The following is a 1,121,947-nucleotide window of genomic DNA, read 5'->3' as shown; positions in this document are numbered from 1 at the left end:
GAAGATATATAATTATATTGGGAAATTAGAAGTATATAAATTATTTGAGATATAAGTGTGAAAATGTTTAACATTTGAATACAGAATGTATGACATTCATTAGTAAATGCATTAGTTTCCTGATCATTTTGGAGAAACGGCAAAAAAAAGAAATAAAAAAAATAGAAAATTCTAATACAGGTGTACTACTTATTACATTCTAAGGTTTCTCTTTTGCTATCAGAAAAATGCCAATATTAATAAAGCCTGCGCTTGTGCCCCATCTAGTGAACATATCCGGTATTGCACCTAAAAATGTGCCAGACGGGATACCACATTTACTAATAGCAAAGTAGACAGTAGACGCTCGTTAATGAGCTTGCTAGACGCTGCTCAGACGACTGATTGATTGAACTGAGTCTGCCTGAATGGTCAGTCTCTGCTAGTACACTCACATCTTAGTGAATCAAGGCCAATGTGTCATGAACTCAGAGGCAATCAGTGTGCTGTATGTAAAGCACACTAGTTAGCATATATAAATTGTATGTAATGATGGGTGATAGATAATAGTATATGAATGATGAAATTATTAATGATTAAATTGATTATTAATTGGAAGCATAGTACATGCTGAATGATGAAACATACAAATACATGGATCAGTATATGAATGATTAATAATTTAATCATTCATGTACTATTATCTATCACCCATCATTACATACAATTTATATATGCTAATTAGTGTGCTTTACATACAGCACACTGATTGCCTCTGAGTTCATGACACATTGACCCTGATTTACTATTGGGCGTGGGCGCATATTCGTGGGCGAACGCCCAATTTTTATGGGCGACCGTCTATTTTTACCCCGCAACGAGATTTACTATTGAGCAGCGCCCATAAGCAGATGCCCAATCGAATTTACAAAAAGACACACACCCGGAATCAGACTCACAAAGCAGACTTGCTAAGAAGCACGTCTAACACCATGAAAAATCACTGCAGAGACATGTTCACTTAGAAATTTGCTTTGCCAAATATCAGGACTTCACTTTAAACAATATCTGCTATTTCCAAAAAAATTAAGAATGTGTTAAAAATCGTTTTTTTCAAGGAAATCGACACAGTAAAAATCTAGACGCCCGTGCAGTGTCTTTGGCCGATATAAATGCGCATGTGCAGAACATATTTTAGGTGTCTGCCATGGGCATTTGCTTTTTATCCACTGCCCAATAGTAGATCTCAGTGTGGATTCCTCTGACAGCCGACACTCGGTCGCGTCTACTGTGTTAAACAAACAGCACTAAGCATATCTTCATGTATTCTAATTTGATTTTCTTAGTTCTAGTGATTCTATTTTTGTTTCTTATCCTTTATAATTATTTCTGTAATGATTTTACTTATTTCAAAGGTCTATATAATATTTATTTTGACAGCTGAATGTAAAAATAAAGGTCCGCAATAAAAAAAAAAAAAAAAAAAAAAACAGCGTGGGTCCCCCCTCTCATCCTTCCTAGAAGGAATGTTTCAGCTGTCATCGGGGTTTCCCACTGACAGCTGAATTTTAAATTATTTCCGTGAATTAAATAAATAATAAAAAAAACTGCGTGGGGTCCCCCCTCTCATCCATACCAAGCCCTTCAGGTCTGGTATGGATATTAAGGGGGAACTCCACGCTGAAATTAAAAAAAAAAACAGCTTGGGTCCCCCTCAATATCCATACCAGACCCTTATCCGAGCATGCAGCCCGGCAGGTCAGGAAAGGGGGGGGGGCGAGCGAGCACCCCCCCTCCTGAACCATACCAGGCCACATGCCCTCAACATGGGGGGGTGCTTTGGGGCAGGGGGGCTCCTCCTGGGTAAATGCACCTCTCTCCTACCTCCACTCTTAACTCCAAAACGCATTGACTCCTGCTATATTCAGAACAAATGGTGTATTTATATTTGTGTATATGTTGACCAGCTCTCACCTTTAGCTGCACCCGTTTTACGATTGTTGTCTGTTTCCTGAGAGAAACATCCCCCACTACTCATGTGATCCTTATCAGCTTCTAATTGGGGTGGTGTTGAATGCTCATTTGTGCATCTCCCTATAAATTTAGATCAGCTCATGGGGGAGATCTCTGATGGGGGGCACAGTCTCTGATGGGGGTGCTGCTTCAGATTGAGTGCGGCTTAGAACGAGTGCATAGAAGAAGCAGTTAAACGCAGCAGTTGAACTAAAGCAGGAGAACTCAAGCAGCAGGAAGACACAACAACAGCAAGAAGCTCTACTGCATGCTGGAAGACTGCAAGCAAACACCCTGGGAAAACTTTTACATGCCGGAGTCCCACTCTGTGTACCTTTATATAATACACCCCCTCTTCTCCTTATCATATTACTATCCTCTGTTCCAAAATCTAATTTCTTTACCCCTCTGCTCCACCCCACAACCTGTACATCTCCCCCTCACTGCTATCATCTCCCTACTATTGCTCTCTTCACCTCCCCAAAATGCCTCTTCCACTCCTTCTCATGTTCCTCTCCTCCATTCCCAAAATCCATTCACTATATCCCTCTGCCCCTCCCAAGCAATTGTATATTGTGTCCTCACTGCTCCCTTTGCCCCTCTATGGCACCCACCACCTCCTCCTATTACTCCGCTCTCCCACTGACCCCAACACCTCCACTAGGAGTTTCTCATGCTCCTGCACATCCCGCTCCCATGCCACCTTTCTCACCCTTCTCCTCCTAACCGTGGGGGACATCTCCCCGAATCCTGGCCCTCCACCTCCCTCACCCGCTCAACACCCTCCCACCTCCACGTCCTACTGCAACCCCCACAACTTAGTATCTGTCCCCCTGCTCCCTAAAATCTCCCCCCCATTTTCATGTGCACTCCCGAACGCCCGTTCGGTGTGCAACAAGCTTACCGCCATCCACGACCTCTTTGTTTCCCGCTCCCTCAACCTCCTAGCGATCACGGAAACCTGGATCCAGCCCACTGACTCTACCTCCCCTGCTGCACTCTCCTACGGAGGTCTCACCTGGACCCACTCACCCAGGCCTAACGGTCGTAAAGGTGGTGGGGTTGGTCTGCTCCTGTCACCGCAGAGCACCTTCCGAGTCCTCCCAAACCCCCCCTCCCTATCCTTCTCCTCCTTCGAGGCCCACTGCGTCCGACTATTCTCCCCAACCCCCCTGAAGATTGCTGTGATATACCGGCCTCCTGGATCCATACCCCGCTTCCTGGATGACTTCTCCTCCTGGCTACCCTTCTTCCTCTCCTCTGAGCTACCCACCATCATCCTTGGGGATTTCAACATCCCTGTCAACCTCGACAACCCCGACTCAGCCCGTCTCCTCCACCTAACCTCCTCCTTTGCACTTGCACAGTGCATACAATCCACCACCCACTCCGACGGAAATATCCTGGACCTTGTCTTCTCCAACCGCTGCGCTCCCCACAACCTCACTAACACCCCCTTCCCTCTCTCTGACCACAACCTGATCACCTTCTCTATCTCCTCGTCCTCCAACGCCTACCCCTCCAAATGTCACACTACTACCAGCCGTAACCTCCGCAACCTTAACCCTGCCTCCCTCCACTCTGCAGCTGATCAACTCCACGACCGCATCTTCCCCCTGTCCTGCCCCGACTTGGCTTTGACCGCCTACAACAATGCGCTCTCAACAGCCCTTGACTCACTAGCGCCTTTAACCACACGCAACATCAGACCCCGACCGCTCCAGCCCTGGCAGACTGATCACACCAAAACCCTCAAACGACAAAGTCGTGCCCTGGAGCGACTATGGCGCAAAACCAAATCCCAACAAGCCTTCACCCGCTATAAATCTGCCTTCCGCACCTACACCTCCTCCCTCCATGCTGCCAAACAGGCCTACTTCTTGACTCTCATCAAGGCCCTCTCCTCCAATCCTCGCCGACTCTTCTCTGCCTTCAGCTCTCAACTCTCTCCACCCCCACCTCCACCCAGCACCTCACTCACTGCCCTTGAGATTGCCAATCACTTCAAAAACAAGATTGACACAATTCGCAAGGACATTGCCGCAACTCACACGCCCTCTCAACCCGTCCCCTCTCACACAGCTACCCCCTTATCCCCCCTCCCCCTCGACATAACCCGCAGGGACTTCGTCGCTGCTCAAACTCTCTCCAACCCCCTTCACCCTCACTCAGCTACCCCCTCATCACCCCTCACCCACGGCCCCACCACTGCTCTGACCTCCTCTTCCACCCCACCCTACATTCCTCATACTGAAGCTCCCCCCACACTCCGCACCTTTGACCTTACTACCATCGAGGAAGTCTCCAAGATCCTCTCTGATGCCCGCCTCACCACCTGCCCCCTCGACCCTATCCCCTCACAACTCCTATGACCTTCCTCCTCCTCCATCCTACGCTCCCTCACCCACATCTTCAATCTCTCCCTCTCCTCAGGCACTTTCCCCTCCCCTCTGAAACATGCACACATCACCCCCATACTTAAAAAGCCCTCCCTGGACCCCAATGACCCGAACAACCTCAGACCCATCTCCCTGCTCCCATTTACATCTAAACTCCTCGAGCGCCTAGTCTACACCCGCCTATGCTCTCACCTCAACGACAACAACCTCCTCGATCCCCTACAGTCCGGCTTCCGTCCCCTACAATCCACCGAAACTGCCTTACTCAAACTCTCCAACGACCTGCTAACCGCCAAAGCTAATGGCCACTATTCAGTGCTCCTACTCCTTGACCTCTCTGCGGCCTTCGACACAGTCGACCACCCCCTCCTCCTCAAAAAACTACACTCCCTCGGCCTCAGAGATTCTGCTCTCTCCTGGCTCTCATCCTACCTGTCACAACGCTCCTTCAGCGTTACCTATAATGCTACCACCTCCCCCTCCCTCAAGGCTCTGTCCTCGGGCCCCTTCTCTTCCCCATCTATACCTCCTCCCTTGGCCAACTCATACACTCTCACGGCTTCAACTACCACCTCTATGCCGACGACACACAAATCTATCTCTCAACCCCCCACCTCACCCCCTTGGTCTCAGCCCGAATCACACACCTACTGAGCGACATATCAGACTGGATGTCGCTCCACTTCCTTAAATTGAACCTCTCCAAAACCGAGTTTCTTGTCTTCCCCCCAGCCCGGACACCACCCCCCATTGATTTCTCCGTCACGTCCAACAATGCTACCATCAAACCCGCCCTGCAGGCCAGAGTACTGGGTGTCATTCTGGACTCCAACCTATCCTTCCAGCCCCAAGTCCAATCTTTAACAAACTCGTGCAGACTCCACCTCCGCAACATCGCCAAAATACGCACGTTCCTAACCCCAGAAACCACTAAACAGCTCATCCACTCCCTCATCATATCACGACTCGACTACTGCAACTCCCTCCTCACTGGCCTGCCTCGCCGCTGGCTATCCCCGCTTCAGTCGATCCTGAATACGGCTGCCAGACTCATTCACCTTTCCAACCGTTCTGTCTCCGCCACCCCCCTCTGCCAATCCCTCCACTGGCTTCCGATTGCGCAACGGATCAAATTCAAAATCCTAACGCTGACGTACAAAGCTGTCCACCATACTGCCCCGAACTACATCACTGACCTAATATCCAAGTACCGCCCAGCACGCACACTCCGCTCCTCACAAGACCTCCTTCTCTCTAGTTCCCTGGTCTCCTCCTCCCATGCCCGCCTCCAGGACTTCTCCAGGGTGTCACCCATCCTCTGGAACTCCCTGCCCCAACCCATCAGATTATCACCTACTCTCCTCTCCTTTAGGCGCACCCTGAAAACCCATCTCTTCAGGGAAGCCTACCCCACCCCCTGCTAACTTGCCGACCTCCTCCACTCTTCCTACCACTCCATCCCCCACAGCTATCTCCTCCTGTGCCACCACCCCCTCCCTCCTAGATTGTAAGCTCGAAAGAGCAGGGCCCTCGATCCCCTCATGTTTTGCATTGTATTGGTATTGTTCTGTCACATGTTCTGTCCCCCTTTGTAATGTACAGCGCTGAGCGAACTATTGGCGCTTTATAAATACTGTATAATAATAATATTATAATAATAATGTCGATGAGGACAAGGGCCTCTTCCCCACAACCCTGGCTGGTGGTTGTGGGGGTCTGCGGGTGAGGGGCTTATCAGAATCTGGAAGCCCCCTTTAACAAGGGGGCCCCCAGATCCCGGCCCCCCCCTACATGAATGAGTCTGCGGTACATGGTCCCGCGACTCATTCACAAAAAACTAAGTGTGGTGTAAAAAAAACACAGTACAAAAAAGAAAAAAAAAAAAGTTCCGCTCCCGTCCGAGGCTTCCAGCCTTGTGAAGAAAAGGCTAGCTGACATTTCTTATAAGGTATGGGGCGGGGCCAGCCGGGGACATCATCCGAGTTACCCGCCCCATGTCACATGCTTGCTGTTCCCGGCTGGCCCCTCCCCATACCTATATAAGAAATGTCAGACTGTCTCCTGCATTCAGCTAGTTAGCCTCAGTGGAGAGACAGGGTGACATTTCTCAAATAGGTAAGGGGCGGGGATGATGTCCCCGGCTGGCCCCGCCCCATACCTATATAAGAAATGTCAGCTAGCCTTTTCTTCACAAGGCTGGAAGCCTTCGGACGGGAGCGAAACTTTTTTTTTTTTTTCTTTTTTCGGGTCGCAGCCGCCGTGATTGACGTTGGATCTACTTCAGGGACATTGTTTTAATAAAGGACTTGTCAAAGACCCTGTACTGTGTTTTGTTTTTTTTTTACACCACACTTTTTTTTTGGTGAATAAGTCGCGGGACCATGTACCGCAGACTCATTCACGTAGGAGGGGGCGGGATTTAGGGGCCCCCTTGTTAAAGGGGGCTTCCAGATTCTGATAAGCCGCTCGCTTGTCCCCCCCCCCTTTCCTGACCTGCCGGGCTGCATGCTCGGATAAGGGTCTGGTATGGATATTGAGGGGGACCAATGCTGTTTTGTTTTTTTTAAATTTCAGCGTGGAGTTCCCCCTTAATATCCATACCAGACCTGAAGGGCTTGGTATGGATGAGAGGGGGGACCCCACGCAGTTTTTTTTATTATTTATTTAATTCACGGAAATAATTTAAAATTCAGCTGTCAGTGGGAAACCCCGATGACAGCTGAAACATTCCTTCTGTCCCTGCAGAGAGCTCCGCTATTATATTTGACATTAAAAAGTATAGAGACTGCAACATTGTATCTATTTGTATCCATTTCGGATACAGATGTTTTATTCGGATACATATAGATACAATGTTGCAACCTTTATACTTTTTAATGTCAAATCTAATAGCGCAGCTCTCTGCAGGGACAGAAGTAATTACTTTGCTATTATATTTGCTGGCCATAGACGGGGCAAAATTCGGACAATTTTTTTTACCATTGGTGGTAACGTCGGCCCATTGAACAACCGATTTTTTTTCGTTTTTTTTTTTAAACGGTCAGTTTTCGCCCCATCTATGGCCTGCATTTTTCTTTTTCTTCTTTTTTTTCAAGCAGGTTATGGCTCATGTGCAGATTTTTTATCTGTTAAAAGATCAGCCCCCCCTTTCCTGACCTGCCGGGCTGCATGCTCGGATAAGGGTCTGGTATGGATTTTGGGGGGGATCCCCAAGCTGTTTTTTATTTAATTTCGGCGTGGAGTTACCCCTTAATATCCATACCAGACCCAAAGGGCTTGGTGTGGATGGGAGGGGGGACCCCATGCCGTTTTTTATTTATTATGGTGCTGGTTTTTAAATGTAAATCTCCCTTTTTTTTTTCTTCACTAGAGCTCAGAAATTCACCTGTCACTTCCCCCAGCTAAAAGAGAAAGTTTTCTTGGAATTTATATCCCTAAAGGAAACAATGTTTACTTTGAGTTTATTTAAAGATACAAAGTTTTCTGTAACTTCGGGGAAAGTGACTTCTAAGCTTGTGAACTATAGTGAAGAAAAAAAAAAGGCTGGCATTTGCATTTGAAAATCGGCGCTGACATACACTTTGTATTGCAAAAACAATTATTAACAATTGTGTAAACCGAGGCATTATTTTCAATGGATTTTCATTCGTAAACCAACAATTACGTTAACCAAGGCGTTGGTAAACCGAGGTACGCCTGTATTAGTATTGCATTACTTTGTATTGGGATACATAGAACCAACATACATCTGAATTGGCAACATAGCACAACATTTGTGTCGCATTTGAGATATCTGGCTAGTTACACTGACCTTGCCCAGGGACCTAGGATTGATTCACACCACAGAAATACAGGTAGGTTTAGTGTTCAACAGCTCCGTGGATTAGTGGTTAGCACTACTGTCTCACAACGCTAGGGTTGTTGGTTTGAATCCCAACCACAGCAATGAATTTGCATGATCTCTGTGTGACTACCCTAACATACATGTGCTGGTGGTAGCATCTTTGCTTTCTGTTTAAATGATCCCTAGAATGTGAATTAGAATGAGGCCTTGTCTGTTCAAACACCTTTAAAGTAGCACCTTATGTGAATGTCAAACCATGGGATGAGATAAGGGCCTGGACTAATGATTGATTGGATAATGCTGGTTTGCGCTCCACATCCTTTGGGAAAGTTTGTTAAACCATGAGAAGAGTGAGTGAAAGAGATGGATTAAAAAAAAAAAAAGTAATAATGGCATGGAGTCCCGTCCCCCCGCCAAATCCATAACAGACCCTTATCTGAGCATGCAGATACCACATGCCTTCTAGGATTTATTTACTTTGTTGAATTGCCTGCTTGGTTCACACTAGATGTGATTTAAAATTGTGCTTTTTGTTGGCAACTTCACCGTGTTTTCTGTAGATATACCAATGAGCTATTGCGTTTTCAATTGTGTTTTGCATTGCGATTTCTATTGTAGTCTATATGTGAAATCGCTACAAAATGCAGAAAAAGTTAGACGAGAACTACTTTTGAAATTGTGCTGCAGCAAATCGCTTACGTTAAGATACTCACATCCACATTCATTAGATCGGATATCAGGTGCAATTTCAATTCCCAAATCGCACCTGAAATTGTGCACCCTGGATGCGACTTGGCATGCGATTTTCATGGCATGCGACTTGCAAATTGTATGCCAAGTCGCACCCTATTGTCTGCTATTAGAGCAGTCACATGGGTGCGTTTCTGACACTGATTTCTAAAGTAGTACATGTACTACTTTTGTGACGATTTGCATAGATATCTGTGTCAGATGTCTTGCAAATCGCAAGGAAATCAGCATCTTCACTGTACGTCGCACAATTTCTAAATCGGCTTTGATGTGACCGTGGTGTAAGGCCTTTTTATGTTTGATTTCCTGAGTGTTTTTCCGATTTATGGGAAATGCCGCATACTAGCAAAAGTGAATTGACATTTTCAGTATTGCATGCGAGATGTGGTCATGTGACTGCCTTAACTCATGCGATAATCTGGAGTGAATTGTGCCCATAGGGCCAAGCAATATTGCCAATAGGGTTTCCTTTCACATTCCTGTTCAATGTTCTGTTGTATGCTGTACAAGTACACTTCACTTTGGCTTTCTTTCTGACTCTGATTTGTGGGGCCTGTATACCAAGGGTTAACGCAGGTGGGAAGAGGATTCAGGTGCAAACATTTTCTCTGACCAAATGAATGACTGTGGTGGGTGTGGCCTACCTTATATAAGGAGATGCAGTTGGGGCTGAGTTGTGCCTTGTATAGGCACATTATTTCTGAATGTCCTTGTCTGTGGTGGTTTGGGGGAGGAAGAGCTATTGTAGTGAATTGCCCCCAGGCCACACTCACGCTGTGTTTTGATGTGGGCTGTAAATGTTTTGCATGTTCTTCCATCTAAGGCAGCGGTTCTCAACCTGGGGGTCGCGACCCCTTTGGGGGTCGAACGACCATTTCACAGGGGTCGCCTAAGACCATCGGAAAACACATATTTCCGATGGTCTTAGGAACCGAGACACCGCTCCTGTCTCAGGCGATCTGTGGGCGGGATGATATGCTGCCCCTGTAACCTGGCCACACCTCCGGGATCACTCAACAGCTCCGCCTCCTCGCCGCTGATTGGCCACCGGAACTGTAGCTCAGGAGAGGCACACAGGCGGCCAATCACCGGCGAGGAGGTGGAGCTTGGAGAGGAGGAGCCGAGCGGCAGCGCCGCAGATCGAAGAAGATCGAGGGAGTTGCAGGAGCGAGTGAAGAGAGAGGCCAGAGAAGGAAGACAGCTGACAGGTAAGTGCAAATTTTGCTGCTGCAGCCAAGTATGCAGGCTGTAGATGGGAGAGGGAGAGAGCGAGCCCAGGCTGGAGCAGGGGTCAGCAAGGTAAGTATCATTGGTGTCAGTGGGAGGGATAGTGCCCCATCATTTGTGTCACTAATACCAACGATGGGGCACTATTCCTCCCCCCACCGACACGAACGATGGGGCACTATTCCTCCCCCCACCGACACCAACGATGGGGCACTATTCCTCCCCCCACCGACACCAACGCTGGGGCACTATTCCTCCCCCCACCGACACCAACGCTGGGGCACTATTCCTCCCCCCACCGACACCAACGCTGGGGCACTATTCCTCCACCCACCGACACCAACGCTGGGGCACTATTCCTCCCCCCACCGACACCAACGCTGGGGCACTATTCCTCCCCCCACTGACACCAACGATGGGGCACTATTCCTCCCCCCACCGACACCAACGATGGGGCACTATTCCTCCCCCCACCGACACCAACGATGGGACACTATTCCTCCCCCCACCGACACCAACGATGGGGCACTATTCCTCCCCCCACCGACACCAACGATGGGGCACTATTCCTCCCCCCACCGACACCAACGATGGGGCACTATTCCTCCCCCCACCGACACCAATGATGGGGCACTATTCCTCCCAATGACACCCACGATGGGGCACTATTCCTCCCAATGACACCCACGATGGGGCACTATTCCTCCCCCCACCGACACCAACGATGGGGCACTATTCCTCCCCCCACCGACACCAACGATGGGGCACTATTCCTCCCCCCACCGACACCAACGATGGGGCACTACTCCTCCCCCCACCGACACCAACGATGGGGCACTATTCCTCCCCCCATCGACACCAACGCTGGGGCACTACTCCTCCCCCCACCGACGCCAACGCTGGGGCACTATTCCTCCCCCCACCGACGCCAACGCTGGGGCACTATTCCTCCCCCCACCGACGCCAACGCTGGGGCACTATTCCTCCCCCCACCGACGCCAACGCTGGGGCACTATTCCTCCCCCCACCGACGCCAACGCTGGGGCACTATTCCTCCCCCCACCGACGCCAACGCTGGGGCACTATTCCTCCCCCCACCGACGCCAACGATGGGGCACTATTCCTCCCCCCACCGACACCAACGATGGGGCACTATTCCTCCTCCCACCGACACCAACGAGGGGGCACTATTCCTCCCCCCACCGACACCAACGATGGGGCACTATTCCTCCCCCCACCGACACCAACGATGGGGCACTATTCCTCCCCCCACCGACACCAACGATGGGGCACTATTCCTCCCCCCACCGACACCAACGATGGGGCACTATTCCTCCCCCCACCGACACCAACGATGGGGCACTCTTCCTCCCCCCACCGACACCAACGATGGGGCACTCTTCCTCCCCCCACCGACACCAACGATGGGGCACTATTCCTCCCCCCACCGACACCAACGATGGGGCACTATTCCTCCCCCCACCGACACCAACGATGGGGCACTATTCCTCCCCCCACCGACACCAACGATGGGGCACTATTCCTCCCCCCACCGACACCAACGATGGGGCACTATTCCTCCCCCCACCGACACCAACGATGGGGCACTATTCCTCCCCCCACCGACACCAACGATGGGGCACAATTCCTCCCCCCACCGACACCAACGATGGGGCACTATTCCTCCCCCCACCGACGATGGGGCACTATTCCTCCCCCCACCGACACCAACGCTGGGGCACTATTCCTCCCCCCACCGACACCAACGCTGGGGAAATATTCCTCCCCCCACCGACACCAACGATGGGGCACTATTCCTCCCCCCACCGACAACAACGATGGGGCACTACTCCTCCCCCCACCGACACCAACGATGGGGCTTTACTCCTCCCCCCACCGACACCAACGATGGGGCACTACTCCTCCCCCCACCGACACCAACGATGGGGCACTACTCCTCCCCCCACCGACACCAACGATGGGGCACTACTCCTCCCCCCACCGACACCAACGATGGGGCACTACTCCTCCCCCCACCGACACCAACGATGGAGCACTACTCCTCCCCCCACCGACACCAACGAGGGGGCACTACTCCTCCCCCCACCGACACCAACGAGGGGGCACTACTCCTCCCCCCACCGACACCAACGCTGGGGCACTACTCCTCCCCCCACCGACACCAACGAGGGGGCACTACTCCTCCCCCCACCGACACCAACGAGGGGGCACTACTCCTCCCCCCACCGACACCAACGAGGGGGCACTACTCCTCCCCCCACCGACACCAACGAGGGGGCACTACTCCTCCCCCAACCGACACCAACGAGGGGGCACTACTCCTCCCCCCACCGACACCAACGAGGGGGCACTACTCCTCCCCCCACCGACACCAACGAGGGGGCACTACTCCTCCCCCCACCGACACCAACGATGGGGCACTACTCCTCCCCCCACCGACACCAACGCTGGGGCACTACTCCTCCCCCCACCGACACCAACGCTGGGGCACTACTCCTCCCCCCACCGACACCAACGATGGGGCACTACTCCTCCCCCCACCGACACCAACGATGGGGCACTACTCCTCCCCCCACCGACACCAACGCTGGGGCACTACTCCTCCCCCCACCGACACCAACGCTGGGGCACTATTCCTCCCCCCACCGACACCAACGATGGGGCACTATTCCTCCCCCCACCGACACCAACGATGGGGCACTATTCCTCCCCCCACCGACACCAACGATGGGGCACTTGTTAGGAATGGACTGGCCAGCAATGGTGGGATTCACCTGCCTTTTGATCTGCAGTACCAGGGCTGGCCAGCGGGTGCTCCCAGCAATCAGAGACTCAACCTTTCAGCCAGCTAACACCTGGAACTGATGATGCTGGGGTATTTAAGGGATGGCCAGACTTGCAGACTCTGCCTTGGTGTTGTGTTTGTCCTGGGCCCTGTATCTGTCCTGCATCCTGTTTCTGTTCCTTTGCTGACTTCTCCTGCTCTGATCCTGGCTTGTGACCCTGACCATTCCTCTGTCTGACCCTCTGTACTACGCTGCTTGCTACCTGTTCTGATCCCTGGCTTGTGACCCGGACCATCCCTCTGTCTGACCCTCTGTACTATGCTGCTTGCTACCTGCTGAACCTGGCCTGTGACCCCGACTATTCTCCGCTTGCTCCCCCTGTACCTACCTGCCCAATTGATATTGACCCGGCCTGCCTGACGACGCTTGCTTGTATATACTGTTATCTGTGGGTGGTTTGGTTTGGTTTGTTTGCACTGTATTATGTTTAGTATTGCCCTGCGTTTATGTTTGTACTGTTAGTGTTAATAAATTATATTGTTTATAACATATCTGAGGTCTGCGTTTCCCTGCTTCAGTCACACACCTCTGGTCATACCTGGGAGCCCTGACATTACACCAAGGCCAATCCTGACCAGAAGTGGCTGCACAGGGAAGCCATCTTGGCTTGTTGATGGGAAGGATGGATCTAGATGAGGTTGAGTATTTATCTCTGCTAGTGCTTGATGACAGAGAGTATGCTTATCAGACTCTGAAGGAGTATACCCGGGATGAACTGCTAGAATGTATACGGCTCGCTCATGTTCTAGTAGATCAGGGCACAGTTTTCTCTATGGTGCAGCCATTGATTCAGGTTTGTGTTAAGTTGGTTTCATCTGGTTTCCCCGAATGCAGGGATGAATTTTTGCCACCATTTAGTGCAGACCAGGTAGAGTCCCTGGTGTGGTTATTAGAGGATGATGTGGGTTACTTTCTGGAGCGTTATTCCACATGTTCACCACAGACACTGAGAGATTGTATAAACGCAGTGCAGTCATTGACCAGACAGGCTTTGTGTAAACTCAGCTTTGTTCAACCCCTACTGCAGACATGGACAGATTTGTTGCACCCAGCCTCAGTCAGCTTACAAAGACCTAGTCCTGCTTCTAACTCTACTCCTGTATTCCCACCAGCTCCTCCAGTTACAGCCCAGTATACTTGGCTATCTACCGCATGTCAGTACCCTGTTCCCACTCGCTGCACCTACCCTGCCTTTAACCCTGTAAAAAAGCCCTCTGTAGCAACTGCTCCCTCTCCTGTTCCATCCTCCAGTTCTTCTCTGTCTCCAGCTGCTCCATTCGTTTGCAGACCTGCGTTTACTTGCAGTGCTCCAGTAGTTAAAACCAGAAAAAAGCAAAAATTCTTTCCAACCAATACCATCCTGCCAGTATCCAAACCGGTGAGCCTGCCTTCCGTGGTTCAGACTGATGCCTGTACGCAGCCTGAAGCCTCTACTCGGCCTGAAGCCTCTACTCGGCCTGAAGCCTCTACGCGGCCTGAAGCCTCTCCTCAGCCTGAAGCCTCTACGCGGCCTGATGCCTGTACTCGGCCTGATGCCTCTACTCGGCCTGATGCCTCTACTCGGCCTGATGCCTGCATTCAGCCTGATGCCGCTACTCAGCAGGATGAACTGATCCAGCCCGACGATCCTATTAGGCCAGTTGACTCGATGCCCGCTGTTGATCCAGATGATCCGGTACCTGATCCAGTGCCCGCTGTCGTGCCAATTGACTCAGAGCCCGCTGTCATACCTGGTGACCCGGTGCCCACTGCCTTGCCAGATGACGCGGTGCCCGCTGGCAAGCCAAATGACCTGATGCCTGGTGACCCAGTGCCCGCTGTCATACCTGGTGACCCGATGCCCGCTGTCGAGCCAGACGATCCAATGCCTGGTGACGCGGTGCCCACTGCCTTGCCAGATGACCTGATGCCTGGTGACCCAGTGCCCGCTGTCATACCTGGTGACCCGATGCCCGCTGTCGAGCCAGACAATCCGGTACCTGATGCCCCGGTGCTCACTGTCGTGCCTGTTGACTCGGAGCCCACTGCCTTGCCAGATGACGCGGTGCCCGCTGTCGAGCCAAATGACCTGATGCCTGGTGACCCAGTGCCTGCTGTCCAGTCAGACGATCCAATGTCTGACCCAGTGCCCGCGGTCATACCAGTTGACTCGGAGCCCACTGCCTTGCCAGATGACGCGGTGCCCGCTGTCGAGCCAAATGACCTGATGCCTGGTGACCCGATGCCCGCTGTCCAGCCAGACGATCCAATGTCTGACCCAGTGCCAGCGGTCATCCCAGTTGACTCGGAGCCCACTGTTGTGCCTGGTGACTCGGTGCCCGCCGCCCCGCCTGGGGGCCCGAGACCTGTCGTTCCGCCTAAGGGCCCGAGACCTGTCGCTCCGCCTGGGGGTCCGGCACCTGCCACTCCGCTTGAGGGCCCGAAACCTGTCGCTCCATCTGGGGGTCCGGCGCCCGCCGCTCCGCCTGAGGGCCCGAGACCTGTCGCTCCACCTGGGGGTCCGGCGCCCGCCGCTCCGCCTGAGGGCCCGAGACCTGTCGCTCCTCCTGGGGGTCCGGCACCTGTCGCTCCACCTGGGGGTCCGGCGCCCGCCGCTCCGCCTGAGGGCCCGAGACCTGTCGCTCCACCTGGGGGTCCGGCGCCCGCCGCTCCGCCTGAGGGCCCGAGACCTGTCGCTCCAGCTGGGGGTCCGGCGCCCGCCGCTCCGCCTGAGGGCCCGAGACCTATCGCTCCATCTGGAGGTTCGGCGCCCGCCGCTCCGCCTGAGGGCCCGAGACCTGTCGCTCCGCCTGGGGGTCCGGCGCCCGCCGCTCCGCCAGAGGGCCCGAGACCTGTCGCTCCAGCTGGGGGTCCGGCGCCCGCCGCTCCGCCTGAGGGCCCGAGACCTATCGCTCCATCTGGAGGTTCGGCGCCCGCCGCTCCGCCTGAGGGCCCGAGACCTGTCGCTCCGCCTGGGGGTCCGGCGCCCGCCGCTCTGCCTGGGGGCCCGGTGCCTGTCGCCCCGCCTGGGGGCCCGGTGCCTGTCGCCCCGCCTGGGGGCCCGGTGCCTGTCGCCCCGCCTGGGGGCCCGGTGCCTGCCGCTCCGCCTGGGGGCCCGGTGCCTGCCGCTCCGCCCGGGGGCCCGGTGCCCGCCGCTCCGCCCGGGGGCCCGGTGCCCGCCGCTCCGCCCGGGGGCCCGGTGCCCGCCGCCCCGCCCGGGGGCCCGGTGCCCGCCGCTCCGCCCGGGGGCCCGGTGCCCGCCGCCCCGCCCGGGGGCCCGGTGCCCGCCGCCCCGCCCGGGGGCCCGGTGCCCGCCGCCCCGCCCGGGGGCCCGGTGCCTGCCGCCCCGCCCGGGGGCCCGGTGCCGGCCGCTCCGCCTGGTGGCCCGCTGCCTGCCGCTTCGCCTGGTAATCCGATGTGCCTCTGCCCGGAGTCCTGCCCGATGTACCTCTGCCCGGAGTCCTGCCCGATGTGCCTCTGCCTGGAGTCCTGCCCGATGTGCCTCTGCCCGGTGTGCCTCTGCCCGGAGTCCTGCCCGATGTGCCTCTGCCCGGAGTCCTGCCCGATGTGCCTCTGCCCGGTGTGCCTCTGCTCGATGTGCCTCTGCTCGATGTGCCTCTGCCCGGAGTCCAGCCCGGTGTGCCGCTGCCCGGAGTCCTGCCCGGTGTGCCAGTCTTTGATATCCCGCCAGTTGCCAGACCCGGGCGGTGGAACATTTTGCCCAGCTAGGACTGTTTGGAGCGTCCTGAGGCCGCTCCTTGAGGGGGGGGTACTGTTAGGAATGGACTGGCCAGCAATGGTGGGACTCACCTGCCTTTTGATCTGCAGTACCAGGGCTGGCCAGCGGGTGCTCCCAGCAATCAGAGACTCAACCTTTCAGCCAGCTAACACCTGGAACTGATGATGCTGGGGTATTTAAGGGATGGCCAGACTTGCAGACTCTGCCTTGGTGTTGTGTTTGTCCTGGGCCCTGTATCTGTCCTGCATCCTGTTTCTGTTCCTTTGCTGACTTCTCCTGCTCTGATCCTGGCTTGTGACCCTGACCATTCCTCTGTCTGACCCTCTGTACTACGCTGCTTGCTACCTGTTCTGATCCCTGGCTTGTGACCCGGACCATCCCTCTGTCTGACCCTCTGTACTATGCTGCTTGCTACCTGCTGAACCTGGCCTGTGACCCCGACTATTCTCCGCTTGCTCCCCCTGTACCTACCTGCCCAATTGATATTGACCCGGCCTGCCTGACGACGCTTGCTTGTATATACTGTTATCTGTGGGTGGTTTGGTTTGGTTTGTTTGCACTGTATTATGTTTAGTATTGCCCTGCGTTTATGTTTGTACTGTTAGTGTTAATAAATTATATTGTTTATAACATATCTGAGGTCTGCGTTTCCCTGCTTCAGTCACACACCTCTGGTCATACCTGGGAGCCCTGACAGCACTATTCCTCCCCCCACCGACACCAACGATGGGGCACTATTCCTCCCCCCACCGACACCAACGATGGGGCACTATTCCTCCCCCCACCGACACCAACGATGGGGCACTATTCCTCCCCCCACCGACACCAACGATGGGGCACTATTCCTCCCCCCACCGACACCAACGATGGGGCACTATTCCTCCCCCCACCGACACCAACGATGGGGCACTATTCCTCCCCCCACCGACACCAACGATGGGGCACTATTCCTCCCCCCACCGACACCAACGATGGGGCACTATTCCTCCCCCCACCGACACCAACGATGGGGCACTATTCCTCCCCCCACCGACACCAACGATGGGGCACTATTCCTCCCCCCACCGACACCAACGATGGGGCACTATTCCTCCCCCCACCGACACCAACGATGGGGCACTATTCCTCCCCCCACCGACACCAACGATGGGGCACTATTCCTCCCCCCACCGACACCAACGATGGGGCACTATTCCTCCCCCCACCGACACCAACGATGGGGCACTATTCCTCCCCCCACCGACACCAACGATGGGGCACTATTCCTCCCCCCACCGACACCAACGAGGGGGCACTATTCCTCCCCCCACCGACACCAACGAGGGGGCACTATTCCTCCCCCCACCGACACCAACGATGGGGCACTATTCCTCCCCCCACCGACACCAACGCTGGGGCACTATTCCTCCCCCCACGGACACCAACGCTGGGGCACTATTCCTCCCCCCACGGACACCAACGCTGGGGCACTATTCCTCCCCCCACGGACACCAACGCTGGGGCACTATTCCTCCCCCCACGGACACCAACGCTGGGGCACTATTCCTCCCCCTACGGACACCAACGCTGGGGCACTATTCCTCCCCCCACGGACACCAACGATGGGGCACTATTCCTCCCCCCACCGACACCAACGATGGGGCACTATTCCTCCCCCCACCGACACCAACGATGGGGCACTATTCCTCCCCCCACCGACACCAACGATGGGGCACTATTCCTCCCCCCACCGACACCAACGATGGGGCACTATTCCTCCCCCCACCGACACCAACGATGGGGCACTATTCCTCCCCCCACCGACACCAACGATGGGGCACTATTCCTCCCCCCACCGACACCAACGATGGGGCACTATTCCTCCCCCCACCGACACCAACGATGGGGCACTATTCCTCCCCCCACCGACACCAACGATGGGGCACTATTCCTCCCCCCACCGACACCAACGATGGGGCACTATTCCTCCCCCCACCGACACCAACGATGGGGCACTATTCCTCCCCCCACCGACACCAACGATGGGGCACTATTCCTCCCCCCACCGACACCAACGATGGGGCACTATTCCTCCCCCCACCGACACCAACGATGGGGCACTATTCCTCCCCCCACCGACACCAACGATGGGGCACTATTCCTCCCCCCACCGACACCAACGATGGGGCACTATTCCTCCCCCCACCGACACCAACGAAGGGGCACTATTCCTCCCCCCACCGACACCAACGATGGGGCACTATTCCTCCCCCCACCGACACCATCGATGGGGCACTATTCCTCCCCCCACCGACACCAACGATGGGGCACTATTCCTCCCCCCACCGACACCAACGATGGGGCACTATTCCTCCCCCCACCGACACCAACGATGGGGCACTATTCCTCCCCCCACCGACACCAACGATGGGGCACTATTCCTCCCCCCACCGACACCAACGAGGGGGCACTATTCCTCCCCCCACCGACACCAACGATGGGGCACTATTCCTCCCCCCACCGACATTAACGATGGGGCACTATTCCTCCCCCCACGGACACCAACGATGGGGCACTATTCCTCCCCCCACGGACACCAACGATGGGGCACTATTCCTCCCCCCACCGACACCAACGATGGGGCACTATTCCTCCCCCCACCGACACCAACGATGGGGCACTATTCCTCCCCCCACCGACACCAACGATGGGGCACTATTCCTCCCCCCACCGACACCAACGATGGGGCACTATTCCTCCCCCCACCGACACCAACGATGGGGCACTATTCCTCCCCCCACCGACACCAACGATGGGGCACTATTCCTCCCCCCACCGACACCAACGATGGGGCACTATTCCTCCCCCACCGACAACAACGAGGGGGCACTACTCCTCCCCCCACCGACACCAACGATGGGGCACTACTCCTCCCCCCACCGACACCAACGATGGGGCACTACTCCTCCCCCCCACCGACACCAACGATGGGGCACTATTCCTCCCCCAACCAACACCAACGATGGGGCACTATTCCTCCCCCCACCGACACCAAACGATGGGGCACTATTCCTCCCACCGACATTAACGATGGGGCACTATTCCTCCCCCCACCGACACCAACGCTGGGGCACTATTCCTCCCCCCACCGACACCAACGATGGGGCACTATTCCTCCCCCCACCGACACCAACGATGGGGCACTATTCCTCCCAATGACACCCACGATGGGGCACTATTCCTCCCAATGACACCCACGATGGGGCACTATTCCTCCCCCCACCGACACCAACGATGGGGCACTATTCCTCCCCCCACCGACACCAAACGATGGGGCAATATTCCTCCCACCGACATTAACGATGGGGCACTATTCCTCCCCCCACCGACACCAACGCTGGGGCACTATTCCTCCCCCCACCGACACCAACGCTGGGGCACTATTCCTGCCCCCACCGACACCAACGCTGGGGCACTATTCCTCCCCCACCGACAACAACGAGGGGGCACTACTCGTCCCCCCACCGACACCAACGATGGGGCACTACTCCTCCCCCCACCGACACCAACGATGGGGCACTATTCCTCCCCCAACCGACACCAACGATGGGGCACTATTCCTCCCCCCACCGACACCAAACGATGGGGCACTATTCCTCCCACCGACATTAACGATGGGGCACTATTCCTCCCCCCACCGACACCAACGCTGGGGCACTATTCCTCCCCCCACCGACACCAACGATGGGGCACTATTCCTCCCCCCACCGACACCAACGATGGGGCACTATTCCTCCCCCCACCGACACCAACGATGGGGCACTATTCCTCCCCCCACCGACACCAACGATGGGGCACTATTCCTCCCCCCACCGACACCAACGATGGGGCACTATTCCTCCCCCCACCGACACCAACGATGGGGCACTATTCCTCCCCCCACCGACACCAACGATGGGGCACTATTCCTCCCCCCACCGACACCAACGATGGGGCACTATTCCTCCCCCCACCGACACCAACGATGGGGCACTACTCCTCCCCCCACCGACACCATCGATGGGGCACTATTCCTCCCCCCACCGACACCAACGATGGGGCACTATTCCTCCCCCCACCGACACCAAACGATGGGGCACTATTCCTCCCACCGACATTAACGATGGGGCACTATTCCTCCCCCCACCGACACCAACGCTGGGGCACTATTCCTCCCCCCACCGACACCAACGATGGGGCACTATTCCTCCCCCCACCGACACCAACGATGGGGCACTATTCCTCCCAATGACACCCACGATGGGGCACTATTCCTCCCAATGACACCCACGATGGGGCACTATTCCTCCCCCCACCGACACCAACGATGGGGCACTATTCCTCCCCCCACCGACACCAAACGATGGGGCAATATTCCTCCCACCGACATTAACGATGGGGCACTATTCCTCCCCCCACCGACACCAACGCTGGGGCACTATTCCTCCCCCCACCGACACCAACGCTGGGGCACTATTCCTGCCCCCACCGACACCAACGCTGGGGCACTATTCCTCCCCCACCGACAACAACGAGGGGGCACTACTCGTCCCCCCACCGACACCAACGATGGGGCACTACTCCTCCCCCCACCGACACCAACGATGGGGCACTATTCCTCCCCCAACCGACACCAACGATGGGGCACTATTCCTCCCCCCACCGACACCAAACGATGGGGCACTATTCCTCCCACCGACATTAACGATGGGGCACTATTCCTCCCCCCACCGACACCAACGCTGGGGCACTATTCCTCCCCCCACCGACACCAACGATGGGGCACTATTCCTCCCCCCACCGACACCAACGATGGGGCACTATTCCTCCCCCCACCGACACCAACGATGGGGCACTATTCCTCCCCCCACCGACACCAACGATGGGGCACTATTCCTCCCCCCACCGACACCAACGATGGGGCACTATTCCTCCCCCCACCGACACCAACGATGGGGCACTATTCCTCCCCCCACCGACACCAACGATGGGGCACTATTCCTCCCCCCACCGACACCAACGATGGGGCACTATTCCTCCCCCCACCGACACCAACGATGGGGCACTATTCCTCCCCCCACCGACACCAACGATGGGGCACTATTCCTCCCCCCACCGACACCATCGATGGGGCACTATTCCTCCCCCCACTGACACCAACGATGGGGCACTATTTCTCCCCCCACTGACACCAACGATGGGGCACTATTCCTCCCAATGACACCCACGATGGGGCACTATTCCTCCCAATGACACCCACGATGGGGCACTATTCCTCCCCCCACCGACACCAACGATGGGGCACTATTCCTCCCCCCACCGACACCAACGATGGGGCACTATTCCTCCCCCCACCGACACCAACGCTGGGGCACTATTCCTCCCCCCACCGACACCAACGCTGGGGCACTATTCCTGCCCCCACCGACACCAACGCTGGGGCACTATTCCTCCCCCACCGACAACAACGAGGGGGCACTACTCCTCCCCCCACCGACACCAACGATGGGGCACTACTCCTCCCCCCACCGACACCAACGCTGGGGCACTATTCCTCCCCCCACCGACACCAACTATGGGGCACTATTCCTCCCCCCACCGACACCAACGATGGGGCACTATTCCTCCCCCCACCGACACCAACGATGGGACAGTATTCCTCCCCCCACCGACACCAACGATGGGGAACTATTCCTCCCCCCACCGACACCAACGATGGGGCACTATTCCTCCCCCCACCGACACCAACGATGGGGCACTATTCCTCCCCCCACCGACACCAACGATGGGGCACTATTCCTTCCCCCACCGACACCAACGATGGGGCACTATTCCTCCCCCCACCGACACCAACGATGGGGCACTATTCCTCCCCCCACTGACACCATCGATGGGGCACTATTCTTCCCAATGACACCCACGATAAGGGCACTATTCCTCCCAATGACACCCATGATGGGGAACTATTCCTCCCCCCACTGACACCAACGATGGGGCACTATTCCTCCCCCCATTGACAACAACGATGGGGCACTATTCCTCCCCCCACCGACACCAACGATGGGGCACTATTCCTCCCCCCACCGACACCAACGATGGGGAACTATTCCTCCCCCCACTGACACCAACGATGGGGCACTATTCCTTCCAATGACACCCACGATGGGGCACTATTCCTCCCAATGACACCCACGATGGGGCACTATTCCTCCCCCCACCGACAGCAACGATGGGGCACTATTCCTCCCCCCACCGACACCAACGATGGGGCACTATTCCTCCCCCCACCGACACCAACGATGGGGCACTATTCCTCCCCCCACCGACACCAACGATGGGGCACTATTCCTCCCCCCACCGACACCAACGATGGGGCACTATTCCTCCCCCAACCGACACCAACGATGGGGCACTATTCCTCCCCCCACCGACACCAACGATGGGGCACTATTCCTCCCCCCACCGACACCAACGATGGGGCACTATTCCTCCCCCCACCGACACCAACGATGGGGCACTATTCCTCCCCCCACCGACACCCACGATGGGGCACTATTCCTCCCAATGACACCCACGATGGGGCACTATTCCTCCCAATGACACCCACGATGGGGCACTATTTCTCCCCCCACTGATACCAACGATGGGGCACTATTCCTCCCCCCATCGACACCAACGATGGGGCACTATTCCTCCCCCCACCGACACCAACGATGGGGCACTATTCCTCCCCCCACTGACACCAACGATGGAGCACTATTCCTCCCCCCACCGACACCAATGATGGGGCACTATTCCTCCCCCCACCGACACCAACGATGGGGCACTATTCCTCCCCCCACCGACACCAACGCTGGGGCACTATTCCTCCCCCACCGACTCCAACGATGGGGCACTATTCCTTCCCCCACCGACACCAACGATGGGGCACTATTCCTCCCCTCACCGACACCAACGATGGGGCACTATTCCTCCCCCCACCGACACCAACGATGGGGCACTATTCCTCCCCCCACCGACACCAACGATGGGGCACTATTCCTCCCCCCACCGACACCAACGATGGGGCACTATTCTTCCCCCCACCGACACCAACGATGGAGCACTATTCCTCCCCCCACCGACACCAACGATGGGGCACTATTCCTCCCACTGACACCAACGATGAGGCACTATTCCTCCCAATGACACCAACGATGGGGCACTATTCCTCCCACTGACACCAATGATGGGGCACTATTCCTCCCCCCACTGACACCAACGATGGGGCACTATTCCTCCCCCCACTGACACCAACGATGAGGCACTATTCCTCCCAATGACATCCACGATGGGGCACTATTCCTCCCCCCACTGAAACCAACGATGGGGCACTATTCCTCCCCCCACCGACACCAACGATGGGGCACTATTCCTCCCCCCACCGACACCAACGATGGGGCACTATTCCTCCCCCCACCGATACCAACGATGGGGCACTATTCCTCTCCCCACCGACACCAACGCTGGGGCACTATTCCTCCCCCCACCGACACCAACGATGGGGCACTATTGCTCCCCCCACCGACACCAACGATGGGGCACTATTCCTCCCCCCACCGACACCAACGATGGGGCACTTTTCCTCCCCCCACCGACACCAACGATGGGGCACTATTCCTCCCCCCACCGACACCAACGATGGGGCACTATTCCTCCCCCAACCGACACCAACGATGGGGCACTATTCCTCCCCCCACCGACACCAAACGATGGGGCACTATTCCTCCCACTGACACCAACGATGGGGCACTATTCATCCCACTGATACCAACGATGGGACACTATTCATACCACTGACATCAGTGATGGGGCGCTAGTCCTCCCACTGCAAAATTACAGTTATGAAGTAGCAACGAAAATAATTTTATGGTTGGGGGTCACCACAACATGAGGAACTGTATTAAAGGGTTGCGGCATTAGAAAGGTTGAGAACCACTGATCTAAGGTGTTTGTGTGTTATTGTACAATCATTGTGTTTATTACCTTTGCATTGTAGTCCTAACACATGTCCATTGCTCTGCTCTTCCAAGTTTGCTTTATTTAGAATGAAATGCAGTTTTCAGACAAACATGGTGAGAAATGTATGTGTGGGGGATTTGGGGAGGGGGAAGTGTTTATATTTTGGCATGTATGTATTTTTATATTGATATTTTGATCTGCAGCTGCTGTGAATAAGCCCAAGTGATATTAACCGTTGGTTTTCTGCTGTAACCTGTGAAAGCACAGTTCATTATAAATATAATCTTTTAGATTGTAAGCTCTTATGAGCAGGACCATTCTATTTTAGCAACATCAATCCTGCTTTTTTTTTTTTTTTTTTTTCCCACACCAAGATATTGAATGTAGCTTTTTGTTGCTGTCCAAATAAATGTGGAATGTGTATTTGATCAATGAACATTTGTACTATGTATTTTTGGGGGGCATTATTTCATGTTCTAATTGTATGTTGCACAGTGGCTAAATGGTTAGCACTTCCACCTGGCAGTACTGGGGTTGTTGGTTCGAATCCCAGGTTGGCACCTCCTGCCTGGCGGTTGCATGTTCTCCTTGTGCCTGTTTCCTCCGGGTACTCTTGTTTCCTCCCACACTCTAAAGACATGCTGGTAGGTTAATTGGATCCTGTCAAAATTGGCCCTAGTATATGTATGAATGTAAGTTAGGGTTCTTAGTACGCCCCTTGAGGGTTAGGGACTGATGTGAATTTACCACATCTATATGTAAAGTGCTGCGTAAATTAACAGCGCTATATAAGTATCTGAAATGTAGTAGCAGTCCAAACACTTATTTTTGCTAACTATATAATATGCCCAAATCTTCATTGTTAGAGAGCACATGTGCAAGTATGTCCAAAATAACAAACCAAAAGCCCCCTATTGCATGACAAGAACATGTTATGTACCAATGAATAGGTCATGTTCAATGTGCAGCTAGCTATTTTTCTACAATCCTCTTCACAGTAATAAATTGGCCCCCAATTTATGTTGACTTTGGGCCTTTACTGGCAAATATATATTCGCCAATGTCATATACACACAGTATAGCTGCAAGCATACATTCACCAATGCCAAATCTACAATACAACTGCAAACATATATTTGCGAATGTAATATACACAATGGAGCCGCATGTAAAATTGCTATGGTGCAAAAATAAACGCCAAGACGGCTGCAGGAGGAGCAGCTAGAGCAGCTGTCATACCGGAAATACGTCATGACGTTTGTGGAAGGACGTTTGCACACACCCGGAAGTGTGAGTGGATGGGAGTGTCGTTAGGAGAGTTTAGTGGTAATTTGCAAGTTTATTTTTTTAGTTTTGTGAATTGTTCTTTTGTGGAATTCCAGACCACATCTGGACATGGCGAGATCGCTGTTCTCCACCAAGGAGCTGATCCTCATTTGCTGGGGAAAAATTACTAATAATTGTATTTTCCGTTGAAAACATGTCCAATTCCTAGATCCATTGAGGTACATAGCAGAGGTTCAAGGTTCTTCCTAACTATACAGGTGGCACAGACACAAGCATACACCCAGGGCCACTGTTAGATATCATGGGGCCCCGTACAGCATACCTGACAGCCCCCCACCGCCAGAGAAAATATCCAAATTATATTTATGGTAAAAATATACTAAAAACATTATTAATGGACATAATCCCAACCATATTCCTGTGAAATCTAAATGATAAAACTGTACTGTTCATAAATAAAGCTGTGTGAATGGGGCATTTTTTACTTTTTTTTTTTTTTCTCAGCTCGTTAATTTCAATGGCCTGCCTGATGTGTGGGAGCATGCAAAAATACTGCAGGCATATTTTTTTTTAAAGTGTGTTGCACCTAACTGCACATCTGCAAAGGGCATTGCATTTCTTTGCTGTGCTGGAAAAATGTGTGTTCTTGCATGCGTTTCTGCACCACCAATGGTGTGAACAAGTCCTAAGGGCAGGTTCACACTATAGAAACAGTCTAGATGTGTTCCTGATCCGTTTTTGCATGCCCTTTTGGCATGCATGTTTTAGTGTGTTCCAGTACATTTTGGATACGTTTTGGATACGTTGCATTGCATTTTTGTATCCCTTCCAGTTAGTTTTTTTTCTACTTTCTTTTTATTCAGTTTAATTAGGGACATGTGCATTTTAGTACATTCAAGGACGTTTCAATGTGTTCCAGTACAGTTCTGTGCAGAAACAATGCAGCGTGGTCAACTTTGTTTACAGCACCTGCAATGCAGTGAAAATGCAAGCGCTGATGTGAACTATGACATTGACAACCACATAACCTTCTTTCTGTGCGTTTGTGATGCCGAAAAAGCAACTGAAACACATGTAGTGTGAACTGGCCCTAAAGGTTATTAGAGGTCAGGGAACGGGACTGACCAGGAATTGTGAATTCAATCAGACTAGTGGTGAGATACAATCAGCAATTGTATAATAATGTGAGATCTGAGCTGTAGCTGATAGAAAATGAGACACATTCACTTGATCAGTAAATAGATAGTTAAAGAGTGGGGCGGTGATCCATAGATTTGCATATGGGACAGGTGATGATGGGGTGGGGGAGGGGGTCAAGTTGTATAAGGAGACAGATTTAAAAGAAGAGAAAAAAGTTACAATGAAATATACACAGCATGAAACTTGCACATTTCCTAATAGCAGAAGAACAGGACCCAGGTAACATTCAACCACTTTCTAGTCATTAGACAAAATCATAATTGATTGATCAATATTCCTGGCACTGACACAACTCAGAAAATTGATCTCCATTTTTTTAACGTTCATAATTGTCAAGGAGCTTATAATCTAAGGACAGAAACTCAGCCATGTACTAGGCCCAATGAACCTAACAGCATGTCTTTTAAGTGTTGGCAGAAACACATCCATACAGGGAAAGCATGGAAACTGGGATTAGAACCCATGACCCAAGTGCTGTAAGTTCTGAGCTCTAAGCACTAAACCACTGTGGGAGACACAGTTTGAGCTACAATGTAGAATAGTTACATTGTTTAAAAATGATAAAGCAGGCGCTGTTCAAATGATATAGACTACTAAAATGGTATTACACAAGATAAATATAACCACGAACAGTAGTGCATGAACTCGTGAAAGGTCATCCACCCCTGTGACAGTGTACTACACTATTAAGCACCTTTCTGGCTCCTGTGGCTGAGCTAATTCCTCCCCAGGACCATTTGGGCACCCACCCTGATGGATGGATGGAGCTGGATGACTAACCCATAGCTGCCAGCATACCGCTGCACCCCCAGATGTGTGATGTGTATAACCCTTGCGCATTAATACTTTTGTTCTGGTGAGTGTAGACCAGTCCCAAGGGTGGTTTACCTTTCACGAGTTCATGCACTACTGTCCGTCACAGAGAGACCACACATGCCATTCATAGGCACTCTCTAAGTTGGTACTCTGACATGAAGGACATTCCATTATTCAGGAATGATTATATGAACTTATTTTAGCACCATTTACCATTTTACATCATTGTTACAATTCTTTGCACTTTTTGGTTTTTACATGCGTTCATTATTGATCACATGCATTTATAGCGCTGCACTTGTCTTTAACATAAAATAGTTACGTGATTAAAGAGAATGAAGATATATAATTATATTGGGATTTGAGATATAAGTGTGAAAATGTTTAACATTTGAAAATAGAATGTATGACATTAATTAGTAAATGCATTAGTTTCCTGATCATTTTGGAGAAACAGAAAAAAAAAAATTCTAATATAGGTGTACTATTTGTTATTCTAAATATTCTCTTTTACTAAGACAAAAACGCCAATGTTAATAAAGCTCGCGCTTGTGCGCCATCTAGCGAACATATCCGGTATTGCACCTAAAAATGTGCCAGATCTGATTCCACATTTACTAATAGCAAAGTAGATGTTGGTTAATGAGATTGCTAGAAGCCACTCAGAAGACTGACAGGTCTTGATTGATTTAATTGAGTCTGCCTGAATGGTCAGAATCTGATAGTAGACTCACGTCTTAGTGAATCAGGGCCATTATGTCTTTTTGGTGTGTTTTTTTTTGTCAGCTGAGAGTGGGGGGGAGTGTCTTATTTCACCCTCCTTTTTACATCCCATTGGTATATAGGCTTGTGGCCAGCAGACACATCCTTAGCTCTGAGGAAGGGGGTTTAACTCCCGAAACGCGTCAGCTTATCCGCATCATTAGACACATTTGCATTGCGACTGTTTTTGTGGATCACCTATACTGCTCATTATCACGTTGGTTTGTGAGTATACATCCTTTTTATTTAACAAATTATGTGTTATACCACGGTAATGCACGATGAGAGTGCACCCTTGTCTGTTTTTATTCATTAGTGGTCAGATTTCCCGATCTCAGAAGGGCAGCACCTCTTCAGTTGGCATTCTACAATTCCTTGGTTTGCATGAAGATTGGAGCACTGGTTTCGTTTATTTTTCTCTTGGAGTGCCCTCAAAACTTCTGATCACAGCAAGATCGGTGTGTCCACTGTGACAGATGTTGATGAGACACTGGTACTCTGACACGTTTTTATGCACTTGTACACTGACAGATGTTGATGTCCACTAGGGAGACTGACAGATGTTGATGTTGCAGTGGGAAGCTGACGGATGTTGATGTCCCAGTGTACACATCACAGTGTGTACACTGTGACTGATATTGGTAGGACACTTGAACGGGGACAGAATGTGCTTTGTTTACTGTGTGGGATGGTTGCAGTGGCTGATCTGTGTGTAGCTGAACAGTAAAATCATCAGCTACACGGGAATCTGACAGGCTGCAGCATCCTCCTCTCCCCCACGCACTGAGCATCTCAGACATGTGTCTCTTTTTACATTGTCTGATGGCTGTGATTGGAAACTGCCATCACGTGATCTGGAGGGACTATCACAGCGCCCATGTCCAAATCTATTATGTGCTATGTCTGAGGAACAAAGCCATCACAGAATTGCGTCGCTACGCTGCCCAAGTTCTGACAGGACGTATGAGTACATCCAGTCAGAACGATGAAGCTCCCACCCGGCCTTTTATGTACAGTGAAATAAACTTATATATAAAATATATATATAAAATCGAGCGCAGTATGTGGATGTAGATAGGGTAGCTGCTGGCACTAAAAGGCACCTCGTGAACCTCCAGAGTAAATGGTAAAATATGAAAGTGCAGCGCTAACTTAAAACAATGATTACACATATGATAGATCCCATATGAATGTGGATCGGCAAAAAGACGGCGTCAGTTCATCAGATGTGCTAAATACGTATACAGTCTCCAACACTTGAGGAGCCAGGGATAGTAGATATCAGAAATGATAAAGAAAAGCCAAGTAATGCACTAACCAGATAGCGCAAGTTAAAGCGCATGGGACATTTAAGACCTGTCCCTGGTACTCAGCCACTGTATCACTGGAGCAAGGCGGTGTCATCTATAGGGTGACCACTAGATGTCATCTGTCCGGATGGAAGCTGTGTCCAGCCACTGTGTTGATGGATCAGGTGGGTGTCATCTATAGGGTGACCACTAGATGTCATCGGTTCCAGGAGAAGCTGTATCTCGGATCCAGGGATGTCACTGCAGATGTGTTCTTGTTAGGCACAGTCCCAGGACCTTCTGGATTTACAGGCTCCCCAGAAATAAAGAGCCCGTGGAAAAAGGCCTCAAATAGTGTGATAACGTTTATTTAAAAATGAACAATCAGAAAAGAACTTACTAGCAAAGGTACAGCTGCTTATAAACGGCCAGACCGGAGGTACATGTACATAGGATAAACATAGCTTGGCACTTCCCTAACGCGTATCGTGTAAGTACACATCATCAGAGGGGACTGTGCCAGTGTTAAGTGTGGTGTTTTAAACCTAAAAAGGCGCCAAAAACACCGCAATGCGGCGGCACCGTTATTGCCGGTTCGCGCATGCGCAGTAGCGATCGGCCGTTCGCGCATGCGCAGTAGCGTCCGCGGCGGCCATTTTAAAGAAGACCAACATGAATATATGGACATATAGGTGTTGGTTCTGCAGTGATCTTACTGGGAATAAGATACTGCAATCCTAAAAACGCACGGGGCAAGTATAGTAATGCATGGACCATACTGTGTGCCCCCTTGTAGTAAAAAAACGGCCTGGTGAAAGGCAAGGTTATAAAAATATAAATGAGTGGGATCTCATATATGAAGTGATTCTGGCACTGAATAAAAACCAAATACATCAAATATGACAAACGTATGGATTAAAAACCATCTGGTTAAAAGTAATACCCATAAAATATACAATTATAAAACCAAATGTACTGAGATTATGGTGCATCGAATATGTTAAAGCGATCAAGAGATAAAGGTGCATCGACTTTTTAAAAACGATCTAAACACTCAAATGGGAATACAGATAAAGGCAAAGTAAAAGTAATCTGATTAAGAAGTGAGATCATGAAAAGTACTTAAAGATCGATCAACTGGTATCGATAAAACAATTGATATCTAATTCTACATTTAGTCCTTGTGGAGCTTGGGACTGTAGAAGATAAATCCACTTGGTCTCAAGCATAGAGACCGCGCGTTTTTTGTGGGTACCTCTCCAGTTACTTTTGATGATATCTATACCCACAAATCGCAGGGAGTGTGGATTCTTATTGTGTCGCTGGCGGTAATGCATAGACAAGGAGTGCTCCTTGTAACCTTTCTTAATATTGACCAGGTGCTCCCTCAGCCTGTCTCGCAGTCTCCTTGTCGTTCTACCGACATATTGCTTCCCGCAACTACATTCCAGAAGGTAGACAACATAGGAGCTGTAGCACGTAATAGTAGACTGAATGTCAAATGATCTACCGGTAGCATTTGAACAAAAACTTTTTATCGGGTTCTTGTGAATGCCATTACAAATGCATATCATACATCTGTTGCAAGGAAAAAACCCTTTTCTGTTCAGAAAGTCAAACGTCAATTGCTTAGGAGGATTGACAACGTTGGGGGCTAGTCTGTTTCTTAATGCTGGTGCTTTTTTATAGATGATTTCTGGGTGTTCCGGTAAGGCTTTACACATCACCGGGTCGTTCTTAAGAATGTTCCAGTTCTTCCTAATGATAGTGGCAACTTCTTTATATTGCATCGAGAAGGCAGTTGTAAAAGGACAGAAAATCTCTCTATTGGTCTTATGTTGGGTAGTTAACAGATTGGCCCTGTCCAAACTAGCCACTCGGTCAATCTCCATATCCAATAGTTGGCTGTCATAGCCCTTTTCTATGAATCTAGTTCTAAGAATGTTGGATTGTGCAATGTAGTCTTGCATAGCACCACAGTTCCGCCTTATCCGAAGGAATTGTCCCCTAGGAATGTTATCCAGCCACCTAGGCAGGTGGCAACTGTCTTTTGGGATGTACCCATTCCTGTCTGTACCTTTAAAAAAGGTTTTGGTGGTAATTCTAGTACCGTCATTAATGAGGGTGAGATCCAGAAAATCAATACTACTGTAACTGTAATTGAAAGTGAGCTTAATATTTAGGTTGTTATAGTTTAGAGTGGTAAAAAAATTGAGTAGTGAAGAGTCATCGCCATCCCATAGCAACACTATATCGTCTATGTAGCGTCGGTAAAAACGCAAATGTGGCCACTCCATGGAATATATCACCTCCTCCTCCCATCTTGCCATAAAGATGTTCGCTAGGCTAGGAGCGAATTTCGCGCCCATTGCTACGCCTGTGGTCTGCAGGTAATACTTATTGTCAAACCAAAAGTAATTGTGCTTCATTGCGAAGCTTAATAGTTCCAATAAATATTGCTTCTGAATGTGTGGTATGTCTATGGCCTCATTCAGATAATATTCTGCCGCCTCTAAACCATCTGCATGCTTGATATTACTGTAGAGCGAAGCAACGTCCGCCGTTACCAGAAAGGTAGGCTTCTCTATTTTAATGTCCATGATCTCAACCAGGATTTGTTTTGAATCCCTCAGGAAAGATGGTGTGTTGCGCACTATTGGCTGTAGGAAACAGTCAATATATTCACCAACCCGGGAGCACAAAGACCCTATGCCACTCACAATGGGGCGACCTGGAGGGTTGATTGGGTCCTTGTGGATCTTGGGCAGGCAGTACAGGACCGGAAGTCTGGGTACCGTAGGGCACAAAAAATCACGCTCTTTTTTATTCAGGATTCCCGAATCGGATCCCTTTTTTATCAGAACCTTCAAAGCTTTTTTGTATGACAAAAGAGGGTTACTCGGAAGTTCTAAATAGGTGTCTTTATCCTGGAGGATATTCTGCACTTGCATTAAATAGTCTGATTTATTCATGACCACAACTCCTCCCCCTTTGTCCGCTGGTCTGATTACCAACTCCTTTTCCTTTAATAATACATTGGTCATCATGTTAATTTTGTCTTGGTTAAATGACTTATTGTACCGTTTTTTTACCCGTATATTATCAAGATCTTTAAGGACCATATTTTTAAATACATTGATATATGATTGTGCCTGGGGGTTAAACAAGGACGCATTCTTGAGATTGGTGTTCTTGAAATTAGGGTTACTTACATTGGATGTTACACTTGTGATAGGTTTATTTAGAAAATGTCTCTTCATCGCAAGTCTCCTTACAAACTTGTGGATGTCTATAAAAGTATTAAATTTGTTTAGTTTAGCCGGTGGAGCAAATTTTAGTCCTTTGTTTAGAAGATTTAGTTCTTCATTAGTGAGGATCTTATTACTGAGGTTAAAAATGCCTGAGCTGTTTAGGTTTTCCTTCTTTTGTCGGTTAACCCTTGCTCCTCCTCGTTTTCCTCTCGTCCTAGACCCCTTTTTCGTCCCGAGCCTTCCCCTAAAAAATGATGTTGGTTTAGGGTATTGGGTGGTTGTAAGTTAACTCCATATTGTGAGTATCTGTAATTGGAGGAGGGGGACAGTCTATGTTGATTTGGGAACTGTCTACCCTGTTGTGTCTGGTAACCCCTACCATGGGGTGTCCGATAATTAGGACTGTTATAATGGTCATAAGTATGTCTGTCATTGCGTTGATTCCATCCGTCATCATAGTCATCCCTAGAGTGAATATAGGACGGAACTCTTGGACGGAAATTACTTTTTTGTTGCTGATGAGGTCTGGATATGGCATATTGTTCCTGATGATTCAAGGGATGTGACCTCATATCCCTGTTGCCTATATTAGGACTTGGGTGATGTCTAATGGCATCAAACCTATTATGAGTGGAAATGTTATACTCATAATTGGGTACATTCTCCGAATGATGTCTATAGTTGTTATTAGGAGTATGGGGAGGTTTGGCAACTTTTTTGCGTTTTGCATTATTTTTTGTTGTATTGTTTTTAGTGGGAATGGTTACAGTTTCCATCTGAGTGGAATCTACATAATCATAGTTCTTGGCTTCCCATCTAAATACTGTTTTGTCCTTATAGTCATGGGGATCTCTGAGATATTTTTTCTTTTTCTTATATCTTTGCTCTTTATCTGTTTTTTCCAATAGCTGTTTCAATTTTTCAGACTCATTCATGTAATCTTCCCTGCCCATGTAAGGCACTAATAATTCCTTGGTTTTATTGATTTCTCTATCTAAATGTGCAAGTTTCTTTCTTTTTCTAATAATGAGGAATTTGAGCAGGTCAATCCCCATGTTATTGAAAAAGAGATACCACTCTGTTTCACTGTTTGTATCCTCCGTTTCCGGTGGTACATCCCACCTTAGAGATCGGGGTACCATCCCTTCCTTGATATATTTCTCAAGAAACGAGATGTCCCATAGCGTCCGTATCTCAGAGGTGGTATGATTCGAGAGATGTATGAAGAGACCATGTAAATTATCTGGTTCATCCTCACATGTAAATACATCATCAGAAATGATAGCTCTTTTGGATCTATACTCAAAAATATCCATGAGGATCCAGGTAAAAAATTTTTGCTGCTCAGATGTAAGAGGTAATGAATAGATAAAATAAACGTATATATAAAATATATATATAAAATCGAGCGCAGTATGTGGATGTAGATAGGGTAGCTGCTGGCACTAAAAGGCACCTCGTGAACCTCCAGAGTAAATGGTAAAATATGAAAGTGCAGCGCTAACTTAAAACAATGATTACACATATGATAGATCCCATATGAATGTGGATCGGCAAAAAGACGGCGTCAGTTCATCAGATGTGCTAAATACGTATACAGTCTCCAACACTTGAGGAGCCAGGGATAGTAGATATCAGAAATGATAAAGAAAAGCCAAGTAATGCACTAACCAGATAGCGCAAGTTAAAGCGCATGGGACATTTAAGACCTGTCCCTGGTACTCAGCCACTGTATCACTGGAGCAAGGCGGTGTCATCTATAGGGTGACCACTAGATGTCATCTGTCCGGATGGAAGCTGTGTCCAGCCACTGTGTTGATGGATCAGGTGGGTGTCATCTATAGGGTGACCACTAGATGTCATCGGTTCCAGGAGAAGCTGTATCTCGGATCCAGGGATGTCACTGCAGATGTGTTCTTGTTAGGCACAGTCCCAGGACCTTCTGGATTTACAGGCTCCCCAGAAATAAAGAGCCCGTGGAAAAAGGCCTCAAATAGTGTGATAACTTTTATTTAAAAATGAACAATCAGAAAAGAACTTACTAGCAAAGGTACAGCTGCTTATAAACGGCCAGACCGGAGGTACATGTACATAGGATAAACATAGCTTGGCACTTCCCTAACGCGTATCGTGTAAGTACACATCATCAGAGGGGACTGTGCCAGTGTTAAGTGTGGTGTTTTAAACCTAAAAAGGCGCCAAAAACACCGCAATGCGGCGGCACCGTTATTGCCGGTTCGCGCATGCGCAGTAGCGATCGGCCGTTCGCGCATGCGCAGTAGCGTCCGCGGCGGCCATTTTAAAGAAGACCAACATGAATATATGGACATATAGGTGTTGGTTCTGCAGTGATCTTACTGGGAATAAGATACTGCAATCCTAAAAACGCACGGGGCAAGTATAGTAATGCATGGACCATACTGTGTGCCCCCTTGTAGTAAAAAAACGGCCTGGTGAAAGGCAAGGTTATAAAAATATAAATGAGTGGGATCTCATATATGAAGTGATTCTGGCACTGAATAAAAACCAAATACATCAAATATGACAAACGTATGGATTAAAAACCATCTGGTTAAAAGTAATACCCATAAAATATACAATTATAAAACCAAATGTACTGAGATTATGGTGCATCGAATATGTTAAAGCGATCAAGAGATAAAGGTGCATCGACTTTTTAAAAACGATCTAAACACTCAAATGGGAATACAGATAAAGGCAAAGTAAAAGTAATCTGATTAAGAAGTGAGATCATGAAAAGTACTTAAAGATCGATCAACTGGTATCGATAAAACAATTGATATCTAATTCTACATTTAGTCCTTGTGGAGCTTGGGACTGTAGTAGATAAATCCACTTGGTCTCAAGCATAGAGACCGCGCGTTTTTTGTGGGTACCTCTCCAGTTACTTTTGATGATATCTATACCCACAAATCGCAGGGAGTGTGGATTCTTATTGTGTCGCTGGCGGTAATGCATAGACAAGGAGTGCTCCTTGTAACCTTTCTTAATATTGACCAGGTGCTCCCTCAGCCTGTCTCGCAGTCTCCTTGTCGTTCTACCGACATATTGCTTCCCGCAACTACATTCCAGAAGGTAGACAACATAGGAGCTGTAGCACGTAATAGTAGACTGAATGTCAAATGATCTACCGGTAGCATTTGAACAAAAACTTTTTATCGGGTTCTTGTGAATGCCATTACAAATGCATATCATACATCTGTTGCAAGGAAAAAACCCTTTTCTGTTCAGAAAGTCAAACGTCAATTGCTTAGGAGCAACAAAACAAAGGACTAAAATTTGCTCCACCGGCTAAACTAAACAAATTTAATACTTTTATAGACATCCACAAGTTTGTAAGGAGACTTGCGATGAAGAGACATTTTCTAAATAAACCTATCACAAGTGTAACATCCAATGTAAGTAACCCTAATTTCAAGAACACCAATCTCAAGAATGCGTCCTTGTTTAACCCCCAGGCACAATCATATATCAATGTATTTAAAAATATGGTCCTTAAAGATCTTGATAATATACGGGTAAAAAAACGGTACAATAAGTCATTTAACCAAGACAAGATTAACATGATGACCAATGTATTATTAAAGGAAAAGGAGTTGGTAATCAGACCAGCGGACAAAGGGGGAGGAGTTGTGGTCATGAATAAATCAGACTATTTAATGCAAGTGCAGAATATCCTCCAGGATAAAGACACCTATTTAGAACTTCCGAGTAACCCTCTTTTGTCATACAAAAAAGCTTTGAAGGTTCTGATAAAAAAGGGATCCGATTCGGGAATCCTGAATAAAAAAGAGCGTGATTTTTTGTGCCCTACGGTACCCAGACTTCCGGTCCTGTACTGCCTGCCCAAGATCCACAAGGACCCAATCAACCCTCCAGGTCGCCCCATTGTGAGTGGCATAGGGTCTTTGTGCTCCCGGGTTGGTGAATATATTGACTGTTTCCTACAGCCAATAGTGCGCAACACGCCATCTTTCCTGAGGGATTCAAAACAAATCCTGGTTGAGATCATGGACATTAAAATAGAGAAGCCTACCTTTCTGGTAACGGCGGACGTTGCTTCGCTCTACAGTAATATCAAGCATGCAGATGGTTTAGAGGCGGCAGAATATTATCTGAATGAGGCCATAGACATACCACACATTCAGAAGCAATATTTATTGGAACTATTAAGCTTCGCAATGAAGCACAATTACTTTTGGTTTGACAATAAGTATTACCTGCAGACCACAGGCGTAGCAATGGGCGCGAAATTCGCTCCTAGCCTAGCGAACATCTTTATGGCAAGATGGGAGGAGGAGGTGATATATTCCATGGAGTGGCCACATTTGCGTTTTTACCGACGCTACATAGACGATATAGTGTTGCTATGGGATGGCGATGACTCTTCACTACTCAATTTTTTTACCACTCTAAACTATAACAACCTAAATATTAAGCTCACTTTCAATTACAGTTACAGTAGTATTGATTTTCTGGATCTCACCCTCATTAATGACGGTACTAGAATTACCACCAAAACCTTTTTTAAAGGTACAGACAGGAATGGGTACATCCCAAAAGACAGTTGCCACCTGCCTAGGTGGCTGGATAACATTCCTAGGGGACAATTCCTTCGGATAAGGCGGAACTGTGGTGCTATGCAAGACTACATTGCACAATCCAACATTCTTAGAACTAGATTCATAGAAAAGGGCTATGACAGCCAACTATTGGATATGGAGATTGACCGAGTGGCTAGTTTGGACAGGGCCAATCTGTTAACTACCCAACATAAGACCAATAGAGAGATTTTCTGTCCTTTTACAACTGCCTTCTCGATGCAATATAAAGAAGTTGCCACTATCATTAGGAAGAACTGGAACATTCTTAAGAACGACCCGGTGATGTGTAAAGCCTTACCGGAACACCCAGAAATCATCTATAAAAAAGCACCAGCATTAAGAAACAGACTAGCCCCCAACGTTGTCAATCCTCCTAAGCAATTGACGTTTGACTTTCTGAACAGAAAAGGGTTTTTTCCTTGCAACAGATGTATGATATGCATTTGTAATGGCATTCACAAGAACCCGATAAAAAGTTTTTGTTCAAATGCTACCGGTAGATCATTTGACATTCAGTCTACTATTACGTGCTACAGCTCCTATGTTGTCTACCTTCTGGAATGTAGTTGCGGGAAGCAATATGTCGGTAGAACGACAAGGAGACTGCGAGACAGGCTGAGGGAGCACCTGGTCAATATTAAGAAAGGTTACAAGGAGCACTCCTTGTCTATGCAGCGACACAATAAGAATCCACACTCCCTGCGATTTGTGGGTATAGATATCATCAAAAGTAACTGGAGAGGTACCCACAAAAAACGCGCGGTCTCTATGCTTGAGACCAAGTGGATTTATCTTCTACAGTCCCAAGCTCCACAAGGACTAAATGTAGAATTAGATATCAATTGTTTTATCGATACCAGTTGATCGATCTTTAAGTACTTTTCATGATCTCACTTCTTAATCAGATTACTTTTACTTTGCCTTTATCTGTATTCCCATTTGAGTGTTTAGATCGTTTTTAAAAAGTCGATGCACCTTTATCTCTTGATCGCTTTAACATATTCGATGCACCATAATCTCAGTACATTTGGTTTTATAATTGTATATTTTATGGGTATTACTTTTAACCAGATGGTTTTTAATCCATACGTTTGTCATATTTGATGTATTTGGTTTTTATTCAGTGCCAGAATCACTTCATATATGAGATCCCACTCATTTATATTTTTATAACCTTGCCTTTCACCAGGCCGTTTTTTTACTACAAGGGGGCACACAGTATGGTCCATGCATTACTATACTTGCCCCGTGCGTTTTTAGGATTGCAGTATCTTATTCCCAGTAAGATCACTGCAGAACCAACACCTATATGTCCATATATTCATGTTGGTCTTCTTTAAAATGGCCGCCGCGGACGCTACTGCGCATGCGCGAACGGCCGATCGCTACTGCGCATGCGCGAACCGGCAATAACGGTGCCGCCGCATTGCGGTGTTTTTGGCGCCTTTTTAGGTTTAAAACACCACACTTAACACTGGCACAGTCCCCTCTGATGATGTGTACTTACACGATACGCGTTAGGGAAGTGCCAAGCTATGTTTATCCTATGTACATGTACCTCCGGTCTGGCCGTTTATAAGCAGCTGTACCTTTGCTAGTAAGTTCTTTTCTGATTGTTCATTTTTAAATAAAAGTTATCACACTATTTGAGGCCTTTTTCCACGGGCTCTTTATTTCTGGGGAGCCTGTAAATCCAGAAGGTCCTGGGACTGTGCCTAACAAGAACACATCTGCAGTGACATCCCTGGATCCGAGATACAGCTTCTCCTGGAACCGATGACATCTAGTGGTCACCCTATAGATGACACCCACCTGATCCATCAACACAGTGGCTGGACACAGCTTCCATCCGGACAGATGACATCTAGTGGTCACCCTATAGATGACACCGCCTTGCTCCAGTGATACAGTGGCTGAGTACCAGGGACAGGTCTTAAATGTCCCATGCGCTTTAACTTGCGCTATCTGGTTAGTGCATTACTTGGCTTTTCTTTATCATTTCTGATATCTACTATCCCTGGCTCCTCAAGTGTTGGAGACTGTATACGTATTTAGCACATCTGATGAACTGACGCCGTCTTTTTGCCGATCCACATTCATATGGGATCTATCATATGTGTAATCATTGTTTTATGTACAGTGGCAGGGTGGGAAGCAGTTAAAGGGGAATTGCACTCTCTCAATCAATCCTTGTGCTGCTAGCATAAGTAAATTTAAAGGAAAGTTTTTTTGTGTTTATTTGTTACGTTTTTTTTTGTTTTTTTTTCTCAAGCCTGCATTCCTGAGCTAAGAACAGCTGGATTTTGAGGAAGTAAATGCTTCATGAATCATCTGTCCTTATTTAAGAACAGGGATCCTCAAATTTTTTCAACAGGGGGCTGGTTCACTGACCTTCACACTGGGGGGGCTGGACTATAGTTTGAAAAAAAATATGAACAAATTCCTATGCACACCACGCATATCTTATTTGTAGTGCAAAAAAAAGTCAGGAAAAAAACTTGTATTTAAATACACTGGACACTGCAGTGCCCTGGACCTGGTGCCTGTTGTGCTCTCCTCTTCCTCGCCCATTGCTCCTCTGGCTGCAGCAGGTGAAATTGGGCTTCCAGGCTGCTGCTCGCTGGGTCCTCGCAGCCGAGGACCCAGCAAGCAGCCTAGCTATTTGCCAGCCAGTGACGTTTTTCTCCTCCCCGTCTTTTAGGACAACACCTTGAGAGACCTTGGCTCCTCCCTACTTGAGGAAACACCTCCACCCAGTATAAAAGTGCAGCCTCCCCACACCAACCAGTCCCTGTCTTTGGTTAATTGGAGCCCTGGTTCTCTATGCTCTGTTTTGCAGGTGAAAGTCAGGGACAAGTCCAAGCCGCACCATGGGGCTAAAAAGAAGTGCCCCTCATGCAAGGTGACCTTTTAAAGACTCCTGGACGAAGGTGCTGTGTGAGTCTTGTGTTGAGGGCCTGATCAGGGAGGAAGTTCCTTCTCAGGGGGACCTGGTTAAATCAGTTTGGGAACAGACGGCTACCTTTTGATTCCTTTTTAGGTCTCTAGTCGAGAATGTATCTCTGCCTCAGACACAGACCTTCCCTCCCCCAAACCCCTCCCCAAAGGATGGAGGTTTCCCTGGTGACCGGTAGGGAGGCAGGGGGTCTAAGAGCCGAGTTGGTGGAGGAAGACCCATCCCCAGACTCGGATTCCCAGGCAGACTCTGAAGGGGAGGATCCCCCGAGCGAGTCCAGAGGTGCTTCTAGATACAAGTTGTGCCTGGAGGAGGTTGATGACTTACTAGGAGCCATTTATGCTACCTTAGAGATTAAGGAAGATAAGAAGCCCCTCACGTTGCATGATCAAATGTATCAGGGTATGTAGGAACAAAAGCATAGTCTTCCCTGTCCACGAAGTGGTAGTAGAAACCATAGAGTGGGAGTGGCAGGAGCCCGAAAGAAAGCCTTTCTGTGATGGGAGCGACTTTTGGGGGTGGGGGGACCCCTGTATCATCTCCCCAAATCATTATGTTTAACCCACCCTGTGCCTGTTAAGGGGTACAGGGTGTGTATGTGAATGTCTGAGTCTTGTGTATTGGTGTGGTTGTTGGTCAATGTCCTTTACCATGTGTTTCATCCCATTGTTCTGTGTCTTGGTGGGATGGGGCAGGCTGATGATGTATTTCCTGTTCCTGGTTGTCTTTCCCCGCCCTCTGTATATATCCTGTGTTTTGTGTACAATAAAAAGACTTGGCTTTCTGTTTTAAGAGCTGGGTGCTGTCTTTTTCCTGAGGGATTTCAAGGGCGTGGTCCGTGGATGGTGTTCGGACAGGGGAAGTTGTGCTATAACGGAAAAACTCAGTGCGGTCTGGGTTCCGGTTCCGTTACATTGGTGGCAAGCGGTGGGATTGTGCTTCCAACTGTAAACACATCCAAACCACCACCGGGATTCAAGAGCAGGAAAAGACGTCAGTCACCCCAGTGGAGATATGGACCTGGCATCAGAGTTCCCAGGGCTGCTACAGACTGTTCTTGCAACATACCCCAGGACTGTGTCTACGGATCAGTACCTGGAGCTCAGGCAGCAGATTTGGGAGGTGCTTTGGAGAGGAGCCGTCCAGGCTGCTGGTATGGACAAAGGCAAGTGGTATCCAACCCCAGAGGAGAGGGCCAGGGACCATCGGAATTTACGGATGCCATTCCTGGGAGAGCAACCCCAGGAGCAATGGGTGACTGAGTTGGACAGGCTGGTCCAGCAGGAAATACAACTGGACAATAGATATTGGGCTCTGCGGTGGTACGCAGAGCAGGAGTATTTAGGGGAGGCAACAGAATGCTTTCCTGAGGGACATGACTTTGGTGGGCCTGGATTGCTGTGGGAGAGCCTTACAAATCTTTTTGTGTTTGGCGATAGAGGAGAACCTACTCTGGAGGAGTTGTGGGAAGGCAGAGAGGCTATGTTTGGTCTCAGAGGGGTCTCAGAGCTTGAGCCAGAACTGCAATACCTGCTGATGAAAGAACTGCACCTGGAAAGGGCATACAGGCAGCTGCTAGGACATGTTCGGCAGCATGCCCAAGAGTCATCAGTGGAAATTCCAGAGACTGGGGATCTGATAGACCTCTCAGCTGAGGAGGAACCAGCTGTAGACCTGGCAACAGGGCCAAACAGTACTGAACTCTGCCCAGCACTAGTAATGTCTCCTGAGTTCCACGGACAGGAGATGGTGAGCCCCGATCCCCAAACCCCAGTTCCAGAGGCTGGGGATTTGATTGATTTTTTTTTTCTGAGGAGGAACCAGCCGGGGAGCCACCAGCTGAAGCGCTGAAAACCGGACAGAGGGTCCAGGACCTCGGCCCCACACCTGTGGTAGTTTCAGAGGCTCAGAGTGAGAAGGGAGAGGAGGTTGTTGTCCTCTCTACCCCACAGTCAGCCAGAGTGGAGGAAACTGTTTTCCCTCCCAAGCCAGGATCTGTGCACCAGGGGGACAGTGACAGCGGAATGCCATCCCAGCAGCAGATCCACAGTCTGGGAGTGGAGGAAGCCAACCTCCCTCCCCTATGGTTAGTCGGAGCAGATGTGGGGTCCCCAGCAGAAGTGCTGGCACCAGGGCAGAGCGCCGCTGGCCTCTGCCTAGCAACTACAGTCACCACCTGGATACCCCAGGGATGCTGGGCAGTCGGCCCATATCCCCCACAGCATGATGGAGCTGGCCCAGCCACCCTGTCTTCTCCCCAGCGGCTGAGAGGACTTCAGGGAGAAGGACCAGTCCGTACTTCTCCCCAGCGGCGGGTATGTTCTACGGGAGAGGCAGAGGTTGGCTGGGTGAGTAACGCTTGGTGTGGGACAATTTGCATGGGGTACTGTGTGGGTGCTGGCATTGGGGGACTGGAGGTGCAGACTAACTTCAGAGTACATCCGTCTGGGATCTACTCCTGTGTTAGTCTCCTGCCGAAAGGGGAGATATGTGACGGGAGCGACTTTTGAGGGTGGGGGGACCCCTGTATCATCTCCCCAAATCATTATGTTTAACCCACCCTGTGCCTGTTAAGGGGTACAGGGTGTGTATGTGAATGTCTGAGTCTTGTGTATAGTGTGTGTTCCTTTGTTCCCGGCCACATGGCTGTCCATTGTCTGTTGCTACCCCCCATTGTGTTGTGTCTTCCTGTCCAGCCAACTATTATGGGATGTACTGTTTGTGTATTGGTGTGGGGGTTGGTCAATGTCCTTTACCATGTGTTTCATCCCATTGTTCTGAGTCTTGGTGGGATGGGGCGGGCTGATGATGTATTTCCTGTTCCTGGTTGTCTTTCCCCGCCCTCTGTATATATCCTGTTTTTTGTGTACAATAAAAAGACTTGGCTTTCTGTTTTAAGAGCTGGGTGCTGTCTTTTTCCTGAGGGATTTCAGTGCGGTCTGGGTTCCGGTTCTGTTACACTTTCTTTGCTAAATCTCTCAAACGCAGGTTCCCGTTTGACGAGGATTCGTCTACGGTGTGGAATAAAAGCCCCAAGCTGGACGTGACATTTTCTCAGGTATCCAGGAAAATTGATCTTACCTTTTGAGGACACGGTAGTCTTGTCTGACACCTTGAAGAGAAGGGCGGATTCTCTTCTTAAAAAGTCCTGGGACTCAACAATATCCAACCTAAAGCCTGCCATGGCCACTACAGTGGTAGCTCGGAACATGGAATATTATCTCACACAGCTACAGAACCATATTGTGGCAGGATCCTCAGCCTCCTTCCAGACCTTACTATAGGGGATGGGCTATATTGCGGATGCCTCAGTAGAGGCAGTCAGAGTTACAGCAAGGTCAGCGGCCCTAACTAACTCGCAGAGCCTTGTGGCTCAAGACATGGCAGGGGGACATTGCCTCCAAGGTTAAACTTTGTGGCATCCCATTCACAGGTGATTTTCTTTTTGGCCCTGGTCTTGAGACGGTGCTGAATCTCACTGCAGACAGGAAAAAAGCCTTTCCCCTTAAAAAAAAACAAAAACAAAAACCTCCAGGCATGGAGGGGGATTTCGGTCCCAGAAGCGGGTACAAGCCATCAGGCCAGATGTGTACAAAAAAGGCCCTGGGGGCCTTTTTTTTTTCCTGTCCTCCTGAACAGCTCCAATGATTGTGTTCCCCCGATGGGAGGAAGATTGGGGGTATTCCTTCCACAGTACTAAGCGGTGTCCTCCAGTCCCTTTTTTATCCTGGGTACAGTGAGAAGGGGTGCTGCCTGGAATTATGGAGACCGCCACCACAGAGGTTGTTAGTGACGGAGCTCCCAAGATGTGCAGAGACAGCCTCAAAGGAGTTGGAAGAGCAGAGGGTCATCATCAGGGTCCCCTCCGCAGAGATCAGCAGGGGTTTCTAATCCCACGTTTTTGTGGCCAGAAAGTCCTCGGGAAGTACAGGCTCATTCTAAACCTTGAACGAAACCATAAAACACCATATGGATTCCATTTTCTCGGTCAGGTTTCTTCTTCCTCGCAGCTGCTTTCTGGCCTTAATAGGTACGCTTACCCACATGTTCCAGTTGCGGATGCTTTTCAGAAATTCCTCAGGTTGGCGGTAGGGCGCCCCAGGGGAATTCTTCACCTGCAGTTCCGAGCCTTGCCCTTTTGGGCTTTTTTCCTCTCCCAAGATTTTCATAAAGATCATAGGTGTCCCTTCATCTAAAGGGTGTCTCGCTGGTGGCTTGCCTGGACGATTTCCTATTGTTTGCAGACTCAGAGGAACAGCTGTCACAGGATATAACCTTGGTGATGAGACACCTGGAGAGTTTTTAGGCTGGCTAATAAACATATCCAAGTCAAATTTGGTCCCGGCCCAAAAGATGGTATACTTAGGCTACAAACTGGATTTCACCCTTCAGAAGACCTTTCTACCTAAAGTTGGACAGGGGAATCGGGCAGCTGCTAGGTGTAACGGAACCGGAACCCAGACCGCACTGAGTTTTTCCGTTATAGCACAACTTCCCCTGTCCGAACACCATCCACGGACCACGCCCTTGAAATCCCTCAGGAAAAAGACAGCACCCAGCTCTTAAAACAGAAAACCAACTACTCTTTTTATTTTAACACAAAACACAGGATATATACAGAGGGCGGGGAAACACAACCAGGAACAGGAAATACATCATCACCCCTCCCCATCCCACCAAGACACAGAACAATGGGATGAAGCACATGGCAAACAAACAATGGACAACCATGTGGCCTAGACAAAGGACAACACACAAATGCACAATACTGAGACATTCACATGTACACCCTGTACCCTTAAACAGGCACAGGGTGCCTTAAACATAATGATTTGGGGAGATTATACAGAGGTCCCCCCACCCCCAAAAGTCACTCCCGTCACACTAGGGAACCAGGCCATATCCCTTATTGTCCATGTCGGTGTTTGGCCTGCTAACCTTGTCCATCCTGGCGGTACAGTGGGCAGGTTTGCATTTGCGGCCCCTCCAGCTGTTCATTGGTCATCTGGTATCGCTGGCAGGAGGCTTTGGACTCCTTTGTACAGGTACCCCCCGAGTGAAGAGGACCTTCTGGAGGTGGAGGAGGTCAGCCAGTTTGTCTCGGGCTGTTATGGGTCTTGCCCATCTCCAGGGAAGTTGCAACGGACGCGAGCGCCAGAGGTTGGGGAGCGCACCTAGAGGGGTCTGTGGCCCAGGGTTCTTGGCTACCAGAAGAGAGGGACAAATCCCCGAACTGGAAAAAAGTCAAAGTGGTATCGCGGGCCCTTGTGGCCTTCCGGGATCAGCTACAGGGACAACACGTGCAGGTCCTCTCAGACAACTCCTTCGTCATGGCGTATGTCAACAGAGAAGGAGGGACTCGAAGCAAGACTCTGTGGTCCCTGGCCTTGGAACTGCTCCCTGGGCCGAGACCAATGTAGCCTTCTTCTCCGCCATCCACCTAAAGGGGGATATGAACCAAGTGGCAGACTTTCTCAGCAGGAGGCAGCTGAGGGAATCAGAATGGGTGCTTAGTTGGGAGATCTACCAAACCATCATAGGAGAGTGGGGGTCTCCATCCAGAGACCTTTTTGCATCGGGCCAGAATACCAAAGTCCCGGTTTTCTTCTCCCTAAATCGTTGAGATGGGGTGTTGGCAGTGGATGCACTAGCGCAGCCATGGGACTTTCCCCTATGTTACGCCTTCCTCCCCCCAAGTCTTATTGCCAGCAGTACTGAGGAAATTCAGATCCGAGCAAACTTCTGATAGCCCTGCACTGGCCCAGACGGGCTTGGTTTTTGACCCTGGCCATCTACCCTCCTTGGATATTGCTGTGCCAAGAGGACTTCCTTTCTCAGGGTCCGGTCCTTTGTCCACAGGTAGACGGATGGAACCTAGTGGACTGGTTTCTGAGGAGCAAGGGGTTTTCAGGTAGGGTAGTATCTACCCTCCTAAATAGTAGAAAAGAGGAGACCCGTTTTATCTACCTTTTTAAGGTCTGGAAGATCTTTAACAGATGGTGTGCTCAGACTTCCTCGGAGTCATATAGCTTAGTTTCAGTCCTGGAATTCTTGCAGGCGGGAGCCAACAAGGGGCTAGCGGTGAGTACTCTGAAAGGCCAAATGTCAGCTCTTAGTGTATTCCTGGAGTTTCCCTTAGCCAGGGATGAGCTGGTGGTGAGATTCTTTAAGTCGTTGACCAGACAAATGCCAGTAAGAGCCCTTTCTAAAGTGGAGCCTGACGACGGTGCTTAGTGTGCTGCCCCCCATTTGAACCTCTGGATTCCAGTTCCTTCAAACCTATACCTGGTAATGGTTACTATAGCGAGGAGAGCGAGTTTGAAGCCCTATCAATTAGGGCCCCCTTCCTCCCAGATTTTTGCGGATAGGGTAACGTTTAGGACAAACTCGGCCTTCTTACCCAAAATAGCCTCGAGATTTAATCGAGGCCCAGAAATGACTTGGCTTTATTTTGTTGTAACCCCTCTTGTGACCAGGAAAGGAAATTTCACACGTTGGATGTTAGAAGATGTGTTCTGAAAATTATACAAAAAGGGAATCTGACTTCCTGATCCCTTTAGTCCTATCTAAATAAAGAAGGAGCAAGGAAGGGCTGTAAAGCTTCTAGGCGCACTTTAGCTAGGTGGCTAAGACTGGCAATTAGATATGCATATCTGACCAAGGGTCTGGAAATCCCGGACGACATTGTGGCGCACTCCACCCGGGCCATGGCGGCCACATACGCTGAGCTGGTTGGTGCAACCCCAGGACAGATTTGTAGGGCTGCTACCTGGTCCAATTACAACACCTTCGTTAAGCATTACAGATTGACCTGGTCTCTGTAGAGGAGCAGGCTTTCAGACACAAGGTTCTACAAGTGGTGGTCCTGCCCTAAGGGTGAGTGCTTGCATATCCTCTCAAATTGCTGTCCTGAAAGACTCCTGGAAAAGGCATTACTATAAGCCCCCCCCCCCTCCCCCAGCCGGCCCAGCAGGGGCTGGTGGGCCGTAGTTTGAGGACCCCTGCTTAAGATGGTCATGGCCAGAAATGCTTTGGGGGTCTTTTTCAAAGTGATTTCTCAGCAAAATAAAGCATGGATGGAAGGGGGTGGGGGTTTGCTGTGTATATTGAAATGATCTAAATAGTGTTTTTGGCATGTGATGCTAAGATGCAGTGTAGTTCCACTTTAATTAATGGTGAGGTTTTCTGACATTCTATTTCATGAGTTTTAGGGTATGTTCTTTAAAGTGGAACCATACTGCATCTGAGCACCACAAACCAAAAATGCTATTTAATTTTTAATATTCAAAGCAAACTCATCCAACCATGTCTCGATGCTTTGTTTTGCAAATCATTTTGAAACATTTCTACCTGTGGCCATCTTGAGTAAAGGCAGTTGATTCATGTATCATTTACTTCCTGGAAGCCATCTGCCCTTAGCTCAGGCATAGGCTGAGCTGAGAACCCTCCCTCCTCTCCGGAAAATTTCTGAGATGTATGATGCCATTTGCCTAGACATGGAAACCAGGAACTAACAGAAGAAATGTAAAAAAAAAAAGGTATAATTCCACCGTGACAAAATCCACCACCAGATAAAATGAATAAACTCACCAGAGCTATATGCTGATTAAATTATAAACCAGCATAAGCGATTTTTGCTCTGGGAGCGATGATCTGCAGGAAATTCATCAATGTTTGATCAGTTTGGGAGCAATCCTCTGCAGAAGGCCACTCAGCAAAAGATGGAATCCTCTGGTCACCGCCTCTTCATATAATATAGCAGTACTCAGGAATTTAAGAAAAGAGCTTCATGGTGCAATGCTTTTAAAACATCATCTTTATTTAAATAAATATGCCATCACACTCACAAGTAAGGTGTCTCAGCCGACACCAGCAAGAACAGCGTTCTTTAGAATCGGGGACGTAACCGCCGACAGCCTTGGGAACGTCCTGACATCACATCCATAAGCCCCGCCCTACGCATTTTGTCATGACATCCTCACGGAGCAGATGGATGTGAGATGCCATTCTCTCTCTCTCTCTTTCTCTATTTATAATAAATGATGGATCCTACCTACAGTTGTGTTCAAAATAATAGCAGTGTGTTGAAAAAAGTGAATAAAGCTCAAAATCCTTCTAATAGCTTTTATTTCCATACACACAAATGCATTGGGAACGCTACACATTCTATTCCAAATCAAAACACAAAGAAAAATATATCAAATTTGTGTTGTTCCTCTAAAAAAAAATGAAGAAAAGTGAATATTAGACTTTTTTTTAAATTAAATTCAGAACCCATCATTAATAAATGATGGATCCTACCTACAGTTGTGTTCAAAATAACAGCGGTTAGACATCACTAACCTGATCAATCACTGTTTTTGGTAGAAATGATATTTCTACATGGCAAATAATTTACTAGCAGGTGTAGTAGAGTAATAGAAACCCAACAGACCCAACAGTTCGGACATGCATGCTGCTGATTCTGTGTGATTGAATCACTAATTGAAAGGGGCATGTTCAAAATAATAGCAGTGTGGAGTTCTATTAGTGAGGTCATTCATTCTTTGAAAAACAGGTGGCAATTATTGCCCTTATTTAAGGAAGGAAGGCAGCAAATGTTCTACATGCTGGTTACAGTGCATTTCTCTCTGAAATTCTGAGGAAAATGGGTCGTTCCAGACATTGTTCAGAAGAAAAGCATACCTTGATTAAAAAGTTGATTGGAGAGGTGAAAACATATAAAGAAGTGCAGAAAATGATAGGCTGCTCAGCTGAAATGATCGCAAATGCTTTAAAATGGCAACCAAAACCTGAAAAACGTGGAAGAAAGCGAAAAACTACCATTCGAATGGATAGAAGAATAGCCAAAATGGCAAGGACAGTACACTGTGAAGACAGTTTATGCATGGTTGCTCAAGCATTATGATATGGGGATGTTTCTCACACTACGGTGTTGGGCCTATTTATCGCATACCAGGGATCATGGATCAGTTTGAATACATCAGAATACTTGAAGAGGTCATGCTACCTTATGCTGAAGAGGAAATGCCCTTAAAATGGGTGTTCCAACAAGACAACGACCCCCAAACACACCAGTAAACGTGCAACATCTTGGTTCCAGACCAACAAGATTGACTTTATGGAGTGGCCAGCCCAATCCCCGTATCTTAATCCAATAGAAAACTTGTGGGGTGACATCAAAAATGCAGTTTCTGCGGCAAAACCAAGAAATAGAGAAGAACTGTGGAATGTAGTCCAATCAGCCTGGGCTGGAATACCTGTTCACAGGTGCCAGAAGTTGGTTGACTCCATGCAACACAGATGTACAGCAGTTCTCAGAAACAGTGGTTATACAACTAAATATTAAGTGATTCAAAGGAAAGCAAAATCTTCAAACATTTTTTTTTTTTTTTCTATTTCAATGGTTTTTATTAAATTTTTTAAACAGTATAAACAGAGGCAGTAAAACACGCCCATGCAGGGGCTATCAATTGCACAGATAAACAAAATGCCAAATAAAAAAAAAGGGGAAAAACAATGCTCTAATGCCAACAGGGCAAAAGGTACGCCCACGCAGGGGCTATCAAAGGCACATAAGTTACAAAACATTAATGTAACTGATTATAACTAAATGCAGCTGTCCTAGTCACACCAAAAACAGAGAGAGAGAGAAAAAGGAAAAGAAAGAAAAAAAAAAAAAAAAAAAAAAAAAAAGGGGGGGGGGGGGGGCAAAGAGCAGGGATTCAAGAGCACCAACACCGAACGCCATTACATCCCCAGACTAGCCGGGGAGAGTGAGGGAAGGGCATATTGCAACCACGGCTCCCATATTTTCAAAAATTTACGTTGGGAGTCATTGCGGATACTCGACATCTGTTCGTTGAGCATCATAGTGGTCATACGATCCCGCACCCCCTGAAGAGGGACAAACGGACTCCTCCAGGCCTGAGCAATTGTTCTAGTGGCGGATAAAAACAGATAGGAAGCCAACTTCTGCTGGTGAGCCAAGAGGCCCGGTATGGGGCAATGAAGCAAAGCATACCGAACATCCTGGCGTATGGAGAGATGGAACAAAGTGAAAAGGAGGCCAAATACACGAGACCAAAAACGAAACAGTCTCGGGCATGACCACCAGATATGCAATACATCACCACGATGACCACAACCCCGAAAACATCGATCACTACAGGCAGGGTTAGCCCGGGCCAACCGAGCCGGAACCCAGTACCAACGAAACAAAACCTTATAGGCTGCCTCCAGTGTGGTCGTATTAAATGAGCATTTAGCTATGAGTGACCAGGCCTTATTCCAGTCCTCCGGATCCACAGCCACTCCCAGGTCGCGCTCCCACTGAACAACATATGAAAGAGAAGTATGCGATGAGCGTCTGTTCAGAGCTGCATAAAGAAGGGATATAAGGCCCGGAGCGCCCGGACGCTGTTGGCAAAGCTGTTCAAAGGCAGATTTCTGGTACGGGAACGCAGAAGTACCCCGCAGCGAGAGCAGCCAGTGTCGCAATTGCAGATATCGAAAAAATTCCGCTGGGGGGATATTCCGGGATTCCCGAAGAGAGTCCCAGGTGGGAAAGGACCGAAAAATCAAAAAGTGTCGCACCTGCGAAAAACCATTAGTCACCCACCAAGAAAACGCCCCTGGGTGATCCAAACCCGGCGGGAAAAGAGGGTTGTTAATAATAGGTAGCAAAGGCAGAAAAGGTGACATCAGACCACCAGAATAACGTACCGAGTCCCAAACTTGTAGGCCATGAAGTAACATCGGACTCAGTGCCATAGGGCGCAGGGCAGGGGGAAGCCATAGAAGCGTCGACAGTGCGATAGGGGCACAATTAGGTAGTTCCAACAGGACCCAGAGGGGGACGTCGGAAGAGGCGTGCAACATAGACAGCGGGGCAATCTGGCTCGCTTGATAATACTTAGTCACATTAGGCACCCCAAGACCACCCTGAAGTCTATGGGCAAAAAGCGTACTTTTGGATACTCTGGGGTGCTTATCGGCCCAGATAAAACGCATTAACTTCGCCTGAAGCAACCTAAGAAAATGAGGGGGAACCCGCACCGGGAGTGTGCGAAAATAATACAACAATTTCGGCAAGATGGTCATTTTCACCGAATTAACCCGTCCTATCCAAGACAGGAGCGGAAATTGCCAAGAATGCATAAGAGAGGATAGAGAGCTAAGCAATGGATAATAATTTGCAGCAAACAAGGAGTCATAAGTGGGGGTCAAGCGAACGCCTAAGTATTCAACAGAAGAGGAAGCCCATTTGTAAGGGAAGTGGGATTGTAGGCGCGAAACCAAATCCGAAGCCAAAGTAATATTGAGGGCTATAGTCTTATCCAAGTTGATACGGAGACCCGAAATCAAGGAGAAGCGCTCAAGAACTTGTTGCAAATTAGGAAGCGTCGTCAGGGGGTTAGTAAGAGTCAGGAGGGCATCATCCGCAAAAAGATTCAGTTTGAATTCCTGTCCCGCGTAAGGAACCCCCGATACATTGCAATCGGTCCGAAGCGCTAAAGCCAGCGGCTCAAGCGCCAGGACAAAGAGCGCTGGGGACAGGGGACAACCCTGTCTTGTCCCTCGCCCAATAGGAAAGGGATCTGAATAATACCCAGCGTATTTGACGGAGGCCGAAGGAGAAGAATACAAGGCCTGGATCCAAGAAAGAATAGAATCCCCAAAACCCCAACGAGACAGCACAAACCGCAGATATTCCCAGGATAGAGAATCAAAAGCTTTATAGATGTCTAAAGACAGTAAGAATCCTGGGATTTTCCGTTGTTGCAGAAAATGTATAAGATGGACCACCTTACGGACGTTATCACCCGCCTGCCTCCCGGGGACGAACCCCACCTGGTCCCTGTGGACCAGGCTACGCAAATATTTATTGATGCGAAAACTAAGGATCTTGCCCAGTATCTTCAGGTCTTCATTAAGAAGAGAAATAGGCCGGAAGGCTTGCGGTTCCTGTACATCATCAGTCGTCTTAGGAATCATGGCGATATGCGCTCTAAGCGCATCTGGAGAGGGCGAGGAGCCCTGTCGTAACGCATTAAAATACTCAGCCAAAAAGGGCGCCAAGGCTGAGAATTTCTTATAATAAAGACCGGAAAAGCCGTCGGGACCTGGGGCCGCGGTGGACCGTAAAGATTTGATAGCTTGGAGCACTTCTGGTACAGTGACACCGGCGTTGAGTGCCACCTGTGCCGCCTCGGATAACCCAGGAAGTCGGAGATCTTGAAAGAATGCCTCTGCCTGAGCCACGGGGAAGGGATCTGGTTTAGCGTAGAGGCGTGAAAGGAAGTCTGAGAAACGGGAAACAATCTGCTGGGGATTAGAAGTACAGCCACCTGTAGGAAGTCGCAGTCGAATCGGTTTATGGGGTTTCCCCACAGAATTGAGTTTCCTGGCCAGCATCGGGCCCGGCTTATTAGCACAGGAATAAAATTTGTGTTTGGTCCAGCGCAGGGCCCGTTCTGCCTCCGAAGAGGCAAGTAAGTCCAACTCTGCCGCCAGAGCGTCCCGAGCGCGTTTATGGGCCGCGGATGGAGATGACTTCCAACGCGCATCCGCAGAGGCCAGGAGAGAATGAAGCTCCAAAAGTCGGCGCTCCCGCTCCCGCTTCCGGACCGCCGCCAGCTGTATAACATGACCCCGCACCGTGGCCTTATGCGCCTCCCATAGGGGCACTGCAGAGGAGACCGATCCCGCGTTTTCCGTAAAGTATGTTCGTAAAAAAAATTCTATTTGTTGGCAGGTAGCCTGAGTGGTCAATAAAGAATCATTGATGCGCCAATGAAAAGGGCGCCGTTCTGACCCAGAGAGGGCAAGGAGAAGTACCAAGGGATCGTGATCCGACCAAGGCGAGGAGGGAATAGTTATCCGCCTGACCAAGGGAAGCTGCTGAACCTGCATAAATATATGATCAATTCTACAAAAACTATCATGAGGACTGGAATAGAATGTAAAGTCCCGTTCCGTTGGGTGAAGCTCCCTCCAGACGTCTGCCAGCCCCGCTGTCCGCAGGAGAGAGCGCATACGTTCCTCCAGCGCCAAGTCATGAGAAGGGGCCGCCCCCCGTGCGCAGCGCCTATCCATTGCGGAATCCAAAGTAACATTCGAATCCCCCAAAACAACAAGGAGACCCTTAGAGTGTCGGGAAACAATGGTGCAAAGATGTGAAAAGAATTTATCCTGAAAACGATTGGGCGCGTAGTAAGAGACAAAAGTAACCTCCTGGTCCCAGAGGGTGCCTTGCAGAAGCAGATACCTGCCCGTGGGGTCCGCTATATTACTAGCACAGACAAAGGGGAGATTGCGTTTAAAAGCGATCAGGACACCCCGACGCTTCTCAGGAGCCGAGGCCGTGTAAAAGGTGGGATAGTGAGGTGAAAGATAACGTGGGGCGGAGGACTGAGAAAACCTGGTCTCTTGTAAACATACCACGTCAATTTGTTGCGATTTGAGGTGATGAAAAACTTTAGCCCGCTTCTGAGGCGAATTGAAGCCTTGAACATTTTGCGAATGAATTTTCAAAAGGGGCGAGGCCATGGCGGCATCAGAGCAACACGCTCAGCAGAACAAACCATAAAGCAGCTAGCAATTTCCGCTCCCAATGGCGATCTGACCGTGGCATCCCGGAACCCTGCAGAAAACAAAAACAAAAAAAAACCAAAGAAGAAAAAAAAACAAAGAAAGAAAGAAGGAAAAGGACACAAAAAGAATATACAATAGTGCAATCGTGTCACGCCAATGGTGACGTGCATCCTACAAATGAAGGATACCAGTTAGGGGGTGGCTCTACCACCGGACACATGGCTGCAAATGGAAACATCAGAAACATAAGTCCCCAGGGGGCAAAAGGGCAATAAGGCAATAAACACAATAGAACGGGGTACCAAAGCAATAAAACTAAAGGTCCCAGGAGCTAGGCAACCGTGATGACCTCCCCATAGCAACCCAGAGAACCATGGGGCCAACCCCCTCCCACCCAGCCGGGCCTACCAGATCAACCTCCCACCCCGAAACCAGAGGGAGCCCTCACTCCGTGCTACCAACAAAAACTGGAATACCATCTCCCAGGCCCAAAATAGGCTGCAACAGCAGAAAGTCATAATTCTTGAGTCCACGAGGAGACCCCCCCCCCAACCAGGGAAGGAACCCAAGGGGGCACACTATATCAGTCCCAACCCGTAATGCTGACAAACTGGGGGAGCCCTAAGGGCCAAACTCACGGTCCCGTCAAGGAAGTCCATCGGTGAGATGATACATGGGGAGTCCAAGACACATCTTCAGCCCGGAGAAGAACAGGAAGGACTTGATCGTGAAGGGGTCTGAGGGAGGGCCCTCTTCCTATTGGACGACCGCTCCCAGATGCGGCTTGGAAGAAGCGGCCTTGCCGGGGATCCTGATGAATGTGCCAGGCTCCGATCCGCAGCCTCAGGCGAAAGAAGGTGTAAGGATTCCAGGAGAGAATGGGCCTCCTCCGGCGTAGCAACAGAATGACTGCGGCCCTGGTAGGTGAAGGTGAGGCGAAACAGGAAGCCCCAAGCGTATTTGATACTGTGGTTCACTAGGACCGAAGTGAAGGGCTTCAATTGGCGTCGTTTCTGAAGAGTGATCTGAGAGAGGTCCGCAAAGAGCTGGTAGCGATGCCCCTGGAAGCTGAGGTCAAGGTTGTTTCTGGCCGCCAAGAGAATAGTTTCCTTAGTGCGGTAATACGTAAATTTGATGATAATGTCCCTCGGGGGCCCATCCGGTCGTCTGGGGCCCAACGCACGATGGATGCGGTCAAATTCAAGCCGGTCAATGGGAATAGCTGGTGTCAGCTCCTGAAACAGAGCTGTAGCAGTGGAAGTAAGATCCGCGACCGTTTCCGGGATACCCCTTAACCGCAGATTGCCACGGCGGGAACGATTCTCGAAATCCTCAAGCCGTAGCAGCGCGTCCGCCAATTCTTTCTTGAGGTCGCACAAATCCTGCTCGTGATTCTCTATGACCGTGACCGCAGCATCCATCTTATCTTCGAGGTCGTTCGTCCGGTTGCCCAACTCGCGAATCTCCTGCAAAAGACGGTCGGCCAGCTTGGAGGTAGCGGAGGACAACTCCGACTGCAGCATACATTTGAATCGGCGCAGGAGCTCAGCATCCCGCAGAGATGGGATGGGAGACTGCAGGGATGGCTCTGGTGCCAGGTCCTCCACACTGCCAGGGTCCGACCCACCTATGGATGGTGACAGCGGGGGACCCAAAATCGCGGCTGGGGCTCCATCTGAGGTCCCGGGGGAGAGCCGCGAACCCGCGGCCGGGGTCCTGGAAGTCCGCGGCGGCCGGCCCAAAATCGAGGCCCCGGCTTCAGCCGCGATCGCCGGCGGGTAGGCCGCAAACTCCGGAGCAGCCTGCCGGGAGCTGGAGGCACGGGCGGCCAGCGTTTTTTTGCCCATCAGGGCACTGGAGAGACAGGGGGCCAGGGAGGAAACAGAGGGACCCCCCCTGAGGAGTGAAAATTGGCCGATGTGTCCGGCGGCCGAGGAGTTAATTTAGGAAGCAGCCATCCTGGTTGCTGCTCACGAGCGCCCCCCTTCAAACATTTTTTAATTTATATAGTGAATGTTTTAGTTTGTAAAGAATAAATAATACGGCTACAATCACCTCAAGTCAATCAAGTATACAAACACTGCTATTTTTTTGAACAGTCTAATATTCACTTTTCTTCAATTTTTTTAGAGGAACAACACAAATTTGATATATTTTTCTTCATGTTTTGATTTGGAATAGACTTTGTAGTGTTCTCAATGCATTTGTGTGTGGAAATAAAAGCTATTAGAAGGATTTTGAGCTTTATTCACTTTTTTTCAACACACTGCTATTATTTTGAACACAACTGTACATCATCTTAATACAAAGTATTTTATATATAAAAATACATACCAAAAATAAAAACATTTAAAGGGCCAGTACCTATATTAAAGAATCACTCTAACGGTATCATATACTCAAAAAACATATATATTAAAATATAAATTTGAGATGATTCAATCCCTGAACCTCCTAAATTGACTCAACAAAAAATCAAAAATTAGTGAAAAAACAGTTTAAATCAATATCTATATTTAACCCATTGGGCTTCAAAGAAGTTAATTTGTATATCCAATATGTTTCTTTTTTAGATGTATCATTAATCATATCAGAACCTCTCCACTGTTGTATAATTCTAGCTATACCATAGAACGTAAGCAGACTAGTATCAGTATTCTGTTTTAATTTAAAGTGTCTCGACACACTGTGTGTTTATCAAAACCTTTTTTTTATATTGCTTATATGTTCTATCATGGTTTTCAAGTCTCCCTGTTCTACCTACATATTGGAGGTGGCACGGGCATTCCAAAACATAAATTACATAGGACGAATTACAAGAAATCAACAAATTAATTTTATATTCCTTATTAGTGGATGTAGAATAGAAACTTTTCTTTTTCTTTCTAGACTCTTTTTACAGTCTTACAAAGCTTTACACTTATTGCAATGAAAAAAACCTTTTATGTTGGGAAAGAAATTTACCTTTCTAGATGGATCTATAACATTTTGGACTATTTTAGTTCTCAACAATCTATTCTTTCTATACACAAACCTTGGTCTTGATGGGATTATTTTATTCAATACATCATCTTTCAGCAGAATGGGTCAATACTTCCTAAAAATATGTTAAACTTTCTTATATTGTGTGCTATAATTGGTAACAAAGAACGTATCCCCAAATTTATTTTTATTATCCTTTCTCTCAGATAAGAGAATGTCTGTCTGTCTGTCTGCCTGTCTGCCTGTCTCTATCTTTGTTCTTAATTAATTCTCTCTCTGTCTCAAGAAAAGACCTATCATATTCTTTTTCAACAAACCTTTCAATCAATAGATTGGTCTGATCTATAAAGTTATTTTGGGCACTACAATTTCTTTTTATACTAGTAAATTGGCTCCTAGGGGTACTATATAGCCATCTTGAATGATGTGCACTAGAGATGGGGATATAGCTATTTTTATCTATATATTTAAAGAAAGTTTTGGTAAGAATCTGCCCCTTATCCTTATCCAGGTCTAAGAAATTAACTTGTTTGAAATCACTTATGATGGTAAATTTCAATCCATATTTATTCTTATTGATGTATTTAGTAAAATCATCCAAATTCTTTACTTTTCCCCTCATAACATAATGATATCATCAATATATCTTCTATATAGCGCCATCTCTGGCCACTTATCAAAAATGCATTCTTCTTCCCATTTATCCATAACCAAATTTGCCACACTGGGAACATACTTGGCTCCCATTGCAACACCTTTGCATTGTTGAAAGTATGTACTATTGTACCAAATAAAATTATTGGACATAGAAAATTCCAACAATTCAATAATAAAACATATTTGGGTTCTTTTTTTATTTTAGATTTATGTTTTAAGGCCCATCTTACTGCTTTTATACCATCCATTTGATCAATGCTTGTGTATAAAGATTCTACCTAAATTGTAACCAAAATGCAATCATTGATGTTTTCAACTGATTTCAAGATATTAAGTTCTCCACTATCTCTTAAGAAAGATTGATTTATTCTTCACAATTTTTTGTAAAAAGGAATCTATATATTCACCAATACAAGCAAAAATCGAATTAATCCCACTAACAATGGGCCTTCCAGGGGGTTTCTCCTTATTTTTATGCAATTTTGGTAAGTAATAAATAGTAGGAATTCTTTTTTTTTATCATCAGATACTTTGCCTCCTTCTCATTAAGAACTCCTAGATCCTTTCCTTTTTTTAATCAGATGTTTTAATTTACTTTTTAATTTCTTCGTAGGATTTGATGTCAATATTTTATATGTAACTATTATACTTAATAATCTTCCCATCTCCAATTCATAATCACTCTTATTCAAAATAACAATACTACCTCCCTTATCAGCTCCTCTAATCACTATATTTTTCCTTTTCTCCAGATCTTTAATTCCCTGTGTAATATCTTTTGGAGTATAATACGTACTATTCAAATCCATATTTTTGATATTTTCAACCATCTTTTTAAATTCTTCCAAAAATTCATTCCCCGCATTTTTAGGATTGAAAGTGGAAGAATTCCTAAGAAAACTATGTTCATATATATTTTGTAATTTCTTAGTAGTCCCATTAGTATTTTTATCTTTATTTCATTCAAAACATTTTTTAATATTCAATTTTCTTACAAATTTTTGTGTATCTATAAAAATATCAAACTTCTTTAAACAAGCTCTTGGTACATACTTAAGCCCCAAATCCATTACCTCCTTCTTTTTCTGTTAATATAACATTACTCAAGTTAAAAATGCCATTCCCTAATGTTCTCTGTCCCTTTTTCTTTTTGCTTACCTCCTCTCTTTCCTCTGTACCTTCTATATTCCTTCCTATTCCATAAACCTCCTTTCTTTCCATCCCCTCCCTTGGGGTCTGTAACCTCTCGGTGCCAAATTCCATCCTCTGTTGTGGCTCTGAAAACCCCTCTCCCAGAAAAACCTTCCTGAAAACCCCTCTTCTATACCAATTACCCCTATATCCACCTGGTCTTCTATAACCAAAGGATCCTTTCATACCTCTACCACGCCCCTCATTTATAATATCCCCGTGATAGGGTATCTCTCTCAGGTGTATCCATAGTCTGATCCAGATTCCTCTGGAATTGCACTTTTTGTCTGGGTGATAATGTGTTTATTTGTTTATTGGTATTTGGGGATTTCAAACAACTATTTGATTCCTTTTCAGGTGTTGATTGTTTAGAATCACATTCTTCAATATTTATACTATTTTGCCATTTGTACACTTTTTATTTTTGTAATCATCTGTATGTTTTTTATATTTTTTTTAATTTTAGTATCTTTATCGACTTTAACAATATATTCTTGTACCAATTTAGACCTCTCTTTTATATTCATTTGTGTCCACAAATGGCAACATAATATCTTTTATCTCCTTAATCCATATCTCTAATTTTTTAAGCTTCACCTGTCTTCTTTTTATAATCAGTTCTAATAGTTTGCTTTCACATCGATTGAAAAACAGAAACCAATCATCCATTAGGTCTCTGTCATCCAATCCATCATTTGCTGGTATGTCCCACCTTAATCTCCTTGGTGTAATTTTTTTCTTTCAAATAAAGTTCCAATGTATTCACATTGCACCAAATTCTAATTTGTTTATCTAATAGGTGCTTCAAACATTTAAAATTTTCTTCAAGGTTAATACCATTTCTCACACCTGTAGAATTAAACACTTCTAAATCAATCTGCCTTTTTTCCATATAACCAAAAATATCTATGGCTGCTACTTATTTATGCTTCTTAGAAAAGAAGCCAAACAACTTCAGTATTTCAAATAAGAATAGCGCCAAAAAATATGCAAAATGCGAAACTATATGTACAGCTGCAACCTACCCAACAAAGCTGCATAAATCAAGAAAATATAGGTATGCGCTTATATAGATCTCATAATATATATAGTGTTAAATAAATCAGAAATAACCATCTCATAAAAATATATTACAAAGGTGCAAAAAACTGTCAAAGTCCAAAAAAACTAATGAATAAATTCAAATCCCAAATTTCGAAATTTGGGATTTGAATTTATTCATTAGTTTTTTTTGGACTTTATTTGACAGTTTTTTTTGCACCTTTGTAATATATTTTTTTGAGATGGTTATTCTGATTTTATTTTATTTTTTTTTATATTCTTGATTATGCACCTTTTGTTGGGTAGGTTGCAGCTGCACATATAGTTTTGCATATTGCATATTATTTTTTGGCGCTATTCTTATTTGAAATACTGAACCAATTCATCATATGCCCATGTTCTCTGCTGCCATGGCCAGGCATAGATATGGGAATATAATGCATTTTATGTATTTCAGTGACAACACACTCAGTTGTCCTCGGGGTGACCCTGAATTTGACCGGCTCTACAAAATTCGGCCCCTCGTAAATCACCTTAACCAGAAATTTACAGATGTCTATACTCCCCAGCAAAACATCTGCGTTTGAGTCCCTCATTAATTTTTCTGGCCGCCTTGCATTCAAATAATTTATCCCCAGCAAGCATGCCAGATATGGGGTCAAGGTATATAAGACCTGTGAGAAGGCAACAGGCTACACATATAAGTTTCAGATTTAAGAAGGAAAAGATAGTCACGTGGAGCCCCCTAGATGCCCATACTATATGGGGAGCAGTGGCAAGATAGTTTGGGACTTGGTGTCACCCTTTTTCCATATGGGGTACCACTTATACGTGGACAATTTTTATTCAAGCGTGCCAATATTTAGAGATTTGTACAATTGTGAAATTGGCACATGTGGCACTGTTGAACCTAATCGCCGGGGCTTCCCCCAACGTCTTCGAAAGGTGGAAAAAGCCTGCTTGAGAAATGAGGAATTGCTCACAGTGAAGTGGAAGGACAAACAGGATGTTCTGTCTTCCATTCACACAGATGTAAGTGGGCAACAGGCTATACATGTAATTTTTGGATTTACGAGGAAAAAGATAGTCAGGTGCAGCCCCCTGGATGCCCAGACTACATTGGGAGCAGTGGCAAGATAGTTTAGGACTTGGTGTCACCCTTGTTCCATATGGGGTACCACTTATACATGAACAATTTTTATACAAGCGTGCCACTATTTAGACATTTATACAGTCTTGGAATTGGCGTATGAGGCACCGTGCGACCCAATCACCAGGGCTTCCCTCAACAGCTTGTAAATACCAGTCTTAGAAAGGGGAAAACCGCCTGCTTGAAAAATTATAGCACACAGTGAAGTGGAAGGACAAACAGGATGTCCTGTCTTCCATTCACGCAGACACAACCATCCAAATTACCATGGCAGCTGGTGTTGTTGAGAAGCCCCTGTGTCCACGATTATAACCTTAACATGGGAGGGGTGGAGTTCAACGACCAGATGATGAAGCCGTACTTAGTCCGTACTTAGTTTCCCGAAAAGCCAGACGCTGGTACAAAAAAAGTGTCTGTTTATTTCAATTGGCTTTATATAATGCTTTTGTACTTTACAAAGCAACTGGACATAGTGGATCCTTCCTAAAATTCTAGGAAGAGATCATCACTGCCCTTTTGTATCCAGAAGGTGCTGTGGCCGAAACCCCCAACCCAGATGCAGTTAGCCGGCTGCATGAGAGGCATTTTCCCGATGCCATTTCTGGTACCTCAACCCAGAGAAACCCCCATGTCTATAGCAGACATGGAATTGGGCGTGACAGCCGCTCCTTCCTTTTTTTTTGTCTCTCCTGTCCTGGCCAACCTAGCCTCTGCATCAAGGACTGCCTCCATTGCTACCATACACTAGTGGAGTATTAGTATAGGGTAGAGCATGGCACAGTTCAGGGTACATTAAATACACAGGGTCTCAAAAGATGTTAGATAGTCTGTAAACTGGCTATCACATTTGGGGAGACCCTGCAATCTGTTTTAAAAAGTTAAAGTTTAAAAAAAAAGTACAAATTCCAAAAAAAAATTTAAAAAACAAAAATAGTTGTAGTTTTTTTTTATTCTTGTTACTGTTCTACTGTTACACTTTTACTGTTTATTGTTAACCATTGCTCTTTTCTTTGCAGGATTGCTTTCAGTTGCAGCACCGACCTGTTTATTCTGACAGGAACTTGCTCTCAGAATACACATAAATCAGTGTGGGCAGCGCTGTTCGATGATATTTTTCATCCGCAGTTAAAAAAGAGCATATAAGCGAAAGCATGGGGGCCTGGGGTGGCCAGTGGATGGATGGGCCCCTATGCTTCGGCATATATACTTTATAATATTTGTTGACACATTTCATGTGTGCCCACCATTAGAAGTGGGTGGATGCAGGGAGATATATTCTAATGGTGGGCCTACCACACACTTTTTGAGTTACTGTTTTATTGTTAACCATTGCTGTTTTCTTTGCAGGAATGTCATTCAACTGCAGCGCTGATTTGTTCTGACAGCAACAGGGTCTTGCTCTCAGAATATACATACAGTTGCAAGAAAAAGTATGTGAACCCCTTGGGATTACGTGGAGTTTTGCATGAATTGGGCATAAAATGTGCTCTGAACGTCATCTAAGTCACAACAATAGAAGAACACAGTCTGCTGAACATAATACTACACAAACATTAGATGTTCCCATGGTTTAATTGCACATAACATGTAAACATTCACAGTGCAGGGAGGAAAAAGTATGTGAGTCCCTAGCTTAATGACTTCTCCCAGAGCTAATTGGAGCCAGGAGTGAGCCAACCTTGACTCCAATCAGTGTGATGATATTGGATGTGTTGCTGACAGCTGTCCTGCCCTTAAAAAACACACACCTGTTTTGGGTTTACTGGTTTCAAGAAGCACTCTCTGATGTGAACCATGCCTCGCAGAAAAGAGCTCTCAGAAGACCTATGATCAAGAATTGTTGACTTGCATGAAGCTGGAAAGGGTTACAAAAGTATCTCCAAAAGCCTTGATGTTCATGTGTCCACGGTAAGACAGACTGTCTACAAATGGAGAAAGTTTAGCACTGTTGCTACTCTCCCTAGGCATGGTCGTCCTGTAAAAATGACTGCAAGAGCACAGCGCAGAATGCTGCATGAGGTAAAGAAGAATACCAGAGTGTCAGCTAAAGACCTACAGAAATCTCTGGCACATGCTAACATTTTTGTTGACACATCTACAATAAGGAAAACATTAAACAAGAATGGAGTACATGGGAGGACACCACGGAGGAAGCCATTGCTGTCCAAAAAGAATATTGTAGCACGTTTGAAGTTTGCAAAAGAGAACCTGGATGTTCCACAGCACTACTGGCAAAATATACTGTGGACAGATGAAACCAAGATTGAGTTGTTTGGGAAGAACACACAACACTATGTGAGGAGAAAAAAAGGCACAGCACACCAACATCAAAACCTCATCCCCACTGTAAAACATGCCGGAGGGAGCATCATGGTTTGGGGCTGCTTTGCTGCCTCAGGGCCTGGACGGATTGTTGTCATTGATGGGAAAATGAATTCCAGAGTTTATCAAGACATTTTGCAGGAAAACGTACGACCATCTGTCCGCCAACTGAAGCTCCGCAGAGGATGGGTGATGCAACAGGACAATGACCCAAAGCATACAAGTAATTCAACAAAACAATGGCTGCCACAGCACAGAATACGCCTTCTGGAGTGGCCCAGTCAGAGTCCTGACCTCAACCCGATTGAAATGCTGTGGCATGACCTTAAGAGAGCGATTCACACCAGACATCCCAAGAATATTTCTACACTGAAACAATTTTGTGAAGAGGAGTGGTCCAAAATTACTCCAGATCGTTGTGCAGGTCTGATCTGCAACTACAGGAAACGTTTGGTTGAGGTTATTCCTGCCAAAGGAGGGTCAATCAGTTATTAAATCAAAGGTTCACATACTTTTTCCTCCCTGCACTGTGAATGTTTACATGTTATGTGCAATTAAACCATGGCAACATCTAATGTTTGTGTAGTATTATGTTCAGCAGACTGTGTTCTTCTATTGTTGTGACTTAGATGACGTTCAGAGCACATTTTATGCCCAATTCATGCAAAACTCCACGTAATCCCAAGGGGTTCACATACTTTTTCTTGCAACTGTAAGAAATGGGTGGATGCAGAGAGGTATTCTAATGGTGAGCATACCACACAATTTTTCTGGCAGAGATTTCTTCTCTTTTTTTCATTCAGCCCATAGGCTGCATAAAAAAAAAATAACATAGCATATACCCCCAATAAGGACCAGTGACGTACTGGTACATCACTGGACTTTGAGTGGTTATACCAGGATGATTCCTGCAGCTGCAGGCATCATCCTGGTATAATTTTTTTCTGCCGGCCATGGGCTTTCATATAAAAGCAATCCTAGTGGCCTTCTTGGGCAGTCCCGTGCCATTGGGGGAGCCTGAGAATGCAGCTGATGTTTAGGCCAGCTGACTGTACAGCTGATTGGAGACCGGAATGGTGCCAATCATCTCTATAGTCTAAGAAATCGGAAGCTACGAGCATTTCATCACTTCAGTTTCGCAGGATATACAGAGTGCCATTTGTAAATTGGGAACACGTCTGATTACACCGATCTTGGATTGATTAGATAATGTAAGGGCAGAGGAGATATCTAGAGTCTGATAGACCCCAGATTTCTCAAAAAAGAATATGTAACAATGCCCATCTAAGTTATATGGGATATTTGAATTCCCTGTGATAGCATTAAAAGTGATAAAAAAAAATGAAAGGGACAGTGTACAAATTAAAAAAATCAAAATAGCTTGAAAAAAAAAGTATCCTCGCCTCCCACGCGCGCGCATTTGCATGCGCAAGAGTTAACCCAGAGCCAGTATGTAAACAGCGGTTGCACCATGTATGTGAGGTATCGCCACAAACGTCACATCAAGGGCAGTAATTCTAGCACTAGACCTTCTCTGTAAATCTAAAATGGTAGCTGGTAAAGGCTTTTAAAGCGTTACCTATGGATATTAAAAATGTATGCAGTTTGTCACCATTGCACAGGGCATGCACAGATTTATTTATATCCATGGTTATTCCAGTGAGAATCTTACATATTTTAGAAATCCCATGTTTCCCATCACCCCATGTATCTAATAAGTGCTCAAAGGGTTCCAATCCTTTCGTTTTCAATGGCTTTGGAAGCTTCCCTATAAAGTGTTTCGACTGAAAATAACGCCACTCATCAATACTCATTCAAATTTCCATCTTTTGTTCTAGATCCTTAAGTGAACCTATTCCCCCACCACCACCACCATCTCCCAACCGTATATCTTCCTTCTTTATCCACTTCCCAGTGACACTTTCTTTATCTGGAGGGAAAAACTCTGTGGACCATAAGGGCATTAACAGTGAATTATATTCCCACCCCTTTTGTTTATGTAAAACATCCCATCCCATCAAAATACTTGTGCTATCTGCTAATCCTCGGGATTGTGGCGGTATCCATACAATTCTACTAAGGTTAGTGTGACTCAGCGTCTTTTCTATTTTTACCCAACTTTTCCCATGTGAATTATGTGTCCAATCAAAAATTCTTGTCAGCATTACCGAATTATAGTACCTTTTCAAGTCTGGAACTCCTAGTCCACCTTTCTCTTTATTTCTACTTAAAATTTCATGACTTATTCTAGGTTTTTTTTATTCTTTCAAATAAATCTTAACATTTGTTTAATTATTCTAAAATATATTGTATTTTTCGCTCCATAAGACGCACCTGACTATAAGACGCACCTAGGTTTTAGAGGAGAAAAATAAGAAAAAAAATATTCTGAACCAATGGACTGCAGACACAGTACAGGGGATGACCAGAGACTGCAGACACAGTACAGGGGATGACCAGAGACTGCAGACACAGTACAGGGGATGACCAGAGCCTGCGGACTCAGTACAGGGGATGACCAGAGCCTGCGGACACAGTACAGGGGATGACCAGAGACTGCGGACACAGTACAGGGGATGACCAGAGACTGCGGACACAGTACAGGGGATGACCAGAGACTTCGGACACAGTACAGGGGATGACCAGAGACTGCGGACACAGTACAGGGGATGACCAGAGACTGCGGACACAGTACAGGGGATGACCAGAGACTGCGGACACAGTACAGGGGATGACCAGAGACTGCGGACACAGTACAGGGGATGACCAGAGACTGCGGACACAGTACAGGGGATGGCCAGAGACTGCAGACAGTAAAGGAGATGGCCAGAGACTGCAAACCTTTGGGGAGGGAGGGGGAGTGGGTACCTGAATTTGACAGGTACCCGCTCCCAGTTCCGCAGAGTTGTCCTTCCTTCTTTTCCCGCGGCGGCTTCTGTGACAGTCAGGTGCCCACTACGCATTCGCAAGAAGCGCCGACGCTTTGTGAATGGTCCGGAGCCTTCTGGGACCTGCCATGTGTCCCAGAAAACACCGGACCATTCACAAAGCGCGGCGCTTCTCGTGCATGCGCAGTGGGCACGCGGCTGTCACAGAATCTGCTGCAGGAAGACTGCAGCGCTGGAGCGAGGAACAGGTAAGGCCCTGCAGGAGAGAAGAGCTGAGCGGCCGGCCCAATATTCTGATATGGTGGCGGCAGAAATACCGGACCGGCCGCTTTACATTCGCTCCATAAGACGCACTGACATTTTCCCCCCTTTTTTGGGGGGAAAAAAGTGCATCTTATGGAGCGAAAAATACGGTACTTCTGGTAGTTTAATTGGTAACATTTGAAATTTATATAAGATTTATGGAACAATTACTATTTTTAACAGATTTATACGACCTATCCATGACAGAGTTCCCCCACCTAATTTTCTTAATTCATCCTTAATCTCATTTAATAATGGAATATAATTTGATCTATATAAATTCTTGGGAGATACAGTTAATTTTATACTTAAATATTTTAATTCTTTTCCTCTCCATACAAAAGGAAATTCCTCCTGTAACATATTTTTCTCTCCTATTTAGAAGATTTATATTTAAAATCTCTGTTTTAGTTGGATTAATTTTTAAATTTGTCATCTCCCCATATTCCTTCAATGATTTCATTAAATTTGGCAATGTTATCCTTGGATTTCCCACATAGAACAACATATCATCTGCATAAGCTGCCACCTTATGCTCTGAATCTCTTATCCTAATACCTTTTTTACAGTGAGGAACAGAAGTATTTGAACACCCTGTGATTTTGCAAGTTCTCCCACTTAGAAATCATGGAGGGGTCTGAAATTCACATTGTAGGTGCATTCCCACTCTGAGAGACAGAATTAAAAAACAAATTCAGGAAATCACATTGTATGATTTTTAAATCATTTGTTTGTCTTGCACTGCTGAACATAAGTATTTGAACACCTGAGAAAATCAGTGTTAATATTTGGTACAGAAACCTTTGTTTGCAATTAGAGGTCAAACATTTCCTGTAGTTCTTGACCAGGTTTGCACACACTGCAACAAGGATTTTGGCCCACTCCTCCACACAGATCTCCTCTAGATCTGTCAGGTTTCGGGGCTGTCGCTGAGCAACACGGAGTTTCAGCTCTCTCCAAAGATGTTCTATTGGATTTAGGTCTTGAGACTGGCTAGGCCACTCCAGAACCTTGATATGCTTCTTACGGAGCCACTCCTTGGTTATCCTGGCTGTGTGCTTCGGGTCGTTGTCATGTTGAAAGACCCAGCCACGACCCTTCTTCAATGCTCTGACTGAGGGAAGGACGTTGTTGCTCAAAATCTCACAACAAATGGCCCCATTCATCCTCTCCTTAATACAGTGCAGTTGTCTTGTCCCCTTTGCAGAAAAGCACCCCCAAAGCATGATGTTACCACCCCCATGCTTCACAGAAGGGATGGTGTTCTTGGGATGCAACTCATCCTTCTTCCTCCAAACACGAGTGAAGGTTAGACCAAAAAGTTCTACTTTGGTCTTATCTGATCACATGACTTTCTCCCATGCCTCCCCTGGATCATCCAGATGGTCATTGGCAAACTTCAGACGGGCCTGGACATGCGATGACTTGAGCAGGGGAACCTTCCGTGCAATGCATGATTTGAAACCATGACGGCGTAGTGTTCTATCGACAGTGACCTTTGAAACTGTGGTCCCAGCTCTCTTCATGTCATTGACCAGCTCCTCCCTTGTAGTTCTGGGGTGATTTCTCACTTTTCTTATCAGTGATACCCCATGAGGGGAGATCTTGCATGGAGCCCCAGTCCGAGGGAGACTGACAGTCATCTTTAGCCTCTTCCATTTTCTAACAGTTGCTCCAAGAGTTGATCTATTTTCACCAAGCTGCTTGGCAATTGCCCCATAGCCCTTTCCAGCCTTGTGAAGGTCCACAATTTTGTCTCTGGTGTCTTTTGACAGCTCTTTGGTCTTGCCCATGGTAGTAGTTGGCGTCTGACTGACTGTGGGGTGGACAGGTGTCTTTAAAGAGCTCAGACAGGTGCTACTAAGTTAGATTAATTCAAATGGAGAAACAGAAAAGGGGCACACCGACCTAGTGCATTATCATTTTAAAATATTTATTGAAGAAACAAAGTAAGTATCATACAATAGACATAAAAACACAGGCATGTCAAACTGAACAAGATGTATGATCCAAACAACATCTGAGTCCATATGATGGAACCCTGGATGACCAACTGGCTAACGCGTTTCGAGGACACGCCTGTGTTTTTATGTCTATTGTGAGTATGATACTTACTTTGTTTCTTCAATAAATATTTTAAATGATAACGCACTAGGTCGGTGCGCCCTTTTTTCTATTTCTCCATTTGCATCCAGTGTATTTTGACCACCCTGGTCTGTTGAGGGCAGCAAGCAGTGCATATTCCTGAAAATTCCAGAACATTCCTATTGGGTCTACTGAGTCTTTTCCTAGCGAAGGAGAAAAGTGTTTGTTGTGTAAGTTAGATTAATGAGTGGTGTAGAGGTGGACTTTTTAAAGGCACAGTATCAGGTCTTTGAGAGCCAGAATTCTTGCTGTTTCTTAGGTGTTCAAATACTTATGTTCAGCAGTGCAAGACAAATAAATTCTTTAAAAATCATACAATGTGATTTCCTGAATTTTTTTTTAAATTCTGTCTCTGAGTGGGAATGTACCTACAATGTGAATTTCAGACCCCTCCATGATTTCTAAGTGGGAGAACTTTCAAAATCGCAGGGTGTTCAAATACTTCTGTTCTTCACTGTATATCTGTTATTCCTTATTGTAGCCAGCAGAGATTCAAAAGATAAAACGTACAACAGTGGAGACAAAGGACATCCCTGTCTTGTTCCATTTGCATCCCAAAGTACTCTGACAATTCCCCATTAACCATGATTGCTGCAGAGGGTTGACTGTATAATTTCCTTATCCATTCTCTCATTCTGGGTCCCAACCCCAATACTTCCAATGTATCCAACATATAAATTCAATCTACTCTATCAAATGCCTTTTCAGCGTCTACCGAGAGTAGCACCGCAGGGATATCTTCTTTCCTACTTTTTTGTATGAGAAACAAAGATCTTAATCCGTTCTCTACCCTCTCTTCCTGGTACAAAGCCCACCTGATCCATATTTATCCATTCCAGCAACAGGTCTTTCAACCTATTTGCCAGAACTTTTGCATATAGTTTGGTATCTGTGTTTAACAAGGAAATCGGTCTACAACTTGCACAGTGAGTATCATCTTTACCTTCCTTATGTATAAGAACTACATGGGCTTGTAAAGATTCCCTCCTCCTTTCCATCTCTCCTCCCAATGCATTCATATATGTTCTCAATTTGGGTACTAATAGTTCTTTTATATTTTTTGTAATATCTCACTGTATACCCATCAGGTCCAGGACTTTTCCCAGCTATAGTACTTTTTAATGCCAAATATATTTCTTCCTGCGTTATTGCTGATTCCAAAGATTTTAATTGTTCCTCACTTAATTTCGGTAATCCCGCTTCTTTTAAATATGTCTGTCTTTTTTCTATTTTTCCTACATCCTCTTTACTCTGGGGAATAATATTATATAGCTTATTATAGTAGTCTTTAAACACTTTAGCTATATCTTTAGTTGAGTACACAAATTCACCTTTGTTGTCTCTTATTTTGTCTATATAATTCCTGGATTTGTTTTTCCTTTGAGCCCTCATTAAATATTTTCCTGGCCTATCTCTCCATCTATATCTCTTGCATATCATTTTATTAAACACTCTTCTCTTATCTTCTTCCAGAAAATTATTTAATTCTTCTCTTTTATTTATTACCCTCTGCATAATCTCTTTTGTTACTCTGTTTATGTGTCTGCTGTAACTCAGAGTTCCTTAAGAAGTATATTTATTTATTTTTTCTCTCCTTTCCCTCTTCTTTTTTGCTCCGATCGCTATCAGGATAACTCTAATATAGGCTTCATGAGTCTCCCACATCGTTGCTACAGACACTACAGAGTCATTTTCCTCAAAAAATTGCTCTTTTTTTAATCTTTTGGTCCGTCTCTTGATCCTGGAGAAGTGTCTCATTTTAACCTCCATAATGTTCCCCTATTCTGCTAATTTCCCCACAATAATTTCATTGTGACAGGAGCATGATCCAATATTGATATCGCTTCTATTTGTACTGTGACCAGAGACTCAATAAGTCGATGGTCCAACAATATATAATCCAATCTTGAGTACATCTCATGTGCATAAGAATAAAACGTATAGTCTTTTGTCATTCATATGCTTTATTCTCCTGATATCTACAAGTTGACATTGATATAACATTTTTTTTAAAGATTTCAGAGACCTACTACCATCCCTCTGCACATGGGACGTCATATCTATCTGAGGATCCATGCAAAGATTAAAATCATCTGCCACAATTAGGCTACCTTTCTTGAAATCCAATAATATTTCCTCAGAGTATTTTTTAGGAACCCCTCCGGTTTCTTATTCGGGCAATAGATATTTGCTAATGTACACTCCCTTTCCTGTAATTTCCCCTTCAGAAACCGAAATCTCCCTTCCGGATCCACCAATCTATCTTCCAAATTAAACCTGATATTTTTCGCAAAACCTATTGGCTCTCCCTTAGCTCGTTTGATTGGGGAATCTGCATAGAATCATATTGGATATTATTTGGAATTTAATTTCACATTTTGCTTCTCGTTCTAAATGTGTCTCCTGTAAAAAAAAAAAAAAAAAACTGAAAAATATCTATGCTGAATCTCTTTTAAAAATCCTAAATTTCTTCCCAAATCTATTTAATCCTTTAACATTATAAGTCACAAAATTAATCTATTCCATTCTACCTTTCTTCTGCCCTCCTCTCCTCCATCTTCCCCTTCTCCTCTCTCCTCCATATCTTCCCCTTCGTTTTCTAGGTTTTTTCCAGACTGATACATTTCTTACTATTTCACAGAATCTTAAACTACCTAAACCCCCCCCCCCCCCATACCTTCCTCCCCTCCCTCCCATCCCGCTCCCTTTTTAGGCCAATAATTAGCCTATGAATCATTTGTGGTCTAAATCCCACCCTTGATTCCACTTTAGGGTGACACTCTGAGCATGCCCACCTCAACCCAGTTACACTCTTGCCAGCTTAACCAAAAGAAGGAATATAAAAAAAAAAAATCTTCTGGAGGAAAAAGGGAAGACAGGCAACATCATCCATGGGAAAAGAGGTCAGAAGGGAGAGATAAAGGGGGGAACCCCCCCTCAACACCCTCCTCTCCTCATCCCCTCAAGTTCCCTCCCGGTGGACCCCCTGCCACCTTTCACTTTCTATAATCCCTCTTTCTTCTTCCACCACACCCCATCCAGGGATATCTATATTCTGCAACTCAAGTCTCTCACAGAAGTCTCTCAATTCTTCAGGAAACCTTAATCTGGCATAACGCCCATTTCTCCAACCGATTAAACCTGCTGGGAACCCCCAGCTGTATCGAACATTCTGCTTCCTCATTTGTTCTACTAATGGTTTCAAAGTTCTCTTTCTTAATGTCAGCAGCGAGATCTGCACAAATCTGTATGTTTATTTCCCCGTATTTTATAGCTGCTCTTCCTTTCATCTTCTTCCAGATCTCTTCTTTGTCTCGGTAGTGATGGAACTGAACAATGACATCTCTCTGATTTCCTTTTCTTCCTTCTTGATGGATTCTCCCAATTCTGTACACCACATCTATTTTATATGGTTCTGCTGCAGATCTTTCCATTATTGTGTCTAACATTTTCTCTATTGTTTCCCTCAAATCTTCTCCTTGAGAGATCTCTGGAAAACCTTGTATCCTTAAGCTGCTTCTTCTAAGCCTCTTTTCCCAATCTTCAAATTTATTGTAAGGGACCGCCCGGCGGTACCACTAGCACTCCACTGATCAGACGTTCCCAGCGTATGGAGTCTAAGCCCCAGAGTACTTGTTCACCAGGGCCCCTGATGGTGGGGATGGACTTGGAGTACCCTGGGACCAGGTCGTGACTACTGAGGACACTCGTCAGTGGTAGGGGTATTCGCCAGGAGCTCCCACGGGAGAGAGTCAGGTATGAGGAGGTCTGGAGACCCCGTTGAGAGGGATGGATGGATGGATGGCTGAGCAAGTGCAAGGTCATACAAGCCGGGTCGGTAACTATGGGGACGGTGCGGTACAGAGCAGCGGGCAAAGAATAGTCGGGTCACATGCCAGGTCAGCAACAGCAGGTCAGATCCAATAGGGGGCATTCAGGAGAGAGGTCAGGCAAGCAAGGGTCAAGAACAGGAGAAACAGCAAGGTCAGGGCACAATCCGGGTCAGCAACTTACTTTCACAGGCTCACAGGTACACAGGATTCAAAGAGACCAGAAGGCACTGAATGACAGCTCAGGGCCGTTTAAATATCCCGCCCTGCGCTGTCATTGGTGCCAGGTGCGTGCCCGTGGTCTCTACTGAGCATGCGTGAACCTGGTTGCCGTGGTCGGCCAGGCCCCGGCGCCCGCGTCCCTGCACAGGGCGGTGTACTGCGCCTGCGCCGAGCCCAGCGGCGTGGCGATCCCCAACATTGCCCCCCCCTACGGGCAACCTCCGGATGCCCACCCGATCTCTCCACCACGGGTGATCGCGAAGAAACTCCCGGACTAGTCTAGGTGCGTGGACATTATGAGCCGGTTCCCAGGAATTGTCCTCTGGACCATAGCCCTTCCACTTAATTAGCAATTGGGTCTGGCTCCCCCTTCTTCGGCACTTAAGGATTGTTTCCACCTCAAATTCCTCTTGTCCTTCGACAGTTATGGCCTCCGGGGGTCTGGATTCTTGTTCTGGGAAGGCATCTGGGATCACTGGCTTCAGCAGGGATACATGGAAGACTGGATGAATTCTGAACGTGTCCGGAAGGATAAGCTCATATGCTACTTCGTTGACCATCCGCTTTACCCGAAAAGGCCCCACAAATTTAGGTCCCAATTTTTTCGAGGGACAAAGCATCTTTAAATTGGTTGTGGCCAACCACACCTTCTGCCCAGGCCGCAACGCCAAATCCCCTCTTCGTTTCTTGTTAAACGCCTTCTTATTGTCCTCTTGGGCCCGAGCGATGGCTTCCTGGAGTATTTTGTTATTAGCGGAGAAGAAGGTTAATGCATCCTGTGTCGCTGGAACTGGGCATTCAGAGACCAAATCAGGGAGAAAGACAGGGTGAAACCCATAATTAGAAAAGAATGGGGACTGCCCCGTTGCAGAATGGCTTGCGTTGTTATAAGTGAACTCCGCCAGGGGTAAGAGTGACAACCAATCATCCTGCAGGAAAGATGTGTAGCAACGCAAGTATTGCTCCAGGGTCTGGTTCGTCCTCTCGGTCTGACCGTTGGTCTGAGGGTGGAACGCAGAGGAGAGGGACAACTTGATGTCCAGGGCCTTGCACAGAGCCCTCCAAAATTTAGATGTAAATTGGACCCCTCAATCAGAGACAATGTCCTCAGGTACTCTATGAAGTCTAACGATCTCCTGGATAAATATTTGCGCCGTCTCGGCTGCTGACGGAGTCTTCCTTAGTGGCACGAAGTGAGCCATTTTGGATAGGCGACCAATGACCACAAGAATTGCTGTGTGGTCTTGCGACGGTGGGAGCTCGACTATGAAGTCCATCGCGATCCTCTGCCAAGGCCGTTCGGGAATCGGCAAAGGTCGCAACAGCCCCCAGGCTTTGCTCCTCGATGGTTTGCTCTTCTGGCAGATGGTACAGGATCTCACGTAGCGCTTGCAATCCTTAGCCATGTTTGGCCACCAAAAAGAGCGCCGGAGAAGCTCCAGAGTCTTGACTGGGCCAAAGTGTCCTGCCAGCGGGTGATCGTGGCAATGCCCCAAAACCAGGGTCCGGACTTCCTCAGATACCACGATTGAATCTTCCTTCCCCCCTTGTTCTGGAGGGATACCCCAACTGGGGTTGATGTGGCCGTAGATGCTTCTATTAGCTTGGAGCGAAGGTCCGTCTGGAGCGCCAAGAAGTTCCCTGAAGACAAGATAGTGTCGGGTACCAGTTCTTCTTCGGAGTCCTTATACATACCAGATAGCGCGTCGGGCTTCGTATTTTTAGATCCGGGCCTGTAAGTAATTTGAAAATTAAATCTGGAAAAGAACAGGGCCCAAATTGCCTGCCGTGGGCGTAGACACTTGGCAGTCCTCAGATACTCCAGATTCTTGTGGTCTGTGAAAATCAATATGGGGTGTGAGGCACCTTCCAGCAGGTACCTCCATTCCTCTAACGCTGCTTTGATAGCCAACAGTTCTCGATCACCGATATCGTAATTCTTCTCCGCTGAGGTGAGTTTCCTCAAGAAGAATGCTACGGGATGGAGTAATTCTTTGGTGCCTTTCCGCTGAGACAGGATGGATCCTACCGCATTCTCCGATGCATCTACCTCCAAGATGTAGGGCAGGGCCGAGTCCGGATGGCCCAGAATGGGTGCCGAGGTAAATAGCTTTTTCAGAGCTTCGAAGGCCTCTTGAGCCTCCGGTGTCCATTTGAACCGGGTTCCAAGTTTGGTTAGTTGAGTAATGGTGGAGACCAGACCCGAGAAGTTCTTGATGAACTTCCGATAAAAGTTTGCAAACCCTATAAACCGTTGGACGCCTTTTTTGTCCGTGGGTTCAGGCCAATCTAAAATTGCAGAGACCTTCTGGGGGTCCATCGCGACCCCCGCAGTGGAGATAATCAGGCCTAGAAACGTGATGCTAGATTGCTCGAAGCAACATTTCTCCGCCTTGGCATATAACCCATGCTGCCGCAACCGCCCCAATACCTTTGCCACATGCATCCTATGATCCTCCAGGGAGGGTGAAAAAATTAGTATGTCGTCCAAGTAGACGATAACGAAGACATCCAAAAAATCCCTGAAGATGTCGTTCACGAAATGTTGGAAGGTGGCTGGTGCATTGCACAGCCCAAATGGCATGACCAGGTATTCAAAGTGGCCAAACCGGGTACGGAAGGCCGTTTTCCACTCGTCCCCCTCTCTTATGCGTACCAGGTTATAGGCCCCCTTTAAATCAAGTTTTGTGAATATAACCGCAGCCTTTAGGCTCTGAAACAGTTCTGGTACCAATGGCAACCGGTAACGATTTTTGATCGTGACCCAGTTCAGCTCCCGGTAGTCGATACAAGGTCTCAGGGTTTTGTCTTTTTTCTCCACGAAGAAGATTCCCGCTCTTGCTGGAGAAGTGGAGGGGCGGATGAATCCCTTCTGGAGGCTGTCCTCAATATATTCCTTTAGGGCCCCCAATTCAAGCTCAGATAGGGGGAAAATTCGCCCAAAAGGAATTTCAGAGCCTGGTAACAGGTCGATTGGACAGTCATACGGGCGGTGGGGGGGCAGGGTATCGGCTCCCCGCTTACTGAACACGTCCAGGAACCCATGATAGGCTGCGGGAATAACCTGTTTCAAATCAGAGTCTCCTTCGGAGCATAGGAGAACTCGGGGCCCTGCGGGGCCCGAAGTGCGACAATGTTCCTGACAGTATGGGGAAGGGAACGAGATTGACCCGGTTTCCCATTCAATTTGGGGGTTATGGGCCCGTAACCATGGGAGCCCCAGAATGACTGGGAAAAGAGGTGACGCAATAGCGTCCAGGCGGAGGAATTCCTGGTGCTGGTTGGCAATGGTAGTGGCAATGGGGGGAGTTTCCTGATTAACTACCCCCGATTTTATCTGGGAACCATCGGCCAAAAAGATGTTGAAGCCCTTCTGTCTGTGTTGGAGAGGGATACCCTGCTGGTGAGCAAAATCTAAATCCAGGAAACAGCTGCATGCCCCCGAATCAACTATGGCTGTCGCCTCCACGGTCCTTTCTGGAAGCTGAAAGGAGAGGGGCACTACTAAGTATTGCAAAGGACAGGTATTGCTAATAGACAAGGAAGAAGAACGGGTGCACTTACTCATTTTCAGTGGGCAGGATCGCACCATATGACCAGCTTCACCGCAGTAAAGGCAGAGGTTCTGGGCTCGTCTGCGCTGGCGTTCCTCCGGTGGTAATTTAGGCCGTGCCAGGCCTAGCTGCATAGGTTCCAGAACATCTCCTGGTGGTGGATTCTGGATGCTTTGTCGGGTTGATTGGCTGGGGCCTAGGAATGGACCCCAGGTATTTCCGCGACCCTGGCCGGACCTCTCGAGCCTGCGTTCTCGCAGTTTTCGGTCAATTTTAATTGTCAGGGCAATAAGGTCTTCTAGAGACTCGGGAACCTCCACCCGGGCCAGCTCATCTTTCAAGGGATCGGAGAGCCCCATACGGAACTGGTGCAACAGAGCAAACTCGTTCCAGCGCGTGTCCCCCATCCACCGCCTGAAATCAGAGGCGTATTCCTCTGCCGCCCGCCGGCCCTGTCGGAGCGCATATAAGGTCGCTTCGGCAGAGGCTGCCCGCTGTGGGTCATCATACAAGATGGCCATTGCTTCAAAAAAACTATTGACCGATCCCAGATGAGGATCATTGTTTCCCCTTAACCGGTGGGCCCAATCCTGGGGTTCACCCTGCAATAGTGAAATGATGAATCCTACTTTCACATTTTTGGTCAGAAAAGTACGGGGTTGTAGCTCAAAGAACAAGAGACAGGAATCACGGAATGACCGGAAGCGTGTGCGGTCCCCGTGAAAACGCTCCGGTAAGGGTACTCGGGGTTCTGCCATAGGGAGCGGGGCGGAAGCCCCTGAGACTGGCACCTGAGTTACCAGGGCCGGGGGTGCAGAAACCGGGGCCTGTGGGGCAGGGTCAGAAATAGAGCAAGTCTGGAAGCGATTCTCCAGCTGCATACATCTGTCCTGCAGGGCCGTTACGGCCTGCGTCAAATTAGCTAGGTGCCTGCAAATTTCCTCTAGCGGGGAGGGCCCTCCTCTAGGCTCAGTCATGGCCTTCTGGTACTGTAAGGGACCGCCCGGCAGTACCACTAGCACTCCACTGATCAGACGTTCCCAGCGTATGGAGTCTAAGCCCCAGAGTACTTGTTCACCAGGGCCCCTGATGGTGGGGATGGACTTGGAGTACCCTGGGACCAGGTCGTGACTACTGAGGACACCTCTCAGTGGTAGGGGTATTCGCCAGGGGCTCCCACGGGAGAGAGCCAGGTATGAGGAGGTCTGGAGACCCCGTTGAGAGGGATGGATGGATGGATGGCTGAGCAAGTGCAAGGTCATACAAGCCGGGTCGGTAACTATGGGGACGGTGCGGTACAGAGCAGCGGGCAAAGAATAGTCGGGTCACACGCCAGGTCAGCAACAGCAGGTCAGATCCAATAGGGGGCATTCAGGAGAGAGGTCAGGCAAGCATGGGTCAAGAACAGGAGAAACAGCAAGGTCAGGGCACAATCCGGGTCAGCAACTTACTTTCACAGGTTCACAGGTACACAGGATTCAAAGAGACCAGAAGGCACTGAATGACAGCTCAGGGCTGTTTAAATATCCCGCCTTGCGCTGTCATTGGTGCCAGGCGCGCGCCCGTGGTCTCTACTGTGCATGCGTGAACCTGGTTGCCGCGGTCGGCCAGGTCCCGGCGCCCACGTCCCTGCACAGGGCGGTGTACTGCGCCTGCGCCGAGCCCAGCGGCGCGGTGCGGCGATCCCCGACATTTATATAGCAGATTTCAATGTTTTTTTCATTTCCACCATTTTGTTTTCCTATGGACTGGATCTTTTGGGCATGTTTGTTTATATTTCCTTCCATCTCCTCTACTCTGGATAGCACCTGCCCCAGATCTTTATGTAATGTCGCCATTTCCTGTTTTATAGATATTTTTCCAAACCTTTAAACATTCCTGCTATTTCTGCTTTAGTTGGCAGATGTGTTTCTTGCTCTTCTAAGTTCTCCTGTGGACCTATTTTCTCAAGGTCTACTTCTTCTAAATTTTGGCTGTTTATTAGGTAGTCCCAAGGATACTCTGGAGCTTTCTCCAATACTGTTTTCCAACAAACACTTTTCATTTATTCCAATTTGCCTCTCAGGAGTCGGTTTTTCCTGCCCGGGAATATATTTTTGAATTGAATTTGATTGAAGGGCCTTTGACCCACCTCCTTTATGTTGCCTTATTTTTCATTTTTAATTCATATCTTAGGTATTTAGATATCCACTCCGCCAACAAAGTATTTTTCACTTTCTTTCTACTTCTCCTCTCCTTCACCTCCTCTCCTCTTATATCCTCCTCTCCTCCGTCTCCCTCTTTCCCCCTTCAGTAACTCAAGTTCTTTTCAAATCGTCTCTTTTATTTAACCTTCATCCGTTTTTGTGTCCAAGACCTTTAGTAGTCACCATAATGACCTCCTGAGTGCAACCCCCATAATCTTATCCATCAACATTTTACTTCCATCGCAATTTAACTTTTAAAATATATCACATTTTAAAAATCTTCACTCACCCATATAGCTCTTTTTCCTTCAGTTCAAGGGGAGGGGGGGGGGGGGTGGCGTCCAGCTGTTTCACCGCAAGAGGGGTTGCAGTGCACCTTATGGAGCGAATATAAAGTGGCTGGTCCGGTATTTCTGCCGCCATCACCATGTCAGAATACCAGGCCGGCCGCTCAGCTGTTCTCTGCTGCAGGACCTTATCTGTTCCTCAGTCCAGCGCTGTAGTCTTCCTACTCCGGCATCTGTGACAGCCGGGTGCCCACTGCACATGCGCGAGAAGCGCTGCGCTTTGTGAATGGTCCAGCGTCTTCTGGGACACATGCACAGTGGGCACCCGGCTGTCACAGCCGGGTACCTACACTTAAGGGAGGACAACTCCGGAAGTGAGAGCGGGTACCTGTCAAATTCAGGCTTGGTCTTCAGGTGGTTAGAAGAGTGAGTGATGTGTGGCATAAACTTCTAATGCTGAGCATAAAATGCCCCTGCCTCCCAAAATTACCCCTTTTTGGAAGGTAGATACCCCAAACTATTTGCTGAGAGGCATGTTGAGTCAATAAAATATTTTTATTTTTATACCAAAAGTTTTTGGAAAATGACCAAAAAATATATTTTTTTTTTTACACAAAATTGTCACTTAAATAATTTATTGCTCACACATTCCATGGGTATATGTGGAATTACTCCCCAAAATACATTCTGCTACTTCTCCTGAGTATGGGGTTACCACAGGTGAGAAACTTTTTGACAATCTAGCCAAGTACAGGACCCCAAAAGCCAATAAGCACCTCCAGGCTTTTTTTTGTTTACAAATGATTTTATTGTATAAAAGTAGACTGTAAAACAACAGTACATTTTCAAATGATACAGCAAAAACAAGGCACTTTTGAAAAGTACAATACAGAAAAGTATATTAATATAAGAAAGAGAAGAAATAGAAAAGAGTAGATTGCAAGTACATGAAATACGTAAATGATAAGGTAGGTTAAATTATACATCTGTCAACAGTATATGCCAGTCAACTTTCACTTGGAATGTTGTTAATCATGCAATAAATGTCTATAATCCCTCCATGACTCCTATTTTTTTTTTATCAGATAGGTGCATCTTATCCAGTAGGGTATAATGAATGCGTTCCATGAGCATTACAGCATCAATTAAAAGGAGGCCAAGGGTACAGCATTGGACCTCCAATGTAAGGCAATAGACCATAAAGTGGCAATACATATAGTATGTATCAATCTCATAATAGCATAGGAGCCCCCAATAGACAGGTCTGTATAGACAGTCGTATCTGGGTACCCGCCAGTGAGGTAGCCACCTCAGATATCTTGCTCCAAACCAAAGATATGGTCGGGCAATCCCAAAATATATGATCCAAAGTACCTGTGAGGCCACAGCCCAAGAAACCTAGAGGGGACATTTGTGGGAACAATACATGTAGTCTTGATGGGGTATAATACCATCCGGTTAAAACCTTTAAAGGCCGTCTCACGAACAGAAAGAGATCTAGAACAATTACATATGTTATCCACCATGGAATCCCAATCCTCATCCGAAAAAGTGATACCACTATCCTCCTCCCATTTTTGTCTGTATAAAGGGGGTGTATGAGAGAGACAGAATAAAGATTGGTGATAAAGATCAGAAATAAGACCCCTACCCCTGGAAGAGTCATGGCTGATACTCTCAAAAAAGGAAATTGGAGAGGATGGTATAAGCCCAAAATGTGAATTAAAAAAGTGTTTAATCTGTCCGTAACGATGGTACTCATGAAGAGGAACATCAAAAAACATGCGCAGCATATCAAAGGTAATGTAGGATCCTCCTCTTTGGAAATCAGATAATCTGATAAAGGAACGGTCATACCACCAAAGAAACGTTTGAGCGGAAGAAAAAGCTGCAACAAAAGTAGGATCACCAAAAAATGAAGCACCTGGGGGAATAAGAGAGACTAGATTCAATTTAAATTTGTATTTGGACCAAAGTGTCAGTGAATGGGTCACTATGGAGTTATGGAAAGTAAGCGATCGAGGGGAGAATTTGGACCACAAAATACCCGGTAAATAGAATGGCCGTATAGACTGAGATTCAAACTTGATCCATGAGGTCTGAGAGTTAATAGTTGCCCATTGTGATAGTTGCGCAAAACGAGCCGAGAGGTAATATAGCCAAAAATTAGGAAGACCGAGACCTCCCGTCCGTTGTGAGCAGTACAAAATATGATATGATGAAGCAAAACGTGGACGCTTATTACCCCAGATAAAATTGTTAATAGTCTGCTGAAAGTGGTCCAAAAACGTTTTCGAGCCCGGAACTGGAAGTGCTCTGAAAAGATGAAGTAGTTTAGGCAAAATATTAATTTTAACCGCCGTGACTCTACCCAAAAAAGGAAATAGGGTAACCATGCCAAATTTTCAATAGCGTAGAGAGACGTGATACACATGGTGGATAATTAGCAGTAAACATATCCGAGTATCTGGGAGTGAGATTAATACCTAAATAGGATATCTGATCCATGACCAAACGAAATGGAAAAGAACTACGGAGAGATGCACTTAGGGAATCAGGAACATTAAAAGGCATAATCACTGAATTGGTAAAATTAACAGTAAGACCTGACGCTATAGCAAAATCGTTCAATACGGCACATAGATTAGGCAATGAAGTTAACGGGTTAGTAAGAAAAGCATAACATAATCAGCATACATGCTTATTTTGAAATGTGAAACTAATAATGGGTAACCGGAAATATCCGGATGTGATTTGATCGCTGCTGTCAAAGGTTCCAACACCAGCGCAAACAAGAGGGGTGAAAAAGGACAGCCCTGACGGGTACCTCTACCCAATGAAAAAAAAAGTCAGAATTACAGCCAGGAAGCCTTATTCTCATTTTAGGAGAGTCGTATAGGGCATGTATACCAGCCAAAAACCCATCACTGAAGCCCATTTTTCGTAGCAAGGAAAATAAATAGGGCCAAAGAACACTGTCAAAGGCCTTGTTTATGTCTAGACTCATCAACAGAACCTCTTGTAATGTAAAATGTAATGTAAAATGTAATGCAACTCAAAATGTAAATTGGCATCTTGAATAACATTTAGAGTGAGGTGAATGTTATCAGTAATGAATCTGTCAGGAATAAAACCCGATTGGTCCGGAGAGACCAAAGAGGAGATAATAGGGGCCAACCTGTCCGCCAGAATACGGCTAAATATTTTCAGATCGTTATTCATTACTGAGATTGGTCTATAGTTTTGTGGCAAACAGTGGTCTTTCTGTGGTTTGGGTATTAAAGACATATTAGCCAATAGCATCTCCTCAGGGAACTTACCCCCCTGCAAAACATCATTAAATAAAGTTATCAAATAGGGAGCCAACGTAGAGGCAAAATGTTTATAATAACTAGCGTTGAATACGTCAGGACCCGGTGCAGTAGAACTTTTTAGCGCGCTAATCGCACGAGTTATTTCCACTAAAGTACAGGGGGCATTAAGAGAGGCAATCTGAGAAGGTGTAAGAGCAGGGAGGGGTATAGAATCCAGCCATGAGTTGGATGAAGGAACAGAATCTGACTGTGGAGGAGCTAATAGGTTGGAATAAAAGTTTTCAAAAATACCCAAAACTTCCTGAGGTAGAGATGAGATGGCGCCCGCGTTAGTGCGTAACTTATAAACATGTGGGGGGGGGCGCAGAGAATGGTTCAATTTCCTTGCAAACATAGTGGATGCTGAGTTGCTATGTAACAAGAACGAGGCCTTCGCCCAGCGGAGAGCTTTTTAAGTCTTTGGGAAAGCAGAGTATTCAAGTCTAAACGCTTTTGGGACAATAACTGTTTATTAAGAAGAGATGGTTTAGCAATATGACTTCTATAATGCGCTTCTAGTTCTCGGGTAAGTAGTAGTATTTGCTGCCATCGTTTTCTATTTCTGGATGAGGCCATGGAGATAAGGCGGCCACGTAGTACCGCCTTATGGGCTACCCATAGTGTGGCTGAAGATATATCAGGAGTCGAGTTAGACTGAAAATATTCCTGAATAGATGTAACCACCTCCTGGCGAGAGTCAATATCAGTAAGCATAGAGTCATTAAGTCTCCAAGAGAAGGGGGTAGGTGCCAATCCCATAAACGTGATAGATAAGGCCATAATATTGTGATTAGAGATGAGCGAATCGAACATGACGAAGTGGAATTCGTTCCGAAGATTTGGAAAAATTCTATTCGCGACGAATCCGAAGATTAGCAAACTTCGGATGCACGAATCGAATTTTCCCAAAAATGGCGGCGACATGTGTGGTGACGGAGAAAATGGACAGAGAAGATGGGGCGGGGATCTCTGGGAAGGCGCGCAGACAAGGCGCGCTGACCCATAATGCATTCATGACATGTGATCGCATTAGCCAATCAGCAGCCAGCCAGCACTGTGTAATGGTGGAGCTATAAATCGCGGCCATCTTAGAATTCTCCATTAGCCTCCGGTCATTCAAGAGAGACAGACCTGTGTGTATTAAGGGACAGAGTTAGGGCCACAGAGACTTTAGGGCCACAGAATCGTTACTCAGGGACACAGAATCGTTACTCAGGGACACAGAATCGTTACTCAGGGACACAGAATCGTTACTCAGGGACACAGAATCATTACTTAGGGCCACAGCTATCAAAGAATCGAAAATTTAAAGTGACATACACCCTTTTTTTTTTTGGTGGCTGTCGTGCACAGTTGGTGCTGCAGTTTGCCGATTGTGCAAAATAAACTGACTTTCTGCTTCACAACCACTATTGTACGTTCAAAGAGTTAAATCCATTTACACGCCGGCTGGCGGTAATATTTTTTGGGTGATTAGTGCATTCCAGTGACACAAACGTACAGTTTCCAGCCAACGGCAAGCTGAAATTGACCGATTGTGTACAATAAACTGACTTTCTGCTTCACAACCACTATTGTACGTTCAAAGAGTTAAATCCATATACACGCCGGGTGGCGGTAATATTTTTTGGGTGATTAGTGCATTCCAGTGACATAAACGTACAGTTTCCAGCCAACGGCAAGCTGCAATTGACCGATTGTGCTAAATAAACTGACTTTCTGCTTCACAACCACTATTGTACGTTCAAAGAGTTAAATCCATTTACACGCCGGCTGGCGGTAATATTTTTTGGGTGATTAGTGCATTCCAGTGACAGAAACGTACAGTTTCCAGCCAACGGCAAGCTGCAATTGACCGATTGTGTACAATAAACTGACTTTCTGCTTCACAACCACTATTGTACGTTCAAAGAGTTAGATCCATTTACACGCCGGGTGGCGGTAATATTTTTTGGGTGATTAGTGCATTCCAGTGACATAAACGTACAGTTTCCAGCCAACGGCAAGCTGCAATTGACCGATTGTGCTAAATAAACTGACTTTCTGCTTCACAACCACTATTGTACGTTCAAAGAGTTAGATCCATTTACACGCCGGGTGGCGGTAATATTTTTTGGGTGATTAGTGCATTCCAGTGACATAAACGTACAGTTTCCAGCCAACGGCAAGCTGCAATTGACCGATTGTGCTAAATAAACTGACTTTCTGCTTCACAACCACTATTGTACGTTCAAAGAGTTAAATCCATTTACACGCCGGGTGGCGGTAATATTTTTTGGGTGATTAGTGCATTCCAGTGACCTAAACGTACAGTTTCCAGCCAACGGCAAGCTGCAATTGACCGATTGTGCTAAATAAACTGACTTTCTGCTTCACAACCACTATTGTACGTTCAAAGAGTTAAATCCATTTACACGCCGGGTGGCGGTAATATTTTTTGGGTGATTAGTGCATTCCAGTGACATAAACGTACAGTTTCCAGCCAACGGCAAGCTGCAATTGACCGATTGTGCTAAATAAACTGACTTTCTGCTTCACAACCACTATTGTACGTTCAAAGAGTTAAATCCATTTACACGCCGGCTGGTGGTAATATTTTTTGGGTGATTAGTGCATTCCAGTGACAGAAACGTACAGTTTCCAGCCAACGGCAAGCTGCAATTGACCGATTGTGTACAATAAACTGACTTTCTGCTTCACAACCACTATTGTACGTTCAAAGAGTTAAATCCATTTACACGCCGGCTGGCGGTAATATTTTTTGGGTGATTAGTGCATTCCAGTGACACAAACGTACAGTTTCCAGCCAACGGCAAGCTGCAATTGACCGATTGTGTACAATAAACTGACTTTCTGCTTCACAACCACTATTGTACGTTCAAAGAGTTAAATCCATTTACACGCCGGCTGGCGGTAATATTTTTTGGGTGATTAGTGCATTCCAGTGACCTAAACGTACAGTTTCCAGCCAACGGCAAGCTGCAATTGACCGATTGTGCTAAATAAACTGACTTTCTGCTTCACAACCACTATTGTACATTCAAAGAGTTAAATCCATATACACGCCGGGTGGCGGTAATATTTTTTGGGTGATTAGTGCATTCCAGTGACATAAACGTACAGTTTCCAGCCAACGGCAAGCTGCAATTGACCGATTGTGCTAAATAAACTGACTTTCTGCTTCACAACCACTATTGTACGTTCAAAGAGTTAGATCCATTTACACGCCGGGTGGCGGTAATATTTTTTGGGTGATTAGTGCATTCCAGTGACATAAACGTACAGTTTCCAGCCAACGGCAAGCTGCAATTGACCGATTGTGCTAAATAAACTGACTTTCTGCTTCACAACCACTATTGTACGTTCAAAGAGTTAGATCCATTTACACGCCGGGTGGCGGTAATATTTTTTGGGTGATTAGTGCATTCCAGTGACATAAACGTACAGTTTCCAGCCAACGGCAAGCTGCAATTGACCGATTGTGTACAATAAACTGACTTTCTGCTTCACAACCACTATTGTACGTTCAAAGAGTTAAATCCATTTACACGCCGGCTGGCGGTAATATTTTTTGGGTGATTAGTGCATTTTAGTGACATAAACGTACAGTTTACAGCCAACGGCAAGCTGCAATTGACCGATTGTGTACAATAAACTGACTTTCTGCTTCACAACCACTATTGTACGTTCAAAGAGTTAAATCCATTTACACGCCGGCTGGCGGTAATATTTTTTGGGTGATTAGTGCATTCCAGTGACATAAACGTACAGTTTCCAGCCAACGGCAAGCTGCAATTGACCGATTGTGCTAAATAAACTGACTTTCTGCTTCACAACCACTATTGTACGTTCAAAAGTTAAATCCGGTTTTATTTTTGGGGTGCCTATTGAATTAAAGAGTATGTCAGACAACACGCAGAGGAGTGGCAGAGGAGGCAATGTTTCAGGAGCGAGCAGACGTGGCAGCAGAGGAAGGGGTCGAGGCAGCACTAGTCGCAGCCAGAGGCCAGTGCTCACGGTGTCATCCAGCGGTCGTGTCTCCACCGACAACCCTGCCGTCATCGATTGGTTGACTCGGTCGTCTTCCTCTTCCCAGGTCACCTCTGACACCTACAGCCAACGGTCGGTGGGTAGGTCAGACACAACCGTTAGTTGGCATGGCCCGGGAGCAAGCCCACTGAAATCACGTGTCCTCGACCTGCCCCTGTCCTTTGGTGTTCCCTCACCAAGCGAAGTATTGCATGCTGTGGGCTCAGCCCCACTGTACAGTGAGGAAGAGCTAACAGAGGGCGGTCAGGAACGGGGGGAGACATCCGCCTCTTCAGCAGCCAGGCGAAGAAGTACTGGCGAGGAGAGTGGCTCGGTAGCCGGTCTAGAGACAGGTCTGTCTCCTGACCCACATGCAGCCGAGGGGGCTAGTAGTGACGCGAAGAACCTAATTGATGATGATGAGGCTGATCGCACTTGGCAGCCTCGTCGTCATCAGGCTATTGCTTCCGCATCATCAGGAGAAGAGGGTACCAGCTTGCCAGCGAGCAAAACAGTCGGTGGGTTGCCCAGGAGGCAGCAGGGTCGCAGCAGTGTCAGTGGAGCCAAACGGCCACGGAGTAGAGCACCAGCTCCACTGCAGCCTACCACCACGGCCAGTAGTGGTGCCAGTGTGCACGGAGGAAGTAGCAGTCAGCCAGTGAGGAGTAGCGGGGGCAAAGTTTCCTACTCGGCGGTGTGGCAATTTTTCGTCAAGCCGCCCGAGGAAGTAAACGTAGCCGTATGTCGACTATGTGGCCAGAAAGTCAAGCGTGGCCAGGGGGCCAATGTTGGGACTACAGCGTTGCGTCAGCATATGCAGCGTCACCATTCGGTGGCCTGGGAAAACCGTGATAAAGATACGGCGGTTCTGCCTGCCGCAGCCCCCGCTCCATCACCCGCTCCGTTACTTGCTCCGTCACCCGACGTCAATCGCCCTCTATCAGCCAGTCAAGGCTCCAACACCTCTGCTGAGGGGAGTTGTCGCTCGTTGGCATCTTCCGCTCGTTCAGATGCTCCTTCTCCTGCTACTCCTCTTCACGGATTCCGTCAGCAGTCTTTCTTGGAATCCGTTTCCAAGAGACAACAGTTTGCGAGCACGCACCCGACGGTGCAGAAGCTGAACGTCCTCCTGTCCAAGTTGCTGGTGCTGCAGTCCCTCCCTTTCCAAGTGGTGGACTCAGCACCTTTCCGAGAAATGATGGCTTGTGCCGAGCCGCGGTGGAGAGTGCCAAGCCGGCATTTCTTCGCCAAAAAGGCAGTGCCAGCCCTGCATTCACATGTAGAAGAGATGGTGGGCCAGTCTTTGAGCATGTCGGTCTCTGCCAAAGTGCACGGCAGCGCCGACGTGTGGAGCTGTAACTACGGTCAGGGACAGTACATGTCATTTACGGCCCACTGGGTGAACGTGGTGCCGGCACAGCCGCACCAGCAACTTGGACAGGTCACGCCGCTTTTGCCTCCATGTTTGCACGTCCTTGGTCCAGCAAAGATGTCCGCCTCTACCACCTCTTCTTCCGCCGTGTCCTCAGCCGCCACCCCCGTGCCAAGTCCCATTACCCGACCGGCATATCACATGTGCAGGGCGCAACGGTGTCATGCTGTGCTGCACCTGGTATGCCTTGGCGAACGTAGTCACACAGGGGAGGAACTTCTGAGTGTAATGAACAGAGAAATCGACAGATGGCTGTCTCCACGCAAACTGAAAAGCGGAACCATGTTGACCGACAACGGAAAGAACATGGTGTCTGCTCTGCGTCAAGGAAGGTTGTGCCATGCGCCATGCATGGCTCACGTGTTCAATCTGGTTGTCAAGCAGTTCCTAAAATCCACCATCCCACTGCAAGACATCCTTAAAATGTCACGTAAACTTTGCATGCATTTCAGCCATTCCTACACCGCAAAGCACACCCTCCTTGAGCTGCAGCGGCAGAACGGAATTCCACAGCATCGCCTGATCTGCGACGTTGCAACAAGGTGGAATTCAACCCTACATATGTTAGACCGCCTTTACGAACAGCGAAAGGCCATCACCGATTTCCTGATGTTACAAGCGGATAAAGGTACTCCCCTGTGTAACTTAGATGTCAGCCATTGGCAGCTCATGCGTGACACCTGCCGCTTGCTCAGGCCCTTTGAGGAGGCCACGCTATTCGTGAGTCGGCAGGACTATGGGATGAACGACGTCATTCCTCTGTTGCACGTCCTGGAACAAATGCTGTTAACAATGGCTGGTCAGGGTGCGGTAGACGTGGCGCACAGATCTCAACGCCACATGACCCCTGTGGGGGCAGGACAGGAAGAAGAGGAGGAGGTAGAGGAGGACATTGGTGCTCAGGAATTATTGAGTGAAATGGGTGGTTTTTCCACTCAGCGGACAGGAGTAGAGGAGCAGGAGCATCTGGTAGAGGAGGAGGAGGAGACAGAGGACCCAGACGCACCGTGGCAGTATGCTGTGGAGATGGAGGCAGGGAGTCCCTCGCATTCCTTGGCACAAATGGCCCATAGCATGCTCGGTTGCTTGCGTAGCGACAGCCGAATAATAACCATCAGACAGAGGGATGACTTTTGGCTGTCCACCTTGTTGGACCCTCGCTACCGTTCAAAAATGGTGGCCTTTTTCACACCTGCTGAGAGGGAGGCCAAAATAAAGTACTATAAAAACCACCTATGTAGTCAGTTGGTCTCTGCCTTTCTGCGCCAACGTCCATCCTCAGACACTGTGGGCCCTGTGCGCTCGCGTTCTGCTGCCATGGCAGCAGGGGAGGGGTGGGGTGGTAGGAGCAGTGGCAGCTCCACCAGCAGTGGCTGCCTCAGTCTGCAGTCGATGATGAGTAGCTTTCTTCACCAGCGCAGTGAGGAAACTACTAACCAGCCGCAGCAGCAGCAGCATCAGGTGGACCTGGAGCAGGACCTCAAACAACAGGCTCGGGCCTACTTGGACAGCACCCTGCCAACCAAGGTAGACAATCCCCTTGACTACTGGGCAACGAAACTTGACCTTTGGCCCCAACTAGCTGAATTTGCCCTTGAAAGGCTGTCATGCCCGGCCAGTAGCGTGGCATCGGAGCGCGTGTTTAGTGCGGCAGGAGGTATTGTAACTCCGCGGAGGACATGACTGTCCACCCAAAGTGTGGAGAGACTCACGTTTGTGAAAATGAATCAGGCGTGGATTAGTCTGGATTTCAAACCACCAGTTCCTGACACAACTGACTAAATCCGCCATGAATCATGCCCCAAACATGTTATTAGGGACAAATGGAAGACCTCCACCTGATCCGTACATTTGTATATATATTTTATTGAGAGGCTGCTGGTCGGCCGACTCATGTTTTGCACATTTTTAATGACTTATACTCTGCAGGTCGGGCCCCTCATGAATTGGGGTTTTTAAATTATTTATACTTCGCTGGACGACCGTCACATGAATTGAACCTTTTTAATGACTTATACTCTGCTGGTCGGGCCCCTCATGAATTGGTGTTTTTAAATTATTTATACGTCGCTGGACGACTGTCACATGAATTTAAACTTTTTAATTATTTATAGTCGACCAGTTCCAGACCGATGGAATAGCAATTTTTTTAAATATTTATTTGACACGTGTTGTCCATCTCATCAATGAGGTGGACTGTTTATTTATTGGCCACGGTTTGGCCCCCTCCTGTTTCTTACATTGTTAACTTGTTGTATCGGTCACGGTTTGGCCACATGTTTGGTTGTCTTGTTAAGATTTTCTGTAATGTACACAGTTACACTTGACTTGTCGACTTTCCACAATCTACTAAGGTATAGCATCGCATCAAAGTTTTTTTTTTTTTTTTTGGTCTAAACCATTTCTTATAATGTCAATTTGTAGGATACGCCGCTGTAAGGCGACCTACTTTTTTGTCACTGTGTAGACATCTATTTATAGGCCGATGTTTGGCCAGAAAGATATATTTAGTAATAACCTAGCCGTTCAAGCCGCTCACTGAACACCTCGGGAATTGCTTTGTATATCTGTCGCCTTAGGGGCTGCTGTCTGGCGACATAATTTTTTGTCACTGTGTAGACATCTATTTATAGGCCGATGTTTGGCCACAAAAATATATTTAGTAATAACCTAGCCGTTCAGGCCGCTCCCTGAACACCTCGGGAATTGCTTTGTATATCTGTCGCCTTAGAGGCCGCTGTCTGAACAGCTCATGAATTGCTTTCTATATGTGTCGCCTTTGAGGCAGCTGGCTGGACAGCTGATGAATTGATTTGTATATATGTACTTATTGTCCGCTGTCCGGACAGCTCATGAATTACTTTTTGTATATAGCCTTCCAAACCACTCTCAGAATAAGTCATGATATTCATGCTGTGTATAACCTTATAGGCCAATGGTCAATCAAGTCATGATTGTTATAGTGTGTATAGCCTTATAGGCCGCTGTCTTTACAACTTTATAATTCCATGCAGTATATAGCCCTATCGGCCACTTTCTGGCATCCAGTTGCTGTAGCCCCCATCACCACACTGTGCCACGGGCCCCTGTACCGCCTTCTCATACTGCTGCCAGATCCATCCTCTGCCATGTGCGTCTTTGTCGTCTGCTCACGCTGCTGGGTGCCAGTTTTAAACCTAGGCCTGTGTATGGCTTCCGAATACTGCTGCCTCCACCGCCACCCTGCGCCATGTGCCTCTGTCGTCTGCTCACGCTGCTGACGGCTTCCGCTTTTTAACCTAGGCCTGTGTATGGCTTCCGAATACTGCTGCCTCCACCGCCACCCTGCGCCATGTGCCTCTGTCGTCTGCTCACGCTGCTGACGGCTTCCGCTTTTTAAACTAGTCCTGTGTATGTCTTCCGAATACTGCTGCCTCCACCGCCACCCTGCGCCATGTGCCACTTTCGGGTCTCCTCACACTGCTGCCAGGTCCATACTGATTCATGGCCCCCTGTACCGGCTCCTCATGAACGTGGTTCAGCGGGTTTGCATCACTTAACGGCAAATCGTTGACAAATGCTGGGACGTTCAGTGTTGTGCGCATTAAGCCAGACACCAAAGGGCAGCACAGACCTGTTATTACTCGCTCAAGCATGGCTGAACAAAACCAGTCTCTACCACAAATTGGACCCAGACCTGCCCAGGGTGTCGTAACTAGATTGCACGGAGGAGTAGAGTCCGTTATTGGAAATTAAATAGACAAAACGCCACACCAAAAAGAGTGGCCATTTCCAACACTTATTCCAGAAAGAGGAACAACCCGTTTCATATACGGCTCGTAGACGTTTCACGTCTGCCACAGTCAGTCGATTTAAGACGCAAGCTCCACTTCCTGTGGTCTCTGACCGTCGATATACCTTTAAGTGTCAGCTTTGAAGCTATATTCCCTCCGGAGCACTGACACTGGTGCCCTTCCGTCAACATGCCTTTAAGTTTCAGTTTTCAACCATATTCCCCACAGAAGCCAAACTCTTGGGTATCCCAGAAGCTGCTCAGCGGGTCAGGGCAATAAAGCTCCCGGTTCGCAGGTTGTTCCGTCTTATGGATGGAAGTACGACGGTATATGATCTTCTTCGCACCCACGGCATTACCTCATAAAATTTCTGCATTGCATCTGCAATCACAACGCTGACTTCCCGGATCGCCACTCAGCCATTGGACTCTTGATAGTCGTCTCCCCACACTGCTGCTGGGGGGACTTTTTAACCTAGGCCTGTGTATGGCCTTCAATTGAAGCTGCTTCCGCTCCGCCACTCTGCCATTGGACTCTTGATAGTCGTCTCCCCACGCTGCTGCTGGGGGGACTTTTTAACATAGGCCTCTGTATGGCCTTTAATTGAAGCTGCTTACGCTCCGCCACTCTGCCATGGGTCTCTTGGGTATCCCAGAAGCTGCTCAGCGGGTCAGGGCAATAAAGCTCCTGGTTCGCAGGTTGTTCCGTCTTATGGATGGAAGTACGACGGTATATGATCTTCTTCGCACCCACGGCATCACCTCATAGAATCTCTGCATTGCATCTGCAATCACAACGCTGACTTCCCGGATCGCCACTCAGCCATTGGACTCTTGATAGTCGTCTCCCCACACTGCTGCTGGGGGGACTTTTTAACCTAGGCCTGTGTATGGCCTTCAATTGAAGCTGCTTCCGCTCCGCCACTCTGCCATTGGACTCTTGATAGTCGTCTCCCCACGCTGCTGCTGGGGGGACTTTTTAACATAGGCCTCTGTATGGCCTTTAATTGAAGCTGCTTACGCTCCGCCACTCTGCCATTGGCCTCTTGGGTATCCCAGAAGCTGCTCAGCGGGTCAGGAAAATAAAGCTCCCGGTTCGCAGGTTGTTCCGTCTTATGGATGGAAGTACGACGGTATATGATCTTCTTCGCACCCACGGCATTACTTCGTAGAATTTCTGCATTGCATCTGCAATCACAACGCTGACTTCCCGGATCGCCACTCAGCCATTGGACTCTTGATAGTCGTCTCCCCACACTGCTGCTGGGGGGACTTTTTAACCTAGGCCTGTGTATGGCCTTCAATTGAAGCTGCTTCCGCTCCGCCACTCTGCCATTGGACTCTTGATAGTCGTCTCCCCACGCTGCTGCTGGGGGGACTTTTTAACCTAGGCCTGTGTATGGCCTTCAATTGAAGCTGCTTCTGCTCCGCCACTCTGCCATTGGACTCTTGATAGTCGTCTCCCCACACTGCTGCTGGGGGGACTTTTTAACATAGGCCTCTGTATGGCCTTCAATTTAAGCTGCTTACGCTTCGCCACTCTGCCATGGGCCCCTGTACCGCCTCCTCTTGCTGCTGCCAGGTCCAGAGTGTGTCATGGGTCCCTGTACGGCCTCCCATTGCTGCTGACTTCATCGCCAGACTCTGATATGTGCCACTTTCAGGTCTCCTTACACTGTTGGTGGGTTCCATTTTGTGATAGGGTGCTGTATGGCCTTCCATTGCTGCTGCCTCCACCGCCACCCTGCGCCATGTGCCTCTGTCGTCTGCTCACGCTGCTGACGGCTTCCGCTTTTTAACCGAGGCCTGTGTTTGGCTTCCGAATACTGCTGCATCCACCGTCACCCTGCGCCATGTGTCTCTGTCGTCTGCTCACGCTGCTGACGGCTTCCGCTTTTTAACCTAGGCCTGTGTATGGCTTCAGAATAATGCTGCCTACACCGCCACCCTGCGCCATGTGCCTCTGTCGTCTGCTCACGCTGCTGCCAGGTCCATACTGATTCGTGGCCCCCTGTACCGGCTCCTCATGAACGTGGTTCAGCGGGTTTGCATCACTTAACGGCAAATCGTTGACAAACGCTGGGACGTTCAGTGTTGTGCGCATTAAGCAAGACACCAAAGGGCAGCACAGACCTGTTATTACTCGCTCAAGCATGGCTGAACAAAACCAGTCTCTACCACAAATTGGACCCAGACCTGCCCAGGGTCTCGTAAGTAGATTGCACGGAGGAGTAGAGTTCGTTATTGGAATTAACTGTGAGGGACTTTTAAACCTAGGCCTGTGTATGGCCTTCAATTGAAGCTGCTTCTGCTCCGCCACTCTGCCATTGGACTCTTGATAGTCGTCTCCCCACGCTGCTGCTGGGGGGACTTTTTAACATAGGCCTCTGTATGGCCTTCAATTTTAGCTGCTTACGCTCCGCCACTCTGCCATGGGCCCCTGTACCGCCTCCTCATGCTGCTGCCAGGCCCGTAATCTGCCATGGGCCCCCGTACCGACTCCTCATGCTGCTGCCAGGCCCGTAATCTGTCATGGGCCCCTGTACCGCCTCCTCATGCTGCTGCCAGGTCCAGAGTGTGTCATGGGTCCCTGTACGGCCTCCCATTGCTGCTGTCTCCATTGCCACACTCTGCCATGTGCCACTTTCAGGTCTCCTCACACTGCTGGTGGGTTCCATTTTGTCATAGGGTGCTGTATGGCCTCCCATTGCTGCTGCCTCCACCGCCACACTGTGGCTCCACACTCTGGTTTTGGCCCCGTGACTGCCCAAATGAGTGAAGTGTGCGGTGATTCTAAGATCGACGGCACTCATCTGCATGTCATACTGACTGACAGTATTATTTCTCTTCCCCAGCAGACTCCAAGGGCATTTAAATTAAAGGTACAGTGTTCTGCACTAATATAAAGGCTCTCTGAAGCCTAGAAACACCCTTTTTATAAGTTAAATTCGCAGCGAATATATTCGGCTCGAAGCAAATTTTTTCGGCGAATTCGGCGAATCAGCCGAACCGAATTTTTGAATAATTCGCTCATCTCTAATTGTGATCCGACCAGGGGCTCTAGTGAATGCAAGCTGTCCTAGAATTAGCTAGTAAAATAGGGGTACAATAGATAGTCTAATCTGGCATAAGAGTCATGTGGGTGAGAATAAAATGAGTAATCCCTGGCTTCCATATTGTGCGCTCTCCTGGTGTCTACCAACTGTAGGGCATCTAGTTTCTTAGGGATTTTGGGAAAGCCTGGGAAGAGTGCAAGGAGGAGCTTCGGTCCAAAAGAGGGTTTGCTACCAGGTTAAAATCACCATGGGATAAAGATAAAGCGAGCGCTCAAAAATCAGCTGCTGAAACACTCTAAGGAATCACTGGACCTTGTAATAAGAATAATGTATATATAGTGCAGCGCTATGATAATAATACAAAATATATGAATAAAAGTTCATATAGTCCTTTACACACTAAAAGTGATCATGAACAAAGAACATGTGAAAGTGTCCTCCTCATTTAGATGGCTGGAATCAAATAGAAAAAATGCGCACTCACCGACCGCGCATTTCAAATGCGCATGTGTACAGTATTATCCAGATGCTCGGTCAGATATGCAGATCAGCAAAACACATTGGTCATCCCCTTCAAGTAACGACATCAGCCTTGGGTGCAGCGATATACCTCCAGATCCCGAGAGCCCTCTTGCCCCAAGTAATAAGGTAGATTGAGATCCTGGTCATAGGTACCCCAAGAATTGGCTGCTGCACATCTGGAACCCTCCAACAAGAGGGTCAAGAAAAGGGAATGCCAATAGTGTAGTATGTTCAAAACTTTTATTGGGTCATTAAAAATGCTAGCCAGGGTCACATGCATATAACAAATACAGTCAGTGATCAGACAGACTGGTAAGTGAGAAATGAATAAATAAATGATACATGCACTAACCCGGCAAAGATAAAAAGTGGAAGACCACCGGACCTCCTCGTGGTCCCAGTGGTCAGGAAGTCACACTCGCTACTGGCTCCTCCTGAGGCCTTTCGTGCTAGGGCACTTCATCAGAGGGTCGGTGAGTGCGCATTTTTTCTATTAGGTTAAAATCACCACCCACCAATAGATGGGGGGACAAGAACCTATCCAGAACATCAAAAAATTTAGAAAAAAAGAAAGCTTGTGCCGAATTCGGTGCATAGATTTTTGCAATAGTAAGTTCTCGACCTGAAAGGTACCTTTTAAGAATGATAAACCTACTGTCCGGATCAAGGTACACATGTTGAACCTCAAAGGGGAATTAATTATGTAAAAAAATGGCCACTCCTCTACTCTTGGAGGAATGTAAAGTATAATACCCCTGCCTATAGGATTTATGAAAATACGTCGGGTGTTTTGCGGCTGCAAAATGTGTTTCCTGTAACAAAACAATTTTAGCCCCTAATCGCTTTTATTGAAGAAAGGCTGTTTTGCGCTTATTTGGTGAATTGAAACCCTGGACATTATGCGAAATACATTGATTTACCATAGTGTACAATAGTTGTAGCTATCAGCATAAAATTACACATTGAAAAGACATCTCCTAGAATTATTTGGCTAGACATAAGGACCCGCGAGTCCACATCAGACAGATTTACAGGCAGTAGTACCAGCCTAGGGGACATCCAGACTCCAATATGGGAGTCGTGACGTCCACAGACCGGCACAAAACCAACATCATGCACCAAAGCTTTGGAAAGAGAAAAAACAATAGAAGTGAAGCTTTAATGGCTCCTGCAATTAAGAGGGTAACTGAAAAACATGGATCAGGCAGGCAATTTGCCATACCTGAAAAAAAAAAAAGTTCAAACATCAAAGGGCCAAATGGGCCCAAACTCTGTCTCTGTAAAACATGGAGAACGGAGCTGCCACCCCACAATCGGGCGGTGACACCTCCGGCCATGTCAGGCGGCAGGGTGGGGTAACGTGTTCAAGAGTTTTGAAACCATGAATTAATGGGCGGTAATAAGAACATCCGAAGACCCTTGTTAAGCCTTAACACATCCAGCTATCAATGAGAAAGCATACATAGGTCTCAGAAACACAGAAATATCACAGCAGTGACCACAAAATGCGCATCCTGAAGATGTAAGAGATACAGATGAGCAAAATCCCTGTATCCCGGTTCTTGTCTCAGTCATAATAAACTGTGGATCAGGACTAAGGACTATCAAAACAATGGGTAATAGGTAAGTGAGCATGGTCCTGTCAACCTGGTTCTTGTCGGACTCTCCTTCCATCCCTCCGTGGAGATGGAGTATGCCAAATGGGAGAGACATGAGGGAGGACATTGAGGTGATGGGGCGTCCGCCAGGCCCAATTTGGCCAAGATTTCTCTACCTTCAGATAGAGATGTGGCTATATATGTGCTCCCATTATGTGGAACTATCAGCTTAAAAGGAAAGCCCCATTTGTAGCGGATACGAGCTGAGAAAAGGGCAGTTGTAATTTTTTTCATTTTTCCACGTTTCTCCAACGTGGCCGGAAAAACATCTGGAAAGATTTGTACAATCGAGCATTCGAAGGAGATCGTTGGTGTATTGCGAGCAGCTCTAAGTATATCTTCTTTGGTCAGGAAATCCTTCATACACAGGACAATGTCTCTAGGCGGTTTATCATTAGGAGGTTTAGGGCGCAGGGCTCTATGGATGCGGTCACAAGCAAAGGACCCAGGGTCACGATCCGGAAAGAGTGACTTGAATAACTTGGTTATGGTTTGTGAGAGATCAAACACAGACTCCGAAATTCCCCTGACTCGCAGATTATTCCTGCGATTGCGATTATCAAGGTCCTCAACCTGCGTCTGCAAGTGTGAAAAGGCCGTTTGTAGATGATCATGATCTCTGGAAAGTTCACCATAAGCCAGGCTAAGTTCATCATGTTTGGTTTCTAAGCGGTTGGTCCTGGAGCCCAATGTGGCTATTTCCTGTGATAGAACATTTGTGATTTTATGCAGTTTTGATTGGAATTTGTCGGCCAGCTTGGTGTACATAGTTTCCAAGCAAGATTCCAGGTCCCCCTTTGTGAGTTGCTGTGTATATTCACTGACCAGAGCTAATGAAGGAGCTGTGGTATCCTGCGTGAGATCGGACAGGGATGTTCGTTCTGTATTGTCTGGAGACATGCTGCAAATCTCGTGTGTCTTAAGTAGGTATGTTGTGAGGGACTTTTGAGCTTGTCCCCTTTTTTTCTTTGTGGATGGCATACAGGGAGTCTCCTGGGGGTGGTCAACTGGAAATTGGATAACCAAAAGAGATAATAACCCCAGGGGACCTATAACGCCTGAAAAAAGTTTAGGGTTGTAGTTACATAGATGCTATCAGGCTTATCCGCAAAAACTTTATATTGTAAAAATATTTAGTGAACCGTGAGGGCGTAGAGAGGACATAGGCTGTGGTAAAAACATTAATAACTCCCAGGAGTAAAATGATGGCTTCAGCTCCCACCTTAGGGTCTGAGAGGGACTAGGGACATGTGTGGAACAGAGGACCCCCCATGATAAGCTCTGGGCCCTCCAGGGCAGATCCAGGCAGCCCCAGCACTTCACCGGAGCACTATATAGGCCTCAGTAGGCCTCTGGACCCAACAGGGGCCGTGGCCACAGAGGAAGGCGGTTTCTGGGGCAGTAAATGGAAGCCCCATTCCCTAGATCACTGGAGAGGGACCCGATGACCAGTAGCCGCCAGCCCCCTTGCCTCCTATACTCACTGTGGCCCAGATGAGAGGAGGTTCGTATCGGGTGGAGTAGGCCTCAGATACCCGCCGCCACGAGAAGCGGCAATACTCAGCGGCGCCCCTTTTCCAGACTCAGGGGATGCAGAGGGTGCCTCCAATGGCCTTAAATGATCCACCGCTGCCTGGATGGCAGTGGATGCAGGTATGATGCGCCGGAGCCCCGGATCATGCGGCCACGCCAGGCCGCGGATGTCCGCCACCACAGAGGGCGGAAATATCGCCCGGAGCCCCTCTCCCAGGTTCAGGTGATGCCTCCGCTGCCCCGCTGTGGCCTGCAGCTGCACGGATGGCAGCGAATTGTGTAGATCGGCGCCAGAGCTCCGGATTATGCCACCTCCAGGCTTTTAAAGGACTTTATTTCCTTATAACACTTCCTGACTACCTATCACAGTTTCGGAGGCCCTGAAATGCCAGGATAGCACCAAACCCCTCCAAATTACCTCTTTTTGGAAAGTAAGTGTACAATCCAAATGCACACATTCCTGCGTTAAAAATGGCTATATGTATAAATGGGTGCGGCAGCGACCATCAGCTGGAACCGAACAGAATCAGCAAGGGAAAATGTCACCAGCACACCGAGGATCACCAATATGGGTCCAAAAGTTTTAATGAAGGATCACCTAGTTACAACAAGGCAACGTTTCGCAGGACCCCTTCATCAGGTATGTGACCGTCATTGTGATAGGTAGTGAAGAAGTTACGCACCTTCAGGCTTTGAAATTGGTCATTGGATTTCAGGCTCCTGTATGTGGCTAGGCTCCCAAAAAAATCTCACACATGTGGTATTCCCATACTCGGTAGAAGTAGCAGAATTTATTTTGGGGTGTAATCCCACATATACCCATGGCTTGTGTGAGCAATATATGATTTAAGTGATAACTTTGTGTAAAATCTGTGTAAATTCTATTATCTATACCATAGTTTGTAGATGCTAATAACTTTCACACAAAGCAATCAATAATATACAGTGGGGCAAAAAAGTATTTAGTCAGCCACCAATTGTGCAAGTTTTCCCACTTAAAAAGATGAGAGAGGCCTGTAATTGGCATCATAGGTAGACCTCAACAATGAGAGACAAAATGAGAAAAAAAATCCAGACAATCACATTGGCTGATTTGGAAAGAATTTATTTGCAAATTATGGTGGAAAATAAGTATTTGGTCACCTAAAAACAAGCAAGATTTCTGCCTCTCACAGACCTATACCTTCTTTAAGAGGCTCCTCTGTCCTGCACTCATTACCTGTATCAATGGCACCTGTTTGAACTTGTTATCAGTATAAAAGACACCTGTCCACAACCTCAACAGTCACACTCAAAACTCCACTATGGTGAAGACCAAAGAGCTGTCGAAGGACACCAGAAACAAAATTGTAGACCTGCACCAGAAGACTGAATCTGCAATAGGCAAGCAGCTTGGTGTGAACAAATCAACTGTGGGAGCAATAATTAGAAAATGGAAGACATACAAGACCACTGATAATCTCCCTCGATCTGGGGCTCCATGCAAGATCTCCCCCCGTGGCTTCGTAAGAAGCATTTCAAGGTCCTGGAGTGGCCTAGCCAGTCTCCAGATCTCAACCCCATAGAAAACCTTTGGAGGGAGTTGAAAGTCTGTGTTACCCAGCGACAGCCCCAAAACATCACTGCTCTAGAGGAGATCTGCATGGAGGAATGGGCCAACATACCAGCAACAGTGTGTGCCAACCTTGTGAAGACTTACAGGAAACGTTTCTTATATATCCTTTGTTGGCAATGACAGAGGTCAAAGTATTGAGATGAAGTTTTGATATTGACCAAATACTTATTTTCCACCATAATTTGCAAATAAATTCTTTCCGAATCAGCCAATGTGATTGTCTAGATTTGTTTTCTCATTTTGTCTCTCATAGTTGAGGTCTACCTATGATGCCAATTACAGGCCTCTCTCATCTTTTTAAGTGGGAGAACTTGCACAATTGGTGGCTGACTAAATACTTTTTTGCCCTACTGTACGCTTATTGGTATTTTTTTTTTTTACCAAAAACGTGTAGCAGAATACATTTTGGCCTAAATTTATGACAAAATTTTAGTTTTTTGCATATTTGTTTATGACAGAAATGAGAAAATATTGGGGTTTTTTTCAAAAATTTTGGTCTTTTCTTTGTTTATAACGCAAAAAATAAAAAGCACAAAGGTGATCAAATACCACCGAAAGAAAGCTATATTTGTGTGAAAGAAAGGACATACATTTTGTTTGGGTACAGCTTTGCATGAATGCATAATTGTCAGTTAAACTAGTGCAGAGCTGTATAGTAAAAAATGGTGTAAATTGCAGTATCTATACCATAGTTTGCAGACACTATAACTTTCACACAAAGCAATCAATATACACTTATTTGGATTTTTTTACCAAAAACGTAGCAGAATACATTTTGGCCTAAATTTATTATTAACTTTGAGTTTACTATATCTTTTTTTATAGCTGAAAGTAAAAAATATTGTTTTTTTCCAAATTATTGGACTTTTTTTGTTTATAGCGCAAAAAAAAAGCGCACAGGTGATCAAATACCACTGAAAGAAAGCTCTATTTGTGTGAAAAAAAGGATGTAAATTTTGTTTGGGTACAGCATTGCATGACTGCGCAATTACCAGTTGAAAAAGTGCAGCACTGAATAGCAAAAAAGGCCTGGTCATTAAGGGGGGTAAATCCTCTGGAGGGCAAGTGGATAAGTAATAACAATAGTCTGTTGATTGAGAGAGCGGAGTTTCACTTTAACCACTTGCCTACCGGGCACTTATACCCCCTTTCTTACCAGGCCAATTTTCAGCTTTCAGCGCTGTCGCACTTTGAATGACAATTGCGTGGTCATGCAGCACTGTACCCATATGACATTTTTATAATTTTTTTTCTCACAAATAGAGCTTTCTTTTGGTGGTATTTACTTGCCGCTGGGTATTTTACTTTTTGCGCTATAAACAAAAAAAGAGCAAAAATTTGGAAAAAAAAGGTTTCTTTGTTTCTATTATAAAATTTTTCAAACAGGTAATTTTTCTCCTTCACTGATGTACGTTGATGAGGCTGCACTGATAGGCAGCACTAATGAGGTGGCACGGATAGGCGGCACTGATAGGTGGAACTGATAGGCAGCACTGATGATGGGTACTGATAGTCTGCACTGACTGGCGGCACTGCTGGGCACTGACTGGCACAACTGCTAGGCACTGGTGGGTGGGCACAGGTGGGTGGCACTGATGGGCAGAGTTGGGTGACACAGGTGGGTGGCACTGATCGGCACTGGTGGGTGGCACTGCTGGGCACCGCTCATCAGTGCCCTGATGATCGGTGCCGATCCCTGCTCTGACAACTGCCGGTTCTCGGCAGTACTTTCCTCACGTTCTGACAGCGTGAGGAAAGTGCAGCCGAGAACCGGCAATTGCATTTCCCTGTGATCAGCGTGTCATTGGACACGGCTGATCACGTGGTAAAAAGTCGCTGTGATTGGCCTTTTACCACATCATGTGATCAGCTGTGTCCGTAGGACACAGCGATCACGGAGATCGCTAGGGACGCGCAGGAGAGTGCGTTCTAGGAGAACGTCATATGACTCCCTCCCAGAACTGGCCGGCCGCAGTGTAGCCGTCATTCGGCTATCTGCGGTCGGCAACTGGTTAAATGGGAGTATGTTAAATACTTTCAGGTTCTAATGTTTTATCGTTGGAGGAATGCAGTCTTTAAGAATTCTCTAAAGTGGCAGTTTGGGTGGCTGAACCAGTGGTGTGGTTTTTAAGTTCTTTGAAGAACAATGGGTTGCATATGGCATAAATTTAATCCTTAAATCTGTTCATATTATGCAAAGGAGGTGTCTGTTGGTTTGTGTTTCAGTGGGTGGTACATTTGTGCATCTACTGATAGGAGGGAAAGGTTATCCCTTTTTAGTAGGCTGTCTGTTCATGTTTGGTTCCTATAATAATTTGTGGGAACGTATACTGCATAGTGAAGGAGGGTGATAGGTGTGGGGGAGGTTTTGGAAAGTAGTAACTTTTTTTTGGAAACGTAGTATCTTTTAAATCTTTACTAAATCATCCTCCAGGACGGTCACATGAGATAGGTGCCTCGTCCTACAAGAAACACAAGCACAGAAGTTAAAAACTCCTCCCCCACCCATTCTACTGCCCTTCAGTTCTAGTAGGCACATGCACAGCAACTCCAGTTTGATGTTTTTACCATTTCATTTCTAGGAGCTGCTTGGGAATGCCTCCCGACTCTTTGGCTTCAGCAGGTGGGGTGGTCCTGTGCGAACGGTGGGGGAGAGGGTAGGGGCAGATGTTTGCAGGTCGAGTTAGGCTGCATCCTTCCTCCCTGATTTGCAACCTTCTGTTCTCCTTACCCCCTTTCCATTCCAGCTGAGGATACTTGTATTGCAAGAACTTGCGCAGGGGTGAGGAGATCCGTCTGTGCAGCTCCAGTAGGGGAGATGAGGTACCATCGCAGGGACTCCTTAGTAAACATTGGCAGTACGGGTGCAGGCATTCCTCCAGTTTGCAGGCGTAATGGGACAGGTGTAATTTCCATTGCTCCACGTTGGTCCACATGTCTTGACGTTGCTGGAGACTGCCTGCCACATCCTGGGGAGAGAATGACGTGTGTCAGCCATTTTCTCATGACCAGACCTAGCTCTTCACCTTAAGAGAATCTAGTGGAGGTGGCAACTTCTCTGAAGCCAGGCACTAACACCCTCTATGGTAAGACTGTGACATTTTAGGGGTTCTGGTGGAGGGCCCTATAGGTCCAGCTCTTTAAGGGTGCTTACCTCCGCCTATTGGAATACATACTGAACAGACATGTATGTGTCCAGTAAGGAGGCTCAGGCATTGTGCATGGGGAGAGGGATAACTATGTGGTCAGACAAGGCTGCTTGGGTCCTAGTGGCTCATATTGCTTACCCAGCACAAGCACTTCCTTCAGGAGCTGGTTGACTCCCATTTATTTTTCTTTTTTTCCATTTTGGAGCTCTACCCAATGCAGTTTCCCTTAGTGTGTTGAGGAGGACACAATTAAATCTACAAAGTCAGTCTTCTGTGCCTGGTAGGGAAGAGGTTTGTGTGCCCCTCCAGGTGGATGTCCTGTACTCCATTTTATACATATTATATGTGCTGGAGGCCTTCTTATATTCAGTAGGCTTGATCCGGAAGTTTACTAATGCTAATAACCTTTACTAATGGAGCCCATGTGATGTGGGGGGACTGTCCCCCTGAGAACTGAGCATTTTAGTCAATGACAATGCCCACAGATGAATTATCAGTAGGTAAAAGGAATGATGATCCTATTTTCCCAAAACATCTTCCAGGAGGGCTTTATGAGAAAGAGGTTCCTCCCACCTAGCACAGGAAACGCATCCACATTAGTATAAAAGCATGCATTACCACCTTGGTTCCTCACTGTTTTGTCTTTCTTCCAGCCAGTCAGGATCACCGAAAGCTTCAGGAAAGAGCTTTTTTTTTTGTTTTTTTTCCTCAAATCATCTTCCAGAACAGCACCTGAGATATAAAGCATGCCCCCCCTCCAGGGCATGAAACCATGAAACCTGTTAGCCCAAGAGCCTCAAACGGCAGGCCTCCACTTCAATATTAATGTTTCCTCTGGACAGATAGGATGCGTGTTATAGGAACACGGTAAAGGAGCTCTATGGCTCAGGGTTGTTCTAGGGCTGAAGCCTTTTTTTTTTTCCCGGTAACTTCTCGTCGCCCGGCGCAGTCCTTTCATATGGAAGTTAGAGTGGGGCTGTGCTCTTGTCTTCTGTGCTCGGAGAGAGAGTGGATCATTGATGGACTCCTACATCACCCACCAAAGGGCTCTGGCCGACTTGGCGTTTCCTGCTGGGCAGGGAGGAGGGGGTTGCCTTGTAGCTTCCTGTGTGGGGGGAGCACCTGAGATCCATGTTGGTTAACTAAAAGATACATTGGCATTAGTTCCAGCTGGACTGACAATGTCAGCGGGTGCTGGAGACTTGCGATTCTGGTCTCAGCAGCAGTGCCGACAGCAGGTTTAGCAAACATTCCAGTGTTGAGTGGTGTGGACCCAGCAGAGGCTGTGGTTGTAGCCCTCCTGGAACAACACTGTGCCCTCTCAGGCAGTGGACTCTTTCTTCAGTCACAGGATAATCTCGGGTAAGCCTGGAGAGTGTTAAAGGTTCCCTCTTGAAGATTTCCCGGTCTCTAAGAGCTATTGTGGTAGTCACAGGTGATGGATGAGCACGTTCTTTTTTTGTTACCCAGCATGGTGGTGTATTGGGAGGGAGCGTCACCTCAGCCTTATTTTGACTTTTTTTCTTTGGTTTGAGGCTAAAGCCTATGACAAGGTCCAGACTCATGCTCCCAGAAGGAATGTGTGGTTTGTGTGGCAAAGTTAGGCTCATCCTGGGAAAAGCCTTTTTGCCGTAACTGTGTCAATAGTTGATGTCAATAGATGAGTCAGTCACTGTGTGTCATAAAATCCTAACATCTCTTGATATCTGACCCAAATGACAGGTTTATCCTAATTTGCAATATTAACTCTAAACCTTATACCCTTGGTATCATGTACCGAACATACACCAATTGAGATTTATACGCAAATTAATGCAAAAAAAATCTCAGTTATTGTACGTGTGACGATCGCGGCACTAGACCCCAGCCCTTTTCACCAAACTCGTGACCGAAGGACTAGCCAATCTAAAACCGCAATGTCACGTGCTTACAATGCCACGCCCAGCTGCACCCTACACAAAGATTTTCCAGCTCACTGGACCACAATCGATGTACCGGGAGCCTGAGCGCGATTGTTACTGGGTCAGGTTAATTACGCAATTAACCCTTCACACTGCCACCACCTTCTTTTTGTAATGAGAAAGAGGAAACTCGGCAATATCAGCAATAACACTATGATGGTTGAAATAATCATCTGTATACCACTGTCACCGCAGGCAGGTTATACAGAGTAACACACAGTAGCGCTCTTCAGTGGCAGGCATTCGTAATTTGCATTAAAGAGCTTTAGAAACAGTTCAACACTTTCAGAATGTAAGATTTATTACTAAAAGGTCAAAGGGTGCAATAAAAGTATTTACAGAAAAAGGTGTAGCCAATCTATATATAAATATACAGAGAACAACAGCACAGCAAAGAGATCACAGAAAAGAGTTTAAAGGGTTAACGTACTTGCCAGTCAGCCTTGGTTTAAGCAGTTTCAAGTCTTATGAGCCCAAAAGGATTTTTCTTGTCTCTCACTGTCAGTTTTGATGTTAAAAAAACAGACTCTTCTCTTCTCTCTCACAGCTCAACTCAGCCTAGCTTTTCTAGCAAATCCACAGGGTGTCTCTCTGGAGCAGTAAACCAATCGTCTCCTTTTGGGGAGGGAGGTGTAGGTGGAGCCCTACGTTATGACTAGAAACTCTCATAGCTGCTATTATGATTCATAGCTGTATAGGTAAAGGACACACAGTGAGCGCTCTCAAAGAAACAGCAGCTGAACATCCAGGATAAACGCATATAAAAATCCTCAGTAAAACATATATATATATATATATATATATATATATATATAAAAAAAAATGCAGCACTGTAAAATGATCAAATCATGCAAACCAACACAATAGTAGTCCTGAAAAGGTGCTCATTAATTCCCAGTGCCAATGGAAAGAATGCAAACTAACCAGAAGCGCATTTAAAATACGCATGTGTGTAAGAAATCCTGGAGATTCCCCTCTCTCCCTCTGGTCAGAAAATGGATATGTGCTGAAATGGATGACGATAACGCCCTCTTGTGGGAAAACGAAATCCTGCAGGTCAGGAAACTCCCAGGATAGGATATTCCTCTTCAATGGAACCAGGGCTGGGATTGAAATCACTCTGTGGCTGTGAAATTGGGAGAAAGACCCCTCACAGAGAACACAGAGAGATACTCATAGTGTAGTATATTACTTCAATTTATTTAAAAAAAACAAGTAAAACATATAATCAGGTGGCAAGTGAAAGTGACCCACTGGCCCTCTTAAAATTATAGGTGGCCGCCGAGCCTCCACATGGCACCGGCAGCGTAGTGTCAATGACGTCCACAGGCTCCTACTGACGCGTTTCGTGCGCACGCACTTCTTCTGAGGTAGAGCAAGGACCATCATGACAGCAGCGCCGTTTAATTTATATGGTATCTGGCACATGTGCGTTACGGTGGCCATTTTGTCGTAGCCCGAGTGTCTGCGATTGTGAAGTGCACATGTGCGGCGCCATTTTACCAGGGGCAAATTGCAATCAACATTATAATGACAGGCAATGGCAAATCTCCTGCAGTATATTGAAATGCTCACCCGAAATCAGGTATATCAAGCTACAGCATATAGTGCTGTAAACGTGATTAATCTACAAAATGTCTGGACATAATCCCTGTTTATATTGTTCAAGAGAGGGGAATTGAGCAACTTTATGTGCACAGCCATAGACAAGGGTATTTTCAAAAATGCAGGTACCATCCGCATCAAAACATATGTCACAAATGTCCGCAGTCAATCCACTGCTAAACATAAAATAAACGTAATATCAATTAAAATCCGAACTTCGTATTACAAATATATACAAGTAGTTTATTAGTGAAAATTATATAAAAAAATCCTTTATATATAAAAAAGATTTTTCGTACTAAAATTATAAAACATATTTATTCAAAAATGCATGAAAAAATGCATGAAAAATTGCATGAGATAAACGTATAAAAACAGGGGAAAATGGCCACCTGGTAAAATTGGCAAACATGATCAACATCCTTCAATATTGTGTGTACTAAAGGTGGGGTGATCAATCTTTAAAATAAAACATGATCATGATAAACTATATCTATACATAATCAATAATATAAAGTTATATATGAATAAAAACTTTTTTCACACCTCCTAATATATACTGGGGTGTGAGTCCCATCAATAAGTATCAAATTCAATTTTAATATATTCTTACATAGGCAAGATTCACCATACGCTTATCAAAATCACATAATAAAGGGTCAAAAAAGGTAACATAAAGATAAAATAGTATCATAAATAAAAACACACTATACCATGGAAGGAATTCAGCTATTATCAATAAAGCAATTCACATCCAGTTCGATATTAAGCCCAACTGGATGGAATGTATCTAATTCATATATATACTTGGTCTCAAGTTGAGAGACAGCCCTTGTTTTGTATGTTCCTCGCCAGTGTGGGGTGACAATATCGATGCCCGTAAATTTTAAGCTAGTAGGATCCCTATTGTGGCATCGTCTGTAGTGTAGGGATAAAGAATGTTCCTTATACCCCCTCCTAATATTGTTGATATGTTCCCGGAGATGATCTCTCAGTCTCCGTGTAGTTCTCCCCACATATTGCTTGGAACAAGGGCACTCTAATAAGTACACTACATACCTGCTGTTACAGCAGATAAACTTATCAATTTTGTGCACTTTATGAGTTTGATTAGAAGTGAAAGTGTCAATCCTTCTTTTTCTTCTGCCATCACACTTGCATGCTATACATTTGTTACAGGGGTAAAAACCAGTATAGTTAAATAATGTGGGGGCTGGAGTTGGCAGAGTAACAACGTTAGGAGCTATTTTATCTCTCAAAGTGGTGCTTTTTCTGAAAATGACCTCAGGTCTATCTGGAAGTATTTTTGCTAAGGTGGAATCAGCTTTTAAAATGCCTCAATTTTTATAATCAAAAACATTATAAATAAAAATTGGGGCATTTTTAAAAGCTGATTCCACCTTAGCAAAAATACTTGCAGATAGACCTGAGGTCATTTTCAGAAAAAGCACCACTTTGAGAGATAAAATAGCTCCTAACGTCGTTACTCTGCTAACTCCAGCCCCCACATTATTTAACTATACTGGTTTTTACCCCTGTAACAAATGTATAGCATGCAAGTGCTCGTCTCGAGAGACATGAGACGGAACAATGCAGAAGAGCTGAAGGTCGCTATTGAAGCATCCTGGTCTTCCATAACACCTCAGCAGTGCCACAGGCTGATAGCTTCCATTTCATGCCGCATTGAGGCAGTAATTGCTGCAAAAGGGGCCCAAACCAAGTACTGAGTACATATGCATGCTTATACTTTTCAGAGGTCCGATATTGTTCTATGTACAATCCTTGTTTTATTGATTGCATGTAATATTCTAATTTTGTGAGATTGTGGATTTGGGGTTTTCATGAGCTGTAAGCCATAATCATCACAATTATGACAAATCGCGGCTTGAACTATTTTGCCTTGCATGTAATGAGTCTATCTCATATATTAGTTTCACCTTTTAAGTTTCATCACTGAAATAAATTAACTTTTGCACGATATTGTAATTTTTCGAGTTTCACCTGAACGTGCGATTCTACGTTGCTTATTATGCCAAATGAAGTGTAGAAGAGATTTCTGGAGGCAGTGTAGTTTGGACATAGGAACAGGAACGGGGAGAGCCGCAAATAAATACAGGAGTTTGGGCAGTCATTTTTATGATGTTGATGTGTCCCATAAAGGATATGGGTAGGGTATCCCAGAATTTCAAGGAATGAGAGATAGCTATAAATAGGGGGGGGAATTGGCATCATATATAGAACTGTAGGAGGAAGTGAGGCTAGTACCCAAATATTTTAGAGAATGAGTGCACCATCGATAAGGAAAGGATTCTTGGAGGGACGAGAGGACAGCTGGTGGGATGTGAAGAGGGAGTGCTTCAGTTTTGGAGGTATTAACCTTGTAACCCAAGAGGGTCCCGAACTGACGTAAAATTTTATGCAATATTGGAACAGAGATTTGAGGAATCGAGAGTGTAAGGAGGATATCATCCGCAAATAGGGGTAATTTGTACTCGCGGCCATGAGATAATATCTCTTGTATGTCGAGGTGAGACCGGATAGCAATAGCCAATGGTTCCAGGCAGAGGATATACAATAGTGGGGAAAGTGGGCTCCCTGTCGCGTGCCATTCGACATCTGGAAAGGGGATGAGAGAAAAGAGGCCAGTCTGACCTGTGAGGAAGGATAAGAGTAGATTACTTTTAAAGCTGCTACGAATGGGCCACAGAAGCCAAACTTCTCCAAGACCATAAACATATAAGGCCAGCTGAGGCGGTATAAAGCTTTTTGGGCATCTAAGCTCAATAAAATGGTGGGGGTAGAAGACCGGTTGACCAGGTCAACCAGATCAATGGATCTCTTGGTATTATCTGCTGCATGTGTGGCAGAAACAAAGCCTACTTGGTCTCTGTGTATGAGCCTGGACAGCCGATTGGCTAGGATCTTAGTAAAGATCTTGTAGTCAGAGTTTACAATAGTAGAACAATAGGACGGTAGTTATCTAAGATAGAATGATCCTTGTCAGGTTTGGAAATTACAGTAACATATGCACGGGAAAAATCAGCCTGGGGAGTAATACCCTTGAAAAAATCTTGATAAAGAGAGAGACGATAGGGAGCCAAGATACCAATGAAGGTTTTATAATAAGAGTAGGGCAGGCCATCTGGTCCTGGGGTTTTGCGTGAGGGGAGACGTTCGACTGTATCAAATAGTTCTTCAGAGGAAATGTCAGCATTAAGGGTCAAAATGTCAGAAGGTGATAGCTTCGGTAACAGTAGAGGTTTAAAAAAACCTATCAAAAGAAGTCTCTGTGAGGGGAGGATGGAGATCTGGGGTCAAACAGTTGTAAAGGGACTCATAATATGAGCCAAAAAGGGAGACCATCACATGGGGGTCATAAATAGGGTCCATTCAGCTGGATAAGATGGTCTGGCATTGTAGAGGGAGATTGTGCTTTGAGTCTATGGATGAGCATACGGTGAGGTTTGTTAGAGAATTCATAGAATTTCAGTTTGAGCCAGAGAAGAGATTTTGTGGATTTACAGGTATCAAGACCCTTGATTTGATCACGAAGAGAGGTCACTTTATGCAGCCCAGAAATAGACGGCTTTGCGAGAAGTGTACGTTCAGCTAGGGTTAACTGGCAGACTAGGGTAATCCTGGTACTCTCTGAGGATTTCTTCAAACGAGAACCCATGGAGATACAAAGACCTCGAAATACCGCCTTGTGGGCCTCCTATACGGTCGAGGTAGATGGTACAGAGCCTACATTGTGGTGGAGGTACATGTCAAGTCCCTGTGAGAGCTCAGTACGGAGATGTTCCATGGTTAATAAGGTCTCATTGAGGCGCCAATGGCCTGCCTCTGGCATAACATTAGGGAATAACAGGTTAAAGCTCAAAGAGGCATGGTCAGACCATGTGATAGGGTTGATGTTAGAGTAAACCAGGAGATGGAGCAGAGTAGCTGAGATAAAAAAAGATCTAGTTGGGAATAACTGCGATGAGGGGTGGAGTAGAAGGTGAATTGTTTGTGGAGAGGGTGCCGAATCTGTCAGGCATCAAAGAGACGATGTTCCCTGATCAATTTGCAAAAGGATTTCACGGAGGAGCAATGCCGCTTCGAAGGGGTGGAATCGAAGAGAACCTTCCTGTCTTTGTGTGATGAGAGGATTAAATTAAAGTCACCCTCTATAATCATGTGTGGAGTAGAGAAGGAACCTAATTTGGCGAGTGTTTATGTAAGAAACTGTAACTGACCTGAGTTCATGGCATATAGATTCAACAAAATAAGGGGGTGTCACCAAGCATGCGTTCTAGAATAATGAAGCGACTGTGATGATTGTCCTTGGAGGAAACGACCCGAAGGGAGCAATGTGTCCGAATCAGAATTGCCACTCCAGCCTTCCCAGATGGATCAAAGGCCTAGAAGAATTGGGAAAAAAACCTTGAAGCAAAACGAAAGGAGCCAGTTGATTTAAAATGGGTCTCCTCCTGAACAAAAATAATGTCTGCTCCTGAGGATCGGAATTCCTTCAAAGCCATCCACCGTTTCTGAACGGAGTTAAGGCCTTTAACATTATATGACAGAAGTCGTAAGGCCATCACAAAATTTCAATCGATATAGCATGTGTACCAGCAGAAAAAATAAATGGGATACCATCGATGGGACAAAACAGAAAACAAGTAACATTAATAGATAAACCAGAAACATTACAGTAGAGAACATAGATATCCGTAGGGATATGCACTTGGGAAAAACATCTATACCCAAGTCGTCCAGGCCAGTGGCTGGACGGGATCAGGGCAACACGAGAAATGAAACATAAGTCGCCAAACCCGGCCAGAAAAAAACAAGATAAATGAAAGCACCCAGCAAGGGCTCAGCCAGCAAAAAAAAGGAAGGGGGGAGGAGGAGAGGGAGGGATAACCCCGAGTATCCACAGGAGAACACCCTAGAAGAGCATCAGGTAGGTTCATCGCTAGGACGAGGACATTGTGGAGTATGGGAAAGCTGCTTCCGGCCCTCACAAAATGGTGTCCAAATCTTGTTGGGGGTTACGGAAGGGCGAGATGGGGTAGGCGGTAATGAGGAGGTGTCTTCCGATAAAGGAGGTAGTCCCAATTGCTTCAGAAAGGAGTCCACCTCTAAAAGATCACATAGAATAACTTGGGAATTATCTTTGGAGACGAAGGGAAAACCCCAGCGATAGGGGACACGTTGATGTTGAAGATGTGTGGTGATTGGTTTCAGTGCCTGCCGTTTGGCCAGGATAATCGGAGAGAGATCACAAAAGAGCTGGAGCATGTCCCCTTTAAATTCCAAGGGGGGCTTGTTGCGTACTGAGGACAACAAGGCTTCTTTGCTTTAAAAAAAAATGAAAGCGGGCGATGACGTCGCTTGGCTGGTGCCGTCAGCAGGTCTAGGGCCTAGTGATCGATGTGCCCTGTCCAGGTGCCAATCTGCTTCTGGGACCATGGGGGCGGTTGCGGTGAAGAAAGACAAAAGATGTTGAAGTTGATAATTGGTAATTCACACATACCGCGAATACGGATGTTCTGCCAGTATTCCGTTTTCCAGATCTTCTTGTTGGAGCTGGATTTGGGTCATGGTGTGTTTCAGATACGAGTTATCATCTTCTAAGACATGGCCATATTGCACCAATTCGTCAAATTTATTCTCCAATTGATCCGCATGTTCACCAATCTGAGCTATTTCCCCTCTAAGTTCCAAAGCCAGTTTGCCCACTTCAGTGGAAACAGAGGCGGCAATGTTGCGTAGAAATACTTGTAGTTTTTCATCCAACGCAGATACTGTGAGAGAAAGCGACCCCTGCAGAGTGGCAGGAGCAGAGGGATGGTGACTCAAAAAAGGGTGTTCTGGAGCCTCCCCTACCAATGTCAGGAGCTCAGGATCCTCCATCTGGGGGTGTAAAGAGGTTGGGGATGCTGGCTGGTCAATTGCAGATGAAGCTGCAGTACCTCTCGCCGCCACCGGGGGTCCGGAGCTTGTCCTCGGGCCTGCGGCCGTACTTGAGGCCAGGGATTGCGGCCCAGCGAGGAATCGCTGCAGCGGGGAGGGCCGTGAGTCATGTAGCGGCGGGGAAGGGGGCTTCCAGCGCCCGATCTTCCCCATTATTCCTCCCTTATATGCTGAGCTGGGTGCGAGATTACTGAGACTCACCCAGGGATGTCCGGAGGCCGTGGACAAGTCGCTAAGGCCGGGGATGGACGGAGCTTCAGAGGAGTGCTATCATGTACCTGGTGATGGAGGCCAATGAAGAGAGGGCTTCCCTTGCGGCCAAGTTCCGGACTCCCCTGAGAGTGGGACAGCGGGAGTCAGGCCCAAAATTGCACAGGGTCGCCTGTAGGAATGCTGGTTGGTGGTCCACTCAGGAGCACAGCTGGTGAATGGGGATAGGTCTGCAGACTGGAGGCACCTGTGCATGGTATGCAAGCCTTCCGGGATTTGGATGTTTGCTGGTTAGTCCGTTCAAGCCAAGGTCAGGTACCGGGTGGGGAACAGAACAGACATGGTCAGGTGGGATAGCCGAGGTACTACACCAAGTAGCGAGAGAGTATCCTTAAGCCAAGCCGAGGTCAGATCAGGGGTTCAGTAGAGCAGACAGGTCCAAGTACAAGCCGGGTCGAAATCAGGAAGTCACAGGAAACTGGAACAAACCACGGGGAGCTAGAGATCATCCAGCAACCAGAGGAAGTGATGAGTCTTCTTATAAAGGCCGTCTGGCACCAGACTGAGGCTGATGTGTCCTTCTGCGGCTATGTAGAGAATTGGCAGAAATGCCAGAACTCCTGCTGTGGACAGGACCCTGACAGTGCCCCCCCCCTAAAGGGCAGCCTCCGGACGCCCACCTGGGCCATCTTTTCAGGATACTTGGAATGAAACTCTCTTGGAGAAGCCTGGGGGCATGTATATTCCCTTTTGGTTCCCAGGAACTTTTGTCAGGGCAGGAGCCGAGGAACGGACAGGCAGGCCTAACAATGTAACGCACTGGCTGACGACAACCACCACCCACAGACCGAAGTCCCTCAGGGCGCAGAGTCTAAGTCCCAGGCTGCCCTTCACCAGGACCCCTGATGGTGGGGATGGACTTGACGCCAGGATCTGATCTGGAGGAATAACTGAGATTGGCTCAGAGTCTTCCCTGGACAACTCAGAGTATTGCCGTGATAACGCATCAGCCCTGACATTCTTGGAACCAGGCAAATATGAAACCACATAGTTGAAGCGTGACAAGAACAGAGCCCATCTGGCCTGGCGGGGTGTCAATCTTTTGGCCTCCGAAAGATAAGTCAGGTTCTTATGATCGGTAAGAATGAGGACCGGAACCACGGAGCCCTCGAGCAGGTGCCTCCATTCCTTGAGAGCCAGAATGATTGCCAACAACTCCCTATCTCCAATCTGGTAGTTGCACTCTGCAGAGGAAAGCTTCCTGGAGTAGAACCCACAGGGAAGTAGGGGTCCATCGGGCGACCGACGTTGAGACAGGAGAGCGCCTACTCCCGTCTCGGATGCATCAACCTCAAGGACGAAGGGCAAGCCAGGATTGGGATGAGACAGTATCGGAGCCGACGCGAAGGCGGATTTCAGAGCTTCGATGGCCTCGGGTGGCTACTCGTGAGGATTACTGCCCTTCTTGGTTAGGTCTGAGAGAGGCTTTGCCAGCGTGGAGAAGTTCCGGATGAACTTCCGTTAGTAGTTGGCAAAACCCAAAAAGCGCTGAATGGGCCGAAGACCATTGGGACGAGGCCACTGCCGAACCGCCGAAACCTTCTGAGGGTCCATGGAGAATCCCTCTGCAGAAATGATGTAGCCTAAAAAGGCAACTTGGGATCAATGGAATTCGCACTTCTCAAGTTTACAAAAAAGTTTGTTCTCACGTAATCGTTGCAGCACCTGCTTGACATCCTGGATATGGGACTCCATGGAGGCAGAGTAAACCAGGATGTCATCCAAGTAAACTACCACGCACTGCTGCAACAAGTCACGAAGGACATCATTTATGAATTCCTGAAAAACTGCGGGCGCGTTACACAACCCGAAGGGCATCACCAGGTATTCGTAGTGACCGGTTCTGGTGTTAAACGCGGTCTTCCACTCATCCCCCTGTTTGATCCGTACGAGGTTGTACGCCGCCCTAAGGTCAAGTTTGGTAAAGACTGTTGCCCCCTTAAGGCGGTCGAACAACTCAGTAATCAAGGGAATCGGGTAGGCATTCTTAGTGGTGATTCGATTAAGACCCCTATAATCAATGCAAGGCCTCAATTCACCACCCTTCTTCTTTACAAAGAAAAAGCCCGCTCCTGCTGGGGAAGTAGACTTACGAATGTGCCCCCGGGAAAGCGCATCCACAACGTACTCCTCCATGGCCTTAATCTCCGCAACCGAGAGAGGATACACCCTGCCACGCGGAGGAGTGGCACCGGGTTGCAAGGATATGGCGCAGTCGTAAGGACGATGAGCAGGTAAGGCGCGTACCTTATCAAACACGTCCTGGTACTCCCCATAATCAGAGGGCAACACAGAGTCCGAGGAGGCACACAACACCTTAACCGGCCCACGGATGCACCTGGCCCTACACTGTGGAGACCACGAGAGAATCTCGGCTGTTTGCCAGTTGAAGGTTGGATTGTGCATCTGGAGCCAGGGATACCCCAAAACCACCGAATAGTGCGGAGAAGAAATCACCTGGAAACAGGCCAACTCCCTGTGAACAGCCCCAATAGCTACTTCCACTGGCACAGTCTCGTGGGTAACCTGCGGTGGTTGCAGGGGACTGCCATCTATCGCCTCGAGAACCAATGGAGTAACTCGGGCCCGCAGGGGAATGGAGTGCTGGGCAGCAAACGAGCTGTCCATAAACAACCCGCCGGCCCCAGAATCTACCAACGCCTGGGCCGTCACCGAGCCCTCCGCCCAAGAGAGGACAACGGTGATCAGTGGCTTATCTCTGCGGAACACCGGGGACCAGGAGACTCCACCCAAGATCTGTCCCCGACAGGATCTCAGGTGCGAGCGTTTCCCGGACGGACCGGACAGGACTGCCGAAAGTGCCCACCAAGACCACAGTACAGGCAGCGACCCTCCCGACGCCGAGCGGCCCGCTCTCCCTCGGAAAGGCGAGCAAACCCCAGCTGCATGGGCTCACCACCAGACAATCTATCCCCAGGAGGCGTGGGAGGAGAGGGAGGAACAGGTGGGACAGAAAACGCAGGTGCCAGTCGATTGGAAGGCCTCCGCAGGCGTTCCTTGAGTGAAGGTCTCTCCCTGAGCCTGGTGGAAAGAGATGAGCTCCTCCAACACCACAGGCAGTTCCTTAGCTGCAATCTCGTCCTTCAGTGTGTCAGAAAGACCATGGGAAAACGCAGCCACCAGAGCCTCATTGTTCCAACCGACCTCTGCCGCCAGGGTACGAAACTCTATGGCGTACTCGGCCACGGTCCGTGAACCCTGATGCATGGTCATGAGCAGCTTGGCCGCCGAGGCAGAACGAGCCAGTACGTCGAATACCCTACGGACTAGCGTTGGGAGCGAAGGCGTGCCTGCACCGTCAGGGTTCATGGCACTTGTGTAATGTCAGGGCAGGAGCCGAGGAATGGACAGGCAGGCCTAACAATGTAACGCACTGGCTGACGACAACCACCACCCACAGACCGAAGTCCCTCAGGGCGCGGAGTCTAAGTCCCAGGCTGCCCTTCACCAGGGCCCCTGATGGTGGGGATGGACTTGACGCAGCCAGGAACCAGGTCGCGGCCCCCGAGACATCTCAGCTGCGGTAATGGCCGCCGCCAAAGGCGTGTAGCTGGTGGAAGAGACAAAAGAGTAGTCAGACAGGCCGGGGTCAACAACAACAGGACAAAACAGTACAGGACAGCAGACGAGAATCACAGGTCACGAGCCGGGTTCAGCAACAGAGGGTCAGATCAAAGGAGAATACAAAGAATAGTCAAGTCACAAGCCGAATCAGAATACCAGAAGAGTCATGAGGGTCAGAACAGAGTAATAGTGACACAAAGACACAAGTGCAAAGAGCATGTGCGGGCCACAGGCTTATATGTCATCAGCCACGCCCCTCTGGGGGGTGGACCTCAGAGACCTGAAGGCATAAAAAGGATTCCCACCATGCACAGCAGAATCCAAGATGGACGCCAGCACATGGAGTAACATAACCTCAGGGAAAAGGTAGGACCTTGACAACTTTCTTCAAGTGGGTACCCCTTCCATCTGACCAGGTACTGTATCTGTTTTCCCCGCCTTCTGCAGTCCAGAATTGCTTCAACCTCGTATTACGTCTCCTCCCCAACTGTTATCGGCAGAGGAGGTGGTTCTACTCTCCCTGGAAAAGGATCAGGAACAGCTGGCTTGAGTAGGGAGATGTGGAAAACTGGGTGGATCTTGTATGATTCCGAAGAGACAGCTCAAATGCCACTGTATTTATTTCCCTCTTGTTCTGGAAAGGGCCAATGTACCTAGGACCCAACTTACGTGATGGGCACGGGCGTTTTAGATTGGCAGTTGATAGCCAAACCTTGTCTCCAATCTTCAGAAGAGGGTTTCCTCTCCGTTTTCTGTCGTAGTGTTTCTTATAAACAGCCTGGGATTTCAGTATAGATTCTCGGAGGACTTTACAGTTTTGTAGCATGGAGAGTCTGTCATGTACTGCGGGTAACGAAGCTTCGGGAATGGTGTTAGGTATGGAGGAAGGGTGGAATCCATAATTAGCCCAAAATGGTGACTGGTTTGTGGCAGAATGGACTGAGTTATTGTAGGCAAATTCTGCCAATGGGAGTAGAGATGCCCAATCATCCTGAGAAAAAGCAGAGAAGCACCGTAAATATTGCTCCAAAGTCTGGTTTGTTTGCCCGTTGCTCTGGGGATGGTAGGCGGACGATAAGCAGAGTTCCACCTTCAGGGCTTTTCAGAGGGCTCTCCGGAACCTGGACGTAAACTGCCCCCCCACGGTCTGAGGCAATATTACTGGGCAGACCATGTAACCTGACAATCTCTTTGATGAAGGTTAGTGCAGTCTCTGGTGCGGATGGCATACCCACCATTGGTAAAAAGTGGGCCATCTTGGATAGCCGATCCACTACTACCAGAATGGTAGTAAACCCCTCTGAGGGTGGTAAATCCACAATGAAGGCCATTGCGACCATCTCCCAGGGTTGATCAGGAATGGGCAGGGGCCACAGCAACCCCCAGGCCTTGGCTTTTTGTCCCTTGTTTTGTAGGCACACTGTGCACGACTTCACATAAGCTCTACAGTTATGATTCAGGTTAGGCCACCAGAAGGATCGCTGGATTAGTTCCATTGTCTTACAGGCTCCAGTGTCTAGCCAGTTGATGGTCATGAAGAGCCCTTAACACTTGAGACCTCACTTCTTGGGGTACCACAGAAGACCATCCTGCCTTCTAAGCAGATTTTGTTCAGGTTCAGGGCATAGTGCAGAGGCCTGCTTGATCAAAGACTTTAAGCTGGGTTGGATCAGCAAGACATTTTGGGCCAACAAAATGGTGTTCGGGGGAGAAGGCTCCTCTGTGTCCGGGAACATGCGGGAAAGGGCATCTGCCTTCCCGTTCTTGGATCTTGGGCGGTAGGTTATGTGAAAGTTAAACCTGGAGAAGTACAAAGCCCATCTAGCCTGTCGAGGTCTTAGGCGCTTGGCGGACCTTAGATACTCCAGATTTTTGTGATCTGTGAAAATCATAATTGGGTGGCCAGCTCTTTCCAAGAGATACCTCCATTCCTCAAAGGCTATTTTAATTGCCAACAGTTCCCTATCTCCCACATCGTAGTTCCTCTCAGTTTGGCTCAGTTTTCTGGAACAAAAGGCTATTAGGTGAAGCAGAAATCATGTATGCTGGCGGGTGAGTTGAGTGATTGGGGCAATGATGGTGAAAAAGCCCTTAATAAATTTCCGGTAAAAGTTAGCGAAACCCACGAATCTTTGGTCTCCTTTCCTGTCTGCAGGTGAAGGCCAATCCAGGATAGCAGATACTTTCCAAGGGTCCATGGAGATCCCCCCGGTGGAAATTATGAGCCCTAGGAAATGGATGGACTGCTTCTCGAACTCACACTTCTCCTCCTTTGCGTACAAGCCATGCATCCTTAGAGTGTTTAGCACCTTCCTAACGATCCCGATGGAGTTCCAGTGAAGTAGAGAAGATTAGGATATCGCCCAGGTAGACAATCATGAAAAGGTCTAAGTATTCTGTAAAGATGTTCACAAAATGTTGGAACGTAGCAGGGGCATTACATAGCCCAAACGGCATCACTAAATATTCGAAATGTCCGAAGCGTGTCCTGAAGGCGGTCTTCCACTCATCGCCCTCCCTTATACGGACTAAATTGTAGGCCCCCCGTAAGTCCAATTTAGTGAAGACTCGGGCCATTCAGAATCTCTGGAATAACTTGGGCACCAAAGGAAGAGGACACCGGTTTTTGATGGTGATTTTATTAAGTTCCCTCTAGTCAATGCATGGTCTAAGAGATCGATCTTTTTTTTTCCACAAAGAAGATACCAGCCCCGGCAGGAGAGTAAGAGTGGCGAACGAATTCTTTAGCGAGATTCTGGTCTAGATAGTGCCAGAGGGCTTCCAGTTCAAGTTCGGATAAAGGGAAAATTCGCCCAAATGGTATTTCTGCTCCTGGGAGTAACTCAATTGGGCAATCGTAAGGCCGATGAGAAGGCAATGTGTCTGCCTTTTTTTTATCGAACACATCGAGGAAGTCATGGTAGGTAGAGGGAATGAGTTGAATGGCCTCTGGGGAAGGTTGGACTGAAAAGCATACAGAAGAATTGGTGGGTGCAGGGGCACCACAGTGTTGTAGACAATATTCCGACGAAAAGATGATTTCCTTCATGGGCCAATCGATCTGTGGATTGTGGGCTTGCAACCAGTGTATTCCTAGGATGACTGGGAACATGGGAGATCTGATCACGTCAAAGCGAATAAACTCCTGATGGCCAGAGTCGGTGGTTGCAAGAATAGGAGTGGTCTCCTGGGTAACAGCTCCGGAACTCGGAGTAGTGCCATCCGCAAGTAAGACGTCAAGTCTCTGTTTCTTAGGCAGAACAGGGATGTGCAAGTCGTTGGCCAATTGGATGTCTAAGAAATAGCTACAGGCTCCTGAGTCAACGACTGCCCGCAACTTGATGTCCCTTCCAGCCACCTGCAAAGACATGGGGAGAATGACTTGGGAGGTTAAAGTCCCGGATAGCTGAAGGTATGAAGGATGCGGCTGGCTGGACTTACTTGGGCGCACTGGGCAGCTACACAGGAAGTGGCCTGTGGCCCCACAGTAGAGACAGAGGTTGCCTTGCTGCCTGCGTAGCCTTTCTCCCTGAGTTAGGGCAGGTCGGAGAAGGCCAATTTGTATGGGTTCGACCTCTGACTTGTTGATGGGTTGCGGAGCAAGGGCTGGAGCCATTGGCCCTGGAACTTTTGGCAGAACCATGTGGGCTGAAATGTCTGAGTACGCTCAGCTCATCTCTCCCATAGACGCCGATCCAACTGGGTAGTGAGCAGGATAAGGTTCTCCAAGGAGGAGGGAGCACCCACCCTAGCTAACTCGTCCTTGAGGGACTCAGACAGGACTAGGCGGAACTGGTATTTAAATGCTGCATCGTTCCAACCAGTGTCTGCAGACCATTTACGGAACTCCACTTTGTAGTCCTCCACAGGCCACCGACCTTGTAGTAGATCATGGAGGGCGGACTCAGCAGTGGAGGTTTTCTGGGGATCGTCGTAGAGGGCAGCCATGGCTTCAAAGAATTCACTCACTGATTTGAGTGCTGGGCTTTTTTGTTCCAGGAGACTATGTGCCGAAGACTGAGGTTCTTCAGACAAAAGGGACATGATGAGCCCGACCTTGACCGCTTCCAGAGAAAAGGTCCTTCACAAGCATTCTTGAAAACTCTGAACTTACGCCGCTCCCTGAGAAAACGTTCCGGAGTAGGAACTTTTTGTTCCGGAGGTGGTAACACAATAGCAGGAGTGGTGGCAGGAGACTGACTAGCAGGTGCAGCAACTGGGTTGGAGCTGGCGGAGGAAACCTGGTCCGTGGAAGTGGAGAGGGAGTGAAGATTTCCTTCCAGCTGGAAGTATCCCTGCTTGGGTAAGTGCCGTCATCTGTTGGCACAGGGCTTCTAGTGCGGAAGCGCCTCTCTCGGCCTCGGACATACTGGCTGGATGATACTATCACGTACCTGGTGATGGAGGCCAATGGAGAGAGGGCTTCCCTTGCGGCTAAGTTCCGGACTCCCCTGAGAGTGGGACAGCGGGAATCAGGCCCAAAGTTGCACAGGTCGCCTGTAGGAGTGCTGGTTGGTGGTCCACTCAGGAGCACAGCTGGTGCACGGGGATAGGTCTGCAGACTGGTGCCTGTGCGTGGTATGCATGCCTTCCGGGATTTGTATGTTTGCTGGTTAGTCAGTTCGAGCCAAGGTCAGGTACCGGGTGGGGAACAGAACAGACATGGTCAGGTGGGATAGCCGAGGTCATACACGGAGGAGCAAGAGAGAGAGTATCCTTTAGCCAAGCCGAGGTCAGATCAGGGGTTCAGTAGAGCAGACAGGTCCAAGTACAAGCCGGGTCGAAATCAGGAATTCACAGGAAACCGGAGCAAACCACGGGGAGCTAGAGATCATCCAGCAACCAGAGGAAGTGATGAGTCTCCTTATAAAGGCCGTCTGGCACCAGACTGAGGCTGATGTGTCCTTCTGCGGCCATGTAGAGTATTGGCAGAAATGCCAGAACTCCTGCTGTGGACAGGACCCTGACAAGTGCGACCTTCCTCATCCCCAGTCGCGCATGCGCCAGTCACTCGATTCTGAAGCGCAGCTTTACGGGTTCCTTAGAGATCCAGCAACAGTTCCTGCAAAGCCATAGAAGTATTGTCAGGCACCGCCCGGCGGGATCTCTAGTGACCCACAGAACAGGATTCCCCAGGGCGCGGAGTCTAAGCCCCAGTCTGCCTTTTCACCAGAGCCCCTAATGGTGGGGATGGACTTGGTGCGAGACTGAAACCAGGTCACGACCCCTGAGTGCACCCAACTGTGGTAGAGGGGTCCCGCCGAGGGTACGTGCCGGGGGGGTGAGCCTGCTGTGAAGAGGCTGACAAGTCCAGGTCCTGAGCGGGATGGATGGATGACAGTCAGGAATGCGCGTTGTCAGACTAGCCAGGTCGGTAACGGTGGAGGCAGGTAGGTACCAAACAGTAGACAGAGAGCAGCCGGGTCACAAGCCAAGGTTCAGCAACAGGAGGTCCAATAGTAATATACAACAGGCAGGAGAGTAGTCAGGGACGAGCCGGGGGTCAGAGCAGGAGAAGGTCAACACAAATCAGGACAAGCAGGATCGGCAACAGGAACACACTTCAGAACATGGGTACAGGAACTAGACCTTGCGGCAACCTAGTCACCGTCTGGCCAGTTTAAATAGTGCGCCCTGCACAGTCATTGGTGCAATTGCCGATGCCCAGGTCCTAGTGCCTGCACATTAGTGCACCTAGGCAATCTGTGTATGTGCAAACCTGTGCGCCGCTGCGAAACCCGCAGTCCCTGACAAGTATGATTCAGACTTTTTGCCATACTTCATGCTAAAGCATTAACAGTTCTTGTGTTATAGAATGCCAATGCTGGTACTCCTACAATAGATACAGCTAAGCTAGTATATTCAGCTTTAAAAAAACAGTGTAATGTTTGATATACATTCTCGGCATTCCTTCTTGATCTTCGATCCCTCTTCATAGCTTTAGCATGCTCAGGCAATATCATACTTAAACGGCTCAAAGTAATATTGCCTGGAATATATGAATATGTGGTATTTCCACAAGAAAACAACCATCCCAAAGGTAGTTTGACATGCTCAATGTGGCTGGGCTTTGATAGAACACGATTACAGGTCATTGGGTATGTACTGAAGTACATGTTCTATTAGACTTCTAAATTCTATCCTGAAGAGAGAGGGTTTATTTATGTAAGCCATATGTATATCTTAGATGCCAACACCGGGGAATCTTTTCAGAATCGCATGTCATATTGTAACACATCTCCTGGGGTAACATGTAACGTTTTTATACTAGTCATATTTTCCCAGCGTTTAAATGAACCTGGACAATTCCGACGGTACTCATACAATGAAATAAATGGTACATCATTCATTCTTACATCAGTATCATTAGTCATTGCCCTGAAAATGTCCATCAATGCGGGAGTTGGAGTGGGAATGGCTATCAAACATGTAGTTAAGAGATCGGTAGGATTAAGCATATCCGACAACAATTCCCATTTCACTTGGGGCAGGAGGGGGCGGAGCCCGAACATGGCAGCACAGGAGAGCAGAGAATAGGAACTCTCCGATAGCCTCTCCCACCTATCCTCCCTAATTTGTCCCGAGGGACTGACTAGCTGAGTCGGAGGGCGGCTGGAGACTGACCTGGTGAGAGGGGAGATCCCGGCGGTGATGCGGCTGTCGGCCGGGGAGCGGAGAAGTCGAGTCTGTCTTCCCCCATGAAGTCTGCTGCGGTGATCCTGGAGAGAGAGTGTGAGGTTGCCGGGCGACAAGGAGGAGTGGCGATACCACGTGGGCTGCCGCGGTGTACAGCTGGGAGAGGAAGAGACCAGCCGGCGTCCTAGGAGGCAGGGGAAGCGCTGACATCCATTGCAGAGCTGTCTCCAGGGATTTCTCGGGGTATATGCAGAGGAGGACAAAGAGACCCAAGGGAATTCCCTGGAAGAGGAGGACACGGCTGCAGGAGAAAGGGCAACCCAGGACTGCAACTCGGAAGCTGCTTCATAGAGGAGGGTGAGTGAGAGCTGCGGGTCTCCCCAAGTGTTAGTTTTTCAATCTGTGCTACTGACTATCTGACATCCAACATAAAGAATAAGAAGGGAATTCCCAGAGAGGGTCTGAAGAACGCAGTGACAGTTTAAGTATATACCCCAGAATCTTGAAAAAGCTCTAAAAATCCTATATGTGATATGAAAGGGAAAAATAGTAAAGGAAGTATGCCCAAGAACTCCCAAACTGGAACAATAAAAAAATACACGTCGCAAGGGAAATTAACTCCAGTAAAATCCCAGGAAATAAGTGATAGGAGTGAACTGGAAATAAGCTTAGATAATAGCTTAAGATCTTCCCTGGGACCAGCTAACAATAGCCAACAAACACTGGAAAGTATGGAGTTGGGAGAAACTGAAAAAGAACTGCAAATACCAAATAAAAAGGAAATGGCGGAGATGTTTAAAAACTTAGAAAAATCCATAAAGCAAGAGATGGGGATAATTCGGAAAGAAATGGGACAGTTGTTAACTAGAGTGGAAGAAACGGAGGAAACAGTTAAAACCCACACCCAAATTATCCCAAAATTAGAAAAACTGATAATAGATACTCGGAAGGAACAAAAAAGACTGCTTTATATGATGGAGGATCAAGAAAATAAGGACAGGAGAAATAACATTAGAATAAGAGGAGTCCCAGAGCTGCAACAGGGGGAAGACCTAAAGGAGACCACAGGAAAAATTTTGAACGCCATAATGGTTAGATCTGGTGCGGAAATGTATAAATTGGATGGAGTGTACAGGATAGGAAAGTTTCAACAAGAAAAAGGCCCAGAAAAATCAAGAGATATAATCGTTCAGTTCCATAATTATAGAGATAAGGATGAGATATGGAAGAAGATTAAAGGAAGAATGAATATCAATTATGGAGGGAAAAATATTCAAATTTTTGCAGACATAGCAGCTGAGACACTGAGAAGAAAGAGATCATTGAAACCATTATTGGAATTGTTGAAGAAACAGAATGTGCAATATAGATGGGGTCGATCAGCATGCTTAATCGGTTGGAAAGATGGAGTCACAGCTTTCTTGAGATCCCCTGAAGATATGAAAGACTTTTGTAACAAATTTGAACTGCAGAGAATAGAGATACCGGGATTGGAAGAGGAGGAGAGAGAGTTATATATGTTGGGAAAAGAGGAATGGCAGCTAGTTAGAAGAGAAAACAGAGAGCAAATAGATAGAGGGACACCGGGGAGGAGGGGGGGAAGGTGAGCGGCACATGGATGGAGCTGAGCCCCCAGATAGGAATCAAAAGTGGGATTCTTTCCACAAATGATTTATAGGCAAATAAAAAGCCTACCAGGGGGGAGGGGGAAGGGGGGAGGGGTTTATAATGGGGGAGGGGAGGGAGGGGGAGGGAGGGGAGGGAGAGAAGAGGGGTGGGACTGGGGATAGGGAGTTTTAAAACTGACATCTTGTATGAGAGAAGAGGTATAGGGAAGGGAAAGAGGAAAGGAAATGGTAAAATAGGAAGAAGACAAATAAAATATGGAGGAAATACGCTTTGTAACCCATAATGTAAATGGATTAAATTGCCCGGGTAAAAGATTTTGACTATATAGAGAACTACAACATAGAGAGGCCTCGGTTGTTTTTTTGCAGGAAACACATCTAGAGTTAAAAAAAAATATTAAGCTATACTCTAGACAACATCCGACATGGTATTATGCAGATTCCCCAGTTAAGAGAGCTAAGGGAATAGCTATAGGATTTGCAAAAAACATCAGGTTTGAATTGGAAGATAGAAAGACAGACCCGGAGGGGAGGTTTTTGTTTTTGAAGGGTAAATTATATGACATAGAATGTACGCTTGTAAACATATATTGCCCTAATAGGAAGCCAGAGATGTTTTTGAAAGGGGTTATGAGAAGGTTGATGGACTTTGGAAAGGGATATCTAATAGTGGCGGGTGACTTTAACATATGTATGGATCCACAAATAGATACAACATCTGGAGTACAGAGAGGGGGAAATAGGTCCATGGGATTATTGAAAACGGTGATGAAAGAGTGCCAACTGGTGGATAGCTGGAGAATTGTCCACATGAGAGAGAGAGATTACACTTTCTTCTCTAGTGTACATAGGACATACTCTAGATTGGACTATATTTTGGTGGACCATTGATTTGTTGAGGATTTGGTTAAAGTAGAAATAGAAGCAATAACTATCTCGGACCATGCACCTGTAGTAATGGAATTAAGGTGGGGAGGGAAACTGTCAGGTGGCCTATCATGGAGGTTGAATGAGACACTCCTCACGGATCCAGATACTGACCGGAATATCAGGGAGGAGATAGAGAGGTTCTTTGAGGAAAATGAAACAGAGGATGTATCACTAGCTACAGTGTGGGAGGCACATAAAGTGTATGTAAGAGGAATCCTTATTGCGATTGGGGCAAAGAAAAAAAGGGAAAGACGAGAGAAGATCAGTGGGCTTTTGAAGGAAATAGCTGAGATGGAACTCCTACATAAAAATAACATAAGGAAAGAGATAGAGCAAAGAGTGATAAAAAAGAGGGAAGAACTAGAGAAAGTAATGGAGGAAGAAAAAATGAGAACTTTTAATAAGATCATTGGTGAAAGATATAGATGGGGAGGTAGACCAGGAAAATATCTGATGAGAGCCTTGAGGAGAAAGAAGAATAGGAACTATATAGATAAAATAAAAAACTCCAAGGGAGAGTTAGTCCATTCAACTAAAGGTATTGCAAAGGTATTTAAAGATTACTACAGTAAATTATATAATATTGCCCCTAAGGATGTTATAAATAAAGATAAAATGATAAATATTGAAAAAAGAAGGGATTATTTAAGAAATGCAGGATTACCAAAATTAAGTGAAGAACTATTAAACTCCTTAGAATCTGAAATCACACAGGAAGAACTAAAAATAGCATTAAAAAGCTTTAAGATGGGAAAAAGCCCAGGCCCAGATGGATATACTGTGAGGTATTATAAAAAATATAGTGATTTACTGTTACCTAAGTTAAAGAGATATATGGAGGCGTTGGGGGGAGAGATGGAAATAAGAAAGGAATCCCTTCTGGCACAGGTGGTTTTAATACATAAGGAAGGTAAAGATATCACCCATTGTTCAAGTTATAGACCGATATCGCTATTGAATGTAGACACGAAGTTGTATGCAAAAGTATTGGCGAATAGGTTAAGAGATCTGATGCCAGATTGGATACATGGAGACCAGGTGGGCTTTGTCAGAGGAAGAGAGGGTCGAGATAATGGGTTGAGGTCCCTGATGCTTATACAGAAAAGTAAAATGGAAAAAAATCCAGTAGTGCTGCTCTCGATAGATGCGGAGAAGGCGCTCGATAGGGTTAATTGGAGTTTTATGATGGATACACTGGAGGTCCTGGGATTGGGTAGTAGGATGAGAAAGTGGATTGTATGAAGGACCGTCCGCGATGGTAATGGTAAACGGAGAGAGATCAGAGACCTTTTCAATGTCAAATGGAACCAGACAGGGATGCCCACTGTCCCCACTGTTGTTTGTTCTATCATTGGAACCCCTGTTATCAACAATTAGGAAAAATATAGATTTAAAGGGAATAAATGTTGGAAAGACAGAACATAAGATAGCCGCATTTGCGGACGATTTATTATTCTATGTTGGAAACCCGAGGATAACACTTCCTAACCTAATGAAAACACTGAAGGAATATGGGGAAATGTCAAATCTAAAAATTAACCCGAGCAAAACAGAGATATTAAATATAAACCTTCCAAAAAGTGAAAAAGAAAATATACAGAGAGAGTTTCCCTTTATATGGAAAAATAGAGAAATAAAGTACCTGGGGGTAAAACGTACTCCCTCACAGAAGAATCTTTATAAAGCTAATTATATCCCAATGTTAAACGAAATCAGAGAGGAATTGAGGAAAATGGGTGGAGGAAATCCTTCCTGGTTGGGTTGTATCAATCTGATAAAAATGGTAATTCTCCCTAAGATACTGTATAAATTCCAGATGATACCCATTAATCTTCCAGAGGTATATTTTAGGACAATTAAGCGAATGGTAACTAAATATATATGGAAAAATAAAAAACCTAGGATATCATATGAAGTGCTAAGCAGAAATAAAGAAAAAGGAGGGTTGGGAGTACCGGACTTCAAAAGATATCATAGGGCAGTCATCCTAGCAAGAATTTTTGACTGGACACATAACTCAAAAAGTAAACATTGGGTCACAATTGAAAATACACTTAGTAGAAAGGATTTGGGTAGGAGTGTATGGGAGCCACCACAATTCAGAGAATTAGAGGAGAGCACGAGTGTATACACGAGGATTGTAATAAGGGAGTGGGATAAAATGCACAAACAGAGGAAATGGGATTTTAATTCACTATTAATGTCACTAAGAAATTCAGATTTTTTCCCCCCAAGTAAAGAGGAAATTTCAGGTAGATGGATTATAAAGGAAGACACTCAGCTGAGAGATATAATGGAGGGGGTAAACTTAAGAACACTGGAGGATTTGAAAAAGGAAGAGGGAAGGATTTTCACTGGGATAGATATATGGAGATATAATCAATTAAAACAATTTGTGGAGAAATTGACGAAGCCCCTTAGAACTAGGAAAGAGTGGAATGAACTTGAGAAATTTTTAGAAGACCGGGGTGATGGGAAACACAGCACTGCTAAAGCATATAAAGCTCTCACGGATTTAGATAGTAAGTTTAAATTAAAGTATGTAGAAAAATGGGAAAAGGATTTAGGAGTGGAGTGGGAAGAGCACACACAGAGGAAAATATATAGAATGGTACACGAAAATATTAGTATGCGTGAAGTGGAAATGAATTTTAAATATTTGACAAGGTGGTATGTTACACCGGTGATAGAGCACAAGATGAGGGAGGAGAAGCAACCCTGGAGTTGGCGAGGATGTGGAGGGTTGGGCACGATGTATCACATATGGTGGGAATGTCCAAAAATACACATATATTGGGAAAAAGTTATAAATCAAATCACGATTATCACTGGAATGGAGATAGGATTGGACCCTGAAATCTGTCTTTTCCATAATTCAATATTATCTGGAAATAAATATAAAGAACTGGGTATATTGTGCTACTTAAATGCAGCAAAAAGTCTGATTCCTAAGTTTTGGCGTAAAGTTGAAGCACCGAGGGAAGAGGATTGGATGAATAGAGTGGACCAGATTGCTAGATTGGAAAAACTTTATTATATACAGGAAGATAGGATGGTGACATATCATATGAAATGGAAGAAATGGGAGGAGTTCAAAGTAAAGGTAAAGAAAGGTACTGAGTAAGTAAGCATAAAGAAAAGGGAAAGAGAGGACAAGAAGAAAGGAAGGGAAAAGGGGAAAGGATAAGGAAAAAGGAGAAAATATAGTAATTAGCCTTTCTTTCTTTCTTTTTCTTTTTCAAACCTCGGTATCCAGAGGATATGAGATACAAGTCGATCAGACAGATGTCAGGGGTATATAGCAGTGGGGTGGGAGGTGGGAGGGTTATGGGTTAAGGGAGTTATGGGGAGAAAATGAAAATGATACAAAATTAGAGTTTTATGAGAAATTGTAATGTTATATTTTCAAATTATGGAAATGTGTATTGTTTTAATTGAAAAATGAATAAATATTTAAATTAAAAAAAAAATAAGCATATCCGACAAACAAAAATTGAAAACATTCATCACTCTCCTTGCCATATAAACGCAGACATTTTCCGGTTGTTTTAACAGTTCACGTGAATGTCTGGGTTGGGGCACAAGGTCAGTCTTTTGCGGCTGCGGGCAAATGTACATCAAGTCCTGCGGGTGATAATAACATGTGCTAATCACCCAAATCGGGAGAAACACAATCACTGTAAGACAACCTATTAAAAGGAAGATTTTCCAAGAGATTTGTGGATGCAAAAGTATGGACATCTTGATTAGTCTCGGTCTGTCTGTCTTCTAATGGAACTATATCACCTGCTTCTCTCTCTAACATGTCTGCTTCAGGGTGTTCAACACCTGCTTCACTCTCTTTTGTAGTCAACACCTCAGGTGGAAGAGAAACTGGGACTTTCTTTATCCTTGACGCATGGATCCAGGCCTGAGAATCTACAGTCAGAACTGCTGTACGTGTCACGGCTGTTATCACTGTGGGCTCCCCATAAGGTGGGTCCAAGACCTTGTGCTTATGTAGGGCTTTAACAACTACTCGGTCTGCAGGCTTGAAAGGATGTTTTGGTTCCTGTGAAGGAAGTGGAAAAGAAAGAGATACATCACCGTAGATGCCATTCAAGAGCCTTATAAGATTGGTCACATAGGCTTCTTGGATCAGCTCTAAATCTCCAGGCATAATCACCAGCGGTCCGCTGGTCCATGGGGTAGGAAATGGTCTGACCATTAAAATTTCAAAAGGTGACAATTTAGTTGTTTTGTTTGGTGTCATCATGATTTCAGCCAACACTGCGGGCAAGTAAGTCTCGCTGTCAGGATTGGACTTGCCAATAGTGGTGGGACTCACCTGCCTTGTGGGCTGCAGTACCAGGGCTGGCCAGCGGGTGCTCTCAACAACCAGAGGCTCACTTCGGTAATTAGCCATCACCTGGGGCTGATTGCAGGTGGTGTATTTAAGGGATGGCCAGACCTGCAGTCTGTGCCTTGTTGTACTGTTTGCTTGGCCCTGGTTTCCTGATCCTGTTTCTGCTGTCCTGACGCTGCCTGAACTCTGCCTGTACTGACCTCGGCTAGTCCTGACCACTCTCCCTCCTGCTCCTGGTACTCCGTTTGCCCATTTGCTACCGACCCGGCCTGCCTGACTACTCTTGTATCATATGTTTGTTATCTGTTGGAGGTTTGGTTCAGTTTGTTTGCACTGTGTTATGTTTAGTTTTGCACTGCGTTTTGTATTGTTAGTCTTAATAAATTATATTATTTACTATATCTGAAGCCTACGTTTCCCTGTGTCAGTCCACACACTTCTGGTCACACCGCATCCCTGACATTACAACGAGGCACCATCCTGACCAGAAGTGGCTGCACAGGGAAGCCATCTTGGCTTGTTGCTGGGAAGGATGGATCTTGATGAGGTTGTGTATTTGTCGCTGCTCGTTTTTGATGACAGAGAATATGCTTATCAGACTCTGAGGGAGTATACCCGGGATCAACTGCTAGAATGTATACGGATCGCTCATGTTCTAGTAGATCAGGGCAGAGTTCTCTGAGGTGCAACCTTTGATTCAGGTTTGTGTAGAGTTGGCTTCATCTGGTACCCCTGAAAGCAGGAATAACTTTTTGCCACCATTTAGTGCAGACCAGGTAGAGTCCCTGGTATGGTTATTAGAGGATGATGTGGATTGCTTCTTGGAGCATTATGCTGCATGTTCACAACAGGTATTAAGGGATTGTATAAACGCAGTGCAGTCTTTGACCAGACAGGCTTTGTGTAAGCTGAGCTTTGTTCAACCCATACTGCAGACATGGTCAGACTTGTTGCACCCAGCCTCAGTCAGCTTACAACGTCATTCCTCCGCTCAAGGCACTCTTCCTGCATCCCCGACAGCATCCCCAGTGACGGCCCAGTATACTCTGCTAACTACCACATATCAGTCCTCTGCTCCCACTCGCTGCACCTATCCTTTCTTTAACCCTGTAAAGAAGTCCTCTATAGCAACTGCTCCCTCCTCTGTTCCATCCTCCAGCTCTTCTCTGTCTTCAGGTGCTCCATCTGTTTACAAACCTGCGCTTACTTACAGTGCTCCAGTAACTAAAACCAGGAAAAGGCGAAAATTCTTTCCAACCAATACCATCCTGCCAGTATCCAAACTGGTCAGCCTGCCATCTGAGAACCCGCCTTCCGTGGTGCAGCCTGGTGCCTCGGCGCCCACAATTCAGCCTGATGTCTCTACCCAGCATGATGTCTCTACCCAGCCTGATGTCTCTACCCAGCCTGATGTCCTTACCCAGCCTGATGTCCTTACCCAGCCTAATGTCCTTACCCAGCCTAATGTCCTTACCCAGCCTGATGTCCTTACCCAGCCTGATGAACTGATCCAGCCTGATGATCCTATTATGCCAGATGACTCAATGCCGCTGTCTTGCCAGACGACTCGGTGCCCGCAGTCTTGCCAGACGACTCGGTGCCCGCAGTCTTGCCAGACGACTCGATGCTCGCTGTTCCGCCAGATGACTCGGTGCCCGCTGTCTTACCAGTTGACTCGGAGCCCGCTGTTGTGCCTGGTGACTCGGGGCCCGCTGTCTTGCCAGACGACTCGGTGCCCGCCGCTCCGCCTTGGGGGCCCGGGGCCCGCCGCTCCGCCTTCGAGCCCGGTGCCCGCCGCTCCACCATGGAGGCCCGGTGCCCGCCGCTCCGCCTGGTTGCCCGGTGCCTGCCGCCCTGCCTGGTTGCCTGGTGCCTGCTGCTCCGCCTGAGGGCCTGGTGCCCGCTGCTCCGCCTGGGGGCCCGGTGCCCGCCGCCCTGCCTGGGGGCCCGGTGCCTGCCGCTCCGCCTGGTGGCCCGGTGCCTGCTGCCCTGCCTGGTGGCCCAGTGCCCGCCGCTCCGCCTGGTGGCCCGGTGCCCGCTGCTCCGCCTGGGGGCCCGGTGCCCGCCGCTCCGCCTGGTGGCTTGGTCCCCGCTGCTCTGGCTGGACGCTGGATCACCAGGCGGAAGTTCCTCCGTCCGGCGCCCAGCCCGAAGTGCCTCCGTCCGGCGCCCAGCCCGAAGTGCCTCCATCCGGCGCCCAGCCCGATGTGCCAGTCTTTGATATCCCGCCAGTCACCGGACCCGGGCGGTGGAACATTTTGCCCAGCTAGGACTGTTTGGAGCGTCCTTAGGCCGCTCCTTGAGGGGGGGTACTGTCAGGAATGGACTTGCCAATAGTGTTGGGACTCACCTGCCTTGTGGGCTGCAGTACCAGGGCTGGCCAGCGGGTGCTCTCAACAACCAGAGGCTCACTTCGGCAATTAGCCATCACCTGGGGCTGATTGCAGGTGGTGTATTTAAGGGATGGCCAGACCTGCAGTCTGTGCCTTGTTGTACTGTTTGCTTGGCCCTGGTTTCCTGATCATGTTTCTGCTGTCCTGACGCTGCCTGAACTCTGCCTGTACTGACCTCGGCTAGTCCTGACCACTCTCCCTCCTGCTCCTGGTACTCCGTTTGCCCATTTGCTACCGACCCGGCCTGCCTGACTACTCTTGTATCGTATGTTTGTTATCTGTTGGAGGTTTGGTTCAGTTTGTTTGCACTGGTATGTTTAGTTTTGCACTGCGTTTGTATTGTTAGTCTTAATAAATTATATTATTTACTATATCTGAAGCCTACGTTTCCCTGTGTCAGTCCACGCACTTCTGGTCACACCCGCATCCCTGACACTCGCACTTAACAAATGTACATCCAGTAGCTTTTCTCAACTTATCCTTAATTGTCCTGTTCATCCATTCCTGAACTCTGCGGGTGATAAGGGATGTGAAATTTCCACTGAATAACCATTAATTTGGCTACCTGTTGAGTCACTTTGGATGTGAATGCTGGGCCCTTGTCTTAATCAATCACACGAGGACATCCCCATTTCAGAATGATTTCCTTGTACAAAATTTTGGCCACAGTGGAGGCATCCTCTTTGTTAGTGATAAAAACCTCCAGCCATTTTGAAAATGTATCCACTATAACCAGCAGATACTTACCTTCCTTGTTAGGCATGTGTGTAAAATCAATCTGTAATTCTTCGAAAGGACCCTGAGGGGAGGAAGATGGTCATGTTGGCCATAGTGCTGTCCTGTATTATTGTTCCTCAAACAAATAACACACCTTTCTAACTGATCTTGCACCCGTTGTGACAAATTCTGTATACAAAAACGCTTTTACATTTCCTGCAAAGTAATCTGCCATCTTCTGTGCCCTATGCCATGAAACTGTGCAATAAGCACCGGTGCACTGTGCTGAGGTATCCCTATGATCCCCTCTTTGGACATTAGACTATTCTGGTCCAATGTCAAACCTTTTGTCTTTCCAGAATTGAATATCCTCTTTTGTGGCTGTATACAGTAATTCTTTGAGTAAATGTTCTGGGATTGTGGGCGGCTCGAACATAGTCAAAACAAGACTGGCTGACTCCTGTGAAGACTGCAAAGCAGCTTCCTTGGCCGGTCAGCCAGAGCTACGGGGTCCTGTGAAGATGTGTGGGCTTTACATTTGATAATAGCAATAGTACGGGGTTTGTGTATGGCTTCTAAAAGATCATTCACTAAAGATGCATGAGAAATACCTTTACCATCTGCTGTAACAAATCCCCTTCACTGCCAAATCTTGCCAAAATTATGTACTACACCAAATGCATATTTGCAATCTGTGTAAACGTTAACATCTTTTCCTTCAAATAATTCACAAGCAGGGCATTGAGTTCTGCAGCCTGTGCTGAGGGATAAGGGAGGGGCTTTGCTTCCCATACCTTATCTGGGAGTTGGACAACTGCATAACCTGACAAGTAGATATTGTCATTAGGTCTTGTGCATGAACCATCAACAAAAATATCAACACTTCCTTCTATTGGCCCTTCTAACATGTCATGTCTGGGAGTAGTGTCTTCATGTATAATCGAAACACAATCATGTTCCTTGGGAGAAATGTCAGATTCTGACTTCAAACCAAGCATGCTGTTTAAAACAGCAATTGGTCCTGAACTTGGAAAGGAGTATTTAATAGATAAATTAACAGTGGAAGTGAGAATAACCTCATACCCGCTGGCTCTTTGAGCTGTCATGTGTTGTGTAGTAAGATTCTTCAGAATTTGTAATACGTGATGTGTGGTATGTAACACTGTATTCTGTCCCAATGTAATAGCCATAGATGCCTCCACTCCCATTGCACACACCGCCAAAGCTCTGACACGCCGACATGCCTTGCACCGGCACAGGGACTACTTTGGAAAAATAGGCTACTGGGCACATGGCCCCCCCCCCCCCCCCCTTGTTCCTGGGCAGCTACCACCGCCATGGTTTTACAATTGTCTCTTGCATACACATGAAAAGTAACTTTGTAAGAAGGTAAGCCCAATGCAGGAGAGGAAATTAAAGAGGACTTCAAGGTTTTGTAGGCATCTTTTAAATCTTGGGTCCACTTTGGTTGGTTGGGTGCCTCGACCTTAAACATGAACGAGTAGCTCCCATATCCATTAAAAAAGATAACATCACACCTCCTACCAAAAGAGATACAGAGGGTTGTTCAGCGTATTCAGAAGAGAGCTGGGGAAGCATGAGGGGAACACCTTCCAGGCAGCCCTATTGTTGATTTTGCCATTGGAGGGGATATTTCATGGCAGGCTGTGCAGTGGGAATAAAGTGAGGTGCTTGTGGTGAAAGAGTTTGTGAAGACATACTTGATATATTCTGATTCTGTGATGTCACATGTGGGCACTGATGTCTCCAATGAGGAAGGGTTGTAACAGCGCAAACACTGCAAAGTCCTGGGAAATGGTAGCATGGGGTGATCGTGGTATTAGTGGCTACTGTATGAAGAGCGTAGGATTCCATGTGGCACTGAGGGCAAGGCTTCCAAATAAGCTTGACTTAGGAGTCTTGGAGGCTTGAAAAAGGAGCGCATTTCCGCCTTCCACGGTCAGTGCATGCTCCGAAACGCGTCGCAGTGCACCCTGGGATCTGACATCATCACGGCCATGCCGCCACTACGTTCCAGCATGCGTTCCATCCGGCTCTGAGGGAGGACGTGCACACTGGCCGGCCTCACCGCTGTTCCCCTCCAGCCACCACGCTGTTCCAGCCGAGAGCTGACCTCCCCACATCGCAGTAAGATGACAGCTCTTCACCCGGGTTACCACCCCACCTTTAACTATTGTTAACCACGGTTTTTAAGCTTATGATTACTTCACACATGTGAGTGTTTCTACATTTAGACTTGAATAAAAAGACTTAGAGGCGCTTCTCTCCTTTTTCTCATCTACTGATGTCTCCAATGTCCGGGCTGGCCACAGGAAAAACAGCAGTCATTTCTGGGATTAAAAACTCTAACTCTTCCTCCTCTACCCCTCCCCCTGGGGTTGCTCCTACACGGTCTGCTCTGATCCCTCAGTCTGGCATTTCTAGGATCACAATGCTGTAATCCTTGGAAATTAACTTTTGTACTTGCTGTAGAAAAATCAAAACAGCCCGCTGAATCTTTCTCCATTACTCGAGTTTCAAATGTTTTAACATCCAAGTTTGTCCACTCTGACACTAACTGTTTGATCAGTAGTGAAATCTCCGGTTTCAACCCCTGCATAACTGCCTGTATATATATAATTCCTAATTCTGGTGTTGTCAAATCTATCCTGCCTCTTCTTTCCAGACTTTCTTAAATCTTTTTGAGAACTGTGTAACTGATTCCTTGCTGCCCTGCTTACAAGTCACAGCTGTAGCTAAAGATTGCTTATCTTTCCATAACCTTTGCATTTCTTCAGTTAACTCCTTCCACATCTGTTCCTGTCCCTCAACGGTTCTCCACAAGTAATTTGCAGCAGGTTTGCGTGGTTCATGAAACTCAGAAATATTAGTCACATTGTCCCAATCCCAACCTAATTCTATATCATATCCCAAAATTCAATCGATGATTATCCTCATGTGCTGTTGTGAACATTGTCGTCCCGAGTTGCTCTTTTCTAGTAGTTAATAGCAGCAGGGTTTTTCCGAGGATCAGGACAACCCTTTATAATGCTGATAACCTCATTCATTTCCATCAGTTTGATCACAATGTCATTCCCGACAATAATGTAGGGGTAAGCTTGGGTAGCTCCCTCCTGTGTCTTTCCTGGACCTCAAATGATACGTACCGAATTCTTCTGAAATATTCTGCTCCTCTTTGCTTTACCTCTTCATCTCCTGCATCTTCTGACTCACTTGCTGTGTCCCTCTCCTGTACTGTCTGCTTTGTCACCATTGATGTCTGTCTACCTGATTTCATTGCTCTTTTTCCCTACCTTGCCTTTTTTACCTTTCTCCTTCTTTGTCCTGTACGACAGAGCAGCCACAGTTTGCTGCATCTGGTCTAATGTCTTTCCCCACGCAGCTTTTGTCTCTTTCCACTCCTTATTTATTTCTTGCAATGATAAACCTTAATCTGGCTCTTTTTCCTTAGAATCCTCCCCATCTCCATCGATCACTGCCAAATGGCCTCTTCCATCGGTGAGTGACGGTGGGGGCTCCTGGGCTGGGACAGAGCCTAACGCTTGTTTCCTCTGATTACATGACAACAAATAATCCTCATCCTTATCTGTAGGGAGCTGAGGATACAGCTGAATATAATCAGGCAGCGCAGTAGTAGGTGTCAAAAAAGTGTCACAAAAAGGGTTATTCTCTGTTTAGCTACTGGGGCAGAAGGGATTGGTGTTGGGTGCTTATATCCTGGGGCATACTTCAACCAATTCAATGTACTCCCTCTCATATAGTTCATATCCCACTCAGGATCTGGACCAAAATAGGGAAAAGAAGTTTTGTCCCCTAAACATATCCCCTTTATCATCTCCATATGAAAATCAACATTGTCCCAATCTCTGGGAAAGGGACTGGCACTCCCCATAATGGAACTCCACCCCGCCAAGCTGTCCACCCATGGAACAACATAATAATCATCCCAAGGTGACACTCGGGCAACAAACTCTTTACATGTTTCATTAGCTGGTATTTGGGATATTCCTAGAGCTGATCCGTTTTCCTTAGCTAATTTTTTTAACAATTTTCTTTCTCTTAACACTTTACGCGGTGGCTTAGGAGGGTCTGGGTAATTCCCCTTACCGTGGGAGTTTCCCATCATCACTGAAAAGCAAGAAAGCAATGTTATGCGAGCTGGCCTATTTGTTTCTCTCCAGGTGATTACTCTTTGTGCAGGGTGAAGCTGTACTGAACTCACGTAGAGGTCCGACAAAATTCTTCTCAACTGCACAAGCGCTTCAAGGCTTAAAATCACCTGGACAGATACACCCCTATTCTGACTCCTTCAGACTGTCACCATGCTTTCACCTATCCCAGGTCAACGGAGAAATCTCCTCGCTGAGTAGATGGTGCGTCTCACAGTCCTACAGAGACTTATAATACATCTACTTAGCAGTCTCTGTAGTTGCAAGCGTACATAAGCACTTTGCACACTACTCTGTATGATTGTGTGGATGATACACACAAATTTCTTAAAATGAACCTAGGTTCTGTTTAACCCCGCAAGCTCCCAAAGCTCCAGCGGACAACTGCTCGTGCTACCGCAGCACAGAGGCTTGGTCGAGATAGGGGACAATCAGGGCAAAGTAAGACAGAAAATGCTCACTTACCTCCGATGGCTGCTCCTATCCCACTTCTGACACCAGTTCTGTCAGGAACATCAATTTAGGGCCCTCTTCCTCTCATACAATGACATACAGTTCAAAGTACTTTGGGAACACTGCGACATAAATACCTAGTTGTGCGAGGCAGGATTCAACTTCTTTATTATTGATTAGACCTTAAGTAATAAATGATAACACAGCATATTTCAGGCGGTTTCCATAAAGCACCAATCAGAATACAGAAAAAAGATCTCAGTAAACCACTACAGTTGCAAGAAAAAGTATGTGAACCCCTTGGGATTACGTGGAGTTTTGCATGAATTGGGCATAAAATGTGCTCTGAACGTCATTTAAGTCACAACAATAGAAGAACACAGTCTGCTGAACATAATACTACAGAAACATTAGATGTTGCCATGGTTTAATTGCACATAACATGTAAACATTCACAGTGCAGGGAGGAAAAAGTATGTGAACCTTTGGACTTAACTGGTTGACCCTCCTTTGGCAGCAATAACCTCAACCAAACGTTTCCTGTAGTTGCAGATCAGACCTGCACAATGATCTGGAGTAATTTTGGACCACTCCTCTTCACAAAACTGTTTCAGTGTAGCAATATTCTTGGGATGTCTGGTGTGAATGGCTCTCTTAAGGTCATGCGACAGCATTTCAGTTGGGTTGAGGTCAGGACTCTGACTGGGCCACTCCAGAAGGCGTATTCTGTGCTGTTGCAACCATTGTTTTGTTGAATTACTTGTATGCTTTGGGTCATTGTCCCGTTGCATCACCCATCCTCTGCGGAGCTTCAGTTGGCGGACAGATGGTCGTACGTTTTCCTGCAAAATGTCTTGATAAACTCTGGAATTTATTTTCCCATCAATGACAACAATCCGTCCAGGCCCTGCGGCAGCAAAGCAGCCCCAAACCATGATGCTCCCTCCGCCATGTTTTACAGTGGGAATGAGGTTTTGATGTTGGTGTGCTGTGCCTTTTTTTCTCCACACATAGTGTTGTGTGTTCTTCCCAAACAACTCAATCTTGGTTTCATCTGTCCACAGTATATTTTGCCAGTAGTGCTGTGGAACATCCAGGTGCTCTTTTGCAAACTTCAAACGTGCTGCAATATTCTTTTTGGACAGCAATGGCTTCCTCCGTGGTGTCCTCCCATGTACTCCATTCTTGTTTAATATTTTCCTTATTGTAGATGTGTCAACAAAAATGTTAGCATGTGCCAGAGATTTCTGTAAGTCCCCCTTTGTAAGCTGCTGTGAATACTCACAATTCTGTGCAGGTGAATGGTCTGCTGTATCCTGTGTGAAATGGGATGGGGATGCTCCATCGGCGCCATCTTGTGACATGCTGCAGAGCTTCCTGTGTCTCTAGAAGATAATTTGTAAGGGATTTCTGTGCAGTCACCTTACTTTTCTTTTTGGTCGATGACATGCAAAATGATCTCCTAGGGGTGATCAGCTGATTCTGGACAATATCGAGGGAGAGAATAGCCCCAGGGAGTCCATAAGAGACTGAAGCAGGGACGGAGCTCCTGCTACATGCGGCTGTCCTCCGTGGTACTGCGGATTTGCCCCCCAAGATTTCCTTTTTAAAGAATATTTGGCTCAGCCATGGAACAAGGTTCTGAAGCTGGACACACCCCTCTTGTATATTTAAAAAAAAATACAGACTTGGCCTTTGATGAAATGGGGGCACTCAAGGATCCCATGTATAAGTGAGGGGATATGTATATTTAAAAAAAAATACAGTGAATTCCAATGTTGTACCGCGCTCCAATATTATTAACCTTTAGTGATTATGTGAATCTCTTAATATACCACCTATAATCCAATCATTTCTTACATCTAAAATACTTAAATATACAATTGATATATATATATATGTAAATTAAATCATATTGTAAATATAAAAAATTAATCTGTATCAAAAAATTAAATGTGAATAAAATGAAAATTCATGAAAAATTAATAAAAAGTGAAAAATAAAAATGTCAATTATATATAAATAGAAAAAAATTTAATTAAAAAATGGGAATGTCAATCCTTTTCTTTGAAATTGAGATGGTGTTGTTATTCAATTTAATTAATGTGATATGTCTGTGTTCACAGCTTGAACCTCTCTCTCCTGTCTCCTCTCCTCTCTCCTCAGCACAGCCTTCTTAAATGTGCTTTCTTCACTGACTGCTTCATTTATTCCTCCATATACGGAACATGCAGAGAAGGGAAAAGAAACATAGTGTCTTATCCGGGATATAAATGATTTATTGCTCTTTGATCTCCCACTCACATTGTGTAAATATAAATAGCGCTTTGCATACAATGTATCCAGATCGTGCTTCAGACAGCCTGGCTGGTGTGTTTGCTTTCAGTAAGTATACTCGCCGTTCCTCTGTGGAAGCGTGATGACGTCACCGCCCCTCCCCTACGCGTTACGCTACAGGGACTCGTAACTTCCTCTGGGGGATGTAGTTTTGCATGCCATCATGCACAGAGGCTATTTATATCCTGCCGGCGCCATTTTTGGTATGATTTTTTAACTATTCATTACTCCTCCATTACTTTGGAGTCCAGACTGTATCCCAATGTTATTCATATTATATATACAAAGTGCGCATCATCATCCTCCGGCTGTATACTTAATGCTTACATCCACACCCCTCACAATCTGGATTACAATCTTATATTTGATCACCAACATTAAATTATAATCAATCTATCTATATTATCCAAAAGTTATATTATATTAACCCCTTTAGTTTCTAAAATTAAACTTATGTATATTATTTACCATACTTTATTTATACAGACTTTTTATTCTTAAAAAATGTATATTTTTTAAACATATACCCTAAATTTAATTTACATTAAATATAAAAATAAATTTGGGTGAATAAAATCACGTATAACTATACGAAAAATCAATATAACAAATCAATAATAAAAAAAGAGTATAAAATTTAATAGAATTTAATAAAAATTGAATGATTAAAAAAAAAAAAAATTTTTAATAAAATTAAAATAAAATAAAATAAAAATAAGTGTTACAAAAAAAAACAAAAAAGAAAAACCAACAGAATTAAAAATACTTAATAATATATCTAAATAAAAAATAAAAATATATTTATTTATCTATTTAATAAAATTCAATATTATGCGGACTTCATAGCTTAAATAATACTTTGAAATTATTGTACATACTATTCACTACTTAGTGTCTTTATCATTAATCATTCTGTTTTCCCCTTATTTTGTACTTTATTTAAAAATCACTCAAAAAACAAGCTATATTCAATATTCAATACTTAGTATCTTTATCATTAATCTTTCTGTTTTCCCCTTATTTCATTCTTTATTTAAAAATCGCTCAAGAAACAAGCTAGATCAAATTCCTTGTTTAATCCCAACGGATACAAGGAATTCATTTGATATATCCACTGGGATTCTTTCTTACTTATTTCTCTAATGAGATTATCTCCTCTCCAGTGTGCCTTATGCTTTTCAATTCCCCAAAATTCTAGGCCTTCTGTTTTTTGTTCATGATATAGTTTAAAGTGTAATGATACATTATGATATTTATAACCTTTTGAAATGTTCCGAACATGCTCCTTTATTCTCTCTTTTAGCATGCGTTTTGTTCTTCCTATATAAATTTTATTGCACGGACATTTCAATGCATATATTACCCCCTTGGTGTCACATGATATGAATTGTTTAATCTTAAATGTTTTACCATTTATCAAATTGGTGAAATACGTTCTTTTTCTGTGGTTATTTTTTGTTCTGATACAACTATAACATCTTCCACACTTATAAAATCCAATTTCCTGAAAAAAAAGTAAGTGAATTTTGTTTAGGTGGATTTAATACGTTCTTCACTATCTTGTCTCTGATATTAGGGGCTTTTTTATAAATGAATCTTGGGTTTTCAGGGATACTATCTTTTAGATCTTTATCTAACTTTAATATGTCCCAATGTTTATTGATTATTCTTTGCACATCTTTATATTGCTTGTTGTACGGCATTATAATAATCATAACATTATCCATACTATTGTTATTCTGACTTTTTGTTAGTAATATTCTTCTATCTAGTACTCCTACCCTATCTCTTTCTTCCACTATATATTCTTTTTTGTACCCTTTATTAATGAATCTCTTTATGAGGATGTCACTCTGTTCCTGGTAATCAATATCATGTGTACAATTTTGTCCTAGTGACGTTTCATTTCCTTTCCAAACTAGAATTATGTCATCTATATATCTATAGTATGCTATAAGTTCTTGTTTGTGATTTTTGAATATTGTGTCTTCCTCCCATTGTGCCATATATAAATTTGCTATACTGGGGGCAAAACGTGCCCCCATCGCTACTCCTTTGGTCTGCAGGTAATACTTATTATTATACCAGAAGAAGTTATGTTTGAGACAGAATGTTAGGCATTTAATGAGGTATTTTTTCTGTTTTTTATGCAAATCCGAATACTTTTCTAATGCCCACTTTGCTGCTTCAATAGCCCCATCATGGTCTATATTTGTGTACAATGAGGTGACATCCGCTGTACTTAATATGCTATCATCAGTAAGTGTTAGATTTTGCATTATTTGAATTATATGCCTGGTGTCTTTCAAATATGCCTTCGTTTGTACCACCAATGGTTGCAAATATTGATCTATATATGCTCCCATCCTTGCCGTTAAAGAATCTATCCCATTTATTATAGGTCTCATTGGGGGATTCACAGGATTTTTATGGATCTTAGGTATTGAGTATATTACGGGTAGTTTACATACTGTTGGTACTAAATACTTGGTTTCTTTTTCATTCAATATATGCTTTTTATTGCCATAATTTACTAACTTTATTAACTCTTTTTTATACTCTTTATTTGGATTGTTCTTAAGTACTTGATATGTACTTTCATCTTTTAACATATCCTCCATAGATTGTTCATAAAATGTTTTGGAAAGTATGACTATCCCTCCCCCCTTATCTGCCGGCCTAATAACAATGTTTTTTCTCTCCTTTAGGCTTTTAATTCCTTTCTCAAGGTTATAGTTGTATTTGTGCTTCTGTGTCTTCAATTGTTCTAAATCTTTTGTTACTAATTTTTTAAAAGTTGTTATATATGTATTATCGCTAAATTTGGGGTTGAAAACAGATTTGTTTTTAAGATCACTGTGTTGATACTTTAATATTTTGGCCTCTTGATTGTATTCTATCGGATTTTGAGCATAATATTTTTTAATATTTAATTTTCTTATAAATTTCTGTAAACTTATGTACATTTCAAATTTGTTCAATCCTTTATTAGGAGCATACTTCAAGCCCTGGTCTAATGCGTATATTTCTTCTTGTTTTAGGGGTGTTCCACTTAGATTAAAGATGCCTTCCCCTTTTAATCTCTCCTTCTCTTTTTGTTTGTGTTTTCTTCCTCCTCTATTTCCCCTCTTTCTACCGTGTTTTGATTGGCTTCTACTAGATTTTGATTCCACTCTAAAAAAGGGGTTGGTAAAGGCGTGTATGATTCTTCTGATTCTAATGGGGAATACCTATTTTGTATAGGAAATCATTTATATCCCGGATAAGACACTATGTTTCTTTTCCCTTCTCTGCATGTTCCGTATATGGAGGAATAAATGAAGCAGTCAGTGAAGAAAGCACATTTAAGAAGGCTGTGCTGAGGAGAGAGGAGAGGAGACAGGAGAGAGAGGTTCAAGCTGTGAACACAGACATATCACATTAATTAAATTGAATAACAACACCATCTCAATTTCAAAGAAAAGGATTGACATTCCCATTTTTTAATTAAATTTTTTTCTATTTATATATAATTGACATTTTTATTTTTCACTTTTTATTAATTTTTCATGAATTTTCATTTTATTCACATTTAATTTTTTGATACAGATTAATTTTTTATATTTACAATATGATTTAATTTACATATATATATATCAATTGTATATTTAAGTATTTTAGATGTAAGAAATGATTGGATTATAGGTGGTATATTAAGAGATTCACATAATCACTAAAGGTTAATAATATTGGAGCGCGGTACAACATTGGAATTCATAGTTTACATTCACACACCTAGAGAGGGTGTAATTAGTGCCTAGCGATCTAATATTGATTTAAGTACACAATTAACAAAACACTATAAGAGTCTCACATATTAATTTTTCTTTATATGAAATTGATTTAATAATAGAGTAGGTTAACTCCAGGTGGCTCACAAGTAATTATTTCATTATAATTGTATTCAATATCTCACATATTTGTTTGTAGACACAATGGAGGTTTTTAATTTTTTGGAAAATAGACACATTGATATAGATAATGTTTTTCAAGGAGAAGAGAAAATAGATATTAATATACACAACTTATTTAGGAAAATCACACATATTATGGAGAAGAAATTAAATGTATGATGGGATATGACAACCTTAGAAAAATATTTGAAAGAAAAAATTATACCTAAAAAATTGAGATGGGACATACCCATAGCTGATGGATTGTTGGAGGAGGATGATGTGATAGAGTGGTTCAACTTCTTTAGTGAGAAGAGTATGGAATTGATATTATTCCTGATAAAAAGAAGGCAGAGAAAAATGCTCAAGATAGAAAATATATTAAAGGAATATAGAGAGAAAGTGGAAACACATAAAGAACATCCAGACTTTAACAAATACATGACAGAATTAGGAAAAAATGTGAAGAATAAAGATTTGGAGATCCAGAATAGGAAAAAGAAAAAATACCAAAAAGTAATGCAAGAATACAATTTGAAACAAATATATAAATGGCAACAACCTGATATAACAGGATTAAAATCGACAGACAGTACTCCAGTCAGGAATCAAAAGAATAATAAATTGACAACTAAAAAAACTATCAATTTTGTCAATAATTCATCTAAAGAAGCATGTCAACATACACCCAAAATGCAACCAAAAAAGATATTGGTGCAGCAACAAGAACAAATGGTCCCACTACCACAATCTTTAAAAAAAACACCTATATCACAACAGGTGAGAGAAGAATATTACAATAATAAGAGTTACACACAATATCCCAATAATGATTATAGGGGTCAAACACCATATTATTACCAAAACAGAGGCCCACCACCATATCAACAACCAAGAGGGAGACCATACTATAGAAATAGAAACAGAGGTTATAACCATAGAGGGCATCAAAATTACTATCACCAAGGCCAAAATTATTACAATCAAGGTAGAAATTATGGGCCAAATTACAGAAGTGAATACAGGAATGACAATACAAATACATACACATCAGAATATGTAAATAACAACCGGATAAGAAATACACCGCAATCATTCAAAGTTCCTATACAAAATAGGTATTCCCCATTAGAATCAGAAGAATCATACACGCCTTTACCAACCCCTTTTTTAGAGTGGAATCAAAATCTAGTAGAAGCCAATCAAAACACGGTAGAAAGAGGGGAAATAGAGGAGGAAGAAAACACAAACAAAAAGAGAAGGAGAGATTAAAAGGGGAAGGCATCTTTAATCTAAGTGGAACACCCCTAAAACAAGAAGAAATATACGCATTAGACCAGGGCTTGAAGTATGCTCCTAATAAAGGATTGAACAAATTTGAAATGTACATAAGTTTACAGAAATTTATAAGAAAATTAAATATTAAAAAATATTATGCTCAAAATCCGATAGAATACAATCAAGAGGCCAAAATATTAAAGTATCAACACAGTGATCTTAAAAACAAATCTGTTTTCAACCCCAAATTTAGCGATAATACATATATAACAACTTTTAAAAAATTAGTAACAAAAGATTTAGAACAATTGAAGACACAGAAGCACAAATACAACTATAACCTTGAGAAAGGAATTAAAAGCCTAAAGGAGAGAAAAAACATTGTTATTAGGCCGGCAGATAAGGGGGGAGGGATAGTCATACTTTCCAAAACATTTTATGAACAATCTATGGAGGATATGTTAAAAGATGAAAGTACATATCAAGTACTTAAGAACAATCCAAATAAAGAGTATAAAAAAGAGTTAATAAAGTTAGTAAATTATGGCAATAAAAAGCATATATTGAATGAAAAAGAAACCAAGTATTTAGTACCAACAGTATGTAAACTACCCGTAATATGCTCAATACCTAAGATCCATAAAAATCCTGTGAATCCCCCAATGAGACCTATAATAAATGGGATAGATTCTTTAACGGCAAGGATGAGAGCATATATAGATCAATATTTGCAACCATTGGTGGTACAAACGAAGGCATATTTGAAAGACACCAGGCATATAATTCAAATAATGCAAAATCTAACACTTACTGATGATAGCATATTAAGTACAGCGGATGTCACCTCATTGTACACAAATATTGACCATGATGGGGCTATTGAAGCAGCAAAGTGGGCATTAGAAAAGTATTCGGATTTGCATAAAAAACAGAAAAAATACCTGATTAAATGCCTAACATTCTGTCTCAAACATAACTTCTTCTGGTATAATAATAAGTATTACCTGCAGACCAAAGGAGTAGCAATGGGGGCACGTTTTGCCCCCAGTATAGCAAATTTATATATGGCACAATGGGAGGAAGACACAATATTCAAAAATCACAAACAAGAACTTATAGCATACTATAGTTATATAGATGACATAATTCTAGTTTGGAAAGGAAATGAAACGTCACTAGCACAATTCTATATGGAATTAAACAATAATGATCACAATATATCACTTAGCTGGAATAGCAGCGATAAAACCATCAATTTTTTGGATATATGGCTAGTGAAAGAAGGATCAAAAATGTCTACAAAAAATTACTTTAAAACTACAGATAGAAATTCATATATACCCACCCACAGTTGCCATCATAAAGCATGGATAAAGAACATACCCAGAGGGCAGTTTATGAGACTGAGACAAAATTGTACACATGATATTGATTACCAGGAACAGAGTGACATCCTCATAAAGAGATTCATTAATAAAGGGTACAAAAAAGAATATATAGTGGAATAAAGAGATAGGGTAGGAGTACTAGATAGAAGAATATTACTAACAAAAAGTCAGAATAACAATAGTATGGATAATGTTATGACTATTATAATGCCGTACAACAAGCAATATAAAGATGTGCAAAGAATAATAAATAAACATTGGGACATATTAAAGTTAGATAAAGATCTAAAAGATAGTATCCCTGAAAACCCAAGATTCATTTATAAAAAAGCCCCTAATATCAGAGACAAGATAGTGAAGAACGTATTAAATCCACCTAAACAAAATTCACTTACTTTTTTTTCAGGAAATTGGATTTTATAAGTGTGGAAGATGTTATAGTTGTATCAGAACAAAAAATAACCACAGAAAAAGAACGTATTTCACCAATTTGATAAATGGTAAAACATTTAAGATTAAACAATTCATATCATGTGACACCAAGGGGGTAATATATGCATTGAAATGTCCGTGCAATAAAATTTATATAGGAAGAACAAAACGCATGCTAAAAGAGAGAATAAAGGAGCATGTTCGGAACATTTCAAAAGGTTATAAATATCATAATGTATCATTAAACTATATCATGAACAAAAAACAGAAGGCCTAGAATTTTGGGGAATTGAAAAGCATAAGGCACACTGGAGAGGAGATAATCTCATTAGAGAAATAAGTAAGAAAGAATCCCAGTGGATATATCAAATGAATTCCTTGTATCCGTTGGGATTAAACAAGGAATTTGATCTAGCTTGTTTCTTGAGCGATTTTTAAATAAAGAATGAAATAAGGGGAAAACAGAAAGATTAATGATAAAGATACTAAGTATTGAATATTGAATATAGCTTGTTTTTTGAGTGATTTTTAAATAAAGTACAAAATAAGGGGAAAACAGAATGATTAATGATAAAGACACTAAGTAGTGAATAGTATGTACAATAATTTCAAAGTATTATTTAAGCTATGAAGTCCGCATAATATTGAATTTTATTAAATAGATAAATAAATATATTTTTATTTTTTATTTAGATATATTATTAAGTATTTTTAATTCTGTTGGTTTTTCTTTTTTGTTTTTTTTTGTAACACTTATTTTTATTTTATTTTATTTTAATTTTATTTAAATTTTTTTTTTTTTTTAATCATTCAATTTTTATTAAATTCTATTAAATTTTATACTCTTTTTTTATTATTGATTTGTTATATTGATTTTTCGTATAGTTATACGTGATTTTATTCACCCAAATTTATTTTTATATTTAATGTAAATTAAATTTAGGGTATATGTTTAAAAAATATACATTTTTTAAGAATAAAAAGTCTGTATAAATAAAGTATGGTAAATAATATACATAAGTTTAATTTTAGAAACTAAAGGGGTTAATATAATATAACTTTTGGATAATATAGATAGATTGATTATAATTTAATGTTGGTGATCAAATATAAGATTGTAATCCAGATTGTGAGGGGTGTGGATGTAAGCATTAAGTATACAGCCGGAGGATGATGATGCGCACTTTGTATATATAATATGAATAACATTGGGATACAGTCTGGACTCCAAAGTAATGGAGGAGTAATGAATAGTTAAAAAATCATACCAAAAATGGCGCCGGCAGGATATAAATAGCCTCTGTGCATGATGGCATGCAAAACTACATCCCCCAGAGGAAGTTACGAGTCCCTGTAGCGTAACGCGTAGGGGAGGGGCGGTGACGTCATCACGCTTCCACAGAGGAACGGCGAGTATACTTACTGAAAGCAAACACACCAGCCAGGCTGTCTGAAGCACGATCTGGATACATTGTATGCAAAGCGCTATTTATATTTACACAATGTGAGTGGGAGATCAAAGAGCAATAAATCATTTATATCCCAGATAAGGGTTGGTAAAGGCGTGTATGATTCTTCTGATTCTAATGGGGAATACCTATTTTGTATAGGAAATCATTTATATCCCGGATAAGACACTATGTTTCTTTTCCCTTCTCTGCATGTTCCGTATATGGAGGAATAAATGAAGCAGTCAGTGAAGAAAGCACATTTAAGAAGGCTGTGCTGAGGAGAGAGGAGAGGAGACAGGAGAGAGAGGTTCAAGCTGTGAACACAGACATATCACATTAATTAAATTGAATAACAACACCATCTCAATTTCAAAGAAAAGGATTGACATTCCCATTTTTTAATTAAATTTTTTTCTATTTATATATAATTGACATTTTTATTTTTCACTTTTTATTAATTTTTCATGAATTTTCATTTTATTCACATTTAATTTTTTGATACAGATTAATTTTTTATATTTACAATATGATTTAATTTACATATATATATATCAATTGTATATTTAAGTATTTTAGATGTAAGAAATGATTGGATTATAGGTGGTATATTAAGAGATTCACATAATCACTAAAGGTTAATAATATTGGAGCGCGGTACAACATTGGAATTCATAGTTTACATTCACACACCTAGAGAGGGTGTAATTAGTGCCTAGCGATCTAATATTGATTTAAGTACACAATTAACAAAACACTATAAGAGTCTCACATATTAATTTTTCTTTATATGAAATTGATTTAATAATAGAGTAGGTTAACTCCAGGTGGCTCACAAGTAATTATTTCATTATAAAAAAAAATACAGACTTGGCCTTTGATGAAATGGGCACTCAAGGATCCCATGTATAAGTGAGGGGATATGTTTCTCAAAAACATCTTCCAGGATAGTCCTTGATACATCGAGCTCCTCCCTTCTGGACAGGAAACGCGTAAGCCCAGAACCTTAAAAGGTGGTTCTCCAGGCCTCCTTCAGTTTGTTTCCTCCAGAAGGATAGGATGGACGTGTCGCAATCTGTGTTGGAGCCCTAGGCTCAAGGGCTGTGCTGTGGCTCCTAGTGGTATGGAGTTACTGCCTCCTCCTCCTCGCCCGTCGCGATCCCTCCATTAGAGAGGGGCAGTGGGGTTGTGCTCGTTGCATTTAAATCCTCAAGGGGAGAGAAGACCGCTGATGGTGCCAACAGCGAGGGATACTGGACAGCTCAGCATCCTTCACCGGGTGGAAAGGCGGAGTTGACCGCTACTTCCAGTAGGCGGAGTGGCTGCGCTCCAAGCTGGTTTGTCAGAAGTTCTGGACGGAGTGACATCATTAGTGTGCGCTGGGAACTCGTGGTTCCTTTCTCCACAGTGGCACAGGCAGCAGGATTACTTGGGTGGCTGGTGCTGTGTAGCTAAAGACCCAGCAAAAGCTATGGGCATCACAGAAACATTGGGCAGGGCACAATAACAAGGGTAAGGGGGGATCCTATTCAATCCTCCTCAGGCTTCCACCAAGTCCCAATAACTCGAGTGTCTCGGTGGGAGGAAGATGGGGGAACTTTGACCCTCAGTGGGCGTCAATTTCCTTAAACCTGTGCATTTTAGCTTTAGTAGAAAAGGGGTACAGGTCTGATTTCGACTCCAGTCCCCCCTCCAGGTATCTAGTGACCAACCTTTCCAGGGTTCAGGAGAAGGCACAGGCTCTGTGTGGTCTAGTCAGGGACCTAGTGGATCAACAAGTCCTAGCTCGGGTTCCCCAAAACAAGCAGGGAATGGAATTTTATTCCCATGTGTTTGTGGTGAAAAAAGTAGCAGGCAAATTTCAGGATGGAATCAATCTTCTCTGTAAGGAGCATCCTTTATCTAGATTGTTTAATGGTCATGCTAGAACTGCAGGATGCATATCTTCACATCCCCATACACCATGCATTTCAGAAATACCTGGGGATGGCAGTCATTCGGTTCAGAGATCCACCACTTTCAGTGTCGAGCTATACATTTTGGTCTAGCCTCAGTACTGAGAATTTTCATGAAAGTTCTAGCAGAGGCTTTGGCCCCTTTAAGATTGAAATCTATTACTATCATGCCCTATTTGGATGGTCTGCTCTTCTTGGCTAATTCTTATCCAAGGATATGTGGGTTGCTCAGGACTTCCTTCTGAGTTTAGGGTGGCTCATCAACAGAGACAAGTCATGCTTGACTCCTTCCCAGAAGATTTCCTATCTGGTATACGAGATTTCCTCGGTGGAAAGGAAGCTCTTCCTTCTAGAGGAAACATTTCTCAAGATAGACCAGGTGCTGGCAAAGCTAACAGAGCGTGACGTCACTGCCGCCGGAGCCACGAGGAAGCCCAGCGGCCATCTTTACTAGGGTCAGTACTGCTGCATAACTGTGGAATACTATCCTGTGTGTTTTTAAACCTACATTTACTGAAATAAATACTTTACCATACTACACTATGGGCACCTGTTTTTTGGCTCCCATTTGGAGCTAATTAACTTGCAGGACACCCTTATTTGATCCAATATCCAGAGGGAGGGAGCCCTGTATCCAGGCTGAGCACCCATCCATCCTTAAGGGGACCTCTGGACCCAGCAGATTTCCACATTTTCCCAAGACTTGCTGACCAATCCACAGATGGAAGCTCACCTATACATTCTGCCAACTTAAGAGATCCTGGTGGTTATTGATTATATGCACATTATCTATGCGCTTCTGGTGAGTGTGCAATTCTATTATCGGTTCCTGTCACAAGCCTGTTTTTGAAATCTGCTGCTGAAGTAGATCATCCATTTTATACACTATACAAACTATTTTATCCATTGGAGATATTTATTAACACACCTTTTAATTAATTTTTTTAAGTGCTGCACTTTATTTATCTGCAAAGCAATCTGGTCATTTCAGTAAGGGTCCTAGTCTTTTCAGTATCGGGGTCCTCCGGATATCTCGGCAGTCTTGGATTTTTTCCAGGACGGGACAGACCAGGGTCTCTTGGTAAGCACCTTTTTAAAGGTGCAAGCCTCGGCTCTTAGTATTTTCTTTCAAGTCTTTCTCCAGCAAGATCCTTTTCGTAGCAGATTTTTTTCAGGGCCCTCTCCAAGTCCAGGCCAGTGATAGGCAAGTTCTGTGCAGCTTGGGATCTGTCTTTAGTCTTGAAAGCCTTGGCCCCTAGTCCCTTTGAACCTCTGGAGAAGTCTTCAATTAAGTTTTTAACTTTAAAGACTGGGTGTTTGATAGCAATCATGTCAGCCCATAGGGTTAGTGAGTTGCGGGCACTTTTTATTAGGGAACCCTTTTTGTCAGTTTAAGATAGGATTGTTCTCCAAACAGATCCCGGTTTTCTTCCCAAAGTTTTCTTTTCCTTTCATAGGTCTCAGGATATAATTTTGAGAAAGCCTTTTGGCTTACCTTAGTATTTCCAAGGAAATCTGATTATTTCTTTGTAATTTTTTCCGGTCCACGGAAGGGTTGCAGTGCATCCAAATCCACCATAGACTTGTTAGAAATTTGTTAGAAATTCCTCCCCCATTTGTCAATGCACACTCAACCAGAGCCTTGTCTGCATCATGGGCACATATTTGTAAAGCACCCACCTGGTCCAGCTACTCTACTATGTGATACATTATCAGCTGGATATTCTTTCTAGTGAGGATCATTTGAGCGCAAGAGTTAGACTTGCAGGCAACTTATTTTCTAGAAGTCTTCCAGGACAGCTGGGATTTCCTGCCCTGTTTGTTCTCTTAATATGGTGATGTAAGATTATGCGTAAATATTTGTTTTTTAGTGCCTTCCTGTGGTTCTTGGGAATACTGAAGAAGGAGGCCTGGAGGACCACCTTTTTAAGGTTCTGGGCTTACGCAGTTCTTGTTCCTGAGGGAGGAGCTCTACGTCTCAAGAGCTGTCCTGGAAGACTTCTAGAAAATGAGTTACCCGTACTCTAACTCTGGTTTTTGTTCCATAGGACTTGTTCCATAGTGCTTGGGACATTACCTCTAGGAGCCTGAAGCCTGCCCCAGCAGCCACCTGTGTTGCCAGGAATCGTGATTGCTGGCTAACTCAGTTGCAAATGCACATCTCGGTGGGAACATCTAGACCAGCCTTTCTCAAACAGGGTGCCTTGAAGTTTCTTGGCAAAATGTCTAAAAATTGCCCAAAACTTCTATACAAACCAGCGGGTGGAACCATCAGTTAAGGAGGATGTCAGATTCCTGCATAACATCCTAGTTTTATCTGCTACTCTCCATCAATGCTGGGGTCAAATTAGCTCAGAAAAACTGAGAGAGAAGAGAAACATTAGAATACTAGTCAGTACCAGTATGCAAAAGTGTGCAGTAGGAAAAATAAATCACCTCTTATGTTGGGTGTCCTACATGTGTGGATGTTGCTGCGTTATATAACACTATTTAGAATAGTTTTTCCCTTTTTAGAATGGGGAGCCTCAAGACTGTCCATAATTTTAAAGGGTGCCTCGGGATGGTCCATAATTTTAAAAGGTGCCTTGACTGAAAAAAGGTTGAGAAACACTGATCTAGACAACACATTCTGAGGTATTTTCCTTTGTCACAGCCACAGAGCCCTTCTCATGGAAATCACTAAAGCAGAGCATCTGGTAGGTAACTTAACCGATTCTGCCAAAGCATCTTCCAGAAAACCCACTGCCTTCTTCAAGGAGCACTGGAATGCAGGGTGAATAAAAAGGTGTTTCCAGAAAATAAAACCCTAACATCGGAAAATGTTTTCTAGGCCAAATACAGCAGGGCCAGCAGGACAGAGAAAGCCGCCTTAAAATACATTGGTCGTGACACAAGGGAAAGGGTAGAGAAGGCATCCTTTTCAATTCTCCTCAAATACCTGCCAAGTTACAATGACTCTTGTACCCCAAGTGGGAGGAAGATTGGGATACTTTCTCTCAAAATTTTCTCCAACTTGTACATTCTTGATTTAATCAGGAATGGGTACAGGTTGGAGTTCAAGTCTAGTACCCCCTTAAATTTCTTGGTAACCAGCCTTCCCCGAGATCTGGAGAAGGTGGAAACTTCGTGTTTTTTGATAGGAGTTCTAATGGATCAAAGAGCAGTTAGGTGCCTCAGCTGGAGCCGGGCTTGGGTTTTTATTTCCACATCTTCGTTGTAAAATAGCTATCAGGCAAATGCTGCCTGGTCTTGAACCTTCGCCCGCTTATTCGTTCTTTGAGTTACAAGTACAGGATGGCATCAGTCTTTTTATCCAGTTTGTTCCATGGCCATGCTGGATTTGATGGATGTGTCAGGAATGGACTGGCCAGCAATAGTGGGACTCAGCTGCCTTATGAGCTGCAGTACCAGGGCTGGCCAGCGGGTGCTCCCAGCAATTAGAGACTCAACTTTGCAGCCAGCTAACACCTGGAACTGATTATGCTGGGGTATTTAAGGGATGGCCAGACCCACAGACTCTGCCTTGGTGTTGTGTTTGTCCTGGGCCCTGTATCTGTCCTGCATCCTGTTTCTGTTCCTTTGCTGACCCTGCCTGATCTGAACTGCTGCTGACTTCTCCTGCTCTGATCCCAGCTCGCTCCTGACCATCCCTCTGCCTGACCCTCTGTACCTCGCTGCTTGCTACCTGTTCTGATCCCTGGCTTGTGACCCTGACCATCCCTCTGCCTGACCCTCTGTACTACGCTGCTTGCTACCTGCTGAACCTGGCCTGTGACCCCGACCATTCTACGCTTGCTCCCCCTGTACCTACCTGCCCAATTGATATTGACCCGGCCTGCCTGACGACGCTTGCTTGTATGTGCTGTTATCTGTGGGTGGTTGGTTGGGTTTGTTTGCACTGTATTATGTTTAGTATTGCACTGCGTTTATGTTTGTATTGTTAGTGTTAATAAATTGTTTATCACATATCTGAAGTCTGCGTTTCCCTGCGTCAGTCACACACCTCTGGTCATACCTGGGAGCCCTGACATTACACCAAGGCCAATCCTGACCAGAAGTGGCTGCACAGGGAAGCCATCTTGGCTTGTTGCTGGGAAGGATGGATCTGGATGAGGTTGTGTATTTATATCTGCTAGTGTTTGATGACAGGGAGTATGCTTATCAAACTCTGAAGGAGTATACCCGGGATGAACTGCTAGAATGTATACGGATCGCTCATGTTCTAGTAGATCAGGGCACAGAGTTCTCTGAGGTGCAGCCTTTGATTGAGGTTTGTGCAGAGTTGGTTTCATCTGGTACCCCCGAATGCAGGGATGAATTTTTGCCACCATTTAGTGCAGACCAGGTAGAGTCCCTGGTGTGGTTATTAGAGGATGATGTGGGTTACTTTCTGGAGCGTTATTCCACATGTTCACCACAGACACTAAGAGATTGTATAAACGCAGTGCAGTCATTGACCAGACAGGCTTTGTGTAAGCTCAGCTTTGTTCAACCCATACTGCAGACATGGGCAGACTTCTTGCACCCAGCCTCAGTCAGCTTACATAAACCCAGTCCTGCTTCTAACTCTACTCCTGTATTCCCAACAGCTCCTCCAGTTACAGCCCAGTATACTTGGCTATCTACCGCATGTCAGTACCCTGTTCCCACTCGCTGCACCTATCCTGCCTTTAACCCTGTAAGAAAGCCCTCTGTAGCAACTGCTCCCTCTCCTGTTCCATCCTCCAGTTCTTCTCTGTCTCCAGCTGCTCCATTCGTTTGCAGACCTGCGTTTACTTGCAGTGCTCCAGTAGTTAAAACCAGAAAAAAGCGAAAATTCTTTCCAACCAATACCATCCTGCCAGTATCCAAACCGGTGAACCTGCCTTCCGTGGTTCAGCCTGAAGCCTGTACTCAGCCTGAAGCCTGTACTCAGCCTGATGCCTGTACGCAGCCTGATGCCTCTCTTCAGCCTGAAGCCTCTACTCGGCCTGAAGCCTCTACTCGGCCTGATGCCTCTACTCGGCCTGAAGCCTCTACTCGGCCTGAAGCCTCTACTCAGCCGGACGCCGGCATTCAGCCTGATGCCTCTACCCAGCATGATGAACTGATCCAGTCTGACGATCCTATTAGGCCAGTTGACTCGATGCCCGCTGTTGTTCCAGATGATCCGGTACCTGATCCGGTGCCCGCTGTCGTGCCAATTGACTCAGAGCCCGCTGTCGTACCTGGTGACTCGGTGCCCACTGCCTTGCCAGATGACGCGGTGCCCGCTGGCGAGCCAAATGACCTGATGCCTGGTGACCCAGGGCCCGCTGTCATACCTGGTGACCCGATGCCCGCTGTCGAGCCAGACGATCTAATGCCTGGTGACCCGGTGCCCACTGCCTTGCCAGATGACGCGGTGCCCACTGGCAAGCCAAATGACCTGATGCCTGGTGACCCAGTGCCCGCTGTCATACCTGGTGACCCGATGCCCGCTGTCGAGCCAGACAATCCGGTACCTGATGACCCGGTGCCCACTGTCGTGCCTGTTGACTCGGAGCCCACTGCCTTGCCAGATGACGCGGTGCCCGCTGTCGAGCCAAATGACCTGATGCCTGGTGACCCGATGCCCGCTGTCCAGCCAGACGATTCAATGTCTGCCCCAGTGCCTGCGGTCATGCCAGTTGACTCGGAGCCCACTGCCTTGCCAGCTGACGCGGTGCTCGCTGTCGAGCCAAATGACTTGATGCCTGGTGACCCGATGCCCGCTGTCCAGTCAGACGATCCAATGTCTGACCCAGTGCCCGCGGTCATACCAGTTGACTCGGAGCCCACTGCCTTGCCAGATGACGCGGTGCCCGCGGTCGAGCCAAATGACCTGATGCCTGGTGACCCGATGCCCGCTGTCCAGCCAGACGATCCAATGTCTGACCCAGTGCCAGCGGTCATGCCAGTTGACTCGGAGCCCACTGTCGGGCCTGGTGACTCGACGCCCGCCGCTCCGCCTGAGGGCCCGAGACCTGTCGCTCCACCTGGGGGTGCGGCGCCCGCCGCTCCGCCTGAGGGCCCGAGACCTGTCGCTCCATCTGGGGGTCCGGCGCCCGCCGCTCCGCCTGAGGGCCCGAGACCTGTCGCTTCGCCTGGGGGCCCGAGACCTGTCGCTCCACCTGGGGGTCCGGCGCCCGCCGCTCCGCCTGAGGGCCCGAGACCTGTCGCTCCACCTGGGGGTCCGGCGCCCGCCGCTCCGCCTGAGGGCCTGAGACCTGTCGCTCCATCTGGGGGTCCGGCGCCCGCCGCTCCGCCTGAGGGCCCGAGACCTGTCGCTCCGCCTGGGGGTCCGGCGCCTGTCGCCCCGCCTGGGGGCTCGATGCCTGTTGCCCCGCCTAGGGGCCCGATGCCTGTTGCCCCGCCTGGGGGCCCGATGCCTGTCGCCCCGCCTGGGGGCCCGATGCCTGTCGCCCCTCCTGGGGGCCCGGCGCCCGCCGCCCCGCCTGGGGGCCCGATGCCTGTTGCCCCGCCTGGGGGCCCGATGCCTGTCGCCCCGCCTGGGGGCCCGATGCCTGTCGCCCCGCCTGGGGGCCCGACGCCTGTCGCCCCGCCTGGGGGCCCGACGCCTGTCGCCCCGCCCGGGGGCCCGACGCCTGTCGCCCCGCCCGGGGGCCCGGTGCCTGCTGCCCCGCCTGGGGGCCCGGTGCCTGCTGCTCCGCCTGGTGGCCCGCTGCCTGCTGCTTCGCCTGGTAATCCGATGTGCCTCTGCCCGGAGTCCAGCCCGATGTGCCTCTGCCCGGAGTCCAGCCCGATGTGCCTCTGCCCGGAGTCCAGCCCGATGTGCCTCTGCCCGGTGTGCCGCTGCCCGATGTGCCTCTGCCCGGAGTCCAGCCCGATGTGCCTCTGCCCGGAGTCCTGCCCGGTGTGCCGCTGCCCGGAGTCCTGCCCGGTGTGCCAGTCTTTGATATCCCGCCAGTTACCAGACCCGGGCGGTGGAACATTTTGCCCAGCTAGGACTGTTTGGAGCATCCTGAGGCCGCTCCTTGAGGGGGGGGTACTGTCAGGAATGGACTGGCCAGCAATAGTGGGACTCAGCTGCCTTATGAGCTGCAGTACCAGGGCTGGCCAGCGGTGGCTCCCAGCAATCAGAGACTCAACTTTGCAGCCAGCTAACACCTGGAACTGATTATGCTGGGGTATTTAAGGGATGGCCAGACCCACAGACTCTGCCTTGGTGTTGTGTTTGTCCTGGGCCCTGTATCTGTCCTGCATCCTGTTTCTGTTCCTTTGCTGACCCTGCCTGATCTGAACTGCTGCTGACTTCTCCTGCTCTGATCCCGGCTCGCTCCTGACCATCCCTCTGCCTGACCCTCTGTACCTCGCTGCTTGCTACCTGTTCTGATCCCTGGCTTGTGACCCTGACCATCCCTCTGCCTGACCCTCTGTACTACGCTGCTTGCTACCTGCTGAACCTGGCCTGTGACCCCGACCATTCTCCGCTTGCTCCCCCTGTACCTACCTGCCCAATTGATATTGACCCGGCCTGCCTGACGACGCTTGCTTGTATGTACTGTTATCTGTGGGTGGTTGGTAGGGTTTGTTTGCACTGTATTATGTTTAGTATTGCACTGTGTTTATGTTTGTATTGTTAGTGTTAATAAATTGTTTATCACATATCTGAAGTCTGCGTTTCCCTGCGTCAGTCACACACCTCTGGTCATACCTGGGAGCCCTGACAGGATGTGTATCTCCATGTTCTCATACATCCTGCATTTCAAAAGTACCTAAGATTGGCAATTAAGGTCAGTGCAGAGGTTCACCACTTTCAATGTCAGGCTCTTCCTTTCCACCTAGCCTCAGCACAGATAAGTCTATATGTTGTTTTTCCCTTTTACTGGTATATTTTGTATGGTGACTAAAGATTTTATATATTTATTTTATTTTACATATATATAATAATTTTTTATTTTTTATACATGCCAATTGAATGTGCCATCAGTTATATACATATATATATGTGTATATGTATATATATATATATATAGATAGATAGATATAGATATATGTTAAATTATTTATTGATTTATTTGTCTTCTGTGATCTACTAATGTGTTAATATTTACTGTTGACACCATAGTCCCTCCCCCCAGCCTGAGACTGCCCAACCCAATAGGGAGGGCCAACTTTTAGTCAGTTGGTATAAAGGGAGCTAACACTCTCAGTCCAGTTAGCTCTGAGGAAGAAGGCATAGCCTTCGAAACGCGTCAGAAATACTGAGTGTCTACCCTCATGATGGGATTCGCACTGGCTTCTTATCTTTGAAGTCCCTTTGAGGACTACATGCCTGATTTTATTCGCTGTTTGTGAGTACCTATCTTCTATTAATAAATTCTGTTACTGAGGTAATGCGCAAGGTTGGTGCGCTTCTTGTTTTTTGTTTCACTTTGCATTATCCCTGTCCCGACCATGGTTGCCACTTACCTCCTGCTGTGCAGCCCGGTCTTCCTAGGACATGCGTCCCCAGCCCATCGGGCAAATGACCGGTGTGCCCTATGGCCAGTGTGGACTAATATATATAGTGCCAAAAAATGTAAGTAAAATATATAAATGAAACTAATACATAATGCAGTGCCAAAAAACTACCTAATAAATAAATGTCATAATGTGCTGTAGTCAACTGTATACTAAAAAATATCAAAGTGATAAACCAGCCACTATGCACCCAAAATGACCCTCATACTGATCATATATATAAAAACAGGTAATAGTGCAGCACTGATATATAAAAACCACCAAATCCCTAATCCTCTGTATGCAAGGTGCAATAAACAATATCCAGAGTACCTAAACAGTGAAAATCAGATATATAATCTTAAGTACATAAAACCCTTTTAATTGCCAAAATAAATGGCATACAGAAATGTTCAACACATGATATCAAGTGGCAAATGGTAATCAATAAGCTGCATGAAGAAAAGTTCTTTCAGGTAGTATAGAGTTGCAGGTAATAATTCTTCTGATTATACATTAATAAAGAGCATCACTTTCTACCCTCATGCGCCAAAAACACGCAGTTATTTGTGAACCAAGTATACTCTCATCTCATCGCTATGACATCTCACATGTGTTTGGTCATCACTTGCTTTGTCCAACCCAGCGGACGGTGGTCTCCTCTTTGATAAAGATCACATCATCAGTAATATGAATCTCCTTCTCTTGCTCTTTCCACTCATCACCATGTAAACAAAACACCAAATATAGTGCTTTATCCTTATAAAAGTGTATTGTATATCAGACAGATGAAACCTACTCACACCGTATAGGTGCTAAATTGCACCAAATATGAACAACCCAAAATAGATATACCAAATTTCTGTAATAGCACTATGTAAAAAAAGGCAATCCAATAAACAGACACTTGTCAACTTGTGTATGAACGTTGTGACATCATCCAAGTGTTTCGTCACAGGGCACGTGACTCCTTCAGGAGGAATTGATTGGACCGTCATAGTATACAGTGGGGCAAAAAAGTATTTAGTCAGCCACCAATTGTGCAAGTTCTCCCACTTAAAAAGATGAGAGAGGCCTGTAATTGGCATCATAGGTAGACCTCAGCTATGAGAGACAAAATGAGAAAAAAAATCCAGACAATCACATTGGCTGATTTGGAAAGAATTTATTTGCAAATTATGGTGAAAAATAAGTATTTGGTCAATAGCAAAAGTTCATCTCAATACTTTGTTATATATCCTTTTTTGGCAATGACAGAGGTCAAACGTTTCCTGTAAGTCTTTACAAGGTTGGCACACACTGTTGCTCGTATGTTGGCCCATTCCTCCATGCAGATCTCCTCTAGTGCAGTGATGTTTTGGGGCTGTCGCTGGGCAACACGGACTTTCAACTCCCTCCAAAGGTTTTCTATGGGGCTGAGATCTGGAGACTGGCTAGGCCACTCCAGGACCTTGAAATGCTTCTTACAAAGCCACTCCTTCATTGCCCGGGCGGTATGTTTGGGATCATTGTCATGTTGGAAGACCCAGCCACGTTTCATCTTCAATGCCCTTGCTGATGGAAGGAGGTTTGCACTCAAAATCTCACGATACATGGCCCCATTCATTCTGTCCTGTACATGGATCAGTCGTCCTGGTCCCTTTGCGGAGAAACAGCCCCAAAGCATGATGTTGCCACCCCCATACTTCACAGTAGGTATGGTGTTCCTTGGATGCAACTCAGCATTCTATCTCCTCCAAACACGACGAGTTGTGTTTCTACCAAACAGTTCTATTTTGGTTTCATCTGACCATATGACATTCTCCAAATCCTCTTCTGGATCATCCAAATGCTCTCTAGCAAACTTCAGAAAGACCCGGACATGTACTGGCTTAAGCAGGGGGACACGTCTGGCACTGCAGGATCTGAGTCCCTGGCGGCGTAGTGTGTTACTGATGGTAGCCTTTGTTACGTTGGTCCCAGCTCTCTGCAGGTCATTCACTAGGTCCCCCCGTGTGGTCCTGGGATTTTTACTCACCATTCTTGTGATCATTTTGACCCCACGGGGTGAGATCTTGCGTGGAGCCCCAGATCGAGGGAGATTGTCAGTGGTCTTGTATGTCTTCCATATTCTAATTATTGCTCCCACAGTTGATTTGTTCACACCAAGCTGCTTGCCTATTGCAGATTCAGTCTTCCCAGCCTGGTGCAGGTCTACCATTTTGTTTCTGGTGTCCTTCAACAGCTCTTTGGTCTTCACTATAGTGGAGTTTGGAGTGTGACTATTTGAGGTTGTGGACAGGTGTCTTTTATACTGATAACAAGTTCAAACAGGTGCCATTGATACAGGTAATGAGTGCAGGACAGAGGAGCCTCTTAAAGAAAAATGTACAGGTCAGTGAGAGCAAGAAATCTTGCTTGTTTGCAGGTGACCAAATACTTATTTTCCACCATAATGTGCAAATAAATTCTTTCCAAATCAGCCAATGTGATTGTCTGGATTTTTTTTCTCATTTTGTCTCTCATAGTTGAGGTCTATCTATGATGCCAATTACAGGCCTCTCTCATCTTTTTAAGTGGGAGAACTTGCACAATTGGTGGCTGACTAAATACTTTTTTGCCCCACTGTATATACCCCTAAGGCTGTATGAGTAGGTTTTATCTGTCTGATAAACACTATATTTGGTGTTTTGTTTACATGGTGATGAGTGGCAAGAGCAAGAGAAGGAGATTTCCAGTGCCCTGATGATCAGTGCCCAGCAGTGCCGCCCACCAGTGCTGCCTATCAGTGCACATCAGTGAAGGAGAAAAATTATCTGTTTGCAGAATTTTATAATAGAAACAAAGAAAAACTTTTTTCTGTAAAAACCTTATTCATAGCCTATGGGCTATGAATATGTTTTTTTTTTTACCGAACACGTAAGCAGCTGTAACTTGCACACAGTACCCTTTATGAATAAATTACTTTTATTGGGAGAATGAGTTGCTAGCTTATACTCCTAGGCTGCTTAAAATACCAGGAAGACACTGTGAGCTTTGGAGCACCATTGGTCTACCTCCAGGGGAAATCAACCTAGGCATGCATATTCATTTGTGTACACAATAAATAAGTCTGGCATTTTGTTAAAAAATCCTTTTATTTTGTATCAATCATGTACAGTACACTTGCATAATATTTATTGTATATGAGTAAGAGTCATTTTTCAGTGGTACTAAAGGAACAGAGCATTTTGATTTCACTATGTTGTGACATAAATGTTAAGTGGATGGCAAAGCACAAGATTGCCATTTTTAGAGTTTGTAATTAGTATGTAAGCATTTTCATGTCATCATGCAGTAAGAGATACAAATTAATTTCTAGTAGATTCTGTTTTCCTCCAGATTGCAAACCAACAGACCTACAAATTAGATAAGAATATAATTAGTGTGATACAGAGAAATATATTTAATATTCTAATATTTATTTTAAAAGTAATTTTTGTGAAGAACTGCCGCTGTGAAATTCCACAACTATTTCATTGTTGCTCTTTTTTACAGTGCTTCTTATTGCACAAAAACTGTTCCGTATACAGTACTTGTTCATCTGAAATCAGTTTGAAATTTGTGTTTCTTGCCATTGTATTTCTTCTTCAGGCTGCATGTTTTTAGTTTATAGTGTTAGGCTATTTTCTCTATTGGTTGAATGTTCTATAACTCTTCGGGGTGAATCAAATAGATTAGGATGATTAAATGTTGGCAAGTTACTGAAGATATTATTGCTACTTGTGAAGATTTTCAATGATTTCTTGCAATTTGCAGTGTGATTTCCATTATATTCTATGTATGTGAAATCGCAACAAAACTGCATAAAAAGTAATACAAGAACTACTTTAGAAATCGCGCTGCAGCAAATCGCAAATGTTAAGACACTGACATTCACTTGATATGATTTCAGGTGCGATTTCAATTTCCAAATCACACCGGTATAACTGGGCGCTAACAAATAATTCCCATATATTTTGTGATTTGTGTGTAATAGTTTACTTTCGCCAGGTGAATGTAACAATCCTTAGCATTTGATCCTATGAGAAAAATAGCTGAAGAACATTTAACTGTGAGAGTTAAAAAGCTAAGAACATTTAAACAGAAGTAGAACACTACAAAGGAGACTTCACTGCACTGTTTGAATCTTGTGCAAATAGCTGAAAGAATGAGTGCTTGGTTGAACAAACCTGCAGAGTGAAGTCAAATTTTTGCAATTTTCCTCCTGGCGGTCAAGAAGCTGATGCCCACTGGTGTCCTAAAAACCAGTGACTCACCCTTTCAGATGTCAGCCAGGGATCTGCGACTGACAGGTGAATGTAAACAAACAGCGGGATAATGAGGAAAAAAAAACAGCATGAAGTCCCAATGAGCCTGAGTTCACATATGTGCAGGGCCATTTTGCACTGCAATTTGTAAAAGAGTCAGCAGCAATTTCATTCAGCAGTTCAGGTGTGCTTCCAATGCAAATTGTTAAAGTGTATGACATTGGAAATCACACCGGAACTGGGCTGAAAATGGCACAGGACTCTTTTACAAATTGCAATGTGGTGGGCCCATACATTTGTGAACGGGCGACACACTAAACCCTTTTGGTTCACATGTCATGTGAATTGGAGCCGTTCAAAACACATCTAGATTCGCATATATGTGAACCGGGACTAAACATTCATACTAGTATGAAATGGATTTTTATTCACATAAAAGAAACAAGAAAAAAAAAAAGTGTGAGCACCCCAGAATCCATACCAACATGGAGGAGAAGTAGCTTGCGAGGAAGGAAGTACCTTGCGCCATGTTGATGAGGACAGGGGCCTCTTCCCCACAACCCTGGTCAGTGGTTGCGGGGGTCCATGTGCAGAGGCCTTGCAAGGAATGGACTCACCAATGGTGGTGGGATGCACCTGCCTTGTGGGCTGCAGTACCAGGGCTGGCCAGCGGGTGCTCTCAGCAACCAGAAGCTCACTCCTGCAGTCAGCCATCACCTGAGGCTGATTGCAGGAGGTGTATTTAAGGAATGGCCAGACCTGCAGTCAGTGCCTTGGTGTTTGTTTCCCATGTGCCGTTTTCCTGTCTCCTGCCTGCTCGACTCTCCTGCTTGACTCTGACTCTGATAGAACTCCGCCTGCACTGACCCGGCTATTCCTGACCATTCTTCTGCCTGCTCCCGTTGTACCTTTCTGCCTGATTGTTTCGGACCCGGCCTGCCTGACCACTCCACCTCTCCAGCCCTGACTGCACCTGTACCTATTAGTTTAAGGTTTGTTTTGTTTTGCACTGTGTTTGTTTATTTTGTGCAGCTCATAATAAATATTATTATTATTTAATCATTTCTGAAGCCTGCTGTTTCCCTGTGTCAGTCCACACATCTCTGGTCATACCCGGATCCCTGACAGGCCTTATCGGAATCTGGAAGCCTCCTTTAACAATAAGGGGGCCCCAAGATACCACAGCCCCATATGAATGATTAGGGGGTACAAAATACCTCTACTCGTTCAAAAAATGTACCCTAGAAATAAAGCACACCCAAATGTCTGACAAATTAAGGAATTGAAAAAAAATCCCACAATGTACATCCATCGTCAATCACAACATCCAACAATGACAGCCCACATCAATCAGGTTGAACAATTGGGGAGTTCCGCTGGCGGTGTCCTATTTAGGAGTTTCCTTCACTTTATTTCCTGTAGACTAAACATGATGTAAGTGGAAACTAGACGGAACTAGATGTGTGCATTTTTGTTACAAAAATCGGACTACATTTTTGGTATTCGAAGATTTGGATGTATCTGGATTTCCGAATTACAATAGTAACTAATTTAAACGAATCCGAAATAACAAAATTAAATTTGAATTGAATTAGAAAAAATCAAATTAGAAAACAAATTCGAAATGTAAACTAGATTGTAAGCTCTAAAGAGCAGCGCCTTCTGTTTCCTCTTGTACCAAATTGTATTGTAACTGTAATGTCTACCTTTACAGTGTGTTTGCTTTTTAAAAGCAACTCTAACTGACTTCCGCAGTTGCAGTCCTTAGTCTACAGTACATTATGTAAAGGGAAATCTCCCTAATGGGACACAGACAATGAAGGAAAAAAAAAACTTGACAGGTTTTTTTTATTCCATAGTCTATGCAAAATGGAAAAGAGGTTTTGGCTCAAGTTCAAAGCAGAAAAACAAAAAAGTTAGGCTTTAGTTGTTTTTCAACAGCTTAGCACCTTCTGTCTTTTCATATTAGAAGGCTACCAATTCACTACTGCAAAAGGAAGATAGAGAAGATTAGCTGCAACCTTAGTATCTCTACTAAGAACTCTGAGCCACACCACACATTCATTTCCAACAACCTGAAGTGTAGTGAGTATACCATAGCAGAGAGACATGCTATTATAACAAGGGAAATTGTATTTTGTGAGTCTAAACATTGTTTTACAAAAAATAGCTATTTTTTGTAATTAAAGTAGTAGAGCTTTGGCCATGTATCTGAATTTTTATTTAAACCTCTTGTATAAGTCAATGGATAGTAATTTTGTTAGCTGGAGACCATGGAAACCTAAATGAAAACTATGAATTATGAAAACTTTCTAAACTGATTTTATATAATCCATGCAGAGTATATGCTGACTTACTTATTTGAAAGTGTGGCTTTCTGTTCCACCTCGTCCAAAGCCTAAATAGCAAAATATAAGCTTTTTTAACATATACTTTTAGAAAAATACAGTTAAAAAAGTAATCTACAGGACAATCAACATTAGCCTAGATCTTCAAGACAGATGCATATTCAGATATTATTCCCACCTTTTGGGCCAAACAATGCTGAATAACAAGGTTGATTGCAGTAGGGCTTGCCATCATGCTAGGGAAAGGAGAAAATAAACATAGATAAAAATACTTTTGCTGGCTGTCATTTATAGATATTTACAGTTACAGGTAATATATGTCAAGCTTGTGGCCCTGCCACTCCACCTGGAAGAACAACATGCTTCTTCAAGAGCCTACTAACGTTTGATATTTCAGTGCCATTGGGCCACAGTCATCGCTCCATTGTGCCCCATTCTACATCTTTAAGGCACCCAGTTTTTGAGTTTTACTTCAAAAACACAAATAGGATGCCACTTTAACACTTAGCAGCCTTGATCATACAAGAGGAAACCACCTATCAAAAGCTACAGTTATGCCTAGTGATTTGTGGAGTCTAGTGCATTTCCTGTGCATATTCCACAAGACCTGTGAAAGTAACTAATAAGGAATGGCTCTTGAGCCACATTTTGTTCACCATATACTCACCTACCTACCTCAATACTCTAGGGGTTTTAAAGTAGGACACTTGGTGAGGGATATCTAAATAACAGGTCTGCTGTATTGGCTCAGTTTACAGGAGTTGACTGTGGGAGGAATAGTGCCTAAGAACTTATATGGAAGGATCAGGTTTTGACTATCTATTGGCTGTATTATTATCTAGAGCAGTGGTCTCTCTGCAGCCTTTTGCTTGCTTTTATTCAGCCCTAGGGGCATTATTCCTCCCACTGACAGCAACAGTAGGGCATAGTTCTTGCCATTGACACAAACAATGGGGTGCTATTCCTCTCACTGACACCAATGATGAGGCACTATTCCTCCCACTGACACGATAAAGGAATATTATACCCCCCTCCCCAATACCACTGATGGGGCACTATTCCTCCCACTGACACCAATGATAGGGCACTGTAACGATAGGGGTACTGTTTCTCCCACTAGTGCCAATGATGGGAAACTATTCCTCCCACTGACTGGTGTCAGTGGTTGATACAATGGAGCACTATTCCTCCCAAACATACCAATGATGGAGCATTATTCCTCCCCAGAATACCAATGAAGGGGCACTATTCCTCCCACTGACACCAATGATGGGGTACTATTCCTCCCCCTAATACCAATGATTGGGCATTGTAACGATAGGGGTACTGTTTCTTTCACTAATACCAATGATGAGGTACTATTCATCCAACTGATATCAACAATTGAGTACTATTCCTCCCATTGATACCAAGGATGGGGCACTAATCCTCCCACTGACACCAATGATGGGGCACTATTCCTTCCACTGACACCAATTATAGGACACTATTTCTCCCACTGACACCAATGATGGGGTACTATTCCTGCCTATGATACCAAAGGTGGGCACTATTCCTCCCTAGGATACCAATGATGGGGTACTATTCCTCCCATTGACACCAATGATGGGGCACTATACCTCCCCTGATACTAATGATGGGTCACTGTTCCTCCCAATGATACCAACAATGGGACACTATTCCTTCCACTGACACCAGTGATGGGGGACTATTCATCTCATTGATACCAATGATGGGGCACTATTCCTCCCACTGACATCAATGATGGGGCACTATTCCTCCCACTGACACCATCTATAGGACACTATTCCTCCGACTGACACCAATGATGGGGCGCTGTTCCTCCCTATGATAGCAATGATGGGGCGCTATTCCTCCTATGATGACAATGATGGGTCACTATTCCTCCCAATGATACTAACGATGGGGCACTATTTCTCCCACTGATACCAACGATGGGGCACTATTCCTCCCACTGACACCAAGGATGGTGCACTATTCCTCTGACCGACATCAATGATAGGGCACAATTCCTCCCACTGACCAAAATGATGCAGCATTGTTTACTCCCACCAACACCAGGATATTTTCAACTCCTAATGGCCACAGTCTGCCTCCCATAAAGTCTGAAGGACAGAAAACTGGCCCTTCATTTAGAAAGCTTGGAGATCCCTGGATCTCTAGAGTAAGCAGTTCAACTGCAAGCACAATTGGTGCTACTCCAACTACACAGTATATTCACAAACAATAATATAAAATATGTATTTAGCTACCTCTCTGGAGTGCAGCTTTAAAATATTTAACTAGAATATTGAAAGTGTCTCAAAAACTGTGAAGCGATAGAAAGTTATGCTGTACAACTACAATGAAGTATTGACACAATACCATAGTATACTATACCTCAGCATGACCACCAGGACTCAGAGTCTTTCCACATTTCTCACATTTTAGGCATGGCCTATGCCAGTCTTTATTAAGGGAAGTAACCCTTTCAGCTGTAACAAACACAAAAACAAAAAGCTTTTCAGTAATTAATACAAATGTGGTCAATTGAAGCAATGCAAAGCTGGTTATACACATCAAGATCTTGTTTAGCCCAGCGCCGCATCTAGCCTGACTGCTGTGGGGGTGCAGTAAGAAATGTTAGGGGGCAGAGGATATGAGGTCAGTAGGGCAGTGTGCAGGGCAGAGAATAGGGTCAGAAGCTTGTAGGGCAGAGTACAGAGGCCATTCATTTGTAGGGAAGTGTACAATGGGTTATCAAGGCAGCGTACAGGGATTAGCAGGGCAGCGAGCAGTGGGTCAGCAGGGCAGAGGATGAGAGGTCAACAGGGGAGTGTACAATAGTCAGTAGGACAATGTACATGCAGTCAGTGGGGCAAGGGACAGCAGGGTTGAGGATGGGAGGTCAGAAGGGCAGAGGACAGGGGTCAGCAGGATGGAGAACAGGGCATACGATGAAAGGTCAACAGGGGAGTGTAGAAGAGTCAGTAGGGCAGTGTACAGACAGTCGGTAGGGCAGAAGATAGGGGTCAGCAAGGCAGAGAAAATGGGATTAAGCAGGTCAGAGGACAGTGGTCAGAAGGGCAGTGTACAGGGGTCAGCTGGGTACAGGGAGTCAGCAGAGTAGAGGACAGGGCCAGTGATGCAGAGTACAGGAGTCAGCAGAGAAGAGGACAGGGTTACTGGTGGCAAAGCACACAGCAGAGCTTCTCCTCCTTTCCCCACACTGCACACAGCCTATGCACTCAGATGATCTTTTCCTCCCCACACAGAACACAGCTCACATTGGATTCCCTTACAGACACAGCCTCAATTTGCACAGTGTAAAGCTGGCTACTGCAACTGTGCTGACATTCAGATCTGGGGATTTCACAGGTCACAACTGCAAAAGAACAGCCAGCTTTACACTGTACAGGTTGGGCCTGTGTTTGTAAGGGAATCTGAACTCAGCTATGTGCTGTGTGGGGAGGGGGAGATATATTGAGTGCCTTGTGTGTAGTGAGGGCAGTGCCGGGACAAGGTCTTCTATCGTCTAGGGAGAAAATGACAAACTGTGCCCCTGAAGTGTGAGCATCCTGTTTCAGCATAATTCCCTCCTCATAAAAAAAAAAACAAGACAGCACTAATCAGCACATTCACCCCCTTAGAATACATTATGTCTGCAAACAAAAATTAAAAAATGTCCTCTACTCCCTCCCCGCTTTAAATCCCCCCTCCCAGCACAAATCTTTGCCCCAAATCCCACCTCCCAGCTCAAACCCCACCCCAATTTCCCTCTGCTAGCACAAATATCTGTCACTCAAAAAAACTCACCTTTCCTGGCACACATCCTCCCACCTCTCAAATTTCCTATCCAAACAGAAATCCTCTCCCCCAACCATCCCCCAGCACAACATCCCACAGTCCCCCCTATTAGCCCAAATTCCCCAACCCCCTCCTGGCATAAAATCCCCCCCCCCATCCCAGCACAAATCCTCTCCCTCCAATCCCCCCTCCTAGGATGAATTTCCCCCAAATCCCTCCTCCTAACATAACCCCCTCCAAATTACCCTTACCAGGACAAATCCTCCCCACCCAAATCCCCCCCTTGTAGCCCAAACTCCCAACACAAACATTCCCCCCCAATCCTCCCTTCTGGCTCAATTCCCCCGCCCCTTCTAGCATATATCCCCCTAATGCACATAACCTTCCCATCTTCCCAGTACTAATAGCCCCCTATCCACAAATAATTGTTCTCTCCCCCCCTGTATTGTGTACCATTCCTGGGAGTAGGTGTGGGTTGTGCTGAGCTCTCCCCTTCTGTCAAAACAGTGCTCCTCCATGTTGCTGATGACACAGGATCGTTCTTCCATTGGGCTGTAAGTAAACAAATTGAATACCTTGCCCCCTATGTCCTCCACTAGATACTCATCTCTCGGCAGCTGTAGGTAGGTGAAGGGGTAATCAAACAGTGTGTGTACAGCCCAATGGAAGAATGATCCTGTGCTCCGCAAAACCGGCATCTCCTTTAGCTCTCTCCCCTCTGGCGCTTCTCCTTTCTGAACTTCACTGCTGCAGGCTGCCCTCCCCAATGCTGATTGCTGAGTCAAATATATGAGGAAATAAAGTCCTTTAAAAGCCTGAAGGTGCTTATTGGATATTGGGGTCCTGTACTTGGCTAGACCGCCAAAACATCTCTCACATGTGGTACACCCATACTCGGGAGAAGTAGCAGAATGTATTTTGGGGAGTAATTCCACATATACCCATGGCATGTATGAGCAATAAATCATTTTAAGAGACAATTTTGTGTAATTTTCCAAGAACTTGTGGTGAAAAAATAAATTCTATTGATTCAACATGCCTCTCAGCAAATAGGTTGGGGTGTCTACTTTCAAAAAAAGGGGTCATTTTGGGGGGTGGGGGCATTTTATGCCCAGCATTAGAAGTTTATGCCACACATCGTTCACTCTTCTAACCACCTGAAGACTAAACCTTTTCTGACACTTTGTTCCCATTAAAAAAATCTGTTTTTTTTGCTAGGAAGTTACTTTGAACCCCCAAACATTATATTTTTTTTAAAGCAGACACCCTAGTGAATAAAATGGTGGGTGCTGTAATTTTTGTATGTCACATTGTACCCACGTAGCGACTTTTCAAACGCAGATTTTTTGCAAAACATACACTTTTTTTTACTTTTAATGCACAAAAGCAAAATATATTGGCCAATTATTTGATAATATATAAAAGATGATGGTATGCCGAGTAAATGGCTACCAAACATGACATGCTTTAAAACTGTGCATGCCTGTCAAGGTCCTACCTTTCCTCAGGGCTTGTGCTGCTCCATGTGCTGGCATCCATCTTAGGTGTATGCAAAGCATTGTGGGATTCTTTATGCTTTCAGCCTCTGTGGCTCTTCCCCCAGGAGGTGGCGGCTTATCACATATAAATCTGCTGTTTGTAGCTGTCCATTGCATTCATGTCCTGTCTGTTGCACAGCAGCAAGCTCCCCTTTTGGTTTCTCATTGCTCTCCTGAATACCGACTCGGCTTTGGCAAGACTCCTTCCTGGCTTCTGACCCTGGCTCTGGCTACCATCCTTCCTGGCTTCTGACCCCGGCTCTGGCGACCATCCTTCCTGGCTTCTGACCCCGGCTCTGGTGACCATCCTTCCTGGCTTCTGACCCCGGCACTGGTGACCATCCTTCCTGGCTTCTGACCCCGGCTCTGGCGACCATCCTTCCTGGCTTCTGACCCCGACTCTGGCGACCATCCTTCCTGGCTTCTGACCCCGGCTCTGGCGATCATCCTTTCTGGCTTCTGACCTCGGCTCTGGCGACCATCCTTCCTGGCTACTGTCCTACCAAGTCATCTGCTGTTGCTGTTGGACTTGCATAGACTCTGTCCTGTTTTTGTATAATAAACCTACCTTTAATTGCACCTCCCTGCGTGTCTGGCTCCTCGCTCCCTGACACTACAAGAATGCCATGAATCCTGACGGTGCAGGTACTCCCTCGCTCCCTAAGTTGGTTGCCAGACTTGATCAGCAGGATCTCTTTGTTGGGTCAGTTTGCTCAGGCGTTGCAGACGCTGCTTGCATGCACAGCGCACCTTACTCCTGGTGCTATTAGGCCGGTTGTCACTCCCGCTGTTGCTCCGGTTGTTGCGCCTACCTCCACATCTGCTGCCGCACCTGCGGTGCCCAGAGGTGTGACTGGTTCAGCCCCCCTTCCACAGCACTTTGGGGGTGAGCCGAGTCAGTGTCGGGGTTTCCTTAACCAAGTGGGCATATATTTTTTATTGATACCCCACGCTTTTCCCACTGAGAGGTCAAAGGTGGGCTTCCTAATCTCGCTGCTCTCGGACAAGGCCTTGGCCTGGGCAAATCCCTTATGGGAGAACGATAACCCTGTGATTCACGAGTTTGCCGGTTTTGTTGCCTCCTTCCGTATGGTATTTGATGTGCCTGCTCGCTCCGCCTCTGCTGCTAAGCTGCTCATGTCCATGCATCAGTGTTCACGAACCGTTGACGAGTACGCCATAGAATTTCATACCGTGGCGGCAGAGGTGGGTTGGAACAATGAGGCTCTGGTGGCTGCTTTCTCTCATGGTCTCTCAGATGCGTTGAAGGACGAGATTGCAGCCAAAGAACTGCCTGTGGAGCTCGAAGCACTCATTTCCTTCCTAATCCTGATTGACACCAGGCTCAGGGAGAGGCCTTCACTTAAGGAGCGTCTGCGGAGGCCTCCTAACTAATTGGCGCCTACGTTTTCTGTCCCACCCGTTCCTCCCTCTCCTCCCACGCCTCCTGGGGATGGTTTGTCCGGCAGTGAGCCCATGCAGCTGGGGTTTGCTCGCCTTTCCGAGGGGAGCAGGCGTCGAGGGTCGCTGCCTGTACTGTGGTCTCGGTGAGCATTTTCGGCAGTCCTGTCCGGTCTGTCCGGGAAACGCTCGCACCCTATATCCTGTCGGGGGAGATCTTGAGTAAAGTTTCCTCGTCCCCGGTTTCCCGCAAAGATAAAACCGCTAATCACCGTTGTCCTCTCTTGGGCGGAAGGCTCGGTGACGGCCCAGGCTTTGGTAGACTCTGGTGCTGGCAGGTTGTTTATGGACAGTTTGTTTGCTGCCCAGTACTCTATTCCTCTGCAGGCTCGAGTTACTCCATTGGTCCTCGAGGCGATAGATGGCAGGCCCCTGCAACTGCCGCAGGTTACCCACGAGACCCTGCCGGTTGAAGTAGCTATTGGGGCTGTTCACAGGGAGTTGGCCTGTTTCCAGGTAATTTCTTCCCCACACTACTCCATGGTTTTGGGATATCCCTGGCTTCAGAAGCACAATCCGACCTTTGATTGGCGGTCGGCCGAGATTCTCTTGTGGTCTCCACAGTGTGGGGCCGGTTGCATCCGTGGATCTGTTAAGGTGTTGTGTGCCTCCTCGGACTCTGTGTTGCCCACTGACTAAGGGGAGTACCTGGACGTGTTTGACAAGGTGCGTGTCGGTGCCCTGCCTCCTCATCGTCCATACGATTGTGCCATAACCTTACAACCCGGTGCCACTCCTCCACGTGGCAGGGTGTATCCTCTTTCGGTTGCGGAGAATCAGGCCATGGAGGAGTACGTTGCGGATGCGCTTTCCCAGGGGCACATTCGCAAGTCTACTTCTCCAGCAGGTGCTGGCTTTTTCTTCGCGAAAAAGAAGGGCGGTGAATTGAGGCCTTGCATTGATTTTAGGGGTCTCAAACGAATCACGATAAACAATGCTTACCCAATTCCGTTGATTACCGAGTTGTTCAACCGCCTCAAGGGAGCAACGGTCTTTACTAAACTCGACCTTAGGGCTTCGTACAACCTCGTATGGATCAAGGAGAGCAACGAGTGGAAGACCCCGTTCAACAGCAGAACAGGCCACTATGAATCCCTGGTTATGCCCTTCGGGTTGTGTAACGCGCACGCGGTCTTTCAAGAGTTCATTAATGATGTCTTTCGTGACTTGTTGCAGCAGTGCGTGGTGGTTTACTTGGACGACATCCTGGTTTACTCTGCGTCTATGGAGTCTCATATCCAGGATGTTAAGCGGGTGCTGCAACGGTTACGTGAGAATGAGCTTTTCTGTAAGCTCGAGAAGTGTGAATTTCACCGATCCCAGGTTGCCTTTTTGGGCTACATCATTTCCGCTGTGGGATTTTCCATGGACCCTCAGAAGGTTTTGGCGGTTCTGCAGGGGCCTCGTCCCAGTGGTCTTCGGTCGATTCAGCGCTTTTTGGGATTTGCCAACTATTATCTGAAGTTTATCAGGAACTTCTCCACGCTGGCCAAGCCTCTCTCAGATTTGACCAAGAAGGTCAGTAATCCCCACGAGTGGTCATCCGAGGCCATCTTAGCTTTCACAGCTCTGAAATCCGCCTTTGCTTCACCTCTGATTCTGTCTCATCCCAATCCTGGGTTGCCTTTTGTCCTCGAGATTGATGCATCTGAGACAGGAGTAGGCGCCCTCCTGTCTCAGCGTCGGTTGCCCGATGGACCCCTACTTCCCTGTGGGTTCTATTCCAGGAAGCTTTCCTCCGCAGAATGCAACTACCAGATTGGAGACAGGGAGTTGTTGGCCATTATTCAGGCTCTCAAGGAATGGAGGCACCTGCTCCAGGGTTCTGCGGTTCTGGTTCTCATTCTCACTGACCACAAGAACCTGACGTATCTCTCGGAAGCTAAGAGGTTGACGCCCCGTCAGGCCAGATGGGCTCTGTTCTTGTCGCTTTTTAACTATGTAGTCTCCTATTTGCCTGGCTCCAAGAATGTCAGGGCTGATGCCTTGTCGCGGCAATACTCTGAGCTGTCCAGGGAGGACTCTGAGCCGACCTCGGTCATACCTCCGGATCAGATCCTGGCTGCCATTCTTACCAGTCTGAGGCCTCCCCTTGGGGAGCAGATTTTGGCGGCTCAAACTGATTCTCCCTCTCAGAGACCGGCTGGTAGATGTTTCGTACCTGAGGGATTGCGCACCCGCTTGCTGCGTACCTACCATAACTCCAAGACTGCCGGTCATCCAGGGAGGAACCAGTTGTCCTGGGTCGTTTCTTGTTTTATTCTGGTGGCCATCTCTCCGTTCCGACATCGCCTCATATGTAGCGGCATGTTCTGTCTGTGCCCAGAATAAATCTCCTCGGCATCTTCCATAAGGCCTTCTGCAACCCATTCCCAATGGGGAGCGTCCCTGGTCACACCTGGGCATGGATTTTATTGTAGACCTCCCTTGTCTCGTGGCCATACGGTCATTCTTATGGTCATTGATCGTTTCTCCAAGATGTGCCATTGTGTTCCGTTCAAGAAATTGCCGACTGCGCAAGAACTGGCTACGGTTTTCGCCAGGGAGATCTTTCGCTTGCATGGGTTGCCTAAGGTGATTGTCTCGGACCGTGGGAGCCAGTTTGTGTCCAGGTTCTGGCGCGCCTTCTGCTCCCAGTTGGGTATCAAGCTCTCATTCTCTTCGGCCTACCACCCGCAGTCCAATGGGGCTGCGGAGCGTTCCAACCAGGCCCTGGAACAATTCCTTTGCTGCTATATCTCAGACCATCGAGACAATTGGGTCGATCTCCTGCCATGGGCAGAGTTTGTGAGGAACTTGGCTGTCAACTCCTCCTTCGGCATGTGTCCCTTCATGGCCAACTATGGGTTCCAACCCGCTGTATTGCCTGAGTTCTCGCCACAGGACATTCCAGCTGTGGATAACCATCTTGCTGCCCTGCGTTCCTCGTGGGGGAAGATCCAGAGGTCCTTGAAGGACTCAGCTCAGCGCCAGAAGCTCCAGGCTGATCGTAGACGGTTGCCCGCTCCTTCATACCAGGTCGGAGATCGGGTGTGGTTGTCCACTCGTAACCTCAATCTTCAGGTGCCCTCACCGAGACTGGCTCCCCATTTTGTTGGTCCTTTCCGCATCCTCCGCAGGGTGAACCTGGTTGCCTATGCCCTTGCTCTTCCTACTGGGATGCGTATCTCCAATGTCTTCCACGTATTCCTGTTGAAGCCACTGGTCTGAAATCGCTTTACTGCCTCTCTGCCTCGGCCTCGTCCTATCCGGGTTGACGGTCATGAGGAGTATGAGGGGAGCCGCATCCTGGACTCTCGGTTGGTCTGCGGTCGGGTGCAGTTCCTGGTCCATTGGCGTGGTTATGGTCCCGAGGAGCGTTCCTGGGTTCCTTCCACGGATGTTCATGCTCCTGCCCTCCTCCCCGCTTTTCACGCCCGCTTTCCCCAGAAGCCTTATGTTGAGCTGGGGAGGGGGAGGGGTCCTTGAGGAGGAGGTACTGTCAAGATCCTGTCTTTCCTCAGGGCTTGTGCTGCTCCATGTGCTGGCATCCATCTTAGGTGTCTGCAAAGTATTGTTGGATCCTTTATGCTTTCAGGCTCCGTGGCTCCTCCTCCAGGAAGTGGTGGCTTATCACATATAAGTCTGCTGTTTGTAGCTGTCCATTGCATTCGTGTCCTGTCTGTTGCACAGCAGCAAGCTCCCGTTTTTAGTTTCTCATTGCTTTCCTGGATACCGACTTGGCTTTGGCAAGACTCCTTCCTGGCTTCTGACCCCAGCTCTGGCGACCATCCTTCCTGGCTTCTGACCCCGGCTCTGGCGATCCTCCTTCCTGGCTTCTGACCTCGGCTCTGGCAACAATCCTTCCTGGGTACTGTCCTAACAAGTCATCCGCTGTTGCTGTTGGACTTGCAAAGACTCTGTCTTGTTTTTGTATAATAAACCTACCTTTAATTGCACCTCCTTGTGTGTCTGGCTCCTTGCTCCCTGACAATACCCCGTGCAATGGTGACAAACTTTACAAGCTACAATTTTAGACTTACAGAGGAGGTCTAGTGCTAGAATTACTGCCTTTGATCTGACGTTCATGGCCATACCTCACATGCATGGTGCAACCGCTGTTTACATACCGGCACAAGTCGGTATGTAATCAACGCTAGCGCACGCAGATGCGTGCGAGGGTGATTTTTTTTTTTTTTAAGTTATTTTGATTTTTTAAAATTATTGTTACACTGTCCCTTTCATGTTTTTTTTTTATCACTTTAAATGCTATCACAGGGAATGAAAATATCCCCTATAACTTCAATGGGCTTTGTCATATATTCTTTTTTGAGAAATCTGAGGTCTATAAGACTCTAGATATCTCCTCTGCCCTTATATTATCTAATCTCACCAAGATCAATGTGATCAGATGCTTTCCCAATTTACAAATGGCACTGTTTATATCCTGCAAAACTGAAGTGATTAATTGCTTGTAGCTTCCGATTTCTTAGACTATAGAGACGATTGGCACCATTCCAGTCTCCAATCAGCTCTATGGTCAACTGGTAGAAACACCGGCTGCATTGTCAGGTTCCCCCGGTGGCAGGGGACTGCCCGAAGAAGGCTGTGGAAGGCAGCGGGGGAGGGGGGGCATCGTCTCCCACTGCTTGTAAAAGCAATCCTGCAGCTAACTAGCCACTGTGATTGCTTTTACATGAAAGCCGATCGCCGGCTCAAAAAAACGATACCAGGTTGAAGCCTGCAGCTGTAGGCATCATCCTGGTATAATCATTCAAAATTTAGTGATGTACCAGTACTTTGCTGGTCCTTGTTGGGTATATATGCTATGTTCTTTTTTTTTTTATGTAGCCTGTGGGCTCAATGAAAAAAAGAGAAAAAATCTCTGCCAGAAAAAGTGTGTGGTATGCCCACCATTGGAATATACCGCCCTGCATCCACCCACTTCTAATGGTGGGCACACATTAGGTCACACGGTGCCACATGCACCACTTCCTAGATTGTATAAATGTCTAAATAGTGGCACGCCTGAATAAAAATTGTCCACGTATAAGTGGTACCCCATATGGAAAAAAGTTGACACCAAGTCCCAAACTATCTTGCCACTACTCCCTATGTAGTCTGGGCATCCGGGGAGCTATCTTTTCCCTCGTAAATCCGAAACTTATATGTATAGCCTGTTACCCTCTCACAGGTCTAATACATCTTGACCCCATATCTGGCACGCTTGCTGGAGTGAAAGTGTTTGAATGCAAGGCGGCCAGAAAAATTAATGAGGGACTCATCAACGCAGATGTTTTGCTGGGGAGTATAGACATCTGAAATTTTTTGGTTAAGCTGATTTACAAGGGGCTGAATTTTGTGGAGCCGGTCAAATTCAGGGTGACCCCGAGGATGACAGAGTGTATTGTCATTGAAAAGCATAAAACACATTATACTCTCATATCTGTGCCTGGCCATGGCAGCAGAGAACATGGGCATATGATGAATCGGGTCTGTGGACCAATACAACTGCAATTCATTTTTTTTAGTAATGCCCATGTTGAGGGTTAGGCCCAAAAAAAATTTAAATTTGGAAACCGTAATGGGTTTTCATGTGAACGTCTGGCAAGGTTTGAATTTTGGTTGGCGATGATAAATTGTGCATGTAAATTGCTTTGATCCACAATCAATGCATCCAGATCCTCCGTGAAAAACAGCTCCAAAAAATCAAGGGGAGTATTTAAATTTGCTGTTTCCACCTGAATTCCGGGTTGGGCAGTGAATGGGGGAAGTACGGGTGCTGCAGAATTTGTGGGCTGCCAATCAGGATTTGCAAGCACATCCGGAAGGATACTAGGAGCTCCACGGGCCTGTGCGCGAATACTTGGTGGTTGCGGGACAATACTTGTGCTCGCCACCGCACCAGCTTGTACAGCACTTATGGGACTCGCCACGTCACCAAGTGATACTGCAGTGCTGGTATGTGAAAGACGAGGATGTACTAGGCCGCTGGTGCTCGCCAGTTCACCAAAAAGGTAGTTTGGCACTAGTACTGAGAGTCATCAAAATTTACTGGCAAGTGCTAACAGAGATCAGGCCTGATTCTGCGAACACTGCGGTTTTGTGTGCATTGTATTAAGTGACAGTGACCTACTGACACTGTACTTTCTGGGGGAGAAGAGGGGGGTAAGCGTAGGGGCTAAACGCAGGTACTGGCAGGTGCTGGGGCTGATCCCGCTAATGCTGCATTTTTGGGGACACTATACTAATGTGAACGCTGGTATAGTGCTGATCTGATCAAAGATATTGATCTGTTCAGACACTATACTAGCAATGGAGGTTTATTGTGTGAGTGTGTTTCTGGCAATCAAGGGGTTAAATGTGATTGCTGGTGTACTGACGGGCAATCTGACGCGGTCTGCGAGGAGCATGAAAACCATGGGAGCATGAATCACGTATATGTATACGTGATTTTGCGCACCCGTTCCGCCCTGTAGCAGTATTTCTACTATAGGGCGGTCAGGATGCTGTTACAGAAGTGGTTTGTGTTTCGGCGCTGTGTTACTTTAACTGACAATTGCGCGGTCATGCAATGCTGCACCAAAATAAAATTTACAGCCTTTTTTCCCCACAAATTGAGCTTTCTTTTGGTGGTATTTCATTGCCTGTGCGTTTTTAATTTTTTGCGCTATGAAAAAAAAACGACAATTTTGAAAAAAAAACAATATTTTGGACTTTTTGCTATAAAATATGTCCAGTAAAAAAATTTAAAAAATCAAATTTTCGTTATAAATTTAGGCCAAAATTTATTCTGCTCCATGTCTTTGCTAAAAAAAATCCCAATACGTGTAAATTAATTGGTTTACGTGAAAGTTATAGCGTCTACAAATGACGATATATATATATACACTGGAATTTTTTTTTTATACTAATAATGGCGGTGATCAGCAACTTATGGCGGGACTGCGGTGGACATTCTGACACTGGGGGGCAACTGACTTGGTGTCACTGACATCCCCAGTGACACCAATATAGTGATCAAAAAAAAAAACACTGACACTGTACTAATGGCACGGGGAAGGAAGAGGTTAACATTAAAAGGCAATCAAAGGGTTAACTGTGTGAGGGGAGTGTTTCACTAGGGGGTGGGGGATGTGTGCTTCACTTTAAGCACACTAATCCAGAAGGCTGTGCTCAGTGATCTGGATCAGTGTGCTCAAACTGACAGGGAGGAGAGCTTCATTGAAAACAATGCAGCTGTCCTCTGTCAGTGTTTGCCAGCAATCGCTGGGCTCCAGCGAGCAGTCACCGGCAGGGATCCGGTGATTGGCAGCCGCGATCAGCGGCACGGGTAGGGCGGTTGCGCGCCTCGCACGCACCCCCTACCCGAAATGCAAACTTAAAGCAACTTATGGTTGCAATCAGCGACTTATGGTGGCGATCAGCGACTTATGGCGGGAAAACCAAAGTTAAAAAGACCATGCAATCACATGAAAATAATAAGCACTGACCACTGGCATTTTTTAATGCACATTTTGGCACACTCTTTAAATTTATATTTTGGATCCTTTTTATTGCACATTTTAGCATTATTTATGTTCATTTTGCCACTTTTTAACATGCTGTATTTTTTTAACACGCATTTTGACACAAGTTTTTTAATGTGCATTTTGATGCTTTTCTAAACACACCTTTAGGCGCGTTAATGAACATTTTGGCACAGGTTTTTTTAACATGCATTTTATTGTAGTTTAGTCAGGGCTAGGGACACAAGTGAGGCCGACCTCGTCAACTCAGTCTCCCATCACGTACGTGACAGTACCAGTCAGCCATTGATGGAGTCTGAAAGGGAGACCTCACGACTGGGGGACATTCGCCAATCAGTCACTACCTTGTTCCACGTGATACATGGTCTGCAGAAGGACTTGGAGCACCTGGAAAATAAATTGCTAGCCGACTCTAATGCCTGCACAGACACAGACCTCACGGCAACCTCTGATACAGCTACTCAGACAGAGGCCAAGTATGATCCTCGAAAATTCTGCCCCTCCGGAACCCCGGGTGCCTACACCTGAGTTCTTTTCAGGAGACCGCCGGAAGTTCAGGACCTTTTGGAATTCCTGCGAGTTGTACTTCTCGTTGCTTCCCAGGACCTTCTCTTCATCAAATATCAAGGTGGGATTTATCATCACCCTTCTCAGAAATGAACCCCAGTCTTGGGCATACCATCTCCGTGAACGACAAGATCCAGTCCTAACCTCAGTGGACTCCTTTTTCACAGCAATGGCTCAGATCTATGCTGAGCCCTTCCGGCGGCAAACCGCGGAATCTATGCTTAGTAAGCTGCAGCAAGAGCAGAGGCCCGTAGAAGAATATGTTGCAGATTTCCGCATCTGGAGTTCGGATACTCTGTGGAGCTGGCCCGAGTAGAGAGTGTAATAGACCTATCGATCCATATCGACCGTAGGATTCGGGAAAGACAGGAAGAAAGGACTAATGGGAGGATTCTGATATGCTCGGAAGTTGGGCCCTCTACAAGTACTGCTCCATCAGAAAGGCCCCTTAATTCCGCTAGAAAGAGCTTTTGGAGACCACCGCTCTCCACAGCAGAACGCCTTCATCGACAGAAATCCAGTCTCTGTCTCTGCTGTGGCGATGCAGGTCATTTCCTGGCCACCTGTCCAATAAAACCTCATAAACCCTCTCCCAATTGTGTCTACATGATGCATCCTCCAGGAACTAGCCGAACGCACCTCTCCTTCCTTCTGCAACTGGCCGAGAGGACAATCACGGTCCCGGCCATCATAGACTCAGGTGCTTGCAGCTGCTTCATGGATGCTCATTTTGCTGCTCAGAATCTGATCCCGCTCCACACCAAGGCACAAAGGCTTGCAGTTCATTTTGCAGACGGGTCTGGTATCAGTTCCGGCCCAGTAACACAGGAAACTATACCAATCTTCTGTTGCTCTCCATCTGGACATTCTTACGCCTAGATATCATTACCTCTCCGATGTTTCCAGTTATTCTTGGCATGCCTTGGCTAAAAGCACATAATCCAACCATCAATTGGTTGTCTGGAGAGGTCTCCTTCCCCTCTGAATATTGCCTGATCCATTGTACCCCAAAAGGGACAAGAATGACAACCCCTCTCCTCAGTATCCACTCTGAGCCTGAGACCATGAAACTCGTTCCGGTGGCATATCATGAGTTCTTGGATGTATTCAATAAGAAGAGTGCCAACACCCTTCCTCCTCACCGTCCTTATGACTGTCCAATTGAGCTCCTGTCCGGCACCGAGATTCTGTTCGGGAGGATTTACCCCTTGTCCGAAGTTGAATTAGAGACCCTCCGGGGGTACATAGATGAAAGTTTAGAAAAAGGGTTCATTCAGCCCTCTACATCACCAGCAGGAGCCGGTATCTTCTTTGTTGAAAAAAAGGACCACACCCTGAGACCCTGTGTAGACTACCGAGATTTAAACAAAATAACAGTCAAGAACCGTTATCCCCTGCCGCTAATCCCTGAACTATTCCAAAGGCTGCGAGGAGCATGCTTTTTTCTCCCGGAAATTGAGAATCTCAGAAAGGAACTATGGTGTGGGGGACAGAGAGCTATTAGCCATCAAGGCAGCATTGGAAGAGTGGCGTTACCTACTAGAAGGGGCATCCCATCCTATTCTTATCTATACCGACCATAAGGACTTGGAGTATCTGAAAACGGCTAAGCGCCTCAGACCACGAAAAGCAAGATGGGCACTATTCTTTTCTCGCTTCGTTTTCCATCTGACGTACCGTCCGGGATCTAAAAATGGCAAACCTGATGCTCTTCCTGTATGTTTCCCGACCCAATTGTGCAACCTGAACCCGATACGATCTTACCTGCCAAAAACTTCTTGCTCCTTCAGACAGACCTTCTAACGCAGATCAGGGAAGTTGTGGATAACCACCCACCTGCCATAAATATGCATCTACAACTAAAGGACGGTTTGTACTTTCACAAGGATCAAATCTTCTTGCCTGAAGAACTTCGAACCCTTGTTCTCCGGAGATGTCATGACCATCCTTTAGCAGGGCACTTTGGAATTCATAAGACTTCAGATCTGGTCTCTCGCTCCTTCTGGTGCCCAAACACAGTGAAGGATTGCCAGGACTATGTGAGATCTTGCACCATCTGCCTGAGGAACAAATCTGATAAAAGCAAGACCTGGGACCTGTTAGAATCTCTGCCTATACCAGAAAAGCCTTGGAGTATGATCTCTATGGATTTTGTCGAACTGCCCCCATCTGAAAGCTTCACCACTATTTTTGTAGTAGTCGATCGCCTGTCTAAAATGGCTCATTTCATCCCCTTGAAATAAACTCCTTCTGCCACAGAAACTGCCTCTGCTTTCATCAAAGAAATCGTAAGATTACATGGCGTTCCTCTGAATATTGTGTCTGACTGAGGAGTGCAGTTCACATCTAAATTCTGGAAGGCTCTGTGTGAGGCATTAGAGATCGAGCTACGCTTCTCCTCAACTTATCATCCTCAAACTAATGGACAGACGGAAAGGACAAACCAGACTCTAGAGCAATATCTCCGTTGCTTCTCCTCTTAAGCACAGGATGACTGGGCGGCAATCCTCCCATTAGCAGAATTTGTTTACAATAATTCCACCCACTCTGCCACCAATCTCCTTTTTTCACCAACTATGGGTACCAGCTAGAAGCCCCAAACAGTCTGAATCCGTATTAAACTAAAATAACTAAATATTACCTTTATTAATAAAACGACTCTGAATATTAAATAAACTAATTATATCTATTTAAAAAGGGGAATGGACCAGGTGTGAATAGATGTCTTCTAACAAATACACTACCCAAATAATATAGTGTATATGTAAAGAATAAATGTATAAAAAATATATATATATATAAAATAAATGTATACTCATAAAAATACTCTCAGAAAAATTCTAATAAAAGACAACAAATGCAAAAAATACAAAAATTGTAAAAATAAATAAAAATTTTTTGAAAAATACCACGTGTATGCAATATACCCACACATTAACATAGATCACTAACTGGATGAATATCTGTACCTTACTTCCATAAATAAATTAAAATAAATAAGTAATATAAAAATATATAAAAACAGCCAACAATCTAAAAACTAAAATATTTATTAAAAATCACTGATAAAACAGTTAAGATCAAACTTAACCCTCTAGGGACCTTGGTTTTCATATAATAAATCCAACGTGACTCGGCTTGGCTGAGGGACCTAATTTTGTTACTACCTCTCCAGTGTCTCTTATATTTTGCTATCCCCCAGAATTTAATATTACTGGGGTCCTTATTGTGATGTGTGGCAAAATGCCTAGAGACATTATCCCCTTCCTAATGTTTTAAACGTGCTCCCTGAGTCTCTTCCATAGTGGTCTTTTGATTCTGCCAATATATTGGAATTCACATTCTAAGCAGTATACTATACCTTCTGTTTTGCATGAAATAAAATCTTTAATAGTAAACTCTTGTCCAGTATTATTAGCAATAAAGTTCTTATGTCTAGTATTTGATCTTCTAGTGGCTATACAGGCGTAGCAATTTCTGCATGGGTAAAAACCTTTTTCATTTAAAAACGTGACTTTATTTTGACTGGGAGGATCTAATACACTTTTTACCACCTTTGATTTCACCGTAGGTGCTTTTCTATACACAAATTTGGGAACAACTTCTTAAAATGGGATCTGCCCTTAAAATACTCCAGTGTTTGCTAAAAACTCTTTCTATTTTTTTGTAATGGATATTAAAGTCTAAGATTATTGACAGGTTGTCCTCTGTATTGTCTTCTTTCTTTTTATCTTGTAAGAATAGACTTCTCTCTCTATTTCCCACTTCAGCTATACTCTGGGTAATCATATCCTTAGGATACCCTTTATCAACAAATCTAGATCCCAACTTATTCGCTTGTTCTAAATAATCACTTTCAAGGGTACAGTTCCTTCTGACTCTCACAAACTGACCCTTTGGGATATTAAACAACCAAGGGGGGAAATGACAGCTCCCCATTGGTATGTATCCATTACAATCCACACTTTTAAAATATGTTTTAGTTAAAAACTTTCCATTAATAATCTTAATATTTAAATGTAAAAACTGTATTTCTTCCTTACTATGTTCCCATGTAAATCTGATATTCTTATTATTTTCATTTAATTTATTTAAAAACTTCAATAAGGTATATTCTTCTCCTTCCCAAATAATAATCACGTCTTCTATATATCTTTTATAAACTTTTAACTCCTTTGGATAATCTTGATATACCTCCATTTCTTCCCAGTGTGCCATAAATATATTGGCTACACTTGGTGCAAAACGGGCACCCATTGCTACGCCCTTATTTTGTTAATAGTAGGTGTGCTCATGCCAAAAATAATTGTGACTCAAACCAAATTCAAGACATTCCAATAAGAACTTTCTTTGAGTCCAAGGCAGATGACTATACTTCCTGAGCCCCCACCCAACTGCCTCTATAGCATCCTCATGTCCTATGATTGTATACAAGGAAGATACGTCCGCACTGGCTAGATTTCTACATTTCTTCCTCCTTTGAATTCCTCCTGCACCTGAATCAGATGCTTGGTATCACGTAAATATGCTGTAGTATTTTTTACCACTGGTTGCAAGAATTCATCTATATATTGTCCCAATCTAGCCCCCACTGACCGTATGCCATTTACTATAGGTCTGTCTGGTGGCTTTGTGGCATTTTTATGTAACTTCGGAACTGTGTAGATAACTGGGACTCTGCATGTATCTGGGACTAAATATTTAGCTTCTTTTTTATTTAAAACATTTATATTGGTACCCTTCTTTATCAACTTATCTAATTCCTTTTTGTATGCCAATGTGGGTTCTTTTTTTAATATTTCATACATACTAATATCTTTTAGCTGAGTGGATAGTTCACTTAAATAATATTCCTTAGACAGTATGACTATCCTTCCTTCCTTGTCCGCTGGCCTTATGACTATATCATCCCTTTTAGTCAATTTCTTAAGGCCTATTTCCATCCATTTATTATTTCGTGATTTTGGAATATTGAGTATTTCTAAATCATGGTTCACCAATTTTTAAAAACATCAATGTGGCTTGTTATTAAGCTGAGGATTAAAAAGTGATCTATTTCTAAGACTTGTGTGGGCAATATTACTGGGAGCACTACTAACTGTTTTTGGCTCCTGGTAAACTTAAAAAATATTTTTTGCTATTTAATTTTCTGATGTATTTTTGGGTATCTATAAAAACATTAAATTTCTTGACAGGAGCCGGGGGAGCATATTTAAGGCCTTTATCCAATACCAGTAGTTCCTCTCTGGTCAATTGTGAGCCATTGATATTGAAAATTCCATCACCTATTATTCTCTTTTCCTTTTGCTTTTGTTTTTTCCGGCCTGCCCTGCATCCCCTTCTCTTCCTGGGCTCCTCCACCTTTCTCTCTGGGGACTACTTTCCCCTTGACCCCTCTCTAAAAAATCTCCACGTGGATAATCAGATCTTAAAGGTTCAAACCTATTATACCTTTTGATAGGCCATACCCGGAAGATAGGTGGGACTATCGACTCTAGGGCCACTATATATATACACTATATAATATATATTTGAGTAGTGTATATGTTAGAAGACATCTATTCACACCTGGTCCATTCCCCTTTTTAAATAGATATAACTAGTTTATTTTATATTCAGAGTCATTTTATTAATAAAGGTAATATTTAGTGATTTTAGTTTAATATGGGTTTTGACTGTTTGGGGCTTCTAGCTGGATCTATTGTTTTTTTTCCTGGGTATAGAGGCTAGCTTATTAGGAGCATACACACATATTTGTTTGGCTTCTATAAAATGGCCTGGGAGGCCAGATATGCTCCTATTCTACAGTTGTAGGCTTCTAGAAAATGGCTGTGGTTCATTATTAGCTTGGGAGGCGGGATATGCGCCTATGCCGCTATAAAAGGAGCAGCTGCGTCCCCTTAGCGATACCCCGAGGAAGTCACGAGATCACGTGACGTAACGCGTAGGTACGCCGATACGCAGTTTACGGTACAAGTGACGCACTTCAGGTGGAGGACGCCATCTTAGTACACCCAGTACACCCAGGAAGTACCACATGGATGCAGCATACCCACATACAGCAGGAGGAAGGGACTGCATGTTCATGTGAGTGTACTTCTTATGTTTTAATAAAAAGACTGCATTACTTAAAATACTACACTATGGAGGATCTTTTTTATTAGTCACTGGGATTGTGAGTAATATACCCCACAGAGTACCGTTATAAAGGGCAGAGGAGGAAGCATTGGAGGCTGAACAGGAGACAGTTTATGATCCTTGGCTTTCTGGAGAGATATTAGCCGGTGATGCGAAGGATCCAAAGTGATCCTGAATGCTTGTTGGGCCCCATGGGGTAACAGTAAGGAGGCGAGGAGGCACTGCAGCTGGAGTGGATTCAAAGTGTGCCGACACTTGCACGAAGTTTTCACGTTTAATACATTGCATGGTTTTATATCACTTTTTATCAACACTTGCAATTTGTGATCTATGGACTTATAATTGCTTGTTTTAAAAGTTTTTTTGAGAATTAGTAAGGACACTTAATACCAGTTTACTTTATTAAATAATTTGTGTGTTTACCACTATCCTTAGGTCACTAAGGTGACCAGCACACCAGTATTGTTCACTTTTGTGATATCACGTTTTTTATTAGTCACTTTATTGCTATATGCATATTTTGTTTTTTTGGACCCATTAGCACTGTGTTTTTATATAGATACATATTTATTCATATTTGTTTTTGAAGTCAGCGCTGCACCATTTATTTTTATTTGTTTGATTGGTATCATTGGGTGTTGGCCGCTATTGATTAGGGTATTTCCATATCAGCGCAGGAGGACCTTTAGTTTTTCAATCTGCCTTTACCAGTGTCCCACCAGTGTGCAAAGGCGTTGCATACGTTGGCCCTGTCCTCATACATAAACGGCGATTGTACCACAAATGTGAGGTATTGCCATGGACGTTAGAGCGAGAGTAATAACTTTAGTACCAGACCTCCTCTGTAACTCTAAACTGGTAACCTGTAAAGGCTTATAAAGCGGCGATTTTTAAATACAGAAGTTTGGCGCAATTTTAAACCGTGACATGTTTGGTATCTATTTACTCGGCCTAACACCATATTTTATATTTTACAAAAAATGGGTATTGTTTTTATGTGCATTAAAATTTATTAAAGTGTATTTTTGTGTTAGTGTGTAAAATTTGCAGAACCAAGCATTTTAGGGTCTCTGCTAAAAATATATATATAATGTTTAGGGGTTCCAACTGCTAGAAAAATACTGATTTTACATGTAAACAAAAAATGTCAGAAGGGTCTGGTCTTAAAGTGGATAAAGCCTGAAGCTTCTCTTTGGATGTTGGGCCTCTCTTTGTGGCTAGGCTGTGAAAAAGTTTCACACATGTGGTATTGCCATGCTCAGGAGGAGTGGCAGAATGTGTTTTGGGGTGCAGTTGCAAGTATGCCTATGCCACCTGTGAGAAATAACTTGTTAATAGGACATTTTTGTGGAAAAAAAACACATTTTATTCACAGTAATTTCTTAATTTTACAAAGAATTGTTTAAAAAAAAAACGTGCCATGCCTCTTACTAAATACCTCAGATTGTCTATTTTCCAAAAAGGGTTCATTTGGGAGGTAGTTGTACTGTCCTGGCATGTTAGAGCCTCAAGAAATGAACTGTCAGTACATCAGGTGTGATCAATTTTCAGTAATTGGTATCAAATTAGACTCTATAATGTTCACACAGACCAAATAATATACTTGGATTTGTTTTTTTTTTACCAAATAAATGTAGCCGTATACATTTTGATTAAATTTATGCAGGAAGCTCCCAGTTTCGGCGCCGCATGTGAGGATGGCAGGGCCCGTGGTTCCGGAAAGATCAGCTTAAAAAGCCGGCTACCTTCAGCAGGGGTGACATAAAATCGGCACAAACGTGCCCCCCGATCCCCCCCCCAGATTTACCTGCCATGGAACGAATCCTCCTCCCAGTCCTAAACGGCTTGGGATCGGCAGTTGAGGCAGAGGGAAGCAGCTCTCCCCCTTCTGCAGCCAAGATGGCCGCCGAGCACAGCAGCAGCATGGACACAGGACAAGGTATGGCAGAGACACAGACACAAGTCACAGCCGCACTGAGCCATGCTGACACCTGTAGTTCCACAGATCAATATGACAAAATAGCACAAGCTGTTGCTCCTTACTGTTACCCACTATTACCCAGATGGTTCCACCTCCCCCACAAGAGACTCTAAATCATTCGTTCACCCGGAGGAAGCCCTCCAATACATCCAGACCAATATGTTGGATATCCGTGACCCTCCGAAATTCACACTCTGCAATCCGAGACCCAGGCCCAAGAGACCAACGCAGCCCTGACAAGGACCCACCTAAGCGAAAACGAGTCAACTTTTCTTCTGCTAAGTCAAAACCGCCCTAATAGGGCCAACTCTCAATATGGTGCATTATCTCCTCTTCACCTACTGACTGCAACGACACACACTTAGACATCAAGTTCTAGGCTGTGTTACATGTCTTCTAATCTGTGAGTCACCCACCGCTGTGAGGACCCCTGCCTTCTGATCGCTGGGCCCCTGGAGAAACTGGCCGCTGGGAGGGCCCCTGCATGCTGGTCGCTGGGCCCCTGGAGGAGCCGGCCGCCGTGAGGGCCCTTGCTGCTGATCGCTAGGCCCCTGGAGGAGGCGGCTGCTGTGAGGGTCCCTGAAAGCCTCCTGAGCGTCTGCAAGTCGCCTACCGTGAGTGTCCCTAGAAGCCATGAACTGCCCGTGGTGTGTGCACAGACTACCCGTGTCCTGAACTGTCCCTGTTGTGCGCCCAGACTACCTGTGTCCTGAACTGTCCCTGTTGTGCGCCCAGACTACCCGTGTCCTTAACTGTCCCTGTTGAGCGCACCGACCTTCCCCGTGTCCTGAACTGTTTCTGCTGTGTGCATCGACCACCCGTGTTCTGAACTGTTCCTGCTGTGTGCACCGACCACCCGTGTTCTGAACTGCCCCTGCTGTGTTCACTGACCACCCGTGTTTTGAACTGTCCCTGCTGTGTGCACCGACCACCCGTGTTTTGAACTGTCCCTGCTGTGTGCACCGACCACCCGTGTTCTGAACTGTCACTGCTGTGTGCACCGATCACCCGTGTTCTGAACTGTCCCTGCTGTGTGCACCGACCACCCGTGTCTTGAACGGTCCCTGCTGTGTGCACCGACCACCCGTGTCCTGAGCTGGCCCTGTTGTGCGCACAGACCACCTGGGTTATGAACTACCCTACTACATGCCTAGACTACCCTTACTTGAAACGCTCCATGGCGTGCCCGGAGTATAGCTACCTGTGATGCCCCTGAGCGCTTGAGCCATCGCTACCCTTTTGAGTCCCTGTGAACCCGATGTCCCTAGAAAGCTGGGTGGGAGCTGTGCTAGGCCAGACTCCCCAGCTAGAGTCCCGTTGAGTCCCCGAGACCCCTGCCCAGGTGTAGGTTGCCCGCCTGTTGCCCGAGTTTCCAATCCGCTGTCCAGTCATGGAGGGAGCTCGGCTGAGGCCCCAAGCCTAGGGGGGAGATTGCCTGCCTGTTGCCCGAGATCCCTGCCCAGGGGTAGGTTGCCCGAGTCTCCAATCCGCTGTCCAGTGATGGAGGGAGCTCGGCTGAGGCCCCAAGCCTAGGGGGGAAATTCCCTGCTGTTGCCCGAGACCCCTGCCCAGGGGTAGGTTGCCCGCCTGTTGCTGAGTCTCCAATCCGCTGTCCAGTCACGGAGGGAGCTCGGCTGAGGCCCCAAGCCTAGGGGGGAGATTGCCTGCCTGTTGCCCGAGACCCCTGCCCAGGGGTAGGTTGCCCGAGACTCCAATCCACTGTGCAGTCAAGGAGGGAGCTCGGCTGAGGCCCCAAGCCTAGGGGGGGAGATTGCCTGCCTGTCACCGAAGTCCCCCCGTGCTTGGAATCGTCCCTGGTTTGCGCACACATCACCCTCCCTGCCATTTCCCCATTGAGTGTCTGTCATTTTGTTGTTTCAATAAAGCTTTGTGTGTTCCCCATCTTCTCCGTTTGCTCTGTCCTGCCTACGCTTCCGTTGGTCAAAGAGGTTACATGTGGAAAAATGTGAAGTTCAGATTGCTATTATGGTGTACAGAATTTTTTGTTTGTTCAAAAGGCCCCCATTGGGCTTTCAATATGTTTTCTCCCCTGTCCATCTTCTTCCTACATTCTTCTTTCCTACCCGGAGAACCACTACTGCCTCTGATCCCTCTACTAATACAGCCCAGCTTGGAAAAAACGAGTCGAGCTTGACAGCTATACGTCATTCTCAACTGATTTAAATTCCGTTCACTACAACCACGCACTCACAACATCATGACACGCATAATTTCTTGGAACGTAAAAGGCCTGAGATCACCCCACAAGCGCATGGCGGTACTACAACATCTCCAACGGATGAAAGCAGATATAGCATTACTCCAAGAAACACACCTATCCCAAAATGACTTTGCACGTATGCAGAAGTTGTGGGTGTGTAAGCCGTGTACCGGGGTGGGCTCCCCAGGATACAGTAAAGTCACGAACAAGGAAAGCAACCCCAACACCAGCTTTTGCCACAACAGAATTTTACTTAGATATGGCAAATAAGCACAACCACAAATGCTGGATACATACATAAATTTACATACACCCAGCCCAAAGGCTGAGACCCTTGTGCTGCACAGCACAGCGCTTTCTGATCGATGAAGGTAGAAAGTGAAGTAATTTACCTACTGGCTGGCACAAATAAGCTGGCACACCTTATCTGTTACCCTAAAAGAGCAAGAATCAGTGTATGGGTGTATGGTATGGGCTAGCCTGCGGTGCAGCACAACAGCTTACAATCTTACACAAATCTACAGTATTCCCCCTCCCATAACTGGTCCTGTGGCACGTGCCTGAGTATTCCTTCTGATCAAAACGCCAGTCTGGCTTGAGTTTGTAACATTTTATCAGCTCTCCAATGTGAAATGTCACTTTAAGTTGTGGAGTCCTTCCAATAATCAGTAACAACACTTGTGGCCTGACACAAACAGAGACCCTAACCAACTAACTATAGGCCTGGACTCAGTCTCAAGGCGCCAACACTGAAATGAGGTGCGTGCACGATCTTACCGACCCGGGTCTGCTTTGCATCCAATGGTGACTCTGAACAGAACAAATGTCTCTCCAACAAGCATGCGGTCTTGCCGTATATGTTGCTTAGTTCCTCTGCTCTCATCAGCCTTCCTGGCAGCAATCTCATCAGCATTCCTAACAGCAATCTCTGGTTACTGAGGGACGCTTTCACACCTAGATGTCATCAGATTCTCAGCTCACATGGCCTCCTATTCTCCATGCTCCAAAACATGGCTTCTCCCTCTCCTTCCTGTTCTCTCCAACTCTGTGTGCAAAACCCCACCTCTTCATGATTATACAAATATCTATGCAGTCTGAGGCTGTGTTAGAAAAACAGTGACATCTTGTGGCTAAACCGGAGAATGTCAGTCAAAACATTAATTTACTTCCACACAAACAGTGTTCAAACAATGAGAGCTGTTTCCCCATCTCACAGGTGGGACGGGTACTAGGCTCCCCCTCTCTTCACCATAAAGCAGGAGTATTAATTTTCATACACAAACGACTCACCCCTGACATCCTCTCCATAGAAACTGATGATGATGGACAATATGTCTCAGCTCATGTCAAGATGGGCTCATCCCCTCTGGTTCTCACAAATATATACGCCCCAAACTCCCCACCTAAACAATTTTTTCAAGATATATCGTCTAAAATTTCTAAATACATGCACCTTCCACTTATAAAAGGAGGTGACTTTAACTCTTGCTCAGATCAACTGACCATACCCCATGACTTCCCTCCACCCCTACTCCGACACACGTTGCTTAACAGCTTTGCCGAGGCACTCCAACTCATAGACGGCTGACACACTCGGACGGTAGAGACTTCACTTTCTTCTCCCCAGTCCACCACTCTTTATCTAGAATTGATTACTTTTTCTCTAATCCCACCCTGCATACAACATATGGCAGATTCAACTATACACAACATTGCTATCTCAGATCATTCTCTGATCTCCATAACCCTTCAGTACCTAACACCTAGCCCACAGGCATGAACATGGTGCTTCCCCTCGTACCTAGCAAACAATCAGGATTTATTCCGGGTGTTGCGAGGCGCTTGGAGTGAGTTCTGTGACGCCAATACAGCTTACCTATCTAACCCAAATGGGGAAACAGGAAACTGCCAGGAAAGGCAGTGCTCCACGGCAGAATTATCGCATTCACTTCTACCTATAAGAAACACCTCCTTCGTAAATACACAGAAGCTAGCCAACGCTTAAGACAAGCTCAGAGAGAATTGATGGACCATAACTCATATGAGAATAGAAAGGCATGGGCAGATGCCAAACACCAATTTGATACCTGGGCAGTGGCCCAAGAGTCCATTCATCAATCATATCTTGATCTCCACTACCACAAATATGGGAACAAGTCGGGTAAACTCCTAGCACGTCTATGCAGAAAAACTTTCGTCCCCACCCACTTTGCTACTCTAAAAGATTCCCAGGGCACTCTAAAAAATTCCTCAGAGGAGATCATTTCCATATTGGAGAATTTCTTCACAAACTTTTATGATGCAGACCCTATAGATGCAGATCGGGCCACTGCTTTTCTAGAACACATTAACCTTCCTCAAAAGGATCCTACTACAGTCCAATCCCTGAATGCCCCGATACCTCAAGCTGACATTAGCCAGGCTATTCAATCTTTAACAAATGGAAAAGCCCCTGGACCTGACTGCTACACCGCAAAGGTCTACAGAATTATGACCAGAACCCTTACACCTACACTGCAGACAGTGTTTCAAATAATCCAAGAGGGAGGGGAATACCTCCCTTCTGGCTTTCAGGCATACATCAAGCTAATAGTCAAAAAAGATAAAGACCCCACTAATCCAGGCTCATACCATCCAATTTCTCTATTGAACCTAGATGCTAAACTGCTATCTAAAATCATTGCAAATCGACTGGCCTCAATTCTACCCTCATTAATCCACCCCTCCCAAGCAGGCTTCGCTCAGCTACCTCAAATATACGTAAAGTCTTAAAATTTCTAAATCACGCTAAATATAACCCTCTCCAAGATACAGAGATCATATCCCAATGCCGAAAAGACCTTTTGATAATGTTAACTTCACCTGGTTATTCTTAACTATACGAAGAATTTGGATTTGCGGGCCCATTTATCCATGTGATTCAAGCACTGACAGCCGAAGTTATTGCGGAGGGTCGCATATCTAATCCCATAAAACTCCATAAGGGAACTAGACAGGGATGTCCCCTATTCCCATTACTTTTTAATCTTGCCCTGGAACCCCTAGCCCGTTTCTTGCTATTCCATTCCGATCTCTATGGGGTCTCAATCGGCCAACAAGAATTGCGATTATCGCTATTCGCGGATGACATCTTAATTTTCACCTCGAGCCCCTCTTTGGATCTGCCATATATCCGAGACACATTTACCGAATTTCGTCATTATTTAGGTCTGTGTATAAATTTTTCTAAGAGTGAAGTTCTGCCACTGTACCACACTCGCCCTCCTGAGTGGACCCTGAACTCACAGTTCACACTAGCCCACAGCTATATCACATATCTAGGCATTAAAATAGGAAAGTTAGCTTCTTCACTATACACTCTTAACTTTACACCAACAATTAATAACATTTTGGGGGAGTTGGAAATGTGGAGAGATTTACCATTATCACTTCTGGGTAGGTCGCATCTGTTTAAGATGGTGAGCTTCCCGAAGCTATTATGCCCTCTTCAGACTATACCTCTCCTTCTCCGGCATAGAGATTGCACGAAGATAAACCAGGCAATATCCAAATTTCTTTGGAAAGGCAGACATCCTCGCATTGCACTACACAAATTGTATCCTCTGAGGGGTGAGGGTGGGTCCGGGCTCCCCAATATATGAATATATAACCTTTCCTGCCTGTTACGTGTCTGTTTGGACTGGCTTACTCAAGCATCTAAATATTCCAACTTCCAACTCGAATCCGCTATGGTTCATCCATTCATATGTATAAATTACAGTGTCACCTACCCTAAAAAATATATATAACACTTCACATACTAGAAAAATCACTCTCACCCTTGAAAGTGCAAATTGTTATATCACAAAAACTAATATGTAAATAAACCCCCACTATAACAAAACTCTAAACCTCAATTCCCAAACATAAACCCAAAACACAGTCAAAATAAACATTATCCTCAAGTTAGCGTGTAAAGTAACTCAAAATTATAAGTCAATTAATAAAGTCACTTCAACCAATTAAGTGTCCAAAAATCCAGCTTGTCACTTTCTTTGGTGCTGAGCCCCTCCACTGGCTCATAAAAGACAAAAAGTACCTCAAAAAAAAAGAAACACTGCAGAGTGTATTACCTTAAATCACCAAAATATATTATAACTTTCACAAAAATGTGTAAAACATGATCATTATAATCTGTATTATCTTTGAATCCTTCCACCTTGTTCTTTAGTTCATTAAGTTGAAATTCCACCACTATAAGCGTCCTTTTTTTCCTTTCAATTAACATATTAATTAATTATTTCTCACATGTGTGGAAAAAGTTATTCCATGCTTTATTCGATTCCTCATGATTTAGGCCATCATTCAGGGCCTAAATCCCATCTTAGGCACCATGGGACAATACCCTCCACTAAGTACTTCTCAAACGTGACTATATCCCACCATAGTTGTATTTTCTTTTACATATTATAGCCTGTTTTCTTCACCATGTGTTCTAGGTTATCATCCAGCACCGTATGTGTAGCAGTAAAAACTTCATCTAGGTTAACTTTCCTAGAATTAATAAAATTAAATACATCCATAACCCACCGTGAATAAATACACTCCCTAGTGTAAATCAAATATATGTATAAATTACAGTGTCACCTACCCCTAAAAATATATATATAACCCTTCACATACTACAAAAAATATATATATGAAATATTTATAGTATTAATAATGGATGATTATATATTGGTTTGCATTATTTAGGTTATAATATGAGGATGTATATTAGTGAGGTATAGGTGATATTAGTATAGGTATTTGTATTTAATAATAAAATAATTATTTTTAATAAGAGGTGTATTTATGGGGAATATATTATATGACATAAAGTTATTATTAAGAAGGTGTAATATAATGTAGGAACTTATAGGGTTTATGAGTATTGTATTGAGCACCTTATAGGATGAAATGCTATTCATGACAGAGATACTGATTGTGTTTAGATGTGTTTTATTTGGGTATATTACAAAGAATATCTTTATTATTATGACATGTATAGGGATTCTGGGAAGCTATAGAAGAAATATGATGGTTCTTCTGTTTGGCAATATGGAGACTCCAACTACAGGATCTGTATCCTCTCAACTCCAGGCTCTTAGAAGAAACAAACTTGGCAAGAAGGGCCAGATTGAAAAAAATGTGTCTTCAACCACCCCCCAACTTTATCTGATTTAAAACAAGATTTCAACTTTCTTCTACGTCTGGATAAACTCCACCTAGTCTCATCATACTCCAACCACAGAGAATACCAATACATCCAAAAATGGAGTCCATATGTTACTGCAACATTCTCCATACAGGAGCAAACATTTTTCATCCAGGATGAAATAATTTTTTGAGACATGACATGTAGCTCTCTCTGATTACATTTATTTCCTTTACACTATGCATATGCTAATTTTGCTCAGGTATAGTCTCTCCCCTCTACCCCTCCTAGGTTTTCAGTGGTTTCAGCCCCAGAAAAGGGCTGGACTCGTTTAGCTACTACACATAATCAATACATCTACTCCCAAAGTGCCAATCACACCACAACTAGGTGGCCAGAAAAGAGCTCTATCCTCGCCACTTTAGGATAATGCGTGGAGACACGATATACTCGCAGCCTAAATCTTCAACAACCCTGTCATGTACACCTGAACTCAGACTCAAGTCTATTTTTTTTTTATTCTTATCCCTTTCTCTCCTCACACCCTTACAATCTTAGTGGCTCTCCGGGCTCTCCCTCCACTCTATCTTCTAACCTGCTCTACTATCAATGCCACAATCCTTACCTCCTTCTCCCTCCCTCCCCTTTTTTTTCCATTTTCCTCCTCAACTGTACCCCCTTTTTCCCCACTCACTATTCAACATACTTATACAGCTTCTCCCAGTTACCTACATCTCTTAAATGAAGACATATGATTACGGTAGACTTCAACCAGCATACCTAAGCCCCCACACACCCAGAACCAAAGCTTATAGCAATAGTTTATCGCTCTTACTTACCCACTCATCCTACTAACCTCAAATATTTCCATGTGATCTGTAAGGTTCTACTTTTCTCATTATTATTCTGGATGCTTCTGATGCGGTAGAAAACTTTTGTACTATTGCTTTATTGTATTGCATTATTATATGGATCTGATTTGTGCTTCTTCTATATCTCACTTGTTTGTTCGACACATTGTATGACTTAAAAACCCAATACATTTTCTTTAAAAAAAAAAAACAAATTATGCAGAAAAATTATTTATTTGCAAAATATTATAACAGAAACAAAGAAAAACATGCTTTTTTTTTCCTTTTTTTAAATTTGCGGGCTTCTTTTGTTTATAGCTCAAAAAAATTACAAAGCCCAGTGGCGATTAAATACCGCCAAAAGAAAGCTCTATCTATCTAAAGAAAATGATAATATAGGTTCAGTGTTGCCTGACTGAGTAATTATCATTCAAAGTGCAACAGCTCTGCAAGCTGGAAATTGGCCTGGGCAGGAAGGAGGTGAAAGTACCAGTATTGAGGTCGTTAAGGTAAAATGCATCTGAAACTAGTATACTCATAAGCCTACCTTTGTAAGTGGTGTTCATGTGGTCCTGCCCACATACTGGAGCCTACAAGGGGCATGGAACATTTTTTTAAGGCTATAAGGATAAAAAACACACGCACAGTGACTATTGGGACTCTACATATTGTTGATGGACTTTTATGCATTTTATTGATTTACTTTTTGCACTTTATCAATATTTATATGCACTTTATCTGCACTGGTTGTACTTTATTTGTATTGATTATATTTTATGTGTATTGATTTCACTTTGCATATGTTTTTGCTCTTTCATATAGCAAGGGTAAGTGCAGCCTCTATAACAATTAACTTACTACATGGTTCATACACCACTTAAACCAGCAGAAACCTGGTACTTCTTTTTTTGAAACCTTTACATGAGTGATTTATTATATTTTTTTCATGATCATCACTTAACTTCTTACATGCCAAATGCTCAGTGGGGATACAGGCAGGAATCAGGATTACTTAACCCCTTACATGCCGAATGCTCAGTGGAGACACAGGCAGGAATCAGGATCACTACATGCCAAATGCATCAAGAGGTTAAGTGATGATCCTGTTTCTTGCCTGTGTCCCAACTCCCCGCTGAGCATTTGGCATGTAAGGGGTTAAGTGTGATGATTCTGATTCCTGCCTGTGTCCTCACTGAGCATTTGGCATGCAATGTAAGGGGTTAATTGAGTTTAGGGTAACTCTTGTCTAAAGAGCCAGCGCATGCATAGTTGCTGTCGCCTGCCAGGCCTCGCTCGCTCCATGCCTCCACCACCGACCTCACCATCTCCGTCCCCGAAAAGACGGACCAACGGCCATGTCCACAATCCATTCCTACTCGGGTTCACCTGCTCTTTTTGTGTCCCATACTCTGCAAAAGTGAGGATATCCAGTCTGGAGCAGAGGTACAGCGTGCACCAGCGGACAGGCCCAGACAGCAAAGCGGGAGATATATGACAGCGATCATCTCTGGGGTAGCCCCGATGTCATTGCCACCGCATATGGCCAATTCGGTCAATCACATGGTGCCCATGTCCACCGCTGCATATGACCGAGTTTGGCCAATAACAGAGTGCCTATCGTGGAGCTTGAACAGCGGGCAGGATCAGAGCCTTAGGCTGCGCTGCTGATATATAGAACAGCAGGCATGGTTGGAGCGCAGTCACTCAGTCAGAATAAAGAATTTACACCCCAGTCACACTGGGTGCGACTTGGCATGTGATTTGCATGCCCATGCGACTTGCAAATCATATGCCAAGTTGCACCCTAAGGTCCGCAATTACAGCAGTTAGTGCGATTCTGACTTGGTCAGAGCCACACCGATTTCTAACGTAGTACATGCGCTACTTTTGGTAGTTCTACTGGTGCGACTACTTTTGGTGCGATTTGCATAGACATCTGTGTCAGATGTCTTGCAAATTGCACCTGAAATCGTCATGTCCCCTGACTTTGAAATCATGCGACTACCCTGTAAGTCGTACGATTTCAAAGTTAGACTTGATGCCACCAAGGTGTTAAGGACGCAGTGACAGTCAGTGGATGGCGAGCTCGGGATGTGCCCCTCTAGATGTTGCGCCCAGGGCCTCCGCCCTGGCTGCTCCCCATGCTATGCTACTGGTAACATCTGACAAGTTTTACTGACACCAAGAGAACCAAGGGGGGTGTTGGGGGTTAGGGGGGTGTTGGGGTGGGCTATGCCCCCATATTTCAGTTGCATCCCCTCCAAAGCTTCCCACTCAGGAGTCGCAATCCCCCTCCACACCTGAGGCTGTGCCCGGCCGTCCCCCATCCCTGCACTGTACTCGCACAGTCTAAACACAGGCAGCAAGATCTCCTTGGCCCTTGCCAACACAACACAGAGCTGAAATCCGATTCTCATTGGGTTTGTTCACAATTGACTAATTTCTAACTTTTGCCAAACGCCCCTATAGCTTTTGACAGGCATTTGGGAAGCGTTTTTAATGCTCCTCAAGCGCTCCTCCCTATGTGCGTTTTTGAGGTGTTTGATAGGCATTTTCCAAGCTTTAAAACCGCACCACAAACACCTATAATGAAGTTTAATGGTACTAATACTCCGCAAACACCCCATAAACGTCTGTCAGGTGTTTGAGGAGCGTCACCATAGACTTGAATGAGAGACTCATCCTGACTTCACATGAGGCGTCAATTTTGCACAGCACTGTGTGCTGCCATGTGTAGAATTTTCATAGGTGTTTGAGGAGTGTTTAAAAACACTTCCCAAACACCTGTCTAAGGGCTCGTTCACACTAGGCTGTTTTGCCAACGCTTGCCAAACGCTCCGCAAACGCTCCGCAAACGCCGCATGCGCGGTTTAACGGCGGTTGCTAGGCGTTTGCCAAGCGTTAATAACGCCCCACAAATGCCTATAATGCAGTTTGAGTGGTGTTACCGCTCCGCAAACGCCCCGCAACCGCGTCGCAACCGCACCGCAAACGCCGGCCGGGCGTTTGCGGAGCGGCACCATAGACGAGAATAGGAGGCTTCAAAGCCTCCTGACTCGTCCAGAGGCGTCCGTTTTGCCGCGACGCAATGCGACGCGACGCAAATGCTCCCGTTAGAACAGCACATGGTGCTGTAATGTGCACAATTGGCAGAGGCGTTTGGGAAGCGGTAAAAACGCTTACCAAACGCCTCTCTGCCGCCTGCACACAAGGCTAGTGTGAACATAGCTTTATGCCTGCTAACAAAGCTAGTGTGAACTTAGCCTTTCACTCGGTTACCAGCTGCACAGCTGGTTACTATTTGGATCTGTGAAATTCCCTGGTCAGAACCCAGTTACACACTGTGTAGATCATAGCTGAGTGAAAGAGAATTGGATTTTGGCTCTGTGTTGTTTGGGGAAGAGCCGAGGAGATCTTGCTGCCTGTGCTTGGATTGTGCATGTACAAGGGAGCTATGCCAAGTGCCCTACCAGCAGTCACCCCTGTCCTCTCCTTCCAGCGGTGACCCCTGTGCTCTCTCTGTTCAGAGGTGAAACCTGTGCTCTCTCCTTCCAGCCTTCCAGTGGTGACCCCTGTCTTGTCAGCAGTGCCCCCTATCATCTCTCCTGCCAGCAGTGCTCAATCCGTACAGCAGTGACCCCTGTGACCTTCCACCTGTGACCCCTGTGTTCTATCCTTCCAGCAGTGACGTCTGTGCCCTGGATACTTCCACCAGTGATCCCTGTCCTCTCTTTTTCAGCTGTGACCCCTGTCCTCTTTCTTTCCAATGGTGACCCCTATCCTTCCAGCGGTGACCCCTGTCCTCTATCTGGCCAGTAGTGTCCTCTGCCCTTCGAGAGGTGACCCCTGTCCTCTATCATGCCAGTGGTGGCCCCTGCCCTCTTTTTGCTTTCAGTGCAACCCCTTTCCTCTCTCCTACCAGCAGTGACCCCTGCCCTCTCTCCTGCCAGAGGTGACCCCTGTCCTCTATCCTTTCAGCGAAGACCCCTGTCCTTTATCCTTTCAGCGGTGACCCCTGTCCTCTATCCTTTCAGCGGTGACCCCTGTTCTCTGCCCTGCCAAAGTGATCCCTGTCCTCTGCCCTGCGACAGTGAACACCGTCCTCTGCCCTACTGATTCCCAGTACACTGCCTTACCAATTTCTGTGCACTCCCCTGCTGACCCACTGTACACTGCCCAGTTGACCCTTGTATGCTGTCCTAAAAATGAATAGTCCTGGTACATTGGACTACAAACTGCTGATCCTATCCTCTTCCTTCAGCTCTCTGACAGCTCAGAAAATCTGTATGAATTCTGAACTTTGAAGGGCTGTAGAGAAGAGAAGACTGCACATAAACAGGTACAACATATGTAGGAGGATTTTTTTCATCTCTGTGTATCGCCTGGGGCTTCACTCCACTGGGTATATGTAGAGATTTACATCCATTTTAAGATATAATCTAAAAAAGATATGAACATATCGCAAATAGTAGAGAAAATAAAGTAGTTTGTGTTAGGACAATTGAAGACCTAGCTGTCAATCAGTTGTTGTTAGAAGTGTTTTTATATGTACATGTAGCAGGCTCCTTGTACAAGAGGATTCAGAAGGAATCACATGTTCAGCAGTCAGTCCTTTCTCTCTCTCTCCTGTTTGTAAAACCTGGGCATTGTGCCAAGTTGATGACTCATCCACTACACAGCAAAGAACGCTGGGAGGGGGAGGAAGCAGGAAGTGAAGGGGAGAACAGAGAGACACGAGGCTGGAGAAAAGACAGGGACATGTGGAGCCCGTCCAAGCAGAGGAGGAGGCACTACAGCACCCAGCGCGGATAGAGGGACCCTGCTGTGTGTTCAGAGTCTGGTGAGCTGTCCCACTGGAGAGAGTAAGACACACCATTTACACTTTGCATATAGACTGGGACATCCGCACCCCACTGCTGGGATCTCACCCATCCGGGGCCCTGTGCAAGCCACAGATCCCTCTGCCTGCTTTGCCCCTCACTACCAGTGTAATTGAGACTGTCTGCCCCGGGGACTGACACATACTGGGAGATTGCATCCTGCGACTGCCCCTGGTCTTGGGGTGCTTTGTGTTGCGTTTAGACACTGAGGTTGGACCCTCTCAGCCCAGAAACCTAGTGAAATTGGATGTAACCCACACCAGCTGAAACTCGAAAGAAGCCTTCAGCTGCTATTTACTTCATTGTAAGGACTAAACGTGCACCAACTAGAGCTCCACCGTTACAAGGACTGAAGTGGGGGAATCTGGCTTAGTAGCCTTATTAGAGGTACCTCTTTATTGCATTCTGTTCTGACTCTGAGGTGATTTTTGGCTAACGCCCCTCAGAAGCAGAATCATACCCCGGTGTGGGTAATACATTTCATTGATAGAGCATAAGTAAGTTTATTTGTTTGATATCAGTTGTATTCTGCTTAAAGTGCAACTCTGCCATCCGGAGACTCTTGGCTGTGAAGCCCTCTAGTGGCAGACCAAATTTACTGCATTGCATAAAAGAAGAAAAGTAAGTTTTGAAGTTGAAAGGGGAACCCCACCCCTCTACACTGCATTTCATTCTCCATAAAATTGTTCTTGTTTTATTTAACCCTGTGTCAGCAAATTTCTTGGCGGGGTATTTGCTATTCATTACCAGTTGTGCCAGAGGGATTGGGTTTGCTTAGGGTTGGATCTATTGAGCGCAGGACCCATAATATATTACAGCTTGTCCCAAGGGGCAGTGCTACACGTGGGGGCTTGTCCGGGATTCTTGCTGCTCAATTACCCAACAACCACTCAAGCAGTGCCCTATACCAACTCCTAAGATGGACGTCGCAGCCACGACCAAGTGGTGCAGCAAGGAAAATGCTTGCCCAGAACGGAGTGTAGTGATCGAGTTCCCCAGAGAAAAGGGGACCGAAGAACAGATTAACAAGATAGTGAATGCACTACCCACAGAGGGGAAGAAAACGTGCGTGATAGATGTGATACCCGCCTCAGACACCACCCTGGCATATGCCCTGCTAGAGTGGAAGAAGGGGATCCCTGACAGTTTCCAAGGAGCCAATATCCAAATAGAGGATGGGACAAGGCTTCAGTTACTTCAGTTGAACACCCCAGGGCCTAGTTGTGCAAAACCTGAGAGGGAAGAACCCCTGTCCCAGACACCTCTAGCCACCATAGGCCCGGAATTCCTCACTGCATTGGGGGACTTCATGTTAAAATGCCACAAAGACCCCTCTCCATACACAGGGATGTATCGGAAGCTCCGATTCTTCTCGGGTAGGCAACCAATACCTACCGGGGAGGATGGCTTTGAAGAGTGGGTAGACCAAGCCATGCAAGCACTAAGTGAATGGGACATTCCTGAGGCCCACAAGAAACAGAGGATTACGGAGAGCCTAAGGGGCCCTGCATTGGAGGCCATTCGCAACCTAAAACTTAGCAAACAGGATTGCACTGCTCAGGACTATCTAGATATTTTACAAGATGTATTTGGGCGTACTGAAAAGGCTTCAGACCTCATCTATCAGCTAGAGCATACCAACCAAAATGAAGGGGAGAAACTCTCCAGTTACATGGGACGTCTAGACAAGATAATATACCAAATTCTGCTAAAAAGGGGAATAGGCCCTGAAAGAGTAGATGAGGTTCGGGTGCAACAAGTCCTACGGGGAGCCAGGCCCCTAGACCCCATTGCCATTCTATTACGAACTCGGCGAGATGGTGGCCTCCTGAACTATCCAGACTTGATCCGGACTGTAAGAGAGGAGGAAGCCATGTTGGATGACAAAGAGAGACAGTCAGACTCTGTTGTAGGGGTCCGGGTAGTCAATGTGGGAAGTGACACCCCTGAAGTTGAACTCCTTAAGACTCAGGTGTCCCAACTAATGGAGATGGTGACCTTACTAATGGCGGGACCGTCGGGTTTAGCGAGAGAGACGAGAGCAGTTTCTGAAAACCTGTCAGGAGTTGCCCCAATGCAAGCAACTAGTCCCACCATTCAAATGACCTGCTTTAATTGTGGAGGGACTGGACATGTCAGGAGAGTCTGTCCGAGCCCCAGGAAGCCTGAAGCTAAGCGCCAAAAAAACAGTGGAAAACTTCAGAGGGCCCTGGTGAAGGAGCAACCCAGGGACCCCACCACCGTAGCTAGCTCCACTCAACCAAGTAAAAGGGGGGCGAGGAGAAAATCTGGTCCTATCCAGAAGGACCCCACCATCCCTTACAAACAGCCTAGGGAAAATGCCACTTCACCTCAGGGAGTCAGTGCACACCTCAAACCTGGGAGTCAACCACGGCTTAGGCCGAGCCAAAACTCCCCCAGGAGGGCAGTAAGGATAAGAACTGCAGAACAGAAGAAGACGGCTACCTGTTCACCACTCCCTGAGAACTTAGTGGGACCCTCCCCTGTCATCCCGATTCAGGTAGAAGGGATTTATACCAGGGCTCTTCTGGACACCGGAGCCCAAGTAACCTTTCTGTACCGAGACTTCTATGACAAGCATCTGAAGCATTTGCCCTTGCAGAAGCTGGAAGACCTGGAAATATGGGGCATAGGAACCCAGAAGTTTCCCTATAATGGTTACCTATCGGTCAGACTAACTTTTGATCCTTCCATGACAGGGAAGGCTGAGACTTTCGAAGCCTTAGCCGTCATCTGTCTCCGGCCGCCTGGGGCCAATAGGAGTCCCCTAATCATAGGGACCAACACCAATCTTGTCAGAAGGCTGTTGGCGCCATTGGTCGAAGAGCCCAATGATCAACCCACTTCTGTACATCCCATGCTGAGGCAAGCATATCAGCGCCTGGTACAAGAGAGGAGAGCCCCAGCGGAAAGAATAGGGAAGATATGGCTCCTGGATCAACATGAGAAGGTACTACAACCCGGAGAGGTGGCATGTTTACAAGCATCAGTCAAATTGACCTGGAAGCAGCCAGGCCCCTTCATTGTCCTTGAGGCTGGTGGCTGTGAAGAGAACACAGGAGTGGAAATCCTCCCGGAGGTAGTGTCAACAAAAGCGCTACGGAGGAGCCACGGAAAGGTTTCGGTCAGTGTTCATAACCCAACTGCTGCCCCAGTGAAAATCCCAGCTCGGGTGCTGTTAGGACATGTGGATCCTGCAACCCCAATCTTGCCGACTGAGCTAGGGGACGGAAGAGAGAAAGAAATCCCTGTCGATGCGTTTTACCCAAGGAACACCCCCCTTTCCCCGGAATGGAGAGAGAGAGCAAAGAATCAACTCCTAAGGTGGCGGGCTGCATTCTCCAGAAGTGAGTTCGATGTGGGGTGTGCAGAGAGTGCCCATCATCGGATTCGGCTTCGAGAAGATGCCCCATTCAGGGAAAGGGTTCGACGAGTTCCATTGGGAGATTTGGAAGACCTGCGTGAGCAATTGGCAGAGTTGAAGAGGACAGGCATCATCAGAGAGTCCCGAAGCCCATACGCCTCTCCGATAGTGGTGGTCTGGAAGAAGAACGGATCTTTGAGATTGTGCATCGACTACCGGACGCTAAACCGAAGAACTGTTCCTGATCAGTATACCACCCCCAGGACAGAGGATGCTTTGCAAAGCCTATCAGGGGCAAAGTGGTTCAGTGTGCTGGACCTGAAGAATGGGTATTACCAGATCCCCATGCACCCGGAAGACCAAGAAAAGACCGCGTTCATAATCCCAATAGGGTTCTTTGAATTTGACCGGATGCCTCAAGGTTTGTGCAACTCTCCAGCCACCTTTCAAAGGCTGATGGAGAAGACGGTGGGTGACATGAATTTAATTGAAGTACTGGTATACTTGGACGACATCATTGTGTTCGGGAAGACTCTGGAGGAACATGAGGAGAGATTGGAGAAGGTGCTCAAGAGACTTCATGATGAGGGACTGAAGTTGTCTTTGGAGAAGTGCCAGTTTTACCAACCCTCGGTTAATTACCTGCGTCATATCGTATCTGCCGACGGAGTGGCCACTGACCCCAAGAAGCTGGAAGCTGTCACCTCATGGCCAAGGCCCACAAATGTCACAGAGCTCAGATCTTTCCTGGGGTTTTGCTCCTATTATCGCAGATTCGTCCAGGGCTTCGCTCGGATAGCCCGCCCACTCAATGAACTGCTCAGAAACGAAGAAGACAATGATGATGCAGATCTTTCTAGACCTGCGAAGCCAGCAGTGGGACCCAGGAGGCCTAGGGAATCTATTCAAGGACAATGGACAACCCAGTGTGAAGAGGCCTTTGAACGGCTGAAAAAGAGCCTAACCACCGCCCCAATCCTGGCCTATGCAGACCCAGCCAAGCCGTACGAATTGCATGTGGATGCAAGTAGAGATGGGTTAGGGGGAGTCCTCTATCAAGAACAGAATGGATGCTTGCGACTAGAGATGAGCGAATCGAACCAGGCGAACCGGAATTCGAGTCGAATTTCAGGAAATATTCGATTCGCGGCGAAACCGAAATTTTGCCTACTTCGGGTGCATTTCCCGATCAGCCGGCAAAAGTGTCCCTGCAGTGAGCTCCGCTATTTCTGACAGTTCTCTGACAGAAGGAACACATGTTTAGCGGTTGAAACATTGTATCTATTAGTTTACATTTAGGATACAGATGTTTCAACCACTGTTCATGTGAAGAAGCTGTGAGAGAACTGTCAGAAATAGAGGAACTCTGCACATACACTTTTTGCCGGCTTGGAATTATTCTTCTTTTCATCCTACTTCTTCTTCTTCTTCATCTTCATCCTCAGAAGAAGAGGATGAGGATGAGGATGAAGAAGAAGAAGAAGAAGTAGGATGAAAGAAGAAGTAGGATGAAAGTCCAGGTCTTTAACCACAAAGCTCGCCTAGCGGAATTAACCTGGCCACGAGCTTGACTGATTCTGCCGAGGCGTCCGCCAAAAACCCCGCTGCTTTCAGAAGCAACAGTAGCGACTTTAGAATCTGCTGCCTCGAGGTTCCTGCCGCTAGGTGATTCTGTAGTTGGGCTAACCAGCACTCCAAATTTCTGGCCACACAAGTCACCGACAGAGCTGGCTTCAAACTGACCGAAGAGGATTCCCAGGCTCTTCGCAACAAAACTTCCCCCCTCTTGTCCATAGGGTCCTTTAAGGCCCCCATGTCCTCAAAGGCCAGATCCGTCCTCTTTGAAATCCTGGACAAAGGGGCGTCCAACTTTGGAACCTTGTTCCAGGGTTGCGAGGGATCATCATCAAAGGGGAATCTCCTTTTTAGGGCACCTGAAAAAAAGGGCCTCCTCTCCGGGCTTTCCCACTCCTGCCTGATAGTCTCAACCAAGGAACTATGGACCGGAAAAACCCTGGCTTTTTTAGCATGAAGCCCTTGATACATGAGATCATGCTTCAACAAGGTCACTTCTTCCTCCTCGATCTCCAGAGTCTCATAAATTGCCTTTAAAAGCTCATCCACCTCCTCCAGGACCAATCTATACTTAGAGCCTGAAGAGGTGGGGGCTTCCTCATCCTCGGACCCTGAACCTAACTGGGAGGACGCCCGGGATCGAGGAACATCCTCCTCTGTCTCCTCTTCCGGAACTACCTGCCGGGAGGGTACTACCCCCAACGCAGACTGCGAACCTATCTCCAAAGGAGACTGAACCCTATCAAGAAGGGACCGAAACGCCTGAAAAGTTGCCAACATATCCTCCTTAATAGAGGATAAAACTTTATGGCATGTCGTAAAAGATTAGTCTCTAACAAGACTATCAATGCAGTTGCGGCATAAGGGCTTCTCATATCCTGCGCCCAACTTGGCCGCAAAACTGCACATCTCCTCTTTGGGGCCTGTACCGGGGTCCTGTCCTGTGTTTTAGTCTAAAAAAGAAATGACAAAAACAAAACTAGGCACCTGAGAGGAACAATATCCCAGGACCCCCACTGCACCCAGTGATGGGGAAAAACCTGCAGCGTGCCCAACACCCACAACCTTAGGGACTTAAGGGACCTCCTAAAACCCCCCCCAGGGATATAGCATAAAGGGGAGCCTCCCCAAGCTTACCTGGGAGGAGCCGGTATCGGGACCGGGGTCAGACTGCGAAGGACCAGCTTCCATTGTCCCCTTGGCGTGGAGACAGCGCCGCCGCTCCGCACGCCCACCGGCTTTTAATTCCCCTGGTGGTGCCTGTGCCTCTGGAGACCGAAGCCGCGTCTCCGGCGCCCGGCGCTGACGTCACTGGCGGACTTCCGGCCTGTGGAGCGCATCCGCCCCACTACTTCCGGTTCCTGGAACGCAAGGCCGCGCCCAACCGGAAGTCCCGCCTCTCCCCTGCACATTCAACTGAATGCCGGGTCAGAGGAGAGGAAACGATCGGGGCAAGCCCTGAGTGACTCGTGGCAGCGCCGGTTACCACCTGGGCCTGAAGGTCACCACCAGATGCCAGCCCCACCACGTGGAAGGCACCGGGGACGGAGGTAACGGACCGCAATACACCTTTCCAGGCCAGCCTTCCTGAGAGTGCGAGGATCACCTTGGCTCCTACAGCGTGAATCCTTCCAGCTCAGGAAACACTAAAAACTGGATGTGAGGCCCGGAGGCCCGCCTTTTAAAGACATGGGGATGGTGTGTTTCCTTTTCCTGATTAAGTTAACAACACCCCAATAGCGGTCCGCAAAACGCGGTGCGATGTGCAGAATTGGATCGCATAGGTGTGAATACCCATGCGATACGATTCTAGTGTGGACCAAAAAAAGGGTCCTGTGTGTTTTTGGTGCAGGTGCAGTGCGATTAGAGCCATACAAAATGTATGGCTCCAATCTCACCGGACATAAATCACATGTGATATACCGCAACGCATATATGTGAACCCAGGCTGAGGGAAAGATTGTAAAGAACCAAACTACAAGACTAAATTCTGGAGTTGGAGTATCCTTTTTCAGTGCAGAAATGTTCATTTCAGTTTTAAATAGAGTCCCGTGTGTAATACACAAGGGAAGGCATATATGAAATTATAGCTTTTGCTAAATAATCACAACCTCAGTGTAAGATAAATGCAGTTGTAGATATAGTTTAACACTGTGTTATTAGAGACACAGTATTCAGTAATCAGTCATAGATGTCTATGAGGGGTGTCCAATACTTTTGGCAACTATATTGCCAAAAGTATTGGGATACCTCTCCAAATCATTGGATTCTGATGTTCCAATCCCCTCAATGGCCACAGGTGTGTAAAATAATGCACCTAGGCATGCAGACTGCTTCTACAAACATTTCTGAAAGAATGGGTCGCTCTCAGGAGCTCAGTGATATCAAACATGGCACGGTGATAGGTTGCCACCTGCGCAATAAGTCCATCCATGAAATTTCCTTGCTACTAAATATTCCACAGTCAACTGCTAGTGGTATTATAACAAAGTGGAAGCAACTGGGAACAACAGCAACTCAGCCACGAAGTGATAAGTCACTTAAAATGACAGAGCGGGGTCAGCGCATGCTGAAGCGCACAGTGCACAGAAGTTGCCAACTGTCTGCAGAGTCAGGACCTAAAGACCTCCAAACTTTGTGTGGCCTGTGTAGCACAACAACAGGGCGTAGAGAGCTTCATGGATGGAATCGGTTTCCATGGCCAAGCAGCTGCATCCAAGCCTTACATCATCAAGTGAGGCAAAGCGTTGGATGCAGCGTTGTAAATCATGCTGCCACTGGACTCTAGAGCAGTGGAGACTTGTTCTCTGGAGTAAGGAATCACACTTCTCTGTCTGGCAATCCGATGGATGTGTCTGGGTTTGGCAGTTGCCAGGAGAACAGTGCTTACCTGACTGCATTGTGCCAAGTGTAAAATTTGGTGGAGGGAGGATTATGGTGTGGGGCTGTTTCTCAGGGGTTGGGCTTGGCTGCTTATTTCTAGTGAAGGGAACTCTTAAGGAATCAGCATACCAAGACATTTTGGACAATATCATGCTCCCAACTTTGTGGAAACAGTTTGGGGATGGCCCCTTCTTGTTCCAACATGACTGCACCAAAGCAAGGTCCATAAAGACATGGATGAGCAAGTTTGGGGTAGAGTAACTTGATTGGCCTGCACCTCAACTCGATAGACCACCTTTGGGATGAATTAGAGTGGAGACTGCGAGCCAGGCCTTCTCGTCCAACATCAGTGCCTGACCGCACAAATGCGTTTCTGGAAGAATGCTCAAACATTCCCATAGACACACTCCTAAACCTTGTACACAGCCTTCATTTCAACTACACGAACAACAGAGACAGAAGGCCCTGCATTGTCTGCCAGCTTTGATTTACAGTATATGACAGGTTAAAGGAATTTATTTCATCTTTTATTAAAGCTAAAATATTAGTTGCAGAGAGATGAAAAGGATTCCTTCTGATTGGACACATTTTACGCTACACATACATGTAAAACTGTATTTGTAACCTATTTAGAATCCCAGATAAACACACAAAACGGTTATATGGTGCCTGATTGCGATAGCTGAACAGTGATTGGTACTGCCGCGATGGGACTGATGCGCTGGTGTTGGAAATCCTATTCCCTGACCCAGCAATCCAAATCATTCCTGGCCCATTTGAGATTGGGCACTTCAGAACACAGAACGTCCTGTGGGCTGGGATGAGAACATCCCTCAGGGTTGATTTCCAAGGGCTAAAGTCCAGCCCACATCCATATTTCAATAAATTGAGGACCCTGTGATATGGACGGAGTGATTTTTAGAGAGCAGGTTCCATTTGACTGGTGAATCACAGACTTTCTTTTGACTTTCTCCAGTCACAGGATAAATCTTGGTTTTTATTAAGTTTTATTTCTGTTTTTAGTCCCTTTTTATTTCATAGTGAATAACCAATTGTGTATGTCTTTTTGTCTTTCTTGTAGTTTTTGTAATTACTTTTTGCTTTGTACATATTTTATGCACTGCCCACTGTTGGGATAATAAATTATAAAAATAATAAGTGACTTCTATGTACTTAAGCTAGGGCTCGTATCTCCGGAGAGATTGTTGTATTGTAGTGTCTATGTGCTTGGTCTAACTTCATTGCCAATGCGTATGCAATTGCACTGTGTGCTGGCAGATTGCATGCAGATTGTAAAGTAGCAGATCTGCTAGATGGACTGCTTCTGCTCCATCCTATCCTAGAAATACTGCTACAGGGTAGCACGGGTGCGCAAAATCATGTATATATATATGTGATTTTGCAGTTCCGGGTAGGGGGCCCTACCTGCACCGCCATTTGAGGTCTCAGCTGTCAATCACCGGGTCCCGGCCGGTGATTCCTTGCCGGCACCCCGTGATCACCAAGCATTACCAACAGGGGAGAGACCTGTATATAAACAGCACAGATCTCTCCCCCTGTCAACTCCTGCACACTGCTTTGTACGTGCTTACAGTGGAAAGCACACACAGCATACAGTGAAACAGCTCACAGTTAACCCTTTGATCGCTCCACATTTTAACTCCTTCCTGCCCAGTGTCATTAGTGCAGTGTCAGTGCTTTTTATTAGCACTGATCACTGTATTGGTTTCGCTGGGGATGTCAATGACACCAAGTCAGTTCCCCCAGTGTCAGAATGCCCGCTGCAGTCCCGCTAAAGGTTGCTGATCGCCGCCATTACAAGTGAAAAAAAAATTCCAATATATATACTGATGTGGCAACACCCAATATTGCAGAATTCCCCTTTAGGCCTTAATATTTCTAGTTTGCAAAAATACAGAATTAACTCTTAGCTCACACCCTTCCCATACACATCCTGTGGAAGAGTCTGCTATAAGTTTAGTAGATGACAATCTAACTTTCAGTTGGTGATAGTTCAGCAAAATGTGAAACTGCAAGGCTATTTCCTGTATACTGTTTACAGGAAATGTTAAAATCATTGGTATATAAACTTATAAGAATCTTCTACATTTCACTTAGCTTTGCAGGCATGAGCCTGGCTGAGTCCCAGCTGGTAATAAAGCTTGTTTTCCTCAAGTTCGTGTCCGGAGTTTACCTGGTTTTCCCAAAGTTGCTGCTACATTTCCTGGTGCATTGGCTGGGAAACCAGGTGTAACTAGCGATACAGGTGGTTTTCCACCCTGACCCGTGAGGATCAGTCTGGAGCTGGCCCCTGGGATCACTGTGTTGTCTCAGGCGCCACCGGACATTTGTCTGGGAGAATATGCTACATCTTGGCCAAGCGAGAGTGGACCCTGTCTAGGTGCAGTTCTTTATACTGGGGCTGATATCGTCCTGTTCCAAGTCACCTATAAGGGGAAGTGTTTGTCTTTTAACCCTATTGTGTCGAGGACCTTGGACCCCTTACCAGATCCTCAAATCCCCTATCAATCTGTGTCTGTCTTGGTGTCTCTAAGAAAACAATATGGGTGGTAATCAGTCAGTCCAGACCCCCTTAGAGTGGCTTTTGCAAAACCTGCAAACTGAAACTCAGTTCTAAACGGTTAAAAAAACTATGTGAGAAAGACTGGCCCCGTTATGGAAAATGTTGGCCGCCCCAGGGCACATTTGATTTAGAGACCATTGACCGATTGCAAGAAATATTAGGTGTATAGAAGACTAAGGAGATGTATATAGGACAGTATATATAATACACATATATATTGTGTACGGGGATCTCTCAGGACACATTACCTGTACATTACATTGATGGATGTATAGAAATATGGCATCAATATTAGAAGTAAAGTAGATGACATATGAAATGGCATGTATAGATAACATATGAGTTGCGCATGAGATGTATAGGAGGATAGGAGAAGTACAGCTGATATAAACTATCAAATGTATAGATAACACATGATATGAGATGTATAGATGACAAAGGTAATACTACAGCCTAAAAGTACCAAGCGTATCTTTTCCCAAACTGAGGAGACTCTTGCTCCATCCTTCAAATTACCCATGCAAATACCTCTAAGGGAACAATTGATAGGGGACCACCAGACTCTAGTCTACACTCCCTTCACCACAACTGACTTACTGAACTGGAAGACCCATAACCCCTCTTATAGTGAGAAGCCACAGGCTGTGACAGACCTTCTCCGTGCAATAATCCAGACGCATAACTCCACCTGTTCTGACTGCCAGCAATTTCTACTGACTCTTTTTAATACAGAGGAAAGACACAGGATAACCTAGGCAGCTCTTAAATACAAGTGAACTGTTGCAACTACTATAAAAAAGCAAGCTATAAAAGGTATCCAGGAAAAAGGCTCAGTTGTGCCAAGAGACTGTAAAATACCTGGGATTTAGAGTATCACAAGGCCAGAGACAGTTGGGAGAGGGCAGAAAAGAGGCTGTTTGCCAAATCCCTACACCAACAACCAGGTGTCAAGTGCATGAATTCCTGGGAATAGCCGGATTCTGCCGGATCTGGGTGCCAGACTTTGCCACAAAAGCCATGCCCCTCTATTATTCTACAAAGGGAGAGAGAGGGAACTGTTCCTATGGGAAAAACAACAAGACCAAGAATTCCGAGACATTAAGATTTCCTTAATGCAAGCCCCCCGCCCTCGGCCTGCTGGACTGTAAGAAACCCTACTATCTGTATGTCAGTGAGAAGCAGGGGATAGCAGTGGGAGTGTTGACACAATACTTGGGGTCGTGGCAACGCCCGGTGGCGTAACCTTCCAAACAACTGGACACTGTAGCTCAAGGTTGGCCACCTTGCCTGCAGGCTATCGCAGCAACAGCCCGAAGCTGACAAGTTGTCACTGGGTCAAGAGATTTATGTCCGAGCTACACACCACATTTAGACATTGTTGGATTGTAAGGGAAATCATTGGTTCACTAACAGCCGGATGGTCAAATACCAGGCCATGCTGTGTGAAAATCCTCAAATTCATTTATGTTCAAATATTTTTATTGAAACATTTTTCAAGACAATTACAAACTGCTTAGACATATATATAAGCATTCACATAGAGAGAAAGCAGATTATTACATTCGTCATAAGATGTCTATTCACCCATCTATAGGGTAATACATGTGTATATTCCAGAAAAAAAAAACGGTAGAAGATATAGTTAATGAAGGTATCTTACGAGGTATTCTCATTCTATGTGAATCAATTGTTTTAACTCAAATTCATTTAGAGACTGTTAACACCCTGAACCCCACCACCCTGCTCCCCACAACAAAAGAACCCTAATAGATGACTGACTCCAGGTAATGGATGAAGTCTACGCAGGTCGGCTAGACTTGAGAGACAGTCCCTTGGGAAAGCAAGATGTTGAATATTACACTGAAGGCAGCAGCTTCGTAAAAGATGGGATCCGCTACTCCGGTTATGCAGTGGTTATACAGGAGATAGTGATAAAGGCAGCAGCCTTACCACAGGGAACCTATGCACAAAAATGAAACTGATTGCCATGATCCGAGCATTACAACTAGCTGCAGGCCTCAGACTGAATGTTTATGTGGACTCTAAGTATGCTTTCCTGACTCTTCATGCTCATGGAGCCCAGCATAAGGAAAGAGCACTTATCACATCGCGGGGAAGAGTATCAGGTATGGGACAGAAATACTAGAACTTTTGGAAGCAGTATGGGCCCTCTCTGAAGTTGCAGTGATACACTGAAGGGGTCATCAAAAAGGGAGACTCCAAGGTGGCCAAAGGCAACAGAAAAGCAGATCAAGCAGCCAGAGAGGCAGCACTCCAGTGGTCCCCACAACAGATTATGGCCCCTCTGTTCCCAGTAGCGCTCGCTTAATGGGACCCAATCTATATAAGGGCAGAACAAGAATGGATCGTGACTGAACCTGGAAACTGCACACTGCATAAAGGCCTCAAAATTAAATTGGGGGAGAATATGCAGGATATAGGGAAGTAGGTTCAAGAGAATCCCATAAGCCTGTCCAACCGGTCCACCCCTTTGCACCGGGAGATGCAGTGTGGGCAAAGTAGTGGAGCGTAACCTCCTTTAGAGCCCAGATGGAGAGGTCCTTACACTGTTCTGCTATCTACTCCCACAGCCATTAATGTGGCCGAGGTGACCCCCCTGGATACATCACTCCAGGGCAAAGCGAGCTGCTGATCACACAGATTCCTGGCTGAGTAAAGCAGACCCTCAAGACCCCTTAAAGATAAAGCTGACCAGAGAAATCAGAAGGAAGAACTCCAGCCCTGCTCTCAAAACAACCGGGAGCTGATGAGTCAACGCACGCAGAAGAAAGGGATATATCTGACTAGAAGGAAGAACTCCAGCTCTGCCCCAGTCACACTCGGAAGGTGACTGGTCAACGCAGAGTGGAAGAAAAGTAATATTTCACCAATATGATGTCTGATAAAAATGTTTTAATAAAATTGCTGGTAGCCATAATAATAACCCTGGCTAGAACAATACGGAGGAGGGCAGATCATGTGACCCATGTATCAAGACTACTAGAGTAGGGTCCGTAACCACTAGAATGTTACTATGGCCTTCTCATTATCAATGTGAAGGCACAGTAACTGAGATTTGCGTACATCTTGTGGTCAAACCAGTTTGACCCAGTTTGTGGAAGTATCAACCACTGGCTGTTCAAGATCAGCAGGACTGCCTGTAGCCCCTTATGCTTTGGGTGGTCAGTGGTCAATTGGTAAATGCTTTATCTCACTCAAACTTTCGCTACGATAGCATCAAAGGGAGGGGGAATGTGGCAGCACCCAATATTGCAGAGTTCCCCTTTAGGCCTTAATATTTCTAGTTTGCAAAAATATAGAATTAACTCTTAGCTCACTCCCTCCCCCACGCATCCTTTCAACTTTCAGTTGGTGATAGTTCAGCAAAATGTGAAACCGCAAGGCTATTTCCTGTATATTGCTTACAAGAAATGTTAAGAGGAATATATGCATTGTGACGTAATTGTTGGTATATACACTTATAAGAAGCTTCTACAATTTACTTAGCTTTGCAGGCATGAGCCCGGCTGAGTCCCAGCTGGTAATAAAGCTTGTTTTCCTCAAGTTCGTGTCCGGAGTTTACCTGGTTTTCCCAAAGTTGCCACTACACCGCCATTTATATACACTATAACTTTCACACAAACCAATTAATTTACACGTATTGGGATTCTGTTTTAAGCAAAGACGTAGCAGAATACATTTTGGCCTAAATTTATGATGAAATTAGATTTTTTAAAAATTTTTTACTGGACATATTTAATAGCAAAAAGTCAAAAATATTGCTTTTTCTCAAAATTGTTGGTCTTTTTTTTTTTTTTATAGTGCAAAAAATAAAAAACACATAGGCAATCAAATACTGCCAAAAGAAAGCTCTATTTGTGGGGAAAAAAAGGATGTAAAGTTCATTTGGGTGCAGCATTGCATGACAGCGCAATTGTCAGTTAAAGTAATGCAGCACCTTATCGCAAAAAAATGACCTGTTCAGGAAGGGGGGTAAATCCTCTAGAGGGCAAGTGGTTAAATAGAAGATTCGTATCTGCCTTTGTGTGGTCAGCTAGCTGGACTAAAGTTGGAGTTTCCCTCTAGTGGTGGCCAGAGGTAGTGCAGGCTGTGAAAGTGTATCACGGCAAGTCTTATTGCTCAAAATAAGCCCCCCTCATTCCCTGTTTAGCCAGGTCAAGGACCACACCCGGTTAGCTAGTCGCTGCAGCGTGCATTGTCTATAACACTCAGTTTCAAGCACAGTGACTGAAGAGTCTCATGATCAGCTAATCTAAATGGACTGTTGTCAGTTAAACATCATAAAATCACAAAACATGAAACAAATAGATACAATTTATTACAACAATTAAACTATGTGCTACAGATAAGTACTGCAATTATCGCATGCTTCTCCTAAGAAGCATTGCTATCAAATGCAAGATAACTCTCAACCCAACGTTTTGCTTAATGCCATACAAGAATGCAGACCACTTCAACTAGGTGTGGTTTGTGTACTTTGCTAGAAATTGTGTAACACTTGTGAAATAGTCTCTTAAACAAAGAGTAGAGCAGCAAAGGAAATCTGTGGGAAGTGGGGTTGCAAAATCTAAAAAAAAGTGCAAACAGACAAGCAAAAATATATTGACTAAGGGGTGGGATTGCTTTTATGTTTATTTGGATTATTATGATAAATTATTAATATTAATACTGATATTATTTGTATTATTAAGTCTTGAAAAAAATACCCATACTATTGTTAAAAATAGCAATGATGTGTCCTAACATGTCAGTTATCAAAATCAAATTGGAAATTAGCTTTCGCTGTATAGCTATACCAAGCTACTGTAATCTGATTAGTAGGTCTCTGCTTTTTATACTAAAAAAGTTAAATTCATGTTGTGTTATAAAGACTGGAGCTACGAAAAAAAAAGTGCTATTGCCTACAGCAACCAGTTTCAGCTTTCCTCCACCACCCACCCCTTCCCCTGACAGAGAAGTCAGGGGAAGGGGTGGGTGGTGGAGAAAATATTGTGAGCTCGGTTTTGGGTATATTGAGTTTGAGGAAGTAGTGTGATGTCCAGTCTGATATATCCGTTAGCAAGTTAGTGATGTGTGCAGAGACTGATGGAGTGAGCTGAGGGAGCTTTTTCTTATAATGCAAATAAAGAAAAAACTTAAGACATGAACAGGTGGGAGTTTACAAAAGATCATCAACCATATTTTATCATTAAGACTAAATTCCAAAATCTAAATGTTATTGGATTCTCTAGGTGACTGCGCTTTGCACATCATCAGTGTCAGTTGCAGAGGCTTATTAAAGTAATGCTGCGATTAATGTAAAAATATAAAAGATTCTAGTATTTTTTGGGAAATGGATTGCTCTTAATGACTTAACATAAACTGCTTGTATGTTCTGCTCTGAGTATAGTCACTATACAAGATTGACGGCTCAACTATCAACCACATGCCAAAGTACTAGGTGTAGTCCTGGACTCTGAACTATCCTTTCTGCCCCACATACAATCAATGTCCAAGGTCTGCACAAAGTCAAAGTCGACAACATCTCTAAAATATACCCCTTCCTAACCAATGACACCACAAAGCTCATAGTCCACTCCCTGGTTATTTCTCACCTCGACTACTGCAACTCCCTCCTCATTGGATTACCTTTACATATGCTATACCCTCTTCAGTCCATCATGAATGCTGCTGCCAGAGTCATCCACCTTACCGTTTAGTGTCTGCTACCCCTCTCTGCCAATCCCTCCATCGACTGCCACTCACCCAACCAACTGAATTAAAAATACTAACAACTTACAAAGCCATCCACAACTTTGTCCCCAGCTACATCACTAACCTAGTCTCAAAAATACCAACCAAATCATTCTCTTTGTTCTTCCCAAGACCTCCTGTTCTCTAGCTCTCGTCACCTCCTCCAATGCTCACCTTCAGGACTTCTTCCGAGCACTTCCCATCCTCTGGAACTCCCTACCCAAATCTATCTGACTATCCCCTACTCTGTCCACTTTTAGGCAATTCCTGAAAACCCTTCTCTTCAAAGAAGCCTATCCTCCCCCCACCTAACAACTGTACTTTTATTTTATCCATCAGCTCATCCCCCAGAGGTATTACCTTTTGTATCTCTTTATCCTTCCTCTTAGATTTTAAGCTCTAATAAGCAGTGCCCTCTGATGCCTACTGTATTAAACTGTATTGCAATTGCACTGTCTGCCCTTATGTTGTAAAGTGCTCTGTAAACTGATGGCACTATATAAATGCTGAATAATAATAAAAATAATAAAGCACATATTGCTTTAAAGCAATAAAAGCTTATGGTTTGCAAGTCTTTACAGTGTGTTGTCAGATAAAAGGCTGTATGTTGGCAGTGTATCTTACTTACCAAAATACACTTCTTTCTGGCACTTAGGACACTTGGGCATGTTGATTCTGATGATGTAGGAAACTAAAACAGTGTGCAGAGCAACGCAGCTACTGTTTTTGTTCAGGGTTGGGAGGGGCAAGGATAGGAGGGGACTTTGCACACGGCTAGATAGGCTAGATATACTTGTGTAAAATTCTTCTGTCACGAATATGTTATAGCTTTAACCCTTAAGCCTGCACATATGTAGCAAAAATACATTGAATACCTGCAGAACCTATTCTGCAAATCAGCAAATTAAATATTTTAGGTTTTATGCTTTCATATTAAAGTGAATCTATAAGCCATTTAAAACTTTTAAAAATAAATGTCCTTCACAAGCTTTCTGCGGGTACCTTCATTGGGCAGTAAGTACACTGTGTGTCTCGCTGATTTAATTTTAAATTCTTAACTAGGATTAAAACTTCCCTGACCCTTCTATCATGCAGGCTAACAGTAACGTTCTTTACTAGTTTGGCTTTAGAGTACAATTGTGTGAGTACAAACATAAATGTTGCTGCAGTGGCTGAGGATAATGAGGATATAGCACCCTACTTACATGTGGGGGCCCCACAGATGTCCATGTACCTCAATGCCCTATGGGTTAACAAAATGTTTCCCTCCTGCCCAGTGACTTAATACATCCCTAAATAGGGAAAACAATATATATGCTCTGCAGGCTAAGCAAAAAATGTGCTAAGAAATGAATAAATCCCAATCAGAGTGCAAACATATAACAGTTCAAACGTGAAAAAATCCCTATCCACATCCAATGTGAAAACTAAGTGATTCAATGGTTAATCTTATCCATGAAAACCCTCTGTATTAGGTGCTCCAATTAGTGCCCTCCAGAGCCCCACTCACCACAAATAATTGACCACCAGCAATGGTAGGTCAAATAGCACATTGGACGTTGCAGCACTCTCCTGCAGCAAGTTTGCCGTCTGTATGATTTTGATGCATCTACCAGCTAGGTAATGGACTCCATATGTGAAAACTCCTCCACCACCGTAAAAACATCAAAGGAACACTGTTTTTATTGGGTAAAAACACTTAAAAATACACTTACATAAAAAGCATGTGTATAGCACTTTAAATTCCAGAACACAGCAATTCCTTGTCAGAGGACAAGTGAAGCGCTATCAGGCCCAGCCATACACGTTTTGTCGTATGACGTCATCAATTAGATCTGTTTTCTGGCTGGAAATGGAGGATCGGAAACCAGAAGTGACAAAAATCATCTCTTCCGTTTTCTTTGTTTACATATGGATGTGCCTCAGTCTCCCCCATTCTCCATCCAGAAGATGCTTGATGTGGTCCTGAGCTTCCTTTCAATCTGAAGTTGGGAGCCGGATGAACAAATGGAGCACAAGCTGATCACTCTTCAAATGTACTGTATGTAGGTGGGGTGCAGCATGGTGCGGCAGCAATAACACACACAGTCCAAGGGCGATGAAAGAACTTTTACTGAAATAATGCAAAGACAGTTTACAAAATAACTTTGTGAAAGCAGCCCAGCCAGGAACAGTCACAGTTCCAACAGCGTATAGAGAGTAGGATTCAGCTGAACTGACAACGCCTGTTGAGAGGGGCAGAATGCGGCCTTATTGTCTTGTGGCCAGGCAGGAAGATGTTCAGAGGAGTTATTATTATTACTACAGGTACTTATATAGCGCCATCAATTTACACAGCACTTTACATATATATTGTACATTTACATCAGTCCCTAACCATCAAGGAGTGTACAATCTAAGGTCTCTAACTCACATTCATACATACACATACTAGGGCCAATTTAGACAGGATCCAATTAACCTATCAGCGTGTCTTTGGAGTGTGGGAGGAAACCAAAGTACCTGGAGGAAACCCACGCAGGCACAGGGAGAACATGCAAACTCCAGGCAGGTGGTGCCATGGTTAGGATTTTGAACCAACGACCCTAGTACAGCCAGGCAGAAGTGCTAACCATTTAGCCACTGTGCTGCCAGAGTTGCGAGCCCTACACATTTCCTCCTTGTTAGGAACCTTTCCATGACACTAGTCCTGTCCCTACCAGTCGGGGTACCTGTCCCTACTCTACCCACTCGCAAAATGCATGCCAAATCTGGGAGCCAGGGCCTTAAAAAGGCTCTCCTTGACCCAAGATGGCTGCCGGAGTCACATGGGATGGCAGCATCCAATGGGATATCTTCCCCAGCGACCTAGGAAACCATAGGAGGATCTATGTTCGTCTTGACTTCCTCTCCAATTGCAGTTCGACTGCCAAAGAGCGCCACCTGCAGTGGAGAAAGCAGACTGCACCTACCTACACATACATAGTCAAAAGAGCTGAAGTAGTTAAAGTCCATATACGGCAATCACCCCCACTCCCATTCCCCCCCCCCCCAGCCTCTCCTGAATTTAAACTTTATTTTCACTAAAAATAAAGTGGATTATAAATACCAACACAGATCATAGCTTTGCAACATGCTGCTCACTTGTCTGCAGATCCCCTGATGTCTTCAGTTTAGTTTTGCTTTGCATCATGTGACACACTGCTACATCCTGCTGTGCAACATTGTTGCGCAGCAACCTCCTGCAGTAGCCAGAGTTTGTAGACTCCCCTTTGTAGTCTTTCGGACTCTGTAGATGATCTAAGGGTGTTAACTGTGCTGTTGCTGGGCAGGATTAAATACATCCTAATTGGCATTCAATCCCAGTCACACCTACAGGAAGAGTGCAAACTTCCCAAGTCCCACCCCACAGATCTCAGCATTAAAGTGGTTGTAAACCTCAGACATGAAATATAAATAAAGCATTTCTCTCTATAGTGTTAATCTCAATTAAGAGCATTAAGTGTCATTTCTGTCTGCTTTATTCCTCTACTATCAGCATGAATAATTTCTGACAAGTTTTGCTGACACCAAGAGAAAAAAGGTGACAGGGGAGGGACCTCCAGCTGATTGACACCCTCAGCTCTGTTCCTGTGTGCTGTGTGAACAGGGGTTTGTCCTTTCTACAATCATCTATCAGTGTGTAATGTCAGCTCTCTACTCCCTTTTTTTCCTGACAGCTCAAAAAATCTTTATACATTCTGGACTTTGAACAGCTGTAGAGAAGAGAATACCGCAAATAAACAGGTACAACTTACACTCCTGTTTGATGTGTGAAGGGGAGTGAGAGCTGATTGGAGAGAAGGATCTCTCCAATCAGCTATCACTGAGCTCTGCAGAATGTAACTTTAGCTCCCCACCCCGTTTTCTAAAAGTTCTGACAAGCTGTATAAATTCTGCTATTTGAAGGTCTGTAGAGAAGATAAGACTGCACATAAACAGTTACAAATTATGTAGGAGGATTTGTTTCATCTCTGTGTATCACCTGAGGCCAGTCACTGCACTCGGTATATGTAAGAATTTACAACCACAAACAGGGTACAAATGTAATTTTTTTGCTTTCAATCAATCAGCGGGTTGAATGAAAAAAACAAAACCTGACAGGTGAGGTTGCTAAGATGTCACACATGAGGCTGAGATATGCATTTCGGGACAGAGTCCCATATTTCAAGCACCTTAATAAAGGAGCTCTGTCTGACATGTGTTACCACATGCCCTGTCCATTACACACCTCCTTGCTGTTCACAGCTGCTTCCCATCTGATTGCACACTGTCAGTGCTGGTTCTTGCTGGGTTTCAGGCTACGGTTGACTTGCTCTACTCCTTGACAGACCCAGTCATCTGTGGTGATTGGAGATGTGTCATCCAACTGCCTTCCATTGGAATCTGCTGGTATCTGCATATAATGCCTATCTTTGTATTACTAATGTGAGTGCAACTGTTGTTTTTTTTCCAGTTGAAAATATCTATAAAAATGTATAAATAACAAGGTACACAATAACAGCATTCATCATCCAAAGTAGCAGGTTTAAAGCAATTCTAAAGGTTAATTATTTTTTGGGGGGAAAATAACAAACATGCTATACTTACCTACCATGTGCAGTGGTTTTGCACAAAGCAGCCCCAAACCTTCTGTTCTTTTGTCCCCCACAGGCTTTCCTGTCTCCTTGCTGCTGTCGGGGGCCCCTACAGCAAGCAGCTTGCTATGGGGGCAACCGCTGCTCCATGTGTCCATTCACACACAGAGCAATGGCTTGGCCCCACCCCCTCTCTCCTCACTGGCTGACTGGCTGTGATTGATAGCAGCGAGAGCCAATGGCTCCCCCTTGCTGTCTCAGCTAATGAAGAGGCAGAGACCCGGGACAGCCGAGGCTGTTGTTCACATCGCCGGATCGCGATGAGGCTCAAGTAAGTATTGAGGGGACTGGGAGCACTGATGCACACAAAAGGTTTTTTTACCCTCAGGCATAGAATGCATGAAGGTAAAAAACCTTAAGCCTTTACAACCACTTTAATAACAGAGCAGATACAGAAGCATTGGCATACATATCTCAGTAGATACTTTCAGTGCTTGACCTGTGCAGTTCAATCTAACAGGGCCACCATATGAATATTCAGGTAGGAGTAAAGAAGAGGTGGAGTATAAGAGGATCCCATACGGTCAACCAAACAGGTGTATTAACAGTGCATCTATTGCTATATCCTCTAGATAGCCAGGGGGAGCTAGAGTTTAATTTTTAGTTAGCAGGGCTGAGTAGAAGCCTGGGTGTGATAGCTAGCAGGGTCAAACTGCAGGTCAGTTCCCTGATACACAGGGGCATATTTGCCGCTAGGCAAACAAGGCATTTGCCTAGGGTGGCACTTTTCAGGGGGACAGTGCGGCAGCTGTGGGAAAGGGACAGGGGCTGCTGTGTCTTACCTGTCTCCGTGTCCCACTTCGGTATGATCCACGAGGCACTGCTGGAGGAGGGGTAGAGAGGTTGTTCGGTCCAGTGTCTTCATCTCCCTGGATCTTGGATCGCGATGTGGGCGGGATGACATGCCGCCCCTCTCATCTAGCCACACCCCCAGGATCATTGGGGAGTCTATGGCAGCCTGTCCCTCCCTCTCCAAGCTCTGCCTCCTCACCAGTGATTGGCCGTCAGATCTGTAGCTCAGGGAAAGCAAATAGGCGGCCAATCACCGGCGAGGAGATGGAGCTTGGAGAGGAGGAGCCGAGTGGCAGAGTGAAGATCAAAGAAGCTGATTGGATTGAGGGACCAGCCAGAGCTGGTGAAGAGAAGGAGAGCATCCGGAGAAGGAAGACAGTTGATCGGTAAGGTAAGTGTTTGTGCAGCCGGGATCTGGGCAGAGAAGATGATGATGCTGCTACCAGGTATGCTGGCTGTAGATGGGAGAGGGAGGGAGCCTGAGCTGGAGCAGGGGTCAACAAAGTAAGCATCATTGGTGTCAGTGGGAGTAACAGTGCCCCATCATTAGTGTCAGTGTGGGAGGAATAGAGCCCCATCATTGGTGTCACTGACACCAATGATAGGGCACAATTCCTCCCACCAACACCGAGGATGGTACACTATTCCTCCCACCGACACCAACGATGGGGCACTATTCCTCCCACTGACACCAACGATGGGGCACTATTCCTCCCACCAACACCAACAATGGGGCACTATTCCTCCCACCGACACCAACGATGGGACACTATTCCTCCCACCGACATCAATGATGGGGCACTATTCCTTCCACCGACACCAGTGATGGGGCACTTTTCCTCCCACCAACACCAGTGATGGGGCTATATTCCCCCCACCAACACCAATGATGGGGCACTATTCCTTCCACCAGCACCAGTGATGGGGCACTATTCCTCCCACCGACACCAATGATGGGGCACTATTCCTTCCACCGACACCAGTGATGGGGCACTATTCCTTCCACCGACACCAATGATGGGGCACTATTCCTCCCACCGACACCAATGATGGGACACTATTCCTTCCACAGACACCAGTGATGGGGCACTATTCCTTCCACCGATACCAGTGATGGGGCACTATTATTCCACTGACACCAATGATGGGGCACTACTCCTCTAAATGACACAGATAATGGAATAAAATAAGAGGTGGAGCACTAATAGGAAGAGGTGGAGCCTAAAGAGGAAGGGTGGAGTTTACAGATGAAGGGGTGGATCTTAAACAGGGGTGGGATGAATTTAGATGGGGTGCCCGATTTTAGTCTTGCCTAGGGCAGCACAAAACCAAAATACACCACTTCTGATACCTCCCCCTGCTCTAGAGATCATGGAGAAGATTCTAGAAGCAGTGTGTGGGGTGAGGAGGGGCTGGCCTGCACTCTTAGGGGACCCTGGCCAATCCCCAAGCAGAAGGCTTAGCATGGGGCCAGGGCAGCCCTTAAAGGTGAGAGCCTGCTCAGCAGCAGAAGCATTTGGGTGGAAGATGAAGTAAGATGCTGGAGAACAGAAGCCTGGGAAGGGGCCAAGATGGGAAGGGGTTCACCTACAGGCAGGAGCTGGAAAGGAGGAAAGCTCAGGACCTCATCGGACCCCAGAGCAAGGACCATCTGTGCAGCAGCAAAGGAGAAGCCCAGCAGAAGGTCTGAGAGCAGCCACTGACCCATCAGCTCATAGACCCCACATGAATAAGGTCAATCCCCTCCCACAGAACAATGCATGGGGAATGCCTATACACAGGATGTACATTCCGATTGGAGCGTAGCCTTTCCTCTTATCTATCACCGGTCCTCCCCCCATGAGCCCTCTGAGGTCAGCAGACTTCCTCCCCTCCCCCCATGAGCTCTCTATGGAGAGCATACTTCCTGTCCTAGCTCCTAGTGGTATGTAAATTCTCTGTACAAGCATCCCCTAGATTAAACATCAGTCTGTATCTGAATGGGCCCGATACGATCTTTATTAAAACACATCCATCCAGATACAGTTCAGGTTGGTAGTGGTTGCAGAGATATCCATGAGCCTACACGCGGAGTTCGCATTGCCTGGCGCCTAGACATACGAAGTCCATGTGGTACTATGCTGCTGATATGTGGATACAGGCCCACGGCCTACCGCCGGCGGCATTCACATCGAATGCCGTGGCGGTATACACGCCGGTCTATAAGCGCAGATCTGCCATCTCATCCATTACCGAGCTGAGTACTCTAATACATACATTGCAAATGTGCATGGCCCAATTGCAGCCTTCAGAGCTTTAATTGAGCCACACGAGAGACATATGAATAACACTCATATATGACACATTTAAAGTTCAACCAAAAATACAAAATTTCCATGACATTCCCTCCTGTTTTATCATATTCTTCTCGTGTCCCTTCTTGATCTTCTTCAGCTTGATGGGTGTAGTCTCAAAACCTCAAAGAGTTGGTCTTCGACCAGAGTTCCTGTAGTTGTCCCTGAGAATAAAGCTCCACGGGGGACCTGAAACAACAAGACCCGACGCAGAATCGACGCAAACAGGCTTGATTGAAGCAATGATCCTCAAGAGGGTTGGGACCTTCACTACAGGAAGGCTCTTGCAAAAACCACAAACAGACTTGTGGTATGAATAAAGCTTGTGATCTCACGGTGATCTGGGGAGATCCAGCAGCAGATTCTCAAATTGCCCCTGCAGACGGGGCCACACAAGGCTGGTCTCGACCCAGACAGTTTTCCAAATGGTAGACACAAACCATGATGAGGCTTGAAGCTTGCTTGGAGGTCTTGCTCTACATTGCCCCTTCACTTCTGCCCTCTCTCCACTACGGCACTCACCACCTCCTCCTGGTACTCCACTCCCCGGTCGACCCACGTGCCACCACTACCAGACCCACACGCTCCTGCACCTCCCATTCCCATGCCACCCTCCTCACCCTTCTCCTTCTCCTATCCGCTGGGGACATCTCCCCGAACCCTGGCCCCTCACCACCTCTCCCCCCCTCCAGGGACCCCCCTGCTCCCGCCAGCCGCCGAAACCCCCTCAACCTCATACCTGTGCACCTCCTCCCCACATCCATCCCCCCTCTCTCGGTTGCACTTCTGAACGCCCGCTCGGTTTGCAACAAACTAACTGCCATCCATGACCTCTTTATCTCCCGCTCCCTCAACCTCCTAGCCATCACCGAAACCTGGGTACAGGCCACCGACTCTACCTCCCCTGCGGCACTCTCTCATGGAGGTCTCATCTGGTCCCATTCACCAAGACTGGGCGGTCACAAAGGTGGTGGTGTCGGCCTGCTCCTATCACCGCTGAGCACCTTCCAGGTCCTCCCTAACCCCCCCTCCCTAACCTTCTCCTCCTTCGAGACTCACTGCATCCGGCTCTTCTCACCCACCCCCTTAAGGATCGCAGTGATCTACAGGCCCCCCGGATCCATAGCCCGCTTCCTGGATGACTTCGCCGCCTGGCTTCCCTTCTTCCTCTCCTCTGAGCTACCGACCATCATCCTCGGGGACTTCAACATCCCCATCAACGACCACACCCCAGCTACCTCTCAACTCCTCCACCTAACCACCTCCTTCGCGCTCACACAACACACTCAATCCTCCACCCACATCAATGGGAACACCCTGGACCTCGTCTTCTCTCACCTCTGTACCCTTAACCACTTCACTAACACCCCCTTCCCTCTCTCCGACCACCACCTCCTCACGTTCTCCATCTCCCCTTCCCCTAACTCCCCCCCCCAGTGCGCCAAACCATCACCAGCCGCAACCTCCGCAACCTGCACCCGGCCCCCCTCCACTCGGCTGCCGACCGCTTGCACGACAGCATCCTTCCACTGTCATGTCCTGACCTAGCCACCACCGCGTACAACGACTCACTATCAGCCACCCTAGACTCTCTGGCACCCCTAACCACACGCAACATCAAACCCAGACCGCTCCAACCATGGCAGAACGACCACACTAAATGCCTCAAACGTCGCAGTCGTGCGCTGGAGAGACTATGGCGCAAAACCAGGTCCCCTCATGCATTCTCCCTCTACAAATCTGCCTTCCTCACCTACACCTCCTCCCTCCACGCCGCCAAGCAGGCCTACTTCGTTGACCTGATCAACACCCTCTCAAACTGCCCTCGCCGACTCTTCTCCACCTTCAACTCCCTGCTCTCTCCCCCCCCTCCTCCACTCAGTACCTCACTTACCGCCCACGAGATTGCCACTCATCTCCATAGCAAGATTGACGCAATCCGCAAGGACATAGTCAACTTGCAGTCTACCTCCCCATCTAGCCTCCCCCCTTCCATCACCCTCTCATCTCTCCCCTCCTCTGACCTTGCAACGGCACTGCCCCCCACCACACCCAAGGCCCTGCCTACCGTAACCCCCCCATCACTGCACTCCTTCAGCCCTACTACCACTGAGGAAGTCACCAGAGTCTTCTCAGAAGCCCGCCTCACTACCTGCCCCCTGGACCCTATCCCCTCTCAACTCCTCCGGTCACCCCCCTCTTCCCTCATCCGCTCCCTTACCCACATCTTCAATCTCTCCCTCGCTACTGGCGTCTTCCCCTCCCCCCTAAAACATGCGCACATCACCCCCATACTCAAAAAGCCCTCCCTGGACCCCACTGACCTCAACAACCTCAGACCAATTTCCCTGCTGCCACTCATGTCCAAGCTCCTTGAGCGCTTGGTCTACGATCGCCTAAGCGCCCACCCAACTGACAACAACCTCCTTGACCCACTACAGTCCGGCTTCCGTCCCCTACACTCCACCGAAACTGCCCTCCTCAAAATCACCAACGATCTACTAACCACCAAAGCCAAAGGCGACTACTCTGTCCTCCTCCTCCTAGACCTCTCTGCGGCTTTTGACACAGTCGACCACCCCCTCCTCCTTAATAAACTACTCTCCCTTGGCATCAGAGACTCCGCTCTCTCTTGGTTCTCGTCCTATCTATCCCAACGCTCCTTCAGCGTTTCCTACAACGGCGCCACCTCCTCTTCCCTCCCCCTCTCTGTTGGGGTCCCCCAGGGCTCTGTCCTTGGACCCCTTCTCTTCTCCATCTACACCTCCTCCCTTGGCAAACTCATACACTCCCACGGCTTCAACTACCACCTCTATGCTGATGATACTCAAATCTACCTATCCACCCCTCACCTCACCCCCACATTCTCCGCCCGCATCACTCACCTCCTAAACGACATCTCTGACTGGATGTCGCTCCATTTCCTCAAACTCAACCTCTTCAAAACCGAGCTTCTCGTCTTTCCCCCTTCCCGTGCCCCCCCCCCCCATCCTTTCCATCACTACCAACAACACCACCATCAATCCCGCCCAGCAAGCCAAGGTCCTTGGCGTCATTCTGGACTCAAACCTTTCCTTCCAACCTCATGTCAAATCACTCACAAATACATGCAGGCTCCACCTTCGCAACATCGCCAAAATACGCTCCTTCCTTACCCCAGACACCACTAAACTACTCGTTCACTCCCTGATTATCTCACGCCTGGACTACTGCAACTCCCTCCTCATCGGCCTACCCCAGTGCAAACTCTCCCCGCTTCAGACCATCCTGAACTCAGCTGCCAGACTCATCCACCTCACCAGCCGCTCCACCTCTGCCACCCCCCTCTGCCTCTCCCTCCACTGGCTCCCCATTGCCCAACGCATTAAATTCAAACTGCTCACTCTGACCTATAAAGCCATTCACAACACTGCCCCTAACTACCTCACCGACCTGATTCCCAAGTACCACCCTACCCGTACCCTTCGCTCTTCACAGGACCTCCTTCTATCTTGCTCCCTGGTCTCCTCCTCCCACGCACGACTGCAAGACTTCTCCAGGTCCTCCCCCATCCTCTGGAACTCACTACCCCAATCCATCAGACTGTCACCTTCCCTCCTCACCTTCAGGCGCTCCCTGAAAACCCACCTCTTCAGGGAAGCCTACCCCACCCTCACCTAACAGCCGCTGCCCTTCCCTCCTCCTACCACTCCATCCCCCACAGCCATTTCCTCCTGTACCTCTACCCCCTCCCTCCTAGATTGTAAGCTCAAAAGAGTAGGGCCCTCTTACCCCTTGTGTGCTGTTTGATGTTACTGTACTGTTTCATGTATTGTCCCCCCCTATTGTACAGCGCTGAGCAAACCCTTTGGCGCTATATAAACTCGATAAATAAATAAATAAATAAATAATAATGTGATCTTCAGGGAGATAAATTAGAGGGAAGCCAGGACGTAATCTGCAGAGAAGGTGGTTGGTTGGTGAGGTCTTCCTCCGATCAGTGGTTGGAGTGGGATCCCAGGAGCGGGCATGGAGATGTGGTCGTCTGCCCGAGCTTGGTTTACACGGTCGATGAGGCAACAGGAACATCTCACCGCGGCATATAAGAGGCAGAGGAAAAAGAGAAGCATCAGGACATACACTCCCACTTCCTTCAACCAAGATCCGATGGAGGACAGGAAATCTCCCAATCCTCCCAAACCCTTGAACGGATTCCAACCCTCACTAGCTATAGCTCTAGCTTTTCCCTGTAGTTCACTAACTTTGTCCATATGGGCCTGGACCTTGTCATCGGTGTCTTCTATCCAAGTACAACAATCCTCTCTGATGAACTCACAGAACCCCCCTTTGGCGGCTAAAAGGTAATCAAGGGCCATCTTCTCCTGAAGCACTAAAATTCCCATCTGCCGTTGTTCTTGTGCAATTTCTCTGACAGCCTCTACGGTCTCGTTAAACATACTATCCACGATGACAGAAAAATTGTTCAGGCGCTTCATAAGTTCTATTCCCCAACCTGTCCATGAGGGGAACCAAGTCCATGCTTGGTCGCCCTCAGCAGAAAACAGCTCCCTGCGAACTCTCCCTGCCATCCTTACCTTCTTGTGGACCATCAACTCTTCATGATCCATCACTACATAGGATGCGGGGACTAGCTTTATGAGGGCACACGAACCTTTCGCGTTCTGGGGAAATGTTCTATAGGCTGCCGAACCACACAGAAAATAGTATGGACCTGTCAGAGCAGAGCAGGAGGAGTTCCTCGTTCCGCCTCTGGCACTGAGCAACAGTTGCACAGACTGGGGGATTTCTCCCTCAGTCTGCACATCACATCCGTCCTTCCAGCAAACGTAGTCTGGTCGGTCAGTGTGGTTACTCAGAAGGGAAGTCTGGTTAGTCAGATTGACAGTTATACCTCCCTCACAGGTGGTAGTCCCAACAAACTTATTACCTGTGCCAAAGCTGATGTTAAAGCACACCTGAGGGCTGCCTAGCTGTCCAGTTACCCATAATGGACTAATGAGTGCCCTACAGGAGCTAGAGCTAATATTGGTGCTAAAACTGATGTTACCTGCTAAAAATGTGTCATTAAGTTCTACCGACAAATGTCTACGTGGGGGCTGACCAGGGGTCCCTTGCTTTTTCATGCCGACACGGATGTCATATAGGGCATGAACAGCGGCCATTGCGGACATGTGATGACTGGGTGGGGGCTTAGAGCATACCCAACAGTTGGTTTTGTTGGCGGTTCTGGCTAAACGCAGATGCATTTTAAATAAAAGGTTGGGGTATCTGCCGTCTTTTCCTCCGTTCACACACATGTAAGACATACAAACAAAAAGAAAAAGGAAAATGACACCCCTCATTCTCTGGTGTAGCTGAAAAGCTTCTTGCAGTGGCTTGCGTGCACCCAGTTGTCTCGTCCCTCGAGCTTGAGTGAGGTAGGTGTCGTCAGCTGGACTTGGTATGGTCCTGTGAACCGTGGCTCGAGTCCGGTTCTTTGATGTTTCTTTAGGACAACCCAATCACCTGGCTCAATAGAAAGAACACCTGTTATTGCATTTGGATCGGGGAGTGATTCGCGAACCCGATGGTGTATCTTCTGCAGCTCCCGTTGCAGAGATTGCACATAACCTGTTAGTTGTGAATGCAAGGACGACAACTGTTGAGGAAAGTACAACCCTGTTTTGGGAGGTCCCCCAAACAACACCTCGTAGGGTGACAGCCCATGTGGTTGCCGAGGGGCATTCCGGATGGAATAGAGGGCAATGGGGAGACACTCAGGCCAAGGTTTTTTGGTATCGGCCATGATTTTGGAGATCCTGTTTTTAAGGATTCCGTTGAGACGTTCAACCTTACCGCTACTCTCGGGGTGATACGGGGTGTGTAGCCCTTGGTTGATGTGAAGGGCTTTACATACCTCTGCAAAGATCTGTCCAGTGAAGTGTGACCCCCTATCAGACTCGATGGTTTCAGGTAGACCCCAGCGGCACACAACCTCAGACAGGATTTTCTTCGCCGTGGTACTAGCGTTGGCACACGTGACGGGCCACGCCTCAGGCCAGCCTGAAAACATATCTACACAGACCAAGGCGTATTCGTACGGCCCACTCTTTGGTAACGAGATGTAATCGATCTGGATGCGTTGGAAGGGGCGTTCAGGTTTTGGTGAGTGCCTTTGGGGTATTACTACCGTTCTGCCAGGGTTGTGTAGGGCACAAACTAGGCAAGAAGCTGCAAAGGTAGCTGCAGCAGTACTGAACCCAGGTGCAATCCAATGCTCGTCTACCAATGCACACATAGCTGTCTTAGATTGGTGCCCAGGGTAATGAGCCAAGTGGGCCATCATGGGGAAAAGGGACTTTGGCAAACACCATTTTTTTTCAGGCACCAAATGTCATTCGACCCTTGGGAGGCTCCTGCTGCTGTCCATCTAGCCTTCTCCTGCAAACCCGCCTGTGATTGCAGTTTTTTAAACTCGTCTAATGAAACCTCTGAAGGAATGGCCAGCATCAGAACCCCCCTTTCCTGAACCAGTGCACCGGCCTTTGCGGATCGATCTGCCAAAGCGTTTCCACATGCCTCCACACTAGTCTCAGTGGTATGAGCCTTCACCTTAAGAACAGCTATCTCCCGTGGCAGGCCGAAGGCAATGAACAACCTGTCAATCAGTTCTGCATGCTTCACCGGTTTACCTGAACTTGTGAGGAATCCCCTCGCTTTCCAGATGGGACCAAAGTCATGTGCAATACCAAACGCATACCTCGAATCTGTATAAACATTAATCCTCTGACATTCATGCAACTCACATGCCCTGGCCAGTGCCCACAGCTCAGCTCCCTGAGCTGACATATGTGCGTTCAAAGAGCCCTTTTCCACAACGTCACTTTCAGTCGTGACCACGTAACCAGTGTGTGGCTTACCGTCTTGGGTGTAGTACCTGGACCCATCGACAAAAAGATTTTTCGCTTCCGGTAGTGGCGTTTCCTTCACTGGGCTGATCGCTGCTGACTCCAGTTCCATCAAAGAAATGCAGTCGTGTCCTTTGGAAGAGAGGTTAGTAGTGGACAAAGAAGACATGTTAGTAGAAGAGGTGTTAGTATTGTTAGTCGGGTTGCAAGATTTAGCACTGTCGTTGTTGTCCTCCCCCCCCTTCTCGTCTTCCAACACAGAAAGAAGAGAAGCTGGGTTAAGAATAGTGCATCGTTTGATAGAGAGGTTAGTAGGAGTTAGGAGGGATACCTCGTATTTGGTAAATCTTGCTGCAGAGAGATGTTTAGTTTGGACCTGGTTTAGGATCTCTTGCACCGAGTGTGGAGTGTAGAGTGTGAGGGGTGAATCCAAAACGATGTCACCCACTTTTTGGACAAGGACAGCGCAAGCGGCCACTGCCCTCACACAACCCGGGGACCCTTTGATGACTGGGTCCAGAGCGGTCGATAGGTACATTATGGGGCGGTACTTGGTTCCGTGAAGTTGGGTTAGTACTCCGGTTGCATGGCCCTGACTTTCGTGACAGAAAAGGTAGAAAGGTAGGTCATAGTTGGGTAGACCTAGGGCTGGTGCTATTGAGAGTTCCTGGGTCAAATCTTGAAGAGTTGACCAGTCGTCGTCTGACATTTGAAACAGTGTTTTGGATGTCAGCTTGTACAGGGGTCCAAGTCTGGCCGAGATGTTGGGGACCCAATCTCTGCAGTAGTTGATAAGGCCGAGGACGGCTCTCAGCTGACGGTGGTTTTTGGGTCTCTTTAGGTCTTGCAGTGTCTGCACTCTTTGGGTTGTTAGGTGCCTGGTGCCCTGAGAAATACAATGACCCAAGAAGATGACTTTCTCCTGGCAGAGTTGTAATTTCTCCTTGCTGGCCTTGTTGCCCGTTGACGCCAGATGGTTGAGTAATGAAACAGTATGTTGATAACAATCCTTTTTAGTGGGACAGCAGAGTAGCAAGTCATCAACATACTGTAACAACACCACCTCTGGATTCATTGGGGTCCTCTGATCTAACACGATTTTCAGCTTGCAACTGTATTCCGAGGGGCTGGTTACCGCCCCCTGGGGGAGACGGGTCCAGGTAAGTTGCCGGCCCTGGAAGGAGAAGGCAAAAAGGTACTGACACTGGGGATCCAGGGGTACCGAGAAAAACGCGTTTGACAGATCAATGACGGTAAAAAATTTGGCATTGGGTGGTACGGTTGCCAGCAGGGTGTGTGGATTGGGCACCAAAGAGGCATCACTGATGATGATTTTGTTTACCGCTCTCAGGTCATGTACCAGCCGGTAGGTGGTCGGTTGACCTGGTGCTGTCTTTTTGGCTACTGGGAATAATGGTGTGTTACACGGCGACTGGGTTGGGGTGAGGACCTTTATCTGTAGATAATGGTCGATCTGGGTTTTTAGGCTGTCCATTTGGGCTACACTTAAAGGGTATTGTGGTAGTTGTGGTAATACGCTTCCTGGTCTGATGTTGACTGTAGTTGGAGGTACCGGCAGGAGACCCACATCATATTTATCAGCCGCCCAAACTTTGGGGTCAACTTCAGCCAATACGTCCAACTCCAGACAATATGTAGCCTCGGTGAGATAAGGTAGGGCCAACAATGTGCACAGTCTTTCTTCCGACAGGGCACTACTCACCACAACACCCAATGGGGTGAACTCAATGACAGCTTGAATGTCTGACAAGATGTCCGCTCCCAAAAGATTGAAGGGGACGTCATCTGAGACCAGCACTGACCTGACAGCCTCAGTGTGCAGACCTAACCTGCAATGGAGTGGTTTGGTGGACTGTAGAGACACCGTTTGACCTGTGAGACCTACCGTCGGTGTGCTTTCCCCTGAGAGGGGTACCTTGCCTTGGATGTCCTGTTTTCGCAAGACTGTTCTGGCTGCACCGGTGTCGATGAGGCAAGGGAAGGGATATTTTAATTCCTCGAGAAAAAGATGTACCTGGGCCGACACCGATTTGCCAACTTCCTATGAGGATTCATAGGAGTTACTTACCATTGTGGTGACAGGGGCAGAGGACTCATCAGGAATGAACTGCCACCGACCTTTAGGTAATTGGGGACAGCTCCTCCTTATGTGCCCCGTTTGGTGGCACTGAAAACACCTGGGTGGGGCCTATCCTTCTTGTGACCCAGATCCCTTGGTTTTTCGTGTGGGGTCTGGGACATAAGAACTTTGGCCTTGTCCTGTTTTCTTCTATCCATTTCCCTCTCTATTGCCGCAAGAGTGGAAAAGGTAGCAGGGATAGACATCTCATTATATTCGGGTCGGGCCAGAACCAGCCTTTCCCGAATTTTAATATTGATGCCTTCCAAAAATTTGGCCCGCAACAGAATGTGCATCTCGGTCACCTTTACCCCTTCAGTTGGAGCATCAGGTCCAACTTCCAGATCCCCATCCAGTGCCGTCTGCTTGAGACGGTGCCAGAAGCAGGTGCTTTCCTCATTAGGACCCTGGGTGAGCTTCATCATGTCCATAGTAGAGGTAGCACCATACATTTCTGGAAGCTTTGCCTTTAGCTGTGCACAAAACTCTTTGCCCCCTGAAGTCATCTCCTCATGAGTGGTTATAGAGCACCCTGCAATCACAGAACTGGCCACTTCCATGCCCACCTTTGCCCGCAGGATCTGCGCACAATCTGACCCGCTCATACCATAGCTGAACTGGTTTTGTCCAAACATTCAAGCAAATCCTCTCGGATTGACTCGATAGTCCGGGAGCTCAGCCAGAATAGTGCAGATCTCTGCCGGGGTGAAGGGGACATGCCAAACTACCCGTTCCCCTAAAGTCCGCTCCCCCTGTGCATGGGGAGGACCTTCAAATTGCTGCACCCTGACTGGATAGGCCTCGGTACGGGAAGAGTGCAAAGGCTGGCCCAGCTTCATCGGTGGGCTTAGATTAACCACGTCGCTTACTGCACCTTCAGGTTTGAGGTCCCTCAGATCAGGGTATAGCTGGGGGGCAGGGGTCTGATCAGTGGCTCGTAGTGCTTTGATGCAATCCACCCTGTTTCTTAACCGGGTGTCTATTCCTCTTGATTCGCAGATAGTCTGCAAATCGGTTGTTGAGAAGACTTCGTAGTTGGAAACAGAAGGAGCTGGGGTGAAGCAGGGAGAAGGGAGAGGTAGAGGCTGAGGCATAGATATAGAAGACACGAAAGGTACGTCAAGAGTGACGTCACTAGCAGAAGAGACAGGTGCAGTTATACTTATCTCAGCCACTGTTGGTTGTTCGGGAACCCCAGCAGACCCTGACCCTGCCTGCCTTAGTAGAGTCAGCCCTGAAAGAGCTTCCTCCACCTCTGACACTGGATCCTCCTGTTTTATACCCTCTGGAGGCCAGGTATACATCACCTGGTTCTTCCGGACAGACACCAGTTTATGTATGCCCTGCTTCCCTAATCGGATTGACCTGTGAAGCCATAGCTGTGCGATCTCTAGTTCTGACGCCTGCATCCGTGGTCCAAATTCAGAGATTAATTTGACCCACCTCCATGCGTCAAATGTACCTTCCCGGGGAATTTCCCATCTGGTACCCTTCGACCATTTATTCCACCTTTTGAGGGGTTCTGTAAACTTCCCCCCAAACTCTCCTTCATCAGTTGTGCAGCTGTCCTTACCCTGAAGAGGGCTGGTTCCCCCTCTCTCTTCATGGACTGACTACTGCCCATCGTGACTAGTCACTGGTATATATCCCGCGTCCAGGTACCTGTTTACCCCCTGGAGCACTCGGTGGGATCTTACCGAGAGGCCTGATTCCACCACTTTCCCAGCACAGCGTAATTTATGTGATTCTTATCGATCACCCGAAGCGCATCAAGTGGCGGTCAGACTGAGAGCACACCTCCCACTCCCACAGCGCAATTTATGTGATCCTGACCACCCGAAGTGTTTGTGGTAACCAGGCTAAGCGTTACACTTCCCTGGACCTCCCACTCGCACAGCGCAATTTATGTGGTTCTCATCACCCACTGTGTTTGGCAGGCAACACCGCACAATGATGAAAGTGGCTTTTCTCTCCCTGCACACAGTAGCTAACACAAGTCAAACCAAAAGGAGGGGTTCTTGGATGTTACTTAGGGGTCACTGGTTGGCCGGAAACCTGCTAACTGACCTTTAGGAAAATTGTGTAAAGAAAAAACTTTCCTAATACACACAGAAAAACCCCTTTTCAACCTGAAAAACCGTTAAAAAGGACAAAGTGGATCCTTATGAAAAACACGGGACGTTTCGCAGTAAAACAATTACACAGATGTAAACCGATAAACTGCGCCAAAAATAACCCTGGTTGCTGACGCGAAAATCGCTCCTACCAGCACTGCTAAACAATCTGCACTACACCTGCGATCTTCGCTGCAACTGCCTAAAACCGTTTACACAAAAAGTCTGCTGGATGCGAAACACATGACAAACCCGCTTTACAAAAAGGAACTACTTTTAACAAGAGAAACACAATCACTATACAAGAAATCTATGCGCAAAAACCCAAGCTTCACCGCGCTCACTAAATGTGGAATGTGAGGGGAAAACTCACTTAACACACTTTAAATTGGCTGGCAATACGCAAATTTAAAGCTAAAATCAAACAGCTTAAACTGTAAAAATTTGGATTAAAAACACAATATGGGTCAAATGCATATAGAAAACTGCATACACATTGCATAGAGATCATTGAAAGTCACAAAAGGGAATGGTGGGGAAACCACATGGCAGTCACAAAGTGGTTGCCAAACAAAGGAGCACATGTGGTTAGTCAAGAAAATGGCCCCCAACAGAGAAGCACATGGCAGTCACTAGCCTCAAAATTGCCTCTAACCTCTTACATAAAATGGACTTTTGGACAAAACATACACTGGACAATTACACAACAATATACAGTACACGTACAACACAAATTGGGCACAATCACAGAACAGACATGGATAAACCAACATATCACACTAACATGCACATGTAACAGAAAGGACCCACTGCTGCATGCTTGCTGGGAGCAGTAGTACCGACAAAACACTGCACAGACTTTTTTCACACACAAAGATCTTATAACAGTTAACAATTAACCTAAACTTTTCAGCGCTGTAATAATTACCTCACGTGGAGGGAGGTAGAGCAATTACCACAGTACCTACAACCCGCAAATACTTACCTAAACTATGCAACAACTTTTACCCGCTAAAACATATACTCGTTTAATTTTTGGTTGAAATATTTTTAAACTTGACCAAATCCAGCCAACCAAACCCACCCCTCTGCTGCTCTCAGCAGAGAAAAACCCTTGTCTTTCACCCACAAATCAAGATTTTAGGACAGAGGTCCTTGCTAAGCGGAATTCACGTTAGTTAACAGAGAGCGAAATCAGCCACACGAACGTGCAAAAAGCGATCCTCTTAATGGCAGAGAGACCTGAAATGTGCTGGCATACTTTTTGCTAGTTCATGATGGCTCATTCCCCCCTCGAACTTGGTTAGCTATCGAAGAATTCGAGTTAGTATCCACTGGCTCGCCAAACTGTCTTGGAAATTCGCTTTTAAATGAATTTCTCCTTACCGTGAGTACTCGCAGTTGGATGCGCAGCAATCCCCCATAAAGCTGTGCGAATCTCGCTTACCACGACTGCAGCTAAACGCCACAATTCCTGCGCCTCCAACTGGGTTAGCTATCTCGAGATGTGGGGAAATGGAGCTCCAGTTACCTGGGAATGATCAGGCGACACTCTCAGGTTGCTGTTGGAATTTACAAAGAGGCGGATCCAACCCCAGCCTCCGATTCCTTCTGACAGCTGGATAGAGGAGTATCTGGGGTCTGGGGTAGTACACCAGGAGAGGCTGGATAGTGCTCCGAAAAGAGAACTTTGCTGGTAAAGAGACTTGTACATAGTTCCAGGAGGATCGTCCACAGTTGCCGTTTCCTTGGGCATCCCATACACCCCTTACCCCATCCAAGTTCAATACCCCTAATAAAACTGAAAAAAAAAGCTCAAGGATTGGTTACTGTCTACTGGATGCAAGTCTGAGTGGAAAATGCATGTTGTCTGGCTGTACAGGACTATAGGGGGGCCCAAATCTTCAGCAACTCCTCCAAGGGTAGTGCTACATGTGGGGGCTCATAAAACTGAAATCCCTTATGGTAACCTGCATGGCTGTTGCAACTAACAACCAGCAACCATTAAGCCTGAAAAAGTGTTTGCAGCGGTAGAAGTGTCAAAGAACTGGTGGGAAAAGTGGAGTATGCTGTACTGCCGGGACTGTGATTGCTACTGTGATTTAAAGGACTGTCGCTTATGTTACTGCCCATAGCAACCATGTCAGGCCTAGCCAAAAGTCTTTTCACTGCTCCACAAGTGGCCTCTACAAAAGACTATGCTCAGTATAAGTCTGTCAAAGCCAGGAAAATGTGTGCTGTTGCTGTCCTACTTGTCATTGCGTGTAGCAACAAGAACGGCCCTTCGGTCTGCAGAGGTGCCTTTGCTGCTCCTCAGGTGGCTCTTAAAAGAGACAATGTATGCTGTATACCTGCCTTTGACAGTAAAATGGCTGTTACTAGTCTACTTGTCGTTGCCCAGAGCAACCGGAGTGGCTCATCAGTGTCTTCAAGTCTTTGTGTTGTTCTACATTTGGCGACCACAAAAGACTTTGTCCTACAAATACCTGATCACACATCCAAGGCTGAGGCCTGTGCTCTATTGCTAATGTTCATGCCTGCTATAGCCAGTGTTTGCCATGCATTCTTGCTTGTCACTGCCTGGGGCAACTGGTTCGGCCTGCTACTTTGCACCAGTTGGGCTCAATGACTTGCCTTATTCAACAGTGTTTACCGAGGGGTGTGTGTGTGTGTGTGTGTGGGGGGGGGTCCTGTGCCTCGCTGTTGACCAAAGCAAACACTGCGGATCATCATTTTTACAACTACTACTGATACCGAGTCGTTCAACAATGACTGGAGCTAAGTGTTCTGAACTTACCAGCGAACTGCCTAAGTGTTTCTGTCTGGATTCAGCCATAGCAATGCCTGCAATCCAGTCAGATGACCCTCACTCAGAACAGCAGGGGTTAACACCAGCACTGGAAATTTCCTGCATCTCTCTGGTGCCAAAATGTCTCTAGAAGGGACATGGCCACACACTCAAGTCCACCCAGTGCACCCAGCATACTGTGAGAGAGCGCACCCTCAACAGACCCCGTCACCTGGAGATGTCGGTGATGGGCTGGTGCCCACCAGCACTGCCCAGCATGAGATAGCTGATGTCCCTCCAGCCCTGCACAATCTGTCCAGAAAGAGCCAGTCAGTGAAGACAGCCAATCCTCAGGTGAGCTGGCGGAGGGTGTTAGTGGTGGAGAGGTGGATTGGGTTTCCCCTAGCATTTTCTGAGGATTCCGAGGAAGAGTGGGATTGAGGGGATATCATACAGATTATGAATCACTCAGGACTATGAGCTCCTATACCCCAGACTCTGCTGGACCTTCCTGTAGAACTGGGCCTATCTGAATGGCCCCTGATTCCGGAGGGCCATACAGAAGGGGTGGCCCTGGAGTGGGGATGGGACTACCCTTATGTCCCCCAGGATGTCATGCACAGTTCCAGACAACAGTGGGGAGTCTGGGACTACCTTAATGTCCCCAAGCCCTTGAGAGGCCTTTATCTTACTAAAGCCTGGAACCACTTTCAGGATATTAAACAGGAGTGGAGCAGGGGCCTGGCCATTTATAAGGAAAAAGTAGTGGTTGTGAGGGCAGAGAGACTCAGGTGTTCTACTCCATTACTGCCCAAATGACTGATGGCTCCACTGTAAGTTGCCCAGCCCCAAGCAATACTTCTAAGAGTTGATGCAGGATTTTAACTCCGTAGGCTCCGCTATTTGTGTTTTTCGGACTAAGCTGGACCTTTTTTTTCTTTTGCTGTCCCAGACAGGCTAATTCGGGAACATCTCAGGATACCACTTAGCCTTATTACTTCTTTAGGAGGGGCTCTTCCCTAAGTCACTGTTTAGCTAGCCAGTCAGTGATAGGACTGTATTGTATTTCTGCATGTTTTTTTTTTTGTCCACTATTCTGCAAGTTCTTAGGATGTCTGTCTCCCTGCTTCAAGAACAAGAGGAAGATTTCTCTATGCCATGAAGGATTTTAGTCAAGGGGGAGTGTCAGGGCTCCCAGGTATGACCAGAGGTGTGTGACTGAAGCAGGGAAACGCAGACTTCAGATATGTGATTAACAATGTAATTTATTAACACTAACAATACAAACATAAACGCAGTGCAATACTAAAACATAATACAGTGCAACCAAACCAAACCAAACCAACCACCCACAGATAACAGTACATACAAGCAAGCGTCGTCAGGCAGGCCGGGTCAATATCAATAGGGCAGGTAGGTACAGGGGGAGCAAGCGGAGATGGGTCGGGGTCACAGGCCAGGTTCAGCAGGTAGCAAGCAGCGTAGTACAGTGGGTAAGGCGGAGGGATGGTCAGGGTCACAAGCCAGGGATCAGAACAGGTAGCAAGCAGCGTAGTACAGAGGGTCAGGCAGAGGGATGGTCAGACAAGCCAGGGATCAGAGCAGGGTCAGCAGAGAATCAGACAGGAACAGAGAGCAGGAACAGGATACAGGGCCCAAGAGAACACAACACCAAGGCAGAGTCTGCAAGTCTAGCCATCCCTTAAATACCCCAGCATAATCAGTTCCAGGTGTTAGCTGGCTGAAAGGTTGAGTCTCTGATTGCTGGGAGCACCCGCTGGCCAGCCCTGGTACTGCAGATCAAAAGGCAGGTGAGTCCCACCATTGCTGGCCAGTCCATTCCTGACAGTACCCCCCCCTCAAGGAGCGGCCTCAGGACGCTCCAAACAGTCCTAGCTGGGAAAAATGTTCCACCGCCCGGGTCTGGTAACTGGCGGGATATCAAAGACTGGCACACCGGGCAGGACTCCGGGCAGCGGTACACCGGGCAGAGGCACATCGGGCTGGACTCCGGGCAGAGGCACATCGGGCTGGACTCCGGGCAGAGGCACATCGGGCTGGACTCCGGGCAGAGGCACATCGGGCAGAGCCACACCGGGCAGAGGCACACCGGGCAGAGGCACACCGGGCAGAGGCACATCGGGCTGGACTCCGGGCAGAGGCACATCGGGCTGGACTCCGGGCAGAGGCACATCGGGCTGGACTCCGGGCAGAGGCACATCGGGCTGGACTCCGGGCAGAGGCACATCGGGCTGGACTCCGGGCAGAGGCACATCGGGCTGGACTCCGGGCAGAGGCACATCGGGCTGGACTCCGGGCAGAGGCACATCGGGCTGGACTCCGGGCAGAGGCACACCGGGCAGAGCCACACCGGGCAGAGGCACACCGGGCAGAGGCACACCGGGCAGAGGCACATCGGGCTGGACTCCGGGCAGAGGCACATCGGGCTGGACTCCGGGCAGAGGCACATCGGGCTGGACTCCGGGCAGAGGCACATCGGGCTGGACTCCGGGCAGAGGCACATCGGGCTGGACTCCGGGCAGAGGCACATCGGGCTGGACTCCGGGCAGAGGCACATCGGGCTGGACTCCGGGCAGAGGCACATCGGGCTGGACTCCGGGCAGAGGCACATCGGGCTGGACTCCGGGCAGAGGCACATCGGGCTGGACTCCGGGCAGAGGCACACCGGGCAGAGCCACATTGGGCAGAGGCACACCGGGCAGAGCCACACCGGGCAGAGGCACATCGGGCTGGACTCCGGGCAGAGGCACATCGGGCTGGACTCCGGGCAGAGGCACATCGGGCTGGACTCCGGGCAGAGGCACATCGGGCTGGACTCCGGGCAGAGGCACATCGGGCTGGACTCCGGGCAGAGGCACATCGGGCTGGACTCCGGGCAGAGGCACATCGGGCTGGACTCCGGGCAGAGGCACATCGGGCTGGACTCCGGGCAGAGGCACATCGGGCTGGACTCCGGGCAGAGGCACATCGGGCTGGACTCCGGGCAGAGGCACATCGGGCTGGACTCCGGGCAGAGGCACATCGGGCTACCAGGCGAAGCGGCAGGCCTCGGGCCCCCGGGCGGGGCGACAGGCCTCGGGCCCCCGGGCGGGGCGACAGGCCTCGGGCCCCCGGGCGGGGCGACAGGCATCGGGCCCCCGGGCGGGGCGACAGGCATCGGGCCCCCGGGCGGGGCGACAGGCATCGGGCCCTCGGGCGGAGCGGCGGGTGCCGGACCCCCAGATGGAGCGACAGGCCTCGGGCCCCCGGGCGGGGCGACAGGCATCGGGCCCCCGGGCGGGGCGACAGGCATCGGGCCCCCGGGCGGGGCGACAGGCATCGGGCCCCCGGGCGGGGCGACAGGCATCGGGCCCCCAGGCGGAACTACAGGTCTCGGGCCCTCAGGCGGAGCGGCGGGTGCCGGACCCCCAGATGGAGCGACAGGCCTCGGGCCCCCAGGCGGGGCGACAGGCCTCGGACCCCCAGGCGGGGCGACAGGCATCGGGCCCCCAGGCGGGGCGACAGGCATCGGGCCCCCAGGCGGGGCGACAGGCATCGGACCCCCAGGCGGGGCGACAGGCATCGGGCCCCCAGGCGGGGCGACAGGCATCAGGCCCCCAGGCGGGGCGACGGGCATCGGGCCCCCAGGCGGGGCGGCGGGCGCCGGACCCCCAGGTGGAGCGACAGGCATCGGGCCCCCAGGCGGGGCGACAGGCATCGGGCCCCCAGGCGGGGCGACAGGCATCGGGCCCCCAGGCGGGGCGACAGGCATCGGGCCCCCAGGCGGAGCGGCGGGCGCCGGACCCCCAGGCGGAACTACAGGTCTCGGGCCCTCAGGCGGAGCGGCGGGCGCCGGACCCCCGGGTGGAGCGACAGGTCTCGGGCCCTCAGGCGGAGCGGCGGGCGCCGGACCCCCGGGTGGAGCGACAGGTCTCGGGCCCTCAGGCGGAGCGGCGGGCGCCGGACCCCCAGGCGGAGCGACAGGTCTCGGGCCCTCAGGCGGAGCGGCGGGCGCCGGACCCCCAGGTGGAGCGACAGGTCTCGGGCCCTCAGGCGGAGCGGCGGGCGCCGGACCCCCAGGTGGAGCGACAGGTCTCGGGCCCTCAGGCGGGGCGGCGGGCGCCGGACCCCCAGGAGGAGCGGCGGGCGCCGAACCCCCAGGAGGAGCGGCGGGCGCCGGACCCCCAGGCGGAGCGACAGGTCTCGAGCCCCCAGGCGGAGCAGCGGGCACCGAGTCACCAGGCACGACAGTGGGCTCCGAGTCAACTGGCATGACCGCTGGCACTAGGTCAGACATTGGATCGTCTGGCTGGACAGCGGGCATCGGGTCACCAGGCATCAGGTCATTTGGCTCGACAGCGGGCACCGTGTCATCTGGCAAGGCAGTGGGCTCCGAGTCAACTGGTATGACCGCGGGCACTGGGTCAGACATTGGATCGTCTGACCGGACAGCGGGCATCGGGTCACCAGGCATCAGGTCATTTGGCTCGACCGCGGGCACCGCGTCATCTGGCAAGGCAGTGGGCTCCGAGTCAACTGGTATGACCGCGGGCACTGGGTCAGACATTGGATCGTCTGACTGGACAGCGGGCATCGGGTCACCAGGCATCAAGTCATTTGGCTTGACAGCGAGCACCGCGTCATCTGGCAAGGCAGTGGGTTCCGAGTCAACTGGCATGACCGCGGGCACTGGGGCAGACATTGAATCGTCTGGCTGGACAGCGGGCATCGGGTCACCAGGTATGACAGCGGGCACTGGGTCACCAGGCATCAGGTCATTTGGCTCGCCAGCGGGCACCGCGTCATCTGGCAAGGCAGTGGGCACCGAGTCACCAGGTACGACAGCGGGCTCTGAGTCAATTGGCACGACAGCAGGCACCGGATCAGGTACCGGATCATCTGGATCAACAGCGGGCATCGAGTCAACTGGCCTAATAGGATCGTCAGGCTGGATCAGTTCATCATGCTGGGTAGAGGCATCAGGCTGAATGCCGGCGTCCGGCTGAGTAGAGGCTTCAGGCCGAGTAGAGGCTTCAGGCCGAGTAGAGGCATCAGGCGGAGTAGAGGCATCAGGCCGAGTAGAGGCATCAGGCCGAGTAGAGGCTTCAGGCCGAGTAGAGGCTTCATGCTGAACCACGGAAGGCAGGCTCACCGGTTTGGATACTGGCAGGATGGTATTGGTTGGAAAGAATTTTCGCTTTTTTCTGGTTTTAACTACTGGAGCACTGCAAGTAAACGCAGGTCTGCAAACGAATGGAGCAGCTGGAGACAGAGAAGAACTGGAGGATGGAACAGGAGAGGGAGCAGTTGCTACAGAGGGCTTTTTTACAGGGTTAAAGGCAGGATAGGTGCAGCGAGTGGGAACAGGGTACTGACATGCGGTAGATAGCCAAGTATACTGGGCTGTAACTGGAGGAGCTGTTGGGAATACAGGAGTAGAGTTAGAAGCAGGACTGGGTTTTTGTAAGCTGACTGAGGCTGGGTGCAACAAGTCTGTCCATGTCTGCAGTATGGGTTGAACAAAGCTGAGCTTACACAAAGCCTGTCTGGTCAATGACTGCACTGCGTTTATACAATCTCTTAGTGTCTGTGGTGAACATGTGGAATAACGCTCCAGAAAGTAACCCACATCATCCTCTAATAACCACACCAGGGACTCTACCTGGTCTGTACTAAATGGTGGCAAAAATTCATCCCTGCATTCGGGGGTACCAGATGAAACCAACTCTGCACAAACCTCAATCAAAGGCTGCACCTCAGAGAACTCTGTGCCCTGATCTACTAGAACATGAGCGAGCCGTATACATTCTAGCAGTTCATCCCGGGGATACTCCTTCAGAGTTTGATAAGCATACTCCCTGTCATCAAACACTAGCAGATATAAATACGCAACCTCATCCAGATCCATCCTTCCCATCAACAAGCCAAGATGGCTTCCCTGTGCAGCCACTTCTGGTCAGGATTGGCCTTGGTGTAATGTCAGGGCTCCCAGGTATGACCAGAGGTGTGTGACTGAAGCAGGGAAACGCAGACTTCAGATATGTGATTAACAATGTAATTTATTAACACTAACAATACAAACATAAACGCAGTGCAATACTAAAACATAATACAGTGCAACCAAACCAAACCAAACCAACCACCCACAGATAACAGTACATACAAGCAAGCGTCGTCAGGCAGGCCGGGTCAATATCAATAGGGCAGGTAGGTACAGGGGGAGCAAGCGGAGATGGGTCGGGGTCACAGGCCAGGTTCAGCAGGTAGCAAGCAGCGTAGTACAGTGGGTAAGGCGGAGGGATGGTCAGGGTCACAAGCCAGGGATCAGAACAGGTAGCAAGCAGCGTAGTACAGAGGGTCAGGCAGAGGGATGGTCAGACAAGCCAGGGATCAGAGCAGGGTCAGCAGAGAATCAGACAGGAACAGAGAGCAGGAACAGGATACAGGGCCCAAGAGAACACAACACCAAGGCAGAGTCTGCAAGTCTAGCCATCCCTTAAATACCCCAGCATAATCAGTTCCAGGTGTTAGCTGGCTGAAAGGTTGAGTCTCTGATTGCTGGGAGCACCCGCTGGCCAGCCCTGGTACTGCAGATCAAAAGGCAGGTGAGTCCCACCATTGCTGGCCAGTCCATTCCTGACAGGGAGGTACTTAATTTCCTTTTCCATTAACATTTTGTACATATGTTATTGTATGTATTTCTTGTTGCCTGTTGTTAGCGATAGTTAGCTAGTGCCAGGTTGTGTACATATGTCTGTGTATTTGTACATTGCAGAATATTTATATTTTTTCTACAAATATTTATTTTGTAAATACTTCTTTTTTTACCAGAAAAGTTTTATTTATCAATACAAAACATGTAGTACACAGTACTGTAAACAGTGAAGTACATAGCACTCTGACAAGCATAGTCGAAAAAAGAAAAAAAAGCAAGGATACAAAGATATCCAATATACAATCCACAATGCAGAGAATCAGACTCCATGTCATTTAAGACTCTTCAGTAAAATAAAAAATAACAGAACCTTTAAGTGCCATTCCCAGGGTACCACTGGGAGAGTTAAGGAGGTAATAAGCTATGAAGTAGACTTCATAGGGGATCAGGGGAACAGAAGAGCATTCCCACGGTCCCCTATGAGGGAGTACTGCGGTACAAGGTGAGAAAGGTAGAGGACAGTGGGAAAATAAAGAAGGAGAAGGGCGGAGGGTGGAGGGAGAAAAAAGGAGCAAAGAGCAGAGGGGAAAAGACTGGGAGGAAGAACACTTCAACTAATAAGAGCAAAAGAGCAAGAGGGAGGGGATACCCAACAAGGGAGATATTCACAGGAAAATACCCAGTTCCACAGTACCAGGAGAGAGAAGTGATGTTATGTGATGCAACATATCACCTACCATGGCAAAACATTCAAAACAGTATCTGAGAGAAGACTTTCAGATATTCAAGGCTCTGGCCTCCACCCAAGCATCCCAGATTTTGCCAAACTTTTTGGGGCACTTCCATTACATATAAGTTAGTTTATACAGGGGTAGTACAGAGTCAATCAGTGAGCACCATTGTTTGATGATGGGGGGTACATAACGTTTCCCGTTCTTAAGGATAGCCTTCCTAGCATAAAAACTGGCATAGAGTACAAAAAGCTTTTCATGAGTAGAATGAGCCACTGAGTCACAAATGCCTAAAAGAAGAATGTTAGGGTCCAGCCCCACAGCCAGATCACCTACATCTCTTACCCTATCCCTTATTAACATCCCTTACCACTTCTTGCCAAAAACTCTGACTACATGAAAAAATGTCCCATCTGCCTGATTGCACTTGGGACAAAGCGTGTAGGATAGATTCCGGAAAGACTTTGAGGAGTATAGTAAGCCCTATGAAGAAATTGTAGCTGAATGAATCTGTCTCTGGCCGAAATAACAGAGGGCACATAATGTTGAATCCTTTCATTCCAATCCTATGTCAGCTTGCCAGGTATGTAGTAGGCAATGTTCTACCCCTGAAGTGGCACAGGTAATGCAAAGATAGATTGAGGACAATCTCACTTGCATTCGGAGTAGTAAGAAATCTTTCTACTTTATGAGGCACTACTGCTACTGCCACCAGGAACTACACCTGTACCGCATGTGTCAACTGTAGGTATCAAAAGAGCATCCATGAAGGAAGCTGAAAGGTGTCTTGAAGAGTAGGAAAGAGCAGGAGGTACCCAGTCAGCATATTCTGTTGGAGTTACTTAATACCAAACCGAGCCCATGCACTAGGAACAGGGATGGAGCGCAAGTGTGGTAATATAGGATTACCCCACAGTGCCTCTCATAAATATCTGCAATCATCTGTTCCCAGACCCAGTAGGGTCATACGCAATGGAAGAGTCATGTTTGGAGTAGCCTTCACACCCAGATATACTAGTTTACTCAGTGCTGAGTATGACCCCAGGATAGCAGCCTCCAAGTTAACCGATGGATTAGGTCTCGATTGTGAAAACCACCAGCGGACAGTGACCAGCACTGCCGCTCAATAGTATTTTGCTATCTGAGGGACTGAGCCAGACCAGAAAACGTAGGTAAGGATTCTGTCCAACTTGGTGAAAAATTAAACCAGGATAGGGACCGGGGTGTACCGGAAGATGTATAAGAATTTTAGAAGGAAAGTCATCTTTATCAAATTTACATGGCCTACCAGAGTCAGAGGGGGTGTCTTCCAGACCTGGCATTTTGTATCAGGTGTTGTAGCACAGGGTACAGATTGTCCATCAGGTAGCAGGATAGATCACTTTTTATCACTACACCCAAATATTTAAAGTGAGATACCCATTGTAAAGGAGTTGGGTCAGTAGGGGGAAGAGTCGAGCCGGTTAAAGGAAACAATACTTATCCCAATTGATCTGGACTCCAGAGAAGCTACCGTACAAATCAATGATTGCCAGTGCTGCCCAGAGAGAAGTGGAGGCGTCCCACAAATAAAGCAGGGTATAATCCGCATAGAGTGATAAATGGTCAGTTAAAGGGCCTACTGGTATCCCACCAACCACAGGCAAGGAGCAAAGGAAGAGAGCCATAGGCTCGATCGCCAGTGCAAACAGTCCTGGAGACAGGGGCATCCCCATCTGGTCCCTCTACCAAGGGGAAATGAGGAGGATAGGTCACTGTTAGTCCATACTCGAGCTGTAGGGGCAGCATACAGTAGCTGTATCCAAGAAATAAATTGGGAGCCAAAGCCAAACCTTGTTAAAGGAGCCATTACAACAAGTGTAGAAAATGGGCTGGCCACAGGCACAATAATTCTCCGTTTGGACCCGACAAGACTCCCACTGAGCTGAGGTTGCAGAGCAGATTGGACTGGAGAAAGAGGTTGGCCGTAGCCCACTGGTATGAATAACCCAGCCAGGACATCATGTTCTTCAGAAAAACCAATAAAATAACTCAACCGTAACACCCCACCCACTCCACCCTGCATGGCCCCCCAAACTCGGGTGTGCCTGAATCCCCAAAGCAAACAAGGCCACTGGCCATTGGGGGAGCAGTAAGCCAAAAGGTACCTGAGATACACAGTTTACAAGTCCAATAACAGTCCATAACGAAGTTGTCACCTGTTGAAAAAACAAGGATTAAATGTCCTTGCAAAAATAAAGTCACCCGGAAAAATCCGGGGGCACGTCAGAGGATGCCTTTCCAGTCCAGAGGATCTGGCTGGAAAGGCATCAGAGGACAGGTAAGAGCGGAGGAACTGCCATGAAACCATGGAAAATCCAATGACGGCCAGATCCACAGTCACAGATGGTAGTGTAGGAGAACAGACACACAGCAGAGGGCCATAAAGTCCAGTGGATCATCATAGCACAAACCCCACCAACTTGGAGAAGAAGGTAACCTTCCAGGATGTGCATTGTAAGGCAGGTTGAAACATCAAAGAGGCCTGGTAGGCCCAATGTTGAAGTAGAAGAGTCAGACCAATAACAGGATTAATTATTGCCGGGGCAAGGATTCCAGCCAGGTAGAGGCCTCCTCAGGGGAGGTGAAGAAGCGATGTGACTCACTATTTTGTACTCATAGGCGGGCTGGAAAAAGCATACTGTATTTGAAGCCTCTGTTCCACAGGTTAATCTTCACATGGTCAAAACATTTCCGTAGCATTTGTGTTTCCACAGAAAAATTGGGGAAAATTATAAACTTTGCTCCCTCAAAGCATAGGGTGTCAGATACAGAGGATGGTGTCGCAGCTCTCCTGATGATGGCCGTCCTCTGGTCATAGCAGAGCAGAACAGCAGAGGTGAGAAGGCAACAGTGGTAGAATGCACTCAGTCTGCAGGAAACAGGATAATAGGAAGAGGGGACAGCGTACTCCCTCACTATGCGTCTGTTTTGGTCGCCATCTTGGACATGCCCCCATTTTGTAAATACTTTATTCCCCTTCCAAGCTATGTTCCCTTGTCCCTCTTTTTCTGTATGGGATGCCCCGTTTCGGGGCTCAGGAGCCATTTTTTGTTCCTCCAGCCAGTGAGGACATGGCTGTTTTTCTAGTGGGGGGTGAATGTAGCACCCCTCTAGATTGCCAGGGGAGGTACAGTTTAATTTTTAGTTAGGAAGGCTGAGTAGCAGCTTGTGTGTGATAGATACATTTCAGTTGAAAGTCTCTGCAGGTCAGTTCCCTGGTACCTCCCCCACTCTAGAGATCTTGGAGAATATTCTAGAAGCAGTGGGTGGGGTGAGGAGAGGCTGGCCTGCACACTTAGGGGACCCTGGCTAATCCCCAAGCAGGAGGCTTGGCATGGGGCCAGGGCAGCCCTTGAAGGTGAGAGAGCCTGCTCACAAGCAGGATAGTTTGGGTGGAAGATGAAGTAAGAGGCTGAAGAGCAGGAGGCTGGGAGGGGACTCAGATGGGAAGGAGCTCACCTACAGGCAAGAGCTGGAAGGAGGAAAGCTCAGGACCTGATCGGCCTCCAGAGCAAGGACCATCTGTGCAGCAGGGAAGGAGCAGCCCAGCAGAAGGCCTGAGAAGAGCCACCGAACCATCAGCTCACAGAGAGGGGACTGATTTTAGATCTACACCCCCTGAGCCAGAAAGGGGAAAGAGCACTCTAGTGGGAAACTAGATTAGCTTGCTACCTGGGACGGTTATACATTTAAAATGACAGACACTGGATCCTCTGCCCAGGTATTCCTTCAGACAGCTGGATAGAGGGGTATCTGGGGTGGTACACCAGGAGAGGCTGAATGGCACTCTGAGCAGAAAACTTTGCTGTTAAAGAGACCTGTACATAGTTCCAGGAAGATTGTCCTCAGTTGCTGTTTCTTTGGGCATCTCTTACACCCCTTACCTCATCCAAGTTCAATACCCCTAATAAAACTAAAAACACCAACCTCAAGGACTGGTTACTGTCTACTGGATGCCAGTCTGTATGATTTTATGCATTGGTAGCACGTTATTTATTTCATTTTTCCACCCTTGTACCGTAGGAAAGGAGTCAGATTCCCACTTCAGTAAAATCTCTCTTCTAGCACAAAAGGCTGAATAGAAAAATAGTTTAACATACTGGGAGGTTTCAAGATTATTTGTAATACCCAAAAGAAAGACCAGAGGATTGGATGACAAAGTAAACTGTCTCACAGCGTTCACTGTTAGTATTACCTCATGCCAGAAGTCTTGTAATTTAGGGCATGTCCAAAAGACATGAAAGAAGGTGCCTACTTCCAGCTTACATTTAAAGCACATAGTCTACTTGTGGATAAATGGTAGATAACCAGCGGGGATTATAATAAAACAGATGAATACATTTCAATTGTATAAATCGATCCATAGCTGCTACAGGGAGTGTCAAAGCATGCTGTAAACACATTTCCCAGTCCTCATCAGAGAAGGTGGAAATATCTTCCTGCCATTTATTGAAGAGCAGCAGCCTGGGACTAGTCACCAGGGTAATATTTGGGTTAGGGCTGAGAGACTCTGCTGATCAGTTCTTTGATACCTCCCCCTGCTCTAAAATCTTGGAGAAGATTTTAGAAGTAGTGGGAGGGGGTAAGGGGCTGATCTGCATACTTCGGGGATCCTGACCAATCCCCAGGCAGGAGGCTTGGCGTGGGGTCAGGACAGCCCTTAAGTGGGACTGAGCCTGCTCAGCAGTAGGAGATTTTGGGTGGAAGATGTGAGAGAAGGCTGAGAAGCAGGAACCCAGAAGGGGGCCCAGTGGGAAGGGGTCTACCTACAGGCTGGTACCTGGAAAGGAGGATCACTCAGCCTCACTGGTCCCTGGAGGTAGGACCACCTGTGGAGCCAGGAAAGGAGTCAGCCCAGCAGACGGCCTGAAGGCAGCCACCAACCCAAACCAGCTCACAGGAAAAGGACCGAGCGAGTAATCCTGCACCCCCTGGGCCAGTTAAGGGGAAAAGAGCATTCTGGTGGGAAACCTGACTAGCTCCTTAGCCAGGACTGTTCAATTTAAAGTGGCAGACACTGGATCCCCTTGCCCAGAGATTCCTCCATACAGCTGGGTAGAGAAGAGGATTTATCTGGGGTCTGGGGTTGTACACCCAGAGAGACTGGAGAGCTCTCTCAGAAGAGTTTTGCTTGTATAAAGACTTGTACATAGTTGCAAGTACATAGTTGCCAGGAAGTTGTCCTCAGTTACTGTTCCTTGGGCATCCCGTACACCCCTTACCCATTCCAAGTTCAATTCCCCTAATAAAACTAAAAAAACAAGCTCAAGGACTCTTTACTGTCTCTGGATTGCAAGTCTATGAGAAAATGTGTGTTGCCTGGCTGTGCAGGGCTTTAGGGGGACCCAAATCTTCAGCAACCCCTAAAGGGGTAATGCTACATATAGAAAAGAAATTAGAGAAAGCCAACCCATCCTCAGTGGGGGGCAACTGCGGGGTCGGTCTAGCCAACCTAGGAGTGTGCCCCACCCAAACAAAGGAAGAAACACACTTATCTATTCTTAAAATTAACGATTTGGGAATGGGTACTGGGGTCTGTCAACAAATAAAGAACTTTGGGCAGAAAAAACAGTTTGGAGTAGATCAACCTGATCCACAGGTCCTAGGGGTAGAGACTTCCAAGCATTACATTTATATGAACTCAAAGTTATCAGAAGCCCACAATTATCTTCTACATAAGAGGACAAGTTAAACTTCACTACTACCCCTAGATATTTAAATTGGGACACACATTTGAGGAGGTGAGGCATAACCAAAGGGGACAAAAGGGAAACCACAAGGATTTGTCCCATTTTATAAAAATGCCTGATATGTCCCAAAGGAATCAATTAGTTGGAGAGCAGAGGAGAGGCAGGAGGCAGTATCATTGAGGTATAGGAGTATGTCATCTGCGTACATCGAAACCCTCTCTTCTACAGAATATAAATTTAAACCCCTTAGCAGTTAACCACTTCAAGTCCGGACACTTACACCCCCTTCCAGTCCAGGCCAATTTCAGCTTTCAGTGCTATCACACTTTGAATTATTATTATTATACCGTATCTATATAGCGCTAAAAGGTTTGCTCAGTGCTGTACATTATAGTGGGGGACAGGACATGAGACAATACAGTAACAAAACAAAACACGAAGGGGTCAAGGGCCCTGCTCTTTCGAGCTTACAATCTAGGAGAATGCGTGGTCATGCAACACTGTACCCATATGCATTTTGTAGCATTTTTCTGAGACAGATAAAACTTTATTTTGGTGGTATTTATTCACCAGTGGGATTTTTATTTTTTTTCTATATAAATGAAAAAGTTCAAAAATTAAAAAAAAAAAAGTGCTTTTATTATAAAATTTTGCAAATAAATAATCTTTCTTCATAAATCTTGGCCAAAATGTATTAATCTATCTTTTTGGTAAAAAAAAAAATAACTCAAATTATTTTATAATCAAAAATTATAATTTTTCAAAATTTTTTTTTACATTTTACGTTTTTATTTATTTTTTAATATTATTTATGGTTTTTTTTACATACTGTCATCCTAGCAGTACAGTGTCACCATAGTGACACTGTACTACTTGTGGGGGAGTGATGAAGATTGTTTTTTCTTTTTTACACTGATTGCTTTTGCAGCACTTATGGGTGTAAAAGCAACCATTTCTCCTTCTCTCTGACTGCATTCCTACGGCCATTGAGAAATACTGTGCGAGCTGTGATTGGTCACAGCTTGTCACATGGTACAAGGCTGTTGTGAATAGCCTTGTGCCATGTGTAGTAAGCAATGTAAGGAAGTGACATCTTGTTTACTACTAATTCATGTGATCACTGATTAGCAAATATGGATTACAGTCAATTACAGTTTTGTCGGGTGGAAACCTATAAAAAGCATTGGAGAGGGGACCATAAGATAAGGGATTTTAGCAAAAAAAGAGTCCCGGTGGATTTATGAATTAGGTTCTTTAATCCCTAATGGTTTGAATGTTGAATTTGACCTTGCTTGTTTTCTTAGTAATTTCTGAGTTACTATACAGGATTTATGTGGCGCTGGCAGTTTACACAGCTCTTTACAATATATATTAGAATGGATTAGTGGTCAGGTGAGGTTATTCAGATTCAATAGCGGTATAGTGTGGCACAGGCTTATAGTGTGGAGATAGAATTTCTTAAATTAGGAATGTCTATTATAATGTAATATTTATTATGATTCATTTGATTTAACTGCTTGCCGTCCAGCCACTGTAGAAAAACGGCCATAAGGTGGCACTGCTGGGCAAAATTACATTTTAAAACGTCATTTTGCCAAACAAGTAGGGGGTGCACGCGATGCGCGTGTCCGCCCCACCCATCCCACCGATAGCGACAGCGGGTGTCAATCACCAGGTCCTGGCCGGTTATTACCCGCCGGGTCCCGGCGATTGCCGGCAAACAGTGACAAAGAGCACAGCTGTATTGTTTACAATGCAGCTCTGCTCCCTGTCAGCTCCTAACATGCTGATCCTGTTTATCTCTTGGGATCAGCATGTTCCTGTGAAGCACACACCCCCGCCCCCTAGTAAAACACTCCCCTCACACAGTTAACCCTTTCATTGCCTAAAGAAGTTAACCCCTTCCTCCCCAGTGCCATTAGTACAGTGTCAGTGGTTTTTTTTGCACTGATCACTGTATTGGTGTCACTGGGGATGTCAGTGACCCCAAGTCAGTTCCTCCCCAGTGTCAAAATGCCACAGTCCCGCAGTCCCACCATAAGTTGCTGATCACTGTCATAAATCGCTGATCACCGCCGTAAGTTGCTGATCGCCGCCATTGTTAGTATAAAAGAAAAAAATCCCAGTATCTTTCCCGCCATTTGTAGACGCTATAACTTTCATGTAAACCAATTAATTTACACGTATTGGGATTTTTTTTTAGCAAAGACCTGTCGCAGAATACATTTTGGCCGAAATTTAATTTTTAATTTTTTTACTGGACATGTTTTATAGCAAAAAGTCCAAAATATTGTTTTTTTCTCAAAAAATAAAAAAAAAATGTTATAGCGCAAAAAATAAAAAAAACACACAGCCGATCAAATACCACCGAAAGAAAGCTCAATTTGTGGGAAAAAAAGGACGTAAATTTAATTTGGGTGTAGTATTGCATGACCACGCATTTGTCAGTTAAAGTAACGCATCGACGTAACACAAACCGCTTCTGTAACCGCTTCCTGACTGCCCTATAGCAGAAATACTTCTACAGGGCGGCATGGATGCACAAAATCACATATATATATACATGATTTGCGCTCCCATGGTTTTAATGCCCCTTCCAGATAGTGTCAGGTTGCCCGTCAGTACACCAGTCATCACATTTAACCCCTTGATTGCCAGGAGCACGCTCATGCACAATAAACCTCCATTGCTAGTATAGTGTCTGAACGAATCAATATCTTTGATCAGATCAGCACTATACCAGCGTTCACATTACAGTAGTATAGCGTCCCCAAAAATGCAGCGTTAGCAGGATCAGCCCCGGCACCTGCCAGCACCTGCGTTTAGCCCCTACGCTTACCCCCCCTTCTCCCCCAGCAAGTGCAGTGTCAGAAGGTCACTGTCACTTGATACATTGCACAAAAAACCGCAGTGTTCGCAGAATCAGGCCTTATCTCTGTTAGCACTTGCCGGTAAATTTTGATGACTCTCATATGCAGCAGAGTGCCAGTACTAGTGCCGCTCTACCTTTTGGTGAACTGGCGAGTACCAGCGGTCTAGTACATCTTGATCTTTCACATACCTCCTTGATTTTTGGAGCTGTTTTTCACGGAATATCTGTATGCATTGATTGTGGATGAAAGCAATTTATATGCACAACAATTTATCGCCGCCAACCCAAATTCAAACCTTGCAAGACCAGTTGCATGGAAACTCATTACCGTTTCCGAATTTACATTTTTTTTGGGCCTAACCCTCAACATGGGCATTACTAAAAGAAATGAATTGCGGTTGTATTGGTCCGCAGACCCGATTCATCATATACCGTGTTCTCTGCTGCCATGACCAGGCATAGATATGAGAGTATAATGTGTTTTATGCATTTCAACGACAATACACTCTGTCATCCTCAGGGTGACCCTGAATTGACCAGCTCCACAAAATTCAGCCCCTCGCAAATCACCTTAACCAAAAATTTGCAGATGTCTATACTCCCCAGCAAAAAATCTGCGTTGATGAGTCCCTGATTAATTTTTCTGGCCACCTTGCATTCAAACAATTTCTCCCCAGCAAGCGTGCCAGATATGGGGTCAAGATGTAGAAGACCTGTGAGAGGACAACAGGCTATACTTATAAGTTTCGGATTTACGAGGGAATAGATAGTCACGTGGAGCCCCCCGGATGCCCAGACTACATGGGGAGCAATGACAAGATAGTTTGGGACTTGGTGTCATCCTTTTTCCATATGGGGTACCACTTATACGTGGACAATTTTTATTCAAGTGTGCCACTATTTAGACATTTGTACAATGTTGGAACTGGAGACTTCCCAGGAAGGGACCAGACCTCCTCCGCCGTCACACACCACCGCCGGAGAATTTTCAGGCTCTGGGCGACATAAGCCGGACTCTCAGGCTTCTCACTGGCCCGCCACTGTCCCAGCTGCCAAGAAAGGGTCTAAACCACGCCTGAAAAAAACCTACCCATCCAGGCGGCTCCTCACACAGCATTTTACCAAAATTATGTTTCAAGAATATAACGGAGAAAAAAAACACCGGGTTGACCTGGGCTCCACAGAGGCCCAAAAAGCCAGGACCTAGAGTCCCAGCTACTGACCGAGTAGCATGCAGGATCCTGGGGAGGCCCAGGAGGAGGCCCGGGTGGAGGTTCCGGGAACAGCCTTTCCAAGGCTTTGGAAGGCGTCAGTCAGGATGTGGCCCCATCCTTTGAAGACCTTGGTGGTGGCCCCAAGAAAGGTGAGCCGTTAGCGGTTTACCGTAGCAAGATCACGGCAAGGCTGCTGCGTATCGCGAAGGAGGAGGAGAAGTTGGCCAAGCTGCGTATGGACCTCAGGAAGAAGAAGGCCGTTTGTGATAAGGCTTGGAGCAACAAAAGATCCGTGCACAAGCCCGAGGTTCGTTCCTTGGAAGACAAAGTTAAGAACCAAGTGCTGCTGGTTGCTGCGTTGAAGGAAACAAGTGGCAGCTTTAAAGAAAAGTTTGCGAACGAAGCCAGGTTTATGTCCATGAGGAAAGGTGTGAAGGCTCCGGATGCTGAAGTAAGCTCGGGGGAGTCTTTGGATGTGGCTGTGGAGGAGGATGGCCAGCTTGCTGGGAAATCTTTGCTGCAGGAGGAAGTGCCTGCTTCATTTGCCTTGGAGGTGAGCGGTATGCTCACGCCTGGTCAAGTGGCCTAGGAATCGGGGGCGGAAGATTCTGGAAAGTATGTGGGTACCTTGCAAGTTATTCATGAGCTGGAGTCCCCGTAGGAAATTCAAGTTCAGTGAAGATTTTTCAGATGATGAAGGGATGGATGTAGCCCCACGGAAGCCCAAGGAAAGGGTTAAGGAGAAAACTGTCTTCGTGCTCAGGCCGGCTGCAGAGGGCGGTGTCTCCACACAGGTGTGTGAGGGGCAGGGTGAATCGGCTCCGTCTGCCTACAGAGAGTGTGGTTTCAAAGACTGTCAGGGATGGTATTGTATCTACTGTATCTGCATCTATTGTTTGCTTAACAAAGGCTGATGTTTCTGGTGAGGGGGAGGGGGTCCCTACTCCAGTGTCTGTTTCCCCTAAGCCTGCAAGAGGGGATGTAGGAGGGTCAGCGGCCGCTGGTGTGTTGGCTGCCAGCCAAGCTGACTCTTTGGGCGGAGTGCAGCCTGTGCATGCTAAGGCCCCTGCTAAGCCAGGAATAGCTGCAGCAGTGGTTGGTGGTGGTGGGGTGAATGTGGCTCCCGGGGGGTTCCCTGGTTGCTGGAGTTTCTTATGCTGGTGCGGTGTCAGGGGGTGCACAGCCTAAGGTCAGCTATGAGGCTGCTCTGGGTGGTGGAGGGGTGGGGGTTCCCCTGCAGGTCCCCCCCTTTGGTGCGCAGCCAAGTTTTGGGAGTTCCTTTGCTAGGAGGAATGTGGTCCAGTTGAGGTGGACTGGGGGTGGTAGTCCCCCCTCTAGGAGTTCTGTGGCGGATAAAATCTTGGGTATGGGCTTTAAAGTGGAGGAGATATTTGCCCTGATTAATCCCGTAGGGTCTGACGAATTCGATTTATCCTTTGTCAGACTGGAGAACCTCGATTTGTTTTGGGACAGGTATGACCACATTTATAAGCGGGATAAGGAATGGGAGGGTTTGTCACCTAGAGTAATATCCAGGCAGCCTCTGACTAAGAAGGTGACAATTCTAGTCAGAAATTAGTCCATTCCCCCTGCTGACTTGATGGTTTGGCTGAAGAGATATGGGGAGGTGTTAGGCCCCTTGAGTAAGGTCCTTGACGAGAAAGGCATCTGGACGGGTGGGTGGACGACCCATGTTAGACTTAAAGTGTACGAGAATGTGGTACAGCACATCTCATCCTCTGCTTTTACAGTTGTGTCCAAAATTATTCAACCCCCACTGAAATTGAGTGTTTTGGCCAGTTTGACATTGCTTTTGATCATTCAGTCATCTTGCTTACATTTACATTAAAGAGGCACTTGTAGGTCAGACAAATATAACATAACAGTTATAATGAAATAACCACAAATGTCTTTTCTGTGCTCACAGCATTATCAGTTTTATTCAACCCCCAAGTGACATTCAATCTTAGTACTTAGTACAGCATCCTTTTACAGTTATAACAGCTTTTAAACGTGAAGCATAGCTTGACACAAGTGTCTTGCAGCGATCTACGGGTATCTTCGCCCATTCTTCATGGGCAAAGGCCTCCAGTTCAGTCACATTCTTAGGCTTGCGCACTGCAACTGCTTTCTTTAAGTCCCACCAGAGGTTCTCAATCGGATTTAAGTCTGGTGACTGCGATGGCCACTCCAAAATGTTCCAGCCTTTCCTCTGCAACCATGCTCTAGTGGACTTGGAGGTATGCTTGGGATCATTGTCCTGTTGAAAGGTCCAACGTCTCCCAAGCCTCAGGTGTGTGACGGACTGCATCACGTTTCCATCCAATATCTCCTGGTACTGAAGAGAATTCATGGTACCTTGCACACGCTGAAGCTTCCCTGTACCTGCAGAAGCAAAACAGCCCCAAAGCATGATTGACCCTCCACCATGCTTCACAGTAGGCAAGGTGTTCTTTTCATCATAGGCCTTGTTCTTCCTCCTCCAAACATAGCGTTGATCCATGGGCCCAAACAGTTCTAATTTTGTTTCATCAGTCCACAGAACACTATCCCACAACTTTTGTGGTTTGTCCACATGGCTTTTGGCATACTGCAGTCGACTCTTCTTATTCTTTGGAGACAGCAAGGGGGTACGCCTGGGAGTTCTGGCACGGAGGCCTTCATTACGCAGTGTGCGTCTTATTGTCTGGGCTGAAACTTCTGTACCCACATCTGACAAATCTTTTCTCAGTTCCTCAGCAGTCACACGGGGACTTCTCTCCACTCTACGCTTCAGGTAGCGCACAGCAGTCGAAGTCAGCATCTTCTTTCTGCCACGACCAGGTAGCGTTTCAACAGTGCCCTTTGCCTTGAATTTGCGAATGATGCTTCCTAAGGTGTCTCTTGGTATGTTTAACATCTTTGCAATCTTCTTATAGCCATTGCCCTTCCTGTGAAGAGAAATCACCTCTTCTCTTGTCTTCCTGGACCATTCTCTTGCCTTCACCATGTTTGTAACCACACCAGTAAATGTCTAGAAGGAGCTGAGTATCACAGTCATTTTAAAGCTGCCTAATTGGTGCTTATTATGCTTGATTGCTGCTCGGTGACATCCACAGGTGTTTTCAATACCTGATGGAAAGCACCTGTATGAACCTCTGTTCTTCAGAGTGGTAGTCTTTAAGGGGTTGAATAATTGTGGCAATGAAGAAACCACATAAGAACCATTTACTACTGTATTACATAAACAATTGATGTCATTTTAGTTGCATTTGGGTAGTTACAACGTCCTTGTAGGATTTGATTCTGAATACAATTCCAAATGTACACTATAGTCCCTAAACCCCTTTACAGCATTGGGGGTTGAATAATTTTGGACACAACTGTATTGGCAGAGATCGTATAATTGTTTTCTACCAGCTTTACCCCTAGTAAGCTCCCCCTGTCGGGATACAAGGTTTGCTTTTGTGGCTGAGTCCCCCATTGTGTCTGTTCCTGTTGTACCGGCTTCTTCTAGTGAGTCTTCCCCTGTGTCTGTGGGTCCTTCTGGGCCCCCCTTGTCTGTGTCATCTGTCTCGTCACTTGTGTTGCCTGCTTCCCTGTCCATGTCCAACCTCAACTCTCGTGTGTGCATTGTGCCCATCAAGGGTTCCTTGTTGGCGGAGGCTGCCCGTGGGGCGGATGGAGGTAGCTGTGCCTTTTAGGGTGTCGGAGTCTGGGCACCCCTCAGCGGTGGGTAGAGGCTCCAGGGCGGTGGGGCGGAGGGGGCTAGTATGAGTGGGAGGAGGGCTGCTGAAAGGGTGGTGGTATCCCCTCAGGTTCAGGAGGAGAGAAAAGTGGCCCCTTCTGCTGGGAATGCGGAGGAGTGGATCCCGGCTGGGGGGAGGAAGAGAGTCAGGAGGAATAGAGTGGTCCTTTCTCCAGCAAGGTCTTCCAGCTCTTCGGACCTGTCGGATATTGCGGTAGAAAATAAGTTTGGTACTCTGTCTGACCATGGAGAGGATAGTACTGATTCCTTGGATCAGGCGGAGGTTGTTATTGATTCTGAGGGCCCCCTCTAACCAGGAAGGAGGTAATTGATTGGGTGCTGGATATGGGGTTTAAGGCGACAGACATCTTCGCCTTTATTGCCCCGGTGGGGACCGGGGAATATGATATTTCCTTCATGAGGCCTGAGTTGTTAGACCTATTCTGGCAGAAGTATGAAGCCACTTCCTTCACAAGTCCTAGGTGGGTGGGCCTGACCCCTAAGCTAATCTCCCGTCAGACGCTGATAAAGAAAGTTACCATCCTCGTGAGGAACGAGTCTATTCCAGCATCTGATATTGTGGTGTGGCTGGGAAGATATGGGGAGGTGATGGGGGCCCTGAGTAAAATAGTGCATGAGAGGAGAATATGGACAGGTGGGTGGACAACTACCATCCGCCTAAGGGTGGAGGGTAACGTATTACAGCATATTCCGTCATCAGCCTTCCTAGGGAGGGACCGGCTGATCATCTTTTATGCTGGTCAGCCACGGGTAAGTCACCGTTGTGGTGGCAAGGGACATTTTGCTGCCACATGCCGTGTGATCCGCTGTTCTCTATGCCAGGAGATTGGGCACCTGGCTAGGGATTGCAACATTATCAGATGTAATCTGTGTGGTGTGGTTGGGCATTCATACAGCCAGTGTCCTGAGGCCCTCCGCAACCTCTCTGATAGGGAGTTGGCATCGGAGTTGGATAGAATGGAGGCTGAGGACGCTGAGGAGGCGGAGGTGGTGGCAGAAAAGGTCATCTTGGCCTCAGCAGCATCTGCAGTGAGGGTGGAGGAGGGCCAGCTTGGCCCCACTGTCCCCGTTCCCCCGGTTAAACCCCCTCCTATTAAGTCTGTTCCCGTTGAGTCTCAGGTGGGCTCCCCAGTTATTTCAGTCTGTCCTCAGAGAAAAGGGGACAAGGTGGCAGAGGCAGCCAAAGGGTCTGGGGTGGTAGATTTAAATTTTGGAAGGTCTTCTGTGCCAGCTCCCCCGGTTCTTCTCCCGCTACGGCGGAGTAAAGTGTCCACCAGAAAACCTCAAGGGTCCCAGGGTCCGGTTCAGGGCAGGCAGGATGGGGCTCAGGGGGAGGGGGGATGGTCAGTGGTAGGAGGGAGATGCAACAAGCCTGTGCTCTCTCCGGCAGGGTCGGTTTCTTCTCTGGAAGTGGAGGGACCGGCCTTGGGTAACATGTTTGGGGCTCTGTCAGGGGAGGAGGAGGTGTCAGGTGGCTCTCCTTCCCCGATGGAGGATGAGGAGGCAGGAGGGACCCAAAAGAGACCTGGGGACTCTCCAAAAAAAGCTAAGAAGAAGGTTAAGAAACGCCTTTCTCAATTACCTTAATGGCTGTTCCCGCTCCGTTAAAGGTGGCAACAATTAATGTTGCCAAATATAGAAAGAATCCTCCTGCGCTTAATGGGATGACTATTTTCTATTATGTAGCTGCCATCACTCAACTTACACCACCAAGTACAAATAAATAAAAATAAATAGTGAAGCGCTTACATTACATAAAAAATAATAATAAAAAATAAAAAGTGCTTTCAAAAATTATAATAAATAAATTACATAATAATATGTGACAACTCTGTATAATATACACTAATGTCTCCCTCTAATAGAGGAAGAAAACCCTCATCATCACCCTGATGAAGTCACGACGCACGTGATGCAACGCGTCGGTTCTTCACTTCCGGTTGACGCACGTCTGGATGCCGCGGCCATATTGGATTCCCCAGTGCATGCAGATTTACCCATAGGTTGTGGTAAAGAAGCCTGTTACAAGAGGATGATAATGTGAGTGCAATATTTTATTGATTTACCTTCCTAAATAAAATATGCTACACTATGGAAAGCACTATGTTTTTTTGAGTTTGGAGTGGAGAACTAAGAGAGGAGAAGGAATAAGGAGTTTGTCAGGAGGGATATACCACTGAGCTGGAAACAGCTCTGCGGCCCTGTGAGGGTCAAGGAGGGGAGGTGAGCAGGCATTGCTGCCATTCAGAGCATTTATTTTACACCTAGAAGTGGAGAACACAAGTGGTTTTAAAAGCACAGAGTCACATGCATGGACAATTTTTTTCACCTATGATGTATATATAATGTGTGCAAAGGCACGAAATCTTAATGGTTAATTGATATATTATATGAGTTTTCATTCACTTGTAAATTCACTCTTAAATTGATTTGTAGAGTTTTTTGATTATATGCACTGCAAAATAGTTTTTTTCACAGTGTGCGTTAATTCACTATTATAAATAAGTTTGGTTGCACCATTTTTCTTCCTCTATTAGAGGGAGACATTAGTGTATATTATACAGTGTTGTCACATATTATTATGTAATTTATTTATTATAATTTTTGAAGGCACTTTTTATTTTTTATGTAATGTAAGCGCTTCACTATTTCTTTTTATTTGATTAATGTTGCCAGCCTAAAATCTGTAAGCGCTAGAAGTACGGCCTTATTTTTGCTCAGTGATATTGGTGCTGATGTTTTATTCTTGCAGGAGACCAGGCTGAGCAGCCTTGCTGACATACATCTGGCAAAGAGGGAGTGGAGGTTTGGCCCCTCCTACTGGTCTCTTGCGGCCGAGCCTTACAGCGGAGTTGCGGTCCTTTTTACCGGCATGGTAACTTGCCGGCAGGTCATTGAGGTGGAGGTCGGAACATGCATGGTCCTTGACGTCCTTTTGAAGGGGCACGAGTTGAGGCTGATTAATATCTATGGGCTTCAGACTAATGGGGATAGGAAGTGCCTCTTTAAAAAGATTAAGCCCTTTCTTTTTACATCCCGACAGGTTGTCTTTGGAGGTGATTTCAACTCCATCATTAGGCCTAAGGACAGGAAAGGCTCCAAAGACAGGTTTGGATATGATAGCGTTTTTCTAAATCCGATCAAGTCAAGGAAGCAGGTCTAATGGACGCTTTAAGTTAAGTGCAGCCTGGACAGCACGGGGTTCACGTATAGGCAAGGCAGAAGCGAGAGTAGGATAGACAGGTTTTTTTTGAAGGAGGACTCTGCCTGCTTGGCACCTGTGTGTCAGGTGGTGGAGTTTTCTGACCACGTTTTGCTTTGAACGTTTCAGATACTCTACTGAAGGGGAGGGGTGTCTGGAGATTGAATTTGTCTCTGCTGGACCACGAGGATGTGAGACAATCTTTCGAGGACTTTTTTCAGGCTCAGTAGACCATCCTGGATTTTTGTGACAGTAAGTCAGAATGGTGGGAGCTCACCAAGGTGCGGATTGGCGGGTTTTTCAAGGCCCTAGGTAAGCGTAAGAAATTTAATAGATACAGTCAGGTCCATAAATATTGGGACATCGACACAATTCTAACATTTTTGGCTCTATACACCACCACAATGGATTTGAAATGAAACAAACAAGATGTGCTTTAACTGCAGACTGTCAGCTTTAATTTGAGGGTATTTATATCCAAATCAAGTGAACGGTGTAGGAATTACAACAGTTTGCATATGTGCCTCCCACTTGTTAAGGGACCAAAAGTAATGGGACAATTGGCTTCTCGGCTGTTCCATGGCCAGGGGTGTGTTATTCCCTCATTATCCCAATTACAATGAGCAGATAAAAGGTCCAGAGTTCATTTCAAGTGTGCTATTTGCATTTGGAATCTGTTGTTGTCAACTCTCAAGATGAGATCCAAAGAGCTGTCACTATCAGTGAAGCAAGCCATCATTAGGCTGAAAAAACAAAACAAACCCATCAGAGAGATAGCAAAAACATTAGGCGTGGCCAAAACAACTGTTTGGAACATTCTTAAAAAGAAGGAATGCACCGGTGAGCTCAGCAACACCAAAAGACCAGGAAGAGCACGGAAAACAACTGTGGTGGATGACCGAAGAATTCTTTCCCTGGTGAAGAAAATACCCTTCACAACAGTTGGCCAGATCAAGAACACTCTCCAGGAGGTAGGTGTATGTGTGTCAAAGTCAACAATCAAGAGAAGACTTCACCAGAGTGAATACAGAGGGTTCACCACAAGATGGAAACCATTGGTGAGCCTCAAAAACAGGAAGGCCAGATTAGAGTTTGCCAAACGACATGTAAAAAAGCCTTCACAGTTCTGGAACAACATCCTATGGACAGATGAGACCAAGATCAACTTGTACCAAGAGTGATGGGAAGAGAAGAGTATGGAGAAGGAAAGGAACTGCTCATGATCCTAAGCATACCACCTCATCAGTGAAGCATGGTGGTGGTAGTGTCATGGCGTGGGCATGTATGGCTGCCAATGGAACTGCTTCTCTTGTATTTATTGATGATGTGACTGTTGACAGAAGCAGCAGGATGAATTCTGAAGTGTTTCGGGAATATTATCTGCTCATATTCAGCCAAATGCTTCACAACTCATTGGACGCCGCTTCACAGTGCAGATGGACAATGACCCAAAGCATACTGCAAAAGCAACCAAAGAGTTTTTTAAGGGAAAGAAGTGGAATGTTATGCAATGGCCAAGTCAATCACCTGACCTGAATCCGATTGAGCATGCATTTCACTTGCTGAAGACAAAACTGAAGGGAAAATGCCCCAAGAACAAGCAGGAACTGAAGACAGTTGCAGTAGAGGCCTGGCAGAGCATCACCAGGGATGAAACCCAGCGTCTGGTGATGTCTATGCGTTCCAGACTTCAGGCTGTCATTGACTGCAAAGGATTTGCAACCAAGTATTAAAAAGTGAAAGTTTGATTTATGATTATTATTCTGTCCCATTACTTTTGGTCCCTTAACAAGTGGGAGGCACATATGAAAACTGTTGTAATTCCTGCACCGTTCACCTGATTTGGATGTAATACCCTCAAATTAAAGCTGACAGTGTGCAGTTAAAGCACATCTTGTTCGTTTCACTTCAAATCCATTGTGGTGGTGTATAGAGCCAAAAATGTTAGAATTGTGTCAATGTCCCAATATTTATGGACCTGACTGTATGTTGCCTACCAGCGGTTAAGGAGGAAACTCGATCGTCTTGTCTCTGAGGGTGGAGATTCTGGGGCAATCTCGGAGGTCAAGCTTCTCCTTAAGAAACATCAGTATGATCGGCATGCCTCCTTGGTTCTTGAGAGGGACTATGGGAAGTACAATTCACCCAACCCTTACCATAACTGCAAGCAAGGTGTAGCGGTTAAGACGATCACTGGTCTAAAGGACAGTACGGGTTCCCTGACAAAATCCAGGGCAGGGATCCTGGAGGTCACGAGGGCTTTCTTTGCGGATCTTTTAGGGGATAAGCACCTTAACCAGGCTAAGATGTCAAGTTTCCTGGAATCTACTCCAGGTCTTGAAAATAATGTTCTGCTAACGAGTTTGACAGGGGAGATTACTGTTGAAGTGGTGACCAAAGCCATTGACAGTCTGGCTATTAAGAAAACTCCTGGGCCGGATGGCTTGACAGCCAAATTTTTTTAAAACCTTTAAATCTTGCTTGGCACCTTGTCTTGTGGAGGTATTTAACAGCTGTCTTGATGAGGGTTCGCTCCCTCCCTCCATGAGAGTCTCGGCAGTAATACTCTTGTCAAAAGGGAAGGACCCTTTGACCATTGAGAATTGGCGCCCCATTAGCCTTCTCAACGTCAATAGAAATATTCTGGCCAAGATTCTTTTCTGGCGTCTGGCGTCGGTGGCAGACGGTGTCAGGGATCCCGGCCGCTCAGCGTCGCGCGCATGCGCAGATCGCCGACTCTTCCTGGCCGGCGAATACAGAGATCGCGGCGGCGGCCGCGCATGCGCAGTAGCGATCGCGGCCGCGCCAATGGAAACTCAGGGCGCCCTATTTAAATCTGCCCTGTGCATTTCCAAAGTGCCGCAAGGTCTTGTTCCTGTTCCTGTGTTCCTGCTAGTACGTTTCCTTGTTGCCAAACTCTGCCTGTTCTGATTACGCTGACCCTCTCCTGCTCTGACCCCGGCTCGTTCCTGACCATTCTCCGCTTGCTCCCTCTGTACCACGCTGCCCGCACGATACCGACCCGGCTAGTCTGACCTCGCTCACTCCTAGCAGTCGTCCATCCATCCCGCTCGGATCGGGATCTGTCATCCCATCCATCCCGCTCGGATCAGGGTCTGTCATCCCCTTCACAGCAGACTCATCCCGGGCACATACCCTCAGCGGGACCCCTCTGCCACCGCCGGGGGTGCCCAGGGACGCGACCTGGTTCCAGTCTTGCACCAAGTCCATCCCCACGATCAGGGGCTCTGGTGAAAAGGCAGACTGGGACTTAGACTCCGCATCCTGGGAAACCCCGTGCCGTGGACCACTAGAGATCCCGCTGGGCGGAGCCTGACAGTACCTTGCGGCCATGACTGAGTCTGGAAGGGGAACCTTCCCCCTGGACGATTTGTGCCAACACATTGCCGCCCTCACAGAGGGGGTTAGGCTCCTCCAGGAGGGCTATACAGAATTAGGTGACCGTTTGCAGACCTTAGCCACCCCTACCGGGCAGGTTAAAGAGCGCCCTGGGGAAACACTAGTTCTGACATCTGCACCGGAGCCCCGAGTTCCCTTACCGGAACATTTTTTCGGGGATCGAGGTAGATTCAGGAGGTTTCGTATTTCCTGCCAGTTATACTTCGGCCTCCAGCCTCGAACGTTCTCATCAGAAACCATAAGGGTCGGGTTCATTATTTCTTTATTACAAGAGGAACCCCAAGCCTGGGCCCACCGACTACTAGAAAACCGAGACCCTCAGTTGGGTTCAGTAACAGCATTTTTTAAAGCGATGGCGCTCTTATATGACGACCCAGATACGGCCACGACGGCCGAAATGTCCCTACGTACCCTAAGGCAAGGTAATCGGGCAGTGGAGGAATACGCCGCCGAATTCAGGCGTTGGGGTGGTGACACCAAATGGAATGAGGCGGCCCTGTCTCACCAATTTCGCATGGGGTTAACCGAACCACTGAAGGACGAGCTGGCCCGAGTTGACATGCCTGAAACTCTTGAGGGCCTAATAACCTTATCTATCCAGATTGACCGCCGGTTGCGGGAACGTAGGAGGGAAAGGTCCAGCCAAGAGCAGAGATCAGCCAGGCGACTTCCAGTCCAGACCAAGTCTCCACGGGTCAACCGGAACCAGGAATTCACGAATACGTCAAATCACAGGTCAGCAGGAGGGGTTCGGTCTCCACTTACGTCTGAGGAGCGCCAGAGGCGTCAGGTAAACCGGCTTGGTTTTTATTGTGGGGAGGCGGGCCATATAGTACATACCTGCCCTGCCAAGAGGAGGAGGTTTCCTGCGATATTTTCCACGGTTACTCCTAAGGTTAAGAACGACACCAGTTATCTAGCAGTATCTATCTCCTTGCAGCTGCCAGGGAGAACTGTGGTAACTACCGCAATTATAGACTCTGGAGCATGTAGTTGCTTCATAGATCTGGATTTCGCAGCTCAGCAGCAGATTCCTTTACAGTCAAAGGAGACAGGGTTAAATATCTTCTTAGCTGACGGGTCCCAAATTAGGTCAGGGGTAGTGGACCGTGAAACTCCACCTATTTTTACTACAGTGGCCAACCATCACCAGGAGCTTCTCCGCCTGGATGCCATCGCATCCCCCCTGTTTCCGGTGATCTTGGGCCTCCCTTGGTTACAAGCCCATGACCCGCAGATTAATTGGAAGTCTGGCTCAGTTCACTTCACGTCATCCTATTACCAGCAGCATTGCCGCCCTAGTGCGTCTCCGGCACCGCAGGCTTTGCTCTGTCTGGATATGGAGGCAGAATTGGCTCAAGCCATTCCTTTAGCCTACCATAGTTATTTAGATGTATTCAGTAAGCGGGGGGCAGAGGTCCTGCCCCCACACCGAACATATGACTGCCCGATTGATTTGCTCCCAGGCTCGGAGATACCTTTTGGGCAAATATTTCCATTAACTGAACGGGAATTAGGGGTTCTAAAGGAGTATATTGACGAGAGTCTCCGCAAGGGGTTTATTCGGCCCTCCACTTCACCAGCTGGGGCTGGTATCTTTTTTGTGGAAAAAAAAGACAAATCCCTACGACCCTGTGTAGACTACCGAGACCTGAACAAAGTAACTGTCAAGAATCGTTACCCGCTACCTCTAGTCCCTGAGCTCTTTCAGAGATTAAAGTCAGCTTCTATCTTTACTAAACTGGACCTGAGGGGAGCATACAATCTAGTCCGCATCAGAGAGGGGGATGAGTGGAAAACAGCATTCCGCACTAGATTCGGGCATTTTGAATACTTGGTCATGCCCTTCGGCCTATGCAACGCGCCCGCCACTTTCCAACACTTCATTAATGATGTATTTAGGGACTATCTGGACATCTTTGTTGTCGTATACCTAGACGACATCTTGATCTTTTCCCCATCCTTAGAGGTCCATAGGGGGCATGTGAGGTACGTTTTGGAACGACTCCGCCAACACGGTCTATATGCTAAGGCAGACAAGTGCTGCTTTGAGCAGCATAGCATTTCCTTTTTGGGTCTGACCATTTCCACTACAGGTATAGCCATGGATCCCCAAAAGGTGTCAGCTATCTTAGATTGGCCTATACCCACTGACAAGAAGGCGGTCCAACGGTTCATAGGCTTCGCAAACTTCTATAGAAAGTTCATTAAGAACTTTTCAGGTTTAGTTTCCCCGATTACTCAGTTAACCAGACAGGGGGTCTGTTTCCAGTGGACACCAGAAGCGCAGGAAGCGTTTACCACTTTAAAGAGGTTATTCACTGAGGCCCCTATCCTGAGCCATCCTGACTCATCTATGCCCTATATCCTGGAGGTGGATGCGTCCGAAAACGCAGTGGGGGCGATTTTGTCGCAGAGGAAGGGCGTTAAAGAGCTCATGCACCCAGTGGCCTTTTTCTCTAGAAAACTGACTTCCGCAGAAAGGAATTACGATATTGGGGACCGGGAGCTTCTAGCAATCAAGGTGGCACTAGAGGAATGGAGGTATTTATTAGAAGGGGCAGTACACCCAATATTGATATTCACAGATCACAAAAACCTGGAATATTTGAGGACAGCAAAGCGCTTGAGACCACGTCAGGCTAGGTGGGCACTTTTTTTTTCGCGATTTGCTTTTCACATTACCTATAGACCAGGATCAAAGAATACTAAGCCCGACGCGCTTTCCCGTATGTTCGGGGACCCTGAAGAGACGCCCCGACCCGACACAATCTTGTCCTCAGGGAACTTTTTGATCCTACAATCTGAGCTCCGCTCCAGACTGCAGACCGCATCCATAGGCATGCCAGGCACACCCGGTATTTCCTTAGTGAATCGGGAGGGGCTTCTTTGGAAAGAAGGCCAGATTGTAGTTCCCGAGGAGACCCGTACCTTGGTACTTGGATACTGCCACGACCACCCGTTAGCGGGACATTTTGGAATACGCAAGACCCTGGAACTATTGCAACGCACCTTTTGGTGGCCCACTATGGCCAGGGATTGCGAGAAATATGTTAAGACTTGCACTGTGTGCCAGAGGAATAAAACTACCAGAAACAAGGCCTGGGGCCTATTACGCCCACTACCAATACCTGACAGACCTTGGAGCATGATCTCCGTTGACTTTATTGTAGAGCTTCCCCCCTCCCAGGAACACACAGCAATCTTTGTGATTGTAGACCGGTTGTCCAAGATGGCTCATTTTGTACCCTTAAAGGACACACCGACAGCCCATGAGACCGCACAGGTTTTTATCAGGGAGGTGGTAAGACTCCACGGAATCCCCAAGGATATTGTGTCAGATAGGGGGGTTCAGTTTACGTCTAGATTTTGGAAAGCTCTATGTGAGACGCTTGGGATTAAACTGTCATTGTCCTCTGCATATCACCCACAAACAAACGGCCAGACAGAACGAACGAATCAGACACTTGAACAGTACCTCAGATGCTACACTACCTTCCTCCAAGACGACTGGTTGACCCTCCTGCCGCTAGCGGAGTTCGCCTATAATAACGCGAGTCATTCTGCTACAGGCCAGGCTCCTTTTTTCGCAAATTATGGGTTCCACCCCACTTTTTTGCCGGATTTGATTCCGGAAGTCACGGTTCCGGCCACGCAGGACATGCTGAGCTTTTTATCCTCTAATAGCAAATTGCTCCAAGAGGCGATGGCAAAGGCCCAGGAGAGCAATAAGAGGGCTTTTGATAAAAAGAGAAGAGGGGAGTTGAGTTTGCGGCCGGAGGACCAGGTTTGGTTGTCCACCACAAATTTAAAGATGTCCTGCCCATCGAAGAAATTGGCTCCCAAATTCCTGGGTCCATTTCGGGTCAAACGCAGGATCAATGAGGTAGCATACGAGCTCGCTCTGCCTGAATCTATGAAGATTCATCCGGTCTTCCACGTATCCCTACTGAAACCAGCAACTCCAGACCCCTTCCCGGACCGAAGGTCTAAACCACCGGAGGCAGTAAACGTGGATGGGGAGGAGGAATTTGAAGTTGAGGCTATCCTGGATTGTAGGAAAAGGGGAGGCCAGACTCAGTTTCTGGTGAAATGGAAAGGGTATGGGGCGGAAGAAAATTCGTGGGAGCCGGCCCAAAATGTGCACGCCCCAAGACTTGTGCAGAGATTTTTTCGGAACCAGGCATTAGGAAGGGGTCGGTTGGGCATCCGGAGGCTGCCCGTAGGAGGGGGGCAATGTCAGGGATCCCAGCCGCTCAGCGTCGCGCGCATGCGCAGATCGCCGACTCTTCCTGGCCGGCGAATACAGAGATCGCGGCGGCAGCCGCGCATGCGCAGTAGCGATCGCGGCCGCGCCAATGGAAACTCAGGGCGCCCTATTTAAATCTGCCCTGTGCATTTCCAAAGTGCCGCAAGGTCTTGTTCCTGTTCCTGTGTTCCTGCTAGTACGTTTCCTTGTTGCCAAACTCTGCCTGTTCTGATTACGCTGACCCTCTCCTGCTCTGACCCCGGCTCGTTCCTGACCATTCTCCGCTTGCTCCCTCTGTACCACGCTGCCCGCACGATACCGACCCGGCTAGTCTGACCTCGCTCACTCCTAGCAGTCGTCCATCCATCCCGCTCGGATCGGGATCTGTCATCCCATCCATCCCGCTCGGATAAGGGTCTGTCATCCCCTTCACAGCAGACTCATCCCGGGCACATACCCTCAGCGGGACCCCTCTGCCACCGCCGGGGGTGCCCAGGGACGCGACCTGGTTCCAGTCTTGCACCAAGTCCATCCCCACCATCAGGGGCTCTGGTGAAAAGGCAGACTGGGACTTAGACTCCGCGTCCTGGGAAACCCCGTGCCGTGGACCACTAGAGATCCCGCTGGGCGGAGCCTGACAGACGGGTTGCTTTCCCAGCATCAGCACTGTTTGGTTCAGGAGAGAAGTACGCTCTCAGCGGTTTTAGCTGTCTGGGAGGTTCTGGAACGCTGCAGGGATGATGGTAGTGGGAGGTACTTGCTGACACTAGATCAGGTCAAGGCCTTTGATCGGGTAGATCATGAGTATCTCTGGCGTCTCCTTGGCTGTTACGGTCTGGAAGGGAGGTTTATTGGCTGGTTGAAAACCTTGTATAAAGGGGTGGAGAGCTTCATGGTGGGAAGCCTTACAGGGTTGGCTCGGGGGTGCGCCAGGGGTGCCCGCTGAGCCCCTTGCTTTATGCATTTGCATTGACCCCTTCATTAGAAGGCTAGATGGTGGTGCTTTGGCGGGGGTGACGGTGGGCGCAGCTGGTGAGTCACCTTTGAGGGTTGTAGCCTATACTGATGATGTTTCTGTGTTCCTCTCTGGGGCAGGAGAGGCGGAGGTGGTGGTCTCAGAGATGAGGCAGTATGCGGAGGCGTCAGGTTCCAAAATTAACCATGACAAGTTTTCTGGATGGGTAGGGAGGGTGAGAACTTCTCACTCCCGGATACCTTCCTGGAGCCCCAGTCTAAGATCAAAGTGCTAGGCATTACATTGGACTCTGGTAATTACGCCAAAACAAATTGGGAGTCCAGACCGACGGGTGCCGAGGACAAGGTAAAATGCTGGAAGGGGTAGCGGCTTTCCTTGAGGGAAAGGGTCGACCTGATAAAGACCTACCTGATTCCAGTCTTTTTGTACATTAGCTATGTCTGCCTCTTGCCGGAATCTGTCTACACAAGGGTTTACAGCTGTTTCTTCCAGCTATTGTGGGGAAACAGGCTGAACCTCGTGAAACGGAATGTTACCTACCTTTCCAGGCAGGAAACCTTCACAGTGCAGCCACACCTTCCGCTGGTGATACTGGGGCTCACCTGCTGTGTGGTTGCAGTACTGGGACTTACCAGCAGGTAACTTTCAGAAGCCAGGATCTCACCTCCTGCAATCATGCCATCACCTGAGGCTGATTGCAGGATGTATATTTAAACAGTAACCAGGCCTGCAATCAGTGCCTTTGTATTGTTTTCCCATGAGCCCCTGTTGTCCTGTATCTGTATCCTGTCATCTACCTGCCTGATTCTCCTGCTTGATTCTGACTATGACTGAACTCTTCCTGCACTGACCCAGCTCTCCTTTTGACTATCCATTTTTCCTGCTCCTCTGTACCAGATCTGCCCAATTGATCCTGACCCGGCCTGCCTGACCATTCTACTTCTCCAGCCCTGACTACACTTTTATTTCAGAACATACAGTATATGTTAGTTGAAGGTTTGGTTTTTGTTTGCACTGTGCATTTTTGTTTACTGGTGTAGCTCTCAATAAATTATATTATCCACATCACTCCTGAAGCCTGATATTCCCGGTGTCAGTCCTCACATCTCTGGTCATATCTGGATCTCTGACAGAAGAGCATTGGCACTCTTTTTGTTGAATACATCCAAGTAATCATAGTAGACAGCAGGGACAAGTTTCATCATCTCTGAATCAGGATGGATGCTAAGAAGAGGAGTCACTGTGCATGGTTCCTTTGGAATGCAATGGTTCTGACAGTATTCGGAAGAAAAGAGGATTTCCCCGGAGAGCCAGTTAATGGATGGGTTGTGCGCCCTTAGCCAGGGCATGCCGAGGATGACAGGAAACATTGGTGAGGTTATGACATCCAGACGTAGAAGTTCCTGATGTCCTGAGGATGAGTGGCAGAAGATTGGCATAGTCTCTTGCGTGACTGGGCCAGAACTGATACCAGAGCCATCAGCCAGATGGACTGAAAATCTTTGTTTCCTGGTACAGAGAGGGACATTGTATTGATGAGCAAAGGTAGAATCCATGAAACAGCTACAGGCACCAGAGTCTATAATTGCTAAAACAGAAATAGTTCTTCCAGCAAGTTGCAAGTGAAGAAGGAAGGGGAGGTGCGTTTGACTTGTTCCTTGTGGGTGCATCATATGGAACCAGCTAGGAGAGGGCTTAGGAGGTCTCACTGACATGTCAGTACATAGTGACCCGCATCACCACAGTAGAGGCAGAGGTTTGAGTCTTGTTGCCGAAGACGTTCAGCAGAGGATAATGGTGGTCTCCAAAAGATCCTATGATGAGAATTACGAAGCTCCCTTTTGCTGGAGAGTATGTCTGATGCGACAGCAGTGGGTGAGGGGACAGGAATCTCTATTTCAGAGCAGATCAAGATACCACTGCTAGATCTTTTGCTCTGCCTTTCCTGGAGCCGTGGGTCGATTTGAATGGCTAGGTTTATCAGATCCTCTAGCCTGGTTGGTAAGCTCATCTTTCAAGATGTTAGAGAGACCAAGGTGAAACTGATGGCAGAGAGCAGACTCGTTCCATTGAGTGTTGGAACTCCATATACGGAACTCGGTGACATATTCCTCTATAGCCCTTTGGCCTTGCTGTAGCTTGCTAATCATAGATTCCGCAGTCTGACGACGGAAGGGATCAGTGTAAAGTTGTGACATCGTGGAGAAAAAAAGAGTCCGTAGAAGTCAGAGCCGGATCATGTTGCTCACGAAGGTGGTGTGCCCAGGATTGGGGTTCATTCTAAAGGAGTGAAATAATGAATCCCACTCTGGTGTCTTGTGATGCAAAGGTTTTTGGTAGCAGAGAAAAGTATAGCTCACAGGAGTTACGAAAGGTTTGAAACTTCCTGCGGTCTCCTGTGAAAAACTCAGGTATTGGAACCTGGGATTCGGGTGAAGAAGTTCCATGAATCATGCTGAGCTCTGTCTGGGTAGTTATGTCTGAAACTGCAGAAGGAAGCATGGCTGTTGACACATCTGACTCAGGTATTGGAACCCAGGGTTCCGGTGGAGGAGAAGTTCCATGAATCATGCTGAGCTCTGTCTGGGTAGTTATGTCTGAAACTGCAGAGGGACCCATGGCTGTTGAGACATCTGACTTGGTTGGTAATTGGTTTTCCATGTGCCCAAGGTTTTTTTGCAAACACTGCACCATGTACGACAAGGCAGAGATTGATTGACAGATGTTCCCCATAGCAGAGGCCTCCCTTTCAGACTCCATCACTGGCTGACTGGTACTATCACGTACCTGATGAGAGACTGAAATGATGAGGTCGGCCTCACTTGTGTCACTAGCCCTGGCCCCCACTGGAGTTGGAACAGAGAGAGTCTAGAACCCAGGGGAACAAGAGCGCCAGTAGTTGTTTGCAGCTCTTGCAGATGATGACCTTGGAAGACCGATGATCTTCTGATCCAGGCACGGTAGTACCAAGCAGAGCAGGTCTTGCAGATTGCCAGGCGTGCACCAGAGCAAAGCAGGTAGTGAGGGTAAGAGACAGGAGCAGTGTCATAGGAATAGCCAGGGTCATCAACAGTCGGGCAGCACGGTACAGAATCAGAAGGAAAGCCAAGGTCAGGAACAGAGCCGAAGTCAGGAACCAGTATCAATCAGGAGAGCAATCAGAGTCAGGTGAGGAACAAGCCGGGCCAGCAACAAAGGAATTACACAGGAACAAGCAGGACACAGGGGAGCTGAAGACCAGTCAGCACTCAGCACATGCAGAGGCACTTCTTAAATAGTCCGTCTGGCGCCAATCTTCACAGTGCGTGTGCACGTGCGTGTGTGTGAGCGTGCATTTCTGTGCACATGAGCACGTCTATTCACCAGCCGTCTCATGGGAATTCCCTTACACCCTCCCCCTTTTCCAGAAATGCATTGCAGCTCTAGCCTCATGTCATGGAGCAGGAAACATTATGATCTTTTGACCTATCGTATGTTCATTGTTGTAAGATTCTCTCAGTTTATGGAATAAACTTCACAAGATCTACAAGATGTCTTATCGATTGAGTCACTGACTGTAGTATCCAACTGAGGTTGAAGTTATCGCTATCTCATCACAAGTTACAGAGATCACACTATCAATGCTTAGATTGGAGAGACAGAACACTATTCCTGTCTATATGTTTGAAAAAAGATTTGGTATAAATTTGACTTTCAAACTTAAATAAAATGAGGTCCAAAAAGTCTACTTGACTTGAGTCACTAGTCATTGTAAACTTCAAACCATAATTATTATTATTAATAACCTTGGAGCAGGTTAACCCATCAAGTTCATCCTGGGTACCTTTCCAAAAAATAATAATGTCATCAATGTACCTCCTGTATAGTGCCATCTCTGACCATCTATCATAGATACATTCCTCTTCCCATTTAGCCATCACCAGATTAGCGATGGTACCCCGGCCTGAGTTTGGTGGTGTAGATGAGCTGACACTTATATATTTGTGACATAATATAAGGTTCTTTTAACTAAAAAAAAGGGAAACCCATTGGATTTATAATTTATAATTTAAATACCTTGCGATCCATGTGTTAAATATTGACATCGATTTAAATTGTTTTCTCACAGATTTCTAGATGTATTTGATGTTGACGTAGAATTTTTTCTTGTGTCACATATTGAGTGTTGGCTTTTCTAGATGGTACCCCGGCCTGAGTTTGGTGGGGTAGATGAACTAACACATATATTTGTAACATAATAAACGGTTTGTTTAATTTATTTTGGTTTATTGTTTTACATGTAGACAATCTATGTATGCTTTGATGTATTAGAGATTTGATAGGCTGTTTGATTCCCTCTTTCGGCATACACCATTTAGTTTGGACTGTTGTGCGCCGAGAGGTAGGGTTCCGCCTTAATTTCTACTGGCCCTTTAAAAAGCATTTGGTTCTTATAGTGCCCAAATCTAGACTATAATGATTACAATATAAGTATTATGTATTAGAATTGCTCGAAGTTGTTTTAAAATGGTATTTTCATGCGCATTTTTGCTAAGGTAATTTGCTCCCATATGTCCGTCGTGTGGAGTATAAATTGCCTGTATGTGGTGACATTCGTCCTTCCACTCCGTGAAGATGTCAAGTGATGAATCGCATAGGGTGGAGCTTCAGAGTAACGTCACCACGTTCCGTAAGCTGCCGGCGTCTCCGGCTTTTAAAGCTGCTTTATGTGTTTTTTGCGGTCTATGCTAGTGTCGGCTTATGACACTTGAAAATGTGAGTTGTTTGGATAAAACATGCTTTTAATTAAAAAAACCTGCTATACAGTATCACACTATTTCCTGCTCTGTTCTCTCCCTTTTGAACGTATATATGTTATATGAAGATCCGTACATTATAAGAAACATCTTCTGTTGCCGGTCATCAGTCTGCAGACCATTGCTCCCAGAGCCAACATGCGATTTGCTAGTTTATAATTTTACTAGCAATTTGCTCTGGTGAGTTCATTTAATTCTGTTGGTGATGGAGTCTTGCACAATTGGTGGTGGAGTTTCAACAATTATGAAGCTTTTGAATTGAAGAATATTAGAAACATTTTTATTTGAGGCATTTATTGAATATTTGTGGGTTTTGAGCATTTATTTTGTTATGAATAATTGCACTTTTTTTGGTTTATGTATTATTGTCACAACAATATGTTTGCTTAATTAGCACCACCTTTTTCTTTTGATTTGTGTCATTATTACCTCTAGTAGAGGGTGAGGTTTAGCAGCTTGATTTTTGGATTTCAATTTTATTTTTGTTTGGCGCTGTTCCTACTCATATATTATTTCACTACTTTTACATTGTATGACATTGTACACCTACCTACAGAAGTGCAACTATATGTATACAGCTAAGAACAGAAGGGCATCTTCAGAGTGACCTTAACCTCCCTTTCCCCCTCCTCCGCATTGTCTCCTCTAAACCCCCTCCCCCCCACCTCTCCCCCTCTTTTGTACCCTTTGGTCCATCTCTTTGCCCTAGAACCTGAAGTTGTATCTCCCACTATTTCCACTCCTTCATTACAGACTCATATAACATATTCAGAGCCTCCCGATGCCCTCTTTTTCTTTTCCTTCTCTCCCTCCTCCTCCCTCTCTCTTTGAATAAGGGAGGGGGAAAAAGACGGAAAGAGATGAGAGAGAAAAAAAAAAAAGAAAAACCTGCCTCCCTCTCCCTCAGTCCCTCCCCCCACCCGTCCTCCAGGAATATCTACCATTATAACTTCTTTATAAACCCAGAAGAGGTGAACTACTAATCTTGATCTTTCCGTTTTGTTTTCTATCTGGTAACTAATTGCCACCTACCTTTTCCTAATTCTTCATTCTCCTTATTCCTGTCAGTCCATCCAGGAAGTCAGGTCTTTCACAAAAAGTCTTTAAATCTTCTGGAAATCTCAATCTCGCTGATTGTCCATCTTTTCTCCCAATCAGGCATGCTGGAAAGCCCCAGGTGTACTGAATATTCTTTCTCCACATCAACTCTAACAATGGTTTCAAAGTTCTTCTTGCCAAAGTCTCTGGTGCTATGTCTGCATAAATTTGCAAGCTCTCTTCCCCTTGTTTTGTTCTGGGATTCCACATAGCTTCTTCCATATGTTAGTGAGATTTCACCATTATGGAGATAAGACAATCACATCTCTTGAGGCCTCTAGTATCCTGCCTTGGGGACATTTTATCCTGTGTACTCTGTCTATCTTCAATTGTTCTGTCGCTGGTTTACCCATTATTGGGTTAAATATTTTCCTAATTTCATCCCATAGATCTTCTCCTGATTGTGCTTCGGGCAAGCCCCGAATCCTCAAGTTGAACCTTCTATCCCTGTTTTCTTGATCTTGTAATTTATATGCCAACTTCCTTTGCTCTCTACGCATTTCCTCCACCTGCATTTCTAAATTTATAATTACTTGCGCAGGTTTCTCCAATTTTTCCTCTATTTCTTCAATGCGAGATAGGACTTGTCCCAATCTTTATGTAATATCGCTATTTCACTCTTTATGGAGTACTCCAATTTCATAAATATCTCTGCAATTTCTGTTTTCGTGGGCATTTGCAAATTTGATTCTTGATCTTCAAATTTCCTGGGGTCTATTCCACTTTCTGTATTTTATTGATTCTTTGATCTGATACAAATTCTGCGCTCCTAGTGACAGGAGTATGACCCTCTCAGGAGTATGACCCTCTGGGCTTTTCTCCTGCGGTGGCATGTTTTTCTTCTTTTTTTTTTATTTAAATATTTATTAATTTTTCATATTATTACAAATTTCACCAAAAAGAAAAAAAAAACACAGATAAATATCCAAAACATTTCTACATTACCCCCTATAAAAACCGTTTCCTCTCCCCTCCCTCCCCTCTGTATGTTAAACCACTCTTTCCTCTTTAAAGCAAGGAGACATTTTCTATTATCCTAACTTATACTTTCCTATATTTCTCTTTCAATTCAGATTTTTCCCATTTTTCCCATCTCAAATAGTAAATCCTGCATATGGTAAAGTTTTTCCATCCTACCAATCTGGTTCACTCTATTAACCCAATCCTCCTCCTTCGGCACCTCTGTTTTCTGCCAAAACTTGGGTATCAAACCTTTATCAGCGTTTAAATAGTACCATATACCTGTTTCTTTATATTTAATTACTGATAACTCGATATTATGTAAGAGGCATATCGTTGGGTCTAGCCCTATGTCAATCCCAGTTATTATCTCAATCAGTTTACCTATTGACTTCCAGAAAGCCTGAATTTTCAGACACTCCCACCATATGTGAAAAACTGTGCCAATCTCTCCAGACCCCCTACAACACCACTTTGAATTCTCACCACTCATCTTATGCTCAACACTCGGTGTAATGTGCCATCTTGTCAAACACTTATAATTTAATTCCACCTCTCTCATACTTACATTTTCATGAATCAGTCTAAACATCTTTTTCTGTTTATCCTCATCTAAAACCTCACCCATATCTTTTTCCCATTTTGTTATAAAAATTAACTTTATGTTCGTGTCTAATTCAGTGAGTATTCTATATACTTTGGCAATACTGTGCTTCCCATCCCTTCGTGTCTCCAGCAACCTCTCAAACAAGTTCCAATCCTTTTTTAATCTCAGTGGTTTCAGGAGATTCCCAATGAAACTTTTCAATTGATATTTCCACTCATCTATCCTAGTGAAGATCTCTCCCTTTTTCTCTTCTAAATCTTTAAGTGGTCTCAATTCCCCCTCTATCAAAACATCTCTCAATTGAACATCTTCCTTTTTGAACCATCTCCCTGTTATCTCTTCCCTGCCCGGTGGAAAATACCCTGTGTTTCTTAGTGGCATTAATATAGAATTAAAGTCCCATTTCATATTTTTGTGCAAGTTATCCCATACCCTTAAAACATTTAAAGTGTAAAGACTTGTGCTATCTTTAATTCCTCTATATTGTGCTGGCACCCATATAATCTTACTCAAACTAGTTCCACTAAGTTCGTTTTCAACTTTCACCCAGTTTTTTCCTTTTAAGTTAAATGTCCAGTCATAAATTCTTGCTAAGATTACTGCTTTATAATATCTCTTAACATTTGGCAGTCCCAATCCCCCCTTCTCTTTATTCCTACTTAATGTTTCGGTTGGTTTTTTATTCCTCCATATATATCTTGATAGCATTCTTTTTATTATCCTAAAAAAAAGCCTCTGGGAGTTTGATTGGGATCATTTGAAATCTGTACAGTATTTTGGGTAGAATTACCATTTTTACTAGATTTATGCGTCCTATCCATGACAGGTTTCCTCTTTCTAATGTTTTTAATTCTTCTCTAATCTCATTTACCATTGAAATATAGTTTAATTTATACAGATATTTATATGAAGCAGTACGTTTTATTCCCAAGTATTTTATATCTCTTTCTCTCCATATAAAAGGGAATTCCTTTTGTATTTTTTCTTTTTCGCCCTTTGGTATATTAATATTCAGAATCTCCGTTTTTGTTGGATTCATTTTTAAGTTCGATAGTTCTCCATATTCCTTCAGAATCTTCATTATATTTGGGAGTGTTATCCGGGGGTTCCTCACATATAACAATAAATCGTCCGCAAAGGCTGCTACTTTATGTTCTATGGATTCTATTTGGATTCCCTTTACATCTGCACTTTTCCTTATCATAGTCAACAGGGGTTCCAATGACAAAACGTACAACAATGGGGACAGTGGGCAGCCCTGTCTTGTACCATTTGACATCCTAATGGGTTCCGATTTCTCCCCATTTACCGTGATAATTGCGGTAGGCTCCCTATATAGTTTTCCTATCCACTCTCGCATTCTCTCTCCTATCCCCAGCACTTTCAAGTTGTCCATCATAAAGCCCCAGTCGACTCTATCAAATGCCTTCTCGGCATCAATTGATAACAATACCGCCGGATCTTTCCCTTTTCTACTGAACTGGATAAGCATCAGAGTTCTCAAACCGTTATCTCTACCCTCTCTCCCTGGAACGAAACCCACCTGGTCCCCGTGTATCCATTCAGGCATTAAAGCTTTCAACCTGTTTGCCAGAACCTTTGCGTATAGCTTAGTGTCGGTGTTCAATAATGAAATTGGTCTATAGCTAGAGCACTGAGAAGCATCTTTTCCCTCCTTGTGGATAAGTACTACATGGGCCTGTAGAGATTCTCTCCTCACCTCCATCCCACCTCCCAGAGCGTTCATATATTTCTTCAGCTTAGGTAAAAGTAATTCACCATATTTTTATAGTACTTCACTGTATACCCATCTGGCCCTGGACCTTTTTCCAGCCCCTGTACTCTTTAATGCTGCTTTTATTTCTTCCTGAGTAATTTCCTCCTCCAAGGAGTTCAATTGTGCTGCGCTTAATTTCGGTAGTCCCGCATTTTTTAGATATATCTTCCTTTTTTCGGTATTAACCTCTTCTGTATTTTTCGAAGAACTTAGGGGACTAATGTTATACAGCTTTCTATAGTACTCCGTGAACACTTTAATGATCTCTTTAGTTGAGTGGACCAACTCCCCCTTGGGGCTTTTTATTTTATCTATATAATTCCTGTTTTTCTTTTTACTCAGAGCTCTCATTAAATGTTTTCCTGGCCTATCTCCTCATCTATATCTCTCACTTAATACTTTGTTGTATACTCTCCTCCTCTCCTCTTCCATCAGCGTCTCTAGCTCTCCTTTCTTGTTTATTAACCTCTGCCTTATTTCTTTTGTTATTTTGTTCTTATGTATCTGATCCAAGTCTAATATTTCTTTTAGAAGCCCACTTATTTTCTCTCTCCTTTCTTTTTTGCTCCAATCGCAATCAAGATTCCTCTTATATATACCTTATGGCTCTCCCAAACTGTGGCTATCGACACCTCCTCTGTCTCGTTTTCCTCAAAATATAACTTAATCTCTTCCCCAATCTTCTTAACAGTATCCTCATCTAGCAAAAGAGCCTCATTTAACTTCCATCCTAGGCCTCCCGTCCACCGCTTTCCCCATCCCGTTTTCATTACGACAGGTGCGTGGTCCGAGAGTGTCCTAGCCTCTATTTCTATTTTATCCAAGAATTCAATAAGTTGATGATCTATTAATATATAATCCAATCTTGAATACATCTCATGTGCATTTGAGAAGTAGGTATAGTCTCTGTCTTTCATATGCATAATTCTCCAGGTGTCCACCAGCTGGTACTCATGGATAACCTTCTTCAAAGCTCTCAGAGACCTACCCCCTTCCCTCTGCACATAAGAGGTTGCATCCTTTTGTGGGTCCATACAAAAATTTAAATCTCCCGCTATTATCAAACGACCTTTTTTAAAGTCCATCAGTTTTTTCAACACACCCTTCAAAAACATCTCCGGATTCTTATTGGGACAGTATATATTAGCTAAAGTACACTCGATTCCTTGTAGTTTACCTTTCAAGAACAAGAGTCTTCCCTCCAGGTCAGTCTTTCTATCTTCCAGCTCAAATCTTATATTCTTTGCCAGCCCTATTGCAACCCCTTTTGCTCTTTTAATTGGAGAGTCGGCATAATACCATACTGGATAATATTTAGATTTTAATTTCACGTTTGACTCTATCTCAAAATGTGTCTCCTGCAAGAATACCACTGAAGATGATCTATGATGTAACTCTTTAAATAATCTAAATCTTTTCCCCGGGCTATTCAATCCGTTTACGTTATAAACTGTATTTCTTCCATCCTTCTTCTTAAATCTCTCTACCTCTCCTCCATTTCTCTTCCTCCTCTGTCCTTGCTTTTATACCTCCTTCTTTCATGCAAAGTATTGACCCTAGAACCTCTCCCCCCCACCCTCCAACCCAACCCCCGTCCCCCCCCCTCCCTCCCCCCTCCCATCTCCCTCCCCTTTTTCCCCCTACCCCTTTTTAGGCTTGTAGAATGCCTACTAATCATTTGTGGGTCCATTCCCACCTTTGATTTAAGACTTAGGGGTTGACCTCCGCCCATGGACGGCTCACCTCTCCTCCATCCTCCCCAGTTTCCCTCTCTCTAACAAATTGACTCAAAAAATCTCCATTACCCCCACCAACCAAAAAAAAAAATATGATAATATGATACCATATTATCAGAAGGGGGGGCGAATGGGAAGAGAAAGAGAGAGGGAGAAAAAAAAAATCCCTAATTCTCCCCTCACTCTCTCCCTTCTGATTCAGGTCAAAAGTAAATAATTAGACTTAACTCTTAATCTTCTTTTAGATATTTTCCTCTTCTTAGGGCCCAATATTTTTTATAATATATCTAAAAGTAATTAGCCTCTGTTTAGTTTTTCTTTTTCAGTCCCAGAGGGTGACCCTCCCTCTCTTTTTATTTTTTAATAATTTCAGTTAGTCCTGGTGACCCCCCCATAACCTCCCAAGGGAAAGTTCTTTACATTCACTCTTTTTTAGTAGATCTATAATATAATATAGTATGCCGCAACCTGTAGCCACTCACCCTCTCGCTTCCCAGTCTTGTTTGGAGGGCATCAATATCGTTGTCAAATTCGAGGTACTGCTGGGATCCTGCTCAAGACCCACTCGTATTGTAGTTACCTTGGTCGAAATATGGGTCACCATTTGCCTGGAGCGGTCACCCTTCTGGTGTATCGGGATCCTGGTGCTCTAAACCCCTTAGTCGGCTCTTCCTCTGGTAGCCCGGTGTCTTCCTAAGCACCCTGACACTGTCCCCGTCCGCATGCATCCTCTGTTTCAGTCACCTGTCACCAGTCATCTGCGGTTATCCTCAGAGCTCCAAGTGGATGGTCCTTCCGCCAGACTTTGTCATCCACACTGGCTTCTCTTCCAGAGACGCCGCCTTCCAGCACTCTGCCGACCGGCTGCTTTCCCCGTTCAGTCAAGAGATCAAGACAAAACAGTCACCCCCACACCAGCTGCACCTTGCACTGCTCCACCACACTGACAAAAGCCCACAGGATAGGTAAGGAAAGGGGCTTCAGCAAAACATCCATTTCTAAAAGTTCATGACTGTCAGGAAGATGCTCGACATAATGCAGCTGAGGCCTTTGGGCTTGCACAGCGGCGCATGCGCAGATGTGTTAGGGCCCGTTCTGCTGTGCATAGTCATGCACATTTGCATTCCCGCATGTGCGTGCACACACGTGGCTGCCCGTTGCTAATTTTAAACCTAGCAGTACTATTAGCCTGTGTTGTCTGATCTACAGCTCCCCCTCCTGTGCCTGTTGCTGTGAGTGATACCTGTGTTTGACCGCAGCTTGCTTCTTGGACTCCACCTCTGCCTTCTGTCTCTGCTTGATCTGCTCCTACCATCACTGACATTGGCTTGTGACCCGACCATTCTTCTGCCTGCTGTTTATGCCTGATCCACTTATCATGCAGCTACTTTATTGACTTTCACAGCCCAGCAGCATATACCATTACGACAAAAGACCCAAGGACTTTCAGTTTACCTGGCAGATGGCTCATGTATCAAATCAGGATTGGTAAGCCAGGAAACACCACCATTGCCTGTTGTTACTCCTTCCAAACATAAAGTACGTTTGAGTCTTGACACGATCACATCTCCGCTGTTTCCTGTCATTTTGGGCCTACCTTGGCTTCAGGCCCATAACCCTTGAATTGATTGGATTACTGGAGAAGTCAATTTCCAATCCACCTATTGTCGAGAACATTGCTTGCCAGAATCATCCAATTCTGCTGTGACCCTACTCTGTATGGACTCTGATCTTGAAATCTGTCAAAAAGTACCTAAATCTTGTCACAAATATCTTGATGTCTTTAGCAGACAGGGGGCTGATACCCCACCCCCTCATCGGCTATATGATTGCCCAATTGAACTGTTTCCGGAAACCGAGATTTCTTTCGGGTGAATATTCCAACTTTCAGAACGGGAACAGGAAGCTCTAAAAGAGTATGTTGATGAAAACTTAAAAAAGGGCTTTATCCGTCCTTCCACCTCTCCAGCAGGGGCAGGAATATTCTTTCTCGAGAAAAAGGACCAGTCTTTACGGCCATGTGTGGACTATCGGGAACTTGTTGATCCGCAACTATCTTTACCCATCTGGATTTACAAGGGGCCTATAACCTGGTCCACATAAGTGAAGGAGATGAGTGGAAGACAGCTTTTTGTACCAAATTCGGCCACTTCGAATATGTAGTTATGTCCTTCGGTCTATGCAATGCTCCTGCCACCTTCCAGCATTTTGTTAACGATATACTAAGAGACTTCCTGGACATTTTTGTATTTGTATATTTAGACCATATCCTAATTTTCTCTGTGTCCTTTGACTTAGACCAAAGGCACGTGAAGAGTGTTCTATGCCGGCTTCACCAACATGGACTTTATGCCAAACCCGAGACGTGTGAGTTTGAGCGGCAGTGCATCCAATTCTTGGGCCTGGTGATCTCTACAGCAGGAATTAAGATGGATCCCCAAAAAGTGTTCGCTATCTTAGACTGGCTGGCACCCACAGACAAAGAGGGGGTGCAACGGTTTGTGGGATTTGCAAACTTCTACCGGAGATTTATTAAAGGATTTTTTGCCATTTTTGCCTCCATCACGCATGACTAAATTGAACCTTCGTTTCCACTGGAGCCCTGAGGCACAAACTTGGAAGTTTGGAACCCTAAAGAGATTCTTCATTTCTGCCCCTATCCTCAGTCATCCTGATCCATCTTTACCATACATATTGGAAGTGGGTGCATCAGAAATTGCAGTGGGGACAGGGGTTTCACAACGTCAGGGTCTGAAGGACTTAATGCACCCTGTGGCCTTCTTTTTGCACAAACTTTCTCCAGCAGAGAGGAACTATGACATGGGAGATAGAGAATCTAAGCTGCCTTGGAAGAATAGAGGTACTTGTTGGAAGAAGCAGCACACCCTATATTGATCTATACCGATCATAAGAACCTTGAGTATTTAAGACCTGCTAAGCGTCTGAAGCCACGACAAGCTCAATGGGCACTGTTCTTCTCGAGGTTTGTTTTCCATATTACTTACCAATCTGGATCAAAGAATGCTAAACCGGATGCTCTGTCTCGTATGTATGATGACCCCAGAGAACCTCTTGTGCCAGGCACCATCTGTTAGGAATGGACTGGCCAGCAATGGTGGGACTCACCTGCCTTTTGATCTGCAGTACCAGGGCTGGCCAGCGGGTGCTCCCAGCAATCAAAGACTCAACCTTTCAGCCAGCTAACACCTGGAACTGATGATACTGGGGTATTTAAGGGATGGCCAGACTTGCAGACTCTGCCTTGGTGTTGTGTTTCTCTTGGCCCTGTATCCTGTTCCTGCTCTCTGTTCCTGTCTGATTCTCTGCTACCTGTCCTGATCCCTGGCTTGTGACCCTGACCATCTCTCTGCTTGACCCTCTGTACTACGCTGCTTGCTACCTGCTGAACCTGGCCTGTGACCCCGACCATTCTCTGCTTGCTCCCCCTGTACCTACCTGCCCTATTGATATTGACCCGGCCTGCCTGACGACGCTTGCTTGTATATACTGTTATCTGTGGGTGGTTGGTTTGGTTTGGTTGCACTGTGTTATGTTTTAGTATTGCACTGCGTTTATGTTTGTATTGTTAGTGTTAATAAATTGTATTGTTTATCACATATCTGAAGTCTGCGTTTCCCTGCATCAGTCACACACCTCTGGTCATACCTGGGAGCCCTGACATTACACCAAGGCCAATCCTGACCAGAAGTGGCTGCACAGGGAAGCCATCTTGGCTTGTTGATGGGAAGGATGGATCTGGATGAGGTTGAATATTTATATCTGCTAGTGTTTGATGACAGGGAGTATGCTTATCAGACTCTGAAGGAGTATACCCGGGATGAACTGCTAGAATGTATACGGCTCGCTCATGTTCTAGTAGATCAGGGCATAGAGTTCTCTGAGGTGCAGCCTTTGATTGAAGTTTGTGCTGAATTGGTTTCATCTGGTTCCCCCGAATGCAGGGATGAATTTTTGCCACCATTTAGTGCAGACCAGGTAGAGTCCCTGGTGTGGTTATTAGAGGATGATGTGGGTTACTTTCTGGAGCGTTATTCCACATGTTCACCACAGGTACTAAGAGACTGTATAAACGCAGTGCAGTCATTGACCAGACAGGCTTTGTGTAAGCTCAGCTTTGTTCAACCCATACTGCAGACATGGACAGATTTGTTGCACCCAGCCTCAGTCAGCTTACAAAGACCCAGTCCTGCTTCTAATCTATTTCCTCAAAACTCTATTCCTGCATTCCCAACAGCTCCTCCTGCCCTGCTATCTACCGCATGTCAGTACCCTGTTCCCACTCGCTGCACCTATCCTGCCTTTAACCCTGTAAAAAAGCCCTCTGTAGCAACCGCTCCCTCTCCTGTTCCATCCTCCAGTTCTTCTCTGTCTCCAGCTGCTCCATTCGTTTGCAGACCTGCGTTTACTTGCAGTGCTCCAGTAGTTAAAACCAGAAAAAAGCGAAAATTCTTTCCAACCAATACCATCCTGCCAGTATCCAAACCGGTGAGCCTGCCTTCCGTGGTTCAGCCTGAAGCCTCTCTTCAGCCTGATGCCGGTACGCAGCCTGATGCCTCTCTTCAGCCTGATGCCTGTACGCAGCCTGATGCCTCTCTTCAGCCTGATGCCTCTACTCGGCCTGAAGCCTCTACTCGGCCTGAAGCCTCTACTCGGCCTGATGCCTCTACTCGGCCTGATGCCTCTACTCGGCCTGAAGCCTCTACTCGGCCTGATGCCTCTACTCGGCCTGAAGCCTCTACTCGGCCTGAAGCCTCTACTCGGCCTGAAGCCTCTACTCGGCCTGAAGCCTCTACTCGGCCTGATGCCTCTACTCGGCCTGATGCCTCTACTCGGCCTGAAGCCTCTACTCGGCCTGAAGCCTCTACTTGGCCTGATGCCTCTACCCAGCATGATGAACTGATCCAGCCTGACGATCCTATTAGGCCAGTTGACTCGATGCCCGCTGTTGATCCAGATGATCCGGTACCTGATCCGGTGCCCGCTGTCGAGCCAAATGACCTGATGCCTGGTGACCCAGTGCCCGCTGTCATACCTGGTGACCCGATGCCCGCTGTCGAGCCAGACAATCCGGTACCTGATGACCCGGTGCTCACGGTCGTGCCTGTTGACTCGGAGCCCACTGCCTTGCCAGATGACGCGGTGCCCGCTGTCAAGCCAAATGACCTGATGCCTGGTGACCCAGTGCCCGCTGTCCAGCCAGACGATCCAATGTCTGACCCAGTGCCCGCGGTCATACCAGTTGACTCGGAGCCCACTGCCTTGCCAGATGACGCGGTGCCCGCTGTCGAGCCAGACAATCCGGTACCTGATGACCCGGTGCTCACTGTCGTGCCTGTTGACTCGGAGCCCACTGCCTTGCCAGATGACGCGGTGCCCGCTGTCAAGCCAAATGACCTGATGCCTGGTGACCCAGTGCCCGCTGTCCAGCCAGACGATCCAATGTCTGACCCAGTGCCCGCGGTCATACCAGTTGACTCGGAGCCCACTGCCTTGCCAGATGACGCGGTGCCCGCTGTCGAGCCAAATGAACTGATGCCTGGTGACCCGATGACCGCTGTCCAGCCAGACGATCCAATGTCTGACCCAGTGCCAGCGGTCATCCCAGTTGACTCGGAGCCCACGGTTGTGCCTGGTGACTCGGTGCCCGCCGCCCCGCCTGGGGGCCTGAGACCTGTCGTTCCGCCTGGGGGTCCGGCACCCGCCACTCCGCCTGAGGGTCCGAGACCTGTCGCTCCACCTGGGGGTCCGACGCCCGCCGCTCCGCCTGAGGGCCCAAGACCTGTCGCTCCATCTGGGGGTCCGGCGCCCGCCGCTCCGCCTGAGGGTCCGAGACCTGTCGCTCCGCCTGGGGCTCCGGCGCCCGCCGCTCCGCCTGAGGGCCCGAGACCTGTCGCTCCATCTGGGGGTCCGAGACCTGTCGCTCCATCCGGGGGTCCGGCGCCCGCCGCTCCGCCTGAGGGTCCGAGACCTGTCGCTCCGCCTGGGGGTCCGGCGCCCGCCGCTCCGCCTGAGGGCCCGAGACCTGTCGCTCCACCTGGGGGTCCGGCGCCCGCCGCTCCGCCTGAGGGCCCGAGACCTGTCGCTCCATCTGGGGGTCCGGCGCCCGCCGCTCCGCCTGAGGGCCCGAGACCTGTCGCTCCGCCTGGGGGTCCGGCGCCCGCCGCTCCGCCTGAGGGCCCGAGACCTGTCGCTCCGCCTGGGGGTCCGGCGCCCGCCGCTCCGCCTGAGGGCCCGAGACCTGTCGCTCCATCTGGGGGTCCGGCGCCCGCCGCTCTTCCTGAGGGCCCGAGACCTGTCGCTCCGCCTGGGGGCACGGCGCCCGCCGCCCCGCCTGGGGGCACGATGCCCGTCGCCCCGCCTGGGGGCACGATGCCTGTCGCCCCGCCTGGGGGCACGATGCCCGTCGCCCCGCCTGGGGGCACGATGCCTGTCGCCCCGCCTGGGGGCACGATGCCTGTCGCCCCGATGCCTGTCGCCCCGCCTGGGGGCACGATGCCTGTCGCCCCGCCTGGGGGCACGATGCCTGTCGCCCCGCCTGGGGGCACGATGCCTGTCGCCCCGCCTGGGGGCCCGGTGCCTGCTGCTCCGCCCGGGGGCCCGATGCATGTCGCCCCGCCCGGGGGCCCGATGCATGTCGCCCCGCCCGGGGGCCCGGTGCCTGCTGCTCCGCCCGGGGGCCCGGTGCCTGCTGCTCCGCCCGGGGGCCCGGTGCCTGCTGCTCCGCCCGGGGGCCCGGTGCCTGCTGCTCCGCCTGGTGGCCCGCTGCCTGCTGCTTCGCCTGGTAAACCGATGTGCCTCTGCCCGGAGTCCTGCCCGATGTGCCTCTGCCCGGAGTCCTGCCCGATGTGCCTCTGCCCGGAGTCCTGCCCGATGTGCCTCTGCCCGGAGTCCTGCCCGATGTGCCTCTGCCCGGAGTCCTGCCCGATGTGCCTCTGCCCGGAGTCCTGCCCGATGTGCCTCTGCCCGGTGTGCCTCTGCCCGGTGTGCCTCTGCTCGATGTGCCTCTGCCCGGAGTGCTGCCCGATGTGCCTCTGCCCGGAGTCCTGCCCGATGTGCCTCTGCCCGGAGTCCTGCCCGGTGTGCCTCTGCCCGGTGTGCCTCTGCCCGGTGTGCCTCTGCCCGGTGTGCCTCTGCCCGGTGTGCCTCTGCCCGGTGTGCCTCTGCCCGGTGTGCCTCTGCCCGATGTGCCTCTGCCCAATGTGCCTCTGCCCGGTGTGCCTCTGCTCGATGTGCCTCTGCCCGGAGTCCAGCCCGGTGTGCCTCTGCCCGGAGTCCAGCCCGGTGTGCCGCTGCCCGGAGTGCCAGTCTTTGATATCCCGCCAGTTACCAGACCCGGGCGGTGGAACATTTTGCCCAGCTAGGACTGTTTGGAGCGTCCTGAGGCCGCTCCTTGAGGGGGGGGTACTGTTAGGAATGGACTGGCCAGCAATGGTGGGACTCACCTGCCTTTTGATCTGCAGTACCAGGGCTGGCCAGCGGGTGCTCCCAGCAATCAAAGACTCAACCTTTCAGCCAGCTAACACCTGGAACTGATGATACTGGGGTATTTAAGGGATGGCCAGACTTGCAGACTCTGCCTTGGTGTTGTGTTTCTCTTGGCCCTGTATCCTGTTCCTGCTCTCTGTTCCTGTCTGATTCTCTGCTACCTGTCCTGATCCCTGGCTTGTGACCCTGACCATCTCTCTGCTTGACCCTCTGTACTACGCTGCTTGCTACCTGCTGAACCTGGCCTGTGACCCCGACCATTCTCTGCTTGCTCCCCCTGTACCTACCTGCCCTATTGATATTGACCCGGCCTGCCTGACGACGCTTGCTTGTATATACTGTTATCTGTGGGTGGTTGGTTTGGTTTGGTTGCACTGTGTTATGTTTTAGTATTGCACTGCGTTTATGTTTGTATTGTTAGTGTTAATAAATTGTATTGTTTATCACATATCTGAAGTCTGCGTTTCCCTGCATCAGTCACACACCTCTGGTCATACCTGGGAGCCCTGACACCATCCTGCCTGCAGGTAACTTTTTGTTATTAAGTACAAACTGAACTTCTGTCACAAATTAAACAAGCCTCTGTGGGGGTCCCCTACCCTTCTGCAATTACACTGTTCCTAAAGAAGGGTTGCTGTGGTTGAAAGACAAAATCTTTGTGCCAGAAAGTAACCGAGTGTCTGTTCTGAGTCTTTTTCATGATCACCCCCTGGCAGGCCACTTTGGTGTCCACAAGACTCTCAATTTGGTATGACGTACATTCTGGTGGCCAGATCTGGAGGAATTCTGTAAAAAATACGTAAACTCATGTACTATCTGTACCCGGAGTAAGACTGCAAGAAACAGAGCTTGGGGTCTACTCAAACCCTTGCCAGTTCCTGATAGGCCATGGAAAATTATATCTATGGATTTCATAGTAGAACTTCCACCTTCTGAAGGATGTACAGCAATTTTTGTGGTGGTACACTGATTGTCTAAAATGGCCCATTTTTTGCCTCTAAGGAATACACCTTCTGCCATGGAAATGGCCTGGGTGTTTGTTAAAGAAATTGTGAGACTGCACGGGGTCCCTGCAAACATTGTCTCTGATCGAGGAGGCGCAGATGTGTGAGGGCCCGTTCTGCTGTGCATAGTCGTGCGCATTTGCGTTCACACATGTGTGTGTGCACACGAAGCTGCCCATTGCTAATGTTGGCACCAATCAGACTATTTAAACCTAGCAGCACTATTAGCCTGTGCTGTCTGATCTGCAGCCCCCCCCCCATATTACTGTGCCTGTTCCTGTGAGTGATACCTGTGTTTGACCCCGGCTTGCTTCTTGGACTTCGCCTCTGCCTTCTGTCTCTGCTTGATCTGCTCACACCATCACTAATCTTGGCTTGTGACCCGACCATTCTTCTACCTGCTGTTTATGCCTGATCCGCTTATCTCCTCTTTCGAGGCCCACTGCGTCAGACTATTCTTCCCAACCCCCCTGAAGATTGCTGTGATATACCAGCCTCCTGGATCCATACCCCGCTTCCTGGATGACTTTTCCTCCTGGCTACCCTTCTTCCTCTCCTCTGAGCTACCCACCATCATCCTTGGGGATTTCAACATCCCTGTCAACCTTGACAACCCGGACACATCCCGTCTCCTCCACTTAACCTCCTCCTTTGCACTTGCACAGTGCATACAATCCACCACCCACTCCAACGGTAATATCCTTGATCTTGTCTTCTCCAACCGCTGCGCTCCCCACAACCTAACACCCCCTTCCCTCTCTCTGACCACAACCTGATTACCTTCTCTATCTCCTCATCCTCCAACGCCTACCCCTCCAAATGTCACACTACTACCAGCCGTAATCTCCGCAACCTTAACCCTGCCCCCCTCCACTCTGCAGCTGATCAACTCCATGACCGCATCCTCCCCCTGTCCTGCCCCGACTTGGCCATGACTGCCTACAACAACGCGCTGTCAACAGCCCTTGACTCACTAGCGCCTTTAACCACACGCAACATCAGACCCCGACCGCTCCAGCCCTGGCAGACTGATCACACCAAAACCCTCAAACGACACAGTCGTGCCCTGGAGCGACTATGGCGCAAAACAAAATCCCAACAAGCCTTCACCCGCTACAAATCTGCCTTCCACACCTACACCTCCTCCCTCCAGGCAGCCAAACAAGCCTACTTCCTGACCCTCATCAAGACCCTCTCCTCCAATCCTCGCCGACTCTTCTCCACCTTCAACTCTCTACTCTCTCCACCCCCACCTCCACCCAGCACCTCACTCACCGCCCTTGAGATTGCCAATCACTTCAAAAACAAGGTTGACACAATTCGCAAGGACATCGCTGCAACTCACACGCCCTCTCAACCCGTCCCCTCTTACGCAGCTACCCCCTCATCCCTCCTCCCCCTCGACATAACCCGCAGGGACTTCGTCGCTGCTCAGACTCCCTCCAACCCTGTTCCCCCTCCCTCAGCTACCCCCTCATCACCCCTCTCCCACAGCCCCACCACTGTTCTGACCTCCACTTCCACCCCACCCTACATTCCTCATACTGAAGCTCCCCCAACACTCCACACCTTTGACCTTACCACCATCGAGGAAGTCTCCAAGATCCTCGCTGATGCCCGCCTCACCACCTGCCCCCTCGACCCTATCCCCTAACAACTCCTACGACCTCCCTCCCCCTCCATCCTATGTTCCCTCACCCACATCTTCAATCTGTCCCTCTCCTCAGGCACTTTCCCCTCCCCTCTGAAACATGCACACATCACCCCCATACTTAAAAAGCCCTCCCTGGACCCCAATGACCCGAACAACCTCAGACCCATCTCCCTGCTCCCATTTACATCTAAACTCCTCGAGCGCCTCGTCTACACCCGCCTATGCTCTCACCTCAACGACAACCACCTCCTCGATCCCCTACAGTCTGGCTTCTGTCCCCTACACTCCACCGAAACCGCCTTACTCAAACTCTCCAACGACCTTCTAACCACCAAAGCTAATGGCCACTATTCAGTGCTCCTACTCCTTGACCTCTCTGCAGCCTTCGACACAGTCGACCACCCCCTCCTCCTCAAAAAACTACACTCCCTTGGCCTCAGAGATTCTGCTCTCTCCTGGCTCTCATCCTACCTGTCACAACGCTCTTTCAGCATTACCTATAATGCTACCACCTCCCCCTCACTCCCTCTCTCTGTTGGGGTCCCTCAAGGCTCTGTCCTTGGGCCCCTTCTCTTCTCCATCTACACCTCCTCCCTTGGCCAACTCATACACTCTCACGGCTTCAACTACCACCTCTATGCCGACGACACACAAATCTATCTCTCAACCCCCCACCTCACCCCCTCGGTCTCTGCCCGAATCACACACCTACTGAGCGACATATCAGATTGGATGTCGCTCCACTTCCTTAAACTGAACCTCTCCAAAACAGAGTTTCTTGTCTTCCCCCCAGCCCGGACCCCATCCCCCATTGACTTCTCCATCACATCCAACAACGCCAATATCAAACCCGCCCTGCAGGCCAGAGTACTTGGTGTCATTCTGGACTCCAACCTATCCTTCCAGCCCCAAGTCCAATCTTTAACAAACTCGTGCAAGACTCCACCTCCGCAACATCGCCAAAATACACGCGTTCCTAACCCCAGAAACCACTAAACAGCTCATCCACTCCCTCATCGTATCACGACTCGACTACTGCAACTCCCTCCTCACTAGCCTGCCTCGGCGCTGGCTATCCCCGCTTCAGTCGATCCTGAATATGGCTGCCAGACTCATTCACCTTTCCAACCGCTCAGTTTCCACCACACCCCTCTGCCAATCCCTCCACTGGCTTCCGATTGCGCAACGGATCAAATTCAAAATCCTAACATTGACGCACAAAGCTGTCCACCATACTGCCCCGAACTACATCACTGACCTAATATCCAAGTACCGCCCAGCATGCACACTCCGCTCCTCACAAGACCTCCTTCTCTCTAGTTCCCTGGTCTCCTCCTCCCATGCCCGCCTCCAGGACTTCTCCAGGACTTCACCCATCCTCTGGAACTTCCTGCCCCAACCCATCAGATTATCACCTACTCTCCTCTCCTTTAGGCACACCCTGAAAACCCATCTCTTCAGGGAAGCCTACCGTAACCCCTGCTAACTTGACCGACCTCCTCCACTCTTCCTACCACTCCATCCCCTACAGCTATCTCCTCCTGTACCACTATACCCTCCCTCCTAGATTGTAAGCTCCAAAGAGCAGGGCCCTCAATCCCCACATGTTTTGCATTGTATTGGTATTGTTCTGTCACATGTTTTGTCCCCCTTTGTAATGTACAGCGCTGAGCGAACTATTGGCGCTTTATAAATACTGTATAATAATAATAAATAATAATATCTGTTACCGACTGACCCTTGTCTGACCCTGCATACAGTCTACCAGCCTGCTCCACTGCCTGTCTGCTCTGCTACCATCCTGCTCTGCCACCAGCCAGTCCAGCTGGGATGTCTGCCTGCTACCAGCCTGCTCCACTGCTTGCTTACTCTGCTACCAACTGGCCCCACTGTGACGTCTGCCTGCTACCAGCCTGCTCTGCTACCAGCCGGCCCCACTGTGATGCCTGCCTGCTACCAGCCTGCTCTGCTGCCAGTCGGTCCAGCCATCCTATCTGCCAGCAAAGTGCCAACAATTCCTGCACAGACTACAGGACTGACCAGGTACTCATACCCTGCCGTGCTCTTGTGGTTGCTGTTCCACCTTTAATGGCCCTTGAGCAGGAGCTGTATGAGAGGCCTTCCTCTGCCATCAGGCTCACAAGTAAGGTACATGACAATGGCAATCGGGAGCTCTTAACGTCCTCCCAGCGCCATGTTCCCTCAAGTACTTGAGATTCTTGTTATCCATGTCACCCATATCAGATATGTTGCCCCCTCTAGCAGGTATCTCCATTCCTCAAGAGCAGTCTTGACTGTAAGAAGCTCCCGAACACCCACATCATAATTTTTCTCTTTTGGTGCAAGTTTACGTGTAAAGAATGCTACTGGGTGCATCAAGTCCTTAAGACCTTGGCTCTAAGGCAAAACTGCCCCCCCTGCATTTTACAATGGATCTACTTCTAGAATGTAGGGCAGAACAGGATCTGGATGACTTAGGATAGGGGCTCACGTAAAAACTTTTTCAAAGTTTCAAAGGCATGGGGATCCAGTAGAATTTAGTACCTTGCTTCATACAGTAGTGTATAATGGGGGTAATAATAGCATAGAACCCCCTAATGAATATTTGATAAAAGTTTACAAACCCCACAAAATGCTGAACCCCCTTTCACCTGTTCATGCAGGTCAGTCCAAAATAGCAGATACAGTACCTTTTGTGGATTCATCTTTATTCTTTCGGCAGAGATCACCAGCCCCAAAAACTGAATGTGCCGCCACTCAAATTAACATTTCTTCCACCTAGCATAAAGTCCATGTTGTCAGAGGAAGCAGAGCACACACTCAACAATGTCCCTGGTGCACATCTAGAGAAACAGAAAAAAATTTGAACATCATCCAGGTACACGATGACAAAGATATCTAGGAAGTCTCTGAAGATATCATTAATGAAATGCTAGAAGGTGGCAGGTGCATTACATAGGCCAAAAGGCATAACTAGGTACCCAAAATGACCAAACCAAGTACAAAAAGTGGTCTTCCACTTGTCCTCTTCTTGAATGAATATCAGGTTGTAGGCCCTCTGCAGGTTCAATTTAATGAAGATATTTGAGGATCTAAGTCTCTGGAAAAGTTCAGGTACCAGGGGAAGAGGGTAATGGTTCTTTACTGTGATCTTATTAAGTTCCCGGTAGTCCATGTAAGTCCGAAGGGAGTGATCCCTCCTTTCCCGCACCAGCGGGAGAATTGGGGGGGCGGATGAATCCCTTCTGAAGATTTTCATCAATGTGTTCCTTTAGGGCTCACAATTCATATTCTGATAGAGCAAAGATGCACCCAAAAGGAATTACAGCCCAGAGAAGCAACTCAACTGGGCAGTATAGGGCCAGGTATTCATGATATGCCTCTGGAACTGCTTGGTGTAGTTTAATATCTGAGTCCATGCATAGCAGAATTTCTGGTAAAAGTGGTGATTCTATAGGACAATATTCCTGGCAGTATGACAAATGGAATTTGACTCTTTCAGAAATTCAGTGGGCATGCGGATTATGAGCCTGTAACCAGGGTAGGCCCAGGATGACAGGGAACAAAGGTTAGTAAATAGAATACAGACATAACAGTTCTTTATGGCAAGTGGAAGTGATGACCAGCAGTGGAGGGGTCTCTAGAGTCACAAGTCTCAATTTAACACAAGACCTGTCTGCCAAATACACAGAAAGTCCAGTGTCCTCAATGATTGACACTGGGGCTTGCAGTTGCTTCATCGGGTTGGCCTTTGCTGCATAGCATGAATACCACCACAGTCTATGGACTGTAGTGGTATTCACTGCTATGCAGCAAAGGCCAACCCAATGAAGCAACTGCAAGCCCCAGTGTCAATAATTGAGGACACTGGAAGATGTAACGAGATAGGAAGCGCTATATGAGTTGAGCTGGCAAACAAAGGTGATTGGCTAACAGGAGAAATGGACAGACACTCACGGAGCTTTGCAGAGCAGGTTCACACATAGTGACCAGCTTCCCCACAGTACAGGCAGAGGTTGTTCTGTTGGCGGCGTTGGCATTCCTCCGGTGACAGTGAGCAATGCAACAGGCCTAGTTGCATGGGCTCCAGTGCTTCAGGTACAGGAGGAGTGAAGCTACTAGGAGCAGAGCTAGGAGATGCTGGAACTCTGGGTAGCATCCAACAGGATGGATCTCCAACCTGTGGTCACGGAGCCGATGGCCAATCTAGATTGACAAGCTGATCAAGGCTTCCAATGAATTTGGTAGCTCGTTAAAGCCTCTGAGAGACCAAGGCAGAACTGGTGTCATATGGCTGTGTTATTCCAGCTGGTATCTGTGCTCCAGCATCTGAAATCAGTAACAGTCCTTGGCTACTCTGCTGCCCCTCTGCAGTGCGTGAAGGGCAGTTTCTGTTGTGGTGGTTTGCTGTGGGTGGTCATACAACTAGGCCATAGCATTGAAATAGGAAGACATTGTTTGTAGCTGTGCATTGTCTTCTAGCCACCAATAAGTCCTGGGTTCGCCTTTCAGCAAAGAAATTATGAATCCCACTGTAGTTGACTCAAGAGCCTGTGGTTCTCAAGAGCCTGTCTGTGGTTGCAGAGTGAAGTAAAGTTGATACTCATTATGGTACTCTCTAAATTTACTTTGATTACTGGAAAACCTCTTAGGAGTAGGCACTCTGGATGCAGGAGGTAACATCACTACTTTGGAGGTAGCAGGAGTTTCTGTTTAAGCAGTGGTAGATGAAGCAGTGGTAGAAGCAGATGGACTTGTGGATGTAGCCAATGACTGTACATTCCTCAAGCTGGACATATCCTTGTTGCAGAGTCTTGACTGCTTGTGTGAAGACAGCAAAGTGCTGGCAGATCCCATCCAGTGGGGAGGCTCCTCCAGCAGGTTTGGACACAGCTGTCTGATTCTGTCATGTACCTGGTGGTAGAGCCTGACATGAAGAGGAAGGCCTCTCTTACAGCTCCAGCTTAAGGCCCACTGGTAGTGAGACAGTAGCTTAAGAGCACAGTGAAGTATGAGTGCCTGGAGCTTATCCAGCAGACTGCAGGGTTAGGTGGCTGGTGCTTTGCCAGAGATGAGCCAGGTGGCAGAGACAGCAGATAGCGGGTGGGTGTTAGCAGACAACATACTGATTCTTGGCTGGAAGATGGCAGGTGACAGGTTGCCAGTGCTGAGCAGGCTGATGGGGACCAGGTAGGCAGGGAACCAGTCAATGAGCACTTGGTCAGCAGTGGAGGAGCAGATCAGGTAAGGCAGGAGGTGAAGGCAGATTCCAGAGGCAAGCCATGGTCAGAATAGTGTGCACATCTGCATAATTACCTGCTAGCCTGCGCCACATATACGCCTCGCAGCACCATTCATACTATGGGCAAGCCTTCCCTGACAGCACCGTAATATGTGTCCTGAGGGAATCTCTCAGGAGAGACCTCCTGTCTACTATGAATTGAAAACTTGTAAAAAATAAGGTGTGAGACTGTCTCTAAAGGTTTTATAATACATTGATGACAAGCCATCAGGATTTACCTGATTTAGCTAATGCAATAGCCACACGAAGTTTCACATCTGAGATGAGGATCTCAAGAGATTCTTAATCCTCCACCCAAGGCCTGAAGAAATTACTCTGAAGCAGTTTGCTTGGCCATTGGAAGATGATGGTAAATTGTATACTTTTATTGAAATTCCCGAGCTATGGAACCAGACATGTGTTTTGTTTCTGATGGGGAAGAGATGGAGGAAATGTAGGTTTTCTGTTGTGGGCTTCTGATGACTCTCACCAACAAATGGCTCAGTTTGTCAGAAAACTCATAGAAGGACCTACATACCTTCACATTTGTTTTGCTTAAGATCATCAAATAAGGGAGAGTTCAGTTGCTAATGATGGGCCAAGAGTCCATGGTGCACCACAGAGGCAAGAGACTTTTTATAGAGAGATTCCAAATTACGAATTTGTGCATATAAAGTCTGACATTGGGGAGAATATTGCTTCTTTCAGATGGCAACATGCTTTATAAAGAGGTCCCTGGCATTGTCTTATGTTAATTAGGAGGTCCACACAGAAACAGTCCATAAAACAAATCTGTTGTCTTATATCAACTTGGAGGATGATTTATTTATAAATGTACTTTCCCGCAGCAACTAGTCCAACAGTTCTTTTCCAGAGAGATATTACAATGAACAACAGCCCTCAGAGTCCCATTTAAGATACTTCATATCAAACATGGAGATACTACACCGTCCAGCATATGTCCAATCTATAATATGCACCTAGGTAGCTTCCATGCGTGCAATAATGCGAGTTATGACCTATACCTGTGCTTCCATATTAATGAAAAGAAGCAGCTCCCTCCCACCCAAAAAACTTCACTTGATATAGTTTACTGGAAGGGTTTCTGATTGGCTGACAAAACACTTTTGATCTTACATAAAAAGACTTCACTTGCCATTACTGTAAATAACAATTAAAGTCATTATAGTGTTTAACAGGTACACAAGTCTAATTACCATCAATAAATACTTATTGTATGGTCACATCACATGCTTTATCATCCTTAAACATGTAAACAATGTACCCAGGTCTCCACCCGGGCAGCAGTGAACTCCAGAGGCTCCCTACAGCGTCCCCTGCATCCGGTAAGCCATCTCCATCTCCATCCACCTCCATCCCCACCCCTGCACCCAGACAAGCCACCTCCATCCATCCTCATCCCTCCATCTCCATCCATCCTCACCCCGGCGGTCTTCCCCACGGACACCCACGGCCTTGTCACCAGGGGTTACCCGTGGCCTGGTGCATTGGCTTCAAAGGACATCAATTCTACAACTGTCACCCATCCCTCTCTTCCTCAAGCCAACCCTCATCCTACAACCTGGAACTTCCACCTGGACCCTGAACCCTGCCAAGCAAGTCTCCACAAAAGCACGAACATCCTCCCGCAAGAAACAGCCACACAACGCTCCAGATCTGACCACCTAGACACCACTCACGCCGACCCCAGCCCAGCATGACCCAAAGGAAAAGAAACTGTCACACAACGCTCCAGATCCGACCACCCAGACCCCACTCACGCCGACCCCAGCCCAGCTTGACCCAAAGGACAAGAACTCTAGCTGCAGAAAGATACTACAACAAGTAACTCTACTGCACGCTAGACAATCTGCAATCAAGCGCCCCTGGAAACCATCTCTCCATACCCAATCCCCACTCCCTACACCCTTAAATGCCTCCTCTACTCCTCTTCATAGTCCTTTTTGTGTTCCCAAAACCTCACTTCTCCGTCCCTCTGCTCCACCCAAAAACCTATACATCTCTCCCTCACTGCTCCCATCTCCTCATTACTGCTCTCATCACGTGCACACACCCGTATACATCCCGCTCACATGCCACCTTCCTCACCCTTCTTCTCCTCCTAACCTCTGGGGATATCTCCCCGAACCCTGGTCCTCCTCTACTTCGCCCACACACAAGACATCCTCTTTCCCCCGGGAATCACCGCAATCCCCTCAATCTTATATCTGTCCCCTTGCTCCCCAAAACCACCCTCCCGTTCTCCTGTGTACTCTGGAACGCCCGTTCAGTCTGCAATAAACTCACCTCTATCCATGACCTCTTCGTGTTCCACTCTCTTAACCTTCTTGCCCTGAGCGAAACCTGGCTCCAAGCAGCTGACACTGCCTCCCCCGCAGCACTCTCCTATGGAGGCCTCACCTTGACCCACTCACCCAGGCCCAGCGGCCAAAAAGGAGGCGGGGTTGGTCTACTTCTGTCACCTCTAAGCACCTTTCAAGTCCTCCCTAACCCTCCCTCTCTATCCTTCTCTTCTTTCGAGACCCACTGCATCCGGCTATTCTCTCCAACCTCTGAGGATTGCAGTGATCTACCGGCCTCCTGGCCCCGTGTTCCGCTTTCTCGACGACTTCGCCGCCTGGCTACCCTACTTTCTCTCCTCTGAGGTACCCACTATCATCCTCCGAGACTTCAACATCCCTATTAACGTAAATAACCAAGCTACATCCCAACTCCTCCACGTAACCTCTTCTTTTGAGCTAGCACAGTGTATTCAGTCCTCCACTAATTTTGACGGAAATACCTTAGACCTTGTCTTCTCCCACCACTGTACTCCCTATAACCTCTCAAACACCCCATTTTCCCCTCTCTGATCACAATCTCATCACCTTCACAGTCTCCTCGTCCTCAAACACCTATCCCTCCAAACGTCAAACTATCACCAGCAGAAACCTCCGCAACCTGAACCCTGTCCCTTTCCACTCTGCTGCTGACCAACTTTACGACAGTATCCTTCCCCTGTCCTGCCCTGACCACTGGCGCGAAACCAGATCCCAACAAGCGTTCACCTGATATAAATCTGCCTTCCTAACCTACACCTCCTTCCTTCATGCTGCCAAGCAAGCCTACTTTGTTACCCTCATTAATACCTTCTCCTCCAGTCCTCGCTGGCTCTTCTCTACTTTTGACTCTCTACTCTCTTCGCCCCCACCTCTACCCAGTACCTCACTCATCGCCCACGAGATTCCTAACCACTTCAAAAACAAGATCGACGCAATTCGTAGGGACATCGCCACTGCTCAAACTTCCACCCCACCTAGCATCCCTCACACTAAAACCCCCTCAACACTCCACTCCTTCAACCTCGCCACTGCCCAGACTCCAACCCCACCTAGCATTCCTCACACTAAAACCCCCTCAACACTCCACTCCTTCAACCTCGCCACCACTGAAGAGGTCACTATGGTCTTCTCTGAAGCCCACCTCACCACCTGCCCCCTTGACCCTGTCCCCTCACAACTCCTACGATCACCCTCTTCATCCTACGCTCCCTCACACGCATCTTTAATCTTTCCCTCTCTACTGACACATCCCCCTCCCCTCTAAAACACGCGCACATCACTCCCATACTTAAAAAACCCTCCATGGATCCCACCGACCTGAACAACCTTAGACCCATCTCCCTTCTGCCATTTACATTCAAACTCCTAAAGCGCCTAGTCTATAATCGCCTGAGTTCCCACCTCACCGACAACAACCTCCTTGATCCCCTACAATCTGGCTTCTGCCCCCAACACTCCACCAAAACTGCCCTACTTAAACTCACCAACGACCTGCTAACCGCCAAAGCTAATGGCCACTATTCAGTGCTCCTACTCTTCGACCTCTCTGCGGCTTTCGACACGGTTGACCACCCCCTCCTCCTCAAAAAACTACACTCTGACTTGGCCTCAAAGACTCCGCTCTCTCCTGGCTCTCTTCCTATCATCTATCACAGCGCTCCTTCAGTGTTACCTATAATGCTGCCACCTCCTCTTCACTCCCCCTCTCTGTTGGGGTCCCTCAAGGTTCTGTCCTCGGGCCCCTTCTCTTCTCCATCTACACCTCCTCCCTTGGCCAATTGATACACTCTCATGGCTTCAACTACCATCTCTATGCCAACGACATGCAAATCTATCTCTCTACCCCCCACCTCACCCCTTCAGTCTCCACCCGTATCACAAGCCTACTGAGCGACATATCGGATTGGATGTCACTCCACTTCCTCAAACTAAATCTTTCCAAAACTGAGCTCCTAGTTTTCCCCCCAGCCCACGCTCCCCCCGACTTCTCCATCAAGACCAACAACACCACCATCAGTCTCTCCCCTCAAGCCAGAGTACAAGGTGTCATCCTAGACTCCAATCTGTCCTTCCAGCCCCAGGTCCATTCGCTCACAAGCTCATGTAGACTTCACCTCTGCAACATCTCCAAAATACGTCCATTCCTAACCCCGGAAACCACTAAGCAACTCATTCACTCCCTCATTATATCACGCCTCAACTACTGTAACTCCCTCCTCATCGGCTTACCTCACCGCAGACTATCCCCGCTTCAGTCTATCTTGAATGCTGCGGCCAGACTCATCCACCTTACTAACCGCTCCGTATCCGCCACCCCTCTCTGCCAATCCCTCCACTGGCTTCCGATTGCCCAACGGATAAAATTCAAAATGCTAACATTGATGTATAAAGCTGTTCATAATACTGCCCTAAACTACATCACTGATCTGGTATCCAAATACCACCCAAAATGTACTCTCCGCTCCTCACAAGACCTCCTACTGTCTAATTCCCTGGTCTCCTCCTCCCATGCCCAACTCCAGGACTTCTCCAGGGCTTCCCCGATCCTCTGGAACTCCCTACCCCAACACTGCAAATTGAAAGAAAAACGAGAAGCACACCAACCTTGCGCATTACCTCAGTAACCAAAATATATTGATAAAGGAATGGTACTCACAAACAGCGAATAAAATCAGGCACGTAAGTCCTCCAAAGGACTTCAGAGACAAGAAGCCAGCACGAATCCCATCCTGGGGGTAGACACTCAGTACAGCTGACGTGTTTCTAAGGCCATGCCTTCTTCATCTACTTGCCACCGGCCTGGGTCCTACAGTGGAGGAGAAATCGTATTTACTCCCTACCCTAATCCATCAGACTATCACTTACTCTCCTCACCTTTAGGCGCACTCTGAAAACCTCTCTTCAGGGAAGCCTACCCCACCCTCAGCTAATTACTGAACTCCTCCACTCTTCCTACCACTCCATCCCCCACAGCTATTTCCTCCTGTACCACTATCCCCTCCCTCCTAGATTGTAAGCTCCTAGGAGCAGGGCCCTCGAACCCCTCGTGTATTGAATCGTATTGTTACTGTACTGTCTCGTGTACTGTCTCCCATTATAATGTACAGCGCTGAGCAAACTCTTGGTGCTATATAAATCCTGTATAATAATAATACCCTTTGAAATGTCTAATTAGGTAAACAGGCTATTCCCCAAATACCAAGGTGAGCTTGTATAAAATTAACATAGCAAAGAATTCTTTTGATGTGTAAAGTGGTCTTGTCACTGGCCTGTCCAAGAATAAACAGTATGTGTTTTCAATATATACAATATACTACTACTGCTACACCTGGTAACCTACACCATAGTTTCCTATTTGCTGCAAAAGGGATGATAACCATGGTCAGATGGATGGGAGCATGGTCTAAAAAAAATCATGAAATCAATGGTGGCAGAAGATACATTGGATCCTTGTGATGAATGAAAAAGTAACCGAGTACTAAAAGTAGGTGTGTCACGTACCTACCGACGGTTGCTCTATGGATCCACAGACCGGGATTCTCCAGGGCGCAAAGTCTGCTTGTTCACCAGAGCCCCTGATGGTGGGGATGGACTTGGAGCAGGCTGAGACCAGGTCGCGGCCCCTGGGTACACCCAGCTGTAGTAGAGGAAACTGCCAGTGGCACGTAGCTGGATAAGAGCCTGATATGAGGAGGCTGAGCAGGCCTTGACAGTAACGGATGGATCCGTGCATGATGGATGGACGGAACACACTGTGAACAGTAGCAGAGTCAGACAGGCCGGGTCGGTATCAATGGAGGCAGAATGGAACAGAGCAGCAGGCAGAGAATCATCAGGGCACAAACCAGGTTCAGCAGCAGGAGATCGGATAATCGGGTACATGCAGAAGAATGGTCAAACGAGCCAGGAGTCAGGGCAGGAGATGGTCAGCAGTAATCAGGATCACGCAGGGTTCGGCAACAACAGGATACTCTCACAGAAACAGGATAAACAGGAACAAGACCATATGGCAATGTGAGCACTGCAAGAGCTGGTTTAAATAGCCTGCCCGACGCTGACAGGCGTGCCTGGGTCCTAGTGCCTGCCCGGCGCAGTCATTGGTGACAGGTGCGCCTGGGTCCTAGTGCCCGGCTGCCTGTACGTCTTGTCGGGATCCTACGCATGAGCAGATTCGTGCGCCGCGGCGATCTTCTCGTTCCCTGACAAGGTGTAATCATGACTTGATGGGTTTAAATATAGTGAAAAAATCTTCTAAAGGTGTATAAATATGGCACACACAAATATATAAGTAGCTACTATAACATAAAAACCCTATCTCATATGTGGGCAAAATCAATAAATGAATAACAAATAATACTGTGCAGCGCTACACATCAAAAATAAAATAGTGAATACTATAAGTGATAATAATAATATTAAAGTACCAATAAAATTGCTTCTGAATGAAATATCCTTCCTCCTATGAACACCTGGTGCTCCAAAACGCAGAAAGAGTGCACAATTCCTCCACCAGATGTCTGCTCACCTCCAGCATTGTGACCTTACATATATTATGCTTACTCTATCTGCACTTTTGGTCCCAAAGTGGACTCTGAAGATCAACTTGATTAGTAATGAATCCCAATGGCTCACTCCAAAGAACACCCTTCATCGGTAGTAATCCTCATGAACAAAAAACTTAACATAGTGTTTACGCTTTAAAAAGCTTTATTTATCACAAAAACTTCCACATATGCACTCACATGTGGCAGGTGCCAGACCACACCAAGTATGAAAAGCATCCAATGAATATCTCCACAATCCCAAGGAATCTGTGCCTTCCAAGTCAGCTACAATCAATCACAGCAGTATATGCTCCAGCATGATGCAAGATCTTGTGAAAAAACATGTGACACAATAGCAACCAAGGGCCCTGAAAGTGTTACCAGAGTGCCCCACAATCTGCAGAGTCCTGGAGTGATGTATACCACTGCTGTAATAAACGCTGACTTCTCGTTGAGTTTTGTCCCCGATCACGTGACTTTAACAAGGGGACCTGATATCATGACTTGATGGGTGTTGGAATAGCCAGGTATCCACAAACTGGTGCAAATGGAGCTCAAGTTTGAGTTTCTTTCAGTAAGTGAAGAAAGATGCAACGCACCTTGAGAGACATCAAGCAAGGGGCCATATGCAAATTGAAGTCTCCTCCCCCCCTCCCCATGAAGACCATCAGGCTCTCTCCAAATTCAGCAAAACCTTGCGAGACACATTGCAGGAAGCCCAAGTGATCTGAGTTGGGAAAGTATACATTGATGAATATAATCAGAACTTCACCAATCTTTTCCTTAACAAAAAGAAAATGGCTATGTTCATCTGTATGTTGAGAAATAAAGGTCCGGGGAACAGGCCGGGCTATCAAAATACTAATGCCTTAGCAAGATGAGAAATCCTGTCACTCTTAAAGTGGGTTTCCTGCGGGAAAACTACCTGAATTTGCATCATAGCCAGGTTTGATAGCAGCCTAGAATGCTTCTCAGGTAGATTGACGTCACTGACATTAAGCGATGTAAATCTGAGTAAATCCATTTATGAACAAAATAAAACTTCCCACCATTTGGTGCAGAAAATGAGGAAGCGAGATCCCTGGACAAAAAATGGAGGGAGGGAGATGAAAAAAAAGAGTATGAAAGGAAATAGGCAGAGAGAAATTGAAAAAATGGGAAAATGTAAGCAGGGATCTAGTCCTCCTGAGATGTAGGGCTACAGAATATGTCCAATCCCACTAGTAGAGAGGACTCACCAATTTGGAGGTTTGGTAGCAGACTGGATTTAGCTAAAAAACACACTCCTGGGGCCCAAGGCAGCAAGGCATAAACATTTCCACCAGGTCCAACTGGTGGCTACCCACCTAACCCTTAAGAGGAGACAGTAGTGTCTATGCCCTATAAAATAATAAAGAGCTATCTCCAGGAGGCAGCAAGCCAAGCAGGGATGCCACATGTCAGTTCTCAAGTAGAGACATTATAACTGTAAGGAAAACATTTACCTGTAGCACTACCCCCTTAAGGGTCACTGAGTTATTTTCAAGCTCCCTGTCACTCTTGACCCCACTCTGAAATCCCAAACCCTGCTGACACCACCGTACACTTATGGCCAGAGTAATCTCACTCAATATTACCTGAAAATAGACTCACACACAGGTTAGAGTCAAGTATGAGCACAGTAAAGCAGCACAAAATTACAGGGGTGAAAATAATAACAGTTATCATTCTTGTAACTTTAAGCAACAGTCAGCACACATATAACAAAAATCTCAGTCAGTTCTGGATGTCCTACAATTCAGAATTTAACTAAAGGCCTCAACTCTGAGATGTCCCCAGTGAGCAAAGGAAAACTATTAAAGAGTAAGGCTAGCTCACTTGGGACCTCAGAAGATGATGAGAAGGTTCAAGTCTAAGGTAAGGAAAGAGCTTTTTAATTGGGAAGGCTAATGTCCCCTTAATTGCAGTGGAAGATCTGCACACTTGTTATGGCCCAGTTGGTGCACTGCAAGAATTCAGATCTCCTAGGTTGCAACAGGTGGAAGTTCCTCAAAAGGATTTATGCAAGCACAAGTGCTATCCCTTTAAGTGGTATTTATCTTGGGCAGTACCCCTTTAAGGCACCAAATAAGATGCAGGTTTTATGCAAGCAGTTTAAAGTGTGGGCAGAAGCACTTATTGACAAAGAGTTAATTCCTCTCTAAGATGCAGTAGCAAATGGCAACAATGACTAGTGTCCCTTGATGGATGTTAACCAATTGCAGAGAAGACAGTGGTGTGGCTTGGCCCCCCTAGGGAAGACACAGCAGTGGGATTTGATGACTGGATTATGCTAAAGATGTGCTTGTTTATAGGCCAGGTGAATTAGGCCTCAATTTGTGTTATAGGCGAACAATGTCAGTAACTAGATAGAGAATGGCTGATGCAAGAGAATATCAGTGACAACTAACTGGCTGGAGATTGGGACTCCCTCACCCGATCTGTGGCATCATACCAGTCACTGGTGGTTTCACTGTAGATGGGGGCAGGGGGCATGTTCTGGAATGACGTCCAAAGGAGATTATTAACTCCATACACACATGTTCTGCCAATGTAACTCCCAGAGAGGTTACTGATAACTGTGATCATATCACCAATGTAAAAACTTTTATTGCTGTATATATCTAAGCCAAGTGTTCAACAGTCCCTTCTTCATGACCCACTACAACCATGGTTATGTTGTAACATCCTTATAAAACTAACATTAATTTTCAATCAGGTCCAAAGGAAACTGTAAAAGCAGAACTTCGGGCAAAAACTTCTTTACATGTCCTTGTTGCTGATTTCCTACCTTCACTGTATATGTCATCTATCTTCTTGTTAACTCAGTAGTTGCTCTGATGTAGTCTGAAGATTTTCAAATCAAACCGTTTTAGTTCCCAGGGGTTTCCTGTTTTTAAGATCAGTGGCTGCTATTCCTCCTATTCCCCCAGCCACCAGTCTTGGCCATTCCCTTTTGTAGTTCTATCCACAGGAAGCAGGGATGTACTTCTGTGCTGTAGTGGGCAGAACAGGCCTCGGAGACTGTCGGTCTCTACCGTTGGCCCATGGAGGTGGGGTTCTAAAAATGTCAGCCTCCCTGGGCCGCTCTGAAAGGCTGCACTGGTTGGAGGGGGAGGATACAGCTGGGACACAGGAGGACTGACCACAGACTCAGCGCTCCTTTCAGAGCATGACAAACAGTTCTACAGCAGTTGGTGAAGCGTGCAAGAGCCAGGAGAAAGCCAGCTGTAAAAACTGAGCAGTGATGTCTGAAGTCGGCCGGACAGCTGTTTCTGGGGCTCCACCCACTTTCTTAAACTGTCCAATCATTGGCTGGACTTTGACAGCTGCTCCAGTCCCACCCACCTTGGGCAGTGGGTGGCATATAGAGCAACCAACGCTCCGCATTCTCCTCCCGGCAGCTGCTGAATGCCTGTGGAAGGGAGAGGAGGAGAAGCAGGCATTCAGCAGCTGCCGGGAGGAGAATGCGGAGCGTTGGTTGCTCTATATGCCGCTCACCGCCCTTCTCATCCAGCCTGCCATGTGTTTCTGGCAGCCATTGGTTGCTGTGACTGCCAGCTCCACCTCCTAACTCCGCCCCCTGATTTCGGTTACTGCTTCTTGGTTCTCTGCCACAGCAGCGCCCAGCACCTGAGTGTATGGTGTGTCTTCCTGTCACACTGCCCCCCTTCTGTCACACCCCCCTCCCACCTGTTACATTGCCCCCCCACCTCTCACACTGCCCCCCCTCCTGTCACACGACCCATTACATTGCCCCCACCTGTAACACTGCCCTCCCCTTTTGTCACACTGACTCCTCCACCAGTCACACTGCCCCCCCCCCCCGTCACACCACCCCCCAACCTGTTACAATGCCCCCTCACCTGTCACACTGCCCCCTCTCCTGTCAAACTTCCCCCCTCTCCTGTCACACTACCCCCCTCCTGTCACACTGATGTAATAGTACCTGTCCCTTTGATCCCGCAAGAGGTAAACTTTTCACTTCCTGTTTCTGTGACCTTGCTAGAGGGAGACTTCTCCTCACTTCCTGTCCCTGTGACACCACTGAAGGGAGACTTCCTGTTTCTGTGACTTCACTGGAGGGAGACTTCCCTTCAATTCCTGTTTCTGTGACCCCACTGGAGGGAGATGTCCTCTCAATTCCTGTCCCTGTGACACCTCCAGAGGGAGACTTCCAATCACTAATAGTCCCTGTGACCTCACTGGAGGGAGACTTCCCTTCACTTCCTGTTTCTGTGACCCCCCCCACCACAGGAGGGAGACTTCTCACTTCCTGTCCCTGTGACCCCACTGGAGGGAGACTTCCTCTCACTTCCTGTCCCTGTGACACCACTGGAGAGAGACTTCCCCTCACTTTCTATCTTTGTGACACCTCCGGAGGGAGACTTCCTGTTTCTGTGATACCACTGAAGGGAGACTTCCTGTTTCTCTAACACCACTGAAGGGTGACTTCCCCTCACTTCCTTTTTCTGTGACCCCACTTGAGGGAGATCTCCCCTCACTTCCTGTCCCTTTGACCCCCACCGGAAGGAGACTTTCCCTCACTTCTTGTCCCTGTGACCCCGTGGGAGGGAGACTTCCCCTCACTTCCTGTGTCTGTGATTCCACTATGGGAAGACTTCCCCTCACTTCTTGTCACTGTGACACCACTGGAGGGCGACTTCCTCTCACTTTCTGCCCCTGTGACACCTCTGAAGGAAGACTTCCTGTTTCTGTGACCCCCCAATGAAGGAAGACTTCCCCTCACTTCCTGTTCCTGTGACACTACTGGTGAGAGACTTCCTGCTCCTGTGACCCACTGGAAGGAAATTTCCCCTCACTTACTATTTCTGTGACCCCACTGGAGGGAGATTTTCCCTCACTTCATGTCCCTGTGACATCATTAGAGGGAGACTTCCCCTCACTTCCTGCCCTGTGACCCCACCGGAGGGAGACTTCCCCTCACTTCCTGTTCCTGTGACACCACTGGAGAGAGACTTCCCCTCACTTCCTGTCTTTGTGACACCACTGGAGGGAGACTTCCTGTTTCTGTGACACCACTGAAGGGAGACTTCCTGTTTCTGTAACACCACTGTAGGGTGACTTCCCCTCACTTCCTTTTTCTGTGACCCCACTTGAGGGAGATCTCCCCTCTCTTCCTGTCTCTGTGACCCCCACCAGAGGGAGACTTCCCCTCACTTATTGTCCCTGTGACCCCACCGGAGGGAGACTTTCCCTCATTTCATGTTTTTGTGATCCCACCAAGGGGAGACTTCCCCTCACTTCCTGTCCCTGTGACCCCACTGGAGGGCAACTTCCTCTCACTTCCTGCCCCTGTGACACCACTGAGGGAAGACTTCCTGTTTCTGTGACCCCACTGAAGGGAGACTTCCCCCAACTTTGTGTCCCTGTTACACTACTGGAGAGAGGCTTCCTGCTCCTGTGACCCACTGGAGGGAAACTTTCCCCTCACTTACTGTTTCTGTGAGCCCACCGGAGGGAGATTTTCCCTCACTTCGTGTCTCTGTGATTGCACTAGAAGGAGACTTCCCCTCACTTTCTGTCCCTGTGACCCCACCAGAGGGAGACTTCCCCTCACTTCTTTTCTCGGTGTTCCCATCAGAGGGAGGCTTCCACTTACTTCCTGTCCCTGTAACCCCACTGACGAGAAACTTCCTCTCACTTCCTATCCTTGTGACCCCACTGGAGGAAGACTTCCCCTCACTTCCTGTTTATGTGACCCCACTGGAGGGAGACTTCACCTCACTTCCTGAACCTGGAACAGCCATACAAACATTGTCAGAGGTTCAACACCTGCCTTGATGTACTATAAATGTGATCTGTTCTGTGATCCCATGGGATACGTTTCAAGTTGTCTCCTGTTGTCTCCAGTATCTAATCAATTAGTTTATCTGCTTTTGTTGCTGGGGGGAGGTGAGATTCATGTGAAGAGAGCAGCCAAAACCAGTAACAGAAAACCTGGAGGAGGGAAATTTCAATATAAAGTAGACTACATAAAAAGAACTAAACATTTTGCACATGCATGCAATGTATGATTGTCAGCTAACTGTGCTGCTGTGTGGTGCTGAGCAGTATGGCTGGAGAATGAGGGGGTGTGATGTACACTGAAGTGGGCGAGCACAGGCTGGTGTACCCGCCCACATTCACTACAATTCGTAGAGGTTAATGGGAAGTGTAGTTTCCTGAGAGGAGAGGATATGATGTAATCCCTGATGTTATACTTCCTCCTCGGCAGAGCAGATGCTGTTGTATTTTAAATTACAGAGATGACTTCCTGAAAATTCAGTTAGACATTTCTCTTCAATGACAAGGATTTTCACAAATGTATTAACTGTTTAGTGTTTTGTGTACGGGGTGTACTAATGGGTGATTTCTTTTGCCTATCCTGGAGTTCTTTAACCGCTTGCCGACCCGCCGCAGTGTTTTTACTGCAGCAGGGCGGCACCTGTGGGCACAGCGCCATCTTTTAACGTCGCTTGCGCTCCCTGTGTTTTCGCGGACGGGGGGGTGCGTGCGCGCCCCCGCCGACCCGCGTGTGTCACTATTTGATCCCTGGCTGAAATAGGATGATCGGTCCCTGTCCTATCCTGTCATGTGTTGACAGTTACACAGGACAGGATATGATGTCATTCTTCTCTGCCTAGGCACATTCCCTCCCAGAGAGAAAAGAAGACAGAAGAATTGTGAGTAAAACAGCACATTATTATTATTATTATTATACAGTATTTATAAAGCGCCAATAGTTCGCTCAGCGCTGTACATTACAAAGGGGGACAGAACATGTGACAGAACAATACCAATACAATGCAAAACATGAGGGGATTGAGGGCCCTGCTCTTTCAAGCTTACAATTAGAGATGAGCGAATCGAACTTGGCGAAGTGGAATTCGTTTCGAATATTAGGAAAAATTCGATTCGCACCGAATCCGAATATTAGCAAACTTCGGATGCGCGAATCGAATTTTTCCCGATCGGCCGATTTTCATCCCTTCTACAGCCGGCAAAAAGTGTCCCTGCAGAGAGCTCTGCTATTTCTGACAGTTCTCTGACAGTTCCTTCACATTTACAGCGGTTGAAACATTGTATCTATTTGTTTCCATTTAGGATACAGATGTTTTTATTCGGAAACAAATAGATACAATGTTTCAACCGCTGTAAATGTGAAGGAACTGTCAGAGAACTGTCAGAAATAGCGGAGCTCTCTGCAGATACACTTTTTGCTGTACTGGAATTCTTCTTCTTTTCATTCTTCTTCTTTTCATTCTTCTTCTTCTTCTTCTTCTTTTCATTCTTCTTCTTTACATTCTTCTTCTTCTTTTCATTCTTCTTCTTTTCATTCTTCTTCTTTTCATTCTTCTTTTCATTCTTCTTCTTCTTCTTTTCATTCTTCTTTTCATTCTTCTTCTTTTCATTCTTCTTTTCATTCTTCTCATTCTTCTTTTCATTCTTCTTTTCATTCTTCTTTTCATTCTTCTTCTTCTTCTTTTCATTCTTCTTCTCATTCTTCTTTTCATTCTTCTTCTTCTTTTCATTCTGCTTCTTCTTTTCATTCTTCTTCTTCTTCTTTTCATTCTTCTTTTCATTCTTCTTCTTCTTTTCATTCTTCTTCTTCTTTTCATTCTTCTTCTTCTTCTTTTCATTCTTCTTTTCATTCTTCTTCTTCTTCTTCTTCTTTTCATTCTTCTTCTTCTTTTCATTCTTCTTTTCATTCTCATTCTTCTTTCCATTCTTCTTTTCATTCTCATTCTTCTTCTTTTCATTCTTCTTCTTCTTCTTTTCATTCTTCTTTTCATTCTTCTTCTTCCTCTTTTCATTCTTCTCATTCTTCTTTTCATTCTTCTTTTCACTCTTCTTTTCATTCTTCTCATTCTTCTTTTCATTCTTCTTCTTCTTCTTTTCATTCTTCTTTTCATTCTTCTTCTTCTTCTTTTCATTCTTCTTCTTCTTCTTTTCATTCTTCTTTTCATTCTTCTTCTCATTCTTCTTTTCATTCTTCTTCTTCTTCTTCTTTTCATTCTTCTTCTTCTTCTTCTTTTCATTCTTCTTTTCATTCTTCTTCTTTCATTCTTCTTCTTCTTCTTTTCATTCTTCTTCTTCTTTTCATTCTTCTTCTCATTCTTCTTTTCATTCTTCTTCTTCTTCTTTTCATTCTTCTTTTCATTCTTCTCATTCTTCTTTTCATTCTTCTTTTCATTCTTCTTCTTCTTCTTTTCATTCTTCTTTTCATTCTTCTTCTTCTTCTTTTCATTCTTCTTCTTTTCATTCTTCTTCTTCTTCTTTTCATTCTTCTTCTTTTCATTCTTCTTCTTCTTCTTTTCATTCTTCTTTTCATTATTCTTCTTCTTCTTCTTCTTCATCGTGCCCCGTGACTGCCCAAATGAGTGAAGTGTGCGGTGATTCTAAGATCGACGGCACTCATCTGCATGTCATACTGACTGACAGTATTATTTCTCTTCCCCAGCAGACTCCAAGGGCATTTAAATTAAGGGTACAGTGTTCTGCACTAATATAAAGGCTCTCTGAAGCCTAGAAACCCTTTTAATAAGTTAAATTCGCAGCGAATAAATTCGCATCGAATCGAATTTCTTCCGCAAATTCGGCGAATCAGCCGAATCGAATTTTTGAATAATTCGCTCATCTCTACTTACAATCTAGGAGGGAGGGGATGGTGGCACAGGAGGAGATAGCTGTGGGGGATGGAGTGGTAGGAAGAGTGGAGGAGGTCGGTCAAGTTAGCAGGGGGTGGGGTAGGCTTCCCTGAAGAGATGGGTTTTCAGGGTGCGCCTAAAGGAGAGGAGAGTAGGTGATAATCTGATGGGTTGGGGCAGGGAGTTCCAGAGGATGGGTGACACCCTAGAGAAGTCCTGGAGGCGGGCATGGGAGGAGGAGACCAGGGAACTAGAGAGAAGGAGGTCTTGTGAGGAGCGGAGTGTGCGTGCTGGGTGGTACTTTGATATTAGGTCAGTGATGTAGTTTGGGGCAGTGTGGTGGACGGCTTTGTACATCAGTGTTAGGATTTTGAATTTGATCCGTTGCGCAATCGGAAGCCAGTGGAGGGATTGGCAGAGGGGGGTGGCGGAAACGGAGCAGTTGGAAAGGTGAATGAGTCTGGCAGCCGTATTCAGGATCGACTGAAGCGGGGATAGCCAGCGGCGAGGCAGGCCAGTGAGGAGGGAGTTGCAGTAGTCGAGTCGTGATACGATGAGGGAGTGGATGAGCTGTTTAGTGGTTTCTGGGGTTAGGAACGCGCGTATTTTGGAGATGTTGCAGAGGTGGAGTCTGCACGAGTTTGTTAAAGATTGGACTTGGGGCTGGAAGGATAGGTTGGAGTCCAGAATGACACCAAGTACTCTGGCCTGCAGGGCGGGTTTGATATTGACGTTGTTGGATGTGATGGAGAAGTCAATGGGGGGTGGGGTCCGGGCTGGGGGGAAGACAAGAAACTCTGTTTTGGAGAGGTTCAGTTTAAGGAAGTGGAGCGACATCCAATCTTATATGTCGCTCAGTAGGTGTGTGATTCGGGCAGAGACCAAGGGGGTGAGGTGGGGGGTTGAGAGATAGATTTGTGTGTCGTCGGCATAGAGGTGGTAGTTGAAGCTGTGAGAGTGTATGAGTTGGCCAAGGGAGGAGGTGTAGATGGAGAAGAGAAGGGGCCCAAGGAGAGAGCCAACAGAGAGGGGGAGTGAGGGGGAGGTGGTAGCATTATAGGTAACACTGAAGGAGCGTTGTGACAGGTAGGATGAGAGCCAGGAGAGAGCAGAATCTCTGAGGCCGAGGGAGTGTAGTTTTTTGAGCAGGAGGGGGTGGTCGACTGTGTCGAAGGCCGCAGAGAGGTCAAGGATTAGGAGCACTGAATAGTGGCCATTAGCTTTGGCGGTTAGAAGATCGTTGGAGAGTTTGAGTAAGGCGGTTTCGGTGGAGTGTAGGGGACGGAAGCCAGACTGTAGGGGATCGAGGAGGTGGTTGTCGTTGAGGTGAGAGCATAGGCGGGTGTAGACGAGGCGCTCGAGGAGTTTAGATGTAAATGGGAGCAGGGAGATGGGTCTGAGGTTGTTCGGGTCATTGGGGTCCAGGGAGAGCTTTTTAAGTATGGGGGTGATGTGTGCATGTTTCAGAGGGGAGGGGAAAGTGCCTGAGGAGAGGGAGAGATTGAAGATGTGGGTGAGGGAGCGTAGGATGGAGGGGGAGGGAGGTCGTAGGAGTTGTGAGGGGATAGGGTCGAGGGGGCAGGTGGTGAGGCGGGCATCAGAGAGGATCTTGGAGACTTCCTCGATGGTAGTAAGGTCAAAGGTGCGGAGTGTTGGGGGAGCTTCAGTATGAGGAATGTATGGTGGGGTGGAAGTGGAGGTCAGAGCAGTGGTGGGGCCGTGGGAGAGGGGTGATGAGGGGGTAGCTGAGTGAGGGGGAACAGGGTTGGAGGGAGTTTGAGCAGTGACGAAGTCCCTGCGGGTTATGTCGAGGGGGAGGGGGGATGAGGGGGTAGCTGTGTGAGAGGGGACGGGTTGAGAGGGCGTGTGAGTTGCGGCAATGTCCTTGCGAATTGTGTCAATCTTGTTTTTGAAGTGATTGGCAATCTCAAGGGCGGTGAGTGAGGTGCTGGGTGGAGGTGGGGGTGGAGAGAGTAGAGAGTTGAAGGTGGAGAAGAGTCGGTGAGGATTGGAGGAGAGGGTCTTGATGAGGGTCAGGAAGTAGGCTTGTTTGGCTGCGTGGAGGGAGGAGGTGTAGGTGTGGAAGGCAGATTTGTAGTGGGTGAAGGCTTGTTGGGATTTTGTTTTGCGCCATAGTCGCTCCAGGGCACGACTGTGTCGTTTGAGAGTTTTGGTGTGATCAGTCAGAGATCAGCACATACCCACAGAACACACCTAGGTCACATTTAACCCCCTGATCGCCCCCACAGTTAACCCCTTCACTGCCCTGTCACCAGTGTCATTGATTACAGTGAACAGATTTTTACTGATTACTGTATTAGTGTCACTGGCGACTTCTGACAGTGTTAGCGCCCCTCCCAGATAGCGCCAGTTTGCCCGCTAGTACACCAGTAATCCCATTTAACCCCTTGATAGCCCCCCCCCCCAGTTAACCCCTTCACTGCCCTGTCCCCAGTGTCATTGATTACAGTGAGCAGATTTTTACTCATCACTGTATTAGTGTCGCTGGTGACTTCCAATAGTGTTAACGTCAGTTAGCGCCCCTCCCAGATAGCGTCAGATTGCCCGCTAGTACACCAGTAATCACATTTAACCCCTTGATTGCCAGGAACACGCTCACTTGCACACTAAACCTCCATTGCTAGTATAGTGTCTGATTGGATCAATATGTTTGATCAGATCAGCGCTATACCAGCGTTCACATTACTATAGTGTCCCCAAAAACACAGCGTTAGCGGGATCAGCCCCGACACCTGCCAACACCTGCATTTAGCCCCTACGCCCCCCTTCTCCCCCAGCAAGTGCAGTGTCAGTAGATAACTGTCACTTGATACATTATACACAAAACTGCAGTGTTCACAGAATCAGGCCTGATCTCTGTTAGCACTTGTTGGTAAAGTTTTTGTAGCGGTTCAAGCAGTCCCTGACAGCCAGGCGCTCTTTTTCCCGTGAGTCGCACTAGGTACCTGTAAATTTAGTGGCCAAAATGTCCAAGCAAAGGTACACTAGTGAAGAGGCCTACAGGATTCTGTGCATGTCAAGTGAGAGTGAAGGGGAAGACTCACCGACAGAATCCAGCTCAGAATGCGAACCTGTAGACAGCAGCAGCACCCTGACAGGTAGCTCAGATGACGGAGAAGAGGTCCCTGCTAAGATCAGGCGTACCCGACCCCATTTCCAGGTTGCTGAGGTGGTACAAACGCATGATGACTCTCATATGCAGCAGAGTGCCAGTGCTAGTGCCGCTCTACCTTTTGGTGAACTGGCAGAGCACCAGCGGCCTAGTAAGTCCTGGTCTCATACATACCAGCACTGCAGTATCACTTGGTGACCTGGCGAGTCCCATAAGTGCAGCACAAGCTGGTGCGGTGGCGAGCACAAGTAGTGTCCCACGGCCACCAAGAATTCACGCACAGGCCCGTAGAGCCCCTAGTATCCTTCCGGATGTGCTTGCAAATCCCAATTGGCAGCCCACAAATTCTGAAGTACACTTACTTCCCCCATTCACTGCCCAACCCGGAATTAATGTGGAAACAGCAAATTTAAATACTCCCCTTGATTTTTTGGAGCTGTTTTTGACAGATGATCTTTATGCATTAATTGTGGATCAAAGCAATTTATATGCACGACAGTTTATCGCCACCAACCCAAATTCACACCTTGCCAGACCATTCGCATTGGAAACCCATTACGGTTTCCGAATGTAAAGTTTTTTTGGGCCTAACTCTCAACATGGGCATTAATTAAAAAAATGAATTGCGGTTGTATTGGTCCAAAGACCCAATTTATTATATGTCCGTGTTTTCTGCTGCCATGGCCAGGAAAAGATATGAGATGATATTGCGTTTTATGCACTTCATCGACAACACACTCAGTCGTCCGCGGGGTGTCCCTGAATTTGACCGGCTCCACAAAACTCGGCCCCTCGTAAATCACTTTAACCAAAAATTTGCAGATATCTATACTCCCCATAAAAACATCTGCGTCGATGAGTCCCTCATTCAATTTGCTGGTCGCCTTGTATTCAAACAGTATATCCCCAGCAAGCGTGCCAGATATGGGGTCAAGATGTATAAGACCTGTGAGAGGGCAACAGGCTCTACATGTAAGTTTTGGATTTACGAGGGAAAAGATAGTCACGTGGAGCCCCCCCGGATGCCCAGACTACATGGGGAGCAGTGGCAAGATAGTTTGGGACTTGGTGTCATCCTTTTTCCATATGGCGTACCACTTATACGTGGACAATTTTTATTCAAGCGTGCCACTATTTAGACATTTGTTCAATCTGGGAATTTGCGCATGTGGCACTGTGTGACCTAATCGCCGGGGCTTCCCCCAACGGCTTGTAAATACCCGTCTTAGAAAGGGGGACAAAGCCTGCTTGAGAAACAAAGAATTGCTCGCAGTGAAGTGGAAGGACAAACGGGATGTTTACCTCCTGTCTTCCATTCACGCAGATACAACCGTCCAAATTGCCACGGCAGCTGGTGTTGTTGAGAAGCCCCTCTGTGTCCATGATTATAACCTTAACATGGGAGGGGTGGACTTCAATGACCAGATGATGAAGCTGTACTTAGTTTCTCGAAAAGCCAGACGCTGGTACAAAAAAGTGTCTGTTTATTTATTTCAATTGGCTGTATATAACGCTTTTGTTCTCTACAAAGGAACTGTACATAGTGAATCCTACCTAAAATTCCAGTTAGAGATCATCAGGGCCCTTTTGTATCCAGAAGGTGCTTCACCCCAAACCCCCATCCCAGATGCAGTTAGCCGGCTGCATGAGAGACATTTTCCCGATACCATTCCTGGTACCCCAACCCAAAGAAGACCCCAAAAAAGATGTCGTGTCTGTAGCAAACGTGGAATTAGGCGTGACAGCTGCTATTGTTGTCCCTCCTGTCCTGGCCAACCTGGCCTCTGCGTCAAGCCCTGCTTCCGCCTCTACCATACACTAGTGAACTATTAGTATTATTATTATTATTATTATTCAGTATTTATAAAGCGCCAATAGTTCGCTCAGCGCTGTACATTACAAAGGGGGACAGAACATGTGACAGAACAATACCAATACAATGCAAAACATGAGGGGATCGAGGGCCCTGCTCTTTCGAGCTTACAATCTAGGAGGGAGGGGATGGTGGCACAGGAGGAGATAGCTGTGGGGGATGGAGTGGTAGGAAGAGTGGAGGAGGTCGGCAAGTTAGCAGGGGGCGGGGTAGGCTTCCCTGAAGAGATGGGTTTTCAGGGTGCGCCTAAAGGAGAGGAGAGTAGGTGATAATCTGATGGGTTGGGGCAGGGAGTTCCAGAGGATGGGTGACACCCTGGAGAAGTCCTGGAGGCGGGCATGGGAGGAGGAGACCAGGGAACTAGAGAGAAGGAGGTCTTGTGAGGAGCGGAGTGTGCGTGCTGGGCGGTACTTGGATATTAGGTCAGTGATGTAGTTCGGGGCAGTATGGTGGACAGCTTTGTACGTCAGCGTTAGGATTTTGAATTTGATCCGTTGCGCAATCGGAAGCCAGTGGAGGGATTGGCAGAGGGGGGTGGCGGAAACGGAGCGGTTGGAAAGGTGAATGAGTATAGGGTACAGCACGGCACAGTTCAGGGCACATTTACACAGGGTCTCGAAAGATGTTAGGTAGTCAGGAAACTGGCTATCGCATTTGGAGAGACCCTACCATCTGTTTTAAAAATGTATAAAGTTTGAAAAAAAAAAGTTAAAAAAAAAAAAAATTAAAAGTACAAATCCCCCCAAAAAATAAAAAAGTTTAAAAACCAAAAATAGTTATAGTTTTTTTTGTTGTTGTCATTTTTTGTGATTGTTCTACTTTTACTGTTTTATTGTTACTGTTTTATTGTTAATCATTTCTGTTTGTAGGAATGCTTTCAGCTGCAACACTGACCTGTTTATTCTGACAGCAACAGGAACTTGCTCTCAGAATAGACATAAATCAATGTGGGCAGCGCTGTTGGATGAGATTTTTCATCCGCAGTTAAAAAAAGAGCATATATGCCGAAGCATGGGGGCCTGGGGTGGCCAGTGGGTGGATGGCCCCACTTTTCCTTATAAAGTTGTTTTATTGAGTTTGTTTTATTGTTAACCATTGTTGATTTCTTTGCAGGAATGTCAAACTGCAGCACTGACCTGTTTATTCTGACAGCAACAGGGTCTTGCTTTCAGAATAGACATAAGTAGGTGTGTGCAGTGCTGTCAGATGAGATTTTTCATCCGCAGTTAAAAAAAAGAGAATATATGCCGAAGCATGGGGGCCTGGGGTGGCCAGTGGGTGGATGTCCCCTATGCTTCGGCATATATATTTTATATTTGTTGGCACATTTCATGTGTGCCCACCATTAGAAGTGGGTGGATGCAGGGAGGTTTTCTAATGGTGGGCATACCACACTCTTTTTCTGGCAGAGATTTCTTCTCTTGTTTTTCACTCAGCCCACAGTCTGCAGAAAGAAAAAAAGAACATAGCATATACACCCAACAAGGACCAGCGACGTACTGGTACATCACTGGACTTTGAATGGTTATACCAGGGTGATGCCTGCAGCTGCAGGCATCATCCTGGTATCATTTTTTTCAGCCGGCAAAGGGCTTTCATGTAAAAGCATTCCTAGTGGGGTAATTAGCTGCAGGATTGCTTTTACAAGCAGCGGGAGAAAATGCCCCCCCTCCCCCTCCCTAAGATAGCATTAAAAGTGCTAAAAAAAAAAAAATTAAAGGGACAGTGTAAAAATAATTAAATAAATCAGAAAAAAAAAAGTACCCTCGCCCATCCGCGTACGCGCACACCTGCGGTCGTGAGTGTTGACCCTGTGCCAGTATGGAAACAGCGATTGCACCATGCATGTGAGGTATCACCATGAACGTCAGATCAAGGGCAGTAATTATAGCTCTAGACCTCCTCTGTAAATCTAAAATGGTAGCTTGTAAAGGCTTTTAAATCTTTGCCTATAGATATTAAAAATGTATGCAGTTTGTCACCATTGCACAGGGCATGCGCAATTTTAAAGCATGTCATGTTTGGTATCTATGTACTCAGCATAGCATCATCTTTTATATCATACCAAATAATTGGCCAATATATTGTGTTTTTGTGCATTAAAATTAAAAAAAGTGTATATTTTTCAAAAAAATTGCGTTTGAAAAATCGCTGTGTAAGTAATATGTGAGATAAAATATTGCAGCACCCAGCATTTTATTTACTATGGTGTCTGCTCTAAAAAAACATATGTTTGGGGGTTCACTTTAATTTCCTAGCAAAAATACTGATTTTTTTAATGTGAACAAAAAGTGTCAGAAAAGGCTTGGTCATCAGGTGGTTAGAAGAGTGAGTGATGTGTGGCATAATTTTCTAATGCTGGGCATAAAATGCCCCCACCCCCCAAAATGACCCCTTTTTGGAAAGTAGACACCCCAAACTATTTGCTGAGAGGCATGTTGAATCAATAGAATAATTTAATTTTTACCACAAGTTTTTGGAAAATGACAGAAAAAAAAAAATTACCCAAAATTGTCATTTAAATAATATATTGCTCACGCAAGCCATATGTATATGTGGAAATACTCCCCAAAATACATTCTGCTGCTTCTCCCAAGTATGGGGGTACCACATGTGAGAGACATTTTGGCAGTCTAGCCAAGTACAGGACCCCAAAATCCAATAAGCACCTTCAGGCCTTTAAAGGGCTTTATTTCCTCATTACACTTCCTGACTACCTATCACAGTTTCAGATGCCCTGGAATGCCAGAATAGCACCAAACCCCCCCCAAATGACCAATTTTTGGAAAGTAGACACCCCAAGGAATTTGAAAAGAAGCATGGTAAGTATTTTGCAGATCTCATTTGCTGCCACAAGTTTTTGGAAAATGAAGAAAGAAAACAAAAACATATTTTTTCTTTTCTTTTTTTATATTCAAAACCTTGTGAGGAAAAAATTAGATCTGCAAAATACTTACCATGCCTCTTTTTAAATTCCTTGGGGTGTCTACTTTCCAAAAAGGGGTCATTTGGTGGGGTTGGTGCTATCCTGGCATGTCAGGGCCTTCAAAACTGTGATAGGTAGTGAGGAAGTGAAATGAAGAAGTTACGCACCTTCAGGCTTTCAAAGTGGTCATTGGATTTCAGGCTCGGTAGAAGTAGCAGAATGTATTTTGGGGTGTAATTCCACATATACCCATGGCTTGTGCAAGAAATAAATCATTTAAATGACAATTTTGTGTAAAAAAAAAAAATGTTTTTGTCATTTTCCAGAAACGTGTGGAAAAAAATACATCTTCCATGGACACAATATGTCTCTCAGCAGATAGCTTAGGGTGTCTACTTTCCAAAAAGGGGTCATTTGGGGGTGTTTGTTCTATCCTGGTATTTTAGCACCTCAAGAGATGTGATGGGCGGTCAGAAAGTAAAAGCTGTGTAAATTTCAAATTATCTATACCATAGTTTATAGACGCTATAACTTTCACACAAAGCAATCAATATACACTTACTGGGATTTTTTTTTACCAAAAACATGTAGCAGAATACATTTTGGCCTAAATTTATGATGAAATTTGAGTTTACGATGTATTTTTTATAGCTGAAAGTAGAAAATATTGTTTTTTTTCAAACTTTTGTGTTTTTTTTGTTTATAGCGCAAAAAATAAAAAGCGCACAGGTGATAAAATACCACCAAAAGAAAGCTCTATTTGTGTGAAAAAAAGGACGTAAATTTAATTTGGGTACAGCATTGCATGACCGCGCAATTATCATTTGAATTAGTGCAGCGCCGAGTAGCAAAAAAAGGCCTGGTCATTAAGGGGGGTAAATCCTCAGGATCTCAAGTGGTTAAGGTCTGAAAACTGGCTAGGGCACTCCATGACCTTAATGTGCTTATTCTTGAGCCACTCTTTTTTGCCTTGGCTGTATGTTTTGGGTCATTGTTATGCTGAAAGACCCATCCCTGACACCCATTTTCAGTGTTCTGGCTGAGAGAAGAAGGTTCTCATCCAAGATTTTACAAAACATGGCCCATTCATTGGTCCCTCAGTGTGGCAAAGTCAGCTTGTATCTTTAGCAGAGAAACAGCCCCAAAGCATAATGTTTCCACCTCTGTGCTTTACTGTAGGGATGGTGTTCTTAGGGCCATAGTCAGCATTTTTGTTCCTCCAAACACAATGAGTAGAGTTAATGCCAAAGAACTCAATTTTGGTCTCATCTGGCCACAGCACATTCTCCCAATACTTCACTGAATCATTTAGATGTTCATTGGCAAACTTCAGGCGGGTCTGTGCATGTGCCTTCTTGAGGAGGGGGACCTTGCGGGCGCTGCAGGATTTCAATCCATAGTGGCGTATTGTGTTACCAATGGTTTCTTTGGAGACTGTGGTCCCAACTGCCTTGAGATCATTCACAAGCTTCTCCGTGTAGTTCTGGGCTGATCCCTCAATTTTCTCATTATTATCCTTACCCCATGAGGCAAAATCTTGCATGGAGATCCAGACCAAGGGCAATTGATGGTTATTTTGTATTTCTTCAATTTACGAATAGTCATTCCAACAGTTGTCTCCTTCTCACCAAGATTCTTGCTGATGGTCTTGTAGCCCATTCCAGCCTTGAGCAGGTCTACAATCTTGTTCCTGACATCCTTTGAGAGCTCTTTTGCCTTTTGCCCATGAAAGTGAGGTTTGAATGGAAGAGTTTCTGTGGACAAGTGTCTTTTATACACATAATGAATTGTCATTAGGAGCACCTTCTTAAATTGACAGCACTAATCTGTGTACTACATGAACACATAGCCAGTCTGTGGGAGCCAGAATTATTGTTGGTTGGTAAGGGATCAAATACTTATTTTACTCACTGAACTGCAACCCAATTTATACATTTTGTATCATGTATTTTTTCTGGATTTTTGGTTGATATTCTGTCTCTATCATTTAAAATACACCTGTGATAAAAATTATAGACCCTTCATTTCTTTGTAAGTGAGTAAACGTACAAAATCTGCAGGGGATCAAATAATTATTTTCTCCACTGTATAGATTTGCTGGATGTTACCTTACTGAGCAATTTTGAAACAGGATTTATTTCTTCCGCAAAGTCTTGTGCAGAAAATACTACAGTACATGCAACAAGCTGCCATCCTTTCCACACCATTAAAGCTATTCCAGTGGGGGAATTGATCTAGGTGTGTAGGAATTGTTCAACTGCTGAACTCTTTAATAAAAAATCTGAAGTCATCAAAACAGACTCTCGGATACTCCGCTTTTAAGTATAGAACGTGGCAGAGGAATTGCGGAAGTGAGGGGCAGAAATAATCTATTGGGCTAATCAAATGCACAAAAAGGAGGAGAGGGTTTCTACATAAGAAGAATAATAAGTAAGTGATATTTGTTTCCATGTTTTCAAAGGAGTATCAACATATTGTAAACATAATTAACCGGTTGCCGACCAGCTACAGTACATATACTCCCTCTACCCCCCTACTCCCCCAAAACAACTTTACATCGGACCCTCACTACTTTCATCTCCCCACTACGGCTCTCACCACCTGCTCCTGATACTCCACTCTCCCACCAACCCACACACCACCACTAACAGACCCACACACTCTTGCACATCCCGCTCCCATGCCACCTTTCTCACTCTTCTCCTTCTCCTATCCGCCGGGGATATCTCCCCAAACCCTGGCCTTTCACCATCTCACTCACCCACCAGGCACCCTCCTACTCCCACAAACCGTCGCAACCCCCTCAACCTTATACCTGTCCCCCTCCTCCCCGCATCCACCCCTCCACTCTCGGTTGCACTCCTGAACGCCCGATCGGTTTTCAACAAGCTCACCGCCATCCGTGACCTCTTTATCTCCCATTCCCTCAACCTCCTAGCGGTCACTGAAACCTGGATCCAAGCCACTGACTCCACCTCCCCTGCGGCACTCTCCTATGGAGGTCTCGTCTGGTCCCATTCACCCAGACCGCGCGGTCGTAGAGGTGGTGGGGTCGGCATGCTCTTTTCACCGCTGAGCACCTTCCAGGTCCTCCCAAACCCCCCCCCCTCTATCCTTCTCCTCCTTCGAGGCCCACTGCATCCGGCTCTTCTCTCCCACCCCTCTGATGATCGCAGTAACCTATCGGCCTCCTGGACCCGTATCCCGTTTCCTCGAAGATTTTTCCGCCTGGCTACCCTTCTTCCTCTCCTCTGAGCTACCCACCATCATCCTTGGAGACTTCAATATCCCTATCAATGTCAACAACCTGGCTACATCCCAACTCCTCCACTTAACCTCTTCCTTTGCACTCACACAGTGCACACAGTCCTCCACCCACACCAACGGGAACACCCTGGACCTCGTTTTCTCCCATCTCTGCACCCTCCACAACCTCACACACACCCCTTTCCCTCTTTCTGACCACAACCTCATTATGTTCTCCGTCTCCCCGTCCCCAAACGTCAAACCATCACCAGCCGTAACCTCCGCTACCTGAACCTGGCCCCTCTCCACTCTGCAGCTGACCGTCTGTACGACAGTATCCTTCCACTGTCATGCCCTGACCTGGTCACTACTGCGTATAATGACTCGCTGTCAGCTGCCTTAGACTCCTTAGCACCCCTAACCACACGTAGCATTAGACCCCGACCGCTTCAACCCTGGCAGAATGACCACACTAAAAATCTTAAACGTCGCAGTCGCGCGCTGGAGCGATTATGGCGCAAAACCAGATGCCCTCGAGCGTTCTCCCTCTACATATCAGCCTTCCTCACCTACACCTCCTCCCTCCACATCGCCAAACAAGCCTACTTCGTAACCCTCATCAACACCCTCTCCACCTGTCCTTGCCGGCTCTTCTCCACTTTCAACTCCCTACTCTCTCCCCCCCCACCTCCACCCAGTACCTCACTCACCGCCCACAAGATTGCCAATCACTTCCAAAATAAGACCGACGCAATCCGTAAGGACATCGCCAATGCTCAATCTACCTCCCCACCTAGCCTCCCTCCCACTATAACCCCATCAACTCCCCCCTCCTCTGACCTCGCAACTGCCCTGCCCCCCACCATACCTAACACCCCGCACACTATAACCTTCCCAACACTCCACTCCTTCAGCCTTGCTACCACTGAGGAGGTCGCTAAGGTCTTCTCAGAAGCCCACCTCACCACTTGCCCCCTTGACCCTGTCCCCACACAACTCCTCCGGTCATCCTCCTCCTCCATCCTACGATCCCTCACCCACATCTTCAATCTCTTCCTCTCTACTGGCTCATTCCCCTCCCCCCTAAAGCACGCGCACATCACCCCCATACTCAAAAAACCCTCCCTGGACCCCACCGACCTGAACAACCTTAGACCCATCTCCCTGCTGCCATTTACATCCAAGTTCCTTGAGCGCTTAGTCTACAATCGCCTAAGCTCCCACCTCACTGACAACAACCTCCTCGATCCACTACAATCTGGCTTCCATCCCCTACACTCCACCGAAACAGCCCTACTCAAAATCACTAATGACCTCCTAACCGCCAAAGCTAATGGCCACTACTCAGTCCTCTTACTCCTCGACCTTTCCGCGGCCTTTGACACAGTTGACCACCCCCTCCTTTTTAATAAACTACACTCCCTTCTCTTCTCCATCTACACCTCCTCCCTCGGCAAACTGATACACTCCCACGGTTTCAACTATCACATCTACGCCGATGACACGCAATATTACCTCTCCAACCCTCACCTCACCCCTTCAGTCTCCGCCCGTATCGCCCACCTACTGAACGACATATCAGACTGGATGTCGCTCCATTTCCTCAAATTGAACCTTTCCAAAACCGAGCTCCTAATTTTCCCCCCAGCCTACGCCCCCCCCATCCTCTCCATCACGACCAACAACGCCACCATCAGTCCCACCCCGTAAGCCTAAGTCCTAGGTGTCACTCTAGACTCAAACCTGTCCTTCCAACCCCATGTCCAATTGTTGGCAAACTCATGCAGGCTCCACCTCCGCAACATTTCCAAAATACGTACGTTCCTAACCCCAGACACTACTAAGCAACTCGTTCACTCCCTTATTATCTCACGACTTGACTACTGCAACTCCCTTCTCACCGGCCTACCCCAACACAGGCTATCCCCACTTCAGTCTATCCTGAACTCTGCGGCCAGACTCATCCACTTTACCAACAGCTCCGCTTCTGCCACCCCCCTCTGTCATTCCCTCCACTGGCTTCCGATTGCCCAACGCATTAAATTCAAAATACTAACACTGACATACAAAGCCATTCATAACGCTGCCCCAAACTACCTCACCAACCTGATACCCAAATACCACCCAACCCGTACTCTTCGCTCCTCACAAGACCTCCTACTTTCTAGCTCCCTGGTCTCCTACTCCCACACGTGACTGCAGGACTTACCTCATCCTCTGGAACTCACTACCCCAATCCATCAGACTGTCACCTACCCTCCTCACCTTTAGGCACACCCTGAAAACCCATCTCTTCAGGGAAGCCTACCCCACCCTCACTTAACGGCCGATCTCCTCCACTCCTACTACCACTCCATCCCCCATAGCCACCTCCTCCTGTACCACTATCCCCTCTCTCCTAGATTGTAAGCTCGAAAAAACAGGGCCCTCTGACCCCTCGTGTACTGTTTTTTTTACTGTATTGTCTCATGTTCTGTCCCCCACTATAATGTACAGCACTGAGCAAACCTTTTGGTGCTATATAAATACTGTATAATAACAATAATATACTGCATTATGGTGGCACCGGTGTGCAAAATCACATATATATACGTGATTTTGCATATCAGGTAGGGTGCGTGCACCCGCTCTACCTGCGCAGCTGATCACGACTGCGGGTGTCAATCACCGGGTCACGGCTGGTGACTACCCACCGGGGACCAGCAATTACTGGCAAACACTGACAGAGAGAGTGGCTGCTGTGTTTACACTGCAGCTCTCCTCCCTGTCAGTTTTCAGCACACTGTTCCGGAGAGCAGCTTTCAGCTTTCCGGATCAGTGTGTTCCTGTGAAGCACACACCCCCCGCCCCCTAGTGAAACACTCCCCTCACACAGTTAACCCTTTGATTGCCTGAAAATGTTAACCCCTTCCTCCCCAATGCCATTAGAACAGTGTCAGTGTTTTTTTTTGCACTGATCACTGTATTGGTGTCACTGGGTATGTCAGTGACCCAAGTCAGTTCTCTCCCAGTGTCAGAATGTCCTCCGCAGTCCCACCATAAGTCGCTGATCACCGCCATAAGTCACTAATCGCCGCCATTATTAGTATAAAAAAAATTAAATTCCAGTATATATACCCCCATTTGCAAATGCTATAACTTTCACGTACACCAATTAACTTACACATATTGGGATTTTTTTTAGCAAAGACGTCGCAGAATACATTTTGGCCAAAATTTATGACAAAATGTGATTTTTACATTTTTTTACTGAACATGTTTTATAGCAAAAAGTCCAAAATATTGTTTTTTTTCTCAAAATTGTTGGTCTTTCTTTTTAATGGCGCAAAAAATAAAAAACTCACAGGCGATCAAATACCACTGAAAGAAAGTTCAATTTGTGGGGAAAAAATACATAAATTTCATTTGGGTGCAGCGTTGCATGACCACGCAATTGTCAGTTAAAATAATGCAGCAACGTAACACAAACCGCTTCTGTAACAGCTTCCTGACCGCCATATAGCAAAAATACTGCTACAGGGTGGCACGGGTATGCAAAATCACATATATATAAGTGATTTAGGCTCCAATGGTTTTCACGCCCCTCCCAGATAGTGTCAGATTGCCCGTCAGTACACCAGTAATCACATTTAACCCCTTGATTGGCAGGAACATGCTCATACACAATAAACCTCCATTACTAGTATAGTGTCTGAATGGATCAATATCTTTGATCAGATCAGCACTATACAACGCACTATATAATGTTCACATTAGTATAGCGTCCCCAAAAACGCAGTGTTAGCGGGATCAGTCCAGGTACCTGCCAGCACCTACGTTTAGCCCCTACGCTTACCCCCCTTCTCCCTCAGCAAGTGCAGTGTCAGTAGGTCACTGTCACTTGATACATTGCACACAAAACCTCAGTGTTGGCAGAATCAGGCCTGATCTCTGTTAGCACTTATCGATAAATTTTGATGACTCTCATATGCAGCAGAGTGCCAGTACTAGTGCCACGCTACCTTTGGTGCACTGGTGAGCACTAGTGATCAAATACATCCTGGTCTTTCAAATACCTCCTAGATTGTAATCTCCCAGGATCAGGCCTTCCTAACCCTCTTGTATTGAACTGTATTGTTGCTGTATTGTCTCCCATTATATTGTAAAGCGCTGAGCAAACTGTTGGCGCTATATAAATCCTGTATTATAATAATAATATTAATAATAATACACCGTGTTCCAAATTATTATGCAAATTATATTTTTCTCATTTACCTAAATAATTGATGTAAATAACAGTCAGCATAATTCTCATGTTATCAACTATTAAGAGTACAATTAAAATTTTATTGAACAAACCTCCTAATGATAACAGTATTTTTTTTAAACATAAAAAACTTACAATGCACTGTTCCAAATTATTACGCACAGTAAGTTTCAAAACACTTTATAGGTTGTAAAGAACTGAAAATTGTCATTTGTTGTGTTTGCAGCATATTTACTGAAATCAAAAGCTTTTTCAATCAAACTTTTAACAACATTTTAACTTTTTAAACATTTTAACAGGTCACGTTACATTTTAACATAGGACTCCTTATTTGATAGCAGCTTCACAAGTCTTGCATCCATTGAACTTCTGAGTTTTTGGACAATTTCTGCTTGAATTTGTTTGCAAGATGTCAGAAAAGCCTCCCAGAGCTGCTGTTTGGATGTAAACTGCCTCCCACCCTCATAGATCTTTTGCTTGAGGATGCTCCAAAGGTTCTTAATAGGATTGAGGTCAGGGGGGGATGGAGGCCACACCATGACTTTCTCTCCTTTTATCCCCATAGCAGCTGTTGCTGCAGAGGTATTCTTTGCAGCATTAGATGGTGCATTGTCATGCATGAAGATGATTTTATTACGGAAAGCATAGTTCTTCTTTCTGTACCAGGGAAGAAAGTGGTCAGTCATAAACTCCACATACTTTGCAGAGGTCATCTTTATACCTTCGGGGACCCTAAAGGGGCCGACCAGCTCTGTTCCCGTGATTCCGGCCCAAAACATGACTAGACCATCGCCTTGCTGACATCGCAACCTTGTTGGAACAGGGTGGCCGTCCACCAACCATCCACTACTCCATCCATTTGTACAATCCAGGGTTGCACGGCACTCATCAGTGAACAGGACTGTTTGAAAATTAGTCTTCATGTATTTTTCTGCCCAATGCAGCCGTTTCTGCTTGTGAGTATTGGTTAGTGGTGGCCAAATAGAAGGTTTATGCACAGTTGCAAGACTCTGGAGGACTCTACACCTTGATGTCCGTGGGACTCCAGAGGCACCAGCAGCTTCAAATATCTGTTTGCTGCTATGTAATGGTATTTTAGCAGCTGCTCTCTTGATCAGATGCATGGATCTGGCAGAAATCTTCCTCAATGTGCCTTTATCTGCACGAACCCATCTGTGCTCTGAATCAGCCTCAAATCTCTTAATGGTGCGATAATCACGCTTACGTTTTCGTGAAATATCTAATGTTTTCATACCTCGTCCAAGGCATTGAACTATTTCACTCTTTTCAGCAGCAGAGAGATCCTTTTTCTTCCCCATATTGCTTGAAAATGTTGCTTTGCTTAATAAGTGTGGAATACCCTCCTTTAGTAGTTTTTCCTTAAATTGGGCTCACCTGCCAATCTAATTATCACAGGTGTTTTCAGTGATCAAAAGAACCCTGAGACACAATGCCATCCATGAGTTAAACTGAAAAACAAAATATTTAATCTTTGTGACATTTAAATAGAATTTGCATAATAATTTGGAACAGGGTGTAATACCAGCACTGCAGTATCACTTGGTGAAGTGGAGAGTCCCATAAATGTAGTACAAGCTGGTGCAGTGGCGAGCACAAGTATTGTCCCGCAACCACCAAGAATTCGTACACAGGCCCGTAGAGTCTTTAGTATCCTTCCAGATGTGCTTGCAAATCCCGATTCAGGTGGAAACAGCAAATTTAACTACTCCCTTTGATTTCTTTGGAGCAGTGTTTCACGGGAGATCTGTATGCATTGATTGTGGATCAAAGCAATTTATATGCACAACAATTTATCGCCGCCAACCCAAATTCAAACCTTGCCAGACCATTCGCATGGAAACCCATTACTGTTTCCAAATTTACATTTTTTTGGACCTTACACTCAACATGGGCATTACTAAAAAAAAATGAATTGTGGTTGTATTGGTCCACAGACCCGATTCATCATGTGCCCGTTGTGACGATCGCGGCGTCAGACCTCCAGCCCTTCTCACCAAACTCGTGACAGAAGGACTAGCCAACCTAAAACCGTGCTGTCATGTGCGTAACAATGCCATGCCCAGCTGCACCCTTGTCAGGAATGGACTTGCCAGTGGTGGTGGGACTCACCTGCCTTGTGGGCTGCAGTACCAGGGCTAGCCAGCGGGTGCTCTCAGCAACCAGAGGCTCACTCCTGCAATGAGCCATCACCTGAGGCTGATTACAGCAGGTGTATTTAAGGAATGGCCAGGCCTGTGATCAGGGCCTTGGTGTATGTTTCCCATGAACCCCTGTACCTGCATCCTGTCTGCTTCCTGCCTGATCCTGATTCTGCTTTAATCCTGACTCTGCATGAACTCTGCCTGTCCTGACCTCGGCTATTCCTGACTACGCTTCCGCCTGCTCCTTGTACCTTGCGTGCCCGTTTGCTACCGACCCGGCCTGCCCGACTACGTTTAGTATTGTTCTTATTGTTATCTGTTGGAGGTTTGGTTGCACTGTGTTTATGTTTAGTCTTGCACTGCGTTTATGTACTGTTTAGTCTTTAATAATTTGTATTGTATATACTATACCTGGAGCCTGTGTTTCCCTGTGTCAGTCCACACATTTCTGGTCATACCCGGTGCATTTAACAACCCTGCACAAAGATTTTCCAGCTAATGGACCACAATCTGTGTACTTGCAGCCTGAGAGCGATTGTTACTGGGTCAGGTTAATTACGCAATTAACCCTTCGCACTGCCACCACCTCCTTCTTGTACAGAGAAAGAGGAAACGCGGCAATATCAGCAATAACACTATGATATTAAATAATCGTCTGTATACCACTGTCACCACAGGCAGGGTATATAGAGGTTTAAACACACACAGTAGCGCTCTTCAGAGACAGGGGTTCTTAGTTTGCATTAAAGAGCTTTAGAAACAGTTCAACACTTTCAGAAAGATTTATTACTAAAAGGTCAAAAGGGTGCAATAAAAATATTTACAGAAAAGATGTAGCCAATATATATATATAAATATACAGAGAGCAATAACACAGCAAAGAGATAACAGAAAGGAATTTAGAGAGATAAAATACTTGCCAAAAGTCCTGGTTTAGGCAGCTTTCAAGTGTCAGAGCATAAGGACCGTCTCCCAAAGTTGGTTCCGATGTTACAAGGGAAAATCTTCAACTTCGCTCAACTCAGCTTAGCTTAACTTTCTGCTCCAAGCATAACAGCTTTTCTAGAAACTCAGCAGGGTGTCTCCTTGAAGCAGAAAACCGATCGCCTCATTTGGGGAGGGAGGTGTAGGTGGAGACCCCAGCTAGAACAAAAATCCCTCCCATCTTATATCATGACCCATAACATACCCTCGGTGCATTTAGCAGCCTCGCCACTAGTAGATTAATATGCAGACGCATCTGCTGAATGTCTAGATATGAAATATGACATACCTGCTGTGACGGTTAAGGAGATATCATTTTCTGCTCTCCTGTAGATGTCAGCTAGGGGGTGTAATATATCAGGCGATTTGTATTAAAGTGACCGATCTGAATTTATGCCTGGTTTTTATGTAAGTCTTTCATATTCCAAGATATGAAATCATAGGGGAAAATGGTTGTTGAATGTGATGTCTGGTGTACGGTTTATCTGGAATGTCTTTGAAGCTCAGTGAGGACTTGGTTTATGGCTTTATGATCCTTTTCCAGCAAGAGTCTCGCAGACATACGGGGGCCAGACTAATTGGGGTTTATAACCATGAGCTCTCCCGCTGGGCCTTGATGCCATTTGGAACTCAGCATCCAGGGACCACGTGTCACTCAACAGAGAGGGAGAGGGGATGAGGGAAGCTGATTTGGGAGTAGAAAATCATAGAAGATGGAGGCCTTTGCCAAAATGGAGGATCGCATCCATCTCTGTGTGCACGATTGCTACACCTCCCCTCTCAGGTGGTTGCATGGGAGGGAACTGCAATTTCCCTCCTGACACAACCGACTCCTGCCGCTGGTTTGACTGACCAGGGCACAGACTTATTGTGCCCAGAGGTTCACCTTGGGGTGATCTGGTACCACTGCACTGCGGGAGAACCAGGTTCATTCTGAGAAGGGTGCTGTTCTCCGCAGCAACACTGTTGTCAACCAAGTGAGTTGTCAGGGGTGAGCACCAGTCGGCTGTGACTATCCGGATATCATGGCAACTGCCGTGGTGCCCACCTGTTCACAAAACACTTCTGTTCAGGGGTGTCATATGCTAACATATTGAGATGTAGCTTCTTGTCGAGGTAGAGAATGAAATTTCCCTCTCCCATCTCCTTCCTCAGGCCCAGGACTACATCTGACCTGAAGGTAGTGGCGCCTGTGTGTACCGGTACCGGACAGGTGAATTCTGGAACTCGCCTCTCAGATGTGTCCACAGATACCTTCGTCCAAGATGAACAGTCCTCTTTACCTGCTAGCATCCAGGACACCATCTCCATCAGTTTCCTGTCTGCTAGGTCAGTCACAGGTTCAGCTGAACCATGATACTTGCACCCAGGCATCTTACTGTAGCCAGCTGCGCCCAACACTGACGTAACCTGCTTTTTGGCCTGGGGAGTAGGCCAGGCCATAACTGCCCCAGTCTCCCCATTCCCAGACCTCTGGGGGTCTCTTCCTACCGGTGGTTTCCAAGGCTGAACCACTAACACGCCCCTCTGACAGTTACCATTCTCGACTGTCAGACTAGGCACGGGCAGTTTGTTCCAAGTTGCTCTTCCCAGACAGGGCCGAACACTGCAAGGCCCCTAAAGTGGGCAACTTCACACAGTTCCACTCCCCATTGTAGGTCATTCCTGACCCCTGGGGAGGTGGTTGGTGCGTTCTCAACCCCAACTAGCTTTCCCATGAATTCAGGCAAGCCACATGGGGTGGTGAAGGCTGACTCGTCCTGAGCCTCCTGGGTGAGAGATGGTGGCCCATACCCTCTGTTCAGGCCCATGATGGTTAGACCGCGGGCACCTGCAGGATGCTTCATTACCTCATGGCTCCTGGGCATGGGGTAGGCCACAACCACAGGGCTGGCGCTCAATTTTCCAAGGTCCTCACAAAGCCTGGTCATCTGATCCTGTTTGGGGACCGAGACTACTGGTGATACCCAGACCCTGGATTCCTGACTGCGATATTCCCTCTGTCTCTTTGTCCCATTCAATCTGCACCTCCTGTGAGGTGGGCCGAAGGCATGAGGGAAGGATACACCCTGCCGTCCAACTCATGAACAGCACGGTGAGCTCTCCCTGGGTTTCCCTGAACCCAGACACCATCTACCATAGGCCTGGCCAGCAGCTTCTGTACCTGAATGGAAAGTTCCAAACCAGGGGTGCTGTCACTGCCCATGACATATGTTTGTCTGCCTGGTGTTTGGGGAGGGAATCTAAGCCAGAAATAGTGGGAGGGGGTTTCCTCCCTGGCTTCCGATGTTCCCCATACACTTTGACAGGCTAGATCAGGTGACACTCTTTCAGTCCCCAAGCCCCCTGCTGGTAGGCCATTCATTTCACTATCCCCATCAAGCCATTGTTTACCTTTCTCAGCAGGGAAGCTCACAGCTAGCTTGCTGCTGAAGTCCATGTTTTGATCACTCTTCAGTGCTGCCTTGGCCGTGGGACTACAAGTACCAGCCGGCTGTTGTGTACCATGCAAGGATAACGGCTGGGCGGTTATCAAGGTAGAATCCTCTGAGCCAGAGAAAGAAAGAGGCCTATTCAGACCATCCCTTTGCTCAGCACCCAGAGATTGTACCTCTGCCTCCTTCACAGCACTGTGGGTGACCCCCAACAATGAGAATGCATCATTATTATATTCATGACCATCATCATCATTAACATTATCAACATTATCAATATCATCATCATCGTCACCATTTACAGTTACATTTGTAATATCAATGACACATGAGTTCATTATCTCCCCATGCAAGGGGATTTCTTCTCCTTCTCCAGCTAAGGGAGAATCCTGTATGGGTGATTTCCCTCCTTTCCAGCCATTCGGAGTAGCCTTGCAATGGTCAGACACCCGCATGTGGACATAGGTATCTGCCAGATCGGCTGCAGCTTTAGCAGATGCTGGTTCTCTCTCCAAGACAAACTGTCTGACGTCTGCCGGGCAGATATGCAGGAGCTGATCTTGTATCATGAGATCCTCCAGAGACTCGTAGGAGTCAGCTTTCAGTCCTTTAGTCCACTGCCGGAATGTGGTGCGTAAGTGACTCACCACATCCATGTAAGAGTCCTCAGGACCTGCAAGGACCTAAACCGCTTGCGGTTCACTTCCGGGGTTAACTGGTACTTCCAGACAATGGCTTCTTTTAGAGCTTCATAATCGACGTCCTGCCCCTCTGGCAATTCGACAAACGCATCCAGGGCCTTGCCTCGTAGCCCTGGTGTCAGGTACCAAGCCCATTGTGCTTGGGGCAGATGGTACTGACGGCACGTTTTTTCAAATGACAGTAAATACACGTCAATGTCACAGGCGTCCCTGTGCTCTAAGGACCCGAGGTTCTGAACCTGTCGCTGCGGCTAGAGCCTCGCCATCTCCAGCTTGTGCCGATGATCAGCTTCCCTCTGCACCGCCTCTCTCAGCCGCTCTTTCAGCCTGGCGTTCCTCTCTCTCAGCCTGGCATTCCGCAGCCTCTCTGTCATCCGCTCTCTCAGCCTGGTGTTCAAGGAACTGCAAGTATGCCCTAGGATCTGTCTCCATGATGCGTTTCAGGGCTTCCTGCATCTGAGGAGAGTCTCTGCTGGTTACAGGCACTCCAGTGCTGGCCCGCTCAGGCTGTGGTGTGAAGATAACATTTGATGATACTCCAGTGTCAGTCTCTGTATGCCCATCCTACGAGGCCGTCTCTGAGCCACTGGGATCGGAGGTAGTGGGAACCCCTTCATGGTCAAGTTCCCCTGAGTTCTGGTCTGCTCGGCTATCATGCTCCAGTAGGTCACGAATCAAATCTTCAAAAGATTTGCAACTGACGTCAATTCCTCGTGAGGTACATTCCGTACTCAAATCACTTTTGCTCATTTTCCTGTATTCTGCATTACCAGGCATAATTGCAAGCAAACATAGAATAGAAAGTAGAAAAAGGAAGGAGCTGTTGCTATATGTCTCTCTATATCTACTGTATATATATTTTTAAAAAAATGCACCGCTTGTCTCTAAGGACTGTTTCCACAAAAGTTACAATCCTTCAGTGCAGAGCTAATTCCTAACAATGCACTGAAGCTCTAACGCAAACTATCCCACGTACGCTGCCAGCCAATATGTGATGATCGCGGTTTCAGACCCCAGCCCTTCTCACCAAACTTGTGGTGAGAACCGCGCTGTCACGTGCGTAACAATGCCCCGCCCAGCTGCACCCTGCACAAAGATTTTCCAGCTAATGGACCACAATCTGTGTACTTGCAGCCTGGGAGCGATTGTTACTGGGTCAGGTTAATTACGCAATTAACCCTTCACACTGCCACCACCTCCTTTTTGTACAGAGAAAGAGGAAACGTGGCAATATCAGCAATAACACTATGATGTTGAATAATCATCTGTGTACCACTGTCACCTCAGGCAGGGTATATAGAGGTTTAAACACACACAGTAGCGCTCTTCAGAGACAGGGGTTCTTAGTTTGCATTAAAGAGCTTTAGAAACAGTTAAACACTTTCAGAAAGTAAGATTTATTACTAAAAGATCAAAAGGGTGCAATAAAAATATTTACAGAAAAAGATGTAGCCAATATATATATATAAATATACAGAGAGCAATAACACAGCAAAGAGATAACAGAAAGGAATTTAGAGAGATAAAGTACCGTATTTTTCGCTCCCTAAGACGCACCTGACCATAAGACGCACGTAGGTTTTAGAGGTGAAAAACAAGAAAAAAATTATTGTGAACCAATGGACTGCAGACATAGTACAGAACATGACCAGAGACTGCGGACACAGTACAGGAGATGACCAGAGACTGCGGACCTACTACAGGAGATGATCAGAGACTGCGGACATAGTGCAGGAGATGACCAGAGACTGCGGACACAGTACAGGAGATGACCAGAGACTATGGACACAGTACAGATGACCAGAGACTGTGGACCAGTACAGGAGATGACCAGAGACTGCGGACCAGTACAGGAGATGACCAGAGACTGCGGACACAGTACAGGAGATGACCAGAGACTGCGGACACAGTACAGGGGATGATTAGAGACTGCGGACACAGTACAGGAGATGACCAGAGACTGCGGACATTGTAGAGGAGATGACCAGAGACTGCGGACACAGTACACGGGATGACCACAGACTGCAAACACAGTACAGGAAATTACCAGAGACTGCGGACCTAGTACAGAAGATGACCAGAGACTGCGGACACAGTACAGGAGATGACCAGAGACTACGGACACAGTACAGGGGATGACAAGAGACTGCAGACAGTACTAGGGATGACTAAGAGACTGCAGACAGTACAGGAGATGACCAGAGACTGTGGACCTTTGGGGAGGGAGGGGGAGTGGGTACCTGAATTTGACAGGTACCCGCTCCCACTTCCATGGAGTTGTGGAGTTGTCCTCCGTTTAGTGTGGGCACCCGGTTGAAAGCCGTGTGCCCACTGCGCATGCGCGAGAAGCGCTGCACTTTGTGAATGGCCCGGCATCTTCTGGGACCTGTCATGTGTCCCAGAAGATGCCGGGCAATTCACAAAGTGCAGCGCTTCTCACGCATGCGCAGTGGGCACCCGGCTGTCACAGCCGGGTTCCCACACTAAAGATGCCGGCGCGGGAAGACTACAGCGCTGGACTGAGGAACAGGTAAGGTCCTGCTGTAGAGAAGATCTGAGCGGCCGGCCCGGTATTCTGACACGGTGGAAATACCGGACTGGCCACTCCATATTCGCTCCATAAGACGCACTGACATTTTCCCCCCATTTTTTAGGGGGAAAAAGTGCGTCTTATGGAGCGAAAAATACGGTACTTGCCAAAAGTCCTGGTTTAAGCAGCTTTCAAGTGTCAGAACAAATGAGCCGTCTCCCAAACTTGGTTCCGATGTTACAAGGGAGAATCTTCAACTTCGCTCAACTCAGCTTAGCTTAGCTTAACTTTCTGCTCCAAGCATAACAGCTTTTCTAGGAACTCAGCAGGGTGTCTCCTTGAAGCAGAGAACCAATTGCCTCATTTGGGGAGGGAGGTGTAGGTGAAGACCCCAGCTAGAACAAAAATCCCTCACATCTTTGTCTCCTTGAAGCAGAGAACCAATTGCCTCATTTGGGGAGGGAGGTATAGGTGGAGACCCCAGCTAGAACAAAAATCCCTCACATCTTATATCCTGACCCATAATTTACCCTAGGTGCATTTAGCAGCCTCGCCACTAGAAGATTAATATGCAGACGCATCTGCTGAACATCTAGATATGAAATATTACATACCTGCTGATATATCATTTTCTGCTCTCCTGTAGATGTCAGTGTGATGAACCGTCCCTTTGTGATAACATTTTGCCCTTTCTGTTTCAGTTTTCTCCCCTTTGTAAAGCTGTATATGTTTCCCAGACATTCTACACTGCTTGTTTAGGGTAATTTGAACTTGCAGTATTTCACTTATATAGAATTCATACTGTATTGTTGGTTGTAGGGTTTTGTTGTGGGTGGGGAAAACCCGGTGCCAGGCTGTCTGGTGGGGGTGGGGGTGAAGCTGTATATACTGAACTGTGTTTAATAAAGAGTCATTCATTTCATCCTACACGAAGTTTCGACTCGTGGTTTGGGATATTGGTGAAGGATTGCCTTTGAGCTCTAAATACCTGCCTGGACAGAGTGCTAGAAGACTTGCTGGAAAAGGGGACCATTGGGTGAGACGCATCGCTCCACATGAGGAAGCCCAGGCGGAACGGTTCCGCCACAATTGGCTGGCAGTGGTGGGATCTTCCTCATTGCAGAGAAAGTCCAAACCACCAACCGGGACCCCATCTTTTTCATGGAGATGTCCCTGCTCGGCCAGATGGATGTACGGGACCTCTGGAAGCCAGCTCTCCAAAGCCTGCTTGTCGCTCGGGGAGGTATCGCTGGCTCCATGACCAGAGAGGAACTATTGGACGAGATTATGGCCCTAGACCAGTGGTCGGCAAGCCGCGGCTCGCGAGCCACATGCGGCTCTTTACCCAGTCTAATGCGGCTCTTCTGTGTGCCGGGCGCCTGCTCCCCTCCCTCCTCTCGGTCGGCCGCTCCCCTGCCTCCTCTCGGTTGGCAGCCCCAAAAGTCCGCGCGGACCTTTTAATCCGGCCCGCGGATGTGGCTGTCAGGATGTGTGTAGGCGGGGCAGCGTGCCGAACGTGAGGGGAGGGGAGCTAGGCTCCTCTCACAGTCTGCCCTGAAGACCCGAACGGCGCGGGAAGACAGCGAGAGGAACGCAAAAGGTAAGTGAATTGACACGGGGGACTTGGCTTACTAGAAGGGGGGGGGAATAGTACTGTGGGGGATGAAATACTATATGAGGGATGAATTACTTTATGAGGGATGAAATACTATATGGGGGGATGAAATACTATATGAGGGATGAAATACTATATGAGGGATGAATTACTATATTATTATTATTATTATTATTATACAGTATTTATAAAGCGCCAATAGTTCGCTCAGCGCTGTACATTACAAAGGGAGACAGAACATGTGACAGAACAATACCAATACAATGCAAAACATGAGGGGATCGAGGGCCCTGCTCTTTCGAGCTTACAATCTAGGAGGGAGGGGGTGGTGGCACAGGAGGAGATAGCTGTGGGGGATGGAGTGGTTGGAAGAGTGGAGGAGGTCGGCAAGTTAGCAGGGGGTGGGGTAGGCTTCCCTGAAGAGATGGGTTTTCAGGGTGCGCCTAAAGGAGAGGAGAGTAGGTGATAATCTGATGGGTTGGGGCAGGGAGTTCCAGAGGATGGGTGACACCCTGGAGAAGTCCTGGAGGCGGGCAATATGAGGGATGAATTACTATATGAGGGATGAAATACTATATGAGGGATGAAATACTATATGAGGGGATGAAATACTATATGGGGGGATGAAATACTATATGGGGGGATGAAATACTATATGAGGGATGAATTACTATATGGGGGATGAAATACTATATGAGGGATGAATTACTATATGAGGGATGAATTACTATATGAGGGATGAAATACTATATGAGGGATGAAATACTATATGAGGGGATGAAATACTATATGGGAGGATGAAATACTATATGGGGGATGAATTACTATATGGGGGGATGAAATACTATATGAGGGATGAAATACTATATGGGGGGATGAAATACTATATGAGGGATGAAATACTATATGGGGGATGAAATACTATATGGGGGGATGAAATACTATATGAGGGATGAATTACTATATGAGGGATGAAATACTATATGAGGGATGAAATACTATATGAGGGATGAATTACTATATGGGGGGATGAAATACTATATGAGGGATGAAATACTATATGGGGGGATGAAATACTATATGAGGGATGAAATACTATATGGGGGGATGAAATACTATATGAGGGATGAAATACTATATGGGGGGATGAAATACTATATGAGGGATGAAATACTATATGAGGGATGAATTACTATATGAGGGATGAATTACTATATGAGGGATGAAATACTATATGAGGGATGAATTACTATATGGGGGGATGAAATACTATATGGGGGGATGAAATACTATATGAGGGATGAAATACTATATGGGGGGATGAAATACTATATGAGGGATGAAATACTATATGGGGGGATGAAATACTATATGAGGGATGAAATACTATATGAGGGATGAATTACTATATGAGGGATGAAATACTATATGGGGGGATGAAATACTATATGGGGGGATGAAATACTATATGAGGGATGAAATACTATATGAGGGATGAAATACTATATGAGGGATGAATTACTATATGAGGGATGAAATACTATATGGGGGGATGAAATACTATATGAGGGATGAAATACTATATGGGGGGATGAAATACTATATGAGGGATGAAATACTATATGGGGGGATGAAATACTATATGAGGGATGAAATACTATATGAGGGATGAATTACTATATGGGGGATGAAATACTATATGAGGGATGAAATACTATATGAGGGATGAAATACTATATGGGGGATGAAATACTATACGGGGGATGAAATACTATACGAGGGATGAAATACTATACGGGGGATGAATTGCTATGGGGGATGAATTACTATATGGGGGATGAATTACTATGGGGGATGAATTACTATATGGGGGATGAATTACTATGGGGGATGAATTACTATATGGAGGATGAATTACTATATGGGGGATGAATTACTATGGGGGATGAATTACTATGGGGGATGAATTACTATATGGGGGATGAATTACTATATGGGGGATGAATTACTATGGGGGATGAATTACACTATGGGGGATGAATTACTATATGGGGGATGAATTACTATGGGGGATGAATTACTATATGGGAGATGTATTTTCAGTTTTAAAAATGTGGCTCTCAAAATAAATTTCAATCATGGTTTTGGCGAGATTTGGCTCAGTTGAAAAAAAAGGTTGCCCACCACTGCCCTAGACCAAGCAGATGCACACCCCACTTCACCTGATGCACACTCCGCTACGCTTGAAGCGAACACTGCTCCGCCAGAAGTGAACTCTGCTTCACAGGATGAGTTTGAGGAACAGAGCAGCTCATCGGCCCCTGAAACGCCAGGCCCACTTAGCACCGTACGGAGACCCCTATGCCATTCGGATTTACGACAAGAGGTTGAGTGGCGTTTGGCTCTGTTCAGCAGCGCTCCCACCTCTGAGCAGATTTCCAAGCCCTGGACAATGCCACCCAACTTAGTCACTCCCAGTCATCAACCGAGGGCTCGGTCTGGGAGGGGATTACCTCCCGCCTTCTCCAGACTGCAACCAGACCAAAGAAAATTCCCTACGTTGCTTTTAAAACTTTCTCGGAGGCGGATGGGGACATTGACTGCTTTCTTCAGGACTTTGAACGGTTGTGCACTATCCACGGTATGGCAGCCCAAGACCGGGTCCCCATTTTGAGCAGCAAGCTAACCGGTCGGGCTTCAGACCACCTACACCTTCTGACCCAAAGCGGTCTGGCCCACGCTGTTATAGCTGCAACCAAACAGGGCACATCCACATTTATTGCCCCTGGAATCCACCAAGGCCCCAGAGCAACCAACTCTCTCGGGGCACTTCCAACCGACCCACCACTCCTTATGGCTGAGTCTCTGCCTACTCCCTACAGGCCACCCCAGTGACACGGCCTCTTCATGGAGGAATTTTACAACCAAGGACGAGGACATCTTTCACAAGGCTAACCCTCTCCAGGCTGCCACCCCGGACAATCGCAGACATCACCAACAAGTTGTCCATGTTAACGGCCGTTGGGCCCAAGGATTACGGGACACTGGGGCCACACTCACCCTAGTCCAACCCCAACTGGTACCAGACTGGGCCTTGACCGGGTGGTCTGTGGTCGTACAGGTACCGGGAGGCCATGTCTACTGGATTCCTACCACAAGGGTTCACCTGGACTGGGGGGCCAGGGCCAGGGATGTTGAAATTGGAGTAATGCACAATTTGCTGGCTGGGGTTCTCCTTGGAAATGATCTGGGAGTCCTGGTCTCCACTTTTGGCATCGAGACCCCTGCTGAAGCTCACCCGGTCACCACTCGCCACCAAGCTAGAGAGCACGCTGCCACTGCACCTGCTGAGGATCCGGTAAGAGTTGAATACCCACCCCCTGCTGAGCTTGTCCCTGCCCTGACCTGGGATTCCCCCGCTGATTTCGCTAAAGAAACAGCCAGTGACCGGACCTTAGACCCCTCTAGACGGAGGGTTGGGAGTGATCCTAGGGGATTTGGAGATGTGAGGTATGAGTGGGACCAGGGCAAGTTGTACAGGGTCCACGGGGGAGCAGGGGTGGGCGCTGCCCAAATACCTCACCGGCAAATGGTAGTACCGAGGAAGTATCGGCGTGATCTCCTCCAGATTGCGCATGATATTCCCCTTGCTGGGCATTTGGGCAAGCGACGGACCCTGCATCGCTTAACCCAGAGTTTCTTCTGGCCAGGAGTATCGGGGGACATTCGGGACTACTGTCAGTCTTGTGAGGTCTGCCAGAAGGTAGGGAAGCCGGGAGACAGGCCCAGGGCCACTCTGAGGCCCCTACCCATAGTCGGGGAACCTTTCAGTCATATCGCCGTGGACCTAGTGGGGCCCCTGAAATGGCCTAGTCCCACAGGCAAGAAGTATATTTTGACCATTGTCGACTACGCCACCCGGTATCCGGAGGCCGTAGAGCTGAGAGATGTGCAGGCAGAAACAGTTGCTCAAGCCCTGCTGCAGATCTTTACTCAGGAGATCCTGACCGACCAAGGCACGCAGTTCACGGCTGAGCTTACCCAACAACTTTGAAAGTTGTGTGGGATCAGACCGCTGTACAGCTCTCTCTATCACCCCCAGACCAATGGGCTCTGCGAACGGTTTAACGGTACGCTGAAACAGCTCCTCCAAACATTCACCATGTCCCATAAGGACTGGGAATGGCATCTCCCCCACCTCCTGTTCGCCTACCAAGAGGTACCGCAGGAGTCCACAGGGTTCTCTCCCTTTCGAGCTGCTGTATGGCCAGAGGGTTCGGGGACCCCTGCATCTCCTACGCGAACACTGGAAGGGAGCAGTGGCCGAGAAGGGGACCTCGGTGGTGGACTATGTGCTGGAGCTCAGGGAGAGGCTACAATGGTTGATGACCCCAGTACGAGACAACCTTGAGACCGCCCAGAGCCGACAGAAACGGTGGTACAACCAGTCTGCCTGAGACCGAACGTTTCACTTAGGACAGAATGTGTTGGCCAACGCGGATGGGTTGTCCCGGCAAGCCGAGTAGGAAAAGTAACCCTCTGAACCGACCAGCCCCAAGCAGACCCGTTTGAAGGTCTCGCCTGGTCTGGCGGGTATTACGCAACGGGGGAGCCTTGTGATGAACCGTCCCTTTGTGATAACATTTTGCCCTTTCTGTTTCAGTTTTCTCCCCTTTGTAAAGCTGTATATGTTTCCCAGACATTCTACACTCTTTGTATAGGGTAATTTGAACCTGTAGTATTTCACAACTATAGAATTCATACGTTATTGTTGGTTGTAGGGTTTTGTTGTGGGTGGGGAAAACCCGGTGCCAGGCTGTCTGGTGGGGGTGAAGCTGTATATACTGAACTGTGTTTAATAAAGAGTCATTCATTTCACCCTACACAAAGTTTCGACTCGTGGTTTGGGATATTGGTGAAGGATTGCCTTTGAGCTCTAAATACCTGCCTTGACAGAGTGCTGGAAGACTTGCTGGAAAAGGGGACCATTGGGTGAGACGCATCGCTCCGCACGAGGAAGCCCAGGCGGAACGGTTCCGCCACAGTCAGCTAGGGAGTGTAATATATCAGGCGACTTGTATTAAAGTGACCGATCTGAATTTATGCCTGGTTTTTATGTAAGTCTTTCATATTCCAAGATATGAAATCATAGGGGAAATGGATGTTGAATGTGATGTCTGGTGTATGGTTTATCTGAAATGTCTTTGAAGTTCAGTGAGGACTTGCTTTATGGCTTTATGATCCTTTTCCAGCAAGAGTCTCGCAGACATACGGGAGCCAGGCTAATTGGGGTTTATAACCACGAGCTCTCCCGCTGGGCCTTGATGCCTTTTTGAACTCAGCATCCAGGGACCACGTGTCACTCAACAGAGAGGGGATGAGGGAAGCTGATTTGGGAGTAGAAAATTATAGAAAATGGAGGCCTTTGCCAAAATGGAGGTGTGATGGAGCGTAGGCAGGACAGAACACACAGAGAAGATATTAAACACACAGAGCTTTATTAAAGAACTGACAGTCACTCAATTGGGGTCTGCAGGTAGCGTGGCAGTACCCAGTCTAGGGGAATAGCAAGGAGAGGGTTCAAAATAAGTGTAATCCATCCCCAAGGGGACAAAGTTACAGTCTCTAGCAATTTGTAATCCAAGTAGGGAGCAGAGGGGAGCAGAGTTCAAGGACAGCCAAGGGGGAATAAACAGAGGTGCATATACTCACGGCTCCGGCAGGGATGCCCAGGTTCACAGCAGGTGACAGTCCAGCGGGCGACCCACCTCAGCACACAACAGAGGGTCCTAACAACAGGTACCAGTCCTGAGTACCAGCAGTGTACTCCGTGGGGAATAATCCTCCCAATCTTAGCATCAGCAGTAATAATAATCCTCCCAAGCGTTGGGTATTGCTGCAGAGTCGTGGGAATAATCTCCTTGATCCCCAGGGCAGCAGCATTAATAATAATTCCCCCCAGCTCAGGGGCAGCAATAATAGCCCTTTGGGATCTTTTGCAGAGGGCTACAGGAGTCCTGCCTCAGCACAGACTTTCCTGGCAGCTGCACAGTGGTGAAGAAGAGCCAAGACCCTCCCCTCAGGCCTTCTTAAGGTCTGTGTGGAGCATCCCTGGTCGCCCTAGCAACCGGGGGCGGCGTGCCTCGTCGCCCCGGCAACAAGGCACGCCCCCTTGACATGGGCCGTGCTCTCGGGAGCGCGGCCTTTGTCCTCTGAGGAATGCAACCCCTGGGAAAAACTTCTGTGCTCGCGCTGTGTGTCGGGGCCTTGCGGTGTCAGTGTGGCTGCTGTGGCCTGGACTCCCTGGTGAGTTGCCTGCCCTCTCCCTCCCGCCGGGACAGGCGGGCTTCTCAGGGACAGGCGAGGGGTGGGAGTGACGAAAGTCACACCTCTCCTCTTCCATGGTCCGCATCAAAGGGCCGTGACAGGATGAGGGGGGGGGGCAGGAGGGGGTAGCTGCAGAGAGGGAGAGAAGCAAAGAGACACCCTGCCTAAACACCATGACAGTCAAGAGACAGGCGCTTGCACATTGTGACACTCCTCCCCCTTCCATTTCACAAGTGCCGGCAAGAGGGCCTGAGTGCAAGAGGGCACTTGTGGGTCCTAACTCTGCTACTGTGGGTCCTGCTGGTGGGATAGCCCATCCACATTTTGTTGTTGGCTTCCCAGTCTATACTGAATGGTGGAATTGTAGGGCTGGAGGGTGAGGCTCCATCGGAGGAGGCGCCCGTTGTCCCCGGACACCCTATTTAACCATGTGGGGGGGTTGTGATCAGTGACAATGGTGAACTCCTGGCGGTACAAGTAGGGTTGTAATTTCTTTATGGTCCTGACTATGGCAAGGCACTCTTTTTCTACAGTAGCGTAAGCAACTTCCCTGTCCAGTAGTTTGTGGCTGAGGAAAGCGACGGGGTGTTCCTCCCCAGCCCTGTTTACTTGGCTGAGGATGGCCCCTAGACCGTAGTTGGAGGCGTCTGCTGTGGTCAGGAGCGGCCAGGACAGGATTAGTTGCCAGGGCTGACTTGAGGTCACGGAAGGCGGAGTCGCAGGCCAAGGTCCAATTCACCATCCTGGGGCTGTTTTTTCTGGTCAGGTCAGTCAGGGGCTGGGCCATGGAGCTGAAATTAGGTACAAATTTACGATAATAGACGGCAGTGCCGAAGAACGCCATTGCTTGTTTCTTGGTCTGGGGGGTGGGCCAGTCATGGATGGCTTGAACCTTGGCGGGCTCAGGTTTCAATTTCCCCCTCCCCCACTCTGTGTCCGAGGTACTGCACCTCAGCCATTCCTAGCTGGCATTTGTCTAGTGTCAGGGCTCTAGGGTATGACCAGAGGTATGTGAACTGACGCAGGGAAACGCAGGCTTCAGATATGATATAAACAATATAATTTATTAACACTAACAATACATAAACGCAGTGCAATACTAAAACATAACACAGTGCAAACGAACCAAACCAAACCACCCACAGATAATACATACAATGCAAGCGTCCTCAGGCAGGCCGGGTCAATAACAATCGGGCAGGTAGGAACAGAGGGTCAGGCAGAGAATGGTCGGGGTCACAAGCCAGGGATAAAACAGGAGAAGTCAGCAGAGGTCCGGATCAGGCAGGGTCAGCAACGAATCAGTCAGACAGAGACAGAGACAGGAACAGGAACAGGAACGCAGGTAACAAGATACAGGGCCCAGGAAAAACACACACCAAGGCAGAGACTGCAGGTCTGGCCATCCCTTAAATACACCTGCATGATCAGCTTCAGGTGTTTGGCTGGCTGCAGGGTTGAGTCTCTGATTGCTGGGAGCACCCGCTGGCCAGCCCTGGTACTGCAGCCCACAAGGCAGGTGAGTCCCACCATTACTGGCAAGTCCATTCCTGACAGTACCCCCCCCTCAAGGAGCGGCCTCAGGACGCTCCAAACAGTCCTAGCTGGGCAAAATGTTCCACCGGCCGGGTCTGGTAACTGGCGGGATATCAAAGACTGGCACATCGGGCAGGACTCCGGGCAGCGGCACACCGGGCAGGACTCCGGGCAGCGGCACACCGGGCAGGACTCCGGGCAGCGGCACACCGGGCAGAGGCACATCAAGCTGGACTCTGGGCAGAGGCACATCAGGCAGGACTCCGGGCAGCGGCACATCGGGCAGGACTCCGGGCAGCGGCACACCGGGCAGGACTCCGGGCAGCGGCACACCGGGCAGAGGCACATCAAGCTGGACTCCGGGCAGAGGCACATCGGGCAGGACTCCGGGCAGCGGCACATCGGGCAAGACTACGGGCAGCGGCACATCGGTCTGGACTCCGGGCAGTGGCACATCGGGCTGGACTCCGGGCAGAGGCACATCGAGCTGGACTCCGGGCAGAGGCACATCGAGCTGGACTCTGGGCAGAGGCACATTGAGCTGGACTCCGGGCAGAGGCACATCGAGCTGGACCCTGGGCAGAGGCACATCGGGCTGGACTCCGGGCAGAGGCACATCGGGCTGGACACCAGATCACCAGGCGGAGCGACAGGCATCGGGCCCCCAGGCGGGGCGCCGGGCGCCGGGCCCCCAGGCGGGGCGGCGGGCGCCGGGCCCCCAGATGGAGCGGCGGGCACCGGGCTCCCAGGAGGGGCAACGGGCATTGGGCCCCCAGGCGGAGCGACAGGCATCAGGCCCCCAGGCAGGGCGGCGGGCGCGGGGCCCCCAGGCAGAGCGGCGGGCGCTGGGCCCCCAGGAGGGGCGACAGGCATCGGGCCCCCAGGCAGAGCAACAGGCATCGGGCCCCCAGGCGGGGCGGCGGGCGCCAGGCCCCCAGGAGGGGCGGCGGGCGCCGGGCCCCCAGGAGGGGCGACAGGCATCGGGCCCCCAGGCGGGGTGACAGGCATCGGGCCCCCAGCCGGGGCAACAGGCATCGGGCCCCCAGGCAGAGCACCAGGCGCCGGGCCCTCAGGCAAAGCGGCAGGCACCGAGGCCACCAGGAGGGGTGGCAGGCACCAAGCCCCCAGGAGGGGAGGCAGGCACCGGGCCCCCAGGCAGAGCACCAGGCGCCGGGCCCTCAGGCAAAGCGGCAGGCACCGAGGCCACCAGGAGGGGTGGCAGGCACCAAGCCCCCAGGAGGGGAGGCAGGCACCGGGCCTCCGAGTGGAGCGGCGGGCACCGGGTCCCCAGGAGGGGCGACAGGCATCGGGCCCCCAGGCGGAGCGACAGGCATCGGGCCCCCAGGAGGAGCGGCGGGCGCGCGGGCCCCCAGGAGGAGAGGCGGGCGCCGGACCCCCGGGAGGGACGGCAGGCACCAGGCCCCCAGGCGGAGCGGCGGGCACCGGGTCATCAGGCACGACAACGGGCATCGGGTCACCAGGCATCAGGTCATTTGGCTCGCCAGCGGGCACTGCGTCATCTGGCAAGGCAGTGGGCACCGAGTCACCAGGCACGACAGTGGGTTCCGAGTCAACTGACATGACCACGGGCACTGGGTCAGACATCTAGCTCGACAGCGGCCATCGGGTCACCAGGCATCAGGTCATTTGGCTCGACAGCGGGCACCGAGTCATCTGGCAAGGCAGTGGGCACCAAGTCACCAGGCACGACAGTGGACTCAGAGTCAATTGGCACGACAGCGGGCACCGGGTCATCAGGTACTGGATCGTCTGGATCGACAGTGGGCACCGGGTCATCTGGCGTTGGATCGTCTGGCTTGACAGCGGGCATCGGGTCACCAGGCATGACAGCGGGCACTGGGTAACCAGGCATCAGGTCATTTGGCGCGCCAGCGGGCACCGCATCATCTGGCACGACAGTGGGCTCCGAGTCAACTGGCATGACCGCGGGCACTGGGTCAGACATTGGATCATCTGGCCCGATAGCGGGCATCGGGTCACCAGGCATGACAGCGGTTACTGGGTCATCAGGCATTGGATCGTCTGGCTCGACAGCGGGCATCGAGTCAACTGGCCTAATGGAATCATCAGGCTGGATCAGTTCATCAGGCTGGGTAGAAACATCATGCTGGGTAGAGGCATCATGCTGGGTAGAGGCATCAGGCTGAATAGAGGCATCAGGCTGAATGGAGGCATCAGGCTGGGTAGAGGCATCAGGCTGAATTGTGGGCGCCGAGGCACCAGGCTGCACCACGGAAGGCAGGTTCTCAGATGGGAGGCTGACCGGTTTGGATACTGGCAGGATGGTATTGGTTGGAAAGAACTTTCGCCTTTTCCTGGTTTTAGTTACCGGAGCACTGTAAGTAAGCGCAGGTTTGTAAACGGATGGAGCAGCTGGAGACAGAGAAGAGCTGGAGGATGGAACAGGGGAGGGAACAGTTGCTACAGAGGGCTTCTTTACAAGGTTAAAGGCAGGATAGGTGCAGCGAGTGGGAACAGGGTACTGACATGCGGTAGATAGCAGGATATACTGGGCTGTAACTGGAGGTGCTGTTGGGAATGCAGGAATAGAGCTTTGAAGAAATAGATTAGAAGCAGGACTGGGTTTTTGCAAGCTGACTGAGGCTGGGTGCAACAAGTCTGACCATGTCTGCAGTATGGGTTGAACAAAGCTCAGCTTACACAAAGCCTGTCTGACCAAAGACTGCACTGCGTTTATACAGTCCCTTAATACCTGTGGTGAACATGCAGCATAATGCTCCAAGAAGCAATCCACATCATCCTCTAATAACCATACCAGGGACTCTACCTGGTCTGCACTAAATGGTGGCAAAAAGTCATTCCTGCTTTCAGGGGTACCAGATGAAGCCAACTCTACACAAACCTGAATCAAAGGTAGCACCTCAGAGAACTCTGTGCCCTGATCTACTAGAACATGAGCGATCCGTATACATTCTAGCAGTTGATCCCGGGTATACTCCCTCAGAGCCTGATAAGCATATTCTCTGTCATTAAAAACCAGCAGCGACAAATACACAACCTCATCAAGATCCATCCTTCCCAGCAACAAGCCAAGATGGCTTCCCTGTGCAGCCACTTCTGGTCAGGATTGGCCTTGGTGTAATGTCAGGGCTCCAGGGTATGACCAGAGGTATGTGAACTGACGCAGGGAAACGCAGGCTTCAGATATGATATAAACAATATAATTTATTAACACTAACAATACATAAAAGCAGTGCAATACTAAAACATAACACAGTGCAAACGAACCAAACCAAACCACCCACAGATAATACATACAATGCAAGTGTAGCAGGCTCCTTGTACAAGAGGATTCAGAAGGAATCACATGATCAGCAGTCAGTCCTTTCTCTCTCTCTCCTATTTGTGAAACCTGGGCATTCTGCCAAGTTCATGACTCATCCACTACACAGCAAAGAACGCTGGGAGGGGGAGGAAGCAGGAAGTGAAGGGGAGAACAGAGAGACACGAGGCTGGAGAAAAGACAGGGATATGTGGAGCCCGTGCAAGCAGAGGAGGAGGCACTACAGCACCCAGCGCGGATAGAGGGACCCTGCTGTGTGTTCAGAGTCTGGTGAGCTGTCCCCCTGGAGAGAGTAAGACACACCATTTACACTTTGCATATAGACTGGGACATCCGCACCCCACTGCTGGGATCTCACCCATCCGAGGCCCTGTGCAAGCCACAGATCCCCCTGCCTGCTTTGCCCCTCACCACCAGTGTAATTGAGACTGTCTGCCCCGGGGACTGACACATACTGGGAGATTGCATCCTGCGACTGCCCCTGGTCTTGGGGTGCTTTGTGTTGCCTTTAGACACTGAGGTTGAACCCTCTCAGCCCAGAAACCTAGTGAAATTGGATGTAACCCACACCAGCTGAAACTCCAAAGAAGCCTTCAGCTGCTATTTACTTCATTGTAAGGACTAAACGTGCACCAACTAGAGCTCCACCATTACAAGGACTGAAGTGGGGGAATCTGGCTTAGTAGCCTTATTAGAGGTACCTCTTTATTGCATTCTGTTCTGACTCTGAGGTGATTTTTGGCTAACGCCCCTCAGAAGCAGAATCATACCCCGGTGTGGGTAATACATTTCATTGATAGAGCATAAGTAAGTTTATTTGTTTGATATCAGTTGTATTTTGCTTAAAGTGCAACTCTGCCATCAGGAGACTCTTGGTTGTGAAGCCCTCTAGTGGCAGACCAAATTTACTGCATTGCATAAAAGAAGAAAAGTAAGTTTTGAAGTTGAAAGGGGAACCCCACCCCTCTACACTGCATTTCATTCTCCATAAAATTGTTCTTGTTTCATTTAACCCTGTGTCAGCAAATTTCTTGGCGGGGTATTTGCTATTCATTACCAGTTGTGCCAGAGGGATTGGGTTTGCTTAGGGTTGGATCTATTGAGCGCAGGACCCATAATATATTCCAGCTTGTCCCAAGGGGCAGTGCTACACGAGCGTCGTCAGGCAGGCCGGGTCAATAACAATCGGGCAGGTAGGAACAGGGGGTCAGGCAGAGAATGGTCGGGGTCACAAGCCAGGGATAAAACAGGAGAAGTCAGCAGAGGTCCGGATCAGGCAGGGTCAGCAACGAATCAGCCAGACAGAGACAGGAACGCAGGTAACAAGATACAGGGCCCAGGAAAAACACACACCAAGGCAGAGACTGCAGGTCTGGCCATCCCTTAAATACACCTGCATGATCAGCTTCAGGTGTTTGGCTGGCTGCAGGGTTGAGTCTCTGATTGCTGGGAGCACCCGCTGGCCAGCCCTGGTACTGCAGCCCACAAGGCAGCTGAGTCCCACCATTACTGGTGAATTCTATCCTGAGAGAGGGTGTGTTGCACTTGTCTGCTGAGCTCCAGAAAGGCCCGAGAAGCCTGGGGCTAAAGTGCCCTGCCCAGCCCAGGCAGGATGGCGGATCCTGGTCCTGGGTCCAGCGAGGAGAAGGCCCTGGAGGGGCCTAGTACCGGCCTCTCTTTTCCACCAGTAGAGGACCTGGGAACGGCCCCTAGGAAGGGGGAAGTTTATTCTGCCTACCGGGACCGTGTGGCCGCTCGGGCCAGGTTAATAGAGAAGGAGGAAGCCAAGCTCCAGAAGCTGACTCTGGAGCTAAAGAAGCTCCGGTCATCCTACGACCGTGTATGGTCTACTAAGCGGCAGGCCATGAAACCGGACCTGGAGGCGCTGGAACTTCATGTGTCACAGCAGGGGAGGTATGTGGCGACGCTGCAGCGCCAGAGCGGCGTCCTAAGCGAGAAGTATCTGAATGAAGCGAGGTTTAAGGCTGCAAGAAGCCGCAGTGTTGCGGCGATGCGGGGTCCGGTGGAGGAGGCCTCTTCGGTGGAGGAATTGTCGGGGGAGTTGCTGGTGGAAGGCGAGCAGGGGCAGGCTGAGCCCGCAGCACCTTCAGAGGAAATGGCGTCTAAAATGGAAGACAGCGTGGTCGCAGGATCATCAGAGTCCCTCCCCCCTGGGCAGCTGCCTGTGGATTGGGGGACCCAGGTGGAGGAGGAGGAGATGGTGGGCGGATTGCAGTTCCTGGCAGAGGCGGTTACAGAGCTGCGTAGAGCCAACTTCAGGTTTACGTCCAAGGACTCAGAGGAAGAAGCTGAAAGTGATGTCATCCCCCGCAAGCCGGCTAAGGTGGTGAAAGAGCATGCTGCCTTTGTCTTGCTGCAAAGCATCCCCAAAGACGTGTTGGCAAAGGCAGGGGAGCCACTGGAAGGGGAGAAGGACTCTGCTGATTGTGTTGGTGAGATGGTTCTGGACACTGGGGTAGCGGGTATAATGCCTGCAAAATTGTCTGAGGTGCAGGTTAGCCCTACAGTCCTGGCTAAGGGTGTTTCCCCTCCGGTGGTGGTCCCACTAGGCCCCGCCCCTTTGGGGGGCATGGTGGCCTCTGGTGTGCAACCAGCAGGTCCCCCGGTTTCTCCTCAGGGGGCTCCAGGTTCTCAGGTCCAGGCTCCTGCGGGTCCGGCTTAGGTGGGTTCTCCTGCTGGTATGGGTGGTCCCCAGCCCTGGGCTCCCCCAGGTCATGGCTCATCAGCATCTGCCCCTTCAGTTGCTGCTGCTGGTGTGGCGGCTTCCCCTGGTCATGCCCCCTTGATGTTGAGTGCCCCTGGGGCTAGATCGGGGCTCAGTTACTCTGCTGCAGTTAGGGGAGGTCAGGGGTCAGTGGGATCGGCCCGGGCAAGGGCAGGTAACCTACCCACTTCCGCCGCAAGGCGAAATGTTGTTCAGCTGAAATGGTCAGGGGAGGGCCCCCCCCTTAGCAGGAGAGAGGTCATAGACCGCATATTAGAAATGGGCTTCCGTGCCGCGGATATTTTCGCGTTTATTGCTCCAGTTGGTACTGGAGAATATGACGTGTCCTTCATGCGGCCAGAATTGTTGGACCTCTTTTGGCAGAGGTATGAGGCCACCTTTGTCACCAGCCCTAGGTGGGTGGGCCTAACCCCGAGGCTCGTCTCTCGCCAGTCCCTGATTAAAAAAATAACGGTGCTGGTGAGAAATGAATCCATCCCAGCATCAGATATTGTGGTCTGGCTAAGCAGATATGGGGATGTGATGGGGCCCCTTGGGAAGATCAAGGATGAGAGGGGAATATGGACAGGTGGGTGGACGACCACCATCCGCTTAAAGGTGGTTGGAAATGTGCTCCAGCACATTCCCTCTTCCGCTTTTCTAGGGAAGGACCGCCTGATAATTTTTTATGTGGGTCAGCCGAGGGTCTGCCACCGGTGTGCGGGCAAGGGGCATTTTGCGGCCACCTGCCCCGTCATTAGATGTTCCCTGTGTCAGGAAATAGGACACCTGGCCAGGGACTGCAATGTTATCCGATGCAATCTCTGCGGGGGAGCTCGGGCATTCATACAACCAGTGCCCGGAGGCCCTCCACAACCTTCCGGTGGGGGAGCTTGAAGCAGAGTTGGATCGAATAGATGCTGAAGAGGCGGAGGCGGCATTGGAGAGAGCGGCTTCGGTTGCTGTGGCTGCCCTTGTGAGGGAAGGGGAGGTTTCTGTGGCCCCTCCTGTCTCTGTCCCCCCTGTTTCGTCTACCCCTTTGAAGTCCCCTGTTGTTCCCCCTTGTGTGCCGGTTCCTCCTCCCAGGAGTAAGAAACAGCTGAGGGAGGCTGCTAAAGGGGCCGGGATGGTTGAGGCTAGGTCTAGTCCCTCAGTGTCTGCTCCCCCCTTGCTCTTGCCGCTGCGGCAGAGTGGGAGGCCCGGTAGGGAGTCCCGGGAGTCCCAAGGTTCTGCTCCAGTAGGGGCTCAGGTGGAGGAGGGGTGGTCCCTGGTGGATAGGCGGAGTAAGCCAGTTTTGTCCTCAGCGGGGTCGGTGTCCTCTTTAGAGGCGGGGGAGGTGGCCCTGGGGAATAGGTTTGGGGCTTTGTCGGGGGAAGAGGAGGGGTCAGGTGATCCCACTTCCCCGATGGAGGACGAGGATGCTGGGGGGTCTCTTAAGAGAGTGAGGGACCCTGCCAAGAAAGTCAAGAGGAGGATTAAGAAACGTCCCTCTCAATTATCTTAATGGCAGTTCCCGCTCCGATAAAGGTGGCAACCATTAATGTTGCCAGCCTGAAGTCTGTAAGTGCTAGAGAAACAGCCTTATTTTTGATCAGTGGGATGGAAGCTGATATTTTCTTTTTGCAGGAGACCAGGTTGCCCACCTTGGCTGATGTCCATCTGGCCAAGCGTGAGTGGAGGCGTGGGCCCTCCTACTGGTCTCTTGCGGCTGAGCTTTACAGCGGAGTTGCGGTGCTTTTTACCGGCATGGTAACGTGTCGGCAGATAATTGAGGTAGAGATCGGAAGATGTCTGATTCTGGATGTTCTCGTAAGGGGGCATGAGCTCTCATTAATATCTATGGCCCACAGTCCAAGTGGGACAGGAAGAACCTCTTTGCGAGGATTAAACCTTACCTCTTTACATCCCGGCTGGTAGTCTTTGGAGGTGATTTTAACACCATTACTAGGCCCAAGGACAGGAGAGGCTTCACTGACAGGCTGGGATATGATAGCAATTTTCTAAATGCTATAGTCAGGGAGGCAGGTCTGGTTGACGCTTGGATTCAAAGTGTCCCAGACGGCACGGGTTTCACCTTTAGGAGAGGTAATAGCCAGAGTAGGATAGACAGGTTTTTTTTGAAGGAGAACTCTGCCTTCTCGGCACCTGAGTGTCAGGCGGTGGAGTTTACCGATCACCTTATGCTATCTGTCACCTTGAATATTTCAGACACGCCGCTGAGAGGAAAGGGCATCTGAAGGATGAATTCGTCTCTGCTAGAGGACGAGGAGGTGAGAAGATCTTTCGAGGAGTTCTTTCAGGTGCAGGAGACGGTGCTGGATTTCTGCGGCAGTAAGTCTGAGTGGTGGGAGCTCACCAAAGTGCGGATCAGCAGGTTTTTCAAGGCCGTTGGTAAGAGACGGCAGTTTAAACAGTATAACGCCTACCAGCAGTTGCGGAGGAAGCTTGACCGCCTTGTTTCTAGCGGTGGAGATTCGGGGGCAATCTCGGAGGTGAAGCTTCTCCTTAGGAAACTCCAGTATGATCGGCGTGCCTCTTTGGTTCTGGAGAGGGATTATGGGAAATACCACTCGCCTGACCCTTTCCAGAATTGCAAACAGAGTGCAGCAGTTAAGACGATCTCTGCTCTGAGGGATAGTACAGGGTCCCTGACTAAATCCAGGTCAGGGATTTTGGAGGTCTCCAGGTCCTTTTATGCGGATTTACTGAGTGAGAAGCACCTTGACCGGACAGGGATGTCGAGCTTTTTGGAATCCACACCTGGTCTGGACAGTGATGTCCCTCTGGCGAGTTTGACTGGGGAGATTACTGCAGAAGAGGTGTCCAGAGCGATTGATAGTCTGGCCATTAAAAAGACTCCTGGGCCAGACGGTCTGACAGCCAAATTTTTTAAGGCTTTTAAATCCCGCCTGGCACCTCGTCTCGCAGAAGTGTATAACAGCTGTCTGGATGAGGGATCTCTCCCTCCTTCCATGAGACAGTCTGCAGTTATTCTCCTGTCAAAGGGTAAAGATCCTTCGGCTTTTGAGAACTGGCGCCCCATCAGCCTCCTCAATGTTGATAGAAAGGTTCTGGCGAAGATCTTGTTCTGGCGCTTGTCGTCAGTGGCAGACAGTTTGCTTTCTCGTCAGCAGCATTGCTCGGTCCAGGGCAGGAGTACCTTTACAGCGGTGTTAGCTGTCCGGGAGGCTCTGGAGCGATGTAAGGCTGAAGGATGGGGAAAGTACTTGCTGGCGGTGGATCAGGCAAAGGCCTTTGATTGAGTTGATCACAAGTACCTCTGGCATCTCCTGGACCGGTATGGTTTGGAGGGGAGGTTCATCGGCTGGTTGAAGACATTGTACCAAGGGGCGGAGAGCTTCATGTTGGTGAATGGTTGGGTTGGGCAGCCCTTTGAGGTTGGATCTGGGGTGCGCCAGGGGTGCCCGCTGAGTCCCTTGCTCTATGCCTTTGCCATCGACCCCTTCGTCAGGAGGCTAGATGGCGGGGCGGTGAGTGGGGTGCTGGTGGGTGTCACTGGAGATCCGCCTTTGAGAGTTGTGGCTTATGCTGATGACGTTTCTGTTTTCATTTCTGGACTGGAGGAGGCGCAGGAGGTGGTTTCAGTAATGGATCAGTATGCCGAGGTATCAGGTTCCAAGGTCAATCAGGACAAATGTGAAGTTCTCTGGATGGGTAGGGAGGGTGAGAGCTTCTCACTCCCGGACACCTTCCCGGTGCCTCAGCCGAACATCAAAGTGTTGGGCATCAATTTTGGCTCTGCTGATTACAGCAAGCAAAATTGGGAATCCAAGCTGTCGGATGCCGAGGTCAAAGTGAGATGCTGGAAGGGGTGGCGGCTCTCCTTGAGGGAAAGGGTTGATTTGATCAAGACCTTCCTGCTCCCAGTCTTTTTGTACATCAGCTTCGTTTGCCTCTTGCCAGAATCGCTCTATACGAGGATCTATAGCTGTTTCTTCCAGATGTTATGGGGGAATCGGCTGAACCTCGTCAAGAGGGACGTGACTTACTCATCCAGGCAGGAGGGTGGCCTAGGTATGGTCAACCCGGTGGTCTTTTTCTCTCTGATGTTCTTGAAACATAACTTTGGTAACATGCTGGCAGAGAGACCGCCTGCATGGGTAGGACTGTTCCGGATCTGGTTTGGACCCTTTCTGCACAGTTGGGAGAGTGGTAGGCCAGTGAGAAGCCTGCGGGTCAAGCATGGTAAGCTTATGTGGCCCCGTGCCTGAAGTTACTCCGGCGGTGGCATGTGACTGCGGAGGAGGTCCGGTCCCTCCCCAGGAGGCTCCTAGGTGAGAGGATTGTGGCATCTGCTTTCCATGCGCCGCTGGCCTTGAGAGATTGCCCGGGCCATGTTATGAGGGAGGGTTTGCGGTTGATAAATCTGGAGCGGATCCCCCTGAAGTTGCGGGACCAGGCCTGGCTCGCCTTCCATGGCAGGCTCTACGTGAGGGGTAACCTGAAGTACCGTCCTGCGGATGACCGTGGTTGTCCGAGGTCGGAGTGTGGGGGTGAAGTGGAGACTATGGACCACTTCTTGCTTCAGTGCCCCTTTAACGTAGAGGTGTATAAACAGGTGGGAGGGGCTCTGGGTGTTCCTTTCCTCCATCGCATGTCGTATGCGGAGTGGGTGTACGGAGCATTCGAGAGTCGCATGGGTTTTAATTTGGACACCCTGTTTTTAGTCAGCTTAGTTGTCCGTTATTACACTTGGATGGCACGGTGTCAGGTCTCCATTCGGCAGAAGGTCCTCCCTGTTCAGGTGGTGGCAAGTGACATCCTTGGTGAGGTGGGGAAAATTCGGGGTCTTGAGAAAGACAGGCTGCGACGCAGAGCTTGGATGGAGGCGTGGAGGAACATCAAGCCTGTTGCTGCGGTCTGTTGATCTCGGGTGGTGGGATCTGTCCCTAGTTTCTGCCTTCAGCACTCCCTAGATTTTTGCGTTCGGATCTTTTTGGTAGCCTTTTGCATGGTAGGTTGTAGGGGTCAGACGTGGAAGATCTGCGGGTTCCTTAGCCCTCCCCTGTGGTGTATATAATAGTATGGTTAGGTCCTTTGTATATAGTTTAGGCCATATAGGCCGTAAGCAGCAGGTTTGAATATGGAAATTGCATATGGTTTATGTTTTTGTCTGAGCCATAAAGGCTCTTAGTCATGTGGTCTCGGCCATAAAGGCCTTGTACTGTAAATATTGTATATAGTTTCCATTTTTCCTTTCAGGTTATGGACTTTTATTTATGAGCCGTTCAGGCTATGTTTGAGTTTTTTTTTTTCCCCAGGGACTGTTGGGACTTTTTAGTTTCCTTTCTGTTGAGTTTTGTATTTATTTATTTATTTATTTATATTTATACTTTTATACGTAAGTCTGATGGAAATGTATGACATCAATACATAATAAAAAATCTCCATTCCTGACATCTAGTCTCACTGTCAGCCCGGCCCCGCAGATGTGGTCCAGGATGGTCCCCACATGCGACAGGTGCTTCTCCCATGTGTCGCTGAAGATGGCTATGTAATCTAGGTAGGCGCACGCGAATCCTTGGCACCCCTCTAACAGTTGGTCCACGACTCGTTGGAAGGTGGCTGGGGCATTTTTCATGCCAAAGGGCATGATTAAAAACTTGTACAGTCTGAACGGGGTGATGAAGCCGGAGCGCTCAATTCCCTCCTTCCGTGAGGGCGATCTGCCAGTAACCCTTACTGAGATCTAGGGTGCTGATGTATTGGGCCCCGGCGAGACAATCTAGTAGGTCGTCTATGCGGGGCATGGGGTAGGCGTCACTGACGGTGTAGTCATTCAACCTCCAGTAATCCACGGAAAATCGGGTGCTCCCGTCCATTTTTGGTACCAGCACTACTGGGGAGGCCCAGGGACTGCGAGAGGGTCAGACAATGCCCAGCTGGAGCATCTCCAAGAGCTTGGCCCAGATGGCCACCTTCACGGATTCAGGGACTCAATAGGGGGCCTGCTGGATGGGCTTTTGACCGTAGGTCTCCACATGGTGGAGGGTTAACCCAGTGCGGCCCGGGAAGGCCGAGAAGGCGATGGCCCGGTCCTCTAGTACGGCCCGCATCTGGGTTCTTTGGCAGGGGCTCAGCCGAACACCCGTAGGAATCTGGTCTGGAGGGGTGCTGGTTTTTGTGGCTTGCAAGAGGTCGGGTAGGGCCCCCTCATCGGCCTCCCCTGTGGTGGTGGGGCAAATGGCTAGCACGGGTAGATTCCTGTCATGGTACTCCTTCAGCATATTGATGTAAACCGTGCACTGCTGGCGGTTTCGGGCGTCGAGGCTAATGACATAGCTAGTCTCGTCTATTTTACGGAGGTACCACACCTTCTGGCGCGCCTGGGCCACCCGGAGGTGGTCGCGGGCCACGGCGGCCAGGCGGGTCAGTCGCTCCCACAGCTCGAGTATGTAGGGAATTTCTGGGGTACCCGTGTCCTCTATTTTCCCTTCCCAATGTTCCTGAAGCAGGGACAGGGGGCCTCAGACCCTCCACTCATATAGGAGTTCAAAGGGAGAAAACCCCGTTGACTCCTGCGGTACCTCCCAGTATGCAAACAGCAGATGAGGGAGGAGCTTCTCCCAGTCTGCCTCCCCGTCAATGAAGAACCTCAGCATGCTCTTCAGGGTCCTGTTGAAGCGCTCGCAGAGGCCATTGGTTTGGGGGTGATAGGGAGTGGTCCGGAATGCCCACACCCCGCACGTGCGCCATAGGGATTGGACTACATCGGACATAATCCCTGTCGGACATAATCCCTGGTCAGTCAGGATCTCGCTGGGGAAGCCTACCCAGGAACAAAATGTGACCAGAACCTGCGCCACTTAAGGGGCAGAGATGCTGGACAGGGTGACGGCGTAGCCCACCCTCTACCTCTGGGGACATGGGGGCTTCTCAGGGACAGGCAAGGGGTGGGAGTGACGAAAGTCACACCTTTCCTCTTGGATGGTCTGTATTAAAGGGCCATGAGAGGATGAGGGGGGGGGGGCAGGAGGGGGAAGCTGCAGAGAGGGAGAGAAGCAAAGAGACACCCTGCCTAAACACCATGACAGTCACGAGACAGTCACCTGCACATTGTGACAGGAGGTTTGCATCCATCTCTGTGTGCACGATTCCTACACCCGTGTTCTCTGCTGCCATGGTCAGGCATAGATATGAGAGTATAATGTGTTTTTTGCATTTCAATGACAATACACTCTGTCATCCTCGAGGTAACCCTGAATTTGATCGGCTCCACAAAATTCAGCCCCTCGCAAATCACCGTAACCAAAAATTTGCAGATGTCTTTACTCCCCAGCAAAAAATCTGCGTTGATGAGTCCCTCAATAATTTTTCTGGCCACCTTGCATTCAAACAATTTCTCCCCAGCAAGCGTGCCAGATATGGGGTCAAGATGTATAAGACCTGTGAGAGGGCAACAGGCTATACATATAAGTTTCAGATTTACTAGGGAAAACATAGTCACGTGGAGCCCCCCGGATGCCCAGACTACAGTACAGTGCTGCACTAGCTTAACGGACAATTTGACGGTCATGCAATACGGTACATAAATTAAATTTGTACTTGTTTCACACAAATAGAGCTTTCTTTTGGTGGTATTTGATCACCTGTGCGCTTTTTATTTTTGGCGCTATAAACAAAAAAAGTTTTGAAGAAAAAAACATTTTTTGAAAATAACGATATTTTCTCATTTCGGTCATAAAATATATTAAAAAAAACTACAATTTTGTCATATATTTAGGCCAAAATGTATTCTGCTACATGTTTTTGATTTAAAAAAATCCCAATAAGTGTATATTGATTGCTTTGTGTGAAAGTTATAGCATCTACAAACTATGGTATAGATCAGCAATGGGCAAACTACGGCCCGCGGGCCGTATACGGCCCGGTGGACCTTTTAATCCGGCCCGCGGATCGTGATAAAAAAAACACAGCCAGGGCAGGCAAACATTGGCTGTCAGGATGTGTGTAGGCGGGGCAGTGTGACGAACGTGAGGGGAGCTAGGCTCCTCTCACAGTCCGCCCTGAAGACCGGAACGGCGCGGGAACACGGCGAGAGGAACGCGCGGAGCAAAGGTAAGTGAATTGACACAGGGGGGACTTGGCTTACTACTTGGGGGGGGAATAGTACTGTGGGGGATGAAATACTATATGAGGGATGAATTAATATGGGGGATGAATTAATATGGGGAATGAATTACTATAGGGGGGATGAATTACTATATGGGGGATGAATTACTATGGGGGATGAATTACTATGGGGGATGAATTACTATATGGGGGATGAATTACTATGGGGGATGAATTACTATGGGGGGTGAATTACTATATGGGGCATGAATTACTATGGGGGATGAATTACTATATGGGGGATTAATTACTATGGGGGATGAATTACTATGGGGGATGAATTACTATATGGGGGATGAATTACTATGGGGGGATGAATTACTATCTACTCTTGGTCCGGCCCCCGGGTCCAATATATGAACCCATTGCGGCCCTCATGTCAAAAAGTTTGCCCACCCCTGGTATAGATCATGGAATTTACACAGCTTTTACTTTCTGACTGCTTATCACATTTCTTGAGGTGCTAAAATACCAGGATAGTACATACACCCCCAAATGACCCCTTTTTGGAAAGTAGACACCCTAAGCTATCTGCTGAGAGGCATATTGAGTCCATGGAAGATTTATTTTTTTCCACAAGTTTCTGGAAAATTACAAAGACATTTTTTTTTTACACAAAGTTGTCATTTAAATGAATTATTTCTCGCACAAGGCATGGGTATATGTGGAGTTACACCCCAAAATACTTTCTGCTACTTCTAACGAGTATGGGGATATCACATGTGTAAGACTTTTTGGGAGCCTAGCTACATACTGGAGCCTGAAATCCAAAGATCAAGAAGGTGCGTAACTTCCTTACTACCTATCACAGTTTTGGAGGCCCTGAAATATCAGGATAGTACCAAACACCCTAAATGACCACTTTTTGGAAAGTAGACACCCCAAGGAATTTAAAAAGAGGCATGGTGAGTATTTTGTAGATCTCATTTTTTCTCACAAGGTTTTGAAATATAAAAAAGAAAAGAAAACATTTTTTTGTTTTTTTTTCTTAATTTTCCAAAAACTTGTGGCAACAAATGAGATCTGCAAAATACTTACCATGCTTCTTATAAAGTTCCTTGGGGTGTCTACTTTCCAAAAAGGGGTCATTTGGGGGGGTTTAGTGCTATGGCATTTCAGGGCCTCCGAAACTGTGATAGGTAGTCAGGAAGTGTAATGAGGAAATAAAGCCCTTTAAAAGCCTGATGATGCTTATTGGATTTTGGGGTCCTGTACTTGGTTAAACTGACATTCACTGCAATACCACACATGAATGGTGCAACCGCTGTTTATATACTGGCACAGGGTCAATGCTCGTGCACACAGGGGGGCAAGGTTTTTTTTCTTTAAGCTATTTTGATTTTTTTTATTATTTTTACACTGTCCCTTTTATTTTTATTTTTTTATCACTTTTAACCACTTCAAGTCCGGATACTTTTACCCCCTTCCTGTCCAGGCCAATTTTCAGCTTTCAGCGCTATCACACTTTGAATGACAATTGCACGGTCATGCAACACTGTACCCATATGAATTGTTTTGCTTTTTTTTTTAGACAGATAAAGCTTTGTTTTGGTGGTATTTATTCACCACTGGGATTTTTTATTTTTTTTGCTATATAAATGAAAATGTCCAAAAATGTTGATAAAAAGGGTTTTTCTTATAAAATTTTGCAAATAAATAATATTTCATCATAAATCTTGGACATTTATTCAGTTATCTTTTTAGTAAAAAAAAAAATAACCCAAATTAGTTTATAACCAAAAATTATAATTTTTAAACAAAAATGTTTACATTTTTATTTTATTTTTTTATACTATTATTTATGGGTTTTTTTTGTTTTTTTTTACATACTGTCACCCTAGCAGTACCATGGTGACACTGTACTACTTGTAGGGGCTTGTAGGGGGTAATGGAGATTTTTTTTTTTTTACACTGATTGCTTTTACATCCATAAAGCTGATAGACCCCAGATTTCTCAAAAAAGAATATATGACACTGCCCATTGAAGTTTTAGGGGATATTTGCATTCCCTGAGATAGCAATAAAAGTGATAAAAAAAATGAAAGGTACAGTGTAAAAATAATAAAACAAATTAAAAATAACTAAAAAAAGAAAAAAAAATCGCCCCTCCCATGTGCACACACCTGTGTGCACAAGCCTTGACCCTGTGTCGGTATGTAAACAGCGGTTGCACCATGCATGTGAGGTATTGCCGTGAACATCAGATCAAGGGCAGTAATTCCAACACTAGACCTCCTCTGTAAATCTAAAATGGTAGCTTTTAAAGGCTTTTAAAGCGTTGCCTATGGATATTAAAAATGTATGCAGTTTGTCGCCATTGCACGGGGCATGCGCAGTTTTAAAGCATGTCATGTTTGGTATCTATTTACTCAGCATACTATTATCTTTTATATTCTACCAAATAATTGGCCAATATATTGTGTTTTTATGCATTAAAAGTAAAAAAAGTGTATTTTTTTAAAAACAAAATTTGCATTTGAAAAATCGCTGTGCGAGTACTATATGCCATAAAAAATTGTAGTACCCACCATTTTATTCACTAGGGTGTCTGCTTTAAAAAAAAATACATAATGTTTGGGGGTTTAAATTAATTTCCTAGCAAAAAATACTGATTTTTTTTCATGTGAACAAAAAATGTCAGAAAAGTCTTGGTCTTCAGGTGGTTAGAAGAGTGAATGATGTGTGGCATAAACTTCTAATGCCCCCACCCCCCAAAATGACCCCTTTTTGGAAAGTAGACACCCCAAACTATTTGCTGAGAGGCATGTTTAATCAATAGAAGAATCTATTTTTTTACCACAAGTTTTTGCAAAATGACAAAAAAAGTTTTAGTTTTTTTTTACACAAAATTGTCACTTAAATGATTTACTGCTCACACATGCCATGGTTATACGTGGAATTACTCCCCAAAATACTTTCTGCTACTTCTCCCGAGGATGGGGGTACCACATGTGAGAGATGTTTTGGCAGTCTAGCCAAGTACAGGACCCCAAAATCCAATAAGCACCTTCAGGCTTTTGTATTTCAATGGTTTTTATTAATTTGAAACAATTAAACACAGGAGCAACAAATCACGCCCACGCAGGGGCTATCAATTGCACATAGAGGAACTAGAAATTAGAGAAATCAGTGCTCTAACACCAACAGGGCAAAAGATACGCCCACGCAGGGGCTATCAATGGCACTTAAATAACAAAACATAAATATAACACTGATAATAACTCAGACTAAAAGCAGCTATCCACTGCCACACCAAAGCAAAGAGAGAAAAAAAAGGGGGGAAAGGAAGGAGAAGAACAAAAGAAAAAAGGATAGCCAAACCAAGAGCAGGGATCCAAGAATGCCAAAGCTGAACAACATTACATCCCCAGGCTAGCCGGGGGGAGCGTGGGAAAGGTATATTGCAATCACGGCTTCCAAAGACGTCAGTCACCCCAGTGGAGCTATGGACCTGGCATCAGAGTTCCCAGGGCTGCTGCAGATCATCCTTGCAACATACCCCAGGACTGTGTCTACGGATCAGTACCTGGAGCTCAGGCAGCGGATTTGGGAGGTGCTTTGGAGAGGAGCGGTCCAGGCTGCTGGTATGGACAAGGGCAAGTGCTATCCAACCCCAGGGGAACAGGTCAGGGACCATCAGAAGTTACGGATGCCATTCCTGGGAGAGCAACCTCAGGAGCAATGGGTGACTGAGTTGGACAGACTGGTCCAGCAGGAGATAGAACTGGACAATAGATATCGGGCTCTGCAGTGGTACGCAGAGCAGGAATATTTACGGGTGTCCACAGAGTGCTTTCCTGAGGGACTTGACTTTGGTGGGCCTGGATTGCTGTGGGAGAGACTTACAGACCTTTTTGTGTTTGGCGATAGAGGAGAACCTACTCTGAAGGAGTTATGAGAAGGCAGAGAGGCTATGTTCGGTCTCAGAGGGGTCTCAGAGCTTGAGCCAGATCTGCAATACCTGCTGATGAAAGAACTGCATCTGGAAAGGGCATACAGGCAGCTGCTAGGACATGTTCGGCAGCATGCCCAAGAGTCATCAGTGGAAATTCCAGAGACTGGGGATCTGATAGACCTCTCAGCTGAGGAGGAACCAGCAGTAGACCTGGCAACAGGGCCAAACAGTACTGAACTCTGCCCAGCACTGGTAATGTCTCCTGAGTTCCATGGACAGGAGACGGTGAGCCCCAATCCCCAAACCCCAGTTCCAGAGTCTGGGGATTTGATTGATTTTTTTTCTGAGGAGGAACCAGCCGGGGAGCCGCCAGCTGAAGTGCTGACAACCGGAGAGAGGGTCCAGGACCTCTGCCCATACCTGTGGTAGTTTCAGAGGCCCAGGGTGAGAAGGGAGAGGAGGATGTTGTCCTCTCCCCCACAGTCAGCCAGAGTGGAGGAAACTGTTTTCCCTCCCAAGCCAGGATCTGTGCACCAGGGGGACAGTGACAGCGGAATTCCATCCCAGCAGCAGATCCACAGTCTGGGAGTGGAGGAAGCCAGCCTCCCTCCCCTACGGTTAGCCGGAGCAGATGTGAGGTCCCCAGCAGAAGTGCTGGCAACAGGGCAGAGCGCTGCTGGCCTCTGCCTAGCAACTACAGCCACCACCTGGATACCCCAGGGATGCTGGGCAGTCAGCCCAGATCCCACACAAAAGGATGAAGGCGGCCCAGCCACCCTGTCTTCTCTCCAGCAGCTGAGAGGATTTCCGGGAGAAGGACCAGTCCATACCTCTCCCCAGCGGCGGGTATGTTCTACGGTAGAGGCAGAGGTTGGCTGGGTGAGTAACGCTTGGTGTGGGACAATTTGCATGGGGTACTGTGCGGGTGTTGGCATTGAGGGACTGGAGGTACCGACTAACTTCAGAGTACATCCGTCTGGGATCTACTCCTGCGTTAGTCTTCTGCCGAAAGGGGAGATATGTGACGGGAGTGACTTTTGGGGGTGGGGGGACCTCTGTATCATCTTCCCAAATTCCCATTATGTTTAAGGCACCCTGTGCCTGTTAAGGGGTACAGGGTGTGTATGTGAATGTCTGAGTCTTGTGTATAGTGTGTGTTCCTTTGTTCTCGGCCACATGGCTGTCCATTGTCTGTTTGCCATGTGCTACCCCCCATTGTGCTGTGTCTTCCTGTCCAGCCAACTATTATGGGATGTACTGTTTATGTATTGGTGTGGGGTTTGGTCAATGTCCTTTTCCATGTGTTTTATCCCATTGTTCTGTGTCTTGGTGGGATAGGGAGGGGTGATGATGCATTTCCTGTTCTTGGTTGGTTTCCCCGCCCTCTGTATATATCCTGTGTTTTGTGTTAAAATAAAAAGGAGTTGGCTTTCTGTCTTAAGAAGAGCTGGGTGCTGTCTTTTTCCTGAGGGATTTCAGGGTGGGGTTCGTGGATGGTGTTCGGACAGCGGAAGCTGCGGGATAACGGAATATACCCAAGTGCGGTCGGGTACCGGTTCCGTTACACTCGACATCTGTTCATTGAGCATCATAGCGGTCATACGGTCCCGCACCTCCTAAAGAGGGAAAAACGGGTTCTTCCAGGCCTGAGCAATTGTTCTAGAGGCCGACTAAAACAAGTAGGAAGCCAACTTCTGCTGGTGAGCCAAGAGGCCCGGTATGGGACAATGAAGCAAAGCATACCGAGCATCCCGTCGTATAGAAAGATGGAACAAGATGAAAAGGAGGCCAAACACACGAGACCAAAAACGAAGCAGCCTCGGGCATGACCACCAGATATGCAATACATCACCATGATGGCCACAACCACGAAAGCATCGATCACTGCAGGCAGGGTTCGCCTGTGCCAAACGAGCCGGAACCCAATACCAATGAAACAACACCTTGTAGGCCGCCTCCAGCGTGGTCATATTAAAAGAGCATTTAGCTACAAGCGACCAGGACCTATTCCAGTCCTCCGGATCCACAACCACTCCCAGGTCGCGCTCCCACTGAACGACATATGAAAGAGAAGTATGCGACGAGCGTCTATTCAAGGCTGCATAAAGAAGGGAGATAAGGCCTGGGGCGCCCGGACGCTGTACGGGAAAACAGAAGTGCCCCACAATGAGAGCAGCCAATGCTGCAATTGAAGGTAACGAAAAAATTCCACCTTCAGGCTTTAAAAGGGCTTTATTTCCTCAATACACTTCCAGACTACCTATAACAGTTTTGGAGACCCTGAAATGCCAGGATAGCACCTAACCCCCCCCAAATGACCCCTTTTTGGAAAGTAGACACCTCAAGGAATTTGATAAGAAGCATGGTAAGTATTTTGCAGATTTCATTTGTTGCCACAAGTTTTTGGAAAATGAAGAAAAAAAACAAAAAAACATTTTTTCTATTCTTTTTTTATATTTCAAAACCTTGTGAAAAAAAATGAGATCTGCAGAATATTCACCCTGGTTCTTTTTAAATTCCTTGGGGTGTCTACTTTCCAGAAAGGGGTAATTTGGGGGGTTTGGTGCTATCCTGGCATTTCAGGGCCTTTGAAACTGAGATAGGTAGTGAGGAAGTGTAATGAGGAAGTTATGCACCTTCAGGCTTTCAAAGTGGTCATTGGATTTCAGGCTCCTGTATGTGGCTAGGCTCCCAAAAAGTCTCACACGTGGTATTCCCATACTTGGTAGAAGTAGCAGAATGTATTTTGGGGTGTAATTCCACATATACCCATGGCTTGTGCGAGAAATAAATCATTTAAATGACAACTTTGTGTAAAAAAAAAATCATTGTCATTTTCCAGAAACTTGTGGAAAAAAAATAAATCTTCCATGGACTCAATATGCCTCTCAGCAGATAGCTTAGGGTGTCTACTTTCCAAAAAGGGGTCATTTGAGGGTGTTTGTACTATCCTGGTGTTTTAGCACCTCAAGAAATGTGATGGGCAGTCAGAAAGTAAAAGTTGTGTAAATTCCATTATCTATACTATAGTTTGTAGGCGCTATAACTTTCACACAAAGCAATAAATATACACTTACTGGGATTTTTTTAACCAAAAACATGTAGCAGAATACATTTTGGCCTAAATTTATGATGAAATTTTAGTTTTGTGGGATATTTTTTATCACCGAAATGAGAAAATATTGGGTTTTTTTTCAAAATTTTGGGTATTTTTTTGTTTATATTGCAAAAAATGAAAAGCGCACAGGTGATCAAATATCACCAAAAGAAAGCTCTATTTGTGTGAAAAAAGGACATAAATTTCATTTATGTACCGTATTGCACGACCACGCAATTGTCCATTAAACTAGCGCAGCGCTGTATAGCAAAAACATGGCATCAATTTCAGTATCTATACCATAGTTTGTAGACGCTATAACTTTCACACAAAGCAATCAATATACATTTACTGGGATTTTTTTTACCAAAAACATGTAGCAGAATACATTTTGGCTTAAATTTATAACTAACTTTGAGTTTACTATATATTTTCTATAGCTGAAAGTAAAAAATATAATTTTTCTTCAAAATTTTCGGTCTTTTTCTGTTTATAGCATGAAAAATAAAAAGCGCACAGGTGATCAAATACCACCAAAAGAAATCTCTATTTGTGTGAAAAAAAGGACGTAAATTTCGTTTGGGTGCAGCATTGCATGACCGCGCAATTATCAGTTGAATTAGTACAGCGCCGAGCAGGAAAAAGAGGCCTGGTCAGGAAAGGGGGTAAATCCTCAGGAGGGCAAGTGGTTAATAAATTTGCCTTCTCTTTGTCCCTATTCACCAACTCAAAATACCTTCTAATGACCTTTTTCAATCAATATATTTGAAGAATTTTATGGGTTTGCCCTACTCTCTTTTTCAACCAGTTTAGAATTTTTGCAGCCTTTATTTCTCTTACGTGTTTTGTTATATTGTTTGTAACTTTTAAATGATGATAGTGTTCCTTCATTTTTAGATTTTTCAGTGCTCTTTTCTTATTAGTTATAGCAGGGGTAGGAAACCTTTGAGAGGTGGAGATCTACCTGTACAACATGAAGAGATAAAGATCACCGGGGTGCTGCACCCTCTAAGAGGATTCAAGTGCCAGGAGGTAGAGGCGGGCATTCCAATAATCTACCTGCTGTGATTGGTAGTCACATAATTGCAAAGCTCCCAATCACAAGTATGCATTGGGAGCTTTCCGGTACCCATTCATTACAGTGCTAGAAGTGCGCAGGGAGTGTGCTCTCAGCACAGTAAAGTGTTTACCTATGGAAGCATATATGCAGCCACTCAGCGTTAGCCAAAACCTAGAAAAATACAATACGACAAATGTCTCTGTAAAAATATGAATTTAGCCTACCTTAAAAGTTAGCTTCAGGAAGAAACTTGGCATTCACTTTCAGTCCTTTTTTTCATGTCTTGGGAGTAATTGGTCTTTCTCACAAGTCCAATGCTAGAGTCCATATTGAAGGCAGAACAACTGGAACTGCAGGCTGACTTGCTTGACTAGTTTCAAGCCTGGCTGGCCTCAGTGCTAGCCTGGCTGTCTGCTCTGAGTTCTGGCCAGTGTAAGTAGCATATATGGCAGTGTCTATACATACATACAGAGGTACAGCAGTGAACAGAGGTCAGTACTATATATGTAGGTCAATGTCCAGGGGTCAGTACTGTGTAGGGCAGTGTACAGAGGTAAGTAGTAGGTAGGGCAATGTACAGTGGTCAGCAGTATGTAGAGTAGTGTACAGAGGTCACTAGTTTTAGGGCAGTGTACAGAGGTCAGTAGGATGTAGGGCAGTGTGCAGGGTCAGTGGTATGAAGAGTAGTATATAGAGGTCAGTAGGGCAGAGGATGGGGTGAGTAGGACAGGGAGTCAGTAAGGCAAAGGACTAGGGAGGCCAGTGGGGCAGAGGACAGAGCATCAGCAGGACAGAGGGCAGTTTGTCAGCAGGGCAGTGTACAGAAACAGTACTGGGGGGGTGATTGGAGGACACTGTACAAGGGGGTCAGGAGAGCACAGTACTGGGGGGTGAGGAGGGCTGGTGGGCTGGAGGTCACAATACTAGGAGCCAGGTGGGCTGGGGGCTGGAGGTCACAATACTAGGAGTCAGGAGAGCTGGGGGTTCAAGAGAGCAATGTACTTGGGAGTCAAGAGGGCTTGAGGGTCTGGAGGGCATGTTACTGGAAGTCAGGAAGGCTGGGGTGTCAGGAAAGCACAGTACTAGGTGGTTAAGAAGTTACAGTTCTGGGGGAAGGTCAGAGAGCACACTACAAAGGGGGGCATAAGGGCACAGTACTGGCGGTCAGGAAAGCACACTACAGTGGGGTCAGAAAGGCACAGAAGCAGTTTACTGATTCAGAGCAACCCAGAGAAACTTCTGTGGCAGATCGACTTATTTGGGTGTGCTGATTCCTGCCAGCCCTCCTCTCATCCATCTCACATGCTGTCACTCACAAGCATCTTGGATGGACTGGAGAGGAGCGGAGAGTCAGTGGGATCAGCGCACTACACTCAGGGGATGAGCTCAGGCACGTTTATCCAACAGCCCAAATCCACCTAAGCTATTCTACCTGCAAGCTGACAACGAATCATAGACAGCAGAGGCATTCCTCACCCTGAAGCCAAACATATGCTGCGGGATAAGGAATGCCTCTGACACCTTGGATTTGCTTTGTCAGCTTAAGAGCTTAAGAGATCAGGCGATAAACACCTGAGCTCATCGCTTCCCTGGTTGGCAAGGCAGGGATGAGAATGCCATCTATCCATCACCTGCACGAAGCCGACTGGTAGATCGTGATCGATGGGTTGCTGACCCCTGATGTACATGAATTGCAACTGCCTACTTGGCTGTTGATAGAATTCTTCTTTGAACTTTTTTTTCATGAAATTACCTGAATTTGTTAATTCGTGGGCACCTGAATAAATATCATTCTCATCAGCCTGTGAATAACATGGCATGCAGAAGTATCCTTTACCTCATGGCTCTGGGACTCATCTTTATCACTTAGGGTGCAGTTGCCACCTGAGTCCTTTTTCTGAGAAGAGACAAAATTGAAACTAAATATTACACGCAGTTTTCTTGCTTCACACTGTAAATATATATTTTACAAATTTGTGTAAACAAAAAAAGACACACAGCTGCAAGGTGTATAAACCTTACTGTACAGCAAGGCAGTGCAAAATAGCGGCACTGTGTGGTACTATAAGACACAGCTTAACCGCTTTCCATCTAGCCAATGCACATGCAGTATATGGCCAAACCGTACATCCTTCACAATTAGAGGCATATGCATGGCTCCTACAATGCGCACCAACGAGCCCAATGATTGCTATGTTCCTCAGGCACAGTGGTTTACATGACCAGGTAGAGGAGCAATAAAACTGGTCCTGTACCATGTGATCACTGTGCCCAATCACAGTGATCACTTGTGTAAACTAAGAAAGTGAAAGTAAACATCGGTCCTCTCTCTTCTCACAGAGATAATCTGTGAGAGAACAGCAGCACAGCAAAGTTAAAGCAGTACCGTGAGTGTTATCAGTTAATTACACAGTATTTACATATAAAACAACAGTGCCAGCCAGCTTACATGTCCCTGATCATTAGCCCCCAGTATAATGTGAGTATACAGCCACCTGTCACATATGTTCTAATGTCACCAGTGCTGCCAGTAACACCATAACTTACCACCAGCAACACCAGTCAGTGACCAGACTATCGTTAGCAGGCAGTGTTCCTGACTGCAGTGACATATCAGTATACACCAGCACCAGTATGCTGATCACTGCAAAACTAATACCAGCGTCAACAGGGCCAGTGTCCCTAATTTCAGTGATGTCAGACCAGTATAAGCCAGATTGTGTCATTGTCAAGAGAGCCAGTGTCCCTGATTGCAGTCATGCCAGACCAGTGTCAGGCAGCAACAGTGTCACCACACCGCCACACCAGTGACATTGTCAGAGTCAGTGAAGCCAAGCAATGCTTTCTGATCACTAGTCATGCAAGTGTCAGCAGAGCCATTCAAGTCAGCACCAGTGTTCTGTTCACTACCTCCGTGCCAGTGTCTACAGAGCCAGTGTCCCTAATTGCAGTGATGCCAAACCAGTATATGCCAGCACCAGTGTCCTGATGATACTACATTTACAGTGTCATGATCACCATCACACTGGCACAGCATTGTCAGAATCTGAACACCCTGTCCACAAGGTTCACAAGTGAGGAGGCCTTTCAGATTCTAAACATGAAAAATGAGAGTAGCGCCAATTGGGTTTATGTTTACTGTTTTGTTTGTTTTGGTTCACTTTTGGGGTTGGCTTGGATGTCAATTGCTGCTTCTGAGATGTCCACATAGGCTAGTTGATCTGCTAATCATCTTTCCATGCTCCTACCGGTGCAATGGCTACACATGATGATGCCTCCTTCGCAGTCCTCTTGTGGACTAAATTACAAATTTACGAGAGCGCTACTCTTCCAATATATAATATCTCATTCTTCTCACATTGTGCTCTTACAAGAATCTCATGGGCAGCAAACTTCTAGCTCTCAAGAACAGTGGGTACAAAAAGCTTTCCATGCAACCTACTCCACCTTTGCTAAGGGGAGGGGTGTCCATTTTGATAAGCAAATCCTTCCTTTGTGTGCTTGAGTCCATTCACACTGACCCTCAGGGAAAATATGTTGTGGTTGTGCTCACATTATGGGGCCAAAGATACATTATTGCGGATCTATATATTCCTCCACCCTCTTCCCCCACACTACTATATACAATTTTGTATATATATATATCACAATTCTGGAGAGGTTTACCCCATATTGCCCTGCTAAATTGCTTCTCATGGGTGACTTCAATGCCATCTTAGCTCTCGACCTTGACAGGCCCCCCCAAACATTCTTCCACCGATCTTGTCGCCTGGGCTCAGGCTGTGGGGGTTACGAAAGTTTGGAGATGGATACCTCCAACCACTAGATCCTATTCTTGTTTCTCTGTTTCCTATAAGACTTCCTCTTGTATTGATCTAGCCTTTGCTAGCCCCTCATTGTTGGTGGACATCCTTGATGCCTCCTATCTGCCCAGTGGTTTATCTGACCACTGCATCCTGGCCCTGGTACTCTGCTCCCCCTTTTCTCGCAGTACCTACTCACTGGGTCTCCCGCCCAACCATTGCAGATACTATTCCACCACTTCTTGTGGAATGTTTATACAATATTGTCAGGTCTTCCTCTCCAGATACTACATGGGGTGCCTTCAAGGCCTACAGGGCAATATATCTGCTCTATAGCTGTGATCTGTAAGGATCAAACAGCTGCTACCAACACTCTCCAAAACTCTGTAGAAGCACACACTGAGCAGTATGCAGTTGATCCATCTGAATCCAATTTTGATCTGCTCTCCATGGCCAAAAGAGAACTCCACCTCCACCTAGCACAGGTCACTAGGTCATTAGATCTCCTCAAAAATAAACAAAGGTTCTTCGAGTAAGATGACCATAACGGGCAGTTCCTGGCGATGCTGGCCCAACATGACCAGCCTCTTATCTGAATCTCTGTGGTACAAACCCCCTCCTTACTGGATATTTTGGTGGCTTTCCATCAATTTTATAGCACACAATACGCCTCCGCGCTACCCCCAGACATTCAGGCCCAGGATTTAACAACTTTACTGGACCTAGCGCTTGTGTGGCTGTTGGATTCAGAACAGGAGGCATTGGTATGTCCTATCACCCCTGAGGAGATTGCCACTGCGATTCTCAACAGGGAAGGCCCTAGGTCCAAATGTCCTCCCCATTTAATTTTATAAGGCTCATAATGATATACTTGCTCCAATCCTGGCCTCACTCTAGTCACAATGTTTATCCTCTGGTACTTTACCCCCCCCCCCCAAGTCATGCCCAGTCTTGTAGTTCTGATTTAAAAACTTCCTAAAGACCCTACCTCTTGTGCCACCTATAGGCCTATTGAGCTTCTCAGTACAGACTTCAAAATCTTGACAAAATGACTCACCCTATGATTGCAACCAATGCTACCCACTGTTATTGAGTCAGACCAGACAAAATGTATAGCCTATAGAGCCACAGATATAAATCTATTCAGATTATACACGAACATTTATACTTCACACTCCAACGTGGGTTCCAGAGTTGTGGCCTCACTAGATATTGAAAAGGCCTTCAACACTACTGAATGGCCGTTTCTCTGGGAAGTAATTTGCAGGATGGGCTTTCCCTTGGTATTTATTGCATAGTTGAACGTACTGTATAATAGTCCGACAGCTGCAATGCACTTAAGTGATAGCTTATCGGCCTCTTTTTCCCTGTTTAGAGGTTTCTCCGCAGGGCTGTCCTCTCTCCCCAGCGCTTTTCACCATAGCTATAGAGCCCATAGCAGATGCTCTCCTCCCCTGACATCAAGGGCCTGCATGTTGGCTGGCTTGAGGAGAGGGTGGCCCTGTATGCAGACGTCCTCCTATTGTTCTTGAATGATGCTGGCCTGTCACTGCGGGGTTCCCTTCAGATCCTTAATTCCTTCACTGACCTTAAGGTCTCTACTATTTCTCATTGACCTCCAGGCCCTGGCTACGACTTCTCCAGATACCCAACTACAGTGGGTCGAGAGCTTAAAATATCTTCGAGTCATGATCTCCCATCAGGCATCTGACTTCATCCCCTATATTTAGCCCAAGATTCAAGATCTGAAACTGAAGCTGAAGTCATGAGTCTCTACCCTTGTCCCTAATTGAATGCATTAACTTAATGAAAATGAAAGTCCTCCCAAAATGTACCTACCTATTCCAACACTCTCTTAAGTCCTTCTTCACCCACCTTAATCAACTTTCCCCCCATTCCTCTGGGGCTAACATACTCCTAGATACAAATTGTCTACCTTCATGCACCCAACTGCCCAAAGGGGCTTGGCCTTTCCAGATTGTAACCAATATTTTCTAGCCACTCAATATTTTCTAGCCACTTCAATCACCACTGCCTGGTGGTTGAAGCCTGATCTAAATCCCTCTACACTCCTTGAGGCTGCAGTGGTGAATTCCCTAGAGGCTCTAAAATTCCTTGTATTCAGAGGCCCTTCCGCCCCTTACTCAATAACACCCTCCATGCTTACCACCATGCGAGCCTGGAGGGCAGGCCTAGCATGTGAGCATTACCCAAAACTAGCATTATCACCAAATGCCCCCTTATGGCTAAATCCCTCGCTGCCCCATTTTTATATGCTGCCTTAGCCTCAAGCCTGGACCAAATGTATTATAAAAAAATATCACAAATTGTCACCGGCCACACCTTGTCTTCCTTGCCCTTACTTTCTTCCACATTTAATGTTCTTGCATCCCACCTTTTTCAATATCTACAACTCTCCCATGCCTTCTGCAGTCCATTCCCTCAGAACGCTCCAACGATCATCCAAAATAAATAAACGATGTTCAATGCTTAACTCAGTATTGCATTCCAAACAGAAAGATACCACTATTATAGCAAGATGATGGGGTATAGAAGAGTGTAAACTGGCAACATCGCAGGTAACCCACATGAGACTGTCATCCCAGCAGAGACCATCTGCGATGTTGAGAAGATGATTAGTGTCTCTTTAATAACTAGGGAGTCAAAAAACAAGAGGCTGGAGCTGACCAATGACCCAACCTCTTGTTTAAAGACCCAATACCTGAAATGATGGGCCTCCCATGTAGCAGATGCAAACCTTTATGGGTTTTTGGTAGGTGGTGGAATGTGGACAGTACAGGAAATTCAGGAACCAAGCTATATGGTAAACAAGCTGGTAATCGGCATTCCTCAGAGGGGACATGTACACTGATCATCAGGGCACATACTACTGTTCAAAGTCTCATGTGCATTGGCTCTGAATGGATTATCTCCCAACAACCTGAACATGCGGCTGGTGTCCTGCATGGTACTACTGTCCGACATATTTCAATGATTTGCAATAAAAAGAAAGTGTAAAGTTGAACCAAGCAGGTAAGACAATCGAGAGTTGAATCCAATGGACAAAGGAAATATAGCTCAGATAAATGATCAGCATCAAACCAAAACAGGTGCAGACCCTGGCTTGCCACCACATAACATGCACATAGGAAGAAGGGTTTGCAGCAAACCGTAGGAATGATGAAAAATGTGCAAATGATTTATTGATCCATAGGACATAAAAAGCACCAGGATATAGGCATGGCTGTTAACGCGTTTCACACGATCACATGCTTAGTCATAACAAAGAGAGAATCAGAAGTGCTGTATTTTGTAGGCATTGATCAATAAAGAACACCTGCCTTAATCATCTACTATTACAATGTTGCAAAGCATATAAAAACATTATGTCAAAAAAGGAAACAAAAAAGGAAAAACAAAAAAGGGAAAACCCAGACATCAATCCATCAGATTACCAGACAGAGAAGCAAGATTCGTCACTCCAGAGAATACCTCTCCACTGCTCTAGAGTCTAGTGGCAGCGTGCTTTACACCACTTCATCCGACACTGCATTGGATGCACCCATTCCATGAAGCTCTCTATGCACTGTTGTTGTGGTAATCTGAAGGCCACGCAAAGTTTGGAGGTCTTTAGCTATTGACTCTGCAGACAGTTGGCGACTTCTGTGCACTGTGCGCTTCAGCATGCGCTGACCCCGCTTTGTCATTTTACGTAGCCTGCCACTTCGTGGCTGAGTTCCTCTTTTTCCCAGTCAGTTGCTTCCACTTTGTTATAATACCACTAGCAGTTGACTGTGGAATATTTAATAGCAAGGAAATTTCACAGATGGACTTACTGCACAGGTGGCAACCTATCACGTTACCACGCTTGAATTCACTGAGCTCCTGAAAGTGACCTATTCTTTCACAAATGTTTGTAGAAGCAGTCTGCATGCCTAGGTGCTTCATTTTAAACACCTGTGGCCATGGAAGTGATTGGAACACCTGAATCTAATGATTTGAAGGGGTGTCGCAATGCTTTTGGCTATATAGTGTATGTTAATAGAGGCTGTCCCCAACAATACCACAGGGTATGGTCTAAATGGTTGGAAGAGCCTTCCACCCCTGCTGAAATGCCCACAAAATGAAGCAATCACCAGGTTGTTATGAGATTCTGTATTTCTCCTGGCCTTAAGAACATCCTCAACTTTCCATATAACGCACATTGTTTGAATATTTCTCCTATGCTCCATAAAGTCTCCAAGTTACTGCTTTAGTCAACGGGGCCTCACCCCATGCTCACTTATGTATGTATACGCTACATATTTGCATTTGTACAACCCCTGCGAGGGTGTTTTTTATTGTGAACCATTGTTATGTTCATGTTGTGCGTGACGTTATACACTGTGAAATTCTCAATAAACAGATTTGTTTAAAAAAAAAAAAAGTGAGAGTAATGGGGAGCTCTCGCTGTCAAATTGTGAATATGAACCTGTTGAGAGCAGTGGTTCAGTAACTGCCTCTGATTCAGAGGAGGAAAGGGTCCATACAAAAAAAATAAAACACAGGTATTCTGGGCAGCAGCAGGCAAGTACCAGAACCACGTCACTACAGCCAGATTGCTCTGGCGGATTGATGAAGAAGATTAGTCTGCCACACCCCAAAAATGGAAAAATAGTTCCCATTCTGCCATGGCTCCCCCTTCCCATTGAGTAAATGGGACCAGGAAAGTTTTAAATCTTTTTAACTGCTGTACATTCTTGCAGAAGACAGTAGCCCTCTCTATGGCTGCCCCCCCCCCCCCAATCATGGGACGCAGGACAAATTAGGCCAGGATATCACTCCAGACTGTTCAGCAGGATACAGAAGATTGGTGAACTGCATTGCTCAGTGTCACCATACACAGATTTCCACACATTTCTATAAGCTACATATAGGGCAGCTTATTCACTTTTGTTGGCTGCCCTATGTGCGATTGTCCCAAAAAAGAAGTTCCTGCGCCTCTTTGGGTGACAAGCTTTGCACAATTTACAAACGTGCGTTTTGCCTCGATTGCCGTGCAATTCTGTCATGCGACGATTGTGGCAAAATTTTGTTGCAATTGAGTCATGGCACATACACTACATTGCCAAAAGTATTGGGACACTGCCCCAAATCATTGGATTCAGATGTTCCAATCACCTCCATGGCCACAGGTGTATAAAATGAAGCACCTAGGCATGCAAATTGCTTCTACAAACATTTGCGAAAGAATAGGTCGCTCTCGGAGCTCAGTGAATTCAAGCATGATACTGTGATAGCTTGCTCTCTGTACATTAAGTCCATCAGTGAAATTTCCTTGCTACTAAATATTCCATGGTCAACTGTTAGTGGTATTACAACAAAGTAGAAGCAACTGGGAACAGCAACTCAGCCATAAACTGGTAGACCACGTAAAATGACAGAGCGGGGTCAGTGGATGCTGAAGCGCACAGTGCTCAGAAGTTTCCAACTGTCTGCAGTCAATAGCTAAAGACCTCCAAACTTCATGTGGCCTTCAGATTAGCAAAACAGCAGTGTGTAGAAAGCTTCATGGAATGGGTTTCCATGGCTGAAAAGCTGCATCCAAGCCTTACATCACCAAGTGCAATGCAAAGCATCGAATTCAGTGGTGTAAAGCTTGCTGCCACTGGACTCTAGAGCAGTTGAGACATGTTCTCTGATCAATCACGCTTCAGATCTGGCAATCCGTTGCACGTGTCTGGGTTTGGCAGATGCCAGGAGAATGGTACTTGCCTGACTGCATTGTTCCAAGTGTTAAGTTTGGTGGAGGGGGGATTATGGTGTGGGGCTGTTTTTCAGGGGTTCGGCTTGGTCCCTTTTGGATAATTTCATGCTCCCAACTTTGTGGATGGTCCCTTCCTGTTCCAACATGACTGCACACCAGTGCACAAAGCAAGGTCCATAAAGACACAGATGAGTTTGGGGTGGAGGAACTTGACTGGCCTGCACAAAGTCCTGACCTCAACCCGATAGAACACCTTTGGGATGAATTAGAGTGGAGACTGTGAGCCAGGCCTTCTTGTCCGACATCAGTCCCTGACCTCACAAATGCGCTTCAGGAAGAATGGTCAAACATTCCCATAGACACACTCCTAAACCTTGTGGACAGACTTTCCAGAAGAATTGAATCTATTATAGATGTAAAAGGTAGGCCAACTCAATATTGAACCCTACGGACTAAGATTTGGATGCCATTAAAGTTCATGCGCATGTAAAGGCAGGCTTCCCAATACTTTTGGCAATATAGTGTATATAGGAGTTGTTTACCTGCTGCTGGATTTGTACTTCTTCTCATCCAGTTCTGAGATTTACACAGTTCTGGCATACAGCACAGCCCTGCATCGACTTAAACAAAACTTCACAGGGGAGGGGCAGGAGCAGAAAGGGGACTATAAGTAACTATATGTAATCTTCTGCACTGCAGTTCCCAGTTGTGGCCTCTTCTATTTTAATCAGTCAGGGCAGGCCAGGATTTTATTGTTGGGAAATACAGCACTGCAAATTTCTCTACCTGCACCATAAAGGCATTAAATAATCCCCCTGCTAAATAAATCGGTGCCAGGGAAATTTTGTTTTTTTTCTGTACTTGTTTTGCCCTCTGAAAAAAAATCTGCGAGAGAACTTACAATAATTTATGACTGTACATAAAAAACCTATTCTACACTCCTTTTTTCCAATTTGTACAGAAAACAAAAACATAAAAACAAAAAATAAAAAATGGCTTTGGAAAAAAGCAGAAAAAAATGTTTTTTTCCAAATTTTTCAGTTTTTTCAGTTTTTTTTCCAGGCCTTCCCATCTCTAACTGCACCAAATGCTTACTAGCATACCTTCCGCCTTCTTTTTCTGCACATACCACCATATCCTCTATACTCCTTTCTTATGTACATATTGGCGCTTGTCATACTCTCTGCATTCCCCTCTTGCACACACTGCTCACTAACCAACAAACACAAATGCTCCTGCGCTCGGGGATGGACTCGATGCTACAACCACATTAAGAATGTCCTGGAACATGCACACCTTGCTGCCCTCAAATGGACAGGGGGAATCCAAATATACTGAATGGGGAAAGAACAAAAAGAGGGCGCACAGGCCTAGTGCATTACCATAAAAAATGTTTAATAAAAAATAAAGTAGGTGTTGTACTCACAAACGACAATATAGTCCAGGCACATCATAAAAGAACAGCTGGATCAACACCGCGCTGAGTAACAGTCCGCAATAGGGAGTTTAGACATCCAAAAGTCTGACGCGTTTCGAGGACTTGCCTCTTCCTCAGAGCTATGAGTGGCAGCTGTTCTTTTATGATGTGCCTTGACTATATTGTCGTTTGTGAGTACAACACCTACTTTATTTTTTGTTAAACATTTTTTATGGTAATGCACTAGGCCTGTGCGCCCTCTTTTTGTTCTTTCCCCACACACTGCTCACTGTCATACCCTTCTCATTCTGCCCATACTAATTCCCCTTATACCCTCCATATGCTCCCACACTTGCTCTCCTGTAGTACCACCCCAGACCGTAGATACTCCATTATCTTGCTGCCTAGAGGAATTTCTGAGCAGGGGATCCAGTGCCTCACTTTAAAAGAAGACATTCCCAGGTAGTTACTAATCTAGTGCTCCTTCTGGCCCAGGGGGCTGCAGGTCTACTCACTCAGTCCTTCTAATGTGCTGCTGGTGGGTTGGCGGCAGTTACTACCCTTTTAGCTGGGCCACTTCTTCCCTGCCTCACAGGTGGTCCTCTCTCAGGCGGGTGAAGTTCAGAGTTTTCCTCCTTCCAAGATCCTCTGCCTGTAGGTGAGCCCCTCTCCATCTGGGCTCCCTCCCAGGCTCCTGCCTTCCAGCCTCCCATCCTCCTCAACTTCCCCTCCAACTCTCCTGCTGCTGAGCAGGCTCAGTTACTCTTAAAGGCTGTCCTGGCCCCTTGCCAAGCCTTCTGTTGGAGATTGGCCATTGCTGTCTTATATTAGAGCAGTACCCAGCAATCTGTTGTCTTATATCACACACACGGAAGATGACAAATGTAATTATAAATGTTTTTTTTTTACATAAATGTATAAATCCAACAGTTAATTTCCAGAGAGATATGCATTTAATCAGCTCAGAAACAATTCATAAGACAGAGGTATAGACAAGGTGTATGACAGGGTACTTAGAATTAATGCAACTATCAGACACCTTCAGAGGACCCATTTTCTCCTGTCACAACTCAACCAAAAAACCTTCCCTAATATAACCTTTTCCCATTAACCAAAGGGTCGAGCCACTTGATTGGTTGGTTTTATGAGCATGTTTGATCTAATGTGTTACAAACCATGTGTCTAGACCTAGAACAGCTGTATGCATAGATTATAATTAAAAAGTTAAATAGATACTCCTTGTCTTGTTTATGGCAAAACTGCAATCTTTACCATCCTTGTACAAAGGTGGACCCAATGCCCACATTGAAATTAACAACACGAAGCATCCGGCCCTGACCTCTACAACCTTGGCAGACTGACCACCCCCGAAACCTCAAACGAAACAGTCGTGTGCTGGAGCAATTATAGCGTAAAACCAAATCCCACCAAGCGTTCACCCGTTATAAAACTGCCTTCCTAACATACACTTCACGCTGCCAGACAAGCTTACTTTGTCACTCTCATCAATACCTTCTCTTCGAGTCCTCGTCGGCTCTTCTCTACCTCTTCTCCACTTTCTCCAACCCCACCACCACCCAGCGCCTCACTCACTGCCCACAAGATTGCACACCACTTCCAAAACAAGATCGACACAATTCGTAGGGATATCGCCACTACACAGACACCCACCCCACTTAGCATTCCTCACACCATATCTCCCTCAACACTGAACACTGTCCTCCTTTGACTTCGCTACCACCGAATAGGTCCTTAAGGTCTTCTCAGAAGCCCGCCTCACCACCTGCCCCCTGGACTCTGTCCCCTCACAACTCCTTCGGTCATCCTCCTCTTCCATCCTATGCTCTCTCACTCACATCATCAATCTCTCCCTCTCTATAGGTACATTCCCCTCCCCTCTAAAGCATGCGCACATCACTCCCATACTTAAAAAAAAACCCTCCCTAGACCCCATCAACCTGAACAACCTTAGACCCATCTCCCTGCTGCCATTTACCTCTAAACTCCTAGAACGCTTAGTCTACAATCGTCTGAGCTCCCACCTCACTGACAACAACCTTCTCGACCCCTTACAGTCTGGCTTTCGCCCCCTACACTCCACAGAAACTGCCCTACAAAAGCTCTCTAATGACCTACTAACTGCAAAATCCAACAGCCACTATTCAATACTCCTACTACTCGACCTCTCCACAGCTTTTGACACGGTTGACCCCTCCTCCTCAAAAAACTACACTCTTTTGGCCTCAGTGAGTCCGCTCTCTCCTGGTTCTCCTCCCATCTATCGTAGCGCTCCTTCAGTGTTACCTATAACGCTGCCACCTCCTCCTCACACCCTCTATCTGTAGGGGTCCCCCAAGGTTCTGTTCTTGGACCCCTTCTCTTCTCCATCTCCAAGACTTCTCCAGGGCATCACCCATCCTCTGGAACTCCCTACCCCAATCTATCAGACTATCACCTACTCTACTTGCCTTTTGGCGATCACTGAAAACCTTTCTCTTCAGGGAAGCCTATCCCGCCCTCTACTAATTATGGAATCCTCTGCTCTTCCAACCACTCCATCCCCCACAGTGACTACCTACTGTACCATTCACCCCTCCCTCCTAGATTGTAAGCTCAAAGGAGCAAGGCCTTAAAATCCCTCTTGTATTGAACTATATTGTTACTGTATTGTCTCCCACTATAATGTAAAGCGCTGAGCAAACCATTGACGCTATATAAATCCTGTATAATAATAATAATTTTATTCACCATAAACAAGTACACTATGAATATTTAAGACGCCTTCTCATACTGTTTAAGGGAAAATTGCATTTTTTACCCTTCTTGCATAGGTAAAGATCTCTTTAAAAAGGCTATTTCTCATAAACAAGGGCCTCATGATTATTTAAGACCTTTCAATCTAATCAGACAAACTTGCATTTTACAATGCTGGTAGATTTGCAAATAACCTGCTCTGAAACTCCCCCTGACTTTCCACATACAGTTGCAAGAAAAAGTATGTGAACCCCTTGGGATTACGTGGAGTTTTGCATGAATTGGGCATAAAATGTGCTCTGAACGGCATCTAAGTCACAACAATAGAAGAACACAGTCTGCTGAACATAATACTACACAAATATTAGATGTTGCCATGGTTTAATTGCACATAACATGTAAACATTCACAGTGCAGGGAGGAAAAAGTATGTGAAGCCCTAGCTTAATGACTTCTCCCAGAGATAATTGGAGCCAGGAGTGAGCCAACTTTGACTCCAATCAGTGTGATGATATTGGATGTGTTGCTGACAGCTGTCCTGCCCTTAAAAAACACACACCTGTTTTGGGTTTACTGGTTTCAAGAAGCACTGTCTGATGTGAACCATGCCTCGCAGAAAAGAGCTATCAGAAGACCTACGATCAAGAATTGTTGACTTGCATGAAGCTGGAAAGGGTTACAAAAGTATCTCCAAAAGCCTTGATGTTCATGTGTCCACGGTAAGACAGACTGTCTACAAATGGAGAAATTTTAGCACTGTTGCTACTCTCCCTAGGCGTGGTCGTCCTGTAAAAATGACTGCAAGAGCACAGCGCAAAATGCTGCATGAGGTAAAGAAGAATCCCAGAGTGTCGGCTAAAGACCTACAGAAATCTCTGGCACATACTAACATTTTTGTTGACACATCTACAATAAGGAAAACATTAAACAAGAATGGAGTACATGGGAGGACACCACGGAGGAAGCCATTGCTGTCCAAAAAGAATATTGCAGTACGTTTTAAGTATGCAAAAGAGCACCTGGATGTTCCACAGCACTACTGGCAAAATATACTGTGGACAGATGAAACCAAGATTGAGTTGTTTGGGAAGAACACACAACACTATGTGTGGAGAAAAAAAGGCACAGCACACCAACATCAAAACCTCATCCCCACTGTAAAACATGGCGGAGGGAGCATCATGGTTTGGGGCTGCTTTGCTGCCTCAGGGCCTGGATGGATTGTTGTCATTGATGGGAAAATGAATTCCAGAGTTTATCAAGACATTTTGCAGGAAAACGTACGACCATCTGTCCGCCAACTGAAGCTCTGCAGAGGATGGGTGAGGCAACAGGACAATGACCCAAAGCATACAAGTAATTCAACAAACCAATGGCTGCAACAGCACAGAATACGCCTTCTGGAGTGGCCCAGTCAGAGTCCTGACCTCAACCCCATTGAAATGCTGTGGCATGACCTTAAGAGAGCGATTCACACCAGACATCCCAAGAATATTGCTACACTGAAACAGTTTTGTGAAGAGGAGTGGTCCAAAATGACTCCAGATCGTTGTGCAGGTCTGATCTGCAACTACAGGAAACGTTTGGTTGAGGTTATTGCTGCCAAAGGAGGGTCAACCAGTTATTAAGTCCAAAGGTTCACATACTTTTTCCTCCCTGCACTGTGAATGTTTACATGTAATGTGCAATTAAACCATGGCAACATCTAATGTTTGTGTAGTATTATGTTCAGCAGACAGTGTTCTTCTATTGTTGTGACTTAGATGACGTTCAGAGCACATTTTATGCCCAATTCATGCAAAACTCCACGTAATCCCAAGGGGTTCACATACTTTTTCTTGCAACTGTATTTATCCAAAAACAGGTTAGCCCAACATAACAAAGGTAAGGTAATTACTGTACCTCTTGCATAAATTAACATAGTAAGGAGTCCTTATTCTATCCTTTTAATATGAAAAAAAAAATGCAGTTTGTTTGGTCCGCTATGAATACCAACTTCACATACATGAATGTATATACAGCGCATTTACTGATATTGTATATATATGTATATATATATAATTATATCTATGATACACACATATTATGATATGATTATGATACTACATACTCCCCCACTTGGATCAGTTTTGACTAGAACTGATCCATAAACAATCAAACTGCTCAGTCATTTCCTGCTCCTAAAATTGATGCCAGCTCTATGCTTTTCTTATTTCCCTGGATTATTCTTAATTGTTTTTTCACACAACAATATAAACCAAACATTCTAATATAAACTGAATAACCATAAAAATCATGGAAAGAGTTTGAGAGTTTATAATAGTGGAAGAGTGAAAGTGTTATAGGGTATGCTTCACCAGGGCTCCTGAAATTCTTTTGAAATTTTATTAGAACTGATGATGTTTTCCTTTACCAGTTCTTATAGCTCTATAATTTTCCTACTATCCCTCTTAAATAATGTATCCAATTCAACTGTAAGTGGTGGTATTTTCTTAAATAAAGGAGAGTTCATAGCTTCCCAGTTGCCAAGATCAGTTTGCTCAATGTCCATGAATACTTGATTCATCTGAATATTTGCTCGAATGTCCTCATCTCCATTTGTCAACAGTTCATCTGTGAGGTTCACACACCAACCAGTGGTAGGTGTCTGGCATTGAAATTGTCTCTGCCAAGTAAACGTGGGAATCCCTAATGCACAGACCTTTGAGCCACCTCCATGAATTATCTGTGATAGATATTTTGGGCCTACAATAATTTTTAACACTATTGTGAACTTCTGACAGGGGTCTAAGTCTCAGTTCCTGCAACGTACCGGAACTGCACTTTCTAAGTGGACATTGACTGTATATACAATTTACTATCTGTTACATCACCTCAACACCCCCCTTTAGAAGGTTTCTTGTAGAAGTTTATTTATGGCAGCATGGCCACCTGGCTGATGTAAGGAAATAAGCCCTGGAGTCGTCAATCCTAACACCTCCTAGGGAATATTGTCATAGATCTTCCTGGGGGAACTGAATTCAAAGGAGGTATGCTCAGCTGGACATTGGCCTATCATAAATTCCATCTGATGAGCTACAGTTGGCCAATATCTTTCACAAGTCACAGAGCCCCCCATTGAACAGAAATGGCAAAATACTGGAATTTATTGAAGGGTGTGACTCTACCTGGAATGGGGGGGGGGGGTATAAAAGTAAGCCATTGCCCCTCTTGAAGTCCCTCTTGGAGCCCAGGTGTCAGGACATCAGGATGTCTGTGTAATGTACCACCATTATTCTATGTTTCTTTTCAGTAACTTTCTTTCCTGTAGTTGTCTCTATGTATTGGTAACATTCTGTATTTGCATTGTAATATCACTACTTTTAAAGTTATACCGGCTACATTATATTTTGTTATAATTGATTAGTAGTCAGCTTCTTTTCTTTGTAAATAAATTAGATCTTTATTTTTTGCACAGTTGTTATCATTTGGTATTAATATTATTGGTAATAGCCACATCAGGATTGGCTAAATTCACGTATAGACAAAAGGTTGTAATCACTTATTATATTAATAATCAAGCGAATAAGTGAAGTGGCATAACCGCCAAAACATATACTTTTCCAAGCTGGTTCATATTTCTGCATTTGAATCATGCAGTTCCCAGAATATGTAGCACAGCCATCAATGTACTCCAGCTGGTCAAAAGAACAGGAACAAAGCCAGGCTTGGCCATGTCGGGTACAGCAGTTGAGGTCCATGGTTTTCCATGCTTGGTTCTCCTTAACGATGAGACTGCTTTGTGGTAGCAGTTGTTTCAGTACGTTAGTGCCATTTGTCACCTCCACCTCACCAAGAATGATCATGTTATACACAGGTAAGGGTGTTTTTAGCCATGTAGGGATGTCAACGGTAAGAAGTATTTCCTGCTTCTGTCAACGGTGTCATGGAAATTTTGTATTGTTGGTTGAACTTTAAATGTGTCATATATGAGTGTTATTCATATGTCTCTCGTGTGGCTTAATTAAAGCTCTGAAGGCTACAACTGGGCCATGCGCATGTACAATGTATGTATTACAGTACTCAGCTCGGTAATGGATGAGATTGGCAGATCTGCGCTTATAGACCGGCGTGTATACCACCACGGCATTCCATGCGAATGCCGCCGACGGTAGGCTGCGGGCCTGTATCCACATATCAGCAGCATAGTACCACATGGACTTCATAACGCAAGGCGCCAAGCGGTATGAACTCCGCGTGTAGGCTTATGCATATCTTACAACCCATTACCAACCTGAACTGTATCTGGATGGATGTGTTTTAATAAAGATCGTTTCGGGCCCATCCAGGTACAGACTGATGTTTCTAGGGAATGCTTGTACAAGGAATTTACATACCAATGGGAGCTACTAGGACAGGAAGTATGCTCTCCATAGAGGGCTCAGGGGGGGAAGGGGAGGAAGTCTGCTGACCTCAGAGGGCTCATGGGGGAGGACCAGTGATAGATAATAGGAAAGGCTATGCTCCAATCGGAATGTACATCCTGTGTATAGGCACTCCCCATTGCATTGTTCGGTGGGAGGGGATTGACCTTATTCATGTGGGGGGCGTGTGTGTGTTTGTAATAAAACCGGGGGCTGAATCTGAAGCCAGTCTCTATGTGAATTCCAACAGCATCCTGAGAGTGTCGTGTGATCATTCTGGGGTATAGGGAGCTCCAATTCCCCGCATTTCAACAGAAGCTAAAGCAGTTGGAGGCGCAGTAATCTTGGGGCTAAGCTGCAGTCGTGGTAAGCGAGATTCGCACAGCTTTATGGGGGATTTCTGCGCATCCAACTGCGAGTACTCACGGTAAGGAGAAATTCGTTAAAGCGAATTTCCAAGACAGTTTGGCGGGCCAGTGGATACTAACGCGAATTCTGCGATAGCTAACCAAGTTCGAGGGGGGAGTGAGCCATCATGAACTAGCAAAAAGTATGCCGGCACATTTCAGATCCCTCTACCGTTAAGAGGATCGCTTTTTGCGCGTTCGTGTGGCTGATTTCGCTCTCTGTTAGCTAACGTGAATTCCGCTTAACAAGGACCTAGTTTTGTCCTAAAATCTTGATTTGTGGATGAAATACGAGGGTTTTTCTCTGCTGAGAGCAGCAGAGGGGTGGGTTTGGTTGGCTGGATTTGGTCAAGTTTAAAAATCTTCCAACCAAAAATTAAACGGGTATATGTTTTAGCGGGTAAAAGTTGTTGCATGTTTAGGTAAGTATTTTCGGGTTGTAGGTACTGTGGTAATTGCTCTACCCCCCCTCCACGTGAGGTAATTATTACAGTGCTGAAAGGTTTAGGTTAATTGTTAACTGTTGTAAGATCTTTGTGTGTATGTAGTCTGTGCAATGTTTTGTCAGTACTCTGTTACATGTGCATGTTAGTGTGATATGTTGGTGTTTTATGTCTGTTTTGTGATCGTACCAAATTGTGTTGTATGTGTGCTGCATATTGTTGTGTAATTGTCCAGTGTATGTTCTGTCCAAAAGTCTGTTTTATGTAAGAGGTTAGAGGCAATTTTGAGGCTAGAGTCTGCCATGTGCTTCTCTGTGGGGGGCCATTTTCTTGACTGCCATGTGCTTCTCTGTGGGGGGCCATTTTCTTGACTAACCACATGTGCTCCTTTGTTTGGCAACCAGTTGTGACTGCCATGTGGCTTCTCCACCATTCCTTTTTACAAGTTTCACTTTGAGTTTCAATGATCTCTATGCAATGTGTATGCAGTTTTCTATATGCATGTGTTTTTAATCCAAATTTTTACAGTTTAAGTTGTTTGCTTTTACCTTTAAATTTGCGTATTGCCAGCTAATTTAAAGTGTGATAAGTGAGTTTTCCCCTCACGTGTTCCACATTTAGTGAGTGCGGTGAAGTCGGGGTTTTTGCACATAGATTTCTTATATAGTGATTATGTTTTTCTTGTGTTTTTCTTGTTAAAAGTAGTTCCTTATTGTAAAGCGGGTTTGTTTTAAGCTGCTGCGTTGCGTGTTTCGCGTCCAGCAGACTTTTTGTGTAAACAGTTTTAGGTGGTTACAGCGAAGATTGCGTGTGTAATGCGGATCATTTAGCGGTGCTAGTAGGAGTGATTTTTGCGTCAGCAACAGCGTTATTTTTGGCGCAGTTTTTCTGTTTACCTCTGTGTAATTGTTTTACTGCGAAACGTCCCGTGTTTTTCATAAGGATCCACTTTGTCCTTTTTAACGGTTTTTCAGGTTGAAAAGGGGTTTTTCTGTGTGTATTAGGAACGTTTTTTCTTTACACAAATTTCCTAAAGGTCAGTTAGCAGGTTTCCGGCCAACCAGTGACCCCGAAGTAACATCCAAGAACCCCTCTTTTTGTTTTGACTTGAGTTAGCTACTGTGTGCAGGGAGAGAAAAGCCACTTTCATCATTGTGCGGTGTGGCCTGCCAAACACAGTGGGTGATGAGAACCACATAAATTACGCTGTGCGAGTGGGCGGTCCAGGGAAGTGTAACGCTTAGCCTGGTTACCACAAACACTTCGGGTGGTCAGGATCACATAAATTGCGCTGTGGGAGTGGGAGGTGTGCTCTCAGTCTGACCGCCACTTGATGCGCTTCGGGTGATCGATAAGTATCACATAAATTACGCTGTGCTGGGAAAGTGGTGGAATCAGGCCTCTCGGTAGGATCCCACCGAGTGCTCCAGGGGGTAAACAGGTACCCGGACGCGGGATATATACCAGTGACTAGTCACGATGGGCAGTAGTCAGTCCATGAAGAGAGAGGGGGAACCAGCCCTCTTCAGGGTAAGGACAGCTGCACAACTGATGAAGGTGAGTTTGGGGGGGAAGTCTACAGAACCCCTCAAAAGGTGGAATAAATGGTTGAAGGGTACCAGATGGGAAATTCCCCGGGAAGGTACATTTGACGCATGGAGGTGGGAAAAATTCATCTCTGAATTTGGACCACGGATGCAGGCGTCAGAACTAGAGATCGCACAGCTATGGCTTCACAGGTCAATCCGATTAGGGAGGCAGGGCATACAGTTGTGTCCAAAATTATTCAACCCCCACTGAAATTGAGTGTTTTGGCCAGTTTGACATTGCTTTTGATCATTCAGTCATCTTGCTTACATTTACATTAAAGAGGCACTTGTAGGTCAGACAAATATAACATAACAGTTATAATGAAATAACCACAAATGTCTTTTCTGTGCTCACAGCATTATCAGTTTTATTCAACCCCCAAGTGACATTCAATCTTAGTACTTAGTACAGCATCCTTTTACAGTTATAACAGCTTTTAAACGTGAAGCATAGCTTGACACAAGTGTCTTGCAGCGATCTACGGGTATCTTCGCCCATTCTTCATGGGCAAAGGCCTCCAGTTCAGTCACATTCTTAGGCTTGCGCACTGCAACTGCTTTCTTTAAGTCCCACCAGAGGTTCTCAATCGGATTTAAGTCTGGTGACTGCGATGGCCACTCCAAAATGTTCCAGCCTTTCCTCTGCAACCATGCTCTAGTGGACTTGGAGGTATGCTTGGGATCATTGTCCTGTTGAAAGGTCCAACGTCTCCCAAGCCTCAGGTGTGTGACGGACTGCATCACGTTTCCATCCAATATCTCCTGGTACTGAAGAGAATTCATGGTACCTTGCACACGCTGAAGCTTCCCTGTACCTGCAGAAGCAAAACAGCCCCAAAGCATGATTGACCCTCCACCATGCTTCACAGTAGGCAAGGTGTTCTTTTCATCATAGGCCTTGTTCTTCCTCCTCCAAACATAGCGTTGATCCATGGGCCCAAACAGTTCTAATTTTGTTTCATCAGTCCACAGAACACTATCCCACAACTTTTGTGGTTTGTCCACATGGCTTTTGGCATACTGCAGTCGACTCTTCTTATTCTTTGGAGACAGCAAGGGGGTACGCCTGGGAGTTCTGGCACGGAGGCCTTCATTACGCAGTGTGCGTCTTATTGTCTGGGCTGAAACTTCTGTACCCACATCTGACAAATCTTTTCTCAGTTCCTCAGCAGTCACACGGGGACTTCTCTCCACTCTACGCTTCAGGTAGCGCACAGCAGTCGAAGTCAGCATCTTCTTTCTGCCACGACCAGGTAGCGTTTCAACAGTGCCCTTTGCCTTGAATTTGCGAATGATGCTTCCTAAGGTGTCTCTTGGTATGTTTAACATCTTTGCAATCTTCTTATAGCCATTGCCCTTCCTGTGAAGAGAAATCACCTCTTCTCTTGTCTTCCTGGACCATTCTCTTGCCTTCACCATGTTTGTAACCACACCAGTAAATGTCTAGAAGGAGCTGAGTATCACAGTCATTTTAAAGCTGCCTAATTGGTGCTTATTATGCTTGATTGCTGCTCGGTGACATCCACAGGTGTTTTCAATACCTGATGGAAAGCACCTGTATGAACCTCTGTTCTTCAGAGTGGTAGTCTTTAAGGGGTTGAATAATTGTGGCAATGAAGAAACCACATAAGAACCATTTACTACTGTATTACATAAACAATTGATGTCATTTTAGTTGCATTTGGGTAGTTACAACGTCCTTGTAGGATTTGATTCTGAATACAATTCCAAATGTACACTATAGTCCCTAAACCCCTTTACAGCATTGGGGGTTGAATAATTTTGGACACAACTGTACATAAACTGGTGTCTGTCCGGAAGAACCAGGTGATGTATACCTGGCCTCCAGAGGGAATAAAACAGGAGGATCCAGTGTCAGAGGTGGAGGAAGCTCTTTCAGGGCTGACTCTACTAAGGCAGGCAGGATCAGGGTCTGCTGGGGTTCCCGAACAACCAACAGTGGCTGAGATAAGTATAACTGCACCTGTCTCTTCTGTTAGTGACGTCACTCTTGACGTACCTTCCGTGTCTTCTGTATCTATGCCTCAGCCTCTACCTCTACCTCTCCCTTCTCCCTGCTTCACCCCAGCTCCTTCTGTTTCCAACTACGAAGTCTTCTCAACAACCGATTTTCAGACTATCTGCGAATCAAGGGGAATAGACACCCGGTTATTGCAGGGTGCTCTATAACCACTCATGAGGAGATGACTTCAGGGGGCAAAGAGTTCTGTGCACAGCTAAAGGCAAAGCTTCCAGAAATGTATGGTGCTACCTCTATTACGGACATGATGAAGCTCACCCAGGGTCCTAATGAGGAATGCGCCTGCTTCTGGCGCCGTCTCAAGCAGACGGCACTGGATGCGGATCTGGAAGTTGGACCTGATGCTCCAACTGAAGGGGTAAAGGTGACCGCGACGCACATTCTGTTGCGGGCCAAATTTTTGGAAGGCATCGATACTAAAATTCGGGAAAGGCTGGTTCTGGCCCGACCCGAATATAATGAGATGTCTATCCCTGCTATCCTTTCCACTCTTGCGGCAATAGAGAGGGAAATGGATAGAAGAAAACAGGACAAGGCCAAAGTTCTTATGTCCCAGACCCCACACGAAAAACCAAGGGATCTGGGTCCCAGGAAGGATAGGCCCCCACCCAGGTGCTTCCAGTGCCACCAAACGGGGCACATGAGGAGGAGCTGTCCCCAATTACCTAAAGGTTGGTGGCAGTTCATTCCTGATGAGTCCTTCGCCCCTGTGACCACCATGGTAAGTAACTCCTATGAATCCTCATAGGAAGTTGACAAATCGGTGTCGGCCCAGGTCCATCTTTTTCTAGAGGAATTAAAATATCCCAGCCCTTGCCTCACCGACACCAGTGCAGCAAGAACGATCTTGCAAAAACAGGACATCCAAGGCAAGGTACCCCTCTCAGGGGAAAGCCCTCCTAACCCCTACTAACCTCACTATCAAACGATGCACTATTCTTAACCCAGCTTCTCTTCTTCCTGTGTTGGAAGATGAGAAGGGGGGGGAGGACAGCAATGACAGTGCTGAATTTTGCAACCCGACTAACAATACTAACACCTCTTCTGCTAACATGTCTTCTTTGTCCACTACTAATCTCTCTTCCAAAGGACACGACTGCATTTCTTTGGTGGAACTGGAGTCAGCGGCTACACACCCCGTATCACCCCGAGAGTAGCGGTAAGGTTGAACGTCTCAACGGAATCCTTAAAAACAGGATCTCCAAAATCATGGCCGATACCAAAAAACCTTGGCCTGAGTGTCTCCCCATTGCCCTCTATTCCATCCGGAATGCCCCTCGGCAACCACATGGGCTGTCACCCTACGAGGTGTTGTTTGGGGGACCTCCCAAAACAGGGTTGTACTTTCCTCAACAGTTGTTGTCTTTGCATTCACAGCTTACAGGTTACGTGCAATCTCTGCAACGGGAGCTGCAGAAGATACACCACCGGGTTTGTAAATCGCTCCCGGATCCAAATGCAATAATAGGTGTTCTTTCTATTGAGCCAGGTGATTGGGTCGCCCTAAAGAAACATCAAAAAACCGGACTCGAGCCACGGTTCACCGGACCATACCAAGTCCAGCTGACGACACCTACCTCACTCAAGCTCGAGGGACGAGACAACTGGGTGCACGCAAGCCACTGCAAGAAGCTTTTCAGCTACACCAGAGAATGAGGGGTGTCATTTTCCTTTTTATTTTTGTTTGTATGTCTTACATGTGTGTGAACGGAGGAAAAGACGGCAGATACCCCAACCTTTTATTTAAAATGCATCTGCGTTTAGCCAGAACCGCCAACAAAACCAACTGTTGGGTATGCTCTAAGCCCCCACCCAGTCATCACATGTCCGCAATGGCCGCTGTTCATGCCCTATATGACATCCGTGTCGGCATAAAAAAGCAAGGGACCCCTGGTCAGCCCCCACGTAGACATTTGTCGGTAGAACTTAATGACACATTTTTAGCAGGTAACATCAGTTTTAGCACCAATATTAGCTCTAGCTCCTGTAGGGCCCTCACCAGTCCATTATGGGTAACGGGCAGCTAGGCAGCCCTCAGGTGTGCTTTAACATCAGTTTTGGCACAGGTAACAAGTTTGTTGGGACTACCACCTGTGAGGGAGGTATAACTGTCAATCTGACTAACCAGACTTCCCTTCTGAGTAACCACACTGACCAACCAGACCACGTTTGTTGGAAGGACAGATGTGATGTGCAGACTGAGGGAGCAATCCCCCAGTCTGTGCAACTGTTGCTCAGTGCCAGAGGCCGAACGAGGAACTCCTCCTGCTCTGCTCTGACAGGTCCATACTAATTTCTGTGTGGTTCGGCAGCCTATAGAACATTTCCCCAGAATGCGAAAGGTTCGTGTGCCCTCATAAAGCTAGTCCCCGCATCCTATGTAGTGATGGATTATGAAGAGTTGATGGTCCACAAGAAGGTAAGGATGGCAGGGAGAGTTCGCAGGGAGCTGTTCTCTGAGGGCGACCAGGCATGGGCTTGGTTCCCCTCATGGACAGGTTTGGGGACTAGAACTTATGAAGCGCCTGAACAATTTTTCTGTCATTGTGGATAGTATGTTTAACGAGACCATAGAGGCTGTCAGAGAAATTGCCCAAGAACAACGGCAGATGGGAATTTTAGTGCTTCAGGAGAAGATGGCCCTTGATTACCTTTTAGCCGCCAAAGGGGGGTTCTGTGAGTTCATCAGAGAGGATTGTTGTACTTGGATAGAAGACACCGATGACAAGGTCCAGGCCCATATGGACAAAGTTAGTGAACTACAGGGAAAAGCTAGAGCTATAGCTAGTGAGGGTTGGAATCCGTTCAAGGGTTTTGGAGGATTGGGAGATTTCCTGTTCTCCATCGGATCTTGGTTGAAGGAAGTGGGAGTGTATATCCTGATGCTTCTCTTTTTCTTCTGCCTCTTATATGCCGCGGTGAGATGTTCCTGTTGCCTCATCGACCGTGTAAGCCAAGCTCGGGCAGACGACCACATCTCCATGCCCGCTCCTGGGATCCCACTCCAACCACTGATCGGAGGAAGACCTCACCAACCAACCACCTTCTCTACAGATTACATCCTGGCTTCCCTCTAATTCATCTCGGTGAAGACCACATTCTCCAAGACCTCCAAGCAAGCTTCAAGCCTCATCATGGTTTGTGACTGCGATTTGGAAAACTGTCTGGGTCGAGACCAGCCTTGTGTGGCCCCGTCTGCAGGGGCAATTTGAGAATCTGCTGCTGGATCTCCCCAGACCACCGTGGGATCACAAGCCTTATTCATACCACAAGTCTGTTTGTGGTTTTTGCAAGAGCCTTCCTGTAGTGAAGGTTCCAACGCTCTTGAGGATCATTGCTTCAATCAAGCCTGTCTGCGTCGGGTCTTGTTGTTTCAGGTACCCTGTGGAGCTTTATTCTCAGGGACAACTACAGGAACTCTTTGAGGTTTTGAGACTACACCCATCAAGCTAAAGAAGATCAAGAAGGGACACGAGGAGAATATGATAAAACAGGAGGGAATGTCATGGAAATTTTGTATTGTTGGTTGAACTTTAAATGTGTCATATATGAGTGTTATTCATATGTCTCTCGTGTGGCTTAATTAAAGCTCTGAAGGCTACAATTGGGCCATGCGCATGTACAATGTATGTATTACAGTACTCAGCTCGGTAATGGATGAGATGGCAGATCTGCGCTTATAGACCGGCGTGTATACCACCACGGCATTCCATGCGAATGCCGCCGGCGGTAGGCCGTGGGCCTGTATCCACATATCAGCAGCATAGTACCACATGGACTTCATAACGCAAGGCGCCAAGCGGTATGAACTCCGCGTGTAGGCTTATGCATATCTTACAACCCATTACCAACCTGAACTGTATCTGGATGGATGTGTTTTAATAAAGATCGTATCGGGCCCATCCAGGTACAGACTGATGTTTCTAGGGAATGCTTGTACAAGGAATTTACATACCAATGGGAGCTACTAGGATAGGAAGTATGCTCTCCATAGAGGGCTTAGGAGGGGAAGGGGAGGAAGTCTGCTGACCTCAGAGGGCTCATGGGGGAGGACCAGTGATAGATAATAGGAAAGGCTATGCTCCAATCGGAATGTACATCCTGTGTATAGGCACTCCCCATTGCATTGTTCGGTGGGAGGGGATTGACCTTATTCATGTGGGGGGCGTGTGTGTGTTTGTAATAAAACCGGGGCTGAGTCTGAAGCCAGTCTTTATGTGAATTCCAACAGCATCCTGAGAGTGTTGTGTGATCATTCTGGGGTATAGGGAGCTCCAATTCCCCGCATTTCAACAGAAGCTAAAGCAGTTGGAGGCGCAGTAATCTTGGGGCTAAGCTGCAGTCGTGGTAAGCGAGATTCGCACAGCTTTATGGGGGATTTCTGCGCATCCAACTGCGAGTACTCACGGTAAGGAGAAATTCGTTAAAGCGAATTTCCAAGACAACGGTAAGAAGTATTTCCTGCTTCTTTATGCAATCTTTATTACAAAGAGTATTCAGGCTCCTTATTTTAGCAAGAGCAAAGTTCTTACAGGTAACACCACTACCTTTGTTTAGACTGGCCCCCTACAGTTTGGCTTCCACCCACTGAAATTGCCTTAATAAAACTCACTAATGACTTACTAATTACTAAATCCAATGGCCCTGTTTGTTTTCAATGTGTTTTTAACCTTAATCACATTTATTTTAACATTGTTTTCTTAAAGCCTGACATTGCTACTGCACAAGTGTGGCTTGCATACCTGTTCTATTTTACTGTCTGGGAGGATGCATTCCATGTTGGAATCAGCCCTTTTCCATAGGGACACTGCTGCACAACTGAACAAGACACACTTTGCTGAGCTCCTACACATCACAGGCCATGACATGACCAGGGACCCTGAAGGGGTCCAGGTGGTAGGATGCTGTGAGGCTACCCTGCTGCCATTTTTGGTGCTAGTGCTAAGGATTGTGAGTATTACACACCATTGTTGGCCTGGAAAGAATGGCAGATCTGGTACTAGGAGAAATTGGGACCAAGGGGGCTAATCTCTTCTGAAGAAGATGCCCAGGCCTCTCATGTGTCTCCATCTCAACAATCCAGAGTGAGCATTGTCACAGAAGTGATACATTGCCAGAATCTTTTTTTGGCCAAAGGTATCAGGGTTAGGGTCTTGGAAAGCACCCAAACCATCCAAGTCCCTTCTGTTGCAATCCAATACTGAAGATGACCTGTGCAAGGACTAGGCTCTGGATGAAGTATTTGTGCTCCTAAGCAGTTCATGCAACAATACCCAATGGAAAACAGTTTCCACAAAAGGTGGGCAGCCCCCGCCATGGACCCTGGAGTGTCCAAGATCCTTACATTGTACCAATGGACAATTTACCAGACAAAAAGAGTCATTTTTTGAAGGCATCTTTTTCTATGGTCCGTAAGGCCATGCAACCCACCAAGATCTCTGCCTTGGTGGTGCTCTTTCAGAGACTTCTGGCTTCCTACCCCTTGATCAGAGCCTTTGTGAAAGTGGTTGGTCACATTGTCCCACTCGTACACTCCCTGTTAACTCCATGGGACCTCAATCTGGTATTATAGTCCTTGAGAGGCCACGGTTTTCCGTTTTTTGTTCTTGACAAGGTTGTGTTGAGACCATGTAACTCCTTCCTAATGTGGTCATGGTGTTTCATTTGAATCAGGATATAGTACTGCCTTCCTTTTCCCTTGCTCCAAAAAACCCTAAAGAGTTTGTTCTTCACTGCTTGGATGTGGTTAGGGCTGTGTTAGTCTACCGCAAAGCCACTTGATTCATGAGTGTGATGCCCTGTTAATGTTGCGTGAAGGTTCCTAGAAGGGAAAAACCTCCTCCCTCTCCACTTGGTCCAATCGACCAGAAGAATTGGTTAGGGATGAGCTTGAAGTTTGGTCTGAACATTTTCATAATCCATACCAACCCCTTCAGGTCTGGTATGAATTTTAAGGAGGACGCCATGCAAAAAAGAAAAACAAAACAAATCATGGAGTTCCTCCCGAAAAGCACACCCATTTCCTGCCTAGACAGGCTACATGCTTGGATAAGGGCCTGATATTGTTTTTGGGGACTCTCCACACTTTTCTCTTGATTTTTGCATGAGCTCCTACAAATAAAGTTTGGAGGGGACATCACGCTTTTTTGTGGGGGCCTTCCTTAAAATTAATATAAGTCCTGATGAGCCTGGTATGAATCATTGGGGCACCCCCACATTTTTTATGTGGTGTCCCCCATTAACTTTCATAACAGACCCTCATCTAGGTTTGGGGTCTGGTATAAATAAATGGAATGCTGGTTCAACACACTTTTTTCTTTGTAAGTGTTAATTTACGCTTCGACTTTAACACTCATTAAAGCGCCTACCACTTCAACATGCTTTTTTAGTGTGGATTCACACATGGGAGCTTCTCTGTGTTTACAGCTAATTGACAAAATAGTTGTTCAGAGATTCAGGTCAGGTTTCCATCAGGATCAAGTCAGGATTTTATCCTGTTCAAAACTGAAAGACGTGCGATTCACTGCTCAGAAAACTGACAGGACTCTTTTCCCACTGAATCCACACTCTGGCTGCACCAGGTATACAGTTTCTCACAGAAATGAGCACACCCCTCACATTTTTGTAAATATTTTATTTACATCTTTTCATTTATATCTTTTCATGTGACAACACTGAAGAAATGACACTTTGCTACAATGTAAAGTAGTGAGTGTACAGCTTGTATAACAGTGTAAATGTGCTGTCCCCTCAAAATAACTCAACAAACAGCCATAATGTCTAAACAGCTGGCAACAAAAGTGAGTACACCCCTTAGTAAAAATGTCCAAATTGGGCCCAATTAGCTATTTTTCCTCCCTGGTGTCATGTGACTCATTAGTGTTGCAAGGTCTTAGGTGTGAATGGGGAGCAGGTGTGTTAAATTTGGTGTTATCGCTCTCACTCTATCATACTGGTCACTGGAAGTTCGACATGGCACCTCATGGCAAAAAACTCTGAGGATCTGAAAAAAAATAATTGTTGCTCTACATAAGAATGACCATGGATATAAGAAGATTGCCAAGACCCTGAAACTGAGCTGCAGCATGGTGGCCAAGACCATACAACAGTTTAACAGGACAGGTTCCTCTCAGAACAGGCCTCGCCATGGTTGACCAAAGAAATTGAGTGCTCAGCATCATATCCAGAGGTTGTCTTTGGGAAATAGACATATGAGTGCTGCCAGCATTGCTGCAGAGATTGAAGGGGTGGGGGGTCAGCCTGTCAGCGCTCAGACCATACACCACACACTGCATCAAATTGGTCTGCATGGTAATGCCTTCCATGGCATTACCAGGATCTCTCGTCCCACCGTGAGTCCTGATCGACCAGCTGGTGCTTCCACCAGCTGATCACAGAGTTGAATAAAGACCGGATCAATTTTGCTCGGCTCTATGATATAGTAACCTTGAATCAATGACCTTATATCACTTCATTAAACAGCGCCATTGCTAAAAAAGAAACGCACTTGATCGCACTGATCATGGTGTGATTAAATGCTTTTAGGGCTAGTTCTCACCACAAAAACGTTTTCCAGCTCCGTTCCAGATGCATTTCTGCATGCACATTTTTGACGCATTTCCGGATGCACTCCAAATGCTTATTTTTCTCTTTTTTCCTTTTTTTTATACTTTACTGGGGTCTGGTGCAATTTTGATACATGTACTGTAGGTACATTCTGGTGTGCTTTTGTTGCGTTTTACCGCATTCCATTAGAGTTCTGTGCAGGAAAAATGCAGCATGTTCTACTTTTTTTCTGGAACCTTAACACACTGGAACTGCAAGCACTGATGTGAACTATGCCATTTAAAATTATGTAATCTACTTTCTATGTGTTTTGGATGCAAAGAAAAGCACTGAAACGCATGTGGTGTGAACTAACAGGGGATGGATTCAGGGGTCTTATTGATCCCATATCTCTCCATAAAGAGTACCCGCCACATGTCTATTGCTGTCAAGAGATGTTTACATTCCTTGTGAAAGCAATAAAAGTAATCAAACAAAAAATAACATATATCGTAAAGTGACCGTATAAAAATAAAATGTAAAAAAAACTAAAAATAAAAAAAAATTAAAATAAAGTGCCCCTGTCCCCCTGTGCTTGCATGCAAAGGCATCAGATCATGGGCAGTAAATCTACCACCAGACTGCCTCTGTAAATTTAAAGTGGTAACCTGTAAAGGTTTTTAAATCATTGCTTATGGAAAGTAAAATTTACGTTGTTTCTCAGTGTTGCACGGGTCTTGCACAGATTTAATTGAGAAACGTTTGGTATCTATTTACTCGCCTTAACATCATCATCTTTTATATTTTACAAACATTGAATTATGTATTGTGTTTTTTAGCATTAAAATTAACAAGAGTGTATTTTTCCCCAAAAATTGCTAAAGTGCCAGAAGTAGCTTGGTCTTCAAGGCATGAAGGTCTCTAGATTTCGACAAAGAGGTAAGCAGATTGTACATAACTGCACTCATTTTATTGTAAAATAGAGAGCTTTACAGGCTGTTCCAGAAGGCTGCAGGACCAGTCTGACAGCTGCACAGGACGGTGCTTTACTGATCCTAGTGCTTTCATACACCAGAAACCACCATGCACTCCTTTAAATTACTTCAGACCAGGCTTAGAACAGTTAATGCAACTTTACTTTAACATTTTGAGGTATGTTCAACATGGACAATTTTAATGGAACATCCCCTAAGTAACTCAACTGGGCTGCCCAAGCATACCTCGGCAAGGTGGCAGTCCATGATTGGTGTTTCCCCAAAGCTTGGCAGATCTCCAGCCTCCCAGTATCCTCCAACAGACTGCTGAGCAATCCCTCTCAGTGGTTTTATATATATATACAGTATATATATATATATATATATATATATACACATTGTCACGTACCTGGGTAGTGAGCCTGACGTGAAGAGGCAGACAACTTGTACAACCCCGGCTCGGGGACCGCTGAGAGTGCGCGGGCGTGCTGGCGCTCGCACATCTGTTTGTCTTGCCGGAATCCTGCACATGCGCATATTCGTGCGCCGTGGTGCTCTTCTAGTACCATTGGCAGGCCTTTCCTGACACACATACACACACCGCACTCACCAGGTGTTGACTTCTGAAGAGAAGTTAAATAGCACGTTTACTCCAGTGTGTTATGTGTATAACAAATGGTGGTCCTACGTCCCTTTATTTAAATATCAGCCTGGTACCCCCCCAGTTATTCCTACTAGCACAAGTCCCTCCCCCCAAAAAAAGTGTCAGGAAGGGAAATTTGGGGTTGTTCGTGCTGGGAAGGGGGTATTTGGAGAGGGGAAGGATTTGTACTTGCAGGGGAAATTTGAGGGGTGATGATGTGTGCTAAGAGAGAGCTTTTTTCGGGGGGGGGGGGGGGATTTGTGCTAGCAGGAGAGATTTGGGAAGAGAGAGGATTTGAGCATTAGAGGGGAATAGGGATTTGTACTGGCAGAGGGAGGATTTTTGTTTGGGGAGAGTTTTGCTTTGCAAAGAGAATTTATGCCTAAAGGTTTAAAGTTACAGTGGCAAGAAAAAGTATGTGAACCCCTTGGGATTACGTGGAGTTTTGCATGAATTGGGCATAAAATGTGCTCTGAACGTCATCTAAGTCACAACAATAGAAGAACACAGTCTGCTGAACATAATACTACACAAACATTAGATGTTGCCATGGTTTAATTGCACATAACATGGAAACATTCACAGTGCAGGGAGGAAAAAGTATGTGAGGCCCTAGCTTAATGACTTCTCCCAGAGCTAATTGGAGCCAGGAGTGAGCCAACCTTGACTCCAATCAGTGTGATGATATTGGATGTGTTGCTGACAGCTGTCCTGCCCTTAAAAAACACACACCTGTTTTGGGTTTACTGGTTTCAAGAAGCACTGTCTGATGTGAACCATGCCTCGCAGAAAAGAGCTCTCAGAAGACCTACGATCAAGAATTGTTGACTTGCATGAAGCTGGAAAGGGTGACAAAAGTATCTCCAAAAGCCTTGATGTTGATGTGTCCACGGTAAGACAGACTGTCTACAAATGGAGAAAGTTTAGCACTGTTGCTACTCTCCCTAGGCGTGGTCGTCCTGTAAAAATGACTGCAAGAGCACAGCGCAGAATGCTGCATGAGGTAAAGAAGAATCCCAGAGTGTCAGCTAAAGACCTACAGAAATCTCTGGCACATGCTAACATTTTTGTTGACACATCTACAATAAGGAAAACATTAAACAAGAATGGAGTACATGGGAGGACACCACGGAGGAAGCCATTGCTGTCCAAAAAGAATATTGCAGCACGTTTGAAGTTTGCAAAAGAGAACCTGGATGTTCCACAGCACTACTGGCAGAATATACTGTGGACAGATGACACCAAGATTGAGTTGTTTGGGAAGAACACACAACACTATGTGTGGAGAAAAAAAGGCACAGCACACCAACATCAAAACCTCATCCCCACTGTGAAACATGGCGGAGGGAGCATCATGGTTTGGGGCTGCTTTGCTGCCTCAGGGCCTGGACGGATTGTTGTCATCGATGGGAAAATGAATTCCAGAGTTTATCAAGACATTTTGCAGGAAAACGTACGACCATCTGTCCGCCAACTGAAGCTCCGCAGAGGATGGGTGATGCAACAGGACAATGACCCAAAGCATACAAGTAATTCAACAAAACAATGGCTGCAACAGCACAGAATACGCCTTCTGGAGTGGCCCAGTCAGAGTCCTGACCTCAACCCGATTGAAATGCTGTGGCATGACCTTAAGAGAGCGATTCACACCAGACATCCCAAGAATATTGCTACACTGAAACAGTTTTGTGAAGAGGAGTGGTCCAAAATGACTCCAGATCGTTGTGCAGGTCTGGTCTGCAACTACAGGAAACGTTTGGTTGAGGTTATTGCTGCCAAAGGAGGGTCAACCAGTTATTAAGTCCAAAGGTTCACATACTTTTTCCTCCCTGCACTGTGAATGTTTACATGTTATGTGCAATGAAACCATGGCAACATCTAATGTTTGTGTAGTATTATGTTCAGCAGACTGTGTTCTTCTATTGTTGTGACTTAGATGACGTTCAGAGCACATTTTATGCCCAATTCATGCAAAACTCCACGTAATCCCAAGGGGTTCACATACTTTTTCTTGCAACTGTATACTAAAGTCTTGTAAAAAATAAAATAACAAACATCATACTTACCTGCTCTGTGCAATGATTTTGCACAGAGCAGCCCAGATCCCCCTCTTCTCAGGTCGCCCACTGGCACTCCTGGCCCCTCCCTCCTGTTAGGTGCCCCCATAGTAACCAGCTTGCTATGGGGGCACCCGAGCAGGTGTGCTCCCAAGCCGTGGCTCTGCGTGTCCATTCACACACAGAGATGTGGCTTAGCCCCACCACCTCCCTCTCCTGATTGGCTCATTGGCTGTGATTGACAGCAGTGGGAGCCAATGGCTCCTACTGCTGCCTCAACCAATCAGGAGTGAGAGTCCCCATAGAACCGAGGCTCTCATGCATATTGCTGGATCTGGATGGGGCTCAGGTAAGTGTTAGGGGGGGCTGCTACACACAGAAGGTTTTTTACCTTCATGCATTCAGTGCATGAAGGAAAAAACCTTGATCCTTTGGAACCACTTTAACCTTAAACCTGCCAATTATTGCTTGATTTTTTGGGGGGAGAGGATTTTTGCTGACACATGATGCCTCATACATCTTTGGGGGGGGTGGCCCTGGGCACTAGATGACCTTGTCCTCGGATTGCTGCAAGCCAATACTTATGCTTGTACACAAACAGTAAAAAGGATAATGATGAATGCTTTGACTTGTAGTTCTACAGAAATAATACATATGGCAGTTGTGGCTGAAAAAATAGCTAAATAGCTTGCTAGGAGTACATGATCAGTAAGAGACATTTATAAAGCAGTGAATATGATATTTATAAATCACTGGATATTTAAACACATTCAGAAAGAAGATTCATCTTTACCCATTGTGCATTGCGTAATGGTTGTATAATTAGTTGTTGCAACACAGCGCTGTTTCCTTTTTCTTTCACTTTTTTTAATAATTGAAACTTCATAAAATGTCACTTCAAGGAGAAGTATAGCCAAAGCTATTTTTAGCTATGCTTCTCCTATGGATCACAGGAGTGCAGTTCATTCTGTGACTTGTTTTCAGGAAACAGTGGGCTAAAGTCCACTTTCGGCTTACGGGGTCAGGAAAGGCTGAGGAAAGATCTTGCCTTTACAATTGGGATCCACCCAGACTGACAGTTGGCTCAGCCTCTCATCAAACCATTGAGAGCCTGAGCCAGCTGCTCCCACCTCCTCCACAGCCCAGTGCTCCAGTAAGCACTGGAGGGGCAGAGCAGAGACTGTCAGTCTCTGGCTCTCTGCAGGCTGAAGACTAAGAGCTAAGTGATCACCTCTGTTTTATCATTAAGTTCTTGGTCTTCGAGGCAGCGGGGAACAGATTCAGCTGGGATAAGTGCTGCAGCCATCTAGGTGAGTATAATTATTATTTTAAAAATCATACTTCTCTTTTCAGTCAATTGTGAGAGCTGTAGCATGTTGCAAAAAGCTGCAGTGAAAAGTGGAGACATGCTGCATTTTTTGCAAACTAACTCATTGCAGCATTATAGTGTGAACAGGACACAAGGAATATAATTGTTTTCAATCTGTACTCAGGTTGAGCCTGAGTTGAATTATGCAAGTCAGCACAGCTCAAAGGAATGGCAGAGAAAAAATGGAACTCAGATGTTAATACAAAAGTGTAAAAAATGTAAAAAAAAAAAAAAAAAAAAAAATCTTATTTTTTACTGTGCAAAAAATGACTCTCATAAACTTCATAATAATACTGCTGTGTATTGGGGATTCTACAACGAACAAAAAAATTAAAGGAACACTTTGAAACCACATCAGATCTCAATGGGGAAAATATCATGCTGGATATCTATAATGATACGGACTGGGTAATGTGTTAGGAACATAGGGATGACCCATCGTTTGATGGAAATGAAAATCATCAACCTACAGAGGACTGAATTCAAAGACACCCCAAAAATCAAAGTGAAAAATTGATGCAGCAGGCTAGTCCAAATGTCATTGCAGCACCTCAAAATGGTACTCAGTAGTTTGTGTGGCCCCCATGTGCTTGTATGCATGCCTGACAATGTTGAGGCATGCTCCTAATGAGACAACAGATGGTGTCCTGGGATATTTCCTCCCAGATCTAGACCAGGGCATCACTGAGCTTCTGGACAGTCTGAGGTGCAACCTGGTGGCGTCGGATGGACCGAAACATGATATCTCAGAGGTATTCTATTGGATTATAGTCAGGCTAGAGTGGGGGTCATTCAATGGTATCAATTCCTTTATCCTCCAGGAACTGCCTGCAAAGTCCTGCCACGTGAGGAGGAACCTAGGACCCACTGCACTGTAGGGTCTGACAATGGGTCCAAGGATTTCATCCCGATACCTAATGGCAGTCAGGATGCCATTGCTAGCCTGTAGAGGTCTGTGCATCCCTCCATGGATATGCCTCCCCAGACCATCACTGACCCACCACCAAAACGGTCATGCTGAACGATGTTACAGGCAGCATAACCCTTTCACGCCTGTCACATGTTCTCAGGGTGAATCTGCTCTCATCTGTGAAAAGCACAGAGCTCCAGTGGCAAACCTGACAATTCTGGTGTTCAATGGCAAATGCCAATTGAGCTCTATGGTGCCGGGCAGTAAGCACAGGGCCCACTAGAGGATGTCTGGCCCTCAGGCCACCCTCATGAACTCTGTTTCTGATTGTTTAGTCAGAGACATTCACACCAGTGGCCTGCTGGAGGTCATTTTGTAGGGTTCTGGCAGTGCTCATCAGGATGATGTGCAAGGTTCCTCCTTGCACAAAGCAGCAGATACCGGTGCTTGTGATGGGTTAAAGACCTTCTATGGCCCTGTCCAGCTCTCCTAGAGTAACTGCATGTCTCCTGGAATCTCCTCCATGCTCTTGAGACCAATGGCACAGCACGTATTGATGTGCCATCCTAGAGGAGGTGGACTACCTGTAGAACATCTGTGGGGTCCAGGTATCACCTCATGCTACCAGTAGTGACACTGCTGGAGGTCATTTTGTAGGGCTCTGGCAGTGCTCATTCTGTTCCTCCTTGCACAAAGGAGCAGATACCGGTCCTGCTGATGAGTTAAGGACCTTCTACGGCCCTCTCCAGCTCTCCTAGAGTAACTTCCTGTCTCCTGGAATCTCCTCCATGCTCTTGAGACTTTACTAGGAGACACATCAAACCTTATGGCAATGGCACGTATTGATGTGCCATCCTGGAGGAATTGGATTGCCTGTGCAACCTCTGTAGGGTCCAGGTATCGCCTCATGCTACCAGTAGTGGCACTGACCCTAGCCAAATGCAAAACTAGTGAAAAACAGTCAGAAAAGATGAGTAGGGGAAAAAAATATCAGTGGCCTCCAACTGTAAAGCCATTCCCGTTTTGGGGGTCGTCTCATTGTTGCCCATCTAGTGCACCTGTTGTTAACTTAATTAACACCAAAGCAGCTGAAACTGATTAACAACACCCTCTGCTACTTAACTGACCAGATCAATATCCCAGGAGTTTAATTGATTTGATGCTATACTCTAATTAAAAGTACTCCTTTAATTTTTTTGAGCAGTGTATAACTAATAAAAATATACTATTAAAAACTATTTCACTTCATTTTGTTTTGAACGGAGGTTAATTTATATTAACAAAACAGAAAAGTTGGTTTATTCATTACTAGTAGGAAAGATTTTCTGCAAGAAAGGAAGTTTTCCAAAGACATCTGGAATTCTATTTGCCCTTATTACATTTACACTATACTGGCGTACACATGCCTTTGTAATCATGTATCAGCTTTAGCAAATGAGCTGAAACAGGAAAATACATTCCTAAACTAGTAGCTGGAAAATGTGGCTTAACAAATAGGTGACATTTTAATGACTAAAATTAGACCTTTTATTGTCTTTTTTAAGCAGACAACAAAGTAGTTTTTTTTAGGTTACCATGACATTCTTCAAAACAGGCTTACGGGCTTCCTGCTCTTTCTGCTGCAAAGAAAGAACTTTTGCTTTAAAGAACACTGAACCTCGCCCAATGGGTGTTGGCACTGACACAATGTTTAACATCCTGTGACATAATGTTTAACTTCACAGGAGTTTCACCAGATAAATGGCAAGTATATTTGTGGTTAAATAATTACTGAGCATACTGTAACTGACTAATTCAGCATTTTCATGTCAAGATCTTGCCTCCCACTTGTGTTTCCCCAGCAAATTAGCAATTGCAAAAAAAAAAAAAGGTTTTGCATTTAGCTAGGAAAAATAATTTACATGTTCAGGGAATACCCACTTCTATTAGACCTTCACTCCTATTTTAATGTAGAGGAGCCGCAGAAATGTTTTGTGATTTCTCTGCACACCTGAAGGTGACACACCTTGCTCACCCAGCCAGGGCTGCTGATAGAAATCATGGGGCCCTGTACAGCCTACCTGATACCTACACAACAGGGCTGGGGCCTAAGGTTGGACATACATTATACAATTTTCTTGAGAGTTTTGCTTTAGATTTACCAAAAACCATATAATATGAGGTCAAACCTAAACAACATTTTCAATTGTATCCAATTAGACAGGCCCTTGCACTACATAGTTGAAAGTAAATCTAAAGGAAATTGGGCAGAAGTTGGACAGAAAATTGTATAGTGTATGGTGTATGGCTAGCCTAAGCCCAACCACCCCTCCCCCTAGCCTACAGTCTGCAAGTGGAGAAGGAGGCGGCAGCATGGACTGTGCTGTGGAGAACTGTGGGTTTGTCAAAACTGTGCTAACAGTGAGAGGGTAGGTATCAGGTATATGTATATAATTGGGCATTGAATAATGCAGGCCATAGACGGTTCATTTATCGGCCGATTTTTCATCCAAAAAACTAAACATCATTCGTTCTGTAAACCGATGTGGCCACCAATGATTGCGAAAATAGGATGTTTTTCATGAATTTTCCAGCATGACCGATAAACGAAATGAGGTGGAACCACAAAAATTGGCCAATGCCATTGTCCCACTAACAGTGCAAAAATCGGCCGATTATTCTTTTTCGGACGAAAAATCGGCCGATAAACGAACCTTCTATGGCCTGCATTAGAGATCAAATGTAGTATTGTTGGTCTCCCCATACCCCCCAGCACCTGGTCTGGCCAGCTTCTCCCACCTGGCATCCGATGCAGTGCTTCTCTTGCAGGTGGATCCTTTGGAGCTGGGAGCCCAGGACTGTTCAGAAGCCGAGTACTCTTTCTTCTGGGCACTGAGCTGAGCAAATGGAGCTGGTGGAAAATCAGTAGGATGGGAGGGGAACTGAAGGTAGAGCAGGGACTCCCAAATTCTGTGTACCAATGTGGTAATCCCCTGCTCTACAGCTATTTAAAAAAAAAAAAACTTCCCTGGGTCCCCCTGCGTTCATTGGGGGCTGGGGGCAGAAACCATACTATTTACCCACTTTAGGATTTAAGAGGAGTAATCCGCAGCAGCGTGCCTGACAGTTACATCCTGGCCAGCCCCGGTGTATTGATATAGAAGGACTCAGGCTTCAATGTAATTGTCAGGAGCGCTGCTGCAGTTGAGTTGGCAGGGCCAGGCCCAGTACAGGAGGGCTGATGGTATCCCCTTATCAGCAGCCCTGCAACCAGCACTTACCAACACACCTTGAGGTATTTCAAAGAATTTATTAGGCCAAGCATAGCCAAAAAGAAGATTAGCAAGTGTACTTATAATCAATAAGACAACATTAGTCTGAGAGATATGTTTAAACACCTGCAGTGTTCTGACTAACGGTAAGTAACAGAACTGAAGTTCATTTACCTAGCAATAGTATATACAGACAGTGTTAACTTGCTAGAACAGTCCCAGTTTTATCCCACTGGCAAGTGATTGCTGAAAGAAAAATAAGTTGGCTGGCAAAGGTGGGGCCCTTAAAGCAAGCACAACAGTTTCCCAGCAGACAACAGATTAACATGTGCAGTATTAGTCTCTTACCAGACCCAGGGTGCCCTCTTCTGGGTCTCTGGGTACATGCTCTTACTATAGATAAAGCATGTGTTCAAGTCCTCAAACAGGGGTAGAGGTTGCTGTGATGTCTCTTCCCTTACAAACAGTGGGGGGTGCTCTTTAATACAGTCTGATCACAGCTAACAGCCTCCCAGGGACAAAAATCTCAATTTCTGGGGCAAAGTTCTTTGCTTTACTGAGTTCCCTCCTGATTTTGGTCAGCTATGGCATGGTTCTCTTTTTCTGACCCCTCCTAGCTTTATGATTGTCCTTCCTTCTCAGTATCCTGCAGATCCACCTTTTCTTTCTTTGTTGCATCAGCCAATCACCATCAGGAATGATCCAGACACAGCGAAAGTGGTTGCCCCCCTTGCACTCAGTGGCATCATTATGGGCATGTGGGGGGGGGGGGGGGGCTGACCGCATCTGGGTGACACTCGCTACAAGGGTTATACCAGGGTTGTCAGAAGTCCATAAACAATATGGCAGTTCCAAAGTCCACATGGACATTTTAGGCAGGCTGAGTCAGTGGCGCCATGTTTAAACAAACAGCAGTATCACAGCAGTATTCAGTAGGGGGCTTGCATCTTGCAAAACAGTTGGAGTCTCTGCTAATTCACCCCCAGATGTCTCTCTACTCTGGCCACCTGACCCTTCATAGCATGGAGCAGCCAGCACCAGCAATGTCCTGTGATCACACAGTGAGTGTTATTTTGGTGGGAAGACCCCAGCATCTACCCTCTCCATAGAGAGGAGTACCGGGACACATTGCATTGTTAGAGGGAGGGATCGGGAAGCAAGTGCACAGCTGTATGGATGTCTCATGGATGGATGAGCCTAGGAAATCAGAATTATGTATTGTCACGGATAAAATGCATGCCCACAGCGACTAGCTAACCGAGGCATGCACCGTGACTTGGGGTAATGAGGGAATGAGGGGGACTTTGAGCATATAAAACTGGCTTTGATACTGCCTCTGGCCACCACTAGAAGGAGACTCCACTCCAATCTAGCTGGCTGACCACACACAGAGAGATACTAGTCTTATGTACAATCTGGTGCGCTCTAAGGGTTGGGGAGCAGTCTAGCAATTGGCACATCCTTCTAGGATTCCTCCAGCTATCCTACAGCTGGGCCTTGTTAGGAGGAATTGGGCGTGGTGCTGCTGATACAGAGTGGTGAGCGTGTGAAGCTCTCTGAGGCATGGAGGCCTCATTGGGGCCTGGGCCTAAATTTTGGGCCAGAGCCCAAGCAAACCATGGCTGAGCCTGACCGTGATCCAGGTGGCAGAAGGACCCCTAGGGCTCCTAGTACCGGTCCTGGAACAACTATTGAGGACCTGGGAAAAGGCCCTAAGCCTGGGGAACCTTATTCTGAGTACAAAAACCGTGTGGCTATGCACATTAAAAGGATTGCTCAGGAGGAAGAGAAACTGACAAGATGAAGAAGGATCTGAAGCGCCTGAAGGCCTCTTATGACAGAGTTTGGAGCTCCAAAAGGCAGGCCATGAAGCCTGAATTGGATGCTGTGGAGAAGGCGGTTCGGCAGCAAGGAGACCTGGTGGCAACACTTAAAGCCACAAGTGGAGTAATGAGGGAGAAATACCTCAATGAAGAGCGATTTAGGCAAGCAAGAGAGAAGTCATTTGCAACAGTGAGAAAACAGACGGAAAGGGTGCTTTCATCGGAGGAATCATCTGATCCCGTCGGAGGGATCTCTGCATCTCCAGGGAAGCATGTAGGAGAATCAGTGTCATCTCCCATGGTTGAGGAACCGAAATCAGCTCCCCCCCCGCAGCAGAAGCTGGACTGGGGGTCCCAAGTGGAGCAGAGTGAAGTAGCTGGGGTAATGGAGTTTATTACTGAGTTGGAATCTCCCTTGGAAGGGAGAAAGTTTGCTTTTTCATCAGATGAGACGGATCTGGAGGCAGACAAGTGCCCAAAGCCCAAGAAGAAGGAAAGGGGGGTGTAGGTAAAGTTGCAGAGACTGACCAGTGAGCAGGAGAAAGCAGCTGGTCTGGGGGAGGGGAGCCATGCTGTGTTGAAGTCGCAAGCTGTGGGGACAGTGAGTAAGGACCATGTGGACGGTATTGTGTCTGTGTCTGCTAGTGTGCCTGCTAGTGTATCGTCCTCTGTTGTCCCTGGGGGTGTAGTGTTGGGGCCGGTTGCTGAGCCGGCTCCCCTGGTTGTGTCTGGCAAGGCTGGTATTGAGGGGGGCCTTCCCCCGACGCTGTTCCCCTGACTTCCGGTCCGGCTCCTGTCGCGGCTTCTGTGCCGGCTTCTGACCCGGCATCCATCCCGGCTCCTGACCCGACCATTGGTAAGCCTCCTGTCCCAGTCTGTGGTGTGATCTCCACCCCGGCTTTAGAGCCATCCTCCGTCCCTGCTCCGGATACAGCCTCTGTGTCTGCTCCCGTTCGGGCCCCCACTCCCACCACGGTCCCTCCCCCATGTCATGTCCCTGTTTCTGTCTCTGTTCCTGGGCAAGCTCCTGTCACCAGACAGGTTTTGAGTTATTCGGCAGCCTTGAGGGGGGGTCAGGGGGTGGTGAGACAGCCTGAGGTGCAGGTGGGGGGTCAGTTCAGGGTGTGAAGAGACGAAATGTCGTTCAGTTGAGGTGGGAAGGTGGGGGTTTCCCCCCCAAGCAGGAAAGAGGTGGTGGACCGCATTTTAGATATGGGGTTCAGTGCCTCAGAGCTCTTTGTCTTCATAGCACCAGTGGGGACTGGTGAATTCGATGTGTCTTTTGTAAAGCCTGAAAGCTTGGATGTATTTTGGCAGAGATATGAGCGGGAGTGGAAGGGGACCCCCAGGTGGGAGGGTCTCGTCCCAAATGTGATTTCCAGGCAACCTCTCTTAAAAAATATAACAATTCTGGTGAGGAACGAGTCCATCCCAGCGACGGACATCATGGTGTGGCTGGAGAGGTATGAGGAGGTAATGAGCCCCCTTAGAAAGCAATTAGATGAGAGGGGGATCTGGACAGGAGGGTGGGCGGCAGTAATAAAATTAAAGGTGGAGGAGAACCAAGTCAAGCATATACCATCATCAGCCTATATAGGCAGGGACAGAATCATCATTTTTTACGCTGGGCAGCCTAAAGTCTGTTATAGATGCGGCAGCAAAAGCCATTATGCATCCTCTTGCAGTGTGCTCAAGTGTTCCCTGTGTCAGGGAATAGGGCATGTTGCAAGAGAGTGCAACATGATAAGGTGCAACCTGTGTCTGAAACTTGGGCATTCATACAATCGTTGTCCAGAGGCATTGCACAACATCCCAGATATTGTGGAAGAGCTGGCCAGGATGGAAGCTGAGGAGGCGGGTGAGGTGCAGGTCTCTGGGGACCAGAATGTGGTGGATGTCCCAGCCTCAAAGGCCTCTAGTGTGTCACCTGATGTGTCTGTTCCTTCTCCTGTTGTAAAGCATTCCTCTGTCACTGTGTCTTCCTCGGTGTCGTCTTCCCTCCCTCGTGTGTCCTCCCCTACAGTTAAGTCCAAAATCAGTGAGGCTGCAAAAGAGGCTGGAGTCAGTAAAATCCTTATGGGTCCCCCTCTGGTGTTGTTGCTGCGGAGGCGGAAGAGCCTTATTAGGGGTTTAGGGGCTTCTGAGGGTAAGGGGGGGAGGTCAGCTGGCCTCTGGGACTGAGGAGCCAGGGGTGGAAGGTAAGGAAGGAGGGTGGACAGTTGTAGGGGGTGTGCGCAAGAGTAGGGTGACCCTCTCTTCTGCCTCCTCCTGTTCCTCATTGGAGGTAGAGGACATAGCTCTGGAGAACAAATTTGATCTGCTTTCTGGAGAAGAGGGGGATGGAAGCGAGTCCTTGTCCCCTATGGAAGATGAGGATGCTGGGGGTTCCCTCAAGAGGACGAGGTCCCCTGCAAAGGTTGGGAGAACTAAGGTTAAGAAACGGCCATCTCAAGTATCCTAATGGCAGTTCCTGCTCCGATAAAGGTGGCAACCATTAATGTTGCCAGCATTAAATCTGTAAGTGCTTGTAGTACAGCCTTATTTTTGCTCAGTAAGATTGGTGCTGATGTTTTGTTTTTGCAAGCGACCCGGCTTAATTGCCTGGCCAATTTACATCTGGGAAAAAAAGAGTGGAGGTGTGGCCCATCTTTTTGGTCTCTTGCAGCTGACCCTTACAGCAGAGTTGCAGTACTTTTTTCCGGCATGGTAACGTGTCGGCGGGTCCTTGAGCTGGAGATTGGAAGGTGTATGGTCCTAGACATCCTTGTGAAGGGGCAGGAATTACGTCTTATTAATATATACGGTCCACAGTCTACGTGGGATAGGAAATGCCTTTTCACAAAGATTAAGCCTTTCCTTTTTACGTCCTGGCAGGTTGTCTTTGGAGGTGATTTTAACACCATCACTAGGCTCAAAGGCAGGAAAGGCTCCACTGACAGGCTGGGATATGACAGCATTTTTTTAAATGCGATAGTTAGGGAAGCAGGTCTGGAGGATGCCTTAATTAAGCGCAGCCCAGACAGCACGGGATTCACTTTTAGGCGAGGTAGAAGTGAGAGTAGAATAGATAGGTTTTTTTTAAAGGGGGACTCCGCTTTCTCGGCACCAGAGTGTCGGGCGGTGGAGTTTTCCGACCACCTTTTGTTAACTGTGATTTTGAATGCCTCAGATACGCCGCTGAAGGGAAGGGGTGTCTGGAGGAAGAATTTGGCTCTGCTGGAGGACGAAGAGGTGAGACGATCCTTTGAGGAGTTTCTTCAGGCTCAGGAGACCATCCTGGATTTTTGCGGCAGTAAGTCGGAGTGGTGGGAGCTTACCAAAGTGAGGATTGTCAGGTTTTTCAAGGCCCTAGGTAAGAGGAAACAACTTGATAAATACATTGCCTATCAGCAGTTACGGAGAAAGCTTGACCGCCTTGTCTCAGAGGGTAGAGATCCTGGGGCAATCTCGGAGGTTAAGCTTCTCTTGAAGAAGTATCACTATAATCAGCATGCCTCTTTGGTTCTGGAGAGGGACTACAGGAAGTACCATTCACCTGACCCTTTCCAGAATTGTAAACGGAGCATAGCAATTAAGACGATTAGCGGTCTGAGGGATAGTACAGGATCCCTGACGAAATCCAGGTGAGGGAGGTCTCAAGGGCTTTTTTTGAGGATCTTTTGAAAGAGAAGCACCTTGACTGGGCAGGGATGTCAAGCTTCATGGACTCTACACCAGGTTTGGAGAATAACGCCCCATCCACAAGTTTGACAAGTGAGATCACAGCTGAAGAGGTTGCCAAAGCGATAGACAGTCTGGCCATTAAAAAGACACCAGGGCCAGATGGGTTGACAGCGGAGTTTTTTAAGACTTTCAAATCTAGCTTGGCACCTCACCTAGCGGAGGTGTTTAACTGCAGTCTGGATGAGGGTTCGCTCCCTCCCTCCATGAGGAAGTCAGCTATGATCTTGCTGTCAAAAGGTAAGGACCCTACGATGATTGAGAATTGGCGCCCCATTAGCCTGCTCAATGCCGACAGAAAGATCCTGGCCAAGATCCTTTTCTGGCGCTTGTCGTCAGTGGCAGACGGTCTACATTCACAGCAGCAGCACTGCTCGGTTCAGGGCAGGAGCACCTTTTCAGTGGTGTTAGCTGTCCGGGAGGCTCTGGAGCGGTGCAGGGCTGATGGTTGTAGGAAGTACTTGCTGGCGTCGGATCAAGCTAAGGCTTTTGATCAGGTTGACCACAAGTACCTCTGGCATCTCCTTGACAGGTATGGCCTGGAGGGGAGGTTCATTGGATGGCTTCAGGCTTTGTACAGAGGGGCTGAGAGCTTCATGTTGATCAATGGTTGGATTGGGCGGCCCTTTGGGGTCAGCTCGGGGGTGCGCCAGGGGTGTCCGTGAGCCCTCTGCTCTATGCCTTTGCCATCGACCCCTTCATTAGAAGGCTAGATGGTGGGGTGTTGGGCGGGGTGTTGGTGGCCACTACTGGTGAGCCACCTTTCAGGGTCGTGGCTTATGCCGATGACGTATCTGTATTCATCTCTGGGACCAGTGAGGCGCAGGAGGTGGTCACGGTGATGGAGCAGTATGCGGAGGCATCAGGCTCCAAGATTAATCATGACAAGTGTGAAGTTTTCTGGATGGGCAGGGAAGGTGAAGGCTTTGAGCTTCCGGATGCCTTCCCTGAGCCCCAACAGAAAGTAAAAGTACTAGGCATCGAATTTGGCCCTGACGACTACAGCAAAACAAATTGGGAGTCCAGGTTGGCAGATGCCGATGTTAAAGTGAGATGCTGGAAGGCGTGGCGGCTGTCCCTAAGGGAAAGGGTTGGCCTAATCAAGACTTACTTGGTCCCTGTTTTCTTATACGTCAGTTTCGTTTGTCTCTTGCCAGAGTCTCTCTACACAAGGGTTTACAGCTGCTTCTTCCAGCTGTTATGGAGGAACATGCTGAACCTTGTGAAGTGGGATGTGACTTATTGATCCAGGCGGGAGGGTGGCCTAGGTATGGTCAACCCAGTTGTTTTCTTCTCTCTGATGTTTATTAAACATAATCTTGGTAGCATGTTAAAAGAGAGACCGCCTGCATGGGTAGGCCTTTTCCAAGTCTGGTTTAAGCCTTTTCTGAACTGTTGGGAGAGAGGCGGGCCAGTGAGAAGCTTGAGAGTCAGGCATGGTAAGCTCCCCTCTTATGTCGCTCCGTGCTTGAAGATACTGAGGCGGTGGTGTGTGACTGCGGAAGAGGTCAGATCGCTCCCGGGAGACTCCTGAGGGAGAAGGTCGTGGCCTCTGCGTTTCATGCACCATTGGCCTTGAAGGATTGCCCAGGCCATATTTTGTGGGAGGGGCTATGTTTGTTAAATATGGAAAGGATTCCCTTGAAAGTTAGGGACCAGGCCTGGCTTGCGTTCCATGGCAGGCTCTATGTGAGGGGAAACCTGAAGTACCGCTCTCTGGTATTTAGGAGCGCAAATATATGTTGCGCTCCTAAATACTTCTCAATAAATAATAATTAAATTATTACCATTAAATTAATTCAAATTATGATACAAATAACTAATAAAAGTGTATAAATACCAAAAAATATTTAAATAAATAATTTAAACTAATCAATCTCCTTCCTTTTGACACATTTGTTTCAATTACTACGCTATTCCGAGGTAGTAGCGTAGTAATTGAAACAAATGTGTCAAAAGGAAGGAGAGTTTGTGCTTCCAATTGACCCCAAAAACATGGCCGCCTCCAGTACATCTACGGGAAAATGGAGGACGGGATATATATAAGCTGGCAATGGATGAGTGATTGACCTATCACAACCACCTGATGAAGCCACGTGATTGGAGGCGTAACGCGTAGGGGAGGGGCTACATCATCACTCGGAGAGGAGCTGCACAACACGATAGACGGCAGGTGTATGACTCAGAGGCCAGCAGAGGATTTCCAATGGGATATTGCGTTATTTAAACCTGTCTAATGTGAGTTTAATACTTGGATGGTGGGAATAAAAAGTTTTAAAAGGTAAAGCACTATGTCCTCTATTTCTTCCTGCATGCGGAGTAACACAAGGAGAGGATAATTAGGAGGTCTGAGATAACAAAAGGAGTGTGTAATCCCTGAGGGGATAATCAGCCACCAGAGGATACATCCATTACTCCTAAAGGAAGGATCTCCCAATTTTACCAGCAAAAGTATATGTCCAGCAGGTTCCAGGGAAAGTGAACCGAAAGAGTGTATAGCCTAATTGCAGGCATCAAAGGAGGTGAGCGCACATCTTCACTATTTGAAGGATTCACAAATTGAAGAACAACAAGCACCAAGTCACTATATATAAACAATGGTTTATTCAATGGGACTATTATTTTGATGATATTTGGATTCATACTAATCACTACTAATTATTTATGAGCATTTGGTTATTTTTATTTATGGGGGATCATTTAAATGCGTTTTAGTTGAGGGTTATTAGTTGGTTTATTATTTTTATTATATTAAATGAGGGTATTATGAATATAAATGAAATTGAGGATATTAGTAAGTACATCATGTCACTAATAGATGATTTATGAGCACTTGGTAAAATATTTTTTTAGAGGAGTATTTCATGTGGAATTATTTTGATATTTATTTGGAGGAGATTGATTAGTTTAAATTATTTATTTAAATATTTTTTGGTATTTATACACTTTTATTAGTTATTTGTATCATAATTTGAATTAATTTAATGTTAATAATTTAATTATTATTTATTGAGAAGTATTTAGGAGCGCAACATATATTTGTAGATATTTCCAACACAGTTGTAGTTATGTGTTTCATGTTTGCGATCCTCTAGTAATTATCACACCTGTGGCTCGCAAGTCACTCTGATTCATCTATACCTGTTTACAATTAAGTCACTTACTTGCTGGAGACATAATGGATGTTTTTTCCTATTTGGAAAATAGGAGTGTGGATATTGAGGACATTTTTAAAGCAGAGGATAAAAATGATATCAATATTAACAATGTATTTAGAAAAGCGGGACACTTAATGGAGAGAAAGATTAATACATGGTGGGACATTATAACCATGGAGAAATATATAAAAGAGAAACTAATACCCAGAAAATTGAGATGGGATTTACCCATTGCTGATGGTTTAACAGAAGAGGAAGATAAAATTGAGTGGTACAACTTTTTTTACTGAGAAAAGCCTAGAATTACTGGTATTTCTCACAAAAAGAAAACAGAGAAAAATGAGGAAGATTGAATTGAATTTAAAAGAGCAAGTAGAAAAAATAGAAACATTCAAAGATCATTCTGAATTTGGTAAATACATGAATGAATTAAATAGGAATGTAAAAAATAAAGATCAAGAAAATAAAACCAAAAAGAAAAAGAAATATCAAAGAGTAATACAAGATTACAGTTTGAAACAGGTGTATAAATGGCAAAGTAAAACCAATAATACAGGGATTTCATCTACAGAAAATACACCAGTGAAACATATGGTGAATAATGAGTATATAGTGAAAAAATTGATAGGATTTGTAACACCTAAAAATTCGATCCCAAATAAAAAAACACCAATACACAAAAAAGAGATGGGACCACCTCAATATGGTAATAATCGAGAAAATTGGAGACAGGACAACCAATATCAATACCAAAATAGAGAATCATATAGATTCCCTCACCCAGGGTTTAGACCATACTATAATCAAGGGTATAGAGGCACTAATTACAGAAAACCATATGGTTATCCACCGAGAAACACACAAGGACACAGACCGAATTATCAAAGATCTCCAGGATATAAGCCACAAGGATATCCTAAACCGAATAACTATATGTATAATGTTCCTACTTACAATAGTTATTCACCATTGGAGCAACAATATCAGGAAAATCCCATTCCTAACCGTTTTTTAGGGTGGGATCACATTCCCATACACATCACAGAAAGATTAGAAAAAGGGGAAAAAGAGGAGGAAGAAACAGGAAACAAGAAAAGGAGAAGAGATCCATAGGTGAAGGCATATATAATTTAAGTGAAATCCCACTCACTAAAGAGGAAATAAAAGTATTGGATAGAGGTCTAAAGTTTGCACCTAGTAATAAATTAAATAAATTTGAAACATACGTCAGTGTACAAAAATTGGTGAGAAATTTAAATTTAAAAAAGTATTTCTTACAGAACCCTATTAAAGTAAGTAGTCAGAATGTGAATGCCATCCAACATAGTACGTTAAAGAATAAATCCTTGTTCAATCCAAAAAATCAAGATAACACCTATATTAATATTTAAAAAAATTAGTAATAGAAGAAATTGAAACATTGAAAATTAAAACATACAAGGGAGAACCGGATATTAATAAACGAATTAAGTCCCTAAAAAAGAGAAAAAATTTGGTTGTGAGACCGGCCGATAAAGGGGGAGGAATAGTTATATTATCTAAGGATGCATATGAATTGTCCATGAGAAAAATGTTAGAAGATAATGAAACATATAGTAAATTAAATAATAATCCTATAAGATCGTATAAAAGAGAACTTAATAAATTAATTGAATATGGAAAGAAAAAGGGTATTGTAGATGAAAAAGAAGCCAAATATTTGGTGCCGTCGGTTAATAAAACACCAATAATATACTCCATACCAAAAATACACAAGGATATACAAAATCCACCAATGAGACCGATCATTAACGGTATAGATGGATTAACATCCAGAATTGGACAATATATCGATCAATTTCTCCAACCTCTGGTAGAAAAAACTAGAGCTTACATCAAAGATACCACACATGTGTCAGGGCCTGGACTTGAACCTGGGACTTCTACTGTGTCAGGCAGTAACTCTACTCACTGAGCTACCTGGGATGCTGGACAACACTTTGCCTCATCTATTGGATAATCCTGCCTTGTGCCTTGTTTGCTCTTGAACCTCGAACTCCTTGCTCCTCCCATGAACTTCCTATATAAGCCATGTCCTTGGACTTCCTCCTTGCCAGATTATTGTGCCTTTCCAGCCAATATCCTGCTACTGTTCCTGCTGCTGTCTACACCTCCGCTACTGACCTTTGGCTTGTTCCTGACCACGATTGATCTGCTACCATTTGTGACCGACCCTTGGCTTGTGACCGACTCTGCTTTCGTCTGATCCCTAACCTGTTGATCCGCTATTGGTTCCCAGTCTGCTCATTCTGCTGGTGGGGTGATCCTGAGATCTGCGACCTGGTATTAACACGCAGCCCAATCCATCTCCACCATTAGGAGCTCTGGTGAATACCGGTTAATACTTAGACCCCGCACCTCAGGTGAGCCTGCGTCATTCCCAGGGGGATCCGCTGGTGTACCTATCCTGCTGGTTCCAGGTAAGCCTTTTACTGCTATAGCAACTGGTCTCTGAACCTGACCTTACACCGTGACAGAATAATCTGGCCCACACATGGAGGCCACTATAGCAAATGCCATGGCTCCTGTCAGGCAGCAAATTTCAGAGCTACAAGAGTTTGGTGTTACCTACCAAAAGAAATTTGCTGAACTGCAAAGTGTAGTAGAGGGGCAACAGGAAGAGATCCATGCTCTGCAGACACGATTGCTGGACATGTGCTCCCGCGATGTTGCTAATACACGCATGCCTCTGCCACTCAATGGAGACCGCCGCCACTACAGGGGTTTCCTTAACCAATGCCGCATTTATTTCCAGATGCAACCTGCTGCATTTAATACTGAGAGGCAGAAGGTATTGTTTGTTATAAACCTCCTGACTGAGGAAGCCCTAGCTTGGGCCTCTCCCTATATAGAGCAAAACAATGCAATGTTAAACAGTTTTGCGACTTTTGTGACTGCAATGAACCAGGTCTTTGATGATCCCAACCGCTGCGCTACCGCTGAAGCCAAGCTGCATAGTTTGAGGCAGGGTAGACGCCCTGTTGCGGAGTATACAACTGAATTTCGACGCTGGATCTCAGACACCACCTGGAACCCAGCAGCGCAAAAGAGTCAGTTCCGGCAGGGGCTCTCTGAACAGGTGAAGGATGAGCTCGCCAGAGGAGAGACTCCTAACGATCTTGAGGAGTTCATCCAATTATGCATTCGGATTGACCAAAGACTGACAGAAAGAAGAAAGGAGAGATTGGGAAGTAATGGTGGCATGCGTTTTTCTGCTAATCAGTTCAGTCAGAAGGATTTAAACATTTCTTCAGATTATAACACACCTGAACCTATGCAAGTAGATACTGTTAAAAGATCAATTTCTACTCAAGAGAAGGAGAGAAGACGTTTGGAGAATTTATGTTTATACTGTGGGGACTCTGGGCATTACGCAGTCAATTGTCCTAATAAAGCCAAAAGAACAATTGCTGCGACTGATGTTATCCTGCCTGAACGCATAAATTCAATTACCCAGTCTATCTCCCCATTGATCGATGAAGAAAATAAAGTTGGTCCTAAACAGTCTCATTTTGTTGTCCCTATCAAACTTTTTACTGTGGGCCATGAAATTCCTTGTTCTGCTATGCTGGACTCTGGGGCTGGGGGAAACTTTATGGACATAGAGTTTGCCCACAATAATAATATTCTCAGGAGAAACAAATCTGCCCCTATTGATATGGAGACAGTTGATGGTTCACCTTTATCATCAGGACCAGTTACTCATGAAACAGTTCCTCTAGCACTCCAATTTCAGGCTGACCATCAGCTTTCAGCTGATTACATCACCTAAATTTCCTGTCATCCTGGGCATCCCTTGGTTTACTACCCATAATCCCTTCATCAACTGGGGAGCACGGACCATAAATTTTACATCCCCCCCATTGTGAGGAACATTGTAGGAAACCATGTGCTACAAGTTGTCTACCAATCAGGAAATCACAGGCTGATGTGGTAACTACACGGTCATATGACAATCTGCCTCCACAATACCATGAGTTTCGAGACGTCTGTGATAAGAGAAATGCGGATCAACTACCTCCTCATCGTCCATATGATTGTCCCATTGAACTGCTTCCAGGAGCAGAAATACCATTCAGCCGCATTTTCAATTTATCAGAACCTGAGTTAAAGGTGCTAAGGGAGTGGCTTGATGAGAATTTGGAGAAGGGCTTTATCAGACCCTCAACATCTCCTGCAGGAGCAGCCCTGTTCTTTGTTGAGAAAAAGGACTCCACCTTGCGTCCATGCATTGATTTTAGGGGCTTGAATAAAATCACTGTTAAAAACCGTTACCCACTCCCTTTAATCGCAGAGATGTTGGAAAGACTCCGCTCTGCCAAAGTCTTCACAAAACTTGACTTACGGGGGGCATATAACCTGGTACGCATGCGTCAAGGCGACGAATGGAAGACTGCCTTTAGAACCAGATATGGACACTTTGAGTCCCTAGTTATGCCTTTTGGCCTATGTAATGCTCCCGCGACTTTTCAGCACTTCATAAATGATGTTTCGAGATTTGTTGGACCAGTTTGTTATTGCTTATCTGGACGATATCCTCATCTTTTCGGACAACCTGGTGGAGCATCGCAAGCATGTCTGCACTGTATTCAAAAGGTTAAGGATGAACCGACTCTACATCAAACTGGAGAAGTGTGAGTTTGAACGAGCCCAGATCCAGTTCTTGGGATATATCGTTTCTTCAGAAGGAGTGAGCATGGATCCTGAAAAAATCAAGGCAGTGGTGGATTGGACTGCCCCTGGAAACGTTAAGGAAATACAACGATTTATTGGATTTGCAAACTTTTACAGGAAATTCATAAGAAACTTCTCTAAGGTAATAGCACCAATTACACAGCTGACAAAGAAAGGAGTGCCCTTTGCATGGTCAACTGAGGCACAAACTGCTTTTAGTAAGCTAAAGACTCTCTTCACATCTGCACCAATATTGGTACATCCTGATCCTGAGCTACCTTTTATTGTGGAAGTGGATGCCTCAGACTCCGCCGTGGGAGCTATCATTTCTCAGCGACGAGGAGAAAAAATGCAGCTTCATCCCTGTGCTTATTTTTCTCGTTTGATGTCATCTGCTGAAAGGAATTATGACATTGGGAATAAGGAGTTGCTGGCAATTAGGGAAGCCTTTTCCGAATGGAGGCATCTGTTGGAAGGGGCTAAGCATCCTGTGACTGTCTTCACGGATCATAAAAATCTAGAATTCATCCGTTCTGCCAAGAGATTGTCTTCTAGACAAGCACGTTGGTCACTGTTCTTTTCCAGGTTCAATTTTATTATCTCCTATCGACCTGGGTCAAGAAACGGAAAGGCTGATGCCTTATCACGAATGTCGTCTGGGCCTCTCCAGGAGGACACTTCTGAATGCACAATCCTGCCTCAAAAGAACTTTCTAGGGGCCACAAGTCCTAAGGCATTCTTGAATCTTCTTAAAGAGGGGTATGAGAATGACCCACTTCTCAGTCATCCACCTACGGACATTAACCTGACTTATAAGAATGGCTTTTGGATTCAAGGACATCATCTTTATGTACCTGAATCTGTTCGGGTGGAAGCTCTCAAGTTGGTTCATGATTCCAAACTTGCTGGGCATTTTGGAGTCGCTAAGACCGAAGAACTATTATCACGTTCCTTTTGGTGGCCGGGGTACAAGAAAGATGTCAAACGCTATGTGACCTCATGCTTGACCTGTGCACGCAATAAGATTCCCCGAGCCTCCCCTTTGGGGTTGCTTCAGCCACTCCCTGTTCCATCAAGACCATGGGGGTCTATTTCTATGGATTTTGTGGTGGATTTACCTCCCTCAAAAGGAATGACCACCATTTTGGTAGTGGTTGACCGTTTCACTAAAATGGCCCATTTTGTTCCAGTTAAGGGGGTGCCCACTGCTGAACAGACTGCTGAATTGATGGTTCGAGAAATTTTTAAACTGCATGGAATCCCTGATGATGTGGTGTCTGACAGAGGTGTGCAGTTTACTTTGAAATTCTGGAGAAGTTTTTGCTCAGCCTTAGGTGTTACAATTAATCTGTCCTCTGCTTTTCATCCCCAGTCTAATGGTCAGACTGAGAGAACTAATCAAACAATGGAACAGTATCTTCGATGCTTTGTCACTTATCTTCAGGATGACTGGGTGGACTGTCTTCCCACTGCAGAGTTTGCATACAACAATTCTAAACATAGTTCCACCTCTCAAAGTCCTTTTTACTTAAACGCCGGTTACCATCCAGTTTTTATTCCTGATCTCCCTATCACAACTCCAATCCCTGCTGTTACCGATAGACTAACTACATTGCAGGAGATTCAAGAGAAATTGATTGAGACTTTGAGGGAAGCTCAGGAGTATTACAAAAAGTCTGCAGACAGACACCGGAGAACACTTCCTACGTTTCATGTGGGTGAAAAAGTTTGGTTATCAACAAAGAATTTGAAGGTCCAGGTGCCATCTGCTAAGTTGGGTCAAAAGTTTGTGGGTCCTTTTCAGATTTCTGCCCAAATCAACCCAGTCACCTTTCGCTTACAGCTTCCGGATAGTATGAGGATTCACCCTGTTTTTCATATATCACTACTCAAACCGTTTCAGGAAAATCCTTTCCCTGGAAGAATTTTTTCACCTCCTCCACCTGTTGAGGTACAGGGTGAAGAAGAATTTGTGGTGGAGAAAATCCTTGATTCCAGGATCTTTAGGAATAAGTTACAGTATCTGGTTCAATGGAAAGGATATGGACCAGAAGAAAATTCTTGGGAGCCTGAGGAGAATGTTCATGCTCCTAGACTAACAAGAGAATTCCACCAGAGGTTTCCACGCAAGCCTAGTCCTAAGACGTCCAGAGGACGTTCTGGGAGGAGGGGAGTACTGTCAGGGCCTGGACTTGAACCTGGGACTTCTACTGTGTCAGGCAGTAACTCTAATCACTGAGCTACCTGGGATGCTGGACAACACTTTGCCTCATCTATTGGATAATCCTGCCTTGTGCCTTGTTTGCTCTTGAACCTCGAACTCCTTGCTCCTCCCATGAACTTCCTATATAAGCCATGTCCTTGGACTTCCTCCTTGCCAGATTATTGTGCCTTTCCAGCCAATATCCTGCTACTGTTCCTGCTGCTGTCTACACCTCCGCTACTGACCTTTGGCTTGTTCCTGACCACGATTGATCTGCTACCATTTGTGACCGACCCTTGGCTTGTGACCGACTCTGCTTTCGTCTGATCCCTAACCTGTTGATCCTCTATTGGTTCCCAGTCTGCTCATTCTGCTGGTGGGGTGATCCTGAGATCTGCGACCTGGTATTAACACGCAGCCCAATCCATCTCCACCATTAGGAGCTCTGGTGAATACCGGTTAATACTTAGACCCCGCACCTCAGGTGAGCCTGCGTCATTCCCAGGGGGATCCGCTGGTGTACCTATCCTGCTGGTTCCAGGTAAGCCTTTTACTGCTATAGCAACTGGTCTCTGAACCTGACCTTACACCGTGACAACATGTGATTAATACTATACAATCATTAGAAAAAAGTGATAAGGTGATTATGAGTACAGCTGATGTCTCTTCATTGTATACAATTATAGATCACACAGGAGCAGTAGAGGCGGCAATTTGGGCTTTACATAAATATTCATCTCTCCCTAAAAAACAACAGAAATATCTTATTAAATGTATCAAGTTTTGTCTTAATCACAACTACTTTTGGTACAAAGGAGAATATTATTTGCAGGTGAGAGGCGTAGCGATGGGAGCTCGCTTTGCACCCAGCATCGCAAATTTATACATGGCTATGTGGGAGGAGGAGGTAATATTTAATAATATGAATCAGAATATTGCCATGTATGGCAGATTCATTGATGATATCATATTTTGGAAAGGAGAAGAATCATCATTGATTAATTATTATCATAATTTAAATGAAAATACTAAAAATATCACATTAAGCTGGAACATCAGCAATAGAGAGATAAACTTTTTAGATCTTAAATTAATAAACACAGGTGTGGATATAATTACAAAAAATCATTTTAAGAAGACTGATCGAAATTCATACATCCCTGTTAATAGCTGTCACTACAAACCGTCGATCAAAAATATGCCAAGGGGACAGTTTCTCCGACAGACGTAATTGTACCAATGTTGAGGATTATAGAGAACAAAGTGAAATATTGATCCAGAGGTTTGTAGATAAAGGTTATAAGAAAGAAATAATACAGGAAGAAAGTAGGAAAATAGAAGTGGTAGATAGAAAAATGTTGTTAGGAAAAAAGAAACAACAAAAAGTAGGAGAACAGGAGATAGCCATGATATTACCCTACAATAGACAATACAGAGACTTACAAAAAATTATAACTAAGCATTGGGGTATATTGAAATTGAAGTTTTGAGAACTATCATTACAGATAAACCTAGGTTCATTTTTAAAAAGGCACCAAATATTAGAGATCAGATTGTAAAAAATGTATTAGAACCCCCAAGGCCACTCACGAATACTCTAAGTTTCTTCAATGGGACAGGATTTTACAGATGTGGTCATTGTTATAGCTGTAGAAGAACTCATGCAAACCCAAGATGTAGAAATAAATTTATCAAGCTCTTAAATGGTAAACAGTATGAAATAGACCAATTTATTACGTGTAGTACTAAAGGCGTAGTATACGCCTTAAAATGTCCGTGTAATCGATTATATATAGGACGCACTAAGAGGAGTCTTAAAGAGCGTATGAAAGAACACATACACAATATTAGTATAGGCTATAAATACCATCATTTACCGCTACATTTTAAATCACATCACCATCAAGAAGTAGAGAAAATAGAATTTTGGGGTTTAGTCAAACACAATCCACACTGGAGAGGTGACAATTTAGTCTGTGAAATAAGTAAAAAAGAATCTTTTTGGATTAATGAGTTAGGAAGTTTAGCACCAGATGGTTTGAACAAGGATTTTGATTTATCCAGCTTTATCAGTGACATTTAGGTTTGGATAATACATACATATATGATAGGATGATATATTTTTGGTTTTAAGTATGTAGAACATGTGAGTGGGGGAGAGTACTTTTTACATTAGGTATGAATTTAAAACAGGTGCAGACCTGTATATTGAGTGTGAGGGATTCTTTCTGCACCATTTAAAATGCTTATTTTAATAATTTTTTTTTAATTATTATCTTTTTATTAAATTTTTTATTAAAGACTTTTTTTTTTTATTAAATTTTTTTTTTTTAATTAAATTATTTGATTTTATATAATTATTTGTTTAATGGTATCATTATTTGTTATTTATGCCATTTTTTAATTGGCACACTTATTTTAAATCGTTATATGTATTATTAAAAAGATTGTAATGCATAGTAAAAGAAGAGGTTGTTTAAATCCAGGCAGTCCGATGAGTCATATGCAAAGTATCTATCCGAGATAGTAGCGTAGTAATTGAAACAAATGTGTCAAAAGGAAGGAGAGTTTGTGCTTCCAATTGACCCCAAAAACATGGCCGCCTCCAGTACATCTACGGGAAAATGGAAGACGGGATATATATAAGCTGGCAATGGATGAGTGATTGACCTATCACAACCCCCTGATGAAGCCACGTGATTGGAGGCGTAACGCGTAGGGGAGGGGCTACGTCATTACTCGGAGAGGAGCTGCACAACACGATAGACGGCAGGTGTATGACTCAGAGGCCAGCAGAGGATTTCCAATGGGATATTGCGTTATTTAAACCTGTCTAATGTGAGTTTAATACTTGGATGGTGGGAATAAAAAGTTTTAAAAGGTAAAGCACTATGTCCTCTATTTCTTCCTGCATGCGGAGTAACACAAGGAGAGGATAATTAGGAGGTCTGAGATAACAAAAGGAGTGTGTAATCCCTGAGGGGATAATCGGCCACCAGAGGATACATCCATTACTCCTAAAGGAAGGATCTCCCAATTTTACCAGCAAAAGTATATGTCCAGCAGGTTCCAGGGAAAGTGCACTGAAAGCGTGTATAGCCTAAATGCAGGCATCAAAGGAGGTGAGCGCACATCTTCACTAATTTGAAGGATTCACAAAAGTCACAAATTGAAGAACAACAAGCACCAAGTCACTATATATAAACAATGGTTTATTCAATGGGACTATTATTTTGATGATATTTGGATTCATACTAATCACTACTAATTATTTATGAGCATTTGGTTATTTTTATTTATGGGGGATCATTTAAATGCGTTTTAGTTGAGGGTTATTAGTTGGTTTATTATTTTTATTATATTAAATGAGGGTATTATGATTATAAATGAAATTGAGGGTATTAGTAAGTACATCATGTCACTAATAGATGATTTATGAGCACTTGGTAAAATATTTTTTTAGAGGAGTATTTCATGTGGAATTATTTTGATATTTATTTGGAGGAGATTGATTCGTTTAAATTTATTTATTTAAATATTTTTTGGTATTTATACACTTTTATTAGTTATTTGTATCATAATTTGAATTAATTTAATGGTAATAATTTAATTATTATTTATTGAGAAGTATTTAGGAGCGCAACATATATTTGTAGATATTTCCAACACAGTTGTAGTTATGTGTTTCATGTTTGCGATCCTCTAGTAATTATCACACCTGTGGCTCGCAAGTCACTCTGATTCATCTATAACTGTTCTCTGGATAACCGTGGTTGTCTGAGGACAGAGTGTGGGGGCAAGGTGGAATCTATGGACCACTTCTTGCTTTAGTGTCCCTTCAACATAGAGGTGTATAAAGAGGTGGGGAGGGCTCTAGACATCCCCTTCCTGCACTGCATGTCTTATACAGAGTGGGTACATGGGGCATTGGAAAGTCATACTGGTTTTGATTTGAACACTCTTTTTCTAGTTTGTCTAGTGACCCGTTACTACACATGGAATGCACGGTGTCAGGTTTTTATTCGGCAGAAGGTCCTTCCGGTTCAGGTGGTGGTGTGTGACATCCTTGGTGAGGTAGGGAAGATTCGGGGTCTAGAGAAAGACAGGTTGCGGCGAAAGGCCTGGATAGAGGCGTGGAGGAACATCAGGCCTGTAGCTGCAATCTGTTGATCTCTTGGTGTGGTTGCTTTCCTGTTTTCCTCTTCATTCACCTCCCCCAGATTTTGGTTGGAAGGTTTTTTGAAGAATGGCTATGTGCACCTGAAGGTCTATGTTTCTTAGCTTTGGTTGTGTAGATTTGTAGAAGTTTCTTTTGGGCCATAAAGGCCCTGGTATGTTCCATTATTTTTTTTTTTTCTTGGTTGTTATGTGTGTTCCTTTGAGGGCTGATGGTGACCATAGGGAGCATAACAAAAATAGGTATATGTATGGGGCTGTAGAAGCCTCAGGTTTTTCTTAATTTTACTATTGTAGTATTTTGTTTTGATTTTTTGAAGCCAGGTCAGAAAGGCCTTATACACAAAAATTGGTGTTTCCACTTATAGTGGCTATAAAGGCCTAAGTTATTTTCCTATCTTTAGTGGTGTAATTTAATTATATGGAGATATAGCTAGTTCTTTTTTTTGTTTGTTTTCTGTTGTTTGATTACTGTATGAAGTTTTCTTATTTATTCTTTTGTATTTTTGTATAAAATGTAAGCTGGTTGCAAGATTTTATTTCAATAAAATATCTCCAGCTATCCTACAAGCTAGAACCTCCGTGTTAATCACTCTTTCACTGTCCACACACCCCACACCAGACACACAACAAACGTTAGCTTGCCCCCACCCAACAGTTTGTCTGCAGACTGGTCTGCTGGGCCACCACACACACACACAGATCTCCGTCTGGCAGATCTGTTACTTTACAATCTACATGCAATCTGCCAACACACAGTGCAATTGCATACAGATTGGCAATGCACTTAGACCGAGCACATAGACACTACAATACAACAATCTCTCCGGTGATATGAGCCCAAGCTTAAATACCTAGAAGTCACTTATTAATTTTATGATTTAATATCTCAAAGTGGGCAGTGTATAAAATATGTACAAAGAAAAAAAAAAGAGTTACAGAGAATACAAAAAAGACACACAATTGGCTATTCAGTATGAAATAAAAATGGAATAAAAACAGACGTAATACTAAAAAAATTCAAAGGAAGTCCGCGATTCGCCAATCATATGGAACCGGCTCTGTTAGAATCACCCCATCCATATCTCAGGGTCCTCAATTTATTGAAATATGGTTGTGAGCTGGACTTTAGCCCCTGGCCAACCAGCCCTGGGGGGGTGTTCCTGTACAGCCCAAAGGACATTCTGTGTTCTGAAGTGTCCAATGGGCCAGAAACAATTTTGATCACTGGGTCAGGGATAGGATTTCCGACACAGTGCATCAGTTCAATCATGACAGTACCATTCATTGTTCAGCTGTTGCAGTCAGGTGCCATATAACCTTTTTTGTGTGTTTCTTTGGGATTCTATAAAGGCTACAAATACAGTTTTACATGTAGATGTAGCCTAGAGTGTGTCCAATCAGAAGGAAGTATTTCCATCTCTCTGCAACTAATATTTTAGCTTTTATGAGAGATGACATGGATTCCTCTGATCCATTGGTATAATTCAAAGCCGGCAGACCTTTCGGAGCCTTCTGCTGGTCTCCTGAGGACTCTTGTAGCCGAAATTACTAGCATTCTTCTTTTAGGTTCAAGAAGGTGGAAAACTCTGGCTACATAGGTGAGAACATTTTGTTGGCATCTAGGTGTCATCTCTAGCCTAGAAGTTGCTCTGTCCTTTCAGATGCTAATTAGTGAACATACAGCTGTGTTCAAAATAATAGCAGTCAGACATCACTAACCTGATCAATCACTGTTTTTGGTAGAAATTATATTTCTACATGCCAAATAATTTACTAGAAGGTATAGTAGAGTAATAGAAATCCAACAGACCCAACAGTCATGACATGCATGCTGCTGATTCTGTGTAATTGAATCACTAATTGAAAGGGGCATGTTCAAAATAATAGCAGTGTGGGGTTCTATTAGTGGGGTCATTCATTCTTTGAAAAACAGGTGGCAATTATTGCCCTTATTTAAGGAAGGAAGGCAGCAAATGTTGTACATGCTGGTTACAGTGCATTTCTCTCTGAAATTCTGAGGACAATGGGTCGTTCCAGACATTGTTCAGAAGAACAGCGTACCTTTATTAAAAAGTTGATTGGAGAGGGGAAAACATATAAAGAAGTGCAGAAAATGATAGGCTGCTCAGCTAAAATGATCGCAAATGCTTTAAAATGGCCACCAAAACCTGAAAGACGTGGAAGAAAGCGAAAAACTACCATTCAAATGGATAGAAGAATAGCCAAAATGGCAAGGACTCAGCCAACAATCAGCTCCAGGAAGATCAAAGAAGGTCTAAAGTTACCTGTGAGTACTGTTACAATTAGAAGACGCCTATGTGAAGCCAAGCTATCTGCAAGAAGCGCCTGCAAAGTCCCACTGTTGAAAAAAAGACGTGTGCTGAAGAGGTTACAATTTGCCAAAGAGCACATTGACTGGCCTAAAGAGAAATGGCGCAACATTTTGTGGACTGATAAAAGTAAGATTGTTCTTTGGGTCTAGTGGCTGGAGACAGTTTGTCAGACGACCCCCAAACACTGAATTCAAGCCACAGTACACTGTGAAGACAGTGAAGCATGGTTGTGCAAGCATCATGATATGGGGATGTTTCTCATACTACGGTATTGGGCCTATTTATCGCATACCAGGGATCATGGATCAGTTTGAATACATCAGAATACTTGAAGAGGTCATGCTGCCTTATGCTGAAGAGGAAATGCCCTTGAAATGGGTGTTCCAACAAGACAACGACCCCAAACACACCAGCAAATGTGCAACATCTTGGTTCCAGACCAACAAGATTGACGTTATGGAGTGGCCAGCCCAATCCCCGGATCTTAATCCAATAGAAAACTTGTGGGGTGACATCAAAAATGCAGTTTCTGAGGCAAAACCGAGAAATAGAGAAGAACTGTGGAATGTAGTCCAATCATCCTGGGCTGGAATACCTGTTCACAGGTGCCAGAAGTTGGTTGACTCCATGCAACACAGATGTACAGCAGTTCTCAGAAACAGTGCTTATACAACGAAATATTCATTAAGTGATTCAAAGGAAAACAAAATATGCAAACATTTTTCAGTTTATATAGTGAATATTTGAGTTTGTAAAGAAGAATACAAACACTGCTATTTTTTTGAACAGTCTAATATTCACTTTTCTTCAATTTCTTTTTTTAGAGGAGCAACACAAATTTGATATTTTTCTTCATGTTTTGATTTGGAATAGAATGTGTAGTGTTCCCAATGCATTTGTGTGTATGGAAATAAAAGCTATCAGAAGGTTTTTGAGCTGTATTCACTTTTTTCAACACACTGCTATTATTTTGAACACAACTGTATGTCTATGACTGAATACTACTTATATTTAATAACATGGAATTAAACTAGATCTACAATGACAGATTCCTACAGATCACATCCCATCTCAACTACCTTACTCTTACATTTATGTTCTATGCATACAGTGTGCTTACTTCTCAGTCACTTTCTCTACCTTCACTCTCCATAATCTGCCTGCTTGGAACGCTCTGTGTCTGTGCTGGAAGAATTATATCCAGCTGTCAGGGGAGGTAAGACCAGCAATGTGATGGATTCTAAGTGAGTGACTATGTGAATTATAAATTATTCATAAAAGAGGCAGTGCTTGAATTATGAATAGAATTGAGATACAGGGCAGCACAGTGGCTAAATGGTTAGCACTTCTGCCTGGCAGTACTAGGGTCATTGGTTCAAATCCCAACCACGGCACTGCCTGCCTGGAGTTTGCATGTTCTCCCTGTGCCTGCATGGGTTTCCTCCAGGTACTCCAGTTTCCTCCCACACTCCAAAGACATGCTGGTAGGTTAATTGGCTCCTGTCTAAATTGTCTCTAGTATGTATGTAGTGAATGTGAGTTGGGAACCTTAGATTGTACATCTCTTAAGGGTTAGGGACCGACGTGTATGTACAATATATATGTAAAGCGCTGCATAAATTGATGGCACTATATAAGTACCTATAATAAATAAATAAATATAGTGCCTCCAGCTGAATGGCAAATTTAAAATAACTTGATGAACAATATTGATTGAGTTCAGACATCTCGAGAAAATATACCCACCACAAAATAGCTCTCCTGAGTTCTTTTGGCTAATGTGATATTATACCATATATATGTATATATGTCATACAGGAAAGCATCCAGCTGTCAATATCTAATATAATTATTAGATAACCAGAGGGTCGCAAAATACCCTAGTCACTCTAAGAGCAGTTTCCCCACCTTTCACAACCGAAGAAAGGGAAGTGTCAGGAGTCAGCAGCTGGGAGGACCAGATCTGTGTGCTACACAAGGAAAACAGGAACCAATCCATATAAATATATCTTTAAAGTAAGATTTATTCACAGTGAAAAAGATAACCACACACCAGGAAATGGCAAACATAAAATGACCCACAACTAGAAATGACTAAGTAACAGAAAACAAACTATATACAAAATATATATAACAGGAAGCATGGGTAACAGGGAAATTCCAGAGATGCAAGGAAAGGGGAAACTAGGACTGGGTACAGGAACAAGGGGAGTAGAAATTAAGCAGCAGAGTACAGGAAGCAAGGCTAGCTCAGGAGCAGGATAAACAGGCATATGGCTCTAGCAGCAAGGAAGGCAAACAAAACACCAACCCAAGGTGTGTTAGTAGAGACAGGCTTAAGTACCCTCCCAGAAGCTGGGGCCAAGTGGAGTTCATTTTAAGGAACCTGCTGGCTGCTGGGAGACACCCACTGGTGGACTCCAAAGCTGCAGCTTTTCACCCAGGGAAGTACAGAGCCACCAGCAGGTCTTGACAATTCCCCACCTTAAGGAGCGGCCTTCGGACGCTCCACCATGCCCAATTGCTGGGGTCTGGAAGCTGACTGAATACCTCGTTGCTGGGGTCTGAAAACTGGCTGGGTTCCCTGCTGGTCAGATCTCTAAGGAGGTACAACACCGAAAGCTTATAATTCTTTAACACAGCATGGATCCCAACGTTGGGATTCTGAAGGCAACCTAAAGGCTTAAGACCAGAGTCCTTGGTCCATGTAGATACCCTGATGCCAGGGTGCCACATCACAACTGGACATTTTCCATCTCTGTTGCTAGAGACTGCTTCACTTTTAACCTGCCACTCAGGTCTACGCAATGCATAGGTTACCCAACCCGGGTCCCCAAATGCATCTGGGATCACAGAGATAACACCTGGGTTAGGACAAGGTTAATTTGTAACTCTGCCCTTCCACATAGAACTTCTACTACTGGAGCTATGATAGCAGAAGCAGCCCTCATGTTCAAAGTGGATATCTGGACATCCTGGGCTTGGCACAACAGGATCAAATGGCTGTGAAAAGAACTCAGGACAGACAGCCATTGGGGTCATTAACCAAAACAGACAACCCATTTAAGCCACATGACAATAGAAACTCAGTAATCTCAGACCTATCAGTAGTTGGGGGCCCAATACAGTCAACAGAGTCAAGCTGGGCAGCAGGTAAGCAACCAGCACAGTCCAGCAGGGCAGCAGAAAGAGAAGCGGCACAATCTAGCTGGGCAGCAGCCCAGGAATTGGCACAGTCCAGCTGGGCAGTGGCCCACCCAGGAATCGGCACAGTCCAGCTGAGCAGCTGAGAATTTTTTCACTTTGATTTTCGGGGTATCTTTGAATTCAGATTTATAATTTTAATTTCCATGAAACAATGGGGCATCCTTACGTTCCTAACACATTACCAAGTCCATATCAGTATATATATACAGCATAATATTTTTCCCCATGGAGATCTGATGTGTTTTCAAAGTGTTCCTTTAACCACTTGCCCTCCAGAGGATTTACCCACCTTCCTGATCAGACCATTTTTTGCATTACGGCACTGCACTATTTCAACTATTAATTGCAGGCTCAAGCAATGCTGTACCCAAACAAAATGTATGTCATTTTTTTCACACAAATAGAGCTTGGTGGTATTTGATCACTGCTGGGTTTGTTTTTTTGCGCTATAAACAAAAAAAATTTGAAAAAAAGGATATTTTTTACTTTCAGTTATAAAAAATATATAGTAAACTCAAAGTTAGTCATAAATTTAGGCCATAATGTATTCTGCAATTGTCTTTGATAAAACAAAATACCAATAAGTGTATACTAATTGCTTTGTGTGAAAGGTATGGCGTCTATAAACTATAGTATAGATACTGGAATTTATGACATTTCTTGCTATACAGCGCTGCGCTAGTTTAGCTGACAATTGTGCGGTCATGCAATACTGTACACAAATGAAATTTATGTTGTTTTTTTCACACAAATAGAGCTTTTTTTGGTGGTATTTGATCACCTCTGGGCTTTTTATTTTTGTGCTATAAACAAAAAAAGACCAAAAATGTTGAAAAATTTTTTTTCTCATTTCTGTTATAAAAAATATCCAATAAACTCAAATTTCATCACAAATTTAGGCCAAAATGTACTTTGCTATATGTCTTTGGTAGAAAAAAAAATCCCAATAGGTGTACATTAATTGGTTTGTGTGAAAGTTATAGCGTCTACAAATAGCGGTATAGATATTGGAACACCATTTTTTGCAATACGGCGCTACTCTGGTTTAACTGACAACTGTGCGGTCATGCAATTTTGTACATAAATGGAATTTACACAGCTTTTACTTTCTGACTGTCTATCACACTTCTTGAGGTGTTAAAATGCCAGGGCAGTACACACCCCCCCCAAATGACCCCTTTTCGTAAAGTAGACACCCTAACCTATCTGCTGGGAGACATGTTGGCCTTGATTTACTAATGTGCCTAGGCGCATTTCCATGGGCTAACGTCTACTTTTCAATGGTGACCGTCTACTTTTATACGGCAAAAGACATTTACTAAAGAAAGCGTCAACAAGTAGACGCGAAAGCGAATTTACTAACCAGGCACAATCCAGGAATCAGTCTAAGAAAGCAGACGTGCTAAGAAGCACATCTAGCACCACAAAAAATCACTGCAGAGACATGTTCACATTGAAATTTGCTTTCACAAATATCGGGACTTCACTTTAAACAATATCTTACATTTCAAAAAATTTTAATGTGTAAAAAATAGTTTTTTTTAAAGGAATTCATGACCGTGAAGAACTAGACTCTTTTCCAGCATCTATGCATGGATAAAAATGTGCAGAACACATTTTAGCCGTCTGCCGTGGGCGCTTTCTTTGTAGACGCTGTTTTAGTAAATCTCTGTGTGGAGTCCACTGACAGACGGCACTCGATCGCGTCCACTGTGTTTAACAAACAGCACTATTTGTAGCTAGGCATATCTTTATGTATTCTAATTTGATTGCCTTAATTCTATTGATTCTGTTTTTGTTTCTTATCCTTTATAATTATTTCTGTAATGATTTTACATATTTTGAAGGTCTAGATAATATATATTTTGACTTCTGAATCTAAAAATAAAGGTCGCAATTAAAAAAAAAAAAACGGTGTGGGGTGCCCCCTCCCATCAATACCAAGCCCTTTGGGTCTGGTATGGATCTTAAGGTGTAACTGCACGCCACCAAAATTTAAAAAAAAAACGGTGTGGGGTTCCCCCCAAATTCATACCAGACCCTTATCCGAGCATGCAGCCCGGCAGGTCAGGAAGGAGGGGGGGAAGAGCGAACGCCCCCCCTCTCATGAACCATACCAGGCCACATGCCCTCAACATGGGGGGTGCTTTGGGGCGGGGGGCTCCCCCACAAAGCACCCCCCTGCCCAAAAACACCCCCCCATGTTAAGGGCATGTGGCCTGGTATGGTTCAGGGGGGGGTGGTCGCTCATCCCCCCCCTTTCCTTACCAGCCGGGCTGCATGTTCAGATAAGGTTCTGGTATGGATTTTGGGGGGGACCCCACGTCACTTTTTTTAAATTTTGTCATGGAAGTTCCCCTCTAAATCCATACCAGACCCCAAGGGCTTGGTGTGGTTGGGAGGGGGGACCCCGCGCCATTTTTTAAATTATTTTTTTATTCCTGGCAATGCTTTTACATTCAGCTGTCAGTGGGGAACTCCGCTGACAGCTAAAACATGAACCCTGCATTGGTTTTCACTACTAAAACGCCACATGACTTGATAAAATAACTCATGCAGTATTTTAATAGTGACAACCATGTGTTAATGTTTCAGCTGTCAGCCGGGTTCCCCACTGACAGATGAATGTAAAAGAATTACCAGAAATTAAATCAATACTAAAAAAATGGCGTGGGGTCCCCGTCCCATCCATACCAAGCCCTTCGGGTCTGGTAATGATTTTAAGGGGAACTTCCATGACAAAATTTAAAAAAGTGACATAGGGTCACGCCAAAATAAAATAAAAAAATCCATATGGGCAGCACAATGGCTAAAAATGGGCAGCACAGTGGCTAAAATGGTTAGCACTTCCGCCTGGCAGCACTAGGGTCATTGGTTCAAATCCCAACCACGGCACCACCTGCCTGGAGTTTGCATGTTCTCCCTGTGTCTGCGTGGGTTTAGTCCGGGTACTCCGGTTTCCTCCCACACTCCAAAGACATGCTGTTAGGTTAATTGGATCCTGTCTAAATTGGCCCTAGTATATGTATGTATGAATGTGAGTTAGGGACCTTAGATTGTACGCCCCTTGAGGGTTAGGGTACTGATGTGAATGTACAATATATATATATGTAAAGTGCTGCGTAAATTGATGGCGCTATATAAGTACCTGAAATAAATAATTACCAGACCCTTATCTGAGCATGCAGCCCGGCAGGTCAGGAAAGGGGGGGGGGGACGAGCGAGCGCTCCCCCCCCCTCCTGAACCATACCAGGCCACATGCCCTCAACATGGGGAGGGTGCTTTGGGGCAGGGGGGCTCCCCTCCAAAGCATCTTGTCCCCATGGTGATGCGGACAAGGGCCTCTTCCTCACAACCCTGGACGGTGGTTGTGGGGCAGTTCACACACATCCACTATCTCCTGCGTTTTAACAAACAGTGTGTTCATCCAATGCTGATCAAAGGTTGTGCAGCTCTATCATGAAGCTGGGGAAGCTTGATAAAACTGTAGAAGAGGATAAAAGAGAGCGCACCAACCTTGTGCATTTGTCAGGAATGGACTGGCCAGCAATAGTGGGACTCACCTGCCTTATGAGCTGCAGTACCAGGGCTGGCCAGCGGGTGCTCCCAGCAATCAGAGACTCAACCTTGCAGCCAGTCAAACACCTGGAACTAATTATACTGGTGTATTTAAGGGACATTCAGACCTGCAGACTCTGCCTTGGTGTTGTGTTTCTACTGGGCCCTGTTCCCTGTTCCTGTTCCTGTCTGATTCTCTGCTGACCCTGCTCTGATCCCTGGCTTGTCTGACCATTCTCCTCTGCCTGACCCTCTGTACCACACTGCCCGCTACCTGCTGAACCTGGCTTGTGACCCCGACCATTCTCCGCTTGCTCCCCCTGTACCTACCTGCCCGATTGATATTGACCCGGCCTGCCTGACGACGCTTGCATTGTATGTACTGTTATCTGTGGGTGGTTGGTTTGGTTTGTTTGCACTGTGTTATGTTTTAGTATTGAACTGCGTTTATGTTTGTATTGTTAGTGTTAATAAATTACATTGTTTATAACATATCTGAAGTCTGCGTTTCCCTGCGTCAGTCACACACCTCTGGTCACACCCGGGAGCCCTGACATTACACCAAGGCCAATCCTGACCAGAAGTGGCTGCACAGGGCAGCCATCTTGGCTTGTTGATGGGAAGGATGGATCTTGATGAGGTTGTGTATTTATATCTGCTAGTGTTTGATGACAGAGAGTATGCTTATCAAACTCTGAAGGAGTATCCCCGGGATCAACTACTAGAATGTATACGGCTCGCTCATGTTCTAGTAGATCAGGGCACAGAATTCTCTGAGGTGCAGCCATTGATTCAGATTTGTGCGGAGTTGGTTTCATCTAGTACCCCTGAATGCAGGGATGAATTTTTGCCGCCATTTAGTGCCAACCAGGTAGAGTCCCTGGTATGGTTATTAGAGGATGATGTGGATTGCTTCTTGGAGCATTATGCTGCATGTTCACCACAGACACTAAGAGATTTTATAAACACAGTGCAGTCTTTAGTCAGACAGGCTTTGTGTAAGCTCAGCTTTGTTCAACCCATACTACAGACATGGACAGATTTGTTGCACCCAGCCTCAGTCAGCTTACAAAAACCCAGTCCTGCTTCTAATCTATTTCCTCAAAGCTCTATTCCTGCATTCCCAACAGCTCCTCCTGCCCTGCTATCTACCGCATGTCAGTACCCTGTTCCCACTCGCTGCACCTATCCTGCCTTTAACCCTGTAAAGAAGTCCTCTGTAGCAATTGCTCCCTCCCCTGTTCCATCCTCCAGCTCTTCTCTGTCTCCAGCTGCTCCATTCGTTTGCAGACCTGCGTTTACTTGCAGTGCTCCAGTAGTTAAAACCAGAAAAAAGCGAAAATTCTTTCCAACCAATACCATCCTGCCAGTATCCAAACCAGTGAACCTGCCTTCCGTGGTTCAGCCTGAAGCCTCTACTCAGCCTGAAGCCTCTACTCAGCCTGAAGCCTCTACTCAGCCTGAAGCCTCTACTCAGCCTGATGCCTCTACCCAGCATGATGAACTGATCCAGCCTGACGATCCTATTAGGCCTGGTGACCCAATGCCCGCTGTCAAGCCAGACAATCCGGTACCTGATGACCCGGTGCCCGCTGTTCCGCCAGATGACTCGGTGCCCGCAGTCTTGCCAGACGACTCGGTGCCCGCAGTCTTGCCAGACGACTCGGTGCCTGCAGTCTTGCCAGACGACTCGGTGCCCGCAGTCTTGCCAGTTGACTCGGAGCCCGCCGCTCCGCCTGGGGGCCCGAGACCTGTCGCTCCGCCTGGGGGTCCGGCGCCCGCCGCTCCGCCTGGGGGCCCGAGACCTGTTGCTCCGCCTGGGGGTCCGGCGCCCGCCACTCCGCTTGGGGGCCCGATGCCTGTCGCCCCGCCGGGGGGCCCGGTGCCCGTCGCCCCGCCTGGGGGGCCGGTGCCTGCTGCCCCGCCTGGGGGGCCGGTGCCCGCTGCTCCGCCTGGGGGCCCGCTGCCTGCTGCTCCGCCCGGTGGCCCGCTGCCTGCTGCTCCGCCCGGTGGCCCGCTGCCTGCTGCTCCGCCCGGTGGCCCGCTGCCTGCTGCTCCGCCCGGTGGCCCGCTGCCTGCTGCTCCGCCCGGTGGCCCGATGCCTGCTGATCCGCCCGGTGCCTGCTGCTTCGCCTGGTAATCCGATGTGCCTCTGCCCGGAGTCCAGCCCGATGTGCCTCTGCCCGGAGTCCAGCCCGATGTGCCTCTGCCCGGAGTCCAGCCCGATGTGCCTCTGCCCGGAGTCCAGCCCGATGTGCCTCTGCCCGGAGTCCAGCCCGATGTGCCTCTGCCCGGAGTCCAGCCCGATGTGCCTCTGCCCGGAGTCCAGCCCGATGTGCCTCTGCCCGGAGTCCAGCCCGATGTGCCTCTGCCCGGAGTCCTGCCCGATGTGCCTCTGCCCGGTGTGCCGCTGCCCGGAGTCCTGCCCGGTGTGCCAGTCTTTGATATCCCGCCAGTTACCAGACCCGGGCGGTGGAACATTTTGCCCAGCTAGGACTGTTTGGAGCGTCCTGAGGCCGCTCCTTGAGGGGGGGGTACTGTCATGAATGGACTGGCCAGCAATAGAGGGACTCACCTGCCTTATGAGCTGCAGTACCAGGGCTGGCCAGCGGGTGCTCCCAGCAATCAGAGACTCAACCTTGCAGCCAGTAAAACACCTGGAACTAATTATACTGGTGTATTTAAGGGACATTCAGACCTGCAGACTCTGCCTTGGTGTTGTGTTTCTCCTGGGCCCTGTTTCCTGTTCCCTGTTCCCTGTTCCTGTTCCTGTCTGATTCTCTGCTGACCCTGCTCTGATCCATGGCTTGTCTGACCATTCTCCTGCTCCTGATCCCTGGCTTGTCTGACCATTCTCCTCTGCCTGACCCTCTGTACCACGCTGCCCGCTACCTGCTGAACCTGGCTTGTGACCCCGACCATTCTCCGCTTGCTCCCCCTGTACCTACCTGCCCGATTGATATTGACCCGGCCTGCCTGACGACGCTTGCATTGTATGTACTGTTATCTGTGGGTGGTTGGTTTGGTTTGTTTGCACTGTGTTATGTTTTAGTATTGCACTGCGTTTATGTTTGTATTGTTAGTGTTAATAAATTACATTGTTTATAACATATCTGAAGTCTGCGTTTCCCTGCGTCAGTCACACACCTCTGGTCACACCCGGGAGCCCTGACAGCATTACCTCAGTAAACAATGAATAATTTTATTAAAGAAATATACTCACAAAAGTAGTGATAAAACAGGCATAAAATAACCATAGCCCACATAGGGTTACAGGTCACATGCAAATTCCATCCAAAGGGGGGATACAATCTAACGCGTTTCGAAGGGTGATCCCTTCTTCATCAGAGCTGATCAAAAAAACACACAAAGTTACATAAAACACGAATAATAAACATGGCATAAACGTTGGTAGTACTATAAATGAGCATAAAAATACTAATTATAATGATAAAAACCGAAAAAATGGGTAAGAATATAACTGGTGGATTGAGCTTTTAATTGCAAAAATAACAGAAGAACCGCTGGTTAAAAATCGAATAACAATTTAAACATTTTTATATATATATATATATTTTTTTTTTTTTTTTTTTTTTAATTAGTGTAATCTGTAACTCATAAAATGTACCTATAGTATTATATATATATATATATATATATATATATATATATATATGATGGTAAAACTAAAATGAATTAATTAATTAGTAGCATATACAAATCCATATACAGTGTGTGTGTGTGTGTGTGTGTGTATGTGTATATATATATACACACACACACACATGTAAAAGCACACTTAAAACACCAGGATACGTAATTCAATAACATAAGAAAATGACCCAAATAACCTCAGACCCATCTCCCTGCTCCCATTTACATCCAAACTCCTCGAGCGCCTAGTCTACACCCGCCTATGCTCTCACCTCAACGACAACAACCTCCTCGACCCCTTACAGTCCGGCTTCCGTCCCCTACACTCCACCGAAACTGCCTTACTCAAACTCTCCAACGACCTGCTAACCGCCAAAGCTAATGGCCACTATTCAGTGCTACTACTCCTTGACCTCTCTGCGGCCTTCGACACAGTCGACCACCCCCTCCTCCTCAAAAAACTACACTCCCTTAGCCTCAGAGATTCTGCTCTCTCCTGGCTCTCATCCTACCTGTCACAACACTCTTTGAGCATTACCTATAATGCTACCACCTCCCCCTCACTCCCCCTCTCTGTTGGGGTCCCTCAAGGCTCCGTCCTCAAGCCCCTTATCTTCTCCATCTACACCTCCTCCCTTGGCCAACTCATACACTCTCATGGCTTCAACAACCACCTATATGCCGACGACACACAAATCTATCTCTCAACCCCCCACCTCACCCCCTCAGTCTCTGCCCGAATCACATACCTACTGAGTGACATATCTGACTGGATGTCGCTCCACTTCCTTAAACTGAACCTCTCCAAGACCGAGTTTCTTGTCTTCCCCCCAGCCCGGACACCACCCCCCCATTGACTTCTCCATCATGTCCAACAACGCCACCATCAAACCCGCCCCGCAGGCCAGAGTACTTGGTGTCATTCTGGGCTCCAACCTATACTTCCAGCCCCAAGTCCAATCTTTAACAAGCTTGTGCATACTCCACCTCCGCAACATCGCCAAAATACGCACGTTCCTAACCCCAGAAACCACTAAACAGCTCATCCGCTCACTCATCATATCACGACTCGTTTACTGCAACTCCCTCCTTACTGGCCTGCCTCGCCGCTGGCTATCCCTGCTTCAGTCGATCCTGAATACGGCAGCCAGACTCATTCACCTTTCCAACCGCTCCATCTCTGCCACCCCCCTCTGCCAATCCCTCCACTGGCTTCCGATTGCGCAACGGATCAAATTCAAAATCCTAACACTGACGTACAAAGCCGTCTACCACACTGCCCCGAACTACATCACTGACCTAATATCCAAGTACCACCCAGCACGCACACTCCGCTCCTCACAAGACCTCCTTCTCTCTAGTTCCCTGGTCTCCTCCTCCCATGCCCGCCTCCAGGACTTCTCAACCCATCAGATTATCACCTACTCTCCTCTCCTTTAGGCGCACCTTGAAAACCCATCTCTTCAGGGAAGCCTACCCTACCCCCTACTAACTTGCCGACCTCCTTCACTCTTCCTACCACTCCATCCCCCACAGCTATCTCCTCCTGTGCCACCATCCCCTCCCTCCTAGATTGTAAGCTTGAAAGAGCAGGGCCCTCAATCCCCTCATGTTTTGCATTGTATTGTTGTTGTTCTGTCACATGTTCTGTCCCCCTTTGTAATGTACAGCGCTGAGCGAACTATCTGCGCTTTATAAATACTGTATAATAATAATAATAATAATGTGTAATATAAATACCTGGGTTTGGCAGATAACAAAACCTCAATTTGGCAGAGTTCCCATAGCTAGGATGCATTCAGCCACTGAGTGTCAGTATTTCAGCCTTTTTAATATGGCTGGCGGTTGAAACAGTGAAATAAATACTGTAGGCCGCCTGCAGGTGGCAGTGGAACGCACGCCGGCTAATATGCACTACTGCACATGTGCTGTGGGTTACAGCTCCTGTAAAAAGACTGACTAGAGCAGTAATCCAGGGACTTGAAACGGCCAATTGAACACTAGACTACCAGGGATTCACCTAATAATTAATAATTGATAATAAAAACAGTGAATTAAATATTAATAAACGGTGGTGAGTGACGGCAAAATGTGCATGCGCCATGAGTTCCAGCCAACAATCAATGCATAAGGGCAGATGCCATCTTGTGTCAGCATTAGAAACTGCAGGCTGCATCACTAAATAAAATCTATGCATCAGGGCAGACGCCATCTTGTGTCAGCATTAGGAACTGCAGGCTGCATCACTGAAAAACAAAATCTATGCATAAGGGATTCTGATAATGTACTAGGGCACGAAACGCGTTAGAGAGGTGCCCTACATTGGTGATGTCACGCCGCATGCCCCTCATGGAAGGACGGTGGCCATCTTGGATTCGGTTTCAATACCAGATGTGAGTGCACACATTTATTTATGCCTTTGATCCATATTCAATAAAATACTGCACTATTGCAAGCACTTTCTCTGGCTCGTTTTTCATGAGCCCCCCTCAAGGTTAAGTTCCTGGCATTTACTGCACCTATGTGAGTGTTTCCCCCCCCCTGCTGGATTGACGTCATGTCCCTGGAGCCTGGAGATGTATGCTGAGTGTTGCCTGACATGCTGAGGTTTGCCAGATGACCCCCAGAGTCCTGCTGTCCAGATCCAGATGACCAGTAGTGGTTTGAATTACTCAAATGCACAATTTAATGCGCTTTCTGGTTAGCGCAATATACATCCATTGTATTATCACAGGAATCACCGATTTGCACCTTAAGGCGTTTGCCTTTTGGACTCTATTATAGTTTACTTCATCACCTTGAGCACTTTATACGTCAATTTTGGGACGTTATATCCACTTGATTGTGTCATTTGGCGCTCTGTAGCATCTCACATTTGTTGGCTATTATCTTATTTATATTTGGTTTTCATGCACTTTATTATACCTTAGCGCTGCATATTGTTTTGTTATATTGATTAGGAGGTTTGAGAGGTTCGCCTTTTATGCCAGCTGCTCTGATTGATTTTTTTTATCTTGCTCTCGTTTGTGATAATTCTCATATATTCATATGTATATATATGTGTACAGCATAAGTGTTAATGGATTACGCAAAGATGCCGTTCAATAGGTACAGACTAAAACAAAGTATATGTTTCTAGATCATCATTTAGGCCTATAGGGGACAGTGTATCAAGTGTGAAGTTCCAGAAGCTCTCACGCTTACAGAGTCTCTGATGTCTCCTTCCATTATCAATGTCCTTCCAAAGACACTGATCCACTAAAGTTACCTTGATGGACCTTTTTAAAATGTCGAGGTATTGAATACTTGTCTTTACTATTCTTAATACTGCTCTTCTGTTCACTAAACCGAACTCTCAGTGGGCGAGATGTACGTCCCACGTAGAGTAAGCCACATGGGCACAGTAGGCCATAGATGACAAAAGATGTCCCGCAGTTAATAAACTGCTTGATAGTGTACTTTTTCCCATTAGTGTCAGTGACATTGTGTCTCCGGTAACAGATAAAGTCGCAAGTGCCACAGTTGGGGATCCCACACCTATAATTCCCTTTTTGGTCAAAGAAACCAGCCCAACCACCTGACAGATATTTGGGAACAGTAGTTTTAGGAAGTCTACTGGGGGCTACAATGCTTCTGAGATCCCTGGGCTTTCTAAAAATAAAACATGGTTTTTCAGGAAGCAAATCACTTAGAGTAGGGTCATGTTTAAGGATACTCCAATTTTTGGAGACAATCTGTTTAATGATCCAGGATTTATTATTAAATCTAGTACTGAAACAAACTCCAGTAGATCCACTTATGTTTTCGCTATTTTGTTAGATACAACCTGATGGGTTCAGAATTGCCATACATTCCCAAGTATTTGTTAAACGCTGTCTTAATGAGATTGTGTTCGTAGCCTTTTTCTTTAAATTTATTTTTGACAGTTGTACTTTGTTTAATGTAGTCTTCTTTTAAAGTGCAAGTGCGTCTCAGTCTGCAAAACTGCCCCTATGGCACATTTCTGATCCATTGAGAATGATGGTGGCTTTTTGCGTGCAAATATGACTTACCTGTAGTGGGTTTGAAATGTGTTCTGGACTGAATTTGACCACTCTTCTCATGTCTCAACTCGAGGTCCAAAAAGACTAGTGACTTTTCATCAACTACATGGGTAAATGAGATACCATATGGACTTTAAACACAGTGATCAAGAAAGCCCAAAAGTTGCACGTCTGACCCATTCCAGATTATCAGGATATCATCAATATAATGCGCATACAGTATTAAATTCTCTCTATATGGATTATTGGACCTAATGAAATGATTCTCCCAATATCTCATAAAGAGATTGGCATAGCTCGGAGCAAACCTTGCTCCTCTAGCAGTGCCTTGTATCTGTCTGTAGTGAGTATCTAAAAATGAGAAGTGGTTGTGACCCAGAGCAAATTCAATGCAAGAAAACAGAAACTGAGCTTGTTAATAGTGAAAACTTAAGTCTCTTGCTAAAAAATATTGTATTGCCCTTAGTCCAAAGTCATGCTTGAAGGAAGTGTAGAGTGATACTACATCTAGAGACAGCCATCTTATCACGTACCTGGTGATGGAGGCCAATGGAGAGAGGGCTTCTCTTGTGGCTAAGTTCTGGACTCCCCTGAGAGTGGGACAGCGGGAGTCAGGCCCAAAGTTGCACAGGTCGCCTGTAGGAGTACTGGTTGGTGGTCCACTCAGAAGCACAGCTGGTGCACGGAGATAGGTCTGCAGACAGCGGGCACCTGTGCGTGGTATGCAAGCCCTTCCGGGATTTAGATGTTTACTGGATAGTCGGTGCAAGCCAAGGTCAGGTACCAGATGGGAATCAGAGCAGACGTAGTCAGATGGGATAGCCGAGGTCATACACAGGGGAGTGAGAGAGAGAGAGAGTATCTGTAAGCCAGGCCGAGGTCAGATTAGGGGTAAGGCAGAGTAGACAGGTCCAGGAGCAAGCCGAGTTGGTAACAGGAAATCACGGATCAAAGTCACAGGAAACAGGAACAGGGCACGGGGAGCTAGAGATCATCCAGCAACTTGAGGAAGTGATGAGCCTCCTTATAAAGGCCGTCTGGCACAAAACAGAGGCTGATGTGTCCTTCTGCGGCTGAAATGCCAGATCTTCCAGAACTTCTGCCGTGGACAGGATCCTGACAAGTATACATGTATGTGAAATACCTACATCTTCATATAAGATCCCTTGAAACTACTTATGTATTTTATGTATTCATAGTTTTAAAGTGAAATTCGAAATAAGAATTCTATTTTAGAGATTTGTTGCTTGTGTTTGCATATATAATTTCTTGATATTTAAAAAATCCTTTGGTTAGTAGTTTCTTGATTTATATTTACAGATGTCAACAATATCATGTAATAGAAAATGGAGTTGGTTTAATAGTGCAGTAATGGCTGTTCACTTAGCAAAAGGAATATTCACTTTGCAATGTGTAAGTTCACTGGCTTATTAAATAGGTTTACTCTGTGTTCACTTTGAATATTTAATCAAACTTACGTGGTGTGACAGACCCAACTAGGACAGGAGCTTTTTGGAGGTGACTACAGACTAGCCTCTTGGGCCCTGGCATCTGAGGAGGCTCTGACACAGGGAAAAGTTGTCATTGGTAGGTGAGGAGCAGAGTGTCAGAGCCTGGGAGTGAACCTGGGCCTTCCGTGGTGAGAGGCAATGTTTCTTCTCACTGAACTACCTGTGATGCTGGGCAACACTCTGCCTGATCTATTGGATAATCCTGCCTTGTTCCTTGTTTTCTGTTGAACCTTGAACTCCTTGCTCCTCCCATGAACTTCCTGATAAAAGCCATGCCTCTGCATTTTCCCCTTTGCCAGATTATTGTGCCTTCCCAGCCAATATCCCGCTTATCGTTCCTGCTGCCGTCTACATTTTTGCTACCGACCTTTGGCTTGCTACTGACTACGATTCTGCCTCATCCTCATCTGCTACCATTTGTGACCGACCCTTGGCTTGTGACTGACTCCGCTTCTGTTTGATTCTTAACCTGTTTGATCCGCTATTGGTTTCCAGCTTGCTCATTCCCTGGTGGGGTGATCCTGAGATCTGCGACCTGGTATTAACACGCAGCAAAATGCATCTCCACCACTAGTCTGGTGAAAACCGGTTAATACTTAGACCCCGCACCTCAGGTGAGCCTGCGCTATTTCCCAAGGTGACCCGCTGGTGTACTGATCCTGCAGGTTTCAGGTACGCCTTTTACGGCTATAGCAATTGGTCTCTGAACCTGACCCAGACCGTGACAGAATAATCTGGTCCAAACATGGAGGCCGCTATAGCAAGTGTTGTGACTCCCCTTAGGCAGCAAATTGCTGAGCTGCAGGAATTCGGGGTGACCCATCAAGAAAAAGTTGCCACACTAGAAAGCATTGTGGATAGGCAACAGGGAGAGATTCAGGCTCTGCAGAGACAACTGCTGAACCGAGCTGATACTAGTTCACATATACCCCAGCCATCTAAGTTTAATGGATACCGCCGCCACTACAGGGGTTTCCTTAATCAATGTCGTATATATTTCCAAATGTACCCTGCTGCGTTTCCTTCAGAGAAAAAGAAGGTAATGTTTATTATTGGGCTTCTAACTGGGGAAGCTCTAGCTTGGGCCTCCCCTTATTTAGAGCAAAACCATGGTATTCTGAATGATTTTGATACCTTTTTGACCGAGATGAATCAGGTTTTTGATGATCCCAACTGTTGTGCTACTGCCGAAGCAAAATTGCAGGGTAGACGCTCGGTCGCCGAATTCAGAAGTTGGATCGCAGATACCACTTGGAACCCTGCAGCTCAAAAGAGCCAGTTCCGCCAAGGGCTTCCTGAACAGGTAAAGGATGAGCTTGCCAGAGTAGATATTCCTAATGGTATTGAGGAATTCATCCAATTGTGTATCCAAATCGATCAAAGACTTACAGAAAGGAGGAAGGAGAGACTGGGAATGTTTGGAGGTAATAGGGGCAAGCATTTCTCTGCTAGTCCATTTGTTCAGCAAGAGTCAGGAGTCTCTCTGGGTTCGAACACTACTGAGCCTATGCAGGTCGATGCTATCAAGAGATCCATTTCCATTCAGGAGAAGAGAGAAGACATTCAGAGAATTTATGTCTATATTGTGGGGACTATGGTCATTATGCAATTAATTGTCCTAACAAAATTAGAAGAACAATTGCTGTGGCTGATGTGATTGCGCCTGAACAAATAAACTCTATAAGCCAGTCTGTCTCCCCACTTATTCCTGAAGAGAATAAAGTGAACTACTCTCTCATTTCGTTATTCCCATTAAACTTGTATTTGAGGGCTGCGAAACCTCCTGCTCAGCTAAGCTGGACTCCGGGGCTGGGGGGAACTTTATGGATATAGAGTTTGCCAACAACAATAATATTTAAGCAAGAAATACATTTACCCCTATTGATATGGAGACGGTTGATGGGTCGCCCTTATCTTCAGGACCTGTTACCCATAAAACGGTTCCCCTGGTACTGTTGTTTGAGGCTGACCGTTGTGAGGCCATCAGCTTTCAGCTGATTACGTCACCCAAGTTTACCATCATCCTGGGCATTCCTTGGTTCTCCACTCACAATCCTTCCATCAACTGGGGAGCACGGACTATAGATTTTATGTCCCCCCACTGTAAAAAAATATTGCAAAAAACCTTGCCAACCAAGTTCGTCACCAACCAAGGAATCGCAAAGTGATATAGTGGCTATCCAGTCATGACAATTTGCCCCCACATTACCATGAGTTCCGGGATGTCTGTGACAAGAAAAATGCAGATCAATTACCCCCTCATCGCCCATATGATTGCCCCATTGAGTTGCTCCCAGGGGCAGCAATACCTTTTGGCCGCCTTTTCAACCTGTTGGAACCTGAATTAAAAGTACTCAGTGTGTGGATTGATGAGAATTTGGAGAAGGGCTTCATTAGACACTCAATTTCTCCTGCAGGAGCAGCCCTGTTCTTTGTTGAAAAGAGACTCCACTTTGCATCCATGCATTGATTACAGAGACATGAATAAGATCACTATTAAAAACCGCTATCCATTACCCTTGATCTCTGAAATGTTGGAAAGACTTTGTTCTGCCAAGATCTTTACAAAACTTGATTTATGAGGGGCATATAACCTTGTCCGCATTCGTCAAGGAGACAAATGGAAAACCGCCTTCAGAACCAGGTATGGGCATTTTGAATCCTTGGTGATGCCGTTTGGACTTTGCAACGTTTCAGCATTTTACCAATGATGTTTTTCGTGATCTGTTGGACCAATTTGTAATTGCCTATCTGGATGATATTCTTATCTTTTCCGATAATTGGGAGGAGCACCGCAAACATGTTTGCACTGTCTTTGAAAGATTAAGGAAAAATAGACTTTACATTAAATTGGAGAAATGTGAGTTTGAACAAACCAAGATCCAGTTTTTAGGCTATATCATTTCTCCAGAGGGAGTGAGCATGGATCCTGAGAAGATCAAAGCAGTGGTAGATTGGTCAGCACCTGGAAAAGTTAAGGAAATTCAGCGTTGCGTTGGGTTTGCCAACTTCTACAGAAAATTTATAAGAAACTTTTCTAGAGTGATAGCTCCAATCACACAGCTGACAAAGAAAGGGGTACCCTTCCTGTGGACCTCTGAGGCACAGGCTGCGTTTGAAAAGCTGAAAACTCTTCACTTCTGCACCAATTTTGGTACATCCCGATCCTAAACTGCCCGTTATAGTAGAAGTGGATGCTTCCGATTCTGCTGTGGGAGCTATCCTGTCTCAGCGAAGTGAGGGAAAAAATGCAGCTTCATCCTTGTGCCTACTTTTCTCGTTTGATGTCCTCAGCTGAAAGAAATTACGACATTGGGAATAAAGAGCTACTGGCAATTAAGGAAGCCTTTTCTGAATGGAGGCATCTGCTAGAATGGGCTAATCATCCTGTAACTGTTCTCACTGACCATAAAAATCTGGAATTCATTCGCTCGGCCAAGAGATTGTCTTCCAGACAGGCACGCTGGTCTTTATTCTTTTCTCGATTCAATTTTGTTATATCATATCGACCTGGATCGAGGAATGGTAAGGCCGATGCCTTATCAAGGATGCTGTCTAAGCCTCCCCAGGAGGGCAACTCCGAGTGTTCAATCCTAACTCAAAAGAACTTCCTAGGGACCACAAGTGCAAAGACATTCTTGAGTCTTCTCAAAGAGGGGTATGAGAATGACCCACTTCTCAGTGATCCTCCTAGGGACATTAACCTTGAGTACAAGAACGGCTTTTGGACTCTAGCACATCGTCTCTATGTACCTGAGTCAGCTCGGGTGGAAGTCCTCAAATTAGTTCATGACTCCAAGCTGGCGGGACATTTTGGGATTTCAAAAACAGATGACCTTCTGTCACGTTCCTTCTGGTGGCCTAGTTACAAGAAGGATATCAAACGCTACGTGGCCTCTTGTCTGACGTGCGCACGTCATAAGACACCCCAAGCTTCTCCTTTGGGGTTGCTCCAGCCACTTCCTATTCCATCAAGACCTTGGGGGTCAATTTCTGTGGACTTTGTAGTCGAATTACCTCCCTCAAAAGAAATGACTACTATCTTGGTAGTCGTCGACCGCCTTACTAAAATGGCTCATTTCTACCTGTTCTGCTGAAAAAACTGCGGAGTTGATGGTTTCAAGATGTTTTTAAGTTACATGGAATTCCTGATGATGTGGTATCTGATAGAGGAGTACAGTTTACATCAAAATTTTGGAAAAGCTTTTGTTCAGCTTTAGGGGTAACTGTTAACCTGTCCTCTGCTTATCATCTACAGTCTAATGGTCAGACAGAGAGGACCAATCAAACTTTGGAACAGTAACTTCAGTGTTTTGTCAATTATCTTCAGGATGACTGGGTGGACTATTTACCGACGGCAGAGTTTGCCTATAACAATGCTAAACATAGCTCCACCTCCCAAAGCCCCTTTTTCCTCAATATGGAGTATCATATAGTTTTTATTCCTGATCTCCCTATCGCAACTCAAATTCCTGCTGTTGCCAAAAGATTAACTACATTGCAGGAGATTCAGGCGAAGTTGATCGAGACCTTGGGGGAGGCTCAGGAATGTTATAAAAAGGCTGCCGACAGCCATCGCAGATCACTTCCTACCTTTCATGTGGGCAACAAGGTTTGGCTATCTACCAAAAATCTGAAGGTTCATGTTCCATCCGCAAAGTTGGGCCAAACGTTTGTGGGACCTTTCCAGATTTCTGCTCAGATCAACCCAGTCACCTTTCGCTTAAAACTTCCTGACAGTATGAAAATTCACCCTGTTTTTCATGTATCACTTTTCAAACCATTTCATGAAAATCCTTTCTCTGGAAGAATTCTTCCACCTCCTCCACCTGTTGAGGTACAGGGTGAAGAAGAATATGTGGTGGAGAAGATTCTTGACTCTAGGATGTTTAGAGGAAAATTGCAATATCTTGTTCAATGGGAAGGATATGGGCAAGAGGAGAATTCTTGGGAGCCTGAGGAAAATGTTCATGCTCCTAGATTAACAAGAAAATTCCACCAGAGGTTTCCCCACAGGCCTGGTCCTAAGACATCCAGGGGACGTCATGTGAGGAGGGGAGTACTGTCAGAGCCTTCTGCGGTGAGAGGCAATGTTTCTTCTCACTGAGCTACCTGTGATGCTGGATAACACTCTGCCTGATCTATTGGATAATCCTGCCTTGTGCCTTGTTTTCTGTTGAACCTTGAACTCCTTGCTTCTCCCATGAACTTCCTGATAAAAGCCATGCCTCTGCATTTCCCCTTTGCCAGATTATTGTGCCTTCCCAGCCAATATCCCGCTTATCGTTCCTGCTGCCGTCTACATTTTTGCTACCGACCTTTGGCTTGCTACTGACTACGATTCTGCCTCATCCTCATCTGCTACCATTTGTGACCGACCCTTGGCTTGTGACTGACTCCGCTTCTGTTTGATCCCTAACCTGTTTGATCCGCTGTTGGTTTCCAGCTTGCTCATTCCCTGGTGGGGTGATCCTGAGATCTGCGACCTGGTATTAACACGCAGCCAAATCCATCTTCACCACTAGGAGCTCTGGTGAAAACCTGTTAATACTTAGACCCCGCACCTCAGGTGAGCCTGCGCTATTTCCCAAGGTGACCTGCTGGTGTACCGATCCTGCTGGTTTCAGGTAAGCCTTTTACGGCTATAGCAACTGGTCTCTGAACCTGACCCAGACCGTGACACAGAGATTGTGGAGCCTCTGTCCGACTTCCAGCACTTCAGAGGTCTGCTGGGGAGAGAGGCTGACTGCCCAAACTCCTTGGAGCTGTGAAGACAACAGTATTTTTGTTCACTAAAGAGTTCCAGTTGCACCTAAGCTAGTGTAGACTAATGCTTGGGTGCAATACCCAGCTATAATACCTTGTTCCTGTCTTCCATTGTGATTAAGCAGTTCTCTGATGGAAGCACCCAGGCGGGGTGCCATATGCTCTGTCACATTTGGTGGCAGCAGTGGGATGTTTCCTGCAGTCTGGGACATTCAAACCACCACTAGGATCTGAGGTCTGGTTAGCAGAAGAGGAGAGGTACAGATGCCATTCACCATGGAAGAGGAATTCATAAGGAGGCTGCAAGAGATGCAGGTGCAGCATACAGGACCAGTGCCAACGCAGGTCCTGTTGGGATGGTATGACTCTGTCCGCCAGCAACTCTGGAAGGAAGTGCTAGACCAAGAGCAGCGCTGCCAGGGGAAAATTCTCCTCTCTGTACAGGAAAGGTAGTGGTTGCAGTACGAAGTGTGGGCGCTGTTATTGGGAGGACAACTGCACAGGGAGTGTATGGCTGAGTTAAGCAGGCTGGTCCAAGCAGAGATGTAACTGGACAAGAGCTAAAGAGCCCTCCGCTGGCATGTAGCCCAAGTGTGCACTTGGACAGTGGACAACAGCTGATGGAAGACTTTGGCTACAGCGGTTTGGAGCTGTTGTACTGGAGGCTGTCAGAGGACCCTGACTTCGGGAGTGATCTGGAGTGGCATTTGGAGGAAATAATGGATTACAGAGACCAGATGCTGAACTTCTCGAAGTGCTCTGGGCCCAGAATGATTTGCAGTTTCTAGCCGTTCAGGAATGGGAGCTGGAACAAGCATACACAAGACTGTTCGAAGATCAATAGTATGTACCAGTACCCATAGATGTTATTATAAGTCACCCACTGAAGCGCTGGCACTGGGCCCAAGTGCCACGAGCCTGAGCCCTGGATTTTCAACAATTACAGAGACTGGGGATTTACAGGTAAAACTCAAAGAATTAGAATATCATGCAAAAGTTCATTTATTTCAGTAATGCGACTTAAAAGGTGAAACTAATATATGAGATAGACTCATTACATGCAAAGCAAGATAGTTCAAGCCATGATTTGTCATAATTGTGATGATTATGGCTTACAGCTCATGAAAACCCCAAATCTACAATCTCAGAAAATTAGAATATTACATGCAATCAATAAAACAAGGATTGTACATAGAACAATATCGGACCTCTGAAAAGTATAAGCATGAACTACAATCATTGAAGGGTCCTTACCTTTTGACAACAAGATCACAGCCGATTTCCTCATGGAGGGAGGGAGTGAACCCTCATCCAAACAGCTATTAGAGACCTCCACAAGGCGAGGTGCCAAGCTGGACTTAAAAATCTTAAAGAATTCTGCTGTCAAACCGTCTGGCCCAGGCATCTTCTTAATGGCCAGACAACCTCTTCAACTGTGATCTCGCCTGTCAAACTTGTGGGCAGAATGTTGTTTTCCAGACCTGGCATAGACTCTAAAAAGCTCGACATCCTTGCCTGGTCGAGGTGCTTCTCCCCCAAAAGATCCTCAAAGAATGCCCTCGAGACCTCCAAGATCCCTGAGCTGGATTTTGTCAGATCTCTCAGACCAGTGACAGTTTTAATCACTACACCTTGCTTGCAGTTCTGGTAAGGGTCAGGCGAATGGTGCTTCTCATAATCCCTCTCCAGAACCAAGGAGGTATGCCGATCATACTAATATTTTCTGAGAATCTCCACCCTCAGAGACAAGGCGATCGAGCTTCCTCCGTAACCGTTGGTAGGCAATGTACTTATCAAACCGTTTTTTCTTACCTAGGGCCTTGAAAAACCTGCCAATCTGCACTTTAGTAAGCTCCCACCACTCTGACTTACTGCTGCAGAAATCCAGGATGGTCTCCTGAGCTTGAAAAAAATCCTTGAAGGATCGTCTCACCTCCTCATTGTCCATCAGAGTCGAATTCAGTCTCCAGACACCCCTCCCCTTCTGTCAGGACGCGGGTGTTCTGCAGCATCGCGCCGGGTGGCGCATGCACAAAACACCAGTCCTCGCTAGCCGATGAGCGACAGGACCTGGGCGTGCACGGCGGTGGCGTTCGTGCATGCGCATTCGCGATCGCGGACACGCGCCTGGCACCAATGACAGCGCAGGGCGGGCTATTTAAACGGGAACTAAGGTATGTCAGTTGCCGTTTGGTCTTACCTGCTCTGTTCCTGATATTGTGTTCCCGTGTTATCTCGTTGCCGACCTCTGCTTGTACCTGACCCTGCTGATTGCTCCTGATTAAGCCCTGGCTTGCCTGACCATTCTTCTGCCTGATCCCTGGTACCGTGCTGCCCGCAACCTGCTGAACCTGGCTTGTGACCCCGACTATTCTCTGCTCGCTCCTCTTGTACCTTGCTGCCCGCACGATGCCGACCCGGCCTGCCTGACTACGCCTACTTCACCCAACGATCCATCCATCCATCCCGCACGGATCACGCACTATTAGTAAGTCTGCCTGCCTCCTCCCATCAGACTCCGTTCCCCTCACTCCCCTGCCAGTGCCCTCTACCACCGCCGGACACACTCAGGGGTCACGACCTGGTTCCAGTCTGCACCAAGTCCATCCCTACCATCAGGGGCCCTGGTGAACAGTAGACTGGGACTTAGACCCCGCACCCTGAGGAAATCCGTGCTGTGGGTTGCTAGAGACACTGTCAGGCGGAACATAACACCTTCAGTGGTGCATCTGAAACATTTAAAGACAGTCAGCAAAAAGTGGTCGGAAAACTCCACCGCCTGACACACGGGTGCTGAGAAGGCGGAGTCCTCCTTTAAAAAAACCTGTCTATTCTACTCTCGCTTCTACCTCGACTATAGGTGAAACCCGTGCTGTCTGTGCTTCACTTAATTAAGGCATCCTCCAGACCTGCTTCGCTAACTATTGCATTTAGAAAAACGCTGTCATACCCTAGCCTGTCATTGGAGTCCTTCCTGTCCTTAAGCCTAGTGACAGTATTAAAGTCTCCTCCAAAGACAACATGCCGGGACATAAAAAGGAAAGGCTTAATCTTTGTAAAGAGGCATTTCCTATCCCACTTGGACTGGGGATCATAGAAATTAATGAGCCTTACAGGGGCGGGCTGACCATTTGGAAACTCGGGCACTGCCCGAGGGCCCGGGGTCAGTAAGGGGCCCCATGAGATGCCCCTGGTACCTTTTTCATAGGCTTTTTTTAGTTTGGGCAAGGACACAAGGGCCCCATGATCCCCTATTGCCCGGGGGCCCCATGAGTTGTCAGTCCGCCCCTAGAGCCTTAGCTCTTGCCCCTTCACAAGGACGTCTAAGACCACCTCCACCTTGATGACCCGCCAACACGTTACCATGCCGGTAAAAAGCACCACTGTCAAGGTTCTACCTTTCCTCAGAGCTTGTGCTGCTCCATGTGCTGGCATCCATCTTAGGTTTCTGCAAAGCATTGTGGGATCCTTTATGCTTTCAAGCCTCTGCGGCTCCTCCTCCAGGAGGTGGTGGCTTATCACATTTAGGCCTGCTGTCTGCAGCTGCTCTTTGCATTCGTGTCCTGTCTGTTGAATTGCAACAAGCTCCTGTTAGTGTCTCAGTGCTCTCCTGGATTTCGACTCGGTTTTGGCAAGACTCCTTCCAGGCTTCTGACCCCGGCTCTGGTGACCATCCTTCCTGGCTTCTGACCCCGGCTCTGTCGATCATCCTTCCTGGCTTCTGACCTCGGCTCTGGCAATCATCCTTCCTGGCTTCTGACCCCAGCTCTGGCGATCATCCTTCCTGGCTTCTGACCCTGGCTCTGGAGACCATCCTTCCTGGCTACTGTCCTACCCAGTCATCCACTGTTGCTGTTGTACTTGCATAGACTCTGTCTTATTTTTGTACAATAAACCTACCTTTTATTGCACCTCCTTGTGTGTCTGGCTCCTCGCTCCCTGACAACCACAACTCCGCTGTAAGGCTCGGCCGCAAGAGACCAGAAAGAGGGACCATTCCTCCACTCCCTCTTTGCCAGATGAATATCAGCAAGACTGTTGAGCCTGGTCTCTTGCAAAAATAAAACATCAGCACAAATACTACTGAGCCAAAATAAGGCCGCACTTCTAGCACCTACAGACTTTAGGCTGGCAACATTAATGGTTGCCACCTTTATCGGAGTGGGAACTGCCATCAAGGTAATTGAGATGGTTGTTTCTTAACCTTAGTTTTCCTCAGCATGGCTGAGGACTTAGCCCTCTTGCAAGACTCAACTACTTCCTCCTCTTCCATTGGAGAAGGGGTCCTACTGGACTCCTCATCCTCCCCCGAGAGGATCCCAAACTTATTTGTGGTGAACTCTTCCCCCTCCTCAAAAGAGGATATAGAGAAAGCAGGGGATAACACCACCTTACCCTTTCCTTTCCCCACTACCGACCATCCATCCCCTTTACCTCCCTCACCTGATCCACCATCCCCAAGATCAAGAGCTGACAGCTCTCCCTTCCCTGCAACCCCCTCAGGAATCACCACAACCCCTGCAGGGTCCTTGCGACGAGATGGGAGGAGCACCGGAGGTGGTACCACAGAAGGCGCCTTGGGCCCCCTCTTGGACCCCACACCACGGTTCCTCTGAGGAGGGGGGGCAGGATCATTAGAAGTGGGGGTAGACAACACCGAAGGAGGCACCTGGGGAGACACCAAGACAGGGGGAGACTTCACAAGAGGGGCAGGTACAGATACATTAAGGGTCACGGTAAATGCCACAGGTGCATCTGGGGCACCCGAGGCAGTAGGAGGAGGAGGAGGGGAAGATGACTGCTCACCACTTTCCTTAGACTCCATCCTATCAAGTTCCTCCATCAGGCCAGGCAAATTATGGAGGGCCTCTGGACATTTGTTGTATGAATGTCCTATTTGTAGGCATAAATTGCAACGAATTAGGTTGCACTCACGGGCAGTGTGCCCAATCCCCTGACAGAGCGAACACTTTATGACCTCGCATGTGGCCGCAAAATGCCCTTTATTCCCACATTTATGACAGACCTTGGCTTGCCCAGAGTAAAATACTACTAATCGGTCTTTCCCTAGGAAACCCGATCTGGGTAGGTGTTTGGTTTGATTTCCCACCACATGCAGCCTTACTGTAGCTGTCCATCCGCCTGTCCAGATACCTCTGTCATCCACAATTTTTTTAAGGGGGGCCAACACATCCCCAAATCTACTTAACCACACTGTGATGCCAGCAGGATGAATGGATTCATTCCTGATCAGTATGGTGACACTTTTAACCAGCGCTTGCCGATAGACCAGTTTTGGGACTAGCCCCTCCCACCTCGGGGTCCCCTTACACTCCCTTTCATACCTTATCCAGACGGTGTCTAACCCTTCAGCTCGCTGGAATGAAATGTCATACTCCCCTGTCCCTATGGGAGCAATAAAAGGCAAAAATATCGGTTGCCTTAAATCCCATCTCCAAGACTCTGTCCACCACCTCTCTTCTAATGGAGGGGGGCTCCTACCCTCCCACCTCAGCTGCCCAACATTCCTCCTTTGTGCTTGGCTCCCTGATCCCCCCACTCTGTACTTCAGATCCACAGCACTCTGTCCCCTCTTAAAGCAGCCGAATAGCTAAGGGCTTTACCTGCAGGGGGGGAGACTCACCCCCCTCACAGGGTCTGATACACATACATTTTCCACAGTATTTCCAGTAACCTTAGCATTTTCAGTAACCATAGTATTTCTAGTACCCATAGCATTTCCAGTACCCATAGCATTTACAGTAACCATAGTATTTCCAATACCCACAGCATTTTCAGTAACCATAGTATTTCCAGTACCCATAGTATTACCAGCAGCCATACCATTTTTAGCAACTTTAGCATTTCTAGTAACCATAGCATTGTCAGCAAACATAGCATTCTCAGTGACCACAGCATTCCCAGTGACCACCGCACTTCCAGTAGCCGCAGCACTATCAACAATTACAGTATCACCGGCTTTTATACTTACAGTCCCCGACTGCTGATCTCCCCCCAGCGCTGCCACCATTTCCTCTGGCAGCAGAGAGCTGGGGATCTGTTCCAGCTTGACCTCTCCTTCACTCTCTGCATTGCCGGTTTGTAAACCCCGCCCACCTCCTCCACCTCGGACTCCTCCGAGGTAAATGCAAATTTTCTCCCGCCGAGGGGAGACTCCAACTTGGAGATAAACTGCAGACCGTCAGCGCTGCTACCAAAAGCCAGGATCCGGCTGCTGCTGTTGCCTCAGCTGCTGAGCAGGGATGGATCCTCGATCCTCCGTCTCCCCGGTCTGCACGCTCCCTCCGGCTTGCTTCGTGACACACCCCTCCGCAGTCACCAGCACGCTGGCTGGCTGATTGGTTGGCTCCAACTGCTCCCTGGAGGAAAGCTCCTCCCCAGGCTGTCCTCTCGCGGAGGCCACCGAGCACTCCTCGTTAGTGTATTTCTCCTTGAGGGCTCCACTGGCTTGCTTCAGGGATGTAATTAAGGCACTCTGCCGATGGACAACCATCTCCATGTCATCCAGGTCCGGCCTCATGAGCTGTCTTTTGGTGCTCCAGACACGCTCATAGCTGGATCTTTTTCTTTAGCTCCAAACGCATTTTCACCAGCCTCTCTTCCTCCTTCCTTATCCTGGCCACATGAGCTCTCACACGCCCTAGATAGGCAGCATATGATTCACCCGGTTTAAGGGCATTTCCCAGGTCCTCTACTTCCATGGGACCGGTACTCAGTTCCCCAGGGGAGGGCCCCCCTCCTGGATCATGGCCGGGCTCAGCCATGGTTTGCTGGGCCAAAGCCCAAAATTTAGCTCCAGGCCCAAATGAGGCTTCCAAGAGTATCAGAGCACTCACACACCATGCTGCTTGCAGTCAGGCTCAAAGTGTCCCACTCTAATCAGCTAATTAAACCATAACACCTGCAAAGGGTTCCTGAGCCTTTAAATTGTCTCTCATTCTGGTTCAGTAGGAATCACAATCATGGGAAAGACTGCTGACCAGACAGTTGTGCAGAAAACCATCATTGACACCCTCCATAAGGAGGGAAAGCCTCAAAAAGGTAATTGCAAAAGAAGTTGGAAATTTTTTATTAGAAAGATCTTGCAACCAACACTCAAAAAAAAAACTTTTTTACAAAAATACAAAAAATTAGCCACTTGCACTCCTGAGGATTTACCCCCCTTCATGACTAGACCTCTTTTTGCTACTCGGCGCTGCACTAATTCAATTGATAATTTAATTCAATTGGCAATGCTGCACAAAAAGTTGTCTTTTTTCATACAAATAGAGCTTTCTTTCGGTGGTATTTGATCACCTGTGCGCTTTTTATTTTTCACGCTATAAACAAAAAAAAAGACTAAAGTTTGAAGAAAAAATGATATTTTTTTACTTTCAGCTATAAAAAATATATAGTAAACTCAAAGTTAGTTATAAATTTAGACCAAAATGTATTCTTCTACATGTTTTTGGTAAAAAAATCCCAATAAGTGTATATTGATTGCTTTGTGTGAAAGTTATAGCATCTACAAACTATGGTATAGATACTGCAATTGACGCCATTTTTTTGCTATACAGCGCTGTGCAAGTTTAATGGACAATTGCGCGGTCATGCAATATGGTACATAAATGAAATGTATGTCCTTTTTTCCACACAAATAGAGCTTTCTTTTGGCGGTATTTGATCACCTGTGCACTTTTTATTTTTGGCGCTATAAACAAAAAAATGTTTGAAGAAAATTAAAAAAAACAAAACAATATTTTCTCATTTCAGTCATAAAAACTAAAATTTTGGCATAAATTTGGACCAAAATGTATTCTGCTACGTTTTTTGTTAAAAAAATCTCAGTAAGTGTATATTTATTGCTTTGTGTGAAAGTTATAGCGTCTACAAACTATGGTATAGATAATGGAATTTAGACAGCTTTTACTTTCTGACTGCTCATCACATTTCTTGAGGTGCTAAAATACCAGGATAGTACACACACCCTTAAATTACCTCTTTTTGGAAAGTAGACACTCTAAGCTATCTGCTGAGAGGCATATTGAGTCCATGTAAGATTTATTTTTTTCCACGAGTTTTGTTTTTCTTTTTTTTACACACAAAGTTGTCATTTAAATGATTTATTTCTGACACAAGCCATGGGTATATGTGGAATTACACCCCAAAATACATTCTGCTACTTCTACCGAGTATGGGGATACCACATGTGAGACTTTTTGGGAGGGTGCCTAGCCACATACAGGAGCCTGAAATCCAATGACCACTTTGAAAGCCTGAAGGTGCGTAACTTCCTCATTTCACTTCCTCAATACCTATCAGTTTCGAAAGCCCTGACATGCCAGGATAGCACCAACCCCCCCCCAAATGACCCCTTTCTGGAAAGTAGACACCACAAGGAATTTAAAAAGAGGCATGATGAGTATTTTGCAGATCTCATTTTTTCTCACAAGGTTTTGAAATATAAAAAAAGAATAGAAAAAATATGTTTTTTTTGTTTTTTTTTTCATTTTCCAAAAACTTGTGGCAACAAATGAGATCTGCAAAATACTTACCATGCTTCTTATCAAATTCCTTGGGGTGTTTCTTTCCAAAAAGGGGTCATTTGGGAAGGGGGGGGGGTTAGGTGCTATCCTGGCATTTTATGGCCTCCTAAACTGTGATAGGTAGTCTGGAAGTGTAATGAGGAAATACAGTCCTTTAAAAACCTGAAGGTGCTTATTGGATTTTGGGGTCCTGTGCTTGGCTAGATGTCAAAATGGCCAAAACGTCTCTCACATGTGGTACTCCCATACTCAGATATATTGGCCAATTATTTGGGAAGATATAAAAGATGATGGTATGCCGAATAAATATATACCAAACATGACATGCTTTAAAACTGCGCATGCCCCATGCAATGGCGACAAACTGCATACATTTTTAATATCTACAGGCAACACTTTAAAAGCGTTTAAAAGCTACCACTTTAGATTTACAGAGGAGGTCTAGTGTTAGAATTACTGCCCTTGATCTTACCTTCACGGCGATACCTCACATGTATGGTGCAACCGCTGTTTACATACCGGCACAGGGTCAACGCTTGTGCACACAGGTGTGCGTGCATGGGTGGTTCAAGTTTTTTTTTTTTTAAGTTATTTTGATTTTCTTAAGTATTTTTACACTGTGCCTTTCATTTTTTTTTTTTTGGATCACTTTTAATGCTATCACAGGGAATGCAAATATCCCCTATAACTTCAATGGGCATTGTCATATAATCTTTTTTGAAAAATCTGGGGTCTATCAGGCTCTAGATATCTCCTCTGCCCTTACATTATCTAATCAAACCAAAATCGGTGTGATCAGATGCTTTCCCAATTTACAAATGACGCTGTTTATATCCTGCAAAACTGAAGTGATAAAATGCTCATAGCTTCCGAATTCTTAGACTATAGAGATGATTGGCACCACTCTGGTCTCCAATCAGCTCTATGGTCAGCTGGCAGAAACACCGGCTGCATTCTCAGGTTCCTCCGATGGCACGGGACTGCCCGAGAATGCCGTGGAAGGCAGCAGGGGAGGGGGGGCATCATATCCCGCTGCTTTTAAAAGCAATCCTGCAGCTAATGGTAAAAGGATGACACCAAGTCCCAAACTATCTTGCCACTGCTCCCCATGTAGTCTGGGCATCCGGGGGGCTCCACGTGACTATCTATTCCCTCGTAAATCTGAAACTTATAAGTATAGCATGTTGTCCTCTCACAGGTCTTCTACATCTTGACCCCATATCTGGCACGCTTGCTGGTGAGAAATCGTTTGAATGCAAGGTGGCCAGAAAAATTAATGAGGGACTAATCAACGCAGATTTTGTGCTGGGGAGTATAGACATCTGCAAACTTTTGGTTAAGGTGATTTGCAAGGGGCTAAATTTTGTGGCTGACAGGATTTTGAGGATGACAGAGTGTATTGTCGTTGAAATGCATAAAACACATTATACTCTCATATCTATGCCTGGCCATGACAGCAGAGAACACGGGCATATGATGAATCGGGTCTGTGGACCAATACAACCGCAATTCATTTCTTTTAGTAATGTCCATGTTGAGGGTTAGGCCCAAAAAAAAAAAGAGTAAATTCAGAAACCGTAATGAGTTTCCATGCGACTGGTCTGGCAAGGTTTGAATTTGGGTTGGCGGCGATAAATTGTTGTGCATATAAATTGCTTTGATCCACAATCAACGCATACAGATATTCAGTGAAAAATAGCTCCAAAAATCAAGGAGGTATGTGAAAGACCAAGATGTACTAGATCGCTGGTACTCACCAGTTCACCAAAAGATAGCGCGGCACTAATACTGGCACTCTGCTGCATATGAGAGTCATCAAAATTTACCGGCAAGTGCTAACAGAGATCAGTCCTGATTCTGCAAACACTGCGGTTTTGTGTGCAATGTATCAAGTGACAGGGACCTACTGACACTGCACTTGCTGGGGGAGAAGGGGGGGGGGGGGTAAGCGTAGGGGCCAAACGCAGGTGCTGGCAGGTGCTGATCCCGCTAATGCTGCGTTTTTGGGGACGCTATACTAATGTTAACGCTGGTATAGTGCTGATCTGATCAAAGCTATTGATCCGTTCAGACACTATACTAGCAATGGAGGTTTATTGTGCATGAGCGTGCTCCTGGCAATCAAGGGGTTAAATGTGATGACTGGTGTACTGACGGGCAATCTGCCGCTATCTGGGAGGGGCGTGAAAACCACAGGAGCGCAAATCACGTGATTTCTCCAGGAAAGTATTGCAGCATCAATCTCTCAAATGAGACAAAATGAATCCTCCCATAGTGCCGTATATTTTATGTGTTACATAGGGACAGATAACATTAAGCTTTTTCACTTACGTAGCAGCCAGTCCAAAACCTCATGCTTTCGGATGAGGGTATGTATGTATGGGTGTACAGCTGAATACACAGGTGTACCAAGATGGCCGCCACGCCGGAAATACGTCACCACGTCAAGCCGATGAGTTGCGTCACAATGTCATGTGACTTCCTCAGGGCTCAGAGCCCTGAGGAAGTCACATGACATTGTGACGCAACGCGTCGGCTTGACGTGGTGACGTATTTCCGGCGTGGCGGCCATCTTGGTACACCTGTGTATTCAGCTGTACACCCATACATACATACCCTCATCCGAAAGCATGAGGTTTTGGACTGGCTGCTACGTAAGTGAAAAAGCTTAATGTTATCTGTCCCTATGTAACAAATAAAATATACTGCACTATGGGAGGATTCATTTTGTCTCATTTGAGAGATTGATGCTGCAATACTTTCCTGGAGAAGAGCCAGAGTGGGAATATTTATTTCTGAGAAAGCAACCTTTGGAGTGATAGTTATCTTGGCGGATCCGTGAGGGGGATCCACAACTGCTCTTTGATCCGCAAGGGTCGAAGGGATGAGGTGAGAGGCTTATCCAGATGGTGGTCGGATTGTCAGATTTATATGCACTCAGAGATCTGCACGAGTTTTGCCTATGGTCACTAACAGTAGTTATTGGAAGCACTGTTTGTTTCTTCGGTCACCAGCAATATTTATTGGACTTTGAGAGCACTGTTGTTTGTACCATTTTAATGGTCATTTCACTTCACAAGAGGCACGTGTGATTATAATTATATATATATATGTATGCGTGCTATATATACATATATATATGGAAATGTTTTTTCACATGTTTTGAGCTATTTTTATTGTGTGGATTCCATGATTTATGGGCACTAATTAATATTAACTGATATCACTGTCACACTTATATATATATATATTTTTTATGAGATTTTTGTGATTTCACATTTTTTATTTTTTATTATTTAAGTGTGCATATATTTTTTGGGTGTAGCGCTACATTCTTTATTGTATTTATGCAAAAAAAACCACTGACACTGTATTAATGGCACTGGGGAGGAAGGGGTTAACTTTTTTTAGGCAATGAAAAGGTTAACTGTGTGAGGGGCGTGTTTTATGAGGGGGCGGGGGTGTGTGCTTCACAGGAACACACTGATCCCGAGAGATAAACTCCGCTCTCAGGATCAGTGTGTTAAGAACCAACAGGGAGCAGGGCTGCCTTGTGGATGTTTTTCTACAGTGGCTGGACGGCAAGCTGTTAGTATTTACAAATAAATAAATACAAAATAGCATACAACTGGCCTAAACAAAGATCAACTAAATACAATGATACTTCATTATAAAGCATAATCAGAAAAATTATAACATAAACAGATACATGCTTTTATGGCAGAAAAAAGAAAACATAGTAGTTTATAAATATCAAGGCTTTTATGGCCTCTACCAGGCAAATATTCACCAAAAGGACAGTTTTGAAATAATGAAAACAAATTTTATACACCTTTCTACCAGGGGGTAAGGCTGTTACGGCCCATCTGCCCCATAGCCAGGCTTTGACCCGCTATGAGAGACAATTAATCGTGGGGATAAACACCAAGGCCTTTTGCGGCCCTTCATACAGGACTGATGCCTTTATAACTCGTATTTCTCTTTCCCATCACTAGGCTTTGACCTGTATGGGATCCAGAACTGCCCTCAAAGGAAACTCCAACAGAGGCTCATTTGGCCTATCAGACAAGAAAAGGCCTTTACGGCTCTTATCCCATACCACAGCTTTGGCCTGTACGAGAAAACGTCCGCCAGTGCGGATAAACTCCTAGGAGACAAAATTATCTCAGAGTCTCTTTCAGCCCTTCTGGCAAGGATGGCGCCATTACGGCCCATATGTTTCATGACACGGCTTTTAGCCTGTCTGAGGATCAGACTTTTAATCTGGGGAAGGAAACCATTAATCAAAGGCCCATTCGGCCTATTAAACTCAAAAAGAGGGAACTTTACCATAGGCCCTTTTGGCCTGCTGATAAGGAAGAGACCTTTATGCCTCATTCCACACATACACATACCTAGGCCTTTATGGCCATAACATAATCAATCACATAAAACACAAAACCATACAATGCAGAACAAAGGCTAAGAAATGCAGGCCTTCAGATGTACGTAGCCTTTCTTCAATAATTCTTCATCAAAATCTAAAGGAGTGAAGCACACAGAGAAAGAAAAAGAACAGCATCCTCACCCAGAGATCAACAGACCGCGGCTACAGACCTGATATTCCTCCACGCCTCTATCCAGGCCCTTCGTCGCAGTCTGTCTTTCTCAAAACCCCAAATTTTCCCAACCTCACCAAGAATGTCATATACCACCACCGAGACAGGAAGGATTTTCTGCCGAAGGGAGACCTGGCACTGTGCATTCCAAGTGAAATATCGGACCACTAGACAAACTAGAAAAAAAGAGTGTCAAAATCAAAATCCACATGTCTTTCAAATGCCCCATATACTCACTCTGCATAAGACATGCAGTGTAGGAAGAGGTTGTCTAGAGCCCTCCCCACCTCTTTGTATATCTCTATATTGAAAGGGCACTGAAGCAAGAAGTGGTCAATAGTCTCCACTTCACCCCCACACTCCGTCTTCGGACAACCACGGTCATCCAGAGAACGGTACTTCAAGTTCCCTCTCACATATAGCCTGCCATGGAACGTGAGCCAGGCCTGGTCCCTAAACTTTAAGGGAATCCTTTCCATATTTATCAATCTTAAGCCCTCCAGCAGACTATGGCCTGGGCAATACTTCAAGGCCAGTGGTGCATGAAAGGCGGTGACCTCGACCCTCCCCCTGAGAAATTTCTCAGGGAGCGACCTGACCTCCTCCGCCGTCACACACCACCGCCTAAGTATTTTCAAGCTCAGGGCAACATAAGCCGGGAGCTTACCGTGCTTGACACTCAGGCTTTTCACTGTCCCGCCTCTCTCCCAACAGCTCAGAAAGGGTTTAAACCAAGCCTGAAACAAACCTGCCCATGCAGGTTCTCTTTCAGCATATTACCAAAATTATGTTTCACAAACATAACAGAGAAGAAAACGATTGGGTTGACCATCCCTAGGCCACCCTCCCGCCTGGACCGGTAGGTCACATTCAGCTTCACGAGGTTTAGTCTGTTCCCCGATAACACCTGGAAGAAAGAGCTGTAGACCCTCATATAGAGAGACTCTGGCAAGAGACAAACGTAACTGACGTACAAAAAGATCGGAATCAAGTAGGTCTTGATCAGATCGACCCTTCCCCTTAAGGAGAGCCACCACCCCTTCCAGCATCTCACTTTAACCTCGGCATCAGACAACCTGGATTCCCAATTCGATTTACCATAATCATCAGGGCCAAATGTGATGCCTAACACTTTGATCTTTGGCTGGGGCTCTGGGAAGGCATCCAGAAGCGAGAAGTGCTCGCCTTCCCTACCCATCCAGGAAACTTCACTTTTCTCACGATTGATCTTGGAGCCCGATGCCTCTGCATACTGTTCCATCTTTGATATCACCTCCTGCGCCTCTTCAGTCCCAGAGATGAAAACAGACACGTCATCGGCATAGTCCACGACCCTCAAAGGCGGCTCACCGGTAGCGCCCACTGGCACCCCACCCAACGCCCCGACATCTAGCCTCCTGACGAAGGGGTCAATGGCAAAGGCATAGAGCAAGGGACTTAGTGGACACCCCTGGCGCACCCCAGAGCCAACCCCAAAGGGCCACCCAACCATTGATCAACATGAAGCTCTCCGCCCCTCTGTGCAATGTTTTCAACCAGCCAATAAACCTCCCTTCCAGGCCATACCGGTCAAGGAGATGCCAGAGGTACTTATGATCTACCCGATCAAAAGCCTTGCCCTGATCCAGCTCCAGCAAATACTTCCCACTGCCATCAGTCCTGCATTGCTCCAGAACCTCCCAGACAGCTAACACCGCTGTGAATGTACTTCTGCCCTGAACCGAGCAGCGCTGACGCTGTGACAGTAATCTTCCTATCGACATCGAGAAGGCTGATGGGGTGTCAATTCTCGAACCTCGAAGGGTCCTTACCCTTTGAAAATAAGATCACAGCCAATTTCCTCATGGAGGGAGGGACTGAACCATCATCCAGACAGCTATTAAAGACCTCCACAAGGCGAGGTGCCAAGCTGGACTTAAAAACCTTAAAGAATTCTTCTGTCAAGCCGTCTGGCCCAGGCGTCTTCTTAATGGCCAGACTATCTATAGCTTTGACAACCTCTTCAACTGTGATCTCACCTGTCAAACTTGTGGGCGGAACATTGTTTTCCAGACCTGGCGTAGACTCTAAAAAGCTTGACATCCTTGCCTGGTCGAGGTGATTCTCCCCCAGAAGATCTTCAAAAAATGCCCTTGAGACCTCCAAGATCCCTGACCTGGATTTTGTCAGAGATCCTGTACCATCTCTCAGACCGGTGACCGTCTTAATCACTATACCTTGCTTGCAGTTCTGGTAAGGGTCAGGCAAATGGTATTTCCCATAATCCCTCTCCAGAACCAAGGAAGCCGGTCATACTGATACTTCCTCAGGAGAAGCTTGACCACCAAGATTGCCCCAGAATCTCCAGCCTCAGAGACAAGGCAATCGAGCCTCCTCCGCAGCTGTTGGTAGGCAACCTACTTATCAAATTGCTTTTTCTTAGCTAGGGCCTTGAAAAACCTGCCAATCCGCACCTTAGTAAGCTCCCACCACTCCGACTTATTGCTGCAGAAATCCAGGACAGTCTCCTGAGCCTGAAAAAAGTCCTCGAAGGATTGTCTCACCTCCTCATCGTCCAGCAGAGTCGAATTCAATCTCCAGACACCCCTCCCCTTCAGTGGTGCATCTGAAACATTCAAAGACACAGTCAGCAAAAGGTGGTCAGAAAACTCCAACGCCTGACACACAGGTGCCGAGAAGGCGGAGTCCCCCTTTAAAAAAACCCTATCTATTCTTCTCTCACTTCTACCTCACCTATAAATGAATCCTGTGCTGTCTGGGGTGCGCTTAATTAAGGCATCCTCCAGACCTGCCTCCCTAACTATTGCTTTAAAAAAAAAACGCTGTCATACCCCAGCCTGTCATTGGAGCCCTTCCTGTCCTTAGGCCTAGTAGCAGTATTACAGTAAAGTCTCCTCTAAAGACAACTTGCCGGCACATAAAAAGGAAAGGCTTAATCCATGTAAAGAGGCATTTCCTTTCCCACTTAGACTAGGGACCGTAGATGTTAATAAGCCTTACCTCTTGCCCCTTCACAAGGACGTCTAAGACCATGCATCTTCCAACCTCCACTTCAATGACCCGCCGACACGTTACCATGCCGATAAAAAGCACCGCAACTCTGCTGTAAGGCTCTGCCGCAAGAGACCAAAAAGAGGGGCCGCTCCTCCACTCCCTCTTCGCTAAATGGATATCGGCAAGACTGCCAAGCTGGGTCTCTTGCAAAAACAAAACATCAGCACAAATGCTGCTGAGCAAAAATAAGGCCACACTCCTAGCACCTACAGATTTCATGCTGACATTAATGGTTGCCACCTTTATCGGAGCGGGAAATGCCATCAAGGTAATTGAGATAGTCGTATCTTAATCTTTGTTTTCCTCTGCTTTTCAGAGGACCCGACTTTCTTTTGGGATCCCCTTCCAACCCCATCATCCATAGGGGAGAGGGTTCCCCCAGAATCCCCTTCCTCCCTAGAGAGGACCTCAAACCTGTTGCAAAATGTAGCCTCAACTTCCAAAGAGGAAACAGATGATGCAGGGGACAATACTACCCTGCTCCCTCCCTTCCCAACCACAGACCACCCCTCCCCCTTGGTCACCATACCTAACCCACCTTCCTTAGGGATAGATACCAATCCTGCCTCCTTCCCAACCACCTCAGATACCACCACATCATCGCCAGATTTTTGGCTGCACCGTGGGTGAAGTGTGAGGGGAGGCATCACTGAAGGCACCCCAGACGCCTTCCTGGCTCCAACGCCTCACTTTTTCCTAACAAGGGGGACAGGAACACTGGGGGCAGGGGTAGACAACACTGGGGAAGATACTTGGGGGGACACAGACTGGGGGAGGCTCTACAGAGGGAGTGGGTACAGACACATTAGGGGGCACAACAGGCACCGACAGCACCGAAGCACCTGAGGTGGCAGAATTGCCCAAGGGGGGGGGGGGTGACTCCTCACCTCTCTCCTCAGCATCCATCCGGTCCAGCTCCTCCATGAGCCCGGACAAATTGTGGAGCGCTTCTGGGCACTTACTGTATGAGTGCCCCAGCTGTTGACAAAGATTACACCTTATCAGGTGACACTCCCTGGCTGTATGTCCAATTCCCTGACACAGAGCACTTTAGGACTTCACATGTAGCCGCAAATTTCCCCTTGTTTCCACAACGGTGGCAGACTTTAGGCTGACCAGCATAAAAAATGGTCAGCCTGTCTCTTCCTATAAATGCAGAAGTGGGCACATGCTTGATATTATTGTTCTCAGTATGTAATCTAACTGTTGCCACTCACCCACCTGTCCATATCCCCCTATCATCTGTTATCTTTCTCAGGGGGGCCAGGACATCCCCATATTTCCCCAACCAAATAGTTATGTCAGCTGCTGGGATAGATTCATTTCTAACCAGGATGGCTTTGTTCTTGGTCAATGACTCTCGTGACACTACTTTAGGTACTAGCCCCTCCCACCTTGGGGTCCCTTTGCATTGGTTCTCAAACTTTATCCAAAATGTTTCTAGACTTTCCAGCCTCTGAAAAGAAATATCATATTCACCAGACCCTAATGGGGCTATAAAGGCAAAAATATCATGAGCCTTAAAGCCCACAACTTCCCTTCTGATCGGGGGCGGGGCTTTCCCCTCCCATCTTAATTGCACAATGTTCCTTCTTTGTGCCGCAGGCCCCCCATGCTTACAACAGGCGGATTCACCGCAGCCTGCCCCCTTCTTAGGGCAGCGGAATAATCCAACACTTTTTTCGCCCCGGGGGGGAGGGGGGGGAGGCAGATACCCCCCTCACAGTACTTGACATGGAAGGAACATTACCCGCAGGAGTAATACGCTGCTTGACTGATTCAGTAACCTGAGAGGAGACAGACACCTCCTTAGCCGCACATAGCATGGAAGATACATTACCCATGGAAGCAATACTCTGCTTGACAGTTCATGACACATTATTCATGAGAGCAATACTCTGCACAGCACATGATACATGACCCATGGGAGCAATACTCTGCACAGCACACGATACATTACCCACGGGAGCAATACTCTGCACAGCACATGACACATTACCCACGGGAGCAATACTCTGCACAGCACATGACACATTATCCATGGGAGCAATACTCTCAACAGCACATGACACCTCCCCCACTGGACACCGCTGCACAGCACAATTAGCAACCTGCTCCCCAGCGGCATTACTCCGGCTCCCGCTCTGCAGGTCTCCTGCTGTCTGCCCTGCCACTTCATCTGCCTGCCCCTTTGGCAGCAGCTCACTGGGGATTCGTTCCAGCTGCACTTACACAGCTTTCTCCCTCCCCCGCTGCTTCTGGCAGCCACGCCCCTCGTCACTGGACTCCTCGGACGTGAAGAAGGCAAAGTGCTGGCCATGTAACAGAGACTCCAGCTCTGCTTCACCGTCACTGGGAGTCTCCTGTGACCCCCACTCTGGCTGTGGCGGCGGCTGCTGAGCAGGGATAGATCTCGGCATCTCCTTCGCTCCGGCTTTCAGACCCGCCTCAACATCCATTGGCACGCTCCCTCCAGCTGGGGAACACCCACCCAACATCACTGGTGCTCCGGCTGGCTCAGATTGGTCCCCGGACGAGACCTCCTCCACAGGCCGCCCTCTCACCGCCGCCACCAATTGTTCCCTGGCTTGTCTGAAATGCTCCTCGGAGAATTTCTCCCTCAGGATCCCAGCTGCATTTTGTTCAGCCTCTCCTCCTTCTTAATCCTGGCCACATAAGCCATCACTCACTATCACTTAGAAAAGATCAGTTGGCCCTAACTATAGTCTGTAGAAAAAATCTACATATTCACCAATGCGGGAAGAAATGGAATTGATCCCGCTGACAATGGGCCTTCCAGGAGGATTTAATTTGTCTTTATGTACCTTTGGTAGATAATAATTGGTTGGAATTCTGGGATGTTTTATATACAAATATCTAGCCTCTTTTTAATTTAAGACACCTAAATCCTTTCCTTTTTTAATCAGTTGTTTTAAATGGCATTTCAATTTTCTTGTTGGATTAGATGTCAATATTTTGCAGGTGTCTTTAAAACCGAATGGTTTGAATATTGACATCGATTTAAACTGTTTTCTGACTAATTTTTGATTGATTTTTTCTGTACTATAGTTGAATGATACATTCTTCGTTAGAATTAATTTGGTATTAGATATGCAGATGGATTTAATATCCGTTTACAATATCCATTTATAGTTTTTCACTACCATAGATTATCTGGCTGTTTATTATATTCGACTTTTTTTTCTATCTATGACTAGTTTAATATGTTAGATTGGGATTTGCTATAAATTAAATTGGTCCTCCTATGTATTCAATATCACCATTATCTGGCTGTTTATTATATTTGTTTTTAGCTATAGCTATGTTTAGCGTAGATTGGGGGATGCTATATATTATTGGTCCACCTATGCATTCGGTATTACTATTAGATATGTAGATGGATTTAATATCCGTTTATAATATCCGTTTTATAGGTTGTTTTAACTTTATAATATCTTACTATATCTGACTAATCGCATCGCATATGTATTTGACATTACTATTATGGTATATATATAGATAGATTTTATTATCCATTTAATATATCTGTTTATAGGTTTTATTACCTTATAATATCTGGTTGTTTGTTACTATCGCATTCTTTTTAAATTACGACTCGTTTGGGATGTTAAATTGAGATTTGCGATAGATTATTGGCCCTTCAATGAATTCTATGCCATTTTTGGTCTTTTAATGTATTCAATGCTATTACTATAGGTACATTATAGTGGTTTTTATATATATATCATTATTACACACATTTATTACTATATATTTAAGCTGCATATTATTATAGTTTATAAATTACATATTAATTATTTATGATTATGTTTACCATTTCATTATTGCTGTATATTATTTGTGGGTAATTGTTATTTAACATTTATGGAAATTTTTTTTTGTTTTGGGATCGCTCGCTTGCTTGTATTGACATAATTTTTTTATATGTATTTTATGTGCAATCACTCTTATGTATCTGCAGAGATCGAGCAGTATTGTGTTACCATAATGCCGTTTCTGATTGGCTGCAATTAGTCTGCAATGCAGACTGAGTGTGTGATATATAGTTGTGCAGAGATGTCTATCATCCATTCCGCCCCGTGAGGACATCGGATGACGAAACTAGTAGGGCGGGGCTTCTTTTGGATATGACGTCTGAACGCTCCTCATAGAATGTCGGCTGTGATATCGCGGTGAGCGAGGCTCGCCCCTGTTTTCTTAAGGCTATCATTGCTGGTGTCAGCTAGACACCCTGTTTGTGAGTGCATTTCTGACATTTTAATAAAACATTTTTGGTTTTAAACGTACTGCACCATGATTTCCTTTTGTTGATTCCTTTTTTGATGGTGGGGATGGACTTGGAGCAGGCCAGAACCAGGTCGCGGCCCCTGGGTGCACCCAGCCGGTGGTAGAAACGCTTGCTGGAGGTGTATAGCAGGTGAGAGCCTGATGCGAGGAGGTAGAAAGAGCAGAGTTGGGCAGGCTGAGTCAGTAATGGTGGAGGCAGCACGGCACAAAACAGAAGACAGAAAGATAAACAGGTCACAAGCCGGGTTTGGTAACAGAAGATCAAAACGTGTGGGATAAGACAGGAGAATGGTCAGGCAAGCCAAGGTTCAGAGCAGGAGACAATCAGCACATCAAAGGTCAGGCAGGGTCAGCAACAAAGCAATCTAATCTTGAGGAACACAGGATACAGGTAAGACCATACGGCAATTAGAGCCAGACCTGACCTGTTTTAAACAGGGTGCCCTGATTGGTGCCAGGCACATGTCCGCGATCGCTAGTGCGCATGCGCGAGCGCCGCTGTCGTCGCAGGTGCCCAGGTCCCAATGCTCGCAAGCTAGTGCGGCTGGGCACACCGCACATGCACAAACCTGTGCGCAAACCCGTGCGCGATCGCGGCCAGATCTGGGGTCCCTGACACCTTGTTTTATGGGTGTGTGTGTGTATGAATATATATATATATTGCCAAAAGTATTGAGATGCCTGCCTTTGCACACACATGAATTTTAATGGCATCCGAGTCTTAGTCTGTAGGGTTCAATATTGAGTTGGCCCACCCTTTGCAGCTATAACAGCTTCATCTCTTCTAGGAAGGCTATCCATAAGGTTTAGAAGTGTGTCTATGGGAGTGTTTGACTATTCTTCCAGAAGTGCATTTGTAAGGACAGACACTGATGTTGGATGAGAAGGCCTGGCTTGCAGTCTTCACTCTAATTCATCCCAAAGGTGTTCTATCTGGTTGAGATCAGGACTCACTCAAGTTCCTCCACCCCAAACTCGCTCATCCATGTCTATATGGAACTTGCTTTATGCACTGGTGTGCAGTCATTTTGGAACAGGAAGGGGCCATCCCCAAACTGTTCCCACAAAGTTGGGAATCAAATCCCCCTGATGAAGCCACGTGACCAGTGGCGTAACGCGTAGGGGTGGGACTGTAACGTCACTCGGAGGGAGTCAGTTCGTTTGCCGGACCACGGGTGCATGCCTCTGACAGTCAGCGGAGGACTCGGTTCACATTGTGATACGGATTTTTGAATACAACACATGTGAGTGTTATACTTGGAGTCAATAAAGCCAATCTTTATAAAGGATAAAACACCATGTTGAGATCTTTTTCCTATGTGGAGAGCCGTATGGAGATGAGAGTATAGAGGAGTTGAATCCTCTGGAGAAGGGATTAATCCCAGAGCATATGTCAATAGCGGCGGATATCCATTGTTCCAAAGGAGGGAGTCCTAGTCAAGTAGGTTCCATAGGAGGAGAACCAAAAGCGCATATAGCCTAATTATAGGCAGAGAAGGAGGTGAGCGTACATCTGCACTAATGGGAGGATTCACAATCAGTCACGGATTCACATGCAATATGGATTGAAGATTAATTAACAGCACAAAGTCACTTTTATTATTTGGGACACTGTTTTCACATATGCATTTATTAATTTATTTATGCACATTGATCATTTGAATAATTTTTTATAAGTGAAGTTATATTCATTCTTTAATCACAGTTATTATTTTAGTATAATCACGGAGGTTTTTTAATATTAATTCAGTATATTTTTTATGTCATTTGATTTATTATATATATATATTTTTATTTTATTTTTATATTTTTTCTGCATATGGTTCTTAAGACACAGATAAAGTGATTCCATATATAAATTGGAGTGTTTTGGGAGCGCAACATTATATGATTTTATTCACATTTTTTTCACATTGGTAGTTATGTGTTAGATGTTTGCGATCCGACTATATAGAGGACATATATTTTATGTTGTATATTAGGGAGACCTTTTTTTGTTTTCTGGCTCGCAAGATACTTTAAATAAAAAACTGGTGCGCAGTCATTTTGGAACAGGAAGGGGCCATCCCAAACTGTTCCCACAAAGTTGGGAGCATGAAATTGTCCAAAATGTCTTGGTATGCTGATGCCTTAAGAGTTCCCTTCACTGGAACTAAGAGGCCAAGCCCAACCCCTGAAAAACAACCCCACACCATAATCCCCCACCACCAAAGTTTAAACTTGGCACAATGCAGTCAGGCAAGTTCTGTTCTCCTGGCAACTGCCAAACGCAGACACATCCATCAGATTGCTAGACAGAGAAGCATGATTCATCACTCCAGAGAACATGTCTCCGCTGCTCTAGAGTCCAATGGCGGAGTACTTTACACCACTGCATCTGATGCTTTGCATTGCACTTGGTGGTGTAAGGCTTGGATGCAGCTGCTCCACCATGGAAACCCACTCCATGAAGCTCTCTACACACTGTTGTGCTAATCTAAAGGCCACATGAAGTTTGGAGGTTTTTAGCTATTGACTCTGCGGACAGTTGGCGACTTCTGTGCCAACTGTCTGCGGGGTCAGCATGTGCTGACCCCGCTCTGTCATTTTATGTGGCCTACCACTTCGTGGCTGAGTTACTGTTGTTCCCAGTTACTTCCACTTTGTTATAATACCACTAATAGTTAATATTTAGTAGCAAGGAAATTTCACAGATGGACTTATTGCACAGGTGGCAACCTATCACAATAACACACTTGAATTCCCTGAGCAGTCTACATCCCTAGGTACATGATTTTATCACCTGTGGCCATGAAGGTGATTGGAACACCTGAATCCAATGATTTGGAGTGGCGTCCCAATACGTTTGGCAATATAGTGTGTGTGTGTGTGTGTGCGCGAATGTGTGTGTGTATATATCTGTATCTATATATATATGTGTTTGTGTGTGTCAAGTTGTGCATACAATGGTGTGCATATTTTTACAGTACACAATTCACTCCCTCTTGCTTTCCCTATTCATGTCCAATTTCATCTACATACTTTTTTATTTTAATTTTACTCATCATCTGGTTCATATTATTAATAACTTGGCCTGTAGCTTCAATTCATATTTAAATTGTTCCATCCTTGCAACCACCATTTCACATTGAGGATATTTTATTCCTCGGATAGTGAGATCAAACAGGTCTCACTATTACAGTCACTTTCACCCATTTTGCAATCAGACATTTGGGAACCTTTATTTTTTTATTTTTTTTTTTCTCTTTGTGAACTTCTCTGGTTTCCTGTTGTACATTTGCGATGCAATCCCTAACTACATTCGGCTGCAGTTTCAACATCTTTTTACACACTTCCTAGCCCTCAGGTCACTCCACCTTCCAGTTTCTTTTGACTGCTGATGCAGACACTGGGGCCCTGATTTACTAAGACTTGAGTCTACCAGCAGACTCTGAACATTCAGGCAGACTCAATGAAATCAATCAAGACCTGTCAGTCTTCTGAGAGGCGTCTAGCAATCTCATTGACGAACGTCTACTTTACTATTAGTAAATGTGGAATCGCGTCTGGCACATTTTTAGGTGCAAAACCGGATATGTTCGCTAGATGGCGCACAAGCGCGGGCTTTGTACCATTGGCGTTTTCCTGTTTGCATAAGAGAATACTTAGAATGTAACATAAAAAGTAGACCTATATTATAATTTTTTTTTTCTTTGCTAATTTTCCAAAATGATCAGACAACTAATGCATTTACTAATGAATGTCATACATTCTATTTTCAAACGTTAAACATTTTCACACTTATATCTCAAATAATTTGGAATGTCTAGTTCTAAGTTCCCAATATAATGATATAGCTTCCTTCTCTTTAATCATGTAACTATTCTATGTTAAGGTATTAATGCGCATGGGTTATACACATCACACATCTGGGGGTGCAGCGGTATGCTGGCAGCTATGGGTTAGTCATCCAGCTCCATCCATTTAGGTAAACTAGTGTTGTCTAGTTCTTGGGTGCAATGCCCAGCTATAATTCCTTGGTCCTGTGTCCCGACTGCAAAGAAGCAGTTCTCTGACAGAAGCACCCAGGTGGGATGCCAGGTGGTCCGTCATACAGGGAAATGAAAATAAATAAGATTTTTTCCTATACAGGAAAATTAAAATAAATATGATTTTTGTCTGTACATGATTTGATGATTGAAGTGAATAGCTTCACCTCTTTTAACCACTTGCCTACCAGGCACTTATACCCCCTTATTTACCAGGCCAATTGTCAGCTTTCAACGCTGCCGCACTTTGATTGACAATTGCGCGGTCATGCAACATTGTACCCATATGAAATTTTAATCATTTTTTTCTCACAAATAGAGCTTTCTTTTGGTGGTATTTAATCGCCACTGGGCGCTTTACTTTTTGCGCTATAAATAAAAAAAGTGCAAAAAATTTGAAAAAAAAAAAAAAGTTTCTTTGTTTCTATTATAAAATTTTTCAAACAGGTAATTTTTCTCCTTCACTGATGTGCGTTGATGAGGCAGCACTGATGGGCACTGATAGGCGGCACTGATGGGCACTGATAGGCAGTACTAATGAGGTGGCACGGATAGGCGGCACTGATAGACAGCACTAATGAGGTGTCACGGATAGGCGACACTAATATGCAGCACTGATGGGCGGCACTGATAGGTGACACTGATGATGGGTACTGATAGACGGCCCTGACTGGCATCACTGCTGGGCACTGACTGGCGGCACTGACTGGCACAACCGTTGGGCACTGACTGGTGGCACTGACTGGCAGCACTGCTGGGCTGCACTGGTGGGTGGCACTGGTGGGTGCGCACAGGTGGGTGGCACTGGTGGGCACAGGTGGGTGGGCACAGGTGGGTGGCACTGTTGGGCACAGGTAGGTGGCACTTCTGGGCACAGGTGTGTGACACTGCAGAGTGGCACAGGTGGGTGATCTGCTGGGCACAGGTGGGTGATCTGCTGGGCACAGGTGGGCGGAACTTGCGGCTGGCACTGCTGGGCACCAATCATCAGGGCACTGATCATCAGTGCCCTGATGATCGGTGCCGATCCCCGCTCTGACAACTTCTCGGCAGTACTTTCCTCACGATCTGACAGCGTGAGGAAAGTGCAGCCGAGAACCGACACTTGCATTTCCCTCTGATCAGCGTGTCATTGGACACCGCTGATCACGTGGTAAAAGGCCGCTGTGATTGGCCTTTTACCACATCACGTGATCAGCTGTGTCCGTAGGACACAGCGATCATGGAGGTCGCCGGGTGCGCGCCCCCTGGGGCGCGCAGGAGAGCGCGTTCTGGGAAGACGTCATGTGACGTCCACTCAGAACTGGCCGGCCGCAGTGCAGCCGTCATTCGGCTATCTGCGGTCGGCAACTAGTTAATAAGATAAGTGAACATATACATTGCAAATAAAACATACACATTAAAGAGTGAACGTGCTCTGCTATTCTTTTATTTATTCAACCCCAATGCATTATACTTCTAATTTTTGGTAGCAAACACATTTTATTTATCATAAAAATATTACTTACCATTAACAGATATTCTACTATTATAAAAGGTAACACTGGATAATATTAAGATCAATACTAGTATGTGGGTAAAACAAATACACAAAATGATGAATGCAGTATTAAAAGTGTAATGTGTAACTTTAGTAGATTATAGTGTATGACAGACACAAACCTATAATGGCTAAATACAGATGCATCCCATAACATGGACCACATATTGAATGAATACAATACCTGAATTATATTGTTTAATACACACTAATATGTTTAGATACAGATCTGTTTGCAACAGTTTTCTGACTTGATGAATTACCCCATATCTAGATAGAATTTAGTGTGTGTAAGCTAAACCTTGCAAGCTTTTACAGCATAAGTGTTCATTTGCATGGGCATAGTGATCAGTACATCCTTGTGGGTCCATTTCAAGGATCAGAGTGCTGTGTTCTGCTTCAGACCCACATGGATGGACAATCTGGGATGTGCTTGGAGAACCTCTCGGGTCTGCTCAGGTAAACATGTGTTCAAATTGGTTAATGAGACATATTTAATACTTCTCTCTAATACAGTACATGCACAGTCGCCATGTTTTGTCTCTTTAAAATCTTACAGACAAATGCTTCTTAAAGTGGTTGTAAAGGCTCAAGGTTTTTAACTTTCATGCATTCTGTGTGCAGCAGTCCCCCCTAATACTTACCTGAGCCTCATCACAATCCAGCGTTGTGCATGAGAGTCTCAGCTCTCTCTGAGACAGCAACAGGAGCCATTAGCTGTCAATCACAGCCAGTGAGCCAATGAGGACAGAAAGGGGGTGGGGCTGAGACGGAGCTCTGTGTGTGAATGGACATGCAGAGCAGCAGCTCAGGAGTGAGCCTGCTTGGGTGCCCCCATAGAAAGCTGCTTGCTCTGGGGGCACTTGGCAGAAGGAAGGGGCCAGGATTGCTGGTGGGGGATCCAAGAAGAGGAGGATCAGGGCTGCTCTGTGGAAAACCATTACACAGAGCAGGTAAGTATGACATGCTTTTTTTTTTTTTAAAGATTCCTTTAATATCACTTTAATCATAAAAGAAATCAAGTGAGCTCATAACCTTCTGTGCACTTTTCTTCTACTGTACTGAAAGCCTGAAGCAGCATTACTAGCCCTGTTTAGTTCACTTCTGTGGCCTACATAACATCTCCTTCTATGTTTTGGAGGTGAGAAGAGGGGAAAGTAATCTGTAGTCCAAACAGGAGCAAGCAGCCTTTGGTGACAACACTGCTCCATCATAGATACAGTACTGTGAGTAAGCATTGTCACCTTGAGATAAAGTGTGTTACTGGTAGGATTCCAAGATGAAAATAAAGTACGTTGTAAAAAGCCTAAAACAAAGAAACTAATGCAGCCACTACTTACAAGGACTGTTGAATTGTAATATTTTGAATAATTGTACTTTTAACTACACTAAGTTATGTAAAACCTGTACATCTCTAAGTATCAGCTTAGTGTTATCAGGTGCAAATGACTTCACATAGACGAGCTACAGCAAGTGAAGTTTCTCAGATGTGAAGTTATTTTGGTTGCTGAAACTTATGGGTGAGCGTTGCTTTCAGGATTCTTGTCATAGATATAGCATCCAACGCCTCCTGTATTCACACCTGCAAAATAATTAGTCTGCATTAAACAAAAAATCATTAACAGTATCTAAACATTATTATTTGAAAAGAAAAACTGTTAAATCAAAGCATACTTAAGTTTGCACGCTGTACTTTTTTAAAAGTAATTTCAGTGTTTGGCATTAGTGGTTCAGTGGTACATGTTATGCGAGGCGGCCTTACAGACATCAAGGATCTACACTCCCTGAAATAAATAAGGGGTTTTGGATTCTCCCTACTTAAAATATAAATATGTAACTATCTTATTTGTTCCTACTGTATGTGTTATTCTGTTAAAGTTGTCATTTATAATAATAATAATGATTATTGCTATAACGACATACACACTGCTCAGAGACGCAAACTTCTTATTTATTTACAAAGAAAGTAAAACACTAACAAAAAAATCTAAAAGAATATTATAGAATATATAAAAATAAAAGGAGAGATTATACGTTAAATAAATCCATCCTAAGTTCTATAGCTTGGCTGGGCTCCAGGATGAAGAGAGGGGAGTATAGCTGGCCCTCTTATTTTATACCTCCCACAAACAACATCCACACTGATGCTGCCTGCATAGTCCTCTGTCCAATGAGCAACAAGCAATAAACTATCAGGCCTTATGTTGCTGTCCTTGATAAGTATCCGTAAGTATGTTGCTGTCCTCAAAATCATCCAGAAGATGGTGTTGGTCACACTGTGGGTAAATGTCTTGGCCCAAGTCCACATTCCAGCACCAGATGACACTTTGATGTTCTAGATCAGGGGTGTCAAACTGGAGGCCTGCCAGTTGTTGCAAAACTGCAAGTCCCATCATGACTCTGCCTTTGGGAGTCATGCTTGTAACTGTCAAACTTGCAATGCCTCATGGGACTTGTAGTTTGGCAACAGCTGGAGGGCCGCCAGTTTGACTCCTCTAGATGAAAGCAAGACAATCAGGCACTTTAATCTCCACATTACCAGGTCTGAGGCAATGCTCTCTTACTTCCTTATCCCAACGCGTGGGGATATGGGTATGCGTGAATCCTCTTCCAGATGAAGAATACTGATGTGGACTAGTCAATTGAACATCAGCCATTTGTATGTTCGCTGAACACATGATTGGCACTCTTACACTACATTTTGAGAGCCATGACTGGCCAAGGCAATGCACCTGACCACGGGACAGTTCAATGCACTGACAGCCATGATTGGCCAAAGTCACGGTGACTTTGGCCAATCATGGCTAAGTCCATGTCCCACACTATATAAGGCTGCTTACACAGCATCCTTATGTAGTGTGTTGCTGGAGTTTAGTGGAGTTAGTAGTGTGGTGTTGCGAAGGGCAGTGTAGTGGTGTCAGTGAAGTGTCAGTGTGTTTTACAGCACTTCTGCATCACTGCTGTTCTCATTTGTTTTTTTCTTTGTATTTTTTTTGTAGTATCACGTTCTGTTGCTGCATCATTAGTGTTCCTCCTTCTGCATCAGCAGTGGTTCCCATTTTTATTATTTTTTTGGCTTTCTGAAATTTTTTTTCCAACAGCAACAGCAAAAATATTTAGGGCATATTTGCTGTTCCCCCTTCTGCATCACAGGTGTTCCTCCTCCTGCGTCAGCAGTGGTTCTTTTTTTTAATTCTGTTTTTGGCTTTTTGATTTTTTTTTTTCCAGCAGCAGCAAAAAAGTTTTCTCCTTAATTTCTGTTCCTCCTTTTTTTACATATATTTTATTTTAATTTTTTTTGCAGCAGCAGCAGTGAAAAAAAATCCAGAATTGCTGTACCCCCTCTTTTCTTTATTAAAAAAACAGTAATATAACTGTTTACAGTGCACCAAGCACAAAAGTATTCCACCCAAGCACCAAATTCCCACCCCACACTCTACAATAAAAAGTTATAAAAATCCTCGAAAATATCCCCATCATGTCCAAAGACTAACAAGGAGAGGCAGACGCTCACAGGCAGGAAGAGGGCAAGCAGCCTGTGTCCACAGTGAAAAGTGGTGGACATGGTGCATCATCTGCAGGCAGGGCACGCGTGTCCTTTTTTTTATGGTGCTGGCCGTGTTATTGAGCCACAACATGCAGAAGAGGTGGTGGAGAAGATAATCCCCCCTCCCCCTCAACATAACCCGCACGGACTTCATCGCTGCTCAAACTCCCTCCAACCCCGTTCCCCCCCACTCAGCTACCCCCTCATCACCCCTCTCCCACGGCCCTACCACTGCTCTGACCTCCACTTCCACCCCACCCTACATTCCTCATACTGAAGCTCCCCCAACACTCCACACCTTTGACCTTATTACCATTGAGGAAGTCTCCAAGATCCTCTCTGATGCCCGCCTCACCACCTGCCCCCTTGACCCTATCCCCTCACAACTCCTACGACCTCCTTCCCCCTCCGTTCTACGCTCCCTCACCCACATCTTCAATCTCTCCCTCTCCTCAGGCACTTTCCCCTCCCCTCTGAAACATGCACACATCACCTCCATACTTAAAAAGCCCTCCCTGGACCCCAATGACCCGAACAACCTCAGACCCATCTCCCTGCTCCCATTTACATCTAAACTCCTCGAGCTCCTCGTCTACACCCGCCTATGCTCTCACCTCAACGACAACCACCTCCTCGATCCCCTACAGTCTGGCTTCCGTCCCCTACAATCCACCGAAACCGACTTACTCAAACTCTCCAACGACCTTCTAACCGCCAAAGCTAATGGCCACTATTCAGTGCTCCTACTCCTTGACCTCTCTGCGGCCTTCGACACAGTCGACCACCCCCTCCTCCTCAAAAAACTACACTCCCTCGGCCTCAGAGATTCTGCTCTCTCCTGGCTCTCATCCTACCTGTCAGAACGCTCCTTCAGCGTTACCTATAATGCTACCACCTCCCCCTCACTCCCCCTCTCTGTTGGGGTCCCTCAAGGCTCTGTCCTTGGGCCCCTTCTCTTCTCCATCTACACCTCCTCCCTTGGCCAACTCATACACTCTCACGGCTTCAACTACCACCTCTATGCCGACGACACACAAATCTATCTCAAAATTAAAATTGAATTATTACTTGTGAGCCACTAGAAGTTTTCTTACTCTATGATCAATTAATTGCGTGCATAAAAAATATATATAAAAAAATTATATGTGAACTACCAAAGTATTACTAATTAATTCATTGCGTGCTTAAATAAATTTCATAAAATATTAGATCGCCAGGTACTTATTACACCCTCTCCAGGTGTATGAATGTTGACTTTAGATACCAGTATTGTACCGCGCTCCAATATATACAACCTTATGTGATATTATAAATTACTAAGTGTACCACCAATAATCCAATAATTATATAAATCAGTTATACTTAAATGTATAATTAATGTAAATATATAAATTAATTATTTAATAAATGTGAAAGAATAAATAATTACTAAAAAATATATATAAGTGAAAAATATATATGAGAAAAATTTATATGAGAAATATTTATGAGAAAAATTTTTATGAGAAAAAAAGAAATTAATTAATTTGAAATGGAAATAACAGTTCACTTCTTTGGGAATGAGATGGTATTGTAGTTCAATCTAATCTGTGTGATGAGTCTGTGTTCACAGCGTGAACCTCTCTCTCCTTTCTCCTCTCCTCTCTCCTCAGCACAGCCTTCTCAATAGGACTTTCTCCGCTGGCTGCTTGGCTTATTCCTCCATATACGGAACATACAGAGAAGGGAAAAGAAACATAGTGTCTTATCCGGGATAACGATTATTTATTATGCTTTGATCTCCCACTCACATTGTGTAAATATAAGTAGCGCTTTGTATAAAATGTATCCAGATCGTATTACAGACAGCCTTGCAGGTGTGTTTGCCTTCAATGAATATACTCGCCGTTCCTCTGTGGATGCGTGATGACGTCACCACCCCTCCCCTACGTGTTACGCTACAGGGACTCGTAGCTACGAGTCCCTGTAGCGTAACGCGTAGGGGAGGGGCGGTGACGTCATCACGCATCCACAGAGGAACGGCGAGTATATTCATTGAAGGCAAACACACCTGCAAGGCTGTCTGTAATACGATCTGGATACATTTTATACAAAGCGCTACTTATATTTACACAATGTGAGTGGGAGATCAAAGCATAATAAATAATCATTATCCCGGATAAGACACTATGTTTCTTTTCCCTTCTCTGTATGTTCCGTATATGGAGGAATAAGCCAAGCAGCCAGCGGAGAAAGTCCTATTGAGAAGGCTGTGCTGAGGAGAGAGGAGAGGAGAAAGGAGAGAGAGGTTCACGCTGTGAACACAGACTCATCACACAGATTAGATTGAACTACAATACCATCTCATTCCCAAAGAAGTGAACTGTTATTTCCATTTCAAATTAATTAATTTCTTTTTTTCTCATATAAATTTTTCTCATATATATTTCTCATATAAATTTTTCTCATATATATTTTTCACTTATATATATTTTTTAGTAATTATTTATTCTTTCACATTTATTAAATAATTAATTTATATATTTACATTAATTATACATTTAAGTATAACTGATTTATATAATTATTGGATTATTGGTGGTACACTTAGTAATTTATAATATCACATAAGGTTGTATATATTGGAGCGCGGTACAATACTGGTATCTAAACACAAATCTATCTCTCAACCCCCCACCTCACCCCCTCAGTCTCTGCCCGAATCACACACCTACTGAGCGACATATCAGACTGGATGTCGCTCCACTTCCTTAAACTGAACCTCTCCAAAACCGAGTTTCTTGTCTTCCCCCCAGCCCGGACACCCCCCCCATTGACTTCTCCATCACATCCAACAACGCCACCATCAAACCCGCCCTGCAGGCCAGAGTACTTGGTGTCATTCTGGACTCCAACCTATCCTTCCAGCCCCAAGTCCAATCTTTAACAAACTCGTGCAGACTCCACCTCCGCAACATCGCCAAAATACGCACGTTCCTAACCCCAGAAAACACTAAACAGCTCATCCACTCCCTCATCATATCACGACTCGACTACTGCAACTCCGTCCTCATTGGCCTGCCTCGCCACTGGCTATCCCCGCTTCAGTCGATCCTGAATACGGCTGCCAGACTCATTCACCTTTCCAACCGCTCCATTCCACCACCCCCCTCTGCCAATCCCTCCACTGGCTTCCGATTGCGCAACGGATCAAATTCAAAATCCTAACACTGACGTAGAAAGCTGTCCACCATACTGCCCCGAACTACATCACTGACCTAATATCCAAGTACCGCCCAGCACGCACACTCCGCTCCTCACAAGAACTCCTTCTCTCTAGTTCCCTGGTCTCCTCCTCCCATGCCCACCTCCAGGACTTCTCTAGGGTGTCACCCATCCTCTGGAACTCCCTGCCCCAACCCATCAGATTATCACCTACTCTCCTCTCCTTTAGGCGCACCCTGAAAACCCATCTCTTCAGGGAAGCCTACCCCACCCCCTGCTAACTTGCCGACCTCCTCCACTCTTCCTACCACTCCATCCCCCACAGCTATCTCCTCCTGTACCACTATCCCCTCCCTCCTAGATTGTAAGCTCGAAAGAGCAGGGCCCTCAATCCCCTCATGTTTTGCATTGTATTGGTATTGTTCTGTCACATGCTCTGTCCCCCTTTGTAATGTACAGCGCTGAGCGAACTATTGGCGTTTTTTAAATACTGTATAATAATAATAACTAAGCCATCCTTATCCTCCTCATCCTCTGTCACCCAGACTCATACTAGTTTTCCTCCAGTGCAGCTGCCAGAGTGGCCTATTCTACAGCTGTTCCTTAGCCCCACCATCATGCATGGAGGAGTCAGCCAAATTATTCGAACATAGTGTCAGTCCCATGCTGCTGGAGGATGCGCAGCAATTTCAATGGTCTGATGTTGGTTCTCAGGTTAAGGAAGGGATTGACGTGAGCCTAGAGAGAGGGGGTGCCAATGACGAACAAGCATCTGACAGTCATGTTCCCCCAGCCGCAGCATACTGCCAAGTTGGCTCCAGTGACGAGGAGGGAGGGGATGATGAGGTCACTGATTGTACTTTGGTCCCTGAGAGAACAAAGGAGAAAAGTGAGGGGGAGGCACAACTCCAACGAGGCAGGATGTCCTTCAGTGGAAGGTGAAAGGGCAGCCACCCTATTGCATCACACAACAGAGCTCTATAGGAGCAGGGCGCTGTTGACTCCCCGCTGACTTCCAAAAGTTCATTGGCGTGGGCTTTTCTCAACACATGTGCAACAGACCGCAGTGTTGCTGTTTGCAGTCTCTGTCTGAAGTGGATCAAGCGTGGCCCAAACCCAGCTGCTTGGGAACCACATGCTTGACAAGACATATGACGACCTGCCATGCAGCCCGTTGACAACTGCACCTGAAAGACCCACATCCTAAAAAAGTGCAGACTTCTTCTTGTTCCTCATCTGGGATCTTTACCCCTACTATACCTCAATTCTTGTCAACAGCCTCCACTGAGAGGGATGATGGTATAGCAATGGGTGCCACAGGTCCTTACACTCAATCTGCTAGCAGTACACCACCAGTTGATTTCACCAGGCAAATTTCACTATCCCAGTTGCTGAACCGTAAAAAAAAAAAAAAAATACTGTCCCACCCATCCACATGATCAGCGTCTAAATGCTAGCATTACAACTGCTGCCCATCTGGTGGACTCTGACCTGCCCCCTTCCATGAATTTGCAGAATGTGCTCTACCACAGTAGCAGGTTCTGGAAAGAAATTTGATTTCACGGCCATTCCAGCTCTGTACCATCATGTAGAAGGCAATATCTTGGCCTCATTGGACAGGGTGGTCAGCAGCAAGGTTGATGTTACTGCTGACACCTGGTTCAGCAGGCATGGTCAGGGACATTACATTTCCCTCTGGGTGCACTGGGTAACTGCTGGCAGCTGGAATGTATGCAGGACAGGGTTCAGTGCTGGAGCTTGTTCCGCCACCATGCCTCCAAAAAGCTGGTGGTGATTCTGCCACATCTGTCTGCTCCACCCCCTCCTCTTCCTCTATGGCCTCATCTGCTGAATTGTCCTCTGAACCAGCAGTGCTCGCTAAGCATTCATGGGGCTACGCAAGCAGTCAGGTTAAAAGATGCCATGCAGTGCTTTAGCTGGTCAGTGTAGGGAACAGGAGCCACTCCGGGGCAAGAATTCTGTCAGCTCTGCAGGGGCAGGCTCAGAGGTGATTGACGCCAAGACAGCTGGAGCCAGGAATTGTTGTGTGCGACAATGGCACCAACCTTCTCTCTGCCCTCTGACAGGGACACTTGACACATGTTCCATGCTTGGCACACATCCTGAATAGGGTGGTACTTTTCTTGAACAGGTACCCAGGCTTACAAGATCATCTGAGACAGGCCAGAAAAGTCTGTTGCCATTTCAGGCGGTCATACATGGCCAGTGTTTGGCTGGCTGACATTCAATGGGAATTCAACCTGCTCTCCAACCACCTCATTTGTGACATGCCCACCAGGTGGGATCCAACATTGGCAATGAAGCAGAGGGCCATCAATGAGTACCTGTGTGAGTATGGCACAAGGACAGGCTCAGGGGAGCTTGGCTTCTTTTTGCCACACCAGTGGCTGCTGATAAAGAATGCATGCACTGTACTGTCACCATTTGAGGAGGCCACAAGGATAGTGAGCCACAACAATGCATGCATTAGTGACACTATCTCTCTAGTCTTCCAGCTGGAGCACACCACGCTTCATGGAATCATGGACAAGCCACTTGAAGCAGAACAGCGGGAAAAAGAGGACAGCTTCCTTTCCTCTCAAGGCCTCCTTTATGCAGATACCATTCCTGCGGGGCCACAGAACATGCAGGATTAGGAGGAAGAGGAGGAATGTGGCAGCATGGAAGTAGAGGATAATATACGGCAGTCTTCAAGGGGTGGTTTTCAGTTCCCAGTGACCCTAAGAGTAGTACGTGGCTGGGAAGAGGCAGTTCCTGATAGTGTCATCCTCAGTGCCCCAGAGGACTCGGAATCTCATGCCTCCTCAAACTTATGCTGCATGGGCTCCCTGCCTGATCTGTAAAGCCTGCAAAAGGACCCGAGGATTCGGGTAAGCTCGAAAGAGCAGGGCCCTCGATCCCCTCATGTTTTGCATTGTATTGGTATTGTTCTGTCACATGTTCTGTCCCCCTTTGTAATGTACAGCGCTGAGCGAACCATTGGCGCTTTATAAATACTGTATAATAATAATAATAATAATAATCATCAAGGAGAGGGATCAGTATTGGTTGGCAACCCTTCTTGATCCACGTTACAAGAGTAAAGTTGCAGAGCTCATTGTTTAAAGGAAGAACGATGGAGAAGGCGGTCAGCTGACCGATGCCTTTAAACAATTCTTTAGTCCTCAGAGCCCAGGGCTGTTAGGTTTAAGCAGCCATCGGCAGCATCTGCATCATATGATGCATGATTATCTAGGGGCAAGAGCAGACTTGGAGACCTTTCCAACTGAGGATCCACTGGGTTATTGCATCTTGAGTATGGATCACTGGCCAGAACTTTCTCAATAAGCAAACAAGCTACTGGCCTGTCCTGCATCCAGCATGCTTTCCGAATGAACATTCAGTGCTGCTGGAGGTTTTGTGATGGATAAAAGAGTGCGTCTGTTCACAGACACCCTTGACCGGCTGACATTTATCAAAATGAATCGGTCCTGGATCAACAGCAGCTATCAAGCCCCTGATGCTGATGTAACTGATTACATTTGCTAGAGATCTGGGATCCTTGAAGACTACCATTGCTGTCTATTCTATTTCTGATTATGCTAGCTTCCAACAATATTTTTGGTTTAGGGCACCACAAACACCCAAGGCCAAATTTTTCTGCACTTGTTTGACAGCTGCATGTAGGGCCTATTCCTGTGCTCAGTAGGAGTAACTGTGAGGGGTTAAAGTGTTCAGGCACCACCAACACCCAAGGCCTACAGTTTCTGCATCTGTTTGCCAGGTGCATCTAAGTCAAATTTTTTAAAAACATTTTCTAATTTTTAACAGCAGGGCCCATTCCTGCACTCACGAAGAGTAATTAAATTTGCAATTTAAATATTTGAATTTATTTTTAACAATTAATGATTTTTTTTTACAGCAGGGCCCATTCCTGCGCCCAGCAGGAGTAACTGTGAGGGGTTACAGTGTTCAGGCTCCACCAGCACTCAAGGCCCAATTTTTCTGCACCTGTGTGGCAGGTGCATATAATTTATTTTTTTTCGAGCATTACCAATTTCTGCGCTTATGAAGAGTAACTGTAAGGGGTCACAATACAGAGGCATCAACAACCAAGACCCATTTTTTCAACACACTGTGTGACAGGTGCATATAATTTGAATTTTTTGATTAGCCTTTTGCAGTGTGTTGCTGGACACTGCCAAAGACAGGAGAGAATACTCTCCCTGAAAACAAATAAAAACAAATAAAAATAAAACAAAATATACATTAAAAAAAAGAAAACAGCATGGGTTCCCCCCCCAATCCCTACCAGGCCCTCTAGGTCTGGTAGGAAGGTTAGGAGGGACAAAAAAAAGACCCTTTAGGCCGAGTAGGACTTTTAAGGGGAACCCCACCTTCCAAAAATGGGGGGAAAGTCTGGTAGGACTTTTAAGGGGAACTCCACCCAAAAAAAAATCCTGGGGTTGGGGGGGAGTTTGGGGTTCCCCCTAAATTTCTACCAGACCCTTGATCCGAGCACGGCAATGAAAAATGACTGCCCCTTTAAAAACAGTCATTTTTTATGTTTTTTTTTCTCTGATTCATGTCCCTCAGGGCAGTAACCAGGTCTCCATACCCCTTTTATGGCCAATAACTTGCATATAAGCCTTCAAAATGGACAATTTTTAATTTACAAGTTTGAGTCCCAAAGACTTGCATAGAGCTCGAAGTTCACGGTTGAACGTTCATTAGGTTCATCATTTGACCGCGAACTGAACAGAGGGGTGTTTGATCCATCACTAATATGAACTTTTGTCATACACACACTGCTGTATAATCCTGCTCTACTATTCCAAGACTACCACCTGTAATGAAATTTTCATATTCAGAGATTCAAATGTATCCGAATTTCCAAATTAGAATAGTAACAAATTTAAATGAATCTGAAATAACAAATTATTTTAATTCAAATTGAACTAATTCGAAACCAGAATCAAATGCGAAAACAAATACGAAATGTAAACATATTGCTAATTTCTTTCAAAGACTGTGTGTATTAGAACATAGCCATCTTCCGAAAATAGAACTTCGAAAAGAATAAAATAACATAGAAGAGAATAGAAAAGAACAGAATAGAAAAAAAAATAGAAAATAAATGAATAGCGTAGAAAAGAATATAATAGAAAATAAAAGACCAGAAAAGAAAAGAATAGAAAAAATAGAATACAATAGAATATTGCCGTCTTCCGAATTTATAGAATAATAGTATAACGTAGAATAGGATAGAAAAGAATAGAATAAAATGGCAAATAAATGAATACAAAAACATAATAGAATAACAAAAATAGAATGGAATATAAAAGAATAGAATGGCAAATTTATATTTTATTATAGAATGGAATAAAACAGAACAAAATAGAAAATAAAAATAGAATAGAATCAAAAAGAATAGAAAAGAATGAATCAGAATGAAAAAGAAAATAACTGTCTTCCAAAATTCGAATTTCAAACAGAATAGAATAAAATAGAAAATAAAGGAATAGAAACTAAAGGAATAAAATGAAAACAAATAGAAAATAATTGAGTAGAACAGAAAGAATAGAATAGAAAAGGATAGAATAGAATATAGCCATCTTCTGAAATTCTAATTTTGAATAGAATAGAACCAGCTATTATTGACAATGAATTTGGATCAATTCAATATTTTCAATTCAAATTCAATTTGAATACGCCAAACCCACTGGAAATTTTTTAATCTGGTCAAAGACGAATAAACAAAGCAAAACAATTTTTGTTACAAATGCAACTAAATCAAAATAGTAGCTTAATGAATCGGTCCGAGACAAAACAAATGTTTTCATTCTGCACATATCTAATCTTAACATTCTAGTAATAATGTTCCAACACCCCCTGTATCACTTATTGTTGCAAAGTGGCAGTATGAAATTGCAAACAACCTTGGACGTTTAAATACATAAATGTACAAGTGCACAGATGTAAATGTTAATAGTCCGCAACATCAAAGAGAAGGGAACTGGTGGCCATCAGTTCAAGAAACTCTTGAAAGCTGTGGATCAGGTCCTGCATGCTCCTTTAATAGACCTGGGCTAACAAAGAAAATAAGAGCAGAAAAGAGCGCAGGATCCTATTAGAAAAGCTGTATATCTTTTTTGAATAAAAAAATGGAGACCTACATCACAGAAGCCAGTTGTCAGCATAAAACCAGGCAGATAGCATGGTATATAAAGTCATTAATGCTGGCAGGAGCTCACTGGATGAAACAAGTCCAAGAAAGCTATCCACGCTGTCGAAGCAAGCTGTTTGTCAGATTTGGTATGTGAACAGGAGGGGCGGTGACACACTTCAAGGGTGTAACTCTCAAACCTGACTCCATACAACACAAAAAGGCTTAATATTCACATTGAGAATGAGAGAGCAGGGAGGGGGAAAGGGGTTGGATTAGAAGCAGGAGAAAGAGAATGACACACAGCCTCACTGCAATCTACAGTGACTGAACACACTGTAAATAAACAAAGGCAAGGAAAACTGAGACTGTATCTTTATCTACTACATGAAAGACATGAATTACTCAGATGCTGGATAAAGACATTCTTTGCTATATGAATTATACTTGTGGAATAAAAACCATAAAGATCATGAATTATGCATACCATATTAATTTATATGTAGAAACAAAATGGATACTTCTAGAATGTAGACATGCAGTTTGATTCGTTTTTCCGATGAAAATTTCACTTTCGGAGATTCAGATGTATCTACATTTCCAAATGGACATAGAAATGAATAACTAACTGGTAGAAAAACTACACTTGGTACAGCACACTGATTTATAATAAACATCAGCTAGTTCAAAATAATCATATGTTTGAACAATTTCTGTCCAGGACATGTAAACTCTCCCTTGGGTATGTTGTGTAACTACAAAAACAGTATTGTAGGGAGAAATACACGTGCATTACATGCTAGAATCAATGAACATCTAACAAAGCTTCAGCCATAAGCATGGTAAACCACTTCAAAGCTGCAATGTATATTTATATATATATATATAGCAGTTGGCAAGTGGTTAAAAAGGTTTTCATAATCGTACTCTTTCTAAACATTATCCTACACATCATAAAAAAAGATTCCTCCAGTCTAAAAGTGATAGGCATTGATAAATATACAGCACACTGGAGAGGAAGTAATCTCACATGGGGGGTCTTTTGCTTGGAAACATGATGGATATGCATTTTAAAAACCTATGTCCCTTAGGTTTAAAGCAGAGCTCCATCCAAAAGGGGAAGTATCGCTTTAAGCCTTTGTCCCCCGCTCCCCATTAAGAATTGGCACCTTTGGGGAGCAGGGGAGGAGCGGGTACCCGAATTTGACAGGTACCAGCTCCCATTTTCACTGCAATCGCCTAAGTGATCAGAAGTGGAAGTTGTCCTCCCTCCCCCTGCCCTTTGTGAATTGCCCCATAGTCTTCTGGGACCTGTCACGTCCCAGAAGACTACGGGGCCAGTCACAAAGGGCAGCACTTCTCACGCATACACAGTGGGCACCCGGCTGTGAAGCCACAAGCTGTCACAGCCGGGTGCCCACACTGAAGATTCCGGACCCAGGGAGAGAAGACGGACAGGTAAGTGTCTGTATTTTAAAAATCAGCAGCTACAGTTTTTGTAGCTGCTGACTTTTTTTTTTCCAGGTGGAACTCTGCTTTAACATAGAATGTGATTTAAATATTTTTATTAATAATAGCTATTCTGCTGTATGCTTTTTTAATTTATTTTTATAAAAAGAAAATGTCAGTGATTTTATTGTACGTATATGAGCACAATTTTGTAATGGGTGTTGTCTTTCAATGATGATTTTACATTGAAGAGCGGGTCATTATGAAATTTGACCACGAGAATGCTAGAGAGCATCTAGGTCAGAGTGAAAATGGTATTTTGTTTTTAAAATGTATCTTATGATGAATTAAAGGTATGTTTTACACCCCGGTCACATCAAAGGCGATTTTGAAATCGTGCGACTTACAGTGAAGTCACACGATTTCAAAGTCGGGTGACTTGTCGATTTGAGGTGCAATTTGCAAGACATCTGACACAGACGTCTATGCAAATCGCGCCAAAAGTAGTGCATGCACTACTTTAGAAATTGGTGCAGTTCCAACTTGGTTCCAACTGCTCTAATAGCGGACAATAGGGTGCAACTTGGCATACGATTTGCAAGTTTCATGGCATGCAAATCACATGCCAAGTCGCACCTGATGTGACGGGGGTGTTATTGTCCATTTAATATATTTTGCTTTACATGTATTCATTATGATTTTAAAGATTAAATATGATGTATTGTTTACTGTGTAATCAACATTGAGGGGCAGCACTCACAGACTTGCAGTGTATTTAAAGAGGTAGTAAACCGCCCAACATAAATAAATAATGGCCCCCCTGCAGGTGTAGGTCATAATGTACTATTATGTACTTACCTGTACACGGAGTCCTCCAGCATCGCATTGTCACAGCTCCCGGAGCCGCCATCTTCACCTGGTCTTCCTACTGGGTGTGCAGGCTTCGAAAGTATGAATGACTGGAGCCACGATGACATCACTCCTGCTCATGCGCGCAGCAGCCCTTGGCTGCGGTACATAGCTCTGAAGGTCCGGCACACTGTGCCGTCCCTTCAGAGCGCATGCGCCGGTGACATCACTGGCTGCATGCTGTGTAAATATCTCCTAAATGGTGCAAGTTTAGGAGATATTCACTGTACCTAAGGTTAGACTTACATGTAGGTGCAACTTACATAGCGGACTTTACTTCCACTTTAAGGGAAGTGTCACTTCTAGTCAACCTCTTGAGAACAGCCTATTTGTTGAAATGCAATAGGGAGAAGCTTGTGCTAACATTGTTACATCTGCTGAAGCTGGCAGAAGTGGTTGTTGTGTTGATATGCGATTTATTTATTTTTTTGGGGTCTTATCGCTTGGTAAGATGCTCCAATTGGCAGTGGTGTTAAATTCACAAGGCTGCTTGTCATTCACAAGTGGAAACATATTGCAGAATTTGAAATAGTGGTGGAAGCCTCCTACACATAATTACTTGTTTTATTTGTACATTTGCATATACCTGTAGGTAGTGGACATCAATCAGACTATATGTTTGATCTATTAATTGATGTTTTTGTGTTACTTTGGAATAGTGGTGTCACTCTCTGAATTTACATTTTTTTTTTATTTTTGGGGGATTTGCGATATTGGTACACTATATGAGCTGGGGATAGGCAGCTGGGATATATGCTTCCTGGGGTAAGCAGTCTTTCAGGCACAGATGCCAACTCCAATGAGACTAGTGGCAAACAGTGAAGGTGTTTATTAGTACTATTTACAAAAGGCTACATACAAAGTGCTGTAAAGTGTTTAACCAAAATAAACACGGCAGGAAAATATCGAACAAAAATAAAACCTAGTCGTGTCCTGGATCTCACTACACAGTAATGCAGATCCTCACTACAAGACTGATCAAGCCTACCGCTTGAGAGGTAAACCCTGCACTAGACCTCATATCAGAGATCCCTAAAGGTATAGGTAAGGAACCTGGGAGATCTATAAATCCTGAACAGGACTTTCCAAGGGTTTCTTTGGGATGCTCTGCCTCAACATATTACATTATTTTTGATAATATTACGAGTTTGGATTTTGATTTTTGTTTACTGTTACACACCAAGCGCAGTTTTTCTACTATTTAGTTAATCGTCAGTTTAATACAAAATTCGTGCAGCTGGTGCCTAACTTGGTAAAATGGATATTTTCGAAAATAGAAATAGCAGAGCCATTGACATGGATTCTGTTAGAAACCATGGGGACCCATGCAGCAAACCTGAAAGCCACCCACCCCCAAACAAAAAAACAGTTTACTATGGTTTCAGTTATGAATGAACACAGTGAGTGGTTGGTACTAATCACTTGTTGTGTTCATTCAGGAAAGGAAAGGGCTGGTAAATGTGACATATTTACCAGACTCTTCCCCCACTCCCCATCCTGAAGGATCCTATTGCGTGCTTGCAGCTTGAAGGAAAGCAGGGAAGCCGATAGCACTGCGGGGATGCTTGCACACAGGGGAGCCTGGGCAGCAGGGGAAACGTATGGTGCACAGGGAGGGTGATGGGTGCAGTGGGGAGGGGGGGGCAATTACTGGAACCAGTACCCTGTATGGCTCTCTCTGCATCAGCTGAAAGCCAGTGGGAGGGAGGGAAGAAGAAGCCAGCTTTCAGTTGCTGCAGAGAAAGCCATAAAGGGGATAGGTTTCAGTAATTGCCCCCCACCATGCCGATCACCCTCCCTGCCCACATCTGATTCACTCAGCTGCCTGGACCCCCCTGCTGGCCTGGGACTCGTACATGAGGACTGGTGTTTAATTCTCATAAACGGCCCTGGCCATTGATGCAGTTTTTGGGCAGAATTATCAGGAGAATCAAAGCATTAGAGGCCTTTTTATGCAACTGACAAAGTAATGATAACAAAACATTATGTATCTTGGACCACAATATTCTTTGAGAGGAATATCGCAGATGGGATGGTCCCAGGAAGTTTAAGATGGAATATATTTTTCTAGAGAAACAGGATAAGGGACTATTAGAGTGGTTCCAATATTTTAATAAAGCGGGGATTGGTTTCCTGCAATTTTAAGTACAAAAGAAAACAAGAAAACTGTCATTATTAGATGTTGAAGTCAACCACATCAAGGCATTGCAAAAGAAAGCATTTTTTTAAATGTTGTGCTTTTTACATGATACTTAAATTAAGGAACAAAACAAATAAAATAAAAAAGAGAAATAAATAAACAGAAAGAAATTAAACAGAGTTGATTAGGGCTGTCTAGGTAAAATGAAAGCGGTAGTTAAGGCTCAAGGTTTTTTACCTTCATGCATGAAGGTAAAAAAACCTTCTGTGTGCAACAGCGCCCCCAGCCCCCATAATACTTACCAGAGCCCCCTCTGGATCCAGCAAAATGCATGAGAGCCTTGGCGCTCCGGGGACTCCTCCTCCTCATTGGCTGAGACAGCAGCAGGATACATTGGTTCCCGCTGCTGTCAATCACAACCAGTGAGCCAATGAGGGGAGAGATTGTACTGGGCCAAGCCAAGCTCTTTGTGTGAATGGACACACAGGGCAGTGGCTCGGGAGGAAGCCTGCTCAGATGCCCCCATAGTAAGCTGCTTGCTCTGGGGGCACTTGGCAGGAGGAAGGGGCTAGGAGTGTAACGGAACCGGAAACACCCCCCACCAAGCCAATACACAAACACATGCATCCCATAATAGTTTGCTTCCAAGCAAGACACACAATAGAACAATAGAATGCAACCACATGGCATTAAACAATCAACAACCCCCCACCTATCTCCTAGACATGTCTACACAATATGAGAACAGATCACCCTGTACCTCTAACAGGCACAGGGTGACTAACACATAGGAGGGATATGGGGAGCTGAGACAGGGGTCTCCCTACCTCTCCAAAGTGAGCTGTGTTCCATGGGCCCCCCACCCAAAGTCTCCCCTTTTGGCAGGAGACTAACGCAGATGGGTGGACTCCGAAGTTAGTCTGTACTTCCAGTCCCCCAATGCCAGCACCCACACAGTTTCCCAAACAAATTGTCCCAAACATAGCATTACTCACCCAGCCAACCTCTGCCTCTCTCATAGAACATACTGGGGAGAAGTATAGGCTGGTCCTTCTCCCTGTAGTCCTCTCAGCCACTGGAGAGAAGACAGGGTGGCTGGGCCGACTCCATCATGCTGTTGGGGATCTGGGCCGACTGCCCAGCATCCCTTGGGTATCCAGGTGGTGACTGTAGTCTCATCCACTTTGACTTGATGGACATCCCCCAGTGTTTGCAAAGTAAGGCTGATATCCTCCTGTCCCAATGCCAGACCCTTTTCTGGGGTTGTGTCAGTGGAGACCGAAGTCCCATCCACGGACATCAGCTCAAGCTGCAGTTGTGAGGTGCCGATTGCATCGTCTTCCTGTAGCTCCTGCGGTGCTGATTGTTGTGGGCAGAGGTTAAAAATTCCATGCCCTGATGCCAGCTCTTCTGCTGGAGGTGCGTCGGCTGGTTCCTCCTCAGCAGAAAAGTCATTCAAATCCCCAGTCTCTGGAACTGGTGTCTGGGGATAGGGGTTCACCATCTCCTGTCCGTGGAACCCAGAACATGTTACCAGTGTTCTTTCATCATCAGGTATTCCAGATCTGGTTCAAGCTCTGAGACCCCTGTGAGACTGAACATAGCCTCTCTGTCTTCTCGCAGGTCCTCAAAGGTTAGGTTCTCCATCATCGCCAAAAACAAAATGATCTGTAAGGCTCTCCCACAGCAATCCAGGGCCACCAAAGTCATATCCCTCCGGAGAGCATTCTGTTGTCACCCCTAAATATTCCTGCTCTGCGTACCATTGCAGAGCCCGATATCGTTTGTCTAGCTCTATCTCCTGCTGGACCAACCTGTCCAACTCAGTCACCCTTTGCTCCTGGGGTTGCTCTCCCAGGAATGGCATCCGTAACTTCTGATGGTACCTGGCCCGTTCCCCTGGGGTTGGATAGCACTTGCCCTTGTACATACCAGCAACCTGGAGGGCTCCAGTCCAACGTACCTCCCAAATCCGCTGCCTGAGCTCCAGGTACTCATCCGCAGACACAGTCCTGGGGTAAGTTGCAAGAACGATCCGCAGCAGCCCCGGGAACTCTGATGCCAGGTCCATAGAGATATGGAGACACTGGGGTTACCGACGTCTAATTTCCTGATCTTGAATCCCGGTGGCGGTTTGGACATGTTCACAGCCAGGAAGCACAATCCCACTGCTGTCACCAATGTAACGGAATCAGACCCCGACTGCACTTGGGTATTTCCGTTATAATACCACTTCCCAGTCCAAATACCGACCATGGACACCACCGCTGATCATACGAGACTAGAGAACACCAGTCTTGAAGTACAACCGGGAAATAGACTACTTTATTTTAACACAGATACAAGATATATACACAGGGTGGGGCAATCCAAACCCAGTAACAAGAGACACATCAGCAGATAGTCCCATCAGGGGGAAGGCTGCTGGAAACACCCCCCACCAAACCAATACACAAACACATACATCCCATAATAGTTTGCTCCCAAGCAAGACACACAATAGAACAATGGGATGCAACCACATGGCATTAAACAATCAACAACCCCCCACCTATCTCCTAGACATGTCTACACAATATGAGAACAGATCGCCCTGTACCCCTAACAGGCACAGGGTGACTTACACATAAAAGGGATATGGGGAGCTGAGACAGGGGTTTCCCCACCTCTTCAAAGTGAGCTGTGTTCCATGGGCCCCCACCCAAAGTGACTCCCATCACAAGGAGTGCCGGCAGGAAGAGAAGGATTGGGGATTCTCTGTGAAAAACCCTTGCACAGAGCAGGTAAGTATGACATGTTTGTTGTGGGTTTTTTTCATTGCCTTTAATATAATTTTAAGGGATAGTTGTTTTTGTTTACTTAAGTCACTGACTGCTTATTGCATTGACCTGCAGATGAATGAAACAGAGTAAATACAAAAGTAACAAGGTTACTCTACTTCACATCTGCACAGTGTTGATGATAACTGTGTTAGATGGTCTTTTTGTGGACAGCAGTAGATGCTAGAGCATCAACCAACGTTTATTTTGATGTAAAATGCCGGCAATGGGGGTTAACAATGGGGCAGAATGTTTTTGTATAGCACATCCAGTCAGGGCTGCTGTTAGAAACCACAGGGTCCCATTCAGCCAGCCTGATAGGGCCCCCCCCCAAAAAAAAAAGTTTACTATGCTCCAGTTTTAATGAACACAGTGGGTGATCGGTATTGATTGCTCATTGTGTTCATTCAGGAAAAGAAGGGGTTGGTAAATGTGACATAATTACCAGACCCTCCCCCCACTCTCCATCCTGAAGGACCCTACTGTGTGCTTGCAGCTGCCGGTGGGAAGGAGAGGAGGGAAGCCGGCAGCACTGCAGAGCTGGGGGCACACGGGGGGCCTGGGCAGCAAGGGGAAATGTATGGTGCACAGGGAGGGTGATGGATGCACGGGGGTGGGGAGATACTGTAACAGATTCTCTGTTTAGCTTTTTCTGCAGCAGCTGAAAGCCAGCGGCAGATAGAGGAGAAAAAGCCAGCTTTCAGCTGCTGCAGAGAGAGCCATGCAGGGGATCGGTTCCAGTAATTGCCCCTCCCCCACACACACCATGCCGGTTACCCTCCCTGCACACATCCGATTCATCCAGCTGTGTGGAGGACCAGTGGTACCCCCTTATCCACGGCCCTGCATCCAGTGCCCTTAACTGGTTAATCTTAAAACTCTACCTTATCTCCACTTGATGTTTGCAATGTTATCCTTTGTTTTCCAAGGCAATCTTAGAGACCCATCAGTCACGTAATCTTTTTTTTTTTGTAAAGTTTTAGAGTTTTACATAACACAACATTCAACACACAACATTCAACCCATCATATACTGTACCTCTTCCTCATTGTCACAGCCTGGTTCACCTGCTGGTGGTGCTGTGGATCTCTAGGCAGAAAACTGTAGTTTCAGTGTCCACCAGCAGGTGTCTCTCAGAGGTCAGCAGGCCCCAGTAATCAGTTCCAAATGATTTGAGACACTAGCAGGACATATAATGCTGCTCCTATTAGCACATGGAGCATCAGTGTTTTGGCCTGCTCCTGCCTTGTATTCTGTTTGCTGTGCTTCTGCCAGGCTCTGTTGCCATTAACTTTTGATCCTACTCCTGCTCTTGCCCTGCACCCCTAGTTTTCCCCACCTCTGTATGTTTTCATTTGTATAGATATATTGTGTATGTAGAGCCCTCCTAGGTAGCTAGGGGGAGATAGACTACAATGTTAAATAGGGGATGAGCAGCTCTGCAGGCCAGCCCCTCTGGAATTTCCCCCTACCCTGCAGCTTTGGAGAGTGGCTTTAGAGGCAGTGGGTGGATCTGAGGAGTGGCTGGCTGCACTCTTGAGGGACCTCAGTCAATCCCTAATAGAAGGCTTGGCAAGGGGCTGGGGCAGGCTTAAAAGTGTGCTCAGCAGCAGGTGTGTATGGGTGTGTATGGGTGGAAGATGGAGAAGTAAGGCTAAGATGCAGGAGCCTGGAAGGAGCTCACCTCCAGGCAGAGGGACCTTGAAGGGAAGAAAGCTGTAAGACTTCACTGGCCCCTTGAGAGAAGGCCACCTGGCGGTAGGGAAGAAGTAGCCCAGCTGATAGGCCTGGTAGTAGCTACCTACCCAACTGCAGCACATGAGAAGAACTCAGTCAGTACTCCTACACCCCCTGGGCCGGAAAGGGGCCAGAACATTTGGGTGGGGAACCTGACTAGCTCTACACCCGGGACTGTTAAGCTTAAGTGGCAGCTTGGACTCCCTTGCCCAGGAATTCCTCCAGATAAGCTGGATAAAGAAGAGGATTTACCTGGGGTCTGGGGTAGTACACCAAGAGAGGCTGGAGAGCTCTCCTTGAAGAGTACTTCTGTGTAAAGACTTGTAATATAGTTCAGGAAGTTTTGTCCTCTGCTGCCATTACCCTTGGACATCCCATACACCCCTTACCCTATCCAAGTAAAGCCCAAGGACTGACTTTCTGTCTCCCGAAGCAGGTCTGAATGGAAAATGTGTGATGTCTGGCTGTGAAGGACTATAAGGGGACCCCATTCATCAGCAACTCCTAAGGGGGCAGTGTTAAATGTATTTAGTTAGTTCAGGTTCTGCATTTTGTCATTTAGTTCAGATTTCCTTGCATTTCATGTTTATTGCACTGCTGGTATGTAGTTATCTTACATCCACTGTAAATACATTTCACTTTAAAGATATATACATATGCTGTGGTTCCAGTTTCTTTGTGTAGCTACATACTGTATATCTGGTCAGCCCAGCTGCTGACTCCGGACATAACACTGACACCCACTATGGCTAGATCAGCTACACCTGGGAATTGGAATTCATTTGTTTTGAGTCGAGATGCTTTGAGAGAAGGTTATTTGTCGTGTGCAACTTGTTGCTCATTTTCTCAGGACCTCACTGTCAAGGATCTGCGTGGAAGCATTCTGACAGCACAGACTTTAGTTGATGAGGGCAGATTCTCATTTAGTGAAACACAGCCTTTGGCCCGTGTCTGTTTTGAATTATTATTTCCAGCTACATATCGTGACAAGATGTTTTCACCCCTCCTTTTACTATGTTGCTGGTTGGATTTTTGGGACGCCTGTTGAAACATTGTAAAGGTTCTTTTCTCCAGCAGTATTCAGCCTATCAACAACAGGTGCTATTAGATTTCATTACTGCTGTGCACACTTTTGCAGGCCATAGATGGGTCGAAAATCGGCCGATTTTTCGGGCGAAAATAAAATCGACCGATTTTCGGATCGTTAGTGGGCTATGTGTTCGGCCGTTTTTTGGTATTTTGGCCGGTTTTTTTTATCGGTAAAGTTGGAAAAAAAATCGTCCGATTTTGCCAATCGGCCGATTTATCCGGCAATGATGTGCAAATCGGCCGTTTTTTTACCGATAAAAAATCTGCGCATGAGCAGTGACCTGCAAGAGGGAGACAACAAGAAGAAAAAGAAGAAGAGGAAGAGAAGAAGAAGATGATGATGAAGAACAAGAAGAAGAGGATGATGATGATGATGAAGAAAAAGAAGATGATGATGAAGAAGAAGAAGAGGATGATGATGAAGAAGAGGAAGAAGTAGAAGAGGATGATGATGAAGAAGAGGAAGAAGTAGAAGAAGAGGATGATGATGAAGAAGAAGAAGAGGATGATGATGAAGAAGAAGAGGATGATGATGAAGAAGAAGAAGAAGAAGAAGAAGAGGATGATGATGAAGAAGTGGAAGAAGAAGTAGAAGAAGAAGAAGAGGATGATGAAGAAGAAGAGGATGATGAAGAAGAAGAGGAAGAAGTAGAAGAAGAGGATGATGATGAAGAAGAGGATGATGAAGAAGAAGAGGAAGAAGTAGAAGAAGAGGATGATGATGAAGAACAAGAGGATGATGATGAAGAAGAAAAGGATGATGATGAAGAAGAAGAAGAAGAAGAAGAGGATGATGATGAAGAACAAGAAGAAGAAGAAGAAGAGGATGATGAAGAAAAAGAAGAAGAGGATGATGATGATGAAGAAGAAGAGGATGATGATGATGAAGAAGAGGAAGAAGAAGTAGAAGAAGAAGAAGAAGAAGAAGAGGGTGATGAGGATGAAGAAGAGGAAGAAGAAGTAGAAGAAGAAGAAGAAGAAGAAGAGGATGATGATGATGAAGAAGATGATGAAGAAGAAGAGGATGATGATGATGATGATGAAGAAGAGGATGATGATGATGAAGAAGAAGAGGATGACAATGATGAAGAAGAAGAGGATGATGATGCAGAACAAGAAGAAGAGGATGATGATGAAGAAAAAGAAGAAGAAGAAAAGGATGATGATGAAGAAGAAGAAGAAGAAGAGGATAATGATGAAGAAGAAGTAGAAGAAGAAGAGGATGATGATGAAGAAGTAGAAGAAGAAGAAGAAGAAGAAGAGGATGATGATGATGAAGAAGTAGAAGAAGATGAAGAAGATGATGAAGTAGAAGAAGAAGAAGAAGAAGAGGATGATGATGATGATGAAGAAGAGGAGGATGATGATGAAGAAGAGGAGGATGATGATGAAGAAAAAGAAGAAGAAGAGGATAATGATGATGAAGAAGAGGATGATGATGAAGAAGAAGAAGAAGAGGAAGAAGTGGAAGAAGAGGATGATAATGATGAAGAAGTAGAAGAAGAAGAGGATGATGATGAAGAAGTAGAAGAAGATGAAGAAGAGGATGATGATGATGAAGAAAAAGAAGAAGAAGAGGATGATGATGATGATGAAGAAGAGGATGATGATGAAGAAAAAGTAGAAGAAGAAGAGGAAGAAGTGGAAGAAGAGGATGATAATGATGAAGAAGTAGAAGAAGAAGAGGATGATGATGAAGAAGTAGAAGAAGATGAAGAAGAGGATGATGATGAAGAAGTAGTAGTAGAAGAAGAAGAGGATTATGATGACGAAGAAGAAGAGGAGGAGGAGGAGGAGGATGATGATGAAGAAGAAGAAGAGGAGGATGGTGATGAAGAAGATGATGATGATGATGAAGAAGAGGATGATGATGATGAAGAAAAAGAAGAAGAAGAGGATGATGATGAAGAAGAAAAAGAGGATGATGATGAAGAAGGAGAAGGAGAAGGATGAAAAATAAGAGGAATTCCAGTCTGGCAAAAAGTGTCCCTGCAGAGAGCTCTGCTATTTTTTTGACAGTTCTTTGACAGTTCCTTGACATTTACAGCGGTTGCAACATTGTATCTATTTGTTTCCGAATAAAAACATCTGTATCCTAAATGGATACAAATAGATACAATGTTGCAACCTCTGTAAATGTCAAAGAACTGTCAAAGAACTGTCAAAGAAATAGCAGAGCTCTCTGCAGGGACACTTTTTGCCGGCTGTAGACAGGATGAAAATCGGCCGATTTTTTTTTACCATTGGTGGTAACGTCGGCCGCTTGAACGACCGATTTTTCGTTTTTTAAAAGAAAAATCGGCCGTTTTTCTCCCCGTCTATTGCCTGCATTTATTTGAAAACTTTGAGCAAGGGAAAGACAAACTGACCTTAGTTCAGGCTCTGCTATAATACCTGGTCAGAAATGCTTTCCCCAGGTTATGATTCACACCAGTTCAGGTCTGCCTCTAGGCATCAAGGATCTCTTTCTTTGTTACCCTTAGCAACCACAGCTGCTACTGGGTGTTCCCTGCCTCCTGTAGATGAGTATTCTGCTATCAGTAACCACACTTCCCCTGCATGTACTCCATTGATGGCGCCTCCTACAATACTGTTGTTACCCATAGCATCTTTTTAGACATCTTCCTCTGGTTCTGTTACCCTTTCCTCTAAGCCTTCCAATACTGTTACTAATTTTCAATCAGCAGTACACTCTGTTCAGCACCATGCAGTTGCTTGCAAGACTCCAGTATCAAAACCAAACCATAAAAGGTTTTCTCCTGCTCATTCAGTCCTGGCACTATCTACTGCTGCCTCAATTGTTAATTAGCCAGTTCCAGATTCCATGCTGACTGCTGATGGGGTCCATTCCTCTTCCATGCTGCCTAATGATGGGGTCCATTCCCCCTCCCTACTGTCTGATGATGGGGTCCATTCCTCTACCATGCTGCCTGATGATGGGGTCCACTCCTCCTCCATGCTGCCTGATGATGGGGTCCATTCCGCCTCCTTGCCTGCCGATTGATTTCAACCTGCCTCTATGCCTGCTGATGGGATTCAGCCTGCCTCTATGCCTGCCAGTGGGGTGCAGCCTGCCGCTGGTGACCTGCTGTATTCTGTCAAGCCTGCTGCTGCCCAGCCGGACTATGCAGATTCCTGGGCCATTGCCCAGTTGGACTATGCAGATTCCCAGGCCACTACCCAGCCGGACTATGCAGATTCCCGGGCCGCTGCCTAGCCAGACTATGCATATTCCCAGGCTGCTGCCCAGACAGACTATACAGATTCCCAGGCCGCTGCCCAGCCGGACTATACATACTATGCATAGTCTAGACTATGCTGCCCAACCAGACTTTGTTCATTGGATTGGGCTCCCACCTGCTGATGTGTCTGAGGCTACTGAGTTTCCATTGTCATGTGACTTAAAGGGGTTGTCTGGTTAATGATACCTACTTTTTGCAGCCAGTTGACCCTTTTGTGCCAAGGCCAGGAGGTCCAGATATCTACTCTGAACATGAGAGTTGCTTCTGCTATCATAGCCCCAGTAGTAGGGCCCTCCTGTGCTTCTCTACTCTGCTACTGACCAACTCTGTGAGGAAATCTCACCCCTGTCCAGCCCCAATCTAGCCACTTCTGTCTACAGAAATGTCATCCATCCTAGACACACTTGCCCCCTTACGACACACAGAATCAGGCCCCGACCCCTACAACCTTAACAGATGACACCAGAAATCTGAAAAAATGTAGCCTGTGGTGTAAGTCTCAGAAAGATTTTAACCAATATAAATGTGCTTTTCAAAAATACTCTTTCTGCATCCACAATGCCAAGCAGACCTATTTTATCACTCTCATTAACACCCTCTCATCCAGTCCCCATCAACTCTTCTCTACCTTCAACCCTCTACTTCACACTCCACTGCCTCCACCCACTACCTCAATCACTGCCCATGAGATCGCCAATCATTTAAAAAAAAAGATTGATACAATTTATGAAGTGATCTCTGCTGTACAGATATCTTCCCCACTTACCACTCCATGTCTACAGGTACACTTATTACTTCCCTCATTCAACTCCATGGCTATATACAAGGTTGCTAAACTTTTTTTCTAATTCCAACTTAACCACCTGCCCACTGGACCTGTTCTTGGAAACTGTTCATTGGTAAACAGAAACATTTTGAATATGACAGCCATTCTAGCATATTATTAGCCTATATCGCTAAGCATCAACAGCCTGCTGCCTCAAACCTTAAAATTTGTAGTGCATGGGGTTCAATTTTAAGTGATGCTAAATAGCCGGGGTTCGAATTGAAGGTGGTCTGCGAATTTCAGAGACGTTCGGATGCTGAACCCAAAATCCATCAAAAACAATGGGAGCCAAATTTCTCAAAGTAAAAATGCCCATTTTCTGGCCTAATAGACAAGGGTGTGTAAAAAAATAGAATGGGGTTGGGCATCATATACATTGTATAGACTTGACAGTGGGAGGTTTTACACACATTGGATTGTGTGTATTTCTGACAAGCAGTCTCCTGCCTGTCAGATGTAATCTGACGGCTGCGCTGCCACAAGATTGCTTCCACACCCCCCCGATAACATGCTCCCCCCCATGCATGCCATGTATCCCCAGCTCTGCTTGCCCACTTCGGGTGCCAGCAGGTGGGGGGGGGTTGCTGAGTGGACACACGTCCGCGCTCCTCCCTTTCTTGTTGGTGACCTTGAATCAATGTTTGACATCACTTCCAGATCTCCCTGTCAGTTCCTCCGTGTCTACACCCAAGCAAATAAAATCCTTCCCCAAAATTTTTGAGGCTCCCCTACCCACATATATGCACGTATGAATGCAAACGCATGCATCGGGGGCATCCACACATGAAGAAGCCAGTTGTGATACCAGGGGCAGACTGAGAAATCATGGGGCCCCCGGGCAATAGGGGATCATGGGGCCCCTGTGTCCTTGCCCAAACTCAAAAAAGCCTATTAAAAAGGTACCTTGCGCATCTCATGGGGTCCCCTACTGACCCTGGGCCCTCGGACAGTGCCCGAGTTTCCAAATGGTCAGTCCGCCCCTGTGCGATACACATTACATGTTTGAGAGCCCCCCAAACCATTCCAGGCCCTCAACATGGGTGAGTGCCTTGCAAGTCCCAATGCAAAACAAAAAACACACAAGGTGTGTATGGAGTAGTAAAAGTATGTGCTAAGTCCCAAATTGAATGTGTCCACTTGAAATGCCGAACCTCATTTGTGTGAGTTTAGGATATTAACACTTGCACTGTCAAAACAAAAGAAACAGTGGACACCGCCATCTACAGTAAGTATGAATTCACTTGAAACAATAAAAAGAAGTAAAATTTGCACTCACATTGTATAAAATCATAAACACATTACTAGTCCTCTGGTATCTGTAGAGCTTGGCTGGGCAGTGGCCGGGTAGAGCAGAGGGACACCTGGAAACAGCTGGGCTGTATATGCAGAATACGCAGTGGAAGCGCTGCTGGAGATCGTAGAGCCAGAGCAGGAAGTGGTGATAACTAGGAACTTTGGCAGGAGCCAGCATAGAGCACACCATCAACCTCGAACCAAGAGCGGAGCCAGGGATACATGAGTATAACGGGCCTGGGCAGGCTGTATGCAAATCAATGACCAATAGGGAGAGGGGAAGACTTGTATGAATGGCACCTAGGTCCCCTACTATGCTCTCTCTAGAAATGAATGACAGCATGAAAACAAAAAACAGAGTGGACATCATAAACATTGACTAGACTAAATCGGGTGACAAAAACAGAAGATTAAAGAAACAAAATTACATTTTATCAAAATTGAAGAACAGGGAAAGTTAAAAGGGGAACTAGTGGATTTGTATTAAGGAGACATATTACAGATGGATAAATAAAATGTCGGATGTAATCATGAGTGAGACTAAGAAGGATATCTCCATTCTAAATGTAAAAAAGGAGGATTCTGAATGGGAGAGGAAGACCAAAGTACATACTGTATATGTACAATGTATATATTGTATATGGATATCGTGGTCTTAAAAGATTCCCTTTTCTTACCTGCTATTATTATTGTAGCAACCTCTTAGTGCAGCTAGAGAGAGCTAGACCCTAATGGTTTGTCAGGAGCTGGTTAGCAGCTCAGGTGTGAAACCCAGAGGGGTCAAATTGTGGTCAGGGCTGAGAGGCCAGCCCCTCTGGAATTTCACCTTGCTCTGAGGCTTTTGGAGGAGGGCCTTGAAGGCAGTGGATGGATTTGAGGAGTAGCTGGCTGCATTCTTGAGGGACCTCAACCAATCCCCAACAAAAGGCTTGGCAAGGGGCTGGGACTCCCTTAAAAGTGTAAGAGCCTGCTCAGTAGCAGAAGTGTGGAGGTGGGAGAGGAGTGTGGAGCAGGAAGATGTGAAGCTGGAGATGGAAGGCTGCCAGGAGGCCTAGTGAAATGGGGCCTTCCAGTGAGCCTGGAGCTGGAAAAGAGGAAAACTTGGGATTCACTGGTACCCTGAAAGAGGACCACTTGCATGGCAGCGAAGGAGCAACCCAGCTGATAGGACTGATAGCAGCAGCCATCCAGCAAGCTGTACAGGGGAGGATTTGAGTGAGTATCTGCACCCCCTGGGAAGATATGGGAAGGAGTACTCTGGTGGGAAACCGGATTAGCCCCCTGCTAGTGACTGTGCACCTTATTTAAAGGAACAGGAGCCAGATCTCCTGCTCAAGAAGAAAGTCTTCAGGTTGCTGGGTGAAGAGGAGTTAATCTAGATTCTGGAGTGGTACAACTAGGAGCTGCTGGCTAGGGCTACACTAGAGACTGTGTTGCTAAAGAAGAGAAGCTTTTGAATAGTTCAGGAAGTTGTCCTCAGATATCAGTTCCCTTGGGCAATCTATACCCCCCTTACCCTATCCAATTTCTAATCCCCTCAATAAAATAACAAAACAAATGCTCAAGGACTGTTTTCTGTTTCTGTGCAGAACTATAAGGGGACCCAAATTCATCAGCAATCCATAAGGGGGTAGTGCTACATTATTTTTCTAAATAAGGACTTTTATCTGTCTTGGGGTTCTTGCAGGCACCTGCAATCTCAATGTCCCCGAGCCGGACCTCCACTGGATCCAAAGGCTGAATTGATTTAACTTGCATATGGCTGATAAGTACATTACTCTCATTGTTGATGTAAGTCTTAGAGTTTTGCCATTTGCGGCTTCAGATGATTACCCTTAACTATGATTAGGGCATTTATAATCTTATTGTTTATCTATAGACAATATATTGCCAAAAGTGTTGGGACACCCCTCCAAATCATTGGATTCAGGTGTTCCAATCACATCCATGGTCACAAGTGTATGAAATCAAGCACCTAGGCATGCAGACTACTTCTACAAACATTTGTGAAAGAATGGGTTGCTCTCAGGAGCTCAGTGAAGTCAAGCGTGGTACCGTGATAGTTTGCAACCTGTGCAATAAGACAATTCGTGAAATTTCCTTCCTACTAAATATTCCACAGTCAACTGTTAGTGGTATTATAACAAAGTGGAAGCAACTGGGAACAACAACAATTCAGCCACAAAGTGGTAGGCCACATAAAATGACAGAGCAAGGTCAGAGCATGCTGAAGTGCGCAGAGTCGCAAACTGTCTGCAGAGTCAATAGCTAAGGACCTCCAAACTTCATTTGGCCTTCAGATTAGTACAACAACAGTGTGTAGAGAGCTTCATGGAATGGTTTCCATGGCCGAGCAGCTGCATCCAACCCTTACATCACCAAGTGACATCGATATTAGCAGGGAACGTCCTGACATCAGCATCCGACAGACCACGACCTATGCGTTTCGTCACCACAACGTCTTCATGGGGCGGTACCGCGTTTGGCGTGGTCTGTCGGATGCTGATGTCAGGATGTTCCCTGCTAATGTCGAGTGATAGCTGAGTAGACGGAGCGGTGATTCCTTCTTTGCCTATGCGATTGATGCCGGTGTCAGCTAGACACCTCACTTGTGAGTGAATTTTAAACTTTAATAAATAGATGCTGGTTAAACATGCTGCACCATTATATTCTTCTTTATTTTTTAATGTGGTCCCGATATATATAGAGCTGTGGTGATTGTCCACTCATGGAAGAGTGGCTGCAGAGTATTCCTCCTCATTACCTGCCTATAATGTAGAAAGGTGTCTATCAGCTGGATTCTAATACTGCAGAATATTACATCGAAAGTCTGGAGGTTGCTGGTGTCTACGCTCCCAGAGCAAAAGCGCTAAGGCTGGTCTATAATTTGATCAGCACTTAGCTCTGGTGAGTGCATTTGATTGATTTGGTGGTGGATTGTTCACAAAGTTTGTTATATTTGTCACATGAGTTTTTGGACTTTCACATATTTGATGTATGGACATTGTATATGTTTGTTTAGCGCACTCTTATATTTGATTAATAATGTGTGTATATATCATTTTTTTTTTTGCATTGTTGCATTTTTCACCTTTTGTTGTATCACTCTGATTAGATCTTATATATTCCCTGAAGGATTATAGCTATCCCTTGTGCTATCTGTGAACTTTTGGAGGGGTCCCCCTTGAAAACCTCTAACCACACTCTGCCTTAGAGCTTTTGTACAAGACATTGAGAATTGGAGGTATCAATGATATGTTACTTCCCCTTGTTTATTGTAATTTGTGTCTGCATTGCTCTTTCTGTGTGTTATTTGGTTGTTTGTATTTATTTCAGGCTTGATTTCAGAGAAATAATTGATAACCCCTTGAAGAAGCATTACAAGTTAAAACATATTGCCATTTGATATTGAAGCAATACATGTATATGACATCAATATTGTATACACAGCATGTAACATTTTTCTCCTGTATGCCTTTAATATAATACGTATGTGTTGGGGTATGTTAGCCTTTGGAGGCTTTTTTTTATCATTTTGTATAAATACAATTTGTATTTTTTTTTATACTACTTTTTTCCTATACTTTGGTACCCTAAAGTCCCTATTTCCCCATTTTCCCCTTGTGGTTCCTTTACATATAGCATTTTGGGATGTGGTACTGCCTATTTAATCCATGGGAAGTTAGGAACAGATTTTCATTTCCATAATATACTACAGTATTTGTGGTTCTGTGTGTCCTTCCCCTTCCCCTCTTTTTGATTCCATACACAAATGGAGTTCCCTCTCCTGGCTTTTGGGCAGTAGTTTCTGCAGTTTAGTGTTAGTATATTTTAATTTGCATTGGACTATCTGCACCTCCTTGTGGGTGTGTACATATTTTGGTGATAATACAACTCCTGCAACCTATATGCATAGGTGATCCCAAGGGTTATTCCTACTATAGTATGTATCCAGATGATAAGATAGAGAACTGCATACTCTATGCACATATCCATATTACAGTGCATTGGATTTTGGTGTTTTCAAGATGAAAAAAAAAGATGCTTTGTTAATGCTAGTGAAAGACTGTGGCATATATGTTATTTTTTATTTTGCCAACAGTTGCACTTCAAGATAATACCTTGGCTGATTCACAGAAGGCAATCTCTTAAAGGCTAAGTTAAAATTTTAAGAAAAATAATAAATGCACACATTTTTGCACAAAATTGATTAGTGGATACCTCCATATGGGCTGTCAGTTTGAAAGCTGTAGGGTTTGTGAATGAACTACAAGGGCACTCATCAGTGCCCACGCAGTTCAGAGCTATTCGCAATTTAGAACTATAAGCCATCTGCCATGGTGGCTGACAGTACTTGTAGTTTACTCACATGAAACTGTAAATTAATGATATGGCTGTGTGGGCAGAGCCCTGCACGGCCGCACTTTTTGAATTCTGACAGCGGGAGCAGGCAGAAGATCCCCAACCTACATTCACAGTGGAGGAGTGGGTCACAGAAAGAGGCTGCATGAGCTGGAACATTTTGGATGTTCAGTCCTTGATTTCTTTTTTACATGTTCTGTTATATTCCTTGTAACATTTAAATTATGATAGTGTTCCTTAATTTGTATATTTTTTAAAAGCTCTTTTCTAATTATTTATAGCTTTTTTAACTTTGGCTGTGAGCCTGTTATTTTTAACCTTTCAAACTTTTTGTCCATGGGAATATATTTTGCAGTGTGTTCACATACAGTCTTTTTGAAGAATTCCCAGTTCTGTTCTGTTGCCTCTTGGGGGATAAAGAAGGTTTTTTTTTTCTCCTGCTGGAGCAAATTGGATCATGCTTTATTTGGGTTTTTTTGTTTCCTCTAGATCAACTGTGGGTACATGTAACATGTTCCAAAAGGTGAACTCACCCTTTAAAATGTAACTTCAAATTTGTACCCTTTTGACACGAAGGACAAAGTTCCACAGTTTCTGAGAATTTTAAATACATAGGCCTTATGCTGGATTCCTTACTCACAGTCTGTATAGTACATGAATTTAGAATATTTAAATTTAATACCCTCTCTTTGTGTAGTTTTTTTCCAAGGTAAAACAAACCTTTTAGTCCAAAAAGGATCCCATAGCAAGGCTTATGACAGTATGGTTGGCCATCATGCTGTAGAGATGAACAAAATAAAATGAAAGTTAAATTATAGATATACATTTAAATACTGAGAATACACTTAAATAATATTCCATATTATTCTGTTTTGATAGAAATCTAGTAAGAAGACATTGTAATAGATTCACAGTTTCATATAAACATTACAAACTGATTGTTTTAGTTGGTTATACACTGTATGAATTTCCTGAGGAACTGGTCCTGTGAGCCACCACCTGCCAGACATCTCTCTACTGAACAATCAAAGGAGTTAGGTATAAAATTGTCAACTAGACTGCTGTTCGGGTATTCTGACAGGCGCTCTCTGTGGCTGTCAAAATACAGTAGCCGCAGCAGTGGATTCCTCCATCTGCACTGTAAAAGCCCACAGATTGAATGAAAATAATTTGTATATATCCTAGCTTTACAGTATGATGAACTGACAATCAGTAAACACAATCTAGCACATTAATAATCCAATTCAATCAGTAATGTCACTGGCATAGTAGAAGTCTGAAACTAGGCAGATGCTGGCTTTGTCATTATGCCATTCAGGAACATTTGCAGATGAAACTATGGTTAATCCTTTTTCCCCCTTGTGCCCAGAACTGGAACTGCTACATTACTTCCTGTTAGTAGAGTGGATGCAGTTCTTCTGACAGCAGTGGATCCTGGGGCCTGTAGTCTTGTAGCCAACACACACTGTATTCCTGAGTGCTGACTGAACTACAACTACCAGAGACAATACAAAAGGAAGAGAGCACACAGCCACCCTAGTGTGACATGGCTTTATTAGGATAGCGATTAAAAACTTTTCCAAAATGCACTCACATTTCCCAGATGATATACGGCGTGTCTGTGCTTAAAAGTGGTCTCCTGCATGATCCCTGTAAGATCTGATGCCTCTGGATGGATCGCTGTTGGCCAACAGCCATTGGTCATCAGCAGAGCGTGCCGCCGGCTGGACTCAGCACATGCATAATGGGGAGGGTATGCCGGTGTCCTGTCATAGCGCACCCAGTGCAGTCTTTGGCCAACAGCGGACAATCCAGATGCCTCGGATCTTACAGGGATCACATAGGAGACAACGTTTAAGCACAGACATGCTGTATATTATCTTGGAAATGTGTGCGCATTTTGGAAAATCGTGATCGCGATCTCAATAAAACTGTATCACACTAGGGCGGTCGTGCACTTTCTACCTTTTGGATTGTTTCAGGCTTGTTCCCACTCCCCCAGTGGAGATTCCAGAGAGCTGCAGCACCCAAAACTTTGGACAGTGACTTTGTAACATCCCCCATCTGTTGTAATATAACAGGCCAGTGCACCAACTAGTTTTTTCTGTTTATTACAACTACCAGAGAGCTGGGGAACCAGAGGGTTGCTGGGAGAGCAGCTATATTCTACAGCAAGGAACTGGCTGGCTCTCTTGGTGAGAGATTCACAGCTGAACACAGAGGGACTGCAGGTCTCCTCCAGAGACAGATTGCTGGCCTACTGCTGCGGGACTCTGCATACAAGTTCAGCACACCGAGAACACCGATCACCACATTGGGACCAACTTCGGGACTGTCACTATCCAGTCTTCATCCAGTCATCTCGGCTTGCTGTGCTGACAGGCTGTCAGGAGGTAACTCTGCACTTCTGTGCTACCAGCCAAGAGCCTGTGCAAGAACCCTCTTCCTAGAGGTTATCCATAGGTTTGGTGAGTGGGCGAATGCCAAATCTCTCTCTGACAACACTCTAGAGACACTGCATGCAGACACCTTTACACCTCAGTACCAAGAGATCTTTGCTTTGAGCATTTACCACATCTGTTATCTTTATTGAGCTACCATTACTCACTACTGTATATGGGCCTCACCATTGCTAGCAGAAGCCAACAGCTACTTTTACAGAAGGAATGTTAAATATCTCAGGACTCAAGTTACTTTTTCTAGTTAAAGGGACCTCTTTGCATCTAAGACATTGTTATTCAAATTAGGGTGCATATACCCATTTATGCCAGAGTATTTTATATATATACATATATATATATATATATATATATACAGTATATATATATATATACACAGTATGCATATATATATATATATATATATATATATATATATATATATATATATATATAATTTTTTTTAATTCTTTGCATTCCCTATTGTGATGCCGGTGGCCCAGAGGGAGCTGTTAAGCCAACAAGCCTTTTCTTCCCCCTCTTGCTACTGGTGTTGCAGTTACATAGTTACAATGTACCATTTGTGACCATATAATCTGTTAACTGTTGCTATTTGGTTATTTCCATTTTAGCAGTGTTTTGCTTTTATGTATTAACTGAGGATTTACCATCTAAGCCTTCTTCCAAATGAACAGCATAAGTTTTGTTGTAGGGGTTGAGGCCTGAGTGATCCCTTTGCTGTCCACAGGTGAATCATTGAGGGATCACCCAAAAGCAAGAGCTAAAAATCCAGTATCAGTAGATGCTGACCCACCCCTATTTGGATTTCCCCCTGTCTCATTCTACACAGAAATGAGTAAGCTAAGAGAGAACATAATACAGAATAGCTCTGCTTCTGTCAGTCAAGGATATCAGAAGAGCTTTGTTTTTTCTGGGGTGGGGGGGGGGGATTTTGATCCCAGAGGGAGAGGAAGAGTTTGAAGCCTGGATGGATCAGGTGACTCAGATTGTGGAAGAATAGGATGTCCCCCAAGTAGTTAAGAGACAGAGACTAAGTAAAAGTCTTAGAGGGCCCGCAGCTGAAGTGATTGGCAGTCTGAGGATGGGAAAGCAGGATTGTATAGCAATGGTCTACAGGGCTTAAAATTTCAAGTCCTGAGCTACTAGCCAGGCCTTAAGAGTTACTCGCCAACAACAAACACACAAACAGAGACACCTTTACACACACATACACACATAGAAACATGTACACACACACACACACGCACAGAGACACATGTACACACACACACATACAGACACATGTACAGATACACACATGTACATACACAAAGACACATGTACATGCATACACAGACACACAAACACACACACATGTACACACACACACACACACCCCCTATAAAAAGTTGCAGTACTTCGTTGTTCACTCACAGAGCTGGGTACTGCACTCTAAGGGGAGGCAGAGAGCACAGCACACACTCCTTCCTTTGCTTTCACTGCGGTCAGCTATTGAGCAGTCTGACGGCTCCCAGTGACAATGACATATCCGGTCTGAGCTCCGAGCCTGCTCAGCAAGACGGCCTTGGGGCACACACTCGCCCCCACCATAATTTCCACTTGCCATTGGCGAGCAGAAATTTCAAGGCCTGGTCTACAGTATATTGATGCTTTATATGCTGTGTTTGGCCAAATGGAGAAACTTCCAGACCTTTTGTATAGGTTCGAGTACACTCATCAGCATGACTGATGAGACTTTCTGAATGCATTACTTAAGTGGATAAAATTCTTCTAGATTCTCAATCAATCTCCGGGATGCTGACAAATTCCATCCAACCAACACAACCATCCAATTGTGCTTAAACTATTACTCAAAGGACCACAAGCAACTCTCACTTTCTCTGAATTCGTGAAAGAGGTAAGCAAACCAAAATTTGCTCCCAAGAAGTAGAAAGTGTCTACTCGGGTGGTACACAAATCATCTACTGGACTGAAGGTGTGAGTGATCAAATCTATACCTGCACATTTCCCTCTCGCTGAACTTTTCAAAAGGCTCTGTAAGAGATAAACATTTTGGATTTATACCCTCAATTCCCTCACTCCTTGTGGCTCAAATGAGGAGATTGAGATTAACACTGTCATCTGAAATATATCACTAGTGTTTATCAATTATTATTATACAGGATTTATATAGCACCAACAGTTTGCTCAGCGCTTTACAATATAACGGGAGACAATACAGTAACAATACAGATTAATACAAGAGGGCTAGGAGGCCCCTGCTACTTGGAGTTTATAATCTAAGAGGGAGGGGCTAGTAGTATAAAAGGTAATAACTTAACCACTTGCCCTCCTGAGGATTTACCCCCCTTAATGACCAGGCCTTTTTTTGCTACTCAGCGCTGCACTAATTCAATGCTCAGTCATGCAATGCTGCACCCAAACGAAATTTACATCCTTTTTTTCACACAAATAGAGCTTTCTTTTGGTGGTATTTGATCACCTGTGCTCTTTTTATTTTTCACGCTATAAACAAAAAAAGACCAAAAATTTTGAAGAAAAACTACTTTTTACTTTCAGCTATAAAAAATATATAGTAAACTCAAAGTTAGTTATAAATTTAGGCCAAAATGTATTCTGCTACATTTTTGGTAAAAAAAAATCTCAATAAGTGTATATTGATTGCTTTGTGTGAAAGTTATAGCTAGAGATGAGCGAATCGAAGTAGGCGAAGTGGAATTCGTTTCGAATATTAGGAAAATTTCGATTCGCGCCGAATCCGAAAATTAGCAGACTTCGGATGCGCGAATCGAAATTTTTCCTAAAATGGCGGCGACATGTGCGGCGACGGAGCGGGGATGTCTGGGAAGGCGCGCAGACAAGGCACGCTGACCCATAATGCATTTATTCATGACATGTGATCGCATTAGCCAATCAGCAGCCAGCCAGCCAGCACTGTGTAATGGTCGAGCTATAAATGGCGGCCATTTTAGAATTCTCCATTTGCCTCCAGTCATTCAACAGAGGCAGACCTGGCTGTATTCAGGGAGAGAGTTAGGGACAGAGAAACGTTACTTAGGGACACAGAAACGTTAGTTAGGGACACAGAAACGTTACTTAGGGCCACAGAAACGTTACTTAGGGCCACAGAAACGTTACTTAGGGCCACAGAAACTTTACTTAGGGACACAGAAACGTTACTTAGGGACACAGAAACGTTACTTAGGGCCACAGAATCGTTACTTAGGGCCACAGAAACGTTACTTAGGGACACAGAAATGTTACTTAGGGCCACAGAAACGTTACTTAGGGCCACAGAATCGTTACTTAGGGCCACAGAAACGTTACTTAGGGCCACAGAAACGTTACTTAGGGCCACAGAATTGTTACTTAGGGACAGACACAGAATTGTTACTGAGGGACACAGAATTGTTACTGAGGGCCACAGAACCGTTACTTAGGGCCACAGAAACGTTACTTAGGGACACAGAATTGTTACTCAGGGACAGACACAGAATTGTTACTGAGGGATACAGAATTGTTACTGAGGGACACAGAACCGTTACTTAGGGCCACAGAAACGTTACTTAGGGCCACAGAAACGTTACTTAGGGCTACAGAAACGTTACTTAGGGCCACAGAATCGTTACTTAGGGCCACAGAATCGTTACTTAGGGCCACAGAAACGTTACTTAGGGCCACAGAAACGTTACTTAGTGCCACAGAATTGTTACTTAGGGACAGACACAGAATTGTTACTGAGGGACACAGATTTGTTACTGAGGGCCACAGAACCGTTACTTAGGGCCACAGAAACGTTACTTAGGGACACAGAATTGTTACTCAGGGACAGACACAGAATTGTTACTGAGGGACACAGAATTGTTACTGAGGGCCACAGAACTGTTACTGAGGGCCACAGAACCGTTACTTAGGGCCACAGAAACGTTACTTAGGGACACAGAATTGTTACTTAGTGCCACAGAATTGTTACTCAGGGACAGACACAGAATTGTTACTTAGGGACACAGAACTGTTACTCAGGGACAGACACAGAATACAGAATTGTTACAGAATTGTTACAGAAGACACTGAGGGATACAGAATTGTTACTGAGGGACACAGAACCGTTACTTAGGGCCACAGAAACGTTACTTAGGGCCACAGAAACGTTACTTAGTGCCACAGAATTGTTACTTAGGGACAGACACAGAATTGTTACTGAGGGACACAGATTTGTTACTGAGGGCCACAGAACCGTTACTTAGGGCCACAGAAACGTTACTTAGGGACACAGAAATGTTACTCAGGGACAGACACAGAATTGTTACTCAGGGACAGACACAGAATTGTTACTGAGGGACACAGAATTGTTACTGAGGGACACAGAATTGTTACTCAGGGACACAGAATTGTTACTCAGGGACACAGAATGGTTACTCAGGGACACAGAATTGTTACTGAGGGACACAGAATTGTTACTCAGGGACAGACACAGAATTGTTACTGAGGGACACAGAATTGTTACTGAGGGACACAGAATTGTTACTCAGCGACAGACACAGAATTGTTACTGAGGGACACAGAATTGTTACTGAGGGACACAGAATTGTTACTGAGGGACACAGAATTGTTACTCAGGGACAGACACAGAATTGTTACTCAGGGACAGACACATAATTGTTACTCAGGGACGGACACAGAATTGTTACTCAGGGATAGACACAGAATTGTTACTGAGGGACACAGAATTGTTACTCAGGGACACAGAATTGTTACTCAGGGACACAGAATTGTTACTCAGGGACACAGATTGTTACTGAGGGACACAGAATTGTTACTGAGGGACACAGAATTGTTACTGAGGGACACAGAATTGTTACTCAGGTACACAGAATTGTTACTGAGGGACACAGAATTGTTACTGAGGGACACAGAATTGTTACTCAGGGACAGACACAGAATTGTTACTCAGGGACAGACACAGAATTGTTACTGAGGGACACAGAATTGTTACTGAGGGACACAGAATTGTTACTGAGGGACAGACACAGAATTGTTACTCAGGGACAGACACAGAATTGTTACTCAGGGACACAGAATTGTTACTGAGGGACACAGAATTGTTACTCAGGGACACAGAATTGTTACTCAGGGACACAGAATTGTTACTGAGGGACACAGAATTGTTACTCAGGGACACAGAATTGTTACTCAGGGACAGACACAGAATTGTTACTCAGGGACACAGAATCGTTTAATTAAAGAGTATGTCAGACAACATGCAGAGGAGTGGCAGAGGAGGCAATGTTTTAGGAGCGAGCAGACGTGGCAGCAGAGGAAGGGGTCGAGGCAGCACTAGTCGCAGCCAGAGGCCAGTGCTCCCGGTGTCATCCAGCGGTCGTGTCTCCACCGACAACCCTGCCGTCATCGATTGGTTGGCTCGGTCGTCTTCCTCTTCCCAGGTCACCTCTGACACCTACAGCCAACGGTCGGTGGGTACGTCAGACACAACCGTTAGTTGGCATGGCCCGGGAGCAAGCCCACTGAAATCACGTGTCCTCTACCTGCCCCTGTCCTTTGGTGTTCCCTCACCAAGCGAAGTATCGCATGCTGTGGGCTCAGCCCCACTGTACAGTGAGGAAGAGCTAACAGAGGGCGGTCAGGAACGGGGGGAGACATCCGCCTCTTCAGCAGCCAGGCGAAGAAGTAGTGGTGAGGAGAGTGGCTCGGTAGCCGGTCTAGAGACAGGTCTGTCTCCTGACCCACACGCAGCCGAGGGGGCTAGTAGTGAGGCGGAGACCCTAATTAATGATGATGTGGCTGATCGCACTTGGCAGCCTCGTCGTCATCAGGCTATTGCTTCCGCATCATCAGGAGAAGAGGGTGGCAGCTTGGCAGTGAGCAAAACAGTCGGTGGGTTGCCCAGGAGGCAGCAGGGTCGCAGCAGTGTCAGTGGAGGCAAACGGCCACGGAGTAGAGCACCAGCTCCACTGCAGCCTACCACCACGGCCAGTAGTGGTGCCGGTGTGCACGGAGGAAGCAGCAGTCAGCCAGTGAGGAGTATCGGGGGCAAAGTTTCCTACTCGGCGGTGTGGCAATTTTTTGTCAAGCCGCCCGAGGAAGTAAACGTAGCCGTATGTCGACTATGTGGCCAGAAAATCAAGCGTGGCCAGGGGGCCCATGTTGGGACTACAGCGTTGCGTCAGCATATGCAGCGTCGCCATTTGGTGGCCTGGGAAAACCGTGATAAAGATACGGCGGTTCTGCCTGCCCCAGCCCCCGCTCCATCACCCGCTCCGTTACTTGCTCCGTCACCCGACGTCAATCGCCCTCTATCAGCCAGTCAAGGCTCCAACACCTCTGCTGAGGGGAGTTGTCGCTCGTTGGCATCTTCCGCTCGTTCAGATTCTCCTTCTCCTGCTACTCCTCTTCACGGATTCTGTCAGCAGTCTTTCTTGGAATCCGTTTCCAAGAGACAACAGTTTGCGAGCACGCACCCGACGGTGCAAAAGCTGAACGTCCTCCTGTCCAAGTTGCTGGTGCTGCAGTCCCTCCCTTTCCAAGTGGTGGACTCAGCACCTTTCCGAGAAATGATGGCTTGTGCCGCGCCGCGGTGGAGAGTGCCAAGCCGTCATTTCTTCGCCAAAAAGGCAGTGCCAGCCCTGCATTCACATGTAGAAGAGATGGTGGGCCAGTCTTTGAGCATGTCGGTCTCTGCCAAAGTGCACGGCAGCGCCGACGTGTGGAGCTGTAACTACGGTCAGGGACAGTACATGTCATTTACGGCCCACTGGGTGAACGTGGTGCCGTCACAGCCGCACCAGCAACTTGGACAGGTCACGCCGCTTTTGCCTCCACGTTTGCACGTCCTTGGTCCAGCAAAGATGTCCGCCTCTACCACCTCTTCTTCCGCCGTGTCCTCAGCCGCCACCCCCGTGCCAAGTCCCATTACCCGACCGGCATATCACATGTGCAGGGCGCAACGGTGTCACACTGTGCTGCACCTGGTATGCCTTGGCGAACGTAGTCACACAGGGGAGGAACTTCTGAGTGTAATGAACAGAGAAATCGACAGATGGCTGTCTCCGCGCAAACTGAAAATCGGAACCATGTTGACCGACAACGGAAAGAACATGGTGTCTGCTCTGCGTCAAGGAAGGTTGTGCATGGCTCACGTGTTCAATCTGGTTGTCAAGCGGTTCCTAAAATCCACCATCCCACTGCAAGACATCCTTAAAATGTCACGTAAACTTTGCATGCATTTCAGCCATTCCTACACCGCAAAGCACACCCTCCTTGACCTGCAGTGGCAGAACGGAATTCCACAGTATCGCCTGATCTGCGACGTTGCAACAAGGTGGAATTCAACCCTACACATGTTAGACCGCCTTTACGAACAGCGAAAGGCCATCACCGATTTCCTGATGTTACAAGCAGATAAAGGTACTCCCCTGTGTAACTTCGATGTCAGCCATTGGCAGCTCATGCGTGACACCTGCCGCTTGCTCAGGCCCTTTGAGGAGGCCACGCTATTCGTGAGTCGGCAGGACTATGGGATGAACGACGTCATTCCTCTGTTGCGCATCCTGGAACAAATGCTGTTAACAATGGCTGGTCAGGGTGCGGTAAACGTGGCGCACAGATCTCAACGCCACATGACCCCTGTGGGGGCAGGACAGGAAGAAGAGGAGGAGGTAGAGGAGGACATTTGTGCTCAGGAATTATTGAGTGAAATGGGTGGTTTTTTACACTCAGCGGACAGGAGTGGAGGAGCAGGAGCATCTGGTAGAGGAGGAGGAGGAGACAGAGGACCCAGACGCACCATGGCAGTATGCTGTGGAGATGGAGGCAGGGAGTCCCTCGCATTCCTTGGCACAAATGGCCCATAGCATGCTCGCTTGCTTGCGTAGCGACAGCCGAATAATAACCATCAGACAGAGGGATGACTTTTGGCTGTCCACCTTGTTGGACCCTCGCTACCGTTCAAAAATGGTGGCCTTTTTCACACCTGCTGAGAGGGAGGCCAAAATAACGTACTATAAAAACCACCTATGTAGTCAGTTGGTCTCTGCCTTTCTGCGCCAACGTCCATCCTCAGACACTGTGGGCCCTGTGCGCTCGCGTTCCGCTGCCATGGCAGCAGGGGAGGGGTGGGGTGGTAGGAGCAGTGGCAGCTCCACCAGCAGTGGCTGCCTCAGTCTGCAGTCGATGATGAGTAGCTTTCTTCACCAGCGCAGTGAGGAAACTACTAACCAGCCGCAGCAGCAGCAGCATCAGGTGGACCTGGAGCAGGACCTCAAACAACAGGCTTGGGCCTACTTGGACAGCACCCTGCCAACCGAGGTAGACAATCCCCTTGACTACTGGGCAACGAAACTTGACCTTTGGCCCCAACTAGCTGAATTTGCCCTTGAAAGGCTGTCATGCCCGGCCAGTAGCGTGGCATCGGAGCGCGTGTTTAGTGCGGCAGGAGGTATTGTAACTCCGCGGAGGACACGACTGTCCACCCAAAGTGTGGAGAGACTCACGTTTGTGAAAATGAATCAGGCGTGGATTAGTCTGGATTTCAAACCACCAGTTCCTGACACAACTGACTAAATCCGCCATGAATCATGCCCCAAACATGTGCCACTTTCAGGTCTCCTCACACTGCTGGTGTGTTCCATTTTTTGTCATAGGGTGCTGGAAGATTACGGGCCTCCCATAGCTGCTGCCAGGCCCCTAATCTGCCATGGGCCCCTGTACCGCCTCCTCATGCTGCTGCCAGGTCCACAGTGTCTCATGCCATGTGCCACTTTCAGGTCTCCTCACACTGCTGGTGTGTTCCATTTTTTGTCATAGGGTGCTGGCAGATTACGGGCCTCCCATAGCTGCTGCCAGGCCCCTAATCTGCCATGGGCCCCTATACCGCCTCCTCATGCTGCTGCCAGGTCCAGAGTCTCTCATGGGTCCCTGTACGGCCTCCCATTGCTGCTGTCTCCATCGCCACACTCTGCCATGTGCCACTTTCAGGTCTCCTCACACTGCTGGTGTGTTCCATTTTTTGTCATAGGGTGCTGGCAGATTACGGGCCTCCCATAGCTGCTGCCAGGCCCCTAATCTGCCATGGGCCCCTGTACCGCCTCCTCATGCTGCTGCCAGGTCCACAGTGTCTCATGCCATGTGCCACTTTCAGGTCTCCTCACACTGCTGGTGTGTTCCATTTTTTGTCATAGGGTGCTGGCAGATTACGGGCCTCCCATAGCTGCTGCCAGGCCCCTAATCTGCCATGGGCCCCTATACCGCCTCCTCATGCTGCTGCCAGGTCCAGAGTCTCTCATGGGTCCCTGTACGGCCTCCCATTGCTGCTGTCTCCATCGCCACACTCTGCCATGTGCCACTTTCAGGTCTCCTCACACTGCTGGTGTGTTCCATTTTTTGTCATAGGGTGCTGGCAGATTACGGGCCTCCCATAGCTGCTGCCAGGCCCCTAATCTGCCATGGGCCCCTATACCGCGTCCTCATGCTGCTGCCAGGTCCAGAGTCTCTCATGGGTCCCTGTACGGCCTCCCATTGCTGCTGTCTCCATCGCCACACTCTGCCATGTGCCACTTTCAGGTCTCCTCACACTGCTGGTGTGTTCCATTTTTTGTCATAGGGTGCTGGCAGATTACGGGCCTCCCATAGCTGCTGCCAGGCCCCTAATCTGCCATGGGCCCCTATACCGCCTCCTCATGCTGCTGCCAGGTCCAGAGTCTCTCATGGGTCCCTGTACGGCCTCCCATTGCTGCTGTCTCCATCGCCACACTCTGCCATGTGCCACTTTCAGGTCTCCTCACACTGCTGGTGTGTTCCATTTTTTGTCATAGGGTGCTGGCAGATTACGGGCCTCCCATAGCTGCTGCCAGGCCCCTAATCTGCCATGGGCCCCTGTACCGCCTCCTCATGCTGCTGCCAGGTCCACAGTGTTTAATGCCATGTGCCACTTTCAGGTCTCCTCACACTGCTGGTGTGTTCCATTTTTTGTCATAGGGTGCTGGCAGATTACGGGCCTCCCATAGCTGCTGCCAGGCCCCTAATCTGCCATGGGCCCCTATACCGCCTCCTCATGCTGCTGCCAGGTCCAGAGTCTTTCATGGGTCCCTGTACGGCCTCCCATTGCTGCTGTCTCCATCGCCACACTCTGCCATGTGCCACTTTCAGGTCTCCTCACACTGCTGGTGTGTTCCATTTTTTGTCATAGGGTGCTGGCAGATTACGGGCCTCCCATAGCTGCTGCCAGGCCCCTAATCTGCCATGGGCCCCTGTACCGCCTCCTCATGCTGCTGCCAGGTCCACAGTGTCTCATACCATGTGCCACTTTCAGGTCTCCTCACACTGCTGGTGTGTTCCATTTTTTGTCATAGGGTGCTGGCAGATTACGGGCCTCCCATAGCTGCTGCCAGGCCCCTAATCTGCCATGGGCCCCTATACCGCCTCCTCATGCTGCTGCCAGGTCCAGAGTCTCTCATGGGTCCCTGTACGGCCTCCCATTGCTGCTGTCTCCATCGCCACACTCTGCCATGTGCCACTTTCAGGTCTCCTCACACTGCTGGTGTGTTCCATTTTTTGTCATAGGGTGCTGGCAGATTACGGGCCTCCCATAGCTGCTGCCAGGCCCCTAATCTGCCATGGGCCCCTGTACCGCCTCCTCATGCTGCTGCCAGGTCCACAGTGTCTCATGCCATGTGCCACTTTCAGGTCTCCTCACACTGCTGGTGTGTTCCATTTTTTGTCATAGGGTGCTGGCAGATTACGGGCCTCCCATAGCTGCTGCCAGGCCCCTAATCTGCCATGGGCCCCTGTACCGCCTCCTCATGCTGCTGCCAGGTCCACAGTGTCTCATGCCATGTGCCACTTTCAGGTCTCCTCACACTGCTGGTGTGTTCCATTTTTTGTCATAGGGTGCTGGCAGATTACGGGCCTCCCATAGCTGCTGCCAGGCCCCTAATCTGCCATGGGCCCCTATACCGCCTCCTCATGCTGCTGCCAGGTCCAGAGTCTCTCATGGGTCCCTGTACGGCCTCCCATTGCTGCTGTCTCCATCGCCACACTCTGCCATGTGCCACTTTCAGGTCTCCTCACACTGCTGGTGTGTTCCATTTTTTGTCATAGGGTGCTGGCAGATTACGGGCCTCCCATAGCTGCTGCCAGGCCCCTAATCTGCCATGGGCCCCTATACCGCCTCTTCATGCTGCTGCCAGGTCCAGAGTCTCTCATGGGTCCCTGTACGGCCTCCCATTGCTGCTGTCTCCATCGCCACACTCTGCCATGTGCCACTTTCAGGTCTCCTCACACTGCTGGTGTGTTCCATTTTTTGTCATAGGGTGCTGGCAGATTACGGGCCTCCCATAGCTGCTGCCAGGCCCCTAATCTGCCATGGGCCCCTATACCGCCTCCTCATGCTGCTGCCAGGTGCAGAGTCTCTCATGGGTCCCTGTACGGCCTCCCATTGCTGCTGTCTCCATCGCCACACTCTGCCATGTGCCACTTTCAGGTCTCCTCACACTGCTGGTGTGTTCCATTTTTTGTCATAGGGTGCTGGCAGATTACGGGCCTCCCATAGCTGCTGCCAGGCCCCTAATCTGCCATGGGCCCCTGTACCGCCTCCTCATGCTGCTGCCAGGTCCACAGTGTCTCATGCCATGTGCCACTTTCAGGTCTCCTCACACTGCTGGTGTGTTCCATTTTTTGTCATAGGGTGCTGGCAGATTACGGGCCTCCCATAGCTGCTGCCAGGCCCCTAATCTGCCATGGGCCCCTATACCGCCTCCTCATGCTGCTGCCAGGTCCAGAGTCTCTCATGGGTCCCTGTACGGCCTCCCATTGCTGCTGTCTCCATCGCCACACTCTGCCATGTGCCACTTTCAGGTCTCCTCACACCAGTGTTCCATTTTTTGTCATAGGGTGCTGGCAGATTACGGGCCTCCCATAGCTGCTGCCAGGCCCCTAATCTGCCATGGGCCCCTATACCGCCTCCTCATGCTGCTGCCAGGTCCAGAGTCTCTCATGGGTCCCTGTACGGCCTCCCATTGCTGCTGTCTCCATCGCCACACTCTGCCATGTGCCACTTTCAGGTCTCCTCACACCAGTGTTCCATTTTTTGTCATAGGGTGCTGGCAGATTACGGGCCTCCCATAGCTGCTGCCAGGCCCCTAATCTGCCATGGGCCCCTGTACCGACTCCTCATGCTGTGACGTTGCAACAAGGTGGAATTCAACCCTACATATGTTAGACCGCCTTTACGAACAGCGAAAGGCCATCACAGATTTCCTGATGTTACAAGCGGATAAAGGTACTCCCTGTGTAACTTAGATGTCAGCCATTGGCAGCTCATGCGTGACACCTGCGCTTGCTCAGGCCCTTTGAGGAGGCCACGCTATTCGTGAGTCGGCAGGACTATGGGATGAACGACGTCATTCCTCTGTTGCAGGTCCTGGAACAAATGCTGTTAACAATGGCTGGTCAGGGTGCGGTAGACGTGGCGCACAGATCTCAACGCCACATGACCCCTGTGGGGGCAGGACAGGAAGAAGAGGAGGAGGTAGAGGAGGACATTGGTGCTCAGGAATTATTGAGTGAAATGGGTGGTTTTTCCACTCAGCGGACAGGAGTGGAGGAGCAGGAGCATCTGGTAGAGGAGGAGGAGACAGAGGACCCAGACGCACCGTGGCAGTATGCTGTGGAGATGGAGGCAGGGAGTCCCTCGCATTCCTTGGCACAAATGGCCCATAGCATGCTCGCTTGCTTGCGTAGCGACAGCCGAATAATAACCATCAGACAGAGGGATGACTTTTGGCTGTCCACCTTGTTGGACCCTCGCTACCGTTCAAAAATGGTGGCCTTTTTCACACCTGCTGAGAGGGAGGCCAAAATAACGTACTATAAAAACCACCTATGTAGTCAGCTGGTCTCTGCCTTTCTGCGCCAACGTCCATCCTCAGACACTGTGGGCCCTGTGCGCTCGCGTTCCGCTGCCATGGCAGCAGGGGAGGGGTGGGGTGGTAGGAGCAGTGGCAGCTCCACCAGCAGCGGCTGCCTCAGTCTGCAGTCGATGCTGAGTAGCTTTCTTCACCAGCGCAGTGAGGAAACTACTAACCAGCCGCAGCAGCAGCAGCATCAGGTGGACCTGGAGCAGGACCTCAAACAACAGGCTTAGGCCTACTTGGACAGCACCCTGCCAACCGAGGTAGACAATCCCCTTGACTACTGGGCAACAAAACTTGACCTTTGGCCCCAACTAGCTGAATTTGCCCTTGAAAGGCTGTCATGCCCGGCCAGTAGCGTGGCATCGGAGCGTGTGTTTAGTGCGGCAGGAGGTATTGTAACTCCGCGGAGGACACGACTGTTCACCCAAAGTGTGGAGAGACTCACGTTTGTGAAAATGAATCAGGCGTGGATTAGTCTGGATTTCAAACCACCAGTTCCTGACACAACTGACTAAATCCGCCATGAATCATGCCCCAAACATGTGCCACTTTCAGGTCTCCTCACACTGCTGGTGTGTTCCATTTTTGTCATAGGGGGCTGGCAGATTACGGGCCTCCCATTGCTGCTGCCAGGCCCGTAATCTGCCATGGGCCCCTGTACCGCCTCCTCATGCTGCTGCCAGGTCCAGAGTCTCTCATGGGTCCCTGTACGGCCTCCCATTGCTGCTGTCTCCATCGCCACACTCTGCCATGTGCCACTTTCAGGTCTCCTCACACCAGTGTTCCATTTTTTGTCATAGGGTGCTGGCAGATTACGGGCCTCCCATAGCTGCTGCCAGGCCCCTAATCTGCCATGGGCCCCTGTACCGCCTCCTCATGCTGCTGCCAGGTCCACAGTGTCTCATGCCATGTGCCACTTTCAGGTCTCCTCACACTGCTGTTGTGTTCCATTTTTTGTCATAGGGTGCTGGCAGATTACGGGCCTCCCATTGCTGCTGCCAGGCCCGTAATCTGCCATGGGCCCCTGTACCGCCTCCTCATGCTGCTGCCAGGTCCAGAGTCTCTCATGGGTCCCTGTACGGCCTCCCATTGCTGCTGTCTCCATCGCCACACTCTGCCATGTGCCACTTTCAGGTCTCCTCACACACTGCTGGTGTGTTCCATTTTTTGTCATAGGGTGCTGGCAGATTACGGGCCTCCCATAGCTGCTGCCAGGCCCCTAATCTGCCATGGGCCCCTGTACCGCCTCCTCATGCTGCTGCCAGGTCCACAGTGTCTCATGCCATGTGCCACTTTCAGGTCTCCTCACACTGCTGTTGTGTTCCATTTTTTGTCATAGGGTGCTGGCAGATTACGGGCCTCCCATTGCTGCTGCCAGGCCCGTAATCTGCCATGGGCCCCTGTACCGCCTCCTCATGCTGCTGCCAGGTCCAGAGTCTCTCATGGGTCCCTGTACGGCCTCCCATTGCTGCTGTCTCCATCGCCACACTCTGCCATGTGCCACTTTCAGGTCTCCTCACACACTGCTGGTGTGTTCCATTTTTTGTCATAGGGTGCTGGCAGATTACGGGCCTCCCATAGCTGCTGCCAGGCCCCTAATCTTCCATGGGCCCCTGTACCGCCTCCTCATGCTGCTGCCAGGTCCACAGTGTCTCATGCCATGTGCCACTTTCAGGTCTCCTCACACTGCTGTTGTGTTCCATTTTTTGTCATAGGGTGCTGGCAGATTACGGGCCTTCCATTGCTGCTGCCAGGCCCGTAATCTGCCTTGGGCCCCTGTACCGCCTCCTCATGCTGCTGCCAGGTCCAGAGTCTCTCATGGGTCCCTGTACGGCCTCCCATTGCTGCTGTCTCCATTGCCACACTCTGCCATGTGCCACTTTCAGGTCTCCTCACACACTGCTGGTGTGTTCCATTTTTTGTCATAGGGTGCTGGCAGATTACGGGCCTCCCATAGCTGCTGCCAGGCCCCTAATCTGCCATGGGCCCCTGTACCGCCTCCTCATGCTGCTGCCAGGTCCACAGTGTCTCATGCCATGTGCCACTTTCAGGTCTCCTCACACTGCTGGTGTGTTCCATTTTTTGTCATAGGGTGCTGGCAGATTACATTGCTGCTGCCAGGCCCCTAATCTGCCATGGGCCCCTGTACCGCCTCCTCATGCTGCTGCCAGGTCCCGAGTCTCTCTTGGGTCCCTGTACGGCCTCCCATTGCTGCTGTCTCCATCGCCACACTCTGCCATGTGCCACTTTCAGGTCTCCTCACACTGCTGGTGTGTTACATTTTTTGTCATAGGGTGCTGGCAGATTACGGGCCTCCCATTGCTGCTGCCAGGCCCGTAATCTGCCATGGGCCCCTGTACCGCCTCTTCATGCTGCTGCCAGGTCCAGAGTGTGTCATGGGTCCCTGTACGGCCTCCAATTGCTGCTGCCAGGAGGCAGCAGGGTCGCAGCAGTGTCAGTGGAGGCAAACGGCCACGGAGTAGAGCACCAGCTCCACTGCAGCTTACCACCACGGCCAGTAGTGGTGCCGGTGTGCACGGAGGAAGTAGCAGTCAGCCAGTGAGGAGTAGCGGGGGCAAAGTTTCCTACTCGGCGGTGTGGCAATTTTTCGTCAAGCCGCCCGAGGAAGTAAACGTAGCCGTATGTCGACTATGTGGCCAGAAAGTCAAGCGTGGCCAGGGGGCCCATGTTGGGACTACAGCGTTGCGTCAGCATATGCAGCGTCGCCATTCGGTGGCCTGGGAAAACCGTGATAAAGATACGGCGGTTCTGCCTGCCCCAGCCCAGGGTTCCATTTTGTCATAGGGTGCTGGCAGATTACGGGCCTCCCATTGCTGCTGCCAGGCCTTAATCTGCCATGGGCCCCAGTACCGCCTCCTCATGCTGCTGCCAGGTCCAGAGTCTCTCATGGGTCCCTGTACGGCCTCCCATTGCTGCTGTCTCCATCGCCACACTCTGCCATGTGCCACTTTCAGGTCTCCTCACACACTGCTGGTGTGTTCCATTTTTTGTCATAGGGTGCTGGCAGATTACGGGCCTCCCATTGCTGCTGCCAGGCCTGTAATCTGCCATGGGCCCCTGTACCGACTCCTCATGCTGCTGCCAGGCCTGTAATCTGTCATGGGCCCCTGTTGTCGCTTGTTGGCATATTCCGCTCGTTCAGATGCTCCTTCTCCTGCTACTCCTCTTCACGGATTCCGTCAGCAGTCTTTCTTTCTTGGAATCCGTTTCCAAGAGACAACAGTTTGCGAGCACGCACCCGACGGTGCAGAAGCTGAACGTCCTCCTGTCCAAGTTGCTGCTGCCAGGCTCGTAATCTGTTATGCGCCCCTGTACCGCCTCCTCATGCTGCTGCCAGGTCCAGAGTGTGTCATGGGCCCCCGTACCGACTCCTCATGCTGCTGCCAGGCCCGTAATCTGTCATGGGCCCCTGTACCGCCTCCTCATGCTGCTGTCAGGTCCAGAGTGTGTCATGGGTCCCTGTACGGCCTCCCATTGCTGCTGCCAGGCCCGTAATCTGCCATGGGCCCCCGTACCTACTCCTCATGCTGCTGCCAGGCCCGTAATCTGTCATGGGCCCCTGTACCGCCTCCTCATGCTGCTGCCAGGTCCAGAGTGTGTCATGGGTCCCTGTACGGCCTCCCATTGCTGCTGTCTCCATCGCCACACTCTGCCATGTGCCACTTTCAGGTCTCCTCACACTGCTGGTGGTTTCTATTTTTGTCATAGGGTGCTGTATGGCCTCCCATTGCTGCTGCCTCCACCGCCACACTGTGGCTCCACACTCTGGTTTTGGCCCCGTGACTGCCCAAATGAGTGAAGTGTACGGTGATTCTAAGATCGACGGCACTCATCTGCATGTCATACTGACTGTCAGTATTATTTCTCTTCCCCAGCAGACTCCAAGGGCATTTAAATTAAAGGTACAGTGTTCTGCACTAATATAAAGGCTCTCTGAAGCCTAGAAACACCCTTTTATAAGTTAAATTCGCAGCGAATATATTCGACTCGAATCGAAATTTTTTCACGAATTCGCCGAATCAGTCGAATCGAATTTTTGAATAATTTGCTCATCTCTAGTTATAGCGTCTACAAACTATGGTATAGATACTGCAAGTTACGCCATTTTTTTGCTATACAGCGCTGCGCTAGTTTAACGGACAATTGCGCGGTCATGCAATACGGTACATAAATGAAGTTTATGTCCTTTTTTCACACAAATAGAGCTTTCTTTTGGTGGTATTTGATCGCCTGTGCGTTTTTTATTTTTTGCACTATTAAAAAAAAAGGCTGACAATTTTGAGAAAAAAAAACAATATTTTGGACTTTTTGCTATAAAACATGTCCAGTAAAAAAAAATTTAAAAATCAAATTTCGTCATAAATTTCAGCCAAAATGCATTCTGCGACATGTCTTTGCTAAAAAAAAACCCAATACGTGTTAATTAATTGGTTTTTGTGAAAGTTATAGCGTTTACAAATGTCAGGAAAGATACTCGGATTTTTTTTTTTATACTAATAATGGCGGCGATCAGGGACTTATGGCGGCGATCAGTGACTTATGGTGGCGATCAGCGACTTATGACAGGACTGCGGCGGACATTCTAACACTGGGGGGGAACTGACTTGGGGTCACTGACATCCCCAGTGACACCAATACAGTGATCAGTGCAAAAAAAGAACACTGACACTGTACTAATGGCACGGGGGAGGAAGTGGTTAACTTTTTTATTCACTGAAAGGGTTAACTGTGTGAGGGGAGTGTTTTACTAGGGGGCGGGGGTGTGTACTGCACGGGGACATGCTGATTGGGAGAGATAAACTCTTCTCTCCTGATCAGCGTGTCAGGAGCTGTCAGGGAACTGACAGAAAGCAGAGCTACTGCAGCCCTGCTCTCTGTCAGTGATTGCCGCTAATCGGCAGGACACGGCCGGTAATGACTGGCCTTGACCTGGCGACTGACACCCGCGGCCGGGATCGGCGGTGCAGGTAGATCGGCAGTGCAGGTAGGAGGGCGGCGGCACGCCCCGCGCGTGCCCCCTACCTGTTTTGCAAACGCACACTTTAAAACGTGCTTTTGCCCAGCCGTGCCGCCCTGCCACCGTATTTCTACAGTGGCTGGGCAGCAAGTGGTTAATAGGTTAAAACCATTAGCAATAAAACTCTTATCCATCATTCAATATATAGATACAGTATATATATATATGTGTGTACACAATTTGTATGTTGGCCTATCATAATTGACATATCTGCTAGGTGATTAGATGAGGGCAACATTGCAGGGTGTGTGTTCATACTTTTTCCTTGGGTATATGGGATTCCCATCAATGTATGTGCATAGCTCTATCTAGTGGCCATTTACTGAATTTATAATAATTTACTATCAATTACATATATTTAAGATTTTTTTTATTTTATCAATTATTGTCCAGGTAATGGTCATGAATCCCCACATATATTGATATATTGTCTTTTATTATTATCCATTAGTACTTTATTCTTTGGGGTAAGCCCTTTTAATATATATATATATATATATATATATATAATACTGAATGAGTTCCTTTGTTTTTATTATCTTGTTATCATTTTGATCATGTTCTAAATGTATGAAGGTTATCTAAGCACTTGCACCAATTTTAATATTTCCTCCAACAGCTTGCTTACAGCTCTCTAGTACATGTACAGTGGGGATCGAAAGTTTGGGCACCCCAGCTAAAAATTTGTATTAATGTGCATAAAGAAGCCAAGGGAAGATGGAAAGATCTCCAAAAGGCATCAAATTACAGATTAGACATTCTTATAATATGTCAACAAAAGTTAGATTTTATTTCCATCATTTACACTTTCAAAATAACAGAAAACAAAAAAATGGCGTCTTCAAAAGTTTGGGCACCCTGCAGAATTTATAGCATGCACTGCCCTCTTTGCAAAGCTGAGACCTGCCAGTGTCATGGATTGTTCTCAATCATCGTCTGGGAAGACCAGGTGATGTCAATCTCAAAGGTTTCAAATGCCCAGACTCATCTGACCTTGCCCCAACAATCAGCACCATGGGTTCTTCTACGCAGTTGTCTAGAAAACTGAAACTGAAAATAGTTGACGCTCACAAAACTGGAGAAGGCTATAAGAAGATAGCAAAGCGTTTTCAGATGTCAATATCCTCTGTTGGGAATGTAATTAAGAAATGGCAGTCATCAGGAACAGTGGAAGTTAGAGCAAGATCTGGAAGACCAAGAAAAATATCAGACAGAACAGCTCGCAGGATTGTGAGAAAAACAATTCAAAACCCACGTTTGACTGCAAGATCCCTCCAGAAAGATCTGGCAGACACTGGAGTTGTGGTACACTATTCCACTATAAAAAGATACTTGTACAAATATGGTCTTCATGGAAGAGTCATCAGAAGAAAACCTCTTCTACGTCCTCACCACAAAAATCATCATTTGAACTTTGCAAATGAACATATAGACAAGCCTGATGCATTTTGGAAACAGGTTCTGTGGACCGATGAGGTTAAAATTGAACTTTTTGGCCGGAATGAGCAAAGGTACGTTTGGAAAAGAAGGGGCACAGAATTTAATGAAAAGAACCTCTGTCCAACTGTTAAGCATGGGGTTGGATCAATCATGCTTTGGGGTTGTGTTGCAGCCAGTGGCACAGGGAACATCTCACGAGTAGAAGGAAAAATGGATTCAATAAAATTTCAGCAAATTTTGGATGGTAACTTGATGCCATCTGTGAAAAAGCTGAAGTTAAAGAGAGGATGGTTTCTACAAATGGATAATGATCCTAAACACACCTCAAAATCCATGGGGGATTACATCAAGAGGTGTAAAATGAAGGTTTTGCCATGGCCTTCACAATCTCCTGACCTCAACATAATTGAAAATCTATGGATAGACCTTAAAAGAGCAGTGCGTGACAGACAGCCCAGAAATCTCAAAGAACTGGAAGACTTTTGTAAGGAAGAATGGGCAAAGATACCTCAAACAAGAATTGAAAGACGCTTGGCTGGCTACAAAAAGCGTTTACAAGCTGTGATACTTCCCAAAAGGGGGCAGTACAAGATATTAACTCTGCAGGGTGCCCAAACTTTTGCAGACGCCATTTTTTTGTTTTCTGTTATTTTGAAAGTGTAAATGATGGAAATAAAATCTAACTTTTGTTGACATATTATAAGAATGGCTAATCTGTAATTTGATGCCTTTTGGAGATTTTTCCATCTTTCCTTGGCTTCTTTATGCACATTAATACAAATTTTTAGCTGGGGTGCCCAAACTTTCGATCCCCACTGTAGAGGTGGCCACACATCAGGCTTTGACAAAGGAGCTGGGCAGCTCTGAAATGCGTTAGCCATGCCCCTTTGAGTTCACAGCACTTAAATCACTTCCAGTCAGCGAGGCTCGGCATCCTATGACCCTGGATTGGCCCTCTGTTGCTGGGAATACAGCATCTTCCAGTACCAGGCTAAAGTGGTGGATCCCTTGCATACTTTAAGTCTTTTGGATGCAGAGACTCATCAGCACTGTGTGTGGTAAACACTTGTTCTTCTATTACCAGCCACTGCACCACCTGCCTGGAGTTTACATGTTCTCCCTGTGCCTGCGTGGGTTTCCTCTGGGTACTCCGGTTTCCTCCCACAATCCAAAGACATGCTGGTAGGTTAATAGGCTCCTGTCTAAATTGTCCCTGTGTATGTATGAATGTGAGTAAGGGACCTTAGAGTGTATGCCCCTTGAGGGTTAGGGACTGATGTGAATGTACAATATATATATGTGTAAAGCGCTGCGTAAATGGACGGCGCTATATAAGTACCTGAAATAAATAATAATAAATAATTACACATGAGTTGCTAATTGTGACGTTTAGTTTCATGCTGCCCCTAGATTGGCATTCTTTGTTTTTTGTTCTTTGAGCAGTGATTATGTACACTATCTGAAACACCTAATTTTAGGCCACATGCACACTGGGCATCTGAAAGCCCATCTGAATGCCAAAACTGCTGGTAGAAAACGCCAACATAAAAACAGGCTTAAAGCCACATTTTGCAAGCACGTTTAGGTTAATTTTTAATACACTCTCTTCTGCTCATTTTTTGCACTCAAATACCCACAATGCAATGCAGATGTTCATTTACTTTTTTATTCCATTCTCACAGACAGCAGAGAGGTAGCTGTCTCTCTTCGCTGCATTCAGCATGGATCTCATTATCAACAAGACAAATTAAGTAGTCCTGCTGATTTTATTGAGGAGGTGAGAAGACAGAGAGAAGTGGAAGAGAAGATCTCCAGTCATAACTGCCGGACACATCCTTTCTTGTCTCAGTGTTTATCTTTAGGATACTTTGCAAACATGTATGGGAGCTGAGAATATATCCTAAAAATGTTTTTCAACATTATGTGGATGTCTGTTGGCACCTTTGATGACCTTCTTCAAAGGCTATGACCCAGACTCTCCTGCATGGACACCCAGACACTCAGGTATTTTATTATGTCAATGTAAACATAAAAAATGTATGTGTACATACAGTTGTGTTCAAAATAATAGCAGTCAGACATCACTAACCTGATCAATCACTGTTTTTGGTAGAAATTATATTTCTACATGGCAAATAATTTACTAGCAGGTGTAGTAGAGTAATAGAAATCCAACAGACCCAACAGTCATGACATGCATTCTGCTGATTCTGTGTAATTGAATCACTAATTGAAAGGGGCATGTTCAAAATAATAGCAAATGGGTTGATCTAGACATTGTTCAGAAGAACAGCATACCTTGATTAAAAAGTTGATTGGAGAGGGGAAAACATATAAAGAAGTGCAGAAAATAATAGGCTGCTCAGCTAAAATGATCGCAAATGCTTTCAAATGGCAACTAAAACCTGAAAGACGTGGAAGAAAGCGAAAAACTACCATTCGAATGGATAGAAGAATAGCCAAAATGGCAAGGACTCAGCCAACAATCAGCTCCAGGAAGATCAAAGAAGGTCTAAAGTTACCTGTGAGTACTGTTACAATTAGAAGACGCCTATGTGAAGCCAAGCTATGTGCAAGAAGCCCCCGCAAAGTCCCACTGTTGAAAAAAAGACGTGCTGAAGAGGTTACAATTTGCCAAAGAGCACATTGACTGACCTAAAGAGAAATGGCGCAACATTTTGTGGACTGATGAAAGTAAGATTGTTCTTTTTGGGTCTAGTGGCCGGAGACAGTTTGTCAGACGACCCCCAAACACTGAATTCAAGCCACAGTACACTGTGAAGACAGTGAAGCATGGTTGCGCAAGCATCATGATATGGGGATGTTTCTCATACTACGGTGTTGGGCCTATTTATTGCATACCAGGGATCATGGATCAGTTTGAATACATCAGAATACTTGAAGAGGTCATGCTGCCTTATGCTGAAGAAGAAATGCCCCTGAAATGGGTGTTCCAACAAGACAACGACCCCAAACACACCAGTAAACGTGCAACATCTTGGTTCCAGACCAACAAGATTAACGTTATGGAGTGGCCAGCCCAATCCCCGGATCTTAATCCAATAGAAAACTTGTGGGGTGACATCAAAAATGCAGTTTCTGAGGCAAAACCGAGAAATAGAGAAGAACTGTGGAATGTAGTCCAATCATCCTGGACCGGAATACCTGTTCACAGGTGCCAGAAGTTGGTTGACTCCATGCAGATGTACAGCAGTTCTCAGAAACAGTGGTTATACAACTAAATATTAATTAAATGATTCAAAGGAAAGCAAAATCTTCAAACATTTTTCAGTTTATATAGTGAATGTTTGAGTTTGTAAAGAAAAATACAAACACTGCTATTTTTTTGAACAGTCTAATATTCACTATTCTTTGATTTTTTTAGAGGAGCAACACAAATTTGATAGATTTGTCTTCATGTTTTGATTTGGAATAGAATGTGTAGTGTTCCCAATGCATTTGTATGTATGGAAATAAAAGCTATTAAAATGATTTTGAGCTTTATTCACTTTTTTCAACACACTGCTATTATTTTGAACAGAACTGTATATCACTTTTTTTCTTTTGTTATTTTTCAAAAGTTTAATTTTTTTTCATATGGTTATTTTTCCCCATATTGTTTATATGTTTATTTTTTTCTTCATTTTTTTTCACATTTTTTCTTTTTTTCAAATTGCTATTTTTTATACTGTTACTTTTTTGATGATAATATTTTTCTATTTTAAGTTTTTGACAACAGGACAAAGTTTTGCATCTCAACACTATTGAGTTGCATCAGGTCGTGATGCCTCAACAGATAAACAGAAGATATGTGGAAAGAGGTGGCAGAAGAATTTTGAGAGAAAACGTACTTTACCAACTGCATTGGAGCCCCTTGATGGAAAACATGTTAGGGTAAAAATGCCACAAAACTCAGGATCAAAGTATTTTAATTACAAGAAATACATTTCTATTGTCCTGTTGGGATTGGTGGATGTCCACTTCCGTTTCATATTTGTTGAAGTGGAAGCTACAGGAGTAAAAGAGATTCCAGAAACTTCAACGAGTCTGAGATGGGGGCATTGACTATATGAAGGATGTCTCCGGATTCCCTCCAAGGAGGCCTCTTTCATGCACAACAGAGCCTAATCTTCTACTTGTTTTAGTAGCAGATGAGGTGTTTTGACTTACAGAGAACCTAGTGTGGCCCTTCAGTGGATACCTGTATGGACAAACTGGAAATATTCAACTACTTACTGAACCATGTCCATCAAATTGTGTTGTGTACATTTGAAGCCTATCCAATTGGATGTGGAAAACGCAATAAAAGTGGTGCTGCTGGTTAAATATGTGTATTTAGTTGCTTTTACATTTTTCCAACTGTCTTCATGATTAAAAAAAATGAAAAAAATATTTTTTCCTTTGAATAAAGTTTTTCAAAATACTTTTTTTCCCTCTTTTTATCAAAGCAAAGTTGTGCCTTTCACCCATGTGAGGTAAGGCATCCAGTCTCTGGGCATAAACACATTACCCCACATGCTTGTGTAGCATCCTCCTAGACAGGTGCGAGGGCTGGGTTTAGTGCTGGCTCAATGTATTCATTGAAGCTGTGTGTGTATTTTTGATAGGTATATTTAGCTGTGCTCACTGTAACCAGTGTGGCTGAGATTGATTAGTTAGGTATGTTCAATGTTCTCAGCTGCTGCCAGTCTGATTGCTTCCTCTGCTTTCTAAAGAGCTATATAATTCTCTGGAACATAGGTGTGAAGCAATGCAAATGAATATTTATACAGGCATGGCCAATCCCAGGGAGTGTGGCCCTAAAGGCTGTTGGGAGTCTGTATAAAATCTCTGAGAGATGGGGTTCCTGGGTCCTGCAGCCACTTAATGCCCACTTCTCCTCCCCTCCCTCCTGCAGGCATTCAGCAGTGGCAGGAAAGAAATGCACGGACTGGTCTCTCTCTCTCTCAGCTGCCATTCCCCATGTGTATGGATACATTACCCTACATGCATGAAAAAGAGAAGTGTAATTTTCATGCGTGTGACATAAGGCTGCCATTCTCTATTAGAGAATGGACACATTACCCCACACACGTGAAAATGTGTGATATCTTTTTCATCTATTGTCAAATGTCTGTGGTAGATCACCAGCTCAGGGTTCCCCAGAGCATGGAGTCTAAGCCTCAGCCTGCGTCTTCACCAGAACCCCTGATGGTGGGGATGGACTTGCAGCAAGCTGGAACCATGTCACGGCCCCCAGGTATGCCCAGCTGAGAATGCATGTGCATGCACAGAGTACAAACAGCAGGTTATGAAGGAAATCCAGGAGAGGTCAGGGCGAGCAGCAAAAAAGCACAGGTGGTAAACGGACCCGGTTGGTACACGGGTAGTCAGACACAGGATACACAAGTAACAAGCAAACGGGAGCTCAGTTGCTCAGGCAAAGCAGACTGCATTGAGCATGTGTATATATAGGGAAGAAAACTGGGAGTGTCCCAGACAGTAATAGAAGGGAAAAAGATATAAATCCACATTTGAGCAGGCGACGCCCATAAGTGAACTGAAAAGCCAGCACACGTGAATGAAATCACAGATCTAGCAGAACCACTGGAGCAAGGAGGTAAGAAATGCACTGAGAGAAATCGCAAAAACAGAAATTCAGTTGGAGATGGCCTGAAGTTTGGCTGAATCCAAAATCGTTCCTTTATCTGTGACTACGTAACCAAGGCAAGGGACCTGGGTTTGCTTGAGGATGCATTTCTCCAGCTTGGCATACAGGCTGTGGTCCCAAAGATGTTGAAGAACCGCAAATATGTGCAAGCAATGAGTGTTCAAATCTGGAGAGAAAATGAGAATATTGTCCAGGTACACAATAACACAAAAGAGATCAGAGAAAATGTTATCAACAAAGTTCTGGAAAATGGCTGGGACATTACACAAGCCAAAAGGCATAAGATACTCATAATACCCTTCTCTGGTGTTGAAGACTGTCTTCCATTCATCATCCTTGTAAATCCTGTTCAGATTGTATGCCCCTTGGAGATCTAACTTTGTGCAAAATTCTAGCATCCTGAAGTCTGTCAAAGAGTTCAGAAATCAAGGGTAGCAGATAACGATTCTTAATGGTGATGGCATTGAGGCCTCTATAGTCAATGCAGGGTTGGAGTACACCATCCTTTTTCTGCAAAAAAAGAAGCCATCCCTAGCAAGAGAATTGGACTTTCAAATAAATAATTTTTGTAGATTTTCCCAGACGTACTCAGAAATGACTTGAGTCTTGGGAATGGAGAGAGGGTAGGCTCGACTCCAAGGTGGAGTGGTCCCAGGTTGAAGATCAATGAGGCAGTCTTAGGGATGATGAGAAGGCAGATGGTCAGCTGCCTGTTTACAAAAAACATCTTGGAAGGCCTGATAATGTTGCAGGGGCATTGGAGAGGTAGTGACCTCAGCTACGGGTACAGAAAGAGGTGGAAGCACCTTGGAGAGACAAGTCTGATGGCATTGCAACCCCCAAGACAACATCTGAACATAGTTTTAATCTAAATAGGGGGAATATCTTTGCAATCACGAAAAACCAAGAATGATGGTGTCAGGGATCCAGGTATGACCAGAGATGGGTGCACTGACACAGGGAACAGCAGGCTTCAGAAATGATGAAATAATCATAAAATTTATTAGGAGCACAAATATACAAACGCACATGCAACCAAAAACCAAACCTCCAACTGAATAATAGAGATGAACAATTGTAGTCAGGGCTGGAGAGGTGGAGTGGTCAGGACTGGCCGGGTCAGGAACAATCGGGCAGATAAGGTACAACAGGAGCAGGCAGGAGAATGGTCAGGAATAGCCAGGGTCGGTGCAGGCAAAGTTCTAGCAGAGTCAGAGTCAAGCAGGAGAGTCAAGCAGGCAGGATACAGGAACCAGGATCAGGACAACAGGGCACATGGGAAAACACCAAGGCACTGATTGCAGGCCTGGTGCTGCTTAAATATACCTCCTGCAATCAGCCTCAGGTGATGGCTTGATTGCAGGAGTGAGATCCTGGCTGCTGAATGCACTCGCTGGCAAGCACCGGTACTGCAGCCCACACGGCAGGTGAGCCCATTCCTTACACACCCGCTTGCAAGCACCAGTACTGCAGCCCACACGGCAGGTGAGCCCATTCCTGACAGATGGGACTGGAAGACTTAGAAAGGATCAGGAAGGAGATTTCTTCATGATATCGAATACCAACATGCATAGTTACAGAGGTAGTTCGGAACCACAGGGGTCCTAAGGCCAGAGTAGAGCCATCGACCGCAGTTACTGTGAGAGGCATCGCCACAGGGACAAGAGGAATGTCTAATTCAGCAGCCAGGGACTGCTCAATGAAATTCCCAGCCACCTCAGAGTCCATATATGCAGATACTTGATAAGAGTTCAGAGCCCAATGGATGGAGACAGGTATGATGAATTGAGGAAGTTGGTGGAATTCAAGTTCAGATCAAGAACACCTCCTACCTGAGTGACCTAGAATCAAGAGTTTTCCTGAGCAGACAGTGCATGTCACGACTCTAACGGTAGCTCTATAGGTCCACAGGTTGGGGTTCCCCAGAGCGCAGGGTCTAAGCCCCAGTCTGCTTGTTCACCAGAGCCCCTGATGGTGGGGATGGACTTGGAGCAGGCTGAGACCAGGTCGCCGCCCCAAGGTATGCCCAGCTGTGGTAGAGGAGACCGCTAGTGTCACGTACTTTAGTAGGGAGCCTGACGTGAAGAGGCAGAGCAGACCAGAGCAGGATGCAGATGGATCCGTGTGGCAGGTAGCGGAGTCAGGCGGGCCGGGTTTGGTATCCGAGAAGGCAGAGCAGACCAGAGCAGCAGGATAGTCGGATCACATAACCCAAATGGCATGACCAGGTATTCAAAGTGGCTGAAACAGGTGCGGAAGGCCGTTTTCCATTCGTTCCCTTCCCGTATGCGGACCAGGTTATATGCCCCTCTCAAATCCAACTTGGTGAAGATAGTGGCAGTCCTAAGTCTCTGGAATAGTTCAGGAACCAAGGGAAAGGGATACCAGTTCTTAATGGTAATCTTATTTAGTTCCCCATAATCCACGCAGGGCCGCAAGGACTTGTCCTTTTTTTCTACGAAGAATATTCCAGCTCCAGCTGGTGAAGTGGAGGGCCGAATTAACCCTTTCTGGATATTCTCCTCGATATATTCCTTTAGAACTCCTCATTCCCGTTCAGATAAGGGGAAGATCCGCCCAAAGGAGATTTCAGACCCGGGAAGCAAATCGATAGGACAGTCATAGGATCAATGAGGAGGAAGCTCCCCATTTACTGAATATGTCAAGATAGTCATGGTAAGCTGGAGGAATTGTTTGAGAGGGTTCCGTATCAGAATCCATGCACAGTTGGGTAGGCAGACCTGAGGATACCTTGGGTAAACAGTGTTCCTGGCAGTAAGAAGAGGGAAATTGGATCGAGCCCGACTTCCAGTTAATTTGAGGTTTGTGTGCCCGTAGCCAAGGAAGGCCCAGTATGACAGGAAACAGTCGGGAGGTGATAGCATCTAGATGTAAAAATTCCTGATGATGGTTGGTTACTGTAGTATGGATTGGTGGGGTCTCTTTATCTACCAGTCCGGATTTAATACGGGTTCTATCAGCAAGAAAAATGTTTAATCCGTGTTCTTTTGGCAGTAATGGCATATGTTGTTGGGCGGCAAAGTTTATATCCATGAAGCAGCTGCAGGCCCTTGAGTCAATAATTGCCATCACCGACACGGTTCTTCCTGGAAGCTGGAAGGAAATGGGAACAGCCAGGTGAGCTGAACTATTTGAACATGATGGAGGAGCAGCTGAAGAAACAAAGATGCACTTACGCAACTTAGCTGGGCAGGAACGCACATAATAGCCTGGTTCTCCACAGTATAAACAGAGGTTGTGGAACCGACGTCTTTGGCGTTTCTCGGTAGTTAGTGAAGGACGTATTAGCCCGAGTTGCATAGGTTCAGGGGTATCCATAGCCTCAGAATCCCGGGTTCTAGCAGGGGGATTAGGCTGGAAACTTGGGTAGCACCCAGGTAGGCCTCAGAGCTTGGTTGGATCTTTCCAACCTGCGTTCACGTAGCCGACGGTCAATCTGGATGGCTAATGCGATCAGATCTTCCAATGAACCAGGTATGCCTACCCAAGCTAGCTAGTCCTTGAGGGGCTCGGCCAGGCCCAGGCGGAACTGATGTCGTAGGGCTGCATCGTTCCAGTTTGTGTCACCACTCCATCGTCTAAAGTCTGAGACGTAGTCCTTTGCTGCTCGGCGACCCTGTTGAAGCGCATGTAATGCTGTGTCAGCGGCAGTTGTCCGCTGTGGATCATTGTATAGCTGGGCCATGGCATTAAAGAATGTAGTCATGGTGTTTAGGTATGGATGGTGACTCTCGAGCAGGCAGTGGGCCCAACCCTGAGGTTCTCCCTGCAGCAAGGAGATGATGAACCCAACCTTAACAGTCTCTGTGGAGAAAGTTTGTGGTTGCAGGTCAAAATACAGCTGACATGCATTTCTGAATGCCCTGAATTTACTTTGATCCCCAATAAATCATTCTGGAGTAGGCACACGAGGTTCAGGTGAAGGTAACTGGACCACCGTACTAGTAAGGGTTTCTGAGGAATCACTGGCCGAGGAAGAAGTAGCCGGATCCATTGGTACAGAAGCGGGTGTAGCCAAAGTTTGGATACGTTCTTCCAAATGTGCATATCCATCCTGTAAGGTCTTAACGGCCTGGGTGAGTGCGGTCAAATGATGACATATCTCATCCAGGGGAGAGGGTCCTCCTCCAGGCTCAGACATGGCTGTATGGTACTGTCACAACTCTAACGGTAGCTCTATAGGTCCACAGGTTGGGGTTCCCCAGGGCGCGGGGTCTAAGTCTGCTTGTTCACCAGAGCCCCTGATGGTGGGGATGGACTTGGAGCAGGCTGAGACCAGGTCGCGTCCCCCAGGTATGCCCAGCTGCGGTAGAGGAGACCACTAGTGTCACGTACTTTAGTAGTGAGCCTGACGTGAAAAGGCAGAGCAGACCAGAGCAGGATGTGGATGGATCCGTGCGGCAGGTAGCGGAGTCAGGCGGGCCGGGTTTGGTATCTGAGAAGGCAGAACAGACCAGAGCAGCAGGCAGAAGGATAGTCGGGTCACAGGCCAGGTTCAGCAACAGGAGGTCAGAATGATCAGGAGCAGGCAGATGAATATCCATAGACAAGCCAGGGGTCAGGGGAGGAGAAGGTCAACGGTAGTCAGGAGCAGGCTGGGTTCGGCAACAGGAAACAACTCAGAGTCAGGAATCACAGGCAAAGGAATAAGACAATACGGCAATTTGAAACCTGCAGTGGCCCTTTTAAATAGCCCGCCCGGTGCCAACAGGCACGCCTGGGTCCTAGTGCCTGCCTGGCGCTGTCATTGGTGACAGGTGTGCCTGGGTTCTAGTGCCCGCCTGCCAGTATGCCTTGTCGGGATCCTGTGCATGCGCAGATTTGTGCGCCGCGGCGATCTTCCCTGACAGTGCAAGACTTTAATATGTGACCATTGACACCACAGTAAAGGCATAGACTGAGTTTCAGGCAACGAGATTGCTCTTGTGGGGTGAGGCGTATCTGGCCTAACTGCATAGGCTCTTCAGAAGCTGGTATAGTTGCAGATGTGGGTTGTTCAGAGGATTTCTGGAACACAGGCGCCAAACAACCCAGTGGAGGGTGATGTGGACCAGCCCTTTCCAGAATTTCCTCCTGCAAATTTGGCACTAAGGGTGATCAAGTCATCCAGGGTGGTGGGTATGATTCTGCAAGCTAGTTCATCATTAATACAATCTGCTAAATCCTGCTAAAAAGTTGCAGTAAGGGCCTCGTTATTCCATGCCAGTTCCGAAGCCAAGGTGCGAAACTAAACTGCATATTGACCAACGATCATGTTTCCTTAATGAAGCCGAAGAAGAGCTCCAGAAGCAGATGAGGACCTGCCAAGTACATCGAAGGTTTTGGGGAAGGCTTGCAGGAAGGCAGAGAGACTGGAAACAGTAGAATCTTGATGTTCCCACTGTGGTGAGGCCCACACCAGCACATCTCCAGAAAGGAGTGATATCATATATGCCACCTTGGAACGATCAGTAGGAAAATGGTGGCCCGCTAGCTCAAACTGAATCGAACACTGATGAAACCCTGACAAGCTTTAGGATCACCAGAAAAGCAAGGCGGCAGAGGCAGCTGAAGTTTCAAAGGAATGACCTTCACTGGAGGGATAGTGGAATCCGGAGTGTCAGGAATCGGAACAGGAGCAGAAAGTGGACACCACTTGCAACTGTTCCAAAAATGGGAGGCAAGTTCCTGTAGACACTGCATAATCCATTATTGATAGGTCTGCTGGACATCAACCCTCTGTGCCAAACACTGAAGTTGTTCCAGAAGAGGCTGCAGTGTCTCCGAGGAGTTCATGACCTGAGCAAATTGTCAAGCATCTGTAGTAATGAGCCCTTGGGGTTCCCCAGGGCACGGAGTCGAAGCGCCAGCCTGCTTCTTCAGTCTGATGGTGGGATGGACTCGCAGCAAGCAGGAACCAGGTCATGGCCCTCAGTTACACCCAGCTGAGGATGTGGAAATCACTCATGTGCACAGAGTGCAAACAACAGGAGATAAAGGAAATCCAGGAGACAAGCCGAGGTCAGGGTGGGCAGAAAACAAGCACAGGCGGTAACCAAAGCTGGGTTCGGTACACGTGTAGTCAGGCACAAGAGAACAGGAGCTCAGAGAACTGGGAAGTTGCTCAGGCAAAGCACACTGCACTGAGCATCTGTATATTTAGGGAAGCAAGCTGGGAGTGACCCAGAAAGTAATAGAAGGGAAAAGGCTATAAATCCACAGTGGAGCAGGTGAGCAGGTGATGCTCATAAGTGAACAGAGAAGCCAACACACATAAATAAGATCACAGATCTAGCAAAACCATTGCAGTAAGGAGGTAAGAAATGAACACATTATTATTATTATTATTATAATACAGGATTTACAGTATATAACAGTTTGCGCTGCGCTTTACAATATAAGGGAGACAGTACAATTACAATGCATTTCAGTACAGAAGGAATAGGAGGGCCCTGCTCATGGAGCTTACAATCTAAAGGAAGGGGGAGGTGATACAAAAGGTGATAGCTACGGGGGATGACCTGGCGGAGGTGATTCAGTTCTTAGGTGGAGGTGGGGTAGGCTTCCCTGAAGAAGTGAGTTTTCAAAAATCGCCTAAAGGCAGACAGGGTGGGGGCTGACCGGACATGCTGTGGTAGGGAGTCCAGAGGATGGGAGAGGCTCTGGAGTAGCCCTGGAGGCAAACATGGAAAGAGGTTGATGAGGGAGCTAAAGATGAGGATATCATGGGAGGAGCGGAGTGGGCGATTTGGGCGATATCTGTGGATGAGGTTGGTGATGTAGCTAGGGGCAGTGTTGTGGATGGCTTTTTAAGCTATGGTTAGTATTTTGAATTTTATAGGTTGGGTTAGTGCAGTGTTTCTCAACTCCAGTCCTCATGGACCCCCAACAGGTCATGTTTTCAGGATTTCCCTCAGATGAAACAGCTGTGGTAATTACTAAGGCAGTGAAACTGATCAAATCACCTGTGCAAAATAATGGAAATCCTGAAAACATGACCTGTTGGGGGTCCATGAGGACTGGAGTTGAGAAACACTGGGTTAGTGGAAGCCAGTGGAGGGACTGGCAGAGAAGGGCAGCAGTCGTTGATCGGTTGGTAAGGTGTATGAGTCTAGCAGCAGCATTCATAATAGACTGAAGGGGGGATAGCCTGTGTAGCGGTAGACCATTGAGGAGGGAGTTGCAGTAATCGAGGCGGGATATAACCAAGGCTTGGATAAGTTTTTTTGTGGTGTCATTGGTCAGGAAGGGGCAGATTTTGGAAATGTTCCAGAGGTTGAGGCGGCAGGATTTAGCCAGTGAGTGGATGTGGGGCCCAAAGGAGAGGTCAGAGTCTAGGATTACACCTAGCACCCTGGCATGAGGGGAAGGACCATTGGTTTTGCTGTTGATCTTAATGGTAAAGTCGTGAGTGGGGGATCGGGGAGGAGGAAATATTACAAGCTCAGTTTTTGAAAGATTGAGTTTAAGGTAGTGATGTGACATCCATGCTGATATGTCGCATAGTAGATTTGTGATACATGAGGAGATTGAGGGGGTGAGCTGGAGAGTGGAGAGATAGATCTGGGTGTCATCAGCATAGAGGTGGTATTGGAAGCCATGGGAGGTTATCAGTTGGCCCAGGGAGGAGGTATAGAGAGAGAAAAGGAGGGACCCAAGAACAGAACCTTGGGGTACCCCAAAGAACACATAGAAATCTGCAGGCTACACCATGACTCCTATGGGAGGTAATTCCATATGAGGTATCACGGTTCACCCCCACACACACCCGCCCACAGCGACTAGCTAACCGAGGCGCGCATGTGTGGCCGTGACTTGGGGTAAGAGGGAATAAGGGGGACTTAACTTCTAATATATAAAGTATATAAGACCGGCAGTGATACACTTTCACAGCCCGCACTACCTCTTGGCCACCACTGGAGGGAGACTCCACTCCAATCCAGCTGGCCGACCACACACTGGCAGATACAAATCTTATATACAATCTGATGCACTAACTAGGGTTGAGGAGCAGCCTAGTAATCACACACCCTTCTAGGATCCCTCCAGCTGTCCAGCAGCCTCGGTGAGAGCAAGTGGGAGGGGCTGCATGACAGACTGCTGGAGGAGCAGAGTTTGTGTCTCTGCAGGCGATTTAGTCCAAATTTGAAGCCTGGGCCTTTATTTTACTGCTAGGCCCAAGGCTGGATGGCCGAGCCCGGCCGTGATCCGGGCGGGGGACCCCCCCCAGGGTGAGCCTAATACCAGTCCCATGGAAGTGGAGGACCTGGGAAGTGCCCCTAAAGTGGGGGAAAGCTATGCTACATATCGTGGGCGAGTGACGGCTCATGTGGCCAGAATCAAGAAGGAAGAGGAGAGGCTGAATAAGATGCGGCTATATCTGAAAAAGAAAAGATCCGGGTATGATCGGGTGTGGGGCACCAAGAGGCAGCTGATGAGGCCCGAGATGGACCCCATGGAGCAGGCTGTCTGCCGGCAGGCCAACCTCGTGTCATCCCTGAAGCAAGCCAGCGGGATCCTGAGGGAGAAATTCTCCAATGAGGAGCGCTTCAGGCAAGCCAGGGAACGATGAGAGGGTGACCTGTGGAGGAAGTTTCATCCAGGGACCTATCAGAGCCGGCCGGAGCACCAGTGACGTCCTTAGCCAGAGGGAGTGCACCAATGGTGGTGGAGGCGGGTCTGGAGGCCGGAGCGGAGCAGACGCCAGGAAATGTGTCAGCTGCTGTGCAGAGTATTGCTCCCATTGATAATGTGTCATGTGCTGTGCAGAGTATTGCTCCCACGGGTAATGTGTCATCTTCTGTGCAGAGTATTGCTCCCATGGGTAATGTGTCAGCTGCTGTGCAGAGTATTACTCCCACGGGTAATGTTCTTTCTATGTCAAGTGTTGTAAAGGGGGTGTCTGCCTCCTCTCTCCCCCCTCTCCCTCCCCCTCCCCCATGCTGGATTATTCTGCTGCCCTAAGAAGGGGGCAGGCTGCGGTGTATCCGCCTGTAGTAAGCATGGGGGGCCTGCGGCACAAAGAAGGAATGTTGTGCAGATAAGATGGGAAGGGAAAGTCCTGCCCCCGATAAGAAGGGAAGCGGTAGATCACATGATTGAGATGGGCTTTAGGGCTTATGACATATTTGCCTTCATAGCCCCGTTGGGGTTCAGCGAATATGACATTTCTTTTCAGAGGCCGGAAGGTCTACAAACATTCTGGATAAAGTTTGAGAACCAGTGTAAAGGGACCCCAAGGTGGGAGGGGTTAGTACCTAAAGTGGTGTCACGTCAGTCGTTAACCAAAAATATAACCATCTTGGTGAGGAATGAATCCATCCGGGCAGCTGACATTACTGTCTGGTTGGGGAAATATGGGGATGTCTTGGCCACCATAAGGAAGATTACAGATGATAGGGGGATATGGACAGGTGGGTGGGCAGCAACAGTTAGACTACATACGGAGGATAATAAGATCAAGCATGTGCCCACTTCAGCATTCCTAGAGACAGGCTGACCATTTTTTATGCCAGCCAGCCTAAAGTCTGCCACCGGTGTGGAAACAAGGGGCAGTTTGCAGCGACATGTGAAATCCTGAAATGTTCTCTGTGTCAGGGGATAGGGCATACAGCCAGAGAGTGTAGTTTAATAAGGTGAAATCTTTGCCAACAGCTGGGGCACTCATACAGTAAGTGCCCAGAGGCACTCCACAATTTGTCCGGGCTCATGGAGGAGCTGGATCGGATGGATGCTGAGGAGAGGGGTGAGGAGCCAACCCCCTTCCCCCCTTCCTCGGACGACTCTGATGCCGAAGTTTCTTTGGCGCTGTCGGTGCCTATTGTGGCCCCTAATGTGTCTGTACCCTCTCCCTCTGGAGAGTCTCCCACTGTCTCTGTGTCCCCCCAAGTATCTTTCCCAGTGTTGTCTACCCCTGCCCCCAGTGTTCCTGTCCCCCCTGTTAGGAAAAACCGAGGCGTTAGAGCCAAGAAAGCACCTGGAGAGCCTTCTGTGATGCCTCCCCCTGTACTTCACCCATGGCGCTGCCAAAATTCTGGTGGTGATGTGGTGGCATCTGAGGTAGTTGGGAAGGAGGCAGGATTGGTATCTGTTCCTAAGGAAGGTGGGTTAGGTAAAGTGACCAAGGGGGAGGGGTGGTCTGTGGTTGGGAAGGGAGGGAGCAGGGTAGGGTTGTCCCCTGCATCATCTGTTTCCTCTTTGGAAGTAGAGGTTATATCTGGCAACAAGTTTGAGGTCCTCTCCGGGAAGGAGGGGGATTCTGGAGGTACCCTCTCCCCTATGGATGATGGGGTTGGAAAGGGAACCCAAAAGAAAGTCAGGTCCTCTGCAAAGCAGAGGAAGACAAAGGTTAAGAAACGACCATCTCAATTACCTTGATGGCAGTTCCCGCTCCAATAAAGGTGGCAACCATTAATGTTGCCAGCATGAAATCTGTAGGTTCTAGAAGTGCGGCCTTATTTTTGCTCAGTAGTATTTGTGCTCATGTTTTGTTTTTGCCAGAGACCCAGCTTGGCAGTCTTGCCGATATCCTTCTAGCGAAGAGGGAGTGGAGGAGTGGTCCCTCTTTCTGGTATCTTGCAGCTGAGCCTTACAGCGGAGTTGCGGTGCTTTTTACCGGCATGGTAACGTGTCGGCGGGTCATCGAGGTGGAGGTTGGAAGATATATGGTCTTAGACGTCCTTGTGAAGGGGCAAGAGCTAAGGCTCATTAACATCTACGGTCCCCAGTCTACGTGGGATAGGAAATGCCTCTTTACAAGGATTAAGCCTTTCCTTTTTACGTCCCGGCAAGTTGTCTTTGGTGGAGACTTTAATACTGTCACTAGGCTTAAGGACAGGAAGGGCTCCAATGACAGGCTGGAATATGACAGCATTTTTATAAATACTATAGTTAGGGAAGCAGGTCTGGAGGATGCCTCAATTAAGCGCAGTCTAGACAGCACGGGCTTCACTTTTAGGCGAGGTAGAAGTGAGAGTAGAATAGATACGTTTTTTTTAAAGGGGGACTCTGCCTTCTCAGCACCTGTGTGGCAGGCGGTGGAGTTTTCCGACCACCTTTTACTGACTATTTCTTTAAATGTTTCAGATGCGCCACCAAGGGGGAGGGGTGTCTGGAGATTGAATTTGGCTCTGCTGGACAATTTGGAGGTAAGACGATCCTTCGAGGGCTTTTTTCAGGCTTAGGAGACCGTCCTGTATTTCTGCAGCAGTAATTCGGAATGGTGGGAGCTTACCAAGGTGCGGATTGGCAGGTTTTTCAAGGCCCTAGGTAAGAAAAAACAATTTGATAAGTACATTGCCTATCAACGGCTGCGGAGGAGGCTCGATCGCCTTGTCTCTGATGGTGGAGATCCTGGGGAAATCTCGGAGGTAAAGCTTCTCCTGAGGAAGTATCAGTATGACCGGCATGACTCCTTGGATTTGGAGAGGGATTATGGGAAGTACCATTCGCCTGACCCTTACCAGAACTGCAAGCAAGGTATAGCGATTAAGACGGTCACCGGTCTGGGAGATAGTACAGGATCCCTGACAAAATCCAGATCAGGGATCTTGGACGTCTCGAAGGCATTTTATGAAGATCTTCTGGGGGAGAATCACCTCGACCAGGCAAGGATGTTGAGCTTTTTAGAGTCTACGCCAGGTCCGGTAAACAACATTCTGCCCACAAGTTTGACAGGTGAGATCACAGTTGAAGAGGTTGTCAAAGCCATAGATAGTCTGGCCAGTAAGAAGACGCCTGGGCCAGATGGCTTGATGGCAGAATTGTTTAAGATTTTTAAGTCCAGCTTGGCACTTCGCCTTGCGGAGGTCTTTAATAGCTGTCTGGATGAGGGTTCACTCCCTCCCTCCATGAGGAAATAGGCTGTGATCTTGTTGTCAAAGGGTAAGGACCCTTTGATGATTGAGAATTGGTGCCCCTCAGCCTTCTCAATGTCGATAGGAAGATTCTGGCCAAGATCCTTTTCTGGCGCTTGTCATCAGTGGCAGACGGGTTACTTTCACAGCGTCAGCACTGCTCAGTTCAGGGCAGAAGTACATTCACAGCTTTGTTAGCTGTCTGGGAGGTTCTGGAGCAATGCAGGGCTGATGGCAGTGGGAAGTATTTTCTGGCGCTGGATCAAGCCAAGACCTTTGATCGGGTAGATCAAAAGTACCTCTGGCATCTCCTTGACCAGTACGGCCTGGATGGGAGGTTTATTGGCTGGTTGAAAACATTGTACAGAGGGGCGGAGAGCTTCATGTTGATCAATGGTTGGGCGGCCCTTTGAGGATGGCTCTGGGGTGCGCCAGGGGTGTCCGTTGAGTCCTTTGCTCTATGCCTTTGCCATTGACCCCTTCGTCAGGAGGCTAGATGGTGGGGCTTTGGGTGGGGTGCCGGTGGGTGCTACTGGTGAGCCACCTTTGAGAGTCGTGGCCTATGTCGATGATGTGTCTGTTTTCATCTCTGGGACTGAAGAGGCGCAGGAGGTGGTCTCGGAGATGGAGCAGTATGCGGAGGCATCAGGCTCCAAGTTCAATCGTGAGAAAAGTGAAGTTTTCTGGATGGGTAGGGAAGGTGAGAACTTCTCGCTTCCGGATACCTTCCCGGAGCCCCAGCCAAAGATCAAAGTGTTAGGCATCACATTTGGCCCTGATGATTATGGTAAATCAAATTGGGAATCCAGGTTGTCTGATGCCGAGGTTAAAGTGAGATGCTGGAAGAGGTGGCGGCTCTCCTTAAGGGGAAGGGTCGATCTGATCAAGACCTACTTGATTCCGGTCTTTTTGTACGTCAGTTACGTTTGTCTCTTGCCAGAGTCTCTCTATACGAGGGTCTACAGCTGTTTCTTCCAGCTATTATGGGGGAACAGACTGAACCTAGTGAAGCGGAATGTGACTTACCGGTCCAGGCGGGAGGGTGGCCTAGGGATGGTCAACCCGATCGTTTTCTTCTCTGTTATGTTTGTAAAACATAATTTTGGTAATATGCTGAAAGAGAAGCCGCCTGCATGGGTAGGTTTGTTTCAGGCTTGGTTTAAACCCTTTCTTAGCTCTTGGGAGAGTGGTTGGCCGGAGAGGAGCCTGAGAGCCAAGCACGGTAAGCTCCCGGCTTATGTTGCCCTGAGCTTGAAAATACTTAGGCGGTGGTGTGTGACGGCGGAGGAGGTCAGATTGCTTCCTGGGAAATTTCTCAGGGAGAGGGTCATGGCCACCGCTTTTCATGCACCACTGGCCTTGAAGGATTGCCCAGGCCATAGTCTGCGGGAGGTCTTAAGATTGATAAATATGCAAAGGATTCCCTTAAAGTTTAGGGACCAGGCCTGGATCGCGTTCCATGGCAGGCTATATGTGAGAGGAAACTTGAAGTGCCGTTCTCTGGACAACCGTGGTTGTCCAAGGACGGAGTGTGGGTGTAAAGTGGAAACTATGGACCACTTCTTGCTTCAGTGCCCTTTCAATATAGAGGTGTACAAAGAGGTGGGGATGGCTCTAGACATCCCTTTTGGGTATATGGGGCATTTGAAAGACATGTGGATTTTGATTTTGACACTCTTTTTATAGTTTGTCTAGTGGTCCGATATTTCACTTGGAATGCACGGTGCCAGGTCTCCCTTTGGCAGAAAATCCTTCCTGTCTCGGTGGTGGTATATGACATTCTTGGTGAGGTTGGGAAATTTCGGGGTCTTGAGAAAGACAGACTGCGGTGAAGGGCCTGGATAGAGGCGTGGAGGAATATCAGGTCTGTAGCTGCAGTCTGTTGATCTCTAAATGAGGATGCTATTCTCTTTCTTTCTCTGCGTGTTCCACTCCCTTAGATTTTGGATGAAGAATTTTTGAAGAGAGGCTACGTACTTTTGAAGACCTGCGTTTCTCAGCCTTTTGTTCTGCATTTTTTTTTTTCGTAGTGGGCTAAAGCCTGGTTATGGGTCAGGTAAGCCGTAAAGGCCTTACCCCCTGGTTGAAAGGTCAGAAAGGTATATAAAATTTGATTTATTTTTTCCTGAATATAAATAGTTTTTTTTGATAGATATTTTCCTGATATAGGCCATAAAGGCCCTGAAATTTCCAAGTTATTATGCTTTCCTATTTTTGCCATAAAGGCGTATATCGGTTTATGTTATATTTTTGATTATGCTTTGTGAATTATTACTGTTTTTAGTTGATCTTTGTTTAGGCCAGTCGTATGGTATTTTGTATTTATTTATTTATTTGTATATATCAACTTTATATTTTTGTAAGAAAATGTTTTTTGTTGCTGGTGGCAAGACCTTTTTTTTTAATAAAAAATTTCCAGCTATCCTACAAGCCAAAACCCCGGTGTTAATCACTCTTCCACTGTCCACACCCCCCCACACCAGACAAACCACAAACGGTAGCTTGCCACCACCCAACAGTTTATCCGCAGAATGGTCTGTTGGGACACCACACACACACAGATCTCCGTCTGGCAGATCTGCTACCTTAACAATCTGCACGCAATCTGCCAACACACAGTGCAATTGCATACAGATAGGCAATGAACTTGACTGAGCATTTAAAGACACTAAAATACAATACAATCTAATCTCGCCTAAGTACACAGAAGTCACTTATTAATTTTAAGATTTGATATCCTGAAAATGGGCAGTGCATAAAATATGTACAAAGTATAAAAGTTACGGAAGATACAAAAAATACAAGAAGACACACAATTGACTATTCACTATTAAATAGAAGGGAATAAAAAACAGAAGGGAATAAAAAACAGAAATAAAACTTTTACCAAGATTTATCCTGCGACTGGAGCAAGTCAGGGAAAGTCAGCAATCCGTTAGTCGATCAAACTAGCTCCATACGAATTACGACGTCCATACCTCAGGGTCCTCAATTTATGGGAATATGGATGTGGGCTGGACATGAGTTCTTGGCCAATTGACTCTGGGGGGGTGTTCCTGTACCAGCCCACAGGATGTTCTGGGTACTGAAATGCCCAAAGTCGATTGGACCAGGAACGGTTTGAATCACCAAGTCAGGGATTGAATTTCCAACACCAGTGCATCAGTCCGATCGCAACAGTACCAATCACTGTTCAGCTGTTGCGATCCAGCGCCACATAACCATTTCCTGCATTTGTCTGGCATTCTACATAGGCCACAAATACAATTTTTTCATGCCGATGTAGCCTACAGAGTGTCCAATCAGAAGGAACTAATATTTTAGCTTTTATGAAAGATGAAATCTACACCTTTGATCTGTGTATATTTGTCAGGGCTCCCCAGACAGATTGGAGCCCCCCTGGTGTCATGAAGCTGAAACGTCTGCGTTCCTCTTTTAAATTTCAGGAAGGTGGCAAAATCTGATTATAGTCAAATCTTATTGGCACCTAGGTGTCACTTCCAGAGGAAGCTCTGTCCCTTCAGATGGTAATGGGTGAGCACATGTCTCTGAATATATCTTTAATAACAAGGAATGCTGAATCTACATTGTCATACATTCTACAGGTCACATCTTATCTACTCAAATCTGTACATTTATGTCACATGAGGATGGACACATTAACGCACATGCATGAAAACGAGAAATTACCCTTTACATCATGTGTATGTGGTATGGCAGCCATTCCTCTTTAGAGAAGGGATGCATTAACCTACACGCATGAAAATGTGTGATTTCTTTTTTACCCATGAGAGGTAAAGCTGCAATTCCAAATGTGGATGAACACATTACCCCACATGCATGACAAAGAGAAGTGTAATTTTCATGCATGTGAGGTAAAGCTGGTACCCCACATGCATGAAACTGTATGGTGTCTTAGAGCACAGGGCTAATTACTAGTTAGCGAGGGGGATGGGCCTGAAGATGACACTGTGAAATTGAATGTAGTAGGAGTTCCAGATGCCCACCACTGGATCCAGATGTGAGCTGCTTAGACCCTACTTGACGACCCATCTGGTGCAGTGTTGTGTTCACGCGGTGTCTCTGTGGATTGAGGGCTCTTGTGGAGGCCGGCGATGGTGGGAGGATCCAGCTGGAGGCACGCGGTGCTGTCTGCCAGAGCTGAGCCCTTGGTGGGGCCAGGCGGGCCGGTGGTTGGCAGTGGCTGGCGGAGAGCAGGGGAGTACCGAGACCCTGGCGGACCAGGAGCAGGAGGCAGCGGCATCTGAGGAGAGTGGGATGCTGGAAGTACACAGATGACCTCCCATGTGATGGCAGTCAGAAGTCCGAGAGGCTTGTGAGAGTGGAAAGGTTCTGTGGATGAAGAGGAGGCTGTGTATGCTGAGCAGAATCCCCCCTTACTGAGGCATCATCTTTGGGAGACCCTGAGACACCCTGGGACATGGGACATCTAGAGACCCCCCACAGGTATATCTGGAAACCTGGATCTGAGGTCCTGCCTGGGACAGAAGAGTGAACAGAGCTGGAATGGTTCCATACTTCAAGCACAGAAGGCAATAGTGAGTTGCCGTGGGTAATGGCAAGACACTTAAGTTTCTGCTGTATCTGATGCAAATAAGTGTATACCTGAGCATTGGTGTGGTCAGAAGTTAATATTGCTGGGTGATCTCAGAGATTGGTGGAACTGCTAAATCGCTCTTGCTCCCAAAGTAATATATGGGATCGTAAACGTCACTAGAAGAAAAGGAAAGGGGGCTTTCGATAGAGACGATAATACTACATTTGCGTATTAATAGAAAATAAGAGGCAAAGCCTAGACTATATGAAGTGTAGATCTGCTAAAGGGGTGCGCCAAAACCCCCCAATAAAATGAAAATACACCAGCACAATACGGAAATATATGCCACTACAGGAGGAAAGCCCAGAGAACCAGACCCTGGAGAAACAACAGGAAGGAATTAGAAAATATGATGGAGACAAATCCAGTTTGTCATTTGGGACATGGGAAGGGAACCAGACTAATGAATCTATAACTGTGGACAGTGTAATAGAACAAAGTGTCATGGAATAACAGGGAGCTGTCACAAACACCTACAAAAATAGAGATGGCGGAAATGTTTGTGAAATTGGAGCTGTCCATGAAAAAAGAAATGGCGGGAATACGCAATGACCTGGGATGAATGTTAACACGAGTTGAAGAAGTAGAGGGGAAAATGGAGCAACATGCTCAATTGATTATTAAACTAGAAACGCAGATGGAAGAGATGTAAAGAAAACAGAGAAAGCTCTCATTTACATTTGAAGATCAAGAGATTAGAGAAATAAGAACTAAACTAAGGATTCGGAGCCTACCAGAACAGGGAGAGGACGTACAGGATAAAATAAGGAGAGTCTTCAATCCAATGATAGGCAGACCAGCAACAGAACACTTGAAAATTGAGAGAGCACATAGGTCCAGGTGTCTGCAAGGAATGGCATTAAAAACCCCCAGAGATGTGATAGTCCAATTCCACTATTATGAGGATAAAGAAAGAATATGGAAAAAATTGCGTGAGACCCCTGAAATAAAACAAAGTTGCTAATTTTCGCTGACATTGTATCTAAATCGTTAGCTAGAAGAAGATTTTTGAAACCGTTGTTGGATCAGATGAGGGAGAAAATTTTTTGTAAAACTGGGGATTTTTTAGCATGTCTGATTGGGTGGAAAGATGGGAAATTGACAACGCAGAGATTCCCAGAAGAACTAAGTGAATTCTGTGAAAAATTAGATTTACAGAAAATTTATATTGCAGGGTAGTCAGAGGGGTCTAAAGAGAATGCAGGGCTGGGAAAAGAAAAGTGGCAGTTGGTAACTACAAAGAGAATGTAAACAGGTTTGGGGTGAGGAGAGGGGGATGGAGAGAGGGATGGGGAGGGAGAGAGGAGGGGGAAGGAAGAGGGGGGATCTCGCCAGCCTCTTCTTGGCCTAGAATTTTTTTTTCCTCCTCCCCCTCCTGTATCCATGACTTCTTGCCCCCTGTTCCTTCCTCTTTGATAAAGTAGGAGGGTTAGATAGGTAGAAGGAACCCTGAGGAAGATAAATAGAAAATGGCAGGATGTTGGGAGGCCAAGCATACTACCAAACTCTAGAACCCCAATGTTGTGAGTTAGGGGCCAGAGCAGATGTGCATGTTTTGAGTCTCACCCTAAATTAGGAATCGTCAGTGGGAATAAACCACAACAGATTCCAGGGTAATATTTAGGCCTTAGGTTTTTTAAGAGTAATATAGGAAAGAGTGGGGGAAGGAAGGAGGTTGGAGGGTGGGAAGGAGGAAGGGAGGGGGGAGGGTTAGATGGCATGGGGAGAAAGTCCATGTTCTAAATTGTCTATATATCTATTCCTCTGAATGGAAATCTAGAGGAGAAGAGAAATAGTATTAGAAATTAGTTTGATTAATTGTATAACATAACGTGAAAGGATTAAACTCTCCAACCAAAAGACATAAGATACTTAGGGAAATTCATCAATACTCTATAGATGTGGTGTTCTTACAGGAGACACATATATCCCACGATACAAATATTATGCTATACTTGAGGCATTATCCAACCTGGTATTATGCTGACTCACCGATAAAAAAGGGCTAAAGGAGTAGCAATTGGGTTCTCAAAAAATGTAGGTTTAATTTTTGATGAGAGACTTGTGGATTCAGGTGATTGTTTCTGAGAGGAAACCTACAAGGACTTTAATATACATTAGTTAACATTTATTGCCTGACTAAAAACCCAGGAGGATTTCTTGAGGCTGTGTTAAGAAAACTCATTGATTTCAAAAGGGGTAGTCTGATTGTGGCAGGAGATTTTAATTTTTGTTTGGATCCAGGGATGGATGCATTATCGAACACGCAGAGAGAGGGTGGTAAAAAATTAAAATCTGTGAAAAGATGTTACATCAATGTCAATTGATGGACACATGGAGAGTGAAACACCCAAGAGAAAGAGATTATACCTTCTTCTCTCCAGCTCATAGATCGTATTCATGACTGGATTATATAATGATCAAGCATAGACAAGTTAAATCTAACATAGAAGTTATATCTATGTCTGATCATGCACCTATCACAATGAGCCTACGGGTAGGAGGGGAACGGAATAAAATGACTATGTGGAGATTAAATTAGATGCTTATACAAGATCCTGAAATAGAGAAAAGGTTAAGGAAGGAAATAGAGCAATTTTTTGTATCTAATGAGACCGAAGAGGTATCTGTTGCTACAATCTGGGAGGCACATAAGGCATATATCAGAAGAATTCTGATTTCAGAATTCAGAGCGGGAAAAAAGAAAGACCGGAAGTAAAAAATAAGGCTTGTGATGGAGGAGTTATATAAACTAGAACAGTCACATGAAAAGAAACTGGATTTAGATATACATCAGAAGATAACTCTCAAAAGAAAAGAGTTAAAAGATCTTATGGAACAGGAAATGAGGAGGATTTTCAATAGGGTCTCAAAAGAAAGTTATCAGTGAGGGAATAGACCAGGAAAATATTTAATGAAAAGATAAAGGGAAAAGAAATCAAATAATTTTATAGAAAAAATTAAAGATGAAAAAGGAGACATGGTGTATTCCATCACTAATATCGCTAATATGTTTCAAAAATATTACAGCAGGTTGTATGATGTAAATTCTAAGAACCAGAAAGAAACAGAGGATGAAAAGACGGGAAATAGGCAGAAATACTTAAATAAGGTTGGTTTGCCAAGAATATCAGAAGAAAAGTTAGTGGCCCTAGAAAGAGCTATCTCCCAGGAGAAAACTATTTTGGCATTGAAGAGTATGGCTGTAGGAAAGAGTCCAGGCCCTGATGGATACACTGTGGGTTATTATGCAAAATTTAAAGAATTATTGGTTCCCAAAATATGCACATATATGAATGAGTTAGGAGAGGGGTTGGGAATGAGAGAAGAATCACTGCAAGCATATATAACAATTATACTTAAAGAAGGAAGGATAGCTCACAATGCGCTAATTACAGACCTATATCACTTTTAAATATAGACACAAAACTATACACTAAAGTACTAGCAACTAGGATGAAAGAGCTGATGCCGGAGTGGATACATTTGGATCAAGTGGGATTCATCCGTGGCAGAGAAGGGAGGGGCAATGGTCTGAGATCATTGCTTCTTCTACAAAAAGCAAGGAGAGAGAAGTTTTCAACTCTAATCCTGTCAATTGATGCTGAAAAAGCTTTTGACAGTGTTGACTGGGAATTTATGATAGATACTGTATATTAGAAGCATTAGGACTAGGGCCCAAAACGCTAAAGTGGATAAAAGGGCTTTATAATAGTCTGTCAGCAGCTGTAAAGGTTAACTTTCCCTTAAGTGTCCCTTTCATGGTTTTTAAAATGTATAATGGTACAAGACAGGGATGTCCACTATCCTCTTTGTTATGTGTAATATCCATGGAACCACTATTAGCGATGGTAAGAAAAAGTATAGATATAACAGGAATTAAGATAGGCGAAGTGGAACATAAGATAGCAGAGTACGCAGATGACATGCTGTTTTATATTGTGAACCTCAGATTAACGTTGTCTAATTTAATGTTCTTAATAAAATACTATGGAGAGTTATGAAATCTGAAAATAAATCAAAAAGAGATTTTGAATATTAACATCTCGAAGATAGAGAAGCAGATCCTACAAAAATACTTCCCATTCACATGGGGGGAAAGGGATTTAAGTTATTTAGGAATAAAGTTAACTTCCTCAATAAAGAACCTATACCAGGCAAACTATAACCCACTAATAAATTAAATAAAGGATCAGTTGAGGAGACTCTCATCGGGATGGGTTTCCTGGATGGGTTGTAAAACTTGGTAAAGATGGTGATAGTAACAAAAATCTTGTATAAGTTTCACATGCTCCCAGTTCATATACCAGGGTCTTTTTTTGGGATAATAAAAAAAAGATACTCAGGTTTATATGGGCAAATAAGAAACCAAGAATTAAATATGAGGTTTTGTGTAATAATAAAGGGAAAGGGGGTTTAAACTTGCCTAATTTTAGGAAATACTATATTTTGTTGATATTATAACAAATTGTAGATTGGACACATAATTCACAAGGGAAATGTCAGGTAAATATGGAAGGCACATTAAGTAAGACACAATTAGAGAGTATTATTTGGATACCACTTAAGTTTCATATATTGGACGAAAATACTAGCGAAAATACATTGCTTGTGGGATGCAATACACAAGCAAATGGGATGGAAATATAATTAATATTAATTCCTCTGGTGGGAATGGAGTACTTTCCACCAGGGAAAGATAATATTTCGGGGAAATGGATTAAAGACAGAAATGCACATTTAAAGGATATAGTAGATAAGGGGAAATTGTACACTTTTGAAGATTTAAAAAGTAAAATAGGTTTATTTTTCACATTTGATAAATGGCAGTATTACCAGCTAGGACATTTTGTTTCAGCGCTCCCACATTCACTGAGGATGCTGGAGGACATGTATCCATTTGAAAAAATGTTGAGTTCCAATATAGTTCAAAAACATGCCACTTCCAGGATCTATAAGATCCTAAGATCCTTATTGAATTGGTGGGATCTAATCCTGTTCTAAGAGAAATGGGAAAAGGAGCTGGGAACAAAATTGAATGAGCAACAAAAAAGAGAGAAGAGGGAAAGAGAGGAGGAAGAGAGGGGAGACAGAGAAGAGGGAGAGAGGGGAGAGAGAGGGAGAGAGGGGGGGGGAGAGAAGAGAGAGAGGGGAGAGAGAAAGAGAGAGGGGAGAGAGAAAGAGAGAGGGGGAGAGAGAGGAGGGGGGGGGAGAGAGGGAGAGAGAAGTGAGAGAGGAAGAGAGGGGGAGAGAGGAGAGAGGGAGAGAGAGAGGGAGGGAGAGAGAGAAGAGAGAAGGGAGAGAAAGGGGAAGAGAGAGAGAGGAGAGGAGAGAGGGAGGGGGTAGGGAGAGTGAGGGGGGGGGGGAGAGGGAGAGAGAGAAGAGAGGGGAGGGAGAAAGAGAGGGAGAGAGGGGGAGAGAGCAGAGAGAGGGGGGAGAGAGAGGGGGAGGGGGGAGGGAGAGTGGGAGAGAGAGAGTGAGAGAGAGAGAGAGAGAGAGAGAGGAGGGGGGGAGAGAGAAAGAGGGAGAGGGAGGGGGAGAGAGAAGAGAGAGGGATAGAAAGAGAGAGGGGGGAGGAGAGAGGGGAGAGAGAGAGAGGGAGAGAGAGGAGAGAGAGAGGAGAGAGAGGAGAGAGAGGGGGGAGAGGGGGGAGCGAGAGAGAAAGAGAGAATAGTTAGTGTAAATAACACTGATGTCTCTGTACACTGAGTGCCATTCCCTACCCAGCCCTATATCTAATAACCCTGATTTCTGTATACACTGTGCACACTGATATCTGTACACTGAGTGCTAGTCAATGTACAGTACAATGCACAGATGTGAGTGTATATGTCAGTATATTTAGGAAATAACACTAAATGTAAAGATATCAATGTTACATAACACAGATATCTGTACAGTTAGTGTTATTCCCTATATATATCACTGACATCTGAACACTGAGTGCCACTCAGTGTTCAGATATCAGTGTTTTAGATAGGAAAAAGCATGCAGTGTGCAAACATCAGTGTTATATATAGGGAATAACAGTAAGTGTACAGATATCAGTGTTATATACAGTGCCTTGAAAAAGTATTCATACCCCTTGAAATTTTCCACATTTTGTCATGGTATAACCAAAAACGTAAATGTATTTTATGGGGATTTTTTGTGATAGACCAACAAAAAGTGGCACATAATTGTGAAGTAGAAGGAAAATGATAAATGGTTTTCAAACTTTTTCACAAATAAATATCTGAAAAGTGCTGCAGCATTTGTCTTTTCGGGGATGTCTCTACCAGCTTTGCACATCTAGAGAGAGACATTTCTGAACACTGAGTGAAGATAAGAGAGTCAGGAAAAAAACGGGATATAAATATAGACAGAAAAAATATTGAAGGAGCTAGAAGTAAAGAATATGGAATATGGACAGGGGAGATTTAATGAGGGATGGGGGGGGGGGCTGGAATGATGGTGGGAGCGGAAGAGAATAGGTTTATTAATGTGGAAATCTGTGTATGCTTTGCTTTTTTTTATATAATGTTGATTTTTGTAGTGAAAACAATTCAATAAAAGATATAATAATAATTATAGATGAGCGAATCGAACATGACGAAGTGGAATTTGTTCCGAAGATTTGGAAAAATTCGATTCGCGACGAATCCGAAGATTAGCAAACTTTGGATGCACGAATCGAATTTTCCCAAAAATGGCGGCGACGTGTGGCGACAGGAGAAAATGGACAGAGAAGATGGGGCGGGGATCTCTGGAAAGGCGCGCAGACAAGGCGCGCTGACCCATAATGCATTCATGAGTCATGAATCATGACATGTGATCGCATTAGCCAATCAGCAGCCAGCCAGCACTGTGTAATGTAGGAGCTATAAATCGCGGCCATCTTAGAATTCTCCATTAGCCTCCGGTCATTCAAGAGAGACAGACCTGTCTGTATTAAGGGACAGAGTTAGGGCCACAGAGACTTTAGGGCCACAGAATCGTTACTCAGGGACACAGAATCGTTACTCAGGGACACAGAATCTTTACTCAGGGACACAGAATTGTTACTCAGGGACACAGAATCGTTACTCAGGGACACAGAATCGTTACTCGGGGACACAGAATTGTTACTCAGGGACACAGAATCGTTACTCAGGGATCATGACATGAGTCATGAATCATGACATGTGATCGCATTAGCCAATCAGCAGCCAGCCAGCACTGTGTAATGGTGGAGCTATAAATCGTGGCCATCTTAGAATTCTCCATTAGCCTCCGGTCATTCAAGAGAGACAGACCTGCCTGTATTAAGGGACAGGGTTAGGGCCACAGAGACTTTAGGGCCACAGAATCGTTACTCAGGGACACAGAATCGTTACTCAGGGACACAGAATCGTTACTCAGGGACACAGAATCGTTACTCAGGGAACCAGAATCGTTACTCAGGGACACAGAATCGTTACTCAGGGACACAGAATCGTTACTCAGGGACACAGAATCGTTTCTCAGGGACACAGAATCGTTACTCAGGGACACAGAATCGTTACTCAGGGACACAGAATCGTTACTCAGGGACACAGAATCGTTACTCAGGGCCACAGCTATCAAAGAATCGAAAATTTAAAGTGACATACACCCTTTTTTTTTTTGGTGGCTGTCGTGCACAGTTGGTGCTGCAGTTTGCCGATTGTGCAAAATAAACTGACTTTCTGCTTCACAACCACTATTGTACGTTCAAAGAGTTAAATCCATTTACACGCCGGCTGGCGGTAATATTTTTTGGGTGATTAGTGCATTCCAGTGACACAAACGTACAGTTTCCAGCCAACGGCAAGCTGCAATTGACCGATTGTGTACAATAAACTGACTTTCTGCTTCACAACCACTATTGTACGTTCAAAGAGTTAGATCCATTTACACACCGGGTGGCGGTAATATTTTTTGGGTGATTAGTGCATTCCAGTGACATAAACGTACAGTTTCCAGCCAACGGCAAGCTGCAATTGACCGATTGTGCTAAATAAACTGACTTTCTGCTTCACAACCACTATTGTACGTTCAAAGAGTTAAATCCATATACACGCCGGGTGGCGGTAATATTTTTTGGGTGATTAGTGCATTCCAGTGACATAAACGTACAGTTTCCAGCCAACGGCAAGCTGCAATTGACCGATTGTGCTAAATAAACTGACTTTCTGCTTCACAACCACTATTGTACAATCAAAGAGTTAGATCCATTTACACGCCGGGTGGCGGTAATATTTTTTGGGTGATTAGTGCATTCCAGTGACATAAACGTACAGTTTCCAGCCAGCGGCAAGCTGCAATTGACCGATTGTGCTAAATAAACTGACTTTCTGCTTCACAACCACTATTGTACGTTCAAAGAGTTAGATCCATTTACACGCCGGGTGGCGGTAATATTTTTTGGGTGATTAGTGCATTCCAGTGACATAAACGTACAGTTTCCAGCCAACGGCAAGCTGCAATTGACCGATTGTGCTAAATAAACTGACTTTCTGCTTCACAACCACTATTGTACATTCAAAGAGTTAAATCCATATACACGCCGGGTGGCGGTAATATTTTTTGGGTGATTAGTGCATTCCAGTGACATAAACGTACAGTTTCCAGCCAACGGCAAGCTGCAATTGACCGATTGTGCTAAATAAACTGACTTTCTGCTTCACAACCACTATTGTACGTTCAAAGAGTTAAATCCATTTACACGCCGGCTGGCGGTAATATTTTTTGGGTGATTAGTGCATTCCAGTGACACAAACGTACAGTTTCCAGCCAACGGCAAGCTGCAATTGACCGATTGTGTACAATAAACTGACTTTCTGCTTCACAACCACCATTGTACGTTCAAAGAGTTAGATCCATTTACACGCCGGGTGGCGGTAATATTTTTTGGGTGATTAGTGCATTCCAGTGACATAAACGTACAGTTTCCAGCCAACGGCAAGCTTCAATTGACCGATTGTGCTAAATAAACTGATTTTCTGCTTCACAACCACTATTGTACGTTCAAAGAGTTAAATCCATTTACACGCCGGCTGGCGGTAATATTTTTTGGGTGATTAGTGCATTCCAGTGACAGAAACGTACAGTTTCCAGCCAACGGCAAGCTGCAATTGACCGATTGTGTACAATAAACTGACTTTCTGCTTCACAACCACCATTGTACGTTCAAAGAGTTAGATCCATTTACACGCCGGGTGGCGGTAATATTTTTTGGGTGATTAGTGCATTCCAGTGACATAAACGTACAGTTTCCAGCCAACGGCAAGCTGCAATTGACCGATTGTGCGAAATACACTGACTTTCTGCTTCACAACCACTATTGTACGTTCAAAGAGTTAAATCCATTTACACGCCGGGTGGCGGTAATATTTTTTGGGTGATTAGTGCATTCCAGTGACAGAAACGTACAGTTTCCAGCCAACGGCAAGCTGCAATTGACCGATTGTGTACAATAAACTGACTTTCTGCTTCACAACCACCATTGTACGTTCAAAGAGTTAGATCCATTTACACGCCGGGTGGCGGTAATATTTTTTGGGTGATTAGTGCATTCCAGTGACATAAACGTACAGTTTCCAGCCAACGGCAAGCTGCAATTGACCGATTGTGCTAAATAAACTGACTTTCTGCTTCACAACCACTATTGTACGTTCAAAGAGTTAAATCCATTTACACGCCGGCTGGCGGTAATATTTTTTGGGTGATTAGTGCATTCCAGTGACACAAACGTACAGTTTCCAGCCAACGGCAAGCTGCAATTGACCGATTGTGTACAATAAACTGACTTTCTGCTTCACAACCACCATTGTACGTTCAAAGAGTTAGATCCATTTACACGCCGGGTGGCGGTAATATTTTTTGGGTGATTAGTGCATTCCAATGACATAAACGTACAGTTTCCAGCCAACGGCAAGCTGCAATTGACCGATTGTGCTAAATAAACTGACTTTCTGCTTCACAACCACTATTGTACGTTCAAAGAGTTAAATCCATTTACACGCCGGGTGGCGGTAATATTTTTTGGGTGATTAGTGCATTCCAGTGACATAAACGTACAGTTTCCAGCCAACGGCAAGCTGCAATTGACCGATTGTGCTAAATAAACTGACTTTCTGCTTCACAACCACTATTGTACGTTCAAAGAGTTAAATCCATTTACACGCCGGCTGGCGGTAATATTTTTTGGGTGATTAGTGCATTCCAGTGACAGAAACGTACAGTTTCCAGCCAACGGCAAGCTGCAATTGACCGATTGTGTACAATAAACTGACTTTCTGCTTCACAACCACCATTGTACGTTCAAAGAGTTAGATCCATTTACACGCCGGGTGGCGGTAATATTTTTTGGGTGATTAGTGCATTCCAGTGACATAAACGTACAGTTTCCAGCCAACGGCAAGCTGCAATTGACCGATTGTGCTAAATAAACTGATTTTCTGCTTCACAACCACTATTGTACGTTCAAAGAGTTAAATCCATTTACACGCCGGCTGGCGGTAATATTTTTTGGGTGATTAATGCATTCCAGTGACAGAAACGTACAGTTTCCAGCCAATGGCAAGCTGCAATTGACCGATTGTGTACAATAAACTGACTTTCTGCTTCACAACCACCATTGTACGTTCAAAGAGTTAGATCCATTTACACGCCGGGTGGCGGTAATATTTTTTGGGTGATTAGTGCATTCCAGTGACATAAACGTACAGTTTCCAGCCAACGGCAAGCTGCAATTGACCGATTGTGTACAATAAACTGACTTTCTGCTTCACAACCACTATTGTACGTTCAAAGAGTTAGATCCATTTACACGCCGGGTGGCGGTAATATTTTTTGGGTGATTAGTGCATTCCAGTGACATAAACGTACAGTTTCCAGCCAACGGCAAGCTGCAATTGACCGATTGTGCTAAATAAACTGACTTTCTGCTTCACAACCACTATTGTACGTTCAAAGAGTTAGATCCATTTACACGCCGGGTGGCGGTAATATTTTTTGGGTGATTAGTGCATTCCAGTGACATAAACGTACAGTTTCCAGCCAACGGCAAGCTGCAATTGACCGATTGTGCTAAATAAACTGACTTTCTGCTTCACAACCACTATTGTACGTTCAAAGAGTTAAATCCATTTACACGCCGGCTGGCGGTAATATTTTTTGGGTGATTAGTGCATTCCAGTGACATAAACGTACAGTTTCCAGCCAACGGCAAGCTGCAATTGACCGATTGTGTACAATAAACTGACTTTCTGCTTCACAACCACTATTGTACGTTCAAAGAGTTAAATCCATTTACACGCCGGCTGGCGGTAATATTTTTTGGGTGATTAGTGCATTCCAGTGACACAAACGTACAGTTTCCAGCCAACGGCAAGCTGCAATTGACCGATTGTGTACAATAAACTGACTTTCTGCTTCACAACCACTATTGTACGTTCAAAGAGTTAGATCCATTTACACACCGGGTGGCGGTAATATTTTTTGGGTGATTAGTGCATTCCAGTGACATAAACGTACAGTTTCCAGCCAACGGCAAGCTGCAATTGACCGATTGTGCTAAATAAACTGACTTTCTGCTTCACAACCACTATTGTACGTTCAAAGAGTTAAATCCATATACACGCCGGGTGGCGGTAATATTTTTTGGGTGATTAGTGCATTCCAGTGACATAAACGTACAGTTTCCAGCCAACGGCAAGCTGCAATTGACCGATTGTGCTAAATAAACTGACTTTCTGCTTCACAACCACTATTGTACGTTCAAAGAGTTAGATCCATTTACACGCCGGGTGGCGGTAATATTTTTTGGGTGATTAGTGCATTCCAGTGACATAAACGTACAGTTTCCAGCCAGCGGCAAGCTGCAATTGACCGATTGTGCTAAATAAACTGACTTTCTGCTTCACAACCACTATTGTACGTTCAAAGAGTTAGATCCATTTACACGCCGGGTGGCGGTAATATTTTTTGGGTGATTAGTGCATTCCAGTGACATAAACGTACAGTTTCCAGCCAACGGCAAGCTGCAATTGACCGATTGTGCTAAATAAACTGACTTTCTGCTTCACAACCACTATTGTACATTCAAAGAGTTAAATCCATATACACGCCGGGTGGCGGTAATATTTTTTGGGTGATTAGTGCATTCCAGTGACATAAACGTACAGTTTCCAGCCAACGGCAAGCTGCAATTGACCGATTGTGCTAAATAAACTGACTTTCTGCTTCACAACCACTATTGTACGTTCAAAGAGTTAAATCCATTTACACGCCGGCTGGCGGTAATATTTTTTGGGTGATTAGTGCATTCCAGTGACACAAACGTACAGTTTCCAGCCAACGGCAAGCTGCAATTGACCGATTGTGTACAATAAACTGACTTTCTGCTTCACAACCACCATTGTACGTTCAAAGAGTTAGATCCATTTACACGCCGGGTGGCGGTAATATTTTTTGGGTGATTAGTGCATTCCAGTGACATAAACGTACAGTTTCCAGCCAACGGCAAGCTTCAATTGACCGATTGTGCTAAATAAACTGATTTTCTGCTTCACAACCACTATTGTACGTTCAAAGAGTTAAATCCATTTACACGCCGGCTGGCGGTAATATTTTTTGGGTGATTAGTGCATTCCAGTGACAGAAACGTACAGTTTCCAGCCAACGGCAAGCTGCAATTGACCGATTGTGTACAATAAACTGACTTTCTGCTTCACAACCACCATTGTACGTTCAAAGAGTTAGATCCATTTACACGCCGGGTGGCGGTAATATTTTTTGGGTGATTAGTGCATTCCAGTGACATAAACGTACAGTTTCCAGCCAACGGCAAGCTGCAATTGACCGATTGTGCGAAATACACTGACTTTCTGCTTCACAACCACTATTGTACGTTCAAAGAGTTAAATCCATTTACACGCCGGGTGGCGGTAATATTTTTTGGGTGATTAGTGCATTCCAGTGACAGAAACGTACAGTTTCCAGCCAACGGCAAGCTGCAATTGACCGATTGTGTACAATAAACTGACTTTCTGCTTCACAACCACCATTGTACGTTCAAAGAGTTAGATCCATTTACACGCCGGGTGGCGGTAATATTTTTTGGGTGATTAGTGCATTCCAGTGACAGAAACGTACAGTTTCCAGCCAACGGCAAGCTGCAATTGACCGATTGTGTACAATAAACTGACTTTCTGCTTCACAACCACCATTGTACGTTCAAAGAGTTAGATCCATTTACACGCCGGGTGGCGGTAATATTTTTTGGGTGATTAGTGCATTCCAGTGACATAAACGTACAGTTTCCAGCCAACGGCAAGCTGCAATTGACCGATTGTGCTAAATAAACTGACTTTCTGCTTCACAACCACTATTGTACGTTCAAAGAGTTAAATCCATTTACACGCCGGCTGGCGGTAATATTTTTTGGGTGATTAGTGCATTCCAGTGACACAAACGTACAGTTTCCAGCCAACGGCAAGCTGCAATTGACCGATTGTGTACAATAAACTGACTTTCTGCTTCACAACCACCATTGTACGTTCAAAGAGTTAGATCCATTTACACGCCGGGTGGCGGTAATATTTTTTGGGTGATTAGTGCATTCCAATGACATAAACGTACAGTTTCCAGCCAACGGCAAGCTGCAATTGACCGATTGTGCTAAATAAACTGACTTTCTGCTTCACAACCACTATTGTACGTTCAAAGAGTTAAATCCATTTACACGCCGGGTGGCGGTAATATTTTTTGGGTGATTAGTGCATTCCAGTGACATAAACGTACAGTTTCCAGCCAACGGCAAGCTGCAATTGACCGATTGTGCTAAATAAACTGACTTTCTGCTTCACAACCACTATTGTACGTTCAAAGAGTTAAATCCATTTACACGCCGGCTGGCGGTAATATTTTTTGGGTGATTAGTGCATTCCAGTGACAGAAACGTACAGTTTCCAGCCAACGGCAAGCTGCAATTGACCGATTGTGTACAATAAACTGACTTTCTGCTTCACAACCACCATTGTACGTTCAAAGAGTTAGATCCATTTACACGCCGGGTGGCGGTAATATTTTTTGGGTGATTAGTGCATTCCAGTGACATAAACGTACAGTTTCCAGCCAACGGCAAGCTGCAATTGACCGATTGTGCTAAATAAACTGATTTTCTGCTTCACAACCACTATTGTACGTTCAAAGAGTTAAATCCATTTACACGCCGGCTGGCGGTAATATTTTTTGGGTGATTAATGCATTCCAGTGACAGAAACGTACAGTTTCCAGCCAATGGCAAGCTGCAATTGACCGATTGTGTACAATAAACTGACTTTCTGCTTCACAACCACCATTGTACGTTCAAAGAGTTAGATCCATTTACACGCCGGGTGGCGGTAATATTTTTTGGGTGATTAGTGCATTCCAGTGACATAAACGTACAGTTTCCAGCCAACGGCAAGCTGCAATTGACCGATTGTGTACAATAAACTGACTTTCTGCTTCACAACCACTATTGTACGTTCAAAGAGTTAGATCCATTTACACGCCGGGTGGCGGTAATATTTTTTGGGTGATTAGTGCATTCCAGTGACATAAACGTACAGTTTCCAGCCAACGGCAAGCTGCAATTGACCGATTGTGCTAAATAAACTGACTTTCTGCTTCACAACCACTATTGTACGTTCAAAGAGTTAGATCCATTTACACGCCGGGTGGCGGTAATATTTTTTGGGTGATTAGTGCATTCCAGTGACATAAACGTACAGTTTCCAGCCAACGGCAAGCTGCAATTGACCGATTGTGCTAAATAAACTGACTTTCTGCTTCACAACCACTATTGTACGTTCAAAGAGTTAAATCCATTTACACGCCGGCTGGCGGTAATATTTTTTGGGTGATTAGTGCATTCCAGTGACATAAACGTACAGTTTCCAGCCAACGGCAAGCTGCAATTGACCGATTGTGTACAATAAACTGACTTTCTGCTTCACAACCACTATTGTACGTTCAAAGAGTTAAATCCATTTACACGCCGGCTGGCGGTAATATTTTTTGGGTGATTAGTGCATTCCAGTGACACAAACGTACAGTTTCCAGCCAACGGCAAGCTGCAATTGACCGATTGTGTACAATAAACTGACTTTCTGCTTCACAACCACTATTGTACGTTCAAAGAGTTAGATCCATTTACACGCCGGGTGGCGGTAATATTTTTTGGGTGATTAGTGCATTCCAGTGACACAAACGTACAGTTTCCAGCCAACTGCAAGCTGCAATTGACCGATTGTGCTAAATAAACTGACTTTCTGCTTCACAACCACTATTGTACGTTCAAAGAGTTAAATCCATATACACGCCGGGTGGCGGTAATATTTTTTGGGTGATTAGTGCATTCCAGTGACATAAACGTACAGTTTCCAGCCAACGGCAAGCTGCAATTGACTGATTGTGCTAAATAAACTGACTTTCTGCTTCACAACCACTATTGTACGTTCAAAGAGTTAAATCCATTTACACGCCGGCTGGCGGTAATATTTTTTGGGTGATTAGTACATTCCAGTGACATAAACGTACAGTTTCCAGCCAACGGCAAGCTGCAATTGACCGATTGTGTACAATAAACTGACTTTCTGCTTCACAACCACTATTGTACGTTCAAAGAGTTAAATCCATTTACACGCCGGCTGGCGGTAATATTTTTTGGGTGATTAGTGCATTCCAGTGACATAAACGTACAGTTTACAGCCAACGGCAAGCTGCAATTGACCGATTGTGTACAATAAACTGACTTTCTGCTTCACAACCACTATTGTACGTTCAAAGAGTTAGATCCATTTACACGCCGGGTGGCGGTAATATTTTTTGGGTGATTAGTGCATTCCAGTGACATAAACGTACAGTTTCCAGCCAACGGCAAGCTGCAATTGACCGATTGTGCTAAATAAACTGACTTTCTGCTTCACAACCACTATTGTACGTTCAAAGAGTTAAATCCATTTACACGCCGGCTGGCGGTAATATTTTTTGGGTGATTAGTGCATTCCAGTGACATAAACGTACAGTTGCCAGCCAACGGCAAGCTGCAATTGACCGATTGTGCTAAATAAACTGACTTTCTGCTTCACACCACTATTGTACATTCAAAGAGTTAAATCCATTTACACGCCGGGTGGCGGTAATATTTTTTGGGTGATTAGTGCATTCCAGTGACAGAAACGTACAGTTTCCAACCAACGGCAAGCTGCAATTGACCGATTGTGTACAATAAACTGACTTTCTGCTTCACAACCACTATTGTACGTTCAAAGAGTTAGATCCATTTACACGCCGGGTGGCGGTAATATTTTTTGGGTGATTAGTGCATTCCAGTGACATAAACGTACAGTTTACAGCCAACTGCAAGCTGCAATTGACCGATTGTGCTAAATAAACTGACTTTCTGCTTCACAACCACTATTGTACGTTCAAAGAGTTAAATCCATATACACGCCGGGTGGCGGTAATATTTTTTGGGTGATTAGTGCATTCCAGTGACATAAACGTACAGTTTCCAGCCAACGGCAAGCTGCAATTGACCGATTGTGCTAAATAAACTGACATTCTGCTTCACAACCACTATTGTACGTTCAAAGAGTTAGATCCATTTACACGCCGGGTGGCGGTAATATTTTTTGGGTGATTAGTGCATTCCAGTGACATAAACGTACAGTTTCCAGCCAACGGCAAGCTGCAATTGACCGATTGTGCTAAATAAACTGACTTTCAGCTTCACAACCACTATTGTACGTTCAAAGAGTTAAATCCGGTTTTATTTTTGGGGTGCTTATTGAATTAAAGAGTATGTCAGACAACACGCAGAGGAGTGGCAGAGGAGGCAATGTTTCAGGAGCGAGCAGACTTGGCAGCAGAGGAAGGGGTCGAGGCAGCACTAGTCGCAGCCAGAGGCCAGTGCTCCCGGTGTCATCCAGCGGTCGTGTCTCCACCGACAACCCTGCCGTCATCGATTGGTTTACTCGGTCGTCTTCCTCTTCCCAGGTCACCTCTGACACCTACAGCCAACGGTCGGAGGGTACGTCAGACACAACCGTTAGTTGGCATGGCCCGGGAGCAAGCCCACTGAAATCACGTGTCCTCGACCTGCCCCTGTCCTTTGGTGTTCCCTCACCAAGCGAAGTATCGCATGCTGTGGGCTCAGCCCCACTGTACAGTAAGGAAGAGCTAACAGAGGGCGGTCAGGAACGGGGGGAGACATCCGCCTCTTCAGCAGCCAGGCAAAGAAGTACTGGCGAGGAGAGTGGCTCGGTAGCTGGTCTAGAGACAGGTCTGTCTCCTGACCCACACGCAGCCGAGGGGGCTAGTAGTGACGCGGAGACCCTAATTGATGATGATGAGGCTGATCGCACTTGGCAGCCTCGTCGTCATCAGGCTATTGCTTCAGGAGAAGAGGGTGCCAGCTTGCCAGCGAGCAAAACAGTCGGTGGGTTTCCCAGGAGGCAGCAGGGTCGCAGCAGTGTCAGTGGAGCCAAACGGCCACGGAGTAGAGCACCAGCTCCACTGCAGCCTACCACCACGGCCAGTAGTGGTGCCGGTGTGCACGGAGGAAGTAGCAGTCAGCCAGTGAGGAGTAGCGGGGGCAAAGTTTCCTACTCGGCGGTGTGGCAATTTTTTGTCAAGCCGCCCGAGGAAGTAAACGTAGCCGTATGTCGACTATGTGGCCAGAAAGTCAAGCGTGGCCAGGGGGCCAATGTTGGGACTACAGCGTTGCGTCAGCATATGCAGCGTCGCCATTCGGTGGCCTGGGAAAACCGTGATAAAGATACGGCGGTTCTGCCTGCCCCAGCCCCCGCTCCATCACCCGCTCTGTTACTTGCTCCGTCACCCGACGTCAATCGCCCTCTATCAGCCAGTCAAGGCTCCAACACCTCTGCTGAGGGGAGTTGTCGCTCGTTGGCATCTTCCGCTCGTTCAGATGCTCCTTCTCCTGCTACTCCTCTTCACGGATTCCGTCAGTAGTCTTTCTTGGAATCCGTTTCCAAGAGACAACAGTTTGCGAGCACGCACCCGACGGTGCAGAAGCTGAACGTCCTCCTGTCCAAGTTGCTGGTGCTGCAGTCCCTCCCTTTCCAAGTGGTGGACTCAGCACCTTTCCGAGAAATGATGGCTTGTGCCGAGCCGCGGTGGAGAGTGCCAAGCCGGCATTTCTTCGCCAAAAAGGCAGTGCCAGCCCTGCATTCACATGTAGAAGAGATGGTGGGCCAGTCTTTGAGCATGTCGGTCTCTGCCAAAGTGCACGGCAGCGCCGACGTGTGGAGCTGTAACTACGGTCAGGGACAGTACATGTCATTTACGGCCCACTGGGTGAACGTGGTGCCGGCACAGCCGCACCAGCAACTTGGACAGGTCACGCCGCTTTTGCCTCCACGTTTGCACGTCCTTGGTCCAGCAAAGATGTCCGCCTCTACCACCTCTTCTTCCGCCGTGTCCTCAGCCGCCACCCCCGTGCCAAGTCCCATTACCCGACCCGCATATCACATGTGCAGGGCGCAACGGTGTCACGCTGTGCTGCACCTGGTATGCCTTGGCGAACGTAGTCACACAGGGGAGGAACTTCTGAGTGTAATGAACAGAGAAATCGACAGATGGCTGTCTCCGCGCAAACTGAAAATCGGAACCATGTTGACCGACAACGGAAAGAACATGCTCTGCGTCAAGGAAGGTTGTGCCATGCGCCATGCATGGCTCACGTGTTCAATCTGGTTGTCAAGCGGTTCCTAAAATCCACCATCCCACTGCAAGACATCCTTAAAATGTCACGTAAACTTTGCATGCATTTCAGCCATTCCTACACCGCAAAGCACACCCTCCTTGAGCTGCAGCGGCAGAACGGAATTCCACAGCATCGCCTGATCTGCGACGTTGCAACAAGGTGGAATTCAACCCTACATATGTTAGACCGCCTTTACGAACAGCGAAAGGCCATCACCGATTTCCTGATGTTACAAGCGGATAAAGGTACTCCCCTGTGTAACTTAGATGTCAGCCATTGACAGCTCATGCGTGACACCTGCCGCTTGCTCAGGCCCTTTGAGGAGGCCACGCTATTCGTGAGTCGGCAGGACTATGGGATGAACGACGTCATTCCTCTGTTGCACGTCCTTGAACAAATGCTGTTAACAATGGCTGGTCAGGGTGCGGTAGACGTGGCGCACAGATCTCAACGCCACATGACCCCTGTGGGGGCAGGACAGGAAGAAGAGGAGGAGGTAGAGGAGGACATTGGTGCTCAGGAATTATTGAGTGAAATGGGTGGTTTTTCCACTCAGCGGACAGGAGTGGAGGATCAGGAGCATCTGGTAGAGGAGGAGGAGGAGAAAGAGGACCCAGACGCACCGTGGCAGTATGCTGTGGAGATGGAGGCAGGGAGTCCCTCGCATTCCTTGGCACAAATGGCCCATAGCATGCTCGGTTGCTTGCGTAGTGACAGCCGAATAATAACCATCAGACAGAGGGATGACTTTTGGCTGTCCACCTTGTTGGACCCTCGCTACCATTCAAAAATGGTGGACTTTTTCACACCTGCTGAGAGGGAGGCCAAAATAAAGTACTATAAAAACCACCTATGTAGTCATGCAGTATATACCTCTATCGGCCACTTTCTGGCATCCAGTTGCTGTAGCCCCCTTCACCACACTGTGCCACGGGCCCCTGTACCACCTTCTCATACTGCTGCCAGATCCATCCTCTGCCATGTGCGTCTTTGTCGTCTGCTCACGCTGCTGGGTTCCAGTTTTAAACCTAGGCCTGTGTATGGCTTCCGAATACTGCTGCCTCCACCGCCACCCTGCGCCATGTGCCTCTGTCGTCTGCTCACGCTGCTGACGGCTTCCGCTTTTTAACCTAGGCCTGTGTATGGCTTCCGAATACTGCTGCCTCCACCGCCACCCTGCGCCATGTGCCTCTGTCGTCTGCTCACGCTGCTGACGGCTTCCGCTTTTTAAACTAGTCCTGTGTATGTCTTCTGAATACTGCTGCCTCCACCGCCACCCTGCGCCATGTGCCACTTTCAGGTCTCCTTACACTGTTGGTGGGTTCCATTTTGTGATAGGGTGCTGTATGGCCTTCCATTGCTGCTGCCTCCACCACCACCCTGCGCCATGTGCCTCTGTCGTCTGCTCACGCTGCTGACGGCTTCCGCTTTTTAACCGAGGCCTGTGTTTGGCTTCCGAATACTGCTGCCTCCACCGCCACCCTGCGCCATGTGCCTCTGTCGTCTGCTCACGCTGCTGACGGCTTCCGCTTTTTAAACTAGTCCTGTGTATGTCTTCCGAATACTGCTGCCTCCACCGCCACCCTGCGCCATGTGCCACTTTCAGGTCTCCTTACACTGTTGGTGGGTTCCATTTTGTGATAGGGTGCTGTATGGCCTTCCATTGCTGCTGCCTCCACCGCCACCCTGCGCCATGTGCCTCTGTCGTCTGCTCACGCTGCTGACAGCTTCCGCTTTTTAACCGAGGCCTGTGTTTGGCTTCCGAATACTGCTGCATCCACCGCCACCCTGCGCCATGTGTCTCTGTCGTCTGCTCACGTTGCTGACGGCTTCCGCTTTTTAACCTAGGCCTGTGTATGGCTTCCGAATACTGCTGCCTCCACCGCCACCCTGCGCCATGTGCCTCTGTCGTCTGCTCACGCTGCTGACGGCTTCCGCTTTTTAAACTAGTCCTGTGTATGTCTTCCGAATACTGCTGCCTCCACCGCCACCCTGCGCCATGTGCCACTTTCAGGTCTCCTTACACTGTTGGTGGGTTCCATTTTGTGATAGGGTGCTGTATGGCCTTCCATTGCTGCTGCCTCCACCGCCACCCTGCGCCATGTGCCTCTGTCGTCTGCTCACGCTGCTGATGGCTTCCGCTTTTTAACCGAGGCCTGTGTTTGGCTTCCGAATACTGCTGCATCCACCGCCACCCTGCGCCATGTGTCTCTGTCGTCTGCTCACGCTGCTGACGGCTTCCGCTTTTTAACCTAGGCCTGTGTATGGCTTCCGAATACTGCTGCCTCCACCGCCACCCTGCGCCATGTGCCTCTGTCGTCTGCTCACGCTGCTGACGGCTTCCGCTTTTTAAACTAGTCCTGTGTATGTCTTCCGAATACTGCTGCCTCCACCGCCACCCTGCGCCATGTGCCACTTTCAGGTCTCCTTACACTGTTGGTGGGTTCCATTTTGTGATAGGGTGCTGTATGGCCTTCCATTGCTGCTGCCTCCACCGCCACCCTGCGCCATGTGCCTCTGTCGTCTGCTCACGCTGCTGACGGCTTCCGCTTTTTAACCGAGGCCTGTGTTTGGCTTCCGAATACTGCTGCATCCACCGCCACCCTGCGCCATGTGTCTCTGTCGTCTGCTCACGCTGCTGACGGCTTCCGCTTTTTAACCTAGGCCTGTGTATGGCTTCCGAATACTGCTGCCTCCACCGCCACCCTGCGCCATGTGCCTCTGTCGTCTGCTCACGCTGCTCACGGCTTCCGCTTTTTAAACTAGTCCTGTGTATGTCTTCCGAATACTGCTGCCTCCACCGCCACCCTGCGCTATGTGCCACTTTCAGGTCTCCTTACACTGTTGGTGGGTTCCATTTTGTGATAAGGTGCTGTATGGCCTTCCATTGCTGCTGCCTCCACTGCCACCCTGCGCCATGTGCCTCTGTCGTGTGCTCACGCTGCTGACGGCTTCCGCTTTTTAACCGAGGCCTGTGTTTGGCTTCCGAATACTGCTGCATCCACCGCCACCCTGCGCCATGTGTCTCTGTCGTCTGCTCACGCTGCTGACGGCTTCCGCTTTTTAACCTAGGCCTGTGTATGGCTTCCGAATACTGCTGCCTCCACCACCACCCTGCGCCATGTGCCTCTGTCGTCTGCTCACGCTGCTGACGGCTTCCGCTTTTTAAACTAGTCCTGTGTATGTCTTCCGAATACTGCTGCCTCCACCGCCACCCTGCGCCATGTGCCACTTTCAGGTCTCCTTACACTGTTAGTGGGTTCCATTTTGTGATAGGGTGCTGTATGGCCTTCCATTGCTTCTGCCTCCACCGCCACCCTGCGCCATGTGCCTCTGTCGTCTGCTCACGCTGCTGACGGCTTCCGCTTTTTAACCGAGGCCTGTGTTTGGCTTCCGAATACTGCTGCATCCACTGCCACCCTGCGCCATGTGCCTCTGTCGTCTGCTCACACTGCTGACGGCTTCCGCTTTTTAAACTAGTCCTGTGTATGTCTTCCGAATACTGCTGCCTCCACCGCCACCCTGCGCCATGTGCCACTTTCAGGTCTCCTTACACTGTTGGTGGGTTCCATTTTGTGATAGGGTGCTGTATGGCCTTCCATTGATGCTGCCTCCACCGCCACCCTGCGCCATGTGCCTCTGTCGTCTGCTCACGCTGCTGACGGCTTCCGCTTTTTAAACTAGTCCTGTGTATGTCTTCCGAATACTGCTGCCTCCACCGCCACCCTGCGCTATGTGCCACTTTCAGGTCTCCTTACACTGTTGGTGGGTTCCATTTTGTGATAAGGTGCTGTATGGCCTTCCATTGCTGCTGCCTCCACTGCCACCCTGCGCCATGTGCCTCTGTCGTCTGCTCACGCTGCTGACGGCTTCCGCTTTTTAACCGAGGCCTGTGTTTGGCTTCCGAATACTGCTGCATCCACCGCCACCCTGCGCCATGTGTCTCTGTCGTCTGCTCACGCTGCTGACGGCTTCCGCTTTTTAACCTAGGCCTGTGTATGGCTTCCGAATACTGCTGCCTCCACCACCACCCTGCGCCATGTGCCTCTGTCGTCTGCTCACGCTGCTGACGGCTTCCGCTTTTTAAACTAGTCCTGTGTATGTCTTCCGAATACTGCTGCCTCCACCGCCACCCTGCGCCATGTGCCACTTTCAGGTCTCCTTACACTGTTAGTGGGTTCCATTTTGTGATAGGGTGCTGTATGGCCTTCCATTGCTTCTGCCTCCACCGCCACCCTGCGCCATGTGCCTCTGTCGTCTGCTCACGCTGCTGACGGCTTCCGCTTTTTAACCGAGGCCTGTGTTTGGCTTCCGAATACTGCTGCATCCACTGCCACCCTGCGCCATGTGCCTCTGTCGTCTGCTCACACTGCTGACGGCTTCCGCTTTTTAAACTAGTCCTGTGTATGTCTTCCGAATACTGCTGCCTCCACCGCCACCCTGCGCCATGTGCCACTTTCAGGTCTCCTTACACTGTTGGTGGGTTCCATTTTGTGATAGGGTGCTGTATGGCCTTCCATTGATGCTGCCTCCACCGCCACCCTGCGCCATGTGCCTCTGTCGTCTGCTCACGCTGCTGACGGCTTCCGCTTTTTAACCGAGGCCTGTGTTTGGCTTCCGAATACTGCTGCATCCACCGCCACCCTGCGCCATGTGTCTCTGTCGTCTGCTCACGCTGCTGACGGCTTCCGCTTTTTAACCTAGGCCTGTGTATGGCTTCCGAATACTGCTGCCTCCACCGCCACCCTGCGCCATGTGCCTCTGTCGTCTGCTCACGCTGCTGACGGCTTCCGCTTTTTAAACTAGTCCTGTGTATGTCTTCCGAATACTGCTGCCTCCACCGCCACCCTGCGCCATGTGCCACTTTCAGGTCTCCTTACACTGTTGGTGGGTTCCATTTTGTGATAGGGTGCTGTATGGCCTTCCATTGCTGCTGCCTCCACCGCCACCCTGCGCCATGTGCCTCTGTCGTCTGCTCACGCTGCTGACGGCTTCCGCTTTTTAGCCGAGGCATGTGTTTGGCTTCCGAATACTGCTGCATCCACCGCCACCCTGCGCCATGTGTCTCTGTCGTCTGCTCACGCTGCTGACGGCTTCCGCTTTTTAACCTAGGCCTGTGTATGGCCTTCAATTGAAGCTGCTTCTGCTCCGCCACTCTGCCATTGGACTCTTGATAGTCATCTCCCCACGCTGCTGCTGGGGGGACTTTTTAACATAGGCCTCTGTATGGCCTTCAATTTTAGCTGCTTACGCTCCGCCACTCTGCCATGGGCCCCTGTACCGCCTCCTCATGCTGCTGCCAGGCCCGTAATCTGCCATGGGCCCCCGTACCGACTCCTCATGCTGCTGCCAGGCCCATAATCTGTCATGGGCCCCTGTACCGCCTCCTCATGCTGCTGCCAGGTCCAGAGTGTGTCATGGGTCCCTGTACGGCCTCCCATTGCTGCTGTCTCCATCGCCACACTCTGCCATGTGCCACTTTCAGGTCTCCTCACACTGCTGGTGGGTTCCATTTTGTCATAGGGTATAGATAGTGAATTCTTGTGAGCTATTATGAATTGAGGTGTTCAATAAGTAACATTAAGTGAAATCTTCTTATTTAGTGTGTAAGGTGCGCTGGCACTTACACTGACTCACTTGCTAGTGTGTGTATAATGGTAAAGGATGGATTGCGCCGCGCTCCTATATAGTAATATATTAAACTTATACTTCTGAAGTAAATATCGATTTCAATATCAATATCAATTACTGTGACTTGTGGCTATAACAATAAACATATATAAAAATGTACATATAAGTGGCATACATGATAAATAATCCTGAAGTGATAGTGCCTTAAGGGGTACCATGGTATAAAACCATATTGCACCTCTATGTTGCTGTGATCACTCTATTCACATTGTGCAAAAACATATACAAATAGTGCACGTGCATATAAAAAAGTAAATAAAATTATATATAAAGTCTTTCAAAGTAAATGTGCAGGTGAATTTTCTGTTCCTTCTTGCCGAGTGCTAAATGGTCTCCCTATGTGCTCACCTCTATATTTGCCTGAATGAATCCAGGCAAATACACTTTTTATCCTTCCAGGATAGATGAAATGGGATGATGCTCTTGCTCTAGCCGTCCTTGTCATAGGGTGCTGTATGGCCTCCCATTGCTGCTGCCTCCACCGCCACACTGTGGCTCCACACTCTGGTTTTGGCCCCGTGACTGCCCAAATGAGGGAAGTGTGCGGTGATTCTAAGATCGACGGCACTCATCTGCATGTCATACTGACTGACAGTATTATTTCTCTTCCCCAGCAGACTCCAAGGGCATTTAAATTAAAGGTACAGTGTTCTGCACTAATATAAAGGCTCTCTGAAGCCTAGAAACACCCTTTTTATAAGTTAAATTCGCAGCGAATATATTCGGCACGAAGCGAATTTAATCGGCGAATTCGGCAAATCAGCCGAACCGAATTTTTGAATAATTCGCTCATCTCTAATAATAATAAAAAAAAGAAATTGTATTATGTCTTTTTTACCCATGTGCGGTAAGGTTATCATTCTCTGAGAATTACCACACATGGATGAAAAAGTATCATGTTTTTGCACTGGAACTTTAAAAGGAAATAAACAACAAGATGCATTTGCAAAAAGTGTTTTTATTAATTGGAAAGAATTACAAAAATGTTTTTTTTTAAATGTGAAATTACATTAATATAACAAACTACCACTTTACAAAACTCGGCTGCATCATGAGTATGCTGTCCAGTTCTGGTTACCAGTCCTCAGGAAGGATGTGCTGGGACTGGAGAGAGTCCAGAGAAGGACATCAAAGCTACTAAGGGGACTGAAGGACCTTAGTTATGAGGAACAGCTACATACTTTAAACTTATTCTCCCTGGAGAAGAGACGCTTAAGAGGAGATATGACTGCACTATACAAATATCTAAATGGTGATCCTAACATTGGGAACAGTGTCAGGTCACTTAAGAAGATACTGGACCATGCAATGAAGTTGGACGAGAAGCAGTTTAATCTCAAACTGCATAGGGGATTCTTTAAAGTTAGAGCAGTAAGGATATGGAATTCCCTTCCACAACTGGTGGTGTCAGTGGAGAGTGTTGATAAGTTAAAAAGCTCTTAGATAGGCATCTTAGCAAATGCAATATAGAGGAATATGGGAATTGGTACAGACATAAATACATACACACTCAAACACTGACACAGGTCAAACTGCATGGACTGAAGTCTTTATTTAACCTTACCAACTATGAAACTAAACAGTGGTTAAAACATTTGGCCAAGGAAACAAAAGGAATCAATCTCAGTCAGGCTAAATAAACAAAAAATAAAAAATGTAAAGAGTTTGGTAAACGTGGTAGGGAGAGGAAGGATGTCCTTGAGGACAGCAAAAATCCTGCTGGGAATGGGAGGGATCCTAGCATTAGTAGGAAAGGAATGGGGCTGGTAGGAATGAGGGGGCTATGGATTGGGGTAGGAAGAAGGGGGACATGGCATGGGAGAGGTAAACTGGGTAGTAGGGTGGACCTGAAGGTGCATGAGTAGGAAGGTTTGGGAGAAGCAGCTGGAAATAGTGACACTGGCATGAAACTTCTTTTTGCTAACCTGAACTCCCCAATAATCACATAGATACTACCCATGCACTGATTCTCCTACTCCCCACAGAAGGATCCCTGTCCTTCCGTTCCTGTAGCCCTTCCCCAGCAACTCCAGATGTGTTGTTTAGTTTGGGAGTCATCTCCATTCCCTTCTGATGCTGTCCACATCCAATCACTGACAAAGATGGGACATAGCGATCTTCTGTAGAACCCTAGAGAGACAGAAAATGTATTACAGACAATGTATAAATTATGGGGATACTGTAGATAGATAAATAAATAAATAGATACCTGACAAAAGGACAGATCCAGGCTTTCTGACCTCTCTGATTCTCCCGGAGTGACTGGTGGTGAGGAGACTGGTGTGCTTACCGTTGTGGCTGGGTTGGAGGGTCCAGCATTACTCTCTTCCACCTGCTCCTTCCTCTCATCTGCTGACCAGTTGGCTGGAGTACTAAAAAGAGAAAACATTACAAATTAGATCAAACAGAAGCGAATTCTGTATGCTAGGCACTTTGGGGTTTATTTACTGGCTGGGTTGGAGGGTCCAGCATCACTCTCTTCCACCTGCTCCTTCCTCTCATCTGCTGACCAGTTGGCTGGAGTACTAAAAAGAGAAAATTACAAATTAGATCAAACAGAAGCGAATTCTGTATGCTAGGCACTTTGGGGTTTATTTACTAAAACTAGAGAGTGCAATATCTGGTGCAGCTCTGCATAGAAATCAGCTTCCAGGTTTTTTTTTGTCAAAGCTTAATTGAACAAGATAAAGTTAGAAGCTGATTGGCTACCATTCACAGCTGTAACAAATTTTGCCCTCACCAATTTCAGTAAATCACCCCCAATTTCTCTGCAATGTTAAGTTGTACTTGGATGTTATCAGATGTAAACAGGAGCAGATTCCATTACATCTGACTGGTCATTTACATTTTTGACTAACATTTTCTTTGAAATGCCAGTTCAGCAGAGAAAAGAAGGGGTCTTAGGCTGTGGGATAGGGCTGTACTTTGAGCTCCCTGCCTCTGTAATATCTGTGCCACCATGCGGTCACAGAGGAACTTCCAGCAGATGCATATTTTCCAAGAAAAACTTCAATATTTCATTTACATGTAAAGTTTACATCCGGTTGTGCTCAAAAGTATGCATACCATTTAAAAATTGGTAATATACAGTATGTACCATTTTTAAAGAAAACATACAGTAGGTGAGCACTCAAAACACATTTCTTTTATTGCTTATGGGATTCATATGTAGGTCATAACAGAATGGCACAATCTTAAAACAAAACATGGCAACAATTAACCACCTTCCGCCCGCCATATAGTACAATGACGGGCGCAAGGTGGTTTTCTCGTTCTGATCGGACGCCATATGACGTCCTTCTATTCTCGCCGGTGCGCTGTGTCCCTCGGACACAGTGGATCAGGGAAAGAGCCGAAGATGTCGGCTCGGTCATGTGATCAGCTGTGTCCAATCACAGCTGATCACATGTAAACACAGAAATTCCGGTTATCGGCATTTCTCTCCTCTCGAGCTGTCAGGCTGACAGCTCGAGAAGAGAGCCGGTAATCGGCTTTCCGCAGAGGGGACATGTACACTGATCATCAGGGCACTGATGATCAGTGTGCCCTGATGATCAGTGTGGCCCCAAAAGTGCCACCTGTCAGTGTCCATCAGTGCCAGCAGTCAGTGCTCACCACCTCGCCATGTGCCAGTGCCCATCAGTGCCACATCAATGCCCCATATCAGTGCATACCAGTGCACATCAATGCCACATATCAGTGCCCATCTGAGCTGCCTTTCAATGTCACCCATCAGTGCCAGTCAGTGCCACCTATCAATTCCAATCAGTGCCACCTTTCAGTGCTGCCAATCAGTGACACCTATCAGTGCCAGTCAGTGTCGCCTATCAGTGCGCATCAGTGCCACCTATCAGCGCCAGTCAGTGCCACCTATCAGTGCCAGTCAGTGCCGCCTAACAGTGCCAGTCAGTGCCGCCTAACAGTGCCAGTCAGTGCTGCCTATCAGTGCCATATATTAGTGTCATGTATCAGTGATGCCTGTCGATGCCCATCAATGCAACCTACCAGTGCCTCCTCATCAGTGCCCATCAGTGCCACCTATCAGTGTCCATCAGTGCAGCCTATCAGTGCCCATCACTGCAGCCTCATTAGCGCACATCAGTGAAGGAGAAAAATCACTTATTTACAAAATTGTATAACAAAAACTAAGAAAAAACTTTTTTTTTTTCAAAATTTTCAGTGGTTTTTGCTTCGTTTAAGAAAAAATAAAAATCCCAGAGGTGATTAAATACCACCAAAAGAAAGCTATATCTGTCTCAAAAAATTGATAAAAATTTCATATGGGTACAGTGTTGCATGACCGCGCAATTGTCATTCAAAGTGTGACAGCGCTGAAAGCTGGAAATTGGCCTGGGCAGGAAGGGCATTTATCTCGACAAAATGCCTCCAGGTCATGCAAAATCTTTGGTAGTCTTGCATGAACCACACGTTTGAGATCTCTCAAGAGTGGCTAAATGATATTAAGGTCAAGAGACTGGGATGACCACTCCTGAACCTCCACCTTTTCTGATGTAGTCACTGGAGGGTCAACTTGGCCTTGTACTTAGGGTCATTGTCGTGCTGGAAAGTCCAAGCGCAGCCCATGCACAGCTTTCTTGCAGAAGAATACAAATTGTCTGCCAGTATTTTCTAACATGTTGCATACATCTTGCCATCAATATTTGCAAGATTCCCCATGCCTTTAGAGCTCACACACCCCCAAAATATCAGCGAACCACCACCATGCTTCATAGTGGGGTTGATATTCTTGCTGCTATACCCCTTGTTGATTCCTCTCCAAACATAGCTTATGGTTGTGACCAAAATGTTCTATTTTGGTCATTCCAGACTACAGTGTGCCAGAAGCTGTGAGGTGTTTCAAGGTGTTATCGGGCATATTGTAACTGGGCTTTTTTTGTGTCACTGGCGAAGTAAAGGCTTCTTTCTGGCAACTTGACCATGGAGCTCATTTTTGTTCAAGTATGATCATATTGTGCTCCTTTAAGCAACCACACCATCTTTTTCCAGAGCAGCGTGTATTTCCCCTGAGGTTACCTGTGAGTTTTTCTTTGTATACTAAACAATTCTTCTCACAGTTGTGGTTGCAAATCATTCTTGGCCTGACCTTGGCTTATTATCAAGAGATTCTTCATTTTTCCAGCTCTTAATAGGTTATTGAAAAGTATTGGCTAACATACATAAGGCTTTGGATATACTTTTATATCCTTTTCCATCTTTATAAAGTTCCATTAGCTTGTTACACATGTCTTTTGACAATTCTTTTCTGCTCTCCATGGCTCAGAATCTAGCCTGCTCAGTGTGTGCATGTGAGAGCTAACAAACTTGTTGACTATTTATACACAAACACTAATTGCAATTTATAAAGCCACAGATGTGGGAAATTAGCCTTTAATTGCCATTTTAACCTGTGTGTTTCACCTTGTGTGTCTGTACCAAGGTCAAACATTGCAGGGGATGTAACCTGTTGATCAGGGCAATTTGGTTGATTTCTGTTATCATTATGATTTAAAAAGGAGCCAAACAACTATGTGATAATACATGGCTTCATATGATCACTATACTTAAATAAAAGACAGTTTTTTTGGCATGACCAGTCATATTTTCAATATCAATGCCAAAATTTCACAAATTTTTCCAGGGTATGCAACTTTTGAGCACAATTGTAGATAAGTGAATCAAGCAGACATATGCACTTACCTCTATACTCCTTCTGCCTCCTACTAAGTATGTCCCGGTCCTTGGTCAGATCATGGGCAATCTCCACCCAGATATTTTTCTTGTGGATGCCATAATGGGGGTGGGCAAGGTCCCAAAGCGACGGTATATCTCCACAGCAGTGATATCTTTTGCCATTGTGGACAAGTACAGTAGCAGCACACAGTCCACAGTCCAGCTAGAAAGCAGAAGACCAATGAGGAGGCAAGGCAACTGGGAACTTCCAGAACAGAGAGGAATTCTTGGATTCTTATTTTAATATTCCAAATTACTTTCTTCTGACCACAAGCATCTGTTTGCACCCAAAAGCGAGAACATGCCTAAACATGTCATGTATTTAGACTTATTTAGGCATGTTCGGCATTTTTTCTCTTTAGCTCCACTCAAGAACGCGCTTGTGATTTTTTTCTTTTCAGCTTGTAAATGCTCCTTTTTTATAATGCCTGTAAATGCCTATGTGCACATAGAAGTGCTTTTCCAAGGCTGTAAAAAACTGTCTTAGTGTTACACTTTGTTTTTATTGTAAAATCAAAAGAATTGTCAGATAAATGTAGCATTTGAATGTTGTAGTTACTAAAATGTATTGGATGGATGCATTTTTTGATACAGTGCATTGAGGGAGAAGTGTGGTTACTAGTTCTTGTTCTGAAGTCATCCTAAACTTAGCTGGCTGCATCCTCTGCCCAATGTATGTAAGCAGCTTGTATACTTTTTTAGCATCAATCCTGCCAAAGATTGAACTTCAGCCAGAGATGCATGAGTTCCTAATGTAAATACTATATGTTGTTTTGACAAAAATGACATTGCTTTTGATAACCAATTCTACCTTTAGCTCCAGAGCAAAGCTAAGAGCTCCCATATGGCCTCCAACCTATGCCAATCATATGGCATATTTTGAAAAAACATTTGTATATACACAGCCAATGCACCCACGGTTAGCTGCACTTTCCCATAGACTTCTATGATGTTGTGCGCTGTTGGCACAGTTTCAGAAGGCATATGATGCAGCATGTAGGAGTTTTGGTGTGCTACTGAAACTGCACCAAAACCTCATAGAAGTCTATGGAAACAAATTAGTACTGTCTGTGATACTTTTTTTATTTGCATTGACATACAATTTTTATGGCTACAATCACCACAAGCAAAAAGTATACGGGAATGTACAGCTAACCTGCACAAAAAATGCAGCATAGCTGCGCTTTATCCAAAGCTCTGCATGGCAGCGTGAAGCTGCCCTAAGGTATATTGATGACATCCTTTTCATTTGACAAGCTATATAGGATCTAGGATCATCTTGTGATCATCTCACAAACTTCAGCAGGGGTGTAACTAGCATTGCAGTGAATAGTAGGTGTTCCCTAACTGTGCTTACAGTGGGAAGGGCTTAAAGGGGGGTATGGTTGAATAAAACCTGAGCCTACTCATTGTATACACAACATACAGTCATGGTAAAAAATATTGGCACCCCTGTATTTCTGTCAGATAATGCAACACTGTACACACCATAGTCCTTAAGTACTCACAAAATATGCTTTCATTATTATGTCACTTGCAAAAGTTATGTCTGCGGAACTTTTGCACATGATCTAACCTCAGTAACTGGATAAAACAAGCAAAGAGTGGGTGCTGTATGGCCTTCCATTGCTGCTGCCTCCACCGCCACCCTGCGCCATGTGCCTCTGTCGTCTGCTCACGCTGCTGATGGCTTCCGCTTTTTAACCGAGGCCTGTGTTTGGCTTCCGAATACTGCTGCATCCACCGCCACCCTGCGCCATGTGTCTCTGTCGTCTGCTCACGCTGCTGACGGCTTCCGCTTTTTAACCTAGGCCTGTGTATGGCTTCCGAATACTGCTGCCTCCACCGCCACCCTGCGCCATGTGCCTCTGTCGTCTGCTCACGCTGCTGACGGCTTCCGCTTTTTAAACTAGTCCTGTGTATGTCTTCCGAATACTGCTGCCTCCACCGCCACCCTGCGCCATGTGCCACTTTCAGGTCTCCTTACACTGTTGGTGGGTTCCATTTTGTGATAGGGTGCTGTATGGCCTTCCATTGCTGCTGCCTCCACCGCCACCCTGCGCCATGTGCCTCTGTCGTCTGCTCACGCTGCTGACGGCTTCCGCTTTTTAACCGAGGCCTGTGTTTGGCTTCCGAATACTGCTGCATCCACCGCCACCCTGCGCCATGTGTCTCTGTCGTCTGCTCACGCTGCTGACGGCTTCCGCTTTTTAACCTAGGCCTGTGTATGGCTTCCGAATACTGCTGCCTCCACCGCCACCCTGCGCCATGTGCCTCTGTCGTCTGCTCACGCTGCTCACGGCTTCCGCTTTTTAAACTAGTCCTGTGTATGTCTTCCGAATACTGCTGCCTCCACCGCCACCCTGCGCTATGTGCCACTTTCAGGTCTCCTTACACTGTTGGTGGGTTCCATTTTGTGATAAGGTGCTGTATGGCCTTCCATTGCTGCTGCCTCCACTGCCACCCTGCGCCATGTGCCTCTGTCGTCTGCTCACGCTGCTGACGGCTTCCGCTTTTTAACCGAGGCCTGTGTTTGGCTTCCGAATACTGCTGCATCCACCGCCACCCTGCGCCATGTGTCTCTGTCGTCTGCTCACGCTGCTGACGGCTTCCGCTTTTTAACCTAGGCCTGTGTATGGCTTCCGAATACTGCTGCCTCCACCGCCACCCTGCGCCATGTGCCTCTGTCGTCTGCTCACGCTGCTCACGGCTTCCGCTTTTTAAACTAGTCCTGTGTATGTCTTCCGAATACTGCTGCCTCCACCGCCACCCTGCGCTATGTGCCACTTTCAGGTCTCCTTACACTGTTGGTGGGTTCCATTTTGTGATAAGGTGCTGTATGGCCTTCCATTGCTGCTGCCTCCACTGCCACCCTGCGCCATGTGCCTCTGTCGTCTGCTCACGCTGCTGACGGCTTCCGCTTTTTAACCGAGGCCTGTGTTTGGCTTCCGAATACTGCTGCATCCACCGCCACCCTGCGCCATGTGTCTCTGTCGTCTGCTCACGCTGCTGACGGCTTCCGCTTTTTAACCTAGGCCTGTGTATGGCTTCCGAATACTGCTGCCTCCACCACCACCCTGCGCCATGTGCCTCTGTCATCTGCTCACGCTGCTGACGGCTTCCGCTTTTTAAACTAGTCCTGTGTATGTCTTCCGAATACTGCTGCCTCCACCGCCACCCTGCGCCATGTGCCACTTTCAGGTCTCCTTACACTGTTAGTGGGTTCCATTTTGTGATAGGGTGCTGTATGGCCTTCCATTGCTTCTGCCTCCACCGCCACCCTGCGCCATGTGCCTCTGTCGTCTGCTCACGCTGCTGACGGCTTCCGCTTTTTAACCGAGGCCTGTGTTTGGCTTCCGAATACTGCTGCATCCACTGCCACCCTGCGCCATGTGCCTCTGTCGTCTGCTCACACTGCTGACGGCTTCCGCTTTTTAAACTAGTCCTGTGTATGTCTTCCGAATACTGCTGCCTCCACCGCCACCCTGCGCCATGTGCCACTTTCAGGTCTCCTTACACTGTTGGTGGGTTCCATTTTGTGATAGGGTGCTGTATGGCCTTCCATTGATGCTGCCTCCACCGCCACCCTGCGCCATGTGCCTCTGTCGTCTGCTCACGCTGCTGACGGCTTCCGCTTTTTAACCGAGGCCTGTGTTTGGCTTCCGAATACTGCTGCATCCACCGCCACCCTGCGCCATGTGTCTCTGTCGTCTGCTCACGCTGCTGACGGCTTCCGCTTTTTAACCTAGGCCTGTGTATGGCTTCCGAATACTGCTGCCTCCACCGCCACCCTGCGCCATGTGTCTATGTCGTCTGCTCACGCTGCTGACGGCTTCCGCTTTTTAACCTAGGCCTGTGTATGGCTTCCGAATACTGCTGCCTCCACCGCCACCCTGCGCCATGTGCCTCTGTCGTCTGCTCACGCTGCTGACGGCTTCCGCTTTTTAAACTAGTCCTGTGTATGTCTTCCGAATACTGCTGCCTCCACCGCCACCCTGCGCCATGTGCCACTTTCAGGTCTCCTTACACTGTTGGTGGGTTCCATTTTGTGATAGGGTGCTGTATGGCCTTCCATTGCTGCTGCCTCCACCGCCACCCTGCGCCATGTGCCTCTGTCGTCTGCTCACGCTGCTGACGGCTTCCGCTTTTTAGCCGAGGCATGTGTTTGGCTTCCGAATACTGCTGCATCCACCGCCACCCTGCGCCATGTGTCTCTGTCGTCTGCTCACGCTGCTGACGGCTTCCGCTTTTTAACCTAGGCCTGTGTATGGCCTTCAATTGAAGCTGCTTCTGCTCCGCCACTCTGCCATTGGACTCTTGATAGTCATCTCCCCACGCTGCTGCTGGGGGGACTTTTTAACATAGGCCTCTGTATGGCCTTCAATTTTAGCTGCTTACGCTCCGCCACTCTGCCATGGGCCCCTGTACCGCCTCCTCATGCTGCTGCCAGGCCCGTAATCTGCCATGGGCCCCCGTACCGACTCCTCATGCTGCTGCCAGGCCCATAATCTGTCATGGGCCCCTGTACCGCCTCCTCATGCTGCTGCCAGGTCCAGAGTGTGTCATGGGTCCCTGTACGGCCTCCCATTGCTGCTGTCTCCATCGCCACACTCTGCCATGTGCCACTTTCAGGTCTCCTCACACTGCTGGTGGGTTCCATTTTGTCATAGGGTATAGATAGTGAATTCTTGTGAGCTATTATGAATTGAGGTGTTCAATAAGTAACATTAAGTGAAATCTTCTTATTTAGTGTGTAAGGTGCGCTGGCACTTACACTGACTCACTTGCTAGTGTGTGTATAATGGTAAAGGATGGATTGCGCCGCGCTCCTATATAGTAATATATTAAACTTATACTTCTGAAGTAAATATCGATTTCAATATCAATATCAATTACTGTGACTTGTGGCTATAACAATAAACATATATAAAAATGTACATATAAGTGGCATACATGATAAATAATCCTGAAGTGATAGTGCCTTAAGGGGTACCATGGTATAAAACCATATTGCACCTCTATGTTGCTGTGATCACTCTATTCACATTGTGCAAAAACATATACAAATAGTGCACGTGCATATAAAAAAGTAAATAAAATTATATATAAAGTCTTTCAAAGTAAATGTGCAGGTGAATTTTCTGTTCCTTCTTGCCGAGTGCTAAATGGTCTCCCTATGTGCTCACCTCTATATTTGCCTGAATGAATCCAGGCAAATACACTTTTTATCCTTCCAGGATAGATGAAATGGGATGATGCTCTTGCTCTAGCCGTCCTTGTCATAGGGTGCTGTATGGCCTCCCATTGCTGCTGCCTCCACCGCCACACTGTGGCTCCACACTCTGGTTTTGGCCCCGTGACTGCCCAAATGAGGGAAGTGTGCGGTGATTCTAAGATCGACGGCACTCATCTGCATGTCATACTGACTGACAGTATTATTTCTCTTCCCCAGCAGACTCCAAGGGCATTTAAATTAAAGGTACAGTGTTCTGCACTAATATAAAGGCTCTCTGAAGCCTAGAAACACCCTTTTTATAAGTTAAATTCGCAGCGAATATATTCGGCACGAAGCGAATTTAATCGGCGAATTCGGCAAATCAGCCGAACCGAATTTTTGAATAATTCGCTCATCTCTAATAATAATAAAAAAAAGAAATTGTATTATGTCTTTTTTACCCATGTGCGGTAAGGTTATCATTCTCTGAGAATTACCACACATGGATGAAAAAGTATCATGTTTTTGCACTGGAACTTTAAAAGGAAATAAACAACAAGATGCATTTGCAAAAAGTGTTTTTATTAATTGGAAAGAATTACAAAAATGTTTTTTTTTAAATGTGAAATTACATTAATATAACAAACTACCACTTTACAAAACTCGGCTGCATCATGAGTATGCTGTCCAGTTCTGGTTACCAGTCCTCAGGAAGGATGTGCTGGGACTGGAGAGAGTCCAGAGAAGGACATCAAAGCTACTAAGGGGACTGAAGGACCTTAGTTATGAGGAACAGCTACATACTTTAAACTTATTCTCCCTGGAGAAGAGACGCTTAAGAGGAGATATGACTGCACTATACAAATATCTAAATGGTGATCCTAACATTGGGAACAGTGTCAGGTCACTTAAGAAGATACTGGACCATGCAATGAAGTTGGACGAGAAGCAGTTTAATCTCAAACTGCATAGGGGATTCTTTAAAGTTAGAGCAGTAAGGATATGGAATTCCCTTCCACAACTGGTGGTGTCAGTGGAGAGTGTTGATAAGTTAAAAAGCTCTTAGATAGGCATCTTAGCAAATGCAATATAGAGGAATATGGGAATTGGTACAGACATAAATACATACACACTCAAACACTGACACAGGTCAAACTGCATGGACTGAAGTCTTTATTTAACCTTACCAACTATGAAACTAAACAGTGGTTAACACATTTGGCCAAGGAAACAAAAGGAATCAATCTCAGTCAGGCTAAATAAACAAAAAATAAAAAATGTAAAGAGTTTGGTAAACGTGGTAGGGAGAGGAAGGATGTCCTTGAGGACAGCAAAAATCCTGCTGGGAATGGGAGGGATCCTAGCATTAGTAGGAAAGGAATGGGGCTGGTAGGAATGAGGGGGCTATGGATTGGGGTAGGAAGAAGGGGGACATGGCATGGGAGAGGTAAACTGGGTAGTAGGGTGGACCTGAAGGTGCATGAGTAGGAAGGTTTGGGAGAAGCAGCTGGAAATAGTGACACTGGCATGAAACTTCTTTTTGCTAACCTGAACTCCCCAATAATCACATAGATACTACCCATGCACTGATTCTCCTACTCCCCACAGAAGGATCCCTGTCCTTCCGTTCCTGTAGCCCTTCCCCAGCAACTCCAGATGTGTTGTTTAGTTTGGGAGTCATCTCCATTCCCTTCTGATGCTGTCCACATCCAATCACTGACAAAGATGGGACATAGCGATCTTCTGTAGAACCCTAGAGAGACAGAAAATGTATTACAGACAATGTATAAATTATGGGGATACTGTAGATAGATAAATAAATAAATAGATACCTGACAAAAGGACAGATCCAGGCTTTCTGACCTCTCTGATTCTCCCGGAGTGACTGGTGGTGAGGAGACTGGTGTGCTTACCGTTGTGGCTGGGTTGGAGGGTCCAGCATTACTCTCTTCCACCTGCTCCTTCCTCTCATCTGCTGACCAGTTGGCTGGAGTACTAAAAAGAGAAAACATTACAAATTAGATCAAACAGAAGCGAATTCTGTATGCTAGGCACTTTGGGGTTTATTTACTGGCTGGGTTGGAGGGTCCAGCATCACTCTCTTCCACCTGCTCCTTCCTCTCATCTGCTGACCAGTTGGCTGGAGTACTAAAAAGAGAAAATTACAAATTAGATCAAACAGAAGCGAATTCTGTATGCTAGGCACTTTGGGGTTTATTTACTAAAACTAGAGAGTGCAATATCTGGTGCAGCTCTGCATAGAAATCAGCTTCCAGGTTTTTTTTTGTCAAAGCTTAATTGAACAAGATAAAGTTAGAAGCTGATTGGCTACCATTCACAGCTGTAACAAATTTTGCCCTCACCAATTTCAGTAAATCACCCCCAATTTCTCTGCAATGTTAAGTTGTACTTGGATGTTATCAGATGTAAACAGGAGCAGATTCCATTACATCTGACTGGTCATTTACATTTTTGACTAACATTTTCTTTGAAATGCCAGTTCAGCAGAGAAAAGAAGGGGTCTTAGGCTGTGGGATAGGGCTGTACTTTGAGCTCCCTGCCTCTGTAATATCTGTGCCACCATGCGGTCACAGAGGAACTTCCAGCAGATGCATATTTTCCAAGAAAAACTTCAATATTTCATTTACATGTAAAGTTTACATCCGGTTGTGCTCAAAAGTATGCATACCATTTAAAAATTGGTAATATACAGTATGTACCATTTTTAAAGAAAACATACAGTAGGTGAGCACTCAAAACACATTTCTTTTATTGCTTATGGGATTCATATGTAGGTCATAACAGAATGGCACAATCTTAAAACAAAACATGGCAACAATTAACCACCTTCCGCCCGCCATATAGTACAATGACGGGCGCAAGGTGGTTTTCTCGTTCTGATCGGACGCCATATGACGTCCTTCTATTCTCGCCGGTGCGCTGTGTCCCTCGGACACAGTGGATCAGGGAAAGAGCCGAAGATGTCGGCTCGGTCATGTGATCAGCTGTGTCCAATCACAGCTGATCACATGTAAACACAGAAATTCCGGTTATCGGCATTTCTCTCCTCTCGAGCTGTCAGGCTGACAGCTCGAGAGGAGAGCCGGTAATCGGCTTTCCGCAGAGGGGACATGTACACTGATCATCAGGGCACTGATGATCAGTGTGCCCTGATGATCAGTGTGGCCCCAAAAGTGCCACCTGTCAGTGTCCATCAGTGCCAGCAGTCAGTGCTCACCACCTCGCCATGTGCCAGTGCCCATCAGTGCCACATCAATGCCCCATATCAGTGCATACCAGTGCACATCAATGCCACATATCAGTGCCCATCTGAGCTGCCTTTCAATGTCACCCATCAGTGCCACCTATCAATTCCAATCAGTGCCACCTTTCAGTGCTGCCAATCAGTGACACCTATCAGTGCCAGTCAGTGTCGCCTATCAGTGCGCATCAGTGCCACCTATCAGCGCCAGTCAGTGCCACCTATCAGTGCCAGTCAGTGCCGCCTAACAGTGCCAGTCAGTGCCGCCTAACAGTGCCAGTCAGTGCTGCCTATCAGTGCCATATATTAGTGTCATGTATCAGTGATGCCTGTCGATGCCCATCAATGCAACCTACCAGTGCCTCCTCATCAGTGCCCATCAGTGCCACCTATCAGTGTCCATCAGTGCAGCCTATCAGTGCCCATCACTGCAGCCTCATTAGCGCACATCAGTGAAGGAGAAAAATCACTTATTTACAAAATTGTATAACAAAAACTAAGAAAAAACTTTTTTTTTTCAAAATTTTCAGTGGTTTTTGCTTCGTTTAAGAAAATATAAAAATCCCAGAGGTGATTAAATACCACCAAAAGAAAGCTATATCTGTCTCAAAAAATTGATAAAAATTTCATATGGGTACAGTGTTGCATGACCGCGCAATTGTCATTCAAAGTGTGACAGCGCTGAAAGCTGGAAATTGGCCTGGGCAGGAAGGGCATTTATCTCGACAAAATGCCTCCAGGTCATGCAAAATCTTTGGTAGTCTTGCATGAACCACACGTTTGAGATCTCTCAAGAGTGGCTAAATGATATTAAGGTCAAGAGACTGGGATGACCACTCCTGAACCTCCACCTTTTCTGCTGTAGTCACTGGAGGGTCAACTTGGCCTTGTACTTAGGGTCATTGTCGTGCTGGAAAGTCCAAGCGCAGCCCATGCACAGCTTTCTTGCAGAAGAATACAAATTGTCTGCCAGTATTTTCTAACATGTTGCATACATCTTGCCATCAATATTTGCAAGATTCCCCATGCCTTTAGAGCTCACACACCCCCAAAATATCAGCGAACCACCACCATGCTTCATAGTGGGGTTGATATTCTTGCTGCTATACCCCTTGTTGATTCCTCTCCAAACATAGCTTATGGTTGTGACCAAAATGTTCTATTTTGGTCATTCCAGACTACAGTGTGCCAGAAGCTGTGAGGTGTTTCAAGGTGTTATCGGGCATATTGTAACTGGGCTTTTTTTGTGTCACTGGCGAAGTAAAGGCTTCTTTCTGGCAACTTGACCATGGAGCTCATTTTTGTTCAAGTATGATCATATTGTGCTCCTTTAAGCAACCACACCATCTTTTTCCAGAGCAGCGTGTATTTCCCCTGAGGTTACCTGTGAGTTTTTCTTTGTATACTAAACAATTCTTCTCACAGTTGTGGTTGCAAATCATTCTTGGCCTGACCTTGGCTTATTATCAAGAGATTCTTCATTTTTCCAGCTCTTAATAGGTTATTGAAAAGTATTGGCTAACATACATAAGGCTTTGGATATACTTTTATATCCTTTTCCATCTTTATAAAGTTCCATTAGCTTGTTACACATGTCTTTTGACAATTCTTTTCTGCTCTCCATGGCTCAGAATCTAGCCTGCTCAGTGTGTGCATGTGAGAGCTAACAAACTTGTTGACTATTTATACACAAACACTAATTGCAATTTATAAAGCCACAGATGTGGGAAATTAGCCTTTAATTGCCATTTTAACCTGTGTGTTTCACCTTGTGTGTCTGTACCAAGGTCAAACATTGCAGGGGATGTAACCTGTTGATCAGGGCAATTTGGTTGATTTCTGTTATCATTATGATTTAAAAAGGAGCCAAACAACTATGTGATAATACATGGCTTCATATGATCACTATACTTAAATAAAAGACAGTTTTTTTGGCATGACCAGTCATATTTTCAATATCAATGCCAAAATTTCACAAATTTTTCCAGGGTATGCAACTTTTGAGCACAATTGTAGATAAGTGAATCAAGCAGACATATGCACTTACCTCTATACTCCTTCTGCCTCCTACTAAGTATGTCCCGGTCCTTGGTCAGATCATGGGCAATCTCCACCCAGATATTTTTCTTGTGGATGCCATAATGGGGGTGGGCAAGGTCCCAAAGCGACGGTATATCTCCACAGCAGTGATATCTTTTGCCATTGTGGACAAGTACAGTAGCAGCACACAGTCCACAGTCCAGCTAGAAAGCAGAAGACCAATGAGGAGGCAAGGCAACTGGGAACTTCCAGAACAGAGAGGAATTCTTGGATTCTTATTTTAATATTCCAAATTACTTTCTTCTGACCACAAGCATCTGTTTGCACCCAAAAGCGAGAACATGCCTAAACATGTCATGTATTTAGACTTATTTAGGCATGTTCGGCATTTTTTCTCTTTAGCTCCACTCAAGAACGCGCTTGTGATTTTTTTCTTTTCAGCTTGTAAATGCTCCTTTTTTATAATGCCTGTAAATGCCTATGTGCACATAGAAGTGCTTTTCCAAGGCTGTAAAAAACTGTCTTAGTGTTACACTTTGTTTTTATTGTAAAATCAAAAGAATTGTCAGATAAATGTAGCATTTGAATGTTGTAGTTACTAAAATGTATTGGATGGATGCATTTTTTGATACAGTGCATTGAGGGAGAAGTGTGGTTACTAGTTCTTGTTCTGAAGTCATCCTAAACTTAGCTGGCTGCATCCTCTGCCCAATGTATGTAAGCAGCTTGTATACTTTTTTAGCATCAATCCTGCCAAAGATTGAACTTCAGCCAGAGATGCATGAGTTCCTAATGTAAATACTATATGTTGTTTTGACAAAAATGACATTGCTTTTGATAACCAATTCTACCTTTAGCTCCAGAGCAAAGCTAAGAGCTCCCATATGGCCTCCAACCTATGCCAATCATATGGCATATTTTGAAAAAACATTTGTATATACACAGCCAATGCACCCACGGTTAGCTGCACTTTCCCATAGACTTCTATGATGTTGTGCGCTGTTGGCACAGTTTCAGAAGGCATATGATGCAGCATGTAGGAGTTTTGGTGTGCTACTGAAACTGCACCAAAACCTCATAGAAGTCTATGGAAACAAATTAGTACTGTCTGTGATACTTTTTTTATTTGCATTGACATACAATTTTTATGGCTACAATCACCACAAGCAAAAAGTATACGGGAATGTACAGCTAACCTGCACAAAAAATGCAGCATAGCTGCGCTTTATCCAAAGCTCTGCATGGCAGCGTGAAGCTGCCCTAAGGTATATTGATGACATCCTTTTCATTTGACAAGCTATATAGGATCTAGGATCATCTTGTGATCATCTCACAAACTTCAGCAGGGGTGTAACTAGCATTGCAGTGAATAGTAGGTGTTCCCTAACTGTGCTTACAGTGGGAAGGGCTTAAAGGGGGGTATGGTTGAATAAAACCTGAGCCTACTCATTGTATACACAACATACAGTCATGGTAAAAAATATTGGCACCCCTGTATTTCTGTCAGATAATGCAACACTGTACACACCATAGTCCTTAAGTACTCACAAAATATGCTTTCATTATTATGTCACTTGCAAAAGTTATGTCTGCGGAACTTTTGCACATGATCTAACCTCAGTAACTGGATAAAACAAGCAAAGAGTGGGTGTGGTTAAATTGGACTGGATATTGGGTATGACCTAAAGAAATATGGTTACATATAGTCTAAGCCTACTCCCAGTACACACTGCACATAATACCCTGTACGAACATAGCCACAGGTGTGTGGAAACCTGATGTGGTGTATGGTCCAAAACTCAGCCAATATGCATTTGGAACCACTCACCCATACCTGCACACCTGTCAGGTTAGGACAAGAGGCTGTGCTCGTACAGCAGCTGTGTCCCCATAGGGTAACAGGTGGCTCCAGCTGCACAAGCAAACCACTCATTCACACTGCATGGACCAGAGAACCTGTGTGAATGAGCCCCTAATTTTTTGTATTATTTTTTTAATTTTTGTTTTTTTCTATTTTTTACATTTTTAATTTTTTTTCATTATTTGTTGCAATTTTCTTAACCACTTGCCTACTGGGCACTTTTTACCCCCTTTGTGACCAGGCCAATTTTCAGTGCTGTTGCACTTTGAATGACAATTATGCAGTCATGCAACACTGTACCCATATGAAATTTTTATAATTTTCTTCACACGAATAAAGCCTTTTGGTGGAATTTAATTGCCACTGGGGTTTTAATTTTTTGCACTATAAACAAAAAAAGAGCAAAAAACTGAAAAAAAAACCTGACATGCGTTGATGAGGCTGCACTGATAAGCAGCAGTGATGGGCACTGTTAGGCAGCACTGATGAGGTGGCATGGATAGGCCGCACTGATGGGCACTGATATGCTGCACTGATGAGGTGGCATTGATGAGGCGGCACTGGTGGGCATTGATGAGGAGGCACCTCATCAATGCCCAAGCTGACTCAGTGTGGGTGTCCTCTGTGACATTTGCCAGTTATCGGCAGTACTTTCATCACGATGTGTGAGGAAAGTGCTGCTGATAACCGGCAACTGTATTTGCTTTGTGATTGGACACAGCTAATCACGTGGTAAGAAGCAGCTGTGATTGGCATTTTACCTAGTCATGTGATAAGCTAGGACACAGTGATCACCTACAGCATTTGTAGGAACCAATCCCTTGTATGGCTTTCTGTGCAGCAGCTGAAAGCAGTGGGAGGGAGAGGAGGAGAAGCTGACTTTCAGCTGCTGCAGGCTGAGCTCTACAGGGAATCAAATCCCCCGCAAAACCTTATGTGACAGGGAGGGCACATAAGCCCCATGGAGCATCGTTGGGGTTGCCATTGTGACCCCTGAACCAGTGCATGGTGGTCAGTGTTTATGCCCCTATACATTGGAGGTCCATGCCTGTGCCCCCTTACATTGGTGGTCAATGTAGTACCCCCCTACACTAATGGTCAGTGTACTATCTCCCTTACATTGGTTGAAAGTGTAGTTCCCCCTTGAACAAGCTGTATTTACATTTGTGATTACTGTGATTGGCCATCACAGTGATCACAAGGCACAGAGCCACTCCAAGTACCTGAGTGGTTTTGCCTATGATCTGTGCTGACAGCATTGATCATAAAAAATGTGCAGCATTGTGCAGGCAGACATTCAGAGAGGAGATGCAGGGCACGTACTCAATGTGTTGATGTTAGTTAAGCCATTGAACAAAGACACAGGAAATATATACTTGTGTGCCTTTCAGTAATGCTTTTGTCAGGGGCGGACTGACCATTTGGAAACTCGGGCACTGCCCGAGGGCCCGGGGTCAGTAGGGGGCCCCATGAGATGCCCCTGGTACTTTTTTCATAGGCTTTTTTGAGTTTGGGCAAGGACACAGGGGCCCCATGAGCCCCATGACTTGTCAGTCTGACCCTGCCTTTATTATATTTGAGGAACAGTAAGAACCAATACAGATCCTTACCTCAGCATGGCTACCGGGAGTCAGCGTTTTTGAGCATCGTTCGCACCTCAAGCAAGGCCGATGCCAGTCCTTCCCAAGGGAGGTCACTTTTTCAGCTGCAAAAGAATATCTATGTAAATACTAATGTTATTTTTTTCATTAATATTTTGGTCTAGACCAGTGGTGGGCAACCTTTTTTTTCAACTGAGCCAAATCTTGCCAAAACCACGATTGAAATTTATTTTGAGAGCCACATTTTTAAAACTGAAAATACATCCCCCATATAGTAATTCATCCCCCATAGTAATTCATCCCCCATATAGTAATTCATCCCCCATATAGTAATTCATCCCCCATAGTAATTCATCCCCCATATAGTAATTCATCCCCCATAGTAATTAATCCCCCATATAGTAATTCATCCCCCATATAGTAATTTATCCCCCATAGTAATTCATCCCCCATATAGTAATTCATCCCCCATATAGTAATTCATCCCCCATAGTAATTCATCCCCCATAGTAATTAATCCCCCATATAGTAATTCATCCCCCATAGTAATTCATCCCCCATATAGTAATTCATCCCCCATAGTAATTCATCCCCCATATAGTAATTCATCCCCCATAGTAATTCATCCCCCATAGTAATTCATCCCCCATATAGTAATTTATCTTCCATATAGTAATTCATCCCCCATAGTAATTCATCCCCCATATAGTAATTCATCCCCCATATAGTAATTCATCCCCCATAGTAATTCATCCCCCATATAGTAATTCATCCCCCATAGTAATTCATCCCCCATATAGTCATTCATCTCCCATAGTAATTCATCCCCCATATAGTAATTCATCCCCCATAGTAATTCATCTTCCATATAGTAATTCATCCCCCATAGTAATTCATCCCCCCTATAGTAATTCATCAACCATATAGTAATTCATCCCCCATATAGTAATTCATCCCCCATTTAGTAATTCATCCCCCATAGTAATTCATCCCCCATATAGTAATTCATCCCCCATATAGTAATTCATCCCCCATAGTAATTCATCCCCCATATAGTAATTCATCCCCCATATAGTAATTCATCCCCCATAGTAATTCATCCCCCATATAGTAATTCATCCCCCATAGTAATTCATCCCCCCATATAGTAATTCATCCCCCATAGTAATTCATCCCCCATAGTAATTCATCCCCCATATAGTAATTCATGCCCCATAGTAATTCATCCCCCATAGTAATTCATCCCCCATATAGTAATTCATCCCCCATAGTAATTCATCCCCCATATAGTCATTCATCCCCCATAGTAATTCATCCCCCATATAGTAATTCATCCCCCATAGTAATTCATCCCCCATATAGTAATTCATCCCCCATATAGTAATTCATCCCCCATAGTAATTCATCCCCCATATAGTCATTCATCCCCCATAGTAATTCATCCCCCATATAGTAATTCATCCCCCATAATAATTCATCCCCCATATAGTAATTCATCCCCCATATAGTAATTCATCCCCCATAGTAATTCATCCCCCATAGTAATTCATCCCCCATATAGTAATTCATCCCCCATAGTAATTCATCCCTCATATAGTAATTCATCCCCCATATAGTAATTCATCCCCCATAGTAATTCATCCCTCATATAGTAATTCATGCCCCATAGTAATTCATCCCCCCTATAGTAATTCATCCCCCATATTGTGTCAATTCACTTACCTTTGCTCCGCGCGTTCTTCTCGCCGTGTTCCCGCGCCGTTCTGGTCTTCAGGGCGGACTGTGAGAGGAGAGGAGTTCGTCACGCTGCCCCGCCTACATCCTGGCTGCCCCGCCTACATCCTGACAGCTGCAGAGTCCTGACTTTTGGGGCGGCCGCCCGAGAGGAGGGAGGGGAGCGGGCGCCCGGCACACAGAAGAGCCGCATTTAAGTTTGTAAAGAGCCGCATGTAAAGAGCCGCGGCTTGCCGACCACTGGTCTAGACAATTCATATAAACAAGTACATTTCCTACAAGCCATGTAAACAAATAATACCAATGTGAATACTAATGTGATTTTTTTTCATTTATATTTTGGTCTAACTCTAAACTATTCATGTAAACAAGTTTATTTCCTACAAGACATGTAAACAAATTGAAACAGAAACAAAGGTTGTTCATTTTGTTGTGAACATCATCATCAAGGTTCCAGAAAGGAAGCCAAAAAAAAATATTAAGTACTGTGCAAAAGTTTTAGGCAGGTGGGAATATATGATGTAAAATAAAAATGCTTTCAAAAATATGTTTTAATTGTTTATTTTTATTAATTTACAAAATGTAAAGTGAGCGAAGTAAAGAAAATTCTAAATTAAATCAATAATTGGTGTGACTGCCCTTTGGCTTCAAATCAAGCATCAGTTTTTACACTTGTACACTTTGTACATTTGTACAAAGTCAGGGATTTTGTAGGATTAGAGTCGGGTGTATGATAAACCAATGCCAAGCAAGTGCTAATAATCATCAATTTCATATGTAGGTTGAAACACAGTCATTAACTGAAACAGCTGTGTAAGAGGCTTAAAACTGGGTGAGGAACAGCCAAACTCTTGCTACTAAGGTGAGGTTGTGGAAGACAGTCTCATATCACAGGTTATACATCATGGCAAGACAGAGCACACAAACAAGACATAGTAGTTATACTGCATCAGTAAGATTTCGGCCAGGAAAAGATTTCAAAGCAGACTGGGATTTCAAGATGTGCTGTTCAAGCTCTTTTAACCACTTGCCCTCCTGAGGATTTACCCCCCTTCCTAACCAGGCCTCTTTTTGCTACTCGGCGCTCCAGTAATTCAACTGATAATTGCGCGGTCATGCAATGCTGCACCCAAACAAAATGTACGTCCTTTTTTTCACACAAATAGAGCTTGCTTTTGGTGGTATTTGATCACGTGTGCACTTTTTATTTTTCAGGCTATAAACAAAAAAAGACTGAAAATTTTGAAGAAAAACGATATTTTTTACTTTCAGCTATAAATAATATATAGTAAACTCAAAGTTAGTTATAAATTTAGGCCAAAATGTATTCTGCTACATGTTTTTAGTAAAAAAAATCCCAATAAGTGTATATTGATTGCTTTGTGTGAAAGTTATAGTGTCTACAAACTATGGTATAGATACTGCAATTTACGCCATTTTTTGTTATACAGCGCTGCGCTAGTTTAACGGACAATTGCGCGGTCATGCAATACGGTACATAAATGAAATTTATGTTCTTTTTTTCACACAAATAGAGCTTTCTTTTGGTGGTATTTGATCACCTGTGAACTTTTTATTTTTTGCGCTATAAACAAAAAAATGTTTGCAGAAAATTAAAACACAAAACAAAACAATATTTTCTCATTTTGGTCATAAAAAAATATCCAAAAAAACTAAAATTTCATCATACATTTAGACCAAAAAGTATTCTGCTACATGTTTTTGGTTAAAAAAATCCCAGTAAGTCTATGATTTGTGTGAAAGTTATAGCTAGAGATGAGCGAAGTATTCAAAAATTCGATTCGACTGATTCGGCGAATTCGTGGAAAAATTTCGATTCGAGTCGAATATATTCGCTGTGAATTTAACTTTAAAAAGGGTGTTTCTAGGCTTCAGAGAGACTTAATATTAGTGCTGAACACTGTACCTTTAATTTAAATGCCCTTGGAGTCTGCTGGGGAAGAGAAATAATACTGTCAGGCAGTATGACATGCAGATGAGTGCCGTCGATCTTAGAATCACCGCACACTTCACTCATTTGGCCAGTCACGGGGCCAAAACCAGAGTGTGGAGCCACAGTGTGGCGGTGGAGGCAGCAGCACCCTATGACAAAAATGGAAACCACCAGCAGTGTGAGGAGACCTGAAAGTGGCACATGGCAGAGTGTGGCGATAGAGACAGCAGCAATGGGAGGCCGTACAGGGACCCATGACACACTCTGGACCTGGCAGCAGCATGAGGAGGCGGTACAGGGGCCCATGGCAGATTACGGGCCTGGCAGCAGCATGAGGAGTCGGTACGGGGGCCCGTGGCAGATTACAGGCCTGGCAGCAGCAATGGGAGGCCGTACAGGGACCCATGACACAATCTGGACCTGGCAGCAGCATGGGGAGGCGGTACAGGGGCCCATGACAGATTAAGGGCCTGGCAGCAGCATTTGGAGTCGGTACGGGGGCCCATGACACACTCTGGACCTGGCAGCAGCATGAGGAGGCGGTACAGGGGCGCATGACAGATTACGAGCCTGGCAGCAGCAACTTGGACAGGAGGACGTTCAGTTTCTGCACCGTCTGGTGCGTGCTCGCAAACTTTTGTCTCTTGGAAACGGATTCCAAGAAAGACTGCTGACGGAATCCGTGAAGAGGAGTAGCAGGAGAAGGAGCATCTGAAGGAGCGGAATATGCCAACAAGCGACAACAGGGGCCCATGACAGATTACGGGCCTGGCAGCAGCATGAGGAGTCGGTACGGGGGCCCATGGCAGATTAGGGGCCTGGCAGCAGCTATGGGAGGCCCGTAATCTGCCAGCACCCTATGACAAAAAATGGAACCCACCAGCAGTGTGAGGAGACCTGAAAGTGGCACATGGCAGAGTGTGGCGATGGAGACAGCAGCAATGGGAGGCCGTACAGGGACCCATGACAGACTCTGGACCTGGCAGCAGCATGAGGAGGCGGTATAGGGGCCCATGGCAGATTAGGGGCCTGGCAGCAGCTATGGGAGGCCCGTAATCTGCCAGCACCCTATGACAAAAAATGGAATACACCAGCAGTGTGAGGAGACCTGAAAGTGGCACATGGCAGAGTGTGGCGATGGAGACAGCAGCAATGGGAGGCCGTACAGGGACCCATGAGAGACTCTGGACTTGGCAGCAGCATGAGGAGGCGGTATAGGGGCCCATGGCAGATTAGGGGCCTGGCAGCAGCTATGGGAGGCCCGTAATCTGCCAGCACCCTATGACAAAAAATGGAACACACCAGCAGTGTGAGGAGACCTGAAAGTGGCACATGTTTGGGGCATGATTCATGGCGGATTTAGTCAGTTGTGTCAGGAACTGGTGGTTTGAAATCCAGACTAATCCACGCCTGATTCATTTTCACAAACGTCAGTCTCTCCACACTTTGGGTGGACAGTCGTGTCCTCCGCGGAGTTGCAATACCTCCTGCCGCACTAAACACGCGCTCCGATGCCACGCTACTGGCCGGGCATGACAGCCTTTCAAGGGCAAATTCAGCTAGTTGGGGCCAAAGGTCAAGTTTCGTTGCCCAGTAGTCAAGGGGATTGTCTACCTCGGTTGGCAGGGTGCTGTCCAAGTAGGCCTAAGCCTGTTGTTTGAGGTCCTGCTCCAGGTCCACCTGATGCTGCTGCTGCGGCTGGTTAGTAGTTTCCTCACTGCGCTGGTGAAGAAAGCTACTCATCATCGACTGCAGACTGAGGCAGCCGCTGCTGGTGGAGCTGCCACTGCTCCTACCACCCCACCCCTCCCCTGCTGCCATGGCAGCGGAATGCGAGCGCACAGGGCCCACAGTGTCTGAGGATGGACGTTGGCGCAGACAGGCAGAGACCAGCTGACTACATAGGTGGTTTTTATAGTACGTTATTTTGGCCTCCCTCTCAGCAGGTGTGAAAAAGGCCACCATTTTTGAACGGTAGCGAGGGTCCAACAAGGTGGACAGCCAAAAGTCATCCCTCTGTCTGATGGTTATTATTCGGCTGTAGCTACGCAAGCAAGCGAGCATGCTATGGGCCATTTGTGCCAAGGAATGCGAGGGACTCCCTGCCTCCATCTCCACAGCATACTGCCACGGTGCGTCTGGGTCCTCTGTCTCCTCCTCCTCTACCAGATGCTCCTGCTCCTCCACTCCTGTCCGCTGAGTGGAAAAACCACCCATTTCACTCAATAATTCCTGAGCACCAATGTCCTCCTCTACCTCCTCCTCTTCTTCCTGTCCTGCCCCCACAGGGGTCATGTGGCGTTGAGATCTGTGCGCCACGTCTACCGCACCCTGACCAGCCATTGTTAACAGCATTTGTTCCAGGACGTGCAACAGAGGAATGACGTCGTTCATCCCATAGTCCTGGCGACTCACGAATAGCGTGGCCTCCTCAAAGGGCCTGAGCAAGCGCAGGTGTCACGCATGAGCTGCCAATGGCTGACATCTAAGTTACACAGGGAGTACCTTTATCCGCTTTTAACATCAGGAAATCGGTGATGGCCTTTCGCTGTTCGTAAAGGCGGTCTAACATATGTAGGGTTGAATTCCACCTTGTTGCAACGTCACAGCATGAGGAGTCGGTACGGGGGCCCATGGCAGATTACGTGCCTGGCAGCAGCAATGGGAGGCCCGTAATCTGCCAGCACCCTATGTCAAAAAATTCTACACACCAGCAGTGTGAGGAGACCTGAAAGTGGCACATGGCAGAGTGTGGCGATGGAGACAGCAGCAATGGGAGGCCGTACAGGGACCCATGAGAGACTCTGGACCTGGCAGCAGCATGAGGAGGCGGTATATAGGGGCCTATGGCAGATTAGGGGCCTGGCAGCAGCTATAGGAGGCCCGTAATCTGCCAGCACCCTATGTCAAAAAATTCTACACACCAGCAGTGTGAGGAGACCTGAAAGTGGCACATGGCAGAGTGTGGCGATGGAGACAGCAGCAATGGGAGGCCGTACAGGGACCCATGAGAGACTCTGGACCTGGCAGCAGCATGAGGAGGCGGTATATAGGGGCCTATGGCAGATTAGGGGCCTGGCAGCAGCTATGGGAGGCCCGTAATCTGCCAGCACCCTATGTCAAAAAATTCTACACACCAGCAGTGTGAGGAGACCTGAAAGTGGCACATGGCAGAGTGTGGCGATGGAGACAGCAGCAATGGGAGGCCGTACAGGGACCCATGAGAGACTCTGGACCTGGCAGCAGCATGAGGAGGCGGTATATAGGGGCCTATGGCAGATTAGGGGCCTGGCAGCAGCTATGGGAGGCCCGAAATCTGCCAGCACCCTATGTCAAAAAATTCTACACACCAGCAGTGTGAGGAGACCTGAAAGTGGCACATGGCAGAGTGTGGCGATGGAGACAGCAGCAATGGGAGGCCGTACAGGGACCCATGAGAGACTCTGGACCTGGCAGCAGCATGAGGAGGCGGTATATAGGGGCCTATGGCAGATTAGGGGCCTGGCAGCAGCTATAGGAGGCCCATAATCTGCCAGCACCCTATGTCAAAAAATTCAGCACACCAGCAGTGTGAGGAGACCTGAAAGTGGCACATGGCATGAGACACTGTGGACCTGGCAGCAGCATGAGGAGGCGGTATATAGGGGCCCATGGCAGATTAGGGGCCTGGCAGCAGCTATGGGAGGCCCGTAATCTGCCAGCACCCTATGTCAAAAAATTCAACACACCAGCAGTGTGTGAGGAGACCTGAAAGTGGCACATGGCAGAGTGTGGCGATGGAGACAGCAGCAATGGGAGGCCGTACAGGGACCCATGAGAGACTCTGGACCTGGCAGCAGCATGAGGAGGCGGTATATAGGGGCCTATGGCAGATTAGGGGCCTGGCAGCAGCTATGGGAGGCCCGTAATCTGCCAGCACCCTATGTCAAAAAATTCTACACACCAGCAGTGTGTGAGGAGACCTGAAAGTGGCACATGGCAGAGTGTGGCGATGGAGACAGCAGCAATGGGAGGCCGTACAGGGAACCATGAGAGACTCTGGACCTGGCAGCAGCATGAGGAGGCGGTATATAGGGGCCTATGGCAGATTAGGGGCCTGGCAGCAGCTATAGGAGGCCCATAATCTGCCAGCACCCTATGTCAAAAAATTCAACACACCAGCAGTGTGAGGAGACCTGAAAGTGGCACATGGCATGAGACACTGTGGACCTGGCAGCAGCATGAGGAGGCAGTATATAGGGGCCTATGGCAGATTAGGGGCCTGGCAGCAGCTATAGGAGGCCCGTAATCTGCCAGCACCCTATGTCAAAAAATTCTACACACCAGCAGTGTGTGAGGAGACCTGAAAGTGGCACATGGCAGAGTGTGGCGATGGAGACAGCAGCAATGGGAGGCCGTACAGGGACCCATGACAGACTCTGGACCTGGCAGCAGCATGAGGAGGCGGTATATAGGGGCCTATGGCAGATTAGGGGCCTGGCAGCAGCTATGGGAGGCCCGTAATCTGCCAGCACCCTATGTCAAAAAATTCTACACACCAGCAGTGTGAGGAGACCTGAAAGTGGCACATGGCAGAGTGTGGCGATGGAGACAGCAGCAATGGGAGGCCGTACAGGGACCCATGACAGACTCTGGACCTGGCAGCAGCATGAGGAGGCGGTATATAGGGGCCTATGGCAGATTAGGGGCCTGGCAGCAGCTATAGGAGGCCCGTAATCTGCCAGCACCCTATGTCAAAAAATTCTACACACCAGCAGTGTGAGGAGACCTGAAAGTGGCACATGGCAGAGTGTGGCGATGGAGACAGCAGCAATGGGAGGCCGTACAGGGACCCATGAGAGACTCTGGACCTGGCAGCAGCATGAGGAGGCGGTATATAGGGGCCTATGGCAGATTAGGGGCCTGGCAGCAGCTATGGGAGGCCCGTAATCTGCCAGCACCCTATGTCAAAAAATTCTACACACCAGCAGTGTGAGGAGACCTGAAAGTGGCACATGGCAGAGTGTGGCGATGGAGACAGCAGCAATGGGAGGCCGTACAGGGAACCATGAGAGACTCTGGACCTGGCAGCAGCATGAGGAGGCGGTATATAGGGGCCTATGGCAGATTAGGGGCCTGGCAGCAGCTATAGGAGGCCCATAATCTGCCAGCACCCTATGTCAAAAAATTCAACACACCAGCAGTGTGAGGAGACCTGAAAGTGGCACATGGCATGAGACACTGTGGACCTGGCAGCAGCATGAGGAGGCGGTATATAGGGGCCCATGGCAGATTAGGGGCCTGGCAGCAGCTATGGGAGGCCCGTAATCTGCCAGCACCCTATGTCAAAAAATTCAACACACCAGCAGTGTGTGAGGAGACCTGAAAGTGGCACATGGCAGAGTGTGGCGATGGAGACAGCAGCAATGGGAGGCCGTACAGGGACCCATGAGAGACTCTGGACCTGGCAGCAGCATGAGGAGGCGGTATATAGGGGCCTATGGCAGATTAGGGGCCTGGCAGCAGCTATGGGAGGCCCGTAATCTGCCAGCACCCTATGTCAAAAAATTCTACACACCAGCAGTGTGTGAGGAGACCTGAAAGTGGCACATGGCAGAGTGTGGCGATGGAGACAGCAGCAATGGGAGGCCGTACAGGGAACCATGAGAGACTCTGGACCTGGCAGCAGCATGAGGAGGCGGTATATAGGGGCCTATGGCAGATTAGGGGCCTGGCAGCAGCTATAGGAGGCCCATAATCTGCCAGCACCCTATGTCAAAAAATTCAACACACCAGCAGTGTGAGGAGACCTGAAAGTGGCACATGGCATGAGACACTGTGGACCTGGCAGCAGCATGAGGAGGCGGTATATAGGGGCCTATGGCAGATTAGGGGCCTGGCAGCAGCTATAGGAGGCCCGTAATCTGCCAGCACCCTATGTCAAAAAATTCTACACACCAGCAGTGTGTGAGGAGACCTGAAAGTGGCACATGGCAGAGTGTGGCGATGGAGACAGCAGCAATGGGAGGCCGTACAGGGACCCATGAGAGACTCCGGACCTGGCAGCAGCATGAGGAGGCGGTATATAGGGGCCTATGGCAGATTAGGGGCCTGGCAGCAGCTATGGGAGGCCCGTAATCTGCCAGCACCCTATGTCAAAAAATTCTACACACCAGCAGTGTGTGAGGAGACCTGAAAGTGGCACATGGCAGAGTGTGGCGATGGAGACAGCAGCAATGGGAGGCCGTACAGGGACCCATGAGAGACTCTGGACCTGGCAGCAGCATGAGGAGGCGGTATATAGGGGCCTATGGCAGATTAGGGGCCTGGCAGCAGCTATGGGAGGCCCGTAATCTGCCAGCACCCTATGTCAAAAAATTCTACACACCAGCAGTGTGTGAGGAGACCTGAAAGTGGCACATGGCAGAGTGTGGGGATGGAGACAGCAGCAATGGGAGGCCGTACAGGGACCCATGAGAGACTCTGGACCTGGCAGCAGCATGAGGAGGCGGTATATAGGGGCCCATGGCAGATTAGGGGCCTGGCAGCAGCAATGGGAGGCCCGTAATCTGCCAACACCCTATGTCAAAAAATTCTACACACCAGCAGTGTGTGAGGAGACCTGAAAGTGGCACATGGCAGAGTGTGGCGATGGAGACAGCAGCAATGGGAGGCCGTACAGGGACCCATGAGAGACTCTGGACCTGGCAGCAGCATGAGGAGGCGGTATATAGGGGCCTATGGCAGATTAGGGGCCTGGCAGCAGCTATGGGAGGCCCGTAATCTGCCAGCACCCTATGTCAAAAAATTCTACACACCAGCAGTGTGTGAGGAGACCTGAAAGTGGCACATGGCAGAGTGTGGCGATGGAGACAGCAGCAATGGGAGGCCGTACAGGGACCCATGACAGACTCTGGACCTGGCAGCAGCATGAGGAGGCGGTATATAGGGGCCTATGGCAGATTAGGGGCCTGGCAGCAGCAATGGGAGGCCCGTAATCTGCCAGCACCCTATGTCAAAAAATTCAACACACCAGCAGTGTGTGAGGAGACCTGAAAGTGGCACATGGCAGAGTGTGGCGATGGAGACAGCAGCAATGGGAGGCCGTACAGGGACCCATGACAGACTCTGGACCTGGCAGCAGCATGAGGAGGCGGTATATAGGGGCCTATGGCAGATTAGGGGCCTGGCAGCAGCAATGGGAGGCCCGTAATCTGCCAGCACCCTATGTCAAAAAATTCAACACACCAGCAGTGTGTGAGGAGACCTGAAAGTGGCACATGGCAGAGTGTGGCGATGGAGACAGCAGCAATGGGAGGCCGTACAGGGACCCATGAGAGACTCTGGACCTGGCAGCAGCATGAGGAGGCGGTATATAGGGGCCTATGGCAGATTAGGGGCCTGGCAGCAGCTATGGGAGGCCCGTAATCTGCCAGCACCCTATGTCAAAAAATTCTACACACCAGCAGTGTGAGGAGACCTGAAAGTGGCACATGGCAGAGTGTGGCGATGGAGACAGCAGCAATGGGAGGCCGTACAGGGACCCATGAGACACTCTGGACCTGGCAGCAGCATGAGGAGGCGGTACAGGGGCCCATGGCAGATTACAGGCCTGGCAGCAGCAATGGGAGGCCCGTAATCTGCCAGCACCCTATGACAAAATGGACAGCACCAGCAGTGTGAGGAGACCTGAAAGTGGCACATGGCAGAGTGTGGCGATGGAGACAGCAGCAATGGGAGGCCGTACAGGGACCCATGAGAGATTCTGGACCTGGCAGCAGCATGAGGAGGCGGTACAGGGGCCCATGGCAGATTACGGGCCTGGCAGCAGCAATGGGAAGCCCGTAATCTGCCAGCACACTATGACAAAATGGAACACACCAGCAGTGTTAGGAGACCTGAAAGTGGCACATGGTAGAGTGTGGCGATGGAGACAGCAGCAATGGGAGGCTGTACAGGGACCCATGAGACACTGTGGACCTGGCAGCAGCATGAGGAGGCGGTATATAGGGGCCTATGGCAGATTAGGGGCCTGGCAGCAGCTATGGGAGGCCCGTAATCTGCCAGCACCCTATGTCAAAAAATTCAACACACCAGCAGTGTGTGAGGAGACCTGAAAGTGGCACATGGCAGAGTGTGGCGATGGAGACAGCAGCAATGGGAGGCCGTACAGGGACCCATGAGAGACTCTGGACCTGGCAGCAGCATGAGGAGGCGGTATATAGGGGCCTATGGCAGATTAGGGGCCTGGCAGCAGCTATGGGAGGCCCGTAATCTGCCAGCACCCTATGTCAAAAAATTCTACACACCAGCAGTGTGTGAGGAGACCTGAAAGTGGCACATGGCAGAGTGTGGCGATGGAGACAGCAGCAATGGGAGGCCGTACAGGGACCCATGACAGACTCTGGACCTGGCAGCAGCATGAGGAGGCGGTATATAGGGGCCTATGGCAGATTAGGGGCCTGGCAGCAGCTATGGGAGGCCCGTAATCTGCCAGCACCCTATGTCAAAAAATTCTACACACCAGCAGTGTGAGGAGACCTGAAAGTGGCACATGGCAGAGTGTGGCGATGGAGACAGCAGCAATGGGAGGCCGTACAGGGACCCATGAGACACTCTGGACCTGGCAGCAGCATGAGGAGGCGGTACAGGGGCCCATGGCAGATTACAGGCCTGGCAGCAGCAATGGGAGGCCCGTAATCTGCCAGCACCCTATGACAAAATGGACAGCACCAGCAGTGTGAGGAGACCTGAAAGTGGCACATGGCAGAGTGTGGCGATGGAGACAGCAGCAATGGGAGGCCGTACAGGGACCCATGAGAGATTCTGGACCTGGCAGCAGCATGAGGAGGCGGTACAGGGGCCCATGGCAGATTACGGGCCTGGCAGCAGCAATGGGAAGCCCGTAATCTGCCAGCACACTATGACAAAATGGAACACACCAGCAGTGTTAGGAGACCTGAAAGTGGCACATGGTAGAGTGTGGCGATGGAGACAGCAGCAATGGGAGGCTTTACAGGGACCCATGAGACACTGTGGACCTGGCAGCAGCATGAGGAGGCGGTATATAGGGGCCTATGGCAGATTAGGGGCCTGGCAGCAGCTATGGGAGGCCCGTAATCTGCCAGCACCCTATGTCAAAAAATTCTACACACCAGCAGTGTGTGAGGAGACCTGAAAGTGGCACATGGCAGAGTGTGGCGATGGAGACAGCAGCAATGGGAGGCCGTACAGGGACCCATGAGAGACTCTGGACCTGACAGCAGCATGAGGAGGCGGTATATAGGGGCCCATGGCAGATTAGGGGCCTGGCAGCAGCAATGGGAGGCCCGTAATCTGCCAACACCCTATGTCAAAAAATTCTACACACCAGCAGTGTGTGAGGAGACCTGAAAGTGGCACATGGCAGAGTGTGGCGATGGAGACAGCAGCAATGGGAGGCCGTACAGGGACCCATGAGAGACTCTGGACCTGGCAGCAGCATGAGGAGGCGGTATATAGGGGCCTATGGCAGATTAGGGGCCTGGCAGCAGCTATGGGAGGCCCGTAATCTGCCAGCACCCTATGTCAAAAAATTCTACACACCAGCAGTGTGTGAGGAGACCTCAAAGTGGCACATGTTTGAGGCATGATTCATGGCGGATTTAGTCAGTTGTGTCAGGAACTGGTGGTTTGAAATCCAGACTAATCCACGCCTGATTCATTTTCACAAACGTGAGTCTCTCCACACTTTGGGTGGACAGTCGTGTCCTCCGCGGAGTTACAATACCTCCTGCCGCACTAAACACGCGCTCCGATGCCACGCTACTGGCCGGGCATGACAGCCTTTCAAGGGCAAATTCAGCTAGTTGGGGCCAAAGGTCAAGTTTCGTTGACCAGTAGTCAAGGGGATTGTCTACCTCGGTTGGCAGGGTGCTGTCCAAGTAGGCTCAAGCCTGTTGTTTGAGGTCCTGCTCCAGGTCCACCTGATGCTGCTGCTGCTGCTGCTGCTGCGGCTGGTTAGTAGTTTCCTCACTGCGCTGGTGAAGAAAGCTACTCATCATCGACTGCAGACTGAGGCAGCCGCTGCTGGTGGAGCTGCCACTGCTCCTACCACCCCACCCCTCCCCTGCTGCCATGGCAGCGGAATGCGAGCGCACAGGGCCCACAGTGTCTGAGGATGGACGTTGGCGCACAAAGGCAGAGACCAACTGACTACATAGGTGGTTTTTATAGTACGTTATTTTGGCCTCCCTCTCAGCAGGTGTGAAAAAGGCCACTATTTTGGAACGGTAGCGAGGGTCCAACAAGGTGGACAGCCAAAAGTCATCCCTCTGTCTGATGGTTATTATTCGGCTGTCGCTACGCAAGCAACCGAGCATGCTATGGGCCATTTGTGACAAGGAATGCGAGGGACTCCCTGCCTCCATCTCCACAGCATACTGCCACGGTGCGTCTGGGTCCTCTGTCTCCTCCTCCTCCTCCTCTACCAGATGCTCCTGCTCCTCCACTCCTGTCCGCTGAGTGGAAAAACCACCCATTTCACTCAATAATTCCTGAGCACCAATGTCCTCCTCTATCTCCTCCTCTTCTTCCTGTCCTGCCCCCACAGGGGTCATGTGGCGTTGAGATCTGTGCGCCACGTCTACCGCACCCTGACCAGCCATTGTTAACAGCATTTGTTCAAGGACGTGCAACAGAGGAATGACGTCGTTCATCCCATAGTCCTGCCGACTCACGAATAGCGTGGCCTCCTCAAAGGGCCTGAGCAAGCGGCAGGTGTCACGCATGAGCTGCCAATGGCTGACATCGAAGTTACACAGGGGAGTACCTTTATCCGCTTGTAACATCAGGAAATCGGTGATGGCCTTTCGCTGTTCGTAAAGGCGGTCTAACATGTGTAGGGTTGAATTCCACCTTGTTGCAACGTCGCAGATCAGGCGATGCTGTGGAATTCCGTTCTGCCGCTGCAGCTCAAAGAGGGTGTGCTTTGCGGTGTAGGAATGGCTGAAATGCATGCAAAGTTTACGTGACATTTTAAGGATGTCTTGCAGTGGGATGGTGGATTTTAGGAACCGCTTGACAACCAGATTGAACACGTGAGCCATGCATGGCGCATGGCACAACCTTCCTTGACGCAGAGCAGACACCATGTTCTTTCCGTTGTCGGTCAACATGGTTCCGATTTTCAGTTTGCGCGGAGACAGCCATCTGTCGATTTCTCTGTTCATTACACTCAGAAGTTCCTCCCCTGTGTGACTACGTTCGCCAAGGCATACCAGGTGCAGAACAGCGTGACACCGTTGCGCCCTGCACATGTGATATGCCGGTCGGGTAATGGGACTTGGCACGGGGGTGGCGGCTGAGGACACGGCGGAAGAAGAGGTGGTAGAGGCGGACATCTTTGCCGGACCAAGGACGTGCAAACGTGGAGGCAAAAGCGGCGTGACCTGTCCAAGTTGCTGGTGCGGCTGTGACGGCACCACGTTCACCCAGTGGGCCGTAAATGACATGTACTGTCCCTGACCATAGTTACAGCTCCACACGTCGGCGCTGCCGTGCACTTTGGCAGAGACCGACATGCTCAAAGACTGGCCCACCATGTCTTCTACATGTGAATGCAGGGCTGGCACTGCCTTTTTGGCGAAGAAATGACGGCTTGGCACTCTCCACCGCGGCGCGGCACAAGCCATCATTTCTCTGAAAGGTGCTGAGTCCACCACTTGGAAAGGGAGGGACTGCAGCACCAGCAACTTGGACAGGAGGACGTTCAGCTTTTGCACCGTCGGGTGCGTGCTCGCAAACTGTTGTCTCTTGGAAACGGATTCCAAGAAAGACTGCTGACGGAATCCGTGAAGAGGAGTAGCAGGAGAAGGAGCATCTGAACGAGCGGAAGATGCCAACGAGCGACAACTCCCCTCAGCAGAGGTGTTGGAGCCTTGACTGGCTGATGGAGGGCGATTGACGTCGGGTGACGGAGCAAGTAACGGAGCGGGTGATGGAGCGGGGGCTGGGGCGGGCAGAACCGCCGTATCTTTATCACGGTTTTCCCAGGCCACCAAATGGCGACGCTGCATATGCTGCCGCAACGCTGTAGTCCCAACATGGGCCCCCTGGCCACGCTTGACTTTCTGGCCACATAGTCGACATACGGCTACGTTTACTTCCTCGGGCGGCTTGACGAAAAATTGCCACACCGCCGAGTAGGAAACTTTGCCCCCGATACTCCTCACTGGCTGACTGCTGCTTCCTCCGTGCACACCGGCACCACTACTGGCCGTGGTGGTAGGCTGCAGTGGAGCTGGTGCTCTACTCCGTGGCCGTTTGGCTCCACTGACACTGCTTCCACTGACACTGCTGCGACCCTGCTGCTGTCTCCTGGGCAACCCACCGACTGTTTCGCTCACTGCCAAGCTGCCACCCTCTTCTCCTGATGATGCGGAAGAAATTGCCTGATGACGACGAGGCTGCCAAGTGCGATCAACCTCCTCATCATCAAGTAGGGTCTCCGCCTCACTACTAGCCCCCTCGGCTGCGTCTGGGTCAGGAGACAGACCTGTCTCTAGACCGGCTACCGGGCCACTCTCCTCGCCACTACTTCTTCGCCTAGCTGCTGAAAAGGCGGATGTCTCCCCCCGTTCCTGACCGCCCTCTGTTAGCTCTTCCTCACTGTACAGTGGGGCTGAGCCCACAGCATGCGATACTTCGCTTGGTGAGGGAACACCAAAGGACAGGGGCAGGTAGAGGACACGTGATTTCAGTGGGCTTGGTCCCGGGCCATGCCAACTAACGGTTGTGTCTGACGTACCCACCGACCGTTGGCTGTAGGTGTCAGAGGTGACCTGGGAAGAGGAAGACGACCGAGCCAACCAATCGATGACGGCAGGGTTGTCGGTGGAGACACGACCGCTGGATGACACCGGGAGCACTGGCCTCTGGCTGCGAATAGTGCTGCCTCGACCCCTTCCTCTGCTGCCACGTCTGCTCGCTCCTAAAACATTGCCTCCTCTGCCACTCCTCTGCATGTTGTCTGACATACTCTTTAATTAAACGATTATGTGTCCCTGAGTAACAATTCTGTGTCCCTGAGTAACAATTCTGTGTCTGTGCGAGTAACAATTCTGTGGCCCTAAGTAACAGTTCTGTGGCCCTCAGTAACAATTCTGTGACCCTGATTAACGTTTCTGTGGCCCCAAGTAACAGTTCTGTGGCCCTCAGTAACAATTCTGTGTCTGTGCGAGTAACAATTCTGTGTCTGTGCGAGTAACAATTCTGTGGCCCTAAGTAACAGTTCTGTGGCCCTCAGTAACAGTTCTGTGTCCCTGAGTAACAATTCTGTGTCTGTGCGAGTAACAATTCTGTGTCTGTGCGAGTAACAATTCTGTCTGTGCGAGTAACAATTCTGTGGCCCTAAGTAACGGTTCTGTGGCCCTCAGTAACAGTTCTGTGTCCCTGTGTAACAATTCTGTGTCTGTGCGAGTAACAATTCTGTGGCCCTAAGTAACAGTTCTGTGGCCCTCAGTAACAATTCTGTGTCCCTGATTAACGTTTCTGTGGCCCCAAGTAACAGTTCTGTGGCCCTCAGTAACAATTCTGTGTCTGTGCGAGTAACAATTCTGTGTCTGTGCGAGTAACAATTCTGTGTCTGTGCGAGTAACAATTCTGTGGCCCTAAGTAACGGTTCTGTGGCCCTCAGTAACAGTTCTGTGTCCCTGTGTAACAATTCTTTGTCTGTGCGAGTAACAATTCTGTGGCCCTAAGTAACAGTTCTGTGGTCCTCAGTAACAATTCTGTGTCTGTGCGAGTAACAATTCTGTGGCCCTAAGTATTAGTTCTGTGGCCCTCAGTAACAATTCTGTGTCTGTCCCTGAGTAACAATTCTGTGGCCCTAACTAAAGTTTCTGTGGCCCTAAGTAACAATTCTCTGGCACTCAGTAACAATTCTGTCTGTCCCTGAGTAACAATTCTGTGGCCCTAATAACGTTTCTGTGGCCCTAAGTAACAATTATCTGGCACTCAGTAACAATTCTGTCTGTCCCTGAGTAACAATTCTCTGGCACTCAGTAACAATTCTGTCTGTCCCTGAGTAAAAATTCTGTGGCCCTAAGTAAAGTTTCTGTGGCCGTGAGTAACAATTCTCTGGCACTCCGTAACAATTCTGTCTGTCCCTGAGTAACAATTCTCTGGCACTCAGTAACAATTCTGTCTGTCCCTGAGTAAAAATTCTGTGGCCCTAAGTAAAGTTTCTGTGGCCCTGAGTAACAATTCTCTGGCACTCCGTAACAATTCTGTCTGTCCCTGAGTAACAATTCTCTGGCACTCAGTAACAATTCTGTCTGTCCCTGAGTAAAGTTCTGTGGCCCTAATTAAAGTTTCTGTGGCCCTAAGTAACAATTCTCTGGCACTCAGTAACAATTCTGTCTGTCCCTGAGTAACAATTCTCTGGCACTCCGTAACAATTCTGTCTGTCCCTGAGTAACAATTCTCTGGCACTCAGTAACAATTCTGTCTGTCCCTGAGTAAAAATTCTGTGGCCCTAAGTAAAGTTTCTGTGGCCCTGAGTAACAATTCTCTGGCACTCCGTAACAATTCTGTCTGTCCCTGAGTATGAATTCTGTGGCCCTAACTAGCGTTTCTTTGTCCCTAAGTAACAGTTCTGTGGCCCTGAGTAACAATTCTGTGTCTGTGCGAGTAACAATTCTGTGGCCCTAAGTAACAGTTCTGTGGCCCTCAGTAACAGTTCTGTGTCTGTGCGAGTAACAATTCTGTGTCTGTGCGAGTAACAATTCTGTGGCCCTAAGTAAAGTTTCTGTGGCCCTCAGTAACAGTTCTGTGTCTGTGCGAGTAACAATTCTGTGTCTGTGCGAGTAACAATTCTGTGGCCCTAAGTAAAGTTTCTGTGGCCCTAAGTAACAATTCTCTGGCACTCAGTAACAATTCTGTCTGTCCCTGAGTAACAATTCTCTGGCACTCAGTAACAATTCTGTCTGTCCCTGAGTAAAAATTCTGTGGCCCTAAGTAAAGTTTCTGTGGCCCTGAGTAACAATTCTCTGGCACTCCGTAACAATTCTGTCTGTCCCTGAGTAACAATTCTCTGGCACTCAGTAACAATTCTGTCTGTCCCTGAGTAAAAATTCTGTGGCCCTAAGTAAAGTTTCTGTGGCCCAGAGTAACAATTCTCTGGCACTCCGTAACAATTCTGTCTGTCCCTGAGTATGAATTCTGTGGCCCTAACTAGCGTTTCTTTGTCCCTAAGTAACAGTTCTGTGGCCCTGAGTAACAATTCTGTGTCTGTGCGAGTAACAATTCTGTGGCCCTAAGTAACAGTTCTGTGGCCCTCAGTAACAGTTCTGTGTCTGTGCGAGTAACAATTCTGTGTCTGTGCGAGTAACAATTCTGTGGCCCTAAGTAACAGTTCTGTGGCCTTCAGTAACAATTCTGTGTCTGTGCGAGTAACAATTCTGTGTCTGTGCGAGTAACAATTCTGTGGCCCTAAGTAAAGTTTCTGTGGCCCTAAGTAACAATTCTCTGGCACTCAGTAACAATTCTGTCTGTCCCTGAGTAACAATTCTCTGGCACTCAGTAACAATTCTGTCTGTCCCTGAGTAAAAATTCTGTGGCCCTAAGTAAAGTTTCTGGGGCCCTGAGTAACAATTCTCTGGCACTCAGTAACAATTCTGTCTGTCCCTGAGTAACAATTCTCTGGCACTCAGTAACAATTCTGTCTGTCCCTGAGTAAAAATTCTGTGGCCCTAAGTAAAGTTTCTGTGGCCCTAAGTAACAATTCTCTGGCACTCAGTAACAATTCTGTCTGTCCCTGAGTAACAATTCTCTGGCACTCAGTAACAATTCTGTCTGTCCCTGAGTAAAAATTCTGTGGCCCTAATTAAAGTTTCTGTGGCCCTAAGTAACAATTCTCTGGCATTCAGTAACAATTCTGTCTGTCCCTGAGTAACAATTCTCTGGCACTCAGTAACAATTCTGTCTGTCCCTGAGTAAAAATTCTGTGGCCCTAATAACGTTTCTGTGGCCCTAAGTAACAATTCTCTGGCACTGAGTAACAATTCTGTCTGTCCCTGATTATGAATTCTGTGGCCCTAACTAGCGTTTCTTTGTCCCTAAATAACGATTCTGTGGCCCTCATTAACAAGTCTGTGTCCCTGAGTAATGGTTCTCTGTCCCTAAGTAACTTTTCTCTGTCCCCAATTATCGTTTCTGTGGCCCTAACTCTGTCCCTGTCCCTAGTACAGAGCGGTCTGCCTCTGTTCAATAACTGCAGGCAAATGAAGAATTCCAAAATGGCCGCTATTTATAGCTCGACCATTACACAGTGCTGGCTGGCTGGCTGCTGATTGGCTGATGCGATCACATGTAGTTGAGGAATGCATTATGGGTCAGCGCGCCTTGTCTGCGCGCCTTCCCAGACATCCCCGCTCCGTCGCCGCACATGTCAGCCGCCATTTTCTGAAAAATTTCGATTCGCGCGTCCGAATTAGGCTATTTTTCGGATTCGGCACGAATCGAAATTTTTCCGATATTCGACTCGAATTCCACTTCGGATACTTCGATTCGCTCATCTCTAGTTATAGCGTCTACAAACTATGGAATAGATAATGGAATTTACACAGCTTTTACTTTCTGACTGCTCATCACATTTCTTGAGGTGCTAAAATACCAGGATAGTACAAACACCCTCAAATTACCCCTTTTTGGAAAGTAGACATTCCAGAAAGTAGTACACAGTCCATGTAAGATTTATTTTTTTTCCACAAGTTTCTGGAAAATGACAAAAACATTTTTTTTTACACAAAGTTGTCATTTAAATTATTTATTTCTCACACAAGACATGGTTATATGTGGAATTACACCCCAAAATACATTTTGCTACTTCTACCGAGTATGGGGATACCACATGTGTGAGACTTTTTGGGAGCTTAGCCACATACAGGAGCCTGAATCCAATGACCACTTTGAAAGCCTGAAGGTGCGTAACTTCCTCATTTCACTTCCTTAATACCTATCACAGTTTTGAAGGCCCTGACATGCCAGGATAGCACCAAACATCCCTAAATGACCCCTTTCTGGAAAGTAGACACCCCAAGGAATTTAAAAAGAGGCATGGTGAGTATTTTGCAGATCTAATTTTTTCTCACAAGGTTTTGAAATATAAAAAAAGAATAGAAAAAATATGTTTTTGTTTTTTTTTCTTCATTTTCCAAAAACGTGTGGCAACAAATTAGATCTGCAAAATACTTTCCATGCTTCTTATCAAATTCCTTGGGGTGTCTACTTTCTAAAAAGGGGTAATTTGGGGGGGTTAGGTGCTATCCTGGCATTTCAGGGCCTCCGAAACTGTGATAGGTAGTCTGGAAGTGTAATGAGGAAATAAAGCCCTTTAAAAGCCTGAAGGTGCTTATTGGATTTTAGGGTCCTGTACTTGGCTAGACTGCCAAAACGTTTCTCACATATGGTACTCCCATACTCGTGAGAAGTAGCAGAATGTATTTTGGTAAGTAATTCCACATATACTCATGGCATGTGTGAACAGTAAATCATTTCAGTGACAATTTTGTGAAAAAAAAAAAGAAAAAAAATGTCATTTTCCAAAAACTTGTGGTAAAAAAAATAAATTCTTCTATTGATTCAACATGCCTCTCAGTAAATATTTTGGGGTGTCTACTTTCCAAAAAGGGGTCGTTTTGGGGGGTGGGGGCGTTTTATGCCCAGCATTAGAAGTTTATGCTACACTATACTCACTCTTCTAACCACCTGAAGATAAAAAAATATTATGAAAAAAAATCAGTATTTTTTGCTAGGAAATTAATTTAAACCCTCGAACATTATATATTTTTTAAAGCAGACACCCTAGTGAATAAAATGTTGGGTACTACAATTTTTTATGGCACATAGTACTCACGCAGCGATTTTTCAAATGCAATTTTAAAAAATAAAAAAACACTTTTTTTACTTTTAATGCACAAAAACACAATATATTGGCAATTTATTTGGTAAGATATAAAATATGATGGTATGCCGAGTAAATAAATACCAAACATGACATGCTTTAAAACTGTGCATGCCCCGTGCAATGGCGACAAACTGCATACATTTTTATTATCCATAGGCAACGCTTTAAAAGCCTTTAAAAGCTACCATTTTAGATTTACAGAGGAGGTCTAGTGTTAGAATTAAGAAAAATTGGTGTAGCGCTAAACAGATGCCACTATGCATAAACATATGTACATACAGTTGTGTCCAAAATTATTCAACCCCCACTGAAATTGAGTGTTTTGGCCAGTTTGACATTGCTTTTGATCATTCAGTCATCTTGCTTACATTTACATTAAAGAGGCACTTGTAGGTCAGACAAATATAACATAACAGTTATAATGAAATAACCACAAATGTCTTTTCTGTGCTCACAGCATTATCAGTTTTATTCAACCCCCAAGTGACATTCAATCTTAGTACTTAGTACAGCATCCTTTTACAGTTATAACAGCTTTTAAACGTGAAGCATAGCTTGACACAAGTGTCTTGCAGCGATCTACGGGTATCTTCGCCCATTCTTCATGGGCAAAGGCCTCCAGTTCAGTCACATTCTTAGGCTTGCGCACTGCAACTGCTTTCTTTAAGTCCCACCAGAGGTTCTCAATCGGATTTAAGTCTGGTGACTGCGATGGCCACTCCAAAATGTTCCAGCCTTTCCTCTGCAACCATGCTCTAGTGGACTTGGAGGTATGCTTGGGATCATTGTCCTGTTGAAAGGTCCAACGTCTCCCAAGCCTCAGGTGTGTGACGGACTGCATCACGTTTCCATCCAATATCTCCTGGTACTGAAGAGAATTCATGGTACCTTGCACACGCTGAAGCTTCCCTGTACCTGCAGAAGCAAAACAGCCCCAAAGCATGATTGACCCTCCACCATGCTTCACAGTAGGCAAGGTGTTCTTTTCATCATAGGCCTTGTTCTTCCTCCTCCAAACATAGCGTTGATCCATGGGCCCAAACAGTTCTAATTTTGTTTCATCAGTCCACAGAACACTATCCCACAACTTTTGTGGTTTGTCCACATGGCTTTTGGCATACTGCAGTCGACTCTTCTTATTCTTTGGAGACAGCAAGGGGGTACGCCTGGGAGTTCTGGCACGGAGGCCTTCATTACGCAGTGTGCGTCTTATTGTCTGGGCTGAAACTTCTGTACCCACATCTGACAAATCTTTTCTCAGTTCCTCAGCAGTCACACGGGGACTTCTCTCCACTCTACGCTTCAGGTAGCGCACAGCAGTCGAAGTCAGCATCTTCTTTCTGCCACGACCAGGTAGCGTTTCAACAGTGCCCTTTGCCTTGAATTTGCGAATGATGCTTCCTAAGGTGTCTCTTGGTATGTTTAACATCTTTGCAATCTTCTTATAGCCATTGCCCTTCCTGTGAAGAGAAATCACCTCTTCTCTTGTCTTCCTGGACCATTCTCTTGCCTTCACCATGTTTGTAACCACACCAGTAAATGTCTAGAAGGAGCTGAGTATCACAGTCATTTTAAAGCTGCCTAATTGGTGCTTATTATGCTTGATTGCTGCTCGGTGACATCCACAGGTGTTTTCAATACCTGATGGAAAGCACCTGTATGAACCTCTGTTCTTCAGAGTGGTAGTCTTTAAGGGGTTGAATAATTGTGGCAATGAAGAAACCACATAAGAACCATTTACTACTGTATTACATAAACAATTGATGTCATTTTAGTTGCATTTGGGTAGTTACAACGTCCTTGTAGGATTTGATTCTGAATACAATTCCAAATGTACACTATAGTCCCTAAACCCCTTTACAGCATTGGGGGTTGAATAATTTTGGACACAACTGTAGATAACACAAATAATCATGCATACAAGGATAAAACCCCTTGCATATCCCTTAATGGGGAAAAACGTGACTATATGCTTGTGGTGGTAGCACACAAAATCATGCAAAAGGATGATACACTGCAGCAAGTGATAAAAGTGAATATTGTACAGTCCACTTCACTTTTCCCTATATCATAATAAGGATCCGTCCACACTACTCTTTTGGGGAATAGAAAAATACAGTGGACATTGGAGGGGGTCTCATAAAGTGCGATCTTTAAGTCAGGCTGAGTCAAAATGGATCTACATTATGCAAACGCAAGTGCCCAAAGGTTTGAACGTAGAGTTCGACCTGAATTGTTTCATTAGTGATTTTTAATAATTTAACTATGTAGGTAGTCCACCTGGCTGTGTTTTGTTTTTTGTTTTTACTTTTATCTATATTTAATGTATTTTATTATATGCATGTATATTTTATTTTATTTTTACTATAGAGGTATTTATGTACATATGGATATATATGTGTATGTATGGGTATGTTGGTCTTATATGCACATGTATGTATATGCATGTGTATGTATGGGTATATTGGTCTTATGTGCACATATATATATATATATATGCATGTGTTTTTAACCATTATGGTTCATTATAGTGGGTGTAATGCGTTACTATGTGCTATATTTATTATGCAGCATTTATATTGGAGTCGGTTTAATATGGCTCTGTTTGATCCCCTTTTCTTTGTTCAGTTGGATGACTGACATCCTGGCGGCCTATATAAAGCATCGATGTCAGCAGGGGCGATTACCCTGATGAAGTCACGTGTTACCCGTGACGCAACGCGATGGTACGCCCTGACGACACTTTCGGTACGCGGTGACGTCACTTCCGACGTCCACGCCATATTGGGACTCCAGGTACACCCACAGTACTAGGACACCATGAGGATTTGCATGATGTTTTAAATCGTTTGTGGACATGTGAGTGGGCATTTTTTATATACATTTTATCAATAAATATTACGGTATCACGCTATGGGAAGTCTCTGTTTATGTCTCTGAGCATCATTTGGTGGCATATTACCACCACTATACAGCGGCTGGAGGTGGTCTTTGGATAACAGCGCTTGAGGTGGAATCAACTGTGGACCTGTAACCGGTTGACATCTGAGGGATACACCCTATGGTACAAAGGTGTATTGGCCCTTGTGGTCAGTGCGGGGAGGTGAGGAGGCACTCAGACCATTGTAGGATTGTGGCACCAGTGGCACTCTCACGGTTCCTAAAGGATCACAGTTTTTGTTTGAAGTGGACTGTACAATATTCACTTTTATCACTTGCTGCAGTGTATCATCCTTTTGCATGATTTTGTGTGCTACCACCACAAGCATATAGTCACGTTTTTCCCCATTAAGGGATATGCAAGGGGTTTTATCCTTGTATGCATGATTATTTGTGTTATCTATGTACATATGTTTATGCATAGTGGCATCTGTTTAGCGCTACACCAATTTTTCTTATTTTTACTTATGCACTTTTTGGTTAAAAGGAGGGTGTTGGCAGCTTAGCGTTTTATTCATCTGAAGCGCAGGAGGTTTTAATATAATTTACTAGTGTTAGAATTACTGCCCTTGATCTGATGTTCACGGCGACACCTCACATGTATGGTGCAACCGCTGTTTACATATCGACACTGGGTCAACGCTTGTGCACATAGGTGTGCGTGCATGGGAGGGGCGATTTTTTTTTAAGTTATTATGATTTTTTTTGTTATTTTTACACTGTACCTTTAATTTTTTATTTTTTTTTATGACTTTTAATGCTATCACAGGGAATGCAAATATCCCCTATAACTTCAATGGGCATTGTCATATATTCTTTTTTGAGAAATCTGGGGTCTATCAGACTCTGGATATCTCCTCTGCCCTTACATTATCTAATCAAACCAAGATCGGTGTGATCAGATGCTTTCCCAATTTACAAATGGCACTGTTTATATCCTGCAAAACTGAAGTGATGAAATGCTCGTAGCTTCCAAATTCTTAGACTATAGAGATGATTGGCACCACTCTGGTCTCCAATCAGCTCTATGGTCAGCTGGCAGAAACACCGGCTGCATTCTCGGGTTCTCCCCATGGCACGGGACTGCCCAAAAAGGCCGTGGAAGGCAGCGGGGGAGGGGGGGCATCATATCCCACTGCCTGTAAAAGCAATTCTTCAGCTAATTAGCCACTAGAATTGCTTTTACATGAAAGCCGATCGCTGGCTGAAAAAAACTATACCAAGATGATGGCTGCAGCTGTAGGCATCATCCTGGTATAACCATTCAAAGTCCACTGATGTACCAGTACGTCGCTGGTCCTTGTTGGGTATACTGTATATTCACTAGACTTTTCGGTGAGTGACCCCATTCCTGAAATTATTGGACGTCTTGGGGGATTATCCACTGACTTGTTGAACTTTGGAAGGGCATAGAAAAATTGGATACTGGGATGTTCCACTTTTAAGAATTCTACTGTATCTGTGTCAATGATATTTTCATGATCAGCCTTGTCAATAATGGTGAACAAACAAGCCTTCTCCCTTTCTAGATTTATAGTCAGTATAGAGGTGTACCAATCCTTGTTGTTTAAGATACATTTGCACATCCTTATATACTTTGTCCTATCCATTATTACAATATTTCCCCCCTTGTCTGCCGTTTTTATGATCAATTTCAGAATTTTTCCTCAATTCCTGTAAGGTATTATGTTCAACAGGTGTCAATTATCATTTGAAATTCCCTTCCACCTTAGATTTCTCAATTCCTTAGCAACCGCCTTAACAAAACCAGATACTCAAGGCAGGGAAGACAATGGGGGAAAAGCACTGGATCTCTTGAAAAGGTTAGTTTCTTTCAACATTACAGTATCCGTTGCTTGGGTCTGTACAAGAAATGGCTCTCTGCTTACTGTACCAGATCCAACAACACCTTAGAAAATTCCTCATCTATAGACTCCTCTTTGTCCACAATTTGTCCCTCCTTCCAAAGACTCATCAAATCCCATAATTCCCTATATTTACATCTACTTAAGTGTGTCCAATCTCCCAAAGACCTCAATGGGGAGGTCTGGGATTTACACTGATGTAGGGCTCGAACCACCAATCTTGTAGGAAATAAATAAATGTTCTTCACAATTTCCCCAATATATCCCCCCTAAGTGTAGGGCAAAAGGTGAGTCCTTTAAGGAGAAGAGAGAATTGGGCATCTGAAAGTTCTACCTTTTGAGATTCATTACTCTTAAACTTTCTTGTTCCCTGCTTGTATCATGTATTGGTACTGTCCATATTTCTTGAGAAAGGGTGTGTTGTTTGTGGGGTGGTTCATTCTGGAGGTGTATGCACTGCCATCCCTAAAGTATTGATGACTTGTTTACTGGTGACTGGGGTTTGTTGTAAAATTCCCTAATGTTCTATATCTTGTGCTCTTCCTCCGCACCTTTTAGAACTGCTTCATTTTTTGATTGGAACGGTTGCTGTGAATGTCCAACATTCGATCCAATCCCTATTCTATATTGGCAAGACCCTACGAACAATTCTAAAAAGTTTTCAAGATCATCTGTGTGAGATTTCTACAAATAATCTTCAATTCCCATTAGCTAACCCTAAGTCCTTAAAATGCTGGGTACTTTATGGTGTCCCTCATAATACACGGGGAGGCGATTTTGATAAAATTGTACTCCAACATGAGGCCAGGTTCATCTGGGAACTTGATGGCCTTTTATTAAAAAGAAAATAAAAATGAATCTATCTATTCCATCTATGAGTACATAATTCAAATTGGAACCAGATCCAGTGTGTATATATAAATAAATAAATATACTTCTGCTTTATTTATTTATCTTTCTCCATCCTGTGTTTTTTTGTTTTTTTTTATTACTACTATTATTAAGTGGGTTTTCTAAGGTACTATTACCATGGTTTGTTTGTTTATATAACGTTGGAATAACTGGATGATAAAATTATTGACCGGAACATTTGTATCAATTTTTTTAATACAATTATTGCAATATATATATATATATATATATATATATATATTGGATAACATCTACTTATGAACTGTGTTTTTTTTTTTTAGAAAATCCAATTATACACTTTATATGGAATGCATCAGATCTGATAGCAGTGGGCTGTTGGAGTCATGTATACTATGAATATATTGAGCAGTTGCTTGCAATTCAAGAGAGTCTATATGTCTTGATGACATATGCAGTATATAGCATCAAGAGATATTTTTACTATATTTTTTTATATGTCTATTTTTTGTATAATTAAAAGAGTTGTTTATTTGTTCTGGCCACAGATTTAAATTTAATATATGGTTATTATAAAATTCCACCTAATCTGGTTGAGCCCATAACCAATCTTCTTTGCTTTTGGTTTGCATCTACAGAAGGACTGAACACATGCAACTATATATGAATCTTAAGCCAGCCCCCAGTATAACCCCTTCTCTATCCAGCATGCCTCAGTTTTATGGAAAAGCAGTAGTAAAGGCATGAACAAAAACAAAGATGGACAGGACCTTTATTCATTTATGGACTCCAGGAAGTTGATTTTACAGTAAGTACACCAATACTATTTGCTTTCTTGTCCATTGAGGGACTTGTGAATTCAGATACACTATATTGCCAAAAGTTTTGGGACGCCTGCCTTTAAACGCACATGAACTTTAATGGCATCCCAGTCTTAGTCCGTAGGGTTCAGTATTGAGTTATTGAGTTAACAGATTCAACTCATCTGGGAAGGCTGTAGACAAGGTTTAGGAGTGTACAGAAAATTATAATTGGGGGTCCTTCTGCGCTGCTATGCAAATCTATACGGGAGCAGCTAGCATCCAAACATCCCCTTAAGATGGATATAAACAATATTGACACTATGATGCAGCCCTAAATATACAGCTGGCAGGTGGATATACCCACCCTATATAATGGATAATGGTAAGTAACATATAAACCATACAATACAATATTCTACATATGGTGTTAGATCTAATCAGATCTGATTCAGTGATACACAAGTGATAATCAGTGCAAAGTAAGAGGTTCTATAGAACCTATAAAGGTGGTACAAATATACTTCCCGTCTAGGGATTGATTAAAGCAGAAATGAACGTGATTACTAACACAGTGAATCCCTATACAGGGATAAATACTACCACATAGGTGATACGTGCAATGACCCGTATTATAACAAACTACAATAACACATAAAAGTCCATATGAAACTTTCAAAAATGCTGCATGGTCACTCCAGCCATGCATTTTCATACGTGCTCCTGTGTTTTGTGAGAAAGTGAAGTGAGAATCCTACACAGCAGGCATGCACTCTCATCTTCCCGCTGTGACCCGCTAGGGTCACAATGCCTTTTGGATCACCCTGGATCCTACTCGCAATCTCCGGGTGGGACAGGCTCCACAGCCCCTACTGGTCTCTCCTTCACTCCCTCTTACACCTCCATCCACAGGTGTCAGTATATAAGCTCATTAAAGCACATCATATGGGGCCATAAAACAGAAAGACTCCATAGTGTAATACTGTTATTTATTGCTACAATAGGATAAAAATCGCCAAATTGCCCACTCACATTTCTGTAGAAATCAACAGGCTTTTTACACCACTAACATGGATGTACTGGATGCACCCTGGTGTACCAAAATGGCGCCTACTGGAAGTGCATCACCACGTCGCCTCTACGCATTACGCCACGCCCACGTGGGTTCCTTAGGATAGCGTCATGGTGTTCAAAGCTAATATATATAGGGGAACCAGGACGACGATTGGTTGGCCTCAAGTGCAATGTAACCGCGGCCATTTTCTTGTAGTCCCGATAACTGGGGACATAACTATCGTGTCCTAATCTCCAATAATATAGTGCTAAACGATCACGGCTATATTTTAAGACCATTGTAACTGATTACTTTGTCTAGGTGTTTAACCTCCCTGGCGGTATGATTATTTCAGATTTTTGGTGCTGAAAGCAGTACCATTATGTTGCATAGAAATATGTAGTTTTTTTATTGTAGGCCTGTAATTTTTAGAAATAACTCACTGAAATCTGTCCGAATAAGAGTCTAGTAAACATTCCGGATATGATAAAACTTGAAACACGAAATCATAAATTATAATTTAATAAATAATCATAAAAAATAATAATATTGTAATGTAAATGTAATTAAATAATATAATCAAACCAAAAACACTGAAATTTTAAATATAGCGCCAAGTTCGCACATCGCTGAGCAAAGTCGCAAAATCGTTTTCAGTGTCTGATGACGAATTTCCCCACAAATCATTATCACTCAATTCTGCAAGTGGTTCTGATTTACTATCGCTGTTCTCTAGCTGGTCTAAAACCGCTTTTGACCTAAAAGGACACTTTTTGGACACTATGGACTTTTCTAAGTTTCCAGGGAGAAAGAACAGTCAAAATGCAGGCAGGGCACAGGACAAAGCACTAGGGACAAAATGTATGTGAAATGCTTTGAAACAGCAATGTTTTGCTATGTAATATTCGCTTACAAAAAAATGACAGTTTTTAAAATTTTTACATTTGGCGCCGGTTCCGGCCCCCGTACGTCACAGGGACCGGAACACGGAAGCCGGATGCCGGCATCAGCCGGAGGAGATGGCCGGGGACGCTGCAGGAGGGACATCGCGGGAGCGAAGGACAAGGTAAGCGCTGCAGGGAATCCCCGAGCAACGCCGCATGGTAAGCCCGAGTGTAGCTCGAGGATACCGCTTTTGGTACTGAAATTTCACCCCGAGCTACTCTCGGGAAGACCGCCAGGGAGGTTAAGGTCCATGCTCCTCATTATAAATTCAAAACAGGGAACTATATTCTACTGTGGAATATATTAAAATGACGATCAAAATAGCAAGAATCCTGCTTGGTGCAATACCTTACAGCAGAGATTCTGATTGTTAATTTTAACCATTAAAAAATTCCTTTATTGAAAATAGATAAAAATATATATAAATATATGTAAAAATATAAATACAAAATTATATGAATAGATGTATATAGAAATGTTTATAAAATATATATGTACGCCATTTAAAAATAGGCTAAAAAAATCTAAATTCATAAATATTAAGAATTAATTTCTATATAACTACCCAGAGACCATATTGGGGATGTTAGTCCGAATTCAAAATTTAATGGGGTAAAAGGAGCCTCGTAACCAGGTTGATACAGTCCACTCATATTCAGTGTTTACATAGTATAAATAGCGTCACTTAAAAATCACTGATAAAGCAGTTTAGATCAAATTCGATGTTAAGCCCCCTGGGGGCTTGTGTCTGCATGATATATATCCATTTAGATTCCGCATTACTCAGTGAGCAGATTTTATGGCTAACTCGCCAATGTTTAGTATACCGCTCAATACCCCAAAATTGCAGCCCAGTGGGGTCTTTGTTATGGCATGTAGCAAAGTGTTTCGACACGCTGTGCTTGGGGAACCCTTTCTTTATTTTTTGAATATGTTCCCTCAAGCAGACCCATAAAGGTCTTTTGGTGCGCCCAATATAATGATAGCCGCATTTACATTGTAGGCCATAAACGACCCCTTCAGTTTTACACGATATAAACTGCTTGATTTTGAATTCTTTACCATTACTCTCTGATCTGAAGGTTTGCCTTTTCTTATTATGTCCCATCGTGGCTTTACAAGCGTAGCATTTTCTGAATGGGTAAAAGCCCACCACGTCTAGAAACGTTAATTTCTTATTTGTTTTGGGCGGATCCACTACATTCTTACCAATCTTGTTTCTGAGGGTAGGTGTTTTCCTGTAAATGAATTTCGGTTGTGACGATAACATTTTATCCAAACTAGGATCTGTTTTTAAAATAGGCCAGTATTTTCTAAAAAATTTTCTACACTTTTATCATTTGTATTAAAATCCATGATGATAGTAGGTTCTTCTGTAAAGTTATGGTCTTTTATCTTATCTTCCAGAAGCCCTTCTCTATCCATTTTCAGCACTTCATTACTTTTCTTTTTAATTAGTTGCCTTTCATATCCTTTGGCAATAAAACGTTCTTCCATTATTTTCACCTGTTCTTGGTAATCTTCCTCATAGGTGCAATTTCGCCTCAGTCCTTGGGGATGTTCAATAGCCAGGGAGGGTAGTGACAGCTATCTAAGGGGATGTATCCGTTTCTATCGACCCCTTTATAAAAATTCTGTGTATAAATTCTTGACTCTTTTATTAAGTACATCCAGTACACCCATGTTAGTGGTGTAAAAAGCCTGTTGATTTTTACAGAAATGCGAGTGGGCAATTTGGCGATTTTTATCCTATTTTAGCAATAAATAACAGTATTACAGTATGGAGTCTTTCTGTTTTATGGTCCCATATGATGTGCTTTAATGAGCTTATATACTGACGCCTTTGGATGGAGGTGTAAGAGGGAGTGAAGGAGAGACCAGTAGGGGCTGTGGAGCCTGTCCCACCCGGAGATTGCGAGCAGGATCCAGGGTGATCCAAAAGGCGTTGTGGCCCTAGCGGGTCGCAGCAGGAAGGTGAGTGTGCATGCCTGCTGTGTAGGATTCTCACTTCACTTTCTCACAAAACACAGGAGCACGCATGAAAATGAGTGACCATGCAGCATTTTTGAAAGTTTCATATGGACTTTTATGTGTTATTGTGGTTTGTTATAATACGGGTCATTGCACGTATCACCTATGTGGTAGTATTTATCCCTGCATAGGGATTCACTAGCAGTGCAGGAGGACCCCCAATTATAATTATCTGTACTTTAGACCTACCTTATTCCCTCCTGCAGCAGCTATGGAAATATTTAGCTTCTTGGAGAATAGAACTATCAACTTGGAGGATGTGTTTAATAATACTACCAGTTCCCCAAAAACTGATCTAGATACGTTATTTAGAAAATTAGGCCATCTGATGGAGAAACAAATATCTGTTTGGTGGGATATGACAACGCATGAAAAATACTTAAAAGAGGGGATGGTACCAAGGCATTTAGGATGGGATATTCCCATCAGTGATGGTCTATTGGACCCTGATTCAGTGGAGGAATGGCATAATATCTTCCAGGATAAAAGTTTGGAACTAGTCAAATTCCTACTAAAAAGGAAACAAAAAAAGATGAGACACCTAGAAGCACAAATAGGAGAAATCAAAAATAAACTGGAAGAGCATAAAGAATCCCCGGAGATGTTAAACCTTACAAAACGCCTGAATAAAGATCTAGAAAAAGTAGATCAAGAAGTGAAATTTAGAAAGGCGAAAAAATACAAAAGGGATTCGAATGATTATCGAAGTGATCAGGTCTTTATATGGCAAACCACACTGAAAGATTCTGATACGAATTCCACTAATACAACCCCAGTAAAGGACCAGCACATGGAAAAAAAAAAGATCCCATAGTATCATATGCAGAACCTCCCAAAGTTCCGTACAGAGATAATAATCAATATACACCAAAGAACCAGACTCCATGGCAGAGATGGAAATCTGGAAATAGGGGACCACAAAATTATAGACCCCAAGCATGAAGCAGAGATGGTAGACCCCCATATAGATCAAAAGGCTTTTACCCACAGCAGGGATGGGATAACTATCGAGGGGGACATGGTCACCCCAATCAGGGGAGAAATGGCAACACATATTATCATAATAGTCCCAGTTACAATTATGATAGATGGTACCCCCCAAGAGACAATGAGAGAAGTCCTAAACCATTACAGAACCGCTATGATCCCATTAGAAATGAGTACAACCAAAGGGATTTTTTAGGGAGGGGCCAGATGGAGAGAAGCCCAGGACCAGACAAAAGGAGGAACCCACGAAGAGGAGGGGATGTCAAGGTGGGCACAAAAAAGCAAAAGAAAAAGAGAATAGGGGAAGGAGTGTTTAACCTTAGTAATACCACCTTGAGCCGAGAAGAACTCATAGTCCTAGACAAAGGCCTAAAATTTGCCCCACCCAAACCAGTTGACAAGTTTAATATTTATATAGACACACAAAAATTTATAAGAAAACTGAACATCAAAAAATACTTCATGGGTCTCCCAGGAGTAAAGAGTTGCATTTCAAGTGCCCCCAGCAGCAATATTAAACATACTTCATTAAAGAATAAATCATTATTTAATCCTCAAATCAGCAATAACAACCAAATTGAAATTTTTAAAAGAATGGTGAATGCTGATCTAGAGAAACTACACCGCGTTCCAAATTATTATGCAAATTCTATTTAAGTGTCACAAAGATGAAATATTTTGTTTTTCAGTTTAAATCATGGATGGCATTGTGTGTCAGGGCTCTTTTGATCACTGAAAACAATCTCGGACACCTGTGATAATTAGATTGGCCGGTGAGCCCAATTTTAGGAAAAACTACTATAGGACGGTGTTCCACATTATTAAGCAGAGCACCATTTTCAATATGGGGATGAAAAAAGGATCTCTCTGCTGCCGAAATGAGTGAAATAGTTCAATGCCTTGGACAAGGTATGACAACATTAGATATTTCACAAAAACTTAAGCGTTATCATCGCACCATTAAGAGATTTGTGACTGATTCAGAGCACAGATGGGTTCGTGCAGATAAAGGCACATTGAGGAAGATTTCTGCCAGATCCATGCATCGGATCAAGAGAGCAGCTGCTAAAATACCATTACATAGCAGCAAACAGATATTTGAAACTGCTGGTGCCTCTGGAGTCCCACGGACATCAAGGTGTAGAGTCCTCCAGAGTCTTGCAACTGTGCATAAACCTTCTATTCGGTCACCAATAACCAATGCTCACAAGCAGAAACGGCTGCATTGGGCAGAAAAATACATGAAGACTAATTTTCAAACAGTCCTGTTCACTGATGAGTGCCGTGCAGCCCTGGATGGTCCAGATGGATGGAGTAGTGGATGGTTGCTGGACGGCCACCCTGTTCCAACAAGGCTGTGCCATCAGCAAGGCGGTGGTGGAGTCATGTTTTGGGCTGGAATCATGGGAACAGAGCTGGTCGGCCCCTTTAGAGCCCCTGAAGGTGTAAAGATGATCTCTGCAAAGTATGTGAAGTTTATGACTGACCACTTTCTTCCCTGGTACAGAAGGAAGAACTATGCTTTCTGTAATAAAATCATCTTCATGCATGACAATGCACCATCTCATGCTGCAAAGAATACCTCTGCATCAATGGCTGTTATGGGGATAAAAGGAGAGAAAGTCATGGTGTGGCCTCCATCCTCCCCTGACCTCAATCCTATTGAGAACCTTTGGAGCATCCTCAAGCAAAAGATCTATGAGGGTGGGAGGCAGTTTACATCCAAACAGCAGCTCTGGGAGGCTATTCTGACATCTTGCAAACAAATTCAAGCAGAAACTGTCCAAAAACTCAGAAGTTCAATGGATGCAAGACTTGTGAAGCTGCTATCAAATAAGGGGTCCTATGTTAAAATAAAACGTGACCTGTTAAAATGTTTTAAAAGTTAAAATGTTGTTAAAAGTTTGATTGAAATAGCTTTTGATTTCAGTAAATATGCTGCAAACACAATAAATGACAATTTTCAGTTCTTTACAACCTATAAAGTGTTTTGAAACTTACTGTGCATAATAATTTGGAACAGTGCATTGTAAGTTTTTTATGTTAAAAAAAAATACTGTTATTATTAGGAGGTTTGTTCAATAAAATTTGAATTGTACTCTTAATAGTTGATAACATGAGAATTATGCTGACTGTTATTTACATAAATTATTTAGGTAAATGAGAAAAATATAATTTGCATAATAATTTGGAACACGGTGTACAGATACCCAAGGAACCAAGAAATTTAGGATTACAAATTGGCCTTAAAAAATTATCCAAACGGGATGATATAGTCATAAGACCAGCAGATAAGGAGGGAGGAATTGTGGTTCTAGCAAAGGAATATTCTCTTAAAGAACTTCAAACACAACTAGCTGTTTCCGCGACATACCAGATTTTGGATAAAGATCCAACCACCAAATACAAAAAATAATTAGAAAAAATAGTTAAAAAAGGGGTGGAAACTAATATTTTAAATAAAAAAGAAGCCAAATATCTTGTACCTGAAGCATGCAGAATACCGGTGATATACTGTATACAGTGCCAAAAATTCATAAGGATATATCCAATCCACCGGGAAGGCCAATAATTAATGGAATCCAATCCATAATGGCAAGAACAGGACAATATATAGATATCTTATATAACAAAATATGTATATATATCTTCAGATACATATACAGGTGCCGCGCTCCATATATACAAGTGATCATATAAATAGTGATGTAAAAAAAACTTTTGTGCTTCAAATCAGTGCAACTGATCACTATAAATAGTGATGTAAAAAAAACTTTTGTGCTTCAAATCAGTGCAACATATAGTGCTCATCAAAATAATACTGATTCAATACTAAACAATAATCCTCTTTATACTTTATATTTATTCAGTGACAAATCCAGTGCTGTGCCACACTCCCCGTGCTCTATAGATAGGTGTGCGCTCACCTCCTTATTTAGCCAAACAAAGTGGCTAACAACGCTTTTTGTCCTATCAGGACTGGGTGGTAATCTTCATACTATGTGTGTATATCCATCCATGCCGTCGATCTATATTGCCTTTTTCCTGCCACCAGAGGTCTTCCTTTTTCCTCCTTCCACACTGAGCCTCAATGGGTAGTAGGGATGGTTTAAGTAGTATTTCCTCCTCCCAATAAATTGGGGAACCAAAGTGAGAGGGGAGAGATCTGGAGACAAGAAATGGAGAGAGGCAAGGAGGAGTCGCTGACCGTCAGACTTGCCATCCTGTTCAGCGAGACATTTTGCAAGCAGATACCAAAATGGAACCCACATTGTGATCATCCTCAGGGGCCTCTGCAACTGGACTTTGCTGCAACATTCAACTGGAGGTAGGGGAGGGGCTCTGATGTCACGCCGCCGCGGTGGACGAGCGGCATTTACAAGCACAGGATCTGGGCACAGCTCTGTTGGATACAGCTCTGTGGGAGACAGTACAATGTGAGTGGCAACTTATTCTCATTAAAAGATTTAACCTCACAAAGGATAAGGCACTATTGTGGCTCTTTTTTACATGGTTCCCCAATTTATTGGGAGGAGGAAATACTACTTAAACCATCCCTACTACCCATTGAGGCTCAGTGTGGAAGGAGGAAAAAGGGAGACCTCTGGTGGCAGGAAAAAGGCAATATAGATCCACGGCATGGATGGATATACACACATAGTATGAAGATTACCACCCAGTCCTGATAGGACAAAAAGCGTTGTTAGCCACTTTGTTTGGCTAAATAAGGAGGTGAGCGCACACCTATCTATAGAGCACGGGGAGTGTGGCACAGCACTGGATTTGTCACTGAATAAATATAAAGTATAAAGAGGACTATTGTTTAGTATTGAATCAGTATTATTTTGATGAGCACTATATGTTGCACTGATTTGAAGCACAAAAGTTTTTTTTACATCACTATTTATATGATCACTTGTATATATGGAGCGCGGCACCTGTATATGTATCTGAAGATATATATATACATATTTTGTTATATAATATATGTTTCACACAGATTATGAGTATTGTGTAAAGTGTTGATGCACCATAATTTGATTTAATAGTTTGTTAAATAATTTATTGCACAAGGGGAGTATCACATTATGGCTCACGAGTATTATCTATTTCATTAATATATAGATATCCACCTACAACCTTTGGTAAAAAGTACTAAATCCTATCTCAGAGACACTAAACACCTGATCCAAATACTAAAGGAACTTAAACATGGTAATAATATGATCCTAGTAAGTGGAGATGTGTCATCCCTCTATACCATTATTAACCAATTCAATACCGGGCAATTTTACACCTTCCTGCCCAGGCCAGTTTTCAGGTTTCAGCGCTCTCACACTTTGAATGCCAATTGCGCGGTCATACAACACTGTACCCAAACTAAAATGTTAGCATTTTCTTCACACAGCTAGAGATTTCTTTTGGTGGTATTTAATCACCACTGGGGTTTTTATTTTTTGCTAAATTAACAAAAAAAGATCAAAAATTTTGGGGAAAAAAAAGTTTTTCTTTGTTTCTGTTATAAAAGTTTATAAATTTAGGCCAAGATGTATTCTGCTACATGTCTTTGGTGAAAATAACCCAAATTAGGATGTATTTTTTAGTTTGTAGGAAAGTTATAGAGTTCACAAACTATGGTATAGATCTGAATATTGATCAATCCTGAAGTACTGACAGCCAATCTAATTTCTTGAGGTCCAAGAATGTCAGAACAGTACAGATATCCCCCAAATGACCCCTTTTTGCAAAATAGACAGTCCGACGTACTTCATAAGAGGCATGGCGAATTTTTTGAAGTTGTATTTTTTTTTGTCATAATTTTTCGGAAAATGAAAAAATTAAAAAAATTAGTTTCACTATTTTTTTTTTTACATATTGTCACCAGTGCAGCATCATCATATAACTGGCATGGCGGTGATCAGGGACACTGACTGGGGACAGTATGAAAAAAAAATTTATATATTTTTTTTAATTTTTTTTCTTATTTTTTTTTATTTTTTTTATATTTTTTTTTCATATTTCACTATGACCAAAGTAGTACATAGTAACATTGTACTACTTTGGGGAAGTGATCAGTATTTTTTTTTTTACACAATTTGCTTATAGCAAAGAATTACTTTTTTACACCACAGTCTCCCATCCATCCATCCCGCACGGATCCAGTCCCTGCTGCCAGGCCTGCCAGCCTCTTCACGTCAGGCTCTATTCCTTGCATACCTCTGACGGTACCCTCTACCATAGCCGGACGTACTCAGGGGTCGCGACCTGGTCTCAGTCTGCTCCAAGTCTCCAAGAGAGTGATTCCGGCAGAACACCTCCATACTCCTAGGTTTTTGGAAAGATGTCTGCATTAAACATGGCATTGAAGTTATGCGATTAATAGTGGAGGAAGAGAAGGTCCAACTAAATGAATTATCTATACAAATTGAAGCCAGTATTAAATCTCTGGACCCTCTGAAGGACAATCCTGATTTTGAAAAGTATAATGATTTCCTTAAAAAGGAGATAGAAAAAATACAAAAAAATTTGAAATTTACTAAACAACAAAAATTTAAAAGAGATCTGGAGGATTGGGAAAGAGGAGAGAGCTTTGATCTGTCTACCAATAGAGGAAGAAGTAGATCTAGACGTAAAAGATATTTTTCTAGAAATAGTAGACAACATTCATCTTTGAGTGAGGACGACGATGATAATAATAGAAGATCAGTTAGTTTTTTAGAGGAAGAAAAAACTACTGGGGAGGGCCAAGGTATTTTAAAACAGGTGAACAAACCAATAAATGTAACAAAAGACGAAAGGAATACAATGGCTACTCCCAAGCCCTCCAACCAAAATCGAACTCGGAGCCACAAGAGATAGAACAACAGGAGAATACTGATGATCTTAAAGTAACACTGTTCAACAGGTAAAAAGTTTTGGGCATAAAATTAGCTAATCTTACATAATTTTGGGGTGCTGAAAACGAAAATGACCCTAAAAAATGTTGATTGGCTCTAGTTTCCATGATATATTCACTCATCTAATGACGTAAGCCATTCAAAATTATGATGCAACTTCAGCTGCATATTGCGCAATTGATACTGGTGACCAATAGAATATTGCATGTATACTGAGATGATGCAATATTAGCCTTTAATTGCATCACTTCACTGCATAAAAGCTGCAGTATCTGTAGCTGATTGTAGTTTGACAGCGTCTTTACATTTAGTTTTATGCTTATATAGGCTACTCAGTAATGCCTCGAACTTGTGTGAATAAAGCAGATAATTTCTGCTATATCTGCGGTGAAATAACTTTTATCTCACAAAAAAGGAGGATAACAGGAATGATTAAGAAAGCCTACAACTTGTATTTTGGCTGCAAGATAGGAGACCAGGACAAGAGCTGGGCACCACATATATGCTGCAATTCTTGTGGGACGGCACTGGAGCAATGGTTGAATGGAAAAAAGGCATCTATGCCTTTCGCTGTGCCAATGATTTGGAGAGAGCCAACAGATCATGTTAGTAATTGTTACTTTTGTATGGTGCCTCCAATTGTAAAAGGGCTAAATAAGAAGAAAAAGTTATCTGTGCACTATCCAAATATTCCATCGGCAATACGTCCAGTTCCTCATGGAGAGGGGTTACCCTCTCCAAAGCACCAGAATCCTTTGTGGTTGAGTCAAGTGAGGAAGAACCTGAAGCGTGTAGTCACGTGCAGTTGTAAGAGATAGCCCTTTCCTCGAATACAAAAGAAAAGCCAAGAGAAGCAAAACCGACACAAACTGAAGACAAAACTAGTGAGAATCCTAAGTATTAAAATGATTCAACTTAGCTTATGGCTATAATTTTTCTTGGTAATCCTGTGCAATATATTATGCCATTTAGGCTTTGTTATGCAGTCAATATCACTTGCTTTATATTTGTGGAAAGACATCTATCTATATAATTATTGTGCATTATGTAGTCATTACGCCTATAGTAGAAAACTTTCCGTTTACAGAAAAACTAGAGCCAATTGACAAATTTCATTGTTATATTTGAACTCAGAATGTGAAATTCATTAAGAAATGGATCCTTTTGTTTCCAAAACTGGCAAAAAATAAAAATTTGTTGAACAGTGTAATTAATCTATCTAAATTTGTTTTAGAAGAAAGACATTATGATCTATTACGTATCTATTATCTATTATCTATACACTCCCACGGCTTCAACTACCACCTCTATGCTGATGATACTCAAATCTACCTATCCACCCCTCACCTCACCCCCACATTCTCCGCCCGCATCACTCACCTCCTAAACAACATCTCTGACTGGATGTCGCTCCATTTCCTCAAGCTCAACCTCTCCAAAACCGAGCTTCTCGTCTTTCCCCCTTCCCGTGCCCCCCCCCCCATCCTTTCCATCACTACCAACAACACCACCATCAATCCCGCCCAGCAAGCCAAGGTCCTTGGCGTCATTCTGGACTCAAACCTTTCCTTTCAACCTCATGTCAAATCACTCACATGCAGGCTCCACCTCCGGAACATCGCCAGGATACGCTCCTTCCTTACCCCAGACACCACTAAACTACTCGTACACTCCCTGATTATCTCACGCCTTGACTACTGCAACTCCCTCCTCACCGGCCTACCCCAGTGCAAACTCTCCCCACTTCAGACCATCCTGAACTCAGCTGCCAGACTCATCCACCTCACCAGCCGCTCCACCTCTGCCACCCCCCTCTGCCTCTCCCTCCACTGGCTCCCCATTGCCCAACGCATTAAATTCAAACTGCTCACTCTGACCTTTAAGGCCATGCACAACACTGCCCCTAACTACCTCACCGACCTGATTCCCAGGTACCACCCTACCCGTACCCTTCGCTCTTCACAGGACCTCCTTCTATCTTGCTCCCTGGTCCCCTCCTCCCACGCACGACTGCAAGACTTCTCCAGGTCCTCCCCCATCCTCTGGAACTCACTACCCCAATCCATCAGACTGTCACCTTCCCTCCTCACCTTCAGGCGCTCCCTGAAAACCCACCTCTTCCGGGAAGCCTACCCCGCCCTCACCTAACAGCCGCTGCCCTTCCCTCCTCCTACCACTCCATCCCCCACAGCCTTTTCCTCCTGTACCTCTACCCCCTCCCTCCTAGATTATAAGCTCGAAAGAGCAGGGCCCTCTTACCCCTTGTGTGCTGTTTGATGTTACTGTACTGTTTCATGTATTGTCCCCCCCCTCTATTGTACAGCGCTGAGCAAACCCTTTGGCGCTATATAAACTCGATAAATAAATAAATAATAATAAATAAATAAGGGATTAACTTTCTCACCAACTGACAAAATGAAGCTGTTTGAAGTCTATAAAGATTTAAATTTATTTTTGAGGAAAATTATGCTAAGAATTCCATATATTTCCCAAGAAAACACATGTGGACTAGATTCAGAAAGGTAACAACAGGCAGTAATGGATCTTTTAAGTCTCCTAGATGAGGCATCCAATATGAAAGAATTTGAGGAAGGATGTATCCTGGATAGATGGAAAAGACACACTAGATTAATAACACCATCTCGGAGGATGCCCAATATTAGAGAAAATAAATGGCTTAGTACCTTTCTGGATCTAGTACATAATGATTTGTGTAAATTTAATTGGTCCGTGAGGAACCCTGATAATCTGACTAGAGAGGAAAGAAGAGCACTCCTAGAGCTAAAAAATGCAAAAGATATTGTAACAAAGAAAAGTGATAAAGGGGGGAACGTGGTGTTACTACAAAGTGATGACTATGAGAAGGAAATTTTGAGACAATTAAGGGATTCTAGTACTTATTGTAAATTACACACGAACCCCTTTCCTAGGTATTAAATAGAAAGTTAAAGTGGGCATTCGAAGTAAACCTTCTAACAAAACAGGAATATGATATGTTGACAGTTGATATTTATAACATTCCTACGTTCTATGTTATTCCCAAAATACACAAGAATCCCAACCACCGGGACGTCCAATAGTATCAGCCATAAAAGGCCCACTAGAGACACTTGGCAAATTTGTTGATGACCTTGTTAAAGACATGGTCACCGAACTTAAGTCTTATGTAAGAGATACCGGAGATTTGCTGGGAAAAATCAGTGATTTAGAGGTACCAAAGGGAGCACTTTTAGTGGGTATAGATGTTGAATCACTTTATGATTCACTTTTTAACCACATTTGACTTTTTAACCACATGCTTGGGGACTGAGAGCTATAGCTTTTTATCTGGAAAGACATTTTCCAGGAATGGAGGCCCAGAACGAATTCATTCTGGACCTCATGGAATTCATGTTGACCCACAATTGCTTTCAACTCCTAGGGGCATGGTACCAACAGGTATGTGGTACTTCCATCGGAGCACCCTGGGCTCTGGCTTATGCATGTCTCTATTTGGGCCTTTGGGAGGAAGATTTGGTTTATCCCTCTATCCCGTTTAACCTACATGTAGTTAAATGGCTGAGATATATTGATGACGTCCTGATGATATGGGATGGAGACATGGGACAATTGGTTTGCTTTCTTGAATTTCTCAATAAGAATGACAGAAATATCAGGTTAACATATACTGCTGATTGTGAAGTAATTTCATTCCTTGATCTTTCTATTTCAATATGTGAGAATAGATTAAGTACTAAAACATTTAGAAAAGAAACGGCAGCAAATACATTGTTACATGCTACCAGTTACCCGGAAAGCCTAAAACAGGGTATACCCATTGGCCAATTTCAGAGAATTAGAAGGAATTGTACTAATGAGGTCCAATATAAAGCTGAATCTATTCAGCTTTATAAAAAATTTAGGGAAAGGGGTACTCACATAGGACATTGAGAAGAGCAAAACGAAGAGCTTCCTATAAAACAAGAAATTAATTAATCTTTAACTCTAAAACTAAAGCGAGTGATAAATATTTTAATCAACCAGTAAGGTTTATAACAAAATTTGGACAACAATGGAACGATGTTAAAAAGGCCCTGCATACAGATTGGCATTTATTAACTCAAAATTCTGGAATAGCACGGATAGTTGGTGATAATCCACATATGGTAGCAAAAAGAGCCCAAAATCTGAATGATATCTTTTTACAATCAGAGTTCCAAAGAACTCCTAAAACCAACTGGCTAACTAAGCAAACCCGTACTACTGGGATGTTCACCTGTGGCCACTGTCAAATTTGCCCGTATGTACACAAGACTAATCAATTTTCTAACATAGATGAATCCCAGCGATTTAAAATAAAGAATTTTATTAACTGTTCTAGCAATAAGGTGATCTATATGATAGAATGTCCATGTAAAAAGAAGTATATAGGGAAAACAAAAAGAACTCTTAGAACTAGGATAGGTGAACATCTGAGAGACATTAAAAATGAGAATAAACATGGAAATGATAAAGAGAGGGAAAACCCGCTTGCTCAACACTTTAAGGATGTACATGGGGGAAAAACTGAAGGCCTGAAAGTTAAAGGAATTTTCCTGTTGAACATCTCAGCTAGACGAGGGGATTTTGATAAAGTTCTTCTCCAAAAAGAAAAGTACTGGATATATACTCTTGATACATTAGTCCCATAACGTTCGAATACAGAACTCAATTTCAAAGTTTTTTTGAATTGAATAAAAGATACTCTTGATACATCAGTCCTATACGGTTTGAATATAGAACCCAATTTCAAAAAGTCTGTCTGAACTGAATAAAAGATCTACTTCAGGGCTCAAGATTTATCCACATTGCCATCTGAGTCAAAAGACTTTTTGGTATTAATCTTTCTGTCTATGGTGGTCTCTTTTCCTAGAAATAAGGCTTACTCTTCAATGTCACCATTAAGTATATGTCTTTTTGTATTATTTTTGATTTTTAAATGTAGTGATGGTTTCCTAACACAAGAGGGCGACATAAACAACAATGTATGTAATTAGGGTACTATATAAGGCAATGCAATAGTAGTCTCCTCCCAGTTCTGACGAAGTCTGCGGTGATTGGCGGACGAACCGCGTCAACGTGATGACATCATTACGCTCGGCGTCTCCATAGGGCGCGGTGCCCACGAGGAAGGAAGAAGCGGTTTGCTTCAGCTCCACACTGGAAAGCCAGGAGACACTCAAATTATGATGAGGATATCATCCTAAGCAGCCCGCACATGGCAACTTTGAGTCACAGCCTACTTTCACCGGTGGAAAGTTTATAGCCGTTTGGCTAAATTAGGCTTTAGTGCTATCAATATAAACGGGTAACATACCCTCATATTTTTGGAAACCCTGTGCCTATTTACCTCATGTTTGGGGAATTTTTTGAACTCCCATTGGAGGAATATGTATATAATACGCTTTATATGTGTTGTGGCATGCTAAAACAGTCTCATATATATTTTTAAGGAACCGCACTACTTTCTCATTATTGAGCAATTTTTGGAAACCCAGATTTGGGTCTATATATTTAAATATACATAGACTGTATTAACCAGTCTGGACTTTACATATTAACTACCTGGCTTCCCACCCCCATATTCACTTTTTCAGCCAGACCTGATTTTACTTCAATTGAGGAGGAGTCCCCTTGATCTTTTGTATGGTAATATTCTCAGATTTTTACCCTTATTTTAGTCTTATTCAGGTTTGTTGGTAGCTCGATATTTATGTTTCATATCTATACACTTTTAGAATCATTTACTACTGTGGATACATTTCCATTTGGGGTGGCTATCCAGGAAGGCCATATATCCATCCTTTCATGATGGTCAAGTGTATGAGAAGGTAATGGAATAACATATATACCTGTCATGGGGTTGTTCTGTTATTGCATATGGTTAGTGCATACAGTATATCCTATTTTTTGTTCCCTCTACTATGATCCCTTCTTTTCTGGTTTTCCATTTCAGGAGGTCATTCTATTCACTGTGGTGACTACCAAAAAATTTTTTGAAGAATGTCCCTCTATGCAGATATCATATGGAAAATATGAAAATTCTTTGATCAAGTAGTTAGGAACTTCATTGCCTTATGTGGATTCCTGATTGCCGAATAACTATTAGATCTGGAGACGCCAAATGTTTTTAATCCAGTGATTTTTTAATGACTTGTTTACCATGTCTCTGTCTAACCTCCGTATGATCCATGTGATCGAATAAAACTTGTTTGTAAATACTTATTACATTACTCCGCTTGGATTTTCTAATAACCACTCTGTGTGAGCAGTATTGCACTTGTCCTACTGCTATGTTTTATGTTAAGCATATCGGGTTTATAAATCCACACTAATTATTAGTGAGACGGAGATATTTATATGACACATATTTACGTGTCATGTTAGGTAGCTATCCCCCCCTTTTTTCCAATAGATATTCTTAAAGGTTAATATAACTTGTTCTGCCACCTCCTTTGAGGTTTTTTGAGATTCTCTTTTTTGACACTTTCATGGTGTGTTGCCTTCACAGGCTAATTGAATTATAGTTACTTATATGGAATATGTAGTGTACCACTGCCATCTAGTGGCAAACATGAATGGCAGTTCTCCTCTGAATATGTAAATTCTCAGACAGGAAATTACTTTTGGTTTAAGAAGTTCTTCAGCCATTATAGATTGCCATTCACTGTGGATGCAGTGTGCCTGATTCTCTCCCAAGGGGCTTGAGACATCATCACCTGTAAGTGCCTTTCTTCTGTGTCATCTGTCATTTATGCTACACTAGTTATTCTATGTATACTGATATGCTGTCATTGTATTGTGTTTCAGTTTCACCTATAAAATAAAGTTGGATTCTTTGGTAGACAACACAAGCAGTGGGCTTCTGTTTGCTGGAGATTCTGACAAGGGTTTAGCTGTCCGTTTAGAGCCACACATAGTCAGTGTTTTGAGAACAGAACAGTGAAAAGGTGCAGCGCAACAAGCCTGGAGATAGCAGCAAAAAGGTGCAGCGCAACAAGCCTGGAGATAGGAGTCACTGCACAGACAGAAGGGCCCTGATTCACTATTGGGCGTGGGCGCATATTCATGGGCTTAAGCCCAATTTTCATGGGCGTCTGTCTATTTTTTACCCTGCAACCTAATTCACTATTGACCAGAGCCCATAAGCAGATGCCCAATCTAATTCACAAAAAAGACACACGCCCGGAATCAGACTCACAAAGCAGACTTGCTAAGAAGCACGTCTAACACCATGAAAAATCACTGCAGAGACATGTTCACTTAGAAATTTGCTTTGCCAAATATCAGGACTTCACTTTAAACAATATCTGCTATTTCCAAAAAAATTAAGAATGTGTTAAAAATCGTTTTTTTCAAGGAAATCGACACAGTAAAAATCTAGACGCCCGTGCAGTGTCTTTGGCAGATAGAACTGAGCATGTGCAGAACACATTTTAGACTTCTGCCATGGGTGTTTGTTTTTTAGCCACTGACTAATAGTGGCTGCCATAGACGGGTCTAAAATCGGCAGATTTTTCTGCCGAAAAAAAAATCGAACGATTTTCGGGCCGTTAGTGGGTTAATTGGTCAGCCATTTTTCGGGATTTTTTATCAGTAAATTTGGAAAAAAAATTTCAAACTTTACTGGTAAACAAAATATTCTAAAATCCCAAAAAATGGCCGACCAATTTTCCCACTAACGGAAGAGGCCCTTGTCCCCATTAACATGGGGACAAGGTGCTTTGGGGGGGAGCCCCCCTTCCCCAAAGCACCCCCCCATGTTGAGGGCATGTGGCCTGGTATGGTTCAGGAGGGGGGGCGCTCGCTCGTCCCCCCCCTTTCCTGACCTTCCGGGCTGCATGCTCGGATAGGGTCTGGTATGGATTTTGGGGGGATCCCCAAGCTGTTTTTTTTTAAATTTCCCCCTTAATATCCATACCAGATCCGAAGGGCTTGGTACGGATGGGAGGGGGGACCCCGTGCGTTTTTTTTTTTTACATTCAGCTGTCAGTGGGGAACCCCGCTGACAGTTGAAACATTAACACATGGCTGTCGCTCCTACAATCCCGCATGAGTTATGTTATCAACTCATACAGCATTTTAGTAGCGAAAACCAATGCAGCGCTCATGTTTCAGCTGTCGGCAGAGTTCCCCACTGACAGTTGATGTAAAAGTATTGCAGGGAATTATAAACAATTTTTAAAAAACCCGGCGTGGGATACCCCCTCCCATCCATACTAAGCCCTTCGGGTCTCGTATGGATGTTAAGGGGTAACTCCACGCTGAAATTAAATAAAAAACAGCATGGGGTACCCCCCAAAATTCATAACAGATACTTATCCGAGCATGCAGCCCGGCAGGTCAGGAAAGGGGAGGGGCGAGCGAGCGCCCCCCCCGAACCATACCAGGCCACATGCCCATACCAAATTATTCAAACATTTGTAAACAGACCAATTAACTGAAATGGTTTGGCGTTTGTACCCCAAATATGACGTTCCCTGAGGCGTTGGTAAACCGAGGTACGCCTGTATTAGTATTGCAATCCTTTGTATTGGGATACATAGAACCAACATACATGTGAATTGGCAACATAGCACAACATTTGTGTCACATTGGAGATATCTGGCTAGTTACACTGTCCTTGCCCAGGGACTTAGGATTGATTCACAGCACAGAAATACAGGCTGGGTTAGCAATGTAGCTCTGTGGATTAGTGGTTAGCACTACTGCCTCACAACTCTAGGGTTGTCAGTTTGAATCCCAACCACGGCAAGGAAGTAGCATGATCTCCGTGTGTGGCTGTCTTCACATACATGTTCTGGCAACATCTTTGCTTTCTGTCTAAATGATCCCTAAAATGTGAATTAGAATGAGGCCTTGTCTGTTGAAACACCTTCAAAGCTGCACCTTATGTGAATGTCATACAATGGGATGAGATAAAGGCCTGAATCACTAATAGATTTGATAATGATGGTTTACACTCCACCCACTTTTGTGAAGGATTTGGCAAGCAAAGAGCTGACAGAGAGAGAGAAGAGCGAGCCAGAGAGACGAAGAAGAGTGAGCGAGAGATACATACTGAAGAGTGATAAAGAGAGACATACAGAAGAGTGAGCGAGAGAGAAGAGCGAGCCAGTGAGACGAAGAAGAGTGAGCGAGAGATACATACTGAAGAGTGATAAAGAGAGACATACAGAAGAGAGAGAAGAGCGAGCCAGTGAGATGAAGAAGAGTGAGCGAGAGATACATACTGAAGAGTGATAAAGAGAAACATTCAGAAGAGTGAGCGAGAGAGAAGAGCGAGCCAGTGAGACAAAGAAGAGTGAGCGAGAGATACATACTGAAGAGTGATAAAGAGAGGCATACTGAAGAGTGATAAAGAGAGACATACAGAAGAGTGAGCGAGAGAGAAAAGACTTGGTTGGTGAATCCACATATCAAACTTGTTACAAATACTGGCATGGATTTTTCCACCAAATACAAAGCAGACCCTTATCCCAGCAGGCAGGTACCGCACGCCTTCAAAGATTTATTTCCTTTGTTGATTTTCCTGCTTCGCTCACACTATATGCAATTGAAAATTACTCTTTAAGTTGCCAATTTTACTGTGTTTTCTAGAGAATTACTAACTAGTTGTGTTTTCAGTTTTGTGTAGCATTGCGATTTCTATTTGATGTTAAATTGCTAATAAATGGACAAAATTTCCAAATACCTTTGAACTCTCGCTGCAACAAATGGCGTATGTTAATACACTCACATTCACATTCATTATATCCAATATCAGGTACGATGTCAATTCACAAATCGCACCTGAAATTGCACACCCTGAATGTGACTTGTCATGTGATTGGCATGGCCAGCAGCTTGCCCTTTGCATGGCAAATTGCACCCAATGTTACTGGGGGCTAACACCACTGTCACATCTAATCCGATGCGGCAATTGCCCAACATACAGTGAAGTTGCACGAGTTCACAATCCAATTGGATGTGAACAGAGCCTACAGTGGCCAATAGGGTGCGACTTGGTCTACGATTTGCAAGTCGCCTGTCATGCCAATTGCATGGTAATCGCAAACAATGTTACTGGGGGCTACCCGGTCACATTAAAGCAGATTTCTAAGTAATGTTATTGACACCACAGTCACATCATGTGACTTGCATAGAAGTTGCATGATTTCAAAGTCAGGGTACATGGTGATTTCAAGTGCAATTTGCAAGACATTCGACACCGATCTCTCAGCAAATTGCATGAAAAGTAGTGTATTCATTACTCTATTATTACTTGCGGCTCCTACCAAGTTTGAACCACAACAATATGAACACTCCAATAGCGTGCACATGGAGTGGGACTTGGCATGTGATTTGCACAACATGCAAGTTGTAAATCATCTGCAAAGTCGCACCCTATTGTATGCTATTAGAGCGACCACATGGGTGCGTTTCAAACACTGATTTCTTAAGTAGTACATGTACTACTTTAGTGGCAATTTGCATAGAGATCTGTGTCAGATGTCTTGAAAATTGCATTGAAATGGTCAACTTTACTGTAAGTCGCAGGATTTGTAAATCAGCTTTGCCCAGAGTATAATGTTTGGTGATGTTTGATTTCTGGAGTGTTTTGCCAATTGATGGGAAATTCACCATACTAGTCAAATCGATTTGTCATTTTCAGTATTGCATACAAGATGTGGTCATGTGACTGTCTTAACTCATGAAAGAATCTGGAGGGAATTGTGACCATAGTAGCAATAAAGGTTCCAATTGGGGTTCCCTTTCACATCCCTGCTCAATGTTCTGTTGTATGCTGCACACGTACATTTCACTGTATATATCTTTCTGATTTGTGGGGCCTGTATACCAAGGGTTAATGCAGGTAGGAAGCGGATTCATCAGGTGAAAACACTTTCACTGACCAAATTAAGGTCAGTGGTGGGTGTGGCTTAATTGGGTGTGGGGCCTTGTTTGGCAAGCTCCAAATACAACCTAGCTTATATAAAGATGTGCAGTAGTGAGTGATTTGGCCTGTTACTAGGCCGTGTGGTTTTTGACGAAGTCCTTGCATGGTGTGGTTTGGGGGAAGAAGAGATTTTGTGCTGAATTGCTCCAGACACCACTCAGGCTGTGTTTGGAAGTGGGCTGGAAATGTTTGTATATTTTTGGCCTTGTAAAGTGTGTTTGTGTGTTATTGCACAATGATTGTTTTTTCTCTTTGCATTGAAAGCCTCACACATGTCAATCGTTTTGTTTAAAATCTGCTCTTGTTTTAATTTTGCTTGCTTATTTACACTCCAATGCATTTTTCTGACAAACCTGCTGACAAATGTATGTGTAGGGGATTTGTAGAGGTGGGAGGGTTTTTTTTCACATGCTTTGTTTTCTTGATATTTTGATCTGTAGACTTTTTTTGTGAATGGATCTTTATACTAAGTGATTGTGTAAGTAAATCTTATATGCACGAAAATGTTACTTGATTCATCTTCCCCTTTGTTTCCTGCTATAACCTGTGCACGCACAGTTCATTAGAAGTATCTTTAGATTGTAAGCTCTTATGAGCAGGAGTGTTTTATTTTTGCCACATCCTATTTTTGTGACTCACCAAGATATTGACTGTACCTACTTGTTCCTGCTGACCAAATAAATGAAGATATATTTGATCAATAAATGTTTGACCGATGTTTTTGTGTTTATTTTATGTTCAATATATGAACAACCTTAATAGTTACTTTGTATACTTATATAATCTGCTCAAATGTAGCTTGTAAGAGCGTGAATATGCAAGTGTGTGCAAACTGGCTTTTTCAAAACCAAAAAAAAAAAAAAAACCCGTTTGCACCACAATATTATGTACTAATGAATGTCACATCCACTGTGCAGCCAGCTACAGGTTTTCTACAATTTGATTTACAGTAATAAAATAGTCCACACTTTGTTGATTTTTGGCCTTTGGCAACAAATATATATTAGCCAAGGTTGAAAAAACAAATCAATAAGAAACACACATTCGCGAAAGCTATCATAGCCGCGCATAGAAATGCGCGATTGCAAACAAATAAGTGCAAAACAGGTGTCCCCATGGCGCATGAACGGCTATCCTCCCGGAAGTCCGTCATCACGTGCGCGCGCACCCGGAAGTGGTTGTGGGGAGTGTAAGTGGATGAGAAGTGGTTGGAGGTTTTGTGTTGGTTGAAAATTTTGATAACTTTATTGGCATTTGGACTTGGTGAGAGCACAGTTCTCAACTGAGGAGATGATCCTTATATGTAAAGTAAGTGTGGCCATTGCAAATATGTTTATAACATGTGAGGGACAGGTAATTGTAATTTTGTGGGTGGGGCCTAGCAGAATCTCACTTGGTGCACATGCTACTTATCTGTACATTAGCTCCTGGGTATTGATGGGTCAATGATATTAACCACTTGCCTACTGGGTACTCCTACCCCCTTCCTGTGCTGGCCAATTTTCATCTTTCTGCACTGTTACCCTTTGAATGAAAATTGTGCGGTCATGCCACATTGTACCCATCTTAAATTTATATCAGTTTTTTCAGACAAATTATGCTTTCTTTGGGTGGTATTGACTTGCTGCTGTGTGTTTTACTTTTTGCTCGATAAACAACAAAATAGCTCATAATGAATAAAAGTCTGTTTATATTATAACATTTGGTAAACTGGTAATTTAGCAACACTGATGTGTGTTGATGAGGCAGCACTGGTGGGTGGCACTGCTGGCCACAGGTGGGCAGAACTGTTGGTGGGCACTGATCATCAGGGCACTGATCATCGGTGCTGACCCCTGCTCCGATAACTGCTGGTTCTCGGCAGTACTTTCCACACATTCTGACAGCGTGATGAAAGTGCAGCCAAGACCCGGCAAATGCATTTCCTGGTGATCAGCGTGTCATTGGACGTGGCTGATCACATGGTAAAAAGCCGCTGTGATTGGCCTTTTACCACATCACGTGATCAGCTGTGTCCTTAGGACACAGCAATCACGGAGAGCGCGTTCTGCCAGGATGTCATATGACGCCCTCCCAGAGCTGCCTGGATGCAGTGTAGCATTATTCGGCTATCTGCGGTCACCAAATAGGTAACCAGCTAGGCCTTCATGGCTAATCTTTGAATATCTGGACATGTATACTGCGTATAATGCATTACATTCTACAATGTGCAACATTGTACAGTGTGCAATGCGTAGCTCTATCCTGCATGACAGTGTACAGTGCATTACAGTCTACAATGTGTGGGTGTACACGGTATCACAGTGTGCAATGCGTTGCTCCATCCTGCATGACAGTGTACAGTGCATTACCGTCTACAATGTGTGGGTGTACACGGTATCACAGTGTGCAATGCGTTGCTCCATCCTGCATGACAGTGTACAGTGCATTAGTCTACAATGTGTGGGTGTACACGGTATCACAATGTGCAATGCGTAGCTCTATCCTGCATGATAGTGTACAGTGCATTACAGTCTACAATGTGTGGGTGTACACGGTATCACAGTGTGCAATGCGTAGCTCCATCCTACATGATAGTGTACAGTGCATTACAGTCTACAATGTGTGGGTGTACACGGTATTACATTGTACAGTGTATTACAGTGTGCAATGCGTTGTACACTGCAGTGTGCACTAAAGCATTTTACACTCATGCACTGTACACACTAACGCATTTGACATTTCTAGTGTGCAATGCCTTCGACAGTACAATGCATTTGCAGTATTGGTGTATGTTTATTAAGCACAGATAATTCATCTGATTTTAGTTATCAAGGAGAAGTCTTCTCTGTCCCCCTGTTTATGAGGTGGAGGACAATTGTTTTCCGAAGAAGAGAGGAGACATTTTTTTCAAGGAGATCTGTATAGATATGTGTAGATGGTTGAGGGGCTGCATGTGATCGCCGGAGATAATTGTGATTAACGATCACCTGAGTTAAACCAGTGAATGAAAAGTGTAAAAAAACATGGATTGAAAATAATCTGCACTGACCACTGTGCTTTGTCAAGCCACATATTGGCACATTCTGGTTTCACACAGATGCGATGTGAAATTTGCAGTGTTTTCTGTACAAGCGCTGCACCGCATCACAACCGCAACCCCTTCATGCCACCTGCTGCGGCTTTCTAGGTGAAGTTAACAACACACCAAAATTGGTACACAAAGCGTATTGCGATTTGCCAAATTGGATTGCATGCCTATTCACACCCATGTGCATACCCTGAAAAAGGGTCCTGCACATTTTTGGCCCGGATGCGGTGCAATTTGAGGTGTGCAAAATGTTTGTCTCTAATTGCAACGCACACAAATTGCATGTGATTTGCCCAGGAGTGCGGTGTTATACCACAATGCATGTACGTGAAGCCAGAATAAAAGTATGTGTATTTTGTCTACTTTTATTTGCGCATGTTAACATTATGTAAGTGCATTTTTCTTCTGTTTAACATGCTATAGAAATGGAACATGCATTTGGATGTAGTGTTTTTGTATGTGCATTTTGGAAGCATTCTAAACACACATTGACCCTAGGGCCACACCATATCTTAAGCCGCGTTTGTCAGAAATGCTGTACAGTACATTTAAAGCGGATTTACACTCCACCTATCAAAAAATAACAGTCATCAGCTACAAAAACGGTAGCTGCTGACTTTTAAAAAGCAGCCGCTTACCACAGAGCAGCCAAAATCATTCATTTAGCTGCTCCCATGCCAGCATTCCTTGGCCCCTCTCTCCTGTCCATTGCTCCCCGAACAAGCACCTTGTTTTGGTGTGATCCCAAGAACACTCCTTCATGAGCCACATATACCAGAGAGGCAAGCTTTTCAAGCACATCATGAAATCAGGATGGGGCTCCACTTCAAGTAAGCATTAGTGTGCCTGGGGGAGGGGGGGAACTTGGGCCTTTGCAAACACAGTAGATGCTCCAAGAATGTTTCCTTGAACTCTTGAAATGGTTAAAAAGGAAAGACACTCTAGATAGCCTGCACTGAGAATTGACTGTCATGATGACGTGTCAATGATTATTTGCTCTCATTTTTCAGGAGTGGTACTGCTTGCGGTTGAAGCTGGTAGAAATCCACCATCACGTCCTCCACTCACCTTCACTTGTGGCCAGTGGATATTTTGTGGCCCCAGGCAAGAATTGGCATCGAGGACCTGCATAAAGACCCTGGCATGCCAGAGGTGGTTTGGAAGCAGCACAGCAATTTGACCATCCCTTTCCTCTATGTTGGTTTAGGGGTGCAGAATTGCTTCTCGTTCGTGAACGGACTGTCGCCGGATATCAGAGTCCCCATATTTTCAAGATATGTTTTAGCCATGTTGGCTTATTTTTATGTTGAGTCAATTAAAGACTATTTTTTGTTACCTTAAAAAAGTGTCAGATCCTCTTGATTGTATTCCCGAGACTTAAGATGGCCAGATAATATGCAATCTGAGGAAAAGTCAGTGCAATGTCCTCCACAAGTAGCTAAAGTCTGTCATAGGAGGACCTACCAGAACAATGCATTCATTTGGAGTGGGCCAGGCCCATACAGTACATCATGGAGGTTTGCTATGAAGGAACATTAATGTTTGGATACTTGAGCTCATGTGGTTTGTTTCCAAATATTTCTGCCCATTGCAGCGTATTGACTATTGCAGCTCAATAAAGATCAGGCATACAGAAAAGTGTACCTTGTCCATAGAATAGCCACTGGGAGGTCCTATCTGGGCACACAGATCTGGCTTATGCATAATTGTGGAAAATGCCAATTCGGTCTGCTTTATAATATGAAGGGGTCAGTTCACGCTTGCTTCAGGGGAAACATTACAAAGAATTGTTATTTTTCATAGGAAAACGTGGCCGATCCCTAGATGCATTGAGGTACATAGCAGAGGTTCAAGATACTCCATAGAAGAACTTATTGTTCTTCCTAACTATACAGGTGGCACAGACACAAGCATACACCCAGGGCCACTGTTAGATATCACGGGGCCCCATACAGCATACCTGACAGGCCCCCACCACCAGAGAAAATATCCAAATTATATATATGGTAAAAATACACAACATTTTCTTCATGGACACAATCACAAACAAATTCCTGTTCAATCCAAATGATAAACCTGTACTGAGTTAATAAATCAAACGTTGTGTAATTGAGGGCTCATTCACATGGGTGCTGTGGCCTGTAGAGTGTGAATCAGTGTTTGGTTTTTGTGGCTGTCGCCATTAGCATGCAACCTATGTTACACTATGTGAATACTGCAGATCCTAATTTGACAAGCATATGGTTGCAATTGTACAGCCCTGAACACAGACAGTGAGCATTCAGGGCCACTTCCCCACGCCTTCACACTTGTCAGATTAAAACCTGTGTTCATACAGCTGCTGTGTCCCCATAGTGTAACACGTGGCTCTAGCCACATAAACAACCCACTCATTCATGCTGTACAGGACAGAGGACCTGTGTGAATGTGGCATTTTGTGTTTGTTATATTTATTTTTTCCCAAAGCCCATTGAATTCAATGGGCTGCTTAACATGTGGAAACATGCCACAATACTGCAGGCATGTTATTTTCCAAGTATGTCGCACCTAACCGCACAGTAGTGTGGTGCCATGCGTTTTTGTGGCTGTGAATGGGGCTGTTTTTAATAGACGTGTGTAGGTGCAATAACGTTTTCATCATGGTACCTGCGCACATCTACAGAGGGCATTGCATTTCTTTGCTGTGCTGGAAAATGTGTGTTCTTGCATGCGTTTCTGCACCACCAATGGTGTGAACAAGTCCTAAGGGCCGGTTCACACTATAGAAACAGTCTAGATGTGTTCCTGATGGGTTTTTTTCATGCCCTTTTGGCATGCATGTTTAGTGTGTTCCAGTACATTTTGGATGCGTTTTGGACATGTATTTGTACATTGCATTTTTGTATCCCTTCCACTTATTTTTTTCTATTTTCTTTGTATTCAATGTAGTTAGGGACATGTGCGTTTTAGTACATTCAAGGACGTTTCAATGTGTTCCAGTACAGTTCTGTGCAGAAACAATGCAGCGTGGTCAACTTTGTTTACAGCACCTGCAATGCACTGAAAATGCAAGCGCTGATGTGAACTATGACATTGACAACCACATAACCTTCTTTCTGTGCGTTTGTGATGCCGAAAAAGCAACTGAAACACATGTAGTGTGAACTGGCCCTAAAGGTTATTACAGGTCAGGGAACGGGACTGACCAGGAATTGTGAATTCAATCAGACTAGTGGTGAAATACAATCAGCAATTGTATAATAATGTGAGATCTGAGCTGTAGCTGATAGAAAATGAGACACATTCACTTGATCAGTAAATAGATAGTTAAAGAGTGGGGTGGTGATCCATAGATTTGCATATGGGACAGGTGATGATGGGGTGGGGGAGGGGGTCAAGTTGTATAAGGAGACAGATTTAAAAGAGAAAAATGTTACAATGAAATATACACGGCATGAAACTTGCACATTTCCTAATTGGCAGAAAAACAGTACATTCATCCACTTTCTAGTCATTAGGCAAAATAATAATTGATTGATCAATATTCCTGGCACTGACACAACCCAGAAAATCGATCTCCATTTTTTGGGATGTAGTCATGACTGGGATTAGAACCCATGACCCAAGTGCTGTAAGTTCTGAGCTCTAACCACTAAACCACTGTGGGAGACACAGTTTGAGCTATAATGTAGAATAGTTACATTGTTTAAAAATGATAGAGCGAGCGCTGGTCAAATGATATAGACTACTAAAATGGTATTACACAAGATAAATATAACCACGAACAGTAGTGCATGAACTCATGAAAGTTCATCCACCCTTGTGACAGTGTACTACACTATTGAGCACCTTTCTGGCTCCTGTGGCTGAGCTAATTCCTCCCCAGGACAATTTGGGCACCTACCCTGATGGATGGATTGAGCTGGATGACTAACCCATAGCTGCCAGCATACCGCTGCACCCTCAGATGTGTGATGTGTATAACCCATGCACATTAATACTTTTGTTCTGGTGAGTGTAGACCAGTCCCAAGGGTCCCAAGGGTGCACGAGTTCATGCACTACTGACCGTCACGGAGAGACCACACGTGCCATTCATAGGCACTCTCTGAGTTGGTACTCTCACACGAAGGACATTCCATTATTCAGGAATGATTCTATGAACTTATTTTAGCACCATTTACAATTTTACATCATTGTTGCAATTCTTTACACTTTTTGGTTTTTACATGCGTTCATTATTGATCACATGCATTTACAGCGCTGCACTTGTCTTTAACATAGAATAGTTACGTGATTAAAGAGAATGAAGATATATAATTATATTGGGAAATTAGAAGTATATAAATTATTTGAGATATAAGTGTGAAAATGTTTAACATTTGAATACAGAATGTATGACATTCATTAGTAAATGCATTAGTTTCCTGATCATTTTGGAGAAACAGCAAAAAAAATAAATAAAAAAAAATAGGAAATTCTAATACAGGTGTACTATTTATTACATTCTAAGGATTCTCTTTTGCTATCAGAAAAACGCCAATATTAATAAAGCCCGCGCTTTATTAACATATCCGGTATTGCACATAAAAATGTGCCAGACGGGATACCACATTTACTAATAGCAAAGTAGTCAGTAGACGCTCGTTAATGAGCTTGCTAGACGCTGGTCAGACGACTGATTGATTGACCTGAGTCTGCCTGAATGGTCAGTCTCTGCTAGTACACTCACATCTTAGTGAATCAAGGCCAAGGAGTCTAAGATCAGGAAGACAGTATAAGGCTGAAGATCAGCCACCCGGGACACATCAAGGCAGGGAGAGCATGCCAAGTGTCCAGCAAGATGATGCACGCTCACACTCGTCTAGATCAGCAAGGTCCAGTCAGATTTCATCAGCAAGTGCCCTTTTAGCCAGAGCTCGCGCCAAAGCAGAGGCAGCTCGTGTTCAGCTAGAATTCGGTGAGAAAGAGGCCAACGTTATGAAGGAAATTGCTGAGAAAGAAGCCGCCGCTGCAGCAGCAGCAGAGGCCACCATTATGAAGGAAAGAGCAGAGAAAGAAAAAGAAAAATCAGAACAAGAAGCAAAGTTGCATATTCTTCAGCGTCAGTGTGCAGCCGCCGCTGCTTATGCCGAAATGGAACGGTCTGGAAGTGGGTCTATCCACGAAGGCCCATATGGGCCTGAGAAACCCCTCTCCTCTGTAGAACGCACAAGGGAGTATGTTCAAGAACTTTTAAGCAGCAATGCAACAAAACAGTTCCCCAATCCAGAGTCAGCTGAATTTAAACCAAGACCAGCAGAACCCCTGAGTGTACGAAAATAAACCCATGAGGCCAGCAGTACCAGAGCGATTAAAAATAAATCCTTACTACAGCAATCCAAACACCAGAGTACACAAGATGTCACTAAATATCTTATCCGTAAAGAAATGGTTAATTCGGGCTTTCTCAGGTTTGATGACTGCCCTGAGAATTACTGGGCATGGAAGTCTTCTTTCTGTATGCAGTCAAAGACTTAGACTTATCAGCAGCCGAGATGCTGGACCTGATGATAAAATGGCTTGGGACGGAGTCAGCAGAACAGCAAGAAGGATGCGCAGGATACATATATTTAACCCTCCAGCAGGACTTGATATGGCCTGGCAAAGGCTAGAGGAAAGATATGGATCACCAGAGGCAATTGAAGGTGCTCTAATGAAAAGACTTGAGTCTTTCCCCAAGCTAAACAGCAAAGACAACTTGAAACTGCAAGAGCTGGGTGATATTCTTTGGGAAGTCCAGTGTGCCAAAAAAAGAAGGTTATCTAAGAGGACTTGCATATTTAGATACCGCCAGCGGTACTAAGCCAATAGTGGAGAAACTACCTCACAACCTGCAAGAAAAATGGGTGAGTGTTGGAGCCAAATACAAAGAAGAACGTGATGTCCCCTTCCCCCCTTTCTTTGTGTTTTCTAGATTTGTACAGCATCAAGCAAGGATCCGGTGTGATCCCAGCTTTTCCTTCATCACCAGCAGTCAACTGCCAAAGGCAGAAAAGCCACTTAGATCCTACAATAGCACTTCAGTGATCGCCCACAAGACAACGGTTCCCTCTGAGGACCCAGGCTGTCCAAGCAGCTACAAGGTACACACCTTTGAAGGTCCTGACAGACTTTGCCCACTTCATAAAAAACCCCATGCTCTAAACAAGTGCAAAGGGTTCAAAAGTAAACCCATCAAGGAAAGGATAGACTTTCTTAGACAAAACGGCATCTGCTTCAAGTGTTGTGGATCCACTAAGCATGTAGCAAAAGACTGCAAAATACAAGCGGATTGCTCAGAATGTGGCAGTAACAGACACATCACAGCTTTACACTGATACATTGCATCAACCACTAGAGGTCACTGAAGAGCGGAAAGATGAGGGCAGGGAGCAAAAGGATAATTCAGCTACCCCAGTAATGTCCAAATGCACTGAAATCTGTGGTGACAGTACAAGTCCACGCTCATGTGCCAAGATCTGCCTAGCAACAGTGTACCCCACAGGGAAAAAGGAGAAGGCATTTAAGATGTATGTAGTTCTGGATGAACAGAGTAACAGGTCACTGGCAAGGTCAGACTTTTCGATGCCTTCAACATTACTTCAAGTGCTATCCCATACACCCTAAAGACATGTGCAGGAATGATAGAAACTTCAGGAAGAAGAGCTACTGACTTTACTATTGAGTCTCTTGACAAGAGAGTCCGTCTCTCACTTCCCATTTTGATAGAGTGTGATATGATACCGGATGATAAAACAGAGATCCCTTCACCAGAAGTAGCCCGTCATCATCCTCATCTCAATTCAATATCTCACCTTATTCCAGCTATCCAGACAGATGCCTCTATTCTTCTACTTCTTGGGAGAGACATTCTACAAGTACATAAGGTTCGCCAACAAATTAATGGGCCCTCTATTGCCCCCTATGCCCAAAGACTTGACCTAGGGTGGGTCATAGTAGGAGACGTTTGTCTAGGAGCAGTATATCGGCCTGACAGTGTCAATACTTCAAAGACATCTGTGCTATTGAATGGGCGCACATCCCTTCTAAGTCCATGCCAAAACGGCTTTGTTGTGAAAGAAACCCTTAACATCCCCAAAACCATACTGTGACTTTCCTTCTAGTTACAATAGAGACATTAGTAGTGGCATGGAGTCTGACACTTTAGGGAACTCAGTATTCCAGAGAACAAAAGATGACGACAAACAAGCAATGTCTATAGATGATCGAGCTTTTCTCCATATCATGGATAAAGAGACCTTTCCAAGATGAAAACAACAATTGGGTAGCTCCCTTACCCTTTCGCACACCAAGGTGTTATTTACCCAGTAACAGAGAGCAGGCCATGAAGCGCCTGAACACACTATGTAAAACCTTGTAAAGAAAGCCTGAAGTGAAAAAAGACTTTACAGAATTCATCAAAAGGATGCTTGATAATAATCATGCTGAAGTAGCACCGTCACTGGATGAAGGTAAAGAACACTGGTATCTGCCAATGTTTGGCGTTTACCATCCACATAAGCCAGACCAAATAAGAGTTGTGTTCGATTCCAGTGCTCAACATGGAGGTGTTTAATTGAATGATGTACTACTGAGTGGCCCAGATCTAAATAACACACTTCTGGGTGTCCTCTTACACTTCAGGAAAGAGCCTATTGCTTTCACAGGTGATTTGCAACAGATGTTTTATTGTTTCCTAGTGAGAGAGGACCATCGTGACTACCTGCGTTTCCTGTGGTACAAGGATAATGACATAGCTAAAGAGGTGACAGAGTACAGAAGGAGAGTACATGTTTTTGGTAACAGCCCGTCTCCTGCTGTTGCCATATACTGCATGCGCAAAGCTGCCCAGAAAGGTGCAAAATGTTATGGTCAAGATGCCAAACACTTTGTGATGAGACATTTCTATGTAGACGATGGACTTGCTTCAGCTAACACACCTGAAGGAGCAGTCGACATTCTCAACAAAGCAAAACAGATGCTGGCGGAGTCTAATCTGCGACTACATAAGATTGCCTCTAACAGCAAACAAGTCATGGAAGCTATCACCACAGAAGATAGAGCTAAAAGATCTCAAAGACCTGTGCCTGGGAACAGACACCCTTCCTTTACAGAAGAGTTTAGGCCTAAGCTGGGATCTAGATAAAGACTGCTTTGTGTTTCAGATTTCTTTAGCAGAAAAGCCATTCACAAGAAGAGGGATCCTATCCACTGTAAACAGTCTCTATGATCCTCTCGGGTTTGTAGCACCAGTCACCATAAAAGGTAAGGCCTTAGTTCGTGAACTGTCAAGTGGAGAAAGTGAGTGGGATGCCTTACTTCCACAAGAGAGACTCCATGAGTGGGTCCAATGGAGTCTTTACAAGCTTTACAATGTCTACAAATATCCAGATGTTATGTTCCTGTTTCATTGTCACAGGCCTGCAAGAGAGAACTGTACATCTTTTCAGATGCCTCTGTTATAGCAATAGGTGCAGTCGCTTACTTGAAGGTAAGCGATGCAGGAAATGTCTGTCATGTTGGATTCGTAATGGGAAAATCCAAACTGAGCCCTAGGCCGGCACATACAATTCCACGCCTAGAGTTATGTGCAGCTGTACTAGCGGTTGAACTGTAGGAGCTAGTGAGAGACGAGATAGACCTGAGCCTAGATGCTGTGAAATTCTTTACAGACAGTAAAACAGTTTTAGGCTATATCTGCAATACTTCAAAGAGATTCTTCTTGTATGTCTCCAATCGGGTGAATAGGATCAGACAAACAACCTGTCCAGAGCAGTGGTTCTACGTACCCTCAGAACAAAATCTTGCAGATTATGCTACCAGGCCTACACAGATAGCTTGCCTTCAGAACTCTATATGGTCCACCTTTTCTGTATCAGACAGCTGTAGATCTAACAAACTGGAACAAGGTAAGTGAGCGCAAATCTCAAGACAGCAGCTAGCACACAAGGCAATCCTCAACACCAAAAAAAACAAAATATACAAATGGTATGCAGCGCTAAATAATATATCAACCATCAATGTAAAGATGGATAAGACAGTAAACCATCAATCAAAATATGAATAGTTCCATATAGATGAAGATATAAATGTACAAATGTAATGAATAGATTGAAATCCAATTAGGCTTGTGGACGGATCCGGTAAATAATTGCGCTTACCACAAAGACATACAAACAGGGCGTTGTATGTATACAGATGGACATCAGGGCCTGGTCAGCAAATAGGACAGCATCCGGTCACCATATGAGACTTCCAGGAATGGTGGAAACCCCCCAAGGTCATCTCCGGTTTTGCCAGCAGGTCCAACGAAGTCCTCTCCAAATAATGTTTCTCTGGATCGCTCCACCTTGATAGGGCTCATAAATAATGAGCCAGAGCAAAAATGGCAATGACAGTGAAGTATGTCTTTATTGGGTAAACAGCAGAATCAATTGTAAGGAACTCACAAATTTGGAGAACACAGCCCTGGTCAAACGAAGAGGTTCCCTGGTGATTAGTGGCTCCCTGGTAATCAAATGGCGTCTGTTGGGTGGATCCCCTAACATGTTTCGAGCCACGCTCGTTGTCAAAGGGGTGAATCCTATCCCAAGGATGCCAGCATTTAAACAAACCGCGGTCGCGCCTGCGCAGTGAGCACCTCGCGCCGCTCAAATCAATAGCGCATGCGCGGGTGACGTCACTCGTCAGACACCACCGGACCACATCGCGCATGCGTAGGCACATCATGAATCTCCCATACATATACATCCGCCCACAAGTATGTGGGCAAAGCTCCAAAGGGAAGACCACATTGCGCATGCGCAGGCGCATTCGCAAACGTCACTAAATGACGAGAATTAAAATACCAAGTCCCCCCACCCTGATGGGTGGGCAGAAACAGACAGGGAGGTAAACAAAAAAGGAAGCCCAATTATCATAACAACTGCAGCGCCCCTATGTTATCCTAAAACCTTGGTATATATGAGGAATTATATGGAATAATGATAACAAATGTTGTAGTATTCTTAAAGGGACCACAAATCTTAAACAGATAGATTGATTCTTAATACGATCAACCATTATGCTGCAGTCCAGAGACACCCCATCAAACAAAAGCACAATGGGGTGCCCAATGCATACAGAACCCCCCAACAGGAGCCTATAACCATAAATATACATGACATCATAATGTAATACATATCAATGCAACCACAATACAAAATATTAAAATGTTAAAAAATGTCCATATTCACAATGATATAAATAGCTGATGATATCCAATTGGTACCTGGAAGTGAAATAATAACCTCAAACCAGATATATCTCAAATGGAAAAGAAGATACAGCAATTAATGGACATATAACCCCTATTCCATTATGATCAGATTAAATGAACAAAACAATTAAACCGGCATAACAGCCAGTCAAATGACTTACAACCCCGTGCGTTAACAATCAATAAGAATATATAGTAATGTAAATCAATAAATAAATATTAATATGTAAAAAAACACGTCCTATACTATTCATAAATGGGCACATAGAAAATTATAAAATACAATAAAATGGAATAAAAACTTTGATATCCCCCTTACTCACATTAGCAGGGCACAGATAGTATACATAAATGGAAAAATTGGCATCAAATCGATAAAACATAATGATGGTAAGAACTAGATAACTATTCAAAGTATGAATAGGCAGAGGGCAAAATTAGCAAGAAATCAACTGTTATCAATAAAAGAATTAATATCCAAATCAACATTCAGACCTTGAGAATGTAAAGATTTGAGCTCCACTATCCACTTAGTTTCGAGCTGGGACACTGCTCTCCTTTTGTGTCCCCCCCTCCACTGCTGAGTAATCACATCAATGGCAGTGAATCTTAATGATGAAGGGTCCCTAGCATGATGATCCCTAAAATGCTTGGATAGTGAGTGAAATTTAAAACCTTTTTTTATATTATTAAAATGCTCCCTCAAGCGATCTCTGAGACATCTTGTAGTCCTACCCACATACTGAAGATTATTCCTCAGCCTGAGAAACTGCCCCTTCGGGATATTCCTTAACCATGCTGGATGATGGCAGCTGTCTGTGGGTATATACCCATTTTTATCTGTATTCTTAAGGAATATCCCGAAGGGGCAGTTTCTCAGGCTGAGGAGAAACTGTACTAGTTTAGACGATTATCATCACCAATCATTGGTGCTCAGAAAGAGATTTACAGAAAAAGGGTATGATCCTGTTATTCTGGATCGAACCATTCAGGAAGTTGCCTCCTCTGATAGGACAGTACTACTTACTGGGGATTGGAGAACTAGACCAAGTAAATTTTGTCCCTTTATTACAAACTTTTCCGTACAACATAGGGAGGTCACCAGGATAATTAAGAGAAATTGGGCCATTCTTAAAGGTGATCCTATTTTGGGTGAGGCATTACCTGATTGTTCTGAAATTACCTTTAGAAGGGCACCCCCCCTTAGGCTTACAGTGGCCCCCAATGTGGTGGATCCACCAAAGAGGTTGTCATCTGCTTTTGGGCTTAAAGGGTTTTACCCATATAACAGGTGCATTGCCTGTAGATACAATGGCATACATAAAACTAAGGTGGGGGATTTTGTATCTAATGTCACGGGTAAATGCTATGTCGTTAATTCTGTGATTACTTGTAATACTACTCACGCAGTGTACCTTTTTCAGTGTTCTTGTAATCTTCAGTATGTGGGTAGGACTACAAGACGTCTCAGAGATCGCTTGAGGGAGCATTTTAATAATATAAAAAAAGGTTTTAAATTTCACTCACTATCCAAGCATTTTAGGGATCATCATGCTAGGGACCCTTCATCATTAAGATTCACTGCCATTGATGTGATTACTCAGCAGTGGAGGGGGGGACACAAAAGGAGAGCAGTGTCCCAGCTCGAAACTAAGTGGATAGTGGAGCTCAAATCTTTACAACCTCAAGGTCTGAATGTTGATTTGGATATTAATTCTTTTATTGATAACAGTTGATTTCTTGCTAATTTTGCCCTCTGCCTATTCATACTTTGAATAGTTATCTAGTTCTTACCATCATTATGTTTTATCGATTTGATGCCAATTTTTCCATTTATGTATACTATCTGTGCCCTGCTAATGTGAGTAAGGGGGATATCAAAGTTTTTATTCCATTTTATTGTATTTTATAATTTTCTATGTGCCCATTTATGAATAGTATAGGACGTGTTTTTTTACATATTAATATTTATTTATTGATTTACATTACTATATATTCTTATTGATTGTTAACGCACGGGGTTGTAAGTCATTTGACTGGCTGTTATGCCGGTTTAATTGTTTTGTTCATTTAATCTGATCATAATGGAATAGGGGTTATATGTCCATTAATTGCTGTATCTTCTTTTCCATTTGAGATATATCTGGTTTGAGGTTATTATTTCACTTCCAGGTACCAATTGGATATCATCAGCTATTTATATCATTGTGAATATGGACATTTTTTAACATTTTAATATTTTGTATTGTGGTTGCATTGATATGTATTATATTATGATGTCATGTATATTTATGGTTATAGGCTCCTGTTGGGGGGTTCTGTATCCATTGGGCACCCCATTGTGCTTTTGTTTGATGGGGTGTCTCTGGACTGCAGCATAATGGTTGATCGTATTAAGAATCAATCTATCTGTTTAAGATTTGTGGTCCCTTTAAGAATACTACAACATTTGTTATCATTATTCCATATAATTCCTCATATATACCAAGGTTTTAGGATAACATAGGGGCGCTGCAGTTGTTATGATAATTGGGCTTCCTTTTTTGTTTACCTCCCTGTCCGTTTCTGCCCACCCATCAGGGTGGGGGGACTTGGTATTTTAATTCTCGTCATTTAGTGACGTTTGCGCATGCGCCTGCGCATGCGCAATGTGGTCTTCCCTTTGGAGCTTTGCCCACATACTTGTGGGCGGATGTATATGTATGGGAGATTCATGATGTGCCCGCGCATGCGCCTACGCATGCGCGATGTGGTCCGGTGGTGTCTGACGAGTGACGTCACCCGCGCATGCGCTATTGATTTGAGCGGCGCGAGGTGCTCACTGCGCAGGCGCGACCGCGGTTTGCTTAAATGCTGGCGTCCTTGGGATAGGATTCACCCCTTTGACAACGAGCGTGGCTCGAAACATGTTAGGGGATCCACCCAACAGACGCCATTTGATTACCAGGGAGCCACTAATCACCAGGGAACCTCTTCGTTTGACCTGGGCTGTGTTCTCCAATTTTGTGAGTTCCTTACAATTGATTCTGCTGTTTACCCAATAAAGACATACTTCACTATCATTGCCATTTTTGCTCAGGCTCATTATTTATGAGCCCTATCAAGGTGGAGCGATCCAGAGAAACATTATTTGGAGAGGACTTCGTTGGACCTGCTGGCAAAACCGGAGATGACCTTGGGGGGTTTCCACCATTCCTGGAAGTCTCATATGGTGACCGGATGCTGTCCTATTTGCTGACCAGGCCCTGATGTCCATCTGTATACATACAACGCCCTGTTTGTATGTCTTTGTGGTAAGCGCAATTATTTACCGGATCCGTCCACAAGCCTAATTGGATTTCAATCTATTCATTACATTTGTACATTTATATCTTCATCTATATGGAACTATTCATATTTTGATTGATGGTTTACTGTCTTATCCATCTTTACATTGATGGTTGATATATTATTTAGCGCTGCATACCATTTGTATAGACAGCTGTAGATAATCCTGATGACAACAATGTTTATCCTTTAGTGGATCCTGAAGCTGATCCTGAAATTAGGTCAGAAGTAGTAAACTTCATTACTAAAGCCTTTGACACCAGACAACGGCCGCACTATTTTGAAAGATTTTCCAACTGGAAGAGACTAAGCAGGGTTATAGCAAAATTACTTCATGTTGCCAAAAGCTTCCAGAAGAAAACCAATGATGATCAACCCAGAAGCTGGGGAGTTTTCCATGAAAGAGTCAGTTTAGAAGAACTTTCACAGGCCAAAACAGTTATAATTTCTTCTGTACAACACGCATGTTTCAGACAAGAATATGACTGTATTGAGCAACAAAAGACACTTCCAAAACAAAGCCGTCTTACAAAACTCAGTCCCTTTGTAGATCAAGATGGACTATTGAGAGTAGGTGGCTGTTTATCCTTTGCCACGCTGTCAGATGAGGAGAAGCATACTGTCATCATTCCTCATGATCACCACATTGCTACATTGATCGTAAGATATTATCACAAACAGATAGTTCACCAAGGGCGCCACATAACAGAAGTTGCAATCAGAGCTGCAGGTTTCTGGATTCTTGGTGGAAAACGTCTAGTGTCTGCAATCATTCACAAATGTATCGTGTGCCGTAAGCTCAGAGGGAGATTGGAAAGCCAAAAGATGGCAGAGTTGCCTAAAGATAGAGTCAATCCTGAACCTCCCTTCACTAGTGTGGGTGTTGATGTGTTTGGCCCCTGGGCATTTGTAGCACGACGAACTAGAGGAGGCAGTGCTGACAGCAAACGTTGGGCTGTTCTTTTCACATGTCTTTTTACAAGAGCAGTGCATATAGAATTGGTTGAGTCCATGTCAGCATCCAGTTTCATCAATGCTCTAAGAAGATTCTTTTCTGTTCGTGGTCCAGCTAAGTTGATTCGCTCTGATAGAGGTACTAACTTTGTAGGAGCATGCAAAGAGCTGCATATATGCTCAAATGATGCAGAACTTCTAGACTATCTTCAAGACAAAGGATGCACATGGATCTTTAACACTCCACACTCATCTCACATGGGAGGTGCTTGGGAGAGATTAATAGGTGTAGCTAGGCGCATTTTAGATGCAATGTTACTCCAAGCTAAACCTACTCGTTTGACTCATGAGACTTTGAGTACTTTCATGGCAGAAGTTATGGCTATCATTAATGCAAGACCTTTGGTACCATTATCTACAGATCCTGATAATCCTACAGTTCTTACGCCTGCCATGCTCTTGACCCAAAAGGTAGACTTTTTATCGGCCCCTTATGGGGACTTTAGTACAACAGAACTTCATGTAAAGCAATGGAAACAAGTCCAATGCCTGGCTGATATGTTTTGGAAGAGATGGAGGAGAGAATACCTGTGTACCTTACAAAGTCGCAAGAAATGGACTGAGACCAGTCCCAACGTCAAAGATGGAAATGTTGTTTTATTGAAATATAGACAAGAAAGCAGAAACAACTGGCCTGTGGGAATTGTCACAAATACATTGCCAAGTAAAGATGGTAATGTCAGAAAGGTTGAAGTCAAAGTGACGAAACAAGGGACTGCTAAAGTGTATACTAGACCAGTTTCAGATGTCATTGTTCTCCTTTGAATATAATTTCTGTTGTGTAGCTAGAACAATACATAGCAGAGAGCTCCATCCTGTGGATTGCAATTGGGGTTGGAGATAGTTTGGCCTTGGGCGGCTTCTCCAATCCGAAGATGGGTTTATGGACTAAACTATTTCTTCATGTGGGCTATCAGCTTGAAGTACCACAGCCAAAAGACCCTGATATGTTGTGGACTCATGTTTTAGTTTATGTTACCAATCTAGGCCGGAATGTATTTTCTTATTATGTGTTTTCCCCTGTACAGTAGCTATGTATAGGTAGTGATATAATATATTATATCAGGCAGGGAATGTGTTGCCTTCACAGGCTAATTGAATTATAGTTACTTATATGGGATATGTAGTGTACCACTGCCATCTAGTGGCAAACATGAATGGCAGTTCTCCTCTGGATATGTAAATTCTCAGACAGGAAATTACTTTTGGTTTAGGAAGTTCTTTAGCCATTTTAGATTGTCATTCACTGTGGATGCAGTGTGCCTGATTCTCTCCCAAGGGGCTTGAGACATCATCACCTGTAAGTGCCTTTCTTCTGTGTCATCTGTCATTTATGCTACACTAGTTATTCTATGTATACTGATATGCTGTCATTGTATTGTGTTTCAGTTTCACCTATAAAATAAAGTTGGATTCTTTGGTAGACAACACAAGCAGTGGGCTTCTGTTTGCTGGAGATTCTGACAAGGGTTTAGCTGTCCGTTTAGAGCCACACATAGTCAGTGTTTTGAGAACGGAACACATGGTAAACAATACTAGGTGACTTGAGGAGGGAAAAAATGGCCTATCAGATTAATGAGGAAATGGATGCAGAAATTAAATCTGCATTTACAAAAAACTTTAATCACCAGACAAATGACGGTAATGTGGATATTAAAACTATATTTAAAATTCATAAGAAACTAACTTCCAAATATCTAAATAGGAAATGGGATATTACCTCTCTGGAATCATATATTGAAAAGGAAATTGTCCCTAGAGGGCTACGGGAGAGAGTGATTCCGGCAGAACACCTCCACACTCCTAGGTTTTTGGAAAGATGGAAAGATGTCTGCATTAAACATGGCATTGAAGTTATGCGATTAATAGTGGAGGAAGAGAAGGTCCAACTAAATGAATTATCTATACAAATTGATGCCAGTATTAAATCTCTGGACCCTCTGAAGGACAATCCTGATTTTGAAAAGTATAATGATTTCCTTAAAAAAGAGATAGAAAAAATACAAAAAAATTTGAAATTTACTAAACAACAAAAATTTAAAAGAGATCTGGAGGATTGGGAAAGAGGAGAGATCTTTGATCTGTCTACCAATAGAGGAAGAAGTAGATCTAGACGTAAAAGATATTTTTCTAGAAATAGTAGACAACATTCATCTTTGAGTGAGGACGACGATGATAATAATAGAAGATCAGTTAGTTTTTTAGAGGAAAAAAAAACTACTGGGGAGGGCCAAGGTATTTTAAAACAGGTGAACAAACCAATAAATGTAACAAAAGACGAAAGGAATACAATGGCTACTCCCAAGCCCTCCAACCAAAATCGAACTCGGAGCCACAAGAGATAGAACAACAGGAGAATACTGATGATCTTAAGGTAATTAATCTATCTAAATTTGTTTTAGAAGAAAGACATTATGATCTATTATGTAAGGGATTAACTTTCTCACCAACTGACAAAATGAACCTGTTTGAAGTCTATAAAGACTTAAATTTATTTTTGAGGAAAATTATGCTAAGAATTCCATATATTTCCCAAGAAAACACATGTGGACTAGATTCAGAAAGGTAACAACAGGCAGTAATGGATCTTTTAAGTCTCCTAGATGAGGCATCCAATATGAAAGAATTTGAGGAAGGATGTATCCTGGATAGATGGAAAAGACACACTACATTAATAACACCATCTCGGAGGATGCCCAATATTAGAGAAAATAAATGGCTTAGTACCTTTCTGGATCTAGTACATAATGATTTGTGTAAATTTAATTGGTCTGTGAGGAACCCTGATAATCTGACTAGAGAGGAAAGAAGAGCACTCCTAGAGCTAAAAAATGCAAAAGATATTGTAACAAAGAAAAGTGATAAAGGGGGGAACGTGGTGTTACTACAAAGTGATGACTATGAGAAGGAAATTTTGAGACAATTAAGGGATTCTAGTACTTATTGTAAATTACACACGAACCCCTTTCCTAGGTATTAAATAGAAAGTTAAAGTGGGCATTCGAAGTAAACCTTCTAACAAAACAGGAATATGATATGTTGACAGTTGATATTTAATACTAATCTATTAGTAAAACTACTATTATTAGAATAGAAAACTACTATTGAAATTGTGCTGCAGCAAATCGCTTACGTTAAGACACTCGCATCCACATTCATTAGATCTGATATCAGGTACAATTTCAATTCCCAAATCGCACCTGAAATCGTGCACCATGGATGCGACTTGGCATGCGATTTGCATGGCATGCGACTTGCAAATCGTATGCCAAGTCGCACCCTATTGTCTGCTATTAGAGCAGTCACATGGGTGCGTTTTCGACACTGATTTCTAAAGTAGTACATGTACTACTTTTGCGACGATTTGCATAGATATCTGTGTCAGATGTCTTGCAAATCGTAAGGAAATCAGCATCTTCACTGTATAATCTTTTAGATTGTAAGCTCTTATGAGCAGGACCGTTCTATTTTAGCAACATCAATCCTGTGGTTTTTTGGGGGTTTTTTTTGTTTTTTTCCCCACCAAGATATTGAATGTACGTACTTGTTGTTGCTATCCAAATAAATGTGGAATTTGTATTTGATCATTAAACATTTGGACTATGTATTTTTTGGGGGGATTATTTCAGATTCTAGTTGAATGTAGCACAGTGGCTAAATGGTTAGCACATCTACCTGGCAGTAGTAGGGTTGTTGGTTCGAATCCCAACCATGGCACCTCCTTCCTGGAGTTTGCATGTTGTCCCTGTGCCTGTTTCTTCTGGGTACTCTGGTTTCCTCCCACACTCTAAAGACATGCTGGTAGGTTAATTGGATCCTGTCAAAATTGGCCCTAGTATATGTATGAATGTAAGTTAGGGCCCTTGGATAGTATGCCCCTTGAGGGTAGGGACTGATGTGAGTTTACCACATATATATGTAAAGCGCTGCCTAAATTGACAGCGCTATATAAGTATCTGAAATATATAAATGTACTAGCACCCCTAACACTTATTTTTGGTAGCTATATAATATGCCCAAATCTTCCTTGTTAGAGTGCACATATGCAAGTATGTCCATAATAACAAACCAAAAGCCCCCTATTGCACCACAAGACCATGTTATGTGCCAATGAATAGGTCGTGTTCAATGTGCAGCTAGCTATTTTTCTACAATCCTCTTAACAGTAATAAATTGGGCCCCCAATTTATGTTGACTTTGGGCCTTTACTGGCAAATATACATTGGCCAATGTCATATACACAGTATAGCTGCAAGCATACATTCACCAATGCCAAATCCACAATATAACTGCAAACATATATTTGCGAATGTCATATACACAATGGAGCCGCATGTAAAATTGCTATGGTGCACAAATAAACGCTAAGACGGCTGTTGGCGGAGGCGCTAGAGCAGCTATCATACTGGAAATACGCCATGATGTTTGCGGAAGGACGTTTGCACGCATCCACCCGGAAGTGGTAGTGGGGAGTGTTAGTGGATGGGAGTGTAGTTAGGAGAGTTTAGTGGTAATTTGCAAGTCTATTTTTTATTTTTGTGAATTGTTCTTTTGTGGAATTCCAGACCACATCTGGACATGGCGAGATCGCTGTTCTCCACCGAGGAGCTGATCCTCATTTGCCGGGGAAACATTACTAATAATTGTTGTATTTTTAGTTGAAAACATGTCCAATTCCTAGATCCATTGAGGTACATAGCAGAGGGTCAAGGTTCTTCCTAACTATACAGGAGGCACAGACACAAGCATACAGCCAGGGCCACTGTTAGATATCATGGGGCCCCATACAGCATACCTGACAGCCGCCCACCGCCAGAGAAATTATCCAAATTATATTTATGGTAAAAATACACTAAAAACATTATTAATGGACATAATCCCAACCATATTCCTGTGAAATCTAAATGATAAAACTGTACTGAGTTCATAAATAAAGCTGTGTGTGTAATTGTGGTGTAATTGAGGTCTTGGGGCTCATGGGTGCTGTGGCCTGTAGAGTGGGAATCAGTGGTTTGTTTTTGTGGCTATCGCCGTTTGCGGGCAACCTATGTTACACTATGGAAATGCTGCAGTGCATAATTTGACAAGCATATGGGTGCAGGTGTACAGCCCTGAACACAGACAGTGAGCATTCAGGGCCACTTCCCCACGCCTTCACACCTGTCAGGATAAAACCTGTGTTCATACAGACACTGTGTCCCCATAGTGTAACAGGTGGCTCTAGCCACATGAACATGCTGTACAGGCCAGAGGACCTGTGTGAATGGGGCATTTTTTACTTTTTTTTTTTTTTTCCTCAGCTCGGTAATTTCAATGGGCTGCCTAACGTGTGGGAACATGCAAAAATACTGCAGGCATATTATTTTAAAAGTGTGTTGCACCTAACCACACAGTAGTGTGGTGCCATGCGTTTTGGTGGCTGTGAATGGGTCTGTTTTTAATAGACGTGTGTAGGTGCAATTACGTTTTCATCATGGTATCTGCGCACATCTGCAAAGGGCATTGCATTTCTTTGCTGTGCTGGAAAATGCGTGTTCTTGCATGCACCACCAATGGTGTGAACAAGTCCTAAGGGCCAGTTCACACTATAGAAACAGTCTAGATGTGTTCCTGATGCGTTTTTGCATGCCCTTTTGGCATGCATGTTTAGTGTGTTCCAGTACATTTTGGATGTGTTTTGGACACGTTGCATTGCATTTTTATAACCCTTCCAGTTAGTTTTTTCTACTTTCTTTTTATTCAATTTAATTAGGGACATGTGCGTTTTAGTACATTCAAGGGCGTTTCAACGTGTTCCAGTACAGTTCTGCGCAGAAACAATGTAGCGTGGTCAACTTTGTTTACAGCACCTGCAATGCACTGAAAATGCAAGTGCTGATGTGAACTATGACATGGACAACCATATAACCTTCTTTTTTGATGCCGAAAAAGCAACTGAAACACATATAGTGTGAATTGGCCCTAAAGGTTATTAGAGGTAAGGGAACGGGACTGACCAGGAATTGTGAATTCAATCAGACTAGTGGTGATATACAATCAGCAATCATATAATAATGTGAGATCTGAGCTGTAGCTGATAGAAAATGGGATATATTCACTTGATCAGTAAATAAATAGTTAAAAAGAGTGGGGTGTGATCCATAGATTTGCATATGGGACAGGTGATGATGGGGTGGGGGAGGGGGTCAAGTTGTATAAGGAGACAGGTTTAAAAGAAGATAAAAAATAGTTACAATGATATATACACAGCATGAAACTTGCACATTTCCAACTTGTCAGAAGAACAGGACGCACACCCCCTTTCCACTTTCTAGTCATTAGGCAAAATCTTAATTGATTGATCAATATTCCTGGCACTGACACAACCCACAAAATTGATCTCCATTTTTGTGGGTTGAAACTCAGTCATGTACTAGGCCCAATTAACCTAAGAGCATGTCTTTGGAGTGTTGGCAGAAACACATCCATACAGGGAAAGCATGCAAACTGGGATGCAGCCACGGCTGGGATTAGAACCCATGACCCAAGTGCTGTAAGTTCTGAGTTCTAACCACTAAGCCACCGTGGGAGACAGACTTTGAGCTCCAATGTAGAATAATTACGTTGTTTAAAAATGATAAAGCGAGCGCTGGTCAAATTATATAGACTACTAAAATGGTATTACACAAGATAAATATAAATTTAGGTATAGATATGAAGGTAGCAGCTAGCACTCAGGGTATTGGCAACAGTCCCAGAATAGAAATATATTAAAGTAATAGTGCAGCACTATAATTGCATGTTATCAATCATAAACGCATGTAAAATCCAAAAAGTGCAATAATTTATTTAGTTATTTCAGGTATTTATATAGCGCTGTCAATTTACGCAGTGCTTTACACATATATTGTAGATTCACATCGGTCCCTAACCCTCAAGGGCCGTACAATCTAAGGTCCCTAACTCACATTCATACATACACATACTAGGGTCAATTTGGACAGGAATCAATTCACCTACCAGCATGTCCATGCAGAAGGACATTCCATTATTCAGGAATGATTATCTGAGCTTATTTTGAACTTGGCTAAATGGTTAGCACTTCCGCCTGGCAGCACTAGGGTCGCTGGTTTAAATCCCAACCCCGGCACCACCTGCCTGGAGTTTGCATGTTCTCCCTGTGACTGTATGGGTTTCCTCCAGGTACTCCAGTTTCCTCCCACACTCAAAAGCCATGCTGGTAGGTTAATTGGCTCCTGTCTAAATTGGCCCTAGTATGTATATGTATGAATGTGAGTTAGGAACTTTAGATTGTACACTCCTTGAGGGTTAGGGACTAATGTGAATGTACAATATATGTATGTAAAGCACTGCATAAATTGATGGTACTATATAAGTACCTGAAATAAATAAATAAATTTCCCTAATAAAAATCCAATGGTATACCTTGAGGAAATGCTAAGAAAACTTATGGATGTTAAGAAGGGTAAGCTGATTGTGGCAGGAGATTTTGCATGGATCCGTGGATTAATACATCGTCACGTGCAGAGACAGATCGAGATAGAAACTTAAAGTTCGTTAAAAGGATATGTCAGCTGATAGATTCCTGGAGAATTAATCATCCAAGAGAAAGAGATTATACTTTCTTTTTTGCTGCACATGGGATGTACTCTAGATTGAACTATATAATGAGAGAACATAGACTCTTGGGCCCTGATTTACTAAGACTTGAGTCGACCAGCAGACTCTGAACATTCAGGCAGACTCAATTAAATCAATCAAGACCTGTCAGTCTTCTGAGAGGCATCTAGCAATCTCATTGACGAACATCTACTTTACTATTAGTAAATGTGGAATCGCGTCTGGCACATTTTTAGGTGCAATACCGGATATGTTCGCTAGATGGCGCACAAGCGCGGGCTTTGTACCATTGGCGTTTTCTTGTTTGCATAAGAGAATACTTAGAATGTAACATAAAAAGTAGACATATATTATAATTTTTTTTTTTTTTTGCTGTTTCTCCAAAATGATCAGACAACTAATGCATTTACTAATGAATGTCATACATTCTATTTTTAAATGTTAAACATTTTCACACTTATATCTCAGATAATTTGGAATGTCTAGTTCTAAGTTCCCAATATAATGATATAGCTTCCTTCTCTTTAATCATGTAACTATTCTATGTTAAGGTATTAATGCGCATGGGTTATACACATCACACATCTGGGGGTGCAGCGGTATGCTGGCAGCTATGGGTTAGTCATCCAGCTCCATCCATCCATCCGGGTGGGTGCCAAAATGGTAAGGGGAGGAATTAGCTCAGCCACAGGAGCCAGAAAGGTGCTTAATAGTTCATGCACTACTGTTCGTCACGGACAAACCACTTGTGCCATTCATGGGCACTCTCTGAGTTGGTACTCTGACACGAAGGACATTCCATTATTCAGGAATGATTATATGAACTTTTTTTTAGCACCATTTACCAGTTTACCTCATCATTAACAGGCAGCACAGTGGCTTAATGGTTAGCACATCTGCCTTGCAGTAAATGGGTCATGGGTTCGATTCCTGACCATGGCACCTCCTGCATGGAGTTTGCATGTTCTCCCTGTACTTGTGTGGGTTTCCTGAGTGCTCCAGTTTCCTCCCACACTCCAAAGACATGCTGGTAGGTGTATTGATTCCTGTCCAAATTGGCCCTAGTGTATGAATGTGAGTTAGGGACCATAGATTGTACACCCCTTGAGGGTTAGGGACTGATGTGAATGTACAATATATGTGTAAAGCACTGCATAAATTGACAGAACTATAAAAGTACATAAAATAAATTATTGCACTTTTTGGATTTTACATGCATTGATGATTGATAACATGCATTTATAGCACTGCACTATTATTTTAACATATTTCTATTCTGGGACTGTTGCCAATACCCTGAGTGCTAGCTGCTACCTTCATATCTATACCTAGATTTATATTGATCTTGTGTAATACCATTTTAGTAGTCTATATAATTTGAACAGCGCTCGCTTTATCATTATTTTTAAACAATATAACTATTCTACATTGCAACTCAAACTCTGTCTCCTACAGTGGCTTAGTGGTTAGAACTCAGAACTTACAGCACGTGGGTCGCTTGAAACCACATCGCAAACGTCTGCCAGGCATTTGAGGAGCGGCACCATATGCTTGCTTTATCATTATTTTTAAACAATACTATTCTACATTGCAGCTCAAACTCTGTCTCCTACAGTGGCTTAGTGGTTAGAACTCAAAACTTACAGCACGTGGGTCATGAGTTCGTAAACCCAGTCAAGGCTGCATCTCAGTTCGCATGCTTTCTCTGCACGGGTGTGTTTCTGCCAACACTCCAAAGACATGCTGTTAGGTTAATTGGGCCTAGTGTATATGTAAAAAAATAGCCATATTTAAAAAAAAACAAATAATCAGTCGTTCAATCGGCTGACGTTACCACCAACAGAAAAAAAAATCGTCTGATTTTCGTCCCGTCCACGGCCGACATTTTTACTTCTGTCCCTTGCAGAGAGCTCTACTATTATATTTTACATGAAAAGTATTGCAGTTGCAACATTGTATCCATTTCGGATAAAGATGTTTTTATTCGGATACAAATAGATACATTGTTGCAACTGCAAGACTTTTCATGTAAAATATAATAGGGGACTGGAATTCTTCTTCATTTTCTTCTTCCCAACTTTACCAATAGAAAAAAAAAATGTGCCAAAACCCCGAAAAATGGCCGACCAATTAACCCACTAACAGTGCAAAATTTGGCCGATTTTTTTTTCGGCCGATTTTCGACCCATCTATGGCCTGCATTAGATTGTAAGCTCCTTTACATTTGTGAATGCCCAAAATATGGAGATCAATTTCCAGAGTTCTGTCAGTGCCAGAAATATAGATCAATTAATTAAGTGAATCTTACCTGCGTCTTTTTGTTCTGACAAGTTTGAAATTTTCAATTTTCCTTCTGTTTATATTTCATTACAACTTTATCTTCTCTAAGGCTGCGTTCACACTAGCTTTGTCAGCAGGCATCAGACAGGCATTTGGGAAGCGTTTTTTACACTTCTCAAATGCCTATGAAAATTCTGCACATGGCAGCACAGGGTGCTGTTCACACTGAAGCGTTAGCATTGCATCACGGCAAAACTGGCGCCTCATGTCGAAGTCAGGAGGAGTTGAAGCCTCCCATTCAAGTGTATGGTGCCGCTTCTCAAATGCCTGGCAGACATTTGCGGTGTGGTTTCAAGGCATTTTCGGAGCGTCAGTACCATTTAACTTCATTACAGGCATTTGTGGTACAGTTTTAACGCTTGGTAAATGCTTATCACATGCCTCAAAACCGCACATAGGGCATTTGGGGAGCATTTGAGGAGGTTAAAAAACGCTTCCCAAACACCTGTCAAACGCTATAGGGGCGTTTGGCAAGAGTTAGAAATAAAGTCAAGTGTGAACGAGTCCTTAAACCTCTCTCCTTATACAACTTGACCCCCTCCCCCACCCCCCCCTGTCATCACCTGTTCCATCTGCAAATCTATGCATCACCACCCCACTCTTTTTATTTAAATATTTATTTATTGATCTTGTTAATGTGTCTCATTTCCTATCACCTACAGCTCAGATCTAGCATTATTATATGATTCCTGATTGTATCTCACCACTAGTCTGATTGAATTCACAATTCCTGGTCAGTCCCGTTCCCTGACCTATAAGAACCTTTAGGGCCAGTTCACACTACATGTGTTTCAGTTGCTTTTTTTGCATCCAAAACGCACAGAAAGAAGGTTATATGGTTGTCAATGTCATAGTTCACATCAGCGCTTGCAGTTCCAGTGCATTGCAGGTGCTGCCAAAAAAGTCAAACAGGCTGCATTGTTTATGCATAGAACTGTACTGGAACGCGGTAAAACGCCCTGGAACGCACTAAAACACACATGTCCCTAATTAAATTTTAGAAAAAGAGAGGGAAAAAAAATTAACTGGAATGCATAAAAAAATGCACTGGAACAGGTCAAAAACGCATCCAAACTGCACTGGAACACACCAAAAACACATCCAAAATGCACTGGAACACACAAAAAACGCATCCAAAATGCAGTGGAACACATCAAAAACACATCCAAAATGCTCTGGAACATGCTAAACATGCATCAAAAAAGTGCATGCAAAAACGCATCTGGAACACATCTAGACTGTTTCTATAGTGTGAACTGGCCCTTAGCACTTGTTCACACCATTTGTGGTGCAGAACAGGGGTGGACTGACCATTTGGAAACTCGGGCACTGCCCGAGGGCCCAGGGTCAGTAGGGGGCCCCATGAGATGCCCCTGGTACCTTTTTCATAGGCTTTTTTGAGTTTTGGCAAGGACACAGGGGCCCCATGATCCCCTATTGCCGGGGGCCCCATGAGTTATCAGTCCGCCCCTGGTGCAGAAACGCATGCAAGAGCACGCATTGTCCAGCACAGCAAAATAATGCAATGCCCTCTGCAGATGTGCGCAGGTACCATGATGAAAACGTAATTGCACCTCCACATGTAAAGTAAACACAGATGCATTCACAGCCACCAAAACGCATGGCACCACAATACTGTGCAGTTAGGTGCAACACACTTTTACAATAACATGCCTGCAGTATTTTTGCGTGTTTCCACACATTAGGCAGCCCATTGAAATTAATGAGCTGAAGAAAAAAAAAAATGCCCCATTCACACAGGTCCTCTGGCCTGTACAGCATGAATGAGGGGGTTGTTCATGTGGCTGGAGCCACCTGTTACACTATGCGGACACAGCAGCTGTATGAACACAGGTTTTAATCTGACAGGTGTGAAGGCGTGGGGAAGTGGCCCTGAATGCTCACTGTCTGTGTTCAGGGCTGTACACCTGCACCCATATGCTTGTCAAATTATGACCTGCAGCAATTCCATTGTGTAACATAGGTTGCCTACAAACGGCGATAGCCACAAAAACCAACCACTGATTCCCACTCTACAGGCCACAGCACCCATGTGAATGAGCCCCACGACCTCAATTACACACACAGCTTTATTTATGAACTCAGTACAGTTTTATCATTTAGATTTCACAGGAATATGGTTGGGATGTCAATTAACAATGTTTTTAGTGTATTTTTACCATAAATATAATTTGGATATTTTCTCTGGGGGTGGGGAGCTGTAAGGTATGCTGTATGGGGCCCTGTGATATCTAACAGTGGCCCTGGGTGTATGCTTGTGTCTGTGCCACCTGTATAGTTAGGAAGAACCTTGAACCTCTGCTATGTACCTCAATGGATCTAGGAATTGGACATGTTTTCAACTGAAAATACAATTAGTAATGTTTCCCCTGCAAATGAGGATCAGCTCCTTGGTGGAGAACAGCGCTCTTGCCATGTCCAGATGTGGTCTGGAATTCCACAAAAGAACAATTCACAAAACTAAAAAATAGACTTGCAAATTACCACTAAACTCTCCTAACTACACTCCCATCCACTAACACTCCCCACTACCACTTCCGGGTGAGTGCAAACGTCCTTCCACCAACGTCATGACGTATTTCTGCTATGACAGCTGCTCTAGCTCCTCCTCCAACAGCCGTCTTGGCGTTTATTTGTGCACCATAGCAATTTTACATGCAACTCCATTGTGTATATAACATTCGCAAATATATGTTTGCAGTTCTATTGTGGATTTGGCATTGGTGAATGTATGCTTGCAGCTATACTGTATATATGACATGGGCGAATATATATTTGCCAGTAAAGGCCCAAAGTCAACATAAATTGGGGGCCCAATTTATTACTGTTAAGAGGATTGTAGAAAAATAGCTAGCTGCACATTGAACACGACCTATTCATTGGTACATAACATGGTCTTGTGGTGCAATAGGGGGCTTTTGGTTTGTTATGGTGGACATACTTGCATATGTGTGCTCTAACAAGGAAGATTTGGGCATATTATATAGCTACCAAAAATAAGTGTTAGGGGTGCTAGTACATTTATTTATTTCAGATACTTATATAGCGCTGTCAATTTAGGCAGCGCTTTACATATATATGTGGTAAACTCACATCAGTCCCTACCCTCAAGGAATGTACTATCTGTCAGGGCTCCCGGGTATGACCAGAGGTATGTGACTGATGCAGGGAAACGCAGGCTTCAGATATGTTATAAACAATATAATTTATTAACACTAACAATACAAACATAAACGCAGTGCAATACTAAAACATAACAGTGCAAACGAACCAAACCACCCACAGATAATACATACAATGCAAGCGTCGTCAGGCAGGCCGGGTCAATAACAATCGGGCAGGTAGGTACAGGGGGTCAGGCAGAGAATGGTCGGGGTCACAAGCCAGGGATAAAACAGGAGAAGTCAGCAGAGGTCCGGATCAGGCAGGGTCAGCAACGAATCAGACAGAGACAGGAACAGGAACAGAGATGCAGGAACAAGATACAGGGCCCAGGAAAAACACACACCAAGGCCAAGACTGCAGGTCTGGCCATCACTTAAATACACCTGCATAAGCAGTTTCAGGTGTTTGGCTGGCTGCAGGGTTGAGTCTCTGATTGCTGGGAGCACCCGCTGGCCAGCTCTGGTACTGCAGCCCACAAGGCAGGTGGGTCCCACCATTACTGGCAAGTCCATTCCTGACAGTACCCCCCCCCTCAAGGAGCGGCCTCAGGACGCTCCAAACAGTCCTAGCTGGGCAAAATGTTCCACCGCCCGGGTCTGGTAACTGGAGGGATATCAAAGACTGGCACATCGGGCAGAACTCCGGGCAGCAGCACACCGGGCAGGACTCCGGGCAGCGGCACACCGGGCAGGACTCCGGGCAGCGGCACACCGGGCAGAGGCACATTGAGCAGGACTCTGGGCAGCGGCACACCGGGCAGGACTCCGGGCAGCGGCACACCGGGCAGGACTCCGGCCAGCGGCACATCGGGCAGCGGCACACCGGGCTGGACTCCGGGCAGCGGCACACCGGGCTGGACTCCGGGCAGCGGCACACCGGGCTGGACTCCGGGCAGCGGCACACCGGGCTGGACTCCGGGCAGCGGCACACCGGGCCACCAGGCAGAGTGACAGGCATCGGGCCCCCAGGCGGGGCGACGGGAATCGGGCCCCCAGCCGGAGCGGCGGGCGCCGGACCCCCAGGCGCAGCGGCGGGCGCCGGACCCCCAGGCGGAGCGGCGGGCGCCGGACCCCCAGGCGGAGCGGCGGGCGCCGGACCCCCAGGCGGAGCGGCAGGTCTCGGGCCCCCAGGTGGAGTGGCGGGCGCCGGACCCCCAGGCGGAGCGACAGGCACCGAGTCACCAGGCACGACAGTGGGCTCCGAGTCAACTGGCATGACCGCGGGCACTGGGTCAGACATTGGATCATCTGGCTGGACAGCAGGCATCGGGTCACCAGGCATCAGGTCATTTGGCTCGACAGCGGGCACCGCGTCATCTGGCAAGGCAGTGGGCACCAAGTCACCAGGCACGACAGTGGGCTCTGAGTCAATTGGCACGACAGCGGGCACCGGGTCATCACGTACCGGATCGTCTGGCTCGACAGCAGGCACCGGGTCATCTGGCGCTGGATCGTCTGGCTCGACAGCGGGCATCGGATCACCAGGCATGACCGCGGGCACTGGGTCATCAGGCATTGGATTGTCTGGCTCGACAGCGGGCATCGGGTCACCAGGTATGACAGCGGGCACTGGGTCACCAGGCATCAGGTCATTTGGCTCGCCAGCGGGCACCGCGTCATCTGGCAAGGCAGTGGGCACCGAGTCACCAGGCACGACAGCGGGCTCTGAGTCAATTGGCACGACAGCGGGCACCGGGTCATCAGGTACCGGATCGTCTGGCTCGACAGCAGGCACCGGTTCATCTGGTGCTGGATCGTCTGGCTCGACAGCAGCCATCGGGTCACCAGGCATGACAGCAGACACTGGGTCATCAGGCATTGGATCGTCTGGCTCGACAGCGGGCATCGGGGCACCAGGTATGACAGCGGGCACCGGGTCATCAGGTACCGGATCGTCTGGATCAACAGCGGGCATCGAGTCAACTGGCCTAATAGGATCATCAGGCTGGATCAGTTCATCAGGCTGGGTAGAAACATCATGCTGGGTAGAGGCATCAGGCTGAATAGAGGCATCAGGCTGAATAGAGGCATCAGGCCGAATAGAGGCATCAGGCCGGGTGGAGGCATCAGGCCGGGTGGAGGCATCAGGCCGGGTGGAGACATCAGGCTGGGTACAGACATCAGGTTGAAGTGCGGGTGCCGAGGCACCAGGCTGAACCATGGAAGGCCGGTTCTCAGACGGCAGGCTGACCGGTTTGGATACTGGCAGGATGGTACTGGTAGGAAAGAATTTTCACTTTTTTCTGGTTTTAACTACTGGAGCACTGCAAGTAAACGCAGGTCCGCAAACGAATGGAGCAGCTGGAGACAGAGAAGAGCTGGAGGATGGAACAGGGGAGGGAACAGTTGCTACAGAGGACTTCTTTACAGGGTTAAAGGCAGGATAGGTGCAGCGAGTGGGAACAGAGGACTGACATGCGGTAGATAGCAGGGCAGGAGGAGCTGTTGGAAATGCAGGAATAGAGCTTTGAGGAAATAGATTAGAAGCAGGACTGGGTTTTTGCAAGCTGACTGAGGCTGGGTGCAACAAATCTGTCCATGTCTGCAGTATGGGTTGAACAAAGCTGAGCTTACACAAAGCCTGTCTGACCAAAGACTGCACTGCGTTTATACAATCCCTTAATACCTGTGGTGAACATGCAGCATAATGCTCCAAGAAGCAATCCACATCATCCTCTAATAACCATACCAGGGACTCTACCTGGTCTGCACTAAATGGGGGCAAAAAGTCATTCCTGCTTTCAGGGGTACCAGATGAAGCCAACTCTACACAAACCTGAATCAAAGGTTGCACCTCAGAGAACTCTGTGCCCTGATCTACTAGAACATGAGCGATCTGTATACATTCTAGCAGTTGATCCCGGGTATACTTCCTCAGAGCCTGATAAGCATATTCTCTGTCATCAAACACTAGCAGAGATAAATACACAACCTCATCAAGATCCATCCTTCCCAGTGCAGCCACTTCTGGTCAGGATGGGCCTTGGTGTAATGTCAGGGCTCCCGGGTATGACCAGAGGTATGTGACTGACGCAGGGAAACGCAGGCTTCAGATATGTTATAAACAATATAATTTATTAACACTAACAATACAAACATAAACGTAGTGCAATACTAAAACATAACACAGTGCAAACGAACCAAACCACCCACAGATAATACATACAATGCAGGCGTCGTCAGGCAGGCCGGGTCAATAACAATCGGGCAGGTAGGTACAGGGGGGTCAGGCAGAGAATGGTCGGGGTCACAAGCCAGGGATAAAACAGGAGAAGTCAGCAGAGGTCCGGATCAGGCAGGGTTAGCAACGAATCAGACAGAGACAGGAACAGGAACAGGGATGCAGGAACAAGATACAGGGCCCAGGAAAAACACACACCAAGGCCAAGACTGCAGGTCTGGCCATCACTTAAATACACCTGCATAAGCAGTTTCAGGTGTTTGGCTGGCTGCAGGGTTGAGTCTCTGATTGCTGGGAGCACCCGCTGGCCAGCCCTGGTACTGCAGCCCACAAGGCAGGTGGGTCCCACCATTACTGGCAAGTCCATTCCTGACACTATCCAAGGGCCCTAACTTACATTCTTACATATACTAGGGGAAATTTTGACAGGATCCAATTAACCTACCAGCACGTCTTTAGAGTGTGGGAGGAAACACACAGGCACAGGGAGAACATGCAAACTCCAGGCAGGAGGTGCCATGGTTGGGATTCGAACCAACAACCCTAGTACTGCCAGGTGGAAGTGCTAACCATTTAGCCACTGTATTACATTCAACTAGAACATGAAATAATCCCCCCAAAAAATACATAGTCCAAATGTTTAATGATCAAATACACATTCCACATTTATTTGGACAGCAACAACAAGTAGGTACATTCAATATCTTGGTGGGAAAAAAAAAACAACAAAAAACCACAGGATTGATGTTGCTAAAATAGAACGGTCCTGCTCATAAGAGCTTACAATTTAAAAGATTATACTTCTAATGAACTGTGCTTTCATAGGTTACAGCAGGAAACAAATGGTTAATATGTATCACTTTGGCTTATCCACAAAACAAGCTGCAGCTCAAAATATCAATATAAAAAATACATACGTGCCAAAATAAAAACACCTCCCACCTCCCCAAATCCCCCACACATACATTTCTCATCATGTTTGTCTGAAAACTGCATTTAAGTCTAAATAAAGCAAACTTGGAAGAGCAGAGCAATGGACATGTGTTAGGATTACAATGCAAAGATAATAAACACACAATCATTGTACAATAACACACAAACACACCTTAGAAGGAAGAACATGCAAAACATTTAAAGTCCACATAAAAACACAGCGTGAGTGTGGCCTGGGGCATTTCACCACAATATCTCTTCCTCCCCAAACCACCACAGACAAGGACTTGCAGAAAATAATGTGCCTGTACAAGGCAAAAAAAATCAGCCACTACTGCATCTCTTTATATAAGGTAGGCCACACCCACCACTGTCATTCATTTGGTCAGAGAAAGTGTTTGCACCTGATTAATTCTCTTCCCACCTGCGTTAACCCTTGGTATACAGGCCCCACAAAACAGAGTCAGAAAGAAAGCCACAGTGAAGTGTACCTGTGCAGCATACAACAGAACATTGAACAGGGATGTAAAAGGGAACCCTAATGGCAATATTTCTTGGCCCTATGGGCACAATTCACTCCAGATTATCGCATGAGTTAAGGCAGTCACAGGATCACATCTCGCATGCAATACTGAAAATGTCAGTTCACTTTTGCTAGTATGCGGTATTTACCATAAAATCGGAAAAACACTCAGGAAATCAAACATAAAAAAGCCTTACACCCCGGTCACATCAAAGCCGATTTAGAAATTGTACAGTGAAGATGCTGATTTCCTTGCGATTTGAAAGACACCTGACACAGATATCTATGCAAATCGCCACAAATGTAGTACATGTACTACTTTAGAATTAGTATCGGAAACGCACCCATGTGACTACTCTAATAGCAGACAATAGGGTGCGACTTGGCATACGATTTGCAAGTCGCATGCCATGCAAATCACATGCTAAGTCGCATCCAGGGTGCATGATTTCAGGTGCGATTTGGGAATTGAAATTGTACCTGATATCCGATCTAATGAATGTGGATGTGAGTGTCTTAACATAAGCAATTTGCTGCAGCACAATTTCAATAGTAGTTTTTGTCTAACTTTTTCAGCATTTTGTAGCGATTTCACATATAGACTACAATAGAAATCGCAATGCAAAACACAATTGAAAATGCAATAACTCATTGGTAAATCTACAGAAAACACGGTGAAATTGCCAACAAAAAGCACAATTTTAAATCGCATCTAGTGTGAACCAAGCAGGCAATTCAACAAAGGAAATAAATCTTTGAAAGCATGCGGTATCTGCATGCTCGGATAAGGGTCTGTTATGGATTTGGGGGGGGGGGGGACTCCATGCCATTATTTTATTACTTTTTTTTTTAATCCTTTTCTCTCTCTCGCTCACTCTTCTCATGGTTTGACAAACTTTCCCAAAAGGAGATGGAGTGCAAACCAGCATTATCCAATCAATCATTAGTCCCGGCCCTTATCTCATCCCATCGTTTGACATTCACATAAGGTGCAACTTTAAAGGTGTTTGAACAGACAAGGCCTCATTCTAATTCACATTCTAGGGATCATATAGACAGAAAGCAAAGATGCAGCCACCAGCACATATACAGTCATGGCCGAAATTGTTGGCACCCTTGATATTTCTCCAGGAAATCATGTATTTCTCACGAAACGTATTGCATTAACACATGTTTTGCTATACACATGTTTATTCCCTTTGTGTGTATTGGGACAAAACAAAAAAAGGGAGGAAAGAAAGCAAATTCGACATAATGTCACACAAACCTCCAAAAATGGGCTGGACAAAAGTATTGGCACCCTTTCACAACTGCGGATAAATAAGAATGTTACAAGCATGTGATGCTCCTGTAAACTCACCTGGGGCAAGTAACAGGTGTGGGCAATATAGAAATCACACCTGAAAGCAGATAAAAAGGAGAGACGTTCACTTAACCTTTGCATTGTGTGTCTGTCTGTGCCACACTAAGCATGGACAACAGAAAGAGGAGACGAGAACTGTCTGAGGACCTGAGAACCAAAATTGTGGCAAAATATCAACAATCTCAAGGTTACAAGTCCATCTCCAGAGAACTAGATTTGCCTTTGTCCACAGTGCGCAACATTATCAAGAAGTTTGCAACCCATGGCACTGTAGCTAATCTCCCTGGTCGTGGACGGATGAGGAAAATTGATGAAAGATTGCAACGCAGAATAGTCCGGATGGTGGATAAGCAGCCCCAAACATGTTCCAAAGACATTCAAGCTGTCCTGCAGGCTCAGGGAGCATCAGTGTCAGCGCGAACTATCCGTCGACATTTAAATGAAATGAAACGCTATGGCAGGAGACCCAGGAGGACCCCACTGCTGACACAGAGACATAAAAAAGCAAGACTACAGTTTGCCAAAATGTACTTGAGTAAGCCAAAAGCCTTCTGGGAAAACGTCTTGTGGACAGATGAGACCAAGATAGAGCTTTTCGGTAAAGCACATCATTCTACTGTTTACCGAAAACGGAATGAGGCCTACAAAGAACAAAACACAGTACCTACGGTAAAATATGGTGGAGGTTCAATGATGTTTTGGGGTTGTTTTGCTGCCTCTGGCACTGGGTGCCTTGACTGTGTGCAAGGCATCATGAAATCTGAGGATTACCAAAGGATTTTGGGTCGCACTGTAGGGCCCAGTGTCAGAAAGCTGGGTTTGCGTCCAAGATCCTGGGTCTTCCAGCAGGACAATGACCCCAAACATACGTCAAAAAGCACTCAGAAATGGATGGCAAAGAAGCGCTGGAGAGTTCTGAAGTGGCCAGCAATGAGCCCAGATCTAAATCCCATTGAACACCTGTGGAGAGATCTTAAAATTGCTGTTGGGAAAAGGTGTCCTTCCAATAAGAGAGACCTGGAGCTGTTTGCAAAGGAAGAGTGGTCCAAAATTCCGGGTGAGAGGTGTCAGAAGCTTATTGATGGTTATAGGAAGCGACTGATTTCAGTTATGTTTTCCAAAGGGTGTGCAACCAAATATTAAGTTAAGGGTGCCAATACTTTTGTCCAGCCCATTTTTGGGGTTTTGTGTGACATTATGTCATATTTGCTTTTCTGCCTCTGTTTTATATTTGTTCCAATACATACAAAGGGAATAAACATGTGTATAGCAAAACATGTGTTAATGCAATACCTTTTTTGTGTGAAATACTTGATTTTCAGGAAAAATATCAAGGGTGCCAACAATTTCGGCCATGACTGTATGTTAGAGTAATCACACATAGATCATCCAAATTCATTGCTGTGGTTGGGATTCAATCCGACAACCCTAGTGTTGTGAGACAACAGTGCTAACCACTAATCCACGGAACTGTTGAACACTAATTCTGCCTGTATTTCTGTGGTGCGAATCAACCCTAAGTCCCTGGGCAAGGTCAGTGTAATTAGCCAGATATCTCCAATGCGACACAAATGTTGTGCTATGTTACCAATTCAGCTGTATGTTGGTTCTATGTATCCCAATACAAAGGATTGCAATACTAATACAGGCGTACCTCGGTTTACCAACGCCTCGGTTAACAGAATTTTTGGTTTACGAATAAAAATCCATTGAAAATAATGCCTCGGTTTACACAATTGTTAATAATTTTTTTCGCAATACAAAGTGTATGTCGACACTGATTTTCAAATGCAAATGCCAGCCTTTTTTTTCTTCACTATAGTTCACAAGCTTAGAAGTCACTTTCCCCGAAGTTACAAAAACTTTGTATTTTTTATTAAACTCAAAGTAAACATTGTTTCCCTTAGGGATATAAATTCCAAGAAAACTTTCTCTTTTAGCTGGGGGAAGTGACAACTGAATTTCTGAGCTATAGTGAAGAAAAAAAAGGGAGAATTACATTTAAAAACCAGCACCATAATAAATAAAAAATGGCATGGGGTCCCCCCCAAAATCCATACCAGATCCTTATCCGAGCATGCAGCCTGGCAGGTCAGGGAAGGGGGGGGGCGAGCAAGCTCCCCCCCCCCCTCCTGAACCATACCAGGCCACATGCCCTCAACATGGGGGGGTGCTTTGGGGCAGGGGGGCTTATCAGAATAATTTCGGCATGGAGTTACCCCTTAATCCATATCAGATCCGAAGGGCTTGGTTTGAATAGGAGGGGGGACACCACTCTGTTTTTTTTTTATTTATTTAATTTACGGGAATTATTTTACATTCAGCTGTCAGTGGGGAACCCCGCTGACAGCTGAAACATTAACACATGGTTGTCGCTACTAACGTGGAGTTCCCCACTGACAGTTGAATTTAAAAGCATGGTAGGGAATTATATATATATTTTTTTTAAAAACGGCGTGGGGTTCCCCTCCCATCCATACCAAGCCCTTCGGGTCTGGTATGGATATTAAGGGGTAACTCCACGCCGAAATTAAATAAAAAAACAGCTTGGGGTTCCCCCCAAAATCCATACCAGACTCTTATCCGAGCATGTAGCCTGGCAGGTCAGGAAAGGGGGGGGGACGAGCGAGTGTCCCCCCTCCTGAACCATACCAGGCCACATTCCCTCAACATGGGTGCTTTGGGGCAGGGGGGCTCCCCCCCAAAGCAACTTGTCCCCATGTTGATGGGGACAAGGGCCTCTTCCGTTAGTGGGATAATTGGTCGGCCGTTTTTCGGGATTTTGGCACATTTTGTTTATCGGTAAATTTGGATAAAAATCAGCCGATTTTGCCGATCGGCCGATTTTCATGACAATGATCAGCAAATCGGCCGATCTTTTACCAATAAAAAATATGCGCATGAGCCATGACCTTCAAAAAAAAAGAAAAAAAGAAGAAGAAAAAGAAGAAAAAAAAAAAGAAAAACGCAGGCCATAGATGGGGCGAAAACCGGCTGTTTTTTTTTTTTTAAAAAAAAAAAACGAAAAATCAGTTGTTCAATTGGCTGACGTTACCACCAACGGTAAAAACAAATCGGCCGATATTGCGCGTCTATGGCTGGCAAATATAATAGCGAAGTAATTACTTCTGTCCCTGCAGAGAGCTGCGCTATTATATTTGACATTAAAAAGTATAGAGGTTACAACATTGTATCTATTTGTATCCGAATAAAAACATCTATATCCGAAATGGATACAAATAGATACAATGTTGTAACCTCTATACTTTTTAATGTCAAATACAATCGCACAGCTCTGCAGGGACAGAAGTAATTACTAATAAATAATTTAAAAAAATGCATGGGGTCTCCCCTCCCATCCATACCAAGCCCTTCGGGTCTGGTATGGTTATTAAGGGGTAACTCCACGCTGAAATTAAAGAAAAAAACAGCGTGGGGTTCCCCCTAAAATCCATACCAGACCCTTATCCGAGCATGCAGCCCGGCAGGTCAGGAAAGGGGGGGACGAGCGAGCTCCCCCCCCTGAACCATACCAGGCCACATGCCCTCAACATGGGGGGGGGTGCTTTGGGGCAGGGGGGCTCCCCCCCAAAGCACCTTGTCCCCATGATGATGGGGACAAGGGCCTCTTCCCCACAACCCTGGCTGGTGGTTGTGGGGGTCTGCGAGCGGGGGGCTTATCAGAATCTGGAAGCCCCCTTTAACCCCCAGATCCCGCCCCCCCACGTGAATGAGTATGTGGTACATGGTCCCGCTACTACTTCACAAAAAAAGCAAAAGTGTAGTGTAAAAAACCACAGTACAGGGTCTTTGACAAGTCCTTTAATAAAACAATGTCCCCCCGAAGTAGATCCAACGTCAATCACGATGTCACAGCGACCCGAAAAAAGAAAAAAAATCGTTCCGCACTCGACGAGGCTCACCAACCTTATGCAGCCAGTCTCGCTGACAGCTCTTAAATAGGTAAGGGGCGGGGCCACATGGAGTTACCCCTTAATATCCATACCAGACCTGAAGGGCTTGGTATGGATGAGAGGGGGAACGCCACTCTGTTTTTTTTTTTTTTTTTAATTGCAGACCTTTATTTTTACATTCAGCTGTGAAAATAAATAATATCTAGACATTCGAAATAAGTACAATCATTACAGAAATAATTATAAAGGATAAGAAACAAAAATAGAATCAATAGAACTAAGGAAATCAAATTAGAATACATAAAGATATGCCTAGTGCTTTTTGTTAACCACTTCCCGACCGGCCGTTGTATATAAACGGCCGGACGGTGGCACTGCAGGGTCGGGTGGCCGTCTATAAACGGCCTACCCGCACCCTGCTTGTGCGCGCTCCCTGGGAGCGAGCAGCACCACGATCCGGTGCCTGCTGTGTCCTCCGGACACAGTGAAACACCGATCGTCGGACGGGACCTCTGTACGAGGTCCCGATCATGTGATCACTGATTGGCCAATCAGTGATCACATGCAAAGTAGTAAGCAAGATGTCACTTCTGACATCATTGCTTACTATGTGTGAAATCTGTGAATGATCACAGAGGTCACATGGTACAAGGCTATTCACAACAGCCTTGTACCATGTGACAAGCTCTGACCAATCACAGCTCACTGTATTTCTCAATGAGTGCAGGAATGCACACAGAGAGAAAGAGAAATGATTGCTTTTACATCCTATATGGGTGTAAAAGCAATCAGTGTAAAAAAAAAAAAAAAATCTTTATCACCCCTCACAAGTAGTACAGTGTCACCATGGTGACACTGTACTGCTAGGGTGACAGTATGTAAAAAAAAAAAAAAATAATAATATAAAAAAAAAAAATAAAAATGTAAAAAAAAATGTTTAAAAATTATAATTTTTGCTTATAAACTAATTTGGATTTTTTTTTTTTTACTAAAAAGATAACGGAATAAATTTTGGCTAAGATTTACGATGAAATATTATTTATTTGCAAAATTTTATAAAAAAAACACTTTTTTAAAAAATTTTTGGACATTTCATTTACATAGCAAAAAAAATACAAATCCCAGTGGTGAATAAATACCACCAAAATAAAGCTTTATCTATCTAAAAAAAATGGTAAAAAATTCATTTGGGTACAGTGTTGCATGACCGCGCAATTGTCATTCAAAATGTGATAGCGCTAAAAGCTGAAAATTGCCCTGGTCAGGAAGGGGGTAAAAGTGTCCGGTCTGGAAGTGGTTAAACACAGTAGACGCGACCGAGTGCCGGCTGTCAGAGGACTCCACACAGAGATTTACTATTGAAGAGCGGCTAAAAAGCAAGCGCCCAGAGAGGACGTCTAAAATGTGTTCTGCACATGCGTATTCATATCGGCCAAATACACTGCACAAGCGTCTAGTTCTTCACTGTGTCGACTTGCTTAAACTTTTTTAACACATTTTAAATTTTTTTTGAAATGGCAGATATTGTTTAAAGTAAAGTCCTGATTTTTGGGAAAGCAAATTTCAATGTGAACATGTCTCTGCAGTGATTTTTCATGGTATTAGACGTGCCTCTTAGCAAGTCTGCTTTATGAGTCCGATTCCTGGTGTGTGTCTCGTTAGTAAATTCGATTGGGCATCTACTTGTTGACGCTGCTCAATAGTAAATCTCTTAGCAGGGTAAAAGTAGATGGTCGCTCGTAAAAATTAGAAGTTCGCCCACGGAAATACGCCCATGCACAATAGTAAATCAGGGCCTAAATGTCATTGTCAGTTATTAAATTCAATTGCTGGCGTTATTTTTTCTTCACTTTATAGCTCAGAGGAGCTGTCATTCGTCTCTCCACTGAAGTAAACAAAGGGGCGGGGTCACTCGTAATATCAATGTGTGACCCCGCCATTTGTTTACTTTAGTGGGGAGGCGAATGACAGTTCCTCTGAGCTATAAAGTGAAGAACAAAAAGCCGACAATTGAATTTAAAAACCACTTACCTCCTCTCCTGCATTTCTCTGTCGCCCCCCCTTTCCCATCTGCAGTACACACAGCCCCCCCAAACCCCCAACCAAACAGTCAGTCCACCCCTGATTGGGCCCCGGGTCTCTCAGGCCTCCTGCACCTGTAACAGCTCACTTTTTTCTATCGCAAAATACCGATAGGGATATTTTTGGGCGATTGGTTTCGGCCGCCAGAATTTCAGTGAATCCATAGACAGCAACAGGGTGTGCTCTTAGAATATACGTCAGTGTATGCAGGGCTGCTGGATGATATTTTTTCATCCGCAGTTAAAAAAAGAACATATATACCCAAGCATGGGGGCCTGGGGTGGCTAGAGGGTGGATCACACCTATACTTCGGCATATATTTTTTTTGGCACAGATTTCAATAAAAAAGTTACTTTTTTATTGAATTACTGTTCTATTACTACTGTTTCATTGTTAACTGTTGTTGTTTTCTTTGCAGGAACGCCATTCAGCTACAGCACCAATTTGTTTATTCTGACAGCAACATGGTGTGCTCTCAGAATATACATCAGTGCATGCAGCACTGCTGGATGAGATTTCTCATCCGCAGTTAAAAAAAGAACATATATGCCCAAGAATGGAGGTCTGGGGTGGTCAGTGTGTGAATTGCTCCTATGCTTTGGCATATATTTTTTATTTTTTTTATTTTGATTTCTTCATCCACATCAGTTTGTGTGAATAGAGGAATCTGTTCTTGCTTTTACAAGCAGCCCCTCCCCTGTTGCCCTTACACGGCTTACCCAAACTGTCCCATCCCATCGGGATGGGACAGCTTGGGCATTTCAACAGCTTGGGCAGTTGATTGGAGACTGGAATGGTTCCAATCATATCTATAGTCTAAGAAACCTGAAAGATATGAGCATTTCATCACTTTGGTTTCCCCAGAGCACAGCACCATTTTAAATTTGGGAAATCATCTGATCACACCGATCTTTGTGAGATCAGATGATTTAAAGGCAGAGGAGATATCTATAGTCTAAGAGACCCCAGAGAAAAGAGTACCTGTCACTGCCTATTGCTATCACAGGGACATTTACATTCCCTGTTATAACAATAAAAGTGATCAAAAAATGAAAGGGACAGTGTAAAAATAAAAAATTTTTAAATATTAAAGCACCCTCTTCGCCCCCCCCCCCATACTCTCACGCAATGGCAAACCCAAGCTTCCGCCCCGTGTCACCATGCATGTGAGGTATCACCACAAACATCATATTGAGGGCAGTAATTCTAGTACTAGACCTCCTGTGTAAATCTAAAGTGGTAGTCTGTGAAGGCTTTTAAAATGTCGCCTATGGATATTAAAAATGTATGTAGTTTGTCGCCGTTGCATGGGGCTTGCGCAGTTTTAAAGCATTTCATGTTTGATATCTATTTACTTGGCATAACATCATCTTTTATTTTCTACAAAACAATTGGCCAATATATTGTTTTGTGCATTAAAATGAAATGTATATTTTTAAAAAATTTTTTTGAAAAATCGCCACACAAGTAGCGTGTGACATAAAAAATTGCAATACCCACCATTTTATTTTGGGGGTTCAAAGTAATTTTCTAGCAAAAAATATTAATTTTTTTCATGTCAGCAAAAGGTGCCTTGGTCTTCAACGATTCATGAAGAGTGAGTAAAGTGTGGCATAAGCTTCTAACATTGGGCATAAAATGCCAAGATAACATATACCCCCAAATGACCCCTTTTTGGAAAGTAGACACCCCAAAGCATATGCTAAGAGGCATGTTGAGTCAATAGAAGAATTTATTTTTTACCACAAGATTTTTGGAAAATGACAAAAAAAAATATTTTTTTGTTACACAAAGTTGTAATTTAAATGATACAGTGGGGCAAAAAAGTATTTGGTCAGCCACCAATTGTGCAAGTTCTCCCACTTAAAAAGATGAGAGAGGCCTGTAATTGGCATCATAGGTAGACCTCAACTATGAGACAAAATGAGAAAAAAAATCCAGACAATCACATTGGCTGATTTGGAAATAATTTATTTGCAAATTATGGTGGAAAATAAGTATTTGGTCACCTACAAACAAGCAAGATTTCTGGCTCTCACAGACCTGTACCTTCTTCTTTAAAAGGCTCCTCTGTCCTGCACTCATTACCTGTATCAATAGCACCTGTTTGAACTTGTTATCAGTATAAAAGACACCTGTCCACAACCTCAAACAGTCACACTCCAAACTCCACTATGGTGAAGACCAAAGAGCTGTCGAAGGACACCAGAAACAAAATTGTAGACCTGCACCAGGCTGGGAAGACTGAATCTGCAATAGGCAAGCAGCTTGGTGTGAACAAATCAACTGTGGGAGCAATAATTAGAAAATGGAAGACATACAAGACCACTGATAATCTCCCTCGATCTGGGGCTCCACGCAAGATCTCACCCCGTGGGGTCAAAATGATCACAAGAACGGTGAGCAAAAATCCCAGGACCACACAGGGGGGCCTAGTGAATGGCCTGCAGAGAGCTGGGACCAACATAACAAAGGCTACCATCAGTAACACACTACGCCGCCAGGGGCTCAGATCCTGCAGTGCCAGGCGTGTCCCCCTGCTTACGCCAGTACATGTCCGGGCCCGTCTGAAGTTTGCTAAAGAGCATTTGGATGATCCAGAAGAGGATTGGGAGAATGTCATATGGTCAGATGAAACCGAAATAGAACTGTTTGGTAGAAACACAACTCGTCGTGTTTGGAGAAGAGAGAATGCTGAGTTGCATCCAAAGAACACCATACCTACTGTGAAGCATGGGGATGGCAACATCATGCTTTGGGGCTGTTTCTCCGCAAAGGGCCCAGGACGACTGATCCATGTACAGGACAGAATGAATGGGGCCATGTATCGTGAGATTTTGAGTGCAAACCTCCTTCCATCAGCAAGGGCATTGAAGATGAAACGTGGCTGGGTCTTCCAACATGACAATGATCCCAAACATACTGCCCGGGCAACGTAGGAGTGACTTCGTAAGAAGCATTTCAAGGTCCTGTAGTGGCCTAGCCAGTCTCCAGATCTCAACCCCATAGAAAACCTTTGGAGGGAGTTGAAAGTCCATGTTGCCCAGCGACAGCCCCAAAACATCACTGCTCTAGAGGAGATCTGCATGGAGGAATGGGCCAACATACCAGCAACAGTGTGTGCCAACCTTGTGAGAACTTACAGGAAACGTCTGACCTCTGTCACTGCCAACAAAGGATATATAACAAAGTATTGAGATTAACTATTGATATTGACCAAATACTTATTTTCCACCATAATTTGCAAATAAATTCTTTCCAAATCAACCAATGTGATTCTCTGGATTTTTTTTCTCATTTTGTCTCTCATAGTTGAGGTCTACCTATGATGCCAATTACAGGCCTCTCTCATCTTTTTAAGTGGGAGAACTTGCACAATTGGTGGCTGACTAAATACTTTTTTGCCCCACTGTATGCTGCTCACACACGTCATGGGTATATGTGGAATTACTCCCCATAATACATTCTGCTACTTCTCCCGAGTATGGAGATACCAAAGGAGAGACTTTTTGGCAGTGTAGCCACGTACAGGAGCCCAAAATCCAATGAGCACCTTCAGGCTTTTACACCGTGTTCCAAATTATTATGCAAATGATATTTTTCTCATTAACCTAAATAATTGATGTAAATAAAAGTCAGCATAATTCTCATGTTATCAACTATTAAGAGTACAATTCAAATTTTATTGAACAAACCTAATAACAGTATATTTTTTAAACATAAAACACTTACAATGCACTGTTCCAAATTATTACACACAGTAAGTTTCAAAACACTTTATAGGTTGTAAAGAACTGAAAATTGTCATTTGTTGTGTTTGCAGCATATTTACTGAAATCAAAAGCTATTTCAATCAAACTTTTAACAACATTTTAAATTTTTAAACATTTTAACAGGTCACGTTACATTTTAACATAGGACTCCTTATTTGATAGCAGCTTCACAAGTCTTGCATCCATTGAACTTGTGAGTTTTTGGACAGTTTCTGCTTGAATTTGCAAGATGTCAGAATAGCCTCCCAGAGCTGCTGTTTGGATGTAAACTTTCTCCCACCCTCATAGATCTTTTGCTTGAGGATGCTCCAAAGGTTCTCAATAGGATTGAGGTCACGGGAGGATGGAGGCCACACCATGACTTTCTCTCCTTTTATCCCCATAACAGCCATTGATGCAGAGGTATTCTTTGCAGCATGAAATGGTGCATTGTCATGCATGAAGGTGATTTTATTACGGAAAGCATAGTTCTTCCTTCTGTACCAGGGAAGAAAGGGGTCAGTCATAAACTCCACATACTTTGCAGAGGTCGTCTTTACACCTTCGGGGGCTCTAAAGGGGCCTACTAGCTCTGTTCTCATGATTCCGGCCCAAAACATGACTCCACCACCGCCTTGCTGATGTGGCAGCCTTGTTGGAACAGGGTGGCCGTCCACCAACCATCCACTACTATATCCATCTGGACCATCCATGGTTGCACGGCACTCATCAGTGAACAGGACTGCTTGAAAATTAGTCTTCATGTATTTTTCTGCCCAATGCAGCCATTTCTGCTTGTGAGCATTGGTCAGTGGTGGCCGAATAGAAGGTTTATGCACAGTTGCAAGACTCTGGAGGACTCTACACCTTTATGTCTGGGACTCCAGAGGCACCAGCAGCTTCAAATATCTGTTTGCTAATGGTATTTTAGCAGCTGCTCTCTTGATCCGATGCATGGATCTGGCAGAAATCTTCCTCAATGTGCCTTTATCTGCAGGAACCCGTCTGTGATCTGAATCAGCCACAAATCTCTTAATAGTGTGATGATCACGCTTAAGTTTTTGTGAAATATCTAATGTTTTCATACCTCATCCAAGGCATTGAACTATTTCACTCTTTTTGGCAGCAGAGAGATCCTTTTTCTTCCCCATATTGCTTGAAAATGGTGCTCTGTTTAATAATGTGGAATACCGTCCTTTAGTAGTTTTTTCCTTAAATTGGGCTCACCGGCCAATCTAATTATCACAGGTGTCCGAGATTGTTTTCAGTGATCAAAAGAGCCCTGACACACAATGCCATCCATGAGTTAAACTGAAAAACAAAATATTTCATCTTTGTGACACTTAAATAGAATTTGCATAATAATTTGGAACACGGTGTAAAGGGCTTTTTCCTCCTTACACTTCCTGACTACCTATCATAGTTTTGGAGACCCTGAAATGCCTTACAACCCCCCCAAATGACCCCTTTTTGGAAAGTAATCACCCCAAGGAATTTGATAAGGGGAATAGTGAGTATTTTGCAGATCTCGTTTGTTGCCACACATTTTTGGAAAATGAAGTAAGAAAACAAATGTATTTTTATTTTTTTCAATTTTCAAAACCTTGTTACAAAAAAAATGAGACCTGCAAAATACTCACCATAGTAGTGAGGAAGGAAAATGAGGAAGTTACACACCTTCAGGCTTTCAAAGGGGTAATTTGATTTCGGGCTCCTGTATGTAGTTAGGCTCTCAAAAACACATGATATCCCCATACTCAGTAGAAGTATCAGAATGTATTTTGGGGTGTAATTCCACATATACCCATGATATGTGTGATCAATACAGTTAGGTCCATATATATTTGGACACAGGCACAATTGTAGTTTTTTCAGGTATTTACCAAAACAAATTCAAGCTGCAGTTGTATAATGGATATGGGCTGAAACTGCACACTCTCAGGTTTGATTTGAGGGTATGTACATCCAAATTGGAGGAAGGGTTTTGGAATTACAGCTCTTAAGAGTAGCCACCCCCCCCCCTCTTCAAGGGACCAAAAGTACTTGGACAATTGAATCAAAAGCTGTTTCATGGCCAGGTGTTGGCTACTCCTTCATTTCTTCATCACAGGTAAAAGGTGTAACAGACATGTAAAATTTATTGTAATGGACATGTAAGATTTGAGTGGAAATATGGTATCCTAGCCATAACAGGTTGAGTAGATTAAATTAGCTCAGGCCCTTTCATTGCAAAGGTGTGTGCAGGAACAGTCTGGTAATTAAGGATGTACATTGAGCCCCTGGGCAGTAGGGAAATGAATAGATGGTACAAACAAGGGGTCATCAATTGATCTGGGATACAGATGTGTATGTATACACAATTACTCAATAGGCCTTACAGACTCAATCATCAATTAGCATTAATTAGTCTAAAGCCAGATTCCTGGATGTGACACCTTTTGTGTGTCAATCAGGTTATCACTTTCTGGGAAAACCAGTTTGGAGCTAAGTGACAGCAGACAGACTGCCTGCCTTATGTGGAAAGCTCTATAGGTAATATTCAAATAAAAGGAGTATGTTTAATCTCTTATAAAAGCCAAAATATTAGTTGCAGAGATATGAACATGCTTCCTTCTTGTAGGCCCTTTCTGTACGCTGCATATGAAAATCATATTTGTGGCTTGGGGAGAAAGCCATGAAAATGCATGGAATGATTAGATGACGCGGGGGTGCGCCAGTCTGATGGTGTTTGGTACTGTTGTGATCGGGCTGACGCGCTGGTGTCAGAAATCCAATCCCCGACTTGGTGTTCAGGCCAGTCTTGGCCCAATTGAACTTGGGCAGGTCCATACACAGTACCTCTTGTGGGCAGGTCAGGACCACCTCCCCCAGGGTCAATTGGCCGAAGACTAATGTCCCGCCCATGTCCTAATCCCAATAAATTGAGTACTTGGACATTTGTGATCCGTATGGAGCTGGTTCGATTGACCAATGGATTGCTACGTTTCTGGCTTGCTCCAGCCGCAGGGTAAAGTGTTATTCTGTCTTTTTATTCCCTTTTTATTTTATAGTAATTAGTCATTTGTGTGTCTTCTTATATCTTTTGTATTTTCTGTAACTTGTTTTATTTTGTACATATTTTATGCACTGCCCACTTTGGGAAATTAAATCTTAAAATTAATTAGTGAACTTCTGTGTATTTAAGCATGTGCTCATATCTTCGGAGAGACTAGATCAGAGAGATTAGATTGGAGAGATTAGATTGGGTTATATTGTATTGTATTTTAGTGCCTTTAAAACGCTTGGTTAAGCTCATTGCCAATCTGTATGCAACTGCACTGTGAGTGGGCAGATTGCACGCAGATTGCAAAGGTAACAGATCTGCCAGATGGAGATCTGTGTGTGTGTAGTGTCCCAACAGACCATTCTGCGGATAAACTGTTGGGTGGTGGCAGGCTACCTTTGTGGTGCGTCTGGTGTGGGGGTGTGTGGACAGTGGAAGGGTTATCAACACCGGGGTTCAAGCTAGGATAGCTGGAAATTTTTTATTAAAAGGTCTTGCCACCAGCAACAAAAAACATTTTCGTACAAAAATATAAAGTTGATATATACAAATAAATAAATAAATACAAAATACCATACGACTGGTCTAAACAAAGATCAACTAAATACAGTAATAATTCACAAAGCATAATCAAAATTATAACACACCAATATACGCCTTTATGACAAAAAATAGGAAAGCATAATATAAAAATGTCAGGGCCTTTATGGCCTATATCACAGCACTGGCCTGTATGGGAGTCTTCCGCTATGCGGATAAGTTTTCACACAAAGGTCCTTTCGGCCAATAAAGGTAGGGGCGGTGCCATTATGGCCCATATCACTCATGACGAGGCATTTGGCCTGTCTGAGATTCGGGGAGGAAAAATCTTAACAGCAGCTTATTCAGTCTATCAGGCTCTGACAAAAGCCCTTTCGGCCTGTTAGACAAAAAAGAGGCTTTTATGCCTCATCCACCTATACACATACTTAGGCCCTTTTGGCCATATCATAATCATAAATATATTTAACACACAAAACAAAAAATGCACAAAGGCTGAGAAATGCAGGTCTTCAAATGTACGTAGCCTCTCTTCAAAAATTCTTCATCCAAAATCTAAGGGAGTGGAACACTCAGAGAAAGAAAAAAAAGAACAGCATCCTCACCCAGAGATCAACAGACAGCGGCTACAGACCTGATATTCCTCCACGCCTCTATCCAGGCCCTTCGCCGCAGTCTGTCTTTCTCAAGACCCCGAATTTTCCCAACCTCACCAAGAATGTCATATACCACCACTGAGACAGGAAGGATTTTCTGCCGAATGGAAACCTGACACCGTGCATTCCAAGTGAAATATCGGACCACTAGACAAACTAGAAAAAGAGTGTCAAAATCAAAATCCACATGTCTTTCAAATGCCCCATATACCCACTCTGCATAAGACATGCAGTGCAGGAAGGGGATGTCTAGAGCCCTCCCCACCTCTTTGTATACCTCTATATTGAAAGGGCACTGAAGCAAGAAGTGGTCCATAGTCTCCACTTCACCCCCACACTCCGTCCTAGGACAACCACGGTTGTCCAGAGAACGGCACTTCAAGTTCCCTCTCACATATAGCCTGCCATGGAACGCGAGCCAGGCCTGGTCCCTAAACTTCAAGGGAATCCTTTCCATATTTATCAATCTTAAGCCCTCCCACAGACTATGGCCTGGGCAATCCTTCAAGGCCAGCGGTGCATGAAAAGCAGTGGCCACGACCCTCTTCCTGAGGAATTTCCCAGGAACAGATCTGACCTCCTCCGCCGTCACATACCACCGCCTAAGTATTTTCAAGCTAAGGGCAACATAAGCTGGGAGCTTACCGTGCTTGACTCTCAGGCTTCTCACTGGCCCACCACTCTCCCAACAGCTCAGAAAGGGTTTAAACCAAGCCCGAAATAAACCCACCCATGCAGGCGGCTTCTCTTTCAGCATATTACCAAAATTATGTTTTACAAACATAACAGAGAAGAAAACAATTGGGTTTACCATCCCTAGGCCACCCTCCCGCCTGCACCGGTAGGTCACATTCCGCTTCACTAGGTTCAGTCTGTTTCCCCATAATAGCTGGAAGAAACAGCTGTAGACCCTTGTATAGAGAGACTCTGGCAAGAGACAAACGTAACTGACGTACAAAAAGACTGGAATCAGGTAGGTCTTGATTAGATCGACCCTTTCCCTTAAGGAGAGTCGCCACCCCTTCCAGCATCTCACTTTAACCTCGGCATCAGACAACCTGGATTCCCAATTCGATTTACCATAATCATCAGGGCCAAATGTGATGCCTAACACTTTGATACTTATGATGCTTATGGTACTTATGATCTACCCGATCAAAGGCCTTGGCCTGATCCAGCGCCAGCAAATACTTCCCACTGCCATCAGCCCTGCATCGCTCCAGAACCTCCCGGACAGCTAACACCGCTGTAAACGTACTTCTGCCCTGAACCGAGCAGTGCTGACGCTGCGAAAGTAACCCGTCTGCCACTGACGACAAGCGCCAGAAAAGGATTTTGGCCAGAATCTTCCTATCGACATTGAGAAGGCTGATGGGGCGCCAATTCTCAATCATCGAAGGGTCCTTACCCTTTGACAGCAAGATCACAGCCGATTTCCTCATGGAGGGAGGGAGCGAACCCTCATCCAGACAGCTATTAAAGACCTCCGCAAGGCGAGGTGCCAAGCTGGACTTAAAAATCTTAAAGAATTCTGCTGTCAAGCCATCTGGCCCAGGCGTCTTCCTGATGGCCAGACTATCTATGGCTTTGACTACCTCTTCAACTGTGATCTCACCTGTCAAACTTGTGGGTGGAATGTTGTTTTCCAGACCTGGCGTAGACTCCAAAAAGCTCGACATCCTTGCCTGGTCGAGGTGCTTCTCCCCCAAGAGATCTTCAAAGAATGCCCTTGAGACCTCCAAGATCCCTGACCTGGATTTCGTCAGAGATCCCGTACTCTCTCAGACCGGTGACCGTTTTAATTGCTATACCTTGCTTGCAGTTCTGGTAAGGGTCAGGCGAATGGTATTTCCCATAGTCCCTCTCCAAAACCAAAGAGGTATGCCGGTCATACTGATACTTCTTCAGGAGAAGCTTAACCTCTGAGATTGCCCCAGAATCTCCACCCTCAGAGACAAGGCGATCAAGCTTCCTCCGCAGCTGTTGGTAGGCAACATACTTATCAAATTGTTTTTTCTTACCTAGGGCCTTGAAAAACCTGCCAATCCGCACTTTGATAAGCTCCCACCACTCCGACTTACTGCTGCTGAAATCCAGGATGGTCTCCTGAGCTTGAAAAAAATCCTCAAAGAATCGTCTCACCTCCTCATCGTCCAGCAGAGTTGAATTCAATCTCCAGACACCCCTCCCCTTAGGTGGCGTATCTGAAATATTCAAAGACACAGTCAGCAAAAGGTGGTCGGAAAACTCCACCGCCTGACACACAGGTGCCGAGAAGGCGGAGTCCCCCTTTAAAAAAAAAACCTATCTATTCTACTCTCACTTCTACCTCGCCTAAAAGTGAATCCCGTGCTGTCCGGGCTGCGCTTAATTAAGGCATCCTCCAGACCTGCTTCCCTAACTATCGCATTTAAAAAAACGCTGTCATACTCCAGCCTGTCATTGGAGCCCTTCCTGTCCTTAAGCCTAGTGACAGTATTAAAGTCTCCTCCAAAGACAACTTGCCGGGACGTAAAAAGGAAAGGCTTAATCTTTGTAAAGAGGCATTTCCTACCCCACGTAGACTTGGGACCATAGATATTAATGAGCCTTAGCTCTTGCCCCTTCACAAGGACGTCCAGGACCATACATCTTCCAATCTCCACCTCAATGACCCGCCGACACGTTACCATGCCGGAAAAAAGCACAGCAACTCCGCTGTAAGGCTCGGCCGCAAGAGACCAGAAGGAGGGACCACACCTCCACTCCCTCTTTGCCAGATGGACATCAGCCAGACTGCTGAGCCTGGTCTCTTGCAAAAACAAAACATCAGCACAAATACTGCTGAGCAAAAATAAGGCCGCACTTCTAGCACCTACAGACTTTATGCTGGCAACATTAATGGTTGCCACATTTATCGGAGTGGGAACTGCCATCAAGGTAATTGAGATGGTCGTTTCTTAACCTTTGTCTTCCTCTGCTTTGCAGAGGACCTGAGTTTCTTTTGGGTTCCCTTTCCAACCCCATCATCCATAGGGGAGAGGGTACCTCCAGAATCCCCTTCCTCCCCGGAGAGGACCTCAAACTTGTTGCCAGATATAATCTCTACTTCCAAAGAGGAAACAGACGATGCAGGGGACAACAATACCCTGCTCCCTCCCTTCCCAACCACAGACCACCGCTCCCCCTTGGTCACTTTACTTAACCCACCTTCCATAGGGACAGATACCAATCCTGCCTCCTTCCCAACCACCTCAGACGCCACCACATCACCACCAGATTTTCGGCGGCGCCGTGGGAGAAGTACGGGGGGAGGCATCACCGAAGGCGCTCCAGATGCCTTCTTGGCTCCAACGCCTCGGTTTTTCCTATCAGGGGGGATAGGAACACTGGGGAAAGGGGTAGACAACACTGGGAAAGATATTTGGGGGGACACAGAGACAGTGGCAGACTCTCCAGAGGGAGAGGGTACAGACACATTAGGTGTCACAACAGGCACCGACAGCGCCAAAGAACCCTCGGTGTCAGATCTGTCCGAGGAAGGGGGCAGGGGGGGATGGCTCCTCACCCCTCTCCTCAGCATCCATCCGGTCCAGCTCCTCCATGAGCCCGGATAAATTGTGGAGTGCCTCTGGGCACTTACTGTATGAGTGCCCCAGCTGTTGGCAAAGATTACACCTTATTAAGTTACACTCTCTGGCTGTATGCCCCATCTCCTGACACAGAGAACATTTCAGGATTTCACATGTCGCTGCAAAGTGCCCCTTGTTTCCACACCGGTGGCAGACTTTAGGCTGGCCAGCGTAAAAAATGGTCAGCCTGTCTCTCCCTAGGAATGCTGAAGTGGGCACATGCTTGATCTTATTATCCTCCGTATGTAGTCTGACTGTTGCTGCCCACCCACCTGTCCATATCCCCCTATCATCTGTAATCTTCCTTATGGGGGCCAAGACATCCCCATATTTCCCCAACCAGATAGTAATGTCAGCTGCCGGGATGGTTTCATTCCTCACCAAGATGGTTATATTCTTGGTTAGCGACTGACGCGACACCACTTTAGGTACTAGCCCCTCCCACCTTGGGGTCCCTTTACACTGGTTCTCAAACTTTATCCAGAATGTTTCTAGACCTTCCGGACTCTGAAAAGAAATGTCATATTCGCCAGACCCCAATGGGGCTATGAAGGCAAATATGTCATGAGCCCTAAAGCCCATCTCAATGATGCGATCCACCACTTCCCTTCTGATTGGGGGCGGGGCTTTCCCTTCCCATCGTATCTGCACAACGTTCCTTCTTTGTGCCGCAGGCCCCCCCATGCTTACTACAGGCGGATGCACCACAGCCTGCCCCCTTCTTAGGGCAGCAGAATAATCCAGTACAGGGGGGGGGAGAGGAGGCAGACACCCCCTTCACAACACTTGACATAGAAGGAGCATTACCCATGGGAGCAATACTCTGCACAGCACTTGACACATTACCCGTGGGAGCAATACTCTGCACAAAAGATGACACATTACCCGTGGGAGCAATACTCTGCACAGCAGCTGATACATTACCCGAGGGAGCAATACTCTGCACAGCAGCTGATACATTACCCGTGGGAGCAATACTCTGCACATAAGATGACACATTACCCGTGGGAGAAATACTCTGCACAGCAGCTGATACATTACCCGTGGGAGCAATACTCTGCACATAAGATGACACATTACCCGTGGGAGCAATACTCTGCACAGCAGCTAATACATTACCCGTGGGAGCAATACTCTGCACAGCAGCTGATACATTACCCGTGGGAGCAATACTCTGCACAGCAGCTGACACCTCCTCCACTGGAGCAATACTCTGCACAGCAGCTGACACCACCCCCACTGGAGCAATACTCTGCACAGCAGCTGACACCACCCCCACTGGAGCAATACTCTGCACAGCAGCTGACACCTCCCCCACTGGAGCAATACTCTGCACAGCAGCTGACACATTACCAGTGGGAGCAATACTCTGCACAGCAGCTGACACCTCCCCCACTGGAGCAATGTTCTGCACAGCAACCTGCTCCCCTGCAGCATTACTCACCCTCCCGCTCTGCTCCTTTGGCAGCAGCTCACTGGGGATTCGTTCCAGCCGCACATACACAGCCTTCTCCCTCCCCCGCTGCTTCACCGGCTTCTGCCGACTACACCCCTCATCACAAGACTCCTCAGACGTGAAGGCAAAGTGCCGGCCATGTAGCGGAGACTCCAACTCCGTTATGAAGCGTAGCCCCGCCGCACCATCATCGGGAGTCTCCTGTGACCCCCACTCCAGTTGCGGCTGCTGCTGGGCAGGGATAGTTCCTGGCGTCTGCTCCGCTCCGGCCTCCAGAACCACCTCCACCACCATTGGTGCACTCCCTCCGGTTGGGGAAAGCCCATCCGACGACACTGGCGCTCTGGTTGGCTCTGATAGGTCCCCAGATGAGACTTCCTCCATAGGTCGACTTCTCACCGCTGCCATCGATCGTTCCCTGGCTTGTCTGAAGCGCTCCTCATTGGAGAATTTCTCCCTCAGGAGCCCGCTGGCTTGCTTCAGGGATGACACGAGGTTGGCCTGCAGAAGGACAGCCTGCTCCATGGCGTCCATCTCGGGCCTCATCAGCTGCCTCTTGGTGCTCCACACCCGCTCATACCCAGATCTTTTCTTTTTCAGATCCAGCCGCATCTTATTCAGCTTCTCCTCTTCCTTCTTGATTCTGGCCACATGAGCAGTCACTCGCCCACGATATGTAGCGTAGCTTTCCCCCTCTTTAGGGGCACTTCCCAGGTCCTCCACTTCCATGGGACCGGTACTAGGCTCACCCTGGGGGGGGTCCCCCGCCCGGATCATCCAGCCTTGGGCCTAGCAGTAAAATAAAGGCCCAGGCTTCAAGTTTGGCCTAAATTGCCTGCAGAGACACAAACTCTGCTCCTCCAGCAGTCTGTGCAGCAGCCACACCTACTTCCTCCTAACGAGGCCCAGCTGTAGGATAGCTGGAAGGATCCTAGAAGGGTGTGTGATTACTAAGCTGGTCCTCAACTCTAACCAGGGCACCAGGTTGTATGTAAGATCATATCTGCCAGTGTGTGGTCGACCAGCTGGATTGGAGTGGAGTCTCCATCTGGTGGTGGCCAAAGGTAGTGTGGGCTGTGAAAGTGTGTCACGGCTGATCTTATATACGGTTTTAGATATTAAAGTGTAAATCCCCTTTATTCCCCCTCTTTACCACCCTGTCGCGGCCGCACGTGCACATCTCGATTAGCTAGTCGCTGTGGGTGTGGCGTGTGGTGGACACGTGACAGGGTGATAGTTGACGGATCCTTGACAAAGGGTCTGGAGTTGATTCTAAGTGTGGTATTTGCGTTTGGAATCTATTTCTGTGAACCTACATCATGTAATCAAAGGAGCAAGTGCAAGTGAAACAAGCCATTGTAAGGCTTCAAAAATTAAACAAATCCATCAGAGAGACAGCAGCAACATTGGGAGTGGCCAAATCAACAGTTTGGTACATTCTGAGGAAAGAATGACTGTTCTGTCTCTCCAATCTAAGCATTGATAGTGTGATCTCTGTAACTTACAGTTGTGATAAGATAGCGATAACTTCAACCTCAGTTGGATACCACAGTCAGTGACTCAATCGATAAGACATCTTGTAGATCTTGTGAAATTTATTCCATAAACTGAGAGAATCTTATAACAATGAACATTTGATAGGTCAAAAGATCATAATGTTTCCTGCTCCATGACATGAGGTTAGAGCTGCAATGCATCTCTGGGAAAGGGGGAAGGCTATTTATACAGCATTAACTAAACCAAAAGAAAGGGAGGAGCAGAAACAAAATATAGAAACTCTTAAAGACATATGACAGTCAATATGACAGTCATGTGAAACATGACACTCCCCGTTGAAATCTATGATTTCTATTATAATAAACTTTAGTTCAAGCCCAATATAAATAATGAAAATTCTTTCCAGGAACATCTGCAAAACAAGAGGGAAGGGAAGAACAAAGGAAAACAATGCAAACATTTAGCATAATACTTGCAGATGTTGGTCTCAATAGTCCAGACTGCTCTTTGGGCAAAATAAGTACTAGTTCCTTTATAGGCCTGAAGTAAAGGTGTGCTTTCATGGTTGATATAGCCAAGATGTGTCCTGAAATGCAGTAGTAGGTAAAGCATGACTGCCGCAGTCAGCAGGGTTAAGGCTAGTGGGAACATAGTGTCATTGTTCAGGCGTAGAGAAGACATGAATCTCTCTTCTGGTGGCATTCTTTAAGGATGCTTGGGTGTAAGAGTGTGGTATCTGGAGTTGTTCTAATGCTTTTAGAGACTGTTTCCAGGATTCCCACCTTTGTTGTTTCTCTTTGGGTAAGGGGGTATCCCAGTCTGAGCTTTCAGAAGTAAGTTGTCTCAGTAGTATCTTACCCTGAATGGTGAGAGGTGTAATGAAACCTAATGGATCATAAATGCTGTTCACTGTAGACAATACTCCTCGCTTTGTGAAGAGCTTGTCACAGGCTGATGCTTGAAATGTGAATGTGTCTTGTTTAACATTCCAAAGCAATCCAAGACTGCGTTGTGTAACAGAAGGTCAGATTCTAGTTGGAATTTCTTCACACTGACAGCATGGTCATCAGAAGGAAAGGTTATCACGACCTTGTCGCTGTTAGAGATAATTTTGTGAAGTCTGAGGTTTGCAGTGGCAAACAAGTTCTGGGTTCTAGTAAGAAGGTCAATAGCTTCTTCTTCATTGGGCAGAGATTTGAGTCCGTCGTCTACATAGAAATTTCTTTTGATGAACTGTCTTGCATCAGATCCAAATTCCTTTTCAGCCTCTTGAGCTGTTTTCCTCAGTCCATAAATTGCTACTGCAGGAGAAGGACTGTTACCGAAAACATGGACCTTCATTCGGTAGTCTATGACTTTTTCGTTGACATCATTATTGTGGTACCATCGGAACCTGAGGAAATTTCTGTAATCTTCATGGGCAATGAAACAGTGGAACATCTGCTGAATGTCAGCCATAACAGCAATTTGCTGTTGTCTGAAGCGAGGTAAAACTCTTATGAGATTGTTGTTCAGATTAGGCCCAGTGAGAAGATTGTCATTGAGGGAGACACCTTCATGACGAGCACTTGAGTCAAAGACCACCCTAATCTGATCAGGCTTGCGAGGATGGTAGACCAAAGCATGGTACATACCAACATTCTTCTCTTTCCATAAGAGTAGGTGCAGGCTCAGCATGATCTATCTCAAACACCTTCTGCATAAAGTCCACAAAGTGCTTTTTCATCTCATGCTTCTGGTTCAAATTGCGATTAAAAGAAACAAACCATGATTCTGCATGTACCCTGTTGTTTGGTAGTCTCTTTCTTAGGGAATGAAATGGTAGAGGTGCTACACAACTGTTGGAATCATTTTGGTAGAACTCTTTACTCATGGTTTTCAATAATTCTTTGTCTTCTATGGTAGCTGCCAACTCATTGTCTTTAGTGGTTATCTCGAACACTGTGTTGCCAATGTTGTCATCCCAGAGATTATGAGCTTTCTTATTGTCTTGTATGATGTGCTGTTGTGCACCTTTTTCAAACAGTCTTTCTTTCACAATATATTTATTAAGTCGTTGTGCAGAACAAGTTGTTTTCCTTTAAAACACATGTTCTGTCAAATGGGCGGAGACTGAGTAGGACCTCCTGTCCTTGTCTAGGCAGACATTGCCTATGATGACCAATCCTAGGTCCAGACACTGAGCATATGGTGTATTGTGTGGACTGTTGATTTGATGACGAACTTTGAGCACCCTTAGGATGTCTCGACCAAGTAACAGCAGGATATCGGCACTTTCATCGAGGGCTGGTATTTGGTTGGCTATGTGCTTTAAGTGAGAATGGTGAAAAGCAGCTTCAGGAGTAGGGATCTCCTCTTTGATGCTTGTAATCTGGTTGCACTCAGTGATAGTGGGCAAAGATATTTTCACATTGTCATTCAGAGGAGCAACTACAAGACCACTGGCTCTCCTACCTAAGACTTCTGTAGTGCCGGAACAAGTGCTTAGAGTATAAGGCAGAGCATCTCCAGTTATGTTCAACAGTTCAAAAAACTGTGTTCTTGCAAGAGATCTGTTACTCTGATCATCCAGAATAGTATACAGTGTTATGGCCTTTTCAGGTTGACCTTTGGGGTATACACGGACCAAGCATATCTTTGCACAGGATTTTTCGCAGAATCCTTCTCCACAGACCTCATGTAGAGAACACTGGGGTGGTAGGTGCTGCTTGATCTCGGTGCTCCCCGCCTTGCTTTGCCTCAGGAAGATTGTTTGTGAGCAGGGGCGGACTGACCATTTGGAAACTCAGGCACTGCCCGAGGGCCCGGGGTCAGTAGGGGGCTCCATGAGATGCCCCTGGTACCTTTTTCATAGGCTTTTTTGAGTTTGGCCAAGGACATAGGGGCCCCATGATCCCCTATTGCCTGGGGGCCCCATGTGTTGTCAGTCCGCCCCTGTTTGTGAGCGTAGTAGAGTTGTGCAAATATTGATGAAGAGCTTGCACCTGGTCAACATCGTCTATACATTTGATGATTGCTTTACAGTCCTTTGCAAAGTGTTCTGTGGAGGCACAGCATTTGTAGCAAACCCTAAATTTCTTCAGAAGTTCCTTACGTTCTTGGAGGGTTTTCTTTCTGAAGCCGATACATTTTTTAAGTGGATGTTGTTTGTTATGTATTGGACACTGGCGATTTGGGTCCTCAATTCTCTTGTTTTGATCAGTCTTTTCAAGAACTGTAGCAGGTTTAGGTAGAACATTAGTCCTTTTCACTAACGCTGGACCTCTATGGTCTCTGTGCGACTTACGTGTGTTCATAGGTCTTGGAGAGAGTGTACTGAGAAGGTTACAGTTCACATATGAGAAACTTGGGTCATTCTTAGTGTCTGCAATTCTTTTGATGAACTCGCAGAAGTAGCAAAAAGGAGGAAAGGCAACTCTATATTATTCCTTATACTTTGATCCAAGCGCTGCCCATCTTTCTTGAATTCCATATGGTAGCTTGAGAACAATAGATTTGATGCTATGAGATGTGTCAAGGTAACTGAGACCAGGTAAGTTGATGCCAGCCTTAGCAAGTTGAAGCTCTAATAGAACATCGCTGAGTTCTTGAAACTTTAGATTGTCGCTAGCAGAAATCCTTGGGAAGCTTTGCAACCTTTTTAATAAAGCATCTTCAATGGCCTCTGGGCTGTCCAAAGGTATGTTCAAGTCTGCCTCAAGCAGCATTAAGGCCTGTGGCCGGGTTGGCTTTGAGTCTCTTGATGCGTTCAGTAGACTGGGGACCTAGCCATCTGCTGAATAGATCTAATTCCTCTGTGGCATTGATGTCACTCATTGTGGTCTTAAAAGTAGATTTCCAGCCTCTGTAATTTTCAGGCTTGTCATCAAACTTGGTGAGGCCTGTCTTAACAAGCTCTCTGCAGAGCATGTATTTAGCAAACTGTGACATGTCCGTATTTTCATATATTGGGTGCATGACTGCAGGCGGAACAGAGTTGGTTGTGACGGTTGGTGGACTTACGTGGAGTGACTTGGAAACATATGTTGCTGCTAAGGCATTTAATGCCGGAGGTGACTTAAAGTCTATTGGCTTGTTGGTTTGTAGAGTAGTGTGTTTGCTAGGAGGTACTCTGTTGGTGCCAAAATATGATGGACGGTCTATTAAATACACACCAGTGTCTGCGGCTAGCTGAGATGCTGCAGTCTGATGTATTGGAGGATATAAGGGCAAATGGTCTTGAGGTACAGTAGGTGCAGAGAAGAGACTTTGATGGAGTAGTTTGGCTGCTGTGATAGGGAGTTGACATTCTGGAGAGGTGTGTGAAGAATCTGAGACATAAGATACAACTGAGTGTCTGGAACTGTTGTCTCTTCCGTTTTCACTAGCAGCTTGTTCTAAGGACCCTTAACCTTGCCATGGATGTGGTATGCTCACATTCTTTTTCCAAAACTTCAATTTCTGCCTTTTGGCGTGTGGCTTTAGCTTCTTTCTCTGCTTTCTGATGTGTGGCCTGAGCCTCCATTTCTGCGGCCTGAGACTCCTTTTCTGCTTTATGTGCGGCCTTAGCCTCCATTTCTGCGGCCTGAGCCTCCATTTCTGTGGCCTGAGCCTCCATTTCTGCGGCCTGATGTCAGGGCAGGAGCTGGGGAACGGACAGGCAGGCCTAAACAATGTAACGCACTGGCTAACGACAACAACCACCCACAGACCGAAGTCCCTCAGGGCGCGGAGTCTAAGTCCCAGGCTGCCCTTCACCAGGGCCCCTGATGGTGGGGATGGACTTGACGCAGCCAGGAACCAGGTCGCGGCCCCCGAGACACCTCAGTTGCGGTAATGGCCGCCGCCAATGGCGTGTAGCTAGTGGAAAAGACAATAGAGTAGTCAGGCAGGCCGGGTCGACAACAACGGGACAAAACGGTACAGGACAGCAGACGAGAATCACAGGTCACGAGCCGGGTTCAGCAACAGAGGGTCAGATCAAAGGAGAACACAAAGAATAGTCGAGTCACAAGCCGAGTCAGATTCCAGGAGAGTCACGAGAGTCAGAACAGAGTAATAGCAACACAAAGACACAAGACACAAGTGCAAAGAGCATGTGCGGACCACAGGCTTATATGTCATCAGCCACACCCCTCTGGGGGATGGACCTCAGAGACCTGAGGGCATAAAGGATTCCCACCATGCTCAGCAGAAATCCAAGATGGATGCCAGCACATGGAGTAACATAACCTCTGGGAAATGGTAGGACCTTGACAGTACCTCCTCCTCAAGGGCCCCTCCCCCTCCACGGCTCAACAAAAGGTTTCTGAGGAAAGCGGGTATGAAAAGCGCGGAGGAGGGCAGGAGCATGGACATCCGCGGAAGGAACCCAGGAACGCTCCTCGGGACCATAACCGCTAATGAACCAGGAACTGTAATCGACCACGCACCAATCGAGAGTCCAGGATCCGGCTCACCTCATACTCCTCATGACCGTCAACCGGGATGGGACGGGGCCGAGGCAGAGAGGTAGTGAAGCGATTGCAAATCAGAGGTTTCAACAGAGATACATGAAAGATATTGGAGATCTGCATCCCAGGCGGAAGGGCAAGGGCATAGGCCACCGGATTCACCTTGCGGAGAATGCGAAAAGGGAGCGACAAAACGGGGAGCAAGTTTGGGTATGGGCACCCGAAGATTAAGGTTGCGAGTAGACAACCACACCCGATCGCCGACCTGGTATGAAGGAGCGGGCAACTGTCTGCGATCAGCCTGGAACTTCTGGCTCTGAGCTGAGTCCCTCAAGGCCCTCTGGATCTGCCCCCATGAAGAACGCAGGGCAGCAAGATGGTTCTCCACAGCCGGAATGTCCTGTGGTGAGAACCTCTCAGGTAATACCGTGGGTTGGAACCCATAGTTGGCCATGAAGGGAGACATCCCGGAGGAGGAGTTGACCGCCGAGTTACTGGCAAACTCTGCCCAAGGCAGGAGATCGGCCCAATCGTCCTGATGGTCCGAGATATAACACCGAAGGAATTGTTCTAAGGCCTGATTGGAACGCTCCGCAGCCCCATTGGACTGCGGGTGGTAGGCTGAAGAAAAGGAGAGACTAATACCCAACTGGGAGAAGAAGGCGTGCCAGAATCTGGACACAAACTGACTCCACGGTCCGAGATAATCACCTTAGGCAACCCATGCAGGCGAAAAATCTCCCTGGAAAAGACCGTGGCCAGTTCTTGCGCTGTTGGTAATTTCCTGAGTGGAATGCAATGGCACATCTTGGAAAACCGATCGACGACCATGAGGATGACCGTATGACCCCGAGACACCGGGAGGTCTACAATAAAGTCCATACCTAGGTGTGACCAAGGACGCTCCCCATTGGGAATGGGTTGCAGAAGACCCAAAGGGAGATGCCGTGGAGACTTATTCTGGGCACAGATCAAACATGCCGCTACATAAGAGGCAATGTCGGCACGGAGGGTTGGCCACCAGAATAAGCGAGAGATGACCCAGCACAGCTGGTTCTTCCCCGGCAGTTTTGGCGTTATGGTAGGTACGCAGCAGGCGGGTGCGCAATCCCTCGGGTACGAAACATCTGCCCTCCGGCCTCCCGGGAGGAGCGTCAGTTTGAGCAGCCAAAATCTGCTCCCCAAGAGGAGAGGTCAGACTGGTGCGAACGGCAGCCAGGATCTGATCTGGAGGTATAACTGAGATTGGCTCAGAGTCCTCCCTGGACAACTCAGAGTATTGCCGTGATAACGCATCAGCCCTGACATTCTTGGAACCAGGCAAATATGAAACCACATAGTTGAAGCGTGACAACAACAGAGCCCATCTGGCCTGGCGGGGTGTCAATCTCTTGGCCTCCGAAAGATAAGTCAGGTTCTTGTGATCGGTAAGAATGAGGACCGGAACCGCGGAACCCTCGAGCAGGTGCCTCCATTCCTTGAGAGCCAGAATGATGACCAACAACTCCCTATCTCCAATCTGGTAGTTGCACTCTGCAGAGGAAAGCTTCCTGGAGTAGAACCCGCAGGGAAGTAGGGGTCCATCGGGCGACCGACGCTGAGACAGGAGAGCCCCTACTCCCGCCTCGGAAGCATCAACCTCGTGGACGAAGGGCAACCCAGGATTGGGATGAGAAAGAATCGGAGCCGAAGCAAAGGCGGCTTTCAGAGCCTCGAAAGCTACGATGGCCTCAGATGGCCACTCGTGAGGGTTACTCCCCTTCTTGGTTAGGTCAGAGAGAGGCTTTGCCAATGTGGAGAAGTTCCTGATGAACTTGCAATAGTAGTTGACAAAACCCAGAAAGCACTGAATGGGCCGAAGACCATTGGGACGAGGCCACTGCAGAACCGCCGCAACCTTCTGAGGGTCCATGGAGAATCCCTCCGCGGAAATGATGTAGCCCAAAAAGGCAACTTGGGATCGATGGAACTCGCACTTCTCGAGTTTACAAAAGAGTTCGTTCTCACGTAATCGTTGCAGCACCCGCTTGACATCCTGGATATGGGACTCCATGGAGGTAGAGTAAACCAAGATGTCATCCAGGTAAACCAGCACGCACTGCTGCAACAAATCATGAAGGACATCGTTTATGAATTCCTGAAAAACCAGGGGCACGTTACACATCACCAGGTATTCATAGTGCCCGATTCTGGTGTTAAACGCGGTCTTCCACTCATCCCCCTGTCTGATCCGTACGAGGTTGTACGCCGCCCTAAGGTTGAGTTTGGTAAAGACTGTTGCTCCCTTAAGGCGGTTGAACAACTCAGAAATCAAAGGAATTGGGTATGCATTCTTAACGGTAATCTGATTGAGACCCCTATAATCGATGCAAGGCCTCAATTCCCCACCTTTCTTCTCTACGAAAAAAAAACCTGCTCCTGCTGGAGAAGTAGACTTACGAATGTGCCCCGGGAAAGTGCATCCACAACGTACTCCTCCATGGCCTTATTCTCCGCAACCGAGAGAGGGTACACCCTGCCACGCGGAGGAGTGGCACCGGGTTGCAAGGATATGGCGCAGTCGTAAGGACGATGCAGCGGTAAGGCACCAGCGTGTACCTTATCAAACACGTCCAGGTACTCCCCATAGTCGGTGGGCAACGCAGAGTCCGAGGAGGCACACAATACCTTAACCGGCCCACGGATGCACCCGGCCCCACACTGTGGAGACCATGAGAGAATCTCGGCTGTTTGCCAATTAAAGGTTGGATTGTGCCTCTGGAGCCAGGGATACCCCAAAACCACCGAATAGTGTGGGGAAGAAATCACCTGAAAACAGGCCAACTCCCTGTGAACAGCCCCAATGGCTACCTCTATCAGCAGAGTCTCGTGGGTAGCCTGCAGCGGTTGCAGGGGCCTGCCATCTATTGCTTCGAGAACTAATAGGGTAGCACGAGCCTGCAGGGGAATGGAGTGCTGTGCAGCAAACAAGCTGTCCAAGAACAACCCACAGGCCCCAGAATCTACCAATGCCTGGGCCGTCACTGAGCCCTCCGTCCAAGAAAGGACAATGGTGATCAGTGGCTTATCCTTGCGGAACGCCAGGGACGAGGAAACTTTACCCAAGATCTGTCCCTGATATGATCTCAGGTGCGAGCGTTTCCCGGACGGACCGGACAAGACTGTGCCCACCGAGGCCACAGTACAGGCAGCGACCCTCCCGACGCCGAGCGGCCCGCTCTCCCTCAGAAAGGCGAGCAAATCCCAGCTGCATGGGCTCCCCACTAGACAAGCTATCCCCAGAAGGTGTGGGAGGAGAGGGAGGAACGGGTGGGACAGAAAAGGCAGGTGCCAGTCGATTGGAAGGCCTCCGCAGGCGTTCCTTGAGTGAAGGCCTCTCCCTGAGCCTGGTGTCAATCAGGATCAGGAAAGAGATGAGCTCCTCCAACTCCACAGGCAGTTCCTTAGCTGCAATCTCGTCCTTCAATGTGTCAGAAAGACCATGGGAAAACGCAGCCACCAGAGCCTCATTGTTCCAACCCACCTCTGCCGCCAGGGTACGAAACTCTATGGCGTACTCGGCCACGGTCCTTGAACCCTGAAGCATGGTCATGAGCAGCTTGGCCGCCGAGGCGGAACGAGCCGGTACGTCGCATACCCTGCAGAAGGCATCGACAAAACCGGAAAATCTTGAATCACCGGGTCGTTCCTCTCCCATAAGGGATTTGCCCAGGCCAAGGCCTTGTCTGAGAGTAGTGAAATTAGGAACCCCACCTTTGACCTCTCAGACGGCAAGGCATGGGGTATTAGTTCAAAATAAATACCCACCTGGTTGAGGAACCCACGACACTGACTCGGCTCACCCCCAAAGCGCTGTGGAAGAGGGGCAGAACCAGTCATACCTCTGGGCGCCGCCGATGCAGCAGCCAAGGTGGTGGACGCAACAAGCGGAGAAGCAGTGGGAGAGACCACCGGAGTGACTACCGGCCTAATAGCACCAGGAGCAAGGTGTGCAGTGCGTGCAAGCAGAGTTTGCAATGCCTGAGCGAACTGATCCAACAGGTGATCCTGTTGATCGAGTCTGGCGACTAGCGTTGGGAGCGAAGGCGTGCCTGCACCGTCAGGGTTCATGGCACTTGTGTAATGTCAGGGCAGGAGCTGGGGAATGGACAGGCAGGCCTAAACAATGTAACGCACTGGCTGACGACAACCACCACCCACAGACCGAAGTCCCTCAGGGCGCGGAGTCTAAGTCCCAGGCTGCCCTTCACCAGGGCCCCTGATGGTGGGGATGGACTTGACGCAGCCAGGAACCAGGTCGCGGCCCCCGAGACACCTCAGTTGCGGTAATGGCCGCCGCCAATGGCGTGTAGCTAGTGGAAAAGACAATAGAGTAGTCAGGCAGGCCGGGTCGACAACAACGGGACAAAACGGTACAGGACAGCAGACGAGAATCACAGGTCACAAGCCGGGTTCAGGAACAGAGGGTCAGATCAAAGGAGAACACAAAGAATAGTCGAGTCAGATTCCAGGAGAGTCACGAGAGTCAGAACAGAGTAATAGCAACACAAAGACACAAGTGCAAAGAGCATGTGTGGACCACAGGCTTATATGTCATCAGCCACACCCCTCTGGGGGATGGACCTCAGAGACCTGAAGGCATAAAGGATTCCCACCATGCTCAGCAGAAATCCAAGATGGATGCCAGCACATGGAGTAACATAACCTCTGGGAAAAGGTAGGACCTTGACACCTGGGCCTTCATTTCTGCTTTCTTATGTGCAGCCTGAGCCTCCATTTCTGCTTTCTTATTTGCGGCCTGAGCCTCCATTTCTGCTATCCTTTGGGCAAAAGCTGCCTGAATTTTAGAAGCTTCAGCATCAGCACGGGCTTTTATTAGTTGTTTTTAAATGCCAAAATATATATGCAGCACTCTGTAAATTATAAAAAAGAAAAAAAAATTCATAAACAAAGTCCATCAATAAAAGTCCTCTTTAAAATCACTGTGTGGGTTGAATTTTTTTAAAATATATCACCAAGTCACTGTAAATAAATAAATATCCAAATTGTGCTGTGCTCCCCCTTTAGGTGTGCACTCACCAACTTTATTTGCCTCCCACTCTCATGGTTGGCAAAATTCACGTTGGTTTAAACATATATTTCTTCAGACCAGGATAATCGCTTATATACTTCGACTTTTCTCAGAATGGTTCCAACACTCCAAACCAATAGCCTCAGTGAATGATTTTCCACAGCAACTTCCCCAGAATGGCTCCAATACTCCAGACCAAGACCATTACTGAATATTTGATGTACATCAATGAGCACTCTTTCATCCAGTGCCCATCATACCTGCACATTACACCGTGCACCAGATGAAGAAGTGCTCCTTGATGTACATCAAATATTCAGTAATGAATCCTACCTGGCTACAACACCCAGTGAATGCTGCAACCGTCTATTGAGCACTTGTTACGTGGTGACTGAGAACTCCTCTTCTGAGACTCGAGAGAGACAGCTTGCTGTCACAGCAAATAGACTTACAACAACCTTTGCCCTACTGACACCAACCTCTGCCCTGCAGACTTACAACAACCTTTGCCCTACTGACACTGTCCACTACCCTATTGGCACTGTCCATTTTTAAGAGTCATTTCCAGAGATTGTAGGTCTGGAGTATTGGAGCCATTCTGGGGAAGTTGCTGTGGAAAGTCATTGCTGTTGGTTTGGAGTGTTGGAACCATTCTGAGAAAAGTAGATGTATATGAGCGATTATCCTGGTCTGGAGAAATATATGTTTAAACTAAAGCGAATTTTGCCAACCATGAGAGTGGAAGGCAAATAGAGTTGGTGAGTGCACACCTAAAGGGGAGCACAGCACAATTTGGATATTTATTTATTTACAGTCACGTGGTGATTTATTTTGAAAAATTCAACTCACAAGGTGATTTTAAAGAGGACTTTTATTGATGGACTTTTTGAATATGAATTTTTGTTTCTTTTTTATTAATTACAGAGCGCTGCATATATATTTTGGCATTTCAAAATATTTATTGGTTACAATTTTTTGTTTACAGGAGGAAGTATATATGGTTTTATTTATTCACTTATTAATTTAATATTTTTTTCACTTATGAATTTACCATTTTGAGCGCGGTTTATATTCAGTAAATTGGATTATATACACATACTTATTATATGTATATATCTTCCACTTGGGGGTATACTGTGTGTTTTATTAGTTGTTGACTGAGTGTAGAAGACCTTGATTGTATGGATTTGGAAGATCTTGAGGAGAGTCTAGTAGATGCAGAGCGATAAGATCTGGATTCATGGAGCTGTGTTATTCTCACTTCTGCCTTTGTCTTTGTTTGCACCACTAAATTGTCTCTTTCAAGATTGAGCTCCTCAAAACTCATTAATTCTTCCAATGACCTTTGAGTGTTGTACTGCTTTAACAGTGCAACATATATAACACACAGTCTTTGATAATTCTCATAAGCAACATTCAATTGCTGGATATTGCCCTCTAGTTGTATTGGCTCATGAGGTTGTTGGGAGAGAGCAAACATGCATTTAACAGTATTCGACCATAAGTCATTAATATTAGACAGCAATTCTAACTTGTCAGCATTAAGATTTTTTTGCACTTTCCAGGTTGGATTTCTTAAGCGTTTCTCTCTTTTATCTAAGTCCTGCTCTGGATGAAGCTCTGATTGCGGTTGTGTATTGGTTTCCCCAGAATGTATATTACTTTCCTGAAACATCATGTTAGCAAGGAGAGGGGTTGATAGAAAGTTTACAGAGAAAGGTATAACTTTTCCTGTGGGTTAGTTCAGGTTTCCTAGGCAATGATTGCAGAAGGTTTTCTTTTTCTTTCTTATAAGTTCACAGGCAAGCTATGTGGTAATGCATACAATTGCAGTCAATAAACTTGCAGTTTTAAAACATTCACATCAATAATTTGTCCTGACACTGAGTTTTCTGCTGGGATATACTTGGAGACATGTACAGACTTGTGTAGAGGTGGCTGCACTCTCTATAGCTGTTATATCCAGTATCCATATAACATCTCACCGTGTATTCTAGCTAGCAAAGATTCTTATGAAGACTGTTCACTGATCCTTTGACTAGCCAAGATCCTATGAAGCATTCCACCAATCTTTTGACTGTTATGTCTCTCCAATCTAAGCATTGATACTGTGATCTCTGTAACTTACAGTTGTGATGAGATAGCGATAACTTCAACCTCAGTTGGATACCACAGTCAGAGACTCAATTGATAAGACATCTTGTAGACCTTGTGAAGTTTATTCCATAAACTGAGAGAATCTTACAACAATGAACATTCGATAGGTTAAAAGATCATAATGTTTTCTGCTCCATGACATGAGTCTAGAGCTGCAATACATATCTGGGAAAGGGGGAGGGCTATCTATACAGCATTAACTAAACCAAAGGAAAGGGAGGAGCAGAAACAAAATATAGAAACTCTTAAAGACATATGACAGTCAATATGACAGTCATGTGAAACATAACAATGACGCACTGGTGAGCTTAGCAACATAAAAATGCATGGACATTTACAGAAGACATTAGTGGTGGATGATTGCAGGATCCTCTCTATGGTAAAGAAAAACACATTCACAACATCCAGACAAGTGAAGGACACTCTCCAGGAGATGGGTGTATCATTGTCAAAGACTACAATCAAGAGAAGACTTCACGAGAGCAAATACAGAGGGTTCACCACAAGGTGCAAACCATTCATAATCCTGAAGAATAGAAAAGCCAGATTAGACTTTGCCAAAAAGCATCTAAAAAAGCCAGACCAGTTCTGGAAAAGCATTCTTTGGATGGATGAAACTAATCTGTACCAGAATGATGGGAAGAAAAGTGTGGAGAAGGCTTGGAACAGCTCATGATCCAAAGCACACAACGTCATCTGTAAATCATGGTGGAGGCATGTGATGGCATGGGAATGCATTGCTTCCAATGGCACTGGGTCATTGGTGTTTATGGATGTGACAGAAGCAGCTGGATGAATTCTTCAGTGTTTAAAGATATACTGTCACTAGAGATGAGCGAATTATTCAAAAATTCGATTCGGCTGATTCGCCGAATTTGCGGGAGAAATTCGATTCGATGCGAATTTATTCGCCGCGAATTTAACTTATTAAAAGGGTTTCTAGGCTTCAGAGAGCCTTTATATTAGTGCAGAACACTGTACCTTTAATTTAAATGCCCTTGGAGTCTGCTGGGGAAGAGAAATAATACTGTCAGTCAGTATGACATGCAGATGAGTGCCGTCGATCTTAGAATCACCGCACACTTCACTCATTTGGGCAGTCACGGGGCACGACGAAGAAGAAGAAGAAGAAGAAGAAGAAGAATGAAAAGAAGAATGAAAAGAAGAAGAAGAAGAATGAAAAGAAGAATGAAAAGAAGAATGAGAAGAATGAAAAGAAGAATGAAAAGAAGAAGAATGAAAAGAAGAAGAAGAAGAATGAAAAGAAGAAGAAGAAGAAGAATGAAAAGAAGAAGAATGAAAAGAAGAAGAAGAAGAAGAATGAAAAGAAGAAGAATGAAAAGAAGAAGAAGAAGAAGAATGAAAAGAAGAAGAATGAAAAGAAGAAGAAGAAGAATGAAAAGAAGAATGAAAAGAAGAAGAAGAAGAAGAAGAAGATTGAAAAGAAGAATGAAAAGAAGAAGAAGAAGAAGAATGAAAAGAAGAATGAAAAGAAGAAGAAGAAGAATGAAAAGAAGAATGAAAAGAAGAATGAAAAGAAGAAGAATGAAAAGAAGAAGAAGAAGAATGAAAAGAAGAAGAAGAAGAATGAAAAGAAGAAGAAGAAGAAGAATGAGAAGAAGAAGAATGAAAAGAAGAATGAAAAGAAGAAGAAGAAGAAGAATGAAAAGAAGAATGAAAAGAAGAAGAAGAATGAAAAGAAGAATGAAAAGAAGAATGAAAAGAAGAAGAAGAAGAATGAAAAGAAGAAGAAGAATGAAAAGAAGAATGAAAAGAAGAAGAAGAATGAAAAGAAGAAGAAGAAGAATGAAAAGAAGAATGAAAAGAAGAAGAAGAAGAATGAAAAGAAGAAGAAGAAGAATGAAAAGAAGAATGAAAAGAAGAAGAAGAAGAATGAAAAGAAGAAGAAGAATGAAAAGAAGAATGAAAAGAAGAAGAAGAAGAATGAAAAGAAGAAGAAGAATGAAAAGAAGAAGAAGAAGAATGAAAAGAAGAAGAAGAATGAAAAGAAGAAGAATGATAAGAAGAAGAAGAATGAAAAGAAGAAGAAGAAGAATGAAAAGAAGAAGAAGAAGAATAAAAAGAAGAAGAAGAAGAAGAAGAAGAATGAAAAGAAGAATGAAAAGAAGAAGAATGAAAAGAAGAAGAAGAATGAAAAAAAGAAGAAGAAGAATGAAAAGAAGAATGAAAAGAAGAAGAATGAAAAGAAGAATGAAAAGAAGAAGAAGAAGAATGAAAAGAAGAAGAAGAATGAAAAGAAGAATGAAAAGAAGAATGAAAAGAAGAAGAAGAAGAATGAAAAGAAGAAGAAGAAGAAGAATGAAAAGAAGAAGAAGAAGAATGAAAAGAAGAATGAAAAGAAGAAGAAGAAGAATGAAAAGAAGAAGAATGAAAAGAAGAATGAAAAGAAGAAGAAGAAGAATGAAAAGAAGAATGAAAAGAAGAAGAAGAAGAATGAAAAGAAGAATGAGAAGAATAATGAAAAGAAGAATGAAAAGAAGAATGAAAAGAAGAAGAAGAAGAATGAAAAGAAGAATGAAAAGAAGAAGAAGAAGAATGAAAAGAAGAAGAAGAAGAATGAAAAGAAGAAGAAGAAGAATGAAAAGAAGAATAAAAAGAAGAAGAAGAAGAATGAAAAGAAGAAGAAGAAGAATGAAAAGAAGAAGCAGAAGAAGAAGAAGAATGAAAAGAAGAAGAAGAATGAAAAGAAGAAGAATTCCAGTACAGCAAAAAGTGTATCTGCAGAGAGCTCCGCTATTTCTGACAGTTCTCTGACAGTTCTTTCACATTTACAGCGGTTGAAACATTGTATCTATTTATTTCCGAATAAAAACATCTGTATCCTAAATGGAAACAAATAGATACAATGTTTCAACCGCTGTAAATGAACTGTCAGAACTGTCAGAAATAGCGGAGCTCTCTGCAGTGACACTTTTGCCGGCTGATTGGGGAAAATTCGATTCGTGCACCTGAAGTTTGCTAAAATTCGGATTCGATGCGAATCGAATTTTTCCTGATATTCGAAACGAATTCCACTTCGCCAAGTTCGATTCGCTCATCTCTAACTGTCACCCCAGATTCAGCCAAATTCTTCAAAGTTGATTGGACCGTACTTCACAGTACAGATGGACAATGACCACTGCAAAAGCAACCCAGGATCTTTTGAAGGACAAGAAGTGGAATATTCTGCAATGGCAGAGTCGATCACCTGATCTCACCCAACTGAGAATGCATTTCACTTGCTGAAGGCAAAACTAAAAGGCAGAAAGACCCACAAACAAAGAACAACTGTAGACAGCTGCAGTTAGAGCCTGGCAAAGCATCAGAAAGAAGGAAACAGTCATTGCTAGTAAAGGATTCTCAAGAAAATATTAAAAATGAACATTTTATTTATGATTATATTCATTTGTTCAATTACATTTGAGCCCCTGAAAATGGAGAGACTGTGTATAAAAATGGCTGCAGTTCCTAAATTTGTAACTTGATATTTATGTTCAACCCCTTGAATTAAAGCTGAAAGTCTGCACTTCATTTTCATTTGGATTGTTTTGTTTTTATTCTGGTAGCATACAGAGCCAATAGTATGAAAATTGTGCATGTGTCCAAATATATATGGACCTAACTGTATATCAGTTAAATGACAACTTTGTGTGAAAAAAAATATATTTTTTTTGTCATTTTCCAAAAGCTTGTGGCAAAAAATAAATCTTCCATGGACTCAACATGCCTCTCAGCAAATAGTGTCTACTTTCCAAAAAGCGGTTATTTGGGTGTGTTTGTACTGCCCTGGAATTTTAGAAATGTGATAGGCAGTCAGAAAGTAAAAGCTGTGTAAATTCCAGTATCTATCCCATAGATTGTAGATGCTGTAACCTTCACACAAACCAATTAATTTACACTCTTTGGAATTTTTTTTACCAAAGACATGTAGCCTAAATTTTGGCCTACATTTATGATGAAATTTCCGTTTATTGGATATTTTATATAACAGAAATTGGAAAAAATATATATATATTTTTTTCAAAATATTCAGTCTTTTTTTGTTTATAGTGCAGAAACTAAAGAACCCAGAGGTGCTCAAATACCACCAAAAGGAAGCTATATTTGTGGGAAAAAAAGACATAGATTTCAGTTATGTACAGCATTGCATGACCGCCCAATTGTCAGTTATACGAATGCAGCGCTGTATAGCAAAAAATGGTGTTCAGTATCTATAGCATAGTTAGTAGATGCTATAACTTTCACACAAACCAATTAATCACTTATTGGGATTTTTTTACCAAACAAATTTAGCAAAATACATTTTGGCCTAAATGTATGACGAAATGTGAGTTTATTGTATATTTTTTATAACAGAAATTAGAAAAAAAGTTTTCTAAATTTTCAGTCTTTTTTTATTTTTAGCACAAAAAAATAAACCCAGAGGTGATCATATACCACCAAAATAAGGCTTTATTTGTGTGAAAAAAGGACTCAAATTTAATTTGGGTAAAGCATTGCATGACCGCACAATTAGTTGAAACAGCGCAGCGCTGAATAGCAAAAAATGGCCTGGCCAGGAAGAGGGATAAATCTTCCGAAGGTCAGGTGGTTAATAAATGTTGTACTGTATATTCTTTTTCTAAAACATCACTGGACAAGTTTAATAGGACAAACTAAGATTTGACCATTTTAGGACTTGAGTTAAAAGAACTTAAAGTATATAGTATGTAAACTCTGACCTTGTACAACAATCCATTAGGTTTAAAATAGAAATTAAATGAAAGGCAAAACAGTTGTGTGTGGATATAAAAACATTTTAAATGCCTTTTCCCCTTTTATAAGTGATCACATAATGTCTGATCACAGCTGCATTAGAGCTAGGGAAGGAGAACAACAGCACTTCTCAGTAAAAGGATGTGCAGCGAGGGAGGGGGGGGGGCGGGGGGGGGGAGTCTGATCATTGGTGGTGAGCAGGCTTAGTTCCCAACACAACTAGAGAACTGACCACACTGTGCTCTCATGCCTAGTGTGGTCAGTTTTAAATAGGAAAGCAGAAGGACTTGCAGGAACACCAGATATAAAGAAAGCAAAACAAGAAGGGAACAGGATACCTTTTCATACAAGTACATGGTACAGCAGGCACACATCAGAATTATGAAATGTTGTTTTTAAATAAGGTAAAGGGAACATTACAAAATGAAGAATATTTTGAAAAGCAATTCATTTTAAAAGTTGGGAGGAATTATCATTCAACAGGACATTAAATGCAAGACATATAATCAAAATGTTTTCTTACCAAAAAATACTTTCTTTTGACAGTGAGGACAGAGGTTGGGCTCTCCTGCAAAAGATGTTATGCTGGAAGCTGAAAAAGAGCAAAAGTAAAGAATTATAATAAATAACAGTAATGATGTAGCAGTAGTAAAATACACACACACATATATACTGTGTATATAGTATATACATATATACACTTTTTTTAACTTTCTGTTATTAGTGCAGTTATCAGTTATTGGTACTGCCGGTGGCTGTGTGTGCTCAGCTAGTTCTCATCCTGAGCCTCCATGCTGTGTGAGCATTGGAACAGCTCTGTATGAAATCCTCCTGCTCCCCCTCCCTCCTGGCAGCAGAGGTACTGAGGCAATTAAGGGGAAGCAGGATATACTATGCAGATGCTAAGGATTCTGGAAACTAATCTTTAAAGTGGCCTTCACAATACAAGTCACTGGAGACTAACTGATATGCAAACTTTAATACCCAGAATTATGAATATAAACATAGTGCAGCGCTATATGATATAATAACACATCAATAACAAAGGTAACAGACATACCACAAAAGACTCAAATACCCATAAGTTAAAAAACGATCCTCAGTTGAGGGATCAGTAGGTGCTGAGCCTGTGCGTGTATCCCTTTTGGGGGGATATATAACATGCAAAGTTGGGAGTCACATCACAAAACAGATTAATATGACATAAACAGATAAGTGTCCTTATAAATGGGAAAAAACACTCTTCATGCAGGTGCCCAAAAAAATGTGTGACAATCCTCAGTGCCTGGGGTGCCCCCTCACCTTCCTGCCCAGGCCCCTCAGGACCAATGAGCCTATACTGTTGCATAATGCTCCTCCACAGGTTAGGATCCTCCTTAGCAGTGGTGTTGGGACTCTCTCCTCCTCTGTTGGGTGGGTATCCAATGCTGCCTCCTGCTACTAAGACCAGCGCCACTCCGTACACGTCCCCAGTAAAGCAAGAAATCCGATATAGTGTAAACCCGTAAATTTATTGGGACAAATTGCATAAAATCCTACTCGCCTTATATCCTGAGGAAGTCACGTGCTCCAATCGTGACGTAACGCATAGATACGCCAGTAGGAGGGGCTTGAGCGGCAACATAGTGATGTCAGATCCGGCGTGGGAGCCATCTTGGTGCACCCCAGCAATACCCACACATGCAGTACACCCATAGTGTGGTGAAAAACGCTGAGATATATCTTTCCAAATGTGAGTAGGATTTTATGCAATTTCTCCCAATAAATTTATGGGTTTACACTATATTGGATTTCTTGCTTTACTGGGGACGTGTACGGAGTGGCACTGTGTTGTTTGTTGCAGTCCTGACCACAGCAATTTATATGCTTTGTTTCTCATTACATATTTTTAGCAAGAGGTTTATTGTCTTAACAGCTGCTGGTTACAAATTAGTCCCCAGCAAATTTAAATAAGTTATTCTTGTGTTATGCATTGCAGGCTCCTTGTAAAAAAATAATGAATGCCAAAAGATGTGCATTTATTATTTTTTTTAAAAAGGTGAACTTATCCTTTAATTACCCTCCTGAATTTTTTTTATTGCTAGCCCTGACACCTTTTTAGGAGTTATCATTACTGGCCCTGACACTAGCTGGGAGGTCTTACTGCTGGCCACAATGGAGCTTATTTTATTTCCACAATCTCTTCAGTTTACCTCCAGTCCCTTTTTAGTCTATACAATGGAGGAAAGGTGGCACACTACAAGCTATAGGCTGGGAAGAAACAATCACATTGGCCATGCCCACATGTGCTGCATCAGCCCCCCCCCACATATACTTCCAGCACCTGCATAGCACCCCCAAAATATTTGGTCTGGACCCACCCCTGAGCAAGACAGTCTGCCAACAGGTGACCTGGAGCATGGTTACCACACAGAACACTGCAAGTGAGACCGAAGAACCTGTGGGGACCCCATCCACTGAGAGAGAGACTGCCAGGACCTGCTGGAAACCACCGACCGGGTGAGAGAGTCCCAAACACCAGCTAACCAAGGGAACACTGACATTCTCATATCTGCCATGTTCCTTCACATAGTTGCAGACATTGCATATAGTTAATACATGTTGCAGCCTAGTTCCCCCGGCCACTACTTTTGAACTTATTTGCAGCACAGTACAGTCATCAGAGCTGACCGCAGTGCATGCCTTCTGTAGGCCAAACCACATCAGAGTTCCCTTGACCATTGGCCTACCCCCTTAAAGGAACCTCTTCTATCATTGCCATTGGTTTCTGCAGCCCATAGAGGAGTTGTCCTTTGCCAGCAAACACTTTTGCCAACTTCTGACACCTTACTTGCCTAAAACCGGCACCTTGCTCTGTGAATTAAAGGGACACCACTCAAGTCAAGTGCCATTTAAAGGGAAGGTACTTGTCCTTACCTCTTCTTTTCCTTATATTGATCCTTTGAGGGACTGTCACTTTCATCTCTTCTCCCTTAAAAGGTCTGGATTGTTATAATGCACCGACTGGGCCCCAACTAGAATGCAGAAGATTCCTCATTGCATTTAGGGGAATGTTGACTACCCTAGGCAAAGAGCTCTTTCCTAGCTCGGATTTAAACCTTGCCATCAGTTTCTGAGGGCCCAAAGTGAGCTGGTTCAACCTTTGATAGATCTCCTTGCTCAGTGGGGACTAGAAACACCTCAGGTTGGAGGTATTGGGTTAACTTCTGAAAAGCAGAAAGCAGTTAACACTGACTGAGAGTCTGCTGTATGTGTTGTTTCTTTGTTTAGAGTTGCTAAGAGTGACAACTGCCATTACACACACCTATACCACGTTGTGCTCTTTATCCAAGCTTACATTGAAGTTTAATATAAGCATCATATCAGTTTACTCCAATCAGTGTATGAGTCTACTTTCTGGTGGTAATTTACTCAAAAGAGTACTGTGGTGTCAGAAGGGGTTGGGCTTTCAGAAAGGGGTCCAGAATGACAAGGAGCCTGAAAATAACTTATCAGGGGGTAATGCTACAAATATGTAAACTATATTTGTTTTTATTTGTTTTGTTCAGTAATATTTTTACACATTTAACATGCACTACATATATTACCAAAAGTATACCTGCCTTTACACGCACATGAACTTTAATGGCATCCCAGTCTTAGTCTGTAGGGTTCAATATTGAGTTGGCCCACCCATTGCAGCTGTAACAGCTTCATCTCTTCTGGAAAGGCTGCCCATAAGGTTTAGGAGTGTGTCTATGGGAATGTTTTACCATTCTTTCAGAAGCGCATTTGTGAGGTCAGGCACTGATGTCGTACACGAAGGCCTGGTTTACAGGTTCATCCCAAAGGTGTTCTGTTGGGTTGAGGTCAGGAGTCTGTGCAGGCCAGTCAAGTTCTTCCACCTGAAACTTGCTCATCCATGTCTTTATGGGACTTGCTTTGTGCACTGGTGTGCAGTCATGTTGGAACAGGAAGGGACCATCCCCAAACTGTTCCCACAAAGTTGAAAGCATGAAATTGTCCAAAATCTCTTGGTATGCTGACGCCTTAAGAGTTCTCTTCCCTGGGGCCAGGCCCAACCCCTGAAAAACAACCCCACACCATAATCCCCCCTCCACCAAACTTTACACTTGGCACAATGCAGTCAGGCAACTACCGTTCTCCTGGCAATCGCTAAACCCAGACACATCCATTGGATTGCCAGACAGAGAAGCATGATTTATCACTCCAGAGAACATGGCTCCACTGCTCTAGAGTCCAGTGACCATGTGCTTTAGTACCACATCTGACATTTTGTACTGCACTTGGTGATGTAAGGCTTGGATGCAGCTGCTCGGCCATGGAAACCCATTCCATGAAGCTCTCTATGCATTGTTATTGTGCTAATCTGAAGGCCACATAAAGTTTGGAGGTCTTTAGCTATTGACTCTGCAGTTGGAGACTTCTGTGCACTGTACGCTTCATGCGCTGACCTTGCTCTGTCATTTTACATGACCTACCACTTAGTATGTGAGTTGCTGTTGTTCCCAGTTGCTTCCACTTTGTTGTAATACCACTAACAGTTGACTGTGGAATATTTAGTAGCAATTACATTCCACAGATGGACTTATTGCACAGGTGACAACCTATCACGGTACCATGCTTGAATTCACTGTGCTCCTGAGAGCGACCCATTCTTTCATAAATGTTTGAAGAAGCAGTCTGAATGTACACCTGTGACCATGTGCCAGGGATCATCCACTCGCCGTTGCATATATTTAATTAAATGGAAAGGATATGGACCTGAAGACAATTCATGGGAATCGGAATTCAATATCCACACTAAAGACTTAATCTTGGCATTCAGATGCAGGCATCCAGAGAAAATGGCCCAGTTGGGCATCTGGAGGCTGCCCTTAGGGGGAGGGGCACTGTCAGGGATCGTCCACTCGCTGGCGCACATCTATGCACCGGCGCTGGATCCCTGTCAGCCGTGGCAGTGCGCATACGAGGAAGTGTGAGGTTATGCACATGCGCACCGGCATGCACCTCATCGCAAGGCGGGCTATTTAAATCACCAATACACTTTAGCCTATGCCTTCTGGTCTACAATGTCCTGCACCCATAACCTGATTCTGTTGCTTGTATCTGATCTGACTCCAACTACGAAAGAACTCTGCCTGTACTGACCCGGCTTATCCCTGACTATCCGCTTGCCTGCTCCCTTGTACCTGATCTGCCCAATTGATACTGGCCCGGCTTGTCTGATGCTGCTGCACCTACGTTCCTGCATCTGCACCTGGCCTGTATCCTGGTTGCCGCCATACCTACCTGCTGCTGCACCTACGTTCCTGCATCCACAACTGGTCTCCCGGGTCATCACCTGCCTACAGTCATCTCAAGATCCGCCAGGCACTCGTGCTACTTCTGGCTCAGTGCCCTCTGTCCCCACTATCAGGGGCTCCAAGCGGGAGTAGTAAGAGGACACCCTCCTGTCCACGTCAGGTTCCACAACCAGGTACGTGACATCATGGATCATGAATCCAATGATTTGGAGGGGTGTCCCAATACTTTTGGCAATATAGTATATATTTACATGTTTCACATTTTAAAAAAGAACAAAATAATTAAAAAAAACCCACTTTATTTGTAAATAACTTTGTACCAGAATAATAATGTTAGTATCATTTTAAACATGACCAAATACAGAATAGAATGTGCACTTTTTATCTGCATTACCACAATTTATTTTTAAACTAAAGCTTGTCAAAATCTGAAAAAATTATTTTTGTTAAGTGTTGTTACATTTAATTGTCTAAAGCAAGTCATAGACAGTTCGAATCTTGGCCCATTCAGCAGAGCCTGACCAAAATTTGAATCGTGTGGGCAGGCTGATTGCACCCAAGCTGATCGATCGACTTGAGTACAAGCAGCATGTCAGATTTTTCATGTGATTACTGTATTGTCAATGGCTATAGCCACTAGACATAATTACTGTGTTCTCTCGGCAGGGATGGCTCCCTGCTCCTTTCCACTGGCAGAACACAATAGCTCTGTGGGATAGATTCCCCCATCAACACTGTGATTTTCTTTCCTGCAACCAGTGGTTGCTTATAATGGTCAGAGTTTACTCATTTATAATTATATAGTTGTTAAGGTTTAATAAAGACACCAGTCCATCCAATGTGGGTGTGTATGTGTTTATGTCACTACCATTTCCCATATCCCTGTGTATTGCCAATGTAAAAAATATTCTGAAATTGTTAAAAACACCAACCAGAAGTTCCACATCTTTAACACTCTAACTATAAAGAATCTCTAATGCAGTTTAAGGTTAAACTGTTTTTTGTCCAACTTTGAGTGACCATGTGTCTTCTTGAGAGACCAGAGACTGAATAGTTTCCTACCTATGCCAGGATATCCATTTAGATATTCATATATTGTGATCATATCTCCTCTTAAGTGTCTCTTCTTCAGGGAGAATAAGTTTAATGCTTGTAGTTGCTCCTCAGAACTAAGGTCCTCCAGCCCCTTATTAGCTTTGATGTCCTTTTCTGGACATCATTCCTGAGGACGGGTCATCAGAACTGGATGGCATACTCAAGATGTGGTCGAACCAGAGTTTTGTAAAGTGGTAGAATTATAGTCTTTGCTCTGGAGTAGACACCCCTTTTAATGAATGTTATTAGTCTGCTAGTTTTGCTTGCTGCAGCTTGGCATGCAAAGGCATGCTATCACTGAGCCTTTGGTCTACTAGGACCCCCAGATCTTTTTTCATACTTGATTCCCTCAGAGGTTCTCCCCCTAGCATGTAACTTGCATTCAGATTTTTACTTTACTACATTACTTTACATTTTTCAATATTTAACCTCATTTGCCATTTAGTTGCCCACCCCTTTATTCTTATCAAGGTCATCATTGTAAAGTTGATATATCCTGTTGTGAAGTTATTACCGTGCTAAACTTTGTATCAGTTTTGTATCATCAGCCAACACTATTTATACCACCCTCTATATCATTTATGAACAAGTTAAACAGAATTGGTCCCAGGATAGAGTTATGGAATATCCCACTTACAACTCAGAAGATGCTTTTTATCACCATCCCCAGGACATGCTACAGGAACCAGTTTTCTATCAAGGTACATTGTCAATACCCACAGACCTCAATTTGTAAATTAAGCGTTTATGGGGTACTATATCAAATGCTACAGCAAAATCCTGGTACACTGTGTCCACATGCCTTCCTCTATCCAGATTACAGCTCACCTCCTCATAGAATAATAATGGTTGGTCTGGCAAGAATGATCTTTCATAAAGCCATGCTGGTTACTTCTGATACTATTTTCATCAGCAAATTATTGGATATGGTCCCTTATTATCCCCTCCAATAGTTTACATACTATTGATTGGTTGACTGGTCTGTAGTTTCTAGTAATATTGGTACCATGTTAGCTTTTCATTAAACAGCTGGTACCATTCCAGTCACAAAGCTGCTCACTGAGCGTAAGTTTTAAGGTGTATGCTTTCAACAAATCACAGAACAAAAGAGATAAAATAGCTTCTTTATCAATATCAGTGATCTAATATTCATACAATAAAAGATTTTTTTCCTAATAACCACAATGATATGTAGCATCAAATATGAACCATTTTCACACCCTTAAAGAGGACAAAATGTTTCAAATACCTACATATTTAATATTACTACAAGTTAAATTTTAAGTCCAGATATCCAGCACTGATGAAAAACAGGTATTGATAAGAAGGAATTCAGTATGGCCTCATTTGACATGTTTTGCATATTTCTTGGTATAAATAGAATGCTGAAAGTATAAATCACAACAATAAATATACATTATCATACGTGTCGTGCGGGAAAGCCACAACGACTTCGGCTGGTTTTGATAAGGCATCATTTAGTAGCCTATATAAGAGAAGTGCAGACTCCATAAGTGTTGGCTCTGAGGAAGAGGTTGTGTCCTCGAAATGCGTTAGAGGTTGGTCATCCAGGGTTCCATCGTATGGACTCAAATGCTGTTTTGGATCATACATCTTGTACAGTTTGACATCTCTGTTTTTTTATGTCTATTGTATGATACTTACTTTGTTCCTTCAATAAATATATTTTTAAATGATAGCGGACTAGGTCGGTGAGCCATTTTTTGTTTCTCCATTTGCATCTAGTGTATTTGGACCACCCCGGTCTGTAGAGGGTAGCAAGCAGCGCATATTCCAGAACATTCCTATTGGGTCTACTGAGTCAATCCTAGTGCAGGAGAAAAGTGTTTGTTGTGTTGGATTTGCCATATTGGGGTCTCCAGCTGCTTGGGATCTTAGAGACTCTGTTCACATCATATGAACTGTATACCCACAAAATATCATACCAATTTTCTTATATATATTTGTCACTTGATTATATTTGAGTATATGTGGTTTATTTTATCATGGTATTATCAATTGAAGAGAGAGAACTGAGAACTGATGCGCATGTCCTTGGCTAGAGGATTTACAAATAGCATTGATGCATTTGAGTCACCCAAAGACAAGGAAGTAGGCCCAACTCCCAGTCTTGATTCCCCTTCAAGAGAAGATAGGATGATATCCTTGTTCTATAAACTAAAATATACTCTAGAAAAAGAGCTGACCCAATGGTGGGATATACTACTGTTAGAGAAATATTTAGAAGTCAACAGAGTCCCTAGAGGACTCAGACTTACTACAATATGTACTGTACATGCTTGGAGGAGGACCTTAAATCTGAGTGGCTGAGCAAACTCAGAGAATGTAACAAAATTCTCCTTAGATCTATTATTACACAAAGAGAAAGGAATCTATGCAAAATTAGAGCTGAACTTAAGAGTCTACAAGACGATCTAGCGAACTATTCTGATCTAGACTCTTTCAACAGCTGGGATAACAAAGTCAATAACGACATGGTAGAATTTGAAACTGACCTGATTAGTAAGAAATCAGGCAAGTTTGAAAGAGAGAGACTGGATTATCAACAAGGGTGTGAGCTTGTGTGGAAAAAATCGAATACACCTCCTGTTGACACAGCTAAAAGGTACTAGTAGAGAACCTCAGAGGTCTCCTCAGAGGAGATACCCACCACAGGGCTAACCATATAGGTCAGCAAACATGGAAGAATCCCAATACTAGAAATGCCTCTAAACATCATCAGGCATACAACAATATTCACTCTTATACCCAACCACAATAAACATTTTCCATTCTAACCATAGGAATCCTCCCAACCAGCCTCACAGGAACTTTCACAAAGGTCAACCTTACCCTACACGTAACACTCTCCCTAGATCATATGAAGATTCTCATCACAAAGAGAATACACGGAGTGAAGCTCCTATTACCAATCATTCCTACAATTATCATGTCTATACCAAAGACATGAACACTACCAATAACATCAGTGCCTCCCACTCTGATATAGCTCCCAAGAACCAACATTCAGGTCCTCCTTCCATTCCTCCCTCCTCTTTTTAAGAACAAAGTGCTGCAGGGATGAGCCTACCTGCAGAATTTCACCAGACAAGCCCGGCTCATATCAAGAGCATGGGGAGAAAAAGAGAGGGAAAAAGAGGAGGAAAGAACACCAAAAAGAGGAAGGAGATAAACACTACACATTCCACCATCAAAATATTCAATTTATCAAGTTCAGTGTTTTCAGAGACAGAACTCAATTTATTATGGAAAGGCTTGAGTTTGCTCCAAAAAATCCGCCCAACCTATTTGAAGTCTAAATAAATTCATTAGAAATCTCACTGTTAAAAGATTTTTTGCCCTCAAAAAAGAATCTTCAGTTGGTGATGGTCCAACCTTAGAACAATCGGTTAGAGATGGTTTACCCATAGAACGAATAGATGATAACAGTTGTACTGTATATGACCCTGCACTTTCTATGCTGGAACACTTATTTCAGGAAGGAGGTTGTGATGGCTTTAAATATGAATATGATAATAGCCCAGCTAACAACGGTTTAGAGAAGGATGAGATCTTACATACAGATTTCAAACCTAGGTCTACTTTCTTTCCCCACTGGGCTAAAGAAAACTTCATTCCTACATTTTATTAAGTTGTGTTAGAAGACTTCAAAAAGACCTGTAGACATCACAATGGTCCATCCATTAACTATGTTTATTCCAGGTCTAGTTCCCATAAAGCTGGAGGAGAGAATTTTGGCACTACCATGACCCTTCTCAAAAATAAGGATAACATCATCATCAGACAAGCTGATAAAGGGGGAGGACTGGTGATTCAAGATAGAGAAGTATATCTTACTGAGGCCCATAGGCTTCCCTAGAGATCCCCTGCCTGAATATAGGAAGTCGTTAAGAGAGGTGCTAGATGAAGCTTTCAAGAACAGGGTTCTATCCAAAAATGAATACTTGTTCTTACTCAAACAACACCCTCTGACCCCCTATTTCTACCATATATCCAAGATACATAAGGACATGGAAAATCCACCCGGTAGACCCATTATAGCTGGAATTGACAGTATTACAGCAATTTAGGCAGCTATATTGATCACTTTCTCTAAGATTTAGTCACCAGTTTACCCTCATATGTGAAAGACTCTGGGCACATGTTGGATATTCTATCCTCATCTACATGGTCCACCAAATTTAAATGGCTTCCTTTGGATGTAACATCTTTCTACACGTCCATTGAACACCAATATGGAATATTAGCCATCCAACACTTCCTTGAAAAAAGCAATATCTCTTTAATACAAGCTAATTTCTTACTAAAAGCTATTCAGTATACTTTGATGCATAATTACTTCTCTTTTCTGGGTACTTTTTATAGACAAATCAGAGGTACTGCTATGGGAGCCAGATATGCTCCTAGCCACACCAACTTATTTATGGGATATTGGGAGGAGGTAGCAATTTGGAACAACAACCCCTTTCGTAAAAATAATTTGGTGAAATATGCTAGGTACATTGATGATATCCTCATCATTTGGCATGGATCAGATGACCAGCTAGAAGGTTTCTTAGAACATTGCAACAATAATCCCTTCAATATCGGATTCACACATGTGGTGGATGTGAATAGTTTGGTCTTTTTAGACCTTGAACTGCGGGCGGATAAAGACGGGAATATTCTTTCTAAAATCCACTTTAAGCATCGTGCAGGAAACTCCTATCTCCATGCTGATAGCCCTCCCCACCCCAGGTGGATTAAAAATGTCCCCTTTGGCCAGCACTGCAGATTGCGGAGAACTTGTACCACTAGGATGGATTATGATGAACAAAGTTCTATTTTAAGAACAAACTTCCTAGAGAAAGGTTATAGTGAGGCCAATATTGACGAAGCTTATTTGAAATACAGAGCTCAATATGAGATAGAGGACATAAAATGTCATCTTCCTCCACACATAGCAGGTGTATTAAAGGGGTTGCAGAGAACAATAGATACAGTAACCATGTGAGATTTTGCACTAGATATAACGTCAAGGCTTTTGACATACAAAGGATCCTACATAAAAATTGGTGTATTTTAAGATAAGATCCTATTCTGAACAACTGTCTTGCTCCCAAACCTGAGATCTCTTTTAGGAAACCTAGAGATCTTAGGAGCTATATTGCACCTAGTAGGGTACCTAAAATAAACACTAAAACTACTAACAATGCCAGCCCTTGGACAGTCATCTTTGACCAGGTGGGCTGTTATAAATGCGGGGTGAGTAAATGTGGAGCATGTAGATTTATGTGGCACAGAAAAAAAGTTGTGGTGGGCACTGATGGCCGTACACATAAAATTAGACAATTCATAAACTGCAGTACATCTTTTGTTATTTATGGTTTGATCTGTCCGTGTGGCCTTTTGTATATTGGTCGGACCACTAGACCTCTAAGAGTGAGGTTTAGTGAGCATAAATGTAATATCATTCATTTTAAAGAAAACTGGAAACACAAGAACAACAGAAGTAACTACTCGGTCCCATGACATTTTCAAGAAGCCCACAATAATGATCCATCAGGACTAAGATTGTTTGGGATTGAATCCATCTTAAGTCAATCTGATGGTGAAAATTCCAGAGGCTCTGTAAGAGATAAACCTTCTGGATTTTTACTTTTGGCTTTCTGGTTCCGGGAGGACTGAATGAGGATCTAGAGCTATCAGCTAATCTCTTTCAGATGTGTTATCTTCTCATGGCCAGATCATCCTTTTCTTTGTCTTTTTCTTTTCTTTTTTCTGTTTTTCTTTTTACATATATTCTCAGTAATTTTAGTGGTTTTAAGGTCCTTTTGATGTATCTATTTATTATTATTATCATTACATTTATTTTGAAGAATATATACATTAACTTCTTTATAGAGAAACAGTTTTGTAATGGTGTATTGTTGACAATTTTTCTTAATGTAATTATTTATAATGCATTTGACAGTCTACTAGCATAATCTTATATGTTGGTTTTATATTAGTATTCATTCTCTTACATATGTGTATTTTTGATATATATATATATATATAGTATTTTTTTTTAGTCAACATTTTTTTTTTTTATATAATTTTCCTTTCTTGAGTGTGATTGTAGATTTATCCATGTATGTACATATGAATGGAATGTGCATTTATATGCACATTTTTACAAGATTATCATAATGTACCATTATTATTTATTATTTATCATTCTTCATGTATTACTTATTATATATCATGTAACATATACAATATGTTATCTCTTTTTCTTTTACATAATAATTATCTTTTATTATATATTTATACATCTGTTTACATAAATTATCATGTTATTATTTTTAGAATCTGGATCACTTGGAGTTGATTGCACTTCTCTTTATTTGAGCTAAAGATCACACACGTATATACATGTATGTGTGTATATATATATATATATATATATATATATATATATATACACATTTTTGTGTGTGATTTTATTTCATTTTATATATTTACATAAATTATTTTTTTTCTTCTCTGTCTCTGCATGTGTTCCTAGAGAGAGTGAAATGCAGGTGCATTTTGGATCACTCATTATTTCATTATTATACCATTTTCTTCATTTATTCATTCATTTGTTCATTATTTCATTTATTATTATTATATCGTTTCATTATTGTTTTATTTTTAGGTGCTTAGCTCTGTAAAATTTTACATGGGATCTGAGTACTGCCGTACATGTCGTCCCTGAAGGGTTTGTGGTTTCCTTTTTTCCCTCATTCCTCTGTTGGTTTTACAGTTTTTGGAAGGTTGGCATGACTCCACTGAGTCAGTGCGGGGGCTATGTGACCCCTGTTGGCTCGCGGTGGAGTGCATGTGGAGCGCAGTAGTTCCCACCTCCTCCGGGAGGGGTTTGCTGTTATGTCAGGCTCTCATTGGCTCTGGATGGAGCTCAGATGGACCGCACTTAGCCCATTGGCTGCCTTTACTGAATCTGCCGGCTAGGACACAGGAGAGCTTCTCCACGTCCAGCTGACCATAGAATGATTGTCAGAGCTCAGCAACGTGGTGGTGGATCGCACATGCTGGCATGCGCTCCAGCCCCACATACAATTTACCTCTCCTTACATGTTTACACCATATACTAATAATGATCATCCCATCTTTGCAACATCTTGTTTAACATCACCTACAGAATTATAAGTGTAAGTGCTTACACATTAATTATACATTATTACTATATATATGTTGTTTCCAATATATTTTTTTTCCTTTTTTTTTGTCATCTTATCCACTGTTGTAATTAGATATTAATGGGTCATGTGATGCTAGGCTCCACCTTCGGGTGGTTTTGATACAGCCAGCATCATTTGGTAGCCTATATAAGAGAAGTGCAGACTCCTGAAGTGTTGGCTCTGAGGAAGAGGTTGTGTCCTCAAAACGCGTTAGCCAGTTGGTCATCGTATGGACTCAGATGCTGTTTGGATCATACATCTTGTTCAGTTTGACATGCCTGTGTTTTTATGTCTATTGTGAGTATGATACTTATTTTGTTCCTTCAATAAATATATTTTTAAATGATAATGCACTAGGTAGGTGCGCCCTTTTTTTGTTTTTGCTTCTCCATTTGCATCTAGTGTATTTGGACCACCCTGGTCTGTAGAGGGCAGCAAGCAGTGCATATTCCAGAATATTCCAGAACATTCCTATTGGGTCTACTGAGTTCATTCCTAGCGCAGGAGAAAAGTGTTTGTTGTGTTGGGGTTGAGCTGTGGATCTTTATGTCTTGTGGACGCATAGAGCAGCAGCTTGGGGACGAGCATGTAGCAGTGGGGATGCTTTCCCTGGGGATGCTGCTCGAGGGGGAGGAGCCAGGAGCGCCGGCAGGAACCTGAAAAGAAGAGGACCATGGCTGTTCTGTGCAAAACCACTGCACAGAGCAGGTAAGTAAAGACATGTCTGTTAGTTTGTTTTTTTTAAACAAAGCTTTAGTGTCACTTTAAGGCTACATTCACACCAACAATAAATGCCAGTGTGAATTGTAGCAACTAGAATGTTTTATTTACATCTGTTGATGAGAGTGGCTAGTTGCAGCCGCCAGTCCCATTCACTATAATGACAGGTCGCCGGTGGTCACAGCTATTTGCCACTCTCTGCACAGCCAGTGATTACCTGGACAAACTGCGTCCAGCAGCGATCACAGCAAGTAACTGCTGGCTGTGTGGAAAGCTGCAAATAGCTGCAGCCGCCAGTGGCCTATTTTGGAATGTGGTGTAGTTTTTCATTCTCTCTGAGAGACCCTATTTTTCTTATGTGTATATGGGTGGTAAAGACTGTCTAGACTTGGGGATTGCATTGAGAATACTTTGCAACAAATACATGAAATTCTTGTTTTTTTGTGAAATGTGAATTTTTACTTTTGGAGATTGCAGTAATCATTTATACATAATACAAGAATTTTTAATGGTAAGGGGGCAGAGGATGTCGGGTCCCACTGATTGAAAGCCGAATTTGGATACATACTTATATCATTTGAAAGACTCTTTGTAAAAGAATTAACCTTTTTGGTACATGTTTTTATTGAGAACTATATTGAGAGGCTGTTTCCCATGGGAACTAGGAGTCAAATATTTCCCACACTTTCCCAATCTCTAAAAAAGCAATGTGGGAGAAATAGTTATAGAACTGTTCCAACAGGATGTTAAATATTCTAAAAGAACATTATTCAAGTGAACTAAAAACTTTGGATAATCAAATCCAGGAACTAGTACTGACAAATGCTACTCTTAACCCTTGAATTTGAAGATCAACAAGTAAAGCTACAGGAATGCATTGAGGAGTATAATAAGAAAATTCTAATAAGCAAGAATAAGAAATTTGCAAGGGACATATTATCTATGGTACAGGACAGGCATATACATTGCTCAGCATTAAGTACACCCCAACAAATTTGTCAGAAAAACTTTCCTTTCCTTTCAGAATCAGCATTTTCTATGGGACACTATACTAAAAATACTCCACAAAATGCAGGCCATTGATGGCAAACAAGACTTGTGAATTTGCACACACAAAAAAGTATTTTTCCTAACAAATTCATTCAAGACCATGTTGCAAAAATAAATACACCCCAGTGAAAGTGTTAGGAAAGCTAAATGTTAGACAACATTGCCATTCCATGCTGTCAGCAATGGCACCACATGGAAGAGAAATGTCACAAGGCCTCAGAAGAAAAATATGCATTTCATTTATGGTATCATGAATTCACAGTTGTACTGCTCTATATTGAAAGATAAGATGTTACCATCACTCCGTGCACTTGGTTGTGGTGCACTTTTCCAACATGACAATGATCCAAAACACACATCTAAGGCCACTATTGCATTTCTGAAGAACAACAGGGTGAAAGTGGCCAAGTATGTTTCATGATCTGAACCCAGTCGAACACCTATGGGGAATTCTGAAGAGACAAGATGAGCATCACTCTCCATCCAGCATCCAGGCTCTAAAAGATATTGTTCTTGAAGAATGGAAAAAGACAGATGTTGCAATGGCCCGAATTTACTATTGTGCTTAGACACATTTCTGTGGGCTAACGTCTACTTTTTAATAGCGACCGTCTACTTTTAGACTGCAAAGACATTTACTAAAGAGAAGCGTCAACAAGTAGACTCCAAATTGAATTTATTAACGAGACACACACCAGGAATCAGACTCAAAAAGCAGACTTGCTAAGAAGCACGTCTAACATCATGAAAAATCACTGCAGAGACATGTTCACATTGAAATTTGCTTTGCCAAACATCAGGACTTCACTTTAAACAATATCTGACATGTCAAAAAAAATTTTAAATGTGTAAAAAATTGTTTTTTTAAATCAAGTTGTCACAGTGAAGAACTAGACTCTTTTCCAGTGTCTATGGCCGGATATAACTGAGCATGTGCAGAACACATTTTAGACGTCTTCTGTGGGCGCTTTCTTTTTAGACCCTGTTCATTAGTAAATCTCTGTGTGGAATCCACTGACAGATGGCACTCGATCGAGTCTACTTTGTTTAACAAACAGCACTAGGCATATCTTTATGTATTTTAATTTGATTTCCTTAGTTCTATTGATTCTATTTTCTTTTCTTATCCTTTATAATTATTTCTGTAATGATTTTACTTATTTTGAAGGTCTAGATAATATTTATTTTGACAGATGAATGTAAAAATAAAGGTCTGAAATAAAAAAAAAAAAAAAACTGTGTGGGGTCCCTCCTCCCATCCTTCGGGTCTGGTATGTATATTAAGGGGTAACTCCACGCTGAAATAAAAAAAAAAAACAGTGTGGGGTTCCCCCAAAAATCCATACCAGACCCTTATCCGAGCATGCAGCCTGGCAGGTCAGGAAACGGGGGGGGGGGGGGGGAATGAGCGAGCGCCCCACCCCCCTCCTGAACCATACCAGGCCACATGCCCTCAACATGGGGGGGTGCTTTGAGGCGGGGGGCTCCCCCCAAAGCACCTTGTCCCCATGTTGGGCAGGGGGCTTATCAGAATCTGGAAGAGATGCGACTTGCAAATCGTATGCCAAGTCGCACCCTATTGTCTGCTATTAGAGCAGTCACATGGGTGCGTTTCCGACACCGATTTCTAAAGTAGTACATGTACTACTTTTGTGGCGATTTGCATAGATATCTGTGTCAGCTGTCTTGCAAATCACAAGGAAATCGGCATCTTCACTGTACGTCGCACAATTTCTAAATCGGCTTTGATGTGACTGGGGCGTAAGGCCTTTTTATGTTTGATTTCCTGAGTGTTTTTCCGATTTATGGGAAATGCCGCATACTAGCAAAAGTGAATTGACATTTTCAGTATTGCATGCAAGATGTGGTCATGTGACTGCCTTAACGCATGCGATAATCTGGAGTGAATTGTGCCCATAGGGCCAATAAATATTGCCAATAGGGTTTCCTTTCACATTCCTGTTCAATGTTCTGTTGTATGCTGCACAGGTACACTTCACTGTGGCTTTCTTTCTGACTCTGATTTGTGGGGCCTGTATACCAAGGGTTAACGCAGGTGGGAAGAGGATTCATCAGGTGGAAACACTTTAACTGACCAAATGAATGACAGTGGTGGGTATACCTTATATAAGGAGATGCAGTTGGGGCTGATTTTTGCCTGGTATAGGCACATTATTTCTGCATGTCCTTGTCTGTGGTGGTTTGGGGAGGAAGAGATATTGTGGTGAATTGCCCCAGGCCACACTCACGCTGTGTTGTGATGTGGGCTGTAAATGTTTTGCATGTTCTTCCTTCTAAGGTGTGTTTGTGTGTTATTGTACAGTGATTGTGTTTATTACCTTTGCATTGTAATCCTAACACATGTCCATTGCTCTGCTCTTCCAAGTTTGCTTTATTTAGACTGAAATGCAGTTTTCAGACAAACATGGTGAGAAATGTATGTGTGGGGGATTTGGGGAGGTGGGAGGTGTTTTTATTTTGGCATGTATGGATTTTTATATTGATATTTTGATCTGCAGCTTGCTTTGTGGATAGATAAGCCTAATATGTGACTTATATTAACTGTTTGTTTCCTGCTACAACCTGTGAAAGCACAGTTCATTAGACGTACAATCTTTTAGATTGTAAGCTCTTATGAGCAGGACCATTCTATTTTGGCAACATCAATCCTGATTTCCCCCCCCCCCCCCAAGAAATTGAATGTATCTACTTGTTGCTGTCCAAATAAATGTGGAATGTGTATTTGATCAATAAACATTTGGACTATTTATTTTTTTTTGGGGGGGGGGGGAATTTTCATGTTCTAGTTGAATGTAAAACAGTGGCTAAATGGTTAGTACTTCCGCCTGGCAGTACTAGGGTTGTTGGTTCAAATCCCAGCCACGGCACCTCCTGCCTGGAGTTTGCATGTTCTCCCTGTGCCTGTGTGGTTTTCCTCCGGGTACTCCAGTTTCCTCCCACACTCTAAAGACATGCTGGTAGGTTAATTGGATCCTGTCAAAATTGGCCCTAGTATATATATGAATGTAAGTTAGGGACCTTTAGATTGTACGCCCCTTGAGGGTTAGGGACTGATGTGAATTTACAACATATATATAAAGCGCTGTGTAAATTGACAGCGCTATGTAAGTACCATAAATGTACTAGCACCCCTTACCACTTATTTTTGCTAGCTATATAATATGCCCAAACCTTCCTTGTTAGAGCGCACATATACAAGTATGTCCAAACTAACAAACCAAAAGCCCCCTATGGCACCACAAGGCCATGTTATGTACCAATGAATAGGTTATGTTCAATGTCCACCTAGCTATTTTTCTACAATCCTCAACAGTAGTAAATCGGGCCCCCGATTTATGTTGACTTTGGGCCTTTACCAGCAAATATATATTCGCCAATGACATATACACAGTATAGCTGCAAGCATACATTCACCAATGCCAAATCTACAATAGAACTGCAAACATCTATTTGTGAATGTCATATACACAATGGAGCCGCATCTAAAATTGCTATGGTGCACAAATAAACGCCAACATGGCTGTTGGAGGAGGCGCTAGAGCAGCTGTCATACCGGATATACGTCATGACATTTGGGGAAGGACGTTTGCACACACCCGGAAGTGGTAATGGGGAGTGTTAGTAGATGGGAGTGTAGTTAGGAGGGTTTAGTGGTCTATTTTTTAGTTTTGTGAATTGTTCTTTTGTGGAATTCCAGACCACATCTGGACATGGCGAAATCGCTGTTCTCCATCGAGGAGATGATCCTCATTTGCTGGGGGAACATTACTAATAATTGTATTTTCAGTTGAAAACATGTCCAATTCCTAGATCCATTGCGGTACATAGCAGAGGTTCAAGGTTCTTTCTAACTATACAGGTGGCACAGACACAAACATACCTCCAGGGCCACTGTTAGATATCATGGGGCCCTGTACAGCATACCTGACAGCCCCCCACCGCCAGAGAAAATATCCAAATTATATTTATGGTAAAAATACACTAAAAACATTATTAATGGACATAATCCCAACCAAATTCCTGTGAAATCTAAATACTAAAACTGTACTGAGTTCATAAATAAAGCTGTGTGTGTAATTGAGGTGTAATTGAGGTCTTGGGGCTCATTCACATGGGTGCTGTGGCCTGTAAAGTGGGAAACAGTGGTTTGTTTTTGTGGCTATCGCCGTTTGCAGGTAACCTATGTTACACAATAGAAATGCTGCAGGTCATAATTTGACAAGCATATGGGTGCAGGTGTACAGCCCTGAACACAGACAGTGAGCATTCAGGGCCACTTCCCCACGCCTACACCTGCACCCATATGCTTGTCAAATTATGACCTGCAGCATTTTTATTGTGTCACAAAATAAAACCTGTGTTCATACAGCTGCTGTGTCCCCATAGTGTAACAGGTGTCTCCAGCCACATGAACAACCCCTCATTCATGCTGTACAGGCCAGAGGACTTGTGTGAATAGGGAATTTTTTACTTTTTTTTTTTCCTCAGCTCATTAATTTCAATGGGCTACCTAACGTGTGGGAACATGCAAAAATACTGCAGGCATATTATTTTAAAAGTGTGTTACACCTAACTGCACAGTAGTGTGGTGCCATGCGTTTTGGTGGCTGTGAATGCCTCTGTGTTTACTAGACATGTGGAGGTGCAATTAAGTTTTCACCATGGTAACCGCACATCTGCAAAGGGCATTGCATTTCTTTGCTGTGCTGGAAAAAAAACATGCGTTTCTGCACCACAAATGGTGTGAACAAGTCCTAAGGGCCAGTTCACACTATAGAAACACAGTCTAGATGTGTTCCAGATGTTTTTGCATGCACTTTTTTGATGCATGTTTAGCGTGTTCCAGTGGATTTTGGATGCGTTTTTGACATGGTCCAGTGCATTTTTTTATGCATTCCAGTTAATTTTTTTCCCCTCTCTTTTTCTTAAATTTAATTAGGGACATGTGCGTTTTAGTGCGTTCCAGTACAGTTCTATGCATAAACAAATCAACCTGTTTGACTTTTTTGGCAGCACCTGCAACGCACTGGAACTGCAAGCGCTGATGTGAACTATGACATTGACAACCATATAACCTTCTTTCTGTGCGTTTGGATGCAAAAAAAGCAACTGAAACACATGTAGTGTGAACTGGCCCTAAAGGTTATTATAGGTCAGGGAACGGGACTGACCAGGAATTGTGAATTCAATCAGACTAGTGGTGAGATACAATCAGGAATCATATAATAATGTGTGATCTGAGCTGGAGGTGATAGGAAATGAGACACATTAACTTGATCAGTATATAAATAGTTAACTAAAAAGAGTGGGGCGGGGATACATAGATTGGCAGATGGAACAGGTGATGGTGGGGGAGGGGGTCAAGTTGTATAAGGAGAGAGGTTTAAGCGCTCGTTCACACTTGACTTTATTTCTAACTGTTGCCAAATGCCCCTATAGTGTTTGACAAGAGTTTGGGAAGCGTTTTTAATGCTCCTCAAATGCTCCCGAAACGCCCTATGTGCAGTTTTGAGGCATGTGATAAGCATTTACCAAGAGTTAAAACTGCACTACAAATGCCTGTAATGAAGTTAAATGGTATTAACGCTCCGAAAGTGCCTTGCAACCACACCCGCAAACGTCTGCCAGGCATTTGAGGAGCGGCACCATAAACTTGAATGGGAGGCTTCAACTCCTCCTGACTCCACACGAGGTGCCAGTTTTGCCATGACTCAATGTCAAGGATTCAGTGTGAACAGCGCTGTGTGCTGCCATGTGCAGAATTTTCATTTTCATTTGAGAAGCGTAAAAAACACTTACCAAACCCCTGTCTGACGCCTGCTGACAAAGCTAGTGTGAACGTAGCCTTAGAGAAGATACAGTTGCAATGAAATATAAACAGAAGGAAAATTGAAAGTTTCAAACTTGTCAGAAGAACAGGACGTGGACGATTTTGACTATCGTCCGATTTTCCCAGCAATCATGGGCAAATCGGCCGATCGTTTTACCGATAAAAATATGCGCAAGAGCCGTGTCCTGCAAGAAGAAGAAAACGAAGAAGAATTCCAGTCCGCTATTATATTTTACATGAAAAGTCTTGCGGTTGCAACAATGTATCTATTTGAATCCGAATAAAACCATCTGTATCCGAAATGGATACAAATGGATACATTGTTGCAACCACAAGACTTTTCAGGTACAATATAATAGCGGAGCTCTCTGCAAGGGACAGAAGTAAAAATGCCAGCCATAGAAGGGATGAAAATCAGCCAATTTTTTTTATTGAATAATTGATTTTTCGTTTGTTTGACCCATCTATGGCCTGCATAAGACCAGAAGCTCAGACATATACTAGCCCCAATTAACCTAACAGCATGTCTTTGGAGTGTTGGCAGAAACACAACCGTGCAGAGAGAGCATGCAAACTGGGATACAGACAGGTGCAGTCATGACTGGGATTAGAACCCATGACCCAAGTGCTGTAAGTTCTGAGTTCTAACCACTAAGCCACTGAGGGAGACAGAGTTTGAGCTGCAATGTAGAATAGTTACATTGTTTAAAAAATAATGATAAAGCATGCGCTGGTAAAATTATATAGACTACTAAAATGGTATTACACAAGATAAATATAAATCTAGGTATAGATATGAAGGTAGCAGCTAGCACTCAGGGTTTTGGCAACAGTCCCAGAATAAAAATATGTTACAGTAATAGTGTAGCGCTATAAATGCATGTTATCAATCATAAACGCATGTAAAATAAAAAAAGTGCAAATAAGTGCAATAATTATGTAAACTGGTAAATGGTACTAAAAAAGTTCATATAATCATTCCTGAATAATGGAATGTCCTTCGTGTCAGAGTACCAACTCAGAGAGTGCCTATGAATGGCACGTGTGGTACTTATTTGCACATTTTTGATTTTACATGTGTTTATGATTGACAACATGCATTTATAGTGCTGCACCATTACTTTAACATAGAATAGTTACATGATTAAAGAGAAGGAAGATATATCATTATATTGGGAAAATAGAACTAGACATTCCCAATTATTTCAGATATAAGTGTGAAAATGTTTGACATTTGAAAATAGAATGTATGACATTCATTAGGAAATGCATTAGTTGTCTGATCATTTTGGAGAAACAGCAACCAAAAAAAAAATATATATATATAGGTGTACTTTTACTTTAAATTATAAGTATTCTCATATGCAAACAGAAAAACGCCAACAAAGCCTGTGGTTGTGCGCCACCTAACGAACATATTTGCACCTAAAAATGTGCCAGACACTGAAAGGATCTAGATAACCTCCATTTTGTATTATGTACGCCATTTTAAGTATTAAGTTAGCTTTTTGCAGATATATTAGAAGTTTAATGAAACTGTTTTTGGTTGTTCAAGGATGTATCAACAGAAGCTAACATGACCCTGACAATGCCTTTGTCTGGCTGTTTTCCAGAAAGTTAGCCAAAACAATTTGTACCAAGAAATGTATATGTTATGTTTCATGTAGTTAGCTCATGATGGAAAGTTACAAGTTACGGTTTTGAAACTCGCTCCCCCCTCCCTTATTATTATCTGTAGTCTATATAATCTTATTAATGTCTAATAAACTTTGAACATCTCTGAACATAAACTGCCGTTATTCCCGTGTTCAAGGGGTGTTCCCAGAATTCTGCTGATAAACCAGGAATCTCTCCACAGACCGGGGGTCTCTGAGGGGAAAAGAAAATCATTCCTTTCAGCTGGGGGCTCGTCCGGGATGACCACCCACCTCACTTGGTAAGTAAACCTTTTGTCTTTTTATGACTAAAAGCTCTTTCTTGCCTTGTGTTGAGGGAAGGTCTTGAATCATTCTGTATTGTCTATATAGAACCGTGATAACCTGTAGCTGCTTTTGGTAAGCAGACTTAACTCTTTGGTAGAGTTACAAAATAGTGCACTATAAAAAAGGTGTTTTTGGTAAACACAGATTGTTCTCTGGTAGAACACACTGTTTTTTGGTAAAACAGTGAAGAGATAACTTTTGGGAAGTTATCAAGAGGTTAATAAGTCTGTGGAGCAGATTCTGGTTTATCTGTCTTTTGCTTTTTCTTTCTGTTGCGTAGAAGTATAAGATAATTTGTTGTGCAGAACAAAATAAGAATTTAAGGTAAAATTGTCTTATCCACTGTCTAAATATGTGTCAAGGAGGTAGTTACCCACCAGGTCCCCCAGAAAAGGGAGAAAATTGTAAGGATTATGTTGCTAGAGTTTGTGGAACGGACTATTATTTAATAAATCCCTGGGTGGATTGTATGGCAGGCTGGACAGAAGCTATGGGGAGTACAGACCCATTCCCAAGAAAGGGGGCAAATGATCCTTTTCATACAGACATGGTTAAGGGATTATGTTTGGGGGACAAACAAGCCTTTCCTTGGTATGAGGGGGACCCACAATGGGACCAAGTTTATATGAAGAAAGGGGGAGAAAACTGGTTAAAATGGTCACCGTATTGGGTTGATAATAGCAAGGGAAAGTTCAATTTGATTTTCTCTTTAAAACAAAAGAGGAAGTTGAAATTGGATACATTAAAAATATTCCAGGAAAAGCATCAATCTGAAAAGACATGCAGACCCAAGATTGGACTGAAAACAGTTCAGACACCAATCCCACCCCCTCCGTATAATATATATCCTTCATTAAGTTGTTTTAAAAATGCTGCTGATGATGATTTTTTGATTAGTTTGGGGATGATTACTCCCCAGCCTAATGCCCCTCCAGCCCCTGCTCCTGTCTCTGCAGCTCCAGCCCCTGCCCCTCCAGTCCCTGCCCCTGTCCCTGCGCCACTTCCCGTCCCGGATCTACAACCAATACAGCCAGGCCCCTCCACTAGACCCAAACAGATTATTAGTATAAAATCACCAGAAGAGGGTAGCCAAGTTCAAGGCATCCTTACGGAGAATAATGACAACGAAGGAGAGTTGGAATACGAAGAACAGGGACAGGTAAATATAATAAAATTACAGAAAAAGGATGGTCAATGGAGAAGAAGTGACACCAGTCATAGAAAGGGCAGAGATGTGGAGGAATTTAGAATGCAGCTTAGATCCATGGATAAGAAACTAGAGGGAAAAAGAGAAGATGAGGGGGCCGTAGGAGGAAAGGAGTTGGCTATATTGACACTACCTTTTCTCACAGCAGGAGAACTAATTCTAAAAAAACCCATAGAATTAGAAGATATTAATAGGATTGTTAAACATTGTCCCAAGCCTACAGTATCTCCTGGAGGTACACTTGCTTACTTAAAAAAGGCATGTTTAGGAAGAAATTACACACAGGAAGATATGAGATTGATCATTGATGGTATTCTGGGAAATAATCCAGCTTGGGATTGGATAAATGTAAAAAGCATTAGTCACATAGAACCAAGTAATACACAGGCTACTGCCTATAAACTAAATACCACAGAAGGGAGAGAAACTATGTGGGAGGAGCTTGACACAGAATTAAAAAGGGTTTTCAAGAATAAGGCTTCCCTCCCTATTGCTACAGTATGTAAACAGAAGGTAGGAGAAACTGTATTAGAATTTTGGAAAAGGTTCAAGGATGTCTGGACACAAGAAGCAGGACTGGCTCTAACTGGAGAGTTAAGTCCATTGATGATTCAGACATTCATAACAGGTCTTAAGCCAGAAGCAGGATTAGCCGTGAAGCAGCAGGTCTCTGACTGGGCAACTAAAACTGTTGTTGAGTTTCAGACCTCTCTTCACGAGAAGGAGGCAGCGGGATATTTAGATATTGTAAGAAAAGAGAAGGTTAATAGTAGTAATTTCCAGGATGGCTCTTACAGGTTTGTACAAGATTTGAGGGCCATAAATAATTTGGTGGTTCCATTAGCCCCAATAGTGCCTGACGTGCCATCACTCCTCATCTCCATTGCGTCCGATGCAGAATATTTTACAGTGATTGATTTAACAAATGCATTTTTTTTGGTTCCTGTGGACCACCAGACGAGGACGCTATTTGTATTTATATTCTGAAAATTGCCAGATGAGCTGGTGTAGAATGCCTAGGGCTATGTAGATTCGTTTGCAGTCTACTCACTTGCCCTCCAGACCACACTGAGGTCCTGGACCCCTCCCAATGGTTCGGTCCTCATTATATATGTGGATGACCTATTGATTTGTAGTTCAAGTCAGGAGGCCAGTCAGGAGGATAGTTGGTCTCTGTTAGAATGGTTGTCAGGGAATGGTCACAAAGCATCTAAAAAGAAATTGCAATGGTGCCAAAAACAGGTTGAATACCTTGGTTTTATTCTAAGTCATGGTGAGAGGAATGTCAGTCACAAAAGAGCTGCGGCTCTCGTGGGTCTGCCCCGCCCACAAACAAAAAAGGACATGCTAACTTTTCTTGGTATGATTGGTTACTGCCGCCAATGGATACCTGATTGTTTATTCTATGATCACACTCTGAGGTCTGCCACACTTTCAGAATCACCTGACATTCTCACATGGTCAAATGAAATGGTTGATGCCTTTGTGTACCTGAAGAATACTATGGTAACGGCCCCTGGTCTTGGACTACCTGACTATAAGAAAATGTTTCATCTGTATGCTAGGGAAAATTGTACAACCATGGCGGGGGTCCTGGCTCAGGAACATGGAGGCAAGCTCCGCCCTGTAGCTTTTTTTTCCAAAGTAGTGCCAACTCAGGTTCAGGGCATGCCTGCTTGTCTGAGAGCTGTTGCATCGTGCGCGATTCTGGTGGAGATGGCTATTTCTTTCACATTGGGACATGAAACTACCCTACACACCACACACCAAGTGTCCTTACTACTGAAAAACATACACACTCAACACATGTCAGCACAAAGGTTGAGCAGATATGAAGTGATTCTTCTATCTGATCCCAACTTGATTATTAAATATTCTTCAGCAAATTCAGGTCCTACTCCAATTTTGAATGCCCTACTGGGGCTAAAGGGGGAACAGGATGAAGTGGCACCAGAACACAATTGTATAACCCACATACAGCAAGACACTTCTCCTAGGTCCGACATGTCAGCTGTGGCTCTTGATGGGGCCCCAGATGTGTTTGTAGATGGCTCATGTTCTAGGCCAAATGATAGTACTTACCATGCAGGATACGGCATTGTGCAACTTCCTGACAAAATACTCGAGGCAAAGCCAATTCCATATCAGTCAGCCCAAGCAGCTGAACTGATTGCCCGTACAAGAGCATGTCAATTATTTGCAGGACAGGATGTCAACATTTACACAGACTCCAAGTACGCCCATGGTGCTGTACATGATTTTGGGGTCATTTGGGAGAGAAGAGGATTCATTGCTGCTGATGGCAAAACCATATCTCACTCTTCTTTGATATCTGATCTACTCAAAGCCATACAGTTACCAAAAACATTAGCCATTCTACATTGCAGGGCACATACAAATCGCAGAGATCATATTGCCAAAGGAAATGCATTAGCAGATAAGGTAGCAAAGGAAGCCGCATTACAACAGGTGGCCAGTGAGCAGATGCCATTGCTCACTTCAGGCGTCACAACTACCCCACATGACCAGATGTATGCAGATTTACAAAAATTTGCTACAAAAATCGATTTAGCAGACTGGAATGGTTCTGGAGCACAACTAGATCCAGCTTCTGGTCTAGTGTGCTTAGAGGGGAAACCATGCATTCCCATGTCAAGTGCCCCATTGTTCATTGCACAGTACCACGGTCTAGGACATAGAGGATGGAAAATGACATGTGAAACATTATTGCAGAATTTTTAGATTACAGGCTTATCTAGGTTGGTGAAAGAATATGTTTCTAGGTGCATTACATGTATAAGGAACAATCCACAGAACCCAAAGAAATCACAACACCAGCATCTAGTGTACCCAACTACACCTTTCACCCATTTACAAATAGATTTTACCCACATGCCAAAAACAGGACAGAGGCAAGAGTTTTTGTTGGTAATGGTGGATATGTTCAGCAGATGGGTGGAGGCATTTGTCACTAATAAAGAAGATGCACAAACTGTAGTCAGAATTCTTACACAGGAGATAATACCCAGATGGGGATGTCCGCTGCAGATAAATTCTGATAATGGACCAGCTTTTGTGGCCAAGGTATGTCAAGATTTGGTAAAAGTACTTAAGATAGATTGGAAGTTTCATATTCCCTATCATCCTCAAAGTTTGGGTATAGTAGAAAGGATGAACAGGACAATTAAGGATAAGTTGAGGAAGGCCACTGGAGGAACCTATACCCACTGGAGGAAGATGTTACCTGCAATTCTAGCAGAGGTAAGAATGACACCTAATAAGACTACAGGGTTATCTCCTTTTGAAATATTAATGGGAAGACCGTTCCCCACTCCTTGGGCTAGACAGCCACTTATGTTAGAAAGAGGGGACCTTGACCTGGTACAACAAGAATATGTGAGAAAATTGATTCAGACTTTAGATAAGGTTGAAAGAAATGTTGCTCGCACTTTTTCTTTATCTTTTCAGGAACCAACACACCTTTTCCAATTGGGAGATGTCGTAGTGGTCCGCCAACTCGCTAAAGACAAGAAGCAAGGCTACCCATTTGGACCACCTACTACGGTGATAGCGGTTACCAGAACGGCTGTTCTGGTGGAGAATTCCCAGTCCTGGATCCATGCTAGTCGAGTGAAGAAGGTGAACCAAACACCTGAGAAACACGAGATGGAAAAAGGAGGTGAAGGACAAGTAGAAAATCCTCGAAGAGCGGGTGAAGTCGGTGAGAAAGACCCTGAAGATGACATTCCTTACTGCCCCTCATGGTGCTTTGAAGCTCTGGGTCCTATTGGGCACACTGACTGTGCTCTTTTTCCTGCCAGTATGGATCCTAACTAACTGTATTTATCACCCTGAGGACTTGGGCCTAATAAAAGGTATCTGTGGTCAAGGACTAGTTTTAAATGAGACCCAGATAACCAAAAGTGAAAGAAAGTCAAAAAGAAGTTTTGAAGAGAACAATCCTTTTTCAGGACAAATGTTGATGATGCAGTTTAAATATGCTTATGCTCAAAAGTCAGGTTATGATAAATGTTGGATATGTAGTAAGTTACATCCTAGCACATATGAAGTTCCTCTTCTGGCCGCTCCAGTCAAAATATTTTTGTTAATAAAAGGGAATGTAAGTATTGGTTTGACCAATATTACTTCTAATGCCACCATATCTTTTCCAACTCTGGGAGTCACTCAACTCCCCGATTGGTGTTTTAGACTGGGGAATACTTCCCACAAGGGAAGGGAAATGTGCTCTCAGTCGATATTAAATATATCTGATCCTGGAAGGAGGGATGGAACTTCTTCTGTGAAACTCTGGCAAGTAAATGGTAAAACCCTGAATGAAAGTTTAGAAGGGATACAAGATAATGTGGGGAAAACTATGTTTGGAAAACTTCTTTTTTATTTTACACTTGTTGTCACCCCTGAATTTTGCTCTGCAATACAAAAATTGCCGATCTCCTTGGGAAACAATACCTATATCTGTTGTGGTAAGATCTGTTACCCTTGGATACCGAGTAATGTCCAGGGCTGGTGCTACGTAGCCCAATTAGTGCCAATTATGGCAGCTATAGACCAAAAGGAACACCAGGTAAAAGCCAGTACATACCCAAAACACCAACTAACTCTGAGACAGAGAAGGAAAACCAAACAAGAAAAGGTAGATCTATTCTCTACAGGGGATAAGGTTTGGTCATGGTTTCCTACTTACACGGGATGGGGAATAACACTCATGAACAAAATAAATAATTACACAAACATTATTGATGATATACTGGAGAGGAACTCTAAGGACATAGGGTTGCTACATACTGAGACCAGAGCTATTAGAAAACAGCTGGAGATGCAAGAATTAGCTATTGAAAGTATGAGTGCTGCTCTGACAGGTCTGTGTGAGATGACAGAGGATTATGAATGTTGTACTTGGATATATAATACCACAATGACTGTTCCAGATTATTATGAAATATTAAAGCAACACAGGGAACAGGTAGATGGTTTGATGGAAGAAGCTAGAGCTATAGGAAGAGATGGATGGACTCCTTTTGATTGGTTAGGATCAGGATTTGGTTCCATCTTTTCATGGATGAAAGGTATCGCTGTAAGCATAGTCATGATATTGTTTTTTGTTTTATCTTTATATCTATGTTTTAAATGCTCATTATATTGCATTGCTAGAGCTACCAAGCCGCAAAATACAAATGAAGGTTATCTGGCTATGTACAAAAAGATGAATGAAGTAAAGAATGTTCATGATCTCATAGGGGATTGAAAGGATCTAGATAACCTCCATTTTGTATTATGTACGCCATTTTAAGTATTAAGTTAGCTTTTTGCAGATATATTAGAAGTTTAATGAAACTGTTTTTGGTTGTTCACGGATGTATCAACAGAAGCTAACATGACCCTGACAATGTCTTTGTCTGGCTGTTTTCCAGAAAGTTAGCCAAAACAATTTGTACCAAGAAATGTATATGTTATGTTTCATGTAGTTAGCTCATGATGGAAAGTTACAAGTTACAGTTTTGAAACTCGCTCCCCCCTCCCTTATTATTATCTGTAGTCTATATAATCTTATTAATGTCTAATAAACTTTGAACATCTCTGAACATAAACTGCCGTTATTCCCATGTTCAAGGGGTGTTCCCAGAATTCTGCTGATAAACCAGGAATCTCTCCACAGACCGGGGGTCTCTGAGGGGAAAAGAAAATCATTCCTTTCAGCCACGATTCCACATTTACTAACAGGAAAGAGTCTACAAGTAGACGCTTTTCAATGAGTTTGCTAGACGCCTTTCAGAAGACTGACAGGTCTTGATTGATTGAATTGAGTCTGCATGAATGTTCAGCATCTGCTGGTAGACTCAATTCTTAGTAAATCAGGGCCAATTGTTCTACAGATAAGGTTTTTAGAATTTAAGCAAATACTATGTTGTGGGACCAACTCTTCCAGATGAACTTTAGCAATAAAACCTTAAAAAGGGCTGCGAGAAAACACGCACTAAATCTAGAGAGTTTTATTTTGAATACTACTAAGAAGGATTTCCTGGGATTATGTTTAAATTTGTTAAATTGTTGAGGGACCAGTTAACACAGAGTCATAAGCCACACATTGATGGAGGTCCTCAAGAGACAATGCAGAGGGATACCTATAAGTGTGATTCAAACAGTGATTGTCAAATGGTGGGGGTGGTATATTTGATGACTTGCATACTTTGATACTTTGTACGTTGATACTTTGCAGACTTTGATACTATGTAAATCATTCTACATAGGTAAAATCAAATGGCCTTTTGGAGGAGATTATCTATACATCTTGTAAATGGAGAGATAACATATCCTATTAGCAGGCATGCGGGCCTATACCACAAATACAACATGAAGACCATTCAATTGTATACATTGGAATATGTGCTGCCTCCTATTTGAGGTGGAAACAGTGACAAATAGCTGTTACAGCTCGAACAAAATGGATCCAGCTGCTCCATGCTATCAAACCCCTTGGCCTCAATGAAGTTTTTAGTTTCAAGCCTGTTTTGTAAGAAGTCGGACTCAGTTAAAATTCAAACCATATGATTTTTCACCATTTACCCACTCATTAGGCTTGTACTGGACATTAACATTATGGTTGATTTGTACACAATATGTGTTTGTTTTTTCCATTTGGTTTCTCTAATTGTTTGTTGGGTTCATTCTGCTGTAATTGTAGAAAGATGATGCTTAATTGTTGTTTTTTGAGATGGCGTGTGGAGGAGATATAGAATTTATTATTCATGTTAACAATTGCACTCCTATAGATATTGAGGGATGGGGAATTATTTTTTCCCCTTGCTGGTGGTGCATTGTGGAATTGTGTACCCACCACAATCTCTTCTGTTTCCAGATTCTGGGATATGGAGACTGAGGGCAGGGTTTGAGGTCTGCTGTATCATCATTTCCGGGCATCCATGGTGGCCATCATCTTGATGTGGAAGTGCGGCATATGATGACAGCCTCCATCTTGGTGGGAGAAGTTGCGCATGTCCAGTGGCACATCTTTACTGCGCCATCTCCTGAATAGCGTGTGGGGTGAGATTAAGATGATCAGCACCATTTTTAATCAGCCAGAATGGCTGTAGCCAGTTTATTCATAATTGGCAGGGAAGCAAGTGTCAGCAGTTGAAAAGGTGCAAGGTAATCTGCCTATTTACCGAAAAAGATTTCTCCTGCGCTCCGGGACCCAGGCCGGTGGCGAGTAGATGGAATTAAACCTCCAGAGAAGCAACCACCGGAGTATCCAAGGTCGTGCAGCTCCAAACCAAGGCTGAGGAAGCCCGAACAAACTGCGAAGTAAAACAACAAGAAGCGCACCAACCTTGTGCATTACCTCAGTAACGAAAATTTATTAAATAAAGGAAAGGTACTCACAAACAGCGAATAAAAATAGGCATGTAAGTCCACCCAGGGACTTCAAAGGTAAGAGGCCAGCGCAAATCCCATCATGGGTATAGGTACTCAGTCCAGCTGACGCGTTTCGAAGGTCATGCCTTCTTCCTCAGAGCTGACTGGACTGAGAGTGTATGCTCCCATTTATGCCCACAGACTAAAATAGGACCCTCCCAAATGGGTTGGGCTGTCCGGGGCTGGGGGGAGGGGCCCGGGTGTCAACAAAGTGCAATAATTAATCAATGGTCATCCAGATAAATACAACCATAAAATTAATAACATTAAAATAGATAAATATAAAATGTATATAGATGGTAAATAATACATAATACCTTAAAAAGTGCAGCTTATAAATACAATAGTAGAAACAATTTTAAAATTGGTGTGTTATTAACATTAGACTGATCGTCGGATGCATACAATGTATATAAACCATATATACACACATACATAAAAGCTGTATATTATGTATATGGAAAATGTATAACACATATAAAATATATATATATATATACACACATACATCCATAAACACAGAGGAACCCGCACCATTGCATGAACCATATATTGTCTAGTGTTAGTTCATACACGATGAGCAATTTAGCTAGAGAGTCTATAAAAAATGGCAGAATTCATAAAACTAATAACATTAATAGAATTGAATTAATGGTAGTACAAGCATTCATAGGTGTGTATGAACACATGTGTGTAGAAGAAAAAAAAAAAAAGTATAAATAAAAGTATAACATCCATTCTTATTACCAAGCCAGGGGATGTCTCATTGGAGGATTGGAGGGAGAGGATGGTATATTCCATAATGCAGAGGCAGACAGGATCTGCCTATGGATCTCTATGTTTTTGTCTACTCGGCAGCAGAGGGAGACTCTGTAAGCCTAACATGGCTATAAACAGGAACAGGAACAACCTGTGGAACGCACGCCACTGTGGAACGCGGCGTGGTACCAGGTGCGCATGCACGAACAAATCCGCGCCTGCGCACAACGAGCGGTATTGTCACGATCACAGCAGATGATGCACGCGCATAGATGAGGCGGCGCTGCTCGATCTGTGGGCATAAATGGGAGCATACACTCTCAGTCCAGTCAGCTCTGAGGAAGAAGGCATGACCTTCGAAACGCGTCAGCTGGACTGAGTACCTATACTCATGATGGGATTCGCGCTGGCCTCTTACCTTTGAAGTCCCTGGGTGGACTTACATGCCTATTTTTATTCACTGTTTGTGAGTACCTTTCCTTCATTTAATAAATTTTCATTACTGAGGTAATGCACAAGGTTGGTGCGCTTCTTGTTGTTTTACTTCGTAATCTGCCTATTTCCCATCCTGTGGGGGGCTGAGGGTTTTAATTTATGTATTGGGGCAGTCTTACTTATTGTTGTCATAAAGGGAGATTTTATCTTGTGTAGTGGTGAGAGGAGAATGAGGTTGCTCTCTCCTTTTTTCTATTCGCTCTTAAGTGTGTGGAATACTGCATTGAAAAAATATTCATACCCCTTGAAATTTTCCACATTTTGTCATGTTACAACTAAAAAGCACAACTGGTTGCAGGAAAGAAAATCCCTGAATTCCCCCATCAACACAGTGTTGATGTGGGAATCCCTCCCACAGATCTATTGTGTGTTCTGCCAGTGGAAGGAGCCATCCCTGCCAGGAGAACACAGTGATTATGTCTAGCGGCTATAGCTGCTGACAATAGTGTACCTCTAAACCCCCAACTTAGGGTAGGTCTTGCCCCACTATGTTCATTTATTGCAATTGAGTGTAGGGGACTTATGTGATTATTTTTTACATTTATGGTCCTTTGTTTATAGATTACCATTCTTATGTATTGGTATTCGGAACGTTTTGGCCTCCAAGGGTGTAAAAATGCTAAATATTTGGTGATACATACTGTAACTGTAAAATCTTTTTATTATAGGAATAGAATATTAGATCACTGATAGAGATGAGCGAATCGAAGTATCCGAAGTGGAATTCGAGTCGAATATCGGAAAAATTTTGATTCGTGCCGAATCCGAAAAATAGCCTAATTCGGACGCGCGAATCGAAATTTTTCAGAAAATGGCGGCTGACATGTGCGGCGACGGAGCGGGGATGTCTGGGAAGGCGCGCAGACAAGGCGCGCTGACCCATAATGCATTCCTCAACTACATGTGATCGCATCAGCCAATCAGCAGCCAGCCAGCCAGCACTGTGTAATGGTCGAGCTATAAATAGCGGCCATTTTGGAATTCTTCATTTGCCTGCAGTTATTGAACAGAGGCAGACCGCTCTGTACTAGGGACAGGGACAGAGTTAGGGCCACAGAAACGATAATTGGGGACAGAGAAAAGTTACTTAGGGACAGAGAACCATTACTCAGGGACACAGACTTGTTAATGAGGGCCACAGAATCGTTATTTAGGGACAAAGAAACGCTAGTTAGGGCCACAGAATTCATAATCAGGGACAGACAGAATTGTTACTCAGTGCCAGAGAATTGTTACTTAGGGCCACAGAAACGTTATTAGGGCCACAGAATTTTTACTCAGGGACAGACAGAATTGTTACTGAGTGCCAGAGAATTGTTACTCAGGGACAGACAGAATTGTTACTGAGTGCCAGAGAATTGTTACTTAGGGCCACAGAAACTTTAATTAGGGCCACAGAATTTTTACTCAGGGACAGACAGAATTGTTACTGAGTGCCAGAGAATTGTTACTCAGGGACAGACAGAATTGTTACTGAGTGCCAGAGAATTGTTACTTAGGGCCACAGAAACTTTACTTAGGGCCACAGAATTTTTACTCAGGGACAGACAGAATTGTTACTGAGTGCCAGAGAATTGTTACTCAGGGACAGACAGAATTGTTACTGAGTGCCAGAGAATTGTTACTCAGGGCCCCAGAAACTTTACTTAGGGCCACAGAATTTTTACTCAGGGACAGACAGAATTGTTACTGAGTGCCAGAGAATTGTTACTCAGGGACAGACAGAATTGTTACTGAGTGCCAGAGAATTGTTACTTAGGGCCACAGAAACTTTACTTAGGGCCACAGAATTGTTACTCGCACAGACACAGAATTGTTACTCGCACAGACACAGAATTGTTACTGAAGGCCACAGAACTGTTACTTAGGGCCACAGAATTGTTACTCGCACAGACACAGAATTGTTACTCGCACAGACACAGAACTGTTACTGAGGGCCACAGAACTGTTACTTAGGGCCACAGAATTGTTACTCGCACAGACACAGAATTGTTACTCAGGGCCACAGAACTGTTACTTAGGGACAAAGAAACGCTAGTTAGGGACACAGAATTCATACTCAGGGACAGACAGAATTGTTACGGAGTGCCAGAGAATTGTTACTCTGGGCCACAGAAACTTTACTTAGGGCCACAGAATTTTTACTCAGGGACAGACAGAATTGTTACTGAGTGCCAGAGAATTGTTACTCAGGGACAGACAGAATTGTTACTGAGTGCCAGAGAATTGTTACTTAGGGCCACAGAAACTTTACTTAGGGCCACAGAATTGTTACTCGCACAGACACAGAATTGTTACTCGCACAGACACAGAATTGTTACTGAAGGCCACAGAACTGTTACTTAGGGCCACAGAATTGTTACTCGCACAGACACAGAATTGTTACTCGCACAGACACAGAACTGTTACTGAGGGCCACAGAACTGTTACTTAGGGCCACAGAATTGTTACTCGCACAGACACAGAATTGTTACTCAGGGCCACAGAACTGTTACTTAGGGACAAAGAAACGCTAGTTAGGGCCACAGAATTCATACTCAGGGACAGACAGAATTGTTACGGAGTGCCAGAGAATTGTTACTCAGGGCCACAGAAACTTTACTTAGGGCCACAGAATTTTTACTCAGGGACAGACAGAATTGTTACTGAGTGCCAGAGAATTGTTACTCAGGGACAGACAGAATTGTTACGGAGTGCCAGAGAATTGTTACTCAGGGACAGACAGAATTGTTACTGAGTGCCAGAGAATTGTTACTTAGGGCCACAGAAACTTTAATTAGGGCCACAGAATTTTTACTCAGGGACAGACAGAATTGTTACTGAGTGCCAGAGAATTGTTACTCAGGGACAGACAGAATTGTTACGGAGTGCCAGAGAATTGTTACTCAGGGCCACAGAAACTTTACTTAGGGCCACAGAATTTTTACTCAGGGACAGACAGAATTGTTACTGAGTGCCAGAGAATTGTTACTCAGGGACAGACAGAATTGTTGCGGAGTGCCAGAGAATTGTTACTCAGGGCCACAGAAACTTTACTTAGGGCCACAGAATTTTTACTCAGGGACAGACAGAATTGTTACTGAGTGCCAGAGAATTGTTACTCAGGGACAGACAGAATTGTTACTGAGTGCCAGATAATTGTTACTTAGGGCCACAGAAACGTTATTAGGGCCACAGAATTGTTACTCAGGGACAGACAGAATTGTTACTGAGGGCCACAGAACTGTTACTTAGGGCCACAGAATTGTTACTCGCACAGACACAGAATTGTTACACAGGGACACAGAACTGTTACTGAGGGCCACAGAACCGTTACTTAGGGCCACAGAATTGTTACTCGCACAGACACAGAATTGTTACTGAGGGCCACAGAACTGTTACTTGGGGCCACAGAAACGTTAATCAGGGACACAGAATTGTTACTGAGGGCCACAGAACTGTTACTTAGGGCCACAGAATTGTTACTCGCACAGACACAGAATTGTTACACAGGGACACAGAACTGTTACTGAGGGCCACAGAACCGTTACTTAGGGCCACAGAATTGTTACTCGCACAGACAGAATTGTTACTCGCACAGACACAGAATTGTTACTCGCACAGACACAGAATTGTTACTCAGGGCCACAGAACTGTTACTGAGGGCCACAGAACTGTTACTTAGGGCCACAGAATTGTTTCTCGCACAGACACAGAATTGTTACTCGCACAGACACAGAATTGTTACTGAGGGCCACAGAACTGTTACTTGGGGCCACAGAAACGTTAATCAGGGACACAGAATTGTTACTGAGGGCCACAGAACTGTTACTTAGGGCCACAGAATTGTTACTCGCACAGACACAGAATTGTTACTCAGGGACACAGAATTGTTACTCAGGGACACATAATCGTTTAATTAAAGAGTATGTCAGACAACATGCAGAGGAGTGGCAGAGGAGGCAATGTTTTAGGAGCGAGCAGACGTGGCAGCAGAGGAAGGGGTCGAGGCAGCACTATTCGCAGCCAGAGGCCAGTGCTCCCGGTGTCATCCAGCGGTCGTGTCTCCACCGACAACCCTGCCGTCGTCGATTGGTTGGCTCGGTCGTCTTCCTCTTCCCAGGTCACCTCTGACACCTACAGCCAACGGTCGGTGGGTACGTCAGACACAACCGTTAGTTGGCATGGCCCGGGACCAAGCCCACTGAAATCACGTGTCCTCTACCTGCCCCTGTCCTTTGGTGTTCCCTCACCAAGCGAAGTATCGCATGCTGTGGGCTCAGCCCCACTGTACAGTGAGGAAGAGCTAACAGAGGGCGGTCAGGAACGGGGGGAGACATCCGCCTTTTCAGCAGCCAGGCGAAGAAGTAGTGGCGAGGAGAGTGGCTCGGTAGCCGGTCTAGAGACAGGTCTGTCTCCTGACCCAGACGCAGCCGAGGGGGCTAGTAGTGAGGCGGAGACCCTACTTGATGATGAGGAGGTTGATCGCACTTGGCAGCCTCGTCGTCATCAGGCAATTTCTTCCGCATCATCAGGAGAAGAGGGTGGCAGCTTGGCAGCGAGCAAAACAGTCGGTGGGTTGCCCAGGAGACAGCAGCAGGGTCGCAGCAGTGTCAGTGGAGCCAAACGGCCACGGAGTAGAGCACCAGCTCCACTGCAGCCTACCACCACGGCCAGTAGTGGTGCCGGTGTGCACGGAGGAAGCAGCAGTCAGCCAGTGAGGAGTATCGGGGGCAAAGTTTCCTACTCGGCGGTGTGGCAATTTTTCGTCAAGCCGCCCGAGGAAGTAAACGTAGCCGTATGTCGACTATGTGGCCAGAAAGTCAAGCGTGGCCAGGGGGCCCATGTTGGGACTACAGCGTTGCGGCAGCATATGCAGCGTCGCCATTTGGTGGCCTGGGAAAACCGTGATAAAGATACGGCGGTTCTGCCCGCCCCAGCCCCCGCTCCATCACCCGCTCCGTTACTTGCTCCGTCACCCGACGTCAATCGCCCTCCATCAGCCAGTCAAGGCTCCAACACCTCTGCTGAGGGGAGTTGTCGCTCGTTGGCATCTTCCGCTCGTTCAGATGCTCCTTCTCCTGCTACTCCTCTTCACGGATTCCGTCAGCAGTCTTTCTTGGAATCCGTTTCCAAGAGACAACAGTTTGCGAGCACGCACCCGACGGTGCAAAAGCTGAACGTCCTCCTGTCCAAGTTGCTGGTGCTGCAGTCCCTCCCTTTCCAAGTGGTGGACTCAGCACCTTTCAGAGAAATGATGGCTTGTGCCGCGCCGCGGTGGAGAGTGCCAAGCCGTCATTTCTTCGCCAAAAAGGCAGTGCCAGCCCTGCATTCACATGTAGAAGACATGGTGGGCCAGTCTTTGAGCATGTCGGTCTCTGCCAAAGTGCACGGCAGCGCCGACGTGTGGAGCTGTAACTACGGTCAGGGACAGTACATGTCATTTACGGCCCACTGGGTGAACGTGGTGCCGTCACAGCCGCACCAGCAACTTGGACAGGTCACGCCGCTTTTGCCTCCACGTTTGCACGTCCTTGGTCCGGCAAAGATGTCCGCCTCTACCACCTCTTCTTCCGCCGTGTCCTCAGCCGCCACCCCCGTGCCAAGTCCCATTACCCGACCGGCATATCACATGTGCAGGGCGCAACGGTGTCACGCTGTTCTGCACCTGGTATGCCTTGGCGAACGTAGTCACACAGGGGAGGAACTTCTGAGTGTAATGAACAGAGAAATCGACAGATGGCTGTCTCCGCGCAAACTGAAAATCGGAACCATGTTGACCGACAACGGAAAGAACATGGTGTCTGCTCTGCGTCAAGGAAGGTTGTGCCATGCGCCATGCATGGCTCACGTGTTCAATCTGGTTGTCAAGCGGTTCTTAAAATCCACCTTCCCACTGCAAGACATCCTTAAAATGTCACGTAAACTTTGCATGCATTTCAGCCATTCCTACACCGCAAAGCACACCCTCCTTGAGCTGCAGCGGCAGAACGGAATTCCACAGCATCGCCTGATCTGCGACGTTGCAACAAGGTGGAATTCAACCCTACACATGTTAGACCGCCTTTACGAACAGCGAAACGCCATCACCGATTTCCTGATGTTACAAGCGGATAAAGGTACTCCCCTGTGTAACTTCGATGTCAGCCATTGGCAGCTCATGCGTGACACCTGCCGCTTGCTCAGGCCCTTTGAGGAGGCCACGCTATTCGTGAGTCGGCAGGACTATGGGATGAATGACGTCATTCCTCTGTTGCACGTCCTTGAACAAATGCTGTTAACAATGGCTGGTCAGGGTGCGGTAGACGTGGCGCACAGATCTCAACGCCACATGACCCCTGTGGGGGCAGGACAGGAAGAAGAGGAGGAGGTAGAGGAGGACATTTGTGCTCAGGAATTATTGAGTGAAATGGGTGGTTTTTCCACTCAGCGGACAGGAGTGGAGGAGCAGGAGCATCTGGTAGAGGAGGAGGAGGAGGAGACAGAGGACCCAGACGCACCGTGGCAGTATGCTGTGGAGATGGAGGCAGGGAGTCCCTCGCATTCCTTGGCACAAATGGCCCATAGCATGCTCGCTTGCTTGCGTAGCGACAGCCGAATAATAACCATCAGACAGAGGGATGACTTTTGGCTGTCCACCTTGTTGGACCCTCGCTACCGTTCCAAAATGGTGGCCTTTTTCACACCTGCTGAGAGGGAGGCCAAAATAACGTACTATAAAAACCACCTATGTAGTCAGTTGGTCTCTGCCTTTGTGCGCCAACGTCCATCCTCAGACACTGTGGGCCCTGTGCGCTCGCGTTCCGCTGCCATGGCAGCAGGGGAGGGGTGGGGTGGTAGGAGCAGTGGCAGCTCCACCAGCAGCGGCTGCCTCAGTCTGCAGTCGATGATGAGTAGCTTTCTTCACCAGCGCAGTGAGGAAACTACTAACCAGCCGCAGCAGCAGCAGCAGCATCAGGTGGACCTGGAGCAGGACCTCAAACAACAGGCTTGGGCCTACTTGGACAGCACCCTGCCAACCGAGGTAGACAATCCCCTTGACTACTGGGCAATGAAACTTGACCTTTGGCCCCAACTAGCTGAATTTGCCCTTGAAAGGCTGTCATGCCCGGCCAGTAGCGTGGCATCGGAGCGCGTGTTTAGTGCGGCAGGAGGTATTGTAACTCCGCGGAGGACACGACTGTCCACCCAAAGTGTGGAGAGACTGACGTTTGTGAAAATGAATCAGGCGTGGATTAGTCTGGATTTCAAACCACCAGTTCCTGACACAACTGACTAAATCCGCCATGAATCATGCCTCAAACATGTGCCACTTTGAGGTCTCCTCACACACTGCTGGTGTGTAGAATTTTTTGACATAGGGTGCTGGCAGATTACGGGCCTCCCATAGCTGCTGCCAGGCCCCTAATCTGCCATAGGCCCCTATATACCGCCTCCTCATGCTGCTGCCAGGTCCAGAGTCTCTCATGGGTCCCTGTACGGCCTCCCATTGCTGCTGTCTCCATCGCCACACTCTGCCATGTGCCACTTTCAGGTCTCCTCACACACTGCTGGTGTGTAGAATTTTTTGACATAGGGTGCTGGCAGATTACGGGCCTCCCATAGCTGCTGCCAGGCCCCTAATCTGCCATAGGCCCCTATATACCGCCTCCTCATGCTGCTGCCAGGTCCAGAGTCTCTCATGGTTCCCTGTACGGCCTCCCATTGCTGCTGTCTCCATCGCCACACTCTGCCATGTGCCACTTTCAGGTCTCCTCACACACTGCTGGTGTATAGAATTTTTTGACATAGGGTGCTGGCAGATTACGGGCCTCCCATAGCTGCTGCCAGGCCCCTAATCTGCCATGGGCCCCTATATACCGCCTCCTCATGCTGCTGCCAGGTCCACAGTGTCTCATGCCATGTGCCACTTTCAGGTCTCCTCACACTGCTGGTGTGTTGAATTTTTTGACATAGGGTGCTGGCAGATTATGGGCCTCCTATAGCTGCTGCCAGGCCCCTAATCTGCCATAGGCCCCTATATACCGCTTCCTCATGCTGCTGCCAGGTCCAGAGTCTCTCATGGGTCCCTGTACGGCCTCCCATTGCTGCTGTCTCCATCGCCACACTCTGCCATGTGCCACTTTCAGGTCTCCTCACACACTGCTGGTGTGTAGAATTTTTTGACATAGGGTGCTGGCAGATTACGGGCCTCCCATTGCTGCTGCCAGGCCCCTAATCTGCCATGGGCCCCTATATACCGCCTCCTCATGCTGCTGCCAGGTCCACAGTGTCTCATGCCATGTGCCACTTTCAGGTCTCCTCACACTGCTGGTGTGTTGAATTTTTTGACATAGGGTGCTGGCAGATTATGGGCCTCCTATAGCTGCTGCCAGGCCCCTAATCTGCCATAGGCCCCTATATACCGCTTCCTCATGCTGCTGCCAGGTCCAGAGTCTCTCATGGGTCCCTGTACGGCCTCCCATTGCTGCTGTCTCCATCGCCACACTCTGCCATGTGCCACTTTCAGGTCTCCTCACACACTGCTGGTGTGTAGAATTTTTTGACATAGGGTGCTGGCAGATTACGGGCCTCCCATTGCTGCTGCCAGGCCCCTAATCTGCCATAGGCCCCTATATACCGCCTCCTCATGCTGCTGCCAGGTCCACAGTGTCTCATGCCATGTGCCACTTTCAGGTCTCCTCACACTGCTGGTGTGTTGAATTTTTTGACATAGGGTGCTGGCAGATTATGGGCCTCCTATAGCTGCTGCCAGGCCCCTAATCTGCCATAGGCCCCTATATACCGCCTCCTCATGCTGCTGCCAGGTCCAGAGTCTCTCATGGGTCCCTGTACGGCCTCCCATTGCTGCTGTCTCCATCGCCACACTCTGCCATGTGCCACTTTCAGGTCTCCTCACACTGCTGGTGTGTAGAATTTTTTGACATAGGGTGCTGGCAGATTACGGGCCTCCCATAGCTGCTGCCAGGCCCCTAATCTGCCATAGGCCCCTATATACCGCCTCCTCATGCTGCTGCCAGGTCCAGAGTCTCTCATGGGTCCCTGTACGGCCTCCCATTGCTGCTGTCTCCATCGCCACACTCTGCCATGTGCCACTTTCAGGTCTCCTCACACTGCTGGTGTGTAGAATTTTTTGACATAGGGTGCTGGCAGATTACGGGCCTCCTATAGCTGCTGCCAGGCCCCTAATCTGCCATAGGCCCCTATATACCGCCTCCTCATGCTGCTGCCAGGTCCAGAGTCTCTCATGGGTCCCTGTACGGCCTCCCATTGCTGCTGTCTCCATCGCCACACTCTGCCATGTGCCACTTTCAGGTCTCCTCACACTGCTGGTGTGTAGAATTTTTTGACATAGGGTGCTGGCAGATTACGGGCCTCCTATAGCTGCTGCCAGGCCCCTAATCTGCCATAGGCCCCTATATACCGCCTCCTCATGCTGCTGCCAGGTCCACAGTGTCTCATGCCATGTGCCACTTTCAGGTCTCCTCACACTGCTGGTGTGTTGAATTTTTTGACATAGGGTGCTGGCAGATTATGGGCCTCCTATAGCTGCTGCCAGGCCCCTAATCTGCCATAGGCCCCTATATACCGCCTCCTCATGCTGCTGCCAGGTCCAGAGTCTCTCATGGGTCCCTGTACGGCCTCCCATTGCTGCTGTCTCCATCGCCACACTCTGCCATGTGCCACTTTCAGGTCTCCTCACACTGCTGGTGTGTAGAATTTTTTGACATAGGGTGCTGGCAGATTACGGGCCTCCTATAGCTGCTGCCAGGCCCCTAATCTGCCATAGGCCCCTATATACCGCCTCCTCATGCTGCTGCCAGGTCCAGAGTCTCTCATGGGTCCCTGTACGGCCTCCCATTGCTGCTGTCTCCATCGCCACACTCTGCCATATGCCACTTTCAGGTCTCCTCACACTGCTGGTGTGTAGAATTTTTTGACATAGGGTGCTGGCAGATTACGGGCCTCCTATAGCTGCTGCCAGGCCCCTAATCTGCCATAGGCCCCTATATACCGCCTCCTCATGCTGCTGCCAGGTCCAGAGTCTCTCATGGGTCCCTGTACGGCCTCCCATTGCTGCTGTCTCTATCGCCACACTCTGCCATGTGCCACTTTCAGGTCTCCTCACACTGCTGGTGTGTAGAATTTTTTGACATAGGGTGCTGGCAGATTACGGGCCTCCTATAGCTGCTGCCAGGCCCCTAATCTGCCATAGGCCCCTATATACCGCCTCCTCATGCTGCTGCCAGGTCCAGAGTCTCTCATGGGTCCCTGTACGGCCTCCCATTGCTGCTGTCTCCATCGCCACACTCTGCCATGTGCCACTTTCAGGTCTCCTCACACTGCTGGTGTGTAGAATTTTTTGACATAGGGTGCTGGCAGATTACGGGCCTCCCATAGCTGCTGCCAGGCCCCTAATCTGCCATAGGCCCCTATATACCGCCTCCTCATGCTGCTGCCAGGTCCAGAGTCTGTCATGGGTCCCTGTACGGCCTCCCATTGCTGCTGTCTCCATCGCCACACTCTGCCATGTGCCACTTTCAGGTCTCCTCACACACTGCTGGTGTGTAGAATTTTTTGACATAGGGTGCTGGCAGATTACGGGCCTCCCATAGCTGCTGCCAGGCCCCTAATCTGCCATAGGCCCCTATATACCGCCTCCTCATGCTGCTGCCAGGTCCAGAGTCTCTCATGGGTCCCTGTACGGCCTCCCATTGCTGCTGTCTCCATCGCCACACTCTGCCATGTGCCACTTTCAGGTCTCCTCACACTGCTGGTGTGTAGAATTTTTTGACATAGGGTGCTGGCAGATTACGGGCCTCCCATTGCTGCTGCCAGGCCCCTAATCTGCCATGGGCCCCTATACCGCCTCCTCATGCTGCTGCCAAGTCCAGAGTGTGTCATGGGTCCCTGTACGGCCTCCCATTGCTGCTGTCTCCATAGCCACACTCTGCCATGTGCCACTTTCAGGTCTCCTCACACTGCTGGTGTGTTGAATTTTTTGACATAGGGTGCTGGCAGATTACGGGCCTCCCATTGCTGCTGCCAGGCACGTAATCTGCCATGGGCCCCCGTACCGATTCCTCATGCTGTGACGTTGCAACAAGGTGGAATTCAACCCTACATATGTTAGACCGCCTTTACAAACAGCGAAAGGCCATCACCGATTTCCTGATGTTAAAAGCGGATAAAGGTACTCCCTGTGTAACTTAGATGTCAGCCATTGGCAGCTCATGCGTGACACCTGCGCTTGCTCAGGCCCTTTGAGGAGGCCACGCTATTCGTGAGTCGGCAGGACTATGGGATGAACGACGTCATTCCTCTGTTGCACGTCCTGGAACAAATGCTGTTAACAATGGCTGGTCAGGGTGCGGTAGACGTGGCGCACAGATCTCAACGCCACATGACCCCTGTGGGGGCAGGACAGAAAGAAGAGGAGGAGGTAGAGGAGGACATTGGTGCTCAGGAATTATTGAGTGAAATGGGTGGTTTTTCCACTCAGCGGACAGGAGTGGAGGAGCAGGAGCATCTGGTAGAGGAGGAGGAGGAGGAGACAGAGGACCCAGACGCACCATGGCAGTATGCTGTGGAGATGGAGGCAGGGAGTCCCTCGCATTCCTTGGCACAAATGGCCCATAGCATGCTCGCTTGCTTGCGTAGCGACAGCCGAATAATAACCATCAGACAGAGGGATGACTTTTGGCTGTCCACCTTGTTGGACCCTCGCTACCGTTCAAAAATGGTGGCCTTTTTCACACCTGCTGAGAGGGAGGCCAAAATAACGTACTATAAAAACCACCTATGTAGTCAGCTGGTCTCTGCCTGTCTGCGCCAACGTCCATCCTCAGACACTGTGGGCCCTGTGCGCTCGCGTTCCGCTGCCATGGCAGCAGGGGAGGGGTGGGGTGGTAGGAGCAGTGGCAGCTCCACCAGCAGCGGCTGCCTCAGTCTGCAGTCGATGATGAGTAGCTTTCTTCACCAGCGCAGTGAGGAAACTACTAACCAGCCGCAGCAGCAGCAGCAGCAGCATCAGGTGGACCTGGAGCAGGACCTCAAACAACAGGCTTAGGCCTACTTGGACAGCACCCTGCCAACCGAGGTAGACAATCCCCTTGACTACTGGGCAACGAAACTTGACCTTTGGCCCCAACTAGCTGAATTTGCCCTTGAAAGGCTGTCATGCCCGGCCAGTAGCGTGGCATCGGAGCGCGTGTTTAGTGCGGCAGGAGGTATTGCAACTCCGCGGAGGACACGACTGTCCACCCAAAGTGTGGAGAGACTGACGTTTGTGAAAATGAATCAGGCGTGGATTAGTCTGGATTTCAAACCACCAGTTCCTGACACAACTGACTAAATCCGCCATGAATCATGCCCCAAACATGTGCCACTTTCAGGTCTCCTCACACTGCTGGTGTGTTCCATTTTTTGTCATAGGGTGCTGGCAGATTACGGGCCTCCCATAGCTGCTGCCAGGCCCCTAATCTGCCATGGGCCCCTATACCGCCTCCTCATGCTGCTGCCAAGTCCAGAGTCTCTCATGGGTCCCTGTACGGCCTCCCATTGCTGCTGTCTCCATCGCCACACTCTGCCATGTGCCACTTTCAGGTCTCCTCACACTGCTGGTGTATTCCATTTTTTGTCATAGGGTGCTGGCAGATTACGGGCCTCCCATAGCTGCTGCCAGGCCCCTAATCTGCCATGGGCCCCTATACCGCCTCCTCATGCTGCTGCCAGGTCCAGAGTCTGTCATGGGTCCCTGTACGGCCTCCCATTGCTGCTGTCTCCATCGCCACACTCTGCCATGTGCCACTTTCAGGTCTCCTCACACTGCTGGTGGGTTCCATTTTTTGTCATAGGGTGCTGGCAGATTACGGGCCTCCCATAGCTGCTGCCAGGCCCCTAATCTGCCATGGGCCCCCGTACCGACTCCTCAAGCTGCTGCCAGGCCCGTAATCTGTCATGGGCCCCTGTTGTCGCTTGTTGGCATATTCCGCTCGTTCAGATGCTCCTTCTCCTGCTACTCCTCTTCACGGATTCCGTCAGCAGTCTTTCTTGGAATCCGTTTCCAAGAGACAACACGCACCAGACGGTGCAGAAACTGAACTTCCTCCTGTCCAGGTTGCTGCTGCCAGGCTCGTAATCTGTCATGCGCCCCTGTACCGCCTCCTCATGCTGCTGCCAGGTCCAGAGTGTGTCATGGGCCCCCGTACCGACTCCAAATGCTGCTGCCAGGCCCGTAATCTGTCATGGGCCCCTGTACCGCCTCCCCATGCTGCTGCCAGGTCCAGATTGTGTCATGGGTCCCTGTATGGCCTCCCATTGCTGCTGCCAGGCCTGTAATCTGCCATGGGCCCCCGTACCGACTCCTCATGCTGCTGCCAGGCCCGTAATCTGCCATGGGCCCCTGTACCGCCTCCTCATGCTGCTGCCAGGTCCAGAGTGTGTCATGGGTCCCTGTACGGCCTCCCATTGCTGCTGTCTCTATCGCCACACTCTGCCATGTGCCACTTTCAGGTCTCCTCACACTGCTGGTGGTTTCCATTTTTGTCATAGGGTGCTGTATGGCCTCCCATTGCTGCTGCCTCCACCGCCACACTGTGGCTCCACACTCTGGTTTTGGCCCCGTGACTGGCCAAATGAGTGAAGTGTGCGGTGATTCTAAGATCGACAGCACTCATCTGCATGTCATACTGCCTGACAGTATTATTTCTCTTCCCCAGCAGACTCCAAGGGCATTTAAATTAAAGGTACAGTGTTCAGCACTAATATTAAGTCTCTCTGAAGCCTAGAAACACCCTTTTTTAAGTTAAATTCACAGCGAATATATTCGACTCGAATCGAAATTTTTCCACGAATTCGCCGAATCAGTCGAATCGAATTTTTGAATACTTCGCTCATCTCTAATCACTGATATTAATAAAGAAACTATTTTATTTATTTTGATGTGTGATTTGTTCAGAGGATACACCTTACAAGTCCTGTTATAAATGTTCTTTTGTTTAATATAACAGTCTTGTTTATTATATGCCTTCTTTGTAAAAAGGAGAAGAGTGTATTTAATACAGTTGCCTTCTCCTTGACACTTGTAACCAACTTCTTCTAATTATCCTTTTTGCTTTGGCCTCGCCATTTTTTTTTTTTTTTTACTCTCCTCCGTTATTTGTAAAACCTTTTACCAAAATTGAAAAAGAACTGTTGCTGTAACTCCTTAAAGCGGACCTCCAGTCAAATTTGAAAAAAAAAAAATTTAAGCAGCTTCAAAAACTGTAGCTACTGACTTTTAAAATACAGACACTCACCTGTCCCTCGATCCGGCAGTTTCCTCATGGCAGCTGGGTTAACCGGCCATCCTCTCTTCCTGGCACTGGCATCTTCAGTGTGGGCACCCGACTGTGACAGCTTGTGGCTTCTCAGCCGGGTGCCCACTGCGTGTGCGCAAGTAGAGCTGCACTTTCTGAATGGTCTCGTCTTCTGGGGCCTGTCACATGTCCCTGAAGACAATGGGACCTGCATGCTTCTGTGTGCCCCTTTCTCACCCATGCTTCGATTGAACACAGCACGAGTTTGGCATCTGATTTCAGCCAATGAAATCTGTGTACTATAAACAGCAATCTGGCTGTTTCTTCTCCCTGAAAAACAGGGAGAAAAAAATAGGCCAGATAGCAAAATAAAAGCAGCAAACATTGTTAGGCACACAGTTAACCCCTTGATTTCTCCTAGATGTTAACCCTTCCCCTGCCAGTATATTTAGTACAGTGACAGTGTACAGTATTATCACCGATCAGGAGGGACGAACGCTTTGGCTTCTGTCTCCCAAGCACCAGCTTCAGATAGAGGAAGATTTGACTGGGAGATCTTGGAATGTCCGCCCCTGTCCCAAACATGTCTATCGTCAGGAAGGTGCACTGAAGGCAGAAATCCCCCCCAAAAGAGGAATCTGGAAGCCGCCTCACTGTGAATGAAGTAGCAGCTAAAAGGGTCAGTGAAAGCGGCAGAAGCACCATAGTGTACTGTGAAAATTAAAATCAATTCTGGAAATAGAGCTGAATGTGAAAGTAATGTGGAGTGGGGGTTATGTATTCAGGAGGGCTTTATAAAAAGTTTAATTACAACAAGAAGTGTGTCAGGAATCAGGGAATGACCAGAAAGGTGTGGACTGACACAGGGAAACGCAGGTTTCAGGTATAGTATAATAATACAGGTTATTATTAGCCACCCAGATATATATATATATATAAACGCACAGTGAACAAACCAACCTTTCACTAATCTTAGTAGGTGCAGGAACACAGGCGCAGTCAGGGCTGGAGAGGTGGAACGGTCAGGCCGGCCGTAGGGTTCTGTAATGACCGTTTGGTGGTACCTCTAGTGGTCCCCAGGACAGGATTCCCCAGGGCGCGGAGTCTAAGTCCCAGCCTGCTTATTCACCAGGGCCCCTGATGGTGGGGATGGACTTGGAGCAGACAGGAACCAGGTCGCAGCCCCTGAGTACACCTGCTAGTGGTAGAGGGATCCGCCAGAGGTATGTGCAGGTACGGCTGGATCCGTGCAGGATGGATGGATGGCAGAGTAGTTAGCGTGGTCAGACGGGCCAAGTCAGCAACGTGCGGGCAGCAAGGTACCAAAGGAGCAGGCAGAGAATAGTCAAGGTCACAAGCCGGGTTCAGTAACTCACGGACAGCGCGGTACAGGGGATCAGACAGAAGGATGGTCAGGCAAGCCAGGGGTTCAACAGGAGATGGTCAGCAGAGGTCAGAATCAAGCCGGGTCAGCAACGAAGCAGGAACACAGGATACCAGGTACAGAGGCTCATGGGAAAACATACACCAAGGCCCAGAGCACAGACCTGGTCATGGCTTAAATACACCTTTCTGCAATCAGCCCCAGGTTTGGCTGATTGTGAGCTTCTGGCTGCTAAGAGCACCCGCTGGTCAGCTCTGGTACTGCAGCCCACACGGCAGGTGAGTCCCACCACCAGTGCTGAGTCCATTGCTGAGAGCACCCGCTGGTCAGCTCTGGTACTGCAGCCCACACGGCAGGTGAGTCCCACCACCAGTGCTGAGTCCATTGCTGAGAGCACCCGCTGGGCAGCTCTGGTACTGCAGCCCACACGGCAGGTGAGTCCCACCACCAGTGCTGAGTCCATTCCTGACAAAGTGGTTAAAGGACAAAAGCATACAATAGAAGATCTGAAAGGGGTGCAGAACCTGACAGTGCATTCTCGGGTGAAGGAGGGGGACAGAAGAGAAGGAGGAGGAGGAGGAAGAGGGAGGAAGAAAAAGGAGGAAGAAAAAGAGATCTTATTCCGGAGTATTGGAACTTTTATTTTATATAAACTTTTTTTTTTAAATTTTACTCCTCTACCCACCTTCTTAGTCGATTGGGAATCAAAAGTTAATAATAGTAAAATGAAAAATAAAACGTCAAAGGGAGGAGGTCCAAAGGTCTCACAAACAAGCTCAATTAAAAGTATATACCATCGCAAGAAAAACGTACCCCCGAGAAACAAACAGGAATAAATGGTAGTTGTGAGATGGAAAATAGCATTGGAGAAAGCTCTAGACTATTCCTAGGAATGGCAAATATTAGCCAAAATATAGAAGATACAGATATAGAAAAAACAAGTGTGTTGGAGAATATAGAGGAACAAGAGAAGAGCTCACACCTTCCCACTAAAATGGAGATAGCAGAAATGATTAAAGTTTGGAAAAATCTATAAAACAATAAATGGTGTAACTGCATAAAGATCTAGGGCAGATATTGTCAAGAGTTGTGGAAACAGAGAAAAAAATTGGACAAACATGCCCAAGTAATACATGTCTTGGGAAAAAAGAACAGATATGAGGAAAGAACAAAGAAATCTGCTATATAAAATGGAAGATCAGGAAAAGAGGGATAGAAGACGCAATTTGAGGATCCGAGGTCTTCCGGAGAATCTCCAAGGGGAAGATCTACAGGAAACAATAAGGAAAATGTTAGATACAATATTGAATAGAACTTTAACCAAGCCGTTCAAATTCCATGGAGTCTATAGAATAAGAAGACTCCAACAACAAGAAGGCAGAAAAGGAAACCCAAGAGATATAATTATACAATTCCATTATTACCAAGATAAAGAGGAGATTTGGAAAAATTTTAAGGAAAGAGCAACAATTAAATATGGGGACGTAAATATACAGATTTCTGCAGATCTTACAGCAGAAACACTGATAAGAAGGAGAACTCTAAAGCCATTACTGGAACAAATGTGAAGTACAGATGGGGTTTTCCAGCTTGTCTGATCGGATGAAAAAATGGAACAACAGCAACATTGAAGTTTCCTAAGGACTTGAAAGACTTTTGTGAGAGACTTGAAATGCAGAAAATAAATATTCCAGAATGGGAGGATAGTGAGGAGGAAATATGGGGGCTGGAAAAAGATAGGTGGCAGGCTTCATAAAGAGGGGATAGAGAATAGAGAAGATAGAGGGAGTAGGAGAAGAAAGAGGAGCAAAAGGTGTGTTTTTTTTTTTTCTCTGGTGGCTCCACTCTCTTTCTTGCTCCCTTGAGTATTATACTAAGTTTGGATCTTTTTGTCCTTTGGCGGGACCGGGGGGAGGGGAAGGGAAATGTGCATGTTCAGAGTTACACCTCAGGTTGAATCTAGGGTGGAATTGGAACCACAAATGATTTATAGGCAAACTAAAGGCCTAAATGGGGAAAGGATGGATGGTGGGGGGGAAAAGGGGTAGTTGAGGGGGTGAGGGGGAGGGTATGAGGTGTGGGTAGGCAGTTTAAGTCTCTGTGATATAGTAGGAGATATATTAGTTCAGAGAAGTCCTAGAGAACGAAGGGGAGGATATGGACAAGAGGAGGAGAGAGGAGATGGAGCAGAGGATAGGAGAATAAGAGAAGAATGGAAGAGATACATTTCATGACTTATGTTAATGCATTAAATAGCCCTGGGAAGAAATTCAGGATATTTAAAGAGATTCAGCATAGATTGGCTTCAGTGGTTTTCTTACAGGAGACACATTTGGGGAGAAAAACAAATGTTAAATTAAATTCTAGATATTATCCTTTGTGGTTCTATGCAGATTCCCCAATTAGAAAAGCCAAGGGAGTGGCAATAGGTTTTGCAAAAAATATAAGGTTTAAGTAAGGAAAGTATTTATTGAGGGCTCAGAGAAAAAAAATCTAGCAACTATATAGAGAAAATAAGAGATCCCAAAGGAGAGTTAGTGTACTCAACTAAAGATATTGCTAAAGTGTTTAAAGAATACTATAACAATCTATATAATAATACTCCCCATAGTTCTACAAATAAAGATGGAGCAGGAAAAATAGAAAAAAAAGCAGACATATTTAAAAAATACAGGATTACCGAAAATAGGCGAGGAACAATTAAAACCCCTAGAATTAGAAATAACGCAGGAAGAAATACAACTAACACTAAAAAGTACTATAGCTGGGAAAAGTCCAGGTCCAGATGGATATACTGTGAGGTATTATAAAAAATATAAAGAACTATTAGTACCTAAATTGAGGATATATATGAACGCATTGAGGGAGAGAAGGAAATGAGGAGGGAATCCCTACAAGCACATGTAGTTCTCATTCATAAAGAAGGTAAGAATGTTACTCACTGCTCAAGTTATAGACCAATTTCTTCATTGAACACAGACTCTAAATGATATGCAAAAGTTCTGGCAAACAGGTTTAAAGACCTAATGCAGGAATGGATACACATAGATCAAGTAAGCTTTGTCCCAGGGAGAGAGTGTAGAGATAACGGACTGAGATCTCTGTTTCTCATATAAAAAAGAGAAAACCCCTGAGGTGGTACTCTCGATTGACACTGAAAAGGCATTTGATAGATTAGAGTAGATTGGGGATATATGATGGATACATTGGAAGTATTGGGGATAGGAGATAGAATGGATAAGGAAGTTATATAGTCAACCCTCTGCAGCAATCATAGTTAATGGGGAGTATTTTGGGATGCTAGATGGAACAAGACACGGATGCCCTGTGTCTCCACTTCTATATGTTTTGTCATTAGAATCTCTATTGGCTACAATAATTAAATTATATCCCATTGTTAAATGAGATCAAGGATGAACTAAGGAAATTAGGAGGGGGAACCCCGTCATGGATAGGTCATATAAATTTGATAAAAATGGTGATTGTTCCAAAAATTTTATATAAATTTCAAATGATACCAATTAAACTACCAGAAGTATATTTCAGAACAATTAAAAAAATGTTAACAAGATATATTTGGAGGAATAAAAAAACAAGAATAAGCCATGAAATTTTATGTAGAAATAAAGAGAAAGGCGGACTGGGAGTACCAGATTTGAAAAGATATTATAACTCGGTAACAATAGTGAGAATTTTTGACTGGACATATAATGCAAAAGGGAAAAGCTGGGTTAAAATAGAAAATATACTAAGTAATACCAATTTAAGTAGAATTGCATGGTTACCTTCACAATACCAAGGATTAGCAGATAGCACAGGTTTGTTCACAATAAATGTTTTAAGAGTCTGGGATGTTTTACACAAACAGATGGGATGGGAATTTAATTCCTTGTTAATTGCCCTTAGGGTCTACAGAGTTTTTCCCCCCCGGGTAAAGAAGGTATCACAGGGAAGTGGATTAAGAAGGAAGATGCACAATTAAGGGATATAATGGTGGGGGAGGAAATGGGTTCACTTAAGGAATTGAAAAAAAAGGAAGTTTTCATGAGAAAGGATGAGTGGCGTTATTTTCAAGTGAAACACTTTATAGGGAAGCTCCCAAAGCCTCTAAGAACAAGAGAGGATTGGAACCCCTTTGAGCGTTTATTAGATACAATGGGAGATGGGAAACATGGATCTTCTAAAATATATAAGATTCTCACTGAAATAAACACAGATAAAAGGCCTCCATATATAGAAAAATGGGAAAGGGATATAGGAGTAATATTAGATGTGGAAAAACAGAGGAAAATGTATAGAATAATCCCTGGAAATATAAATATGCAGGAGGTAGAAATGAACTATAAATGTTTGGCAAGATAGTATATTACACCAAATGTGGCACATAGATTGAGTGGAGATAATTCACCTTTATGTTGTCGGGGATGTGGAGGTAGAGGCACAATGTATCACATATGGTGGGAGTGTCCTAAAATACAAGAGTATTGGGAGAAAATAGTAAGCTTGATTCAGAAAATTACAGAGGTTGATATTCTATTAGACCCAGAGACTTGCCTTTTTCATAGTACCAAGCTTTCAGTCAAAAATATAAAAAATCTGGTTTATTGTATTATTTGATTGCAGCAAAGGGATTGATACCCAAGTTCTGGAGGAGACAGGAGGTGCCAAAAATAAAAGATCAAATATGTAAAGTGGAGGAACTTTACCATATGAATGAAGATAAGATGGAGAGTCATCATATAAGATGGAACAAATGGGAGGAATTTAATTATAGAGTTTATGGGGGACTAACAGAATAATATGGTTACACTTTTTTTTCCCTTTTATAGGGATTAGAATCTCCAGAAAGGAATAGGAAAATGCAGAGCAGAGGGGGTAAAGGGTTGGATGGGGGGGGGGGGGAATGGGTGGTATATAGGTGGGGGGGTTGGGGGGGAAAGATGATCTGATAAATGTATTGATAACGTGTTAATGTTTTAAAGAGTATGTTTGTACAACTTGTTTATATGAAAAATCAAATATTTAAATTAAAAATAAAAAAGAACAGTGTACCCAAAATCACCAAGCGGCTCCTTCAGGAGTAGCACCACATATGGGGACTCATCCGGGATTCTCTGTTCTACTAGCAACCCACCAAGACCCCCCCCCCCAGAAAACGCCAAGATGGATCCTGATGCTGTGATCCAGTGGTGTGAGGAGGAAGATGGCTGCCGGGAGTCAAGTGTGGTAATCGACATCCCTGGGGAGGCCTGGACAGAAGAGCAGATCAGTTAAGCTGTGAAGACACTAGTCCCAGATGAGAAGGTATGGGTGATCAATATAAAACCAGATCATGGGACCTCTGTCACTTGCTCTGATAAAGTGGAGGAAAAGGATCCCTGACAGTTTCCAAGGAGCAAATTTTAAACTAACCAATGATGTTGAGGCTCGTCTAATCCAGCTGAATGCATCAGATGTAAGCCAAGAAAGTTCAAGTCAAGCAGCCTCGTCAGTAGAAGCCTCCTTATCAGCCCCAGTAGCCATGATTGGGCTGGAATTAATTTCAGTCTTGGGAGATTTTGTAACAAAATGCCAGAAGGACATCCCAACATACATTGGTACTGGGCATCGGAAGCTGAGAACCTTCTCAGGGAAACAACCGGTGTCTGCTAGGGAAGAGGAGTATGAAACCTGGATGGAGCAGGCCCTGGAAGAGTGGGATGTGATAGAAGCCCAAAAGAAGCAGTGCATCAGTGAGAGCTTGAAAGGAGCTATGGCAGAAGCTATCATAAATCTCAAGTTCAGTCAAACAACCTGCACAGCCTATGATTACCTTTCCATGTTGCAAGAGGAGTTTGGGCAAACGGAGAAGGCTGCAGACTTGACTTATCAATTTGAGTATGCTCTCCAAAGTCAGGGTGAGCATCCAGCGATTTGAACAAAATGCTGAGTCAAATTGTATTAAAGAAGGGAATGGAACCTTCAACTATAAATCAAGCTAGAATGCAAAAGATTTTGAGAGGTGTCCTACACTTTGATCCAGTCTGGCTTCAGCCAATGTCATGTTGTTAAAGTATCCTGCACTCATTAAGGTAGTGAGGAAAGAAAAGACCATGTTTGATGGCAAGAAACGTGTAACCAGGCCTGTATCAGCATCTTTAGCTGATGTTGGGTCAGTGGGGGCAACAGAGCAGAGTTCAGAGAACCATCCTGAAATCTCAGATGTCACAGATGATGGAAATGATGAATCTATTAGCTGCCAAAATCACCGCATTGACTGATGAAAATATCATTGGGTCCAGCCAGTCTTGTCCCTACAAAGAAAACCGTGAATCAAGGGGTCTGTTTCAACTGTGGAGGAGTGGGACATTACCAACGTGATTGTCTAAGCCCACCCAAGTCTGAAAGCCAATGCCAGAAACCAGCGAGAAACTTCAGAGGGCCCCGGCGAAGGAACCAACCGGGTGCCCACCTTCAGCAGTTAGCTCCAAAATCAAAGACGCGAAGAGACCACAGTGGAGGCCCAAACCCTTGCAAAGGGCCCCCACTGCTGTTTCTGAGTGACCAGATGACCCACTCCCATCAACCTCAGGTGTCCCGTCTCGGAAACTCAGTGCACACCAGCCCTCCGGGGCCCAACTAAGGCACAATTGAGCCAGGGAGAGCATCAAGAAATGGGCACAAGTACAGACTAACCACCTTACTTCTGGCACATTCCCTGACATACTAGTGGGACCTTCTCCCATCATGCCAATCCAAATGGAAGACATCTATACAAAAACCCTTCTAGACACGGGTGCAAATGACCCTGTTATACCGATATGCCAAGATTATTACGACAGGCACCTCAGACACTTGCTCCTGCAAAAATTGGAGGAATTAGAAATATGGGGTCTTGGAACCCACAGGTTCCCATACGATGGATGCTTATGATCAAATTGACTTTTTACCCCTCCATGGCTGGACAAACGGACATTTTATACACTAGCCATTGTAAGCCCTCACCAGCCAGGAGCCTACAAGAGTTCACTGGTAATAGGAACCAACACTGATCTCGCCAGAAGGCTACGCTCTCCTCTTGTCTAGGAATCTGACACCCCAACCAAGGGCATACACCCTATGCTAGAACAAGTGTATCAGTGATTAATTCAAGAACAGAAATCCCCAGCTAAGGAGTGGGAAAGTATGGCGATTAGACAGAAGTGAGAAGATACTACAACCTGGAGAGGTAGTGTGTCTATGAGCCTCAGTCCAGCTCAATTGGGAGCAACCAGACCCATTTGTTGTCCTTGAAACTGACTGCTGGGGAAAGGACACGGGAGTGTAGGTAGTCCCAGAAGTGATATCAATTAAATCTTTGCAATGAAGGCACAGGAAGATTTCAATCAGCGCCACATCATCGCAGACTCACCAGTGACATTGCGGGCCCAAATGCTGCTAGAAAAAATTAATCCATCCACCCCAGTCCCGCCATCTGATTTGGTAGGAGGAGCAAAAGATGGGGTTCCTGTGGAGATGTACTACCCGCAAACCACCCTACTCCCACTTGAGTGGGAGGAAAGGGTTAAAGCCCAGCTCCAGAGATGGCAGCAGACGTTCTTGAAGAGTGAACTTTACGTGTGGTGTGTAAAGAGTGCCCAACACCGGATTCGCCTTCAGGAAGACAAACCATTCAGGGAGAGGGTTTGACAGATCCAGCTGGGGGATCCTGCTGATCTCTGTAAACACTAGCAGAGCTGAAGAGAGCAGGCATCATCCGACAGTCAAGGAGTCCTTATGCCTCTCCAATAGTGGTGGTGTGGAAAGAATGGTTCCCAGAGACTTTTTTTTTTTTTTTTTTTACAGAACACTTAACAGGAGAACTATCCCTGACCAGTACACCACTCCAAGAATAGAAGATGCCTTACAGAGCTTGTCAGGAGCAAAATGGTTCAGAAGTTGCCGTATGGTCTGATCTTATTCCTGTGTTCCTGTATTCTGTTGCTGAAGATTCATTGCTGACCTGCCTGGACCTGACCTCTGCTGACTTCTGCTGCTTTGATCCCTGGCTAAGTTTGACCTCTCTTTGGATATCCCTACCTGATCTGAACTACTGGTACCGACCCCGGCGAGTGACCTGACTATTCTTCTGCCTGCTGCCTTGTACTACGCTGACCTCTCTGTTACCGACCTAGCCCATCTGACCACGCTCATCCGTCCATCCATCCAGCACGGATCCAGCCATCCCTGCTTCCGCCTTCTGCCTCTTCATGTCAGGCTCTCCACCTGCACAGACCCCTGGTGGATTCCTCTACCACAGACGGGTGTACTCAGGGGCCGCGACCTGGTTCCAGTCTGCTCCAAGTCCATCCCCACCATCAGGGACCCTGGTGAACAAGCAGGCTGGGGCTTAGACTCCGCGCTCTGGGGAATCCTGTCCTGTGGGCTGCTAGAGGTACTGCCAGGCGGTTGCTAACACAGGGTGTTGTATCAAGAGCATGATGGACACCTGTGGCCTGTTGCCTATGTGAGCAGAAGTCTTATACCCACTGATAAGAACTACTACACAAGTTGGAATTCTTGGCTCTGAAGTGGGCAGTGGTGGACAAGCTGAAAGACTACTTGTATGATGCAGACTTCGTAGTTGACAACAACCCACTCACATATATAGTTATCACAGTCAAGCTGGATGCCACTTGGCATAGGTGGTTGGCCGCCCTATCAGGGTTCCGTTCCAGCTTAAAGTACTGTCCAGGGGTTGGGAATTGGGATGCTGATGTCTTGTTGAGGAGACCCTATGACTCAATGGCTTTCTCTGAAAAGTAGACTCAATTGGTTCCAGAGGGAATACAGGCCTTGTGTCAAGGAGCTGAATATCAGGCCAGAGGAACAAATAGGGCCGACGTCATCTGAGTCTCATTGTCAGGTGTTCTCAAATACTACTGTGACCTATCACAAGCAGGGACGAATGCCTACCTAGGCTTTCAAACAAGGACTTAAGAAAGGACGAGATGGAGGATGTCCTCTGTAGTTTAACACTGAAGGCCTTGGAGGGTCAATGCCCAGATCTACTACTGACTACTACTACTGCTCTCCAAGAGAGGCACAGTTAGTACACAAGGTATGGGATCTGCAGTTCCGTAACGGGGTGGTCTACTGAAGTTGCCCTTTGGATGACCCTGAAGTTAAGTGGCAGTTGGAAAGCATAGAGAGACTGTGCTGATTGCCCTACATGGCAATCATGGTCAGTGAGGGCCTGAAAGTGTATTCAGACTAATATTATTATTAGAGATGAGCGAATTTCTCAAAAATTTGATTCGGCTGATTCGGCGAATTCCAGTGTGAAATTCGATTCGATGCGAATTTCTTCGCTACGAAGATGACTTATAAAAAGGGTTTCTAGGCTTCAGAGAGCCTTTAAATTAGTGCAGAACACTGTACCTTTAATTTAAATGCCCTTGGAGATGAGGAAAGAGAAGGAGAAGGAGAAGGAGAAGGATGAGAAGAAGGAGAAGGATGAGAAGAAGGAGAAGGAGAAGGATGAGAAGAAGGAGAAGGAGAAGGATGAGAAGAAGGAGAAGGAGAAGGATGAGGAGAAGGAGAAGGATGAGAAGAAGGAGAAGGATGAGAAGAAGGAGAAGGAGAAGGATGAGAAGAAGGAGAAGGATGAGAAGAAGGAGAAGGAGAAGGATGAGAAGATGGAGAAGGAGAAGGATGAGAAGAAGGAGAAGGAGAAGGATGAGAAGAAGGAGAAGGAGAAGGATGAGAAGAAGGAGAAGGATGAGGAGAAGGAGAAGGATGAGAAGAAGGAGAAGGATGAGAAGAAGGAGAAGGATGAGAAGAAGGAGAAGGAGAAGGATGAGAAGAAGGAGAAGGATGAGAAGAAGGAGAAGGATGAGAAGAAGGAGAAGGAGAAGGAAAAGCAGAAGGAGAAGGATGAGAAGAAGGAAAAGGAGAAGGATGAGAAGATGGAGAAGGAGAAGGATGAGAAGAAGGAGAAGGAGAAGGATGAGAAGAAGGAGAAGGATGAGAAGATGGAGAAGGAGAAGGATGAGAAGAAGGAGAAGGAGAAGGATGAGAAGAAGGAGAAGGAGAAGGATGAGAAGAAGGAGAAGGAGAAGGATGAGAAGAAGGAGAAGGAGAAGGATGAGAAGAAGGAGAAGGAGAAGGATGAGAAGAAGGAGAAGGATGAGAAGAAGGAGAAGGAGAAGGATGAGAAGAAGGAGAAGGAGAAGGATGAGAAGAAGGAGAAGGATGAGAAGAAGGAGAAGGATGAGAAGAAGGATGAGAAGAAGGATGAGAAGAAGGAGAAGGATGAGAAGAAGGACAGTTCTGTGACAGTTTCTGTCTATTTCTGACAGTTCTGGGACATTCACTCCATACAGCTGTTTCAACCGCTGTATGGAGGGAATGTCATGGAACTGTCAGAAATAGACTATTAATGACAGTTCTGGGACTGTCCTTCCATGCAGCGGTTGAAACATTGTATGTATTTGTTTCCATAAATGGATCCATTTATGGAAACAAATAGATACAATGTTTCAACCGCTGTATGGAAGGACAGTCCCAGAACTGTCATTAATAGTCTATTTCTGACAGTTCTATGACATTCCCTCCATACAGCGGTTGAAACAGCTGTATGGAGTGAATGTCCCAGAACTGTCAGAAATAGACTATTTATGACAGTTCTGGGACTGTCCTTCCATACAGCGGTTGAAACATTGTATCTATTTTTTTCCATAAATGACATTCTGCAAATACACTTAGAGGAGCGCTGCAGATACACTTTTTGCCGGCTTGGAATTAATCTTATTTTCATCCTACTTCTTCTTCTTCATCCTCATCCTCATAAGAAGAAAAAGAAGAAGTAGGATGAAAATAAGAATAATTCCAAGCCGGCAAAAAGTGTATCTGCAGCGCTCCTCTAAGTGTATCTGCAGAATGTCATTTATGGAAAAAAATAGATACAATGTTTCAACCGCTGTATGGAGTGAATGTCCCAGAACTGTCATAAATAGTCTATTTCTGACAGTTCTGGGACATTCACTCCATACAGCTGTTTCAACCGCTGTATGGAGGGAATGTCATAGAACTGTCAGAAATAGACTATTAATGACAGTTCTGGGACTGTCCTTCCATAGAGCGGTTGAAACATTGTATGTATTTGTTTCCATAAATGGATCCATTTATGGAAACAAATACATACAATGTTTCAACCGCTGTATGGAAGGACAGTCCCAGAACTGTCATTAATAGTCTATTTCTGACAGTTCTATGACATTCCCTCCATACAGCGGTTGAAACAGCTGTATGGAGTGAATGTCCCAGAACTGTCGGAAATAGACTATTTATGACAGTTCTGGGACTGTCCTTCCATACAGCGGTTGAAACATTGTATCTATTTTTTTCCATAAATGACATTCTGCAAATACACTTAGAGGAGCGCTGCAGATACACTTTTTGCCGGCTTGGAATTAATCTTATTTTCATCCTACTTCTTCTTCTTCATCCTCATCCTCATAAGAAGAAAAAGAAGAAGTAGGATGAAAATAAGAATAATTCCAAGCCGGCAAAAAGTGTATCTGCAGCGCTCCTCTAAGTGTATCTGCAGAATGTCATTTATGGAAAAAAATAGATACAATGTTTCAACTGCTGTATGGAGTGAATGTCCCAGAACTGTCATAAATAGTCTATTTCTGACAGTTCTGGGACATTCACTCCATACAGCTGTTTCAACCGCTGTATGGAGGGAATGTCATAGAACTGTCAGAAATAGACTATTAATGACAGTTCAGGGACTGTCCTTCCATAGAGCGGTTGAAACATTGTATCTATTTGTTTCCATAAATGGATCCATTTATGGAAACAAATAGATACAATGTTTCAACCGCTCTATGGAAGGACAGTCCCAGAACTGTCATTAATAGTCTATTTCTGACAGTTCTATGACATTCCCTCCATACAGCGGTTGAAACAGCTGTATGGAGTGAATGTCCCAGAACTGTCAGAAATAGACTATTTCTGACAGTTCTGGGACTGTCCTTCCATACAGCGGTTGAAACATTGTATGTATTTGTTTCCATAAATGGATCCATTTATGGAAACAAATACATACAATGTTTCAACCGCTGTATGGAAGGACAGTCCCAGAACTGTCATTAATAGTCTATTTCTGACAGTTCCATGACATTCCCTCCATACAGCGGTTGAAACAGCTGTATGGAGTGATTGTCCCAGAACTGTCAGAAATAGTCTATTTCTGACAGTTCTGGGACATTCACTCCATACAGCTGTTTCAACCGCTGTATGGAGGGAATGTCATGGAACTGTCAGAAATAGACTATTAATGACAGTTCTGGGACTGTCCTTCCATACAGCGGTTGAAACATTGTATGTATTTGTTTCCATAAATGGATCCATTTATGGAAACAAATACATACAATGTTTCAACCGCTGTATGGAAGGACAGTCCCAGAACTGTCATTAATAGTCTATTTCCGACAGTTCTGGGACATTCACTCCATACAGCTGTTTCAACCGCTGTATGGAGGGAATGTCATAGAACTGTCAGAAATAGACTATTAATGACAGTTCTGGGACTGTCCTTCCATACAGCGGTTGAAACATTGTATGTATTTGTTTCCATAAATGGATCCATTTATGGAAACAAATACATACAATGTTTCAACCGCTGTATGGAAGGACAGTCCCAGAACTGTCATTAATAGTCTATTTCCGACAGTTCTGGGACATTCACTCCATACAGCTGTTTCAACCGCTGTATGGAGGGAATGTCATAGAACTGTCAGAAATAGACTATTAATGACAGTTCTGGGACTGTCCTTCCATACAGCGGTTGAAACATTGTATGTATTTGTTTCCATAAATGGATCCATTTATGGAAACAAATACATACAATGTTTCAACCGCTGTATGGAAGGACAGTCCCAGAACTTGTATGTATTTGTTTCCATAAATGGATCCATTTATGGAAACAAATACATACAATGTTTCAACCGCTGTATGGAAGGACAGTCCCAGAACTGTCATTAATAGTCTATTTCTGACAGTTCTATGACATTCCCTCCATACAGCGGTTGAAACAGCTGTATGGAGTGAATGTCCCAGAACTGTCAGAAATAGACTATTTATGACAGTTCTGGGACTGTCCTTCCATACAGCGGTTGAAACATTGTATCTATTTTTTTCCATAAATGACATTCTGCAAATACACTTAGAGGAGCGCTGCAGATACACTTTTTGCCGGCTTGGAATTAATCTTATTTTCATCCTACTTCTTCTTCTTCATCCTCATCCTCATAAGAAGAAAAAGAAGAAGTAGGATGTAAATAAGAATAATTCCAAGCCGGCAAAAAGTGTATCTGCAGCGCTCCTCTAAGTGTATCTGCAGAATGTCATTTATGGAAAAAAATAGATACAATGTTTCAACCGCTGTATGGAGTGAATGTCCCAGAACTGTCATAAATAGTCTATTTCTGACAGTTCTGGGACATTCACTCCATACAGCTGTTTCAACCGCTGTATGGAGGGAATGTCATAGAACTGTCAGAAATAGACTATTTATGACAGTTCTGGGACTGTCCTTCCATACAGCGGTTGAAACATTGTATGTATTTGTTTCCATAAATGGATCCATTTATGGAAACAAATACATACAATGTTTCAACCGCTGTATGGAAGGACAGTCCCAGAACTGTCATTAATAGTCTATTTCTGACAGTTCCATGACATTCCCTCCATACAGCGGTTTCCGGCAAAAAGTGTATGTGCAGAGTTCCTCTATTCTGCAGATACACTTAGAGGAGCTCTGCAGATACACTTAGAGGAGCTCTGCACATACACTTTTTGCCGGCTTGGAATTATTCTTATTTTCATCCTACTTCTTCTTCTTCTTCTTCTTCTTCTTCATCCTCATCCTCATCCTCTTCTTCTTCTTCTGAGGATGAGGATGAGGATGAAGAAGAAGAAGAAGAAGAAGTAGGATGAAAATAAGATTAATTCCAAGCCGGCAAAAAGTGTATGTGCAGAGCTCCTCTAAGTGTATCTGCAGAATAGAGGAACTCTGCACATACACTTTTTGCCGGCTTGCAATTATTCTTATTTTCATCCTACTTCTTCTTCTTCTTCTTCATCCTCTTCTTCTTCTTCTGAGGATGAGGATAAAGAAGAAGAAGAAGAAGAAGAAGAAGAAGAAGTAGGATGAAAATAAGATTAATTCCAAACAGGCAAAAAGTGTATGTGCAGAGCTCCTCTAAGTGTATCTGCAGAATAGAGGAACTCTGCACATACACTTTTTGCCGGCTTGGAATTATTCTTATTTTCATCCTACTGCTTCTTCTTCTTCTTCATCCTCATCCTCATCCTCAGAAGAAGAGGATGAGGATGAGGATGAAGAAGAAGAAGAAGAAGAAGTAGGATGAAAAGAAGAATAATTCCAAGCCGGCAAAAAGTGTATGTGCAGAGTTCCTCTATTTCTGACAGTTCTCTCACAGCTTCTTCACATGTACAGCGGTTGAAACATCTGTATCCTAAATGGAAACTAATAGATACAAATTAGTTTACTAATTGTATCTATTAGTTTCCATTTAGGATACAGATGTTTCAACCGCTGTACATGTGAAGAAGCTGTGAGAGAACTGTCAGAAATAGAGGAACTCTGCACATACACTTTTTGCCGGCTTGGAATTATTCTTCTTTTCATCCTACTTCTTCTTCTTCTTCTTCATCCTCATCCTCATCCTCTTCTTCTGAGGATGAAGATGAAGAAGAAGAAGAAGTAGGATGAAAAGAAGAATAATTCCAAGCCGGCAAAAAGTGTATGTGCAGAGTTCCTCTATTTCTGACAGTTCTCTCACAGCTTCTTCACATGAACAGTGGTTGAAACATCTGTATCCTAAATGTAAACTAATAGATACAATGTTTCAACCGCTAAACATGTGTTCCTTCTGTCAGAGAACTGTCAGAAATAGCGGAGCTCACTGCAGGGACACTTTTGCCGGCTGATCGGGAAATGTTCGATTCGCGCACCCGAAGTAGGCAAAATTTCGGTTTCGCCGCGAATCGAATATTTCCTGAAATTCGACTCGAATTCCGGTTCGCCTGGTTCGATTCGCTCATCTCTAATTATTATTATTATTATACAGTATTTATAAAGCGCCAACAGTTCACTCAGTGCTGTGCATTACAAAGGGGGACAGAACATGCGACAGTACAGTAACAATACAATGCGATACACGAGGGGTTCGAGGGCCTTGCTCTTTCGAGCTTACAATCTAGGAGGGAGGGGATAGTGGTACAGGAGGAGATAGCTGTGGGGGATGGAGTGGTAGGGAGAGTGGAGGAGGGCAGCAAATTAGCAGGGGTGGGGTAGGCTTCCCTAAAGAGGTGGGTTTTCAGGGTACGCCTAAAGGAGAGGAGAGTAGGTGATAGTCTGATGGGTTGGGGCAGGGAGTTCCAGAGGATGGGTGACACCCTGGAGAAATCCTGGAGGTGGGCATGGGAGGAGGAGACCAGGGAACTAGAGAGAAGGAGGTCTTGTGAGGAGCGGAGTGTGCGTGTTGGGTGGTACTTGGATATTAGGTCAGTGATATAATTTGGGGCAGTATGGTGGACAGCTTTGTATGTCGGCGTTAGGATTTTGAATTTGATCCGTTGCACAATTGGAAGCCAGTGGAGGGATTGGCAGAGGGGGGTGGCGGAAATGGAGCGGTTGGTAAGGTGAATGAGTCTGGCTGCAGTATTCAGGATCGACTGAAGTGGTGATAGCCCGTGGCGAGGCAGGCCAGTGAGGAGGGAGTTGCAGTAATCGAGTCGTGATATGATGAGGGAGTGGATGAGCTGTTTAGTGGTTTCTGGGGTTAGGAATGTGCGGATTTTGGCGATGTTGCGGAGGTGGAGTCTGCATGAGTTTGTTAATGATTGGACTTGGGGCTGGAAGGATAGGTTGGAGTCCAGACTAGTGAGAGACCACTTCTATTGGCCTTGCATGTGGGCTGAAATCGAGGGGTACTGTCACTCTTGCATGCAGTGTATAAAGAGGAAGACTTTACCCAGCAGGACTGCCCCAATGGGTCACCTTCAAAGTCAAGGACCAAAGGAATTGGTGTGCATTGACTTTCTGACACTGGAACCTGACTCAAATGGACAGGGAAATATCCTGGTGGTAACCGACCACTTCACCCGGCATTCCCAGGCATTCCCAACCAAAGACCAGCAAGCATCTGAAAATTCTGGTGGAGAAGTTCTTTGTCCACTACAGTTTGCCCTAACGTATTCACCCTGACCAAGGAAGAGACTTTGAGAGTAGATGCGTTAAGAGACTCTTAGACCTGTTAGGTATTCAGAAGTCAAGAACAACCCCCTACCATCCTCAAAGGGGTCCTCAGCCAGAAAGATTTAATTGTACCCTCTTAGATATGCTTGGAACCCTTACCTCAGAAAAGAAACCACATTGGAGCAGGCACATTTCAGCCATTGTACATGCCCACCATAGCACTGAAAATGATGCCATGGGCTATTCACCGTACAGGATGATATTTGGGAGGGAAGCTTGACTGCCAGTTGACTTAGCATTCAGCACCTATTTAGATCACACCGCAATGGTGTCACACAAAGGATATGTGGATTGCCTGAGTAAAAGTCTGAAAGCAGCATGTGAAAAGGCCCAGGTTGCCTCAGACACTTGGGGGCAGCGAATCAAAAGAAACTTTGACCTGAAGGTGCGAGTACATGATTTGCAGCCTGGTGACAGAGTGTTGCTGAGGAACTTGGGTGTCACTGGAAAACACAAGCTGGCTGATCGCTGGAAGTCACAGCCTTATATCATCTGTAAGCAGCTGCCAGGGCTACCAGTATACCAGATCCGCACAGAAGGAAGCACAGGCGCACTAAAGACCTGGCACCGAAATCACCTACTGCTGCTATCAGAAGCAGTTCAAGTACCTCAACAACCAGATCCACAATCTGCTCAAACCTCCACTTAGAGATCTTGCCCAGTAACCAGGTCCAAATCTTTGCCACAAGTGCAGATGAAGAGGACAGTGAGGAAGAAAAAATGGGTATGGATTGGCTGTTGCCATCTACAATGTTGGAATCTGCTACTCCTCTTCCTTCTAGAGAAGCAGATACTGAAACCTTCATGCCTGATGCCTGAGTTCATTCTACATAGCTCTTCAACCTGCTATAGTGGAAGAAGATGAGTCAGTTGTATCCCAAGCACCTGAGCTTAAAGAGCGAAGATAAAAGCGGACAATATGTCCCCCCAAAAGACTGACTTACAATACTTTAGGTGAAAGTTTGGAGGAAGCTGAAGCTATCTTTACCTCTCAAAAAAACACACAACATGCCAACCCTTCCCACTGCCGATTCTTAGTGGAGGGTTACTCCAACTCACCCCCTGGCACATCTAAATAAGCCATCCCAATATCAGTGACTTGTGGGCAAGACATCCTCCCCTCTCATGATAAATAGTGGGAGGTTCCCTTGCCTGAACTAACGTGCTTTGCCTGCCAATGTATTTGACAGCATATAACAGGTTGTGGACATTATATGCATATGGACTCTTCCCCTCCTTTAGGGACCAAAGGTTCTTTGGTGGGGGGAATGTGTAGCAGCTGCTGCCTCCACCTGCCTGCTCTTCATTCCTCCCCCACTTGCTCCCCCTGTGGGGAGGATGACCGGAGTCAGGACTCTCCCCCCCCCCCTCCCCGCTTGAGCTGCCACAGAGAGGGAGAGAGAGAGCAGCTGCAAGCTTTTATCCCCCCTTTCCTCACACTGTCACAGGGGAACAGAGTTGGCTTGACAGACTCGCCGCTTGGCTCTTCCCCTCCCTCCTCATTGGCTGCCATGAGGACCAATCAGCAGACTCTGAGGGGAGGATCATGGGAAATGTAGTTCCAGGGACAGGCGGCCCCATTCCAAGCCTAGGAGAACAGACTACAGCCCCCAGCATCCCCAGCAGTAAAGGGAGGAGAGGACTGGGAGCCTGGGGAAGAGGATGAGGGTGGCAAGAAAGAGAAGGGGAGAGAGACCTACCAGAGGGAGAGCCAGGTTGCTGAGTGATCAGGGAGAGTGGGGAGAGAACCCCCTCCAGCACTACCAGAGACAGAGAAGAAGTAAGGAGGAGCCACTGACCTTGCTTTCTGTTCAGCAAGGCAGTCTGTCAGAGGGTGACCTGGAGTGTGGTGACCAGATGGAGCGTTGCACGTAAAGCCAGAGAACCTGTGGGGGGCCCATCTGCAGAAAGAGAGACAGCCAGGACCTGCTGGAAGCCACCAATCGGGTAAGAGAGTCCAATACACCAGTTAAGTAAGAGAACACTGACATTCTCCTCATACCTGCTATCTTACCTACACACAGTTGTGGACATTACATTTAGTTAACACATGTTGCGGCCTAGTTCCCATAGCCGCTATTATTGAACATGTTTGCAGTATAATCAAGTCAGTAGAGCTGACCACAGTGCAGGCCTCTGGTATGCCAGATCACATCAGTGCTCCCTGAACCATTGACCTATCCTCCTAAAAGGAACTTCTACCACCGTTGCCATTGGTCACCACATCCCAGAGCGAAGCTACTCTTTTCTAGCAAGCTTATTCATCAGCTAACACTTTATCTGCCTAAAAGCTGCTCTTTTCCCAGTACATTGAAAGAGAAAACACCTAAGTCAACTGTCACCTAAAAGTAAAATCCTTGTACTTTCTTCTACCTTCCCTTTGTATCAATCCTGTCAGGGAATATCACCTACATCATTGTTTATTTGTGCACCAATTGGGCTCCAGCAAGCGTGCAGAAGAATCCTCACTAAATTTAAAGGTACATTGACTACCCTGGTCAAAGAGCTCTTTTACTTCAGATTTAACCCTTACCATCAGATTCTGAGGACTCAAAGTAAGCTAGTCTCATTGTTGCTAGTCCTTGTTGCTTACTGGAGTTCTGGCCAGAGGCATTTGGTAAATTTCTGAAAAGCAAGCCTGCTAACATTGATTGAACTTCTCTTACAGCTGTTGCTGTAGCTGTTGCTAAGAGTAATTATTGCTAAATATCAATATCAGCCTGTACTGTTCAACCAAGTTTACATTGATGTTTGGTATAAACCTCATATCAGTTTACTCTAATCTGTGTGTGGTTCTACTTTCTAATGTTATAATTTCTACCACTAACCAGGTATGCCTGAGGGGCTGAGGGTGTTCTGGCTCCTTCGGGAGTAGCGCTACATATATTATATCCATAGTCATAGTCATCCATAGTCATGCCTTTGACTAATGTTTTGCTTACTTTCTCATAAAAAGAAATCAGATTTGTTTGACAACCTCTGTCTTTCATGAATCCATGGTGTCTGTTACTTAAATATTTTTTTCTAGCGAGAACTCATCTACAGGTATGTGGTCTTTTATTAAACTCTCCAGTATCTTCCCAACTATAGAAGTTTCTTTTTTCTTTTTTTTAATGGACTTCACCTGTGTCATCCTGGGAGGCCATGATTAATGTTGCTCTACTAATACATAAATTAACTTATATTAACCGAAATTGCCTCTGAAAGTATGATAGGGTTTGGCTGCCCAGGAAGTCCCAGTAGGCTATTTGGATATTGCGTGACCATATTCTATTTTTTTTTTTTTTAGGGGTTGTGCAGAATCCCCTTTACGTTCCTTCCCTCCTCCATGACCCCTTCCACTGTTTTTTTTTTCTACTTCTCCCCACTTCTCTTCTCCCCCCCCCCTTTCCCCTTTCTGTCAGTCCTAAAGCAATTTTGGTTTTGTTGCTATTCTCTTACCCAATTGGAGAATTGCTGCACCTGCTCTTTCAATTTGTGGTTGGTGGCCTTTTTACCAACACTATTTTATATATCTGGAATACTGTATGTACTCTAGTATACCATACTAATGCCTATATACTATCATGCCAAATATGTTTGCTTGTTACTACCTTATACTACTTTTATTTCTTCAAAAACACAATCCTATTTGATAAAAAAAAAAACGGAAGAAGATAAAACCTTTTATTAGGTTTTTAATGCTGTCTGTCAATTCAGGATATGACCATGACTGTAGAGACCACGTCCACTAGAACAAATAGTAATAGGAAATTCACAAGTTTACAGATTTCACTAGAAGAGGAGTAGATGGAAAATATTCCAATGGAGACACTCGTTCAGTAACTGAGAGGGGATTTAACCACTGTTTTGGAGAGATTTCTTCATATATCCCTCTGTGGCTGAGCTCAGGGACGGGAAAATATCTGGCACTGCACATACACTGCCTTTGAACGGACAGGCATACTTGATCCTTTCTTGTTGGGAGTAACCTCTTGCCATTTAAACAGGACAGGAGGGCACCTACTTGACATTTTTGTGGACAGGCCTTGTATATGCATACAGGTATGGAATGAAAAGGAACACTGTTTTTAGGGCTGAAGAGAAGGTTGTACTATGCTTGCGATGCTTCTAATGTTCCTAATGGTGAACTAACCCTTTAAATAAACTTTAGGGCAAGCCTGGTGTATGAAGATATGTACACAGGATCAGAGTAGATTGTTTGCCATTTCCACAGATACCTTACCTTGACTGAGACTTCTTGAGGGGCCAGTAACCTTCTTGTCTTCACTCTTTGGGGCTGACTCCGTTGGAGAAATGGGTTTTTCAACACTTGGTTTCTTGTATATGTATGATCCAGCTCCCCCAATGTTAACACCTGAAAATTGCAAAATGAATTTTAAATCTACTGTTACATAATTACATTATCTTAAATATTCTGAAAGCACACAAAATTCAAGTGGAATACTTTTTTAGTAGGTAGATGCTATAACACGCAAGAAAAGCAAACTGATATGGAAAAATATATAGCAGTTAAATGAAAAATATCTATTAACAAAATCCTCTAAGGCCTGTATCACACCTATGTGTACTGCAAATTGCTGCAGTAAAAAAAGTCCCTGACCCTTACCAAAATGCAGCGGCTGAAAACGCATAGATGTGAACATGTCCCATAGGAAACCATGTTAAAGGGACCATAGTGTGTTTCTGCAAAACACAAAAAGCACTAAAAAATACATGGGTGTGAACCAGACCTTAGGACTTGTTCACACCATACGTGCAGAACAACTAATGGAAACTGACACACAGAATTCACTTGCAGAGACATCAGTTTACATTATTTTTCATGCATACTTCAATGAGGTTTATACATGTTGCAGATTCCTGCGCAGAAAAAATCTGCACGTAATACCAGTGTTGTGGTGTGAACAGGGCACATAGAAAACAATCGATTTCCTAGCGCCCTTGCAGAACTCGTGCAGAAAAACTGACGTCTCTGCACTATGGTGTGGACAGGCCCTAAAAGCATATAAAGTAAAAAAAATAAAGGCTGCAAACAAACGCAGCCTGTGTAGGGATGCTTTCTCACATTCTTGCCAATGTTAGATCCGTGTGGATCCTGGGGAGCTGGGGGGAAGTAATGCTTCATGCAGCACGGCTTGAGTGGCGTCTCATTGACTGAATGAGAAGTTGTTGGGTCTATGAGGAGCGGTGACTGTGGACGGTATGTGAGGTCTATGAGGAGTGGTGACTGGGGACAGTATGTGGTGTTTATAAGGAGCGGTGATTGGGGGAGGTATGTGGGGGTTTATGAGGAGCGGTTTCCAGGGGGTATGTGTAGTCTATGAGGAGCAGTGACTGGGGGTGGTATGTGGGGTCTTTGAGAAGCAGCAAGTGGGAGTGGTAATTGGAGTATTTGAGGAGCAGCGACTGGGGGCGGTATGTGGGGTCTATGAGGAGCGGTATGTGGGGGTCAATGAGGAGCGGTGACTGGGGCGGTATGTGGGGTCTATGAGGAGCAGTGACTGGGGGTGGTGTGTGAGGTATGTAGGGGTTATGAAGTGTCCAGGTGGTATGTGGGGGGTATGAGGTGTCCAGGTGGTATGTGGGGGGTATGAGATGTCCAGGTGGTATGTGGGGTTATGAGGTGTCCGGGCGGCATGTGGAGGGTATGATGTGTCAGGGCGGTATGTGGGGGGGCATGAGGTGTCCGGGAAGTATGTGGGGGGTATGGGCACATTATGACTTGGTGAGCTCCTCCCTGGTAAGGAGAAGAGGAGAGTGTGGAAAGCTCCCAGCAGGGTGTTGGACAGAGCAGGTCTATGTTAATGAGGGGTGCGGGGAGCGGCTCAGGGTGAGGGGGTGGAGGTCTTGTAGCCATTTTGGAGTCAGTGAGTAAAGTTGCGGGTGATGGAAGAGAGTTCCATGTAGCCAGGATGCAACCCCCAGCCCCTGGTAAGGACTCTGTTATGGAGCCGGAGATGTGGGCTCTGTACTGGTGGCAGAGTGTGCTGGAGGTCCTGCCGGTTGGGGGTCTTGGTCTCAGTGGGACAGTGAAGGTGTACAGAGGAGTGGAGTGGACGTACGGCTGTAGGGGTCCTCCTCTGATGAGAGGGGATGTGGAGCAGACAGAGAGTGGGAAGCTCTGTCCACAGAGCAGGACTGGCTGTGAACGGTGGTCAGGGGATCCAGTGTTCATCCAGCTCCGGTCCAGGGCAGTGTCAGTGTGGATGAAGACGGGGTAGAACAATCTGCTGCTTCAAGTACTGGAGGAAGAGTCTTGCCTGACTGGCTGAGCCGGCTGCATCGGCCCCGATACCGCACTGTACCTGCTGCACGGGCCAGTGATGAGGAGGATGGAGTTCCCCAGAGCCTTGTGGTGCAGGTAAGGATGGAGAGGAGGAGTGTGAACAGCAACAGGCCCTTTCCCCCTCCTTAGTTCCAGCTTCACTGCCAGGCTTCTGTGTCTGAGAATGAGCTGGCGGGGACCCAGGTGATCTCCATGACAGTCACTGATTAGTACCTGGGAGAGGCGGGCCGGCTGAAGTACTTCATGGACTTCATGGAGGCTTTGTTTGGGAAGCATTGGTAGCCCAGTGGCCCTGGCTGTGCCCTAGGCGGCTGCCTAGTTCACCTAGTGGTAGTGCCAACCCTGCTACCACACTGTATCCACTTATATATAATGTTTGGGGGTTCTAAGTAATTTTCTAGCAAAAATTATTGATTTTTACTTTAAAACAAACAGTGTCAGAAGAAGGTCTGGTCCTTAACCACTTGCCCTCTGGAAGATTTACCACCTCTTCCTGACCAGGCCATTTGTAGCTATTCTGAGCTGCTCTATTTCAATTGGTCATGCAACCCTGTCAAAACGTTTTGGAAAATGACAAAATAATGTTTTTTTTTTTTACACAATTTTCATTTAAACCAGGCCTTGAAATTTCCACTCGCCTGCTCGCATTTCGCAAGTGGAAATACCATGGGGGCGAGGGCCATATCGATCAAACAGCCAATGGATATGGATCGGGGTGCCGGCACCAGAGGCGGAATAAGCTTTCAGGCATTAAGCACTCACACACTACCCAAGGGCCCAGAGTCCTTAGGAGGTCGTATGACAGGCTCCTGAAAGGATGGGGAGGGGCAGCAGGGTGGATTGTGCAAGTGTGCTACGAGTCCGGTCCGGTGAGAGGAGAGAGTGACTGACAGACCCCAAGGATGAGGAGAATCCACAGACTGGTGAGAACTCGGCATGTAACAGTGGGAGGAAGGAGGAGAAATGTCTGTGACAGGAGTGCTTAGAAACGGAGTGTGACAGGCTGAGAGATCCAGAGGGGAGACACGTGTGTGTGTGTCTCTATGAGTGTGTGTGTTTGGTGGTGGGGGCTCTGTATTCACTTTACGTAGTAGGGGCCCTGTGTGTGTTCTGGGGGGGCGCATTGTACCATAATGGAGACCATGTGTTCTAAGAGGGGGGTTGTGTGCACATTATAACCTCAAATTATGGGGGGATTGTGTCATAATTGTAGTAGAAATAAAAATCACCCCCCTCTCTCTCACCCCCCTTTCTTTTTTTTAAAGGGGGCAGAGAACATGGCTATGGGGGGGGGGGGGTGAAGGAGGGTATATAGTTATTTCTGTAACTGTATTCTGCATAAAACATTTTAACAGTGTCATTTAATGAGAGAATTTACAAGGGCATGTTTATGGGAGGGATTAGGGCGTGGCAGGGTAGCAGTTGGGTGGGGCAACTGGTGGCGAGTAACTCTTAAGGCCTGCTAGTAGCTCAGGACTTGACATTTTAAGCCATGATTTAAATTCTATATTCCATGGGAATATGTGGAATAACACCCCAAAACACATTCTGCAACTCCTCCCGAGTATGGGGATATCACATGTGAGAGACTTTTTGGCAGCCTAGCCATATACAGGCCCCCAAAATCTAATGACCACCGTCAGTCTTTCAAAGGGCGTATTTCCTCATATCACTGCCTCACTACCTATCACAGTTTCGGGAGGCACTAAAATGCCGGGATACTACAAACACCCCCCCCCCCCCCAATTACCCCATTTTAGAAAGTAGATACCCCAGGGAATTTGATAAGAGGCATAGTGAGTATTTTTCAAATATCATTGTTTGTCACAGGGTTTTGAAAAAGAAGAAAAAAGAAAAAATACCTTTTCGTTTTCTTTCTTCATTCTCCAAAAACTTGCGGCAACAAATGAGATCTGCAAAATATTCACTTAGCAAGTACCTTGGAGTGTCTTCTTTTCAAAAAGGGGTGCATTTACTATCCTAGAATTTTATTCTCAACATTAGAAGCTTATGCTAAACATCACCCACTCTTCTAACCACTTGAAGACCAAGCCTTTTCTGACACTTTTTATTTACATTAAAAAAAAATAATAATAAATACACTTTTGAATTTTAATGCAGAAAAACACAATTAATTGCCCAATTGATTGATAAAATATAAAAGAGGATGTTATGTCATGTAAATAGATACCAAACATGACATGCTTTAAACCTGCGCGCATCCGTGCAACAGTGAAAAACTACATAACACTTTAATATCCATAGGTGATGCCACTTTAGATTTACTGAAGAGTTCAGGGCTAGAATTATTGCCCTCGATCTGACGTTCACCATGATACCTCACATGCATGGCAAAATCTCTGTTTACATACTGACACTGGACCAACACTTGCGTTCATTTTTGAGTGTGAGCAAGGGGGGGAGGGGGTGATTTTTCTCAAACATGGCTAACTCTTCGTAAATAAATTTAAAGTAAAAGGTTAACCCAACAACTTTTTCAGAGCACAAGGTAAACATTTTTCTGTTCTTCCAAAACAAATAGTTCACAAGCTAGTAATTCTAACTCAGTCAAATGTATTACTGGTTTTACTACAACAATAGATATAGGTCCATTTCTGTCATTATTCGTAAACATTGGAATATTTTACAACTTGACACTAAATTAGGCCCATTATTTCCAGCAGCCCCTACCTTTATGCAGACTCGCACAATGAAAAATATTCTTGCACCCAGCAAACTGATATCGCATACTCCTAAAACAAGCATGCCTTCGAATATTCGTTTCTACTTAGGATAGGCATCTACCAGTGCCATAAAAAAGGTTGTTTGACCTGTCAGTTCATTCATCATGGACGATCCAGCATTTCAGATGGCAAGGGGAATGAATATGTAATTAAACAGTTTATTAATAGTTCATCTGAATATGTTATCTACGTGCTACGTTGTCCAAGTAAATTGCTGTACGTGGGTCGCACAAAACGTACACTACGAAAGCAAATAAGTGAACATTTCCGAATCATCACAGAAGGCAATGACAAACATAGCATTCCCTGCCACTTCTTCCATTGCCATAACAAAGATTTTAGGGCTATAGAGTGCATTAATGATAATTTTCTAACTCTTAACGGAAGATATTCCCTTCTTTGCAGAAGGGAAACTTTCTGTATCTTCAAACTGGGTTCCATGGTACCTGATGGACTCAATGAGGATCCAGAAGTACATAGTGTGCTATATACATGTGTGGTTTGTTTCATTCTGAATTCAAAAAAAGTTTCAAAGGTTTCCAAATTTCTGAATTACAATAGAAACAAATCCAAAATAGCGAAACGAAATTCAGACAAAGTTTGAATTCAAATTGAATAGAACATAAAAGGATAGACTAGATCGAATAGAATAGACAATAAAAGAATAAAGTAGAATAGAAAATAATAGATAAACGGTAGAATAGAATAAAATAGAATATAACTGTCTTGTGAAATTCAAATTTTGAATAGAAAATTGAATTTAAATAGAACAGAACAGAATAGAAAAAACAATAGAATAGAGTAAAATTGAAAGAATGTAACTGTTTTTTCCAGAATTCGAATAGAATACATTTTAATTCAAATAGAATAGAGAATATAATAGAGAAAAATAGAATAGACCAGAACATAATAGAATATATCTCCCAAAATTCGATTTTCAAATAGAATAAATTAGAGTAGAATAGAAAAAATATAACCATCTTATGAAATAGAACATAAACGAATAGGATAGAAAAAGAATAGAACACATTACAATATAAAATAATAGAATAGAAAAGAAGAGAAGAGAAAAGAATAGAACAGAATAACCTACAGAATAAAATAGAAAGAATATACCTGGCTTCTGAAATTCAAATTTCGAATAAAATAAATTAAAATTCGACTAGAATAGAGCAACCACTTGCCAAATGCTACTAGACAGCCACTCTGTGCAAAATCACGTGTGTGTGTGTATATATATATCTATATATATGTGATTCTGCATTTCCAGGTAGGCGCATGCACGCCACTCTACCTGCACTGTCATTGGCTCCTGTAGGTGTCAATCACTGGGTCCCAGCCAGCGATTCATGGGACTCGGTGATCGGCAGAGCCGCTGGCTCGAGAGAGATCTGTAAGTGTAAACCAGGGGTAGGCAACCCCTGGCACCAGTGCTGGAGGTGGCACACAACATCAAGGACGGCATCCAAAGGGAGTCTTGGGAGACCCACCTGCCAAACAATAAAGCTGGCCAGTGGCTGCATACAGAAGAAGCAGTGTGGCTGGTGCCTGCCCATCTCTATTCCCTCTGGGGTCTGAAGGAACATGAATTGGGCTTGATCTGGGGTGCAAATATGTAGGATTTGGGGAGATCAGAGGTGTGAAGGTGCAGGAAGTGGGCTAATCTGAGGTATGAAGGTTCAGAAGTGACCTGAGATGTGAACCTGGAGGATTTGGGGTGAGTCGAAGTGTGAAGGTGCAGTAATTGGGGTGATATGAGCTGTAAGTGTGCAAGGATTGGAGCTGATCTGAGGCCTGTAGGAACAGGAATTGAGGCTGATCTGGGTTGTAAAAATGCAGGAATTGGGATGAACTGAGGTCTGGAGGTGCAGAAATTGGGACTGGTCTGAGGTGTGAAGGTGCAGGAATTGGGGCTGATCTGAGGTCTGGAGGTGCAGGAATTGGGGCTGATATGAAGTGTAAAGATGCAGGAATTGTGATTAGTGTTCTGGGGGTTCAAGAATTGGGGGTTATCTGGGGCCTGAGGGAGCAAGAATTGGGACTGATCTGAGGCTTGAAGGCACAGGAATTGTCGCTGTAGAATGGGGTGTAAAGGTGCTTGAGGCTGATCTGAGGCTTGGAGGTGCAGGGATTGGGATTGATCTGAGGTGTGAAGGTACAGGAATTGTCAATGGAGAATGGGGTGTAAGGTTCCAGGAACTGGGGTGAGCTGAGGTGTGAAGGTGCAGAAATTAGGGCTGATCTGAGGCCTGGAGGTGCAGGAATTGGGGCTGATCTAAGGTGTGAAGGTGCAGGAGCTGGGGCTGATTTGAGGCCTGGAGGTGCAGGAATTGGGGCTGATCTAAGGTGTGAAGGTGCAGGAGCTGGGGCTGATCTGAGGCCTGGAGGTGCAGGAATTGGGGCTGATCTAAGGTGTGAAGGTGCAGGAGCTGGGGCTGATCTGAAACCTGGAGGTGCAGGGATTGGGGCTGTTCTGAGATGTGAAGGTGCAGGAGCTGGGGCTGATCTGAGGTGTGAACATGTAGGAATTGGGGTGATATGAGCTGTAAGGGTGCAGGAACTGGAGATGATTAGAGGTGTAAAGATGCAGGTATTTAGGGTGTGAAAATGCTGGAATTGAGATTGAACGAGGCCTGAAGAAATTGGGGCTTATCTAGGTTGTAAAAATGCAGGAATTGGGGTGAACTGAGGTCTGGAGGTGCATGAATTGAGGTAACCTGAGGTGTGAAGGTGCAGATATTGGGACTGACCTGAGGTGTGAAGGTGCAGGAATTGTGACTGACCTGAGATGTGAAGGTGCAAGAATTGGAGTGATCTGAGGTGTGAAGGTGCAGAAATTGTGATCAGAGTTGTGGGGGTTCAAGAATTGGGGTTTATCTGAGGCCTGAAGGCACAGGAATTGTTGTCGGGGACTGGGATGTGAAGTTGCAGTAATTGGGGTGAGCTGAGGTGTGAAGGTGCAGAAAATGGGGTGATCTGATTGGTGAAGGTGTAGGAATGGAGGCTGATCTAAGGCCTGAAGGATTTAGGGCCAATCTGGAGTGTGAAGGTGCAGGAATTGGGGTGACCTGGGCTGTAAAAGTACAGACATTGGGGTGATCTGATGGGTTAAGGTGCAGGCATTGGTGTGAGCTGAGATGTGAAGGTGTAGGAATTGAGACTGATCTGAGACTGGAGATGCAAGAATTGGAGCTGATCTGAGGTTTGGTGGTGCAAGAGTTGGGGTGATCTGAGGTGTGAAAGTACAGGAATTGGAGCTATTCTGAAGTGTATAGGTGGAGGAATTGGGGCTGATCTGAAGTGTATAGGTGGAGGAATTGGGGCTGATCTGAAGTGTATAGGTGGAGGAATTGGGGCTGATCTGAAGTGTATAGGTGAAGGAATCGGGGCTGATCTGAGGCATGACATGAAACATGAAGTACAGAAACTGGAGCTGATCTGAGGCCTGAAGAATCATAAATTAGGCTTGATCTGGGGTGCAAATATGCAGGATCTGGGGTGATTGGAGGAGTGAGGATGCAGGAATTGGCCTAATCTGGGGTGTGAAGGTACAGGAATCAGGACTGTTGTCAGCAGTCGCGGCGCTGCACGGGTCTGCGTATGTGCAGAATGCCAATGCGCTCTATTCGGCAGACGCTAGGACCTGAGCAGCTGCGGCGGCCGTGCATGCGCACCCGCGATCGCGGACGCGCGCCTGGCACCAATGACAGTGCAGGGCGCACTATTTAAACCAGCCCTGCACAGACACTGATTGCCGTATGGTCTTCTTATCCTGTTCCTGCTCGTGTGTTCCTGCTGATTGATTTGTTGCTGACCCTGCTTGATCCTGACCTTGCTGACTATCTCCTGCTCCGACCCCTGGCTCATTTGACTACTCTCCTGGATATTCCTATTTATCTGACCTCCTGTTACTGAACCCGGCGTATGACCTGTCTACTCTTTGCCTGCTACTTTGTACCATGCTATTCCCGCTGTTACCGACCTGGCCCGTCTGACTACGCTACACTACCCTGCCATCCATCCATCCATCCATCCTATACGGATCCGGTCACTGCTGCCCAGGCCTATCCACCTCTTCACATCAGGCTCTCTACCAGTATATACCTCTGGCGGATCCCTCTACCACAGGCAAGTGTACTCAGGGGCCGCGACCTGGTCATGGTCTGCTCCAAGTCCATCCCCACCATCAGGGGCCCTGGTGAACAAGCAGACTGGGACTTACACCCTGCGCCCTGGGTGGTCCTGTCCTGTGGAGCGCTAGAGGTACCGCCAGGCAGTGTTGACAGCTGTTCTGGGGTGTGAAAAAGCAGGTATTGAGGTGATCTGAGGGGTAACGGTGCAGGAATTGGGGTGATCTGAGGTGTGAAGCTGCAGGTACTGGGGTGATCTGAGGTGTGAAGGTTCAGGAATTAGGGTGATCTGAGGTGTGAAGGTGCAGGAATGAGGGCTGATTTAGGGTCTGAGGGTGCAGGAATTGGATTTGATCTGAGAGAACTTTATTAGGGTGACCACTCTTACCTCACACTTCATTTCCAACTGTATATTTCACAGAAATCCTCGGCTGAGATATTAATTTCAACCTTACTATACTTGCCTCCTTGAAAGCTTCTTACCTTTATTCAAATAGCTTATGGCATTTACTGTATAAAAATTTCCTTTCGTGACTGAGTTTGTAAAGTTGAAATTTTTTATATAACTGGCACTCTCAATTTCTTCAAAAACATTTTTCAGCACACCATGCTCAAAAGGTTGCCTACCCCTGGTATAAACAATACAGATCTCTCTCCTGTCAGCGGGGACATGCTGGTTTGTATCTCTCTGCAAATGAGGGAGATAAAAACTAGCAAATCCCCTAGTAAAACACTACACAGTACACAGTGAAATGACTCCCTAACACACAGTTAACCCTTTAATCGCCCCAGATGTTAACCCCTTTCTGCCAGTGTCATTAGTACTGTGTCAGTGCTTTTTATTAGCACCGATCACTGTATTAGTGTCACTGGAGATGTCAGTGGCAGTTAGTCAATTCCCACCCAGTGTCAGATGCCCTCCATAAGTCACTGATTGCCGCCATTACTAGTTTAACCACTAGCCTACAGGGCACTTATACCCCCTTCCTGCCCTGGCCAATTTCCAGCTTTCAGCGCTGTCACACTTTGAATGACAATTGCGTGGTCATGCAACACTGTACCCATATGAAATTTTTAGCATTTGTTTGTGACAGAGCTTTATTTTGGTGGTTTTTAATCACCTCTGGGTTTTTTTATTTTTTCTTAAACAAACCAAAAACCACTGAACATTTTGAAAAAAAAAAAGTTTTTTCTTAGCTTTTGTTATAAAATTTTGTAAATAAGTGATTTTTCTCCTTCACTGATGTGCGCTAATGAGGCTGCAGTGATGGGCACTGATAGGCTGCACTGATGAGGAGGCACTGGTAGGTGGCACTGATGGGCATTGACAGGCATCACTAATGGGCACTGAAAGGCAGCACTCATATATGGCACTGATAGGCGGCACTGATGCACACTGATAGGTGGCACTGACTGGCACTGATAGGCGGCACTGATTGACAGCAGTGATAGGTGGCACTGATTGGCATTGATAAGTGGCACTGACTGGCTCTGATGGGTGACACAAAGGCAGCTCAGATGGGCACTGATATGTGGCATTGATGTGCACTGGTAGGCACTGATATGTGGCATTGATGTGGCACTGATGGGCACTGGCAGGTGGCATGGATGAGCACTGAGAGCTGGCACTGATGGACACTGACAGGTGGCACTGCTGGGGCTACACTGATCATCAGGGCACACTGATCATCAGTGCCCTGATGATCAGTGTACATGTCCCCTCAGCGTGACAGCTCGTGAGGAGAGAAATGCCGATAACCGGCATTTCCCTGTTTACATGTGATCAGCTGTGATTGGACACAGCTGATCACATGACCGAGCCAAAATCTTCGGGTCTTTCCATGGATCGATGATCCGTTGTGTCTGAGGGACACAGCGCACCGCTGATCGCCGCGCTGCACACTCCCGGAGCCGAGCATGTGCGGTGAGAATGGGAGGACGTCATATGACGTCCTCCCAGAACGAGAGAACCACCTTGCGTCCATCATTGGACTATATGGCGGGGGGGAGGCGGTTAAAAAAATGAATTAAAAAAAAATTCTAGTATAAATACTGCCATTTGTAGATGCATTACCTTTCACGCAAACTGATTCATATACATTTATTTGGATTTTTTTACAAAGACATGTAGCAGAATACATTTTGGCCTAATTTTATGAAGAAATTTTATTTTACTTGTTTTTTTATTGGATAGCTTTTATAACAAAAAGTAAAAATAGTTTTTTAAAAAAAGAAATAAAAAAATGCAGTCTTTTTTCATGTATAGCGCAACCCTCCCCCTCCCCCTCCAGTGCTCATCAAATATCACTAAAAGAAAGCTCTATTTGTATAAGGAAAAAAATTATGTAAATTTCATTTGTGAACAGTGTTGCATGAGCAAGCAATTGTCAGTTAAAATAGTGCACAGCTGTATAGCAAAAAATGGACTTGTCATGATGGGGGGTTAAATCTTCTGGAGGGTAAGTTGCTAGAAAAGAATAGAAACAATAGATTAGAAATTCAAATTTCAAATAGAATAAATTTGAATTCAAATAGATTAGAATGGAAAAGAACAGAATAGGAAAAACAATAAAATAGAATGAGTTAGAATATAACCATCTTCCAAAATTTGAATTTTGAATAGAATAAATTAGAATTCCAATGCCAATTCAAATTCAGTCGAATTTAATTTGAATAGAATCGAATTCAAAAATGAAACGAGTTCCGAAAACAAATTAAACAAATTTAACTAAATGAAATTATTTAAATAACAAAACAAACTAAAATTTTTCATTCTGCACATGTCTTGTGATATAACGATATATACATTGCAGGTTTGATATTGGTCCTCAAAATGTGCTGTATTTATGTTTTTTAGTCAATTTTGTTTTGTATTTATTATCATCTAATTTTATATTGGATTATTATTATTTTAATTTTTTTTAGTGGTTAGTGGTTTTTTAGCTGCGTTTTAAGTATAAATATAAATGAATTGCTACTTTACAGCATTCACAAAGCAATATCACCACTTTACCATCTTTATGTTGTTCACTCAGGCTTCCCCAGCTCTCATTCAGCAAACCCGTATGTTATCACTTTACCTCTGCCACCAGCACTGTTCAGAAAATACATTGAACAATTATTTGTGATTTCTCAAGCTTTTTTAACAATTGGCTGCTGTTACATATCTTCTATTGTTATGACTGAATAAACTTTTATCTCTATTGGATTTATATTTGTCCTTCTGGCAGTATCTTGGTTACACTCAGATTCTTCAGTTGGTCTAGCACCAACTTGTTGCTGATTATCCATAGTGCTCTTCTTCAGTTCTTCTGCATACTAACACATTGCTCCTGGTGGTTGGACAGACCTGCTTGTGATATCCGTCCAAATGTTGTATTGGCTACTTTATTCATAATTATGGACATCAGCTCCCAGTAGTGTGCCTTTTTTCATTCAAAGTCACTATGACAAGCTTGGGTTCATACAGGAGCTGTGTGAGATGCATGCGATTCTGACAGGAAACGCACCACATTCCTCTTCAAATCACATGCAATTCTTTGCAGTGCGATTTGAGCCCATTCATTTTGTATAGCCTCAAAGCGCACTGCAAAGGTATCGGTACTCGGTATCAGCGAGTACTTGACCAAAAGTAACAATACTCATACTCACCGATTAAAAAGCATGCTGAAGGAGAATACTCTCTCTGGTGCGATAACAGAAATTTACCAAGAAGTTTAAAACATTTAGCAAGGCTATATTAATGATATGTTAATATAACAAATAATAGAGCCACAAAACATTGTATTTGAAAAGTGGGCTTTAGTCAAAAAAAGTACAGGTTGCATTTGAAATAGTAAAAAAAAGAATACACTGAATTGTAAGCCATATAACTAAAGAGTTAGCAGAACACTCCAAGCACTGTTTTCTCTGTTATAATATATATTAAAAAAAAAAAACTTACCCTTTGGCCCATATAAAGTTGCATAGCAAGGCTTGTGGCAATATGGTTTTCCATCATGCTGTAAGAAAAGTCACACATTTATCAGATTGTTCATTTATCAATATCCCTATTTTACAGCATATACAGTATAAATTAGATTTAAATACAAAATTATGTTATAATTATTTCAGGAAATAAAATTCAGTTTAGTGGCCTGAAACTGGAGGATTTCAGCATAAAGACAAAAATTTTCCACAGCCACCCCTCGCTGATTCAAGTTGTTAGATATTAAAGACAGTCGGATCCTGTGATGGATCCTCCCCCCTCTCTCTACTTGGGTGGAGTGCATTCTGCAGGCTTGGGAAGAACAATTTGTGTTACTTTTGAACTATGAACATCTAGTTAGGATTTGTTTCAATTTCATACATATATGGGAATACCACTTCTTAGCCCTGTATACCTTTTTAAAGATATCTTTTAGCTGAACTGTGAAAAATTTACACAGCAATGACATATGGACCTTTTCAATACAGTATATGTGTCAGGGAACAAGAAGATCGCTGCAGCACATGAATCTGCACAGGTGTAGGATCCAGACAAGGCATACAGGAAGGCGGGCACTAGGACCCAGGCGCACCTGTCACCAATGACGGAACTGGCAGGCACTAGGACCCAGGCGCGCCTACCGGCGCTGGGCAGGCTATTTAAGGAGCACCTCAATGATGATTCACTGCTGACTGGTCTTCAGCCTCCCCCTGTGTCCTGCTGTTCCTGTGTGATTCCTTTGGTGCTGACCCGGCTTGTTCCTGACCCGACTGATTGCTCTCCTGCTCCTGGTTTCTGACTTCAGCTCTGCTCCTGACTTTGGCTTCTCCTACTGATTCTGTACCTTGCTGCCCGACTGTTGATGACTTTGGCTTCCTTTGACCCTGCTCCTGTCCTGTGTCCTGGCTACCTACCTGCTCTGCTGCACATCAGGCATTATCCAGAACCTGCTCTGTCTGCTATTACAATACTCAAATCAGAGGATACACTGCCTTCTCAGGCCATCATCTGCAAGAGCCACATGCAACCACCTCAGGCGCTCTTGTCCCCCTAGTCCCTAGACTCCCTCTGTTCCAACCTCAGCAGGGTCAGGGCTAGTGACACAAGTGAGGCCGACCTCGTCAATTCAGTCTCTTATCAGGTACATGACAGTACCAGTCAGCCATGATGGAGTCTGAAAGGGAGGCCTCACAACTGGGGGACATTCGCCAAGCAGTAACTACCTTGTTCAACATAATGCATGAGTTACAGAAAGACTTTGAACACTTGGAGAGCAAACTGCGAACCAACTCTAATGTCCTCTTAGACACAGACCTCAATACTACCCTTGATGCGGTCATGCAAACAGTGACCAGTATAGGTTATAACCTTTGAAACTTCTGCTCTGCCGGAACCCCGGGTGCCTAGACCCAAGTTCTTTACAGGGGATCACGGGAAGTTCAGGACTTTTCGTAACTCCTGTGAGTTATATTTTTCCCTGCTCCCCAGAACCTTCTTGGCACCTAACACTAAGGTGGGATTCATTATCACACTCCTCAGAAATGAACCCCTGTCCTGGGCCTACCACCTACGTGAGTTGCATGACCCGCCTTAGCTTCTGTGGACTCCTTCTTTACAGCGATGGCACAAATCTATCTAATGATCCTTTCCGGCGCCAAACTGCTAAAGTCATGCTCAGTAAGCTACAACAAGGTCAGAGATCTGTGGAAGACTATGTCACTGATTTCCGTATCTGGTGTCCTTATACCCAGTGGAACGCGTCTGCTCTCCGCCACCAGTTCCGTCTTGGTCTTTCCAAAAATCTGAAGGATGAGCTGGGTGCCAACCAGCTTGGAGAACCTGATAGTCCTGGCGATTCAGATTGACCGCCAAATTCGGGAAAGGCAGAACGAGAGGTCCAATGGGAAGATTTTGATATGCTCTGAATTAGGACCTCCTACAAATGTGGCCTCATCAGCATTACCCACCAACTCCACTAGGAGAAGCTTCTGGAGGCCACAGTTATCCGCAGTGGAACGCCTTCGCTGGCAGAAGTCCAACTTCTGCCTCTACTGCAGTGATGCAGGTCATTTTGTGGCCACCTGCCTGGCCAAATCCCACAGATCCTCTCCCAACTGTTTCTACATGATGCACCCTCAAGGGGCAAGTCGGGCACATCTCTCTTTTCATCTGCAGCTACAACTGGCTGAAATGACAATCAGGGTCCCAGCCATTATAGACTCAGGTGCCTGTAGCTGCTTTATGGATGCACAATTTGCTATGCAAAACCAGATTCCGCTCCGTAACAAAGCACAGAGACTTGCAGTTCACCTGGCTGACAGATCTGGTATCAGTTCTGGCCCTGTGATACAGGAAACCGTGACAATATTCTGCTACTCTACTATGGGACACCAGGAATTCCTATGCTTAGACATCATTACCTCTCCGATTTTTCCAGTCATTCTCGGCATGCCCTGGCTAAAAGCCCACAACCCAACCATCAATTGGTTGTCCGGAGAAATCTCTTTCACCTCAGAATATTGTTTGAATCACTGTACTTCCAAAGGGACTACTAAGGCAACTCCTCTTCTCAGACAAATAAATATAAAAGTGATGCAGCGTTATAACTAGTAATAAACACTCGAGAGGTATTAGAAATGATTATTACATAAAATAAAGTCCTATAAATGGACCTAACAAAAACGGGGCAACAAATGACACAAATCCACATGGGGATATATAAGGAATAGTGACCCCTAGTACCCAAAGGGTACCCAGTGAAGACCAAGTGAATACCTACAGAGGAAGCCAAACAGATAGCAAACGCTTTGTGCAAAACAAATAACGTGTCCACAGTTCATATAAAAATGCTGTAATTTCCAAGACGTGCAGGTAAGTAACAGCACACCTTCAAACGTGATCCCAAGCAGTATGGCTGCAATGGCCTCTCACCTCCACTTCACGACCCCACAGGGCCACAAAGCAAATGTAGATCACCTCTGGATCTCTCAAACTGGTGGCTCCTCAATTAGGATGGTGCAGGCAGTCATCAAATAAGCAATACTCGACCGGACCAATTGGCAGGTGAAGATATACTCACATCAAGTACAAAAGCTCATATGCCCGTAAACCAAGAAGAGAACACAATCTTCATAGTGTAATACTGCTTTTTAATGGCCAAATAGAAATAAGCCAAAAAAAGGATATACACTTACATTACAGTTGCTTGTATCCAGGTCATAACAGTGAGCTGGGTGTACAGCATGACCAAAAGGTGTTCCAAAATGGCGTCATGCCGGAAGTACGTCACCACGCTATTGCCGTCGACGCGTTGCATCACGTAACTCGTGACTTCGTCAGGACAGCGTGATTGGCCAACAGTACTTCCTTATAAAGGCCGGGAACCGCTCCAATCAGAGATAGTGGGCGGTACAATCACGGCCATATTCTCGTAGCTCAATATTCAGGACATTGTCCTATTAGGTCTAATGCTCATAATAAGAAAAAACGCTTATAATTGGAAATAAAAACCAGGCAACTTGTAAGTACCAGTCAAAGGCATAATAATCATAAAAATAGCACGAATAACAGCTAAAATAGATGCAGAGATCCCGCACACTTTATTACAAAATGAATAATGCTAAGATCACAAGGGAGACATGTACATATAAACGTAACATGCCCCATTTACATGATATTAATTAAAAAAACTTGGGGAAAATAAAAATACCAATAAAAAATGAATAAATATAGAAGTGACATGCAAAATTTAATCACTCCCTTTTAATCATGCATAGACACTCACCCCATATACATTAAAAACAGTAAATATAAAATAGTGTTAGATAAAGGTTTGAAGTATGCCCCTCCCAAAGCCGCCAATGGTTTCAATGTATATGTAGACACTCTTAAATATGTTAGAAAACTTAATATTAAGAAACATTTCTGTGGCCTCCCAGGAGCCAAGAATGTAATATCGAGTGCCTGTAGTTGTCAGGGACCATCGTGACGCATGGGTCTGCACATGCGTAGGTGTCTGTCAAGACATGCAGGCAGCAGGGCACTATGACCCAGGCGCACCTGTGGTCTATGACAGTGCTGGGCAGGCACTAGGACCTAGCCTGCGCCTGTCAGGTGCAGGGCGGGCTACTTAAACCAGCCCTGCACAGACACTTGTTGCCGAATGGTCTTTCTGCATATCCTGTTACCTGTGTTGTGAGTACTTTGATCCGGATTGTCTGACCTAGCTGTCTTCTCCTGTCCTGACCCCTTGGCTTGCCTGACTCCTGGATGTTCCCCTTTAGATTTGATCTCCTTTTATTGACCCAGCGTGTGACCCATTCTTTGCCTACTGTTTTGTACCGCACTGACCCCCCGGCTACCGACACGGCTTGTTTGACTCTGCCCTTGCTCATTCCTCCATCCATCCATCCCTCAGGGATCCCCGGGTCCCCTCACATCAGACTCCCACCCTGCAGGAGCCTCCGGCAAACTCCTCTACCACTGATAGAGATATCCGGTAGCTGTGACCTGGTCCCGGTGCGCTCCAAGTCCATCCCCACCATCAGGGGCCCTGATGAACAAGTGCTCCGGAACTTAGACTCCGCACTCTGGAGAGGCTCTATCAGGGGACTGATAGAGGTGCTGTCGGGTGGTCTGTTACAGTACCATTCGGCCATGACTAAGTCTGGATGGAGGCCTTCTCCTCTGGAGGATATTTGCAGGCATTTATCGGCCCTGACCCAGGCGGTTACTGCACTGCAGGATAAATGCACTCGCTTGGAGAACCGCTTTGACACTATGACCATGTCTGATGCCCCTTCCCAGGGCCCGGCTCCAGCCGCCAGCTCTGGGGAGACTTTTAGACTTACCACAGGGGCTGCGGCTGCACCCCTTCCAACAGAACCCCGTGTTCCCATGCCTGAACGTTTCCGGGGAGACCGCGCACGGTTCAGGGTGTTCCGGAACGCCTGCCTACTATACTTTGACTTGCAGCCCCGCACGTTTACGACCAAGTCGGTTAAGGTAGGGTTTATCATCTCCCTACTTCAAGACGAACCCCAGGACTGGGCCCATAGATTGAGGGAGAACCATGATTCCCAGTTGGAATCGGTAAACGATTTTTTCAAGGCCATGGCTATTCTTTATGACGACCCACAACGGGCAGCCTCTGCTGAATCCACTTTATACTCACTCGACAGGGTCGTTGAGCGGCAGAGGAATATGCCTCTGAGTTCAGGCGATGGATGGGTAACACGCGCTGGAATGACGCTGCCCTGCATCACCAATTCCGGGTCGGACTCTCAGAGGCCCTTAAAGATGAACTGGCCCGAGTGGGCCTCCCAGAGTCCCTGGAGGATCTGATCTCCCTGGCGATTCAAATCGATCGCAGGCTGCGGGACTGCTGGTCTGAGAGGTCTGGCCAGGGTCAAGGAGTTACATGGGCACCACCCAGAGGTACAGGTCAGCTAACTTCCACAGACCACCTGCCATCCATTCCAGTGGACACCTCGGAGCCCATGCAGTTGGGGCTGGCTCGACATACCCTGTCCCCGGAGGAGCGCCAGCGAAGACGTGCCAGAAACCTCTGCTTTTACTGTGGAGAAGCCAGGCATATCGTGCGGACCTGCCCTGTGAAAGCACGTAAGTCAAGGTCTTTAGTTCCTTCCTGTTCTATTGGGAATATAAGTCAGTCTAGTTACTTAGCCGTACCCCTCTTTTTTCAGCTCCCAGGAAGAACCGTGGAAATGACGGCTATCATTGACTCAGGGGCCTGCAGTTGTTTTTTGGATCTTGACTTTGCACGTCAGCAAGAGATTCCCCTACAGGCCAGAAAATGATGTCTCAATCTGTTTTTAGCTGACGGCTCCCGGATTAGATCGGGGTTGGTAGATCAGGAAACCCCCCTACGCTTACCACCATAATGGGACACCACCGGGAACTTTTACGTTTTGACGCCATCGCGTCACCCCTTTTCCCAGTGATCCTGGGGCTTCCATGGCTACAGGCCCATAACCCCCAGATCAACTGGTAAACCGGATCACTCAGTTTCCTTTCGGCATATTGTCAGGAACACTGTCACGCCTCAGGGCCCGGGGCCCCCCAAATTCTCCTGTGTTCCGAGGAGGAACCAGTTTAAAAGAGGTGGTTCCAGCAGCTTACCATGACTATCTTGACGTTTTTAGTAAATGTGGGGCCGACACTTTGCCTCCTCATCGTCCATATGACTGCCCAATCGACCTGTTGCCGGCATCCGAGATCCCTTTTGGCCGAATCTTTCCTTTGTCCGAGGTAGAATTGGGGGTGCTTAAAGAGTATATAGAGGAGAACCTCCAGAAGGAATTTATCCGCCCCTCCACCTCACCGGCGGGGGCGGGTATTTTCTTTGTGGAAAAGAAAGATAAATCCCTGAGGCCCTGTGTGGATTATCGGGAACTAAACCGAATCACAATCAAGAACCGTCACCCTTGCCTCTGGTCCCGGAGCTTTTTCAAAGCCTATGGTCCGCCGCTTGCTTTACCAAATTGGATCTCAGGGGGGCATATAATTTAGTTCGCATTCGAGATGGGGATGAGTGGAAAACGGCTTTTCGCACTCGGTTCGGCCACTTCGAATATCTTGTTATGTCATTTGGACTCTGCAATGCCCCGGCCACCTTCCAGCATTTTGTTAATGATGTCTTCAGGGATTACCTTGACATCTTTGTCATTGTATACCTCGATGACATCTTGATATTTTCACCTTCACTAGATACTCATAGGATTCATGTGGCAAAGGTTCTGGAGCGCTTGCGCCTACACGGCCTATATGCCAAAGCTGACAAGTGTAGCTTCGAGCAACAGAGTATTTCCTTCTTGGGTCTGATCATCTCCACCGCGGGGGTTGCAGAAGGTCGCGGCAATTCTCGAGTGGCCAATTCCTACTGACAAAAAATGTGTGACAAAAAAACGATTCATTGGATTCGCCAACTTCTATAGGAAGTTCATCAGGAATTTTTCAGGTCTGGTCTCCCCTATCACACAGCTAACCAAACTTGGGACACGCTTTAAATGGACATCAGAGGCCCAGGAGGCATTAGAATTCCTGAAGAAATTGTTTACCACGGCACCCATCCTGGGCCACCCGGACGCAGCGCTACCATATGTACTAGAGGTAGATGCATCCGAGAATGCTGTGGGATCAATTCTGTCCCAGAGAAAGGGGCCAAAAGAGCTTCTGCACCCAGTGGCATTTTTCTCCAGAAAACTTACCCCGGCGGAGCGAAACTATGACATCGGGGACCGAGAACTACTGGCCATCAAGACCGCTTTGGAAGAATGGAGATACTTGTTGGAAGGAGCAGCCCACCCGATTTTGATCTTTACAGATCATAAAATTCTTGAATATCTGAGGACAGCTAAATGTCTAAGGCCACGCCAAGCCAGGTGGGCGCTTTTCTTCTCTCGTTTCTCATTCCATATCACCTATAGGCCAGGTTCCAAAAACACTAAGCCAGATGCCCTCTCGCGCATGCTCGAGGATCCCAAGGAGGAACCCAGGCCAGATACCATCCTATCATCTGGAAACTTTTTGGCTCTTCAGACGGAACTGCGTGCAAAATTGCAAGACGCATCAAGGACATTGCTTTCCTTGCCAGGGGTATCATTCTCGAACGAGGGAGGTCTGATACGGAAGGAAGGATTGATCGTAGTGCCAGAGGAGGTACAGACGCAGGTCTTGGGGCATTGTCACGACCACCCAATGGCAGGACATTTTGGATTGGCGAAGACGCTGGAGTTGCTTAGACGCACCTTCTGGTGGCCTAACATGGCTGGAGATTGTGAGCAATACGTCAGGTCCTGCACCATCTGCCAAAGAAACAAGCCACCCAGAAACAAGGCCTGGGGGTTGTTGCATCCTTTGCCCATACCTGTTTGTTCCTGGCAAATGATTGCCATGGATTTTATAGTTGAGCTTCCCCCGTCCCAGGGCCATACTGCGATCTTTGTTATTGTTGACCGCCTGTCAAAGATGGCTAATTTTGTGCCTTTGAAAAGCACCCCATCGGCTGTGGAGACTGCTCAGATTTTTATCAGAGAGGTGATCAGATTACATGGAGTCCCAGAAGACGTGGTGTCCGATCGAGGAGTGCAATTTACTTCCAAATTTTGGAGGGCTTTATGCAAGGCACTTGGCATTAAACTGTCGCTCTCCTCTGCGTTTCATCCCCAGACCAACGGACAGACAGGACCAACCAGACCCTGGAACAATATTTGAGGTGCTATACGTCCTTTCTGCAAGACGATTGGCTGACACTCCTGCCCTTGGCGGAATTCGCTTATAATAATGCAAACCACTCAGCCACGGGACAATCACCATTTTTTGCAAACTATGGGTTTCACCCCACCTTCTTGCCTGACTTGATTGCTGAGAGCACAGTTCCAGCCACCCAAAGTATGATCAATTTTTTTTCTAATAATAATAAATTACTGCAGGAAGCCATGGCTAAGGCCCAGGAGGATAACAAGAGGATTTTTGACAAGAAGCAAAGGGGGGAAACTGGTGCTGCAACCAGGGGAGAGAGTCTGGTTGGCAACAAAAAATCTGAAGCTACTATGTCCCTCGAAGAAGCTAGGACCAAAATTTTTGGGGCCTTTTCATGTTAAACGCATGATTAATAAGGTAGCTTATGAGCTTGTCCTTCCAGAAACCTTTAAGATTCACCCAGTGTTTCACATCTCATTGCTAAAACCAGTTGTTGCAGATCCATTCCCAGACCGGGAATCCAGACCCCCTGAAGCCATTACTGTTGAGGAACAAGAGGAATTTGAAGTGGAAGCAATTCTAAATTGTCGAAGGAGGGGAGGCCAGACCCAGTTCTTGATTAAGTGGAAAGGCTATGGTCCTGAGGAGAACTCTTGGGAACCTGCTCAAAATGTCCATGCCCCTAGACTCATCCGGGGGTTCCATCGTAGCCACCCACGGAGGAGAGATCAGTTGGGTACCCGGAGGATGCCCATAGGGGGGGGGCAATGTCAGGGACCATCGCGACGCATGGGTCTGCACATGCGTAGGTGTCTGTCAAGACATGCAGGCAGCAGGGCACTAGGACCCAGGCGCTCCCGTCATCTATGGCAGTACTGGGCAGGCACTAGGACCTAGGCTGCACCTATCAGGTGCAGGGCGGGCTACTTAAACCAGCCCTGCACAGACACTTGTTGCCGAATGGTCTTTCTGCATATCCTGTTACCTGTGTTGTGAGTACTTTGATCCGGATTGTCTGACCTAGCTGCCTTCTCCTGTCCTGACCCCTTGGCTTGCCTGACTCTGCTCCTGGATGTTCCCCTTTAGATTTGATCTCCTGTTATTGACCCAGCGTGTGACCCGATCATTCTTCGCCTACTGTTTTGTACCGCACTGACCCCCCGGCTACCGACACGGCTTGTTTGACTCTGCCCTTGCTCATTCCTCCATCCATCCCTCAGGGATCCCCGGGTCCCCTCACATCAGACTCTCACCCTGCAGGAGCCTCCGGCAGACTCCTCTACCACTGATAGAGATATCCAGTAGCTGCGACCTGGTCCCGGGGAGCTCCAAGTCCATCCCCACCATCAGGGGCCCTGGTGAACAAGTGCTCCGGAACTTAGACTCTGGAGAGGCTCTATCAGGGGACTGATAGAGGTGCTGTCGGGTGGTCCGTTACAGTAGTGATGATATTACTCATACCGGACTAAGGAATAAATCTTTGTTTAACCCCCAAGTGGCCAATAATAACCAAATAGAGGTATTTAAGAAGATGGTCAATATAGATATGAAGAATTTAGATCTTGGGAAAGTGGGGCAAAATAAAGCATTGTATATTGATCAGCAGAGGCTGTCCAAAAGGGACAATATAGTCATTAGACCCGCTCATAAAGGAGGGAGTATAGTGATACTTGCTAAGGAGTATTATGAAAAGGAATTGGAATCCCAATTAGGGGACATTACCACTTATCTCCCTCTATCTAAAGACCCTACTTATCAATTCAAAAAGGATCTCACAGCATTGGTTAAGAAAGAAAAGGATAAAAACATATTAAATAAAAAAGAAGCTTTGTATTTAGTCCCAGATATATGCAGATTACCAGTTATTTATACTTTACCCAAGATGCATAAAGACCCCTTGAATACACCAGGACGACCCATTGTCAATGGGATCCAATCTGTTATGTCCAGAATGGGTCAATATATCGATATATTTCTTCAGCCCTTGGTTAAAAACACTAGGGCTTATCTGAGGGACACTAAGCATCTCATACAATTGATAGATGGTATTAAAAGTAATGATAGCATTTTGCTTGCTAGTGCAGATGTGTCGGCTCTGTACACCATCGTTGACCATGAGGATGCAGTGGACTCAGTGGGGTGGGGTCTAAGAGAATTTAGTGACCTTCGATGGTCACAGAGGAAATTTATCTTAGAAAGTCTTGAGTACTGTCTCTCCCATAATTACTTCTGGTATAAGAAGTAATTTTCTAAACAAGTGAAAGGAGTAGCTATGGGGGCAAGGTTTGCCCCCAGTGTGGCCAATTTATTCATGGCCCACTGGGAAGAGGAGACAGTATACCGTAATTCCCCACGACAATTGATCTTGTATAAGAGATATATTAACGATGTTTTTATTATTTGGGATGGATTGGAATCTGATCTATTGAACTTTTTAAATCAATTGAATACTAATGATAAAAATATTAAGTTCTCTTGGGATGTTAGTGGTACATCCATTAATTTTTTGGATTTATGTATTTTCACTAAAGATAATAATCTGCATACTAAAACCTTTTTCAAAAATGTCGATCGTAATGGATATATTCCATTAGATAGTTGCCATTATCCTCCTTGGTTAATGAACATTCCTAAAGGGCAATTGGTAAGACTCAGAAGGAATTGTACAGATATTAAGGATTATTATGAGCAAGCAAGCATTATGGAGGAAAGATTTTGTAATAAAGGTTATTCTAGAGAAATTATTAAAAATAAGATTGCCGAAGTGGGAATGACCGTGAGATACGCGGATAAATAGAATAGAAGGTTATGAAGATCAAATGGCGATTATCTTGGACTTTACTAGTAATTATAAACAAATAGAAAAAGTATTTAAACGACACTGGCCGATTTTAAAGACTGATCCTATCCTTTCAAAATTATTACCTCCAACACCTAAATTTGTATATAGGAAGGCCCCTTCCCTTAGGTCTAAATTAGTCCGTAATGTATTAGACCCCCCCATTAAGAGTTTGAAAGTCACTTTTCTTGATCAGAAAGGGTTTTTCCCTTGCAAAACATGTTACACATGTAAGGCAACAAAGGGTCTGAACCCTAGATTGAGTTCGTTTACGGCTACCAGTAATGGGAAAACCTTTAAGATTAAAGACTTTATATCCTGTAGGACGGAGGGGGTCGTTTATGTCCTTCAATGTGGATGTGGCCTGCAATATGTGGGAAGGACTAAAAGGCCTTTGTGGATTCGGCTGAGGGAACATGTCCAAAATATAAAGAAGGGCTTTCCCAAACACAGTTTATCAAATCATTTTCGGCTTTTCCATAATAAGGATCCCTCGAGTCTAAGATTCTGGGGAGTGGAGAAATTCCGGAAACATTGGAGAGGGAGCCATAAAGTGAGATCCTTGAGTCAGGCGGAATCTAAATTGATTTTTATGATGGATACTTTTGCCCCTATGGGACTTAATATGGAGTTCGATTTGAACTGTTTTATCAGTGATCTCTAGTTTTTCTTATGCTGTTTTTGCTATTTTATATTTACTGTTTTTTAATGTATATGGGGTGAGTGTCTATGCATGATTAAAAGGGAGTGATTAAATTTTGCATGTCACTTCTATATTTATTCATTTTTTATTGGTATTTTTATTTTTCCCCAAGTTTTTTTTAATTAATATCATGTAAATGGGTTACGTTTATATGTACATGTCTCCCTTGTGATGTTAGCATTATTCATTTTGTAATAAAGTGTGCGGGATCTCCGCATCTATTTTAGCTGTTATTCGTGCTATTTTTATGATTATTATGACTTTGACTGGTACTTACAAGTTGCCTGGTTTTTATTTCCAGTTATAAGCGTTTTTTCTTATTATGAGCATTAGACCTAATAGGACAATGTCCTGAATATTGAGCTATGAGAATATGGCCGTGATTGTACCGCCCACTATCTCTGATTGGAGCGGTTCCCGGCCTTTATAAGGAAGTACTGTTGGCCAATCACGCTGTCCTGACGAAGTCACGAGTTATGTGACGCAACGCGTCGACGGCAATAGCGTGGTGACGTACTTCCGGCGTGACACCATTTTGGAACACCTTTTGGTCATGCTGTACACCCACCTCACTGTTATGACTTGGATACAAGCAACTGTAATGTGAGTGTATATCCTTTTTTTGGCTTATTTCTATTTGGCCATTAAAAAGCAGTATTACACTATGAAGATTGTGTTCTCTTCTTGGTTTACGGGCATATGAGCTTTTGTACTTGATGAGAGTATATCTTCACCTGCCAATTGGTCCAGTCGAGTATTGCTTATTTGATGACTGCCTGCACCATCCTACCTGAGGAGCCACCAGTTTGAGAGATCCAGAGGTGATCTACATTTGCTTTGTGGCCCTGTGGGGTCGTGAAGTGGAGGTGAGAGGCCATTGCAGCCATACTGGTTGGGATCACGTTTGAAGGTGTGCTGTTACTCACCTGCACGTCTTGGAAATTACAGCATTTTTATATAAACTGTGGACACGTTATTTGTTTTGCACAAAGCGTTTGCTATCTGTTTGGCTTCCTCTGTAGGTATTCACTTGGTCTTCACTGGGTACCCTTTGGGTACTAGGGGTCACTATTCCTTATATATCCCCATGTGGATTTGTGTCATTTGTTGCCCCGTTTGTTAGATCCATTTATAGGACTTTATTTTATGTAATAATCATTTCTAATACCTCTCGAGTGTTTATTACTAGTTATAGCGCTGCATCACTTTTATATTTATTTGTCCGATACTCCCTATTTGGTATAGGTTAGATGCTGGCTGCTTTTTAGTTGAGTTTAGTATTTACCATAAAAACGCAGGAGGATATTTTTTATATTTTAACTCCTCTTCTCTGCATTCACTCTGACCCTGAGACCATGAAACTTGTTCCTGCAGCATACCATGAATATCTGGACGTCTTCAATAAGAAAAGTGCCAACTGCCTTCCTCCCTATCGCTCATATGATTGTCCTATTGAAGTCCTGCCCGGTGCCGAAATTCCTTTCGGCAGAATCTATCCCCTATCCGAGGCTGAATTAGAGGTCCTTTGGGAACATATCAATGAGAGCTTGGAAAAAGGCTTTATTAGGCCTTCTACATCACCAGCAGGAGCTTTTTCATGGAGAAGAAAGACCATACTCTCAGACCCTGTATTGATTACCGAGACTTAAACAAGATAACGGTAAAGAATCGTTACCCCCTTCCGTTGATCCCCAAACTATTTCAAATGTTGCGAGGAGCATGCTTCTTCACAAAACTGGACCTCAGGGGCACTTACAATCTGGTGAGAATTTGGGAGGGTGACGAGTGGAAGACGGCTTTCCGAACTAGGTTCGGACACTTTGAATATCTTGTGATGCCCTTTGGCCTCTGTAATGTCCCGGCAACTTTCCAACACCTGGTGAATGATATCTTTCAAGACTACCTGGATCTCTTCCTCATTGTCTATCTGTATGACATTCTGGTAACGTAAAGAAGACTCTGGATAGATTACGCTAGCATTGTTTGTACGCAAAAGCCGAGAAATGCGATTTTGGGAGGCAATCCATCCAGTTCCTTGGGCTAGTGATCTCTTCTGAGGGCATCTCTATGGACCCCCAAAAGGTGTCTGCCGTCTTAGAATGGCCCATCCCAGGAGACAAGAAAGCAGTGCAGCGCTTTATTGGTTTTGCTAACTTTTATAGAAAATTTATCAAGGATTTCTCTGGAATTATCGCACCAGTAACACAGCTTACCAGGCAGCATATTCCCTTTAAATGGACTCCCGAAGCTCAAACAGCCTTCGAGCAATTAAAGACTATGTTCACATCCGCACCTATTCTGAAGCATCCGGACCCTGCTCTCGCTTTTGTTCTTGAAGTTGACGCTTTGGAGAACGTAGTTGGAGCTATATTATCCTAAAGACAGGGACTCAAATCCCTTCTGCACCCTGTTGCATTTTTCTCCTGAAAATTGAGTGTTTCCGAAAGGAACTATGACGTGGGAGACAGAGAATTACTCGCCATTAAGGTAGCATTGGAAGAACAGCGCTATTTACTGGAAGGTGCAGTTCATCCCATTCTCATCTTCACAGACAATAAAAATCTTGAGTACCTGAAAACGGCGAAACGCCTCAGGCCACGACAAGCTAGATGGGCACTATTTTTCTCTTGTTTCACCTTCCATCTGACATACCGTCCTGGATCCAAGAATGGTGAACCTGATGCGCTCTCTCGTATGTTCCCCGACCCAGTTGCGCAGTCTGAACCTGACACAATCCTGCCTGCCAAAAACTTCTTACTCCTTCAGACGGACCTTGTTACGCAGATAAAGGAAGCCATGAGAAGTCACCCACCTCCCATGAATATGCACTTGCAATTAAAGGATGGCTTGTATTTCCACAAGGAGCGGATCTTCGTGCCCGAAGAATTCCGGACTCTTGTTCTCCAGAGATGTCATGACCATCCACTAGCAGGTCATTTTGGGATTCACAAAACCTCTGAGTTGGTTTCCCGTTCTTTCTGGTGGCCAAACACAGTGAAGGATTGTCAAGACTACGTGAGATCTTGCACAGTCTGCCTGAGAAATAAATCCGATAAAGCCAAGACTTGGGGCCTGTTGGAGTCCTTGCCCGTACCAGAATAACCTTGGAGCATGATCTCAATGGACTTTATCGTTGAACTGCCACCATCTGAAGGATTTACCACTATCTTCGTAGTGGTTGATCACCTGTCTAAGATGGCTCATTTCATCCCCTTGAAAGGGACTCCATCGGCCACAGAAACTGCCTCTGTTTTCATAAAAGAAATCATAAGATTACATGGTGTCCCCCTTGTATCTGACCGGGGAGTACAGTTCACATCTAAATTCTGGAAAGCTCTGTGTGAAGCATTTGAGATCAGGTTACGCTTCTCATCTGCTTACCATCCCCAAACAAATGGACAAACGGAGAGAACAAATCAAACTCTGGAGCAATACCTCCGATGCTTCTCCTCGTATTCGCAAGACGACTGGGCTTCGCTCCTTCCATTAGCGTAATTCTCCTATAACAATTCCATCCATTCCGCTACCAAGCAATCTCCATTTTTCGCTAACTACGGATACCACCCCACCTTTCTTCCAGAAATACCAGTAGAGGCCGCTGTGCCCGCAGTACAAGAAAGGATGGAGTTCCTCAGGAGGAACGGCGAAGTCCTACAAAAAACTATTTCCAAAGCTCAGGCGAGCAACAAGAAATTTTTTGATAGGAAAAGAAGGGGTAACCTGGAACTGAAACAAGGGGACAAAGTCTGGCTATCCACGGCCAACCTGAAACTAAGTTGTCCATCAAGGAAGCATGGTCCAAGGTTTCTAGGACCATTTCCCATCAAGAGAAAGGTGAACCCTGTAGCGTTTGAACTTGAATTACCAAAACATTTGAGGATTCACCCAGTATTCCATTGCTCCTTGTTGAAACCACACATCCCAAGAGGGTTTCCCAACCGGAATCCGGAGTCGCCTGCGCCAGTGTTGGTCGAATGGAACGAAGAGTATGAGATTGAGACTATTCTGAACTGTAGGAAAAGTGGCGGACAGACCCAGTTCCTGAACAAATGGAAGGGTTACGGACCAGAAGATAACTCCTGGGAACCGTCCACTAATGTCCATGCCCCACGGATAGTTCAAGCCTACCTCTGTCGTTATCCTGAGAAACGAGCCCTAGTGGGCATCCGGAGGATGCCCATAAGGGGGGGGCATGTCAGGGAACAAGAAGATCGCTGCAGCACATGAATCTGCACAGATGCAGGATCCCGACAAGGCATACAGGCACTAGGACCCAGGCGCGCCTGTCACCAATGACGGAACTGGCAGGCACAAGGACCCAGGCACGCCTGTTGGCGCTGAGTGGGCTATTTAAGGAGCACCTCAATGATGATTCACTGCTGACTGGTCTTCAGCCTCCCCCTGTGTCCTGCTGTTCCTGTGTGATTCCTTTGGTGCTGACCCGGCTTGTTCCTGACCAGACTCTGATTGCTCTCCTGCTCCTGGTTCTTGACTTCGGCTCTGCTCCTGACTTTGGCTTCTCCTACTGATTCTGTACCTTGCTGCCTGACTGTTGATGACCTTGGCTTCCTTTGACCCTGCTCCTGTCCTGTGTCCTGGCTACCTACCTGCTTAGGCATTATCCAGAACCTGCTCTGTCTGCTATTACAATACTCAAATCAGAGGATACACTGCCTTCTCAGGCCATCATCTGCAAGAGCCACAAGCAACCACCTCAGGCGCTCTTGTCCCCCTGGTCCCTAGACTCCCTTTGTTCCAACTTCAGCGGGGTCGGGGCTAGTGACACAAGTGAGGCCGACCTCATCAATTCAGTCTCCTATCAGGTACATGACAGTACCAGTCAGCCATGATGAAGTCTGAAAGGGAGGCCTCACAACTGGGGGACATTCTCAAAGCAGTAACTACCTTGTTCAACGTAATGCATGAGTTACAGAAAGACTTTGAACATTTGGAGAGTAAACTGCGAACCGACTCTAATGTCCTCTTAGACACAGACCTCAATACTACCCTTGATGCGGTCACGCAAACAGAGACCAGTATATAACATATACTGAATACGTCTTGAAGGTCAGATAGATTTATATATATATATATATATATATATATATATATATATATACAGTGAAGGAAATAAGTATTTGATCCCCTGCTGATTTTGAATGTTTGCCCACTCACAAATAAATGATCGGCCTAAAAAACAAATGGTAGGTGTATTGTAACAGAGACATAATAGCAACACAAATTTCAAAGGAAATGCATGTCTAACAAATTATGCACTGATGTCCATGTTCATGAGGGAAATAAGTATTTGATACCCTATCATTCAGCAGGATTTCTGGCTACCAGGTGTCTTTCATACAGGTAACAAGCTGAGATTAGAAGCAGTCTCTTAAAGGGAGTGCTGCTAATCTCATTTTGTGACCTGTATAAAAGACACCTGTCCACAGGAGTAATCAAACACTCGGATTCCAAACTCTCCACCATGGCAAAGACCAAAGAGCTGCCCAAGGATGTCAGGGACAAGATTGTAGACCTACACAAGGCTGGACTGGGCTACTAAACTATCGCCAAGCAGCTTGGTGAGAAGGTGACAACAGTTGGTGCAATCATTCGCAAATGGAAGAAACACAAAACAACTGTCAGTCACCCTAGGTCTGGTGCATCATGCAAGATCTCACCTCGCGGAGTGTCAATGATCATGAGAACAGTGAGGAATCATCCCAGAACTACACGTGAGGATCTTGTCAATGATCTCCAGGCAGCTGGGACCACAGTCATCAAGAAAACAATTGATAACACACTACGTCGACAAGGACTGAAATCCTACAGTGCCCGCAAGGTCCCTCTGCTCAAGACGCACATGTCCAGGCCCATCTGAAGTTTGCCACTGAACATCTGAATGATGCAGAGGAGGACTGGTTGAAAGTGTTGTGCTCAGATGAGACCAAAATCGAGCTCTTTGCATCAACTCAACTTGCCGTGTTTGGAGGAGGAGGAATGCTGCCTATGACCCCAAGAACACCATCCCAACTGTCAAACATGGTGGTGGAAACATTCTGATTTTGGGGTGTTTTTCTGCTAAGGGGACAGGACAGCTGCACCTCATCAAAGGGACAATGGACGTGGCAATGTACCGTCAAATCTTTGGTGAGATCCTTTTTCCCTCAGCCAGGGCATTGAAAATGGGTAGTGGATGGGTGTTCCAGCATGACAATGACCCTAAACACACGGCCAAGGCAACAAATGAGTGGCTGAAGAAGAAGCACATTAAGGTCTTGGAATGGCCTAGCCAGTCTTCAGCCCTTAATCTGATTGAAAATCTGTGGAGGGAGCTGAAAGCTCGAGTTGCCAGACGTCAGCCATCAAACCTTAATGACTTGGAGAGGATCTGCCAAGAGGAGTGGGCCAAAATCCCTCCTAAGATGTGTGCAAACCTGGTGGCCAACTACAGGAAACATCTGACCTCTGTGATTGCCAACAAGAGATTTGCCACCAAGTACTAAGTCATGTTTTGTGAAGAGGATCAAATACTTATTTCCACATGTAAATCAGTGCATAATTTGTTAGACATGCATTTAAATTTTTTGTTGCTATTCTGTCTCTCATGTATGTATGTCTCTCGTGTGTGTGTGTGTATATATATGTGTGTGTGTGTGTGTGTATATATATGTGTGTCTGTGTGTATATATATATATATATATATATATATATATATATATATATATATATATATATATATATATATATATACATACACACACAGACAGCAGAAGTGATGATGTAGCATTCTTTTGCTTCCACTGTGTAATAAGACACCTAGCTAACAGGTGGGAAGCCTCACATTTGTCATACACTGCATGCGCTGCTAGTAATACGCAGTCATGTCAGAGCTTACTGAGTTTCAAAAGAGGGCAAATTGTTGCTTCCCACTTTAGCTGGTGCCATGTCGCAAGATGCAGTATCAAAGGTTATGACTGCATATACAGTTTGCAGGAAACCGTCATCTGATGAGCATAAGCATGGTCAACTGACCGACAGAGACAAAAGGGCATTGCGCAGGAGTGTGGCCCAGAATAAGAAAACTAGAGCTTTAAATGTGACTGCAGAGCTCAATCTCAGTTTTCCAAAAGCAGTGTCCACAAAAACTGTGAGGAATAAGCAAAACATGCACAGGTGAGCTGCAATTGCCAAACCACTAGTGACCGATATTAATGCTCAGAACAGGACCACACCCAGGAAGGAGCCTGACCATGGCTTGGAGCGGGAGCTCGATGTGAGGGCTCCTGGCTCCCAAGCACCTCCAGTGTCCTGCCGAGAAGGGGAGAGATGTGCGGGAAGCCCTGGAGAGACTAGTCGGGGAGAGGGGGGCGCCTGCCTGCCTGCCTGCCTGCCTGCCTGCCGTGGACCAAAGACCTCCGGGACTGGCGGCCATCGCGGCGGGTCTTCCTGTGCTCTCGGCCCGACGCTGTGTGTTTCCCGGAGCTCAGTGGACGCCGGGCGATCAGGTGATCTGCCGCAAGGGAACTCTGGGAGGCAGAGGAGGCAGCCTGTGTTCCTTGGAGCAAGGGAGATGCCAGCTCTCTTCCTCCTGCACACAGGACCGTGGCAGCTGGAGACATGCAGAAACGTGCTGGGTGAACCCCCCCCCCCCGCAATCCACTCATTGTGTGAGGGGAATGTCAAGTGCAATGTTCCCCAGAAGAGAGTACCTGGAGCCGCCTCACCCCTCACTTGGAGTAAAGGAAGAGATGTCCTAAAGTGCGGGAAAGTCTCTCAGAGAAGTTCAATCTCTATAGAAACCAGAGATCTCACATGGAGGAGAAGTATTCCTGTTTTGAGTGCGGGAAATGTTTTTCATGTAAGTCCTATTTTTATATATACCAGTGATAATACAAGAGGGAGCAGCCATACCCTTGTTCAGAGTGCGGGAAATGTTTTTTCACAGAAGTCCAGCCTGCATATATATCAGAGACCTCACATGAGGAAGATGCTATATCCCTGTTCTAAGTGCGGGAAATGTTTTCTCAGATAAGTCTAGACTTTACATATATCAGAGATCTTACACAGGTGAAAAGCCATATGTCTGTCCTGAGTGCGGGAAATACTTTTCAGTGAAGCTTAGTCTTCACACACATCAGAGATCTTACACAGAGAAGAAGTTGCATACCTGTCCGGAGTGCGGGAAATGATTTTCACGTAAGTCCTATTTTTATATATACCAGTGATAACACAAGAGGGAGCAGCCATACCCTTGTTCGGAGTGCGGGAAATGTTTTTCAGAGAAGCCCTTTTCTTCATATATGACAGAGATCTCATACGGGGGGAAAAGCCGTATTGGGGATAAGAGGGGTGAGTGAGACAGGTTATACAGAGGGTTAAACACACATAGTAGCGCTCTTCAGCGGCAGGAATTCGTAAGTTGCATTAAAGAGCTTTAGAAACAGTTCAACCCTTTCAGAAAGTAAGATTTATTACTATTATGTCAAAAGGATGCAATAAAAATATTTACAGAAAAAAGATGTAGCCAATATATATATATATATATATATATATATATATATATATATATATATATATATACAGAGAACAATGGCACAGCAAAGAGATAACAGAAAAAAGTTTAGGTAGATAAGTACTTGCCAAAAAGCCTTGGGTTAAGCAGCTTCAAGTGTCATAAGTCAAAAGGATTTCTTGTCTCTTCTGCTAGTTTCGATGTTAAATGCAGGAGATTCTTCCTTCTCTCACACACAACTCTAAGTATCACAGCCCCTTTTCTACCAAATCCCAGCAGAGTGTCTCTTTGGAGTAGTAACCAATGGTCTCCTTTTGGGGAGGGGGTGTTGGGAGGAGACCTAAGTACAACCAGAATCTCTCATAGCTTATATTTTGGCTCATAACTTTTCCTAGGTACATTTGCCGGGTTGGGCACTAGTATATTAATACTCAGCCGCATCTGCGGAATGGTTAGAGATGAAACATGAAATATGCACTTGAATGGTTCAAGAGATACTTTTCTGCTTTCCTATGTATGCCAGCTAAGGGGTGTCACATACCAGGAGAATGGCCTCAAACTGAGCCTTCCGAATATAGGCTCCATGTTTAGGTAGTTATGTCCTACGTGAAGATATCAACTTATATGAAAAGTGAGTTTTTAAAAGTAAGTCTGTTTTTACGACCCCTTGGAAGGTCTTTTGAAGTTCAGTGAGGGACTTTTACGATGTGCCAGATTGCACAGTTTCTTAGACAGCGAAACACCCAGCTCGTGAGGTTTTATAGCTCGGAGCTTCTGCTGTGCTTTGGCCGCCTGTGACACTTCTCATGACTTAGGCCACATGTCGCTGTGGATGAGCAGAGATGGAGGGGGATGAGGAAAGCTATATTTGTACAAGATGGACGATCCTTTGCCAAGATGGAGGTTGGAGCAAAATGGTTGAACCGCGTCCATCTCTGTGGGTACGATTGCTACACCAGGTAGATCAGTTCGGGAGTGGGGGGAGAGACAAAGGAAAAAAAGAACTGAGAGGGGAATACCCATGGAAGACAACAAATTTTGATATCAAATCAAAAATAGACCTCCCTCCAAAACCTGAACTGCGGAAAATTGAAATAGTCCCTGACAGCATGAAAAACAAAGTATCAAAGGGAGGAGGGCCTAAGGCTTCCCAAACAGGGTCAATTGAAAAATACATACCTCACAGGAGAAACACTCCAAAGAGACAACAGGGAATAAGTGTAAGAGGTGAGAGGGAAAACAGGGGGAATGTTCCAGACTATCCCTGGGAATAGCTAACAGTAGTCAACATATGGAAGAAGAAGTGGATATGGATAAAATAGAAGAACAAGAGGAGAGCTCACAGATGCCTACTAAAGCAGGAATGGCAGAAATGTTTAAAGGACTTGAAAGATCCCTAAAATAGGAACTGGCAAAATTACACAAAGATCTGGGGCAAATATTATCAAGGGTGGAGGAGACGGAAGAAAAACTAGATAAACATGCCCAAATTATACAGAAATTAGAAAAACGGACGATGGAAATGAGAAAAGAACAAAGAAATCTGTTATATAAATTGGAAGACCAGGAGAATAGGGATAGGAGATGCAATCTAAGCATGCAAGGCTTTCCAGAGATCTCCCAAGGAGAAGATTTGACGGGAATAATGACAATGCTGAATACTATAATGGATAGAACTATAGCAGAGTCTCTCAAAATGGAGGGAGTATATAGAATAGGAAAATGCATACAAGAAGATACAAAGGAAAAGCCAAGAGATGTACTAGTGCAATTCCATAATTTTCGGGATAAAGAAGAGCTTTGGAAGAAGATAAAAGGAAGAGCAATAATAAAATATGAAGAAATAAATATACAGATCTTTGCTGATTTAGCAGCGGAAATATTAATAAAAAGGAGAACTTTGAAACCGTTACTGGAACAGATGAGAAAACAGAATGTTCGATATAGCTGGGGGTTTCCAGCATGTTTGATCGGATGGAGAAATGGACGTTCAGCAAGACTGAGATTCCCCAAAGATCTGAGAGACTTTTGTGAGAGACTTGATATACAGAAAATAAATATCCCTGGTTGGGAGGAAGAAGGAGAAATGTGGGCTATGGAAAATGAGGGGAGGCAAGTAGCTCAAAGGAGAAATCGAGAGTAGGAATAGTGAAGAGGAATAAGATGGGAGGGAGGGGGGTTCTCTCCCTTTTTTTTTTTTTTCTCTCTCTCCCTCCATTTCTGCCTCTCCCCTTATGATCTTTGAAGTTTATTAGAGTATGGCAGGACATGGAGGATGAGACACGCTTATTGGGGAAAAGTTCATGGTCAGAGCTTCACCTTAAAAGCTGAATCAAAGCTGGGGTTAGGACCACAAATGATTCATAGGCAAAATGTAAGCCTAAAGGGAGATGTGGGAGCGGGGGGAGGGGTGGAGGAGGGACGGGAGGGTATGGGGAGGGGATAGGTAGTTTAAGACTCTGAAAAATAGTGGGAGAAACATCAGTCTGGAGAAATCCTAGAGATCAAAGGGGAAGATGTGGAAGAAAGCGGAAGGGAGAAAAGATGGGGAAGATAGAGGTGTGGAGAGGAGAGGAATGGAAGAGATTCACTATGTGACTTATAATGTTAAAGGGTTAAATAGCCCTGGGAAGAGATTTGGAATTTTTAAAGAAATTCAACATAGATTTTCTTCAGTGTTTTTTTTACAGGAGACACATTTGGTGCAAGAATCAAATGTGAAATTAAATTCCAGATATTATCCAATGTGGTTTTATGCAGATTCCCCAATTAACCACTTGAGCTCCAGTGGATTTACCCCCCCTTAATGACCAGGCCTCTTTTTGCTACTTGGCGCTGCACTAATTCAACTGATAATTGCGCGGTCATGCAATGCTGCACCCAAACGAAATTTACGTCCTTTTTTTCACACAAATAGAGCTTTCTTTTGGTGGTATTTGATCATCTGTGCGCTTTTTATTTTTCACGCTATAAACAAAAAAAGGCCAAAAAGTTTGAAGAAAAACAATATTTTTTACTTTCAGCTATAAAAAATATATAGTAAACTCAAAGTTGCTTATAAATTTAGGCCAAAATGTATTCTGCTACATGTTTTTGGTAAAGAAAAAACCAATGAGTGTATATTGATTGCTTTGTGTAGAAGTTATAGCGTCTACAAACTATGGTATAAATACTGCAACTTCCGCCATTTTTCTGCTATACAGCACTGCGCTAGTTTAACGGACAATTGCGCAGTCATGCAATATGGTACATAAATGAAATTTACATCCTTTTTTTCCCCACAAATTGAGCTTTCTTTTGGTGGTATTTGATCGCCAGTGTGGTTTTTATTTTTTGCGCTATAAAAAAAAAGGCTGACAATTTTGAGGAAAAAAAAACAATATTTTGGACTTTTTGCTATAAAACATGTCCAGTAAAAAAATGCAAAAATCAAATTTAGTCATAAATTTCTGCCAAAATGCATTCTGCGACATGTCTTTGCTAAAAAAAAAACAATACGTGTAAATTAATTGGTTTACGTGAAAGTTATAGCGTTTACAAATGGCGGGAAAGATACTGAGATTTTTAGGGTTTTTTTATACTAATAATGGCGGCGATCAGTGAATTATGGCGGCGATCAGTGACTTATGGCAGCGACTTAAGGTGGGACTGCGGGACTGCGGCGCACATTCTGACATTGGGGGGTACTGACTTGGGGTCACTGACATCCCCAAAAACACTAATACAGTGATCAGTGCAAAAAGAAAAACACTGACACTGTACTAATGGCACTGGGGAGGAAGGGGTTAACTTTATTTTGCAGGGAAGGTTTTACTAGAGGGCGGGGGGGTGTACTGCACGGGACACCGCTGATCGAGAGAGAGAAACTCTTCTGTCTCGATCAGCTTGTCCTCGAGCTGACAAGGAAGTGACACAGCACAGCTACTGCAGCTGGGCTCTCTGTCACGTTTACCGCTGATCGCCGGGTCACAGCCGCTAAGGACCGGCTGTGACCCGGCGACTGACATCCGTGGCGGTGATCGGCAGGACAGATAGGGCGCGCGCCCCCTATCTGTTTACAAAACACACGTTTTAAAATGTGGTTTTGCCTGCCAGTGCCGTATTTCTACAGTGGCAGGGCGGCAAGTGGTTAAACGTGCCAAGGGAGTGGCAATAGGTGTTGCAAAAAATATAGGTTTAAGCTAGAAAACAGATTGGTAGATCCGGAAGGCAGATTTCTGTTTCTGAAGGGAAAAATGACATGAAATAGACTGTACACTAGCAAATATTTATTGCCTGAATAAGAAACCGGAGGTATTCCTAAAAAATACTTTGAGGAAGTTAATGGATTTCAAAAAAGACAATTTAATTGTGGCAGGTGATTTCAATCTCTGCATGGATCCCCGGATGGATATGACATCCCCTGTGCAGAGAGATGGTAGTAGGTCTCTGAAAACCTTGAAAAAAATGATATACCAATGTCAACTTGTAGATATATGGAGAATTAAGCACATGAAGGACAGAGACTATACGTTTTATTCTCATGCACATGAGATGTATTCAAGACTGGATTATATATTGCTGGACCATCGACTTATCGAGTCTCTGGTCAAAGTAAAAATAGAAGTGATGTCAATATCGGACCATGCCCCTGTCACAATGCAATTATTATGGGGAAATGAGCAGGGGGAAATTATGGAGGTTAAATGAGACACTTCTCCAGGATTCAGAGGTGGAGCAAAGAATAAAAAAAGAAATAGAGCAATTTTTTGAAAAAAATGATTCTGGGGAAGTGTCTGTAGCAACAGTGTGGGAGGCTCATAAGGCCTATATTAGAGGAATCCTGATAGCGATTGGAGCAAAAAAGAAGAGGGAACTCTGTGAGTTAGAGCAGATACATAAACATAAAGTAACAAAAGAGATTATGCAGAGGGTAATAAATAAAAGAGAAGAATTAAATACATTTCTGGAAGAAGATAAGAGAAGAGTGTTCAATAAAATAAGTGAGAGATACAGATGGGGAGATAGACCAGGAAAGTATTTAATGAGGGCTCAGAGGAAAAAAAAAAATAGGAACTATATAGAGAAAATAAGAGACCATAAAGGAGAATTCATGTATTCAACTAAAGATATAGCTAAAGTGTTTAAAGAATATTATAATAAGCTATATAATATTATCCCCCACAGCTCCATAAGTAAATATGAAGTAGGGAAAATAGAAAAAAGACAGACATACTTAAAAAAGGCAGGATTACCAAAATTAAGTGAGGAGCAATTAAAATCCCTAGAATCGGCAATAACGCAGGAGGAAATACACTTAGAATTAAAGAGTACTATAGCTGGGAAAAGTCCAGGACCTGATGGATGCACAGTGAGATATTATAAAAAATATAAAGAATTATTAGTACCCAAACCTAAACTGAGGATATATATGAATGAATTGGGAAGAAATGAGGAGGGAATCCCAACAAGCCCATGTAGTTCTCATACATAAGGAAGGTAAAGATGATACTCACTGTTCAAGTTACAGACTGATTTCCTTATTAAACACAGATACCAAACTATATGCAAAAGTTCTGGCAAACAGGTTGAAAGACCTAATGTCAGAATGGATACACATAGACCAACTAGGCATTGTCCCAGGGAGAGAGGGTAAAGATAACGGACTGAGATCTCTGTTTCTATACAAAAAAGTAGGAAAGAGAAAATCCCTGCGATGGTACTCTCTATCGATGCTGAAAAGGCATTTGATAGAGTAGATTGGGGATATACAGTTGCAAGAAAAAGTATGTGAACCCCTTGGGATTACGTGGAGTTTTGCATGAATTGGGCATAAAATGTGCTCTGAACATCATCTAAGTCACAACAATAGAAGAACACAGTCTGCTGAACATAATACTACACAAACATTAGATGTTGCCATGGTTTAATTGCACATAACATGTAAACATTCACAGTGCATGGAGGAAAAAGTATGTGAGGCCCTAGCTTAATGACTTCTCCCAGAGCTAATTGGAGCCAGGAGTGAGCCAACCTTGACTCCAATCAGTGTGATGATATTGGATGTGTTGCTGACAGCTGTAATGCCCTTAAAAAACACACACCTGGTTTGGATTTACTGGTTTCAAGAAGCACTGTCTGATGTGAACCATGCCTCGCAGAAAAGAGCTCTCAGAAGACCTACGATCAAGAATTGTTGACTTGCATGAAGCTGGAAAGGGTTACAAAAGTATCTCCAAAAGCCTTGATGTTCATGTGTCCACGGTAAGACAGACTGTCTACAAATGGAGAAAGTTTAGAACTGTTGCTACTCTCCCTAGGCGTGGTCGTCCTGTAAAAATGACTGCAAGAGCACAGCGCAGAATGCTGTATGAGGTAAAGAAGAATCCCAGAGTGTCAGCTAAAGGCCTACAGAAATCTCTGGCACATGCTAACATTTTTGTTGACACATCTACAATAAGGAAAACATTAAACAAGAATGGAGTACATGGGAGGACACCACGGAGGAAGCCATTGCTGTCCAAAAAGAATATTGCAGCACGTTTGAAGTTTGCAAAAGAGCACCTGGATGTTCCACAGCACTACTGGCAAAATATACTGTGGACAGATGAAACCAAGATTGAGTTGTTTGGGAAGAACACACAACACTATGTGTGGAGAAAAAAAGGCACAGCACACCAACATCAAAACCTCATCCCCACTGTAAAACATGGCGGAGGGAGCATCATGGTTTGGGGCTGCTTTGCTGTCTCAGGGCCTGGACGGATTGTTGTCATTGATGGGAAAATGAATTCCAGAGTTTATCAAGACATTTTGCAGGAAAACGTACTACCATCTGTCCGCCAACTGAAGCTCCGCAGAGGATGGGTGATGCAACAGGACAATGACCCAAAGCATACAAGTAATTCAACAAAACAATGGCTGCAACAGCACAGAATACGCCTTCTGGAGTGGCCCAGTCAGAGTCCTGACCTCAACCCGATTGAAATGCTGTAGCATGACCTTAAGAGAGCGATTCACACCAGACATCCCAAGAATATTGCTACACTGAAACAGTTTTGTGAAGAGGAGTGGTCCAAAATGACTCCAGATCGTTGTGCAGGTCTGATCTGCAACTACAGGAAACGTTTGGTTGAGGTTATTGCTGCCAAAGGAGGGTCAACCAGTTATTAAGTCCAAAGGTTCACATACTTTTTCCTCCCTGCACTGTGAATGTTTACATGTTATGTGCAATTAAACCATGGCAACATCTAATGTTTGTGTAGTATTATGTTCAGCAGACTGTGTTCTTCTATTGTTGTGACTTAGATGACATTCAGAGCACATTTTATGCCCAATTCATGCAAAACTCCACGTAATCCCAAGGGGTTCACATACTTTTTCTTGCAACTGTATGTTGGATACACTGGAAGTATTGGGTATGGGACCTAGAATGAGAGAGTGGATAAGGAAATTATATAGTCAACCCTCTGCAGCAATCATGGTTAATGGGGAATTGTCAGAGTATTTTGGGATGCAGAACGGAACTAGACAGGGATGCCCTTTGTCTCCATTGCTATATGTTTTATCATTGGAATCTCTTTTGGCTACAATAAGGAATAATATAAATATACAGGGTGCAACAACATAACCTCCTGTTTTGAAATGCTTGCCATTCAGGCTGTAGCGGCCATAGCGGGGCGGGAGTGGTCTCAGGCAACAGGCGTAGTTCTAAAGTTTTTGTTCTCTTCCAGGTCAGTCATCATCATGTGTTGGAACAGTGAGCAGCGTGCGTTTGCCGTAGAGGCCTACTTTTCGAACGGATTTTCTGTGATCGCAAACCAATGCGCCTTCCGACATCGCTTCAATGTAGCCCTGTTGGGCCGTGTTCTGGACTGGAAATCAATTATTACGTGGGTCACTACGTTCAGACAAACCGCGAGTATGACAATACGAAGAGCTGGAGTCCCTCGACCCATCAGATCACCTGAGAACATCGAGGCAGTGAGAGCTTCAATCTTGCGATCCCCGCAGCGTTCTGCGCACAAACATGCGTCTGCCCTTGGACTTTCGGATCGTTCAAAGAGGCAAATTCTTCACGATGACCTTCATTACCATCTGTACAAGTTGGCGATTATGCAGGAACTCGCGACTTCAATTCTCGGAGGAACGCATGTGAGGCAGTACTCGAAAACGTCCCTGAGGACGCGATTGTTTTTTACAGTGATGAAGCCCATTTTCACTTGACTGGATGCGTCAACAAACAGAACATGTGCTACTGGGCCGACACCAATCCTCGAGAATTGCATCAAAGGCCTTTGCATTCTTCTAAAGTCACAGTGTGGTGTGCAATTGCCTCAGCTGGGATTATTGGTCCCTGGTTCTTTGAAGAAAATGAGGTCAGTGACAGTGAATTCAGACCGGTATGTGAACATGTTGGAGGAATTTGTTTTTCCACGACTTGATGAATTGGACTTGGGGGACATTTGGTTCCAACAGGACGGAGCAACGGCTCACACTTTAAGAGCATCAACGGCTGTTTTAAGGGAACACTTCCCAGAGCGCTTCATCTCAATAAGGGGCGATTTGGAGTGGCCAGCCCGCTCCCCCGATTTGGCCCCTTGCGACTTTTTTTTGTGGGGTTTTTTTAAATTCCGCATTTATGTAAACCATCCAAGGACCCTACAAGACCTGAAGGCCAACATCCGCGCAGAAATTGCCAACATACCCGCTGCTATGCTGGTAAGGGTCATGAAAAACGACAGAAATCGGCTTATTCAGTGTATGGACAATGGGGGGCGTCCCCTACCTGATATGATTTTCAAAACTGTGTAAACAGAACTTTAGATTTGTACCTACATTATTAAAGACAATAAAAACAATTCTGATTCATAAAATGGGTTTTATTGCGTTTTGAAAAAAGGAAGTTATGTTGCCGCACCCTGTATAAAGAATTTGGATAGGAGATACGGAGCATAAGGTGGCAGCTTATGCAGATGACATGCTGTTCTATGTGGGAAACCCAAGGATAACATTGCCAAATTTAATTAAATTACTGAAAGAATATGGGGAGATGTCAAATTTTTTAAATTAGCGCAACAAAAACAGAAATTTTAAACATAAATCTTCCAAATAGAGAGAAAAATAGCTTACAGGAGGAATTTCCCTTTGTTTGGGAGAAAAATAATTTAAATATCTAGGAATAAAATTATCTGTATCCTCCAAGAAATTGTATAAATTGAATTATATCCCATGAGATTAGGGATGAACTAAGGAAATTTAGGGGGGAATCCCGTCATGGATAGGTCGTATAAATTTGATAAAAATGGTGATTGTTCCAAAAATATTATATAAATTTCAAATGATACCAATTAAACTACCAGAAGTATACTTTAGATCAATTAAAACAATGTTAAAAAGATTTATTTGGAGGAATAAAAAACAGAGAATAAGCCAGGAAATTTTATGTAAAAAATATTCTCGGTAATAACAGCGAGAATTTTTGACTGGACATATAATGCAGAGGGGAAAAGCTGGGTTAAAATAGAAAATATACTAAGCAATACTAAATTAAGTGGAATTGTATGGTTACCTCCACAATACAGAGGATTAGCAGACAGTACGTTTGTTCACATTTAATGTTTTTAAAAGATTGGGATGTTTTACACGTACAGATGGGATGGGAATTTAATTCATTGTCAATGCCCTTAAAGTCCACAGAGTTTCCCCCCCCCCCCGGGTAAAGAAGGTATCACAGGAAAGTGGATTAAGAAGGAATATGCACAATTAAGGGATATAAAGGTGGGGGAGGAAATAGGATCACTTAAGGAATAGGAAAAAAAAGGAAGTTTTCATGAGAATGGAGTGGCGTTATTTTCAATTGAAACTTTATAGGAAAGCTTCCAAAGCCTTTAAGAAATCCTTTTGAGCACTTGTTAGGTACACGGGGAGATGGGAAACACGGAACCTCTAAAAAATATAAGGTTCTCACTGAAATAAACGCAGAAATAAGTCCTCCATATATAGAAACATGGGAAAAAGAAATCGGAGTTACAATAGATGCGGAAAAACAGAGGAAAATGTATAGAATAATCCACGGAAATATAAATATGCAGGAGGTAGAAATGTATTATAAGTGTTTGGCAAGATGGTATATCACACCGAGTGTGGCACATAGATTGAGTGGAGATAATTCACCTTTATGTTGGCATGGATGTGGAGGTAGAGGCACAATGTATCACATACTGTATGGTGGACGTGTTCTAAAATACAAGAGTATTGAGGGAAAATAGTAAGCTTGATTCAGAAAATTACAGAGGTTGATATTCTCGTAGACCCAGAGATTTGCCTTTTTCATAGTACTAAGCTTTCAGTTAAAAAATACAAAGAATCTGGTTTATTGTACTATTTGAATGCAGCAAAGGGACTGATACCCAAGTATTGGAGGAGACAGGAGGTGCCAAAAATAAAAGAGTGGGTGGATAGGGTGGATCAAACATGTAAATTGGAGGAACTTTATCATTTGAATGAAGATAAGATAGAGAGTCACCATACAAGATGGAACAAATGGGAGGAATTCAAAAAGTCAAGGCTAGACTTAGAGGTTATGGGGGATTAACATAGAATAATATGGAAACATATTTTGTTCTTTTATAGGGATTACGATCTCCAGAAATGAACAGGAAAATGCAGAGCAGAAGGGGTTAGGGATTGGATGGGGGGGGTAAATAGGTAGGGGGAGGGGGGTAAAGGGATGAAACGATAAATGCTTTGATAATAAGCTAAGGTTTTAATGAGTATGTTTGTATAACTTATTTATCTGAAAAATTAATAAATAAATAAAAAAAAAAAAAAGAAAGGTGTTCATTCCCTTTGAAATAAAAAAGAAAAAAAAATGAATGCTCAGAAGAGGAAAGAGTGGTGCAGCACTCATAAATTGTGGACTGTCAATCAATGGAAGACTGTAATATGGTCCAATGAATCAAGCTTCACACTGTTCCCAACCACCGAATGTGTTTATGTGTGGCGAACACATCCCAAGCTTACAACCAGGACTGTGCGAACAGTAAAGCATGGTGGTGGCCCAATCATGGTTTGAGCAGCCATATCTTGGTATTCTGCAGGCCCCATAATAACCTTGAAAGGTAGAGTCACTGCCAGCAACTATGTAAAAATTGGAACCCATGGTGCCAGGACGGCGCTATCCACATAGCTGATGTTGTCAAATCATGGTTTCATGAGCTTGCTAACGAAATCTTGCACCATCCCTATATATATATATATATATATATATATATATATATATATATATATATATATATATATATATATATATATATAGTGCTCAGCATAAATGAGTACACCCCTTCTTGAAAAGTAAGATTTTAATCAAGAGCTCAATGAACACCAGAACAATTTCCAAAATTTTGACAAAACTTAGTATTATAGAACATTGTTTTCCTTACTACATGAAAGAAAGGTTAATAATATAACTTAGATTACAAAATCTTCAGTTTTACTAAAATTAGTTGATGCAAAAATGAATACATCCCACAGCAAAAACTACTACATCTAGTATTTGGTATGAACTTCATGACTTGTAACGATAGCACCAAGTCTTCCAGGCATAGAATGAATAAGTTGGCGACATAGTGCAACATCTATCTTTTTCCATTGTTCAGGAATTGCCTCTTTTAGAGCCTGGATGCTGGAGGGAGAGAAATGCTCAACTTTTCTCTTCAGAATTCCTCATAAGTGTTCTCATATCAGGAGGCATACTTGGCAAGTGAGTAACTTTCATCCTGTTCTTCTTCAGAAATGCAACATTGGCCTTAGATGTATGTTTTGGATCATTATTAGAGATGAGCGAATTGAACTTGGCGAAGTGGAATTCGTTTCGAATATTAGGAAAAATTCGATTCGCACCGAATCCGAATATTAGCAAACTTCGGATGCGCAAATCGAGTTTTTCCCGATCGGCCGATTTTCATCCCTTCTACAGCCGGCAAAAAGTGTCCCTGCAGAGAGCTCCGCTATTTCTGACAGTTCTCTGACAGTTCCTTCACATTTACAGCGGTTGAAACATTGTATCTATTTGTTTCCATTTAGGATACAGATGTTTTTATTCGGAAACAAATAGATACAATGTTTCAACCGCTGTAAATGTGAAGGAACTGTCAGAGAACTGTCAGAAATAGCGGAGCTCTCTGCAGATACACTTTTTGCTGTACTGGAATTCTTCTTCTTTTCATTCTTCTTCTTCTTTTCATTCTTCTTCTTCTTCTGCTTCTTCTTTTCATTCTTCTTCTTCTTCTTTTCATTCTTCTTTTCATTCTTCTTCTTCTTCTTCTTTTCATTCTTCTTCTTCTTTTCATTCTTCTTTTCATTCTTCTCATTCTTCTTTTCATTCTTCTTTTCATTCTTCTTCTCATTCTTCTTTTCATTCTTCTTCTTCTTCTTTTCATTCTTCTCATTCTTCTTTTCATTCTTCTTTTCATTCTTCTTCTTTTCATTCTTCTTTTCATTCTTCTTCTTTTTCTTTTCATTCTTCTTCTTCTTTTCATTCTTCTTTTCATTCTTCTTCTTCTTCTTTTCATTCTTCTTCTTCTTCTTTTCATTCTTCTTTTCATTCTTCTTTTTCTTCTTTTCATTCTTCTTCTCATTCTTCTTTTCATTCTTCTTCTTCTTCTTTTCCTTCTTCTTCTTTTCATTCTTCTTTTCATTCTTCTTCTTCTTTTCATTCTTCTTTTCATTCTTCTCCTTCTTCTTTTCATTCTTCTTCTTCTTTTCCTTCTTCTTCTTCTTCCCCCGTGACTGCCCAAATGAGTGAAGTGTGCGGTGATTCTAAGATCGACGGCACTCATCTGCATGTCATACTGACTGACAGTATTATTTCTCTTCCCCAGCAGACTCCAAGGGCATTTAAATTAAAGGTACAGTGTTCTGCACTAATATAAAGGCTCTCTGAAGCCTAGAAACCCTTTTAATAAGTTCAATTCGCAGCGAATAAATTCGCATCGAATCGAATTTCTTCCGCAAATTCGGCGAATCAGCCGAATCGAATTTTTGAATAATTCGCTCATCTCTAATCATTATCATGTTGGAAAAGTGCACGATGATTAAAGGCACGAAGTGATGGTAGCATCTTCTCTTTCAATATAGAGCAGTACATCTGTGAATTCATGATACCATCAATGAAATGAAGCTCCCTGACACCAGCAGCACTCATGCAGCCTCACAGAAGGATACTGCCACCACCATGTTTCTCTGTAGGCACCGTGCATTTTTCTTTGTACTCCTCACCTTTGCAACGCAATACAGTTTTCAAGCCAACAGTTCCAAAATCATTTATTTTGGTCTCATCATTACAAAGTACAGAGTCCCGGGTGTGTCTTCTTTTTCTGCATGAGCCCTGGCAAATTCTAGGTGGGCTTTTTTGTGCATGGGCATTAGGAGAAGCTTCCTTCGTGGATGACACCCGTGCATACCATTCCTCTGCAGTGTACACCTTATTGTATCATGGGAAACAATCACCCCAATTTAATCTTTTTTTTACTTCTTTAGCTAGCTGCAGTGAATTTGCATGGCAATTTTCTTCAACCCTTCTCAGCAGAAGACACTCCTGTTAAGATGTTAACGTCCGTGGACGGCCTGGATGTCTCTGTGAGATGGTTGTAATTCCATCTTTGTTAAATTTTTGTACTCTTGTTAATTAGGACTTTGTTATCTAAAATTTAGCTGCTAAGACTTTCATTGGGGTGTATTCATTTTTACAACATGATCCTTAATGAATTTGTTAGGAAAAATACCTTTTTGTGTGTACAAATTAACAAATCTTGTTTGAAATCAATGGCCCTAAGTTGTGGGAGTATTTTATAGTGTAGTGTCCCATAGAAAATGTTGATTCTGAAAGGAAAGTAAAGGTTTTCTGACAAATCTGTTGGGGTGTTCTCATTTATGCTGAGTACTGTTTTATTTATTTATATATATGTCTGGCAGCCCATTTATTTGATGTTAAACATATACCAGCATTTAGGGACAAACATTTGTTGGTTTCCTGGATTCTCAGATTTTCCCTAAATACAGTCTACTCCTGACAATTGCTAGATCATCATACATGTATCCCCACCTCCTTTCCCCTGTGGGATTGGATTGCGGATGTAACTTCCCATCCAGACATATTATTGTTTTAAAAACTGAAATAAACTTGCCACCACTCCTGATGAAGCAGATCTTAACAGTCTGAATAACGCATGGCTTGAGTCCCAACCCCCCAGCTGTATGAACATAAGTTATTGATGTGGATAATAATACTATACACAAAAGTGAAAAAATATTTTTTTTAGTGTGCTTCACTTTGTCACAGCTTCTATTTAAGTGATTTCTTGATTCAACTGGTCTAGCAGTAATCAGGCCTGGGTGTGGCAAGTGAAATTTAACTCAGCTTTCCAGAAAATGTGGTTAATCACAGTTCATTCATGGTTTAGCAGGGGGGGCAAAATCCTTTTTCAAATAGGGCTAGGCAGGTTTGAACAGTTTTTCCTTTATTAAAATGGATATTAATTTAAAAACTGCATTTTGAATTTACTCTGGTTATCTTTGTGTAATAATGTTTTTTGATGATTTGAATCATTTAGATGTGACAAATATGCAAAAAAAAAATCAGGAAGGGGGCAAATGCTTTTTGACAGCATTGTATATATTGTGGGGTTTTGAACAGCTTTATATGTTATTAGCTGTAATATACTGTATACGTCTAGCCTATTTTTATGATTTGAAGCTTTTTTCTAATTTTGTATAATAAAATATATTTTGAAATTTTACAAATATTTGTGTCACCTGAAATGCCCCAGTCTTTTTGACACACGAAGACCTGGTTCACACTTAAAGTCCCTGAAAAAGTCCCTGACCCTATCCAAAAACGCAGTGGCTGAACACACATAGATGTGAATGTTTTCCATAGGAAACCGAGATAAATGGACTGTAGTGAGTTTCTGCAAAACGCAGAGCACTAAAAACACATACTGTAGGTGTGAACCAGACCTTCAGAATGATCTTCAGTTATTTATAAAAAAAATAAAATAAAAGTCAGCAGCTACAAATACTATAGCTGCTGACTTTTAATATTCAGACACTTACCAGTCCAAGAGTCCAGTCCTGTATTCACCCGGGCCAGTTCTTCACTACTCTTTGGGTCTCTGGCACCACCATCTTTGCTGTGAGAAGCCAACTTGACTTCATGCTGTTTCACATCTGGCTCCTCACTTCACAAATGCGTGAGACATGCTGCCCTTGCAGACTGGTCCCACAGCTTCCTGGGCCATGTGATTTGTCCCAGGAGGTTGCAGGCAGGGAAGGGGAACAAACTTCCACAATTCTCATCTAGGCAAGGAAAGCTGAAGTGGGAGTGGGTACCTGTCAGATATAGGTACCCAGAAAAAGAAAATTTCCACTGATGACAGAAGAGAAGAAGATTGAGGATGACTTTAACTTTTAAGGGATGTTCCACTTTATTGACACTACAAATAGACATTAAAAATGTAATATCTAAATTGGTACTGGCTGGCTAAAGAGCTAATTATTTGTTATGTATTACAGGTACTTGTATAGCGCCGTCAATTTACATATATATTGTATATCCACATCCCCACAGTCCCTAGCCCTCAAGGGGCGTACAATCTAAGCAGGGGCGTAGATAAGGGGCGGGTCAGGGAGGTCTGAATCCCGCCAGAGAAGAGTTGCCAACCATCACTGCAGCCCTCGTAATTTCCTCTCGCCTTCGAGTTGAAATAAGGTGGGGTGAGCAGTGCCGGGACGAGGGGTGTGTGGGACTGGTGGCAGTGGGGGCAGTGACAAGCAGCAATCTCCTGTATAGCTTTCAATGAAGCAGCTAGAAGCCGTGGGAGGGAGAGGAGGAGAAGTGGCTTCCAGCTGCTTAAGTGAAAGCCACACAGGACATCGCTGCTTGTCACTCCCCCACCACTGCACAGAACATACCTGATTGTTCCGAAGCTGTAGAGAGCGTGGATCTGTTCTGCCTCCCCCTGTGCCCATCCACACTCCAGTCCATGCAGCTTCAGAGGATGGGTGGGCGGGATGGAAACTGAACACAGAGCAGCTGCCATCTCTGATGCATCTGACTGAGTCATGTGAGTCTGATCTGCCTTCCTTTCACTCACCCCACCCTTTCTTCCTTCCTTCCACTCACCCCTCCCTTCCTTCCACACACCCTTCCTTACACCCACCTCTCCCTTCCTTCCTTACACCCAGCCCTCTTTTCCTCCCTTCTTTACACCCACTCCTCCCTTCCTTCCACCCAACCAGAACGACCCCAGTACTGCCAGGTGGAAGTGCTGACTGTTTAGCCACTGTTGCTGACCAAAGCTATTCAATAAAAATATGACCATCCCCCACAGCTACAGCTGCTCTGCCACCCACACTGCACTCAGAGTTCCTTCCGCTGCTTGGCTGATTGTCCCTTGTTTGCCTACTTCTTTCCACCCCCTGGTTTCCCATTTCCCTCCAGGCTTCCCCTTGCTGTACTGATCACTCGATCCCTGTAGCTCTTGGTTTCTCCACCTCTCCCTCCCTGCCTCCTCTCAGCAGCTGTGGGCACACAGTATGAGGACCAGATTTTAGGATGAAGATGTGAATGAACAATGACTGATTTGTAATGGTCACTCTTGTGTTCATTCATGTTTTGCATTGTATTTTTTAGGTCACTTTGCATGGATACAAAAATGTTTGTAGTATATAATATTCAGTGTACTTTTACTGAACAAGAATGCTGTACATATATACTACTTACTATTGTAGGAAAACAATAGAAGATATACAGAGTATAACAGATATACATACAACACATGCGCACACTCTCTAACCTTCCTAGCAAATGAGCATGGACAACAGTCTGTATACAGTAGGGATAGACTACAAAGTTACTATGCTTGGGTTATATATACAGGACATTGAAAAAGTATTCATATCCCTTGAATTTTTCCACATTTTGTCATGTTACAACCAAAAATGTAAATGTATTTTATGGGGATTTTATGTGATAGACCAACACAAAGTGGCACATAATTGTGAAGTGGAAGAAAAATAATAGTTTTCAAAATTTTTTACAAATATCTGAAAAGTGTGGCATGCATTTGTATTCAGCCCCCCTGAGTCAATACTTTGTAGAACCACCTTACACTGCAATTACAGTCTTTTTGGGTATGTCTCTACCAGCTTTGCACATCTAGAGAGTGACATTTCTGCCCATTCTTCTTTGCAAAATAGCTCTTTCAGATTGGATGGAGAGCGTCTGTGAACAGCAATCTTCAAGTCTTGCCACAGATTCTCAATTGGATTTAGGTCTGGACTTTGGGCCATTCTAACACATTAATATTCTTTGATCTAAACCATTCCATTGTAGCTCTGGCTGTATGTTTAGGGTCGTTGTCCTGCTGGAAGGTGAACCTCTGCCCCAGTCTCATGTCTTTTAAAGACTCTAACAGGTTTCCTTCTAAGATTGCCCTGTATTTGGCTCCAGCCATCTTCCCATCAACTCTGACCAACTTCCCTGTCCCTGATGAAGAAAAGCATCCCCACAACATGATGCTGCCACCACCATTTTTCATCATGGGGATGATGTGTTCAGGGTGATATTCAGTGTACATTTTCCGCCACACACAGCGTTTTGCTTTTAGGCCAAAAAGTTCAATTTTGGTCTCATCTGACCAGAGCACCATCTTCCACATGTTAGGCTTTCTTCTTGCCACTCTTCCATAAAGCCCAGATTTGTAGAGTGCACGACTTATAATTGTCCTGTGGAATGATTCTCCCACCTGAGCTGTGGATCTCTGCAGCTCCTCCAGAGTTACCATTTTTGCATTTTCAAACTCTAGATGGCATTGTAGTATTATATGATATAAGTGCAGTGCAGTGCTACAGAACATAAACAAAATGAAAACAATATACATGAAAAGCACAAATATAACACATCAAGAAGACAGGACAAGATGAAAGTGTTTTGTTAAGAAAAGAAACAAAAAGGTTTACACTATATTAGTTATCTTTTGCCTTACTGGGGACGTGTATGGAGTACCACCTGTCCAACAATATCACCTATCATTGAATGCCTACCCATAGGAGAAGGGAGTCCCACCACTACTGCTGAGGAGACCCTTTATCGTCCTGGAGGAATACTGTGTTGCTTGATAGGCCCATTGGTCCTGAGGGGCCTGGGCAGGAAGGTGAGGGGGCACCCCAGACACTGAGGCTTGGCATGAATTTGCTCACACCTGCATGAGGAGTGTTTTTTCCATTTTATGGACATTTATTGATTATCTGGCTGCCCATGGTGTTTCCGCATATTTTAATATTTAATACACCTAGTTGCATGCTATTTATTCCCGGCAAGGGATACACACACTGATTGCACTTATTGATCCCTCAATTGAGGATCCTCTTCACAAGGGGTCAGCTCTATGTAAGTGTATGTTTTTTTGCTGTTGCACATTGATGTGTTATATTTGTGCTTTTCATGTATATTGTTTTCATTTTGTTTATGTTCTGTAGCGCTGCACTGCACCTATATCGTATTGCATCCCCTATTGGTGCCGAGGGTGTGGCATTTTAGTGCTAGCTGCTTATTAGCTCGTTATGCATAATAGCGCAGGAGGATTTTTACATTTTTTTCTATTGTAGTATTATATATGCCATAGGTCAACTATGTCAAAAGGTCAAGCTGTTGTTAGACTGGGTGCAGTTTTTGACCAGAAGCTGCTCAAAAACAATGTGCGCAGCCAAAACTCTGTACATTCCCATTGACTCATTTACATTTGCCCATTATACAATAGTATTTATTTGCTATTGGACAGTTTGTGAAAACATTGTTTTAATGGAATTTGAGAAATGTTCACACAATTAGATTAATATTTATTTCAAGGAACAACAGATATTTATATATGTAGCGCTTACTCACCATAGGAGCCGCTGTAGATTTGCCCATGTTCTTCCCTGTGGATTGCCCTGCAACCAGGCACATGGTCTCAGCCACACCTTTTCCTCAATATCCAGTCTAGGGGTGGTGTTAAATTTGGATAGGGTTGAGGGAATGGAGTGGGATACTTCAAAAACAAAAACTAGGACCAGGTTGAGGACAGTGAACTCCTTTCTAGTAAGCTGAAACAGAAGTCCTTACATATGGCACACTGTGGACTTGGCTTTGTAGTGGTAATAGTTAAATGCAGAGCTGTAGCAGAAGTCCTTGAATATAGCAAACTATGGACTTGGCTTGTACTATAAGCAGCTAGAAGTTGTCTTCCTTTTTTAGAGCACCAAGAGCAGAGTCCCTTCACAAAGAACTAGATAGACTGAGCTCTTCTGTAGTAAAAGCAGTTAAAGCACACAAGCTTCTTTCTTTAGAGCAATAAGAGCATAGTTCTTTCACAAAGAATTAGATAAACTAAGATTTTCAGGACACTAGCTGAAGCGGGACTACTCACCCGTCTGGCTGTTCGTTGGTCAGGAAAGGACAGGTACTTACCCGGGGCTCCTTTGAACCCACCTGTCCACGTAACGTCATCTACCAGTGTGATATGTGTTGTTTTTTGTGTTGTCTGTGTGACCAGCGTGATTGGTTGTTGCTAATGCGCCTGTATGGGAGGGGAGAATTACGGCACAATATTCCTCATCAGGAGTGGACAGGATACACCCTGATTAGAGAGAGGGTGCCGGGAACTCGCAGTTGCAGTAATGGCGACACGAGGGGACTCGCAGTCGCAGTAATGGCGACACGAGGGGAACTCGCAGTCGCAGTAATGGCAACACGAGGGAAAAAACCACAGCCAGGGATTGGTCTTGTGGGGAAGAATTAAAATTACTCCCAACAGGCGTGTCTGAAATACTATGTCATGCCCACACTGTGTATGTGGATTAATGTTTGGTGTACATGAAAAAGGGTGGGGATTGGTTAAGGTAGTAATGCGATACGATCGCACCCTCCTAGGACTGCAGCCAGTGACACCCGTAGCTTCTGATATATTGGTTTACAGGGTTAATGTACATTACTCAGTGGAGGAGAGAGAAGCAGGGGGGAAGTGCTGCGTGCTGCCCGTGGATCCTGTTTAAAACCAACCCACGACACAGCACTCTCAGAATAGGAGAGATTGACGGATTTGGGGTACACCTTAGGGTCCCCAGGAGAGAAGTAAAACAAAATGGGACAGAAACTTACGAAGCCAGAGAACAGTTTGTTTGCTTGTGAGTTGGTGGAGGAGAGAGAGGGGGGGAGAATACACAAAAAGGTTGGGGAAGTTAAGTAAACTGGGTGGAACATGTAAAAACGGAGGAAGATTGCAGGCAGAGGATTGGAGGAAAGTGAAGAAAGGACTTTTGATAAAGCACAACATGTTAAAGACAGCGGAAACTTGGTTTAATGTGGCCCGCGCCCTACACCAGGAGGGATGGGTGGAGCAAAAGCTGAATCAGGACAGGGGAGTTGTATATGTATATTACAGGAAAGGAGACGCACCCGGCAAGGTGCCACCCTCTATAATGATGGCCCATCCTGGAGGTGCGAGGCATGTGGAAATACAGGAAGGCCCCACCCCGAGAGTCCAGATTTTTTCATACCGTGTAGTCAAAACCTCCAGATATGTAAGGGGTGTTCAGCAAAAATCCGGGGTGGGAGGAGATTTGCAAGGGATGTGACCGGAAGCTGACTATGCAATATCCGATGCTTCCAACTCAGTCACCTCCATTTCTGCCCCGGCCCCGCCCCTTCCGCTTCTGCCCTCATCAAAGATGGCAGCGCCCAATGAGGCCACCGGTAGCCATGTTATCTCTGGACCTAGCACACTGATATACCATACACACCTCAAGCCCTTTGCCCAGTGCTTACTGTCTCTGGCTCCCAACCACCTTCGGCGCTCCATACACCCCTAATGCCTGTAGTAACCTCAGACCAGTTTAAACCAAAAATGCCCAGGACATGGAAGGGCTGGAAGTTTACCGACCCGGACTCCCTGACCCCCCAAATAGATAGAAGGGCCCTAGAAGTGACAGCAGCTACGGCGGATCGCCGGGTCACACAGGCAGATGATGCCAGCTTCATCTGCCCCCAACAGGACTACCCACCCCCGGAAGGCCGCAGTCCAGATCCAGAAACTAAGCCGCTCATCCAACCACTCCCCCAGACTACGTATTCCCCCCGCCAAAGACTACCTATGCATGAGTCTGATATGGGGACATGCACGATGCCCCAGTCCCCCACTCCCCTACTTACCCCCATACCTGATGCCCCTATCATGTATGTGGCCTTCACCCCATCCCAAGCATCTTTGCTGGTCACAACTCTCCCGGACCCGGAGAAACACCCGATGCCTTTTCATCGACGCATAGCCCAGATCCACAAGACCTATTCCACAGCCTGGAGGGATTTAGTCAGTCTGTGTGAGATCAAGGCTGGAGATGCATATTGGCCTATAATGGAAAAGGACCTCACCAGAGTAAGGCCAAATGAGGACACCACTTATGCCTCGGGAACATCCTTCTGTGACCAGCTGCAACAGTGGGCTAGAGAGAGACTAGCGGACTAGGCCACCACGTTGCAGGACATTACCCAAGACAAGACTGAGTCGGTGGAAAAGTTCCATACCAGACTGACACAGGTGTTTACAGACCTGGGATTCAGTGTCTATAACAAGGTACTTACCCAAATGCTGGCCTCTGCTTGCAGGGGGACCTCCCATAGCCCAAGTGTTCACAGTTATTGACTTGGCAAATACCTTCTTCAGTGTCCCACTGGAAATTTTTCATTAAAAGGTCTTGCCACCAGCAACAAAAAACATTTTCTTACAAAAATATAAAGTTGATATATACAAATAAATAAATAAATACAAAATACCATATGACTGGTCTAAACAAAGATCAACTAAATACAGTAATAATTCACAAAGCATAATCAAAATTATAACACACCGATATACGCCTTTATGGCAAAAAATAGGAAAGCATAATATAAAAATGTCAGGGCCTTTATGGCCTATATCACAGCACTGGCCTGTATGGGAGTCTTCCGCTATGCGGATAAGTTTTCACACAAAGGTCTCAGTGTCCCACTGGACCCCTCCTGTATGTCCTTCTTTGCCTTTACTCATGCCGGCCGACAGTATACCTGGAGAGTTATGCCCCAAGGGGCCCAGAATTCGCCAAGCCAATTTACAAAGGCCATGGCAACCATCCTCAGCACCTGGCAACAGTCACACCCGGAAGTCATAGTGCTCCAGTACGTGGACGACTTGCTCCTATGTGCCACCAACCACTCTGAAGGAAAAATCGCCTCTCTGAGCCTCCTCCACCACCTGGCTGAACAGGGCTGCAAGGTTTCCAAGGACAAGTTACTGTCGGGGATCGCCGCAGCGCTGGGCTCTGCGCAGGTGCAGTGCACCACCCTGTGCAGGGACACGGGCACTGGGACCTGGCCGACCGCGGCAATCGAGTTTGCGCATGCGCAGTAGAGATCGCGGGTGCACGCGTGGCACCAATGACAGCACAGGGCAGGATATTTAAATGGCCCTGAGCTGTCATTCAGTGCCTTCTGGTCTTTCCTGTATTCCTGAACCTGCAAACCTGTGCATTGTGAGTTATTGACCCAGATTGTACCTGACCTTGCTATATTCTCCTGTCCTGACCCTTGCTTTGCCTGACCTCTTTCCTGGATGCCCCCTATTGGATCTGACCTGCTGTTGCTGACCTGGCTTGTGAGCCGACTATTCTCTGCCCGCTGCCTTGTACAGCACCGTCCTCTTAGTTACCGACCCGGCCTGCCTGACTTCGCACTTGCTCAGCCATCCATCCATCCCTTCAGACCTCCTCATATCAGGCTCTCCTCCGTGGGAGCCCCCGGCGTATACCACTACCACTGACAGGTATACCCAGTAGTCACGACCTGGTCTCAGGGTGCTCAAAGTCCATCCCCACCATCAGGGGCCCTGGTGAACAAGTGCCCTGGGACTTAGACTTTGTGCTCTGGGGACGCCTACTCAGTGGAGCGATGGTGGTACCGCCGGGCGGTCCCTTACAGTTACAGTGGTGCCAAACTTCTGTCATCTTCTTGGGACATTACATTTCCTAAGCCACTCGTCATCTCACGCCGGATAGAGTACGGGCTATCCAGAATGTCCCAATACCTCAGTGACCAAAAGCCCTGCATGCTTTCCTAGGGTTGGTTTCCTATTGCCGTTCCTGGATCCCAGAATCCTCCATCTTGATGCAATCCCTTTATGATGCCCTGAAATCTGAACCCTTCATCCTGACAGAAGAAGCTGTACTTGACTTCCATCGCCTGAAAAAGGTAATTTCCACTGCACCTGCACTAGGCCTACCAGATTATGATGAGCCCTTCAAACTCTTTGTGGCTGAGAGGCAGGGTCATGCAACAGGAGTCCTGGCACAATGCTACGGAGGTCACCTCCGGCCTCTAGGCTATTACTCCGGGAGGCTGGACCCAGTTGCACGGGGTTTTCCCTCCTGTCTGAGGGCTGTTTTTGCTGCACATCTTCTCCTAGATAAGACAGCAGACTTAGTCCTAGGACACCCCCTCACACTTCTGGCCCCCCATGACATCACTGCAATATTGAATCAAACCTAACCCAAACATCTATCTGCTGCCAGACATCTGCGACTACAAGGCTCCCTCCTCCTGCCTGATCATGTTACGCTGGTCAGATGCACCCAAATAAACCCTGCAACTCTTCTTCCTCTTCCAGAGGGGGGGGGGGTAGAAGAAACAGAAGAAGACATCGAAGACATGGTACCAGAGCATATGGCACATGACTGTTTGGAACTTATGCAGGCAGAAACTACACACCTACCAACAGTCCATGATACGCCCCTATCAAATCCTGATCTAATACTCTTTGTGGATGGATCCCACTTTGCAGATAATGCTGGCACCTACCACACTGGATATGCTGTGACTACCGACACAATGACCAAGCTAGACCTCTTCCACCTTTTATGTCTGCACAAGAGGCTGAACTAAGGGCCCTCACCAAAGCCTGTGAGTTAACAAAAGGAAAGACAGCTAACATTTACACGGACTCCAGATATGCACTGGGAGTTGCACTTGACTTTGGCCTAATCTGGAAAATGAGGGTCTTCCTCACGGCAGCTGGGACTCCTGTAAAGCATGGAAAGGTGATCAACCGCCTTATGGAAGCACTCTTACTACCAGCCCAAGTGGCTATACTGAAGGTGAAGGCCCACGGTAAATTGACCACTATGGAAGCAAAAGGAAATCATCTGGCAGACATGACTGCTAAGCAAGCTGCGGTCAGGGAGCAGGAAGAGGATGAAGAGACGTGTGAGGTGGTGCCTGTGTTAATTCATCAGCCCAAGGACAGCCAACTCCAGGAAGCCCAGGATAACGTTTCAGAAGAAGAAAGGAAGGAGTGGATACAGAAAGGAGCAGTTGAGGACAAAGGGTTGTGGGTAGTGGGGAAGAAGGTTTTGCTCCCCAGATCCTTGTATCCGACCACAGTGCAGTGGGCACATGGGGTGTCACACCTGTCCAAGATGTTAATGAACTCCTTGATCAACAAGTACTACGTGGCACCCGGAATTACGGCTTACACAGACAGATTCTGTAAGTCTTGTGTTGTGTGTGCCAAGTGCAACCCCGGAAGACCTGAGAAACCTCCCAACAAACATCTGGCCAAGACGTTATACCCATTCCAAAGGATTCAGATAGATCACATCCAGATGCCAAAAAGTGGACAATTTGAATATGCCCTAGTGGTGGTGGATATGTTCTCAGGATGGCCAGAGGCATTCGCAGTAACCAACCAGACGGCAAGAACCACTGCCAAGAAGCTGCTAACGGAGATAGTCTGCAGATATGGGGTGCCCGAGGTGGTTGAAAGCGATCAGGGACCGGCTTTTACTGCCAATGTCACAAAAGAGATCTGGGGGGCTCTGGGGGTCACACTTGCATTTCACACACCCTATCATCCCCAGAGTAGTGGGAAGGTAGAGCGCCTGAATGGGGTCCTGAAGTCAAGAATGTTAAAAATGGCCCAAGAGGTAGGCATGGGATGGCCGGACAGCTTGCCTATTGCTCTCTTCAGTGTTAGATACACACCAAGGGGAAGTCATGGGTTGTCTCCCTATGAGATTTTGTTTGGGTCCGCCCTTAGACTGGGTACCTACTATCCTCAACATGTTGTGGACCTTTTGAATTATGTCTCAAAAACATGACTTTATCAAGACATAACATTATATGACAAGCAGCTCAGTATAGCCGGATGCTAAGAGTTAATTTTGTCTTGGTTGAACCCTCGAAGGATCCTAGTTAAGAAATGGATAGAATGGGGGAAGTGAGACTTTTCCAAGACAATAAGACTGTTTGGACTGTCAACAAGTACTATTTGTATATTGAGGTTGAAAAGAATGCATATACAAGAAAGTCAAACAAATAGCCAGATAGGACTTCGACTTTCAAACATTTTAACAATAATGAGACGGGAACTCAACTGGTTGGAAGTTTACCCAAACCTTGTAGAGTGTGATAAACCAACAGACCTCTGAAACTATCACAATATACTATTGTCCACCAAGGGTGAAAGCATTAACAGTTGTTTACCATGATTCTAATACAAGAGCCAGGCAAACAGAGAGTTTTTCCCTACACATAGAAAATGTTGGTTCTAAAACAAAGAAGTGAAATTCAGGACATTTAAATCTAAAAATTGACTGTATATAATTACAAAGATATACTACAAAAACATATTATAAATAAGATGTTATAGATTTTACACACCACTAAATATTCAGCAATGGGAACTATATATCACTAACTAAGTATTGAGATGATGGAAAGTAAGATGTATTATAAACTAGCATTAGTTACATGTCTTATCAGGAAACAAACAGGATGGTATTTCAAGAAGGAATAACTGAATATACACCTATATTCCATGGTCCCTATTTAGAATATTATAGGTATGATCACTTATATCTGGAAAAAGACGTATATTTGATCCCTGAAATTACCTTAAGATTCCACCCGAGGTATGAGTCATCTCAAATACTCAAATTGTTCTATGATACATGACCGCCACCTGGCGGGCAGGTGAGAAATAGCTTATGTACACACATTTCTCAACTAGCCAATCAAGAAGCCTGGTGGGAAGGTATCTTAGAACAATGGATTAGTGGATATAAAAGCCCTTGTACCTTTAAGAAAAAAAAACCTCATCAAGAAAAACCTCATCAAGAAAAGACCTCATCAAAAGAAGACCCTGACATCTGAAGAAGATCTCTGCTGAATAACTACTCTTCCATCCTTTCAAACTTCCTAAAACTTTAACTAAATTTCTAAACCTCTAACCTTATAACTTCCTACATTCTCCCCTACTGAATATCTATCACTTGCCCTATAATATCAGTCTAAAGGCGTTCCACTGCCAGCTAAATCCACGGGAGAGTTGCCTAGTCTGAATGCCGGGTGCGGTGAGATTGTTTATTTGATTTTGTATTACCTATTTTCTCTGTTGTGTGGAATCATAGAATTACCTTAGTGTATCACAACAAATTTGGGTAGTTAGATATATGTAGAGAGATCCTGTTTTACTGTTAAAAAATTGTTTGTTGCCATATTATAATTTTTTTTCATATTTCATAATTTATTGAATATTAATAATCAGAGTATAAAATATCAAGGGCTAACTTCTTGCAATCCTATGGCCACGGCTTGTGAGAATATAACCTTTGAGATACTCGAAATTATTAATTATTAATAAATTTAATAAATAATCAGATCATTTAAAAATTGTGATATTGATGTAATTAGTCAGAGACCTTATTATTGTGTCTTACATTGGTAGGATATATTTTTGATTGTGTGTACCAATGTTCATTTATCACCAGTCTTTTGCGTTTTGTGTTAATATATATATAATTTTTGTACATAAATAAATTTTTATATTTATCTATTATAAGGCAAATTTTGTGTGTATGGTACGAAATCATATTGGCTAAAAGAATTCAAGGTATAATAATAAGTGGTGATCAAATTATCAAGGTGTCCAAATTATTGGTTTACTAAATATTTGCCGTATTTTAACGGCTGGAGGCACTGTAATATTTCATCTAAGGGAAAGGGACACGCCCTTTATAAATAATATATATCCTTACATAAACCACCACAGGATAAATTTGGAGGCACTGCTGAGATCCATAGAAATCGTACCATAATACAAAACGCACTGGTGATTGTATATTTGTACACTTTATCAAACATATATTTTGTATCAAAATGGCATCCAGTAATCACGGATCCACCTCTTCCAAGCATAACGAGGAAAATATGGCGGCTCAAGGCATTGAGCAGGAAGCTATGAAGCCAGCTCGGAAAGCTGCCGGTGCTTGGCAGAAGTATGTTGAATGTGAAGTAATAGATTACCTCCGCAAGAGATTAAGTTTGGGGGATAGCAATAATGAATTTGTGGCTGAAGAGAAAAGGCAGGCTATGAACACCTTTGAGGACCTGTTCAACCAAAAGGGCCAGGTTGTTGAGTTTTTAATGGCATTTGCTAGAGTAGAAAGTGATAGAAGCCGTGACAGACTTCTCCTAGAAGCTTGGCCCATGTTATGGTTCATGACCGCTGGAGCTGCCCAGCGAACCATGACTTTAAGGGAAGAGTTGTCAGAGGCCCGCCTCTTGTTAGAAAGCAAAAATCAGGACATTGAGTCTTTGAAAGGGAAGTGTCAGGAATGGATTCAGCACTGGTGGTGGGACTCTCCTGCCGTGTGGGCTGCAGTACCAGAGCTGACCAGCGGGTGCTCTCAGCACTGGTGGTGGGACTCTCCTGCCGTGTGGGCTGCAGTACCAGAGCTGACCAGCGGGTGCTCTCAGCACTGGAGGTGGGACTCTCCTGCCGTGTGGGCTGCAGTACCAGAGCTGACCAGCGGGTGCTCTTAGCAGCCAGAAGCTCACAATCAGCCAAACCTGGGGCTGATTACAGAAAGGTGTATATAAGGCATGACCAGGCCTGTGCTCTGCGCCTTGGTGTATGTTTCCCCATGAGCCCCTGTATCCTGTTCCTAGTTCCTGTGAGAAGATACCTTGTTGCCGACCCTGCCTGATCCTGATTCCTGTTGACCGTCTCCTGTTCTGACTACTGGCTCATCCCTGACCATCCTTCTGCCTGATCCTCTGTACTGCGCTGTCTGTGAGTTACTGAACCCGGCTTGTGACCTTGACCATTCTCTGCCTGCTCCTTTGATACCTTGCTGCCCGCACGTTGCTGACTTGGCCCGTCTGACCACGCTAACTACTCTGCCATCCATCCATCCTGCACGGATCCAGCCGTACCTGCACATACCTCTGGCGGATCCCTCTATCACTAGCAGGTGTACTCAGGGGCCGCGACCTGGTTCCTGTCTGCTCCAAGTCCATCCCCACCATCAGGGGCCCTGGTGAATAGCAGACTGGGACTTAGACTCCGCGCCCTGGGGAATCCTGCCCTGAGGACCGCTAGAGGTACCACCAGGCAGTCGTTACAGAACCCTACGGCCGGCCTGACCATTCCACCTCTCCAGCCCTGAATACGCCTGTGTTCCTGCACCTCCTAAGATTAGTGGAAGGTTAGTTTGCTCACTGTGCGTTTATATATATATCTGGGTGGCTAATAATAACCTGTATTATACTATACCTGAAACCTGCGTTTCCCTGTGTCAGTCCACACCTTTCTGGTCACTCCTTGATTCCTGACATCACACCAAGGCCTTTCCTGACCAGAAGTGGCTGCACAGGGAAGCCATCTTGACTTGTCGTGAAGGATGCATCCTGATGAGGTTATATATTTGTCTATGCTAGTCTTTGATGACAGGGAATATGCCTATCAGACTCTGCGGGAGTATACCCGGGATCAGCGGCTAGAGTCCATACGGGTCGCTCATTCCCTAGTAGGTCAGGACTAGAGATGAGCGAAGAAATGAAAAATTCGATTCGGCTGATTCGGCGAATTCCAGTGTGAAATTCGATTCGATGCGAATTTCTCCGCTACGAAGATGACTTATTTAAAGGGTTTCTAGGCTTCAGAGAGCCTTTAAATTAGTGCAGAACACTGTACCTTTAATTTAAATGCCCTTGGAGATGAGGAAGGAGAAGGAGAAGGAGAAGGATGAGAAGAAGGAGAAGGAGAAGGATGAGAAGAAGGAGAAGGAGAAGGGTGAGAAGAAGGAGAAGGATGAGAAGAAGGAGAAGGATGAGAAGAAGGAGAAGGAGAAGGATGAGAAGAAGGAGAAGGATGAGGAGAAGAAGGATGAGAAGAAGGAGAAGGAGAAGGATGAGAAGAAGGAGAAGGATGAGAAGAAGGAGAAGGATGAGAAGAAGGAGAATGATGAGAAGAAGGAGAAGGATGATAAGAAGAAGGCTGAGAATAAGGAGAAGGATGAGAAGAAGGAGAAGGAGAAGGATGAGAAGAAGGAGAAGGATGAGAAGAAGGAGAAGGAGAAGGATGAGAAGAAAGAGAAGGATGAGAAGGAGAAGGATGAGAAGAAGAAGGATGAGAAGAAGAAGGATGAGAAGAAGGAAAAGGATGAGAAGAAGAAGGATGAGAAGAAGGAGAAGGATGAGAAGAAGGAGAATGATGAGAAGAAGGAGAAGGATGATAAGAAGGACAAGGAAGAGAAGAAGGAGAAGGAGAAGGATGAGAAGAAGGAGAAGGATGAGAAGAAGGAGAAGGATGAGAAGAAGGAGAAGGATGAGAAGAAGGAGAAGGATGAGAAGAAGGAGAAGGATGAGAAGAAGGAGAAGGAGAAGGATGAGAAGAAGGAGAAGGATGAGAAGAAGAAGGATGAGAAGAAGGATGAGAAGAAGGAGGAGAAGGATGAGAAGAAGAAGGATGAGAAGAAGGAGAAGGATGAGAAGAAGGAGAAGGAAGAGAAGAAGGAGAAGGAGAAGGATGAGAAGGAGAAGGATGAGAAGAAGGAGAAGGATGAGAAGAAGGAGAAGGAGAAGGATGAGAAGAAGGAGAAGGATGAGAAGAAGAAGGATGAGAAGAAGGATGAGAAGGATGAGAAGAAGGAGAAGGATGAGAAGAAGGAGAATGATGAGAAGAAGGAGAAGAAGGAGAAGGATGAGAAGAAGGAGAAGGATGAGAAGAAGGAGAAGGATGAGAAGAAGGAGAAGGATGAGAAGAAGGAGAAGGAGAAGGATGAGAAGAAAAAGGATGAGGAGAAGGAGAAGGATGAGAAGAAGGAGAAGGAGAAGGATGAGAAGAAGGAGAAGGATGAGAAGAAGGAGAAGGAGAAGGATGAGAAGAAGGAGAAGGAGAAGGATGAGAAGAAGGAGAAGGAGAAGGATGAGAAGAAGGAGAAGGATGAGAAGAAGGAGAAGGATGAGAAGGAGAAGGATGAGAAGGAGAAGGATGAGAAGAAGAAGGCTGAGAATAAGGAGAAGGATGAGAAGAAGGAGAAGGATGAGAAGAAGGAGAAGGATGAGAAGAAGGAGAAGGAGAAGGATGAGAAGAAAGAGAAGGATGAGAAGGAGAAGGATGAGAAGAAGAAGGATGAGAAGAAGAAGGATGAGAAGAAGGAAAAGGATGAGAAGAAGAAGGATGAGAAGAAGAAGAAGGATGAGAAGAAGGAGAATGATGAGAAGAAGGAGAAGGATGATAAGAAGGAGAAGGAAGAGAAGAAGGAGAAGGAGAAGGATGAGAAGAAGGAGAAGGATGAGAAGAAGGAGAAGGATGAGAAGAAGGAGAAGGATGAGAAGAAGGAGAAGGATGAGAAGAAGGAGAAGGAGAAGGATGAGAAGAAAAAGGATGAGGAGAAGGAGAAGGATGAGAAGAAGGAGAAGGAGAAGGATGAGAAGAAGGAGAAGGATGAGAAGAAGGAGAAGGATGAGAAGAAGGAGAAGGAGAAGGATGAGAAGAAGGAGAAGGAGAAGGATGAGAAGAAGGAGAAGGAGAAGGATGAGAAGAAGGAGAAGGATGAGAAGAAGGAGAAGGATGAGAAGGAGAAGGATGAGAAGGAGAAGGATGAGAAGAAGAAGGCTGAGAATAAGGAGAAGGATGAGAAGAAGGAGAAGGAGAAGGATGAGAAGAAGGAGAAGGATGAGAAGAAGGAGAAGGAGAAGGATGAGAAGAAAGAGAAGGATGAGAAGGAGAAGGATGAGAAGAAGAAGGATGAGAAGAAGAAGGATGAGAAGAAGGAAAAGGATGAGAAGAAGAAGGATGAGAAGAAGGAGAAGGATGAGAAGAAGGAGAATGATGAGAAGAAGGAGAAGGATGATAAGAAGGAGAAGGAAGAGAAGAAGGAGAAGGAGAAGGATGAGAAGAAGGAGAAGGATGAGAAGAAGGAGAAGGATGAGAAGAAGGAGAAGGATGAGAAGAAGGAGAAGGAGAAGGATGAGAAGAAGGAGAAGGATGAGAAGAAGAAGGATGAGAAGAAGGATGAGAAGAAGGAGGAGAAGGATGAGAAGAAGAAGGATGAGAAGAAGGAGAAGGATGAGAAGAAGGAGAAGGAAGAGAAGAAGGAGAAGGAGAAGGATGAGAAGGAGAAGGATGAGAAGAAGGAGAAGGATGAGAAGAAGGAGAAGGATGAGAAGAAGGAGAAGGAGAAGGATGAGAAGAAGGAGAAGGATGAGAAGAAGAAGGATGAGAAGAAGGATGAGAAGGATGAGAAGAAGGAGAAGGATGAGAAGAAGGAGAATGATGAGAAGAAGGAGAAGAAGGAGAAGGATGAGAAGAAGGAGAAGGATGAGAAGAAGGAGAAGGATGAGAAGAAGGAGAAGGATGAGAAGAAGGAGAAGGAGAAGGATGAGAAGAAAAAGGATGAGGAGAAGGAGAAGGATGAGAAGAAGGAGAAGGATGAGAAGGAGAAGGAGAAGGATGAGAAGAAGGAGAAGGAGAAGGATGAGAAGAAGGAGAAGGATGAGAAGAAGGAGAAGGATGAGAAGGAGAAGGAGAAGGATGAGAAGGAGAAGGATGAGAAGAAGGAGAAGGAGAAGGATGAGAAGAAGGAGAAGGAGAAGGATGAGAAGAAGGAGAAGGATGAGAAGAAGGATGAGCAGAAGGAGAAGGATGAGAAGAAGGAGAAGGATGAGAAGAAGGAGAAGGATGAGAAGAAGGATGAGAAGAAGGATGAGAAGAAGGAGAAGGATGAGAAGAAGGACAGTTCTGTGACAGTTTCTGTCTATTTCTGACAGTTCTGGGACATTCACTCCATACAGCGGTTTCAACCGCTGTATGGAGGGAATGTCATAGAACTGTCAGAAATAGACTATTAATGACAGTTCTGGGACTGTCCTTCCATGCAGCGGTTGAAACATTGTATGTATTTGTTTCCATAAATGGATCCATTTATGGAAACAAATACATACAATGTTTCAACCGCTGCATGGAAGGACAGTCCCAGAACTGTCATTAATAGTCTATTTCTGACAGTTCCATGACATTCCCTCCATACAGCGGTTAAAACAGCTGTATGCAGTGAATGTCCCAGAACTGTCATAAATAGTCTATTTCTGATAGATCTGGGACATTCACTCCATACAGCTGTTTTAACCGCTGTATGGAGGGAATGTCATGGAACTGTCAGAAATAGACTATTAATGACAGTTCTGGGACTGTCCTTCCATGCAGCGGTTGAAACATTGTATGTATTTGTTTCCATAAATGGATCCATTTATGGAAACAAATACATACAATGTTTCAACCGCTGCATTGAAGGACAGTCCCAGAACTGTCATTAATAGTCTATTTCTGACAGTTCCATGACATTCCCTCCATACAGCGGTTAAAACAGCTGTATGCAGTGAATGTCCCAGAACTGTCATAAATAGTCTATTTCTGATAGATCTGGGACATTCACTCCATACAGCTGTTTTAACCGCTGTATGGAGGGAATGTCATGGAACTGTCAGAAATAGACTATTAATGACAGTTGTGGGACTGTCCTTCCATACAGCGGTTGAAACATTGTATGTATTTGTTTCCATAAATGGATCCATTTATGGAAACAAATACATACAATGTTTCAACCGCTGCATTGAAGGACAGTCCCAGAACTGTCATTAATAGTCTATTTCTGACAGTTCCATGACATTCCCTCCATACAGCGGTTAAAACAGCTGTATGCAGTGAATGTCCCAGAACTGTCATAAATGGATCCATTTATGGAAACAAATACATACAATGTTTCAACCGCTGCATTGAAGGACAGTCCCAGAACTGTCATTAATAGTCTATTTCTGACAGTTCCATGACATTCCCTCCATACAGCGGTTAAAACAGCTGTATGCAGTGAATGTCCCAGAACTGTCATAAATAGTCTATTTCTGATAGATCTGGGACATTCACTCCATACAGCTGTTTTAACCGCTGTATGGAGGGAATGTCATGGAACTGTCAGAAATAGACTATTAATGACAGTTCTGGGACTGTCCTTCCATGCAGCGGTTGAAACATTGTATGTATTTGTTTCCATAAATGGATCCATTTATGGAAACAAATACATACAATGTTTCAACCGCTGCATTGAAGGACAGTCCCAGAACTGTCATTAATAGTCTATTTCTGACAGTTCCATGACATTCCCTCCATACAGCGGTTAAAACAGCTGTATGCAGTGAATGTCCCAGAACTGTCATAAATAGTCTATTTCTGATAGATCTGGGACATTCACTCCATACAGCTGTTTTAACCGCTGTATGGAGGGAATGTCATGGAACTGTCAGAAATAGACTATTAATGACAGTTCTGGGACTGTCCTTCCATGCAGCGGTTGAAACATTGTATGTATTTGTTTCCATAAATGGATCCATTTATGGAAACAAATACATACAATGTTTCAACCGCTGCATTGAAGGACAGTCCCAGAACTGTCATTAATAGTCTATTTCTGACAGTTCCATGACATTCCCTCCATACAGCGGTTAAAACAGCTGTATGCAGTGAATGTCCCAGAACTGTCATAAATAGTCTATTTCTGATAGATCTGGGACATTCACTCCATACAGCTGTTTTAACCGCTGTATGGAGGGAATGTCATGGAACTGTCAGAAATAGACTATTAATGACAGTTGTGGGACTGTCCTTCCATACAGCGGTTGAAACATTGTATGTATTTGTTTCCATAAATGGATCCATTTATGGAAACAAATACATACAATGTTTCAACCGCTGCATGGAAGGACAGTCCCAGAACTGTCATTAATAGTCTATTTCTGACAGTTCCATGACATTCCCTCCATACAGCGGTTAAAACAGCTGTATGCAGTGAATGTCCCAGAACTGTCATAAATAGTCTATTTCTGATAGATCTGGGACATTCACTCCATACAGCTGTTTTAACCGCTGTATGGAGGGAATGTCATGGAACTGTCAGAAATAGACTATTAATGACAGTTCTGGGACTGTCCTTCCATGCAGCGGTTGAAACATTGTATGTATTTGTTTCCATAAATGGATCCATTTATGGAAACAAATACATACAATGTTTCAACCGCTGCATTGAAGGACAGTCCCAGAACTGTCATTAATAGTCTATTTCTGACAGTTCCATGACATTCCCTCCATACAGCGGTTAAAACAGCTGTATGCAGTGAATGTCCCAGAACTGTCATAAATAGTCTATTTCTGACAGTTCTGGGACATTCACTCCATACAGCGGTTTCCGGCAAAAAGTGTATGTGCAGAGTTCCTCTATTCTGCAGATACACTTAGAGGAGCTCTGCAGATACACTTAGAGGAGCTCTGCACATACACTTTTTTCCGGTTTGGAATTATTCTTATTTTCATCCTACTTCTTCTTCTTCTTCTTCATCCTCATCCTCATCCTCTTCTTCTTCTGAGGATGAGGATGAAGAAGAAGAAGAAGAAGAAGAAGAAGAAGAAGTAGGATGAAAATAAGATTAATTCCAAGCCGGCAAAAAGTGTATGTGCAGAGCTCCTCTAAGTGTATCTGCAGAGCTCCTCTAAGTGTATCTGCAGAATAGAGGAACTCTGCACATACACTTTTTGCCGGCTTGGAATTATTCTTCTTTTCATCCTACTTCTTCTTCTTCTTCTTCTTCATCCTCATCCTCAGAAGAAGAGGATGAGGATGAGGATGAGGATGAGGAAGAAGAAGAAGAATGAAAAGAAGAATAATTCCAAGCCGGCAAAAAGTGTATGTGCAGAGTTCCTCTATTTCTGACAGTTCTCTCACAGCTTCTTCACATGTACAGCGGTTGAAATATCTGTATCCTAAATGGAAACTAATAGATACAAATTGTATCTATTAGTTTCCATTTAGGATACAGATGTTTCAACCGCTGTACATGTGAAGAAGCTGTGAGAGAACTGTCAGAAATAGAGGAACTCTGCACATACACTTTTTGCCGGCTTGGAATTATTCTTCTTTTCATCCTACTTCTTCTTCTTCTTCTTCTTCTTCTTCATCCTCATCCTCATCCTCTTCTTCTGAGGATGAAGAAGAAGAAGAAGTAGGATGAAAAGAAGAATAATTCCAAGCCGGCAAAAAGTGTATGTGCAGAGTTCCTCTATTTCTGACAGTTCTCTCACAACTTCTTCACATGTACAGTGGTTGAAACATCTGTATCCTAAATGTAAACTAATAGATACAATGTTTCAACCGCTAAACATGTGTTCCTTCTGTCAGAGAACTGTCAGAAATAGCGGAGCTCACTGCAGGGACACTTTTGCCGGCTGATCGGGAAATGTTCGATTCGCGCACCCGAAGTAGGCAAAATTTCGGTTTCGACACGAATCGAATATTTCCTGAAATTCGACTCGAATTCCGGTTCGCCTAGTTCGATTCGCTCATCTCTAGTCAGGACCTAGAGCTCTCTGAGGTCCAACCATTGATTCAGGCTTGTATTGAGTTGGCTTCATCTAGTACCCCTGAAAGCAGGGATGAATTTCTTCCTCCATTCAGGGCGAGTCAAGTAATATCACTGGTATGGTTGTTGGAGGATGATCCGGATTTCTTCTTGGAGCATTATTCAGCATATTCACCACAGGTGCTAAAGAAGTGTATAAACGCAGTGCAAACTTTGATCAGACAGGCCTTGTGTAAGCTGAGCGTTGTCCAACCCTTACTGCAGACATGGTCAGACTTGTTACACCCAGCCTCAATCAGCTTGCAACAAACCAGTCCTATTTCTCATCATTCCTCTGCTCAAAGCTCTTTTCCTGCATTCCCGACAACACCCCCAGTGACAGCCCAGTATACCCAGCAATCTGCCACATGTCGGTACCCTACTCCCACTCACTGTACCATCGTGCCAGTTGACTCGGTGCCCGCTGTCGAGCCAGATGACTTGATGCCTGATGATTCGGTGCCAGTTGACTTGGTGCCCGCTGTCGTACCAGTTGACTCGGTGCCAGTTGACTCAGTGCCCGCTGTTGAGCCGGATGACTTGATGCTTGATGACTCAGTGCCCGCTGTTGAGTCGGATGACTTGATGCTTGATGACTCGGTGCCCGCTGTCATACCAGTTGACTCGGTGCCAGTTGACTCGGTGCCCGCTGTCGTGCCAGTTGACTCGGTGCCAGTTGACTCGGTGCCCGCTGTCGTGCCAGTTGACTCGGTGCCAGTTGACTCGGTGCCCGCTGTCGAGCCAGTTGACTCGGTGCCAGTTGACTCGGTGCCCGCTGTCGAGCCAGATGACTTGATGCCTGATGATTCGGTGCCAGTTGACTTGGTGCCCGCTGTTGTACCAGTTGACTCGGTGCCAGTTGACTCAGTGCCCGCTGTTGAGCCGGATGACTTGATGCTTGATGACTCAGTGCCTGCTGTTGAGCCGGATGACTTGATGCTTGATGACTCGGTGCCCGCTGTCGTGCCAGTTGACTCGGTGCCAGTTGACTCGGTGCCTGCTGTCGTGCCAGTTGACTCGGTGCCAGTTGACTCGGTGCCTGCTGTCGTGCCAGTTGACTCGGTGCCAGTTGACTCGGTGCCCGCTGTCGTGCCAGTTGACTCGGTGCCAGTTGACTCGGTGCCCGCTGTCGAGCCAGTTGACTCGGTGCCAGTTGACTCGGTGCCAGTTGACTCGGTGCCAGTTGACTCGGTGCCAGTTGACTCGGTGCCAGTTGACTCGGTGCCCGCTGTCGTGCCAGTTGACTCGGTGCCCGCTGTCGAGCTTGGTGACCCGGTACCCGCGGTTCTGCTAGAGGGCTTGGTGCCCGCTGACGTGCCTGGTGACTCGGTGCCCGCTGACGTGCCTCTGCCCGCTACACAGCCCGACATGCCAGCCCCTGATGTCCAGTTAAACTGGCCGATAACTGATACCCAGCCTGCTCCTGGAAATCCTGTGCCCAGTGACCTGCCTTCCTTGATTCTCCTACACAAAGAGAAGTCTACCAGCAGGAAACCCAGCCAGCCGGTTTACTCCGGCAGTAGGATATTCAGCCAGTTACCGGACCCGGGCGGTGGAACATTTTGCCCACTAAGGACTGTTTGGAGCGTCCTGAGGCCGCTCCTTGAGGGGGGGGTTCTGTCAGGAATGGATTCAGCACTGGTGGTGGGACTCTCCTGCCGTGTGGGCTGCAGTACCAGAGCTGACCAGCGGGTGCTCTCAGCACTGGTGGTGGGACTCTCCTGCCGTGTGGGCTGCAGTACCAGAGCTGACCAGCGGGTGCTCTCAGCACTGGAGGTGGGACTCTCCTGCCGTGTGGGCTGCAGTACCAGAGCTGACCAGCGGGTGCTCTTAGCAGCCAGAAGCTCACAATCAGCCAAACCTGGGGCTGATTACAGAAAGGTGTATATAAGGCATGACCAGGCCTGTGCTCTGCGCCTTGGTGTATGTTTCCCCATGAGCCCCTGTATCCTGTTCCTAGTTCCTGTGAGAAGATACCTTGTTGCCGACCCTGCCTGATCCTGATTCCTGTTGACCGTCTCCTGTTCTGACTACTGGCTCATCCCTGACCATCCTTCTGCCTGATCCTCTGTACTGCGCTGTCTGTGAGTTACTGAACCCGGCTTGTGACCTTGACCACTCTGCCTGCTCCTTTGATACCTTGCTGCCCGCACGTTGCTGACTTGGCCCGTCTGACCACGCTAACTACTCTGCCATCCATCCATCCTGCACGGATCCAGCCGTACCTGCACATACCTCTGGCGGATCCCTCTATCACTAGCAGGTGTACTCAGGGGCCGCGACCTGGTTCCTGTCTGCTCCAAGTCCATCCCCACCATCAGGGGCCCTGGTGAATAGCAGACTGGGACTTAGACTCCGCGCCCTGGGGAATCCTGCCCTGAGGACCGCTAGAGGTACCACCAGGCAGTCGTTACAGAACCCTACGGCCGGCCTGACCATTCCACCTCTCCAGCCCTGACTACGCCTGTGTTCCTGCACCTCCTAAGATTAGTGGAAGGTTAGTTTGCTCACTGTGCGTTTATATATATATCTGGGTGGCTAATAATAACCTGTATTATACTATACCTGAAACCTGCGTTTCCCTGTGTCAGTCCACACCTTTCTGGTCACTCCTTGATTCCTGACAGGAAGCTTGGCCATGCCGGTATTTGTTTAGACGAATCCCAGAAAGATTATGATAGATTGGTCAGAGACTTTCGAAGTGCTCAGGACCTGTATGAAAGAAACTTTCAGGAATTAAAACAACTTCAAGAGAAGTATCAGGACTTAAAAGATGAGGTGGAGTACTTCAGATCAGAGAGTTTATCCCCTGTCAAAATTAAAGTTCACCCAGGGGATAAGCATGACCAGTCAGAACTTACATTGATAAAATCTGAGCAGAAAACTCTGGAGGAGCAGATTATGAGGTTGACGGCCCAAATAAATTCTGGGGTCCAAAGACGGACCAACCCAGTCAAGCCAGAGGCTGATGAGTGGAGATACCCGCATCACAGCGAAGTATCTGATAGTGAGTCAGGGTCAGAATATAGGTCGCCTCCTAGGCTTCTAAGATACACTCCAGAGCGCTCAGAAGAAAAGTATGAGGTTTCATATAGACAGGAAGGGAAATCCCAGGGGTCATTCAGGAGGTATGACACCCCAAAGGTCATTAAGTTCCTGAAGGACACTGTTCCTATGTTTTCTAAGAAAGGATCCCTTGAGATCACCGAACACATGAAAACATATGAACAGACGTTAGAAATTCTGGGCATTAGAGATGACCACACCAAAATAGAATTGCTGCCATGGGTGTTTGAAGAGAAATACCGGCAATTCTTTGAGACCTTGAGGGCCTATTCCAATCAGTCCTGGAGAGAGGTTAAACATAAGTGCCACATGGAATTTGGGCCTTATAAAACTGTAACCTCTGCCAAGGCTGCGGCCTACAATTTAAAGTGTGGTCCTCACCAAAGCCCTGCAGAATTTCTGGCTGTCCTCAGAAATGCCTATTTCCTGGCTGAAAAGGATCCCAATCCTAACCAGCCAGAATTCAAGACACTATTCTATGAAGCATTACCTGCTTACATAAAATTGGGACTTGCAAAGGATTACAGAAAGGGATGCTCTCTTGATTGGTTGGTGAGAGAGAGTGACTATTTATTCTCGATCCAACAGTCCAGTGAGGGCGGGATAAAAAGAGAACCTAAAAATAGCCCCAAGATAGTAGCAGCCACTACCGTTTCCCCTCCAAATCCAAATTTGCAGGCAGAGAAGAAATCATATGCGGAAGTAGTCCGTGGGGGTAAAACCAATGGTTCCCCTAGATTTGTACCTCAAACCCAGCAAGTGAAGGAGGTCCATAACTTTGCACCCCAAAACCAGTGGGTGAGAAAGGATAGACAAAAGCCAGGAAACTACGGTAGTGGAAGTGAGAAGAATAAAAAGTATGGTAAGGGTCAGTATAATGATGAGAATCAAAGGAGTCAATGGTATCCTCGGAGGTTCTATTATCCTCGCCAAAACCAACATGGGAATTTTTATGGGAACCCCAATTTCAACAGGAACCATAATTACAATAAGAATCCCAATTTTAATAAGAACTCCGACTTCCAAAGATTTCCTCCACGCCAAGAACACCCTCAAGCTCAAAGGGGGGATACAGTACCCCAGGCTCCCTTTAATAACAGGGAGACCCCAAAACCTCAGAGAGAACAATGGCGTCGGGACCAGAGCAGTAGTTCTGACTCTGAGTCTCATTACCAGTCCCGTCCAAAATACAAGCGCAAGTATAGGAAGAGGGAGAATCAACAGAATGACTCCTCTGAGCGTATTGGACAAATAGAGGCACAGGTCAGCAAAATGGCTGAACAAATGGACAGGCTTGTCACTCAATTTTCATCCAATCCTTTTTTAGGAGCAGCTCCTGTGACCAACCAAGGGTCACAGAATTAATAGGCAACCAAGCCTTAAACCAACAGGGGAGAACACTGAGTCGAATGACAGGAGATGTGTGTACCGTCCCTGACACGCCTACTAATAGAGAATCTAGTTCTCAGGCAAAGGGGGACCATTTGTTGGTTATTAACGATTCTCCTGCTTTTCAGTGTCCATCTATTGCCCCCTATATAGTCGCGGCATCGGAAGTCGTCGGGATTGACAAGCCAGACGGAGCGCCAACTTCTAGTTGTGCTTCTGTCTTGAGACAGTCCAAGAATCCCACCAGGGAGGATAAGGGTGATGTGTCCACCACATGCGGTGAGATAAGAGCCAGTCATAGGTTATTGAAGGGCCCACAGATCTTCAACCACACTAATTTCATGTGTGAGCTGACTGAATCTGATGGGAGATATTATGCCACGGTGCAGGTGCAGGATGCCAGTGATCTTTCGATTGTCGGCCTAATAGACACTGGATCCCAAACAACCATCATGTCACAGGAACATTTTGACAAAGTGGCGAATGTCATGCCCACCAAGCCGAGACTTAAAAGCTTTGACAGCTCATTGATTGGTGTAGGTGGAGACCCTTTACAAGTCATGGGTACCGCCTGGCTTAAACTGAAACTGGGTAATAAGGAACTGAGACACCCCATCATCATTGCTAGCATCTCCCAGCACCACATGATAATTGGGATGGACTTCCTAAAAAGGCTGAACACGATAGTTGACTGTGTGAACCAAGTACTGTGGTCACAGGTAAATACCCCAATTAAATATGGGAAACTTAAAACTCCCCATTCCCGACAACACTGCCACCTGGTGGAAGAAAGGCCTGGATCATTAGAAATCCATTTCAGGAACAGCCAACTTCCTGATGTAACGGTTATCAAACCTGATGACCATAACCCTATCAGAAGAAATGAGGAACACATTTTTAGAATTCCCCAAGATAAAATAAAAGATATTTCCCTCCAAGATGACATCCTTACGATATCTTTTCATCAGGAGGATAAACCAAGAAAAGGGGGAGATCACACCCAATTCTTGACAGGTATTGAAAGGGTTAACAGCGACTTGTTCATCCCCATCCGGATAAATGGTCTTAATAGGTCAAAATATGCCAAACTAGATTTGAGACAGGAACACAGCTTTGTAAGCCATGGGTTGATAAAACACCTGACCGAAATGGAAATGATCCGTTTCTCCACACCTCAGCGTCATTGGATTTCAGACTCCCTTGATGACTCTGATGATCACAATTCAATGGCTAGGTGTCTCTTAAACGTCACTGTAGGAAACAAAACAGCCACCCATGTGTTCCTAGTCTTGGATAATCCCCAAACTAAAATTTATTTTGGCAACGATGTATTACATCGCTTTGCAATGCAAGTCGACCTAATTAATGACTGTTTATGGAGTCGACTAAAGGGGGACCCCGAAAATTACCAAAATCTGGACTTAGCTTTAAAATCCCAGCAACAGATGCCTTACGCTGTTGAAGTCCAGGTAGCCCAGAAGATTACAATTCCTAAGGGCATAAATAATTTCATACTCCCCATCCAAGTTAAAAAGGGACATAGACTGAAGGGGTCAGATGCATTGGTATGCCTCTCCCATAAAATGCAGGGGGAGGGACTGAACATTACACACACGCCCCTAGTCAACACACATCAATCCCCGATGTACATTTACATACATAATCTGTCCAATCAGGACATCGTCTTACCCAAAGAGACCCTTATTGGTCTAGCGGTAGAGACTGAATATTATACCTTTGGGGTTACTAACCAGGTGATTGGACTCATCCCCGATGAATATTTGTCGGAGGAACAATTAATTGAACAAACATTCCATTCATTACCAGAGGGTATTTTCACCATAGAGTCCATTTATCCATTCGATTCTAAAGATGGCACCTGTCGAATCGAAGAGACATCAATTGTCTTTGATCACCCAATCAAAGAACAAGAGTACCCCAAAGAACCTGGATGGCAGGAGAACACACACACACATCACATACCCAATGACCTCACCACGAAACTTGAAGAGGCATATGAGATAGGTCAGCCGGAAAGCTTTCCTGGATTCAAGGAGTTAGTGGAAGAGATGGTGGCCCTCGCCGACGCGTGTGCCAGTGATCTCGACCGACAATTGCTCCGAGAGCTTCTCCTTGAATTCCAAGAGATCTTTGCCAAGGATTCTTATGATTGTGGGACTACTGACCTGCACATCGCTAGGATCCAAACAGATCCAGATGCCCCACCAGTATTCATAAGACAGTATAGGTTACCATTAGCTTCCTATGAATCTCTAGCTGAGATTATCAGGAAGTTACATGAAAGGGGTATAATTAGGCCCATCCACAGCTCCTACAACCACCCGATCCTGGGTATTTTAAAACCCAATGGACAATGGCGTTTGTGCGCTGACCTCCGTCAGCTGAATAAACGTGTGTACATGTCAGGATGGCCTGTCCCATACATAGACCAGTGTCTGGCCCAGCTCCAAGGATCCCAAGTTTTCACAGCCTTGGATTGTGCACAGGGGTATTGGACCATAAAGGTGAGTGAGGAAGACCAATACAAACTGGCTTTCAGTTTTGGGAATCGACAATATTGTTGGGTGCGAATGCCTTTCGGATTCATAAATTCCGGACATGAATTTGCTGTGTTCATGCACCAGGCCATGCCAGACGCCTTCAAAAGGGGGACGTTGGCATATGTGGACGATATCCTGATCAAAAGTACTGATATGGACAAACACATTACAGAACTTCGGCATGTCCTGGGCCAATTAAAAGCAGCAGGAGTTAAACTGTCCTTACAGAAAGCCCAGTGGTGTCGCACGAAGGTAAACTTCCTAGGCCATGAAGTTACTGCTGAAGGTTTGAACCCACAAAAGAAGAAGGTTGAGGCGGTTCTGAACTGTAAAGTCCCTACTAACCTTAAAGAATTGAGATCATTCCTAGGTATGGTAAACTACTCGCGTAAATTTATTGATAACTACGCCGAGATAAGCAAGCCGTTGCTTCACCTACTGAAGAAGGATGTCGGATGGTCGTGGGGTAAGAAACAGGAGGACGCCATGAAGGAATTAAAGGAACGTCTCACACAAGCCCCGTGTCTCGGATATCCCGAAGGGGGTAAAAATTTCTATCTAGAGACAGGGTTTACGCAGGTAAGTATGAGTTCCGTTCTTTACCAGAAACGTGATGATGTCAGTAAGGTGATTGCCTATGCCAGTAAAACTTTGTCCCCGGTTGAAGTAAAGTTCAGTGACTGTGAAAAAGCTCTATTGTCCACCGTGTGGGCATTACAGAATTTCCGCAGTTACATTCAGGGAGAGAGAATCATTGTTGAAACGGCACACCAGCCTTTACAGTATTTAAAGAGTGAACGTATCAAGGGAGGAAATGTGTCTAATAGCCGCATCACTGCTTGGACTTTGTCTTTGCAAGGGTGGCCTCTTGAAATTCGGTACAAACAGAACAAGGAAAGTCCAGTAGCCCAGGGCCTAGCCGAGCTCCATGATTGTTCCGCAACTACGCCTGTTATGGAGGCCCCGGACACTGACTTTCTGGAAGAACAACTGTTCTCTCCCTACAAGGTTTACGATGAAGAATACTGTAAACAGCTGCCGTGTGTATATGTGGATGGTTGTGCTTTTCATCACAAGGATGGGGAACAGCTCCAACTAGTGGCAGGTATTGGAATCGTTTGGACCCAAGGTGTCACCCCAATTTCTGTGGGATACAAACTTGGACCAAAAAGCAGTCAGGTTGCTGAACTTACTGCAATTCTTAGAGCAGTTGAGATGGCTATAGAGTTCAACATCAGAGAGTGTGCCATCATAACCGATTCCAATTATGTCAGGAATAGTTTTGTGGAGTATTTCCCTAGGTGGAAGCGAAACAACATGAACAAGAGTAATCACAAACCCGTGAAACATGGTAAGCTCTTTTGTCACATCGATGAACTGGTAAGGTCCAATGATATCACCCTGCACTTCAAGAAGACCAAAGGCCACTCCAAGGTTTTAGGTGCCGAGAAAGAAGGGAACGATCTGGCCGATTCTCTAGCCAAGGAAGGGGCAATCACCGGTGAACTGTTAGACATTGATCAATTTTTAGGTACCGTACAGGTTGAAGCTGTCACCAGGCAACAGGCCAGAACAGCTGGTGATCCAAATGCATTACAGTGGAGTCACGATTCTCCTAGTGAGGATTTAATTACTGCCCAAAAAGAAGACCCAATAATTGGCTTGTTTTATAGTCATATAGAAGATCCCAACCAAAATCCCATAAATAAGGAAGTATGTAGTGGGAAGGAGGATTTACGTATCTTAATGAAATCCAAATCCCAATTCTCTTTATACCAGGGATTGTTGATACGAACCTCAAAGGGTGGCGTACAACAATGGGTCGTCCCACTTAAATTTAGAGGTTTGATGCTACAGCATGCCCATGATGCTCCCACTTCCGGTCATCGTGGAGAGAAGATCACGTATGAGATCCTGCGGGATTATGCCTACTGGCCTCATATGTTACGTGATGTGAAGGAGTACTGCCAAGGTTGCCTAATATGTCCCCAATTTCAACCTACCAAGCCAACTCACAGAGCACCTCTCCAGAAGAGGGGGATATGTATGCCTTGGTCAGACCTTCAGATGGATTTTATTGGGCCCGTAACAAAATCTTCACGAGGAAATCGGTATATGTTAACAGTTACATGTTTATTCACCAAGTATGTCGAATGTATACCAGCACCAAATAATAGCTCCGAGACATGTGCTGCATTGCTAATAAATCATGTATTTTCACGTTTTGGTCTACCACAAAGGATAGAGTCTGATAGAGGATCGCACTTCACTAGCGAAGTGATGGCCAAATTGTGGAAAATTTTGGGGGTCAAAAGGAAATTGCATATCGCCTATCGGCCAGCCTCTAGTGGTGGTGTAGAACGATACAATCAGACCACCGTTAACGTCCTTAAGAAATTTGTTAAGGAAACAGGCAAAGATTGGGATGTCAAACTCCCGCTGGTCCTGATGGCGTTGAGGGCTACTCCGAATACAGTTACAAAAATGTCATCTTTTGAACTGATGACAGGTAGACGGATGGTACTGCCCCAGCACTTATTGTATCGCACTACAGATCAAAATTTGATCAATGCTACCACCACACACCAGTACATAGAGGATTTACGTAAACATCTGCAATATGCTTTTGCCTTTGCCCAGCGAAATTTGGAAAGAGCTGCAACTAGTGCTAAGACATACTATGATCTCAAAACCTCCAAGAAGGAATATGAGATTGGTGACAAGGTCTATCTATACAACTTTGCAAGAGACCAGATCAAGGAACGGAAATTCCTTCCATCTTGGAAAGGTCCGTTCTCTATCATTGATAAAATCTCTCCGGTCGCATATAAATTGCAGGTTACCCGGTATGGTGAAATCAGTGATAGATGGGTGCACATCAATCAATTACGTGCTTGCCATCCGAAGTCTCAATTGCAGTTGTTGGAAGACTAACCCACCAGTTCCTATCTGGAGATATTGAGATCATTATTAAATTTCCTTTAAACATATAATCCATCTTTTGCCTTACAGGATCCAGTAATATAATTTTATGTATATCCAATACTTAAACTGTTCATTTTAATAATTTAGAAAGGAAGGCCCAGACAATGACCAGACCGGCGATCGGAGGTGTCAATGACCAGACCCTAGAAGGAAGCTATAATGTCCTGTGGGAAAGACCAGATGCCAGAGATCGATCCGGAGACGATAACCTGATGTCCCAGGCCACCAAGGGCCAGTCCAGAGGAAAAGACCCGCCTAGGAGACCGTCTAAGAGACCTGTCATGCGGAGGACCCATGGACCCCAAGGTGGATGTGCCAGGCCAGGCCGGCCTCATCACAAGACCAGGATCGTCATCAGAAGTGTCCATCTAAAGACGCCGAGTCAAGTTGAGGACCAACCAGCATCACCGCTGCCATTTTATTATTTAAAAAAAAAATTTTTTTTTTGAATTTCATTCACTTCACCGGAGAAGACGAACAATCACTCTAGCCAAAGGTCCCTTTCATGTTTTGCGATACAGACACCCATCTACACGTGCCTGTACCCCAAAAAAAGGGGGATTTGTTGTGGACCTTTTGAATTATGTCTCAAAAACATGACTTTATCAAGACATAACATTATATGACAAGCAGCTCAGTATAGCCGGATGCTAAGAGTTAATTTTGTCTTGGTTGAACCCTCGAAGGATCCTAGTTAAGAAATGGATAGAATGGGGGAAGTGAGACTTTTCCAAGACAATAAGACTGTTTGGACTGTCAACAAGTACTATTTGTATATTGAGGTTGAAAAGAATGCATATACAAGAAAGTCAAACAAATAGCCAGATAGGACTTCGACTTTCAAACATTTTAACAATAATGAGACGGGAACTCAACTGGTTGGAAGTTTACCCAAACCTTGTAGAGTGTGATAAACCAACAGACCTCTGAAACTATCACAATATACTATTGTCCACCAAGGGTGAAAGCATTAACAGTTGTTTACCATGATTCTAATACAAGAGCCAGGCAAACAGAGAGTTTTTCCCTACACATAGAAAATGTTGGTTCTAAAACAAAGAAGTGAAATTCAGGACATTTAAATCTAAAAATTGACTGTATATAATTACAAAGATATACTACAAAAACATATTATAAATAAGATGTTATAGATTTTACACACCACTAAATATTCAGCAATGGGAACTATATATCACTAACTAAGTATTGAGATGATGGAAAGTAAGATGTATTATAAACTAGCATTAGTTACATGTCTTATCAGGAAACAAACAGGATGGTATTTCAAGAAGGAATAACTGAATATACACCTATATTCCATGGTCCCTATTTAGAATATTATAGGTATGATCACTTATATCTGGAAAAAGACGTATATTTGATCCCTGAAATTACCTTAAGATTCCACCCGAGGTATGAGTCATCTCAAATACTCAAATTGTTCTATGATACATGACCGCCACCTGGCGGGCAGGTGAGAAATAGCTTATGTACACACATTTCTCAACTAGCCAATCAAGAAGCCTGGTGGGAAGGTATCTTAGAACAATGGATTAGTGGATATAAAAGCCCTTGTACCTTTAAGAAAAAAAAACCTCATCAAGAAAAACCTCATCAAGAAAAGACCTCATCAAAAGAAGACCCTGACATCTGAAGAAGATCTCTGCTGAATAACTACTCTTCCATCCTTTCAAACTTCCTAAAACTTTAACTAAATTTCTAAACCTCTAACCTTATAACTTCCTACATTCTCCCCTACTGAATATCTATCACTTGCCCTATAATATCAGTCTAAAGGCGTTCCACTGCCAGCTAAATCCACGGGAGAGTTGCCTAGTCTGAATGCCGGGTGCGGTGAGATTGTTTATTTGATTTTGTATTACCTATTTTCTCTGTTGTGTGGAATCATAGAATTACCTTAGTGTATCACAACAAATTTGGGTAGTTAGATATATGTAGAGAGATCCTGTTTTACTGTTAAAAAATTGTTTGTTGCCATATTATAATTTTTTTTCATATTTCATAATTTATTGAATATTAATAATCAGAGTATAAAATATCAAGGGCTAACTTCTTGCAATCCTATGGCCACGGCTTGTGAGAATATAACCTTTGAGATACTCGAAATTATTAATTATTAATAAATTTAATAAATAATCAGATCATTTAAAAATTGTGATATTGATGTAATTAGTCAGAGACCTTATTATTGTGTCTTACATTGGTAGGATATATTTTTGATTGTGTGTACCAATGTTCATTTATCACCAGTCTTTTGCGTTTTGTGTTAATATATATATAATTTTTGTACATAAATAAATTTTTATATTTATCTATTATAAGGCAAATTTTGTGTGCATGGTACGAAATCATATTGGCTAAAAGAATTCAAGGTATAATAATAAGTGGTGATCAAATTATCAAGGTGTCCAAATTATTGGTTTACTAAATATTTTAACGGCTGGAGGCACTGTAATATTTCATCTAAGGGAAAGGGACACGCCCTTTATAAATAATATATATCCTTACATAAACCACCACAAACAATTACAATTGCAGTCTGACTCATTGACAAAGTATGTGATATCTTTGGCACGTGTGTTGACTAATATCCATGCGCAAGTTTTCTCCTCCATTCCAGATCCTGAGGCAGACACTGGAACGCATACTTTGCAACCTGGAGACTGGGTTTTGGTCAAGAAGTTTCTGCGGAAATATACATTTGAAGCCAGATATGACGGTCCTTCTGGTGACGGCCACCTCAGTGAAGCTAGAAGGAAAGAGTACCTGGATCCACGCCTCTCACTGCAAGAAAGCTGCACCCCAGAAGACAACTAGAAACATGAGAGTATACGCATATATCTTTTTGTATGTGCTTTTGGGAATGGGTAGGGGACAAAGAGTGGCAATCACAAGGGAAGGTGGGACACCCGAACAGAGTGGCCTGATAACATTTTGGTACAATTCTTCCAACACCCGTGTGGCCACTTTCACCTTTGACTTCTGCTACATAGTGCCTTGTCCGAAACAACCTTGGCAGTGTACTATGTATCAGGATCACTCCAGTAGTATATATATATATATATATATATATATATATATATGTGTGTGTGTGACGGGTGACTATTGGGGAGACGAGTGCGGATACTGGGGCTCAGCAGGATGGAATACGGGGCCTGACTGGGGGTATAAACCACTCAGTGCCCCACAAGGGAGTTTTGACCCCCATGTCTATATAGACGCAATAGGAGTCCTAAGGGGGGTGCCCGATGAATTCAAGGCCAGAGACCAGGTGGCTGCAGGATTTGAATCCCTATTCCTCTTCATCACTGAGAACAAGAATGTAGATTGGATAAACTACATTTACTATAATCAACAACGGTTTGTAAATTACACACGAGATGCCCTAAAGGGGATAGCAGAGCAGTTGGAGGCTACTTCTAACATAGTCTTTCAAAATCGTATGACACTCGATATGTTATTAGCTGAAAAAGGGGGGCTCTGACCTGCTGTACGTATATCCCAGATAATACAGGCCCAAATGGAAAGGTGACACTGGCCATCAAGAAGCTGGAGGACCTATCAAATGAACTTAAGGAAAACTCAGGTATTACACATCCCTGGGATCAGTGGTTTGGATGGCTGAGTGGCTGGCAGAAAGCCTTCGCCCAAGCAGGGGTGGTTATCCTGGGTATTATCATTCTAATGGTGGTAGTCGCCTGCTGTGTGATCCCTTGCATTAAGAGGCTAATAGGAAAAGCTGTGAACAAGATCTGCCCTACATTCCTTAACTATAACAATGTTGAACTCCCCCCGTGAAGAAAGGGAATCCTATACTCCCTTACAGACCGTGGCCCCTGACCATTGTATTTCGGACTTATAAATAAAAAAAAAAGGGAACGCTACAATTTCCCCCCCTTAACGGACAACTATAAGCAGGGAAAGACAGTGCCTGACTGTGGCCTTCTCAGGATGCATCGAGACTCTAGGGACGGATTAGCCACTCGGGGGGCTCTATATGCGTCTTAAAAGAGTTCTAAGGGGAGGGCCACCAGGCAGTTAGGACATCAGAAAGACATAGGGACAGTCAGGAATAAAATAGCCATTTTAAGGGAGAATTGTAGTGGATTGTGATAGACAGTCCACGTTCTATTAGATGATCAGTAAAATGACAATTTTATAGTCTTGCTACTTTCTGCTTCTTGCTCTTTAAATTCCTCACTCTCTTAAGTAAACAATCAGATATAAGTTGATAGAACAATAATAATTAAGATGGCGCCTTCATCCGGAGTCTCACCCTAGGTGACTCATTAGAAGAAAAGTATCTTTTAACGTAAACAACCCCCATAAAAGGGAATGAGTCGTTTTGGGGACAATGATTGGAAGATATCAACACGGATGGAAGAACACACAGAAACTTAGTGGACTTTTCACCCAATCAATGTATATGCTTTGCCTGCATCATGAGACCTATAAATGTTAGTTAGTTCCTCAATAAAACAGAATTTTAGGAAGTTGGCAAACTGCAAAGTGCCAGTGTCTTACTTCCACGTGCAAGTATTCTCACATTAATTAGGCTTACTGGTAGATCACAACAGCTGTGGTCGGTAAGTGACCGCATCCAAAACAATGTTCTTTTCAGACCAACACACAGCTGACTCTCTAGCACAAGAGGGGTGGCAGTGGCCAAAAGGTCTCTAAGATTTCTCACAGCAGTCTGTACTCACAGAATGTCCAGGGACAGTTGGGTGCCTCCATTCAACTCCAGTGATACCAGACTAAATCTTCAGCAGACAGCCCCTCAGTCAGTTTTCTGCAGCATCAGCATCCAAGCAAGAAAATGGCAGCATTGCCCTAGAGGCCAACAGCCGCCCAGACTAGACTGATCCTCTGCAGGAAAAGACCCATACCTTAGTGTGCTCAGCAAACTTGCACAGACTCCCAGCGTACCTTCAAGGCCCTGCTCCCTGGGATTGACCAGGGCTGCATAAATATTCATACTGCAGTCTGCATAGCTACACAATTACAGTCATGGCCAAATATATTGGCACCCCTGCATTTCTGTCAGATAGTGCTCCACTTCACCCAGAACATTAAGATCTCTGGAGATGGACTTGTAACCTTGAGATTGTCCATGCTTTTCCACAAATTTTGTTCTTAAATCCTCAGGCATTTCTTTGCGGCTATTTCTCTGCTCCATGCTCCATGTGGCACACAGAGACAAACAATAGAAAGCAAATTTTTCACCATTTTAAATGGTTGCTGGTGTGATTTCTACATTGTCAGCACCTGTTAATTTATACAGCTGAATTTAATTACAAATTTTAGAAGCATCACAAACTTGGATTGCAATTATTTCTTACAATTTTGAGAAGGTGCCAATAATTTTGTCTAGTTCATTTTTCATGTCTTGGGTGGAATGTGCCAGATTTGGCTTTTTGTTTCGCCACTTTTTTATTTCATACCAATACAAACTAAAGAAATAAATATGAGAATGCCTAAACATTTGTAATTGCAACAATCTGACAGAAATGCTGGGGTGCTGTGACAGACCCAACTGGCACAGGGGCTTTTGGAGGGAACTAGGAGCTAGCCTTCTACCCACCGATTATGGCCCATAGAGGGTACAGATCATTCTGTAATGATGGACAACACCATGATGAGAACGAGGCTTGGATTGATTCTCTGCATAAAGACAACAAATATTCCCTTCTGGAGTGGAGGGAAAGGTGTAATATTAACCTTGAACAGGTTAATGGTCAGAGGAAATATGGTGGCCCTCATGCGGACTGGGTTGGGATAGAAATATTTATCAACAATCTCCCTCAAGAAATCTATGAAGATAAATTAATGCCACCACAAACTGCTGGAATACTGTTTGAGTTTTGTCTTATGAATGACAGATTATACAAGTGAAAGCAAACACTTGATGGACAGCATGTGTAATGGACTTTGTGTATTCAGGGTTGGGCTTGTTGCAGGTCTGTTTGGGGTGGGTTTCCTGATTAATCAAAGCATTGCCTGGGTCCCTGGCTGTTGATTAGCTTGATGTCAATTAGATCACTGTTAGTTGTTGGCTGTACTGTTTACCATTTGCATTGTTTAGGAGAATGTAATCAAGCTCTTACCTAATCAGAGTGGGATATTTATCCCAAAGTGACTGCCCCTATTTATGAAGTTTATAAAACCAGTTTGGCATCTAAGCTAGTGTTGTCTAGTCTTGGGTGCGAAGCCCGGCTATAATACTTTGATCCTGTGTCCTAACGGCGAGGAAGCGGTTCTCTGACGGACTCACCCAATTGGGGTGACAGGCATTCCGTCATAGGTGCCAATATTTTCAGCCATGACTGTATGTTCCTGAGCATTCTACAACAAAGCAGAGGGAACGTTCAGACTGGAAGCAGCTGTGAATACTGAACAAACCTAATTAAGCAATTGCAGCCACACTGGTTACAGTGTGGCAAGCTAAATTTGCCTAACCAAGCATACACAGTGCCACTGAACACAGTGAGCCAACACTAAATCCTAGCACCTATCTAAGAGGGTGCTACATATCTAAGTGTGAAAAATCACCAAACCTATACTATATAATTATAGCCCCTTCTCCATGCTTCAGATTGTGAAAACATTGTGAAATGTGAAAAAATCTTCCCCCAAAAAATAATTGCTGCGACTTTAACACCTCCTTTAAACAAATATCATAAAGTAAGCAATATAGTGCTCAAATCACTAGCAGCACTGTGAAAAACATAAACAAATATACAAAAAGTATATATGTGAAAAAATATATATAAAAAATCCACTGTGCTCAAAGTGAAAACAAAAATATTTTTAAACAAAGCAAAAGAGTCTAGTGCAGTGTTTCTTAAACGTTTTTCAGTCAAGGCACCATTCAAAATTATGAACAGTCCCAAGGCACCCTTTAAAATTATGGACAGTCTTGAGGCACCCCACTCTAAAATGGGGTGCATCAAGACTGTCCATCATTTTAAAAGGGCACCCCATTCTAAAATGTGAAAAGCAACTCTAATGCTATGTTCACACTAGCTTTGTTGGCAGGCATTAGACAGATGTTTGGGAAGCGTTTTTAATGCTTCTAAAACGCCTATGAAAATTCTACACATGGCAGCACACGGTACTGTTCAAACTAAAGTGTTAGCGTCACGTCGCAGCAAAATTGATGCCTCATGGCGAGTCAGGAGGAGTTGAAGCCTCCCATTCAAGTCTATGGAGATGCTCCTTAAATGCCGGGCAGGCATTTGTGGGGTGTTTGTGAAGCGTTTGCAGAGCGTTAATACCATTAAACTTCATTATGAGCATTTGTGGTGTGGTTTTAATGCTTGGAAAATACCTATTAAATGCCTCAAAAACATGCATAGGGCATTTGGGGAGTGTTAAAAATGCTTCCCAAATACCTGTCTAATGCCTGTCAAATGCTATAGGGGCGTTTGGCGAGCGTTAAAAATTAGTCAAGTGTGAACAAGCCTAATAGTTTTATATAATGCAGCAACATCCACACAGGTAGGACACCCAACATTAGGGGTGATTTATTCTTCCAAAGCAAATACACTTTTGCACACTGGTAATGAGTAGTATACCAATGTTTCTCTTCTCCTTCAGTTTTTATCCATCACTGAGCTAATGTGACCCCAGCACTGATGGAGAGGGTTGGGGGGTCAAACTAGGATGCTGTGCAGGCAGCTAACATCCTCCTTATCAATTGATACACCGGCGGCTAGACGGTCGTAATGGTGCACAATGGTGCACAATTGTGTAACTGAAAGGCAGGATTGTTTCACCTGCTGGCTTGTATACAAGTTTTTGCCAATTTTTAGACATTTTGCAAAGGCACCCTAGTTGAGAAAGGCTGGTCTAGTGCATTCAGTCACAAGAAACTTTAAAATAGTTTTTTATAAACTCAAATCCCACTCCTGTGTCTTCTTTCCACTTTAAACATACTGTATATCAACAATGGTGCCTTCAGTAACTACCACCAATCACCTCAATCCAGTGTACCTCACCAGATCATATTGCCTCTCATATTTTTGACCAGTTTTGCGTCTCCTCAACAAACACCTCTCCTTCCGGACTCCGCTTTCAGTGTGACATTAGGCTCATAACATGTAAGCAAAAAACACTTACAATAATGTAATAAAATCTAGAACTTATATTTTATTCTATATAAAATGTGGCTCACCAGACAAATTCTTGAAACTCACCATATCACATATGACATCATTCACATGACCACTGCATGTACAGAGAGTCAAGATCTCTTGGAAAGAGTCCATAAAGACAAAACATGTTGAGATGTGGATGGATGCAAACAGGACGCAAACAGTGAGTGTGTACATGGGAGCGGGCTGACACTGGATCTTGGTGAGTGTGAGCTGAGCACTGAGGGCTGTGAGTAACTAGGAGTAATATGAGTACTGAGGGCTGTGAGTACTGATCACTATGAGCAATTGGAAGCACTGAGAACTGAGTAAAAACACAAATATTATTTGTGCTCGGGTTCAAAAGATCACGGATCTAACTGAGAGAAACTAGCACAAAATTGCAAGGAGCAATATAATATAAAAGATATCATAAAAAGTGCAGTGCTGATAGCAACATAAGACCCTCTAAAAAAGCGTGCAAAAACATTTAAACAAGATAATATCCCTCCAAACACATAATAGGTGTAAAATAAATGAACGAGTGTCAAACAGAGCAGTATAAATCCATAAGCAATGATAAGAACGCCAGAAATGAACCATCCAACAACTTATTCCATAATATTCTCTTTGTTTTAAGCATCAATCCGATCTGATGGACAAACATCACTCTCCAAAGATAACAATCAAAAGAGAGAAAAAGCCATCTCATAGTGTAGTAAAAGCATAAAATGTTAATTATTCAAAGTATTGCACTCACATTGATAAAACTGAAATGAACACATCCAAATACCCATATGATGTTTCCAACCAACAAGATGGCCACCATGTCCTGGTGCACAATGATATCACATGCTGTAACTCCACCCTACGTGTTTCATCATCTATCATGGCATCAAGGATCTTTGGAGAGCAATGTTGTCCATCAGATTGAATTGACCCTTAAGCCAAAGAGAACATTATATCTGGAAGAAGTTGTTGGATGGTCCATTCCTGAAGCTCTTATCATTACTTATGGATTTATACTGCACTGTTTGACCATTCCTTGTAGGGGGGTCAAACTGGCATGGTAAGAGGCAGTGTGATCAGTTTGGAGGTTAAGGGTTTTTCTTCTTCTGTATATTGTTTCTCTGGGCACCATCAACCAATGATCATTCTATAAAGACTCTATGGGTGGACTTTGAGCACTCTTTCATTTATTTTACACCTATTATGTGTTTGGAGGTGTAGCACTACCTTTGTGAGGGCTACTGTGTTTCTAGATACCCCTAAGCTCCGCACAGCCAGGCAACACACATTTTCTACACTTACAATCACAGTCAGTGAGCAGTCCGTGAACTTGGTTTTTGTTGTTTTATTAGGAGAAATAACTTGGATAGGATAAAAGGGATTATGGGATGCCCAACTTGAATCAAAGCACAGGGACAACTTCCTTCTTATTTACAGAAAAAGATCCTGGACAGATCATTGAAAGCCATCAGTCTTTGCAGATCAGCAGCAACAGCCCCTTATGGGCAAGGAAATTGCAGCCCCTCTGAAAAATCAGCCCAACTTGTCAACTACATGCAGAGATATCTCCTCTCCCCTGTAGAACTGCTCCCAGTTCCACAGCTTGCAAACACTACCAGCCCTCCTGGCTGCTCTGAAGATCTCCCAGAACAAGGATAAAGGATTAAGTGCAGCGCTGTTCTTTGAAAGCTTGCTACATGCGTCAGTCTCTCCCCTTGTGAATCCCTGGGTGTGCTGATGTAAGCTCTCTGTCCCCTTTGCTCCCACTCCCAGGCCTTGATCCTGTTCATACCGTACTGCTGAATGGACCCTTCTGAGCCAATCCGAGCCCAGTCTGGAGGCCAGCCCCCCTAGACCAGGCCAACGACAGTCTCCTCAGCACTCCATCTTCCACCCAACTCCCAAGCCGGCCTGACTACCCCATATTTATGGGCTGGTCCACCACTCTACCAGGGCCTCCAAACCTGGGATTGGTTAGACTCCCACAAACATGCAGATTAGGACTCCACCTCTTCCGCCCACTGGCTTCTGGAAGGTTCCAATGGTCCTCAAGAGCCAGGTGGAGTCCAGACCTGTTAAGCCATCCAGCTTGACTTGCAGTAACCCGACCTTAATCGCAGACTTACACAGTTACCATGAGTCATACAAAATAGATTTGTCTACATTATTCTAGCTGCACACTAGAGGGTGCTAATGAGGGATATTATCTTTGAATGTTTTTGCATACATTTTTGGAGGGTCTTTTTTACTATCAGCGCTGCACTTTTTATGGTATCTTTTACTGTGGACTGAGTAGCTGGAAGCATTGTGAGTTCTAAGGACTGTGAGTAACTGGCAACATTGGGAGTACTGAGGGTTGTAAGAAACTGTGAGTGACTGGGGCATTATGAGTACCGATGGCTGCGAGTAACTGGGGCATTGTAATATTATCTATTTCACCTGCACTAGGATCACAACATGTGTAGTGGCAAATTAAATAATAAATGCTGTGTAAAATAAGTTAGAAATTAATAAATAATGGTGTAATGTGGCTGCTGTTGCTGCTGCAAAGGTTCTATGACTTCAGTATGTTGGACCAATTTTACAGCGCTGCCCTCTACTGTTGTGTTAAACCTTTCATATACTGTATTAAAAAATACATGTGATTAAAAAATTCCAATCTGCACTGTACTAAAAAAAACTAATATATAAATGCTCCAAATGTGCTCAGTGTCCAAAACAGTCTCCACTGTACTGTAAAAAATTATAAGAATCGGTGCAGTCTGTAATAAAGTGCTCTTGTGCAATCCACTCTCCAAACGCTGAAGCTGCTATTACAGTGAGGTGCTCCCCTCCTTTACTCCCCCACTCACCAACAGTTGTTAAGCATAATGCACAGCAATAAGAGTCAGTGTGCATTTTATGCCAGAATGTGTGTGTGTGTATATATATACAGTATATACACTGCTCAAAAAAAATTAAAGGAACACTTTAATCAGAGTATAGCATCAAATCAATTAAACTCCTGGGATATTGATCTGATTGGTTAAGTAGCAGAGGGCATTGTGAATCAGTTTCAGCTGCTTTTGTGTTAATGAAATTAACAATAGGTGCACTAGATGGGCAACAATGAAATGACCCCCAAAATAGCAATGATGGAGGCCACTGACATTTTTTTCCCTACTCATCTTTTCTGACTGTTTTTCACTAGTTTTACATTTGGCTAGGGTCAGTGTCACTACTGGTAGCATGAAGTGATACCTGGACCCTACGGAGGTTGCACAGGCAGTCAAACTCCTCCAGGATGGCACATCAATGTGTGCCATTGCCAGAAGGTTTGCTGTGTCTCCCAGCACAGTCTCAAGTGCATGGTGGAGATTCCAGGAGACAGGCAGTTACTCTAGGAGAGCTGTACAGGGCTGTAGAAAGTCCTTAACTCATCAACAGGACCGGTATCTGCTCCTTTGTGCAAGCAGGAACAGGATGAGTATTTCCAGAGCCCTACAAAATGGCCTCCAGCAGGCCACTGAGTTGAATGTCTCTGACCAAACAATCAGAAACAGACTTCATGAGGATGGCCTGAGGGCCCAACGTCCTCCAGTGGGCTCTGTGCTCACTGCCCGGCACCATGGAGCTTGATTGGCATTGCCATTGAGCACCAGAATTGGCAGGTCCGCCACTGGCGCCCTGTGCTTTTCACAGATGAGAGCAGGTTCACCCTGAGCACATGTGACAAACGTGAAAGGGTCTGTAAAAGCCTTGGAGAACATTATGCTGCCTCTAACATCATTCATCATGATTGTTTTGGTGGTGGGTCAGTGATGGTGTGGGAGGCATATCCATGGGGGGGGACACATACCTCTATAGGCTAGACAATGGCTCCCTGACTGTCATTAGGTTTCTCTGTGCTTCCGGTGCGTAGAACCTGAACATTTTAGGGATCAGTGCCCCAGGAACACTATTGAGCCAGATCTAACTGTTGAAATGCTAAAGGCAATAGAGAAGCTTCTCCACGCTGAGCAAGGGGGAAAACTTCAGGGGGCCTCATTGAAGGAGCTAACTGAAGGACCCGAGAAAAAACAGTGCTCCAAAAGTCTTCCAGAAGCTCATCAGAACCCTCAAAGAAGCTCAACTGAAAGCCACCAGAGCCAGGGGCAAATACACAGAGTCAATACACCACCACATCCTACAGTTACTGTTAGATCATTCCAACAACTAGCAGGGAGAACAAAGGGTCAAGCCAACTGTGAAGTTCCAGTTGAGTTAGCTGAGAAGCTGGTAGACCCCTCTCCTGTAGTGTCAGTTTAGGTGGAGGGAATATACACAAAGGCACTGTTAGACATCGGGGTCCAAGTGACCCTGCTATACAGAGACCTTTATGTGACAAGTACCTGAAACACTTTACTTTGCGGAAATTGGGAGAATTGGAGATCTGTGGTATTGGCTTTGAAAAGTTCCCCTATAATGGCTACATTTCAGTTAAAATAATTTTCTACCCCTTGACTGCAAGGAAGACAGAGACATTTGATAAGTTAGCAGTTGTGTGTTCCAGGCCACCAGGGAACCACCCTATTAATTGGAACCAGCACGGACCTAGTGAGAATGTTGCCTATTCATTTAGCTGAGAATGAAGACCTCACACTCAAGGTAATACACCCTCAATCCCATCAAGCCTTTTGAAGGGTGGTTTGGGAGCAGAGAGCCTCAACGGAAAGAGTGGGAAGATTGTGAAGGCTGGAAGCCAGGGAAAAAGTGATGCAGCCTAGACATGTGCATTTCGTTTCATTCCGAATCAAAATTTGGATGTATTTTCCATTATTCGGAGATTTGGATGTATCCAAATTCCGAATTACAATAGTAACGAATCTGAAATGAAAAGAAAGTCGGACGAAATTTGAAAACACATTAGAAAGCAAATTCGAAAACCAATTTGAATTTGAAAACAAGAATAGAACAAAAGAGAACAGAAAATAAAGACATAGAAAAAAATAGAATAGAAAATAGAATATAATAGAAAAGAAGAGGAAAAAAAGAACAGAATAGAAAATAAAAGAATAGAACAGAATACAGTAGAAAATAATAGAGTAAAACAGAAAAGAGTAGAATAGAAAATAAAGGAATAGAAAAGAATAGAATTCAATAGAAAAGAAAAAATTAGAATAGAAAACCAAAGAATAGAATAGAAAAGAATAGAATGAATTAGAATAGAATAGAAAAAATTAGAATACAAAATCAAAGAATAGAATAGAAAATAATAGAGTAAAACAGAGAAAAATAGAACAGAAAATAAAGGAACAGAATATAATCAATTAGAATAGAATAAAATAGAGTAGAATAGTATAGAAAGTCTTCATATAGCCCCTATACCATCCAAAACACAAATAGACTGTGGATTATGGATTGTAACGTTAGAATTATTATCAAATCCATTAGAATCATTATCGAATCCGTTAGAATATTTGAATACGTTGGAATTATTTTCGAAATTTTCAAATCGGTCGAATTCGAATAAACAAAACTAATTCCAAAAAATTAATTAAACTAATTTAACTAATCGAATGAAATGAGTCAAATAACAAATCGAAATTAAACTAAACAAAACACATCTTTTTTCATTTTGCACGTTTACTGCAGCCTGGTTAACTAGCCTGTATGAAGCCCACAGTCAAGTTGACTTGAGATCAGCCAGGACCCTTCTTCGTCTTGGAGACTGATTCCTGACAAAGAGAGATGGGAGTCGAGCTGGTTCCTGAAATAGTGCCCACAAGAGCCTTGTCCCAGAATACAGGGAAGGTGCCAGTTAGTGTCCTGTATGTCACTGACTCCCCTATCAGAATAAAGCCCGGGGTGCTGATTAAACAAGCGAGTTCATCCACTCTAGTAACATCTACTGATTTGGTGAAGGGGGAGCCCAGAGAGAACTCGAAAGGGGAGACTTCTTCCTCGCACACACCACTATTTCCTAAGTGGGAGAAAAGAGTATAGGATTAGTTGTTAAGATGGAAAAAGATGTTTTCCAAGAAAAGTGTTCACCATAGGATTTGGCTGCATGAAGACAGACTGTTTAGGGAGAGGGCAAAGCGAATACTTTTGACTGACCTAGAAGACCTCAGAGAGCAACTTGCTGAGCTGAAAAAGCCAGAAATCATTTGAGAATCCAGGAGCCATTATGCTTCTCCTATTGTTGTAGTGAGGAAGAAAAAAGGGACCCTGTGGTTGCGTATTGACTACAGAACTCTGAACAGAAGAACCATTCCTGATCTGTACACCACTCCTGGAATCGAAGATGCCCTTCAATGTCTGTTGGGGAGAAATGGTTCAGTGTCTTAGATTTGAAAAGTGGGTACTATCAGATCCCCATGCATCCCGACTATGAAGAAAAGATGGCATTCATCTGCCAATTATGCCCATTCTTCGAGTTCAATTGGATGCCCCAAGGACTATCAGAGGCTCCTGCCACATGCTAATGGATGATGGAGAACACAGTGAGAGACATTAGTCTTTGTGTACTTGGATGACATAATAGTTTTTGGGGAGAACACGAAGCAAGGCTTGAGAAGTTTCTTCAAAGGCTCTATGAAGGACTGAAGTTGTCATTGGAGAAATGTCAGTTCTATCAAACTTCTGTCCTAGGTACCTAGGGCATATCTTTTCAGCAGCAGGAATTCCCACTGACCCTAAGAAGTTAGACGCGGTTACTACTTGGCCCAGACCAAGAAAGGTCACGGAATTGAGGTCTTTTCTACGATTCTGCTCCTGTTATTGGATATTCACTGTGAATTTGACAAAGATTGTCCATCCACTCAATGAGTTACTACATAGAGAGGAAGGTAAAGGTAAAGGTGAGAATTGCAAGGTGGGTCAAGTGAGGCAAGTAGCTCGAAAGTCACAAAAATCCATTCAGGAGAGATATGAGAGAGCTTTCCTTCACCTCAAGAAAAGACTTACGGAATCTCCAGTGCTGGTTTACGCAGATCCTACCAAACCATTTGAGCACTATGTGGAGGACAGTCAAGAGGGGCTGGGTGGGGTCTTATGCCAAGAACAAGATGAGAGGGTTCGTCCCACAGCTTGGGTCAAGTGAGGCAAGGAGCTCAAAAGTCGCAAAAATCCATTCAGGAGAGATATGAAAGAGCTTTCTATCACCTCAAGAAAAGACTTACGGAATCTCCAGTGCTGGCTTACGCAGATCCTACCAAACCATTTGAGCTGCATGTGGAGGCCAGTCAAGAGGGGCTGGGTGGGGTCCTATGCCAAGAGTAAGATGGGAGGGTTTGTCCCATAGCTTACGTTAGCTTAAGTCTTGCTCCATCTGAGAAAAACTACCTGGTGCATGAGTTCTTGGCCCTGAAGTGGGCCGTCGTCTATAAATTGAAGTATTATCTATATGGGCCTCCTTTGAAGTCAAGACAGTCAGTAATCGCCTAACATCTTCTGACAACAGCCAAGCTAGATGACTGGACATTGTTGGCCAACTGCCTTGCTGGGATTTCAATTCAGGTTGAAATAACAGCTGGGAGTAGGGAACTGAGATGCTGATGGTTTATCCTGAAGACCACATAATCTGGACAAAAGTTCGGAAAGCTGGACTCATGTGGCATCTGAGGGAGCCCAGACTTTGTTCCAAGGCATTGATCATCAGCACTAAGGAGCTATTGGAGCTGAGGCCATTGGAGTCACCCCAGCATAAGTACTCAAGTGTTACTGTGATTTGTCTCAAATGAGAAGTGAAAGGCTTGAAAGAGGACCCACTCTGCAGTTTAACCTTGAAAGCTCTGACCAAATAAGATCCCAGCCTGCTACTAAAAGGCTGACTGTGTAGACTTTACTCTGTAGACTTTGCTCATTGGAAGTGCAGCCATACAGAAGTGCATAGTTTGAACTGAAGTAGCTGGGTAGCTGGATACAGCAAGTTTAAGTTATTTTTAATTCTTTACAGTATTTCTAGTTGCTTTTCTTAAATTGATTGATAAGACAAAAATAATAAATGCACATTTTTTTGCAGGTAAAAAAGTGTGCATTTATTGTTTTTCTACAGGAGCCTGGAAAACATTGCACCAGCAATCAGTAGATCGCAGATGCCTTTAGCTCAGGATGTACGAGCAAGCATATATTCTGACAGGAAGCTTCAATGAACTACCACAGTGCTCCACAGTGCCATGGCAGTTCAATGAAAACTTCAAGCCGACAGATGCTAAGGCTGCCCAGACTTGCAGTTCATTCATTTACGAAAGTCCATGAATGAATGATGCGGCCCCACATGGCTGTGCTGTTTTCAAATTTGACAGATAGTATTGGGAGACTTCTCCCCGTACTATCTGTCAGAGATAGAAGGGGGGGCGGCAGGCGGTAGGAATATGTTATATGTTCCACCCTAAAAACAGGTGGAACATGTAACATGTTCCCAAAGGTGAACTCATCCTTTAAACCTTGATAATGGGTCTGTGTTGCTACTGGTGATTGTTTAATAAATATTGGAGTAATTGTTTTTGTACTGCTGAGGTGTTGAGTACTGGGTGTTATCAATTAGCACGTGTTGAGTACTAGGTGTTAGCAATTAGTATATGTAAGAGAGGTAAACTGTTGTATTTAAGAGGGCAACTGGCTCAGTTAAAGATTAATAAAGCAATGGGCCCTGGTGGTATCCATCCCAGAGTTCTAAGAGAACTTCGAACTATAGTTGTTGGACCATTAACTGATCTTTTTAATCAATCTCTTCTAACAGGAGAAGTTCCTCATGACTGGTGGACAGCTAATGTTGTACCTATCCACGAGACGGGCAGCAAGGTAGAAGCTGGCAATTACAGACCAGTGAGCTTACCATCGGTTCTAGTCAAGTTGATGGAATCACTCCTGAAAAGAAGGATCATTGACCACTTTAAAACACACAACATGCTGGATCAAAAGCAACATGGCTTTACCGAGGGCAGATCATGTCACACTAATCTGATTGGATTTTTTTTACTATATTACCAATGTTTTGGACTAGGGTGATGCTGTGGACATAGCATATCTTGATTTCAGCAAGGCATTTGATACAGTTCCACATAATGATCTAATACAAAAGTTGTACAAGCTAGGACTTATGCAGGCCATAGACAGGTCGTTTATCGGCCGAATTTTAGTCTGCACGAAAAATCGGCCTATATTCACGCCGTTAGTTGGGCCAGCCCGTCGGCCGTTTTTCGCGGATCTTCTCGTTTATTTTTATCGGTCATGCTGGAAAATCTACAAAAAAGGGCTGTTTTTCGTGGACATTGGTGGCAGCATCGGCAACGGCAACGACCGATTTTTCATTTATTGGCCGACAATTCGGCCAATAAACGGCCCGTCTATGGCCTGTATTTGCCCTTGAGTTGTTCAGTGGATATGCAGCTGGCTAAAGGATAGATACCAGAGTGTGGTTGTAAATGGGGTTCACGCAGAACAGAGTCCAGTCACTAGTGGTGTACCACAAGGTTCTGTACTAGGTCCAGTTCTATTTAATCTATATGTAAGTGATATAACTAAAAGTTTGTTGGTTAAGGTTTGTATTTTTGCTGATGACACAAAGGTGTGTAATAGAGTTGATATCCCTGGAGGTGTCTGTAACATGAAACATGATTTGGCATTGCTGGAAGATGGGTAAAAAAAAGTGGAAATTGCAGTTAAATGTTTCTAAATGTAAAATAATGCACCTAGGGAAAAAGAATCCCTTGAGTGAGTACAGCATTGGGTGTACAGTGTTGGCCAGCACTTCAGAGGAAATGGACTTGGGGATACTTATTTCAGATGATTGCAAAATGAGCAAACAATGTGGCCAGGCAGTGGAGAAAGCAAATAGAATTCTAGGATGCTTCACTAGAGATGTCACCAGCAGATGGAAGGAGGTCCTGATTCCCCTTTATAGATCTTTAGTGAGACCTCATTTAGAATACTGTGTTCAGTTCTAGAAACCTCACTTACAGAAAGATATTAATAAGACAGAATAATTCAGAGATGGGTAACAAAATTGGTGAAAAGTCTGGGGCATAAAACATATCAAAAGTGACTTCAAGAACTTAACATGTACAGTCTGGAGGAAAGAAGGGAAAGGGGAGGCATGATTGAAGCCTTTAAATATATCAAGGGGGTGAATAAGGTTCAGGAGGGCAGTATTTTCAACTCGAAACCAAAATCAAGAACACGGGGACATGACTGTTCTGTTAGTCGATCCTGCTCAGATGCTCACACACTGTAGTTAGTAGGAGACATTTTATTAGATGCTCATAGCTGCCATTATACATGTGTCTGCCTTAGAACTACAACCAAAGAGAGGCAATAACACAGTTGTACCAGTATCTAAGTAGTGAGTCCCCTAGAGGCCATACACAGCATATAACATATTGCTACATCCTTTTTCTTTTAAATAAAAGAACAATGAAATATAACAAACACAAAATGGTGAAGTAGAACATAGCTATAAGTTAAATATAATCCTTGAGGTGAGCCGGCTTTCTGATTGTTCTTCCAGCTCGCGTAACATATCAGGTTTCTTCACAGAAATCTTGGTATTCTTCTGATTCTGGCAGTCTATTTTCTGGGACTGTCTCTCTCTGCCTAGAGACCTCCCTATGCTCCTCAGCAGTCCCTGTTTCTTTGTTGCTGGTATTCATAGTCTCATCGCTTTGAGTGTCCATATACTGTTCCCAGGGCCCTGTATCATCTCCTTCTTGTGTTTTTCTCAGATGTCTCCGATTTCTCCTCCATCTTCTTCCTTCCTCTGTTATAATTTCATAGAACCGTGGTCCCAATTTCTGTACAACCTTCGCTTTTTTCCAGTGTTTGTCATATTTGCCTATTGGCTGAATCCGTACATTTTCATTGCTCTGGAGAACAGGCAGATCTTTTGCAGATTTATTATAATAGAAAGCTTGCCTATCTTGATTCTTCATTAGTTTGGCTTTAACATTGCCCACAAGCTTTGGCTTTAGTAGTTGACCTGCAGTTGGTAAGAGAGTCCTTGTACGTCTACTCATAAGCCGCTGTGCTGGACTGGTGTCTAGGCCTTGTGTGGGTGTGTTTCTGTGGTCCAGTATAGACAGGTATATCTCTGTACTTGCCTGTTTTGCCTTTTGCATGAGTCTTTTGGCTGTTTTTACTGCTGACTCGACTTTACCATTACTCTGTGGATATCCAGGAGATGATGTCTGGTGCTCAAATTCCCACCTCTCCCTGAAACTTTTGAATTCTTCCGATGTAAATTGAGCGGCGTTGTCAGAGAACACAATATCCGGAATGCCATATCTGGCAAAATGGGCCTTGAGTTTTTTAATTACTGTTTTGGCCCTTGTGTCCTGTAAGTAGTCTATCTCCCAGAAGTTGGAAAAATAGTCCACAGTTACCAGATATTCCTTGTTGTTCCACGTGAACAGATCTGTTCCTACTTTTGACCATGGTCTGTTTGGAATTGTATGTGGTTGCAATGTCTCTTTCGGTTGCTTATCATTGCACAATGCACATATTTCACACTGTGCTATAAAGTTTTTTATGTTGGTCATTCATTCCAGGCCAATACACATATTCTCGTGCACGACGTAGACATCCTTCTACACCTAAGTGAGTCGAGTGCAATCTTTCTATAATGTCTCTTCTAAGGGATTGTGGTATGACAGCCCTTTCTCCTTTAAAGATGATTCCATGCTCACAGAGAGTTCATCTCTTATATGAAAAAATGGAGAAACCTCCATTGGAGCATGCTGCTTGTGTTTTGGCCATCCCTTCAAGATGACAGTCTTTAGGATCTGTAGAGTTTTATCTTCCGCTGTGCAGGTCTGTATTTGTTTCAGTCTGTCTTTTGAGACAGACAGATATTCACACATATTGATGCTTTCAATGTCTTTTTCTTCTTCATTTGTGATGGGTAAGTAAGCTCTGCTTAGGGCATCTGCAATCAGTAAATCCTTTCCTGGACAGTAACAAATGTTAAAATCATATTTCTGAAGCCTTAACAGCATACACTGCAGTCTTTTTGGGGCATTCAGTAGTGGCTTCTTTGTAATACTTTCTAAAGGCTTGTGATCTGAATGCACCACCACTTGTCGACCGTAGGTGTACTGATGAAATTTCTCTAACCCAAATACTACCGCCAGTAGTTCCTTCTCGATTTGAGCATATCCTTGCTCTGTTAGAGTTAACGCTCTGCTTGCATATGTGATTGGCTGTTTATCCTGCATTAGCGTGGCTCCAAGGCCGGTTTCTGAGGCATCACATTGTACTACCACTGCTTGATCTGGATCAAAATATTTTAGCGTTGCTGCGTCTGCAATAGCATTTTTCACTGACTGAAAAGCAGTTTCATGGCTTTCTGTCCATTCCCAGAATACGTCTTTGTGAGTTAGCTGTCTCAGTGGCTCACACATGTCTGATAAATGCTTGCAAAATTTGGAAAGATAATTCACCATGCCCAGGAATTGTTGTACTCCACGTATATCTGTAGGTGTCGGCATGTCCTGTATTGCCCTCACCTTCTCTGGATCGACTTTAACACCATTTGAGGTAAGAAGATGTCCAATATATGGTACTTCTGTCATTTTTAGTTTGAATTTTTCCAGGTTCAGTTTGATTTGTTTTTTTCTACATCTGTCTAAGAATTGTATCATCTTTTTATCGTGATCCTTTGTTGCGGATTCTAGATCATCACCTTCCACAACTATTAGTATATCGTCTGCTATTATTTTTATTCCAGACAGTCCTTCCAAAGCTTGCATCAATTTTTGTTGGAACACTTCTGGAGCCGGGCTTACTCCCATTGGCATTCTAAGCCACTTATAGCGTCCAAATGGGGAAGAAAATGCTGTTAATAAACTTGATTCTTTATCCAGTTCCACGTGCCAGAACCCATTTTTCACATCACATACCAAAAATATTTTAGCCTTTGATAGATCTGGTAGAATATCTTCTATTGTTGGCATTGGATAGTGATTTCTTTTAAGGGCCTTGTTCAGTGGCTTAGGATCAATGCATATTCTTAACTTGCCTGATGGTTTTTTCACTACCACCAAACTGCTTATCCAGTCTGTGCTTTCCTGTACTGGTGCTATCATACCTCTGCTGTGCAAATCCTGCAGTTCCTCTTTAAGCGGTTGCATTAAGGATACAGGTACTCTTCTTGTAGGCAGTCTGGTAGGCTGTATTGTATGATCAATTTCTAGTTTGTATTTACCTTCCAGGCACCCATCACCTTCAAATAAATCAGCAAACTCTGTTTTTATGTGGTGAAAATCCAAAATGTATTCTGCCTTTTGTTTAGGATTTTGAGTATTCTCAGAAACTTCCAGAGCCATGATGTTATGGGACTGCACCTTTATTAAGTCCATAGCCTGAACTGCTTTAACTCCCAGCAAAGGAATGTGATCGTCCTCCTGCAACACAGTAAACTCCGCTCTGTAGCTCTTTCTGTTACGTGGATTTCTTAATTTTAGCTTGCATGTTCCCATGGGTTTCAGAACACTTTTGTTGTACATGACCAGTACCTTATCAGTGGGCTCAATGGGAACCTGTTTGTTAAGCAGAGTAAATGGAATGACATTGCACCTTGCTCCACAATCCAGCTGAAATCTTATGGGTTGTTCATCCACCATAAATATGGCAAAGAGCTGCTTTGCATCATTGGCTACTGGCTGTTTGACTACATTGACGTTCTCTGTTGCAGACTGCAGCTGCAGCCATGTGATGCCCTCTGTGCTGTCCTCGTCTGTGTCCTGGGTCACTGTGTGGACTTGTCTGTACTGTTTGCTGGTTTTGAATCTGCACACAGCTGAAAAGTGGTTCATCTTGCCACAAGTCCTGCAGGACTCCCCATACGCTGGACATTTCTCTTTGTCTCTTTCATGTCTTTTGCCACAGTATTTACACTGGACTGAGCTCACAGGGAGCCTGGACCTTGCTCTGCCTTTCACAGATACTGCATGTACTGAGGCATCACTGGTGCCCTCCATCATCTTCAGCCTGTCTTTAGTCAGCTCAGCAGCCCTGCAGATTTGTATACATTTCTCCAAAGCCAGCTCTTCCTTCCTCGGTAATCTTTCTCTGAGGTGAGAGTCTCTGATGCCACACACTATCCTGTCTCGGATAAGGGAGTCCCTGATGTCCCCAAATCCACAGGTTGCAGCCAGTCTCCTCAGCTCTGTCACATATCTGTCCACACTGTCCCCAATCTCCTGATTCCTTGAGAAGAACTTGTATCTCTCCATTGTCTCATTCTTTTTGGGGTCACAGTGCTTATCAAATGCTTGCAGTATGTCTGTCAGTGCCATGCTGTCTGTGAGCAGGGTCTCGGCTAGTTCTCTGCCTTTTTCCCCAATCAAGTAATAAAACAGCTTTACTTCCCTCTGCTCATCTCTGGGTGCCACTGTCAGGTCCACATACAGAGTAAACTCTTCCTTCCAGTGTCTGCATGTCTGTGAGAGATTGGAAGAAGTGACATCCAGTCTCTGAGGGGGTTTCAGGCCACTCTCCATAGTGTAGTCTGATAGGGACTCTGTACTTACAGTTGCTGATTCTCTGTACAGTTCTAGTGTCACACAATCTGTATTTGTAGACAGAAGACTTGCTATTCAGAGGTTCAGTGCCCAGCTGCCACCATGTTCTGTTAGTCGATCCTGCTCAGATGCTCACACACTGTAGTTAGTAGGAGACATTTTATTAGATGCTCATAGCTGCCATTATACATGTGTCTGCCTTAGAACTACAACCAAAGAGAGGCAATAACACAGTTGTACCAGTATCTAAGTAGTGAGACCCCTAGAGGCCATACACAGCATATAACATATTGCTACAATGACCTTAAACTAACTGGAGGAAAGTTCAAAGCCAATCTCAGAAAGTACTATTAGTAGTGAGCCAGTAAACAGTAAATAGCTTCAAACATGTGTGGGTGAAGCATAGATCTATATTCAGACAAAAAAGTTAACAACCCCCCCAAACAAAAAAAGAAAACACAAAAACACACACAGAAAAAAAAATGGGCAGACTAGATGGACCACTCAGTCTTTTTCTGCCATCACATTTCTATGTTTCTATGTTCCGTCATGAAGTTAGTATACAAAGAATGAGACCGGCTGCAGGTATGCATCATCTATCGGAGGGGTCCTTCAGAAGATTCTGAGGAAATGTGGCAGTTGTTCCTCCCAGAGAAACACAGACAAGCAGTACTAATGGCTCTTTGTGATGAACACAAGCACTGCTGGTGGGTGAAGCAATGTTCTTGGTGGTAACTGACCATGATACACGATATGCGCAAGTCTTCCCCAGCAAGGATCAACAAGCAGTCACTGTGGGGAAAGTACTGATGGAAACATTTTTGTGCACTATGGATTGCTGCAACGAATACATCCTGACCAAGGCAGGGACTTTGAGAGCAAACTTGTTCACAAGCTATGTGAGCTGCTGGGCATCCAAAAATCCCCAAGTTCCCCATGTCATCCACAGGGAGACCCTCGACCTGATTGGTTCAACCCCACTCTGTTGAATATGCTGGGAACTTTGCCCTCAGAGAAGAAACAGCATTGGGAAAATCATATTGCAGCTGTAGTCCATGCCTACAACAGCATGACTAACAATGCCATGGGGTATTCCCCTTACAGATTAGTATTTGGGAGAGAAGCTTGACTGTCGATCAACCTAGCTTTTGGAACCTCCATGAATCACATATCCCTGATTTCATACAAGGGGTAAGTTTACCAACTACAGAAAAATTTTAAGCAAACCTATGAGAAGGCGAGAGAGACTGCAACTACACAAGAGCAAAGAAATAAAAGGAACTTTGGTCTCAAAATGAAAGTACAAGGCCTTCAGGCAGGATATCATGTTCTGTTGAGAAACTTGGGAGTACCTGGCAAACACAAGCTGGCTGAATGGTGGCAATCCCGAACTATACAGTATATCGTCTGCAAGCAACTCCCTGGGCTGTCAGTTTATTAAATTCGCCCTGAAGTGAAAACGGGCCCGTTGAAAATGTGACACAGAAATTACTTGCTGCCCATTTCAGATGTCATCCGAATACCACAGCCTTCTGACTCTGAACAAATTGAACCACGCAGTATTAGGCATAGATCATGCCAGAAATGTCAAATGTCAATGTGATGAAGAGGAGATGGTTCCTAATTGAGTGGTTTCAGGAGAATATTGACATGAGAGGAGAAGCCACAGAGCCAGGAGTGGCCATCTCCCCCACACCCATGGACACTACCAATGTTAAAGCTGAAACAGCTCATCCACCCATCAGAAGGGGCGTCGAGATTCAGGCTGACCTTAGTGATGAAGGCCCAATGACAAGATCTGAAGCTGACAATTATTTTGAGTTTGAACCCATTCTGTTGTTGTTGGTCCCGATTGTGGGTTGGAGACACAGGAGGCTGAGTCCTGTCAAGGCATTTGTGAAGGAGCCTGCGATTTTGAAGTCGGAGCCTACACTATGTGTTGCTCATTCCCCTCATCAGCTCAACACAAGTGCCTCTGATTCAACTTGTGAGCCCAAGCCTGAATGAATTCCAGACTATGACAGAACATTAACCCACCCAAGAGACTGACATACGATACTCTGGGAGAAAATTCTGATGAACTTATATCCACTACTGAGCATTCAGGTAAAATGCCAGATTTTACTACTGTTCATTGGGTAGAAGGTGACCTTGACTCGCCCTCTGACACTAATGGGTGGTCCACTGTCATCACATTGGCCTGACAACAATGTAACCTCACTCTAACTGATGAGTTATGTAAGTGGTTACAGATGAACCCTGATGTTTGAAATTTACTTGTGAATATGTGTTATGGCTGATTTTTCATTTACAGGTAATGTTCCAATTTATCATTGTATACTAAGTAATTAGTGTTACAGTGGGCCCCACTACCTCTTTGGGACCTCTTTGCGTCTAAGCCAATGTTATTCAATTTAGAGTGTTTATACCCATTTATGCCAGGAAAAAAAAAATAAATAAATATATATATATATATATATATATATATACAGTTGCAAGAAAAAGTATGTGAACCCCCTTGGGATTACGTGGAGTTTTGCATGAATTGGGCATAAAATGTGCTCTGAACATCATCTAAGTCACAACAATAGAAGAACACAGTCTGCTGAACATAATACTACACAAACATTAGATGTTGCCATGGTTTAATTGCACGTAACATGTAAACATTCACAGTGCAGGGAGGAAAAAGTATGTGAGGCCCTAGCTTAATGACTTCTCCCAGAGCTAATTGGAGCCAGGAGTGAGCCAACCTTGACTCCAATCAGTGTGATGATATTGGATGTGTTGCTGACGGCTGTCCTGCCCTTAAAAAACACACACCTCTTTTGGGTTTACTGGTTTCAAGAAGCACTGTCTGATGTGAACCATGCCTCGCAGAAAAGAGCTCTCAGAAGACCTACGATCAAGAATTGTTGACTTGCACGAAGCTGGAAAGGGTTACAAAAGTATCTCCAAAAGCCTTGATGTTCATGTGTCCACGGTAAGACAGACTGTCTACAAATGGAGAAAGTTTAGTACTGTTGCTACTCTCCCTAGGCATGGTCGTCCTGTAAAAATGACTGCAAGAGCACAGCGCAGAATGCTGCATGAGGTAAAGAAGAATCCCAGAGTGTCAGCTAAAGACCTACAGAAATCTCTGGCACATGCTAACATTTTTGTTGACACGTCTACAATAAGGAAAACATTAAACAAGAATGGAGTACATGGGAGGACACCACGGAGGAAGCCATTGCTGTCCAAAAAGAATATTGCAGCACGTTTGAAGTTTGCAAAAGAGCACCTGGATGTTCCACAGCACTACTGGCAAAATATACTGTGGACAGATGAAACCAAGATTGAGTTGTTTGAGAACAACACACAACACTATGTGTGGAGAAAAAAAGGCACAGCACACCAACATCAAAACCTCATCCCCACTGTAAAACATGGCGGAGGGAGCATCATGGTTTGGGGCTGCTTTGCTGCCTCAGGGCCTGGACGGATTGTTGTCATTGATGGGAAAATGAATTCCAGAGTTTATCAAGACATTTTGCAGGAAAACGTACGACCATCTGTCCGCCAACTGAAGCTCCGCAGAGGATGGGTGATGCAACAGGACAATGACCCAAAGCATACAAGTAATTCAACAAAACAATGGCTGCAACAGCACAGAATACGCCTTCTGGAGTGGCCCAGTCAGAGTCCTGACCTCAACCCGATTGAAATGCTGTGGCATGACCTTAAGAGAGCGATTCACACCAGACATCCCAAGAATATTGCTACACTGAAACAGTGTTGTGAAGAGGAGTGGTCCAAAATTACTCCAGATCGTTGTGCAGGTCTGATCTGTAACTACAGGAAACATTTGGTTGAGGTTATTGCTGCCAAAGGAGGGTCAACCAGTTATTAAGTCCAAAGGTTCACATACTTTTTCCTCCCTACACTGTGAATGTTTACATGTTATGTGCAATTAAACCATGGCAACATCTAATGTTTGTGTAGTATTATGTTCAGCAGACTGTGTTCTTCTATTGTTGTGACTTAGATGACGTTCAGAGCACATTTTATGCCCAATTCATGCAAAACTCCACATAATCCCAAGGGGTTCACATACTTTTTCTTGCAACTGTATATGTTTTTTTGGACTTTGAAGAAGGGGACATACCCCAAAAGCTTGTCCTCAAAATTGTATGTTAGTGCAAATAAAAAAAGTATCACGGACAGTACTCAATTGTTTCTGTCGCAAATGCACTAAAACGGCTACAATCACCTCAAGCATATATATATATATACATAATTCTTTGTATTTCCTATTGCGAGGCAGGTGGCCCAGAGGGAGCTGATAAGCTACCCCTTCTGCTGCTGGTGTTCCATACTGAATGCAAACATACTGTTTGTGAACATATAATCCGTTAACTGTTGCTATTTGGTTATTTCCATTTTATCAATGTTTTGCTTTTATGCATTAACTGGGGATGTATCTCCCAAACCTTCATTCTGTGGTATACTCTTTTGAACAAGTCTAATATGGAGGTGTTACTAAAGAATCGCGTCTCTTGCATTATTATTTTATACTGTTGAAATATGTCTGAACCCAGAGTGTCAGAGGTGTCAGGAGGCTTGCAAGGTCAGGGCAACCACTGGTGACAGGTATTATCGAGCGGCCCCTGTGGTGGTAGCGCTACATTCCTATCTATTTACGAATGATAGCAGCATAACGATTAAAAATAGTTAATGTTGATTGAGATAGTGAAATTCCACTTCAATAGAGGCTCCTACACCCAGGCAAAGTTTCACACTGGATTTCCACAAAGATCTAGAAGAAATACACAAAGCATACCAATAGTTAAGAATAAACACAGCTCTTGTATTTAGATAATATTAGCTTATCCTGGAATTGAGCTTTAAAATTTATGTGATGGGCAAATTATGTTTGTAATTGCAATGTCTATTATGTTGTATGCTAAAGAGTACATTTTGTTGGACTTTAATGTAATGGGTGAATCATGTTTGTATCTAGAATCTCTCCACGTTGTATGCTGGTGAGCGAATCCTCTGTGAAAATGATAGGCTAATTAGGTGAATGCTTTTTCAAAATGATAGCCAGGTACGGTAAAATACAGATGGATAAATGTCCAGCAAACATTTACACAGTGAATTCTGTATACAGTAAATAGGCCCCTTATGCCTCATATATGAAAGACATATGGATGCACTGTTTGTATTACAATTATCTTACTGCAATATTTTTTTACAAAATAATAACAAATGCATTTTTCTAATGTAATTCAAAAACTAAAGAATACACGCATTACATTTTTCTGTTCTAAAAATATTTCCTTTTCTTTAAAATTGTTATGTTGTACAACTTACAAAAGATTTAGCAATGGATCTGTATTGAAGTATCGTATTTTTCTATCCATAAGATGCACCTGACCATAAGACGCACCTAGATTTTAGAGGAGGAAAACAGGAAAAAAATATTCTGAACCAATGGACTGCAGACATAGTACAGGAGATGACCATAGACTACAGACAAAGTACAGGGGATAACCAGAGACTGCAGACATAGCACAGAAGATGACTAGAGACTGCGGACATAGTACAGATGAACAAAGACTGCGGACATAGTACAGGAGATGACCAGAGACTGCGGACACATTACAGGAGATGACCAGAGACTGCGGACACAGTACAGGAGATGACCAGAGATGACCAGAGACCAGAGACTGTGGACATAATACAGGAGATGACCAGAGGCTGCGGACATACTACAGGAGATGACCAGAGACTGTGGACATAGTACAGGAGATGACCAGAGACTGCGGACATAGTACAGGAGATGACCAGAGACTGCAGACATAGCACAGGAGATGACCAGAGACTGCAGACATAGTACAGATGAACAGAGACTGCGGACACAGTACAGGAGATGACCAGAGACTGAGGACACATTACAGGAGATGACCAGAGACTGCAGACACAGTACTGGAGAAAACCAGAGACTGCGGACACAGTACAGGAGATGACCAGAGACTGCGGACACTGTACAGGAGATGACCAGAGACTGCAGACACATTACAGGAGATGACCAGAGACTGCGGACACAGTACAGGAGATGACCAGAGATGACCAGAGACCAGAAACTGTGGACATAATACAGGAGATGACCAGAGACTGCGGACATACTACAGGAGATGACCAGAGACTGCGGACATAGTACAGGAGATGACCAGAGACTGCGGACATAGTACAGGAGATGACCAGAGACTGCGGACATAGTACAGGAGATGACCAGAGACTGCGGACATAGCACAGGAGATGACCAGAGACTGCGGACATAGTACAGATGAACAGAGACTGTGGACACAGTACAGGAGATGACCAGAGACTGAGGACACATTACAGGAGATGACCAGAGACTGCAGAAATAGTACAGGAGAAAACCAGAGACTGCGGACACAGTACAGGAGATGACCAGAGACTGTGGACATTGTACAGGAGATGACCAGAGACTGCGGACACAGTACAGGAGATGACCAGAGACTGCAGACACAGTACAGGAGATGACCAGAGACTGCAGACACAGTACAGGAGATGACCAGAGACTGCGGACATACTGTCAGGAATCCTGGTCTTCGCCGCGGCGCGCAAATCTGCGCATGCGCGGATCGCCCAGGAACATCAGCGGGTGGGCAGTAGGACCTGGGCGTCCGCGGCGGCAATTGCGGCCGCGCATGAGCACTCGCGCACACGGGCGCGTGCCTGGCACCAATGACGGTGCAGGGCTCGGTATTTAAACCGGCCAGGCAATGTCCTCATTGCCGCAAGGTCTTCGTGTTCCTGTGTTCCTGTCAAGTACGTTTCCTTGTTGCCAGACTCTGCCTGTCCTGATTAATGCTGACCCTCTCCTGCTCTGACCCCCGGCTCGTCCCTGACCATTCCTCTGCCTGTAGTTACTGCTGTTTTGGACCCTCTGTTACTGAACCCGGCGTGTGACCTGACTACTCTTTGCCTGCTGCTTGGTACCGCACCTGTCCCCACTGTTACCGACCTGGCTAGTCATCCATCCATCCATCCATCCCGCTCGGACCTGGACCCGTCAGCCCCTTCACAGCAGGCTCATCCCGGGCACATATCCTCAGCGGGACCCCTCTACCATAGCCGGGTGCGCCCAGGGGCGCAACCTGGTTCCAGTCTTGCACCAAGTCCATCCCCACCATCAGGGGCTCTGGTGAAAAGGCAGACTGGGACTTAGACTCCGCGTCCTGGGAAATACCGTGCTGTGGACCACTAGAGATCCCGTTGGGCGGAGCCTGACACATACTACAGGAGATGACCAGAGACTGCGGACACAGTACAGGGAAAGACCAGAGACTGCAGACACAGTACAGGGTATGACCAGAGACTGCGGACACCATATAGGGGATGACCAAAGACTGCGGACACAGTACAGGGGTTGACCAGAGACTGCAGATATAGTACAGATGACCAGAGGCTGCGGACATAGTACAGGGGATGACTAGAGACTGTGGACATAGTACAGAAAACTAGAGACTGCAGACCTTTGGGGAGTGGAGGGGGGGGGAGTGGGTACCCGAATTTGACAGGTACCCGCTCTCACTTCCACAGAGTTGTCCTTCCCCTTCCTTCCCCATAATCTTCTGGGACACGTGACAGGTCCCAGAAGATTACAGGGCCATGCACAAAGTGTGGCTCTTCTTGCGCATGCGCAGTGGGCACCCAGCTGTGAAGCCGCAAGCTGTCACAACCGGATGGCCATGCCAGCGCCGGGGAGAGAAGATTGACTATACCGCTGGACCGAGGAACAGGTAAGACCGCTGGAGGTCTGCAGAGAAGAGCTAAGCGGCCGGCCCGGTATTCTAACACGGGGGGGATACCGGGCCAGCCAGTCCATATTCCCTCCATAAGACGCACAGACATTTTCCCCCATTTTTTTTTAGCAAAAAATTTGGTATATACTGTAGATGATGCCAGACAAAACACCACATCCCACACAGAAATTTCTTATTCTGCTGACACATGCAATGTTTTCCCATCGAACTTCATATTTACATTATCCTCAGACAGCTCTGAAGAATAGTTTGGACACAAGATGGCAGTGTCCTGAAGCCCAGTTATTCAAACTGTTGAAAAGCTTTGTGGGATTCATAGGCTGATTGCAGCACTTCACTTGACAGCAAGCTAACAAACTACACTGCTCAAAAAAATTAAAGGAACACTTTAAAAACACATCAGATCTCAATGCTGAAAATTATCATGCTGTATGTCTACTGTGTACTGATATGGACTGGGTGATGTGTTAGGAATGTAAGCATGCCCCAATCTTTGATTGAAACAAAAATTATCAACCTACAGAGGACTGAATTCAAAGACACCCCGAAAATCAAAGTGAAAACATTATGCAGCAGGCTAGTCCATTTTGCTGAAATTTCATTGCAGCAACTCAAAATGGTACTCAGTAGTTTGTATGGCCCCCACATGCTTGTATGCATGCCTGATGGTGGGGCATGCTCCTAATGAGATGTTGGAAAGGTGTCCTGAGGGATTTCCTCCCAGATCTGGACCAGGGCATCACTGAGCTCCTGGACAGTGTGCAACCTAGCGTCATCAGACAGACTGAAACATGATATCCCAGAGGTGTTCTATTGGATTTAGGTCAGGCGAGCGTGAGGTCCATCCAATGGTAATAAATTCCTTCATCCTCCAGGAACTGCCTTCATACTCTTGCCACATGAGTCCGTGCACCAGGAGAAACCCAGGACCCACTGCAGCAGCGTAGGGTCTGACAATGGGTCCAAGGATTTCATCACGATAGCTAATGACAGTCAGGGTGCCATTGTCTAGCCTGTAGAGGTCTGTGCGTCCTTCCATGGATGCCTCCCCAGACCATTGTTACTGCTCTCATCTGTGATAAGCACAGGGCGCCAGTGGCAGACCTGCCAATTCTGGCAATGCTGATCGAGCTCTGTGGTGCCGGGCAGTGAGCACAGGGCCCACTAGAGGATGTTGGGCCCTCAGGCCACCCTCATTAAGTCTGTTTCTCATTGTTTGGTCAGAGACATTCACACAAGTGGCCTGCTTTGGGGGTCATTTTGTAGGGCTCTGGCAGTGCTCATCCTATTCCTGATAGGAAGTTTAATTGACTTGATGCTATACTCTGATTAAAAGTGTTCCTTTAATGTTATTGAGCAGTGTACATTTCCCAAAGGAGCTGGCAGATGGGCGGAGGCAAATAAATACAGAAGCCTAGGAACCCGAAGACAGGAAGTAGACGGAGAGAGCTGGAGAGCAGGTGTAAAGAAGACCATGCAGGATGTTGCAGGTCCAAGCTGGGTCGGATCACAGAGAGTGGAGGAATTGCTGACTGCTGACACCAATGGCCAGTCTGGTGGATGGCCCTTCAGGCAGGTGGACCAAAGTGCTGCTGTCCACAACGATCTCTCAAGAAGGAACCTTAGGCCCCCGTCTATCCACCACCTGACAGAGACCATGGATCGGGTTAGAGAGTTCCAACTCAAGCCATCTAAGCTGCATATGACACTACTAAATGCAATTATTTTCTACTCAGTTTGACTACCACTGTTTCTCAAGTTACACGTGTTAAGGTTGTTCGGCCTACTAGTTATCACACTTTCAGCATATCCAATTACAAGAATCTACTGCAGTATCTGCAATCCACGGGTCAAGTTGTATTTTTGCTCTCATTACAGAGTGCCCCTTTTGCCAAGGAGCTCCTTCATTGCTGCAGTTTGCCATTGTGGTCCAAGGAAGAACTAATCCCTACAGAAGTGTGTTTTTTGCCCATTCTTTAATCTCTGCCTACATTTGTGTCCCATCCTGTGTCTGTTAAAAGGGTGTTATTGAAATTCAATATTCCTTAAAGGGGCAGCTCCTTTCCTTTGTGTTCACCCTCTACTAAATGACTTCTACCTTTGCCTCAAGGAAGATTTGAATCCTTATGTGCACCAACTAGAGCCATATCAAACATGCAGAAGATCAGATACTGCAGTTAAAGGGACATTGGCCTATTTTACTGAAGAGCTCTTAATTTCTCAGAATTAAACCCAGCCATCAGCTATCGAGAGCTCAAAGCGAATTAGCCTCTCTGTTAGTAGTTATTTTTGGCTCAATGGGGAAGCATCTTAGGACTGGGGCTACCGCTTAAATTCTGAATTGCAGGGCATCTAGAACCGATTGAGGTTTTGCTGTGTTATGACCTTTACATGAAGTTACTGAGAGTGATAGCTGTTTTATGCACATATTTTCTTGCTGCTATATTGTACATACATTTGACCTTAATACAACCCAAATATCAGCTCACGCTAAACTGTGTGTGAGTCTATTTTTTGGTTGCAGCAGGATTTGGGCTTCCAAAGTGGGGTCAGGAAAGACAGGGAACCTGTAAATTACTCAGCTAACCCTAAGGGGGTAGAGCTACATCCCCAACACATAAATTAGATTTAAATTACCTTATTTGAGGCATTCTTTATTTTAAAGATGGTGGGTAGATATAAAACCTCACCTCAGCATGACCTCCAGGAGTTAGGGTCTTATTGCAATGTTCACACTTCAAACAGAACCTGTGCCAGTCTTTTCCTAGTGATGTTACCTTCTCAGCTGTAAGAATACAGAAAGCATAAGTTAACTATTACGTTTCAATAAAATGGTAGACAAGTCAGTTCATAAATATATTTTTGTAAGACACATTTCATGTTATGCCATTCAAACATACAAGATAATTTCAGGGCTTCAGCAATCAGTCTCAATCTTGAGGTCAAAACACAAGAGAACCGCCAGCACTTTTATTGCTTAGAATGATCTCTTCGTTAAAATGTTTCACTACTCCCGTAGAAGCTGAAGGAATACTGTATAGGTTTCCCCACAGTCAGGCACACAGGTTCATTTACACATTTCTTCAATGACCAGTCTGTTTTTTTGTTTTTATTTTTGGAGAATTTGGATAGGTTTGAGGGAATTGTTTGGTATACTCAAGAACTATATACACTTGAGGACTTAGATATTCTTCATGACAAGCTATAATAAAGTCTGTGCTTGTAACAAGCAGTAGACTTCAGCTTTAAAGTAGTAGTAATAGTTAACTGTAAATGCCTTTTGTAGTGCCATGCCAGCAGAGTCCCTTTAAGTAAAAGATTACCTGCACAAAGCTCTATAGGATACCAGCTGGTGTCCCATTTAACTACAGTAGACCCATAGCTGACTCTCCAGCACCAGAGGGATGGCAAAAGCACAAAAGCCCTCAAAATCTTTTAGAAGCATCTGTACTCACACAAGGCCCAAGTACAGCCAGTTGCCTCCTTCTAACTTCCAAGCAACAACTTACTGATACCAGACCATATCTTTGTCAGACAGCCCCCCTCAGTCAGCTCTTTAATTCCAGGGTCTCAGCATTCAAGCCCTCAGGTCACCCACCTGAGGCCTCATGACAACATACAAAACAGCATTGCCTGAAAGTGCAGCGTGCCCCCTCCAGGCTGCACTAATCCTCTTAAGTAAAAGACCCAGAGCTCTGTGTGCTCACTAAATATATAGTCTTCCTGCATGCCATCAGAGCCTGTCTCTCTGGGATAGGCCAGAACCATATCAATATTCATGCTACCATCTGTATAGCTCCACACCTAACATCCAGAAACTTCTCAGGTTCTCTGGATGCAGGGGGAACTATCAGACTGGCAGCAGCTAAACACACTGAGCAGACTTGACTAGCAGAATGCAGCTTCACTGAATACAGTGATCAAACTATGTTTTTAACTAACACAATCATCATCACACTGACTACAGTGTGATAACCAAATTTACCTATCAAAACACATACCAAATCTATTTATCTAAACCTAGCACCTATCTATCAGGGTGCTAAAGAAACAAAATGTTTTCAAAATCCAGATTCCATATGTTTGAGTAAGAAATCCTCCTGAATGTGGTGCTCTCAATTTGCAACTGTGGATTATACCCACACAAACACACACATGAGTATGTACTGTTCCCACCTTTGATTTACAGATCCAAATGTCCCGTAACTTAAAACTTCCTTCTCCTCTGCTCCAATAAGCAAACTGTGTACACAAGCTGCAAAGTAACAAAGAACAGGGAATGCAGATTGCAAAATAATGTAAAGTGAATAGCAATTTATTGCACTCACAATATCCACAGGTTTATAAGCATATATACACTATATTGCCAAAAGTATTGGGACCCCCCTCCAAATCATTGGATACAGGTGTTGCAATCACCTCAATGGCCACAGGTGTATAAAATCAAGCACCTAGGCATGCAGACTGCTTTTACAAACATTTGTGAAAGAGTGGGTCGCTCTCAGGAGCTCAGTGAATTTAAGCATGGTACCGTGATAGGTTGCCACCTGTGCATTAAGTCCATCCGTGAAATTTCCTTGCTACTAAATATTCCACGGTCAACTGTTAGTGGTATTATAACAAAGTGAAAGCAACTGGGAACATCAGCAACTTAGCCACGAAGTGGTAGGCCACATAAAATGACAGAGCAGGGTCAGCGCATGCTGAAGCACACAGTGTGCAGGAGTCGCCAACTGTCAGTAGCTAAAGACCTCCAAACTTTGCGTGGCCTTCAGATTAGCACAACAACAGTGCATAGAGAGCTTCATGGAATAGGTTTTCATGGCTGAGCAGCTGCATAGAAAAGTGACAGCAGAGAAAAACTGAGTGGTCCATCAAGTCTGCCCGTTTTTCTTTGTGTGTGTCCTTTTCTGCGTTTTTGTTTTTTGGGGAGGGGGGGGTTTGTTAACTTTTTATCTGAGTATAGATCTATGCTTGTCCCAAGCATGTTTGAAGCTATTTACTATTGACTAGCTCACTACCTCTACTGGAAGTTTATTCCAAGCATCAACTACACTTTCAGTAAAATAGTACTTTCTGAGATTAATTTTGAACTTTCCTCCACCCCCTTGATGTATTTAAAGGTTTAAATCATGTCTCCCCTTTCCCTTCTTTCTTCCAGAGTGTACATGTTAAGTTCCTGAAGTCGCTCTTGATATGTTTTATCCCCCAAAAATTTCACCATTTTTGTTTCCCTGGACTTTATTATTATTATTATTATTATACAATATTTATATAGCGCCAAAGGGTATGCTCAGCACTGTACAGTAGCAGGGGGGACAGAACATGAGACAAGACAGTAACAATTCAATACACGAGAGGTTCGAGGGCCCTGCTCTTTCGAGCTTACAATCTAGGAGGGAGGGGAAGGTGGTACAGGAGGAAATGGCTGTGGGGGATGGAGTGGTGGGAGGAGTGGAGGAGGTTAGTTGTTAGGTGAGGTCAGGTGTTAGGTGAGGTTGGGGTAGGCTTCTCTGAAGAGGAGGGTTTTCAGGGTGCGGCTGAAGGTGCGGAGGGTAGGTGACAGTCTGATGGATTGGGGGAGGGAGTTCCAGAGGATGGGGGAAGTCCTAGAGAAGTCCTGCAATCGGGTGTGGGAGGAGGAGACCAGGGAGCTAGAGAGTAGGAGGTCTTGTGAGGAGCGGAGGGCACGGGTAGGGTAGTATTTGGGTATCAGGTCAGTTATGTAGTTTGGGGCGGCATTGTGAATGGCTTTGTAGGTCAGAGTTAGCAGTTTGAATTTGATGCGTTGGGCAATCGGGAGCCAATGAAGGGATTGGCAGAGGGGGGAGGCAGATGTGGAGCGGTTGGTGAGGTGGATGAGTCTAGCCGCGGAGTTTAGGATCGACTGGAGTGGGGATAGCGTTCGTTTGGGTATGCCAGTGAGAAGGGAATTGCAATAGTCCAGGCGTGAGATGATGAGGGAGTGTACGAGTTGTTTGGTGGTGTCTGGGGTGAGGAATGTGCGTATCTTGGAGATGTTGTGGAGGTGGAGCCTGCAAGATCTAGATAGCAGTTGGATGTGGGGTAGGAAGGAGAGGTGGGAGTCCAGGGTGACAGGCATGTGGGGTGGGAGAGATGGTGGCATTGTTAGTAGTGATGGAGAGGAGGGGGGGGTGCGGGGGGGGGGAGACCAGGAGCTCGGTTTTGGATAGGTTAAGTTTGAGGAAATGGAGCGACATCCAGTCTGATATGTCGTTTAGGAGGTGGGCGATGCGGGCAGAGAGTGAGGGGGTGAGGTGGGGGGTGGAGAGGTAAATTTGGGTGTCCTCGGCATAGAGGTGGTAATTGAAGCCGTGGGAGTGAATAAGTTTGCCAAGGTAGGTGGTATAGATGGAGAAGAGGAGCGGCCCGTGGACAGAGCCTTGGGGGACCCCGACAGAGAGGGGGAGGGAGGGGGAGGTGGCAGTGTTGTAGGTGATGCTGAAGGAGCGTTGGGAAAGGTAGGAGGAGAACCAGGAGAGAGCAGCGTCCCTGATGCCAAGGGAGTGCAGTTTGGCAAGGAGGAGAGGGTGGTCAACAGTGTGGAAAGCCACAGAGAGGTCGAGGAGCAGGAGGATAGAATAGTGGCCATTGGCTTTGGCGGTTAGGAGGTCGTTGGTGATTTTAAGTAGGGCGGTTTCGGTGGAGTGCAGGGGACGGAAGCCAGACTGTAGGGGGTCAAGGAGGTTGTTATCAGTGAGGTGGGCGCTTAGGCGATTGTAGGCCAGGCGCTCAAGGAGCTTGGAAGTGAAAGGCAGGAGGGAGATGGGTCTAGGGTTGTTAAGGTTAGTGGGGTCAAGGGAGGGTTTTTTGAGTATGGGCGTGATGCGTGCATGCTTTAGAGGGGAGGGGAAGGTGCCGGTGGAGAGGGAGAGATTGAAGATGTGGGTGAGGGAGCGAATGATGGAGGGGGGGGGGTGACTAGAGGAGCTGTGAGGGGATAGGGTCCAGGGGGCAGGTGGTGGCAGACATTAGAGACCTCCTCAGAGGTAGTTGGGCTGAAGGAGCGGAGTGTTGGGGAGGTGATGGTGTGCGGGGTATTGGGTATAGTGGGGGTTAGTGCGGCTATGAGGTCAGGGGAGGGGAGGGGAGGGTTGCGGGGTTGGAGGAGGGTGGGAGGCTGGGTGGAGAGGTGGATTGTGAGTTGACAATGTCCTTACGGATTGCGTCAATCTTGTTTTGGAAGTGATTGGCAATCTCGTGGGTGGTGAGTGAGGTGCTGGGTGGAGGTGGGGGGGAGAGAGCAGGGATTTGAAAGTGGAGAAGAGCTGGCAAGGACAGGTGGAGAGGGTGTTGATAAGGGTTATGAAATAGGCTTGCTTGGCGGTGTGGAGGGAGGTGGTGTAGGCGAGGTAGGCGGCTTTGTAGAGGGAGAACGCGCGAGGGGATCTGGTTTTGCGCCAGAAGCTCTCCAGCGTGTGACTTCGTCGTTTGAGGCATTTCGTGTGGTCGTTTTGCCAGGGTTGAAGCGGTCGGGGTCTAATGCTACGTGTGGTTAGGGGTGCCAGGGAGTCAAGGGCAGCTGACAGTGAGTCGTTGTATGCAGTAGTGGCCAGATCAGGGCATGACAGAGGGAGGATACTGTCATACAGACGGTCAGCTGCCGGGTGGAGATGGGTCGGGTTCAGATTGCGGAGGTTGCGGGTAATGGTTAGATGCTTCTTGGGGGGGGGGTTGAGGGAGGGGAAGATGGAGAATGTGAGGAGGTGGTGGTCAGAGAGGGGGAAGGGGGTGTTAGTGAAGTCATGGGGGGTGCAGAGGTGGGAGAAAACGAGGTCCAGGGTGCTTCCGTTGGAGTGTGTGGAGGACTCTGTGTGCTGTGTGAGCGTGAAGGAGGAGGTTAGAAGGAGGAGTTGGGAAGTAGCCGAGCTGTTGACGTTGATCGGGATATTGAAGTCGCCTAGAATGATGGTCGGTAGCTCGGAGGAGAGGAAGAAGGGAGGCCAGGCAGCAAAGTCCTCTAGGAAGGGGGATTCGGAACCAGGAGGCCGATAGATTACCGCAATCCTTAGGGGGGTGGGAGAGAAGAGCCGGATGCAGTGGGCCTCGAAGGAGGAGAAGGATAGGGAGGGGGGTTAAGAAGGACCTGGAAGGTGCTCAGCGGGGGTAGGAGCATACTGACCCCTCCGCCTCTGCCCCCGCTCGGCCTGGGTGAATGGGTCCAGACGAGGCCTCCATAGGAGAAGGCGGCAGGGGAGGTGGAGTCAGTGGCTTGGATCCAGGTTTTGGTGACCGCTAGGAGGTTGAGGGAGTGGGAGACAAAGAGGTCGTGGATGGCGGTGAGCCTATGGAAACCGAACGGGCGTTCAAGAGTGCAACCGAGAGGGGAGGGGTGGATGTGGGGAGGAGGGGGACAGATATGAGATTGAGGGGGTTGCGGTGGTTGGTGTGAGTAGGGGGGTGCTGGGAGGGGGAGTGGGGAGATGGGGGGCAAGGGTTCAGGGAGATGTCACCGGCAGTTAGGAGAAGGAGGAGGGTGAGGAAGGTGGCATGGGAACGGGAGGTGCAGGAGCGCGCGGGTCTGATGGTGGTGGCATGTGGGTCGGCGGGGGAGTGGAGTATCAGGAGGAGGTGGTGAGAGCCGTAGAGGGGGGAAGGAAGAAGTGAGGGTGTGATGTAGAGCTGTTTTGGGGGAGTAGGGGGGTAGAGGGAGGCAAGTTTGGGGATGGAGGAGAGGAGAACGAGGAGGAGGAGTGCAGGTGGCATGCTAGGGTGGGCAGAATGCTGATCGAGTCAGAGAGGAGGGAGGTTTCAGTCAGGAAGTGAGGATGGGGAGAGTCCGTTATACCATGTCGGAGTTCATCAGTGTCCAATCGTAGGAGGGGAGTGGTGGGCGGCTGGGGCTGCAGCTGGCTGGTTGCAGTCTGTGGGTGCTGTAGGCCGGCGTCCACAGGTGTTGTGGCACGGCGTCGGTGGGCACAGTGGTGCAGCGGCTGGACGAGCCGTGGGACGCGGTGGGTGGAGGTGTTGTAGGCCCAGCATTAGGGGTGCTGGTGGCCCGGCGTCGGGAGGCGTTGAGTGCACAGCTTCGGGAGGTGATGAGGGCCCGGAGTCAGGAGGTGTTGCGGGCCTGGCGAAGGGAGGTGTTGAGGGCCTGACGTCAGGAGTAGCTGAGGACCCGGCATCAGGAGGCGCAGAGGACCCGGTGACAGGAGGTGCAGAGGGCCTGGTGTCAGGGGGTGCTGAGGGCCCGGTGTCAGGGGTGCTGAAGGCCCGGCGTCAGGAGGTGGTGTAGGCCGGTGTCAGGAGGTGATATAGGCCGGCGTCAGGAGGTGGTGCAGGCCGATGTCTGGAATGGGCTAGGCATTGGTGGGCGTCTCCGTCGGATGAAGCGGGGCTCAGGGCTTTGCGGGGCAGGGGCACGGTTGAGTGGAGCATGGTGGGGAGGAGATGTGGCAGCGGTGGCTTCCCCAGTCGGGGCCGGTGGCGGCTTGCCCTCTTTGTGCAAGCGGGAGTGGTTGCTGTTTCCTTCAGTCTGCGGGACCCGGAGCGGGGCGTCGCGGCAGCGATCCTCAGCCCTTCGTGGTTTGCGCTCCTCCGTGGTCTGCTGTGGCTGGTAGGAGAGACCGCAGCTTCAGGGGTCGTGGTAGGCCAGGAGTCACCCGAGTTTCGCCAGAGGGACAGCGCGCCGGAGGGCGGGGTGGTGGGCTGGTGGTCCCTGGTTGGGTGGTGGGCTTGTGATCCCAGGTGGGATAGTAGCCTAGGGTCCTTGGAGGTTTGCAGTCCCTGGTGGGTAGTGGGTGCCCCTGTTTGAGTCTCTGGTGGGATGGTGGGCTTGCGATCCCCGGTGGGATAGTGGCGGTCCCAGGTGGGATGGTGGGCTTGCGGTCCCCGGAGGGATAGTAGGGGTCCAGTGCTGGGGTCCAGTGCACTCCTTTGCCTTTAAGAGGGGTGGCTCCCTCAGGTCCACCTGCCCATGATCTATCCATTAAATGCATGTGCCTCTACTATGGGGACTCACAAATTTTAGAGTTAGGACCACAGATTACCAGGGTGCCGTGTCGTGGCTCTGTGGCTTACGTATGTATTTGCAAATGTGTGCTAACTAAACCCCTGTTATAAACGCATACTGTTAGACAGGTTAATTCGGTTGTTAGCAAGCTGGCTGGCAAGTTGTCCAAGAACATTGTTCTCTCCCCTTTATTCACTATGTGATGCCTGTTTATGTGTCCTTGCTTCATAAGCCAGTTATAGACTTGGGCGGGTGGCCACTTTTATGCATGTTTGAGTTTTTGGTACGTGGGTGCACTAGGGCCCTGGTTGCCATTGTGCTACATGCTGGGTTCCAGTGCACTCCTTTGCCTTTAAGAGGGGTGGCTCCCTCAGGTCCACCTGCCCATGATCTATCCATTAAATGCATGTGCCTCTACTATGGGGACTCACAAATTTTAGAGTTAGGACCACAGATTACCAGGGTGCCGTGTCGTGGCTCTGTGGCTTACGTATGTATTTGCAAATGTGTGCTAACTAAACCCCTGTTATAAACGCATACTGTTGGACAGGTTAATTCGGTTGTTAGCAAGCTGGCTGGCAAGTTGTCCAAGAACATTGTTCTCTCCCCTTTATTCACTATGTGATGCCTGTTTATGTGTCCTTGCTTCATAAGCCAGTTATAGACTTGGGCGGGTGGCCACTTTTATGCAAGCCCGGAGGGATAGTAGCCTGGGGTCCCTAGTGGCTTGCAGTCCCTGGTGGGTAGTGGGTGCCCCTGATTGTGGCCCTGGTGGCTTGCGGTGTGATGGTGGCTGGGTCCCCTGGTGGGTAGTGGGCGCCCCTGTTTAGGTCCATGGTGGGATAGTGGCGGTCCCAGGTGGGATGGTGGGCTTGTGGTCCCCAGTGGGATAGTATCCTAGGGTCCTTAGTGGCTTGCAATCTCTGTTTTGTGTCCCTGGTGGCTAGTGGTGTGATGGCGGCTGGGCCCCTGGTGGGTAGTGGGTGCCCCTGATGGAGTACCTGGTGTCCTGGGACGTTGAGGTGGAAGCATGCAAGGTGGACTTGTTCTATCATGATAATATCTCTTTGTACGTAAAGTCTCCAGAACTGGACACAGTATTCTAAATGAGGTCTAACTAAAGATCTATATAGGTGATTCATGACCTCCTTCCTCCTGCTGGTGACCCCTCTAGTGATAGTCCTAGAATGTTATTCACTTTCCCCACTGCCTGCTCATTTTGCAATCATCTGAAATAAGTACCCCCAAGTCCTTTTTCTCTGTAGTGCTGGCCAACAATGTACCCCCAATGTTGTACTCTCTCGATGGATTCTTTTTTCCCTAGGTGCATTATTTTACATTTAGAAACATTGCACTGCAATTTCCACTTTTTTGACTGATCTTCCAGCAATGTCAAATCATGTTCCATGTTACAGAAACCTCCAGGGATATCAACTCTATTACACACTTTTGTGTCAACAGCAAAAAGACATAACTTACCCAAGAAACCTTTTGTTATATCACTTACATATAGATTAAATCGAACAGGACCTGGTACTAGTACTATCATTATGTGGAACTGTATCAAATGGCTTGCTAAAATCAAGATACGCTATGTCCACAGCATCACCCTGGTCTAAAACATTGGTAATATAGTAAAAAAATCTATTCAGATTAGTGTGACATGATCTGCCCTCAGTAAAGCTATGCTGCTTTGGAACCAGCAAGTTGTGTGTTTTTAAGTGATCAATGATCCTTATTTTCAGGAGGGATTCCAGTAACTTGACTACAACCGATGGTTAACTCACTGGCCTTTAATTGCCAGCTTCTACCTTGGTGCACTTCTTGTGGATAGGTACAACATTAGCTGTCCACCAGTCATAGGGAACTTCTCCTATTAAAAGAGATTGATTAAAAAGATCAGTTAATGGTCCTAATGTCCAACAACTATAGCTCGAAGTTCTCTTAGAACTTTGGGATGAATACCATCAGTGCCCATTGCTTTATTAATCTTTAACCAAGCCAGTGGCTACACCTCTTAAATACAACAGGTTACATCCCTTACATATTACTAAAACAATTTGTGAACAAAGTGTTCACCAAAAGTGTTTACAAAGAAGGACCATGCGGTATAACACCACACGCAAGGTGTATACAAATAATATTTTATTAAATATCAAAATGTAAATGCCAAAATTGCCAATTTACAGACCCAACAGTACTCAATAATGAGCAAAGTCTACAGAGTCAGCCATTTATTAGCAGGCTGGGATATTATTTGGTCAGAGCTTTCAAGGTTAAACTGCAGAGTGGGTCCTCTTTCAAGTCTCTTTGACAACTCTGGGAGTCCTTCACTTCTCATTTGAGACAGATCACAGTAACACTTGGGCACTCCTGCTGGGGTGACTCCAATGGCCTCAGCTCTAATAGCTTCTTAGTGCTTCTAAAGAGTAAAGTCTAGAGAGTAAACTCCACAAGTTGCTACCACTCTTAAATACAACAGGTTACCTCTTTGACATATGCTAATTAATAAAACCAAGTGTTTGTGGTAGGTAAATGTAGTTATCACTCTGTAGGCAGAGTGGCTCCAATTGTCGCTAGGTAAAAGCATAGTTAGCTCACTGTGATAATTTAGTTAGATCTGCTCTGTGTGCTCAGCTGTTGCTATTCTGCCTGGCTTCCTCTGTATGCAGGAAACTGTAGAAGTCTCTGAATTACAAGTGTGGAGTTATGCAGATGGTAGCATATATATTGATACAGCCTCAGCCTATCCCAGAGAGAGGGGCTCTAAGGCATGCTGGGTAACTATATATTCAGTGAGCACACTGGGTTCTTGATCTTTCCTGGTAAGGATTTCCCAAGCCTGGGAGAGGACATGTTGCCCCCCACAGGCAGCTGCTGCCATAACCCTCAGATGGGCTGCCTGAGGGCCTGAATTGCTGAGACCTGGGTTCTGCTATGCTGACTGAGGGGCTGTCTTCTGAAGATCTACTCTGGCATCACAGAGGAAGGCGTCCGGTTACTCTTGGACCTTGTGAGTACAGACATCTCTAAAGATCTTAGAGACTGTGTGCTGTTTAACCCCTCTCTGGTGCTAGGAAGTCAGCTGCAAGTTTAGCAAAGGGAACACTGGCTGGTGTTCCGAAGAGCTCTATCTATCTGTCCACTACTACCTAAAGGGACACTGCACTGGGGCTCTAAAGAATTTAATGCTGTTACTGCTACTACCTGGTACTACTGCCATAAGCTGAAGTCCACTGTTTGACTCAAGCACAGACTCTGAAATAGATTGCAAAAGTCGTCAATGTACATTGTTCCTATTTTTGGAATATCCCACTCGTCCCCCTTATCCAAGTTATCCAAATATAAAAACAACATGTGGAGAAATGTGTGAATGAGTCTATGTGCCTGGCTGTGGAGCAAAGTAACTGGGGAGGACCTGGACAGTATTCCTGCGGCTCCTACAAGAGTAGCGCTACATATAAATCCTAATCAGAGGCCCGCAGAATATCAGGCATGGTGTTACATAAGATGCAATTGGTATACTATTCTATATGGCAGGATTCAGCAAACCTGTTGATCGCGATCTACCAGTCAACTGAAGATAGCTAGGTGATGGGTATGTAGCTCTCAGATCCTTGACTGGTCCTGCTATTTGTCCCAAGTGGGTGCAAGCAGCCAGGCACATGGTAGCTTCCCAGCTTCTTCTCATAAGGACAAGGGAAAGAGTGTCTCTTTTTTTAGATTTATTGCTTGATAAACGTGGGTAGGGTGCAGGCTGAGCCTTCAGATTCAGTGAAAAAAGGTAATGGAGGACACTTTCTGACAGTAACTGTCTTTCAGGGTGAAACCACTCTTGAGGCTGGTGACAAGAGGACTACAGCTTAAGGGACTCCAATATAAATGTAATCCACAACCAGCAAGTCTGAGGCAGTCTCTTCAAGAGTCAACAAGGACAGTCTATCTTTTTCAGGCTGGTACTCACTGTGTGCTGCTGTACTTGAATGCCTTCCTGCAACACCAGACAGCTTCTGTACTGTGTGCCTCCAGGTCAGATCCTCTGTGGACTTCCTGTAAACTGCTCCCAGAAACTTTGGATGTGGGTCCCCCAGCTCTTATTGTGCTGGCACCCAGATTGTCTCCCCTAAACTTAAGCTATGTTATCAAGAGGGCTTCTCCCACAGGAACAAGTCCTCGCTATCCCAGGCCGCAGCCTATTTATACACACCTCAGCCTCCTACTGGCCATTCTTCCTCCCAGGGATTGACTGAAGTTGTATGAATATGCAAGTGAAGGTGTGCCTCTTCCACCCACTAAATTCTGGAACCTACCAGAAATCAGGAAAAAGCAGTTGAGCCTGCAACCAGCAGAACTCAAAGCAGCCAAAAGCAGCCAAATTTTGCTACACTGGCTACAGAGGAGCCAAAAACTAAAGTTGCCTTAAACTGTTAGCAACCTAACTAGGAGGGTGCTACAGGTAGATCACACTTCCAATGTGCCAATGGGCCAATTTAATACAGGAAAATTAGGAACTGTCAGATAAGCTCCAGTTGTAGAGAAACTGCTGGAGGAATGTAAAAATGCTGCTAACATTGCTTTTGATAACTTAGCTGAAAAATCAGTTAAACACATCAAAATGACACTTCTAAAGTAAAAGTGGATAACAAATTGCAGTTCCTTGCATACCTGCAGCTCCTACCACTTCAACAATTATGTTGAACACTGATAATTAGAGTGAGGTACAATTGGTAGCAAAACATCTAAAGCCACAGGAGATGGAAGCTATTGTAAGAAAAAGAGGACAAGTACCTCGCTATGACATGAATAACCACTTGCTGACCAGTCACGTACCTGGTACATCACTGGACTTCAGGTGGTTGTACCGGAATGATGCATTCATTGCTTTTACAAGCAGCGGGAGGGAATGCATCCCTCTTGTAGCTTTAACAGGATCTCCTGTCCCACCGGGAATCCTGATTGACCAACTGGCGCTTCCACTTCTGATCAAAGAGCCAAAGACTGGATCAGCTTTGTTCAGCTCTGTGATACAGTAATGAGTTTAATCAGAAATAAACTGCGTTTTTTTTTAAAAAAGAAAAGCATTTAATCACACTGCTCTTGAGAGTGCAAAATCAGGTTCACTTCTACATAGAAACCAATCAGCTTCCAGATTTTATTGCCAAATCTTAACTGAATAAGCTGAGGTTAGAAGCTGATTGGTTTCTTTGCAGAAGTGTGCCTGATTTTGCACTCTCCAGCTTTAGTAATTAAACCCCTTTGTGATTTGAATGACATGTTGTTAAATGTGGATAATTTGTGGTGGAAAAAGCATAGAGAGGACAGTTTTGCAGTTGATGCAGGCAAAGTTTTTAAGGTGCAAGGACTACAGAATCCACAAAATAAATAAATAATATAGATAGATCTAGTATCAATAATTATTACTAGAAAATGTACCCATATTAACCTATAAAATTAAAATACAAAAATAATGATACTAATGAGTATATGAATGGTCTCCAAATAAGTGATATGTTGTAAGCACAAAAAGTCCACTCTTGCAGCAGTGCTCAAAGTTTTCAGCAATATCAGAATGACAACAATGAAGGAGCAACAGCGCTGTATACATGAAGAATGGGACAGAACTCAGTCTGGACTAAATGTACACACAGTTTTCCTGGATATAGAAGATTGCAAACTTGACTGAATCAGAGAGTACCACAAGCTTTGTGAATTAGGCAAGGAAGAACAAATTCCAGCTAGCGGTAAACCAGCACTGATTTGAAAATATTAGCATCTACTTACATAAAGAATAAACTATGTGTGCCCAGGAGAGACATCCTAGAGGCCCATGGTGTAAGATCCAAATCTGCCCAACTCATGTCTAATTTAGGCGGAAAGAGAGAGAGAGAGGAGAGACAGGAGTGCCTCCAGGGATTATAGTCACCACACGTGGACCATCTCGCAGAGCACCATCCTTTCAGTATCTGGGTCAAACAGAGTGTCAAGCCAACTGAGCTAAATGAGGTAAAACGTAACTTGCAAAGAATACCCAATCACGTGCAAGGAAAATAAAAAAAACAGCATTTTTGCTTGTACGTGATTGGATAATGGAAGTCAGCAGAGCTTCTGCTCATTTACTAAGCTCTGGAGCAACTGCACTTTACAAAGTGCACAGTCTGTTTGCTTTTAGTAAATCAACCGCTAGGCTTCATTAATAAACTGTCATACAAGCAAATAACGCAACCTTTTCAAGCCTTTAGGAGAGCAACTATATACAGTATGTACACTATGCCTTCAGACAAAGAAAGACAGAAAAATGAAAGTATCAAATAAGAACTAAAGAAAACAAAAACAGTAAAAATAAACCTGAAAATAATATATAACGAATAATAAATGATGAGCAAAATAAAATATATAAACAATGTCATAATTGAAACAGAACAGGATATCAGCAATAAACTTTTTTTTTAAATCAGAAATAAATTTATTGAACAAAAAAAGAGAAGGCAAACACACACGTTTAAAAGTATGTACAAGTTACCAGAGCATAAAATCAGAAGGTGACAGTGTGTGCAAAAATAGAGCACACCAGACATGACTGTATATATTGAAATGTGCAAAATATGGAAATTACCCATTTCCATACCGGGCACTTTTACCCCCTTCCTGCCCAGGCCATTTTTCAGGTTTCAGTGCTCTCACACTTTGAATGACAATTGCGCGGTCATACAACATTGTACCCAAACTAAAATTTTATAATTTTCTTCACACAACTAGAGCTTTCTTTTGGTGATATTTAATCACTGCTGGGGTTTTTATTTTTTGCTAAATTAACAAAAAAAGCCCGAAAATTTGTAAAAAAAAACGTTTTTCTTTGTTTCTGTTATAAACGTTTGCAAATAAATAATTGTTCTTCATAAATTTAGGCCAAGATGTATTCTGCTACATGTCTTTGGTGAAAATACCCCAAATTAGGATGTATTTTTTAGTTTGTAGGAAAGTTATAGAGTTCACAAACTATGGGATATATCTGAATATTGATCAATCCTGAAGTACTGACAGCCAATCTAATTTCTTGAGGTCGAAGAATGTCAGAAAAGTATAGATATCCCCCAAATGACCCCTTTTTACAAAGTAGACAGTCCGACGTACTTCATAAGAGGCATGGCGAGTTTTTTGAAGTTGTATTTTTTGTCATAATTTTTCGGAAAATTAAAAAATTAAAAAAACAATTTTTTTTTTACATACTGTCACCAGTGCAGTACAGCGTCATCATATAACTGGCATGGCGGTGATCAGGGACACTGACTAGTGACAGTATGAAAAAATATATATATAATTTTCTTTAAATTTTTTTTATTATTGTTAATTTTTTTATTACATTTTTTTTCTTTTTTTAAATATATTTTTTTTTATATCTCACTATGACCAAAGTAGTATAATGTTACCATAGTAACATTGTACTACTTTGGGGAAGTGATCTGTATTTTTTTTTTGTGCTTAGCTGTGATTTGGCCACGGCTAATCACATGACATAACTGAGCTGTGATTGGCCCAGCTTGTGCATGTGATCGCTGTGACCATTCACAGCTGGCCACACTAGTATACAATGGATGGCATGAATGAAGCCATCCATTGTATACAACTGTTATGTGACCTGCTGTGATTGGTCACAGCAGGTCACATGGTACCGGCAATGGGACCGGTACTCAGATCTGTCATCAGCCGTGTCCGAGGTACACAGCCAGTGACAGATCGCACTGCTGCACGGCACTGCAGGCGCGCAAACTGCGCATGCCCGGGAGGACACCATATGGCGTCCACCCGGAATGCTGAAGGATTTTGCCGGCCGCCAAACGACCATTGGCTGGGCAGCTAATGGTTAAATACAATCAATACACATAAAACCATCATACCTAGCCACCTATACTGTAATATGCAGATACAACCAATGCATCAATAGTACCAGGGGGTTAGTTAAACATGTAATACACATGTAACACCCTGCTATTATTCAGACTGCTGGATGTTAAAAGAGACAAGGTGGCAGCAGGGGCGGACTGACCATTCGAGCACTAGGGCACTGCCCAAGGGCCCGGGGTCAGTAGGGGGCATCATGAAGTGCCCCTGTTAACTTTTTATAGGCTTTTTTGGGTGTGCTTTGAGTGTGGGCAAAGACACAGGGGCCCCATGATCCCCTATTGGCCGGGGGCCCCATGAGTTGTCAGTCCACCCCTGGGTGGCAGTGCCCTGCAACTCAGTGGCACGTACTCTGGTGAAAAGCTTTATGGATTGTGTAGTCTGAACCGCAGGACTTTTTTAGAAGGCAGTGAATTCTCCAGCCAAATAAGTTGTCACTGACATTCTATTGAATCAGTCATTCTCTGTACAGTTACTGACATTGTTCACAAGTTACACAAGTTGAGGCCTATTGGCAAACACATCTCCATAATACTCCAGTCATCAGAGCCAACTGCAGTGTTTGCCATCTGCGCCTCTGCAATTGGTTTACATCCATCAAGGGACACTTGTCATTATTGCCACTTGCTACTGCGGCCTAGAGAGGTATTATCTTTAACTCTTTGTCAATAAGTGCTTCTGCCCACCCTTCAAACCTCTTGCTTAAAACCTGCATCTCATCTTGTGCTTTAAAGGGGTACTGCCCAAGTTAAAAAACACTTAAAGAGATAGTGCTGGTGCTTGCTTAAATCCTTTTGAGAAACTTTCACCTGTTGCAACAAAGGAGATCTGAGTTCTTGTAGTGCACCAACTGGGCCCTAGCATGCGCGCAGAAGATCTTCCACTCCAGTTAAAGGGAGATTAGCCATCCTAACTAAAGAACTCTTTCTTTACCCCAGACATGCCTGGTTGTCCGCTTCTGAGGGCCCAAAGTGAGCTAGCCTTACTCTGTAATAGTTTTCATTTGCTCACTGGGGGACAGAATCATCTCACAGTTGAGGCCTTTGGTTAAATTCTGAATTGTAGGACATCCAGAACCGACTGAGATTTTTTGCTATATGTATGCTGACCTTTGCTTAAAGTTACTAAGAGTGATAACTTACAGTATTATTGCACGCCTATAATTTTGTGCTGCTTTATGGTGTTAATATTCAAGTAATATAAACCAAATACAAGTTCACTCTAACTTGTGTGTGAGTCTATTTTCTTTTAATATTGAGAGCGTTTACTCTGGCCAGAAGTGTCTGGTGGTGTCAGCAGGGGTTGGGCTTTCAGAGTGGGGTCAAGAGTGACAGGGAGCCCAAAAATAACTCCGCAATCCTTAAGGGGTTAGTGCTATACACTTATAGAATCACAAAATTCTGTCCAAAACTAGATCATTTGGTGAAAGATCTGGTAGAGCTAACCAACTACCCCACACCTTCTTGAACTTCCCAGGGCACCCTCTATGTTGGAATATTATTCCTTCCAGTATCGCCCAATGTAAGGGATTGCCGGCAAGACGAACCACGATCGGAAATGCGCGATCACGCATGTGCATGTGCACACGCACGGCAAAGATTGTCACCAGACGGCCTATTTAAGGAGTGTCTCTGTTCATGTTCAGTGCTGACTGGTCTTCAGCTCCCCCCCTGTGTCCTGCTGTTTCTGTATGATTCCTTTGTTGCTGACCCGGCTTGTTCCTCACCTGAATTTGATTGCTCTCCTGATACTGGTTCTTGACTTCGGCTCTGCTCCTGACCTTGGCTTTTCCTCCTGATTCTGTACCGCGCTACCCGACTGTTGATGACCCTAGCTATTCCATGACACTGTTCCTGTCTCTTGTCCTCACTGCCTGTCTTGCTCTGCTGCACACCTGGCAATCTACCAAACCTGCTCTGCCTGCTACTCCTGTGCCAAAATCAGAGGATCTTCAGCCTTCCAAGGTATTCATCTGCTAGAGCTGCAAACAACAACTACTGGCACTCTTGTTCCCCTGGGTTCTAGACTTCCTCTGTTTCAACCTCAGCGGGGTCAGGGCTAGTGACACAAGTGAGGCCGACCTTGTCAATTCAGTATCCCTTCAGGTACGTGACAGTACCAGTCAGCCAATGATAGAATCTGAAAGGGAGGCCTCACAACTGGGGGACATTTGCCAATCCATAACTACCTTGTTTAACGTGATACACGACCTACAGAAAAACTTCGAACACCTGGAGAGTAAGATGCGAACCGACTCTATTGTCCTCACAGACACAGTTCTCATGGTAACCTTTGATGCAGCCACTCAAACAGAGACCAGTATGATCCTTGAAACCTTGGTCCTACCGGAACACCGGGTGCCTACGCCTGAGTTCTTTACAGGAGATCGCCGGAAGTTCAGGACTTTTCGTAGCTCCTGTGAGTTATATTTTTCCCTGCTCCCCAAGATCTTCTCTTCACCAAATACTAAAGTGGGGTTTATCATCACACTTCTTAGAAATGAACCTCAGTCCTGGGCATATCATCTCCGTGAACAACTTCAGTGGACTCATTTTTTACAGCGATGGCACAAATCTATGCTGATCCCTTCCGGCGCCAAATCTATGCTCAGTAAGCTACAGCAAGGCCAAAGGCCTGTGGAAGAATATGTTACTGATTATTGTATCTGGAGTTCTGATACTCAGTGGAACAAGTCTGCTCTCTGCTATCAGTTCCGTCTTGGTCTTTCTGATACGCTGAAGGGTGAGTTGGCCCGAGTGGGGATACCAACCAGATTGGAGAGTCTGATAGACCTGACGATCCATATTGACCGTTGGATTTGGGAAAGACAGAATGAGAGGACCAATAGGAAGATTCTGATATACTCTGAAATTGGGCCCTCTATGAATGTTGGCTCATCAGAATCGCCCACCAATCCAGCTAGGAGGAGCTTTTGGAGACCGCAGTTATCCGCAGCAGAACGCCTCCGACGGCAGAAGTCCAACCTCTGCCTCTACTGTGGTGATTCAGGACATTTCGTGGCTACCTGTCCGATAAAACCTCACAAACCCTCTCCCAACTGTTTTTACATGATGCAGCCGGAATCACCTCTCCTTTCATCTGCAACTACAACTGGCCGAAAGGACAATCATGGCCCCAGCCATCATAGACTCGGGTGCTTGTAGCTGTTTTATGGATGCTCGTTTCGCTACTCAGAATCAGATTCCACTCCGTACCAAAGCACAAAGGCTTGCAGTTCATCTGGCAGATGGGTCTGGTATCAGTTCTGGCCCTGTAACACAAGAAACTATGCCAATATTCTGCTACACTCCTTCAGGACACCAAGAATTCCTATGTCTGGATATTATTACCTCCCCGATTTTTCCAGTTATTCTCGGCATGCCTTGGCTAAGAGCACACAATCCAACCATCAATTGGTTGTCTGGAGAAATCTCCTTCCCTTCTGAATATTGTCTGACTCACTGTACTCCCAAAGAGACAAGTGTGACAACTCCTCTTCTCAGAATCCACTCTGATCCTGAGACCATGAAACTCGTTCCTGTGGCATATCATGAGTATCTGGACGTATTTAATAAAAAAAGTGCCAACATGCTTCCTCCTCATCGCTCCTACGACTGCCCGATTGAGCTCCTGCCTGGCGCTGAAATTCCTTTCGGTAGAATTTACCCCTTATCCGAAGTCGAATTAGAGGTCCTCTGGGGGTATATTGATGAGAGTCTGGAAAAAGGGTTTATTCAGCCTTCTACATCACAAGCAGGAGCCAGCATCTTCTTTGTGGAGAAAAAGGATTGCACTCTGAGACCTTGTGTAGATTACCATGATCTAAACAAAATAACGGTCAAGAACCGTTACCCCCTTCCTCTGATCCCCGAATTATTTCAAAGGCTGCGAGGAGCATGTTTTTTTTCTCAAAATTGGACCTGAGGGGCGCTTACAACCTAGTGAGAATTCAGGAAGGTGACGAATGGAAAAACGGCCTTTTGAACCCGATTTGGGCATTTTGAATATCTGGTAATGCCCTTTGGTCTCTGTAACGCCCCAGCAACCCTCCAACACCTGGTAAATGATATATTTCGGGACTATCTGGATCTATTCCTCATCGTTTATCTGGATGGCATCCTGGCTTTCTTCTGTTCCATAGAAAGTCATCGGGATCACGTAAAAAGAATCTAGATAGACTACGCCAGCACCGCCTCTACGCAAAGGCCGAGAAATGCGAATTAGAGAAGCAATCAATCCAATTCCTTCGCCTTGTGATTACTTCTGAAGGCATCTCTATGGACCCCTAAAGGTGTCCGCCGTCTTAGAATGGCCCATCCCAGGAGACTGGAAAGCAGTACAGCGCTTTATAGGGTTCGCAAATTTCTATAGGAAATTTATCAAGGACTTCTCTGGAACCATCGCACCAGTGACACAGCTCACCAGGCAGCATATTCCCTTCAAGTGGACTCCTGAGGCCCAAACAGCCTTTAAACAATTAAAAACCATGTTCACGTCCGCACCTATCCTGAAGCATCCTGACCCTGCTCTAGCCTTTGTCCTTGAAGTAGATGCTTCGGAGAACGTGGTAGGAGCCATTTTGTCACAAAGACAGGGGCTCAAATCTCTCCTGCACCCTGCACTTTCTTCTCCTGAAAATTAAGTGTTTCTGAAAGGAATTATGATGTGGGAGACAGAGAGTTACTAGCCATCAAGGCAGCATTGGAAGAATGGCGCTACTTAATGGAGGGAGCAGCCCTTCCTATTCTCATTTTCACGGATCATAAAAACTTAGAGTACCTGAGAACGGCAAAACGCCTCAGGCCAAGACAAGCCAGATGGGCACTATTTTTCTCGCGCTTCGTCTTCCATCTGACTTACCATCCTGGATCAAAAAATGGTAAACCCGATGCACTCTCCCGTATGTTTCCCAACCCAATTGTGCAGTCTGAACCCAACACGATTTTGCCAGCCAAGAACATCTTACTTCTCCAGACAGACCTTGTAACGCAAATAAAAGAAGTCGTGGATAATCGTCCACCTCCCATAAATATGCACCTGCAATTAAAAGATGGTCTGTGCTTCCACAAGGAACAAATCTTTGTACCCGAAGAACTTCGGACTCTTGTTCTCCAGAGATGTCATGACCATCCCTTAGCAGGTCACTTTGGGATTCACAAGACTTCAGATTTGGTCTCTTGCTCCTTCTGGTGGCCAAACACAGTAAAGGATTGCCAGGACTATGCGAGATCTTGCACAGTCTGCCTGAGGAGCAAGTCTGATAAAGCCAAGACTTGGGGCCTGTTGGAATCCTTGCCCATACTGGAAAAACTTTGGAGCATGATCTCCATGGACTTTATTGTTGAACTTCCCCCATCTGAGGGATTCACCACTATTTTTGTAGTAATTGATTGCCTGTCCAAAATGGCCCACTTCATTCCCTTGAAAGGGACTCCTTCTGCCACAGAAACTGCCTCCGCTTTCATCAAGGAGATCGTAAGACTACATGGGGTTCCCCTGAAAATTGTGTCTGATCGAGGAGTGCAGTTCACATCCAAATTTTGGAAAGCTCTGTGTGAGGCATTAGAGATCGAGTTAGGCTTTTCCTCTGCTTATCACCCACAAACAAATGGACAAACGGAAAGGATAAACCAAACTCTGGAGCAATATCTCCGATGATTCTCCTCATATTCACAGGATGACTGGGCATCACTCCTTCCTTTAGCGGAATTTGCATACAATAATTCCATTCATTCCACCACCAAGCAATCTCCCTTTTACGCTAACTACGGATACCATCCCTCCTTTCTTCCAGAAATACCAGTGGAGGCCGCTGTTCCGGCGGTACAAGAAAGGATGGAGTTCCTCAGGAAGAACAGTGAAGTGTTACAGAAGACGATTTCTGAAGCTCAGACGAGCAACAAGAAATTTTTTGACAGGAAGAGAAGGGGCAACTTGAAACTGAAACAAGGGGATAAAGTATGGCTGTCCACGACTAATCTGAAATTAAGTTGTCCATCAAGGAAGCATGGTCCAAGATACCTGGGGCCATTTACCATCAAGAGAAGGGTTAACCCTGTGGAGTTTGAATTGGAACTACCGGCTAACATGAGGATTCACCAGATATTCCATTGCTCTTTGTTAAAACCACACATCCCAAGTGGGTTTCCCAACCAGAATTCGGAGGCGCCTGCTCCACTGCTGGTTGAGGGAAATGAGGAATACGAGGTTGAGGCTATCTTGAATTGTAGGAAGAGGGGCGGACAGACCCAGTTCCTCATCAAATGGAAAGGATATGGACCAGAGGATAATTCCTGGGAACCATCCACTTACAGTCAGGTCCATAAATATTGGGACATTGACACAATTCTAACATTTTTGAATTTATACACCACCACAATGGATTTGAAATGAAACGAACAAGATGCGCTTTAACTGCAGACTGTCAGCTTTAATTTGAGGGTATTTACATCCAAATCAGGTAAACGGTGTAGGAATTACAACAGTTTGCATATGTGCCTCCCACTTGTTAAGGGACTAAAAGTTCTAAATAAATAAAATAAAATATCCCAAAGAGAAAACACTCACTTTCACCCTTGAAAGCTACACAAAAAATTATCAAACCTTTTCTTTTCCAAATTAAATAAAATTCATAAAGTATATATATATCCCCAAGTGTAATTCCAAAAGACTATAGTCCTCTTTTTTTCTTCCAATTATTTCTTCCAAAAATTCTCTCTTATTTTCACTCTTCGTGTAATGTCCAAATATTCATGAACCTCAGAAACCAAAGAAAACTCAACATAGTGTATTATCCTTATACAAAAAGGAAATTAGTGCCATTCATTGTGAATTACATCACACACTAAAACTGTGCATGTTAGAGGAGGAAAAAAAAAAAGAAAAAAATGTATATATATACAGTCAGGTCCATAAATATTGGGACATTGACACAATTCTAACATTTTTGGCTCTATACACCACCACAATGGATTTGAAATGAAATGAACAAGATGTGCTTTAACTGTAGACTGTCAGCTTTATTTGAGGGTATTTACATCCAAATCAGATGAACGGTGTAGGAATTACAACAGTTTGCATATGTGCCTCCCACTTGTTAAGGGACCAAAAGTAATGGGACAATTGGCTTCTCAGCTGTTCCATGGCCAGGTGTGTGTTATTCCCTCATTATCCCAATTACAATGAGCAGATAAAAGGTCCAGAGTTCATTTCAAGTGTGCTATTTGCATTTGGAATCTGTTGCTGTCAACTCTCAAGATGAGATCCAAAGAGCTGTCACTCTCAGTGAAGAAAGCCATCATTAGGCTGAAAAAACAAAACAAACCCATCAGAGAGATAGCAAAAACATTAGGCGTGGACAAAACAACTGTTTGGAACATTCTTAAAAAGAAGGAATGCACCGGTGAGCTCAGCAACACCAAAAGACCCGGAAGACCACGGAAAACAACTGTGGTGGATGACCGAAGAATTCTTTCCCTGGTGAAGAAAACACCCTTCACAACAGTTGGCCAGATCAAGAACACTCTCCAGGAGGTAGGTGTATGTGTGTCAAAGTCAACAATCAAGAGAAGACTTCACCAGAGTGAATACAGAGGGTTCACCACAAGATGTAAACCATTGGTGAGCCTCAAAAACAGGAAGGCCAGATTAGAGTTTGCCAAACGACATCTAAAAAAGCCTTCACAGTTCTGGAACAACATCCTATGGACAGATGAGACCAAGATCAACTTGTACCAGAGTGATGGGAAGAGAAGAGTATGGAGAAGGAAAGGAACTGCTCATGATCCTAAGCATACCACCTCATCAGTGAAGCATGGTGGTGGTAGTGTCATGGCGTGGGCATGTATGGCTGCCAATGGAACTGGTTCTCTTGTATTTATTGATGATGTGACTGCTGACAAAAGCAGCAGGATGAATTCTGAAGTGTTTTGGGCAATATTTTCTGCTCATATTCAGCCAAATGCTTCAGAACTCATTGGACACCGCTTCACAGTGCAGATGGACAACGACCCAAAGCATACTGCAAAAGCAACCAAAGAGTTTTTAAGGGAAAGAAGTGGAATGGTATGCAATGGCCAAGTTAATCACCTGACCTGAATCCAATTGAGCATGCATTTCACTTGCTGAAGACAAAACTGAAGGGAAAATGCCCCAAGAACAAGCAGGAACTGAAGGCAGTTGCAGTAGAGGCCTGGCAGAGCATCACCAGGGATGAAACCCAGCGTCTGGTGATGTCTATGTGTTCCAGGCTGTAATTGACTGAAAAGAATTTGCAACCAAGTATTAAAAAGTGAAAATTTGATTTATGATTATTATTCTGTCCCATTACTTTTGGTCCCTTAACAAGTGGGAGGCACATATGCAAACTGGTGTAATTCCTACACCGTTCACCTGTAAATACCCTCAAATTAAAGCTGACAGTCTGCAGTTAAAGCACGTCTTGTTCATTTTATTTCAAATCCATTGTGGTGGTGTATAGAGCCAAAAATGTTAGAATTGTGTCGATGTCCCAATATTTATGGACCTGACTGTATGTCCATGCCCCACGGATAGTTCAAGCCTACCTCCATCGTCACCCTGAAAAACAAGCCCTAGTGGGCATCCGGAGGCTGCCCCTAAGGGGGGGCAATGTGTTAGGGATCCGCCCGGTGGTGCCTCTGGCAGCCCACTAAACCGGAATACCCAGAGCGTGGAGTCTAAGTCCCGGTCTGCGTGTTCACCAGGGCCCCTGATGGTGGGGATGGACTTGAAGCAGACCAGGACCAGGTCACAACCTCCGAGCAATCCCACCAGTGGCAGAGGGAACCACCGAGGATGGATACAGGAGGAGAGCCAGATGTGAGGAGGCCGGCAGGCCCAGGCAGGATGGATGGATGGACGGATCATAGTCAAACTAGCCAGTTGTCACCTAGGGGGGCAGCGAGGTACAGAAACGGCAGGCAAAGGATAGTCAGGTCACACGCAGGGTCAGTATAGGGAAGGTCAGTCCGCAGAGAAGTAAAACAAGCCAGGGGTCAGGACAGGAGAAAGCAGCATAGTCAGGGCAATCCGGGTCAAAATCAGGAGAAGGCAGCGTAGTCAGGGTAATCCGGGTCAACAATGGTACAGGCACAGGAATACAGGTACAGGAAGAGACCTTGCGGCAATCTGTGACAGCGCAGGGAATCTTTAAATACCGCACCCTGCGCTGTCATTGGCTGTCCAGCGTGGACTCGCGGCGCCTACTGCGCATGCGCGAGTCTCCCTCAGCAGCGGCCGGCCGGGACCTAGTGCCCGTATCCCGAGCTGACAAGACTGCGCATGCGCCGGGTGAGATTCCGCGGCGGACCCTGACATTGCCCCCCCCCTTATGGGCACCCTCCGGGAGCCCCACTGATCTCTCCACCGCGGGTGGGCACGACAAAACTCCCGGATGAGCCTGGGAGCGTGAATATTTTGAATGGGTTCCCATGAGTTTTCCTCAGGGCCATAACCTTTCCATTTAATCTGAAACTGCGTCTGGCCCCCCCTCTTTCGGCAATTTAGGATCGCTTCTACTTCGAACTCCTCTTGCTCACCAATGGTGACTGCCTCTGGAGGTCTGGATTCTCTATCCGGGAAGGGATCTGGCCTGGCCGGTTTCAGAAGTGACACTGTCAGAGCCTGGAATCGAACCTGGGCCTTCTGCGGTGAGAGACAGTGTTTCTTCTCGCTGAGCCACCTGGAATGCTGGACAGCTCCCTTGACAATTCTTTGGATGATCCTGCCTTTGCCCTGTTTTGTCTTGAACCTTGAACTCCTTGCTCCTCCCATGAACTTCCTATAAAAGCCATGTCTCTGCACTTCCTGGTTGCCAGATTATTGTGCCTTACCAGCCAATATCCCGCTTACTGTTCTTGCTGCTGTCTTCATCTACGTTACCGACCTTTGGCTTGCTACTGACTACGATTCTGCCTCATCCTATCTACTACCATTGGTGACCGACCCTTGGCTTGTGACTGACTCCGCTTCTGTTTGATCCCTGAACTGTTTGATCCGCTTTTGGTTTCCAACCTACTCATTCCCTGGTGGGGTGATCCTGAGATCTGCGACCTGGCATTCACACGCAGCCAAATCCATCTCCACCATTAGGAGCTCTGGGGAAGACCGGTGGATGCTTAGACCCCGCACCTCAGGTGAGCCTGCGTCATTCCCAGGGTGGGCCGCTGGTGTACCAATCCTGCTGGTTTCAGGTAAGCCTTACAACTGCTGTAGCAACTGGTCTCTGAACCTGACCTTATATCGTGACAGACACATGGAACACCGGGTGGATCTTGTAGGTCTCCGGAAGCTCGAGTTCATAAGCCACCTTGTTGACTACTCACTTGATCCGAAACGGGCCAATAAACTTCGGTCCCAATTTCCTTGATGGGCACAGCATCTTCAAGTTGGTTGTTGCCAGCCAAACCTGATCTCCAGGTTGTAGCAATAGCTCCCCCCTTCTCTTCTTATCAAAAGCCCTTTTGTTATCATCCTGGGCTTTTGCAATGGCCTCCCTGAAGTGCCTTATTATTGACAGAAAAAAAATTCAAGGTGTCTTGAGACGCAGGTACCATACTTTCGGGCATCAGATCGGGAAGAAATGTAGGATGAAATCTGTAGTTGGCAAAAAACGCCACCGTTGCCCCGTAGCTGAGTGGTTCGAGTTGTTATATGCGAATTCTGCTGTCGGTAACAGCATCAGCCAGTCGTCCTGTAGGTAGGATGTGTAACATCTTAGGTACTGCTCCAATGTTTGGTTGGTTCTTTCTGTCTGACCATTTGTCTGGGGATGGTAAGCGGACGAGAGAGACAATTTGATTCCCAATGCTTCACACAAAGCCTTCCAAAATCTTGACGTGAACTGGACCCCACGATCAGACACAATATCTTCGGGAACCCCATGTAACCTTACCACTTCTTTGATAAAGATCTGTGCTGTTTCCGGTGCTGATGGCGTATTTTTCAGAGGTACGAAGTAGGCCATCTTAGAAAAGCGATCCACGATCACGAATATTGCTGTGTAGCCTTGAGATGGTGGGAGTTCGACAATAAAGTCCATGACAATCCTTTGCCAGGCCCGATTGGGTATTGGCAAAGGGCGCAACAATCCCCAAGCCTTGTTTCTGGAGGGTTTATTTCTTTGGCAGGTAGCACAAGTCTGGACGTAGAGCTTGCAGTCCTTGATCATGTTTGCCCACCAAAACGAGCGCTGCAGCAGCTCCAGAGTTTTCGTGATTCCGAAATGGCCCGCCATTGGGTGGTCATGGCAGTGGCCCAGGACCAGAGTTCGGATTCCTTCTGGTACTACGATCCATCCTTCCTTCCAAAACAACCCCTCGTGGCTCTGGAGGAACGTCCCCGGCGGAGTTGGCATTCCCACGGATGCGTCAAGAAGCTTGGAGCGCAACTCCCTCTGAAGAACGAGAAAATTTCCAGAGGGTAAGATTGTGTCTGGTTTAGGAGTGACTTCGGGGTCTTCAAACATGCAAGACAGGGCGTCTGGTTTTGTGGTTTTTTTTGAGCCGGATCGGTATGTGATATAAAATGAAAATCGGGAAAAGAAGAGTGCCCATCTCGCCTGGCGAGGTCTCAATCGTCTTGCCGTTCTCAGGTACTCGAGGTTCTCGTGATCGGTAAATATTAGGATTGGATGTGTGGCTCCTTCTAGCAGATACCTCCATTCTTCTAGAGCGGTCTTTATAGCCAGGAGCTCCCGATCACCAATATCGTAATTTCGTTCTGCCGGTGTCAGTTTCCTAGAAAAGAACGCTACAGGATGCAGGAGCTCCTTGGTACCTTTCCTTTGGGACAGAACTGCTCCTACCGCGTTTTCGGAGGCATCCACTTCCAAGACATATGGTAGAGAAGAATCAGGGTGGCTGAGAATAGGAGCGGAGGTGAATAGTCCCTTGAGAGTTTCAAAGGCAGTTTGTGCTTCAGCAGTCCACTTAAAGCGGGTCCCCTGTTTAGTCAATTGCGTGATTGGGGAGACCAGACCAGAGAAGTTTCTGATAAACTTTCTGTAGAAGTTTGAAAACCCAATAAAGCGCTGTACACCCTTCTTATCTGCGGGTATCGGCCAATCTAAAATTGCCGTGACCTTCTGAGGGTCCATTGCGATCCCCGCGGGGGAGATGACTAGTCTCAGGAAGGTGATACTATGCTGTTCGAAACAGCATTTGTCAGCCTTAGCATACAGCCCATGTTGGCGTAAGCGTTCCAACACCCTCACCACATGATCCCGATGAACCTCGAGTGAGGGGGAGAAAATTAAGATATCGTCCAAATAGACGACCACGAAAACATCGAGGAAATAACGAAAGACATCATTAATAAAGTGCTGGAAGGTGGCCGGGGCGTTGCAGAGCCCGAAAGGCATAACTAAATATTCAAAGTGACCGAATCGTGTATGAAAAGCCGTCTTCCATTCGTCACCTTCCCTGACACAAACCAAATTGTAGGCCCCCCGCAAATCTAACTTAGTAAAAACTACCGTGGTCTTTAATCTCTGGAGGAGTTCGGGGACCAAGGGTAACGGATAGCAATTCTTTATCGTGATCCTATTCAGATCCCGGTAATCAATGCAGGGCCGCAACGACTTGTCTTTTTTTTTTTACAAAGAATACCCCGGCCCCGGCTGGGGACGTGGAAGGGCGGATAAATCCCTTCCGGAGATTTTCATCAATATATTCGCTTAGTACTCCTGACTCAAGCTCAGACAACGGGAAAATACGGCCGAACGAAATTTCAGACCCCGGCAGGAGGTCTATAGGACAGTCATAAGATCGGTGTGGTGGGAGAATGTCTGCCCCTCGTTTGCTAAACACGTCTGAGTCAGGTCTGTGTCTCCATCCATGCATAGGAGAAGTTGGGGAGCCACGGGCCCTGAAACGTGGCAATGTTTTTGACAGTATGGGGACCGAAACTGAACTGTTCCCTTCTCCCAATCAATCTGGGGGTTATGGGCCCTCAACCAAGGGAGCCCCAGGATGACTGGGAAAAGGGGGGACGCGATGGCGTCCAGACGTAGAAATTCTCGGTGAAGGTCAGCTATTGTGGTGTAAATAGGGGGTGTCTCCTGATCTACCACTCCTGATTTTATGCTGGACCCGTCTGCTAGGAAAATATTAAGCCCCATTTCTTTGGTCTGGAGAGGGATTTTTTGCTGATGGGCAAAAGTGAGATCCACAAAGCAACTACATGCTCCCGAATCAATGATTGCTGTCACTGACACGGTTCTTCCGGGGAGCTGTAAAGACACAGGTATAGCCAGGTAACTAGACTGATTAACCCTCTCTGCTGATAAAGAAGAAAAACTGGAAGCGGACTTACTCATTTTTGCAGGACAGGTGCGCACCAGATGACCAGCTTCTCCACAATCGAGACATAGATTCTGTACCCGTCTCCTCTGGCGTTCTTCGGCCAATAGTGATGGCCGGGCCAGTCCCAGTTGCATGGGTTCCGAGGTGTCCCCAGGTTCCGAGCTTCGAATACCGCTCCACGGGGCTGGAGCTGCTCCCCTTGGTGGAGTCCATGCTGCCCTTTGACCCTGGCTGCTCCTCTCAAACCGGCGCTCTCTTATCCTGTGGTCAATCTGGATGGCCAACTCAATCAATTTCTCTAACGAGTCAGGAAGGCCTACCCATGCTAACTCGTCCTTTAGGGCCTCAGACAGCCCGATGCGGAATTGGTGGCATAATGCCGCATCGTTCCATCTTGTATCCCCCATCCAACGTCTGAATTCGGACGCATACTCCTCGGCTGCCCATCAGCCTTGCCGCAGAGAGTACAGGGCCGTCTCTGCGGAAGCAACTCGCTGCGGATCGTCATATGCCATGGCGTCAAAGAATTTTGTCACGGATTCAAGATGGGAATCGTGATTCTCCATCAGACGATGAGCCCAATCCTGGGGCTCATCCTGAAGTAGAGAGACTATAAATCCGACCTTGACGGTCTCGGTGGTGAATGTGTGGGGCTGTAAGTCAAAAAATAGGGTGCATGCATTCCGGAAGGCCCTGAAGTGACTCTGGTCCCCACGGAAGCGTTCCGGCAGGGGCACACGGGGTTCAGGAGTAGGTGGTGCGGCTACTGCTCCGGAAGCTGGGGTAGCTGGCGACTCCCCAGTAGGTGCCGCAGCAGCAGGACCCTGGGCAGGAGGTGCAGGTGTGACGAGCGTCTCCATACGATTCTCTAAATGGTTGTAGCGGTCGTGTAATGTCTGGACGGCCTGGGTTAGAGCTGATAGGTGCTGGCAAATATCCTCTAGGGAAGCCGGTCCTCTTTCTGGCTCTGTCATGGCCGCAAGGTACTGTTACGGATCTGCCCAGTGGTGCCTCTGGCAGCCCACTAGACAGGAATACCCAGAGCGTGGAGTCTAAGTCCCGGTCTGCGTGTTCACCAGGGCCCCTGATGGTGGGGATGGACTTGAAGCAGACCAGGACCAGGTCACGACCTCCGAGCAATCCCACCAGTGGCAGAGGGAACCGCCGGGGATGGATACAGGAGGAGAGCCAGATGTGAGGAGGCCGGCAGGCCCAGGCAGGATGGATGGATGGACGGATCGTAGTCAAACTAGCCAGTTGTCACCTAGGGGGGCAGCGAGGTACAGAAACGGCAGGCAAAGGATAGTCAGGTCACACGCAGTGTCAGTATAGGGAAGGTCAGTCCGCAGAGAAGTAAAACAAGCCAGGGGTCAGGACAGGAGAAAGCAGCGTAGTCAGGGCAATCCGGGTCAAAATCAGGAGAAGGCAGCGTAGTCAGGGTAATCCGGGTCAACAATGGCACAGGAATACAGGAACACAGGTACAGGAAGAGACCTTGCGGCAATCTGTGACAGCGCAGGGCATCTTTAAATATCGTGCCCTGCGCTGTTATTGGCCACCCAGCGTGGACTCGCGGCGCCTACTGCGCATGCGCGAGTCTCCCTCAGCAGCGGGTGGCCCGGGACCTAGTGCCCGTATCCCGGCTCGAGCTGACCAGACTGCACATGCGTCGGGCGAGACGTGCGGCGGACCCTGACACAATGTATGGGATTTCTGGCAAGACAAACCATGATCGGAAATGCGCGATCACGCACACACACGTGCACACGCACGGCGAAGATTGCCGCCAGATGGCCTATTTAAGGAGTGTATCTGTTCATGTTCAGTGCTGACTGGTCTTTAGCTGTGTCTTGCTGTTCCTGTATGATTCCTTTGTTGCTGACCCGGCTTGTTCCTTACCTGACTTTGATTGCTCTCCTGATACTGGTTCCTGACTTCGGCTCTGCTCCTGACCTTGGCTTTTCCTCCTGATTCTGTACCGCGCTGCCTGACTGTTGATGACCCTGGCTATTCCATGACACTGCTTCTGTCTCTTGTCCTCACTGCCTGCCTTGCTCTGCTGCACGCCTGGCAATCTACCAAACCTGCTCTGCCTGCTACTCCTGTGCCAAAATCAGAGGATCTTCAGCCTTCCAAGGTATTCATCTGCTAGAGCTGCAAACAACAACTACTGGCACTCTTGCTCCCCTGGGTCCTAGACTTCCTCTGTTTCAACCTCAGCGGGGTCAGGGCTAGTGACACAAGTGAGGCCGACCTCGTCAATTCAGTCTCCCAACAGGTACGTGACACCCTCAAAATTGACCCACTCTTTGTGTGTCAGGGTCTGCTCACCTTTCTAGTGTTATTAAATAAGTCTCCTAGCTTGAAACAGTGCTCTACAGATCGCTGTTTTAGTAAAATCAGATAAATCACAATTCTCTAGAATACCTAGGAGACAACATTTGGGGTCCATTAGAATATCAGTTTTAAAAATTATGATCATAACCTGATTAAATTTTGGTATCTTCTTTTCAACCTCTATCATCTCCAATTCCACTGACGCACTCCTCTTATTTTGATGTCTATATCTCGCCACCACCTTCACAGTAGTCTGCAGGGCTGCTGACATATTCCCTGACACCACCATTGTTCTATAATAACCTCTGCAGTTTTAGTGGGCCTATCTTCTAGACACTGATTTTGACTTCTATTCTCCTCTGTAAAACCCTATGTGTGAGGTGCTTATCCTCCATGCTGCAGTTTTAGCATTACCCTTTTTTGTAAATAGGTGGAAAAAACAGCCCTTGGCACTGGTAACTGAAAAAGTACAGCAGTGGCAGCTTATACAAAGTGGCTATAGAAAAGAATCACCCCCCTTTAATCACATTTTGTTGCTTTGCAGCTTGAAATGAAGACAGGCACAGTTTTTGTTTTATCCAGCTGTATTTACTTGATGGTGACCGCTTGTGGACTGCAGTCTCCATGTCATTCCACAGATTTTAACTGGGATTTAAGACAGGACTCTGACTAGGCCTGTCAGGGTCCTGTCCATGGCAGAAGTTCTGGAAGATCTGGCATTTCTGCCAGTACTCTGCATAGCCGCAGAAGTACACATCAGCCTCACTTTGGTGCCAGATGGCCTTTATACGGAGGCTCATCACTTTCTCAAGTTGCTGGATGATCTCTAGCTCCCCGTGTCCTGTTTCTTCTGATTCTGACCTGTGATTTCCTGTTACTGACTCGGCTTGCTCCTGGACCTGTCTACTCTGCTTTACCCCTGATCTGACCTTGGCTTGGCTTACGGATACTCTCTCTCGCTCCTCTGTGTATGACCTCAGCTATCCCATCTGACTATGTCCGCTCTGATTACCACCTGGTACCTGACCTTGGCTTGAACAGTCTACCCAGTAAACATCTAAATCCCGGAAGGGCTTACATACAATGCACAGGCGCCTCCTGTCTGCAGACCTATCTCTGTGCACCAGCTGTGCTTCTGAGTGGACCACCAACCAGCACTCCTACAGGCGACCTGTGCAACTTTGGGACAGACTCCCGCTGTCCCACTCTCAGGGAAGTCCGGAACTTAGCCACAAGGGAAGCTCTCTCTCCATTGGCCTCCATCACCAGGTACGTGATAAGGCCATGCAAGGACATTCACCTTTTTCTCCTTCAACCACTGTGTAGTAATTTTTGCTCTGTGCTTTGGGTCATTGTCATGTTGAAAGGTAAACCTTATTCTCACTGACAACTTTCTGAAAGAGGGCAGCAGATGTTCCTCAGGAGTTTGACGGTATTTTGCCCCATCCATTTTTCCTTCTATCTTGACAAGTGCTCCAGTCCCTGCTGCAGAGAAGCACCCCCATAACAGGATATCACCACCTCCATGCTTTTCTGTAGGAATTGTGTTTTTGAATGGTAAACTGTATTGGATTATAATTCAAATTTAGTCTCATCTGATCATAACACCTTTTTCCACGTGGCTTCAGAATCTTCAAGGTTCATTTTGGCAAAGCTCAATTGTGACTGCATGCAACCTTTCTTGAGGAGTGTCTTTTTTCTTGCAACCCTCCCATACAAGCCACATATGTGGAGAATTTGTGATATTATTGTCACATGCACACAATGACCACTCTTTGTCATAAATTCCTGCAACAGCTACAGAGTTGCTGTAGGCCTCTTGGTAGCCTCTCTGACCAGTTTCCTCCTGCCTCTTTCATCCAGTTTGGAGCAACATCCTGAACCAGGGAGGGTTTGTCAAATATCTTCCACTTCCTAATAATATATTTCACTGTGCTTATAGGCATTGATAAAGCCTTTGAAATTTTTTTGTATCCCTCTCCTGGCATGTTCACAACTTTATCTCAGAGTTTTTTTGTTAGGGCCTTGCCACCCATAGTTGATTGTTTGCAGTACCGGGGACTGAAATGCTCCAGGAAAGCTCTCTTCATGCTGAGCTAATCAAGATTACCACAGCTGATCGCAGTTGAAGGTCCAATGAGTGTGTAATTGAGAATGTGATTAGCTACACCTGATTGAGTTTACAAGTAATTTTTTTGGGGGGGGGTCCTTTTTCCAACTCTGTTTTTGAATTTTTTTTTTTTTTCTGGCATGTTGGTGTTATATCTTTCACTTGGATGTTATAAATATATATCGTGCACTGAGTAAATATATCTGGATTATAGAGCTAATTCACGCATGTGTGGTGTGGATTGAAGCTGAGGTTTCACAGCTAATTGATACAGTAGTTGTTCAAGGTTCAGGTTAGGTTTAGATCAGGTTCAGGACAGGATTTTATCCTGTTCACAACTGATAACATGTTCAGTTTAGAAACGGTTCCCATAGAAGTCAATAGCTTGTAATCCACACCTGAAAAGGACCACACTGCTCAGAAATCATACAGGACTCTTTTTCAATCCGCACTAAATCCACACTGCCATTGCACCGGACATTGTGAACAGGCATGATAGGAAACAATGTTATTTCACATGTCATGTGGATTGGATGCAGGTCAAACAGCAACCAATTTGCATATGTGTGAACCGGCATTCAGGCTGCAAAGCAACAAAATGTGATTGTTTTAAAGGGGGGGGGGTGATTATTTTCTATATCTACTGTATTTCTCAGAGATACCCCTGTCTGTGATATACCTAATGTGCAAATTAAGGTTCACTGCTTTCTATATTCATCCTTCTAATAACAACATTTGCACCCTATTTCAAAAGCTATTACATCAAGCTGATGGGCACAGCTACAAAAGTAGGTCATGAGCAGCTTAAAATAGCTGAATTGGCCACGTGTAGAGGAATAAACAAATCATTACATAACAGAAAGCCTGCTCCTACGATTCACTTCCAGTTGCATTTTATTGTCCAGGGAGAGTAAAAGAAATATTTGGGGGCAATACATTTACATTCTTTTGACTTCAATCAGTCAGCTATTACTTAACTTTTATTTACAATATTATGAATAATTTCATTACAGTAACTACATATTACTGCAGTTGATATAATAGCTTACCTGTTATACTTGGCAGTATCAGATTTTTTCACAAGCATAAATCAGTGAAAAAGGACTTAAAGAGCATTTTCGTCAAATATCTGTTTATTCAAAAAGTATTCAAAAGCGTTATACAAAGCAAATAACACACTTCACAATACACATAAGAAATATTGTATTGGAACAAGATAAGACAATAAGCAATTAGATGTTCAATTATATATTTAAATAAAAGGAGATTTTCATATGTCTATGCTGGTGAAGGCATAATAAGTATAATCTTTAGCAAAAGATTATCCCAAAAAAAGAGAAGGGGGGGGGGAGAACTAGATATCACAGAAAATAAGTACACAGTTAAGTTGCAATATTTTTAGAGAGATCAATTAAACACATCAACTCCGGGCACTTTTACCCCCTTCCTGCCCAGGCCAGTTTTCCGCTTTTAGTGTTGTTGCACTTTGAATGACAATTGCGCGGTCATGCAACACTGTACCCATAAATACATTGTATCATTTTTTTCACACAAATAGAGCTTTCTTTTAGTGGTATACAACCCCTGGCAAAAAGAATGGAATCACATTTTTTTAAAAATGTTCCTTCAATTGTTTGTGTAGAAAGTAAACTAATCACAGATATGCCTCAAAACTCTTTTCATTTAACATTCCAACCTTCTGGCTTTAAGAAACACTTAAAAAGATAAAAAAAGAGAGAGAAAACTGTAGTCAGTTGCAACTGTTTTTGCAGATCAAGCAGAGAAAAAAATATGGAATCATTCAATTCTGAGGAAAATATTATGGAATCATGAAAATAAAAACACTACAGTACACCACTAGTACTTTGTTGCACCACCTCTGGCTTTTATAAAAGCTTGAATTCTCTGAGGCATGGATTTAACAAATGACAAACCGTATTCTTCATCAATCTGGCTCCAACTGTCATGGTGTGAGGTCAAGTTCAGAGACCAGTAGCTATAGCAGCAGACCAACCAACAGGATAGGTAAACAAGCAGGTCACCCTGGGAGATGACGCAGGCTCACCTGAGGTGCGGGGTCTAAGCACTAACCGATATTCACTAGAGCTCCTGATGGTGGAGATGAATATTGCTGTGTGTTAGTACCAGGTCGCAGTTCTCAGGAAGTGAGCAAGCCAGGATCCAGTAACTGATATGACAGGTAGGGATCTAGCAGAAGCGTAGTCAGTAAACAAGCCAAGGGTCGGTAGCAAGCGGTAGCAGGTTGGGATGAGGCAGAATCGTAATCAAGGAACAAGCCAAAGGTCGGTAGCGAGGGTATGGATGGCAGCAGGAGATACAAAGCAAGATACTAGCTGGAGAAGGCACAATAATCTGGCAAACAGGAAGTGCAGTGACATGGCTTAAATCAGGACGTTCATGGGAGGAAAAAGGAGTTCAAGGTTCATCAGAAAACAAGGCACAATGCAGGATTGTCCAATAGATCAGGCAGAGTATTGTCCAGCATCCCAGTTAGCTCACGGAGAAGAGTTACTCCCTGACACAGTAGAGGTCTCAGGTTCAAATCCAACCTGCAAAAGGTCAGCTTTTGCAGGTTGGAGCCTTGTCATGGACCACTTTCTTTAATTTTCACCATAGATTTTCAATTGGATTGAGGTCCGGACTATTTGCAGGCCATGCCATTGTCTTTCTTGCAGGAATGTTTTCCCTATGGCAAGATGTATTATTATCCTGAAAAATTATGTCATCATCACCAAACATCCTTTCAATTGATGGAATAAGGAAAGTGTCCAAAATCTCAATATAAACTTGTACAATTATTGAAGATTTAATGACTGTCATCTCCCCCATATATTTACTTGACATGCAACCCCATATCATTAATGATTGTGGGAATTTGTGTTTTCTTCAGGCAGTCATCTTTATACATTTCATTGGAAGGGCACCAAACAAAACTTCCAGCATCATCACCCTGCCCAATGTAGATTCATGATTCATCACTGAATATCACTTTCATCCAGTCATCCACAGTCCATGATTGCTTTTCTTTAGCCCACTGTAACTTTGTTTTTTTCTGTTTAGCTGTTAACCACTTGCCTACCGGGCACTTTCACCTCCTTCCTGCCCAGGGCAATATTCAGCTTTCAGTGCTGTTGTACTTTGACAATTGCGGGGGTTATGCAACATTGTACCCATATGAAATTTTTATCATTTTTCTTTCTACACAAATAGAGCCACTTTTTAATCGCCACTGGGGTTTTTATTTTTTTCCACTATAAACAAAACAAAGAGCAAAACATTTGAAAAAAAAGGTTTTCTTTGTTTATAGTATAAAATTTTGCAAACAGGTAATTTTCCTCTTTTACTGATGTGCGTTGATGAGGCGGCACTGATAGGCTGCACTGATGAGTTGGCACTGGTGGGCATTGATGAGAAGGCACTGATAATACACTGATATGCAGCAATGATAGGCACTGATAGGTGGCACTGACTAGAGGCACTGACTGGTGGCACTGCTGGGCAGCACTGTCAAGTGGCACTGCTGGGTGGCACTGATAATCAGGGCCCTAATTTTCAGTGCAGATCTCCTCTGTCACATTTGCCGTTTACCGGCAGTACTTTCCTCATGCTATGAAAGCGTGAGGAAAGTGCTGCCGATAACCGGCAACTGTATTTACTTTGTGATCTGCTGTGTCATTGGACACAGCTGATCATATGGTAAAAGGCCATTGTGATTGGCCTCTTACCTTGTCATGTGATCAGCTGTGTCCGTAGGACACAATGATCATCGACTGCGCCGAGTGTGTGTCACTGTGGCTGTGCAGGGGGCACGTTCTGGGAGGACATCCATGGTCTCCCAGAACTGGATAACCACTCTGTAGCCATCTTTCGGCTAGAGCGCGGTTGGCAAGCGGTTAATGATGGTTTTTGTTTGAATTTTCTGAATGTAAATCCCATTTCCTTTAGGCAATGTCTTACAGTTCGGTCACAGACATTGACTCCAGTTTCTGCCCATTTGTTCCTCATTTGTTTTGTTGTGAATTTTCTGTTTTCAATGCATATTTTCTATCTTGCCGCATTGATGTCTTCCTTGGTCTACCAGTAAGCTTCACTTTTACAACCTTCCCATTTGATTTGTATTTGGTCCGGATTTTAAACATAGTTGACTGGGAACAACCAACATATTTTGCAATATTCCATGATGATTTACCTTCTTTTTTTTTTTTATTTCTTTTATTAGATTTTTTTTCCTTCCTTAAAAAGCGCATTAAATATACATAAATCTGAAAACAGAAAGGAACAAAAAATAACAAGCTTCTTCCGTGTATCCCAATTACCTCATATCATATTTATCCCTACCCCCTCATCCCTCCCCTCTCTCCCCTAGTTCCCCAAAACCACACTACTTCCCCATCCTTATTAGTCTATTTCTGTATTTCCTTCCTCCTATCCCTTTTCCTCTGTGGGCAGTCCTTGAAAGCTTCCCCCGGTACTTATTTTCTTATGTTCCAAGTATTTCCAAATATATCTTTTAGTTGTTTTAAAGGCCAACCACTTATTCCATGCTTGCCTAAATTTTTCCATTTTACCCTCTTCAATATGACACAACTCCTCCACCCTATTATTAACCACTTCCCGACCGGCCGTTGTATATAAATGGCTGGACAGTGGCAGTGCAGGGTCGGGTGGTCGTTTATAAACGGCTTCCCCACACCCTGCTTGTGCGTGCTCCCTGGGAGCGCGCAGCACCGCGATCCGGTGCCCGCTGTGTCCTCCGGACACAGTGAAACACCGATCGTCGGACGGGACCTCTGTACGAGGTCCCGATCATGTGATCACTGATTGGCCAATCAGTGATCACATGCAAAGTAGCAAGCAAGATGTCACTTGTGACATCATTGCTTATTACGTGTGAAATCTGTGAATGATCACAGAGGTCACATGGTACAAGGCTATTCACAACAGCCTTGTACCATGTGACAAGCTGTGACCAATCACAGCTCACTCTGTATTTCTCAATGACTGCAAGAATGCAGACAGAGAGAAAGAGAAATGATTGCTTTTACATCCTATATGGGTGTAAAAGTAATCAGTGTAAAAAAAAAAAAAAAAAAATCTTAATCACTCCCCACAAGTAGTACAGTGTCACCATGTAGATTTTCTAGTTAAGTGTTCTTGCATAGCAGGAACACTTATTGTTATCTCACAAATATATTCTTATTCTTATTTTTAAGTGTTCTTGCAAAGAACACTTATTGTTATCTCACAAATATATTCTTATTCTTATTAAGTGTTCTTGCATAGCAGGAACACTTATTGTTATCTCACAAATATATTCATATTCTTATTAAGTGTTCTTGCATAGCAGGAACACCTATTGTTATCTCACAAATATATTCATATTCTTATTAAGTGTTCTTGCATAGCAGGAACACTTATTGTTAGCTCACAAATATATTCTTATTAAGTGTTCTTGCATGGCAAGAGCACTTATTGTTATCTCGCATATATATTCTTATTAAGTGTTCTTGCATAGCAAGAGCACTTATTGTTATCTCACAAGTATATTCTTATTCTTATTATAGCCAAATTTGCCACGCTAACTCCTCCCACAGTTTTACACTACAAAGACAAGTAATATATCAAAACGTGCGAATTGTTCCCGATCGGATTGCTATTACTTTGTGGAACGTTTCGCCGAATCGTTCACGAAATATCGCGGTTTTTGTGGCGAAATTTTCCCAAAGGAATGCATTGAGCAGCAGAGCTAGAGTGTGTAAACTGCCATCACTCTTTCATTTTCAAGCCCACCTACACATATCTTATATCAAAACGTTCAGCTAACCCTGCTGTCACTAACAATGTTCACAGCTAAGCCATATTCCTGATAGTTTTCAGAATATGACCATTTGTTTGCACCTCACCCCTCCCATTGACTTTCATTGAAACTTCACTCAGAGCCACCTGAAATGTTAAGGGACGTATTTAAACTGCGACTGTGCCTTCATTTTTAATATTGCAGAGACATACTATACATCAAAATTTAGGTCTGTTTCTTGTGATTGTCACAATATAAACCTTTTCACGGTAGCATTTATACTTTTAAAACTACAAGCGTTTGAAGATGGCAATCGCCAGTGAATTTGGCAATTTGAGCAGTGTGTTTAGAAAAGAGCTTCTCACACACCTGTGACTGACTGAGTCACAGGTGCAACCAAAGGTCACTCAAGGGGCAGCTGAGTCACATTAGAGTGAGAAGGGAGAAAGATACAGTGTGAAAGGAAAAATCAGAACATGATATGTAAACTGCCATCACTCTTTCATTTTCAAGCCCACCTACACATATCTTATATCAAAACGTTCAGCTAACCCTGCTGTCACTAAAAATGTTCCCGGATAGGACATACTCCTGATAGTTTTCAGGATATGACCATTTGTTTGCACCTCACCCCTCCCATTGACTTTCATTGAAAATCCACTCTAGACACCTGAAATTTTAAGGGACGTTTTTAAACTGCGACTGTGCCTTCATTTTTTATCTTTCAGAGACATACTATACATCAAAAGTTAGCCCTGCTTCTTGTGATTGTCAGCTAGAGTGTGCAAAGGAAAAATCAGAAAAATCAGAACATGATTTGTAAACTGCCATCACTCTGCCATTTTCAAGCCCACCTACACATATCTTATATCAAAACGTTCAGCTAACCCTGCTGTCACTAAAAATGTTCACGGCTAGGACATACTCCTGATAGTTTTCAGAATATGACCATTTGTTTGCACCTCACCCCTCCCATTGACTTTCATTGAAACTTCACTCACAGCCACCTGAAATGTTAAGGGACGTTTTTAAACTGCGACTGTGCCTTTATTTTTAATATTGCAGAGACATACTATACATCAAAATTTAGGTATGTTTCTTGTGATTGTCACAGTATAAACCTTTTCACGGTAGCATTTATACTTTTAAAACTACAAGCGTTTGAAGATGGCAATCGCCAGTGAACTTGGCAAGTTTAAAAAGCCTGTTTAGAACAAACATGCTGACATTCCTCTCAGAGTGAGTTGTCATAGCAACCCAGCTGTCTCAGCACAGTGAGCCTACTCCGCCCTCTCCAGGTGCAGCAACCAAAGGTCACTCAAGAGGCAGATGACTCACGAGGCTGGACTGTGAGCTTCAAAATACAAGCTGAAATGCATTTCTCACTATCAGGCTTGCAATGTGCCCTGCTTACATTTCATCAATCATTTGGTAAAGGTTGCGGCAAGAACACTTTACACAATTTCCCCAGAAATTGTAGATTGTCTAGTTAAGTGTTCTTGCATAGCAAGGAACACTTATTGTTATCTCACATATATATTCTTATTCTTATTCTTATTATAGCCATATTTGCCACGCTAACTCCTCCCACAGTTTTTACACTACAAAGACAAGTAATATATCAAAACGTGTGCATTGATCCCGATCGGATTGCTATTACTTTGTAGAACGTTTCGCCGAATCGTTCAAGAAATATCGCGGTTTTTGCGGCGACATTTTCCCATAGGAATGCATTGAGCAGCACAGCACAGCTAGAGTGTGCAAAGGAAAAATCAGAAAAATCAGAACATGATTTGTAAACTGCCATCACTCTTTCATTTTCAAGCTCACCTACACATATCTTATATCAAAACGTTCAGCTAACCCTGCTGTCACTAAAAATGTTCACGGCTAAGCCATACTCCTGATAGTTTTCAGAATATGACCATTTGTTTGCACATCACCCCTCCCATTGACTTTCATTGAAACTCCACTCTAGACACCAGACATTTTAAGGGACGTTTTTAAACTGCGACTGTGCCTTCATTTTTAATATTGCAGAGACATACTATACATCAAAATTTAGGCCTTTTTCTTGTGATTGTCGCAATATAAACCTTTTCACGGTAGCATTTATACTTTTAAAACTACAAGCGTTTGAAAATGGCAATCGCCAGTGAACTTGGCAAGTTTAAACAGCCTGTTTAGAGCAGACCTTCTCACACACCTGTGACTGACTGAGGTAACAGGTGCAAGCAAAGGTCACTCAGGGGGCAGCTGAGTCACATTAGAGTAAGAAAGCAGCAGTGTGAAAGGAAAAATCAGAACATGATTTGTAAACTGCCATAACTATGTCATTTTCAAGCCCACCTACACATATCTTATATCAAAACGTTCAGCTAACCCTGCTGTCACTAAAAATGTTCACGAATGCCAGTAGTGTACCGCGCTCCAATATATTCTACCTTATGTGATATAATGAATTCATAAGTGTACCACCGATAATCAAATAATTACATCAATTAATTATACTTAAATATATGATTTGTGTAAATATATAAAATAAATTAATTTATCAATGTGAAAAAACAAAAACTATGAATGAAAAATATAAATAAAAAATAAAAAATATTTGCAGTGGGAATGACAGTTCCTTCTGTATAAATGAGATGGTGTTATTATTCAGTCTGGATAAAAATAAAAATAAAATAAAATTAAAATAAAAATAAAATTAAAAATTAAAATTAAAACAAAATAAAAATTAAAAATAAAATAAAAATTAAATAAAAATTAAAATAAATAAAAAATATTTGCAGTGGGAATGACAGTTCCTTCTGTATAAATGAGATGGTATTATTATTCAGTCTGGATAAAAATAAAAATAAAATAAAAATTTAATTAAAATTAAAAAAAATAAAATTAAAATTAAAATAAAATTAAAAATAAAAATAAAAATTAAAATAAAAATAAAATTAACATAAAATTAAAATTAAAATAAAATTAAAATAAAGATTAAAATAAAATTAAAATTAACATAAAATTAAAATAAAAATAAAATTAAAATAAAAATAAAAATAAAATTAAAAATAAAATAAAATTAAAATTAAAATAAAAATAAAATTAAAATTAACATAAAATTAAAATAAAAATAAAATTAAAATAAAATTAAAATTAAATAAAAATTAAAATAAATAAAAAATATTTGCAGTGGGAATGACAGTTCCTTCTGTATAAATGAGATGGTATTATTATTCAGTCTGGATAAAAATAAAAATAAAATAAAAATTTAATTAAAATAAAAAAAAAATAAAATTAAAATTAAAATAAAATTAAAAATAAAATAAAAATAAAAATTAAAATAAAAATAAAATTAAAATTAAAAAAAATTAAAATCAAAATAAAATTAACATAAAATTAAAATAAAAATAAAATTAAAATAAAAATTAAAATAAAATTAAAATTAACATAAAATTAAAATAAAAATAAAATTAAAATAAAAATAAAAATAAAATTAAAAATAAAAATAAAATAAAATTAAAATTAAAATAAAAATAAAATTAAAATTAACATAAAATTAAAATTAAAATAAAATAAAAATAAAATTAAAAATAAAATAAAATAAAATAATAAAAATTACAATTAAAATAAAATTAAAATAAAAAAAAAATTAAAATAAAAATAAATAATTGATATCCCGGATAAGACACTATGTTTCTTTTCTTTAATATTTAATTAATACTAATTTTAGCACGCAATTGAACTTGGCAAGTTTAAAAAGCCTGTTTAGAACACACATGCTGACATTCCTCTCAGAGTGAGTTGTCATAGCAACCCAGCTGTCTCAGCACAGTGAGCCTACTCCGCCCTCTCCAGGTGCAGCAACCAAAGGTCACTCAAGAGGCAGATGACTCACCAGGCTGGACTGTGAGCTTCAAAATACAAGCTGAAATGCATTTCTCACTATCAGGCTTGCAATGTGCACTGCTTACATTTCATCAATCATTTGGTAAAGGTTGCGGCAAGAACACTTTACACAATTTCCCCAGAAATTGTAGATTTTCTAGTTCTTATTTTTATTCCGTTTCTTATTATAGCCATATTTGCCACGCTAACTCCTCCCACAGTTTTTACACTACAAAGACAAGTAATATATCAAAACGTGCGGATTGTTCCCAATCGGATTGCTATTACTTTGTGGAACGTTTCGCCGAATCGTTCACGAAATATCGCGGTTTTTGTGGCGACATTTTCCCATAGGAATGCATTGAGCAACTAGAGTGAGAAGTGACAAATCTAGATTGTAGAAGGAAAAATCAGAACATGATTTGTAAACTGCCATCACTCTGCCATTTTCAAGCCCACCTACACATATCTTATATCAAAACGTTCAGCTAACCCTGCTGTCACTAAAAATGTTCACGGCTAGGACATATTCCTGATAGTTTTCAGAATATGACCATTTTGTTTGGACCTCATCCCTCCCATTGACTTTCATTGAAACTCCACTTTAGACACAAGAAATTTTAAGGGACGTTTTTAAACTGCGACTGTGCCTTCATTTTTTATCTTTCAGAGACATACTATACATCAAAATTTAGGTCTGTTTCTTGTGATTGTCACAATATAAACCTTTTCACGGTAGCATTTATACTTTTAAAACTACAAGCGTTTGAAAATGGCAATCGCCAGTGAACTTGGCAAGTTTAAATAGCCTGTTTAGAGCACAGCTTCTCACACACCTGTGACTGACTGAGGTAACAGGTGCAACCAAAGGTCACTCAGGGGGCAGCTGAGTCACATTAGAGTGAGAAAGCTGCAGTGTGAAAGGAAAAATCAGAACATGATTTGTAAACTGCCATAACTATGTCATTTTCAAGCCCACCTACACATATCTTATATCAAAACGTTCAGCTAACCCTGCTGTCACTAAAAATGTTCACGGCTAGGACATACTCCTGATAGTTTTCAGAATATGACCATTTGTTTGCACCTCATCCCTCCCATTGACTTTCATTGAAACTTCACTCACAGCCACCTGAAATGTTAAGGGACGTTTTTAAACTGCGACTGTGCCTTCATTTTTAATATTGCAGAGACATACTATACATCAAAATTTAGGTCTGTTTCTTGTGATTGTCACAGTATAAACCTTTTCACGGTAGCATTTATACTTTTAAAACTACAAGCGTTTGAAGATGGCAATCGCCAGTGAATTTGGCAAGTTTGAGCACTGTGTTTAGAGCAGAGCTGTCACACACCTGTGACTGACTGAGGTAACAGGTGCAACCAAAGGTCACTCAGGGGGCAGCTGAGTCACATTAGAGTGAGAAGTGAGAAAGCTGCAGTGTGGAAGGAAAAATCAGAACATGATTTGTAAACTGCCATCACTCTTTCATTTTCAAGCCCACCTACACATATCTTATATCAAAACGTTCAGCTAACCCTGCTGTCACTAAAAATGTTCACGAATGCCAGTAGTGTACCGCGCTCCAATATATTCTACCTTATGTGATATAATGAATTCATAAGTGTACCACCGATAATCAAATAATTACATCAATTAATTATACTTAAATATATGATTTGTGTAAATATATAAAATAAATTAATTTATCAATGTGAAAAAACAAAAACTATGAATGAAAAATATAAATAAAAAATAAAAAATATTTGCAGTGGGAATCACAGTTCCTTCTGTATAAATGAGATGGTGTTATTATTCAGTCTGGATAAAAATAAAATAAAATTAAAATTAAAATAAAAAAATAAAATAAAATTAAAATAAAAATAAAATTAAAAATTAAAATTAAAATAAAAATAAAATAAAAATTAAATTAAAATTAAAATAAATAAAAAATATTTGCAGTGGGAATGACAGTTCCTTCTGTATAAATGAGATGGTATTGTTATTCAGTCTGGATAAAAATAAAAATTAAATAAAAATTAAATTAAAATAAAAAAAAAATAAAATTAAAATTAAAATAAAATTAAAAATTAAAATTAAAAAAAAAATAAAATTAAAATAACATAAAATAAAAATAAAAATAAAATTAAAATAAAAATAAAATAAAAATAAAATTAAAAATAAAATAAAATTAAAATAAAATAAAAATAAAATTAAAAATAAAATAAAATAAAAATTAAAATTAAAATAAAATAAAAATTAAAATTAAAATAAAAAAAAAATTAAAATTAACATTAAATTAAAATTAACATAAAATTAAAATTAAATTAAAATAAAAATAAAAATAAAAATAAAATTAAAAATAAAATAAAATAAAAATTAAAATTAAAATAAAAAAAAAATTAAAATAAAAATAAATAATTGATATCCCGGATAAGACACTATGTTTCTTTTCTTTAATATTTAATTAATACTAATTTTAGCACGCAATTGAACTTGGCAAGTTTAAAAAGCCTGTTTAGAACAGGCATGCTGACATTCCTCTCAGAGTGAGTTGTCATAGCAACCCAGCTGTCTCAGCACAGTGAGCCTACTCCGCCCTCTCCAGGTGCAGCAACCAAAGGTCACTCAAGAGGCAGATGACTCACGAGGCTGGACTGTGAGCTTCAAAATACAAGCTGAAATGCATTTCTCACTATCAGGCTTGCAATGTGCACTGCTTACATTTCATCAATCATTTGGTAAAGGTTGCGGCAAGAACACTTTACACAATTTCCCCAGAAATTGTAGATTGTCTAGTTAAGTGTTCTTGCATAGCAAGGAACACTTATTGTTATCTCACAAATATATTCTTATTAAGTGTTCTTGCATAGCAAGGAACACTTATTGTTATCTCACATATATATTCTTATTCTTATTTTTATTCCGTTTCTTATTATAGCCATATTTGCCACGCTAACTCCTCCCACAGTTTTTACACTACAAAGACAAGTAATATATCAAAACGTGCGGATTGTTCCCGATCGGATTGCTATTACTTTGTGGAACGTTTCGCCGAATCGTTCAAGAAATATCACGGTTTTTGCGGCGAAATTTTCCCATAGGAATGCATTGAGCAGCAGAGAACAGCTAGAGTGTGTAAAGGAAAAATCAGAAAAATCAGAACATGATTTGTAAACTGCCATCACTCTGCCATTTTCAAGCCCACCTACACATATCTTATATCAAAACGTTTAGCTAACCCTGCTGTCACTAAAAATGTTCACAGCTAAGCCATATTCCTGATTGTTTTCAGAATATGACCATTTGTTTGGACCTCATCCCTCCCATTGACTTTCATTGAAACTCCACTTTAGACACAAGAAATTTTAAGGGACGTTTTTAAACTGCGACTGTGCCTTCATTTTTAATATTGCAGAGACATACTATATATCAAAATTTAGGTCTGTTTCCTGTGATTGTCACAGTATAAACCTTTTCACGGTAGCATTTATACTTTTAAAACTACAAGCGTTTGAAAATGGCAATCGCCAGTGAACTTGGCAAGTTTAAATAGCCTGTTTAGAGCAGAGCTCTAAACACACACCTGTGACTGACTGAGGTAACAGGTGCAAGCAAAGGTCACTCAGGGGGCAGCTGAGTCACATTAGAGTGAGAAAGCTACAGTGTGAAAGGAAAAATCAGAACATGATTTGTAAACTGCCATAACTATGTCATTTTCAAGCCCACCTACACATATCTTATATCAAAACGTTCAGCTAACCCTGCTGTCACTAAAAATGTTCACGGCTAGGACATACTCCTGATAGTTTTCAGAATATGACCATTTGTTTGCACCTCAACCCTCCCATTGACTTTCATTGAAATTCCACTCTAGATACCTGACATTTTAAGGGACGTTTTTAAACTGCGACTGTGCCTTCATTTTTAATATTGCAGAGACATACTATATATCAAAATTTAGGTCTGTTTCTTGTGATTGTCACAATATAAACCTTTTCACGGTAGCATTTATACTTTTAAAACTACAAGCGTTTGAAGATGGCAATCGCCAGTGATGTCAGCAACTTGGAGCAGTTTGTTTATAACCATGACTCTGCCCTTGGTGTGGAGGGAGTTGCCATAGGAACCCAGCTGTGTGAGCAGGAAGCAGAGAGACAAAAGCTAACCTGCCCACTCCAGTGTGTGGAGGCCAGAACACCACACAATTTCCACAGAAATTGTGAAGACGCCAGTGAAGTGAGCAATTTTAAGCAGTTTGTTTTTACCGCTCTTCTCTGCCATATTTGAAATCTAATTTTGAATTCGGGACAGTTTTCCCGGCTTCTGGTTCTCACACACCTGTGACTGACTGAGGTAACAGGTGCAAGCAAAGGTCACTCAGGGGGCAGCTGAGTCACATTAGAGTGAGAAAGCTGCAGTGTAAAAGGAAAAATCAGAACATGATTTGTAAACTGCCATAACTATGTCATTTTCAGGCCCACCTACACATATCTTATATCAAAACGTTCAGCTAACCCTGCTGTCACTAAAAATGTTCACGAATGCCAGTAGTGTACCGCGCTCCAATATATTCTACCTTATGTGATATAATGAATTCATAAGTGTACCACCGATAATCAAATAATTACATCAATTAATTATACTTAAATATATGATTTGTGTAAATATATAAAATAAATTAATTTATCAATGTGAAAAAACAAAAACTATGAATGAAAAATATAAATAAAAAATAAAAAATATTTGCAGTGGGAATGACAGTTCCTTCTGTATAAATGAGATGGTGTTATTATTCAGTCTGGATAAAAATAAAATAAAATTAAAATTAAAATAAAAAAATAAAATAAAATAAAAATAAAATTAAAAATTAAAATTAAAATAAAAATAAAATGAAAAATAAAATAAAAATTAAATTAAAATTAAAATAAATAAAAAATATTTGCAGTGGGAATGACAGTTCCTTCTGTATAAATGAGATGGTATTATTATTCAGTCTGGATAAAAATAAAAATAAAATAAAAATTAAATTAAAATAAAAAAAAAATAAAATTAAAATAAAATTAAAAATAAAAATAAAAATTAAAATAAAAATAAAATTAAAAATAAAATAAAATTAAAATAAAATTAAAATAAAAATAAAATTAAAATTAACATAAAATTAAAATTAACATAAAATTAAAATAAAAATAAAATTAAAATAAAAATAAAAATAAAATTAAAATTAACATAAAATTAAAATAAAAATAAAATTAAAATTAAAAAAAAAATTAAATAAAAATAAAATTAACATAAAATTAAAATAAAAATAAAATTAAAATAACATAAAATAAAAATAAAAATAAAAATAAAATTAAAATTAACATAAAATTAAAATTAAAATAAAATTAAAATAAAAATTAAATTAAAATAAAAATAAAATTAAAATAAAATTAAAATTAACTTAAAATTAAAATTAAATTAAAATAAAAATAAAATAAAATTAAAATTAAAATTAAAATAAAAAAAATTAAAATAAAAATAAAAATAAATAATTGATATCCCGGATAAGACACTATGTTTCTTTTCTTTAATATTTAATTAATACTAATTTTAGCACGCAATTGAACTTGGCAAGTTTAAAAAGCCTGTTTAGAACAGTCATGCTGACATTCCTCTCAGAGTGAGTTGTCATAGCAACCCAGCTGTCTCAGCACAGTGAGCCTACTCCGCCCTCTCCAGGTGCAGCAACCAAAGGTCACTCAAGAGGCAGATGACTCACCAGGCTGGACTGTGAGCTTCAAAATACAAGCTGAAATGCATTTCTCACTATCAGGCTTGCAATGTGCCCTGCTTACATTTCATCAATCATTTGGTAAAGGTTGCGGCAAGAACACTTTACACAATTTCCCCAGAAATTGTAGATTGTCTAGTTCTTATTTTTATTCCGTTTCTTATTATAGCCATATTTGCCACACTAACTCCTCCCACAGTTTTTACACTACAAAGACAAGTAATATATCAAAACGTGCGGATTGTTCCCGATCGGATTGCTATTACTTTGTGGAACGTTTCGCCGAATCGTTCACGAAATATCGCGGTTTTTGTGGCGACATTTTCCCATAGGAATGCATTGAGCAACTAGAGTGAGAAGTGACAAATCTAGAGTGTAGAAGGAAAAATCAGAACATGATTTGTAAACTGCCATCACTCTGCCATTTTCAAGCCCACCTACACATATCTTATATCAAAACGTTCAGCTAACCCTGCTGTCACTAAAAATGTTCACGGCTAGGACATATTCCTGATAGTTTTCAGAATATGACCATTTGTTTGGACCTCATCCCTCCCATTGACTTTCATTGAAACTCCACTTTAGACACAAGAAATTTTAAGGGACGTTTTTAAACTGCGACTGTGCCTTCATTTTTAATATTGCAGAGACATACTATACATCAAACTGTAGGTCTTTTTCTTGTGATTGTCACAATATAAACCTTTTCACGGTAGCATTTATACTTTTAAAACTACAAGCGTTTGAAGATGGCAATCGCCAGTGAATTTGGCAAGTTTAAACAGCCTGTTTAGAGCACAGCTCCTCACACACCTGTGACTGACTGAGGTAACAGGTGCAAGCAAAGGTCACTCAGGGGGCAGCTGAGTCACATTAGAGTGAGAAAGCTGCAGTGTGAAAGGAAAAATCAGAACATGATTTGTAAACTGCCATCACTATGTCATTTTCAAGCCCACCTACACATATCTTATATCAAAACGTTCAGCTAACCCTGCTGTCACTAAAAATGTTCACGGCTAGGACATACTCCTGATAGTTTTCAGAATATGACCATTTGTTTGCACCTCACTCCTCCCATTGACTTTCATTGAAACTCCACTTTAGACACAAGAAATTTTAAGGGACGTTTTTAAACTGCGACTGTGCCTTCATTTTTAATATTGCAGAGACATACTATATATCAAAATTTAGGTCTGTTTCTTGTAATTGTCACAATATAAGCCTTTTCACGGTAGCATTTATACTTTTAAAACTACAACCGTTTGAAGATGGCAATCGCCAGTGATGTCAGCAACTTGGAGCAGTTTGTTTATAACCATGACTCTGCCCTTGGTGTGGAGGGAGTTGCCATAGGAACCCAGCTGTGTGAGCAGGAAGCAGAGAGACAAAAGCTAACCTGCCCACTCCAGTTGTGTGGAGGCCAGAACACCACACAATTTCCACAGAAGTTGTGAAGACGCCAGTGAAGTAAGCAATTTGAAGCAGTTTGTTTTTAACCGCTCTTCTCTGCCATATTTGAAATCTAATTAAGTGTTCTTGCATAGCAAGGAACACTTATTGTTATCTCACAAATATATTCTTATTCTTATTTTTATTCTTATTCTTATTATTATAGCCAAATTTGCCACGCTAACTCCTCCCACAGTTTTTACACTACAAAGACAAGTAATATATCAAAACGTGCGGATTGTTCCCGATCGGATTGCTATTACTTTGTGGAACGTTTCGCCGAATCGTTCAAGAAATATCGCGGTTTTTGCGGCAAAATTTTCCCATAGGAATGAATGGTGCATCTAGAGTGGCAGCAGAGCACAGCTAGAGTGTGCAAAGGAAAAATCAGAACATGATTTGTAAACTGCCATCACTATGTCATTTTCAAGCCCACCTACACATATCTTATATCAAAACGTTCAGCTAACCCTGCTGTCACTAAAAATGTTCACGGCTAGGACATACTCCTGATAGTTTTCACAATATGACCATTTGATTTGGACCTCACCCCTCCCATTGACTTTCATTGAAACTCCACTTTAGACACAAGAAATTTTAAGGGACGTTTTTAAACTGCGACTGTGCCTTCATTTTTAATATTGCAGAGACATACTATATATCAAAATTTAGGTCTTTTTCTTGTGATTGTCACAATATAAACCTTTTCACGGTAGCATGTATACTTTTAAAACTACAAGTGTTTGAAAATGGCAATCGCCAGTGAACTTGGCAAGTTTAAACAGCCTGTTTTCAGCAGAGCTTCTCACACACCTGTGACTGACTGAGGTAACAGGTGCAAGCAAAGGTCACTCAGGGGGCAGCTGAGTCACATTAGAGTGAGAAATCTACAGTGTGAAAGGAAAAATCAGAACATGATTTGTAAACTGCCATAACTATGTCATTTTCAAGCCCACCTACACATATCTTATATCAAAACGTTCAGCTAACCCTGCTGTCACTAAAAATGTTCACGGCTAGGACATACTCCTGATAGTTTTCAGAATATGACCATTTGTTTGCACCTCACTCCTCCCATTGACTTTCATTGAAACTCCACTTTAGACACAAGAAATTTTAAGGGACGTTTTTAAACTGCGACTGTGCCTTCATTTTTAATATTGCAGAGACATACTATACATCAAAATTTAGGTCTGTTTCTTGTGATTGTCACAATATAAGCTTTTTCACGGTAGCATTTATACTTTTAAATCTACAAGCGTTTGAAGATGGCAATCGCCAGTGATGTCAGCAACTTGGAGCAGTTTGTTTATAACCATGACTCTGCCCTTGGTGTGGAGGGAGTTGCCATAGGAACCCAGCTGTGTGAGCAGGAAGCAGAGAGACAAAAGCTAACCTGCCCACTCCAGTTGTGTGGAGGCCAGAACACCACACAATTTCCACAGAAATTGTGAAGACGCCAGTGAAGTAAGCAATTTGAAGCAGTTTGTTTTTAACCGCTCTTCTCTGCCATATTTGAAATCTAATTCTTATTCTTATTATAGCCATATTTGCCACGCTAACTCCTCCCACAGTTTTTACACTACAAAGACAAGTAATATATCAAAACGTGCGCATTGATCCCGATCGGATTGCTATTACTTTGTAGAACGTTTCGCCGAATCGTTCAAGAAATATTGCGGTTTTTGCGGCGAAATTTTCCCATAGGAATGCATTGAGCAGCACAGCACAGCTAGAGTGTGCAAAGGAAAAATCAGAAAAATCAGAACATGATTTGTAAACTGCCATCACTCTGCCATTTTCAAGCCCACCTACACATATCTTATATCAAAACGTTCAGCTAACCCTGCTGTCACTAAAAATGTTCACGAATACCAGTAGTGTACCGCGCTCCAATATAGTCTACCTTATGTGATATAATGAATTCATAAGTGTACCACCGATAATCAAATAATTACATCAATTAATTATACTTAAATATATGATTTGTGTAAATATATAAAATAAATTAATTTATCAATGTGAAAAAACAAAAACTATGAATGAAAAATATAAATAAAAAATAAAAAATATTTGCAGTGGGAATGACAGTTCCTTCTGTATAAATGAGATGGTGTTATTATTCAGTCTGGATAAAAATAAAAATAAAATAAAATTAAAATAAAAATAAAATTAAAAATTAAAATTAAAACAAAATAAAAATTAAAAATAAAATAAATATTAAATAAAAATTAAAATAAATAAAAAATATTTGCAGTGGGAATGACAGTTCCTTCTGTATAAATGAGATGGTATTATTATTCAGTCTGGATAAAAATAAAAATAAAATAAAAATTTAATTAAAATAAAAAAAAAATAAAATTTAAATTAAAATAAAATTAAAAATAAAATAAAAATAAAAATTAAAATAAAAATAAAATTAAAATTAAAAAAAAATTAAAATAAATAAAAAATATTTGCAGTGGGAATGACAGTTCCTTCTGTATAAATGAGATGGTATTATTATTCAGTCTGGATAAAAATAAAAATAAAATAAAAATTTAATTAAAATAAAAAAAAATAAAATTAAAATTAAAATAAAATTAAAAATAAAATAAAAATAAAAATTAAAATAAAAATAAAAATTAAAATAAAAATTAACATAAAATTAAAATTAACATAAAATTAAAATAAAAATAAAATTAAAATTAAAATAAAAATAAAAATAAAATTAAAAATAAAAATTAAAATAAAATTAAAAATAAAATAAAATTAAAATTAAAATAAAAATAAAAATAAAATTAAAATTAACATAAAATAAAAATAAAAATAAAATTAAAATAAAATTAAAATTAAAATAAAAATAAAAATAAAATTAAAAATAAAAATTAAAATAAAATTAAAAATAAAATAAAATTAAAATTAAAATAAAAATAAAAATAAAATTAAAATTAACATAAAATAAAATAAAAATTAAATTAAAATAAAATTAAAATTAAAATAAAATTAAAATAAACATAAAATTAAAATTAAAATAAAATAAAATAATAAAAATTAAAATTAAAATAAAATTAAAATAAAAAAAAAATTAAAATAAAAATAAAAATAAATAATTGATATCCCGGATAAGACACTATGTTTCTTTTCTTTAATATTTAATTAATACTAATTTTAGCACACAATTGAACTTGGCAAGTTTAAAAAGCCTGTTTAGAACACACATGCTGACATTCCTCTCAGAGTGAGTTGTCATAGCAACCCAGCTGTCTCAGCACAGTGAGCCTACTCCGCCCTCTCCAGGTGCAGCAACCAAAGGTCACTCAAGAGGCAGATGACTCACCAGGCTGGACTGTGAGCTTCAAAATACAAGCTGAAATGCATTTCTCACTATCAGGCTTGCAATGTGCACTGCTTACATTTCATCAATCATTTGGTAAAGGTTGCGGCAAGAACACTTTACACAATTTCCACAGAAATTGTAGATTGTCTAGTTCTTATTCTTATTATAGCCATATTTGCCACGCTAACTCCTCCCACAGTTTTTACACTACAAAGACAAGTAATATATCAAAACGTGCGCATTGATCCCGATCGGATTGCTATTACTTTGTAGAACGTTTCGCCGAATCGTTCAAGAAATATCGCGGTTTTTGCGGCGAAATTTAGGTCTGTTTCTTGTGATTGTCACAATATAAACCTTTTCACGGTAGCATTTATACTTTTAAAACTACAAGCGTTTGAAGATGGCAATCGCCAGTGAATTTGGCAAGTTTGAGCAGTGTGTTTAGAGCAGAGCTTCTCACACACCTGTGACTGACTGAGGTAACAGGTGCAACCAAAGGTCACTCAGGGGGCAGCTGAGTCACATTAGAGTGAGAATTGAGAAAGCTACAGTGTGGAAGGAAAAATCAGAACATGATTTGTAAACTGCCATCACTCTTTCATTTTCAAGCCCAGCTACACATATCTTATATCAAAACGTTCAGCTAACCCTGCTGTCACTAAAAATGTTCACGAATGCCAGTAGTGTACCGCTCCCCAATATATTCTACCTTATGTGATATAATGAATTCATAGGTGTACCACCGATAATCAAATAATTACATCAATTAATTATACTTAAATATATGATTTGTGTAAATATATAAAATAAATTAATTTATCAATGTGAAAAAACAAAAACTATGAATGAAAAATATAAATAAAAAAAAAAAATATTTGCAGTGGGAATGACAGTTCCTTCTGTATAAATGAGATGGTGTTATTATTCAGTCTGGATAAAATTAAAAATAAAATAAAAATAAAATTAAAATAAAATTAAAAATAAAATTAAAATAAAAATAAAAATAAAATTAAAATAAAAATAAAATAAAAATAAAAATAAAATAAAAATAAACATAAAATTAAAATTAAAAATAAAATTAAAATAAAATTAAAATAAACATAAACATAAAAAAAAAAAAATTAAAATTAAAATTAAAATAAACATAAAAATAAACATAAAATAAAAATAAAATTAAAATTAAAATAAAAATAAAATTAAAATAAACAAACAAACATAAAAATAAAAAAAAATTAAAATTAAAATAAAAATAAACATAAACATAAAATAAAATTAAAATAAAAATAAATAATTGATATCCCCCGGATAAGACACTATGTTTCTTTTCCTTTCTCTGTATGTTCCATATATGGAGGACTAAGCCAAGCAGCCAGTGGAGAAAGTCTCACTGAGAAGGCTGTGCTGAGGAGAGAGGAGAGAGAGGTTCACGCAGTGGACACAGACTCATCACACTATCCAGACTGAATAATAACACCATCTCATTTATACAGAAGGAACTGTCATTCCCACTGCAAATATTTTTTATTTTTTATTTATTATAATTAATTGATGTAATTATTTGATTATCGGTGGTACACTTATGAATTCATTATATCACATAAGGTAGAATATATTGGAGCGCGGTACACTACTGGCATTTATGATTAATATTTATACACCTAGAGAGGGTGCGATTAATACCTGGCGATCTAATATTTAATTAATACTAATTTTAGCACGCAATTAATTAATTATTTCGTAATTAATTTGTAATATTTTATTATTTATATATTTTTCACATATATTTTTTTATAATTTTTTATGTATGATATCAATTAACAATAGAGTTTATATATAGAAAGAAAACTCCTAGTGGCTCACAAGTAACTATCCAACTTTTTATAAAAATGTTCACGGCTAGGACATACTCCTGATAGTTTTCACAATATGACCATTTGTTTGCACCTCGCCCCTCCCATTGACTTTCATTGAAACTCCACTCTAGACACCAGAAATTTTAAGGAACGTTTTTAAACTGCGACTGTCCCTACCTTTTCGCAGTAGCATTTATACTTTTAAAACTACAAGCGTTTGAAGATGGCAATCGCTAGTGAAGATGGCAAGTTTAAAAAGCCTGTTTAGAACAGACATGCTGACATTCCTCTCAGAGTGAGTTGTCATAGCAACCCAGCTGTCTCAGCACAGTGAGCCTACTCCGCCCACTCCAGGTGCAGCAACCAAAGGTCACTCAAGAGGCAGATGAGTCACCAGGCTGGACTGTGAGCTTCAAAATACAAGCTGAAATGCATTTCTCACTATCAGGCTTGCAATGTGCAATGCTTACATTTCATCAATCATTTGGTAAAGGTTGCGGCAAGAACACTTTACACAATTTCACCAGAAATTGTAGATTTTCTAGTTCTTATTATTATAGCCAAATTTGCCACGCTAACTCCTCCCACAGTTTTTACACTACAAAGACAAGTAATATATCAAAACGTGCGGATTGTTCCGGATCGGATTGTTATTACTTTGTGGAACATTTCGCCAAATTGTTCACGAAATATCGTGGTTTTTGTGGTGAAATTTTCCCATAGGAATGAATGGAGCAACTAGAGTGGCAGCAGAGAAAAGCTAGAGTGTGGAAGGAAAAATCAGAACATGATTTCTAAACTGCCATCACTCTGTCATTTTCAAGCCCACCTACACATATCATATATCAAAATGTTCAGCTAACCCTGCTGTCAGTAAAAAAATGTCCACGGCTAAGCCATACTCCTGATAGTTTTCACAATATGACCATTTGTTTGCAACTCACACCGCCCATTGACTTTCATTGAAACTTCACTCACAGCCACCTGAAATTTGAAGGGACATTTGTAAACTGCGACTTTAATATTTCAGAGACATACTATACATCAAAATGTAGGTCTGGGTCTTGTGATTCTCACAATATCAAGCTCTTCGCAGTAGCATTCATACTTTTAAAACAAGTGTTTGAAGATGGCAATCGCCAGTGAAGTTGGCAAGTTGGAGCAGTGTGTTTATAAAACCCCTCTCAGCTTCCTGTGACTGACTGAGTGAGTTGCTATAGCAACCAACAATGACTCACAGACAGCTGAGTCACCAAGTTGAAATGCATTTCTCACTCTATCAGGCTTGCCATGTGCACTGCTTACATTTCATCAATCATTTGGTTAGGGTTGGATGCAAGAACACTTCACACAATTTCCCCAGAAATTGTACCTTTTCTAGTTCTTATTTTGTAGGTCTGTTTCTTGTGATTCACAATTTAAAGCTCTTTGCTGTAGCATTTATACTTTTAAAACTACAAGTGTTTGAAGATGGCAATCGCCAGTGAAGTTGGCAAGTTGGAGCAGTGTGTTTAGAAAAGCCATTCTCACCTTCCTGTGACTGACTGAGTGAGTTGCTATAGCAACCAACGATGACTCACAGACAGCTGAGTCACCAAGTTGAAATGCATTTCTCACTCTATCAGGCTTGCCATGTGCACTGCTTACATTTCATCAATCACTTGGTTACTGTTGGATGCAAGAACACTTCACACAATTTCCCCAGAAATTGTAGATTTTCTAGTTCTTATTCTTATAGCCAAATTTTCCACGCTAACTCCTCCCACAGTTTTTACACTACAAAGACAAGTAATATATCAAAACGTGCGGATTGTTCCCGATCGGATTGCTATTACTTTGTGGAACGTTTCGCCAAATGGTTCACAAAATATTGCTTTTTTTTCTTGTTACCAAGCAGAGATGTATATGTCTGGATTTAGCAAAGTTGATGATATCTAAGACTCTGGTGGTGTTATCTCTCGCTTCTCGGGATTTGATAAAGCTAACCTGGTCACTATGTATCAGAGAAGGTAAATACGGTTGTAAACAATTGGCAAAAATTTTGGTATAGAGAACAATAACAGAGATCAGTCTATAGTTCCCACATTTAATTAAAGAATAAGTTCATATTTCATAACATGTTATGCAAGGACCCCCACACCTCCCTCTTCCCTGCTTTGACAACTAGCCGGGAATTAATCTTCTCCCTCCACTCTAGCTCCGCCCACATCTCTGAGTTCTGTGAATGAGAAACTACAAGGCCTGACAGCCTTAGCGGAAGCTGACAGCTTGCAGTCCTCAATGAACTACCACGACACTGTGAAGCGCTGTGGTAGTTCATTGATTATTTCTGTCAGCATATCTGCTTGCCCGTGCATCCTGTGCAGATATACTAACAGCTCTGCAGGAGACCTACATGGCACCACTGATCTGCTGAATGCTGGTGCAATGGTTTACAGCAGGGGTTAAAATTTTGAGTCCAGACCTACTAGCTGATCACAAAACTTACTCTCCACTAGTTGCCCCACCCAACCTTGCCCAGGTCAGCCCCCACCCCCACCCCAGCCCGCCCCCTAAATCTTATGAAATTACATTTTTCTTTAGAATAAAGAGTCCACAATATAAAAAACTGCAATTTTAACATAGCTTTATTATGTCAATTTAAACATAACAGCAATAACTTAATAGCAATAGTGTGCAATCAAAATATCAAGTTTTACAGCTTTAAACCTGTAGTGAACATTTTGCATTTTTTGGGTTTATCTCCTGCATCTTTAAAAAGAGATTTTAGTAACTAAAATCTCTTTTAAAAGATGTAAGTTTAGTTTACAGTAGTATAGCATAAGAAAAAGTGCTTATTTTGATGCTAAAAAAACATGGAATAATAGTTACTGTAAACATGTTGTATTTTTGATCTCCAGCAGAGACCTTTTATAGAAGTGTGGCATTAAGAAGAAAATAACAAAAAGTGCCTCTGATGGCCAAAAAACATTGCATAAAATAGATAACCATAATAAACATTTTGCATTTTTTATCTCCAGCATCTTATTAAAAGAAAACTAAGAGAAGTAGTGCATTAAGAAAAAACAAAAAAGTGCTTCTTTAAATGACAAAAAACATGGCATAACAATAGTAAACATTTTACCAAAGATGTGCTAATAGAGCAGCCATAGTTTGTGTTGTACAGCAGGACTAAGACTTGTGTAATACCCTTTTTCTGATGCAAAATACCACTTCAGTGGCTGTGTGTGGATTGCCTTCTATTCAATGAAGAAAAAAACACCAAAAAATTATTATTTGGATGCCAAAAACTAGTAGGAAGCCAGTTTCACATCAAGATTTGTAATGGTTTTCGTTGTACAGCAGGACCAAGACTTGTGTAATACCCTCTTTTCTGATGCAAAATACCACTTCAGTGGCTGTGTGTGGATTGCAATCTATTCCATGAAGAAAAAACACACCAAAAAATCATTTTTTTGGATGACAAAAAGCAGTAGGAAGCCAGTTTCACATCAAGATTTTCAATGGTTTTCATTGTACAGCAGGACCAAGACTTGTGTAATACCCTTTTTCTGATGCAAAATACCACTTCAGTCGCTGTGTGTGGATTGCATTCTATTCAATGAAGAAAAAAACACCAAAAAATGATTATTTGGATGCCAAAAAGCAGTAGGAAGCTGGTTTCACATCAATATTTGCAATGGTTTTCGTTGTACAGCAAGACTAATACTTGTGTAATACGCTTTTTCTGATGCAAAATACCACTTCAGTGGTTGTGTGTGGATTGCAATCTATTCCATGAAGAAAAAAAACACCAAAAAAATCATTTTTTTGGATGCCAAAAAGCAGTAGGAAGCCAGTTTCATATCAAGATTTGCAATGGTTTTCGTTGTACAACAGGACCAAGACTTGTGTAATACCTTTTTTCTGATGCAAAATACCACTTCAGTGGCTGTGTGTGGATTGCAATCTATTCCATGAAGAAAAAACACACCCACACCGAAAAAAAATTTTTTGGATGACAAAAAGCAGTAGGAAGCCAGTTTCACATCAAGATTTGCAATGGTTTTCGTTGTACAGCAGGACCAAGACTTGTGTAATACCCTTTTTCTGATGCAAAATACCACTTCAGTGGCTGTGTGTGGATTGCAATCTATTCCATGAAGAAAAAACACACCAAAAAAATTTTTTGGGGATGACAAAAAGCATTAGGAAGCCAGTTTCACATCAAGATTTTCAATGGTTTTCATTGTACAGCAGGACCAAGACTTGTGTAATACCCTTTTTCTAATGCAAAATACCACTTCAGTCGCTGTGTGTGGATTGCATTCTATTCAATGAAGAAAAAAACACCAAAAAATGATTATTTGGATGCCAAAAAGCAGTAGGAAGCCGGTTTCACATCAAGATTTGCAATGGTTTTCGTTGTACAGCAGGACTAATACTTGTGTAATACCCTTTTTCTGATCCAAAATACCACTTCAGTGGCTGTGTGTGGATTGCAACCTATTCCATGAAGGAAAAACACACCAAAAAATCTTTTTTTTGGATGACAAAAAGCAGTAGGAAGCCTGTTTCACATCAAGATTTGCAATGATTTTTGTTGTACAGCAGGACCAAGATTTGTGTAATACCCTTTTTCTGATGCTAAATATCACTTGAGTGGCTGTGTGTGGATTGCAATCTATTACATGAAGAAAAAACACACCAAAAAAAATTTTTTTGGATGACAAAAAGCCGTAGGAAGCCTGTTTCACATCAAGATTTCCTATGGTTTTCATTTCACAGCCGGACCAAGACTTGTGTAATGTCCCCTTTCTGATGAAAAATACCACTTATCAATGGCAGTGTTTGAAATGTAATCTTTTAGTGGTGGTCCATTAATGGCAATCATCAAAAAATCATCCAAAGTCTCCAATGTCAGTGATGCCATGTTCACATGAGGCGGTTGTTGGTGGAAGTACGGCACAGACATTGAACAGAGGGAGTATGTTGCTGAATCTTTCTTTCTGCTGCTTCAATCTTTTCAGAGTCTCATTAAAAGAGAGTCCATTTTGAATGGAGAGTTTTAGGTCAGCCTACTCTGCTTCTAACAGGTCAATTTTGTCTTCAAACTGATTATCATAAACATGTTTTGCAATTCTGTGCAACTCAGTCAATCCAAAGTTGAGGATGTGTGCTTTGACTGGCCAAGACATGCTGTTAAATATATTGAAAGATTGTACAATATCTGAGGAGAATGAGGAAAGCCTCAAAATTAAATATCTTTCTGCTTTGGCCAATACAGATTGGCGTATAGACTGAAATTCTCTGTCACCAGCTTGAAGGTTGGTCAGCTGCAGCCCATGTAGTTTTCCATCTTCTGTAAACTTACTAAGAAATTCAAGTTCTTTTTTTTCCTTTCCCATCAGAAAGATCCTGAAGAGTTTTAACTGCATGTTCTAATTTGTTTTTTACCTGACAGATCATAAGTTCCTTGTACTGAAGACCCTCTGACAAAGGTTTCAGCTTGCTATAAAAATCGAATAGGAAATGCAAAAGTTTCACAAACTTCAGCTGTTTCAGGTCTTTCAGGATGCGTTTAACTTTAGCAGATTCATATGATCCCTCAGTTGATATCTGCTCAAAATGCCTCACTACTGTCTTCCAGTTTTGCAGAAAAGCACGCAAGGCCTCAACTTTGCGGCATAACCAGCACCAGTGTCTACATCTTTAATTTTCAAGATTTCCTCACTTAAAGTGTTTGCGAGATCTTTAAGTTGCATAAGGTGTTTTGCCGAGCAATGATAATATTTGAAGACACGCCGCACCACCTCATCAAATGTTTGTAGGTATGGCATTTCCTTGCAAACATCCAAGATCGCAAGTTGCAAGCGATGAGCCACACAATGTATGCTGATCGTCTGTGGGCAGACTTCTTCCATCTGGACTGCTAAACCTGACTTGTGGCCAAGCATGCTTGCAGCTCCATCCATTCCCAAGCCTGCAACCCATGAAGAGCCTCTGTAATTAAGATGCAAATTATCCATAAAGGCAGTCAATCCTTTGAAATAACCTTCGGCAGTAGCATTTTCTAGCGCAAATGTACCCAAAAAATCTTCTTTGACGTCTCCATCTAAAACATAACGGACATAAATGTTTGCATGTTCAGTGTAGGTTCGATCTGTAGATCCGTCAATCATGATGCCAGCAAAAGGTGACTTTTTAATGTTTGCCAGAAGACTTTCTCTGATTATTCTTGCAATGAAATTAATGAATTGTTTGCATTGAACATTACTTTCATATTTCTGCAGAACTGGCACATCTAGTTTGGCACTCAATGTTAATAAATCAGGGAAATCTAGAAATGGCTTTTCACATTTAGCTACGTAATAAGCAATGTTAAACGTGTGTGTCATGTGCTGAAACATTGCTGCGTCCATTTTTCTGATACACATAAATAAAGGTCTTTTTTCAGGGTTGTCTCTAGCCTTTGCCCTATCAATATTCTCTTTGTGTTTATTACATTTGTCATGCCATACAAAAGTTTCCCTTTTAAATGGAGCTTTTACGCCATTTGCCCATTTTTCATCTGAAATTTGGGGGAACCGACTGCAAACTTTACATGTAACTGTATCATTTTCCTTGGAGTAAGCAAGCCATGAAAACTGATCCAGTCAATGTGTACTAAAACTGCGTTTTTTCACGGTCTTTCCAGCATCAATATCATTTGTCTTTTGAGTTATTATGGCAGTGGAAGTTTGCGGCAAACTACAACTAGCAACTGAATTAGCTGCTGCTATTGATTCACTCTCTATTTCAATAGGGTTTGAGTGGGACTCCACAATAGTAGGATAATCTTTTGCTGCAAAAAAAAAGATAATTTGCTCTGTTTCATGTTGTAGTGTAAACAAGGAGACCCAAAAAAAAATTTGGAAAAACTCACAGGCATGCGATATGGGTTGAATGCTGGAAATTAGGAACACTTTTTGGTATTACGTCTGGGCTGCCACAGATGACTCAGGCTGAGGAAGATCCTCCATGACATGTGATCATGCTAGTTGCACTGTCAAAGCCAATCTTGGCTGCCTATAGACCTTTCTGCTGGCTGAGCCTATTAAATGCTGGTCTGCTGGCTGGCTTGATTGATGGCCTGATTAAAGTCTGGTCTGCTGACTGGTCTGATTGATGGCCTGCTTAAAAGGCTGCTGTGCTTGAAGGCAGATTAACGGCAGGTCATCTGAGTGGCAGTTCAGCTTAACGGCAGTTCAGCTCACCGGCAGTTCAGCTCACCGGCAGTTCAGCTCACCGGCAGTTCAGCTCACCGGCAGTTCAGGTTAAACAAGGCAGTTCAGATCAAAGGCAGTTCAGATCAAAGGCAGTTCAGATCAAACAAGGCAGTTCAGCTTAAACAAGGCAGTTCAGCTTAAACAAGGCAGTTCAGCTTAAACAAGGCAGTTCAGCTTAAACAAGGCAGTTCAGCTTAAACAAGGCAGTTCAGCTCAACGGCAGTTAAGATTAAACAAGGAAGTTCAGCTCAACGGCACTTCAGATTAAACAAGGCAGTTCAGATTAAACAAGGCAGTTCAGCTCAATGGCAGTTCAGATCAAAGGTAGTTCAGCTTAAACAAGACAGTTCAGCTCAACGGCAGTTCAGCTCAGCGGCAGTTAAGATTAAACAAGGAAGTTCAGCTCAACGGCAGTTCAGATCAAAGGCAGCTCAGCTCAACGGCAGCTCAGCTCAACCAAGGCAGCTCAGCTCAACCAAGGCAGCTCAGCTCAACCAAGGCAGCTCAGATCAACGGCACTTCAGATCAAACAAGGCAGTTCAGCTCAACGGCACTTCAGATCAAACAAGGCAGTTCAGCTCAACGGCACTTCAGATCAAACAAGGCAGTTCAGCTCAACGGCACTTCAGATCAAACAAGGCAGTTCAGCTCAACGGCACTTCAGATCAAACAAGGCAGTTCAGCTCAACGGCACTTCAGATCAAACAAGGCAGTTCAGCTCAACGGCACTTCAGATCAAACAAGGCAGTTCAGCTCAACGGCACTTCAGATCAAACAAGGCAGTTCAGCTCAACGGCACTTCAGATCAAACAAGGCAGTTCAGCTCAACGGCACTTCAGATCAAACAAGGCAGTTCAGCTCAACGGCACTTCAGATTAAACAAGGCAGTTTAGCTCAACGGCACTTCAGATTAAACAAGGCAGTTCATCTTAACGGTAGTTCAGCTCAACGGCAGTTCAGATTAAAGGCAGTTTAGATTAAAGGTTGGCCTGATTGAAGGCTCCTCTGGTGGATCGGTGTGTCTGCTGGCTGGGCTGCCTTTCAGAAGCAGGGCAGAGCACAGCTGCTTGCTTGGAGGGTCTGTCCATTACAATTGTGAAGGACCAATGGCAATCCTAGGAAAATAAACAGGATGCATATAAGATACCACAGTGACAGTCAAAACTTGGAGGGCACTGGAAATTTTCACCACTACCATATGAGGATGTGTTCCTATGCATAGTCAGATACCAATTTTATTTTTATTTTGAATTAAATTGGTAGCTGATTGTGCATAGGTGTGCTGTTTTTTTTTTTTTTTACTCTTTTTAACTCTTTTCCAAATCATTTTGCCCCCAGAGTACAGCACAAAAAAATTTCATTTACCTTAAGCTGGCGGTTGTAGTGATGTGCACTGTTGGTGGGTCTCTCCTTCACGTGTCCCCCATGCCAGTGTAGAGTGTGCCTTTCCTTGTGTCCCCCAAGGCGCTGTAGAGCGGGCCTCTCCTCGTGTTCCCCAAGGCAGTGTGGAGCGGGCCTGGTGTCCTCCAAGGCGGTGGAGAGCGGGCCTGGTGTCCCCCAAGGCGGTGTAGAGCGGGCCTCGTGTCCCCCAAGGTGGTGTGGAGCGGGCCTCGTGTCCCCCAAGGTGGTGTGGAGCGGGCCTCGTGTCCCTCAAGGCGGTGTGGAGCGGGCCTCATGTCCCCCAAGGCAGTGTACAGCGGGCCTCGTGTCCCCCAAGGCAGTGTAGAGCAGGCCTCGTGTCCCTCAAGGCGGTGTGCAGCGGGCCTCATGTCCCCCAAGGCTATGCGGAGGGGGCCTGGTGTCCCCCAAGGCGGTGTAGAGTGGGCCTGGTGTCCCCCAAGGCAGTGTGGAGCGGGCCTCGTGTCCCCCTAGGCGGTGTGGAGCGGGCCTTGTGTCCCCCAAGGTGGTGGAGAGCGGGCCTGGTGTCCCCCAAGGTGGTGGACAGCGGCCCTCGTGTCCCCCATGGAGGTGTAGAGCGGACCTCGTGTCCCCCAAGGCGGTTGAGAGTGGCCCTCGAGTCCCCCGTAGCGGTGGAGAGGGTGTCTCCTCTTAGCATAGGAGAGCGGACCTCTCCTTCACATGTCCCCTCAGCGGCGCTCGCACCGTAATGGCGATGCCGTGGAAACCGGACCTCGGCTTCATAATGAGGCTTGGAGTGCAAGCGCAGTCACTCCATGCCTCTTCATTTGTGCTCGCCGCTCGCCACAGAGGAATTTCTACTCGCATTTGGCGAGCGGCTTTTTCAAGCCCTGGTTTAAAGGCTCCTGCAACAAAAATAATGAATGCAGAATTTTTTACCTGCAAAAAAAAATGTGCATTTATTTTTTTGTATAAAGGTGAATTTATCCTTTAAATATATGCCTGGTTTAGGAATAAGAGTAATCTGCGCTTCAAGGGTCTGAGGTGGAATGGGACACCAGCGAGAAATAACATTAAAGGCCTTAAAGATAATAGGGACCAGATAATCCCCAATTTATAGAATCTGGCTGGATAGCCATCAAAGCCAGGGCTTTTATTGCTAGGTAAGGAAAAAGTTACTTTGGACAATTCTTCTGCAGATTAAGGAGAGTCCAGTTTTGGAAGGAAAGAATTAGGAAAGACGAAAATCTAACACACCTGGTGAAATTAAGACTTTGGAGATGTTGCAAGATAGTAAAGAACTTGACGTGAAATCCACAGATAAGGGTGGAAATGTGGTTCTGTTAGACAAGAGCCACTATTTAAGAATGTGTTTATTGATTCTTGGTAATGAGTAGAGATGAGCAAATTATTCAAAAATTCGATTCGGCTGATTCGCCGAATTTGCGGGAGAAATTCGATTCGATGCGAATTTATTCGCCGTGAATTTAACTTATTAAAAGGGTTTCTAGGCTTCAGAGAGCCTTTATATTAGTGCAGAACACTGTACCTTTAATTTAAATGCCCTTGGAGTCTGCTGGGGAAGAGAAATAATACTGTCAGTCAGTATAAAAAATAAACAAGATCCACCAGGCCACCCTATTATATCAGAAAATCTGAATTTAACTGAAAGAGCGAGTAAATATGTGGACAGCATACTCTGCCCATATTTATTATTTATCCTCATTTATAAAGGATACTTGTGACTTGATTAAGAAAATATCCAACCTTACTATCACCTTAGTTATTTGCTAGTCTAGACATGGAAGCGCTACATAGTAACATCAAATACCATCTTGGGATAGCTGCGAGCTTAGTTATACTATTTGCTAGTCTAGACATTGAAGCGCTTTATAGTAACATCAAATACCATCTTGGAATAGCTGCGAGCTTATATTTTTTACAAACTAGGGGAAGGACTTTCAGCAGCATAATTCTTTTGTCCTTGAACTCTTGCAATTTATACTCAAATATAATTACTTCCTGTTCAGTGGGACCATGTACCAGCAGACAACTGGCACAGTGATGGGCAGTGTGTGCACCCACATAAGCCAACCTTTTCTTAGGTTGGTGGGAAAACACAATTGTATTCATGGAGGATGAGGATTTCCACTTCTAGACTCTTGGGCCCTGATTTACTAAGAATTGAGTATACCATCAGACACTGAACATTCAGGCAGACTCAATTAAATTAATCAAGACCTGTCAGTCTTCTGAAAGGCGTCTAGCAAACTCCTTGAAAAGCGTCCACTTTGTAGACTCTTTCCTGTTAGTAAATGTGGAATCGTGTCTGGCACATTTTTAGGTGCAATACCGGATATGTTCGCTAGGTGGCGCACAACCAAGGGTTTTGTCCAGCTGGCGTTTTTGTGTTTGTATATGAGAATAATTATAATTTACAGTAAAAGTACACCTATATTTTTTCTTTTTTTGGGTTGCTGTTTCTCCAAAATGATCAGAAAACTAATGCATTTCCTAATGAATGTCATACATTCTATTTTCAAATGTCAAACATTTTCACACTTGTATCTCAAATAATTGGGAATGTCTAGTTCTAATTTCCCAATATAATGATATATTTTCCTTCTCTTTAATCATGTAACTATTCTATGTTAAAGTAATAGTGCAGCGCTATAAATGCATGTTCTCAATCATAAACCCATGTAAAATAAAAAAAAGTGCAAATAATTGCAATAATGATGTAAACTGGTAAATGGTGCTAAAAAAAAGTTCATATAATCATTCCTGAATAATGGAATATCTTTTGTGTGAGAGTACCAACTCAGAGAGTGCCTATGAATGGCACGTGTGGTTTATCCGTGACAGACAGTAGTGCAGACGGTTTATTCGTGACGGACAGTATGGTGGATGCTCTTCAATGGCGGTGGCGTGAGCAATAGGGCTCCACTCAATGCATTTCGTGTACCAACACACCCTCAGGGGCACACCAATAGGACGTGTTGGTACACAAAATGCATTGGATGGATCCCTATTGTTGACGCCACGCCGCCGCCATTGAGGAGCGTCTGCCATCTTGGTACTCACTTTGCTGTTATTTTTATTACTCCACGTGGATATTTTAAATTGTTACTCGTGACCATTATAATAAAGTACTACACTATTAAGCACCTTTATGGCTGAGCTCAGCAGTGGCTGAGCTAATTCCTCCCCAGGACCATTTTGGCACCCACCCTGATGGATGGATGGAGTTGGATGACTAACCCATAGCTGCCAGCATACCTTTGCACCCCCAGATGTGTGATGTGTGTAACCCATGCTCATTAATACTTTTGTTCTGAGTCCATGCACTACTGTCCGTCACAGATAAACCACACGTGCCATTCATAGGCACTCTCTGAGTTGGTACTCTCACACAAATGACATTCCATTATTCAGAAATGATTATATGAACTTTTTTTAGCATCATTTACCAGTTTACATCATTATTACATCATTATTACATCATTATTGCACTTATTTGCACTTTTTTTATTTTACATGCGTTTGATAACATGCATTTATAGCATTACTTTAACTACTATTACTTTAACATATTTCTATTCTGGGGCTGTTGCCAATACCCTAAGTGCTAGCACATTTTTTAGCACCATTTACCAGTTTACATCATTATTGCAATTATTTGCACTTTTTTTATTTTACATGCGTTGATGATTGATAACATGCATTTATAGCGCTGCACTATTACTTTAACATATTTCTATTCTGGGACTGTTGCCAATACCCTAGCTGCTACCTTCATATCTATGCCTATATTTATTTTTATCTTGTGTAATACCATTTTAGTAGTCTATATAATTTTACCAGCGCTCGCTTTATCAATATTTTTAAATTATATATATTAATATATTTTATATTGCAGCTCAAACTCTGTCTCCTACAGTGACTTAGTGGTTAGAACTCAGAACGTATAGCATGTGGGTCATGAGTTCTAATCCCAGTCATGGCTGCATCTCAGTTTGCATGCTTTCTCTGCATGGGTGTGTTTCTGCCAACACTCCAAAGACATGCTGTTAGGTAAATTGGGCCTAGTATATGTGAAAAAACAGCCATTTTTTAAAAAAACGAAAAATCGGTCAATCAATAGGCCAACATTACCACCAACAGCAAAAAAAATCAGCCGATTTTCGTCCCGTCTACGGCCGGCATTTTTACTTCTGTCCCTTGCAGAGAGCTCTGCTATTATATTTTACATGAAAAGTATTGTGGTTGCAACATTGTATCCATTTCGGATACAGATGTTTTTATTCAGATACAAATAGATACATTTTTGCAACCGCAAGACTTTTCATGTAAAATATAACAGGCAGACTGGAATTCTTCTTCTTCTTCTCCTCCTCCTCCTTCTCATCTTCTTCTTCTTCCCAAAATCTCTGGTGACAACAGCAAGAAAAAAGCAGGCAATGCACCTTGATATTTTTTTTTTTTTTATTCAACCAGCTGGTCAAAGGAAAAAAGACTGACAGATCTTCATATCCACACAGTGATATGGATGCAGGAATTTACCCTGCTGTGCTATTGTATTTTGACACCTGGGATTCCCCCCTCCCAGAATACATAGATCAGCTCTGCAGCCTTTGGGTGTGAGCCATTGAATGCTAGTTTTCCAGCAGGACCTTTTGACAGAAGCTGGTCGTTAGACTGACCTCTGTTTAACAGAGAGCAGTACACACAGTGCAATTCAGAAATCCTGCTAAACCAGTCTATTTTCGGTCCTTTTATGCCATGCTTTATGGGTGGGGAATGCACTAACATGCATATTTTTTGCCAAGTATTACAGATTCCATCAAGGATCTCTTCGATCATCTAACTGGCTCCAATGAAAACTTCTTCTTCTTCTTCCTCTTCTTCTTCTTCCCAATATAAAAAAAAAATGTGCCAAAACCCCGAAAAATGGCCGACCAATTAACCCACTAACGGTGCAAAAATTGGCCTTTTTTTTTTTTTTGGCCGATTTTCAAACCAACTATGGCCTGCATTAGATTATAAACTTCTTGACATTTGTGAATGCCCAAAATATGGAGATCAGTTTCCAGAGTTCTGTCAGTGCCAGGAATATAGATCAATTAATTAAGATTTTGGCTACTGACTAGAAAGTGGAAAGGGAGTGAATCTTACCTGCGTCCTGTTCTTCTGACAAGTTTGAAATTTTCAATTTTCCTTCTGTTTATATTTCATTACAACTTTATCTTCTCTAAGGCTGCATTCACACTAGCTTTGTCAGCAGGCATCAGACAGGTGTTTGGGAAGCATTTTTTAAGCTTCACAAACGCCTATGAAAATCCTGCACATGGCAGCACAGAGTGCTGTTCACACTGAAGCATTAGCATTGCATCACGGCAAAACTGGCGCCTCATGATGAGTCAGGAGGAGTTGAAGCCTCCCATTCAAGTCTATGGTGCTGCTCCTCAAATGCCTGGCAGATGTTTGCGGTGTAGTTGCGAGGCATTTTCGGAGCGTCAATACCATTTAACTTCATTACAGGCATTTGTGGTGCAGTTTTAACGCTTGGTAAATGCTTATCACATGCCTCAAAACCGCACATAGGTGTTTGGGAAGCGTTTTTAACGCTCCTCAAATGCTCCCTAAATGCCCTGTCAAACACGATAGGGGCGTTTGGCAAGAGTTAGAAATAAAGTCAAGTGTGAATGAGCTCTTAAACCTCTCTCCTTATACAACTTGACCCCCACCCCCCCTGTCATCACCTGTTCCATCTGAAAATCTATGTATCCCTGCCCCACTCTTTTTATTTAACTATTTATTTATAGATCTTGTTAATGTGTCTCATTTCCTATCACCTACAGCTCAGATCTCGCATTATTATATGATTCCTGATTGTATCTCACCACTAGTCTGATTGAATTCACAATTCCTGGTCAGTCCCGTTCCCTGACCTATAATAACCTTTCAGGGCCAGTTCACACTACATGTGTTTCAGTTGCTTTTTTTGCATCCAAAACGCACAGAAAGAAGGTTATATGGTTGTTAATGTCATAGTTCACATCAGCGCTTGCAGTTCCAGTACGTTGCAGGTGCTGCCAAAATAGTCAAACAGGCTGCATTGTCTATGTATAGAACTGTACTGGAACGCGGTAAAACGCCCTGGAACGCACTAAAATGCACATGTCCCTAATTAAATTTTAGAAAAAGAGGGGGGAAAAAAATTAACTGGAATGCATAAAAAAAAGCACTGGAACATGTCAAAAACGCATCCAAACTGCACTGGAACACACCAAAAACACATCCAAAATGCACTGGAACACACAAAAAATGCATCCAAAATGCAGTGGAACACATCAAAAACGCATCCAAAATGTTCTGGAACACGCTAAACATGCATCAAAAAAGTGTATGCAAAAACACATCTGGAACACATCTAGACTGTTTCTATAGTGTGAACTGGCCCTTAGGACTTGTTCACACCATTTGTGGTGCAGAAACGCATGCAAGAGCACGCATTGTCCAGCACAGCAAAGAAATGCAATGCCCTCTGCAGATATGCGCAGGTACCATGATGAAAACTTAATTGCACCTCCACATGTCTAGTAAACACAGATGCATTCACAGCCACCAAAACGCATGGCACCACACTAATGTGCGGTTAGGTGCAACACACTTTTACAATAACATGCCTGCAATATTTTTGCATGTTCCCACACATTAGGCAGCTCATTGAAATTAATGACCTGAGGAAAAAAAAGTAAAAAATGCCCCATTCACACAGGTCCTCTGTCCTGTACAGCATGAATGAGTGGGTTGTTCATGTGGCTGGAGCCACCTGTTACAATATGGGGACACAGCAGCTGTATGAACACAGGTTTTAATTTGACAGGTGTGAAGGCGTGGAGAAGTGGCCCTGAATGCTCACTGTCTGTGTTCAGGGCTGTACACCTGCACCCATATGCTTGTCAAATTATGTGGCTGGAGCATTTCCATTGTGTAACATAGGTTGCCTGCAAACGGCGATAGCCACAAAAACAAACCACTGATTCCCACTCTACAGGCCACAGCACCCATGAGCCCCAAGACCTCAATTACACCTCAGTTACACACACAGCTTTATTTATGAACTCAGTACAGTTTTATCATTTAGATTTCACAGGAATATGGTTGGGATTATGTCAATTAATAATGTTTTTAGTGTATTTTTACCATAAATATAATTTGGATATTTTCTCTGGCGGTGGGGGGCTGTCAGGTATGCTGTATGGGGCCCCGTGATATCTAACAGTGGCCCTGGGTGTATGCTTGTGTCTGTGCCATCTGTATAGTTAGGAAGAACCTTGAACCTCTGCTATGTACCTCAATGGATCTAGGAATTGGACATGTTTTCAACTGAAAATACAATTATTAGTAATGTTTCCCCGGCAAATGAGGATCAGCTCCTTGGTGGAGAACAGCAATCTCGCCATGTCCATATTTGGTCTGGAATTCCACAAAAGAACAATTCACAAAACTAAAAAATAGACTTGCAAATGACCACTAAACTCTCCTAACTACACTCCCATCCACTAACACTCCCCATTACCACTTCCGGGTGTGTGCAAACGTCCTTCCGCCAACGTCATGACGTATTTCCGGTATGACAGCTGCTCTAGCGCCTCCTCCAACAGCCGTCTTGGCGTTTATTTGTGCACCATAGCAATTTTACGTGCGGCTCCATTGTGTATATAACATTCACAAATATATGTTTGCAGTTCTATTGTGGATTTGGCATTGGTGAATGTATGCTTGCAGCTCTACTGTGTATATGACATTGGCAAATATTTATTTGCCGGTAAAGGCCCAAAGTCAATATAAATTGGGGGCCCAATTTATTATTGTTAAGAGGATTGTAGAAAAAGAATAGCTAGCTGCACATTGAACACAACCGATTCATTGGTATATAACATGGTCTTGGTGCAATAGGGGGCTTTTGGTTTGTTAGTCTGGACATACTTGCATATGTGCGCTCTAACAAGGAAGATTTGGGCATATTATATAGCTAGCAAAAAAGTAAGTGTTAGGGGTGCTAGTACATTTATTTATTTCTGATACTTATATAGAACTGTCAATCTACACAGCGCTTTACATATATACATGTGGTAAATTCACATCAGTCCCTAACTCTCAAGGGGCATACTATCTAAGGTCCCTAACTTACATTCATACATATACTGGGCCAATTTTGACAGGATCCAATTAACCCACCAGCATGTCTTTAGAGCGTGGGAGGAAACTGGAGTACCCAGAAGAAACAGGCACAGGGAGAACATGCAAACTCTAGGTAGGAGGTGCCATGGTTGGGATTTGAACCAACGGCCCTAGTACTGCCAGGTGGAAGTGCTAACCATTTAGCCACTGTGCTACATTCAACTAGAACATGAAATAATCCACCCAAAAAATAAATAGTCCAAATGTTTATTGACCAAATACACATTCCACATTTATTTGGACAGCAACAAGTAGGTACATTCAATATCTTGGTGAAAATAAAAAAAAAAAAAGCAGGATTGATGTTGCTAAAATAGAACAGTCCTGCTCATTAGAGCTTACAATCTAAAAGACTATACTTCTAATGAACTGTGCTTTCACAGGTTACAGCAGGAAACAAACGGTTAATATGAATCGCTTAGGCTTATCCACAAAACAAGCTGCAGATCAAAAGATCAATATAAAAATACTACATGCCAAAATAACACCTCCCACCTCCCCAAATCCCCCACACATACATTTCTCATCATGTTTGTCTGAAAACTGCATTTCATTCTAACTAAAGCAAACTTGGAAGAGCAGAGCAATTGACATGTGTTTGGATTACAATGAAAACATAATAAACACACAATCATTGTACAATAACACACAAACACACCTTAGAAGAAAGAACATGCAAAACATTTACAGCCCACATCCAAACACAGTATGAGTGTGGCCTGGGGCAATTCACCACAATATCTCTTCCTCTCCAAACCACCATAGCCAAGGACTTGCAGAAAATAATGTGGCCTGTACAAGGCAAAAAAAAATCAGCCACTACTGCATCTCTTTATATAAGGTAGGCCACACCCACCACTGCCATTCATTTGGTCAGAGAAAGTGTTTGCACCTGATTAATTCTCTTCCCACCTGCGTTAACCATTGGTATACAGGCCCCACAAATCAGAGTCAGAAATAAAGCCACAGTGAAGTGTACCTGTGCAGTATACAACAGAACATTGAACAGGGATGTAAAAGGCAACCCTATTAGCAATATTTCTTGGCCCTATGGGCACAATTCACTCCAGATTATTGCATGAGTTAAGGCAGTCACATGACCACATCTCGCATGCAATACTGAAAATGTCAATTCACTTTTGCTAGTATGCGGCATTTCCCATAAATTGGAAAAACAATCAGGAAATCAAACATAAAAAGGCCTTACACCCTGGTCACATCAAAGCGGATTTAGAAATTGTGCGACGTACAGTGAAGATGCTGATTTCCTTGCGATTTGCAAGACAACTGACACAGATATCTATGCAAATTGCCACGAAAGTAGTACATGTACTACTTTAGAAATCAGTGTCGGAAACGCACCCATGTGACTGCTCTAATAGCAGACAATAGGGTGCGACTTGGCATATGATTTGCAAGTCGCATGTCATGCAAATCGCATGCCAAGTCGCATCCAGGGTGCACGATTTCAGGTGCGATTTGGGAATTGAAATTGTACCTGATATCGTATCTAAAGAATGTGGATGTGAGTGTCTTAACGTAAGCGATTTGCTGCAGCATAATTTCAAAAGTCGTTCTTGTCTAACTTTTTCAGCATTTTGTAGTGATTTCACATATAGACTACAATAGAAATCGCAATGCAAAACACAATTGAAAACGCAATAACTCATTGGTAAATCTACAGAAAACACGGTGAAATTGCCAACAAAAAGCACAATTTTAAATCGCATCTAGTGTGAACCAAGCAGGCAATTCAACAAAGGAAATAAATCTTTGAAGGCATGCGGTATCTGCATGCTCAGATAACGGTCTGTTTTGATTTCGGGGGGGGGGACACCATGCCATTATTTTATTTTTTTCTTTTAATCCTTTTCTCTCTCTCGCTCACTCTTCTCATGGTTTGACAAACTTTCCCAAAAGGAGGTGGAGTGAAAACCAGCATTACCCAATCAATCGTTTGTCCAGGCCCTTATCTCATCCCATCGTTTGACATTCACATAAGGTGCAACTTTAAAGGTGTTTGAACAGCCAAGGCCTCATTCTAATTCACATTCTAGGAATCATCTAGACAGAAAGCAAAGATGCTGCCACCAGCACATGTATGTTAGGGTAGGCACACAGAGATCATGCAATTTCATTGCCGTGGTTGGGATTGCAAACCAACAACCCTAGCGTTGTGCGGCAGCAGTGCTAACCACTAATCCACAGAGCTGTTGAACACTAATCCTGCATGTATTTCTGTGGTGTGAATCAACCCTAAGTCCCTGGGCAAGGTCATTGTAACTAGCCAGATATCTCAAATGTGACACAAATGTTGTGCTATGTTGCCAATTCAGATGTATGTTGGTTCTATGTATCCCAATACAAAGGACTGCAATACTAATACAGGCGTACCTCGGTTTACCATCGCCTCGGTTAACGTAATTTTCGGTTTACAAATGAAAATCCATTGAACATAATGCCTCAGTTTACACAATTGTTAATTTTTTTTCGCAATACAAAGTGTATGTCGGTGCTAATTTTCAAATGCAAATGCCAGCCTTGTTTTTTTTCTTCACTATAGTTCACAAGCTTAGAAGTCACTTTCCCTGAAGTTACAGAAAACTTTGTATCTTTTAATAAACTCAAAGTAAACATTGTTTCCTTTAGAGATATAAATTCCAAGAAAATTTTCTCTTTTAGCTGGGGGAAGTGGCAGGTGAATTTCTGAGCTTTAGTGAAGAAAAAAAAAAGGGAGAATTACATTTAAAAACCAGCACCATAGTAAATAAAAAATGTCATGGGGTCCCCCCTCCCATCCTTCGGGTCTGGTATGTATCTTAAGGGGTAACTCCACACCAAAATGTAAAAAAAAAATGGCGTGGGGTCCCATCCACACCAAGCCCTTCGGATCTGGCATGGATATTGGGGTAACTCCATGCCGAAATGAAAAAAAAACTGCATGTGGTCCCCCCCAATCCATATCAGATCCTTATCCGAGCATGCAGCCTGGCAGGTCAGGAAAGGGGGCGGGACGAATGAGTGGCCCCCCCCTCCTGAGCCATACCAGGCCACATGCCCTCAACATGGGGGGGTGCTTTGGGGCAGAGGGGCTCCCTCCCCAGAAGCACCTTGTCCCAATTATCGTCAAATCGGCCTATCTTTTTACCGATAAAAAAATCTGCACATGAGCCGTGACCTGCAAGAAAAAGAAGAAGAAAAAAAAAGAAACATGCAGGCCATAGACAGGACGAAAATTGACAGTTAGTGGTAACTTCGGCCTATTGAACGATCGATTTTTCATTTTTTTTTTTTTTTAAATGGCCGGTTTTCGACCCATCTATGGCCTGCATTAATGTTTCAGCTGTCAGTGGGGTTCCCCACTGACAGCTGAATTTTAAATAATTTCTGTCAATTAAATAAATATTAAAAAAAACTGCATGGGGTCCCCCCTCCCATCCATACCAAGCCCTTCGGGTCTGGTATGTACCAGGGTTGTGGGGAAGAGGTCCTTGTCCCCATCAACATGGGGACAAGGTGCTTTGGGGGGGAGCCCCCCCTGCCCCAAAGCACCCCGCCATGTTGAGGGCATGTGGCCTGGTATGGTTCAGGAGGGGGGGTGCTCGCTCATCCCCCCCCCCTTTCCTGACCTACCGGGCTGCATGCTCAGATAAGGGTCTGGTATGGATTTTGGGGGGGACTCCACGCTTTTTTTTTTTTTTTAATTTCGGCGTGGAGTTACCCCTTAATATCCATGCCAGACCTGAAGGGCTTGGTATGGATGAGAGGCGGGACCCCATGCTGTTTTTTTTTAATTATTTAATTGACAGAAATTATTTAAAATTCAGCTGTCAGTGGGGAACCCCACTGACAGCTGAAACATTAATGCAGGCCATAGACGGGTCGAAAACCCGTTTTTATTTTTTTTTAATTGCAGACCTTTATTTTTACATTCAGCTGTCAAAATAAATATTATCTAGACCTTCAAAATAAGTAAAATCATTACAGAAATAATTATAAAGGATAAGAAACAAAAACAGAATCAATAGAACTAAGGAAATCAAATTAGAATACATAAAGATATGCCTAGTGCTGTTTGTTAAACACAGTAGACAGGACCGAGTCAAAGGACTCCACACAGAGATTTACTATTGAAGAGCGGCTAAAAAGCAAGCGCCCACAGAGAACGTCTAAAATGTGTTCTGCACATGTGCATTTATATCGGACAAATACACTGCACAAGTGTCTAGTTCTTAACTGTGTCGACTTGCTTAAAAAAAAACGTAACACATTTTAAATTTTTTTGGAAATGGCAGATATTGTGTAAAGTGAAATCCTGATATTTGGCAAAGCAAATTTTGATGTGAACATGTTTCTGCAGTGATTTTTCATGGTGTTAGACGTGCCTCTTAGCAAGTCTGCTTTTTGAGTCTGATTCCTGGTCTTTGTCTCGTTAGTAAATTGGATTTGGCATCTACTTGTTGACGCTTCTCTTTAGTAAATGTCTTAACAGGGTAAAAGTAGACGGTCGCTAGTAAAAATTAGACGTTCGCCCACGGAAATGCGCCTAGGCACAATAGTAAATCAGGGCATTGATTTTGGCAAGATTCTCGGATGACGTGTTCATATTATGGGATGGCGTTCTATCGCTTTGTGGAGGTACTTAATGCCAATGAGATTGGCATGTACTTCACAAGCAAAATCCAAAAAGACACCATTAATTTCTTAGATCTGAAGATAAGTAGAGGTGAAGGTGAACAAATTGAAACAACACTTTATCATAAATCAACAACTACAAATAATCTTTTGCATTGGTCCAGCATCACCCCAAATCCCTGAAATGTGGCATTCCTACTGTGCAATTTTTCCAAGCAGGATGTAATTGCTTGCCGCAAGGAGCCTTTTTGAATGAAAGCAGGATTCTTTTAATAAGTTCATGGATAGGGTTTACCCTAAAATAGTTCTTTTTAGATAATTTTGTAAGGCCAGAAATACATCAAAAGACTAACAGATTAAAAAAAGACGATAATAATGTGGTGCGACTGATAGGCACCTAAACTCGACAATCTGGCAAAATTTGCAACATCTTACAGAAATATTGGCAGGGCTGGTTCTCCTGGACAATAAAGATGCGAGAAACTTCTTACCACCTACTCCATCTTTTCACCTATTTTAGAGCAAAGAATTTAAGAGATATACTGGTGCATAGTCATTTTGAACAGGATAGAAAGGGCAAGCAATTGTCAACAGAAACTGGATGGCTCCTTCCGTTGTGGCCATTGTAAAGCATATCCTTTTTTTTTCCCACATTGAAGGAATTCACAAACCCCAAAAAACTGTGAAAAAATACAGATAGTATTTTTACAACTGTAGTTCCGATAGGCTTATATATGTCCCCATTTGTCTTTGCCAAATGTTATGTTGTGAAAACGATTAGACAACTAAGGCGACATGCCCTGGAACATGTAAATGAAATACTCTTGAAGAAGGATAGACCAGTAGCAAGGCATTTCTGGATTAAACATAAGGTAAAGAAAATTGGAAGCATGAATCTAAACATGTATGGTACAATTGATACAATCAATAGTAATCTGCCAATTGACCACAGGGAATTGACCACAGGGGGGAGCTCTGGTAGTATGATGGAGCTTTTTTCTGAATTGAATTCCGGTTTGCCCCCTCTATAAATAAGAGTTATAGACGGAGTCCACCTTCTTTGCACATGTTGTTTTGTGTTTGAACACTTTTTTTTTAATGAAACTTTTTTCAAAACTGTTGAAGCATTTTTATGGGTAAAACATGTTTGAGTTTTGGCGTTGGGAAGGTAAATTGAAAAATAGTCTGGTGGCACTCATTAGTATGACCAGTTTTTAGATGTAATAAAGAATGTTTCTCTAAATGGAAAACTTAATATGAATACTCCTGCCAGAATTTTTTTTCTTGTATTGAGTTACCAGTTGTGTTCTAGAATTAGGTAAGCAAAGGAGCACCTCTTTATTGATTGAGATTAAGTAGGGAAATTATATCAGAGGTAGATGATTGCTTCAATCGCTTTCCATGAGAAATAAAGGTGCCTCCCAGGACATACTTCATCGCCTCCCATTGGACCGGGTGGGGAGTAGTGTTGTAAGAGTGAATTGTGATAAACTGATAAATGGATTCTGTGATTTCTTGTAGGCACATCTGATCATTTAGTAAATTATTGTTTAACCACTTCCTGTCCGGACACTTTTACCCCCTTCCTGTCCAGGCCAATTTTCAGCTTCCGGCGCTCTCACATTGTGAATGACAATTACTCAGGCATACAACACTGTATCTAAATGAAATTATTATCATTTTTTTCAAACAAATAGAGCTTTAATTTGGTGGTATTTAATCATCACTGGGGTTTTTATTTTTTGCTAGAAAAATGAAAAAAGACTGAAAATTTTGAAAAAAAACATGTTTTTCTTAGTATTTGATACTAAATTTTGCAAATAAATATACTTTCTTCATAAATTTAGGCCAAAATCCATTGTGCTACATTTTGTTGGTAGACATAACCCAAATCAGTGTGTATTATTTAGTCTTTGTGAAAGTTATAGAGTCCACAGACCACGGTATATATATTTGATATATTTGAAAATGTATCAATCCTGATGCACGGACTACCTATATAATTTCTTGGGGCCCTAAAATGCCAGGACAGTACAAATACCCCCCAAACAACCCCTTTTTGGAAAGTAGACAGTCTTAGGTATTTAATGAGAGGCATGGGGAGTTTTTTGAAGTTGTCATTTTTTGCCAACTTTTTAAGGAAATGATGAAAGTAAAAAAAATTCTTTTTTTTTTTCCCACAAAGTTGTCATTTAACAAGTTCTTTCTCTCACACGGCATAGGCATACTTTCAATTACACCCCAAAACACATTCTGCTACTCATCCTGAGTATGGCGATACCACATGTGTAAAACTTTTTCACAGCCTAACCACATAGAAGGGCCCCGCATCCAATAAGCACCCTTAGGCGTTCTAGGGGCAAAAATTACACATCTAATTTCTTGACTGTCTATCACAGTTTTGGAGGTCCTGGAGCACCAGGACAATTGAATTACCCACAAAATGACCCCATTTTCAAAAGAAAACACCTCAAGGTATGTTTTAAGAGGCATGGGGAGTCCTCTGAAGACTTCATTTTTTGCCACATGTTTTTGGAAAATGTGAAAAGAAAATGAAAATGTATTTTTTTTTACGCAAAGTTGTCAATCTATGAGATATTTCTATTACACAGCATAGGCATACTTAAAATGATACCTCAAAACGCATTCTTTAACTCCTGAATATGGCGATACCAAATGTGTGAGACTTTTTCACAGTCTGGCCACATAGAGGGGTTCCACATCCAATAAGCACCTGTTAGCGTTCTAAGGGCAAAAATTACACATCTAATTTCTTGACTACCTATTGCCGTTTTGGAGGTCCTGGAGCATCAGGGCAATGGAATTATCCACAAAATGACCCCATTTTGGAAAGCAAACACCCCAAGGTATATTTTAAGAGGCATGCAGAGTCTTCTGAAGACTTCATTTTTTGCCACAAGTTTTTGGAAAATGCGAAAAGAAAATGAAAATGTATTTTTTTTCTACACAAAGTTGTCAATCTATGAGATATTTCTAATACACTGCATAGGCATACTTAAAATTACACCCCAAAACACATTCTGTAACTCTTCCTGAATATGGTGATACCAAATGTGTGAGACTTTTTCACAGTCTGGCCACATAGAGGGGTTCCACATCCAATAAGCACCTGTTAGCGTTCTAAGGGCAAAAATCACACATCTAACTTCTTAACTACCTATTGCTGTTTTGGAGGTCCTGGAGCATCAGGACAATGGAATTATCCACAAAAAGACCCCATTTTGGAAAGCAAACACCCCAAGGTATGTTTTAAGAGGCACGGGGAGTCTTCTGAAGACTTCATTTTTTGCCATAAGTTTTTGGAAAATGTGAAAAAATGAAAATATATTTTTTTTTATGCAAAGTTGTCAATCTATGAGATATTTCTATTACACAGCATAGGCATACTTAAAATTACACCTCAAAATGCATTCTTTAACTCCTGCTGAATATGGCGATACCAAATGTGTGAGACTTTTTCACAGTCTGGCCACATAGAAGGGTTCCACATCCAATAAGCACCTGTTAGCGTTCTAAGGGCAAAAATTACACATCTAATTTCTTGACTACCTATTGCAGTTTTGGAGGTCCTGGAGCATCAGGGCAATAGAATTATCCACAAAATGACCCCATTTTGGAAAGCAAACACCCCAAGGTATGTTTTAAGAGGCATGGGGAGTCTTCTGAAGACTTCATTTTTTGCCAAAAGTTTTTGGAATATGTTAAAAGAAAATGAAAATGTATTTTTTTCTATGCAAAGTTGTCAATATAGAAGATATTTCTAATACACTGCATAGGCATACTTAAAATTACACCCCAAAACACATTCTCTAACTCTTCCTGAGTATAACGATACCACACGTGCAAGACTTTTTCACAGCCTAACCAAATGGAGGGGCCCCACATGCAATAAGCACCGTTAGGCATACTAAGGGCAAAAATTACACATCTAATTTATTGACTACGTATCACAATTTTGGAGGTCCTGGAGCAGCAAAGTCTTCTGAAGACTTAATTTTTTACACAGATTTTTAGAAAATGTGAAAAAAAAGTAGTTATTTTTTCTTTAATGCAATGTTACCAATAATAACATATTTCTAACACACTGCATAGGTATTCTTAGAATAACACTTTAAAACACATTCTGCTACTTTTCCTGAGTATGGGGATACCACATGTGTAAGACATTTTCAGTGTTTGGACTGATTACTGGTCATTGCAACCTGTTTATCAGAAAAATTAGCAAACATTATATATCAATAAAGCATAGTGTAGCTTCACCTACAGCCTGTTCCTAAAAGCTTAACCTACTAGTACGTGGCTGTCCACATAGCACTATGTTCATTCACCAAGAAGTTGAACAAAAGATAAACCAAAGAGTACCTGTTGTTTCAGTGCAGAGGATGGGTGGCACCAGTGTCTTGCAGGAAGGTAGCCAGTGGGATGTGCAGATGGGTCAGTACCGGTGTCATGCATAGACGTGGTGAGCAAACAGGCAAAGTAGTGGTCCAGGAAGAAGACAGGAACATGGTCCATAAAAAGGCCACAGTCAATACAGACAGCAAGCAAAGACGTGGTAAAAGGATTGGTCCAGGCAGAAACATTAAGCTTAGGGCCTTGGTTAGGTAAGACTGGACAAAGGGGTAGAGGCTTCATCCCACCCAAATCTCTTCGAAGCCTCTGGTCTCCAGACCCTGATCCAGGAATTAAAAAACCCAAAGAAAACAAAAAAGTTTTCTCTGCTCGAAAACACTACTCTGGATCCCCTCACATACGTGAGACCCCTGTGTTGTCTTGAATCCCACTACTAAAGTGGGAGGGCAAAAGATCAGTCCAGGAGGCAGGCAGAGGCATGGTCGATTAACAGGCCGAGGTCAGTTCAGGCAGCAGGCAGAGGCATGGTCGATTAACAGGCTGAGGTCAGTTCAGGCAGCAGGCAGAGGCATTGTCGATTAACAGGCCGAGGTCAGTTCAGGCAGCAAGCAGAGGCATGGTCGAGTAACAGGCCGAGGTCAGTTCAGGCAGCAGGCAGAGGCATGGTCCATTAACACGCCGAGGTCAGTTCAGGCAGCAAGCAGAGGCATGGTCAATAAACAGGCCGAGGTCAGTTCAGATGGAAGGCAGGAAAATGAATTCAGGCAACAGGCAGAAACGTGGCAGGGAAATAGCAAACAGAGGACAAAGAAATATATCTTCACCGTACTTCACTAATAATGTAGTGCGGTATGGTAGATACGGAAGCACTCTTCTATACAGAGACCAGGCTTTGAGGGACACTGGGGACAGTAGTATCGGGTGTCAGATCGAATTCTATGTTTGGAGCATACCCGACATCTCTTTTGAGGATTGCGGTCTGTTTCGGTAGGGGGGACGATATTGGGGAAATGTCTTTCATGCAATCGGCTCACTGCATCAGACCGAATTTGTTCAGGTACCGGTCTTACTTGATAGATGAGGGATGTGATAATCTCTTCCTGATATTGTAAGAAGGTGACAGGTCTTTGTGTGGACTTCTGGAAAACGATGTAGGAATTGTACAGGGCCATATGGAAAAGGTAGAAGGATACTTTTTTATACCAGTAGATTGATCTTCTGTTGGGTATGTAGGGCTGTAACATTTGATCATTTAAATCCACTCCCCCCATGAACAGGTTGTATTCGTGTATGCATTGGGGTTTTCGGATGAGACCGCGACTTCCTTGAATTTTCCAATGAGCTGCTGTTATGGATAGATGAAAGGACATACACATCCCGTTTGTCTCGCCACTTAAGGGCCAGGATCTCTTCATTTCTCAAGCTAGCTGACTCCCCCCTGTTTAGCTTGGTGGCAACCAATTGTTGTGGAAATCCCTTCCGATTGGGTCGAACTGTGCCACAGGCTACAGTGTCCTTGAGATAAAGGTGGCGGAAAAGGGGCAGGCTTGTGTAGAAATTGTCCACGTAAAGATGGTACCCCTGATTGAAGAGGGGGTATACCAGGTCCCAGACAATTTTTCCACTAATCCCCATATAGGCTGGGCATTCAGGGGGCTCTAGCTGACTGTCCTTTCCCTCGTAGATACGGAACTTGTGCACGTATCCTGTGGACCTTTCGCAGAGTTTGTTCATCTTCACCCCGTATCTGGCCCGTTTACTTGGAATGTACTGTTTTATGATCAGCCTCCCAGTGAAATGGATTAGGGATTCATCAACACAGATGTTTTTTTCAGGACAATATATTTCTGAAAATTTTTGGTTGAAATAATTGATTAGTGGACGAATTTTATAAAGTTTGTCGTACTCGGGGTGATCTCTGGGGGGGAACAGGGAATTATCGTTGAAATGTAGAAAATGCAGAATTGTTTTATAGCGGGTCCTGGACATAGTGGCAGAAAAGAGCGGCATGTGTTGAATGGGATTTGTCGACCAATAAGCATGCAGTTAATTTTTTTTTGTTAGTCCCATATTAAATGTAAGGCCAAGAAACACTTTAAATTCTTCAACTGTGAGGCATTTCCACTCAAATGTTCGAGCATAACAGGAGTTGGGATTTTGAGTGATTAATTGCTGGGCGAAAATATTGCATTGGTGCACAACTGAATTCAAAAACTCTTCAGTGAAAAATAAATGGAAATAATCAATGGCTGTAAAATTTTGGGTTTCTGCCTGAATGCCTGACTGGGCTATGAATGGGGGAATTATAGGTGCTCCTGATCCTGAAGGTAGCCACACAGGGTTTAAAAGAGCATCTGGGACAGCAGTATGGGCCCTAATCCTTGGTGGCTGATGTGACACCTGAATACTAGAACTTGCACTTACAGTGCTGGTAGTAGCCATATCAGAAGAATGTATTGAGCTGCTGGTGGTTGCTTGCTGCTCCTTGGAGTTCCTCATTCTTTTTGTTGGAACACCTTCTTCTGATTCAGAGAGTGAACCGCTGCTGTGTTCTGGTTCATATACAGAATCAGAGTTTGACAGTGAGAGTTCTCCGTCACTCTCATCTGTCATACTCAGAATTTGAAATGCCTCCTCGCTTGTATATGATCTTTTGGCCATATTTTTGACACTGATCAGGACCCACTGGTATGGCAGTGATCAGGATGATGGTGTTGCAGTGAGGGACAGATATCTGGCTGCAGTTGGTTCACACTAGTCACTGTTGGGCAAAAATCAGAGATACAGTGAGGTGGCTGGCAATGTTTTGTGAGTGTGTGTAAACTCTGTGCAAAGGCTGAAAATTACTCACAGTTAGCTGTACTGGATATCTCTCCTCACAGACAATGGCAGTGAACAGGATCCACTGGTGTGGCAGAGATCAGGGACACTTTATGAACAGGCACACTGTAAGGTGATCAGGGACACTGATTGGGCCACTGTATGGTGATCAGGGACACTGCTGGGCCACTGCGGTGATCAGGGACACTGCTGGGCCACTTGTGTGGCGATCAGGGACACTGTGGCAATCAGGGACACTGTGGCAATCAGGGACACTGCTGGACCACTTGTGCGGCGACCATGGACACTGCTGGGCCACTGCGATGATCAGGACACTGCTGGGCCACTTGTGTGGCGATCAGAGACACTGCTGGGCAACTGCGGTGATCAGGGACACTGCGGTGATCAGGGGCACTGCTGGACCACTTGTCCGGTGATCAGGGACACTGCTGGCCACTTGTGTGGTGATCAGGGACACTGCTGGGCCACTTGTGTGGTGATCTGGGCCACTGCGGCAATCAGGGACACTGCGGTGATCAGGGACACTGCTGGACCACTTGTGCAGCAATCGGGGACACTGCGGTGATCAGGGACACTGCTGGGACACTGCGGCGATCAGGGACACTGCTGGACCACTTCTGCGGCGATCAGGGCCACTGCTGGGCCACTGCGATGATCAGGACACTGCTGGGCAACTTGTGTGGCAATCAGAAACACTGCTGGACTACTGCGGTGATCAGGGACACTTCGGTGATCAGGGGCACTGCTGGACCACTTGTCCGGCGATCAGGGACACTGCTGGGCCACTTGTGTGGTGATCAGGAACACTGCTGGGCCAATGTGGGGATCAGGGACACTGCTGGGCCAATTGTGTGGTGATCAGGAACACTGCTGGGCCAATGCGGTGATCAGGGACACTGCTGGGCCACTTGTGTGGTGATCAGGAACACTATTGGGCCAATGCGGTGATCAGGGACACTGCTGGGCCACTTGTGTGGTGGTCAGGGACACTGCTGGGCCACTGCGGCAATCAGGGCCACTGCGGCGATCAGGGACACTGCTGGACCACTTGTGCGGCAATCAGGGACACTGCGGTGATCAGGGACACTGCTGGACCACTTGTGCGGCAATCAGGGACACTGTGGCGATCAGGAACACTGCTGGACCACTTGTGCGGCAATCAGGGACAATGCTGGGTTACTTGTGCGGCAATCAGGGACACTGCTGGGCCACTTGTGTGGCGATCAGGGACACTGCTGGGCCACTGCGGCAATCAGGGACACTGCGGCAATCAGGGACACTGCTGGACCACTTGTGCGGCAATCAGGGACACTGTGGCGATCAGGAACACTGCTGGACCACTTGTGCGGCAATCAGGGACACTGCGGTGATCAGGGACACTGCTGGACCACTTGTGCGGCAATCAGGGACAATGCTGGGTTACTTGTGCGGCAATCAGGGACACTGCTGGGCCACTTGTGTGGCGATCAGGGACACTGCTGGGCCACTGCGGCAATCAGGGACACTGTGGCGATCAGGAACACTGCTGGACCACTTGTGCGGCAATCAGGGACACTGCGGTGATCAGGGACACTGCTGGACCACTTGTGCGGCAATCAGGGACAATGCTGGGTTACTTGTGCGGCAATCAGGGACACTGCTGGGCCACTTGTGTGGCGATCAGGGACACTGCTGGGCCACTGCGGCAATCAGGGACACTGCGGCAATCAGGGACACTGCTGGACCACTTGTGCGGCAATCAGGGACACTGTGGCGATCAGGAACACTGCTGGACCACTTGTGCGGCAATCAGGGACACTGCGGTGATCAGGGACACTGCTGGACCACTTGTGCGGCAATCAGGGACAATGCTGGGTTACTTGTGCGGCAATCAGGGACACTGCTGGGCCACTTGTGTGGCGATCAGGGACACTGCTGGGCCACTGCGGCAATCAGGGACACTGCGGCAATCAGGGACACTGCTGGACCACTTGTGCGGCAATCAGGGACACTGTGGCGATCAGGAACACTGCTGGACCACTTGTGCGGCAATCAGGGACACTGCGGTGATCAGGGACACTGCTGGGCCACTGCGGCGATCAGGGACACTGCTGGACCACTTGTGCGGCAATCAGGGACACTGTGGTGATCAGGGACACTGCTGGGCCACTGCGGCAATCAGGGACACTTCTGGGCCACTTGTGTGGCAATCAGGGACACTGCTTGGCCACTGCGGCGATACTGCTGGGCCACTTGTGTGACGATCAGGGACACTGCTTGGCCACTGCGGCGATCAGGGACACTGCTTGGCCACTTGTGTGGCGATCAGGAACACTGTGACGATCAGGGACACTGTGGAGATCAGGAACACTGCTGGGCCACTATGTGGTGATCAGGGACACTGACAATCAGGGACACTGCTGGGCCACTTGTTGGGCGATCAGGGCCACTTGTGGGCGATCAGGGCCACTTGGGGCGATCAGGGCCACTTGGGGCAATCAGGGCCACTTGGGGGGGCAATCAGGGCCACTTATGGGCAAAGCCACTTGTTGGGGCAATCAGGGCCACTTATTGGGGTGATCAGGGACACGTGGGGCGATCAGGGCCACTTTAGGGGCGATCAGGGACACTTTAGGGGCGATCAGGTGTCACTGAGGTGGAGGGCAGTTGACTACTACCTCTTCTTGGCTGTTTCTCCTCTCACAGACAACTCCGTGTGAGGAGAAGGAGGCGGAAGCCGCACCATGCGGCTTTTGTTTACACTTAAGCTGTGTCCTTATTGGCTGATCACATGGTATGGGACTGATTTCATTGGTCCCATACCATGTCACGTAATCTACCGTGTCCGTCGGACTCGGCGTTCATCGGGCTCTAGGAGCCGCGCACAAGCCTCAGACACAAGGTGCCGTTTAGAGACGGCAACCCGCTCCTGTAGGTGTCCCGTCCTGCCGTTTATAAACAGCGGCCCGGACGGGAAGTGGTTAAAAGCCAAGTGCTGTGGCCTCAGGGTCTGTCTGGAATGACCAAAGAAACATAGACCGATGCATGGTCAAGATAACAAGATGGGGTCAATCTGTGTTGCTGTGAAATAGTCAAGGAGGTCAGGGGAAATAAAAAGCTAGTCTATGTGACTAGAAGTATTGTGTGGAGTGGAGAAAAAAAGTATAGTCCTTGCCTGTTGGGTTAAGTAAACACCACACATAACAGAGATTGGTGTCAGTGAAAGTATGTTTACAGTAAGTCTGTTGAGAATGGTGTAAGAGAGGGGAGACTTGGCGCTAGATGTGTCAACTTTAGAATCGAAGACCATATTCAGATTGCCTCCGATGATGACATTCCCAGCAGCAAAGGCTGGAAGTTGAGATAAAGCTGCTAAGCCAAATGGAACTTGGCCCAGGTTAGGAAAATAAAAATTAACAATTGTGTAGATGGTATTATATAGCGATAGTTTGACATTTCGGCCCTGATTTACTAAGAATTGAATCTACCAGCAGACGCTGAACATTCTGGCAGACTCAGTTCAATCAATCAAGCCTGTCAGTCTTCAGAAAGGCGTCTAGCCAACTCCTTGAAAAGCGTCTACTTTGTAGACTCTTTTCCTGTTAATAAATCCAGAAATCGCATCTGGCACATTTCTAGATGCAATGCTGTATATGGTCACTAGGTGGCAAACAACTGCAGGCTTTGTCCCGTTGGCGTTTTTCTGTTTGCATATGAGAAAACTTGTAATGTAAAATAAAAAGTACATCTATATTTATTTATTTATTTTTTGGGTTGCTGTTTCTCCAAAATGATCAGACAACTAATGCATTTCCTGATGAAGGTCATACATTCTATTTTCAAATGTCAAACATTTTCACACTTATATCTCAAATAATTGCGAATGTCAAGTTTTAAGTTCCCAATATAATGATATATCTTCCTTCTCTTTAATCATGTAACTATTCTATGTTAAAGTAATAGTGCAGCGCAATAAATGCATGTGATCAATTATAAACGCATGTAAAATCAAAAAAGTGCAAATAAGTGCAATAATGATGTAAACTGGTAAATGGTGCTAAAAAAAGGTAAAAAAAAATAAAAAAAGGTTCCGCGTCCGATGGTGGCTGTCAGCCTTCTGCTGCTGTGAGCCTGGGTGACAGCTCTTAACCAATTCAATACCAGGCAATTTTACACCTTCCTGCCCAGGCCAGTTTTCAGGTTTCAGCGCTCACACTTTGAATGACAATTGCGCGGTCATACAACATTGTACCCAAACTAAAATCTTATCATTTTCTTCACACAACTAGAGCTTTCTTTTGGTGGTATTTAATCGCCACTGGGGTTTTTATTTTTTGCTAAATTAAGAAAAAAAGACCACAAATTTTGAAAAAAAACACACGTTTTCCTTTGTTTCTGTTATAAAAGTTTGCAAATAAATAATTGTTCTTCATAAATTTAGGCCGAGATGTATTCTGCTACATGTCTTTGGTGAAAATAACCCAAATTAGGATGTATTATTTAGTTTGTAGGAAAGTTATAGAGTTCACAAACTATGGTATAGATCTGAATATTGATCAATCCTGAAGTACTGACAGCCAATCTAATTTCTTGAGGTCCAAGAATGTAAGAACAGTACAGATATCCCCCAAATGACCCCTTTTTGCAAAGTAGACAGTCCGACATACTTCATAAGAGGCATGGCGAGTTTTTTAAAGTTGTATTTTTTTTGTCATAATTTTTCGGAAAATGAAAAAATTAAAAAAATTAGTTTCACTATTTGTTTTTTACATATTGTCACCAGTGCAGTACAGCGTCATCATATAACTGGCATGGCGGTGATCAGGGACACTGACTGGTGACAGTATGAAAAAAAAAATATTTTTTTTTTTCTTTTTTATTCATTTTTTTTCTTTTTTTTTAAGATTTTTCTTTTCATATTTCACTATGACCAAAGTAGTACAATGTTACCATAGTAACATTGTACTACTTTTGGGAAGTGATCAGTATTTTTTTTTTTTTTTTTACACAATTTGCTTATAGCAAAGAATTACTTCAGAATTACCCGGGGATATCTTGCATGTGATCCCACCCCATGTGACATCAATGATGTCACATGGGGCGGGGTCACTCAGATGTCCCCAGCAGGCCCCGCCCCTTACATATTTAAGAACTGTCAACGAACCTCACTGTAGAAGGCTGGCAGCCACGGTCAGAAGCGGAACGTTTTTTCTTACTTTTTTCGCCGAAGCCTTACACCGTGATTGATGTTGGATCTACTTTGGGGAACATTCTTTTATTAAAGGATTTGTCAAAGACCATGTCCTGTGGTTTTTTACACTAGACTTTTTGTTTTTTTGTGAATTAGTAGCGGTACCATGTACTGCAGACTCATTCACGTAGGGGGGGGCGGGATCTGGGGGCCCCCTTGTTAAAGGGGGCTTCCAGATTCTGATAAGCCCCCCGCCCGCAGACCCCCACAACCACTGGCCAGGGTTGTGGGGAAGAGGCCCTTGTCCCCATCAACATGGGGACAAGGTGCTTTGGGGGGGAGCCCCCCTGCCCAAAAGCACCCCCCCATGTTGAGGGCATGTGGCCAGGTATGGTTCAGGGGGGGCCATCACTCAACCCCCCCCTTTTCTGACCTGCCGGGCTGCATGCTCAGATAAGGGTCTGGTATGGATTTTGGGGGGAACCCCACAACGTTTTTTTTTGGTGTAGAGTTACCCCTTAATATCCATACCAGACCCAAAGGGCTTGGTATGGATGAGAGGGGGGACCCCACACCGTTTTTTTTTTATTGCAGACGTTTATTTTTAGATTCAGCTGTCAAAATATATATTATCTAGACCAGCAATGGGCAAACTATGGCCCGGCGGACCTTTTAATCCGGCCCACGGAGCGTGATACTGTCAGGATGGCTGTCAGGATGTGTGTAGGTGGGGCAGCGTGACGAACGTGAGGGGAGCTAGGCTCCTCTCACAGTCCGCCCTGAAGACCAGAACGGCGCGGGAACACGGCGAGAGGAACGCGCGGAGCAAAGGTAAGTAAATTGACACAGGGGGGACTTGGGGACTTAATATGGGGGATGAATTAATATGGGGAATGAATTACTATAGGGGGGATGAATTACTATAGGGGGGATGAATTACTATGGGGGATGAATTACTATGGGGGATGAATTACTATATGGGGGATTAATTACTATGGGAAATTAATTACTATGGGAGATGAATTACTATGGGGGATGAATTACTATATGGGGGATTAATTACTATGGGGGATGAATTACTATATGGGGGATGAATTACTATGGGGGATGAATTACTATATGGGGGATTAATTACTATGCTTACTATGGGGGAATATTACTATACTTACTATGGATGACACATACACATCATTCATCTACTCTTGGTCCGGCCCCCGGGTCCAATATATGAACCCATTGCGGCCCTCAAGTCAAAAAGTTTGCCCACCCCTGATCTAGACCTTCGAAATAAGTAAAATCATTACAGAAATAATTATAAAGGATAAGAAACAAAAACAGAATCAATAGAACTAAGGAAATCAAATTAGAATACATAAAGATATGCCTAGCTACAAATAGTGCTGTTTGTTAAACACAGTAGACGCGATCGAGTGCCGTCTGTCAGTGGACTCCACACAGAGATTTACTATTGAACAGCGTCTAAAAAGAAAGCGCCCACGGTAGACGTCTAAAATGTGTTCTGCACATGCGCATTTATATCCGGCCATAGATGCTAGAAAAGCGCCTAGTTCTTCACTGTCTAGACTTGCTTTTAAAAAACTATTTTATACACATTGTAAATTTTTTGGGAAATGTCAGATATTGTTTAAAGTGAAGTACTGATATTTGGCAAAGCAAGTTTCAATGTGAACATGTCTCTGCAGTGATTTTTCAGGGTGTTAGACGTGCTTCTTTGCAAGTCTGCTTTTTGAATCTGATTCCTGGATTGTGCCTGGTTAGTAAATTCGATTTGGCTTCTACTTGTTGACGCCTTCTTTAGTAAATGTCTTTGCCGTCTAAAAGTAGACGGCCGCTATTAAAAAGTAGACGTTAGCCCACGGAAATGCGCCTAGGCACAATATTAAATCAGGGTCTTCATGTCTGTTTTCAGTGTGATTGTCAAATGTAGTAGTAGTTCAGCAGTTCAGGTGTGATTCAAATCTGTCTTCTAGTACCTTCTATGCAAATCTGTTTCCTAGCCACTTCTATGCAAAACTGCCGTCCAGCAACTACCATGCCAAACCAGCTCTGAATCACATCCTATGTGAACAGTTCTCAGAATGCCACTATACTCTATGCTATGTGAGTTTGGAACACATCACTCCAAACTTGCACAAGGCCCTTTTTTTTAACAGAAAAATAGAAGTGAACATCCTTCATAGAAAACAATGTATTTTCAGATGCCATGCGAATCTATGCCTTTCGGATCGCAACTGATCCGCATGAGATTCGCATCAGTGTGAACCAGGACTAAGGCTCCATTCACACCCGTGCATTTTAGGCTTGCAACAGAATTGTTGTGATTCTGCCCGCAATCTCAAAATGCACTAAAATCACAAAACACAGGTTCAGGTGCCATTATTTTCAATTCATTATTGAAAATAATGACACCTGAACTTGCGTTTTGCGATTATAGTTTGTTTTGAGATTGCAGGTGCAGTGATACTGCTGCGAGCCCAAAATGCCCAGGTGAGAATGGAGTCTCACAGGGTGGACACCAGAGCTCAATTTGGCTGCTCAGCATGTACTGAGCACCCAAGTGCTTTCATGTGCAAGGGTAACCTAAAGGAATAAAGTTGTTTTTTTTTCCTCATTGGGGCCAGTGCCTCATTTACTCGCTCAGCAGATGCGCTTCTGCTGAGTGTTTAGGAAGCCTGACGAGCACCCAATCGGTGCTCGTCACACTGCAAGGTCTCTCCTCTCCCAGCTAGTCCCCGGGTGCAGTGTTGGAGACAGGCAGGGAAGTGAGTAGGAGATAAACAACACAATGTTAAAAACTTATTTAAATATGGTTTTGGTTAAAAAGAAAATTTTATCAGGACAAGTAGATTGTCATGGGGATAAGTAGATTGGGACCGTGATTTAGTCCCTTGGACAAGTAGTTTGTTAAAACAATTTCCACACCCCTGGGAGGGACCTCTAAAATGGGTTTCTGGTAAAAACAAAATGTCTACTCTCTGTTTATGGGCCTGGTAAAGGATTTGTGAACATTTCTCAGGAACATTGAATCTGTTTACATACATTAAAGGAGCAAACAGCGAGAGGAGCCATAAAAGAACAGGAAGCTAATAAAAACAAAACAAACGAAAAACAAAAAAAAGTGAGGGGGCTAAAGAGTTGAGAGTGAGGGAAATGGGAAAAACTAAAGTAGGAAAAACAGAAAAAAGGTTGTAAAGGCCAGAGTATCCCCCAAAGAGAGTGCAACCACTAATAGTAGTAGGGCTAACAAACCTAGTAACCAAAGGGAATAACCCAGGATAACCTATTGGGGGTAAGCTCCTGGGGTAATAACCAATGGTTTATGGCCTGTCTCAAACTCTTAACTGCTTGAGCCCCAACCACTTCATGAAAACGTTTGCAGGGTGGCACGGCTGCGCAAAGCCACGTTTTAAAATGTGGTTTTGCAAAACAGGTAGGGGGCGCGCGCGAGGCGTGTGCCCGCCCTACCTGTCCCGCAGGTGTCAGCAGCGGGTCTCAGCCGGTCATTACCAGCCGTTTCCCCGCGATTAGCGGTAATCACTGACAGAGAGCAGGGCTGCATTGTTTACACACAGCCCTGCTCTCTGTCAGTTGCCTGTCAGCTCCTGACAAGCTTAAGAGGGAGGGAAGAGTTTCTCTCTCCCGATCAGCCTGTCCCCGTCCAGCACACCCCCCCCGCCCCCTAGTAAAACACTCCCCTCACACAGTTAACCCTAAAAAATGTTAACCCCTTCCTCCCCAGTGCCATTAGTACAGTGTCAGTGGGTTTTTTTTTCACTGATCACTGTATTGGTGTCACTGGGGGTGTCAGTGACCCCAAGTCAGTTCCCCCCAGTGTCAAAATGTTTGCCCCAGTCCCGCAGTCCTGCCATAAGTCTCTGATCGCCGCCATAAGTCGCTGATCGCCGCCATATGTCACTGATCTCCGCCATTATTAGTGTAAAAAAATTTAAAATCCCAGTATCTTTCCCGTCATTTGTAAACGCTATAACTTTTATGTAAACCAATTAATTTACACGTATTGGGATTTTTTTTTTTAGCAGAGACATGTCGCAGAATGCATTTTGGATGAAATTTGTGACAACATTTGATTTTTTAATTTTTTGTACTGGACTATGTTTTATAGTCCAAAATATAGTCCAAGTCCAAAATATTGTTTTTTTTCCTCAAAATTGTTAGCTTTTTTTTCTATAGCGCAAAAAATTAAAAACGCACAGGCGATCAAATGCCACCGAAAGAATTTGTGGGAAAAAAAGGATGTAAATTTAGGTGTAGTGTTGCATGACCGCGCAATTGTCAGTTAAAGTAACGCAGCACCGTAACACAAACCTCTTCTGTAACCGCTTCCTGACCACCCTACAGCAGAAATACTGCTACAGGGCGGCATGGGTACGCAAAATCACACACACACACACACACATATATATATATATATATATATATATATATATACGTGATTCGCGCTCCCGTGGTTTTCACACCCCTCCCAGATAGCGTCAGATTGCCCCTCAGTACACCAGTCATCACATTTAACCCCTTGATTGCCAGGAGCACGCTCATGTACAATGCTAGTATAGTGTCTGAACGGGTCAATATCTTTGATCAGGTCAGCACTATACCAGCATTTACATTAGTATAGCATCCCCAAAAACGCAGGGATCAGCCCCGGCACCTGCAACACCTGCGTTTAGCCCCTACGCTTACCCCCCCTTCTCCCCCAGCAAGTGCAGTGTCAGTAGGTCACTGTCACTTGATACATTGCACACAAAATCGCAGTGTTCGCAGAATCAGGCCTGATCTCTGTTAGCACTTGCCGGTAAATTTTGATGACTCTTATATGCAGCACAGCGCCAGTACTAGTGCCGCTCAACCTTTTGGTGAACTGGCGAGTACCAGCGGTCTAGTACATCCTGGTCTTTCACATACCTCCTTGATTTTTGGAGCTGTTTTTCACGGAATATCTGTATGCGTTTGATTGTGGATCAAAGCAGTTAATATGCACAACAATTTATTGCCGCCAACCCAAATTCAAACCTTGCCAGACCATTCGCATGGAAACTCATTACGGTTTTCAAATTTACATTTTTTTGGGGCCTAACCCTCAACATGGGCATTACTAAAAGAAATGAATTGCGGTTATATTTTGATCTGCAGACCCTATTCATCATATGCCGTGTTCTCTGCTGCCATGCCCAGGCATAGATATGAGAGTATAATGTGTTTTATGCATTTCAGCGACAATACACTCTGTCATCCTCGGGGTAACCCTGAATTTGACTGGCTCCACAAAATTCAGCCCCTCGCAAATCACCCTAACCTAAAATTTGCAGATGTCTATACTCCCCAGCAAAACATCTGCGTTGAGGAGTCCCTTATTAATTTTTCTGGCCGCCTTGCATTCAAACAATTTCTCCCCAGCAAGCGTGCCAGATATGGGGTCAAGATGTAGAAGACCTGTGAGGACAACAGGCTATACTTATAAGTTTCGGATTTACGAGGGAAAAGATAGTCACGTGGAGCCTGCCCGGATGCCCAGACTACATGGGGAGCAGTGGCAAGATAGTTTGGGACTTGGGGTCATCATTTCTTTATATGGGGTACCACTTATACGTGGACAATTTTTATTCAAACGTGCCACTATTTAGACACTATTTAGACATTTATTAATCTTGGAACTGGCACTTGTGGCAAAGTGTGACCTAATGTGTGCCCACCATTAGAAGTGGGTGGATGCAGGGCGGTATATTCTAATGGTGGACATACCACACACTTTTTCTGGCAGAGATTTCTTCTCATTTTTTCATTCAGTCCACTGGCTGCATACAAAAAAAAAAAAAGAACATAGCACATATAAGCAACAAGGACCAGCGATGTATTGGTACATCACTGGATTTGAATGGTTATACCAGGATGATGACTACAGCTGCAGGCATCATCCTGGTATCGTTTTTTTCAGCCGGTGATCAGTTTTCATGTAAAAGCAATCCTAGTAGCTAATTAGCTGCAAGATTGCTTTTACAAGCAGTCGGAGATGAAGTCCCCCCTCCCCCGCTGCCTTCCACGGCCTTCTCGGGCAGTCCCGTGCCATCAGGGGAACCTGAGAATGCAGCCAGTGTTTCTGCCAGCTGACCATAGAGCTGATTGGAGACCAGAATAGTGCCAATCATCTCTATAGTTTAAGAATTCGGAAGCTACAAGCATTTCATCACTTCAGTTTCGCAGGATATAAACAGCGCCATTTGTAAATTGGGAAAGCATCTAATCACACCGATTTTGGTTTGATTAGATAATGTAAGGGAAGAGGAGATATCTAGAGTCTGATAGACCCCAGATTTCTCAAAAAAGAATATGACAATGCCCATTGAAGTTATAGGGGTTATTTGCATTCCCTGTTATAGCATATAAAGTGATTTAAAAAAAAAAAAAAATGAAAGGTACAATGTAAAAATAATAAAAAAAAATCAAAATAACTAAAAAAAAAAAAAAATTGCCCCTCCCATGCGCGCAGACCTGTGTGCACAAGCCTTGACCCTGTGCCGTTATGTAAACAGCAGTTGCACCATGCATGTGAGGTATTGCCGTGAACGTCAGATCAAGGGCAGTAATTCTAACACTAGACCTCCTCTGTAAATCTAAAATGGTGGCTTTTAAAGGCTTTTAAAGCGCTGCCTATGGATATTAAAAATGTTTGCAGTTTGTCGCCATTGCACGGGGCATGCGCAGTTTTAAAGCATGTCATGTTTGGTATCTATTTACTCGGCATACCATTATCTTTTATATTTTACCAAACAATTGGCTGATATATTGTGTTTTTATGCATTAAAAGTAAAAGTAGTGTATTTTAAAAAAAAAATTGCTTTTGAAAAATCGCTGCGCGAGTACTATGTGCCATAAAAAATTGTAGTACCCACCATTTTATTCACTAGGGTGTCTTCTTTAAAAAATATATAATGTTTGGGGGTTTAAATTAATTTCCTAGCAAAAAATACTGATTTTTTTCATGTGAACAAAAAGGCTTGGTCTTCAGGTGGTTAGAAGAGTGAATGATGTGTGGTATAAATTTCTAATGCTGTTCATAAAACGCCCCCACCCCCCAAAATGACCCCTTTTTGGAAAGTAGTCACCCCAAACTACTTGCTTAGAGGAATGTTGAATCAATAGAAGAATTTTTTTTTTTTACCACAAGTTTTTGGAAAATGACAAAAATAAATATATTTTTTTTTTTTACACAAAATTGTCATTTAAATAATTTACTGCTCACACATGCCATGGTTATATGTGGAATTACTCCCCAAAATACATTTTGCTACTTCTCCCGAGTATGGGTGTACCACATGTGAGAGACTTTTTGGCAGTCTAGCCAAGTACAGGACCCCAAAATCCAATAAGCACCTTCAGGCTTTTAAAGGGCTTTATTTCCTCATTACACTTCCAGACTACCTATCACAGTTTCGGAGGCCATGAAATGCCAGGATAGCACCTAACCCCCCCCAAATTACCCCTTTTTGGAAAGTAGACGCCCCAAGGAATTTGATAAAAAGCACGGTAAGTATTTTGCAGATCTCATTTGTTGCCACAAGTTTTTGGAAAATGAAGAAAAAAAACAAAAAAAATGTTTCTATTTTTTTTATATTTCAAAACCTTGTGAGAAAAAATGAGATCTGCAAAATACTCAACATGACTCTTTTAAAATTCCTTGGGGTGTTTACTTTCCAGAAAGGGGTCATTTGGGGGGGGTTTGGGGCTATCCTGGCATGTCAGGGCCTTCGAAACTGTGATAGGTAGTGAGGAAGTGTAGTGAGGAAGTTACGCACCTTCAGGCTTTCAAAGTGGTCATTGGATTTCAGGCTCCTGTATGTGGCTAGGCTCCCAAAAAGTCTCACACATGTGGTATCCCCATACTCAGTAGAAGTAGCAGAATGTATTTTGGGGTGTAATTCCACATATACCATTGCTTGTGCGAGAAATAAATCATTTAAATTACAACTTCTTGTTAAAAAAAAAAAAAAATGTTGTCATTTCCCAGAAACTTGTGGAAAAAAAATAAATCTTCCATGGACTCAATATGCCTCTCAGCAGATAGCTTAGGGTGTCTAATTCCCGAAAAGGGGTCATTTGAGGGTGTTTGTACTATCCTGGTATTTTAGCACCTCAAGAAATGTGATGGGCAGTCAGAAAGTAAAAGCTATGTAAATTCCATTATCTATACCATAGTTTGTAGACGCTTTAACTTTCGCAAAAAGCAATCAATATACACTTATTGGGATTTTTTAACCAAAAACATGTAGCAGAATACATTTTGGCCTAAATTTATGATGAAATTTTAGTTTTTTTAGATATTTTTTATGACCAAAATGAGAAAATATTGTTTTTTTTAAAAAAAAAAAATTTTCTTCAAAAATTTTTCTGGTTATAGCGCCAAAAATAAAAAGTGCACAGGTGATCAAATACCACCAAAAGAATGCTCTATTTGTGTTAAAAAAAAGGACATACATTTCATTTATGTACCATATTGCATGACCGCTCAATTGTCCACACCTCGCTTCACCCTTCCTTTTTCGTTTCTACACATCTGCCACACCATGGCATGCTGTCAGGAATGGACTCGCCACTGGTGGTGGGACTCACCTGCCGTGTGGGCTGCAGTACCAGGGCTGGCCAGCGGGTGCTCTCAGCAGCCAGAAGCTCACTCCTGCAATCAAGTCATCACCTGAGGCTGATTGCAGGAGGTGTATTTAAGGAGTGGCCAGGCCTGCAGTCAGTGCCTTGGTGTATGTTTCCCATGAGCCCCTGTACCTGCATCCTGTCTGCTTCCTGCCTGATCCTGACTCTGCTTTGATCCTGACTCTGAATGAACTCCGCCTGTCCTGACCTCGGCTATTTCTGACCACTCTTCCGCTCGCTCCTGATACCCTGTTTGCTACCGACCCGGCCTGCCCAACTAAGTTTCATTTGTATATATGGTTATCTGTTGGAGGTTGGGTTGTTTGCACTGTGTTATGTTTACCTTGCACTGCATTTGTGTTGTTTAGTCTTTAATAAATCGTCTTGTTTACTCTATACCTGAAGTCTGCGTTTCCCTGTGTCAGTCCACACACCTCTGGTCATACCCGGCCCTGACATTACACCAAGGCCATTCTTGACCAGAAGTGGCTGCACGGGGAAGCCATCTTGGCTTATTGTTGTGAAGGATGCATCCGGAGGAGGTTATTTACTTGTGTCTGCTAGTCTTAGATGACAGAGAATATGCCTATCAGACTTTGCAGGCGTATGCCAGGGATCAGCTGCTAGAGTGCATACGGGTCGCTCATTCCTTAGTAGATCAGGGCATGGAGTTTTCTGAGGTGCAACCATTGATTCAGGCTTGTGTTGAGTTGGCTTCATCTAATACCCCTGAAAGCAGGAATGACTTTCTTCCACCATTCAGTACGGATCAAATAGAATCACTGGTATGGTTGTTGGAGGATGATCCAGATTGCTTCTGGGAGCATTATTCAGCATGTTCACCACATGTGCTAGTGGACTGTATAAACGCAGTGCAGTCTTTGGTCAGACAGGCTAGGTGTAAGCTGAGTTTTGTTCAACCAATACTACAGTCCTGGTCAGACTTGTTACACCCAGCCTCAGGCAGCTTGCAACAAACCAGTCCTGCTTCTAATCATTCCTCTGCTCAAAGCTCTACTCCTGCATTCCCGACAGCACCCCCAGTGACAGCCCAATATACCCTGTTATCTACCACATGTCAGTACCCTGTTCCCACTCGCTGCACCTATCCTGCCTTTAACCCTGTAAAAAAGGCCGCTGTAGCAACTAATCCCTCCTCTGTTCCATCCTCCAGCTCTTTTCTGTCTCCAGCTACTCCCTCCATTTACAGACCTGCATTTACTTGCAGTGCCCCAGTAACTAAACCCAAGATGAAGCGAAAATTCTTTCCAACCAGTACCATCCTGCCAGTATCCAAACCGGTCAGCCTGCCGTCTGAGAACCCGCCTTCCGTTGTTCAGCTTGATGCCCTGATGCCTGATGACCCGGTGTACGCTACCCGGCCTGATGACCCGATCTGGCCTGATGACCCGATCCAGCTTGATGATCTGGTGTACGCTACCCAGCCTGATGACCCGATCCAGCCTGATGACCCGATCCAGCCTGATGATCCTATCCAGCTTGATGATCTGGTGCCCGCTACCCAGCCTGATGACCCGATCCAGCCTGATGACCCGGTGTTCGTGATCCAGCCTGATGACCTGGTCCGGCCTGGTGCCTTGGTGCCCGTGGTCCGGCCTGGTGCCTTGGTGCCCGTGGTCGACCTTGGTGACTCAGCGCCCGCTGTCGTGCCAGATGACTCGGTGCCCGCTGTCATGCCAGAAGACTAGGTGCCCGCTGTCGTGCCAGATGACTCGGTGCCCGCTGTCGTGCCAGATGACTCGGTGCCCGCTGTCTTGCCAGATGACTCGGTGCCCACTGTCGTGCCAGATGACTCGGTGCCCGCTGTCTCGCCGATGGCCCAGTGCCCGCTGCCTCGTCTGATGGTCCGGTGCCCACTGGTGGTGGGACTCACCTGCCGTGTGGGCTGCAGTACCAGGACTGACCAGGAGGTGCTCTCAGCAGCCAGAAGCTTACTCCTGCAATCAAGTCATCACCTGAGGCTGATTGCAGGAGGTGTATTTAAGGAGTGGCCAGGCCTGCAGTCAGTGCCTTGGTGTATGTTTCCCATGAGCCCCTGTACCTGCATCCTGTCTGCTTCCTGCCTGATCCTGACTCTGAACGAACTCTGCCTGTCCTGACCTCGGCTATTCCTGACCACTCTTCCTCTCGCTCCTAGTACCCTGTTTGCCCGTTTGCTACCGACCCGGCCTGCCCGAATACGTTTGATTTGTATATATGGTTATCTGTTGGAGGTTGGGTTGTTTGCACTGTGTTATGTTTACCTTGCACTGCGTTTTGTTGTTTAGTCTTTAATAAATTGTCTTGTTTACTCTATACCTGAAGCCTGCGTTCCCCTGTGTCAGTCCACACACCTCTGGTCATACCCGGAGCCCTGACACATGCTCTATATCCCCCCCCCCCCCCACCTCCTGCAACCTTCCTACTTTCTACATACAATATTTTCTTTTTCCACACATCATTATATAACTTTTTTTTCTCATACAATTTATTTTTTTTAATCCTATTTTTACCCTCTTTGTTATCTTTATTTTATTTTTTGATCCTTGTTTTTCATTTGTATTTCCATTCCATGTCCATTGTTGTAACCATCTTTCATTACCCTATATTTATTTTATTTCTCATTTATTATTTTTTATATTTTTTATTTCTCATTTCCCCCCCCCTATTTTTCCATATTTTGTATATATTTATTTGTTTACCCACCCTCAAGTTTTATACTACTGCCCAACATATCCCTATAGTTTCATTATATGTTTTTTTTTTTTTTTTTTTTTTTTTTTTTTCTTGTTCTTTTGCCCCAAGATTTTTATTCTCCAAGGTTTCCTTTATTTCCCCCTCACCTCTCCCCCCAGCCACCAACTTCTGCTGTGAGTATTACTGGCACATCTTTTTTTAGTTTCACGTGTATATCCTTGTTTTTTTATGCATGTGATCCGGCGCTCTTAATGTTAATCACGGCACCCCCGCTCGTCATGTGACGTAATTGACTGATCAGCCTCGCCTACTGGCTTTGCCCATATAAGCCCACACTAAGATGGCCGCCAGATCGGCCTGATGGAGTGATCATGCTCCGACCGCGTGCCATCTTGGAAACCCGGTCCATGCGGTGACATCATCCCTGCGAGCCTCCCTGTGCCCCTCTGCTATTCCCCGAGCCCTGAACACCACCAGAGGGGTGGGAATGCACCCAGAGCACTGCCAAAGGACCTGATGCTTCCACTGGGCCTTCATCACTTGACATGCCTACCTGTTACCTATCTATGTGAGTGCAATTGTACCATTAAATCTGCCTTATTTTAACTGTCTATACTTAGAGTGGCGCTGCTGTCTCTCTTCTCTCCTTGCATTAGGAGTATCTACAAGCTCTTACAGCCGGCTGCCTCCTCGGACAAGTCCATACTACTACAAGCCCCCCACTACAGATGGACTTGGACACCACCTCCACATGGACCTTCTACTAACCCCCATTGCTGATGGTCCAACCCCAAATGCACACAAGGTAGATGCGTCTTAGCGCTCCCTCCCCCCACTCAGCTCTGAATGTACTTTATTGTAGCCCATCAAGATACAGCGGCTTGACCATCCTACACTCTGTACACCCTGCTGTTAAACCCCTTTTCCATCCCCCCCCCATCAGTTACTATTGGTAACATAAGTCTTTTATATATATATATATATATATATATATATATATATATATATATGCCTAAGTGCATGTATTTTTACGTTTTTTTTATATATATGGCAATGCATACCTGCCCACTATTGCACTGGAACCCCTTTAATTATTTACCTCATAAACCCCCCCCCCCCCCCCCCACACACACACACTTTTTTTTTTCTCTTCGCGCTTTCTCTTACTTCTTCCCCCGCCCCCATGGAATTCATATTCAATATAGAGGTTACCGGGAGGAACTATACACCCTTCTTCCTACCCAACTCTTTTCCCCCCAATACACTATAGAAAAACACACCTTCAATCATACCTTTGCATTATTCAAATGATTAGAGGAAACCCTCAAGTACCTCACCCAACAATGGTGGGATATATTCTTTTTCAAACAATACCTCCTTTCCAAAATCACCCCCAGAGGACTTAAAAGCAAACACAGGTGCTCTTTCCTTACCACTAATTTACAAACAGAGTGTGACTACATCTCAGAGTTCTGCTCTCACAAATGGATGGACATCATTATCCAACAGAGGAACATCAAATCCCAAAATCTCTTAATCAAAGCCCAATCCCTTATCCACACTATACAACCAACACACCCCACATCCCCCTCAGCTGGTTAAAAACACTCAAAAGAAACACCAAATCAGAAGAAGATCACCTACTTAAAAGTTAAAATCAATAAATGTAAAAGAGACATACAGTGGGGATCGAAAGTTTGGGCACCCCAGCTAAAAATTTGTATTCATGTGCATAAAGAAGCCAAGGAAAGATGGAAAAATCTCCAAAAGGCATCAAATTACAGATTAGACATTATTATAATATGTCAGCAAAAGTTAGATTTTATTTCCATCATTTACACTTTCAAAATAACAGAAAACATAAAAATGGCGTCTGCAAAAGTTTGGGCACCCTGCAGAGTTAATATCTTGTACTGCCCCCTTTGCCAAGTATCACAGCTTGTAAACGCTTTTTGTAGCCAGCCAAGAGTCTTTCAATTCTTGTTTGAGGTATCTTTGCCCATTCTTCCTTACAAAAGTCTTCCAGTTCTTTGAGATTTCTGGGCTGTCTGTCACGCACGGCTCTTTTAAGGTCTATCCATAGATATTCAATTATGTTGAGGTCAGGAGATTGTAAAGGCCATGGCAAAACCTTCAGTTTACGCCTCTTGATGTAATCCCCCGTGGATTTCGAGGTGTGTTTAGGATCATTATCCATTTGTAGAAGCCATCCTCTCTTTAACTTCAGCTTTTTCACAGATGGCATCAAGTTACCATCCAAAATTTGCTGAAGTGTTATTGAATCCATTTTTCCTTCTACTCGTGAGATGTTCCCTGTGCCACTGGCTGCAACACAACCCCAAAGCATGATTGATCCAACCCCATGCTTAACAGTTGGACAGAGGTTCTTTTCATTAAATTCTGTGCCCCTTCTTCTCCAAACGTACCTTTGCTCATTCCGGCCAAAAAATTCAATTTTAACCTCATCGGTCCACAGAACTTGTTTCCAAAATGCATCAGGCTTGTCTATATGTTCATTTGCAAAGTTCAAACGATGATTTTTGTGGTGAGGACGTAGAAGAGGTTTTCTTCTGATGACTCTTCCATGAAGACCATATTTGTACAAGTACAGTCATGGCCGAAATTGTTGGCACCCTTGATATTTTTCCTGAAAATCAAGTATTTCACACAAAAAAGGTATTGCATTAACACATGTTTTGCTATACACATGTTTATTCCCTTTGTATGTATTGGAACAAATATAAAACAGAGGCAGAAAAGCAAATATGACATAATGTCACACAAAACCCCAAAAATGGGCTGGACAAAAGTATTGGCACCCTTAACTTAATATTTGGTTGCACACCCTTTGGAAAACATAACTGAAATCAGTCGCTTCCTATAACCATCAATAAGCTTCTGACACCTCTCACCCGGAATTTTGGACCACTCTTCCTTTGCAAACAGCTCCAGGTCTCTCTTATTGGAAGGACACCTTTTCCCAACAGCAATTTTAAGATCTCTCCACAGGTGTTCAATGGGATTTAGATCTGGGCTCATTGCTGGCCACTTCAGAACTCTCCAGCGCTTCTTTGCCATCCATTTCTGAGTGCTTTTTGACGTATGTTTGGGGTCATTGTCCTGCTGGAAGACCCAGGATCTTGGACGCAAACCCAGCTTTCTGACACTGGGCCCTACAGTGCGACCCAAAATCCTTTGGTAATCCTCAGATTTCATGATGCCTTGCACACAGTCAAGGCACCCAGTGCCAGAGGCAGCAAAACAACCCCAAAACATCATTGAACCTCCACCATATTTTACCGTAGGTACTGTGTTTTGTTCTTTGTAGGCCTCATTCCGTTTTCGGTAAACAGTAGAATGATGTGCTTTACCGAAAAGCTCTATCTTGGTCTCATCTGTCCACAAGACGTTTTCCCAGAAGGCTTTTGGCTTACTCAAGTACATTTTGGCAAACTGTAGTCTTGCTTTTTTATGTCTCTGTGTCAGCAGTGGGGTCCTCCTGGGTCTCCTGCCATAGCGTTTCATTTCATTTAAATGTCGACGGATAGTTCGCGCTGACACTGATGCTCCCTGAGCCTGCAGGACAGCTTGAATGTCTTTGGAACATGTTTGGGGCTGCTTATCCACCATCCGGACTATTCTGCGTTGCAATCTTTCATCAATTTTCCTCATCCGTCCACGACCAGGGAGATTAGCTACAGTGCCATGGGTTGCAAACTTCTTGATAATGTTGCGCACTGTGGACAAAGGCAAATCTAGTTCTCTGGAGATGGACTTGTAACCTTGAGATTGTTGATATTTTGCCACAATTTTGGTTCTCAGGTCCTCAGACAGTTCTCGTCTCCTCTTTCTGTTGTCCATGCTTAGTGTGGCACAGACAGACACACAATGCAAAGGTTAAGTGAACGTCTCTCCTTTTTATCTGCTTTCAGGTGTGATTTCTATATTGCCCACACCTGTTACTTGCCCCAGGTGAGTTTACAGGAGCATCACATGCTTGTAACATTCTTATTTATCCGCAGTTGTGAAAGGGTGCCAATACTTTTGTCCAGCCCATTTTTGGAGGTTTGTGTGACATTATGTCGAATTTGCTTTCTTTCCTCCCTTTTTTTGTTTTGTCCCAATACACACAAAGGGAATAAACATGTGTATAGCAAAACATGTGTTAATGCAATACGTTTCGTGAGAAATACATGATTTCCTGGAGAAATATCAAGGGTGCCAACAATTTCGGCCATGACTGTATCTCTTTATAGTGGAATAGTGTACCACAACTCCAGTGTCTGCCAGATCTTTCTGGAGGGATCGTGCAGTCAAACGTGGGTTTTGAATTGTTTTTCTCACAATCCTGAGAGCTGTTCTGTCTGATATTTTTCTTGGTCTTCCAGATCTTGCTTTAACTTCCACTGTTCCTGATGACTGCCATTTCTTAATTACATTCCGAACAGAGGATATTGACATCTGAAAATGCTTTGCTACCTTCTTATAGCCTTCTCCAGCTTTGTGAGCGTCAACTATTTTCAGTTTCAGTTTTCTAGACAACTGCTTAGAAGAACCCATGGTGCTGATTGTTGGGGCAAGGTCAGATGAGTCTGGGCATTTAAAACCTTTGAGATTGACATCACCTGGTCTTCCCAGACGATGATTGAGAACAATCCATGACACTGGCAGGTCTCAGCTTGGCAAAGGGGGCAGTGCATGCTATAAATTCTGCAGGGTGCCCAAACTTTTGCAGACGCCATTTTTTTGTTTTCGGTTATTTTGAAAGTGTAAATGATGGAAATAAAATCTAACTTTTGTTGACATATTATAAGAATGTCTAATCTGTAATTTGATGCCTTTTGGAGATTTTTCCATCTTTCCTTGGCTTCTTTATGCACATTAATACAATATTTTAGCTGGGGTGCCCAAATGTTCGATCCCCACTGTAGATGACTAGAAGTACCACAGAATTTTCAATTGGAAAAACCACCAAACAGTCCACTAACCCCCCCCCCCACTACATACACCCCATCCCCCTCATGTCCTGTCACCCACAACCAAAACCCCACCAGAAAAATTCAGCTCCAGTACCCCTTATACCCCCTTCCACCATACCGGCTCCCACACCCTCACACCACCCCTAAACCCCAAACACCCCCCCCACTACATCAGTAATATCAGCCCTCATGTCCATAAACCTTACTCACCCTCGAGATCCCCCCAAACCCCAAAGGCCTAAAAAACGCCAACCCCCTCCCCCACCATGAACACTCACCAGACCCCCGCCACTCCCACCCCACCCCCCAATGTCCACCCTACCCCCAATCACACACCACCTACCACACACACACACCCACGGTCAGTACGCACAATACCATACTAACCACACATAGTACTGACAACATCATCCTAGTCCCAATCCACAACCCCCACTACCCCAGTCCCACACTCACATCCACCAAAATGCCTTTTTTAGCAAAAAGCCCCCTAACCTCCTTTAAAAAGAAAACTAGAAGATGCCGGAGGGGGCGCAAAAGACAAAAAGAAAAGATAAATACAGCCCAGACTGTTAAAATATACTATCTCTCCACCTACACATTAGATAGTTATGACATACTGTATCATTACTCAGTAGAGGACTGACATTTGCCCCCACCGCCCCTCCCAATACCTTCACCTTATTCGTGGACCTCAATATATACATTAGGAATCTAACAGTAAAACTCTTCTTTAACATCAAAGCCCTTAAGGAAGACCCCTGCACCCAACAGCTCCCCAATCCACCCACCCTGTCCGACAGCTCGTATTTCGCTGAGGACAATATAGACCCATCAGACATTGAGGCACTAACTACTCTTGAGGACCTCTATTCCCATGACGAGGACCTTTATGTATCCACCCTCACCCAACATCTCCCCCCAATACAGCACACCAACTTCAGACCCAAATCCCTATTCAACCCCATTCATAATAAAGGCCCATATGTCAAAACATTCTACCAAGCAGTATACTCCAACATCTTACGGATGTGCAAATAAAGCCCCTCCGCTCCTCACATCTCCCTCAACCTAACCCATGCTGAAAAGACCTCACTTACCAAATTGTCCAACAACACGAGCATCATCATTAAACCAGCCAACAAAGGAGGCGGCATCCTAATTCAAAAGAGAACTGACTACATATCAGAAGCATACAGACTATTGGATCACATGACCTATATCCATCTCACCACAGAACCTTTGCCCAAATTCCATATGGAAGCCTCCATGCTTCTACAAACCGCCTCAGGAGAAGGCGTAATAAACCATACAGAATTTGCCTTCTTTAATACAGACTATTACTCCACGCCATACTTCTACCATCTTACTAAAATACACAAAAGCCTCACCAATCCACCTGGCCATCCCATCGTGGCCTCCATGGACAGCATAACCAGCCACTTATCCATATACATTGATCAATTCCTCCAACCTCTGGCCCAAAACCTTCCTGCATATATCCGTGACAGTATTAATCTTCTAGACAACCTCCAACACTACTCATGGGAACCTTCCTAATTCTGGCTCTCCTTAGATGTCACATCACTTTACACCTCCATCCGCCACCAAGTGGGACTTAAAGCCCTACAACATTTTCTGTCATTATATCCCACAATTAACCACAAACAGGCCCAATTCATCCTGGACACCACACACTTCTGGTTATCCCACAACTATTTCCAGTTTGTCGGCAACTACTACCTTCAAGTACAAGGCATGGCCATGGGAGCTAATTTTGCTCCCAGTTATGCAAACCTCACCATGGGCCTATGGGAATACCAATTCATTCGGAATCATAACCTCTATGCCAAACATCTCATCTATTTCGGTCATTATATAGATGACATTGTCATCATCTGGGATGGCACACAAGATGAAGTCGCATCCTTTCTAACTTACTACAACTCTAATCAGCTTGGTCTATTTTTCACATCTGTCTGTGACCCCCAACACTCTAGCATTCCTAGACCTAGAACTCTGCCACACCAACACCTCCATCTATGCAAAAAGAAATATACCAAACCTATGGCCTGCAACTCATTTCTGCACTTCCAGAGTTGCCATCACCCTAGATGGATAAACAATATCCCAAAAAGCCAGTTCTGCAGACTCAAACACAAGTGTACGTGTAAGGAGGACTACACTGTCTAGGGTAATCCGCTCAAACAAAAATTTCTGGAAAAAGGCTATCCTGAACCATTGGTCCAAAAAGCATTTTCCCACTATCTAAACCCCCCCCCCAGCCCAAGACCCTCCATCCAACACCAACAACCTCAACTCCAGACCACTATGCTTCACCACACAATTTCACACCCACAGCCACAAAATGGAACGCATTTTGCGCAAACATTAGAGTATCCTCATTGATGACCGACACCTCAAAACTTCCAGTCCGCTAACCCCAAAATTCTCCTATAGACAGGCTAGGAATATTAAAAGCAAACTAGCCGCCAGCCAACTAAAAACCACCAAAAACATAACACCAACTCCATACCCACCTTTCTGTCCATCAAAGGCATGTACCAATGCAAAAAAGCCAAAATACCTAACCTACGTCCTACATGGACTAAAATAATTCACCACCCAAGGCAAAACCTACCACTTAGAAGAATTCTACAATTGTTTCTCTGAATTCCTCATCTACTGTATATCCTGCCCCTGTGACCATCTGTACGTCGGTCGCACCATCCGCACACTTCGCCAAAGATTTGGGGAGCACAGACGCTCAGTAGATGACTGCAAAAACAAACTCAGCATCCCAAAACACTTCTCGGAGTTTCACTCCCAATCCTCAGACTACATGAGAGTATGGGTGATAAAAACCATCCCCAAAGGCCCCCCGCAAGCAGAGCGCTTCAAACGCCTCTGCCAAAGAGAGACTTTCTGGATATATACCCTTAACACACTGGCACCTGGAGGCCTCAATGAGGAATTGGAATTATCCACCATACTATAGTTAATTCCTCACTCCCCTCCCCCACCTCTCCATGTCCTTCCACCCAGCCCTTATATCTACCTATAACCACTGGCTGATAATAAAGTATCTCGCAATCCATACATCTTCCACACTTCACTTCACCCCTTCCTGTTCGTTTCTACACATCTGCCACGCCATGGCATGCTCAGGGGTGGACTGACCATTTGGAAACTCGGGCACTGCCCGAGGGCCCGGGGTCAGTAGGGGGCCCCATGAGATGCCCCTGGTATCTTTTTCATAGGCTTTTTTGAGTTTGGGCAAGGACACAGGGGCCCCAGGATCCCTTATTGACCGGGGGCCCCATGATTTGTCAGTCCACCCCTGGGCATGCTCTATATCCCCCCCACCTCCTGCAACCTTCCCCCTTTCTACATACAATATTCTCTTTTTCCATACATCATTATATGAGAAAAAAATTATATAATTAATTTTTTTAATCCTATTTTTACCCTCTTTGTTATCTTTATTTTTATTCTTTGATCCTTATTTTTCATTTTTATTTCAATTCCATTTCCATTGTTATAACCATCTTTCATTACCCTATATTTATTTTATCTCTCATTTATTATTTTTTATATTTTTTTTTTCTCATTCCCCCCCCCCCTATTTTTCCCCTTCCTTTTTGTTTCTACACATCTGCCACACCATGGCATGCTACACATCTGCCCACCTCCTGCAACCTTCCTCTCTTTCTACATACAATATTCTTTTTTTCCACACATCATTATATAATTTTTTTCTCATACTGTATAATATTTTTTTTTAAATCCTATTTTTACCCTCTTTGTTATTTTTATTTTTTGATGCTTATTTATTTATGTTTTGATGTTTATTTTTAATTTTTATTCTATTCCATTGTTATAACCATCTTTCATCATCATATATTTATTTTATTTCTCATTTATTATTTTTTATATTTTTTATGTCTCATTTTCCCCCACTATTTTTCCATATTTTGTATATATTTGTTTCCCCACCCCCAGTTTTATACCACTGCCCAAGGTATCCATATAGGTTCATTATATGTTTCGTTTTTTGGGGTTTTTTTTTCCCCAAGGTTTTATTTTCCAAGGTTTCCTTTATCTCCCCCTCACCTTTTACCCCCAGCCACCAACTTCTTCTGTGAGTATTACTGGCATATCCTTTTTAGTTTCATGTGTATATATCCTTGTTTTTCTATGCATGTAATTTAAGCTTTGTAATCCCCTGATCTGGGGATCTTAATGTTAATCCCCCCCCCTGCTCACCTTGTGAATTAATTGATTTATCAGCCCCGCCTACTGGCATTACTGCATTACCCATATAAGCCAAGATGGCCACCAGATTGGCCTGACGAAGGAGTGAGCATGCTCCGAACGTGTGCCATCTTGGAAACCCGGTCCATGCGGTGACATCATCCCTGCGAGCCTCCCTATGCACCTCTGCTACTCCCCGAGCCCTGGACACCATCGTAGTGGAGGGAATACACCCAGAGCGCTGCCAAACGACCTGATGCTCCCACTGGACCTCCATCACTTGACATGTCTACCTGTTACCTATCTATGTGAGTGCAATTTTACCATTAAATCTGCCTGATTGTAACCATATACACTTAGAGTGGTGCTGCTGTATCTCTTCATTACCTGTATTTAGGTTTTGTGCTACCCTAGGCAACACAAAAATTGTGTGCCCCGCCCCCCAATGAGAGAGCAAGAGAGCTTAATGAGTGTGTGTATATATGATTCTCTATCTCTATTCCCTCTCTTTCTCTCTCTCCTCTCCTCTCTCTTTTCCCTCTCTCTCTCCACTCTCTCTTCCTTCTCTCTCTCCTCTCTCTTTTCCCTCTCTCTCCTCTCTCTTTTCCCCCTCTCTCTTTTCCCCCCTCTCTCTCTCCCCCCTCTCTCTTTCCCCCTCTCTCTCCCCCCTCTCTCTTTCCCCCCTCTCTCCCCCTCTCTCCCCCTCTCTCTTTTCCTCCTCTCTCTTTTCCCCATCTCTCTCTCTTGTCCCCCTCTCCCCCCCTCTCCCTCCCTCTCTCTCTCCCCCTCTCTCTCCCTCTCTCCCCCTCTCCCCCCTCTCTCCCTCTCTTTCTCCCCCTCTCTCCCTCTCTCTCTCCCCCTCCCTCCCTCTCTCTCTCCCCCTCCCTCCCTCTCTCTCTCCCTCTCCCCCCCCCCTCTCTCCCCCCCCTCTCTCCCTCTTTCTTTCCCTTTTCCCTCTCCACCCTCTTCCCAAAATCCACATGACACTTCCTAGGAAAAGTGGAGAGGAAAGTTCCGGGAGGAGGTAAGCTGTGTTGTGTTCTCTGGGCTCTCCCTCCTGTCGTCCATCCAGCACACGATGCACGATCACTGATGGATTGTATGGGACTGTATATATATACACACACACACACACAGTATGATTACCACTCCCCCCTACCTTCTCCAAGGGCTGCTGATCTTCAGGCAGCACAAAATGTGAGCAGGGGATGGTAATCATACTGTGTGTGTGCAGTCACATATGATCTATCAGTGATCATGTGCTGGATGGACAACAGGAGGGAGAACCCAGAGAACACAATACAGCTCACCTCCTCCTGTCTCTTTCTTCTCCACCACTTCTCCTTTCCCTGCTCCAGGCTGTCCTCTGGTCCCAGCTCTGAGTGTGGGTGGGGGAAGAAGCTCAGCGGAGAGCGACCACTCAGGAACACCAGGGCACCCCATCCATCTGGCCAGGTCTGTATCTCCCTCCAGCAGCAGAAAGCTGACGGGAGGGAGAGGGGGAGACACCTCAAACTGGCTTTCAGCTGCTGGAGGGAGAGATACACAGTGCATCCTTCTGCAACTGCCCTCCCCCACCATGCCGATCCTCCTGCTGTCCAGGCCACCTATAGGAGTACCTGTGGTACCCCTCAGATGGCGGCCCTTCTTGGCTCTGTCCGCCGCTGCTCACCAGGTCCCTTCTTCCATGGGGCGGCGCTTCCCCATCTAAAAGTTGCCATCCTAGGCAATGCTTTGTTTGCCTTGTGGTAGATATGCCCCTGCCTGTTACATTAAGGATGGGACTGGTTAGAGGTCTCAGAGTCAGAACCACAGATCCTGTCCTGATGCGGCAGCCTTGCTCTATGATATTTCCGAGTTTCCCTGTAGTTTTAGGGGAACCTGGGGAACTGCATGAACCCTTCATGAATGTGGGTGTTCTTGATTTTGAGGGGACCTATGAATACCAGAGTTTCTAGTAAATTAGGATTCCTATTGAAATTGGAATTTCTGATGGAATTGGGGTCCCTAATGAAATTGGGGTTTCTATTAAAATTGGGGTGTTGGTTCTGTTGGGGATCGCAAAACATCTGGTCATTTCTGTACCTTTGGCCCCTTTTGCTCCCACTATCATAATGGCCATTTCTATACCTTTGTCCCCATTCACTTCCATTACTGTAGTTATGTGGCCTCTGTCTGTCTTCCATTACTCGCTAGGTATGAGGTGCAATTCTGGGAGGTCTATTGGGCCTACAACCTTGGACTACCTCTGCATAAGATCTCCTCTCTGTTTGTAAACCCAGATATGGAGCAGAAATGGTAATGGTTGACACTATTTTAGGACTAGGCTTGGCTTCTCTTTTTACCCCGCTCTCACTTGATTGTTGAATCGATTACAAATAGTCACTCTCTTTAACAAGACAAGCAAGGGAGCATCCCTTCTTGTAATCTTTTGTAAGTCCCAATTTTATATAAGCAGGTGGTGCTTCATAAAATAAGGTCTTGAATTCTGACTTGTCTGGATTGGGATCCTTCTCAGCCAGAAATAGGCATATTTCAAAACAGCCACAAATTCTGTGGGGATTGATTAGAACCACATTTTAAATTATAGGCCGCAGCTTTGGCAGAGGTAATGGTTTTATAGGGCCCAAACTCCACATGACAGCTATGTTTGACCTCTCTCCATGACTTACCATATAGGGCCTTCAAAGAACCAAGAACACTACCTATATTTACCTTCAAATACCCATGACAACAAATCAATTTTTGTATGATCATCCTCAATGCCTAGGATTTTTAAAGTGTGTTCATATGTTTCCATATGCTCAGGACCCTGGGGACCCTTTTTTTTTTTCTTAGCAAAAACGGGGAAAGTTTCTTTTGAAGAATTTTATAACTTTTGGGGTGTCATATCTTTTGAATGAAACCCTAGACTTCCTTTCCTGCCTGTACAAAGTCCTATCCTCTTCCTCTTCACCTGTATTCTGACACTACTTCACTGTCAATTGCATGTACACCACCCTGATACTGATGTTCCCATTCATCTATTTCCCGTTTAGATGAGTTAACTTTCCAATGTTTAATTGGACAGTTACCTTACTACCTGTTCCAACACTTTCTGCTCTGATCTAACAAGCGCCATTTTTGCTTTACTGTCTTTATCCCCAGTAGGGGAGGTCATTTCATAAGGGGACATTTCAAAGGGACTTCCTTGCCTAAAAGTCTAGTTCCTGCTGCAATTCTTGGTATTTCTTTTTAAGCTGCTAAAATTTGCTATGGGTCTATTCATATAGGCATTAACCCTTTGAGGACCGTAAGGTTTTGGAATGCCAAAAGAATAAATTTTTTTGTTTTTAAAGTTCGTACACTTCAGTTGCTGTAACGAAGCCATTTCATGAAATAATTGGCAAAAAGCTAGATCCATTTGTTGTTTGTTGATAAGAACTAATATTTTGACTCAAACCAAAAAAAAAAAAAGAGTTTTAAGTTCTTAATCAGATGATACAGACAATTATAAACATGGGACAAATACGTCCCTTGGTCCTCAAAGGGTTAAGCACGTTGAATTTGGTCTACCAAACTTCCCTGACTCTCCTTGGATTGGCTTAGCTGAACACATGCCTGGTCAAGCCTGCCTGCCAATGACTCTATTTCCTGGTTTCTAGCTTTTACAATGTGGTGGGCTTCTAACAAGTTTTTTTTTTTTTTTTTTTTTTAGAGGTTGTATTTGTTGGGCAAACTCATTGCACTCCACATCGTAAGCCATGCTTCTAAAAGAAGAAAGTCTCAACTTTTATTGTCCTTTGCATTAGAAAATGCCATTAAAAGTTGACAAATCCGGCCATTTTGAATAAACAGGTCCTCACATAGACTCTGGGCCTGCCTCTTTTCTTCTGTGATGAACATCTCTAAGCTCTCTCCTATATATAATCTCTTGCAAATATGTTCAGCTATGCCACATTTTGCATATTGCCATAATGTTTCCTGAGGTCTAGGAACCACAGAGAACCATCCTTATTAGATGTGAATTGGATCTCTGCAGTTATCAATCATTATGGAGATGGCTGCTATTAAGAAGAATATTCCTGTAATTCATCATGGCACTTCATTAGATGATGTGAATGTGCTATTTCAGTCCATTATGTAATATACCTCATGTCCCTTTTCAGTCTGATATGTGGAAATGTATTATTAGCAAAACTTTTTTTTTTATTTATAATTCAAAGTATCCACCCCAGAATCACCATCCATCATGTATGTTATTGGAAGTTGACTAATACTTGATGTAATTATTCAGTTAATACATTGGTGTCCTAGGAACATAAGAAGCAAAAATGAGTCTGCCCAGCACATGAACTCTCTAAGCTTCACCTAATGACTAACTGATGCTTTCACTTGTATAGACTTGGTTCAAAGTTTGAATAAACATTGGGCTATTGTGTAGAAATGTGTCTTTCCTAAACATACTGAGGGGTCTCTGTGGCTTGTTGGCAAACACTTGACTGATCTTCCAGTGGATAGTTGTTTACTGAATTGAACTGCATGTATTTTTCAGCCTTGAGTGTTAAAGTGTTACTAAACCCACAACAGTAAAATCAGCCTGTATATGTAGTAAAGGATGCTTGTTATGCTTACTGTGGAACCTAAGGGGTTAATCCTCTGCATTGAGTAAAACGGCCATTTGATCCTTTCTTCTCTGTTCCTCCCCTTTTTAAAGCGACCACTTCACATCTCCTGATAAGATAGACTGAACCGTAGGAATTTGCACATACTCAGTTTAGTGTGTATTGCTAGAGAGGTTTTTTTTTTTTTTTTCTTGGAAGAATGCATGTGATTAGCACAGGGGTTTTGCATCCTTCTAGAGCAGAACGAAAACTAATCCTACAAGCTTTAGGTAGTGCTGGGCTGGACACAGAAGTCACAAGACTGATAAATACTGCTGATGAGAAAAGGTATTAAGCAGTTTATATTTACTAAAATAATTGCATTTCCATGTTCTGTGTACTGTGGGAGACCAGATATAGTGGATGCAGGGTCCTGGGTTTAGTAACACTTTAAGTCTCACCATTGTAAATTTGTCTGCTCTTTCTAACAGTTCTGAGAGTTCAATTGAATGTTTGGACTCAGTCAACAGAATGTTTGGTTAAAATTATTTCCTAAGGTTGCCCATTGTTTTTGTGTTTTCATTTGTTTGGTCAGCATTTGTTAGCGTCTCTTGCTTAAATGACTATTCAGGGGACTCTTATGTCTTGGGAAAAATACTTTTGTTTTTGAATGTTTCACTGGGCTTATATATTTATATCAGATAGCTTATGCATTTTTTTATGTATCAAATTCACTACAGCTTGAAAGTGATAACAAAATTAAAACAGGAAAAAGAACAAGGACCAGACGGGCTTATCAGGGATTCAGGCAGTGAGATGTCTGTCCTTATGGTCTCTGTAGATGGTAATCTGGTGGACAGGCCTTCTAAATGGCCACTCTTCCAAGGACAACTTGACAGCTTGTAGAACACTATCTTTAATGAAGTAATTCCTCTAAGCAGGGGATAATTTCTTGGAGAAATAGACAAGGAGATACCTAGCTTCACTGGACACTGAAAGAGATTAGCTCCAAATCCTAAAGAGGAAGCATCCACCTCAATAAAAAAAGATTTGGTTAAATCTGGCTTCGAGAGCAAGGCCAAAAGGGTAAGCATTCCATTGCTTGAGGTGCCCAATTCCTGAGATCAGCATTTTTTAAATCAATGCTGTAATTGGGATGACCAGCACAAAGTAGTTATTGATGGATTGAAGATAATAGTTGTTAAAGCCCAGAAAGCACAAAGTATCCTTAAGGCCACTGGGAAAAGGCCAGTTAGTGATGGTTGCTACCTTTTCAGAGTCCATGGAAGGTCCATCCTTGGAAAAGATGTAGCCCAGAAAAAGGTACTTGGGGAAATTCAATTTATGTCTTAGCACGAAGTCAATTATCATGAAGACACTGCAGAATGGTACAGACGAAGATGCCTGTGTGTATGGAGATCCAGAAAAAAAATACACAAACAGTACATCCCATAATAGTTGGCTGGACAGGAAGACACAGCACAATGGGGGGTAGCACATGGCAAACAGACAATGGACAGCCATGTGGCCTAGACAAAGGAACACACACTATACACAAGACTCAGACATTCACATACACACCCTGTACCCCTTAAACAGGCACAGGGTGGGTTAAACATAATGATTTGGGAGATCATACAGAGGTCCCCCCACCCCCAAAAGTCACTCCCGTCACAGTCCGCCTGTCTGTTCTTCAGGCGGACCTGATCAGACCATCCGTTGTTCTCTATTGGGAGGCGGATGTAAATGTACATGTTTTTATTTACACCCGCCTGCATTTGATCGTCTAAAAACCAGATGGATGGGGGATCCATTCCTCATCCATCTGGGTTTTTTTTTATTTTTTATTATATAAAAGAAAAAAGACTGACGAAAAAACCCTATATTTTGTACTTTCTGCTATAAAACATATCCCATAAAAGAATTTTAAAAAAATCTATGGGATATACATTGGAATTTTTTATTTTTTTTTTAATACTAGTAATGGCAGCACAGTGACTTATAACAGGACTGCAATAGTGTGGCGGCAACTTAGCACTAACTAACACTTTTTGGGATCAAACTGCCACTGACATTACCAGTACCATTATTACAGTGATCAGTGCTTATATTATGCACTGCCACTGTACTAATGACACTGAACAGGAAGGGGTTAACATCTAGGGTGATCAAGGTGTTAAATGTGTGCCTAACAAGTGTCAATCACTGGCTGGGACCTAGAGTTCAGCATGTGCTGTACGAGCCCCATACCCCAAAATGCAGAATCACGTATACGGAGGTGTGTCCAGAATATAATGAGAATGAAGTTCCTACTCTCGAGAAAGGCTCTGTGAAAGGTGATGCTGGCCAAGATGACTTGGGGTGGGATGCCAGGTATATGTTGGAACACTGATCAGTTGCATTTCAGCCCTATCAGAGTCTAGATATTTGTGGGACACCCTGTTCAAGTGCCTAGTATATAAGAAAAATGCAAGTTTGGAACAGCAGTACGTGATACAATTGTATGTGAAATTGGGTAAAAGTGCATCATAAACTTTGGAACTGGTGAGGACAGCTGATGGAGAAGCTGCGGTATCAAGTTCACAACTGTACCGATGGCACAAGGCCTTCAAGAAAGGACAAGAAGATGAACAATGATCAGGGCTCCCCTCTTAGTCAAAAATGGAACAGAATGTGGATGCAGTGAGGTCTGTTTTCAACCATGACCGTTGCCTCACTATCAGAATGATTGCAGAGGAAATGAGAATTACAAAGCCAATTGTTCATGAAATCGTAACTCAGGATTTGAACATGCGAAAAGTGTGTGCAAAAGAAGGAACACCATCAACTCGTTTACCAAGATCTGTTGGCCCATTTGGAAGGAGAGCCTGATTTTTTGAGTCGAGGAATCACGAGAGATGAACCCTGGGTGTTTGAGTACGATCCTGAGATGAAGAAACAAAGTTCAGAATGGCACACACCCATGTCACCTCACCCCAAGAAAGCTCAAATGAGCAAATCAAAAGTCAAATTAATGGTCATTGTTTTTTTATTCACGTCGAATTGTCCATAAGGAATTTATATCTAGTAGTGAAACTGTCAAGCAATCAAGAACTTCCAGGTAAAATCTTTGACAGTTTGACTAGTAGGTACAATTCCACATAAATGAAAAAAAAACAAACAAACTGACCATTTATTGACTTTTGATTTGCTCATTTGAGTTTTCTTAGGGCGAGGTAACATGGGTGTGTGCCATTTTGAACTTTGTTTCTTAGTCTCGGGATTATACCTAAACACCCAGGATTCATCTTCTATGATCTCTCGAGTCAGGATGTACACAAAAAACTCTGTCTCAAGCAATCAAGAACTTCCAGGTAAAATCTTTGAGACAAAGAGTTTTCTGGGAGATGAATCCTGGGTGTCACAGTGCTTTGGCTGTCAGTTTTTGGCTGAACAATTCACCCTACAGTCCTGTGGTGGCTCCTTGTGATTTTTTTTTTCATATTCCCAAACATGAAGAAGGGTTTAAAATCCATTTTAGTATTGTGGATATTGTCCAAAGAGCCACTATGCAGGCTCCTAACGCCATCTCACTTGAAAACATCCAGGGATGCTATGAAGAATGGGAAAAATCACTGGGAGAGTTATGTACACTCACAAGGTTCATACTTTGAAGGAGACAATGTTCAAAATTTTTCAATAAAAGAATTTTTAAAATATAATTCCCATTACTTTCTGGACACACAATGTATATACTGTACATGATTCTGCGTAGAGCAGCAGCCCTGCAGCAGTAAAGCTAGATGGGCTGGTCGGTAAGTGGTTTTAAAGTGGTTGTAAAGGATAAAACATTTAATTTTACCTAAATGCATTCTCTGCATTAAGTTAAAAAATCTTTTACATGCAGCTTCCCCCCGCAGCCCCTCCTAAATACTCACCTTAGCCCCTTCTCTATCCAGCACTGTGTATGTCTGCAGCAGTTTTTTTCTCCTCTTCTGGTTCACAGGCTTAACTGTCAAAACCTGTGAGCAGAGAGTAGGGAGAGAGCCAGGTTGTGTGTCAGAATAGCAAGCCTGCACAAGTGACCACCATAGGAAGCAGCTTCCTAAGGTGGACATTTGACAGACAGGTAGGAGCCAGAAGAGTCAATGTAGGACCTGATCTACTGTACAGCTTTCAAAGGTAAAGTAGATGTAAAGTCTAAACTTACCAAACAGGCCACTGGCAGTTAATAAATTCATATGCTGCCTTCAATGAATAAAAAAAAAAATCATTTGTTTTATGCTTTTTTTATTATTATTTTCAACATGCTCACTTGACAGCAATTACCCAGCAGGTCACAATGCTATGCGATTGGTGGGCGTGTAGAAGTGAGCAGCTCTTGCGTCACTGTCAGAAGTGACATAGGTCTGCTGGAATATGGGTTTCTAAGGCTGGCCCTACATTATACAATTTTCTTGTACAATTTTTGTACATTCTCCTTTAGAGGTACCTTCTTCTATGTAGTGCAAGGGCCTGCCTGATTGAATACAAATTGAAAGTGTTGTTTAGGTTTGACCTCAAGCATAAGAAACAAAGTTGCCAAAGTGTAGAAATTAGTAAAAAACATAGTACCATTTAATAAATAAACATATCCACACTTCCATCAAGGCAAAGGTATTGCAGCTTGAACATGGTAGAAAGAACAATGCACATGGATGGAAGGCTTGCATGTGCTATGTAGAAGCTGCTATGACACTCATGGAGCCAGACCTGCCAGAATAATCGACCAGTGGTGGCATGTTCAGGGCAAGTACCAGGCGTATGGAGGGGAAGTGTACAACGTGTTTCACAAGCTCCGCTTCCTTTTTCAAGGAGTAGCAATGCTTTTGCACAGAGCAACCCAAATCCTCTTATTCTTGGGTCCCCCGCGGGTGCACCTGGCTTCCTCCTCTGCCAAGGTCCCCACAGCAAGCCGTTTGCTACTGGGGTATTTGTACGGGCTCGATCCCGGGATGTGCTCTGTGTGTCCACTGTGACCTGTCACAGCGGACACACAGAGCACATCCCGGGATTGAGCCCTCTTTGTTCTGCCTCTTTGTTCAATGGGGAGAGAGAGCCACCATTCTCAGGAACAGCACTGGATCAAGATAGGGCTCAGGTAAGTGTAAGTGCTTATAGAAGGATTTTTTGCCTACAATGCAGAGAATGATGAGTGTTTTACATGTTGGGATGTTTGTTTAAGGGAAAGTGAAAGAATTTGGTGGTACACAAGAGAAATCGTGTTGATATTGACTTAAAATTACTGATTAAGATTTTTAGGCACAAGCTATATATTTAAGCACTTTGTCGTTTTACAGTATATAGTGGAGCACTAAGAAGGACGTTTGAAGTATTGGTTGATAATTTAGTTTTCACACTTTGGGTCATTGATATAAGATTTCTTTCACATTATGTGTATGGAATTTTGATTCATTTACTGTATAAAGTATTATAGAGCTGCACCTTTAATAATAATGTAAAAGCTAAGTCCACCTTAATTTTTCTAAATTTTTACATCAGTGTCCAGTTTGTTTTATAAAATAAAAGTCTCCATTACTTCCTGGACAGACCTTAGACGTGAAAACTGTTACCTCCGGCTTACATATATGCAGCCGTGCGGGCCACGTTTTGCACGGGCATGAGAGCCCATTCATTTGAATGCACTCCCGTGCCCGTGACACACAGGGAAGAAGTTCCTGCACTTCTTTGGAAAATGCAGCCTGCACGGGAACCTCGGTTCCTCCTACGGTTGCGTTTTCCAGTGCGGGCGGCGTGCCATTAGAACTAATGGCACCTGCCCACGGGTCCGCATTCCTCTGTGTGGGTGGTGCGACTGCACAGATTTTCGTGCGGATCCGCAGCAGCACCACTCGCACAGATGTGAACCTAGGGTTAATACACAGGAAGCAGTTCACCAGCTGATCTCATTAACACACCCTGCATTTACCCTCCTACTTACCCACCTCCTCAGGTGCACGTTTTTCCAATTCAATCAGTGATCACCATTCTCACTAAATACACAGGCATCACTTTCTTTTTTTTTCTACCTTACTTTCAACTTGCATAGATCATTGATTTGACAGAGACAGCAGGAGCTGAGCGATCAGATGTGGATCAGAGCCTAAGTATTGAAACCATTGTACAATCTCCATTAGATCTACGATCAACTATGTAGGTTCTAGGCAAGGCAATGCTGATTTGAATATATACTGTATGTGAAAAATGTAAAAATTGCCCAGACAGCAAGTGGTTAAGATTACACTGCTTGCTGTCTGTGCACAGCAGAGTAAACAATATAAATGTACATAATACAATCTGCTCAGTATATAAAATCAACTCTGACCCAGAGAAATCAATCACAGTCATGCTGTACCACAGAAACAATCCTGTATATTTTAACTCTCTGAAATCATTTTCAAGTTGTCATTTTTATTGAGGCTATACTGTAGACATCACAATTATAGGATTTCCTTAAATTTAAAACGATACATTCTGATCTATGACACAGGAGATTGAATGAGCCGTGCATTTTATCTGCATCTGATGCAACTCGGCTTATTACAATGCTGTAGCTGCATTGCTTTCACAAAAGCAATTAATTACATCCACCACCTCTACACCAACGACAGATGCTGCCAACACTGAATGCAAATGAAAAGCCAAGATGACGTGCAGCTTTCAAATAAAATCATACTGACCGAAGTACACCGTCTTGTCACATTTAGGACATTGAGATGCCATGGTTACTTGTTCAGTGCTGCTTCTGAGATGCCACTCGATTGCTCCTAATTTCCTATCGTTAACGTAACTCACTCCCAGCCTCTGCTCTGCCTCTACAGGAACAGATGTATGGAGACAAAGGATCACGGTCACGCCTTTCACTTGCTTATCTAATACAGTGTGCTACTGTGTGGGATTGACTTACTACAAGACCAGCAATTTTTCTGGCAGTTTCTTGAAGGTGCCATAATAATCCACAATTTTATGAAATCCAAAATGCAGTAAAAACAGGTCTTTGCACCAGAACTTTGCAAGCCAATCTATTAGCCTATGTAGAGGTGCATTTTTTGGCCTGTTGTATACAGGCATAATATATTACTGATGTTAGGCCTCATACACACTGCAGCTGTCAAACGCAGTGTTTTACAGGCGTTTGACTTTTGCATTTCTGCCTCTAAATGCCCCTTTATGTTAGCCTATGTGTCCATGCACACAAAGGTGTTTAGAGACAGGAAAAAAAACCCATACCTTGCGTGTTCAGAGGAGGTGTCTGATCATGGAAAATGTGCATTAACACACTTTATTGATATGGTGTTTATGCGTGTTTGCACATTAATGCATTCTAATGGCCAGAATAAACAAATATTCTGGGCAATAGAATGCCTTAATAGCAAATGTACATAAATGTGCATGCAAAATGCAGCTTTATGCACATTTTCTGCCAGAAGAAATGGTGTTAGAATAGCTGGGCAAACGCCCAGTGTGCATGGTGCCTTTCTATTATGCCCTGTGTTTTATAAAAGCACACCAAAAGGCCTGCATATTGCATGGTGTGCTTTCAAAAAATGTGCCAAAAGCACAGGACATGACAAAGTGTATTGGAAACCGCAGGTTAACTGCACAGAACCAAACCACAGCACAGCAGTGTGAAAGGCTCTTATGTTCGATAAAGACCTTGCATACAGGTGCAAAAATGTGTGGATGTGTACTCTCACATAAAATTCTTCATCATTTTCTAGCTGTGAGCCACTGGCATAGCATCAGGAGTTGCAGGGGTTGCAATGGCAGCCCTGCCTGTGGGTGGAGCCACTTCCCACATGCACAAGGGGCCTGTGCTTGGAATGTGACATTTTGAAGCAGACACCATGCAGCAATGTCCAACCTCACTCCCAGTGATATAATACACGTTCTGCCACAACACTGTGCGAACCTCTTGAGCGCACAATTTACCTTGGTTAACTCCTTCCCTGAGGTCCCTGCCACATGGATGCAGTCCCGGTTAACTGGGGCACCGACTGCTCGGGAGGCAAACATCACACTACTCCCCTCACTATGCAGAGAGCCCGTCACCTTTGCTAGTACCATACTCCCACTGTCTGGCTGCCATATCATTCTCTTGTGTTGGTTACTCTTAGCAAGTATACCATGCTCCCTTTGCAGTAACTTCAGGCCAGGCATGAAACAGTTAATGGAACTTTACTGAGCATTCTTAACGATGCAGTCCAACCATGCAATAACAGTCTTCCCCTAACTAACTAAATATAGGCTGCTCAGTGCATAACTTCCTAGATAAGAGTCCTAGTTCCAGGGGATCTCCCCAGAAAAGTGCTGGCAATGTTGATTTAATCTTTCTGTTTTGCCTCTCCTCTCTTTCTCATGCAGGTCAGGGCTCTGTCTCTGAACAGAGCCCTTCCGCTTTTTATTAGAAGCACAAGGAGGAGGACAGAGCCCAGAAATCCCGAAGAATGCTGAACCTAGCTTAACCTCTTCACATCTGAGCAGCCTAACTAACTGCTTAGTGCAATCACAGTATTGACAATAACACAAGAATATTGCAGTGCAAGCAAGGTTATAAAAACACAGACACCCTGTGAGCACCTGCTTACATGCCCATGCACCAGGGGGCCAGTGCGGCCTCCCTGTCTTATTCGATTCTACACCTGGGCAGTGGGGGTGGCATATTGTCACGATCAGGAGTCATGCTCGAAGACCAGTTGCTATAGCAGTGGAAAGGCTCACACTGAAACCAGCAGGAAAGGTACACAGGCAGTTCACCGTGGTGGAGGAGTGGGCTCACCTGAGGTGCGGAGTCTAAGTACTAACTGGTGTTCACCAGAGCTTCTGATGGTGGAGATGGGTTTTGCTGTGTGTTAGCACCAGGTCGCGTTCCTCAGGATCACATCACCAGGAGGTGAGCAAGCGGAGCTCTAGTAGCGTATTGAGCAGGTAAGGATCAATCGGAAACATGGTCAGTAAACAAGCCAAGGTCGGTAATAAGCAGTCGCAGGTTGGGATCAGGCAGAAGCGTAGTCGAGAACAAGTGAAGGGTCAATAATGAGTGGTAGCAAAATATGGATGACAGCAGAGAAGGCAAGGATCAAGATTAGAGATGAGCGAATCGAACTTGGCGAAGTGGAATTCGTTTTGAATATTAGGAAAATTTCGATTCGCGACGAATCCGAAAATTAGCGGACTTCGGATGCGCGAATCGAAATTTTTCCAAAAATGGCGGCGACATGTGCGGCGACGGAGCGGGGATCTCTGGGAAGGCGCGCAGACAAGGCGCGCTGACCCATAATGCATTCATTCATGACATGTGATCGCATTAGCCAATCAGCAGCCAGCCAGCCAGCACTGTGTAATGGTCGAGCTATAAATTGTGGCCATTTTAGAATTCTCCATTTGCCTCCAGTCATTCAAGAGAGGCAGACCTGTCTGTATTGAGGGAGAGAGTTAGGGCCACAGAATCGTTACTTAGGGCCACAGAACCGTTACTTAGGGCCACAGAACCGTTACTTAGGGCCACAGAACCGTTACTTAGGGCCACAGAACTGTTACTTAGGGACACAGAACCGTTACTTAGGGACACAGAATTGTTACTCAGGGACAGACACAGAATTGTTACTGAGGGACACAGAATTGTTACTGAGGGACACAGAATTGTTACTGAGGGACACAGAATTGTTACTCAGGGACAGACACAGAATTGTTACTGAGGGATACAGAATTGTTACTGAGGGACACAGAATTGTTACTCAGGGACAGACACAGAATTGTTACTCAGGGACAGACACAGAATTGTTACTGAGGGACACAGAATTGTTACTGAGGGACACAGAATTGTTACTGAGGGACACAGAATTGTTAATGAGGGACACAGAATTGTTACTGAGGGACACAGAATTGTTACTCAGGGACAGACACAGAATTGTTACTCAGGGACAGACACAGAATTGTTACTGAGGGACACAGAATTGTTACTCAGGGACAGACACAGAATTGTTACTCAGGGACAGACACAGAATTGTTACTGAGGGACACAGAATTGTTACTGAGGGACACAGAATTGTTACTGAGGGACACAGAATTGTTAATGAGGGACACAGAATTGTTACTGAGGGACACAGAATTGTTACTCAGGGACAGACACAGAATTGTTACTCAGGGACAGACACAGAATTGTTACTGAGGGACACAGAATTGTTACTGAGGGACACAGAATTGTTACTCAGGGACAGACACAGAATTGTTACTCAGGGACAGACACAGAATTGTTACTGAGGGACACAGAATTGTTACTGAGGGACACAGAATTGTTACTGAGGGACACAGAATTGTTACTCAGGGACAGACACAGAATTGTTACTCAGGGACAGACACAGAATTGTTACTGAGGGACACAGAATTGTTACTGAGTGACACAGAATTGTTACTGAGGGACACAGAATTGTTACTCAGGGACAGACACAGAATTGTTACTCAGGGACAGACACAGAATTGTTACTGAGGGACACAGAATTGTTACTCAGGGACACAGAATTGTTACTCAGGGACACAGAATTGTTACTCAGGGACACAGAATTGTTACTCAGGGACAGACACAGAATTGTTACTGAGGGACACAGAATTGTTACTGAGGGACACAGAATTGTTACTGAGGGACACAGAATTGTTACTCAGGGACAGACACAGAATTGTTACTGAGGGATACAGAATTGTTACTGAGGGACACAGAATTGTTACTCAGGGACAGACACAGAATTGTTACTCAGGGACAGACACAGAATTGTTACTGAGGGACACAGAATTGTTACTGAGGGACACAGAATTGTTACTGAGGGACACAGAATTGTTAATGAGGGACACAGAATTGTTACTGAGGGACACAGAATTGTTACTCAGGGACAGACACAGAATTGTTACTCAGGGACAGACACAGAATTGTTACTGAGGGACACAGAATTGTTACTCAGGGACAGACACAGAATTGTTACTCAGGGACAGACACAGAATTGTTACTGAGGGACACAGAATTGTTACTGAGGGACACAGAATTGTTACTGAGGGACACAGAATTGTTAATGAGGGACACAGAATTGTTACTGAGGGACACAGAATTGTTACTCAGGGACAGACACAGAATTGTTACTCAGGGACAGACACAGAATTGTTACTGAGGGACACAGAATTGTTACTGAGGGACACAGAATTGTTACTCAGGGACAGACACAGAATTGTTACTCAGGGACAGACACAGAATTGTTACTGAGGGACACAGAATTGTTACTGAGGGACACAGAATTGTTACTGAGGGACACAGAATTGTTACTCAGGGACAGACACAGAATTGTTACTCAGGGACAGACACAGAATTGTTACTGAGGGACACAGAATTGTTACTGAGTGACACAGAATTGTTACTGAGGGACACAGAATTGTTACTCAGGGACAGACACAGAATTGTTACTCAGGGACAGACACAGAATTGTTACTGAGGGACACAGAATTGTTACTCAGGGACACAGAATTGTTACTCAGGGACACAGAATTGTTACTCAGGGACACAGAATTGTTACTCAGGGACAGACACAGAATTGTTACTGAGGGACACAGAATTGTTACTGAGGGACACAGAATTGTTACTCAGGGACAGACACAGAATTGTTACTCAGGGACAGACACAGAATTGTTACTGAGGGACACAGAATTGTTACTGAGGGACACAGAATTGTTACTCAGGGACACAGAATTGTTACTCAGGGACAGACAAAGAATTGTTACTGAGGGACACAGAATTGTTACTCAGGGACACAGAATTGTTACTGAGGGACACAGAATTGTTACTGAGGGACACAGAATTGTTACTCAGGGACACAGAATTGTTACTCAGGGACAGACACAGAATTGTTACTGAGGGACACAGAATTGTTACTGAGGGACACAGAATTGTTACTCAGGGACAGACACAGAATTGTTACTCAGGGACAGACACAGAATTGTTACTGAGGGACACAGAATTGTTACTGAGGGACACAGAATTGTTACTGAGGGACACAGAATTGTTAGTGAGGGACACAGAATTGTTACTCAGGGACACAGAATTGTTACTCAGGGACACAGAATTGTTACTCAGGGACAGACACAGAATTGTTACTCAGGGACACAGAATTGTTACTCAGGGACACAGAATCTTTGAATTAAAGAGTATGTCAGACAACATGCAGAGGAGTGGCAGAGGAGGCAATGTTTTAGGAGCGAGCAGACGTGGCAGCAGAGGAAGGGGTCGAGGCAGCACTAGTCGCAGCCAGAGGCCAGTGCTCCCGGTGTCATCCAGCGGTCGTGTCTCCACCGACAACCCTGCCGTCATCGATTGGTTGGCTCGGTCGTCTTCCTCTTCCCAGGTCACCTCTGACACCTACAGCCAATGGTCGGTGGGTACGTCAGACACAACCGTTAGTTGGCATGGCCCGGGAGCAAGCCCACTGAAATCACGTGTCCTCTACCTGCCCCTGTCCTTTGGTGTTCCCTCACCAAGCAAAGTATCGCATGCTGTGGGCTCAGCCCCACTGTACAGTGAGGAAGAGCTAACAGAGGGCGGTCAGGAACGGGGGGAGACATCCGCCTCTTCAGCAGCCAGGCGAAGAAGTACTGGCGAGGAGAGTGGCTCGGTAGTCGGTCTAGAGACAGGTCTGTCTCCTGACCCACACGCAGCCGAGGGGGCTAGTAGTGAGGCGGAGACCCTAATTGATGATGATGAGGCTGATTGCACTTGGCAGCCTCGTCGTCATCAGGCTATTGCTTCCGCATCATCAGGAGAAGAGGGTGCCAGCTTGGCAGCGAGTAAAACAGTCGGTGCGTTGCCCAGGAGGCAGCAGGGTCGCAGCAGTGTCAGTGGAGGCAAACGGCCACGGAGTAGAGCACCAGCTCCACTGCAGCCTACCACCACGGCCAGTAGTGGTGCCGGTGTGCACGGAGGAAGTAGCAGTCAGCCAGTGAGGAGTAGCGGGGGCAAACTTTCCTACTCGGCGGTGTGGCAATTTTTTGTCAAGCCGCCCGAGGAAGTAAACGTAGCCGTATGTCGACTATGTGGCCAGAAAGTCAAGCGTGGCCAGGGGGCCCATGTTGGGACTACAGCGTTGCGTCAGCATATGCAGCGTCGCCATTTGGTGGCCTGGGAAAACCGTGATAAAGATACGGCGGTTCTGTCTGCCCCAGCCCCCGCTCCATCACCCGCTCCGTTACTTGCTCCGTCACCCGACGTCAATCGCCCTCTATCAGCCAGTCAAGGCTCCAACACCTCTGCTGAGGGGAGTTGTCGCTCGTTGGCATCTTCCGCTCGTTCAGATGCTCCTTCTCCTGCTACTCCTCTTCACGGATTCCGTCAGCAGTCTTTCTTGGAATCTGTTTCCAAGAGACAACAGTTTGCGAGCACGCACCCGACGGTGCAGAAGCTGAACGTCCTCCTGTCCAAGTTGCTGGTGCTGCAGTCCCTCCCTTTCTAAGTGGTGGACTCAGCACCTTTCCGAGAAATGATGGTGTAAAATATCGTATTGTCTCGATATTTTCTTAACTTGTATTGATGAGAAATGTTCAGATAGAAAGTCCTTCCACTTCTTGTATAAACTCAAAAAGATGATTTAATAATAACGTTGCATAAAATTAGAAATAAAATATTGGAATACAGAATGTTTAAATAAAGTCCAAAAAGTATAGTTAAGTTCTTAATAAAATTGTATGTAATTGTGTGTGTATAATATGAATGTGTGTAGATATGAGCAAGCAGCTCCCTTCGCCTTGCTGCCCAAAGAATGTATGCTTAAACCTTTGTCCTGCTCTAGAAAGAGCAATCCAGCCCCCAATCTCCTAAAAGTGGGTTGGTATTCTCTTGTAGTCCTACTAAGATAATTGGAAACAGATGTGTATATATAACAAACCTCCAGTCTACTTCTAAAGTCTGAGCGTAACCTAAGAAGGCCTAGACAAAACTTCACTGACATTCCATCAATTAGAATACATTAGATGTATAACACATACATATATATATATATATATATATATATATTCTCCTAAAAGTAATCTTACTAAGAGTTATCTCGTATATAAATATCGTAATCAAGAAATATTACAGTATAAACCTTGTAAACCGAACAATTCACTAGTTAGTGAAACATATAATCTCTTACATAGATGGGGGAGGATGGGGGAAGGTATAGCTAATTGCTCTCATATGTGGCTTGAATGTAAAGGAAAAACCCAAGATATATGTTCATATGTATATACACAGACTATGAAGTCTAATTCCTTACTTTTCCCAATCTAGAACAAATATAAATATAATAACTCAATTATTCTATTAAGATCCAACTCATTCATACTTATGTTAGTACTGTTAATAAGAAGATATTAGATATTAGGTTATGGAAAGCTTCTAACATTTCCCTCTCAAAATGATCGATTTTATCAAATCTTAATCATTTTCCTTATCTTAATCCATTTATACACATTCTCGTCACTTTCGTATCCATTCATGCGTTTTTGGATCTTAAGATAATTGATCTGAACATATCTTTAATTTGATTCTATAATGGGAAAACAAATTCTTTGATAAACCTTTTGTTATGTATCACATAAAAATATTTTTACCCTTATTATTTTCCTTTCCTTTCACCAAATAATTCATCCCCTTAATAAATGTATAACTAACATTATAGTACAATACCTTAAAATATGTCACTTAAAAAATAGATGTTTCATATTTTCCCTCCAAAATGTGTGTAGCACACAGTTCTATAATCCATACATTTTTCAAATTACCTTATCAACATTTAAACATAACATATGTTCTCTAACTTCAATCCATACATGTATATCAAATGATTTTTTTTTTTAAAAAACATACATATAACAATGTAAAGCTTGCCTAAGTTTTTCTATATGTACCTTAGAAAAACGTATCTCTAGCTTAATTAACAACAGATGTTCTAACTAAGTAGAGTGACTCTGTTGTAACAAAAGTTTAACCCTTTCACTTCTGAAAATACATAGTGTGTGATTGCAAATGTTCATGTGAAAACTGATCTCATCTTAATATGGTAAACATATTATGTCAAAATAAAATGTACACACAAAAAAACCAATATATCTGATGAATGAATTATTTCATCAGTAGTCAAAAGTCAATTGTTTTATAAGTTCTTCCTCTATGAGATGCCTTGAGATGTCTTGTCTTCTTCTAGCACTCTGTAAAGTTAAAATAACTTTATTGAACATAAAAAGAACAACAAAAACTATGATGAATGAAATTCTTGTTGCAAAGCTTCTTCCAGAATAAATTTCCTTCTTGGAAAATGTATTATCATCTGAAAGGTTTAGAAATATTTGAGTTTTCTTCCTTTAACAGTTACTCTTAGGTCATTTCCTGTAACAGAAATGCAGTATCATTATTTTGGCATTGATAATCCTCTTACATTTATCTGTTAACATTACATATCACAATCACAAACATTTCTAGTCATGACATGGAAGACATATTTTGATTATAACACTTCTTATTGACTTGTAGTGTTCTATTTTAGAATGCAGGCACTTCCGCCTAACAGTACTAGGGCTGCTGGTTCAAATCCCAACCATGGCATCACCTGCCTGGAGTTTGTATGTTCTCCCTGTGCTTGCGTGGGTTTCCTCGGGTACTCCGGTTTCCTTCCACACTTCAAAGTCATGTTGGTAGGAGAATTGCTCCTATCTAAATTGGCCCTAGTATGTGTATGTATGACTGTGAGTTAGGGACCTCAGATTGTACACCTCTTGAGGGTTAGGGACTTATGTGAATGTACTATATATGTAAAAAGCACTACATATAAAATAGTAAAATTGACGACGCTATATAAGTACCTGAAATAAACAAAAATAAATATAACAGGACGCTACATCTCCATTATTGGTCATGAGTCAAAACCTTGGTTTCAAAACCAAAGAAAGGTTTTGTATCAACCCAGAGATGACAAAGGATCATGCCTTTGATCTTATCTCTATAACATTGGAAATATGCGTAGCTGTTTTTTGTGTTGACTTACTTCTTGTAGTGTAAGACTGATCTGCAGTAATACATACTGGTTTCAAACTTTTCTCAATTCCTATGTTGAAAACATGAGGTACAAACTTCTCACCTACAGCTGTACAAACATGTGTTGGTATGTTTTCCTGAAAATGTCTTTTTGTTACTTCTATCTGTATGTGTTTGGATGATAGTGTTTTGTACCATATAGGATAATTTTCACGATAATTTTCTGTTGAACCATCTTCCTCTAGGAGTTTCAATGATGAATCAGGTGTCTGTAATATGATCTGATTAGACCTCACAATGTGTTCAGTTATTTTGACTGCAAAGAAAACACTTAACAATTTTTTCATATGTGCATCAAAGTTTTTCTCCATATTTGTCAAAGTTCTTGAGAAGAAACCTATTATTTTCTGATTACCTTCTTTTAATTGTGAAAAAGTTACTGAGATTGCATTATTGGAAACATTGGTTTCTAAAACAAAAGAAATTTTACTACAAAACTCAACAGTATTTAATGTAGTAGCATTCTGCAAATCCCATTTCAATAGTTCAAAAGCTTCTTTCTCAGTTTGATCCCATTGATCGGACACACCATATTTTTGTTTCAAACGATCAAATAATGATCTAGACTTCTCTGCAAAATTGGGTATAAAATCTTTACAATGATTTACTTCGCTCAAAAACTGATGCAAAGCCTTGCGATTTGTTGGCATTGGATATGCAGAAATAGTTCTAACTTTTTCTTGCAACAACTGTCTCTGTCCATGACTAATTTGCATATGAAGGAATTCCCCTGTCTTTTCATCAACTGAACTTTCTCTGTATTCAATTTCAATCCTGCTGTTTGTAACAACGTAAATATTTCAGACAAAAGAGAGATATGCTCAGTTATATTTTGTGTAGACAAGAGAAGCTTGTCTACATGCTGGACAATACATTCTGGCCTAGAGAATTTAGATAATATTTTCCCAAATACTCATGAACAATTCCATCACTTAAATCTAAGCCTGGGGCTAATCTTGTGAATGTATACGTTTCTTTGTTGAAGCTAAAAGCAAGTTTATATTGACAACTCTTAGCTAAGGGTACTGACAAATGGCTATTGGCGATTTCAAGTACTGAGAATATTTTGGCCTTGGCATCCAGATGTGACATTATGTTACAATCAGGAACAATAGATCTGTTATTTGTGATGCATTTGTTCAATGTCCTGAAATCAACTGATAAAGAATATGAATTATCAGCTTTGATAGGCCAAATACAATTATTCACCACTGATTGTACTTTCTTTAAAATTCCTTGCTGTAAAAACTCATCTACAATGGAAGAGATTGGATTAATTGATTCTAATGGTAATTTGTATTGAGATTGAGGCTTAGGGTCTCTACCTTCAATGTCAACTTCAAAATTTGTATTGAGATTGAGGCTTAGGGTCTCTACCTTCAATGTCAACTTCAAAATTTGTAAACAAACCTACATCATTTTTGCTTTGACTCCAAAGATCTGTATGTGATCTAACCAATTGTTCCAATTCAAGATTGGTTCCTGTATGTGGCCATTTATGATCTGAAGACATGTCATCAGTTGCTGTACAAATACTTCCAACATTACAGTACATGGAAGAATCAATTGATGTTGATTTGGGCCTTCCACTTTCATCCAATAAATTTGGAGCAACATATTCCAACGGTAAGGAAGAAGAATCTCGATTTGATCCTGATTTAAATTTCGGCAATGGCAATAAACCATTCCTATTAATGACAACAGCACTGTTTACCATATTGTTTAAGCTGTTGTTAACTCTCAGTGAACTGATCTTTATAACTTCTGAGGCATAAGGCAACTCAGACAGACTATTGTTGGAACATGGAGGAGCAGATTGTTCAGAAATTATATTTTGGTCTTCTAATTCCAAAGCTTTTCTTTGTAAATCTAATTTATACTGAATACAATCTCTTTTCAAATGACCAAATCGTTTACAATAGAAACAAATAGTATTTCCTGTCTGCTCTGAGACTCTCGTCCTGCCTGTGACGTGTTCATCATCATAACTGGGTGTGGCTAAGCACATGGTCTCTCTCTGTTCTCCATTTTGAACAATTAAACTTTCCTTCTTCTGATTGTTTAATTTAAGTTGTCTCCTAACCGTATCAATAACTTTGGCTGCGTGATCTAAATCATTTTTTCCAGTAGCAATAATAAAAGATGCTGGATCAAGATACTTGAATTTTTTAACAAAAGCATTTACCATAGAAGGAGTCTCATTGTCTAAATTAAATATCATTTTGTATACTTTAGAAAATCTATTTTTAAATTCAAAAGGATCATCATTAATCGTAGCTCTTAAGGAGTCTAAGATTTCCAAAGAAGGAGTTTCCTCTCCAGTAGTAAATTTCAATAATTGACGTAGTCGGTCTGATGCATTGCTATGCATTTCCTCATCATCCTCAATATATGGCATTTTGATTAATCTACATGCCATAACACTGGGGAGCCATAAACAGAATAGAAAATTTCTTTGCTCCTGATTTAAACAAAAATTATTACAAAAATTTTCATAAACCTCCATGTTATAGAAAGCATCGGCGTCCATATCATAGGCTGGCATATCCTTCAAAATTTTCATGAGCTGATCAAGGATTTTAAGATTAAGTTTTGCAGCTTTATTCCTTAATTTCTCTTACACATTTCTTCCTGATCTATAGGGTCTCCTTCTATAGACTGGATCTCTGGTACAAAAGATTTTTGTTTCTCTGCCTTAGTATTCACACAAATTCTTTTTACATCATTCTGCAGGTCAGATAACTGAATGTCTTTTGTTTGAATTGCGCTTTGCATATCATCTATTTGCTCAGTCAAAATCTGGCAATTAGCACATACACTGCTCTGATCTTGCTTCATTACACAAGCAGTCTTAGGAATATCAAAAATCATGGCGTTAAAAACATTAACTAACTTCATTACATTTCTAACTTGTTTGCTCAGTTTCTTAAAGGAAAGCTTAGATTTTTCTATCTTACTATTAGCCTGTAAGCACTCATTATACATGTACCGCCAAAGTTCATTATCTTTAACAAATGTAGACAGATTCTTGAATTCTAACTTACTCTCTCTAGATAATTCATCAATAAAATCCATTACTTACCAATTAAGAAGGTCTTTCTTTACATAACGCGTCTTTTCTCTCTTGGCGGGAAATGACATTACCAAGGAACAGCGTTTCTTGCAATTGCGCAAAATTCTCACCAATTCTGCATTTAGGTTCTCGATTATGCCGACGATTCATCTGTTGAAGACTTTTACTTCTCCTGAAAGCTTGACTTCATATTTTGTTGACTTACAAACAGCGTCCCTCTCATCAAGATGAAAGAGAAAAAAGTCAAAAATAATCGATCCGCGGAAACTAATCGAACTGGAGGCTCGCCACTGTAAAATATCTTATTGTCTCGATATTTTCTTAACTTGTATTGATGAGAAATGTTCAGATAGAAAGTCCTTCCACTTCTTGTATAAACTCAAAAAGATGATTTAATAATAACGTTGCATAAAATTAGAAATAAAATATTGGAATACAGAATGTTTAAATAAAGTCCAAAAAGTATAGTTAAGTTCTTAATAATAAAATTGTATGTAATTGTGTGTGTATAATATGAATGTGTGTAGATATAAGCAAGCAGCTCCCTTCGCCTTGCTGCCCAAAGAATGTATGCTTAAACCTTTGTCCTGCTCTAGAAAGAGCAATCCAGCCCCCAATCTCCTAAAAGTGGGTTGGTATTCTCTTGTAGTCCTACTAAGATAACTGGAAACAGATGTGTATATATAACAAACCTCCAGTCTACTTCTCCTAAAGTCTGAGCGTAACCTAAGAAGGCCTAGACAAAACTTCACTGACATTCCATCAATTAGAATACATTAGATGTTTAACACATACATATATATATATATATATATATATTCTCCTAAAAGTAATCTTACTAAGAGTTATCTCGTATATAAATATCGTAATCAAGAAATATTACAGTATAAACCTTGTAAACCGAACAATTCACTAGTTAGTGAAACATATAATCTCTTACATAGATGGGGGAGGATGGGGGAAGGTATAGCTAATTGCTCTCATATGTGGCTTGAATGTAAAGGAAAAACCCAAGATATATGTTCATATGTATATACACAGACTATGAAGTCTAATTCCTTACTTTTCCCAATCTAGAACAAATATAAATATAATAACTCAATTATTCTATTAAGATCCAACTCATTCATACTTATGTTAGTACTGTTAATAAGAAGATATTAGATATTAGGTTATGGAAAGCTTCTAACAGATGGCTTGTGCCGCGCCGCGGTGGAGAGTGCCAAGCCGTCATTTCTTCGCCAAAAAGGCAGTGCCAGCCCTGCATTCACATGTAGAAGAGATGGTGGGCCAGTCTTTGAGCATGTCGGTCTCTGCCAAAGTGCACGGCAGCGCCGACGTGTGGAGCTGTAACTACGGTCAGGGACAGTACGTCATTTACGGCCCACTGGGTGAACGTGGTGCCGGCACAGCCGCACCAGCAACTTGGACAGGTCACGCCGCTTTTGCCTCCACGTTTGCACGTCCTTGGTCCGGCAAAGATGTCCGCCTCTACCACCTCTTCTTCCGCCGTGTCCTCAGCCGCCACCCCCGTGCCAAGTCCCATTACCCGACCGGCATATCACATGTGCAGGGCGCAACGGTGTCACGCTGTGCTGCACCTGGTATGCCTTGGCGAACGTAGTCACACAGGGGAGGAACTTCTGAGTGTAATGAACAGAGAAATCGACAGATGGCTGTCTCCGCGCAAACTGAAAATCGGAACCATGTTGACCGACAACAGAAAGAACATGGTGTCTGCTCTGCGTCAAGGAAGGTTGTGCCATGCGCCATGCATGGCTCACGTGTTCAATCTGGTTGTCAAGCGGTTCCTAAAATCCACCATCCCACTGCAAGACATCCTTAAAATGTCACGTAAACTTTGCATGCATTTCAGCCATTCCTACACCGCAAAGCACACCCTCCTTGAGCTGCAGCGGCAGAACGGAATTCCACAGCATCGCCTGATCTGCGACGTTGCAACAAGGTGGAATTCAACCCTACACATGTTAGAACGCCTTTACGAACAGCGAAAGGCCATCACCGATTTCCTGATGTTACAAGCGGATAAAGGTACTCCCCTGTGTAACTTCGATGTCAGCCATTGGCAGCTCATGCGTGACACCTGCCGCTTGCTCAGGCCCTTTGAGGAGGCCACGCTATTCGTGAGTCGGCAGGACTATGGGATGAACGACGTCATTCCTCTGTTGCACGTCCTGGAACAAATGCTGTTAACAATGGCTGGTCAGGGTGCGGTAGACGTGGCGCACAGATCTCAACGCCACATGACCCCTGTGGGGGCAGAACAGGAAGAAGAAGAGGAGGTAGAGGAGGACATTTGTGCTCAGGAATTATTGAGTGAAATGGGTGGTTTTTCCACTCAGCGGACAGGAGTGGAGGAGCAGGAGCATCTGGTAGAGGAGGAGGAGGAGGAGACAGAGGACCCAGACGCACCGTGGCAGTATGCTGTGGAGATGGAGGCAGGGAGTCCCTCGCATTCCTTGGCACAAATGGCCCATAGCATGCTCGGTTGCTTGCGTAGCGACAGCCGAATAATAACCATCAGACAGAGGGATGACTTTTGGCTGTCCACCTTGTTGGACCCTCGCTACCGTTCAAAAATGGTGGCGTTTTTCACACCTGCTGAGAGGGAGGCCAAAATAACGTACTATAAAAACCACCTATGTAGTCAGTTGGTCTCTGCCTTTCTGCGCCAACGTCCATCCTCAGACACTGTGGGCCCTGTGCGCTCGCGTTCCGCTGCCATGGCAGCAGGGGAGGGGTGGGGTGGTAGGAGCAGTGGCAGCTCCAACAGCAGCGGCTGCCTCAGTCTGCAGTCGATGATGAGTAGCTTTCTTCACCAGCGCAGTGAGGAAACTACTAACCAGCCGCAGCAGCAGCAGCATCAGGTGGACCTGGAGCAGGACCTCAAACAACAGGCTTGGGCCTACTTGGACAGCACCCTGCCAACCGAGGTAGACAATCCCCTTGACTACTGGGCAACGAAACTTGACCTTTGGCCCCAACTAGCTGAATTTGCCCTTGAAAGGCTGTCATGCCCGGCCAGTAGCGTGGCATCGGAGCGCGTGTTTAGTGCGGCAGGAGGTATTGTAACTCCGCGGAGGACACGACTGTCCACCCAAAGTGTGGAGAGACTCACGTTTGTGAAAATGAATCAGGCGTGGATTAGTCTGGATTTCAAACCACCAGTTCCTGACACAACTGACTAAATCCGCCATGAATCATGCCCCAAACATGTGCTACTTTCAGGTCTCCTCACACTGCTGGTGTGTTCCATTTTGTCATAGGGTGCTGGCAGATTACGGGCCTCCCATTGCTGCTGCCAGGCCCGTAATCTGCCATGGGACCCTGTACCGCCTCCTCATGCTGCTGCCAGGTCCAGAGTCTCTCATGGGTCCCTGTACGGCCTCCCATTGCTGCTGTCTCCATCGCCACACTCTGCCATGTGCCACTTTCAGGTCTCCTCACACTGCTGGTGTGTTCCATTTTGTCATAGGGTGCTGGCAGATTACGGGCCTCCCATTGCTGCTGCCAGGCCCGTAATCTGCCATGGGCCCCCGTACCGCCTCCTCATGCTGCTGCCAGGTACAGAGTGTCTCATGGGTAACTGTACGGCCTCCCATTGCTGCTGTCTCCATCGCCACACTCTGCCATGTGCCACTTTCAGGTCTCCTCACACTGCTGGTGGGTTCCATTTTGTCATAGGGTGCTGGCAGATTACGGGCCTCCCATTGCTGCTGCCAAGCCCGTAATCTGCCATGGGCCCCCGTACCGCCTCCTCATGCTGCTGCCAGGTCCAGAATGTCTCATGGGTCCCTGTACGGCCTCCCATTGCTGCTGTCTCCATCGCCACACTCTGCCATGTGCCACTTTCAGGTCTCTTCACACTGCTGGTGTGTTCCTGGCAGCAGCAATGGGAGGCCCGTAATCTGACAGCACCCTATGACAAAATGGAACACACCAGCAGTGTGAGGAGACCATGGTAATCTGCCATGGGCCCCCGTACCGCCTCCTCATGCTGCTGCCAGGTCCAGAATGTCTCATGGGTCCCTGTACGGCCTCCCATTGCTGCTGTCTCCATCGCCACACTCTGCCATGTGCCACTTTCAGGTCTCCTCACACTGCTGGTGTGTTCCATTTTGTCATAGGGTGCTGGCAGATTACGGGCCTCCCATTGCTGCTGCCAGGCCCGTAATCTGCCATGGGCCCCCGTACCGCCTCCTCATGCTGCTGCCAGGTCCAGAGTGTCTCATGGGTCCCTGTACGGCCTCCCATTGCTGCTGTCTCCATCACCACACTCTGCCATGTGCCACTTTCAGGTCTCCTCACACTGCTGGTGTGTTCCATTTTGTCATAGGGTGCTGGCAGATTACGGGCCTCCCATTGCTGCTGCCAAGCCCGTAATCTGCCATGGGCCCCCGTACCGCCTCCTCATGATGCTGCCAGGTCCAGAGTCTTTCATGGGTCCCTGTACGGCTTCCCATTGCTGCTGTCTCCATCGCCACACTCTGCCATGTGCCACTTTCAGGTCTCCTCACACTGCTGGTGTGTTCCATTTTGTCATAGGGTGCTGGCAGATTACGGGCCTCCCATTGTTGCTGCCAGGCCCGTAATCTGCCATGGGCCCCCGTACCGCCTCCTCATGCTGCTGCCAGGTCCACAGTGTCTCATGGGTCCCTGTACGGCCTCCCATTGCTGCTGTCTCCATCGCCACACTCTGCCATGTGCCACTTTCAGGTCTCCTCACACGGCTGGTGTGTTCCATTTTGTCATAGGGTGCTGGCAGATTACGGGCCTCCCATTGCTGCTGCCAGGCCCGTAATCTGCCATGGGCCCCCGTACCGCCTCCTCATGCTGCTGCCAGGTCCAGAGTCTCTCATGGGTCCCTGTACGGCCTCCCATTGCTGCTGTCTCCATCGCCACACTCTGCCATGTGCCACTTTCAGGTCTCCTCACACTGCTGGTGTGTTCCATTTTGTCATAGGGTGCTGGCAGATTACGGGCCTCCCATTGTTGCTGCCAGGCCCGTAATCTGCCATGGGCCCCGTACCGCCTCCTCATGCTGCTGCCAGGTCCACAGTGTCTCATGGGTCCCTGTACGGCCTCCCATTGCTGCTGTCTCCATCGCCACACTCTGCCATGTGCCACTTTCAGGTCTTTTCACACTGCTGGTGTGTTCCATTTTGTCATAGGGTGCTGGCAGATTACGGGCCTCCCATTGCTGCTGCCAGGCCCGTAATCTGCCATGGGCCACTGTTCCGCCTCCTCATGCTGCTGCCAGGTCCACAGTGTCTCATGGGTCCCTGTACGGCCTCCCATTGCTGCTGTCTCCATCGCCACACTCTGCCATGTGCCACTTTCAGGTCTCCTCACACTGCTGGTGTGTTCCATTTTGTCATAGGGTGCTGGCAGATTACGGGCCATCCATTGCTGCTGCCAGGCCTGTAATCTGCCATGGGCCCCTGTACCGCCTCCTCATGCTGCTGCCAGGTCCACAGTGTCTCATGGGTCCCTGTACGGCCTCCCATTGCTGCTGTCTCCATCGCCACACTCTGCCATGTGCCACTTTCTGGTCTCCTCACACTGCTGGTGTGTTCCATTTTGTCATAGGGTGCTGGCAGATTACGGGCCTCCCATTGTTGCTGCCAGGCCCGTAATCTGCCATGGGTCCCCGTACCGCCTCCTCATGCTGCTGCCAGGTCCACAGTGTCTCATGGGTCCCTGTACGGCCTCCCATTGCTGCTGTCTCCATCGCCACACTCTGCCATGTGCCACTTTCAGGTCTCCTCACACTGCTGGTGTGTTCCATTTTGTCATAGGGTGCTGGTAGATTACGGGCCTCCCATTGCTGCTGCCAGGCCCGTAATCTGCCATGGGCCCCCGTACCGCCTCCTCATGCTGCTGCCAGGTCCAGAGTCTCTCATGGGTCCCTGTACGGCCTCCCATTGCTGCTGTCTCCATCGCCACACTCTGCCATGTGCCACTTTCAGGTCTCCTCACACTGCTGGTGTGTTCCATTTTGTCATAGGGTGCTGGCAGATTACGGGCCTCCCATTGCTGCTGCCAGGCCCGTAATCTGCCATGGGCCCCCGTATCGCCTCCTCATGCTGCTGCCAGGTCCAGAGTCTCTCATGGGTCCCTGTACGGCCTCCCATTGCTGCTGACTCCATCGCCACACTCTGCCATGTGCCACTTTCAGGTCTCCTCACACTGCTGGTGGGTTCCATTTTGTCATAGGGTGCTGGCAGATTACGGGCCTCCCATTGCTGCTGCCAGGCCCGTAATCTGCCATGGGCCCCCGTACCGCCTCCTCATGCTGCTGCCAGGTCCAGAGTGTCTCATGGGTCCCTGTACGGCCTCCCATTGCTGCTGTCTCCATCGCCACACTCTGCCATGTGCCACTTTCAGGTCTCCTCACACTGCTGGTGTGTTCCATTTTGTCATAGGGTGCTGGCAGATTACGGGCCTCCCATTGCTGCTGCCAGGCCTGTAATCTGCCATGGGCCCCTGTACCGCCTCCTCATGCTGCTGCCAGGTCCACAGTGTCTCATGGGTCCCTGTACGGCCTCCCATTGCTGCTGTCTCCATCGCCACACTCTGCCATGTGCCACTTTCAGGTCTCCTCACACTGCTGGTGTGTTCCATTTTGTCATAGGGTGCTGGCAGATTACGGGCCTCCCATTGCTGCTGCCAGGCCCGTAATCTGCCATGGGCCCCCGTACCGCCTCCTCATGCTGCTGCCATGTCCAGAGTCTCTCATGGGTCCCTGTACGGCCTCCCATTGCTGCTGTCTCCATCGCCACACTCTGCCATGTGCCACTTTCAGGTCTCCTCACACTGCTGGTGTGTTCCATTTTGTCATAGAGTGCTGGCAGATTACGGGCCTCCCATTGTTGCTGCCAGGCCCGTAATCTGCCATGGGCCCCCGGACCGCCTCCTCATGCTGCTGCCAGGTCCACAGTGTCTCATGGGTCCCTGTACGGCCTCCCATTGCTGCTGTCTCCATCGCCACACTCTGCCATGTGCCACTTTCAGGTCTCCTCACACTGCTGGTGTGTTCCATTTTGTCATAGGGTGCTGGCAGATTACGGGCCTCCCATTGCTGCTGCCAGGCCCGTAATCTGCCATGGGCCCCCGTTCTGCCTCCTCATGCTGCTGCCAGGTCCAGAGTCTCTCATGGGTCCCTGTACGGCCTCCCATTGCTGCTGTCTCCATCGCCACACTCTGCCATGTGCCACTTTCAGGTCTCCTCACACTGCTGGTGTGTTCCATTTTGTCATAGGGTGCTGGCAGATTACGGGCCTCCCATTGCTGCTGCCAGGCCCGTAATCTGCCATGGGCCCCCGTACCGCCTCCTCATGCTGCTGCCAGGTCCACAGTGTCTCATGGGTCCCTGTACGGCCTCCCATTGCTGCTGTCTCCATCGCCACACTCTGCCATGTGCCACTTTCAGGTCTCCTCACACTGCTGGTTGGTTCCATTTTGTCATAGGGTGCTGGCAGATTACGGGCCTCCCATTGCTGCTGCCAGGCCTGTAATCTGCCATGGGCCCCCGTACCGCCTCCTCATGCTGCTGCCAGGTCCACAGTGTCTCATGGGTCCCTGTACGGCCTCCCATTGCTGCTGTCTCCATCGCCACACTCTGCCATGTGCCACTTTCAGGTCTCCTCACACTGCTGGTGTGTTCCATTTTGTCATAGGGTGCTGGCAGATTACGGGCCTCCCATTGCTGCTGCCAGGCCTGTAATCTGCCATGGGCCCCTGTACCGCCTCCTCATACTGCTGCCAGGTCCACAGTGTCTCATGGGTCCCTGTACGGCCTCCCATTGCTGCTGTCTCCATCGCCACACTCTGCCATGTGCCACTTTCAGGTCTCCTCACACTGCTGGTGTGTTCCATTTTGTCATAGGGTGCTGGCAGATTACGGGCCTCCCATTGCTGCTGCCAGGCCCGTAATCTGCCATGGGCCCCCGTTCTGCCTCCTCATGCTGCTGCCAGGTCCAGAGTCTCTCATGGGTCCCTGTACGGCCTCCCATTGCTGCTGTCTCCATCGCCACACTCTGCCATGTGCCACTTTCAGGTCTCCTCACACTGCTGGTGTGTTCCATTTTGTCATAGGGTGCTGGCAGATTACGGGCCTCCCATTGCTGCTGCCAGGCCCGTAATCTGCCATGGGCCCCCGTACCGCCTCCTCATGCTGCTGTCAGGTCCACAGTGTCTCATGGGTCCCTGTACGGCCTCCCATTGCTGCTGTCTCCATCGCCACACTCTGCCATGTGCCACTTTCAGGTCTCCTCACACTGCTGGTGTGTTCCATTTTGTCATAGGGTGCTGGCAGATTACGGGCCTCCCATTGCTGCTGCCAGGCCCGTAATCTGCCATGGGCCCCCGTACCGCCTCCTCATGCTGCTGCCAGGTCCACAGTGTCTCATGGGTCCCTGTACGGCCTCCCATTGCTGCTGTCTCCATCGCCACACTCTGCCATGTGCCACTTTCAGGTCTCCTCACACTGCTGGTGTGTTCCATTTTGTCATAGGGTGCTGGCAGATTACGGGCCTCCCATTGCTGCTGCCAGGCCTGTAATCTGCCATGGGCCCCTGTACCGCCTCCTCATACTGCTGCCAGGTCCACAGTGTCTCATGGGTCCCTGTACGGCCTCCCATTGCTGCTGTCTCCATCGCCACACTCTGCCATGTGCCACTTTCAGGTCTCCTCACACTGCTGGTGTGTTCCATTTTGTCATAGGGTGCTGGCAGATTACCGGCCTCCCATCGCTGCTGCCAGGCCCGTAATCTGCCATGGGCCCCCCTATCGCCTCCTCATGCTGCTGCCAGGTCCAGAGTGTCTCATGGGTCCCTGTACGGCCTCCCATTGCTGCTGTCTCCATCGCCACACTCTGCCATGTGCCACTTTCAGGTCTCCTCACACTGCTGGTGTGTTCCATTTTGTCATAGGGTGCTGGCAGATTACGGGCCTCCCATTGCTGCAGCCAGGCCCGTAATCTGCCATGGGCCCCCGTACCGCCTCCTCATGCTGCTGCCAGGTCCAGAGTGTCTCATGGGTCCCTGTACGGCCTCCCATTGCTGCTGTCTCCATCACCACACTCTGCCATGTGCCACTTTCAGGTCTCCTCACACTGCTGGTGTGTTCCATTTTGTCATAGGGTGCTGGCAGATTACGGGCCTCCCATTGCTGCTGCCAGGCCTGTAATCTGCCATGGGCCCCTGTACCGCCTCCTCATGCTGCTGCCAGGTCCACAGTGTCTCATGGGTCCCTGTACGGCCTCCCATTGCTGCTGTCTCCATCGCCACACTCTGCCATGTGCCACTTTCAGGTCTCCTCACACTGCTGGTGTGTTCCATTTTGTCATAGGGTGCTGGCAGATTACGGGCCTCCCATTGCTGCTGCCAGGCCTGTAATCTGCCATGGGCCCCTGTACCGCCTCCTCATGCTGCTGCCAGGTCCACAGTGTCTCATGGGTCCCTGTACGGCCTCCCATTGCTGCTGTCTCCATCGCCACACTCTGCCATGTGCCACTTTCAGGTCTCCTCACACTGCTGGTGTGTTCCATTTTTTCATAGGGTGCCGGCAGATTACGGGCCTCCCATTGCTGCTGCCAGGCCCGTAATCTGCCATGGGCCCTCGTACCGACTCCTCATGCTGTGACGTTGCAACAATGTGGAATTCAACCCTACACATGTTAGACCGCCTTTACGAACAGCGAAAGGCCATCACCGATTTCCTGATGTTACAAGCGGATAAAGGTACTCCCCTGTGTAACTTCGATGTCAGCCATTGGCAGCTCATGCGTGACACCTGCCGCTTGCTCAGGTCCTTTGAGGAGGCCACGCTATTCGTGAGTCGGCAGGACTATGGGATGAACGACGTCATTCCTCTGTTGCACGTCCTGGAACAAATGCTGTTAACAATGGCTGGTCAGGGTGCGGTAGACGTGGCGCACAGATCTCAACGCCACATGACCCCTGTGGGGGCAGGACAGGAAGAAGAGGAGGAGGTAGAGGAGGACATTGGTGCTCAGGAATTATTGAGTGAAATGGGTGGTTTTTCCACTCAGCGGACAGGAGTGGAGGAGCAGGAGCATCTGGTAGAGGAGGAGGAGACAGAGGACCCAGACGCACCGTGGCAGTATGCTGTGGAGATGGAGGCAGGGAGTCCCTCGCATTCCTTGGCACAAATGGCCCATAGCATGCTTGGTTGCTTGCGTAGCGACAGCCGAATAATAACCATCAGACAGAGGGATGACTTTTGGCTGTCCACTTTGTTGGACCCTCGCTACCGTTCAAAAATGGTGGCCTTTTTCACACCTGCTGAGAGGGAGGCCAAAATAAAGTACTATAAAAACCACCTATGTAGTCAGTTGGTCTCTGCCTTTCTGCGCCAACGTCCATCCTCAGACACTGTGGGCCCTGTGCGCTCGCGTTCCGCTGCCATGGCAGCAGGGGAGGGGTGGGGTGGTAGGAGCAGTGGCAGCTCCACCAGCAGCGGCTGCCTCAGTCTGCAGTCGATGATGAGTAGCTTTCTTCTCCAGCGCAGTGAGGAAACTACTAACCAGCCGCAGCAGCAGCAGCATCAGGTGGACCTGGAGCAGGACCTCAAACAACAGGCTTAGGCCTACTTGGACAGCACCCTGCCAACTGAGGTAGACAATCCCCTTGACTACTGGGCAACGAAACTTGACCTTTGGCCCCAACTAGCTGAATTTGCCCTTGAAAGGCTGCCATGCCGGCCAGTAGCGTGGCATCGGAGCGCGTGTTTAGTGCGGCAGGAGGTATTGTAACTCCGCGGAGGACACGACTGTCCACCCAAAGTGTGGAGAGACTCACGTTTGTGAAAATGAATCAGGCGTGGATTAGTCTGGATTTCAAACCACCATTTCCTGACACAACTGACGAAATCCGCCATGAATCATGCCCCAAACATGTGCCACTTTCAGGTCTCCTCACACTGCTGGTGGGTTCCATTTTGTCATAGGGTGCTGGCAGATTACGGGCCTCCCATTGCTGCTGCCAGGCCCGTAATCTGCCATGGGCCCCTGTACCACCTCCTCATGCTGCTGCCAGGCCCGTAATCTGTCATGGGTCCCTGTACGGCCTCCCATTGCTGCTGTCTCCATCGCCACACTCTGCCATGTGCCACTTTCAGGTCTCCTCACACTGCTGGTGTGTTCCATTTTGTCATAGGGTGCTGGCAGATTACGGGCCTCCCATTGCTGCTGCCAGGCCTGTAATCTGCCATGGGCCCCTGTACCGCCTCCTCATGCTGCTGCCAGGTCCAGAGTGTGTCATAAGTCCCTGTACAGCCTCCCATTGCTGCTGTCTCCATCGCCACACTCTGCCATGTGCCACTTTCAGGTCTCCTCACACTGCTGGTGTGTTCCATTTTTTCATAGGGTGCCGGCAGATTACGGGCCTCCCATTGCTGCTGCCAGGCCCGTAATCTGCCATGGGCCCCTGTACCGCCTCCTCATACTGCTGCCAGGTCCACAGTGTCTCATGGGTCCCTGTACGGCCTCCCATTGCTGCTGTCTCCATCGCCACACTCTGCCATGTGCCACTTTCAGGTCTCCTCACACTGCTGGTGTGTTCCATTTTGTCATAGGGTGCTGGCAGATTACGGGCCTCCCATTGCTGCTGCCAGGCCCGTAATCTGCCATGGGCCCCCGTTCTGCCTCCTCATGCTGCTGCCAGGTCCAGAGTCTCTCATGGGTCCCTGTACGGCCTCCCATTGCTGCTGTCTCCATCGCCACACTCTGCCATGTGCCACTTTCAGGTCTCCTCACACTGCTGGTGTGTTCCATTTTGTCATAGGGTGCTGGCAGATTACGGGCCTCCCATTGCTGCTGCCAGGCCCGTAATCTGCCATGGGCCCCCGTACCGCCTCCTCATGCTGCTGCCAGGTCCACAGTGTCTCATGGGTCCCTGTACGGCCTCCCATTGCTGCTGTCTCCATCGCCACACTCTGCCATGTGCCACTTTCAGGTCTCCTCACACTGCTGGTGTGTTCCATTTTGTCATAGGGTGCTGGCAGATTACGGGCCTCCCATTGCTGCTGCCAGGCCCGTAATCTGCCATGGGCCCCCGTACCGCCTCCTCATGCTGCTGCCAGGTCCACAGTGTCTCATGGGTCCCTGTACGGCCTCCCATTGCTTCTGTCTCCATCGCCACACTCTGCCATGTGCCACTTTCAGGTCTCCTCACACTGCTGGTGTGTTCCATTTTGTCATAGGGTGCTGGCAGATTACGGGCCTCCCATTGCTGCTGCCAGGCCTGTAATCTGCCATGGGCCCCTGTACCGCCTCCTCATACTGCTGCCAGGTCCACAGTGTCTCATGGGTCCCTGTACGGCCTCCCATTGCTGCTGTCTCCATCGCCACACTCTGCCATGTGCCACTTTCAGGTCTCCTCACACTGCTGGTGTGTTCCATTTTGTCATAGGGTGCTGGCAGATTACCGGCCTCCCATTGCTGCTGCCAGGCCCGTAATCTGCCATGGGCCCCCCTATCGCCTCCTTATGCTGCTGCCAGGTCCAGAGTCTCTCATGGGTCCCTGTACGGCCTCCCATTGCTGCTGTCTCCATCGCCACACTCTGCCATGTGCCACTTTCAGGTCTCCTCACACTGCTGGTGTGTTCCATTTTGTCATAGGGTGCTGGCAGATTACGGGCCTCCCATTGCTGCAGCCAGGCCCGTAATCTGCCATGGGCCCCCGTACCGCCTCCTCATGCTGCTGCCAGGTCCAGAGTGTCTCATGGGTCCCTGTACGGCCTCCCATTGCTGCTGTCTCCATCGCCACACTCTGCCATGTGCCACTTTCAGGTCTCCTCACACTGCTGGTGTGTTCCATTTTTTCATAGGGTGCCGGCAGATTACGGGCCTCCCATTGCTGCTGCCAGGCCCGTAATCTGCCATGGGCCCCTGTACCGCCTCCTCATACTGCTGCCAGGTCCACAGTGTCTCATGGGTCCCTGTACGGCCTCCCATTGCTGCTGTCTCCATCGCCACACTCTGCCATGTGCCACTTTCAGGTCTCCTCACACTGCTGGTGTGTTCCATTTTGTCATAGGGTGCTGGCAGATTACGGGCCTCCCATTGCTGCTGCCAGGCCCGTAATCTGCCATGGGCCCCCGTTCTGCCTCCTCATGCTGCTGCCAGGTCCAGAGTCTCTCATGGGTCCCTGTACGGCCTCCCATTGCTGCTGTCTCCATCGCCACACTCTGCCATGTGCCACTTTCAGGTCTCCTCACACTGCTGGTGTGTTCCATTTTGTCATAGGGTGCTGGCAGATTACGGGCCTCCCATTGCTGCTGCCAGGCCCGTAATCTGCCATGGGCCCCCGTACCGCCTCCTCATGCTGCTGCCAGGTCCACAGTGTCTCATGGGTCCCTGTACGGCCTCCCATTGCTGCTGTCTCCATCGCCACACTCTGCCATGTGCCACTTTCAGGTCTCCTCACACTGCTGGTGTGTTCCATTTTGTCATAGGGTGCTGGCAGATTACGGGCCTCCCATTGCTGCTGCCAGGCCCGTAATCTGCCATGGGCCCCCGTACCGCCTCCTCATGCTGCTGCCAGGTCCACAGTGTCTCATGGGTCCCTGTACGGCCTCCCATTGCTTCTGTCTCCATCGCCACACTCTGCCATGTGCCACTTTCAGGTCTCCTCACACTGCTGGTGTGTTCCATTTTGTCATAGGGTGCTGGCAGATTACGGGCCTCCCATTGCTGCTGCCAGGCCTGTAATCTGCCATGGGCCCCTGTACCGCCTCCTCATACTGCTGCCAGGTCCACAGTGTCTCATGGGTCCCTGTACGGCCTCCCATTGCTGCTGTCTCCATCGCCACACTCTGCCATGTGCCACTTTCAGGTCTCCTCACACTGCTGGTGTGTTCCATTTTGTCATAGGGTGCTGGCAGATTACCGGCCTCCCATTGCTGCTGCCAGGCCCGTATTCTGCCATGGGCCCCCCTATCGCCTCCTTATGCTGCTGCCAGGTCCAGAGTCTCTCATGGGTCCCTGTACGGCCTCCCATTGCTGCTGTCTCCATCGCCACACTCTGCCATGTGCCACTTTCAGGTCTCCTCACACTGCTGGTGTGTTCCATTTTTTCATAGGGTGCTGGCAGATTACGGGCCTCCCATTGCTGCAGCCAGGCCCGTAATCTGCCATGGGCCCCCGTACCGCCTCCTCATGCTGCTGCCAGGTCCAGAGTGTCTCATGGGTCCCTGTACGGCCTCCCATTGCTGCTGTCTCCATCGCCACACTCTGCCATGTGCCACTTTCAGGTCTCCTCACACTGCTGGTGTGTTCCATTTTGTCATAGGGTGCTGGCAGATTACGGGCCTCCCATTGCTGCTGCCAGGCCTGTAATCTGCCATGGGCCCCTGTACCGCCTCCTCATGCTGCTGCCAGGTCCACAGTGTCTCATGGGTCCCTGTACGGCCTCCCATTGCTGCTGTCTCCATCGCCACACTCTGCCATGTGCCACTTTCAGGTCTCCTCACACTGCTGGTGTGTTCCATTTTGTCATAGGGTGCTGGCAGATTACGGGCCTCCCATTGCTGCTGCCAGGCCTGTAATCTGCCATGGGCCCCTGTACCGCCTCCTCATGCTGCTGCCAGGTCCACAGTGTCTCATGGGTCCCTGTACGGCCTCCCATTGCTGCTGTCTCCATCGCCACACTCTGCCATGTGCCACTTTCAGGTCTCCTCACACTGCTGGTGTGTTCCATTTTTTCATAGGGTGCCGGCAGATTACGGGCCTCCCATTGCTGCTGCCAGGCCCGTAATCTGCCATGGGCCCTCGTACCGACTCCTCATGCTGTGACGTTGCAACAATGTGGAATTCAACCCTACACATGTTAGACCGCCTTTACGAACAGCGAAAGGCCATCACCGATTTCCTGATGTTACAAGCGGATAAAGGTACTCCCCTGTGTAACTTAGATGTCAGCCATTGGCAGCTCATGCGTGACACCTGCCACTTGCTCAGGCCCTTTGAGGAGGCCACGCTATTCGTGAGTCGGCAGGACTATGGGATGAACGACGTCATTCCTCTGTTGCACGTTCTGGAACAAATGCTGTTAACAATGGCTGGTCAGGGTGCGGTAGACGTGGCGCACAGATCTCAACGCCACATGACCCCTGTGGGGGCAGGACAGGAAGAAGAGGAGGAGGTAGAGGAGGACATTGGTGCTCAGGAATTATTGAGTGAAATGGGTGGTTTTTCCACTCAGCGGACAGGAGTGGAGGAGCAGGAGCATCTGGTAGAGGAGGAGGAGACAGAGGACCCAGACGCACCGTGGCAGTATGCTGTGGAGATGGAGGCAGGGAGTCCCTCGCATTCCTTGGCACAAATGGCCCATAGCATGCTTGGTTGCTTGCGTAGCGACAGCCGAATAATAACCATCAGACAGAGGGATGACTTTTGGCTGTCCACCTTGTTGGACCCTTGCTACCGTTCAAAAATGGTGGCCTTTTTCACACCTGCTGAGAGGGAGGCCAAAATAAAGTACTATAAAAACCACCTATGTAGTCAGTTGGTCTCTGCCTTTCTGCGCCAACGTCCATCCTCAGACACTGTGGGCCCTGTGCGCTCGCGTTCCGCTGCCATGGCAGCAGGGGAGGGGTGGGGTGGTAGGAGCAGTGGCAGCTCCACCAGCAGCGGCTGCCTCAGTCTGCAGTCGATGATGAGTAGCTTTCTTCTCCAGCGCAGTGAGGAAACTACTAACCAGCCGCAGCAGCAGCAGCATCAGGTGGACCTGGAGCAGGACCTCAAACAACAGGCTTAGGCCTACTTGGACAGCACCCTGCCAACCGAGGTAGACAATCCCCTTGACTACTGGGCAACGAAACTTGACCTTTGGCCCCAACTAGCTGAATTTGCCCTTGAAAGGCTGCCATGCCGGCCAGTAGCGTGGCATCGGAGCGCGTGTTTAGTGCGGCAGGAGGTATTGTAACTCCGCGGAGGACACGACTGTCCACCCAAAGTGTGGAGAGACTCACGTTTGTGAAAATGAATCAGGCGTGGATTAGTCTGGATTTCAAACCACCAGTTCCTGACACAACTGACTAAATCCGCCATGAATCATGCCCCAAACATGTGCCACTTTCAGGTCTCCTCACACTGCTGGTGGGTTCCATTTTGTCATAGGGTGCTGGCAGATTACGGGCATCCCATTGCTGCTGCCAGGCCCGTAATCTGCCATGGGCCCCTGTACCACCTCCTCATGCTGCTGCCAGGCCCGTAATCTGTCATGGGTCCCTGTACGGCCTCCCATTGCTGCTGTCTCCATCGCCACACTCTGCCATGTGCCACTTTCAGGTCTCCTCACACTGCTGGTGTGTTCCATTTTGTCATAGGGTGCTGTCAGATTACGGGCCTCCCATTGCTGCTGCCAGGCCTGTAATCTGCCATGGGCCCCTGTACCGCCTCCTCATGCTGCTGCCAGGTCCAGAGTGTGTCATAAGTCCCTGTACGGCCTCCCATTGCTGCTGTCTCCATCGCCACACTCTGCCATGTGCCACTTTCAGGTCTCCTCACACTGCTGGTGGGTTCCATTTTTGTCATAGGGTGCTGTATGGCCTCCCATTGCTGCTGCCTCCACCGCCACACTGTGGCTCCACACTCTGGTTTTGGCCCCGTGACTGCCCAAATGAGTGAAGTGTGCGGTGATTCTAAGATCGACGGCACTCATCTGCATGTCATACTGACTGACAGTATTATTTCTCTTCCCCAGCAGACTCCAAGGGCATTTAAATTAAAGGTACAGTGTTCTGCACTAATATAAAGGCTCTCTGAAGCCTAGAAACACCCTTTTATAAGTTAAATTCGCAGCGAATATATTCGACTCGAATCGAATTTATTCCTCAAATTCGCCGAATCACCCGAATCGAATTTTTGAATACTTCGCTCATCTCTAATCAAGATACTGGCTGGAGAACACAATAATCTGACAAATAGGAAGTGCAGAGATATGGCTTATATCAGGAAGTTCATGGGAGAAGCAAGGGTCCACGACAAACAAGGTCAAGGCAGGATCATTCAAATAATTGTCAAGGGAGCTGTCCAGCATTCCTGGTGACTCAACAAGAAGAAACATTGCCACTCACCACAGAAGGCCCAGGTACCAGCAGAGCAGGCCGGTAGCAGGCAAACGTCACAGCTGGATTGGCTGGCAGCAGGCAGACATCACAGTGGGACAGGCTGGTAGCAAAGCAGGCAGGCAGTAGGCAGACGTCACAGCAGGACTGGTTGGTGGCAGAGCAGGCTGGTGCACACAGGCAGTAGGCAGACGTCACAGAGGGACTGGCTGGTGGCAGAGCAGGCTGGTAGCAGAGCAGTGTATCATGCTGTATGCAGGGTCAGACAGGCCAGGTCGGTAACAGATAAGCAGATCAGGCATAAAGGGCAGGCAGAAGAATGGTCGAGTCACAAGCCACGGTCAGTGATAGTGGGAGCAGATCAAGCAGAGATAGAAGGCAGGGCGGAGTCCAAGAAGCAAGCCGGGGTCACTCAGAGCAGGCCGGTAGCAGGCAAACGTCACAGCTGGATTGGCTGGCAGCAGGCAGACGTCACAGTGGGACAGGCTGGTAGCAAAGCAGGCAGGCAGTAGGCAGACGTCACAGCAGGACTGGTTGGTGGCAGAGCAGGCTGGTGCACACAGGCAGTAGGCAGACGTCACAGAGGGACTGGCTGGTGGCAGAGCAGGCTGGTAGCAGAGCAGTGTATCATGCTGTATGCAGGGTCAGACAGGCCGGGTCGGTAACAGATAAGCAGATCAGGCATAAAGGGCAGGCAGAAGAATGGTCGGGTCACAAGCCACGGTTAGTGATAGTGGGAGCAGATCAAGCAGAGATAGAAGGCAGGGCGGAGTCCAAGAAGCAAGCCGGGGTCAATCACAAGTATCACTCACAGGAACAGGCACAGGAATACAGGAGGGGGAGCAAGAAGAAACATTGCCACTCACCGCAAAGGCCCAGGTTCGGACCCAGGCTCTGACAGTACTGCCCTCCTCACAGGACGTCCCCTGGACATATTAGGACCAGGCTTGTGGGGAAACCTCTGATGGAATTCTCTTGTTAATCTAGGAGCATGAACATTTTCCTCAGGCCCCCAATAATTCTCCTCTTGCCCATATCCTTCCCATTGAACAAGATATTGTAATTTATTTCTAAACATCCTAGAGTCAAGAAAATTTCCCCACCATATATTCTTCTTTACCCTGTACCTCAACAGGCGGAGAAGGTGTAAGAATTCTTCCAGAGAAAGGATTTTCATGAAATGGTTTCAATAGCGATATGTGAAAAACAGGGCGAATCTTCATACTGTCAGGAAGTTTTAAGTGAAAGGTGACGGGGTTGATCTGAGCAGAAATCTGGAAAGGTCCCACAAACTTTTGGCCCACTTTGCAGATAGAACATGAAACTTCAGATTTGTGGTTGATAGCCAAACCTTGTCGCCCACATGAAAGGTAGAAAGTGATCTGCGATGTCTGTTGGCAGCCTTTTTATAACATTCTTGAGCCTCCCCCAAAGTCTCGATCACCTGTGCCTGAATCTCCTGCAATGTAGTTAATCTGTTGGCAACAGCAGGAAATTGAGTTGCGATAGGGAGATCAGGAATAAAAACTGGATGATACCCAGTATTGAGGAAAAAAGGGCTTTGGGAGGTAGAGCTATGTTTAGAATTGTTATAGGCAAATTCTGTCCTAGGAAGATAGTCCACCCAGTCATCCTGAAGATAACGGACAAAACACCAAAGGTACTGCTGCAAAGTTTGATTGTTCCTCTCGGTCTAACCATTAGACTGAGGATGAAAAGCAGATGACAGGTTAATTGTTACCCCTAAAGCTGAACAAAAGCTTTTCCAATATTTTTAAGTAAACTATACTCCTCTGTCAGATACCACATCATCAGGAATTCCATGTAGTTTAAAAAAATCTCGAACCACCAACTCCGCAGTTTGTTCAGCAGAAGGTGCCCCCTGAACCGGTATAAAATGAGCCATCTTAGTAAGACAGTCGATGACTACCAAGATAGTGTCTATTATTTTGAGGGAGGTAAATCAACCACAAATTCCATAGAAATTGACCAGCAAGGTCTTGATGAAACAGGAAGTGGCTGGAGCAACCCCAAAGGAGAAGCTCGGCATGTCTTATGGCGTGCATACAGTACGTCAGAAAGGAGGCCACATAGCGTTTTACATCTTTCTTATAACCAGGCCACCAGAAGGAACATGACAAAGTTCATCTGTCTTAGAAATCCGAAAATGTCCTGCAAGTTTAGAATCATGAACTAATTTGAGGGCTTCCACCCGAGCAGATTCAGGTACATAGAGATGATGTGTTTGAGTCCAAAAGTCGTTCTTGTATTCAAAGTTCATGTCCTTAGGAGGATGATTGTGAAGTGGGTCATTCTCATACCCCTCTTTGAGAAGACTCAAGAATGTCTTGGTACTTGTGACCCTAGGAAGTTTTTGGGGAGGCTCAGACAACATCCTTGATAAGGCATTGGCCATACCATCCCTCGATCCAGGTTGATACGAGATAATAAAATTAAATCTGGAAAAGAATAAAGACCAACATGCTTGTCTAGAAGACAATCTCTTGGCAGAGCAAATGAATTTCAGATTTTTATGATCAGTGAGAACAGTTACAGGATGCTTAGCCCCTTCCAGCAGATGCCTCCATTCAGAAAAGGCTTCCTTAATTGCCAGTAACTCTTTATTCCCAATGTCAAAATTTCCTTTTGCCTGAAGACATCAAATGAGACAAGTAAGCACAAGGATGAAGCTAAATTTTTTCATCACTTAGCTGAGACAGGCTTTGATCTTCTCGGGATCCATGCTCACTCCTTCTGGAGAAATAATATAGCCTAATAACTGGATCTGGGTTTGTTCAAATTCGCATTTCTCCAATTTAATGTAAAGTCTATTCATCCTTAATCTTTCAAAGAAGGTGCAAACATGTTTGCGGTGCTCCTCCAGATTATCGGAAAATATGAGAATATCATCCAGATAAGCAATCACAAATTGGTCCAACAGATCACGAAAAACATAGTTGATGAAGTGCTGAAAAGTCGCAGGGGCATTTAAAAGTCCAAACAGCATAACCAAGAACTCGAAATGCCCATTCCTGGTTCTAAAAGCGGTTTTCCATTTGTCTCCTTGACGAATGCGGACAAGGTTTTATGCCCCTTGTAAGTGTGGTGGTTTATGATATCTTTTATTCTAACTAAATAGGGTGTTGTCCAATTCCTTGAAACAAAATTTTGCAGTGCCTCTAGCCGTTAAAATACGGTAAATATTTAATAAACCAATAATTTGGAAACCTTAATAATTTGATCACCACGTTATATTATTCCTTGAGTTCTTTTCACGAATGTGATTTCTTCACCATATACACAAACTTTGCCTTTTTGATAAATAAAAAAATACATTTATGTACAAATATTTACATATACTGTATAGTAATACAAACAAAATTACTGGTGATGAGTATATTCTTACACAAAAAGATATATTATGTTAACCTCTATGGTATAAAAACACAATATATGTCTATCAAATAATGTAAAACAAATTTTAGAGGGGTTAGTATCAACTTATAGTGCTTCAGATATTATTTCCAATTTCCCGGGGCCGTAGGGAAATAAGAAAGTATCTCTGATAATTAGCATAACAAAAACAATACAAATAAGTTAGTATACAGTATATAATATCAGTACCAATACCCAAAAAGTTATATTAATAATTACCGTATTTTTCGCTCCATAAGACGCACTTTTTTTCCCCCAAAAAAGGGGGGAAAATGTCAGTGCGTCTTATGGAGCGAATATAGAGCGGCCGGTCCGGTATTTCCACCGCCGCCGTGTCAGAATACCGGGCCGGCCGCTCAGCTCTGCAGTGGGACCTTACCTGTCCCTCTATCCAGCGGCGCGCTGTCTTCCCGGCTTCTGTAGTGTGCGTGACAGCCGGGTCCCAAGTGCGCATGAGCAAGAAGCAGTGCTCTTTGTGAATAGTAAGGCGGTACCTGGGACACATGACAGATCCCAGAAGCCGCCGGACCAATCACAAAGCGCAGCGCTTCTCGCGCATGCGCACTGGGCATCCGGCTGTCCGACGAGCGCCCACACTACAGAAGCCGGGAAGACAGCGCGCGGCTGGATAGAGGAACAGGTAAGATAAAAAAAAACTCTGCGGAAGTAAGAGCGGGTACCTGTCAAATTCAGGTACCCGCTCCCCACCTCCCCAAAGGTCAGCAGTCATCTCCTGCACTGTCTGCAGTCTCTGGTCATCCCTGCACTGTCCGCAGTCTCTGGTCATCTCCTATACTGTGTCTGCAGTCTCTGGTCATCTCCTGTACTATGTCCGCAGTCTCTGGTCATCCCTGTGCTGTCCGCAGTCTCTGGTCATCCCCTGTACTGTGTCCACAGTCTCTGGTCATCCCTGTACTGTGTCCACAGTCTCTGGTCATCCCTGTACTGTCCGCAGTCTCTGGTCATCTCCTGTACTGTGTCCGCAGTCTCTGGTCATCTCCTGTACTATGTCTGCAGTCTCTGGTCATCTCCTGTACTGTGTCTGCAGTCTCTGGTCATCTCCTGTACTGTGTCCGCAGTCTCTGGTCATCCCTGTACTGTGTCTGCAGTCTCTGGTCATCCCCTGTACTGTGTCTGCAGTCTCTGGTCATCTCCTGTGCTATGTCCGCAGTCTCTGGTCATCTCTTGTACTATGTCCGCAGTCTCTGGTCATCTCCTGTACTATGTCCGCAGTCTCTGGTCATCTCCTGTACTATGTCCGCAGTCTCTGGTCATCCCTGTACTGTGTCCGCAGTCTCTGGTCATCCCTGTACTGTCCGCAGTCTCTGGTCATCTCCTCTACTATGTCTGCAGTCTCTGGTCATCTCCTGTACTATGTCTGCAGTCTTTGGTCATCTCCTGTACTATGTCTGCAGTCCATTAGTTCAGAATTTTTTTTTCCTGTTTTCTGCCTCTAAAACCTAGGTGCGTCTTATGGTCAGGTGCGTCTTATGGAGCGAAAAATACGGTATCCAGATAACCTCCGTACACTATGTCAATTAATAGCTATGCACAATGTTATCCTAACCACACAATAAAATGTTATTAACTCTAATAAGTTTTAAATATAAAAAAAAATTACAATATTCTGGCACAGTCTCACCACTCCCAGAATTGCAATTTCTGAGGTCTTCCAGTGGGATGCAGTTGGGAAAAGAAAAAAAAATTGTTTCTGGTCAGTCAGGTACAAAACTTGGATCAGCAGCAGTCTCTGGCAAAAATCTTCTTTTCCAAAATAGTTTTCAAAAATAAAATGGTAGCAGGAAGTTCTCAGCAGAATGGCAGGATTTAGCAGGTAGCAAGTGAGTGTGCAAAAGTGAAGTATATGAAAAGTGAAGTGTAAGTATCAAAAAGTGAAGTATATATCTGAAGAGTAAGTATAAGTATAAAGGTCAAAAGTAAAGCATCTGTGAAAAGTGAGTTTATATAAAAAAAAGTAAGTATTTCCATCAAGTTTGTGGCATCTTTTATACAGTCTAAGTCCATTGTTCCGAAGGACCTCCCAAAGGGTTTGGATACAGTCATGTATCACGAATGAATTGGTGATCTTAATGATGACTCAACCTTTATATAAAGTATGTCCTTATATATAAAATGTGTGGGTCCTATTTAGGTTTAAAATGACTTTCCCCGATATCTTTTGAATAAGGTCCATATATACAGTATATATATGAATAGATTTGGTGTCTCATATTCCTGATATGAGAGCTGTATTTTGATTGCTGATTTTTGTCCTGAAATGGCGGATCTCTGTATAATGATGTCATTGATGTGCGCTAATGAGGCTACAGTGATGGACACTGATAGGCTGCACTTATGGACACTGATAGGTGGCACTGATGGGCATTGACAGGCATCACTGATGGGCACTGAAAGGCAGAACTCATATGGCACTGATAAGTGGCACTGACTGGCACTGATAGGTGGCACTGACTGGCCCTGTTAGGTGGCACTGACTGGCACTGTAAGGCGGCACTGATAGACAGCGCTGATGCACACTGATAGGCGGCACTGATTGGCAACACAGGTGGCACTGATTGACAGCACTGATATGTGGCACTGACTGGCATTGATAGGTGGCACTGACTGGCACTGATGGGTGACACTGAAAGGCAGCTCAGATGGGCACTGATATGTGGCATTGATGTGGCACTGAAATGTGGCACTGATGTGGCACTGATGGGCACTGGCAGGTGGCATGGATGAACACTGAGAGCTGGCACTGATGGACACTGACAGGTGGCACTGCTGGGGCTACACAGATCATCAGGGCACACTGATCATCAGTGCCCTGATGATCTGTGTACATGTCCCCTCCGAGGAATGCCGATTACCGGGTCCCACAATTGTCAATTTATGGTACTTTGTTTGAAAATCTCAAGGTAGTGTAATTGATTGCAATTGTATGCCAATACTTATTGTTTAGGGTGGTTTCATAGATGGGTCACCTGAAGGGGAGTGGATAGTGGTTGGTTTTTAATAGTGATTTTATTCATGTCCCTGTAGTCAAGGCATGGACACAAGGTGGAGTCTTTCTTTTCAACGATGAACAAGGTTGCTCCTGCAGGAGATGTTGAGTGTCTAGTAAAGCCCTTCTCTAAATTTTTATCAAGCCACTCCCTCAGCACCTTTAATTCAGGTTCTGACAGATTAAAAGGGTGGCCAAAAGGTATTTCTGACCCTAGGAGCAGCTCAATGGGACAATCATATGGACGATGAAGAGGTAATTGATCGGCATTTTTCTTATCACAGACATCCTGGAACTCATGGTATTGTGGAGACAAGTTGTCATATGACTAGATAGCTACCACATCAACTTGCGATTCCTTGGCCGCTGAAGAACTTGCCCGACAAAGTTTCCTACAGTATTTTTCACAGTGGGGGGACGTAAAATCTATAGTCCCTGCTCCCCAGCTGATGGAGGGATTGTGAGTGGAGAACCAAGGAATGCCCAGGAAGATAGTAAACTTGGGTGACGTAATCAGCTGAATGCTGATGGTCTCACAATGGTCAGCCTCAAACTGCAGTACCAGAGGAACCGTTTTATGGGTAACAGGTCCTGAAGATAGGGGTGAACCATCAACTGTCTCCATATCAATAGGGGCAAACGTATTTCTTGCTTGAATATTATTGCTGTGGGCAAATTCTATATCCATAAAGTTCTCCCCAGCCCCGGAGTCTAGCATAGCTGAGCAGGAGATTTCACGGCCTTTGGATACAAATTTAATGGGGATGACAAAATTAGAGAGCAGAGTTCATTTTATTTTCTTCAGGAATCAGTGGGGAGACAGACTGGCTAAAAGAGTCTATTTGTTCAGGCACAATCACATCAGCCATAGCAATTGTTCTAACTTTGTTAGGACAATTAACTGCATAATGACCGGAGTCCCCACAATATTATTATTATTATACAGTATTTATAAAGCGCCAATAGTTCGCTCAGCGCTGTACATTACAAAAGGGGGACAGAACATGTGACAGAACAATACCAATACAATGCAAAACATGAGGGGATTGAGGGCCCTGCTCTTTCAAGCTTACAATCTAGGAGGGAGGGAATGGTGGCACAGGAGGAGATAGCTGTGGGGAATGGAGTGGTAGGAAGAGTGGAGGAGGTCGGTCAAGTTAGCAGGGGGTGGGGTAGGCTTCTCTGAAGAGATGGGTTTTCAGGGTGCGCCTAAAGGAGAGGAGAGTAGGTGATAATCTGATGGGTTGGGGCAGGGAGTTCCAGAGGATGGGTGACACCCTGGAGAAGTCCTGGAGGTGGGCATGGGAGGAGGAGACCAGGGAACTAGAGAGAAGGAGGTCTTGTGAGGAGTGGAGTGTGCGTGCTGGGCGGTACTTTGATATTAGGTCAGTGATGTAGTTCGGGGCAGTGTGGTGGACGGCTTTGTACGTCAGTGTTAGGATTTTGAATTTGATCCGTTGCGCAATCAGAAGCCAGTGGAGGGATTGGCAGAGGGGGGTGGCGGAAACGGAGCGGTTGGAAAGGTGAATGAGTCTGGCAGCCGTATTCAGGATTGACTGAAGCGGGGATAGCCAGCGGCGAGGCAGGCCAGTGAGGAGGGAGTTGCAGTAGTCGAGTCGTGATATGATGAGGGAGTGGATGAGTGTTTAGTGGTTTCTGGGGTTAGGAACGTGCGTATTTTGGCAAATTTGCGGAGGTGGAGTCTGCACGAGTTTGTTAAAGATTGGACTTGGGGCTGGAAGGATAGGTTGGAGTCCAGAATGACACCAAGTACTCTGGCCTGCAGGGCGGGCTTGATATTGGCGTTGTTGGATGTGATGGAGAAGTCAATGGGGGGTGGGGTCCGGGCTGGGGGAAAGACAAGAAACCCGGTTTTGGAGAGGTTCAGTTTAAGGAAGTGGAGCGACATCCAATCTGATATGTGGCTCAGTAGGTGTGTGATTCGGGCAGAGACCGAGGGGGTGAGGTGGGGGGGTTGAGAGATAGATTTGTGTGTCGTCGGCATAGAGGTGGTAGTTGAAGCCGTGAGAGTGTATGAGTTGGCCAAGGGAGGAGGTGTAGATGGAGAAGAGAAGGGGCCCAAGGACAGAGCCTTGAGGGACCCCAACAGAGAGGGGGAGTGAGGGGGAGGTGGTAGCATTATAGGTAACGCTGAAGGAGCATTGTGACAGGTAGGATGAGAGCCAGGAGAGAGCAGAATCTCTGAGGCCGAGGGAGTGTAGTTTTTTGAGGAGGAGGGGGTGGTCGACTGTGTCGAAGGCCGCAGAGAGGTCAAGGAGTAGGAGCACTGATTAGTGGCCATTAGCTTTGGTGGTTAGAAGGTCGTTGGAGAGTTTGAGTAAGGCGGTTTCGGTGGAGTGTAGGGGACGGAAGCCGGACTGTAGGGGATCGAGGAGGTGGTTGTCGTTGAGGTGAGAGCATAGGCGGGTGTAGACGAGGCGCTCGAGGAGTTTAGATGTAAATGGGAGCAGGGAGATGGGTCTGAGGTTGTTCGGGTCATTGGGGTCCAGCGAGGGCTTTTTAAGTATGGGGGTGATGTGTGCATGTTTCAGAGGGGAGGGGAGGGGAGAGTGCCTGAGGAGAGGGAGCGATTGAAGATGTGGGTGAGGGAGTGTAGGATGGAGGGGGAGGGAGGTCGTAGGAGCTGTGAGGGGATAGGGTCGAGGGGGCAGGTGGAGAGGCGGGCATCAGAGAGGATCTTGGAGACTTCCTCGATGGTAGTAAGGTCAAAGGTGCGGAGTGTTGGGGGAGCTTCAGTATGAGGAATGTAGGGTGGGGTGGAAGTGGAGGTCAGAGCAGTGGTGGGGCTGTGGGAGAGGGGTGATGAGGGGGTAGCTGAGTGAGGGGGAACGGGGTTGGAGGGAGTTTGAGCAGTGACGAAGTCCCTGCGGGTTATAACAAGGGAGGGGGGGGATGAGGGGGTAGCTGTGTGAGAGGGGACGGGTTGAGAGGGTGTGTGAGTTGTGGCAATGACCTTGCGAATTGTGTCAATCTTGTTTTTGAAGTGATTGGCAATCTCAAGGGCGGTGAGTGAGGTGCTGGGTGGAGGTGGGGGTGGCGAGAGTAGAGAGTTGAAGGTGGAGAAGAGTCGGAGAGGATTGGAGGAGAGGGTCTTGATGAGGGTCAGGAAGTAGGCTTGTTTGGCTGCCTGGAGGGAGGAGGTGTAGGTGTGGAAGGCAGATTTGTAGCGGGTGAAGGCTTGTTGGGATTTGGTTTTGCGCCATAGTCGCTCCAGGGCACGACTGTGTCGTTTGAGGGTTTTGGTGTGATCAGTCTGCCAGGGCTGGAGCGGTCGGGGTCTGATGTTGCGTGTGGTTAAAGGCGCTAGTGAGTCAAGGGCTGTTGACAGCTCGTTGTTGTATGCAGTCATTGCCAAGTCGGGGCAGGACAGGGGGAGGATGCTGTCATGGAGTTGATCAGCTGCAGAGTGGAGGGGGGCAGGGATGAGGTTGCGGAGGTTACGGCTGGTAGTAGTGTGACATTTGGAGAGGTAGGCGTTGGAGGACGAGTTGATAGAGAAGGTAATCAGGTTGTGGTCAGAGAGAGGGAATGGGGTGTTAGTGAGGTTGTTGGGAGCGCAGCGGTTGGAGAAGACAAGATCAAGGATATTACCGTTGGAGTGGGTGGTGGATTGTATGCACTATGCAAGTGCAAAGGAGGAGGTTAAGTGGAGGAGATGGGATGTGTCCGGGTTGTCGAGGTTGACAGGGATGTTGAAATCCCCAAGGATGATGGTGGGTAGCTCAGAGGAGAGGAAGAAGGGTAGCCAGGAGGAAAAGTCATCCAGGAAGCGGGGTATGGATCCAGGAGGCCGGTATATCACAGCAATCTTCAGGGGGGTTGGGGAGAATAGTCGGACGCAGTGGGCCTCGAAGGAGGAGAAGGATAGGGAGGGGGGGTTTGGGAGGACTCGGAAGATGCTCTGCGGTGACAGGAGCAGACCAACCCCACCACCTTTACGACCGTCAGGTTTGGGTGAGTGGGTCCAGGTGAGACCTCCGTAGGAGAGTGCAGCAGGGGAGGTAGAGTCAGTGGCCTGAATCCAGGTTTTCCGTAATCGCCAGGAGGTTGAGGGAGCGGGAAACAAAGAGGTTGTGGATGGCGGTAAGCTTGTTGCACACCGATCGGGAGTTCAGGAGTGCACATGAAAATGGGGGGGGAGATTTTAGGGAGCAGGGGGACAGATACTAAGTTGCGGGGGTTGCGGCAGGACATGGAGGCAGGAGGGTGTTGTGTGGGTGAGGGAGGTGGTGGAGGGCCAGGATTCGGGGAGATGTCCCCCGCGGTTAGAAGGAGAAGGGTGAGAAAGGTGGCATGGGAGCGGGATGTGCAGGAGCGTGAGAAACTACTAGTGGAGGTGTTCGGGTCAGTGGGAGAGTGGAGTAATAGGAGGAGGTGGTGGGTGCCGTAGAGGGGTGAAGGAAGCAGTGAGGACACAATATACAATTGTTTGGGAGGAGCAGAGGGATACAGTGAATGGATTTTGGGAACGGAGGAGAGGAAAATGAGAAGGAGGAGTGGAAGAGCCATTTTGGGGAGGTGAAGAGAGCAATAGTAGGGAGATGATAGCAATGAGGGGGAGATGTACAAGTTTTGGGGTGGAGCAGAGGGGTAAGGAAATGAGATTTGGGAACAGAGGATAGTAATATGATAAGGAGAAGAGGGGCGTATTATTTAAAGGTACACGGAGTGGGACTCAGGTATGAAAGAGAGGTTTCCCAGGGTGTTTGCTTGCAGTCTGTCTAGCGTGCAGTAGAGTTACTTGTTGTTGTGTCTTCCTGCTGCTTAAGTTCTCCTGCTTTAGTTCAACTGCTGTGTTTAACTGCATTGCACTCTTTCAAAGCAGCACTCAATCAGAAGCAGCACCCCCATCAGAGACTGTGCCCCCATTAGAGATCTCCCCCCATGAGCTGATCTAAATTTATAGGGAGATGCTCAAATGAGCATTTAACTCCACCCCAATATAGACACAAGTTCTCTGAACCTCTTCTCTCTCTCCTGAATGGAAATGGATCTCTTGATAGCATCAACCTGCATTGCCTCGGGAGTGTTAGAACCCGGAGAGACTTTTGAATCCTGCTGAACAAATGGACTACCAGAGAGATGCATGCCACCATTATTTCCAAACATTCCCAGCCTCTCCTTCCTCCTTTCTGTAAGTTTTTGATCAATTTGGATACATAATTGGATGAAGGCTTTAAGATCATTAGAAGTATCTACTCTAGCAAGCTCATCCTTTACCTGTTCAGAAAGCCCTTGGCGGAACTGGCTTTTTTGTGCTGCAGGGTTCCAAGTAGTATCTGCGATCCAACATCTGAATTCAGCTTTGTATTCAGCAACAGAGCGTTTACCCTGCCGCAGACTATGCAACTTTGCTTCGGCAGTAGCTTAGCGGTTGGGATAATCAAAAACCTGATTCATTGAGGTCAAAAAGGTCTCAAAATTATTCAGAGTGCCACTATCTTGTTCTATATAAGGGGAGGCTCAAGCTAGAGCTTCCCCAGTCAAAAGTACAATAATAAACATTACCTTCTTTTTCTCTGAAGGACATGCAGCAGGGTGCATTTGGAAAATATAAAGGACACTGGTTAAGGAAATACCTATAATGGCGTCGGTCTCCATTAAACTTATATGGTTGAGGCTGGGGCATATATGTGTTAGTATCATCTCGTTCCAGCAGTTGTCTCTGTAGACTATGAATCTCTCCCTGTTACCTATCCACTATACTTTCCAGTTTGGCAACTTTTTCTTGATAGGTAACCCCGAATTCCTGCAGCTCAGCAATTTGCTGCCCAAGAGGAGCCACAACGTTTTCTATAGCGGCCTTTATGTTTAGGCCAAATTATTCTGTCACGATCAGGGGTCAGGCTCGAAGACCAGTTGCTATAGCAGTGGAAAGGCTCACACCGAAACCAGCAGGATAGGTACACAGGCAGGTCACCGTGGCGGAGGAGTGGGCTCACCTGAGGTGAGGAGTATAAGTACTAACTGGTGTTAACCAGAGTGGATATGGGCATGTTAGCACCAGGTCGCGGTCCTCAGGATCACCCCACCAGGAGGTGAGCAAGCGGAGGTCCAGTAGCGTATTAAGCAGGTAAGGATCAAACAGAAGCATGGTCAGTAAACAATCCAAGGTCGGTAATGAGTAGTCACAGGTTGGGATCAGGCAGAAGCATAGTCAAGAACAAGCCAAGGTTAGTAATGAGCAGTCGCAGGTTGGGATCAGGCAGAAGTGTAGTTGAGAACAAGCCAAGGGTCAATAACAAGTGGTAGCAAAATATGGATGACAGCAGAGAAGGCAAGGATCAAGATACTGGCTGAAGACCACAATAATCTGACAAACAGGAAGTGCAGAGATATGGCTTATATCAGGAAGTTCATGGGAGGAACAAGGGGTTTAAGGTTCATGACAAACAAGGTCAAGGCAGGATCATTCAAATAATTGTTAAGGGAGCTGTCCGGGATTCCAGGTGACTCAGCAAGAAGAAACATTGCCACTCACCACAGAAGGCCCAGGTACCAGCAGAGCAGGCTGGTAGCAGGCAGACATCACAGCTGGACTAGCTGGCAGCAGGCAGATGTCACAGTGGGACAGGCTGGTAGCAAAGCAGGCAGGCAGGCAGTAGACAGACATCACAGTGGGACTGGCTGGTGGCAGAGCAGGCTGGTGCACACAGGCAAGAGGCAGACGTCACAGTGGGACTGGCTGGTGGCAGAGCAGGCTGGTAGCAGAGCAGTGTAGCACACTGTATGCATGGTCAGACAGGCCAGGTCGGTAACAGATAAGCAGATCAGGCATAAACGGCAGACAGAAGAATGATCGGGTCACAAGACAAAGTCGGTGATGGTGGGAGCAGATCAAGCAGAGACAGAAGGCAGGGCGGAGTCCAAGAAGAAAGCCGGGGTCAATCACAGGTATCACTCACAGGAACAGGCGCAGGAATACAGGAGGGGGAGCTGCAGATTAGACAGCACAGGCTAATAGTGCTGCTGGGTTTAAATAGTCTGGCGCCAACATTAGCAATGAGCAGCCGTGTGTGCGCACGCGCATGAAAGAAAGCAAATGAGCATGACTATGCACAGCTGAACGGGCCCTCGCACATCTGTGCCTGCGCCACTGTGTGAGCCCATGGGGCAGGTCCACCAAATATGTAAAACATCACCAGGGACCTGGCATCCTCAAAAACATAGGCCTGAGTATCCAGGCATGATGTGGGCGAGTCTGGAGGGAACCATATACCATCTGGTCATTACTTTATATGCAGATTCCAGGGTAGTTCCGTTGATAGTGCAGTAAGCAGTGGAGGACCAAACTGCCTGCCAGTCCAAATGCATGCTTGTGGGTTTCAAATTTTCCTCCCACTGAGCCACATAGGCATGAGCTGCTAGCATGGATAATTTGTTAAGCTGGGAGTATACTAAAGACATAAGCTTTTATGCCAGTGGGGTTCTGGGGGCAAGTGTGTTTGAAGATGGTAAGTGATGTAAAAAGGTCTTTCCCTCGGATGAGGTCAGAGATCCAATGCTTAATCTGCATGTATCGGAAGTGCTCAGTTGCTTCTGGCTTTAAAACGCTCTCTGATGGTTTGACAGTAGAGAGCTGAGTACTTCTCTATGAAGAAAAGGACTATATTAAACTTGTTTGTGGTCCATCAGCTAAAGGAGAGAGGAGAGGTGAGACCTGGTGGGAAGAGTGGGTTGCCCATGAGAGATAGCAGTAGGAGATAGGGGGAAAGTAAACTACTGGAATATTTGACACCATCCTAGACTCGCAGTTTGTACTTCATAGGAGGGCTCAATGTAGAGGGGCGTAGAGAGGGGGCGTCCACGGTAGAGATTGTATGTTAACTGGGATGCAATATATGGCTTCTAGTTCTACCCAGAGGGGTGCTTCCTTAGCTGCATATAAGGCAATGACAGGGGTGATCTGGGCTGCTGTATTTTATCATGTTCGTGACTCCTGAACCTCTCTGGCGTCGATGGATATACATGGTGCGCCATGGACATCGAGGCCATCGGGGATACCAAATGACATAACATGATTTTGAAAAGATCTGATGGGGAAAGAGGGAATTGGGATGGGGAGGGTGCAAAATAGATACAAAAGTTTTGGAGGATAGTCTTTTTAATAGCATTGATCCTTGCCCATCCAGGAGATGGGATATGTAGACCAGGAGATGATTAAGTGTTTGAGGGAGCGAAACGTCGGGAGGTAGTTGACCTGATACAGATCAGAGTAAAGAGGGGTGGGTTTAATACCTAAATAATTAAGCTGTTTGGGAGCCCAGGTAAGGCTTTAAAGTGGTTGTAAAGGTTAAAGGTTTTTTACCTTCATGCATTCTATGCATGAAGGTAAAAAACCTCTTCTGTGTGCAGCAGCTCCCCCAGCCCCCTCAATACTTACCTAAGCCTCATCATGATCCAGCGATGTGAATGACAGCCTCAGCCTCGGTCTCTGCCTCCTCATTGGCTGAGACAGCAAGCAGGAGCCAATGGCTCCTGCTGCTGTGAATCACAGCCAGTCATCCAATGAGGAGACAGGGGGCGGGGTCAAGCCCTGGCTCTGTGTGTGAATGGACACAGCAGGTGCCCCCATAGCAAGCTGCTTGCTGTGGGGGCACCCAACAGACAGGAGGAGCCAGGAGAGCCTGCCGGGGACCCTAGAAGAGGAGAATCCAGGCTGCTCTGTGCAATACCACTACACACAGCAGGTAAGTATAGACATGTTTGTTATTAAAAAAAAATAAATTAATCTTTAGAATCGCTTTAAGTATGGTGAGGGTGGGGTCGGTTAAAGAGATATTGAGGGCCACAGACTTATCCTCATTGACATGGAGCTTCGAGATCCACAAGAACGAGGTGAGGACAGAAAACATATTTGGTAGTGAGATGATGGGATGGGTCAAGGTTAATAGCAGGTAATCAGCAAATAAGCTAACTTTATAGGAATGCTGACCGGAAGGGATGCCATGAATGTTTGGGTTCTCTAATAAGGAGTGCTAAAGGCTCTAAAGCCAAAACAAATAAGAGAGGGGAGAGGGGACAGACCTGACGGATACCCCGCTCAATCAGGAATGGGGGAGAGTAATAGTTGAGATATTTAATAGCGGCTGATGGGTGGGAGTAGAAGGGTTTTAGCCAAGAGGTGAAGTGTTGCCCAAAGCCCCATCTATGTGATAACTCCTAGATTGTAAGCTCGAAAGAGTAGGGCCCTCAAACCCCTCGTGTTTTGTCTTGTTACTGTATTGTCTCATGTACTGTCCCCCACTATAATGTACAGTGCTGAGCAAACCTTTTGGCACTATATAAATAATGTATAATAATAATGTAATGTAAGTAATCCCAAGAGATAACATCAAAAGTCTTATGCATATCAAGGGAGAGTAGTATGCCTTGTATTTTGTTATGGTGTAGCAGGTGTATAAAATGTGTGACTTTTTGGGTGTTATCAGGTGCCTGTCTGCTTGGAACAAAACCCACCTGGTCCTTGTGAATTAATGTGGGAAGAATTGTGTTCAGCCAGGATGCTAATAGTTTTGCCAATAATTTAATGTCCAAGTTAAGAAGCGATATTGGATGATAGATATGGGGGTCCAAGTGGTCCTTGTCCAGCTTGGGCAGTACAGCTATATGGGCTTGTAGAGAGGTGGCGTGGAGATCACGGTGAGATTTTAAATGGTCACAGAAATTTGTGATGTGGGGAGCGAGAATGTCGGCATAAGTTTTATAGTGTAAGGCTGAAAAGCCATCTGGACCAGGGACCAGGTTTGAGGGATTTGATGGCCTGTAGGATTTCAGGAATCGTGATATCTACATCCATTTTATTTTTTATCTGAGATAGTTTGGGGATTGAAATGTCAGCCAACAAGTGATCAGCAAGGGAAGAGGTGAAAGGTGGAGGTTTTTTATAAAGGTATGGAGTGAAAACGGTCCACAATAGTGGCTGGGTTGGCCATGATGGTGCCATCAGAGAAGCGCAACTTAATGAGGGGGAATCTAGTTGTTTGTGCGTTAAGAAGATTAGTGTCAGGGTCCGCCGGGGCGGACGGGGCATGCGCAGTCTCGTCAGCTCGCGCCGGGATACGGGCACTAGGTCCCGGCCGTGCGCGGCTGAGGGAGACTCGCGCATGCGCAATAGGCGCCGCGAGTCCACGCTGGGTGGCCAATGACAGCGCAAGGCGCGGTATTTAAAGATGCCCTGCGCTGTCACAGATTGCCACACGGTCTCTTCCTGTACCTGAGTTCCTGTACTCCTGTGCCTGTACCATTATTGACCCGGATTACCCTGACTACGCTGCCTTCTCCTGATTTTGACCCGGATTGCCCTGACTACGCTGCTTTCTCCTGTCCTGACCCCCGGCTTGTTTTACTTCTCTGCGGACTGACCTTCCCTATACTGACCCTGCGTGTGACCTGACTATCCTTTGCCTGCCGTTTCTGTACCTCGCTGCCCCCCTAGGTGACAACTGGCTAGTTTGACTACGATCCGTCCATCCATCCATCCTGCCTGGGCCTGCCGGCCTCCTCACATCTGGCTCTCCTCCTGTATCCATCCCCGGCGGTTCCCTCTGCCACGGGTGGGATTGCTCGGAGGTCATGACCTGGTCCTGGTCTGCTTCAAGTCCATCCCCACCATCAGGGGCTCTGGTGAAGACGCAGACCGGGACTTAGACTCCACGCTCTGGGTATTCCTGTCTAGTGGGCTGCCAGAGGCACCACCGGGCGGATCCGTAACGGTACCTTGTGGCCATGACAGAGCCAGGAAGAGGACCGGCTTCCCTAGAGGATATTTGCCAGCACCTAGCAGCTCTAACCCAGGCCGCCCAGACATTACACGACCGCTACAACCATTTAGAGAATCGTATGGAGACGCTTGTCACACCTGCACCCCCTGCCCAGGGTCCTGCTGCTGCGGCACCTACTGGGGAGTCGCCAGCTACCCCAGCTTCCAGAGCAGTAGCCACACCACCTACTCCTGAACCCCTGTGTGCCCCTGCCGGAACGCTTCCGTGGGGACCGGAGTCGCTTCAGGGCCTTCCGGAATGCATGCACCTGATTTATTGACTTACAGTCCCGCACATTCACCACCGAGACCGTCAAGGTGGGATTTATAGTCTCTCTACTTCAAGATGAGCCCCAGGATTGGGCCCATCGTCTGATGGAGAATCACGATTCCCATCTTGAATCCGTGACAGAATTCTTTGACGCCATGGCCATACTATATGACGATCCGCAGCGAGTTGCTTCCGCAGAGATGGCCCTGTACTCTCTGCGGCAAGGCCAACGGGCAGCTGAGGAGTATGCATCCGAATTCAGATGTTGGATGGGGGATACAAGATGGAACGATGCGGCATTATGCCACCAATTCCGCATCGGGCTGTCTGAGGCCCTAAAGGACGAGTTAGCACGGGTAGGCCTTCCTGACTCGTTAGAGAAATTGATTGAGTTGACCATCCAGATTGACCGCAGGTTAAGAGCGCCGGTTTGAGAGGAGCAGCCAGGGTCAAAGGGCAGCATGGACTCCACCAAGGGGAGCAGCTCCAGTCCCGTGGAGCGGTACTCGGAGCTCAGAACCTGGGGACACCTCGGAACCCATGCAACTGGGACTGGCTCGGCCGTCACTATCGGCCGAAGAACGCCAGAGGAGACGGGTACAGAATCTATGTCTCCATTGTGGAGAAGCTGGTCATCTGGTGCGCACCTGTCCTGCAAAAATGAGTAAGTCCGCTTCCAGTTTTTCTTCTTTATCAGCAGAGAGGGTTAATCAGTCTAGTTACCTGGCTATACCTGTGTCTTTACAGCTCCCCGGAAGAACCGTGTCAGTGACAGCAATCATTGATTCGGGAGCATGTAGTTGCTTTGTGGATCTCACTTTTGCCCATCAGCAAAAAATCCCTCTCCAGACCAAAGAAATGGGGCTTAATATTTTCCTAGCAGACGGGTCCAGCATAAAATCAGGGGTGGTAGATCAGGAGGCACCCCCTATTTACACCACAGTAGCAGACCATCACCGAGAATTTCTCCGTCTGGACGCCATCACGTCCCCCCTTTTCCCAGTCATCCTGGGGCTCCCTTGGTTGAGGTTCCATAACCCCCAGATTGATTGGGAAAAGAGAACAGTTCAGTTTCGGTCCCCATACTGTCAAAAACATTGCCACGTTTCAGGGCCCGTGGCTCCCCAACTTCTCCTATGCATGGATGGAGACACAGACCTGACTCAGACTATTCCCCCGGCCTACCATGACTTCCTGGCTGTGTTTAGCAAACGAGGGGCAGACATTCTCCCACCACACCGATCTTATGACTGTCCGATAGACCTCCTGCCGGGGTCCGAAATTTCGTTCGGCCATATTTTCCCGTTGTCTGAGCTTGAGTCAGGAGTACTAAGGGAATATATTGATGAAAATCTCCGGAAGGGATTTATTCGCCCTTCCACGTCCCCAGCCGGGGCCGGGTTATTCTTTGTAGAAAAAAAAGACAAGTCGTTGCGGCCCTGCATTGATTAACGTGATTTGAATAGGATCATGATAAAGAATCGCTATCCGTTACCCTTGGTCCCCGAACTCCTCCAGAGATTAAAGACCGCGGTAGTTTTTACTAAGTTAGATTTGCGGGGGGCCTACAATTTGGTTCGTATCAGGGAAGGTGACGAATGGAAGACGGCTTTTCGTACACGATTCGGTATTTAGTTATGCTTTTTGGGCTCTGCAACTCCCCGGCCACCTTCCAGCACTTTACTAATGATGTCTTTCGTGATTTCCTCGATGTTTTCGTGGTCATCTAATTGGACGATATCTTAATTTTCTCCCCCTCACTCGAGGTTCATCGGGATCATGTGGTGAGGGTGTTGGAACGCTTACGCCAACATGGGCTGTATGCTAAGGCTGACAAATGCTGTTTCGAACAGCATAGTATCACCTTCCTGGGACTGGTCATCTCCCCCGCGGGGGTCGCAATGGACCCTCAGAAGGTCACGGCAATTTTAGATTGGCCGATACCCGCAGATAAGAAGGGTGTACAGCGCTTTATTGGGTTTTCAAACTTCTACAGAAAGTTTATCAGAAACTTCTCTGGTCTGGTCTCCCCAATCACGCAATTGACTAAACAGGGGACCCACTTTAAGTGGACTCCTGAAGCACAAACTGCCTTTGAAACTCTCAAGGGACTATTCACCTCCGCTCCTATTCTCAGCCACTCTGATTCTTCTCTACCATATGTCTTGGAAGTGGATGCCTCCGAAAACGCGGTAGGAGCAGTTCTGTCCCAAAGGAAAGGTACCAAGGAGCTCCTGCATCCTGTAGCGTTCTTTTCTAGGAAACTTACACCGGCAGAACGAAATTACGACATTGGTGATCGGGAGCTCCTGGCTATAAAGACTGCTCTAGAAGAATGGAGGTATCTGCTAGAAGGAGCCACACATCCAATCCTAATATTTACCGATCACGAGAACCTCGAGTACCTGAGAACGGCAAGACGATTGAGACCTCGCCAGGCGAGATGGGCACTCTTCTTTTCCCGATTTTCATTTCATATCACATACCGACCCGGCTCAAAAAACACGAAACCAGATGCCCTGTCTCTCATGTCTGAAGACCCCGAAGTCACTCCTAAACCAGACACGATCTTACCCTCTGGAAATTTTCTCATTCTTCAGACGGAGTTGCGCTCCAAGCTCCTTGACGCATCCGTGGGAATGCCAACTCCGCCGGGGACGTTCCTCCAGAGCCACGAGGGGTTGTTTTGGAAGGAAGGACAGATCGTAGTACCAGAAGGAATCCGAACTCTGGTCCTGGGCCACTGCCATGACCACCCAATGGTGGGCCATTTCGGAATCACGAAAACTCTGGAGCTGCTGCAGCGCTCGTTTTGGTGGCCAAACATGATCAAGGACTGCGAGCTCTACATCCAGACTTGTGCTACCTGCCAAAGAAATAAACCCTCCAGAAACAAGGCTTGGGGATTGTTGCGCCCTTTGCCAATAACCAATCGGGCCTGGCAAAGGATTGCCATGGACTTTATTGGTGAACTCCCACCATCTCAAGGCTACACAGCAATATTCGTGATCGTGGATCGCTTTTCTAAGATGGCCCACTTCGCATCTCTGAAAAATACGCCAACAGCACAGATTTTTATCAAAGAAGTGGTAAGGTTACATGGGGTTCCCGAAGATATTGTGTCTGATCGTGGGGTCCAGTTCACGTCAAAATTTTGGAAGGCTTTGTGTGAAGCATTGGGAATCAAATTGTCTCTCTCGTCCGCTTACCATCCCCAGACAAATGGTCAGACGGAAAGAACCAACCAAACATTGGAGCAGTACCTAAGATGTTACACATCCTACCTACAGGACGAGTGGCTGACGCTGTTACCGACAGCAGAATTCGCATATAACAACTCGAACCACTCAGCTATGGGGCAATCCCCGTTTTTTGCCAACTACGGATTTCATCCTACATTCTCTTCCCGATCTGATGCCCGAAAGTACGGTACCTGCGTCTCAAGATACCTTGAATTTTTTTTCTGTCAATTATGAGGCACTTCAGGAGGCCATTGCAAAAGCCCAGGATGATAACAAAAGGGCTTTTGATAAGAAGAGAAGGGGGGAGCTATTGCTACAACCTGCAGATCAGGTTTGGCTGGCAACAACCAACTTGAAGATGCTGTGCCCATCAAGGAAATTGGGACCGAAGTTTATTGGCCCGTTTCGGATCAAGCGAGTAGTCAACAAGGTGGCTTATGAACTCGAGCTTCCGGAGACCTTCAAGATCCACCCGGTGTTCCATGTGTCACTTCTGAAACCGGCCAGGCCAGATCCCTTCCCGGATAGAGAATCCAGACCTCCAGAGGCAGTCACCATTGGCGAGCAAGAGGAGTTCGAAGTAGAAGCGATCCTAAATTGCCGAAAGAGGGGGGCCAGACGCAGTTTCTGATTAAATGGAAAGGTTATGGCCCTGAGGAAAACTCATGGGAACCCGCTCAAAATATTCACGCTCCCAGGCTCATCCAAGAGTTTTGTCGTGCCCACCCGCGGTAGAGAGATCAGTGGGGCTCCCGGAGGGTGCCCATAAGGGGGGGGCAATGTCATGGTCCGCCGCGGCATCTCACCCGGTGCATGCGCAGTCTCGTCAGCTCGCGCCGGGATACGGGCACTAGGTCCCGGCCGTGCGCGGCTGAGGGAGACTCGCGCATGCGCAGTAGGCGCCGCGAGTCCACGCTGGGCGGCCAATGACAGCGCAGGGTGCGGTATTTAAAGATGCCCTGCGCTGTCACAGATTGCCGCAAGGTCTCTTCCTCTACCTGAGTTCCTGTATTCCTGTACCATTGTTGACCCGGATTACCCTGACTGCGCTGCCTTCTCCTGATTTTGACCTTCTCCTGATTTTGACCCGGATTGCCCTGACTACGCTGCTTTCTCCTGTCTTGACCCCCGGCTTGTTTTACTTCTCTCCACTCACCAGAGCTCCATGCTGACCAGATTATAAATCAGCAAAGATAGCGTTTGCTCTGGGAGTGATACTGCAAGCAGCCAGTCAGCACAATATGGAATAGCCTTAACAGCAGGTAGTCATCATGTCTCCATACCATAGATCATGTTCGGGGAATCAAAAAAGGAAATCATGGTGCAGTACTTTTAAAACCAAAATGTTTTATTAAAACATCAGAAATGCACTCACAAACAGGGTGTCTAACCGACAACCAGCAATGACAGCCTCAAGAAAACAGGGACCAGCCTCGCTCAACGCGATATCACAGCCGACAGTCTACGAGGAGCATCCAGACGTCACAATTAAAAGAAGCCCCGCCCTACTAGTTTCGTCATCCGACGTCCTCACGGGGCAGAATGGATGATAGCCGTCTCTACACAACTATATATCACACACTCAGTCTGCATTGCAGACTAATTGCAGCCAATCAGAAACGGCATTATGGTAACACAATACATAAGAGTGATTGCACATAAAATACATATAAAAAAATTGATTCAATACAAGCAAGCAAGCGATCCCAAAACAATAAAAAAAAAAATTTCATAAATGTTAAATAGCAATTACCCACAAATAATATACAACAATTGTGATATTAGTGTAACGATTTTGGATTCCCTGTCTCCTTTGACACAAGACACAATTTGGATGATAGCCCCCTCATGGTAACTTTGTGAGCTTCAAACAGGGAAACTGGGGAAGAGACTGAGCCAGCATTAAGGGTGAAGTAAGATTTAAATTAATTCACAATGGAGTCAACTGTGATGGTATAGGATTGCAAGGAGTCATTAAGACGCTAAGTGAAAGAGTGAGGGCAAAGGGCTAGGGATGTGCACTGAATGAGTAAGCACGAGTGGCCGGACCATGATGCGGAGCTTATTTTAGCTGTAGTGAGGGATGGGAGGAATTGGGGTGTGACGGAGGGTAGGCAGGACAGAACACACAGAGCGAATGGCAAACACACAAAGCTTTATTGAGACAAAAAATGACAGTCACTCAATGGGGGGATTGCAGGGAGGGTGATCTCGCCAATAGGGGAACAGCAAGGAGAGGGCTAAAGCACTTGTAGTCCAGCCCCAAGGGCAAAGGAAATGTCTCTGTAGCAGATTGTAATCCAACAGGGGGGGTAGTAGGGGGGCAGTGCAGGAACAGTTCAGATAAAACAGGGGAAAGCATACCCTCACGGATCCAACAGGGTGCCCAGTCTCCCAGGGATAAGGTAGTATGACACAGGTACATGTTGGAGTCCGGAGTAAGCGAGTGGTCTCTCCCTTAGCTGGGTCTCAGGCAGGCTGGTGTGTGCAGTCTCCCCTTTGGCTGGGGTCTCAGGCAGAGCTGTGTGCAGTCTCCCCCTAGGCTGGGGTCTCAGGCAGAGCTGGCATGTGATCTCCCCCTAGGCTGGGGTCTCAGGCAGGGCTTGGGTGCGGTCTCCCCCTTGGCTGGGGGTCTTGGCAGAGTCTAGCCACAAGGGTCCTGCCACAGCTGGGATCTCTCGATGGCCACGCAGCAGAGACGGATGATCGGGAAGGGCCCAGCACCAGTTTCTTAAACCGGTGTAGGACGCTTCCTGGTCGCCCTGGCAACCAGCTCGGGGGGCTCGGCAATGAGGCTTGGCTTCAAAGAGCTGAGACAAGACGAGAGACAGCAGGGGGCCGGTCATCCTGAAAGGGGGGAAATGGCTAAAGAAATTTGGGCTAGAATACACACACACACACAGGACAGAGAAGAAATTGTTAAGGAAGTTTGGGCTAGAATACACAATAGAATACACACATGACAGAGAGGAAATTATCTAACGAAGTTTGGGTTGGAATGCATTATTGCAGGGGAGGAAAGGCATTAATTGAATTTGGGAACATAAAGCAGGATGATAGTGGAGGAAATACAGTGATTGAATTTGGGAACATTTGGCAGGGTGACGGGGGAGATGCATTGATTGAGGTTGGGAACATTTGGCACAAGAGAGTGGGACATTAATTGAGGATGTACTTCCTCTGGGCACAAGGGATTAATGAGAGAATTAATAATTAGGGCTGGCAGAGCACCTATATTGTGACATGGGGGTTTGTGAAAAAGTGATCTATGCTGGAGAAGACGTGAGGGGCAGAATAATAGGTATAGTCCCTTACCTTAGGGTTTGGGTGCCTTCAAATGTCAAACATATCAAAGTCTGTAAGTGTAGAAATCAGTTTGGCAGCTGGGCTGTGGGTGGGATCGACTCCCGGCGCAGGGGTGTTAGGGCTTAGAACCATATTAGTGTCTCCCACAAGGAAAAGGGTGCCACTGTCAGGGTCCGCCGCGGCGTCTGATCCAGCGCATGCGCAGTCTCGGCGGCTCACACCGGGATATGAGCACTAGGTCCCGGCCGGCCGTGGCTGAAGGAGACTCGCGCATGCGTACTAGGCGCCGCGAGTACACGCTGGGCACCAATGACAGCGCAGGGTGCGGTATTTAAAGATGCCATGCGCTGACACTGATTGCCGTGAGGTCTCCCTGTGTTCCCCTGCATTCCTGTGCTCTGTTCCTGTGTTATTGCCTGATTGCTGACCCGGATTGCCCTGACTACGCTTCCTTCTCCTATCCTGACTCCTGGCTTGTCTGACCTCTCTCTTGGATCTCCCTTCGGATTGACTACCCTGGTACTGACCCTGCGTGTGACCCGACTATCCTCTGCCTGCCTATTCTGTATCTCGCTGCTCCCACGGTAACGATCTGGCCTGTCTGACTATGAACCATCCATCCATCCTGCCTGGGCCTGTCAGCCTCTTCACATCAGGCTCTCCTCCTGTAGTCATCCCCTGTGGACCCCTCTGCCACGGATAGGAGTGCTCAGAGGTCGTGACCTGGTCCTGGTCTGCTTCAAGTCCATCCCCACCATCAGAGGCCCTGGTGAATACGCAGTCCAGGGCTTAGACTCCACGCTCTGGGAAATCCTGTCCGGTGGACTGCCAGAGGTACCACCAGGTGGATCATAACAGTACCTCACGGCCATGACAGAGCCTGGAAGAGAACCAGCCTCCCTAGAGGATATATGCCAGCACCTAACGGCTCTAACTCAGGCCGTTCAGACATTACACGACCGCTACACCCATTTAGAAAACCGCATGGAGACGCTAGTCACACCCGCTCCCTCTGCCCAGGGTCCAGCTACCCCCGCTTCTTCAGGGGAATCTCCAGATCCAGCTCCCAGAGCAGTAGCCGCACCACCCACTCCCGAACCCCGTGTGCCTCTGCTGGAACACTTCTGCGGGGACCGGGGCCGTTTTAGAGCCTTCCGGAATGCATGTCTTCTGTTCTTTAACCTGCAGCCACGCACATTCAGCACCGAGACCATCAAGGTGGGATTCATTATCTCCTTACTTTAGGATGAACCCCAGGACTGGGCTTACCGTCTGATGGAGAACCACGACCCCCATCTGGAATCAGTAACGGAATTCTTTGACGCTATGGCCGTTTTATATGATGACCCGCAGCGAATAACTTCCGCAGAGACGGCATTGTACTCTCTCTGTCAAGGCCGCTGGGCAGCAGAGGAGTACGCGTCTGAATTCAGACGATGGATGGGAGATACTAGGTGGAACGACGTGGCTCAGCGCCACCAATTCCGCATCGGACTTTCCGAGGCCCTAAAAGATGAGTTAGCCCGGGTAGGCCTTCCTGACTCATTGGAGAAGCTCATTGAATTTGCCATCCAAATTGATCGCAGGCTGAGGGAACGCCGGTTTGAGAGGTCCAGCCAGGGTCAAAGGGCAGCATGGACACCTCTGAGGGGAGCAGCCCAAACCCCGTGGGGCGGAACTCGAAGCTCGGAACCCGGGGACACCACAGAGCCCATGCAGCTGGGACTGGCCCGGCCGTCACTATCAGCCGAAGAACGCCAGAGGAGGCAGTCCCAGAACCTGTGCCTATATTGTGGAGAAGCTGGTCATATGGTGCGTTCCTGCCCTGTAAAAATGAGTAAGTCCACTTCTAGTTTTTCCTCTGTGTCTGCCAAAAGGGTCAATCAGTCTAATTACCTAGCTATACCTATTTCTTTACAGCTCCCCGGAAGAACCGTGTCGGTGACGGCAATAATTGATTCTGGAGCATGTAGTTGCTTTGTGGATCTAGCCTTTGCCCATCAGCAAAAGATCCCTCTCCGGACCAAAGAACAGGGGCTTAACATCTTTCTGGCAGATGGATCCTGCATTAAATCAGGAGTGGTGGACCAGGAGACTCCCCCTATCTGCACCACAGTAGCTGGCCATCACCAAGAATTTCTCCATCTGGACGCTATCGCGGCTCCCCTTTTTCCAATCATTCTGGGGCTCCCTTGGTTGCGGGCCCATAACCCCCAGGTTGATTGGGAGAAGGGAATAGTTCAGTTCTGATCCCCGTACTGTCAGAAACACTGCCACGCTTCAGGGCCCGTGGCTCCCCAACTCCTCCTATGCACTGCTGGAGACATAGACTTGACTCAGACGATTCCCCCAGCCTACCATAGTTTCCTGGACGTGTTTAGCAAACGGGGAGCAGATGTCCTCCCACCACACCGAACTTATGACTGTCCCATAGACCTCCTGCCCGGTTCCGAAATTTCATTTGGTCAAATCTTCCCGTCGTCTGAGCTGGAATCGGGGGTGCTGAGGGAATACATTGATGAAAACCTCCGGAAGGGGTTCATTCGCCCATCCACGTCCCCAGCCGGGGCCGGGATTTTCTTTGTAGAGAAAAAAGATAAATCGTTACGGCCTTGCATCGATTATCGCAATCTAAATAGGATCACGATAAAGAACCGCTACCCATTACCTCTGGTCCCCGAACTCTTCCAGAGATTAAAATCCACGGTGATCTTTACCAAATTAGATTTACGGGGGGCCTACAATCTGGTTCGTATCAGGGAAGGAGACGATTGGAAAACGGCCTTTCGTACTCGATTCTGCCATTTCGAATATTTAGTCATGCCATTCGGACTCTGCAACGCCCCGGCCACATTCCAGCATTTTATTAATGATGTTTTCCGTGATTATCTTGATGTCTTCGTGGTCATCTATCTGGATGACATCCTAATTTTCTCTTCCTCACTTGAGGTTCATTGGGATCATGTGGCGAGGGTGTTGGAACGCTTACGCCAACATGGGCTGTATGCTAAGGCTGACAAATGCAGCTTTGAACAGCATAGTAGCGCGTTCCTGGGACTGGTCATCTCTACCGTGGAGGTTGCGATGGATCCTCAGAAGGTCGCGGCAATTTTAGATTGGCCGATACCTGCAGATAGGAAGGGTGTTCAACGTTTTATCGGGTTTTCAAACTTTTGTAGAAAATTTATCAGAAACTTCTCTGGGCTGGTTTCCCCCATCACGCAATTGACTAAACAGGGAGTTCGTTTTAAATGGACGCCTGAGGCTCAAACAGCTTTTGAAACTCTCAAGAAACTGTTCACCTCCGCTTCTATTCTCAGTCACCCTGATTCATCCTTATCATATGTCCTAGAAGTGGATGCCTCAGAAAACACGGTAGGGGCGGTCCTGTCCCAGAGAAAGGGCACCAAGGAGCTCCTGCATCCAGTAGCATTTTTCTCAAGAAAACTGACACCAGCGGAAAGAAATTACGACATTGGAGATCGGGAGCTCTTGGCTATTAAGACCGCACTGGAAGAATGGAGGTATCTACTAGAAGGAGCCACACACACAATTCTAATCTTCACCGATCACAAAAACCTTGAATACCTGAGAACAGCAAAACGGTTGAAACCTCACCAGGCGAGATGGGAACTTTTCTTCTCCCGGTTCTCCTTTCACATTACGTACCAGCCGGGCTCCAAGAACACAAAACCGGATGCCCTGTCTCGCATGTTCGAAGACCCCGAAGATATTCCGAAGCCTGACACGATACTATCTTCTGGGAACTTTCTCGCTCTTCAGACGGAGTTACGCTCCAAGCTACAAGACGCATCCGTGGGAATTCCAGATCCACCAGGGATGTCCCTCCAGAGTCAGGGAGGGCTCTTATGGAAGGAAGGTCAAATCGTGGTGCCCGAAGAAGTCTGAACATTGGTCCTGGATCACTGCCATGACCACCCGATGGCGGGCCATTTCGGAATAACGAAGACTCTAGAATTACTTCAGCGCACGTTTTGGTGGCCAAACATGATCAAAGACTGCGAGATCTACTTCCAGACTTGTGCCACCTGCCAGAGAAACAAACCCTCCAGGAACAAGTCCTGGGGATTGCTGCGCCCATTGCCAATACCCGATCGAGCATGGCAAATGATTGCCATGGACTTTATAGTCGAGCTTCCTCCATCGCAAGGCTACACGGTAATATTCGTGATCGTGGATCGCTTATCAAAAATGGCCCACTTTATACCTCTGAAAGATACGCCATCAGCTCCGGAGACTGCACAGATTTTCATAAGAGAAGTGGTGAGACTACACAGGGTTCCCGAGGATATTGTGTCTGACCGTGGAGTCCAGTTCACTTAAAAATTTTGGAAGGCATTGTGTGAAGCGTTAGGAATCAAATTGTCTCTCTCATCCGCCTATCATCCACGGACAAATGGGCAGATGGAAAGGACCAACCAAACGTTGGAACAATATCTAAGATGCTACACATCCTACCTGCAGGACGACTGGCTGACACTTTTACCATCAGCAGAATTCGCCTATAACAACGCGAACCATTCAGCTACCGGGCAATCCCCGTTTTTTGCTAATTGTGGGTTCCATCCTACGTTTCTGCCAGATTTGATGCCCGAAAGTTCAGTACCTGCTACTCAAAGTACATTGAATTTTTTTTGCTGTCAATAACAAAGCACTTCAGGAGGCTATTGCGAAAGATAACAAGAAGGCTTTTGACAGGAAGAGAAGGGGGGAACTGATATTACAACCAGGAGATCAGGTTTGGCTGGCAACGACAAACTTGAAGATGCTGTGTCCATCGAAGAAATTGGGATCGAAGTTTATAGGCCCATTCCAGGTGAAGCGAATGATCAACAAGGTGGCTTATGAACTCAAGCTTCAAGATTCACCCGGTGTTCCATGTGTCACTACTGAAGCCAGCCAGGCCAGACCCCTTCCCAGATCGAGAATCCAGACCTCCAGAAGCGGTTACCATAGACAAGCAGGAAGAGTTCGAAGTGGAAGCAATCCTGAACTGCCGAAAAAGGGGGGGCCAGACACAGGTCCTAAGGAGAACTCATGGGAACCCACTCAAAATATACATGCCCCCAGGCTCATCCGAGAGTTTTATCGTAATCACCCGTGGCGGAAAGATCAGTGGGGCCCATAAGGGGGGGGCAATGTCAGGGTCCACTGCGGCGTCTGATGGTAGGGATAGGATTGGAAGGACAGGTCTTTCTTGTTCCAAGGTTCCCGCATTACAGCCTCTTTAGTTTTGTAAAAGGTGTCTTTAATAATAATGTCCAGGGGGTCCCTCAGATTTCTTGGGCCCCAAAGTTCTGTGGCTCTGATCAAACTCCAATTTCTCTATAGGTATGGCTGGGACCAGTTCTTGGAGTAAGGCAGTTACAATACAAGGCTTTTTTAAAACAAACAACCTACTAAGGTGGCCAGAACCAGCTCTTGAGGGAGTCTATTCCACATTTTCACTGCTCTTACGGTGAAGAAGCCTTTCCATTTCCATATTTGGAGGTTACATTTTTTTCCTTCAGGTGTAAAGAGTCCACTGTTGTCCTCTGTGATTACCGTAAAGTGACTAACTCTACCCCAAGTTCACCATATGTATAACTTATATATTTATACATGTTGATCATATCCCCCCTTCATTTCATCTTCTCAAGAGAGAATAAATTCAATTTAGCTAATCTTTCTTCGTAGCTGAGCTCCTTCATGCCTCTTAACAGTTTGCTTGCCCTTCTTTGCATCTTCACCAGTTCCCCAACATCTCTTTTGTGAAATGGTGCCCAAAACTGAACTGCATATTTCAGATCAGGTCTTACTAATGTAACACCCTCCAGTGTAAATAGGTTTTTTTTGTACAGTTAGAGACTTGCTAGAAGCCTGGGTATGAGTCAGCTTGGGAGTGAGTCAGTGAGGGTACTTATGGTTAAGGCTGGAGGGCTCTACAGGTCAGTTCTCCGATACCTCCCCCTGTTCTAGAGACTTGGAGAAGTTTCTAGAGGCCAGTGGGCGGTGGTGAGGAGGAGCGGATCTGCATACCTAGGAGAATCTTGCCAATCCCCAGGTAGGTGGCCTGGCATGGTGGTTAGGTCTGCCCTTAAATATGAGAGAGCCTGGTCAGCAGTAGAGTCAAATGGAAGATGGAGTGAGGAAGTGCTTCTGGTGTTGAACCTGGGAGGGGGCCCCAGAAGAGGGGGGTCTGCCTACAGGCTGGGAGCTGGAAAGAAAGACCTCCACTGTCCCACAGTCTACTTGGGAGAGACAGCCTGTCAGCAGGGAAAGAAGCCAGCCCAGCGTAAGGACTGAAAGTAACTCACACCTTTAAAGCTATAAGAACAGAACAGTATGAGTACTTCTACACTGGAATCCCTTGCCCTGGGATATTATCAAGACAGCCAGATGGATGAGGAGATTTTCATCTGGGGTCTGAGGAGGTTCATTTAGCCACTCCTGAAGGAGTAGAGACCCTAGGATCTGGTCTTTTGTGCTTTTGGCTGGATCTCAGCCTTTTTGTGCTTACGAAGTTGTCCTCCATGTTATTTCAGTTCCATTGGGCATCCCATATACCCCTTGTTCTGTCTCTCCAATCTAAGCATTGATAGTGTGATCTCTGTAACTTACAGTTGTGATGAGATAGCGATAACTTCAACCTCAGTTGGATACCACAGTCAGTGACTCAATCGATAAGACATCTTGTAGATCTTGTGAAGTTTATTCCATAAACTGAGAGAATCTTACAACAATGAACATTCGATAGGTCAAAAGATCATAATGTTTCCTGCTCCATGACATGAGGCTAGAGCTGCAATGCATTTCTGGGAAAGGGGGAGGGCTATCTTTACAGCATTAATTAAACCAAAGGAAAGGGAGCAGCAGAAACAAAATATAAAAACACTTAAAGGCATATAACAGTCAATATGACAGTCATGTGAAACATGACACTCCCCGTTGAAATCTATGATTTCTATTATAATAAACTTTAGTTCAAGTCCTATATAAATAATGAAGATTCTATCCAGGAACATCTGCAAAACAAGAGGGAAGAACAAAGGAAAACAATGCAAACATTTAGCATAATACTTGCAGATGTTTGGTCTCGAAAGTCCAGGCTGAGACATGGAAATCCATATTCAGAGGGGAAGGCAGCAACATGCACGATTCCTTCTTACCTCCCTTTAAATCAGGTTAATGACTTGTCTTCCTCTTTGGGAAAAAGAAGTACTAGTTCCTTTACAGGCCTGAAGTAAAGGTGTGCAGAACCTTCTTTCACGGTGGATATAGCCAAGATGTGTCCCAGAATGCAGTAGTAGGTACTGAACGACTGCTGCAGTCAGCAGGATTAAGGCTAGTGGGAGCATAATGCCATTGTCCAGAATTTAGAGATTGTTTCCAGGATTCCCACCTTTGTTGTTTCTCCTTGGGTAAGGGGGTATCCCAGTCTGAGCTTTCAAAAGTAAGTTGTCTCAGCAGTATCTTACCCTGAATGGTGAGAGGTGTAATGAAACCTAACGGATCATAAATGCTGTTTACTGTAGACAATACTCCTTGCTTTGTGAAGGGCTTGTCACAGGCTGATGCTTGAAATGTGAATGTGTCTTGTTTAACATTCCAAAGCAATCCAAGACTGTGTTGTGTAACAAAAAGGTTAGATCCTAGTTGGAATTTCTACACACTGACAGCATGGTCATCAGAAGGAAAGGCTATCATGACCTTGTCGTTGTTAGAGATGATTTTGTGAAGTCTGAAGTTTGCAGTGGCAAGCATGTTCTGGGTTCTAGTAAGAAGGTCAATAGCTTCTTCTTCATTGGGCAGAGATTTGAGTCCTCATCTACATAGAAATTCCTTTTGATGAACTGTCTTGCATCAGATCCAAATTCTTTCTCACCCTCTTGAGCTGTTTTTCTCAGTCCATAAATTGCTACTACAGGAGAAGGACTGTTACCGAAAACATGTACCTTCATTCGATAGTCTATGACTTCATCGTTGACATCATTATTGCGGTACCATCGGAACCTGAGGAAGTTTCTGTAATCTTCATGGACAATGACACAGTGGAACATCTACTGAATGTCAGCCATAACAGCAATTGGCTCTTGTCTGAAGCGAAGTAAAACTCCTATGAGATTGTTGTTCAGATTAGGCCCAGTGAGAAGATTGTCATTGAGGGAGACACCTTCATGACTAGCACTTGAGTCAAAGACCACCCTAATCTGATCAGGCTTGCGAGGATGGTATGCACCCAAGCATGGTAGATACCAACATTCTTCTCCTTTCATAAGAGGAGGTGCAGGCTCAGCATCATCTCTCTCAAACATCTTCTGCATAAAGTCCACAAAATGCCTTTTCATCTCAGGCTTCTGGTTCAAACTGCGATTTAAAGAAACAAACCATGATTCTGCGTGTACCCTTTTGTTTGGTAGTCTCTTTCTTCGGGTACAAAATGGTAGAGGCACTACCCAACTGTTGGAATCATCTTGGTAGAACTCTTTACTGATGGTTTTCAATAATTCTTTGTCTTCTATGGTAGCTGCCAACTCATTGTCTTTAGTGGGTACCTCGAACACGGTGTTGCCGATGTTGTCATCCCAGAGATTAAGAGCTTTCTTATTGTCTTGTATGATGTGCTGTTGTGCACCTTTTTCAAACATTCTTTCTTTCACAATATATATACGTGGTCTTTGTGAAGAACAAGTTGTTTGTCCATTTGACAGGAAATGTGTTTTAAAGGAAGCAACTGAGTAGGACTTCCTGTCCTTGTCTAGGCAGACATTGCCTATGATGACCCATCCTAGATCCAGACGCTGAGCATATGGTGCATTGTATGGACCGTTGATTTGATGACGAACTTTCTGCACCCTTAGGATGTCTCGACCAAGTAACAGCAGGATATCGGCACTTTCATCGAGGGCTGGCATTTGGTTGGCTATGTGCTTTAAGTGAGAATGGTGAAAAGCAGCTTCAGGAGTAGGGATCTCCTCTTTGATGCTTGGAATCTGGTTGCACTCAGTGATAGTGGACAAAGATAATTCCACATTGTCATTCAGAGGAGCAACTACAAGACCACTGGCTCTCCTACCTAAGAATTCTGTAGTGCCGGAACAAGTGCTTAGAGTATAAGGCAGAGCATCTCTAGTTATGCTCAACAGTTCTTGCAAGAGATCTGTTACTCTGATCATCCAGAATAGTATACAGTCTTATGGCCTTTTCAGGTTGATCTTTGGGGTATACACGAACTAAGCATATCTTTGCACAAGATTTGTCGCAGAATCCTTCTCCACAGACCTCTGTACATGTAGAGAACACTGGGGGTAGGTGCTGCTTGATCTGGGTGCTCCCCGCCTTGCTTTGCCTCAGGAAGATTGTTTGTGAGCATAGTAGAGTTGTGCAAATATTGATGAAGAGCTTGCACATGGTCATCACTGTCACACTCTATACATTTGATGATCGCTTTACAGTCCTTTGCAAAGTGTTCTGTGGGGGCACAGCATTTGTAGCAAACCCCAAATTTCTTCAAAAGTTCCTTACATTCTTGGAGGGTTTTCTTTCTGAAGCCGATACATTTCTTACGTGGATGTGGTTTGTTATGTATTGGATACTGGCGATTTGGGTCCTTAATTCTGTCAGGGATCATCGCAACGCATGGGTCTGCACATGCGTATGTGTCTGTCAAGACATGCAGGCAGCAGGGCACTAGGACCCAGGCGCACCCGTCACCTATGACGGCACTGGGCAGGCACTAGGACCTAGGCTGCGCCTGTCAGGAGCAGGGCAGGCTACTTAAACCAGCCCTGCACAGACACAAGTTGCCGTATGGTCTGATCTTGTTCCTGTGATCTGTGAGTTGATTCCTGACTGTTGCTGACCTTTGCTTGAACCTGACCTTGCTGATATTCTCCTGCCCTGACCCTCTGGCTCGTTTGACTACTCTTCTGGATATCCCTTCTGATCTGAACTTCTGTTACCAGACCCGGCGAGTGACCTGATTCCTCTATGCCTGCTGTCTTGTGCCACGCTGTCCGCCCATTACCGACCTGGCCCGTCTGACCACGCTATTGCTCAGCCATCCATCCGACCCACACGGATTAACTGCTATTCTCCAGACCTGTCTGCCTCTTCACACCAGGCTCTCCACCTGTCATTACCTCTGGTGATTTCTCTACCTCAGGTGGGTGTACTCAGGGGCCGCAACCTGGTCAGTGTCCACTCCAATCCCATCTCCACCATCAGAAGCTCTGGTGAACAAGCGGACTGGGGCTTTGACTCCACGCCCTGGGGAATCCTGTCCTGTGGACTGCTAGAGTACACCAGGTGGTCCATAACAGAACCATTCGGCCATGACGGAGCCTGGAAGAGGATTGACCCCGCTGGAGGAAATCTGTCAGCACCTGTCGGCTCTATCTCAAGCCGTCAAGGTATTACAAGAAGGGTACACGCACCTTGAGGGCCGTGTCCAGACGCTGGCCGCACCAGCCACCGCGGTCCAGAATCCAGTCTCTCCTGCCGCAGCAGAACAACCTTCAGGACCTCCTTCTCTCTGCCCCCTCCGGAACCCCATGTGCCTCTTCCGGAACGCTTTAATGGTAATCGGGCCAAATTCAGGGCCTTCCAGAACGCATGTCTGCTGTACTTCAGGTTACAGTCGCGGACATTTTCATCTGAGTCAGTGAAGGTGGGGTTCATCGTCTGGCTGCTCCAGGATGAACCCCAGGGCTGGGCCCACTGACTAATGGAAACCCAGGACCCTCAGCTGGAAACGGTAACAGGGTTTTTCAATGTGATGGCAGTCTTATATGACGACCCGCATTGCACTGCCTCTGCAGAAACAGCATCGTACGCCCTCAGGCAGGGCCGCCGGGCAGCGGAGGAATACGCCGCTGAGTTCAGACACTGGACAGGGGACACCCAATGGAATGACGCTGCTTTATGTCACCAATTTCGGATGGGTCTATCTGAGTCCCTTAAAGATGAGTTGGCCAGGGTGTGCCTTCCTGATTCATTGGAGAACCCCATCACCCTGTCCATTCAAATTGACCGCAGACTACGTAAGCGCAGGGCAGAAAGGTCCAATCAGGGTCAGAGGCCTGCATGGGTACTTCCTCGCGCTCCTCTTCAACCCCCACCTGGAGGGAACCGGAGCATGGAACATGATGACACCCCTGAACCCATGCAGCTCGGTATGACATGACCATCTCTGTCAGCGGAAGAACACCAGAGACGACGGGTGAATAACCTGTGTCTCTATTGCGGGGAAGCCGGTCACATGGTACGTTCTTGCCCAGCGAAAATGAGTAAGTGCCACACTGTTTTTTCTTCTGTATCTGCTTCACATGCTAGTCATTCAAGTTACTTAGCGTTGCCTGTTTCCTTGCAGCTCCCAGGAGGAACCGTGTCAGCGGCAGCAATTGTTGACTCTGGGGCATGTAGTTGTTTTATTGATTTGGATTTTGCCACGCAACAGAGAATCCCCCTCCAGACCAGGGACTCAAGGTTAAATATCTTCTTAGCCGACAGGTCATGCATTAAGTCAGGGGTAGTAGACCGGCAAACCCCGCCTATTTGCACCACAGTGACCAATCATCAGGAGTTTCTCCGACTGGACGCCATTGCATCCCCATTATTTCCACTCATTCTGAGACTTCCGTGGCTGCGGGCCCACAACCCCCAGATTGATTGGAAAACCGGGACCATCCAGTTCCGGTCACCTTACTGCCAGGAACTCTGTCACGCCCCGACTTCCTCGGCTCCCCAGCCCCTTCTATGTTTAGACGGAGACGCCTAGTTAGTCCAAATTATTCCCCTGGCCTATCATGACTTCTTAGATGTCTTTAGTAAGCGGGGGGCAGACATTCTTCCTCCCCACCGGACCTATGACTGCCCCATTGACCTTGTGCCCGGATCTGAGATTCCGTTTGGACGGATATTCCCTCTGTCAGAACGGGAACTGGGGGTACTCAAGGAGTACATAGATGAAAACCTACAGAAGGGGTTCATTCGGCCCTCCACTTTGCCAGCCGGTGCTGGAATCTTTTTCGTGGAGAACAAAGACAAGTCCTTAAGACCATGCATAGACTACCGGGACTTTAATAAAATTACGGTTAAGAACCGCTATCCCCTCCCTTTGGTCCCAGAGCTTTTCCAGAGATTAAAGTCAGCGGTACTGTTTACTAAGTTAGACTTGGGGGGCGCGTATAACCTGGTCCGCATAAGAGAGGGGGATGAGTGGAAGACCGTGTTTCGTACTCGATTTGGGCACTTCGAGTACCTCGTTATGCCCCGCGGACTTTGTAACGCCCCAGCCACATTCCAGCACTTCATCAATGACGTGTTTAGAGACTTCGTGGACATTTTTGTTGTCGTCTACTGAGACAATATTCTAATTTTCTCGCCTTCCCTGGAGTCCCATAGGGGTCATGTTAGAAGTGTGTTGGAGCGTCTATGCCAACATGGGTTGTACGGTAAGGCGGACAAATGCAGTTTTGAGCAGCACAGTATTGCATTTCTGGGGCTGATTATCTCCACCACGGGGGTTGCGATGGATCATCAAAAAGTTTCGGCAATTCTTGGATGGCTGGTGCCCACGGACAAAAAGGGCGTACAACGCTTCATTGGGTTTGAGAATTTCTATCGGAAATTTATCAGGAACTTTTCAGGCCTTGTGTCCCCCATCACCCAGCTTACCAAACAAGGGGAACGTTTTCGGTGGACGTCCGAGGCACAGTCCGCATTCGAGACCCTGAAGAAACTGTTCACTACGGCCCCCATTCTGAGTCATCCAGATTCCTCGCTTCCCTACATCCTGGAGGTCGATGTATCTGAGAACGCGGTAGGGGCCATCCTGTCCCAGAGGAAAGGGACCAAGGAGCTCATGCACCCAGCGGCATTCTTTTCTAGAAAACTTACATCCACCAAAATAAATTACGATATCGCCGACCGGCAACTCTTGGCCATTAAAACGGCTTTAGAGGAATAGAGGTATCTGCTGGAGGGGGCCACACATCCAATCCTAATCTTTACGGACCACAAGAATTTGGAATACTTGAGGACAGCCAAACGCCTGAGATCACGCCAAGCTAGATGGGCACTTTTCTATTCCCGATTCGTGTTCCACATCACGTATAGGCCCGGGTCCAAGAACACCAAACCGGACGCCCTCTCCTGAATGTTTGAGGATCCAGAAGAAACCACTAAACCCGACACAATTCTGTCCACTAGAAACTTTCTTGCCCTCCAAACGGAGCTCTGCTCTAGGCTTCAGTCTGCAACCGTGGAAATGGCAAGCCCACCCAGGGTTTCTCTACAGAACAAGGAGGGTCTCCTTTGGAAGGAAGGGCGAGTTGTGGTACCCAAGGAAGTCCGAACTTCAGTTCTAGGATATTGTCGTGATCACCCATTAGCGGGCGATTTTGGAATCACCAAGACCCTAGAGTTGCTCTAGCGCACCTTGTGGTTGTGAGCAGTATGTGAAGTCCTGCGCCATCTGTCAGAGGAACAAGCCCACCAGAAGCAAGGCCTGGGGTTTACTATGACCTTTACCTATACCTAGTCAGCTGTGGCAGATGATTTCTATGGATTTCATAGTGGAGCTTCCCCCATCTCAAAACCATTCAGCGATTTTTGTGGTTGTTGACCGTCTATCAAAGATGGTCCATTTTTTGCCACTGAGGGGCACGCCCTCGGCCCTGGAAACAGCGAAGATTTTCGTGAAGGAAATAGTAAGGCTTCACGGGATTCTAGAAGACATCGTTTCTGACCGTGGGGTCCAGATTACCTCGAAGTTTTGGAAGGCGTTATGCAAGACTTTGGGTATTCAACTATCATTTTCGTCTGCCTACCACCCACAGACCAATGGGCAGACAGAGAGGAAAAATCAGACACTTGAGCAGTACTTGAGATGTTCTTGTCACGATATAAGGTCAGGTTCAGAGACCAGTTGCTACAGCAGTTGTAAGGCTTACCTGAAACCAGCAGGATTGGTACACCAGCGGCCCACCCTGGGAATGATGCAGGCTCACCTGAGGTGCGGGGTCTAAGCATCCACCGGTCTTCCCCAGAGCTCCTAATGGTGGAGATGGATTTGGCTGCGTGTGAATGCCAGGTCGCAGATCTCAGGAATGAGTAGGCTGGAAACCAAAAGCGGATCAAACAGTTCAGGGATCAAACAGAAGCGGAGTCAGTCACAAGCCAAGGGTCGGTCACCAATGGTAGTAGATAGGATGAGGCAGAATCGTAGTCAGTAGCAAGCCAAAGGTCGGTAACGTAGATGAAGACAGCAGCAGGAACAGTAAGCGGGATATTGGCTGGTAAGGCACAATAATCTGGCAACCAGGAAGTGCAGAGACATGGCTTTTATAGGAAGTTCATGGGAGGAGCAAGGAGTTCAAGGTTCAAGACAAAACAGGGAAAAGGCAGGATCATCCAACGAATTGTCAAGGGAGCTGTCCAGCATTCCAGGTGGCTTAGTGAGAAGAAACACTGTTTCTCACTGCAGAAGGCCCAGGTTCGATTCCAGGCTCTGACAGTTCTACATCCTTCCTCCAGGATGATTGGTTGACGCTCTTGCCATTGGCTGAATTTGCATACAACGCAAATTACTCTGTGATGGGGCAATCCCCATTCTTTGTGAATTATGGGTTCCACCCCACATTCTTGTTCGACCTAATTCCTGAAGGTCCAGTTCCTGCCACGCAGGATAGGCTGAGCTTTTTTTCTGCCAATAACAAGGTGCTTCAAGAAGTAATCATGAAGGCCCAAGAAAACAGTAAGAGGGCTTTTGACAAGAAAAGAAGAGGGGAACTGATCTTGAAACCAGGGGATCAGGTCTGGCTGGCAACTACCAACTTAAAGTTGTCTTGTCCTTCGAGGAAATTGGGGCCCAAGTTTATGGGTCCATTTCGGGTCAAACGAAAGATTAACGAGGTGGCATATGAACTTTCATTACCAGGGACCTGGAAGATTCACCCAGTGTTTCATGTCTCGCTACTAAAGGCAGCAGTACCAGATCCTTTCCCTGATCGAAGATCCAAACCCCCGGAAGCCATAACCATCAACGAACAGGAGGAATTTGAGGTAGAATCAATCCTGGATTGCAGGAAGAGGGGCGGCCAGACACAGTTCCAGATAAAATGGAAGGGCTACGGCCCTGAGGAAAATTCTTGGGAGCCGGCTCAAAATTTTCACGCCCCTAGACTTGTCCGAGAATTCCATCGTAGCCACCCACGGAGGAGAGATCAGTTGGGCACCCAGAGGATGCCCATGGGGGGGGGGGTCAGGGATGCATGGGTCTGCACATGCGTATGTGTCTGTCAAGACATGCAGGCAGCAGGGCACTAGGACCCAGGCGCACCCGTCACTTTATGACGGCGCTGGGCAGGCACTAGGACCTAGGCTGCGCCTTTTAGGCGCAGGGCAGGCAACTTAAACCAGCCCTGCACAGACGCAAGTTGCCGTATGGTCTGATTTTGTTCCTGTGATCTGTGAATTGATTCCTGACTGTTGCTGACCTTTGCTTGAACCTGACCTTGCTGATATTCTCCTGCCCTGACCCTCTGGCTCGTTTGACTACTCTTCTGGATATCCCTTCTGATCTGAACTTCTGTTACCAGACCCGGCGAGTGACCTGATTCCTCTATGCCTGCTGTCTTGTACCACGCTGTCCGCCCGTTACCGACCTGGCCCGTCTGACCACGCTATTGCTCAGCCATCCATCCTACCCGCACGGATTAGCTGCTATTCTCCAGACCTGTCTGCCTTTTCACACCAGGCTCTCCACCTCTGGTGATTCCTCTACCTCAAGTGGGTGTACTCAGGGGCCGCGACCTGGTCATTGTCCACTCCAAGCCCATCTCCACCATCAGGGGCTCTGGTGAACAAGCGGACTGGGGCTTAGACTCTGCGCCCTGGGGAATCCTGTCCTGTGGACTGCTAGAGTACACCAGGTGGTCCATAACAAATTCTCTTGTTTTGATCAGTCTTTTTAAGAACTGTAGCAGGTGCAGATAGAACATTAGTCTTTTTCACTAACGCTGGACTTCTGCCTTCTCTGTGAGACATACGTGTGTTCGTAGGTCTTAAAGAGAGTGTACTGAGAAGGTTAAAGTCCCCATATGAGAAACTTGGGTCATTCACAGTGTCTGCAATTCTTTTGATGAACTCACAGAAGTGGGAAAAAGGAGGAAAGGCAACTCTATGTTCTTCCTTATACTTTGAACCAAGCGCTGCCCATCTTTCTTGAATTCCATATGGTAGCTTGAGAACAATAGATTTGATGCCATGAGAGGTGTCAAGGTAACTGAAGCTCTAATAGAACATCGCTGAGTTCTTGAAACTTTAGATTGTCGCTAGCAGAAATCCTTGGCAAGCTTTGCAACCTTCTGAATAAAGCATCTTCAATGGCCTCTGGGCTGCCAAAGGTATGTTCAAGTCTGCCCCAAGCAGCATTAAGGCCTTCAGCAGGGTTGTCAATGTGAGATGGGGAAACAGCTCTCATTGTTTGAACACTGTTTGTGTGCAGTAAATTATTGTGTGGAGTGACATTCTGCGGTTTAGCCACAAGATGCCAATGTTTTTCTAACACAGCCTCAGACTGCATAGATATTTCTATATTCATGAAGAGGTGGTGTTTTCACACAGAGTTTTAGAGAACAGGAAGGAGAGAGACAGCAGCCATTAGAGGATGGTGAATGCAGGAGCCGTGTGAGCAGAGAATCTGTTGGCATCCAGGTGTGAGAGCATCCCTCAGTAACCAGAGCTGCAGCTAGGTGAAGCTGATCGTGTCCAAGACCCTGATCCTGTTCAGAGAAAGGAAGATTGCTGCCAGGAATGCTGATGAGAGCAGAGGAACAAAGCAACATATACTGCATGCTTGTTGGAAAGACATTTGTTCTGTTCAGAGTCACCAGCGGATGCAAAGCAGACCCAGGTCGGTAAGATCGTGCACGCACCTCATTTCAGTGTTGGCGCCTAGAGACTGAGTCCAGGCCTATAGTTAGTTAGTTAGGGTCTCTGTTTGTGTCAGGCCACAAGTGTTATTACTGATCATTGGAAGGACTCCATAACTTAAAGTGACATTTCACATTGGAGAGCTGATAGCATCCCACAAACTCAAGCCAGACTGGCGTTTTGCTCAGAAGGAATACTCAGGCACGTGCTACAGGACCAGTTATAGGAGGGGGAATACTGTAGATTTGTGTAAGATTGTAAGCTGTTGTGTTGCACCGAGGCTAGCCCATACCGTACACCCATACACTGATTCCTGCTCTTTTAGGGTAATAACGGGTAAGGTGCGGCAGCTAAGTTGTGCCCGCCAGTAGGTAAATTACTACACCTTCTACCTTCATCCATCAGGAGGCGCCGTGCTGTGCAGGACAAGGGTCTCAGCCTTTGGGCTGGGTGTATGTAAATTTATTGTATGTTCTCAGCATTTGTGCTTGTGTTTATTTGCCACATCTAAGTAAAAGTCTGTTGTGGCAAAAGCTGGTGTTGGGGTTGCTTTCCTCGTTCAGGACTTCACTGTATCCTGGGGAGCCCACCCCGGTACACGGCTTACATCAATATGAACTGCTTTTAGCCTCTTGATGCATTCAGTAGACTGGGGACCTAGCCATCTGATGAGTAGATCTAATTCCTCTGTGGCATTGATGTCTACACCCTGTTCCAAATTATTATGCAAATTCTATTTAAGTGTTACAATGATTAAATATTTTGTTTTTCAGTTTAACTCATGGATGGCATTGTGTCTCAGGGCTCTTTTGATCACTGAAAACAAGCTCGGACACCTGTATAATTAGATTGGCAGGTGAGCCCAATTTAAGGAAAAACTACTAAAGGACGGTGTTCCACATTATTAAGCAGAGCACCATTTTCAAGCAATATGGGGAAGAAAAAGGATCTCTCTGCTGCCGAAAAGAGTGAAATAGTTCAATGCCTTGGACGAGGTATGAAAACATTAGCTATTTCACGAAAACTTAAGCGTGATCATCGCACTATTAAGAGATTTGTGGCTGATTCAGAGCACAGACAGGTTCGTGCAGTTAAAGGCACATTGAGGAAGATTTCAGCCAGATCCATGCATCGGATCAAGAGAGCAGATGCTAAAATACCATTACATAGCAGCAAACAGATATTTTAAGCTGCTGGTGCCTCTGGAGTCCCACGGACATCAAGGTGTAGAGTCCTCCAGAGTCTTGCAACTGTGCATAAACCTTCTATTCGGCCACCACTAACCAATGCTCACAAGCAGACACGGCTGCATTGGGCAGAAAAATACATGAAGACTAATTTTCAAACAGTCCTGTTCACTGATGAGTTCCGTGCAAACCTGGATGGCCCAGATGGATGGAGTAGTGGATGGTTGGTGGATGGCCACCCTGTTGCAACAAGGCTGTGACATCAGCAAGGCGGTGGTGGAGCCATGTTTTGGGCCGGAATCATGGGAACAGAGCTGGTCGGCCCCTTTAGGGTCCCCGAAGGTGTAAAGATGACCTCTGCAAAGTATGTGGAGTTTATGAATGACCACTTTCTTCCCTGGTACAGAAGGAAGAACTATGCTTTCCGTAATAAAATCATCTTCATGCATGACAATGCACCATCTCATGCTGCAAAGAATACCTCTACATCAATGGCTGCTATGGGGATAAAAGAAGAGAAAGTCATGGTGTGGCCTCCCCTGACCTCAATCCTATGGAGAACCTTTGGAGCATCCTCAAGCAAAAGATCTATGAGGGTGGGAGGCAGTTTACATCCAAACAGCAGCTCTGGGAGGCTATTCTGACATCTTGCAAACAAATTCAAGCAGAAACTGTCCAAATATTCACAAGTTCAATGGATGCAAGACTTTTGAAGCTGCTATCAAATAAGGGGTCCTATGTTAAAACGTAACGTGACCTGTTAAAATGTTTAAAATGTTGTTAAAAGTTTGATTGAAAAAGATTTTGATTTCAGTAAATATGCAGCAAACACAACAAATGACAATTTTCAGTTCTTTACAACCTATAAAGCGTTTTGAAACTTACTGTGCGTAATAATTTGGAACAGTGCATTGTAAGTTTTCTATGTTTAAAAAAAATACAGTTATCATTAGGAGGTTTGTTCAATAAAATTTGAATTGTACTCTAATAGTTGATAACATGAGAATTATGCCGACTGTTATTTACATCAATTATTTAGGTAAATTAGAAAAATATAATTTGCATAATAATTTGGAACAGGGTGTAGGTCACTCATTGTGGCCTTAAAAGTGGATTTACAGCCTCTGTAATTTTGAGGCTTGTCATCTGAAAGGATCTAGATAACCTCCATTTTGTTGATGCATGCTATTTTAAGTATTAAGTTAGCTTTTTGCAGCTATATTAGAAGTTTAATGAAACTGTTTTAGCTTGCACCAGAATGAAGAAACAATGATAAGACGACCCTGACATTTTCTTTGTTCAACTAATTCTCAGAAAGCTAGCAAAAACAGTTTATACCAAGAAATGTATATGTCATGTTTCATGTAGTTAGTTCATGATGGAAACTTACAAGTTACAGTTTTGAAACTCGCTCCCCCCCTTCCTTATTTTTCTGTATTCTATATAATCTTAGTAATGTCTAATAAACTTTGAACATCTCTGAACATAAGCTGCCGTTATTTCCGTGTTCAAGGGGTGTTTCCAGAATTCTGCTGATAAACCAGGAATCTCTCCACAGACAGGGGGTCTCTGAGGGGATAAGAAAATCAATCCTTTCAGCTGGGAGCTCGGCCCGGGATGACCACCCACCACACTTGGTAAGTAAACCTTTTGTCTTTTTATGACTAAAAGCTCTTTCTTGCCCTGTGTTAAGGGAAGGTCTTGAATCATTCTGTATTGTCTATATAGACCCGTGATAACCTGTAGCTGTTTTTGGTAAGCAGACTTAACTCTTTGGTAGAGTTACAAAATAGTGCACTATAAAAAAGAGTGTTTTTTGGTAGAACATACTGTTCTTTGGTAGAACAGTGAAGAGATAACTTTTGGGAAGTTATAAAAAGGTTAATAAGTCGGTGGAGCAGATTCTGGTTTATCTGTTTTTTGCTTTTTCTTTCTGTCACGTAGAAGTATAAGATAATTTGTTGTGTGGAACAAAATACGATTATAAAGTAAGATAATCTTATCCACTGTTTAAATATGGGTCAAGGAGGTAGCTACCCACCAGGTCCCCCAGAGAAAGGAGAAAATTGTAAGGATTATGTGGCCGGAGTATGTGGGACAGACTATTATTTAATAAATCCCTGGTGGATTGTATGGCAGGCTGGACAGAAGTCATGGGAAGTACAGACCCATTCCCGAGAGAGAGGGAGAGATCTTATGGGAATTTTAGGGATTTCTCTGAGAGTAACATCAGAAGGAGGTATTGTTGCCAGATCCTCCAAAGTACCCATTATACCTGTCTATTTCAATGATGAGAGTCATCCCTCACACATTACACCCCCTCCTGATACACATCCAGTTTGGGCCACAAATTCTATGGATGTAGGATTCATTTCATGTACACCGTACACAGTCACACTCAAGGAAGGGGCATTGCCCTACAAACAGAGGCAATACAAATTAACACCAGAAAAGGAGGAAGGGATTTGTCAGGGATCCTGTTGCCGTGCAGTGGTGCGACGGCGATGGATCCTCTCGAGTAGTGGCGGAGCGAGTGCACAGGCGCGGGAGCGTGCGGCAGGCACGGAAGCACGGGAAGCTCGCGCATGCGCAGTAAGCGCACACCTGCTGCAAGGAAGAATCATTGCCTTCTGGTCTAAATATGTTCCTGTGCTCAAATTCCTGATTCTGATCCTGATACCTGCTTTCCTGTATAATCGCCTAAGAAAGAACTCCACCTGCACTGACCCCGGCTATTCCTTACCATTCTCTTGCATGCTCCTCTTGTACTTTCTGCCCGCTTGTTACCGACCCGGCCTGCCTGACTCTGCTGTATGACCCTGTCTGCAACCGCACCTGACCTGCGTCTTACATACCTACCGCTGCACTCACGGTTCCGCATCCAGACTACCGCCACACCTACATTCCTGCACCTGCACCTGGCTTGTGTCCGGATCTCCTGAGTTCCCAGCTACCTACTGACAGCTGCAAGATCCGCACGGCACTCCTGCCACTCCTGGCTCTGCACCCTTGATCCCACCTTCAGGGACTCAGGGCGGGAGTTGTAAGAGGACACCTTCTCTCCATTTCAGGCTCCCCAATCCGGTACATAATAGTCACCCTGTATCCTGCTTCTGCTAGCGGTCTCCTCTACCTCAGCTGGGTGTACCAGGGGCCGCGACCTGGTCCCAGCCTGCTCCAAGTCCATCCTCACCATCAGGGGCTCTGGTGAACAAGCAGACTGGGGCTTAGACCCCGCGCCCTGGGAAACCCTAGCTGTAGGTCTAGAAAGCTACCCGCCTTAGCCGTGACAGTACCAGAAGGCCATGTTGGAGCCTGAGAGAGGGGCCTCTCCTCTGAAAGAAATTTGCCAGCACATTGCGGCATTAACACAAGCCGTCAAAGGTTTGCAAGAGGGGTACAACTGTCTGGAGGATCGTTTTTCAGGCCCTATCCCCACCGGCATCCGCCGCTAGCATCTCAGCTCCAGCTGTTGCTTCAGGAGCCGTGTCGGGTCCCAGTGTGATGATGCTGCCTCCTGAGCCTCGGGTGCCCACGCCCGAGAGATTTTCTGGCGATCGTTGCAAATTCAGAGCCTTCAAAAACGCATGCGAGTTGTATTTCGCATTGCAACCTTTCTCTCTCGAAGCCACCAAAGTGGGATTTGTAATCTTCCTTCTCCAGAGTGAACCACAGACATGGGCTCATGATTTAATGGAGAAGGCGAATGCCAAACTGTCTTCATTAGAAAGGTTTTTCGAAGCGATGGCACAACTTTATGATGACCCTCAGCGAGCTGCATCTGCGGAAGCTGCCTTACACTCTCTCCAGGACTATGTAACCGAGTTCAGACGCTGGAGCACTGATACTAGTTAGAATGACGCCGCCCTACACTACCAATTTCACGTGGGCCTGGCCGAACCCTTGAAGGATGAGTTAGCTCGAGTTGGAGTACCAAACACCTTGGAGGAGCTTATTAAGTTGAACATTCAGATCGACCGTTGACTCCGGGAATGAAGGCTGGAGAGGGCCGCAGGTCAAGTTCGCTCCACATGGATGTTGCCTAGGGTTCCTCCTCCTCCAACAAGCATGACATCCACCAGCTCCCGCCACACCTAGTTCTGACGGGTCCGAGCCTATGCAAAATTGGGTTACTCCATACCACCCTCACTCCGGAAGAACGGCAACGCCGCCGACAGGGCAACTTATGTCTCTACTGTGGGGAACCCGGGCACTACATGCGAAACTGCCCTGCAAAATTAAGTAAGTCTCTGTCCACCCTGCCTGCCAAGATGCCTGTTGTCAACACTGCTCAGCCTACTGTCTCCATTTCATTTCAGCTTTCAGAAAGAACGCTACCAGTAACCGCAATTATTGACTCCGGAGCCTGCAGTTGTTTCATTGATATAGCTTTTGTTCAGCAACATCAGATACCTTTAAGGAGTAAACCACAGAGACTGTCAGTATTCCTGGCCGACGGGTCCAATATTAAATCTGAGGCAGTCACACAAGAAACAATTCCACTTCCCGTGATAATAGCTCCATCTGGGCACAAGGAACTATTACGCCTAGATGTCATTTTGTCACCACTATTCCCTGTTATCCTGGGAATTCCATGGTTACAGGCCCATAACCCTGGCATAAATTGGGTATCCGGTAAAGTGGACTTTGAATCAGCCTACTGCTATGAACACTGCTTTCCCCAAGTTCCTGCTCCGTCCGGGCCTCTGCTGTGCGTGGAAAATGATACCGAAGTAGGCCAACTAGTTCTAGCAGCATACCATGACTTCCTAGACGTCTTCAGCAAACGTGGTGCAGCCTTCCACCTCACAGACCTTACGATTGCCCAATAGAGCTCCTACCTGGAGCTGAGATCCCCTTCGGTCAGATCTTTCCGCTATCTGAGCATGAGTTGGAGGCACTAAACAATTACATCGATGATAATCTAAAGAAGGGGTTCATACGGCCCTCTACTTCTCCAGCTGGGGCAGGAATTTTTTTTGTTGAAAAGAAAGATCAGTCCCTCCGTCCATGTGTGGATTACCAGGAATTAAACAATATTACAGTGAAGAATAGGTATCCTCTGCCACTAATCCCGGAACTTTTCCAGAGGCTCAGAGCAGCAACCATTTTCACGAAACTAGACTTGAGAGGGGCTTACAACCTTGTAAGAATCAGGGAAGGGGACGAGTGGAAAACAGCCTTCCGTACCAGATTTGGGCACTATGAATATTTAGTCATGCCCTTCGGGCTGTGCAATGCTCCAGCAACCTTCCAGCATCTGGTGAACGATATCTTCAGGGATTTCCTAGACATCTTCATGATCGTATATCTTGATGACATTCTGATCTTTTCTGCTTCCATCGAGCTTCACCGGGGTCATGTGCAAAGGGTCCTCAGTCACCTCCGTCTACATGGATTGTATGCAAAGCCAGAAAAATTCGAGTTTGAACGCCAAAGCATTCAGTTTCTGGGATTAATTATATCCACGGAAGGGTTCAAGATGGATCCTCAGAAAGTTTCCGCTATACTGGAATGGCCTGCACCAGCCAGACCTGGGGATTGTTGAGGCCTCTACCAGTTCCTGACCGTCCCTGGAAGATGATATCGATGGACTTCATCGTGGAACTACCCCCTTCTGAAGGACACTCCACCACCTGTGTTGTTGTGGACCGATTCTCCAAGATGGCCCACTTCATTGCCCTGAAAGGAGTACCATCCGCAGCGGAAACAGCCTAAGTCTTCATTAAAGAAGTGGTGAGGCTCCATGGTGTCCCAGGAAACATTGTTTCAGATCGAGGGGTGCAGTTCACCTCAAAGTTCTGGAATGCCCCTTGTGAAAAATTGAGAGTGGGACTCTCGCTCTCTTCCGCCTATCACCCCCAGACGAACGGCCAGACGGAGAGAACCAATCAAACCTTGGAGCAATATGTTCAATGTTTTACATCCTTCTCTCAGGATGACTGGGTATCTCTCTTACCCTTGGCAGAATTCGCTTACAATAACTCAAGACACTCGGCCACAAGACAATCTCCTTTCTTTGCGAACTATGATTATCACCCTGCATCTATTTCCAATTCAATACCAGAATCAGCAATCCCAGTAGTCCAGGATATCTCTGAATTCCTACAGCGAAATAATAAGATTCTACAGGACACAACCTTAAAGGCTCAGCTGAACACGAAGAAGTTTTTTGATAGAAAGAGGAAAGGAGAACTGATCCTGGAACCGGTACAAGAGGTATGGCTGTCAACAACCAACCTAAGATTAGCTTGTCCCTCGAAGAAGCTAGGCCCAAAATTTGTGGGGCCTTTTCCCGTAAAAAGGAGAATCAACAATGTAGCATATGAACTCATATTACAGGATTCCCTGAAGATTCATCCCGTATTTCATGTATCGCTACTCAAGACTGCACCCTCTAACCTCTTCCCAGGTCGGGAATCGGGGCCACCTGAACCAGTAATCATCGACGGCGAAGAGGAATACGAAGTTGAGACCATTATTAACTGCAGGAAGAGGAGGAACCAACTGCAATCCTTGATTAAATGGGAAGGGTATGGCCCCGAGGATAATTCTTGGGAGCCAGAAGCTAACATCCATGCCAAAGAACTGATCGAAGCTGTTAAGGACCGACTGGCAGTAGCCTCTAGCGACCCACAGGCCGGAATCCCTCTGGGCGCAGAATCTAAGCCTCAGTCTGCTGTTTCACCAGAGCCCCTGATGGTGGGGATGGACTTGAAGCAGCCTGAGACCAGGTCGCGAACCCCAAGTTCAACCAGCTGTGGTAGAGGTGGATTTGCCAGTGGTAGGTAACAAGTGAGAGCCAGATGTGAAGAGGTAGTGTGTAACGTAGTCAGACAGACCAGGTCGGTAACAGCGTAGGCAGACGGTACAGATCAGCAGGCAAAAAGATAAACGCGTTACAGGCCAGGTTCAGCAACAGGAGGTCAGGTAAATAGAAGAAAGCAGAAGAATGGTCAGACAAGCCAGGGATCAGGGCAGGAGAGAGTCACGATAATCCGGGTCAGGCAGGTTCGGCAACAAAGGCAATCTCAGGTACTAGGAACAGGAACACAGGAATAAGACCATACGGCAATGTGAGCATTGCAAGAGCTGGTTTAAATAGCCCGTCTGGCGCTGACAGGCGCGCCTGGGTCCTAGTGCCTGCCGACGCAGTCATTGGTGACAGGCGCGCCTGGGTCCTAGTGCCCGCCTGCCTCTATGTGTTGGCGGGATCCTACGCATGTGCAGATTCATGTGTCGTGGCGATCTTCTCGTTCCCTGACAGAAGCATTTAAACGCAGGCATCCAGAGAAGATGGCCCAGTTGGGCATCTGGAGGCTGCCCTTAGGGAGGGGGCACTGTCAGGGATCCTGTCGCCGTGCGATGGTGACGGATCCCCTCGAGTAGCGGCGGAGCGAGTGCGCAGGTGCTGGAGCGTGCGGCCGCGCATGCGCAGTAAGCGCCCATGTCACGGCCGGCGGGCTATTAAAACCTTTTAAGCAAGGAAGAACCATTGCCTTCTGGTCTAAATACGTTCCTGTGCTCAAATTCCTGATTTTGATCCTGATACCTGCTTTCCTGTGTAATCGCCCACAGGGAACTCCACCTACACCGACCCTGACTATTCCTGACCATTCTCCTGCCTGCTCCTCTTGTACTTTCTGCCCGCTTGTTACCAACTTGGCCTGCCTGACTCTGCTGTGTGACCCTGTCTGCAACCGCACCTGACCTGCGTCTTGCATACCTACCTCTGCACTCACGGTTCCGCATCCAGACTACCGCCACACCTGCCTGCTGCTGCACCTACGTTCCTGCACCCGCACCTGGCTTGTGTCCGGATCTCCTGAGTTCCCAGCTACCTACTGACAGCTGCAAGATCCGCACGACACTCCTGCCACTCCTGGCTCTGCACCCTTGCTCCCACCTTCAGGGGCTCCGAGCGGGAGTCGTAAAAGGATGCCTTCTCTCCATTTCAGGCTCCCCAGTCTGGTACGTAATAGTCACCCTGTATCCTGCTTCCGCTAGCGGTCTCCTCTACCTCAGCTGGGTGTACCGGGGGCCGCGACCTGGTTCCAGCCTGCTCCAAGTCCATCCCCACCATCAGGGGCTCTGGTGAACGAGAAGACTGGGTCTTAGACCCCGCGCCCTGGGAAACCCTAGCTGTGGGTCTAGAGAGCTACCCGCCATAGCCATGACAGGATTGCTCCTCTAGTGGAAAGATTTTTAGAGACAGGTATTTTAGAAGAAACTGTTTCTTCTTACAACACACCTATCAATCCTGTTAAGAAGCCGGATGGCTCTTACAGCTTGTACAAGATTTGAGGGCCATAAATAATTTTGTAGTTCCAATAGCCCCAATAGTGCCTGATGTGCCATCACTCCTCACCTCCATTCCATCCGATGCAGAATATTTTACAGTGATTGATTTAACAAATGCATTTTTTTTGGTTCCTGTGGCCCACCTGACGAGGGCGCTATTTGCATTTACGTTCCGAAATCACCAGATGACCTGATGTAGAATGTTCCAGGGCTTTGTAGATTCCCCTCCAGACCACATTGAGGTCCTGGACCCCTCCCAATGGTTCGGTCCTCCTACAATATGTGGATGACCTATTGATTTGTAGTCCAAGCCAGGCGGCCAGTCAGGAGGATAGTTGGTCTCTGTTAGAATGGTTGTCAGGGAATGGTCACAAAGCATCTAAAAAGAAACTGCAATGGTGCCAAAAACAGATTGAATACCTTGGTTTTATTTTAATTCATGGTAAGAGGAATGTCAGTCACAAAAGAGCTGCGGCTCTCGTGGGTCTGCTGCGCCCACAAACAAAAAAGGACATGCTAACTTTTCTTGGTATGATTGGTTACTGTCGCCAATGGATACCTGATTGTTCATTTTATGATCACACTCTGAAGTCTGCCACACTTTCAGAATCACCTGACATTCTCATATGGTCAAATGAAATGGTTGATGCCTTTGTGTACCTGAAGAATGCTATGGTAACGGTCCCTGGTCTTGGACTACCTGACTATAAGAAAATGTTTCATCTGTATGTTAGGGAAAATTGTACAACCATTGCAGGGGTCCTGGCTCAGGAACATGGAGGCAAGCTCCGCCCTGTAGTTTTTTTTTCCAAAATAGTGCCAACTCAGGTTCAGGGCATGCCTGCTTGTCTGAGAAGCTGTTGCATCCTGCGAAATGGTGGTGGAAATGGCTATTTCTTTCACATTTGGACATGAAACTACCCTACACACCACACATCAATTGTCCTTACTACTGAAAAACATACACACTCAACACATGTCAGCACAAAGGTTGAGCGGATAGGAAGTGATTTTTCTATCTGATCCCAACTTGATTATTAAATATTTTGCAGCAAATTCAGGCCCTGATCCAATTTTGAATGCTCTACTGGGGCTAAAGGGAGAACAGGATGAAGTGGCACCAGAACACAATTGTGTAACCCACATACAGAAAGACACTTCCCCTAGGCCCGATATGTCAGCTGTGGTTTGATGAGGCCCCAGATGTGTTTGTAGAATGCTCATGCTCTAGGTGATAAATGATAATACTTACCATGCAGGATATGCCATTGTGCAACTTCCTGACAAAATACTCGAGGCAAAGCCAATCCCATATCAGTCAGCCCAGGCTGCTGAACTGATTACCCTTACAAGAGCATGTCAATTATTTGCAGGACAAGATGTCAATATTTACACAGATTCCAAGTACGCCCATGGTGCTGTACATGATTTTGAGGTCATTTGGGAGAGAAGAGGATTCATTGCTGCTGATGGCATACCATAACTCACTCTTCCTTGATATCTGATCTACTCAAAGTCATACAGTTACCAAAAATATGAGTCATTCTTCATTGCAGGGCACATACAAATTGCAGAGATCATATTGCCAAAGCAAATGCATTAGAAGATAAGGTAGCAAAGGAAGTTGCATTGCAACAGGTGGCCAGTGAGCAGATGCCTATGCTCACTTCAGGCGTCACAACCACACCACATGACCAGATGTATGCAGATTTACAAAAATTTGCTACAAACGTCGATCTAGCAGACTGGAATGGTTCTGGAGCACAACTAGATCCAGCTTCTGGTCTAGTGTGCTTAGAGGGGAAACCATGCATTCCCATGTCAACTGCCCCACTGTTCATTGCACAGTATCACAGTCTAGGACATAGAGGATGGAAAACGACATGTGAAACATTATTGCAAGATTTTTACATTACAGGTTTATTTAGGTTGGTGAAAGAATATATTTCCAGGTGCATTACATGTATAAGGAACAATCCAAAGAACCCAAAGAAACCACAATACCAACATCTATTGTACCCAACTACACCTTTCACCCATTTACAAATAGATTTTACCCACATGCCAAAAACAGGACAGAGGCAAGAGTTTTTGTTGGTAATGGTGGATATGTTTAGCAGATGGGTGGAAGCATTTGTCACTAATAAAGAAGACGCGCAGACTGTAGTCAGAATTCTTACACAGGAGATAATACCCAGATGAGGATGTCCGCTGCAGATAAATTCTGGTAACGGGCCAGCCTTTGTGGCCAAGGTATGCCAAGACCTGGTAAAAGTACTTAAGATAGATTGGAAATTTCATATTCCCTATCATCCTCAAAGTTCGGGTATAGTAGAAAGGATGAACAGGAAAATTAAGGATAAGTTGAGGAAGGCCACTGGAGGAACCTATACCCACTGGAAGAAGATGCTACCTGCAATTCTAGCAGAGGTAAGAAAACCTAATAAGACTACAGGTTATCTCCTTTTGAAATATTAATGGGAAGACCGTTCCCCACTCCTTGGGCTAGACAGCCACTTATGTTAGAAAGAGGGGACCTTGACCTGGTGCAACAAGAATATGTGAGAAAATTGATTCAAACTTTAGATCAGGTTGAATGAAATGTTGCTCTCACCTCTATTTTATCTTTTCAGGAGCCAACACACCCTTTCCAAGTGGGAGATGTCGTAGTGGTCCGCCAACTCGCTAAAGACAAGAAGCAAGGCTACTCCTTTGGACCACCTACTACGGTGATAGCGGTTACCAGAACGGCTTTTCTGGTGGAAAATTCCCAGTCCGGGATCCATGCTAGTCGAGTGAAGAAAGTGAACCAAACACCTGAGAAGCATGAGATGGAAAAAGGAGGTGAAGTACAAGCGGAAAATCCTCGAAGAGCGGGTGAAATTGGTGAAAAAGACCCTGAAGATGACATTCCTTACTGCCCCTCATGGTGCTTTGAAGATCTGGGTCCTATTGGGCACACTGACTGTGCTCTTTTTCCTGCCAGTATGGATAACTAACTAATATAACTAACTGTATTTATCACCCTGAGGACTTGGGCCTAATAAAAGGTATCTGTGGTCAAGGACAAGATTTAAATGAGACCCAGATAACCAAAAGTGAAAGAAAGTCAAAAAGAAGTTTTGAAGAGAACAATTTTTTTTCAGGAAAAATGTTGATGATGCAGTTTAAATATGCTTATGTTCAAAAGTCAGGTTATGATAAATGTTGGATATGTAGTAAGTTATATCCTAGCATATATGACATTCCTTTTCTGGCCGCTCCAGTCAAAATATTTTTGTTAATAACAGGGAATGTAAGTATTGGTTTGACCAATATTACTTCTAATGCCACCATATCTTTTCCAACTCTGGGAGTCACTCAACTCCCCGATTGGTGTTTTAGACTGGGGAATACTTCCCACAAGGGAAAGGGAATGTGCACTCAGTCCAAATTAAACATATCTGGAAGGAGGGATGGAACTTCTGTGAAACTTCTGTGAAATGAAATTTTAGAAGGGATACAAGACAATGTGGGCAAAACTATGTTTGGAAAACTTTTTTTATTTCACACTTGTTCTCACCCCTGAATTTCGCTCTGCAATACAAAAATTGCTGATTTCCTTGGGAAACAATACCTATATCTGTTGTGGTAAGATCTGTTACCCTTGGATACCGAGTAATGTCCAGAGCTGGTGCTATGTAGCCCAATTAGTGGCAATCATGGCAGCTATAGACCAAAAGGAACACCAGGTAAAAGCCAGTACATACCCAAAACACCAACTAACTCTGAGACAGAGAAGGAAAACCAAACAAGAAAAGGTAGATCTATTTTCTAAAGGTGATAAGGTTTGGTCATGGTTCCCTACCTACACGGGATGGGGAATAACACTTGTGAACGAAATAAATAATTACACAAACATTATTGATGATATATTGGAGAGGAACTCTAAGGACATAGGGTTGCTAAATACTGAGACCAGAGCTATTAGAAAACAGCTGGAGATGCAAGAATTAACTATTGAAAGCATGAGTGCTGCTCTGCCAGGTTTGTGCGAGATGACAGAGGATTATGAATGTTGTATTTGGATATATAATACCACAATGACTGTTCCAGATTATTATGAAATAATACAGGGAACAGGTAGATGGTTTAATGGAAGAAGCTAGAGCTATAGGAAAAGATGGATGGTGTCATGCACCGCCTGGTGGCGTCTCTAGCAGCCTACAGCACGGGGTTCCTAAGGATGCGGGTTCTAAGTCTCAATCTGCTTGTTCACCAGGGCCCCTGATGGTGGGGATGGACTTGGAGCAGACTGAGATCAAGTCGCGATCCCTGAGTACGTCCGGCAATGGTAGAGAGCGCCGTCAGGGGTGTGCGGGAAATGGAGTCTGACGTGAATAGGCTGGCAAGCCTGGTAACAGGGACAGATCCATGCGGGATGGATGGATGAATCGTCAGGGTAACGTAAGGCGTAGTCAGGCGGGCCAGGTCAGCAACGTGCAGGCAGCGAGCTACCGGAGGAGCAGGCAGAGAATGGTCAGGGTCACAAGCCGGGTTCAGCAACTAACGGGCAGCGCGGTACAGAGGATCAGGCAGAAGGATGGCCAGGTAAGCCAGGGGTCAAGCAGGAGACAATCAGCAGGGTCAGGAACAATGCAGAGGTCGGCAACAGAAGCTTCACAGGATCAGATAACAGGAACGGAACAACAAAGACCAAACGGCACTTGACATACCTCCTGTCCCGTTTAAATAGCGCGCCCTGCGCTGTCATTGGTGCCAGGCGTGTGTCCGCGATCGCGAGTGCCCATGTGCGGCCGTCGCGATCGCCCAGGTCACGCTGCTCGCTGGCTAGAGTGTATCGGTGTTCTGCGCATGCGCCGCCTGGAGCATCGCGGCAGAGTCACCAATCCCTGACATTGCCCCCCCCCACGGGCAGCCGCCGGATGCCCAATTGTTCTCTCCTGTGTGGGTGATTGCGGAAAAACTCCCAAATTAGTCTAGAGGCATGGATGTTCTGAGCTGCTTCCCATGAGTTTTCCTCCGGGCCGTAACCTTTCCATTTAATGAGAAATTGGGTCTGGACTCTCCTTTTCCTGCAATCTAGAATCGCTTCGACCTCAAATTCCTCCTCCTCATCAATGTTTATGGCCTCCAGAGGTCTAGATCTCCGGTTCAGGAATGGATCCGGTGCCCCGGGTTTCAACAAAGACACATGAAAGACTGGGTATATTTTAAAGGATTCGTGGAAGTACGAACTCATATGCCACCTCATTCATTTTCCGTTTCACTTTGAATGGACCCATGAATTTCGGTCCTAATTTCCTTGATGGGCAAGACATTTTCAGGTTTGTTGTGGCTAGCCAGACCTGGTCCCCAGGGTGCAGAACAAGTTTGCCTCTCCTCCTCTTATCGAAGGCCTTTTTACTATCTTCTTGGGCCCTTGCTATAGCCTCTTGTAGAACCTTGTTATTTGCTGAGAAGAACTGTAACATATCCTGTGTAGCTGGCACTGGACTCTCTGGAATCGTGTCGGGTAGAAATGTGGGATGGAATCCGTAGTTGGCGAAGAACGGAGATTGTTGAGTAGCAGAGTGGCTCGCATTGTTGTATGCGAACTCGGCCAGTGGCAAGAGAGCCAGCCAATCATCCTGAAGGAAGGAGGTGTAGCACTTGAGATACTGCTCCAGAGTCTGGTTTGTGTGTCCGTCTGCCCGTTGGTCTGTGGATGATATGCCAAAGATACCGACAGCTTGATTCCCAGGGTCTCACACAGTGCTCTCCAGAATTTAGAGGTGAACTGAACCCCTCTATCTGAGACGATGTCCTTTGGAACCCCATGAAGTCTCACCAGTTCCCTTACGAAGACTTGTGCTGTCTCTGCAGATGATGGCGTGTTTTTCAGAGGCAGGAAATGGGCCATCTTGGACAGGCGGTCCAGCACCACGAAAATGGCGGTATGATCTTGGGATGGTGGGAGCTCCACGATAAAGTCAATGGAAATCATCTCCCATGGCCTGTTGGGTATTGGTAAGGGTCATAGCAGACCCGAGGCCTTGCTCCTGGTGGGCTTGTTTCTCTGGCAGATCGCATAGGTTTTCACGTATGCTTCACAATCTTTAGTCATGCTGGGCCACCAGAATACACGTTGTAGTAGTTCCAAAGTCTTCCGTACCCCGAAGTGGCCAGCCAGAGGATGATCATGACAGTGGCCCAAGACTGCGGTACAGGTTTCTTCGGGCACCATGATCCATCCCTCCTTCCACAAAAGTCCTTCCTTATTTTGCAATGAAACCCCTGGTGGGCTCGGCATCCCTACGGACGCAGCCTGTAGTTGGGATCGTAGCTCGGTCTGTAGCGCGAGGAAATTCCCAGTAGACAGGATGGTATCCGGTTTGTGGGTTTCTTCAGGGTCTTCAAACATACGCGAGAGTGCGCCGGGTTTTGTGTTCTTTGATCTGGGCCTGTATGTGATGTGGAACACAAACCTCGAGAAAAAGAGTGCCCACCTAGCCTGACGTGGCCTCAAGCACTTCGCTGTCTTCAGGTACTCCAGATTCTTGTGGTCAGTGAAGATCAGGATTGGGTGTGTGGCTCCCTCCAGTAGGTACCTCCACTCCTCTAATGCTGCCTTGATGGCCAGAAGTTCCCGGTCCCCAATATCATAATTCCTCTCTGCAGACGAGAGTTTTCTGGAGAAGAAGGCCACAGGGTGCATCAGTTCCTTGACGCCCTTCCTCTGGGACAGCACAGCCCCCACTGCGTTCTCAGATGCGTCTACCTCCAGAATGTAGGGTAACGAGGAATCCGGGTGGCTCAGTATGGGGGCCTTAAAGGAGCAGTCTCTTCAAAGACTCGAAGGCCATCTGTGCCTCAGGTATCCACCTAAAACGCACCCCTTGTCTGATGAGCTGGGTGATGGGGGACACGAGGCCTGAAAAGTTTTTGATAAATTTCCTATAAAAATTGGCGAAGCCAATGAATCGCTGCACACCCTTCTTGTCGACCGGCACCGGCCATTCCAGAATAGCAGAGATCTTTTGGGGGTCCATGGCTACTCCAGTGGTGTAAATGATTAGTCCCAGGAAGGAAATGCTGCATTGCTCAAAACTGCACTTCTCTGCCTTTGCGTACAGCCCATGTTGACGGAGCAGCCCCAGCACACTTCTAACATGACCTCTATGCTCTTCCAGGGATGCAGAGAAAATCAGGATGTCATCTAAATAGATGACTACAAAAACGTCCAAAAAATCTCTGAACACATCATTGATGAAGTGTTGAAAGGTGGCTGGGGCATTGCACAGACCGAAGGGCATAACTAAATACTCAAAATGCCCAAACCTAGTACGGAAGGCTGTCTTCCGTTCATCTCCCTCCCGAATGCGGACCAAATTGTAAGCCCCCCTTAGATCCAATTTTGTAAAAATGGATGCTGTCCTGAGCCTCTGAAATAATTCTGGCACCAAGGGAAGCAGGTAACGGTTCTTTACTGTGATTTTATTTAGTTCCCTGTAGTCCACACAGGGTCTTAGGGATTTACCCTTCTTCTCACCGAAGAAAATTCCCGCCCCAGCCGGAGATGTGGAAGGGCGGATGAACCCCTTCTGGAGATTCTCATCTATATACTCTTTAAGTACCCCTAACTCTCTCTCCGATAGGGGAAAAATTTGCCCGAAGGGCACCTCAGATCCTGGAAGCAGGTCAATGGGGCAGTCATAGGTCCTATGTGGGGGAAGGTTGTCCGCTCCTCGTTTGCTGAACACGTCGAGATAGCTGTGGTAGGCCGGGGGAATGAGTTGCGTCAGTTCTGCGTCAGTGTCTAAGCAAAACAGAGAGCGTGGAGCTAAAGGCACCTGGGGACAGCAATGCTCCTGACAGTATGGGGAGCTGAACTGGAGGGTACCGGTTTTTCAATTAATCTGGGGGTCATGTGCCCGTAGCCAAGGAAGCCCCAGAATAATTGGAAACAGAGGGGATGCGATGGCATCCAAACAAAGGAACTCTTGATGGTGACCAGCCGCCGTAGCACAGAGAGGTAGGGTCTCCCGGTCTACCACTCCTGACTTGATTCGGGACCCATCGGCCAAAAAGATGTTCAATTCACATTCCTTGGTTTGTAGGGGGATTTGATGCTGTGCTGCAAAACCTAGATCTACAAAGCAGCTACAGGCCCCGGAATCAACGATTGCCGTCGCTGACACGGTCCTTCCGGGAAGCTGGAAAGAGATAGGTACTGCTAAGTAATTAGAACTATTAATGGCAGTGGAAGATGTGGCAGAAAACACAGATGCACACTTACCCAGTTTCGCTGGGCAGGAACGTACCATGTGACCTGCTTCCCCACAGTACAGACACAGATTGTTGAGCTGGTGCCTCTGGCATTCCTCGAACGTTAATGAGGGACGAGTTAACCCCACTTGCATGGGTTTAGGTGCCTCTGCTGTCTCCGGGTAACAATTTCCAGTAGGCAGAGCGGCCTGCACTGGAACACGGGGTAATACCCACGTAGGCCTCTGACCCTGGCCGGACCTTTCCATCCTGCGTTCCCGCAACCGTCGGTCAATCTGGATGGCCAGAGCGATGAGGTTTTCCAGTGTGGCTGGTATGCCCACCCTGGCGAATTCGTCCTTCAATGGCTCGGACAAACCTATGCGGAACTGGTGGCGCAGGGCCGCATCGTTCCACTGCGTATCCCCCATCCAACGCCTGAACTCTGCTGCATATTCTTCGGCTGCCCTACGACCCTGTCGGAGTGTTTGTAGGGCTGATTCGGCCAAAGCTGTCCGTTGTGGGTCGTCATAAAGAAGTGCCATTGCTTCAAAGAAGGTCAATACCGACTCCAACTGTGGTTGACGGGTCTCCAGTAAACGTGGGTGGGCCCAGGCCTGGGGTTCGTCCTGCTGCAGCGAAATTACAAATCCCACCTTCACAGATTCCGTGGAAAATGTCCGTGGCTGCAGACTGAAATAAAGCTGGCAGGCATTGTGGAAGGCCCTGAATTTAGTGTGGTCCCCATTGAACCGTTCCAGTGTTGGCACACGAGGTTCCGGTACAGGCATAGAGGCCACGGCTCCGGCAGGCGTTTCCGTGGGACTTCTGGCAGACGATGAGGGACCCAAGTCTTGGGTTGGGTTGTAGTCAACATCTGAATCCGTCCTTCCAAATGGGTATAACCCTCCTGCAGCATCTTTACTGCCTGGGTTAGTGCCGCCAGGTGCTGGCATATATCCTCCAGTGGGGATGGTCCTCTTCCAGGCTCCGACATCTGGCCATTTGGTACTGTCATGCACCGCCTGGTGGCGTCTCTAGCAGCCCACAGCACAGGGTTCCTCAGGACGCGGGGTCTAAGTCCCAATCTGCTTGTTTACCAGGGCCCCTGATGGTGGGGATGGACTTGGAGCAGACTGAGACCAGGTCGCGATCCCTGAGTACGTCCGGCAATGGTAGAGAGCGTCGTCAGGGGTGTGCGGGAAATGGAGTCTGACGTGAAGAGGCTGGCAAGCCTGGTAACAGGGACAGATCCGTGCGGGATGGATGGATGGATAGTCAGGGTAACGTAAGGCGTAGTCAGGCAGGCCAAGTCAGCAACGTGCGGGCAGTGAGGTACCGGAGGAGCAGGATCTTAGTAATGTCTAATAAACTTTGAACATCTCTGAACATAAGCTGCCGTTATTTCCGTGTTCAAGGGGTGTTCCCAGAATTCTGCTGATAAACCAGGAATCTCTCCACAGGCCAGGGGTCTCTGAGGGGATAAGAAAATCAATCCTTTCATCATCAAACTTGGTGAGACCTGTCTTAACAAGCTCTCTGCGGAGCATGTATTTAGCAAACTGTGACATGTCTGTGTTTTCATATCTTGGGTGCATGACTGCAGGTGGAACAGAGTTGGTTGTGACGGTTGGTGGACTTACATGGAGTGACTTGGGAACATATGTCGCTGCTAAGGCATTCAATGCGAGGCTGGCTTAAAGTCCATTGGTATGTTGGTTTGTAGAGTAGTGTGTTTGCTAGGAGGTAATCTGTTGGTGCCAAAGTAAGGTGGACGGTCTGTTAAATACATACCAGTGTCTGCGGCTAGCTGAGATGTTGCAGTCTGATGTATTGGAGGATATAAGTGCAAATCGTCTTGAGGTACAGTATGTGCAGAGATGTTTTTCTGACCTTTGGAATGGATTATTTTGGTTTTCAATGCATTCCCATGCGAAACGGTGTTTCGGTTTACAAATTTTTCGCTATACAAAATGTCCTGCAGAACTAATTAAATTCATAAACCGAGGTACTGGTACATCACTGGACTTTGAATGGTTATACCAGGATGATTCCTACAGCTGCAGGCATCATCCTGGTATCGTTTTTTTTCAGCCGGTGATCAGCTTTCATGTAAAAGCAATCCTAGTGGCTAATTAGCTGCAGGATTGCTTTTACAAGCAGCGGGAAATGATGCCCCCCTCCCCAACTGCCTTCCAAGGCCTTCTCGGGCAGTCCCATGCCATCGGGGCAACCTGAGAATGCAGCCGGTGTTTCTGCTAGCTGATCATAGAGCTGATTGGACCAGAATGGTGCCAATCATCTCTATAGCCTAAGAAATCGGAAGCTATGAGCATTTCATCACTTCAGTTTCACAGGATAAAAACAGCACCATTTGTAAATTGGGAAAGCATCTGATCACACCGATCTTGGTTTGATTAGATAATGTAAGGGCAGAGGAGATATCTAGAGTCTGATAGAACCCAGATTTCTCAAAAAAGAATATATGACAATGCCCACTGAAGTTATAGGGGATATTTGCATTCCCTCTGATAGCATTAAAAGTGATAAAAAAAAATGAAGGGGACAGTGTAAAAATCATAAAAAAAAATTCAAAATAACTTACAAAAAAAGTACCCTCGCCCCCCTGCGCACGCGCGCATCTGCGTTCATGAGTGTTGACCCTATGCCAGTATGGAAACAGCAGTTGCACCATGCATATGAGGTATCGCCACAAACATCAGATCAAGGGCAGTAATTCTAACACTAGACCTCCTCTGTAAATCTAAAATGGTAGCTTGTAAAAGCTTTTAAAATGTTGCCTATGGATATTAAAAACGTATGCAGTTTGTTGCCATTGCACGGGGCATGCGCAGTTTTAAAGCATGTCATGTTTGGTATCTATTTACTTGGCATACCATCATCTTTTATATTCTATCAAATAATTGGCCAATATTTAGTGTTTTTGTGCATTAAAAGTAAAAAAAGTGTATTTTTAAAAAAAGAATTGCGTTTGAAAAATTGCTGCATAAGTACTATGTGACCAGGGGCGGACTGACCATTTGGAAACTCGGGCACTGCCTGAGGGCCCGGGGTCAGAAGGGGGCCCCATGAGATGCCCCTGGTAACTTTTTCATAGGCTTTTTTGAGTTTGGGCAAGGACACAGGAGCCCCATGATGCCCTATTGCCCGGGAGCCCCATGAGTCAGTCCACCCCTGTATGTGACATAAAAAATTGCAGCACCCACCTTTTTATGCACTAGGGTGTTTGCTTTAAAAAAATATATAATGTTTGGGGTTTAAATTAATTTCCTAGCAAAAAAATACAGATTTTTTTCATGTGAATAAAAAGTGTCAGAAAAGGCTTGGTCTTCAGAACAGTGAGTGATGTGTGGCATAAACTTCTAATGCTGGGCATAAAATGCCCCCACCCCCCCAAAACAACCCCTTTTTGGAAAATAGACACCCCAAACTATTTGCTGAGAGGCATGTTGAATCAATAGATGAATTTCCTTTTTAACAACAAATTTTTGGAAAATGACAATCAAAAATTTTATTATTATGACCTGGTGAGAAAAAATGAGATCTGCAAAATACTCACCATGCCTCTTTTGAAATTCCTTGGGGTGTCTACTTTCCAAAAAGGGGTAATTTGGGGGGGTTTGGTGCTATCCTGGCATTTCAGGGCCTTCGAAACTGTGATAGGTAGTGAGGAAGTGAAATGAGGAAATTATGCACCTTCAAGCTTTCAAAGTGGTCATTGGATTTCAGACTCCCAAAAAGTCTCAAACATGTGGTATCCCCATACTCGGTAGAAGTAGCATAATGTATTTTGGGGTGTAATTCCACATATACCTATGGCTTGTGTGAGAAATATATAATTTAAATTACAACTTTGTTTAAAAAAAAAAAAGTTTTTGTAATTTTCCAGAAACTTGTGGAAAAAAAATAAATCTTCCATGTACTCAATATGCCTCTCAGCAGATAGCTTAGGGTGTCTAATTTCTGAAAAAGGGTCATTTGGGGGTGTTTCTACTATCCTGGTATAAGTAAAAGCTGTGTAAATTCTATTATCTATACTATAGTTTGCAGATGCTATAACTTTCACACAAAGCAATAAATATACACTTATTGGGATTTTTTTTAACCAAAAACATGTAGCAGAATACATTTTGGCCTAAACTTATGATGAAATTTTAGTTTTTTTGAATATTTTTTATGACAGAAATGAGAAAATATTGTTTTTTTTAAAAAAAATGTTTTTTCTCAAAACTTTTTTTGTTTATCGCGCCAACAATAAAAATAGCACAGGTAATCAAATACCACCAAAAGAAATCTCTATTTGTGTGAAAAAAAGGACATATATTTCATTTATGTACCATATTGCATGACCGCGCAATTGTAAGTTAAACTAGTGCAGTGCTGTATAGCAAAAAAATGGTGTAAATTGCAATATCTATATACCATAGTTTGTAGGCGCTATAACTTTCACACAAAGCAATCAATATACACTTATTGGGATTTTTTTTCCAATAACATGTAGCAGAATACATTTTGGCCTAAATTTATAACTAACTATTAGTTTACTATATATGTTTTATAGCCAGAAAGTAAAAAATATTGTTTTTCTTCAAAATTTTCAGTCTTTTTTTGTTTATAGCATGATAAAATACCACCAAAAGAAAGCTCTCTATTTGTGTGAAAAAAGGATGTAAATTTTGTTTGGGCACAGTAATGCAATTATCAGTTGAATTAGTGCAGCGCCTGGCCATTAACCGCCTCCCGCCCGCAATAGTAAAATAACAGACACAAGGCAGTTCTCTCGTTCTGGGAGGACGTCATATGACGTCCTCCCAATCTAACCGTGCATGTGCAGCTCCGGGAGCTCGCAGCGTGGCGATCGGCGGTGCGCTGTGTCCCGTGGACACAGCGGATCACCGATCAACGGAAAGAGCTGAAGATGTTGGCTCGGTCATGTTATCAGTGTCCAATCACAGCTGATCACATGTAAACAGGGAAATGCTGGTTATCGGCATTTCTCTCCTCACGAGCTGTCTGCTTGTGAGGAGAGGAGAGCCGGTAATCGGCATTCCTTGGAAGGGACATGTACACAGATCATCAGAGCACTTATGCTCTGTGTAGCCCCAGCAGCACCACCTGTCAGTGTCCCTCAGCGCCAGCTCTCAGTGCTCATCCATGCCACCTGCCAGTGCCCATCAGTGCCATATTTCAGTGCCCATCAGTGCCACATCAGTGCCACATATCAGTGCCCATCTGAGCTGCCTTTCAGTGTCACCCATCAGTGCCAGTCAGTGCCACCTATCAGTGCTGCCAGTCAGTGCCACCTATCAGTGCTGCCAGTCAGTGCCGCCTATCAGTGTGCATCAGTGCCGCCTATTAGTGCCCGTCAGTGCTGCCTATCAGTGCCGTCTACAAGTGCCAGTCAGTGCCACCTAACAGTGCCAGTCAGTGCCACCTATCAGTGCCGCCTATCAGTGCCGCCTATCAGTGCCATATATAAGTGCTGCCTTTCAGTGCCCATCATGATGCCTGTCAGTGCCCATCAGTGCCACCTACCAATGCCTCCTCATCAATG

General features: G+C 45.4%; 4 protein-coding genes, 2 long non-coding RNA genes and 1 pseudogene across 12 annotated transcripts; all 7 read right to left on the bottom strand.

Moving 5' to 3' along the window:
* Positions 1-162,479: 162,479 nt before the first annotated feature.
* On the bottom strand, positions 162,480-219,071 carry CRIP1 (cysteine rich protein 1). The gene is made up of 5 exons (XM_089686690.1): positions 218,936-219,071; positions 168,399-168,493; positions 166,177-166,234; positions 166,008-166,048; positions 162,480-162,759 (listed from the first exon to the last, which is right to left on the bottom strand). Exons 1-4 carry the CDS (start codon positions 218,973-218,975, stop codon positions 166,008-166,010), a joined length of 234 nt encoding a protein of 77 aa, XP_089542816.1. The 5' UTR covers positions 218,976-219,071; the 3' UTR covers positions 162,480-162,759.
* Positions 219,072-229,798: 10,727 nt separating this feature from the next.
* Positions 229,799-309,446, bottom strand: LOC149455072 (endogenous murine leukemia virus Env polyprotein from Emv-2 locus-like). The gene is made up of 3 exons (XM_089686681.1): positions 308,930-309,446; positions 304,233-304,382; positions 229,799-231,592 (listed from the first exon to the last, which is right to left on the bottom strand). Exon 3 carries the CDS (start codon positions 231,427-231,429, stop codon positions 230,002-230,004), a length of 1,428 nt encoding a protein of 475 aa, XP_089542807.1. The 5' UTR covers positions 231,430-231,592; positions 304,233-304,382; positions 308,930-309,446; the 3' UTR covers positions 229,799-230,001.
* Positions 231,588-237,150, bottom strand: LOC149455073 (uncharacterized). Its single transcript, XM_089686680.1, has one exon. The coding sequence runs from the start codon at positions 234,467-234,469 to the stop codon at positions 232,409-232,411; it is 2,061 nt and encodes a 686-aa protein (XP_089542806.1). The 5' UTR covers positions 234,470-237,150; the 3' UTR covers positions 231,588-232,408.
* A 77,175-nt stretch (positions 309,447-386,621) lies between the features above and the next one.
* On the bottom strand, positions 386,622-388,303 carry LOC149455071 (uncharacterized; annotated as a pseudogene).
* Positions 388,304-479,892: 91,589 nt separating this feature from the next.
* LOC149455069 (cysteine-rich protein 2-like) lies at positions 479,893-1,028,218 on the bottom strand. Of its 7 annotated transcripts, XR_016314105.1 has the most exons (10): positions 1,028,043-1,028,218; positions 907,225-907,319; positions 807,911-807,968; positions 795,030-795,161; positions 726,228-726,296; positions 600,975-601,069; positions 597,511-597,706; positions 594,273-594,349; positions 594,034-594,196; positions 593,429-593,954 (listed from the first exon to the last, which is right to left on the bottom strand). XR_016314105.1 is itself a non-coding variant. In XM_089686684.1 (9 exons), the coding sequence occupies exons 1-9, from the start codon at positions 1,028,083-1,028,085 to the stop codon at positions 594,170-594,172; spliced, it is 792 nt and encodes a 263-aa protein (XP_089542810.1). In that variant the 5' UTR covers positions 1,028,086-1,028,218; the 3' UTR covers positions 593,429-594,169. The 7 variants fall into 7 exon arrangements, 5 of the variants coding, with proteins under 5 accessions (XP_089542812.1, XP_089542814.1, XP_089542811.1 ...); XM_089686684.1 differs by having other exon boundaries at positions 593,429-594,196; XM_089686686.1 differs by lacking the exons at positions 593,429-593,954; positions 594,034-594,196; positions 594,273-594,349; positions 597,511-597,706 and adding exons at positions 479,893-481,615; positions 513,537-513,594 and having other exon boundaries at positions 1,028,043-1,028,212.
* Positions 582,199-588,680, bottom strand: LOC149455070 (uncharacterized). The gene is made up of 2 exons (XR_016314107.1): positions 586,954-588,680; positions 582,199-583,781 (listed from the first exon to the last, which is right to left on the bottom strand). It is a non-coding gene; the product is annotated as an uncharacterized LOC149455070 (long non-coding RNA).
* Positions 1,028,219-1,036,074: 7,856 nt separating the features above from the next.
* Positions 1,036,075-1,040,712, bottom strand: LOC149455068 (uncharacterized). Its single transcript, XR_016314104.1, has 2 exons — positions 1,040,550-1,040,712; positions 1,036,075-1,036,762 (listed from the first exon to the last, which is right to left on the bottom strand). It is a non-coding gene; the product is annotated as an uncharacterized LOC149455068 (long non-coding RNA).
* Between the last annotated feature and the right edge of the window lie 81,235 nt (positions 1,040,713-1,121,947).

The sequence above is a fragment of the Staurois parvus genome, unplaced genomic scaffold (genome assembly GCF_062004578.1).
Source record: "Staurois parvus isolate SC_StPar_1 unplaced genomic scaffold, SC_StPar_1.0 ptg000406l, whole genome shotgun sequence".
Classification (NCBI taxonomy): domain Eukaryota; kingdom Metazoa; phylum Chordata; class Amphibia; order Anura; family Ranidae; genus Staurois; species Staurois parvus.
This window is presented reverse-complemented; position numbering and strand designations above follow the sequence as displayed.

Bases quoted from the DNA above. Each gene is read 5' to 3' on its own strand.
- LOC149455069 (XM_089686684.1), bottom strand. From the start codon at position 1,028,085: ATGGCATCTCAATGTCCTAAATGTGACAAGACGGTGTACTTCG. The intron at 597,707-600,974 runs GTAAGGATCTGT...TCTGCTTTCTAG, and splicing joins CTCCCGGTAGCCATGCTGAG to CTGGACTGTGGACTGTGTGC. The intron at 594,197-594,272 runs GTAAATAAACCC...TTCTCTTTTTAG, and splicing joins TGGACCCTCCAACCCAGCCA to TACTCCAGCCAACTGGTCAG.
- LOC149455073 (XM_089686680.1), bottom strand. From the start codon at position 234,469: ATGGACAGCCTAAAAACCCAGATCGACCATTATCTACAGATAAAGGTC.
- CRIP1 (XM_089686690.1), bottom strand. From the start codon at position 218,975: ATGCCCAAGTGTCCTAAGTGCCAGAAAGAAGTGTATTTTG. The intron at 168,494-218,935 runs GTAAGTAAGATA...TGTTTGTTACAG, and splicing joins CCAGAAAGAAGTGTATTTTG to CTGAAAGGGTTACTTCCCTT. The intron at 166,235-168,398 runs GTATAGTATACT...TCCTTTCCCTAG, and splicing joins GTCCTGGTGGTCATGCTGAG to CATGATGGCAAGCCCTACTG.
- LOC149455072 (XM_089686681.1), bottom strand. From the start codon at position 231,429: ATGAGGGGTGTCATTTTCCTTTTTCTTTTTGTTTGTATGTCTTACATG.